Below are 1,153,433 nucleotides of genomic sequence, written 5' to 3'. Positions count from 1 at the left end.
TTAGATATCTCATATCCCTAGACAGCATATTGAAAGGGCCAGAAAAATCCATGGCAATTTTTTCCCATTGTTTACATGGCAAAGGAACACTGTATAAAGGTTTGACATTGCTTTTCCAATGTTTATCTGACACTACACATGTTGGGCATTTATCAATAAAGTCTGCCACTTGTTTATCAATGTTAGGCCACCAGTATTTTTCTTTTAAAGTCTTACAAGTGGCAGAAATACCCAAGTGACCCTCATGTGCAATTTTAATCAATTTCGATCTCAACACACTAGGTGGAACACAGACAGAACCTCTCATACAAAATCCATTTTCACAAGATAAATCCATGGCTATCTGTTTGTACGTGTTCATTTCACCACAGTATTTTTTATTATTAGGCCAACCATGTCTAATGTAATGTAAAACCTGAGATAGTAAGGTGTCATTAGACATGGCCAATTTCCATTCTTCCTGTGTAAACAAACCATCAGATGCAGAGACAAGATCTAAAGCACCCACTACACATTCTGTGTCTTGGTCGTCATTAGAATCAGTAGAGTGTGGTAGTGGTAGTCTGGATAAACAATCTGCTCTAATATTTTTCCCACCTTGCACATACTTCACCTCAAGATTATACTCTTGTAATTTGGATAGTAATCTGACAAGTCGGGCAGAGGCTTTACCAAGACCATTACCACTCATTAAATACACTAGTGGTTTGTGATCGGGGTAAATCTCAAAATGGGTTCCCCATATGTATGTTCTAAACTTTTGGACAGCCCAGACACAAGCCAGAGCTTCCCTCTCAATAGTGCTGTAGTTACTTTCAGCATGTGAAAGTGTCCTGGAAGCGAATGCAACTGTGTGTTCTTGGCGTTAAGCCATTGTCCAAACACCGCTCCTAGTCCTTTGAGACTAGCAGCCACTGTGATAAATGACGTGGCAGTGGGGATGAAAGATTTCAATGTGGGTGCAGACAACACCACTTGTTTGATGTGCTCAAAGGAATCATTTAACTGTTTATCCCAAACATATTTACTACCCTTCTTTAACAGTGGTCTAAGGGGTTGTACTAATAAGGCAAAACCAGACGCGAACCTCGAATAATACTCGCAGAGTCCAAGAAAGGAACGTAGTTCATCTTTGTTGGACGGAGGAGGAGCCTTCTTTATGGCTTCCAAATTACACATTTTGGGTTTGATGCCCTCAGCTGAAATAGAACGTCCAAGATATTCCACACTGTCAACCAAGAATTTACATTTCTCAGTTTTGATAGTCAGACCACAACTTTGAAGGATGCTAAACACTTTATCTAAAACTTCTTCGTGCTTTTCAATGGTTTCAGTATGTATTAAAATATCATCCTGGAATGCACAAACATCTCTGATTTGACCAAGCAATGTATCCATCATTTTCTGAAATACGCTAGCAGCTGAAGCTAGGCCAAAAGGTAATTCAAATTTTCCTAGCTTTAGTGAAGGAAAGTCTAGATTTTATTAAAGACATGGAGGCGAGTATTATGCTTCCTTTTCTTGCTTTATTTGAATAGCAGCCAAGATAACATAAATAACGAGAACTACATATCCCATGAAACATAGAGAAGAGATGTCATTGATGAAGTCACAAACAAGAACCAATAGAAAATGCCCAATCTCAATAACTATCTTAACTGCGATCAACAAGCCCTCTTTTCTTACAGGAGCAGATCAAAGCGGACGGAACAACGGAATAATAACCAAAATAATGGAAAATGACATTAATAACGTGGAAAAGTCTTTTGCAAAGTCCAGGGAAGACGGAGGAAACGGCTTCAGGTGGTCATCACAACATCCGGAAAGCGTAAACCGATGATCATGGGAAAAGCCAGAAGAAAGAACATCCTGAGGAAGGGTCTTAGACACAGAACCAGCATCTTCAAGATGAAGCGAGTGGTGCAGGGGGAGTCGGCACTGAAAAAGAAATGGGTGGGTTAATAAAAGCGGTGGTATAATACTCGCCTCTGTGTCTTTAATAATATCTAGACTTTCCTTCACTAAAGCTAGGAAAATCAGAATTTTATTACAAGAACGGAGGCTCCTATTATGCTTGTTTAAAGCATACTAACAACAGAATCAGCCACAGAAGAAATAGGTTTGCAATAAAAAGTTCTAAAAGTGGTAACATTAGACCAATCTCCTGATCTAAGAATGTCCTCCAAGCGAGCTCCAGCCCAAAGAGCCTTAGAAGCCATAGCACCTCTGGTAGAATGTGCTCCAAAAGAAGTAGTGTCGATACCCGCAAGGGTCATAACCCATTTAACCCATCGAGCAAGGGTAGGGGAGGGGACTGGTTTATGAGGTTTAGAAAAAGAAATCAACAACTGGGGAGAGGAGGACGTTCTTAAATCTGCAGTTCTAGCAATGTAAACTTTTAAACATTTACCAACACGGAGTTTAGGATGCAAAGGAAAGTACGGGTACTGAATCACAGAAATGTTAGTCTTAGTTCTTCTATGAACCCTAAAAGACACATTAGAAGGAGAAAACTGGACACATACAAAGCTCTAACATCAGAAACATGTTTCAAAGAAACTAAGCATAACAACATAGTTAACTTTGCCGAAAGACACTTCAAAGAGAGCAATTCATTATCGAGCCAAGAGTTGAATAAATTCAAAACCAAATTCACACCCCATAAATGCGTATATCTAGATGCAGGGGGATTGGAAAATCTTACTCCCTTCAAAAGACGGCACACCAAAGGATGTTCCCCAACAGGTTTTCCATCAATTCGAACATGTTCAGCAGAAATGGCAGATCTATAATTATTCACTGTTCTGTATGCCTTCCCCTGGGAGGCTAGAGACGCTAAAAAATTAACGATTAAAGTCACATCGGCTGAAAAGGGATCTGAATTCCTATCCAAATACCAGCCACACCAGACCAACCAGGCAGACTTGTAAACCTTAGTCGTTCCTGGGACCCAAGAGTGGCGGATATACTGGGCAGCTTCCTCTGAAATTCCGGGGGTTCTCCAGGTTGACCCGAAATCTTCCATGCTACCAGAGTTAAAGTGTGGTCGAGAACCATATCGTGAGGACGACCCTCTGGATCGAGAAGGAGCTCTGGAAAAGAGGGAATCAGGACCGGAAAATCTATTGACAATTCCAGAACCGAAGGGAACCAAGGCTGGGTTTACCAAAAGGGGGTCACTAATACTAGGGAGGCTCGTTGACGACGAACCTGGGCCAGGACTCTGGCTATCATCATAAGAGGAGGAAAGGCATAATTGAGATGGGGAGACCAGTCCTGGAGAAAAGCGTCCGTAGCGAGAGCTTGAGGATCCGGTCTCCAGCTGTAAAACTTTGGAAGGTGAGAATTTTATCGTGAAGCAAATAGATCTATCGACATGACACCGAATTTCGAAGAAAGCTTGTTGAACACTAAAGGGTGAAGCCGCCAATCGCTGGAATCTTTTAAGTAGCGTGAGCACCAATCTGGTATTGTATTCATTTTCCCTGGTAGATATTGTGCCGTGACCGACAATTTTCGAAGAAGGCAAAATTCCCAAAAGCTTTTGGCTAGATCCGCAAGGGGCTTGGATCTCGTTCTTCCCAGATGATTGATATACTTTACTGCAGAAATGTTGTCCATCTTTAAAAGAATAGAACAACTTACCTTGTCCTTTGCGAAGGTCTTTAGGCCAAAGGAGCCTGCAAGCATCTCTAAACAATTGATGTGCAAGGCAGACTCCCTCTCTGACCATACGCCCCCAGTCGAGATGTTGCCACACCTTGCGCCCCAACCTGTCCGACTTGCATCGGATTCTAATACTAGATCTGGGGCCGAAGAGAAAATAGCTCTTCCGTTCCAGGCTTCCAAATGATCAAGCCACCATTGTATCTCTGCACGAGAGTCCTGATCCAACCAAATTACATCCGAACAATGAAGACCCCTGCAGAGATGGCGAATCTTTAGCCTTTAAAGAGCCCTGTAATGTAACGGACCTGGAAATATAGCCTGAATGGATGAGGCCAAGAGGCCTACAATTCTTGCTAGAGATCGAAGAGAAAGATGGGAGAGACTGAGGATCTGCCGTAGCTCGTGTTTTATTCGACTTACCTTCTGATGGGGAAGAGACAGAGATGTAGCTTTGGAATCTATGAGGAACCCGAGAAATTCCACTTGAGTCGAGGGAACCAGAGAAGATTTTTACATGTTTACCAGAAAACCAAGGGACTGCAACAGATGAAGGCAAATATGCAAATGCTGCAACAGGGTGTCCTTGTTCTGAGCCATTATGAGAAAATCGTCTAGATAGATGATCAATCTTATTCCCTGAGCTCTTAAAAAAGCTACCACTGGCTTCATCACCTTTGTGAAGCACCAAGGAGCCGAAGCGAGTCTAAAAGGAAGAGCCTTGAACTGGAAAATCGAACCTTCCCATTGAAACTGTAGGAATTTTCTGTAAAAGGGATGGATAGGAATCACAAAATAAGCATCCTGGAGATCCAGCCGAACAAACCAATCGCCCTCCAACAAAATGTCTCTGAGATGGAGAATTGTTTCCATCTTGAAATGGTTGTAAACAACATAGTTGTTGAACAATTTTAGGTTTATCACTGGCTGAAATTTTTTGTTCTTCTTTTGGACCGGAAAAATGGTACTGAGAAAACCCGAGGGATGAAAGCATGTTTCTTCTATCACATTTTTTTAAATCAAAGATAAAATCTCTAATTTTATCAAACGAGATTGTTCCTGAGAAAACGTTAGAGAGGGAGGTGGGGAAGTTTGACTGGGAACCTGATAAAGATCTATGCAATACCCTTGAATGGTTTGAAGAACCCAAGGGTCCGCGGTAATTCGATACCAATTTGAAAGAAAATGGGCTAATCGACCTCCCACAGGAAGAGGGCCAAAATTTAAATCTCTTACCTGAGACTTGTCCACCTCTCTGACGGTAACCTCCGTTACTGAAATCCCTCCCTCTTTTGAGGATAAAACTAAGGTCTGAATTCAGGGGAGTAGAAGGAGGAGCCTCGGAAACTGCCACAACGGGAGGCGAAGCGGGCGGTAAAGCGGCTCCTTCCTTTACCAGCCCTGCCAAAAACCCTGGAATTGAAGATCTTCTTCATCGAAACCTGAGCCTTATCCAGTGTTGCAAAGGTAGAAACATATGTACTGAGTTCTTTAATAAACGAGTCCCCAAAAAGAAGACCGTTAGCCTGCTGTCCTTCTTCTCTGGCCACCAAGCTGCCCAATTTAGGTTGTATTTTGAGCAAAAGACTCTTTCGTCTCTTCTGGGAAATAGCTGTGCTTGCATTTCCCAATAAACAAATTGCCCGCTTGGACAGGGAATCAGGATCAATCTGTGAGCCTTCCAACCTGGCATCCTCAGCTAAATCAAGAATCCTGGTTAGGGGACCAACCAAATCTAATAGTCTGTCCTGGCAAACAGACCATGCACGGTCGACCCCTTTCTTCGGATCCTTACCAAACTTAGAGAAAAATAAAACCATATTAGGATCTATAACAGGCGTGGAAGTGATGCTGTGCGGAAGGGAGGGACGGGGACATTCAGAGCGCAATTTATTTCTCATGGCTTTGTCCAAGGAATGTCTTAAATGACACGAAACATATTCCGCCACGTGATCAGACGAGAACCATTCAGTGGAGTTTGGATGGTGTATCAAAGTGGGATCAAACATTGGTTCCCCCAAAGCATCAAGAACAGTAAAATCATTAATATGTGAAGAAGGACTTGAATCAGAAAGAGAAATTTTCTGCCTTTCCTCCAAAGGCCCTTGCCAGAGGTCGTCAGAACCCTGTATATCATCATCCTCCCCATCATCATATTCCATGTCATCATCAGTATCCCTCAACTGAGTTATATCAAGAGGAGAGGGACTCTTTTCCACTGTATTAAGCTCCTTACGGGGGGGAGGGGGAAGGACCAGCAATCTGGGGAGACTTATCAGCGCTCAACTTTGCTTGCACTTTAGAAAAAGTGCGCTTTTTATTTTTGACTGGCTCAGAAACATTGGTATTCTGAGAGGACAATTTTTTAAAAGATAATTCACGTTTTTTTGACATTTGTAACATAGACGTTGATACAGCCTGCTGCACAGTATTTTGAATAAAAGAATTTAAATCAGCACGAAAATTATCCATATCAACCTCACTGGAATGATCATCCACTTTTTTAGACATTATCAAATAAGAAAAATAAGAAATAAATTAAGAAAGCCAGGCAGAAAGCTCACAAATTGAAAAAAGAAGGAAAAAATATGCTCAAAAATAAATCAGTGAACAAAGGGTTAAAATATTCTGGGCTGTGGGCGTGTGGAAAAAGGGGTGTGAAGAGGAACACACTCCCCAACCACCAAAAAAGGCGTGGCACGCCCCTCGTTAATGCAAAGCCGGAGCAGATGTTCTTATAGCGTCGTTGACGCGCTCAGCGATCAGCTGAGGAGCCACGGACTCTCCGATTGAAAGGAGAAGTTTCCGTGGAGACGCGTCCCAGCAGGAAACCGAGCTCTTCTGAGGTAAGCGCTGAAATGAAACGCGTACCTCAGGAGAGCGAGGCGGGAGAGCCGAACGTTCTGAAGAACGTTCGGCTCAGCCTGTGAAGCGCGAAACAAGCGATCGTATAGAAAGCCGACCAAAAATTTGAAACGCGATATGGATCAACTCCAAGAAAACGATTTAAACAAATAAAATAAGTAAAACATTAATAATGAGAATAAATATGAAAATACTAATATTATAAATAACACACAACGACAGAAAAATATAAGATGAGATAATAGAACTTATCTTGACTGCGAGCAGCAAGAAAAGAGGGCTTGTTGTTCGCAGTTAAGATAGTTATTGAGATTGGGCGTTTTCTATTGGTTATTGTTTGTGACTTCATCAATGACATCTCTTCTCTATGTTTCATGGGATATGTAGTTCTCGTTATTTATGTTATATTGGCTGCTATTCAAATAAAGCAAGAAAAGGAAGCATAATAGGAGCCTCCGTTCTTGTAATAAAATCTAAGGAACTTAAAAGCTCCGTAAGGGGTAATGAACGTAGTCAATTCTTGAGAATCTTCACTAAGAGGAATTTGATGGTAAGCTGAATGCAAATCAATGGTAGAAAAGAATTTAGAATTTCCCAAAGTGGTTATAAGTTCTTGTATGTGGGGTAGTGGATGGCAATCTACCAGAATGTTCTTATTAAGTGATCTCAAATCAACACATAGCCTAAGGGCACCATTTTTTTTCTTCGTAACCACAATAGGAGAAACCCACTCAGAGGCATTAGTAGGGGCAATTATATTGTCAGAAACTAATTTATCAAGCAATGCTTTAAGTTGATCTCTGATAGATAAAGGATCAGGTCTAACTTTATGTGAAACTGGAATAGCTCCATCTTTGAGTCTAATGGTGTGTTCAAACCCCTTAACTGTACCCACTTTATTAGCAAAGATATCCGGAAATTTTAAAGTAAAGTGTTCAGAAACTCCTTTGTTGGGTGTGATATGTAAAACCGAATTACCATCACTGAGGAGAGGCATCTGACTTAAAATAATGGGATTCTCCCGACCAGGACATAATATAATTCCCAACAGTCCTAGGTCTTTCCACCCCACAGTGTTTCTTCCTTTTACAGCTACATACATTTTTGTATACACCGTCCTTCCTAAAATCTCCAAAGAAGCATGGAAAAATCCTAACAAATCAATGTCTTGATCTCCAAACGCTTTAGGTGCAATGTCCGCAGTTTCCAACTTTTGTTTACCTTCCCACAAATGAAAGAAAGTTTTATCGCCTAAAATAGTAACTGGTGCTCCAGAATCAGCCCTAACCAGGACTGCCTTGGAGTCTATCAAAGCTTCACAAAATGGGCCCTTGAAATGTCCCATGTCACAATTTTTAATATTATCGCTTGGAAAATTGACTGTGAGAATCATGTTGGATAGACTGCTAGAACAATGGACTAAATCGTCAGAGTCAGGTGTGTACACATTACTGATTCTCACCCTGTTCCCGGGATTAACATTATGGTTCGCTTGTCTACAGACTGCCTGAAAGTGACCTATTTTGTGACACTTCCAACATTTTTTCCCAGTCACAGGACAGGTAGGATTGTTACCAATGTGATTGTGGGAACCACAATGGTAACAAAACTTAACTGTTTGAGAGAGAACTTTCTTTTGTTTAAACGATCTTTCTTTAACATAATTAACTCCTAGTTCTTCAATTATCTGTCCAACATTCATTTGGCACACACAATGCTCCCTGTCCACTCACAACTCTAGAAGTAAGAATAGATCTCTCGATGGCCTTCGCTAAATCCACCACTTCATCTAAAGATGGGTTGCGACAAGCCAAAAGACGTTCTGGTGTCTTCTTTGAATTGCAATGAAAAACAAATTGGTCTCTCAAATATGTATCTACTATGTTGCCAAAATCACACCTTGCTGCAAGCACCCGTAAATTAGCCAAGTATTCATCAACCGACTCATCAGCAGATTGTCTGCACATAGCAAAATTAAACCTCTCAAGCAGAACATTTGAGTCATCTGAATATTGTTTTCTGAGTCTCTCCTTTCCTTCAATGTAGACGTCCCAAATAATGTCCTCGTCCACGGGTGGCGGAATAGTTGGCAAGTTATCAAACACACGTTGACCAGCAGTTCCAAGATGGTTAAAAAGAAGAGCCAGTTTTCTAACAGGTGGATATCTCATAGCATCTATCGCCAATAGATAATTTTCAAAAATTCTAAAATTCTAAGCCACTCATTCCATTTTGCAGCTTACCAGCTTTTTTGCAGGAACGGAGGCGGTTGCACTACTAGTTGGCTCGTTGACATGTTTTTTTTTTTAATTTTTTTTTTAAATAAGGACGCTTAATTTGCAGCAATAAAATGTACGAACCTTCAAATGTATTTCATTCACATAAAAATGTACATAAAATGTTTTTCTTTCTTTTTTTTATACTTTTTATATCATTATATATAATGTTCCATCTTGTTGTAAATGTTCCACTTAAATGTTCCACTCTCAATGTAAGTGACACTTCCTGGTGTTAATCTGTTTAATCTCTAACCAAATTTGCCCAAAAAATAAAATAAACACGAAGTTGTCAGCCAAAGGGACGTTGTTTAAAGACAAGAGGTTGCTAGGAAGTTGGTAAGAACAAAGTGTCTCCGGAGAATAACATGACTCCAAGGTCGCTGGGTAACGCAAGCGGCATAAACTGGGCGTGACACGCTCACACAGCTCGCACGCGTCTCACATTGAGAGAGTGCGCACGAGTGCACGCCGTCGTTGCTGAGCAACGCGCCTCAAACGCGCTCGCACACTTCCTGTTTCTGATTTCTTTTGAAGTGCGCTAATCTTGCGCACAGAATGTCACGCGCGCCGAGAACAAAAAACACTCGAGCGCTATGCCGTTTTCTCTTTCCCAAAAAGAAGGCTCACCTTGTCAAAACATGAAATGGAAACGGAAAAGGAGAATAAGACACCGTCGATGTAAACATTTTTGCCTCTGAGTCAGGAACACAGGAAATCGCTGATGGGTATGCATACGGTAGGTCGGTGGATCCAAACAAAGTCTACCCCACTCCTGGTACCAAAATGTAGTACACAGAGGCAGAAATAAAAGCAAGAGATTCCACTCACACTCCTGTGTAAGTTATTTAGTTGTAGTTTATTTGTTGACTCCACGACAGACATCGACACACTCACAGGTCCAGAGCCAACCTTCAACTGCCTTCACACCAGGCTCCAGAACCCGAGGGCACCGATGTCAAATGGAACTTAGAATGCATGAATATTAAAGTTCTAAAGCAGAAAACAACGAGAAGCCATGCAGGGAATGTGTGTCATTGAACAAATCCCAGACCTAATAAATACACAATTAAGCAATAAATACAAAGTAGACACATATTACACCCCCCCTCTTCTTTTTCGCAGTGGCCACGTCTTCAACCAATAGCAATCGTCTTCCAGTTGCTCCTGGCCTGGAATCTTCATTTGGAATTTCCTGCTCATCCGTTGGTTCCTCTCAGCTCTTCATGGATTTCGGCAAGGATTTCCTCTCTGCTATCATGACTCTATATGTTGTTTTGTGGTTACTCTCGGATTCTATATCAGGACCGGAGGCGAGGATTATGCAGTTCTTTCTTCACTTTTTATTATACAGCAGATTCAAAGTACAACAAAAAAATATAACAAACTACAACTCCCCATGAATCCGTAGTCATGGAAACCGTGAACCAATGAACAGCTACAACATTGACAGCATAAATGCCACCGAGTAACGTCATCCACCCTCTTTCTTCACTGCTTAGTGACAGATAAGTGCCTTTTCTGCCTCTCGCTAGTTGTCTAAACTGGTCTTGACGTGTACTTGACAATTTGGCTTGTGCGCGTCAAGCGGAATTGTTTTTTTCTTGCTTTGCATGTTTTTCTTGTTGTAGCAACGCTGTTGCTACGCGCGCACAGTAGGCATTGGTGCCCGAGCGCGTTTATTAGTGCGGTGACGCGTCGAGCCCTCTAGAGGGCGCGCGTCCCGTTTTTGGCATCGCGATCAAAGCGTGCGCGTTTTTCAACGTGCGGTGCTGCGTTTTTTATCGCTTTGGGCTCGCTTCTTCTGCCCGGTGCCGGACTCCCTCCTGTGACACAGTTTTGGCGGTTGACTGCCTTGCAGCATTGTGCCTTGCAGAGTTTTGTGGTGAAAGACAGGAGTAGGAGGGGGTTGTTCCCCCACAAGATTTGGGGCGCAAAATTTCAGTTGGTTCCTTTCTACCCCGCTATGCAACCTGCCCAGGACCAGGAGTCCTTTCCCCTCACGCCCTCTGAGGCCCCTTCCCTCCGCGCTCTCCCTTCGGGGGTGGAGGTGGTTTTATCGCAAGCCATTGCGCAGGCTTTGGCTCCTTTCAAGGAAAGCATGACGCAACTGGCCGCGCAGGTTTCTAGGGGCCCTGGCGTGACGGGGGTGACGGGGTTGCCCATGGGGCTTCCCCCAGGAAACCACGCAAGCGTAATGCGGGGCACCTTGGGGAATTGGAGGTTCCTCCTTCCCTTTCAGATAAGGGTGCGCCCTTGCAGCTGCGATTACCCTCCCAGGAGGGCTCTTTGCCCGGGGTTATTGGTGACAAAGGTCACCCCAAATCCGATCTCTTCATGGGATCTTCATTGGGCATGGTTGACAATTCGGAAGGAGATTCTTCCTCGGCAGAGGATCTGGAAACGGGGCGACCGTGGCGCCCAGGTGCCTCTCTCCCAGATGCCCAGGATCCGGGGGAGTCGTATTCCGACATGTTTGAGCCAGAAGGCATTTATCACCCCCGCTCTTCCGAATGGCACCCGGACCCTAAGGTGGCAGATTACGTGGCGGGTAAACTCCGTCAACCGCTGGACAAAGAGGTGCAGGCACGACTCAGGGCAGAGTGTCCCCCGCCCCACTCTTCCAGATAGAGTGGCCGCCACTCTGGAGTTGGACCCGAAGCTTTGTACTTTCTTTGGGAAGTATGTTAAAAACCCAAAGAAGGGGATTGATAGGTCTTGGCGGGCGTGCCAAGATAAACTCCTGGATGTCGTGGGACCCCTCACGCAAATCATCCAATTGGCTGAGCGGGCCAAATTGTCGGGTACACCGCTTCAGACTGAAGTCGTGGTGGGTTGGGCCCAGCGGGCTTTATGCCTTCTGGGGAATGCCAACTGCGCTATTTCGGCGGAGAGGCGCCGTTCCCTGCTGCTTAAGATTGACCCCAAGCTGGGGGAACTGTCAACCTCAGAGGCAGGAGCGGTGGCGCAGGGGAATCTTTTCGGTGACCCCTTCGTCAAGGAGCTGGGGAAGTTTATGGCCACTTTTTCGGCCCTGGACAAGGCACAGTCCTCCATAAAGAATTTTGTTCCGGGAAAGGTTTTTGGAGGGGCCGGACGAGGTAGGGGTCGCTCTTCCGGCCGCCAGTTCCAGCAAGGCCCTGGTACTTCTCGTAAATTCAGCTGGCAAGACGGTCGTCAGGGAACCTTCTTCCCCAACAGGGGGAAAGGTCGGAGACGAGCGGGTAGAGGAGCTCGTGGTGCAGACAATGCTCCGGGAGGACCCTCTGGTAAGGATTACCCCTTCTTTCCCTCAAAATCTGGGGGGGCGGCTCCGCTGGTTCAAACACAACTGGGAGTGCATCACTTCGGATGCATGGGTGCTTCAAACGGTGTCAGGTTTTCACATAGAGTTTTGGGGCACCCCAGTTCAAGAGTCGATCCCCAAACCCATGATTTTTTCGGATGCGAACTCGCACCTCGTAGATTCGGAAGTACAGGAGCTACTGTGCAAAGGCGCTATTTGCCCCACGTCGCTTCACCCAAGAGGGTTCATCAGCAACCTCTTCCTGGTAGAGAAGAAGGACAAAGGTTTTCGCCCGGTTATCAATTTGCGGGCCTTCAACGAGTGGGTGGTGTATCGCCACTTCAAAATGGAGGGGATTCATCTCCTGAGGGATATGTTACTCCGAGGGGACTGGATAGTCCGTCTGGACCTCAAGGACGCATACCTCACGGTCCCCATTTTTCCTCCACATCGCAGGTTTCTGCAATTCCGGTGGCGACAGCAGGTATTCGAGTTCACCTCTCTCCCTTTTGGCCTGTCATCTGCCCCATGGTGCTTCACCAAGCTCCTCAAGCCGGTGGTGGAGTTCCTTCGTTCGAGGGGAATCCGCCTCATTATTTACCTGGACGATATCCTCCTGATGAATCAGTCCAAGAACTTTCTTATCTCCAATCTGAACACGACTATTGCGCTGTTGCAGGATCTGGGGTTTGTTATCAACTTCCAGAAATCCGACCTGACCCCATCGCAGTCGATGACGTTCTTGGGGTTCCTGATAGATTCCCAGGCGGCTTCCCTAAGTCTCCCGCTCCAAAAAATTGCAAAGATCAAGAAGGTGCTGAGGATCGTGCTGAGACGGGACAAGATCTTGCTTCGCCAGTTAGCCAGAGTGGTGGGTTTACTATCCTCATCGATGCAGGCTATTTTTCCAGGCCCTCTTCATTACAGGGCTCTCCAACACCTCAAGGCACATCACTTACGAAGGGGGCTGACCTACTCCGAATGGATTGCTCTCAATTCGGAAGCCAGAATGGAGTTGATGTGGTGGTTGGACCACATGGAAGCATGGAACGAGAGGGCCATCTTCGGCTCTGCACCCGATCTGATCATAGAGTCGGATGCCAGTCAACATGGCTGGGGAGCTCGTTGCGGGGATTTGTCCTTCGGGGGTCGTTGGACGACTCAGGAACTCGACCTCCATATCAATTGTCTGGAACTTCTGGCGGGTTCGTTCGCGATCAGATCCATGACCCGGGACAGGGTTTCCTGTGTGGTCCTTCTCCGGATGGACAATGTTTCGGTGGTTCAGTACATCAACCGCCTGGGGGGCACCCGATCCAGAGCACTAGCCGAACTAGTGAAGGATTTTTGGCATTTTTGCCTCGCGCACCAGGTTTCTGTCACAGTGGAATACCTACCGGGCATCCACAATGCTACGGCGGACTGGTACTCCAGGTATCTGACGGATTCCAGCGACTGGCAGCTGGATCCAGCAATTTTCCGGGCGATTATGGCCCATTGGGGTCCTTGCACGGTGGACCTGTTTGCCTCGAGGTGGAACGCGCAGATTCCCTGCTATTTCAGTTGGCGCCCCGATCCAGGGGCAGAGGCGGTGGATGCGTTGCAGTAGACCTGGACCTCCTTTCTAGGGTACGCATTTCCCCCCTTCTTGTTGATTCCGAGAGTCCTGTCTCTTGTACGTCATCAACAGACCACGATTATTCTGGTGACTCCGTTGTGGCGCTCCCAGGCGTGGTTCCCAACCCTGTTAGAGCTGTCATGCGACTTTCCTCTTTGCCTTCCTCTGCACCCCTCAATCCTTCGGGATGCATCGGGCCAGTGCCATCCGTTGGTCCTCCAGGGTCACCTGAAGTTGGCAACCTGGAAGAATTCCGGAGCCACTGGCACGATTGCCGACTTTCGCAAGAAGGTCAAACCCTCATTTCTCAAGCCTGGGCCCCTGGGACTGGAAAGAGGTACAAGTCAGCCTGGTCTAGATGGGCTAGCTGGTGTCTGGACAGACATACAGATCCCTTGGAGGCCCACGTTACAGATGTGCTGAATTTCTTGGCGGAATTGGCAGCTTCAGGGTTGTCATATTGCACTGTGAACTCCTTCCGGTCCGCAATTTCGGCTGGATATCCGCCTTTGGAGGGCTACCCAGTGGGATCCCATCCTTGGGTTTGCAGGCTACTCAAGGGGGTACGCCTGTCCCGTCCTCCCCACCCTAGATATTCTGAATTATGGGATGTTAACCTGGTCCTAAGGCTACTATCATCTTGGCAGGATAATTCTTTCCTTTCCAGGAAACAGTTGTCAGCGAAGTTGGCAATGTTATTGTGTCTTATATCTTGCAAGAGAGTCTCGGACGTTCGGGCTCTTGATGTGACGGCCAGGGTCTTCTCTCCTGAAGGCGTTACCTTCATGATTTCTCGTAGGACAAAATGTGGTACTAGATCAGTATCTTATCCGGCGTTTCCCTTTGCCCCAAAGTTGTGCGTGGTTCGTTGTCTGAAAGCGTATGAAGAAGTCACGGCTGCTCTTCGCCCCTCTGGGGAGAACCAGTTATTGATTTCATTAAAGAAGCCGTTCAAAGCGATCTCTTCACCTACAATTGCTAGATGGGTCAGATGGATCCTTTCCGAAGCGGGGGTAGACATTCAGGTCTTCGGCTCCCATTCAACTCGAGGTGCCATGGCCTCTAAAGCCGTCCAGGTAGGTGGTAGACTAGAGGACATCATGAACGCAGCTGATTGGTCCTCAGAGTCGGTTTTCAAGAAGTTTTATTTTAAACTGATCCATGAGGCAGCCTCTCTGGTGGTAAGTAAGCTTTGAACTTGCATAATCCTCGCCTCCGGTCCTGATATAGAATGTAAAATTTCCTAGCTATCGTGAAGGAAAGTTTCAATTCTATTAAGGACACGGAGGCGAGGATTATCCCTCCCGTCACATGTTAGGTTCCGCCCCGCCCGGAAAAGACATGTGGACCAAGTTCAAGGTGGTATACTTCAGGTATTTTGGAGTGCAGGCTCTGTTGTATGATGTGTTTCTCCTGTATAGTTTCTGCTTACAGGGATATAGGATTTGGGTATAATTACCAGATGGTTGATTTCTTTATTCCTGATTGCTTTGTATGCCTAATGTTTTTCTTAGGTTTCAGCTGTTATGTGTTGCGTTCAATTATCAGGGGGCTGATGCTGTGTTACATTTTCTCTTAGGTGCTGAGTCAACGACTACTTGAGGTTCTGCTGTCCCTTCGCAGTGAAGTTGAGGGTGGATGACGTTACTCTGTGGCATTTATACTGTCAATGTTGTAGCTGTTTATTGGTTCACAGTTTCCATGACTACGGATTCATGGGAGTTGTAGTTTGTTATTTTTTTTGTTGTACTTTGAATCTGCTGTATAATAAAAAGTGAAGAAAGAACTGCATAATCCTCGCCTCTGTGTCCTTAATACAGTGGTTCCCAATCTGTGCGCCGCGGCTCGCTGGTGCGCCATCAAAACTAGCCAGGGGCGCCGCACACAGTTTGGGAACCACTGAGCTATTTATAGCCCTTGGGCCAGTTCGTACAAAATAAAACTACTCAGTTGTAGCAGCTCTTTTTTAATTTTGTCCTTGAGCGCCCTCTGTTGGTTAAACACAACTAAAGGGATTCTACATTTCACAATATTTAAACAGTTATGTTATAACTACATAAAAATGAGACCTGCCCATTTTACTAGGGTTACCGTCAACCAATATTTTCCCCTTACTAAAAAACCCTATGCATGCTGTAATTAAACAACTGTTACATTTTTATTTTTTACAGTTATATATAGAATTACAATACCTTCATTGGCGTCATCCCAATTCTTTTCAGGGAGAAAAATGGATGTACTCCCTAGGCCAGGCTTACATCCCCCACCCGCCAACAAAAAGTAACATAATGGGGAGCCGCAGCCAGTGGCCAATAGATCAAGGGAGCCGTGGGTCGAAAATGTTTGGGAACCACTGCCTTAATAGAATTGAAACTTTCCTTCACCATAGCTAGGAAATTTTACATTCCTCTTTCGACTGACTTTCACAAGAAAAGAGGACTTGGTGCTCTCAGTCAAGATTGTTATGAGGGGGCTTGTCATGCGATTGGTCAGCCCATTGTGATGTTATTTTGTAGTTTTCTTCCCTGGGTTTCGGGGATTTGTAGTTCTTGGCTGCTGGTTAATAAAGTATGAAAAGCTTGGCATAATACTCGCCTCCGTGTCTTTAATAAAATCTAGCCTTTCTGACACCAAGGCTAGGAAAAACTCAATTTTCATGCGGTTTCTTATTGTAATCACACTATAATGTTGGATATTGTAGTTTTTGCTTGGCTGCCGTTAATTCCAGTAAAGAACGTTTAGCATAATCTTCGCCTCACTGTCCTTAAAAGAATTGAACCTTTCCTTCGTGAACGCGGACAAAATGTCAATGTTTCCTCTCGTTTTTCAAGCGCATGTTTCAAGCCTACAATAACAAAAACGCAATTAAACGACACGTTTTGCCATCTGTTCCAGCAGCATGGCGCCCGAAACACACTCACTGTTGCTCAAAAAACAAGTTAGCACACTAGTTCTTTATTGGAATTCTGTGATTATTGGGCGTGAGAACTGTAACTTTTTTCTGAATTTCCAAAGAGGCAAGAGTTCTGTTCCGCCTTCCACGGGTGATGCTGGGAGCTCCGGTATCCCTGCATTCTTCGCTGACTCCAGAAATAAGGAGGCGCATTCGAATAATACTAGGATTCTAGAGATCATGCATTCGCAATATACTAGAACTCAGAACAGTCTTGCGTTATAGGGCGTGTCATCGAGTTCCAATCGGTGAGTGACAAGTGCACTTACCAATCAGAAAAAAATGACTGTGCGCTTGCGTGGTACGCAGAGCGTCAGACTGACTCACACACCGCGCGGCCAGGAGCAAGCGGCAAGAAAGATGGCGGAGCCTGACACCTGGGGTAAGGCGGACTCGCGACCCTCGACCTCGGCTTCTTCTGTTAACCTCATTGACTCTTTCGGCATGTGCTTCCTTACTCCATTATACCCATCTAATGGCCCCCTGCGTCCTACTTTCTGTCCACCAGTGGTTGTGTTTCCCCGACCTTCTCATTTTATGCCTCCTCCCGCCTCAAACTTACACATTTGCTCTTTCTGTATCCGTTGAACTGCTTCTGCCTTTTCGATTCTGCTGCTCAAAATACCTATAGATGGGCCTTGTCCCTGGCCCTAACTTAATCTGGCTTGCCGCTACTTGTGTTATTTCTTCCATACCAGTCTTTCCCACGTTTCTTTTTTTCCTGGTCTCGACCATATATTAATTTACTTGCCGTTCATTTCTATTACTGACATCTCTCTCTTTTTATTCTGTAGACGCTGACGAATTTGAACCGGTGCCGGAGGTCTCGGGAGTGGCAACTGGTCCGGTGGTGGCAGATCGATGGGCCGGTGAGGACGAGGAGGAGGAAGTGAAGGTAATTCGGGGGGCCTGTGACATTGACAGCATGATGGGGTGGTTTAGTGAAGTAAAATCTGACAGTTGACATCTGCTGCGTCCTGCAAGTCATGGACTCCAATGCCACTCAAGTCTGTGTTCGCCTTTCCGAGGTCAGAAAGTTGAGTACTATTGATTTGGGTAAGAACAGCTGTTAAACAAGACAGAAAAACAGAATGTAGTAGTATGTGCGCTAGTTAAACTCCAGTGATGATTTCAGATTACAAAAGTATGCAGTCTTCAAACGCTTTTTCCGAGACTTGTATTTGCAAGGCGTTTGGGGCGCATATGGCTAAAATGAGCTCCGGTCATCCAGGCGAAGTTAAAGAGAATTTCACCATAAGCCTGTTTGTATGGTTGAGCAAACACCTTATGTTCTAAGGTTTTTGCATACAGTGTCTATCGCTTCTTAAATCTTGCTGTTCTAGCAACCATTTCTGTACCACGTTTTGTGATGGCACGTAGCTGCTGTGTTTTCTAAGTGCATGTTGTTAGAAGGTTCTGGTTTGCGTAGGTGCGTGGCACATTATCTTTGGAGCGATGCTTTGAGTGAATATTTCCTTTTACCAGAAATGTGATTACCTTCTTAATGTTATTAGTTCCATTAATGTTTTGTGGGTGTGACACATTTGCATTGTATCGGCAAAGTTTGTTACCACAGTTCACTTGCAGCTACATTTACCACGGAATATTTTTTTCAGCAGTCAACTTGTGTGTGAGAATCTTTCAAAAGGTGATGCTTTTTGCTCCTCGAACAATAATTTCTGTGAAACTCTTCACCAGCTATTGTAACACGTTCCCAACTTCACACGGCCATAAAGAGAACTTTCGGGGTGGTACAATCGCATCATAGGAGCGGGTATTTCAAGATGGAAGAAGGGAATGTACCGCTGTCTCTGACCCCTCAAGCAACAGCAACGGGGCTGATTGCATATAATAACCATAACGTCTGCTTCTGGAGCCGATCGTTTTAACCGCAAACTGTTTTACGAAAACCTCACTAAAGCCCTAGGCTTGCGTCACAGAGGCTGATATGCGTGTTGGCTGTATCATTCCAAACTGACTGGCTTCTGAAAACAGCAGTTTAACACTGTACTACTGTCCCCATGTCATCGTCCCAGTCCTTACTTTTGAGGGGGATTCCACCTCAAAAGTAATGACTGTGAGGAGGGCATCAGGTACTAAGCATAATGAGATTTACAGGCTAAGTAACCAGGCATTCTGTGCCTGCACCACTATGAGTACTTTCTTGAAGAAAATAAATGAATACTGAAGTATCCTAGCCATAAATTCTTGTGTTGTATTTTGTCCCGAAAACTTATGTTGTTTTCATTGGACATAATATCGGTATTTGAGATCCCATGTAAGTCTTAATTCGATATGGGTAGTGGGCCAAATCATATTTTTAGATCTCTTATTTACCAAGTCTTAACTCCGTCAGACGCTTTGTCATGAGTACCCTGATCACCTTAAAAGTGATTATTTGTGAATAACTTTTAAGCAACGGATACATCAGGCTATCGACTTCCTGCAAGTAATGTAAATCTTGGTGATTTATTCAAGAAATTGGTGTTAGTCTTGATATAATATGTGCTGCAGTGTCTTGATTTGTGTATTGAGTGCTTAGCAGCATATGTTGGTTTATAAGCCTACTGGAGTACATTCAAAAAGCCTTCAGCAATATAGTGTCATTCTCTCGCACCTCCTTTTTAGGTTTCGCCTGCACAGCTCTTGCGCTGTGCTTGCGAAATCTTATGTTACATACACACACACTTTTTTTTTTTTTATGGGTGTGTGTATGTATGTATATATATTTTTTTTTGTGACTCACCCCTACTTTGCCCCTTACTTACCGTTTGTTCATTCAAATGTTGATTGTAATTACTTGCATTTTTTATTGGCAAGCTGATCACTTCCTGCTGTACTGCTTTCTGTTCTGCTTTTTCAGTCACATTTCCGAAGTACACCTTCGGCTTCTGGTGATTGGTTACTTGGTAGTGTTTATATGCGAAAAGATGAACTAAACGCAAGTCAGTTCACGTTGAAATGTGTGTAAACATGTCGGCCATCTTACAATGGAGTATCGAGTGCAGATGTAAAGCAAGTAGCGAGTGAGCTCGTTATGTTGTTTTATTACTTGATAATTACACTTCTGATGAATAACAGTTGTGAGCATTGAAATTATTTGTGTTCATTTCTTAAATTATCACTCATTTTTTAAAGAAAAAACAATTTGTATAAATGGGTGACGTTCTATTTTGAATTATTCTCTCAGTGACTTATTAACCCTTTATGAGCTGAGGACGGCTCCTGGCCATCCTTGCACACTAGTCAGGAAATCCCTCTGATGCGGGCACTGGGGGGTGGATTTCCTTTCTGTAAAAACAGCCTCAGGAGGCTGTTTTTGGTTTTCATTGTAATGACCATCCGTTCACCCGGTGCGCTGATGCTTTTCAGTGAAAACAAAAGTGAAATGTGCCAATCGTCTCATTTCTCTTTCCCTGCCTCAGTGCTCAGGGGGCTGAAATAGCACCGTGGCAGGTGGGAGGTATGTTTCGAAAGGGGAGAATCTCAGAAAGCCTACTAGCACACCAATGATTTTTTTTTCTTTAGTGTCGGGGTGAAGGTGGACCATGATAGCCCTATCAATGCCCCCACCCCAAAAATAGCGGGCAGGGTCTTTTTGTTCCCCCACCCTCTTGGTGGGCAGATGGGGGCTGTAGCTCCTGCTCTGCAGCCCACTAAGACACCAGAGATGAGGCCCATATTGGCCTTGTCAATGCTCCCCACTCCAAAAATTGGGCAGTCTTTCCGCCCCTCTTGGGGAGGTCAGATGGGGGCAATAGCCCCCCTGATCACAGGGGTGGGATTGGGGGCAGAAAGCCCACTAGCACACCAGGGATTTTTATTTTTTATTTTAAGTGTGGGGTGGGGACTGCCCTGAAAGACTCCAGCTTTGCCTGAAGTCACTCATTTCCCTACATTTCTATGATAACGTCCGGAATCTGCAGGAGTTCACACAATTCCTTCCACCCAGCATTGCCCTACCTGTGCCAGTTTAAAAACTCTGCCCCACTTGTGTGGTTGGGCCTAGTGCCGCAACAGCACTAGGCCCTCCCATACAGGTGGGGCAGCGTTTTTATTGGCACAGGTAGGGCAATGCTGGGTGGTAGGAATTGTGTGAATTCCTGCAGAGTCCAGAAGTCTCCATCACAAATGTTAGAAAAATGGGTGATTTCAGGAAAAGTGAGGTTTTTAGGGCATTGTGGGTAAAAAAAAAAAAAAAAAACCTAATGGGATCAACGCAAGTTAGCCCACCCTGGATACCCCTACGTTTCTAGTTCTCAAAAATGTATACGTTAGCTAGGTTTCCCTAGGTGCCGGCAGAGCTAGCTCGCAAAATCCACAGCTAGGCACTTTGCAAAAACCAAGTCAGTTTTCAGTGGTAAAATGTGTCCACGTTGTGTTTTGGGGTGCTTCCTGTTGTGGGCAGTAAGCTTAGCCACACAAGCGAGGCACAGTTTTTTTCAATTTTTTTAAAATCTTTTTATTGTGAGACTTGGGGGAAACCACAGAATATCAGAAGAGGTATTAACCATTTTCTTTCTTTGCATTTGCACTGTAGAACTGTAAGTGCATAACAGAGAATTTTGAGAGATGCCTTGTAGTTCACATGCGATTATGGGTACCCCCAAATTCAGAGATGTGCACATAACTGCTGCTTCTAAACCCCATATCTTGTGCCCATTTTCGAAATGTATAGGTTTCCTTGATAACCTATTTTTCACTATTTATATTTTACCAAATGAATTGCTGTAAGCCTGGTACACAATGGAAAAAACATTGCAAGGTGCAGCTCAGTTATTGGCTCTGGGAACATAGGGTTCTTGGTGAACCTACAAGCCCCATACATCCCGCAACTAGAAGGGTCCAGCGGATTCAACAGCATACTGCTTTTTAAAATCTGCCATAGTTTGAAGATACAGATGAAAACGTAGACACAAAGCTGTTTTTAGGGTCGAGCCTGCGTTGCATGCGCACGCGTATCGCAGCGAGACTCTTGTATTTAGAAAAGGGCTCGGAGCCCTGTCAACATCACGTCAGTGTTTTGTATTGGTTCGTTGGCTTCCCTAATAAAATCTGCTTGCTTTCATTAGTCGAAGGTACACATATGTCATGCCTTTTCCGGTGGCTAGCCCTCCTCCAGCGCAGCGACCAAGTACAGAAAACATGCGAGGCTCGCTGTTTTCCATCGGGCTCGTGGACTTTTTTTCTTTTCTCTAATTTACCAACGCGATCTCGCTTGGCAGAAGTCGAGCGCTTTACATACTTGATTTAACTTTTTCGGGTTATGTACAGAAATGCACTTTTGCCCGATAGGTGAAAAGTCGGGTTAAGAGTTTACAACGCGATCAGCTCTAACATGAGCAAACACGAGACCCGTTGCATTGTAAATGCTTGTTTAAACTCCGTTTCAGTACTTCTTGTATTTCAACTGTTTCCTTCTATAGGAAAACCTTGAAGGATCTACACAAATGACCGCTTGTTGAATTAAGAATTTTGTCTGCTTTTGAGAAATGTATAGGTTTCTGGGATTCACCATTGGTTTCGCACCCATTTCTACCACTAACTGGAGGGAGGTTGAAAACACAGAAAATAGAAAAAATGGGCTATGTCCAAATAAAATGCCAAAATTGTGTTGAAAAATGTGTTTTTCTGATTTGTCACCCTGTTCCTGAAAGCTGGGAAGATGGTTATTTTAGCACCTCAACCCCTTTGTTGATGCCATTTACGGGGGGAAAAACAGATGGTTTCTTCTGCTGCACTTTTTTTTCCCTAAAACCCAAATTTTAGCTGTATTTTGGCTAATTTTTCAGTTCCCTCCAGGGGAATTCGCAATCTTTGGGTACCCTAAGAATCCCGAGGATGCTGGAGAAAAATAATGCAAATTTGGCAATGATAGCTTGTGTGGACAAAATGTTATGGGGATCTAAACGTGAACTACACCAACTAGCTAAAAAAAAGACTTCGCACAGGAGGGGGAAAATGCTTAGCAGCAAAGAGGTTCACAGGCAGTCACAAGTGCAGTTATCTTGCAGGCATTAGGGTCACAATTTGGTGTAGTGGCACCGGGGCCAAAGTCGTCAGAACTCCTCAACAACAGATATTTCTATATTTGACTACTATACAGCAGTCATGGGCAGTTACCTTGCAGGCATCAGGGTCATGATTTAATTGTTGGTGCATGTGCAATGGCACTAGGGCCAGAGGGTGTCGGAACCCCTCTAAGTACACATTACTAAATGTTACTACTAAACATGCTGACACAAGTGCAGTTATCTAGCAGGCACTAGGATCATGATTTAAAGCATGCAGCAGTTGCAGTGACGCCAGTGCCAAAAGCTCTAGGAACCCCTCTGAACACAAAATATTGCTATATTTTACTACTTAACAGGCAGTCATAGTTGTGGTTACCTTGCAATTAAGAGGAACATGATTTCAATGGTTAAGCAGGTGCAGTGGCGCTTTACTGACTACACATCACTATACTCTAATACAATACCTTACAAAGTAAGGAACAAAGAATGAGTTCGGAACCCTGGGATATTAATTCAGCATACATCACAACATAAGCAATTATTATCAGTTTATCAAATTTAAAACAAACTTTATAACCTTTTCAAATATTTATAATCTAGTTAGTAAGATAGAATACTAAAGAAAACACAAAGGTGTGCTCTCATGTGAGTGTCTCACCTTTGTGATCAGAAATATTTTTGGGGGGGGGGGGGATGAAACGGCTGGATACAGTACCATTCCTCAGTTTAAATAAGACACACTTTGTACATGTTTACAGATGTATCAAAGGAATACACAAGCTGAAGTGGGAGGGTGAATATTTTTTTTAGAAAGGGATCTTCACAGTTAAATATTTACATGACCATCTCTTATTTTCTGTGACTAATTTGTACCACTTACTGCTCCTTTCTACTCCTGTCCTACCTACCTTACTGGTGATATGGCTTGCACCAACTTCTCTAACCTTTTTTTTTTTTTTTTTTTTTTTTTCTCCCGTTCGCTTTTGCCACAGTTTTCACCTTTAAAAGCACATGCTGTAAAGAATACTGTAAAGGAAAACGTACATTTGCACACCCATTAGATGCACAGCAGTTAAACTACTGATGCTTTTGAATATACACTTGGCGGGTAATCGTACTAAGAATTCGTGCAGTACAGCAAGGCAAATTGCTGCATTGCGTGAATGGCAGAGACAGCTGCAGTGTGCCATATTTACAAAGATTTGGCGCTCTTCAGCTCTCTCCCAGTGATGGCACACATGGATGCGCAGGGCCAGCGACGGCACCCATGTGCAATGCTGCAAAGGTGCCTGCGCTAAAAGCAGGAGATAGATATATAACTTTTTTTTTTTTTCTCTTTCAGGAAGGCAAATCTTACTAAACAATCTAAAGAGGCATTTTCCTCGTTGTGTGTTGCAGAATGTATCGCATGTAGAAGGCGTAAGTTACAGGGAGAAATACACCTATTTCTCCTCCATTTATGCCTCTTTGGTCGTCATACTGATTTCACACAATTCCAGCATTGCAAACCTTAGTAAATGTAGAATTGTGTGAAATCCATGCCAGTAATGCCCATGCTACACCATTTTTGTAGATGAAAGCATAGCTCATATTGACATTGCTTAAGCTTTTAAGTGAGCAGGGGAGACATCAGGAATGGGAGCCCCTACACATCTGATCACTTTCCTCATTCACTGATTCTCCCTGCGCCTTAAAGAGTTCCAGCATAGTATCCCACATCATAGCCATCGGTCGTTTACATAGTCTTCTGAATTCTTCTCTACGCTGCGAGGAGCTCTCGACGGAACCCCTTTTCCAGACTTCTTCACTCCAGATAGTCACAAAAGGCACGGTGAAGGACTTCCAGCGGCGTGTTACCTGTTTGGCTAGCAGAAGTGCTAGGCCCACAAAACATTTTGCTGTTCTTAATGTTTTAGGTCTAGGGTAGCTTCCTAATATGCAGTGTTATACCGTGTCCCATTGCTGTCGTCCTGTTAGGTATACTTGAGTTTCCCTAATTTCTGCCCAGTAATTGTGTAGTGTGGGGCATGACCATAACACATGCAGTAAATCCACATCTTCTGTGCGGCAGTGCAGTCAGGAGGGATTGAGTTGTGGGAGGACCCTGTGTAATTTTGAGGGTGTGGTAAGCTCTGTGGAATAACGAAAACTGAATGAATCTGAACTGTGTATTACAGGGTATTAAGCTGGGATACTCCAGCAGAAAACTCCATTCTTTGTCATGGAGTACACGGTCAAGGTCCGTTCCCCCATTGGGCCCTCAAAGATGTAAGTGGGAGCGTAGTCCTTTATAACTTGACATTTGACTAAGTGTCTGCCAGTCCTCAGTTCGTGAACTGCCTGAACAAAGGTATGTGTGCTTGGTTCAGAACCCGTTGGTGACCAGTGTGTACGAATAAAGAGTAGAATGTGGGCATGTGTAATAAAGATTCAGCTAAGCCATCTACTAGTGTGAAGTCTTGATGGGGCAAGAACAATCCATCCTCAAACAGATCACCAACTGTGGCTACTCCCACCGCCTCCCAAGGCACCAATTTCAGCGGGGTAGGAAGACCGCACAGAGGGATATTCGGGCATAAGGTAAGATATGTGGTACAGAGCAGCTCTCAATATAGAAGAGCATTGTGGAGGAGTAGAGGAGGCGTAGGAGGGCGTGCAACCCACTCCACCGCCCCCCCAAAGCAGCAGCAGATTATGTAATCAACCAGCATTCAACATAGTTTGAGAGTAGCATGTTTCCTGTAAGTGTATCCCAGCAAGCCAGTAGGAGAGCCACTGTAGCTGAGCCGCAAATCAATACGATTGGAAATTATCGGCTCCCAGTCCTCCATTGTCTGTTGGTAGATGCAACTTTTGGAGACTTGCCTGACCTCTACCAGTCCCCCATATTACCTCAAGTAAGAGGGAGTCAAGGGTTTTAAAAACCCTCCATTTGATGAGTACTGGTAGATTGACAAAACAGTAAAGTAGTTTTGGCACCATGACTATCTTGGAATGGGCTAGTCAGACTGTTACTGATAGAGGTAATGTGACCCAAAACTTCACTTGTGATCTCTGTGGGGATACGGCCTTAATTAGGCTCCCCCCTAACAGGTCCTTAGGAGACCTATAGACTTGGATGTCTAAATAGCGGAATGTGTGTTGTGCGTCAAGTAGAGTCCGTGTACCCATGTGAACTGTCTCTTACCGGATGTTCTCCCGCAAGTAGAAGGCACAGAACCTTGCATGGTTTATCTGGACACCGGATAAGGTCGCAAATTATTGCAGGAGAGTGGCGATTGGCGCAAAATCCATACTGAGGTTATGGGTTTAGACAAGCATGTCATCTGCATATAAGGAGATCCTAGGCCTGTGGGCCTCGTGGGATACACCAATGCGTCGCTTCTTGCCAAAGTTTTTGTGCCAGAGGAGACTACATGGCCAGAACGAGTAACAAGGGAGACAGTGGACATCCCTGTCTTGTACCCCTACCTATAGTATAATCCATGAAAATGTGTGCACCCATTTTAGCCCATGCCGTAGATGAGCATATAATAATTTAACACACTTAATAAAGGCGGGAGTATATTAAAGAGCTGCAGAACTGTGAACATATAGTCCCAATCTAGGGATTCAAAGCCTGCTGGAGGTGCAGTGAAGTCACGTTATGGTATCCATACCACTACCCTTAAATAATTATACTAGATTTACCATGCCTAGAGATTGTGGATATTCAATCCGAGTTTGAAAATTCTAGAAGTAGCTTTTCCATGGGATTCCTGTGGTGCCTATACAGGAGGGATCTTTGAAATATACCCTACTCCTGACAGCAGGTTGACCCCATAAGCAATGGTCAAATGTCTTATTTTTGTATTAGCAGATTTTTCTTTTGTTGTTACTTTGTGACACTTGAGGTTACGTTGGACTTGGTATTTGTGGTATTTTACCTTAGGATGAGTTCTAGATATCCTACTTGCCATGCATGTAATCTCATCATGGGGGATCCTGCCAACCTGACCGGCACCAATGTATTCCATGTCGACTACATTACAACACTATAATATAATCACTTAGAATGTAAGAGGGTTTTGGGATCAATACACAAAAGGCATAGAATCCTGGTGGAGATACATTTCCAAAAGACGAATATAGTTCATTTGCAAGAACCTCGCCTCACTGCCCCCTGAAGTCATGAAGCTGCATAGCAAATGGATGGGACATATATTCGTTACGAAATATTATGGGTTCGCCCGCAGGGCAGCTGTGTGGTTGCGTGTCGGGGGGGTCCCTGTTAGGCACAGGGTGCTAGGACTGATGGGTGTGCATGGGCAATATATCTTTATCTGGGGGGGTCCTTGGATGGCGAAATGCTAGTTCTAGGCAGCATATACACACATCGAACGCTGATCAAGACCTTTTCCTCCAACGCAGAGCCTCCATTTTTGCGGAATGGTCACATCTTCCATGGTTTTATAGGAGGTGATTTTAATGCGGTCTTGGATGTTGACCTTGACCCATCTCACCACCCTTTGCCACACACAGGAGCCATCAAACAAGCTAAAGCCCTTGGAAATTGGATGTCCAGTTTGTCCTTACTTCATGTTTGGACAACACAATAGGGGCATGCGTGAACATTATCCCCTTCCTCCCCCAACATTGCCTACATAAACGATTAGATCTTATGTACATTACACATGGCTGGGAAATTCACTGGGTCAACCTATCTGGGAAAGACCTTTCCTGACCATAATCCAGTGGAGGTCGTATTGACATGAGGTAGGATCCCAACGCCTATTCCAGCATGGCAAATGCAGCCCACCTGATTTGAAGATTCTGCATTCCACGACACCCTTGGTACTGCCATCAATACATACTTTGTAGACAATGAAAGGACAGCTTTCACGCTACTTGTTGAGTGGGTAGCTTTTAAAGCAGTGATAAGGGAAGTATCCATGCAAAGTATGAAAACATGGTTGGGGCATCTTGAACATGAGACAGCACATGGCCCTGCATGACTGGAAGATCTCTGGAAGAGAGAAGGCAGATTGAGAGCCAATGATCATTTAGTTGTATTTACAGAGGATGCACTCTGATGGCGACAGGGCAGGGACATTACTAGCTAACCTGATACATCCACCAATGTCTCTCACGCTGATACTGAACATTTCTCACCTTTGGAACTCTATACCCCACTAAAGTAGATATCAATGAGTCTTTCACTCCTACTACACTGAGCTATATAAAGCCCGACCCACCCTATCAGTTGCGGATAGCGACACCTTTCTGCATAACCTGAGACTTCCACAGATTACACCAAATGAGCGAGAACCATTAGGAGCCCCCTGTCTCCAGGTGAAATACGTACTGTCATAAAGGAGTTGGTGCGCACTAAAATCCTTCATTTTCCGATTGTTCAGTTTTGCCTTGCATTCAAACATATTCCCTGTATCTGCCTTGTTAATTCTCACTGACCGTGTAAACTAGGGCAGTGGCTTCCAACCTTTTGAAAACTGTGGACCCCCACTTCACCAAGCAGTCTCAGACCCCCGGAGGAGCCTTCTCGGACCCCCAGGGGTCCCCAGACCACAGGTTGGGAACCACTGAACTAGGGTATTTGTGTATCGGCTATCAACATGCAGTAGGATGTTCAGGCTAGTTAAATGTATTCTCTGCTACAACATAATTCTTTTTCTTTGCAAGTTGATGAGTCTCATTTTGTTATCAGAGAAACAGAATTTACAGACATGTAAGCCTTTCTATTGTTTTAGGGAAAACACCCGGTGAGCTGCTGTTCTCATACTCATCAAATTCAGATCAGGTTTCGATAACTGTGCAGCTGTTAATTGATTCTCATATGGACTGTTTTTTTAGGTTGAGCCTAGGCAGTACGCATGCTGTACAGCCCGCCCATTGGCTTTTTATTGGACATATTGCTTGTCCTTTAAACATCCTTGCTTGCCAGTGACCAATCCTTATTCTTTGTCCCTCCTCATTGTCATTTGTATATTCCCAAGGAGCACCGCCTAACTGCAGTATGTTTATGCTTTTGTCGTTATCTGTTGTTTTTGTTGAACTTTTTTTTATTTTTTTATTTTTCTTTTCATTGGCTTGCTCAGAGCTCCATTATATTGTTCCTGCCCCAGTACGGCACCATCTCTACTACAGCAGTGCAGGGTTCTGGTTTTATTCGTAATGTTCCTAATGATTACACAGGCAGCATGTGTGCCGCCTCAATCACAACAGCACGCTCCAAGTTCCGTTATATTGTTCCTGCCCCAGCGGAGCACTCTGTACTGCAGCCCGCAGGGCTCTGGTTTTACTCGTAATGTTATTATTAATGATTACATGGGCAGCATCTGTGCCACCTCAATTGCCACAGCACCAGTAGAGATTATTAGCAGGGCCTCTCACCAAGTCATCCTGATGGAGGCAAATGGTGATGCTGTCTTACACGTATATTTGTTCTACTGCTTAAAAGCAGGCGTTAAATCCAAACTGCAGTGAGAAAATCTCACCTGTAAACAACCACCGAAAGATCGGTTATGCATAAATGCTTTCCTAATCCATGCATCTTCATCAGGCTGGAAGCTTTCAAGGCTAGAAATCTATCTTTATTTTAATCACCCACATTTCCCAGAACATCTGCCATGGGCCCCTTTGTCTTTCCTGTGGAAAACAAGTAACTGCAAGGCTCTCGACCTGTTTAAACTGTGTGACCCTGGGCAAATCAGTTTACAAACCTGTACCTGGTTTTCACTATGCGGGGGAAAAACGGATATAAGAGCTGCTTCTTTGAAAGCTAGTTAGTTGCACAGTGTGTGTAAGAAGCTGGCTAAGTATATACTATTTCAAAGTGAGATGTGCACAGAGTCCAGGGATTCCCCAAGAGTATTGACAGAGGCAATAATAGATAATCTTAATGCTCTGTTTTGTGGTAGTGTGTTCGAGTAGTTAGGCTTATCAGAGGGTAGTGTTAAGCATTTGTTGTACACACACAGGCAATAAATGAGAAGACACACTCAATGAATTCACTCCAGGCCAAAAGGTTTTTATATAGAAAAATATTATTTTCTTAATTTATTTTAGAACCACAAGATAGAAATTGCAGGTAAGTACATTCATTGTAAGGTACTGTGCTTCGGTAAAGATAGGACTTTGAATCAAAACGGTAATGTACATAGTTTGGCATAAAATGGCAAAAAGCTATTTTAAAAGTGGACACTGCAAAATTCAACAGTTCCGGGGGGGGGGGGGGGGGGGGGGGGTGTAAGTATAGGTTAGTTTTTGAGGTAAGTAAAGCACTTACAAGTTCAGTCTCTGGGGCATAGGCAGACCATTGTTGGGGGTTCAAGTTAATCCCTAACACCCAGCAACACATGGCTGGTCAGGTGCAGAGGTCAAAGAGAGGCCCAAATAACATAGGTGTCTATGGAGACTAGGGGTGCTCCGGTTCCAGTCTGCTAGCAGGTAAGTACCTGCATCCTCTGGGAGCAGACCATGGGGGTTTTGTAGAGCACTGGGGGCGGGGAAGGTCCCAAGCGGGCACACAAAATACACCCTCGGCGGCACATGGGCGGCCGAGTGCAGTGTGCAAACAAGGCGACTGGTTTTGTATAGAAATCAATAGAGGGACCCGGGGGTCACTCTGATGATGCAGGCAGGGCACGGGGGGGCTTCTCGGGCCAGCTGGGCAAAGGTGAGGGCTGCCTGCTGGTCACTGCTGCGCTGGTGGTTGGTTCTTCATGAGTTTGGGGGCTGCCTGTGCAGTGCATCTTCCAGGGGTCAGGTTTCTTCTTTGTTACCGGGCAGGCACGGTCAGGTGGGTCCGCTGGATTTTCTTTGCGGGCGTCGCCGGGGGGTATGCAGGGAGGCCGTCTCAGGGTGGACACGTCGTGGGAGTCGCCTGAGGGTCCTCGCTGCAGTGTTGGTTTCTCTGGACACGGGCTGAGGGTGTTGGGTGCAGCGTGTTGGGGACTCGCGCTTCAGGAGTGAGGTGGGAGTCCCTTTAAAAATGGTTTCTTCTTGTCTGCTTTGGACAGATCCGCTGTCCACAGGTGTTTCTTGGTCCTTTAGGTTTGCAGGGCAGTCCTCTGAGTCGGCAGAGGTTGCTGGGCCCGCTGGATGCGTTGTTGCAGATTCTTTGAATCTGGAGACAGTCCGGTAGGGCTGGGGCCAAAGCAGTTGTCGTCTCCTTCTCTGCGAGGTTTTCAGGTCAGCAGTCCTTGTTAGGTTTTCAGGAATCTGATTTTTCTGGGTCACCCCTAAATACTAGATTTTAGGGGTGTGTTTAGGGCTGGAGGGCAACAGCCAACGGCTACTGTCATTGAGAGTGGCTACACCTTCCTTGTGCCTCCTCTCTTTGGGGAGGGTCGCACATCCCTATTCATATTGGGCTAAATCCTCCTAAACAAGATGGAGGATTTTCCTAGGAAGGGGGTCACTTCAGCTCTGGTCACCTTAGGGGTGGACCTAGCTGAGTGGGTGATTCCTCCTTGTTGTTCTCATTATGTATCCGGACTTGCCACCAAACCAAAAGTGGGGGCTGTGTCCTGGGGTGGGGTCGGGCATTGTAACACAAAGCCTGAGCCTTTGCGGCTCACTGCTAGGTGTTACAATTCCTGCAGGGGCGAGGTGTGAAGCACCTCCACCCAGTGCAGGCTTTGTTTCTGGCCCCAGAGAGCACAAAGGCTCTCACCCCAGGGGGTCAGAAACTTGTCTCTCAGTGGCAGACTGGCACAGACCAATCAGTCCTGCACTGAAGGATTGGGTAAAATACAGGGGGCATCTCTAAGATGCCCTCTGTGTGCATTTGTTTAATAAATCCAACATTGGCATCAGTGTGGGTTTATTATTCTGAGAAGTTTGATACCAAACTTCCCAGTGTTCAGTGTAGCCATTATGGCACTGTGGAGTTCGTTTTGACAAACTCCCAGACCATATCCTTAATATGGCCACACTGCACTTACATGGACTTACACACTGTAAATGGGCATATTGCTCATGCAGCTATGCCCTCACCTGTGGTATAGTTCACCCTGCCTTAGGGCTTTAAGGCCTGCTAGAGGGGTGACTTACCTATGCCACAGGCAGTGCTTTGTGGGCATGGCACCCTGAGGGGGATGCCATGTCGACTTTGCCTTTTTCTCCCCACCAACACACACAATCTGAAACAGCAGTGTGCATCTGTTAGGTGAGGGGTCCCTTAGGGTGGCACAACACATGCTGCATCCCTTAGGGACCTTCCCTGGTCACCGGGCCCTTGGTACCACTGGTACCTTTTACAAGGGACTTATCTGTGTGCCAGGGGTGTGCAAATTGTGTAAACAATATTACATTTTTAGTGTAAGAACACTGCTGCTGGGGCCTGGTTAGCAGGGTCCCTGCACACTTCTCAGGCAAGTCAGCATCAATATCAGGCAAAAAGTGTGTGGGGGGGGGGGGGGGACTGCAACAAGGAGCTGTTTTCCTACAGACTGAGCCTTGACTGAGTCCTTGCAACAACTTCAGCCCATCACCTGCCACCCGTTGTTTACTGTTGCTTCTCCTCAACTCGCTCTCCATCTTCCCACCCCTTCTCCATTCCCACCCATGTCCCTTTACACTCTGTCCTCACCTGAGCACCGCTCAGGGAGTTCCAATCTGGCGTTTACCGCCAACGCTGCAGCCCTGGAAGCTGACTAGGGGTTGGAGCAGGTTGCAGGTGCACAAGGGTTGTGTTCAGAAGCCCACACCGAATCAGTGGCCCTCCTCATGCTCCTTGTAAGTGCATAGTTGTGTGCTCTGGAGTGACAGTGCGGGTGCTGCAGACAAATGCAATCTAGAGCCTAAGAAATGACCGTCGGCTTGAGTGCACTGTATTTTAACAGCTTGTGCCTCTTATTGTGTTGCGCTTTGCCCGGTCTTGGATGCTAGCGGTGCCTTTGGTTGTCAACAGGAAGGTTGCCGTGCCAATGTTATGACCATGGCTGCTGTTTGGGAGGAGGGCAGTTGTGGTTGCAGTTCCAGTGTGGTGTTACTCCTGCTACTATGCAAACATTGTGTCTGAATAATCGAGGTGTAATACTGCGTTGTGGTGTCCTGTAGTGCTGTGTGTGCAAACTTACTGCAGTGCTAGTGGCAGTATGGTCTTTGTGTAGGTACACACATCCTGACTGCAGTACTAGTAGGGTGTACCTACTCTTATTATAACAGCAGGATGTGCATGTTCTGTGTCTGTCTGCAATGATGGCAGCATGCCTGTGGCCCCGCTGTTTGCGCTGCTGCTTTTCTTGTTCGGTCTTGATGACTTTAATGAGGTAACCCCAAGGGGAATTTATTTGCTTTCTGAAAAAGATTATCTTTTGGTCATAACAGTTATCCTAGCAAATCAGTTACAGCGTTTGCTTGTTTCTGGTTCAGGGAGGACCTGGCTAGGCAGTTTGGGATGGACTGTTCCCATGAGGAACAGGGTCAAGATTCATTTGCATATGGCTGGGTCCAAACTGGGGTGGCATTGTGAGCAAAAGTAAGATGGATTAAACCCAGATCTGTGACTGAGGGTGAGTGTTTGCATTGTTCAGCACTCCATCCATTTGTGTCCATATGTTGATTCTGTTTGAACTTGTTTCTTAGACTCATTAATGAAAAGCCTTTTATTATTAGGTTGAGCGCTGTAAATAAACATTTAAAGGTCACACTGCACTTCTACCAGTGGTTCCAGTAAAAAAATAAAATAATTACACGTGTGACATGTTTATATGAGATAAAGTATAATGCTCCCAGAATGCTCTCTGATTAGATGCAACTGTTTGCAGACGCTTGTAAGCAAGAGTAATGATTCTTTGCTTCTTTGCTTTCAAAGTAAAATGTTTACGAAAAAAAAGTTTCACTACTAATGATTTTCTTTTTGTAAGCGTCATTTAGTAAAATGAGTTTATGCATGCTAGTATTTCCCAAAAATATTCCTAATGGAAAATCAGTGTAACCATTTTCAACAAGATTATGGAAAGCATGAAAATAAACAACACTGGCAAAGCCAACCGATCCGACTTTTGTTGTGAGTCTTTTGGTTTTGTCAACGCGTGTCTTGTTTTGACATGGCTTTTGTAACACTTTATTGTTGTGGGAGCTGCCAGACCCTCACCATTGTAACAAACACTGGCAAAAAAACGGATTTTTTTTTGGAGGGGGAGGGCTCAAAAAGCACACATTGCCACCAGTGGTGTAACAAAGACCCCACAGCTCCTGCATTGTGGGACTCCTCGATTTGAGGGGGAGGGGGTGTTTGGGGGGATCCTTTAGCACAGACCCTGCCCTGAGTGAGTCTGGAGAGGAGGCCCTCCATGTTTTTTGCAGGGGGCTCCCTCCAGTTTCGTTACACCACTGATTGCCACAGTAGTTCCTGGCACTGACCAAAACTACTTTGTGTGCCAATATGATCCTCGTGGAACAGCAGAGTGCGATCACTCACATTAAAGCCAACGATAGAGAGAAATAGAAGTTTATTAAAAACAAAATGTTTTTGTGAACACCAGCCCTAAATATGGGCCCCGTTCTTAGTCTCACAAAAGTGCTCCCATTGTTTCCGTCTTCAGGCCTAAAAAACAATCATAAACCTGTTACTAGACCTGCAGGTCGATTAGTTTGAATAATCTACTTGACCTAACTGTAATGTACTTGAAACGGGTCTCAAATTGTGTGATCCTAGGTGAATATTGTATGTTACAGTTGCCTTTTTTTCCATTCTCACATGAGTGCATCTTCAGATATGAGTTCAGCATTTCTGCTGTGTAAAAAACAAAAAAATAATAATTCTCTTTTGTTTAAATACACTGAACGTTTGCTCCACGTATAATCTAGCCCACTTACACGGTATACATAATCCATGCATGTCTTGCCTCTTAGTTTACTAATAGCTTTGCCATCAGGGCCAGGAGTGTTCCTCGGTTTGTTTAAACACTCACTTATAATAAATATATTACTTAAGCTTGATGTGGTAGCGCACTGTCATTTACAGAGTAAGTTTCCAAGAAATGTCCAAAAACCTTCCCACTAACTTGCAACTTTACTGATAAAACTATATAGTGTATTAACAATCTATGAAAATTGGGTTTCAGAAAACATTTATCATTTGCACATATCCAGGTAGTGTTCTGACTTTTTTTCATTCTCTTAAAATATTTTTTCATCATACAGAAGTAGAAAAATGGTCTTTCACAGCTACTTAGATATATTTTTTAACGTTTGTAAAGTTTACTTAGTTATATATGTTGTGTGTTAGGAAAAACCTGATACCAAAAGCCTTTCATTTCACATAGGTCAGACAGTTCACCTTACAAAATCCCGCAACTCTGCAGTCAAAAGGAAAAGTATTTCCATTGCAAGAAGACAACCTGAGTTTTGACCTCTGTCTCCAACAACAGAGCAAATGTGACAAAAAGATTTAAAAGCATCTTAATTGCTAATTCAGTTTCTGACTGAACAGAACACTGTTCTTTGCCCACTCCCCTGAAGGTCCAGTGGAATCAAAAAATAGCTTGACCTCCTAAAATAAAACTCGACATAGCGAGTGGATTTTTCGAGCCCTAGCCTTTGAATTGGTGGCTTTCATGAAGTCGCAAGAACTTACAGAAATAGACCAGGAAATTGTACTCCTAGAACATATTTGTGAACTGTATTTTAGTACGAGCAAATATGCATGTGTATATTTACTCATGTGAAAATCTATTGAGTATTTACAAGTTCACTTCCCCCCGAACCACTTTTTTCCCCAACTGTGTAAACTTCTACTTCTGGAATTGTCAGGAATACATTTTCAACCTTTCTCATGGGAAAAAAATTAGAGAAGAGCTGGGGAAAATCCTTAAACCATGCAAGTTAGTAGGTTTGCAGACTTAAAGGCATTTGAGCCCTGAAACTATTGCTTACTTCCTCCTCCAGCCCCACTATGTAGATCTGTGGAAAAGTGTCAAAATAAAGAAATTGCGATGGTAGAGGTTGAAATTGCAATTATTCAAGCCCTACTATAGTAGTAATCCTGGCATAATCAGAGAGGCTCATATTGGAGCCTCCTCCATAATGAGATTGCTGCTATATTTTGTCCCCGCACAATCAATTAATCATTATTTGTAAAGTGTGGCTATCAGCTGTGACGGTCTCAAGGTGCTGGGGGGTAGGGAGTGGCCTCATCCGAAGAGCCACGTCTTGAGGTTCTTCCTGAAGATGGTGAGCACCTTTGTCTGAGGTGCAGGTTGTTCCAGCTCTTCACTGCAGTCTAGTTAAAAGATCATCCTCTGACGATGGTTTTGCAGATGCGAGGGACAGTGGCCGGGGCAATCTGAGCAGAGGGATCTGGCAGGGGTGTGGAAGGAGACTCAGTTGTTCTGGTAGGCTGGTCCTGCGTTGTGTATGGCCTTGTACGTGTGGGTGAGAAGCTTGAAGGTGATTCGCTTCTCGACCGGTAGCCAGTGGAGGGTCCTCAGGCGTAGGGAGATTTTCTCAGCGAGGGAGGTCCAGAATGAGTCTGGTGGCGGAATTCTGGATGAGTTTAGGTTTTTTGATGTTCCTAGTTGAGGTGCTGGCGTAAAGGGTGTTGTCGTAGTCGAGCTTGCTTGTGACTAAGGCGTGGGTGACTGTCCTTCGACTGTCTGCTGGGATCCATTTGAAGATCTTCCGGAGTTTGCAGAGTGTGTGCCAGCAGGATGAGGTAACAGTTTACCTGCTGTGTCATGGATAGGGAGGAGTCGAGGATGGTTCCTAAGTTGTGGCCGTGCTCAGTCGGTCGGTGAAGGGGGCTGATGGATATGGGCCGCCAGGAGTCATCCCTAGCTGAGGTGGCGTTTCCGAAGATGAGCTCCATCTTGTCGGAGTTGAGCTTAAGGCTGCTTTCTCTCATCCAGGTGGCGACGGCTTCCATTCCTGCGTGAAAGTTCCTTTTGGCCGTGTCCGGGTCTTCAGTGAGGGAAATGATGTTGTCATAGGCATATGACCCTATGTTCATACCGTGGCTTCTGACGATGGCAGGAAGAGGAGCCATGTATATGTTGAACAGTGTGGGACTCTGTGAGGATCCTTTGAACTCCTCAGTTGACTCCTGTGGGTCTGGAGGTGTAGGGCAGGAGTCTGACACTCTGCATGCTCCCGGAGAGGAAGGAGTGGATTCCTATGTCGTGGAGCCTGGTGCGCAGAGTGCTGTGGGAGACTGTGTTGAAAGCTGCCGAGAGGTCGAGGAGTATGAGTGCTGCAGTGTGGCCATGGTCTAGGAGTAATCGGATGTTGTCGGTGGCTGTCGGGAGTGCTGGCTCCGTGTTGTGATTGCTGCAGAAGCTGGACTGGGAGCTGTCCAGGGAGGAGTTGGCCTTGATGAAATTCTGTAGCTCTGCATTGATTGCTTTCTCTAGTACTTTGGCGTGGTAGAGTAGCAGCGAGATGGGCCAGAAATTCTTTAGTTCTGATGGGTCGGCGGAAGGTTTCTTCAAGAGGGCGCATTTTGGCATGTTTCCAGGCCTCGGGGAAAGTGCCTGTACTGATGGAGAAGTTGATTGTTACGAAGCTTGGGGACGATGGATGCGCTGGCTCAGATGTATATGTGGTACGAGGGGGCTCCAGAGTGGGCGCTGTTCATGATGACTGTTTCCTCTGTGGTGAGCGTAGACCAGTCGTGGATGGTCTGGGTGGGTGAGTCGGTCACATGTTCTGGTGACAGGAAGCTGATGTAGATGTCCTGGATCTTGTTGTGGAAAAAGGAGGCAAGTTTGCTGCAGAGGTCCTGTGATGGGGGATGCTGGTGGCTTCGGAGGGAGTGGGGTGGGGGAGAAAATCTGTGAACTCTGACTGAGAAGAGTTCCTTCGAGTTGTGTGGAGGAGTTGATGCACTCACGGAGTGCGTCCTTCGTTGCGTTCTTGATTTTTTTCGTCAGTGGGTGGCGGTTGCGGCTCTGAATGAGGCGATGTTTTTGTTGGATTGGCTGTCACTGAACTCCAAGCTCTGTATGCCACCAAAGGGACAAGTAGATTGTTTTACAAGACAAGTATATATTTTATTAAATTCCACACCCCTGAGAATGATGCTGTGCTTGCTAAACGTTCCAGTGAGTGTAACGTCATCGAATGACTGGTAAAGCTTTCAGTTTGGTGAAGGAGTAGCCTCCTTTTCAGACCCGGTGAATGAGAGGTAATGGCATGTTTAGCTTGAGTGTCTGGTATTGTCCAGTGCTTGGGGCTCTAGCTTTTCTTTGTCAAAACAATAAAGTTGGTGTGTGGTTTAACAAAATGATTGGCGAGTAAGTTTTTTTTATTTTTATTTTTCTCCCTCCTGGGCCTAAAGTTCCAGCGGCATAGTAAAATGCTGATGCTAAAATTGTGGTTGTGAACTAGTTAACTAAGTGTGCTGGTGTTCCATGATGATCATTTGTTGAAACAGTATAGGGCTGTTGGGTATATTTTCTTTCAGCATGAAATAAATATTTTTGAGACTGCCCGATTGTGACCTACAGGTCCTAGCAAAAAAATTATAATTGCTCAGATGCCATTAGTCTAGCAAACCTGTATGCACAAACATGGGCCAGTATAAAATTGCACAATACCTCTGGGCCTTGGTTGGTTTAGATGTATCCCTAGAATCATGTACTCAATGCATTTAAGACATTTTGGGAATAGCCTACTAACCGTAAAATTGTAAGACGGGTGTGTTGTGAAAAGGGAGTGGTGCATGATGGGGAATAGATTAGGACTATTAAATACTTTTAAGCTTGCACATGATTATGAAATAATCCTCCTGAAATGAAATAGCTACTGCAGAGGCAGCTGTTAAAATTAGACATTTGAATCCTAATTTGGAGATAGTCACTCCACTCGAATGAGAGAACCTACACCTGTAGTCCACCACTAGTTTTAGAAGATGATTCTTGAGCTGTTCTGTTTGTCATAGGTGCTGTGCTTATTTCTGACATTCTAGATTTCTGGCCCATTCTCAGGCTGCTAGGGTTTTTAGCTCTATTTAGTTCTATTGTGGAATATATTAATGGTATAACGTTTGTTAAACTTTTGTTTATATTTGTAGACAAACTGTAGGGTTTAAACAGACATGAGCACATATTTGTACATGCATATTCAGCAGTGTTAGACTTCATCATAAGGCATAACATAAGGGAATCAGGTCACCTCACAGCAGTCTACAAGAATATCCAAAGGACAACAAATTTTGAAAGTGCATTGCCCCATATGCTCCTAGGTTTCCCTTCACAGTCCCAATTGTTTGTTTATAGTTTCTTCAGCCAGAGCACAGTAGTACATGCCCCTGAGCCTCTCGGAGTCCGCAGGGACACTGTTCGAGTTCCTGATTATTTTGCTCATAGTTGATATTGTGAAGTCCGTCTCCTTCACCAGTACCACTTAGGCACAGGTTGCACTATTAATTAAAGGCTTTTAATTTAATATTAAAATGCACTAAATTTTACTGTAGGAAAATGTTATTTTGCAGCAAGTTTACTATACATTTAGTGTTGTGAAGGCAGTGTGTACCTGCTTAAAGAATCTTAATTTATTAACATTGAGCATGGCTGTGCATTGCTATTTCGTAATTAAAATGTTTTTCTTTGCAGGATAACTGGGATGATGAAGAGGAGGAAGGAGCAGAAGATAGTAAAAAAGAGGCCGAAAAAACAGGTGAATAACTGCTTGCTTCAGGTAGCTTCTGTGATCCGATGTAGCCACCAGGCAACATGCCCTGCTTTACAGAACTCTTAATCAAATAACTAAAACTTCCAATTAGGTGTTAATGGTTTTTCACAATTCCCAATTTAAAACTGCATTTCGTCCATGCACGAAATAAATTTGTGGTACAGCTGATCTCCACATGTTCCTGTGTGGCTTCTGCACTAGGATTGAGTGGATAAATAAACGGAAATGAACATGTTCTCTTGCGATAGGCAAGCACTGAAGATGCATTGTGTGCTTTCATAATCAGTTGATATAGAATATAAATGGTATATAGTTAATGAGCAGAGCTCGGATGGGGAGAAGTGATATCTTGCAGGGCTTCTGAGTATGTACTTAAACCTTTAATTGTCCTCTTACAGTCGACCATTGTCTGTTCTATTGTCACACTAGACATGGAAGATTATGGATGAAATATTTGGGTTGCTCGGAGTTCGGAACTCTAGGTAGATCTTTCACTTAGAAGTTTGGGAGTGCTTGACACTTAATGTATTGCTGAACTTTTCTATTTCAGTCACCCCTCAGTTTTCCGCTTTGGATTTCTGTGCTGCACCTGAAGTCTCCTAAAAGATGGCGACATGCTGACATCAGTATAGCAAAACCATATACCATTGTATCAATCTCCTTTTGTGAATAAACCCAAGGCGTGGCTGTATCTGAGGGTTCATCTAACCAGTTTTGAGAGGGGTGAGGTTCAGGGCATTTCTCCATGAGTTTGAGATTGGATGAAGTTAAGGGATAGTGTAGTTGAGTGTTAAAAGTACAACTAGAAGGGTAAGAGCCTTAAAAAGTAAGCAGTATGGGAACATTGAACCATCACTCTTCTTCGTGGTAAGGCAGATGTTTATTGAGGAATTCTTTGTATAGTGACTAGTAGCAAAGATTCCAGCTGGTCAGTGATAATGTTGCCTGTGAGGTTGCCAGCTGCCTGGAGTAGATTTGGCATGGCATGCCTTGTTTTGGATATTAGCAGGGGTGCTGTGGCTCTGTAACGTTGTGATTTTAAGAATTTCGAATGGGCATGTATTATAAGGCACACTGCCTCGCCCTCCAAAAAATTAATGCAGTTGGAGAAACTACCTCCTCACACTGCTTGCTTTACCCCACCTTGTTACATTACATTTATTCTATATCTTCCTATATCTTCCATTATTTGTTTCATTTTCCACCATAATTCTTCAAATAGTATCTTATTTTGGTTTGATGCTACATTGTCGCTACAAAGGCCATATTGTGTCTTACATATGCAGTATCTCTACCCTCTCGTATCTTATGTTAGCTGAATATCATGTAGTGCAGTGTCTAAAATGTATTCATCCTCTTGGGGCTGCTGACCAACTCAAATCGGCAGTGATTTTCTGAGGCTTGAATTTGGATTCCATAAGATGGTTTGATCTTGTGATCTATCCTGAACGAATGTGGGATGTGTTTAGAAGTTATTAATTTCTTGGGGCAGAGTTCTGATGTTCTTGTCTGTCCTTGGTGCCTTTCTTTATCTTGGTTTAACAGTTGAGATCTGCTCGTTATGAGTTGCAACATTGGAAAGGGGACCTTGTCAATTACGGAATGATTGATACAGCAAGCATCCACAACACCCTTTTAAATGAAGCTCGGGAATAAATGTTTTAAACATTTGTTTCCCTGTGAAAGAAGCTTGTGTTTGAGTCTGGATCCAAATGCTTTCTGCAGTATAGATCGCTAGCAGTGTCTTTTAGTGGACAAAAAGTGCAGTGATTGAGTAACGCAACCTGACAATCAGCTCACTAGATCATGAGCTCAGTGGTTATGGATTTGCTGGGTCTTGTGCTAAGTAACATCTTTCTACAATTGTTTTGCAAAAGTGTCCCTGACATTCGTGTGATTCCTGCCTAAAGAAACTAGCTGATGTGAGATGCTGTTCTAGAGATCAAGTGTATGTATACTTGCTATGAGACAGTTTGTATGTTGGGCTCCAAGGGCGTTGGTGACGTGCTTCAGTATGACAATAGCATTGAAAAAAATAAGTGAATGGGACTCCAGCTGCTCAGTGACATTGTAGACTCTAGAATGTTTTGTGGCCCAGAGCTCTCAATGAGAGAGATGGTAGTTGTGAATTGGAGATTTGTTTTGAAAAGGCTTTGAGTTGCAGCTATTACAGTGTTTGGTTCAGCATTTAATTATTGGATATGTTTATCAAATTGTCCTGGGTTTGCTTCAATAAGCGTTACGTTGCATGGCAAAATAGTTGTATTAATAGTATTGAGAGGAATGAGGCATATGGTTTAAAAAAAAAAAGACTTTTACTGAAACAAGAGACTTTACACAAACTATTGAGCCAGTGTCGATTGGGTTTAGGTGTGCTTGACGTATGTGTGGCAAATTCACCAGTTACATCAGCATTATGGAATAGATGTGGATTATAGTCACAAGCATTTAGGAACATAGGTGGCAGAAACATGCTCTTACTAAGAGGAAGTAGGGTTAATAGTCCAGGGACTTACTCACTTTCACAGTTTTGACCATACAGACTGGCACCCAGATTAAAGCTTAAGGGCTGCCAGGCAGGTATTTTTTAAAGATTAACCCTACCCCCCACTCACTACTCTATTCCAACAAAGTGCTCCTGTGCATCTCACAGCTCGTAGCGTGCCTGTTTCTGCAACGAAATGTACCACAGTCCCCCCCAGCGACCAGGAATAAAGGAGTGAGTTACTACTTTTTCCCCCAAACCACTCAAAAGGAAGAAAATGAATAAAATTCAACACCCAGAGAAGACTGCAAGAAACCAGCAGTGGACTCCTGAAGAGGAAGACCTGTGGAAGAAGGGGACCAAGTCTAGAAGTCAGAGTCCAGGAGGTGGAGCTACTACCCACCCAGCTGGGTAAGCAGGAGTTGGTCGACGGTGATGTAAAGAAGGTCAGCACTGCTGCCCTGGAATCGGTGTAGAGTTCCTGAGGGATGCAGACGACACCCCATGCTGGAAGAATTGCAGTCGGTCTTGGTGCAGGAATTCCACCAACAAGCTTTGGCAAAGGCAAATGTTGCGGTTGGTGAAAAGTGGAGGTGCCGGGGACCAGCGAGGACTTAACACCGACAGGGTGAGTCACAGGGGTGCCCTCGGCAACAGTTCACAGGAGCAGGAGCAGCACCCACAGGAGGTCCACAGGATGGGGGATACAGGAGTCTCAGAAGAGCCCAGGCAGCACGACTGAAGAAGAGTACCACACCACAGAAGAATCATGCAAAGGGCTGTGCGTCGCAGGAAGAGGTACTGGGGCTACATACAGCCAGAAGATCCCTTGGAGGTGATGCAAACAAGCTTTGCCAGCTGCAAGAGACATGGTGCACTGGGGTTCTGGCCTGCTTGGGCAGGCAAGGGCTTACCTCCACTAAAGTTTGTACAGCTGGCAGAGGACCAAAAGGATTACTCCGAACCACCACCTGTGAAGCAGAATCCACGCAGCTTAGGATGAGAGGAGATCCGTGCAGCCAGTTTCCGTAGGTGCCTGGGGGATGCAGAGGAGTGACTCCTTCACGCAAAGGGAGGTTCCTTCTTGTGCAGACTGAAGACTTCCCGCCCTCCGAGGATGCATAGCCGGGGAAATGTTGCAGAAGTTGGAAGGAGCTATAGGAACAATGTCTTCTTCGTGGATGCAGTTTGTCGCTTCCTGGAGGGCCTAGTCGCGGTTCCAGTGGCTAGAAGTCGAAGTAAGGTTGCAGAGGAGTTCTGCTGGAACTATGCAAGCCGAATCTGAGGACCCACCCAAGAGAGAGACCCTAAATAGCCCTGAAAGGGGGAGTGACCACTTATCAGGACGGGGCTCTGACGTTACCTGCCTGGCCACTCCGATACTCCCAGAGGTCTCTGCCAACCTTGGATTCAAGATGGTAGAACCCAGGGACCCTCTGGAGGAGCTCTGAGCACCACCCCTGGAGTGATCATGGACAGGGGAGGGGTCACTCCCCTTTCCATAGTCCAGTTTTGCGCCAGATCAGCAATGGTAGGCCTGCTAAACATTTTGCATGGGCTCACCATGGGTGGCATAATGCATTCTGCAGCCCATGGGGATCCCCTGGAATCCCAATGCCCGAGGTATCGTATACTAGGGACTTACACCAGTATGCCAAATGTGGGGTGAAAATGGTACAAGTTACTAAGTTGGAAGGGAGCGAGCATATAATCACTGGGGTCCTGGTTAGCAGGATCCCAGTAAACGCAGTCAAGTACTCTGACAACAGGCAGAAAATGGGGGTAACTATGCCAAGAAAGAGGGTACTTTCCTACATTCCTGCAAGCATGCTTCCAGCGTGATGCGGAAGAGAAATGCTCAGCATTTCTCTTCCACTCTGGAGGAGGGTGCTGGCAGAGGGGGGAGGAGGAGTCTACTAGATGCCAGGGAATTAAAAAAAAAAAAAAATAGTGGGGTGGTGGCTACCAACCTGTATGGACCTGGTTTTGCCCCCACCCCAACTGAAGGGGGTAACAGTCTTTCAGCTCTCCCCTGAACACTAAAACATCTTCTCCCACGGCAAACAAGAGGACATTTGATTATTTTGGGTTTTGGCTTTACATTTGGGCCATGAGAGCTTGGCTAACTCTCAAAATCGTCCCACTTGGAATGGTGCGGGCTGCACTTTTTGGACTTGGGGACGCTGCCATGTACAAAAATCCACAAGACCTAGACACATTTTGAATACTAAATATCTGGTTGATTCCAGGGTGGGGTGCTTCACATGCACCTGCACCATTTTCTTACCCACAATGCCGTGCAAACCTCTAACTTTGCTGGAACTCACACATTTTTGTGATGGAACCTTCCAGAATCTGCAGGAATCCACAAAATTCCTCCCACCCAACATTGTCTCATCTATACCGATAACCATTTTGCTGCACTTGTCAGCCTAAAAATGTTTTTTTTTCAAACTGGCCTTTTGGACTCGCTTTGGTTCCCCCTCAATTGCGACATGTTTTTGGCTCTTCCCTGTCACAGGCACTTGGCCCACCTACACAAGTGAGGAATCATTTTTACTGGGAGACTGAGGGGAACGTTTGGTGGTTTGAAGTTTGTCCCAGTGTGGTGATCCCACACACAAATGTGGGAAAAATTAGATTTTGTTTTTTTGGGATAAATTTGTGGTTTGCTGAGGATTCTGGGTAAGAAAACATTGGGGGATCCCCGCAAGTCACACCTTCCTGGACTACCTTAGGTGTCTAGTTTTCAGAAATGTCTGGGTTTGGAAGGTTTCCTTAGATGGCTGCTGAGCCCAGCACCAGGTGCCCCCTCCCTCACCCCCTGCAAAAAAACAGGTAGTTTTGTATTTGATAATTTTGATGTGTCCAGATAGTGTTTTGGGGCATTTCCTGTCACAGGCACTAGGCCTACCCACACAAGTGAGGTACCATATTCATTGGGAGACTTCGGGGAACGCTGGGTGGAAGGAAATGTGTGGCTCCTCTCAGATTCCAGAACTTACTGTCACCGAAATGTGAGGAAAAAGTTTTTTTGTTTGGCTGAATTTTGAGGATTGCAAAGGATTCTGGGTAACAATCTGGTGTGAGCCCCACAAGTCGCCCCATCTTGGATTCCCCTACATGTCTAGTTTTAAAAAATTTGCCTGTTTGGTAGGTTTCCCTGGGTGCCGGCTGAGCTAGAGGCCAAAATCTACAGCTAGGCACTTCGCAAAAAACACTTCAGATTTCAGTGTAGAAATGTGATGTGTCCATGTTGCATTTCCTGTCGCGAGCATTAGGGCTTCCCACACAAGTGAGCTACCATTTATATCGGGAGACTTTGGGGAATACAGAATAACAAACCAGGTGTTATTGCTCCTTGTCTTTCTCTACATTTTTTCCTTCCAAATGTAGGACAGTGTGTAAAAAAAGAAGTCTATTTGAGAAATGCCCTGTAATTCACATGCTAGTATGGGTACCTCGGAATTCAGAAATGTGCAAGTAACTGCCTCTCAACACCTTATCTTGTGCCCATTTTGGAAATACAAAGGTTTCCTTGATAACTGATTTTCACTCTTTATATTACACCAAAATAATTGCTGTACACCTGGTATAGAATGAAAACCCATTGCAAGGTACAGCTCATTTATTGGCTCTGGGTATCTAGGGTTCTTGATGAACCTACAAGCCCTATATGTACCCGTGACCAGAAGAGTCCAGCAGACGTAACTATATATTGCTTTCAAAAATCTGACGTTGCAGAAAAAGTTAAGAGTAAAACGTGGAGAAAATGGCTGTTTTTTTCACCTCAAGTTCAACATTTTTTTTATTTCAGCTGTTTTCTGTAGGAAACCCTTGTAGTATCTACACAAATTACCCCTTGCTGAAATGTTTAGCTTTCTGGGATCCAGCACTGGTTTCACACCCATTTCTGTCACTAACTGGAAGGAGGATGAAAGCACAAAAAATTGTAACAATGTGGTATGTCCCAGTAAAATGCCAAATTGTGTTGAAAAATTTGGTTTTCTGATTCAAGTCTGCCTGTTCCTGAAAGCTGGGAAGATGGGAATTTTAGTACCGCAAACCCTTTGATGTCATTTTCAGGGGAAAAACTACAAGCCGCCTTTGGTAGCCCTTTTTTCCCATTTGTTTGGGGGGGAAAAACGAAATATTTGCTGTATTTTGGCTAATTTCTTTGTCTCCTTCAGGGGAACCCACAAAGTCTGGGTAGCTCCTGAATCCATAGGATGTTTGGGGGAGGGGCGGGGGGAAGGGTGGACAAAAGGACACAAATTGGGCATGGGTAGCTAATGTGGACAAAGTTATGAGGGCCTAAGCGCGAACTGCCCCAAACAGCCAAAAAAAGGCCTGGCACCTGAGGGAGAAAAGGCCTGGCAGCGAAGGGGTTAATCTTTCATAGCCACTTCCGTTGGCAAGATGAAGATACGTGTATTTTTATAGCGCTGCACTCCTACAAGCAGCCTTTAAAAAAAATTATCACTTTAAATATTAAACTTTACCACTCTTGTTGTACTGAAGAGAATTTTGACTTCGCTACAATACCAATTATAGCTTATTAAGTCATGCACAGTGTTGTTGTACCGACCGCCAATAACGTCTACTATTGAAATCAGAAATAATGACAAAACATAAATGTGCAAAACAAATGAAACAAAATAAAGTTAATGACCACCTTTTACAAGCAGTGATTCATTTTTTTTTTTTTTTCATATAATATATTCACATCTTATAGTAACTGCAACAAGCATTTCATATTTGCTACCAGTCTAAAGAATACATATTTAAACTGGGTCACCCTGGCTGTACTGTCCTTTATGAATACAAAAATTCTTTACAAAAAATAAGCTGGAAGTGTGGAGGCCGTTTTTAGGCAACATCATGCACAGTAAAAAAAAAAAAAAAATTGGCCACTGGCATAGCCGTGAAGACTATGTAATAATCGGCAGGACCACAAAATTATTCTGCAGAATCTTCCCTCCTGGCCTCAGTTCTATGTGCAACTATTGCACCGCCCACCTCTCCCGGTACGAATTGAACATCACCTACCGACCATTGGAACGTGTAAAATAAAGCACTCCGTTTCGAGGCCCAGACACAGCACGTTGAAGAAAGCTGTCTGATAAAACCAATACTCCCTGTGAGCTACCACATTTAGCACACATTACAACTTCTAGTCGCCCAATAGTATAACTCTAACATTACATCTCTTGCTTTTGCGTTCTTGCTTATCTTAAAATCCATTTGTTTTAGCCAACAAAAATGATGCGCTGGTTATTACATGTAATTCCAATAGACCATCTACAACAAAATTGCCTAACATACATTACATTTTCAGATTATCTAAGGTAGCGCACAAAGTTTGCTGTGATCCTCCAATTAACCTTAGACTGCTTTTGCCACAATACATGACCTATGTTATAAAACCCTAAGTTCGGCTAGCAAATAATTGAAATGCTCTCACACATTCCTCTTGATAGAACCGAGATGGCTGCACAACAAAAGTGTAAAGTGAAGCGAAACGCAAAAGGAACAATAAAGATAGCTATCTCTATTGTGACCAGATGTGTCTGATTCACACGCAGACATTAATTTGTCTGGCAAAACAGCAGACAAAATCTTCCAATGGAGACAGTAAACTAGTTCACAAGCTTGCCAAACGTTTTGTGCAACTACAAAGTAGCATCAGTTGTTGTGTTTTTTTTTTTTTTAGCAAAAAAGAAAACTATTAATCGCTTCTTTAACACTAAACAAAAGACTGGTTATTTGGTGAACTAATACTTAACCTTCTATATGGCGAGATGAACTATTTTTAACTTGTAAGCACTGTACTTTTAAAAGAAGTCTCATATTTGTCTATTTTTAATACTGGCGGCATGATAAATATGTGCTTAGTTTCTAAAAGCACTGCTCTCCAAGAAAAAGCTGATAAAATGGGAAGAGCGAAACATCTAAACAAGATTTTTTTTTTTTTTCTTATTTCAACCAAGCTCTAATGAAGTTAGCAGAGCAGCCTGAGAAGGCTTATGGCCTCAATAAAGGAGATAAGCAATGCCCTATGTGTGATATCATGAGTGCTGGCATGGAGGGGCCCAGGAGACCGAGAGGGACTCTGCAATGCGAGGGCATATGGTGTTTGTTTAGTAAAAAAAAAAGCTTATTTTAGGAGCCAATTGTTTAGTAAAATAACTTTACTTTAGGAGCCGAGTATGACAAAAGCACTGGAATAAAGCCAAAACAAATGTCAAACATGGGAGGAGGTGGGAGGAACGGTATGCTGCAATAAAACACAGGCAGCTACCAGCCTAAAACACACAATAAAAGGGGACCACCAAAGAAACTTAAAAAACAAAAAACAAAAAAAAACTGTGTCAGCAATAAAGAGCCCAAAGTGAACAATACAGTAGCTAGTCACCGCTCTGAGCAGAAAAAGGCAGAACTGACCACTAGCGAGCAAGAATTAAATAATTGTCACTGAAACCAACAAATTAAATTGCTTCCTTCCACAGTGCAAGTATACTTAAGAATACATCAGGTCGAACGCTTACGCTCAACCTAAAAATTGCCAGTCTTTCTGCCCCACTCCCCTCCTTGGGGGAAGTGGATGGGGCAATAGCCCTGAATCTGCCCCTCTAGAACACTAAGGAACATTTTATTAAATTTAGTGTAGGGTGGGGGGCCCTGTGATGGGCTGGTGACTGCCCCCAACCTCAAAATAATTGGCAGTCTTTTTGCAGACCCCCCCCCCTCTTAGAGCGGCACATGGGGGCAATAGCCCCCGATCCCACTAGCACACCAGGGAATAATTTTTTCAATTAGTATAGGGGTGCGGGCGGGCCATGATGGGGTGGCCAATGCCCTCACCCCTTAAAAGAAAAAAAAAGGGACAGTCTTTCTGCCACAGATGGGGGCCATAGCCCTGTCCCTTTCTCTTTAGAAGCTCTCTTAATCTTCCGCCACTGACTCATGCAGTAGCTTCTATCGTTGGGTCCACTGAGATTAATGGAGCGTAGGTCTACTGAGATTTGATGTTTGAGGTTTGTGTGCTGTGAATTATTGCAGGTTTCTGAGAGCTTGATTGTGTGTGAACACTCTGGGGTGATGTGTCTTTCACTGCAGTGTGTGTAGGCACATGGGTGGATATATGTAGGAAGTTGGCTCTATATGCACTATTTCAAAGTAAGGAATAGTATGCACAGAGTCCAAGGGTTCCCCTTAGAGGTAAGATAGTGGCAAAAAGAGAATACTAATGCTCTATTTTGTGGTAGTGTGGTCGTGCAGTAGGCTTATCAAAGCAGTAGTGTTAAGCATTTGTTGTACACACACAGGCAATAAATGAGGAACACACACTCAAAGACAATTCCAGGCCAATAGGTTTTTGTATAGAAAAATATATTTTCTTAGTTTATTTTAAGAACCACAGGTTCAAATTTTACATGTAATACTTCAAATGAAAGGAATTGCAGGTAAGTACTTTAGGAACTTTGAATAAATCACATAGCTATTTTAAAACTAGACACTTAATGCAATTTTCAACAGTTCCTGGGGGAGGTAAGTATTTGTTAGTTTTTGTAGGTAAGTAAACCACCTACGGGGTTCAAGTTTTTGGGTCCAAGGTAGCCCACAGTTGGGGGTTCAGAGCAACCCCAAAGTTACCACATCAGCAGCTCAGGGCCGGTCAGGTGCAGAGTTCAAAGTGGTGCCCAAAATGCATAGGCTTCAATGGAGAAGGGGGTGCCCCGGTTCCAGTCTGCCAGCAGGTAAGTAACCGCGTCTTCGGAGGGCAGACCAGGTGGTTTTTGTAGGGCACTGGGGGGGGGGGGGGAACACAAGTTAACACAGAAAGTACACCCTCAGCAGCACGGGGTGGCCGGGTGCAGTGTGCAAACACACGTCGGGTTTCCAATGGAAATTGATGGGAGACCAAGGGGTTTCTTCAGCGATGCAGGCAAGGGGGGGGGGGGGCGCTCCTCTGGGTAGCCACCACCTGGGCAAGGGAGAGGGCCTCCTGGGGGTCACTCCTGCACTGGAGTTCCGATCTTTCAGGTCCTGGGGGCTGCGGGTGCAGAGTCTTTACCAGGCGTCGGGATCTGGGAAGCAGGCAGTCGCAGTCAGGGGGAGCCTCGGGATTCCCTCTGCAGGCGTCGCTGTGGGGGGGTTCAGGGGCGGGGCAACTCTGGCTACTCAGTCTCGTAGTCGCCGGGGAGTCCTCCCTGAAGTGTTTTCTCCACAAGTCGAGCCGGGGGCGTCGGGTGCAGAGTTGCAAGTCTCACGGTTCCGGCGGGAAACGCAGTTGTCTTGAAGTTGCTTCTTTTTAAACAAAGTTGCAGTCTTGGGTGAACAGAGCCGCTGTCCTCGGGAGTTTCTTGGTCCTTCTAGAGCAGGGCAATCCTCTGAGGATTCAGAGGTCGCTGGTCCTGGGGAAAGCGTCGTTGGAGCAGTGTCTTTTAGAAGTGGGGAGACAGGCCGGTAGAGCTGGGGCCAAAGCAGTTGGTGTCTCCGTCTTCTCTGCAGGGTTTTTCAGCTCAGCAGTCCTCTTCTTAGGTTGCAGGAATCTGAGTTCCTAGGTTCCGGGGAGCCCCTAAATACAGAATTTAGGGGTGTGTTTAGGTCAGGGAGGGCAGTAGCCAATGGCTACTAGCCCTGAGGGTGGCTACACCCTCTTTGTGCCTCCTCCCAAGGGGAGGGGGTCACATTCCTATCCCTATTGGGGGGGGATCCTCCATCTGCAAGATGGAGGATTCCTAAAAGTCAGTCACTTCAGCTCAGGTTGCCTTAGGGGCTGTCCTGACTGGCCAGTGACTCCTCCTTGTTTTTCTTATTATCTCCTCCGGCCTTGCCGCCAAAAGTGGGGCCGTGGCCGGAGGGGGCGGGCAACTCCACTAGCTGGAATGCCCTGTGGTGCCGTAACAAAGGGGGTGAGCCTTTGAGGCTCACCGCCAGGTGTTACAGCTCCTGCAAGGGGGAGGTGATAAGCATCTCCACCCAGTGCAGGCTTTGTTACTAAACAGAGTGACAAAGGCACTCTCCCCATGTGGCCAGCAACATGTCTCGAGTGTGGCAGGCTGCTAAAACCAGTCAGCCTACACGGGTAGTTGGTTAAGGTTTCAGGGGGCACCTCACAATAAAATGTAGACTGGCATCATTGTGCATTTATTGTGCTGAGAAGTTTGATACCAAACTTCCCAGTTTTCAGTGTAGCCATTCTGGTGCTGTGGAGTTCGTGTATGACAGACTCCCAGACCATACACTCTTATGGCTACCCTGCACTTAAAATGTCTAAGGTTTTGCTAAGACACTGTAGGGGCACAGTGCTCATGCACTGGTGCCCTCACCTATGGTATAGTGCACCCTGCCTTAGGGCTGTAAGGCCTGCTAGAGGGGTGACTTATCTATACTGCATAGGCAGTGTGAGGTTGGCATGGCACCCTGAGGGGAGTGCCATGTCGACTTACTCGTTTTGTCCTCACCAGCACACACAAGCTGGCAAGCAGTGTGTCTGTGCTGAGTGAGGGGTCCCCAGGTTGGCATAAGACATGCTGCAGCCCTTAGAGATCTTCCCTGGCATCAGGGCCCTTGGTACCAGGGGTACCAGTTACAAGGGACTTACCTGGATGCCAGGGTGTGCCAATTGTGGAAACAAAAGTACAGGTTAGGGAAAGAACACTGGTGCTGGGGCCTGGTTAGCAGGCCTCAGCACACTTTCAAATCAAAACATAGCATCAGCAAAGGCAAAAAGTCAGGGGGTAACCATGCCAAGGAGGCATTTCCTTACAATATACATATGTCCGTAGGGCTTGTCTGTCTTTGAATGGTGTGGGGACAGCAGATAGGAATGTTTGCAGAGTGGGTGTGTCACTTCAGGAGAGGGTGTCTGTATATGTTGTCTCTGCAGGATTGTTTGTGCATAGTGGGTATTTTTCCCTTTGAAGGGTTTGTTAATCTGCAGTAGTATGTCTGCATGGTCTTTGTGTTACTGCACCGATTGAGCATCTGATCAGGTCGGGAGAGAGAGAGATTGGGGGATATTGGGGGGGGGGGGGGTTGAGGGAGAACGTGAGGGAGGGAGGGGGGGAGAGAACATTTGTGCATTTCTCTGGACGACTTCCGGGCCTTTGCACGCTATTAGAGATCTTTATGATCTGAACCTTAGAAACGGCTGCTCCCGCAACATTCTGCTCTGCTCTGTTCTTTACTTCGCCAGCACCCACCCATTGATGTGAGACAAAACGGGAATGACCGAGGAAACGAGAGAAAAGATAACCGTGACAGACCATTAAAATTAAAGTAGAAATTGCATAAAAACAAGAGGAAAGGGAATGAAAATTAAAACTGTTATTAAAATGATAGGTAATTACCCCACAGTTCAGGGAACAAGAGAGGCGGGAAAAGGGAAAAGAATGAGCATTAAAAAGTAGTTAAGAAGATAATCTCTGTTATTGGGTAAAATCTTTGTCAGATGCCAAATAGAAAAGTGCCTGTCACAGACTCCTCACTGTAATCTGCAGTTCACTGATACCAACTCTTGAGAGAGAGTTCACTGGATTCCTAACGGGCTGCACATTTAGTATACAAGTAATGGATCTAAATTGAAGAACTATATACACAACGATCTGTATTCCCTAAGATCACATTTTATAATACCATAGTGATAATGCAGTAGGTTAATGCACCTGTTGAGCAAATTGTTTATAATATTTTTGATCACTGGTTGTAATCAGTTTATTGAAAAGTGTTAATGCCCCTTCTGTATGGATCTTTATGTAACCTTTGTACCACAGTTTCCAATGTTAGGGAAGTACCTCCATATCAGAAGTGCACGGACAATATGATCCCAATACCAGCAAAGTTCTGGGGTTAAAACTTAAGAAAAAATACAAATTGAAACGTTTGCTCTCAAAATGTACTAATATCACACACAAAGCACCTCCCTATGCTGCAAACATGTATTTCCTTATGCAAAGTATTCCTTTTGCCCAGCAATTTTATGACCAGACCGGAGACTCTATTATGCGTTCTTTTCTTACTTTAATTTCAACAGCAGCAGTCAAGAAACTACAACTCCCAAGAGGGTTAGCTATAGACTAACCAATGGGAGCAAAACAGTAACTAGAACTGGACCAATAGGAATAGGCCATAAACCATAGAGAGCACCCTTGACTGCAAGCAGCTCTTTTCTTGCTGCTCGCAGTCAAGATGAGTACTCTCTTTGCTCTTCTAAGTACTTAATGGTTTGCAGATGTATTTGTTATTTATCTTTCTAGCGTAAATTTTGTTGTTACCAAGTTGGGGGAGTAATTTGTTTCGGTGCCTACCGCTTCGCGGCCGTTTTATCCAGTTTTTACCCCTTTTTTCCAGCCCCCCTCCCCTCTGGCACCAACCGTCGTGGTAGCGCGCGCTCCAACGAGCGTTCGATCGCGCTCTTCCTTCTGTTTAGTCAGCGCGTTGTACGCGCGTCGCACGGGGAATCCCTTACCGGTCCTCCAGTCAGAGGCAGCCTTCCTCGGTTTCGCCTCTCCGGCCGTGTGCAGGAACCAGCGTCCAGCCTCCTGCGAACGGCTTTGCGCGTCTCCGACAGCGCGCACGGAACAGCGTCTGTATCGTGGCCTCTCCCCAACGCCTCTTCGCTCCTCATTTGTTCTTCTGAGTCCCCGCCCCGGGGAAGAGCCATTTTTTCAGCACAAGGAGCGTGTTGCTCCTATTCACCCTTAAATACCCTCTCTTTGGGTTTCTGCCTACAGCACACTTTTGGGCTTGTTTCTTCTTGTGTTTGCCCACACTAACTCTCTTATTATTATGGAACTGGGGAGTTCTCCTTCAAGGTCTGCCTCCGAGGAGGATGAGGGATCCTTTACACAGGATCTTAATAAGTTTATCCAGTCCTCTGTGAAACATGCTATGAAAGCATCTATGGACAAAATGTCAAAAAATATTGAAAATTCTGTCATGTCCATGGTGTCCAAATCTATGGCCCATTCTGCGGGGGAAAGCAGAAAACGAAAACTACCCTCTTTTAAACTAAGTAAAGGCGCACAAACAGGAAGTGAGCTTGCCTCACACCAGACTGAGGACTTGATTCCTCCCAGGCCTCCTAAGGAGGGGATTCCTGCCAAAAATACGGCATCGCAATCTAAATGCAAAGCAAAATCAAAACCTATCACTGCGCCAAAAAAGATTGTGTTTTAAAAAATTTTGGACATGGACGACGAGGACATGGATGATTTATCTCAGTCCGATAATCCTGATGATACTTTTTCCCCATCCTCCCCTTCCCCCAAACGCATAAAAATTTCGGCTGGTGACCCCTCTACCAGTGTTGTCGACTCAGAGGGTGTTCCCATGTTTGACCCATCTCTCATACACCATCCTAACTCGACAGAATGGCTCCCGTTGGACCATGTAGGGGATTATATCGCTTCCCACTTACGTCTTCCTCTAGATAAGCAGACGAGATCCAAGTTAAAATCCGAATGCCCCAGACCGTCGTTAAATTCCAATATTACCGCAACCCCAATCATTGATGACTCTTATCACTTTCTTTACCAAATTTGGTAAGGATCCTCATAAAGGAGTGGACAGGGCCTGGACCACGTGTCAGGACAAGCTTCTGGATGTGGTGGGTCCTCTAGCAAGAATTTTCGATCTAGCCGAATCAGCCAGGTTAGAGGACTCGACTATTGATCCCTTGGATCTTTCCCTTTGGATTCAAAGAGCCTTTTGTTTCTTGGGCAATGCGAACTCTGCTATTATTCATGAAAGGCGCAAGGGCCTTCTGCTCAAAATGGACCCCAAGTTAGCTAACTTCGCCACTCGAGACCCTGGCATTCAGGCCGACGGGAAACTCTTCGGTGACAATTTCATCAAAGACATCAGTCGTTTTGTGTCGACATTCTCTTCATTGGACAAAGCCCAACGAAATCTCAAAGTTTTCAACCAACGTGTTTTTTCCCGGGCCGGTAGAGGTAGGAGCCGCTTTACCGGCCGCACATACAGGAACCAAGGCTCAAGAGGATCTGCCAATTCCTTCACTACCTATTACCACGAGTTTAAACCCCACTTTTATCCACAAAGATCTAGGGGTTTCCGCAACCGTGGTCAACGTTTCTCCAGACCGCCCGTTAATCAAGGTAAGCCAACCTTCTGGCCCTCCCGTGGGAGGTCGTCTTCGTTTCTTTCTTCAGAAATGGAAGTCAATCTCAGCAGACCCTTGGGTCCTTTCCACTGTTCAGGGATATCAGATCGAACTCCTTTCTCCTCCCGTCCAACACTGTCTTCCTCCTTTTCCAAAGTTTTCTCTAGAAATGTCCTCTCTAATCTATTCAGAGATCCAATCTCTCTTAGAAAAAGACCCCATCCACCTTTGCACTCCAGACCCGTCCGGATTCATCAGCTCTATATTTCTTGTCCACAAAAAGAACAAAAAGTTAAGGCCGGTTATCAACCTGAAATCTTTCAACCAGTTTGTCATCTATCGACACTTCAAGATGGAAACCATTATCCATCTCAGGGACATTTTGCTCCAATTCGATTGGCTAGTCAGACTAGATTTACAGGATGCATACCTGACCATTCCCATTCATCCTTCCCACAGAAAGTTTCTGCAATTTCTTTGGAACTCAAAAACTTATCATTTTTCCTCTCTCCCGTTCGGTCTATCCTCCGCACCCTGGTGCTTCACAAAACTATTGAAACCGGTCGTCACCTTCCTTCGCTCCCTAGGCATCAGGCTCATTATCTACCTCGACGACATTCTGATCATGCACCAGAGCAAATCTTCTTTGCTGACCCATCTACAGATAACATCCACACTCCTCTCAGATCTCGGTTTCCTGATAAATCACGAAAAGTCAGTTCTCCTGCCTTGTCAACAAATAGAATTTCTGGGCTTCCAAATAGATTCCGTTTCGGCTGCTCTTTTCCTTCCCCGTTCCAAAGTTTCCACAATAAAAAAGGAACTAATCTTAACTCTTCAAAAAGATACTATTTCTCTCAGGGCCCTCGCAAGGGTCGTCGGCCTTCTCTCGTCCTCTATCCAGGCCATCTTTCCAGGACCCCTTCACTACCGCGCCCTCCAGCGTCTCAAAATCCTTCATCTTCGAGGATTGGCCTTTTCCGACCTTGTCTCGTTGGATCAGGAATCTCAGATGGAAATCCAATGGTGGATATCCCATTTAGAGGCTTGGAACGGCAGATCCATCTTCCCCTCTGTGCCCGATCTTGTGTTAGAATCAGATGCAAGTCTCACGGGTTGGGGCACCCGCTGTGGTTCAATATCGACTGGCAGTATATGGTCCGCAGAGGAGTCCAGATTGCACATAAATTGTTTAGAGCTTCTTGCAGGTTCCTTTGCGATCAGAAGCTTCACTAAAAACAGAGCACGATGCTCCATTCTGCTCCGTATGGACAATATATCAGCGGTGCGTTACATCAACCATTTAGGGGGCACCAGATCCAGACCCCTGGCCCTGCTAGCCAAGAGCCTCTGGGATTTTTGCCTGTCCCACAAATTTTCCCTTGTAGCAGAATATCTACCGGGTTCATTGAATTCCAATGCAGACTGGCATTCACGCCATCTCTCGGACTCCAGCGATTGGAAATTACACCAGTCAGTTTTTTATCAGATAGAACGGAAATGGGGTCCTTTTCAGGTAGACCTCTTTGCGTCCAGACTCAACACCCAGCTTCCCCACTTTTTCAGCTGGCGCCCGGACCCTCTAGCGTTGGCTACAGACGCCTTCCTACAAGATTGGTCCGGATCCCTCAATTATGCCTTCCCTCCCTTTATCCTCATCAACAGAGTCCTGAACCAGGTCAGACGTCAGAAGGCATCCATCGTCCTGTTGACTCCCTTTTGGCAATCTCAAGTTTGGTTCCCTCCCCTTCTCGAGCTCACAGTGGATTTCCCCATCTTACTACCGACTTTTCCGTCCCTTATTCAAGATCCTTTCGGTTGCCCTCACAAACTGATTCTCGACCACTCTTTAACACTCTCAGCCTGGCTCATTTCCGGTCTGCCCAGCAGACCCATTCTATTTCGGCAGAAGCTTCAGAATTCATTAATAACGCATGGGCACCCGGCACGAGGCGAGCCTATAAATCAGCCTGGGCTCTTTGGGCAAGCTGGTGTCTGGGAAAATGTTCCAATCCCTTTTCAGCAGATCTAAACCTCATTATTAATTTCCTAGCCGCCCAGGCGGGCTTAGGTAAGTCCTATCGCACAATAAATCTTTACAGATCAGCTATATCCATGAACCACTCAAATATTGATGGCAACCCGATTGGGTCCCATCCTTTGATCTGTCGTCTCCTGAAGGGAGTCAAGTTCTTCAAACCCCCTTCTGCCAAGTATTCACATATCTGGGACATCTCCCTTGTGTTAAATCTTTTCCTTTCCTGGCCAGATAATCCAAGTCTTTCTCTTAAAATGCTCTCTGCCAAGCTTACTATGTTGCTCTGCTTAATTTCTATTAAAAGGACTTCGGACGTTAGGTCCTTAGATGTTTCTGCCCGGCAATTCTTACCTTCTGGGGTCCTATTTCACATTTCCAAACGCACCAAAACTAACTTACATTCCGTTTTCTATCCTTTCTTTCCAGACAAGCCAAAGTTATGTGTGGGTCTTTGTTTAAAAGAATATGAAAAAAGAACTGTTAACCTGAGAAAGTCCTCTTCCAATCAATTATTGATCTCCTTTCGAAAACCTCACGGTCGAGTGACTTCAGGCAACTTTGGCCCGCTGGATTAAATTGATTATGTCTCTAGCGGGTATAGATATTTCTGTTTTGGGAGCACATTCCTCCAGGGGGGCTATGACCTCCAAAGCTTTTGCCCTTGGGTCCAGTTTAGAGGACATTCTCAAGTCGGCAGATTGGTCAAACGATAATGTTTTCAAAACCTTCTATTGTAAACCTGTTAGAACTGCTTCTTCCTTAGTTATTGACAAGCTTTAAACGCGCATAATAGACCCTCTGGTCTTGTCATAAAATGTAGATTTTCCTAGTAATTTATGACGGAAAGTCTTAATTTTATTAAAGACACGGAGGCGAATATTATCCCACCACAGTACTTCTATTAATATGTACTTTTTCTTTCCCTCCCAGCGACTCCAGCATTGCCTCCAGCTTCCGGATAACGCCGCTAGCTCAATCAGTTCCTTCTTCAAGAAGAGACCCCCGAAGGCGTCATCTCAACCTGTCCAGGATCAGCTTCCTCATCCATCGCCCTCTCGGCTCATCACTGTGCTTGAAGACTTTTGCTCCATTTCGTTATCTTTTGCAATAATTGGACTTATTTACCCTTTGTTTCATGACTCTATTTGACTTGCTCGTTCAAGAAAAGAGGGCTGCTTGCAGTCAAGGGTGCTCTCTATGGTTTATGGCCTATTCCTATTGGTCCAGTTCTAGTTACTGTTTTGCTCCCATTGGTTAGTCTATAGCTAACCCTCTTGGGAGTTGTAGTTTCTTGACTGCTGCTGTTGAAATTAAAGTAAGAAAAGAACGCATAATATTCGCCTCCGTGTCTTTAATAAAATTAAGACTTTCCGTCATAAATTACTAGGAAAATCTACATTTTAATAAACTAAAAAATAGCAATATTTTCTAACCAGCTAACTTACAGGTAGTATGTTGGACAACTGGATTTCTTTACAAGACAAGTAGATTCCATGAACATTTTGCCCCTTGGACAAGTACATTTATTTTAAAAATTCCGCACCCTGGTGATATGTTCCGTTTAGACAGCCAGTGATTAGCAACTGTTGAGGGGTTCACAAAGGAACTCTCCTGGATGCTGTATTGTATTCTGATGCACTTGGGTGCATTAATTTAACAAATGAAACATAATAAGTTAACTCCTGCAAAGTTCTCCTGTTGTATCTATTCTTTACAAAGCTGCTTGTGGTTTGGAACATTTAGAGCTTTGTGTTCCGATGTGCATTGATGTCCTTCCCTTCTGGCCTTCCAGTAATAGGTTACAATCATCAGTCTGAAGCAAGTAACTATGCTAAATAGTGGGTTGTCCTAGGGATGGCACTCTGATTCATCCACTTATCCCGTCATATCGGAATCCTGTTTATAAAGAGTTGAGTTCGCGTTTTCAGCTGAGGATCGCATGTCCCATGACTTTCTTATCCCACTGGGCCATGGCTCAGTCCCTCATTACATAAGTGATATTTTCAAGATAAGCTTATTATAAACATACAGCGACATCTTTGTCAGGTTTGAACTTCCATCCTAAGGTGTAGTGGGCTTGGATGATAGCCCAAACTGCAAGTAGTAGAACAATTTGGAACATTTTTCAACCTTGAATTGTCATGTGCAGTTTCCATGCCTGAGGTTCTGAAGTTAGCATCCTTTGACCATTTCTGCTTGACTTGTATGAATAAGTTCAGTATTTGTTAGAATGAAAAAATCTGGTTTCCCTTTCAGACGCAAAAGTTTCGGAAAAGAAAAAATTACAAGAGAAAATAAAAGAAAAAGAATCGAAATTGAAGAAAAAACAAGAGGAAATGCAAAAGGTAGTAAGTTTAATTCTGTATTTAGAGGTTATATTTAGCATATAATTCACGTATAAGATTTTAGTCCTATCATTTAAGACAGTCCGTCCACATGCTGTTTTGGCCGCCCTGCAACACTACATGTTAAGGTTTCTGCTCTCCTAGTTTAATCCATGTTTTTTTTGTTTTATTTTTTTTCTCCAAGGTTTAGAGGATAACTGTTCTGAATAGGGCTAATAGTACTGCAGTGCTGGCTGAGATGGTAGTCTAACTTTCGTGAACACCTCTGTCGACATAATGCGTAGTAAAAACAACTTGAGTAGAGTACATTGTAAATGTAAAATAGTGTAATTTACATGATGAAAGTCTGTAACAAAATGAGAAATATTTGTTCTGTACAAAGGCAATGCTAAACTAATCAAGCTTAGATCAGTCAAGGAAATTAGAACATAGAAGAAAAAGTTGGGTCTTCCTGAGTCAGTTGACGTGTGGTTGGTAGATTAGAGAACCCTAGCTGTAATAAATTAATATCTCAACCTCTTTGGTGGGTCAAGCCCTTATTGTATTGCATGTACATGTGGATTGCTTAGATATGGCTTGTATTCTGCATGTCCCTTGCTCACCATGGGAATGGCGGAGCTGAAGCCTATAGGATTCCTCATTTTTTTTTTTTACATTATGTGCCTATTCTTGACAATCAGACAGTCAATGCCTAGTTTCCTTATTACGTTCTACTTCACTGCTTTATTTCTAGCCAGGCATCAGATGTCTGTTTTCGTAATTCTAAATGGTGAACTTGTCTGAATGCACTTATTCTACAACAGGGAATAGACAAAGAACCTCATTCAGATCTCAGAGTTATTCTGGATTATGCCTCTTGCAGAATTGCAGTGCCTGCTGTGGACATGCATACTTCAAGAGGCAGCTTGCTGAGGCACACATTTTAGCTCTGAAATTGGCCTTGGTGTACCTTAGTAAAAATAAAAAAAATGAAAAGGATAATTTTGGGAATGTCATTCTGAACTTTGGGCTCTTGCCTAGGCAGTAATTATTCTGAATGGGAAAAATCTGCTACACTGTCCATTCTAAACTCCAAGAAGGGTGGACCATGTTTTTTGCACCCCTGCCACCAGCTTGCAGGAGACAAAACCTAGGAGGGATATTTATTGCTTTGTTGGGGGGGTGCTCAATGTTGGATTCCTCTTGTGCACCTCCCGCTTTTCTGCCTAGGATCCACACACAGAAGTATTTAGTATTGATATATGCAGTAATGTTTCCTGTGATAAACTGGAGTCACAAGTGAGTTACTTTTCGATGCTTTGTTAGTTGTGTTCCCACTTATTTCTTTCTTGTAGAATCCAGTCTCACAATAAAGGACACACAGCCTGCATGATTCCTTTGTAGCTGTGCTACGGTTGCTTTTTATTAGCCAGCATTTTTCTACATACAGCCATACTTGGAATCTGTTCAAAAGTATGTACACATTTGTTCAAAATTATGCAACTATAATTATCTGCCTCTATCTTCCCATTTTCATAGAGAAACCATAGAACTTCTCACTTTCTAGATATTCCACTCTCAGCCAGTGTTTAGTTTTCACATAATCTTTATTCTCTATTTTGATCTACTGAGACAATCCTTCATTGATTCTTCTATCCTTCTTTTGTTAGGGTGCTGATAGTTCCATCAAGGTGTTTCTACTGTTATTTAGCATACTGTCTTTGCACTCCATGTGTGAGATGCTTTGCACTCCTAACTCATCCAGGGCATTGTCATCTGTGGGTGAAGAATGAGTAGGTTACCTCTTAGCTGCTCTGGATTTGGTCTGATTTTGCAATAAAATCTGCTCTCAGTTTCCACAACCACTAGCTGGGCTTGGGCGTATTCAGACTTCTGATTTACAGATCGAGGAAACTAGCTATGACATTCACCTACGCAATTACACACCGATTAATATGGCAGCTTCTGATAATAAGCAGTCTTTACCTTCTCTTTTGGAGGTTAGGTAAAATGTTTAGAACCGCAGTGTGCTACCTTTTACAGTGGAAGGTTCGATTGAAGGCTGGTCCTCCAGGTGTTGCCTGTAAGGTAAGAGTATCTCTAATTTATTTGAACCCCTTTTCTCAAAGGAGAATCCAGTCAGGCAAGGACTTTACCTACTCGGGTCTTTTCTTCCCTCTTAGGCCTAGGGATACCATAGTTGTGCTTTAGGTTCTGTTTTAGGCTGTTTAGCCTGGATAGTTGAGATCCTGAAGGCACTCCTGTTTTTCCCCCTCAACTGTTCTTATCCTCTTTACTTTTGTTGTACAGAATATGCTTACTCCTCAGCCTTCGTTGAGATGAGTCTGTTCTGATTGGCATTTTCTGCTGCAAATTCTTTCTACCAGATTCACCTTGCCCTCGTTTTCAGCTTCCAGTGCTCAAGATTAGGCATGGGTGGCTTCTTTCAGATGTTATATTTACCGATGTTGTCTCAAAACGGAAGCTCTTGGAATGTGTGTCCTTCTTGAAAGGCCCTTTGTCACTGCCCACCCCAGTACAACACTGGTAGTGGGGTGAGCACTTGGTTTTTAATACATTGTAACTAGCATGGTTTTACAAATGCAAGATGACTGTTGCAAGTACCAAGCTAGGAGCAACCCGATTTACAAAAATTTAGATAAAAATGAAACAATATTGTGAATTTAAAAAAAAAAGCTCACACATACCTTAGTAGTGGAGGAATCGCAAATGTTGCTTACGTGTTTTCTTTTTTTTTTTCTTTTTTTTTTTCTTCAGCAGCCCTGCAACAGATGTTAAGAATTAGTGCTGTCGGGATTTAGTTAGGTGTGCTATATGGTAGGAATCTCAGCCTAGTTAAAAATTCACAAGACTCTTCACTGATGGAGTTTCCAGCTGGGAAAATTGCAGGTTCCAGGGAGGAGGGGCCGAAAGCTTTCCACACTCGTGTATGTGGGTGAGTGTCGGGCTGTCATGTCTGGTCATATTCCCTTGCCCCTGAGCATCACTAGTCTTTTACATTGTTATTTATTCTTGGTTAAGTACACGTACACAAATGGTTTCTTGGCAGGAAAGGCTTTAAAAAATAGCTGATCAGTGAAATGAACTGCCAATTAGTTGTATGCCTGCCTGAATAGGCAAGTTTTAAAGTCCTTCCAGAAAGGTAGATAGTTTCCAATCATACAAAATCCAGGAAGGAATCTGGAAGTGTGTGTGCCTGAACAGAAAACTCCAGACAGCCATTTCGTTCATTGAGAATCTAAAAGCGGCGTGGTAGTTTGATCCGGAGAATCTCATCACTTGCCTGCTCAGAAAACCGGATGGGTGGGGTTATGCCTTTAATGGCCTTAAAAGTGGTGCAGCAGGTCTTAAGTAGTTGCTTCAGTATAGTTGTTACACAGGAGTGTCAGAAGTTCATGTGAGGCGAGCAGTTTCAATTTGGATCACATGTAGCCTATTGGTGATGTTATTGAGGAGTGCTAGGTAGATGGAACTGGCATAGTGTTGTACCCAAAGCAAAACGGAAAGTTTATTTCACAGACCAACACCAACGTCCTCACAGCCCTGAGTCCAAGCCAACTGACACTCAGAATGCCATGAGGTCATCAGAACTCCCTGCTGGCAACCTTCCATAAAGGTGCACTGCCTCATACTAGACAAATAACAATAGTACAAATGTAAAACACAACACATCTTCCTCCTTAACAAAAACAAACCCCAACACAAAACAGCCTTCTCATATCATACTTTTGTTTACAATATACATCTTACTGCATTGAAATATAATGAGCTAAAGAACCTTTGCCACGACCCTCCTTAATGCATTACATATTGATTCAAATATTTAGGTCTAACAACACTTCTTTTAGGCCTATCAACCACACCCTCCAGATTAACACCTCCCTTCAACCTCTCAACTTTACCCAAAACACCTGCAGCATCCATGCTTACATTTCCACTACCATCTTGCATCCTGTTATCCTGTACATATTCTCCTGAGCCCCTTCCTAGATCACTTGTATGCCCAACGCACACATTTCCTCCTTCCTGTTGAATTCTGCATCGCCTCACATTTTCACCCGATTCTACCTCCCTGAGTACCACCATTACGGCCACTACCATTAAACTCACCTCCAGCCCGAACACCTGAATACTGCACACCAGGAACCACACTTGTCACTTTCACCGCATTCCTCTTATTCCACCAATTGCCACCCTCCGCAATAACAGAATGTTCTGATGGATGCAAACTACCTTATGAATTCACCCTTGTGCCAGCATCCAACAGAAAATCTTCTTCCCAGCTCTCCACGAGGACGTCACAGTTGCACGGCTCCATGCTACTCGTTTGACACCACTGTGCCAATAAGAGGTCCTCACCAGCGTGCTGACGTGAGTTCCCTTTTTTCCGTGCCTCTGGCGCTAACGGTGTTCTCCTAGCTCTTGCTTCTGTTGGAGGTTTCATCTTGTTGCTCTTTGTAGTTTCAATATCTCCCTCTAAGAAGTCTGGTTTCAAGCCTTGCAGAGAGTGTGGGGGTCGCATGTTGGTCACTGACCCTCATGACGATTCTTTGGTGCCTTAGCTCTGAGCATGATGTCCAGGAGTGTGTGTCTTGCCAGAGCATGAATCCTAAGGCTTTAAAGGAAAGGGAGGCCAAACTCTTTTTGGCTAAGGTGAAGAAGGGTCATAGGAGCCATAGAAGATCCTCGAAGAAGGATAAGAAACGGTGCCGCCATGACTCTCGGAGCCGATCAAGATAGAGGCCTCCATCTCGTCGGCGCCGTGGGAGGGGAGTGACGGTGACTCCGCAACCCCAGTCCTGATGCTTCTGCGGCGCTGTCCGTCTTTGAGGTTGTGGCACCTCAGGACAGTCCTCTATTTTTCACCTACTGCCCAGGAATCCGATGGCCAGCAAGTACAGGTGCGAGAGGGAGACCAGCGGTATCTTGCCTTCGCGTCTCCGAGAGCGGATACGGCGGCATTTTTGAATGCCATGTTTACTATCCTCAACACCATGGCCCCTGCTGGTCCCACGGGTCCATTGGCATTTTAGTTGGGCTCCCCTGCTCTGTACAAGGCGGTGCCATTTATGCCATTCTATCTGGCTGAGGGTACCGGACCGGTGCCGTTGACATCGCCTCGGGGTCCTGTGAATCCCATGACGTCACCTTCTAGATCTATGGTGCCGATATCATCACCCCGTCAGCCAGCACCGATGGAATCACATGCATCTTCTGTGCCATTAGGATCCGTGCTGGCGCCGGATTCGGGTGATGGATTCGAACGGAGTCAGCCTTCCTCTCCTGTTCCTCGTCAGGTGTTGAAGCCGGTGTCTTCAACGTCAGCAAATTCCATGTCGACGCCGAGGTTGGAGGCTCGATTGAGGTCATGCAGGAAGTCCTTGCGTCTCTTGAAAGAGGAAGAATATCAAAGGCAGTTGTTAGAGGAAAGAGAGATTGTTGAGCCTTTGGGAGAGTATCAGGGCCTGGAGTCGGCCAGTGGGCTGGATACTTCCTCAGAATTGGACTTGGGGAATTTATGGAGGAGGCAGCTTCTTTTCACAAGCTGATCAGGAAGGCAGCAGACTTTTTAGAACTTCCATTGCCTGCTGCAGAAGTTAAAACTAACATTTTAATGGAGGTGCTGCATCCTTCTTCGGCTTCTGCATACCCTTTGCTTCCTTTCAATGAGGCCCTTATGGAACCCATATTAGAACTTTGGAGGAAGCCTGTATCGTCGCCTGCGGTGAATAGAGCTGTGGCAAGGAGATTTAGAGTGGCGTCTAGTGATCCGGGGTTTTTATCACTACATCCTACCCCGGAGAGTTTGGTGGTCCAGGCATCTTGCTGTACAAGCTCGGCTCCGGGCTCCTTCCCTGTGATTCCATCTGACAGGGAATCCAAGCGGATGGAAGAATCCGCAAAGAAGACTTTTTCTTCTTGCAGCATGGCTCGCAAGGCTGCAAACGCTACCTGTGTGCTGGGTAGGTATGTCCATGCCCTCATGGACTCCGCGAAAGCCATGGTTTCTGATCTGCCGCAAGATACACAGAGACCATTTGGGAAACTCCTGTCTGATGCGCAGGCTGCGGCGAAACCAATAAGTCAGTCAGGCCTGGACTCTATGGACTCAGTGGCCAGGGCAATGGGTACATCTATTGCTACCAGGAGGCACACTTGGTTGAGGTCCTGGGTTTTCTTCGGATGTACAGACCACCTTGTTGGATTTGCCGTTTGACGGGGAAAACTATGGCGATAAAGCGGACTCTACCCTAGAGCGCCTTAAAGATAGCTGGGCACAAAGTCTTTAGGATTGCAAGCCTCCTCTGCTACCCCTTCTAGGTCGTTTTGTAGGTTTAGGGGGTTTGGGCGTGGGGCAGTTTATCGAGGGAGACCTCAGTCCAGCAGCCTACCAGCCTCCCATATCGGTCCTTTAGAGGGCCGGGAAGGGTTAGAACCAGAGGGGCCACCCAGCAGCACACTGTCCTCTTCCTCTGGAGGACAACAGCAAGGGAAGCAGCCCTAGTTTTCTCCCCTTTGTCGACCATGCTTCTCCTGTAGGGGTAAGATTGCTTCTTTTTCTCCACGAGTGGGAGTTAGTTACATCGGACTCATGGGTTCGGAATATTGAGAAAAGGATATGCTCTCCCTTTCAGGAGTTTCCTCCTCCCCGTCCCTCGTTTTGTTCAGAAGACCATCTCCTGTTACAGCTGGACGTTTCAGACCCTATTGTCAAAATGTGCAGTAGTTACTCAAGATACTTCCTGATCCCCAGGAAGGACGGTCGTTTAAAACCCATTCTAGACCTGAGGATTTTGAATTGGTTACTCAAGCAGGAGAAATTCAAAATGCTGACTCTAGCGCAGGTGCTTCTGGCGTTGAACAAAGAGGATTGGATGGTGCCTGTCGACTTGCAGGATGCGTATTTTCATATCCCCATTCTCAAGTTGCACTGGAAGTATCTCTGGTTTGTGGTGGGGTCTCAACACTACCAGTTTGTGGTCCTTCCATTTGGTCTTACTTCAGCACCTCGAGTCTTCACAAAGGTGATGGCAGTGGTGGAAGCAAGTCTCGGAAGGGAAGGGATATCGGTATTCCCTTACCTGGATGATTGGTTGATCAAAGCCATGTCTCCAGAGCTTGTATTGCGTCACTTGCTGATGACAACTCAGTTGTTGTTGTTGTTGTTCTGGCTGGGTTTTTCGATCAATGTACCCAAATCTCATCTGGAGCCCTCTCAACTCCTCCTGTTCATAGGGGCAGTGCTGGACACATTGAATCGAGCCTATCCTCCGCCTCAGCGGTTCCAGGATGTTCAGGCGTTGATTCCAATGTTTCAAAATGGAGCGGCGTTCCAGTCCTCAAGGTCTTATGCCTGCTCAGTCTGTTCGCTTCTTGCATTCTGTTGGTCTCTCATGCACGTTGGCACATGAGGGCTCTCGAATGGTGCTTTCGCAGGCAGTGGTTTCAACACAAAGGGGATCTCTGAGTCTAACGATCTCCAGAGACGCTGCAGCGGATTTGCGATGGTGGGCTGTGAACGGCAACCTTTCACAGGGAAGGCCGTTTTCACTGCTGCTGCCGATGGCCACGGTCATGACGGATGCTTCTACTCTAGGGTGGGGAGCACATCTGGGGGACCTGGAGATCAAGGGTCGTTGGTCTCCAGTGGAACAGACATTTCATATCATATCCCCCCCCCCCCAATATACCCTTGATTCCTCTGGTTCTGAGGAAGATTCGCCAAGATCGGGCTCAGGTTATTTTAATAGCCCCGGATTGGCCAGGAAGGGTGTGGTACACGGACCTTCTCCAACTATTGCTGTGCCCTCCGCTCAGTCTACCGCACAGAGCAAACCTCTCGCAGGGGCAGGTTCTACACCCCCACCTCTAGAGTCTGCACCTCCATGCCTGTAGAATGAACAGGCAACCTGCGTTCCTTTTCTTTTCCCCCAGATGTAGTGGATGCTATTTTATCAGCCAGGCGACACTCCACTGAGACCATTTATGCCAGTAGGTGGCAAAATCCATGGATTGGTGCGGAGAAAGGCAAATTGACCCTTTGAAGGTCTGCCTTTCTGATATTTTATCATTTGCTCTAGACTTAGCAAAGAAGGGCTGTGCAGTAGCTATGGTTAAGGGTTATTTAGCTGCTCTGTCAGCCTTTCTTTGCCTTCCGGATCAGCCCTCATTGTTTAAATCACCTATTGTAGTTAGGTTTCTTAAGGGTTTACTTAATGTTTCCACCCATTCCTTTTCATGTGCCTCAGTGGGACCTAAATCTTGTTTTGACCTTTTTAATGGGGTCACCTTTTGAGCCCATGCACTCTTGCCTGTTAAGGTTTTTAGTGCTTATGACGGTTTTTCTTGTTGCCATAACCTCAGCTAGGCGGGTTAGTGAGCTCCAAGCTCTTTCTATTAAACCCCCTTACCTTGTTTTTCCTAGACAAAGTGGTGTCGAAAACCAGGGCGGCTTTCCTTCCAAAAGTTGTCACTTCTTTTCATATAGGGCAGACTATTACCCTTCCATCTTTCTAACCTCCTCGCCCCTCGAAGGAGGAAGTAAGGCTTCACCAGTTGGACCCTAAAAGGCAGCTTAGTTTTTACATTGAAAGGACGAAGGACTTTTGCCTGGAAGATCAGCTGTTCGTGGGGTACGTTGGACAGAGGAAGGGCAGAGCAGTCAATAAAAGAACTATCTCCAGGTGGGTTATCCTTTGTTTCAAGATCTGCTACTCGTTGGCGAAAAAGATACCCTCAGGGGGAATCAGCCCATTCCACCAGGACTAAGCCTGCTACTTCGGCCTTGGCAAAGGAGGGGTTCCGGTGGTGGATATTTGCAAGGCAGCAACTTGGGTGTCTCTCCATACCTCTGCAAAGCATTACTGCTTGAACTCTGAGGTTCGGGGGGACGGCCATTTTGCACAATCTGTTTTGCAGGATTTCTTGGTGTAATCACAAGCACCCACCCCGAGTGTGGTACTGCTTTGGGACTCTATTCATAAGGTGAGTAATCCACAGGTAGTTTGTATCCATCAGGATACGGTAAGTAACTTGTTCTTTAAATACTCCAACTACCCTAGTAGTTGGAAAGAAACTCGACACTCCTTTACCTGAGGTTTTTTCACTCTAACTTCACCCACACCAAATTGAACATCCCTGACACTTTCGAGATTGTCATATCTCAATTTGCTTTTAACTTGCTGTCTTTCCACATTATCTTTCACCTGATTGATATCAGAAGTAATGACACTCCCCAAAGTTTCTTGTGCGACCCACTCAGACAGTTCATTGCAAGAGTGTCTACCTTTCAAAAGTACAAAAGGAGCTATGCCAGTAGAAGAATGTGGTGTGTCGTCATAGCACCAAATCCTTTCTCCCACCATCTCCTGTACATTCTTTCCTGCACTAATGGCCAATTGTATAGTCTCCTTGACTAATCTGTTCACCCTCTCAACAAGACCGTTACCCTGTGGACTATACAATGCAGTAGTAAGATGCTTAACATTGTCTTTTAAAAAATTCAACCATCTGGTGTGATAAAAATTGTACCCCATTGTCCGTGACCAAAAACCTAGGAATACCCTCCTAATGAAAAATCTCCTTAAAAATCCAGTTACATTGGTTGTATTAGGTTCTCCTTAAAACTTGTGCGAAACCCACTTAGAATGAATCAACTGCAACCAACACATTTCTTTCCTTCATTAAAACCCCCGATAGGACCAATAAAATCCAACCCCAGTTTCTGCCAAAGCTTATCAGGAAATGGCACCGGACACAATGGCACTTCTCTTGTGTGCAAACTTTAACTGACCCCTTGCAAATGCCTGCAATTAACTGCCAGTTCCACTTCTGTGTCCATCCCTGGCCACCAGTAATACAATCGCAACCGCTTCCTTGTGCCAGTGATCCCTACATGCTCTTCATGAGCCAATGTTATCAATTTGTACCTTAATTCACTAGGAGGTATCAATCGTTCCCACCCTCATAACAAGGTTGTCTTCCACATTTAATTCCTCTTTGACTTTGCCAAAAGGTCTTATCACATCAGGAACACAATTTCTTGCAGGCCAACCCTCACAAATTGACTTTTTAAGAGTCAACAGAGAATTATCCCTGTTCACAGCCTCCTTCCAAACCTGCCTGGAAATAACCTCTCCTGAAACAAACACACCATCAATCATCCCCACCACAACATCCTCATCCTCCATTTGCTTCCTCTCAGTCAGACTATAAATAGGACACCTGGAAAGGAAATCTGCCCTGCCATTATTTTCCCCAGCAATGTGCTTAATTTTCATGTTAAATTCATACAACTTAGCTAACAACCTGATTAACCTAGGGATAGTCTTATTAACCTTATCATTCCACAGATAAACCAATGGCTTGTGATCTGTAACCAAAGTAATTTCTCTCTCCCAAACATACGTTGAAAAATGGTTGGCACCCCAAACACCAGCTAATGCCTCCCTATTGTACTATAATTCACCTCCGCCTCAAAGTCGTCTAGACGCAAATGCGATAGTATGCTCCCTACCTTCCACCATTTGACTCAAAACAGCTCCCAAGCCAACCCCACTTGCATCCACAGTAATAACAGAAGGTACATCTTCATTGAAGCGATGAAGAGCAGGAGCCTCCTTTGAGAGTCTTGACAGTAGTGAAAGCTTGCGCCTGCTCATCCTGCCACTGAAATTTCTCACCCTTCCGCTAAATCTTCCTCAATGGCTCAGTCAGATAAGCACAATTGTGCACAGAGAATAGTACTCACAAAGACCCAAAAAGGATCTCAACTGGTGTGTCATTAGGAGATGGTGAATTTTCAATAGCCGCTAACAAATTCTTCTTGGGTAAAATTCCCTGTGCCGAAATTTTATGTCCTAAATAATCAACGGACTCCACCATGAATTTGCACTTCTCTTTACTCATTGTAATCGTGTGATTCTCCAAGATTCCTAAGACCCTATCAAGTTAGTGCACATGTTCTTGAACTGACTCTGAACCTATCAGAATATCATCCTGATATGCCAACACTCCGAGTACATCCCCAAACAATTGATACATTAGCTTCCGCGGCGTCTGTTTTTTTTAGAAGCTAATCCGAAAGGCATCCACAAAAATCTGTACACCTATAGGTGGACTTGAGGTCAATCGTGGAGAATGCTTTCATACCTCCCAATCGTGCCAATAGATCCTGTATCTTGGGCAACTGGAAACAATCAACCAAAATGTTTTTACTCATAGACCTCAAGTCCACACATAATCTCAAGTCCACCCCCCCTTCCCCCCCCATTTTCTTAACTGCGACCACAATCGAAGAAACCCATTGGGATGAATCAGCCAGTTTAATAACTCCCTCATCACATAATTCACGCAGGTGTTCCTTCAACTTCCCTCTGATGCTCAAAGGTACATTACCCACCTTGTGCACCACTGGTACAGCATCTGATTTAAGAATAATTTTAAGCTCATACCCCTTCACTGAACCAAGCTTATCCCTGAAAACCATAGTATGCTTGTTGAGAACATCTTGAAGAGTATCTAGTTTTATAATCCACTTTCTCCATCAACTTGATAGGTTGTTCAGTAGCTAGCCTTAGAACCATCACAAACTGTCCTTGATCTTTTCACCCCAAAATGTTGTACCCCCTCCTGGCCACATATACTTTAGTACTGAGTCTTATGCTGATAACCAATATTTTCTAAAAAAAAAAAAAAATACCCCTTCATATCAATTTCTTGACCATCAAATGCCACTGTTTTTATATCTGGAGGGGACAAGGTAAGATTACTCCAATGTAAATAATAATTTTGTATTGGATACGATTGTTATAGGTGAGCCTGACTAAACAGTAACCTCACTTCCCCTATTTTGACTTTACACTCTAGATCCTTTGAAAATTTGCATTCAGAATTACGGTCAAACATATCAACAATCACAACACACCTTTTCATCAAATCCACTTCACCTTCATGTGCTTGCCTGTCAGCGGCATGCTGATGCTCAACCAACATTACCTTCTGTGATTGCTTACATACCCGAGCAAAATGACCTGTCTTCTTACATTTTATGCACACTTTCCCCAGAGCAGGACAATTAGAGCAGTTGGCCATAGGTGACTTAGAACCACATCTGAAGCAAAGTAAACTCTTAACATAGTTTTTGTTTAAATCCGGAGTACCTGACACAACTGTCTTTTTCTGTAAAACCATACTCACATTTTCTGCCTGACTCACTTTCATTTTGCTTAATTCCTTAGAAGCTATTACTGAACTCTCAATACCTCTAGCCATTTCCAGCGTTTCACTCAGTCGGATTCCTACAACATAGGATTTTTTCCTGAATTGTAGGATCGTAACAATTCATAACTAGCTGATCCCTGAGGTACTGATCCAGGGGTCCTAAAAAGTCACAAGTGGATACTAATACCCTGGGCTCAGCTACAAAATTATCAATTGACTCGTGCTGAAATTGCTTTCGAGTGGAAAAATGTATATGTCTCAACAGTAATACTAAGGTCATCCTTCAAGTGATTCTCTATCCTTTTAACAGCTTATGTGAATACGTCCCAACCATCAGTAGAAAAAGGTTGCACTTGAGGTTAATGATCAAAAATTATCTGTCCTTCTGTACCAAGGCAATTATACAAAGTTGCCTAATTTCGACAAGCAGAGAAGTTTACCATATCTATCGCAACCAAATAACTTTCAAAAGACTTGAACCAGTGTTGCCATTTTATCGTGGGAATGCCGGGTTGAGGTAAAAATGCCACAGGTAAATTTGCCGTTTGCATAATGAGTCACTGATTAGGCAACCAAAACATGCAGCTCACTGAACAGTACAGCACAAAAACAGGACGCACACCCAGTTTGCGAATCACTGTACCAATCCACAACATACGCCCTTTAAGATCTTCAGTTGTCCTCCTTTCACCAGCAAGTCAGAATGTAAGTGTGCGAATCATTGTAAACAGATCCGCTTCAAACGCAGATTAGAAATTGCTATGTGCACGTTTCTGTAAAAATCTGCTGAAAATAAGTGTGAATCACTGTAAAACCTGCAGCACCATACACCCTTTATAATGCTTCAGTAGTCTTCTTTTCACCAGCAACAGTCAGAATGTAAGTGTGTGAATCACTGTGAATAGGTCTGCATGGAACGCAGTTTAGAATTGCTACAAACTTTCCTCCAAAATTGTGCAAGTCACTGGAATCCCAACTCGCAACCATTCAAGTCACAATAATATTATGCTGGATGTCTTAACTTCACACGTCTGTAAACCAAAAACCAGAACGTGTGAAAGCGAAAAGAGAAAACAACTTCTATGGGAACATGCTGTGGTAAAGACAAGCTCCCAGTGAATAATTGCCGCGTGTATGTAACCAAGACAACAAAGAGTGTACACAAATGCACGAGGCACACGGTATCTATGGCAACTAAGCCGTGCTCGAGACAAGTTCCTCCTGTAAGGAATGCCTTCTGTTCACACGTCTGTAACCCAGGCAACGGACTGTGAAAACAGATATCGGAGAAGAACGAGTTACTTACCTTCGGTAACGACTTGTTCGATGGCATCTGTCGCTGTAGATACGCATGTTTTGCATAGCTCGCCATCTGGTGTTGGGCCGGAGTGTTACAAGTTGTTTTTCTTCGAAGAAGTCTTTCGAGTCACGGGACCGAGTGACTCCTCCTTTTGTCTCCATTGCGCATGGGCGTCGACTCCATCTTCGATTGTTTTTTTTTCCGCCATCGGGTTCGGACGTGTTCCTGTCGCTCCGAGTTTCGGAACGGAAAGATAGCTAATTTCGGAAGATTTTCGTCGGTATTGTTGCGTTCGGGATCGGCGTAGTTAGATTCAACACCGCGTCTAAGATCGAAGAGCTCCGGTGCCCTTCGGGGTAATTTTTTTCGATCCCCCGTCGGGGCCTGGTCGGCCCGACCGCGTGCAGAAGAACGCCGATGGAACGGACCCCGTTCCGTTTCTGTCCCAAATGCCACAATAAATACCCCTATACAGACCAACACTTGGTCTGCAACCTGTGCCTGTCACCTGAGCACAGTGAAGACACCTGCGAGGCCTGTCGTGCGTTCCGGTTCCCGAAAAACTCTCCGAGACCGTCGAGCCAGAAGTCTTCAGATGGCGTCCGCGCCGACAGCCCACCGGGAGTTCGAGGAACAAGAAGAGGAGGGAACCTTTTCGATCCAAGAATCGGACTCCGAAGGATTCGACGATACACAAACCGTGAGTAGGACGTCGAAAACCACTCAGAAGAAGATTTACAAGGCCCAGGGGACGCCACTGCCACCAGGCCATGGCTCGACCCATAAATTCGGTGACCGACCGTCGGCACTGAAAAAGGCCCAAAAAGTGCTGAGATCGTCCGACTCCGGTCAAGACACCGGCACGCAGCCTTCTCGGGACCGAGAAAGTGCTGGAGACAAGCATTGACACCGAGATACCGGTGTAGACACGGCTCGACGCCGAGACTGCGGCACCGAAGAAGATCGACGCCGAGAGGTTTCGGCCCCGAAAAAGAAGTCACCTCGGAGCCGAAAAAAGATGCAGACGGGGTTTCGGTGCCAAAACAAACTGCAACCGACCCAGTTTCAGGCTCTTATACAGAAGAGCACTCGTTAACCTCCCAAATGCAAAGGCATAGGTTTGAGGAAGAACTACACAACTGATGTAGACCATACGCAAAAGCGTATTTTCATACAGCAGGGGACAGGAAAAATAAGCACCCTTCCCCCTATAAGAAGAAAGAGAAGATTGGAGTTCCAAACTGAACAAACACCACAATCAAAAGTGGTGAGAAAAGTTACCCCACCACCCTCTCCTCCACCTGTGATTAACGTCTCACCAGCACAAACTCCATCACATTCCCCAGCTCACACCACCATGAGCCAGGGTGACCAAGATCAAGACGCATGGGACTTATACGACGCCCCAGTGTCGGATAACAGTCCGGAGGCATACCCTACGAAGCCATCTCCACCAGAGGACAGCACTGCGTATTCTCAAGTGGTGGCTAGAGCAGCACAATTTCACAATGTAAGCCTCCACTCAGAACAGGTCGAGGATGACTTTTTATTCAACACACTCTCCTCCACCCACAGCTCCTACCAAAGCCTGCCTATGCTCCCTGGTATGCTCCGGCACGCAAAAGAAATCTTTAAGGAGCCGGTCAAAAGTAGGGCAATCACACCAAGAGTGGAAAAAAAGTATAAGGCGCCTCCTACAGACCCGGCTTTCATCACTACACAGCTGCCACCAGACTGTCGTTGTAGGAGCAGCTAGGAAAAGGGCCAACTCCCACACATCTGGAGATGCACCACCCCCAGATAAAGAAAGCCGCAAGTTCGATGCAGCTGGTAAGAGTCGCAGCACAAGCTGCAAACCAGTGGCGCATCGCTAACTCCCAGGCACTACTTGCGCGCTATGACAGAGCCCATTGGGATGAGATGCAACATCTCATTGACCATCTGCCCAAGGACCTACAAAATAGGGCAAAACAAGTGGTTGAGGAGGGACAGACCATTTCCAACAACCAAATCCGCTCCTCCATGGACGCTGCAGATACAGCTGCACGGACAATTAATACATCTGTAACTATCAGAAGGCATGCATGGCTCCGAACGTCTGGATTTAAACCAGAGATTCAGCAAGCAGTTCTCAAAATGCCTTTTTAACGAAAAAACTGTTCGGTCCAGAAGTGGACACAGCGATTGAGAAACTCAAAAAAGACACGGACACTGCTAAAGCCATGGGCGCACTCTACTCCCTGCAGAGCAGAGGGAATTACAGCACATTCCGTAAAACACCCTTTAGAGGGGGGTTTCGGGGTCAGAGCACACAAGCCAGCACCTCACAGGCAACACCGTCCAGTTACCAGGGACAGTACAGAGGAGGTTTTCGGGGACAATATAGAGGAGGGCAATTCCCTAGGAATAGAGGAAAATTTCAAAGCCCCAAAACCCCTACTACTAAGCAGTGACTCACATGTCACTCACCCCCTCCACACAACACCAGTGGGGGGAAGAATAAGTCATTATTACAAAGCATGGGAGGAAATCACTACAGACACTTGGGTTCTAGCAATTATCCAACATGGTTATTGCATAGAATTTCTACAATTCCCTCCAAACATACCACCAAAAGCACAAAATTTGACAAAACATCATTCCAATCTCCTGGAGATAGAAGTGCAGGCACTATTGCAAAAGAATGCAATCGAATTAGTGCCAAACACACAAATAAACACAGGAGTTTACTCACTGTACTTTCTGATACCAAAGAAGGACAAAACGCTGAGACCAATCCTAGACCTCAGAATAGTGAACACATTCATCAAATCAGACCACTTTCACATGGTCACACTACAAGAAGTATTACCATTGCTAAAACTACACGACTACATGTCAACTTTAGACCTCAAGGACGCGTATTTCCATATACCAATACACCCATCCCACAGGAAATACCTAAGGTTTGTATTCAAAGGAATACATTACCAATTCAAGGTACTGCCTTTCGGATTAACAACCGCACCAAGAGTCTTTACCAAATGTCTAGCGGTAGTCGCTGCACACATCAGAAGGCAGCAAATACATGTGTTCCCATATCTAGACGACTGGCTAATCAAGGCCCATTCGTTAATAGAGTGCTCAAATCACACAAATCAGATCATACAAACCCTCTTCAAACTAGGGTTCACCGTCAACTTCACGAAATCCAACATTCTGCCGTGCAAGGTACAACAATACCTAGGAGCCATAATAGACGCAACAAAAGGAGTAGCCACTCCAAGTCCCCAAAGAATTCTAAATTTCAACACCATCATACAACGCATGTATCCAACACAAAAGATACAAGCAAAGATGATATTACAACTCCTAGGATGATGTCTTCATGCATAGCCATTGTCCCAAACGCAAGACTGCACATGAGGCCCTTACAACAGTGCCTAGCATCACAGTGGTCTCAAGCACAGGGTCATCTTCTAGATCTGGTGTTAATAGACCGCCAAACTTACCTCTCGCTTCTGTGGTGGAACAACATAAATTTAAACAAAGGGCTGCCTTTCCAAGACCCAGTGCCACAATACGTAATAACAGATGCTTCCATGACAGGGTGGGGAGCACACCTCGATCAACACAGCATACAAGGACAATGGAACGTACATCAAACAAAACTGCATATAAATCACCTAGAACTTCTAGCAGTTTTTCAAGCACTAAAAGCTTTCCAACCAATAATAGTTCACAAATACATTCTCGTCAAGACAGGCATGACAACAATGTATTATCTAAACAAGCAAGGGGGGACACACTCCACGCAGTTAAGCCTGCTAGCACAAAAAATTTGGCGTTGGGCAATTCACAACCAAATTCGCCTAATAGCACAATTTATACCAGGGATCCAAAATCAACTCGCAGACAACCTCTCTCGATCACCAACAGGTCCACGAATGGGAAATTCACCCCCAAATTCTGAACACCTATTTCAAACTCTGGGGAACACCTCAAATAGACTTGTTTGCGACGAAGGAGAACGCAAAATGCCAAAACTTCGCATCCAGATACCCACACAAACAGTCCCAAGGCAATGCCCTATGGATGAACTGGTCAGGGATATTTGCTTACGCTTTTCCTCCTCTCCCTCTCCTTCCTTACCTGGTAAACAAACTCAGTCAAAACAAACTCAAACTCATATTAATAGCACCAACTTGGGCAAGGCAACCCTGGTACACAACGCTGCTAGACCTATCAGTAGTACCTTACATCAAATTGCCCAACAGGCCAGATCTGTTGACACAACACAACCAAAAGATCAGACACCCAGATCCAGCATCGCTGAATCTAGCAATCTGGCTCCTGAGATCCTAGAATTCGGGCACTTACAACTTACCCAAGAATGTATGGAAGTCATAAAGCAAGCCAGAAGGCCATCCACCAGGCACTGCTATGCAAGTAAATGGAAGAGGTTTGTTTGCTACTGCCATATTAATCAAATACAACCATTACACACAACTCCAGAACATGTAGTGGGTTACTTGCTTCACTTACAAAAATCTAACCTGGCTTTCTCTTCCATTAAAATACACCTTGCAGCAATATCTGCATACCTGCAGACTACCTATTCAACTTCCCTATATAAGATACCAGTCATTAAAGCATTCATGGAGGGCCTTAGGAGAATTATACCACCAAGAACACCACCTGTTCCTTCATGGAACCTAAATGTTGTCCTAACTAGACTTATGGGTCCACCTTTTGAACCCATGCACTCCTGCGAAATACAGTTCCTAACCTGGAAGGTTGCATTTCTCATCGCCATTACTTCCCTAAGAAGAGTAAGCGAGATTCAGGCGTTTACAATACAAGAACCTTTTATACAACTACACAAGAATAAGGTCGTCCTAAGGACTAATCCTAAATGTTTGCCAAAGGTTATTTCACCGTTCCATCTAAATCAAACAGTGGAACTTCCAGTGTTCTTTCCACAGCCAGATACCGTAGCTGAAAGGGCACTACATACATTAGATGTCAAAAGAGCATTAATGTATTACATTGACAGAACAAAGAACATCAGAAAGACTAAACAACTATTTATTGCATTTCAAAAACCTCATGCAGGAAACCCAATATCAAAACAAGGTATAGCCAGATGGATAGTTAAATGCATCCAAATCTGCTACCTTAAAGCTAAACGACAGCTGCCCATTACACCAAGGGCACACTCAACCAGAAAGAAAGGTGCTACCATGGCCTTTCTAGGAAACATCCCAATGCAAGAAATATGTAAGGCAGCCACATGGTCTACGCCTCACACATTCGCCAAGCACTACTGTGTAGATGTGTTATCCGCACAACAAGCCACAGTAGGTCAAGCCGTATTAAGAACATTATTTCACACTACTTCCACTCCTACAGGCTGAGCCACCGCTTTTGGGGAGATAACTGCTTACTAGTCTATGCAAAACATGCATTTAGGTGAGGAATCCACAGGTAGCTAATGTATCCACCAGAATGAAAATGTCACTTACCCAGTGTACATCTGTTCGTGGCATCAGTCGCTGTAGATTCGCATGTTTTGCATAGCTCGCCATCTGGTGTTGGGCCGGAGTGTTACAAGTTGTTTTTCTTCGAAGAAGTCTTTCGAGTCACGGGACCGAGTGACTCCTCCTTTTGTCTCCATTGCGCATGGGCGTCGACTCCATCTTCGATTGTTTTTCCCCGCAGAGGGTGAGGTAGGAGTTGAATTGTAGTAATAGTGCCCATGCAATGGAGTGACTAAGTATGTACCTATTTAAGGTTGAGATGATACATATACAAATAGTTGAAGGTAACTTCCAAACTGCTACAGGCTCCCGGGGAGGCGGATGGGCACATGCGAATCTACAGCGACTGATGCCACGAACAGATGTACACTGGGTAAGTGACATTTTCAGTTCGATGGCTTCGAAGAAAAACAACTTGTAACACTCCGGCCCAACACCAGATGGCGAGCTATGCAAAACATGCGAATCTACAGCGACTGATGCCACGAACAGATGTACACTGGGTAAGTGACATTTTCATTCTGGTGGATACATTAGCTACCTGTGGATTCCTCACCTAATGAATTCTCCCATGGCGCCAGCATTCGACGGAAATCTTCTTCCTAGTCTCTGCACGTCGACGAGGACGTCACTCTAGCCCACGCGACGCCGTCTGACGTCATACAGGCAATAAGAGGTCCTCGACGACGTGCCGACGTCAGTACCAATCATTTTTTACGTGCATGAGAACAACCAGGCAATGTAATGAAAGAGCAAGGCAACATCCCATAACATTGTAAAATACACAACATTTGCCTGAATAACTGTAAATCTTTTTTATATATATATATATATATATCTCTTTTTTTTTTTTTTTTTAAATATATATACACATCAAGTATATACACAAAGATATATACATATATACATATATAAATATATTATATACAACATCTATTGCACCCTCGAAGACCAAGAGGAGCGCACTCAAGGATTACTTGGTAAGACCAGAAAGGCAACGGGGAGGCGGGTGATACCGTGAGGAATCCACAGGTAGCTAATGTATCCACCAGAAAAGTCGTTACCGAAGGTAAGTAACTCGTTCTTCTGATGGATACAACTACCTGTGGATTCCTCACCTAATGAATAGAGTCCCAAAGCAGTACCACGCCTGGCGGTGGGTGCCCAAATGGTCAAACCAAGAAATCCTGCAGCACTGACCGTGCAAAATGTCCGTCCCTTCTAACCTCAGAATCCAAACAGTAATGTTTTGCAAAAGTGTGAAGGGACGACCAAGTTGCGGCCTTGCAGATGTCGACCACAGTAACACCTCTGGCCAAGGCCGAAGTGGCCGACTTAGCTCTGGTGGAATGAGCTCTAATGCCCTCAGGAGGATCCTTCTTTGCCAAAGAGTAACAGATTTTAATGCCAAGAACAACCCACCTGGATAGTGTTCTCTTGTGGACTGCCTTTCCTCTCCTCTTGCCCACGTATCCAATAAACAGCTGATCCTCCAGCCTGAAATCCTTTGTTCTATCCATAAAGAAGCTCAACGCCCTCTTTGGGTCCAGACGGTGCAGTCTTTCTTCCTCTTTGGAAGGATGAGGCGGAGGATAGAACATGGACAAAGTAATTGCCTGAGCCAAATGGAAAGGTGAAACAACCTTCGGGAGGAAAGCAGCCTTGGTCCTCAACACCACCTTCTCCCCATAAAAAGTTGTATAAGGAGGTTTTACTGTTAAGGCCTGCAACTCACTCACTCTCCTTGCTGATGTTATAGCTATCAGGAAGACTGTTTTTAAAAACAAATACCTTAAGGGGCAAGAATGCATAGGTTCAAAAGGGGACCCCATAAGGAAAGTCAGGACCAAGGACAAATCCCATTGCAGCATAAAGAATGGTTTTGGAGGATATTTATTTAGAAGACCTTTCAAGAATCTGATAACAATAGGGGATTTAAATAAAGATGGTTGGTCTGGAAGACATATGAAGGCTGACAAGGCCGATAAATAACCCTTAATGGTAGCCACTGCACAACCTTTCTGCGCTAGAGACAGAGCAAAAGACAAAATGTCCGATAGATGAGCATGTAAGGGATCAATCTGCCTCTCTCCACACCACGCAACAAATTTAGACCATCTATTAGCGTAGATAGATTTAGTGGAGTGTCGCCTGGCCGCTAATATAACATCCACTACCTCAGGCGGGAGAGAGAAGGAACTCGGGTTGCCCCGTTCAATCTCCAGGCATGTAGGTGCAAACTCTGGAGGTTGGGGTGTAAAACCTGCCCCTGCGAGAGGAGGTCTGCCCTGAGAGGGAGACGGAGCGGAGGGCACATTGAGAGTTGGAGAAGGTCGGAGTACCATACCCTCCTTGGCCAATCCGGAGCTATTAGGATGACTAGAGCCCGGTCCTGGCGAATCTTCCTCAATACTCGAGGAATCAAGGGTATGGGAGGAAACGCGTAAAGCAACTGGCCGCACCAGGTTATTTGAAACGCGTCCCCCAACGCTCCCTGCATCGGATACTGGAGACTGCAGAATAACGGACAATGCGCGTACTCTCGAGTGGCAAACAGATCTACCCGAGGAAACCCCCACCTCTGGAAGATTAAACGGACTTGATCTGGATGGAGACGCCACTCGTGGTCTGCCGAGAATTGGCGACTGAGACTGTCCGCACGCACGTTTAAGACTCCGGCCAGATGGTTTGCTATCAAGCAAATCTGATGGTCCTTTGTCCAGGACCATAGTCTAAGAGCTTCTCTGCAGAGAAGGTACGACCCTACTCCTCCCTGCTTGTTTATGTACCACATCGTGGTAGTATTGTCCGTTAGAACCTGTACCGACTGACCACGAAGGGAAGGGAGGAAGGCCTTGAGAGCCAGACGTACAGCCCGTAACTCTAACAGATTGATGTGAAACATCTGTTCCTCTGGAGACCAAAGGCCTTTGATCTCCAGATCCCCCAGATGAGCTCCCCACCCTAGAGTGGAAGCATCCGTTATGACTGTGGCCACTGGTGGCGACTGCTCGAACGGCTTTCCTTGTGAAAGATTGTTGCTTGCAATCCACAGCAGCATCTCTGGAGATCTTGACAGTACTCTCTAGATCCCCTTTGTGTTGAGACCACTGCCTTCGGAGGCACCACTGAAGAGCCCTCATGTGCCAGCGAGCATGCGTGACCAACAGAATGCAGGAGGCAAACAGACCGAGCAGACGAAGGACCTTGAGGACTGGAACTACCGCTCCATTTCGAAACATTGGAACCAAATCCTGAATATCTTGAATCCGCTGAGGCGGAGGAAAGGCCCGACCCAATGTTGTATCCAGTACTGCCCCTATGAACAGGAGGCGCTGAGAGGGCTCTAGGTGAGATTTGGGCTCGTTCACCGAAAAACCCAGGTCGAACAACAACTGGGTTGTTGACTGCAGATGATGCAACACAAGCTCCGGGGACTTGGCTTTGATCAACCAGTCGTCCAAGTAAGGGAATACTGCTATCCCCTTCCTTCTGAGTTCTGCCGCAACCACCGACATCACCTTCGTGAAGACTCGAGGTGCTGAAGTAAGACCAAACGGAAGGACCGCAAACTGATAGTGCTGCGATCCCACCACAAACCGGAGATACTTCCTGTGTGACTTGAGTATCGGGATATGAAAGTAAGCATCCTGCAAGTCGACAGACACCATCCAGTCTTCCTTGTTCAACGCCAAAAGCACCTGTGCTAGGGTCAGCATCTTGAACTTTTCCTATCCTCAGGTCCAGGATTGGTCTCAAACGACCATCCTTCTTGGGAATCAGGAAATACCTTGAGTAACATCCTCGACCCCTTTCCTGCTCTGGGACCAACTCCACCGCGCCCTTTGAAAGGAGGGCTTGTACCTCCTGTTCTAGCAACAGGAGGTGTTCTTCTGAACAATAAGAAGGGCGGGGTGGGATGAGGGGCGGGAACTCCCGAAAGGGAAGGGTGTAGCCTTTTCCCACAATACTGAGAACCCAAGTGTCCGTTGTAACAGTCTTCCATTTGGCGAGAAAATGCTGTAATCTTCCCCCTACAGGAGAGGAGTGAGTGGGGAATGGTGGAAGCCTAAGTCTGCTTCCCCTGCTGCACCCCGCCAGAGGATGAGGAAGAGGCAGAGTGCTGCTGAGAGGCTCCTCTGGTGCGGACCCTACCTCTCCCTCTAAAAGATCTATAGGGATGGGAAGAGGCAGGTTGCTGATATCTTCCCCCAAAGGAAGAGGAGGAAGAGCCACGCCCAAATCCACGAAACCTCCTGAAAAATCTGGAAGAGGCCGTGGAAGAAGGAGCTTGGAGCCCTAACGACTTAGCCGTGGCCCTGCTCTCCTTAAAACGTTCCAAGGCCGAATCAGCCTTGGCTCCAAACAGTTTGTCCCCATCAAACGGGAGATCCAACAATGTGGACTGTACATCCGCAGAAAAGCCCGAGTTACGGAGCCAGGCCTGCCTCCTTGCCACCACAGTTGTGCCCATTGCTCTGGCCACTGAGTCGTTCGTGTCCAGTCCAGTCTGGATAATCTGGGTCGCAGCAGCCTGGGCATTTGAAACAACGTCCAAAAGACCCTGGGGAAGCTCTGTAAATGATGAGGAAATGTCATCCATCAGAGCATGAATATACCTCCCCAGGATACAGGTTGCGTGGGTGGCCTTCAACGCCAGACTGCAGGACGAAAAAATCTTCTTGGACTGCGCCTCCAGTTTCTTTGAATCTCTGTCCCCAGGCACCGTCTGGAAAGAACCAGGCGCTGACTTGGATGAACAGGAGGCCTGCACCACCAAGCTCTCCGGCGTAGGGTGCCTAGACAGAAAACCAGGGTCAGTTGGAGCCGCCCGATACCTCCTGGCCACGGCCCTGTGAACTGCTGGGGAAGATGCCGGCCTCTTCCACACCTCTAACACCGGATCCAGCAGAGCGTCATTAAATGGCAAAAGAGGCTCTGCCGCAGCTGAGGCCGGATGTAGCACCTCTGTTAGAAGGTTTTGTTTTGCCTCCATCACCGGCAAAGGCAGGTCCAAAAAACTGCCTTCCGTACTACTGCGTGAAAGGAAGCAGCCTCCTCAGTATATTCTCCTGGGGACGAAAGATCCCACTCGGGGGAAGTGTCCAGCCCACTGGCCGACTCCAGACCACGCAGCCCATCACCCGAGTCCTCTAGCTCTCCTTCTTCCAGGGCTCGTTGGTACTCCTGCTCTTCTAATACACGGAGAGCACGTCTCCTCGAATGAAGCCGTTGCTCAATACGCGGAGTCGACAATGCCTCCGCCGAAGATCGGCGCCGATCTTCAGAAGCCACCGACGCTGCGTCCGGCGCCACAGGTAACTTCGGCGCCGACGAAAGAGCAGTCGAAGCAGATGGACCCACCGGAGTCACAGGCCGAAATCCTGACGTCGACGGGATGGAAATCCCCGGGGCCAATCCCTCTGAAGCCACCGGAGCGGCCACCGGCGCCGAGCCCACGTTCCCAAAAGGGAGAAAGGGCATAAAGGGTGCCAGCCGAAGAGGCGCAGGATCACCCAATGAAAAGGCCAAAGGCCCAGCCGGAGCACCCCCTGGAGCCATCTGTTGGAAGATGGCATACATCGCATTCAAGAATGCGGAACTATCGGCTCCAGGGGTGGGAAAAGCCGGATACTGGGGTGCCTGTCTCGGAGGCGACCCCGACGCCGGCCTCGACGTCTGCGACGCCGGAGATAACACCTGAGGCTCCAATACCTCAATCACCGACGCCTGTCCAGGTGAAGTCGGAGACGCCGGAGAGGGCAACGGCGTCGAAGGATGAGGCGTAACCGTGGGACTGATCTCCCATGTCCTTCGGCGCCGATCCGAAGACCTGGAACGAGTCTCCTTGCTCGAATGACGCCGAGATTCTCTACTGCGCCGGGAGTCTCGATGACGCCGATGTCTTGGCGAAGAAGACTTCTTGTGATGCTTCTCTTTTTTCGATTTCGCCATAAACCGCTTCGCCTCACGTTCCTTGAGGGCCTTTGGATTCATGTGCTGGCATGAATCACAAGTCGAGACGGCATGGTCGGAGCTCAAACACCAAAGGCAGTCGGAATGAGGATCCGTCACTGACATCTTGCCTCCACACTCACGACAAGGCTTGAATCCAGACTTTCTCTGCGACATTATTACCACAGCGAAAGACTACGCAGCAAAAATACACTGTAACCACAAAAGTAACAGCTGCTCCCTCGAAGATAACCGTTTCGAATGCACGGAAAAAAGGGAACTGACGTCGGCACGTCGTCGAGGACCTCTTATTGCCTGTATGACGTCAGACGGCGTCGCGTGGGCTAGAGTGACGTCCTCGTCGACGTGCAGAGACTAGGAAGAAGATTTCCGTCGAATGCTGGCGCCATGGGAGAATTCATTAGGTGAGGAATCCACAGGTAGTTGTATCCATCAGAAATAGAAGCTGCTTGCGCATGAGCGCAGCCACCGGCCAGAAATCACAATATCAAACGACGAAAGCTGAAAGTGTAGACAGTCTTTAATATGCTCCAAAACCCGTCTTCACCAGCAGGAACACCTTCTCCACGCACTGGATTCCACCTTACCCGAAGAATGAAGGAAAGGACTGTGAGGACATCAAATAAGAAATCAGGTCGTGTAGGTTCGGATGGTGTTGATTAACCAACTCGTCGCCAATTTATGGTGTATCCAAAGCAAAACAGAAAGGAGGCAGGAAGCAGGAACAGCTCCCGAAGTCGAAGTTTATTTCACAGATCAACGCTAAAGTCCTCACAGCCCCGAGTACAAGCCAACTGAGAATGCCATGAAGTCATCAAAACTCCCTGCTGGCAACCTACCATAAAGGTGCACTTCCACATACTAGACAAATAAAAATAGTACAAATGTAAAACACAACACATAGTTCAGCCTTAATGGGATGGTAGCCATGATTATTTTTTTTAAGTCTTCTAATAGTATGGAGAATTACTAATTTGCGAATTGTTTTTATAGGTAAATACAATTGGAAATCATCATCGTTCCTATCTGAGATGTCCTTGTCAGCTGACTGTCTACAAGTATTCTGGTGTCCTGTATGCGTTGCTTCTACTGCACCTCCTTCCTTGCACTTTGAAATTCAGGGCTGACTAGGTCAGATTCATTTTATCAGCTCTGGGTTGGGCCTGGGGCATGATACCCAGAGCTTATGAGGCTGAACACTTGCCCTCCAATCTGTCTACCACTTTATAGGACCTTCATGTGTCACAAAAGGGCAGTATCCTGCACCTAAACCTACACTTCAGCAAATTGGGATTGTTCAGAAGCAGTTAACTGCTTCTGACTTGCAGACCCTAGTGATATTCTCTTTGTGGCCAAATGGCCATCATCAAAGTCTGTCCACGCTGGGAAAAGTTGTTGCCTGGTGGGGAGCACACATTTCCATCTGTTTGCATGCCGAATATTCAGATGTTTTGCTGTTTATTTTATTAGCTGTGCAAAGCTTTGCAATGGGCACAGTAAAATGTTACTTGATGCCCCTTTCAGCTTTTCTGTGTTTACCTGACCAACCTTCTCTGTTCTAACCTCCCGTTTTGATGCATTTTCTGAAAGGTTTGACTCTTACAGTTCCTTCAAGGCCATTAGTCATGCCGCAGTGGTATTTGAACATAGTTCTAACGTTTCTAATGGTCACCTTTTTTGACCCACTGTACAGTTGCTTGTGCTACTAATAACGTTTTCCTTCATTACATCAGTGCACTGCATGATTCAACTGAGGGTGCTTTCGGTGCAACCGCCCTACACCACCTTTTTCTTTGACAATCAGTTACTTTATCAACATTTTTAGCCCACCTCAAGAGAATAGGCTGCTTTGACTTGACCTAAAAGGGTGCTCAACTTCTACATTGACCACACAAAGCACTGTTGTGTAGACAATGAGCTCTTTGTAGGGTTTTATGGATTGAAGTAAGGGAAGGCAGTACAGGAGAGGACCTTGTCAAGGTGAACAGTCCTCGGTCTGATAAGCACTGGCCAAACAAAACGGCCTCCTGAAAGCCTACAGGCTCATGTCACCAAAGCCAAGGCTTCCACACCTTCATACTTTCACATCCATGAAGGGCCAGCCCAAGATGACCTCAGTGTGATAAGCACTGGACAAAAGTGCCTCTTGGAAGCCTGCGGACTCATTCCACCAAAGTCATGGCTCCCAAAAATGCTTTGAAGAAAAGTGCACTGATGTTTGAGCGCAAAAACTGCCTATACCAACGACACAGGAAAGAGCCTATACTCTGCACTTGACATTTTCCAGCCACTTCCTGGAGTCATGGTCTTGTGCCAATGGTAATAAAAATAAAAAATAAAACCCTGCTTTCATATCTTTATAACACGCAGATCTCTGTGACTTGGTGCAAGTAGAAATAACTAACTGCACTATAGAGAAGAAAGTGGTCATGCTCCGAACCCATCCAAGAAACATGGATTACTATGTAAACGGATGAACTAACTCACTACCATAAATAAAACTGTTAAGTTAAATTTCATTGCAAGTTAACAGGCCTCATCCGAAGTTACACCAATACAGAATCGGAAATGCCAGTTCGATGGCATCTGTCGCTGTAGATACGCATGTTCTGCAATAGCTCGCCATCTGGTGTTGGGCCGGAGTGTTACAAGTTGTTTTTCTTCGAAGAAGTCTTTCGAGTCACGGGACCGAGTGACTCCTCCTTTTGTCTCCATTGCGCATGGGCGTCGACTCCATCTTCGATTGTTTTTTTTCCGCCATCGGGTTCGGACGTGTTCCTGTCGCTCCGAGTTTCGGAACGGAAAAAATAGTTAATTTCGGAAGATTTTCGTCGGTATTGTTGCGTTCGGGATCGGCGTACTTAGATTCAACACCGCATCGAAGATCGAAGAGCTCCGGTGCCCTTCGGGGTAGTTTTTCGATCCTCCGTTGGGGCCTGGTCGGCCCGACCGCGTGCTGAGGAACGCCGATGGAACGGACCCCGTTCCGTTTCTGCCCCAAATGCCACAATAAATACCCCTACACAGACCAACACTTGGTCTGCAACCTGTGCCTGTCACCTGAGCACAGCGAAGACACCTGCGAGGCCTGTCGTGCGTTCCGGTCCCGAAAAACACTCCGAGACCGTCGAGCCAGAAGACTTCAAATGGCGTCCGCACCGACAGCCCGACGGGAGTTCGAGGAACAGGAAGAGGAAGGTACCTTCTCGATCCAAGACTCAGACTCCGAAGGATTCGACGATACACAAACCGTGAGTAAGACGTCGAAAACCACACAAAGAAACATTTACAAGGCCCAGGGGACGCCACTGCCACCAGGCCATGGCTCGACCCATAAATTCGGTGACCGACCGTCGGCACCGAAAAAGGCCCAAACAGTGCCGAGATCGTCCGACTCCGGTCGAGACACCGGCACGCAGCCTTCTCGGGACCGAGAAAGTGCTGGAGACAAGCCTCGACACCGAGATGCCGGTGTGGACACGGCTCGACGCCGAGACAGCGGCACCGAAACAGATCGACGCCGAGAGGTTTCGGCCCCGAAAAGGAAAAAAGTCACCTCGGAGCCGAAAAAACACGCAGACAAAGTTTCAATGCCGAAACAAACTGCAAGCGACCCAGCTTCGGGCTCTTATACAGAAGAGCACTCGCTAACCTCCCAAATGCAAAAGCATAGGTTTGAGGAAGAGCTACAAGCAACTGATGCGGACCATACGCAAAAGCGTATCTTCATTCAGCAGGGGACAGGAAAAATAAGCACCCTTCCCCCCATTAGGAGAAAGAGAAGGTTGGAGTTCCAGACGGAACAAGCACCACAACCAAAAGTGGTGAAAAGAGTTACACCACCACCCTCTCCTCCGCCCGTGATTAACGTTTCACCAGCACAAACGCCATCACACTCCCCAGCTCACACCACCATGAGCCAGGGTGACCAAGACAAGGACGCATGGGACCTATACGACGCCCCAGTGTCAGATAACAGCCCAGAGGCATACCCTACAAAACCATCTCCACCAGAAGACAGCACCGCGTACTCTCAGGTGGTGGCTAGAGCAGCACAATTTCACAACGTAAGCCTCCACTCAGAACAGGTCGAGGATGATTTCTTGTTCAACACACTCTCCTCCACCCACAGCTCCTACCAAAGCCTGCCTATGCTCCCTGGTATGCTCCGGCACGCAAAAGACATATTTAAGGACCCGGTCAAAAGTAGGGCAATCACACCAAGGGTGGAAAAAAAGTATAAGCCGCCTCCTACGGACCCGGCTTTCATCACAACACAGCTGCCACCAGACTCTGTTGTTGTAGGAGCAGCTAGGAAAAGGGCCAACTCTCACACTTCTGGAGATGCACCACCCCCAGATAAAGAAAGCCGCAAGTTCGATGCAGCTGGTAAGAGAGTCGCAGCACAAGCTGCAAACCAGTGGCGCATCGCGAACTCCCAGGCACTACTTGCGCGCTATGACAGAGCCCACTGGGACGAGATGCAACATCTCATTGAACATCTGCCCAAAGACTTCCAAAATAGGGCAAAACAAGTGGTTGAGGAGGGACAGACCATCTCCAACAACCAGATCCGTTCCTCCATGGACGCTGCAGATACAGCTGCACGGACAATTAATACATCTGTAACTATCAGAAGGCATGCATGGCTCCGAACGTCTGGATTTAAACCAGAGATTCAACAAGCAGTTCTCAAAATGCCTTTTAATGAAAAAGAACTGTTCGGTCCAGAAGTGGACACAGCGATTGAGAAACTCAAAAAAGATAGACACTGCCAAAGCCATGGGCGCACTCTACTCCCCGCAGAGCAGAGGGAATTACAGCACATTCCGTAAAACGCCCTTTCGAGGGGGGTTTCGGGGTCAAAGCACACAAGCCAGCACCTCACAAGCAACACCGTCCACTTACCAGGGACAGTATAGAGGAGGTTTTCGGGGACAATATAGAGGAGGGCAATTCCCTAGAAATAGAGGGAGATTTCAAAGCCCCAAAACCCCTACTACTAAACAATGACTCACATGTCACTCACCCCCTCCACACAACACCAGTGGGGGGAAGAATAGGTCATCATTACAAAGCATGGGAGGAAATCACTACAGACACTTGGGTTCTAGCAATTATCCAACATGGTTATTGCATAGAATTTCTACAATTCCCTCCAAACATACCACCAAAAGCACAAAATTTAACAACACACCATTCCAATCTCCTGGAGATAGAAGTGCAGGCACTATTGCAAAAGAATGCAATCGAATTAGTGCCAAACACACAAATAAACACAGGAGTTTACTCACTGTACTTTCTGATACCAAAGAAGGACAAAACGCTGAGACCAATCCTAGACCTCAGAGTAGTGAACACTTTCATCAAATCAGACCACTTCCACATGGTCACATTACAAGAAGTATTGCCATTGCTAAAACTGCACGACTACATGGCAACTTTAGACCTCAAGGATGCTTATTTCCATATACCAATACACCCATCGCACAGGAAATACCTAAGGTTTGTATTCAAAGGAATACATTACCAATTCAAGGTACTGCCTTTCGGATTAACAACCGCACCAAGAGTCTTTACCAAATGTCTAGCAGTGGTCGCAGCACACATAAGAAGGCAGCAAATACATATGTTCCCATATCTAGACGACTGGCTAATCAAAGCCCATTCGTTAATAGAGTGCTCAAATCACACAAATCATATCATACAAACCCTCTTCAAACTAGGGTTCACCGTCAATTTCACAAAATCCAAAATTCTGCCACGCAAGGTACAACAATACCTGGGAGCCATAATAGACACATCAAAAGGAGTAGCCACTCCGAGTCCACAAAGAATTCAAAATTTCAACACCATCATACAACGCATGTATCCAACACAAAAGATACAGGCAAAGATGGTATTACAACTCCTAGGCATGATGTCATCATGCATAGCCATTGTCCCAAACGCAAGACTGCACATGAGGCCCTTACAACAATGCCTAGCATCACAGTGGTCTCAAGCACAGGGTCACCTTCTAGATCTGGTGTTAATAGACCGCCAAACTTACCTCTCGCTTCTGTGGTGGAACAACATAAATTTAAACAAGGGGCGGCCTTTCCAAGACCCAGTGCCACAATACGTAATAACAACAGATGCTTCCATGACAGGGTGGGGAGCACACCTCAATCAACACAGCATACAAGGACAATGGAACGTACATCAAACAAAACTGCATATCAATCACCTAGAACTTCTAGCAGTTTTTCAAGCACTAAAAGCTTTCCAACCAATAATAGTTCACAAATACATTCTCGTCAAAACAGACAACATGACAACAATGTATTATCTAAACAAGCAGGGAGGGACGCACTCCACGCAGTTAAGCCTGCTAGCACAAAAAATTTGGCATTGGGCAATTCACAACCAAATTCGCCTAATTGCACAGTTTATACCATGGATACAAAATCAACTCGCAGACAATCTCTCTCGAGATCACCAACAGGTCCACGAATGGGAAATTCACCCCCAAATTCTGAACACTTATTTCAAACTCTGGGGAACACCTCAGATAGACTTGTTTGCGACAAGGGAGAACGCAAAATGCCAAAACTTCGCATCCAGGTACCCACACAAACAATCCCAAGGCAATGCCCTATGGATGAACTGGTCAGGGATATTTGCTTACGCTTTTCCTCCTCTCCCTCTCCTTCCTTACCTGGTAAACAAACTCAGTCAAAGCAAACTCAAACTCATATTGATAGCACCAACTTGGGCAAGGCAACCCTGGTACACAACGCTGCTAGACCTATCAGTGGTACCCTGCATCAAATTGCCCAACAGGCCAGATCTGTTGACACAGCACAACCAAAATATCAGACACCCAGATCCAGCATCGCTGAATCTAGCAATCTGGCTCCTGAAATCCTAGAATTCGGGCACTTACAACTTACCCAAGAATGTATGGAAGTCATAAAACAAGCAAGAAGGCCATCCACCAGGCACTGCTATGCAAGTAAATGGAAGAGGTTTGTTTGCTACTGCCATATTAATCAAATACAACCATTACACACAACTCCGGAACATGTAGTGGGTTACTTGCTTCACTTACAAAAATCTAACCTAGCTTTCTCTTCCATTAAGATTCACCTTGCAGCAATATCTGCATACCTGCAGACTACCTATTCAACTTCCCTATATAAAATACCAGTCATTAAAGCATTCATGGAGGGCCTTAGGAGAATTATACCACCAAGAACACCACCTGTTCCTTCATGGAACCTAAATGTTGTCCTAACTAGACTTATGGGTCCACCTTTTGAACCCATGCACTCCTGCGACATACAGTTCCTAACCTGGAAGGTGGCATTTCTCATCGCCATTACTTCCCTGAGAAGAGTAAGCGAGATTCAGGCGTTTACTATACAGGAACCTTTTATACAACTACACAAAAATAAAGTCGTCCTAAGGACCAATCCTAAATTTTTGCCAAAGGTTATTTCACCGTTCCATCTAAATCAAACAGTGGAACTTCCAGTGTTCTTTCCACAGCCAGATACCGTAGCTGAAAGGGCACTACATACATTAGATGTCAAAAGAGCATTAATGTATTACATTGACAGAACAAAGAACATCAGAAAGACTAAACAACTCTTTATTGCATTTCAAAAACCTCATGCAGGAAACCCAATTTCAAAACAAGGTATAGCCAGATGGATAGTTAAATGCATCCAAATCTGCTACCTTAAAGCTAAACGACAGCTGCCCATTACACCAAGGGCACACTCAACCAGAAAGAAAGGTGCTACCATGGCCTTTCTAGGAAACATCCCAATGCAAGAAATATGTAAGGCAGCCACATGGTCTACGCCTCACACATTCACCAAGCACTACTGTGTAGACGTGTTATCCGCACAACAAGCCACAGTAGGTCAAGCTGTATTAAGGACATTATTTCAGACTACTTCCACTCCTACAGGCTGATCCACCGCTTTTGGGGAAATAACTGCTTACTAGTCTATTGCAGAACATGCGTATCTACAGCGACAGATGCCATCGAACTGAAAATGTCACTTACCCAGTGTACATCTGTTCGTGGCATCAGTCGCAGTAGATTCGCATGTGCCCACCCGCCTCCCCGGGAGCCTGTAGCAGTTTGGAAGTTACCTTCAATTATTTATATATGTATCATCTCAACCTTAAATAGGTGCATACTTAGTCACTCCATTGCATGGGCACTATTACTACAATTCAACTCCTACCTCACCCTCTGCGGGGAAAAACAATCGAAGATGGAGTCGACGCCCATGCGCATTGGAGACAAAAGGAGGAGTCACTCGGTCCCGTGACTCGAAAGACTTCTTCGAAGAAAAACAACTTGTAACACTCCGGCCCAACACCAGATGGCGAGCTATTGCAGAACATGCGAATCTACTGCGACTGATGCCACGAACAGATGTACACTGGGTAAGTGACATTTTCATTATCCTGCTTTACGTTTAATTTAACTAAACCAGGGTGGTCTTCTGCTAGATCTTAATGTGTGCATTTTAAAATGAACACTTCATTCAACATTCTTACAGATAGTTGTTAAACCTACTGGGAATAACACAATATTTAGGGTGTATATAATTTTTTTTTTTTTTAACTCTGTTCGGACACCATTTCAATTTACAATGAAAACTGGCAATCTGACAACCTATTTCTTTAAGCCAGTGTAGGTGATAACCTGGTTGATTGTCAACTAAAATCTCAGGAGATTTAACATCTCTCAAGACTTAATTTGATTTAATGACGGAAAAATGCTCCAAATTTGAATGTCGGTTTGACAGAAAGAGAAGTTTGATTCCCAATTCGCTGCGTGTGAATTTGTTTTCACTCCTTAATTTAGCTAATTTAATCTGAGATAGAGAACTTAGGCTATATATATATATATATATATATATATATATATATATATATATATATATATTGAATCTGCAGACCCTATATGTACCGGAGAAAGGACTTCAGAGTCAGATTAAAAAATATATATATGTATATATTCAAATCACAAATGGATACAGATTGTGTCAGATGGCTGCAACTTGGTTGACATGTCATGAAAGAAGGGCTTCTTGAGACACTTTTGTAGTGGGAATTTCTAAAACTACTGAACTGATTTACACTTAACCAGGGAAAGCACATGCTTGAGTCAAGATCTACTTTCATGGCAGGTATAGTTTAATTCCGTATAGCTAATTTTTAGGTCTTAAGACCGCACATGTGCCGTCTGTTGCAAGGCCTATTTTAGCTTATAATGGGCTTAAAGTCCACCCAGTGGTTACCATTGGTTAGCTTTAGAGTCCACTTATTTCCTTGCTCATTCAACAGTTTCTGTGGGCTTTCCTTCTTCTGGTGTTTGTCATTCCACTTGAGAACAGACCTATTAACTTGTGTCCTTCCACTGCTCACTTTTCAGGAAGTACAGTTTTACTTTTTGTTTAAGCACTTTGAGCCTGCATGTGTTCTCTAGCTGTCTCCCAAGTGTACATCATGTTCCTCTCTTGCCCATGTTTATACTCTCCTTGCCCTCCCTTCCCCTGAGTTGCTGCTTTTGTTTGTCCTCCCTCGATGTGCATCCACATGCCCATCCGGCCACACTGTTGCCCACTTGCTTCCCATCCCTACCCACCCTCTATTTTCCCATCCCTACCCACCCTCTATTTTCCCATCCCTACCCACCCTCTAGTGTCGGTGTGCTTTGCCACTCACTCTCCAGTGTCGGTGTGCTTTGCCACTCACTCTCCAGTGTCGGTGTGCTTTGCCACTCACTCTCCAGTGTCGGTGTGCTTTGCCACTCACTCTCCAGTGTCGGTGTGCTTTGCCACTCACTCTCCAGTGTCGGTGTGCTTTGCCACTCACTCTCCAGTGTCGGTGTGCTTTGCCACTCACTCTCCAGTGTCGGTGTGCTTTGCCACTCACTCTCCAGTGTCGGTGTGCTTTGCCCATCGTCGTACACTCACCCTCTGTGAGGATCACTTTCACCCATCCTCTATTGTCCACATTTCCCCATTGTTCTCTTGCTTGTCATTTCTCCACCCTCATCCTGCCCTCTCTCCCTCCATGCTGCCTTATCTCCACCCACCTAGTGTTTTTGCTTTTTTGAGTACATACGTCCTATATCAAAAAAAAGGACCGCGCTATATCAAACGAACGTTTTGCATAACTTTATTTAGTAATCAGTCAGACTGGGAAATGAAAAGAAAAAAGGGTTTCATTTTACAGGTGCACACATCCATGTTGGCACTCACCAATATATTAACGCCATGGCTGCTTCATCACTTTTTTTATTTATTTAACATAAGTCATGCTGAACAGCAGCTGTACACTGCAAGTCACCGAAGATTCTGTGACTATGTAAAGAGAGGCAGTTTTTTTTTTTTTTTGCGGATACGTTTCACTGTGAGCAAACTTTTTTTTCTTCTTTTTTCCGTGGTCTCTCGTTCACGCCTATTGGCTTGTTTATGTAAACTGTTTTACTTTTCTTTTTCAATTTAAGTGGAAAGAGAAGTCCAGTTAGGAATTTACAACGTTAACAGCTCTAACTCGAGCAAACGTGAGACCCATTGCATTGACATGCTTGTTAAGTTTATGGAACTCTGAGGTGACTTGTCATATCCTTTCAATGTATGTCAAAGGGTATGTTATCCATTCTAATACACTCACATCATCCTTCCTACAAACCATTTAAATCCTTGGTGTCTTACTTTTTTCATATGTTAAAGATACTATGGCTGCAGATCTCAAAGCAAATTTTGTAGTGGAAAACTAAACACTAACAAGCAGTTCTAATGTTCTAGCAATAATGTTAATCAGTGTAATGCAAGTCAAATTACAAATGCTGTAGATCAGTGTGTAGAAACTTCTGTTGACGTAATTGCCCAATGTGCCTAAACAAACAAGTTGCCATACATCTTTATGCTGATCATTGTTCATTTCAGGAAAAAAAGATCATAAGACGGAAAAGTAAATTGTTTAAATACTCTTTGTTGTGCTTCTGGGCCGGCCTGTCACGTTGGCTGCTGACAGCGGGTATTATGACTTCACAACGCAAATGTAATAACTCCTTATACTTGGGCAGCTTCCTTACATCATTATTGCAGGTCACTAGAGACATCACGCATTGAGTGGGAAAATAAATTAGAGACTGTCTTTTATACAGAGATTGCACAGACTCCTATGTTGCAGGCTGACAGATGTCCAACACCGGTGCACTTTGCTTCGCTATTGTTGTAGGAGCCTTGGTTTTGAAATGAGGCGAAAGCTTTCAGGAGGGTTTTTTTTTTTTCTTCCCCAAACCAGTACTTATCAGTGTGAGGTCATGCAAAAGAATATCCAGCTCGTGGTTTAGAGATTTATAGCAAAAATTCCATTTTGAAATAGCGGTGCCACTTAATGCATAAAAGGTCATTTAACAGATATTCACTTAAACAATTGTTGCAGTATTGAACTATCTGACATTTTTCAGTAAAACTAGAGATCAGCAAATATTTTTTTAATTGGTGAAATTTCCTTTTAAATGCTTTAGTAAAAACAAATGCCTCCAAATCATCATTTGCGCACAATTGGTTGAAATATATTCATTTTGTTTGTCCCCTAGAATAAGGTTCCTAGCACTACTTCCACTAGCTGCTATTCATGGTATTCCATCACTAAATGGTTAGACATTACTGTGGAGAAGAATAGAATGCTACACACATCCTCCTCCTTTGACAAAGTAAAATATTTACAGTCCTACCATAAGCAGGTACTTCTTGCTCTGTGCTTCTTCCATATTCTCCCTGTACTATTAACATACCCCATCCTTGTACTCTTACCCTAGCCACACACTCCCTGTAGTCCTCACTGCCTATGCCTAGCTTGCTCTGTTAGCGCTCTGCCTCTGCAGTTCCTGACCGACTATTCCTCCTAGCCCATGCCAAGTAAGATACCATAAGTGCAAACCAACATGCACCCCATATGTCGTAGTACCTGCAAGTGATAAAAAAAAACAACAACTAATGAATGCAGTGTTTGTACTAATCTCAGCCACTAGTAATTACTCGGACTGCATCCCATTCTATTGTTTTTAACCCATAAGGCCACCTCAGTTTGGAGCCAGCAATACACAATTAGGTCTGAACCTGCTCCAGTGGGAACAGTCCAGCTTGAACTGCCAGGCCATCCTTGAACTAAAACAAGCAACCCTGGACTAGTTTTGCATGAGTTGGGGCATTTTGGGGTTTTGCTTGTGCTGTGCTTTCAAAGCCTTTTATTACAAAAAAACAATTTTTTAAAGGGACTGTGAGCCCTCCCCCACTTTGCCCCTTACTTACCTGAACTTCCCGTTTGTTAATTCAAACATCGTTTGAATTTACTTGCATTTTATTGGCTAGCAGGTCACTTCCTGCTCTTATTTTGTTCTGCTTTCTGTTCTACTTTTGAAGTCACTGTAGTGTGGCCAAAGTACACCTTCCGTTTTTTATTGATTGGTTACTTCTTGGTGTTCATACGCGAAAAGATGAACTGAATGCAAGTCAGTTCGCATTGAAATGTGTGTGAACGTGTCGGCCATCTTGCAATGGAGTATTGAAAGGAAAAAAAGTGAAAGGGCAATTGAATACAGTCAGCGGCAAAACACCACCACCAGGGTGCATTCTATATATTGCATTAAGGTTTAAGGCGCCCTGCGGCAGTCACCAAGGAAGCTCTGAAGTCTAAGGTTTAAATTTATGAAATGTGTGCAAAGGTTACAGATTTGAATCCCAGCACATCCATTTAGCCTTTCATCCTTCCATTGATTATCTCGTGCCCCTGTTTACCTGTCTATCAGAGTAGTCATCTATTAGTCTTGGAGAAATTTCCGCTGAAGACTCCAGAGGCTACTGGTGGCAAGAGGGTTTTTGCTGATAAGACTTTTTTATAAACCTATTGTGATTGTAATGGTTTAGTGAAGGCTCCATGTGCAAGACACAACTTCCCATGCTTATCTAAAACTTTGTCCCAAGCAAGAACGTGAAATAGCCCACGTGACAGTAAGCGTGCAGTTCACCAACAAAGTCAACTTCTGGTGAAGTCAGACCTGAGCGCCTTACAGTCACAAGTGCAGTTACCTTGCAGGTCATGATTTGAATGGTGCAGCAGTTGCAGTAGCAACAGGGCCAAAAGTTGTCAGAACTCCTTTAAACACCAGATATTGCAAAATTTTACTGCTAAGCAGCACTAGGGTCATGGTTTTAATGATGCAGAAGGTGCAGTGGCACCGGGGCCACAGGGTGTCAGAACACCTCTAAACATTGATTGGTAAATTGTACTACTAAATAGGCAGTCACAAGTGCAGTTACCTTGCAGGCATTAGGGTCATGATTTGAATGGTGAAGCAGATGCAGTGGCACTTTACTAACTGCACATTACTGTAGTCTAATACACTGCCATATTAAATAAGGTACAAGTTACGAGTTTGGAACCCTGGAATATTAATTCAACATATATCACACGAACGGTTTCACAAATTTAAAACAAACATTATCATAACCTTTTTCTAATATTTGAGGCAGGCAGGGAGAAACCCACAGGAAACAAAGCAACACAAAAGGGAGTCACTGCGCAGAAGGGGCTGGGCGTAGCACATGGTAAGAGAATACAACACAGGAAAGGTCGTGAAGTACACAAGACAGTTGGAAAACTCGTGCTCTCTCGTGGAGTGCTGAAGTCAAAAGAAAAAAAGTTGGTCCTTAAAGGTGAGTAATGGAAGCACACAAGTGAAGGGACAATGCTCCAGGAGAGAGGCAGACCAGCTGAAGAGATCAAGCCATCAAATAAGAAGCAAGCAGGGTGACGGGATAGCCTAATTTAAGCAGTGGGTAGTTTCCAAGCACCTGTATTCTCCTGTAAGCCACAGTGTCTTGCAACTAGACAGTGCATGCACTGCCTAGTAGGTGCGACTGAATGAGTGAAAGGTTTTCAAAAGGTACTTAAGGGAAAAAAAACTGAAGAGTAGCCTAGAACTAGTAGTTTACCTATTTACAACAGCCTCTTGCAGATTTGGAGGAAACTAAACAAATTGAGTAGCTTCAGAAAGATACCTGAGAACCCTCCAGCTGTGACCTCACATGATAGATCTAGCATAATCTAATACTGCTGTGTAATTCCGTTAAGTCTTTTGTACCTCGTAGGGAAACTGGGGGCTGAAAAGCATATGCAATTTACATTTCAAATAGATCTCCTAGATGTTAAGTCCCCTGGCTTATTGATGCGTCCATTTCTAAATGGAAATGTGCTCAAAGGTGGTATGAATCTACAGCAGCTTCTTCTGTGTTGGCAGGACTGTTCTTGACTGCTAACTTATCACATTGCTGTTTGTCTCTGTTAAAGTATCTTTTAGAAACTAGTCGACTCGTTTGTATATGAAACTGTTCTTTTCATGCATTTTGTGGCTCTGGAGGCTTCAGCCTGCTGATGGGTTTGTATAAGGTCACAGATGCAGACATGCTTCCTTTTGTGGTAGATAGTAAGCTAAGTTTGAATGTGGTGTTCTTTTTTTTTTCAGTTAGAAGAACCTAAACCTGAGCTTACACCCGAGGAACAGGTGGCTGAGAAATTGAGGTTAAAGAAACTACAGGAGGAATCGGACTTGGAACTGGCTAAAGAAGCCTTTGGTAAGTGTAGGTCGGAAGGGTGGGGTTAAACAAGACACTGCACCACCACTTAGTAACCACGTGGGATTATGGAGACAACCCTGCTATAAGGTCATTTAAACTCTTCCTGTGCAGTTGTGCTCCTTTTGCTAAGGGAACAATGATGTAAGATTAGAAATTACCCAATGGTTTGTGTTTCTGATTTTGTTCTTATTGGCTTTTTAAATGGTAAGATTTCATACCACTTTATCAAACATTGTGCCCAGTTAAAAATGAATGTAACATTTTGTGTAAAGTGGTGTTTTTAGAGTACTAAAATCTAAAGCTTCATACATGTATGCACCTTTGGTCTTTTTTTTTTTTTTTTTTTTTTAACACAAAATGTTCCACATTTGATAGGACATTCCAATAAGTTTAAGTGTTTCTGCTTTCTTTTCTAGGTGACTGTGCCGTAAGTGGCATTGATGCTATAAACCCAACTTCCAAAGAGGATTTTGCGGAGTTTGGAAGGTTGTTGAAAGAAAAAATCACCCACTACGAAAAATCTCTACACTACACAAATTTTCTGGAGACCTTACTACGGGATGTTTGTATTTCATGTAAGGGTTTTTGTGGGTTTCATCTTGCAAAGCTTTTATTAATGTCTGTGCTTCGTTCTGTTGAACTGTTTGGCTACATCACGTGTAAAAAGAAACTGGCTAATTTCTGGTCCTTTATGAGAATCGGCTTGTGAAACTAGAAAAGCTGTGTAGTACAGGAATATTATGTGTGCTTGTTGCCAAACCGGGTTTGAAAAATCTTCAGAAATTGGGTAACACAAAAAGCAGTCGGTTGTAATCTGTTTCACAGTTGTTTGGATTTTCCTAATTGGTGTCATCAAATACTTCACTAATCAGGATTGAGGAAGTTGTAAGTGTGTTCGAAGAAAATGGTCATGACCTGGTTTTTAATAGCTCTTGATTTACCACATTTATATCCAAGTGCAGAGGTTGTGATTTTACGTTAATCCTCATTCCTACGGTAGAGTAACTATTGTGGCAGGAATTTACATACCCCTGCCAGTGTCTAGGTTTTGATAGTAGTGCCTAACTGAGGGGAAACATTGTGACAACTTTGGGCTTGCAGAACGCAGATTTGGACATTCCCTAATGTGCTTTAACGTTTTCCTGCTGTTGGGGACCTTGGCACAATTTTAAAACTCCTGCACTATTTTAATTCTTAAGCTTTGTCTAGCATTAGGAAACCTGATGGTGCTAGCAGTCCTCTTTAAAGCAAAGTCTGCAATTAAAATGAGAATACCCACGGTTCATGACAGTTGGTTGGGTCAGTAAATGTTTCTCACTGCCATCAAGAATTTTCAGCACTATCGTTGTTTTTCTGTTTGTCACCCCATGTCTCAATGCATCTTCAGGTGATGGCAGTACATAGATAATGAATGTGATGCTGTTTACTTAGTTGGTTAGAGGCTGCAGTTTTGCTTATGACATTGTGCCAGTGACTACGTTTGACTGGCCAAAATAAATCATACAAAGCAATTTATCCGAACACTTGCCTAAAAAACATACAGGGCAGATGCTAAACATACCTTTTTACATAATTGCATCTGTATGGGTGGGCATCCATTCTGTTTGTAATTGCAGCAAATGTTTTGCAGGAAGTCTTTTTCAGTGTTATTTTAAACTTTTGGAGCGAGTGACTGGCATGAATGGTAGTAGGGGAATGTCCATGCATTGGGTCTAATAGGTACAAAGCCTTGGAATTGCAGGTGGTACAGTGGAGTAGGTGCTCCCAGAAGGTTGTTGGCAGATCTAAAGCCTTGTTCATCTGTAGCATAAGTTGTCTGGTTATGGACGCACGGCTGTTTATTGATCTGATTACCATTGGCAGTTTCCATAGGTTTCTGTTCCTGGCAATGGGCTTACTGATTAAGTGTTTGTGGGTTAAGTTGGGGTGTGCTTAGAAGGTTGAATTGAGCGCAGGTAGCAAATATTGAAGAGAAAGTTTTGATGTGCAGTGGTGATGAAATTTGTGTGTATTTAAGGAGCAGTTTCTGCTCGTAGGTTGTGAAAACCTGATTAGAGAGGCTTTGGGTAGGTTGAGGAGAATGTAGTGTTTGGTTGTTTTAAGGACTTCCACCTTTTTATACAGTTAGTTGAGGCACTGAATGTTAAATGGCAGGCAAAGAAAGATCAGTTTTTTTTTTTTTTTTAATTCTTATTTATTTTTTAGTCATTGGTGATTTAAATCATTTAGGGCAAATGTCTTTACTGAGCTAGAGATTTGACAAATTACCACTGTTGGATGTGAATGCTTAAAGTATGATAACCAGAGGGCTGCAAGGTTTAGACGTTCTTGGGGGCTGATTAAGAGAATCTGTCCCATTTCAATGTATAGTGGAAGTATGAGAGTAGCTTGGTAGGAATGGGGTTGGATGTGCTGCGTGAGGAGAATGGCGGAGCAGATGTGTTCACATCAGTTGTGGCATGCTCTTCCCACTGGTGCATTCTAGAGGCAGACCATTGCCTCTAGTATCCAGTAAAAATTAAGGCGAGCAGCAGTGTCTCGATGGCAAATCTCCTTTATTCCACTGATTGACGAGAATTACGAACGTCACTACATATCAACCCACCGGTTTTGATCATGCCTTTTTAGTATTCATACATCATCCTAATACGCTTGTATGCTGCATTCTGGGGTGTGTAGCAAATGGTAGCATCATGAGGAGACAAGTCTTAATACATGTAAGTAGGAGTGACTATGCTAGGGATCACTAAGGTTTGCTGAATCTCAGTTTGCCCTCGGATGGAAAGCAAGGAAATTATAGTTATATTGACAGTGATACCAAAGGAAATTGGAGTGGAAAGAAAAGTCTCAAGTGCCAACAGAGATGGACATCTTGGTCTACAGACTCAGATGTAAGTGACATCAGTATTGCAGGTGAGTTGTGTGGGGGAAGCAAGTACCAGCAGGACGACTTTCCCAACACAAACACAGTAAATGAAGACAAACAATGGATTGGGGCAGGAAAAATCAAAAATCCTTGGCAGTGAGCCCCACCAATCGCAACTAGTCACCAAATCATTGAGAGGTAGCCTGTGGAATTCTCTCCTGGCTTAGTTAAACACATGACCGAAGGAAAGGTTACAAGCTTGGATTTTGAAGTTACTAAGCCCGTGTTCCACTCTGATTGTTGAAGCCTTGCCTGCTGTACCAGCTGTGGCAAGTGGTGCCTCTTAAACTAGAAAGAGGCAGTTGACATTTTAAAGATCCAGATTACTTTGGCTAATGCCTGACTCAAAAGATCAAAGCAGGATTTCCAATCAGCATTTGATCAAAAAACCTCAAACATGTCGGTGCTGCTATTATGAAAATATTTATATGAATCCTCAAACAGGGCATGTGATTTCTTCATTTTAAGACCTGCAACCAACTCTAAGTAGTTCAGTCTTCACAAGGTCAACAAAAAGCGCAGACTTCATATCTAGGTTACCACAGATTTATTGCCAAAGTAATGGCCTTTCTAGGAACCTGTCTGAACTCTAATTCCCTAGTATCTCATCAGTATAGTCATAAAATTGAATCTACATTGAATGAAGATGGGGCGTATTGCCCCGTACCACCCTCCAATTGTGGTTAGGTAATATTCTTATGCCTCAAGAGCAATGGTTTGACCTTAAGTTCACAATGTCAGACAAGACCCTCCATCACAGCGTGCTCTCTCTGAACATGTGATAGCCTGGCTCTTGATTCACTCTAATATCACATAGGCAATGTGTATTTGCACAGCGTCCCAGAAGAAAATCCAGCTATATATTTTATATTTGGCTTGATCTGGTCTTCAAACTTCTACTTAAAGCAGATTCGGATGCTATTAATGTTTATCACAGATGTAGTTGCAAGATTCCCTTTTTCACCAGTCTTTTTGAGAGCTGAATATAGGCTTGTCATGCTGATGGCCCTCTCGGTTTGTGAATTAGGAGCTTTCCTAACTGATTTAAAATCACAGTAGACAACATAACTAAAAGGTTAATGATGTGCACTACTGCTTGTTATCAAAAAGCAGCCAAGCCCCTTCCTATGGCTCCAAAGATGCTTTTGTTGAAGTCCAGTGCTACCAATGTAAAATGTTGCAGTCTCCAAGACATTTTGGGCAGCTGCACAGTTACTGGATCAAGCCTGTCTGTAGCATATGTGCATGTTAAGAGTCTTTCTCCCCGTGTCTGTTGGGCAAAAAATCTCTGCAATCTAAATTAGTGCATGTGTTTGTTTCTGAATATTAAAGAATCCATGATGAACGAACTGTTGCTTGAATGTAATCCTAGGTTCGATGGCATCTGTCGCTGTAGATACGCATGTTCTGCAATAGCTCGCCATCTGGTGTTGGGCCGGAGTGTTACAAGTTGTTTTTCTTCGAAGAAGTCTTTCGAGTCACGGGACCGAGTGACTCCTCCTTTTGTCTCCATTGCGCATGGGCGTCGACTCCATCTTCGATTGTTTTTTTTCCGCCATCGGGTTCGGACGTGTTCCTGTCGCTCCGAGTTTCGGAACGGAAAATTAGCTAATTTCGGAAGATTTTCGTCGGTATTGTTGCGTTCGGGATCGGCGTACTTAGATTCCACACCGCATCGAAGATCGGAGAGCTCCGGTGCCCTTCGGGGTAGTTTTTTCGATCCTCCGTCGGGGCCTGGTCGGCCCGACCGCGTGCTGAAGAACGCCGATGGAACGGACCCCGTTCCGTTTCTGCCCCAAATGCCACAATAAATACCCCTACACAGACCAACACATGGTCTGTAACCTGTGCCTGTCACCTGAGCACAGCGAAGACACCTGCGAGGCCTGTCGTGCGTTCCGGTCCCGAAAAACACTCCGAGACCGTCGAGCCAGAAGACTTCAGATGGCGTCCGCTCCGACAGCCCAACGGGAGTTCGAGGAACAAGAAGAGGAAGGTACCTTCTCGATCCAAGACTCAGACTCCGAAGGATTCGACGATACACAAACCGTGAGTAAGACGTCGAAATCCACTCAAAGGAACATTTACAAGGCCCAGGGGACGCCACTGCCACCAGGCCATGGCTCGACCCATAAAATCGGTGACCGACCGTCGGCACCGAAAAAGGCCCAAACAGTGCCGAGATCGTCCGACTCCGGTCGAGACACCAGCACGCAGCCTTCTCGGGACCGAGAAAGTGCTGGAGACAAGCCTCGACACCGAGATGCCGGTGTGGACACGGCTCGACGCCGAGACAGCGGCACCGAAACAGATCGACGCCGAGAGGTTTCGGCCCCGAAAAGGAAAAAAGTCACCTCGGAGCCGAAAAAACACGCAGACAAAGTTTCGATGCCGAAACAGACTGCAAGCGACCCAGCTTCAGGCTCTTATACAGAAGAGCACTCGCTAACCTCCCAAATGCAGAAGCATAGGTTTGAGGAAGAGCTACAAGCAACTGATGTAGACCATACGCAAAAGCGTATCTTCATTCAGCAGGGGACAGGAAAAATAAGCACCCTTCCCCCCATTAGGAGAAAGAGAAGGTTGGAGTTCCAGACGGAACAAACACCACAACCAAAGGTGGTGAAAAGAGTTACACCACCACCCTCTCCTCCGCCCGTGATTAACGTTTCACCAGCACAAACTCCATCACACTCCCCAGCTCACACCACCATGAGCCAGGGTGACCAAGATCAGGACGCATGGGACCTATATGACGCCCCAGTGTCAGATAACAGTCCGGAGGCATACCCTACAAGGCCATCTCCACCAGAAGACAGCACCGCGTACTCTCAAGTGGTGGCTAGAGCAGCACAATTTCACCACGTAAGCCTCCACTCAGAACAGGTCGAGGATGATTTCTTATTCAACACACTCTCCTCCACCCACAGCTCATACCAAAGCCTGCCTATGCTCCCTGGTATGCTCCGGCACGCAAAAGACATCTTTAAGGAGCCGGTCAAAAGTAGGGCAATCACACCAAGGGTGGAAAAAAAGTATAAGCCGCCTCCTACGGACCCGGTTTTCATCACTACACAGCTGCCACCAGACTCTGTCGTTGTAGGAGCAGCTAGGAAAAGGGCCAACTCTCACACATCTGGAGATGCACCACCCCCAGATAAAGAAAGCCGCAAGTTCGATGCAGCTGGTAAAAGTCGCAGCACAAGCTGCAAACCAGTGGCGCATCGCGAACTCCCAGGCACTACTTGCGCGCTATGACAGAGCCCACTGGGACGAGATGCAACATCTCATTGAACATCTGCCCAAGGACTTACAAAATAGGGCAAAACAAGTGGTTGAAGAGGGACAGACCATCTCCAACAACCAGATACGCTCCTCCATGGACGCTGCAGATACAGCTGCACGGACAATTAATACATCTGTAACTATCAGAAGGCATGCATGGCTCCGAACGTCTGGATTTAAACCAGAGATTCAACAAGCAGTTCTCAATATGCCTTTTAATGAAAAAGAACTGTTCGGTCCAGAAGTGGACACAGCGATTGAGAAACTCAAAAAAGATACAGACACTGCCAAAGCCATGGGCGCACTCTACTCCCCGCAGAGCAGAGGGAATTACAGCACATTCCGTAAAACGCCCTTTCGAGGGGGGTTTCGGGGTCAAAGCACACAAGCCAGCACCTCACAAGCCACACCGTCCAGTTACCAGGGACAGTATAGAGGAGGTTTTCGGGGACAATATAGAGGAGGGCAATTCCCTAGAAATAGAGGGAGATTTCAAAGCCCCAAAACCCCTACTACTAAACAGTGACTCACATGTCAATCACCCCCTCCACACAACACCAGTGGGGGGAAGAATAGGTCATTATTACAAAGCATGGGAGAAAATCACTACAGACACTTGGGTTCTAGCAATTATCCAACATGGTTATTGCATAGAATTTCTACAATTCCCTCCAAACATACCACCAAAAGCACAAAATCTAACAACACACCATTCCAATCTCCTGGAGATAGAAGTGCAGGCACTATTGCAAAAGAATGCAATCGAATTAGTGCCAAACACACAAATAAACACAGGAGTTTACTCACTGTACTTTCTGATACCAAAGAAGGACAAAACACTGAGACCAATCCTAGACCTCAGAGTAGTGAACACTTTCATCAAATCAGACCACTTCCACATGGTCACACTACAAGAAGTATTGCCATTGCTAAAACTACACGACTACATGGCAACTTTAGACCTCAAGGATGCTTATTTCCATATACCAATACACCCATCGCACAGGAAATACCTAAGGTTTGTATTCAAAGGAATACATTACCAATTCAAGGTACTGCCTTTCGGATTAACAACCGCACCAAGAGTCTTTACCAAATGTCTAGCGGTAGTCGCTGCACACATAAGAAGGCAGCAAATACATGTGTTCCCATATTTGGACGACTGGCTAATCAAGGCCCATTCGTTCATACAGTGCTCAAATCACACAAATCAGATCATACAAACCCTCTTCAAACTCGGGTTCACCGTCAACTTTACAAAATCCAACATTCTGCCGCGCAAGGTACAACAATACCTAGGAGCCATAATAGACACATCAAAGGGAGTAGCCACTCCAAGTCCACAAAGAATTCTAAATTTCAACACCATCATACAACGCATGTATCCAACACAAAAGATACAGGCAAAGATGGTATTACAACTCCTAGGCATGATGTCTTCATGCATAGCCATTGTCCCAAACGCAAGACTGCACATGAGGCCCTTACAACAATGCCTAGCATCACAGTGGTCTCAAGCACAGGGTCACCTTCTAGATCTGGTGTTAATAGACCGCCAAACTTACCTCTCGCTTCTGTGGTGGAACAACATAAATTTAAACAAAGGGCGGCCTTTCCAAGACCCAGTGCCACAATACGTAATAACAACAGATGCTTCCATGACAGGGTGGGGAGCACACCTCGATCAACACAGCATACAAGGATAATGGAACGTACATCAAACAAAACTGCATATCAATCACCTAGAACTTCTAGCAGTTTTTCAAGCACTAAAAGCCTTCCAACCAATAATAGTTCACAAATACATTCTCGTCAAAACAGACAACATGACAACAATGTATTATCTAAACAAGCAGGGGGGGACGCACTCCACGCAGTTAAGCCTGCTAGCACAAAAAATTTGGCATTGGGCAATTCACAACCAAATTCGCCTAATAGCACAGTTTATACCAGGGATCCAAAATCAACTCGCAGACAATCTCTCTCGAGATCATCAACAGGTCCACGAATGGGAAATTCACCCCCAAATTCTGAACACTTATTTCAAACTCTGGGGAACACCTCAGATAGACTTGTTTGCGACAAGGGAGAACGCAAAATGCCAAAACTTCGCATCCAGATACCCACACAAACAATCCCAAGGCAATGCCCTATGGATGAACTGGTCAGGGATATTTGCTTACGCTTTTCCTCCTCTCCCTCTCCTTCCTTACCTGGTAAACAAACTCAGTCAAAGCAGACTCAAACTCATATTGATAGCACCAACTTGGGCAAGGCAACCCTGGTACACAACGCTGCTAGACCTATCAGTGGTACCCTGCATCAAATTGCCCAACAGGCCAGATCTGTTGACACAGCACAACCAAAAGATCAGACACCCAGATCCAGCATCGCTGAATCTAGCAATCTGGCTCCTGAAATCCTAGAATTCGGGCACTTACAACTTACCCAAGAATGTATGGAAGTCATAAAACAGGCCAGAAGGCCATCCACCAGGCACTGTTATGCAAGTAAATGGAAGAGGTTTGTTTGCTACTGCCATATTAATCAAATACAACCATTACACACAACTCCAGAACATGTAGTGGGTTACTTGCTTCACTTACAAAAATCTAACCTAGCTTTCTCTTCCATTAAAATACACCTTGCAGCAATTTCTGCATACCTGCAGACTACCTATTCAACTTCCCTATATAAGATACCAGTCATTAAAGCATTCATGGAGGGCCTTAGGAGAATTATACCACCAAGAACACTACCTGTTCCTTCATGGAACCTAAATGTTGTCCTAACTAGACTTATGGGTCCACCTTTTGAACCCATGCACTCCTGCGACATACAGTTCCTAACCTGGAAGGTGGCATTTCTCATCGCCATTACTTCCCTAAGAAGAGTAAGCGAGATTCAGGCGTTTACAATACAGGAACCTTTTATACAACTACACAAAAATAAAGTCGTCTTAAGGACCAATCCTAAATTTTTGCCAAAGGTTATTTCACCGTTCCATCTAAATCAAACAGTGGAACTTCCAGTGTTCTTTCCACAGCCAGATACCGTAGCTGAAAGGGCGCTACATACATTAGATGTCAAAAGAGCATTGATGTATTACATTGACAGAACAAAAAACATCAGAAAGACTAAACAACTCTTTATTGCATTTCAAAAACCTCATGCAGGAAACCCAATTTCAAAACAAGGTATAGCCAGATGGATAGTTAAATGCATCCAAATCTGCTACCTTAAAGCTAAACGACAGCTGCCCATTACACCAAGGGCACACTCAACCAGAAAGAAAGGTGCTACCATGGCCTTTCTAGGAAACATCCCAATGCAAGAAATATGTAAGGCAGCCACATGGTCTACGCCTCACACATTCACCAAGCACTACTGTGTAGACGTGTTATCCGCACAACAAGCCACAGTAGGTCAAGCTGTATTAAGAACATTATTTCAGACTACTTCCACTCCTACAGGCTGATCCACCGCTTTTGGGGAAATAACTGCTTACTAGTCTATGCAGAACATGCGTATCTACAGCGACAGATGCCATCGAACTGAAAATGTCACTTACCCAGTGTACATCTGTTCGTGGCATCAGTCGCAGTAGATTCGCATGTGCCCACCCGCCTCCCCGGGAGCCTGTAGCAGTTTGGAAGTTACCTTCAATTATTTATATATGTATCATCTCAACCTTAAATAGGTGCATACTTAGTCACTCCATTGCATGGGCACTATTACTACAATTCAACTCCTACCTCACCCTCTGCGGGGAAAAACAATCGAAGATGGAGTCGACGCCCATGCGCAATGGAGACAAAAGGAGGAGTCACTCGGTCCCGTGACTCGAAAGACTTCTTCGAAGAAAAACAACTTGTAACACTCCGGCCCAACACCAGATGGCGAGCTATTGCAGAACATGCGAATCTACTGCGACTGATGCCACGAACAGATGTACACTGGGTAAGTGACATTTTCATTCTCTACCATAGAGATCCTCTTTGAATACATTAACTCATCATAATCCGTGTTAAACCTGGACTACACTTGGAATTTATTTGATTGGATCCTTTCATTGGGCTGCTGTCAAAATGAACCACTGAACGGCATACAGAGTAACTGATGCTCTTGGGCTCTGTAAAACTGTCAAATTGTGTATGTAAAGTTTCATCGATAGGCACCATTTTCTGCTTTGTTTTATAATTGTGTGTATATTTACTTTCGATTGCTCATCTTTTGAAAAAGATAAATTCTGCATCATTGAGATGCTTTTTCAGTGAAATGATTATCGTGTTCATAGATTAAGGAATTCTGTTGTCTCGAATTCAATGAAAATAATCTTGATGGCAAGCTAAAATTAGAACTTTTTTTTTGTTGGGGGCAGGGGGTGTTAATGACGTTTGTACTCGTTTCCCTGTATGCCCCTTGTGCCTTGCCTGCTGTCTGTCATATTTTGACCATTGGTATGGAGTAGGAGTGCAAAACCATATAGCAGTATATCTTGTGCTGCAACAATAGGGAAGTGAACTGTTGAGTTGTTGAATTTACAGGAAAAAACAGGGTTCAGAGCCACTCATTACTGTGATTGGACCTCCAGGATCTCTGTACATTTTACGTACAAAGACTAAACCCCGGTATTATAGAGGTCTTTGCTAATTAAAACCCCTGGCTTCCTTATACTCAAGTTAGGTCTTGGCTGTAACTCTGTATAAGGGTATCCTCCACTTCCAGGGATAAATCACTACAGATAATGCATAACTTTAAAATGTGAGTGGTGATTAAGAGCAATTCCTTTATTTCCTATATTCACCTCACTTTCTCATTTTTTTTGTAGTGGAAGTAGAGGACTTAAAGAAGATTTCTAATTCATTGACTGTGTTATATAGTGAAAAGCAGAAACAAGAAAAGGTAAGTAGCTTGGTGGTAGCCTCTCAGTATAAATGTATAGGTACCTGCTGGCTGACCGTTTGGAGGACAAAAAACACTCCCTCTAACATCACCTCTTTCCCACCCACACCTCTTGAGTTAAAATGCATGTTACAGGTATTTACTTCTACAAATTGTGAGGATCCTGGTGATGTAGTTTAGAGAAGGTTTACATTACTTGATTAGCATAGGGGAGTGTGATGGAAGAGATATAGGTTGGGTCTCAATACTGTTACTCTGCTAGTTGATACATGTCCGGATTGAAGTGATTTAGCAGAGGGGCATATGTATTGATACTGGGATGCAGTTTTGCGAGTGTTGCAGGACATAACTGAAATGGACTACTAGCATTCGCATTTGTTCCCCCTATTAGAGAGAAACTGATGCACATTGCCACATTGCAGGACTTTTTGAAGACCAAACACATGCTCCTTATTCTCAAAGTATTCTGAAAGTACAATAGTCTTTTCAGCATATGTGGATTTCTGTCCTCCTTTTCCCATCCTAGGATCTTTGCTGATAGCCAAACACTGAAATTTGTCTGCCTAACATTTTATCAAACATTTTTTTTAAGCCTACCTAAAGGCACATTTTAGCATGGTTAAAAAGATAATATTTCTTTGTGGTAAAATTACTTTGTGGAAGCCTTTAAAAGAAAATGAAATTGATACAGCGCTACCTTTCAGCATTTGTGGCTGTAGATGTACATATTTTCCACACTTGCGCCACTTAGTGTTTGGCTCAGACATTTCAATTTGTTTTCCTTCAAAGAAGATTCGAGCCATGGGATGAGCTGTGACTCCTCTCTTAGCCCACAATCTGCATAGTCACAGACTTCTCCATTAAAAGCATGTTAACATTGGTCCTGGACAACTTCAAAGAGCCCATTAAGGCGAAGTTTGTCACACCCCTGATGGAGGAGGACAAAGCTTCTCCTCAAGACCTGATACACCCATACTGCTTAGTGGTGCATACAGCTCTGAAATGTCTCTGCAAAAGCCACAGATGAAGACACCACCTTAAACTCCCCTCCCCCAAGACAAGGAAAGCAAGTGTCTTGATGTTGCTAGCAAGGGCCTGGTGGTAGATGCAGCTATGCACTAGCACAATGCCAAGTTATCATGGTACGGCAGGTTTCACTGTGAGGTAATGTAGGTATTGGTGCAGAATCTCCGGGAAACCTGTTAGAGGGGAGCTGTAGCAGAGGGGTGGTATAACAGCACCTCCTCAACATCCCATTTGGAGGGGATCACCTCTTAGGGCCCCCAAGTGGATGAGGTATTTGAAGTAAATAAGAGACCAAAGAGTTAAAGCCATGGGTGACCTACAGACTTCTGTTCCAGTCCAGCGACGCGGACAGATTCATTTCCTTGTCAGATGCAAACCTACTAGCACCAGCAGCAGGTTTTTCATTAGAGGCAGAGAATCCGTACAATGGGTGGTTGCCACCACCATTGCTGTTGCCGGAGTAGAGGCGGCTCTGGTAAACTAGCTTCCACCTCCAAACACTGACTCGCAGGCTCACCCTCCTGCCGCTGATCACACCACACCAGCTGTGGGGTACTAAGATTCTGTTCAGCTGGTAGGGTATCAGCTCAGATCAGTGGGTCTTAGCAGTAGTCCAGCAGGGCTATTGCCTGTCGTTCGCAGTAAACCTCCCCCAACATACCACCTCAATGCCACATCCTCCTAGACCAACTTGCATTTCTTGAAGAGGTAGTTCAAGCGCTGTAACTGATTGCCACTAAACCAAGGCAAAGGCATGTTTTTGCTGTGTTACCTCGGTCCAAAGGAAAACTAATTCCTCTGTCCCGTTTGAGACCTGAGGCTGCTAAACAGTACATCCTGCCAGAGCTCTCTTATATGACAAACCTGCAGGACATCATCCTGCTTCTCCAAAGAGACTTAAGGACAGCGCTAGATCTGAAGGAGGCCTTTCATATTCTCATCCAGCTTGCTAATCACTAGTGCCTTTGAATTGTTAGTATCTATGTACCACAAAACAAAGTTCTACCCTTTAGAGTCCCTACGTATCCTAGGGCGTTCACAAAGTACCTGGCAGTGGTGGCGCACACCTCTAGAGGTGGCATTTGTCCTTCTATGCCTCAAACCTGCCAATCAGAACAGCAGCATGCAACAGTGTCAAGTACACCCCCATAGTGCTTCACAGCTTTAAGTTCACCATAAATGTAAAGAAATCCCACCTCTGTCAGAACAGATTCAGAATGTCTTGTGCTGTATGTTAAATTCTAGCACAGGGAAAGCTTATCCCAGTGACCACAGGGCAACAGCAATTGCTGCCTGTTTTTTTTTTCTTTGTTCTCTTACTGTAAGGACTGTAATGAAGCTCTTCGATATGATGGCTTCATGCATAGTAGTCGTGCAATACACTAGACCTGTCCATGCCTCACAAGACAGTGATCAAGTGGAGGGTTATTACAAAGATGTAATTTTGATAAAAGCCAGCACTCTATGCTCTTTGTAATCGTGGAACAGCAACACCTGTTGCATGGCAGGCCTTTCTTGGTGATGAACTGATACATCATTCACTGGGTGAGGTGCACGCCTCTTCGACATGACTGTGCAAGGTGCCTGTATCCCTCAGCATCAGGGTCAACACATGAACTACCTGGAAATACTGTGTAAAGAAATGGCTCCCTGTTGCAGTTACCCCCCACTTTTTGCCTGATACTGATGCTGACTTGACTGAGAAGCGTGCTGGGACCCTGCTAACCAGGCCCCAGCACCAGTGTTCTTTCACCTAAAATGTACCATTGTATCCACAATTGGCACACCCTGGCATTCAGATAAGTCCCTTGTAACGGGTACTTCTAGTACCAAGGGCCCTGATGCCAAGGAAGGTCTCTAAGGGCTGCAGCATGTCTTATGCCACCCTAGAGACCCCTCACTCAGCACAGACACACTGCTTACAAGCCTGTGTGTGCTAGTGAGAACAAAATGAGTAAGTCGACATGGCACTCCCCTCAGGGTGCCATGCCAGCCTCTCACTGCCTATGCAGTATAGGTAAGACACCCCTCTAGCAGGCCTTACAGCCCTAAGGCAGGGTGCACTATACCATAGGTGAGGGTGCCAGTGCATGAGCATGGTACCCCTACAGTGTCTAAACAAAACCTTAGACATTGTAAGTGCAGGGTAGCCATAAGAGTATATGGTCTGGGAGTTTGTCAAACACGAACTCCACAGCACCATAATGGCTACACTGAAAACTGGGAAGTTTGGTATCAAACTTCTCAGCACAATAAATGCACACTGATGCCAGTGTACATTTTATTGCCAAATACACCCCAGAGGGCACCTTAGAGGTACCCCCTGAAACTTAACCGACTATCTGTGTAGGCTGACTAGTTTTAGCAGCCTGCCACAAACCGAGACATGTTGCTGGCCCCATGGGGAGAGTGCCTTTGTCACTCTGAGGCCAGTAACAAAGCCTGCACTGGGTGGAGATGCTAACACCTCTCCCAGGCAGGAATTGTCACACCTGGCGGTGAGCCTCAAAGGCTCACCTCCTTTGTGCCAACCCAGCAGGACACTCCAGCTAGTGGAGTTGCCCGCCCCCTCCGGCCAGGCCCCACTTTTGGCGGCAAGGCCGGAGAAAATAATGAGAAAAACAAGGAGGAGTCACTGGCCAGTCAGGACAGCCCCTAAGGTGTCCTGAGCTGAAGTGACTCTAACTTTTAGAAATCCTCCATCTTGCAGATGGAGGATTCCCCCAATAGGGTTAGGATTGTGACCCCCTCCCCTTGGGAGGAGGCACAAAAAGGGTGTACCCACCCTCAGGGCTAGTAGCCATTGGCTACTAACCCCCCAGACCTAAACACGCCCTTAAATTTAGTATTTAAGGGCTACCCTGAACCCTAGAAAATTAGATTCCTGCAACTACAAGAAGAAGGACTGCCTAGCTGAAAAACCCCTGCAGAGGAAGACCAGAAGACGACAACTGCCTTGGCTCCAGAAACTCACCGGCCTGTCTCCTGCCTTCCAAAGATCCTGCTCCAGCGACGCCTTCCAAAGGGACCAGCGACCTCGACATCCTCTGAGGACTGCCCCTGCTTCGAAAAGACAAGAAACTCCCGAGGACAGCGGACCTGCTCCAAGAAAAGCTGCAACTTTGTTTCCAGCAGCTTTAAAGAACCCTGCAAGCTCCCCGCAAGAAGCGTGAGACTTGCAACACTGCACCCGGCGACCCCGACTCGGCTGGTGGAGAACCGACACCTCAGGAGGGACCCCAGGACTACTCTGATACTGTGAGTACCAAAACCTGTCCCCCCTGAGCCCCCACAGCGCCGCCTGCAGAAGGGAATCCCGAGGCTTCCCCTGACCGCGACTCTTTGAACCTAAAGTCCCGACGCCTGGGAGAGACCCTGCACCCGCAGCCCCCAGGACCTGAAGGACCGGACTTTCACTGGAGAAGTGACCCCCAGGAGTCCCTCTCCCTTGCCCAAGTGGAGGTTTCCCCGAGGAACCCCCCCCTTGCCTGCCTGCAGCGCTGAAGAGATCCCGAGATCTCTCATAGACTAACATTGAAAACCCGACGCTTGTTTCTACACTGCACCCGGCCGCCCCCGCGCTGCTGAGGGTGAAATTTCTGTGTGGACTGGTGTCCCCCCCGGTGCCCTACAAAACCCCCCTGGTCTGCCCTCCGAAGACGCGGGTACTTACCTGCAAGCAGACCGGAACCGGGGCACCCCCTTCTCTCCATTCTAGCCTATGTGTTTTGGGCACCACTTTGAACTCTGCACCTGACCGGCCCTGAGCTGCTGGTGTGGTGACTTTGGGGTTGCTCTGAACCCCCAACGGTGGGCTACCTTGGACCAAGAACTGAACCCTGTAAGTGTCTTACTTACCTGGTAAAACTAACAAATACTTACCTCCCCTAGGAACTGTGAAAATTGCACTAAGTGTCCACTTTTAAAACAGCTATTTGTCAATAACTTGAAAAGTATACATGCAATTTTGATGATTTGAAGTTCCTAAAGTACTTACCTGCAATACCTTTCGAATGAGATATTACATGTTAAATTTGAACCTGTGGTTCTTAAAATAAACTAAGAAAAGATATTTTTCTATATAAAAACCTATTGGCTGGATTTGTCTCTGAGTGTGTGTACCTCATTTATTGTCTATGTGTATGTACAACAAATGCTTAACACTACTCCTTGGATAAGCCTACTGCTCGACCACACTACCACAAAATAGAGCATTAGTATTATCTATTTTTACCACTATTTTACCTCTAAGGGGAACCCTTGGACTCTGTGCATGCTATTCCTCACTTTGAAATAGCACATACAGAGCCAACATCCTACATACTGGCAATCCATCTAGCCTTAAAAGATTTTTTAAGCTTGACCACTGCAAAGTAGTCCTCATAAGAATGGACGACATGACAGGCATATACTACAAACAGATGGGGGAGGGTTGGGGGAGGGAATAACTCCCTTTCCTGGCTCTGTTCTAGCACAGGAGATTTGACACGGGCAATCCCTAACAGAATTCAACTATTGGCAGAGCACCTGTCAGGGGAAACAGCAACTTTGAGGACCTGTAAGGCAGGATGCACGAACAAGGCTACAAGTGGGAACTCTCCCTGCAAGTCCTCCACAATTACTTCCAGCAATGAACCTCAGTCATCAACCTCTTCACCATCCCAGAAAACACAAAATGCCCAAGCTTTGCCTCCAAGTACCTTCATCCACAGTCCACAAACAATGTACTATGGATCAATTAGTCCTGGATGCTTGTTTGCTTGGCCTACGCTTTCTCCCAATTTTGTGGTGAATGGGAGAGAAGGCAGTGTCCATGACCCCCATCCTAGTGACCCCAACCTGTACCAGGCAGCCCTAATACTCAGTGCTGCTGTAGATGCCCCCATGAGAGGCTACAGATCAGACTAGACCTTCTTACTCGACAACACAGCCAGATCAGGCATCCAAACCCCAAGCAGCTTCTTTCCCGCAAGGTTTTGCTGCTCCCACTGTTTGAAGCTCGCAGACATATTACCTGTGCCTGTTATGGAACAAAGACGAAGAGATTTGTCCACTGTTGCATGTCAGAACAACTAGACCCTTCCAGGGTCTGAGTTCAAGAAGACATCTGCTACCATCACACTTAAAAATTACTGGTCTTGCATATACTCTGTGCCTTCACCTAGCAACTATCACAGCGTATGTGGATAATAGAGAATACTCATATCTCTAATACCCCCACCCCCAGAACGTCTCTGCTGGAAACCTTGACCTAGTTTTCACAAGGCTTATGGGCCAACCATTTGAAACCCTCTCCTTTTTTCACCTATTTCTTTCCTGGCAAGTAACAACCTCGCTTGGATGCATCATTAAACTACAATCACTCTGTATTCCAGAATCATTAATTCAGGTGGTCCTTAACCAATCCAAGGTTCCTTCACGCAAGATAGTCTCTACTTTCCACATCAGCCAAATTGAGTCACCTGTTTTCTTTAGCCAGATTCAATAGCAAAAAGGGCGTTACATCCCTTAGACCTTAGACATCAGGCGGTGCTTCTATTATGTTGACAGGGCTACGTCAAAGATCACCTCATTTCCAAGGCAAGCACTGCAAGAGGGATTGTCAAGTGTATCAAAACTTGCTGCTTCAAAACTAAACACTTACTGTCCCACCAAGAGCAAACTGCATGCAAAAAAAGGGGGTGGAGGGCATGGTTTTCGTAGTGAACATCGCAGTAGCAGACATCTGCGAGGTAGATTCTTAGTCAACACAATTCACCTGTACAAGCACTCGTGTGTGGACATACTAGCTCATTAACAAGCTATAGTTGACCAAACCATGTTAAGAAAATTGTTCTTACATTTGCATCATCTGGCCTCTACCCACTGCTTAGTTGCAAACTGCTTGACAGTCAGTGCAGAGCATGTCCATCTACAGCAACCCATGCTATGAATGGAAAATATAACCCTGTGTAATCAGTTTGTAGAATACTGCTTTAAATTCAGGCACCCACTCTCCTCCATAGAAGCTACAAGAGGTCCTACGTTTACCCTTGTCCCACTTAACTAATTACAAAAAATTATAATGCACATTTAGTCTTACTCTTCAGTCTATTTTCACTTCTCGTGCTGAGTGGAAAGCAACCTAGGATGGAGTCTGTGGGCTAAGGGAGGATCACAGCACATCCAGCGACTAGGACATTTTTTTTTTTTTTTTTTTTACTTTCAAGCTCAAGTAACATTTTCCTTTTTCTTAAGATGCATTGCAGTAGCATTTGAGCAGGCAGCCCATTTTCTGTTCTGTAGAGTAGGGTTCCTGAGCACTGACCTTCGTCTGTTTACTCTATCTTCCCACACCGTCTCACATGTTTTTGGATAGTTGAATGTAATTTGATTCTGATTGCACTATTCCCATTTTGCGGTACTTTACTAATTCCATCATCTTTCTGCCCAAGAAAATAGATTGATTTTGTTCCTTGTGCTCACTGACACCATCCAGTCAGTGTTTAAGTACTAAACTCCATTCTTACTAATGGTTTGTCTTGCTAAAAGGACGTACAATGGGAGGATGTCTTTTACCAAAACCTCAAAAAGAGCCTGTAGGAAAGTACCATCTTGCCTGGCATGTTACCCCCATTTTTCACTGTATATATGTTTTAGTTATATGTGTCACTGGGACCCTGTCAGCCAGGGCCCCAGTGCTCATAAGTGTGCCTGAATGTGTTACCTGTGTAGTGACTAACTGTCTCACTGAGGCTCTGCTAATCAGAACCTCAGTGGTTATGCTCTCTCATTTCTTTCAAATTGTCACTAACAGGCTAGTGACCAATTTTACCAATTTATATTGGCTTACTGGAACACCCTTATAATTCCCTAGTATATGGTACTGGGGTACCCAGGGTATTGGGGTTCCAGGAGATCCCTATGGGCTGCAGCATTTCTTTTGCCACCCATAGGGAGCTCTGACAAATCTTACACAGGCCTGCCACTGCAGCCTGAGTGAAATAACGTCCACGTTATTTCACAGCCATTTTACACTGCACTTAAGTAACTTATAAGTCACCTATATGTCTAACCTTTACCTGGTAAAGGTTAGGTGCAGAGTTACTTAGTGTGAGGGCACCCTGGCACTAGCCAAGGTGCCCCCACATTGTTCAGGGCCAATTCCCCGGACTTTGTGAGTGCGGGGACACCATTACACGCGTGCACTACATATAGGTCACTACCTATATGTAGCTTCACAATGGTAACTCCGAATATGGCCATGTAACATGTCTATGATCATGGAATTGCCCCCTCTATGCCATCCTGGCATAGTTGGCACAATCCCATGATCCCAGTGGTCTGTAGCAAAGACCCTGGTACTGCCAAACTGCCTTTTCAGGGGTTTCGCTGCTGCTGCTGCCAACCCCTCAGACAGGTTTCTGCCCTCCTGGGGTCAAGCCAGGCTTGTCCCAGGATGGCAGAACAAAGGACTTCCTCTGAGAGAGGGTGTTACTCCCTCTCCCTTTGGAAAATGGTGTGAAGGCAGGGGAGGAGTAGCCTCCCCCAGCCTCTAGAAATGCTTTCATGGGCACATTTGGTGCCCATTTCTGCACAAGCCAGTCTACACCGGTTCAGGGACCCCTTAGCCCTGCTCTGGCGCGAAACTGGACAAAGGAAAGGGGAGTGACCACTCCCCTGACCTGCACCTCCCCTGGGAGGTGTCCAGAGCTCCTCCAGTGTGCTCCAGACCTCTGCCATCTTGGAAACAGAGGTGCTGCTGGCACACTGGACTGCTCTGAGTGGCCAGTGCCACCAGGTGACGTCAGACTCCTTCTGATAGGCTCCTTCAGGTGTTGCTAGCCTATCCTCTCTCCTAGGTAGCCAAACCCTCTTTTCTGGCTATTTAGGGTCTCTGTCTCTGGGGGTTCTTTAGATAACGAATGCAAGAGCTCATCTGAGTTCCTCTGCATCTCTCTTCACCTTCTGCCAAGGAATCGACTGCTGACTGCGCTGGAAGCCTGCAAAACTGCAACATAGTAGCAAAGACGACTACTGCAACTCTGTAACGCTGATCCTGCCGCCTTCTCGACTTTTTCTGGTGGTGCATGCTGTGGGGGTAGTCTGCCTCCTCTCTGCACTAGAAGCTCAGAAGAAATCTCCCGTGGGTCGACGGAATCGTCCCCCTGCAACCGTAGGCACCAAAGAACTGCATTACCGGTCCCTTGGGTCTCCTCTCAACACGACGAGCGAGGTCCCTCGAATCCAGCAACTGTGTCCAAGTGACCCCCACAGTCCAGTGACTCTTCAGTCCAAGTTTGGTGGAGGTAAGTCCTTGCCTCCCCACGCCAGACTGCATTGCTGGGAACTGCGACTTTTGCAGCTACTCCGGCCTCTGTGCACTTCCGGCAGAAATCCTTTGTGCACAGCCAAGCCTGGGTCCACGGCACTCTAACCTGCATTGCACGACTTTCTAAGTTGTCCTCCGGCGGCGTGGGACTCCTTTGTGTAACTTCGGGTGAGCACCGTTTCACTCCTCTTCGTAGTGCCTGTTCCGGCACTTCTGCGGGTGCTGCCTGCTTCTGAGAGGGCTCCTTGTCTTGCTGGGCGCCCCCTCTGTCCCCTGACGCAATTGGCGACATCCTGGTCCCTCCTGGGACACAGCAGCATCCAAAAACGCTAACCGCACGACTTGCAGCTAGCAAGGCTTGTTGGTGGTCTTTCTTCAGGAAAACAATTCTGCACGACTCTCCACGGCGTGGGGGATCCATCCTCCAAAGGGGAAGTCTCTAGCCCTTGTCGTTCCTACAGAATCCTCAGCTTCTACTGTCCAGTAGCAGCTTCTTTGCACCCACAGCTGGCATTTCCTGGGTATCTGCCCATCGCCGACTTGCTTGTGACTTTTGGACTTGGTCCCCTTGTTCCACTGGTACCCTCGACTGGAAATCCATCGTTGTTGCATTGCTGGTTTGTGTCTTTCCTGCAGAATTCCCCTATCACAACTTCTATGTCCTTTGGGGAACTTTAGTGCACTTTGCACTCACTTTTCAGGGTCTTGGGGTGGGCTATTTTTCTAACTCTTACTATTTTCTAATAGTCCCAGCGACCCTCTACAAGGTCACATAGGTTTGGGGTCCATTCGTGGTTCGCATTCCACTTTTGGAGTATATGGTTTGTGTTGCCCCTATCCCTATGTGTCCCCATTGCATCCTATTGTAACTATACATTGTTTGCACTGTTTTCTAAGACTATACTGCATATTTTTGGTATTGTGTACATATATCTTGTGTATATTTGCTATCCTCATACTGAGTGTACACTGAGATACTTTGGCATATTGTCATAAAAATAAAGTACCTTTATTTTTAGTATATCTGTGTATTGTGTTTTCTTATGATATTGTGCAAGTGACACTAGTGGTACTGTAGGAGCTTCACTCGTCTCCTAGTTCAGCCTAAGCTGCTCTGCTAAGCTACCATTATCTATCAGCCTATGTTGCTAGACACCCTATACACTAATAAGGGATAACTGGGCCTGGTGCAAGGTGCAAGTACCCCTTGGTACTCACTACAAGCCAGTCCAGCCTCCTACGGAGCCTAGTTGAATCCCCTGCAGTACTTTCTGAGAACACCAAATTCTCTAATTTCTGTTTACCGGCAAGACACTGGGCATCACGATCTATACTTTCCAGTCCTCTACCATCTGGATCCAAGTAGCTTTCGTCTTCATGTCATCTGCTTCGATGTTCCACAGATACACCATCTGTGGCTAGTCTTAATGAAGACAACTCCACTATTTTTCCCACTTCCTACTCTGCTTTCAGCCAAGGGGCATATTTCAACTGTGCTCAGAACATTGAAGACTACCATAAAATTAAACATTGCTCAGCATTCTCTCAGTAAGAGATGTACTCCTATCTTAGAGGTGCCCAAGAAAGGGATCACATGCACATTCAAGTAGGCTTTTAATTTGGGGGTTTCTAAATAAACATTCTTGAATTTTTTTAATTTATCAGAAAATCCCTTTTATTTTTAATTGGTTAGCAAATTATGCTTTTAGATTGGTACTTTACAAACTGGTCTGGAATCCCACATATACACAACACTATTGAGTGTTCGAGTTCAGTGAAAAATATAAATGAGAAGGAGTTGGATTACAAGCAGCTTGTCCTGTTTGCTGTAAAATGAACATTCATAGTAATACATTTGTGCTTTATTTATAGATATAATTATATTTTTCTGTCAACAGAACAAAGCAAAAAAGAAGAAAAAAGGTGTTTTGCCAGGAGGAGGTTTCAAAGCAAACATGAAAGATGACCTTGCAGATTATGGTGGATTCGACGCTGGCTATGCACGAGAATATGAAGATTTCATGTGACATCCTCTCAAACCATCTTCCTTTTTTCTTGGTTTTCTTTTCTTGTTTGCCCTCGGCCCGTTTACACCATGTAGCAAATCTTCCATTTTGCTTAATGGATTTGCAGAATGCTACGCCTGTATCCCGATGCAACCTGTTAACCCCATGGCATCTAGAGGGGACAGCTCCAGGAGGAGTTGGGTGTTTTAATGTTCAGGTTTGCTTATTTGGAAAATCTGGACCCTTTGGTGCCAGTGGGTTATTCCCAGGGGGGAAAAAATGCCTATCACCTCAGCCTCTCAGGATGCATTGCAGACCAGAAGCGATCTGGACACAATTTGTTAGAATCACCAAAAACAAACTTGTGGAAAGTTTTCTGTCTCGTGGGAGTCAACTCCTTTTGCTGCTGAGCGGTCCTACATCTGTCCTTCTGTAGGAGTACCCTTACACATCTGTAAAATGAGGTACCATGTGCACTGGAACATCGGCTGAACAAAGAGAATGTTGTGCAGCACAGACCCCGTGTTTAGATAATTCTTACTAACCAGAGACAAAGGAATTCCAAAATAGGCAATCGAGCTGAAGTGTCCAAATACTGCATCTTTTTTTGCGGTTTTTTTTCATACACCTTCCACAGTCCATTGGCGCTTTTCTTTGAAGGTGCATTAGTAAAGGGTGTTTTTGAGGCAATTTTGCTGGCTGACTAGATGTGAAATTGGATTAAACAGTGATGGCAAGTTGGACTCCGATCAACACCATTCAGGAATGTAATCTCCTACCCTACCTCCTCAGAAGAGACTCTGCACACCTCCAATGCACACAATGGTAATTTGAAATGTGTGACGGGGCTTGGGTCCTTAGTATTACTGCATCATATATTGCCTTAGTATTGGAGTTGCAGATTTTAATTGAACTGGGGAGAGGGGTGCTGGTAACTTGAACTTCCTGACCCAACAGTTCGATCAGTAACCTTGTATTTGGGCACGGTCTCCACTCCATCATTTGGATGGGCCAGAGAGTGACAGCTCTTTAATTCCAAAGAGCACTGGATGTTTTTGTGCAGAGTAAGCCGATGTGTTTTTGCATTGTGCTGACCGCTCAGCAGTTCTGCATCTGTGAAGGCATTACCTTCTTTGAGAGCTGCTAAAGTGCTGTAGGGGAAATGTTGCCTTTTCGCTGGCTTCTTTTAAAAAGTCCTTCTCCCCCTCCCTGCCAACTCTTTTCTCACTTACAGGATATGCTTCACAAATGGCAAGTTACTACGATTGGCTAAATTGTTATGTTAACAATTATGACTTCTGCAGTGTTTTATAAAGCAACTAATTTAATAAAATTACTATTGTGAAGACCTTTTGCAGTGTCTAGAGATGATTTGAATATGGTACTATAAACACCTGGACATTATTAGTTTCAAGAAAGATGTAGTAATAAACGTCAAATCATGTGAACACCTAATGTGTCAATAGCAATAGAAAGCTTATAAGAGATCGAGTAATTCCACCTGGTTAAGCATTGAGTCTTATTTTCCATTATGTTGTACATTGATTTGTGGCGGCAATACCTTGACAAATTTGAAAAGCCACAGAAAATGGTGAAAAGTGTTTAACGGGTTAAAACAGCAGGTCGTGGTGGCACTCTAATGGTCCACTTGTTAGAAGGGGCTGTCCTCGTAATATTGTTAAATACGTTTGTGATAACTAATGGCTTAAAACTATGAGACACTGGTGTGAATGGCAGCAAATATTTTCCTTAAGTACTCCCCCTGCAGGGTCCTTCACTGTGAGTGTTTAAATGCATCCTTGGTTCAGTAATGAGATCACTGGTATACCTGCACCACAATAAGAAGTTGGAAACTGTCAAAGGAAACCTACAATTATAGAGCTTGCACCTTGGAGGTTTTTTCCTTTACAGGCAGCATCCATTTACCTGGAATTGAACTGGAGGGGATGTGAGAATAAATTTTTACTATATATTTTTTTTCTATCACTTTGGTGTGTGATTGATCAGTTTGAAGTAGGTGAGTGTTGTACCGGAAGGTACAGTTTAGTCTGTGCTGGACGCCTTATGAAGGTCAATATTTTAAATCTGTTGGAGATGAGAATGGAAATCACCTTTTAAAGGAGCCTATAATGTAAATTGGGGTACTATTTATAAAGAATCTAAAACCTATATCACATTGCATTGTTAGCATGGTGCTCTAGTGTTCTATTTGGTATCTTTACACTTTCTTGTATTTTGTCCTGCCTCACCTAAAAACACACTGCACTGATTATGTTGGTGCAATGTCTTATTGAGAGACCTACGTTGAAATGGGTCTCCTTAATTGAGTAAATCGTGCACTTAGATGTTTTTAGAATACCCTTGTTAAAGCTGTAAAACTCAAGTTGCAATCAATTTGCTCTTAAAACATCAACTTGTTTGTCCTTTGTGAAGAGCCTCACCACTGGCAATCACTTGGGGTAGCATTCTGACCCATCATGTCTTTGCCCACCATGGCACTTCAGATTAGACTCAGCCATGTGAAAATCAGTCTTGCTCCTGCTCCAATAGGAACAGTCCACCCAAACTGGAAGTATTCAACCCATCTCCTTTTGTGTGCTTGGCATAACACCATAAGTGGCCAGGAGCATGCCCAGATGTAGGTCACTCACTGTGCCACTGGAACCAAACAGCCCCCAACTGAAGAGGTCAAATCTGGTCTTGAGTTGCTTGTGTTCCTGTTTAGCAAGGGCGTGGCTTAGCAATAATGCACTCAAATGCAATATATCGCCTCAATGTAAGGTAGTGAATCGGAATCCAATGAGCCAACATGCACAAACCTCTATTGAGCTATATGTGGTGTTAACATGTTTGAAATTTAAGTTAAGGCTATACAGACATACAATATAGAGAGAAATTATAGGCACATAGCCTGTCGGGTGTGGGCAGAATTTGGGAGGATTTGAAGATTGAGTTCTCCTCCAAATGAAGTTTGGGAAAATCTAGTGGCAAGAGGTTTGTTTTTAAGCACATTAGATTAGTAATTCATAATACTGCAGTTAGCAGAATAATTGATATTATCCGATACAGAATTCTAGCTGCTGATTCCTTACCTTTAGAATTTCCAGGCATCAGCTTGGAATCCGGAACTTTTGCTGAGCAATAACCCTGTGCGTGCCGTCAGGTGGCGTTGTTCTGATCTGCGTGGTGTCATTGGAGCTGTCTGTGACATCACGGTTGCCTATAAAAGCACCACATAGGTGCGTGTTCGTCATCTCATCTCCCTTCGGGCCGGTTAAGCTCAGATCCGGAATAGAGCTACCCCTGTCTCTTTTGACAGGCCTTTTTTGACCTTTTTGTTGAGTGTTTTATGTCTGTGCGAAGGATAACTTAAAGGAAGATGGGATTTACGCCATTTAGCGCCTGCCATTGCGCAGTGTCAGTGACTTATTCCCATCAAGCATGCCCTTTGCAGGCCTCAAAATCATAAAAATGTTACTTGCCCTGCAGGTCGAGTAATGTACTAGACCTACCTGAAAAGTACTTAACCCGAAAAGGGGTCTCAAATTGTGTGAGCCTAGGCAAATATTGTACTTTACAGTCACCTTTTTCTTCATTCTCACAAGTGCAACCTCAAATATGGGAGTTCAGCATTTCTGCTGTTAAAAAAAAAAAAAAAAAAAAATCCTCTTTGATTTAAATACACTAAATCTTTGCTCCATGTATAATGAATCTGGCCCACATATGGGGTACCCATGTATCATGCATGACTTGCCTCTTAGTTTACCAGTAGCTTTGCCATCCAGGCAGGAGTGTTTCTCAATTTGTTTTTAACACTCACTTTAAATAAATATATTACTGAAACATGATGTGGTAGTGCACTGTCCTTTACAGACAGCAAATTTCCAAGAAATGTCCAAAAACCTTCCCACTAAATCGCAGCTTTACTGATAAAACTATGTAGTGTATTAATAATCTGTGAAAATTGGGTTTCAGGAAACATTTATTTGCACATAACCAAGTAAAGTGTTCTGACTTTTTTCATCCTATTAAAATATTTTTTTTCATCACACAAGTACAAAAAATGGTCTTTCACAGCTACTGAAATATATTTTGAAATGTTTGTAAAGTTTACTTAGTTATGTAAATGTTGTGTTAGGAAAAACCTGATACCAAAAGCCTTTCGTTTCACATAGGTCAGTGCACCTTACAAAATCCTGCAACTCTGCAGGCACAAGAAAAAGTATTTGCGTTGCAAGAAGACATGACTTTTGACCTCTGTCTCTGAACACAGAGCAAATATGACAAGAATAAGATCTAAAGGCATCTTTATTGCTAATTCAGTTTTTGACTGAACATCTATTTGTCCAGAAGGGTCGAGAGGAATCTGAAAATAGCTCGACCTCCTAAAATAAAACTCACCATAGCGAGTGGTCGAGGGCATTTTTTGAGCCCTGCTTTGGTGTCAAGTGTGACCACAAATCAAAGTCGTGCTCCGGAGTGCCGGACAATGGCTGAGGGATCGGTCTTCAAAGTGGTCCGGCAGTCAACATCGGCAGGCGTGACTCCTCAGAGGTCCTGGTCGAGGAGAAGATTGCAGGACTGCTCCAGGAGCCCAAATCCTCTTCATCCCACTCGAGTTCCTCCAGGCACTTGGGGAAGAGGCACAAGAAGTCCAGTTGGACTTCACCTTGTTCCCGGCGCCACTGGCACCCACTTGTGGTGTTAGCCTCATTCTCATCACCGATTAACTGGAACAGCTTTGCACAGTGCCGATTTTGACAGCACCCACAGGTGCCAGATCATTGTCTGTGCGTTTGCTCAATCAGCCAGGCACTGGTGAGGAATGGGATGGGTCTTTGGACCCCCTAGAAACCCATATGGAACCTTTGGACTGGTATGAGGAACTAGAGGCCAGTGTACTGGACACCTCTCCAGATACTGGTTTGTTCCATCCTATTGTGGCTATGGAAGAGGGTGCATCATATTCGATGGTGGTGCGTAGGGCAGCAGAAGTCCTCTTGTCTCAAACTGCCCCTGGTGCAGGTCACCTTTATCTTCCTGACAGAGGTGCTTCAGCCAGTGGTTTCCTCTTAGAGCCAATGATGCCCTTTTAATGAAGCCCTCACTGATGTCCTGCCAGGGACATTGTCCAAACCCAGCTTAGGGGCTCCGGTAAACAGGACAATTGGCCGCTGCCATCGCTGAGCGACCCTAGTTTCCTCACCAAACACCTCACCCCAGAGCTTGGTAGTCCAAGCATCCACGTCCAAGGGTGATTTCCCTGCCTTACCTCTGGATAGGGAATCCGAGAGGCTGGACCAGCTTTGAAGAGAATATTTTCTTCCAACAGCCTGGCATTGATTGGTAAACACCTCATGCTTATTGGGCCAGTTTTCCCACACTTTGTAGGATACGGTGGCACAGGAAGCTGTCTCTGGTCCCAGAGGGACATGCAGGCCGTTCTCTCTCAAGGAGTTAAGGACGGTAGAGATGCAGCAAAGTTTACCATAAGGTGTAGTTTGGACACAAATGTTTAGCTGGTTAGTGCGATTTCATATACAGTACCCTTTGGATGCTACGCCTGGCCACTACATCTGGCTTTTTTAGGTATGTCCAAGCAAACCTTATGGACATACCCTTCAATCGGTCCTGCCTTTTTGGCGAAAAAGCAGACTTTGCGCTGGAGCGCTTTAAGGACTCAGGCTGCTGCCAAGTCCTTAGGCCTCTCAGTGGCCCAGTCTGCCTTTTGTCACTTCCATGGCTACAGGAGGGGCACGGTGCCAAGACACTCACAAGTTAGCCACCATTCAGCGCCAGGCCCACAACCTTGATGCGGTCGTGGTGCTTTCAAACCATGAGGGTCTGGCCAGAAGTTGTCCGCCACCCAGTCCCTGCCTCTACAGCATTCAAGCCCCTCCTAGTGATTCTGCAAGACCATGTGCGTCCAGGTGGACAGAGGGTTCAGTATCATATCCCTCACTGGTGGTCCATAACGTTGGACAAGTTGCGAGCCATAGAAAGGGTCCCAATATCAGAAGTAGGCAGTGGTTGTTATTCTGCTACTTTCTGATACCCAAAAGGAACAAAGATATTAGCCCTGTTCTGGATTTACATGAAGTCTATCTCTTCCTCAAAAAGGAGAAATTCAAAATGCTTACTGTAGCTCAGGTCTTGTCTACCCTAGACCAAGGAGACTTGATGGTAGCGTTGGACTTCAGGATGTGTATTGCCATATCTCCATCCTGCCTGTCCACAGGTGTTACCTGCAGTTCAGGGTGGGCCATGAGCACAATCTGTTTACTGTGCTCCCCTTCGTCCTTACCAGAGCCCCTCAGGTGTTCACCAAAGTGATGGCGGTGGTCGCAGCCCATCTGCACAGGCCATGGGTTTCCATCTGTTCTCTATAAATGTGCCGAATTCACACCTGACTCTCTCTCAGATGCTCCCTTTCATCTTAGCTGCCGTTTTGGGCCTATCATCCTGAGCAGCGTGTCCAGGATATCCAGGTTATGATTCTGATGTTTCGGCCTCTGTCCTGGATTTCGGCCTCATGCATCCTGTCATTAAAATATGCCAGATGGCATATGAGAACTCTGCAGTGGGACCTGAAGTTTCAGTGGGCGCAGCATCAGGAAAATCTCTATGGTTCAGATCTGAGGGAACTGCAAAACACCAGCAGTGGTGGATGAAGAACTGCAATTGGGTCAGAGGCATACTACTCTCCATTCCCCTACCAGATTTCGCAGTAGTGACAGATGTGTCACTTCTGGGATGGGGCAGCCATCTGGGAGAGGTGGAGATCAGAGGTCTCTGGCGGAATCTGGACTCCATTTCAACTTACTGGAGCTCCGGGAGATCCGAATGGCATTGAAAGCATTTCTTCAGGTAGCAAAGCGGAAGATGGTGCAGGTGTTTATGGACAACACCACTGCAATGTGGTACTGCAACAAGCAGGGCAGTGTGGGGTCGTGGATCCTTTGTCAAGAGGCCCCGCGTCTCTGGACATGGCTGGAACAGCAGGGCATTAGCCTGGTGGTTCAACACCTGGCGGGTTCTCTGAATGCCAGGGCGGAAAAACTCCGCTGTTGATGCCTAGCGGATCACAAATGGTGTCTTCGCCCGGAGGTGGCGCAAGGACTTTCAGCAGTGGGGAGAGCCTTGGTTAGGCCTTTTTGCCTCTGAAGAGAGCGTACAGTGTCGGCAGTATTGCGCATTGGAGTTTCCAAGGCTGCACTCAGTGATGCTTTTTGTTGTGAGTGAAGCTCGGGCCTCCTGTATGCCTTTCTGCCAATACCACTTCTGCCCTGAGTTCTCAAGAAGATCTGGAAAGACCAGGCCCAAGTAATCCTTCTGGCTCCTGACTGAGCCCGGAGAGTCTGGTATCCCGAGCTCCTGAAAATGAGCATTGATCATCCGATCAGGTTGCCCCTTTGGGAAGATCTTCTGTCGCAGCAGGGGAGGGTTCTCCACCTGAACCTGTCAACTCTGTGCCTTCTTGCGTGGAGCTTGAGCAGGGTCAGTTGACAACCTTGGACATTCCTTCTGAAGTCTGTAAAGTTATTCTGGCAGCCAGGCATCCCTCCACCAAGACTGTATGCGCCTCTATTGGAAACTCTATGTATATTATTTCACAGAAAGATCTGTGGATCTTTTCTGCTTCCCTCGCTGTGGTTTCCTTCTCTTTATTTTGTCCCTTACCCAGCAGGGCTCTGCATTGGGCACACAAGAGAGATCTTTGCTTTTCTCCGGCTGCCCGATCAGCCTTATCTATTAAAATCTATTGTAAATAGATGCCTTAAAGGCTTGTACATAAGTTTCCTCCTACCTCCTTTATCTTGCCTCAGTGGGACTGAAATCTGATTCTCAACCTTTGCACAATTGTCCCCCCCCCCGGCTTCTCACCATCCAAACAGCCTTAGTCGCAATAACATCTGCCAGGAGGGTGAGTGAGATGCAGGCGCTCGTCCAAACCTCTGTATCTCGCCATGTTTTCGGACAAAGTGGTGCTTTGCACTCGTGCCTCTATTCACCCCAAGATGGTGACCCCATTTCACCTGGGTCAGAATATCACCCTGCCCACCTTCTTTGCTCCCCCACAGATCTCGAAGGAAGAGGTGCGACTCCATCAACTGGACCCAAAAAAGAGCATTGTCGTGCTACCTTGACTGCACAAACAGAGTACCAGGTGGATGACCAACTGTTTGTGGGGTATGTGGGAGCGAAGAAAGGTTAGGCAGTGCAGAAACAAAACCATTTTGCACTGGGTCGTTCTCTGCATAAAAATCTGCTATGCTCTGGCCAAAAAGTATTTTTCCTGTTCTGGTCTGCAGGACTTCTTAGTTTTGCGGGAATTTGTCCATAGCCCACCGCCAAGAGGTTATGGCTTGGGTATCTATTCTAAAGGTAAGGAATCAGCAGCTAGAAGACTCTATTAGATGAACAAGTTACTTACCTTCGGTAATGCGTTATCTGGTAGAGCCTAGCTGTAGATTCCTTACACCAACCCATACCTCCCGCTCTGCTGACTCATTTACTAGGGTTAAGGATTGTCCCATTCATGGCCCTAGTTTTTCACAGTGACATCTGTTGGTTCTTTTTGTGGCTCTGCACTTCTGGTGTGGAAGTTTGTGGAAAAGTACTGGCGTACGCACGCCTCAGTGATTCCTTCATAGGCGACTGTCATCACAGACCGCTCCAGCGATGCTGACGACACCACCCGACGTGGCGCGCAGGGGGTACTGCTCAGCAAAATTTCCAGATTCCAGGCTCAGGCCTGGAAATCCTAAAGGTAAGGAATCTGCAGCTAGATATTCTGATGGATACACCTACCTGTGGATTCTGCACCTAGAGAATTTGCCCCCTCGCGCCAGCTTCAACGAAAATTTTCTTCTAGCTCTGCACGTCGACGATGACGTCACAATTGCCCGACTCCATGCGACGTCGTATGAAGTCATCCAGGCAATAAGCCCTCGTCGACATGCAGACGTCAGTCCCTTTTTTTCCGTGCCTTCGAGTAACGTTTTTTTCTTCGAGGCTAACAGGGAGCTACAGTTGCGCTTCTGTGTTACTATGTCACAGCCAAGAAAAGCTGGCTTTAAGCCTTGTAACCAGTGTGGGGGTCAGATGTCGGTCACTGACCCTCATGAAAATTATTTATGGTGCCTTAGTTCCGACCATGAGATCGAGTCATGCGGTATGTGTCAACGCATGAACCCTAAGGCACTTAAGGAGAGAGAGGTGAAATTATTCTTAACCCGTTCTAAGAAAAGGAAGGAAAAGCTTCATCGTAGAGTCTTATTCGAAATCTTCAGACTCATCATCGCCATGGGGACTCTGCGTCGTCCCGACTCTCGGCGCCGATCGAGCAGGGGCCGGTCCAGATCCAGATCTGTCAGCTCGGCGCCATTCGACATGGGAGGTTAGCCTGACCATCACTCCCCCGCCTCCAACGACTCCGGCTTCTCCGACTTCACCCTTGTCGGTGTTTGAAGTCGAGCCTCAACAGGAACCGGCGGCTTCTCTGGAGCAGGCGATGCCTGGTCCATCATCGGCCTCTATGCTGGCTCCGGCTCCGCAAGCTTATCGGCGCCAGATACGGATCCTGCTGCATTTTTAAATGCAATGTTCAATATCTTTTCCACCATGTCACCTGGTGAAGGACGTGCGGGTCCGTCAGGCCCTTTGGCTTTTAACTTGGGTGCTACGGCTCCTTACAAGCAGACACCCTTTATGCCCTTTCTGCCCTCTGGAGCCGCTTTGGCACCGATGTCTTTGGCGTCGCCCAGGAGGCCTGGGACGCCTACAATGTCTGCTACCCCGGCGCCTGTGGATTCTCCACGGATCCAGTCTACAGTTAAGTTGCCTGTGGCGCCGGAGGGTCCGGCGTTGGATGGATCCGAAGAGCGCGCCAGCAAAGATCTTCAGCGTCGGCAGACGCCTTATCGACGCCGGGACTCTAATCCAGGCTCCGATGCAGATTAGCATTACGCCTCCTGGAGGAAGAGGAATACAGCAGACAGCATTTAGAGGAAGGCGAGATCTTTGAGCCTTCAGGTGATTTCCAAGGCTTGGACACAGGAAGTGGCATTGACACTTCCCCTGAATGGGATTTAGCTTCCCCCGGGGAGTATACGGAAAAAGCTGCATCTTTTCATGCGGTAATAAGGAAGGCTGCAGACTTTTTGGATCGTCCTCTTCCTTCTGCAGAGATGAAAAGAAACCTTCTGACTGAAGTGCTGCATCTGGCTTCGGTAGTGGCGGAGCCTCTCTTGCCCTTCAATGAGGCTCTCTTGGACCCCATTAAAGATATTTGGAGGAAGCCAGTGACATCTACAGCTGTCAACAGGGCGGTAGCAAGACGCTATTGTGCGGCTCCAGTTGACCCGGACTTTCTCTCCAAACATCCAACTCCGGAGAGTTTGGTTGTTCAGGCATCGTGCTCCTCCTGGTCAGCTCCCCGGGACCCCTGTGGACAGGGAGTCTAAGAAAATGGACCAGGCAGCAAAGAAGGCCTTTTCTTCGTGCAGCATGGCCTTGAAATCGACCAATGCAACTTGCATTTTGGGGCGTTACATTCATGCCCTTATGGAGGAGGCAAAGGGTCATCCTGAATTGCCACAAGAGGTGTTGCATCTATTAACGGACGCTCAGGCGGCGGTGACCCAGGTGATACAGTCTGGGTTGGACACCTCGGACTCCGTGGCAAGAGCTATGGGTACATCCATAGTGTAGAGGAGTCAGGCTTGGCTGCGTTTATCAGGTTTCTCCTCGGATGTGCAAGCTACTCTCCTGGACCTATCTTTTGACGGAGAAAAGCTCTTTGGGACAAAAGCAGATTCTGCCCTTGAGCATTTCAAAGAGAGCAGAGCCACAGCGAGGTCGTTGGAACTTCAGGCAGCCACTTCCTCTACCTTCAGATCCTATAGGAAGTATAGAGGTTTTGGACGTGGCTCCTCCTTTCGTGGCAGGTTCCAGGTGGCACAGTAATCTGCAGGATCCCTGCCTTACAGATCCTTCTGGGGCAGGGGTAGAGTACGTACAAGAGGAGCCACCCAGCAGCACTCTGCCTCTTCCTCAGGAGGGGTGCGTCAAAGAAAGCAGCCTTAGTCCTCCACGACTCCCTGTTCACGTGTCTCCGTTAGGGGGAGACTTGCCCAATTTCTTCCCATGTGGGAATTTATAACATCAGACTCCTGGGTCATCGACATTGTGAAGAAGAGGTATGCTCTTCCCTTTCGGGAGTTCCCTCCTCGCACATCCTTCTGTTCGGAAGACCATCTTCTGTTACTGCAACAGGTGTTATCCCTATTGTCAAGGGGCGCAGTGAAGTTGGTCCCAGAGCAGGAGCGGGGTCAGGGCTGTTTTTCAAGATACTTCCTGATCCCCAAAAAAGATTTGTTGGTTGAGACCAATCTTGGACCTGAGGATTTTGAATTGGTTTCTCAAGCAGGAAAAGTTCAAGATGCTGACCTTATCACAGGTTCTTTTGGCGTTGAACGAAGGAGATTGGATGGTGTCTGTCGATTTGCAGGATGCGTACTTCCATATTGCGATCCTCAAATCACACAGGAAGTATCTCCGGTTTGTGGTGGGGTCGCAGTTTGCGGTCCTCCTGTTTGGTCTTACTTCAGCACCTCGAGTCTTCATAAAGGTGATGGCAGTGGTTGCGGCAGAGCTCAGAAGAAGAGTGATAGCGGTGTTTCCCTATCTGGACGATTGGTTGATAAAAGCCAAGTCTCCAGAGCTCGTGCGGCGTCACCTGCAGTCGACAACTCAATTGTTTTTCGCCCTGGGATTTTCAATCAATGTGCCCAAATCTCACCTGGAGCCCTCGCAATGCCTCCTGTTCATAGGGGCAGTACTGGACACAACATTGAATCGGGCCTTTCCTCCGCCCCAGCGGGTTCAAGACATTCAGGCGTTGATTCCAATGTTTCGAAATGGAGCGGTAGTTCCAGTCCTCAAGGTCCTACGTCTGCTCGGTCTTTTTGCTTCTTGCATACTGCTGGTCACTCATGCACACTGGCACATGAGGGCTCTTCAGTGGTGCGTCTGCAGGCAGTGGTTTCAGCACAAAAGAGATCTCGAGGATTCGATCAGGATCTCCATTGACACTGCAGTGGATCTTCAGTGGTGGGCTGCGGTCGGCAACCTATCGCAAGGAAGGCTGTTCTCGCTGCCTCCACCAGTGGCCACGGTTGTAACGGATGCTTCCACTCTAGGGTGGGGAAGCTCATCTGGGGGACCTGGAGATCAAAGGCCTTTGGTCTCCAGTAGAACAGAGGTTTCACATCAATCGGTTGGTGTTGCGGGCTGTACGTCTGGCACTCACGGCCTTTCTCCCTTCCCTTCGCGGTCAGTCAGTCCAGGTTCTGACGGACAACACTACTGCGATGTGGTATATAAACAAGCAGGGAGGAGTGGGGTCGTGTCTTCTCTGCAGAGAAGCTTTTCGACTCTGGTCCTGGCTTCAGGATCACCAGATTTGCTTGGTAGCAAGTCATTTGGCCGGGGTTCTGAATGTACGTGCGGATGTTCTCAGTTGACGCATCTCAGTCTACCACGAGTGGCATCTTCATCCGGATCTGGTTCTTTACATCTTCCAGATGTGGGGGTGTCAGAGGATAGATCTGTTTGCTACTCAGGAGAGCGCACAGTGCCCGTTGTTTTGCAGCCTCCAGTATCCGGTGCAAGGAGCTTTGGGGGGCGCGTTTCAGATGTCCTGGAAGGGTCAGTTGCTTTACACGTTTCCTCCCATACCCCTAATTCCTCGAGTTCTGAGGAAGATCCGACAAGACGGGGGTTAGGTCATCTTGATAGCCCCAGATTGGCCGAGAAGGGTGTGGTATTCGGACCTTCTCCAACTCTCTGTGCCCTCCGCTCCGTCTCCCTTACAGGGTAGACCTCCTCTCGCAGTCACAGGGGCAGATTCTACACCCCCACCTCCAGAGTCTGCGCCTTCATGCCTGGAGATTGAACGGGGCAATCTGAGTGCTTTTTCTCTCCTGCCGTAAGTGGTGGATGTTATTTTATTGGCCAGGTGACACTCTACCAAATCGATCTATGCAAGTAGGTGGGCTAGATTGGTACGTTGGTGTGGAGAGAACCAAATTAATCCCTTAAAGGCTCGCTTGTCTGACATATTATTTGCTCTTTCCTTGGCACAGAAGGGTTGTGCAGTTGCCATGTTAAGGGCTATTTATCAGCACTGTCAGCTTTTCTGTGCCTCCCAGATCAACCCTCCTTGTTTAAATCTCCACTTGTTTTGAGGTTCGTTAAGGGTCTCACTAATAGGTTTCCGCCCACTCCGTTTATTATGCCACAGTGGGATCTTAACTTGGTATTAACATTTCTAATGGGATCGCCATTTGAGCCAATGCACTCTTGTTCTTTGCGTTGGCTGGTCTTTAAGGACTGTATTTCTGGTAGCCATAACATCAGCCAAAAGAGTGAGTGAGCTTCAGACTTAGTGTAGAGTCTCCATACTTTTCCTTCTTTAGAGACAAAGTGGTGTTAAGGACCAAGGCGGCTTTCCTCCCTAAGGTTGTTACACCTTTTCCCTTGGGGCAGTCTTTTACTCTCTTCCTTTTACCCTCTGCCTCATCCATCCAAGGAGGAAGAGAGGCTCCACCGACTGGATCCTCAAAGAGCATTGAGCTTCTTTGTCTACAGGAGGAGGGAGTTCAGGCAAGATGATCAGCTCTTCGTTGGATACGTGGGGAAGAGGAAAGGCAGAGCAGTCCACAAGCGAACGCTATCCAGGTGGGTCATTCTCTGTATCAAGCTTTGTTATTCCTTAGCGAAGAAAGAACCACCTGTGGGGCTTCGTGCTCATTCCACCAGAGCTAAGGCTGCTTCTTCCGCTTTAGCTAGGGGTGTTCCTGTGGTTGGCATCTGCAAAGCGGCAACTTGGGCATCCCTCCATACTTTTGTCAAACATTGTTTGGATTCTGAGGTTAGGAGGGATGGCCATTTTGCACGCTCAGTGCTGCAGGATTTCTTGGTTTGACCATTAAGGCACCCACCTCTGGAGGTAGTACTGCTTTGGGACTCTATATTTTTTAGGTGAGGAATCCACAGGTAGGTGTATCCATCAGAATAAGTTACTTACCTTCGATAACGCTTTTTCTGATGGATACATTACCTGTGGATCCCTCACGGTCCCACCAGCCTCCCCGTTGCCTGACTGGTCCTACCACGAAATCCGTGGGTGAGCACCGTTGTCTTGTATATATGTATATGCTTGGATCATGTATATAGTTATGGCATGTATATATGTATTTCTTTCTCTGGTTTAGATAATTCAAGGAAACATGATTGAACTTGACTGACATATTTGTTTCCATATGGAACAGTTATTGCAGTTTCTTTTTATTTTTATTGTAATAAATGTTGCGTTTTCACTTCATTTGCCGTGATTATGTTCTCTTCAACGTCAATGTTCACCTGTTCGCCTCAGACATGTAAAAAATGGTGATAACTGACGTCTGCACGTCAACGAGGGCTTCTTATTGCCTGGATGACGTCATACAGCGTCGCGTGGAGTCTGGCAATTGTGACGTCATCGTCAACGTGCAGAGCAAGAAGAACATTTCCGTCGAGGGGGAGAATTCTTTAGGTGAGGAATCCACAGGTAGTTAATGTATCCACCAGAAAAAGCATTACCGAAGGTAAGTAACTTATTCTTCTCTACCAGATAATGCATTACCAAAGGTAATTAACTTGTTCTTCTTGCCGGTAGGGCCTTAGCACACCAGGGGCTTGATGTTCAGAACGTTTTACAGTTGCAAACTGTAATTCAGACACTAAGCTAGGCCATTGGGTTTATGCTGCTGTTCCGGATATTCTCTCTAATTAACAGGCACAAGTCAAAGGGGCTGGGAAATGTTTTCACTGTATTAAATATCTAATGCAAATATCTGCAGGTGATTAGCATGAATCATTACAAATCAACTTTGTCATTCTTTGAACATTGTTGAAATTCATTATTTAGTTGGGTAGTATATCTATATCCCAAAAAAGGTGTCTAGGAAAATCAGGATTCATAGCTCTACCTGCTTGAGGCGGGCTCTTTGCAGCTAATTTTATTACACAGTACATGCAGAACCTGCCTCATGCACTTGTTTCTTATGTTACATGTCACTTGATATGAACATTCTCAGTTTAGTGCCAAACCTAATGTGCTTTTTTTTACCGCACTGCATGAAACCTGTAGGTAGTTGTATTTATTTAGCTTACATGTTTGAACCCTAAGCTAGGCACACTTTCAAAAACAGGAAAATAGATGATTGCATTAAATGTCTGCTGCAAATATCTGCAATATCTTTGCAGGCTTAATTCTTCGAGCGTTGAAATAAATTCCATAGAGTTGGGTAACAATAGTACATGCCGAATTCTTTTTACTTTTTATGAAAAAATCATTATTTATATAGTTATACATAACAATGCATTACATATTTCTGTAATTGGTGCCTGTAATGAGGACAGGATGCAGCTTAGCTCCTCCTTATTCTCATGATATCACACAGTCTAACTTTTTATTTTGTAACGCTTGGAGAGTTGCGACAGTAAAACACTTGTGTCTGATTCCCTGGCCAACATGTGAACTGACGTGGTATTCTGCGGGCCTGATTCACAATGGTAAACATAGACGTTTGGTCTAAACTTAGACCAAACATTCTAAGTTTACGACTTTGTAAATTAACAAAGGGCATTTATGAGTAGTATTTTGAGATCCCCATTTGGATTAACATGTGAAACACATGTCAATACCAAAAAGCCTTTAAGGGTTGTTAGAAACGTATCTGTTGTGCTGGGTCACCCTGTTTGTTTTTTGCCATTTTGCTGACCACTATTTTTGCTAACTATAAATATCTGTGCACTGTACCCCTTTTAACTTGGTGTCTTCCTTCAAACATGGTTTAATGGGTTCACACACACCTGAGTAGTTTTAGTTTGAGTGTAAGCTGCTAGAATGTGGTACCAAATGTACCCAGGGCTAGTAAATTAAAGGCATGTCTCCAAGTCTTTGGAGCCTTTTTTTCAGCTTTTAACTGCAAAGTCTACATGTCCAGTTAGCCCCCTTTTTTTTTTTTTTTGGTAGGCCTTAACCTTTCTTTTAAATATTTATAAATCACTGCTAAGTGGGCTTTTTTGCCCATAGGGCAGGGTATGGTATGTGCAAGTAGTACATGTTAATGTCTAGCCCCTTCTGTGCCCAGGACGTAATGGTTACGTCCTGAGGCACAGTGCTAGCGCTCCCTCTGTGGGGTTCCCCCCCTCCCCTCACCCCCCAAGGCAGGGACGGAAGGGGAAGCCCTTCCCCTTCCACCCACCCTGTGACGTCAGCGCGCTGATTGTCACATGGCCTCCTCCCATGCGATCTTCCGATCAAGTGGGGAGGCCCAGAGAGGCTTCAAAGGGAAGGTTGAAGTCTCTGAGCATTTCAAAAGCCGGATTGTAAAGCAATCTGGCCTTTAAAACGTCCACTAGACACCAGGGATTTATTTTAGAAAATGAAACTGGCAAGAGGGAGCGACCCCTTGGGCAAGGGTCGCTCCCAGGGGGCATTTTTTCTTTTTAAGGCCTTTTCTTCCCCCAGCGGGGGCAGAAACCTCTAGGCACCAGGGATAATTTATTTTTTTTGTTTTGTTTTTTATTTTAGAGGTGGGGAGCGACCCCTTACGAAAGGGTCGCTCTCATATGGGGTAAATTAAATTTAGACCATTTCTGCCCCCAAGGGGGACAGAAACCACTAGACATCAGGGAGTTGTTTTTTTTCTTGTGAATTTCACATAAGGGGAGCGACCCCTTAGGCAAGAGTCGTTCCCCTTGGGGGGGGGGGGGCAAATTTATTTTAGGCCATTTCTGCCCCTTTGGGGGGGCTGATCAGCCTATTTTAATGAAACCATTAGCCACCAGGGATCTTTTTTTTTTTTTTTGCACCGGCACGCAAGGGGACCGACCCCCGTAGGCAAGGGTCTCTCCCCAGGGGGTGGGGGGGCAAAATGTTTCTGATGGATACAACTACCTGTGGATTCCTCACCTAATGAATACTCCCATGGCGCCAGCATTCGACGGAAATCTTCTTACTAGTCTCTGCACGTCGACGAGGACGTCACTCTAGCCCACGCGACGCCGTCTGACGTCATACAGGCAATAAGAGGTCCTCGCCGACGTGCCGATGACAGTTCCCTTTTTTCCGTGCATTCGAAACGGTTATCTTCGAGGGAGCTACTGTTACCTTCGTGGTTACAGTGTATTGTCTGCTGCGTAGTCTTCTCTGCGGTAATAATGTCTCAGAGGAAGTCGGGTTTCAAGCCCTGTCGAGAGTGTGGGGGCAAGATGTCAGTTACAGATCCTCACTCCGACTGTCTATGGTGTTTGAGCTCCGACCACGACGTCTCGACTTGCGATTCATGTCAACACATGAATCCGAAGGCCCTCAAAGAGCGTGAGGCCAAGTTATTCATGGCAAAGTCAAAGAAGAAGGAGAAACATCATAAGTCTTCTTCGCCAAGGTCTCACCGGCGTCATCGAGACTCCCGGCGCCGTAGAGACTCACGACGTCATTCCAGCAAGGAGTCTCGTTCGAGGTCACCTTCGGCTCGGCGTCGGAGGACTTGGGAGGTCAGCCCCACGGTCACGCCGCATCCATAGATGCCGTTGCCCTCTCCGGCGTCACCGACTTCGCCTGGTCAGGCGTCGGTGATTGAGGTGGTGCAGCCTCTTGTGTTTTCTCCGGCGTCGCAGACGTCTAGGCCGGCGTCGGGGTCGCCCTCGATCCAGGCACCCCAGTATCCGGTTTTTCCCACTCCTGGAGCCGATAGTACCACGTTTCTTAATGCGATGTATACCATCTTTCAGCAGATGGCTCCAGGAGCTGCTCCGGCTGGTCCTTCGGGGCCCTTGGCCTTTTCGTTGGGTGATCCTGCGCCTCTTCGGCCGGCACCCTTTATGCCCTTTCTCCCTTTTGGGAATGTGGGCTCGGCGTCGGTGGCCGCTCCGGTGGCTTCGGATGTTTCGGCCCCGGAGGTTGCCCTTCCGTCGAAGTCAGGATTTTGCCCTGTGACTCCGGTTGGTCCATCGGCTCCAAGACCTCGTCCTCCGGCTCCTACCTCGGCGCCGAAGCTGCCTGTGGCGCCGGACGCGGCGTCAGATGCTTCTGGAGATCGGCGCCGTTCTTCGACGTCGGCGGAGGCCATGTCGACTCCGCGTATCGAGGAGAGACTTCATTCGAGGAGGCGTGCTCTCCGTCTTTTAGAAGAGCAGGAGTACCAGCGAGTCTTAGAGGAGGGAGAGATTGAGGACTCTGGAGACGGACTACATGGTCTGGATACAGCCAGTGGGCTGGACACTTCCCCTGAGTGGGACCTTTCATCTCCAGGGGAATATACGGAGGAGGCTGCTTCCTTTCATGTTGTGGTGAGGAAGGCAGCGAGCTTTTTGGACCTGCCTTTGCCGGTGGCAGAGGCGAAGCAGAATTTGCTGACAGAGGTATTGCATCCGGCCTCTGCTGCAGCTGAGCCTCTCTTGCCATTTAATGAGGCTTTGCTGGATCCGGTGTTGGAGGTGTGGAAGAAGCCGGTGTCTTCCTCGGCCGTTCATAGGGCTGTGGCCAGGAGGTATCGAGCTGCACCATCTGACCCTGGCTTTCTCTCTAGACACCCTACGCCGGAGAGCTTGGTGGTGCAAGCCTCCTGTTCCTCAAAGTCAGCGCCTGGTTCCTTCCCGACGGTGCCTGGAGACAGACTCCAAGAAACTGGATGCACAGTCCAAGAAGATATTTTCGTCATGCAGTTTGGCGTTGAAGGCCACCAACGCAACGTGCATTCTGGGGAGGTACATCCATGCTCTGATGGATGATATTTCGTCTTTATTTACGGAGCTCCCCCAGGGTCTCTTGGATGTGGTCTCGGACGCCCAGGCTGCCGCGACCCAGATTATCCAGTCTGGGCTGGACACGACCGACTCGGTGGCCAGGGCGATGGGCACGGCTGTGGTGGCAAGAAGACAGGCCTGGCTCCGAAACTCAGGGTTTTCTGCGGATGTGCAGTCGACCCTGCTGGACCTCCCGTTTGATGGGGACAGACTGTTTGGAGCCAAGGCAGATTCGGCCTTGGAACGATTTAAGGAGAGCAGAGCCACAGCCAAATCGTTAGGACTGCAAGCTCCTTCTTCCTCTGCCTCTTCTAGATTTTTCAGGAGGTTTCGGGGATTTGGGCGTGGCTCTTCTTCCTCTTCCTTTCGAGGGAAGGTTCCAGCAACCCGCCTCTTCCCTCCCCTATAGGTCATTTAGAGGGAGGGGGAGGGGTGGGGCCCGTACCAGAGGAGCCTCTCAACAGCACTCTGCCTCTTCCTCGTCCTCTGGAGGGGTGCAGCAGGGGAAGCAGCCTTAGGCTTCCACCGTTTCCCACTCACTCCTCTCCTGTAGGGGGAAGATTACAGCATTTTCTCCACAAGTGGAAGTCTATCACAACTGACACTTGGGTTCTCGGCATTGTGGGGAAAGGCTACGCCCTTCCCTTTCGGGAGTTCCCGCCCCTCATCCCGCCCCGCCCATCTTATTGTTCAGAAGAACACCTCCTGTTGCTAGAACAGGAGGTTCAAGTCCTCCTTTCAAAGGGCGCGGTAGAGTTGGTCCCAGAGCAGGAAACGGGTCGAGGTTGTTACTCAAGATACTTCCTGATTCCCAAAAAGGATGGTCAGTTGAGACCAATCCTGGATCTGAGGATCTTGAATTGGTTCCTCAAACAGGAAAAGTTCAAGATGCTGACCCTAGCACAGGTGCTTTTGGCGTTGAACAAGGAAGATTGGATGGTGTCTGTCGACTTGCAGGATGCTTACTTTCATATCCCGATACTCAAGTCGCACAGGAAGTATCTCCGGTTTGTGGTAGGGTCGCAGCACTATCAGTTTGCGGTCCTCCCGTTTGGTCTTACTTCAGCACCTCGAGTCTTCACAAAGGTGATGTCAGTGGTTGCGGCGGAGCTCAGAAGGAAGGGGATAGCAGTATTCCCTTACTTGGACGACTGGTTGATCAAAGCCAAGTCCCCGGAGCTTGTGTCGCATCATCTGCAGTCAACAACCCAGTTGTTGTTCGACCTGGGCTTTTCGGTGAACGTGCCCAAATCTCACCTGGAGCCCTCTCAGCGCCTCCTGTTCATAGGGGCAGTACTGGATACAACATTGAGTCGAGCCTTTCCTCCGCCTCAGCGGATTCAAGATATTCAGGAATTGGTTCCAATGTTTCGAAATGGAGCGGTAGTTCCAGTCCTCAAGGTCCTTCGTCTGCTCGGTCTGTTCGCCTCCTGCATTCTGTTGGTCACGCATGCTCGCTGGCACATGAGGGCTCTTCAGTGGTGCCTCCGAAGGCAGTGGTCTCAACACAAGGGAGATTTAGAAGGTACTGTCAAGATCTCCAGAGATGCTGCTGTGGAATTGAAGTGGTGGATTGCGGGCAACAATCTTTCACAGGGAAAGCCGTTCGCGCAGTCGCTACCAGTGGCCACGGTCATAACTGATGCTTCCACCCTAGGATGGGGAGCTCATCTGGGGGATCTGGAGATCAAAGGGCTTTGGTCTCCAGAGGAACAGGTGTTTCATATCAATCTGTTGGAGTTACGGGCTGTACGTCTGGCTCTCAAGGCCTTCCTCCCATCCCTTCGTGGTCAGTCGGTACAGGTCCTGACGGACAATACTACCACGATGTGGTACATAAACAAACAGGGAGGAGTAGGGTCGTACCTTCTCTGCAGAGAAGCTCTTCGGCTATGGTCCTGGGCAAAGGACCATCAGATTTGCTTGGTGGCAAATCATCTGGCCGGGGTCTTGAATGTACGTGCGGACAGTCTCAGTCGCCAATTCTCGGCAGACCACGAGTGGCGTCTCCATCCAGATCAGGTCTGTCTAATCTTCCAGATATGGGGGTTTCCTCGGATAGATCTGTTTGCCACTCTAGAGAACGCGCATTGCCCATTATTCTGCAGCCTCCAGTATCCGATGCAGGGAGCGTTGGGGGACGCGTTTCAGATAACCTGGTGCGACCAGTTGCTTTACGCGTTTCCCCCCATACCCTTGATTCCTCGAGTGTTGAGGAAAATTCGCCAAGACCGGGCCCAAGTCATCTTAATAGCTCCGGATTGGCCAAGGAGGGTATAATACTCCGACCTTCTCCAACTCTCACTGTGCCCTCCGCTCCGTCTCCCTCTCAGGGCAGACCTCCTCTCGCAGTCGCAGGGGCAGGTTTTACACCCCAACCTCCAGAGTCTGCACCTACATGCTTGGAGATTGAACGGGGCAACCTGAGTTCCTTCTCTCTCCCGCCTGATGTAGTGGATGTTATCTTAGCGGCCAGGCGACACTCCACTAAATCTATCTACGCTAATAGGTGGTCTAAATTTGTTATGTGGTGTGGAGAGAGACAGATTGATCCCTTACATGCTCATCTGTCACATGTTTTGTCTTTTGCACGGTCTCTAGCGCAGAAAGGTTGTGCAGTGGCTACCATTAAGGGTTATTTGTCGGCCTTGTCAGCCTTCATTTGTCTTCCAGACCAACCATCGTTATTTAAATCCCCTATTGTTCTCAGATTCTTGAAAGGTCTTCTGAATCAATATCCTCCAAAACCATTCGTTATGCCTCAATGGGATTTGTCCTTGGTCCTGCCTTTCCTTATGGGGTCCCCTTTTGGGCCTATGCATTCTTGCCCCTTAAGGTATTTGGTCATTAAAATAGTATTCCTGGTAGCTATAACATCTGCAAGGAGAGTGAGTGAGTTGCAGGCCTTATCGGTTAAACCCCCTTATATAACGTTTTATGGGGATAAGGTGGTGTTGAGGACCAAGGCTGCTTTCCTTCCGAAGGTTGTTTCACCCTTCCATTTGGCTCAGACAATCACTTTGTCCACGTTTTATCCTCCGCCTCATCCTTCAAAGGAGGAAGAAAGACTACATCGCCTGGACCCAAAAAGGGCGTTGAACTTCTATATTGACAGAATGAAGGATATCAGGCTGGAGGATCAGCTGTTTGTCGGATACGTGGGCAAGAGGAGAGGAAAGGCAGTCCACAAGAGAACACTCTCCAGGTGGGTTGTTCTTTGCATTAAAATCTGTTACTCTTTGGCAAAGAAGGATCCGCCTGAGGGCATTAGAGCTCACTCCACCAGAGCTAAGTCGGCCTCTTCGGCCTTGGCCAGGGGTGTTCCTGTGGTCGACATCTGCAAGGCCGCAATTTGGTCGTCCCTTCACACTTTTGTGAAACATTACTGTTTGGACTCTGAGGTCAGAAGGGACGGTCATTTTGCACGGTCAGTGCTGCAGGATTTCTTGGTTTGACCATTTAGGCACCCACCGCCGGGCGTGGTACTGCTTTGGGACTCTATTCATTAGGTGAGGAATCCACAGGTAGTTGTATCCATCAGAAGAACGAGTTACTTACCTTCGGTAACGATTTTTCTGGTGGATACATTAGCTACCTGTGGATTCCTCACGGTCCCACCCGCCTCCCCGTTGCCTTTTTGGTCTCTCCAAGCAATCCTTGAGTGTGCTCCTTTTGGTCTTCAAAGTTGCAATACATTTTGCATATATGATATTTGTATATATGTGTATATTTATATATAAATCTATATATATATATTGTGTATATACATGATTCGTATGTATAAATATATTTATTTGTTTAAAAAAAAAAAAAAGGTTATATTAAATCTACAGCTATTTTATTGCAATGTTGTGTGATTTACAATATTAAGAGATGTTGCTTTGCTCTTTCATTACATTGGGTTATTATTATTCTCATGCACGTAAAAAATGTTGGTACTATCATCGGCACGTCGGCGAGGACCTCTTATTGCCTGTATGACGTCAGACGGCGTCGCGTGGGCTAGAGTGACGTCCTCGTCGACGTGCAGAGACTAGTAAGAAGATTTCCGTCGAATGCTGGCGCCATGGGAGTATTCATTAGGTGAGGAATCCACAGGTAGCTAATGTATCCACCAGAAAAATCGTTACCGAAGGTAAGTAACTCGTTCTTTTAGGCCTTTTCTGCCCCCCTGGGGCCAGATCGCCTATTGTTATTAGGCCGATCTGCCCTCGGGGGGGGGTGCAGAAACCTCTAGGCGCCAGAGCAAATTTTGTTTTTTTTGTTTTTGTTTTTTAGAGATCGGGAGTGACCCATTAGGCAAGGGTCGCTCCCCTGGGGGGGGCAAATTGTATTTAGACCATTTCTGCCCCCCTTGGGGGCAGATTGGTGGATTTTAGGTCAATCTGTAGGCAAGGGTCGCTCCCCGGGGAGGGTTGGGGGGGACAGAAACCTCTAGGCGGCAGGGATTTTTTTTTTTTTTTTAGATGGGGAGCAACCCATTAGGCAAGGGTCGCTCTCCGGGGTGGGTTGGGGGGCAAATTTGTTAGGCCATTTCTGCCTCCCCTGGGGCTGGCTGAGCTAGAGGCCAAAATCCACAGGTGGGCCCTTTGCAAAAAATACCTCTGTTTTCTGTGAAAAAATGTGATGTTGTGTTTTGGGCCATTTCCTTTCGTGGGCGCTAGGCCTACCCACACAAGTGAGGTACCATTTTTATCGGGAGACTTGGGGGAACGCTGGGTGGAAGGAAATTTGTGGCTCCTCTCAGATTCCAGAACTTTCTGTCACCAAAATGGGAGGAAAGTATTTTTTGGCCAAATTTGCAGGTTTGCAAAGGATTCTGGGTAACAGAACCTGGTCAGAGCCCCACAAGTCACCCCATCTTGGATTCCCCTAGGTGTCTAGTTTTCAAAAATGCGCAGGTTTGCTAGGTTTCCCCAGGTGCTGGCTGAGCTAGAGTGCAAAATCCACAGGTAGGCACTGTTTTCTGTAAAAATAAAAAAATAAATGTGATGTGTCCACGACGTGTTTTGGGCCATTTCCTTTTGTGGGCGCTAGGCCTACCCACACAAGTGAGGTACCATTTTTATCTGGAGACTTGGGAACACAGAATTGCAAGACAAGTGTTCTTTCCCCTTGTCTTTCTCTACATTTTTTCCTTCCAAATGTAAGGCAGTGTGTTAAAAAAAAAAAAAAAAAAACACGTCTATTTGAGAAATGCCCTGTAATTCACAGGCACCCCGGAATTCAGAGATGTGCAAATAACCACTGCTTCTCAACACCTTATCTTGTGGCCATTTTGGAAATACAAAGGTTTTTTTATACCTATTTTTCACTTTTTATATTTCAGCAAATGAATTGCTGTATACCCGGTATAGAGTAAAAACCCATTGCAAGGTGCAGCTCATTTATTGGCTCTGGGTACCTAGAGTTCTTGATGAACCTACAAGCCCTATATATCCCCGCAACCAGAAGAGTTAAGCTGACGTAACGGTATATTGCTTTAAAAAATCTGATATCGCAGGAAAAAGTTTGAGTAAAACGTGCAGAAAAATGGCTGGTTTTTTTACCTCAATTTCAATATTTTTGTTTATTTCAGCTGTTATTTTCTGTAGGAAACACTTATAGGATCTACACAAATGACCCCTTGCTGAATTCAGAATTTTTTCTACTTTTCAGAAATGTTTAGCTTTCTGGGATCCAGCATTGGTTTCTCACCCAATTTGGTCACTAACTGGAAGGAGGCTAAAAGCACAAAAAAAAGTAAAAATGGGGTATGTCCCAGTAAAATGTCAAAATTGTATTGAAAAATTGGGTTTTCCAATTCAAGTCTGCCTGTTCCTGAATGCTGGGCAGATGGTGATCTTGCCACCGCAAACCCTTTGTTGGTGCCATTTTCAGGGAAAAAACCACGAGCTGCCTTATGCAGCCCTTTTTCCCATTTTTTTGAAAAACAAAAACAAATTTTCACTGTATTTTGGCTAATTTCTTGGTCTCCTTCATGGGAACCCACAAAGTCTGGGTACCTCTAGAATCCCTAGGATGTTGGAAAAAAAAGGACGCAAATTTGGCGTGGGTAGCTTATGTGAACAAAAATTTATGAGGGCCTAAGCGCTAACTGCCCCAAATAGCAAAAAAAAGGCTCGCACAGGAGGGGGAAAAGGCCTGGCAGCGAAGGGGTTAATGGTAATCGTGTCCTTTACAGTGAAAATGTGGTCAAAGCTGTTTTCACTAAGGCAAGGTTAGCTGTTCCCTTGAAAAGCACTGGGAACACCATATTAAGTTGGATTTTTTTTAAAATGTTTATCGGAAGCCTAATTGACGTCTGATGTCGGATTTGTAATAAAGATTTTGTATGAGCTTTAGAAAGTCACCTTAGCACTGCCTGAAGTTCTGGAAGCTAACTAACCCCTTTTAGGCTGGGAACCGAACTATTCTTTCCTCAACCACAGTGGGCGTGTGTTGAGGACAGAATCGCTCCATCCTCTGCACACAACAATCCCTCTACCGTTTACAGCAGAGGATTTTTTTTTGTTTTTTCAGCCTCAGGAGCTGGGAAAGAGCTTCCCCAGCCGCCCGAGGCATTTTTTTCCTATGTATTGACGATCATGCGCATGGCGTGCTAACATTACATTGAAAGTGAAATGAGGCAATCAACTCATTTCTTACTCAGTGCCCTGCAAACCTCAAATGTTAACTACAAACACACATTTTTCCTCACATTTCTTTGATGGAAACTTCCGAAACCTGCAGGAATTCACAACATTCCGACCACCCAGCACTTGTGCGGCTGGGCCTAGTGCCAATGACAAGAACTTATCAAACCAAGGACAATGGGAGCCCTTGCATGGGGGCTCCTAATAAGCTCCTGTCACTAGGCCCAGCCGTACAAGTGGCGCAGCATTTTTATCAGCACAAGTGGGGCAATGCTGGGTTGTAAGATTTTGTGGTTCCTGTGCATTTCTGAACGTTTCCTTCAGAGAAATGTAAGGTAAATGTCTCATTTCAGATGAAGGTTAAGGTTTGCAGGTCATTGTGGGTATAAAAAAGAATCATGGAATCCATGCAGGTTGCCTTACCCTAGGTGTCTAGTTTTCAGAATTGCACAGGTTTTGAGGGTTTCCCTAGGTGCCAGCTGAGCTATGGCCCAAAAACCACAGCTACTCACTTTACAAAAAATGGGTCAGTTTTGTGTGGAAAAATTTGATGTATACAAGTTGTGTTTTGGGCCTTTACCCGTTACTGGCACTAGGCCTACCCACAAAAGTGAGGTGCCATTTTCATTGGGAGATTTCGGGGAACACCAAATAGTAGAACAAGTGTTGGCACCAGTTGCATTACTCTGCATATACACCTTCCAAATGTAAGACAATATGTAAGAAAAGTAATTATGAGAAATTCCCTCTAATTCACGAGCTAGTATGGGTCTCCACAAATTCAGAGATGTGCTAGTAAACCCTGCTTCTAAACCCAATATCTTGTCCCCATTTTGGAAATACCTAGGTTTCCTTGATACCTATTTTTCATTAGTTATATTTTACCATATGAATTGCTATTTACCTGGTACACAATGGAAAAACCATGGCAAGGTGCAGCTCAGTTATTGGCTCTGGGTAACTTGAATTCTTAGAAAACCCACGAATGTGATATATCCCCACAACCAGAAGGTTCTAGCAGATATAATGGTATATAGCTTATGTGAATCGGCATTCATGATGAAGTTACAAATGAAAATGCTGTCACAAAAAACTTGTTTCCTACTAACTTACATTTTTTTTATTTCAGCTCTTAGGTTCTTTGAGAAAACCTACACAAATGGCCCCTTGCGGAATTCAGAATGTTGTCTAAATTTCAGAAATATATAGCTTTCTGGGATCCACCATGGGGTTGAAAGCCCCAAAAATAGGAAAAATGGTCCCCCAGTAAAATGCCAAAACTGTTCGCCTGTTCCTGAAAGCTGGGAATGGTGATTGTTAGCACTTCAAACCTTTTGTTGATACCATTTGGCCAAATAAAAACACACACTTTCTTCTGCAGCGCTTTTTTTTGTTTTTGCATTTTTCTAAAAAAAAACTTAATTTTACTATATTTTGGCTAATTTCTTGGCCCCCTCCAGTGGAATCCACAAACCGTGGGCACCTTTAGAATCCCCAGGATGTTGGGGGGTGGAGAGGGTGAGATACACATTTGGTGTGGATAGCTTATGTGGACAAAACGTTATGGAGGCCTAAGCGCAAACTACCCCCATATATCCCAAAAAAGGCTTTGTTTAGGCTAGAGGGGGAAGGATGATGGGGCTTTCCTAGTAGCGAAGGGTTAAAGCTACAGGGACACAACAAGCCTTTTCCTGCTACTGCCCAGCAGATCAGTGTACAGTGGACTGGAGTCTCCTGATGTCCTTTGCCTAGCGTACTGAGGTTCTAGAGCAGTGGTCTCCAAACTTTGTAACCTCTGTTCTAGAGGTATCCCCTTAGGGGGCTTTAAAAGTGTACTCCAGTGATGAATTGGGACTTAAAGGACTGAAGTCAGAAGATAAAATTTTTGATCAGAATTGCCGTGGTACTGTATCAGACCTGTGCTCTGTAGCGGTCATCCTCAAATCACGCCTAGCTCCTGTTCTACCTCGACAGTTGACTATCACTGGCAGTTTGTGCTACGTGGTGCTATCTCTACTTAAAACACTTAAAATTAACATTTCCGGTTCCCTGTATTTTGTCATTTTGGTGACATTTTGTTTATTGAAATAGTTCATTTTTCTAATTCATTTTGGGATTTTCATTGCATTTCAACTTTAGTTATTTAACACATGGCCTCTATGTTAAGCCTGTCTGGTCTGCCATACCTACCAGGGAGTTGAGCTCAGGTTTATTTGGTGACTAGTGGTTCACCCAGTCAGGGATTGTGATTAACACTTGAGGTTGGTCCTAGCTCCCTTTAGCTACTAACTCAATCGCTTACAATGTGGATTGTTACTACATTATGTTTAAACTTGCAGACAGGTCGTAATAGGCAAGGGTTTGGTTTTTCTTAACCCCTCTGACAAATCCATGGGTTTGAAGTTCAGCTAGCAACCATCAGGGATATAGTTATGTGCAGTACAGTTGAGTTGGTTATGGGGTTTCGGGTTGCTGCCCCACTGCTCTCAAATACATTAACTTCTACAGAGTTTAGTAGTGTACTTGAACACTGTGTGTATATATGGTGTAAGAAGTTAAGTGGTGTGTATTTGTGGCTAAACATATTGCAGACTTGACATTCGATAGCCAGTGTCTCACAATCCAAACATGAAATGTAAACTGTGTACAGCACAGATATTCATTGGTAGATATCCCCCCTTAGAATTAAGGGTAAACTGTGCCTTGCAGTGTGTACAGCAGACACTGCATCCCCCACAAACAGCAGCCATGGCGTGGGCAGCTGCAATAAAAGCTCACCTCATGGATAAAACTGATATATCAAAGACAGCAAAAGTGTAAAGATGGGGGTGAGGCCAACTTAAAGGGCCTCTTGACAACAACATTTGTATAAAGAGAGGAAGGATACATTTTATTTCCTACACAGCATGTGGCAAATGTGTATGGGGTAGGAAAAGGGGGCGTGCTCCTGGAGCCTCCTGTCCTCCTGCTTTTTAGGGTATGACAATAAACTGCTTTCCTCTAATCCATTACCTCCTATTGAGGGATGTTAGCATGTTTTGAAGATCAAGAACACAGACTTAACACGAGCCTTGAAGTCCTGAGAAGGGGACAAAACGTGTCGACTGACAGTCTGTTTTCAAGGAACATCATTAGACAATTTTTGTATGGTTCTGTTTGGGATATGGACACTGAACAACATCAAGCCGAGGATATTCTTATAAGGTGAGCTTCTTGTAAATACTGATTATTATTCATGGTTAGAATTTCATATGGAAAAGCAAATACTTACATGACAAGTATAAAAAGATTTGTACTAACTTGCTTTCTTCCTTGTATTTTTAAGAAATCCATATGGTATCAAGTAAACTGCTTCACAACTAGGAGCCTATTGGCATTACTGTCTCTTGAGAATATTTAGCACATTTCAGACTACCTTCATTTGCACCCTGGCGTGTGTTGAATGGGATTCACTGGCAATGTCACTTCATTGGTTATCCTTTTACTGCTCCAAACCACACCAGTATTTTCATATGGGCACCTCCAGGTCCCAAAAAAATGCTGATAACCTGTGGAGTTCTCCAGGGCACTGTACTGTTACCTGCCATCTTCAACCTGTACATGGAGCTGGCTGGTGTTCTAATCACAAATACCTCATGTTGATCATGTACAATTCTACCTGAAAGTCTCCACCAGAAGTGCAATACCTCAACTCAAATGCTGTCTTGTCATCCTGATCTGGATGTCTGAAGCCTATCCGAAGCTCAGCTTAACCATGAGATAGGTGAATGTGACAGTTAGTCCCACATTGTCAGACTGACTTTGTTGGCTGACTCGCAGCACCTTACCGAAACGTAGAAAGTATAGGTGATTTTTGGCAGCCTAAAACATGACAATGACTCATAAGGGAAGTACTGGTGATCAGATCATACCTTGTCTCTCAATTAGTCTCTCGCATGATAGGGGAAACCAATGCAAGATAGGTTTCAATGTATTTATTGAAATAATTGCGTTCAAGTATAAGTGTGTGCTGCAATGAGTAGGAAAATGAAACATAATATTGTGAAAACAGTGTACAATCCCAGTGGTGTTGAATGCTTTGAAAATACAACTGACCAATTCACTGAAATGTTTTGGAAAGTTTTATTTAAAAGGGACTACAGCTCCACAGACAACCTTGCCCCTTGCAGGTCATAGGTTTCACAGGCTGATGTGCCATGTGTTTCTGAAACAATAGTCTGCTCAGTTTGTCAAAATTGACTTAAATAGCAATGTGAGACCACAAATCTGCTACTTTTATCTATTGCGTAGGGGGAAAGAGAACGTTCCCACAGCAAGTCACAATTTGAGAAACAGAAATCACATCAGCAACACATGGTCTCATTCCACAGCAACCTTTATCACTCAGAATCAAGTAACTCCTATTGGAAAGTAACAAACACTGGGTGAATCAAAGGGACAGGAATACCATTCAAATAGCAATATAAATTTGCAATTGACACGTTACGTGTGCTATGCAAGGCCACCTGTTTACAAATTATAGAATGGTTTACAGAAGTTTCACATTCGCTTCCTCTAAGCTCAACCTTTGTGGCCGTTCAGGCATTTGTAATCAAAGGGCATCTCCCACACCTCATGGATGTAACTGTCTCCTAACTGTTCTGACCTGCAGACAGGAACATTATTTAAACACACAGTGAATTGGAGTGTTGATATTGGCAAATAGATGACTCCCTATAATAACCAAACTCCAAATTAACAATGGTTTTTCAGCTACAATGAAAGGCAACTTTTCTAATTTCTCAATGTTAAGCATGATGTAATTAATATCTTTCTTAGCCATTATCTCTTGTCTTAGTGTAAGATTAAATGCAGCAAATAACACCTTAAAGTTGAGGCACACAGTAAGACTTGCAATGTCCAACCCAACTGTATAATGGACCTAAGCTGACTCTGTCCGTAGTGCGAGAGTAACATGATTTTGAATAATGTCAATAGCAGAAGAGACCATGTTTAATGTGTAAATATGGTCAGACAATGTGTTGATCCCATTATCGGCAACAGCTAAAGCTTTCTCTAAATTCTCTGTATTGATTTACCTCAAACGTGCAGCAGCTTCCATTTGCGAAAGCTTCCAGATTTCATTATATATTGCAAATAAACGTTTTGAGTGTGATTTTCTGGAACGTAATCAGAAATCTTGCAAGTCAATATCTTCAGAAAGGAGAGAAGTATGTTCTTTTACAGCTGTTAATGTGGGTGTTTGTAACCATTGCTGGCAAAGTTTATCTTCGCTGTATGGAGTACTGATACTCGTGTGATGACATGAGGGTCTGGTCTGCTTACTCTAAAACCCTGTGTAGAGTTAATAAAACGTGCATGACAACCATGTGTCCACTGGCCACAATAACTACCCATTGGGACCTGAATTAAAAGTACCATTGTGAGCCCAACCATTGAACTGTTCTTCTGTAACATTCTGAATATTCTGTCAATTTTCAAATCTAGCTAATGGTTTAATTTTGGGCACATTTCATTTCCTGTATTTTTTTCTAACCGTAGGCAAGGTGTTTGCTGTATGCCCTCATTTAAAAATATAATTTTCAGCAGAATTCAGCAAGCTCTAAATAAAGCGTCAGTGCCTTGTATTTGCCAATCTTTGGTTCCCCAAACACTTTACAAATCAATTGAGTTCTTCCAATATTCATATCCTTCTATGGCCAACTGGGAAACAAAGGAATCCAAATAGGTTAATTTGGAATCAGTTATCTTGGAGTATTAGTTGTATGTAGAAAATGGTGTCCATAATAATAACAGAACATTTTTCCCCATAATTCCAGATATTCATGTAAACATCTTCACTTTCAAATACAGTATAATATTCAAGATCAGGAAGCATATAACTGTTTTTGCATCCCAGACATCAGAAAAAACACCATGTGTAAAGAGATCACTTACTGATACTTTAAACACATATGGAATTTGAATCATTTCTGTAGGGCCAAATATACCAAAGGGTACTTTATCCCAAACAATCCTATTAGGAACTGGAACAGCTGTAATGTTCTTGTGGGACAAGTCTTTTTGCTCTGTGTGTGAGTATAGGTAGGGTTTTGAAACCTCAGCCACAAGTTCAACAGCAGAGCTTTCAGGCAGATAATGACCATGTATCATCAAAAAGAAAACAATGACGAAACCAATCCATAGAAGAAAGGCAAGCAGTGTCCATAGTATTTACAGTTAGTACCATGGACGAATCAAGTAATTTATGTTTAAGCCAATCAAAAAGCTTAAGTATGATGGATACAGATGCTGAAGAATTTGAAGAGAAGTTATCAATGTCTGCAAAGTAACCAGAAGCAGTCTGTACAAAAACGAGCTGTTGCAGGCAAAAGAGAACTGATATATGTATCCATAGGTGGTTCATCATAAACTATTCCATCCATTTGTTACATTGGTAAATTGCAAATTTATACTTTGGACATGCCTTGTAGATGAAGTGGTGACAGGAATCGAATCAACAGAGGTTCATTCTCTGCCCTTCCCTGCCTCGGGGAAATAATTTCAGCATTATTTAGTGCTTGAAGAGGTATATCCTGAATGGTAGTGAGAGGGGTAAGGGAAACTAACCAGGAATCCTCGTGGTCTAATGTCGATCTGCCACATGATCCAATTTGACGTCAATGGGGATATAGCAGTTTTCTTTAGAACCAGGCAGTAGTGGTAAAATGACAGTTCTGCTACTGTGTATTCAGAGTATTGGAACAGATGCTTGGCAGGATGGGCCAAACTCCTCATTCACAGGTATCTTTTCACGAACCAGATCCCCAACTTTAGGAATCCAGCCTGTGTATGGTGTCAACTCCCTCATTCCCAAGGTTGCAGCATGTGCTGATAGTTTCATCACAGAAATGTTGTATTTCCTGCAAAATGAGCGACACGCTCATTTATATCAAAAGGTGTTTCTGCCACTACTGTGCCAGGTCCATCAAGATGTAGGATGTTTTAGGCATATCGTTTAGTGCTCTCTGGACTCCATAGAGGTGATTGAGCCAACTACGACCTGAACCTAGTACCCTAGCTGTTAAGGATTTCTTTGTCTTGGGTCTTCCTCTCCACTACAGAATTTCCCTCAGGATGGTACGGTGAGGAATAATGCACCCAACACCCATTGGTGCCATGGTATCCTTGAACGCCTTGGAGGCAAAAACAGGTTCCTACTCCAAGTGGAATGCTGCGACTGTATATGTCCTGATAGACTTGTAGATTTGAAGAAAGGCTTGTTGGAAATTCGGAAGGGTGTCTGTGGTGGGCGTTTCACGGTGGACCCTTTAGTTAGTTTGTTGGCAAATGTCACAACTAAGTGTACACTGCTTGGTCTGTTTGTATAGACTAGGCCACCAATAAAATTTCTTCAGCAGTGAGATAGTAGCTGCCACACCAGCATGGGCAGAAGCAACTCCCTCATGAGCAGCTTTAATCAGATCTAGTCTGTGGTCTTGGTTGGGGATCACACAATCACCCACCCCTGGTATTGTAACAAAGACCATGTTTTGGCACTCATATAGTAGGAATATTTCACAGGAGATGCTCTTGGTAAGGGCTTGCCATCAGCTGAAGCTTTCATGGCAGCCAATGTTTCATCATCCATCCTTGTATGAGAACGTGTTATTGCAGTGACAGAAGCCGTAGCAGATCTGGCAGCTTAGTCGGTGTATCCCACAATGTTGCTGATCCAATGTATGTACTACATAAGCCCATGGCAGCTTGTCTTTTAGATCTGCCACCTTCCCCCACAGATATCTGTGTTTTATGGTGTTTCCTTTTGAATCTCCAAACCCATTGAAGGACTGGACACAATAAGAATCTCCTCACATAATGTAGAAAGTTCTGGATGAATGTGTTCCAGTGCCAAAATCAAAGCTTTTAGCTCAGAGTTATTTTGTGCAAGTCCCTAAGGGTTTGTGTGTAGGTTTACGGAGGGAGGAATTTACCATCCCTCATTATCCTACAAACAGTACTGGCGTTTGGTACCTAAAGCTGGTTAGGCTAAACCATTGGTGTAAATTATTATTCTAGATTGATCATGGGGCAGAATGTTGGTAGCCACGGAGTGTTCAAGTTCATACTGAAGAAGGTATTGGGTCTGTAGTTTTAGATCGAAAACATAATCAACATCAGTGGTAGTCAAGGAGGTAGCCGTTGTTTCCAATGTGGATGTAATGCTTTTGTGTTCGGGACGCTTGCTTTTGTGACCGCCTTAAGGGCTGGTATCAGGGTAGCCACAATAATGCAGTTCCCTTGGGCTAGTGCTCTCTCCTTTGACAGCCGTTTGGACAGCAGTCAGTATTTTTTCTGTTGGAGCAAAAAATTATTCTACATTACAGTAAAGATGATTTGTACATGATGGGTTCATTGTCACCTTCATTTAATGTGACATTTGAATCCAGTGGCACCTGGAATATCCTGGATTACCAATTTGTTTTGGTTTCACATGTGCGTAAATGTTTTGCTTCTAGCATGTGAGTCTGTAATGACATGTGTTGCGATGTCCAATGTTTGCTTGAAAAATCAGGACAAATGAAATCAGAGTGGTTTGATGCGTTGTGCAGTCTGGAAAGTATGTTCTGACAAAGTTAAGGAAACAAAGCAATTATTGCAGTTTGATTGTATTAGGTGGTTGTAATTGCTCACATTCTCTAAGAATTGTAATGCCAGACTTCTACTCTCATTTGATAGTTTGTATCCTAAAAATATGACATGAAGAAAAGCAATTTTTGTTTTCTTGAAATTGAACTTGCAGCCTTGTTGGGCGAATCCCAGAGCAATACAATCCACCTTGGCTAAGTGTGTGAAAGTTGTCATCTGTCAGGTAGATGTCATCCACATAAGACAACGCCTCAGGTTTAACCCTTTAAATGCGGGCGTCGGCCACTGGCCGATGCCCACACTACCTCCCTGGTGCGGGTCACGACCAGTGGCCGACACCAGGGAGGGGGGTTAATAAATCCTTGGGTGCGTCGCACCTGAGGATTGATTTATTTATTTTTTAATCCCCGGGAGACAGAAGCTTTTCCGTGTCTCCCTCCCGCCCCCCAGGCGTCACCTTGTTGATTTCGGCCACTTCCTGCTCCGATGGGGAAAACAGCCCCAAGCGGCCTTCCCCATGTTCGGGAAGGCCTCGTAAGAAAGGGGAGACTCTCCCCTTTCTTACGAGGCCTTCCTGAAAGTGTTTCCTGGCCCCCGACCGCAGCACAGCTGTGATCGGGGGCCATGAAACACCACTAGACCCCTTTCACTTGGGTGGGTTGGCCCCCTCGGAAAACGGGCCGACCATGAAAATGTGGTGTTTTTAGCCAAATTTTGAGGTTTGCAAAGGATTCTGGGTAACAGAACCTGGTCAGAGCCCCACAATTCACCCCATCTTGGATTCCCCAGGGTTTCTAGTTTTCAAAAATGAGCTGGTTTGCTAGGTTTCCCCCGGTGCTGGCTGAGCTAAAGGCCAAAATCCACAGTTAGGGGCTATTTTCTATGAAAAAATGTGATGTGTCCTTGTTGTGTTTTGGGGCATATCCTGTCGCGGCCGCTAGGCCTGCCCACACAAGTGAGGTATCATTTTTATCGGGAGACTTGGGGGAACGGTGGGTGGAAGGAAATTTGTGGCTCCTCTCGGATTCCAGAACTTTCTGCCACAGAAATGTGAGGAACATTGAGCTTTGCAAAGGATTCTGGGTAACAGAACCTGGTCCGAGCCACACAAGTCACCCCATCTTGGATTCCCCTAGGTCTCTAGTTTTCAGAAATGCACAGGTTTGGTAGGTTTACCTAGGTGCCGGCTGAGCTAGAGGCCAAAATCTACAGGTAGGCACTTTGCTAAAAACAGCTCTGTTTTCTGTGATGTGTCCACGTTGTGTTTTGGGGCATATCCTGTCGCGGGCACTAGGCCTACCCACACAAGTGAGGTATCTTTTTTATCGGGAGACTTGTGGGAACATAGAATAGCAAAACAAGTGTTATTGCCCCTTGTCTTTCTCTACATTTTTCCCTTCCCTAAGACAGTGTGTAAAAGAGACATCTATTTGAGAAATGCCCTGTAATTCACATGCTATTATAGGCACCCCGGAATTCAGAGATGTGCAAATAACCACTGCTTCTCAACACCTTATCTTGTGCCCATTTTGGAAATACAAAAGTTTTCTTGATAGCTATTTTTTACTCTTTATATTTCAGCAAATTAATTGCTGTATACCTGGTATAGAATGAAAACCCACTGCAGGGTGCAGGTCATTTATTGGCTCTGGGTACCTAGAGTTCTTGATGAACCTACAAGCCGTATATATCCCTGCAACCAGAGGAGTCCAGCAGACGTAACGGTATATTGCTTTAGAAAATCTGACATTGCAGGGAAAAGTTAGAGTAAAATGTAGAGAAAAATTTGTTTTTTTCACCTCAATTTCAATATTTTTCTTTTTCAGTTATTTTCTGTAGGAAACCCTTGTAGGATCTACACAAATTACCCCGTGCTGAATTCAGAATATTGTCTACTTTTCCGAAATTTTGCGGTTTCTGGGATCCAGCGTTGGTTTTATGCCCATTTCTGTCACTGACTGGAAGGAGGCTGAAAGCACAAAAAATCGTAAAAATGGGGTATGTCCCAGTAAAATGCCAAAATTGTGTTGAAAAATTGGGTTTTCTGATTCAAGTCTGCCTGTTCCTGAAAGCTGGGAAGCTGGTTATTTTAGCACCGCAAACCCTTTGTTGATGCCCTTTTCAGGGAAAAAAAACACAAGCATTCTTCTGCAGCCCCTTTTTCCCATTTTTTTGAAAAAAACTAAATGTTCACTGTTTTTTGGCTAATTTCTTGGCCTCCTTCTGGGGAACCCCCAAAGTCTGGGTAACCCCAGAATCCCTAGGGTGTTGGAAAAAAAGATCGCAAATTTGGCGTGGGTAGCTTATGTGAACAAAAAGTTATGAGGGCCTAAGCGTGAACTGCTCCAAATAGCCAAAAAAGGCTCGGTACAGGAGGGGGAAAAGGCCTGGTAGCGAAGGGGTTAATAAAAAGAAATGGACAGGGGGGTTGCCCGTGGGGGCAATTTTTTTTGTTGTTGTAGGGTTTCCATGGGGGGCCATTTTGACCCCCAAGAAAACCATACAACTAAGAGAGAGAGATATATAAATCAATCACTTTTGTCAATACATGTGGTTTCCCTGGGGGGCTGTGATCGGCCCCCAGGAAAACCAGACCCACATATAAAAGTGATCTCTCTCTCTCATATATATATTTGCCACCAGTTGTCTTGCAGTTGCAGCTTGCGTCTTCAAAACAATGCACATACTTCAACGGACGCATTTCAACTGTAGCTTTTAGGCAGCAATAAAAGTCAAGTAAGTATTGTGATTATGTTTCTGCTACAAAAGGATCAGACTTTTGTCTAGTGGCAGTTTTAGTGCCATAAAGAAGGGCAGAAGGTTTATATGCCTACTGCAAAGAGCAAATCTGTATTTTATGTAAATAGCTGAGTACATTAGTAAAGTCAGCCATTACCTGCGCTATAATACAAATGAAATGTATGTGCGGGGTGGCTATGGAGAGATGAAGGGCACTTTTGCTGGGCGGTAATCCGAGGAGGAGGGAGTGGGAGCACCAATAATGATTGTTGGACTGGGTGCAGGAGGTGCTAAAGACTGACAAATGGTATGTGACAAGGTGTTTTTGAGTGTCTTAAAAGAACGTGCTGATTGAGGGAAGAAGCGCAGGTAAGGTGGCCTCTACTGTTGCACGTATCTCACACACACCATCGATTTTGTGACTGTCTACGCAGGCTAGTGTTTTAGAGCAACAGTTTAGCCAATAGCAGAGATGGCATCTTGATGGATGACTGCTGCTGTCACTTGGGTTATAGAGGACAGCTCTGACATAGGATCAGAGAGTGAGACATCAGATACTGAGACAGCATCTGAGGGATAGGACAATGGTGCAGACTCTGGGAGTGATTTTTCAGTCGGAGGAGTCCCATTCAATAACTTCTCTTCCAGTAAATTATGAGGGAGGTGATGAGGACAGTCCTGCTGCCCCTTCGCAAGCACAGTCTGTGCAACGGGGTAATAGTGGGTTAGCCCAACCCAGAGAGCAGGTGAATGCGGCGGCAAGCAGAGAGAGAGAGTGCTCTCTTGCAAGCTCTCCAATTTAGTTCAGTCCCAAATTCCACCGCCCAAATCGTATTGTGGAGACATCAAAATTATCTATCACAAAACAAACTGGTTTTGTAAGGCAGGCACCTGTGTTTTTGGTCCTGGGTTCGGCGGCCATATAGAGAAACATACTAAACCCAAACATTTCTGGAAACTAGACATTAGGGGGAGTCCACAGAGGTGTGACTTGTGTGGATTCCCCAAAGTTTTCTTACCCAGAATACCCTGTAAAGCTGAAATGTTGGATAAAAACTCTATTTTTCTTGCATTTCGGTCACACAAACTACAGGAATATGCTGGGATCCACTAAATTCCTACCACCCAGTGATTCCTCACCTGTCCTGATAAAAACACTACCCCACATGAGTGCCTATACCTACTGCCTGCGTCCGGAATGGATCACCCCAGGGTCAACAGCTGCCTTATCTAAGGACCAACATTGACCATTGTGTGATCTATTCCTGTTGCGGGCACCAGGCCTACCCACACAAGTGAGGTACCATTTTTATCGGGAGACTTGGGAACGCTGGGTGGAAGGAAATTTGTGGCTCCTCTCAGATTCCAGAACTTTCTGTCACCGAAATGTGAGGAAAAAGTGTTTTTTAGCCACATTTTAAGGTTTGCAAAGGATTCTGGGTAACAGAACCTGGTCAGAGCCCCTCAAGTCACCCCATCTTGAATTCCCCTAGGTCTCTAGTTTTCAGAAATGCACAAGTTTGGTAGGTTTCCCTAGGTGCCGGCTGAGCTAGAGGCCAAAATCTACAGCTAGGCACTTTGCAAAAAACACGTCAGATTTAAACGTAAAAATGAGTCTCCATGTTGCGTTTCCTGTCGCGAGTATTAGGCCTACCCATGCAAGTGAGGTACCATTTTTATCGGGAGACTTGGGGGAACACAGAATAGCAAAACAAGTGTTATTGCCCCTTGTCTTTCTCTAAATTTTTTCCTTCCAAATGTAAGACAGTGTGTAAAAAAAAAATGTCTATTTGAGAAATGGCCTGTAATTCACATGCTGGTATGGGCACCCCGGAATTCAGAGATGTGCAAATAACCACTGCTTCTCAACACCTTATCTTATGCCCATTTTGGAAATATAAAGGTTTTCTTGATACCTATTTTTCACTCTTTATATTTCAGCAAATGAATTGTGGTATACCCGATATAGAATGAAAACCCATGCAAGGTGCACCTCGTTTATTGGCTCTGGGTACCTAGGGATCTTGATGAACCTACAAGCCCTATATATCCTCGCAACCGGAAGAGTCCAGCACACAACAGTATATTGCTTTAAAAAATCTGACATTGCAGGGAAAAGTTAAAGTAAAACGTGGAGAAAAATGGCTGTTTTTTTCAGCTCACTTTCAATATTTTTTTATTTCAGCTGTTATTTTCTGTAGGAAAACCTTGTAGGATCTACACTAGTGTCCCCTTGCTGAATTCAGAATTTTGTCTACTTTTCAGAAATGTTCAGCTTTCCGGGATCCAGCATTGGTTTCACACCCATTCCTGTCACTAACTGGAAGGAGGCTGAAAGCACCAAAAATAGTAAAAATGGGGTATGTGCCAGTAAAATGAAAAATGTGGTTTTCTGATTCAAGTCTGCCCGTTTGTGAAAGGTGGGAAGATGGTGATTTTAGCACCAGAAACCCTTTGTTAATGCCATTTTCAGGTAAAAACCACAAGCCTTCTTCGGCAGCCCTTTAAAAAAAAAAAAAAATAATAATAATAATTCCACTGTATTTTGGCAAATTTCTTGGTCTCCTCCAGGGGAAACCGCAAACTCTGGGTACCATTAGAATCCCTAGGATGTTGGAAAAGAAGGACGCAAATTTGGCGTGGATAGCTTATGAGGACAAAAAGTTATGAAGGCTTAAGTGCGAACTACCCCAAATAGCCAAAAAAGGGCTCAGCACTGAGGGGGGAAAAGGCCCAGCAGCTAAGAGGTTAATGTCATGGAATATCGATGTCACAAGGGCAGAGAAGAGTCCTAAAGAGTTCTTGTTACCTTGAAGGAGACCAAAACATTTATGTGGCAAACCCAGGAGAGAAGGCGCTTACATCCTGGCTTTTAGGCGCTAGATTTTGGCAAAAAAAAGCATTGAAAATATCCAAGGTTGTTTTGGATTTTTTGTGCGCTATGTTGCTGATTAGTGTTGTATCCTGTGAGTTTTGTATGTCAACAGTGCATGTGTGTCAGTTTGTCTCTATAATCTAAGACTATCCTATATGAATGGTCTGGCTTGGCTACAGGAAACAAAGGGTTATTCATAGGAAACCTACAGGGTTCAGTTACTCCCTGGTACTCACTTTGTGAGAGAATTTCCCTCCCTGGGGCTTTAGCTTCATGTTTGATAGGATATTGAGGTTGTATTTATGGGATGGACCGCATTAGTATAACATGGTAAGGGCAATCCCTATCCCAACCCACATGGTTGCAGTACATCACTGGTGCCTACGCCAAGGCCCAATCTGTGGCATAAGCTTCTTTTACTATGTCAGGAATCAGGACTGAGAAAGAAGGCAAAATGACATCCTCCCCTGGTGGGAACGTTAGGACAAATTTTGGTGGCCAATCTTTTTCCGCTAGTAGGATATCATAACTGCTAATCTTCCTTAGAAGATTACTTTGATGGTGTGCTCAATGTCTACTTCAAGGAAGTTATTAGATGCTGTCACATCCAGAAGCTCTTGAAGATTCTGGGTAACTGTTGTAACCTCTGCTGCACCGTCTAGCAGAGTCAGTCACTGCCCACATCCTGTTCTCCAGTAATGTTCCCAGTATGTGTTGCATATTTAGCAGAAATTGCTGCAACCCATTTTCCTTTTGAGCTGGGGTTTTTGTTGTGAAAATTTGTTAGTGCTTTTTTGGTTTCACGCGCTTGTTTGTGTTCTGACCACCCTCCTCTCTCACTCTGTCGGGTGAGTCCTGAAAGGAACAAGATGGACGTGTATCAGTATACTGAAATCTGTAAGACGTTTTTAAAGTGTTTCCATTTCTAAGATTATAGCACCTCTCTGAGGCCTCCAAATGCAGAGATTCTTCTCTTCGTTTTAGGTTGCCTTTATTTTTCTGTTTAGAACACTCTTGTGCTTGCTTGCTTACTGGATCTTGATCTTGTAGAGGAACATCCCGGAGCCACTGGCATATTGTCAATGCTTCTGCTTCCCCTTTAAAATTACTTAACCTCTTCTGTGCCAGGGGCATAATGGTTACGTCCACCTGCACAGTGCTCCTGTGTTGAGGACGTAACCATTACGTCCTCGGCCTGGAGCTCTGAGGGAGCGCTAGCGCTCCCTCCGTGGGCTAACAAGGGCAGGGATGGAAGGGGAAGCCCTTCCCCTTTCGCCCCAGACCCCACAGTCATACCTGATGACGTCAGCGTGCGATTGCAGTTTCCCCATCACGCTGGAAGCTCAGCCTAAAGCCCCCTAAGGGAGCCACCCTTGCCTAAAGGGTTGCTCTCCACCTCTAAAAAACAAAAAAAATGAATCTTTTTTTATCCCTGGCACCTAGAGGTTTCTACCCCCCGCCGGGGGCAGATCGGCCTAATAACAAGCTCAGCTTCCAGCGCGATCGGAAGAGAAATGCTCAGCATTTCTCTTCAGATCATGTGATGGGGGCCTGAGAAGCTTCAAAGGGAAGGAAATTAATTTCCTTCCCTTTGAAGTATCTCAGAGTATTTTAGAAGCCCGATCATGAAGCGATACGTCTTCTGAAATGCCCACTAGACACCAGGGATTTATTTTATATTTAGAAATTGGCAAAAGGGGAGCGACCCCTTGGGCAACAGTTGCTCCCCAGGGGGCCAAATTGTATTTAGGCCCACTGGGGATTTTTTTTATGTTTGGGACAATTTCACACAAGGGGAGTGACCCCTCCGGGGGGGGGGGTGGGGGGGAAGGATTTATTTTAAGGCGTTTCTGCCCCCCTGGGGGTAGATCGGCCTATTGTTGTTTGACCGATCTGCCCCCGGGGGAGGGGCAGACAAACATCTAGGTGCCAGGGATCGTTATTTTTTTTTTTTTTTTTTTTTTTTTTTTTTTTTTTTTTTTTTTAGAGTTGAAGAGCGACCCCTCAGGCAAGCGTCGCTCCCCTGGGGGGCAAATTGTATTTAGGCCAATCTGTCCCCAAGGGGGACAGAAACCACTAGGCATTGGGGATTTTTATTTTTGGGACAATTTCATGCAAGGGGGGGCAAATTGTAATTAGGCCATTTCTGCTCCCCTTGGGGGCAGATCTTCATATTTCTATTAGGCCGAACTGCCCCCAAGGGGGCAGAAACCACTAGGCACCGGGAATTTAGTGTTTTTGCGCCAATTTCACGCAAGGGTTGCTCCCCTGGGGGGGAATTTATTTTAGCCCATTTCTGCTCCCCTTGGTGTCAGATCGGCCTATTTCTATTAGGCCGATCTGCCCGGGGGGGGGGGGGGGAGCAGAAACCACCTAGTCACCAGGGATTGGTGTGTGTGTGTTTTCTTTAGGGGGGCACCCCCTTGGGTAAGGGTTGCTCCCCATGGGGGCACATTACTGTTGCCCATATCTGCCCCCCTTGGGGGCAGATTGGCCTATTTTTGGAAGGCCCATCTGCCCCCCAAAGGGGGAGGGGGGTGGAAAGCCCACCAGAGAACAGGGAAGTTTTTTTCCCCAAAATAATAGGGCGGGGTATGGCCATTCCCCACCCCAAATAAATGGGCCAAAGTTGTTCTGCCCACCAGTGGGCAGATGAGGCAATTACCCTGATCCACACCCGAGGGGGCAGAAAGTCTACTAGATGCCAGTGAACTTTAAAAAAAAATAGCGGAGTGGTGGCTACCAACCAGTATGGGCCTGGTTATGCCCCCACCCCAACGGAAGGTCTTTCAGCTCTCCCCGCGCACCAAAACATCTTAACCCACGGCAAGCAAGAGAACATTTGATTATTTTGTTTTTTTTTGTTTTACATTTGAGCCATGAGAGCTTGGCTAACTCTGAAAATCGTCCCACTTAGAATGGTGAGGGCTGCACTTTATGGACTTTGGGACACTGCCAGGTAGAAAAGTCCTGAAGACCTAGACACATCTGAAAACTAAACATCTGATTGATTCCAGGGTGGTGTGTTTCACATGCACCCTGCACCATTTTCTTACCCACAATGCCCTCAAACCTCCAACTTTTCTGGAAATCACACATTTCCCCAAATTTTTGTGATGGAACCTTCCGGAATCTGCAGGAATCCACAAAATTCCTACCACCCAGCATTGGCAGCAAAAAGGAGGGGAAAAGGCCTGGCAGCGAAGGGGTTAATATGATTGAGGAGACTGTGGCAAAATTGCCTGTTAATTTCATCCCCAAATCCAGGGCAGTAGCTTCCCTTGTTCATCTTGAATTTGTTTGAACACTTTCGGAAGGATTCACAAGTGCTGGTGTACCGTGTGCGGTAGTGTAAATTGCAGCAAATACTGCACCCCAATGGCACAGTTATCTACATAGGGAACCATCCCAAAGGGCAAGCACACTGTAAGAATTCTGTGTTTATGTTGGTGCCCCATATTGGGGGGGGGGGGGAGGACACTGCTTCTAGCCGGTTTATTTTTTGTGCTATCCAAAATGGAATATCTTCACGTTTGGTGGGAACATTACCCATTATTGAATGCACGGTTGCTGGGTTTATCCCGGTTGTAGCCAAATGTGGTGCTGCTAGAGCAGCCTTTTCTGGGGTGGTATTTAAGGTGCACATTACGAATTGAACTAAGCAGATATATATATTTACTAAATTATTATATAAGCAGCGTATGTCCACTACAGGCATATTTTGTACATTGTGATGTGGTGTATCTGTGCCCAATTCTGGCCATGTGTGTTCATCATTACCTATGGGACCTAATTAAATGCTTTGAATAACCTGTGGAAAGGTGCCTTGAAACCAATTCTGGTGTTCTTGATTAGAAAGGTATTTCTAAGTATGCACATGCTATGTTGTACAGGTGCATTTGCTATTGTATAATCATGAAAACATTGTGTGTCTACACCTGCTGCCGGAATGGTAACCCATCAATAAAATATTTCTGTTCTAAACCCTTTGTGTGCCTCTACTACAATTGTTACATCTCCATCTTCAGTGAGCCCAGATTTAAAAATTTTTGTGTGAGGTTGTCTCATATTTACTGGAACCCTGTTGAGGGTCTGCCATATTTTAAAAGGGTATAATTCAGAGACAAACACCAATTTGGGGAATCCTTTTAAAGTTTAAGCTTGAACAACTTACAGACTAAAAATAGGTAATACCTATTAAGCTGAGAAGGATTTTTCCCTAATAACACAGATGTCTCTGTATAAAGGAAATTAGGGTATCTTTGGCATGTGAAAAAGAGGTACTCGGGAGACCAGTTACATTTTTGCCTGACCAAACATTGGGCACCATGTTGTAGGACCCTTACCTTGTGGGTAAGATTCTGTAGTGTTAGGGCAGCAGCCCCACCAAGTTTGGGTGACTGACTCGGCCCTACACCGTCTGGAAGCTGTCGGCCTGGCTTCGTCGGCTAGCTCATAGTGCCTCACCCAAACCTTGAAAGTAAAGGTGATTTGTGGCAGCTTAAAAACATGACATTCTGACTCCTCAGGGAAGTCATGGTGACCAGATCATACCCTTCTCTCAGTTGCACAAAATCTCACTCATGCCAGGGTGAAACAAGATAGGTTTCAATGTATTTATTGAAATAATTGCATTTGATTATAAAAAGCATGTGCTGTAATGAATAGGCAGATGACCCAATACAGTGATTATGGTTACCAGTAAAGTAAATAAAATAAACCCATCATCCTGGCATGATTATAAAAACAAAGTATTCCTACCCAAAGCCCTAATATCTAAAACCTGAGAGCATAGTGGTGTTAGCACCTCTGCCTATCCCGGGCTATAGAAGGAGGCCCTACCCCATACCTGAAAGACAGACAAGGTTCTACCTGTTGGCAATCCTCAAGAGTCAATGCCAGGATCAGCAAGGCTGTCAATGGAATGATGTACGTTCTTTGCCGTGCATGGCAGAAATGCCCTCTACCTGCATGGTGTTTATATAATAAAATAGAATAGGTGTTTTAATAACAGACCTGACTTACTAATATGTCTGTGGCTGAAGGTTGTCTCCTAACTCCTGGGGTGGCATTCAGTGTTACAATATCATGCACTGAGCATGACAGCCTTGAACAAGGCACTAAGTGGAATGTTTGTGGAGGTGCTGTTAAAATGTACTACACAAGCAACAGAAAAGACAGCTAATTAAAATATAAAAACAATGAGCTGTAAAGCTGGCTGTGCTAAAAACAAATATATATATATATATATATATACACACATACATACATACATATATATTTTAAAAGGATTAAAACGAATAACAAGTGTATTTAAATACATAGGTGACAGGCCTAAAGCTAAAATAAAGATGTCAAGCCTACGTACTAAGGGGGAACCCAAAACACTGCTGTATCGCACTTTCTACCAAAAGCTGCTGCAGAGCCTGGGATGAGCTGATGTTAAACATGTGTTTGCCTTTCACATGGAACACTGCCTTCCTAACTCCTCATACTATAGCATTCTGCTATAAACAAGGTATGTAGTGTGCCCTTTATCCCTAAGAAAATCTAGTTGCATGTTAGTCTGCTTTCCATGCTCTCCTAGCATAGCACATAGTAGTACTGTGTGTCTTTTAAATTACATTTTAACCTTGTTAGAAATGCTAATTTTCTTTCCGTTGTTTGCAATGTGAATTTGTGCTGTTTTAAGTATATGGTGTGTGGTTATTTTAGATGTGCTGAGCAACAGGGTGTACCTGTTTAACTAAAAAGCGTGTTTATTTTGTGTCTTTTAATTAGTACATCGTGTGTGTTATTGAAGAGATTTATTTCTGATCACCACGGTGTCCCTGGATCCCTGTCTAGACACTCTTAGTAATCCAAAATCATTGACCCGATTTCTACTATGGATGGATGGAGTTTTGCGGAGCTACATAAACCGGTCTCACTGTCAAGAGTGGTTCATTGAACTAAGTTCACTCATGTCACCCTGGATGTAAAAGCTAACCTTGTTGAGTTGAGCCAGATACTCAATATTTGTGCCCAATGAGGGAAACTTAGATGCTCTGGGAACCCCTTGAGTAGTGACACAGACACACAGACACCCCCCTTTTTTTATTTTTTATAAACACGTGATCATCCTTGTGGAGGACTAACATTTCATAATGTTTTTAAAATACACAAATAACAAACATTTTAAGAAAAAATTCATGATAAAGGATCCTGTTTCAAATATATTGTTTAATCGCGTGCACAGTACCATCATTGTGGGGACTTGAACAGATGATACCATCCTTGTGAGGACATACTCCTCAATTGACATTTGTGATTGAATATACTCAAAGGAACATGACTAAATATTGTATCACCAATATACACAAATAACATCATCTACTCATATAGGAATTGCTGCATATCTTAAATGCACACAAAAGGTGGATTATGCTAATAATGTGTCAGAAAATATCATAGATCATGATTACAGAAAGGCACTTAAAACTGTATTTAACCCACTGCTTTGTGTTCAAAATGTTACAAAGTAAGGGCTAGATGTACAAAGCATTTTTCCGGTCACAAACAACCCACCAGGCCATTTGCGACCTGGAAAATGCTTTTTGCCATGTACCAAAGGCAAAATCGGACTCAGTAACATGGTACAGAATCCAAATTTGCGATTCAGTATTAGGAAGGGACGTGTTTAGGGTGTCCCTTCCTAATACTGAATGGCACTGGCATGAATTAATGTTTTATCACCAGAATGTGGTTGCAAAACATTCATATTTTACCAACTCCATAGGGAAGGTGGCACCCCATTCGCAAATGGGAAGGGCTCACCAAGGAACCCCTTCTCCTTAGTGAATGTGAGCATCAATATTGTCCAAAGACCACTGCCTACTCTTAAAAAATGAAAAACAATTTTTTTGCTGCTTTTGAAATTCATCCCGTTTTAAAGAAAATGGGGTGCATTACAAAAATAATTGCTTTATTAAAAAAGCAATCACAGGACCCCTGTAGGCCACCATCCCTGTGAGTATAGCCATTCTCAATGAGTCACAAATTGCAACCTGCTTCATGAATATTGATGAGGCAGGTCCCTTGCAACCCTTTTGGGAAATGCAAACAATGTTAAACACACTGTAGTTTGCCATTTCTTAATGGAGAATCACAACAATTCACTATTAGGAAATCCTGAACTGCTTTTCTCCTACATCTGGCCCCAAGGGAACTAATGCAAAGACAAACAGATACAATCAAGCAATGTGGTCAAGTGAAACCCAGAGTTTAATTACTTACATTTTTGTCAAAGTAGCTATTAGATCTCTTTAGGAATAGTATGGAATGGGATGTTAATGTCTGCATATGGCTGGTGAGTGTTGATGCTAATAGAGTTGGTATGAGATCACAACAAAGGGATGTTATGTGATGATGCCTACAGATGTGGTATGTGATCACAGTGGAACTATAGCCCTCACAGAGATGGTGTCTACACCTGTGTCAAAAGTGAGTGTGAAGCCCCCACAGACAGTGAATGAATATAAGAATGTTCAAGTCCTTGCAAAAATAGTTTTTGAAGTTATTTATGGCCACGTCCCCACGAAGATATTGTGTTTTTATGGCGATATTCATGTCTCTGTAGAAACGGGGTGTGGTTATTGGGATGTTGAAGTTCAGACAGAGATACTATGTTACAATGATTATGTTCAAGTTCCCACTAAAATAGTGTGTAAAGGCAGTAGTCGAGGCTCCACACAGCTAGTGTAAAGATAATTATGTTCATTGTTATAGTCTGTGATTATAGTACTGTTCAAGTCCCCACAGAGATTGTGGTTGATTGTAGTGATCAAGTCCCCACATAGTCTGTGATTATAGTGTTGTTCTAGTCACTGCAGAGATAGTGTGTAATCATAATGGTGTTCAAGTCCCCACAGAAATAGTGTGATTATAATGATGTTCAAGTCCCCACGGAGATAGTTTGTGAATAGTGACGTTCAAGTCCCCACATAGATAGCGTGTGATTATAGTGGTGTTCAAGTCCTCACAAAGACAGTGTATGATTATAGTCCTTTTTAGAGCTCTATATCGATCATGTGTAATGTCCATCTTGTCCATGTCCCACATAGATAGTGTGTGTGATGATAGTGATAACCTGGTCCTCAAAGGGAGTGTGTGATGATAGCAATACTCAAGTCTCCATAGAGCTAGTGTGTAATATTAATCATATTCAAGTCCACACAGAGATAGTGGGTGATGATAATCATGTTAAGGTCACTAGAGATTGTGTGGGATTATAATGATGCCTTGATCCCCACAGAGATGATGTGTCATAATAATCCTGTTCAAGTGCCCACAGACAATCTCAAATGCCCAACAAAATAGTGTAAAAGATGATTTTCAAGTCTCTATTCACGTACACAGTGAACATAAGAATGTTCATGTCCAAACAGATTTTGTGTGTAAAAGTAATCCTGCTCAAGTACCCACAGTGATAGTGTGTTATAGTGATGTTCAATTCCTCCAGAGATTCTGGGAAATATAACTGTTTTCAAGACCACTGAGATAGCATGTAAAGATAATGTTCAAGCTCCCAGGTAGGTAATGTGTAAAGATAATGATGTTCAAGTCCAAACAGAGATTGTGTATGATCATATGAATGTTATAGTCCCCACATAGATGGTCTGTTACTATAGTGGTGTTCAAGTCCCCACAGCGATAGTGTGTGATTATAGTAGTGTTCAAGTTCCCACAGAGAGAGTGTGTGATTAAAGTCATGTTCAGATCTCTGTAGAGATCATGTATGATGTCAATCATGTCTGTCCCACAGAGATAGTTTGTGTGATGATAGTGGTGCCCTAGCCCCCAAAGACGGTGTGTGATAATAGCAAAACCTAAGTGCCCACCTAGATAGTGTGTGTATAATAATCCTATTCAAGTTCCCACAGAGAAAGTGTGTGATAATCATGCTTAGGTCACTAGAGATCTTGTGTGACAATAGTCCCCACATAGTGTGTATGATTATACTGGTGTTCAAGTCGCCACAGAGCTAGTGTAATGATAAGAATAATGTAACTTCGTAGAGATGGTGTGCAAAGTTAATCATTTTCAAGCGCCCACAGAGGCAGTGTTAAAGATAATCTCAACTGTCCATTGAAATAGTGTGAAAGACAATTTTCAAATCTCCACACAGGTAAAAAGTGAACATAAGGATGTCCATGTCTAAACCGACATTGTGTAAAAGTAATAATGCTCAAGTCCCCCATAATATAGCATATTATTATAGTGATGTTCAATTCTCCAAGAAATTCTGGGGAGGATATCTGTGCTCAAGACCACTGAGATAGTATGTTAACATAATGTTCAAGTTCCCAGCTAGGTACTATGAGAAGATAACAAACTTCTAGTCCAAACAGATTGTGTATGATCAGATAAATGTTATAGTCCCTTGTATAGATAGCATGTGTGTGTGATTATACTGGTGTTCAAATCCCCAAAGAGGTGAACAAGTTATCTTTGGTAACGCATTATCTGGTAAAGACAGGATCTAGCCGCAGATTCCTTACTTTAGAATCCTACGTGGTGTGAGACTGGATCGGGAAACATTTTTCCATAGCATATCTGTGCGTCGGAAGAGGGGGGTGCACGACTGTGTCAACGTTGTTCACAGGATGTGAAATTAATGGAGTCCATATAATCTCTTTGCCAATGTCAGTTTCTTTTGTGACTATTTTCTGCTTTCAAATTGTGGAGCCACATATACAAACTGCCTATTAAAAGACTATGCTGGAACAAAAGACACCCTTGTCTCAAATAATCATCAAACTCTTGATTCACGGTGTAGATTTCCATAACAAAATCTCTGAGACTAAAGAGGACTCAGTTTGCAGAGCGAGGAGGATGGGATGGTCGTTAAGGTATCTGGGGGTAGATCCTCTGTCTACCAAATAATATATTACCAAAGGTAAGTAACTTGTTCATCTGATAGAGATATCTAGCCGCAGGTTCCTTACTTTAGAATCAGATACCAAAGACATAACATCCCTGGAGGAGGGTCTGCAAACTGATTCTGAGAGTCTCTAATCAGAAGAAAGCCTGTCTAGAACAAGATAAATAGACTGTGCATTCATAAAACTATATATGAGTAACGACATACTCTTTACTAAAAGAACTGTGTAAAGGACCACAGTAAGAAAAAGTCAAAAAGACATTCAAATGGAAATACCATCATTCATTACTGAGACCACTAAATGTTTCTCACTAGAACAAAGCCAGCCTATAACTAGATAAAAAGACCAAACATTTCTACAATCTAAAAGTTGCTGAAGGAGCCATAGGTAAATAAAGTCCTAAAACAAAAAAAAATGGAAATAAAATAATCCATGTTAGTCTGACCCGTCTGTCAGTAGCCAACCAAAAATATGAATACAAAACTATTCACACCCTTAATGTATCTGAACCCATGCATGATCATCCCATAAAAACTGTAGAAAGGACAACAGCACTGAAAGATAAAGTCAATGAATAGATTTGGAAAACGATGCTACCCATGATAGAAGGACAATTTTGCCAAATGACCTAATAAAGATAAATGTACCTGCTCTTATATCCAGATCCGAACTGCATGTGTGACGCTCCTAGAAATCAGAGCAGCAGGCCCTGCCATAGAGCAATACCTCTTTGTTATATAAAGGTATATTCTAACCAGACCTACTCCACAAACACAATGTCCATCTTCTGTGGAGAAAGCATAAAAATGCTCACTTTAAAAAGAAGGTGAAGACAAAATTAGCAACTATTAGCATATAAGCAGTCTTTTCCCTAGTAAAATTAACTAGAGATAATACAAATACCTTTAGGATATCCCTAATATGTATAATGATATAGAAGTAAAATAAATGCCTATGCACTTAACAAAACATATAAATAAACCTTAGAGTAATTAGTCCGACAATACTGACATAATAGAATGCTACCTATTGTGGGTATCATACCGATAAGGAAACCAACAACCCTCTAAACCATCAGAGTAGTGCAATTTGCTTGAGACACCATCCTCAAGCAATAGTAGTATAAGGTTGAGTAAGATAGTAGGTTTGGAAAAGACTTGATAATCTGGCGAAGACCAAGGTTAGTATGTGACCCTACTGTATGAATTGAGACCCATCTATAAAAGATCTAACAAAGGTCTACATACTTAAACCAGAAAATGTCAGAGATTCTGTAAGAAAAGAAATCCAACTGTTTTAAGATAGTCCCTCTAAGGACAACACTTCACAAAGTGTGAACCCAAACTACAACAACTAGAGTCAGTCGAATGATGAAAACAGTTGTCACCTAGAAGAGCAATGATCCTTTATAAATAAATTAAAGTCTTCTACAAAAAGTAGAATTTACAATGAGTATTCTCGTAAAGAAGAAAAAGTACCCCGTAAAATGGTTAATTCCTTCAGAAGAAGAAATCCTCAATAACGCAGAAGCATTAGAGCACCCTAAATAGTGAGGAATATTGAATACTCTATACACAAGAGTAAATGGATGGGCACCTGCTCTGAACAGGTGTTAAAAGTGCCGAAAAAATAATCTTTTATATTTCTTTGGATCATTTTTTTCAGCCCCCCTAACGGGGGAACATCCTCCTTGCATATATTGTGCCATTTTGTAAATCTGGGGCAGCGTTTTTACCATAACATCGCCACATTGGTGTAAAACAAATTACGCTAACGTGGCAGTATTATGGTACAAGGGGCTCTTAAATCTGCCCCTTGTCTCAATGGGGACCCATGATAACATGACATAATGCCAGGAAATTGAAAGAACAATGTTCAATTAACATGTTGAAACTCTACAAATGTCTACACAAGTGTAGAATATACAAAAACTGTGATGGCTTAGGAAAGAAAGACTTTAAGACCAAAACAAATAAAACCCTAAAGTCCACAGAATGTTACCTTCTGGTTTTTAATGAATCAAAGCTAGCAAAGTTCGACAAACGTTTTACTAGTAAATATCAAAGGTATTGGGAGCAAAAGTAGAATGCACATAAACAGTATAGACAAAAACTACTTTGTTTGAAAGTTCAAGAAGGACTTAGGATTACACATCACTAAAGGGGTATGTCTACTATCTTTGGGATTTTATCTACTAATGAATTCTCATAAAAGAAGCATAAGGTCACCAATTACCACACAGTAGAACAATGAAATCTGTCTCGTAAAAACCATGATCTATAAAAAAATAATATACTGATACTCCCACGGAGCTGCCAATATCAGATGTTCCATATAAAGGGATACTAAATCTCATAAATCTATGTATATAAATGCCCACCTGGCATATAATAACCAATGCTCCACTTAGAGTAAGGTACATACCATTAAGGTATCAACTCTTGAGCTCAAGCTCTTCTTCAGAGTAAAGAAAACAATATCACCTGTATATCAGGTATCGTTAAGAATCAAAAAGAAACAAAGCTAAAAAGCTGTAATTCACAAACTTGAAGTGGAAAGGCACCACTTCTATACCAAGTAATAACAATATTGAAAGTAGCCTTGAAATATTGGGAATGAAAACCTCCATAGGGTCCCAGGGTAATCTGTACCCCAATAATCTATCCTTGACAATATAATGAAAAATACCTGCCGAAAGCAGGAACACCCCACTGGGTGTCACCATAAGGTAGAACAAGCATGGAACAGAAAAAGCCTTACAGTGCTGGCAAAACATGGCTCGTCAGTGTGAATAAGTAAAGACAAATAGCCCCCTTTCAACTGGTACTGGAGGAATTAACTAGGTAAAAGGTAGAGAGGAACCAATCGAATTTGTTGTTCCACCTCTACTGTCACAAACGCCTTAAAGCAGAGTCAGCCTGTGCACCAAATAAATGGACACCATCAAAAGGCATGTCGATCAATGTAACATTAACAGCCTCTGAAAATCCAGAGGTGCATAACCACACACAGTGGCATAGTGCCACTGAAGAGGCCAAGGCCCACCTCACTGAGTCTGTAGTATCCATACAACAGCAAATAATCAATTTAGCTGCCTGCTGGCCATCTTGGATCACAGGGGCAATATGGTTCCAGATGTCATCCGGAAATGATGGCAAGATGAGTGCAAATGAATCACATAACGAATGGGAAAAACATCCAAGAATTCAAGACATATTAATACAGCATAGAACAGAACTGGTGTAGGAAAAAAATATGCCTGCCACAAGCGTCAAGACTCCAGGAATCTTTGTCAGACAGGACACGCAGAAAAGATTCAATATCATGGGAGGCCAAAGCAGCCTGTACCATCAAACTACAATGAGTAGGCTGTCAAAGGAGACCGGCCGGATAACCAGGGACAAGTCTCTGCCTGTGAGATATAGCGCAATCTACAAGGACCTCTGTATCAGGCTTAGCCCAAGCCCCCAACAAAATGTCAAGGAGATTTACTATAAGGAAGCACTGGCTCAACCCCTGTTTGACCTTGATGTAGAATGTCAATAAGATCAGTAGACCATTCCACAGAGGAAAGTGTCAGATCTAAGACCACAGCAGCCCGTCTCAGCATGTCAGCTAAAGGGGAACTCTCCTCAGTAGCTAGGCAAGAAGGGGGAAAGAGGCCCATGGCTGAGGAAGAGTGCAAGCCACTAGCCGCACCTAGGTCAGTCAACCAGCCAGCCAGCTGTCCTCTGTAGGAGGCTGATCAACATGAGAAATGGAAGGAAGACATACCAACTCTTCTACAGTGTTTCTAAGACCATGTCCCTCATAAGGACAAATGTGAGAGGACTCCCCAAAATGTGGAGGGAGGATGTCGGGGATAAGTACCATGACTGGCCTCGAACCCTGACATCGACCTGCACTGAGAAGGTGATTCCTCGACGTTGATTTTGACTTCAGATGGTGAGAGAGATGCAACGTCGATCGCCACTGCCAGTGGAGTTGCCGGAAATGGCTGATTGGCTACATGTGTCGAAGGTGGAAACGCCAAAGGGCTGTGCACCGGCTCTGTAATGGCTTTGTCAACTGAAACACAAGGCCTAACTGAAGTCAAGGGTGAACCCACTGGCAGAGACACAGCAAAGGCATCTTGCATTTCCTTGGGGCCCACGGCTTGATAACCGTTACTGGATCCGCATTACAAGCATAGAAAACAAGGCACTGACTCTGACATCCCATCCGGTGGACGACGTTGATACGGAGTCGCACCATGCCCTCTATGAAAACAAGTTTCCAGATCCAGTCCTTTGCCTGGGGATGATTCCCAATTAAGGAATCTGTGGCTAGATGTCTCTCTCAGATAGTGTGTGATTATAATGGTATTCATGCCCCCACAGAGATAGTGTGTGATTTTGGTCGTTTAGATCTCTGTAGAGATCATGTGTGATGTCCATGTTCTATAGAGATGGTGTGTGATGATAGTGATTTCCTGGTCCCCAAAGACAGTGTGTGATTATAGCAAAAACCCAAGTCCCCACAGAGCTAGTGTATAAAACAAATCATGTTGAGGTCCCTAGAGACCGTGTGTGATGATAGTGATGCCTAGATCCCCACAGAGACAGTGTGATTATAATCATGTTGAAGTCTTTGTAGGCATCTTGTGTGATGCATATCATGTTCATGTTCCCAAAGATAGTGTGTGGTGATAGCAGTACCAAAAGCCCCCCCGGAGGTGGTGTGTGATGATACTCATGTTGCAGTCACCAGAGATTGTGTGGGATTTTAGTGATGCCTAGATACCCAGATATATGTGAGATAATAATCCTGTTTGTCCCCACAGAGATAGTGTGTGATGATAGCCAGATATCTATGTTTGTTGAGATGTCAGTCATGTCCTACACAGATAGTATAATGCAAGTCATGTTCATGTCCTACACAGAGTATGATGATAGTGATGCCCAGGTCCCCACAGAGAATAGTGTGTGATTCTAATCATGTCTAAGTCCCCACAGAGACAGTGTGTGATGATAATCATGTTGAACTCTCTAGTGATGAGTGATGCCCTAGTCGTCACAGAAATGTTGTGCGGTTTTAGGCATCCAAGTCCCAGCAGTGATGTGTGATTATGAAAACTGTGGGGAGAGAATTATTATTTGACTGGATGTTAGTCCACCACAAGTAATAATGCCACTATTCTTGTTGGGTCACATAAAGGTTTTAGTACTTAAACCCTGAGCTCAACCTCTGGTAGCTCTGCACATAGCAGACAAGCTTAACTTAAGAATATGTCTGTGTCCCACAGAGATATCTGATTGGTGTGATGCCCTGGTGCCCACGGAGATAGTGTGGGATTAGAGCAGTGATGGTAGTAATATCCAAGTTCCCGTAGAGATAGCATGTGATGATAATCATGTTGAAGTCACTAGAGACAGTGTGATAAGAGAGATGCCGAGATTCCCATAGAGATGTTGTGTGATAATCATGTTTATTTCCCCAGCGAGATAGTGTGTGATTATAGCCATGTTCAAGGCTCTGTAGTTTGGCTGTGATGTGAGTCATGCTCATTCCCCACAAAGATAGTGCGTGATGATAGTGATGCCCAGGTACCCAGAGAGATAGTGTGTGATAATTGTGATGCCTAACTACCCACATAGTGTGTGATTACAATAATGTTCAAGTCACTAGAGAGAGTCTGAGATGGCAGTAATGCCTGAGCCCCTACAAAGATAGTGTGTGATTATAGTCATGTTCAAATCTCTCAAATTGTGAATGATGCGAGTCATGTCCATGTCCCACAGAGATAGTGTGTGTTGATAAACATGTTAAGCTTACTCTAGATAGTGTGTAATTACAGTGATGCCCTGGTCCTCGCAGAGATTGTGTGTGACAGTAGGCACCCTTAAGTCCCTGCAGTGATAATGTGAGATTATGATTGTTGAAAGAACAAGTTGCTTATCTTTGGTAACGCCTTATCTGGTAGAGTGTCTATCTAGCCGCAGATTCCTTACCTTAGAATATTCCCCAGACATCAGACTGGATCCAGACATATTTTTGTACAAACACCTTGAGTGCCAGAAGATGACATTTGGCTCATGTGGCATTATCGGCCTCATTTGCACCAGAAGTGACATGTACTGTGCCTATAAAGGCACCACCCTGGCACGCTGACCTCAGTTCTTGACTGTTTTTCCACACTACAAGACCAGAGCCAAAATTGGGTGGAATGATCAGTGTGCCAAGATGAGATCCTAAAGGATCTCTTCAATCTGAGACACACAGGGCCTCATTTACAAGCCTGTTGCACCACTGCTGCATCATTGTTTTTTGATGCAGCGGTGGTGCTAGCAGAGCACTGCAGTGCTCCATATTTACAAACTGACGCACTGCACCAAATGTGTCAGTTTGCAAAGCCCTGCGTCAGAATATACTTGCACCAGGTATAATGTATGAATGGTAGGCGTTCCCAGGCAAAAAAAACTTTCACTGCGAAATTCTGAAACTTCACTGTATCAAACTTTTTCCACCTGCTCTAAGCAGGTGCAAAATGGATACAGGGAGTTTTCCAATGTAAGCCTTCTTGCATTGATGGAGTAGCGTCATTTTTATTTTGTCACTCCAGCAATGTGTGTTTAGTGCCAACAGATGCATTCAAATTTGATGCATCTGTGAAAACGTGCCCATGGAGCTCTGTATTGTAAATACAGTGCATCCATGGCATCGTTAGGGGACCTAAGGGAAGCACAAGAAATCTGATGTCGATGCTGATGCATCAGATTCTTGTAAATGAGAGCCACAGTGTGCTGAATGAGGAGTATGGGAGAGTTGGTAAGGAGTCTCTCCCACATAAGGCATTACCGAAGGTAAGTGACTTATCCATCTGATAGAGACCTCCAGCTGCAGGGTCCGTACCTTAGAATTCATACCAAAGCAATCTCTCTCTGGGATGAGTCTTTGTACTATGCTACACTAAGATGTAGTGGTGGACCAGTTGGGCTAAGTGCCCATCATGCCAGATCTGACTGTCTAGGCTGTAGTTTTTGGTAAACATGTACAGCAATGCTCATGTAGCTGCCTGACAGATGTCCAAAACTGGGACTCCTCTGGCCAGGCAAGTGGTTGCATCTTTAGCTCTAGTGGCATGTGCTTTTAAGCCATCACAGAGCTACATTTCAGCCATTGGGTAGCAGATTTTAATACACAGGACAACTCATCTGGAGATGGTTCTTTTGAGAACTGCCTTGCCCTGGCTGAGGAACCCATAAAACCAACAAAGACTTGATCATCCACCTGGAAATCTTTGGTATGATTGATGTAAAATGACCAGAAGGTGGATGCACTACCACCTCAAAGAAAGTAGTTGTGTGATATTCTGCCTGATGTAAAGAGGTGTAACCATCTTTGGTAAGTAGGAGACACAGGTCCTAAGGACCAGCTCGTCTTTGAAAAGTGTTGTGTATGACGGTTGAACAGAAAGTGCCTGACATTTGTTAACCCTCCTGACGGATTTTATAGTTACAAGAAAGACTGTTTTGATGGTCAGCAGTATCCAACAGCAACTGTGTAAAGGCTCAAATGGTGAAAACATGAGAAAGGTGCTAACTAAATTAAGATCCCATTTGGGATATAATAAAGGGCATAGGGAACAGATGTTGCAAACCTTTTAAGAAACAAATCACAACAGGTGACTTAAATATGGAGGGATGATCCGGCAACTACAAGAAAGCTGTAATGGCAGAAAGGTACCCTTTAACTGTGTCCAAAGCAAGGTCTTGCCAGGCAAAGGATAGGGAAAATAACAGAATGTCAGTCAAAGATGCTGACATAGGATCAACAGATTTAGCAGTACACCAAGCCACAAACTTATCCCATTGGCAGATGTATATCATTTTGGTAGAGGGATGCTGGCTGCCAGAATGACATCAAAGACTTCAGAAGGGAGGTTAAGTACCCTCGACTGTTTCCTCTCAATCTTCATACATATAGATAGAGAGTTTGCAGGAACATGCCTTGTTGCTGCAACAGGAGATCCTTCCAAAGGAGCAGCCTGAGCGAGGACAGATATTAATGCTCAAGATCTTAGAATACCACACTTCTTGCCCGATCCTGGGCCACTAAGATGACTTTGCCCCGGTCATTCTTGATCTTCTTAAGAACTCTAGACAAACATGATATTGGAGAAAAAGCATACAGAAGTCCAAAGCTCTACTTGAGACAAAATGCGCCTCTGGGCGAGAGCAGTTTTGTGCATTCCAGCATGCTGAAGTGCTGAAATTGTGCTTTCTTGGTGGTGGCAAGTTGATATAACCAAGGTTCTTTCTCCCCAATCTCTGGACGGACCAGGCACCGCCTATGGATTGAGACACCATTCATGGTCCATGAGGCATTGACAACTGAGTTAGTCTGCTCTGGCATTTAGCAAGCCCTCCAGATGTAGAACCACATGATAGATATCCTGATTATCCAGCCATGTCCAGAAGCACAGGAACTATTGACACAGAGTTCACAACATCCTGCTTGTTGCAATACCACATGGGGGTGGTGGTGTCCATAAACAACTACACTAGCCTTCCATTTACGGAAGAAAGAAAGTCTTTGTGCCAGGTGAATTGCTCTCAGTTCCAACATGTTGAAATGGAGCAGAGAGCAGAGTCCTTTGAACTCCCTCGCCCAGCTGGCCACCCCAACCCAGAAGTGACACATCTATCATTACTGCAATCTCTGGATGAGGAAGAAAGAGGAGCCTGCTGCTGATTTAATCGGTGTTTGTAAGCTGTCACTGCAGATCTTTTGCAACTCCCTCTAATATCTGGATCAGGTGGGAGAGATTTCCCTGATGCTGTGCCCACTAAGACTTCAGATTCCACTGCAGAGCCCGTATATACCAACCAACATGTTTTACCAGCAGGATGCAAGAGGCTATGAAACCCATCAGCCTTAGTCAGTCTCACTGAAATCCAGGATAAAGACTGGCACATTAGAATCATAGCCCAAAATCCCAGACTCTCTGTTTCAGAGGACGAGCCTGAAACGGCACTGTATCCGGATAACTCTGATGAAAGGGCATTTGAGAGGGAGTCAGGTGTGACTTTAACACATTGATAGTGAACCCCAGCGAATGCAGAAGGTGCGCCATAGTCTGGAGGTAGAAAACAAATGACATTGGTGATCTCGCCTTCAACAGCCAGTCATTGAGACAGGGGAATACTGGAACCCCTGACCTTCACAGATGGTCCCTACCACTTTTGTGAACGCCCAAGGAGCTCTATTAAGGCCAAAGGGGAGCACCGCAAACTGAAAATGCTCTTGACCTACCATGAACTGCAGGTACCTCCTGTGGGCAGTCAAGAAAGACTTGCAGAGCTCTTACTTCCATATGCCCAACGCTACCATCTAGTCTACAAGATCAAGGGCAGCAGACACTACTTGAGCCAAAGCGAGCATTTTTATTTTTTTCCTTTTTCAGAAAGTAGTTGATAGGATGTAGATATAGGATAAGATAGAAATCTGAAGAGTCAGATCTCCTTTTGCTTAGCATTGGGATGAGATGCTTTAGTCAGCGGGGGAAGAGGAAGGGAAAGACGGTACCCATTTTGGGGGGGGTGGGGGCATTGCCATGCACATTCTAGGCAGCTCTCACCCCTAATAGTCCCTGGTGCCGAGCAGGCTTTCTGCCCCCAGGAGGCAGATCAGGGGCTATTGCTGCCATCTTCCCCCAAGGGGGGCAGAAAGATTGTGCCCATTTTTTGGGGGGTGGGCATTGTCATGCTCGTACTGGGCAGCCCCCACCCCTACACTAATAAAAAAAATATATATATATCCCTGGGGCCTATTCGGCTTTCTGACGTTCTGTGATAGGCAGATCAGAGCTATTGCCCCCACAAAGGGAATAGAAGGACTGTGCTTGTTTTTTTAAGGTGGGTTGGGGGGTATTGTCATGCCGATTCTAGGATCCCCCACCCCTACACTAATAAAAAATAAATAAATAAAAAAGTACCTGGTGCCTAGAGGACATTTTGCCCCCAAACCACCCCGCCAAGGCAGATCAGGGTCTATTGCCCCCAATTTACCCCCCAAGGAGGGGCAGAAAGACTGTGCTCATGTTTTTTGGGAAGAGGACATTGATGGACCCATCATAGGCAGCCCCCACCCCTACACTAATGACAAATATTCCCAGGTTTGCTAGTGGTCTTTCTGTCCCTGGGGGCAGATCAGGGGCTACTACACCCATCTGTTCCCCAGGGTGGCAGAAACACTGAACAGTACTCAAAACAGGGGGAGCCAAAGCCCTTGCCTAAGGGGTCGCACCCCTTCCCTGGTGTCTAGTGGTGTGGATCCCTGCTTGGGGATCACCCTTCTTGGGTGATCCCCAAGCAGGGATCAACTTGGGAAAGGTACCACTGGAAAGGAGAGATTCTCCCATTTCCAACAATACCTTTCCTGTCTGGATCAGGGGTTGAGGGGCTGAGATAGCCCCACAAGCACCAATGCAGAGAAAGTGAAATAATCAGAATGGCTCATTTGACTTACGTTTTCAGAGAGGTGAGGTCAGTGTGACATGCGTGCTGATTGTCATTTCTCTGAAAACCAAAAAACAGCTTTGGGAAACGGGGAGGCTGTTCCCCACCTCAGAAGGCTGTTTTTTTTTTTTTACAGGAGGAAATCCCACAGGTGCCCGCACCATAGCGATTTTGAGTGCCATGTGCATGGACAGCAGGAAGTCGTCTGACGCACACGAGCACTGCAGCGTTAGATGGATCCCTGCTGTCTGACACATGCTTGTGGTTAATCAATACTGGAATGTTCCCAGGGGTAATCTTACTTATACAGCAGTTCATGTGTGCCCAACTGCAAACAATTTCATAGTACCACTCTACTTTTGAATACGATGCACTATGCCTTTCTTGACATTAAGGCTAACTTGGAGGTGACTTATTAATATATAAAAGAAGGGTTTAGGCCTGTCAAAAGGGGTTATTTTGACAGAATGAATTTGCAATTAATCCTGCACAGCCAGGTTACTGGTGGCAGGCTTCAGTCATGTTTTGCATATGTGCTACAGTCCATCAATGACACTTAACTTACTGCTCTTGGTATACTTTGTACATTGTACTAGGGACTTATAAGTATGTTAAATATGCCAATGAAGTACACTGAGGCTCAGATTTACTAACACTATGCACAGGGTTTATGTCACGTTTACGATGCAAATCAAGCTCAAATTTGCAATTAATCCTGCACAGCCAGGTTACTGGTGGCAGGCTTCAGTCATGTTTTGCATATGTGCTACAGTCCATCAATGACACTTAACTTACTGCTCTTGGTATACTTTGTACATTGAACTAGGGACTTATAAGTATGTTAAATATGCCAATGAAGTACACTGAGGCTCAGATTTACTAACACTATGCACAGGGTTTATGTCACGTTTACGATGCAAATCAAGCTCAAAGTGTTGGGGTGGGATTTGCTCTGCAACGCAAAGCACAATTTCCATTTGAAAGTATCCAAAAGTAATGCAAAGTTGTGCTATGTGCTACTTTGGGCTACTTTCCATCAAGGAATTGTTCCATAGGTAGAACATGGGCATTCCCATGCAACCAACCATGGCTTTTAACACAAATCCCTACTAACTATCATAGAAAGAGATTTGTTCTAAAAAGGTATGTCACCTTGAGGCAGGTCTTACGAGCGAATTATTTGCATATGACCTTATTTTTCCACTTTGCTTGTGCGCTTCACTGTACAACACACATAAAAAGTAGAGAAAGTTTTAAAAGATAGTTAATGTACTCAAAGGGTTTCCTTCCAGTACAAAATGTATGCTTTAAAGAACGCACATGAACAATGGCAAAAGGTTTGTGTGATTTGAAACATGGCTGTCAAAAATGGACTAGCTCTGTGGTAAGGAAAAAAATGTGCCATAGCTTAGTACGTATGATGCATTTTTTTCACTCCCTTTGACACAACACAATGTTGTGCAGCAACTTTGGTGGCAACTCCGCGTTGCATCAAATATTGGTAAATCTGGGTCCTCACCTATTCACATAGTATTGTATTGTTTTGGAATATTTATATAGTGCGTACTACCTCTAAGTGGGTGCTGAAGCCCTTGCCTACATGGGAAGCATTCTACACCATGTAGGATGAGTGGTCGAAAAGGTGTTGTCTTTGTATGGATCTTTTGAAAGTGTTTCCATGTTGTGTGTGGGAACCACCGAGGTGCTGTTATCATGGTATGGAACAGAACACTTAGTGTGGTCAATGAAGAGGTGTGAGATAGAGGGGTGTGTGGTTTCTGGTTTTCAGTAAGCTGTCAGCTTTGAGCAGTTCTACATACCCTTATATGGTATTTCTTATGGTCATAGTCCACTTATAACATATGCCAAAAATATACAAACAGAAGAGTGAAGAAAGACATATCAGTAAGAGTAAAATACAATTAAACTAAGAGCAAGAGTTGAAGTAAAAGCATTATTCAGGAAATGAGAAAATGAGAAATATTTGTATGTGTATGTACCAGTCCTTGAACACAAACCTCTTAGCAGTATTCCATTTTCTTTCTACTATAAAAAGTTCACAGGACAATTCGGAGAAAGTACTCAAGGGTCTTTTTTACCACATTGCAGTGCTAAAACGCAGGGAAAAAGGCACATCTTGTGGATGCATAAATTTACAAAACTGAATTGGTCTTGCAGAGAACGTGACTCGTTTGTGTAGCTTGAGTTGTGGATACAAAACTGGCAAAACTACAGCATAGATTTTAGGACATCCTCATTCATCCCTACTTCACATCCATCATCGCTACTTTTCATCCATCATCGCTACTTTTCATCCATCATCGCTACTTTTCATCCATCATCCCTACTTTTCATCCAACATCCCTACTTCTCATCCATCATCCCTACTTCTCTTCCATCATCCCTACTGCTCACCCTTGCGTCTCATCCCTGCTTCTCTTCCATCACCCCTACTTCTCATCCATCACCCCTGCTTCTCATCCATCACCCCTGCTTCTCATCCATCACCCCTGCTTCTCATCCATCACCCCTGCTTCTCATCCATCATCCCTACTCCTCATCCATCATCCCTGCTTCTCATCCATCATCCCTACTCCTCATCCCTGCTTCTCATCCATCATCCATCATCCCTACTTCTCATCCATCATCCCTACTTCTCATCCATCATACATTATCCCTGCTTCTCATCCATCATACGTTATCCCTACTTCTCATCCATCATCCCTGCTTCTCATCCATCATCCCTACTTCTCACTTCTCATCCATCATCCCTACTTCTCACTTTTCATCCATCATCCCTACTTCTCATCCATCATCCCTGCTTCTCATCCATCATTCCTGCTTCTCTTCCATCATCCCTACTCCTCATCCCTGCTCTACTTCTCATCCATCATTCCTGCTTCTCTTCCATCATCCCTACTCCTCATCCCTGCTTCTCATCCCTATTTTCTCTTCCATCATCCCTACTTCTCATCCCTCATGCCTGCTGCTTCTCATCCCTACTTCTCATCCATCATTCCTACTTCTCAAGCCTAAGCCATCATCCCTGCTCCTCATTCCTAATCCCTCAGTCATACCAACACATTTTCAGTTTTGTGAAACACACCTTCACACTGATTGGTTTGGAACAGCCAATCAGAGTTATGAAAGAGAGCTGCATTCTTACAGCTCTGCTGGTTTGGGAAATACAAGGAGCCCACAGCCAGGGACATAAATCAGCTCTTGGAGAAAGGGTTATACAGTTCATTGAAAATCTTTCTGGTTTCAGAAAAGAAAAAAAAACAGCTCTCAGAGATAAAAGCAGCCTCCGATGTAAACATGTTATTTGGTAAAATAAAAAGCAGGCTCAGATTTAAACATTTTATTTGTTACAAGTAAACATGAAACCAGAAAATGTTTGGGTGAACTGGATTGCACTGTCCCCAGAGTTGATTTTAAACATTTTGTTTCTACATATGAAACTGAAACCAGAAAGGTTTTTGGTTGAACTGTAGATGACCTGTATAACCCTTTCTCCAAGAGCTGATTTATGGCCTAGACTGTGCACTCCTTGTATTTCCCAAACCAGCAGAGCTTTCTGCAGATGCCTGTGAAAACAGAAAAACACTGAGTTAAATAAAATGAAATATTGTGCAGCCTTGAATTCACTGGAAACAAACACACAGATGCATTTCCTCTCCTCCCTCTTCACCCACCATGTGCAATGAGGAGGCTGTTTTTCATTGAAATAGAATGAAGCTCTCTCTCATAACTCTGATTGGCTGTTCCCAACCAATCAGTGTGAAGGTGTGTTTCACAAAACCGAAAGTGTGTTGGTATGACTGAGGGATGAGGAATGAGGTGTAGGGATGATGGATGAGGCATGAGAAGTAGGAATGATGGAAGATGGATGAGAAGTAGGGATGAGAAGCAGGGATGATGGAAGGTAAGTAGGGATGATGGAAGGTAAGTAGGGATGATGGAAGGTAAGTAGGGATGATGGAAGGTAAGTAGGGATGATGGAAGGTAAGTAGGGATGATGGAAGGTAAGTAGGGATGATGGAAGAGAAGCAGGGATGAGGAGTAGGGATGATGGAAGAGAAGTAGGGATGAGAAGCAGGGATGATGGATGAGAAGTAGGGATGATGTATGATGGATGAAATTTAGGGATGATGGATGAGAAGTGAGAAGTGAGAAGTAGGGATGATGTCAAATGGATGAGGAGCAGGGATGATGGATGAGACGCAGGGATGATGGATGAGAAGCAGGGATGATGGATGAGAAGTAGGGATGATGGATGAGAAGTAGGGAAGAGAAGTAGGGATGATGGATGAGAAACAGGGATGAGACGCAGGGATGATGGAAGAGAAGTAGGGATGATGGATGAGAAGCAGGGATGAGACTAAGGGATGAGAAGTAGGGATGATGGAAAAGAAGCAGGGATGATGGAAGAGAAGCAGGGAGGATGGATGAGACGCAGGGATGATGGATGAGAAGTAGGGATGATGGATGAGAAGCAGGGATGAGACTCAGGGATGAGAAGTAGGGATGATGGAAAAGAAGTAGGGATAATGGAAGAGAAGCAGGGATGATGGATGAGAAGTAGGGATGGATGAGACGAAGGGATAATGGAAGAGAAGTAGGGATGATATATGATGATGAGAAGTAGGGATGATGGATGAGAAGCAGGGATGAGACTCGGGGATGAGAAGTAGGGATGATGGAAGAGAAGCAGGGATAATGGAAGAGAAGCAGGGATAATGGAAGAGAATCAGGGATGATGGATGAGAAGTAGGGATGGATGAGACACAGGGATGAGACGCAGGGATGATGGATGAGAAGTAGGGATGATATATGATGATGAGAAGTAGGGATGATGGAAGAGAAGCAGGGCTGATGGATGAGAAGTAGGGATGATGTATGATGGATGAGAAGCAGGGATGATGGATGAGAAGCAGGGTTGAGAAGTAGGGATGAGGAGTGAGGAATGAGGACGTGCTAAAATGTATGCTGTAGAAAACAGGAGCATGACACTTGCCAAGCATGTCGGGTGTAAATTGAAACACGTATCATTCATATTGGATTGGACTGATATCTATGACTTGTGCACTGCTCCTATGGCAGTGCTGAAGAAACGTAGGGCTGCCTCAGTGACCGACACAATGCAGGCCAGGGATATAAAACTCTCAGGTCTGAAATGCAGACCATGTACTCCACTAAACAGGAAAAACATGAGCAGAGAGGAGGTCACATTTATATTGCCAGAATTGCCTTAGTGGCATAAAATGCATATGCCGTGAGATGTAGGGGCCACCTAGGCCTGAAACGGCCAGGGTATTCCCAGTGTTCCCATAAGAATGCAAAGTGCAAGACTGTCACTTTTGCCTGTCCTTAATGCTACCAGTACACCACTATCACAGTAAAAGATTAAAGAGATGCATTATTAATGGGACGGATTTCTGAAAATGTTAATTTATCACAGACAAGCATGTTCTGAAGCTATCAGGATGTAGTTATTTCAAGGCAGCATTTCATCTACTCCCTTTGTCTGTAGAGGATGGTTAATTTGAGGGGCCAGACATCAGCATAACAGCCCCATTGGAGGCTCTACTCTAGTGACTGAAGCCTGGGATTCAGGTGTTGCCCTTGGATGGCTCTCTGCTGTGTAGACTGGGATGGTCAAGCTCTCGGCCCTTTCTTATGTTGAACCTGGGATAGAGCACATAGACACCTGATCGTCAGCCACTGTTATGACAACAGAGGTTAAAAAAAGAAGTTCTCATCCCCAAGTTAACAGACGTTTGACGGAGGGCTGCAGTAAGGGATGCAAGACTCAAGGTGTTCTGTTAAGAAGAGGAAATGCTGTGTTTCTCATTCACAGTAGTTCAGTACAGTGGTTTACATTCAATGCATAATCAATTGTTAGCAGACACAAGAAAAAGGGAACTTCCGTAATCAGGCCGGTAAAAAATATAAATGGTGCATTGTAGCATCTCGAGGTCTTTGAAAATGTAAAAATCTGCTCCAACCTTTAGACACTTTTAGAAATTAAATTAAATTTGCATTACAACATGAAATGCAAATCCCTGGTAAAAGTAAACATTTAACTTCAAATCCCCAAAAGTGCCCAAATGGTTTTTTATTTTATTTTTAAATATTTTTATTACATTTTTGCTTTAATTCTGCTTCCAACATTTACTAGTCACATTGTATAGATATATTACATCAATAACGTTGCTGATACACAGTTTAACACACTAACTTGACAACTTAACTGAGGTCATTATCGCACATTAAATGAGGGGTACAGAAATGGTTCCTGAACAGTCGCTCGCCAAAATATAAATATGGGCACTTTTCCATTACATCAGGTATATACTCTTGTGGAACTGGCGCTTATGCGCTGCGTGAGGGAAGATCTAGTGCGGTGGGGATGTGCGTGTTGAGTGTGGGGTATATAACTTGCATTATGGTGTGGAAACACAGCTCCTCTGTGGGCAATCTTAATGGAACACCCCTGGCTTACATTCGGGCGCAGGGAGGTGCCAACCATTCCGGTGATTCTCACTTAGAGTCCCTAGTTGGTCAGGGTGGAAAGCCGTCAGGGCTGACTACTATTTGCAGTTGTTCGTGTGTTTTAGTTCAGGGCGGTTTCTCGTCGCTTTTGGCGTCTAGTCTATTTATCAGGATCTCCCACGCCTCACTACCCGTCTGCCGGGGTCCCATTTTTATGTTCCTTAGCACCATCAATTCTGCGCTGGCCCATCTTAGTGTCGTGTTGTGCCAGGACGTCAGGTCCGGGGCGGTGGCCGATTTCCAGTTCATTGCTATCAATCTCTTGTACATTACGAAAGCTAGATCAATAAACTTATGTAGGTGCTTGTGCTTTTTGTCTCTATTTCTCAGGCCTAGCAAACAGGATTTAGGCTCTACTGTGAGTGCCAGGCCCATCAATTCAGATACCTTTTCCACTATTGCGCTCCACTTTACACGCACTAGGGGGCAGTCCCATACCATGTGGTAGAAATGTACCAGCGGGGCTCGGCACCTTGGGCAAGCGGGGTCCGAGATGGGGAACAAACTTTTAATCCTGGCTGGAGAGAGGTACGTTTGGTGTAGATAATTTAGTTGCGTATATCTGAACCTAGGGTTTCTCGATACTCCCTTAGTGTGTAGTAGGGCACAAGGCCATTCCTCCTGTGTGATCGGGAGTGGGAGCACCTCGTTCCACTTAGTGCCTTCCCCAGGGCGGGTACCGTTTCCTTATTCAGTGCTTTGTACAAGTTCGACACTATTTGCAGTTGGCCGTCGTATTGCAACATATGGTGTACTGCAGTGGAGGTCGTGGGTTCCTGTTCTCCCGACCCCCACGTCTTATTTATAGTGTGGCATAGGGCATGATATGTCATAAATTGCCCTAGGTTTACTGCTGTGAGGTCACGTATTTCTTCGAAGGTCATTAAATTCCCTTCCTTGAAGCAATCGCCGACCTTCTCGATGCCCGCCTCTGCCCATACCGTCAAGGACCTTCTTCTGTCTTCCCCCAGCCCAGCCCGGGAGGGCCCCTAGTTGCACTAGAGGGGAGTAGGAGAGCGCGCGGCGTCCACCCTGAATATACCTCTTCCAGCATGCATGCGCCACCTGCAATTGTGGTTTGCCGGCTATTCCCTTCGGGGCTCCGGCTGCTATCCATGCGACCAATGGTGTTCCCCTTAGGTTGGCCAACGCCCCTGCCGACTCTGCTAATGTAGGTCTATGTATCCAGTCTAGTACCCACTGGAGCTGGGCAGCCGTATAATAACGCTCAAAGTTTGGGGAACCCATGCCTCCTTCGGCTACTGGGCGCTGTAGTGTGGTGAGGGCGACACGCGTTCTGCCTCCTGCCCAGATGAGTTGCAGCAGTGCACCGTTTAGTTCGCGGAAAAAGCTCTTGGGGACTAGGAGTGGCAATGCAGAGATATAATATAGAAGCCGGGGGAGTATCAGCATATTTGCTATTGCAACTCTGCCCATTGGTGACAATGGCAGCTTCCCCCAGAAGCAAAGTGATCCCTTAATGGAGGCAAGTGCTCTCCCCAGGTTACCGTCTCTGAAGTCCTCCGGTTTATGGTATATTTGAACCCCCAGGTATTTAAATGAGTCAAAGCACCATCTCAGGTGCCCGGATAGGGTTGTAGCTCGGTTTGACAGTGTCTGTGCGACTAGGGGAAATACGCACGATTTTTCCCAGTTTACTACCAGTCCGGACATTATGCCGAACTCAGCGAGGAGTGTCACTACTGATGGTATTGTCTCGCTTCCGTTACGGAGATATGTTAAGGCATCGTCAGCATACAGAGATATATGTTTCATCCCGTTCCTTAGTATACCCCATTCCTCCTCCCTCAATCTTAGGCGAGTGGCCAGGGGTTCCATGGTGATAGCAAATAGCAGGGGGGACAGGGGGCATCCCTGTCTAGTACCTCTTGCGATCGGGAAACTTTCAGATACCGTTCCGTCTGTTCTAACCCTTGCTTGTGGCCCGGAGTACAATGTCTGCACCCATTGTATGAATTTTGGGCCGATTCCCATTTCCCCCATGGTATCGAATTGGAAATCCCACCCCAGCGTGTCAAAAGCCTTTTCTATGTCCAATGATAGTACCATTTCGTGATATGCCTCCGGGGGGTGCTTCCCATCACTCCCAGTAGTCAGCGAGTGTTTAGGAATGTATTGCGTTTGGGAATGAAGACGTTTTGATCTTCGTGTATCAGTGTGTGGATGACAGGGGCCAGTCTGTTGGCCAATATTTTGCCCAGAATTTTACAGTCGGTGTTTGATAGTGGTCTATATGATTTGACATCTGTGGGGTCCCGTCCCTGCTTGGGCAGGACCACTATCACTGCTTCTCTCTGTGTGGGGGGCAGTGCCTTGTGTCTCCAGGCCTCTTCGTATACTTTTAATAAATGGGGCTTCAGGAGAGCCGAATATTTCGCATAGTATTCCATTGGAAAGCCGTCCATACCTGGTGCCTTGTTTCTTGGCATTTGTGTTAATGCGGCCTCTAGTTCCGCAGCACTCAATGAGGCTTCTAGTTCTTCGGCGTGTTCCTGAGATAATTGTTTTAAATTAGTGCCAGATAGGAAAGTTACGAGCTGACCGGGTGTAAAATCCTTGCGTTTTGTATATAGGTTCGTGTAATAGTCCCTGAACACCCTATTTATATCTGCCTGCGTGGAGACCCATTCATTGTTGTCTAGTTTTATAGTCCCTATTGGGGTCTGTTGCTGGGTTCCCTTTAGGAGCCAAGCCAACAGTCTGCCCGACCTGTCCCCCCTCAGATTGACGCATTAAGTGATACTTATAATCATGTTTTCGGAGGCGAGAGTCCGTTTCTTTGTATTTTATGCGTGCTTCTTTTAGTGTGGCATATGGTGCTTTTTTATTACCGGCTATCGCTACTTCGAGTGTTCTCAGCTCCTTCTCCAATTTGCTTATCTCAGAGTGTAGGGCGTGCCTGACCCCCCAAGAGGATGCCATGCAGAACCCTCTTACCACCGCCTTGTGTGCCTCCCATTCTGCTGCTCTTGTGTTTGCGGAGTCAGAATTGACTTCCCAGTATTGCTTTAGTGCTGTGCCTAGTCCCTCTGCGTAGGCCTGGTCTTGGAGCGCTTCTGGCTGCAGCCGCCATGTGGAAATTACCTGGCGGGTCCCGCCCCAACCCAGGGTTATTTTGAGCGGGGAGTGGTCCGACAGTGTCGTAGCTAAATATTCTGACACCTTCGTCAGCGGGCATATGTCAGTGGTGCCCCAGATTATATCTATTCTTGTGTGCACCTTGTGTGGCACAGAATAAAATGAGTATTCTCTCTGTCTGGGGTGCTGTATTTGTCAAAGGTCGTGTAGTCTCATGTCCTCCGCCCATTTCTGTAGTGGGTTCTTGGTGCTTCTGGATATTACTGCTGATTTAGGAGGAGCTGATCTGTCCAACTCTACGTCCGGGAGACAATTAAAGTCACCCCCCCATATAGGTGCCGCCGCTGGGTTGTCCAGCAACGTCGGGGTTAGCGACTCCAAAAATCTCGCCTGCGCATTGTTGGGTGCGTATATCCCTATGAGAGCTAATTGTCTCCCATCTAGGTGGCCTTCCACTATCACATACCTGCCCCCTGTGTCAATCTTGTGCGAGGTTCTGGCAAACGGGACACCTCTTGCTATCCAGATCAACACCCCCCTGGCATTCGCTGAGTGTGTTGTGCCTGTGACCTGCCCTCCCCATTTCGTCTGAATCTCTTGTAATTCATCTTCCATTAAGTGTTTCTTGTAGGATAGCTATGTGGGCCTTTAAGCGATTGAGGCCTGCGTGCACTTGCGCTCTCTTGCTCGGTGTGGACATTCCCCTTACATTCCACGTAATTATCTCATATTGTTGTGCGTGTGCTACGGTTTGTTGAGCCATATTTCCCTGTGTGGTGTCGCATTCATTTGCTCCCTCCGGAGTCCTATTTCCTTCCAGTTGTCTGCGCATTTTACTAGGTCTATGACTAGAGCTGGCGAGCGCGTTAGTGTACCCTGCTGGCAGTTTTGACCTCGTCTAACCCCTTTAACTCCCACTATCCCACCCTCCCTGTTTACTAATCCCTCTAACTGATTGCTACCACTCAAACTTAAAGAAAAAAGGAAAGAAAGGGAGAGAAGAACCCCATCTTTGTTGCTTGGTGGGGTCAGTATCCGTTCAGACACTCGTGGGGGGGCACTCATTCGGGTCGGGTGTGTCACCTGTGCGGAGCACACACCCTTCCTCAGATCTGGTCTGTGAATGTGCACGTGCGTTGGCGTGAGCACCCCTGGGAGGGCCCTCTCATTTATCTGTACCCCCTTCTGCCGCCTACTGCGCTTATACCGCTATAATCACTGGTGAACAGTTTAAAAAAGATACTTTTCGGAGTCAGTGCGGTTTGTGTTACGATTCCAGCTTTAGCCGCTTCAGGATTCTGGACTCCTAATGTCCTGGCCGGTTTCTGACAGTCTCGCTTTTACTGCATTATCTAGTTCACAGTTCGTCTGCTGTTCTTGGAGTGACGTCCTGGCCCCTGAGCGCTTCCGTGATTGTTGAGGTTGAGTTGGTCGAATCCGAGTCTGATGCAGATGTAGGAGTCGTCCGGAGTGTCTCAAAGGGGTTTTGCATGAGTGTCGGAGTTTCTTTTAGTATTTTCGCTCTTTCTTCTGCCGCCTGCTTCTCAGTGGGCTGGCCCCTTGGGCGTCTCTTGCTGCGTTTCCTTGTTGCGGCGGTGGTCCATTCCTCCTCCTCAGGTGCACCCTCGTTTGATTGCGCAATGCCTTTGGCATGCATCCATGTCCAGGCATCTTCTGGGGAAACTAACATATGCGTGCGGTTGTCCAAGCTCACCCTCAGTTTAGCTGGAAAGAGGAGAGCGTACTTAATGTTGTGCTCCCGGAGTCGTTTGATTTTCACGAAAGAGTTCTGCCTGTTCTGTACTTCTTGAGTGGAGTCCGGGTATGCGTGGATCACTGCATCCTCAAATTGGAATGGACCTTTATTGCGGAAACGCTGTAGAATCAGGTCTCGATCCCGGTAATTCAGGAGTCTCACTAAGAGATCTAGGAGGCTGACCCGGGAGTGGAGGTCTGCCCGGGATTCTATGTGCTCGTTCTACCGAGAAGAACTTGGAGGGGAAGCCATTCAGTACCTCTTTGATTAGCCATTGCTCTGCTGTTAGTTCCGGGTTTTGTTCCGGGGGGAATTCCAGTATCCCCACTAGGTGAATGTTACGTCTGGATCTGCTTTCTGCTTCTTCGGCCCGTCTCCAAAGGATCTTTACTTCCGCGTCTAACCGTTGTATTTGTTTCTGATTGTCTGTTACTATTGGGCCTGTCACTGTTAGGGTATCCTCCGTTGTTTTCACCTTCTCTGACAATTTCCGGTGGTCCACTCTAAGTAGATTTAAGTCTTGCGTTACTGCGTCTATTTTATGTTCTAAGGAAGATTTAGTGTCCATGATAGCCTGTAGTACTTTTTCGAATTGCACCGAGTGCGTTTGAAGTGTGTTTTCGAGTGATTGCAGGGTTGTATTTTGCGGTTGTTCAGTGTGCGCCAGGCCCGGGTATTTCGCTCCTAGTTCTTTGACATCCTAGATTTCCCAGCCATTTCTTCTCCTTACGAATGTCGCTATCGACCAGGGATGGAAGGACTGATTGGATATAACTTTAGGTGGTCGTGTGTTTTCGAGTGCGACTATGCTTCTTCCAGGTTGCAGGGTCTTTTTTGAGGGGCTTCTTCGTTTATTGTGCGAGGCAGGCCCAAAGAGTGATGTGGGATGGCGCTGTGACTCCTGCAGCAATTATGGGAGGGGGGGTGGGGGGGCGGAAATCAGCCCACACCCCCAGGGCCGCCCAGGGCCCGCGGGTCTGGCGGGGCACAAGATATTGAATGTGTGAGCACCTCGCCCCCTGTTAGGTGCCCCTCGCGATGTCCCACTTTGGGGGGGAGAGACCAGGGGGGTCCGCGCCGTCTGCGTGAGACCGCCTCCGTCCACTCACGATTCGATGACAAGTCTCTGGGTGCACTCCTGCGTAGGGGGGAAAAGGGGGGGAAGAAAGGTCTGTCTCCAAGTTAAGTGCTCTCGGCCGGTCCCTACTGGGGCCGGGTGCCGTCTCTCGCAATCCCCGCGTGCAGGAGGAGGGGCGGGAAGGGGGGATGTAGCCGCCTGCCGGCGGCAGGCATATCGCGCTTCACCCTGGCCTCAGGTGGGCGCTCCTTGTGCCGTGCGCTCCTAGTACCGGGGCGGCTCCCTCTCGTCTGCTCGAGGTCTCCAGACCGAGCACTGTGGGCCGGCTCGCAGCTCCGTAACCAGGTTCAGCTCCGTGTTGTGTTCTGTAGGTGGGAGGGGGAGCGGTGTGCGGCGGTCGGCAGGAGGAGGCCGAGGATGTCCGCGCCAGCATAGTGCCACGCTTCGGGAGCGGGAGCATCGTTGATGCCGCAGATGCCTCCCAAGGAGGGGGGAGGGGAGGGGGGGAGAGGATCCCCTCTCTTCTACTTAATTTCGCCGATCCTGCTCCCAGCAGGATCGGCCCAGATTGAGGCGCGGAGCTCCTGCTCCGTTCGTAGCTTGGTAGGAAGGGTGGGGGAAGGGGGGAGCGGAGCGCCGTCCCCGGTTGCCGGGGGCCCGAGAGGGCCGGTCCAGCGCCCGGACCCCCCCCGCCTCGCCAATGTCCCGGGGGTCCAAGACTACCGGCTGCTGTAGCCCCCTCCTCACCTGTTTCCGATTTTGTGCTCAGGGAGCCGCTTCGTCGGGCGCCTCCTCTACGCCGCCGGAGTTCCGCGATCGGATCGGCGCGACTCCAGCCGCGTTCAGCAGCGATTCGGCTGCCCCTCAGTTCCAGGGTAGCCCCTGGGGCCGGTACGCATCGCAGTTATTGATGCACCCTGTCCGGGGGTGCCCACCAGGATCTGTAGGCCAGGCCCGAGTCGGAGCTCCTTTCTCAAGCGTCCGACTCAGTCGCCATCTTGGCTCCTCTCCCCAAGTGCCCAAATGGTTATTTAAAAATAACCATCTTTGCATTAAGGAATAGGTAAGATTGAAATGCGCACAATGTGAACTAGTTTTTATGAGCTTGCGTTTTTTCCTTAATTTAGGTTTTACAGGTTCAGCTTCCTGGATATTCCATTAAGAGTTGTCCCATGACAGCTCCACATTTCGTCCTAGGAACAGTACACAAACCTCTCAGTTGTCTGTCAAGTTATGATTTTATTTGTTGCATTCTGCGAACTCTAGTTTTGCTTTCCTGTTACAAATACAGGAAGACTAAAAATACTTGTGAGTGACTTTTGATAACTTTGGAGCTGTATATTGATGTTGGCATTTATATAGCACCCATCTAGCCAGTGACAACGGATAGAAGTACAAGGCCAAAGGAAAGCAATATAATCAGTGCTTTAAATTGAAATATAGAAGTGCAGGTACTCACTATGCAGAGTACCTGCCTTAAGAAATGTTTGGGAAATGCTGGTACTCTCCAATTAAATGTATTGCAGCAGTGCTGAGAAGTTCTGATACTTCTCCCATTAAATATATTGCAGCAGTACTGAGAAGTGTCGATACTCTCACATTAAATGTATTGCAGCAGTACTGAGAAGTGCTGGTACTCTCCCATTAAATGTTTTGCAACAGTGCAAGGAAGTGGCAGTAATCTCCCATCAAATGTATTGCAGATGTCAGCAGCTCCTGAACTACCAAGACGAACCTGAACAGGAAGAGTCGGAAGATCGGCATGCAGCAGCGGCGCGCGCTCCTCAGGAATTCCTCGTAGCTTGCTGCTCCTCCCACGGATCCTACAGACCCCTACGGAAGTGGCCCATTTGATCAGGTGAGGCTTGTGGGGGGGCGAGTGCGTGTAGTTGCCACTGCTTCTGCCACTGCTCCAGCTTTGCCGTTGTTTTTGCTGAGGTTTAATAGCCTCAGCAACTCCAGCCAGCAACAAACCTCCTGTATACTGGCACAACAGCACAATGGTAAGAAGTAGTACCTAGCCTAGCGCATAGCGCTTACCTAACCTGCATACCTCCAAGCAGCACGCCATTTTCTGATTTCCGCTTTCTGCGGCGGCCAGGAGATAGTTTAATCGTGCTCCCGTATCTGGGACCTGCCCCCGCCTCCTGGCACATTCTGTGCCTTGCTGTGGACTGGGGGGGTGTCGGGCTTTCGCCGACGCGCTGATGCCCAGGGGAGTGTAAGGGCAATATTGGCGTGGAATAAGGGGGTGGCAGCAAACTATAAGCAGGAGGTGGCGTGGTAGTGCCAGTGCCGTGAGAAGGACACCGTGGAAAAAGCAGGAGAGCGGGAGTGGTAGTTGCCATTAAAGCAGGAATATCGCGAGAAAGTCATTGTGGGGCTGGAGTTTTTTGGTGGTGAGGAAGTCTATTCACAAAGGATAAGAAGACAAGGAATCCATTCTGAGCCCCGTTTGTATACATAAGGAAACTCCTGGATATTGTGTATTGTGGTGCATTTGGACAACATGGACAGCTGTAGCTGCTCAGTGGGTCCGGGCTTGCAGTTCGATAGGAGCACAGGCCACCTAGACTCCAACTTGGGGGCCCTGGTAACTCTGGGGGGGGGGGGGGGAGAAAAAAAATAGCCGTAGTGCTGGCAGTCAGCTCCTGGTGGTGATGCGGCTGGTACTAGACCAGTGCGGTTTGCTACCCCTGGTGCTCAATTAAGAATTAAAAGAACCCCTACAGTGTAACTTGTGGGGTGTGGAGTACTGTGATCTATTGTGGAATATTACCCAGTGCCTAGAATAGTACTGGTATAGAGTATACAGTATAATGTACATAGCACACAGTATGCCGGTGAGCAAAGCTCGAGCACATGGCATAAAAAAGGGACCAAAGAGAGGTCTTAAATTAAAGGAGACTTTGAGGGTGCTTCAGCTTTCAGAGGTATTACATGGGAATTATGAAGAAGGTGAATGAGAAAATATAGAGGGTGGAACTTGATCAGTATACCCTCAGTTGTTGATACTGGCTAGGTGGGGGTTTGTGCTGTGGGATATGTGTGATGAGTGTCTCTATCAGGGTGGTTGTATTCAGCCAAGGGGAGTTCCTTTTACGGACTAGGTGGTCTCACACACGTAATAGTGTCATGCTTCATCATTTGACCACCTAGCCCCACCCAGGTAAGATGGTACTACCTGGGCGGACTCCACCTCTTTGTTAAAAGAACAAGAGGGAGTGCTGAAATGAATCTTACTGGATAAGTCTCAGGGACCCAGATAGGGTTAGAATAAAATTACCATGCGTGTTACCTATTTCAATCAATTACATTTAATAAAGGTGCATTCAGGTAAAGATAAAAATGGGGGAGAGACTCAATAGAGTTTTATGTCTCTTAGAGTCTAAAAAAAATAATAATCATGACCGCTTCAGCAGAGCGGTTGGGCACCGGCATGTAGGTACTCCCACCCGGTATTCCCTTTGGAGTGAGTGTGACTACAAGGGAACCGCACGACCCCCCCCCCCCCCCCCGGCCCCCCGGAATGACCCAGACCTGAGGCTATTCGCCCCTATTTCTAGGACCTACCCAAATAAGGAACAAACTGTTCAGGTAGGCCTCCATACCTCCTTACTTTCACTTAGTGAGCACACCCATTAGCAGCTGTGCTCTAGGGATCCTAGACCCTGACGAATGCCCCTGACCTTCCAGCACATAGAGAGGGCAGAAACATGTTGGTCATGATTATTATTTTTTAGACTCTAAGAGACATAATACTCTATTGGGTCTCTCCCCCATTTGTATTTTTACCTGCATGCACCTTTATTAAATTTAAGGTTGAGGGTCTGCATTCACAAAATTGGGCCCAAGTAATTTTAGACACGAGTGGTTCACTTTAAAAATGATCCCCATAAGGAATGGTCTTCGCCGAGGCTGTGTGTTGGCCCCAATATTATTCACATTATTTCTGTCAGACCTGCCAGGGCTGTTGCGGGAGGTTAAAGGCCTAAGCCCAAAAATAGATGGCGTGCATGTTTCCTGCTTATTATATGCTGCTGATCTAGTGATAATGGATATGACGGAGTTAGGGCTACAAAGGGAACTGGAGGTCTTCTACTCCTATTGTCAAAGGAAAAAAATGGTAGTAAATATGGATAAAACGAAAATAATGTCTGTAGGGAAAGAGAAAAAAGTATTCACCTACCGCCTAGGAGGAGAAAAAATAGACAAGGTAAAAAAATATAAATTTTAGGAGTGTGGTTTGATGCAAAATTGAGATAGAAAGATCATGCTGAAGCCCTAAAAAATAAAGCTTTATCATCAGTTTGGGGATTGAAACAATTCATTATTAAATATGGGGGTCCTTCCCTCCAGCCGGTTATTTCTGCTTTAAATGCCATGGTACATCCCCAGTTTCAATATGGGGTGGAAGTTTTAACATTTTCTGGGAAACTAAATTGGGAGACAGAAGAAAGCAGTTGCGTAAAGCGTATGCTCTCATTGCCCCCTCAAGTATGCTACAAGCTATAAGAGTAGAATGTCAACTGACGGCATGGACTTACAAGGGTCTACAAGCTGCACTGAAGTTTTGGCTGAGTATAAGAGAAGAAGAGATTTGTAAAATCGCGAGATTGTGCAAAAAAGAAATAACAAGAAGTGAGTTACATTGGGCGTTACAAGTGAGAGGACAGTTAGAAAAGATCTGCGTTGTCTTAGGCTTACCCGGCAACCAGTGGTGTGGTGCACAAATCTCGAAGCAAAATCTACGAATAATGGCGAAGGAAAGGGCAAGGGAAGTAGATCTGAAGTATTTCTCTATATAGAGGCACTACCCAACCCAAGATTAAGGGACTTAGGGCCTGATTACAACTTTGGAGGAGGTGTTAATCCGTCCCAACAGTGACGGTAAAGTGACGGATATACCACCACCCGTATTACGAGTCCATTATATCCTATGGAACTCGTAATACGGCTGGTGGTATATCTGTCACTTTACCATCACTTTTGTGACAGATTAACACCTCCTCCAAAGTTGTAATCAGGCCCTTAGTGTTACAGTTCCGAATTGGGTTGAATACAGGCTATAGGGATCCTAAAGTAAAAGCATTTCTTAAGGATACTCAGGGCCTATGCACATGTGGCTTACAACAGAAATATCGTATGCAACACCTACTTTTGGACTGTTATTGGCTTTTAGAAGTGCGTAAGAAGTTTTTTAAACCAATTTGTAAGGAATATAATATTAATAACTGGGATGAAGTGCTGAGGCTACTTATAGACATGAGATTTTTTAATGTAACGTGCGCTGGGCTTATTTTTAAATGGTTTAAGACGGGTTTTAACCGGACTTATAGGGTCCGGCATAATGTAGGAAGCTAAGGGGATTGGAGAGTTTTAACCTCTATAACTGATTATTTTAAGATTATATTGGTGGAAGGTATTATAGAAGATTTGTCACGTTATAGCGAGGCGTGAAGTAAAATTCTGAGCACTTTATATTGGAAATTGCACTTTATGAAATTGTAAGAACTGGACTTTTATTAGAACTGTATGTGGGATAATTTGATTAGCACATTGCACTTTATGATATTGTAAGGACCTGAGTCCTGTTAGAATTATACGTGGAATAACTTGGTTGGTATGGTGCGTCCGGAAGATTAAGTTGGGAAATGAAATTGGTTTAAGGGTGGAATAACTTAATGAATTATGTAAGTAGAGTGGGTTAACAAGAATTAGATTGAATCAAGAATTTGGTATGTGAATGTATTATGTAATAGGAAACCCTTTTTTTAAATGAACTTGTGCACTCTACTGCTTTCATAATTTTAAGGTTTATGCCAAATAAAAATAATTTATGACTGACAGTACCAGAGACGAGCTGCCAATTTAAATCACTGAATATAATCAGAGGTTGCTTACAGGGTAACAGCATTGGAATCTGGGTTCAGAAAGGAGGAGGAGACTTTCTAAGGGTTGTGAGAAAGTGTAATCTATTTTCTGTCAAATCTGTACTTTTATAGTAAAAAGACTGATGGTGTTGCACTTGCATACTGAGTGTGGGGCTAATTAGTCTGATAAGGGTTTGGTGCAACGTTGCATTGTTTTGAATAACATCCTACTTTTGTTGGGCTACCTCATTGATGGTATTGGTGTGGCATGCATGAGTGTTAGAAATATAAAGTTGTCAGTAGATTGGCTGTTCTTCCAAGTCGTGCCTTATTGATGAAGGGAGCAAGTGTTGTCTTCATCATACTAGAGTGCCATTGGTTTGGAAATACATTACACATGGATTTTATTGCGGTAGGTTGTACCATGTTTTACAGCCAGCAAAAATGAATACCAAACATTGGCAAAGCCAACAGGTCTCTCTCTACAAGAGGTATTGGCTTTGGCAATGTGTTTTTGCCATGTTGTACATCAGTGTGGCTGCTGTTCAGCATGGTTAAAAGTTAGTGGAGTGGGGTGGGGGAATAGAGGTTTTGAAGACTGTATTTGTTGGAGTAGAGTGTTGTAGTGGGAGTAGTGTCACAGAGATGAGTCGAGTTCAGTGGCAGAGAGTGTCATAGAGTGCAGTGTAATATAGTGGAGTGACAGAGCGGAACGCCATAGAGTGGAGTTGGGTGGAATAGGGTGGAGTGGGTTGTAGTGTACTGTGGTCTTGGATTGGATTGGGGTAGATTAGATTGTGTATCTTTAGTTGGATTGAGTGGATTGGAGTGGATTGGAGTGGATTGGAGTGGATTGGAGTGGATTGGAGTGGATTGGAGTGGATTGGAGTGGATTGGAGTGGGTGGAGTTGGTTGGGGTGGGTGGTCTGGATGGGGTGGGTGGTCTGGATGGGGTGGAGTGGATTGGAGTGGGGTGGAGTGGATTGGAGTGGGGTGGAATGAAGTGGAGTAGATTGGATTGACGTGGAGTGGATTGGATTGACGTGGAGTGGATTGGATTGACGTGGAGTGGATTGGATTGACGTGGAGTGGATTGGATTGACGTGGAGTGGATTGGATTGACGTGGAGTGGAGTGGATTGGATTGACGTGGAGTGGAGTGGATTGGATTGACGTGGAGTGGAGTGGATTGGATTGACGTGGAGTGGAGTGGATTGGATTGACGTGGAGTGGAGTGGATTGGATTGACGTGGAGTGGAGTGGATTGGATTGACGTGGAGTGGAGTGGATTGGATTGACGTGGAGTGGAGTGGATTGGATTGACGTGGAGTGGAGTGGATTGGATTGACGTGGAGTGGAGTGGATTGGATTGACGTGGAGTGGAGTGGATTGGATTGACGTGGAGTGGAGTGGATTGGATTGACGTGGAGTGGAGTGGATTGGATTGACGTGGAGTGGAGTGGATTGGATTGACGTGGAGTGGAGTGGATTGACGTGGAGTGGAGTGGATTGGATTGACGTGGAGTGGAGTGGATTGGATTGACGTGGAGTGGAGTGGATTGACGTGGAGTGGAGTGGATTGACGTGGAGTGGAGTGGATTGACGTGGAGTGGATTGGATTGACGTGGAGTGGATTGGATTGACGTGGAGTGGATTGGATTGACGTGACGTGGATTGGATTGGAGTGGATTGACGTGACGTGGATTGGATTGACGTGACGTGGATTGGATTGGATTGACGTGGAGTGGGGTGGAGTGAGGTGGATTGAATTGATCCAATTTACGCCATCCAAAATAGCCTGCCCCACTCCAATCCAAACAATCTGCCCCACTCCACTGGATTGGGTGGGGTGGATTGTATTGAGGTGGCTTGTACTGAGGTAGGGTGGATTGGATTGGAGTGGGTTGAGGTGGGTTGAGGTGTGTTGTAGTATGGTGGATTGGAGTGGGGTAGATTGGATTTGGCTATATTGGAGTGGATTAGATTGGAGTGGGCTGGATTGGGGTGAAGTGGATTGGATTGGAGTGAGGTAGATTGGACTGGAGTTGATGGATTATTTTGGATTGGAGTGGGGCAGATTGGAGTAGTGCATATTGGAGTGGGGCACATTATTTTGGATTGAAGCTGATTGGAGTATGACAGATTGGAGTGGGGCAGATTGTTTGGAATGGAGTGGAGCTGATTAGAGTGGGGAAGATTGCTTTAGATTGGAGTGGAGCAGATTGTTGTGGGGCATAATGTTTTGAATTGGAGTGGAATGGGGTGGATTGGTGAGGGAATGGGGTGGGTTAGATTAGGGTGAGGTGGGTTGGTTTGGAGTGAGTGAGGTGGATTGAGCTGTAGTGGGGTAGATTGAATTGGGCTGGTGTGGGGGTGTATTAGATTGGAGTGGGGTGGATTATGGTGGATTGACAAGGTGAATTGGGATGAGTGGGTGGTTTGGGGTGAGGAGGATTGGATTGGAATGGGGCAGATTGGAGCGGGGCAGATTGTTTTGGACTGGAGTGGGGCAGATTGTTTTGGACTGGAGTGGGGCAGATTGTTTTGGACTGGAGTGGGGCAGATTGTTTTGGACTGGAGTGGGGCAGATTGTTTTGGACTGGAGTGGGGCAGATTGTTTTGGACTGGAGTGGAGCAGATTGGTTTGGAGTGGAGTGGAGCAGATTGGTTTGGAGTGGAGTGGAGCAGATTGGTTTGGAGTGGAGTGGAGCAGATTGGTTTGGAGTGGAGTGGAGCAGATTGGTTTGGAGTGGAGTGGAGCAGATTGGTTTGGAGTGGAGTGGAGCAGATTGGTTTGGAGTGGAGCAGATTGGTTTGGAGTGGAGCAGATTGGTTTGGAGTGGAGTGGAGCAGATTGGTTTGGAGTGGAGTGGAGCAGATTGGTTTGGAGTGGAGCAGATTGGTTTGGAGTGGAGCAGATTGGTTTGGAGTGGAGCAGATTGGTTTGGAGCGGAGCAGATTGGTTTGGAGCGGAGCAGATTGGTTTGGAGCGGAGCAGATTGGTTTGGAGCGGAGCAGATTGGTTTGGAGCGGAGCAGATTGGTTTGGAGCGGAGCAGATTGGTTTGGAGCGGAGCAGATTGGTTTGGAGCGGAGCAGGTTGGTTTGGAGCGGAGCAGGTTGGTTTGGAGCGGAGCAGGTTGGTTTGGAGTGGAGCGGAGCAGGTTGGTTTGGAGCGGAGCGGAGCAGGTTGGTTTGGAGCGGAGCGGAGCAGGTTGGTTTGGAGCGGAGCGGAGCAGGTTGGTTTGGAGCGGAGCAGGTTGGTTTGGAGCGGAGCAGGTTGGTTTGGAGCGGAGCGGAGCAGGTTGGTTTGGAGCGGAGCAGGTTGGTTTGGAGCGGAGCGGAGCAGGTTGGTTTGGAGCGGAGCGGAGCAGGTTGGTTTGGAGCGGAGCGGAGCAGGTTGGTTTGGAGCGGAGCGGAGCAGGTTGGTTTGGAGCGGAGCGGAGCAGGTTGGTTTGGAGCGGAGCGGAGCAGGTTGGTTTGGAGCGGAGCGGAGCAGGTTGGTTTGGAGCGGAGCGGAGCAGGTTGGTTTGGAGCGGAGCGGAGCAGGTTGGTTTGGAGCGGAGCAGGTTGGTTTGGAGCGGAGCGGAGCAGGTTGGTTTGGAGCGGAGCGGAGCAGGTTGGTTTGGAGCGGAGCGGAGCAGGTTGGTTTGGAGCGGAGCAGGTTGGTTTGGAGCGGAGCGGAGCAGGTTGGTTTGGAGCGGAGCGGAGCAGGTTGGTTTGGAGCGGAGCGGAGCAGGTTGGTTTGGAGCGGAGCGGAGCGGTTTGGTTTGGAGCGGAGCGGAGCAGGTTGGTTTGGTTTGGAGCGGAGCGGAGCAGGTTGGTTTGGTTTGGAGCGGAGCGGAGCAGGTTGGTTTGGTTTGGAGCGGAGCGGAGCAGGTTGGTTTGGTTTGGAGCGGAGCAGGTTGGTTTGGTTTGGAGCGGAGCAGGTTGGTTTGGTTTGGAGCGGAGCAGGTTGGTTTGGTTTGGAGCGGAGCAGGTTGGTTTGGTTTGGAGCGGAGCAGGTTGGTTTGGTTTGGAGCGGAGCGGAGCAGGTTGGTTTGGTTTGGAGCGGAGCAGGTTGGTTTGGTTTGGAGCGGAGCGGATCAGGTTGGTTTGGTTTGGAGCGGAGCAGGTTGGTTTGGTTTGGAGCGGAGCGGAGCAGGTTGGTTTGGTTTGGAGCGGAGCAGGTTGGTTTGGTTTGGAGCGGAGCGGAGCAGGTTGGTTTGGTTTGGAGCGGAGCGGAGCAGGTTGGTTTGGTTTGGAGCGGAGCGGAGCAGGTTGGTTTGGTTTGGAGCGGAGCGGAGCAGGTTGGTTTGGTTTGGTTTGGAGCGGAGCAGGTTGGTTTGGTTTGGTTTGGAGCGGAGCAGGTTGGTTTGGTTTGGTTTGGAGCGGAGCAGGTTGGTTTGGTTTGGTTTGGAGCGGAGCAGGTTGGTTTGGTTTGGAGCGGAGCGGAGCAGGTTGGTTTGGTTTGGAGCGGAGCGGAGCAGGTTGGTTTGGTTTGGAGCGGAGCGGGTTGGTTTGGTTTGGAGCGGAGCGGAGCAGGTTGGTTTGGTTTGGAGCGGAGCAGGTTGGTTTGGTTTGGAGCGGAGCAGGTTGGTTTGGTTTGGAGCGGAGCGGAGCAGGTTGGTTTGGTTTGGAGCGGAGCGGAGCAGGTTGGTTTGGAGCGGAGCAGGTTGGTTTGGAGCGGAGCGGAGCAGGTTGGTTTGGTGCGGTGCAGATTGGTTGGTTTGGTGCGGTGCAGATTGGTTGGTTTGGTGCGGTGCAGATTGGTTGGTTTGGTGCGGTGCAGATTGGTTGGTTTGGTGCGGTGCAGATTGGTTGGTTTGGTGCGGTGCAGATTGGTTGGTTTGGTGCGGTGCAGACTGGAGGCAGTGGAGAAGATTGTTCTAGAGTGGGGCAGATTGGAGTGCAGAATATTGGAGTAGGGCAGACTTTTGGATTGGAGTGGGGAAAATTAAAGTGGGGTGGCTAGAGAGGATCGGAGTGTGATGGATCGGGGTGTGATGGATCGGGGTGAGTGGTTTGGATTTTGTGGGGTTGATTGGATTGAGTATGGTGGACTGGTGTAGAGTGAGGTGGGGTTGATGGCCATGGATTGGAGTGGGGTGGAGTGGGGTGTGTACTGTACGATTGTGTTAAAGCATCTTTTGAGAAATTACACATAAGAAAGAATGTTGCTTTGCAATAAAATAATCCACAGCTTTTGAGTGCCCACAAGCAAAAACAAAACATGAGTGCAAAGTGAGAAAAAATAGAATTGGCTAAAAAAAAGTTTTACTTTCGAAAATAAATATTTCCAATTTTGTTTGTCCTTCTTGGCAAGTTTTGGACAGTCACACACTTTATTTTGCTGGGCACTAAATGTTAAACAGAATAAAATAGTACCTCAATCATGCAGGGAGCAGTGGACAGGCACTTATTAAGTTGAACTATTCAGTGGTTGGTCCCTGCTCCTAAGAGAGGAACGAAAAAAGATGTTAGGCTTGCATTGATGAATTACGAGGCTGTGAAGAAGAGAACCACACAAGCAAACAAATGGTAACCAACAGGCAGGCTCCAAGCCCTTTTATGTATACAACAGTGCCTCACAAGTGAGACGCATGCACTAGAGCATGCATTCACAGGCTCAACAGTAAAAACTAACTTTTGGAATGTCCTTAACTTTATAGGAAAAAACACTGATTGGTATTTCAACAATGACTATAAAACCCAAAAGGTAATCCTTGTCAGCAGTCCCAGTTTAATATTACGGTTCACTTCATTTTGCACTCCCTAGCAGGATTTTATGTTCCTAGATGTGTTTTGTAGATTATGTTCTTACAACATAGAGCTCTTGCTTAGTGCATACTGTGAACAGAGTTACCATTAGGTGTCTGGCTGAATTCAGGTGTAGGGCGGCAGTTCATGAAGGGGTACATTGAAAGTTGTGGAGGTGAGAAAGAGGGCTGTGAGTTTCTTGCAGTGCATGTCATTAAATCATAAATGGTTCAGATTACATGCTCCTCCAATCCTTAGCCTCTCTGTACAGCACAGAGATCGATGTTAACTTCTGTGCCAAATGTAATTACCAGTTTATATAAAAGTGAATAACAGAGGTACATTGCTGTTGAAATATTGACAGTACCAAAGGAGAATAAAATGGCAAGAAGAAAGAGAGTGTGTGTGTGTGATAGAGAAGGCATCGGCAAGGAGAGGTGACACAAGGAAGTAAGTCTAGAAGAACAGAATAAAGAAAAAGTAAAAAAAAAAAAAAGTGGAAGGATGTTACATGTGTAATATAGAGATTGACAATTTCAGAAAGAGGTGGTGGGAAAAGGTGTCTAACCACTTGACAGACTATGGAGAAAAGTGGCATGCAGGACAAACAAGAATGAATAAGGCACTCTAAAGATGACTACTCCTGCAACGCTCAGTAATGATCAGTTGCTTAATACACCATCTCATATTTCCAAAACTGAAATATTTTCAGTTCTAATTATTGACTGCAAAACCTTTGTCACTACTTTTTTTTTTTTTTTTTTAACACTGTTAACAAGCCTTTGAAAAGCAAATAGGTCTGGGTTGTGTTTGGCATGTGTTTGCTACTGTGTGATATGCATGTATGCAATAACTGAAAACTTACAAATAGGCACTAAAAGATCAGGTAGCATGCTGCATGAAGCACAGGATTCTAGTTCATATGTTTTACACCACATCATTGATTGTTAGTTGAGTTTCTTTGGCCAGGCCCCTTTTACACATCCTCTACCCTTTTCTTTATACCTAAAGTTATAATCTTACATGTTTTCATTGGAGCATGGATGTTTGCAGAGGTACGTTCAAGCTGTAAATGGTCAATGGAAGTGTCTTGGAAGTATCTTTAGGTTTGCTGTACTTTTTTGGGCTGAACTTGATGTGTCCATTGAATGTGAAGCAAGCTGATGAAGGTGGGGAAAGTGTTGATCCAGCTCAGTGGTATGGTTTGTACTGAATAGTCAGTAATGCTGAGAGGACAACGTTGAGGTTATGTCCTATGGATTGGCTTTGTTCAGTGACAAACTGCGTAACCTCGAATTTTTCAATGGAGGTGAAGAGGCTGCCACATGCTTTCTATGAGCTTGAGTTATCAGGGAGTTTGAAGTCCCTTAAGAGGATGGCATGGTGTGTTCTTGAATGAGGTGATGAAAAGATCAAGTTATTTGTTGTGCCTTTGCCACTCTGCTGTGCACCATTGTACTCTGTGCCAGTGCACTCTATGCCTTTCTGCTCTTCTCTGCACCACTGTACTTTGTACAACTGCATTCTACACAATTCTAATATACTCTGCTCCAGTCTACTCTATGCCACTGCATATTATTGCACTTTATGCCATTGCACTTTACGCAACTGCACCCTAAGCCACTGCACTCTATGCACAGCTCTATGCCACTGCACTCTACACCGCTGTATACCACAGTGCCACTCTACCCCACTCAATGCCAAAATACTGTACATCACTTTTTATGCCACTCTACTCTGTGCCAGTGTATTCTACCCACTTCACTGTGCCCCACTTAACTCCACCTCTCTTTACTCTATGCCACTCTACTCCATGCCACTGCATTCTATGCCACTCTTCTCGACTACGCACCAATTAACACCTCTGCACTGTAAACCTCTCTATTCCAGTCCATTTTACTCAACTCCACACCACTGTATGCCAAGCCACTCCATCAGAAATTCCAGTACTTAATTTGAGCTGGTGGTTGCAGTGGGGGACACAGCACTTAATCTTCCCCTATCAGATATTAACCAAGAGCAAGAGAGGGGAAAAAGTCACAAACAGAAAGCAGGAACCTGCAAACGTGAGAAAAAGGGGCAGGGAATGTCTGGATGTCTAGTAGTAGATTAAAGTCTACCTGCCTTGGTATTGGGCTTGCCGACATTAATTTCATCAGCTACTGGCTTCTGAGCGGAGCTTCAGGCACTGACACACTCTTTCACAAATTAAGTACTGGTGCCACTCCCCCTCTAATCACTTTCTGCTTCTGCACAACATGTATTTCAATTTTTGAGCTCTCAAATTTCTTTTGAGTGCATCAAAACGTTTATGCCATTTCTTCACCAAATTAGTAGGGTCAGAGAAAAGCATGATTTGTCCTTCATTTTTTAAGAGGCCAATTGTGTGAGATTGTCATGTGTTATATCTTTGTCACTAATATTTACACTATGACCTCAGTGGTTTGAGTGCTGGGTGTCTTGGGGATATGGACTAAGGCTGTATATGTCTTCTGTTTAGAGACAAAGAATGGAAAACCTAGGTTTGGTTTTGGAAATTTCTTCAAGGACATTTACATTGATGAACCCTCAACCAGCTCTGAAAAGCCAAAAAATTGCAGTTATTTTGCCCGGACCTACCTTTTGCCTCTTATACTATCATTTCCAGCATCATCTGACTTAACACGTCGAGGCACTCTGAGTGGCCCCAACACTGAGTAAAAGATGCCACAGCAATCTCTGCCTTCAAAGCCCTCTCCAAAAATTAGCATGCCATGCTCATTTTCCAGTCTTTTGTATATAAATTGTTTCTGAGTGTTTCACTGGAATTTTGAGTTGCCTTAAACTAGTTTGAACCAGGGCGTTTGATGGCCCCATCTTGTTCATGGAGACTTGTTGTCTTCTTTACCACTCCCAGAATCAACTGTTTACCTTGTCCTTACCCATATTGTTGCAACGTTTGCAGTTCAGCAAATAGTCTGCCCACTGTGTACTGGAATGTGTGAGCTCAATGAGCTCAAAATAACTCATGTTAATGCGGATCACTTCTTAGGCATCTGGCTTCTTTGTTGAGTGCAATGTATATGGAAAGTCACAGGTTTAAATGGTGGGATTATTTTCTCAGCAGGGAATTGCATTTTACAGGTCCATCATTTTGTTGCTTAGGTCAGTGCACAAGGGTCAGGAGTAATGAAACATTGAAGGATTCAGTCCCTTCCACATTCTCAAAAGTAGAACATGGTCATATTTCCACCAGCAAATCTAGAGCAATTTCACTGCCCACAAAAAAATCAACTATTTCAGGTTGCATCAACCACTTCCCTCAGGGCCATTGACAAGCATGGTTTGGAATGTGGGGATAACGAGTAACGTGCTTCAACCAGCATCATGTTAATTACGATGGAAGGGTAATGCAGGTCACGTTGCTCCTTTGCCTTACATGCTCTCTCATCTGGTCAGGTTGCAGATGCTCACTGTCTCTTCGGTTCCATGGCAACAGGACCTCAGCTGGTCCACACTTTGAGGGAACATGAACGAAGACAGTCACCAACCAGAGAACCTGCACCAAGCAAGGTCCCCTGCTATATACCCCTGCAATATTTTATTTTAAAAAAAACTATTGCCCTAATTATGAAATTGTTGGGCGATGGAGGCAGCCCGCCAATACCATCCCGCCATAAGCCGCCTGCGTGGCCTGAACCTTGCCAGCCCTATTATGGCTTCTCCGCGGGGACGGCGGGTGAGGAACAGGGCCTTAACAATGGAGCCGGCTGCAATGTGGCAGTGCAGCAGGTGCAGCAGCACCCGTTGCGCAATCCACTGCCCATAATTCGGGTAGTGAAACGCGTGATGGAGCTGAGCATGGGGGGCTCTGTTTGTCTATGCCAAGGGCATGGGCAGTGCAGAGGCCCCCCTGGGCCCCCATACCACCAGCTTCTCCATGGTGGTATTTACTGCCATGGAGAGGCTGGCGGATGGGGACTCGTAATTCCCAGGGCAGTGCTGCTGCCCTGCCCTGGTGGATTACAGCCACCGGGACTGCCAGGCTGGCGGCAGCCTGGCGGTGTCAGCAGTTTGACCGTGGCAGCTTCTCCACTGTGATAATGTTGCGGTCGGACTGCCACTTTGGCGAAAGTCTAGTGACCACCAGGGTCATAATGACCCTCAATGTGTTGTCTTGAGAACGTTTTGAAGAACCTATCACCATTGTTTCCCCTCAGTTGGAGAATGCAGCCTTGAAACCTATCCATCACTAATACTCCTTAAGGTTTCAATGGGTGAGAAGTGTGCACTGTTCTTTCCTGCACTGCATTTATTATGTGATTGCAGTAAGCTTACACTGTAACAGTTATGACTGTGTCCTTCTTGTGTGTATGAGTTAACACTGCTGACACTCACGCTGTACCTACTCTAGAGTGAGCGAAACTTGGACTGTTTCAGCTAGGGTTATATTCATCTTCATGGTAAAGCTGTAATGGCCTGTCTTGTAAACAACCAGACTGTACTTGTCTGGCATGTGAGTTAAGCTTGCTGTTCATGCTGTACCCATTCTATGTGTAAAGGACACTTCTTCTACCACTGCAGTTCCTGTTCTGAGTTACACATGTGTATCTGGTGAAAAAACGTCTGTAAAGCCTGCCCTATTTTTGTCCCGTTTGTGTAAAAAAGCAGAAAGCTCGTCCTGCTGCTGCGCATGAGTTTTACTCATGTTCTGTGTGAAGTCAGCATGCATTTCTGTTACACTGTGCTTGGTGTGTGTGTCCTGAGCAGACATACACTGCACGGGCAGTGAAATACCTGTGCTGTATGTAAGGGAAGTGTTTATTGTTTCTTTCTGTATCATATGTGTTCAGTGTGAAAGTGAAGCTGACGCTGGTGCTTTCCATGCAATACCTTCTCAGTGTGTGCATTGAGGCTTGCATTGATGCTGCTAATATTATGTAATAAGGCCCAGATTTAAGAGGGCCTAGCACCATTTATCGCCACATTAACATCATTTTTTTACGCAAATGTGGTGATATTATGGCAAAAACGCTGCAGCATATTTACAAAGTGGAGCAATGTATGCATTGGGTCACTTTGTAACCCCTTGTGCCACATTATGCCTACTATTTGCACCATTTTTAGCAGCATGTAAAATGCCTGCACAGAGTAGGCATTAAAAGGAGGCACACTATTGTTTTCAATGGGCTTCAATGTGCTTTGCAGGATTAGCGTCAACATTTTTGGTGCTAATCCTGCAAAGCGCCAAACTAGCATAAAAAATGTTGACACTAGCTCCCTAACTACTGCCATGGTGCATTGTATGTTAAATCCGGCGCACACATGGTGGCGTTAGCTGGGCACTAAGGGGCACAAGAAAAGTGGTGCTGCATTGGATGCCCTTAATCTTTGTCAGAGGTAAGCATACAATGCAGTTACCTCTGTTATACACTTCCTATAGGAGTTAGTAAAATTGATCCTGTATCAGTTACATGTGTGAGAGAAGCGTGCAGTGATACTGGCAGTGCTGCATTTGTTCTGCTCTGAGGTGTATATATAAACTACTGCATTTTGTGTGGTTTTAGTGTCTGTAAAGAGAACAGCATAGGAGGATTAATATTCCACTGTCTCCACACTAGCTGTGAAGGAGCTTGCAGTTTCAGCCTTTACTGTACTCCACAGCTGCAGCCAGTGAAGTACCTGTTTTAGCTAGAACAGCAGGCTGCATTGCTAGTTAATCTGTTATATCTGTTCTGCATTTGTGTGTGACAGATGTTTGTGCTGTTGCATGTGCTATACCTATTCTCTATGTACAAAGGACGCATGCACTATTACTGCGTATGGGCTATCTGCCTGCTCTGTGTAGGGGGAGTTTGCAGTGTTCAGCCCTGAGTTGTACCTGTTCTATGTAGGTGAGGGACGTTTGCACTCATCTGCCAGTACTGCTCCTATTTTGTGCATGTCAAGGAATGTGAAAGGATGTGCTAACAGCTAAGTTGTACTTATACTGTGTATATAAGTACCTGGTACTGCTGATGCTTGTTATGTACCTCTTTTATGTAAAGGGGAGTCTTGCACTGCTGATGCCAAACTGTACTTCTATGTGTCTTTTTCAGCAATATTTGCTTTATCAATAATAATTTTATTTATTTTTGGTACAACCATTTGTGGAATAATAGAAAGGGAATAGAAAGAAAGGGGTTACATAAATCTTCCAACAGGTAATGCATAAAAGTGCTACCTATCGTATGTCGCAAAGTACATTTGTGATGTTTGCATGCATCTTTTTGGTAGTTTAATTGATAGAAGAGTGTATTATTCTCCACTGTATCCCAAACACAAACATGTTTTAAAAGAATACTACTACTGATACAACTGATAATAATTATAATACGGTTCAACAATCACCCATTGACATTTCAAGGACTTACACCTGCGCAACATCCAAGTGTCTGGGCAAGCATTCAGCTCACTGAGTGATCTTATCTGGCAACTTCAAGAGTAGAGGAAAATAAATTATTTTCAACATGTCTGGTCTATGTAATTAATATGTTTTTCAAACTGCTCGGTCCCATATATCTGTGTATCATTTTAGAGCTTCACCATTCACTTTTGTTACATGACTAAACTATTCAGTCTATTTCAAACTTCTATATCTTGTCCTGCTCAAACATCTTTGGGGCATTTAAAATTCTTCTTATGACTTGAAATACTCACCTTTAACCCTGTATGGAAAAAAAGCTTTGCTCCGTACACTTCAGTGAAGTCTATTGATCATCATAGAATCTGCACTGTAACGTCTAAAGATTCGGTATTTTCCTGATATCTCTTTTCCTTGCTTAATATACTAGAACGGTTGTAGGTTGCAAGCCTCTGACACAATGGTCATTAAATTAAGGACTGTTCATGTTTTTTTTTCTCTCTTTCGCCGCTAAATTATTTAAACACTAAAGGGAGTGCAGAATTATTAGGCAAATGAGTATTTTGACCACATCATCCTCTTTATGCATGTTGTCTTACTCCAAGCTGTATAGGCTCGAAAGCCTACTACCAATTAAGCATATTAGGTGATGTGCATCTCTGTAATGAGAAGGGGTGTGGTCTAATGACATCAACACCCTATATCATGTGTGCATAATTATTAGGCAACTTCCTTTCCTTTGGCAAAATGGGTCAAAAGAAGGACTTGACAGGCTCAGAAAAGTCAAAAATAGTGAGATATCTTGCAGAGGGATGCAGCACTCTTAAAATTGCAAAGCTTCTGAAGCGTGATCATCGAACAATCAAGCGTTTCATTCAAAATAGTCAACAGGGTCGCAAGAAGCGTGTGGAAAAACCAAGGCGCAAAATAACTGCCCATGAACTGAGAAAAGTCAAGCGTGCAGCTGCCACGATGCCACTTGCCACCAGTTTGGCCATATTTCAGAGCTGCAACATCACTGGAGTGCCCAAAAGCACAAGGTGTGCAATACTCAGAGACATGGCCAAGGTAAGAAAGGCTGAAAGACGACCACCACTGAACAAGACACACAAGCTGAAACGTCAAGACTGGGCCAATAAATATCTCAAGACTGATTTTTCTAAGGTTTTATGGACTGATGAAATGAGAGTGAGTCTTGATGGGCCAGATGGATGGGCCCGTGGCTGGATTGGTAAAGGGCAGAGAGCTCCAGTCCGACTCAGACGCCAGCAAGGTGGAGGTGGAGTACTGGTTTGGGCTGGTATCATCAAAGATGAGCTTGTGGGGCCTTTTCGGGTTGAGGATGGAGTCAAGCTCAACTCCCAGTCCTACTGCCAGTTCCCGGAAGACACCTTCTTCAAGCAGTGGTACAGGAAGAAGTCTGCATCCTTCAAGAAAAACATGATTTTCATGCAGGACAATGCTCCATCACACGCGTCCAAGTACTCCACAGCGTGGCTGGCAAGAAAGGGTATAAAAGAAGGAAATCTAATGACATGGCCTCCTTGTTCACCTGATCTGAACCCCATTGAGAACCTGTGGTCCATCATCAAATGTGAGATTTACAAGGAGGGAAAACAGTAAACCTCTCTGAACAGTGTCTGGGGAGGCTGTGGTTGCTGCTGCACGCAATGTTGATGGTGAACAGATCAAAACACTGACAGAATCCATGGATGGCAGGCTTTTGAGTGTCCTTGCAAAGAAAGGTGGCTATATTGGTCACTGATTTGTTTTTGTTTTGTTTTTGAATGTCAGAAATGTATATTTGTGAATGTTGAGATGTTATATTGGTTTCACTGGTAATAATAAATAATTGAAATGGGTATATATATTTTTTTTGTTTAGTTGCCTTATAATTATGCACAGTAATAGTCACCTGCACACACAGATATCCCCCTAACATAGCTAAAACTAAAAACAAACTAAAAACTACTTCCAAAAATATTCAGCTTTGATATTAATGAGTTTTTTGGGTTCATTGAGAACATGGTTGTTGTTCAATAATAAAATTAATCCTCAAAAATACAACTTGCCTAATAATTCTGCACTCCCTGTACAATCGCCAAAACTGTGGCAAGAAGTACCATGTAAAAATCAAGTTAAGATTATGGCAGCAAAAGACATGCTGAGTCCTGATGTCCTCCAAAGAAGCCCTTAACAAATGAGGAAAAGAACCCTGACACTCCTGGGAACTGAGGAAGAGAGCGCTGAATGAACACAATGCTTTCTAGGGGTAGGCAGGGACGGGCACTTCGTTGTTAATGTATGCAGATTGAGGCCTTTGTGTTTTACCTTCCCAGCCTGGCAACAGAAGTCAGTCAAGGAAGCTAATCGATTAAATCCGATCCGATGATCACATGAAAAGTAGTCTCTTCCTCCCCAGCACATTTTAGTTGCAGTGGAAAATACAATTTAAAAGCAACATCGTGCACGGCCGAGAGAGAAATGTTGCTGCACAGTGCTTATTAACGCTAGCAAGAAGTTACATTTCAAAAGAACATGAATGTTTTAACTTGCAATTGTCGATTCATTTGGCATCCAGTAAACAGCAGTTCCTATGATTTTGAACACTAACGAGCTACTTTAGTTGAGATCTGCCATGTTTCTTAGAAAGCCCAGAGTTCTTACCTCTGATGGGCCGAAACTTTAACTTTATTTACCGTTCAACCTAATTATGTTACATGCACTTTGGCAAAAAAGCGAAAATGCATCCAGTACAATTTTCTTCTCTCTGCTAGAGTATCGCGAGTCATGTTTAGTTTGCGAGGCTAAACAAGACTGGCCAGAGGGCACGGGTCATGTGAGTTGAAGAGCTGCGTCTGCTTCCATTCCAGCGCTTAGAACTAGCTAGGTGTGTAACAGGACAATATATAAAAGCCATGATTTGGCGGCTACTGGCACACTCGTTGATCTGTGTATTTCACCAGTCCTTTCACCCGATGGCGACGTTTTTAATTTGAAGTGTGTTGTTTGGCACGAACATTGGAAGTGCAACAGGCTTCAGGGAGGAAGAAAATATTTCAAATATTAGATGATAATTTGTGTATATTTTTGACAGGATTTCTGAAACGCGAAATCCTTTTGCTTCATATGTCTCCTTTTTGCAAACTTAAGGAGCACCTCGGAGAGTTCTCAAGTATGGAGAAATAGTTTGTCCACTGCCTCTCAGCTGGGCGCAGACTCACACACACCTCACACACAAAACGTATCCTACACACCTGATGCAATTAAGGTAAAAACCGGTTACGGGGATTGGGCGGACATTAACAGCCTTGAAGTAGTCTTCCCAGAGGGAAACAAGTTAAAAACGCACAGGCCGATGGTAATGGTCTAAAATCATGCTCTAACCATCATTAACCATACCATTGCATACATAAAATTATTCCATATTTCATGCTAGCATTTAAAAAAAAAGTTATGACAAAACAGTGTCCAGCTTCATCATACTAACCTCTAAATGCAAAGATTGACGGTTAAACTTTCTATTTAACTAAAACAATAAAGATCAAGTGAGGAGTTAAGCATTGTGCACTTAAGTACTTTCAATGAGAACCTATCACAGAAGCTAATGATTCAACTGTAAAGCAAAGCTGAAATGGAGAACCTATCACCTAATGACATGTAAGATGCATGAACAAATTGTTTATAGATCTGCTTTTAATATCTGTCTTCACATAATACAAATTGTGCCAAATTTGGTGTAAATCCATTCAGCGGTCCAGGCTATAGTCCTGTTCAAAAAATGAAATGTCCCTGAAGACATTGCATGGGGGAAAAGCATTTTAGGACCCCTGCCTCCTTTTTCTATGCCCCTGGTTAATGTCCCCTAACCTTTCCAGACAACAGCTGAACTAACTAGCATACAAGTTTTGAAAATCTCATCAAGATTCAACAAATTGCACCAAAGCTATTAGCAGAACAAAAAAAGCTTTGTCAGTGGGAAAAGAGGGTCCTAATTCTAGCTACCTACTGGCTATCGAGAGGAGGTTATATATACAAATATATATATATATATATGTGCATATTTATAAAAAAATGACGCACAACTGTGCTAGCGCAGTTCTGCGTCAAAAGATTTAACGCAAGCTACCATCATTCCCTATCACCACCCATGCGCCATATTTAAAAAATGACGCACGATAGTGCTAAGGAATGGTTAGTCTAATAGAAAATGACACTAGCCAGTGATGTATGGCGTGAGGAAAAATGGTGCTAGTGGGCCAAAAATGACACTAGACTGACTAGTGGCAAAAGATCTGCTGCTAGTCAGCCTACTGTCATTTTTCGGTCGCACAAGCAGCCAAAAAATTACGCCTGAATAGACAGGAGACAGTACAACAACTACAATGTCCAACACAGGGGACCAGTGTCCCCAGAACAACCTCAACAGAACCAATGCAAGCCAGGGGGCCGCATGCAAAGACCCCCACCCAGTGGCACACAACAGTGAAGCACGCCAATTTACCTGTGATGGGCTCCCTCCACTTGTAGTGTCCCTATGGTGTGAGTGGTGGTGATGCTTGGGGTTGGGGTGGGCCTCTTTTCACTATTTTGTGCCCAAAATAGTGACATCATGGTGGACTCCATGATGTTTCCCGTTAGAAATGTGCCTAACATCACTTTAACGCCTGGTTTGACCAGGAATAAAAATTTGACACTAATCGGCCTTAGCGTCATTTTTTAGGGTCAGATTCCTTAGTGTGTCGTTTTTGCGTCAGGAGGTAAATATGGAGCTGGAGGGCTAGCATTATTTTTTTGGGAAGGGAACGCCTACCTTGCATATCATTGTCACAATTCAACGCAAGGTGGGTTGTCGCTTCCAAAAAAATGACACTCAGTCTGATATTGTGACGTTAGATGGGTCTACCGTCAAAATATAAAAATGGAGTTAGCGTAATTTTAGCAGCGCTAACCTAAAGCAGCACACATTTTCTATAAATATAGACCATAATGTTTTAATTTACTCTTAACCATCCTTTGCTACTACCCCCTAAACCCTAAAATGACCCCAAAGACCATTTACCACCACCTCCCCCTAAACTGTAAAATACCCTTCCCACCCTTTCCCACTACCCACACCTAAACATGTCCCCCCCCCATACCCCAAAAATTGCTCTTACCACCCTTTACCACCACCCATCCCAAGCCCTGGGCCCTAAAAGTGTACTTACAACCCCTAAACCCTAAAATTACCCTTAACACTTTTTACCACTATATACATACATGCATATGCACACACATACCATCCATGGATGGTAAAAGGTGTGGTTAGGGTACAAAAATGTACCTGTATGGTAAAGGTATGCATAGTAAATGTTTTGTTCTAAAGACATCGTGTCTTAAAGGCTGTTTCCTATCTAACCATCATCTAAAAGAGCAATTTCATAATGCATAATAGAATGTAAACACAGCAAAAAAAGACTTTGAATTCCTGGTACAGACATTAAAATGCAGCAATAAGTGGTGATGCCTCTAAATTTTTGCCCAAAAATCATAAAACCAGTTTACATTGTACTGCAGCATAGTGCACCAACTTTCTTTCTTTATTTGCAGTTAAGAATCAAACCGCAATCGTGAAGTATTTTGGGATTCAAAATTGACCCAAGGAGCTTTTAGCAATATTTATAAAACCAATGACAATTTTCAGGCACAAAAGTCTAAATTCAATACTTCATATAAAGAAAGTTTATTTCAATAAATAGAGAAAACGTTACTTTGCTTGAAAAATGTTTGGATAAACGCAGGGTTATGCAGCATTTCCTTTGAAGCGTCTGTTCTTTCTGCTGCTAGTGTGTTTAAATACTGTGTGTTTAAGAATGCAGTACCGCCTCCTGTCTACAGGGGGCAGAGCTGAGCAAAAATGTAAACACACTTGGTGAAGCACAGGTCCCCACAAGGGAGGGTTTTTTTTTTTTTTTTTTTAACAAGTTCTAAATATCGACACAGATGTTCCTGAAACCATTGTTATTTAATAATTTAGAAGGCATTGCCTTGTGGGGACCGCCGCCACCACCACATGTGATGAGTGCCTATTACAGGGAAGTAGTTACTCAGCATCTCAAGCTTTTGGGGGGTGGGAGAGGGGAGGGAGCTGTGGGTGGGTGTGTGTATGTGTATATATATATATATATATATATATATATATATATATATATATATATATATATATATATATATATATATATATATGAGCTAGCAGTTACTTTAGTAAAAGCTGCTCCCACGGCAATTTAAACATTTTAGTAATAGCTGCTCCCACGGCCATTGAGACATTTTACTCATGGGTAGAGGTTGTTGTAGGGTCAGGAATAAAAGAACGACACAACTATGTTTGGCAAATAATATGAGCATTTATGAATAACGGCTGGGAGGGCAGCACATCTCTGTGACTGATACCGCATTCAACTCTGTCAGTTCAAACAGCCCTTTTTATATGTTCACGAAACCTTGAATGCGTCTTATCACTTGTCATGCATTTTGATTTAAACGTCTGCTTGGTACATTGTATCTCTACCTACGTTAGCATAAAGCCACATTTATCCTTGAGAAAGCATCTAATTACGCATTTACAGAAAAGCGAAGGTTACACATCTGTCATGAGTACATTTGTTAATAAACCGCAATGTCTTTTATCATGTTCTGAAGCCTATCAGTACTTTCTCCTTTGACTAACTCCAGACTTGGAAGCATTTCTGTCTGGCCTCCCTTGCACAGCTGCTGGCCTTCAAGCATCAAAGCTTATCGTGTTCCCTTTCTAAAACCACTGTGGTATGTCCTTCCCTTGTGAACATGGATTGGAATGTGCGCCCTCCCCGTGTGTATGTTATCAAGTTATGACTCAAGCTTTGTATGGCCTACTTGCGGCTGTATTATGAATAAATGTTTCTGATTGTCCTTGTCTTGCCTCCATGTTTTCTGTCCTGAGCTCTCTATTTGGATGCCATGAGCGTTCTGGGCCTGTATTCTTCTCTGATCTTGTACAACTCTGCACATCTTCCTCCTAATTCATGCATTAGCAAAAGTGGGCCTTCTCCTTTTTCTATATTTTCAGTAACATTCCCCCCTTTAGTTGAACTTTCAAGTACTTCTTCACCTTCCCTGACACATACATTCATTAGTGTATATATGTTGTCCTCGTCCTCCTGCACTTTCCTGGCTACCCTAATAGTGAACATCCCACCCAACTTCTGGCTAACTCTCTTGCGGAATCCTACCACTATTTGAAAGATACAAAACATCAATGAGATCACCACAAGTATCGGGAATAGCCCCTTAACCAATCCTGACAACCAGGATGGCATCCATACAAACCACCCTGAAAACCATTTGTCGGGGGCACCCCGCTCGTCTGCCATCTTCTTCCGTAGTTTATGTAGAGTTTGTATGGTCTCTGTTATTGTTACGTAGTCTGCATCATTAGCAGGCAGTTCCGATTTTGGCACAAACCCCACCCTCCATGGCCGTCATCAAGTCTAGCACATACCTTTGTTGCATAAGCATCACCCTCGCAGCCCCATTTCTTCATTGACTACATTGAACCCATCTTCAGTCGCGTTAATGGTCTTCATCAGTTCCCATCGGGTTATTTGCAGCCAGCGGGCAGTTGCCTTTGCTTGGACAAATGGGAAGGTGCTTCCGAAGAACAATCGGGCATCATTGAACAACCTGTGCTCTCGTGGAGTTGTAGGTTGTAGTACCCATATAATCTGTATATCTCTTCTTTCGATGGTGTAGCAAGGTGGTTGGATGGCTCATGGGGTGGTCATGTAACTTTGAGATGTCTACCCCTGGAATATCCAGGGAGGGGGTGTGCACAGTAACTAAGGAACAAAGATCTCTCCATCCGGAAGGAAGGCGCGAGTACAGCCATTCTCCGCATTGCCAATAGTAGTCCATCAGACTGGAGGTGCCCCATTGCATGTCAGCATTGTTTTTTGTGGTGATGCAATTGATGTTTCTCCCTACTGGGACTGTTCCATTTCCTCTGAAACATAAAAAGAAAACAATTGGTGTTCTACCTGCTCGAAGAGTGGATGGCGTTTCTACCCAAGTTAATCTAGATATGTTTTCGTCCCATATAGCCTGACACTTCTGCTGTGTACCATTGTCACTCTCATTTCCCATCCATAAAGAGAGAGCTCTACATCCAAATGTTGCACCATGGTACCACTGACTATGGACGTATACTGATCCATTTACTCAAAAATATGGCCTCTCCTGACAATCTTGGGGCATAGGTGCCGCTGAATAGTTTTTACAGAAAAGTATAATTGTGATATTCACAGGAATCCCTGCTCTAATATTCTATTTTTCCATTTTTTACTCTTGTACCTCATTACCCCTGTCTCAGCCATGCTATCCAACTTCACTATTAACTCCTTGCGGTATGTCAGGACATTTGTTATATCGGCTAACTCCTCCTCATATTGTGTGGTGTTTACTACGAATGCTCCCTGTCTTATCTTTAAGGGTTGCATCTTTGCTCTCATTCTACAAAGATACAAATGTAATAAACATTGAGTAACATTTGGAGATACCTCTTTTGACGAGTGCAGCCTGTCTGTGTCACTAGCATGCGGAATCAGGGAACAAACAAAACATGATTCATTAGTAGTCTGCATGCCTATCTCTGTCATGTGCTGATACCATATGTTGTCTAGTAAGCTAACATGAATATTATGGGATACATTTTCATACTTCTATACTTCTCTCTGCAAGCGCTTAATATACTGACACATTGCCATGCGTGGGCTAAAATACCATTGAAATGTAATTGCTAGCATAACAAAACCTGAACAGAAAAACAAAATTGAAATACATAACTGTCCACCAGCAGTGTCAAATAGAAGCTCTGCTGGCCTCTTTAGGAAGGACGCTGTCCGTCTTTTTCTTTGCCCTCCTCTAAAAGCTCCTGTGAAGATTTTGATGGGTGACATGAAGTAGGGGCCAATCGAAAGTCTGACAGATGTATCCATGGCTTCCTGCCCTCCACCTTCACTGCTGTCGGGGGTGCTCTGAGTAACTAAGTAGGGGCCCTCAAACTTGCTGTCTTTCCATCGTCGTACAAAATTGCACGGAAATTGGACTGGTCTGCTGGGCTGCGGTGGTGCACTTCTCCTGTCTTGCCACCTGTTTAGATAAGAACTTGACAGACTTCAATAACTGAGATAAATAACTACTCATCTCCTGTCCTAAAACCCCAGCTGCCTTTTGAGCATCTTCTCTGTCGAGCTATTGTTAAAGGAGTTGGCATGGGACGCCCTGTCACTATTTGGTGAGGGGTCAAATGATGATCACTTCCTGGTTGGTTCGTGAGGGCATATAAGGCTAGGGGAAGGCAATACAGACAGTTTTTCTGCATTGTGACACATAATTTCCTAATTTTGTTCTTTAACAGGCTGTTAAGGCATTCCACTATACCATTTCTTTGAGGATGATAAACAGATGATAATTTATGCTTTATTCCTAGAGAGGTGCGGATGTGCTGAAACCTTGCATTAACAAAGTGTGTGCCGTTATCTGAGCGGATCGCTTCTGCGATTCCCCACCTGGGTATCACCTCTCTTCAAAAAGTTGGCTGCTGCTTTAGCATCATTATGTATACACGGTCCTGCCTCGATCCACCCTGAAAAGGGGCAGACCACTGCGATAAGGTATCTGTAATTGTTACATCTCTCAATCATGTCAACAAAATCTATGGGGGTCATTCTGACCCTGGCGGTCATGGACCGCCAGGGCCAACGACCGCGGGAGCACCGCCAACAGGCTGGCGGTGCTCCCATGGGCATTCTGACCGCAGCGGTACAGCCGCGGTCAGAAACGGAAAACCGGCGCCGCCATGGGGATTCCGACCCCCTTACCGCCAGCCTGGCTCTGGCGGTTTTGACCGCCAGAACCTGGCTGGCGGTAACGGGTGTCGCGGGGCCCCCTAACAGGGCCCCACCAAGATTTTCAGTGTCTGCCAAGCAGACACTGAAAATCGCGACGGGTGCAACTGCACCCATCGCACCCCTTCCACTCCGCCGGCTCCATTCGGAGCCGGCATCCTCATGGAAGGGGGTTTCCTGCTGGGCTGGCGGTCGCCCGCCAGCCCAGCGGGAAACTCAGAATTACCGCCCGTCAAAATCAGAATGACCCCCTGTATGTACATTTTTAAATGGGCCTGTTGGACGTGGTATTGTTGAAGTAATTACTTTTAGTGTGGGTCTAGGGCTGTATTGTTGGCATTCTGCACATTCTGCAATGTGCATAGTAATCATTTCAGATAATTGTGGAATAAACAAATCTGTCTGCAGCATAGCAAGAAGATATTCCTTGGCAGTGTGTGCAGGGAGTTGTAATTGCTCTAGGGCTGTATACAACAGGGCTTGTGGCATCACTGGCTTATCTGTGCTTTCTTGCCTATAAATAAAATCTGTTGGTGACTGTATACACCCTCGCTGCTCCCACAGCCCCCTTTCATTAGGTAGTGCTTGCTCTTGCAATTCGCGTAAATGTAATCGTGCTGTCTCTGTGTATGGGGGTGGTCACTCAGTAGCATTCTGTTGCGTGCTTGTCATCATCCCTAACACGTGTTCATCCTGTTCACTATAATTTGTTGATGTTTAGCTGCTTCTTTTGCTGCCCAGTCTGCCAAGGCGTTTCCCCTGGAGACAAGGTCTTGCTGATTGGTGTGTGCTGCACATTTTATAACTGCTACCTTAGATGGCAGAGTTAAAGCCTTTATCAATTGTGCCAATAGATCTTTATGCATTACAGGGTATCTATCAGATTTTAGAAGTCCCCTCCTTCCCCACCAGTGAATGCTAGAATGCACGGTGGTGGTGACATATGCTGAATCTGAATAAATGGTAACCTCTAGTCCTTCGGCGTGTTGCAGCGCTTCAGTGATGGCCACTAATTCTGCAGCTTGTGCTGAGAAATGGGATGGAAGTGGTATATGACTCACTATCTGGAAGGTGTCAGAGGATCCCTGCTGTTTGGCTTTTACAACAGCTGCTCCTGAGTGCCTAATCCCAGTCTCCTGATCTATGAAAGAGGACCCATCGACAAAGAGCAGAATGCTCCCAGGGATGGGGTCTTCTCCTATCCCACTCTCTTTCTCTGGGGTGTGAGTGGCACAGTCATGTACTTGTTCATTGTCAAAAACTGGGTGTGCAAAGAATGTTGCTGGATTAACTGTGTGACACCGTACCTCTTGCAAGGATGGTATTGACAGTATTACTTCATATCCAGATACCCTCTGAGTTGTAAGGGTGCTCTTGCTCTTCTGCAAGATAGCGAATACCGTATGCTCTACATACAGTGTTAAAGGTTATCCCATCACTATGGTGGTGCTCTTTTGAACTGCAAAAGCTGCTGTAGCCAGAGCTTCCTCACATGGATAATGCCCTTTCATGCCGGGATCTAGCAGCCCACTGTAGTAGGCAATTGGTTTGTGTCCCATAGATGTATTTTGAGTTAGTACTGCTGTCATCATCGTTCCATTACAATGACAGAAGAGGTAGAATGTTTTATTATAATCAGGTGTACTTAACACTGGAGCATTTGTTATTGCTCTCTTTAGCTCCAGGAAGGCTGTCTCCCTTTCATCGGTCCAGTCTACTTTGTTTGCTTTTGAAGCAGTTAGAAGTGGTGCGGTCAGAGTGGCATAGTCAAATACCCACTGCCTCACATACTTGCAGAGTCCTAAAAGCTTCTGCATTTGTTTTGTGGTTGTGGGCTTAGACATGTTCCTAATATTCTTGCTCTGTCCGGTGTCACCCTCTTCCCATCTTTAGATATTATCTGTCCCAAGTAGTGGACCTCTGTCTGCACATACTGCAATTTATTTTTGTCCACTTTGTAACCTTTTCTGCAAGCATGCAGAGGAGACCAATGGTGTCATCTCTACATATGTCTTCAGTGGCACTGCAAACCATGATATCATCTACGTATTGTAACAAAGTACTCTTGCAGTTTGTTTGCTAAATCCTTCTTCACAGTTCTGTTAAAAATGCTTGGGGACTCACACTAGCCTTGTGGAAGATACCGATAGCAAAATTGGGTCTGTCTAAACGTGAATCCAGTCAAATATTGGCTGTCAGAATGCAGTGGAATGCTGAAAAACGCATTCTTCAGATCGACCACTGAGAAATAAGGGGCTTCTTTAGGAATGTTTGTTAGTATGACTGATGGGCCAGGTACCACTGGAAATTCTGGTATCACTACATCGTTAAGGGAGCGGAAATCCTGAATTATTCTCCAAGTATGCCCCTTTGCCTTGCGTATCGGGAAAATCGGAGTGTTGCACTGTCGACCTCTCATATATTACTCCCTGCTCAAGTAATGCTTGTATTACGGGAAGAATGCCCTCTTCTGCCTCGTTGGACAATGGGGTACTGGCGTATCCTGGGCACAATTGCTCCAGGTTTCAAAGTAATTTTCACAGGCTCAGCCCCTTTGATCAGTCCCACATCATATGGACCCTTTGTCCACAACACCTCTGGGACTTTTGCCAAATCTCTCTCAATTATTGTTTGGTCTTCTTGTGTCTGGACACTGTTCTGTATTGTAGCTGCACTCTAATGGCAATGTCCATCTCAAACACAACTGTCTCAATTCGTGGGCAATCATCAAATATTTCTCCATCTGATATATCTCTTAATTTAACCCCAGGATCTGTGAATATTATTGATGCCCACATCTCCTGTCTTCTGTCAGTTGCCAGCAGCACGGCATGTGTTGATCTTATTTCAAGGGCGGATATTTCCAATATCATTTCAGGTTCTTTTATGGGATCCACAGGCTCGTAAGGCCTGAACAGCAGTTCCTTTGGTAACTGCACTGTTTTCCCTCGTAGTGCTGGTGTGTGTGCTATCAAGGCATATACACTGTGCAAAAAAGCCTCTGTATCGACAGGAACTGCTATGACCTGTTGTCCTAGCTCCTCATGAGCTATGAGGGACAATATCCTGCTCGGTGTGACACCTGGTGTGTAACATACCATTGACCCATCCTCCAGGAAGGAGATGGTCATGTTCAGTTTACTCAAATCTCTCCCAAGAAGATTGACTGGTGACTCTGGGGCGTACAGTAGTGGTCCTTCAATTTGTTTATCTCCCACAATCATATTTACTGATTTGGTGAATGGAACCCTGCTCACAGCCCCAGAAAACCGTTGTGTGTCCATTGAGTTGCAAAAAAGTGGTAGTGTTCCTTCCTTTATGCACAATTTGGTGGCCCCAGTGTCGATTAAAAACCTATAGGGGTGACCTTCTATGGCTACTGTCACAGGTGGTTCCTCATCTGACCACCGGGTTACCGATAATATTGGACACACAGTGGCCATCTGCGGACTCTGTCATTGGGTATAATCTTGAGTTAGTGTTCCCCCGAACATTTGGGGTGATGCATGGAAGGGGATGCCTCCTTGCACTGTTACCCCTCTCACCTGGACCTGTGCCTGTCCTCCCGTAGGGTTGTTGACACCTTGGGGCCCGCCTTGTGACATTGGCCCTTGGGGTGCAACCCACTGGCCTTGGGGGCCCTGCAGGGGTCCCTGCATTGCTTGCTGCTGGGGTGCCCATTGCATTTGTTGAGGCCTCATCTGCCCCTGTGGGGAATTCCAACCTTGCACTCATCGTTTTTCCTGGCTCTGCATTCTCTTGCAAAATGGCCCATCTTACCCCAATAATAACATTGTTGTCCTGCCCTATAGCTTCCTTGTCTTTTCCCTTGTGTTGACCCTTGCTTGCCTGTAAAACTCATCTGTCCCTTCCTTGTATCACTTGCTGGTTGTCCTCCTGGGGCCTGTACCTGTACTGCCATTGTGACAGACATTGGTGGTGCAGTCGCAAATGCCCCCTCTGTTCTCGGCTTCTTAAGTTTTTGTTGCACCAACTTTGCTGCGGCCCTTTCTGCCTGTTCTGTCCTCTCCTTGTCTTTTTCTTGTTTTCGCTTAAAATAATGTATTAAGTGGGCCTGTAGTTCGGGCCATGGTTTAGCCTCTATTCCCACCACTCCATCTAAATTTGCTTGTATATCAGTGGAAAGGCCTCGCTTTAATACATTATAAAACAAAATTGCATTATCTCCTGTGTTTTCCCCAGTTACATCCTACCTCCTGCACCCATTGTTCTTTCATTCTAGTAATTAATTCTGCAATATCCTCAGTTGGCTTTATACTTTCTGCCATAAGTGCTCCAATGTCTGATCTATCTGGATACGTCCGTCGGAGCGCATCCCAAACATGTTGGCGGACATTGTTAAAAGATGACCCGTCAAACTGTGTATTTATCAATGTTACTTGATGGCACCCTGCCCTAACAAAAATTGTGTTTACTTTGTCTCCCACTAATGAGCTGAGCAGGCTTTTGACATCACCTAAGGCAAGGTTGACCCCAGCAGTGTGTTTTTCAAAACATCCCATTCACTTTCCTGCACCTTCAGACAGCGGGGGGTAGTGCTCTTTTTAAATTCTTTTTCCATTTGTGGCCATGGTACGAATGTTGGCACTTGCCCTCCCTTAAAAATAAAGGGCAACTGAGTTATTGGTCGAGGGCTTCCTGACCTGAGACTTAACCTTGTTTCTGGTCTAGTACTGCGTGTCACTTTAGTTGGTTTGTCTATGGCATACTTTTCCCAAACTGCAAGGCTCCTAGATTGCCCTGCCTGTCTCACCATGTGTTGCAACTGACTTGCTAGCCTGTCTCTCCCGCTCTGTTCTGGGTCGGCTCAAGGAGCTGATGGGATGGGAGCGGGGTTGCCTCAGCTCCCTGTGCCTCTAACCTCTTCTCCTTAGGCTCAACGCGAACAGGATCTTGGTACCCTGCAGCTGGCAGGATAGGGTAAAGACCATAAGGAAGGGGCTCCCATAATGACTCTCCTGGAGATTCTGTTGGTGTTTGTGCCACTACGTCTTCGGGCGCAGTTGACTTTTCCTTTGGTTTTTCATGACAGAATACTCGCCATAGTGACAGAATAGCTTCCCTCTTCTGTCTTTTCTTTTTCTTATATGTTGAGCGAATGTAAGTCAATGTGTGTTCAGCTATGTAATTATCAAATGTCCCTTCTTTTGGCCATGGTTGAGCGTGACCCTCTGTGCCTTTATGCCACTGCTTACAATATTTTAGTATTCTTTTCTTATCTGAAGGGAACCTTTTTATCATATGGTCCAGAGGGGTATCCATGATCCCAACAGGACGGGTGTTTCCTATGTGTACCTCTTGCAGTCTGACCGCTGCACTGTGTATCTCTTTTCAGCTTCTTGTCTCTCGTCTTAGTGTGTATTTAGCTTTACCACTGTTACTGACCTTAATGCAGTGTTGTGTAGGGACCGTCCTACTCAGTATTACCTGACTTTACATATATGGTTGTGAGACCGTATTGGTGAACATCAGCCATACTGTGTAATACCTCTTCTATGGTGATGCCTGGGGCGGGTGAATTTATGGGGGGTCTGAGTGGATTAGTACCTGACGCAATGCGTGTTATAACGTTGTCATGTATGGAGATAACTACTTGTGGTGCTCGGGGATGTGTTGAGCCATTCATTGTTTAAGATTGTGAAATTACGAATATCTGTGAGAAATGCATCAAGAGGAGCCTCTAATATAAGGGGTGAACGTGTTATTATTTCAAACCGCGGGGTGTTGCATGGGGGTTGCCCGTGAGCCCATTTAAATACAAATTTTAACTCAATGGTATCTGTCTTCTGCCACTGAGAATCATCAACCTCACTCATAGGGATTTATTATCAACCTTTACTTACTTTGGGATTGTTTGTTTGGGCCCCCTGTGTTTTTATTTACACTAATTATTTCCCACTTACGGGATGCTTTAAGGGTGCCTATTGGGATGTCAGAAATATGGCAAAGATCTCGCACCCTCTCCTCCTCACTTATATATGACTGCGTGACGACTGGTGGGGACACCTGCCATTTCTCTATAATCTGACCCTTATGGTTGTAAAACACTGCTATTTTTGTCCTCTTTTTTACTCATTACTCATGAAATACATCCACTTGTAGATGTTGCTCTTTTTAGGTTTGCAACCAAGGGTCTGACTGTGCTCAGACTCCCACTGATATCTCAGCCTTGGTCGCTCGCCCTCAAAGATGCCTTCCAGATGTTACTAAATCTGGGAATTTGGTGAACCTAGCGTCTGACTCACTCAGGGCAAAGTTTGCTGGCGCCGGTAAAGCAACCGTCTCTTACTATGTCAGACTTCACACTTGTTACTCGGTCCACCTCACTATTTCTACTCTGATCCTCTGGGTCTAACCGGGATACCTGGTAGGTATTCCCAAATGAATGTCTCTTCCAGGGGCTGCCCCCTGGGTAATGCACTGCTGCCTGTTGCACTAGCTAGTCTTCCGGTCTAACCGAAAAATCACAGTTCATTTTTAGCATAACAACATAACATTGCATTTAAACCCCACATAAATCATGCATGCATTTTGTCATATTCTATTTGCAAAAAGAATCATGCAATTAAAAATAATAAGGTACGAAGCCAAACCTCTCTCCACCCTCTAGGACAGCAACATCTGGAATTCCCGACTGCCTGTTTGAATAGGCAGGTGTAAGCTCACCTGTTTTTGTTGCGTGCAGTGTTCTATTCAAGCAGGCGGTGCCTCCTTCAATTGTGGTCCGGGGAAGAGAAGATAGCTCGTGGCTGGCTAAGCCAGAAGTTGTAGAGTCAGGAATAAAAGAACGACACAACTGTTTGGCAAATAACATGAGCATTTATGAATAACGGCTGGGAGGGTAGCACAGCTCTGTGACTGATACCGCACTCAACTCTATCAGTTCAAACAGCCCTTTTTATATGTCCACAACACCTTGAATGCATCTTATCACTTGTCATGCATTTTGATTTAAACGTCTGCTTTGTACATTTTATCTCTACCTATGTTAGCATAAAGCCACATTTATCCTTGAGAAAGCATCTAATTATGCATTTACAGAAAAGCGAAGGTTACACATCTGTCATGAGCACATTTGTTAATAAACCACAATGTCTTTTATCTTACGTTCTGAAGCCTATCAGTACTTTCTCCTTTGACTAACTCCAGATTTGCAAGCATTTCTGTCTGGCCTCACTTGCACAGCTGCTGGCCTTCAAGCATCAAAGCTTATTGTGTTCCCTTTCTAAAACTACTGTGGTGTGTCCTTCCCTTGTGAACGTGGATTGGAATGTGCACCCTCCCTGTGTGTATGTTATCAAGTTATGACTCAAGCTTTCTATGGCCTTCTACTTGCAGCAGCATTATGAATAAATATTTCTGCTTGTCCTTGTCTTGCCTCCATGTTTTCTGTCCTGAGCTCTCTATTGGGATGCCATGAGCATTCTGGGCCTGTATTCTTCTATGATCATGTACGACTCTGCACATCTTCCTCCTAATTCATGCATTAGCAAAAGTGGGCCTTCTCCTTTTTCTATATTTTCAGTAACAAGGTTGAGGCTATAGATGCTGCTTCCAGGCAGTTTCAGGCTTATAAGGCAGCACCACATCCTGCACAGGTTAGACCTTACCAAGATCTGGAAACACCTTTGACTTAACAAGAACTACACTGCTTTTCTTGTTAGTTGCCACATACATACAGGAATGTCCGCCTCAGACCCCTGAACAGTGAAGGGGCCACGTTGCCAGTCTTGGCTGCAGTGCTTAATTTGTAACAAAAAATAAAAAGTGTCAAGAGGCCACTGCAGCTTGAACCACATATCGCCCCTGTTGTCAATGACACTGCCAACACAACTATTAACCATCACACTACTATAAGTGTAACAATTCAGACTATTCCAGGCCCCCAAAGCTATAAGAATGGCTTAGGCAGCAGGGATTATACATTTTTACTGTATATTTAATTAATAAACAACTGTTGTGGTCATGTTCATATTAGCTACAGAGTGTCATCATGTGGAAGACAGTAATACGCACTGGTATTGACAATTAAGTGCTGATGCTGAGGACCGGAAACCACCAGCTCAAATTAAGCACTACTTGGCTGTCTACACCCCTGTCCCGACACCTTGACACATGCTGAGGTGGACGGGGTTTTGAATTTCACAGTCGCAATGTACAGTTTGTATTACATACCATGAGCTCTAGACCTGTTTTCCAGTGGGACAAGTCGTTCTGGCACCAATACAACCCATTAGTGTACAGACTATTAATGCCATTATGGGAAAAGCACACAAAAAGAGTGAAGAAATTACCTTCTGGGTTGCTTGCAAGACCAACCAGTTAGAAGTGGTTTATCCATTTACAACACCCCAAGACAAACCCAAAATACTGACTATGGTGGTCATTACAACCCTAGCGGACGGTTTTAAAGCGGCGGTAAGACCGCCAATAGGCCGGCGGTAAAATGTTTGCAATTATGACTGTGGCGGAAACCGCCAACAAAGGCAGCCACTTTAATACTCCGACTGCCACGGTGGTACAAACAGCACAGCGGTCACCGCCAACAGGCAGGTGGAAGACAATGTACCGCCCACAGTATCACAACCTACTAATCCGCCACCTTTTCCGGGGCGGATTCACCGCGGATAAAAACACGGCGGAAACAGCCATTTCAAAGGGAAAACGCTCACCTCTACACACTCCACGAGGAAGGAGGGCACCATGGAGCCGGAACTTCATATTCTCCGAGCGCTAGTCTTCCTACTCTTCTACGAGGAGCATCAACACCGGCGGCGAACACCACGGTGAGTACTGCACCTACGACATAGGGGAGGGGGGAGGCAAAAACACAGGGACACACACACTCAACACCCCCACCCCGACCCTCACCCACTACAACACACACACACACCAATGCTTATCTATACATTACAGTAACATCCCCCCCCCCCCCCCCCCAAAGAATGCAAAGACAAAAGGAAATGAGTGGAACCATTGTAATATATCAAAATACAGTAAGCAAATATATACATATATATATATATACACAATAAACAAAATATACACCACGATTAGTAGTGCAGGTATTGCACCATTCATAGTCCGTGGACCACTGGGCCCAAAATGCATGGGCGAGGCCCACACAAGATACCCGATCCAAACGGAGAGAACACTGCAGGGGCATCAGATAGAAATACAACAGGCACCTCAGGGGGAAGGGAAGGGGGGCACCTCAGCCGGATGAGTGCACCACGCCAGATCCACGAGGGGGCTCCATGCCCATTGATGTATCCTGGGGAGTGCAAAGCCACAGTCTCTCAAGTCTCTACAGTGGGTGGTTTGCCCACTGTACCATCCTGGGGAGTGCAAAGCCACAGTCTCACAAGTCTCTACAGTGGGTGGGTTGCCCACTGTACCATCCTGGGGAGTGCAAAGCCACAGTCTAACAAGTCTCTACAGTGGCTGGGTTGCCCACTGTTCCATCCTGGGGAGTGCAAAGCCACAGTCTCACAAGTCTCTACAGTGGGTGGGTTGCCCACTGTACCATCCTGGGGAGTGCAAAGCCACAGTCTCTCAAGTCTCTACAGTGGGTGGGTTGCCCACTGTACCATCCTGGGGAGTGCAAAGCCACAGTCTCAAGTGGATGCTGGTCTCCACTGGTTCTGGAGGGGGACTGGTGCCCAGAGTGCTTCATCCTGTGCAGGACAGATGGAGTGGATGCATGTCTCCACTGGTTCTGGAGGGGGACTGGTGCCCAGAGTGCTTCATCCTGTGCAGGACAGACGGAGTGGATGCAGGTCTCCACTGGTTCTGGAGGGGGACTGGTGCCCAGAGTGCAGCACTCACCCAGTGACAGTCCCAGTTGCGTCACTGCCCCTGCCGCAAATGGGCTAGCGGTGCTTTCCATGGCGGTCTTTGCCCTGTTCAGCGGTCCTTGGCCTGTTCAGCGTTGCTTGAGTTGCCAGTGTCTGACCTGTTCAGCGGTGCTTTCCATGGCAGTCTTTGCCCTGTTCAGCAGTGCTTTCCATGGCGGTATTTGCCCTGTTCAGCAGTCCTTGCCATGGCGGTCTTTGCCCTGTTCAGCGGTCCTTGGCCTGTTCAGCGGTCCTTGGCCTGTTCAGCGGTGCTTGAGTTGCCAGTGTCTGACCTGTTCAGCAGTGCTTTCCATGGCGGTCTTTGCCTTGTTCAGCGGTTCTTGCCATGGCGGTCTTTGCCCTGTTCAGCGGTCCTTGGCCTGTTCAGCGGTGCTTGAATTGCCAGTGTCTGACCTGTTCAGCGGTGCTTTCCATGGCGGTCTTTGCCCTGTTCAGCAGTCTTTGGCCTGTTCAGCGGTGCTTGAGTTGCCAGTGTCTGACCTGTTCAGCGGTCCTTGCCAAGGCGGTCCTTCATTGTCCAGCAGGGCTGTGGCTGGCGGTCCTTCATGGGTCAGCTGGGCTGTGGCTTGCGGGGCCCTCCTGGCCAACTGGGCTGTGGCTGGCGGTGGCCTCCTGGGCAGTGACGATGGGGCTGGCGGTGGCTTCCTGGGCAGTGACGATGGGGCTGGCGGGGGCCTCCTGGGCAGTGACTCTGGCGGGGGCCTCCTGGGCAGTGACTCTGGCGGGGGCCTCCTGGGCAGTGACTCTGGCGGGGGCCTCCTGGGCAGTGACTCTGGCGGTGGCCTCCTGGGCAGTGACTCTGGCGGTGGCCTCCTGGGCAGGGACTCTGGCGGTGGCCTCCTGGGCAGGGACTCTGGCGGTGGCTTCCTGGGCAGTGACGATGGGGCTGGCGGTGGCCTCCTGGGAAGTCAAGATGGGGCTGGCGGTGGCCTCCTGGGCAGTGACTCTGGCGGTGGCTTCCTGGGCAGTGACTTTGGCGGTGGCCTCCTGGGCAGTGACGATGGGGCTGGCGGAAGCCTCCTGGGCAGCGGGGATGATCGCGGTCTTCTCTGCCGTGCTGCTCCTCCCAGACTTTGGAGATTTCTTCTGCCCCTTCCCCACCTTGGGAGGAGTCATAGCTGAGTCGACACTCCCCCCGGGACCCCTGTGAGCGGCTTGGCTGGCTGGAGTCTTCCCCCTCTCCCGCCGGGCACTGTCCAACTTCGGGTGCTTCACGGGGGGGGGGGGGGGGGGAAACTGGCTGTGCTGTGGCTCCGTGCCACACTGGCTGCCCTGGAGGCCGGTGCACTCCACATACCTGTAACAACAGGCACCACTGGTCCCGGAGATTTTTTGGCTGAGGTGCTAGTACGGGACCTATGAGTTGGACGGGGGTTGGGAAATAGGTTAAGGGTGGACAGGAAAAGTTTTTGGGAGACACTGGGACGGGTAGCTGGAGGGGGTTTCGGAGTGGAGGAAGAGGTGGTGGTTGTAGGAGGTGTAACTTTTGTGGATTTGGGTGCAGGTGCATGGGCTGGAGGCTGTCGTGAGGTGGATGGCTGTTGGGTGGGTGTGTGCCTGCGTTTGTGTATCTTCAGAGGGGGCGTCACAGACACACTGGGAGAGGACACAGGGGACGTGTAAATGGTAGTGGGGGTGGTGAGTGCACGTGAGAGGGGTGTGCTGGTGCGGGACGTAGTGGCTGTAGTGGTAGTGCATGCAGGTGTGAGTGTAGACGAGACTGGGAGGGAGGAGGGAGACGAGGAGGAGGGGGACACAGTGGAGGCAGTGGATGTTGGTGTGTCTGTATGTGTGTGATGCTTGCCTGAGCACCTGTGGGATGTGTGGTGCTTATGTTTGCCTGAGCTTCCCTTGTGTGTTGAGGTGTGTGCAGGCTGGTCTGATGGTGTGCTTGGGATAGGCAGAGGTACAGGGGATTGGGTCTGGGTGGAGGAAGTTGGAGGGGGGAGGCTAGACACAGGGACAATGCCTGCCATCAGTGCTGAGGCCAGAGTCTGAACAGTTCGATGAAGGGCAGCCTGACCAGAATAAATGCCCTCCAGGAATGCATTTGTGTGTTGCAACTCCCTTTCTACACCCTGGATGGCATTCAAAATGGTAGACTGCCCAACAGTGAGGGACCTGAGGAGGTCAATGGCCTCCTCACTGAGGGCAGCAGAGGTGACAGGGGCAGGGGCTGAAGTGCCTGGGGCGAAGGTGATGCCCACCCTCCTGGGTGAGCGGGCACGGGGCGAAGGCTGAGGGGCTGCCGGTAGGGGGGGTGGCAGCTGTACCTGTAGAAGTGGGGGGCACAGATGTTGCCGCCACCACAAGGGAGCTCCCATCGGAGGATGAGTCTGTGTTGCTGGATGCAGATCCTGTGACCGCCGTGGTGCTCCCCTCGCCCTCCTTCCCACTGGTGTATTCTGAGTCCGTAGTGTGGCCCTCCATGGCCATGTGGGATGCAGCTCCCTCGTGCTCCGGTGCCACTGTACCTCTGCCTGATGATGCTAATGCACACAAGAACAGGGAGACCACAAAAAGGGGGGGACGACAGAAGAAAGACAGGTTGAGTACATGGCTTACCGCTACCGTTGGCGGACAATACAGACACAGCAGCCCCCTGCACTACGTCGCGCTGTTGGGCTATACAGATGCAATTCCTGGGAAATGGCCTACAAGGCTATGGACGACATCTGCACACATAGATGACACAGGGGCATGAATACCTGTACTTGGCACTCTACAGAGGTGGGCTGGGGTGCCACATGGCCTGCCTTACGGAGGGGCCTTGCCTACGGAACTCGCCCTGGCCTAGGGAAACCCACAGCCCTCCTACCCCACCCAGACACCTTCACTGCATGCAAAGTCTGCTGAATGATAGTGTACTCACCCCCTTGTGTCTGCTGTGATGCCCTCAAGTGCCCATCCAACTCAGGGTAGGCCACCGCCAGGATCCTGAACATCACCATCCCCAGCTGAGCCTCCGCCGTCTTCTTGCTCCAGCGGCGAATGTCCTCCCATCTTTTACGGCAGTGGGTGCTCCGTCTGTGGTGGACCCCCAGGGTCCGACGTCCTTGGCGATGGCACGCCAAATATCCTTCTTCTGGTGGGCGCTGACCTACATGACATGTACAGGGGAAGAGAAGTCATTACCAACTGCACCGTCCAAGTGAGTGGCCAACATCCCTACCCTTGCCATGTGGCACATGCATTCACAGTCCTTCATGCACGCAGAACTGTGCCCCCTTCCTTCTTACAACCAGCCCTCTCCACACAGGCATAGCCCATACAACATGCTCCCAGTGTACTTACCTGTTGGTCTGGAGGACCGTAGAGTAGCGTGTACTGGGGGAGGACCCTGTCGACGAGCTTCTCCAACTCCTCTGCAGTGAAGGCAGGGGCCCTTTCCCCAGACGCACGAGCCATTGTCTCTTCCAGACCGAGGTCACAGCAGCACTTGCAGTGTAGGTCCTCTCCTGTCGCAGATCAGGTATCGAGTGATTCAACAGTCAGAAAATGGCGGTCACGTCTGCGGCGGTGCGTACCATCACCGCCGACATACATCGTCATTGGCTCCTGGGACCCATAGGGTCCAATGTTAACCAATGCAGCATTGCGCCGCGGTCTTCAACCGCCTACCGCGACGGTGTACAACGCCAGCGCAGTTACCTCACATCCCATTGTCCCAGTTTAGAGGTCAGGCAGCTGCCATTTCATGGGCCCACATGGCCTAATTACCAACTGTGTCACACATACCTAGGCCTTGTCTCACAACACAAATACAGGCCACATTTTGTGTATGAATGGTGTTCTGTGTAGACTGTGGGTACATACCTCTGAGTTGTTTGACTCTGTGGTCGCTGTTGTCCTTCATAGGCACCGTCCGCTGGGACATGTGAGGAGATGGCGGCATCCTCAGGTGTACCGACCACTGGTGGACCTGTCGACAATGGAGGAAAGAAGTTTGATCATCACCTACAGGTTTGACCGTGCCACAATCCAGGAACTGTGTACCCAGTTGGAGCCTGACCTGATGTCAGCAATCCGCCATCCCACAGGAATCCCCCCCTCAAGTGCAGGTGCTATCAGTGCTCCATTTCCTTGCAAGTGGGTCATTTCAAACAACAGTGGCCATGGCATCAGGGATGTCACAGCCTATGTTTTCCAACGTGTTGTCCAGAGTGTTGTCTGCCCTGCTGAAACACATGCGGAGCTATATCGTTTTCCCTCAGGTGGAGGACTTGCCTACAGTGAAAGGTGACTTCTATGCCATGGGACATATCCCCAACATCATAGGTGCCATTGATGGGACCCATGTAGCTTTGGTACCCCCCCCACAGGAGTGAACAGGTGTACAGGAACCGGAAGAGTTATCATTCCATGAATGTACAGATGGTATGTTTGGCAGACTAGTACATCTCCCAGGTAAATGCTATGTTCCCTGGCTCTGTGCATGACACCTACATCCTGCGGAATAGCAGCATCCCTTATGTGATGGGTCAACTCCAGAGGCACCGGGTGTGGCTATTGGGGGACTCTGGTTACCCCAACCTGTCATGGCTACTGACCCCAATGAGGAATCCCAGGACCAGGGCAGGGGAACGCTACAATGAGGACCATGGGCGGACTAGGATGGTGATCGAACGCACCTTCGGCCTCCTGAAGGCCAGGTTCAGGTGCCTCCATATGACAGGCGGATCCCTATTCTACTCACCAAAGAAGGTGTGCCAGATCATCGTGGCCTGCTGTATGCTTCATAACTTGGCTTTGCGACGACAGGTGCCCTTTCTGCAAGAGGATGGTCCAGATGGCGGTGTTGTGGCAGCTGTGGAGCCTGTGGACAGTGATGAGGAGGAAGTAGAGGAAGAAGACATTGACAACAGGGAGTCAGTCATCCAGCAATATTTCCTGTGACACACAGGTGAGAAAACATTCCTGCCTACTACAAGTACTTTACCACTTCTACCTCTATCCTGTCTGTCGATTTCACCCAGTGTATGGTCACTGAGTTGTAATTTTCCCTTACGGTTTCACAGGTGTGGTTTCCAACGTGTCTCTGCTTAGATTCCTCATGGACTTGAGCTGTGTGACATAGGTATGTTGACATTACATTTGAAAAAGCATTTTGTCACTGTCATTGCTAATACACAATTTCGAAATCACAGACTGACTCCAGATTGTTTTGTGCTTCAAGGGTGTTTATTGAAGTGCTCAATATTGGAGGGGGTTGTAAAATGGTGAGGGTGGATGGTGGAGAAATGTCCATGGCAGGGTCCTGTCTATTAGTCTCACAGGTGCATTGCCCATATGGGCATATGAAGTAGAGCTGGGGCAGTTCCAATATAGACAGGGTTACAAAGTGGGACAGTGGTTTGACAATCAGGGTGGTCTCATTTCTTGGCGGGGGTCTTGGCATTGTGCTCTGTCTTGTTCCTGGATCTCAGGGACCGCTTGCGGGGTGGTTCTCCGTCTGCAGGGGATGGGGTGTTGGTGTGGTGGTCCTGTGGCGGTGCCTCCTGTCCACTAGCGCCGGCGGAGGTGGTGGGCAGTTCATCGTCCATGCTAGTGTCAGGGGCCCCTTGGAGTGCCACAGTGTCCCTCTTGGTGTTAAGTATTTCCTTCAGCACCCCTACGATGGTGCCCAGGGCGGAGCTGATGGTTCAGAGTTCCTCCCTGAACCCCAAATACTGTTCCTCCTGCATGTGCTGGGTCTCCTGAAACTTGGCCAGGACCGTTGCCATCGTCTCCTGGGAGTGGTGGTAGGCTTCCATGATGGAGGAGAGGGCCTTGTGGAGAGTGGATTCCCTTGGTCTGTCCGCCCACTGTCGCACGGCAGCCCTCCCAGTTTCCCTGTGTTCCTGGGCCTCCGTCCCCTGGACCATGTGCCCACTGCCCCCAGGTCCCTGTTGTTGTTGGGGTGGTGGATTATCCTGGGTTCCCTGTAGTGGTGGACACACAGCTGATTGACGTGTCCTGGGGACGGAGGTATGGGCCCGCTGGGTGGGTGCTGTGCTGGTGTTACTAGAGGGTGGAAGGTCTGTGGTGGGCTGTGCCTGTGTGAGGGGAACCGACTGTCCCGAGGCCCACGATGGTCCAGGCTGGTCATCTGGATCCAGTTGGACAGAGCTGCTGTCATCACTGTGGGCCTCTTCTGTGGGTGGGGTGGAGATGTCTGGACCCTCCTGTCTGGTGACGTTGGGATTGGTCCTGCAGGGGTGTAAAAGCATGTTTATTGCATCTGTGTGTCATGGTGTGCAATGGGTGGGTGACCGTGTATCCCAGTGCTAGCATTCCTGTGTGGGGGCTTGTGTGATGATGGTTTAGGGGGGTGTTATGGGTATGTGCAGTGGGCATGCTTTAGTGATGGGTGTCCATGCTTTGTTGTGTCATGCAGGGCTTGGTGTTGTGATGTGTGGTACATTTGTGAGGAGTTGGAGTGATAGGGGAGGGGGCGAGGGTGGGGGTCTGTGATAGCATGCAGGTAGGGTGGGGGATATGGTAGTTAAAGGTTTGACTTACCAGAGTCCATTCCTCCACCGACTCCTGCGAGGCCCTCAGGATGCAGAATCGCCAAGACCTGCCCCTCCCATGTTGTTAATTGTGGGGGGAGGAGGTGGGGGTCCGCCGCCAGTCCGCTGTACCGCCAGGTGGTGTCAGGAGTCCACGGAACGCACCTTCCCCCGTAGGTCGTTCCACCTCTTCCTGATGTCGTCCTGATTTCTTGGGTGCTGTCCCACTGCATTGACCCTGTCGACTATTCTTCGCCATAGCTCCATCTTCCTTGCAATTGAGGTGTGCTGAACCTGTGATCCAAATAGCTGTGGCTCTACCCGGACGATTTCCTCCACCATGACCCTGAGCTCCTCCTCCGAGAACCTGGGGTGTCTTTGCTGTGCCCTGGGGTGGTGTGTGTGGTGATAAGTGTGCTGATATGTAGTGGTGTGTGGTGTTTTGTGGGTGGAAGTTGTGTGGGTGATGGTGTTGAGTGCCTGTGGCTGCTAGTTGTGGATAGTGGTGTCTCTCTCTGGCCTTTTTGGTAGTAGGGGTTAGTGGGTTTGTGTTTTATATTGTATTGGGTGTGTGGGAGTGGTGTGTGTATGTGTATTTGGAATTGTCCAATGTGGTGGTGTTTTGCAGAAGTGTGTGTATTTTGAGTGCGGCGGTGTGTTCTGCCAATGGAATACCGCGGTTGAAAGACCGCCGCGTGGATTCGTGGGTCGTGATAGCGTGGGCGTATTTCTGTTGGCGTGACGGTGGAGGTTTTGTTTTCGCCAGTTTATCACTGACCTTTGGTGTGGCGGACTTGTGTGGGTGTCTGAATTTTGTCGGATTTCGAGATGTTGGTCATAATAGCTGTGGCGGAATTCCGCGGCCGCGTCGGTGTGTTGGCGGTCTTCTGCACGGCGGTAAGCGGCTTTTACCGCCAATTTTGTAATGACCCCCTATGTGTCGCCATGTAGGGATGGTTTCACCCGAAGAGAAATGTAACACCTGGGGAAGTATATTTTCATGTATTTTCACCAGCAGGCATGGCATGCCCATGCCTTCATTTGCAGTTCTGCCTGATTAACTGAAACAAGAACAAAATGAGCACAAAGCTGCACCAGATCCGCACTTACGAATGAAATTAATAAAGAACTTTTCCACAGTTTTCTCAATCGTCTTAAGCAAAATTAGGGGAGAAGCTTTGGTTCTGGCCATACGCCTGAGATGATAAGCAGATCCAGCTCCAGCTCCAGATCAGGAATGGGAACTCCCAAAAATAATTATAGAAGTATACGCTTCTGTGGGCTGTGATACCTTAGCTTAGTGGGCCATTAAGTCACATGTAAAACTTAAGTGACATTGAGGGTTCTGTTAAATAGAAAGCTTCAATGGAAAGCAGAAAGAAATAGAGGAGTAGAGTAAAGACTGACTGGACAACCTGCATCTCTGCAATCTGGTAGGAGTGGTTATTATTTAAGGCACCATAAGATAATTAAGAAACTGGAACAGTATCAGTATTCTGATATTTGCTTTCCACGTTCTTTTCAGGACTCTGACAGTAAACAAGCGGAGAGGGGGAGTTGGTCAGGGTACCAAAGAAAGAGGAGTATAGAAAAAATGTTGATGCAGGACGAGAGAATGAAGTCAGTGTGAAGAGGGAAAAGAAAGGCTTGAGCTACAAAATTCATGTTAAGGAGAAAAAATGCACTGGACTTTCTAAGAAAAATGCTGATCCAACTACAGATTCTCTTGCAAAACAAGACTTGGGCAAGAGAGATGATAGACAGTGCAGCAGAAGTAATGATAGTACATCAGACACTTCAGAGGTTTCTGGTGGTGAGTCCAACTGATGAGTTCATATGGGTTGAGACTTCTGATAAACATTTAAATCCTCCTGACAGGGCTTCAGGTTTAGAATTACAAAAAGAAGGGGACATACCACACACACTATTAAAGCTATCTTCTAGACATGTTTATCTGATGTTTATGACCTCATACTGGCTGAGGAAGGCACCAGGAAAATTTACACCGGCCAATAGGATGCAAGACAGGCTCCGGCCTTATAAAGAAATAAAGAGGGGTTGGATACATTTTCTGGTCCACGTCATTCCCTCACACAGTGAACCTCAAACACAAGCTCAGTGCCCTTTGAATGCCAGAAGCAAAGTGTGGTATTAAAGCAAAATTATATCAGTTGCAATATCAGCGCATGATAGAACCTGACCTTTCCACAGTGAACATGCCCCTTTATCTCACCTCCAGGCCTGATGGCTCCTAAAGAATAGTTTTAGACTATATGTATTTAAAATCCCATCCAAGAACATATGCAGTACAAAAATAAGCACAGCAGAGCTTTAATGATGAACCTGCTGTGAAAAAAATATAAAACAATCCTTGACATCTCTAATGGGTTATTTAGTATAAATATAGTGCCTGAAAGTGAGTATCTGACTGTCTTTAGTTTCAACCGGGTGCAGTTTTCATTTCGGCATTTGTCTTTGGGCTATATGAACAGACCTGACCCATTCTCAGTGCGCATTATGGAGCTCTTATAACCAGATCCCGAGGTATTGTCATACATTGATGATATCTAGCTTACAGATGATGAGTTGGATGTACAACTGACTCGGTGGACAATGTTGTAACACTCAACATCACATGGTTATAGATTTAACTTTCAAAAATAGAAGATTGTCTACCTTACGGTGACCTTCCTCAGATACAAGCTACCCAATGACGGCAAGGGTGTAGTTTCTGATTTTCTGCAGAAGTGTGCTACTTTGCAGCTTCCCAACACACTGAAGAAGTTGCAATCTCGACTGGGATTCCTCAACTTTCGATGAACTTACTTGCCATACTAAACTGTGAGTGAAGCCCTTGTACGACTTGATTTCTCTCACGTTTTCATCGAAACAGTGGAGCAGGCACACTGATATCTTGTGTGCTTTGCAACCAGACTTGCTTGAGGGAAAATATTTACAAAATAATGACACTAAGACCAACTTAGTTCTTCGAGTCATACAAAGTCACTCCGGTTATACCTATGTTATCTGCAATGAGGCACAAACTGTTCCTATTGCCTACAAGTCACTCCTGTACTCTCTAGATGAAGCATGTTTTGCTTCTATTGAGAAACTTCTTGTAGCTGTGGAAATGGCTATATTGAAGGAGCGCCCTTTGGTGCAGGGAAATCTAATGATTGTGGTTTCTCATGTGCTGACGGTAGAGGCAGCCATGAAGGCAAGCATTCCCAATGCTCGTGCCCTACACCTGAGGTAGGTTCAGTGGGCCTCTTCTTTGATTGCAATGGATGTAAAGTTTCAGTATGATCCCACATTTTGTACACATGCTTTTCTCCAATATGAAGAACACCTTGCTCCTACTCAAGATATGTTCTGCTCACACCCCCAGGAGTGACGTAATGAATTTGCTCACATTGGCTCATAAGTCACTAACAATATATTTTAAATACATAGAATAATTGTATGATTAAATGATGTTATTTGCTAAGGAATACAAGAACTCGTACTAAGGTTTTGACAACAGGGATTTGTTTGAGTGCGAAGTCTTTTCATGATGATTATCACGTGGTGTTTTAAATGAAGATGCATAGTGCTGCGTGTCATGTTATCAAGGCCAAACTGTGGCCTAAATGTGTCATGGCGGAGACACACTGAATAAATGAATTTGCTGAGGCAGAGCGGTCTGCGCCTGTCATTTGTTTGAACCGTGACGGGGGAAGGCTTGGAGGTTTACAGAGTGGGCTGACTCCGTACTATGAACCCCTCCTCAAAGTGGCTGCTGACACATCAGCCGAGATGGGCAATTGCTGAAGAACAAAGAAGACTACCCACGGAGGGTAGGTAGCCCCCGTGCCTGAGGAGAAATCGCAGAGGAGCGAGTCAGAGGACCCGATATGCTTGATTAGTGTACTGCAGTGAATTCAAGGGCAAACGGGTGGGAGGTGCATCATTACCGTATTACTGAAGAAAACGTGGTCGGAAATTAAGGAGCTATAACCACCGACGTGCTGTAGCGGCATTGGAGTGACGAGTCAAGTAACTAACATACCAGAGGGGGATGACATTAAAAGTAAATTAAGATTATTGGAAAAATTTAATAAACTAAGTGGTGGGAGATGCGATCAATGAACAAATATTTAGAAGTATGGAGCATACTACGAGGGTTGAGGATTTTAACTGCACCCAATTACGAGTGCCCCAATCCGGCAATGATGAAAGAGTGGGCTGAAAGCAATATAGCCCCAATTAATGCCTTATGGAAATCATTGTTAAGTATGCCTAAATAAAGAGTTACAAATCAAAATTATTGCATTAAATGATGAGTTAAGTAAAAGTCAGAAGCAAGCTACACTTAAGAAGTATCTGGATAAGATGCACATTAGATTGAAAAAGTAAGACGATTCAATTAAAGCAAGAAAAGCACAGGCATTTTTAAGGGACAAAGTTGACTATGAAAAAGGCAAGATCTTTACCTTTGTCAAACGATTTGATATTCTGAGACAACAAAGAAAAAATGAAAGTAACAGATTGATGCAGGAAAGTGGAGCAACGGAAACTGAACTGAGCTCAGAGATTGAAGCAGATTCAGAAGACGGCAGCGCAAGTGGTATGAATGGGGACAAGACACCGAAAATTGTAGATGAATTATATTTTTTTAAGGGTAGATCGCATTCACTCCCTGAGGCCAAGAATGACCAGTATGCATCAAGAAACAGGAGAAACCGGAGAAGGAGAAAATGTAGTAAGTGCCATGGGAAAAGGAAAGACACAGAAACAAAAAATATGGAAGAAAAGGTAATACCTATGGCACCCAGGTGAGTTAATAACTTATCAGACATAGCTCTCAGTGAAAAAGAAAAAGATTATTTCTCTTGGGGTATCATACTGCCCTGAAAGTGATGTTGACTATTGCCAAACCTGTTTTGGTCTATTTAAATATATAAGGAAGTTGAAATTAAAAAGGTATCACGCACAAAGGGTGAGCAAAAGGGGACATGAATCCACAAAGGTAGTAGAGAATGAAAACCAGAAGGGGCTCACAATATCCGATTTACATTTGCTAAATGAACTACAAGAGATGGAGAACGAAACCCTTGAAATCACCAAAGAGGTTACGGAGCAATGAGTGATTGAAAACATGGAACTAAACGTATTAGCGATGGAGGGTTCCCCGTTTAAACCACCTTCAACATTTAACCCATTGACCCCTGAAGATGCAATAGATATTTGCAATGCAATGACTATGTGATTGAGGATTTGAAGACATTGTGCTTGCAAGGAAAAAACAAGAAAACAATATAAATGGAAATTTAATCAAAGGGAATACTTCAATCTAATACACAAATTACAATCAAGACAAGATGTAATAATCTGCAATGCAAAGGTGGTTACATAGTAATTTGGCCAATTAGCATGTACAACAAGGAATCTTATTGACAACTAAGTGACACTAAATGTTAAGTGTGAGTCAGCAATCTTAAGTCATGTTAAAAGCAAATACCATGCTGAATTGGTGGAATGGGGGAAATGAGGGACTCCTAAGTCAGGATGAATACCTTTTTCTACTGAATGATCACCCCAGGACACCGGTATTGTACTTAATATCCAAAATACATGAAAATCCTAGTGAACCACCAGAGAAGACAATTATTTCGGCTATTGACAGTCTTCTGTCCAATACATCAAAATATGTGAACTATTTTTTTTACAGGAACATTTATAAAACGTGCCCTCCTACATTAAGGATTTTCTCAAAAGAATGTATGACATACCATGGAAGGATGACTACATTTTGGTGACAGTGGATGTGACATCTCTGTACACACGAATCAGACATGAACATGGTTTGAGAGCAGTCAAACACTTTTTAAGAAGGAGACTGCTGACACTTCAAGCATACAAAAATGCTGATAAAGATGATTGATTGGTGTTTAAATTGTATTTTTTTCTGTACAATAAGGAACTATACAAACAGGTGTGCGGGACAGTGATGGGCACTTGCTTGGCCCCCAGTTATGCATGTCTTCACATTGGCTGGTGGGAGGAGCGGGTGCTCATCTAGGATAAAGGCACACTAGTTGGTGAAAAGGTAATATGCTGCCTAAGATATATTGATGTTTTTTTGTAACTTGGAATGGAAGTGTTGATTCTGCAAAACAATTTGTAAAGGTCATTAATTGTAATACTTTGAATCTGGGATTTGTTGAAAACATTAGTAAGAACCTAGCGGAACGTTTAGATCTGAAAATCTATGAAGGAAAAGTGGAAAGAAGATTATTTAGTAAAACTATAGCTGGAAATACCATCCTACATGCCACGAGCTTTCGTCCTAAGCAAACAATTTATAACCTTCCATATGGCAAATTTTTAAGGGTCAAAAGAAATAGCAGCACAAGGCCAGATTGGGAGATGAATAAGGAGCTGACCAAGGAGAGGCTGATGCAAAGAGGACATTCTGTTCAGAATATTAATTTCGCTATAGCAAAGGTTGACTTGATCAATCAGGATGCATTAGTCTTTCCCAAACAGAAGCAAAAGGAAACAATTCAATGCCCAGATTCATCACCAAGTATAAAACCCAACATCAAAACAGAGCAATTTTCAATAAACACTGGCACCTAATTAAATCAGACCCAGTGTTGGGACCACAGATATCTAACACACCCACCATCACTTATCATAAAGCACACTCAATGAGGGACTCTTTGGTAAGAAACAGCTCAGAGGTAAGAACAACTACCAGTTGGTTGTCACAAAAAAAGGGTTTCCATAAATTGCATAAATGTAAAGTGTGCAAAATTGCCATTGACATGTGTAGGAAGTTGGCTCTGTATGTACTATTTCAAAGTAAGAAATAGCATGCAGGGAGTCCAAGGGTTCCCCTTAGAGGTAAGATAGTGGCAAAAAGAGATAATTCTAATGCTCTATTTTGTGGTAGTGTGGTTGAGCAGTAGGCTTATCAGAGGGTAATGTTAAGCATTTGTTGTACACACACAGGCAATATATGGGGAACACACACTCAAAGACAATTCCAGGCCAATATGATTTTATACAGAAAAATATATTTTCTTCGTTTATTTTAAGAACCACAGGTTCAAGATTTACAAACAATACTTTAAATGAAAGGTATTTCACTTAGGAACTTTAGGAACTTTGAATTAGCAAAATAGCATATACAGTTTTCACACAAATGGCAATAAGCTATTTTAAAACTGGACACAGTGCAATTTTCAACAGTTCCTGGGGGAGGTAAGTGTTTGTTAGTTTTGCAGGTAAGTAAACCACCTAAAGGGTTCAAAGTTGGGTCCAAGGTAGCCCACCGTTGGGGGTTCAGAGCAACCCCAAAGTTACCACACCAGCAGCTCAGGGCCGGTCATGTGCAGAGGTCAAAGTGGTGCCCAAAACGCCTAGGCTTCAATGGAGAGAAGGGGGTGCCCCGGTTCCAGTCTGCCAGCAGATAAGTACCCGCGTCTTCAGAGGGCAGACCAGGGGGGTTTTGTAGGGCACCGGGGGGGGGGGGACACAAGTCTGCACAAAACGTACACCCTCAGCAGCACAGGGGCGGCCGGGTGCAGGTTGCAAACAGGTGTCGGGTTTGCAATGTAGTTCAATGGGAGACCTAGGGGTCTCTTCAGCAATGCAGGCAAGGGGTGGGGGGGGCTCCTCGGGGTAGCCACCACCTGGGCAAGGGAGAGGGCCACCTGGGGGTCGCTCCTGCACTGGAGGTCGGATCCTTCATGTCCTGGGGGCTGCGGGTGCAGTGTCCTTACCAGGCGTCAGGTTCTTAGAAGCAGGCAGTCGCGGTCAGGGGGAGCCTCTGGATTCCCTCTGCAGGTGTCGCTGTGGGAGCTCAGGGGGGGGTCAACTCTGGCTACTCACGGGCTCGCAGTCGCCAGGGAGTCCTCCCTGTAGCGTTGGTTCTCTACAAGTCGAGCCGGGGGCGTCGGGTGCAGAGTGCAAAGTCTCACGCTTCCGGCGGGAAACGTGTGTTCTTTCAAAGTTGCTTCTTTGTTGCAAAGATGCTTCTTCCTTGGAGCAGAGCCGCTGTCCTCTGAGTTCTTGGTCCTTTTAGATGCAGGGTAGTCCTCTGAGGCTTCAAAGGTCGCTGGACCCTGTGGAACGTGTTGCTGGAGCAGTTCTTTTGTAGTGGGGAGACAGGCCGGTAGAGCTGGGGCCAAAGCAGTTGGTGTCTCCATCTTCTCTGCAGGTCTTGGGGAGCCCCTAAATAATGAATTTAGGGGTGTGTTTAGGTCTGGGAGGGCAGTAGCCAATGGCTACTGTCCTTGAGCGTGGCTACACCCTCTTTGTGCCTCCTCCCTGAGGGGAGAGGGGCACATCCCTATTCCTATTGGGGGAATCCTCTAAAATCAAGATGGAGGATTTCTAAAGGCAGAGGTCACCTCAGCTCAGGACACCTTAGGGGCTGTCCTGACTGGAGGGTGACTCCTCCTTGTTTTTCTCATTATCTCCCCTGGACTTGCCGCCAAAAGTTGGGGCTGTGTCCAGGGGGCGGGCATCTCCACTTGCTGGAGTGCCCTGGGGCATTGTAACACGAAGCCTTAGCCTTTGAGGCTCACTGCTAGGTGTTGCAGTTCCTGCAGGGGGGAGGTGTAAAGCACCTCCACCCAGAGCAGGCTTTGTTTCTGTCCTCAGAGAGCACAAAGGCTCTCACCACATGGGGTCAGAAACTCATCTCTCAGCAGCAGGCGGGCACAGACCAGTCAGACCTACACTGAACAATTGGGTAAAATACAGGGGGATGCCCTCTGTGTGCATTTTTTAATAAATCCAACACTGGCATCAGTGTGGGTTTATTATTCTGAGAAGTTTGATACCAAACTTCCCAGTATTCAGTGTAGCCATTATGGAGCTGTGGGGTTCATTTTTGACAGACTCCCAGACCATATACTCTTATGGCTACCCTGCAGTTACAATGTCTAAGGTTTTGCTTAGACACTGTAGGGGCATAGTGCCCATGCACCTATGCCCTCACCTGTGGTATAGTGCACCCTGCCTTAGGGCTGTAAGGCCTGCTAGAGGGGTGACTTACCTATGCCACAGGCAGTGTGAGGTTGGCATGGCACCCTGAGGGGAGTGCCATGTCGACTTAGTCATTTTCTCCCCACCAGCACACACAAGCTGGCAAGCAGTGTGTGTGTGTGTGTGCTGAGGGAGGGGTGCCTAGGGTGGCATAAGACATGCTGCATCCCTTAGAGACCTTACCTGGCATCAGTGCCCTTGGTACCAGAGGTACCAGTTACAAGGGACTTACCTGGGTGCCAGGGTTGTGCCAGTTGTGGAGACAATGGTACATTTTAGGTGAAAGAACACTGGTGCTGGGGCCTGGTTAGCAGGGTCCCAGCACACTTCTCAGTTCAGTCAGCATCAGTATCAGGCAAAAAGTGGGGGGTAATTGCAACAGGGAGCCATTTCCTTACACAATGGAGCTAGTGCATGCATCATACTCTAGAAAGACGATAGTAATCAAGGGCCTTACCATTGCAAAACTGAATATACTGTGTATGTACTACAATGTGAATGTGATTTGTGCTATGTAGGAAGCACCAAACTACAAGTTCACAAGAGAATACTTCAAAATCTTAGAGCAGTGAACAACAAAGACTGGTCCTATCAAGTAGCAAGCCATGTGCATGATACCCATAGCAATGACACTAGCAGACTGAGGTATTATGCCTTTCCCAGATATATCAGGGGTGGAGATCATGAGAAAAAAATTGAGACAATTGGAGAGCAGCTACATAGTGCTACGGGATAGCAAGACACCGAAGGGACTCATTACAGAAGAGGAGTTATATACTTGTCTTTGATATTGTTCAATGAGTATACAGCTTAAATATGATACCTTGAGGAGTAAATCCATCATTGTCAGGTCTAACTACATAAAGTAAAGACGTCAAAGGGATTTTATAATACATCACCCGTTGGGGTAAAAGTTGGGTGAATTAACAAATATTTACATGAGCTGGATATGAAATTTTACCCATTCGGGAGCAATGAATCTAATGGTTACCTGGTTGACTGTATGGTTGTACTGCTGAAGTGATAGAAGCGTAGAATAATAGAGGATCCTGTTATGTAGCACCCTCTTGGGTATGATTTTGGAGGAATACGTTTAGAGTATTAATGCCACACGAAGACAATACCCACTTGGCAATAATGATACCACCTATGATTGAAGGTAACAACCTTGTATAATGATGTATGATTATTTGTGCATGGTAATTAATGCAGCACTACATCAATGACAAAGGTAGTAATATTAAGGTTGAGAGTGAGGGGTCGTTTCTTTGTGATTTGTGTCATTGAGGTGCTCCCACGTTTGAAATATACCTAATGGCAGACTATGCGTGATATGTTCTGCTCACACACAGGAGTGACATAATGAATTTGCTCACATTGACTCATCAGTCACTAACAATATATTTTAAATACATAAAATAATTGCATAATTAAATGCTGTTACTTGCTAAGGAATACAAGAACTCAAACCTTGGTTTTAACAGTGAGAATTGGTTCCAGCACAAAGTCTGTCTTTCATGATGATTATCACACAGAGTATTAAATTAAGGTGAATGGCGTGGTTTGTCACGTGATCAAGGCCAAACTGTGGTCGAAATGCGTCACGGTGGAGAAGCACTAAATAAATTAATTTGAGATCTGTGCCGGATGTTTGTTTGAGCAACGGGGTGGAAGTCCTTAGTATAATGCACCACGTGTGCCCAGAGCCTGTAAATCAAATGCTACTAGTGGACCTGCAGCACTGATTGTGCCACCCACATGAGTAGCCCTGCAAACATATCTCTGGCCTGTCATTACAGTGTCTGTGTGGGCAGTTTTAAACTGTCATTTCGACATGGCAAGTGCATCCAATTGCCATGCCCCAACCTTCCCTTAAGTTACCCCTAAGGTAGGCCCAAGGTAGCCCGATAGGAAGGGTACAAGGTATTTAAAAGGTAGAACATGTGATGTCCTGATATTGAAATGCTGCTAATTTCGGTTTTTACTATTGTAGGGCCTATCTCTCTCATAGGGTAACATGGGGATTGCCATGAAATATCTTTTAAGTACAATTTCCCATTCCCTAGAGATATGGAGTTTGGGGTCTCTGAACTCACAATTTAAAAATACATCTTTTGGTGAAGTTGGTTTTTGAATTGTAAGTTTGAAAATGCCATGTTTAGAAAGTGGGCATTTTCTTGCTTAACCACTCTATGCCTCTGAGTGTCTGTGGAATACACATCTGGGTCAGGTTGACAATTGGGCTGATTGTGAATTCAATCTAGACAGTCATACAAAGGGAGCTGAGGTGTGCCCTTCATATCTTGATAGCCCATCACCAGGCTGATGGGTCTTCCTGAGCTAGAGTGGTGGGAGGAGCTGACACTTGCACCTGAATAGGGCTTTGGATGTCCTCACACAAAGCAGTGTCCAACCCCCTGGAGCATATCGTGGGCCAGGGTACAGAAAGGCAGGGCCTTGTGTACTACAAATAATTCTCTTTGAAGTTTGCCTACTTCAAAGACAGAAATAGGTAAAAGTACTGGACCTCTGACACCACATTGTTAGAACACTTCTGGACTGAGGACATTCTACAAGGAAGAAGAGCTGTATCCTGTAGGAGTGACTGCCACTCTGCCTGTTGCTTTGCTGTGCTGGCCTGCTGCTTCTGTCCTGGTAGTGAAAGGACTGGACTTTGCTTTCTACATCCTGCTTTCCAAGGTATTCCAAGGGCTTGAACTGAGCTTGCCTCCTGCTAAAAAGTCTCAGGGCCATCAAAGACTTCACCTACTAGTGTTCGGGCTCTCTTGCTGAGAGTCCTGACTTGCCAAGTGGTGCGAAATCCAGCTCCTGTGCCCTTGGAAGTGAGCTCTGGTGCAACTAAGAAGAAACTAAGGCCATTGACTCCAAAGCGACTTAGGAACCAGCGCCGCTCTGACTCCACGCTGCCACCTACACCGGAGCTGTCCCCACTGAGTGCAACATCCGCAGCTTGCAACACAGGAGGGATGCTGTCGCAGCGCCTCTGAAGTCCCACTACAACGTGAGTACTGAGTGCCGTGTCATTGACATCCGTGACACCTGACTCCGTCACAGCATCTGTGGCCCCATGGTGTGATAGTGACACTACAAAGTTGACACCTCGCATCTTGACCTGCTGGATTCATTGACCACCGCCGAGTCATAAGGAATCGATGCCTCACCACCGACGCCGCATCACCTTCCCTGCAACCGTAAGCAACAGACACCTCCTCTCCCCTGCCTAGCAGTAAGGAACCTACACCTCCCTTCCCCGGTAGCAGTAAGGAACTGATGCCACACTAGCTCCAGCGATGCCTCACCTCCCTGACTCTGTCCGATGTCTTTGTTTCCTCATCGCTTTCCTAGATGCTGTACCTGGTATCCGTGCAACTCCATGACTGGTCCGCATGCCCTCATAAGTGGCGTTGGACTGTTGGAGATGACTCTGTCAAGACGTTGTTATAGTACCAGGTGGAGCTATTGTTTTTCTAAGCACTATACTACATTTAATCTTGCAAAATTTGTAACTTTACAAATTTTGGCTGTTTTTCTAAACTGGTGTGGAGTACTTTTGTGGTGTCTTCACTGTGTTACTGTGTGTGTGTGCACAAATACTTTACACATTGCTTCTGAAAGGAGCCTGACTGCCCGTGCCAGGCTACCAAGGGGGTGAGCAAGGGTTATCTTAGTTGTGTGGCTCCCTTACCCTGACTATATTGAGGGTCTCTACTTGGACAGGGTGCAAACCACTGCCAACTAGAGACCCCATTTCTAACAAAAAGGCTAATTTATCACACACTCGTATGCCAGATTCAGCCTTGTGTGCAAGGATACTTTTTGGATTTGCAGCATTGGTGGTTGAATGGATTCAAGGATTCAAAGGGAAAATCAATTAAAAGTAACTCTGGGGAAGGGTAGCTGTCTTACAAGATAAGCTTCCATTGGTCCTTGTGAGGCACACTTAGGGACATCAGCTGAAGGAATTCATGCTAAAAGGAACTATGTGCGGACTTAGCTGCCATTCAGACTGTTAGAGTGGCAGCTTTAACCAGATCTCAAATCAAGATATTTTAACAGCCATCCATACCACCGAGGGCAAAAACCCTCCCACAGGCTTTCCTCCTAAATATTTCTACATTTTTAATTCAGATCATACTCCTGTTGTCACACTGCCTGGAGTGGGAGGCAGGATAATACCTAACAAGCTGGCCAGATTAGATGTAATCAATGAAGCTCAGAAGGGATTGGTACTGCCCATTCTGGGTTTAAAGCAACCATAACAATACTACAGCAACGCTTCTGGTAGCCTTGATTATACAAACAGACTTGATATTATGTCAAGAATTGTGACATCTGTTTAAGAGACCCGTGCCAACTCCCCTCACAATCTCCAACTTCCTGTTGAGGGTAATTTATTTGGACCACATCAGCCCAATAAATTCAGCCAACCTGTATAAATACATACTGGTAGCCATGGATTCATGTTCTCGATTCATGTGGGTGTGGCCAAAGAGAATTGGGAGTGTTTGAGCAGTTGTAAGGGAAATGTAGTATGTGGTAGAGTCAGTGGGGGCAGTTGATTCATTTCACTTCGATAATGGTGCAGTGTTCGCTTCCAAGGGTTACAGGGAATCCACATCTGTCTTTGGAGTTTGTCTGCAATTCAGCCACAAGTTTAGAACAAAATCTAACTGGTTCGTTCAGCGTGCTAATAGCATGATTAAACAAGCCTTGAATGCAAGGGTACTAACTTCAGGTCTTAGTTGATACTAGAATCTGTATGGAGTCCAGAGAGCATTAAATAACCTGCCTAGGTGCATATTGGGGAGGCAGAAGACACACTCCATATGAGGATCTCTCCTGAGTTCCTATGTATGTGCCTGGCCTGGATAAGGTAAAGGATGGAACAAAGTTTAACATGGATACTCTGTAAGACATTCAAACATTTTTCCAAGAGGTCAGAGACAAGCTGTCTAATGCGAACCGTTCTGAAACCACCACCAACTAAGAGAAGGTTAAGACCATGCTGGTGAGTGGATCACTAAAGGATGGGATTTAATTTGCGAAAAGATCCACTACAAGCAAGCTCTTGAACTATCCTGCAGATCACCAGGTACAGTCCTTGGGGTAAAGGGTAAAATAAATGTCATATTGCCTCATTTGTCTGGTTAAAAGAAAAACCAATAAGGTATCCATCAACCATGTGGCTAATTTTCTACAGCAGACCATAGTAGACACCAACAGTGATTCAGAGTAGAATCTCTCAGCCTCTCCCTACTTTGAATGAAGTACTCCTTATTGACAGTAGTGACATCACAAGCTTCAGTTCCAAGCCAGGGGTATTTGAGCATACTGCCTCTCCAACTCTACTCAGAGCAATGAACTCCACTGACAAATCTGATGCTGTTGCCTCTACAGTTATAAACGTTTCCACAACTCCATGACCTACCTAGAAGTACCACCTGAACCGATGCCTTTCCGGGGAACAACTGAATATGAGAATGACTCTGAATTTGATTCAGAATATTTTTCACCACACTCTGAAGATACTGTGCACTATAGATTGCTTCACACCTATCATTGGTTCTGTGACAATCTGTATACCACATGAAAGCCCAGATTTATAATCTGTTTGTGCTGAATTAGCATCATTTATTTTTACACTAACTCAGCGCAAACTTAACTCCAGATTTATATTTTGAAGCTAGACTAGTCTAATGTCAAAATATTGGAGATAGTCATTTTTTGGATGAGTGAACCCACCTTGCGTCAATGAGATGCAAGGTAGGCGTTCCCATCCAAAAAATTACTCTAAGGCCGTAGCGTTTTGTTTATCCTCCGGTGCAAAAATGGTGCATGGGATGGAGGCAGACCTAAATAATGGCACCAAGCCTACTTAGCACCATTATTTAACACCTGGGTCTGAGCAGGCGTTAGGGGACCTGTGGACCCATTTCTATGGTCAAACACCATGAAAAGAGCCCCAAGCTTCAAGAACACCCCCACCTACACCAGAGGTAAGTATTTACATTTCTTTTTAATTGTCATTGGGGGCCCTGAAATGGGCCCCCTACATGGCACTGGGTGCAATGGCCCTTCCCAGGGGACCTTTGTCCTCCGTGATGGCCAGTGGGGTGGTGGGCATGACTCCTGTCTTTTTAATAAGACAGGAGTCATGTGGTATGAATGGTTTTGCATCAAGAAATGAGACTAGGCTGGTTAGTCATCTTTTTATACTCTAACCAGCCAACATCATTTTTTGGTGTAAAACACCATTCTCCCATACCGCCACCCCCACCCGGCTAATGTCATTTTCCATGATGTTAGTCCACCCTTTGTGTCGGATTGCGCAATTCCATTAATTTGGTACCCGGCTGGCATCCTGGAACGGCGCAAGCTGGCACTATACTTTTTGATGCAAAACTGCACAAATGCAGTTTTGCATCAAAAAGTATAAATCTGGGCCTAAGAGTGTTTCTACTTATCATATGGCTCACAACAATGATTACTGTTCTACTATAATGAATGGACATTACTTTCCAGAAAGAGCAATTTCACAACCTGTGGTTTGTGAACTACAGCCGCATCTTTCATCTCACTGAACTCGAAGAAATCTCTACTCTGCAAACATCACAGCTTATCTTGTGCCCAAGGGCTTGGGAAAAAGTTCCATATCAAATTATGGGACCTACAGAGACAATGCGATTACCTTATGTTTTGAAAGTTTCTATGAATAAAATTGTAATTCCTGGTACTGTTTCAGATGACTGGGATACAGAGACTATTCAACAAATGATGTCTTGTTTACAAGCACATGCCACTTTGAATAATACATTTGGTGAATTATAAAATAAAAATGTGTTACCGTCACTATGCACACCATTACGTACATAGAACTATCCTACAGAGATACACAATTACAATGGAAGCATTGTAAAGCTTCACCTCCTAATAGTCACTCACATTTAAAAACATGCCCTTACTTCCAGAGTGACAAGCGCACATCCCTCTAATTTCAATGTTTCACTGAGCCCACAACACATTCAGATGCAATTAATTACCACTAACAAGCTGATTTAGTCAAATGAGTTCAGTCAGAATCTAGGCATCCAAGGCTATGGGTACTGGAAAGAAAATATTGATGAGAAAAGTAATTGGGGAATCCAGTTTTGGCAGATTCAACAACAAGAGGCCTTATTTCAGGCATGCATTATACCCAAAGAAATTATTTTCTTGGACAAAACCATCCAGCATGCTACCTATCTGGGATCTGGTACCATGAAAGAATTTAAACACCTTTGATAGCAAAAGTTAATTCAACTCTATTTAGTAATTGGCAATCACAAATGAACATTTCTGATTCTGATATAAATTAAATGATCCAAAATGGAACATTTAATTCCACTCGGTCTAGCCCAATGGCCCTATGATTATAACACCTGCATGTCTCGTTTTCTTTCTAACAGTTCTGGTCCTAGAGCTAATCAACCTGATCCATGATACAACACACAAACACCTGCAGTAGTTACTGTACACAGTGTAGGCAAACTGTACCATTGCTGGTTAACACCTCCCAGTTTTTCAGCTGTGAAAGAACACTTATCCCCAGTTAAAGAAAACATGGATTTTGTGGCTTCCTTCTAGGACCACATCACACTAGAAATAAACAATTCTTGGTGACAGGAATATATGGCATCTTTAATGAATCAGACAAATAATCAGAAAATGAAGCTGCAGAAAGAACTAGGCAAATAGGTCAAGAAAACCTCAAGTTTCTGAAGTTATTGACAATGGCATGCACACGTTTCCTAAGATAGTATACTCATTAAATCACATTCTGTCCTCAACCTGAGACCTCCTGAGAGAAGACTTAAATGTATAACAACATAGGAAGGCTCAGTTAAGATGTATTATACAAATAAATTGGGCATAACAAACACTCAGGCGATGTTTTTGTGGTATTCTAGGAATTAATAGATGTCATGGAACTAAATTGATGTCATATGGAATGGTATCATGACACCAGCCTCAAGCTAGTCTGTTTTGGAATGTGATGATTTGAAAAGGTGAAAGGAAGAGGAGCAGCTTGAAGGTGGGGGCTGCCATGGTTTCTGATGACTTATGCTCATAAATACATTGGAAGAAACAAAGGGCCTTATTTATACTTTTTGGTGCAAAACTGCACTAACGCAGTTTTGCACCAAAAAGTTTTGCACCGGCTTGCACCATTTTTTTAGCACCAGCTGGCCACAATATTTATGGAATGGTGCAAGCCAGTGCAAAGGGTAGACTAGCGTAAAAAAAATTACGTTAGGCAGGTTAGAGTCAAAATAAATGAATCTAACCAGATTAGCAGCATTTTTTGACGCTAAGGGGCATATTTATACTCTGTTTGCACTGAATTAGCGTCATTTTTTTAAACTCTAATTCGGTGCAAAACTAACTCCATATTTATACTTTGGTGGTAGACCCGTCTAGCGCCAAATTTATGGAGTTAAAGTCATTATTTGGAAGTGGAAACCTACCTTGCCTTAATGAGATGCGAGGTAGGCGTTCCCGTGCAAAACATGACTCTATGGCCTTAACGCCATATTTATACTCCCATGCAAAAATGGTGCAAGGGAAGGAGGAGGGGACAAAAAATTGGGCAAAGCCTGCTTTGCCCCATTTTTTAAAGCCTGGGTCAGGGCAGGCGTTAGGGGACCTGGGGGCCTGTTTCCATAGTGGAACACCATGGAATAAGCCCACAGGTGCCCTCCCCAGGCCCCAGAGGCACCCCCACCCACACCAGAGGGACTGTGGAGGATGGGGGACCCCATCCCAGGAGGTAAGTATAGGTAAGATTGCATTTTATTTTTGAAAGTGCCATAGGGGGCCCTGAAATGGGCCCCCATACATGGTACAGGGTGCAATGGCCATGCCCAGGGGACCCTTGTCCTCTGTGCTGGCCATTGGGGTGGTGGACATGACTCCTGCCTTTTCTAAGGCAGGAGTCATGTGGATTGGTAGGTGTAGCACCATAAAATGGCGCTAATCTTGTTAGAGAATTTTTTTTTTACTCTAATCTGCCTAAAGTCATTTTTTTGGTGCTAAACCCACCTGACTAAAGTAATTTTTTTTTTTTTTTTACTCTAGCCTTCCCTTTGCACCGGCTTGCACCATTCCATAAATATGGTGCCCTGCTGGTGCACAGAAATGGTGCAAGCTGGTGGTATACTTTTTGGTGCAAAACTGAGTAAGTGCATATTTGCAGCAAAAAGTATAAATAAGGGCTAATATTTTGTAAGTTTGTGCCACTTTTTCATCAAAAAATTACATTAATATGGCGCAAAAAAAGTATAAATCAGGGCCTTAGTGCTAGACAGGTCTAGCCCCAAAGTGTAAATATGGAGTTATTTTTGCACCGAAATAGAGTTAAAAAAATGACGCTAATTCGGTGCAAACAGAGTATAAATATGCCGCAGAGTGTAAATATGCCCCTAAATATGGCGTTAAGGCCATAGTCATTTTTTGCACGGGAACGCCTACCTTGCATCTCATTAAGGCAAGGTAGGTCTCCACTTCCAAAAAATGACTAACTCCATAAATTTGGTGCTAGATTGGTCTAGCACCAAAGTATAAATATGGAGTTAGTTTTGCACCGAATTAGAGTTTTTTTTTTTAAATGACACTAATTCGGTGCAAACAGAGTAAAAATATGCCCCAAAGTTGCTGTCTGCAGCCTTTATTCAAGAAGAGCCACTTTGTCACAGTTTTATACCAATCACAACTTTTCATGACTTCCAGAAATACAAATCATTAGGCTGGTACGAAACTATGCACAATTCACATCTCTTACATACGTGGACATTTATCTTCTTCTACACCTTCTTGAATGAAGATAACCCTGTATTTTTTATCACAACCATCTGTAGAAACCATTTAGTACACTACTTTCTGTGTGATACCATTTTGTTGATTGGAATATGTAGCGCTTTGATGCCGTAGTAAATGTATGTATTATCAGTAACTCCTACCACGTCCATCCCTACACATTTTGAACTATTGCAAAGTTCCTATTTAGTACTAACTAATGTTATTTTCTGTGGCTTGAAACCAGGCAAAGTATATGTGATAATGGTTTCTAAAACAATTCAGTGCTGTGTGATAGGACCTTGTACCCACCTCCTCAACATGTAATCAAAAATGTCCCTTGGCATGCTATTGATATTAGATGCATGCATTTTGACGAAATTAGCAAATTAGTCACAGTGTAACAACAAAAGAAAGTCTCTTTGACTTTTGCGGCAAAAACTTACAACTTGAAAATTGACAGAATGGCTTTGGGAATTCAGAGGCTGTTACAGACACAATACCCGACTCACCTTGCTGATAAAGTGCATACGATTTTTAATTCATCTACAACAACTAGCATAGTGCATCTTTTTAAGAATATTGTCTCTGGTCTGGTGGTTGGATTTAAAGCAGTATTTGAACTGATTCCACAATTTTTTTATTCTTTGTTCTCCACTCTTTTTCGAGAACTTTAGACCATTCTATGGCTCATTGGCTGTGGTATTGTCATCTTTCTCCTGTTCCAACAAGGAAATCATTAACAAGGAGTACACCTGTTCATCTGAGATGCAGAGAGATCCTTGCACGTTATCTGGGACATGCTTGGCTTTCCAAACGTAGTTAAAGTTGGTTGTTAATGTTTTGTAAAATAGACAATGTACATGTGAAACCCGTGTTCTGGTGCATCTAGATCAACCTCCAATGGCATGCAGAGCATGCACTAACTGGATTGCATAATGACAACACGTGTTGATATGCCTTCAGAAGAGGATTAAAAACAGAACTCTAACTTACCACAGAGACTGTGTCAAAGAACTGAAGATTTTTATTTCTTGCTTTTTTTAAATTGCAAAATTTTAGTTTTAGCATAGTCAGTATTATGCCTGATCTGTTTAATTGTCAACATGCATCTCTCTTAACTAACATAAATGCTTGTTATGATGATGCATATATTACAAGGTTTTTATGTTCTATTGCTTGAAACATGTAAGGCTTAAAGAAACAGATTCATTAATATCTTACTGCATTTATTCTTGCTGTTGTATGTAATCATGCTTTTATGATATATTATGTATTTATTCTCATTTTATGCTTTATGTATTGCATAAAGTATAAGATTAAAATAAGTATAGACTTTATATCTCAGTATTCTGAGAGCATGGATTTCCCAAAAAATTGGCTAGATCCCCAATATCTCGCTACAGTATGATGTTAGAATTCATACATACAAGCTAGTGATGACATAAATACATAAGGCCTGACTCCATTTCAAGTAGGTCGCAACTCCATTTTCTGTACTTCTGCAACATCATTAAAGTATCTGCCTTTGCAGATGTCGTCCGTGTTTGTCTTTCCAAGAAATATGAAAATGTCAAGTTGTTTAGATATGGACAGCAACAAAACACCAATCTGGAACAAGTGCCTGTGTAGTCTGAATTTTTGTACTATTACCTTATATGTTTAAAGGAGTGCGTCCTAAACTAGCATCTTGATGCTTATTGGTTATATCAAACATTCCTTAGGTGGCATTGCAAATTCCATCTCAGATACAATACAGTTTAAAAGTACTGCCTCTCGACAGCCTGTCAGAAGAGGACAATGCTTTATGCTCAATTATTTCTTGACCTGAATTAGTACAGTAATTTCAATAAATATATGCATCCAGTGTTGATTTGATCTGACACCATATATTTATATACAATGTATTTCTAGAAAAAGTATACATTTAGGCACAAAGGAAAGAAAGAGTCTACATTTAGATTTGACATTAGTCGGACCCTTTGTACTGATAGAAGCTTTAAGCCAGTCCTCTCCATTCACTAGTCCATTATTGTGTCATTCACATTTATCTTCTGCTCACTACAGCGCACGGCAATAGGTCACCCCACTTCAGACATTAGCCAACTTTACTGTAGCAGACTTCTGTCCTTTTACAAGGAGCACATCCACACACAAAGTAGTTCTCAAGTACCACCATGGCAACATGTGCTTTTATGAGACCAAAAAACAAATTTTGCTTTTACCCATTTCTTTTATTGATTGAGGGGGTTGCAGCTTCCCCAACAAAAACGTTTTGCAAAAACTACAGCAAAACAAACATTGACTAAGCCAAAAGGGTGGCAGCCAGCCCAAGACCTACTGGTTTTGTTAATGCATCTGATGTTTGTATCACAGCCATCCTGTGACTTACCAAACAGTAAAGAGGAAGCAGGTCAGCACCTCAATGGCAGTCATTAGCAAAGTAAACAAAGAAACACTTCCTACAGATTGTTGTCTGTAGTGAGACGCATTTGGGAACAATTCTGTTTTATTGGTTTGTGGCCAAGAAATGGCAGACTATGAGGGAAACAAAGCTCTTTCGCCTATATTTCGGGGGGCCGGCAATATGTAAGAAGTAATCATAAACATACCCGTAGAGCTAACTCTCCCCTGTGCCTCCCCATCCCGCACTCAATATCAGCGGTAATATACAGCAATAGTCAGGCCCATATTTATACTTTTTTAGTGCCGCATTTGCGTTGTTTATTGACGCAAAATTGGCGCAAGCTTACAAAAAACAATTCTATTTTGTAAGTTTGAGCCGATTTTGCGTCAAAAAACGACACAAATGCGGCGCTAAAAAAGTATAAATATGTGCTTCAGTTTAATCCCAGTATTACCCACTAACAAAGATCCACGTATTCTCTCCGATTCCCCATCAAGCCCTGCTAATTGGAGTCGATCAGCACCTGTGTGCTGTGAGCCTCATGTGCAGTAGCTTAAGGTATTTAGGACAAGTGAGGTAGCTTAGCTCAGCGGATAGGAAAGAAATGAAGGGGACCCATGACTCTTGATGTGTCCAATTTGTGCCCTACAGATAGGGTTAGCTTTTCCATGCACAACAAATACCATGTACTACAGTATGTAGCCATGCGGTGTGGTCTGGGACTCTGCTGAGCCCTAAATGGAAAGGAGTGCTTGTTGCGCCACCCCTAGAGCCATCACTATTTGATAACTCTTTGGTTTCTTCAGAGTATAGGTTAGAGCAGTGGTTCCCAACCTGTGTTATAGGGACCCCTGGGGGTCGGCGAAGCCTTCTCAGGGGGACCGGGACTGCTTAGATAACTGAAAAATATTTACAGATTAAGTCCCCAGCTTTCTGTAATGACTCAGTGAGGGGGGAGGGGGAAGATTCCAATAATGATTCAGTGAGGGTCCCTGGGTACCAGTGATGATAAAGCGGGGGTCCACAGAAGTCAAAAGGTTGAGAACCACTGGGTTAGAGGATTTGGTAGGCCCAGCAGGACATACACTGGAAGAATGTATGTATGTCATCAAGGCTTGTGGCCCACTACCAGGCCAGTTTTGGGCAGTCCCAGGGTAGGTGTAACAGATGGTGCCCCCCACCGCATCTCCAACATTCTTTGTTACGTTTGTGGCACTATTTTTGTACCCTGAGGGGAGTCCAGTACCAGGCTATTTTGACAGATATTTCAGTGTCGGACGCATTGTGCGCAGTGTCATTCTCTATAAATAATACCTTCCCATTCCCTCTGTGTGAGTCCACTACCGAGCTCTGCCGCACGTCATTTTTGTCTTGGTCGCTTCTCTGTCACGGGCGGTGGTGCTCACAGTGAGTAGAACTCTGTGATCAGTCGGCTATCTTTGTCTTTCAGAAGAATACACTTTTGAATGATGTAAGTGTTTTGTGAGCATGTAGTTTGACCAAAAGGTGTAGTACCCAGTGCCTAATGTGTCGGTTCAGACAACCAGAAATCCCTTTTTGAAGTGTCAAAGGGGATGATTCCTGCTGCATTGGTTAAGTTGCCCCACAATTTGCACTCTGTGGATTGCCACTGCTGGAACCGCTCAGCCTGTACAGACCAGGAGTGAAGTTGGGATTGGCAAAGATGGGGGTAATCTGAAAGGTGTGAGCCCCTTCAGCGCCACCATCCTGTGCTACAATGTCAAAGTGGCCCTCATAGGGGAGAAATATAAGCCCCACAGCCTACGTGTTCTAGAAAGCCCGGGGACTATCCAAATATGAGCGCCGGCCTCCGCCTGATCCATGAAACCAGGGCCGGCTTTAGCGCTGGCGCCCGGTGCACGAGTCTTTTCTTGGCACCCCCACTACTTCCTCAGATTCCCTCACTACCACTGGGCAAGGGCGCCCTTCATCGCGCCATAGCGCCTCTTCACATACATACATTACATGTGTCTTAAAGCGCTGGGAACTTTACACCAGGCATATTAACCCTCTGCTCTGGTTTACGTGAGTCAAAACTGGCACTGGGCAAAACGCCGATCTCTCTCTGTGACAAGAATATTAATCACAAGAGTTTACTTGACATTGTAATTGCTGCATGAAGGCTAGACGCACAAGCAAACTTTATGCAGGTGCTTTTAAATCTCAAGTTTCGTAAGTTATTGTTAAACACAGCGCCCCCCATCAGGTCAGCACCCGGTGCGGCAGCAGCGGTCGCACCGCCCTAAAGCCAGCCCACTAAGGTTTTTTATTAGCTGTTGCAGTGGCTGGTAGTATTGAGCACTGCTGGGCACCTCCAAACCAACCTCTTTGGTGAGTCTGTAAATCATGAGGCGGTTTATGCAGGACTATCTTCCGTTGCACACAACCGCCCAAACCAAATTTTGTCTGATTGAAGTGTTTAAATAGTATTGTGTGTGTTGGTGGGGAGGGAATCAATGGGAGTGAATGAAAGTGACTGAAACATGAATAACACCCGAGGCAGTATTGTCACCCTAGGCAATACTGTCATCTTGAAGGCCACTATTCGTCCCAACCAGCAGAGACAGTGCCTATGTCACGTAGACCAATCTACTCTCATTTGCTTGAGAAGCTCGCTATAATTGATCCTCATTGTGCTGGCCGCCGTGGGAGCGACCTGGACCCCTAAATAAGGGATGAATATCTCTGCCCATGTCACAGGGTATTGAGCACTTAATTTTTCTTGGTGGGCATACGGGACCATTAGGTTAAGCACATGTGACTTCTGAATATTAACTTTAGACCCAGAGGTATCGCCAAAACACTGCAGCTCAGATATTAGAGAAGCCAGTGAGGTTACCAGTTCCGTCAAGTCTGCAATTACATCAACTGCCTATAGGATAATAGTGTGTGTCTATGTCCAACTGTACCCTGGTGATATTCACATCAGCCCAATGAGCTAGGAGTTTCATATATAAAGCAAACAGGAGTAGCAACAGAGGGCACCCCTGTCTAATCTCTCACTGTATAGGAAAGGAGCAGGACGCCACAAAAGAGTTGTAGCCTCACCAGATCCAGTGGCAAAACCAGTTCCTGAAACCATAGTGTTGCAGAGTGGAAAACAGGTAGGGCCAATGAACTCTACTGAATGCTTTTTCAGCATCCATTGCAAATAAGAACCCTTCTTTGGGACATCACAACCTTGTTGACAATGTGCAGAATGTGTTTGGTATTGTCTCTGCAGTTTCTGTTTGGATAAAACCCACTTGATCTGTGTATCAACTGGGGCAGATAGGTGTTCAGTCTAGCGGCTAGGATGCTGGAAAAGATCTTGCCATCTACACTTATCAATGAGGTAGGTCGGTATGAGCTGCACAATTGCTTATTCTTCACTGGTTTGGGAAGGACTGTGATGGATGCCTCTAGCATGGAGTTGGTCAGGAACCTACTCTTCTAGAACGAATTGAAGAGTCTAGTGAGAAGTAGGGCAAGGTTATGGCAAAAGCTTTTGTAAAAAAATTGTTTAAGGCCGTCAGGTCCTGGGGATTTAAGGGGCTTCAGTCTGGCTATGGCCGACATCACCTCTTGTACTTGGATGTGTTTCTCAAACCTTTGAACAGTATAAGTTTAGTCACCTCTGCAACCACCATTGTAATGCAATTGCAGTGTCAATTAGGTCTTGGGATGTGCTGAGGGAGCAGTAGAAGTTCCTAAATACAGACGCTGTGTGTCGCCCATTACTGCTTCCCTTTGCTTGTCTAAGATGGCACGTACCCCATTATTCATTTTAGAGCGCAGCCTGTGCGCCAATAATTTGCTGCTCCCCGTATAGTTTTTATGGATGATCCATAGTAGGGCATATTCTGCCTATATAGATCAAGTCTTTTCAGCTCGATCCATGCAGAGCCAAGTCTACGTCACAACCATTGTGCTCCGGTGCACCTATGCATGGCCTCTAGTTCCCACTCTTCCTCCTTCAATTTTATTTGTTTCTCCCATCTGATTCTGTTATCATTAGCTGACAAGTTTTAAACTCCCCTAGATTACCATGTTCATTACCTCCCAAAGTGTATCTGCTGGCTTTTCACCTGTGTCATTGGCCTGTAAGTAGTTAGTGAGTGATGTGTTATTCGCCCTAATGCCCTCCCCTCATTGTATGATGCTGTCCCGGAGTCTCCAATTGCTACTTCACCTACACTTTTAGCACTGTGGAGATCGGGGTGTGATCGAACAGGGACTTTGGATCTATATTTATTCTCTGTAAGAGTGCCTGAATCGATGGAGTGCCTAGAAAATAGTTGATTCTCACGTAAGTTTTGTGGGAAGCAGAGAAAAAAGTGTAATCCCAATCTTGAAGGTGCTGAAGGCGCCATAGGTCTTCGAGGCCGCACTCCCACAGCCTGGCAAGACCATTTGGGGAGATGGTTCTAGTTTGGCTAAAGCGATGACCTACCCAAGTTATTGTCTATCACCACATTCAAATCGTTGCCCCACACGAACTGCCATTCTGAAGGACCTCAGGCAAAGCTCCAGTAAAGAAAATCTCCTTGTGTATGTTGGGAGCATACACTGTTGCTATGGTACGGCACTGTGTGCCCAGTTTAACTCAGCAAGCCTCCCCTTGATTTTGGCTATTTTGCCCAGAGCTTCCCCTCAGAATTTCCAGTAGAACAGCATGACTACCCTCCTCCCTTCTTGCTACCCCGGATGAGAAGTACTGGCAAGGGAACTATTGCAACTTCAGTCTGTACTCATCGCTTGGCATTAGGTGTGTTACCTGTAGTAGACCTATATCTCCCCCATGCTGCTCTAGGAGGTAAAGCACTGCTGAGCTCTTAGTCTGGTGATTTAAGCTTTTAACATTCAGGCTGATTACTTTGATAGCAGTATTTAGCGTTAGGTAGTAATGCTTTCCCTATTTGGGGTCCATGGGTATTTCCTAGGATAGTTGTTTGTTGCCCTTGTGTAAGCACATATCCCAGCATAAAGGGTTTACCCACATAACCCCCCCAGTCACTGGCTGCAACCGTAAAAAATTGTCAAATGCATAACGGAGGGGAACGATCAACACATAATAGTACACAACTCAATGAAACAATGAATTATCACAAATTTTATTGCATTTTCAAACAATACAAACACAACCTGTTGGTTTCAGACTTATAGCACCATGCCAGCACACATGCATATGACAGTGTGATAACATTTATTGAGGCAAACATAGTCAGTATTAATAAGGCAATGCTATAGCAAATATGCGTGACCTGAACCCATCTAAGTACAAACAAAAGCCCACCCCTTCTATTCCCTCCTAATTCCCAGCTGAGCCCACTTCAAATGCACAGACCAGAGTAGCTATCTATCATACCCTACTAAAATGAATACACATGCATATTGGGAACACACCCTATCCCCGTTCCAATAGTAAGGGAGAGGGAAAGTATGGCTGTGCAGCACCCTGTGTGCGCTGGCGTACGAGGTGCGGTGTCCAATTCAAGGTCAACTAGATAGTTCACCAAAGGTTTCCAAGCTCGCCCCCATCTATTGAGCCCTGGCCTCGTCTCACTTCTCCAAGTAGAACTGCACTCTCGTAACCTACCTACAGAGTAAGTTCTTTCTTACATTTGGTCAGTCTACGGCCCTTGGCGGTTTTCCAGTTCATCGTGATCTTCCTTTTTGCAAGGGTCAAAGGCAGGTCTACAAACCTGTGGCTGTTTTACGTCTAGTGGGCCTTGGGAATCTCCCTAGCAGGGAAGCCATGGGGGAATATATGGGCTCGACCTCCGCGTCACGTCGGTAATACAGTTCACCACCCCCCTCCAGCAATCCACCAGCAAGGGGTACGACCATCCCATATGGAACATCTCTGCTTCAACTTTGCCACATCGTGGGCAGGTCGCACCAGGGGCCCAAACAGATAATTGCCCCAGGGTAAGGAGGCCCTGTGCAGGTAATAACAGTTTATCAATTTGACTCTAGTATTTCGGGACACTGTGTATGTGTTCTTGAGGATTTTGGCCCGGTACATCTCTGTGACTGGGTGTGCCATGTCCCTCTCCCATTCTTCCCGCAGCTCCACTAAAGGTGTAGTGATATCATATCGCATGGCTACGTTGAGGCATGTTACTACTTTGAAGCGGCCCAATATGGTGCATAAGGCTTAGCATACCCAGTGAAATATTGGAGACCTAGGCACTCAATAATGTATAACAATATAGTATTAAATGAAACTCTAACAGACAAAGTAAAGTAATTCAATGATTAGTAGATCAATCACTGAGAAACTGTAAATTGACACAGTCCAATAGACATCAAGTTGATTGAAGAATCCACCCTTTAATGAAACAATAAAACAACCACCAGCCAACACGTGTTTCGTCATGGGAGTGGGTACTCCCCGTGACTTTAAAATTCAAAGGTCCATCTGTCCGTCTGATTCGGACATTGACTCGTGTGCAATAATGGGATAACGCTCATCTCGATAAGTGAGAGCTCTGTAATGCTCACCAATTCTAACTTTCAGAGGTCTGATAGTGCTGCCAATATAATATAAACCACATTTACAAATTATCATATATATGGTAAAACAACTATCACAAGTGATGTGGGTGGTGATGGGGAATTTATCTCCCATCAGACTAACAAAATTAGAGATACCAGACCTGCTAAGCTTGCACATACCACACCGGCCACATTTGAAAAATCCCTTGTTATGGGTAGTGAGCCAATTATCATGTGAAGAAACCTTGGGGTAACTTGGACATAAGATATTCTTAAGAGTTCTACCCCTTCGAAAAGTAAATAAAGGTGAATTGGATAAAAGATCCTTAAGAGTTATATCTGCCTTAAGTATGTGCCAGAACTTCTTCATACACCTGCGTAGAGCCATTGAAGCAGGGGTATAGTCAACCACACATCTAGTATGTTTGTCTGAAACTATATTTTTGTGCTTTAGGGTATCTACCCTGGGAACACGCATAATTTTATCACATGCTTTCTCCAAAACCCCAGTAGGATACCCCGTGATTTAAATCTAGCTGTGATATCACGAACATTTTCAACAAAATCTGACTCAACACTACAGTTTCTTCTGGCACATATCATTTCCCCATAGGGAATGGAAAAAATCTGATGGCGTGGATGTGCACTGTTAGCGTGAAGAATTGAATTGCAGGCTGTGCTTTTTCTATGTAATCGACTTTCAATTTTGTCTTGAAGAATAAAGAATTCCACATCAAGAAATGTAATATTGGTGTTACTATATTCCCAGGTAAATCTAATGTTAAGGTGATTGGAATTTAAAAATTCAACAAACTCCTTTAGTTGAGTAACGTCTCCAGTCCAAATCATGATAACGTCATCGATATAACGACCCCAAAAGAGTATATATGAATTCCATGTTTGTGCTTCTGGACCCCATACAAGTTTGTGTTCGAAATACCCCATAAATAGGTTTGCATATGATGGAGAGAAGCGAGATCCCATAGCTACACCCCTCTTTTGACGAAACCATTTGTTTTTAAATAGAAAAAAGTTATTATCCAATATCAGTCTAATCATCTCCAACACCATAGTGGTATGTCCATATACACTGGCCGACTGACTGTGTAAAAAGTGACGTAAAGCTATCATACCTAAATCGTGATCAATACTGGTATATAATGAGGTTACATCTAACGTCACTAATGTCATACCCTGTTCCCAAGTAATATCACATAGGATACCCAGAATGTGTTTGGTATCTTTAATGTACGAGGGGAGATTACTAACAAAAGGCTGTAAGAATATGTCTACATACTCAGACAACCTCTCTGTCGGACCACCCATTCCCGATACAATTGGTCTGCCCGGAGGTGAGCAAGCATCCTTGTGAATTTTAGGTAACGTGTACAGACAGGGAAATTTAGGTCTGCGTACCAGCAAATATAGGTACTCATCTTCCCTAAGTAGCCGTTGATCAAAATAGGCTTTTAAAAATGTATTAATCTTATTAGAAAGAGCTGGTATAGGGTTATAATGAATTTGCTCATAACAATCAGGATCCTCTAATTGTCTCCAGATTTCTAAATTGTAGTCACGGGTATTCATTACCACAATGTTACGGCCTTTATCTGCCTCCCTTATAGTAATATCCTCACAAGTACATAGGCTTTTACCAGCTCTTTCTAATAAGATTAATACATTTTTAAAAGCCTATTTTGATCAACGGCTACTTAGGGAAGATGAGTACCTATATTTGCTGGTACGCAGACCTAAATTTCACTGTCTGTACACGTTACCTAAAATTCACAAGGATGCTTGCTCACCTCCGGGCAGACCAATTGTATCGGGAATGGGTGGTCCGACAGAGAGGTTTGTCCGAGTATGTAGACATATTCTTACAGCCTTTTGTTAGTAATCTCCCCTCGTACATTAAAGATACCAAACACATTCTGGGCATCCTAGGTGATATTACTTGGGAACAGGGTATGACATTAGTGACGTTAGATGTAACCTCATTATATACCAGTATTGATCACGATTTAGGTATGATAGCTTTACGTCACTTTTTACACAGTCAGTCGGCCAGTGTATATGGACATACCACTATGGTGTTGGAGATGATTAGACTGATATTGGATAATAACTTTTTTCTATTTAAAAACAAATGGTTTCGTCAAAAGAGGGGTGTAGCTATGGGATCTCGCTTCTCTCCATCATATGCAAACCTATTTATGGGGTATTTCGAACACAAACTTGTATGGGGTCCAGAAGCACAAACATGGAATTCATCTATACTCTTTTGGGGTCGTTATATCGATGACGTTATCATGATTTGGACTGGAGACGTTACTCAACTAAAGGAGTTTGTTGAATTTTTAAATTCCAATCACCTTAACATTAGATTTACCTGGGAATATAGTAACACCAATATTACATTTCTTGATGTGGAATTCTTTATTCTTCAAGACAAAATTGAAAGTCGATTACATAGAAAAAGCACAGCCTGCAATTCAATTCTTCACGCTAACAGTGCACATCCACGCCATCAGATTTTTTCCATTCCCTATGGGGAAATGATACGTGCCAGAAGAAACTGTAGTGTTGAGTCAGATTTTGTTGAAAATGTTCGTGATATCACAGCTAGATTTAAATCACGGGGGTATCCTACTGGGGTTTTGGAGAAAGCATGTGATAAAATTATGCGTGTTCCCAGGGTAGATACCCTAAAGCACCAAAAATATAGTTTCAGACAAACATACTAGATGTGTGGTTGACAATACCCCTGCTTCAATGGCTCTACGCAGGTGTATGAAGAAGTTCTAGCACATACTTAAGGCAGATATAACTCTTAAGGATCTTTTATCCAATTCACCTTTATTTACTTTTCGAAGGGGTAGAACTCTTAAGAATATCTTATGTCCAAGTTACCCCAAGGTTTCTTCACATGATAATTGGCTCACTACCCATAACAAGGGATTTTTCAAATGTGGCCGGTGTGGTATGTGCAAGCTTAGCAGGTCTGGTATCTCTAATTTTGTTAGTCTGATGGGAGATAAATTCCCCATCACCACCCACATCACTTGTGATAGTTGTTTTACCATATATATGATAATTTGTAAATGTGGTTTATATTATATTGGCAGCACTATCAGACCTCTGAAAGTTAGAATTGGTGAGCATTACAGAGCTCTCACTTATCGAGATGAGCGTTATCCCATTATTGCACACATGAGTCAATGTCCGAATCAGACGGACAGATGGACCTTTGAATTTTAAAGTCACGGGGAGTACCCACTCCCATGACGAAACACGTGTTGGCTGGTGGTTGTTTTATTGTTTCATTAAAGGGATGTCTATTGGACTGTGTCAATTTACAGTTTCTCAGTGATTGATCTACTAATCATTGAATTACTTTACTTTGTCTGTTAGAGTTTCATTTAATACTATATTGTTATACATTATTGAGTGCCTAGGTCTCCAATATTTAGCTTGTTTATCTGTGTTTTTCACAGTTTAAGGGGGTGGGGGAGATTCCTCTGTTGCCGGGAGCACCAACGTTTGTAATATTCTGATCTTTGTTTACTTTAGTTTGGTACTGTTGTGAGCGCTTTTTTCCCCTTTCATTTCTCCCCGTTAGCATTAGTCTTAGCATACCCAGTGATGTGGTGCTTCCTCCGCCCTCAGTGTAATAGAAATTGGCCTCTCAGCACGTCGACGGTGGTGGAGAAATCATCAAATGGCCGTAATTTCCCATCCCTGTAGAGGTCTCCACCTCGGTTCACCCAGTGCATGGACCACCCTGCAATATTCTGTAAGGCTGCGCCCTGTGCTGTGAGTGCTAGTCCTTGCAGTGGAAGGTCTGGTGAGTATGGCACTTCTGTCTAGGTGTGCTGGAGAGTCCGATGCCAGCAGCGACGGGCAACTCTCAGTTCGGTGGCACTGTCCTCTAGTGGACGCCTAGGGTCCAGAAGGACCCGACATAGGGCCTGAGAACTCGGCGGCATCCTAGTCACGTTGCACCCATGGTGCCATTGGGGATAAATCCACTGGGCAAACTATTAGAGTTGGGCTGCCAGGTGGTATGCCTCATGTCCGGCACTGCCAAACCCCCTTCTGCAGTCGAGTGCTGTAGCTGGGGTAATGCCACTCTTGGTCTACCAGAACCCCATATGACCTTGATCAATAATGAATCCAATTCCCTAAAAACTCGTTGTGGGACAATGATGGGTTATGTGGGAAAAAATACAATAGTCTGGGAAGTACTACCATTTTTGTGATTGTAATTCTACCGGCTACCGACAATGGTTGGGTCTTCCAAAATTCTACACTGACCTAAAATCTTCTCGTAGCAAACCCAATGTTACCCTTCAGCCAATCTAGTGGATCGTGGTATATCCGAATCCCGAGGTAATTTAAACATGTCTATTCCCAGGTGAGTGCCTGCAGGTCCTGGGGTTGGGCAGCTGTTCTGCTAAGCAGAAAAAGGCTGAACTTTTGCCAATTAATGCACAGGCCTGGTGTATTTCTGAGGCATTTGAAAAGGGCAATCGCTTTAGGCAACTTGGCGTCTGAATCTCACAGAAACAATAGCATGTTGTCAGCATAGAGGGCAGAGTGGTGAGCTATGCTCCATATGTCCAGTCCCTGATATGCCATGCCTGAGCGTGCGCTGCTAGCCAGGTGTTCAACAACAATGGGGAACAATAGTTGGGAGAGTGGGCAACCTTGTCTGGTTCCCCGTCCTACTTCATATGTCTCTGATATGTGCCCCCCTGTCTGGATCCGGGCTGTAGGAGTGGAGTACAAAAGTTTGACCGACTTGATAAATCCTAATCCGAGGCCCATTTTCACCATTACTTGGTTAAAAAAGGTCCCATCAAAGACTATCCAAAAGTCTTTTCGATGCCTATTGCTACTATCAACGCCTTGAGTTTATCTATGGACTCAGCATCTTGGACCTCGAGAAGCCTTCAGGTATTGTAGGCTGTGTTGGATCAGGGCGGACATCAGGGGAAGAAGCCAGCGAGCTAGTATTCTATTTAAGATTTTGTAATCTATGTTAAGCATAGATAAAGGTTGTTACGTCCAATGTTTGTGAGGCAGATGATCCAGTTTCAACAGAGGGATCACTAAACCTTCACTGGTAGTAGTGGGTAGATTTCCTGACTCCTTGCCTCCGCATATAGGTAAGCTAATTTAGGGGGCAGGTCATCGATGTATACCCTGTAAAACGTGACCAATAATCCATCTCTCCCAGGGACCTTGCTGCCCAGGTCCAGAGCCTTAACCGTAACCCTCACTTCCTGGATTGTGATATCTCCATCCCCAATGCCTCTTTTTCTGCTCGCTTGATTGTTGAGAGCACAAACGGGTCTAGAAAATCACTTACTTCTTGGGGATGTACTGCTGGTGGAGGTGCATACAGTACTTTGTTATATTCCTTGAATCTACTATTTATGGCACCTTGAGTTTGGAGGTGCTTGCCTGTTTTTGATTCCACCTCAAGAATGATAGAACCTCTAGATGAGGGAATAACCAGCCAGACTAATAGGGTCCCTGACTTATCGTGCTCTGCATGAGCCCGAGGCATATATTCTCGGTACTCAAAGCAGTGAAGTTTCCCAGTGTGTACTGCTACTTCCTTCCGTGCATCAAGTAGCTGCTGTTTCAATTCCGGGCTCCCCGTCCTTATGACTTCCAAATCTCTTAACGCTCTCTCATGAATTTCGAGGTCCCTAATCAGAATGTGTCAGACCCCCACCATCTCTGCTATGCAACATCCCCTAATGACAGCCTTGAAGGCGTCCCATTCAATTAATGGAGAAGTCACTGTGTCCTTGCTATCCAAAATGTAAGCCTGTATAGCCTCACCAATGGTGTGTTGGAACACCAGGTACTCTAATGCCTCCACCTGTAAGCACCAGTCAGGAATACGAGGACGTTCTATAAGCCAGTCAAGGGACAAAAATGCTGGGTTGTGGTCGGATATCATCTGGCACAGATATTCCATGTTCCAGACCGCACCCTGCAACCTGGGGAACACAGGAAGGTGTCCAAAAGCACAAATGCAAGTGGTGCATTCACAAATAAAATGAGTAGTCCCTGGAGTCTGGATGTGTGTGCCTCCAAGAATCCACTAGCCACCATCTCTGTTGCCATCCAGTGAACACTGAAGTAAGGCAGTACACAGGTGAATCAGGAAGTGGTGGGTGAGATCTGTCCAGTATTGGGTCTGTGACACAGTTATAGTCGCTCCTAATAGTATATTGTGTGTCATGTATAGTGCAAGAAGTCTGGATAGATCAGAAAAGAACCCTCTGTCACCTGTGTTGGGAGCATAAATCCCCACCACTGCCAGGTCACAGCCTACCAGTCTCCCCAACACCACCACATACCTCCCGCCTGGGGCTAGGATTTCACTTGTTTTCTGGAAGGGCACCCCGGGGCAGACCCACAGTAGAACGCCCCTAGCAAATGCCGAATAGTAGGTGGTGCATAACTCTCCTTGCCATCTCTTGTGTAAAGCTTCCCATTCAGTTGTGGAGAGATGGGTTTCTTGCAATAGTTTAAAGTGAGCTCCGCTCCTCTTCAGATACATGTGGAGTGTGTAGAATTTGGCTGTGTTATTGGGACCCCACACATTCCAGATGAGAAAATTCTATGTTAGGGGAGTTGCCACAGCTGTGTACATAACGGTGTACTAGGGCCGGGAGCAGCTGGCTCCAGAATGAATAGTAGGTGAAGGCCGCCTATGGGTACCAGGGTAGGCAGAGGGGGCCCAGAGCATAACCTCTAAGAACCAAAAACTAACAACCCAACTCACCAACCCAAGGACAAGAAGAAACAGACTCCCCATCCAAACCTGAAAACCAACAGTCAACTTGTGTTCAGTTATCATCTGCACAGCTTCAGTGGGAGGGCTGGGGGTCCACCAGTCACATTGCCTCCCGGCCTCATGCCACGCCACCCAGCAGGAAGTCAGGATATTAGAATCCAGTTCAGGTCCAGTTATGAGCAAGCATCATTACAGGCATATTATATAAATACATGGAGAGAGTATCACAGTATACATCAGCAGTAACAGGGGTGTGTCCTTTAAATGATGTGGTCTCATATGCCTGGTGTATGGTAATGAGGATGCAGTGTTGTGGGAGGACACTGAGGCCGGATCTGAGTCAGAGTCTCCAGAATTGTCGCTTGCCCCCATGGGGGGGGGGGATGGAGCCAGCTGCACTAGTGGCTGCCACCATCTCCACTGCCCTCCCACATGGCCTGTTAGCAGGAGGGGGCCGTCCCTGTACATCCGCTCATCTTCCCTACGGAGCTCCTTTGGTTTGATTTGTAAGCAGTTGCCGCAGGGTGCTTCACTGTTTTGGGGAGACTGTCCATCCAGTCCCAGAGTGCAGCAGGAGTGGTGAAGAACTGCACCCGGTCACCATAAGCTACTCGAAGTTTGGTAGGGAACAGCATTGTGTATGTTATAACTAGAGAGCAAAGGCACATTTTTAGCATTGAGGAAGAAGGCCCGCATTCTTTGGATCTTCCTAGTGAAGTCAGGGAAAATCATCTCTATCTGGTTTTCTACAAGGAAGTCACCCTTGATCCTAGCTTGGGCTAGAATGTGGTCACAGTCACAATAGTATAAAAACTTGGCCACCACTGGTTGAGGAGCTACTCCAGGCAAGGGTGGATGCACGGGTACATGGTGGGCACGTTCGAGGGCGTAGAACTGGGACAGGCCCTCTGTGGCCACCTCATCCCGAAGCCATTTCTCCAGATAAACAACCATGTTCTTGCCGAGGCCCTCTATTTTCTAAAATAATCCTATAATCTGTATGATATTCCATCTGGCCCTGTTTTCAGAGTTTTCTGCCCTCTTCTCCAGTACTTTGACCATTTTCTCTACTTGTGACATTTGGCTTGTCACAGATGTTTGATCAGGAATGATAGAGTTAAAGGACTGTTCTGTAGTCGTGACTCTCTTGGCCACTCGTCTGTGGTCATCCCTTATGAGTCCTAGGTTGGGGGCGTGGCTCAGCTCACATTAAGACAGCTGCCTTCTAAGAGCGCTCTGCAGCTCCAACACAGAATTCCCTAAAATCCATATTGAAACCTTCAGCATCCTGCCACGAAAAATGCTGCCTGTAGCTCGCGCAATCGTGCTGAACAGGGTGACGTGACTGCCAACTGCAATTCCCCTGGGAAACAGTTCCTGCCGCGGGGGACGAGAGCTGCTGGAACCGGATGGGGAGAAGCCACTTGCTGAGGTGGCGGAGTGGATTGCGCCCTGCAGTGTAATGGCTGAGAGGACCACCGCCCATAAATCAGGAAGGGGGCCAAGAGACTGGAGCGGCAGCTAACCGGGCATGGAGGGAGAAGAAACTGCCCTAAAGGGTTTCCTTAAGGAGATCAACAACTGACGTTTCCCCGGAGGCTGGAGTTCGGCGGTCATTTCCTCGTATGCCTTCAGACATCTTACTACACAGAGCTTGGGAGCCTGGTTGAAAGCTGGATAAGTTACCGACCTGGTATTACATTTCGTTCTCCTGGACACAGTGAAATTTACTCCTTCCAGAGAGAACACTCTGGATGATATATCCAGCGCCCTCACATCCGAGGCTCGCTTACATGAAATGAGGCATAACAAAATAGCTAGCTTCGCTGACAACTCTTTGCGTGAAAGATACCTGTTGTCCTTCCAAGTGGACAGCAGCCGCAATACCAGGTTAACGTCCCACAGCTCCGAGTATCGGGGCTTAAGGGGACGGCTCAATCTGATACCCTTCAGTAACTTGCACACCCACGGGTGTTCCCCCACTGGGCGATTGCCAACTGGGGGGTGTCCAGACGAAATCGCCGATCGCACTGAATTAATCGAGCAGTACGCTTGGCCGGATTCCGCTAGTTCCGCCAAGAAATTTACGACATCTGTAATTTGGGCCCCCATGGGATCGACGTGTCTTCCCACAAACCAACGGGCCCAGCGGTTCCAGGCCAATCTGTATCTTTTACAAGTGCTTGGGGCCCAGGCTTGTTTGATAAACTTTTCAGCCTGTTGCGAAAGTCCGACCGACGAGACCTGAAATCCTCCAAGCCACCAGAGACAGATGGCCCTGAAGGACCAGCGGATGAAATTGTCCCTCTGGATTCAAGAGTATGGACGGGAAATTTGGTAGCAGAATCGGGGGGTCGCAAGAGAGTTCCAGAAGCGAAGAAAACCACACCTGCAACCTCCATAAGGGGGTGATGAGGATCACTGTCGCTCCCTGGCGACGAACCTGCGCTGTCACTCTCGGGATTAAGAGGAAGGGGGAAACGCGTAATTCTGATCCCGCCCCCAATCTTGAAGGAAAGCATCCACCGCTGTCGCCCCAGCGTCTGGGCGCCAACTGAAATACTGCGGGAGATGGGAGTTCCATCTGGCCGCAAAGAGATCCACTGCGCAGGGACCCCAGCGCTTCTTGAGAGCGAGGAATACCGCTCTGTCCAACCGCCAGTCGCTGGAATCTTCCAAGAATCTGGAGTTCCAGTCCGCCATGGTGTTCTGGGATCCCGGAAGGTACTCCGCCATCACCGATATCTGCCGTCGGAGGCAAAAATGCCAGAAGTCCTTCGCCATCTCCGCTAGAGCCCTCGAGCGGGTGCCCCCCCAAGCGGTTCACATATTGCACCGCCGAGATATTGTCCATCCGCAATAGTATGCAGCAGGAAACTCTGTCCCGCATCAGGGACTTGATGGCGAATGAGCCCGCTAGGAGCTCTAGGCAGTTGCTATTTAGGCTGAGCTCCCGCTGGGTCCAACGTCCCCCAAAGGAGATGTTCCCACATCGAGCCCCCCAGCCATAACGGCTGGCGTCCGACTCTATCACAAGGTCCGGCGAGGCTCCGAAGATCGCCCTGCCGTTCCATGCCTCCATGTGATCCATCCACCATTGGATCTCCGTCCGCGCCTCCTGGGAGAGGGAGATCAGTTCGGAGTATGTGAGACCCCGTCAAAGGTGATGAGCCTTCAGACGCTGAAGGGCCCTGTAATGAAGCGGCCCCGGAAATATGGCCTGTATCGAGGAGGAGAGGAGCCCCACTATCCTGGCCAATTGCCAGAGTGAGATCCTGTCGCGCCGTAAGACCTTCAACAGTTCCTTGTTGATTTTGGCTATTTTCGAGCCCGGGCGACTGAGAGTCGCTGCCTGGGAATCGATGAGGAAACCCAAGAAGGTCATGGATTGGGATGGCTGAATGTCCGACTTCTGGGCGTTTATGACAAACCCCAAGACCTGGAGGAGCTGCATAGTTATGTTCGCCTTGGATACCAGTCGAGTGTGCGATTGGTCCATCAGCAGGATGTCGTCGAGGTAGATGATCAATCGGATCCCCCTCGACCGAAGGTACTCCACCACTGGTTTGAGCAGTTTCATGAAGCACCAAGGTGCTGACGACATGCCGAAGGGCAGGGACGTGAACTCGAACACCCGATTCCTCCAGACGAACTGCAGGAATCGGCGATGAGGGGGAAAAATCAGTACCGTCAGGTAGGCGTCCTTGAGGTCGAGACAAATCAGCCAATCCCCTAGTAGTAGCAGGTGCCTGAGCATGTGGATGCCTTCCATTTTGAAGTGGCGGTAGACCACCCATTCGTTGAAGGCTCTGAGATTGATGGCGGGCCGAAACCCTTTGTCCTTCTTCTCGACCAGAAAGAGGTTGCTCACAAACCCCCTGGATGCCTGTCAGATTCGCAAATAGCCTCCTTGCGCAGGAGATCCCTCACCTCTGCTTCTATCAGTGTGGCGTCTGGTCCTGAAAAGACGAGCGACCGAGGGAGAACCTCCTGAACTGGAGTCCCCCAGAACCCTATGTGGAACCCTGACACCGTCTGGAGAACCCAGGCGTCTGAAGTTAATTGGGCCCATTTGTGCGCGAACAGTCGCAGCCTGCCCCAGATCACCTGAGGGGAAGAAAGGGTAACACTCACTGCTGGCACCTCCGGGGGAGTTCGCTCCACCGTGGGCACCTCTTCTGCCTTTCCCTCTACCCCGATTGGGGAAGAAGGTGCCTTGTCTGCCATCTCTCCATCCATTGTTTCTCGCTGGGTAGGAGTTGGGACCTTGTTGGAATGAGCGGCCGGAGGAGCGACCCCTGCCTCTTCTGGCCCCTCCAAAAACTTTCCCGGGAAAAATCTTTTTAAATAGGAGGTTTGCGCCTTATCCGGCGCCTAGAACGTGGCAACAAACTTGGCTAATTCCTTTACAAAGGGGTCGCCGAATAGATTCCCTTGGGCAATAGCCCCTGCTTCTGAGTTGGAGAGTTCTCCGAGTTTAGGGTCGACCTTAATGAGAAGGGACCTTCTTCTCTCTTCAGAGAGGGCACAATTCGCATTGCGCAGTAGGCATAATGCCCTGTGGGCCCATCCTGCCACAATGTCTGTGTGCATGGTAGAATTGGTACGTTTCGTGTGTTCGGCTAGCTGGATGATTTGAGTGAGGGGTCCTAGGACATCCAACAGCTTGTCCTGGCACCCTCGCCAGGAGCGATTGATTCCATTTTTTATGGCCTTTCACGTATTTCGCAAAAAACATACACATTTTAGGGTCGATCTCCGGCTTTGCCGCCACCCTGTCAGGTAGAGTCGGGCGCGGACATTCCGACCTCAACCGGGCCCTGACCTCTTTATCGAGGGGCTGCCTGATCTTACTGGCGACATAATCCGCCACCCGTTTCTCAGGACGCCACTCTGAGGACCAAGGGTGGTAAATGTCCTCCGGTTGAAACATGTCAGTATCGGAGGCCTCAGCCTCCTGCGGGTCGGAAACAGTAGAATTCGGACGCCACGCTCTTCCGGTCTTCTTCGGAGGAAGAGTCCCCTTCCGTGTCCCCCTCGACCCGCTTGGGTGACCCAATGTCAGGGTCCGATATGTGGTGGGCCACCTCACCGGTCTCTCCGGGGTCAGAACCCTCCCAGAAGGGTGGACGCCTGAGTGTGCGCACACTCTTGTGGAAAACTTCAGTAAGGGTGCTGAAGCCTTCAAGGTGCCCCGCGTCATGCTTGCGTAAGCTCTTGGGGCCCACCGTACCCTTAAGGTCGGGTCCCGTCCCCTCCACCGTACTTGTCCCCTTTAAAACGTGATCCGAAAGTTTGGCCACGCTCTCCCTCAAGGGGGCCAAGGCCCTGGAAATGGCCTGCGTGGGGAGGATATCCACCTCAGGAGGCAGAGTCCGTTGAGAGGTGCCCTTCCCTGGGGACATGGTGGAGTAATTATCGTGGTCCTGCATGGACTGCATAGGGGTAGGCACAGAAGGGTCCAGACAGGCGAATTCTCCCTAAAACAGTATATACGGGAAGCTCCTGTCAAAAAAAAAAGGGCAGAGAATATTGTCTCAGGGCGCTATGCACGATCGCTGCGTGCGCCCACCAATTATTTATATTTCCACCGTAACTGTGTCTGTGCAGGTGTTTCAGGTGAGCAAAAAGCCCACTGGAACCCTAGCACGCAACTCAGAAGCGAAACAAGCGCAAAAAGGGGCTCAAAACGCTGTGAGAAACGCGTCGGGACCGGAGCGCGCGAAAGAGCGCCCTCTGGTGGACCCGACGTAGATTAAATGAAATCTGCGCTCGGGCAAAGAAAATGCCTGTCACGCGATGTGGTTACTAAGCAGCCACCAAACAATACAGCGAAACGCTAAATATAGTGCAAAACACAACGTTAAACAAGCGAAAAACTCAAGAACAACACTCTCTCAACTCAGAGCAGTAAGGGAAGCACTTAACTGACACATGAGTAGTGAACAAAGAGGAAGGACACCGACTCGCACGGATATATATACGGACTGTCGGATAGTGTTATGATTGGACATTGGTTACCATGGCTACGTGTACCATGGGTGTTGTAGTTTTTAATGTTGCACTTTGAACTTGCTGTTAATAAAGAGTGAAGAAAGATAAGGCATAATCCTCGCCTCCAGTCCTGACATAGAATCCTAGTGCCAGACAATATTATTAATCCCTCATACCATCAACCACTAGTACGGTTGGGGTAGTCTCCCGGATTCGCGTTGGGCACAGTGCGTTTCTACACTTTGAGGGCCCTATTTAAGCAGAGCGGCCTGGATCTCCGTGTTGGGCGCACGGTAAGGACCAGTCATCACCTGCGGAGACTGAGGGGGACTGGAGGAGGCCCATTAGAGGTGGAAGGCTGAGAAGGGCCTTAACAATATTTGTGGCAATAGCGAATTGATGCAGGAGGTGAGGGGGAACAGCTGCAAACTGGTTAAGGGGTGGGCCACCTAAACTCACCCCCCCTGACTGGATCTTCCCTCCAATAGTCATAGTGAAACCAAAAGGCCAAGGGCCCCTGCAATCCAACAAAATGGACAAGTAAGCTATAACTAAACAGGCCCGCCGCTAACAGGGCCAGAATCAGCCCGCCAGAAGCAGCGGAGCCTTCTCTGGGTGCTATAATGGTGGCAATCTTGAGAACACTTTGGAACCTAAACTAGATGCAGTGACGGCAGATGTCTCCTTCCTATGAGCAGATCTCCAGAAAAGGGCTGATAAGGTGTCTACCGCCTAGACCAACATTCAGGCGCTCCAGTCGACCTCTAAGAGATTGGAAGAACAGGTGCAATACCTCACAAAGCAAAAAATGTTAATGGCTGCCAAGCTGGAAAACCAGGAAGGTGGAGAAAAGAAGGAACAATATTAGAGTGGTCGGGGACCTGGAAGGGGCAGAGGGGCTTAGTGTAGACCTCTTTCTTGAAGACCTTATACTAAATACCTTCCGTCCAAAGCGTCTGTAGAACTTTTCCTCAGTTGAGAGGACTCATCGGGTGCTGATCCCACCATCGAAGCCTGCCCCCCCAACCCACCAGGTCAATTTTTGCCAGAACCTTTAACCATCACGATCATGATGCCATCATTAGGTTCTTTCCGGACTTTACCCTTCAGGTCCAGAAGCAGTGCCGTAGCTTTGATGAAGTCAAGAAAGCCCTGCAAGCCAAGGAACTTAAATACATTACGCTTTTCCCAGCGAAGCTTCATGTTCTAGCAGAGGGCAAATCCTAGTACTTTGCCACACCAGCGGAAGCATAGGACTGGATTGAAGGCTGGCGCCACGTAGGGCAAGGAGCTCAAGCGGGAGGGACAAAAAGACACCCTGGGAACCAACGGACGGATGACCCCCTTGAGCAAGCCCTGGAACACGCCAACATCAAGGAGAAGGAAGGGGGCGAGTCCTGGAGCTAGACAGTCTCTTGGTCGGTGGACTGTACCCAGCAGACCCAGACTTTATGGTGTGCGGGAGTGGGGGGAGGAAGGAGCGAGAAATCACACAAGATTCATCTTGGACAGGATGAAACACAAAAGCGAGACGGATCTCATTGCCTAAATCAACCAATAAATCATGGATTTGTAAAGTGTGACTAATCACCCATAGGGTCTCAAGGCGCTGATTTTGGGCGTGCTGCTCACTCGAAGAGCCAGGTCTTTAGGTCCTTCCTGAACTGCATCAGTGATGTGGTCTGCCTGAGCTTGATGGGTAGCGTGTTCCATGTCCGGGCTGCGAGATAGGAAGGAGGATCTTCCTCCTGCTGTGCTTTTCTGTATCCGGGGGATGGCTGCAAGGGCGAGCTGGGAGGAATGGAGACGTCTGTTGGGTACATAAAAGGCGAAGCAGTGGTTGAGGTATGCTGGTCTTATGTTGTACAGTGCCTTGTAGGTGTGGATCAGGAGTTTGTATGTGATGCGCTTGTTGACTGGGAGCCAGTGTAGGTCTCTGATGTGGGAGGAGATGTGGCTGTGTCGGGGGATATCCAGGATAAGTCTGACTGCTGCATTCTGGACTCTTTGAAGTCTTGATTGAAGTTTATTGGTGATGCTGGCATAGTGTGTGTTGTCATAGTCCAATTTGCTGGTGATGAGTGCATGAGTGACTGTATTCTTTGTGCCTAAATAGGTGGCAGTGGGCTTACGCTTGATGAAGGTAATGGCCAGGACGCTGTATGTTAGGCAAGTTTTCTTTATCAAAAGGGATAGATGAATCCTTGTAGCACTTGCACATCTGGACGGAGCCAGCCAATCCTTACCACATTTATACTCTGTTTGTGCCGGATTTGTGTCATTTTCTTTTATGCAAATCCAGCGCCAACTCAACTCCATATTTATATTTTGGCGCTAGACATGTCTAGCGCCAGAATATTGGAGTTAAAGTCATTTTTTTTGTGCCTGCGGAAAACTACCTTGTATCAATAAGATGCAAGGTAGGTGTACCCGGGCAAAAAATGACTCTAAGGCCCTTGCGCTATATTTATCCTCCTGTGCAAAAATTGTGCACGGGAGGGAGGCAGGCCTAAATAATGGCGCTAAGCTTGCTTAGGACCATTATTTAACGCCTGGGTCAGGGCAGGCGTCATGGAACACCATGGAATGAGTCGACAGGTGCCCTCCCAGGGACACCCCCACCCACGCCAGAGGGACAGCGGAGGATGGGGGACCCCATCCCAGGTAAGTACAGGTAAGTAAAAGCAAGTATTTAAGTTTTTTTCTAAAATGCCATAGGGGGCCCAGATATGGGCCCCCACACATGGCACAGGGTGCAATGGCCATGTCTCCTTCCTTTTCTTAGGCAGGAGTCATGTGGCTTGGTAGGTTTAGCACCATAAAATGACTCTAATCTGGTTAGAGTCATCTTCTTTGGCTCTAACTAGCCTAGCGTAATTTTTTGGTGCTAAACACCAATCTCCCATACCACAAACACCCACCCGGCTAATGTCAATTTTTTTGACGCTAGCCCACCCTTTGCGCCGGATTGCACCATTCCATTATTATGGCGCCTGGCTGGTGTTCTGAAATGGTGCAAGCAAGCGCTATACTTTTTGGCGCAAACCTGCGTTAGCGCACGTTTGTGTCAAAAAGTATAAATCAGGGCCTTAATGTTACAGTTTTGGCAACAGGCACTCCGCAAGTTGGGGGGTGGGCAGTTGCAAGCCTACTAAGCAGGTTAGCAGGGAGGGGGGAAACAGTTGGGGGACACATTTTTAGTTATTTAGGAATCTCTGAAGTTTCTTTAAAGTTCGTTCATAGTAATTAAAACAAGAGTGAGGAGAGAGTCCTTGAAGGGGAAGGGCAAAAGGAAGGACAAACCACTAGGCTCTACACTCACAGGTTAAGACAGGACTGGACTGAATATGGCAAACATTAAGCCTTTACTACTAAGGGTCATGGCGTGGAACGTCAATGGCCTGGGTAATAACATCAAATACACTCTGGTCTTGCAATATCTCCGCAGGCATGCACCAGATTTAGTTTTCGTGAAAGAAACCCACCTGAAGGGCAATCACCATAAGGCCCTGGATCGAACAGGCTACTCTATGTTGGCACATGCTGGCTACTCTACCTCCAGAGGGGTGGAAATTTCACTAAGAAAGGCTACACTTTTTATTTCTGACCCTACATGGATTGACCCGTTGGGGCGGTTTGTGGCACAATCCGGCACCTGGCATGGCCAGACTCTAAATCTCTGATCAGTATACGTGCCCCCCAAAGCCACACTCAGATAGTCTTCCAGCCCTTCGGACCCTACTGTTACAATTGCCCCCGGGATTTTAATACTGGGTGGGGACATGAACAGTACCATAGACCCAAAGTATGACAGGCTGACACACTGTGGAAGGCACAGGAGCCCACACACTGAAGTCCTTCGCAGATTCGATTGGTCCGGTAGATTTGTGGAGAGCACACAACCCACACAAGAGACAATTCACTTTCCTATCCGCATCCCACAAAAGCTTTTAATGTCACGATTATCTGTTTACCCATCACTCAGAGGTAAGTCACTTTAGGGGGGCGGCACATCTGGCGCGGGGGCATCTCTGAAGAATCCCCCGTGGAGGTTACATTGATAAGCTCCATCATAGACCTGACACTAACACCTAGAATTGACCCATGGTATTTAAAGGAGAAAGGCTTCCCAGAAAAGATACCAGAGGGGGCAGAGCAGTACTTCTCTGAAAATCTGGGGACTGTGGCCTCGGACAGTACTCTCTGGGTGGCCTAAAAGTCTGTAGTCCAGGGGCAGGCTCAGGCACTAATAGGTGGCTTGAAAAAGGAACGTCACCTTCAATATGACGCACTAGAGAAAGAAATCTACAAACTGGAATGTGACACACAACAAGGAGGTGCGGTCAATCCATGCCAATGCCACAGACTCCTACTCAAGCAACACAAGCTGAAAGACCTAGCGTACAATAAGGCACAAGCCCAAGTACTGTCTATGCAAAGGCATATATATGAAATAGGGGACAAAGCGAACAAATTACTATCCTGGCTAGAAAAAAGGGATAGGAGCAGGAACTGGGTTGCAGAGATATGTGATGAGACAGGAATACAGCATACTGCGAGTGATTATTATGAGTGCATATATTCTTTGCTAACGACCCATCCATATGCCGACTGCACTGAACTCCTGGGGGACCTCCCGCTTGTAGAACTATCTAGTGCTGATAGGGGGCGTTTGGATAAGGATTTGATGGTTGAGGAAGAGCATGGGCCATTATTGAAATCCCATCCGGGAAAGCAGTGGGCTCTAATTGCCTACCTGAGGAGCTCTTCAAGTGCATTTCGGACACCACAGCACCTCACGCTGGCAATGTTTCAAGCAGCTAAGGCATAGGGGGTCCTACCGGCAGACCACCGTCTGGCTTCCATAGTGGTCCTACATAAAGAAGGCAGACCCCCACTTTCTCCCGCTCATACCGTCCCATATCGCTGTTGAACCTGGAGGCCCAAGGTACTGGCAAAAATTCTGGTGAGTAGACTGCAGCCTCTCATGGCCAAGTTGATTCATCAGGACCAAACGGTATTCATGCCTCACGGGAATACTAGGCTAAGTTTGAGACTCCTTGTTGGGATTTTGCATGCGACAGGGGCCCAAGGCAGCAGTACTCTCTCTGGATGCTAGGCTGGCCTTTGACAGCATTGAATGGGCATATTTGCATGCAGTTCTCACCAGATTGGGCTTTGGCCCCCAGTTTTGTGCTTCGGTACAACTACTATATAACTGCCCACAGCAAGAGTTAGAGTCAATGGGGTGACGTCCCATTTCTTTGCACTCTACAGGGGCACTAGACAGGGTTGCCCAGGTGGCTCCAGTGACTAGTGAGGGATTTCCCTATTTGGGAATTTACGTGACAAGGAACCCGGCAGAGTACCTCAGAAAGAACCTCTATACGTAACTAGATCGGCTATGCACTGATGTCACAAATTGGAGGAGGCTCCCACTTTCTTGATGGGCCAAGTCGCCCTCATTAAAATGATGACCCTACCCCACCTGCTATACGTACTCCAAAGTACCCCATTTAAGGTGCCTCCAGACTTTTTCACAAAGATAAGTGCTGAGATACGCAAGCTCCTATGGGACAGAGGTAGCCCCACATATCCCTTAGTAAGCTGCAAAGGGGCGTATTCGACTGGGGTATAGAGGTCCCTAATATACAGATATACTACTGGGCGGCCCAACTACTTTCAGTTAATGATTGGGTGTTCGCTGATATGAAGGAACCAGCTTATAGGGTTGACAGGGAGGCAATGGGAGATGGTGGATACCCCTCAGTGTTATACTCCAGGAAACGGGAAGACCTGCTCCCACTTCATACGCAAGCAACCGTGAGAGCGTAGAGGGAAGCCACCAAATTCTTAGGATGATGAAGCACCCTGACGACTTTGACTCCACTCTGACAGCCAACTAAATGAACTCTGTATTCTGAAGGATTTCCATAGATGGGAATTACTCAATATAGACCACTTAGGAGACATCTGGAGGGGTTCCTCTAGAGGACTTGCAGAAGGAATATGAGATGGGAGCCTCAGAAAGCTTTGAATATATATCCAATTGGGCCATGCGCTTAAGGGATATCTACATGTGAGGGACCAACTACCCGAATCCACCTCATTAGAGGACCGCTTACAACTGGACCCCATGCCCGAGAAGGCGATCTCCCTAATCTACAGATAACTGATGAACAATTCCCCGACCCCTGACAGTCTCTCCGCAAGACATGGTAGGGTGAGACAGCATGATAGAGGACGACGATTGCCAGGAATCCCTCCAAAGCCCTAAGAAAGTGGCAATCCATGCTAGATTCCACCTCATTCAACTTAGACTCCTTCACAGATCGTACTTCTCCAGATCCCTCCTGCATCGCATGGGCCACCGTGATTCCGACCTGTGTAGAAGAGGTTGTGGCAGGATGGGGTCATTTTTTCATATCTTGTAGGACTGCCCTGTAATCCAAAAGTTCTGGGAAAAGGTGATTCATATCATGGCCCAAGTCACGAGCCTTATGATCTCACAGGAGGCCAGGTGGTTGGTGTTGCACATATCAGGAGAGGAAGCATGGCCAAGGCATCAGAACACGTGGTTGATGTTGGTGGCGGAGAGATATAGCAAGAGCCTGGGGAGCATCTTGGCCACTGGACGTTCATGCCTGGGAGGAAAACATGGATTGGTGCCATCATGCGGAACGGATTATCTATCAGAGTTGGGGGTGCCCACGAAAATTAGATTAAATATGGTCCCAATGGAGTACATATAGAGGCTTGTGTGGGGACACTAGTTGATGGGCAAAGGGGCTGCATTGGGTCGGGCATGAGACTTTCATTAGGGAATCACTGAGGGACTGTTAGCGTGCAATAGGCTTAGTTTCTAATGGGGTTTCATTGTCATGATTTGTTTTTTTACAATGACAAGGTTTTGACTGCAAACTCTGCATGCTGAGCAACAGTTTAATAAAAAGAATGAAAAAAAAATAATAATAATAATTAAAAAAAAACAACAACAAAAAACAGCCCAAAGTCTCACGGGAGGCTGTAATGACCTGCAGGACAGTGTCTATGGTGAGCACAGTCAGTGTTTCGTCAGTGTTAAGTAGTAGCTCTTGGGAGGAACCAGGATCGATCATGTTTCTTCTCTTAGAGTATCTGCCCATTGTAAAGTCTTGGGGAGAGGGCCGGGCAAGAGAGTATTTAGAGGGCATAGTGGGAGATTCAAATAGTTCATGGTGAAAGGTAAAAACTTTGGTTGACAGGCCTGTTGGAAGCACCTAGGTGTCAAGATTGAGGTTGTAGGTAGTTCGATATATGAATACACTGTCTTTCAAGTGTTCACCTCCTTCCAACTTATTAATGAGATCAATAGAGTCTCTAACGTATGGTCATGTCTTGCATACAAAAGGTTTCAGAAACGTACCTATTTATTGTGCTAGAGTTTCAAGAATGGATCCACAAGCTATACTGATAAGTCTGCATGGAGGCTTATTGGAATCTTAATGTACTTTAGAAATGACATACCTTACTGGTGTCCAGAGACCTTTTTTATTTACAAATTCATACTCCTTTGAACATATCCAATGCTCACCAAGCGCTAGCTGTATGATTTCTTTAAATCTACCTGCTAGATCTCTGGTTGGATCTTTCGTAATAAATTGATAGGAAGCAGGATTATTTAATTGCAGCCAAATCTCCTGATCATATTTTTCCACTATCAAGCACCACTATACCACCCCCTTTATCAACAGGTTTGAATTTAATGGAATCATTAGTGGCAAGATGATGTGATGGCTCAATCTCTGTTCTGGTACAATTATGTTTAAAATAGTATTTCGATCATCTGTCTCTCTCGAGATGGAGTTCTCAAAAGCCAAATGTTGTGGCAGCATGATAGAGGTAGCTGGACAAAACGTGATTTATTTTTAAGGCCACTAATGTTATTTTCAATATAGGGTTCACTATCAGCGAAAAAAAACTTTTGACCTTATTTTACAGAGAAACCGGAGCATCTCCATTTTAGTTGAAATAGGATCTTCTACAGTTAGGGGCACAAAGGACAAACCTTTATTAAGTAAATAAACCTCATCATCTGAGAGGAGATTGTAGGAAGCTGGCCTGGTATGTGGTGGACACCTATGGTGTTTGCACCTTATACTCGGTCCAGGCAACCCCTATTAGTGAATGAAGACAATGTCTAGGAAGCCAGGGCTCTCTAGTGGTAGTTGTGGTGAGCAGCCAAGAGTTATCTAGGAGGAGTGTAAAGCACTTGCCATACCACAGCAGTCACACAGCAACTTATCACACCTGAAAGGAACCACACAGTGTTTCAAAAATAAAGGTACTTTATTATAGTAATACTGAAATAGATTACTTATAGGCAGTCCCCCAAATGGGGGTAACTACACACTATATATACACAGTAGTTATTAGGAATTAGCATTTAGGAACAAAACACATTGGCAAAAATTTGTGAAAATTAGTTAGGGCCCTATAGGGGGGCCAAACTATATACCCAAGATATGGAGTATTTAGAAGGGAGCTGGGAGAACTCAGAACCCCAAGAGGTGGGTACCTAAGTGACCCCCGCGACCAGGAAAGCAGAGGTAAGTACCTGGTCTTCCCAAAAACTAACAAGGGGACTTGGAAAGAGGAAGCTTGCAAGACCAGGACCAGTCCAAAGGTGGATTCGCAAAGAGGAAGACCTGCAAAAGAATGGGGCAGAGTCCAGTCCACACAGGAGTGTCCAGACTGGGCAGGAGCCACTACTCACACTTCTGTGGATGAAGATCCGGGTCGACAGGGGAAGATGAAGATCAGCGGTGGAGCCCAGGAGCTGCAGAGAGGTCCTTTGAGCCTTGCAGATAATGTTAAACATTGGTCGCCGGGTCGGAGAAGTTCAGTCGTCAGGAGGTCTACCAACAAGCCTTGGCAAATGCAAGTTGGAGTAAAAGGAGAATTGCAGGAAAGAAGAGGACCAGCAAGGTCCAGGGGACTCGAACCTTGGGCGGGGAGTCAGGGCTGACCCTCAGCAGTCGGGAGAGTCCACAGAAGCAGTCTCAGCCCCCACAAGCAACCCACTGGCAGCAGGCACAGTAAGTGGCAGCGAGGCCCAATCAGCACACCTGGAGAGGAGTCCCACGCCGCTGGAGCAGCAGAGGAGAGACTGCCAATGCAAGGATGAAGTGCTGGAGGTAAGGCTCTTGGAGCCTGAAGATCCACGGGAGCAAGAGTTGACAAGCCTTGGATGTTGCAAGAGTCACAGTGCACAGGGGTACTGTCCTGCCAGGAGAGGCAAGGGCTCACTGTCTCCCAAGGTGGACAGCAGGTTGCAAGGACCAAGGGGACCACTCAGACCCACCACCTGTGTTGAAGATTTTTCCTGGAGCCGGACGGCAAAAGATCCCAGCAGCCGGTCATCGTCGTCTTAGGTGCCTGCAGTTGCAGGGGAGTGACTCCTTCAATCCAAGGGAGATTCATTCTCACTTCTTTGGTGCAGCTGAAGCTTTGTCAACCCCAGAGGATGCACAGCCATGGAAATGTTGCAAATGCTGGAAGGAGCCAATGAAACAATGTTGCAAGGTGAGGTTGTCTTGGGAGTTGCAGGCTTGTTTGGTTCTTGAAGAGCCCGGCAGTGGTTCCAGTGGCCAGGAGCAGAAGAGGCCCTTGCAGAGGAGTTCTTGTGGAGTCTTGCATATTGAATCTGGGGACCCACCCGCAAGGGAGTCCCTAAATAGCCCAACAAGGGGATTGGTCACTCTGTAGGGTGATCACCTATCAGAGAGGGTCACTGACGTCAGTTATCTGTCCTGACCAACCAGATGCTCCCAGGGGCCTCTGCACATCTTGTTTTCAAGATGTCATAATCAAGTGGCCACCTGGAGGAGCTCTGGGCACCACCACTGGGGCGGTGATGGACAGGGGAGTGATCACTCACCTTTTCTTTGTGTGCTTTCATACCAAAGCAGGAACTGGGGATCCCTGGACTAGTGCAAACTGGATTATGCAAGGAAGGCACCAAATGTGCCCTTAAAAGCAAGCCGGTGGCGCGGGGAGGCTAACCCTCCCCAGCCTTGTAACACCTATTTCTAAGGGAGAGGCTCTTGCCTCCCTCTCCCACAGGAAATCCTTTGTTCTGCCTTCCCCTGCTTGAGCAGATCAAGCAGCAGGAGGGCAGAAACCAGTCTGAAGGTCTGCAGCAGCGTGGGGTGCCCACAAACCCTGAAAGACTGGTAGGAGCAATACTGGGGGTCCTCTAAGGAGCACCTAGAGTACATGGAATCATGCCATCAATACTGGCATTAGTATTGGGGTATGATTCTGACATGTTTGACACAAAACATGCATTGGAACTGGAGTTCATAAGTGCAGGGGTGCCCTCATACATAGGGCCCTGCACCCTGCCCTCTGGGCTAGGAGGGCCTATCATAGGGGTGACTTACAGTGATCTGGTGCAGTGACCAGAAGTGAAAGGGTGTGTGCACCTTTTCACGCAGGCTGCAATAGCAGGCCTACAGATACAGTTTGCATGGGCTCCAATGGATGGCATAAATACATGCTGCAGCTCACTGGGGACTCCTGGTGTACCAGTGCCTACAGGGGTACATCAATATGCCAATTGTGGGGTGTAAAGGGTACCAAAGCAACCAAATTTAGAGGAGAGAGCACAATCACTGGGGTCCTGTATAGCAGGATCTCTGTGAAAACAGTCTAAACACACTGATAAACAGGCAAAAAGACTTTCCTACAGAGATATCCAGATAAATGATAGATAGGTGCAGGATCACCAGTAACGGCTTCTCCATTTAGGCGGAGGAGCATTTCTACCCTGCTGTGGTCACAGCAAAAGTGAAAAATAAAATGGAAATAAAGTTACTTTATTACCATTTTATTTTCTGCTTTCCAGACGCCAGAGCTGAGAGTTAGGGTATTGCGGGGAAGGGCCATTGCTGAAATAAGACTGGGAATAGGGAGGAGTGGTGTTTGGCTACACCAGTTTAAACTGCACATGTCACTTTGGCCGGCTGTCTCTGCCTTTTGCTGGGACAAACTGAGAGTCTCCCGACTCTCGGTTCAAGGCCTCCTCCATCCAAAGGCTCATCCCTGCACCTCATCCATGGTGGTCTACTGGCTATCACAAGTATTTCTTCCTCTCTGTTGCTCTTTCACTCTTGCTTTTTCTGCCTTTTTCTCTTTTTTTCTCTTGTTTTTCCTTTATTCCTTTTTCCTTTCTCCCCTCTTTTCTCTGCCCCCCTCCCCCGTGAAGCACTTTTCCCGCCCTCCCAGCTGACCTCTCCCCCCACTCCCTTCCCCTTCTTAACGGCGGCCGTAGCACTGTGAGACGGCAACTGCACTGACCTCCTGGTCAGCGTCTGCTGCCCACCCCAGCTCCTCTGGCTGCTGCTGTTGCTGCCTCTGCCTTTTGCTGGGACGAACTGAGAGTCTCCTAACTGTCAGTTCAAGGCCCCCATCCACTCACAGACTCGTCCCTGCGCCTCATCCCTGGTGGTCTAGTGGCCATCACAAGTAAGTATTTCTTTCTCTCTGTCGCTCTTTCACTCTTGCTTTTTATGCCTTTTTTTCTTTTTCCTCTTGTTTTTCCTTTATTCCTTTTTCCTTTCTCTCCTCTTTCCTCTGCCCCCCTCCAACATGAAGCATCTTTCCCTCCCTTCCGCCTCCCAGCTGACCGCTGAACCCCTCCCCTTCTTAATGGCAGCCAATGTGCTGCTGGCGCACCAAAGGTAAGCCTGTCTGCGCCCGTCCACGTGTGAACAGCACGCAGCGCCAGGAACCCTGGATCTCTGTCAAACCACCACTTGGACTGCCTCTGTGATGACTCTGAGACCCTCCTCTGCCTCGACACCGGACGTCTCAGCAACTGCTACACCATCTCCCCCAAGGACACCCATGGTCATTTGACCTGCAGGAACTGCAACTTCAGTGCCAGCCTCAACAAGCTGAAGGTACTTCCCGCACACAAAGATACCAGCAACCACCATAACCCCATCAACTGCCTACTCCTGAACATCCGCTCCCTCCACAAACACGCCACCGAACTCTGTGACTTGGTCAACACCGCCTGACCAGACATTGCCTTCCTTACCGAGACCTGGACCAACCCCACCTCGGGTCCAGACATCGCCATCACCATTCCCGATGGTTACAGCAACCTAAGGAGGGATAGGCCCTCCTGCCTGGGCAGAGGCCTCGCCATCGTATACAAGCCCTCACCACGTATCAAGGCCGCCCCAGAAGAACACCGCACCACCATAGAACACCTTCACTTCCTAGTCCACTCCAACTACAACTCCTCCATCTGCTGCATCCTGGTGTACAGGCCACCCGGCCCCTGCCCAGCTTTCATAGATGACGTCGTAGACATTGCTACCCCCAGGCTCTGGCGTCAGTCGACTACCTCCTCCTCGGCGACCTGAATTTCCACCTCGAGGACCGCACCGACCCAAACACCACCGCTCTACTCGACGACCTCACCGCCCTCGGCCTCAGACAGCTGGTTTCCACACCCACACACATCGCAGGACACACACTTCACATCTAGCAACCGGATCACCATGGAGACCATCTCCACCCCAGACTGGACCGACCACGGCTGCATACACATCACAATCACAGCAGCCGCACGTGCACCTCCAGGACCCCCCACACGAAATGTAACAAAATCACGAACGACCAACTCACCTCATCACTTGCCAAATCCCTCCCTCCTCCCTCTGACGATGCCAACACAGCAGCACGCAATCTCAACGCATGGATCACCGAATGCGCCGACACTCTAGCCCCTCTCCAGTTGACATCGCCCAAACGAGTACTTAAGAAAGCCAGCTGCTTCACCACCAAACTCCAAGAACCAAAGCGTACCCGCAGACATTTAGAGAAAAAATGGAGGAACAGCCAAAACAGCAAAGACCTCGTCTCATTCAGAGCCGCAACCGCCGCTCACCAATGAAACATCAAGAATGCAGGAAAGGACGCACTTCGGGAGCGCATCAACTCCTCCACACACAACTCTAAGGAACTCTTCTCAGTCATCAACAAGTTCACAGAGCCCCCCCTCCAAAGCCACCAGCGTTCCCCCGTCACAGGACCTCTGTGACAAACTTGCCTCCTTTTTCCACCACAAGATCCAGGACATCTACAACAGCTTCCTCCTGGAAAATCCTGGCACCGGAACCTGTGACCGACTCACGCCCCCAGAACCCACCCAGACTATCCACAGCTGGTCCATGCTCACCACAGAGAAAAGAGTCAACATCATGAACAGCACCCACTCCGGAGCACCCTTGGGCCCCTGCCCGCACCACATATACATCAGAGCCAGCGCATCCATCACCCACGAGCTCCAGAACACAGTCAACTGCTCCATCAACATGGGCATCTTCCCAGAGGACTGGAAACACGCCGAAATACACCCTCTCCTGAAGAAACCTTCAGCCGACCCATCAGAACTACAGATTTTCCGGCCCGTCTCGCTGCTACCCTACCCTGCCAAAGTACTGGAGAATGCAATCAACGCACAACTATGGAATTTCATTGAGGCAAACAACTCCCAGTCCGGCTTCCGCAGCAACTACAGCATGGAGACAGCCCTCCTGGCAGCCACCGGTGACATCCGATTACTCCTAGACCGCGGCCACACCACGGCATTCATACTCCTCGACCTCTCAGCAGCATTTGACACGGTCTCCCACAGCACTCTGTGCACCAGCTACACAACATAGGAATCTGCGGAAGAGCCCTGGAATGGATCCACTCCTTCCTCTCCAGGAGGACGTAGAGGGTCAGACTTCCACCCTACACTTCCAGACCCACAGGAGTCAACTGCGGAGTCCCCCAAGGATCCTCACTGAGTCCCACACTGTTCAACGTTTTTATGGCCCCTCTCTCTGCCATCGTCAGAAGCCACGGTATGAACATCGTGTCATATGCCGATGACACACAACTCGTCATTTCCCTCACAGAAGACCCGGACACAGCCAAAAGGAACTTCCACTCAGGAATTTAAGCCATTGCCACCTGGATTAGAGAAAGCTGCCTCAAGCTCAACTCCGACAAGACTGAGCTCATCATCTTCGTAAACGCCACCTCAGCTTGGGATGTCCACCTGGATGAGAGAAAGCTGCCTCAAGCTCACCTCTGACAAGACTGAGCCCATCATCTTTGGAAACGCTACCTCAGCTTGGAACGACATCTGGTGGTCCACATCCCTCAGCACCGCCCCTGCACCTACTGAGCACGCCCGCAACTTGGGAATCATCCTCGACTCCTCCCTATCCATGACCCGCCAATTAAACTCTGCCGCCTCCTCCTGCTGGCACACACTCCGCAAACTTCAAAAGATTTTCAGATGGATCCCAGCAGACTGACGCAGAACAGTCACCCACGCCTTAGTCACTAGCAAGCTCGACTACGGTTAACACCCTATACGCCGGCACCTCCACTAGGAACATCAAAAAACGACACCTCATCTAGAACGCCGCCGCCTATACTCATTCTGGACCTCCCTTGCCGAGAACACATCTCCCAACACCTGAGGAACCTCCACTGGCTACCGGATGTGAAGTGAATCATCTTCAAGCTTCTCACCCACATATACAAGGCCATACACAACGCAGGACCAGGGTACCTGAACTACTTCGTCTCCTTCCACACCCCACCAGATCCCTCCGTTCCACCCAGATGGCCCTGGCCACCATTCTTCGCATCTGCAAAACCACCGCCGGAGGACGATCCTTCACCTACACCGCAGCAGAGCTGGAACAATCTCCCCCTGCACCTTAGACAAAGCCCATCTTCAGGAAGAACCTCAAGACGTGGCTCTTCGGATGAGGCCCTTCCCTCCCCCCCCCCAGCGCTTTGAGACCCTCACGAGTGAGTAGCCGCGCTATACGAATATTGATTGATTGATTGACTGAGCCTGATATGCTCAGTTTAAATTTCTCCAGCATGAGCTGCTATACAACCAGGTAGATAGACAGCAAAGGCCCCTACTGCCAGTGTGAGCGGTGAGTTAGCCACTCCAACCAATCCTGGTGCTGCTCTCATGCAGGGTAACAGCATGGGAGCAGCGTTGAAACTGGTTAGGGGAGTGCTCCTTCTCTTAAGTTCTGTTTCCCTAAGAGGCACTGCTGGTCATTTACATGCGCCTATTTTAGGGAAGGGTGGGCACACAGCAGGCATTTTACCCACTGCCCTCTGTACCACGCCATGTTGGATGTCCTTTGCTCTGCCTCCTCCATGGGGGTCAGGCCCTGCCACTCTTCCTCAGACACAAACCTGGGCTGCCAGGCAGTGGGCTGCAGGAAGGCCCGAGAACATGGGTCCCGGCCTGGACTACAATGACCTCAGCAGGGCAGACTCGCAGGAGCTGCTGAGGTACCTGGGGCATTAGAGCCTGCGCATGAGCCAAACCTGGAGCATGCGCAGGTAAGCGTACCGTAAGTTGGCTAAACTGGAGGGCAGCGCCCCTTCAAGCTCTGGGTGTGCACTGCTGCCCCTGCACCCCTCAGGTCCATCTTTCCCCACCAGTACCTCTTCCACTACACCAAGCGGATTTATAGCTGCTGCAAGCTGGGATTTGCCTGTAGGAAAATCAAGGGCCTCCAGGGACGAATAGTACTAGGTAAGTGTCACTGTCTACAGTTCGACTTCACGTATTTTCCCTGTGTTGTTATAACACCCACCTATTTGCCCACCCCACCACTTTCAGTCATTGGGAGTCGCCACTGAGAATCACTATGAATGTTGTTCACAACAATGGGTGGGAGTAGTTCTTGCCTGGTCTGAAACACTGATACTCCACTATCCCCTCCCCCGTCCCTCCTACCTGTGCTGCAGAGCGGTGTCCAATCTACCCTAAGCAGGATCTGACAAAGTCTTTGATTTGGATTGGCCTTGTGTAGGCCAGTCTTGCCAGACGGCAGCTAATCCAAGACCACTTGCCTCTCCTGCTAGAACTTCTCAGGGTCCAGCCTTGGCCCCATTTCTCTTTTGTCACCGTTGTTATTGATAAATGCATCTGTTCGAGGCCCGGTCGGGCTTCTACAGATTTCCGGGTGGGCCCCTCTCCGGGAGGCCCAGGACTGAAGTAGCCTTGGATAGTGATGCAATTGCCCTTCCCACCGGAAGATGATCTTGAATGGATGGCTCTGCAAAACATCAGTTATTGGTTGAAGTCCCTTCATCACTGTAGGGTGGTTAGGGATATGTCCTGGAACAGCAAAGGCTTGTGGCCTTGGAAAGTAAGTGGGGGAGTGTCTCTGGCTTTTTTTGAGAATCACTGCTTTCAACTGGGAGTCATGAACATAGGCTAAAATATCTGGTGGTCTTGTTTTGTTACCTCCGAGGTGAACCACCCTGAAAACTCTGTCCAACTCAATGCTCGCCATTTCCTCCCAAGCCCCTATATAATGGAACAGAGCCGACTCATACCCTGTGATGTCTGCACCGTCTGTGCCCATCAGAATTCCACTGATTCTGATATTATTTTTGCATTGCAGGTTCTCCATGTATTCTGTATATATTTGTAGTTCCTGGGTGTAAACCCTGTCTCCTAGAGCGCCCAAGCCCTGTTGCACTTCCCTTAGTTCCTGTGTGAGGTCTCTTTTTACAGCTTGTAAGCCCTCTCCTAGAGAATCTAAGAGGAACTCCATGAATACTTTTATGAGTGGTGCTGCATCCTCCTTTGAGTCCTCAGCTGGCTGGCCCTGTGGTGGCGGTATGGAGCCCTCTTTGGCAGTAGAGACAGATGACCTGGTAAGCATGTCCTTAAGATTGTGCTTTTTTCTTGCTTTTAAATGATGCCATGGTGAGCGTAGTTTACCCCTATCCTATCATCCAGAGGGCCTCAGAATCCACTCTACGTATGAAGCTGTGCCCTAGTCTTGGCTTGCTGGGCTATGTTTGTGTCTAGTACACCCCCCACCCCCCACCACTGCCTCAGTGTTGGGGGTCTTCTATCCCTCTAGATCATGTGGGGGCAACAGTGGCCTGAGTACAAGCAGTGCCTTTCACTTGCAGCATCGTGGGGCCCGGGTTGTGCCTCTGGATGAATCTGAAGAGGGGAGGTTCAGTTGACCCTGAGATCCCAGAAAAACTGTCGGCCAAATGCTGTCTTGGGTCGTTTAAAGACCAATGTGCGGTGGGGGCCACAACCCAAAGACAGTGTCCCTGTGAACTGCAGGCCCAGTAGAGGTCAGGTCATACAGGGGCTGCCAGGCACTGTGTATCAGGCCGCCACCCGCTGGATACATGGGTCTTTGATGTCTGGGTTGGTTACTGGCCATATTTGTGGTGGGGCGTTGTGGACCTTGTAGAGATCCGGCTGTGCCAGCACAGCTGAGTGTTTGTGTATCAGGCCAGCAGAACTTTGGGCGGTGTGGGTGATCACCACACCTGTATAGCTCTACTCCATCTCTGGCGCTGTTGTTGTACGGTGTGTGTGCCCGCAAAGGGCAGCTGCTTCCTCCACGGGGTCGCAGCCACCATCTTAGTATTGGTGCAGCCCGACTTTCTTGAACGCTGCTGTGGATGTTGGGGTTTGACGAGTGCAGCTTGGTCCTCATGCATGTGTCAGGAACCTCCTTGGGTCGTCGGACACTTCTGGGTACAGGGTTCATGCTCCTTGGAGCCCAGGTGTTATCCCAAACTACAACTTTGCAGGGCTGCAAACACACAATACAAAAGTACTTTTTTAGATTCCACGCACTCACCTGTCCCTCATCAATTAGTTATTTTTTGCTCTAGAACTGTTGTTCTGAATCTTTTGAGTTTGTGGAACCTTACCTAATCATTACTGGAATCAAGGGACCAACAGTGAATAATTATTGGAATCCAGGAACACTAGTCTAAGAAATGCTGACGATTTGAACCACAAACAAATGCACAAATGATGAAATATTATATTTAATTCACAAACAAATATAAAAAATTCACAATTTTCATTGTGATGTTGGAGCTTTTCTAAATGTAATTAGGACCAACTCTTTGTCCATACCATGTTCTGTTTGATGCACTGTCCCACAAATCAATCTGAGGATGCCAACGTTAGTTTTAGCTTCCAGTCCAATTAAGAATCACTGCCCTAGAAGATTAATTCAGCCTGGACTGCTGACTTTTCCTTCCTATAAGAATGGTCTTGTGAGTAGCAGTAATGGACAGGATACTTGTACTGTCTTTGTCTCTGCTCCTCCGCATCCATTCATTGCTCGTTGCTATGGCCCCAGCTTGACATTAAAGGCCTGATTACGACCTTGGTGGATGGGATACTCTGTCACAAATGTGACGGATATCCTGCCCACCGCATTACAAGTTCCATAGAATAGATGAGGTTTGGGATGAGTAAAGGAGAGGTGGAGGAAGGAAGAGTCTTCATAAAGGGTTTAGGGAGATCATAGTAGTTAAATGGGGTTTGGGATGAGTCAAAGGAGAGATAAATGAGGGAGAATTTAGTAGTATTGTTTGGGAGATCATAGTCTTAAAATGAGGTTTGGGTGAGCCAGGAGGGGTAGAGGAAGGAAGAGTCTGGGAACGGTTATGATCAATCAATCAATCAATCAGTGTTTGTTAAGCGCAACTACTTACCCGTGAGGGTCTCAAGGAACTGAGGGGGGGCATGGAGCATCCATCAGTGCGTTGGTTCTTCAACTAGCCGTGTCTTCGAATAGGCATGTCTTCAGTTCTTTTGTGAAGTTGAGGAGGGGTGTAGTCTGTCTGAGGTGGAGCGGTAGGGTGTTCCAGGCTGTGGTGGCAAGGTAGGAGAGTGAGGGTCCCCCTGTTTTTGTTTTTCTGATCCGGGGTATTTCAGCGAGAGAGATCTGGGCTGAGCATATGGTCCTATGGGGTGCGTGGAAATTGAGTTGTCTGTTCAGGTAGGCTGGTCCGGTGTCGTGGAGGGCTTTGTGTGCCTGGAAGAGGATTTTGAAGGTGATTCTTTTCTCTATGGGGAGCCAGTGTAGTATGCGCAGGTGCTGGGAGATATGACAGTGTTGAGGTAGGTCGAGGACCAGTCTGGCAGCGGCATTCTGGATGTTCTGTAGTTTGCAGGTACATTTCTTGTTGATTCCAGCGTAGCGCGCGTTCCGTAGTCCAGTCTGCTGGTAACTAGGGCGTGTGTGACAGTCTTTCTGTGTTCGAGGAGGATCAATTTGAATGTCTTGCGTAGGAGGCGTAGGGTGTGGAAGCAGGTGGATGCGACTGAGTTGATTTGGGGGTCCATGTTGAGTTTGGAATCCAGGATGATTCCGAGGTTGCAGGCCCATGATGAGTACTTCAGTTTTGTCTGCTTTGAGTTGTAGGCAGCTGCTTTTCATCTAGTTGGCGACTGCTCCCATGCCTTTGCGGAAGTTGTGTCTGGCTGTGCTGGGTTCGTTGAACAGGGAGAGGATGAGTTGGGTGTCGTCAGCGCAGGAGACGATGTTGAGTCTGTAGTTTCTGACGATGGTGGCTAGCGGGGCCAAATAGATGTTAAACAGCGTGGGGCTGAGGGAGGATCCCTGGGGAACTCCGCAGGTGGTAGGTGTGGGGTCTGAGAGGAAGGGGGGAAGTCTTACTCGTTGAGTTCTGCCGGAGAGGAAATATCGAATCCAGTCGAGGGCCTTGTCTCTTCAGGGTGTGGTGGGAGACTGTGTTCAAGGCCATTGAGAGGTTGAGCAGGTCAAGAGGTCAAGCAGGTTGAGGGCCGCAGTCTCTCCCTTGTCCAGCAGGGTGTGGATGTCGTTTGTTGCGGCTAGGAGGGCTGTTTTGGTGCTGTGTTTTTTTCTGAAGCCAGATTGGGAGGCGTGGAGGATGTTGTGGTCTTCAATGAAAGTGGTGAGTTGGCTGTTGATGGCTTTCTCAATGACTTTCGCTGGAAAAGAGAGCAGGGAGATGTGCCTGTAGTTCTTGAGGTCGGTGGGGTCCGCCAAGGGTTTCTTGAGGAGAGGGTTGATATCTGCATGTTTCAAGTCGTCGGGGAAGGAGGCGTCTGCTAGGGAGCAGTTGATGGTGAGGCGGAGCTTGGGTCAAAGGTTTCAGCAGCTCTGTTGAAGATGTGGGGGGGGGGGGCATGGGTCCGTGGAGGCCCCAGAGTGTATGGTCCTCATTGTCTTCAGTGTATCTTTGGTGGTGAGGTGGGTCCAATTGGTGATTGTTGGTTTTTTGGTGTCAGGTTCCGGTGGAGAGGGTTCTGCACATAGGTTGTTATCGCTGAAGTTGTTGTGAATGGTCTTGATTTTGTGGCGGAGGTATGTGTTGAGTTTGTTGCAGTGATCTTGTCAGGGTGGGATGTCCGTTGCTTCGCTGTTGGGTTGGGCGAACTCCTTGATGATGCTGAAGAGTTCCTTGCTATTGTGTGCTTGTGAGGAGATTCTTTCTTGTATTTCTGTCTTTCCGGTGCTTTTGACGAGATGGTGGTGTGCGATGGTGGCGGCTCTGATTTTGATTTGGGCTTCTGTAGATTTGGTGTTTCTCCAGATTTTCACGAAGCATCGACATGTGCATCTGGATTCTTGGAATTCTGTGGTGAACCAGCTGGCTTTCTTGGCGTGGGTGCTGTTGTTCTTTTTGAGTGGGGCTATGGTGTTGGCGCAGGCGGCGATCAATTTGGGAAAGGTGTGGGCTGCGATGTTCAGGTCCTCGTTGTGTGCGATGGGGGGCGGAGTTGGCGAGGGTAGTGGTGAGCTGGTCGTCGGTGATTCTTGCCCAGCTTCTACAAGATAGTTGGTGTCGGGGTCTGAGGATGGTGGGTGTGTTGAAGGTGAAATGGATGCAGCAATGGTCTGTCCATGGAAGTTTGGAGGTGTGGCTGAAGGTGACGGAGGTTCCTGTTGTGAAGATGGGTTTGAGGGTGTGTCCTGCTGAATGTGTTGGTTCCGTCACAATCTGTCGGAGCCCCATGTTGTGGAGGTGGTCTAGGAGGGGTGCAGTGTTGGGGTCTTGTAGGTTGTCGAGGTGGAAGTTGAGGTCTCCCAGCAGGGTGTAGTTAGAGGCTGCAATGGCTTGCGTGGTGATAATGTCTGTGATGGAGTTGGAGAAAGGGCCCCGGGTGGGCGGTAGATGAGGGTTTCGCCTGAGGGTGGATGTTAGACATGTCTGAAGTTTGAAGTGAAGGTGTTCCATCAGGCTTGTGGGGTCTTTGGAATGTGTATACAGTCTGATGTTAGACTTGTGGACAATGGTGATTCCCCCCTGCCTGGGGTGGCTGGGGCGGTCTTTCCAGGTGATCTCGTATCCTTGGGGAATGGTGATGGCAATGTCCGGGCCAGAGGAAGTGTTGGTCCAGGTTTCAGTGAGGAATGCGACATCCGGGGTGGTGCTGTCAAGGTGGACCCACATTTGAGTAGTGTGTTTGTGGAGGGAACGTACGTTGAGGAGGATGCATTTCAGGATATTCGGTGTGGGTGTGTTGTTGTGGGTGGGTTGTGCCAGGTCGAAGGTCTTGGTTCTGGTGTAGGATTGGCGGGAGCAGAGGCAGCTGAGGGGTCCGTGGGTGTTGGCCGGTGATGAGGGCTTCCAGTTGCTGTTGCGTCCTGGGTTGAGTGTGTGGAGTGCTGCTGGCGTGTAGAGATGGCAGGTGGGAGGTCCAGGGGACCTGCCGCTGGTCGGGTCGCGGATGGGCGCTTACGGGCTTGCATTTTGCGTGCTTTCAGTGCGCCAGCGATGCACCCGCTTCGCGCAGCTGCCATTAAGTAGGGAGAGGGAGAAGGAGAGGACAGCTGGGAGGCAGGAGCAGGAGAAACGGTGCAAAAAAGTGGGGCAGGCCGTGGGGTGAGCAGCGGCGGGGAGAGTGAAAGTTGGGGAAAAGCGTGAAAGAGAAAAATGAGAGAAAAAGCGAGAAAAGTAGGAAAATGAGAGTAAAAAGCACAGAAAAAGAGGAATAAGATAGAAAAAAACACAAAGTGCAAGGGCGCAATACAGCAAGCAAAAAAGTACAAAAGGGAGAAAACAGAGAAAAAGAGGCAGAGGGTCGGTGGGCAGCCTAGCAGAAGGGCAAGGCTCTCCCACCAGACACCAGGCATGAGGCGCAGGCAGGAGCCTGCAGGTGGAGGAGGGCCTCAAACTTATGAGCGGGGTCAGAGTTCAACAGACATGGGCTTCATTTACTGGAGGAGCTACAGGAAGGCAGAGCAGTTCACTGACCAGGTCAGTGGGGTTGCTCTTCCTACCGTGCAATGGCCGCCATTAAGTAGGTGGGGGAGACAGCTGGGAGGCGGGAGAAACGGTGTGAAAAGGGGGGGGTCGGCTGCGGGGTCAGCAGTGGCAGGGAGAAGGAAGAGTGAAAGTTGGGAAAGGCGTGAAAAAGAAAGCGCAAGGGCACAATACAGCAAGCAGAAAAGCACGAAAGGGAGAAGACAGAGAAAAAGAGGCGAGAGCCGGTGGGCAGCCTAGCAGAAGAGCAAAGCTCACCCACTAGACACTAGGGATTAGGCACAGGCAGGAGTCTGCGGGTGGAGGAGGGCCTGGAACTTCTGACTGGGGTCAGAGTTCATCAGACACGGGCTGCACTTACTGGAGGAGCTACACGGAGCAGAGCAGTTCACTGACCAGGTCAGATGGGGATCATAGAAGTAGAATGGGTTTGGGGTGAGTCAGAGAGTGTAGATAGAGGATAGATTGCTATAGGGTGATGGTTAGACAGAATTAAGCTTTCAAGAGAGTAAATTATTTTTTTCCCTCTTGTACAGTAGGATTATAGTAGTAAATATATAGATACATATAACATAATTAAGGGAATAAATGAGTAGGGGATATAATATATTGAGATTTAAAGTTGTATTGTATAAACACAGGCTTTCAAGAGTTACAGTATTTGAAGGTCATTTTTGTGTGTATTGTTATAACAGTATTTTATCTTTCCTCAATATTTTAATAGTGAAACGCTTTAAGATAGTTAAGATAATATTTACCTATTGTGATAGTTAAAAAAAACAGAGACTTATAAGCATCTAATAAAGAACCTTGTATAGAAACTATTCAATGACCTATGAACATGTCAGGTGTAGAATAATACACACAAACACACACACACACACACACATATATACATATATAAATACATAGAAACATACACATTGGTATAATATACACATATACGCATACATACACCTACACATACAAATACATACATATATAGATTTAACTGAAGTAAAATATACAAATGTTAATCAGCCCTAAAGAGTATGTATATATTTTAAGATAAAGTAGTTATTATATGTATTTGTAAAAAGAAATACACATATTTAGATATATACACTCAATCAAATTTTAACATATTTACACACACTGGGATATGCAGTCCATTGCTGTTTGAGTATGGTGGTTATGTAGGAAACAGCCAACTGTTGAGTAGTCTTCTGGAGATAAGATAGTTATCTATGGATCTTTTATTTGGAGGTAATGAATTCCATAGGTTGGCTGCTTGAACAGAGAGATGTACCACCTATTATCTTTTTCTTGTATGGCGGTGTTTGGAGGCGGGGTGCAAATCGTGAGCGAAGGTTTCTTTGTTGAATGTATTTGGTGATTTTATTTCTGATGAAAAGTGGTCCTGTTCCATATATTGCTTTGTGGGTGATACAAAGCAGCTTAAAGGTGAATCTTCTTGCAACCGGTAACCAATGTAGGGCCCTCAAGGCAGGGGAGATGCAAGCTAGTGGCTTTAAATGTAACGGTAGTCTGGCAGCAGAGTCCTGAATGCGTTGTAGTTTTTTCATAGTAAATGGAGATGATCCACGATAGAAACCATTGGCATAATCCAGTTTAGATAGTACAAAATAGATAGTATCCTGCACCTTGTGTGGAAATCTGAGGTGGGGGAAGATGTGTTGCAAAGTTTTCATGGTGAAGCTTGATCATGTTAATTTGCCCACTTGAGCATTCATTTTTAACTTGGAGGCCATGTAATTCCAAGGTTTCTTACTTTCTTAGATAGTTTAGGAGGTGGCCCACAGATCGTCAGGCCAGGTGCAGAGTGGGTCATAATTTTTCCAATCGCCATATGTGAGTTTTTCAGTTTGGAAAGTATTCAGGCCCATATTTATACTTTTTTAGCGCCGTATTTGCGTCATTTTTCTACGCAAAAGCAGCGCAAACTTACAAAAATACAATTGTATTTTGTAAGTTTGTGCGGATTTTGCGTCAAAAAACGACGCAAATGCTGCACTAAAAAAGTTTAAATATGGGCCTCAGTTTGAGATGGCTCCCTGCCATCCACTGATTTACAGCTGAGGCAACTGAAGATTTGTGAGTTTGCCATGTTTTTGGGAATTTCCAGTTTAAGGAGTATTTGTGTGTCATCTGCATAGTTGTAGCATGTGAGTGGAAATTCATAGATCATTGTCAGTAATAACATCCTGTAGATGTTGAAAAGCCTGGGTCAGATGATTGAGCCTTTAGGGACCCCTGCTTTTGTGAAGTAGGGTTTGGTCAAGAAAGGGGGAGTAGGGATGACATTAGTTCTGTTTTTGAAGGCCTTTTGATGTGACCGGTGCGTTATTCTTTGTCCTTCTTTGCATCTTACAAATAGCAAAGGAATATTTTACTGCAAGGACAGGTCATGGCAGAGAGACAGGGGCATTGCCAGGAACAGGTTTCCTAGGCAAATCCAGAAATAGGGACTCATCCACAGGTTTCACCCCAGTATGGTTGACATCTAATAGGAGGGACACAGTGGTGTGAATGACCTTGAAGCACACCCCAGGCTCTATAGAATTGATCTAGAGATCTTAAATACCAAAACCTGTAAATCTAAAGGTAAATAAAAATAGACCTCACCTAACATTACAGGAGCTCTGGGAAGGGTTACAGTTAGCACTGACAAAAAGGAAGCTTTAACTAAGGATTCCCCCTACTGACTCTTATGCTCCACATGCGGCGAGCATGGCATCTTCACAATAAATATAATCTGCCCCAATAGTAGGAATAGGCATAACAGACGTAATTCTGCATAGCGTAATCATGAGGAATTGCCCAGAAACTATGCAAGATTACACAGAATACACAAGATGGGTCTTGTGCATGCCTTGTCAGATAAACTATGCCAGTGATGACATTCATGGTAAGAAACAGCACACAAGCGTACAGCCATTTTGGTTTTAAGGCCTGCTCCTAGTTAGCCAACCCCTTGTGTTTCTTGCTTCTTTTCAACCCAATCCACCCCATCTTGCACCACCTGTCACCCTTTAAAAAAAAAAATATATTTTCAATTTTGTTTTATATTTTTCCCCCATTAGTGTGTTTTAGTGTTTTGCACCTGTCCCACCCAATCCCACCCTAGCTATTGCAATGCCCACAAGTCAGGCACCCCCTGTGGCTGATGGTGCTGTGAAGGAGGGAAACCCACCACATTTTAGCAAGGTGGAGTTGGTGGTTCTGTTTTTTTTGTTGTTTTTTTTGTTTTAAATATGTAGCGCCACCTCTCCCTCATGTTGCCAGCAGGTGGCAGGCATGGCCAGGGCTATGGCCTAGTGGAGCATTGGCTGAAGTGGGGAAAAATGGCGCTATATGCACCCCCACACCATTGTATCCCTCGCCCAGCAGCAAGTGACACACGATGGGCTGACATCATTGACCAGGAGCATGACCAGCTGGGATTTAAAGGTGCGGGGCGAGGTAAGGGATGTTTTGTTATAATTTGTTTCAATATTATATTTAGTACTTTTCAGGTACCATTACTTCACAGGTAAGTTTGTGTGTGCACGCATGTATATATATATATTTTTTCACTGTAAAAAAACAAAGGTTGGAGGGGCATTATAGTTATGAAGTAGAATTTTAAAAAAATACAGATATTCACAAAAAACCCAAAGGTTACAGGGATGTTATAGTTAGGTAATGAATTTACTTGTACAAAACCTTAGAAATTCACCGGTTATTTCAAGTAACTATAACCTGTGCCCTATGGTAACTATAACGTGCTCCCTCTTTGTTTTGTTTTTTGTGAATTTCTTTGTTGTTTTTAATGTAAAGTAATTTTCATTACTATACGTTAATCCAACCAATGCCGTGCATGGCCTTTGGCCGTGCACAGCAGGTTTTGACTGCGGCCAGCCCCTGTAACCACCCAATCCTTCGCCGTGCACAGCCTTTGGCCGTGTGCAGTGGGGGTCGCCGCAGGGCTTGGTCTGCGGTCAAGCCCTGCAACCAATCCCCTATAGCCACCCAACCCAGAGAGAGTGTTGTAAAGCCATTTTCTGGGCGTGTTAGTTTAGCAACTCGGCCCGCTGCTTGTGCCCTTTAGCCTAGTAACATTTTACTTTGCTTGATTTCAGAATCGGCCACATTCGTGGTGTTGTTTTATTTTCTTTATCTAGTTGTTCTTTCGCCTAGGAAAGCATTACATTTCTTGGTACAATATTCTTTTCATTCTGTGCTTTCCTCAAGGCTGCAGCGAGATCGGGTTGTCGGCACAAGTGGTTCACTGCGTCTCTAACATTCACAGAAACATACATATCTTCACGTAGGGAAATTTTCTCAGACCATCAGTTGTTTTATTATAAAAATCACTTCTCTGTCCCATACACGTTAGAGGGAGGTTCCAGCCACACAACCACTTGCTGATTGACTTTGTTACAGCTGCTTGCTGAGACTACCAGTTCCCTAGCCTGCATTGTGATGGTGTCTTTATAGGCTTCCTTGCTACTGTCATATTCAGGTATGGGGAGATGATGTATTCCCGGTGGGGGGGGAATCCTGAAGGGCGGACTAGGGTTTATCCTGCTGTGCTCTAACATACCTTAGGTAGAAACTGCATATAGCGTGCATAGTGACAATATGGTGGGACTTTTCTTGTATTTCAGTTTCCTGTCACAATTTTGCTTCTAATATGTTTCATCATTCTAATTATTGCATTTCATGCCATTTTCTCTAAGACACAGCTGATTCAATAAATCTTACTGAACCATTTTCTGCCTCTGTTTATCTTTGCATGTGTGAGACTAATGTAACCGAGAGAAAAGGATGAGATCTGATCCACCACGATTTCCCTGAGAAGTCATTATGTCATGTGCCCGGTTGCCACAAATCATCCCTGCTCTTAGGCGGAGATGAGGTGCTTTTAGCTGTCTGAAAACGGATTAGGCCGACAGTTTGACAAATTGAAAAGAAAACTTTTCTGTCAATTAAAAAGGGTGAACTCACCTTTTCAGTAGGTAACTTAAATATTTAAGGTTGAAAAGAAACTAAAGGAGGAAATGACCACAGACTCACCTAGACTGGAACCCTTAACCTACAGTGTGCATGTCTGAGACCATAACCACTAGGCCAGAGGTGACTCCTTACTGTGCAGTGACCAGACTTAGCTATGACATTGAACCCGCAGATTTTGAAGGGAAAAATACTTCAATGTTCCATCACTAGGAATGTTTAACAGTCAAAACACTAGGAAATAAATATACACAATGTCATGCGATACTAGGATTTTAACTTTCAACCTACTGACAGTCTGAGAGCTTTACCATTAGGTCAGCTCTCCATCAAAGCGTAACAATAATATTTGCACCAAACATCTTGCTAGTTTGACGCTTTGAAGTCACTGTATGGAGTGACCATTATAATAAGAATCTCTCTCTCTGAGTGACATGACTGTAGGGGGCACCTCAAGGCTCCTGCAGTCCTAGCCGGCTCCCCGCGTCCTGCAGGAGCCAGTATTGCTACCACAAGCAGGGAGCTGCTTGAAATACCAGTTCCCTGCTTGTGGGAGCAATGTTTTCATCTGTTTCCCTGCATGCATATCTGCGGGGATACAGATAAAAACTATGCTCTCTGCAAGCAGGATCTGTTTAATAGTTCCTGCTTGCAGAAAGAGGAGTGTTTGTTCTGACTTGGTGGGAGCTGTCAAAAATCACGCCAAGTGAGAGAAAACAACTGGGACACAGCACTAGCCGGACCTGGTGGAGTGGCGGTCCTGAGGACCATCATTGGCCCCTCAAATGTTTCAATTAGCCCCGGGGAGGTGGTGGTCCCCGGGGCTGGGAGTCCGAAACAGACCCCCTATTTTATTTACATTTAGCCCTGGGGAGGTGGCGTCCCCTGCATTTAAATAGTTGTTTGCGTTGAGGAGGTGTTGGTCCCGTGGCTGCAGGCGGTGCATCCTCCTTGCAGTTTCATTAAAACATCATTCACCCGGGGAGGTGGGGGTCCCCGGGGCTGCATGCCCCCCTGCATTCTATTTGATCTGAGCCCCGGGGAGGTGGTGGTCCCCATGGCATATGCAATCTATTTGATTTCAGCCCTTGAAAGGTTGTGGCCCCCGGAGTGGCAGGGGGCAGCATGGCCCCCCTGCACTCATTGAGATGAAAGCCTCAGGGAGGTGCCCCCCCACATTTTCTTTAAGACATCATTAGCCCAGGGGAATTGGTCGTTGTTAGAAATTGGGTCTTTGGTTGGCAGTCAGGTTGTCCCCTGTCCAAGAAGAAACACACCCGGTTAACCCCCGCTCACCCACTTGGTAGCTTGGCACGAGCAGAAAGGCTTAAACAAGAGACAATGTGTAAAGTATTTGTACCAACACACACAATAATACAGTAAAACACTACAAAATGGACACCACCCAGGTTTAGAAAAATAGTAAATATTTATCTAAATAAAACAAAACCAAATACAATAAACATCCACCATACACAATTAAAAATATGACTTTAGCAGCTAAAAACACCAAAATAGTGCCTAGAGGCGCAAATGCTGCAATCTGATGTTATAGCGTCGTCGTGACAGAGTCGGGCAAAATGTGTGAAAAACAGGTCGGCACCTGGATTGGGGAGGGAGTCGTCGCTGGATCCAGTGCTGCGGGGCAAAGGAGCGGAGGCGTCACTAAGAGGCGTTGCATCCTTGCCACGCAGTGGTGGAGGTGAGGCCGCGTCTGTTGCAAGGTGTCAGTCCTGTGGCACCTCCGGCAAAGTCAGTCTGGCAAAGTCACTGTGCTGTGGGGCGACCACACGGGCTCGCGAACACGTCACAGGCGCTGCAACAGAGTCAGTTGTGAGTACGACACTCCCAACTCACGTGTTTGTGCAGACGTCAGTGGCTGCAGCGACGTTGGGCCTATGTGGACGGTGGGGTTGACACATCTCGGCGAGGTCCACAGATCCATGTGTAAACGGTGTCGCAGGCTTCGTGCAGCGGCATCTTTAGCGAAGTCGTACGGAGTCGTCCAGCGTCGTTTCACAGGATTTTTACCAGATATTCACTTCCAGGGTCCTAGGAACAGGAATGGTACCCTCTGGTAAGCTAGAGTCCACAGTATGCAGACTCAGAGACTGGTTGGTGAAGCCTTTGCTGCCCCTTAGGCTTAAAAAACAGGAGGCAAGCTCAGTACAATCAGGCCCATCAGGATATGCAGGTTATACCCCAGCACCCTATGTGTCAATGTCTAGCGGAGATGCACAAACAGCCCAACTGTCAGTCTGGCCCAGACAAGGAATCCACAAACAGGCAGAGTCACAGAATGGTTTAAGCAAGAAATTGCCTACTTCCTAAAAGTGGCATTTTCAAACTAACAATCTAAAAATAAACTTCACTAAGATATGTATTTTTAAGTTGTGAGGTCAGAGACCTCAAACACCAGATTTCTATCTGCTCTCAAAGGGAATCTGCACTTTAAGGATATTTAAAGGCAACCCCCATTTAAACCTATGAAAGAGATAGGCCTTGCAACAGTGAAAAACGAATTTGGCAGTATTTCACTGTTAGGACATATACAAATACACTAGCACATGTCCTACCTTTAACATACACTGCTCCCTGCCCATGGGGTTACCTAGGGCCTACCTTAGGGGTGCCTTACATGTATAAAAAGGGAACATTTGGGCTTGGCAAGTGGGTACACTTGTCATGTCGAATTGGCAGTTTAAAACTGCACACTGCAGTGGCAGGGGTCTGAGCCATGTTTACAGGGCTACTCATGTGGATGGCACAATCAGTGCTGCAGACCCACTAATAGCATTTGATTTACAGGTCATAGGCACCTATAGTGCACTTTACCAGGGACTTACTAGTAAATCAAATATGCCAATGATGGAAAAGCCAATTAAACATAGGGAGCACTTGCACTTTAGCACTGGTCAGCAGTGGTAATGTGCCCAGAGTAACAAAGACAGCAAAAACAGAGTCCAGCACACAGCACCAACCTGGGAAGTAGAGGCAAAAAGTAAGAGGAGACCAGGCAAAGGATGTCAGGTCTAATAGCCATCCCCCGAGCTGGGGGGTTGGGGGGCTGGGCGCCCCCCCTGCATTTTCATTTAGACATCATTAGCTCTGGGGAGGTGATGGTATATGGAGCTGCTGGGGAGGGGCAGATGGCCTCCCCCGCATTCAAAATTTCAATGCCCCTGGGACCTTGCCCACCCGGGGGCTTCAATCGCAGTGAAAATTAAAAAAAAAGAAAAAGCTTTATTGCTCCGGTGGGGGTGGGGTGCCTTTCTGGGACCCCAGCACCAGAGCTAAGGAGTCAGGGTGTCCCTACCCTGGCCCCTTTTGTTTTTTTAAATCTTTTTTTGTGGGACTCAGCGGAAACCGATGGCTGCCAACCCTTCCTGGATGAAGTGTTGGCAGCTAATCAGAGTTCTGCATTTCCGTGCAAAAGCTTGTTATTATTTGTGAATCCTTTATACCTCTAGATAACTATATTTCTTTTAATATCTCAAAAGCTACTTAACGTATTTACACAAAGTAACAAAGAGCACTCTTTCTGGACCAAGAGCTACCTTCTGCCAAATTTTGTCTAATTCCATCCAGCGGGTCGGGCTGTACTCATGTCTAAAATTCCTATGGGAATTATAATAGGAAATGTACTTTTTTGACCGCCCCGTTTTCTCGGCACAAGCTTGACGGATCACCCCAAAACTTCCCATGTACAACAATATTCTCAAGAACACTTTTGTTTGGAAAATTTCATGAAGATTCATCAAACGGCGCCAAAGATATAGGCAAGTCAAACAATGATTTTTCAATGGAAACATGGTCCTAACTATAACTACTTACTGGCGACTGCCAGTAGGTAATGTGTATGTGTATGTATGTATATATATATATATATATATATATATGTGTGTGTATATATATATATAGATATATATATATATATTATATTAAATATATTTATATATATATATATACACACACACACACACACATTTTATATAGACCAATGTGCATGTTTTTTTCAATATACATAATATATTTTGTATGTAAATTGTAACTATGAACTTGTTATTTACAATATATATTTTACATACATAATTACATGTGTTTCTGTATGCTCTTGCTATATGTTACATGCATACATAATATCTATGCACACATAGGTAAATAATTACAATTTTTTAATATATATTCAAAAATGTTAATTTATGTATATTTTGTTTTGTGCATATATGAGTATACATATTAGGTATGCTATATATCATCTTTCATAACATACAAAACCCAAAAAACATATATTGAGGGACAGATATAGGTATATTAGTCAGTGGCGGTCACCACTTGGTAGTTATAGTTAGGTCAGAGTTTCCATAGGAAATGTCTTTTTTGTGTTGGAAATAACTTTGGCGCTGTTTGATGAATCTTCACAAAACTTTCCAAAGGAGCTACTTTTTGTCTAGTTTGTGCATGGAAAGTTTCAGATGATCTGTCAAGAAGGGGCAGAGAAAAAGCAGGGTCCCAAAACACAAACTCCCCATGCATTTTCCATAGATGTTTTTGAACACCGCTACCGCAAAAACTGCTGAATGGAATTACACCAAATTTGACAGGAAGCTAGATCTTAGTCCACAAAGAATGCTTTTTATAAATCTGTTCAGTCATTTTTTAGATATTAAGGGCCTCATTATGAGTTTGGCGGTCTGACCGCCAGGCCGCCATGGTGGCGGGCGTATAAAGATTGCCATTTTGGCAGTCATACGGACCACCGTATTATGAGTTACACAGGCAGGTCTGCCAAAACCCAACCAAAAAAAATCGACACTGCCAGGACTCGGGAAGGTGGGAAAGAGGCGGTCCCACCACAGACACCACAGGCCATCAAACAACCACTGAACCTATTACGACTCACAAATCACAATAGCAGTTATTCCATGGCAGACAACCAATGGCGGTGTGAACCGCGGCGGTCGGCGGTCACCACAGTACAACACAACACCACATTGGATAGTTCAAATTACACATAGCTGACACACATCCACACGCTCGACACACCTACAAACTGCACTATAAAACACACCGCTTCAGACACCACAATCCTTTGCAACAAGAACGCCACTCATAGAAGCCAGAACCGAAAAGCAGAGACACACAGAACCATAGATTAGGCCCCCCTCCACACTTCACATAGTACTTATCCCACACCCTCACAACATACCCACCACACAAAATAGTACCTCTACACATCACACACCAACAGTCAGCCCCTCACAACACAGCACCCATACCTCATCATTCGTGCTTTTACTTTTCTGTGTTGTCGATCAGCACCATGTCACCACAGAAACATCCCCGTTTCACTGACGATGAGTTAAGGGTCCTAGGGACACACTTATTTGGAGCCCAAGTCCAGCAAACTACTATTGCTTGAAAAATGGAAATGTGGCAAAGAATAGTCGACAGGGTGAATGCTGTAGGCAGCTATCCATGCTCAAGGGAGGATATCATGAAGATATGGAACAACCTTAGGGGCAAGGTGCATTCCATGGCCTCTAGGCACCAGCTGGTGGTAATCAAGACTGGCGGTGGTCCCCCACCTCCACGCACACCCCCAACGTTCACACCATGGGAGAAGAAGGCCTTGGACATCCTACATCCTGAGGGCTTGACAGGAATACCTGGGGGAGTCGAGTCCGGGAAGTCACAACACAAAATATTGTCACCAAAATATATTGGCATGCATGCTCACTGTTCACCTTTTGCCACCTTAAGAGCCAACCCACTCACCACTGTGTCCAAATGTCCGAATACCCTGGTTTGGAATCTCACATGTGAACTTAACTTACCTGGGGGCACAGTATCTGTGTATGGCATGGGTAGTACAGGGACTGACAGCACTGCAACTCCCAGCAGGCACTGTTCCACCATTAAGAAAACCAGGACAGTGTACCACAATGGCAATTGCCTTGCATGTCCACTAAAAAATGTAGTAAACTCACCTGAATGCTCCACAATTGTACAGTCTGTGGCAATGACAGTAATGCTATGGAAATCTGCCAGTACAATACGACTAACACACAGCTACAATTGTGTCCTCTGCTAAACTGTCCCTTCTACTTCTTATTAACTATTGAACTGTACTCACCTGGGGGGATCTCACATATATGCAATGTGCTGTACTTGGTGTAACCTGACACATATGGCCAGGTAGAATGGTTACTCCTAATCTGGTGGACAGGTCAGTGTCCACATGACATTGTGCAGCTATCTGTTGACCCAATAATGAAGTACTGCTAACTGGGAGGTACCATTCAACAAATAAAGTTACACAGCTGCCAAGTTTTGAATCAATAAACAGACATCAAACTGCCAAGATATTTTAGCAAGGTGACTTAAATAGGAATTGCCTGTACCCCATATATCAGGTCTCCCATTATTGAAAGCAGGTGTCACTGTCATATAAGGGGATCAAGCAAAGCCAATCTGTACATGGCCCAAAACATATCTACCTGTCAAATTCGGTACCACCTGTTACATGACAATCTGTGTCTGTCTGTTCCACATCTTCAACAGGTCTACTTGCCACTGGGACCATGGAGAATACCCATGAGACAACCACTTCCCCCTGGATGAAGCCCTCAGTGAGGAGAGCACTGGATGTGTGGACAATAAAGATGTTTCTGGCCCATCTGGGCTACCTGGTCAGACCACAACTGCCAGCCTCACTCTGCCCACATGGACTCCTCCCAGTCCTGTTGCATCTATATCCCAGGCAACCAGTCACCGCCAATCCTGTGTCCCAAGGACAGTTACAACTATCATGTGCCCCACATTACAGGCACCAGAGTCACAACTCAAAAACCTTGACAATGAAGGGCCTGGCACCAGTGGCAGTGGGCAAACTGTGCCAAGGGTGCAGGCATGTGGGGTTAGGGTGTGTGGGAGGGATGGTTCGGGCCAGCGGCTTGAGGCTGCTAGAGATACTTCTGGCCAGGACACCATCTCCCACGTCTTGGAAGCCTACCAACAATCCCAAGTCGTGATGGGCCAGGTACTTGCCATGATGGGGGAGATCAAGCAGCTACAGAGGGACTATGATAAAGGTGGTTTTAATGGGAATTTGGCCCTCACAATCTTACTTGTATTTATATTGATATGTCGTAAACGTAACTCTTGAGTAGTTGACAGTGCTCTGACAGGGAACTCACCCTAAACCCTGTAAAATAACAACCGATGATTGTTACAATAATATTAAAACACCAGGCACACGTATTTCATCTTGTCCAGTTAGTATGATGAACTTCTTTATACCACTTAATGTTTCTTTTTGTTCCAACATTCAGCCAAGCCAACACGTGTTTCGTCTGGGACAATAACCCAATGACTTTCTCAAGGCTTGTCAAGGCTTCATGCCCCCCCTGCCCAATGGCCATGCCCAGGGGACTTCTGTCCCCTGGGCATGGTCATTGGGCACAGTGGCATGTAGAAGGGGCCCAAGTTAGGCCCCCCTGTGCCACTTTAAAAAAAAAAAAAAAAATTACTTACCTCAACTTACCTGTACTTACCTGGGATGGGTCCCTCCATCCATGGGTGTCCTCCAGGGGTGGGCAAGGGTGGCAGGGGGTGTCCGTGGAGCAGGGAAGGGCACCTGTGGAATGCTTCCATGGTCAGAGACCATGGAAATGAGCCCACAGGTCCCTTAACGCCTGACCTTACCCAGGTGTTAAAAAGCTGCGCAAATCATGCTGTGCAACATTTTTTAAGGCCCGCCCCCTCCTGTGCGTCAAAATGACGCAGGAGTATAAATAAGACGCACATGCCTTAAAGTCATTTTTTGGACAGCAGCGCCTACCTTGCATGTCATTAACGCAAGGTGGTTTCACACATCCAGAAAATGATGCACACACCTGATTTGTTACGTTCGCGGGGTAGGGCGTCAAAGTATAAATATGGTATTAGGTTTGCACTGAATTTGCATCAAAAAGTTTGATGCAAATTCGGCGCAAACACAGTATAAATATGCCCCCCAGTGCGTTGACCATATGAGTCCACTGTTACAATTGCTTACTTAATTCTCTTCCCGAGCAGTTGAAAACCCTGATAAAAATATCTTGCACACAAATCTGGCATTAGTATCCTAAAAATAACCAAGTGCCATACAGGTCAACATTACTTAACGAGTGGAGAATGGACTTTTGACAAGTTTATAGAGGGGATTCGTAGTCCTCTCCTCAGGTCAATGTGGGAAGTGATAGACAGGACGGGATTTAGCGTATACGCGAGTTGGGAACACATTACGGCGATTCTGTTACTATCGGCAGGAGCTTCCTCACTCCGTCTTTAGTGTCTGAGCAATAGTCCTCTTTTGATATTGTTGCTTGAATGGATTCAAATGGCAGAGTTGATTACGGCACATGGGCGTACTCGCGGAGGTAGAGAGTGACTAAATTGCCGGTGAGTAGACATACGGATTGAACAATGCGATATTTGTAAATCCAGATAGTCAATTAGATTATGGACTCATACAGCACTTGGTTATTTTTAGAATACTAATGCCAGATTTGTGTGCAAGATATTTTTATCAGGGTTTTCAACTGCTTGGGAAGAGAATTAGGTAAGCAATTGTAACAGTGGACTCATATGGTCAACGCACTGGGTTTTTGAGATAACTCCTTAGCTGGGGATTCTCTGTTCAAACGACTGTATTTTCCTTTCGATATAGAAGCTTCAGCACAATACTTAACCATAACATATAAGAGGGAGTGCTTTGAGAGAGAGGTGAAAATCGCATACAAGGTACAGATTCAGAAGTTCTTCCATTGGCTTTATAAGGTTATAAGGAACGGAGAAGATTCCCACATATGTGTGCATGCATAGCATTGTACCTATATACATAAATCATAAAATACAAAAAATTGGGGCACTTAGAGTATTATGCGTATATGGTTCACGACTACGGTGATTCATGTATTAAGCATGAGAATGTATATTGTTTGATTTATTATTATGTATATATAACAGGAATATGTTACTTAAGGTTGCCACATTTGAATTGGAAGCACTAACTAACACTATGATATTTTTTAACTGTACGATTAGCAAATCATTGTGAGATTCTTATTATATCATCATTATTGTTCACAGCCTTGACAAGCCTTGAGAAAGTCATTGGGTTATTGTCCCAGATGAAACACATGTTGGCTTGGCTGAATGTTGGAATAAAAAGAAACATTAAGTGGAATAAAGAAGTTCATAATACTAAATGGACTAGATGAAAGATGTGTGCCTGGTGTTTTAACAGCTACAGAGGGACAACTACCAGGCAGTCATGCAAAAGTGGGAGGCCCTCAATGACAACATGGCCTCCCTAACAGGGGCGCTGAGAGGCATCAACACCATCCTGAGCAGGGTATGTCCACAACACTAGACCCCTTCCATTGTCCAAGGAATACCAGCCCCTTCAACATCCGTGGCAGCCAGTGGAATGGAGCCTCTGTCAAGGGAAGGACATGCCTCAGACACCCCTGCCTCTGTAACTGAACCCCTCACCCCGCAAGTGTCGACGTCCATTTAAACAACCAGGAGGTGCAGATGCCGAGACAACAACCACTGCCAGGAAGTGATTGTCAAATGATTGGTTCCCTTTTTTGCCACAGATGCACCCTGTTGACTCTTCTACAACCACTGTCCAAATTATAGGGATAGTAGGACACTGGACTTGGGACTTTAAATGTTGTGGCAGCTACCCTAATGAGAACATCCACCATGACGAAACCTTCAGTGTTTGACCCTGTTTCTTTGCTCACATTCACCCTAAAGTCCTGTGCACATGGAAATAAACACAACTAAAACACAAACTATGTTTGAGAGACATTTGTCATCTATGTTGAACAGTTAACTCTTAAATATTTTGCAAGCACATGAATGACTCATATGAAGGACATGTGGGAAGGGAGATATCACAGATACTATCATGCCTGGGTTCAATGCAAAGAAGACACAAGTGGAGAATCATCAATCCCTATTTATTGCACTGTGCTGCAATGTGCTGACCAAATGTCAGGGATCGTGAAGTAAGTCTTTACACCTTTTTGCATCTGCATAGGTGTCAGTAACTAACATCCCATAGACCACTGAAGTAAGGGACATGTCAGACTTTGTCCATCCAAATAGGCAAACAGATTGGTGGAAATTCTCATCAGCTAAACCCTAATCACATACCTATACCATGCCTACCATAAGACATACTCCATAAGACAGACAGAGGTCAGTACAACTGTCCCTAGTCAGGGAACCTCTTTTGATACACATGCACAGTGGCCTACAATGAGGAAACACAGTGACAGCTACATAGAAGTCAAAAATTTCATTACCAAAACAATGAGAAGGTTGAGTGAATGGATTGCACAGAAAGACATGTTTCAAAGACACATGATCACACACATGGCACCATTGGATCCAGATAACATGGCAAACAGGTCTATTGTGTAGAACACAACACTGCCATCCCACTGTTCTGACAGCCTGGGCATCATACTCATACATCACCAGAATTATGTCACGTGGACCCATATTTATTATTTTTTAGTGCCGCATTTGCGCCGCTTTTTGACACAAAAACAGCGCAAACTTACAAAATACAATTTTATTTTGTAAGTTTGCGCCATTTTTACGTCAAAAAGTGGCGCAAATGCAGCACTAAAAAAGAATAAATATGGGCCGTAGTATCTGGATCAATCCATGTCCACTTCACAAATCAAACCAGCTAAAGCTCCCAGTGACACAATTCAGAATAGTCCACAAGAGGCTGCATTGCGAAGAGATCTGGAAGGAAATAGTGGTGAACAAGGAGTTTAGGCACGTAAAGGCAAACTTGACCTAGAAATACATGTTCCAAATGCAATGGTTTCTCAGACTGTGCATTGTGACTGCCCCTAACAAAGGAGATTCTCATGAGAGTCACAACTCCATGTCCTAATTTGCCTGAAACCCTGAGCTGTACACTGCTAAGCAACAAATAACCTGCCTGATGGCCACATAAAGACCCTTCTAAAACATTTCTGACCCTCACACTACCCCACCGAGTCAGTCATATAACTGACCATCACATACTTACACTCAGGTGAAGTACTGATTGATGAGATCTGCCCTCATGTCTCTACCTTCATCCTCATCACTGACTTCCCCACTTGGCAGTTCAGCATTCTCGCCCGGTGGAACTGCTGGCTCCCCATCATCAGGTATGTATAAGATGTGACGCCTCAGGGTGAGTTTGTGGAGCATGGAGCAGGCCACAATAATCTGACACACTTTGGTGGGTGAGTAGAGGAGGGCTCCACCAGATTAATCGATTCTACGGAATCATGCTTTCAGGAGCCCAAAAGTCCGCTCCACGATTTGCTGTGTCCTTTCATTGGGCCCCGTTGAAGCGGACTTCCCCTGGCATGGTTGGGTACCTCACTGGTGTCAACATCCAGGGATGGGCTGGGTAGACAAAGTCACCTGTAAGTAATCGTTACATGTGTGCAAACATTAGTCTAGGGCATCATTACATTTGACAGCAGACAAAACATACTAATACAAATGACATATGTGATGTACCAACCAGCCAGGCACTCTCTGGGTACAGTCATGTCATCAGCTGAACCTGGGTACCGTGCACATACTTGGGAAATGTAGACGTCCACCAAACAGCCTACTTAGACATTTATGGAGTGGAAGTTTTTCCTGGTCCTATAGACCTGTTCATTGCCACATGGGTGAACCAAGGCTACATGGGTACCATCAATGGCTACCACTACATGTGGGATGTGGGTTAAAACTATAAAAATCTGCCTTCACATGGGCCAAATCCTCACATTGTGAAAATCGGATGTAGCTGCCAAGGTGTTTTAACAATGCAGACAATACAGCCTTCAAGACCAGACTGAACATAGGCTGGGACATCCCTGCAGTTAGGCCCACTGTATGTTGGAAGGAGCCTGTGGCCAGGAAGTGCAGCACTGACATGGCTTGCACAATGGGTGGTATGCCATTAGGGTGACGAATGGCAGGCATCAGATCTGACTCCAACTGACAATAGAGATCCATGATTGTCTGACCAACCAGGCAGTCAATCTGAACCACATGTTGAACCTCCATGGTCAGCAGATCTGCTAGTGGACTGTACACTGGAGGTTTTCTGACCATTCTCATTCCAGGGTAACTATGTGAGAGAAAATAAGGAGGTATGTCTATCACTTGTGTTCCTTGTGTCAATAAATATGTCTCATATAATGATGTGACATGCCATATTATATAGTTGAAACATGGTACCCAGCACAGACCAATAGTATTAATTTCATATCAGTGATATGTCATTCTCTTGCCTCAATTATAATATGGAAATGTAAGCAAATGTCTCTGTGATACTGACATCTAACTAGGCATTTCATTAAAAAGCCACAACTACCTTGCCCATTGCCAGGAGGGGGCTGACTGTGCCACCAAAGATTCCAGAATTTTAGCTAGACAACATAACAACATGTCCCTTCATTCTGGACAATCATACATGCTGCCTGTGGCGGTTTTTACCCAATGGCAGTGTCAGCCGGCGGTGATGGTCGTGTTCGCCATCTCCTGATGAATCTCTCACTTGACTCCTGACACTGCTGCCAGTAAGACCTCCACAGCTTGAGCTGCTCTGTACTGGCTCTGTGGGCAATCATGCCACATCCTACAGGTGATAGGGCCTGTGCCTTCTCACCAAAAGAGCTGGAGAAGCTTGTGGAGGACGTCCTACCCCTGTATAAACAGCTCTAAGGTACACCAGAGGAGCAGGTAAGAGTACCATGTACACATATGTTTTGGTAGCTCGACTAAGCTTTGATTTGTTTAGCCTAGGCTTATGGGCAATAAGTAGGTACTTTCAGTGTGCTTAAATGAATGAGTTCCTGGACATGTCCCTATGTGAAGTGACAGGTGTAGAGTTCTGAGACATTGTGGAGAGTGTGCAATGAGTATTCCCCGACCCACCTTGTGACTGTTGCACATGGGTAGCTGAGGTGTAATGCCAACCATCACCAGATAAGTTCCATCATCAGATGTGATTGACGGGTGTACATATGACAGCAGGAGGTGTTGATGCATGTTGGTTTCTCACCATACTTGTGCCCTCACTGTATCTGCACATCCATCTGTGGCCACATCTGGCATTGGTGTAGTGTTGTACTGAAGCCAATTGATGACACTCCATGGACCTAAGCTCTGCACAAACACAGCCTTTGCCAATTGGCTATGGGATACATGAAGTATTCTTATGCATCTAACCTCTAGGGACATGATAGGTTGTGTTGATTTGTGTGCTCGGCCTGCATAGAAAGATGGCTTTCAATCGCCACTTTCTGGAAATAGTGCCATCTGGACTGCTATTGTATAGCTTCAGCACTGCAGGTGTGAGCCTGTAGCCACATCCTGTATCCATATACAGCCTGTGATGGTTAAAAATCATGCCTCACTTCAGAGGTTCCTCAACTTCATCCTATGCCTAGTGTTTACCATTGTTATGGCATTGGGGGCATGGTGGAGAGATGGGACAGAGGTGTTCATAACAACTCTGACCATTTGTGTTACATATCCTTGACAGGCCCCATGATAAAAATGCCCTGTTTGTTCCTTAATCTAGCTCTCATGCGTATTGTGCTTGCTCCTAGTTTATTGGGCATTGAACTCCTGCAAATAGCATGTTGTGAAATGATGTACCATGACAATTGACTCTTTGTTTTGGACATGATGTGGACATGTCAAATGCAAGACTAGGTGTATTTTTCATAGACATATTTTTATGTGCTCACATGTTTTGGAAGTCTAGTGCAAATTGTTTAAAATAACACAAAGACCCCCCACTTCTTAAAGTAGCATGTGGGTGCATGTGTATGTGCATAGGTGCACACATGTAGAGGCTTGTATGTTTGTGCGCACAACATGTGACTCCCTTGTATGTTGTCCTGCCAATATCGGCCTTTATGTAGCCAGGCTGTGTCCTGTGAGGACCATATGCAGCTTGAGATTATCAGGATCTATGGATGTATGTGTGCAATGTTTGCTATTTTGTGTAGCTGTCACCTGCCAGTTTCTATCATAGGGTATATCGTGTTCATGTTCTGTCAAGTGAATTGCTCATGTCACACAAAACACACTGCTCTTGTACTTGGTCAATGCAGGGGCTGAGCTGGTGGTTGTGATGAGTACCCTTGGGGGAGTGTTAGCAGTAATGTTCCCCTATTCAATGTCTGCTATGTGCCATAGATGGACAGGATGGGCAAGGCAGTTTGTCATGGGCTTGTTGGACTGACTTGTAGTTAACTCTGCCTGTTCTTGCGTGGCACTTGTGTACATGATCTACATTCTTGTCTTTTGCATCCTTGCAGGTCAACACCCCTCAGAAGAAGGGGCTTTGGCCTGCCATCACCAAGAAGGGGCAGACCCTGGGGTACCACAGCCGGCGGAACACCCACTGTTGGAAGAGGTGGGAAGACCTGAGAAGCTGGGCCCAGAAGATCGCAGAAGCCCAGCTGGGGATATCCTCCCAATGACGACGGGGTGCCCGGGAGACCATGACCACCCAATGGCACGTATTGTGGCAGTGGCCAACCCTGAGTTGGATGGGCATTTGAGGGCAGCACAACAGTCACAAGGGGGTAAGTACATACCAAATACATGTTTGCCCCTTTAACAGGTGATTGAGTGAGGGGCAGGATGTTAGCTCTGACAATATGGTAAGTGTAGTGTCACAGATCTTCTGTGATCACATTGATGTAAACGAGTCATGTATTGGCAACAAGTGTGCACATTGATTTTGTTGTGAGACATGGTACTCAACTATGGGGGCCCCTCAGTCTTATAGCACAGAATTGAGCACATATGACAGTGTTTTTTGGGTTCCACTGATATACTACCCTGGTGGGTGTTAGTTCCCACCAACAGATCACTCCTCTCAAATGCAATGGTAGAAAGGTGGTTTGGTTTCTTGCACTCTGTCTTCTGCTATGTATCAGGGGGTATGTCTATGTGTGAATTGAAGTCAGGTAGGGGCAAGTCATCTCCATTTTTAATGGTTTCTGATGTGTCACAGCATTATGTGATGTAGTGGTGTCCATCAGATATGTCACATGACATACGTAGCTAACATTTTCACACCAGTTGCAAGGTACTCCCCCTTGGTAAATGAGCAATGTACTATGACATGTGTGATGTCCCATCACAGTTGACAATATGCATGTTGGTTACCAGTGTGCATGTGCTACATTTACACAGGGACCCATGTTGGTATCAGATGTGAGAATGTGCTAGCCATGTTGATGTCCTGCTAGCAGACACTTGACACATAGCTTGTCATGGTATACTTGTGTAGATGTGATACACTGGCAATGGTTGTCCACTCACAGTAATGGCCCAGACAGTTGCAGACAAAGTTCATGCCTCACTTTTGGATTCTATCATGTGTACTTGCTGTAGCTATGTAGATATGAGAAACCAGGCTGGGGTGTTTGGGAACTTCCTGTTTGACAAGAAACATAAGTTGTGCTGTTGTGGTAGTTCTTAAACACCTGTGTGTAGGTCGGTAATTGTGACCTGACTGTTGGCTTGCATCATGTTGTTGTACCAGTTATGTTAGCATCACTTATGCTTTTCCTCTGGGAATCCACCACAGACAGATGCCAGGCTTGCCATGTCTGATATGTGGGTAGTGATGTTGCTTCTCATTCTGTGACAAAATGGTTTACTCATGTTGGTGTTAGCAAGGTATGTTTCCCTCAGTCCTGTAAAGCACAATAGTCTATTTGATACAAACACAATACAGTAATCTGCTAATTGTGTGTGGGACATTGGGGTGAGCTTTGTTGATCCTTACATGACCATTATTGTTTGTCTTCTGGAGTCATGTTTCATATATTGCTTGGACCTGAGTCCATTTTCACTTCTTGCTACATCACAATTGATGTATGTGTGTGTGACATGTGCACTACCTCCTTGACCAACATTTGGCAGGTGTGACATGTTGATATGTCATATGATGGTATGTGTTCATTGTGATTTGGTTGAATTTATGTAACTTGATGTAGGTATAGTTTGTATGATTCAGGCTTGCCTGCCGTTACTGGCCAACATATGTTATTGCCTGGTACATGACATCTGGGTTATGTAGTTGTGTAGTAAGGATTAGGTCTTTGTAATTGCTAAGCTACCTTACAATGGGAATCCATTGCTTGTCTACTGGTTGACTATGTTGTTGTGATTAGGGCACCTGTATTAAGTGCAACAGTCATGGTATGGTCAGTGTGATTTTTCTACTTCATTCATGGTATTGCAGGTTTCAGATACCTTGCTTTGCTGTTGTGACAGCTGAGAAACGGAGGGAAATGCATAATATTGGTTGTTACATGATGTTGGCACTTTACTAGAACTTACTGCAGGGGTTCAGTGGACATGATGGTAAGTTATTTCTGCCTGATTTGTAATGGAAGTGTTATCATGTGTATGTGATGACTCTACTTCACCATCTATTTTTATCATCAGCACCGGCAGGCGAAGAAGACGGAGCACAGCCGAGTGGAAAAGCTTCTGGCCACAGGACCTCTAGTCACGACACCACAGACACAGAGGGACCCAGTGGCCTGGAGGGTGAGGAGAGTGCCATGGGGGACATTGGATCTGCTACATCTTCATCTGAGTCCTCTTCAAGTGGCCACTCCCTAGCAATGGCAGACCCATTGGAAACCACTCCTGTACCATCTCTGTCCACCACCCCCAGTTCTTTCACCACCCACCCTGTGGCTCCCCAATCAGTTGGCGGTGCCCACTCATCCAAGAGGGTGAGTGTCTCATTTGCCGCAGGCACCTCTGCCCCAGCCCCTGTTCCCCCTGCTGCCCTCAGTGAAGAGGCTATTGACCTCCTGAGGTCTATCTCTGTGGGTCAAACGGCCATTGTGAATGCCATCCAGGGACTGGCAAGCCAGATACAACAGAACAATGCTTTCCTGGCGGGCATTCACCATGCAATCTCTGGGCTACAGAGACCATTACAGGCTCTGGCCTCCACACTGACGGTTGCCAGTCATCCCTTGTCTACTGTTCCCCTTCCACCTTCCTCTTCCCAGTCCAAATCCTCCCTTTCCTGACACAGCCAAAACATGCAAACAGACAGGCCGACATCCATCTCAACATCCAAGGGTAGCGCAGACAAACATAAGCACCACAAGACACACCACCGGCATGTACACAAACAACACCCACCTACAGACACATCAACAATCACAACTTGCCCTGTCACCCCCACCATCCCCAGCATCACAGACACAACACCTGGCACACCTGCAGACACCACACCAACATTCACTGACCCAGCCACCACACCTATCCTACCTGCAGAGAGCACCCCAGCAGACCCTCAGACATCCACCCCAGTCATAACACCCACAGACACCACCACCACTGACACACCTACATGCAGCACATCCACCATACCTGCCGTCACCACCCCAACAGTCACCCACCACATCATCCCCCAGCACCTCTACCCCCTCAGCTCAAGACACATAAAAGCCCTCACTCACCCACCGCACATCTCCCACAAACAGGCTTCCAAGACATCCACTCCTAAATGTCATACAACCACTGTCACCCTCCACAACCAAACCTCCTTATGATGACCGTCACAGTGTGTCAAAAAAGTGTTCCTTTCCAACTTTGACCTTTTCCCTACTCTTCCTCCCGTGACACCCCCCAAAAGAAATGTTTCCCTTCCCAAGGCCATCCCTTCCAGCTCCAAGGCCTCCCTGGTCCCCGCCCCGCCAGCACCAATGCCCCTCCCCACCAAGAAGATTCCCCCCTCCCAAATCAAAGCCACCTCCCCCCAAGCCCAAACCCCTCTCCCCCACCACCCCCCAAGAATCCCTGAGGTGCCTGCCTAGCCCCTTGAAGCCCCCACCTGTGGAGGTTACATGGCAGTCAGGAGTCAAGTTGGGGCACCATTTTGGGCCTTTGGTGCAAATATTGTACATATTGTAACTATGGACTGGCCAATGGCATTGGACTTCAGTGATTTTTGAAAAAAAAATATATATCATAACTGACCAGTTTTTGGTTTTCTGGTTACATCTTTGCCCTGCATTTCCTTTACTAGGCTTGAGATGTTCCGGCTAACATTGGTTGTGTGCCAGTATTTTGTTGTTTGTGCTGCTTCATGTATAATTTGCGCAGTATGTGAGGTTGTGTGCAGTGCTGTTGTCCCCCAGGGCTAGGGTGTGTGTTGTGTGATAGGTATGTGTATGTATCTGAATTGTTGGTGTCATGGTACTGTATTGTGTTGTCATTAAATGTGTTTGCTGTGCTGTGTCGCTTTGTGTGTTTTGACTGTTTGAGTCTGAGTGTATTGTGCATGGCATAATACGTTTGTCGCACTGTGTGTGATGTGTGTGTCGATTGCTAGGTTGTATGATGGTGTTGTTGCATGTGCTCCATCACACATGTTTGTACATTGTGTTGTATGTGTGTCGAGTCCCTGGCCAATGTTGGTTGTGAATGTGTGACATGTGTTTGTATTTGTGCAGTTGTTGTGTTGTTGTTATGAGTTAGTATGTTGAATGGAGATATGTGAGGCTGGGCCTGTGCTGTGTTGGAGTGCGTAAATGTGTGGTATTGACGTGGTGTGTGTGCACGCTACAGTGTGTGTGATGTGTATGTGTGGTGTCCTTGCTGCAGTATCTGAGTGCGTTTGTCACCATGCTGTTACGTCAGCATGCAGCCCATTCGCACCGTCCATCCCTATGGTGTGTAACGTAAATGTACAAATTTGAATATTTCACATATGTAACAGGTGAGTGTGTGTACTTACGGTTGTTGTCGTCCTTGTCGACGATGTCGATCTTGTTTTTCTGCGAGCAGGAGTAGTGGGATGACGTCTAGTTGTGGTTCCATTCCAGCTCCGGATGTGTAAGACTTCCTGGAGGTGACTGTCTCCTTTTATACTGTTCATTTCCACCTAGTGCTCTGTGATGGTTCGACCATAACGGTCACATTGGCAGTGTGCAACCTCCTAATAGGTCCGGGGGAAACATAGTCGCCGCCGGACTGTTTGTGCCTCCATTTGACTGCGGCAGTCTGACCTGCCTGGCAGTGCCGGTGGACGGTCTTCTGTGTGCACCACCGCCAAACTCATTATTTGGCAGTCCGCTCCGCCAGCCTGATGGTGCTCAGACTGCCACCGCCAACATGGCGGTTACGGGACCGCCAAACTCGTAATGAGGCCCCTAAGTCTAAAAGATATCTGTAGATCTGGATGATTAGGTTTGAAGGACTTTGCAAGACTCCCTCAAACCCAATTTTGAAAAATAGAGTATTCGGATTGCCCCGGGGGACTTTTTTCCTTCTTGGTACATCTCGCTCCAGCTGGACTGAGACTTCCGTAAGAGCAAGCACTTTGATTGGTTTCCAGCAACATGGAGAAAAATGTTGTTGGTAGCCATTACAAGACTTGGCGACCTAGTCCCCTGTCCTGCAATTTAAAAATAGAAAAACACACACACATATATATATACATACATATATACATACAGGGTAGGGTTACCCTGCCCTTCCCGCCAATTCTTATAGTGGGAACTTAATGAGACCACCCCTGGGCCCAGAATACAAAAACAAATTGGTGTTTTTGCCGCAATCCTGCAGCCCGTCATTTAAAAAAATATATATTTGTGGTCACCCTCCCCAAGATGATTTGGGCCCCGGGCACCCAATCTCTCTGGGTCAACTTAAAAAAAAAGTAGAGGAGGTGTGCAGCCCCCGGCCCGAGCCTTAATAGACCCTATCCCTTGGATCCAACTCAATTACTTTGTCCCGAGGGGCCCACTCCTGGGACACAATAGTTTCTCTGTCCGCATTAGCCTGGGCAGGGAAGCATTTTTAAATCTTCCATGAAATAAAAGCAGACATGCCTTCCCTGCCTGCAAGAGCACGGACAGGGAAGGCATGACCGCTCTCACTTGGCGGGAGCTTTAAATATACTCCTGCCGGGTGGGAGCAGACTTTTGTTTACCTGTCTCACCCAGCAGAAGCAGCTGCTCCAGCTGGACGGGAGCAATGCTTGCTCCCACAGAACCCAGGATGGGTGCATGCGTGGAGCTAGCTGGGGCCACGTGGGCCCTGGGGCTCCCCCACATTTCCTAATGTATTGTTTGGTGGGTGTCCCCAATGTCGGGCCTGAGGGATGGGGTTCCCAAGGCCTATAAGCCTCCAGAAGGGGGCTGCATGGCCTCCCTTCCCTTATTAATTAAATTCGGCCTGGGTGGTGGGGTTTCCCGGGGACTATTAAGTCTTGGGGAGAGGAAGGCCACATGGCCCACACCTTATTAATTAAATTTGGCCCCGGGGGATGGAGTACCAATAAACTATTAAGGCTCTGGGAGGGGGGGGGCACATGCCACCTCCACTTATAAAATAGAGTTTGTGGCTGCCCGTGGGGATAGGCCAGGTCCTGCAGCCAATCCCCTGCAGCGCACAGCCGAAGGCCTTTGTGACAGCGGGATGGCTTTTTGCATGGTAATAAATTATGACTTTACATTTAAAAACAAAAAAAAACAAAGGTAAGCGTGATGTTATAGTTAGGAATTGTAATAATATTATACTTGGCATTGAAATAAACCTTGGAAACCTTAGAAATTAACTGAAGAAAACAAAAGCAAGTGATGTTATAGTTAGGAATTTAAATTATATCTTACTTTACATTTAAAAAAAACTTAGAAATTCACTGAACTAACCAAAGGTTAAAGTGATGTTATAGGTAGGTGAAAATGTCAGTGACAATGTAATGTTTTGAACTAAAAAAAAGGGTGAAATTCACTAGTTATACAGTAGTTAGCAACGCTTACTGTATCTTGTGCCCCTGCCATGCACTGCTGATAACCTCACATATCACATCACTCTCTACCATCATTGTATGACATCACTGATGATATCTCAAATGACATTACTGATGACATATTCCAAGCCACTTTTGCACACATTATTCTATAAGAGTACAGCATTAGAGACATGAAAGTAAGTACCAAATAGCTCAGAATATTATGATGCATCAGACATACACCCCCTTAGGTGGACTAAGCTGGTGTTATGTAGAACATGAATTCTATACCATACCCTTCATGAGTAGCCGAGCTCATGTTGACCATCAACCACACATAGATGGGTAATCCCTACTGCATACACACTGTTTAATCTTTATACAACTGTTCAAAGAGAACCAACTTCCTCCAGACACCCAAGCCGAGTTACGTAACTAATGCCTTGCTATGGACAGCCTTTAGCCTGTATCAAACTCTTCACAGTTAGCAAATCTCTTGTGAGATATGAAGGGGACAAAAGTAGAAAAGTGGGTGCTCTTAGGAATGTTTACCCTATGTAGAGACCTTACCCTGTACCACAATGATTGCACTCAGCCAAACTTTCAAGAGGGATACACCAAAGATTATTAAAAAGTATTTACAGAGAACAGTGTTCACTCTCCAAAGAGAGACCACTCACTGTAAACACCCAAGGTCTGAAGGTGCTAAAGATCATACTACCAACAGCCTTCGTACTGTGGTGAAAACTTTATAGCTAGATCACCTTCAATGGCTAATCAGGCATATGTACATGGGACAGTCCCTGGTGCACACAGTTGTCTGCCCAATGTAGACATTGCCATTTTGAGACGAATCCCTCAAAATACTCAAAATTGCTTACAATACTTTAGGCCATATGTACTAACACTTTTTCCCGTAGACACAGAATGGGTAAAATCCTTTGATACATCTGACCCTTAGTATCTACTACATAGAACCTTTGCCCTGCTGGAAATGATTTTTAGCAAAACCAAATTAACAATGTCCAACATACTGGACACAAGTCATCAACTGTTATATGAACACACCGTTAGACCCGTACACAAACATTCATAATGTCCTAAATACCTCTGCACACCTATGACCCATTATGGGCATAAGAATTATAAAAACACTTACACCCATTAGCAAGAAAGAGGCTGTAAAAAATGCAGAGAAGTTGGATGATACTTACCGACCACTAAGTGAAGTATAAAACAAACTAACATACTCATTGCATGATGTCATCAATTTTGTCAATTGAAATGTCATCAGTAATGTCATCAGTGATGTCATAAAACATGTTGTGAGTGATGTAATATGTGAGGTCATAAGCAGTGCAAGGTGGGGTGCAAGTAATCATTAGCTATGTTACCCATAACTGATGAACTTCTGTGGTTTTTTGAGCTAAAAACAATGTGTTGTCACTGATATTTGACACCAAACTATAACATAACATCTCTCTCTCTCTCTCTATATATATATATATCTGTATATATATATATATAGAGAGAGAGATATATATATACTAGTACATTTTTTTACCACCCCTTTTCAGAAAAGGATGTGGAGAGAGGTGCCTTCAGGTTCACAAAGGACATTCATTTATGTGCAAGGTGGTACCATGTTCACAGTGGACTGGGATAATTTCAGAGGGTTTTAATATTGATATGTGCCACTCACATAAATATGCATAAAATGCATATTAAAATGCATGTTTTTGCATCGGTGTGTGCCTGAGTCCCCTGTCTTTATTTCAAAGTAGTGGGCCTGGTTTCTCTGTACCCTTTTGGGTGTGAACTGCACATAGGGCCCACAGAGTAGTGGGACATGTTGCCACTGGTAGCCTGAGGGGGAAGGTGTAAGACTGAAGGATTTTAGAGGGAGGAGGAGTGGACTACATATCAAGTGAATCATACAACCCGGATTATGTTCCACGGTGAGCCAGGTCATGCTTGGGCTGATTTAAAGGATGTTAGTTACAAGGATACTCTGGGGTGTTATCGTTGTCTTCTTCTGTGGCTTTATGTTGCTAAAACTTTTTCCATCTCCATGAGGTGCAGTACTTGAAGGGAGACTGGCCATCAATAGAAACATTCTGAGAAACAAATGGAGTTGCAATATCACTGTAGGGAGTAAACAATGGGTAGGAAACCATTTTAGGGACTAGTTTGACGGGAGGAATAGGATTGGTTAGTCAGACAGTACAATGCTTGAATACCCCTTAGTAGCAACTACTATTATTCATCGTCCTTTCTTTCCTTCTTTCAAAAGAACTGAAGAGCATCAAATTAGACAAGAGAGGGAAGGACACCAACAGCACAGCTGGGGCCCAAGCAGGTAATGGAACTGGCAATGCCTCCACCACAAAAGGCATTCTTGCTGGTAAGTAATGTCTATTATTTATTTCTTACTTTAACTATTTCCACCTAGTGTGTATTATGGCATTCTATATTTTTCATTTTCCCAGCTTCCTGTGGTCTTTTTTGATAATTATTCCCACATATTTCCTTGTGTGTCTTTAATCCCTGTTTCAGCTACTGACTTCCTGCTGTCTGTAGTTTTTTCCGCCACTGTTACAACAATAGAAACCTTTACCTCATCCCTCTTGTACGTATATATTCTCCGTCTCGGTGCGGTGCAGTACACAAAGGGAGACTGACTTTGCCCATAGCTTTCACAGTGTCCAAAAATTTCCAAAATTTATGAAGCAAGGGGAAGAGCACTTTACTATTTTATTTTTAGGGTTGAACTGAAGGGAAGTAAACGATTGCTTAGTCAGGCATTAGATTTGCTTGCTTTAAAATGCCTTTAAAAAAAAAAAAAAGAGTACCTACTAATACTATTCGGTCTCCTTTTTAGATCACACGTAAGCATTCAACCTCTTGTATACTTTTAAGTATACTTATACTGTGAGTTCAAAGCTATTTCATTTGTTGGTTGCAGTGTCCTTTAAAAATCATTGTTTGTTAGTGGTTAGTTCTGCCTCTTTGTCCTGCCTTTTTCTCTTTGAAAACAGGGGCCAACTACTGAATAATTACACTATGTCCTGTTTATCTCTTCTGTAGGGGACTTTTGTTTTAGTATTTGCCTGTTTGTCTTACACTGTGGGTGTGTGTTCCAGAGTAGCCACGCTTCCTCGAGCAAGTATCTCCCCTCAGCTCCCTCAGCAAACATAAACAAACAACAGGGCGGGCTTTTCCAGGGCCAGCTTGCCCTCGCTCTCTTTCTCTTGTTGGGACCTGTGATAGATTTGTTAATTTTACACGCAGGAGCCATCTTCCACCACGTAAAGAGACTCTTTTTTGTTATAAGCTTTGCCCTCAACTCCGCCTCTTTACATTTCAAGCCTCGCTCTTACTCACAATAACACGCCTCCTTTTCCAGACAGCCTTTACATTGGTTTGTCGTTCTGCTCATATGAGCAGATGGGACCTGGAAAGCAGCCCTGCCTCTCAAAATTACCCACTGGATGTGCCCTTCAACCCAACAGATTGCATTATATATCTGTGCCCACCTCTATCATTCCCGGATGAAAGTCCTTTTGTGTGCACATGCACTGTTTCAAAAAGTCTCAGCGTTTATAGAAAGGCTGTCATTGCGGGTGAGTATGAGTTGCACTGTACATGTTTCTAAATGATTATAATTTTATTAGGGACTTAGCGGATGGCACAGTTTTTCTAGCTTTGATTAGTAGTTGTTGCTTTGTTTGAAGTGATGACCTGCACTCTGTGAGGGAAAGAGTTACTCTCACTTGGGTATCTTGCTTGTGCTAGTACTTAACAAGGACAGGCTGTCGGTGAGGGCAGCGCAGGCATTGATAGACGCAGGCTGTACAGCCATCTAATGCATCGCATTGTATTGCCACATTTATATAGCTCTTACGACCCCTCTGTGGGGTGCTACCTGCTTGCCATGGTTCAGGGACATTTTGTACAGGACTTCTATCTAAAACAGCAGAGTCAGTGATTCATCCATGTATCAAGGTCAGAGTTGCTTACTTTGGAACTGTGGAACAAGGTTCGAGTCTTGGAGTCGGCTCAACTTCCTTTGATTCTGCGCGAATCACTTTGTATCTAAAAAATTAATGTGACCTTGTGTAATGTAACTGGTGCTCATGTAAAGGTCTCTAATACATTCGGGTTGAGTTCGCCCTATGTAAACCTGCAAAATAAAAGAAAAGATATGTGTACTGAATTTCCATTTAAGGTAGCACTGGGTTTGGAACTGCCTGTACTATGTCTTGTCCTTTTGTACAATGAAGCACTTGGGATTGTGTAACAAACTGTAAATCCATGTAGCTTAAGGTACGCACTGCTAATAAACATGTGCCTTCTATTTGCAATGCCAAAACCATCTCTCCACATAGAGAGAATTCTTGTATTCTTTTACCGTTCGTCTTGAAGGATTCCGACGTATTTCCTCTGTTCAACCTCTTTCTTTTTACACTCTTTCCACCAGAGCCTCCGGCTATCCTGCCTCCCCTCAGGTGAAGACTTAAGCCACAAACCATTGGCCCATAACACTGCATGCTATCCACACCCAGTTCTATACCAGACACCCCTTTCGCTCTGTGCGGAGTCCTGTTTCTCCCCCAATGTCTGTGGTCTCACCCACCTCCCTTGCTACACGTTCAGATGTTCTTGTACTGGCTGTTCCTCCAGACTCCTGTAGATGTGGGTCCTGAAGAGATCAGAGGCAGCCACTTCCTGGCCCTGTGACTCTACAAGTCACAGGCCACACTATTGACTCCTGTACAGCCAAGGAATTTCTACACCCTAGCACAAGCCTAATCGAACGGTTCCACTGTTGGTGTCCCATTCACTTGAGCTGTCAGATCCATTGCCGAAGTTTGTGTGACTACTTGTTCCAGAAAATCAGTAGTATTCCATGCAGAAATGCCACCTCCTGAGCCTTGGAAAAGAGGTATTGTTCAAAACTTCGCTCATCATCCCTTCCACTACTTCGACTGTCATTTTTGTAAACCTCCTGATTGCAAAAGTTCTACCATTGTGGCTTGCATTTACTTCAATTTGGCTAGTGTTTTTGTTTGGACTTCAGTCCTCGCTATTTTGAGGATGGGTGCCAAGCAGAATGTCTGTTAGCAGAAGTAAAGGTCAATCTGAGCTTTGGCGGCTGAGGTCATTGAAAGTGGAGTAAGGGTGGCACCCAATAGATGACACTCTTATCTATTTCTATCCCTCAGGATGCTTAAATTCCTTAATACTTCCTTGAAGGACAGAGTGTTTCGCTCTTCCAATAATCTCTGCTCTTCTCTGTTTGACAAAATGTTTGACATCTTTGGCCGGCGTGACCTCTTGAGAATGCCTTTAGTTTTCTGATGCCCTACATTTTTTATATCCTGCACCCCGCTTTGTTCCCTGGCATCAGCCTAAGATCTCTGAGCCAGGTGGTAATAAACATGCTACTGAGGAAACCACAAGTTCACATTACACAATCCTTAGACATTAACCAGTCTACCCGAGGGGATAATGGCAAGCAAATAAATAGTTCATCAGCTTTAACAAGTAGCACTGTATCCACCATTCTAAAGTTAAAAATATATGTGACGATGTCAGTGTTCATTTGCAGGGAAAGCCAAACATTTACCACTAGCTACCTTACCCCTCCCGCCTTTTCCAGGGCTGCATCTGTCATGTCTGGGGGAGAGATTGTATCAGAGTTCTTAGCCATCAACCTCAAGGGCATTATTTGTCTTTATTGACCATGTAGTCCAGGACGTTTACACAAATATTGCATGACATTCTATAGTCTATACTACTGAGAGGTAGCAAGAGCAGGCCTTTTGTTGCTCGAAAATCATGGTCTCTGAAACCACACGTCAGTCAGGGGGCTGCCTCCAAGGTCGGCTACATTTTTCAGTTTGCTTCAGTCCAATTTCGATTCAGTCCTGCTACAATGAGGTTAAATTAATTTGAAATTAAATGTATTCTTTAAAATGTTCATCATTATAGGAAACCATCTGGACTGGCACAGAGATTTGTGGTTTTCAATAGGTCATGAGGTTTTTACCTTATCTCCATGAGTTACTGCTTATCCTAGCAAAGAGGGGAATGCAAAAGGCAATTTTTAGGTCGAGCGTATGCGTAAGACCTTTTGTATACTTTGAAGTATACTTCTTCTGTGGGCTTCCAGCTGTTCCATTTATTAGTTTCAGTGTCATTAAAAAATTATTGCTTTCTAGTGATCAGTCATGCCTCTTTGTACCTCCTTCTTCTGTGTGGGAGCAGGGACCAACTACTGTATAATTACGCTTTGTCCTGTTTATTTGGTCTGCAAGGGACTTTTTTTTAACTTTGTTTCCTGCTCCTGTCCAAGGAAGCTTCCCTTTTCACTTGCAGAGAATTCTTCCTCTTAGCTTAGCTGTAAACAAGGCTTTAAATCAGGCTGTTATCTTGAGTCACATTTGGTATTTGTGGGACAGTGCCCACTTCTGCTCCATTCTGGGATCCCACTCGCAGCTCCATCTGTGCACCGCAGTTCACACACTCCAAGCCCTCAGCCGTGCCAATGCCAGGCACCCCAGACACGCTGTCTGCCAGAGCACTTCAGTTCTTGCAGTCAGTACACTCTGCTGCTCCAGTACTGGGACCTCGGGCGCAGCTGCATCAGTGCAACTGAGTTCACACACTCCAAGCCCTCAGCTGTGCCAGTGCCAGGAACCCCACACATGGTGTCTGCCAGAGTACCTCAGTTCTTGAGGTTAGTACACTCTGCTGTTCAAGTACTGGGACCTCGGGCGCAGCTCCATCAGTGCACCACAGTTCACACACTCCAAGCCCTCAGCCATGCCAGTGCCAGGAACCCCACACACGCTGTCTGGCAGAGCACCTCAGTTCTCGCAGTCAGTACACTCTGCAGCTCCTGTACTGGGTCTTTCGGTCGCAGCTGCATCAGCGCAATGCAGTTCCCATATTCCAAGCCCTCAGCCATGCCAGTGCCAGGAACCCCACACATGCTGTCTGCCAGAGTACCTCAGTTTTCTGCTGCTCCAGTACTGGGACCTCGGACGCAGCTCCATCAGTGTACCACAGTTCACACACTCCAAGCTCCTCAGCTGTGCCGAGGCCAGAACTCCACACACGCTGTCTGCCAGAGCACATCAGTTCTTACAGTCAGTACACTCTGCTGTTCCAGTACTGGGACCTCGGCGCAGCTCCATCAGTGCACCTCATTTCTATCCCGGCAAGGTCACTTCCTTTTACTTATACTGGGACCTGCTCAAATACAGTTCTATTACAACAGCTCAATTCTAATATTTAGTCTCACTGCCAGGCCAATACTGGATCTAAAAGAGCAAACCACAGCTCAGCCAGTGCACCTCAAGTCTAACCTCCAACGCCACTGTTGATGGGAACCACCACAGCTCCACCAGAATCTATCAATTCTTACATTCAGTGCACATTACTTGCCAGTACTAAGGCTCACACACGTCCTTCAGGTCTCCTCGCTTCTGTGGTTCAGAGGCAATGCCACTCCCATCCTGTCCCCATATGCAGCTTCACCAGGGCACCTCCAAGCTAACACTCGGCTACACTGACACACCAATACTAGGTTCCACACATTGCTCCATTAACATACCTCACTTCTGACCTTGTGTGCCCGTTAGTATTCCAGTATCACAACCCACATACACTCTGTCAGTGCACCTCAAACCCAACCTGCAACACCCCATTTTTCCAATATCAGGAATTGCAGGGCGCTCCATTTCTCATTCCTCACTCGCTGCCTTTCTGTTATTCCAGCACTGGGCTAGGACACAGCTCTGTCTATACCCCCAATCCTAATATGAAGCATCCTTATATTGCTCTACTGGGGTTCACATACAACTCTGCTAATGCACCTCCTGCTGCTCTGCAGTGCCCTCTGCTGTTCCACACTCTGACTTCTGTTTGAGGATGTGGGGGAGCTAATTAAATCTATTCTTAGCTGCCATCTTTATTTGGAAGGGTCGGTTTCACCTATCTCACTCTGTTTTTTCCATTACTCTGTTTACGCTCAATGTTTTCTTTCTCCCCCACTTTTCTCTTTCCAGCTCTTAAAATCCACACGTCAACAGTTTTGCTCTTTCTTTCAACTGTTTATTTCTACTCCTCTCCCTTTTTTAGGTCCATTGCACAAGCACTCTGGACTGTTGTAATCTATCTGTGGGCTTTTAGCCACACCCACTGCACGCCCATCACTATCACTCGTTCATGGGCTTGCCTTTTAAAAATCCTTTGATATCATTGGTAAATGCTTTAAGTTTGTCCCTCCTTGGTGCAGTTTTGTTACCGCATTGGCCATCGACCCGGTTACATTGATAATTGCACGTTTGCTGATACGTTTGACTGCAAGCAAACTTCTTTTTTCTTTTGTGTCTCTCCTCCACGTTCATGCTCATGGCGGCCATGGTGCTTTGAATCAGCTTGTTTATGTCAACTGTTTTACTTTTCATTTTCAATTTATGTGGCAATAAAAGTCCAGTTAGGATTTCACAACGCTAAAAGCTCTAACTTGAGCAAACGCGAGACCCATTGCATTGCAAATGCTTGTTATTTATTCTTGTATAAAAGCAGTCCACCAAATTTTGACCCCCCCCCCCTTGTCCCGCATGACCGAAGCAGTCTTCACCTCTGCCATTCATTCTGGTGAGTTATGTTGAATATTTTCTGTCTTTAAACTAGTATGCATTAAGGCCTTCTGTATTTTCTCTAAATTCCCCTAACTATTGTGTTCAGTGTCACCTTGAACCATACAAACCTGCCTCCCTGTGTTTTGTTCTTTTATATTCCCATAGTTTCTGCAGCTGACTTCCTCCTGTCTGTAGCTTTCTTTCCCTGCCTGTTTGGTAAGCTTTCTCTCACCCCTCTTTTACATGTCTTGTGTTAACAGAAGATTGTTGGTAGGGAATAGAGGAACACAGGCCTAAGTATTCACACCATGTAGACCAACAGAGGTTTTATTGCACAAACAGTCCATGATACAGGTACAACGATAGTTATCATGAATCCTAACAGGATGTCATGTCATATAATGTTCAATTATATAATGAGAGAGCAGCATAGCAGGATACCACCTCGTCTTTTTCATTCCCTTCCACCCCGTCATTGTATGTTTTTCCTATCCTTTCATGGCCATCTCCCTACATTTGAAAAAACATTTATTAGTGAAGAAAGGGATACTTCTTACTTGGTCCAGTAAACCTTTTCAAGTGATACACTGGCTAGTATATAAGAATGGATAACCCAACATTAGTGATGTATTGCTTTTGTAACTTGTGCAAAATAATGTAATGGCTCCTTATAGCAGGTATCTAATATGTGTGTTATGTTTTTGTCTAGGACCGGACGTCTCCAGGCTTTTGCAGGGGAGAGCAGAGACCACCATCCAGTGGAAGGGGAAGGAGTGGCTGCTGGGACAAGTGATCAGTAACTTTCCTTTCTCATTGACAACTTTTATAAATTCTCCAGCCTCCTATGCTTCAGTCTCACCCTCCCTACCTTTCAATTGTTAGAAGTAAAGGTGGTGTAGCCTAGTTCCCACTCACCTGCAACTTACCTCATTCTTCCTTCTTTCTATTCCACCCAGCCAATAAATTGCAATCCGATATCAGCATGTGCCATATTTCTTGCACAGTTTCTGCCTAAGTGACTACTATTTGTAGAGCATTATTTTGGGTGGAGGATGTGCTGTGGATCGGAACTCAGTATGGTGTCGTACTAAGGGTAGGATTCAGGAGGGACTAGGAAGACTACGAGCAAGGCCATTGGAATTTATGATGACATGGCATAAGCTATCCCATAAAAATCATGCTGCCCCCCCAGGATGTCTACATTATTAGAACATTGGAAACAATTCATTACTCTTGACTGCCGGTCAATGCCGTTGACTGTTGCCCAAAAGGCAATGGAATTTGCCATTTTTGAGCTATAGAGCAATTTAAGGTAGAGGTTGTCCTCCATCTTAATGCGCTCATGCCATACCTGATTTTTATAGTTTTTCCGAAGGGCCTTTATTTGGACACATGTAGATCGTGAAAGGACCTTTTTTTATTACTCTGAGTTCCTGCCTCAGTTCCTTTCTTAATTTTAAAGTTTTCTCTGATAGACATGGGGACACCAACTGATTTTGTGTTGGTGATTGGGGCATAGCAGAGCTGTGAAGATAACAAAATTAGAAAGGCGGCCCACACTTCCACTGCAGACGAGTTCTGGAGTGTTGCAGATTTAAACAGGGTTTTTATCTTTTCACACAGCTGCAGTAATGAAGACTCTGACCAAATCAGACATTTTAAGTTAGTAGACGCAATACTTCCTTTGTGCTACAGTGGGTATAGCTAGGCGGCATGTCATCTCTGGTACTGCCATTTAAAACCCTCATGCTCAAATGCTCTAATGCCTCTACCATTTGCTTGCCCATTGCGTCCGATCTCTTCCATATTGGTGGAAGGTGAGGCAGAACTAACCGCAGAGCGTTTTCAGCTGCCAATTGCTCATCGGGTTCAGGAGTGTGAATTAAGTGGGCATTGAATTCGCCCATCACTAGAATGTCCCATGTTGGGTGAGCGCATCTTATCTCTTCTGCATAATTCAGTAATTTCTCAAAAAGCAGGGTTTTCTGACGTTCTGCGGATGAGCATACACATTAAAAATTACAAGAGGAGTTTGTTGGTTGTCACTGAAGATGAGTTTGACAGCCTGCAGATCATTTTTTATCATCCTCCATTGCTCCAGGAGCACTATAATCCTTTGAAATGAAGTGTTTGTTCATTTTAATCAGCTTCAGTCTCTCCACATTTGGAGGCAAGAGACTGGTCCTTCTGAGTGTGATAACTGCATGGGCTGCACTAAACACACACTCCAAAGAAACACTGGCTACCAGACAGGCAACCCACAATCCTTTGCTACCAAAACAACATTCACAGACAGCGAGGACCCACAAATGAACAATATAGCATTTACACACCATAGGCACATATACATTTCACACTCAGCACACACCATACAACTGCACGAACAACACAATACACACATCACAACTACACACAACTACCACAACTGACCATCACACACAACACACAACAAAGCACCTTCACCCCACCAAGCACCCTACGCTGCACCCTTACGCACACAACCCCCACCATGTCCCGTCAAAAGCACCCACGCTTCACAGACGATGAGTTGAGGGTCATGGTCAATGAAATTGTCAGGGTAGAGCCACAACTGTTTGGAGCACAAGTCCAGAAAACCTCCATTGCCAGGAAAATGGAGTTATGGCAGAGAATTGTAGACAGGGTCTACTCAGTAGTCAACCATCCACGCACAAGGGAGGACATTAGGAAGAGGTGGAACAACCTACGGGGGAAGGTGCGTTCCATGGCATCAGGTCATCAGATTGCCTTGCAGAAGACTGGCGGTGGGCCCTCACTTTCTCCCCCAGAGTTCAGATCATAGGAGCAGATGGTCTTGGACATACTGCATCCGGAGGGCCTGACTGGAATACCTGGAGGACTGGACTCTGGTAAGTAACTACCACTCCCCTGGCACACATTTGTCCTGTCCAGCATGCTTCCTCACCTCCCAAACACTCCCCAATTCACTCTATCTCACACTACACCTCACACTTAATGGCCCTCTTCTGCATGCCACACCACCACCCAGACCCAGTGCCCACATAGACCCTGGCAAGTGCCAATAACAATCACTACAACTCAAACAATGCACTAGTACATCTACATCAAAACCTGTAATGTGCACTTCATATCACATCTCTTGCATGTATGACTATTGCACTAGCTACACCAACTGGGTGCTTCGACTGAGGACCACTACATGGCAATGATAGCAATGCAATGGCACAACACAATGGAAAACAACCCCATACACAACCACAGCACTGTCACCAAACCTAAGGGCCACTTACTCAGATCAACAAACCTGAAATGGATTGACCATGGGCTTGAAACTAGGAGGGTATACTCCATGCACAGACAGGACAAGCAACCTTGCATACACACATACCCTCCTCCCACTTGGACACCATGCTGCAATGTAATATAAAGCCATTCCCACTCACATCTAGCAAGCCAGAATAGCCACAAGCTAACAGGGCACACCTGTCAAGTGAACCATCACACAAAAACAGAACCCACCCACTGAGCAAACGTTACCAAACCTGATTGACAACAACCTCTATGGAGCATGGTACACATGTCACAATCCACTCTCCACAAACAGTGTTTGCAGTTCTGCATTGGTCATTGCTATTGCAGGGAAGGAAGTCAATCCAATGAAGGCATCAGACAAAAAGACAACCAATCATAAGTCCATCATTTAACTCACTCTCACTCCATCCACAGGTACCCCTGCCACTGACACAATGGAGAGGATACCAGAGACTGCCAGCCCTCCTCAGGATGAAGACTCCAGTGAGGACAACGCCTCTGGATGTCTGGACATTGATGACCTACCTGTCCCATCTGGGACACCTGGTCAGTCTACCATTCCGTGCCTCAACCTGCCCACATCAAACCACCCTTCTACCCTGTGGCACCAACATCACAGCCAACCCTTCTTTCTCAAACCTGTGTCCCAAGGACTGTCCAATCAATTGTGTGCCCCACAGTACAGTGACCTGAGTTGCACCCTCACACCCAAGACAATGAAGGTCCTGGTGACACTGGGAGTGGGCACACCGTGCCAGGGGCACAGGCACATGGAGGCAGGGGACGTGGGAGGGAACCTGTGGGTCAGAGGACGGAGCTGTCAAGGGAGTCACCTGACCAGGAAACCATCACCCAAGTCTTGGGAGCATACCAACAATCCGAGGACAGGATGGGCCAGATCATTACCATGTTGGGGGAAAACTAAAGGCTGCAGAGATAACACCACCAGGAGGCCATGCAGCAGTGCCAGGCTCAAAATGCCACCATGGCCTCCATTGCAGGGGTTCTCAGGGACCTCAACACCGCCCTGCATGCTTCCTCCACCCACCAGTAGGCCCCTTTCACTAGCCACATCACATCTGAGCCTTCCACATCTGCCGCATCTAGTGTAATAGAGGTCCTGCCTGGGGAACCACAGCCCTCAGGCACCCCTCCCTCTGTAGCTGAAGAACCCCCTGCAAACATGGACATCCACCCAGACATCTGGCTGGAGCAGATGCCAAGACCAAACCCACTGCTAGGAAGTGAGCCTCTCCTGAATTATCCCCCTTGTGTGCCACTGAGACACCCTGTTGACAGTTCTATGACATTACTCAATTTTCCTATGGCCCTTGGACACTGGATCTGTGTTACCTACAGCTGTGCCACCTACTCTGATGATCCCAACTACCATGACCCCACTCATCACCTGTTTGACACAGTATGCACCATATATGTTTTACTCACATTTCCCTTGTATGCACAATAAACACTATAAATCACAGGAACTGCATATGTGTCTTTTTTGACATTTACAAATGTTTGGTATGCAAAATGTTAGGTGGGTATGGCCCCCAAACTAACGGGCAGTGTAATGGACAGCAGAGGTAGGCTTCCTCTGCAGGAGACACTGTACAACAGATATGTCCCAGGGCAGATGTAAGGAGTCACTAGTCCAGCCACACACTAGAGTATATCCACTTACCCAACCTGCAAAAAAGACCATGACAGAGTTTCATCAGGATAGAAGACATGGTGCCACACAAAGCACATATGCAGTACATAGTTGTCGTGCCCAGTGCCAACTAAAAAAGGCACTACAGATATTATTTCTACATCACTAGTCTTAGGAAATACATCATTAATCACTGTAGCTGGCATCTGTCATGTGCAAAACTCCATTCTGTAAACAGTTACCAAAGGCTAATGACCATGAATACCTCAAGCTATAGGTGGGAGAGGCAATGATCAACATTTCACAGTCAGCGCTGCAATGACATGAGAACAGGAGACTGCGGGACACATAGCCCAATACAGGTCTGTTCATAGGAGATGTGAATCTAGCAACCTGCATTGAGTACACATGTTAGCGATGAGACATGTTAAATCAGCACCTTACATGCAATCAATCACCTCCCACAACACACACATAGGGATAGGCACACATTATACCACCACTGATGCTCCTATTCAGGAGGACCATTGTCACCAATCATTGTGGATAAACAAACCTTGCAAATACACACACAGCATACCTATATGTTACTGGAAGTACTGATTAATGAGCTCAGTTCTAGTGTCAGCTGCACCTTCCTCGTCTGCCTTCTCATCACTTCCAGGTCTGCATTACCAGCCACTGGTCCAGCTGCCTCATCATCGTCAGCTAGTAATGGTATCTGATGTCTCAGGGCAAGTTTGTGAAGCATGCAGCAGGTAACTATGATCTGGCATACCTTTAGGGGAGTGTAGAGGAGGACACCTCCAGAGACATCCAGGCACCTGAATCTGGCCTTCAGAAGTCCAAATGTCCTTTCAATTACACGCCTCGTCCTGCAGTGGGCCTCATTGAAGTTCACCTTCCGTGGCAGTGTATCTCACTGGTGTCAACAGCCAGAGAAGATTAAGATAGCCAGAGTCACCTTTGTGCACAAAGGTAGGATATGTTACAATACAGGTATAGCCACAGAGAAGAATGTGATGACAGGTGCAATAACAGAAAGACACATCCAAATTCATACATCCCAATGAGCCAAGCCCTCTCTCTGTGTAGTTGTGTCATCATGTGTGGGACATTGCTGTTCTTCAGAATATAGGAGTCATGCACAGAACCAGGAAACTTGACTGTCACTTGTGAGATGTACTGGTCTGCCACACACACCACCTGAACATTAATGGAGTGGTAGTTCTTCCTGTTCCTATACACCTGTTCATTGTCACTGGGAGGGACCAAGGCTATATGGGTGCCATCTAAGGCCCCTATCGCATGAAGAATGTGTCCCATGTCATAGAAGTCAGGCTTCACATAGGCCAAATCTGCATGATTGGGGAACCTGGTGTAGCTGTCCAGGTGTTTCAATAAAGCACACAGTGCATCCTTTAAAACAAGACTGAACATGGGCTGTGACATCCCTGCTGCCATGTCCACTGTATTCTCAAAGGAGCCTGTGGCAAGAAAGTGAAGCACTTACAGGACTTGTACTGTGGGAGGGATGGCATAGGGATTACGTATGGCAGGAAATAGATGTGGTACCAACTGGGTACATAGATCCATGATGGTCTGATGATTCAGACAATAGGTCTGATGATATACCTGTCCTCCAGGGTTGCAAGGTCGACTAGCGGACGGTACACTGGTGCATGTCTCAATCTCCTCATGACAGGGTATCTAGGATAGAGAGGGGAGAATTTACAAAGTTATAAGCACTTCACACATGGATGCAGAACATGTCATAATCGCACACACCTAACACTGTAGACATGCGTTGCACTGCTGACACATACTATAATGGGCATGCTAAAGCGGCTTGGACACCATCCTTGCTGCACATGGCTGCACCTGATAAATTGTTTGTAACACACATCACATGTGTAATGTTCCATATGTGGTACACTGAACTGTCCTGCACTGATCATGTATATAGTCATGCTTTATACCTATATGGTTACCCTGCCCATGTGCCTCTGAGTATCTGGACATGCACATCATCTGACATCCAGCCATATCACGTCACTGTGTCATGCATGTCACATGTATAAGCCACACCATGATGGCACAACATAGGCCTACTCTGCAGTTTGGACAAAAAAGTGTATGGCACACTTATTTAGGTGCAGGAAGGCATGGTATGTGCATAAAATGGCAGCCTTCTGTTCTGCTGCACAGGACAGTTGGAAGTGACCTAAGTCCACTGGCGTATGTCGTCATGGTGGTAGGCGGTCACAATCGCCGTACAACTTCTCATTGGTTAACACTGCTGCCTATGGGGGACTGGGGCCAATGGCGATGACTGCTGTCAGTGATGGTCCAGTACGCAGCAGCAGTGACCGCCATTTTCTGCAGCCTTGCTCGCTTGACTCCCGACACTCCTGCAAGTAAGACCTCCATGACCTGAGCTGCTGTGTACTGTCTCTGGGAGCCATCATGCCACGTCCAGCAGGTGATAGGGACACAGCCTTCACCCCAGAAGAGCTCGACAAGCTGGTGGAAGGGGTTCTACCCCTGTATGAACAGCTATATAGGGCACCAGAGGAGCAGGGGAGCCCAAAGCCATAGTCATGTGTGATAGGGGTGTGTGTGATGGTGAATGGGGTAAGTGTACCGGTGAGGGAGTACATGCATGAAGTGAAAGTGTGTAAACCAAGAGAATGGGTATGTGTCGGCACTTGGTGAATCAGATGTTCATAGTCCACTGCTGTTGGTATGGTGCCAGTGTAAATGACTTTCTCCTTCTGTCTGTGTCACCCATGCAGGTCAATGCCCATCAAAAGAAGGGGATTTGGCGTGCCATCGCTAAGCAAGGGTGGACCCTGGGGGTTCACAGCCCCATTGCAGAAAGCGGTGGAAGGACCTGAGGCGCTGGGCCCGGAGGACCGTGGAGGCCCAGCTGGGGATGTCCTCCTAACAAGGGAGGGGTGCCTGTCGGACCCTGACCCCACCTAATGGCCCGCATTATGGGCGGTGGCCTACCCTGAGGTGGATGGGAGTTTGAGGGCCTCACAGCAGCCACAAGGAGATGAGTACTGACTGTATCCTGTGACTTGGCTGGCCTTAAATGGGATTAGGTGTCTCAATGCAGGCAAATTGACATTGTAGTGAAAGCAACATGAATATCTACATCTCCATTTCAAAACCTCTCTATGTCTGTAATGTGGAGAGGGTCTAATGACATAGACACATGTGTGACTCCATCCTGCTTATACAATGGGTGTGAGTATTTGTATCACCCTAAACATTGAATATGACCTGCTCCATCCATCTGCATTAGTGGCTCTGAGGTGTCATTCCACATTCCCCATTTTATCACTGGGACTACATACATCAAGTACTGGTTATGGTATTGACTGATTATGGGGCTGGCATTACAGTTATACCACAGAATCGGCTTCATGGGACAGGTGTAATGGCCTGATAGCTGAATAGGCATATATAGGTGATCTGCTGACTGTAGGGTATTTGTAGGTAGCTAACCTCTAATACTGAAACATGTAAAATTGATGAGGTCTGTTTGCACACATAATGCATTACTAGGAGCAATACTTGTGGGGATGTCACCTTCAAACCAACGGGATTGTACTAGAGGTGGTAAGTGCCCTGGCATATCTCTTATTTGTCACCATGGTGTGTATATGGAATGTATGACAATGCCCTAGCAATTACTATGCTACATTGCTGAGTTGCTGCCTACATCATGTCATCATGGGTAGTTGGGGGCACATGTGATGGGTTGGGACTATTTCAGCTTGCCTTGGCAAATTTTTAGAGGCAGATTAGGAGTAGTTTGGGTATTGCATGAGATATGGCATGTTGATGTGAATCAAATTTTGCAATCAGTCTCCTCAGGCTGCCTTATGCAGTAGTGGGATGTGTCATTGGTGTACAGGCAGTGGTGTTTGTCCATGTGTACCTAATACATGCAATTATTTGCCATCTGTGATGTGTGTTGTCTGGGCTCTGTGACAGGTTTTGCCATTTCTGGAATGGTGTGTGTGAGGGTTGAGTTGTCATGGTGCGTAGTCCAACTGGTGTAAACTGCATGTGTGGTGGCATTGGAAGTGGTCCATGATGTAATATATGTGTTCCAGAAGTACATACATTGTGACACTGCACTCAGTGAGTGAGTATGGATGTGTTATATATGCTATATGGCCCTATGTAGATGCATTTAGCAGTATGCTGAGTAGTGATATATGTTTTTGGTGTCTGCTGATCTGGCTGTGATAGGGTCTGACTAATCACATGGCTATTCCACAGACTCAAATTGGACACATCAGATGTAACCTTTTTGGGTGCCTAACCTGTAATGGCTAATTCATAGTTGTTCTCTATAATGGCATCACTGTACAGAGTGGGCTACCATGTTATGTGAGAGGCAAGTGTTGTGTGGTCTGTGAGTAGAGTTGTCTTCACTGTGATGGATATATTACAGAAGACAAGGACTATTCAGGTGTTGTTACTGTAGAGGCCTGAAGAGTTTTGTTTAGTCAGCTGCACATCCAATGGGCGATAGGGGTATGGAGAGGTATGATGTGTATTCAGGCATTCAATTGATACTGCATCCGGGGCATGCTGTGCCAGCTAGAAGGCCTTTAGTTAGCATCATGTTGATGACTTCATTAGTGCTGTTCTACTTAGATATTGATGTAGGTGTGAGGGTTGTCATACAGGTGTGGGTAGTAGTGACATGATGTAGGTTATATATATTGGCAATTGCGATGGCCTAGCCATGATATGTATAGTCACAGATGTCCATGTTTACCTGTGTGTATGAGAGGTATTTGTTAACCCATATTCATGCTATCTCTCTCTCTCTCCCTCCCTCTCTTTCTATTTGTGTGCATCAGTATCGTCACGCGAAGGAAAAGGGGCACAGGTGAGCGGGAAAGCTGCAGCCCACGGGACCCAGGAAGCTGCTACCAGCGAGAGCAAGGGACCCAGTGGGACAGACGGGGAGGGGAGTGCCACGGGGGAGACCGGATCTTCCACCTCTTCTTCGGAATCCTCCTCCTGTGGACACTCCCTGGCGGCCCCATCTGGGACTACCCCAGCACCATCTTTGCCCGCCACCCCCCCTTACTAGCACCGCTCTCCCTGTAGCTCCTCACCCAGTTGCCCGTGCCCGCTCACCCAGGAGGGTGGCATCTCCTTCACCGCAGACACCCCTGCCCCTCCCCCAGTCAGCCCTGCTGCCCTCAGTGAGGAGGCTATTGACCTCCTGAGGTCCATCTCTGCGGGTCAGTCGACCACTGTGAATGCCATCCAGGGACTGGCAGCTCAAGTCCAAAACATCAATGCGTTCCTGAAGGGCATTCACAGTGCCCTGGCTGGCCTCCAGAGATACTTTCAGGCTCTGGCCTCCACACTGATGGCAGCCAGTCTCCCTTTGTCTGCCCCCCCTTCAACTACCTCTTCCCAAACCCCTCTGCCCATACCCTGCCAAAGCACACATACACAAAGGCATGCACTCACCTCAACAGGCAAGGGTACCACTAACAAACGCAAGCACCACAAGACCCACCACCGGCATGCACACAAGCAACAGCCACCTACAGACACACCAACATCCACTCCCTGCACTGACTGCCCCACCACCCCTTCTTCACAGACACTACACAAGACACACCTGCAGCCACCACACCATCATTCACGGATCCAGCCACAAGTCCTATCTTACCCATAGTCAGCACGATATCAGACCCGCAGACATCCACCCCAGTCACCACATCCGCACCCACTACAACCACCGACACCTCCACATGCAGCACATATACCATACTTGCAGACACCACGCCAACAGACAGTCACCCATCCAGGTTGGCATCACCCAGCACCTCCTCCCAAGACACCTAAATGCCTGCACTCACCCACTCAACAGACACCCAGCACCCACAAGCATTTCACACACCCACTTGCACCAAAGACATCCACACCAACACATTTTACAACCACTCCCTCTTCCTCCACTCCCAAACCCTTTTGCCATGACCACCCCGTGCGTCTAAGAAGCATTTCCTCTCGGAGTTTTTCTACCCTTCTCCCACCCCGTGATACCCCCAAGTGCTCTGTGTCCCTCCCTGGGTTCAGCCCTTCCACCTCCAAGTCTTCGCTGCCCCCTCTGCTGCTGCCCATGCCCTTCCCCCTGCCAAGAAGTCTACCCCTCCCAAGCCCAGTCCCAAAACCCCCCAGCCCAAGCCCAAGGACCCCCCTCCCAAACTCAAGTCCAAGGAGCCCCCTCCCAAGCCCAAGCCAAAACACTCGCTTACAACCCCCCACAATCCGTGAGGTGCCTGACTGCCCCCTTGATGCCCCTACAATGTGGAGGTCATATTGCAGTCAGGAGTCAAGTAGGGGCCCACTGAGTTGCCATTTGTGCCTCTAGCACCTCGGACTAGGCAACGGCCTGCTATTTGTATATAGTTATTTATTGGTTCTAAACTATTTTAATACATCTGGCCCAATATGTGGTTGGAATCGATGGTAACACACTTGTCCTGCCTTTCTTTTCACATGGCTGTTTTGTATTTGTCGGCTTAGGTTTGTTTGTGTGTGACGTGTGTGTCTTGGTTGTGCTAGCTGTGGTGCCTGGGCTGCATGTGTGTGTGGAGGATATGTTTGTGTTTGGTACATGCATGTATGTAGCTACATTGTGTATGGTTTATGTTGCCATGTGTATTGGTGGTGTTGTGTGCCCTTGTGAGGTTGTTGTTTGTGCGTCTGTGTGTGTGGTGATGGATATGTCATATGCGTTGTGTGTGGTGTTAGCATGGTGTGATGTATGCTTCGTTGTATGGCAGCGTGATTATGTTTCTTGGTTGTCAAGTGTTGTTAAGTGTTGTAGTATGTATGTGGTGTCATGTGGAAGTGTGTATTGAAATTGCTTGACAAAGTGTTTGTGTAGTTGCGGTTGTGATGTCGTGTGAATCGGTGGTGTTGTGTATGGTTGTGTTAGACAGTGGCAGTGCTGTGTGTCTGTGGGTTGGTGTTTGTACGGTACGTGTGTGTTGGCCGTGGTGTGTGTAGTACATCTGTGTGTGTAGTGCAGGTGTGCGTGTGTGTAGTATGGGTGTGCGTGTGTGTATGTAGGTGTGTGTGTGGTTAGGTGTGTGTGCGTCGCTGTCGCAGGCCACCCCGGCTGTGTATGTTGTGCGTGCATTGGTACTAATGCCTTTCCGTACATTGTGAGGTAGGTGTGTGTACATACGGTTGTTGTCTTCGTCGCCGTTGCTGGTTCCAGAGTCGTCGTGCGAGCAGGAGCAGTGGAGGATTTCCAGTTCAGGTTCCATGGCGCTCCAGTCAGGTATGTGTTCCTGAAGGTGAGTGTTTCCTTTTATAGAGTTAGTTTCCACCAGGGTTTTCGTGGCAGTACACCCTCGGCGGAAACTTTGGTAGTGTGCAGCCTCGTAATGTGTCCGGCGTAAACATGGTCCCCGCTGGTCTAGAGGTGGCTACCGCCGTCTGTGGCAGCCTGACCACACTGATGGTACTGGAGGTTGTTTGACTGTGTTCTGTTGGGAAGACCGCCATGGTCATAATTTGGCAGTCTTCACTGATGGTTTGTCGGCGGTATAACCGCCGCCGCCAACATGGCGGTCCTGAGACCGCCAAACTCGTAATGACCCCCGTAGTCTTTGGACAACGCAATCTCTTTTTGCAGCCTTTGATTAGTGTTCAAGCGAAGGATTAAGCTATCTACCAAAGAAGCTGCTTCTTCATTGACACTGGTGAATGTTTGTCCCACCTTTTGCAACAGCTTCTGTAGTGGATGCAACAATGGGATTGCTTGTCTCATGCTACCGTCTTCCTTGCTGACATCCCATGTCATGATCTTGAAAGTAAGTAGCATTTTTATCAGCTCCCATTTGTGAACCTCTATTGTCATGGCTTTGGCAGTTGCATCCCCTCTCCTTTGATTTACATGATTGTTGATAGATATGTACTGCTTGAACAGGCTCTACAGCATGTCGTAAGAGTTCCAATGTGTTGCACCTCTTGTACGAGGGATTTTACAGGTAGTTTACTAGCATGCTGAAGGATCCTCAACTGCTTCCGTGCTTTGAATGAATGACTGAAATGAGTGCATGTTTTTCGGCAGGTGACCAGTATGTTCCTGACTACCTCTTCCTTTTTTTAGAAAGTCCAGCACAATTAGATTGATGCACTGCGCTGAAGACAGGACTGTAAAATATCAAACGTCTGCCCTGGATTTCGCTAAATTACCACCATTAACAGTGGCAACAAATTAAATTGTGAGACCTATCGTTTTAAGCCATTTGTAGACCTTGGTATTAAACTCTTCCAAGATTTTTCTAGCTGTATGCCATTTCTCCATTGCGAACATCGCACCGGTTGCATGCCACCAAATGCCGTAAAAAGCATTATTTTCAGTGAGACCAGCATCTAGCCTTTGCCTAACTCTCTAGAAGGAAGCCTTGTGTGCAGTGATGCACATGTAATCTGTTTCTTGACAACTAGTCTACATGTTTGTCATGAGCTGGATGGAATGAGCAGTGATCTGCTTCATTGCATTGCCAACCAATTGCAGCACTTTATGAGGCAGCTCCGGCAAAATAGCTCTGGCTGGAAACCTTCTATTTAGGGCAGAGAGCCTTCACAAATTCTAGGAAGCCCACTCCTTCCACAAGCATTTTAGCCAGTTTCCTGTTGTACAAACACATTTTCTGTGGTTCCAGTGCAACGGTGACACCTTGATAAACACAACCCTAGTAGTGGGCTGTTTTTCTTATCGTCCTACTATCACATGTGACCTATGGGTACCAGTAGCAGGTACGCTGCCTGGGAGCTTTGGGGTGGGAGTTGCTGTATCACGCTCTGCCTTGTGCCATGCAGAGGGTGCTGGGGGTGAAGATTGTATACTATGAGGCTTAAAGGGCTGCTTTGCAAGATGCTGCTGCTAGTGGCATCCTCTTCTTCTGCCTCCTGACTGCCTTCTTCTATCACGTCACCTGCTGGTTCTCACTCACCACCAGCAGCTATGCATGTACAGTGCTCTTCCCAAAATGATTGTATGGTGTTTTTTCAAATGAGACAATTGGCCTCCAGTACCATAGTGCCTACCTGGCTTACCACAACAAACTTTCTTGTGGCTAATAGAGTATATTGCAATGTTATCCTCATGGGGTACACATAAATTGAGGAGGATAGCTTTCTTACTGTGCCAAAACTTGAAGAAATGAAGGTAAAACTAGGTGGTTGTCTTGTTATTGTGTGCCTTTCTGAAGTGCATGCTGCGGCAGGGGTGGTAGCAGCTGTAGGTTCCTAGGAGTCTTGGAAATTGGGGGCCGGAGCTGTTGGAGCCGTGTTCTTAGCACAAGGAGCAGAAGAAGCATTAAGCAGTGGAGGACTCAGGTGTCACTCAGCTGATTCCTTCAGGGAACCATGTGTGATGTCTTGTGCAGCACCTGCTAGCAAATCAACAAAATAAAATTCAGTGAAATGTGGACAATTAGAGGAATTTAGCCAATGTAACACATGTGAAGTCATCATCATCCCAAATGCTTAATGATGATGTATCCAAAAACATAACTAAACTAAAGGTTCGTTTGTGTCCCTCCAGAGCCATGGTGAGAACACTATAGGAAGCAGGGGAAGCAGGGGAAAAAATACTGCTGAATTTCTATGGTGTTGTGTGTGTAAAATTTGAACCTAACTATAAATGAAACCTAGAAGGAATTTTGTTATATGACTGTTGTATACCCTATCCTTTGGAGGTTTATGGGTTGCTTCTGTGTTACTCATAATGTTTTTGAAACTTTGGCAACAGCAGAATCTGATTTATTTTTCTGTGCCATTCCAGTTGCTGGAATTTAGAGAATATATTTTAGAAATCTGATGTAATCTATTTAGACGAAATCTGTGAATTTTGCTGAAACTGAAAGAATGCTGGTACCTCTTCTTTTCCTCAGAGTTCCCTCTGGATGTGTTTATTTTTTTGTACTGCAGACTGAGGTTCACAGAAGGCATGCCATGATCTTATGCTCTACCTGCCTGCAAGGACGTTGTGCATCCTGGTTGTGTGTTGGTGTTAGATGAAGCGCTACTCACTGTTTTGTAGTTTTGCTGGATAGCTTATTCATAGTTTCTATTGGTTTTTGGACGAGTCTTTGAGAGAATCGGCGGTATCTTAGAACTGGGTACACATTATTATATGCAAATACAATCAATTTTGTATTTCAGTTCTTGTGCAACGTTATTCCAGACTTTCATTGGTCATTTCAAGTGTGTTGTATTTCCTCTGTCATTCCTGTCTGTGCTGTCTTAGAACTCTCTGCCATCCGTCTAAGTATGTCATGACTTGACGCCTTATTTTTATTTTGGATCCCTTGTCTTGTCAAAGGTTGTTGTAGGTATATCATGAATGTTTTATTGTGCTTTAAATCTTCAGCTTCAGAGACCTGTCTACACTATTGTAGTGATATTTGGGTTTTGACCACTGACTCCGTGTCGCACAACTTTGCACTTGACTTAGCTGTCCATCATCACATTCGAAGTCACAAGTTACAGACTCCATTTTCTATTCAGCTTAGCCTTAGCTTCACCGCCACGTTAAAAGTGCGAGTATTTTTCCGTACAAAACATGTTATGCAAGGTGTTTTCTATTCTACGTGCCTGCATGTTCTTCTCTCACCAAAGGGCTAGGACATAACGTGGAGGAGACAGTTAGTCAGCAAGATAAGGATGTACTAGAATTATGTTTATGGTACAGCAGGAAACGGTTTAGGTTTGGGAGAGACACTTTGGGAAACTGGCCAGTTCCAACCTGTTTCTTTCAAAACTGACCTAAAATAGACTGCATTTTTGAATACTTCTTGCAGAGCGGGATTTTTTTTTTTAGAAATCTCCTTCCTTGCTTGTTTAAGGTATATAAGAGACCCAGGCCAACAGTGGGAGATTCAGCAACCTCAATTAGGATTGAGACATCGAATGCCTGATACATTTCCTGTGAGGGCAGACTTCTCTCTTTCTCGTTGCAGTCGCACCGGGGTCAACAACTTGCTGACAGGAGAAGGATGAAGCACCAGATAGGCCCCACAGTGATGAATTTTTACTAATTATTTGCTTTGCATTGTGTATGACTATATATATCAATATAGGTGTTTGTATCTTTGCTTGTATATATTTTCTGTTTATAGATTGAAGATTCTTTGTACATGTTCTCACTTTATTGTTGCACATTTTAAAAGTGAACTTTCGGTTATACTGACCTTCCTTCATGAGCCTTACAAAGTGATAAAATAAATGTCTTTTTTAGACTAAGAAGTTCATTCCAGAGATTCTTTTTGACTCTTCTCAGTGTGTGTATTTTGGCTCGATCAGCAGTAAAGCAAAACAACTATCTTGAACTTCAGTATCACAGAGCCTCTATTTTGAGTAGCAGCTCCGCAACACTTCTGCGTCTTAGGTTTTGTTTTAGAGTTTGAAGGACAGTCTATTTCAGATGATCAGATTGTTTCTGATCCTGAAATTAGCATATCATGTTCTGTGTTCAGTACCTTAGTTTGGATTTATGTTGAATATATTTTTTTTAAATTTCATATACCATTTGTCCTACGTACAGAAGGTTGTGCAGTCAGATAATTGCATATAAAGGGCCATATTTATCAAAGATTTGCGTCGCTCTTTCACCACGCAACATGGTGCAAGTGCGACGCACGTCTTAAGGCAGATTTATATAAATCTAGAGTAATGCAATGCAGCGCAAATCGCTGCATTGCATTACTATGCCCAGGGAAGGCGTTCCATGGGTGGTGCGTGGGTGTTCCCATGCATCCACCAATGGATTTTGGCACATTATCAGATTTACCATCATTGGCAGACCTGGCAATGCTTCAAAAACCTACATCCCCCCCCCAAGGGGAGGCGTAACAAGGAGAAATATCTTTATTTCTGCATTCTACAGCACACATAGAAAGAGGACTATGCCCTAGGGGATTTTTCGCGCAGGAATGTGGCCCTTCCTGCACAAAAACAATCCTGCTTACAATGCAGGCACCATTGCACCATGGTGCAAAGGTGCCTGTGTTGGCGCTAGGCAGCACATTATGTGGCAGCACTGGGAAAAGCCAGGACTGCGCCATACAAAGTTAAGTACAGGGCATTCCTGCCCCTTCTCTATCACGCAGCACAGCACAGCAAAGTGACTTGCTATGCTGTGTGATATAGTATTAAATATCCCCCATAGTATTTTTTGTATTGCAATTGCTGAAATCGCTGAAATTGCTGAAATCTTTATGGATAACTCTCTAATTTGTGTACGGCAGTTCAATGACAGGCAAATTGTTCAACATTTTTAACTTCAAAGGCTTGTGGACAAAAAGTTGTCGCACATACTAGTGGTGATCCTATTTATTTTGGATTCCTCTGAAATAGCTTTTCCCTTGCCATGTACTAAACTCTTATTCTTCAATTATTTTGTATTATTGGGATACCCCTTTTGTTTTTTTGTGTGTTGGACTGTCTGCATGCTTAAAGTATTCTCCTTTGGTAGTACTGTGCATTTTTATTCTTAACAACTGTCCATACATTAGATTATCTCTTTGACTGCGGAGAAGCCCAGTGTTGTTTTTTACCCTCTAACTCTTCTTTTCAAATGTCTTAAAAATTGATTATGCTTATGCTGCTGTCCTGCAGAGGTGAATGTGATTCTTCCATTCATTTCAATTGTCAGATGTATTTTATAGGTAGACTTGTAGATTCCAATAACGGTTTTAAAAACACATTGAGGCAAGAAGGCTTCGCTGGTCCATAGTACACCATTGTCTGGAAAGAAAGTGGCATAGCAAGGCTGCACAGCAGAGTTTGGAGTTCGCTCACGAAATGAGCTGAGGTCACCACTGCCATAAACACGGTCATCAGCGTCAGAAGATGTAATAAACAGCATGGGTTTGAATGGCGTTCACATGAGGAAAGTGAAAACCAAATTAAGATCCTACTGTGGTATCACAAAGGGGTTTGGAAGAAATAAGAATTTTAAAGCTTTCAAAAACATCATCACAACAAGTGATTTAAACAGCAAAAGCTGGTCTGGTAAATGAAAAAAGGTGGACAGATATTCTTTAACTGTACCCATTGCAATTTCTTGCTGGGCCAAAGAGAAGTGAAACATTAGAAGACTCGATAGTGTGGCCTATGATGAATCAGTATTGTGGGTGCCACACAGTCTACAAATTTGTCCCAACATCCATTTTATACGGACTTAGTGGAGTGATACCAAATAGTCAGTATGACATCCACAACTTCAGGAGGAAGACTGAATGACGTCAACTGATACCACTCAATCTCCATACACAGAGGTTCAGATTGTGTAGGTCCACCCTCAAGGCAGCAGAGCTCACTACGTCCCCTCTCCCCCTTCAGGGTCTCATACAGCCTAGTTTTCGGTGTCAGTTTCTATCCCACTTGAGGAGGCGTCATAAGGGGCTGCAAATCTTTCTCCCAGGGCCCTCCATGTGGTTGAGTCATCCCCTAACTTGGCATCTCTTTTGCTATTTTTCATGCACATTTCCTCCACTAGAGTCCACTCCACTACATCTTTATGCCAGTGTTCTCCTGAGGGGGTGCACTGACCCACCTTTCAGCAGCCTAGCACTAATGCTGGCTGCAGATACTTGTATGCCATCTTGCGGCATTTAAAATTGCTAACGTTCCCCAGCATTCAGAAACTGCGGGGTGAGAGCACCCCGCAATGACGTTGCGTGTATGAGTTTTTTCACTACCTAAACCCAGAACTCACGCACCTGTGGGCACCTCCAGGTCATGTACAGAAAGTTTGCAGCGCGGGCAAACGTCCGATTAAGTAGGAGTCAACCGGTGTTGCATCTGGAGTGTCAAATCAGTGCAATGGAGGAAACTGTAATGGACCAGCCTGAATCTGGCATTCCTAGTTATAGTTTTGGTAAGGGCACAAGTCCAGTACCATCCTGTAGGGGAACGCCTAGGTCGGTCTCCAAGATCGCGTACATGTAAGGAGCAGCTCACAATATCTGCCGTCATTGCTCTGCCCAGCAGGGACACCAAGTAGCGCCCAGACCCGCAGGACAAGAAGGTCCCAAAGTGCCCTAGGGCCCTGGCACTACAGGAAATGCAGTCGGGTCTGCCAGGCCAGCTCGGCTAGGCTGGCATAATTCAACATAGGATATTGAAATGTGTGGCCCTACAAGGCAAAAAGCCATCTTGATCCAAAAGTATTAGGGCTCGCAACAGTGGGAGTAGTCTATTGGCAAGGATCTTGCTTAAAATCTTATAATCTATGTTGAGCATTGAGAGTGGCCTGCAAGAATCCACCTCCATGGGATCTCTACCTGGCTATGGTAGCACAATAATGAGGGCTTCTCTGAGTGAAGCAGGAAGAATGCCACCCTCCTGTGCTTCTCTATGAACTTCAAGAAGGCGAGGGGCAAGGGCGTCTCCGAAGGCCAGATAAAACTTGTCCGGGAACTCATCAGTACCCGGTGTCTTACCACGCACCACCATCTGTCGAATAGCTAATACAATTTCAGCCAACTGGAGGGTTTGCTCCAGTTCCTGTCGTGAAATGGGAAGCAATCCCTCCCACAGGTAGTCCTGTATGTGCTGTAAAGGTAGTCCCCAAGAGAAGAGTATAGCTGTTCATAGTAACTGGCAAACACATCATTAATATCTGTCTGAGTGTTTTTAACATCCCTATTATGGTCCCGAACGGCTCATATCAGCGTTTTGGGAATCTCTGTCCATAATAACCACCCCAATACCCTACCAGGTTTGTTGCCCTCAGCATGCTGGCAGGCCACAAGCTTTTATAGTCCAAATTACTAAACCGCTGATGCTCTTCCCAGTATCTGCAACACATTACCACCAATCTCCGTCGAGCCAACGGAGACATGATCGCCTCTAATACCATAGAGCGAAGAAGTGTTTCTAACTACAGCCACTGCGGGTTAAGGTGCTGCGGGCATGATTTGGAGATGCACACTTCTCGTATGACAACTTTTATAGCTTCCCATTCTACCTCTCTAGTGGTTCCAGTTCCCGCATTCTCCGCAAAATAAGTAGATATCTGCGTGGCTAACATAGTGCAATAAACTGTATTGTGGCCTCCCCCACTGAAAGGTGACTTTCAGCTGGTTATGCTCTGAAAGAGCTCTGCACAGATATTCAGAGGTGTGTATCAATGGCCAGCACTTAGAATTGCAAAAGAGATAATCTAGGCGCGTGTGGACCTGGCACGTAATAAGAGTAGCAACACAAAAGGATGATGGACGGAGTGCTGAACAATGCAAACACTCACCCCCAGTCACAGATCTGGGTTTAATCCATTGTTCTTTTGCTTGCCATGCCATCCCAGTTTGGACCCAGCCATATGCAAATCCGTCTTGACCCTGTTCCCCATGGGAACAGTCCAGCCCGAACTGCCAGGCCAGGTCCTCCCTGGACCAGAAACAAGCATCCTGGGACCAGTTTCAGGGTATCACCCTTCTTCGACCAGGCTAGCTTGAATCTGGTGGCATAGCAAGCACGGGACCCACGTCTGGGCATACCCTTCCCACTTGGGGCAACTTTAGCAACACAAAAGGATGATGGACGGAGTGCTGAACAATGCAAACACTCACCCCCAGTCACAGATCTGGGTTAAATCCATCGTTCTTTTGCTCACCATGCCACCCCAGTTTGGACCCAGCCATATGCAAATCAGTCTTGACCCTGTTCCCCATGGGAACAGTCTAGCCCGAACTGCCAGGCCAGGTCCCGTGCTTGCTCCAAAATTCAGTGGATGAGTCCTAAATTTGAACATGAATCCTTATCATAGAATAGGAGTCTTGAAGTCTAATAATTCAGCTGATTTACAATTTTATTTTGCGAACATCAAATTTACTTGATAAATCCTGGTTTCAGCAATGCATCCTGATTTCATTACTTCAATTCAGCTTCTTGATTTACAAAATTATTTTTGCGAGCCATTAATTCAGCAGATGAGTTCTGGATTTGCAGATGAATCCTGATTACAGAAAATGAGTCCTGAACTTAAATCATCTAGCAACTTTACAGCTTTATTTTGCAAAAATTAAACTCAACAGATACGTCTTAATTTCGTTGATGAGTATTCATTCGGGGCAATGAATCATAATTTTGCACACTCAAGTCATCTTCTTGCTTCAGATTATTATAGCAAGCCAAGAATTCAGCAGATAAGCCCTGAATTTGTAGATAAATCCTGATAATAGAAGAAGAGTCTTGAATTTAAATCATCTAGCCGATTTACAATCATATTTGTAAACACTAAATTCGGTGATCAGTGTAGATTTTGGGCAATGAAGCCTTATTTCTTAAATTTAATTCAGCTTCTTGGTGTGCAACATTATTCTAGCAAGCCAAGAATTTGACAGATGAGGCCTGAATTTGTAGTTGAATTCCGATTATAGAAAATAAGTCCTGAATTCAAATCATGTAGCTGATTTACAACTGTATTTTGAAAACATTGAATTTAGCAGATGAGGCCTGATTTAATTGATGAGTCCAAATTGTGTGCAAGGCATAATGAGTATTTAAATTCAGTTCAGCTTCTTGATTTACATCATGATTTTAGCATGCTTAGAATTCTGCAGCGTATTCTGAATTTGTAGCTCAATCCATATTTAGCCCTGAATTCAAGTAATTTACAACTTTGATTGAAATATTGGTTTCAGGAGATGAATACTGATTGTAGTGTTGAGACCTAATTTGCAAAGATTCCTATATCCTAATTGGCAAAGATTGAGTTTGGGCAATGCACCCTAATTATTTAATTTCTAGTTACTTAAATTCATTTTATATTCTTGAGTAGTATCATGATTTTAGCAAACCATGAATTCAGCAGATGAGTCCTGAATTTGTAGATTAATCTCCTGATTATAAAAAAAGATGTGGCGTGAATTCAAATCATCTATCTATTTTACAAACACTGAAATCCTGATAATAGGGCACACAATTATGATTTTTTAAACTCAGTTCAGCTTTTTAAATTACAACATTTGTAGGAACCTAATAATTCAACAGATTAGACCTCAATTTGAAGAGGAATCCTGATTATAGAAATTAAGGTCCGAATTTGAATCAACTAACAGATTTACAGATCTATTTTGGAAACATTGAATTCAGCAGGTCTCTCCTCATTTCATCGATGAGGCCTGATTTTTGGCAGTACATCCTGATTTCTTAAATTCAGTTTAGCTTCTTGATCTACATTATTTTAGCAAGTCATAAATTCAGCAGTAGTCTTAAATTCTGCAGACGAGTTCTGAATTTGAAGATAAATGTTGAATATAGAAGATGAGTCTTCAATTTAAAAAATATATCTGATTTATAATCATATTTTGCAAATATTGAATTCACCTGCTGAGTCCAGATTTTGCCAATGCATCACATTTCTTCCATTCAATTCAGCTTCTTGATTTACAACATTGTTTTATAAACCCATGAATTCAGCAGACGAATCCTAAATTTGTAGAAGAATAGTGATTATTGAAGATAAGACCTGGATTCAAATCATCTAAATCAAATCATTTACAACTTTATTTTGAAAGCATTGAATTTAGCAGATAAGGTCCTGATTTTGTTCATGAGTCCTAATTTTGGGCAAAAAATTCTAGCTTTGTGAATTAAATTCAGTTCCTTCATTTCCATTAGTTTAGAAAACCATGGAGTCTGCAGAAGAGTCCTGAATTTGTAAATGAATCCTGATTATAGTCCTAAATTCAAATCACCTAGCCATTTACAAATTTATTTTAAGAATATTGAATTGGTAAGATGAGTCCTGGTTTCATTGATAAGTCCTGACCTTGGGCAATAAATCCTGATTTCTTAAATTCAATACCACTTCTAGATTTACAACAAGCTGTGAATTCAGGAAATAAGTCCTGAATTTATATATGAATCCTAATCATAGAAGATGAGTCCCAAATTCAAACCCTTTAGCTCATTTACAAATTTATTTTGCAAACATCGAATTCAACAGATGAATACTGATTTTGGGCAATGCATCCTGGTTTCTTAAATTCAGTTCAGCTTCTTAATTTAAAAAAGTATTTTAAGCAAGCTATGAATTCAGCAGATGAGTCCTGAGTTTGTAGATGACTCCTGATTATAGAGGATGAGTTTTAATTCAAATAATTTAACTTATTTACAACTTTACTTTGCAAACACTGAATTCAGCAGATGAGTTCTGATTTAATTTATGAGTCCTTATTTTGAATAATGAATCTAGTATTTTTTTTTTATTAAATTCAGCTTCTTGGGTTACTTTTTAAGAAATCCATTAAGTAAGCAGATGACTCCTACATAGAGGAATACTAATTACAGAAGATGAATCCTGAATTCAAATCAGCTAGTGCATTTATAACTTAATTTTGTAAATACTGTATTCAGCTCATGAGTCCTGATTTCATCAATGAGGCCTGATTTTCAGCAGTGTATTCTTATTTCTTAAATTCAATTTAGCTTCTTGATTTACAATATTTTACCAAGTCCCGAACTGGTAGATGAATTCTCATTATAAAAGAAGTTGTGAATTCAGATTATCTTCCTGATTTACAACAGTATTTTGCAAACACTAAATTCAGTTGTTGAATCTGGATTTTGGGCAATGCAATTACATTCAATTCAGGGACTTGATTTACAACCTTGTTTTTAGCAACCATGAATTCAGCAGATGATTTCTGAATTTGTAGATAAATCCTGGTTATAGAAATTCAGTCCTGAATTCAAAACAGGTAGCTGATTTACAACTTTACTTTGCAATCATTGAATTAATCTAATGATTCCTGATTTCGTTGCCGAGTCCTGAATTTCAACAGTGAATCCTGATTTCTTAGATTTAATTCAGCGTCTTGATTTACAACATTATTTTAGAAAGCCATACATTCAGTAGATGAGTCCTGAATTTGCAGATGAATTCTGATTACAGAAGATGAACATTGAATTCAAATCATCTAGCTGATTTACAACTTTATGGTGCAAACATTGAATTCAGCTGATGAATCTGGATTTTGGGCGAAGCATCCTAATTTCGGAAATTCAGTTCTGCTTCTTGATTTACATTATTTAACAAGCCATGAATTCAGCAGATAAGTACTGCATTTGTAGATGGATTCGGATATAGAAGGTGAGCCCTGAATTCAAAACCTCTAGCTGATTCACAGTTTTGTTTTGCAAACATTTAATTCAGCAGAGGAGCCCTGATTTTGTTGAGTCCGTATTTTAGACAATGAATCCTGATTTCATAAATTCAATTCAGCTTCTCGATTTCCAACATTATTTTAGAAAGCCATGCATTCAGCAGATGAGTCCTAAATTTGTAAATGTACCCTGATTATAGCAAATGACTCAAGAATTCAAGTCATTTAGCTGATTAACAAATTTATTTTGCAGACATTGAATTTAACAGATGAACCCTGATTTTGTTGATGAGTCCTGGTTTAGGCCAATGCATCCTGATTTCTTAAAGTCAATTTCATTCAGTGAATTCAGTTTGACAGACACCAGGCTGGGGTCAGCTCAAACCTTTGGATTGCAGCATCTTTCATCATTGCATACTTACATCACTCAGGCTCACTCTAGTCAAGGATGGCTAAGTAGAACACCTGCTGATTCAGTAGAACCTAACTTCTGAGTTGAAAATGGCAACTCTAAGTACTCTATCTATGCTAACACAATTGCACCAATTGAGTAGGGGATTTAATCTCATTTGGGAACGTTAAAATGGGGTCCGGGCACACTACTAGGAGAAGCTGCAGGAGGGAAAAGATTAACTGAGATGTTTCTACCTCCAGCTCTTTGACACTGCTAAGACAGGGTAACTGCATCAATTCAGATGCATGTCCTTCTTAGTCTTCATACTTGTACCTAGCATAGCACTGTTTGGGCATGAAAACCATGGGGGTTATGTGAATTTGCTAGAAGAGGTGCAGACAAAGGCCAGCAATGTGGCATATCCACAAAAATGTAATTATCCACGAAAATCTCAATGAAAACATTCATAGAAAATCATCTGAGAAATTATATATCACTGCCTTTTCACAATAAAGCAAAACACAAATGTTCCCTTCTATTTTCATGATAAGCTTCCATCTTAGAAACAGGAGGCCCATCTGTCATTCTAGTTCCATGATCCTGCATGTCCAATCCCCTCTGGTAGAGAGGTGCTTATGGCACCCTACCTGGGGTCCTGGAGGTGACTACAGACTATCTGACCTAACTAAAACCAAAAGAGAAGTGGGGAAGGTTTAGGATAGAAGGACAAGAAACATAGGAAAACAGGGGAGAGGGGAAAGAAATATAGTGGGCAGATGGACCAACAAGGGTTGTGGGTCCATAAATCAGTAATGTGGGATGGATTCCCAAAAAGAGAGAGCTGCAAGCCTTGGCACTTCAATAAGCCTACAATTACATTTCTCTACATGTATTTATGCCCACCAGGTCCATTGGTATATATACTTCCCTCCTTACAGACGGGGGCAAATGTTCCCAGTGACTATCTTAACAACCCCATACACAGGAGAAAACATAACACACTTAAAAGCAGCACATCAATTCGAAAGTGGGTATTGGGGGAGATACATCATCTGTACTTTAATATAAGGTTCCAAACTCTTCCCATCTTCAGACCACCTGTAGGACTTCACCACAGGGCCGGCGGGCGGAAACAGTGTTGGGGTGCTGGGGTGAACAGGGCCTTAACATTCACGCCCCGTAATTTGGGCAGTGGAATGCGCAACAGGGCTGTGCATGAGGGCCTCTGCACTGCCCATGCCAAGTGCATGGGCAGTTTAGGGGCCTCCTGAGTTCTGCCAGCCTTTCCATGGCGGTGTAAACCACCATGGAAAGGTTGGCGGATGGGGACTTGTAATCACCGGGGCGTCGCTGCAAGCAGAGCCGCCCTAGAGGATGAAAACCACGGGGACTGCCAAACTGCTGGCTTGCTGCAGCCTGGCGGTGTTGGTGGCCGGACCGTGGCGGCTCCGCCACAGTCATAATGTGGCAGCCTGTTGGTGGTAGGAAGCCACCGCGATTCTGGCAGTCATGTGACCGCCAGACACGTAATGAGGGCCTATATTTTGCTCTCTAGCAGAAGACTCACTTTAGAGAACCAGAGCGTCTACATCATCCAGATAGGCATATAGGTACTCAGATCATCTCCTGTGAAACTTCCAATCTATGTATGTTTTTAAACTGAGCAACATTCTTTAATATCTTTAATTGCCCCCCTCTTGTAATTAGAGGTTTCCAGGATAGTGTCAGTTTGTCTTTTGTCAAGTCTGATCAACAGTATTCACAGTTTCCTGCATAGTTTTCTTCAGGTGTTAGGCTCTGCCATCGATACCTGTACTCTCATTTGAGGCATCAAGAGGTAGATTTGCTAAAGTTTTGTAAAGGCTCTATCAAGGTGCAATGCAGCATAGCAGTGATTTAGCATAAAATATAAAAGCATGCAAATGACAATCCAGATGTTAGTAAATGTACTTCCAAATAAATGTATCGTTTTTAGATAAGAGATATTATTATATGTTCTTTGTAGGAATCTGATTGCACCCAAGCCTGGGGTGAATAATTGCCTGATGTATCAAAAGAGAACTTACTTCCATGATTATCAACTTTTTCCCATCTGTATCCTCCTCCTACCACCAGGCCAGAAGCTGATCTGGGTGCAAAGACACACATTTACTCTACTTTTGTTGCTTCTCAGTTGGAGTAGGCATCTCGAATTTGCACTGTCATGAAATAAATTCCACGGTCCTGGCAATCTTGCCTAAATGGCTAACCATCATATACTGCTTCCCTTCTTCTGATTCTTTCAAGGGTACAGGCTCTGTCCACATAGAATAATGCCTAATCCACCACCACTACACTTCTGGACACATTTGAATAGGCCGCTCCAGTATGGTACACCCTTGCTGATGCGGAGAGGTTTTTTCCAGTATTGTATAACTGCTGCTCTGTGTCTTGAAGATATCTGCAATTCACCCTGTTTTAAATCTATCAGGTCTCTGCTGGGTGACCCGTCGGCTTTTACTGTAGGCTATAATGAACAAAGGGGGGAAATCACCTTCATGAGGAAGTATGTACAATAGAGCTCTGTGGACCTGATGTTTTACTGGTGTCCACCTTAAGTCAGTTTCTCTCTATTTAGCATGTTTAGTTTCAAGCTGTAGAAGTTCTGATGTTCAATTGATTTTTACCCCTGCAGATGTAGATATGTAGGAGCTAATAAATACTGTATAGTGGTGACAATATTTTATGACCAAAATCACCTTGATTTGGCTAATCTTTTTCATGCAACATCGGTGTGTTCCAGTGCTGTTACAGGTCTTTCCACTCACTCGCTGTGTTGTAGCTATGCATCTCTCACTAGGTTTCGCTTTTCTACTTTGCAGTAAAATGCTTTTAAATTTACTTTCAATTTGCGCCACAGAGGATTTGGCCCTCCAGCACTGTGTTGGAAACCAGGAGGGTTTGTATTCCAGTTCTACCCCATGAATGGAAGCTTATGTTGAAGTGTATTTTATCCAGAGCTCATGAACACCAAATGTCAGGTATTAAAGTTGAGCCAACATTTAATAAACTTTAAGGTCTTGATTGCTCGCTCTATGGAACACTGTCAGAGAAGAGATAGATCTGATGTTAAGAGGAACATAGTTCCAGACAATAAGGGCCAATACAGAGGTGCTCCTTTCTACCAAGACAAACACAGCAGTATTTAGGTGAAGCACTGAGCAAGGCACACAGGGATTTGAGCCTTCTTGACAGCATATAACTGAGAAGGTGTCTCTTTATGAATTTGGGGATTTCCTGTAAACTGTTTCAGAGATTATACAGAGGACCTTAAAGGTGATCCCATCTTTAATAGGGATAGTGTGGAGCGCAGCCATGGGGTGAGCAGAAGTGGTCAGCCTCTAAAGCCATCATGTTGTTTGGTTCATTTGTAGGTGATTAAGATGAAATTTAAGTAGGCCAAGATATCAGGAGATAATGTAAGAGAATGTAGAGCTTAAAATGACGTAATGCATTCCCATTAAAAATGTGCTTATCATTACAGAACGCTAGAAGACTTAAGATGGTTACAAAGAGAGTGTATCTTACGGCCATAGAGGAACTCAGCAGTCACATGAAGAAGTAATATTGGGTGGTGGTTCCCACATTCTAGAAGGGGTGGTCTATGGTTTCTATAGAAGAAGGACAACTTTAAATTGATCTTTGAAACAGAGAGTTATATCATAGGTCCTAATGAGTCAGGATTATGATGTTTCAGGATGTCATCAGGACAGAGATCACTGAGGCCCAGATTTCAATTTATACATGGCTTCCTGAAGATTGTCCAATGTTAAAGGGGCAAAAGAAAAGGGTAAATGGGTAGATTGCCTGAGTTTTATGAGGATAAGGGAATGTAGTTTCACAAATGGAACATAAGACCTTGACAGTGAAGGAGGTTTAGACAGTAGGCAGATCAATAAGCTCTTTAGTGATTTAAAAAGGTGTTCAGAGCTGAGAAGATTCTAGCAGAGTAAAATTCTCTACAGGTCAAATGGAGAAGGGATTACCAAAACTGGAGAGAAGATTTAGAAATCATTTTAGAACTTTCAGTTCAGCTTGGTAATTTCTCATTTTGGTAATGTCTAGAACACTATGACACCACGGGACAGACTTTGCGTAAATGTGGCTAATTTTACCATAGAGAAACAGCAAGACATTAGTGACAGAGGTGATCTAATTACACAAAGTCTCATCAAGAATAGTGACTAACCCAGATGTTGCAACAGAAGGAGAGGGCTGGATTAGCTTTTTGAGCTGTCCAGTATGAACATTAATCCAATTGTGGAGTTTCAAAGGTAATTCATGTGTTGTTTATTCTGGAAACAAGAGATATTGATATTGAAGTTATTGAAGAAAGGGCTTGACCAGACCACTGTCATAACTGATAGGTTCTCGTCTGGGCTCTCTTCTCTCCTGAGAAGATCTTATGGCCATTGTTTAAGGTTTGAGGCCAGAGGGAGTTTGTAAGAGTTGGTGCTAGTTTGTAATTACCATATCTAACCCAGTAATTGAAACCACCAATTCTGATATATACAGAAAAAGAGGTGACCAAGGATGTGGCTAGTTCACAAAATGCAGAGGAGAAATATATGTTTAGGTCAGGAGAGCAATCAATCAGAAGAACCAAGAGACTAAAATAAAGGTTGGGAGAGACTTTAGTCAAGAAGAGTCAACACCAGTGATGGCAGAATGTATACATAATTGAGGCAGTAACAGCAGGCATAATTATGGCGGCAACTCCACTGCCTTTTTTCTCAGACAAACGTTCAGTTCGGAAAACGTGGAACCTATACAGATAGCTTCTGAAATGTATAAGCCAGCAATAGCAGACAGGTTTCAGATACCAGCTTTCAGAAACCAAAACATATCTAGAAGTTCTTCAAGAATGATTGTGAATTTCAGAACAGTGTTAAGCTAGTGAGCAAGAATTGATGTGATGTACTTTACCCGCATCCACACAAAGGCATTTTGTAATGCTGCTGTGTGGAAGCACAGTTCCAAGCAAAGCAAGGGTGGTAAATAAAGCAGGAGGCACACTGGGGTTATGGAATGTGGATTTGGGAGTAAATCAGATGCTCATTTTGATCTGAAATGAATGAGCCACGAAAGGCCTAATACAGCTGACACATCAGTCCAGAGAGCAGTCAGGGAGAAAACAACCATTAGACGCTTCTCAAGCCAATGAGGAGCAGCCTGTGGATGAAGTAGGACAGGAACAAACGAGAAAACCAATAAAACTGCTAAATCAATGAAACAGCTAAAATAAAAAAATTAATCAAAATGCAATATGAGCTTAGAGAAGTTAAACAATTACAACTTTAAAATAATGGGGGATGGCAGGTACCTTCAGACCACTGTGGAAATAAGAAATAAAAGAAAGGGCTAACTAAGACAAATCAACAAAAGTGCTGCAATTGCAATACCTAAACAAGAAACTGGTCACAAAGTTTGTGGACGTCAGCAAATAACAAAGCGATAGTAGGAATGCTTTAATTATTCTTAGTCACTGACAATCTTAAAGGGCCACCTTGAAGTCCATTGTTCTTCACCTCCTATTCCACTCTAGGCAGAGACCAGCTGTATGTAAACAAATCTTAGTCATGCTCCAATAGGAACCGTTCAACCTCACCTGCCAGGCCAGGTCCCCTTCAGACAGAAACACAAGCAACCCTAGACCGGTTTCAGTCTAGTTAAGTTTTCTCAGTGTGATTATAGCTTTAGTACTGTGGCACAGACCACAGGACCCACTTCTGGGTACAGGAGCAAGTCAAGAGCTCACCATGATCAAGTGTATGCATATGGATGCTATTTTGGTGATGCTTTTTATGGTGCCCTAAGCCTTGGTGTGCTTACACATTACAGTTTCTTAGCAGCACTTTATATTTTTTGCCGCAAAACTGCACTAACACAGTTTTGCTGCAAAATCCTCAGCGCCTGCTACTAGCACCATTCCATAGTGCAGCCGTGTGCCATATTTATGGAATGGCACACACCAGCGCTAAGGATAGGCTAGCGTCTCAAGACAAGATGCCAGCTGGGGGGGCTGGAGGTTTGTGGAGAGGGATGGCAGTAGGGAAAAAGACGCAAGTGGGTCAGAAATGATCCAGGGCAATAAATATGTTGCTAACCAACCTAGCGTCATTTTCTGATACACTAGCACCCAAAAATTACTCCTGTCTTAGTAAAGACAGGAGTCATGCCCACCACCCCAATGGCCAGCACAGGGGACAAGGGTACCCTGGGCAAGGCCATAAGACCCAGTGCCAGGTAGGGGGACCCATGTAAGAGGCCCCCAATGGCACATTAAAATATAAAATAAATATATTAAATTATAATATACTTACCTAAACTTACCCAGGATGGTGTCCCCCGTCTTGTGGTGTCCCCCTGGGGTGGGTGGGGGTGGTCCTGGAGCTCGTGTGGGCATCTGTGGGCCCTTTCCATGGTGTTTGGCCATGGAATGGGTCCAAAGGTACCCTAATGCCTGGTCTGACCCAGGTGTTAAATAATGGCGCTAGCAGGCTTAGCACCAATATTTGCGTCCGCCTACTCAGTGTGCGTCATTTCTGCGCCAAAGTATAAATAAGGCGGTAGGGGGTTAGCGTCATGTTGTGGACTGGAATGCCTACCTTGCATCTAATTAGTGCAAGGTAGTTTGCTGCATCCACAATATGTTGCTAACTCCAATATTTTGACGCTAGATGGGTCTAGCATCAAAATATAAATATGGAGTTAGCTCAGCGTCGTTTTACCGTCAAATATGCACCTAAATCCCAATAAAGCGCTTTGAAACACACTAGTTCTAACTGGTGCAATCACGGCGTTGTGACAGAGTCGTTCCCAGAAGTCCAATGCCATTAGCGAGGAAGTGCGGTGCTGGTCATGGAGTCACACAGACCACAGGTACAGTACCTTAGGAATGAAGCAGAGTGAAAGACAGGGCAAGGAGTCGGGGAGGTGAAGCGTCGCTGAAGCCGGTGCAGCATTGGTTCCATACTGTTATGCAGGAGGCGAGGCATCTGTTACTTACTGCTACGCAGGGGAGGTGAGGCGTCGGTTCCTTACGGAGACAGCAGAGGTGAGGCATGTCGGTGGCAATGCATCGGTTCCTTATGATCTGGCAAGGTCAATGAGTCTAGCGATGGGGCGACCTCTCAGGGTTGTGGTCACACCACCGGGCCACAGGCACTGCAACGGAGTTGGTTGTCATCGACATCAGTGGCACGTCACTTAGGACTCACAGTGTTGCAGGACTTCAGAGGTGCTGCAGCAGTGTCAGGCCTGGGATGTTGGTCGCAGTTATCGCACTTCAGCAGTGACCACGGCTGCGGGTGCAGGCAGTAGCATGGGGTCGGGCAGTGGAGCCAGTTCTGGAGTCATCTGGAGTCAATGTGCCTATCTCTTCTTGTTTTATGCCAAATTTCACTTCCAAAGACCCAGGAACTGGAGTGGGCACCTCTTGGTAATTCAGGGTCCTCAGCAAGAGAACCCAGGGGCTGACATGTCCCCGAGACTTCTTAACAGGAGGCAAGCCTTGGAGAAACTTCACAAGCAGGATCCACAGCAACGTCTAGTTTAGTCAAAGCAGAAGCAGCAACTGCAGGCCAACCAAGCAAAGCACACAAAGCAAAGGGGCAGTACCCCTCCTCACATTTCTTCAGCTCTTCTCCTTGGCAGAGTCCTCTTGATCCAGAAGTGTTCTAAAAGTCTGGGGTTTTTGGTCCAATATTTGTACCCTTTCTTGCGCTGGTCCCAGACACACTCTAGGGGGTTGGAGACTGCATTGTGTAGGGACAGGCAGAACCCTATTCAGATGCAAGTGTCAGCTCCTCCTACCACTCTAGCCCAGGAAGACACATTAGGATATGTAGAGCACACCTCGGCTCCCTTTGTGTGACTGTCTAAAGTGAATTCACAACCTGCCCAATTGTCATCCTGACCTGGACGTGTATTCCACAGCCAGGCACAGAATGGTTAAGCAAGAAAATGCCCACTTTCTAAAAGTGGCATTTTCAAACACACAAGTTCAAAAACACCTTCGCTAGAAGATGTATTTTTAAACTCCATATCTCTATTGGCTCCCAATGGGAAATTAGGCTTAAGAGATATTTCAAGGCAATCCCCATGTTAATCTATGGGAGAGATAGGCTTTGCAACAGTATAAACCGAGTTGGGTAGTATTTCACTATCAGGACATGTAAAACACACCAGTACACGTCCTACCTTTTAAATAAACTGCACCCTGCCAATGGGGCTACCAGGGGCCTAACTTAGGGGTACCTTATCTGTACTAAAAAGGAAGGTTTGGGCCTGGCAAGTGGGTTTACAGGGCTATTCATGTGGGTGGCACAATAAGTGCTGCAGGCCCACTAGTAGCATTTGATTTTACAGGCTCTGGGCACACATGGGGCGCTATACTATGGACTTACTAGTAAATCAAATATGCCAATCATAGATAACCAATCATAATCACAATTTACAAAGGGAGCACTTGCACTTGCACTTTAGCACTGATGAGCAGTGGTAAAGTGCCCAGAATCCCAAAACCAGCAAAAACAAAATCCGGCACAAAGTGAAAAATACAGGAGGCAGAGACAAAAGGAAAGGGGAACCACACCAAAGATGGCAGGTCTAACAAGAAGGCATTTTCAAGCTAAAGAGTTCCAGCACGGTGAAAATACTCCAAGGTATGTGGCTGCGAGAAGTGTGTTAGCCGCTGACTGCACAGGAAGGTATTTCAAATGTGACGGTGTAGGAAGTTGGCTCTGCATATACTATTTCAAAGTAAGAAACAGTGTGCACAGAGTCCAAGGGTTTCCCTTAGAGGTAAGATAGTGGCAAAATTAGATCATTCTAATGCTCTATTTTGTGGTAGTGTGGTCGAGCAGTAGGCTTATCAGAGGGTAGTGTTAAGCATTTGTTGTACACACACAGGCAATAAATGAAGAACACACACTCAAAGACTTACTCCAGGCCAAAATATATTTTCTTAATTTAGTTTAAGAACCACAGGTTCAAGATTTGAAGTAAATACATAAAATGCAAGGTACTCCACACAGGTGTGTTAGGAAATTTAAATTAGAGCAATATCATATACAGTCTTTGTTAAAATGGCAATAAGCTATTTTAAAAGTGGACCCTTAGTGCAAAAATCAACGGTTCCTGAGGGAGGTAAGTAAAGGTTAGTTTGTGAGGTAAGTAAGACACTTACAAGTCTCAGTTCCTGGGCATAGGCAGCCCACCGTTGGGGGTTCAAGGCAACCCCAAAGTTACCACACCTGCAGCTCACGGCCAGTCAGGTGCAGAGGTCAAAGAGGTGCCCAAAACACACAGGCGCCTATGGAGAACAGGGGTGCTCCGGTTCCAGTTTGCCAGCAGGTAAGTACCCGCGTCCTAGGGGGCACACCAGGGGGGTTTTGTAGAGCGCTGGGGGAGACACAAGTAGGCACACAAAACACACCCTCAGCAGCACAGGGGCGGCCGGGTGCAGTGTGCAAAGCAGGCATCGAGTTTTAGATAGGACACAATGGAGGGACCCGGGGGTCACTGTAGTGGTGCAGGCAGCCACAGGTGGGGCTTCTCATGACAGCCACCACCTGGGCTAGGCAGAGGGTCGCCTGGGGGTCACTCCTTTTTTTTTTTTTTATAATATTTTATTAAAGTTTACAACATAACAGTAAAAATGATATATTGATTACTCTACGTTATATAACTAAACCCCCCTCCCTCCCCTCATGCAATTCTAATTTTGTGATATAGTTCTCTGTTGGCGAGTCTCAGTGGTTTCAGCTGTTGTATTCTTTTTTTTTTTTTTTTTTTTTCCCTTTTTCCCTTTCTTAGCATTCGCAGAGCTTTATTGTTCAGGTTCTGCATTTGAGTCTGTGTCAGCGTCCGAGGTAGTTACAGTTGCTTCTATGGTGGATGTTTCTGGTGATTTTAATTTCTCCAGAATTGAGTCCCATTGTATGGTGTCTTCCCTAGGACTTTGTTCTCGGATTGCTTCGCGCATTAGAACTGATCCTTCCACCTCTGCCCATTTCTCGACTGTGTTTTGCCATCTGATTAGTTGTGGACCCGCTGGGGATTTCCAATTTGAGGTGATTTCACGTCTGGCTAGAATTAGGGCTAGATCTATGAACTTGTTGGATATTTTAAAAGCTGATGGCCTTGGGAAATCCCCCAATAAGGCCGCAGTTGGAGAATTATGCAGTGATCTTTCAGTGCAGGCTGATATTTTTGCAAAGATCCCTTCCCAGAATGCATTTAGGTGAGGGCAGTTCCAGAGCAAATGTAGAAAGCCTGCTGTAGGTTCAGCGCATCTAGGGCATTTTGCGTTATCTGTACCATAGATTTTAAAGATCATTTGTGGTGTTAAATAAGCTCTGTGGAAGATGTACAGATTTATTAATTTGAACCTGGCATTTCTGGATACTGGGTAGATGCGTGATATGATCTGGTCCCATTGAGTTTCATCCCACGTGATTCCCAGATCTGTTTGCCATTTGGATTTAAGTTTTACTAATGGTAGGCGCGTGCTAGCTTGTAGTGTTTTATATATTCCTGATACTACTCTTTTTTGGTCCCCTATTGTACAAATGATTTTACAACCGTTATGGGCGGGGGTTCGAGGGTCCCTGTTTTCCAAGCTTTGTGGGCAATTTTAATGATGGCATTGTGGGTGATGAATAAGCCGGGGGGAAGGTTGTATTGGTTCTGTTATTCAGCGTAGGTGAGCATTTTCCCCTCATTGTATAGGTCTCCTAATTTAGTAATGTTATTAGACATCAATTTGTTGAGACCTGGGATAACTTGTTTCCCTGAAATATTAGACAAGCAAGACAGTGGGATTTCCAGTGTATATGGAGTTTTGATGTGTGCGTGTTTTAGGTATTGGGACCAGCAGTGTTTGGACGATTCCCATTCCATCAGTAGTTTATCTTTGGATTTGGATTTCCAGGGGTTCAATAGAATTCCCATTATTTTGTCTATAGGGCAGTTTAAAGGGATGCTCAGTTCGGTGGTGTTTGGGGGGTTGCATAGCAGTTTTGCAATCCATTGTAGTTGGCCTGCCCAGTAGTACATTTCCATGTTCGGGGCTGCTAAGCCACCCTCGGCTGTGGGCCTTTGGAGAGTTTGTAATGCTATTCTATGTCTGCTCTGGCCCCATATGAAGGTGGTTGACATGGTCTCTATTTCTTTGAATGTTGATTTCGGGATTATAAGTGGGATTGTGGAGAAATAGTATAATAACCTAGGCAACACTATCATTTTGAGGAGGGCAATTCTGCCTGTGACTGTTAATGGCAGTGTTTCCCAGAAGCGCATGCTAGATCTAATCCCTCTAAGAGCTCTCTGTATGTTCCCTTCTAGTAGGTCGTTTACTGAGTGATAGATCTTTACTCCTAGATATTTAAAGGTGTTGGGGGACCATGGAAGACCTCTTGTGTTGGTGGGTTCTGAGGTGTTAGCGTGCAGTGGAAAGATGGCTGACTTCCTCCAGTTAATCCGGAGTCCGGAGGCAGCTCCATAATTATCTAGCATACTCATGGCCCCTTGTTGTTCCGTCTCTAAGTTTTGTAGGAAGAGTAGCATGTCGTCTGCGTATAAAGCGATGTAATGGGTCCAGTTGTTAATTTGGATACCTTTATAATAGGAGCCGGTTCTGGCCATTTGAGCTAGTGGTTCTATTGCAATTGCAAAGAGAAGGGAAGACAGTGGGCACCCTTGCCTAGTAACCCTTGCCTAGTACCCCTTCCAACCTGCAGTGGGGGGGATATATAGTTGTCGGTTCTTACTCTTGCAGTGGGATTAGTATATAGTAGTTTGGTCCATTTTACGAACCCTTCCCCCAGTCCCATTTTCAGCATGACTTGTTCCCACCTCAGACTATCGAATGCTTTCTCTATATCAACCGAAATGATTGCTGCATTAGGTATGTTTGAGGGCAAGGAGTGAAGTATTGATGTAAGGCGTCTAATATTCTGGGATGTGCTGCGTTTGGGTATAAAGCCCGATTGGTCTTGATGTATCAATGAGGTCATGTGTAGGAGCAGTCTGTCTGCTAAGATACGGCTAAGTATTTTGTAGTCTATGTTAAGCATGGATAAGGGGCGGTAGGAACGGACGTCATTAGCGGGTCTGTCTGGTTTCAGCAATGGGATCATAATGGCTACGTTAGTCGATTGAGGTAGGGTATTGCTATTCCATGCTTCTGCGTATAGTGTGCAGAGGTGGGAGGCTAGCAGGTCTTGATACTGGCGGTAAAATTCTAATGGGAGTCCATCTGCTCCTGGAACTTTGCCCCTTGCCATGCTTTGGATGGCTGCTTTTATTTCGGAGATTGTTATATGTAGCGCTAGGGAAGACTTTATTTCTGGAGTTAGGCTGGGGGCAGGGAGGGCTTCCAATTCGTGTAATTGGGTGGTGGTCAATGTTTCTAAGGGGGCGCATAGAGATTGGCATAGTAATCATGGAAGACGGTGTTTATCTCTTTTTGGGTATATATCTGTGTGCCTTGTGAATTCTCAATTTCGACTATGGTGGTTGGTTTTTTGGGGGGTTGCGCAAGCCAGGCTAGTAGAGCGCTAGCTTTGTCCCCTTCTGCGTGTTGTCTAGTTAGGTATTGTTTGTAGTCAAAGCGAGCAAGTTTGGTACCTGCTGCGCAGATTTTTGTCCTGGTTATCACCAGAGTGGGGTGTAGGTCGGGTTGTGTGGGGTACCTTCTTTCTAGGTCTCTAAGAGATTCTTCCAATTGCAAAAGTTCTGTTTCTATTGATTTTCGGACGCCTATGTTTTCGACAATGCACTTGCCCCGGATCACTATTTTAAAAGTTTCCCATTCGATGGATCTAGTAGATGCGGTTCCTTCATTGATTTAAAAAAATTCTTGTATGGCGGTATGTAGTGTGTTTTTAAACGCTTCGTCTTCGAGCATTTCTGCTCTAAGGCGCCATGTTGGTATTGTGGGCTTTTCTCTGCCCCAGGATAGAGTGGTTAACAGGGGGTTGTGGTCTGATATCGTTCTACTAAGGTATTCGGCTGCAGTCATGTCGCTCTGTATTTCGGGAGACACCAAAATGGTGTCGAGTCTAACGTGTAGGTCGTGTACTGGTGAGCAGTATGAGTAATCCCTTGACTGAGGGTTAGTTGTTCTCCAGTTATCTATTAATTGCCAGTGTTGCTGCCATTCTACGAAATGCTTTGCAGTTTTCAGTGATTGGGATTGTGATATTGGAGGGTGTGATCTGTCTAAGGAGTTGTTAGTTATGCAGTTGAAGTTCCCCCCTATTATATTTTTGCCAGCCAGTAGGGGGCCTGTTTCTAGTGACAGTCTGTCCAAAAATTTACTTTGTTCATAGTTTGGCGTGTATATACTTCCTATAGTTATTTCTCTTCCCCCTAGTCTCCCCTTTATCACAGCGTACCTTCCCTCTTTGTCAATGCTCTTGTGAAGTATTTGCATGGGAACTCCAGGGCGAATCCATATCAGTGCCCCCCTGGCGTAAGCGGAATAGTTAGTGGCTATTATTGGCGGATAAGGCCGTTTAGTGGTAGATTAAAAGTTCTGTGACCAATTCAAGAGTTATTAGATGATTTCTTCTGCTGTTCTGGGGGTGACTTTTGGGAGGTCAGTGCAGGTGTCTTGTGAAGAGACAGAGAAGCTCCCACAGCTTGAGTCGTGGTCTGAGGCGTCTCCTGATGCGTGTGAGTCAAGTGTTTTTTTTTTGCTCAGGGTTGCTGCTATGTCTATCGCCTCACGCATTTCCTGTAAGGATTGGTGTCTGGGGGGTGTTGTAACCAATACTCTATTGGAGGACCTTCCTCGTCTCTTGCTGGCTGCGCGGGAGGGCTTACTCTGTGTGCTTGATGGTGTGAAGTTAAGAGTTTCCATCCAGTCTCCTGCTAGCTCAGGGGTTGAGAAAAAGTGTATCTTGCCTTCGTGTTCGACTCTCAGTTTAGCAGGGAATAGCATTGCATATTTAATGCCTTTTTCGCGCAGGGTGTGTTTACAGTCATTATATGAGGCCCTTATGGACAGGGTTTCCCTGGTGAAGTCGGGGAATATCATTATGCGCTGATTATTTAGTGTGATTTCCCCTATTTTGTGGGCTTGCGAGAGGATATAGTCCCTTTCTTTAAAGTGCTGTAGTTTGGCTATGATTGGGCGAGGTCTGGTTCCTGGTGGGGGAGGAGGGGTCTGCCTGGGACCCTGTGGGCTCTTTCGACTGCAAAAAAAGGTGATAAGCCTTCAGAAGGGATGGTGTCTTTGAGCTAGTTTTCTAAGAAAATTTCCATGTTTGTTGTGGAAGACTCCGATCCCTCCGGCACTCCGACTAGCCTCAGGTTGTTCCTGCGGGAACGGTTTTCCGCATCCTCTGCTCTGGTCTCTAGTGTTTTGATTCAAGTTGTGAGCTCGGCCGTCTCTATGGTTGATGTTTTTTGAGTTGACGTCATCAATTTTAGTGTTTTCTCTGCAGTTCCTACCCTTTCTGTTAATTTGCGATGGTCGTCTCGTAGTAGTGATAAGTCCACGGTTAGATTATCTATTTTTTGTTCGAGGGCTTCAAAAGATTCTCTTATAGCCTGCAGGAGCGTGTCCAGGGTTGTTTCTTGTTGAGTTGGTGTGGTCTTGGGATCCGGGTGAAGAGGTTGTCCGGGCGTCTTATTGGACATCGGCTCCTCTTGGTCTTGTCCCTCTCGTTTTTGCTGTCTTTATCGTTGGGTGGCGTGTGGGAAGAGAAAAAAGGAAAGGTCCCCGGTCAATGCAATTGTCCAGGACCCAGGTGAATGGTTGCTGCTGCCAGGTGATTCAGTTGTGGTGTGGTTTTAGACCAGGGACTATTGGTCAATGATTTCAATCTATGTCGGGGAGAGCGTTCTGCATCCCGTTCCTTGCCGCTGTAATCTTTGCCGTGTTCAGGCACAGTGTAGTCCTCTGGAGGAGGATAGCTTTCTGCGCGTGGGTCTCCAGTGGTCCAGTGGGCGATGATCGCTGCGTCCCTCTGGTCTCTGGTTAATTGTTGGTGTTTGCACGTTAACTTGGTTCTTGCTAGTGGAAGGCCTCTGTGTGTGAGTCTCCGGTGGCCCGGGGGTGATGGTCGCTACGTCTGTCCTGCCCCGGGTTAATTGGCGAAGCTTGGTGGGTGGGTATGTGCAGGGTGGGGTTCACGCTTAAGTTTCCCTGATGTGGCTCCTTGTGTGCGTTATGGAGGGCGTTTGATTATGTCAGGGCATTGACGGGGGTAAGTGTTCTTGGTTAGTGATTTCGCTGTGCTAGTTGTTCGCAGTGTGACTCTCCACCCCGGCGTTCAAACTCTTTTCCCCCTTGCTTCTGGCTCCCGATCTGCCTGATTCTGCGCTCTCACCTGGATTTCATAGTCATTCCATAATTCTTCTTTCACCGTTTCTATTATTCCCCGAGTTGAGCCACCTTTCCTTATCGTTGAGCGGCGTGTGGGAGGAGAAAAAAGGAAGGGAAAGGCCCCCGGTCAATGCAGCTGTCCAGAACCCAGGTGAATGGGTGTTGCTGCCAGGTGATTCTATTGTGGTGTAGTTCAAGGCCAGGGACTATTGGTCAATGATTTCAATCTATGGCAGGGGGGCTCTCTGCATCCCGTTCCTCGCCGCTGTGATCTTTGCCGTGTTCAGGCACAGTGCAGGCCTCTAGAGGAGGATAGCTTTCTGCGCGTGAGTCTCCAGTGGTCCAGTGGGCGATGATCACTGCGTCCCCCTGGTCTCTAGTTAATTGTTGGTGTTTGCGCGCTAACTTGGTTCTTGCTCGCAGAGGGCCTCTGTGTGTGAGTCACCGGCGGTCCAGGGGTGATGGTCGCTACGTCTTTCCTGCCCCAGGTTGATTGGCGAAGTTTGGCGGGCGGGTATGTGCGAGGGAAGGGTTCACGCTTTAGTTTCTCTGATGTGGCTCCTTGTGTGCGTGGTGGAGGGCGTTTGACTATGTCAAGGCACTGACATGGGTAAGTGTTCTTGGTTAGTGCTTTCGCTGGGCTAGTTGTTCGCGGCGCGACTCTCCGCCCCGGCGTTCAAGCTCTTTTCCCCCTTGCTTCTGGCCCGATCTGCCCGACTCTGCGCTCTCACCTGGATTTCATAGTTGTTCCGTAATTCTTCTGTTGCCGTTTCTATTATTCCCCGAGTCGAACCACCTTTCCTTCTTCTGCCGGGGAGTTGATGCAATGTGAGTTTCTCGGTGCAGCCGCCATTTTGAGATCTGCGTGTGGTATAGCTCGTAACTCTTTTCCTTTCCGTACGACTGTTCTTGGGGGATGGCACCTCTCAGACTTCCACACAGGGGTCCCCAATTGTTGGGGCTGCTTTTAGTTAAGTTTTGGGCTTTGTTTAAGGCAGGATTCTTCCCGGGCCCCGTTCTCGGCTCCGGAGCTCTGCTCTCACGTGTGCAGCTTCATCAGCTGCTGGCCACGCCCCCCGCCTGGGGGTCACTCCTGCACTGAAGTTCGGTTCCTTCTGGTCCTGGGGGCTGCGGGTGCAGTGCTTGGTCCAGGCGTTGGGTCCCTTGTTACAGGCAGTCGCGGTCAGGGGGAGCCTCTGGATTCTCTCTGCAGGCGACGCTGTGGGGGTACGGGGGGGGTGGTCTCGAGCTACTCATGGGGTCGTAGTCACCGGAGAGTCCTCCCTGTGGTGTTTGTTCGCTGGTTCCTGTTGGATGCGTCGCTGGTTGCAGGTTTTCGACTCTGGAGACAGGCCGGTAGGGCTGGGGCCAAAGCAGTTGTCATCGTCCATCGCCTCTGCAGTCTGGTAGGTCAGCAATCCTTCTTTGTGGTTCAGGTTGCAGGAATCTGATTTCCTGGGTTCTGGGGTGCCCCTAAATACTACATTTAGGGGGGTGTATAGGTCTGGGAGGGCAGTAGCCAATGGCTACTGTCCTGGATGGTGGCTACACCCTCTTTGTGCCTCCTCCCTGAGGGGAGGGGGGCACATCCCTAATCCTATTGGGGGAATCCTCCAAACTTAAGATGGAGGATTTCTAAAGGTATTGGTCACCTCAGCTCAGGATATCTTAGGGGCTGTCCTGACTGGTGGGTGACTCCTCCTTGTTTTTCTCATTATCTCTTCTAGCCTTGCCACCAAAAGTGGGGGCAGTGGCCGGAGGGACGGGCATCTCCACTAGCTGGGATGCTCTGTGGCGCTGTAACAAAAGGGGTGAGGCTCACCGCCAGGTGTTACGGTCCCTGCAGGGGGAGGTAAGAAGCACCTCCACCCTGTACAGGCTTTGTTCGTGGCCACAGAGTGACAAAGGCACTCTCCCCATGTGTCCAGCAACTCATCTGGTTTGTGGCAGGCTGGCAGGAACTGGTCAGCCTAACACTAGTAGTTGGATTGGTATTCAGGGGGCATCTCTAGGATGCCCTCTGGGTGCATGTTACAATAAATTGCACACTGGCATCAGTGTGCATTTATTGTGCTGAGAAGTTTGATACCAAACTTCTCAGATTTCAGTGTAGCCATTATGGAACTGTGGAGTTCGTGTTTGACAAACTCCCACACCATATACTCTTATGGCTACCCTGCACTTACGGGCCCATATTTATACTTTTTGACGCAAAACTGCGCTAACGCAGTTTTGCGCCAAACAAATTAGCGCCGGCTAACGCCATTCTGAAGCGCCATGCGGGCGCCGTATTTATTGAATGGCGTTAGCCGACCGGCGCTGCCAGGTGTGCGTTAAAAAAAAAGACGTACACCAGGCAGCGCCGGCGTAGGGAAAAATGGCATTTGGGCGTCCCAAAATGGGGCAAGTCAGGCTGAGGCAAAAAAAATCGTCTTAACCCGATTTGCGCCATTTTTTTTGGGCGCCCAGACGCCATTAACATGACTCCTGTCTTAGCAAAGACAGGAGTCATGCCCCCTTGCCCAATGGCCATGCCCAGGTGACTTCTGTCCCCTGGGCATGGTCATTGGGCATAGTGGCATGTAGGGGGGCACAAATCAGGTCAGGCCCCCCTATGCCACAAAAAAAAATAATAATAATACTTACCACAACTTACCTTTTCTTCCCTGGGATGGGTCCCTCCATCCTTGGGTGTCCTCCTGGGGTGGGCAAGGGTGGCAGGGGGTGTCCCTGGGGGCAGGGGAGGGCACCTCTGGGCTCATTCTGAGCCCACAGGTCCCTTAACGCCTGCCCTGACCCAGGCGTTAAAAAGAGGCGCAAATGCGGGGTTTTTTGCCCCGCCCACTCCCGGGCGTGATTTTTGCCCGGGAGTATAAATATCACGCACATGCCTGGGAGTCATTTTTTAAGACGGGAACGCCTACCTTGCATCTCATTAACGCAAGGAAGGTGTTCACGCAAAAAAATGACGCTAACTCCATGAACTTTGGCGCTAGACGCGTCTAACGCCAAAGTATAAATATGGAGTTAGTTTTGCGTCGAATTTGCGTAAAAAAAAACGACGCAAATTCGGCGCAAACAGAGTATAAATATGCCCCACAATGTCTAAGGTTGTGCTTAGACACTGTAGGGGCATCGTGATCATGCACATATGCCCTCACCTGTGGTATAGTGTATCCTGCCTTTGGGCTGTAAGGCCTGCTAGAGGGGTGACTTACCTATGCCACAGGCCGGGTGAGGTTGGCATGGCACTCTGGGGGGAGTGCCAAGTCGACTTAGTCATTTTCTCCCCACCAGCACACACAAGCTGTGAGGCAGTGTGTATGTGCTGAGTGAGGGGTCCCCAGGGTGGCATAAGACATGCTGCAGCCCTTAGAGACCTTCCCTGGCATCAGGGCCCTTGGTACCAGGGGTACCAGTTACAAGGGACTTATCTGAGTGCCAGGGCTGTGCCAATTGTGGAAGCAAAGGTACAGTTTAGGGAAAGAACAGTGGTGCTGGGGCATGGTTAGCAGGGTCCCAGCACACTTTCAATCAAAACTTAGCATCAGCAAGGGCAAACAGTTAGGGGGTAACCATGCCAAGGAGGCATTTCCTTACAGATGATCATTATGCCATTATGAATATCAGTTAAAAAGCTATTAAACTAGTCATTTGGACTGGACAAAAGATTTCCACATTATAGGAAGAAAATTATGTGGGAAAGTGGAATCACAATCAATTAATGCCTTCAGCCAAAGTTCTACATGTACATGGGGAAGCAACCTGAAACGTCAGAATATTTTTCAGCCGATCTAGGATTATAATGACGGCTCATTCAAGAAAACTGTTAGTTGTAAAAAGGCAAACGGTATTCTTAGGAGATACATTTTTTTTTTTTTTTTAATGATTGTAAGATCTGGAGGGAAATAAAAATGTACCACTAATGTAAAGAGGTTGTTAAATTGAGGTTCTTCATAACGTTTTTCTAAAAATGAACTCACGATTAGCCCTTGGTTTCAAAATGATTCTGGTTTGTATTCTAGCATGGTTCCCGTGGGTACCAATGCCTCGTTCTTCTTGCTACATACTGGTCTATTCCTCATTTACTTGAGGCAACATCCAGGCTAGTCCTTGCTAGACAATATGAGTCTTGAGTTCTACAATTGCTATTCAAAGTCAAAAGTGCCCTAGCGATCTTGGTTCTGCAGTCAGAGCATACTTCTCCATCAAGGGCTCTGCGACTCTAGGCGCAGTCTTACATGCTGAAGACAGAACAGAAGGCAGAGGAGCATTCAGCAGTCCTTGGTCGAAGTCGACTTCAGCTGGTACCGGCGATGAGCTGTAGTCTCTTCGTGACTGGCACGTGGCCGGGTCCTTCATAGTGCTCCTCCATTGTTGCAGTAAACACTGAGGCCCGTATTTATACTTTTTGACGCTAAACTGCGCTAACGCAGTTTAGCGTCAAAAATTTTGCGCCGGCTAACGCCATTCTGAAGCACCATGCGGGCGCCGTATTTATTGAATGGCGTTAGCCGGCGCAAGCAGACCGGCGCTGCCTGGTGTGCGTGGAAAAAAACCACGTACACCAGGCAGCGCTGGCGTAGGGAAAAATGGCGTTAGGGCGTCTTAAAAATGGCGCAAGTCAGGTTGACGCTAAAAAATCGTCTTAACCCGATTTGCGCCATTTTAAACGACGCCCAGACGCCATTTACATGACTCCTGTCTTAGTAAAGACAGGAGTCATGCCCCCTTGCCCAATGGCCATGCCCAGGGGACTTATGTCCCCTGGGAATGGTCATTGGGCATTGTGGCATGTAGGGGGGCACAAATCAGGCCCCCCTATGCCAAAAAAAATATATAAAAAAAAATGTTTTTATACTTACCTGAATGTCCCTGGGGTGGGTCCCTCCATCCTTGGGTGTCCTCCTGGGGTGGGCAAGGGTGGCAGGGGGGTCCCTGGGGGCATGGGAGGGCAGCTGTGGGCTCATTTTGAGCCCACAGGTCCCTTAACGCCTGCCCTGACCCAGGCGTTAAAAAGAGGCGCAAATGCGGGGTTTTTTGCCCCGACCACTCCCGGGCGTGATTTTTGCCCGGGAGTATAAATACGACGCATTTGCGTCGCCGTCATTTTTTTAGACGGGAACGCCTTCCTTGCATCTCATTAACGCAAGGAAGGCGTTCACGCAAAAAAATGACGCTATTTGCCCATACTTTGGCGCTAGACGCGTCAAACGCCAAAGTATAAATATGGCGTTAGTTTTGCGCCGAATTTGCGTCGAAAAAAACGACGCTAATTCGGCGCAAACGGAGTATAAATATGCCCCATATTGTCTTTGATGGCGGACCTAGGGTGCTACACAAGTTCCAATGAACAGTAGCAGATCCAAACTCCCAGTGGCACAGGGTTCTTGGACAACGACCCTCGACTTCCTAGGCTTCTCCCATTTGGCACATAGGTGTCGCACTCTGAGCATTTAAGGTAGTGTCCCTCTTTGCGTCACAGAGCAGGATAGGGAGCCGGCACGCTCTTCACTACAGAGTTGCACAGGGGTGACAGCTCTCAATATTCACTGCAGCCCCCTCCTGGCACACAGGGGCCGGAGCCACGCCCATAAGGTGGTGTCCGTCTTTAGGTCCCAAAGCTGTACAGGGCGCTAGCCCTCCACACCAGAGCTGCACCAGGGCGACGGGCCTTAAGATTCCCTGCTGCACCGAAACACAGCTAATCTGGCATCCCTTTTTAGGTCACAACGCGGCACGAGGTGATGGTCCTCTACCCACAGTACTGCTCAAGGGCTATGCCTTTACCACAGTCCCCAGCTGGCATTAGGGGGTCATTAACAATGTACATGGGCGGATTCCCCGATCAGTGCAGCGGCCCCAACATGAACCCAATTCTTACAATCTGCTTCAGGCATCCACTCAACAGGATCCTCACTGGATCTTGCTCCTTTTAGGCAATCTCTTGCTCCTCACAGGGTGCACTGATCTTAGGTCAGATCAGAAGCTTGTGCTCAAGGTTGAATGATCTTCATTACCCTTGATGATGTCCCCTCACCCAGCAGGGCCACTGGCAGACCCTTAGTTCCCAGTCCTGGTCCAAACAGGCTGAACTTGTGCTGAGCTTCTCCACACTGATGTACAGTTCCTTCATGAAATGTGTCCAGGCCTCTTTGACCAGTGACCTCCCTTAGAATCAAAGAGTTCTTTAGAAGTGCACACAGAGCCTGGATCTTCCTTCCTCCAGTGTGTCCCCCACCCAGCTCTCAGACTTCCATGTATTGTGCCGTTCACAAGCACACACACATCCTTGCGCACACATGCAATCATGCACGCTGACTGGCACAGCATACAACCCAATACAGGCCAAGGGCGAGTTAAGTACAATGCAGCAGAACTTTACACAAGTGGGCTAGAAGGCTCTACTCCAGTGACACAGGTAAAAAGTCCTGATCACTCTACTGATCGCTAATATTGAAAACACAGTATGATACCAGCACCGTGCTCATGCTGTTTGACTCCAGATGGAGGCAGCAGCAGCCTTCCATTACCTGTGGCTATGGGCATCCCTCCTAGTCTAAGCAACTACACAATCCGTGACACAGAACTAGGTTATGGACACACATATGTTCCGTGTTTGCTCAGGACCAAAACATGTTCAATGTTCTAGATATCACTGCAGCTGTGAAATTCAAGACAGGGATACACATCCATTACCACGCAAAGGACTTTTCCCTTCGTACAGTATTACTATTGATGAATGCTGAGGTTGAGTGGACAGATGACAGACAAATGTCAAACACATTCATTAAAATGTAGATTATCATAGAACCTGCTTTAGCATTACTGGGGATGCCAGTATTGATAGTTCAGGAATTATATTCCCATAGAATATAGTTTTGTTCCCCTTCAAGCAAATCGATTAGCACAATATGATTAATTAGATACAAAAAGACAATAGGAAAAAAACTATTGGGTCTCTGTTCATACACTGCAAAATGTTATTTTTTATGGAAGAACATTTATTACAAAAATTACACACAAACAGCTTGTATAGTTCCTAAGTGGGAAGTAGGTCCGTGGCACTAGGACTATCTTGGCACATTTGCCTTAGAATATGTTGGAGTGTCAGTTTGATGCCAAACAAAGTCCTAATGAGATGTTAAATCGCTGAGTTATCACTGCTGGAAAAAGCATCCAGATGCTGATACGATGATGAATAAATATATACTAGCATGATGGCTGCGTGGCTGAGCAATATATGGAGCCTTACTGTAAGATTTCAGAAACATTACCATTGGAAAATTGTATTCCCATCAACTGAGACACATTTATGCTGATGTTTTGAGGAGACGATTAGGGAATTGGCCTATGAGGCCATCTTGCTTCCTTAAAAGGACATTTTGGTTTGAATATTGGTGACGAACAATGGATAAACGAAAATCAAAGTCTGTTAGTTTTTCTATTCTCTTTAGTTCAAGTGACCAGCACCTGAGAATGTATTTGGCACGTATGTAAACATCTGTTTGTCTGGATATACCCTGGTATACAGCTAGCATCAGATTGTAAGGGTCCATTTGTGGGGTGGGAGGAATTTCTTTCTTACTCTTCTCTCTGATTACTCCTGACCTAACTACCACTTTCGGTATGAGCTTTTAGGGCTTAATTCTATTTCTTTGTGTGCATATTGTTGCACAATATTTAGTTTTAATCGGTAAGTTTTCTGTCCAATGGAAAACAGAAACCTATAACAAGCATTTGCAATGCAATAGGTCTCGCATTTGCTTGAGTTAGAGCTATTAGCATTGTAAATTCCTATCTGGACTTTTCTTGCCACATAAATTGAAAATGAAAAGTAAAACAGTTGACATAAGCAAGCCAATTCAAAGTTCGCTTGCAGTCAAACGTATCAGCAAAAGTGCAATTACCCATGAAACAGGGTCGTTGGCCAAGGCTGTAACAAAACTGCCCCAAGAAGGGACAAATGTAAAGCATTTACCAATAATAACAAGCGATTTTTGAAAGGCAAGCCCATGAACGAGTGACAGTGATAGGCATGCAGTAGGCGTTGTTAAAAGCCCACAGATAAAGATTACAACACATCAGAGCCCTCGCGGGCTCAACCTAAAAAAGCACTATGGCATGGACATTAAGCTTGGCTGGTGTGCAACATGTCTAAGAAAACATTTACAAAGGCAATAGATATCGCATTGGCTAGACCTTTAGGCTTTGTAGTGCTTGGTTTAGGAGCTTTTTAGACTGGTGCTGGTGTATTGCCAGTCTCAAAAGTGATGTATTGGAAGAGAAGGGTGAAACCCTAATGCATTTATTTAATATTGGATCATGGAGGTTTTACAGAGAAGAACAAGGTTTTTCCCTTTAGGAATCTTACTTATAATTATATAAAATCTATTGCTATCAGTAACACGACTTCTACACCTATTCGAGGTAGAAGAATGAGTGTACTATAGCTGTCAACCCCGTTTTTTCACATAATGAAACTGTACTCCACTGTCACTCTATACGAAATTTCCCTTTTATTTACACATAAATATTATCATAGATGGAGGGGGCCTGGCTTCCGTCCTGCAAATGGCCACCACCCTGTGAGGCTCTACCGGACAGGAGCTTAAATTTGGCATTTATCCTGCCGGGCCGGCTGCCAGTGCTGGCTGGGGCTGACCCCCTGTGTGGGGAGACGACAGGCAGCGGCGGAGACCGGAGGCGCTGCTGGCTCCCTTGTGGGAGCGGCGGTAGGCGCACACGGTCCGTGGAGGCGGCGCTGGGCCTGGTGCTCACCTTGATGGGTTTGCGCGGGAGTGCCCTTGGATCGCTGCGCTCCCGCAGTCGGTGGTGCGGCACGGGCCCCCTCCCTTCACACCCTAACCTGGCTCTTGGCCCTGTGGCTACCTGGTAGTGCTGCGAGGGCCATAGATGGTGGATGTCCCGTGGGGCTTAGTCGGTGGGGATGTCGGCCCACAGGTATTGGTGTTGGTGTGCCGGCAGTCTGGGTGGGCGGGGCTACGCTGGTGCTCCGCTCCGCTCCGCCATGTGGCCTGGGCAGGCCGTGCCTAGCTTCCTTTTAAAGGGGGGGGACCGCGTTGGTGCCCCAAAGACACGCCTGAGGCCTGGTGCAGGTGGGGGTCGAGGCTGGAAGGTGCCCCCGACTCCTGAGGTGCGATCTGGTGGTCTTGCTTGGTGCTTTGGCTGTGGGCTTCCTGCTGCGGCCTATTGGGGTGAAGATCGAACCCCGCGACGTGTGGCCTCAGCAGCAGTGACTGCTGCAGGGGCCGGGAGACGACACGCGCATTGGAGTGACCTATAGCGGCAGGCGGGGGCCCATTTACCTCTACTTTTGGCGGGCGTGCTGACCATGCTTGGAGGCTGCAGGTGAGGGCACTTGGCCCATAGTCCAGTTGGGAGATAGGCGATGTCCCATCCTCTATCTGACTTGGGTGGTTGCCTGTGTTGGCGTGTTCCACGGCGTATACTTGTGTGGTGCGGTGAGAGCTGTCTGCCATGGGGAAGGCGGATCAGAAGCAGCCCAAACTTACGTTTGAGGGCAAAAAGAAAAGTGGCCAAGCTGGCAAGTCGTCAGACAACCTACCCCACGAGGAGGACATGCAATCGCCCTCTGTGAAAGCTATGTTCATAGACCTTAAACATAGCCTGGCTAGCATAGATGGGAAATTGGACCATCTGACTGAACAAATGGATCGCCTAAAGGAGATTCATGCCACCTGTCATGAGCATGTGGAGACTCGCACATCGAATTTGGAAGATAGCCGTCACGAAGATGAAGAGAAGCTACTGCAGATGGAGCGCGTGTTAGAGCTCATTCGTATTAAGAACGAGGCTCTCGAGGCCCGGTCCCACCGCAATAATGTTCGCATTTTGGGTCTGCCGGAGTCGATAGCCATGGAACGAATGGAGGATTAGGTGGAGACTATGTTTACATCGCTTTTCCCTGGCGAGCGAACTCAGGTGCTGGTGGTGGAGCGGGCCAACCAGTCGCTTGGCCCCTGGCCCCCTCTGGGAGCGCCGGCGCGACCAATCATTGTGCACTTATTGAATTACCGGGACAGGGACGCAATACTTCGGCTGGCTCGGGAGCATCGCGTAGTGATATATAACAACAGCGAGCTCAGTATTTTTCCAGACTATACTCCGGGGGTGCAGGCTCCCCATAGGGCGTTTCTTCCGGTCAAGCGCACCTTGAATCAGATAGACGCCAAGTTCTCCCTCATTTATTCTGCCAAGGTGCATGTACTACACAAGGGCAAGCTGCATTTCTTTATGGATCCGAAAGAGGCAGCCAAATACGTCAAGACTATCCCAAAAAAAGTGCCTCCGGCTTGCACACAGGCAGATTGGGCGGGTGCTGAGCTCCCTGATGGTAATGATAATGATTAAACTCTGTTCCATTGCCGAGGTTTGCGATGGCCCCTCTGCCTGTGGGTTGGAACTGGACCAGGTTTGACTTAGGCTGGCTCTGAAGTGGTCGGTCCTGGGCTATGAAAGGTATCCTGGTGCTCCAGCCCATCCGCCCCAATTGGGGTGGTTACCGGATGGCCTCACTGATGCCACGCTGGATGAGTCCACATAAGACGTTTGCTGTTTCGCAATGGGTTCTGAGTTTGGGTGCGGGTGGCTTACTGGGCTGGCCCGATTGGGGGGGGCAGCGCGGGTGGGGACACGCACTATTTGTTGTTGGGGTTGTAGATGCTATTCTTCTTCCCTTTCTTTCTCTTTCCTCTTCCTTAGCAGCTGTTACTTTATGTAGAATGGCTGGGGACGGCATGCGATTGGGTGGCTGTCGGGATGGTAAATACAAGCGTGACGGATGTTAGGTGCCTCACTTGGAATGTCAGGGGACTGATTGATGGACGCAAGATGAGATTGCTGTCGGCCTATATACAGCACCATGTGATTGATATATGTATGATGCAGAAGACTCACTTGGTCGAGGGCACGAAAGCAAGAGTGAGGGCTGGCTGGATTGGCGAGAGTTACATGGCAATGTACACTGGCTATGCGCGAGGTGTAGCGTTTTGGTTAGGACGGGACTGCCAGGGCGCACAGGTAGGGTGTTAGTGGACCCGCGTGGTCGCTATGTCATGCTGATGGGCACTTTGTATGATAAGCCGCTCTGTTTGATATCCATCTATGGCCCCAATGTCGACAACCCTGAGTTCTTTGGGGAAGTTTGGCGCTTTATTGGTTCGCTGGGCCCTGGCTCCATCTTATGGGGTGGCGATTTCAATATGATCTTGGACCCGGAGGCGGATCGTGAGAGCCGGGCCAGACCTCAACATGTAGCGGCTGCGAGGGCACTGGCGCACATTATGGCTGAGGGTACCCTGATGGATCTGTGGAGGGCCAGACACGGTGGGAATAGGCAAGGCACATGTGTTAATTATGCGCATTGCAGCTGGTCTAGAATAGACAGATGGCTGGGCACCAGAGATGTGGAACTCTGGACGAAGTCCATTGAGCATATGGCTGGCACTTTATTGGATCATTCGCTAGTGTTGTTGGAGCTGAATGTGCCTGGGGGTACTGGGCCACGCGTTTTCGTGGTGGTTGCCTTGTGAAGCACTGAGCGATCGTGTCTTCCGGGAGGAAATTCGTACTGCTATCGTGGACTACTTTGAGATCAATCAGGGTTCAGTGTCCTCTGCGGGCACCCTCTGGTCTTTAAGATCGTGATCCGCTGCATTTGTTTTGCTAAGCAACATGAGGTGCTGAGGGCAATTCGACTGGAGCTGGAGGGCCTAGAGGCGCGACTTGCTGACTTGGAGAGGTGTCTGGCTTCTGTCTGGTCTCCAAGCCTTCTGGCTGAATTTCCGGAAGCACTGACCTGCTATGAGGGGGTGGCACTTCGTGAGGTGTGCTTCCTGGGCAAAGAGGCGAGGGCACGGTGCTATGGTGAAGGTGAGCGCGCTGGAAAGATATTGGCAGCCATGCTTCGTAAGCCATGGGCTAGGAATTATATCGTAGAACTGACTGACTCGGCGGGGACGCTTCGGATGGGGACGGCAGAGGTTCAGTGTGTCATGTCTGACTTTTATTCGGACCTGTATGCTGAGCAGCCGGGGATGAGTGTTTTGGATGCTGTTAATTACTTTGAGGAAGTTAGCTTGCTTTGGCTTGAGAACTGCCACAGACAGTAACTTGACGCTCCTTTTTCAGTGGAGGATGTGGTTCAGGCTACACGTGGTTTGCCAAGTGATAAGGCCCTGGGACTGGGTGGCTTGATGCCTGCCTTCTATAAGGAGTATGCAGATATCCTGGCGCCACACCTTCTTGAGGTCTACGCTGAAGCGCTTGAAGGCGGCATCCTTCTGGCTTCGTTGCGGGAGGCTCTTATAGTGACGATTTTAAAACCTGGAAAAAACCCTAGTAGTTGCGACTTATATCGGCCACTCTTGCTTATAAATATAGATAATAAGATCTTAGCACAACTCATCGCGGTGCGTCTGCAGCCCCTGCTTCCATCCTTGGTACTACCGGACCAATCTGGCTTTGTGCCAGGATGTTCAGCGTTGTATAATCTGCAATCCTTTTTTCGTGATTTCCCATATGAGTGGGCCTGAGGATCGCGTGGCGGCGGTCTTTCTGGATACCGCAAAGGCGTTCAACTCGCTGGATTGGTCGTATATGTGCGCCCTACTAGCTAGAGTGGGGCGTAGCTCTAGATTCATTCAAATGATCCGTCTGCTGTACTCCAAGCCAACTGCTTCATTAAGAATCAACGGGATGCTGTTGATTCTTTTCCGATTGCCAGGGGCACTTGTCAGGGTTGCCCCCTTTCACCACTACTTTTTGCGGTGGAGATGGAACCCCTTGCGGCGCGGCTGCAACAGCACCATAACCATAGGGGGTTGGTGTTCCGACAGCGCCCTATTCTAATTTCACTGTACGCGGACGACATCGCATTGTATGCCCACAATTCGCAGTTACACCTCGACGTTTTGTTGGATGAAGTAATTCAATTTGGCCGGCTCTCCGGGATTATGATTAACTGGTCCAAGTCGGTGGTGCTGCCTGTCTGATGCCACCGTGCAGTGACACTCGGGCTACTCCTATTGTTGGGCGGACGGGCCAGTGCGCTATCTGGGTATTTGGCTGAGTCGGAAGGTGGATGAGCTGTGGTCGGCTAACTATGGCACAGCAATTGCGTGGCTGGAGGATAAGGTAGAGGTCTGGTGCTCGTTGCCGCTTGTGCTGACCAGACACATTGCGATAGCAGAGATGGTGGTTCTGCCTAAATTTTTTCATCTTTTTGTTAACTTACCTCTGGTTCTTACGACTGGTTTCTTGAAGCGGCTTAGATCTTCGCTTGTGGCCCTTGCGTGGGCGGGTAGACAGCCCAGAATTTCATGGGAGACTCTGACTCTACCGGGTCTTGCATCCCCGGATCTGGAACTTTATTTTTACTGTGCGTAGGCCCACTTTGTGTATTTTTGGCTGCATCCCATACGCTATTTGCCACACTTAGCTCCTGAACATGACTCGGTATGGCCAGACAAATTGGATGGGGTAGTTGGTGGACCTCCTAGGCCTCGTCGGCGAGATGTGGACACCGTAGCGTGTTCGGCGCGGGCTTGGATGTGCTTGCTGAGTTGGGCTGCGGTGCGTGAGGTGTTTGCGCCTTCGATGCCAGTGCGAGATGCTGTGGGCCTCCCTGTTGGAGGATGGCCAGATATCTGAACGCCTCCGGGAGTTGAATATGATAATTTTGGGGTCTTGGTTCTCGGCAAGGATGCACTGGGAGCGCTCAGCGATACTGCGATTTATCAATTACTTTTTTCAGGATCCAGGCCTTGCCGCGGGCACGGTATTCCTGCTTTCCCGCGGAGCCCGCTCTGTGTTGAGCGCTGGACTTGATGTACAAGGTGCCGTCCGCCCGCCGACTCATTACGAGTCTGTATGTTTGACTGCAGACTACGGAGCCCTCTGCTGAGTCCAGGGCCAGGGTGCACTGGGCATGCAGGAGCTTTCCCCTAATTACAGGCTGATCCTTATACATTTTAACTTTTTACATCGGCTGTATTACACACCTAGTCGACTGAAGAAAATGGGCCTTCGGGCGGATGCTAGATGTGCACGTTGTCAGGACTTTGAGGCTGACTTTCTTCATCTGGCGTGTGGCTCTGGGGCGCTGCGAGGTTACTGGTCTGAGGTACTGCATGCACTAGAAGAGATGACTGGGCATGTGTTGACACGTACTCCTGAGGTGGCACTTCTGGGATACTTGGAGGAGATTCCCTCTACATCCAGACGGTTGGTGGGATTGATGCTGCTGCTGGCTAAGCGCAGGGTTGCGATGTGTTGGGGACGGAAGCGGATACCCAATGTGATGACTGGCTGAAACATGCTGCATACTGTCAGGAGCAGCTGGCGATATATTGGGAATTGATGAAGTAAGGATCCCGCCCACGGGATATATGGACCCCTTGACAGCATTTCTTGCGTCCCGCTCACAAGGTGAACACTAGCTTTTCATGCCTCCCCCTGAGTATCCAGCTGTGGCCGTTTTACTTTCTGAGGCACTAATATGTGGGCCCCTCTTCTGTGGGCATTATGATGGCAGCGCTGCTTCCTTTTCCTCTCTTCCTTTCTGTCCTCTTCTTTTTCCCCTTCCCTACCGGACTCTGTTTCTAACGTTCACTTGCAGTACGGGACGGAGGTGCTCATGTAGGAAAACAGTCTATCCTGTCGATCATTTTGATGTCTGGCCTTGGTTGCTATATATATGAGCCATCCTAGCAGACTATGGCCCTCATTACAACTCTAGCAACACAAAAGGATAATGGACGGAGTGTTGAAACTTTTCAAACACTCACCCCCAGTCACAGATCTGGGTTTAATCCATTGTTCTTTTGCTCACCATGCCACCCCAGTTAGAACCCAGCCAAATGCAAATCAGTCTTGACCCTGTTCCCCATGGCAACAGTCCAGCCCGAACTGCCAGGCCAGGTCCTCCCTGGACCAGAAACAAGCATCCTAGGACTGGTTTCAGGGTATCACCCTTCATCAGCTAGGCTAGCTTGAATCCAGTGGCACAGTGAGCAAGGGACCCACGTCTGGGCATACCCTTCCCACTTAGGGCAACTTTAGCAACACAAAAGGATAATAGACGGAAATGTAGGAGGCTGGACTGGCTTGTAGTGAGTACCAAGGGGTACTTACACCTTACACCTTGCACCAGGCCCAGGTATCCCTTATTAGTGTAGAGGGGTGTCTAGCAGCTTAGGCTAATAGAAAAGGTAGCTTAGCAGAGCAGCTTAGGCTGAACTAGGAGACGAGTGAAGCTCCTACAGTACCACTAGTGTCATATGCACAATATCATAAGAAAACACAATACACAGATATACTAAAAATAAAGGTACTTTATTTTTATGACAATATGCCAAAGTATCTCAGTGAGTACCCTCAGTATGAGGATAGCAAATATACACAAGATATATGTACACAATACCAAAATATGCAGTAATAGCAATAGAAAACAGTGCAAACAATGTATAGTCACAATAGAATGCAATGGGGGCACATAGGGATAGGGGCAACACAAACCATATACTCTAGAAGTGGAATGCGAACCACGAATGGACCCCAAACCTATGTGACCTTGTAGAGGGTCGCTGGGACTGTAAGAAAACAGTGAGGGTTAGGAAAATAGCCCACCCCAGACCCTGAAAAGTGGGTGCAAAGTGCCCCTAAGTTCCCCAAAGAGCACAGAAGTCGTGATAGGGGAATTCTGCCAGAAACAACAACACCAGCAATGCAACAACGATGGAATTCCTGACGAGAGTACCTGTGGAACAAGGGAATCAAGTCCAAGAGTCACGATCAAGTCGGGAGTGGGCAGATGTCCAGGAAATGCCAGCTGTGGGTGCAAAGAAGCTGCCACTGGGTGGTAGAAGCTCTGGATTCTGCAAGAACGACAAGGGCTAGAAACTTCCCCTTTGGAGGATGGATGTCCCACGTCGTGAAGAGTCGTGCAGAAGTGTTTTCGTGCAGAAAGACCGCAAACAAGCCTTGCTAGCTGCAAGGGTCGCGGTTAGGGTTTTTGGATGCTGCTGTGGCCCAGGAGGGACCAGGATGTCACCAATTGCGTGAGGAGACAGAGGGGACGTCCAGCAAGACAAGGAGCCCATTCAGAAGCAAGCAGCACCCACAGAAGTGCCGGAACAGGCACTACAAAGTGGAGTGAACCGGAGCTCACCCGAAGTTGCACAAGAGGGTCCCACGAAGCCGGAGGACGACTCAGGAGGTCGTGCAATGCAGGTTAGAGTGCCGGGGACCCAGGCTTGGCTGTGCACAAAGGAAATCCTCGAAGAGTGCACAGGAGCCGGAGTAGCTACAAAACACACAGTTCCCAGCAATGCAGTCTAGCGTGGGGAGGCAAGGACTTACCTCCACCAAACTTGGACTGAAGAGTCACTGGACTGTGGGAGTCACTTGGACAGAGTTGCCAAGTTCAAGGGACCTCGCTCGTCGTGCTGAGAGGAGACCCAGAGGACCGGTGATGCAGTTCTTTGGTGCCTGCGGTTGCAGGGGGAAGATTCTGTCGACCCACGGGAGATTTCTTCGGAGCTTCTAGTGCAGAGAGGAGGCAGACTACCCCCACAGCATGCACCACCAGGAAAACAGTCGAGAAGGCGGCAGGATCAGCGTTACAAGGTCGCAGTAGTCGTCTTTGCTACTTTGTTGCAGTTTTGCAGGCTTCCAGCGCGGTCAGCAGTCGATTCCTTGGCAGAAGGTGAAGAGAGAGATGCAGAGGAACTCTGATGAGCTCTTGCATTCGTTATCTAAGGAATTCCCCAAAGCAGAGACCCTAAATAGCCAGAAAAGGAGGTGTGGCTACCTAGGAGAGAGGAGAGGCTAGCAACACCTGAAGGAGCCTATCAGAAGGAGTCTCTGACGTCACCTTCTGGCACTGGCCACTCAGAACAGTCCAGTGTGCCAGCAGCTCCTCTTTTTCCAAGATGACAGAGGTCTGGAGCACACTGGAGGAGCTCTGGGCACCTCCCAGGGGAGGTGCAGGTCAGGGGAGTGGTCACTCCCCTTTCCTTTGTCCAGTTTCGCGCCAGAGCAGGGCTGAGGGATCCCTGAACCGGTGCAGACTGGCTTATGCAGAGATGGGCACCATCTGTGCCCATCAAAGCATTTCCAGAGGCTGGGGTAGGCTACTCCTCCCCAGCCCTGACACCTTTTTCCAAAGGGAGAGGGTGTAACACCCTCTCTCTGAGGAAGTCCTTTGTTCTGCCTTCCTGGGCCAAGCCTGGCTGGACCCCAGGAGGGCAGAAACCTGTCTGAGGGGTTGGCAGCAGCAGCAGCTGCAGTGAAACCCCGGGAAAGGTAGTTTGGCAGTACCCGGGTCTGAGCTAGAGACTCGGGGGATCATGGAATTGTCTCCCCAATGCCAGAATGGCATTGGGGTGACAATTCCATGATCCTAGACATGTTACATGGCCATGTTCAGAGTTACCATTGTGACGCTATACATATGTCGTGACATATGTATAGTGCACGCGTGTAATGGTGTCCCCGCACTCACAAAGTCCGGGGAATTTGCCCTGAACAATGTGGGAGCACCTTGGCTAGTGCCAGGGTGCCCACACACTAAGTAACTTAGCACCCAACCTTTACCAGGTAAAGGTTAGACATATAGGTGACTTATAAGTTACTTAAGTGCAGTGGTAAATGGCTGTGAAATAACGTGGACGTTATTTCACTCAGGCTGCAAGGGCAGGCCTGTGTAAGAATTGTCAGATCTCCCTATGGGTGGCACAAGAAATGCTGCAGCCCATAGGGATCTCCTGGAACCCCAATACCCTGGGTACATTAGTACCATATACTAGGGAATTATAAGGGTGTTCCAGTATGCCAATGTAAATTGGTGAAATTGGTCACTACCCTGTTAGTGACAATTTGGAAAGAAATGAGAGAGCATAACCACTGAGGTTCTGGTTAGCAGAGCCTCAGTGAGACAGTTAGGCATCACACAGGGAACCCATACATATAGGTCACAAACTTATGAGCACTGGGGTCCTGACTAGCAGGGTCCCAGTGACACATAACATACATACTGAAAACATAGGGTTTTCACTATAAGCACTGGGCCCTGGCTAGCAGGATCCCAGTGAGACAGTGAAAACACCTTGACATACACTCACAAACAGGCCAAAAGTGGGGGTAACAAGGCTAGAAAGAGGCACTTTCTCACAACGGAGTGTTGAAACTTTTCAAACACTCACCCCCAGTCACAGATCGGAACAAAAGAACGATGGATTAAACCCAGATCTGTGACTGGGGGTGAGTGCTTGGATTGTTCAGCACTCTGTCCATCATCCTTTTGTGTTGCTAAAGTTGCCCTAAGTGGGAAGGGTATGCCCAGACGTGGGTCCCTTGTTCACTGTGCCACTGGATTCAAGCTAGCCTGGCTGATGAAGGGTGAAACCCTGAAACCGGTCCCAGGATGCTTGTTTCCGGTCCATTGAGGACCTGGCTTGGCATTTCGGGCCTGACTGTTCCCATGAGGAACAGGGTCAAGACTGATTTGCATATGGCTGGGTCCAAACTGAGGTGGCATGGTGAGCAAAAGAACAATGGATTAAACCCAGATCTGTGACTGGGGGTGAGTGTTTGGATTGTTCAGCACTCTGTCCATCATCCTTTTGTGTTGCTAAGGTTGCCCTAAGTGGGAAGGGTATGCCCAGACGTGGGTCTCTTGCTCACTGTGCCACTGGATTCAAGCTAGCCTGGCTGATGAAGGGTGAAACCCTGAAACTGGTCCCAGGATGCTTGTTTCCGGTCCATTGAGGACCTGGCTTAGCATTTTGGGCCTGACTGTTCCCATGAGGAACAGGGTCAAGACTGATTTGCATATGGCTGGGTCCAAACTGGGGTGGCATGGTGAGCAAAAGAACGATGGATTAAACACAGATCTGTGACTGGGGGTGAGTGTTTGCATTGTTCAGCACTCTGTCCATCATGCTTTTGTGTTGCTCATTACAACCCTGGCGGTCGGTGTTAAAGCGGCGGTAATACAATCAACAGGCCTGCGGTAAAAAAAAGGGAATCACGACCATTGCGGAACCCGCCAACACAGCCAGCCACTTTAACACTCCGACCGCCACAGCGGTAGAAACAAACACCACGGCGGTAACCACCAACAGACAGGCGGAACAATGTATCGCCCACTGTATTAGAAGGCACCAATCCAACAGCTTTTCCAGGGCGGTACCAACGTCATCAAAAGCACAGCGGAAACAGTACTTGGAACGGAAACTACTCACCTCTCAACACCCAACGAGGAACCAGGACGCCATGGAGCCCGAGTTACAGGTGCTACCAATGTTGGTTTACCTCCTCTTCTACCAGGAACATCAAAGACGGCGGCGACGACGACCACAGTGAGTACTGCACCTAGCGCACAGGGGACGGGGGACGGGGGAGGAAAAAGAGAGTGACACACACCTGCAACACCCCCACCCCCATTCTCACTCACAACACCATACACACAAATACATGCAGCAACATTACATATACATCCCGTAACGAGTGTAATCATCGAAAATTCAGATATGGAAACAGGTCTGTAACAGATCATTATATACAAATATGTACAGCAAGTACACAAGTCCGGATAGTGTTCCATTCATTGTCTGTGGACCAGTGTCCCAAAATGCATGGGTGGAGCCCACACACGATACCTGCCTCAAAACGGAGAGAACACTGCTGGGGCATCAGGTCGGAAAAAAAACAGGCACCTCAGGGGAAAGGGGACGCGGGGCACCTCAGCCAGATGATGGGACAGCGCCACTACTCCTCGAGGGTGCTCCATGCCCACTGTTTGGTCCTGGGGAGTGCAAAGCCACAGTCTCACAAGTCTCTCAAGTGGGTGGGATACCCACTGTTTGGTCCTGGGGAGTGCAAAGCCACAGTCTCACAAGTCTCTCAAGTGGGTGGGTTGCCCACTGATTGGTCCTGGGGAGTGCAAAGCCACAGTCTCTCCAGTGGATGCTGTTCTCCACTGGTTCTGGAGGGGGTTTGGTGCCCAGAGTGCTTCATCCCGCTAAGGACTGGGGTAGTGGATGCTGTTCTCCACTTTTTCTGGAGGGGGCTTGGTGCCCAGAGTGCTTCATCTTGCTAAGGACTGTTAGTGGATGTATCTCTCCACTGGTTCTGGAGGGGGCTTGGTGCCCAGAGGGCTTCATCCTGCTAAGGACTGGGGTAGTGGATGCTGTTCTTCACTGGTTCTGGAGGGGGCTTGGTGCCCACAGTGTTTCATCCTGCTAAGGGCTGTGGTAGTAGATGCTGTTCTCCACTGGTTCTGGAGGGGGCTTGGTGCCCAGAGTGCTTCATCCTGTTACAGACTGGGGTAGTGGATGCTGTTCTCCACTGGCTCTGGAGGAGGCTTGGTGCCCAGAGTGCTTCATCCTGCTAAGGACTAGGGTAGTGGATGCTGTTCTCCACTGGTTCTGGAGGGGGGCTTGGTGCCCAGAGTGCTTCACATGGTGTGTGGCAGTTCCCATTCCCGCACCTGGGTGTCAGAGCCATGAGATTGCCTCCATGGAGTATCATGCTACATGTTCCCAGGAAGAGACACACTCCACCCTGCGGCGAAATAGCCTGCCAACTGCTGGTACTGCCAGTGCTGGTTGTGGTGCCTCATGTACGCTGTGCAGGGTCCAGGATGTCTCCTGCAGCCTTGGATGACTGCCCACTGGGGATGATGTCCATATTGGTTGTGGTGGCACAGTCCAAGTACGTTGCGGGACAGGTGGCGGTGGTTGCAGCGGTGTCAGCGGCGGAGATGCTGGCGGTGGTGCATGTGTCAGCACCTGTGGAGGGAGACACCAGGATGTCTCCTGCAGCCTCGGACGTCTGCCCACTGGGGATGATGCTGGGGACTGTAGCAGAGGCAGCAGACATGCAGGTGGCCGTGCAGGTGGTGGTGGTTGCGGCGGTGGCCACAGCCGTACAGGTTGCTGTTCTGTCCTGCAGAAGGGGTGTCACCAGTCCCTCACCCTGAGGCTCCGTGCCCTGAACTGACTTCCCTTTAGCCTTTTGTCCCTTCTCCACCTTGGAAGTCGCTGCTGGGACCTTGGCACTGTCCTCCTTTGTCTTGGGGGAGGCCTTGCTGCTTGGTTGGTGTGGCTTTTCCCTACGGTATGTTGTCCCCTTCTTCACCTTGGCAGGTGGCGGAATAGGGTGATCCTTGGCCTCACTAGGTGGCACACTGGCAGCCCTGATGGGTGCGGCCCGCGATGTTACAGGACTTGCAGGGACCACAGTGCTCGAGGATGTCGTGGCTGAGGTGCTGGGCTGGGATCTGGACATCCTGGCCCTAGGGGAAGGACGGGGGGGAGGTGTAGGGAAGAGGTCAAAGTTAGCGAGGAAAAGTTTTTTAGACACACTGGGACAGGAAGATAGAGGGGGCTTGGGAGTGGAGGAAGAGGTAGTGGTTGTAGGAGGTGCACGTCTGCTGACTTTGGGTGAGGGAGCATGGGCTGGAGGCTGTTGTGAGGTGGATGGCTGTTGAGTGGGTGTGTGCTGGCGTTTTTGTACTTTGGGAGGAGGGCTCAGACACACTGGGAGAGGACACAGGGGACGTGTGAATGGTAGTGGGGGTGGTGATTGCATGTGAGCAGTGTGTGGTGATGGGCGTGCTGGTGATGGAGATAGTGGCTGAGGATGTAGTGCATGCAGGTGTGAGTGGAGACGAGACTGGGAGGGAGGAGGAGGACGTGGAGGAGGGGGACACAGTGAAGGCAGTGGATGTTGGTGTGTCTGCATGAGGATGGGGCTTGTGTGAGTGCCTGTGGGATGTGTGGTGCTTATGTTTGCCATGTCCACTCTTGTGTGTTGATGAGTGTGCATGCTGGTCTTGTGTGCTTGGGATAGGCTGAAGTACAGGGGATTGGGTCTGGGTAGTGGAAGTTGGAGGGGGGAGGCTGGACACAGGGACAATGGCTGCCATCAGTGCTGAAGCCAGAGCCTGAAATGCTCACTGTTGGGCTGCCACGCCAGAATGAATGCCGTCCAGGTATGCATTTGTTCGCTGCAAATGCCTCTCAACACCCTGGATGGCATTCAAAATGGTTGATTGCCCAACAGTGAGGGATCTCAGGAGGGAAACAGCATCTTCCCTGAGGGCAGCAGGGGTGGCTGGGGCAGGGCCTGAGGTGCCTGGGGCGAAGGAGATGCCCACCCTCCTGGGTGAGCAGGCACGGGAAACTCGATGAGGGGCTGCTGGGAGGTGGTGGCTGTACCTGTTGTTGCGGTGGGCACAGAGGTGCCCGCCACCACAAGGGAGCTCTCATCAGAGGAGAAGTTGCTGTCGCTGGTGTCTCCTCCTGTCCCCGTTGTGGAGCTCCCCTCGCCCTCTGTCCCACTGGTGCCTTCAGACTCCGTACATTCACCCTCCAGGGCCATGTGGGTTGCAGCTCCCTCCTGCTCCGGTGCCACTTCTCCTCCGCCAGAGGATGCTAATGCACAGAAGGACAGGGTGACAAAACAAAAAAGGGGAGGAAAGACAGAGGAGAGACATGGTGAATGCCTGCAACAACACCACCGTTGGTGGACACAACACACAGTGCCCTATATGCACTAGGCCATGCACTAACAGTTCATGGGAAATTCATATGCCCATGGTGGACTGTGCCTATACCCATTTGATGCACACCTGGAACCCACAGAAGCCTGACTAGGTGTAGAGGGCCACTACAACTTTTGGGGTTGGACTGGCACTGAGCCTGCCTATCAATGGATCTACCCTGGCCCGCTTGCCCTGCCCTAGGGGAACCCACAGCCCTCTTCCCACACCCAGTAACCTCCTAAACCTCCTAAAGCACGCAGAGTCAGCTGCATGAGACTGTACTCATCCCCTTGTGGCTGCTGTGATGCCCTCAAGCACCCATCCAACTCAGGATATGACTTCAGACTCTGTTGTCTCGCCCACCAGGGCCATGTGGGATGCAGCTCCTTCCTCCTCCGGTGGCACTGCTCCTCTGCCTGATGATGCTAATGCACACAAGAACAGGGAGACCACAAAAAGGGGGGGGGGGGGGGGGTAAGAAAGAAGAAAGACATGTTCAGTGCATGCAATACTGCTACCGTTGGCGGACACTACAGACACAGCAGCCCTCTGCACTACGCCATGCACTTAGAGTTCCCTACTTAATCACAGGGACATGGGGTACATGGCCTATGCCCGATTGCTGCACACATGGAAGTCACAGGAGCCTGACTAGGTGTAGATGGCTCTTACCACTGGTGGGGTTGGGGTGCCACTTAGCCTGCCTCACAAAGGGTCCTTGCCTACAAAGCTCACCCTAGCCTAGGGGAACCCACTGCCCACCTCCCCACCCAGACACCTCCAATGCGCGCAGAGTCAGATGGATGTGACGGTACTCACCCCCTTGTGGCTGCTGTGATGCCCTCAAGCGCCCATCCAACTCCAGATATGCCACAGCCAGGATCCGGAACATCAGGGGGGTCGTGGTGCGACGGGCACCCCTTCCAAGTTGGGAAACCATCCCCAGCTGGGCCTACGCCATCTTCTTGGTCCAGCGGTGCAGGTCCTCCCCTCTTTTGCGGCAGTGGGTGCTCCGTCTATGGTAGACCCCCAGGGTCCGCACTTCCTTGGCGATGGCTCACCAAATACCCTTCATCTGGTGGGCACTGACCTAGAGGAAATGTAAAGTAGGAATGGATGTTACTCCCCCATCTGGTTATTCTTACTCATTGGCCACAACCTCCCACCCTGGCACACAAACACATACACTGACCATCCTCACAAGCTGGCCTCTGCCCACTTGTACCTTCCATCGACGCCACTCCATACATTCATGTCCCATCCATCATGCTCACAGTGTACTCACCTGTTTGTCTGGTGGACCGTAGAGTTGCGTGTACTGGGGAGGACCCCATCCACCAGTTTGTCCAACTCCTCCGCAGTGAAGGCAGGGGCCCTTTCCCCAGACACTGTAGCCATTGTCGCTTCCAGACTCAGGTCAAAGCAGCACTTGCAGTGTAGGTCCTCTCCTGTTAAAGGTCAGGTATCAAGTTAGTGAACAGATAGAAAATGGCAGTGACATCCGTGGTGGTGCGTACCGTCACCGCCATTGGCTCCTGGAACCCATAGGGCACAATGATAACCAATGCTGAATTGCGCTGCGGTCTTCGTCCGCTTACCGCGACGGTGTACAACGCCAGGCAGTTACCTCATTTCCCCTTGTCCCTCCTTACAGGTCAAGCATTTCAGGTGGCCACATGGCAGGCCAACTAACTGCGTCAGAGCAGTTTTGTGCAGGAATATGGACATACAGCGCTAAACACAGATTACATCACATTTGTTCTAAACACCCTGGTGAAACCTATGTGGTGTATGACCCTCTGCTCACCCTTCTCCTCCATAGGGCACGTCCGCTGGGGCAGATGATGAGATGGTGTCATCCTCCGGTATACAGACCCCTGGTGGACCTGTCAACAATGGAAGACAGACACATCATTATCACCTACAGACTTGATCGTGCCACAATCCATGAACTGTGTGCCCAGTAGGAGCCAGACCTGATGTCAGCTATCCGCCGTCACACAGGAATCCCCCCTCTAGTGCAGGTCCTGTCAGTACTCCATTTCCTGGCCAGTGGGTCCTTTCAAACAACAGTGGCCATGGCATCAGGGATGTCACAGCCAATGTTCTCTAACGTGTTCTCCAGAATGTTGTATGCGCAGCTACATCATTTTCCCCCAGGAGGAGGATTTGCCCACAGTGAAAGCTGACTTCTATGCCCTGGGACATATCCCCAACATAATTGGGGCAATTGATGGTACACATGTGGCATTTGTCCCCCCCTGCAGGAATGAACAGGTGTACAGAAACCGCAAAAGCTACCATTCTATGAATGTGCAGATGGTGTGTATCCAGGCTCAGTGCATGACGCTTACATTTTGAGGAATAGCAGCATCCCTTCGGTGATGGGGCAACTCCAGAGACACCGTGTGTGGCTAATAGGTGAGCCCAAGGTCCCAACACAGATTACATAGGTGTCTGGGTATGGCAGAGTCCATAATGGTTGGTGTATGTGTCACAGTTGTCCCTCAATATTTGCAGGTGACTCTGGTTACCCTAACTTGTCATGGCTACTGACCCCAGCGAGGAATCCCAGGACAAGGGCAGAGGAACGCTATAATGAGGCACATGGGTGAACTAGGAGGATAATTGAGCATACTTTCGGCTTCCTGAAGGCCAGGTTCCGGTGCCTCCATCTGACAAATGGCTCCCTATACTACTCACCGAAGAAGGTGTGCCAGATAATCGTGGCATGCTGTATGTTGCACAACCTGGCTTTGCAACGCCAGGTGCCTTTGCTGCAGGAGGATGGGCCTGATATTTGTCTTGTGGCAGCTGTGGAGCCTGTGGACAATGAAGAAGAGGAGGCAGAAGAAGAAGATATAGACAACCGAAACAACATCATCATGCAATACTTCCAGTGAGACACTGGTAAGAGACTGGCACTGCTTCTCTCATATCAGACTACTGTTGGACATTGCATGATTCTGCCTTTTTGCGGTGGATGCTGGTGTTGTGTTTGCTATTCTCTCTCTCTGTGCTTCTTCCAAAAATGTCATTGGAAGGGGTTGTTGGTAATGTGGGTGTGTGTTTTATATTGGATTGGGTGTGTGGGTGTGGTGTGTGTATGTGTATCAGGTATGTGTATTTTGAATTGTCCAATGTGGTTGTGTTTTGTAAGTGTGTGTATATTTTGAGCACAGCGGTGTGTACCGCCAATGGTTTACCGCGGTTGAATGACTGCCGCGTTGATTCGTGGGTCGTGATAGTGTGGTCATAGTTCTGTTGGCGTGACAGTGTTGGTTTTGCTATCGCCAGTTTATTACTGACCTTTGGTGTGGTGGACTTGTGTGGGTGTGTGTATTGTGGCAGATTACGAGCTGTGGGTCGTAATACCTGTAGCGGACTTCCGCAGCGGCCCCGGAATCTTGAGGGCAGTAAGCGGGATTTACCGCCAGGGTTGTAATGAGGGCCTATGTTAGCTGAACACTGTATGTGAACAGTACTTTGCTGTGTTTGCTGGTTCTTCTTTTCTAAATGCAAATATATAGATATGGAAAATGTCACTTACACAGTATACATCTGTTCGTGGCATGTTGCGCTGCAGATTCACATGCTGTGCATTATCCTGCTATCTAGTGTTGGGCTCGGAGTGTTACAAGTTGTTTTTCTTCTAAGAAGTCTTTTTGAGTCATGGGACCGAGTGGCTCCTCCCTTTCGGCTCCATTGCGCATGGGCGTCGACTCCATCCTAGATTGTTTTCCCCGCAAAGGGTGAGGTAGGAGTTGGTGAAGTAAGGATACTAGAGGTGCCCATGCAATGGAGTAGAAATGTATGTACATATTGTGTATTAAAGGAATATAAATTTAGATATTTACAATTTACATGCAACTAAAACGGCTACAGGCTCCCGGGGAGGTGGCAGGGCGCATGTGAATCTGCAGCGCAACATGCCACGAACAGATGTACACTGGGTAAGTGACATTTTCCGTTCAATGGCATGTGTAGCTGCAGATACACATGCTGTGCATAGACTACAAAGCAGTAATCTCCCCAAAAGCGGTGGTCAGCCTGTAGGAGTTGAAGTTGTCTGGAATAATGTTCTCAGTACAGTCTGTCCTACTGTGGCTTGTTGTGTTGCTGACCCATCTACACAGTAATGCTTAGTGAATGTATGGGGCGTAGACCAGGTGGCTGCCTTACAAATCTCTGTCATTGGTATATTACCAAGAAACGCCATTGTGGCGCCGTTTTTCCTAGTGGAATGTGTCCTTGGAGTAATGGGTAATTCTCTTTTAGCTTTAAGGTAACAGGTCTGAATACATTTGACTATCCATCTGGCAATGCCTTGTTTGGATATAGGGTTACCTGCGTGAGGTTTTTGGAAAGCTACGAATAATTGTTTTGTTTTTCGAAATTGTTTTGTTCTGTCAATGTAATACATTAGTGCTCTTTTGATGTCTAATGTATGCAGTGCCCTTTCTGCTACTGATTCTGGTTGTGGAAAGAAGACTGGGAGTTCCACAGTTTGGTTTAGATGAAACGGTGATATGACTTTTGGTAAAAATTGTGGATTTGTACGGAGAACCACTTTATGTTTATGTATCTGTATAAAGGGTTCTTGGATGGTAAATGCCTGTCTTTCGCTAACTCTTCGTAGAGGAGTGATGGCTATTAGAAAGGCTACTTTCCAAGTCAAGAATTGGATTTGACAAGAATGCCTGGGTTCAAATGGTGGACCCATGAGTCGTGTTAGTACAATATATAAAAAAAATTAAATATGTTTTTATTGCTTTATCAGCCAACTGGCAACATTCGAGAAAAATACAGATGATTACATTATGTTTCAGCGTACATGTACAAAGTAATTGTCCTGTTTGCCCATTCTTCAATCCTATGTTGGCACTCAATCTCCCAACGGGGTATGAGAGAATGTACTTTTGAGGTACACAATTGGTTCACCATGTACAAAGTTATTAGAGAAACTGAGAAATATAGAGGGAAGACCTAAAGAGGAGAGCTAGAGCAGGTCAGGCGAGCGCAGCCAGGGAGGGGGGGGGGACGGAGAGCAGGCAGGAAGAGCCAGACGCAGGGAGGGGCGCAACCACCATCTCCAGCATCGCAGCAAGCCCACATCCCAATCAAAGTGACACCGCCACCCCCGTGACCCTAAGGGATTTCAAGGAAAAAGCAGGGGTCCAGCCCTCATTCGAGGTGAGGTCGACAGTGCAGAAATAACGGACCGAAAGGGGGAGACCGGCGGCCCCCCGTCCCATCAGATTCCATCACGTGGCTGAGCATTCCAGCCCCCCAGCGGTGCACCCGGGCCATTCCCACAAGGTGTATTACAATGTTTATGTTGGTTTACAACCTATCATGTTTGTGTCAGTGAGCATCTGTATTGATGTTTTAGAGTTCCTACTGAAATGTCAGGTAATATCTTTTTCTTGTTATTTTTAGGGAGGGTGTTCATCATCCTTGTTTTCTGCCGCTATCACAAACGAGTTCCAAGTATCTAGGCCTTTAGCCAGGATACCTTTGTCCAATAAGTTCTGCAGAGTCTGCGCTTCCGCTTTAGCCCACCGTATCAGTTCCTCCCGTCATTGGGTGACGCTGGGAGCACTCGCGCTTTCTACTGCATGGCTATGAGGCGCCTGTACAGCACTAATGCCAGGGCCTAGTGTAGAGGGGTGTCTAGCAGCTTAGGCTGATAGAAAAGGTAGCTTAGCAGAGCAGCTTAGGCTGAACTAGGAGACGAGTGAAGCTCCTACAGTACCACTATTGTCATATGCACAATATCATAAGAAAACACAATACACAGATATACTAAAAATAAAGGTACTTTATTTTTATGACAATATGCCAAAGTATCTCAGTGAGTACCCTCAGTATGAGGATAGCAAATATACACAAGATAAATGTACACAATACCAAAATATGCAGTAATAGCAATAGAAAACAGTGCAAACAATGTATAGTCACAATAGAATGCAATGGGGGCACATAGGGATAGGGGCAACACAAACCATATACTCTAGGAAGTGGAATGCGAACCACGAATGGACCCCAAACCTATGTGACCTTGTAGAGGGTCGCTGGGACTGTAAGAAAACAGTGAGGGTTAGAAAAATAGCCCACCCCAGACCCTGAAAAGTGGGTGCAAAGTGCCCCTAAGTTCCCCAAAGAGCACAGAAGTCGTGATGGGGGAATTCTGCCAGAAACAACAACACCAGCAACGCAACAACGATGGATTTCCTGACGAGAGTACCTGTGGAACAATGGAACCAAGTCCAAGAGTCATGATCAAGTCGGGAGTGGGCAGATGCCCAGGAAATGCCAGCTGTGGGTGCAAAGAAGCTGCCACCGGGTGGTAGAAGCTCTGGATTCTGCAAGAACGACAAGGGCTAGAAACTTCCCCTTTGGAGGATGGATGTCCCACGTCGTGAAGAGTCGTGCAGAAGGACCGCAAACAAGCCTTGCTAGCTGCAAGGGTCGCGGTTAGGGTTTTTGGATGCTGCTGTGGCCCAGGAGGGACCAGGATGTCACCAATTGCGTGAGGAGACAGAGGGGGCGTCTAGCAAGACAAGGAGCCCACTCAGAGGCAAGCAGCACCCACGGAAGTGCCGGAACAGGCACTATGAAGTGGAGTGAACCAGAGCTCACCCGAAGTTGCACAAGAGGGTCCCACGAAGCCGGAGGACAACTCAGGAGGTCGTGCAATGCAGGTTAGAGTGCCGGGGACCCAGGCTTGCCTGTGCACAAAGGAAATCCTCGAAGAGTGCACAGGAGCCGGAGTAGCTGCAAAACACGCGGTTCCCAACAATGCAGTCTAGCGTGGGGAGGCAAGGACTTACCTCCACCAAACTTGGACTGAAGAGTCACTGGACTGTGGGAGTCACTTGGACAGAGTTGCCAAGTTCAAGGGACCTCGCTCGTCGTGCTGAGAGGAGACCCAGAGGACCGGTGATGCAGTTCTTTGGTGTCTGCGGTTGCAGGGGGAAGATTCCGTCGACCCACGGGAGATTTCTTCGGAACTTCTAGTGCAGAGAGGAGGCAGACTACCCCCACAGCATGCACCACCAGGAAAACAGTCGAGAAGGTGGCAGGATCAGCGTTACAAGGTCGCAGTAGTCGTCTTTGCTACTTTGTTGCAGTTTTGCAGGCTTCCAGCGCGGTCAGCAGTCGATTCCTTGGCAGAAGGTGAAGAGAGAGATGCAGAGGAACTCTGATGAGCTCTTGCATTCGTTATCTAAGGAATTCCCCAAAGCAGAGACACTAAATAGCCAGAAAAGGAGGTTTGAACCTAGGAGAGAGGATAGGCTAGCAACACCTGAAGGAGCCTATCAGAAGGAGTCTCTGACGTCACCTTCTGGCACTGGCCACTCAGAGCAGTCCAGTGTGCCAGCAGCACCTCTGTTTCCAAGATGACAGAGGTCTGGAGCACACTGGAGGTCACTCCCCTTTCCTTTGTCCAGTTTCGCGCCAGAGCAGGGCTGAGGGATCCCTGAACCGGTGCAGACTGGCTTATGCAGAGATGGGCACCATCTGTGCCCATCAAAGCATTTCCAGAGGCTGGGGGAGGCTACTCCTCCCCAGCCCTGACACCTTTTTCCAAAGGGAGAGGGTGTAACACCCTCTCTCTGAGGAAGTCCTTTGTTCTGCCTTCCTGGGCCAAGCCTGGCTGGACCCCAGGAGGGCAGAAACCAGTCTGAGGGGTTGGCAGCAGCAGCAGCTGCAGTGAAACCCCGGGAAAGGTAGTTTGGCAGTACCCGGCTCTGAGCTAGAGACTCAGGGGATCATGGAATTCTCTCCCCAATGCCAGAATGGCATTGGGGTGACAATTCCATGATCCTAGACATGTTACATGGCCATGTTCGGAGTTACCATTGTGACGCTATACATATGTCGTGACATATGTATAGTGCACGCGTGTAATGGTGTCCCCGCACTCACAAAGTCCGGGGAATTTGCCCTGAACAATGTGGGAGCACCTTGGCTAGTGCCAGGGTGCCCACACACTAAGTAACTTAGCACCCAACTTTTACCAGGTAAAGGTTAGACATATAGGTGACTTATAAGTTACTTAAGTGCAGTGGTAAATGGCTGTGAAATAATGTGGACGTTATTTCACTCAGGCTGCAAGGGCAGGCCTGTGTAAGAATTGTCAGATCTCCCTATGGGTGGCACAAGAAATGCTGCAGCCCATAGGGATCTCCTGGAACCCCAATACCCTGGGTACCTTAGTACCATATACTAGGGAATTATAAGGGTGTTCCAGTATGCCAATGTAAATTGGTGAAATTGGTCACTAGCCTGTTAGTGACAATTTGGAAAGAAATGAGAGAGCATAACCACTGAGGTTCTGGTTAGCAGAGCCTCAGTGAGACAGTTAGGCATCACACAGGGAACACATACATATAGGTCACAAACTTATGAGCACTGGGGTCCTGACTAGCAGGGTCCCAGTGACACATAACAAACATACTGAAAACATAGGGTTTTCACTATGAGCACTGGGCCCTGGCTAGCAGGATCCCAGTGAGACAGTGAAAACACCTTGACATACACTCACAAACAGGCCAAAAGTGGGGGTAACAAGGCTAGAAAGAGGCACTTTCTCACAACGGAGTGTTGAAACTTTTCAAACACTCACCCCCAGACACAGATCGGAACAAAAGAACGATGGATTAAACCCAGATCTGTGACTGGGGGTGAGTGTTTGGATTGTTCAGCACTCTGTCCATCATCCTTTTGTGTTGCTAAAGTTGCCCTAAGTGGGAAGGGTATGCCCAGACGTGGGTCCCTTGTTCACTGTGCCACTGGATTCAAGCTAGCCTGGCTGATGAAGGGTGAAACCCTGAAACCGGTCCCAGGATGCTTGTTTCCGGTCCATTGAGGACCTGGCTTGGCATTTCGGGCCTGACTGTTCCCATGAGAAACAGGGTCAAGACTGATTTGCATATGGCTGGGTCCAAACTGAGGTGGCATGGTGAGCAAAAGAACAATGGATTAAACCCAGATCAGCACTCTGTCCATCATCCTTTTGTGTTGCTAAAGTTGCCCTAAGTGGGAAGAGTATGCCCAGACGTGGGTCCCTTGCTCACTGTGCCACTGGATTCAAGCTAGCCTGGCTGATGAAGGGTGAAACCCTGAAACTGGTCCCAGGATACTTGTTTCCGCTCCATTGAGGACCTGGCTTAGCATTTTGGGCCTGACTGTTCCCATGAGGAACAGGGTCAAGACTGATTTGCATATGGCTGGGTCCAAACTGGGGTGGCATGGTGAGCAAAAGAACGATGGATTAAACACAGATCTGTGACTGGGGGTGAGTGTTTGCATTGTTCAGCACTCTGTCCATGATGCTTTTGTGTTGCTCATTACAACCCTGGTGGTCGGTGTTAAAGCGGCGGTAATACAGTCAACAGGCCTGCGGTAAAAAAAAGGGAATCACGACCATTGCGGAAACCGCCAACACAGCCAGCCACTTTAACACTCCGACCACCACAGCGGTAGAAACAAACACCACAGCGGTAACCACCAACAGACAGGCGGAACAATGTATCGCCCACTGTATTACAAGGCACCAATCCAACAGCTTTTCCAGGGCGGTACCAACGTCATCAAAAGCACAGCGGAAACAGTACTTGGAACGGAAACTACTCACCTCTCAACACCCAACGAGGAACCAGGACGCCATGGAGCCCGAGTTACAGGTGCTACCAATGTTGGTTTACCTCCTCTTCTACCAGGAACATCAAAGACGGCGGCGACGACCACGGTGAGTACTGCACCTAGCGCACAGGGGACGGGGGACAGGGGGAGGAAAAAGAGAGTGATACACACCTGCAACACCCCCACCCCCATTCTCACCGACAACACCATACACACAAATACATGCAGCAACATTACATATACACCCCGTAACGAGTGTAATCATAGAAAATTCAGATATGGAAACAGGTCTGTAACAGATCATTATATACAAATATGTACAGCAACTACACAAGTCCGGATAGTGTTCCATTCATTGTCTGTGGACCAGTGTCCCAAAATGCATGGGCGAAGCCCACACAAGATACCTGCCTCAAAACGGAGAGAACACTGCTGGGGCATCAGGTTGGAAAAAAAACAGGCACCTCAGGGGGAAGGGGACGGGGGGCACCTCAGCCAGATGATGGGACGGCGCCACTACTCCTCGAGGGTGCTCCATGCCCACTGTTTGGTCCTGGGGAGTGCAAAGCCACAGTCTCACAAGTCTCTCAAGTGGGTGGGATACCCACTGTCTGGTCCTGGGGAGTGCAAAGCCACAGTCTCACAAGTCTCTCAAGTGGGTGGGTTGCCCACTGATTGGTCCTGGGGAGTGCAAAGCCACAGTCTCTCCAGTGGATGCTGTTCTCCACTGGTTCTGGAGGGGGCTTGGTGCCCAGAGTGCTACATCCTGCTAAGGACTGGGGTAGTGGATGCTGTTCTCCACTTTTTCTGGAGGGGGCTTGGTGCCCAGAGTGCTTCGTCTTGCTAAGGACTGTTAGTGGATGTATCTATCCACTGGTTCTGGAGGGGGCTTGGTAACCAGAGGGCTTCATCCTGCTAAGGACTGGGGTGGGTAGTGGATGCTGTTCTTCACTGGTTCTGGAGGGGGCTTGGTGCCCACAGTGTTTCATCCTGCTAAGGGCTGTGGTAGTAGATGCTGTTCTCACTGGTTCTGGAGGGTGCTTGGTGCCCAGAGTGCTTCATCCTGTTACAGACTGGGGTAGTGGATGCTGTTCTCCACTGGCTCTGGAGGAGGCTTGGTGCCCAGAATGCTTCATCCTGCTAAGGACTAGGGTAGTGGATGCTGTTCTCCACTGGTTCTGGAGGGGGGCTTGGTGCCCAGAGTGCTTCACATGGTGTGTGGCAGTTCCCATTCCCGCACCTGGGTGTCAGAGCCATGAGATTTCCTGGGAACAGGTAGCATGATACTCCATGGAGGCAGAGACACACTCCACCCTGCGGCGAAATAGCCTGCCAACTGCTGGTACTGCCAGTGCTGGTTGTGGTGCCTCATGTACGCTGTGCAGGGTCCAGGACGTCTCCTGCAGCCTCGGATGACTGCCCACTGGGGATGATGTCCATATTGGTTGTGGTGGCACAGTCCAAGTACGTCGCGGGGCAGGTGGCGGTGGTTGCAGCGGTGTCAGCGGCGGAGATGCTGGCGGTGGTGCATGTGTCAGCACCTGTGGAGGGAGACACCAGGATGTCTCCTGCAGCCTCGGACGTCTGCCCACTGGGGATGATGCTGGGGACTGTACCAGAGGCAGCAGACATGCAGGTGGCCTTGCAGGTGGTGGTGGTGGTTGCGGCGGTGGCCACAGCCGTACAGGTTGCTGTTTTGTCCTGCAGAAGGGGTGTCACCAGTCCCTCACCCTGAGGCTCCGTGCCCTGAACTGACTTCCCTTTAGCCTTTTGTCCCTTCTCCACCTTGGAAGTCGCTGCTGGGACCTTGGCACTGTCCTCTTTTGTCTTGGGGGAGGCCTTGCTGCTTGGTTGGTGTGGCTTTTCCCTACGGCATGTTGTCCCCTTCTTCACCTTGGCAGGTGGCGGAATAGGGTGATCCTTGGCCTCACTCGGTGGCACACTGGCAGACCTGATGGGTGCGGCCCGCGATGTTACAGGACTTGCAGGGACCACAGTGCTCGAGGATTTCGTGGCTGAGGTGCTGGGCTGGGATCTGGACATCCTGGCCCTAGGGGAAGGACGGGGGGGGAGGTGTAGGGAAGAGGTCAAAGTTAGCGAGGAAAAGTTTTTTAGACACACTGGGACAGGAGGATAGAGGGGGTTTGGTAGTGGAGGAAGAGGTAGTGGTTGTAGTAGGTGCACGTCTGCTGACTTTGGGTGAGGGAGCATGGGCTGGAGGCTGTTGTGAGGTGGATGGCTGTTGAGTGGGTGTGTGCTGGCGTTTTTGTACTTTGGGAGGAGGGCTCAGACACACTGGGAGAGGACACAGGGGACGTGTGAATGGTAGTGGGGGTGGTGATTGCATGTGAGCAGTGTGTGGTGATGGGCGTGCTGGTGATGGAGGTAGTGGCTGAGGATGTAGTGCATGCAGGTGTGAGTGGAGACGAGACTGGGAGGGAGGAGGAGGACGTGGAGGAGGGGGACACAGTGAAGGCAGTGGATGTTGGTGTGTCTGCATGAGGATGGGGCTTGTGTGAGTGCCTGTGGGATGTGTGGTGCTTATGTTTGCCATGTCCACTCTTGTGTGTTGATGAGTGTGCATGCTGGTCTTGTGTGCTTGGGATAGGCTGAAGTACAGGGGATTGGGTCTGGGTAGTGGAAGTTGGAGGGGGGAGGCTGGACACAGGGACAATGGCTGCCATCAGTGCTGAGGCCAGAGTCTGAAATGCTCACTGTTGGGCTGCCACGCCAGAATGAATGCCGTCCAGGTATGCATTTGTTCGCTGCAAATGCCTCTCAACACCCTGGATGGCATTCAAAATGGTTGATTGCCCAACAGTGAGGGATCTCAGGAGGGCAACAGCCTTTTCCCTGAGGGCAGCAGGGGTGGCTGGGGCAGGGCCTGAGGTGCCTGGGGCGAAGGAGTTGCCCACCCTCCTGGGTGAGCAGGCACGGGAAACTCGATGAGGGGCTGCTGGGAGGGCGGTGCTGGTGGGAGGTGGTGGCTGTACCTGTTGTTGCGGTGGGCACCGAGGTGCCCGCCACCACAAGGGAGCTCTCATCAGAGGAGAAGTTGCTGTCGCTGGTGTCTCCTCCTGTCCCCGTTGTGGAGCTCCCCTCGCCCTCTGTCCCACTGGTGCCTTCAGACTCCGTACATTCACCCTCCAGGGCCATGTGGGTTGCAGCTCCCTCCTGCTCCGGTGCCACTGCTCCTCCGCCAGATGATGCTAATGCACAGAAGGACAGGGTGACAAAACAAAAAAGGGGAGGAAAGACAGAGGAGAGACATGGTGAATGCCTGCAAGAACACCACCGTTGGTGGACACAACACACAGTGCCCTATATGCACTAGGCCTGCACTAACAGTTCATGGGAAATTCATATGCCCATGGTGGACTGTGCCTATACCCATTTGATGCACACCTGGAACCCACAGAAGCCTGACTAGGTGTAGAGGGCCACTACAACTTTTGGGGTTGGACTGGCACTGAGCCTGCCTATCAATGGATCTACCCTGGCACGCTTGCCCTGCCCTAGGGGAACCCACAGCCCTCTTCCCACACCCAGTAACCTCCTAAACCTCCTAAAGCGCGCAGAGTCAGCTGCATGAGACTGTACTCATCCCCTTGTGGCTGCTGTGATGCCCTCAAGCACCCATCCAACTCAGGATATGACTTCAGACTCTGTTGTCTCGCCCACCAGGGCCATGTGGGATGCAGCTCCTTCCTCCTCCGGTGGCACTGCTCCTCCGCCTGATGATGCTAATGCACACAAGAACAGGGAGACCACAAAAAGGGTGGGGGGGGAAAGAAAGAAGAAAGACATGTTCAGTGCATGCAATACTGCTACCGTTGGCGGACACTACAGACACAGCAGCCCTCTGCACTACGCCATGCACTTAGAGTTCCCTACTTAATCACAGGGACATGGGGTACATGGCCTATGCCCGATTGCTGCACACATGGAAGTCACAGGAGCCTGACTAGGTGTAGATGGCTCTTACCACTGGTGGGGTTGGGGTGCCACTTAGCCTGCCTCACAAAGGGTCCTTGCCTACAAAGCTCACCCTAGCCTAGGGGAACCCACTGCCCACCTCCCCACCCAGACACCTCCAATGCACGCAGAGTCAGATGGTTGTGACGGTACTCACTCCCTTGTGGCTGCTGTGATGCCCTCAAGCGCCCATCCAACTCCAGATATGCCACAGCCAGGATCCGGAACATCAGGGGGGTCGTGGTGCGACGGGCACCCCTTCCAAGTTGGGAAACCATCCCCAGCTGGGCCTACGCCATCTTCTTGGTCCAGCGGCACAGGTCCTCCCCTCTTTTGCGGCAGTGGGTGCTCCGTCTATGGTAGACCCCCAGGGTCCGCACTTCCTTGGCGATGTCTCGCCAAATACCCTTCTTCTGGTGGGCACTGACCTAGAGGAAATGTAAAGTAGGAATGGATGTTACTCCCCCATCTGGTTATTCTTACTCATTGGTCACAACCTCCCACCCTGGCACACAAACACATACACTGACCATCCTCACAAGCTGGCCTCTGCCCACTTGTATCTTCCATTGACGCCACTCCATACATTCATGTCCCATCCATCATGCTCACAGTGTACTCACCTGTTTGTCTGGTGGACCGTAGAGTTGCGTGTACTGGGGGAGGACCCCATCCACCAGTTTGTCCAACTCCTCCGCAGTGAAGGCAGGGGCCCTTTCCCCAGACACTGTAGCCATTGTCGCTTCCAGACTCAGGTCAAAGCAGCACTTGCAGTGTAGGTCCTCTCCTGTTAAAGGTCAGGTATCAAGTTAGTGAACAGATAGAAAATGGCGTACCGTCACCGCCATTGGCTCCTGGAACCCATAGGGCCCAATGATAACCAATGCTGAATTGCGCCGCGGTCTTCGTCCGCTTACTGCGACGGTGTACAACGCCAGGCAGTTACCTCATTTCCCCTTGTCCCTCCTTACAGGTCAAGCATTTCAGGTGGCCACATGGCAGGCCAACTAACTGCGTCAGAGCAGTTTTGTGGAGGAATATGGACATACAGCGCTAAACACAGATTACATCACATTTGTTCTAAACACCCTGGTGAAACCTATGTGGTGTATGACCCTCTCCTCACCCTTCTCCTCCATAGGGCACGTCCGCTGGGGCAGATGATGAGATGGTGTCATCCTCCGGTATACAGACCCCTGGTATACCTGTCAACAATGGAAGACAGACACATCATTATCACCTACAGACTTGATCGTGCCACAATCCATGAACTGTGTGCCCAGTAGATGCAGACCTGATGTCAGCTATCCGCCGTCGCACAGGAATCCCCCCTCTAGTGCAGGTCCTGTCAGTACTCCATTTCCTGGCCCAGTGGGTCCTTTCAAACAACAGTGGCCATGGCATCAGGGATGTCACAGCCAATGTTCTCTAACGTGTTCTCCAGAATGTTGTATGCGCAGCTACATCATTTTCCCCCAGGTGGAGGATTTGCCCACAGTGAAAGCTGACTTCTATGCCCTGGGACATATCCCCAAGATAATTGGGGCAATTGATGGTACACATGTGGCATTTGTCCCCCCCTGCAGGAATGAACAGGTGTACAGAAACCGCAAAAGCTACCATTCTATGAATGTGCAGATGGTGTGTATCCAGGCTCAGTGCATGACGCTTACATTTTGAGGAATAGCAGCATCCCTTCGGTGATGGGGCAACTCCAGAGACACTGTGTGTGGCTAATAGGTGAGCCCAAGGTCCCAACACAGATTACATAGGTGTCTGGGTATGGCAGAGTCCATAATGGTTGGGGTATGTGTCACAGTTGTCCCTCAATATTTGCAGGTGACTCTGGTTACCCTAACTTGTCATGGCTACTGACCCCAGTGAGGAATCCCAGGACAAGGGCAGAGGAACGCTATAATGAGGCACATGGGTGAACTAGGAGGATAATTGAGCATACTTTCGGCTTCCTGAAGGCCAGGTTCCGGTGCCTCCATCTGACAAATGGCTCCCTATACTACTCACCGAAGAAGGTGTGCCAGATAATCGTGGCATGCTGTATGTTGCACAACCTGGCTTTGCAACGCCAGGTGCCTTTGCTGCAGGAAGATGGGCCTGAAATTTGTCTTGTGGCAGCTGTGGAGCCTGTGGACAATGAAGAAGAGGAGGCAGAAAAAGAAGATATAGACAACCAAAACAACATCATCATGCAATACTTCCAGTGAGAAACTGGTAAGAGACTGGCACTGCTTCTCTCATATCAGACTACTGTAGGACATTGCATGATTCTGCCTTTTTGCGGTGGATGCTGGTGTTGTGTTTGCTATTCTCTCTCTCTGTGCTGCTTCCAAAAATGTCATTGTAAGGGGTTGTGGGTAATGTGGGTGTGTGTTTTATATTGGATTGGGTGTGTGGGTGTGGTGTGTGTATGTGTATCAGGTATGTGTATTTTGAATTGTCCAATGTGGTTGTGTTTTGTAAGTGTGTGTGTATTTTGAGCACAGCGGTGTGTACCGCCAATGGTTTACCGCGGTTGAATGACTGCCGCATTGATTCGTGGGTCGTGATAGTGTGGTCGTAGTTCTGTTGGCGTGATGGTGTAGGTTTTGCTATCGCCAGTTTATTACTGAACTTTGGTGTGGTGTACTTGTGTGGGTGTGTGTATTGTGGCAGATTACGAGCTGTGGGTCGTAATACCTGTAGCGGATTTCCGCAGCGGCCCCGGAATCTTGAGGGCAGTAAGCGGGATTTACCGCCAGGGTTGTAATGAGGGCCTATGTTAGCTGAACACTGTATGTGAACGGTACTTTGCTGTGTTTGATGGTTCTTCTTTTCTAAATGCAAATATATAGATATGGAAAATGTCACTTTCACAGTATACATCTGTTCGTGGCATGTTGCGCTGCAGATTCACATGCTGTGCATTATCCTGCCACCTAGTGTTGGGCTCGGAGTGTTACAAGTTGTTTTTCTTCAAACAAGTCTTTTTGAGTCATGGGACCGAGTGGCTCCTCCCTTTCGGCTCCATTGCGCATGGGCGTCGACTCCATCTTAGATTGTTTTCCCCGCAAAGGGTGAGGTAGGAGTTGGTGAAGTAAGGATACTAGAGGTGCCCATGCAATGGAGTAGAAATGTATGTACATATTGTGTATTAAAGGAATATCTATTTACATATTTACAATTTACATGCAACTAAAACGGCTACAGGTTCCCGGGGAGGTGGGAGGGCGCATGTGAATCTGCAGCGCAACATGCCACGAACAGATGTACACTGGGTAAGTGACATTTTCCGTTCAATGGCATGTGTAGCTGCAGATACACATGCTGTGCATAGACTACAAAGCAGTAATCTCCCCAAAAGCGGTATTCAGCCTGTAGGAGTTGAAGTTGTCTGAAATAATGTTCTCAGTACAGTCTGTCCTACTGTGGCTTGTTGTGTTGCTGACACATCTACACAGTAATGCTTAGTGAATGTATGGGGCGTAGACCAGGTGGCTGCCTTACAAATCTCTGTCATTGGTATATTACCAAGAAAAGCCATTGTGGCGCCGTTTTTCCTAGTGGAATGTGTCCTTGGAGTAATGGGTAATTCTCTTTTAGCTTTAAGGTAACAGGTCTGAATACATTTGACTATCCATCTGGCAATGCCTTGTTTGGATATAGGGTTACCTGCGTGAGGTTTTTGGAAAGCTACGAATAATTGTTTTGTTTTTCGAAATTGTTTTGTTCTGTCAATGTAATACATTAGTGCTCTTTTGATGTCTAATGTATGCAGTGCCCTTTCTGCTACTGATTCTGGTTGTGGAAAGAAGACTGGGAGTTCCACAGTTTGGTTTAGATGAAACGGTGATATGACTTTTGGTAAAAATTGTGGATTTGTACGGAGAACCACTTTATGTTTATGTATCTGTATAAAGGGTTCTTGGATGGTAAATGCCTGTCTTTCGCTAACTCTTCGTAGAGAAGTGATGGCTATTAGAAAGGCTACTTTACAAGTCAAGAATTGGATTTGACAAGAATGCCTGGGTTCAAATGGTGGACCCATGAGTCGTGTTAGTACAATATATATATTTTTTTAAATATGTTTTTATTGCTTTATCAGCCAACTGGCAACATTCGAGAAAAATACAGATGATTACATTATGTTTCAGGGTACATGTACAAAGTAATTGTCCTGTTTGCCCATTCTTCAATCCTATGTTGGCACTCAATCTCCCAACGGGGGTATGAGAGAATGTACTTTTGAGGTACGCAATTGGTTCACCATGTACAAAGTTATTAGAGAAACTGAGAAATATAGAGGGAAGACCTAAAGAGGAGAGGTAGAGCAGGTCAGGCGAGCGCAGCCAGGGAGGGGGGGGGACGGAGAGCAGGCAGGAAGAGCCAGGCGCAGGGAGGGGCGCAACCACCATCTCCAGCATCGCAGCAAGCCCACATCCCAATCAAAGTGGCACCGCCACCCCCATGACCCTACGGGATTTCAAGGAAAAAGCAGGGGTCCAGCCCTCATTCGAGGTGAGGTCGACGGTGCAGAAATAACGGACCGAAAGGGGGAGACCGGCGTCCCCCCGTCCCATCAGATTCCATCACGTGGCTGCGCATTCCAGCCCCCCAGCGGTGCACCCGGGCCATTCCCACAAGGCTTATTACAATGTTTATGTTGGTTTACAACCTATCATGTTTGTGTCAGTGAGCATCTGTATTGATGTTTTAGAGTTCCTACTGAAATGTCAGGTAATATCTTTTTCTTGTTATTTTTAGGGAGGTTGTTCATCATCTTTGTTTTCTGCCGCTATCACAAACGAGTTCCAAGTATCTAGGCCTTTAGCCAGGATACCTTTGTCCAATAAGTTCTGCAGAGTCTGCGCTTCCGCTTTAGCCCACCGTATCAGTTCCTCCCATCATTGGGTGACGCTGGGAGCACTCGCGCTTTCCACTGCTTGGCTATGAGGCGCCTGTACAGCACTAATGCCAGGGCGATACATTGAAATGTTCGTTTGCGTTTTGAGAGAGATAACTGTACGGAAGATGCTTCTGTTAGATCTAAAAAAGTAGTCCTATAGCTGAGGGAGAAATCCACACACAGGAATGGATTGCAATTTAGAAATAACTAACTATGTAGGATGAAAATAGAAATAAAGGTTTTTTTCAGCTGTCTCATATTATACATTTATATATTCTTTTCAGACGTTGGTCCATTTCAGACCTACATGTGAATTGGTGCCTTTACTACGGTTACATTCCACATAAGATGTCTTCTATTTTGGAAACTTTTCTATTTCCATTAACATTACGGACGATCATACTGGATTTTCCCTCATTTTGGGTAGGTTTATATATGCCTGGGTTCTCCCTTATTTTTCTTTATATTTTATTTCTATTTTCATCCTACATAATTAGTTATTTCTAAATTGCAATCCATTCCTGTGTGTGGATTTCTCCCTCAGCTATAGGACTACTTTTTGAGATCTAACAGAAGCATCTTCCGTACAGTTATCTCTCTCAAACTTCAACCTTTGAGGTAAAATCAATGTCTTACGTGGTTACTAAATTTTATCCCACTTATGTATTTAACATGGGGAGCACATTGTCGAGTAATTTTTTCATTTGCTCATATTATTTTTCTTCTCCCCACCAATTCTGTACAAGGGGGCATGTTTTTAGTTTGTTAACTACATACTAATGGGTATATCTCTGTTGTTAAGTATCGGTGCACACTTAAAAAGTTTTTGCTTTGTTTGTGATATTCCTCTATTTTTAAATTCATATTGTCAATTTGGATATACTTTTGTTTTATTGTGCCTACCGGCTGGTAGCAACAGTATTTGTAAACAGTGTCCATCTGTTCTGTTTCAGCCTTGAAAAAGTCAGTGAGGACGAAACACGTGTTGGCTGTTTTCTGTTTTTTCTTGTACCCATTTTCGTTACATGGACATAAATACCTTTGGATTAATATTTCATTTGTCATCTTAAAGAGGATTAAAATATCTTCTGCAACTTGACTTTCATGGACTTATTACTTTTGTTTTGAGGAGCGCCCTGGTTTTGCTCTTTTCTTTGCAGGATGTTGTATATATTCAATATGCTTGTTGGGACGGTTATGTTCCCCAACAGCTCGTGGAGCAAGGGGGAGACATCAGGTTCCAAATTGCCACTTTTCCACCATGCTCGCATCGCCTGTCGCACTGCTTCGTAAGCTATGAAGCCACCTTGACCCAACGCATGTTTGTCAGCTAATGCCTCATATGATTGGAGTTGCCCGTCATTGTAAATGTCCCCAATTGTGTGTATGCCTCTGCTTCCCCATGTGTTCAGACCCACCTTAGTCGCTATTTTTGCCAGTGTTGGTTGAGCCAACAGTGGGATCCTAGGGTAGTATTGTGTTTTTTTTTCACCTAGCAGTGCAAATCGGCCCCAGGCCCAGTGCGCAGTGGTCAGTAGCATGTTGCGTGTGTGTTTGGGACCAACGCGGTTCATGAGATATTGTAGAACCTCGGTACCACTGAGGTCTAGTGACACCCTCTGTGCTTCTGTGCTGGTGGGGTTCCCGATCCAATTAGATATCCATTGTAACTGGGCAGCTGCGTAGTATACTTCGAATCTGGGGGCCCCCAGCCCCCCAATTTAAGCGGTTGAAGTACTTTGGTTAACGCGACACGTCTACGGCCATTGCCCCATATTATATCCGTTAGTAAACTGTTCAAGTGTTTGAAGAAGGAGCCAGGCAGTACCAGCGGCAGTGCCATGAAGAAATAAAGGAGGCGCGGTAGTACTATCATCTTTGCTATGGCCACTCTGCCCATTGGAGACAGTGGGAGTGAGCACCAAAAGGGCAGGGAGCCCCTTGTTGATCTGATCCCTTGGCCAAGGTTACCATCTCTTAAATCACGACTATCATGATATATATTTATACCCAGATACTTAAATGTGGTGAAGCACCATTTTAGGTCACCCAGGCTTGATAGTGTTCTAAATACTTCGGGGACCGGGCGCATAGGGAATATGCACGATTTTGCCCAGTTCACCATCAATCCGGTCACCAAGCCGAATTTTTGCAAGAGATCCAATAGGCCCGGCAGGGCCTCAGCGTGATCTCGGAGGAAAATCAATGCATCATCTGCATATAAGGATACTATCCGATGTGCTCGGCCATCCAGGACGCCCCAGGCAGGGGCAATTGTGCGGAGACGGGCGGCCAGTGGCTCGATAGCTAGTGCGAATAAGAACGGGGATAATGGGCATCCCTGTCTGGTACCTCTTTCTATGTTGAATGTCTCGGAGATCGTGTCACCTGTCCTGACCCTAGCCGTTGGACTAGCGTATAATACTCTCACCCAGCCAATATAAGTTTGTCCGAAGCCCATGCAACAAAGTGTTTCTGTCAGGAAAGGCCATCCTAGCATGTCAAACGCTTTTTCTATATCTAGTGAAACGGCTACTTGGTGCCATTCGCCTTCAGGGGAGTTTTCCATCAGGCGCAGTAAATTCCTGATATTACTGAAAGTATTGCGACCAGGGATGAAGCCCGATTGGTCTTGATGGACCAACTCTGAAACGCATGAGAGCAGGCGGTTGACTAGTATTTTGCAGAGTAGTTTACAGTCTGTGTTTAGCAACGATAGTGGCCTATATGAGCGAACGTCTAATGGGTCGCGGCCTGCTTTCGGTAGTACCGCTATCAGCGGCACGTGTCAGGGAGCTGGCCCCATTTTAGAGCCTCCTTTAGCATCGCTAGGTATGGGGCTAATGTCTGGGATGGAAACATGCTATAATATTCAATGGGTATACCATCACTGCCGGGAGCCTTGCCATGTGTTAATTGTTGCAGTGCTTGTTGGATTTCAGTTATGTCTATCGGTCTGTCTAGCTCTTTCACCCGTGTGGCTGTTAGGCGATTCAGGGTGATGCCACTAAAGAAGTCACTTAGTTGTGCATTAGTAGGTGGAGGTCGTGCCTGGTATAATGGGCTGTAGTACTCTCTAAAAGCATTGTTTATCTCCGCCTGCGTATTAACTATCGATACTGTATCCAGTCGAATGGCACCTATGGGAGGGTTCCGACGTTCATTATTTGTGAGCCATGCTAATAATTTACCGGATCTGTCGCCTTCTGCGTGTGTACGGGCCATGTAATGTCGGTAGTCAAAATGTCTGAGTCGGCTGTCTGCCTCAGTCCATTTAGAGCGTATACTAGAGCTTCGCTTGTGTTATTGTACCTTTTGCGAATTCGCGCTCGGAGGAGTGAATCTCTTGTTCTAACTCACGGAGCTCGCGCGTAAGTGTTTGACATACCCCCTACTGTCGTTGATATACATACCCCCCTTATAACTGTCTTGTGTGCATCCCACTCGATAGCCCTGGAACTAGTTGTCCCATCGTTTAGAGTAAAATATGATGAGATGCGCGTGGCTATCTCTTTCCTGAAAGGGGGGGGCTTGTAATAATTGAGTCTGCAGTCGCCAGGTTGGGATACAGGAGCGGGGCCTGCCCCATCTTATTTGCGCTATAAGTGGGCAGTGATCTGAGATTACTTTGGCAAAGTAGTCTACGCTCATTATTTTATGTGTTAGGTTCTGTGAGGTGAGGATGAGGTCAATTCGGGTATGTAGTAGGTGTACTGGAGAATAGTAGGAGTATTCTCTTTCATGTGGGTGCATGTGCCTCCATATATGAATCAGGCGCCGCTCCTCCATCCATAAACCTAACGTCTGAAATTTTTTCGTTGTTGGGGCGGCCACAAGTGGGGGTGTGATCTATCCATATATATTTGCGGGACACAATTCATGTCCCCGCCCCATACACAGGGTGTAGTTAGGTCATTTGTTAATTGCAATATCGTTTTTTGTAAGAATTTACCCTGTTTAATGTTCAGAATATATAACCCGTTTATCACAAGCTCCTCCCCGTCCAACAGTCCCTTCAGTTGTACGAACCTACCGTCCTTATCTTTTATGCTGTGTTGCACTGTGTAAGGGTCCCCCGGGGCTATCCAAATCAGCACCCCTCTGGCGAAGGACGAATCGCCAGAGCTATGTATTGATCCCGCCCAGCACTTTTCTAGTCGAGAGACGTCTGCAGGTGTAATGTGTGTTTCCTGAAGAATTGCTATATGAAAATGGTGGCGTTTTAAGTGTGCATGTATTCTCTTGCGTTTATTAGTTCCGGCCATTCCCTTCACATTCCAAGTTATTATATTATATATGGGTTCCTTTTTTATTGTGTTGTGTGGTGTCATAAGGAGCTATCTGAATGGTTCCCAAGTTGCCATTTTTGTGTCCCTCCACTCCCCTCCGCCACACCCCGCGGACCCACCCCGACCACCCCCCCCCCCACCCGCCCCCAAGCAACACGCGCCCTGAAAGGAAAAGAGAAAGCCCATAGTGGGTATGAGGAAGAAAAGGAAAAACAAAAATGCAACAACCAAAAGGATATTTCGGACAGTGTCCGATTTTTAAACAAAGTGGCACAACCGGTGCCTAAAGTAGCATCCAGGGAAATCAGTTCCATTCGGATACCGTTCAGGTGGTGGGGGACGTGGATTCATTGAGGTCGGGCCCTTGGGTGGCCCACCTTCAGGATGTTTCATTGCCTCTGCGATCACGTGTGTGCCGGTGCTGTATTCAAAGAGACAGTTAATACTTCCAATGCTGATGGCAACTTCTTCCTCTCCGATATCCGTTATAGTCCTCGGAAAGGAATGCCGGAGGGATGGGGAGGGCTCTGCCCCGGCCGACAGAGCGCCCAGCGGAGGCGCTACGGGCACTGGCCACAAGCATCTAGAGTTCATCTGCCGATCGCGGGGTGAGGTCTGGTCCCACCAGCAGCGGGGAGGGGGACGGACTTGAGTCCCCCCCATGTGAGGCGGTGTCATTAGTATCCATTTCGCTCCTGGTGTCTAGTAATGCACGAGCAAATGAGTTGGTGTCCTTTAAGATTTGTGCTTGATCCATTGCCATTTGTGCTTTTGTAGGATGGGAGGAGGTTTTGGGTTTTTTCTTCTTTCTGGAGCTAGCGGTAGTCCATTCTTCGGTCACTGTGTCTTCCTTAGCTGGGTCAGCCAATCCTTTAGCATGGATCCATGTCCATGCATCTTCAGGTGTGGGAAACAGAGTTTTTTCATCCATGACTATGCGCAGGCGTGCTGGGAATATGAGAGAGTAGGTGATGCCATGTTCTCGTAGCAATTGTTTGATCTTAACATATGCGACTCTCTTGCGCTGTACCTCCATCATATAGTCTGGGTAGGCCGTTACCTTGCTGTTTTCCAGAGTGATCTGGTTAGAAGTTCTAAAGTGTTGAAGTACCAAGTCTCTATCCTTGTAGTTTAGGAAACATGCTATTAGCGGGCGGGGTGGCGCTCCAGGCCGTGGGGATCTGCTCGGGATTCTGTGTGCCCTCTCTATCTCTGGAGTTGTAGCAGGGTCCTGTGCTTTAAGTGTGTTTTTCAGCCAGCTCTCTAGAAACGCCTCTGCTTTTGGGGATTCAATTTGCTCTGGAATGCAGAGGAATCTGATGTTATTGTGTCTGGACCGACCTTCAGCATCTTCGGCCATGCGTTGCAGTTGGGCTATGTCCAGTTCCATTTGTTGTATTTTGGTTCTTATGTCTACTACTTCTGGTTGGACCGTTTTTTGTGTTGTTTCTGTGTTGTGCACCCTTTCTGTTAGTTTGCGATGGTCAGCGTGCAGCAATGAGACTTCCAGTACCGCGGCGTAGATTTTCCCTTCCAATGAGGATTTAGGTGGTCATTCCAACCTTGGCGGTAAAAGCCGCTTACCGCTGTCAGAAGACCGCCAACATACCGCCGCGGCCGCGGTAAACCGCCACAGTCATTCTGACCCACAACAGGCAAACCGCCAAAATACAGACATCCACAAAAGTCCGCCACACCAAAGGCCAGCGAGAAACTGGCAATGACCAAACCTTCACCGTCACGCCAACAGAAATACGCCCACACTATCACGACACACGAATCCACGCAGCGGTCTTTCAACCGCGGTATACCATTGGCGGTACACACCGGCGCGCTCAAAATACACACACACTTACAAAACACAGCCACATTGGACAATTACAAATACACACACCTGATACACATACACACACCACTCCCACACACTCAACTCAATATAAAACACCCACCCACATCACCCTCAAACCCCCACTCCTACAGAATCGGGACCACGCACTGAGAAAATAGAACTGAGCACCCAGACACGCATTTTACTTTCACCCAGCAATATTTCCACACACTTCACACAACACACCAATACACATCACCACACAATCCACCCCACACATCACCCACACCACCCCATGGCACCACAAAGACACCCCAGGTTCTCAGAGGATGAACTCAGGGTCATGGTGGAGGAAATTGTACGGGTAGAGCCACAGCTCTTTGGAACACAGGTGCAGCACACCACCATTGCCAGGAAGATGGAGCTATGGAGCAGAATAGTCGATAGGGTCAACGCTGTGGGACAGCACCCAAGAAATAGGGACGACATCAGGAAGCAGTGGAACAACCTACGGGGGAAGGTGCGTTCAATGGTATCCAGGCACAACATCGCGGTGCAGCGGACTGGCGGCGGACCCCCACCTCCTCCCCCAGAATTTACAACATGGGAGGAGCAGGTCTTGGCAATCCTGCATCCTGAGAGCCTCGCAGGAGTATCTGGAGGAATGGACTCTGGTAAGTCTCATCTTCACTACTTCATCCCCCCACTCCAAAAGCATGCCAACTCATACCCCCACCCTCACCCTCACCCCCATCACATCCTGCTCCTTGCAAATGTCTCCCCATCACAGCCCACCCATCCCAACCCCAAGCCCTGCATGCGACCACAAAGCATGGACACCCAACATACCCATCCCCCCCCAAACCACCGTCACAAAAGCCCCCACACGGGAATGCCAGCACTGGGGTACACGGGCACTCACCAATTACACGCTATGGCACACACAAATGCAATAACCATACTTTCATACCCCTGCAGGACCCGAACGCCACGTCACCGCGCAGGAGGGTCCACAAATGCCCACTCCACCCCCAGAAGAGGCCCACAGTGAGGACAGCAGCTCTGTCGACCTGGATCTAGATGACCAGCCCGGCCCATTGGGGACCTCTGGACAGTAGGTTCCCCTCAGACAGCCACAGCCCATAGCAGACCTTCCCCCTTCTGGGAACACCAGCACAGCACCCACCCAGCGGGCCCATACCTCTGTCCCCAGGACACGTCAATCAGCGGTGTGTCCACCACTACAGGGCACCCAGGTTAACCCACCACCCCAACAACAACAGGGACCTGGGGGCAGTGGTTTTGGGCACACGGTCCAGGGGACAGAGGCCCAGGGAAACAGGGGAACTGGGAGGGCTGCTGTGCGACAGGGGGGGGGGACAGGCCCAGGGAACCCACTCTCCACAAGGCCCTCTCCTCCATCCTGGGAGCCTACCACCACTCCCAGGAGACGATGGCGACGGTCCTGGCCAGGTTTCAGGAGATCCAGCTTCTGCAGGAGGAACAGTATTTGGGGTTCAGGGAGGAACTACGAAACATCAGTTCCGCCCTGGCCACCATTGTAGGGGCTCTGAATCAGGTAGTCACCACATTGCGGAACACTGTGGCACCACAAAGGGCCCCTGACACTAGCATGGACCAAGAACTGCCTACCACCTCTGCCGGCGCTAGTGGACAGGAGGCCCCGCCACAGGACCAACAGGCCACCAGCACCCCCCCCCCCTGCAGAAGGAGAACCACCCCGCAAGCGGGCCCTGAGATCCAGGAAGAAGACAGAGTAAGATGCCAAGACCCCCGCCAGGAAAGGATACCTCCCTAATTGTCATCCCACTGTCCCACATTGACACCCTGTCCATCCTTATACTGCCCATGCTCCACTTTCCACAGGCATGTGGACAATACACCTGTGATACTAATAGTCTGGACTCTGCCATGGACAATCCTCCACCATCACCCCTCACCGATTTGCAATCACCCACCAATATAGAGCACTGAAATAAACACAGTTATTGCACAAAACAATCAGGAGTCTGGCTGTGAGTTTGTACAAATGTATTAGACATTACCGTGCCAAAAATGCATATTTACATTGTGATGCCAACATACCACTGTCACACAGCTGTAGTCTATGGGGAAACACAGCAGATGTCACGCAGTGGGGCCCACATCTCTGAAATTGGAAGGGAAAGTCACAACTCAGTTACCATACACTGGGGGAAAAGGTCAGACAGTAGAGAGGTAGTAGGGGTTAAGTATATGTAATATGCCGGGTTGGAATCTTACCTGTGTGTCATTGAAAATACTGCTGTATTACTGCGTTCCTGTTGTCTATGTCGTCCTCTTCGGCTTCCTCGTCTTCACTCTCAACAGGCTCCACAGCTGCTACAACACCACCATCTGGACCATCCCCCTGCAGAAAAGGCACCTGGCGTCGCAAAGCCAGGTTGTGAAGCATACAGCAGGCCACGATGACCTGGCACACCTTCTTTGGTGAGTACAATAGGGATCCACCTGTCATATGGAGGCACCTGAACCTGGCCTTCAGGAGGCCGAAGGTCCTTTCGATCACCCTCCTAGTTCTCCCATGGGCCTCATTGTACTGTTCCTCTGCCCTTGTCCTGGGATTCCTCACTGGGGTCAGTAGCCATGACAGGTTGGGGTAACCCGAGTCACCAATAAGCCACACACGTTGCCTCTGGAGTTGACCCATCACGTAAGGGATGCTGCTATTCCGCATGATGTACGCGTCATGCACTGAGCCAGGGAACTTAGCATTAACATGGGAGATGTACTGGTCTGCCAAACACACCATCTGTACATTCATAGAATGATAACTCTTCCTGTTTCTGTACACTTGTTCACTCCTGCTGGGGGGTACTAAAGCCACATGGGTCCCATCAATGGCACCTATGATGTTGGGGATATGTCCAAGGGCATAGAAATCACCCTTCACTGTAGGCAAATCCCCCACCTCAGGGAAAAAGATGTAGCTCCGCATGTGTTTCAGCAGGGCAGACAACACTCTGGACAACACCTTGGAAAACATAGGCTGGGACATCCCTGATGATATGGCCACTGTTGTTTGAAATGACCCACTTGCAAAGAAATGGAGTACTGACAGCACCTGCACTAGAGGGGGGATCCCTGTGGGTTGGCGGATTGGTGACATCAGGTCTGGCTCCAGCTGGGCACACAGTTCATGAATAGTGGGTCGGTCAAGCCTGTATGTCAGTATGACATGTCTTTCCTCCATTGTCGACAGGTCTACCAGCGGTCTGTACACTGGAAGATTCCTCCATCTCCTCGCATGTCCCAGCGGACGGTGCCTATGAAGGACAACAGCGAGCACAGAGTCAATCAACCCACAGGTACGTAACTACAGCTTGCACAAAACACGATTCCCAATGCATTGAATGGCATGTATGAGTCAATCAACCCACAGGTACGTAACCACATCTTGCACAAAACACAATTCCCAATGCATTGAATGGCATGTATGAGTGTTGATGCAAGGCCTAGGTATGTGTGACGCAGTAAAAAGTAAGCCATGTGGGCCCTTGAAATGGCGGCTGCCTGACCTGTGAAGTGCGACAATGGGATGTGAGGTAAATGCGCTGGTGTGGCACACCGTGGCGGTGGGCGGTCAAAGACCGCGGCGCTAAGCAGCATTGGTTAACATGGAACCCTATGGGTCTCAGGAGCCAATGACAATGTGCGCCGGCGGTTGCGGTACGCACCGCCGCGGGCGTGACCGCTATTTTCTATCGGCTTAATCACTCGATACCTGATCTTCGACAGGAGAGGACCTACACTGCAAGTGCTGCTGTGACCTCGGTCTGGAAGAGACAATGGCTCATGCGACTGGGGAAAGGGCCCCTGCCTTCACTGCTCAGGAATTGGAGAAACTCGTGGATGGGGTCCTCCCCCAGTATGCGCTACTCTACGGTCCTCCAGACCAACAGGTAAGTACACTGGGGCCATGCTTAGTGGCCAATGCCTGTGTTGAGTGGGGTGGATGAAAGATGGTGGGGAGGGGAGCGATTGAGGCATGCATCAAACGACGGATGAGAGCATGTGCCACATGGCAAGGGTAGGGATGGGGGGCCACTCACATTGAGGGTGCAGAAGGTGATGACTCTTTTTCTCCCCCTGTACATTTCACATAGGTCAGCGCCCACCAGAAGATTGATATTTGGCGTGCCATCGCCAAGGACGTCCGGACCCTGGGGGTCCACCACAGACGGGGCACCCACTGCCGGAAGAGATGGGAGGACATCCGACGCTGGAGCAGGAAGACGGCGGAGGCTCAGCTGGGGATGGCCTCCCAACGTGGGAGGGGTGCCAGTCGGACTTTGACCCCCCTGATGTTCCGGATCCTGGCGGTGGCCTACCCCGATTTGGATGGGCATGTGAGGACATCACAGCAGACACAAGGGGGTGAGTACACTCTTATTCTGGTGACTTTGCGCGCAGTGGAGGTGTCTGGGTGGGGGAGGAGGGCTGTGGGTATCCCTAGGCCAGGGCGATTTCTGTAGGCTAGGCCCCTCCGTAAGGCATGGCCCTGTGCCCCCGACCCCCACCTCTGTAGAGTGGAAAGTACAGCTATTCATGGCCCTGTGTCATCTATGTGTGCAGATGTCGTCCATCGGCTTGTAGGCCATGTCCCACGGATTGAGTAGTGGACCCCAAGTGCGCGGCGTAATGCAGGGGGCTTCTGTGTCTGTCCTGTCCGCCAACGGTGTCGCCAATGCATGCACTCAACATGTCTTTATTTTCTCCCCCCCCCTTTTTGTGGTTTTCCTGTTCATGTGTGCATTAGCATCATCAGGCGGAGGAGAAGTGGCATCGGAGCATGAGGGAGCTGCATCCCACATGGCCATGGAGGGCCATGCAATAGATTCCGATTTCACCAGTGGGACGGAGGGCGAGGGGAGCTCCACAGCGGGGAATTGGGCAGACATAAGTGACACGGACTCGTCCTCTGAAGGGAGCTCCCTTGTGGTGGCAGCAACATCTGTGCCCCCCGCAGCAACAGGTACAGCCGCCACCCAGCGCACCAGTACCGCCCTCCCAGCAGCCCCTCAGCGTTTGCCCCGTGCCCGCTCACCCAGGAAGGTGGGCATCTCCTTCGCCCCTGGCACCTCAGGCCCTGCCCCAGTCACCCCTGCTGCCCTCAGTGAGGAGATCATTGACCTCCTGAGGACGCTCACTGTTGGGCAGTCTACCATATTGAATGCCATCCAGGGTGTCGAAAGAGAGGTGCACCACAGTAATGCATACCTGGAGGGCATTCATTCTGGTCAGGCTGCCCTTCAGCGATCGTTCAACACTCCAGCCTCAGCACTGATGGCAGCCATTGTCCCTGTCTCTAGCCTCCCCCTCCAACTTCCTCCACCCAGACCCTATCACCTGTACCTCTGCCTATCCCAGACACACCATCAGACCAGCCTGCACACACCTCAACACCCAAGGGAAGCTCAGGCAGACATAAGCACCACACATCACACAGGCATTCACACAAGCAACATCCACATACAGACATACCAACACCCACTGCCTCCACTGTGTCCCCCTCCTCCTCGTCTCCCTCCTCCCTCCCTGTCACATCTCCACTCACACCTAGATGCACTACATCTTCAGCCACTACGTCCATCACCAGCACACACACCAGAACCCCCGCACACGTGCAGTCACCACCCCCACTGCCATTTACACGTCCCCTGTGTCCTCTCCCAGTGTGTCTGTGACCCCCTCTTCCAAGATACACAAACGCAGGCAGCCACCCACCCAACAGCCATCCACCTCACGACTGCCTCCAGCCCAAGCACCTGCACCCAAAGACACCAGACTTCAAACTCCTACAACCACATCCTCTTCCTCCACTCCCATACCCAGTACACCTACCCCTCCCATTGCTCCTAAAAAGCTTTTCCTGTCCAAACTTAACCTCTTTCCACCAACTCCCCCACCCCGTCCATGTCATAGGACTCCAGACAGCACCTCAGCCGCCACAAAACCGGGCCCTGTCATGACAGTCAGCCATGGACTATGGAGTCCCCCACCCTCCAGGGCAGCCAGTTCAGTACGGAGCCAAGGCACAGGCAGCCCACCCCCGGAGAATCAATCAAAGATAGGCAGTGGCCGGCGCGAGAGGGTGAAGACACCAGGCACAAAAACCCCTACCATGGCTCCGGCAGGAGGTGTGGAGACAGCTGTCACACCGCCCAAGGTGGGGAAGGGCCACAGGCGATCAGGGAAGGGTGGGAAGGGCAGCACGCCCGACAAGACCACCATCAGCCCAGCTGGCCAGGAGGGCCCCGCCAGCCCCATCCCAGGTGGGCAGGAGGCCACCAACATGCCTGGCACTGCAGCCCAGGAGGGCCCCGCCAGCCACAGGACAGATGGGCAGGAAGGCACCGCCAGCCACAGGACAGATGGGCAGGAAGGCACCGCCAGCCACAGGACAGGTGGCAAATGAGCTCCACGCCATGGCCAGATCCGCTGAACTGGGCTCTTCATCTCAAGCACCGCTGAACTGGGCACCGCCGTCTCAAGCACCGCTGAACTGGGCACCGCCGTCTCAAGCACCGCTGAACTGGGCTCTTCATCTCAAGCACCGCTGAACTGGGCACCGCCGTCTCAAGCACCGCTGAACTGGGCTCGTCATCTCAAGTACCGCTGAACTGGGCACCGCCGTCTCAAGCACCGCTGAACTGGGCACCTCCGTCTCAAGCACCGCTGAACTGGGCACGTCATCTCAAGCACCGCTGAACTGGGCACCGCCGCCTCAAGCACCGCTGAACTGGGCCCTTCATCTCAAGCACCGCTGAACTGGGCACCGCCGTCTCAAGCACCGCTGAACTGGGCACCACCGTTTCAAGCACCGCTGAACTGGGCGCTTCATCTCAAGTACCGCAGAACTGGGCCCTTCATCTCAAGCACCGCTGAACTGGGCACCGCCGTCTCAAGCACCGCTGAACCATGAGTGCCAGGGGCTGGCCCGCATCTTAGTCGGGCAGGGCTGCACGAAGCAGTCTGGGCACCAGGCCCCACCCAGAACCAGTGGAGACTGTTATCCACTTGTGAGACTGTGGCTTTGCACTCGCCAGGATTGAACAGTGGGCAACCCACCCACTTGTGAAACTTGACAGACTGTGGCTTTGTACTCCCCAGGATGGAACAGTGGGCAAGCCACCCACTGTAGAGACTTGAGAGACTGTGGCTTTGCACTCCCCAGGATGTAACAGTGGGCAACCCACCCACTGTAGAGACTTGAGAGACTGTGGCTTTGCACTCCCCAGGATGGTGCAGTGGGCAACCCACCCACTGTAGAGACTTGAGAGACTGTGGCTTTGCACTCCCCAGGATGTAACAGTGGGCAACCCACCCACTGTAGAGACTTGAGAGACTGTGGCTTTGCACTCCCCAGGATGTAACAGTGGGCAACCCACCCATTGTAGAGACTTGAGAGACTGTGGCTTTGCACTCCCCAGGATTGAACAGTGGCCATGGAGGCCCCTCGTGGATCTGGCGTCGTAGACTCATCTGGCTGAGGTGCCCCCCCTTCCCTTCCCCCTGAGGTGCCTGTAGTTTTGCTATCTGATGCCCCTGCAGTGTTCTCTCCATTGGAGTCAGGTATCTTGTGTGGGCTTTGCCCATGTGATTTGGGCCCAGTGGTCCATGGACAATACATGCTACAATGCTCGGACTTGTACATTTATGTATATAACAGTTTTTGATGTAGAATTATATTTTTAAGCCAGTAATACAATATATTCCTATGTTTAGAATCATTTCCTTTTGTGTTTGCATTCTTCCGGGGGGTTTGGGGGGTGTCACTCTGATGTGTTGATACGCATTGATGTGTGTGTTGTAGTGGGTGAGGGTGGGTGTGTCGCGTATGTGTGTACCCGTAATATTTTCTCCACCCCCCTCCCCTATGTCGTAGGTGCAGTACTCACCGTTGTCTTCTGCGCCGGCGTTCGTGCTCCTGGTAGAGGAGTAGGAACACAATCGCTGGGAGTATGTGGAGTTCGGGTTCCATGCTGTCCTTATTCCTCGTGGGCTGTATAGAGGTGAGCGTTTTCCCTTCGAAATGGCTGTTTCCGCCGTGTTTTTATCGGCGGGGCTACCGCCCCGGAAAAGGTGGCAGATTGGTAGGTTGTGATACAGTGGGCGGTACATTGTCTCCCGCCTGTATGTTGGCGGTGACCACCGCGCTGTTTGTTTGTGCCGCCGTGGCGGGCGGTGTGGTAATGTGGCGGTCTCTGTTGGCGTTTTCCGCCAGGGTCGGAATTCCATTTTTTTTCCCGCCAGCCTGTTTGCGGTTTGGCCGCTGGTTTAACACCGACCGCCAGGGTTGGAATGACCCCCTTAGTGTCCATTATTGCTTGCATGATTTTATCGAACTGGAGGAAATGCGCGCGTAGTGTTTTGTTCAGTTGGAGAAGTATAGTGTATTGCATGTCCACCTGGCCAGTTAGCGAGGGGGGTTTTCCATCCCCCAGAGTCCCCGTTTTGGGGTGTTTTGGTTTGACCATGCTTTTCCTAGGGGTCCGCTCCGTCCGCTCCGTTGGGGTTAATAGCCGGGTAACTGCTGGGGGCATCTGCCCTTTCCCCTCCTTGTCGTTTTATTATTGTCCCCTGTTGGGATTAGATCATTTTCGTGCTTGGTAGTGAGGTGGTGCTATTATTCAATTGTTCTGCTATTGCTACTAATTTGCTCCGTGCCGTATGGGGGATGATCTCTTTCCAGGCCCCCCAAGTTCGGACCAGTGCATCTTCAAGCTCTCTCCAATTGAGGGTCCGGGGGGGCCGCGTCTCATTCCAGCAGCGATTCCCGCACAGCTCCCCCAGGGTCGTACCGATCCAGCGGGCATGATCTGTGTCCGATTCTCAGGCGCCACTCACTCCGTTCCAGCCATCCTCCGGCCCGCCAAGCAGGGCCCGGTTGGGTCGGGCGCAACGCGCAGTACACCTCACTGGAGGGGAACACCTGCGGTCCGGGTTCCCTGGCGATCCCGCGGCTTCAGTCAGTGGAGGGTCCAGTGGGGGACCCGCACCGAACCCGCGCGGCGCGAGCAGGTAAGGCCCGCGGCTCCATACAAGGGCCGCGACGTCGCCCCGCGTCCCAGGATATTCAGTGGGCACCGGGTCCAGGATTCTTCAGTGCCTGACTCAGGGATTCACCGATCCATCGGGCGGGGCCAGCAGCCGGCCCTCGGTCGCCGCACGCGGACGTCCGCAGCAGTGAGGCGCTCTTACGGGTCACCCGGCAGGGCCCGGTCAGTACGGAGCGCAGCGCGCAGCTCACCTCCCCGGGCGGGAGACATCCCCAGTGCCGCAGCACACGTAGCAGGGCGACCCGGTCGCTTCAGTCGGGAGGAGTGCTAGCAGGGGCCCCAGGGGTCCGGGCGCCCCACGCGCTCCTTCTTCAGTCCAGCGCACGGCGCGATCGGGCGAGGCCCGAGGCCCCAGGTAATGGCGGCGGCGCCGCCTCCACGCTTCCGGCTCCTCCGCGGGCGCCGCACCCACCGGGCTGAAGCTCCCCCAAAATGTGCACGGGTGGTAGACGGGATCTTTGCACCCGTTTATCTCGATTTGGGATGTGGCAGGGCACAGGATCTTAACTTGTTGGTGGGACGTGAGCGGAGCTCCTCAGTTAAGCGTCCGCTCTGGCAGCCATCTTGGCCACGCCCCCGTGTTAGTACAATATTAAGATTCCACGAAGGTACTGGTGGTGTTGTTGGGGGTATGATTCTTTTTAGTCCCTCCATAAAGGCTTTAATAACTGGGATTCTAAAAAGCAATTTTGTATGTGTAATCTGCAAATAAGCAGATATTGCAGTGAGATGGATTTTAATGGAAGAAAAAGCAAGATTTGCTTTTTGTAATTGTAGTAAATAACTTACAATGTTTTGTATGGAGGCGTTTAGCTGCGTAATTTGATTAGCCTGGCAGTAGAAAACAAACCTTTTCCATTTATTAGCATAACAATGCCTTGTTGTAGGTTTTCTTGCTTGTTTAATGACCTCCATACACTCTTTTGAGAGGTTTAGATTTCCGAATTCTAAGATTTCAGGAGCCAGATTACTAGGTTGAGCGATGCTGGATTCGGGTGCCTGATCTGTTGTTTGTGTTGTGTTAACAGATCTGGTCTGTTTGGTAGTTTGATGTGCGGTACTACAGAGAAGTCCAACAGTGTGGTGTACCACGGTTGGCGAGCCCACGTTGGTGCTATGAGTATTCGTGTGAGTTTGTTTTGACATAGTTTGTTGACCAGAAAAGGAATGAGCGGGAGAGGGGGCAAAGCATAAGCAAATATCCCTGACCAGCTGATCCATAGAGCATTGCCCTTGGACTGAGGGTGTGGGTATCTGGACGTGAAGTTTTGGCATTTTGCGCTTTCTTTTGTTGCAAACAGATCTATGTTTGGTGTCCCCCAGCGGTAGAAGTGATCTTTTAGAATTTGGGGATGTATTTCCCATTCGTGAGACTGTTGGTGATCTCGACTGAGATTGTCGGCTAGCTGATTGTGAATGCCTGGTATATATTGTGCTATCAGGCGAATGTTGTTGTGAATTGCCCAGTGCCAATTTTTTTGCACTAGGATACACAGTTGTGACGAGTGCGTCCCCCTCTGTTTGTTTAAGTAATACATTGTTGTCATATTGTCTGTCTTGACAAGGATATGTTTGCGGGCTAGAAGGGGCTGAAAGGCTTTTAGTGCTAGAAAGACTGCTAGCAGTTCTGAATGATTTATGTGAAGTTGTTTTTGTTGACTGTCCCATTGACCTTGTATGCTGTGATTGTTGAGGTGTGCTCCCCACCCAATCATGGAGGCGTCTGTTGTGATAATGGCGTGAGGTACTGGGTCTTGAAAAGACGGCCCTTCGTTTAAATTTACAGGGTTCCACCATTGAAGCGAAGAGTGTGTTTGGCGGTCTATCAACACTAGATCTTGGAGTTGACCCTGTGCCTGCGTCCATTGTTTTGCTAGGCACTGCTGTAAGGGCCGCATGTGTAGTCTTGCGTTTGGGACAATAGCTATGCATGAGGACATCATGCCTAGTAGTTTCATCACAAACCTGACCGTGTATTGTTGGTTTGATTGTATGCTTGATTTTATATTTTGAAACGACTGGACTCTTTGTGGACTTGGAGTGACAATTGCTCTTTGTGTGTTGAGTGTTGCTCCCAAGTATTGTGGTATTTGGGATGGTTGTAAATGTGATTTTTGGTAATTTATAGAAAACCCTAGTTTGTGCAGAGTATCTATTACATATTGCGTGTGATGTTGACATTGTTGTTGAGTGTTGGCTTTTATCAGCCAATTGTCTAGATACGGGAATACGTGCATGTGATTTCTCCTTATATGAGCTGCTACTACAGCTAGGCATTTTGTAAATACCCTGGGGGCCGTTGTTTTAGTCCGAATGGCAACACTTTGAATTGGTAATGTTTGCCTTGTATTACAAACCTGAGGTATTTCCTGTGAGATGGATGGATGGGTATGTGAAAATACGCATCCTTTAGATCCAGTATTGTCATGTATTCCCCTTGTTTTAGTAAAGGGACTACATCCTATAGTGTTACCATGTGGAAATGATCTGATTTGATGAAGAGATTCAGTGTTCTGAGATCTAAAATAGGCCTTAATGCTTTGTCTTTCTTTGGGATGAGGAAGTACATGGAGTAAACCCCTGTTCCTCTCTGGTGATAGGGTACCAGTTTTATGGCTTCTTTTGCTAGTAGTGCTTGGACTTCTATTTGTAATAGGTCTAAGTGTTGTATTGACATTCTGTGCGTTCTTGGGGGAACATCTGGAGGGAATCTTGTGAACTCTATGCAGTAACCATGTTGGATAATTGATAGAACCCACGTGCCTGTGGTGATGTGTGTCCAATTTTGGTGGTAATTTGTTAATCTCCCCCCCACTGGTGATATGTGTTGGGGAAGTGTGACATTGAAGTCACTGCTTGCTACCAGGGGTCTGCTTGGCAGGCTCGAATTTTCCTCTTCCTCTTGGGAACTGTCCTCTGTAGGAACCACGAAACCCCCCTCTCTGGTACTGAGATTGGTAAGTGGGTTTTGTTTGGGAGGTGGATGGTTCTGAGGGTTGCTGTTTAAACCCTCCCCTAAATTGTGGTTTCCTAAATGTTCCCCTGTATTGAGAGGAGTAGAGCGCGCCCATGGCTTTGGCCGTGTCCGTGTCCTTTTTAATTTTTTCTATTGCGGTATCCACTTCTGGGTCGAATAGTTCATGTTGATTAAACGGCATATTCAATACTGCTTGCTGTATCTCTGGTTTAAACCCAGAACTTCGCAGCCATGCATGCCTTCTAATTGTTACTGCCGTATTTACAGTTTGTGCCGCTGTATCAGCAGAGTCTATTGCAGAGTGGATCTGGTTATTCGATATGGCCTGTCCCTCTTCAACCACCTGTTGGGCACGTTTTTGATGCTCTTTGGGGAGGTGCTGGATGATATCTTGCATCTCATCCCAGTGTGCTTGGTCGTAGCGGGCAAGGAGGGCTTGTGAGTTGGCAATTCGCCACTGATTGGCTGCTTGCGATGCCACTCTTTTCCCAGCCGCGTCAAATTTACGACTTTCCTTATCAGGGGGTGGCGCATCCCCTGATGACTGCGAATTAGTCCGTTTTCTTGCAGCCCCCACAACCACTGAGCCCCGCGGGAGCTGGTGTGTAATAAACACAGGGTCTGACAGGGGCGGTTTATATTTCTTCTCGACCCTTGGCGTGATTGCTCTCCCTTTCACTGGTTCTTGGAAAACCTGTTGTGCATGTTTAAGCATGCCCGATAACATTGGCAGGCTTTGATACGATGCATGCGTGGATGCCAGAGTGTTAAACAGGAAGTCGTCTTCCACTGGTTCTGAGTGCATTGTTACATTGTGAAATGTTGCTGTTCTGGCCAGTACCTGCGTGTAGGACGTACTGTCCTCTGGCGGCGAAGGTTTTGTCAGATAACAATCTGGACTATTGTCCAAAACTGGTGGGTCGTATAGATCCCAGGGGTCCGCATCGTCTTGAGTCATCCCAGTATGTGTAGGTGACTGTGCCATTGGTGTACCCACTGGTGACAACTGTGGAGATTGAAGTGGGGACGTTTGTGGTGAGAATTGTGGGGGTGGTGATCTTTCTCTAACCACTTTGGCCTTTGGTTGCATATCAGTCTCGTGAAAAGTCAGTTTTCTTTTGGACTTGAGTGGAGGGATAGTTTGTATCTTCCCTGTATGTTTCTGGATTTCTAGTCTTTGCTGAGTTTGATCATACTCTTCTAAATCCAGTTCCTGCTCAAATCTGTGCTTTTCTTTGAGCTGTAGAGAGAGCCCCTGCTGTTCCGTGTAGGACGCCTTTTTCAGCTCCGAAGCCGTTTTTTTCGGTATCGAAACCCCGATGGAGATTGTCAGTTTCGGCTCTGAGTGGCTTTTCAAGGGTTACTCGACTCGATTATTCGAAGTCGACTCTTTTCGGTGCCGGTTTCTCGACCGGAGTGGGAAGTCTTCGGCACTGATTTGGCCTTTTTCGGTGCCAATGTTACTTGGTCATCGTCTTTGCTGTGGGTTGAGCCATGGCCTTCCGGCAGTGGCGTCCCCGAGGCCTTTTGTTTCTTGACCTGACCTTGGGTGTGGGACTGGGCAGGTGTACTCACTTTGTGTGCCGTCGGTGGTCGATCCCCGTCGGATTAATCCGAGTCCGAACCCTGGATGGATATCCGCATCTCTTCTTCCTCGGCGTCGAGATGTTGTGACTGTTTCGACGCCATCTGTAACCGTCTTGCGCGTCGATCTCTTAATGTCTTCTTGGATCGAAACGCTCTGCAGGCCTCACAAGTATCCTCTCTGTGTTCGGGCGATAAACACAGGTTACAGACCCGATGCTGGTCTGTGTAAGGATACTTGGCGTGGCCCTTCGGACAGAAACGGAAAGGGGTCCGGTCCATTAGTTCTTTGTCGACGGGTCGACCAGGCCTTGATTAAGTGCGGAAGCCCCAAAGGGCCGCCGAAGCGGTCTTGTTGTCTGTGCCGATGTGATGATACTAAACCGGTCCCGAACGCAAACAATACCGACGAATTTCAATGATTTTCTAAGTTTCCCCGATTCGAATTATGGAGCGAAGAGGAACACGTCCGAACCCGATGGCGAAAAGAAAACAATGTAAGATGGAGTCGACGCCCATGCGCCATGGAGCCGAAAGGGAGGAGCCACTCGGTCCCATGACTCGAAAAGACTTCTTCGAAGAAAAACAACTTGTAACACTCCGAGCCCAACACTAGATGGCAGGATAATGCACAGCATGTGTATCTGCAGCTACACATGCCATCGAACATATATATTATCATAAATACAGCATGAGATCCACAAAAAAAAAAAATCAGCATTATATACCATATCACAATTTGCTTAAAAATATAACATCTTTTTTGTATAAAAGAGAAAACTTCATCCATTTAACTGTACATCATCATATACCATAGGGCTTCCATTGCCCCCACACACGTTTTTCTAAACAAGTCGACTAAGCATTTCGGTGGTCTTCACAATGGTTCACCCCACCTTCTTCAGGACCAAATTATTTTTTGTTTATAAATATATTTGTAACTAAGAAGAGTACAGAAAACAACAATTTTAGCAATTTTGTACGTTATTTTTAATGATATTTTTTAATGATAGATAAGAGGATGATGAGGGGTGCGCCCATAGCTGTTTTTTAGCTTGAGAATAATAATGTATGAAATTGCTAAAATTGTTGTAAAACCACCATGCTGAAAAGTGAAAAAAATCCCCACCCATTTCTTAACTAGAATAGTGTGCTTGGTGATCTGTCAATGTTAGGTCAGTAGTCGCACCTCCCCTGCCTGCATGCCGTCAACTTAATCACAAAAGAAAACAGATTATCAGGCAAATCAGCGTGAGTAAACAAAGGGTTTTCAAAAAGAGGGACAGAGCTATCAAACCTATCAAAATAAGGCTGCCTCTGCTGGTTTGTATTTCTAGCAAATTAGTGGCAGCTGATTGGTCTCAGCGAGGGTTGTCACTAACAGGGGGCTCAGAAGGGCACTGATCACAGTTTGTCTGCCCTGCTGTTATCACTCAACTTCCCCACCCCGCAGTCTTTCTCAATCATCTCATCTTCCATCTCTGCAGATAGGGTAGGATACATTTTGAATAGAGAGGTGTTCCGTGTTCCCAACAACTCTGGGAATGGAATCTTCGCCAAGGGAGAGCTTGTAATGGAAGTCTAGATAAAGTCCACATATGGCTAGACGTCCTGGCTCAGCCAGAGATACTGTACGTAGCTGAGTAGCCATCAAACATTAAAATTTGCGAGATGTGATCTAATGGCCGGAGCACCAACTCTGAAGACAGGGAACTAGGGTTCGAGTCCTGGTGTCAGCACAAATCACTCCTATTCTCAGGCTTGAGGAAAAAAATGAATCTGACCTTGTATAATGTACAATTGACTGCACATGCTCATGTAAACGCTAAAAAGCCTGTGGCTCAGTTCATGCTATACAAAACTGAGAAGATAATAATACAAGCATTTACAATGCAATAGGTTTAGCACATTTCAAACAAGTTAATTGTCATCTTTTGACAACAGCGCCCACAAGCAAAAAAAAAGAAGAAGCAGAGCAGCCTGTGAAGATTTATGGCCCCATAAAGGAGGTAAGCGATGTTGTGAGTGCTGGCAGGGAGGAACCCTGGGGAGAGAGAGACTCTGCAATGCAATGCGAGGTCATATGGTGTTTATTTAGTAAAATAAGCTTATTTTAGGAGCCTTTGATTAGTAAAATAAGGACAGCACTGGAACAAAGCCCAAATGTCAGCTTGGGAGAAGGTGGGAGGAACGGAATGCTGCAATAAAAGGCAGGCAGCCTAAATAGCACAGTGAAAGGGGACCACCAAAGAAATGTTTTAAAAAAAAGTCAGTCACAGCAACAGATAGAAACAAAAGTGGAAGAATACAGTACTAGGTCACTGCTCTGAAACAGAAAAAGGAGGGAGAAAAAGGCAGAACTGACCACTAGCGAGCAAGAACTTTTAAAGGATACGGAAACCAACACCAGGTCGAATACTAATGCTCGACTTAAAAGAAACTGAAATGTGTCAGTGTGGGGTATAGGTCACGAAGCAACCGGAAATAGTTTTGGGTTACTAAGTGATCTCACCCAGCAACAGGAAGTCAGGCACAATCCCCCAGCAACGGGTTCCCATGACATCCTCACCAGATAGCTGTTATAGCCAGGTACAAAGACTATATAATCATACTTTGCCAGTGAGGGGGAAAGTTCATCATCACGTCTGGGAACTATGTCTATCCCAAGGACATCCCCACCAATAAGCCAGCAGCCCAGTCATGAGGGTTGCAGATTTAAAAAGGTATGCAGGAGGTTTTATATAGCTCTGACCATCCTGGCTTAAACTATGAGAGTGGTTTTACATAGATCTGGCCATACTGGCTTAACAAAGTATGCAAGCGGTTTCTACATAGCTATGAGGATTCTGGCTTACCATAAGTATGCAAGCGGTTTTACATAACTCTGACCATACTGACAAAACTAAGCATGCAAGCGGTTTTACACAGCTCTGACCATACTGGTTTAACAAAGTATGCAAGCGGTTTTATATAGCTCTCATCATCCAAGAACAAAAGCAGGTTAGGAGTTTGTAGGAAAGTAGCCTCTTTCTAGCACGGCTACCCCCACTTTTTGGCCCGTTTGCCAGTGTATTGGACTGTGTTCACTGGGAACCTGCTAACCAGGACCCCAGTGATTATGCTCTCTCCTTTAAATTTGGTTGCTGGAACCCTTTTTCACCCCACTTTTGGCATACTGGTGCCCCCATGTAAGTCCCTAGTATATGGTACACAGGTACCCAGGGCATTTGAGTGCCAGGGGATCCATATGGGCTTCAGCATGTATTATGCCACCCATAGGGAGCCCATGCAAAGTGTTCTGCAGGCCTGCCATTGCAGCCTGCGTGCATTCACCCTTTCAACACCAGGTCAGTACACCAGGTCACTGTAAATCACCCCTATGGCAGGCCCTCCTAGCCTAGAAGGCAGGGTGCAAATACCTGTATGTGAGGGCACCCCAGCACTAGCAGAGATGCCCCCACAAACTCCAGATCCATTTTCCTGAACTTTGTGAGTGCTGGGATGTCATTTTACAAGTGTACTGGACATAGGTCACTACCTATGTCCAGCTACTTCATGGTAACTCCGAACCTGGGCATGTTTGGTATCAAACATGTCGGAATCATACCCCAATACTGTTGCAAGTATTGGAAGTATGATTCCATGCACTATGGGGGCTCCTTAGAGGACCTCCAGCATTGCTACCACCAGTCTTATGGGGTTTTCCAGGCAGCCCAACCTACTGCCACCCCTCAGACAGGTTTCTGCCCTCCTGCTGCTTGATCTGATCAAGCCCAGGAAGGCAGAACAAAGGCATTTCTTTTGGGAGAGGGAGGTAACACCCTCTCCTTTTGGAAATAGTGTGACTGGCTTGGGAGGGGTAGCCTCCCCAAGCCACTGGAATGCTTTGAAGGGCACATTTGGTGCCTTCCGTGCATAAACCAGTTCAGGGACCCCCCCCCCCCGTCCCTGCTCTGGCGTGAAACTGGACAACAGAAAGGGGAGTGACCACTCCCCTGTCCATCACCACCCCAGGGTCCCTGGGTTCTGTTTCCAAGGCTGGCAGGGAACTCCGGGAGCATCTGAGTGTCCAGTCCAGGCAGGTGACGTCAGAGCCCCCTCTTAATAGGTGTTTACCTGGTTAGGTGACCAATCCCCTTTTTTCAGGGCTCTTTAGGGTCTCTCTCCTGGGTGGGTCCTCAGATTCGGCTTGCAGTATTCCAGCCTGTCTCCTCTGCAACCTCTGCTTTGACTCCTGGCCACTGGAACTGCATCTGGACCCTCCAGGAACCGACAACGCTGCTACAACGAAGACTGCAACTCTTCAGACTGCACAAGAAGAAGAAGGAATCTCCCTTAGAATGAAGGAGTCACTCCCATGCAACCTCAAGCAACTACCGGCTGCGTGGATCTCCCCTCATCTTGAGCTGCGTGGATCCTGCATCACAGGTGGTGGTCCGGAGTAGTCCTCTTGGTCCTCTCTGCCAGCTGTCCAAATTTGGTGGAGGTAAGCCTTTGCCTTCCCAAGCAGGACAGTACCCCGTGCACCATGTCTCTTGCAGCTGCCAAGGCTTGTTTGCATCTTGTCCAATGGATCTTCAGGTGACATGTAGCTCCAGCCCCCAGCACTTCATCCTGCAAAGCCCAGCCTCCTGCGTGGTTCTTCGGCGGCGTGGGATCCTCTTTTGTAGTGCTGCCAGGGCCTCTACTGGGACTCCTGTGTCCCCGGTCCTGTGGGACTCCTGTTGTGAGTGCTGCCTCTGCTCCTGTGGACTCTCTGCGATGCTGAGGGTCCCCTGTGACTCCTCCTCCTGGGTTGAGTCCTCCTGGGCCTTGCTGGTCTCCAGCAGCACCACTTTTCCACTAACCGCGAGTTTGCCTTTGCCAAGGCTTGTTGGTAGAATTCCTGCACAGACACCCATCTGCAATGTTCCTTCCAGCGTGGGACATCAGCTGGATCTATCAGGAACTCTTCTCTGGCTGCAGGGCTGACCTGTTCTTCATCACCGTCGACCAACTCCTGCAACTACAGGTGGGTGGGTAGTAGCTCTTACTCCTCCTGGAGTCTTGTCTGGGCGTCTTCTTTTTCATCTTTTCCTCCTTTTGGGTGGTTTGGGGAAAATGCAGTGATTTACTCCTGCATTCCTGGTCGCTGGGGGGTACTATGTTACTTACCTCTGTGGTTTTCTAGTACTCCCAGCTCCATTCTACACATTTTACTTACCTAGGTGGGGGTATCTCATTTGCATTCCATTTTTTTAGTATATGGTTTGAACTCCCCCTAGGGTCACTATTGGTTATTGCTATTTGCACTGTTTTCTAACCTTTTCTATGGCTGTTTTAGATTACTAGTGTATATATTTAATGTATTACTTACCTCCTAATAGTGGGGTTACCCTTCTAGTATTTTGTGGTGATTTGTCCCAAAAATAAAGTACCTTTATTTCTTTACAACTGAGTGTTTTCTTTCATGTGTTTGAGTGCTGTGTGACTACAGTGGTATTGCACGAGCTTTGCATGTCTCCTAGATAAGCTTTGGCTGCTTATCCACAGCTACCTCCAGAGAGCCTGGCTTCTAGACACCGCCTACACTTCACTAAGAGGGAATACCTGGAATATGGTGTAAGTACCATAGGTACCCACCACACACCAGGCCAGCTTCCTACAGAGTTTGGCAAAGATATCATAAGAAATGGATGTATTTTTATTCATTTTACACTGATATAATTTGCCTTTGCTGGTATATAAATTATTATCATGATTATTCTAATCTACATAGATCAGGATTTACGTAATCATTATTTCTTCCTGTGTGTGCTGATTTTGGGCATCTAAATCTGGGTTTCTTCCAATATGTTTAGCTCAACAGGATGGTGTAAGGTACCTGACTATCTTCTCTTTCTGCACAGAGACAAGGTTATACTCCTGTACCCAGTGCTTAATTTGTAAATAAAAAGGTGCTGGTGCCGAAAGCCCCCCTCTTAAACATGCGGCTGCTGCAATGAAATGTGCGAACACGGAATACTGAGGCCGCGTAATCCTGAAACCATTTCTTAGAATCATTTAAAGCCACTCCCTGCCCCTTCAACTCACTCCTCCAGCTTTCTGCTTTCTCCCTTTGTGACGCTTTTTCGTTTTTCCCTTTGTCCGTCTTTCCCAAATATGTCTTTTGCTCACAGCAAATGCATGAGGCAGAAGAATAAGCCCCGGCCCTCAACAATAAGTACCGGTGCTCCACACTGGAAACAACATGCACATATTAAGCACTGCCTGTACCTAGTGTAGACGTATACAATACTGTCCAGCTCTCTTTTTTTTTATAGCCATCGGATTTGCGCTGCCGCACTCTCAGAATGTAGACCAGGAAACAAACGTGTGGCCACAGTAGATCTTGTCAGGCTCCAATTTTCACTCCACCACAGCTGCCACCCACTTTTCGCTTATCTAAGTATGCCAAGACTTCCCGGTGCCTGGGAGCGGCCCCGAGAGGGGATGAAGGGGGTTCCGATCAGCCGCGCTCCTCAACACAGTTGTTTAGACTGTGTGTAGTGCGTGGTTTTGTCCAGGAGACCATATTGTGAGGCAATGCTGTCAAAGTTTTAGAAGTTTAAACTGACCCCTCACAATGTAGGTGGAAGCCGTTTGCATTACTTGGATGAAGAAATTGGTGGACTGAGATGTTTATGTTAAAAGATGATGATGACTAAGTCAGCAGACCATTAGAAAACAGAAGGCAATCAAGTTAACACACTTCAGAATTGGTAACTGGATGCACATGAAGGGTTCCAGATTTGAAAAAAACATATTTGACTAGGTAGACAAAAGCAGTCACATTTAAAGATGTAAAATGAAATGCTGTTAACGTTTTAGCATATGAATGGTAGAACATGGGGTGAGCATGAAAGTTTGTGGATTTCAAAATGTTAATTTGATTGATGGTGGGGTGAGCCACGTGTGAGATTTTAGAGTGCCCAAGTGAGTATGAGAGGACACATGTAATTAATCATTACTATATAATGTTTTACGTTTTTGTCTTAGATAAACTGGAGATGGATTGTGTCATGAAGCTCTTATACCTGGAAAGCCCTGCGCATCAAGTGTATATCTAACAAGTATTATTTTCGGATCTAGATGTTTACTACCTCTGCTGCAAGGATGGGCTTCTTCATTCAGTTGACGTTGTGTCTTTCTTTACTTCAACACATCAATGGGTCCTGCATTACGATAGCAGTTTCTTTCAACTTTGATATGCAGCTGATCAGCAAAAAGACTGTAGGGAATTTATAGGGATGTGACTCCCCCGAGATTGGAAACCATTCCTAGCAAACGTGTGGGAGCTTAACCAGGCTAAAGCTAATAGGTGAGACCCTTGAAAATTCACTTCTGACTTAGTTTAGCTTAATAATAGAGGCACTGTGCCTCATATGAGCTGTTGGTACAGCATTGTATTGACCTGTTTAGCTTAATAATAGAGGCACTGTGCCTCATATGAGCTGTTGGTACAGCATTGTATTGACCTGGCTTCCTCATGTTTTCAGAATATCTCTCCATCATCTTCTCTGCAGGTTTGAGTGTTGCTCTTTATGTACCTCGATTTTAGCCTGTAATAATGCATGGTACAAGACGCACTGTTTATGCAATTCTGTGGTGTCTGTAGTCATAACAACTTACAGTGCCATTTCTTCGACGCCTGGGTCATGGTAATCAGGAGACCGTGCCAGTGGTGGTTCCAGCATGAGAATGGGCATGTATGTTACATGGAATGAAGTAAACTAATGGTCACAATATGCAATCAGACAAGAACAACCAGATTTCTGCCAAGTTTCAGCTTGGATTTTGTGCCGCCTTATCTCACCCTGAATCTAGCACCTCCCCCACCCCAACAAAGTGAGGAAGCAAAGCTTCCTAGGACCAACTGAAGAACTGGAAGAGCCAAGCAGTTAGTAGACGATTCAACACTTCTGTACCAAACCACAACTTCACCCATCCCGAACTGTGAGGAGTCTATATCACTTCACCTCCACTAACCAGCCCATCCTACAGCTACTGCTGATGTGCACCATTCCTCTCAAGAATGCAAAACCGTATAAACAGTCTGACTACTTCAGCTCACGTTTCTATAGTCTATGCATTTCACAAACGTGTCTGGAGGCAAATAAATTACGCAGCATGCACCATAAAGAACAATGACAATAAAAATGCACATTGTATTAACTGACGAAGAAACACATTTATTTATTGGCTAGGCAGTCGGGCACGAACACTAAACACTCACACAGGAGTGTACAGACTTGGAAATAGTGCAATTTTGAGGTTTGTACTGAAATGCGAACAAAACTAGTATGGCAGGGGTGACCCACATTCCTTTCTCGCTTTCTACTTTGGTTCTACAGTCTGTTAAGGTTAACTACACAGGAGAAACATTGGGCAGATTTTGATGTAGTACTGTAACAAGATCGGACACTCTGTCCTGCTGAAGAGTGAGGAACATTCTGATACTGCGGAACTCGCTTTAAATGCTGTGGTGTCTGTGGCCTGCTGAGCCTGTTGTCACAAGCTTGATTGTCTTTTTGTGTTGCTCCTGCCAGTTTGACAAACATAGCAAGCACAGGGGCAACACTGGGAGACTTCCTCGTAGGTGATCTCTAGCAAGACAACATGTCCTTGAGGCAGCAGCCAGTCTGTGGCTCCTTAAGAAGCATGTTCACCACATCGTAGAACTTGTTCTCATATGCCAGCTGGTAGTACAGGAAGATGTCTTCACAGTAGCTGAGCAGCTTCTTTAGGTTGTGAGCAGCAGAAGGAGGTGTGTTATGCTGCTGGAACCTGGAAGAGAAGAGGTACAGTGTGAGAGAGGTCACCACTAAAGTGAAATGGGTGGGAATGAGAAGGGTGACTAATAAGGGACAAGGGTGGGAAGGTGCCTATAAGGGGCAATGGATTTACTGTAAAATACAGTGGGTGGGAACCCAGCAGTTAAGAACGAGTTGATCGCTGTAGCAGCTCATTTATTATAGTTTGATAAATAGGATATTCCCGTCCATCTTATTACAAGTCCCTTATACCCTATGGTACTTGTAATAGAGCAGACGGGTTATCCGTCCTGTATGTAACGTAGTAACACATCTGCAAAACTGTGAATCAGGTCATCCGTCTAAATCATAACAAAGGACGTGCCCTACCACTTAACTTGACACACATATAATGCATAAATCCCAATAGAAGCATAGGAATTTAGCAGAGGAATAAACCTTTCTATTTCGTCTCAAATGTGCACTTTGATTTCGATTGGATCTTTTATCACACATTAAACCCAAAGCACAGCGTGGCTATCATGACTCTTGAAATCATTACATTAAATATGTTTTCTTTCTGGTAAAAAAAGCAAAGAATGATTCGCAAATCCCAGTTCTCACTTGAATTGGGAGAACTGATCATGTATGGGCACATCTACCACCATTGGGGACATCGGAAAATAACATCTTGTCACAGAACAATAGCATACCTAATTGTCTGAAGCAGTGTCCCAGCGTGAACGAGGTTCTCATTACTTCCACAAGGACACTAGATTTATTCTCTAGGGAGAGTTGATTACTTTTGTGTTCTCAGGAGAGGTAGAGATGAAAGCAGCATTTCCCCAAGACTCCTTCGATGGACACCCAAAAGCCTTCCTGGATAATTGAAAAATCCACAAACTTCAAGAAGGATTTCGATGGGTCCCTTTTATAGCTACAACTGCACTTGTCAGGTCCCCCTCTATTCATATAAGTGTTCCAGTAAGGTAACTATACTTTAAGTTCGCACAGGGTCATAGGGGGTGATTCTGATGTTGGAACCGCCAGAAGACCGTACCGCGGTCGAAAGACCGCGGCGGTCATTCTGGGTTTCCCACTGGGCTGGCGGGCGACCGCCAAAAGGCCGCCCGCCAGCCCAGTGGGAAACAGCCTTCCCACAAGGACGCCGGCTCAGGATTGAGCCGGCGGAGTGGGAAGGTGCGATGGGTGCAGTGGCACCCGTCGCGTATTTCAGTGTCTGCAAAGCAGACACTGAAATACAAGGTGGGGCCCTCTTACGGGGGCCCCTGCAGTGCCCATGCCATTGGCATGGGCACTGCAGGGGCCCCCAGGGGCCCCGCGGCACCCCCTACCGCCATCCTGTTCCTGGCGGGAGACCCGCCAGGAACAGGATGGCGGTAGGGGGTGTCAGAATCCCCATGGCGGCGGAGCGCGCTCCGCCGCCATGGAGGATTCTCAAGGGCAGGCAGTGGAAAGTCGGTGGTACACCGCCGACTTTCCGTTTCTGGCCGCGGCTGAACCGCCGCGGTCAGAATGCCCAGCGGTGCACCGCCAGCCTGTTGGCGGTGCTACCGCGGTCATTCGCCCTGGCGGTTTTTACCGCCAGGGTTAGAATGACCACCATAGTCTCTTTGGCAGCAAGTACTTCTGACAAATGAATAAAATACTCCAAGTTAGGGGAGCAAACTGAAACATTTTGCCATGCCTGCAGCATCTTGGAGTCCTAGGTACAGCTTGTCCAGGGAAGCCACCAAGAACCACAACTTAGAAATAGGTTGCTGGCATCTCCCCTTGAGAGGGTATTCACCAGCTTATGGTGTAGGTCATTGTTGGGTGAAGACTCAGCACCCTTCTGGAAGTCATCATGCCAGCACCTTGACTCGGCTCAGGGCTGTGACTATGACTGTGGCCGCCTCGTATTACTGAAGCACCTCATTCAACAGGGAACCAAAACTCTTCCACAGAACAGCAGACCCAATTGATACCTTTGTACTGAACCTACTACATCCAGTCCAAAGACTTCAGACTTTCCCATCACTTTATAGAAAGGTTGGTGTTCGCGACCCTACAAGCAATAACACTTCCGTGAACATTAGCAGTTTGTTGCATTACCTCTTTCCCATAATAGCCATTAGTTTGTGATCTTGGACTTGCTTCAACAACATGGCAGCGTAAACTTTGAATTCCTGCAGAGGGTTATGCTATTTTACATTTTATGCAACCAGTACGTGTAAACACTCATATAGAGCACTGTAACCTATAAGCTGTCTTGGCGCTGAGGTAAATGGAGATAGGAACAAAGAAACTTAGTAAGTGTAAAGCTTCCCTAAAAGGAGGTCTGTCATGTATCTTGCACAAACAGGATGGTAAAGAATTCCAATGGTGCTCCGCATTGATGGAGAATGACCTGTCATCTTGTCTAACTCACTTATATTTAGATACAGCAACTACACAGGGTCAGAAGAGCACAAACTACACCCCATTATGTGGAGATGCAAGTTTTGCTGAAGGAAGTGGGTAACCTATCAATTAAAGCACAGGGACTTAAGTGTATGTCTTCTCGCAATAGGCAGCCAATGGGGTGGTTTAAGAGCAGCTGAAGCGGTGGTAGAAAGAGTCGATTGTACAGCCAACCTGGCAAGGCGTGGAGAATTTGCTGTAACCTCTGTAGACTTTCTGTGGGAGATCCAAGAAATAAAGAATTGCCATAATCCAACTAACTAAGGATAGTCGACTGAACAACTATGGGCCTGGTAGAAGAAGGTAAGAACATTTGAATTTCAAATAAAAGCAGAAAAAGAAGGAAGTAAGAGGTGGATAGATGCCTGATCTGGTTCGACAGAGGCAATGAATTCTGAAAAGAAAAACATGGTTTCCAAGCCACTTTAATAGAGGTATGAAGGAGGCTCAAGTCATATAACCAAAATTAGTATGGATGCCTGCTGACACAGAGCCATTAGAGCAGAATAGGATGTCATTCTTATTGGCATTACATTTCAAAGATTTCAGTGATAGCCACCAAACGACTACCCATATACAATTTTGAAAGGCAGAGTAGGGGTTAAGCACTGTATTATCAAAAGATATAAGCAACTGAGTGTCATCCGCATCATTTATAAAATTAACCCCTAAGGATTATACAAGCTGAGCCGGAGGATGGATGTGTAGATTAAAAAGGGTGTGGCTCAATGAGAAGGAGTCTTGAGGAACACCCTACCATAAGACCTTAAATTCAGAACGGGGGATTCAGAACAGGGGAGGGGAGCACATCTTGCCGTCTGACCTCCAAATAGGACCTAATCCATTGGAGTGCTGAGTTATGAGTCCTACCTCTGCCACTCTTAAAAACAGTATATTTTTGCGACCCTCTATCAAAAGTGGCTCATGGTCAATCAGCACCAAGTCTACTGCATGACCATTGTCAGGTGACATTTGAAGATCACCTATCAAAGCACTTTCCAAGCACTTTCTGTTCCATGCACAGGGCGGACAGCAGATTGTAATGGGTCCAAGGTGGTGTGTTATTCCACAAACCTGGAAATATGACTATTGACATATCTCTTCAAAATGTTCATAGAGAAAGGCAGCAACAATATGTGACAAAAGTTGCTGAAGATATTAAGGTCAGCACTGGCCTTTTTCACCAATGGTACAACCAGGACCATTTGTCCCTCACCAGCACTATATTCTTCAAAGTGGATTTACTGCAGATGTTCCAATGGAAATACCGTTTTCCAGACTGCAGGAGGAATCGGATCCAAAGGAAAACCAGAGGGGATGGAATTTGCCAAAACAGAAACATCTCTCACCTGCTTAAAGCTAACACAGACATCTCATCTGCATTGGACAGCATAGATAGGATAGCTGAACTGGATATATTAGCTGCACTACCAGAGCAAGTAGGGCAAGCTGCCAAACTCTTGCAGATCTTAGAGATGTCATCAGAGAAGTTGGATAAATCGGCTCACAGCTCCTGAGTATGCTCTGATTAATACATAAGGCATGATGGGGTTGACAATGAGGGTGTGATTGAAAAAACTCACCTTAGCAGTATTACAAGCACCTACCACAGCCCATCATCCAGGTAAGAAAATACATGAATGCCCTTCCTTTGCAAAATCACCAATGCTAGGCACTTCATAAAAATACCCTTACAGCCACGGTGACGCTGACAGGAAGTACTTCGAACTGGTAGTGTTGTCCACTTACGACAAAGCAAAGGTACCATCAGTGGACAGGGTGGATGGAAACAGGCGTCCTTGAGATCAAGCACTGTCATGTAGTCACCTTGCCGAAGAAGGCGAATGGAGTCCAGCTGAGTTGTCATACAAAAATATTCTGATAGGATGTAACTTTGAGGGGCTTCAGATCAAGGATTTTGAGAGTACCGATAATCTTGGGAATGAGATAGTAGAGAGAGTTGCACCCTCCCTACAGTGCCTTTCTGTAGGACAGCCTGCACTTCTTCCTGAAGTAAAGAAGGGTTTCTTTGCTGAGAGTATGTGCACGGAGTGGGATACTTGAGGGGATGGGGTGGGGAGGGTCATATGTCGCTGAAGGCAATAGCTGCGATGCGGTATGACTAGGATCCACTTGTTCGATGAGATGTCCCCCTAGTATGAAGTTGTGTATCTTTCCCCGAACAGGTGACATGTAATGTTTTCAGGATGTGGAGGGAAGTTAGGCAGGATGAGTCACTGTTTGGAAGTAGCAGCTCCATTGCTGGAGGCACTTTTACCCCAATCCCTATTGTTACCTTGTAGAAGTCGCTATTGTACCCTAACCCGGTCTGCATTTGGTAAGCCTTCTGCTGTCCCTTGTAGGGGTGGGGTTACTCAGGTTAGGTGGTCTTTGCTCCAACACTGGGCTGCTGCTTACAAAAGGAGCACCTGTATACCCCCTGTACGAAGTGGACTGAAGCACACCCACGGACTGTGCCTTCTTCGTATCTTTTTTTTATTTTCTTGAGAAGAGAATGGTACTGATATTATTGTCCTTCTGAATGCTAGAGTTGGAAATGACTGTGCCCTCTGACACTTTCAGTACTGCTTCAGGAGCTGCTTTAGGAGGCCGAAAGGGTGGACTAATAACCAGTCAATGAGCCCACTGTAAGGCCTTGCTGGGATATTGAAAGAACAAACAAAATAACATCTGAAAATGAGTCTTATAAGGAGTTGGAGTTTTGGGCAGCACAACCGGCAACAAATTTGTCCCAGAGCCAAGTGTAGATGGACTTTGTGGATGGGTGTCTCATTGCAAGGATTACATCAACCACCTCAGTTAGCAAGTCAACACATTTAGTTGCTGTCACTCAATATCCATGCATGGAGATTTGGATGTAGGACCATGTCCTGTTGCAGAGGCAGAATGTCCTACCAAAACAGAAGTCTGATCAGAAGACAAATGTCCTTGCTCAGGAGCACCGGATTTCACACTTTCTTGTCCAAATCTGGGGCAACCAAATCTATCTTTCTCAGAACTTGAGGCAGGAGAGGTAGTAGTGGAATTGTGTATAGGAGTTGTTCTTTCCATTTCAACTGACTGTATTTCCTGAGTGCCTCTGCAGAAACTCCAGCCCACAGAATTGTTGACATAGTGCGTTCTTGATGGTGGCGAATAGTGGCAAACAGATCTAGCCAGGGAATACCCCACTGCTCTAAGGCATTCTGTGCAACCTATGGATGAAGAGGACATTCATGCTCCACTAGAAGATACTGCTTAGCTGGACCTTGAGCAGCTGCTGCATGCCAATAATACTGACCAGCAATGGCAGTTATGTGCGGAACATAGGGAGCTTGAAGATCGCCTGTGGAAACTTCATTAAAAGCACTACCTCACTTGCTTACATGAGGAGAGTGACTGTATCGGTAGGATGTTGGTGAGATTGATTCACGCTAATCAGATACGATCGCCCCTTGGGGCGATTAGATAGGATGGAGGGGTGGTCCCCAATACCCCAGGGGGCATTAATGATGCATCTGTGGTGTTTTACCACTCCCTTTATGCAGCTGCAGTGAGTCCTCCTGTTGACTGCCTACATAGTTATCTGCTGGATCTTCCACTCCCCACTGAATCTGTTACAACAGGCAGAATTGGATGCTTCTCTCCAGTTGGAGGAGATCCGTGTGGCCATCTCTCAGATAGCCTGCAGTAAAACCCCAGGATCGGATGGCCTCTCCATAAAATATTATGCCACATTTAGTGCATCCCTGGCTCTCAAGCTAGTAGTGGTTTATAATAAAGCATAGGAGCTGTTTTTTTTGCAGACTCACTTTGCAAAGCCCTACTAGAGGTACTCCTCGAGCTGGGCCGAGTCTCGCTGCATGTTTGCTCATATTGGCCATTGTCGTTGCTGATTCTTGATTATAAAATTCTAGCGAACGTCCTGGCGAATAGACTGCTTCCTGTGGTCGGTACCCTAGTGCACGTGGATCAGAACAGGAGAATCCCAGGTCGTGATACCTTCCTTAATATTCGGCTGCTCCTCCATCTGATGAGGGCTGACTTGGAGGATGCGAAAATGCCAGTGGCAGTGTACCTTGACATCGAAAAGGCTTTTGATACCGTGGTGGGACTACTTATTCGCAATGCTGGAGGAGCCGCAATTTGTTCAAGGATACTTGGGTTGGGTCTGTGCTTTATATGGACGTCCGGTGGCAGAGTCAAGACAGCGTAGCTGATATCAGACCTGTCTGATATCCAACAGGGCACAAGGCAGCACTGTCCCCGTTAATTTTCGCCTTGGCCATGGAGCCACTGGCCTGCACTTTGCGGATGCAAGCAAAGCAGTAGGAGATTGCAGCGCACAGTATGTAGAATGTAGTTTCTTTATATGCTGATGATGCCCTGATCTATCTTCGTGACATCTGGGCCTCGCTCCCAAGGCTGATGACACTGTTGGATGATTTCTGAGCTATGTCAGGTCTTCGGGTGAACAGGGCATAGTTGTGTTTGTTCCCCTTATGGTGGGTCTGTTCCCCTTACGTCGGGTTCTGGAGACCAATGGGGGGGCTGCCATGGACTCAGCTTTTGTGGCAGTGTGACAGCTTTAAATATCTAGGCATTCAGACATATAACTGCGATGCCAATCTTATGGAGGGGAATGTCTAAAAGGCGCTGGTCCTTCCAGATCTGAACATTGTTACCACTTTCTCCTATGGGCCTGGTGCGGTTTACAAAATGCTCGTTTTGCCACACCTTTTGTATGTTTTTGTGGCTCTTCTACTCACACTCCCTGTGTACTTCTTTGCTGATTTGACTAAGCTTTTTTTGTAATTGATATGGGGCAGGGGTCGGTGCCAGGTGGCGCTTTCTAGATTTTTCAGGCCTCTACAGGAGGGCTGCTTGGCAGCCCCTAATTATGAGTTATACTATGCGGTGGAGCAGTTGCAGTAGGCTCTACGGTGGCTTGGAATGGCCTCTTCCTTGGAGAGGGCAGGTGTGCATCAGCTTTTGGATGGGACTCCTATATTTGCCTTGTGGTCAACTGGGCCTCACCTCCATTGCGAATTGCACCAGATACAGATTGTCGGGCAATGTCGATTGAGATATGTGCAAAGGAGAGGGACCCCACCCCACATATTCACCGCTGATCCCAGACAGGCACATGGCAACTCTGATGGGGGTTGGTGTCCACCATGATCTCACGAGATAGAGGACAGACAGAGATTCCTTTAGGGATTGTATATAGAAGGCACTTTTCGGTCCTTCCAGAGCCCGTCGACACTTACTAGGTGCCAGAGAGACATTTTTTGACCTCCAAAGCTATTCATCATGTGATCACTATGTAATGGGGGCAAAGGCACTTTGAACCTCTTATAGCAATGCCACTCGATCACTCCATGCAGTGCTGAGGTACAGCAGCGCACGTGGGGCTATAACGGCACTTTATTTTACATGGCACTGCTTACTTCACATCACACGATTGATGCGCAGGTCCCCGAACAGTGGTCGCTGGCCCTCAAATTAACTTTTCAGATACACAATGGACCCAGGCCATGCAACACCGCTACACATTGCACGCATGTACCTGGGCACCCATTCTGGGTGCTCCAGGTGAGGGGTGTTGGATGCAGAATTTTTTCATTTGGTGTGAGGGTGCCCAGTTATTGGACAGGTGTGGGAGGAGCAGCAGTTAATTTGTAAATAAAAATGTGCAGTGCCTAAAGCTCTCCTCTGAAACTCATGGCTGCTGCATTTAAATTGTGAGCACAGAATACTAAGGCAGCATAATCCTTATAGCCAACTCGGGCCACTTTAATCCACTTACAGCCACTCCCTGCCCCTTCAGCTCAATATCGCAGCTTTCTGCTTTCTACCACTGTGACGCTTTTCCATTTTGTTGTTGGTGTTCTGCCTTTTCCACATGCGACTTTTGCTCGCAGTAATTGCCTGATGCAGAAAAATAAGTGCTGGCCCTCAAAAATGAGTGTTGGTGCCCCCCACATTGAGCACTGGGGAAGAGGTTATGGTGACTATCTCTACGCTGGTTGAGGGTGAAGTGGTGTCCACTCCAGAATCATGCTTGTTGGGTGTATGACACGTGCCAGGTGTGCTAAATATTTTCACAGGTGTATTGATTTGGCATTCATACTGTACAAGAGGCAAACTGCTGTGGCCTGGAAGTCACTAGCTGCCCAAGTTGGAAAGAGTTCGGCCCGTATACTGTTAAAGTTGGCAAAGGCTGAATTTGATGTGCAGGTGAAGGCCCGCAGGAGCCTGACACCTCCCTAGGCACCCAGCTGTATGCTTCTTCCTGTTTTGTTTGTGGAGCTTGGGCCCTTGGCGCTGCAGCAGGGTGTGTGGCTATGATTCATGTTGGGGGCACTTTGGGTTGTGGTATTGATTTTGCAAGTATTGTTCGGGTGCCTCCTTGATGGTTGGGAGGCATCAATCTGCTTATACTTTGTTCACCTCCCCCGGGCGGGGGTTGGAAGCATATACGAGGTCAACTGTTAAGGTGTTGATGTGAATCATTTTGTTACGTAATGATTCTTTCTTTCTCATTTGGTCTCTGAGGGTGGGGAGGGTGTGGTCGGTACCGCTGGGGTGTTAATGCTGTGTATCGGGCTGAGTTTTTGACCGGCTGTTGGTCCTCTGTTTATATTGTAAAATAAAGAAAGAAATGTTTTAAAAAAGTAAAATTTTGCACTTGCCACATGTTGTTCACATGCTGAGCACTGACGTACAAGCAATACACAGTCTCCTTAAACACGAGGTGGACAGAAAGTACTAGTAGTAGTTGTAATAAGGAAAATGCACATGCTTTCCACAATCTTGCCATGGAAATGTTGGGTGCAGAAGATTCCAGCTCAGACTGTTAACAACCCCCACCCCCAACTCGGCGGGGTGTAATTTCAGTGGAGTATGGTAAAGGTAGACAGAATGCATGTACCGTGCGCCGTGAGTACTAACAGTAAATATTATCAAATGTCTGAATCATCACTCACCTCTGGGGAGGAAGGACGGGTATGTGATTCTACAACCCAAGCTACAAAGAGCTGGTAACAGCGTAATATTTTCCACTTGCAGCACATGTTGCTCTACATACTCATGCCTTTGAATAGACTAAAAAGCAGTACTTCTCTAAGAGGTGGCTAGAGTGCATATGAAAAAGACATTTGAAATAAGGTTTTTCAGAACAGTCTGGCCAACTAATAACTTTGACAGGCTTGAATATCCATGCAATAATGTTTAGTAAACGTGTGAGATGTGGACCATATAGCACTTTTACAGATGTCTGTTATTGGAATGTTACCTAAGAAGACCATTGTGACTTCCTTCTTATGAGTGGAATGTGCTCCAGGCACTGCAAGAAGTGTACACTTAGTTTTAACGAAGAAAGTCTGTATGCACTTGATCCATCTGGCTATTCCACCCTTAGAAATGGGATTACCAAGGTGAGGGTCGAACAGTTGCTTAGTACAATGGATGGATTTTGCCATGTCAAGGTAATACTTCAATGCCCTTTTGACATCAAGTGTGTGTTTAGCTCCTTCCTTTTCTGCCACTGACTGCAGCTGTGGGAAGAAAATAGGCAATGCTATTGTTTGGTTTAAGTGGAATGCAGAAACTACCCTATCCTTGTGCACCTAGATAAAAGGGTTAGCACCAGCAACTCACTATCTCTTCTCAGTGAGATAATAATGACAAGAAGATCACCTTCTAATATGAGAGCTAAAGGTGGCAAGAGTGTATGTAGTGGCTAAATTGGAGGCCACATAAGTCTTGTTAATACTAAATTGAAGTTCCAAGGTGAGGCTTGGAAAGTGCGTAGAGGAATGAGTCTGTTAAGGCCTTCCCTGAAGGTCCTGACCACAGGAAATCTAAACAGGGGCCAATGCTCTCTGTTGTTAAGCTGCTACTGCACACGGATGGATTGACATCTACGGAAGCATCACATACCAGTGCATCGCCCATGGGTAATGGGTGTGGGTACATGAAGGCAAAACCTCGGGATTCTACCTATTTGTCGGTGGCAAACAGATCTACTGTGGGTGTGATCCATTTTTGGAAGTACCTGGGGATTCATCTTCTATTTGTGAACTTGTTGATGCATCCTGCTTGGCAGGCCCACAAATTCTTTGTCTATCCCACACTGGTGCTCCACTAACAAGTAAATGTGACTGCAAATAGCAAAATCTTAAATCTTGTACGCTAGTGCTGATAGGTGGGTAGAATGGCTCCCACCATATTTCTGGATATGTTGTCTGTCTTTCTGAGTACTGTTGTTCCTCAAATGAGTGTGTAAAACAATCTCAATGCCAATTGGATTGCTGTTAATTCCAGGTAGTTGATATGATAACCCTGCTGATCCTGTATCCAGGTGCCCTGGAATGCCATGTGAATGGAATGAGCCCAACATCCCATGAGAGAGGCCTCTGTGGAAATGGCCACATGCGGTTGAGGGTCAAGAAAGAGTGTGCACAGTAACAAGATATTTTGGTGTCATCTTTCTCTTATTCTATGATCTTAGTAACCCTATGGTATGTCAAGGCATGGTAGACTGAGGTTTCACCTGAAGGAGAGGGTTAAATAGTGCTCCAGTGAGTCTTCCTTATCAGCCTCGATTAATGGTTTTTGCCATGCATCTTCTTCAAACATGGGACCAGCTCTTCATTAGTTTGCTTATGGTTCTTCATCATTATCTTTGCCAATGTGTGGTGGCATAGATGGTGAGTGCAGAACCATGTCTTGTGGTGCAGTTATCTGGTTCAGGGGATACTGCTTGCTTGGGATTTTGGAAGTGGTATAGCTTGTGTCAAATGGTATATTCAAATGAGATATTTTGCGTAGTCCCAGTCTTGCTTGAAGGGTGCAGACTCTGTGATTAAGGACAGTCACATCTGGTTGTGTACCTGAGTCTAAAGACATTGCTCTAATTTCATGCTACAATATATCCTGTTTCAGGGTAGATTTAAATGCATTTTCGTTTTAGAACACTGACTATCTGTTGTGCCATTGTGTGATGTGTAGCGGAGTCCCTACTTTTGTGCAAGGGCTCTTTTGATGCTTAGGCTCCTTCCAGGGCTGAAATTGAATTGGTTCTGAAGCAAACATTTAAAAGTGTCTTCAGCTATGTCTTTGCAAAACAGACATAGACATGGTTTTCTGGGGCAAAACCACCTGGTTTTTTTAAGTGAGGCTTTCTGTAATTCTCAGGCGAGCAGAGTGGAATTTGCTTGGGTCCTTTTTTTATGTGGCATGTGTTTGCAGCATTTGTGTATGAAGCATCTATTTGGTATCTGAGGTGGTCTTCCTACCACTGCATGTTTGTTTCAGACGCAAAAAAATCTTGCACAGACCCTTGACTATCAGAAAATGGTGCTTCTTTCTCTGGGTTTGCTACCCCACAGGACAATAACTTTGGGGTGCAACAAATTCTTGTATGGACCTTTGATTGTCAGAAAATTGTACTTTTTCCGGGTCTGCTAACCCTACCGGGCAATACGAGTCACTGTCAGTATTGCTGTCTTCATACACTCCAAAGATATTTTGTTTGGATCTTCTGACTCAATGCTAGTCCAACTACAATCACAACAGTATTGTTCATCGTGATCTCAAAGAAGGCACAGGTCACTTTATGATGATGACCGGAGTGTACCCCTTCGAATGACATCAGACAAAATCACCAATGTGTACTTTCTATTCCCTACAGAGTTGTTCTCATACAACTAGAGGGTGAGTTTTGGCTAAGTAAGTTTTGAAGAGGTGTTGATGGGTCAGTCTGATGCATTTTGGAACTGTACCAGCCTGCCAAGCTGAAGAAGATGTCGATGTTCTTGAATACCCTGGTCTTTGTAGCTGCACTTCAATTATGAAGCAGCAAACGATAGCTCAGAATATGATAGAGTAAAAAAAGATAATCAAAGGGGGACTCTGAGTGCTGAAGGGTTTCAGGTACATGATCACGAGTCATTCTCGAAACCGAATTGCACTAAATAACTTGTATTATCCCAAGCCCAACACTAGATGGCAGGATCGTGTACATCATGTAATCTGCAACACATTCTGAGAAGAGAATGCCCCTGCTGTGCCCAACAGGCCCTAATGTCACATTCATTAAAAAAAACGGATGTTTAGTAGCAGATTTAAAAGTCACTGGGAAAAATATAGCCAAAGTATTTCATGGAAAATATTTTCTGAAATTGATACCTAAGTATAAAAGGCAAAAAAGGCTCTACAATTTACTTTAAAATGTATGTATAAAAACCATGAGCATGAAAAAACCTAATAGCAAATATTTCTATAAACTTCGCGAATTTTCAATACATTGAGTATAAAGACTAAAGAAGAGTACAAGAAGTCATTGAAATACATTAACACAATCAAGGAAGGAACCGATCCCTTGACTATATTACTCAAAAGCTTATAGGCAAATGGATGAAAATACTCTTTTTTTATTTTCTGTAAGTGACAGGCCCAATACACCAACATTCACCTTTTTTTTTTTCACAACACGTGTAATGAGTAAGCCTTGGCAGCAGCTACATTTATGGATGGCAAAACGTACCCCTGTAGAAAGAAATAAAATCAGGATTTGCAAAATATAATGTTATGTAAACTTCCATGAGGGGACAAAGGGCTTTATGAACCACCTGAGGCTGCGTCTCTTGAGAGCCATGTGTTAGAAACTGGGTCTCTAGTTGGCAGCGGTTTGCATCCTGTCCAAGTAGGGACCACAATCCTGGTCAGGGATACACAACCTAAATGATTCTGTGCTCACCCTCGGGAAGCATGGCACATAGCAGGCAGGCTTATCATGAAATGCTATGTGTAAAGGTATTTGTGCAGCCCACATTAGCAATCACAATGAAAACACCACAAAAAGACTCCAAACAAGTGTATGAAAAATAGAGATTATTTATCTGAGTAGGTCAAGACCAAAACAACAAAAATCCAATGAACATTCACTTAAAAAAGATGTCAAGAATAAGTGCACTTTGTATGGGGCTTGTTTTAAAGCCTCTTCTGCAAAGAGCGTGGCGAAAACTTGTCGGGCTGTTTGAGATCAGCCTGAGTATGGAATTCAAATTCTAAAATCTATTTGTCTTTTTACTGCACAAAACACAGAGGAAACTCAAAGGCCGCTCAGGCCTCCATCATCACGGAATGAACCGCCGCAGCCACGGGTTAAAGGGGAAAGGCTATCCAGGCAGGCCGGCGCTTTGGCAGAAAACAGGGTTGCGCCCGAGGACGCCTTGCAAGCCGGGGAAGTGCAAGCGCATGCTGCACATCTCCGTTACCTGGCAACACGGGTGTCTGGCAGAAAGGAAGCCACTCCAAAGTCCTTGAAAATCTGGCAGTGAGCTGCAACTAAACCGCTCCAAAGCTTTGACAAAGAGGGAGGTAGGCTGCAAAGAAGTCTCTCCATAGTCTTGGCGAAGCTGGCAGTAGGCTGCAATTAAACGGCTCTGAAGTCCTGGCACAATGGGTGGAAGGCTGAAATAAAGCCGATGCAAAGTCCTTACAAAGCGTGTGGCAGGCTGAAATGAAGCTTCTCTGAGGTCTTTGATGCCCTGGAGACATTTAGTAGAACCGGGGGCAAGACAACAAGCAGTTCTTGGTTCTTTATCTGCAAGGCAGAGGTCAGCAAGCGGCAGGCATCTTAGAAAAGCAGGACAGCAGTTCCTTGAAACTGTCAGACACAGCAAAGTGGCAATCCTCTAGTAAAGCACCCTTCATTCCAGCAGGGTTCTGTCTTAGATCCCGAAGTGTACTGCTTTTAGGGAGTCAGAGACCCAGTACTTATACCAAAAAGTGCCTTTGATGTGGGGGATGACTTCAAAAGGTCTCTCTGAAGTGTAGAGGTCCCCTTTTCAGCCAAGCCCTGTCCACAGACTATCAGTTGGGTGTGATCAGCCCCTTTGTGTGGACTCTGGCCACTATCCTTTGAAGTGTAAGTGTGAGCCCTTCCCCACCTCCTCCCCAGGAAGACCCAACAGTATGCAGATAAATGCAGATGTAGGCGAGTATCCTGTGTTGTGGGAGTCTGAAGGAAATGCACAAGTGTAGCTGTCACCTAGCCCAGGCCAGCAGAGTATTGAAGACATGCGGTAGGCACACAGGGCAGTGAGAGCAGAGAAATCCCTCTTTCTAATAGTGGCATTTCTAGAATAGTAATAATACATCTGACTTTACCAGTAAAGAAGATTTATCATTACAATTACAATGATACTAAAGATGATGCCGCTACTCCTCTCTGATCAGGAAATACAGCTTAAGAGTATTTTAACAAATTCCCAATGCTGACCTATGAGAGAGGAAGGCCTCACAATAATAAAAAACGACTTTGAGAGTTTTTCATTACCAGTACATGTAAAACCCAAAAGTACATATCCTGCCTTTTACATACATGGCACCCTGTCCTATGGGCTACATAGGGCCTACTTTAGGAGTGACTTAAATGTAAGAAAAGGGGAGTTTAAGACCTGGCAAGAGTTTTTAAGTGCCAAGTCTAGGTGGCAGTGAAACCTCACACACAGGCTCTGCAGTGGCAGCCTTGAGATATGTTTACCGGGCTACTTCAGTGGGTTACACAATTAGTGCTGGAGGCCCACTAGTAGCATTTAATTTCCATGCCCTGGGTATATGGTATACTACTTCACAAGGGACGTACAGGTAAATTAAATATGCCAATAGGGGATGCGCCAATGTTACCATGTTTAGATGAGAAGCACATGCACGCTAGCACTGGTTAGCAGCAGTAAAATACTGAGAGTCCTTAGGACAACAAAAAGATAAAGCAACAAAACAGAAGGTAAAAGGCAAAATGTCCGGCGTAAGACCACACTAAGGATGCCAGGTCTAACATCATGTCACTTCAATAAGCTCAGCAAAATGTAACAAATATTATAGTTGGCACATTTGATAAGGGAGCTCTAAAACTGGTGAAAGAATTCCAGACAGAGTACCACATTAGGGGAAACAATGTCAGAATCTCATTTTAGTTATGATAAAGCGTGCCATACAGGTGTCCCTGTGCATTAAAGACCTACATTAAGGAACAAAAACTCTGTCTAAAAAAGGTAAGAAGATAAGATATCATTCAGGCAGCTGAAAGGTTAGTCACCCAACATAATTGACAAAGAACCATTTGAGCTGCAGGTAATTCCCCTTAGATTCATATCTTTTGGAACTATTAAAGCCCAAAGGAGACGCCCACTTAGAAGAAGGCTTAAAAATATCAAGCTCGTCTGGCAGCAGGAAACATAATAATTACCATAAATGTGTTTATTATACTGATACAGACTACAAACCCTGGTTAAAACACCAGGGATGTACAAAGACAATGAAAAAGGTATTCACACTCCTGTATTAGAAAATCACTCTCAGACAGCAGAAAAAAATATCTGCCCAGAATCAAGTATTAAAAAGTATTAAAACAAAATCCATAAGAGGGAAAATGTCCCACAAGCAAAAAAGAAAGCTTGTTATGAAATATCAAAGCATTACTAAAGCAAATTATTCAGAGATCTAATCAAAACAAACAGAAAACTAGTACTGTGACAACTGCAGTTGGAATAGATTATTCCAGGAGGACTCTGTCTTAAAGAGGGAGGAAGTCAATTTCTATTTCTAGCAGCTGTAACGTACAAGTTACTTACCTTCGGTAACGAAATGTCTGGTAGAGACGTATTCTAGTTGCAGATTCCTTACCTTAGAATTTTCCCCCAGGCGTCAGACTGGATCTGGAGATTTTTCTTCGAGCAATACCCTTGAGCGTCGGTAGGTGGCGTCTGTCAACTCCACGGGCATCGTTGGCGTCGTAGTCGCTGTGATGACGTCGGGAGTAGAATATAGACTCCGCCCTCGCGCAGTGACATCAGTTTCTTTTAACGACTTTCAACGCCAAAGCTCAGAGCCGCTAAGAACACTGAGATTGGTGCACCAGAGCTAAGGACCTGAAGTACAAGTTACTTACCTTTGGTAATGAAATATCTGGTAGAGACATATTCTAGGTGCAGATTCCTTACCTTAGAATTTCCTCCAGACGTCAGACTGGATCTGGAGAATTTTCATCGAGCAATACCCTTTCGCGTCGGCAGGTGGCGTCGGTCGACTTCGCAGGCGTCATTAGCGTTGTGGTCATTGTGATGACGTCGGGAGTAGTATATAGACGCCACCCTTGCGCAGTGACATCAGTTTCTTTTAACGACTTTCCACGCCAAAGCGCAGAGCCGCTAAGAACACTGAGATTGGTGCACCAGAGCTAAGTACCTGAAAGGGGGAATCCCTGTCCCTATAAATCAGTTCGCAAGCGGGGAGGATGGATGGGCGGTAAGGAATCTGTCTCTACCAGATATTTTGTTACCGAAGGTAAGTAACTTGTACATCTGATACAGACTTCTAGTTGCAGATTCCTTACCTTAGAATAGATACCCAAGCAATGCCATCCTCGGTGGTGGGCTGTGAACCAAGATCATACTAGGATGTCCTGCATGACCGACCGACCAAAATAGCTGTCCCGACCGACCTGACTGTCCAGGCAGTAGTGCTTAGCAAACGCGTGCAGGGACGCCCACATAGCTGCCTGGCAGAGATCCAGGACAGGAGCTCCGCGTGCTAATGCAGAGGAAGCAGCAGTTGCTCTGGTAGAATGAGCACACAAGCCCTCAGGGGGTTGCTTCTTGGCCAAGGCGTAGCACATTTTGATGCAAAGAAGCACCCATCGAGAGATGGTACGCTTTTGCACCGCCTTCCCTTTTTTCGCACCCACATATCCAACGAAGAGTTGATCGTCTACCTGGAAATCTTTAGTACGATTGAGGTAAAATGCCAACGCTCTTTTTGGGTCCAGGCGGTGGAGTTTCTCCTCCTCATGGGAAGGATATGGGGGTGCATAGAAAGTAGGCAGAGTGATGGACTGGCCAGCATGAAAGGGTGTAACCACCTTAAAAAGGAAGGAAGTGCTAGTGCGCAATGCTACTTTGTCAGGGGGCACAGATAAGTATGGAGGTTTGGAGGAAAGGGCCTGAAGCTCCCTCACCCAGCGAGCAGAGGTGATAGTGACCAGAAAGACAGTTTTGAAGGGGAGGAGCCGCAAGGGACAATTATGCATTGGCTCAAAGGGGGTACACATCAAATAAGTAAGTACAAGATTAGGGTCCCACTGAGGCATGATAAATGGAGTGGGAGGAAATAAATGGGTGAGCCCTTTAAGGAATCTACTCACAATAGGAGATTTAAAGAGTGAGGGCTGATCAGGTAGCCTAAGGAAGGCCGAAATGGCAGATAAATACCCTTTAAGGGTGCCCAAAGCAGAGCCCTGCTGGGACAAAGAAAGAATGAACAAAAGAACCTCGGATAGAGGGACGGAAAGGGGATCAACAGATTTGTTGGTACACCATGCCACAAATTTGTTCAGGTGTATACAGTTTTGGTTGATGGACGCCTGGCTGCCAAGATAACATTGCAGACTTCAGGTGGAAGGGCAAAAGCTGTCAACTGGCGCCGCTCAATCTCCACACATGAAGGCGGAGGTTGAACAGGTTCGGGTGAAGAACTGTCTCCTGTTGCTGCGACAGAAGATCCGCCCGAAGAGGCAATCGGAGTGGAGGATCGATGGACATGCTCAATAGCTCTGGATAACATACTCTCCGTGCCCAGTCTGGAGCCACCAAGATGACTTGGGTCCGGTCATTCCTGATCTTCTTGAGAAATCTGGGCAGAAGAGGTATAGGTGGAAAGGAGGCCGGAGTTCCATTCAAGACGAAAAGAGTCTCTGAGCGAGTGCCACCTTGGAAACTCCAACGCGCAAACAGCTGACATTGCGCGTTCTCTGCGGAGGCGAACAGATCTAACCAAGGCTCTCCCCACCGCTGAAAGAGATCTTGCGCCAACTCCGGATGGAGACGCCATTCGTGATCGGCTCGGCATCGACGGCTGAGTTTGTCCGCTTTGGCATTGAGGGAACTCGCCAGATGTTGAACCATCAGGGTAATGCCCTGATGTTCCATCCATGTCCAGAGGCGTAGTGCCTCCTGACAAAGGGTCCAGGACCCTACTCTGCCCTGTTTGTTGCAGTACCACATAGCGGTATTATTGTCCCTGAACACCTGCACCACTTTCCCTTTGAGGGAGGGAAGGAATGCTTTCAGCGCAAGCCGGAGACCAGAGCCCTCTGATCTCCGCCTCTCCCATGTGGCCGCCCCAACCCAGAAGTGACGCATCTGTCACTATAGAGAGATCTGGTTGGGGAAGGGAGAGGGATCTGCCGTGGACCCAATGCAGATTTGAATGCCACCACTGCAGGTCTTTCGCAGTCCCTTCTGAGATCTGGACCATGTCGAAGAGATTCCCCTGATGTTGAGCCCACTGGAACTTCAGGACCCACTGCAGAGCCCGCATATGCCATCTAGCATGTGTTACTAGGAGGATGCAGGAGGCCATGAGGCCTAGCAGCCTCAGAGTCAGTCTCACTGAAACCCAAGACTAAGGCCGAAAGATCAGAATCATAGCCTGAATTTCTTGGACTCGCCTTTCGGGAGGATAAGCCTGAAACTGCACTGTGTCCATGTAGGAAGTTGGCTCTGTATGTGCTATTTCAAAGTAAGGAATAGCATGCACAGAGTCCAAGGGTTCCCCTTAGAGGTAAAATAGTGGTAAAAAGAGATAATACTAATGCTCTATTTTGTGGTAGTGTGGTCGAGCAGTAGGCTTATCCAAGGAGTAGTGTTAAGCATTTGTTGTACATACACATAGACAATAAATGAGGTACACACACTCAGAGACAAATCCAGCCAATAGGTTTTGTTATAGAAAAATATATTTTCTTAGTTTATTTTAAGAACCACAGGTTCAAATTTTACATGTAATATCTCATTTGAAAGGTATTGCAGGTAAGTACTCTAGGAACTTTGAATCATTACTTTAGCATGTATACTTTTTACACGAAACACAATAAGCTGTTTTAAAAGTGGACACAGTGCAATTTTCACAGTTCCTGGGGGAGGTAAAGTTTTGTTAGATTTCACAGGTAAGTAAGTCACTTACAGGTTTCAGTTTTTGGTCCAAGGTAGCCCACCGTTGGGGGTTCAGAGCAACCCCAAAGTTATCACACCAGCAGCTCAGGGCCGGTCAGGTGCAAAGGTCAAAGAGGTGCCCAAAACACATAGGCTATAATGGAGAGAAGGGGGGTGCCCCGGTTCCAGTCTGCCAGCAGGTAAGTACCCGCGTCTTCGGAGGGCAGACCAGGGGGGTTTTGTAGGGCACCGGGGGGGGACACAAGTCCACACAGAAAGTACACCCTCAGCAGCGCGGGGGCGGCCGGGTGCAGTGTGCAAACAAGCGTCGGGTTTCCTTTAGTTTTCAATGGGAGGCTAAGGGGTCTCTTCAGCGATGCAGGCAGGCAAGGGGGGGGCTCCTCGGGGTAGCCACCACCTGGGCAAGGGAGAGGGCCTCCTGGGGGTCACTCCTGCACAGAAGTTCCGTTTCTTTAGGGGCTGGGGGCTGCGGGTGCAGGGTCTTTCCCAGCCGTCGGGAAATGGAGTTCAGACAGTCGCGGTCAGGGGGAGCCTGGGGATTCCCTCTGCAGGCGTCGCTGTGGGGGCTCAGGGGGGACAACTTTGGTTACTCACAGTCGTAGAGTCGCCGGAGGGTCCTCCCTGAGTTGGTTGTTCTCCACCAGTCGAGTCGGGGTCGCCGGGTGCAGTGTTGCAAGTCTCACGCTTCTTGCGGGAGTTGCAGGGGTCTTTAAATCTGCTCCTTGTAACAAAGTTGCAGTTCTTTTGGAGCAGTGCCGCTGTCCTCGGGAGTTTCTTGTCTTTTTCGAAGCAGGGCAGTCCTCAGAGGATTCAGAGGTCGCTGGTCCCTTGGAAAGCGTCGCTGGAGCAGGCTTCTTTGGAAGGCAGGAGACAGGCCGGTAAGTCTGGGGCCAAGGCAGTTGGTGTCTTCTGTTCTTCCTCTGCAGGGGTTTGTCAGCTCAGCAGTCCTTCTTCTTGTTAGTTGCAGGAATCTGTTTTTCTAGGTTCAGGGGAGCCCTTAAATACTAAATTTAAGGGCGTGTTTAGGTCTGGGGGGTTAGTAGCCAATGGCTACTAGCCCTGAGGGTGAGTACACCCTCTTTGTGCCTCCTCCCAAGGGGAGGGGGTCACATCCCTAATCCTATTGGGGGAATCCTCCATCTGCAAGATGGAGGATTTCTAAAAGTTAGAGTCACTTCAGCTCAGGACACCTTAGGGGCTGTCCTGACTGGCCAGTGACTCCTCCTTGTTGTTTTCTTTGTTTCCTCCAGTCTTGCCGCCAAAAGTGGGGGCCGTGGCCGGAGGGGGCGGGCAACTCCACTAAGCTGGAGTGTCCTGCGGTGCTGTGACAAAGGGGTGAGCCTTTGAGGCTCACCGCCAGGTGTTACAGCTCCTGCCTGGGGGAGGTGTTAGCATCTCCACCCAGTGCAGGCTTTGTTACTGGCCTCAGAGTGACAAAGGCACTCTCCCCATGGGGCCAGCAACATGTCTCTAGTGTGGCAGGCTGCTGGAACCAGTCAGCCTACACAGATAGTCGGTTAGGTTTCAGGGGGCACCTCTAAGGTGCCCTCTGTGGTGTATTTTACAATAAAATGCACACTGGCATCAGTGTGCATTTATTGTGCTGAGAAGTTTGATACCAAACTTCCCAGTTTTCAGTATAGCCATTATGGTGCTGTGGAGTTCGTGTAAAACAGACTCCCAGACCATATACTCTTATGGCTACCCTGCACTTACAATGTCTAAGGTTTTGCTTAGACACTGTAGGGGCACAGTGCTCATGCACTGGTGCCCTCACCTATGGTATAGTGCACCCTGCCTTAGGGCTGTAAGGCCTGCTAGAGGGGTGTCTTACCTATACTGCATAGGCAGTGAGAGGCTGGCATGGCACCCTGAGGGGAGTGCCATGTCAACTTACTCGTTTTGTTCTCACCAGCACACACAAGCTGGCAAGCAGTGTGTCTGTGCTGAGTGAGGGGTCTCCAGGGTGGCATAAGACATGCTGCAGCCCTTAGAGACCTTCCCTGGCATCAGGGCCCTTGGTACCAGAGGTACCAGTTACAAGGGACTTATCTGGATGCCAGGGTGTGCCAATTGTGGAATCAAAAGTACAGGTTAGGGAAAGAACACTGGTGCTGGGGCCTGGTTAGCAGGCCTCAGCACACTTTCAATTCAAAACATAGCATCAGCAAAGGCAAAAAGTCAGGGGGTAACCATGCCAAGGAGGCATTTCCTTACAGTCCAGAACAGCTCTGATGAAAGGGAGCGTCTGAGAGGGAGTCAGGTGTGACTTTGGCACGTTTATAGTGATCCCCAGCGTGTGCAGGAGGTTCGCCGTAGTCTGAAGGTGGGAGACGATTTTCTGGGGCGAGTCCGCCTTCAACAGCCAGTCGTCCAAGTAGGGGAAGACTGAGATGTCTAATCTGCGCAGATGAGCTGCAACCACTGCCATCACTTTCCTGAACACCCGAAGGCACTGGTAAGGCCGAAGGGGAGCACAGTAAACTGAAAGTGCTCATGACCTACCACGAATTGTAGCTAACGTCTGTGGGCAGGCAGGATGGGGATGTGGAAATAAGTGTCCTGCAAGTCCAACGCTACCATCCAGTCTCCTGGGTCCAAGGCAGACAGAACCTGAGCCAGGGTGAGCATTATGTATTTCTCCTTGTTGAGGAAGTAGTTTAGATCCCGAAGGTCTAGGATAGGACGTAAGCCCTTGTCCTTTTTTGGTATCAGAAAGTAGCAGGAATAACAACCACAACCTACTTCGGGCACAGGGACCTTTTCCATAGCCCCCTTGTCCAAGAGAGCTGCACCTTCCTGGCGGAGAAGCGCCAAATGATCCTCTGGAAGGTGACTGAAGGATTGAGGCATGGTTGGTGGAGCAGGTTTGAAAGGTAGGGAGTAACCTTTTCAAACTATCTGAAAAACCCACCTGTCTGTGGTGATGTTTTCCCAGTGGGGCAGGTGATGGCGAATCCTGCTACCAACAGGACGGGAGTGAGGGGACAGACTAGGAGTGTTTGGAGGCTGCAGCGGGGGCAGTGGTGGACTGGGCAGAACTCTGGTTCCCTGTCCCACAGCCACGTGGGATTCTGCGTCCCCGGACCACGCAGAGGCTGAACAGCATGGGTGGCACGGTGGCTGGGTGGAGGACGCGACAGGGAGCCCCTTCCTTGGCCACGAAAGTGGCGAAAAGCGGACTGTGGGGGGTGAGGGGTGAGGGGCAGATGAAAGACCAAGGGACAGAGCCTTAGTCCAGAATCCTTGAATCTCTCCAAGGCAGAGTCCGCTTTGTCTCTGAAGAGACGTGAGCCATCGAAGGGCATGTCCATGAGTGACTGTCGGACATCCCCAGAAAAACCAGAAGTACACAACCAGGCGTGATGTCGTAAGGCCACCGTCGTAGCAACGGATCTGCCCAGAGAGTTGGTCGTTTCCAGCCCACAGCGGATCGTGAACTTTGCCGCATCTCTCCCATCGTTCACAGCTTGGGAGATGATAGCACAGGCCTCCGGTATCTGCAGCAGGACTTGCACAACCGTATCCCACAAAGGGTGGGTATAGCGGTCCAAAAGGCATGCAGTGTTCACAGACCACAGCACGAGATTGGAGGAAGAAAATAACTTCTTGCCAAACTGTTCCAGCCTTTTGCATTCCCTGTCCGGGGATGTGGAAGGGAATGTGCCTGAAGAAGAGGAAGCCTGGATAACAAGACTCTCAGGTGTGGGGTGTTGGGACAGGAATTAAGGGTCGTTCAGAGCGGGCCGATGGTGGTGTGCGATAGTCCTATTCACAGGAACCCCTGTGTTGGTTTTGGACCAGGCACCCAAAACGACATCGGTGAGGGCTTCATTAAACAGCAAAAGGGGTTCTGAAGTAGAAGCCCCAGGCTGAAGTACCTCCGTCAGGAGATTAGACCTGACCTCAACAGTGGGAAGCTCAAGACCAAGGACCTCAGCTGCCCTACTAACCACCATACCATAAGTCGCTTCCTCCGGCATAGCCACGGTAGAAGGAGACAGCATGCCAGCGTCAGCAGAAGTATCCAGACCACTGGCGTCGCCTAATTCCTGAGCCCAGTCCATAGAAGGGTCGTCCTGGTATTCATAAGGGCCAGGGAACCCTCCAATCCTTCCCTGTATTCGTACACATAAGAAAAAAAGGGTCAGAATCCGACCTGGGGCGAATAGGCCCCATCGAAGTCAAAGGAAAGGCCGGCCAACGCCGCTCCGACTCAGAGTCGTCGGGGATAAGAATCGGGTCGACGTCGATAATGGCCACTACCGATGTTGAGAGCGTCAACAATGGACCCGGCGCAGAGGAAGGTCTCAAGGGTGCGGCCGGTGCAGATCCGCGTGCGGATCCGGAGGTGACCTCGGTGGCCGGAGCCGAAGCCGCCGGCGCCGAACCCGAAGGCACCTCATCCGAACCCCTTGGGCCCAAGGGTACCGTCTTGGACCACCTAAAGATGAGGCGCATGGCCTCATAAAATTCTTTAAGCTGGGTGGGGGTCGCTTCGGCTCTGGGAAACTCAGGGAAGCGAGGAGCTGACCTAGATGCAGACTCTGAGGACAGAGGCGTTGTGCGTGGATGCTCCTCCTGCATCGCATCAACCGAGCGACGGGGCAAAGTTCGGGAGCGATGGGATCTCTTCGACTTCTTCTTAACTTGACCCGAGGATTTGGAAGAAGACGAGTGGTGATGGCTCCGCGACCGGTCTCGAGACCTTCCTCTTGATCGAGACCGGGACCTACGCGGAGTCGAGTGCCGGGCAGCCATAAGCTTTAGGGACCGCTCCCTCAAAGCCTTCACCAGGGTAGCTCTTCTCCGGATCAGCGTGTGGTGCGGAAAGAAAAGAACTGACATCTCTGCGCAAGGCCGCGTCTATATACTACTCCCGACATCATCACAGCGACTACGACACCAACGACGCTGGCGGAGTCAACCAACGCCACCTACCGACGCGCAAGGGTATTGCTTGAAGAAAAATCTCCGGATTCAGTCTGACGCTTAAGGGAAAATTCTAAGGCAAGGGATCTGCAACCAGAAGTCTCTATCAGATAACATATTTTAAAGGGGGCATGGCTTGGTGCAGATGGAGGAGCAGCAGTCAGGCTAATCCCCGCCATCAACCCATATCCTATTTCTCCCTCTGTCAATGCAGCCCCTCAGGCATCAGTGCACACTAACAGCGCAAAGACGTGGCCCACTCCCATGGCTGCAAGAGAACGCATCAGCAAAACGCCAGGGGCCCTAAAATAAAAGATGTCCCTGAACCTCAACAAAGGGAACTGGAGCGAGACGCGATCACCTGAAGAGGAAGCCTAGGGAAATACTGCATCGGTCCCTGCTGCACACTAGCTCCGGCTGAACAGAGCAAAAGCGAGATCGTTTACAATGACGAACATGCATTTTGCACTGGGAACCAGGTGGGATTTGCCACACTCCCGACTCAGCACTACTTGATGCAGGTCGAAGGGCCTGCCGCATCCCCCGGGCAGTGAAGCGCCAGTCCACCAGAAACCTGTGGAGTGCCCAAAGGGCAGCAACAACGGCCAAGTGAGCCTCAACTGAGATCAGTAAGAGGGGAGTGGGGGAAGAGCCTCAGAGGGTGCGCAACAGATGCAGCAGTTGGTCGCCCCTGAAAGAACCACAGAATCGACCGTGGTGGTTCCCTCCTGCTGCGACCTGCACTCACTCCCCACAACCACGCCAGAAGAACCCTGCACCATGCAGCTTGTATAGACCTACCGCTTGTCTGGCAACCAGTATTCTTGCATTGCAAGCACGTTACACCACCCCTGGAGTACTAGTCCAGGATGTACAAGCAATCCAAATACAAAGCAGTGCGGCGAGTAGACCTACACTGAATCTACCTCCCCAAATTAAACTTTGGAACAATAATGGTCCTCGCCATACGCTAGTTGGAGGAGCGGGGACGCAGCTGTGCCGCAGTAGTCATTCACCCTTCAGAGACGAAACTCCAGAGCAGATGACTCACTTGCACCCAATATAGTGGGGCGTCTCCCATACAGACAATAGCCGCCCATGTTCCTAAAATTCAACAGGTGAGAACAATTCTCCCTCCCCAGATCAACCCCAGAAAGCACTGACACACTGCCAAAACTCAACAGGGGGATCAAGACACAGTCCAACTGCATCCAGCGAAGGAGATTACCCCCAAGCGGTGCTGGGAATGCAAAGCACCAGATAAAACCCTCTTGGCAGACTTCAAGTCTATTAGACGAACTGAAGGTGTACCACATTGCACGGCACCAGCACTTCAAAAACTAGTGGCCTTGCTGCACCCTTTAAATCCTATTATCATGGTCAAATCAGTGAAAAAAAGAGAAACTACAGAATAGGAGTGCCTGGCCAGCTCAAGCTTTCCGAACACACAAGACAGAGCTCCAACACCCACCATGGTCCACAACATGAGACAACACTAGACACCATTTTACAAGCTATTGCTGCCTCCAGGAAAGCTTTGAAACTAAAAATAGACATGATAGCCACTGACTTAGGTATTCTAGGAGATGACCATGAAGGCTCTCAGACAGAGTCTACTCCATGGAACGTGCCTTTGAAGACATATCTCCAGACCTCCGCCAAATGCAGGATCACATGGCAACAATGGAGAGCAAAGTGAAAATGTTGGAAACATGAGCAGAAGTCTCCGAAAACAGGGCCAGAAGGAGCAACATACAGATAATAGGACTACCCAAAAGAATTGAAGGGACAGAAGCAACCGGGCCTGTCTTCCTGGAACATTGGATCCGCAATAACGTGGCCCTGGAGGGGCTTTCCCCATACTACGTATTTGAACGCTCCCACCAAGTGCTATTCCAACCCCCTTTACCGGGAGCACCTACCCGACCGGTAGTTGCTAAGCTATTACATTTTAAGGAACTGGATCATATCATAGCTCAAGCAAGACTACTTGGGGAAATAACAGTAGAGGACCGCCATGTTTTTCCAAACTTCACTAGAGAAGTTCAGAAGCTGAGAGAGCCTCATACACCGAAGCCAAGAAAAATGTGAGATCCATGGGGATCCAATATGCTATGTTATTCCCAGCTAAACTCTGAGTAACATATAACAATGCAGTGCTCTTCATCGCGTTACCCCAGCAAATCTGGGACTGGATAGACTTAACCCACGCAATAACAGCTGGAGAACGAAGAGGTACACAAAGGAAATCCAAAAAGTGCCCAAGAAAGACCGCAAGGGGAAGGATAGGAACAGCCCCTTCACACACTCAAGCTTTACAAGAACGTCGTAAGGTGGTGGAGGTGGCAGCAGCCCTCAGTAGAGCAAGCCCGAGCCCTTACCAAAAAACAGACGATGCCTCGGACAAGGACTCCGACTCGGAATGTGCTTCGATATCTTCCTTAGACTCTGCAGAACCACCTCCGGTAGTAACTCCCGGACCATCAGATGAAATCATCTAAGCGGGTTGACTTTCACAGGTGGAGTTAAAAATTGGCAAGTAACGAGGGGACTGATGAATGATGTAACCAATCAGACTGGGGGGGTACCTCAACCCCAACCCAGCATACTTTTGGCAGGCACCAGGGTATCACAACCCCATCTGCACAAAAATGTTTGCTGTTATACGAACCTCTGACACACAGCCTAGCTGCTTTAACTGGGGGCCCTTCCAAATGGTGCATTTGGGGGAAATCCTATAATACTGACAAATTGGATGGGGTGATGTGTTGCCGGGAAGACCGTGGATGGGAGCTCCCCATACTCTTTAAAATTCTGCATTATGACAAGTGCATGAATTTTGCTGGTTTGGACAGGGATGTTCTGTTTCCCTGTCTTGGGGAAAGGAAGTTGGGTAGTTTGAGTTGCTGCTGTGGTTTTTGGGAATTGTGATCATTTCGCATATGGACACCTATTGCAACTAATACATAACCTGGCTACCACCTGGATTGTTTGGAGGGCCCATTTACACTGTCCCAACCCTGTTTGCCCCGTACTAATAAGACCCTATATTCTCCCCCAATGAATACAACTTTATCAGTTGGAACGTTAGGGGCTAAATAATATGTCAAAATGTTATAAGATATACTTGAAGAGGAGAGGCGTGCATATGAGCAATGATCTAGGAGGCACACCTCATTGCCCAGGAACGAAACGCCATCAAAAAGAGATTTCTTGGACAGATATACAACACAACATACTCAGCTTTCGCTAGAGGGTACTAATATGGGTCAGCCTAGGGGTTCGAAATCAAGCCCCAAGGGAATTGATTGATCCAGAGGGCAGCTACGCCCTAGTATCTGTTAGACTGGAGGGCCGAGACCTTACAATAGTGGGAATATATGCACCCAACCAGGACCAAGAGACCTTCTTCCCCAGGCTATCCAGGCTAATGGCCCTATTCTTAACTCAAGCTATACCACTAGGGGGAGATTATACCTGTGTCTCAAACACCTACCCTGATAGATCTCATCCTCCCTTAGGTAACTCCCCAATTAACTACATGGCTAAGTCCTTCCAAGAATGGCAATGTAACTGGGGCCTCTTAGATTCTTGGAGACAACTGAACCCCGATATAGGAAATTACTAATTTTATTTGAGGTAACATTACCTCCATGTCAGACTATATATTTTCCTAGCATCTCCTGATGTCCACAGGACTGTCCATACCGCAGAATACTTGTGTCGAACAATATCTGACCATAATCCCCTACTAATATCACTAGCATGGCATAGGGAGCAACCTAGCATCCTGGGCTGGCGACTAATGTAGGAGCTCTGGAAGACACAGTATTTTGACATCCATTGGGGAAGCCATCTGAACTTATTTTGTGGCGAACACGGCCTCCACAGATGCCTGAGCCACTGAATGGGAGGCCTTAAAGTCAGTAATAAGAGGTAGATGCATAGCAGTGGTAGGTGCCGGGCGCACCCTGGTGAAGGATATTGAAAAAAAAAAAGAAGAGGCCTTGGAATGTGAAAGACCTGGCAACCCAGATCTAGGACCACCACTGTTAGAGGCAAAAGAAGAAGTGCTGGTCTCTATAGAGAAACTACATTGTTTTGATCACAGGGCCTACATTGCACGAGTGCATGCTGAAAGGGACAAAGCTGGGACACTACTAGCATGGCTGGTAAATCCTACCCCCAAAGGCTCACTGATATTGGAGTTAGAAGCTGCAAATGGAGATCAGCTCTGTAGCCAAGAAGACATAAACACTAGATTTGCTGAATACTATACGTCCTTATATTCACCATCTGGAAATGAACTTCTCACAGTTACAGGAAGAGGATGGGTCGAAACTAGGAGGACCCATAATGCTTCCTGAAGTTTGAGTGGCCATAAAATCAATGGCTAGGGGAAAGGTACCTGAGGCGTATGGACTCCCAGTGGAGTTTTATGCCACATATAGTTATGACAAATTGGTAGACCTCTACGACAAGGCGCTTGAGGCGGGCCATCTCCCCCCACTACCAATGAGGCCATAGTAATACCCTTATTAGATCTGGGATGTCCAGCTGAGGAGGTGTGTTCATACTGTCCATCATCCATGATGAATACGGACCACAAAATTCTGAGTAGAATTTTGCCTACGCGCCTCCTCCCACACATGCCTAAATTGACCACACATGTCAAACTGGCTTCATGCCACGTCGAGATACAGCTATTAAATTTCAATGCCTCATTTTCCTCCTCAATCCATTAATGCCGGAGACTGATCTTAACTTTCGACATGAAAAGGCTTTCGACAGCCTAAGATGGGATTATCTTTACCAGGCAATGGAGAAGTTAGGACTGGGACAGGGGATCACTAAATGGAATAACTATACACTGTGCCAACAGCCCGGGTTAGAACATGTAGAACAATTTCTGGGTCCTATATGGTGGGAAGAGGAACAAGAGAGGGCTGCCCCTTTTCCCCACTCCCCTTTGCAGTGGCACTGGCCCATGCAGCTAGAGTAGGAGATCATTACAGAGGATTGGAGGCACACAGATAACAACATAAAATTGAACTATACGCAGACGATATGATCCTCTTCCTCCGTAATGCATATCTGGAGCTGCAGGGGGCGATCTCACTACTAGAACGCTTCAGTGATCTATCGGGCCTTCACATTAACTGGCAGAAGTACCATATTTTCCTCTGCTTTGACACCCTCCCTCCCCCACCACACAACTTACAGGATCCCACTTGGGGAGAGCCCACTTTCAAATACCTGGAAGTACAGAGCTACCACGAACCCAGTGACCTACTGGAGGGAAATGTGGGCACTGCAATCAGAAAACTCAGAACGGATGTGGCCTTCTCGAGAATGCTCCCGCTTTCTGTAGCGGGCCGCAGTGCGATTGCTAAAATGATGGCCTTGCCTCGGCTGCTCTACTTCTTCATTACCCTAGTGATATATCTTCCTCGATCCCACTTCAGTGAGCTAAATTCTATACTGATATAACACATCTGGGGAAAGGGAAGACACAGAGTAGCTCTGAACAAACTTCAGCGCCCAACTGAAGAGGGAGGACTAGCAGCCCCAAATATGGAACTTTATTATCTAGCAAATCAACTCTAATGGTTTGCACAATAGCTTTCTGCAAGACCCCAACCGGACAGTGAGATACCTCGTATCACCCCATCCATCATGCAGTTTGCAATGCTCCCGTACCACCTCACCCTATGCCCCGGGGCTCCCATTGAGTTGTTTTGCAACCCTTCCTTTAGGCCGAGCCATTAAGACAATAACCGGATGGGTGGAGCACAACATCACCAAAATGGGGGACCTATACAGGGATGGGGAGCTTCTACCCTTTGAATCCCTAACTGAAGAATATGGGCTACCCACAAGGACAGTTCCTAATGCATAGAACACTACTTGCCACAATTAGACGACATTGGGGACAGGGAAGAGCAGAACCTCAAACCTACTCGGGCTGCCAGAGATAGTGAAGCATCAGTGGCAAGTTAAAAATAATCACACTCCTATACGGGGCATTACGAGCAGATACATTACTCCCTCTGGAATATTTACATCTAAAGTAAGAAGGTGACCTTGGTTCCCCAATTGGCGATACCCAGTGGGCTAATATCACCTTGCATACATACACGGTGTCTAGAAATGCCCGCTTTAGATTGATAAATTATTACATTTTACATAGGCCTTACCTTACCCCAGGTAAAATAATCCAAATGTTTGTAACGGAGGAAGCCGATTGCCCTCGCTACACCAAACAGGGAGTAGATGTTCTCCATATGCTGTGGTCCTGTCCTCATCTGACAGAGTTCTGGGAGTGGTATTTCATTGCATATCTGAAGTAATGGAGAGAAGGATCCCGACTACCCCCCTGACTGGCCTACTGGGAGGATTCCATTGCCCCGGATCACTTAAAATCACCACAGGATTCATAGACCTAGCCCTCCTATTAGCAAAAAGGGAAATCACATTGCATTGGAAGGCCCCTAAAAGCCCTTGAATAGATAAATGGAGGGATACTCTGCTATTTTTGGTAGAGTTGGAGGGGCGGATACTACTTCAAGAAGAAGTGAAAGGTCATTGTACTCCCGAAAGAGCCAGGGCTCAGGACCATCTAGTAGACTGCCTAAAACAACCTGCGCCAGGCACTTCTGACACTTCCATAATGCTCTCATTGGGCACAGACGAACAGGACACTAGGGAAGCTTATCATCACCAATCTAGTGCACACAGGGAGCAGATGAAAAGAGGGGGAAGGGTAGCGAGTAGTACTGTTGATTGGTTTTCTCAGTCAGGGAACCCATGTAATAGGAAATTAAATGGCACTTTACTGGATAACACTGGCAATGATGTATATCCATTCTATGTACGGTTGTGACACTTAGGCCCTCATTTAGAACATGGTGGGGTGTCCCACCGACAACCGTGCTGACGGTCGACGGAAGACCGCCAGTGGCGGCGGCAGGCATCCTGCCATATTATGACACCTGGAGCCTCACGGTGAGGTGAGGGCCACTATGCACCATGATGGCGGTCGGTGGCGGGAGTGGATGCTGCTCCACCCAGTCCAGACACTGCCACGCCTCTAATGATGGAGTCATAGGCGTGGCGGTGTATGGAGATGCGGCGATGCCAGTGGAGCAGCATCCTAGGAGCCCGCTCCCTCCCGGAGCAGCGCTACGGAACAGGTAAGTGCAGCCCGAGAGTGAAGGGGGGAGGGGTGTGAGTGTTGAGTGAGTGAGTGCATACGTGCATGGGGATGTGCGTGTGTGTTTGTGAAGGGGGGATGTGTGTCTGCTTGTGTGTATGTTTATGTATGCGTGCCTGCGCATTTGGGGGTTGGGGGAGCCTAAACGGAGGTGGGGGGTGGGGGATGGTGAGGGGGGTTTGGGGAAGGCTTACAGGGTGATCAGGGGGAGGAGGGGTAGGGTGGAGGATTTCAGGGTTCAGGGGTGTCTAGGGGCTTGGAGGGGTATTTAGGGGTTGTGGCATTGGGGGAGGGGAGGGGGAGTCCAGCATGTCACATACTGGTGACAGGAATGAGTATTCCTGTCTCCAGTATGCTTTCTGCCAGGAATTACCTGGAGGGGTATCCGGTCTGGAAATCCCTGGTGGAAATTGGATCATTATCCCACCGGCGGACTAGGCTCCACTGCTGGGTCGAAAGTGGCTACAGTCGGCCAGTCGGTCAATTCAGGCCTGGCGGTGAGTAGTAGTGAGTAGTAGTGAACTATCTTTATATGGTGGTCTGCACCGCCATGCCGTCTGCGGTAATGACCGCCACCGCAGACAGTGCAGTCATTACCACCATGTTCTAAATAAAGTCCTTAGTGTTTAAAAGTGCAAACTGATATATGCCAAATGCAAGCAGTTCTCCAGTGTATTTGTTTTATACAAAGTGGAAATAAAATTTGTTTAAAAAAAAAAAAGAACATTTTAAAAATAAAATTAACAGTTTTGTTTAGAAATGCAGGGGCCTTAACAATGTTGCCATGCCTGAGCCTCCACAATGTCGTGAAGACGATTTGTCAACATGGTGTAGTAATATCAGTATGGAAGGTCAAAATACAAGTTTTCTAGCAACAAACAATACTTCCCAGGGAGAAACTCTAGAGTTGAAAGCAGCAACCATAGGTCATGCACTTAAAGAATATGTTATCTTAATGGAGAGTGACCCGTAAATTCTTACTTTTTAGAAATATCTTCAAACACGCAGCCTTTCAGCATATGGTGCTGTTTGAACTCGTCCAGGTACATGAATTCGCCATCGATGATTACTCGCTTGTACAGGACCTCTGCCCAGTCAGGGATAATGCTGTAAGCCTCAGCCACAATGGAGGCCTATGAGAAAAAGAAAACCTGAGTTAAGCAAATTGTGAGCTCAGTAGTGACAGCCTGCAGTAACATGTGGTGAATGAAGGATAACAATCATCAGCTCTATCAGGTTTACTTGGAGGGATGCTCAACATGAAAGCTATCGGCACAGCTAAAGGTAACTATCGGAGTTCTCAGGTGTGCTGGGTGATCAACCCTATAGAAACTGGAGGGCGTGGCCAAAAAGATTGTGGGTTATACATGCTTGTGCTGAGTTCTGGCTGGGCCCAACAAAATCCTGGCTATATCCTGACCCTTGAGCCTCATCGACCCCCTCAAATCTCCCCGGCATGATTCCATGACGGAGATTCTGCCTTGTGCGGGGTTTTTACAATTCGAGGGGGAGTCCTGACACAGACTGCAATGGCTGCACCGGTAATGGTGTCACCTGCGGCCGGCATCTTAAGCTGTGAGCCCTGGAGGCCCTGGAGCTCCTCAGAGGCCAAAGGAGGTGGAGCAGAGGCAGAGCCCATCTGGACCGGTTGAGTTTGTGGGGTCCTGGCCCTCCTGGGACTGATGGTGGTTCATGACGTGCTTCGGCATCCAGGCAGGATACAGGAGTGAGATGACAATGTAAAAGACGGCAGCCTCCATAGATGCCGGGACATGGAGGGGAAGTGTCAGAGATTGCCCTGCCTCGCGAGAAGGAACTGGAGCTCATGCTGCAAGAGAGGATCGCTTGGAGCAGGCACTGAGCAAGAGCTGGGCCTTAACCACATGGCCCGGTCTGCCTGGAAGTGATGAGTGGGATTGATTACCCTGGGAGAGACTGTGGGGGCAGTTATACCAACCTGAGCCACACAGGAGGGGACTGGTGGCTCACTCAACACCCCCCGGTCTCCCCAAGAGCTGCTGTGAGTGACTAGCCAGAGTCGGGGTGCATGGGTAGCACCAGGCCACTTCACGTATAATCAGAGGGACATGATTAGAGGCCCACCCAGACTTAGAACCCCGAGGTATGCGAGCTGTGAACGCAGATCTTCCTCACAACTATATGGCATCACAGACTGCACTGTGACTGAAAATACCCTGGGCAGTGGCATTGTTACAAGACATTGGAGCACTGAGAAATGCATTCAAATAGCCTTCCTGGACTTTGACTTGGGGAGGGGTGAGGTGAAAGACAGCAGGCACTGTGGAGACCTGGTAGCAGTGGACTTTAGTTGGATTTCTCTTTCCCGACCCTCCGGTGGCAGTGGCTCATATCACAGAGAGATGGAGGGATGAGACTCTGGATCCTCCCTTGTGGAACAGGAATGAGAGAGCTGGTCCCACGTGGACTGAGCCTGATATGTGTGGCAGGGACCTGAGAGAAGACGAATGGGCCAGTGGAGGGACTGGGCACTGGGAAGGCACCCTGGAACTGAGCACCCAAAGGTTAATTAGAATGACTATTATTTGATAAAATCATGCATTGAAGGGGACCTGGGGAGGGAAATACTGAGAGTGCTCTGATATATTGAGAGTGCTCTGACAGAGGCTGATCCTGTACCACGAAGATCCCCCCCTCCGAGATTGGCAGAATACTGTGGCACACTCGCATTGAGAGGTGAGCTTAGAGAGACGGCCTTGGTGTTCCACTCCCCCACCCCTCCCTTCTGTAAATGAGGAAGTGAGGTTTGCCTCCAAGGTCATAGAGGGGCAATCTGGATTGACAAAATAAGAGGGATCTGAGTGGACCTAGTGAGGGGACACCGGTGCCCCGACTAATAAAGAGTTATCATCTGAGAGCACTTATCGCACGCTTCTTGAAATTCCGTGATCAATATCCGATATCTAAAGAGGTGCAGCAGATGGGGACAATCAAACATGACTCCTCCACCATTAGGCTGTTCCCCGACTACTCCAGAGAGGTACACAAGCAGAGGCATTCTTTCAATGCAGTTAAGGTTAAACTCTGGGCAGTGCATCTCCAATACATGCTTCTCTTCCCTGCCAAGCTGAAGGTGATCTTCCAGACCCACACCTGGTCCTCGATTCGCAATTGTTGGACCCCTACTAGAGGAGGAGGGACTACAGAGCTAGAGAGGAGAGAGAAAGCAACAGGAGAACAATCCTCTGAATCAGAGACCGGAGGATCGAGGCCAAGGAAACAAAACTCCAAGCTCAGTGACATCAATGGGGTTAATCGACTGTCATCTGAAGGCGATCAAGGACGCAGCTCGAGAGAGACCAGCCCTAGCTCTGAACTGAGGCTGGCTGAACAGATTGAACTTGAGGTGGCTGGTCCGTGTCAGGGGGTTAATGCGAATATGGAACCTTAATGCTCAGAGAGGTTTCTACGGCCCTCCAGTTAGCACTGCAATGGGGTACAGATGTGGCCTGTTAGTGGGGTTCCTACTTATGTCTATTCCCCCCCTTTCTCTTCTATTTCTTAGTTCTATTTGAAAGATTGGTGGGATTGTGTATGTGTGGGGTGTCTTGGAAGGATGTAGGGTTGAACAAGAATGAGACTGATTATATGAGAGTGCTGTTTTCCGCTCTACTTCAATTCCAGGATAATGGATGTGTATAGCTGTGTGATCTGCAACTTAGTTTAAAATACGTTCCTAGAGTTCATAGTAAGTGAGCTGGATAGTGGGTGGGCTACAGACCTCTAAGGCCTGGTCCTGCATTGTAGGAGCTTTTGTGAGGTGAATGCTTGTGGGGGGCTGGGAATAAAAAAGGAGGAGTGGGATATTCTTGTTGAGTCAGTTTTTTTAGATTACATTTTCTGGCTGTTCATAAAGTGGAAGGGACCAGTGGGGAAAAGGGCTGTTCACTCCATCGACTGGATGAGAATTGATAAGTTGCAGTACAGTTGTGATGCACACCACCTCCTTGCTTATGTGGAATGTCAATGGGCTGGGCAATAAAATTAAGAGGGGCCTATTTGCAGCACAGGTGCTTAAAACCAGACGTGGTACTCCTCCAGGAGACGCATCGTATGGGACCCAATGTCCGAGGGGCGTACCCTACACTAGCCCACAGATTTACTTCGAGTTCCTGGGGAGTAGTAATCCTGATCCAAAGGTCACCCCCTTTCCAGATTCATGGGCCATGGAAGGAATGTAATGAGACATACGTAGCGATGCAGGACCTCTAGGGGAAAATGGATGTCACAATTATTACCATTTATACACCCCGTGCCTTTAACTACCCACCCTAGAAATAAGTAATGGATATCTTATTAGCAACAGAGTCATCCCTCCATATAGTTGGGGGTGGGGGGTTTCCACAATGTCATGTCCCAGATCCCATAACTTAGACACAGATCTGGAAATGTACCAACAACGCTTAGAGACACACCTTTGGCCCATTTTCACCCACTAGAAAGGAGCTATTCATATTATTCAGGTATACACAAAGTATTCTCTAGGTTAGACTATATCTTCACACCAGCAGGAGAAGAGGGGAGATCCAACAAGCAGATTACTTGGCTAGGGGACTCTCTGACCACTCCCTCCTCTGGATCTCCCTGGGACTGAGGCCCTGTGGTACTGGCTTGGGGTGAAAACTGAATCCATGGGAGCTAAAGGGCGAGGCTGTTTTGTGTGAGCTCCGAGTTGAGTCCAAGCTCTATTTTCTAGAAAATAGGGACTCAGTAAAACCAGTGGTGGTCCTATGGGAGGCCTGCAAAAGAGTATTGCGGGACAGGTCACAAAATACCATTCCTTTCCAAAAGAAGAAAGCTGGGACCGAGATAGACAGACTGGACCTCAGCCTGATAAGTACGGAGGCTGCTAACTTGGCCTCACCAAACCTCCTGACCATGAGGAAGATTGAGTTCTTGTGTGCCAAATATACAGCTCTGGTAGCCAACTAAGAACATTATCAAATTTTAGCTACGCAACACCGTCTTTATGACACAGGCTGTTGGCTTGGATGGGCAGATGCGAGGTTGAGTCCTGATGGGTGCATCAAATAGAGGGGTCAGATAAGAAAACCTGTGTAACAGAAAAAGAAATAGCAGATGAGCTTGCAAGGTATTATGAGGCCCTTTATAAAGATTGCCCAAGGGCTGATCAGCAACAAATTGAGGAGTATTTGAGCACAGTTGACGTCCTGACCCTCCCTACAGAGGATCGACTAGCCTTGTAGGAGGACATATCCCTCACTGAGGTACAGGCTGCAGTAGGTAAAATTAGCTCAGGTAAAACCCTGGGACCCAGTGGCCTCCCGGCAGAATTGTTTAAGAAACAAGTGAACATTTTGGCTTCCCATCTGCTTAAAATGTACTTGGGGGCACAAGAGGAGGGAGGGCTCCTGCCACACTTGTGCAAAGCCACACCAGTGGTGATACATAAACCGGGCAAGATGGTCACAAGATGTGGATCCTATCGTCCGATTTTGTTACTTAACGTAGAGATCAAAACCTAGCAACAATTCTGGCCACTAGACTTATAGGTGTTATTCCCCCTCTTGTTCATAGCGACTAGTCTGGCTTCATGCCTAGGCGTTCCATCAGATGCAGTCTTCATAGACAACATAATTGGTTAGTGGAATTCCATGCCAGACAATACCCCCACTTATTTATATCCCTAGATGCTGAAAAAGCATTTGATGCAGTACATTGGCCTTTCAAGTTCCAAACTTTGAAAAAGATGGCCTTTGGTCTGCAATTTTTTTAAATAGACAGAGTTGCTCTACCAGACACCCATGGCTGTAGTGAGGGTTTTAAGGAGTTCAGTCTGTTGAATTCCCCAACAAGAGGGGAGCCCAACAGGGATACCCCTTATCCCCTCTCCTGTTTGCCCTCATTTTGGAACCTCTGGCATGTATAGTCCAAGCACATCCCAACATCAAGAGCTTTAGGGCCACTGGATCCCCGAAAGGAAAACATTTTGTTGTATCCAGACAACACCCACTTATATCTTACTCAATCAGAGGAACTGATCCCTACGGTGTTCCAGGTTTTTTAAAGCTATGATGTACATTCCGGCTATACCATAAACTGGAATAAATCAGTTCTCTTTCCTATTCCGCAACCTGATGCATCTCCCTGGGAGAATACAGATTGATCGGGAGGGATTCCAGTACCTAGGAATCTACGTAACATGCAATCTGGAGAGGTGCCTAGAACAGAATCTAAGGAAGATACTGTCAGAATTTTATATAGATGCTGAGTGATGGAGGGCGCTGCCCCTAACGATATTGATTATTAAATACAACAATGCCCTAACGGGGAAAGACTGACAAATTAATTATATATCATAAAACAACATAGGTGAAAACAAAAACACTATTTATTCATATAAATATATATATATTCATTTATTTACTTATACATAAATATCAATTTAATATATTCATCCTATATGGACAACCCATCTAGTAAAACAACACACCAAAGAACAGATAGTGTGAGAAAAAGTGCTTGTGATAGATAGAAAGAAGAATACATATTCCAATTAATCAAAAACCTATACAAAAAACATTAAAAACAGTCGGTTGGTTCTTTTCAGTTTGCTGCATTAACTCCATTCCAAATCCTCAGAGAGTCTAAATCAATTCCTTTAATCCTCCAAAGATCCTCTGCAGAAACCAATCCAGACTATGATATATCCGTCGACGTTTCGACCCCTCTATACCTTGGGCCAAATCCCAGCTCCACAATTGGTCTTCTTCAGGACTAGTACGATGGGAGTCCCTAAAACACCACAACAACTCAATCAAAAACCATCACTTATATTCTAACCACCTATGTTGTCTTAACGATATTGGGCCGGGCAGCCATGTTTAAGATGGTCTTCCTCCTGAAATTCTTATATGCCCTTCAAAATAACTACAATAGGATCCTCGCTGATTTGCTTGTCAAAACTGATGATGAGCTGTGGAAGCTAATATGGAAGAACAAACGCCTCTGAGAGGCTCTTAGGCTGTTACAATGAAATCAATACAATGGAGGTATTGCCCTCCCGGACATAAGAAACCACTATTGGACTTCTCATTTGATATCAATAAATGAGTGGGGCTATTCAGATGGTGACCATCCCACCTAACAGTTGGAAAAGACTCAATTCTAGAAACACCCCTACCAACACTATCTCTATGGGGGGGAAGGGACAGGGTGATTCCTACCGGCAACCCAAGTGACTTTAGAGGCATGGGTTAAGACTAACAAATATATAGGATGGGAACACAAAATCACCCAAGAGAACCAGGTATGGGTGGTGATGGGCTTGAGAGCACTAGGAAACCTGAGGTGTTTTGACATCTTGGATTGTATTGGTATCTCCAGGGTGGGTGACATGCTCGAAGGAGATATTCTTATATCCTTCAGTCCCTATAGTGGGACTTCCAACTCAATAACACCCAATATTTCAAATATGTACAGCTCAGGCATGCTTGGGAAGTGGAGAACATAGACAAGAATCTCTCTGAATATGCGCCCTCGTAATTCAGGCTCTTAATGGAGGAAATAGTGGAAAAGGCAGTCTCCTTTGTGTATAAAACGATAAATAACAATGTACCAGATACCCTGAAGAACTTGAGAAACAGGTGGGAAAATGATGTTTGGGAATTAGATGACTTGGACTGGGAGGCTGCACTAATGCATCCAAGAGAAGTATCTATTAAATCCAGACAGACTCAGCCAGCTCAAAGCCCTTCATCGGACCTATTACGACTGGGCATGCCTACATAAAATGGGACAAGCAATGTCCCCGGACTGTCTGAGGTGTAGGAGGAAGCGAGTAGACTTCTTTCACACTTTTTGGTCCTGCCCTGCCGTACAATCGTACTGGCAAAAGATACATTTTGAACTAGGTAAGATAGTACGGACAACACTGCCTGTTGAATCCGAGTATGTCCTCTTGTGTATACCCAACTGAAGTGAATCTCCTACAGGAAATTAATCTTCTGCAATTTAGGCCTGATAGGGGCAAAGAGGGATGTGGCAAAACACTGGGGGCCTCTGAAACATCAAATATGCTGGAAAGAAAAGCAGAGATGGATTTATATATGACCGCAGAAAGGCCTATATGAGCAGGGGGTACCCAAGTAAATTCTATAGAATCTGGGGTATGTAGATCAAATACTATGATTTGGAAACTAGAGATGATGGAAATTAAGTTTTGTCAACCCAGACCTATTTGTTCATACTAGTCGATCACCTGTATCTGTCTACTTGCTACTGAACGCTTAAACACTCTCAAGTCGCTATTGTTGATATATGTGTAGATTGCTGGTGTATTGATGCCCTTCAGCACTGTTTCTTTATGTGGGTAATTGCTTGTGCCCTTCCTGTCATCCTCTTAAAAAAACAAATACAAATATTTAAAATAATAATAATAAAAAGAACCCTACAGAAACTCATGCGTGCTGGTGTGACAATCTGTGACAGTTTTCAGCAATAAAGAACAGTGTTTTGCAGAGCACCATTCAGCTGTCATGTCACCATAGAACAGTGTAGATTAACACAATTCTTACCTTTGGTAATACTCTTCCTGGGGGTTTTAAATGCAGATTACTCACCATTAGAGTATCCCATGGTGCCAGACTGTATCCACAGGTTTTTCCTAGCAGTACTCCTATGCACCTGTAGGTGGCATTGTGTGGCTCTGCTGTGACTTTGTACTGCCCAGGAAGTGGTGGAACCACCTGCATACAACTTCCACTCCTGTGAGCTGATGCCAGGTTCATTCATCTGTCTCATTCCGCATCTCCAGACTTGGAGCTTGGAACAATTTGTTGGTGGCAGTGTGCTGACCTCTAATTTGGCATCTTTTCAGATGTTAAAGAGGCCACTCCACACAACACGGAGGTAAAGGGGCAATGAGGAATCTGTAGCTAGATAGAGTATTCACCAGAAAGAGTGTTAAGAAAGTTAAGTAGCTTGTTCTTCTGGAAAATACTTCTACCAACAAACTCCTCACCTTCAGAATAGAGGCCATAGGAATACCTCCCTAAGGCGGAGGGCCTGGGAAGTGGACTAAGACTAAAAAGGCCTGTAGGACTAAGCGAGCTAAGTGATCTTCCAGTTAGATCGGCTGTTAAGGCAGCAGTGTTGCATATCATCAAAAATTGCCTCCCCTTCTGCAAATGCCATTGTAGCAGCCTTGGCCCTGTTGGGTTGGACTCTCATGCCTTCAAGGGGCTACTTTTTTGGCCAACGGGCACCAGATCTTGATAAAGAGGACTATACACATTACTCTTAGCACATTCTCACCATTCTTTGCACCGAAAATCACCATGAGAAGGTGATCATCTAACCGATCGATCAATGTACCTTTTGTGCGGTCAATGTAACAGGTGAAGCCTCTCTTTCTTCTTCAAGGGGTGAGGTGGAACAAAGAAGGCTGGCAGAGGAACTGACTGGTCAATGTGGAAGAGTGTCCCAACTTTAAGAAGGGAGGCTGCCCATGTTCTTGGCACCAGCTTGTCCATAAAGGTGGTGTAGAGCTGTTGTACTGAAAACACCAGCAGTTCACTAATGTGCTGCGTTGACGTGATGGCAATAAGGAAAACATTTTTTCAATATTAGGAGCCGTAAGGAGAAGTATCCAGTGGCTCGTAGGCCTTGAACATAAGAAATGTCAGGACCAGGTGAGGTCCTACTGCGGTATCACAAATAGCCTGGGAGGAGACATGTGGCCCAAACCTTTATTAAAAAGCATCACAAAAATGACAGCTGGTCCAGTAAGCACAGAAAGGTTGAAAGGGCCGATAAACAACCTTGAATCCTAACTTCTGCACAGCATTTCTGGGCTAACAAAAGAACAAATACAAATCAGACATTTTGGTCTGTAAAGGGTCAGTATTGTGGTCACTAGTAAACAAATTTCTTTCAGCACCCAGCGTAGGTAGAGTTTCTGGGTGTCTGACCACATGGGCAACATCAACCATCTCAGTCAGCAAATCAAACATACTCAATTGCTTTTGTTCAATCTCCAAGCACAAAGGTGTAAGGTTAAGGAGATTTGGATGCAGGATCCTGTCCTGTTGCTGACATAGAATGTACTCCTAAAGTGATAGCCTGACCAGAGGGCAAATTCTCAGGCACTCTGTATAACACACTCTCTTTGCCCAGTCCGGAGCAACTAGAAGGACTTGGGCCTTGGCTATCCTGATCTTTTTCAGAACTTGAGACAGAGAGGTAACAGTGGGAACGCATGCTGGAGTCCTTTGTTACATTCCAGCCAGAATGTGTCTCCAAACACATGCCTGAGAGTAAACTTCAGCATGCAAGACTGCTGACACTGCACATTCTTGATGGTGGCAAAAAGACACAAAAGGGAGTTCCCCACAGATCAAAGATGCTTTGCGCCACAGCTAGGTGGAGACGCCACTAATGATCTGACAGATGACGCCTGTTTAGTTCATCTGCTTTGGAAATTTAAAAACCCCAGCAGCTTCCAGAGACTAGGGGCCAGATTTAAGGAAAAGTGGCGCAGCGCGGTGCTGCGCCAAAACTGTCAGCGCCACGCTGCGTCACTTTAGAAATGCAGGGATGCACCGTATTTAAGTGAATACGGTGCACCCCTGTGTTTCCCCCTTCGCTGGCGCTAAACGTAGCTGTCTGCGCCAATGCAGGCATCCTTGCACCATCGTACAAGGATGTCTGCGTTGAGGGGTGTGATTTTTTTATGTGCGGGAACGTGTCCCTTCCTGCACATAAACAATCACTAATAGCGGTTTGGCACTTCTGTGTGTGCTGCACAATGCAGCACACACAGAAGTGCCAAAGTGTCATTTTCAAATGATTGTTTATGTGCAGGAAGAGACACCTTCCCACACATAAACAATAATTATTTTAGATTTTGGCGCTGCCTCAGGTTTGCAAAATTTCATAAATCTGAGACAGCGTCAAAATGCAATGGGTGTTGCTGTGGCACGCCCACAGCAACACCCATTGCACGCCCCATCCAAGCACAGTGCTGTGTGGGAAGGGGCCAATTTTTGTGGCTTAACACCACCTTGTAAATACGGCGCACAGTGCTTAGCGTCACAGGAGCGTCATGAAAAGTGACGTTCCTGTGGCACTAGGGGCCTATAAATAATGGCCCTGAGGGCCTCCTGGCACAGGGTCCAGGACCCCACTCTGCTCTTCTTTTTGTAGTGTCACATAGTGGTAGTGTTTTCTTTGAGGCTCTACCACCAGCCTTCCCTCGATAGATGGCAGGAACATTTTGAGGACTAGATAGATCGCTCGAAACTCCAGCAGTTTGATATGGCCCTGAGATGAGAGGCACCTCATCTTCCAGGTGACCCGCTTCAAATCCAGCAGTGATGCATCTGTCCCAACTGTGAAGTCTTGATGTGGGCGGGAGACTAGTCTGCTGCAGGTCAGGTTGGCGTCTGCGATACACCACCACAGAACCATCTCCTTCAAGACCTGAATGGAGTAGGCATTTAATGTGTGGCGATCCAAAATAGGTCAAACGCCCCGTCCTTCTTTAGAATGAGGAAGTAGCGCGAACAGCACCTTTTCGGCGTACGCATTCAATGGCAAAGTATGAGAATTAAAAATTGGATTGCAGAGTGCACCTCTGGAATCCACTCCAGTTTGGGAGGAAGATGACGGGGGAGGAAATAAAGGGTACAGTGTAGTCTTTTTGAGCAATCTGTAACACCCATCTGTTTCAAGTAATAGATCTCTAGGTGGGGGGAAAAAGTTGGATTCTGTTTCCTACAGGCCTTCCATAAGTCACTCAGGGCAAAGTACAGCAGCTTAGTAGCCACTCAGCAGGATAGGATGAATTGGAAAATTGCAGTCACTGCTGGCCTGTAATATTGCTGTCAGTGCCACGTTCACAGTCTTAGGCCCTCATTATGAACATAGCGAAAAACACAGTCACCCGATGTGGTGACAGTGAACAGAACCCGTCATATAGTGATGCCGAAAACAGAAACTTCCCCAAAAAATTCTGCTGCCACCACTCACCACCAGGGCTCTTGATGGCGGAAAGGCTGCACACCCAGCCACCGCCAGGCACACAAATCCCCCGCCTTCCAAAATAATGTAGCACAAATCACTTCGTCAGTTAGTGGATGTCAAACGACCATTGGCGGTACGGACCGCCACAGCCAGCAAGTGGACCCAACAGCAAGAAATACACACACTGGCAAGTTTGAAACCCACACACCTGACACACATCCACAACACTATAAAACAATCACATACACACCCCACAATCATTTGCATCGCCAATAGGACAACTGAGACTGACAACACGCAGACACAGAACGCAACATCACACAACTCGCATACCCAATCACACAACAGCACCCTTACAAATATCCATACAACCCACCACCCACAACACACGCCATGGCACCCCCTAAGCACCCACACTTCACAGATAGGAAGCTAAGAACAATGGTGGACGAAATACTCAAGGTTGAGCCACTAATCTTCGGTGCACAGGTCCAGAACGCACCCATCGCCAGGAAGATGGAGTTATGGCAGACAATAGTGAACAAGGTCAAAGCAGTGGGAAACCATCCACGCACAAGGGACGACATCCGCAAGAGATGGAACGACCTGTGCAGGAAGATGAGGTCCATTGCATCGAGGCACAACATTGCGGTCCAGAAGACTGGGGGAGGACCCCCACCTACACACCCCAACTACACTCACTGGAAGGAAAAGGTACTGGCCATCCTGCACCCTGTGGGCCTCACTGGAGGAATGGACTCGGGTAAGTCATCTACAATTACCCCATATCTACCACACCTTGAATGCATGCACCATCCCACCCCTCCAACTACCAACAGGACCACTACCCCACCCAGGCCACGATCACGACATCCAGTCACTCTGCATGCCCACAAACCCACTAACAGGCCCACATCCCTCCCCTGTGCACAGCCACCTACCCATGCAAGGAATCACAATGGCACTACACCACCCACAATGCACCTCCACATCCCATGCAAAATGAAAGGATAATCCCACAATAGGTCCCTGCATGGCCCAACAGGGGAATAAACTGCACAAAACAGGCCAGAGCTGTGCATCCTTATTCGAATTAGAACATGTAACATACATGTTCATTCCCCCCCCCACAGGCACCACCGCCCATGCCAACCTGACGGAAAAGCCAAGGAGTGCCAGTGTGCCATGTGGAGACAGAGGCCCCACTCAGGACACCGGAGAGGGTAGTGTGGACAGTGAGGAATACCCTGGTTTGTCACACAGTCCTAGACTGTCACCCTCCAGCAGCCCTACCCAGGATACCACTGACACCCCTACCACCCAGCCACCAACATCAGCTCTGGCCAAACGACCCCACACCAGTGTCTCCAGGCCACAGACTGGTGGAACACAAGTACAGAGGCCAGAGTCTCCACCTACTAACAGGCAGGATGACGATGGCCCCAGTACAAGTGGTACCGCCAGACCTGTGCAGGGAACACAGGCACAGGGGCCTAGGCCCAGGGAGAGGGTATCAGTGGCCCAGGGGGAAGGCCAAAGGATGGATGATGCAGCCAGGAGGTGATCTCTGAGGTCCTGGAAGCATACCACCATACACAAGACAGGATGGGACAGATCCTGTCCACCCTGTAACAGAGTCAAAGGCTGCAGATAGCCCAACATCAAGAGACCATGGAGCAGTGGAAACAACTCAATGCCACCATGGCCACCATTGCAGGGGTGCTGCAGCACCATTACCTAACTCAGCCTGAGACCTCCACAAACCTGGAAGCCCGTACCACTGCCCAGAACACTGACCAGCCCTCAACATCAGCAGCAGCAACTGGACTGGTGGCACTGGCAGAGGACACACAGGAGACCAGCACCCCTACTCCTGAAGCCCAGCACCAGACACTCAAACGGTCCCACAGACCCAGATATGGCACATGAACACCTGTCAAGACCAAGGCCCCCACTAAGAAGTGACTCTGACATGAACTGTCTCTCAAGTCTGCCACAGTGCTACCATCCTCACCCGCCAATAGCAACTCAACAACATGCAAGGGACAGATGGACCTGTACCCACTGCCACCAATCGCTGTGCCCATAAACCTAGTATGGACATCCACCATTAGCCCACTCCCTATCTCTGTAAAGCGCACCAATGCATTTATGACACCAAATAAAACACATGTACACCAATCTATGTCCCCTCTCATTATGTTGTATCAATTGTAAATGTTAATGCATTTGCCAGTCATTTCCACAATCAGACCTTTATTGCAGGAATGGTACCCCACGCACAACACTGTCTGGTGTAAACATAAATGTACACCATGTTTGTTTCCATGGCACATGCCACCTTATTCGTCAGGTAACAATGTCAATGACTAAAGACCCCACATCCCCATAATGAATATGTCAGACAGACATTATGCAGTGCAGACATCATCAGTGAACAGTACCTCATAGTCACTGGAAGTATAGTTGGATCAGCTGGTTCCTGGAGTGGACATCCTCCTCCTCGTCATCCTCACCATCACTCTCATCCCCTCTCAGAGGAAGCAGATCTGGATATACAGCACCCTCATCCTCTAGTAGGGGGATAGCTTTCCTCACAGCCACGTTGTGCAGCGTGCAGCATGCAGCAGGCCACCACTATTCTACACACCTTCTCAGGGCCATAGCACAGGGAACCCCCAGAGATCTGGAGGCAACAGAATCTATAGTGCGCTCTATCACCCTTTAGTACGTCCATGGGCCTCATTGTAATTCCTCTCTGCATCTGTCCTGGGATTCCTCACAGGTGTCAGGAGCCATTGCATGTTAGGGTAGCCAGAATAACCTGCAAAAGTTGTTGAAGCAGGACTGTAACAAACTGCCATTACTTGCAGACAGCCTGGCTGTCAGCTATGTACAGGTCCAGTGTCATACACACTCAACCTATGAGCCATCCTCTGTCCCCTTGGAGTTGTTCCATCATGTGTGGTACACTGCTATTCCTCTGCACGAATGAATCATGGACTGATCCTGGAAACATGGCATTCACATGTGAAATGTAGTGGTCTGCAGTACACACCAATTGTATGTTCATTGAGTAAAAGTTCTTCCTGTTTCTGTACACCTGTTCATTTAGTCTTGAAGGGGATGAGAGCTATGTGGGTGCCATCAATGGCACCTATCACATGGGGAATGTTGGCATGGGAATAAAAGTCTGACTTGATGGCAGGGAGTTCAGCCCTTTGGGGAAACTTTTCATATGTCTGCAGGTGTAGTACAAATGCATCCAGGAATCTGGACAGGATGAGTCTAAACACTGGCTGTGAGAACCCTGCACCTATGCCCACTGCCACCTGAAATGAGTCCGTAGCAAGAAATGGAGTACAGAAAGCACTTGCACTTCAGTAAGGCTGGCATGCTGATTCCGATTGGCCGGTAGGAGTACAGGATTCAATAATGCACATAACTCATGGATTGTTGTACGATTGAGTCTGTAGGTGACAATGATGTGATGTTCCACCATGGTATCCAGATCAACAAGAGGTCTGTACACAGATGGGGCCCTCCATCGCCACATCAGTCTCTACCTAGGGGGAGGAAACAACACATATGAGGGACACACATACACATGCAAAGCATGTTGTGTATGAATAACTGCTGTACAAAATGTAGGTTACACACACAAGCGATGTATGATGTACAACTGTAGGGACATGTATGCAGTGATACGTCTGGACTGATGTGGGGAACAAACACTCATGTGGGCATGCGACTAAGGGCTGGGGTTTATAGGGCCTGAATGGGACCCATGACCAGGAAATATCTACGTCATGCTAGCTAGATGGCAGCCGCCTGCCATGCAGATATGAAGGAGTGGAAGTGACCTCATTCCGCTGACGGTTGTTGTAGTGGCGTAAGGTGTGTTTAACCGCTGTGCAACCATTCATTGGTTAACATGGTTGTCAATGGGGAACCTATCATGATCGCAGATGGCGGTGACAGTGCACACTGCCGCGGAGCGTATGCCATGTCGTCACCCCAGGTTCACTTGTGTCAGGAATAGAACCATGCGCGGTCCAGGTCCCGCCAGAAACTCCGCTGTGCGGCTCTGCAGCACTTTCTGTGCACCACTTGTCATCCCCTCTTGTTCCAAAGGTGGCCATCAACATCGTCTGCCCTGTGGCAAAGCTCATAGAGCTGCAGGTTCAGGTCATTGGTGGACAAGATGCACTTATCAGTGCTATTCCATGAAGGGACTACAATTCCCATGTTTTTAGAGGCCGGAGCCATCTTGGGGTGTGGCAGGTCTATAAAGCCCAGCCACATGTGTGGTCGGTATGTACCTGCACAGACGTAGACTGTGTGTCAAGTACCGTGAGTGAGGTGGTGAGATGATCTTGTGAAGTGTCCATCCCGTAGGGGACATATTGTCAGCGGTATCACATGGCCATTTTCTGAACTCTGTTTTTTCTTTTCTGTGTGTCCCATTCAGGTCAGCAGCCATCAGAAGAGGGCACTCTGGCAGGCCATCGCCAGGGAGGTGCGGACCCTGGGGGTCTAAAACCGGCAGAACACCCACTGCAGGAAGCGGTGGGAGGACCTGCGGCACTAGGCCAGGAAGACCTGTGAGGCCCAGTTAGGGAAGTCCTCCCAATGAGGAAGGGGTGCCCATCGGGCCCTACCCCAATAATACGCCGCATTCTGGCAGTGGCATATCCAGATTTGGATGGGCGCTTGAAGGCTGCACAGCAGCCACAAGGGGTTGAGTACCAACACCATATCATCCCTCTTTGATGGATGTCTGAGGGTGCTCTAGTATGTATGCTGTCTAGTGCCAGGTACTCTGACAGGTCACTAACAGAAATTCGGCCCCCATGGGCACTGAGATGTTTTGTGGCAGGTCTGCAGTTCATCAGGTCCTTGTGTCATGTGGGAGAAGAGTTGTATGCTAGGGTTGTGGCCACTAGTCAGGGGCATAGGCATGACTATAATTGTAGGTTCTGCATGTTGGTGTGTAAGTTGGGTAGGAGTGCGAGTGCACCAAATTTGTACATCCATTCAGTTATTTACAGATATCTCTCATGTTTTGTCTCCCCACCCCGGTACTCTTGTGTTGTCTGTGTACATCAGCATCATCTGGCGAAGGAGCAGTGGCATCGGCGAGTGGGGATGCAGCGGCCCACGGTTCCAAGGAGGCAGAGTCTACCGACGCCGAGGGGACCAGTGGGTTGGAAAGCGTGGAGTACCACGGGGGAGGCTACTACCATTGGAGGTAGTGACTCTGATGCCTTCTCCGATGGGAGCTCCCTGGTGGTGGCGGACGCTAGTGGGCCCACCCATTCAGTGTCATCTTCCGCCACCTCCCATACCATCACCGCCCTCCCAGTTGCTCCCCACCCAGTGGCCCGTGCCCGCTGACCCAAAAGGGTGGGCGTCTCCTTCACCCCAGGCACCTCATCTCCTGCCCCAGTCAGCCCTGCTGCCCTCACAGAGGAGGCGATTGACCTCCTGAGGACCATCTCTGTAGGGCAGAGAACCATTGTGAATGCCATCCAGAGGCTAGCATCCCAGATGCAGCAATGCAATGCATACCTGGAAGGCATTCATGGTGCCATGTCTGGCCTACAGAGATCTTTTCAGACTCTGGCCTCCTCTTTGATGGCAGCCAGTGTACCTGGTCTTTCCGTCCCCCCTCCAACCACCTCTGCCCCTTCCAGCACCCCACTCCCTTCACCCATCCCAAACACATGTTCAGAAAGCCATGCACACACCTCAACACACAAAAAGCATACACCTCAACACAGGCACCACACTTCTCACCACAAGCATACACACAGCCAACATACAAAAGCACACACAACAACATCCACTTACCCCAGTGTGTCCACCTCTCCCGCCTCCCTGTCTGTCACCTCAACATGCACACCCACAAGCACTGCACCCTCATTCACTGTTGCTGGCCCCATTCTTGCAGTCACCACAACATCAGACATCCAGTCATGCACTCCAGACACCACAAACCTGCACTCACCACAAAGACATTGACTCACACATGCAACACACTCGCCAGACCTGCAGACACCCAGGCAACATCCATTTACACTGGCAGCCTGTTTTGTCCCACTGTGTCCACCCCCTCCTCCAAAAACACTCAAACGTTCCCAGACACCCACCCAACACACGTCCACCACACCTCAGCATGCTGTACAGGCACCTGCATCTACGTCCAGCATACCTACACCAGTTACAAGTATTTCCTCTACCTCCACTCCCACACTTCCCTCCATGTCCATCCCAACTGCCCCTAAAAACTTTTCCTGTCCTGTGTTTTCGAACGCACTGGCCCACCCTGTCTCGTCCCTAAATGTGCCCACCTCCTTGCCCTGTCCACTCCTTCCATGTCTAAGTCCGCCCCAGTCTGCCCTTCCCATTCCCGTGCCTCTTCCACAGTGAGAAAGAAGCCACGTGCTGGGCCAGGTTCATCTGCCACCCCCCGGTCCAAGCCCACTCCCCCACCTTCCAAGGGCAAACCCAAACCCTCTCCACCTCCCAAACGTAAGCCCCCCACTTTCCAGACATAAGTCCCCACCCCTCCACCCCTTGCCCCTCTTCCCTGAGGTGCCTGGCTGCCCTATTGATGTCCCTTTATGGTGGAGTATCATGTGCACATGTGGGAGTAAAGTTTGGGCCATTTAGCCTTTTACAGATGGGCTGGCCAATGGCCTTATTTGGACATTGCATTTTCAATAATTATTAAAGTTTGAGTGCCCAGTGTTGATGTTGGCACACTCTGGAGACGTGGTTCATCGTTTCATTGTGGTGGGGTGGTGTGCACATGTGTGTACTTTGGGCAGGTTGTATTGGCCTTGGGTCAGGTAAGTACCTCTTGTTCTGCTGTGTATGGCTTGTGATGGTGTAAGGGGTTAGGGGTGCATTGCAGAGTGGGTGGGGTGGTTGGGTGGGTGTGTAACTGTGCCCTTTCTTTCCTTGTTTACTAGGTTGAGGACTTACAGTCGTCATCTTCGCCGGCGGTCACGTTCGTGGAGGTATATGGCAAGGAGCAGGACTGGCATGATTTCCAACTCTCTTTCCATGTCTGCTTCGGCGTGTTGTGTGTGCCTATGGTGAGTGTTTCATTTTATTTGGTTTGTTTCCTCCAGGCTTTGCATGGTGGTGGATCCCGCCCCGGAACTGAAGGCGTTTTGTGCTTCATTATTTGTTGGGCGGGTGGGGCCTTTCCGTCAGCCTGTGGGCGGCCTCTTCCATCTATGTCACCACTCCTCTGCTGGCAGTGTGTGGTTTTCATGCTGGCTGTTTTTCATGTGCTTCATTATCTGGCGGTCCAGACCGCCAGCCTGTTGGAGGTAGTTACCGCCGGCAGTACAGTCTTTCCCGCCATGTTCATAATGACCACCTTAGTCTTAAGAAGATGGGCTGTACAACCAGTTGGGAAAATTGGCTTTGCCATTAAGTTTGCCCCTTGGAACAGCCTCTGAATTTCCTGAACAGGTGGCGACATTGCTTAGCTGGTGCCAATAATCCCTAGGATCGTGTCTTGGCACAACAGTCATTGATTTGCTCAAAAAGCATACCTACTGGATATGCCTGCACACCACAAGAAAACCAGATTAACTTAATTCAGGTGTGTCTTGTGAGCATGATACAGGTGTCAATAGCTCTGCGAAGGCAGCATGCAGTAGAGTTCAGGCAGGCCTAATGCACATATTTTCACGCATCTTGGCTGTCATGCAGGGTAAGCTCCTTCGCTATGTCGAAGGAGGGTCGCCCCACTGTCTGTGCCCAGAAGCAGAAAAATAAAACAATTTTCAATTGTTTTATTTTTCTGCTTCTGGCACAGCAGTGCAAAGAGGGTTGGGGCTGGGCTGTGGGAGGTGGGGGCGGGGGGAGAGTGCACTCAGTGAGCATGTGCGTTTGGTTGGCCTTCTGAGGCCGGCCAAGCACACATGTGTACTTAGGTTTCTCCAACCCGGCTGCATACACAGCCGGGCTGGAGAAACTGCACAGACCCCAGGCTTGGGTCTGAGCGGCAGTGACTGCCGCTCAGACCAACCTTGATGCTGCTTACATGCTATGCATAGCATGTAGGCAGCGCCAGGATTGCTGGGGAGCCTGTGATGGTGTCCCAGTAGTGAATGCTGGGACACTAAAAGATGATTGAGGCGGCAGGGGCAACGGAAAGAGGTGAGTTACATTTTTTTAATATTTGTTATTCCCGCCCAGCCCCTCCCCGTCTTCCTCCCTTCCCACCCCTCCCCTTGAGATTTGCGGCAGCGCCACTTCTGTCATGTATTCGTTGGCAAGATCTCACTAGCCATGTCCCTTAATACAAGTGTGTATCAGCCCAATACACAAATTGCACTGATGGCTCCAAGGATCTGGCTAGCTGAGGAGAATGTTATCTTTCAAAAAGCATCACTAATTTTGGATTCTCTATCTGTGGTTTGGTCGGAAAAGAATTTAGATTGGCCTTACTTGTTGAGGCCTGAATGATGAGGCTCTCGGTGTAGGGCGTTTAGTTAGAAAGTCTATGTCGCCAAGCAAAAGGATGATTAACTGGCAGACTTGAACATGGTTTCGCTCATGTAGGCATAAAGGCAACAGTGAGGACTTTATTAAATGGGAGCAATGGCTCTGATGAAGACAGGGCTAGCTTTAGCATTGGTGGCATCAAGTGACACAATCATTTTTGGTGCCCCATGACCCCTCCTCGGACTCCCTCACTACCACGGGAAAAAGTGCACCTCATCTCTCCATCGCCCCTCTCTCACATACATTCCATTTGTTTTAAAGCACTGGTAAAGACTAGCATTACTAACAAAATAATCTCTGTGGCAAAAGCAATAACCCACTCAACTATCCTCATAAAATACAGATCTATGATCTGCATTGTACGGGTTCTTTGTAGCAGGCATATTAACCCTCTGCGCTCATTTATGGCAAGTCAAAACTGCCACTAGACAATACTCCAATCTCTCTCAATAGCAGGAACATTAACCACACGAGTTATCTTGACATTTTTGTTGCTGCCTGAAAGCTGCGCGAGAACTCTGCAGCAGGTGTTTTTAAATTGTAAGTTACTGCTAAACACTGCTCCCCTCTGAGGCCAGAACCCACCCCCCCAGGACAGCACCCAGCGTGGCCGCACCATTCGCACTGTCCTAAAGCCAGCCCTGGTTGAGGAGGCCCCTGGTTGGAAAATCTCAGAATGCTCATTTTAGTCTCAATGGTGTACAAACAAAGATTTAATGTCTCACCTGCCTTCTGAACCATCACTGTAAAAGAGACACTTTCTTTTGTTGCTGGACCATGAGGCGTCTCAAGCTAAGCTTCAGGAGATGTATTAGGCGCACTGGCATTTTGCAAGTCTAGATATAGTGCATCATCAGTGAAATAAGAGTGAGGAATCCATCCCTTTATTCATCATCACATGTGCCTACTGTATTGGGTCAGAATCAGACCATAAAAGATAATGGACTCTCTGTGGGTAATGGTGTCAAAGAAAAGGCATAGAATCAGAGACAGGCTTTGTGACAACAGGATGCACTTTTGTAATTTCATAGTGAGACATCAGTCTGGATCGGGCAGACCTGCCGTGGTTCTGAGATTGGCGTCTGAACTGCATCTTCTGTAAGATTGGTGGAGTAGGTGTTAGTACACAAGAATCCTGTGTATCCCTTGGTGTAGGAAGTCTGAAATGGACTTAGTATGGGCCCGGTAGAGTGTTCAAAGTGGACGGATAGTGAAAGAGAGTTGACACATTGTTGGTAAAATGACTGGAGACCCTTAAAGGCCACCATCTGCGACGAAGTCAATGCTATCTCAGAAACTGGAGCCCTCCTTGAAGGACACCATCAGTAATAAAGTCCACAATGACCCAGTAAACTTGGGGCATGTTGGAACCATCTGCAAACAAAATACAGATTTTAGGGACTTTGAAGGGGTACAAAATGTATTTCTATGCCTGAGCATCTCGTTAGATTGTGAGTGGCAGGATGGGCTCAGGTCCTGCTTCATCCTTTTTATGCATGTGCCAGGACATCTATTTTAACTTACCCGAATACATCAAGTGTGAACTTGAACTTCCGCAACAGTGTCTCCGAGACTGGCTGAGAGATTTAGAGAAAGAGTGGTATTTATGGTTCAACAGCGACATTCTCTTGTGTTCGGCAAAGTAGAATTCGAGTTCCCAGTCTCAGAATGACTTATTTTAGCCCGCAATGATGGGACAACAGAATATTCTTGTCCATTAATTACCGGTTTTAAAACTTTAGGATATTTCAATGTTTCAATGTGGAAAACTTCAAACACCCATGATTAACTTGTATAAACCTCTATTTAACTCACCTGAGTTGTTGTCACTTAATTAGGGAAAGTGTAACATCATGGCAATGTTAAGATTTATATTTTAGTCATAAGTCGAACTTGGTAGTTTCAAACTTGTTGCTAGTTTTTGTAGATCTACTGTTGATAGCTCTTGAAGTAGATGACCTGCTTGCTTCATTATGTTCCCTGGATGATCCGAGTGACAAATTTATTTTAGAGGGAATAATGATGTCAGGTCTAACAGCTGTCATTAAATTGGCTTGATCACTTATGGCCAATGCTTTTTTGTTTGTGTTTAATAAAACCCCATTTGCCATGCTTTGTACTATTTGAGCTGTAGAGGATGATAGATGTTCGGGTGACTAAGTCATTGATAACTAACTCCTCACATTATATTGTACCCATGTTACAATAGTAACAACTTGATTACAAGTTTGCTCTGTCGTAGCCTTCCAACAAGATGATGTGATACTTTTAATGAGGGACTTGATGCCTTCTTTACCACCTTGAAGAATATGTGAGCTAACATTATGTTCTGAATTAACGTTATCTACTGCATGCAGATTTACTTTGATTCGGTATGATTAAATATATAGGGAAACATTTCTGGCTATTTAACTTCCTTTATATTTGTTATTTCACAAACCCTCTCTAAAGCCAGATTCTTGTTTAACTTCCCTAACATTTTCAGCTAGACCATATTTATTTCAGGTTAAAAACCCTGATTAGGTTCTCATTTGTATTAATGAATATAATACAATATTTTTATTGATTAGTAGTTACGAGTTCTGTTTGAGGTAAAGTATCCCTTTTTGGTACATTATAAGTAGATATAGATTTCTCCTCAGTAACTGCTGTCACCTGTGATTGGGTTGTGGGCCTATTTATTGAATGGGTAATGGTATTTGAATGTTTGTTCTGAGTATCCACCTTCTTCTGATGCAAGAATGTGTACATTGATTTAGTTATTTGTAAGGCAAATTTAAATGAAAGAAATTGTAGTAGGTCAATATCATTGTCTACTCAGGACATGTTTACAACACTAGTTTTTTTAACATTGGTTCAATCGTTAATGGTTTTCATGAAGTATTTTTAAATCTGTTTATACATTTTAAAGGTAGTACTTGCACCAATACCAAAAGGGATTTATTTACTAAGGTATCAGAAATGTTGGTTAAAGGCAAAGTGATAGCTCCCATTGCAGTTAGAACTGGATATGGTGGAGGGGTTCGGCCTGCATCCATTTGGTTGATGATATGTTGGTCCAGACCAAGCGTAGGGTAATCTTTTTCTTGCAGTGATGGCAATTACTGTATCTTTGCTGCCAATCAAATCATATTTAATTCTGTTAGCAGATCAGAGTTATCAAAAGTGTTAATACCTTCTTGTTGTGCATCATTTTCATCTTCATTTTCCATGGGATCATAGTCACAAACAGGGTCAGACTCAGAGAAAGATTCCCAAAGCAGTCAATAATAGGAGGTGCATTTCCCTGACCAATTGTGGTAGTAATATTTGTTACATAACCATTCTGAATTCTAGCACCAGATTGTTATACCGCATCCTATGTTGCAAATAAGAAGAAAATTATTCACTTTGTTGAATTCTCCACTGTAAAATTGAGTTATCATTAACACTGAACTTTGTTCGAGGATCTTAACGTGTTCGCAAACCGTACTTGTGGTTGGTTTTGTTATTTGTATGTTAAAAAGACTTTGTTGGGGTAATTCAGTAAATTAAGTCAGATTATTAACACAACACAACACGTTGCATTTGCATTATATTGTTTCCTTGAAAGGAATTTGATCTAAGGCAGGGATAATTGTGTTTGCGTTAGAATGGACTTTTCAATGTGTGGAATCGGACTCACTGAATTGTTACATTTATTTTATGCGTTTGATCAAATTGTGTGGGGTTTTTCATATGTGGGATATGGTTACAAATATGACTAACATGTTTTTTATTAGTTGTACTATATAAAAAAAAATACAACAATAATGATCAAATGGGGAAGAAACTTATCTGTTAAATATGTCATGGCTCAAGAGAATGTGTGTTCCTCAACTATATATACACTGCTGTTTGTTGCAGATATCTTGTGCTTAGCGTAATGCTTTACAGTGAAAAACTGTGTGACTTGAGTAACTTGGTGGCATTAAATTAGGACCACTGTTCAGGTATCACATGTTGTGACTTTTATTTGCATATATAAATACCACTTTCTTTCTTGGTGATCACTATTAAATTGTTCCAATAACTCTCTTTTTTCATGTTGCACCATCTTGGTGTTTTAACTTAAGCTGGAGCCAACCTTTATTGAATAAAGTTTAGGAAGTAACTGAACACGTTACTTACCTTTGATAACACCTCATCTGATACTCTATCAAGTCGTAGATTCTTTACCTTAGAATTATCCCCCATCTGACTGGATCCGGAAACTTTTTGTGCAGTACTTCTGCACACCAGTAGGTGGCGTCTTTCAGCTGCACATTGGCGTCCATTCTGGAAGTGACATGCACAACGCCTATATAGATGCCACCCCAGCACGCTGACATAAGTTACTTTTCATGACCTTTCCAAGGAAATAGTGCAGAGCCACGCCACAATGGTTGTTGATGTACTGAGGTTCAGCACTAAAGACGTTAAACGACTACCGTATGTGAACAAATCTGTTTGCAGAGTTGGGAGGATGGAAGGGTCGGTAAGGAACCTGCAGCTAGTAGAGTCTCTACCAGATAAGGCATTACCGAAGGCTACTTGTTCATCGGATAGAAACTTCTAGCCACAGACTCCTTACTTTAGGGTAGATATCCAAACAATACCTCTCCGAAGGTGAGTCTGGGAACAGATTTAGATCAGAAAATCCTGGTAGACTAAATGGGCGAAGTGCCTGGCTGTCTAGACAGTAGTGGTTGGTGAACGTGTTCAGACGCGCTTGTGTGATGGCCTGAAAGATGTACAGGACAGGTACTCCACGAGCTAACACAGTGGTGGCAGCCTTGGCTCTGGTGGAATGAGTGCTCAAACGTGCAGGGGGTTGCTTCTTAGCCAATACGTATCAGATTTTAATGCAGAGCACTGAGATTGTCTGTTTTTGCACAGCTTTTCCCTTTTTTTTTGCACAAAAGTGCCCAAAGAAGAGTTGATCGTCCACCCGGAGTGTTGCGATTCCCTCGTCTAGGTCTAGTTCTTGTGTTTTGTGCAGCCAGCTATCCCAGGGGTGCTGGCTCAATCATGTTACATTAAATAATAAATGCAGTTAACTGCATTGAATTGCCATTGCTGGGTTTAATCAAGGCTTGTTACTTGTTGCTGTTAATGTGCACAGTTACCATTGCCAAGGCTTGTTTATTCTGCTCCCACAAGGTCGGTTTGTGAACACCTGAGCCTCTGCACATTTCTAGACAGCTGCTCTCCTGGTTGCTATGCAACACCCTCCTGTTCTTCTGTTTGCCATGTGCTACACATGACTACTTCCAAGACAGACTATGAAAAGCCTCACACAGGTCAGGCAGTGCTTGGCTTCCTGTTTCTTCAGAGGTGAGGTCAAGAGGGTCAGCCAACTCCTCCAAGCTTCTTCACTGTTGCTCGGCAACCAGGATGTCTTCCAGTACAGCTAAATGACACAATAAATGCACTCACAAGTAGTGTGAATGCTTTTGAACTAATCCTTTGTGTATTTAAAAAAAAGACTTTGGTGACTTTCATTTCCGAAAGAGAGACATTCAAGGTGGTTAGCAAGAATGTCTGAAAGACTGTTTATCAACAATAAGAGGGATAGGGAGATTGATGGTCCAGTGTACAGTCTCCCAAAATGACTAATCACACACTAAATAGGTACACTGTTCCACGAAAAATAAATCTAGGGGTACATGAATGTTCAGGAGCAAGAGCCCTCACACATCCAAATGGATGTCATGCTTCATCATCGGGTTGCTCCTTGTCAGACTGGCACTGCAATATCTGACGGGCTCACCCCGTTAGGGGGCTCTTTGCCGAAGATCTTTTTATAAGTGGCTGCCGTTGTGATAAACACTCACTAGATAATTGTAGAGGTCAGGCACTCGTTCTAGCAGGAGAGTGATAAGTTAAAATTGGTTCTTAGTCCCACAGGAGTCAGCACTATTTAATGTGTCAGAAGGAAAGGGTTAAGACCAAGATTAGAAGCAAAAGGAAAGTGGAGAATGAGGATTTATGCTCAACCACTTTCAGACTAAACACGGAGATATGGGAAATTATCACCTATCCCCTGAGACATGGTCAACATGTTTTGCGTATGGTGGTCAATACAGATCCTATAACGCTTCCTCAGGACCAACGATTAACAAAACTTCTCCTGACTCATAATAATTACGGGAGAGCACGCCAGGGTAGGTGATTTTGACCGCGACCGGCATTAATGAATAGTGACCGTTTGTGGCTTGCTACTTCCCAAGGGGCCCCCCAAAATGACGAGGGATGGGCAACCTTTTTGTTCATGATTTTTGACAGACAGTTTACTAGAATGTAGGTGACTGTAATTTATTTATACATACACACAATAGTTTTGTATTTTACTTATATTAAAATCCCCCTAACTTATTATGAGTCAGGAGAGGTTTTGTTAATCGTTGGTCCTGAAGAAGGGTTATAGGATCTGTATAGACCACCATACGCAAAACATGTTGACCATGTCTCAGGGAATAGGTGATAATTTCCCATATCCCCATGGTTGAGCATGAATCCTCATTCTCCACTTTCCTTTTACTTTTAATCTTGGTCTTAGCCCTTTCCTTCTGACACATTAAATAGTGCTGACTCCTATGGGACTAAGAACCAATTTTAACTTATCACTCTCCTGCCAGAATGAGTGCCTGACCTCTACAATTATCTAGTGAGTGTTTATCACAATGGCAGCCACTTATAAAAAGATCTCCGGCAAACAGCCCCGGAACAGGGAGCCCATCAGATATTGCAGTGCCAGCCTGACGAGGAGCAACCCGATGATGAAGCATGACATCCATTTGGATGTGTGAGGGCTCTTGCTCCTGAACATTCATGTTCCCCTAGATTTATTTTTCTTGGAACAGTGTACCTATTTAGTGTGTGAAAGACTGTTTAGCCTTGATTATTTTTATTATCACTCTTATCCAATCGCTTGTTGTCTTCAACTTGTGACTTGTGAAAGAAAGGAACACACCTAAAACCATGTTCTAAGAATATAACCCTCCTTAATGTTTGTGTGCTGCCTTTTACTAACAAAATCACAAATTCCTACAAATCATTTTCAGCGTTGACCCATGCTCAATGTCAGTAACTGTCACAAAAATGAACATGGGGGCAATCATGTTTTGAATGTCTTCTGAGCTTTATTGTTCAACCAGTGCTTATGCATATTTGCTTGTGTGAAGAAAATATTCCTGTTTTGTTTAAGTTACAAGTTTAGTGTGTGCAACAACGTCAAGAGTGATTACTTAACACAATATAGGACAGAGAGAAGCCCTATGGAGTGGAGAGAAAGTACAAGGAATCAAGTGGAGTGACAGGTGATTATCTGAGGGTCTGAGTGAGTGCGTGAGCGTTAGTTGCTTAGTGGGCAGCACGTCACTCATACCTGTTCCTTTCCCATGTAGAACCTGACTCCTCAACAATGCAGTGACACCGACCACCTGCACCCTCAAGAGTAGGGGCCCGGCTGGACCAGCAGCAGTGGCAGATTCTCTCTCTCTCTCTCTATCTGCCATCCAAATCCCCCTCCCTTTGGAGACACCTGCCAGGACTCCCATGTTTAGATCGACAGTGCCGAGAGGTATCCTGGGAGGATGGGGAAACCGACATCCCCCCTGCAGACGACCTGCTTTTCAATGTCGCTCTTTTTGGGTCCAGCCAGTGGAGTCTCTCCTCTTCTTTGGAAGGATCAGGAGGGAAAAATGTCAGGCAAGGTGATATGCTGGCCCACATGAAAAGGTGTCACTCCTTTCAAAAGAAAGAAGGCACAGGTTCTTAGTAACAGTTTGTCTGGATAGAATTTCATGTAGGGAGGATGTATGGAAAGTGCTTGCAGCTCACTGACCCTCCAGGCCAATGTTATGGTCACCAGTAAATCCATTTTGACGGTGAGTAAATGGAGAGGACAGTTGTGTAGAGGCTCTGCGGTGCACACATAGAAATGTCATGACCAGCTTGAGGTCCCATTGAAGCATGATGAATTGTCATGGAGGGAACAGGTGCTGGAGCCTCTTCATCAAAGGAGTCATAATGGGTGACTTTAACAACAAAGATTAGCCCGAAACCACAAGAAAGCCAAAATAGCTGATAAGTAACCTTTAACAGTGGCCACAGCAAAGCCTTGCTGGGCTCAGAAAAATAAGAACAAAAAAACTTTGTATAGTAGTGCAGAAAGAGGTCAACATTTCTGGTGGAATACCATGCCACAAATTTCTCTGAACGGCAATTGTATACTGTCTTTGTTGAGGGACCACTGGCTGCCAGAATAACATTGCATACCTTGGGAGGAAGGTCAAAAACTGTCAACTGTCGCAGTTCAATCTCCAAGCAAGACCTTGGAGTGTGCACATGTTCGGTTGTAAGACTCTGCCCTGCTATTGCAACTGATCGGAGCCCCGATGCTCATGCGTTCTAGATATCATACTCTCGGTACCCAATTCGGAGCCAAATGAATGACTTAGTGCTGGTTGCTACTGATCTTCCTGAACATTCTGGACAGAAGTGGAAAGGTGTACAGGAGGCCTGCACTCCTCTTAAGATGAAGAGCATCTCAAAGTTTCCTTGGGAATTCAAGCATGCGGAAGTGATGCACGTTCTCAGTAGTGGCGAACAGATCTAACCAAGGTTCTCCCAATTCTAGAATGAGACCTTGCACCACCTCCGGATGGAGACACCATTCATGATCTGATAGGAATCAGCAGCTGAGTTAATCTGCTCTGGAGCCCACCAGGTGTGCAACCACCAGGTAAATGCCCTGATGTTCCAGTCATCTCCAAAGGTGTAGGACCTCTTGACACAGGGCTCAGGACCTCACCTCGCCCTGTTTGTTGCAGTACGATGGTGGTGGTGTTGTCCATGAAACACTTGCACTAGCCTTCCCTTAATCGAAGAAAGAAAGGCTTTTAATGCAGCTGGATCACCCTCAGTTCCAACAAGGTGATATGGAGCTGGGGCTCTGCTGGGGGCCACAGTCCTCTAATACCCACCTTCCCAGATGCCAACCTCCAGGAGTGATGCATCTGTCACTACAGTCAGTTCTGAGTGGAAAAGGGAGAGGGGATGGATTGGACTGCTGCTGACCCAATCGTGGTTCGTCAGCCACCACTGCAGGACTTTTGCAGTTCCCTCTGAGATCTGGACCAGGTCAGATAAATTCCACTGAAACTGCACCAACTGGGACTTCAGGTCCCACTGCAGAGTCTGCATATGCCAATTGGCATGTGTTAATAGCAGCATGTAGGAGCCTATTTGGCCCACACAGCCTCAGAGTCAGCCTAACCAAATCCAGGATAAAGGCTGAAACATCGTAATCATAGCCTGGATATCCTGAGCTCAGGAGGATAGGCCTGCTACTGTAATGTGTCCAGCTCCTATGAAAAGAAGAGTCTGAGAGGGAGTCAGGTGTGACTTAGGAATGTTAATCACAAACCCCACCGAGTGCAAGGGGTCCGCCATAGTCTGGAGGTGGGAGACGATTGCCTGGGGTCACCACCCCTATCCCAAAAGCAGGGGAAAATTGGAACCCACAACCTCTGTATATGTGCTGCAACCACGCCATCACCGTGTCGAACACCCGAGGGGTGCTCTTAAAGCCTAAGGGGATCACAACAAACAAAGTGCTTGTGGCCCACTGTGAACCGGAGGCAACACCTGTGGGCATGCAGGACGGTCATATGGAAGAAGGTGTCAACTAAGTCCAGCGCCACCATCCAGTCTCTCTCCCGGGTCGAGTGCAGACAGGATATGAGCTAACGTGAGCATCTTGAACTTCTCCATCTTCAGAAAGAAGTTGAGAAGGCAGAGATCTAGAATAGAGCCTTTTTGGGCAACAGAAAGTAGCAGAATAGGAACTATGAACTACATCTGATGCCAGCACCCTCTCAATGGCTCATTTAGTCAAAAGATCCTGCACTTCCTGATGGAGCAGGGAGAGGTTGTCCTCCGTCATAAGAAGGTGGCATTGTGGAGGGGTTTCCAAAAAGGAATGGATTAACCCTATGGGAGATCTTGAGTACTCCCATATGTGATGTGATAGGATCCTGCAGGCCTATGGTGGGCCCATGGTGGTATGTGCAAAAACTAAAGGGGTTTGAAGGCTGCGTCTGCTGGGGGGAGTGGCGGATTGGGTCAACCTCTGGTTAGTGGTCACATGTCTGTAAGAACCGCATCCATGGCCACAAAAAAGCTGGGAAGCCTGTTGGGCTTGGTGGTTAGGCGGGAAAGGACGTGGTTCATAGCCCCTACTTTAGCTATGGAAGAAACAAAAGACAAAATGGGGTTGGCTGGGGCCATTGAGAGGCCCAAGGATTTGGCAGTAGCCCAGCTGCCCATAAAGTGATCAGCCCTGAGTCTGCCTTTTCGCCAAAGAGGTTGGAGCCATCAAAGGGCATGTCCATAAGGAAAGCTTGTACATCCCCTGAAAAGCCAGTGGTTCACAACCAGGCATGTAATTTTGGTGCCACCGATGATACAATTGCTCTGCCTAATGAGTCGGTCGTGTCCAGTCCGCAGTGAATGGTGACCTTTGCTGCATTTGTCATTTGAAATTTCCAGTCACAGTAGCTCAAGCCTCCACCGAGACAATGGGCAGCACCTGCACAACATAATCCCAAACTGTATGTGTATATTGGCCCAAAAAAGATGTGGTGTTAACTGACTGCAGTACTAGGCTGGCAGAAGAGAACATCCTCTAGCCAAGGATGTCTAACCTTTTGGATTGCCTATCCAGTTGAGCCTTAGGGAAAGCACCAGTGTTGACTTGTGAGGTGGAGATTTGGACCACCAAGCTCTCTGGGGTAGGCTTCTGGTGAGGAAACTGTGATCCCCAGGAGTGTGGCAATGGCTACGGGCAATTGTTCTGTGCACAGGAACCGATGTGCATGGTTTGGATTAGTCCGCTCGCAGGACGTCAATAAGGCTTCATTAAATGGGAGGAGAGGTTCCCGGCTGCAGCACCTCTGTCAAGACGTTCGCTTTGACAGCCACCGAGGGTAGCTGAAGGTCCCGGGCCTCAGCCACCCGGCGCACTCCCAGTGCAAAAGAGGCCCCTTCCTCCATAGCCAAGATGGGAGGAGAGACCAAGCCAGTCTTGGTGAGATGTCCAAACCACTGGCATCCGCCAGTTCCTCATACCAGTTGTGCTGTGGCTCCTCTAGGGGGTTAATGTAACCATAAGTGTTCTGAGATGCCTCCTGATAGTCTCCCTCTCCAGGTATTTCAAAGGAAAAGGCCAGTGGTTCCAACTGGCAGGGCATGGTTCCAGCCTGCGCTGGAGTTGGCGTCAGACAACACATATCCGGCTCTTTATCGGAGTTGGGTATGATGATGGTGCGAACCCACTGCAAGGCATCAGTGATGCTGAAAATGATGTGAGTGGCTCCACAGAAGGTTGCAGTCTCGTGGCTGAAGCCACTGCGGATCCCACACCAGATCATAGGGCCTGACTGTAAGGAAATGCCTCCTTGGCATGGTTACCCCCTGACTGTTTGCTGTTGCTGATGCTAAGTTATGATTTGAAAGTGTGCTGGGACCCTGCTAAACCTTTCCACAGTTCTAATGAGTCTAGTTTCTCCAGTACTCCACACCAGCTCAGAAGCAAACTCCACAGCACTTCGTGGCTTGTACTCACTGCCTTCACATGGAGAAGTGCAAGAACTCCAAGCCCCCAAACGTGAATGCCGCAAAATTGAGAAAGCATGGCACCAAGAACCCTCAATGAGCAATTTCTCCGCCCTCAAAACAACCATACGCAAACACCACCAACTCATCCGGACCACCAAACGGTCCTTCTACAAAGAATGCATAGACAATAACTCACACAACAGCAAGGAACTCTTTGCTATCGTCAGAAAGCTCACCAAACACAAATCCAGCACCATCGACCCCCCTCACACCCAAAACCTTTGCAACTCCCTCTCCAACTACTTTCACCTCAAAATCATAGACATACACAACAGTTTCACAGCATCAGCACCCACCGTCACCACCACCGACATGACCGACAGCACAACCCCCTCCCACACCAACCAACTACACACCTGGACCCCAACCAACGACGAAGAAACCGAAAAAAACATGAACTCCATCCACTTAGGCTCCCCCACAGACCCCTGCCCCCACCACATTTTCAACAAGGCCAGCCAAAAACCTTCCCAGACATCTGGAAGCACACCGAAGTCAACACGCTCATCAAAAAACCCAAAGCAAACCCAGAAGACCCTACCGTCCCATCTCCCTTCTCCCCTTCCCCGCCAAGGTCGCTGAGAAGATAGTGAACGCCCAACTGTCTCAATTTTTAGAGGAAAACAACACACTTGACGCCTCCCAGTCTGGATTCCGCAAGAACCACAGCACTGAAACCGCCCTCATAGCCTGCACAGACGACATCAGAACCACAGTGGACAAGGGCGAGACCGTCACTCTCCCTCCTGGACCTCTCTGCAGCGTTTGACACTATATGCCACCAAACCCTCAGCACACGCCTTTTTGACGCAGGAATCCGACACAAGGCCCTAGACTGGCTCAACTCCTTCCTTGCTGAAAAAAAATAAAGAGTTCGCCTCCCTCCCTTCCGGTCTCCAGCCACCAAGATCATCTGCCGGGTCCCCTAAGGATCCTCCCACAGCCCCACCTTCTTCAACATATACATGGCCCCCCTCGCCAACATCCTCCGCCCCCAAGCAATCACCATCATCTCTTACGCAGACTACACCCAGCTCATCATCTCCCTCACCAGGAACCCTTCCACTGCAAAGACAAACCTGCATGCCAGACTGCTCGACATCGCCAAATGGATGACAGCAAGCCACCTCAAACTTAACTCCAACAAAATAGAAATCATCATCTTCGGCCCCAACAGGATAGCATGGGACGACTCCTGGCGGACCACCACCCTCGGACCACCCCCAACACCCACCACCCATGCACGCAACCTCAGCATCATCTTAGACTCATCTCTCTCCATGGCTCAGCAAATCAACACCATATCGTCCTCCTGCTTCAACACCATTCACATGCTACGGAAGACTTTCAAATGGAGTCCCTTAGAAACAATAAAAACGGTCACCTATGCCCTCATCAGTAGCAGACTAGACTACGGCAACGCCCTCTACGCTGGTACCAACGCCAAGCTTCAGAAAAAACTCCAGTGAGTCCAGAACGCAGCCGCATGTCTCATCCTCAACCACCTCTGCCAGGAACACATCTCCGCTCACCTCAGATCCCTACACTTGCTGCCCATCAGCAAAAGGATCGTCTTCAAAGTCCTCATCCACGTTCACAGATCACTCCATGACACTGGACCAGCCTACCTTAACGAACAAGTAAACTTCCACACACCTACTCAACTTCTCCGCTCCACTGACCTCGCCCTAGCCACAGTCCCCCGCATCGAACGCACCACCTCCGGCGGCAGATCTTTCTCCCACCTCGCCGCCAAGACCTGGAACTCCCTCCCCACCAACCTACACAAGACCCAGGACCTCCTAACTTTCAGAAAGCACCTCAAGACATGGCTTTTTGAGCAGTAAACGCCCCCCCCCCCCCCCCCCACACCTTGAGTAGTGCGCTTAATACATTTTTTGATTGATTGATTGACTCAATGTAAGCCCCTTTCCTCCTGGTCTCCCTGAAGTCAACGTGACAAGAGCGGAATGAGCACTAACCCCTCCTCTGTACTGAACATGCCCAGACAGCAGAGGCCAGAATCATCCACAGAAATAAGTAGATGTACAATCCTTCTGTGTTTGCAAAATGTCTAAGATTGAAAGGGCACATTCCTGCATAATCTGCTTATCGAGGAGGGAAGAGGTCAAACGGTGCGCATCACATACAAAGAAGCCATACTCCTCTGCGCCTTCCATGCTTAAGAGGTGCTTTCCACACCAGAGGGAACCAGTCACTTTTCTGTGATCCTGTCTTATAGGTCAGAGTCCAGCCTCCTTCCCTGAACACCTTGTGCACAAGATCTCAAAACATCTATTTCCCTGTACTTGGCATTCCCAGAAGGTTAGGGGAGCCTTCTTTCAATGTGCTAATGAGGGCAGAGGATGTTGCACACCTAAGCTGTAAACCTCAGGTTCGGCAGGTCAGCGATCACACCTCTTACCTGATAGAAACGGGGTAGCGCTCTGATAGCATCCATGAGAACTTCAGGTTCCAGATTGATAAGTTTTGTTTTCTGGCCGTTGCTCAGGAAGTGCAGCTGCAGCGTGATGAGCTTCGCCAGCCGAGCGCACCGTAAGGACTGCCGGACACAAGATTCCTGCCAGGTAAACAACAGAAGAGATCACCATGGATCCCACCAATGATTCCTGTCACTGGGAGTGGAGCTAAACGTGGGGGTGGAAGTCTAGAAATGGAAAGTGACTAGGGACAGTAATATAGCAATGAGCAGGAGGGGCCTCCTTCCAGTCTCTAAGGGTGGGACCGATTGTAGAGACTGGAGGGAGGCCTACTAGCGCGACTGAAAAGGGGACATGAAAAGCTTAACAGTGAGGCTGCAGTCTCTTGGAGGTTCCTACAAGCAGCTTCTATCCTCAGCTACCGCAGATCTTCTACCCAAGGCTATATGGAGAAGGAATCTGCAGTGACTGCCACAGAGGGACCGAATAAATGAGGAAATGGAAAGAGGGCTGCAGGCAGATGAAATGCATGGGCAGAGATGGACAAAGAAAAAGAGGGAATGGGATTTTACAAGAGAGGGAAGGAATGGAATGATGGGGGAAATCTTTTAAGGAGAAAGTGCTGGGACAATACTGGGAAGAAGGGGACAAGGAAGTTTACTGGAAGAATGGAGTAATGGAGAAAATGAAGTATAGTGAGAAGAGAAGAGATGAGGAAGTTCATGGACATAATGGGTAAAGGAGAGACAGAAAGAAAGCACTGAGATGGTAGTGAAGAGGCTAAAATATGGCTAAAGGGAGACTGTGGAGTTCAGAAAGAAATGGGGATTAGGAGGATAAAGAAGAGGGATAAGAGGGTGATAAAGTTAACTACATGTAACAACAGTTCTTGCTTATGGCAATCTTTATTAAACATGCAAACACTGAATATCTCTGTCTTTGCGTGAGATTGTTCCAATGATAAAAGCAACACCCCATTAAAGACATGCTCCTTTAATAATGTTGTTTTATAATATATTTATATAGGTATAAATCTTGACTACCCTACTGAAAAACAAAAAAAGATTCAACATATCGGAAGCAGCATACCTGCCCAATCCCTTCTCTTGTTCCTTTTAAAAAGCGAACAATGAAAAGAAAGCTGTACCAATAGGCATGATCAATCCTCAAAAAGAGGACTTACTGCATTGCCAGTTTATGTCAAGAGTTCAACAGCTCCCTAATCCTGGGTAGTCATAGTCAGTCAATAAACTCCTTCGATGTCTTCTAAAGTAGCGAAGAGAAGGCTGTTTCAGAATAGAGTGGAGTGGTGCAGGATGGAGTGCAGTGTCAAATGGTGGTGTAGAGTGCAGTGTTGCAGAGTAGAGCAGCATACAGTGTTGTATTGCAGAGTGGAGTGGTGTAGAGTAGAGTGCAGTGGCTTAGACTGGAGTGGGGGAGAGTGAAGTGGCAAAGTGTGACCGTGGTGCACAGCAGAGTAGAGTGGAGTAAAGTGCGCTGGCTCTGAGTGTAAAGCAAAGAGTGTTGTGGTGAAGAGTGCATTGACGCAGAGAGCAGCAGAGTGGTGCAGAGCAGAGTGTAGTGATGTAGGATTCAGTGTCAGAGTGCAGTGCTGCAGAGTCGCGTGTTGTACAGTGCAATGGTGTAGAGTGGCGTAGGGTGCACAGGTGTAGAGTAGAGTTCTGTGGAGAGCTGTGGTGTAGGGTAGAGTGTTGCAGAGTACATTGTAGTGTCGTAGAGTGCAGTGGTGCAGAGTGATTGGTGTAGAGTAGCGTGGTTTTGAGTAAAAGGGTGTAGAGTGCACTCACGTAGAGTGCAATAGTTAAAGTGCACTGGCATAGAGTATAGGTGTGCGGAGTAGAGAGTAGAGTGACACAGCGTAGATTGCAGTGACATGGAGTGGTGCAGAGTGAAATGCCGCAGAGTGGTGCACAGCAGTGTGGAGTGGTGCAGGGGAGAGTGCAGTGGCATAGAGTAGAGCTGTGTAGAGTGCACTGGCACAGAGTGGAGTGGTACGAAGTAGAGTGCAGGTGTTGCAGATTGAAGTGGCGTGTAGTAGCGTAGAGTTGAGTGGTGTGCAGTACAATAGAGTGGCCTACAAGGGAGTGGTGTAGAGTGCAGTGGCAAAGTGTAGTGGTGCATAGTAGAGTAGAATGTATTGGCATAGAGTGGTCCAGACTAGAGAAGCGTAGACTGCAGTGGCGCAGAGTGGAGTGGTGCAGAGTAGAGTGTAGTAGCCTACGCTGGAGTGATGTGGAGTGGACTGTTGCACAGTAGAGTTGAGTGGAGTAAAGTGTATTGGCATAGAGTGGTGCAGAGTACAGTACAGAGACGTAGAGTGCAGTTGCTTAGAGTGGAGTGGTGCAGAGCACAGTGACACTGTGGAGTGGCATTGAGTGGAGTGGCACAGAGTAGGGTGCAGTGGCATGAAGTTGTGCAGAGTAGAGTGGAGTTCCATTACAGAAAATATATCTTCAATGGAAGTGACCATTACATTTGCACACATATACAGTTTTACAAATAAATGTTTAGAGCACACAAAAGATAATGTGTGAACTGTTATCACCTAGTGTATTGATTTGTTTTGATCGTATTTTTAAAATATCTGTTTCCACCACACTTCAGAATTACAAAAACAAAGTGGTTCATAAGTACTTTCCTAATTCTGATATATTCTGAAATGTCTGCTCAATTCGTATACAGACATTTACATTTTGTTGTGTTCTAGAAAAAAAACATGGGCCCCATTTCCCTTTCTGACAGTAAAATAGCTGTAAACGGGGTGTAATGGAGCCTCACACTCCTGGCCCCAGTGCCGCTGCACTAATGGTAATAATGGCCATATAAAAAGGAAGTCCCCAAATGTCACCCCTTTCCCCAAGGAATGTCTCTGATGAAGATGTATTTGTCAATTTGTAAATCAAAAAAATAGTTCTCACAAAGTGCTACTTCCTCTGTCCCATCTCTTTAACAGTATCTATGAATTTCGCTCCGTTCTTTTCTCTTGGGTCATTAGATTGTGGTCTCAGGAGTCTGGACTATCAGGGCTCTGCATTGGAATGCGACCCTCCTGGACTCACCTTTGGACAACAGAATGTAAACAAGCTGAAGTGGGTGTGAGTTATTGGGACCGATGTGCCCATGCTTTTTCTATTTTACAAAAACAGTTCTCGTACTTTTTGTTAAAAACAACAACACCTGAATGGTTAAGCAAACCTTTAGGTATCTCCTGGTGAAAATGAAAATGGTGTTGTGTTTCCTATGTGAAGCCCAGTGAGGACCAGAGTGGTAAAGAAGCAGGCCTTCTCGCCAGAGTGGCTGCTACCTCAGAATTGGGAGCCTTTATAGACTTTAATTGATGTAGTCACTTGAAGCTTCATGTTAACAAATATTTATTCTTTTTGAGAGGTAAGGAGGTTTTAAGATGAGTTCTGCAATGCATGGTTTTAATGGACACACATAAAAATATTTGCGATATGTATAGGCTGATTACCTTGAAAACAATTGTTTTATCTTAATCACTAAACATTTTGTGGCAACCTATTTATCCTGTGCCGTAATGCAATTATAAAAATAATTACTTGTAATAATGACTTACTACAAGTGCTTTCTGTCACAGGCTGGGATCTCGTTGCACTATAAATAAACAAGGTACCATTTCTAACTGCACAAACCACGATACAATTATGTGACTCTGCTCACACAAGACATGTGCAGTGACTGCATTAACCAATGGAGAATTCATAACATAAAATAGTGGACTTCCCATTAATTAGTTTAAGTTGCATTTATTTTTCATTTAGGGTGTGTGCGTTATTTCCTGTGCAGTTATCTGAAGGCGAAAGAATGACAACATAGTTGCAGAATGTTGTGCTCCTTTCAGCCTGGTCATAGACCCTGCCACCACACTCACTGACCTCCACCATCATGGCACTCTGGAAAACAGTCCCCGTAGTCATTATGCACTTCCACTGCCATAAGTCAAGAAACCCTGGGAATGAGACACTGACTCACCTCCAGGCCATCTTCATTTACAAGTACTTGCAGAGGCATTGGCACCCCCTTGGGAATAGTCACATGGCCATACAGAACCCCATGGGGGGGCAACCCAGAGTTTGAAGACTCTTGCTTTACAGTGACAGAACGGCTTGCTAGGCGCTGTGGCACAATGTTCACGATCAGAGTGGGGCAGTGCCCCAGGCACACTTCGGCAGTGCCACAGTCCTGCTGCTTCCCAATCACAGAGATACAGCCTGCTTCAGGCAGTCCTCATGGCAGTGCCACAGCACCAAGCAAGTCCCGGTTCACAGCAGCACAGTCGGCTCAGGCTACTCCAGCAGTGCCACAGTCCTGCTGTCGGAATACAGCAGCAGAGTATGTTTTGGAGTCACTTTAAGACTGTGCCACCGCACAGCCACTGGAGGCAAGAGAGACAACACTATCTCAGCAGCATGCCGGTCGCTCTCTTTTGTCGGCAGGCAGACCAGTAGCTCCAGGGTCATCTTGCTTGTCCTAGTAGCAGCAACTCCTTCCAGATACTCGCAGCTGGGCGCTCATAGCAGGGCAACACAGGTGTACGCCACACACAGAACATTCCTGTCCTAACATAGGCATTCATGAGCCTATATGCATGCATATATGATGCTTACGACCACATGATACCTCATGACCTCTCTGCCGCGTGCCCCTCGTGGATTCTAATCAGAGTGCCATGATTGAGGCTGGAGAGAGATGTGAAGAATCAGTGACCGGGAGGTGATTCCTGAGAGGGTGAAAATGCATTGTGTTGCTTGGTTACATACACGTATTGATCATGTACAGGAGGGGGGGGGGGGGTGAATACCCTATCAGGATTGATGGATTGTAGTTATGTCTACCCAAATCACTTTTGCTTATCCGACTGCCGACTTTTGTCACTCAAAATTGCAGTAATGTTTATGATAAAACTGAAAATAAAGATATAAAAAATTCATAGTGCCATGATGATCTTCTTGCACTAAAGGTCAGGAAGATTGTGACTCTCCATATTGTCAGAGTGCTTTGGAGCAGCTGAATGGCATCCAGGGTGTCATAACACTGCGATCCTTTAGTGTGTCAGTGCACTCTGTGTACATTGTAGGTTTGAAGGGGTCATGACCCTTTCCCAATTTAGTCACTAGTCTCATGCCCCAATGGCCTAGGACATCATGTTCTTTGACACAAGGCCGTATCAGCGTGAGGATGATATCGACTTGGGCTTATCGACATTCAGAACCTTCTCTATGGGGCGGATATTGCAATATAGCCTATGTAGGATTTCTGAGACGTATTGGGGAAGTAAGGAAACAGTGTGGCAAAGCTCCTTTCAACTCCCTTTTCACCTTCCTGCACTGACATTTTTCACACAGGGCATTTGGACTAAGTAAAATGTTAATGGCTGTTGAATGCAGGCCCAGATTTGTAGGAAAAAGCCTTCTAAACAAATTCACTGCAACTGTCTACCTGTCTACCTATCCATCTATCCATCTATTCATCTATCTATCTATCTATCTATCTATCCATCTATCTATCTATATCTTATCTTATCTATCTCTACACATAGGTACATACAGGTTATCTTTAATATTTATAAAGCGCACACTAACCCCCGAAGGGGCACACTGGCGTTGGACAAAGTTCTGATTGGGAAGAGAACGTTGTAATCAGGAGAACAGGTGCAATGTCATAGGAAAGGGAACAGCTTCTATCTAGGAAACAACCTTGTTTTTAGTATTTTCTGAAATGCTATTAAATCAGAGGTTAGAAGCAGTTTAAGGGGAGAGCATTCTGGTGGGTGGCCAACAGATAAGTAAAGGAGCATCCACCCACACGAGCGCTGGTCATGCGCCTCTGGAAGATGATGGCCTGTTTGGCAGACCAGGACTTTATAGTGAGTGTTCTTAGGGGCTTAAAGAAATAAACTTGATTCCTCAGACCCACAGGACCGACAGAATAAACTACCCGATGCACGCGACACAGCAATTTAAAAATGGCTCTCTTGTACATGGGCAGCCATTGAAGAGAATCCACACAGGCAGATACAGAGGTCCTGTCAGAAATGTTGCAAATCATGCACACAGCTGTGCCTGGGAGGCTTTGCAGGCACGTAAAAAGATAGTCGACCATACTTACGTATTAAGCATTACCGTAATCAAGCCGACTAGTGATAAGTGTCTGCATTATAGTTTTATACCAGTGAGACTGGGAACCAAGAGAAAATTTAGCATGATGCCAAAACAGCTCTCCCACGCAGCACCGACTTGGTGTTTCACAGAAAGAGAATCCTCATTCAGAAAGCCCAGGTTCTTTACTGATTTTTGGCTTTGAAGCGGGGCCCAACGAAACTAGCCACCAAGAGTTATTTCAAATGCTGTTAGCCTCCGAAAATAATACAATCTTGGTTTTCTCCACATCGAGCTTTAGACAGTGAAACTACATCCAGGCAGCTACTGCTGTAAGACGTCCCACGAAATGCCCTCTTGTTGCTTCACAGTTTTCATGAATAAAAAAGGCAGGGACAGAAAGAGGTGAGGCACAGAGAATGAAGGAAAGAGGACTATGTTTAGATTTAGAATGGAAGACAGTAAATGGGAGTCACTATAAGGCACAATTGGGCAGTAAGTAAGGGAAAATGAAAACTGTAAGCTGGAAGTGAATGTTTGAGCACAAGCAAGGAACTCTTCACTCCCAAAGTACTTTCCCAAAATGGCCAACACTATAGAAGGACGGAAATGTGAGAACACAAGCAAGAATTTCGCCAATCCTTAAGTACTCTCCCAAAATGGCCAGCTCTAGAGGATCTGAGAAGCATACAATATACCTTAGCATAGCTCTCAGCAGCATCTATCAGCAGGGTCAAGGCTTTCATCAAGGATCCTTTCAGCACTGCCATGTTTGCGAGGGATTCCTCTGAAATGAACAGAAGAGAGCAGAGGTTATCAGCGGGCAGGGGGAATATACTATGGAATTAATGCACCATTAAGATTCTATAAAGAATAAAAAGGAACTATTACTTACTTGTACCAGTACTTTAATGGTTAGATGTCTGTGATAGATTGACATACTATAAATATCCTGTTGTTACAGTGGGTATCTTTAGAATAGTCTTAAAAGTCTGAACAACTCCATTGTCACCCATTGTCTTCCAAAATCTCACTGGCATCACCAGTGTCAGACTATCCTGTCGAACCGTTGTAGGAGATTTGTCATCACTCCTTTGTAGAGGTCCAAAGGAGCATTATTCTTTTATATAGTCAGGTGGTTTGCACACATCAGCAAATAGCATATCATAGAGAAGGTGAGGTGCTTCATTTCTTCAGTGCGCTTTGACCCACCATGATACCTCATCAATCATCAGAGTTAAACAGTAGTATTTGGCAAAACGTACATACAAAGCACAACAATGCAGATTTCCACATCTGTAAAAATAATGTTAATTAGTAGCTGTATCTGCTTTCCTTGAAGGAGGGTGCTTTGGCATAACTGGAAATTGGCCATTAGCTAATCGGCAACAAGCTAGAATGTCCATAACTATCCATGTTCATAAGGTTGACGTGAAAAAGAATGTTCCTTCTAACTGAAGAACAGAATGGCACATGCATGTAATGTCTAAAGTCATATTAATACCCATTCTAGCACCTATTTTAAGTGAAATTCTCTCTTCTGGTAATTGCTGACATCACATATGGGTGCAACACCACAAACATTTTATGAAGTATTATCAATGTGACTTACAAAAAAACATGTGAATCACTAACTTTGCCAGCTATTGTGTTAGCTACAATAAATATACATTATATTAATGCTGTTTAAAAAAAAAAATATTTTTCAAATGCTACATTTACAAGAATAGACATATAACAAAAGCTCATCATTATGCATATTGTTTGTTCAGCTGATGTTTCATCTGGGCTCTTTTCTGTTTCTCACTATAAGGAAATGCCTCTTTTTGTATGGTGAAACCCATGTCTTTGGACTAATTCTGCTAGTTTCCTGACTTTGAGAGTGCACGGAGGCCTGCTTACTAGACCTCAGTGCTCTAACCCCAAAATGTGTATGTTGCATTGGCTATACCAATTTGCATATGCTAACTTGCAACTAAGTCCCTAGTATATGATCCCCAAAATACCCAGGGCATGTAAGGTAAAGAGTCACCCTAGGGACTGCAGCACTGGTTGTGACACCCTGGGTGCGACACAGACAAAACGAGCCTAGCAGTCGGCCATTGTAGACCGGAGGAGCAGTAATAAACTGTTAGCTTGACTTTGCCATTTAAAGCAATGCTGAAGTCAATCCTCCCTTTGCAATATGTGTAGGTTACCCCTATGGCAGGCCTATCGAGCCCTACGGTAAGGTTCAGCATATTTCACCATGCACACTATGTATTTTATATGTTCTGGCAGTAAAAATGCAGAGAGATGTGGTTGCACCATTGGCGAGTACAGGGTTACACAGTGACCCCTCACATGTGCTATCTCCTGAATGGTGCAACCAAAGTTGACACTCCAAGGTATCAAACAACTTGTTACATTAATTTTGCAAGTCGAACTCAATGTAACAAGTGGCAGTGTGTAAGTTTTACAAAGTTGCCAAATCGTTGCTTTCAATTTCGTGTGCGATTAACTGTTACAGAAGGAGCTTGACCCCGAGACAGCTTTTTGCACTCCCAGTGAGACATGTTAATGACTCCCAGGAAACCAGACAACAGGGGCCTGCATTGGAGAGTTGTGTTACCTCCCTCCTGCAGGAAGCCACACGGGTATTGGCCTAAAAGGTGAACTTCAAAGCTGAAGCTGAAGCTGCCTCTGAAGAGCAAATGGGGAACACTTGGGACAAGGACAGCCCCATTGTTTAGACAGACTAACTGGCCCATAGGAAGGAGAAGGGAACCTGTTGTAAAACCGTTTTTTCAGGGGGGTGTAGTTCCATTCACCCCCTCTCCCCCAACCCCAGTAGCCACACCTCTGGGTTGGGCTAGAGAGCTCTAGATGCAGAGAGAGCTGTTCTGCCATGTTCGGAGTAGGCAGAATGGTGCACCTTGGGATAACCAGATGACACACTTCCCAAGAAGTGGTCATCAGGAGGGAGGGAACCTAGCCTACTGGCTACTGATCGCGTCTACCCTTGGGGCACTTTCTGAACAGAAATAGGGCACCCCTGGCAGCCAGAACTCAGATCTGGCCAGGACTGAGGACCGAAGTAGGACATCAAGTGGCAAAGAGAGGCTGCACCAGCGTGGACTGGATGTCTAGCAAGGAAAAGGGACTATGCCTGCTTTATCCTGCTTGTGGAGAAGTCATCTCCGAAGCACAGCCAAAGCAAAGAGACTCCAAAGGTCAGTTTACTGATCTCCTGTTCACAGCCTAGAGACACAGCAGCTAAGAAGCCTTTTGGGTCAAGTTGGCAGCCGAGAATCTTCAGAACACCGCCATACGGCACCAGAGACCAGGACACGATGCTCAAAGTTGCACCCGAATATTCGGTGAACCTGAGAGAGTTGTAGGAGTGCAGCTAGGTTGCCCATGAGCAGAGTTATCACCCAGCGAAGCATTTGGCTGTGACCGCGATACTGAGCAATTTGTAGCTTATTGGCAACTGGACTTCTACCAGCACCTAGAAGACTTCAAGGGATGTTGACCCTGTGACCAGGATTGCCCTAGCCCCTTAGTGGACCAAGAAGTAGCCGCAGAAAGACCCCCATCGACTGCAATACATCCACAGCATACTTGAGCATCTACAGTATGCTTCATCCCTTGCATCAGGACCCCTTCCATATGAGTCCACTGCAAAGGGGATAAAGTGCCTGGAACTGTCTGGAGATTGCTTCATTTGTGGAGGTAACTGGTTTGGGGGACTTTGCTTGACCCCCTGATTGGTTCCTTCCTTGAGATGGTCACCTAAAGTAAGTCTTAGTGACGGCAATACAACTAGCCCAACTATTGCTCTTAGATAATTGGTCTGTAATTGGCCTTCTTTTTCAATGCATTTTCCCCTTCTGCAGAAACGGATGAGTAATGCTCTGTAGCATCTGTCATAAAGGGTATGAACGTATCATTTTAGTCACTGTTGGAGATGGGGCCATAAATATTTTTCTTTGCCATGTTATGGTTGGAGCACAATATAAACTTAACAAGGGGATTTCTGGGAGGATGTTGTGAAGGGTGATTAGTAGAAATCAGGAGTACCGGAATCACCATTAAAAACATTTTCCCTTGCTCTTATGCTTTTCTAACCGATCAGGAATCACATTCTATAGTCACAGAAATTCTAAACGGGGCAAACAGCATAGGCCTGACCAGCCTTGAAGCACATAGCTTGTGCAGAATTCCTTAACCAAAAACTGGGTCTTTGTGTTAAGGTGCATGCAGCGAGTAAATGCTTTCACAAGGCATAGATCTGCAATACACCATTGTTGTCTGATGGAATTAGAATATGTCTGGTAAAAAAGTTGGAACATACCCAAGTCAAAGGATTTGAATATTCCAGACACAATCTATCTGTTAATAATATACTATGTCACTTTGTTGCCTATGGTAAGATCAGAGAAGGTGTTCGAAAGATGTTACAACTACCAAAAGGTGGTTGTTTTTTCCAATTAGAAGGTAAGAGCCTTGGAAACATCCAAGGACCTTTTACTGAACACTAGTTTGTAGTCACGAAGGCTTTCTTTCGCAAAATCTGAGCCTTTCCAACTGCAAAATAGCTTATGGGTACGATCAAAACCCGAATTGTGAGTCAGTAACTTGTTACCAAATCACAAAACAGGTTTGCAAATACGTAAAGGATTGCAGATTGAAAGGGGCATATTTATAGCATCTCTTCCAGTATGCAATTTCTAGTGGTATGTACCAATAGTTAGTAACTGTAATTGCGGTCACAAATCATTGATAGGTTACCTACACCTCAAAGTAGGTGGTAACCCACTTGTAAACAGGACGGGGTCCCTTTGGGACTCCTTCCCATTTGTAAATGTTGTAACACATTTATTAATAGTAGGCAGATGTCCCTGAGACCACTACATACTGGTTAAAAAAGAGATTTTGAAACTTTTTTTTTTTTATAACACACAGCCTGGTTTCCTTTAGGGAAAACAGGCTTCCCTAAAAAAAAATAAAAGATTACTTCATTTAAAAGCAATCACAGATATGGTGGTCTGCTGACCTGAGCAGGCCACCCCACCTGTGAGTGTAGCGATTTGTAGTGGGTCATAGTTTACGACCTACCTAATGCACATTAATGAGGTAGGTCAAAGTGCGACCCCCTACGAATCAGAATTTTGCGAACCAACATGCTAGAGCATGTGCTGGTTAGCAAAAAAACCTATGCAGTCGGTAAAAGGCGGCGGGAAAATTGCAACCATTTTTACCAAATGATTTGTACGAACATAAGGCCCCAAGTTCTGTGGAGTTTCCTCAGCCTCAGGATGAACACAATTTGAGCTGGAAGAATGGAACAAGTATGTCTTGGTTCCCTAACATCTCAAGACTGTGTACTGTATAAATGTGGATATTTTGCAGAAAGGAACTTTCGCTCAAAATTCTTGAACCTGAAGTCATAGTCACCGTTAATGTTTTTTTCACCATCAAGAGGTTAGATGTCACAGACTTGATTTATTTGTAAATCAAGGGCAAAAGGACTAAGTTCAGGTCCCACCGTTGAACAGGATCCCCAACATGTGTCAGGAATAAGGCCATGCGCGGTCCAGGTCTTGCCCGAAACTCCGCTGTGCGGCTCTATGGCACTTTATGCGCACCACTTGTCATCCCCTCTTGTTCCAAAGGTGGCCATCAGCGTCGTATGCCCTGTGGCAGAGCTCACAGAGCTGCAGGTTCAGGACATTGGTGGTCAAGATGCACTTATCAGTGCTATTCCATGAAGGGACTACAATTCCCATGTTTTTAGAGGCAGCAGCCATCTTGGGGTGTGGCAGGCCTATAAAGCCCAGCCACACCCAAGCACGTTGCTCACTATTTTGAAGACTTCGATGCAGTCAGACCTCGTGGGGGTTTCTCTGAAGAAAAGCAGAGTTCCTGAATGGCAGAGTGACATCCAATCGAAGTAACATCCAATCGAAGTATCCTTGTTTCCATGGTGCATCTAAAAACGAGTAGGTCATACTCGTAGCGGTAAGGCCTTGATGGATCCAATTTTGGAGGAAGTAGTTACTTCCAAAAGGTAAAGTGCCCCTTAGCACAACGAGCAAAGAGTTTTCAGTTTCAAGAGTACAGCGGCCTTGGCACAACGATCAAAGGCATCTCAGAGCACAGGTGTAAAGCGCTCTCTGCACAGCAATTCAAGCTTTTCAGTTCACAGATGTAAAGCGCTCTAGGCACAGCAATTCAAGCGCTTTCGTTCACAGACGTAAAGCGCTCTAGGCACAGCAATTCAAGCGTTTCAGTTCACATATGCAAAGCGCTCTTAGCACGGCAATTCAAGCACTTCAGTTCACAGATGTAAAGCGCTCTTGGCATGACAATTCAAGCGCTTCAGTTCCCAGATGTAAAGCGCTCTTGGCACAACAATTCAAGCGCTTCAGTTCACAGATGTAAAGCACTCTTGGCACGGCAATTCAAGCACTTCAGCCCACAGGTTTAAAGCGCTCTTGGCACGACAATCAAAGTGCTTCAATTCACAGGAGTAAAGGTTCTTGGCACAACAAATCAAAGTGATTCAGGCCACTTGAGTAAAAGCACCCCCCTTAGCATAATGAGTGTAGCGCTTTAACGCAAGACACGTAAAAGCGCTTCCTGGTATTATAAGTAAATCGCTTCAAATTCAATGAGTAAAAACTTTTCGGCCTTTATAGTTGTGAATGTGAAAGTACTATTGGAGATAAGCAAATCATAGTTTTCATTATTCTTTAAAAAGCTTACGATGTGAAAAGCATATTTAATTCTTGGAGATTTTCTAGGTCATGTTTATGTTGTGAATGCATAGATGTTACAGGATTGATATTCTGAGTATAATCATAGCCCAACGTTCTTGTCATCTCTTGATTCTGAGGTCGTAGTTTACTCTTGTTCCATGTTTCAAAAAAGGGGCTTTGCCCTCATTTCAAAAGAGGTCTCCATCTGATATCTTGGGGAAGCATTAAGTCAAGAGTCTATTGATGAGTTACATTTCTATGAATGAGTAGATGCATATTTGTTCTAACCTTTTCTTTTCAGATCTCTCTCCCTGCTGTTCCCTACCCTAATTCCCTTCCACCCGACTGGCTTCATCATAACTCTGTGCTATAATAGCTTTCTGAGTTGGTGACGCCGGAAGGTGGGCCTTTTGTTCAGCGACGTGCAGATCCCGAGGAAAGGACACTGTGACAACATGTATGTATGTGGTATTTGTAAAATGCAACTCTAGCCAAAAGGCAGGACTGCTACACACATGGTCAAAGGCAAAGACACACTCAGTAAGTGCTTGGAGGGAAAGGTGGGTTCTGAAAGTGGAGGTAGAGTGTTACTTCATTATGATATATCGTGCTTTAAAGAGGTATGTCTTCAGCTCTTTACTAAAATTAATCAGGGTTGGTAGAGTCTTGTTGGATACAGAGATGATCCAGATCCTCAGTACATGAATACAAAAGGCCTGCTACCTTTGTTATTTTTTCCACTTCTTCACCTGCATGTGCCATAAAGGCTACAACAATATTTAAAGAGGCCAATAAAGAATGAATTTTGGTTATTTCCAAAATCCAGTGCAAATCATTTTCTTTTCTACTAAAGCCTTTTCTGCCAGGATAACCCAAAAGCCATATTTGTTTCTGACAAGACACTGGATTTATAAGGTAGCTTTTCACAAAACACATCATTTTCATGTACATACCACCATCGGAAACAAACATGGGTGACCTATTGCTTCCCTATGAATAAAAGTAACAGTACCTGCTATTTGGGTTTTTTTTCTTAGAAAGAGAAAGTTTTCAATGAAACAGGTTACACTTTTTGTCTTCTTTATATTTGTCTTTCTCTGTTTGCATTCAGCCACAATAATCAGAAAATGAAAAAATTGTCTAGTTCCCTTTTATTTTTCATTGAGCATATAACCCTCGTTTATATTGGTCGCATATGAGGTTGCACATATCAATGATTTTTTTTAACGTATCTTTCTTATCTCAAGTGGGGGGATGTAGTAAGGATCATGCCTTCCAGCTCAGAGACCCCTTTTTTCATTTCAGTTTGAAGACATGTTTTATTTAACACGTAACAAGCGATGAAGTCCTATCTCATCAAATGCATGTTTCTGTTATACATTTTTATTCTGTAAATGTACAATGAATGTGTCTGATAAGGAAGATCAATCAAAAACACATTCAGTAATATTTTAGTAACTATTTAGTTTAGAAATTATTCCAGGAATGCCATAAATCTTGTGACTGTTTCCCTCCATAATTCTATTATGTTATCTATTCTAATTACTTGCTTTTAGGCTTCCTTCTTTTAGTTTTAGAATCTTGCACATACAGGACAGGTTCCATTTTTAGGGGCAGTTTCCAAATTAGTTAGCCTGTCCAGCTTGTTTACCTTTGGCCCTGAAGCCATCTTAGGTAATAGATTTCGCCATGTTAGTTCATGGGAGTCACCATTTTAGATCATGGAGGTCGTCATTTTAGACCACGGAGGTCACCATCTTTCTAAATGTATGCAGAATCACTGTCATGTCTGCCATTTGACGCAGATGTCGTTTGACCTTATCTTTCTAAGAACTGTGATAGTGTCCGATTATTGGACTAATGACACATGATGCAACATCAGTCTGGGTCAAGTGTCTAGTTATCAGCATGTTTAGGTCAAATAAGAACAAGTACAGACATACAGTCAAAACGATGTAGTCTGAAATGACGCACTCTTATTTTGACATCCAATCTCTGATAAGATTTAGCACACAAGGCCTGCCATTTGACCACTTAGGAGGTCAGAAACTTCACTTATATCACAGCTGCAGATCCAAATGAGCACAGCACTAGACTTCATCTCGACAGAAGAAGTCTCCAGCAAGACTCCCCGAGGCTCTGCCAAGCATTCCATTCTGCCTTCAGGAACTGTTGCCAGGATTATGTTCTCTCACAGACGCAATTTCCTAGCTCTTTGCTTTCTGTTCGAAATAGCTGACAAGCTATTCCAAACAGACAAGAAACCCTGTTGTCCAGGTATACACACCAGCTCCAAAAACTCAGGCTTATTAATTATTAATTTGCTAGATTTAGCATCTAGCATGGGACTTAGAGACAGCACAGTGAGGGTGCTATGAATTGTGATGTTATGATTTTCCCATGTTTTCACTGTTATTGAAAAGTTTAGCTTCTTTTTATTGTCTTCTGTGAAGTAACCAATATTATGGGCACTTTTAAGTAACTTTTTTAAATAAATCTGTGAAAATACATATTGCTTCTAGTGATCCTCAGAGTGTAAATCATTAATGAACGATTGTTTGGATATCACTGCTCCCGGTTAGTAACCCAAAAGCTTTGGAACAACCTCAATGATCAATTTTATCACATTCATCACTGGTGCAGTGAACTACGTTGTGGAGTAAGCTCTAGCAGGTAGAGGGAGTGTCTGATCTGACTCATCATAGCAAGACTGGATTCACTTGACAATCCATCTAAATGCCTCATGTAGAGTTTGACTGACCTCTGCTTGGTTAAGCAAAGTTATAAAAGGTTATTGGACTTACAAAATTGCTTAGTTCTCGCAGTTTAATACATTAAGACCCTCTCATCATTTAGGTTGTGAATGGCTCTTTCTGCTACAGACTCCGGTTGTGAGTGGAAGATGGGCAGCTCAATAGTCTGGTTCAAGTGGAAAGCTGAGACAACATTTGGAAGAAACGTGTGGTTGGTTTGAAGGACTACCCTATCCTTATGATCTTGGATGAATGCTCCCTGTATTTTAAGAAGGTGAAGCTTGCTGATACGTCTGAGGGAGGTGCTTGCAACTAAGAATGCAATGTTCTAAGAAAAAAACTGCAGTCATCTGAGTTTAGGGCCCTGAAAGGCAGGCCCATGAGTCGGGTGAGAACCACACTGAGGTTCCAAACAACTGTGTTTTTTGGATGTATTTGAAGTTTAAGGCACTCCATGAAGGCTTTAAAGACTAGGACCTTGAAAGGTGTGGTCTATTTTGTAAATGCACTGGAGCCGCAATTAAGTGTGAACATATAGTGTGTAGGTAACATGCCACCTCACAGAAACCTTAAAGGGATCTAACTGTTTGAAGATACAGCAGTGCATGAATCTCTTTGCCTGTGTAACAGGCATGAGTAATGGGCTTGAACACCTCTCACAGGATAAGCATTCATTTCTCTAGATGTATCCCTTAGCTAGAATATAGAACTCAGGTGCCAGATTGTGAGGTTCAGCTGTCTGTGATCTGGGTAGCTGAGCTGGCCCTTTTGCCGAGTGAGAAGTCCTGACCTCATTATGAGTATCTTTTGAGGGGGTTGACTGACATCTCCACGAGTAATAAATATCAGGGCTGTCCTGACCAAGTTGTTGCAACTAGAAGGAGGGTCATGGCCACTTGCCTCACCTTCGTCATTGCGTATGGGATGAGGGGGAGAGGAGGAAAACTGTAAGCAAATATCCTTGACCAGTTCATCCATAGTGCATTGCCCACTGACTCTGGGTACCGGTACCCGGCAGATATGGCAGTCTTTTTCCCAGGGCTTGTCCCTCCCTGGGAAACTATTCGCCCAGAATATTAGAACCAATCTCTTGCTTCACTGCAAAACCTGTCCCTCTGGACTCTGTATCAGTAGCGTACGGTTTGATGATTTCTGTATTTGGTGGGTGCATTATGTCCTAACATAGCCAGGAACACATACATAGACTTCCTCACAGAACTGCTGTCCTGTATATATACTGGTCATACAATGTCTGATAGCACCTACTCAATAGCTATCTATATCATTGCCAAGTCCTGCTTTACTTTTACAAGAAATAAAAATGTGAATGAAGTTTGTTTTTAGAAAAAAACAGGTCTTGTGACTCAAACTTATTTGAAGAAAAACAACTTGTAAACGTCCAGGCCCCCGACACTAGATGGCAGTACACGGAGTCTATCTATAGTTAGGTCACACCACAGCACTGAAACAGCACTCATCGCGGCCACCAATGACAGTGGAATCATCCTGGAGCAAGGGGAAACACCAGCCCTCATCCTACTTGACCTCATTGTGGCCTTCAACACTGTTCGACATAACACCCTCATCAGAAGACTCCATGAGTCTGCCATACAAGGCATAGCCTTCACATCTGTGACCAAAAAATTGATATGAGGAGTCCCAAAGAGATCCTTCAGCCCCACCCTTTTCAACATATACATGAGTGCACTCGCCAACATCATCGGATCACAAGATGACATCCAACTCATCCTCTATATGACAGAGAAAGCAACCACCGCCAAAACCAACTTCACCAACTGCATGAGAATGGAAACAGACTGGATGAAAACCAATTGCATGCATCTCAACTCTGACAAGACAGAAGTACTGGTCTTCGGAACTAGGACCAACACCCACAGACCACGCAAGAAATGTAGGGATCATCCCAGAAGACAAGTTTAACATGACGGCTCAAGTCAATGCAGTGTGCACCTCCTACTTCCACAATCTATGCATGCTGCTTAATATCTTCAAATGGTTGCCTCAAAACACCAGAAGAACCGTCACCCAAGCGTCTATCACCGGCAGGCTGGATTATGGCAACACACTCTACACCAGAAACTCCAAACAACTCCTACACAGACTCCAGACCATCCAGAACACCGCTGCAAGTCTCATACTCGACATTCCATGTGGCACCCATATCACACCGCACCGCAGAAAGATTCACTGGCTCCCCATTCACAAGTGAAGCCAATTCAAACTTCTCACACACATACAAACCCCTACACAACACAGGACTAGAATACCCAAACAACCGCATACACTCACCAACCCACCAGACACCTACACTCTGCCTCACTCCCATTCGCACACATTACCTGCATCCCCAAAAGCAAAACTGGAGGTCGCTCGTTCTCCTACATAGAACCCAAGACATGGACCAACCTCATTCAACAGATCAGAGCCTCCTCCTCACTTCTTGAGTTCCGCATGAAGCTGAAGTCCTGGTTCTTCGTATACGCACCTTGAGGACCACAAACCTACACACCTGACCAAGCACCAGGATACCTTCTCTGTAGACTAGTCCCTATACAAATCAATATAATATATATATGTTTATATATTAGACCAGATTTATATATATATATATATATATATATATATATATATATATATATATATATATATAATAATATATAACTGTTAATATAACATGACAGATTTCCATAGGAAGAATTTGTTTGTTTTGCTAATAACTTTAGTACTGTTTGATCAATCTTCCCAAAACTTTACATTCGAAAGTTCATCCACCTCATCTCCTTCCTGGGAGTGATGTGTCAAGCGGGGCCCAAGAAAAAGAGGGGTCCCAAAATGCAAATTCTCCATGCAATTTGCACAGGTAATTGTAGAAGGTGCTATAGCCAAAACAGCTGAACAAAATTACACCAAATTTAGCAGATAGCTAGATCTTTACCGTAAAAAAACATGCTTTTTGTGATTTGCTGTAAATTCGTTCAGCAGTTTTGGAGAAATTATCATTAAAAAATAGATATAGATTGACAGTTGGTGGCTGTCCTGAAATTGTTGAGAAAATACCATATAAGAGGGCAGGGTAGGGGTACCCTGACCCATGTCCATAATATAAAGACATATTTATTTGGGGTTGCTGCGATCCAGTGGAGTCCAGCAGGACTCCAAAGGGACCTGAAAAATGAATTACAAAAAACAATGTTTGGTGGGTGGGTGTCTGGGTTGGCTGTTTGTGAAAGGTGGGTGGAGGGCCCTACCACAGGCTACACCCAACCCCATGCCACACATGGTTGAAGGCTGTAGGCGGCATGGTAGTGGCCACATGCAGTGGGTGGGGAAACAGGGTTTTAATGTAGGCTAGGCCCTGAGCCCAAACCCACACCGCGCATGACAGGGTCGGCCACCCGCAGCAGTTTGGATGTGGTAATAACATCTTAATTTACATTTTTTTTAAACTAGAAATTTACTGAAAAAACATGGTAAATGTCATGCTATAGTTAGGTGAAAATGTCAGTTAAAATGCAATATTACAAACTCAAAAACACTGCAATTCACCAGTTCTAGTTTACTGAGCTAACTAGGACTTGTGCCCCTTCATGCTCTGCTTATGACCTTACAGACTGGAATACTCATGACATGTTCAATGACATCATTGATGACAGCACTGATAACATCTCAAGTGACATAATCAAAGACAAAACTTGGCATGGTGTCACCACAAATTCTCGTTAGTTCATAAATGATAACTGGTGAATTTCAGTTTTTTTGGTTTAAAATGATACTCATTGAATTTGGGCACCCTGGGAGAATGCATCCACATAGCAGTGCAAAGACGAAAAGGGCTATAATTCATCTCAAATGGATTACTGGACCACCAGATCCAAAGGAATTGTGAAGAAGCATGATTTAATGGAAGATATGCAGCTTCATGATCGCTGTCTATCAATCCCCAAGTCTGCAGGATACACACCCCATGGCAGTGACTCGATGAGTTTCAGCTGGACATTTGCTGCCCCTTCATGGTTCTCGCCGATCTCTCTGTGCATGCTGAAGCACAAGGCTACCATGTTGTGCTTCTCACTGTCTCCAGGGTGGCAGCGCTTGATGTAATCCAGCAAAGCTGTTTTTAGCCCCCCTGTCTAAAGAGAAAAGAGAGCATTAGAATGGAGGCATAAGGAGAGAAAAAGACCAGAAGCAGACATTATTGTAACATAGAACTCAGAGAGCAAAAAGCCATGATGCTAGAGGAATATGACAGAAGAAGCAAGAAGACAAACATGGGAAATTGGGGAATTGAAGGTGAGTAGGAAGAGTCAAAAAGGGAGGAGAGAGAAACAGGAGTAGAAGGAAAAAGATAGAATAAGAGAGAGGGAGAGAATGCAATCGATCAGTGCATGGTTTCTCAACTAAAGGCCTCAGCAATAACTAAAATACAGATGCCACAAGCCTGCTTTTGAAAACTGCTTTCTATGGCTCTGGTATCAAAAGATAATGTAACAGGAGATGCAGAGTGAATGTTTTTTCCCTGTAAGGCTGGCAAGAGTTTCGACTGTGCAGTGGCACCAGAGCATGGTTGGTCAGCTAAAACTCTGCGAAATAGAAGAATCTTGGATATAATGGGTGCCTTTGTGTGATGCTGCAAAATGAACCAAAAAAGCTGTACTACGTATTGCCTTAGGCGTATCCAGGTAAACCCCGATACTACGCCCAGTGCCAAAACCGTGAAAAGTATCTTTAAGATGACTTGAGTGAGGCCTTTAAAACAGGATCAGCAGGATGATTTAGTATAAAACGTGATGAACTGAATAGGTTTAGGGGATTTGAAAGGGACTGACACTGAATAAAACTAAAAGACTGGTTTAACAAGCCACAGTAAAAATGATTCAAAGTAAGACATTTCATCTCATAGCAGCTCATGCATTCAAGCAGTTGTTGACCACAATGTCAAGAATCAGAATGAGGTTCCAATATGAATGTGGTTCCTTGAAGAAAGGGAAGAAACACACATTGATTCATAACAACTGTAACTGATTGTCTCAAAATAAAAAGAAAACAGTTCCTGGACTCATTGCAAGCCATAATGGCAAACAGATGGTTGTTGAAGGAATTTAACTTTAAACTTTTTGGGTACTCGGAAATGGGCATTACTCATCCTTAAGGTAAGGATTGGAAAATGTTTTTACCTACCTTTGCTTAATTGTATAACCGGTAACAAACCCTAAGGTGCATTCTTTTATATATTAGGGCCTGAGGCATTCTTTCCTGAGTGCACACTAGATCTCCATGTCTCACTGATACAAATGACCAATGATAACCTGGTACAGAACGAGTTTTCCAATTTCAAGAACAGTAGGAAAAGGCATAACATGGGCATTGCATGTTTCGTGTGACAGGCGATTTAAGTAAGGTTTAAAGTCCTTTCCTTAGTTGGACTGAAAAGATTAGAGAGCCAAACTTAACATGGCCATACTAAGCAATCAAAGTGGAGCATCTGCAATGCGTCCGTGTTTTGAAACAAGAGAAAGGAACACACAAACAACTCAGGACAGCTAATTAGACGTACAGCCATAGTGAGTGCTGACCTCTATCAAATATATACATTAAAGACATGTTGATTTCTTCCTTATGTGCAAGAAAGATGGTCTGCCTGAGCTTGATCCATAAAGAGACAACTATTGCATGCTCACATGTAGTGTCTTGATGAGTGTTCAAATTGTCCAGTTCTATATTTTGACTGCAGCAAATAAGAGCAATTGGGACGACCAGGTGGTGCAGTGACCATGTGTAGATAGTACTGAACATTCAACTGAGAGTTCAAGAGTCCCAACGCTGAAAAAATAACATGTTATTACTTTAGTCTGTGAAGAGAACGTTTTTTTTCTGTTAGGATTGAAAGAAATATCCAGTTGGGTCCAGACAGACCCGGGGAATGGATTATAAGAAGCATAAATTCCTTCGCCAAAGGATCTGTGCTCAGCTACTGCAGGAGGACAGATCAATGGGCATGTCCTCATTATCCTGCAGTATGAGGCTATGTTGATAAAAGGGACAAGGGCTTTGGTCTTTGTTTGACAGAGGTCACAGCTTCACTTATTGCTAAGACTTTCTAAGACAAAACAGTGCCCACTCTCGTAACCAAAATTGTTCCGATGTACATCTACATAGTTCTGAAATCAATCAGGTCGGCATAGCCTGAGCAATTCTGCTGGCAAATTGAAATCCCAGCTGCTACTAGTGCAAATTTTAATGCAATGAGTTTGAAATATTGGTAGAACAGCATCTTGATGACTGGGAATGAAAGTAAAGGGAACTGGACCGCACCAGCAAAATGATGTCAGTGGCAATTATCTGAATAGAAACTTGATTTTTACATAGTTTTGATTGGACTAAACGAAGGAGAATATCATTGACATCAAACAATTACAGCTGTGCAGATAATTACGAGCTTCACAATCACATGATGAAAAAGTAGCTCTAAAGTTCCTCTGCACTTAACAGCACAAGTTCAGAGAGTGAGGATATGATACCCCTGGCCTGAGGCCGGGGCACATGCCAAGTGGGCTTGCAAAAGATAAACAAAACTGAAGAATCCAACAAATACAAACTCAGTAATGATTCCTGGAACAAGAAGTTTCTATTACAAGCACTGGGGTGTCATGGCTCAATCGCCTCTGTCCTAAAGGTAAGTGCTAAACATGAGGCAGAGTTAGAATTAGAGACTCTTCAAACATATGGAACAAGGAACCTAAGCAGAGTCAACTCTGTGTTCCATTATTGGCTTTGGTACGTGAGTGCAGGAAGTCATGCTCTATCTCACTTCTCTCATGTTTCACGCTCAAGCTCAAAGGAAACCGCTCTCTGCAGCTCTTGCTTTCTGGTTCAGGTCTGGGAAGATATTCATTTTTGCTCCCAAAAGATGGAGATTCCTTGCTGCCACTTTGGTCACAGCTTTCCTCTGTCAGTGCCTCTCTGTTCTACCTGTAAAGTGCTTGCAACTGGAACTGCCCCCCAGTCTCTACTCGTGTAGACCTTGATAACTTTTAGGTGAAGAATCAACCCCGACAATTTCTCCTATAGGAACCTCTTTAGCATCATTGTCATGTCTTCACTGCCAGTAGGTGGAGGCAGGTCCAATAATCTGAGACCAAAGGTTGTACTCTCATTCTTATCTCAATTTAACTCTCCATTAATGTGGGGTAGGTTTCCCAATCCAGAGGGGTACTTGGCAGGGGTGACCGCTCTTCCCTCTGCTTTTTACTTTATACATGGAGCCCCTAGCCCAACTTTTGAGAGTGGACCCAACCATCATGGAGATCCCTTTTTGAGGCAATCGATACGCCATTAGCCTTTATGCTGATGATACCATTATTGCCCTCACTGATCTGATGCCGCCCCTACCTGCCCTGGTGACGGAACTTTCCTCACTCAGGGAAGTCTCCGGGTTCAAGGTTAATGTACAAAAGTCCTAAATACTAAGCCTGTCTCTTTCACCACAGCATGAAAGATTTCTCTGCTTCGCATTTCTGTTTGAATGGTTGGGAGAGTTTATACCTTACCGCGGCATCAAGCTGGCACAACTGGTCACAAAGAGAGTGACACTTAACTACACTTCCCCCACCTCCCAGGTCTAGTTCGACTTAGCGAACTGTCCATGGTTGCTGCTCTCCTAGCTAGGACAGCTAGCAGTTGTCAAAATGACAGCACTCCTACGGATTCTGCACGTCTTCCAAACCTTGCCACTCACACCACCGAAACACACTTTTAGGACCCTCCAACTGGGGATCAATAAATTCATTTGGGATCAGAGGAAGCCTTGGCTTCACAGGAACCTACTTTGCTGCACGACCTTGGAGGAGGGATTAGCTGTCCCGTTGGTAGCCACATATTTTTAAACCTCACAACTCCTCTTGCTGGTGGAGTCACCATGCCTCCGAGAAACACTGGTGCTTTATGGACCAGACTGTGAAAGGATCCCATATCTGGAAGTATCTGTGGCTACACCGCAGACAGAGTGTGGGATCTCTATTCCTCCCATGTGACCAGCTCCACGTTCAGAGTTTGGGATACCGTGGCACTGTGGGCTGGATTAACCTCCTTTCTCTCCCTCACGACTCACATAGTAGCTAATGTAGTCAAAACAGTGCTGGTTAGGAAGAAATTCATAGGATTTAGGGCGCTCACAGAACGTCCATTAAAATAAAAACATTCCGTTCATGGCACGGTGCTTCTGACAAGAGGATCTTCCTTAGTCCTCCAATGTCTCAAGGGAAACAAAACAGCAAAAAAACAGATGTCAGAGCACTCATGATATCAAATTAGAAGTAAGTTCAAATGTCCAATCTCCTTGGTGAAAGTACGACAAACTCGTGTTTGTCTCAGAGTCCAGTTTAATTCATAGTGTTCTATTGTTCTCCACAAGAACAGCCAACACGTGTTTCATCCTCTGAGAAGTTTCTCTCTTGAGGACTTCATTAGGGCTTCATTATAATTGGATTATGAAGTTGAGAAATTCTCAATAATTAAGTGAAAAGTCTTAATGTCATATAATCAGTCCAAAACAATTCTTATAACGAGATAGTCTCTGTCTGTATCTCTCGGTTGGTATCTAAATTCTATTTGGGTTCGGGAAACCGCCGCGTGGTCCGATACACCCTGCAGCGTTTCCGTATCTTAGAACAGCATTGTATCTGATACAATGCTGTTCTAAGAATTTAGATACCAACCGAGAGATACAGACAGAGACTATCTCGTTATAAGAATTGTTTTGGACTGATTATATGACATTAAGACTTTTCACTTAATTATTGAGAATTTCTCAATCACATAGTAGCTAACCCTGACTTTTCTTGAGGCATAGGAGAGGTTTAGATGCTGGCAGAAGGGAGAATGCAAGCACATACGCAGAAGGTGTATCTTGAGATTTGCTTGAAATAAAGGTAAGTCAGTGCGATAAGTTAAAATAAGGCAGTCTTAAGAAGTTTCCTAAATTTAACATGATCTGTGCAGGAACGAATATGATATGATAGATTATTCCCATATAAAGGGGTAAGGTAGGTGAAAGACCTGCCTCTGCATCTAACCATACGGACATGGGGGACGGTAAGACAGTTCCAACATCTTACCCAGAAGTGGAAGCAGCAAAATGGGACAATAATTTGTTCAATTCTTTAGGATCCACATTAGCCTTCTTTAGTATTGGAGAAACCAGTGGTGTTTTCCAGGCCTGAGGGATTTTCTGAGTGTGCACTGTTTAGTTAAACAGTGACCCGATTGCAGGTGCAATCTGGTTAGAAAAACTAGCTGAAATCCTTGAAGGATGGGTGTCTATAAGGGGGAGCCATATTTGGCTTTCTCTAAAGTCGTCTGAATCTGCTTGAGGGGAAATTACTCAAACCTTTCCAAACTAAAAACACTGCTATGAGGGGGAGAGTTGTAGTTTGGTACATTGTCAAACTGATCAAGAGGGTAGGAAAGTTCTGATAAATTCTTTTTAGTTAATCCTAAAAAAAACGCAAGAGAATTATATAGTTCTTGCGAAGTTGGGATATCCAGGGAGCAGCAGTGAGGTTGAACATCGTTGAGGACTTTAAATAATTCTTTAGATCAATTGCCTGCTTGATCAATTGGTTAATTGGTTAATAATGTGTTTTGTCCGTGCTAGTTTTATTTTCTTATGATAGGAGGAAAGAATTGGTTTATATGCATCTTTATCCCTTTGATTTTTCTTATTTTGACGCCACCTTTTCTCTAATTTTTTACAAGAAGATTTCTCCTTTTCAGCTCTGTAGAGCACCATGGAGCATGAGGTTTGAGCTGAGTTGTAGATCCTGTTTCTAGAACAGCAATACTGCCAAATGTAGAATTTAGAGACCTGTGATATTCTGCGAGTGCTTGGGTAATATCATTGTCCTGAGAAACTATTGAGACTTTGGAAAAAGAGTCAGCAGAGACTAGCCACCATTGTCTTGAGGCTCTTTTGTTGGCTGTCTTTGGCCTTTCTACCCCCCCATCTGTTTTAAGAATCTGAAAACGGATCATAGAATGATCCATCCAGATGAGAGGCAGAGGGAGATCACTCTTCAAAGGTTTAGAATTAGTAAACATTGAGTATAAAGTATGGGCTGCAGAATGAGTGGTGCCTTTAATTTTCTGGTGCAGACCCAGCATCTCCAGGTCCATAATGGGTTGGAGGAGCTTTCCCCGTGATAGTTAAAATAGCCCAATAAAAGAACGTTTTGTGATGACAGTACATACATGGTGATGTATTCAGTTAAACAGTGACTAACCACTTTTGTTGTCCTAGAGGATAATACAGAAGTGCTCCTTTCGAACTATCCCCTGAAGAAAACTCAATTTTAAAAATGCACAGGTCAACCCAATCTGCTATTAAGGTTTCGATATATGAGACTTTGACAGTGTCTTGAAAGAAAGTGCCAATTCCACCTCCAGTTCCAATGTCTCTGTAGAGTCTGAGCATACTGTAATTCTCTGTGACTGCTAATGTAATGGAAGAAAGGGAAGTGGGGTTCAACTAGGTTTCTGTAAAAAAACAGACATCTGGTGACAAAGAGATAAGGTCCCAAAGTTCTGTTGTGTGTTTCGGTAAAGATCTCACATTGCAGAGGAGGCTGTTGGGGTTAGGTGAAACATGGGGAGATGAGGGATATAAAGTAGCCCTAGATGACCTTAGTGTTATATCCCCAGCAAGACAAGTGGTGTTATCTGCGAGATGAGCTGCATGTGTCTTAACTCTAAATGTATCATAAGTGCAGGTAAAGTTGCAAACTATACAGGCCGCAGGACCTTCTAGACTATGTGGGAAACATTTAGTGCAGTGTGTGGCCTGAGTAGTAAGGGACATAAACATGTCTTTCCAGATGCTGTAGAGCCATAGAAGAATAGTATATTCTAGTGGGGTGACTGTAAGCAGAGGCCCTGGCAGTGTTAAGGCACAGACGGACTTGCCTTTGATGTGCAAGCTGCGCACGTTCGCGTTCACATCAGCTTTATGTAGTGTGCCCTGATAATAACTAGGCTGCAAACGTCTCAAAATGGTGGTTTTGGCAAGCATGACTCGCACAGACACAAGAAAGAATTTGCACCTGTGTACCGCGGGTGCGGAGAGATCAGCGGCAAGAGCCCATGCTGATGAGGTATAACAAGAGTAGCTCGCTAAAGAAGTGCAAAGACACACGGATGTGGAATGGCGGTACCATTTGTCCCACTGCTCCACACTGGAAATTAACAGTCTCTCATGAGAAGAACACTAGAAAGAAAACGATAAGTAATGCTCCAATATTAAAGCAAGGAGAATCAATACAACCACCATAAACAGGCATTTTTGCAAGCAGTAGGCCAAGCACAAAAGCTCCCAGGGAGTTATAATGATAAGTTCCCTGTAAAGGATACAGAAAGTACCACAAATATATCTAGTTACGTCTATAAGGCATCCAGAAGATGCTCTGCACAGAGCAGGAAACATACTGGTAACTATCTCTTCAGAGAAAAATAAACCCCCTTTTCAACAGGTGCTAAATCCACTGAGGGCCACAAAGAATATACCTCTCAGACAGCAACAATAAGAACCTATCAATAAAAAACAGAAATACCTGCAGAAGGCAGGAGGCAGAAGGCAGGAACACCGCACCAGGTGCCACCAGAAGGTGAAATGGTTCAGACTCAAGCAAACAAATGGAGCTGAAACTTGGACTCAATAGGAAGTATAGAACTCCACTCCAGAATGGATCCATCTGTAAGCATAGGAATAGCCATCTTTGAGAATTGTTTCCACCCCACTGTCCCTAAAGCATTACAATGCTAAATCGGCATGTGTGCCAAACAGACAGGTGCCATCAAAGGGCATTCCGTCCAAGGTGGATCGGACACCCTCCGAAAAGCCAGAGTGCCGTAGCCACACATGACGGCGCAGCGCTATAGAGTGAGCCAGGGCTCAGCCAACTGAGTCCGTGGTATCCATACTGCATCTTATTACAAACCTAGCTGCCTCTCGCACATCCTGGAGTGTCTAGGGGAGTTCACTCCACGTCTCCTCCGGAAGCGAAGGAAGCAGGTGCACCATCAAAACCCACAATGCATGGAAAAAGCAGCCCAGAATACTAGCGGTGTTTATCAACTGCAGAGCCGAGCTGGCTGAAGTGAAAATGTTTTGTCTACAATTTTCTAGTCTTCTGGACTCCCTGCCCAGAGGAACATTAGGGAGGACACTGGGGTCAAAAGAGACTGCAGTGGCCTGCACCACAAAACTCCTCAGAGTTGGGTGCTGGAAAAGACAAGCCAGGTCTCCGGGGGGGCGAGGCGGTGTCTATGAGCCATGGATCAGTCCAAAGGGGCCCACGTAGCAGGCTTAGCCCTGGCCCCTATTTAAAAAAGCATATAATGCTCCACTATATGGGAGGCTCTATTCCTGTTTGGCCCTGGTAAAGTCCTGTTATCAAGGGGGGTTGCTAAACTAGCTCTTCTCCTTCACCTCCATAACTTGTTCCCCCCAGAAGAAAAACAGCAAGAGATTGTTTAGACGGAGTAAGGAAGGTGAACCCGACGTCAACTGGAATCAGTGCATCAGCGTCAGGGAAGGTGATTGGTTCGGCATCAACTGGTGCCGCCGGCTGATCTGACTCTGGCATTGCAGGTGGGAACACCAAAGGGCTGTGCACCGGAGGCAGTATTCTGCAACTTATACCGCTGTGTTTCAAAGTCTGCTCCTTTGACATCAAGGGTGACGTACGCTTGCGGGAACGCCTCCTGGAACGAACTTGTGAACGTTCCCTGGACCCAGAGTGAGACAGACTACAACACAAGGCCTCTGTCAGACGGGAGCCAGAATCTTCATACGCCGTTCCCACAGTGCCTTCAAGGGAAGGTGACGGCCGGAGCTTCAATCCTTGGAGTCGAGAAGTTCCCAGAGGCACTGCATACAAACAGTAATAGAGTCTGTGGCTGACATCTGCCCGCCACATGACCACACAGGTTTGAGCTTCGAGGACATGAGAAAAAGGGGGACACAGTGTTCCTTTGACAAAAAGATTTTTGTAGAAATAGGCCAAAATGGCCTGACAAACTCCAGATCCACCTTGTACCACGGAGAGGAAGGAACTGAAGTCAGAGCATCAGAGAAGGTATTATATGGACTCTGTCGACGTCACATCCAGTGGATGATGTTGCTACGGAGTCGCACAGTGCCCTCTTCCAATGAGAGGTGGTATCACTGGGAATCTGGGGGAGAATTCTAAGGTAAGAAATCTGCAGCTAGATGTCTCTATAGGATTAATGTTTTAGCTTAGCAGCAAAAACAGCCCATAAGCAGACTTAGGTTTTCACTCCTTAAACTGGCAGAATCTCTGCTTTTTTCTATGAAGAGGAAGGTACACCTGCCATAGTCAATGCATTACAAAAGGACCACAATGAGGAATCCCAAGGGAAGGGGATCCACACTGTGTGAATCTGTTACCACAAAATCAGGTCCTTATTCATAAAAAGCACTCTATTGAAGGAACAGGCTGCACATTCCAGCCATTTTGGATTGAGCTGTGTAGACGAGGCTCAGGACAGTAAATTTTAGGAATAACTGGTCTGTTCAAACAAACTCAGCTGGACCCTATGTGTGTCCCTCAGTTTGATGTGACGCAGTCGGACATCTTTGAAAGTGGCCCTAAATTTAATTTGGAACAATTGTATAATACCTAATGTCTGAATACAAAATTTGAGATTTGCCTGAATAGTCTGTGAAGGTTATAATTAATTTCTGCAACCATGAAGTTTGAGGAGAGACCCCATCCTCATCTCTTCCAAATGTTCTAGAATGAATGATCAAAACAAAACTTTTAAATCGCTTGATCACCTAGTAAAAGGTCATGCTCGTGCTAGAGCCTCGGAATCTGTGAATACATAGTAGGCTGACCGCACAGGAACGAAGATGGCTAATGGGTAATGAGTAAAATGGGATTTCATGTACTTTGGGACATTTCAGTAAATGGTTTATGGCATAGGCATAATGCCTCTATCAGGCTGAGTTTTTGAATTAGAAACCAATACAAGGATCTTAAATGGGATTTGATCCGGATGTGTGTATTTAGTCCCACAATTATGCAGGCTTCAGCATTTTGAATACACTGTCAGTTGGGGAGGACCGATAAACAATGAATAACGATAGTCCAGAAGAGAATCAACATAAGCGCCTGCACTACAGATCCGAGGAAGAAAATAATGAGTTTCCTGATAACAGAAAGCACAAAGAAGCTGAGCTGAAGAGAGCTTGGCAATGTGCTTACTGAAGGAAAGCTGACTGTTGAAAATGATCCCTACATTTTGTGCCATGGACAAAGGTGTATGGGGAAGACCAAGATTTTATGTCCACTATGAAGAAGTCCAATCATCCAATCAACTGACAATTAGTGAGTGTCATCATCATAGGCATTAAAACAGAGTTCAAGGGATCGGACTGAAGCTTGAGAAACATGTAGTTGCACAGAGAAGGCAGAGCCTCAAGGAATTCCAAAGTGAAGTGTGTTAACCTCTGAAATGGGCTAGGGAGACAGCTGTACTCAATTCATGTGAGTACTGGAAACACTCACATTGAGCACAACAGAAATATAAAATTATGTAGGAGGCATTGGGAAGTGTCTGGTGTGTAGACTGGTGTTCTGTCGCTATTCATTCTCCTACCTCCCAAGCTGGGTCACCTGGCTTAGATACTGATGTTGGCTGGAGGGTAGGCAGAAGTTGGACTGCTGGTCGTTAAGAACAGATGGATGTCCTTTGCTTGATTTCGGAGGTGTTTGTACATGCCTCCAAATTTGTGACCATTAATCTAGCCATGATAGCCTCAGATGGAGTACTGGCTTGGACTTAAACTGGTGTGGACATGGGAGTAGGATTTTAGCTGATGAATCTAGACAAGGATACTACCCAATCTGGGGTGGATGTTAACCACACCAAAAAGAGACCTATGTCTGAATGAGGATGCCTGTATTCAAATGCAATTTCAAATAAGAGATTATTTAGTAAAAAGGCAAAGGACTGCATAAACACAAAGCTCGACTCATCTTTCTCAACACAAGTTTATCATTCTAGAGCTGTCACGGACTGAAGAGACTCGGAGAGTGAATTGCTTTGGGAAATATACAGAACCTGGAATATGGGCAGGGAAAGGAGAAGACAGCACTATCATGGATCAGAATGGACAAAAGGGTACTGAGGTTTGATGATGCCCCAATGGGTAGGAGGGGTAGATTATATCTCAGATAAGAGTACATGAATATAATACAGGCAACTAAGACAAATAGAATACTTAAGATGGGTTGAGAACCGATCCCTACTCAGAAGACACCTACCGTATCCAACTTTTTCCTCATCAGCACCTCAAAATGATGCTTCCGATGAAGCAAATCAAAGATGTATGTCATGTCACTATAGCGTCCAATACCAGTGAGAAGCCGCACCTGGGGATTGGAAAGAGGCAGTAGGTGAGCCCAGAGTGGGCATGTAAGGCAGACTGCATTAACACAGTGCATATCATTCATCACAAAAGGGTAACCTCACTGATACACTGTACAACATCCTACCCAACTGGTTCCAGCAAAGCAACACTGCACACAAAAAAAATCACTTGCACTTGATTGCTGCACACCTTAGAAGAATTATTTACACTACCACATTGGACAATTTCTTCATTTACTGTCCATTCAGTGATAGACTGCACAACCTCTGCATCAAGGAAACCATACACTGCCACCACCATAAAAGATCACTGTGTGGACTACAACTGTTGTAGTTCCTGGTATAGGCACTTTGCAAAACCACAAGCCCACAGGGACCATGTGCACTATACTCCAGAATAAGTGTCTGCACTAGCATACTGGCCAACATTCACCGTAATGGTCAGCACTAACACACTGCACAATGCCCATCGCAAGTGGACCACAAACTGACACACAACAATATCCCCAACCCAAGAGGTCACAGCATGGCATACACCTGAAATAGTTCTTCTACAGACACACTTTAGAAACTCCAGTCGAGGAGCTCCTCCACCAACACACTGCAAATCCTTCCCACCATGATGTCACCAGGCAGGTACTCTCAAAGGGACCTTTGTATTAGCAAACTGCAAATCTTCCATACTTAGAGGTGCCTGCACAGACACACTGCACATCCTCCATGCTAAGGGTACACTGCTGCACTACTACCCAAAATGGCCTTTGCAAGACCTGCACCTGAATTTTCTTTTCAAGCACACTGCAAAACCTTCACCATAAGACACATTACAAAACTTCCACACCAATAGGTTCCTGTGCACCATACACACAGTACAGTGTCTGCACTAGCACACTGTACAACTTTTACATTACAAGGTGTCCTCACTGACAGACAGTAAGTACTAAAATCACTCAGTTTGTTCACATTGGCACCTCCAGCTCACAAAAGATTCCTACCACCTATGGAGTCCCCAGGGTTCCAAACTGTCTCAGGTCATCTTCACCTTTATGATGTGCCTCTTGGTGACGTGCTCACAGATAACAGCATCAAGATTCACCAATATTCCAATAATAGGCAACTACAGCTGAAAGTCTCCTCTGCTTCAGAAATTCAAAGCCTCCAAAATTGACTGCATATTATCTAAACCTGGATGGCCAGCGCTTACCTGTATTTCTCTTCTTTCTTTCCCGTTGATGCATGTTTCTCTTGCATGCTCTCTGTATACATCCAATGACGAAATATAAGTGCCAGTCAGCCCCACCGGCAACCATCTGCTCAAATAAAGCACTGCCTGTGTAGTTCCCTGGGGGTTCCATACAGTCTCCTGTCATCTTCAACCTTTACGTGGAGCCACTTGGTGCTCTACACACAGATAACAGCATCAAGACTCACCAATATGCCTATGATACACAACTCTGCTTGAAAGGCTCTTCTATTTCAGACATGCAATGCCTCAAACATTGCCCGCACATCATCCAGATGTGGATGTTCAGCACCCCAACCGAGATAGAATTCCTGTTATTTGGCAAGAACAACACACATAAAACAATGCAACCCTGGCTCCTTGACATGAACCTTGAAGGCTTTAAACCCCAACTTTCATCAAATGGCAAGTCACTTGGATTCTCTGTGGACACGGAAGATCTAGAACAATATCCCTATATTTATCAGGACCAACCCAAAGCTCCTCCAACTGAGGAAAGAGTTGATGACTCACTTCAATATAGACACATCATTAACTGTCCCCACTCTCCTATAACTTGATGACTTTATGCTTGTTTTTGACCAGGCATGTAGCTCGGCCACATTTTGGCTATGTTTGCGCTATGAAAATAGCGCATACAATACAATAATTTATTAAACAAATGTGCATTAATATGAACAGATTGGTGTGATATTAATCTAACCTACTCAACTGAAGTAATCATCATAACACAATACTGAAATGTAAATATAGGTAGCCATACTCTGTACAAATAAACAAGACATGAAGAATGTATTTTTGTTGCAAATGTTTTTTCATTGCAAATTTCAGATACTGGTGGTTTATATATGTACACAGGGTCAGAGCAGTCACACTCAATGATGTCTGCCAGGCAAATGATATCTTAGGGGGTCCATAGTTATAGGTGGCATCAGTCAGTGGAAACTCCACTTAGCCATAGATGTGGAATCCATCACCATGCTTGTGTTTGTAATGACGGAGGCACTATGAACAAATGTGAGGCAAACAGGGGACAATTGTTGACGTTACGGTCTCAAGAGTCAAAAGAGTGTGTGAGATCACCTTCAGGACCATGTGACATACTGCCAAAACGGCCAACCCTTTGAATCCTAATACAGAAGAAATATCTAAAACAAAAAGAAGAAACACAACACAGAGGTACAGCAAACAGGGCTGAAAATATGCAACACACATTATGGCCCAGACACCAACAACCAATATAAACAGATGAATCTATCACCAATTCAAAGTAAAAAGTAAAACCTCGACACCAGTTGCAGGATGACTCAATCTAATAAGGTTGCACAGCCTTCACCCCAAGAGGACCATAAACTGACACACTGCAAAGCCTCCACGTGTCTCCATCTGTGCAGGAAAAAGAGTATCTGTAGCAGTATACTGCACTTCTTTTACAATAGAAAGTTCCCCCACTGACATGGAACACAACCTACATGCCATGCCAACCCTGTGCATGCCTTCAACATAGGTTGTCTGCATGGCCTAAACCTGAAGAAGCCCCTGTAGATGAACACTGCAAAACTCCACACTAAGAAATCCATGTGCTGATATACTGGAAAACTTCAACCCCACATTTCACTTGACATATAAACCTAAATAGGTCAATAACAAATAGAACACTTTGCCCCGATATAATTTCCATACCTTTGCAACCAAAATCTAATTTATATCCTTAAAACACACTAAAGTGCTCAATTAGAATACTACGAAAAAGCTTTGGGAACTTTACAATTGGTAGTGGTCCTTTCTCACATCTATACAGAGGAATGTCATCTAATCATAAGAAAGAAACAGAAAGCTGGCGTTTCTTACTATAGGATCCACCACTTCAGTGCTTATCATGATTAAGATTAGTGGAACGCTTAGAGGATCTAAATAGCAAGTTTTATTCTGTTATTCATTTATGCAAAGAAAGAACAACTTTCACTTTCACAAGATTTATGGTTAAAGTAAGTGTTAAGTGGGAGGGTGCCCATCTGAGAACTGAGCAATGCCATCAGTGAAGTCTGGGTCTCAAAATAACAACAGCCCTTTTGAGATGTGACACCACAGACCAAAAGCGCTCTTTTATGGTTAATTGCGAAGAGCTTCTACACTCCAAGACTCAGTAAACAGCTACTATCAAAAACCAAAGGTTGAGCAATTATTGCTTGAAGAATTACCACAATATTTGTATATTATCTGTACTTTTTTCTCCCAAAACATTCCATTGTCTCTGCCATTATTTTACCAGTGTGATCTAGCTTTATCAAGACCCAGGTAAGATGCTAAGCAGAAGATGGTTCATGGAATATGGCATTCGTCTTATCTGGACCATGGAACTTATTTTGTCAGCAAAATACAACATTTGGAGTGTCAATGCACTCCTAAGAAAGGTGTAAGCCTTGGCACCCTGCTTCATTCATACACCATCTTGTCACCATAGATATACCCTTCCCTCGGGCACACACCAACCCACTACAATACATGTGCCACTTGCTCAGTCACATACTGATCCCTGCAAGATGTCTCTCTATCAACTGAACAACTCTTATTCACAACATATTCATCCCTCAGCCAATATGACTCATGAAAGTTATACATTGCTTTGATAATGGAAAGCACCTTCATCTCCTAATCTACAGTCACACTCAGTCCCTCTCACTGCACATACAGGTCACCATGGATCATCTATTACCACCTACAAAAGCATATCTCTTTTAATAATTAAAATAAAGTGAAATCTTGTAATGCATTTGGGCTGTTCAGGCACGTGGGATACACAGGACTCCTTGCCTGAGATACACCTTTACTCATAATAGTGCTCACCTGATATTGGTGACGTACCTGAGAGACATTTAATCTTGTTTTGCCCAAAATTCGCCCCTTTACCAATGTACCACCCACGGGGGCACAGGTGTAGTGTCAACATACCTACAAAATATACACCAAAGTCACAGAACTTGTGTTAGTATATTTATGCACATACCATGAGAGTGTACTCGTCAGCTGGAGCGAGGTGGCACTCAGTGAGGTGCTGAGCTGCCTGAAGCACTCGCATTATACCCTCAAGATGGCATGTTAGCGTGAAGCACTCATGGGCAGCAATCAGGAGTTCAACAGCTGCAGGGAACAAGGGATAGAGAGAGATACGTACCTGAGATGATCACTTTTCATAAACATTGGCAAGAGCAAAGGATGAGAGCGTGTACAGAATCACCCCTTATAGATCTATACTAAACTCTGTAAAGAAAGAAAGAGCATGCAGAAGAGAGAGAAAGTGAGAGAAAGAGAGACAGACTGAAAAAACAGCTTACTTGAGCTTCACCTTGCTTTTGGGAGTAGTAGGTGTTCTTGAGAACATTCAGAAACAAAATAAACCCACCACGATCATTAAGTGTCACAACAGAGGAACATAGAATAACTTTCATGAGCTGGAGAACGCTTCCTGTAGCAGGAGATGGCTCACTGAATCACCATCCGGAAGCAGGGAGGACAATCGCAAACAGAAGTGGCCTGCTTGGGGGCAATTGGGCCCTTTCAGTCATTAGCAAAGCAGGGAGCATTTTTCTGGGCTGAATATAGGAGTAGTTAGCAGTACTTTAGTGTATGGTCACAACTTAGGGCCACACGCAAAGTTAATAGTAGGGCCAGTTTCCAGAACTGGTAGGAATCATGCAGGGGCATAGGCTAGTTTTAGGAGCAGGCAGCATCTTCCATGGACATTAGGCACTTTCTGTAAGAAATGATTGAAGATTCAAGCAGCCAATTTTTAAGAGAGGGTGCAAAGAGGGCAGTGTCAAGTGGCATGACTGACTTCAAGTAGTAGCAAAGGCTTCCAAAGAACGGAGGTCACTAGAGGTCAGTTCAGAGATCAGGCAGCAACTGTACATATGCAGCTTCTAGGAACAGTGGCAGTGCACACGTACAGGGGGGTGTTCCTTGATGAAGGGAATACAGTTGAAAAGAGCAGGGGCAAGTTACAACTGGAGTACAGCTCTAAATGCACAGCAATTACAGACGGCCCACACCCTTCTTACTCACTGCAGTCCAACTCTCCATGTGGCACAGATCCCAGCTTTTCCAAAAGCTCCATGCCCACCAGAGTGGGATCCTGGCATAGCTTTGCCAATTGCAGGAATGTCTCCCTTGAGCTGGGAGGAGAACACACTTGCTTCTGTCCTAAAGAACACGCATAGAAAATGTATTTTAGTTCTCTTAGACCACATACGGAGTCCTAAAACAAACTTGTGAGACGCCTGTACCACTTTTTTTGTGGGTCCAGAGGCTGTACCTATGGAAGTTAAAAGTAACATTTATGCTTTAGCAGACAACGGTCACCAGACGGATAACAGATGCACACCGCTGAAATTGTATGATAAAAGCATCACTGTGCCAGCAGATCAAGGGCCAGATATATCAAAGACCCGTTTTGAATTTTTTAAATAGCGAATTTTAGGAAATCGCTATTTGAGAAATGCAAAATGGGATGTAAGAAAATGGCGAATCCCTAATAGCGATTTCTTAAAATTCGCAATTGCTATTAGGAAATGGGACTTCATTCATCCCTAGGGGCCTCAGGCCCTTAGGTACGAATGGTTTTGCATTTCCTAATTTGCGAATTCCTATTAAGAATTAGCAATTTAGGTAATGCAAATCCAAGGGTGCTGGGGGCCTAAGGCCTCCTTTAATGCACCCCGCAAAGAAATTGTGCACATGTAAAGCGCACACATGCCGTAGGGGCAGCTACATGGCACTTTTAAAAATGATTTATTTTTTAAAATTGCACGTGGTTACCACCAAATCTGAATTTGTGGTAATGGCATTTCCTAAATGCCTAGTTCGCATTTAGGAAATGCATGATACATGTGCATAGGTAACCGCAAATAGGCATTCCCTATTTGCGATTATCTATTTAGGGAATGTTAGAAATGGGGTTTCTGGTTGGCTAGGGTATGCACCTCAGCCAGGCAGAACTTACCCACTCTAGTCAGGGCAAGGGAGTTACACGTCCAAGATAACCCCTGCTCACCCCCTTGGTAGCTTGGCACGAGCAGTCAGGCTTAACCCAGAGGCAATGCGTAAAGCGTTTGCACAACACACACATACATGTGACGCAATATCCCCACCACAAAGGAAACACAACACCAGATTATATGAAAATACACTGTATTGTACACAACATAATTATTAGACCAACATCACATAACAGTACTATCCTGCTACCTTAGCAGTTGTCAGAACGTTACACATTAGTTACTCTGCAAACTAGCAATAGTCACACATAACACACAGGTTACTCAGTATTCTGCAACATAAGCAGTAGTCAGGAAACACGTTATCACATTAGGACACTTGTCATAAGAATATCATAAAACGCCCATAGTAGGAACATTAGAAAATCTATGGCAATTTAGGGAAACATATTAGCAAGTTATGCCCATAGAAGGAACATTTGCACATATATGTAGAAAAGACACTTCATCCAAGTGGATAGGTTAGCATAACATTTCCAGTAGGCCCAACCAGGAACCTTAACAACGTTATCACTGAGGTTATGCAGGGCATAGAACATTATCAGATGCCCATATTATCAGTAGTATCCTATTAGGAGTGCCACAACCACCACCTGATAAGCACCAGCGCTTATTTTATACATGGGGTGGTAATTTCCAGTACGAGAAGCGCAGGAGCTCCTCTTTGGAGAAATACGGTACTCCGAGGAGCACTCGTATACCGGGTGTATCTCCGGCGAAAATAGGGAGCTCGGCAGGATCGGGGCCTCCGGTGAGGGCTCCTTTCCCGTCCTGCGAGCTGTCCGGCAGGATGGTGCTTCTAGGAGCACCGCAGATTTAAGGAAGGAGCTCACTCGCTCCTTCCTCGTCCGATCTCTTTAAAGGGGGGCTCGGCGGAGACGGGGCCCTCGGTGGGGTTCCCTTCCCACTCTGCAGGCTGCCCGAGGCGGAATCCTTCGGAGAGGGGAGGCTGGAGCGGGCCCTCACCACTGGGCCACAAAAGGGGGACCGTGCTCCGTCTCCCGGCGTTGGGAATCACTGGCCCTCAGCTCCGTTACTAGGAGCATTACGGTACTTCTCTGGCCGAGCCTCCATGGCTCGGGAGGCACGACCAGTTGGGCCACGCCCACAGGATTCCTCCGGTGGGGCCCGACGGAGCTCCCCGAGGCCGCACCTGCCCAGCCGGTCCCTGGCAATGCCGGTACCCTTGAGGGGGGCGATCCAAGGATCCAGGCGATCCGCTGCCTTCCTCCCGGGATTAGAGGCCACGACGCTCACCACGTGCAGCAGAACAAGGAATGCCCGGTTGCGGCGGTGATTTCCTTCGCAAAAGAAAAGCACTTTCAAAGCGCTAGGACCTCCTTTACGCCCGGGTTGCGGCGGTGATCTTCTGCAGCAGGTATCCACCAGAGCTCTTTTACCCCAAGCGCTAAGGCAATATTTAAAGAATTCCCCCAAGCGCTGAGGCAATATTTAAAGAAGATCGGTGCAGGGGTCAGGGGCCACGGCACCCTGCCCCTGGGAACAACTACACAAGAAGGAGCATAGGGCTGGTGGGCCCAGCTACAGGCCAGCACAAGGGGTGCAGATGGTGGCAGTTCCTCCTAGTGACCAGGCAGGTCACAGGTCAGCACAGCAGCAGCAGTCCATGGCGGTTTCCTGGTGACTCCATTCATCAGCGTCCTGTGTCCAGTTTCAAGTTCCAAGAATGTTCAAATTGTGGGGAAAATTCCCCTGTACTTATAGTCAGTTCTTACAGTGTTTTACAGTGGTAGGGAGAGGAGGTTCCAGCCAGTTACAACTGGTTCTGGGAGTGCCCCCTCTCTCCTTTCAGCACAGGCTCCAAACATCAGTGGGGGGTTAACGACCCTATTGTGTGAGGCCAGGGCACAGCCTTTACAAATGTAGGTGTGCCCCGCCTCTCCCTTCTCTCAGCCCAGGAAGACTATTCAGTATGTAGATGCACCTCTGTGACACCTCCACCCTCCCTGTGTACAGGCTGTCTGAAAAGTATGCACAAAGCCCCAACTGTCACTCTGCCCAGACGTGGATTGGAGTCAAGCTGCAAAACACCAGAATCATAAGCACAGATAAATGCGCACTTTCTAGAAGTGGCATTTCTGTGATAGTAATAAAAAATACACCCACACCAGTAAGCAGTATTTATTATCACCATCACAACCATACCAAACACGCCTACGCTAGCCCTCATAAATCAGACAATACCCCTACACATAAGGCAGGGCATTTCTAATGCAATCCTATGAGAAGGCAGCACTCACAGCAGTGAGACACCAAGTTAGGCTGTTTGTCACTACCAGGACAGGCCATGCAATATGGCACATGTCCTGCCTTTCTACATACATGGCACCCTGCCCACAGGGCGTACTTTAGGGGTGACTTACATGTAGTAAAAGGGGAGTTCTGGGCCTGGCAAGTAAATTTAGATGCCAGGTCCCTGTGGCAGAAAACTGCGCACACAGGCCCTGCGCTAGCAGGCCTGAGACAGGTTTGAAAGTCTACTTCAGTGGGTGGCGCAAGCAGCGCTGCAGGCCCACTAGTAGTATTTAATTTACAGGCCCTGGGTATAGAGATACCACTGTACAAGGGACTTATAGGTAAATTAAATATGCCAATCAGGTATAAGCCAATCATACCAACTTTAGATGGGAGAGCACCTGCACTTTAACACTGGTCAGCAGTGATAAAGTGCTCAGAGTCCTAGAGCCAACAGCGAAAGGTCAGAAAAACCAGGAGGAAGGAGGCAAAAAGACTAGGGATGACCATGCGTATGGCCAAAAGTACAACACAACCCCCTACTAGCCAAAATCCAGGGGAGAACAATCAATACCTTGATGTACTTTCCTGATTGGGGCGATAGAACAAGGACCCAGGCCCACAACAGCAGGGGCATGTTCCAGTTCTACGCCTTCCTGACTCCACTGGGATCTCTCTGTCAATGCGTCCCAGGCAGCCTAGACCAACCCACGGGGATTCTCTAGCTGCCAATGGCCAGAACCAGGCCCCAGGCCATCTAGGAGCCTCTGGTCTCTGAAACCATAATGAGTGGGGGGCGGTAGCCCCAGGTGCAAAGCAACCTGTCTCCACTCCATCTCTGATCAGTTCAGGGGCTCTACCCTGCCACTGATCCACCAACCTAGGGTCCGCACCCATAGGTTCTACAGGGGCTAGAGGCGAGGCTCTCCTCCCTCTACCCCTCCTTCTAGGATCCCGCCCTCCTCTCCTAGGAGGGGTATCACCAGAATCCACACTTGCCAGGGTGCTGGGTACAGCAGCCCTGCACAACTTTCTCGCCAGCCCAGGATCACTACCTGGCGACTGACCACCCAACCTAGGGACGACACCCTTGGGTTGCACCGGGGTCCGGGGCGGGCTTCCCCCTCCCTGAACCCCACTTCCAGAGTCCTGCGTCTCCCCACCTCGGGAGAAGCCACCAGAAGTTTCACACAGGGGGGTGAGCACACTAACCGCCCCCCCAACCAGGTCAGAGTTTACCCCCTGAACCTGTCTATCTAGTCCAGGGACGACACCCTTAGACTGGACCATTGCCCAGCGAACCAGGACTTCCTTGGGAGCACACCTACCCCCTACCAGATCAGAGCTTACCCCCTGAATCTGGCAATCCAACCCAGAGTCACTACCCTGCGGTTGAACCACTGCCTGGCGCACCAGGACTTCCTTGGGAGCACACGTACTCCCCATCAGGTCAGAGTTTACCCCCTGAACCTGATCATCCAACCCAGAGTCACCACCCTGCGGTTGAATCATTGCCTGGCGCACCAGGACTTCCTGGGGGGCACACCTACCCCCCACAAGGGAAACACTTTCCCCAAGGGCCATACAAGAGTCTGGCTGGCGCAGGTCTCCTGACCTCTGCCCATCTGACAGAGTCTGGATTCCCCCCAGCCCAGAAATGGTCTCACCAAGGTCATTCCTGGGGGGCTCTGCACTCAGAGCTGACCCCTGACCCTCCAGGTTCTCCACTGGGGCCCGCAGCCCCCTCTCAACCCTATGCCTGGATTTCCGCCTCCTCCGCTGTAGAGCTAGACTACCAGACACCAGGACCGGCGGAACGCTATCACCAGCCACCCGCCCAAGTCCTAATGACAAAATGGGATCCTTCTGAACAGCTGGCCCTACGGCACAGGCTAGGCTCACCTCCTGGCGTTCACTCATGGAACCCTCCAGGACCTGGGACTGGAGCTCGGGTACCCTGGGCCTCAGCCCAACCCCATTCCCTCTCCTCTGAGACTGGACATGGGGTGCCTTACCCGCCCCAATACACTGGGACCTACCTGGGACACAAGCCTTTCCCACCACACCTGGTTGGGAAACACCTAGACCACTCTCATTAGGAACACCCCCTAATGTCACACCAGACCCTCTGGTACGCAACCAGAAGTCTGCCTCCTTTGCAAGCTCCCTGGGGTCAGAGAGCTCACACACTGACAAGTGTTGGCGTAACTCTGAAAAACAACAACGAAACAGGTGCTCTCTGAGAATCAGATTAAACAGCCCTTCAAAATTGTTTACTGTGCTACCCTTCACCCATCCATCTAGTGCAATGCAGCAAGCCTCCACAAACTCCTCCCAAGACTGGTGGGACAGTTTCTTACCACCCCTAAACCTTTTTCTGTATTCCTCAGGGGAGAAACCATACTTCACAATCAGTGCGTTCTTCACAGCGGAGTACCCCTCCCTGTCACTCTCTTCTAGAGTCAGTAGGGCATCCCTCCCCTCCTCAGGAATAAAACTCCCTAGGTCAGTTCCCCAATCCTTCTCAGGGATCCTGCGCTCTACCAGAGCCCTCTCATATTCCTTTAACCACTGACGTATGTCACCCCCCTCTTGGAACCTAGGTACCAGATCTATGGGTATGTGAGGAACATCTTTGCTACAGCACTGTACATTGCTGCCACCACTGGACTCCACCTGCAGCGCTGGTGAGTCCAGAACCTTCAGACTGCGCTCTAGAGCGAGTCTTTCTCTGGCAAAGGCCCTCTCTGCCTCTGCCATTCTCTCCTGTACTAAGGCCTTCTCTACCTCAGCCCTTCTCTCCTCAACAGCTAGGCGCGCTAACTGCAACTTCAGGTCCCTCTCTTCCCGCCTATCTCTTAGCTCATCAGGCGTCAAGGAATGAGAGGTAGCCCTGCTTCTTACACTGGACCCAGCAAGGGACTCCCTATCACTGGGGCCTTCCCTGTCAACTGGCGTCCCCAACCGGTCATTCTCACCCTCCTGATCAGTCTCTCTACCACTCTCTAGGGATGAGGTCTGGGAGCCCTCCCATTGGGAACCCTCGCTACACTCAGGATCCTCTGGGTACCCCCTAAGCACACTCCCTCCCTGGGTAAATGTCACAAACCTTTCAAAGAAATTCAGAGATCTCTTGAGGTCCCCTTCTACAGGCAGCCCTCTCTCTCTACAGAACCCCTCTAATTCCTCCTGCGTGTAAAACGGCAGGTCCTCTAAATCAAAGGTAAGCCCCATCTTAAAAAGGTACAAATAACTCAACTGTGACAACCACAATACCCAAGCGTGAGAACTGAAAACAGGAAAAATGACCAAAGAGAGAAAGTTAAGAGAAGCCAAACATGTGATGGTCTAAACGAAATCCTTATAGTGAAATAATGAGTCACAATGGTATTGTGCAAGCGCAAGTCCTATCCTCACCGCTGACTTCCAATGTTAGAAATGGGGTTTCTGGTTGGCTAGGGTATGCACCTCAGCCAGGCAGAACTTACCCACTCTAGTCAGGGCAAGGGAGTTACACGTCCAAGATAACCCCTGCTCACCCCCTTGGTAGCTTGGCACGAGCAGTCAGGCTTAACCCAGAGGCAATGCGTAAAGCGTTTGCACAACACACACATACATGTGACGCAATATCCCCACCACAAAGGAAACACAACACCAGATTATATGAAAATACACTGTATTGTACACAACATAATTATTAGACCAACATCACATAACAGTACTATCCTGCTACCTTAGCAGTTGTCAGAACGTTACACATTAGTTACTCTGCAAACTAGCAGTAGTCACACATAACACACAGGTTACTCAGTATTCTGCAACATAAGCAGTAGTCAGGAAACACGTTATCACATTAGGACACTTGTCATAAGAATATCATAAAACGCCCATAGTAGGAACATTAGAAAATCTATGGCAATTTAGGGAAACATATTAGCAAGTTATGCCCATAGAAGGAACATTTGCACATATATGTAGAAAAGACACTTCATCCAAGTGGATAGGTTAGCATAACATTTCAAGTAGGCCCAACCAGGAACCTTAACAACGTTATCACTGAGGTTATGCAGGGCATAGAACATTATCAGATGCCCATATTATCAGTAGTATCCTATTAGGAGTGCCACAACCACCACCTGATAAGCACCAGCGCTTATTTTATACATGGGGTGGTAATTTCCAGTACGAGAAGCGCAGGAGCTCCTCTTTGGAGAAATACGGTACTCCGAGGAGCACTCGTATACCGGGTGTATCTCCGGCGAAAATAGGGAGCTCGGCAGGATCGGGGCCTCCGGTGAGGGCTCCTTTCCCGTCCTGCGAGCTGTCCGGCAGGATGGTGCTTCTAGGAGCACCGCAGATTTAAGGAAGGAGCTCACTCGCTCCTTCCTCGTCCGATCTCTTTAAAGGGGGGCTCGGCGGAGACGGGGCCCTCGGTGGGGTTCCCTTCCCACTCTGCAGGCTGCCCGAGGCGGAATCCTTCGGAGAGGGGAGGCTGGAGCGGGCCCTCACCACTGGGCCACAAAAGGGGGACCGTGCTCCGTCTCCCGGCGTTGGGAATCACTGGCCCTCAGCTCCGTTACTAGGAGCATTACGGTACTTCTCTGGCCGAGCCTCCATGGCTCGGGAGGCACGACCAGTTGGGCCACGCCCACAGGATTCCTCCGGTGGGGCCCGACGGAGCTCCCCGAGGCCGCACCTGCCCAGCCGGTCCCTGGCAATGCCGGTACCCTTGAGGGGGGCGATCCAAGGATCCAGGCGATCCGCTGCCTTCCTCCCGGGATTAGAGGCCACGACGCTCACCACGTGCAGCAGAACAAGGAATGCCCGGTTGCGGCGGTGATTTCCTTCGCAAAAGAAAAGCACTTTCAAAGCGCTAGGACCTCCTTTACGCCCGGGTTGCGGCGGTGATCTTCTGCAGCAGGTATCCACCAGAGCTCTTTTACCCCAAGCGCTAAGGCAATATTTAAAGAATTCCCCCAAGCGCTGAGGCAATATTTAAAGAAGATCGGTGCAGGGGTCAGGGGCCACGGCACCCTGCCCCTGGGAACAACTACACAAGAAGGAGCATAGGGCTGGTGGGCCCAGCTACAGGCCAGCACAAGGGGTGCAGATGGTGGCAGTTCCTCCTAGTGACCAGGCAGGTCACAGGTCAGCACAGCAGCAGCAGTCCATGGCGGTTTCCTGGTGACTCCATTCATCAGCGTCCTGTGTCCAGTTTCAAGTTCCAAGAATGTTCAAATTGTGGGGAAAATTCCCCTGTACTTATAGTCAGTTCTTACAGTGTTTTACAGTGGTAGGGAGAGGAGGTTCCAGCCAGTTACAACTGGTTCTGGGAGTGCCCCCTCTCTCCTTTCAGCACAGGCTCCAAACATCAGTGGGGGGTTAACGACCCTATTGTGTGAGGCCAGGGCACAGCCTTTACAAATGTAGGTGTGCCCCGCCTCTCCCTTCTCTCAGCCCAGGAAGACTATTCAGTATGTAGATGCACCTCTGTGACACCTCCACCCTCCCTGTGTACAGGCTGTCTGAAAAGTATGCACAAAGCCCCAACTGTCACTGCCCAGACGTGGATTGGAGTCAAGCTGCAAAACACCAGAATCATAAGCACAGATAAATGCGCACTTTCTAGAAGTGGCATTTCTGTGATAGTAATAAAAAATACACCCACACCAGTAAGCAGTATTTATTATCACCATCACAACCATACCAAACACGCCTACGCTAGCCCTCATAAATCAGACAATACCCCTACACATAAGGCAGGGCATTTCTAATGCAATCCTATGAGAAGGCAGCACTCACAGCAGTGAGACACCAAGTTAGGCTGTTTGTCACTACCAGGACAGGCCATGCAATATGGCACATGTCCTGCCTTTCTACATACATGGCACCCTGCCCACAAAAACCAGGAGGAAGGAGGCAAAAAGACTAGGGATGACCATGCGTATGGCCAAAAGTCCAACAGGGAATCACTATTTTTTTCCTTAAATTGTACTGCAATACCTTTAATAAATCCTGAAAGGCTATTTTACATTCGCAAACGGTAGAATTTTGCGATTTGCACCGTTTGCGAATGCAAAATTGTTTGATACATCAGGCCCGAAATGCAGCATGATCCTCAAAACTACAGAATATGTTTGGAGAACTAATCTTATTTTAAGAGCATTTAATCACTTAATATCAAAGGTAAACACAGTTCTCAAACCACCTACTACAACTGTAATGTGGTTGCACCATCGCTCCACCCAAAAAGTCAACGAAAAGGTAGCAGAATGCAAGCTTAGAAGTATAACAATTTGAAAACAGAATATTTCCTTATTCACACTACAGAATTTATTGTAACATTTTTGTGACGTCCTCTGAATCACCAAATATTTTCTATTAGAGGCAGTCTTTTCTTGAAACGCAGAGCAGCCTTATGAGCCACTGCCCTTTTCTGCAGATTCAGAAAAGACTATGTTGTACGATGAACATTTAATTCAAAGTTCAACATCAGAAGCTTTAAAACGGAAGACACCACATATTTCATTCAGCAGCAAGAACCACGGGGACTGTGGGATCAGGTTCCAGCTGAAAAACAAAGCTTGTGTTCTTAGTAACTTTAACAATCCTTATTTATTTTGCCAGAGAATCTAATTAGACAAACACCAAGAGCCAATCAGATTTGTGAAAGCTTTGTCTTGAGACTATTGTCGCAGCTTTGTGCCTTAATCTATGTTCTGTGCCTTATTGCTGTTGAGTGTCTATAAATGCACACAGACGATGCAATGACATCACCCTCCTTATCCATTCAGTGTTTAGGCAAAATATGAGGAAAAAATATTGCGTCATGAACATGTGGAGGTCGCCACTAGGTAGTTACAGTTAGGTCTGCTTTTCCATACAAAGCAAGTTTTTTCGTTTGTTAGTAACTTTGGCCCCATTTGTCGAATCTTCACAAAACTTTCCAAAACAAAGTTCATTCAACTCAGCTCCTTTCTGGAAAGTTTGGGGGTGATCCATCAAGCGGGGGCTGAGAAAAATGGGGGGGGGGCCCAAAACTCAAAATCCCCATGCATTTTCGATGAACTTCTTTAGACAAGGATACAGCAAAAACTGCTGAAAGAAACTACACCACATTTGGCAGGAAGCAAGATCTTGGTCTGCAGATTGTGCTTCTGGTGATCCGCTGTAAATGCGTTCAGTTGTTTTTGAGAAATTAAGGGACAAAAATATTTGTACATCTGGACAGTTGGGTCCGCGAGGGTCTCGAAAGACTTTTGCAGGGACGCAACTTTGAAAACAGAGCATTCTGATTGGCTCAGGGAGCTGTATTTCCCTTGGGCTATCTCACTCCCGCAGGGGATTATACTCCTGCGGGAGCGAGTGCTCTGAATGACTACTAGTATGAGAAAGTATTTGCTGGCAGCCATTACAGGACTCTAGGACTTAGTCCTCTGTCCTGAAGTTCTAAAAAAAACATAATATAAGGGGGTAGGGCGGGGATATCCTGATCCCTTCAGCCCCATGGGGAAGGACCCAGGGAGACAACTCTCCCGCATACCCTGGGCCAAAAAAAACAGATGAAAAAAAGATGGTAAAAATGCTGCGATCTGCAGGGACTCCTGCAACCAGGCCATGTTTATTGTGTTTATGCCCTGGACAGCCCACACCCAGGATTGTGTTCATGATCTGGAGTGGGGGGCTGCATGGCTGCCTCCCTGACCCCCCCAAAGGCCCTGGGAAGCTGAACCCATGGGCCAAAATTTGTTTATAAGGGGAGTAGGGCAGCGTGGTCCCCCCTCTTCGATCATCCTGAGGTCCCAGGGAGCCCACCTATAGGGCCGAAATTACATTATCTCAGGAGGAGGGCCATATCGCCAGAGGAGGTAGCATCTTCCATGCCCCCTGAGAAGAACCCAGGATGTGGCACGCTTCTTCCTAAGCTAGGCAGTCCCCAAACTAGTATGGTGGCTCCGCATGGCAGCACCCCTAGCTCTAACCAAGTCAGCGCTGCATGTCAGCATCTGTGCCTTTAAATCGGTACTTAGGCAAAATCTTACAAAGAGCCTTGTGGATCTGCATTCACACCTGGGCACACAAGTGGCAGACCTTAGAGTTGATGTGGACTCAGCTGGACCTCGAATTGCAGAGACAGAGGCACACCTGGAAACAGTTTTGGCAACCCACTTCGCTACGGCAGAGAATTGTACCACACTGGAAGACCAACTAAAGAAGGCCATTGAGAAACGTGAAGACCTGGAAAACTGAATCGAGAACACCTTTGTCTCAGTGGGCTAAGCGAAGAGATCCTGGATACCAGCCTAGAAACCTTTGTGGTGGGAATGCTTTATTCCCCACTGGTTGACACCCACACTGAAATAACGATAAACAGGATACACTGAGCCGGCCCCAAGATACAGTGACAACAGCAGCGACCCGGAGAAGTGCTCATTAAATTCCACTACTATTTGGAGAAGGAGAAAGTCCTACTTCCTGCTAGAAAAGTGAGTGAGGTGAGCATCCAAAACTACTCCTGCACAATCTTCCAGGACATATCCCAATTAACGCTGCAGATGCAAGCAGCGTTTCGACAATAACTAAGAAGCTTTAAAAAAATGGCATTTGCTATAGATGGATATATTCCTTTGGACTCTCCTTGGAATTCAGTGACAAACGCCACATCATCACAGATGTCCAACAAGCAGCCTTATTACTGGGCATCACGCTTGGCACTACGCCGGCCAGTCCGTCCCCAACAGACTCGGAACCAAGACCCTCCTGATGACGACAGGAGGGCAGTCGAAACATATGACCATGGGCTTGACTGCACCTGCCTAGTAGGGACCGGGATAGTTTGCCAGAGGGATTTTTTGAGTTAACTGACCAACACCCACTGGAGGGCTGAAAGATAAACCCAAGTGAGCACCACAGGGGGTCAGGAACAGCTCCAGCTAAGCTATGGCCCAGCAGGTTGGGATGGTACAGACCAACAATTTGGATTGTCCATGTACACTGAGCTACCAACAAGGACCCACATTGCTTGACCTGGGGGAATGATGCCTGAAGGGTGGCTGAGGAAAGGAGATAGAGCCCCTATGAAGCACACTGTGCAAATGAAAAACAAGTGGTGAGCCGGGGACTAGGAGGATGGAGGACCACACCCCAGACAGAGAAGGGAGTGGCAGCCCCCGCACTTATGGTGGATTACCTGATGCCACAGATATTAAAAACTCTGTGACTTTATCCATGGCATGGCTGAGTGAGAACGGGAGGGAGACCCACAGAATTCTTGCTGGTGAATTGGCTCTGACCAATTAGAACTATTCAGGTCTGGGGGAGCAGATTCAGCCACTGAGAAGGGCCTCTGGCCCCTGTACCCAGTGATGCAGGGGATAGCTACAGTCCTCACCCACCGATTAGGGGAGTAACTAGATATCACCCCTGCTGTGTGTAAATAATGGCATCTGTTTTTCTGTTTAAGTTTTTTTAAAAATCTTTTCTGCTTTAGGAATTGTTTCTGGGAAGATGGGAATTTGGGGGGAGGGAACAACACAGTGTCCACCACACCAAATGCCCACGGTTGCCTCTGAGATCTACCGTGCCTGCATATCATCAATTTATACATCATAATGATTCAAATTAACTCACTTATACACAAGTACTGATATCGGCCAATAAACTGGGGCTTTGAGTATCCCAACCAAATATCATATGCCTCCAGGAAACCAATCTCTTAAGTAAAGATCAGGGAAAATTGAAACATGTAGCATTTCACACTAAATGCCACCCCTCAGCCAGCAATAAACAAAGGGGAGTGGCAAAATAACTGAGATGCAATCTAACCATGACAGTTTCACATACCAAAATGGATAGAGAGGCTAGATAACTCATTTCAGTCTGGGGCCTTGAAGGTCGACCTCTCACCATAGCCACGGTATATGCACCTAACTCTGCCTAAGATTCCTTCCCAATTAACCTCCTGAAAAAATTGGCTGGTGTGGCCAAAGGTGACAATGTTCTGACCAGGGATCTCAACATTGCATGAGACTGTCACAAAGAAAGGTGGGCAGGGCAAGATACGCACGAAGGAGCTTTTTCCAAAAAGCTGAAAAAGAACCTTGAAGAAATGGGTCTTGCTGAGTTTTCTTTTATTCAAAGCTTCATCTGGGATAGTGCACAGAGACCTAACTTCAATTCTTGATTTCAGATTTGAGTTTCAAGAGGAACCTTTTATTAACATGTTAAAAAGTAGATATTCAACTTTCTGGTTGGTGTTTAGAGGTTTTTTTTTTTATTGCATGCTTGTCTTTTCTTACCTCATTTTGCTTTTTGGAATTGCCCCAGCGGTAGAAAAGACCCGTTTGGGCTGGTCTTTATTATCTGCATCATGTCTGGCTGGGCCAATCCTGTGCATATTATTAGCTTTTGTTGAGTATGTTGCTGTTGTTCCTTACCCTCGGCATCTGCTGCAACAAGATTATCAGACATTGTCTCTCTTGGTTTGGCCAGAGACCTGGTTTGAGCAGAGCAATTTATAGTCAAAATGACTGTGTTGTACCCTTGACTGTTAGATGCCTTTTGCTCAGAGGTTTCCTTTAACTCAGTAAGGAGCAAATTTACAGTCTCAGAGAGAGTCACCAGTTTATGCAGAAATGGCAAACAGTTGCATGTCGCCTTATGAGGCTGGGTCCAGATCAGCGATTTTCTTATTAATCCCAGATACGAACACAGCCAGAGTATTTAAAATACTGATTTGGATGTCAATTTTATTAGCTTGGCAATTCTTCGCTTCCACTGATCGTTGGAGAGTTTTAAGCAAGGATGGACGAATTCCTCCTGTCAAGTCCCTCTAATTGCTACTCTCAGCTAATTTAGCTTTGCTGTTTAATGGGGCATTGTTGACGTTATCATTGGTGTATGTGGCCAGCATGTTTCCCACTCTTGGGTACTTAAATATGAGAGATCTTTTGCTGGCTCAAGAGTATATTGGCAAGTGGGGGTCCATGCAACGATACACAAGGAATTAATGGGCTTAGAAACTATGCTTAGTGAGGGTAGCACTCCAGTCACAGGCCACACAAGAAGGAAATCGCCAACTACTCACAGCTACAGAGGCGCATGCTCAACTAATAGAACAACTACGCTACCTTGACCTTAGAGTGTATCAAGCAAGGATGCATGTTGAAGGGAACAAGTCGGGACACCTACTGGCCTGCCTGCTGCGTAGCCCGACCTCCACACCACTGACCACAACGCTAAGACTGTCCTCCACTCGCCTGATTACCACACAAGCAGAAATACATGATGCTTTTACTGTGTACTACTGAGCCTTATATAACCACTGCTAGTAAACAGAACCAAGAAGATATGGGCCTTCATGCAGGAACTAGTCCTCCCACTGCTGCGCCCCTCTGATGTAGAAGCCCTTAATGCGCCTATTACGACACAAGATTTATGTAAGGCAATACAGTCCTCAGCTACAGGGAAGACCCAGGGAATAGATGGGTACACTATTTAGTTTAATAAAGCCTATCTACGGTTATTAACATCCAAACTGTTAGACGTCTACAAGGTGGCATTACAGGAAGGATGGCTCCCACCGTCTCTGTTGGAATCCTTGCTAATATCTCTGCCCAAACCCGGGAAAAACCCGCAAGAACTAACTTCTTATTGTCCCCTTCCAATGCTTGGGTCAGATTATAAAATCTTGGGCAAACTAATAGCCTCTAGGCTCCTGGCACAGATACCCCACCTAATACATTTAGACCAGAACGGCTTTGACCCGGGCAGATCCACAACACTTAACATACGTTGATTGTACAAAATAATGGAAAGTGCTCCAACTCAATGGCCATATGTGGCGTGTCTGGTCTTATACCTCGAAAAAGCGTTTGATACACTGGACTGGAGGTACATGTTTTCCACCATAGCTGCCTTTCGCATCACGGGCCACATGAATAAGCTTATACAACTTTTATATTGGGATCCTATAGCCCGAGTAAAGACAGGACAGTGCATTTTCCCTGCCTTCCCGGTGACGAGAGGCATGCAGCAAGGCTGCTTCCCATGTCCGCCGCTCTTCACCTTGGCAATGGAGTTGCTGGCAAGGAACCAGTAACTCCTGTCTCGCAATTGAAGCCTATTTATGATATTGTCATCTGAATAATGTGATACTTGGTGTACAATATGTACAATGATAATGTAACAGATTCATAATACAGGGAGGAGCCAAGATGGCGACCGGGAAGGACGCTTAATAAAGCGATCCGTCTCGGACTCGCCACTAAATAACTGTGGGGCGCCCCAGGGACGCTAACATCCCGGAACGAGGGAGAGACCCGTTTCGGGAGCCTCTCTCCCCTCGCTGGCGGCTCCGGAGGCGTTCGCACGTCCGAGAAGGGAGGCTGATGTCCAACAACGCTGCATCGAGAACCGCCGCTGCCTTCTTTCCTCGTTGCGAGGATCGGAGCTCCGTCCTGGAGCCCCGGAGGTGAGGTGGGGGTGTGGCGGCGGGGGGACCCCTTTGAGATTCCTCCCCACTGCTGGCGTGGGGGGGGAAAGGTGAAGTGGAGGATTAACGGACGGGGACCCCTGGGGGTGCCCCCTTTGACCCGCAGACCGGCAGCAAGACGTGCCCCCCCTCGATCTAGGGGGGCCACGAAGAGAAATCCACGGAGCGCCTCTGGGGCGCCCGTGACTCGGAGGTGGAGGGGGGGCCTTCTCCCTGCGCCCCCTGCCTGTACTTGGTGGCTCCAGCAATCTCTGAACGCCCGTGGGCCACGCAGGAAGCGCCCTTTCAAGGAAATTACGTCCCCCACCAATCCCCGACACAGGGATTTGAACCCTGCATGGCAGCTTAAAACAGAGAAGCGGGCACACGGCGGCTTACGTCGAGGGAGTGGGGGGCCCTCGCCCAGGCCCTGGGTTGCCCCGGCCGGCTGCGGTACTGCCGGGGGCGCGCAAGCCTCGCCCTCCCCCCGCCATCCATCTCCCTCCCGCCCGTGATGGCTGAGGGGCCTGGAAGCGGGCAGATTTTGACCGCATGAACAAGAATTCACCCCGAAAAATACCAGGTGGGACGAAACCTAAAGAACTGAAGCGTACACCGGAGTGGACCCGCGAGAACACACAGCCCCCCTCGCCCGTCCAACCCAGGGAACGAGGGAGTCCGCGTGGGTGCAAGAGGAACAGGGTCCCACAAGTCGAGACAAAATGGCCGGGAGATCTAAATCAGCGAGGAGCCAGGACCGGAACACGCATGGACTAGCGTCTGGAGATCAACAACCCATGCCTACCCTACAGTCGCTGGAATCCACACTTCTGGCACACTCCTCGCAATTCGAGAAAGTACTTCAAGCAATCATGGACACAAAAATTTCATTGGAGAACAGAATAGACACGGTATCTCAAGACCTGAATATTCTTAGAGCAGACCACCGCAAATTATCCGAAAAAGTGAAGTCAACGGATGAGGCGCTAATCGAACTGAACCCCAAAGTAGCGGACAACCAAAAACAAATTCTCCGCCTGGACCTAGAGGTAAAAACACTGCTGAGAAGAGCAGAGGAGGCGGAGGGCAGGTCCCGCCTTAAAAATATACGGTTTCTCGGATTCCCGGAAAAATCACTGGATCAAAATTCAGAGCTTTTGTTGGAACACTGGTTAACTAAAGAGGTCCTGAATGGAGCCCCATCGAACTTTTTCTCAGTTGAAAGAGCACACAGGATTCCCGGACGTCCCCCAGTGTCGGGCCAGCCCCCACGACCGCTGATAGCCAGGTTCCTGAACTTTAGAGACCGGGATGCGATACTGCAACAATTCCACAACAAAGGCCCATTCCAGTACGAGGACTCAACTGTTCACGCCTATCCAGACTTCACTCAAGAAGTGCAAAGACAACGTAACTCCTTCGCCCAAATAAAGCTAGGTCTCCGCGAACATGACAAAGTATGCTTTATTATTCCCCGCCAAATTAAGAGTACTAACAGATGAACGCACCCACGTATTCACCTCGCCCGAGGGCGCATGGACATGGATGCATGCCAAGGGGATCGCCCATCCCCGAGAAGCAACCGGAGCCGACGAAAACTGGTCAACAGCATCCTCACGGAAACGCTCCAAGAGGCGCCCAAGGGGTCAACCCACGGAGAAACAGGCTGCGGAAGAGAGAGCTAGGGCCTTGAAAGAAACTCCCCTGCTGACACAGAACTCTTTCGAGACTCTCAGGACCCACCAGGAGGAGGGCTCGGAGTCGGACTCGATAAGTTCGGATTCCACACTAACGGAGTCGCTGAGGGGCCCAGAGATCACCCCCCGGTCCGCAGATATACTCTGAACAAGCGTCGCCAACCTGTCCACACGGCGGGACCCGCCGCCACAGCTGGAGAGTAGAACTGAACATTGTGTGCTTCACTGGTAGCGGTTGGACACACCGTCTGAACTTATGTATCCTTGTTCTTCTGCGCTTAGAAATAACTCCTTTATTCATACTGCGCGCAATCGGCGGCGGTGCGCGGCTGGGGGGGACGGATTGCTGCGTCCTTGGGGCGCCCCACACCACCCGCAGACCGTGTCTGCAGAAGGATGCGAGCCCCTATAATGAGCAGCACCCGGATAGTATTATTGCTCCCCCGCAGATATCCACATTGACACAGTTCATGTCGCGCCCCCAAGGGGGGCGCAGTTCCTTGTTAGTTCACAGTTGGGGACTGGATCCAGTTGGGGAGAGAGGGAGGGTAATCACTAGTTTGTACACCACGGGACTGCGCATAACACAGGATACATGGCTGGGAGCGGGGGACCGGGCTGCTGTGGCGGCGGGGGAAGGGGAAACTGTTTGGGCCCTGTCGGAGGGCAGAAAGCCAGGCGCGCCCTCACAAAATAAATATGGCTCAACCTACAGCCTATAACACACACAAATATGACATAGTCACCTGGAATGTCAGGGGCCTCGGGAACCATAGCAAAAGGGCCAGGGTGCATGCACGACTTAAACGCCAGGGCACACATATTGCAAACCTACAAGAAACCCATCTGCGGGATCCAGACTTACAAGAACTGCGGAGCAAATGGGGAGGACAGATTGTAGGCACATCTTATTCAAACTTTGCGAGAGGGGTCCTCATATGGATAGCAGGGAGCGTCCCATTTCTCCAAACATCATATAGGACAGATCAGGAAGGCAGGTATGTGGGGGTGGAGGGTAAATTAGACGGCAAACAATTATCACTTATAGGGGTATATGCCCCCAACACTGCGCTACCCGAGTTCCTGAGCACGCTCACCCCAGCATTATTAGCGAACCCCGGAACACCCGCTATATGGGGTGGAGACTTCAATAACACCCCGGACCCGACACTGGACAGGTCTAACCCCCCCACACATCTAGCGGCCAACAGATGCCCCAGGCGCCCATTATCAACATGGGCCAGTGATATATGGCGTATGAAGCACCCACAACACAGAGAATATTCATTTTACTCAGTACCACACAAAGTGCACACCAGGATAGATTTACTATGGGGAACTCAGGAAATTTGCACAGTAACCAGCGGGATTGAATACCTAGCCAAGACACTATCAGACCACTCGCCGCTTAAAATAACTCTGGACTGGGGCAGGAGGCGTCAAGCGATCCCAACTTGGAGGCTACAAGTGGAAGCGCTACAGGACCCAGCATTCACAGACACACTGAGAACAGCACTAAAACAGTATTGGGAAATAAACGCTGGCACCACAAACTTGAGAGCAGTGGAGTGGGACGCACACAAATTAGTGATTCGTGGGCACTGTATTTCTACTACATCTGGGGTGAGACGCACACTCCATGCAGAGGTTAGCAAGCAGGAAAAGAAACTAAGAGCACTAGAAAATGCAGTAGCCCGTAACGTAACGCCATACACGTCATTAAAAGATGCGCGTGCAGAATACGCAGCCGCCGACGCCACATTACGCCTTCATGACTACAAATACCACTTGACTAGATTACAAGCTGATGGCAATAGATCGGGTAGGCTGCTCGCATGGCTCCTACGGGAGGAACGGCAATGCCCTCCAATTGGGGCAATAGGGATAGGTGCAGGCGTACTAGTAACCACGCAGGAAAAAATAAACGTTGTGTTCAGGGAATACTACACACAACTCTACACTACACGCACATCATGCACTCCCCAACAACTCAGGTCTTTTCTGGCGGACTCCTCCCTGCCCCAACTCACACACACTGACAAAGAGACACTAGAGGCCCCCATTACACTAGGTGAACTCAACCAGGCCCTTGAACAATTACCTAGAAATAAAGCCCCAGGGGCAGACGGCCTGCCATCAGAATATTATTTCACCTTTGCGTCACACCTTAACGCACACCCCCTAAAAGTAATTGAAAAAGCAGAGGTTAACGGAACTCTGCCCCCTACAATGAGAGAAGCAATGATAGTGGTCCTTCCGAAACAGGGGCGTGACCCCACTGACGTTAAGTCCTACAGACCCCTGTCCCTGCTAAACCTAGACTGCAAAATACTTGGTAAAATCCTAGTCAACAGGCTAGCTCCTCACATGCACACTTTGGTACACGAGGATCAGAATGGATTTATCCCAAAAGGCAACACCTTCCTCAACATTCGTAGGCTGCTGAGCGTAATGGGCGACACCCCCCCGAGTGCATATGAGGAAGCGGTGATCTCACTAGACATCGAAAAAGCGTTCCATACACTAGAATGGGACTTTCTGTTTGCCACCATGCAGCGAATGGGTATTTGCCCAAAATGTATAAGCTGGGTACGCATTCTGTACATTAACCCACAGGCCAGGGTGAAAATAGGGGGAGTCATATCAGAGAGCTTCTTGATTAGCAGGGGAACAAGACAGGGGTGCCCCCTGTCCCCCTTTTTGTTCGCCCTGGCGATGGAGCCACTGGCTGCGCGTATCCGTGCAAAAAAAGAAGAATGGGGGGTGGTACGGAGCGGCACCTCCCACACCATATCATTGTACGCAGATGACACCTTGATATATATACGCAGCACCAAGGAGGTGCTGCCCTCGGTGATGTCACTGCTGTCGGAGTTTGGAGGAATCTTGGGCTTGATAGTTAATTGGGGGAAATCCTGCATATTCCCGTTGGTCAGCTGGCCCTCAGCGAAACGAGAGAATACCCCATCAGGCCAATTAAAATGGTGCTTCGACACATTTAAATACCTAGGGGTCAACGTCTACCACAGAGCAGAGGACCTCAGGGACGGCAATCTGGGGAGAGCTGTGACCTCTATAAAGAGCTCAATGCGGTTCTGGAATAAACTACCACTCTCACCACTGGGAAAGGTTGCCATAGCCAACATGCTGGTACCACCCAGGCTGCTGTATTACTTTGCGGCCCTGCCGATCCTTATCCCCAGAAACTTTTTCAACAGTTTAAATTCTGCACTAGTACAGCTGGTGTGGGGCGAGGGCAGAAGGCGGGTCGCACTCACCACACTACATCACCCGGTGGCGGCGGGTGGACTGGGCGCTCCTAACTTTGAGCTCTATTCCGCGGCCGCACAGCTGCAGTGGATCTTAAATTGGATCCATAGACCCAGCTCAGCAGAAGCGACCTGGCTGAAAACCCGACTTCAGGGAGTCCCCCTACTTGAGTGGCTTATGGACAAACAAATCAAAAGCATACGTGTAAACCCACTGATGGCAGCAGCACACGCATGCTGGAAGAAGTACATCCAAAAAGATGCCAAAAAACTTCCCTACTCACCGCTCCTACCACTAGAAGGGCTCCCAGGATGGGTGGAAGCCGGATCTCATTCGACCACACAGTGGGAGAATGTTTCGAGGAAGGAAAACTAATGTCCTTCGAAGCCATACAGGCCCTTACAGAGATCAGCCCAGGGTAATTTCTGGCATACCATGCAATATGCCACGCCATTAGAAACACATGGGCGTCTGGGGACTCCGAACCAAGCACCTCCGCTACTCTGCACCATATGCTGAGCTGCAATACCCGAGTAAAAGCAGTCTCAAATACATATAAACTTCTGAACAAGCCCCCGGAATTAAATCTGCAGAAGGCTTGGGAGAGGTGGAACGCCGTACTGCCTGCCTCGATCTCAGAGACAGAATGGCCAAAAGCCCTGAGTCACACACGTGCAGTCTCAAGAAACCCCAGATTCCTATACACACAGTTTAATTACCTACATCAGACATACTTGGCCCCAGCCAGGATTAAACGTATGTTTCCCGGGACGGACCCAACTTGCCCCAGATGCAAAACCCCGGCAGCACAGTTTTATCACATGGTCTGGGAATGCCCGCGGTTGCGGGGGGAATGGGCTGGGGTGACCACAGTACTGTCGGAAATGACTGGCCTAGACCTGGACGTGAATCCCAAATCCTGTCTACTTGGCCTCAGGACAAGGACGAAAAGAAGCAAACATATGCACAGATTTGTAGACTTGGCTTATGCAATGTACAAAAGACTGATAGCCATGAACTGGAAGGCCCCCAAGGCACCTGACCTCGGGGCCTGGCTCACTCTCACGCTCCGCTGGGCACATGCTGAATATCAGGTACTAACGAAATTGGCGCGGGGGGTACTGCGGCACTCAGGCTGCGAAGCCTGGGGCACTTTGGTCTCCAAACTAGAGGCAAAGAACGACGAAAGACCCCCTTGAACCGTAGATAGCTGCAATTACCTAGATAGCCCCGGGCTTAGCTCCAGCGACAGCGAACCAGGGGATGCGCATACACCTGCCAACAGCGCCTTGACATTAATATTAACATACAACATTTCCGAGCACACGCAAGTCAAGTAGCACACACAGATCACTACGCCCAACTAACAGATATAGGTTCCACGGAACAACAGGACACCCCTCCCTTCCCCTGCTACCCCCCCTTCCCCGAGTGGGAGCCCCGTTGCTCGAAAATATAGACCAACTGCGCGGTCCTGGAGGTTGACGAAAGTTACTAGTTGTTTGTTAAGTTTAATCATCGAGAGTCCAGCAAGTTACTATAGCTGACAACATCCTAGTATTGCTGCCAACTGTGTGCATTGAAATGTATGATTCTATCAAAAAGTCAATAAAAACATGTTAAAAAAATAAATAAAGATTCGTAATACAGTCTTGGAAAACTAATAAAAATTGGTTAAAAAAGAAAAATAAGAATAAATAATTAAATAAAAAGAGTATAATTGTCAAGCTCAGAGCCTTTACCACATGCAACATGTGTGGTTTTGCTCCCTTTGGCTTTACCTGTACAATCCATTCCCCCCGCAAGATAGCTGATTCTGGGTCTGAACTGGGATTCACATAACCTTCCAGCTCTAATGTTTGGTGCCCCAATTGCACCTGATGTTTGCTGGACAGCCTCCTCCTCCTCTACTCAGCATATCACACAGGACAGATCGTCAATTTCCAATGAGGATTTCAGAGACACTGTCTTGCCAGTTCCAATTAAACCCTCCTCTATGGGGTCAGTTGTGGGTTTAGGTTTCATGCCCAATGGTTGCTCATGGGATAACGTTCTTACATTTGGATTTATAATTGGTAATGGAAGTCCTACTGTAATTCCGCTGGCCTCTCTTATTGCAATACCCCCCCTTCGGTTCTAAGGTCCTCTGGACTGTAAGTCTCGGAAACCCCATCCTTGGCTAGCAGATCATCCAAGAACCTCCCCTGTGAGTGGATGATCATGATGGAGCTAAGCAGAGACTTTGTTGTAATACTGGGCTGTGAGGAGCTCGGTTCTAGGTTGAGATGTGCCATTACTGCTAAATCTACTATACTTGATTGTTGGGAAACATTTATTATAGTTGGCGGGGTCTGTACTATGTTCCTGTTCATCGTCGGGGCTCTTTTTCTCCTGCGGTTCTGGTTTACAGCAGGACCCCTAGTTTTGCACATTTCGCAAAGGGATGCTTGCTTGTTTCGGCTGATTTTGGTTGGCTTGTGGCTCTTAAATAGCTCCCACCTACACAGTCTGAAAACAAATTGCTCTTGATTAAATTGTAATGCCTTATTTCCTTGGATCTCCCAGATTAAACTATTAGACTGTTTCTATGTCTGTAGAATCCCGAGCTAGCCCCAGGCTCTCTTAAGTCTGAATGACCTGCAGCCTGTGCCGAGCAGTTTGCTTAGATATGTAGCAATGAAGATTAACATCCTTTATGTAGGCGTTGTGTACACTAATGAGTTGGGCCAGCAGGGCAAAATACAGGCTGCAGGACTACTGGACTTCTAAGTTGCCTTGTTGTCTAACTGTCTCCCCCAGAGTACACCCTTCAAGGAGTGGGAAGTCAAGAGCAATCTGCAAAATGAGGCGCTTCGGGGCCTGGAGAAAGGAAACAGAGACAGTGGTGACAGTGATTATGCCAGCTGCAGGGCTTTAGTACTGTACCGCAAGTTGCAAGCAGTGGTATCTCCCCAACGTGTCCCCCCTAAGAGCCCTGTAAACCAGCTTGGGGTTTGTGAAAACGTAGGCCAGGTAGGAAGGCAGGCACAGCAGACAAAATAGCAAATGTGCCTGCAGTGTGAGTCTCCGCTAGGAAGCACAAGCCACACCAGCTGCCTCTGTGTGAGGAGCCTGCAGCCTAGAGCTCTGACCGCCATGCCACCAAAGACCACCTTCTGAGTGAAGCCTCTGCCACACCTCACCACTTCAACTCCAACTGTGCTGGCTGGCCCAAATGCGCTGGAAATATCACACGCTTGGGGCGCTGGCTGTCAGCATGGTTTTTGTGTTCAAGATGGGGATACTTGTTGCTAGGTCAGCAGGGTCCGGCTGGGGGTCAAAGTTGTGGCATATGTTTGTTATCCTGCTGCAGAAGAACTGGGCTGGTTTGATGCAAAGGGCCAGAGAGGGGGTGATACTGGTGAAGCTAGCTGCTGGGGAGGCGAAATCTTTGGCAACAGACTTCACTTAAAAGAATGGAAACAGTCTATTTACTGCTTTTGGTACTGGCATCAATATGGTCTGCAAGCACAGAGCATTTCGTGGTTTGTATCTGCTGAGGATATTGCATAAGGTTTCCCAGGTCTTCAAGTAGAGTTGTTGTGTTTATGTCGGTGTGGTCTTCCAGGTGGAAATGTAGGTCTCAAAGGAGATTGACGGTGCTTCATTTGAGGTGCTGGTGGAGTTGGAGTGTGGCCCCCGCAGTCAGTAGATAAGGGTGCCAGACGAGGTGAAGTTGACGGTAATTCAGAGTCTGAAGGTCAGGTGCTTCATGTTGCTGGAGGTAGTTTCTGAGGTGGTGGTGCAGCTGATGTAGTTCTTGAAAACAATGGTAATCCTGCCTCTGGGCTCTTATTGTCTGTCTTGTCTGGCAATCATGTAGCCAGAAGAGAAAGCTGGGGCGATGTCGGAGGCAGACGTGGGTTCAGCCAGGTTTCCGTGAGGAGGAGCCGGTCTAGTGAGTGTTTGTTTAGTAGGTTCCAGACTTCAGTGGTGTATTTGGTGAGGCAGCGGATACTGTGGGGCATGGTGAGATGGGAGTCAGGGGTGAGTGGTTGTGAGTTAGTAGGGTGCTGGGTGCAACTGGTGTAAGTGTGCAACGTGGAGGGTGCAGGAAAACTAGCAAGTGGCACGGAAAGCTAATTAGCAAACAGCTTCAATAGTTGCATGAAAGGAGCTAGCAGCATCGGCGTGTGGCAAATGAATGACAAGGCTTTCTGGCATTAGGAGTGGGTGGGGCGCAGACTGGCCCTGACAAAGACTTTGAGGAGGGTTGAAAGCCAGAGCTCAGCTACTTCATTGCTCAGAGTCTGGTCATAAAAGAAGGGGATGGAGATTTTCAATTTGTTTTCAGTGTTAGTTGCTGTATTGCACACTGCATAATGTACAAGCATATGAATCTATGAAAAATCCAAAGCTGATGAAGTTCTACTGTCTTTGATGTAATATTTTAAAAAAATGAAAAAAATCAGAAACCTTCTGAATTGGAGAGTTTAAGCACTCAATGGAGTAAAATGTCATTCTTGCTGTGAAGTTTTAGTTACCTCAACAATAAAAGTTACACTGTATACCAAATTAATCCAGGTATTTTAGATTGCATTATGGCCGTTTCCATCTCCACTCTCATTCTACTAAAGCCACATGGCTAGGATTCCACTGCAAATAAACAGTCTGTTAATTAAGTGGGCTGCTATGGTGCCTACCAGCCTGTACGAAAATTGGGTGATATATCATTTTATCTCATCAAAAACATTGGGGTAAGGGGACAGAAGCTCAAGGAAAACAAAATAGGACTAAACGTGAAACAATCTGTGACACACAGGAAAGCATGGCTTAGGGTAAATGGGTAAAGTGTTAGTGTCACTTAAGTAGTGGACATTAGCATGATCTGAGGACCCTAAGAATTGTCATTCTGGGCCTCACTTATAGCTAATGACAACTGCAGTCCTCCAATAATTATGTCAACTAGTGCCAAGCTAACCTCAGCTTATGCTAGGATCTCACCAGTCTTTCTGTGCGGTGTTCCCCCCCTAATCCATTTCAGAACCTGTGCCTTCCCTCCAGTCAGCCCTGAAATACTCTGGAAGATTCTTTATAAACTGTGCTCAGTAGAAGAACCACATCTTTAATGCAGTAGTAAATGCACTGAGATGAAGAAGGAGCTAAAAGTACACAGATTGCTGGTAAAAATCCGAAATGGAAAATTAGAAGAAAATGCATAAGTGCATTCAGAGCTCAGCAATGAGAACCACACAAAGCAGGAAAAAAGGACAGGAGTGACGGGTCAGAGTGTGGTGATGACCTTGTATAGCCATGTTGAAGAAGCTAATGTATATGAGCATCGTAGTTACTATGGGAAAGGGCTATTATTCGATCTGTAACAAAAACAGACATCCAAAGTGTAAAAAGGAGTAAGTACAAGTAAGGGCTGGAAAACAAAATAAAAATGCAGGTGAATAGTATGTTTAATGACCACCTAGATAAAAAACTTGCTCAACAGAGAGCTCAAAATCCTACTGCGAGGGGAAAAATTGATGTGAACATGCATATAGTAGAAACACTGTAATTTTTCTCTCAACTTCTTTATGATTTGAGCCCATCAGAAAACACAAAACATAACATCCTTCAATTGATGGCAGTAGCTACAGCCTAATAATCTGTGAAAGCCTATGCTCGAGAATGCATGTATGCACTTACTATGAAGTACCTCATTTAATTTCATGTTCTGCGACTTCCCTCAGGATGAAGACTCCTAAGATGGTCAAGTACTTCCATCAATGTGGCTATTCTAGTTGGATATCTCCTCTACTAAGCTTTATTACCCCCCCTTACATCCCTTCAGCATGTCCTTCGTAAAGGCTGATATTTCCTATTTTTACAACCATCAGTACACTGGAGAACCATTCCTGTGCATCTGCCAAACAGAACACCTTGAGGCCAGATCTCAAGAAGCCTCACCTCTGCTGTCACAGGAGGCCTGCAGTTGTCGGAGAATTTCATCTGCCACAAGCGCTGCTACCATTTGTGGCTGCAGACCCTGGGTACTTATGAAGGCCTGGGCTTTCTCACAAGTATTTGGTTGCTGAGAGGACAGGATGGCCCGCAGCAGCTGGTCAGAGTCTTGTGCCGAAATTTCACTGTATGTGCAGCCCAGCTCCTGCAATCAAGAATAAGGAACTGTTACAGTCCAGGAAGGGAAAAAAGAAACTCAAATGTCACACAACCATGTGAAGGGAGGACAAGCAGTGCCTTTTCATGGATGCAACTATGTAAGGGTATGATGCTTACATACAAATAAAACAGCCTCCCATACACACAACTTTTTAACCTCCTCTCCCCAAATCCAAACCTCAATACCTCCATCACTGTTCCAGGACTCCGTAACTAAAATAATATACAAGCTTTGAAATGTAATGGAAATCTATACTTGTTTATCTAAGTAAAGGGAGGACATCATACCTGAAATTCACACAGCATTATATCAAAGAGTAACCTTTCTATATCCACATTCAGGTCTAACAAATACCAAGAAGTAGCATATGCAGTGCACCAATCTAAATACATTTGAAAACACTTCAAGAAATAATAACAGAATTAATATTACATTTCCCTTCTTCACATCTGCATAAGGAGTTACCCATTAGTCAAAGCGGTCTGTAGTAGTTGTCAATTCCTTTGAAAATTATTTTTGACTGTTCTATAGTTAACAGTCAAGCAAACAATGTAGCAAATTACTATCCAGCCGTATTCTTGCCAGACTAGGTCTAGCAACAACTATACCTAACAAGCATTTACACATGCAAACAGTTTGTCTATTTGTTAGCGATAGCTCCTGGGAGTTGAGTGTAGGTTTTTTCAGAGTCTTCCAGTTTAGCAGGACCACAACCAATATGTGCCATCACCCAAATCAGTATTATCCACTTTACGAATCTCAAGAAAGAAGAAATGTTGAGACAAGCACAAAGAGAGCTGAACCTGTAACTTTTAAGTTCTCCATAGAAGGTACTTAAGCCCACAAAGCCATATTCGTGTTCACATTTGTTAAACAAATGCACCAGCTCGTGAGATAGCCCAGAGACCTATGTACATCTGGAACACTTCAGTAACAAATACAGGAAAATAGGCCCCGTTGTTAAAATGTCACCTAAAGTACACTGTGTGCAATCTGCAGGCTATAGGTCCGACTCCCAGCAAGACAGCCCAGGGTCCTTGCATCTGTTGGACAGATCAAAGTGCAAGTCACAGGACCACAGGATCTAATCATAGCAATATAGCTCAGTGGGTCAGCCCCACGCCGCAAAGACATGTATGCAACCTGCAGGGCACAAACCCCGATACTTGCAAGGCCAACTTAAACCTTCATTCCTCTAAGGGCCACGATGTCAGACCATCAATTTGGGCAGTAATCAACAATCATGTTCTACCCCTAAGACACACAGCACACAGCACACCATTAAGTCTAAACCTGACAAAATACTATACACTGTACAAGAAATCAAAAGAAAAAGTATACAGTATACAGAAAGCTTAATGTAAGATTAACGCACATGTTAGAAACCCATTTACCTAGATCTTCCCAAAAAGTATTAATAAATGCACAAGTGAACAGATTTACTATTATATGAGAGTGTAAACTATAATTAAATTTGGCAAGCTTCACTAAAATAGATTATGTGAAGAACAGTAAACTGAAGAAATTCAAAAAGCCAGCAATTCATTTGACCTGAAATGCTTGGGCTGCTGTTTTTTTGTTGCAAAGGAGCTTCATGTGTCAGAGTTTACCATAAAAAAACAATTATGTATTCCAAATTTAAGTTTCATTAACATATGTTCAATCAACTGGTAATTTCAAGTATCTTCAGCATACAATCTCGTCACCCAGCCATCACATGGTTCAGTACTGGCATGCTCTCCTCTGGGTCTCATGGGGTAACATGCAAATGCCAAAAGCTTTGTGATTCTGGGGATCTGGAAATTCATGGCAGGCAGCAAAATGAGTTTGCTTTCTGTAGCACCTCATTTAATAAGCACCTTGATGGACTCTAGAGGCAAGAGAGTTAAGTTATTTCTCATACTGGTGATGGACAGATAAGCACGGCCCATATTACTGCTTTTTTAAAATGAACAATATGTCCATCAGTAGAGATCGGAACAACTTATCTAAGTTGTCTTCATACAATCAATATTTACACGGTCACCTCGTGGCCATGTAGATCTAAGGGCCTCATTTAGAGTTTGTTTGAGCAGCAAATATGCTGTAAATCAGGTGTGTTCCCCCCTCGCAAAAGTTATGATTCCTCAGCTGTATTTAGAGTCAGCATTGTGTTTACAGGGGCGAGGACTCTGCTGGCTCCGCTAGTTTAAACATCTGGCCTGGTGGCCTGTCCACCAAAGGGCTGAGGGGCCACATTGCCCGTCATCTGACCCTATTGAAGGTGGAGGGAACACGACTGATTTTCCCTCCTCATTACCACCATGTGAGGTACGACTGACAGATGCAGGGAAGATGGAGAATGACCACCTCCCCATTAGTGTAAACTTGCTGCCGGTCGAGGCCATTTGCTTTTTGTTTAGAAAAAAACCCAAAAAACTTACGCTTTGGGAATCTGTTTTCTTGAAACAAAAAAGTTTGCCTGGCGGGCAGAATAAGTTTGGCACGTGTGACAAACCTGCAGTGCTGTGGGGGTCCAACACTGGTACTTGATTTCTACTGTTTCACATCACAAGGGTTAGATTTAGGCTCAAACAGCAATTCTCTGTTGTATGATGTGCAGAGTATTTAACACATCATGCGCTGCAGGGAGAGTAGTACTAATTTGGCAGAAGAACACCCACTGAGACTGGTGAAGAGATGAGGCCATTAAATACATACCTTTGAAAGTTGATACAGGCACAGCACTTGCCTGCAGTAATTTTTGCCGTGGATGCATTTTTCTGTGAGCACCTCGAGATCCTGGACAAGCTGAGCATCTGGATGCTGCACGATGACAAAGGAAGATGGGTTTTCCAAACTCGACTCTGGAAAAAAGGGAAAAACAGTGTTAGAGTGCAAGGGAATAGAATGCTTTCTTCACATAGCTGGGCTTAGTGCAGGTTTCAGATATTTAAGGACGATGCAGCCACCTCCGACAGGACCCAAAGGACTTGCTCAGTGATCAAGTAAACGCTATACGTACTGCTTGACTCTGCGACTACACAGCACAACGCTATTTATTTCAAATACACTGTATGCAGCAGCCTCGTGCAATGGCATAGAATATTAAACATATTCTTCTTTTTCTTCTAGGACATGAAACATATTTGTATTTTTGTATTTGCACTGAGTTTTATAGAGCACTCATGCAACCAAAGGCTCCTTGATGCCAAATAGTAAACTACTGATGTCAGAGCACAGTCAGATAACTCATGGATTGAAGAGTTACATTTTCAAGGCCCTTCTGCATTACAGCTATGTGCTTTCTCGTCAGCGAGTGGCTGTTATCTTGAGTTTATTAACTTGACTATACATGATAGTAACTGACCTGCTGACCTAAGGGAGTGGACTGACCAGTACCACAGCAAGCAATGAGAAAGGAGTATGGCCAGGTTCTTCTACATAGGTCTGTGAACCTGATACAAAGGTTTTAAAAGTATTTAGCGTGTACCGGGAGCCAATGTAAAGTTCTTAAAGCAGAGATGAGATCTTGTTTTGACAGTCCTACCCAAGATCATTCTTGGTACAGAGTATTGAATTAGTTGGAGCCTGGAGATAATACCAGCTTGATGATACAGATGTAAGGCATTACAGTGGTGCTCATACTCATTACCTTATGTGAAAAAGTGAACAGATGGAGTATTCTCTTAAGCACTTGGGTATGGAATAAACAGACACTGACTACGACTCTAGTCCAGGCAATTAGATCTCGTTCAGATTGCTCACTGACCCCTAAATACTTCACTTGAGAAACTGGTTACAGACAAGTTCCTAATTCTGGAGGCCAGAAAAGGCATTGGCAGACAGGTTTTTTAACAAGTGGGGCTAGTATCTCCGTTTAATTTCCATTAAGCTTCAGCTGGTTGCTGCTCATCCAACTTTCAAACTGATGTAAGTATGAAAACAGGCTCACTGGCAATTAGATTATTAGATATCTTGAGGATTACTTGTCTATGATCGGCATACAAGAAAAAGGTATAGCCAAATGACTGTTTAAAATGTTCCCACAGGAGGAAATGTAGATTAAATAACAGAAGGGTTAAGACAAAAAGTTGTAGTGCTCCATAACTTCTAGGGCAGTAGTCTCCAACCTTTTGACTTCTGTGAACACCCGCTTTATCAATACTGGAAGCCAGGAACCACCACAGAATCATTATTGGAATCCAGTGCCCCCTCTACCCCACTGGGTCATTACTGAGAGCTGAGTCCAGCCTGAGGTCACAAGTGAGTGAGTGATGTTTACCAAAAAGAATATGTGATCTCATAGACACCATGAATTGAAATGGAACTTCAGGTTACCCACATTTCATAACTAGGTTATCAAAGATGTCCATGATGGAGCAGATACATTGCCAAAACCTGACATGCAAAAGTGCATCTTACTGAGCTTAGTGATCATATTGGGGCAGATCAGAACCCACCCACTTTCTCAGAGAAACTGAGCTGAATGAAATGACAATGTACTAAGAGCCACAGATTTACAAGAATATGGTTATTCAGGTAAGGCAGTGATGGCTCTTTCTGACTTTCTCCAACCTATCTCTGCTCCCTGGTGTTGTCTACAATTACTCACTACAGTGCTCCTTCATCGCTGTGCAGTTAGCTGATCCTGTTCTATCCTGGCCTTTCCCTTCTCATCAGAATTGCTTTTACTCAAGATGATCGCCCTCATCCTTCTGTCCTACTTTAGAGTGCACAGTCAATTCCTCCTGGCATTCATGATGATCCAACCCATATTACTTGTGTTTGCAGCACCTGTAAAAGGCACTATCCATCCACATACTTGTGGTCAGCTAATTCTGGCTATGCTGTAGCCTATCTGGACTTAATGACATTAGTCGTATTCCACAATTGTACACCATGTCCCATTACAGGCAGTACATAAAATTCAAAGAAAAGAAAAAAAAGAGACATGCACTGGTTGCCGTCATATATATGCATAGAATAATGTGAAAATATAAATAAATAATAATGAAGATGGTTATTAAATGGGGAGTGTCACATTTGGCACTGCTTCTGTAGTTTTTGGGATCCACTGCAGAGCTGAACCAGTGAACAATGATATCAAAGAACAGAAAAATTAGAGTATTACAATAAGAATGTTTTACAATAAATTAGCAGCTAGTCCAGCACTGTCGACCCACATAATTTTAATGATCATACAAAGGACAACTTTTGATTTCCAATGTTATTGTCACTGTCATTGACTATCAACTTCCTGAGTGATCAAAAACAAATGGCAACTCATTAGTTGAAATCAATGCACATTCGAATTATGTAAGAAGAAACTTATGGGTGCTCATACACTGAAACACATCGTTGCCCTGATGTGTAAAACCGAGTTTCTAAGTAAACCCGTTCTAATACTACAAAAACAAACCAGTGGTGCACACCAAGCAAAGCAATATCTCTACTTAAGAGATAGTCAAATATCTTGAAGAAACCAATTAACATATCATAATAAATTCCCCTAGAACGCGGCATGCACTAATGCCGGCGAAGGGCTCATATTGATTTTCGGGCCCACAGAAGACTCACAGGAGGCACATACTTCCCTCGACGTTTCTTTGCCGAGATTTATCAGCAGACGGGCTTGGAGAGTAAACAAAAAGAATAGAAAGAGGGGTGAATAGGTAAGTTAATAGCACGTTAGTTGGTAATGGTATTTAGTGTAAGTAATGGAAAAATTGAGCCATATTAATGTGTTTGTTTTATTGTTGGAAACTATGGAGACACTGATATAAATTCTGTTAGGTGAATGGACGTAGATAGAAACTAAAGGCTATTTGGTTTTGTAGAAAGGTTACTAGAGATATTTTATTTGTCTTTATTCCAGTTGACTCACCAATAGACGAAACTAGCAATGTCCAGTATTTAAATTGATTATGAAGAAGGAAAAGATGTGATTGATTGTGGTTTTGAAACAGGTCAGTAATGGCATTATAATGAGTAACTTCCACATTTTTTAGGAGTATTTTGGACAAAGCAAAAGGAGGTTAATGAAATAGTATTTTTTTCTTTCCCCCCTCTTGTTATAGAGTATGGTAGATGTGATATGAATATAACGGACATAGAAGTGAGCAAAGGTACATAATTATTCTACACCATGGTATAAGGAGGGGTCACTTGAGGCATTGAGCGGTCTAATATTAACTAAATATGAATTCTAGATATGAACTGTTAGAATGCCAACAAAAGAAGTCTTTTCACACTTGGGTGTGCATGTGGCATGTTGAACTTTGGATATGGCTTTGATATACCAATTTTTTGGGGAGTATTCTATGCTATATCTTTGGACATTAAATAACACTTTGCCACTAAAACTATGTGGTGGTGGTTCTCTTCTCTTCCTGTGTAGTTTCTGGTTTAGATTCAAATCAATATTATAAATATGATTTGTATAGAATATGTTGGACACCTAACTGACCAAAAGAATACCTTTGTTTGGTGATTTTGGAAAACAATAGGATAAAATGTAAATAGGTTTTAACTTTTGTGTAAAATTGTATATATATGTTTGTCGTGTATTGATTGTTGTCTGTTGTGATTTTCTCAGCCTTGAAGAAGTCCAGTCAGGACGAAACACGTGTCGGCTGATGGCTATTCATTTATTTTCTTCATGTTTTGTATATATATGTTTATGTATTTAAGAAGATTTTTCCTTTTTGTATTAAAACTTATATTCGCATGGACATATTCATCTTTTGGTTAGTTGTATATTTGTTTACAGTATGTTCTGGTCAGATTTATGAATGTTTAGTTCATTTAAGGAAGAGAGAGGACCAAACAAGCATTCTAGGGGAATTTATTATGATATGTTAATTGGTTTCTTCAAGATATTTGACTATCTCTTAAGTAGAGATATTGCTTTGCTTGGTGTGCACCACTGGTTTGTTTTTGTAACTTCCTGAGTGAAGCAGTTATTCACTTCACGTGTTATTTTGTCTTGATGAAGACCTTGTTAATTTGCCAAACGGGACAGTCCTGGATGTATTTCATATACAACTTAAGAAATGACTTCCTGGTTATCTATTTAGATAAATATACTGCTTGTAACTGCTTTGTTATTTGATTTGTGTTTTATGAGCTAGAGGTTGTTCTAAAGAATAAGCTACTTACCTTTGATAATGCCTTAAAGAGAGTCTATCTAGCTGCAGATTGCTTACCTTAGAACATTCCCTAGGTGTCAGACTGGAACCAGAACATTTTAAGCAGTACCTCTGTGCACCTGTTCACATGTTATTTTGCCTTGATGAAGACCCTGGTAATTTGCCAAACAGGACAGTCATGGATGTATTGCATGTACAACTTATGAAATTACTTCCTGGTTATCTATTTAGATAATGTACTGTGGTGGAATGAGCCCCCAATACCACAGGGGGTTGCTTTTTGGTGAATGCGCAGCACATTTCACTGGAAAGCACTATCCACCTGAAGATGGCCAGTTCCTACATGGCCTTCCCTTTGTTTGCTCCAGCAAGAAAGCAAAAGGTTGATCGTCCACCGGTGGTTCATTGGTGTGATCAATGTAGAATGACAACTCTCTTTTTAGGTCCAGGCGATGGAGTATCTTCTCCTCTTAGGAAGGGTAGGGTGGAGCGAAGAAAGTCAGCAGTGTGATATTTTTGCTACCCTTTATCTGTGCTCAATCAAAGTCTTGCCGAGCTAGTGATCAAACACCCCCACCAAAACGGGTGCAGAAAGATGATCAACATGTCTGGCAGGGTATCACAACACAAACCTGTCCAAATGGTAGGCGTGTATGGTCTTAGTTGAGGTACTCATGGCTGCCAGAATGAGTTTGCAGACTTCTGAAGGGAGGTCAAAGACTTAGGGGGTCATTCTGACTCCCGCCGGACGCGGTCACCGCGCGCCCGGCGGGAGCCGCCAAAATACCGTACCGCGGTCGGAAGACCGCGGCGGGTATTTTGAGTTTTCCCCTGGGCTGGCGGGCGGCCGCCGAAAGGCCGCCCGCCAGCCCAGGGGAAAACGACCTTCCCACCATGAAGCCGGCTCGTAATCGAGCCGGCGGAGTGGGAAGGTGCGACGGGTGCTACTGCACCCGTCGCGTATTTCACTGTCTGCTATGCAGACAGTGAAATACAAGCGGGCCCCTCTTACGGGGGCCCCTGCAGTGCCCATGCCATTGGCATGGGCACTGCAGGGGCCCCCAGGGGCCCCGCGACACCCCCTACCGCCATCCTGTTCCTGGCGGGCGAACCGCCAGGAACAGGATGGCGGTAGGGGGTGTCAGAATCCCCAAGGCGGCGCAGCATGCTGCGCCGCCTTGGAGGATTCTGACGGGCAGCGGAAAACCGGCGGGAGACCGCCGGTTTTCCTGCACTGACCGCGGCCAAAGCGCCGCGGTCAGAATGCCCTAAGGGGCACCGCCAGGCTGTTGGCGGTGCTCCCGTGGTCATTCGCCCTGGCGGTTTTTACCGCCAGGGTTAGAATGACCACCTTAATCTGCTACCGTCCAATCTGCATGCATGAAGGAAGAGTGTGTGCAGATTTGAGTCTAGGACCCTGCCCTGTTGCTGCAACAGGAGATCCACCAGAAGAGGCAGCCTGGTCGGAGAACCAATGCTCATGTTCAGGAATTCAGGATACCATACACTTCATACCCAATCCAGAGTCACAAGGATGACTTGGGTCTGATCATTCGTGATTTTCTTGAGAACTCTGGACAGGAGTGGTGTCAGTAGGAAGGTGTACAGGAGGCATGAATTACACTGGAGACAAAATGTGCCTCCAAGGGAAAGCTGCCTTGGAAACTCCAGGGTACAGAAGTGCTGACATTGAACGCTCTCAGCTGTGGCGAATAGATATAACCAAGGTTATTTCCAATCACAGAAGATACCTTGCACCATCTCAGGATCGAGACGCCATTTGTGATCCATGAAACATCAATGGTTCAGTTCATTTGTCCTGGCATTCATAGAGCCTGTCAGGTGTTGTATGGCCAGGCAAATGTTCTGACTTTTCAGAGCCAGATCCAGAGCTGAAGAGCCTCCAGGCACAGGTCCACGGCCTCACTCATTCGTGTTTGTTGCTGTACCACATCGCAGTGATGTTTTGCTTCAACACCTGAACTAGCTTTCCCTTGATGGAAGGGAGGAAGGGTTTCATTGCCCAGCTGATCACTCTAAACTCCAACATGTTGATGTGGAGTTGAGACTCTGCGAGAGACCTCTGATCTCCAACTCTCCTAGATGGCTACGACAACCCAGGAGTGACACCTCTGTCTCTAGTGTGGGCACTGAGTGGGAAGTGAGGGGCCTGCAGCTGACCCGATTGTGGTTTGTCAGCCACCACTGCAGATCTTTTGTAGTTTCCTTCGATAGATGGACCAGGTCAGAGAGACTTCTGTGATGCTGCACCCACTGAAACGTCAGGTCCCACTGCAGAGCCCGCATATGCCAGTGGGAAAGTGTTACCAGCAGGATGCAGGAGACAACAAGGCCCAGCAACCTCAGAGTCACTCTCACTGAAATCCAGGACACAGGCTGAAACATCGAATTCATACCCTGAATATCCTGCACTCGCTGTTAGGATAGACCCAGAACTGCACTGCATCCAGAATAGCTCAGATGAAAGGGAGCATCTGAGAGGGAGTCAGGTGTGACTTTGACATGTTGCAAATGCAGGGGGTCTACCATTGTCTGGAGGAGGGTGACAACTGCCTGGGTTGAGCCTTCAGCAGCCAGTCGTCAAGGTAGAGGAAGACTGGCACCCCTGACATCCGATGATGGGATACAATCACTGCCATCGCCTTTGTGAACACCATATGGGTGCAGGTAAGGCTAAAGGGCAGCACAGCAGACTGAACGAACTTGTAGCCCACCATGAATCAAAGGGTAATGTCTCGGGCTAGGAGGACAAGTAAGTGAAAATAGGCACTCTGCCACTCCAGTGTTGCCATCCAGTCTCCATGGTAGACACGACCTGAACCAAAGTGAGCATTTTGAATTTCTCCTTTTTCAGGAAGTAGCTGAGAGGGTGCAGGTCTAGTCTATGGTGGCACCAGAAAGTAGCAGGAATGGCAACCACAAGCTACTTCCGATGTCAGCACTCTATCGAGTGCTCCTATGGCAAAAATACCTGCATTTCCTTATGCAGATGGGAGAGGTGGTCCTTCGTCAGCAGGTCTGAGGATGGTGGCAAGAGCGGCAGGGTTTTTGTGAATGGAAGGGTGTAACCTCAGGGAACAATCTGAAGCTCACTAAGCCACCAGTTTCAAGCTAGTCTGGCTGATGAGGGGGGATACCCCGAAACCGGTCTAGGATGCTTGTTTCTGGTCCAGGGAGGACCTGGTCTGGCAGTTCGGGCTGGACTGTACCCTTGAGGAACAGGGTCGAGACTGATTTGCATATGGCTGGGTCCAAACTGGAATGGAATGGCAAGCCAAACAAAAACGATGGATTAAACCCAGATCTGTGACTGGGGGGTGAATGTTTGATTTGTTCTGCATTCCGTCCATCATCTGTACTTTTTGCATCCCTGCCACTGGCAATAGTATAGGGCAGTATGACTCGGGCCTCCTCCGAGACCATGGGCAGCACATGCGCAACTGACTCCCAAACTATGTGGGAGTATCAGCCAAAGAGGAACATGCTGTTCACAGACTGCAGTGCAATGCTAGTTGAAGAGAAAATCCTCTTACCAAGGGTGCCCAGCTTATCAAGTGGTGTGGTTGGGAACCCTGCAGGGTTGACTTTGGACACAGACACCTGGACAACAAAACTCTCCAGGGAGAGCTGCTGGGTGAGGAAAGCTGGGTCCCCAGGAACAGAGCGATGGCAGCAGGAAATCAACCTTTGCACCAAAGCCCCTGTTCAGGGCTTCACCCATTCCCTAAGCAGGACATCAGTGAGGGCTTCATTAAAGGGGAGAATAGGTTCTGAAGGGGCAACTCCCAGATGAAGCACTTCTGTCAAGACTGCCAAAGAGGGTAGTGTAAGGTCCAGGACCTCAGCCGCCCTCTTCGTCACCATGGCAAATGAAGCCCCTTCCTCCGTAGCCACAATAGGAGGAGAAACTAAGCCACTGCATAGAGAGCTGTCTAGACCACTGGCATCTGCTAGTTTTTTGTACAGTTATCCTAGGGCTCTTCCATGGGGTCCGGATAACATAGGACTCCTCGTATCTGCCCTAATCATATTCCCACTGGGTCTATGAGTAAAAGGAGGCACTTTCTCAGACCCAAAGGGTCGAATTCTGGCCGGTACTGGAGTTGATGTCCAGTGACGTAATCTGACTCTGTTTCAGTGGTGGGTATAATGATGGGGGTCGATGCTGCCAAGGGGGAATGATGGGATAGGTGCTGCCCAGGGGCATTGACGCACCACTGGAACAGACTGCAGGTAAAGTTGTGGTCTCGAACCAGAGCCAATAATGATCCAGGAATGGATCCAAAGGACCTGACTAGCACCAGGGGGGCCTGAATGTGCTCCAGAAGGGTTGGCTCACCCAAATATGAGGTTCATGGCGTCATAAAACTCCTTCAGCTGAGAGGGGGTCACTCTGGCTCTGGGAAATTCTGGGAGGCACAGAGAGGATCCAGACTCAGCCTCTGTGGCTGACGCATGGGAGCGAGGCCTACATTTGTGGCATTGTTCCTGTGTCTCATCCAAAGACTTTGAACAGCACAGCGAAGCTGAAGGGCACTTCAAGTTCTTGGACTTTCTGGATTTGTTGTGTGACTTACCTGACAAAGACTTTGAGCATGATGCTGATCCTCGAGCATGGCTCGGCAAGCAGGCTCGTGACCTTCTGTGACTGGGACCTGAAAAGCCAGAGTTAACTGGCGAGGTGCAACCAAAAGCTTCAGGGATCACTCCCGAACCACTTTAACATTCACCCATCAACAGTAGGGGCAGGCCGTGGAGCCATGTCCTGGCTCCAGGCACAAATGCAAACCAGGTGGGAGTTTACACAGACATCTGCCATCTGCCTGTGACAGAATCCAAAGGGTTTCCACCCTACAGGGATTTCATTGGACATTTCTATCACACACTAGGGGCTTAAACACAAAAGAATTTTGACAATAGGTTGAAAAATTGTCCCAAAAAATGGACTGAGGTAGCTCTCACCAGATCTGTGCTGATTTCATGGAAAGAAAAAAACTGATGTCAGCGAGGGGGGCACCTATATAGGGAGCATGCACATCACATCCGGCATGGTTAACACAGACACACCAGACAAACGTCTCTATCAGATATCCTTATTTTATTCCTGGGATGCTGATGATGTAACCATAATGAACCTGTTAAATGTTTACTCTTGCAACATAGGCCAATCTTTATTTTGTTCCAAAATGTCCTCTGCTTGAAGAAATCTATGTTCGCACAGTATTATATCAAAATGATGCTAGTGTAATAATAATTTTGTTGGAATTAATTCCCTGTGATGGCATGTTGTTTACAATTATATCAACTGCCAAGCCCTATGGTGGTTACTAGTAATATGTAGGGACATATGTCTTGATTCCTCAAGTATGGTGTGCCCTCATCATATTTCAGTCAACCCATGGCTATGCCCTAGCCTAGTACTCCTCACTGGCGTAAGGTGTACCTGACGGAGCAACCGCCTTCTGACAACTTTGGATGGTGTACACTTACTCACTAGCAGCTAAATCACATTGGTTCAACAATGGATACACAAGTCTACCTGAAAGTCTCCCTGTTCCAGACATCCCACATCTCAAAGAGTGTCTACACCTCATGCAGACCTGGATATCCTGCGGCTACCTGAAACTCAACCCAACCCACCCAAGACAGAATTCCTCTTATTTGCCAAGAACAAAAAGAAAGGAAAAGTACAAATCTGTACTAATGACATGAACCTTGACATCTTTGAACCCCAACTTTTCCCTAATGCCAGGTCACTGTTTCACCCGGGACACCAACCTCATCCTCAAGCAACATACTACCGAAACCACCAAGACAGCCTGGTACCAGTTCTTAGTCTAAAGAAAGTGAAACTGTTTCTTTCAGAAAGTGACTTCAGAAATGCTGTTTAAGGGCTCATACACTCCCATCTAGACAGTGGTTAACGCCCTCTTCCATGGCTTCCCCAACTCCACAATGGCATCCCGTCAGGGTATCCTAAACGTTGGAGGACGTCTCAACCAGGACCTGACGAGATATGATCACACTACTCCCGTCCTGATGGGACGCCATTGGCTCACCTTGCCAACCCACACCATTTTCAAAACCAGTAGCATCATTTACAAAGCTATCATGAACAACATCCCCTCTTATCTTGTAGCACAATGGTTAGAGCGGCAGACCCTGATGCAGAGATCTGGCCCGGGACCAGGGTTCAATCCCTGCCTCGGCGGGTCTTGGGCTCAATTCCCTTGGACAGGATAATTCTCGCCTCCGTGCCTAATCTAATTAATGGGTCCCACTCTGTAACTCTGGGCAATAGCTTGCATAATATCCACAACGGCCCTGACAGCGCTTGGATGCCTGGCTTCACCCTGGGGGTTGCCCAGGAGTGGGCGCTTCATAAGGAAAAGCCAGGAAGGGTTCCACAGCGGTATGCGTACAGCGCCTAGAGACCCTAACGGGTGAGTAGTGCGCTATACAAGTGTGAAGTTTTTTTAGTTTTTATCTTGCAGACAAGCTCACCATCTGTGTTGGCTCTCAGCACACTGATAGCCAGAGCACCATCATAATGGAGAAGAGTTAAAAAAAAATCAAGACAGCAGGCTTTTCCAACTATGTACACAGGATCTGGAGCAACTTACCAAATCCATAAGGACCACAAAAGGCTGCTCAAATTTAGGAAAGACACACCTCTTTAAAGTACACTACATCACAATGCAGTAAATATCTAATAACCAGCTACCTCTCCATTCACTTGATGACTGTATGTTTGCTTTTGGCTCTGTACAGTGATCCATACAATTATGACTATACATATACTTCATACATACAACAAAACATTCTTGTACACCTGTTGGCTACACCTTCCAGGCCCAATTTTTACTTGCTCTTTTACAGTGGACTCAATCTAATTTAAGCCTATCTCTGTAGAGCCCACTCCTGAATCCATTCTGAACTGTTTAAACTGACTTATGTGCAGCTGATTCCTCCTCTCCACTTATAGCCTAAGCTTTAACTCAATCTTTACTCTTTTCTCCCACTGTGATCTACACTTACCCTTCTGTAGCCAACTCTTCCTGGATCGCATAGTCTGGTCAGCTTTCTCGTCTCGCAGAAGCTGTTGAAGGACTGGCTGCATCTCATCCACAGTGATCTCCCCAGCAGCCAGAGCCCTGCAGTGCAGCACAACAGACACGTCACGATGATAAAAGCTGAAGTAGTGGCACACCCGACTGGCTTCATGGACACAGCTCTCATCCAACAGACGGCCAATCAAGTGATTAAGTGACTGCACCTCAGTGCACCCCAGGCTTGATGCCTCCGCAGATGTTGCCACATATTCTGGCTGCAGGCACTCTACAGTATTCAGCATTGTGAGTTTGGAGAATGAAAACTCCTTGGCCAACTGATCGAAGGACAAGTCAGCACCGATAGATATTTGTCGGGCAAACCTACCCTGGATCCACTCATTATTTGTGATGAGTGTTTGCTGAGCGATGCGGCACAGCCATATCTCACGCTCTAGTCCTTCTAAAGCCTTCAGTGGTACTGGATCCTCCTTTGCCAGCCAGTGCCCGGCCATGGAGAGAAGCAGATGCTTCTCAGATATGACCTCCATACCCTCATCTGCTCGACCACCTTCAGGAGGCAGATGCATGGCTTCAGCATAGCTGGAGAAGAATGAAGAAGCTGCTCTGCTGGAGATGCAATGGCTGCTGAAGCTCTCGTGACATTTCCTCCAGAAGTCAATCCTGGCCTTTTTCCTGTGCCACTGGCCTGTGCTCTGCAGGAATCTGTGGTCTTGGGTTAGCTGCAGATAAGATAAAACATAAAATTACATGAAATACTCTTACCACAAGTGACTTGTAATACATACAAGGAGAGAATGAGAGCATTGAAGACGGGTAACACTGAAGGGAGAGTAAAAGTGAGAGGAAAGCATGTACTGATGAGAGAGGAAGGAATAGAAAAACATACAGCAGAATTGAAGTGGAGTGCAAAAGAGTCAGGGATATCAGGTAAAGAAGGTACTTATGTAGGAAGTGATAGATATAGTCATAAAACTGCCACATATTCAATGACACTGCAGCACTTTACTGAAATCACAGAAATTGATAAATAGCCATGGAGAGAGACTTAAAGAAGACACTGGACAGTACCCTTAAATGAATCTTTTATTGCCTCAGACAGCTGAAATATAAAACCCTTTCTTCGGATGCTGGTTCAGATTTTTTCTGTAACAGCTTGTGAAAGTGTTAAATGGGGGAACTGCAGTTGCTAAAGACTCCTTATGAGAAACATTTCTAACTGTAATTGATAACTACCTTTAGTCTTGTATGAGCATCAGCACATACAGGCTTCTCAGATGAGGAAAAAGAGTGAGATGTGTGTTTTGCATGAGCGTTTTCTTTTCTAAATATCATTTTCACTTCATATTGTGTGATTATACACATAACATTATCACAAACCTCCAGATACATTAAATACATACATATAACAATAATTTTCCTCTCCGAAGACAATATTTTCCCATTCTGGATTTTGTTCACTGCCTCTCTTTCCTGTCAGTCTTTTTGTGAAGTGAAACTGTATGACAGTGTTTTTCTTTGAGTAAAAAAGGCAGGGGCTCTCTATCTCCTGTCACAGGCATGGGTGCTTTTAAACACTGATCCCGAAGTCATGATAAACTGTCAGGCAAAGAGATACACCCCACCCCCTCCCCCCAAGGGGCCTGAAAACCCTATCACCCGATCATAATTTATACTGTAAAGGCATTATTTAAAAAGGAGACACTCGGCTATTAGGGAGACGCTTTCTGCAATAAACTCGTAAGCTCTGTACATTCTCCCAAGAACAGGCCATTCAGTTCTGAGACTGCAGAAAACACGGACATAACCTGTGGACATATAATTCATTGTGCCAGAGAGGAAAACGAACATCATCATGCCTGCACAAAGAGAAATAACGTCAATCTTAAATGCTCTGCCAGAAGATACAGTTTTTCAAAGTTTCTGTGGCATTTACTAAAAGTTAAAAATAATATGTTCTTCTAATTTCTGTCCTATTCGCCCCCTTTTCTCCTCTGTCTCCCTCTCTATCCTTAGTGCTCCCTGCAATTTATACCATTACGCGGAAGTTCTGGGGTTTATTAATTATCTCGCTTCTGCCCGCATCCAAACTAAATCAAACTGAGCCATTAATAATACTGGGCACTGATAGCCCCAAGCCACTGAGAATAATTTTCAACTGATTACAACAACAAAGGGGCATATGGTGATGAGTGATTATACCAAAAACCTTTTTAATACTCCTCAATGATGATACTGACAGTGTGAAGCCACTGTTGATTCAAGGCTACCCATGACACTGAACAACTAATTATACTCAATATATCAATTATACCGCATCATTAATAGCACTGAACCAGCAGAAATACTAAGCCACTTACAGAACAGAAGCACTGATAACAATCAGCCTTTAAAATAGTGGGTAAAAGATAAAAGAGTTTCTAATGATAATAAAGAACTTGGGCACTTAAGATATGACTCTGGTGGTAATACAGAGTACTTGATTACAGGGATCTAGTAGTAACACTGACTCACTAATGCTAATGAACTGCTGATGATTCTCAGCAGTTAGTGGGCACTAAACATGACCGAGACTGGGTGAGAATATGCTATGGTAATCCTAATGTCTTCCCACATCTGACACTAAAACCCATTTTGGTGTAGTCAGCGTATTCAAAATAAATCAAGTGACAAAAGTAGGGTATTCCAGAAACCAGGCATCAATTTGTTTTAGCATCCCATGCCCCTCTCTTTCAAGTCTGCCCCGAGTGTTATATATATAAACCCAGCAGACTTGTTAAACAGAATTTGACAATCAAGCAGGATTTGATACTGTCTTGTAAAAAAGTATGCTCACAGATCCACCCGTATATTCAGTCAGGTTCAGTGGAATAATTTCTGCCTAATCAGGTAATCAGGTATTTGTTCCTGGGAAGTACTTGACGTCTGTTTGACAACTATTCAAGTACTAATTACTGGATGGCGGAAGAGGGTGAGTGAATGCCAATGCAGCCTCTAGGAACGTCAGACAGGGAAAAGGTAACTTTCTAAAAGTTGGCTTTACTTAATATTTATTAAACAGTCAACACTGAATTATATTTTAATAACTATTTCAAATAGTTGTTTAATCATTTGTCTAGCTAGTACCATTCCCAAGATATAGTTTTAGGATTTAAATCTGTACTCAACTTTTCTATATAGGACAGCTGGGCCTGTGTCAGTGAAAAATCGCTTGTGAATTCAGATCACTGTAAGCGCATTTTAACATTAAAATTCTACCTGCCCTACATTCAAATATCATGCACCCTTTCTTGTGGGAAACAAGGCCTACACAAGGGTGACTTACCAATATTTAAAAGGGGCATTTTCACCTGACAAAAAGGTTTATTTTGGCAGGTACAATTAGTCTGAAGGCTGAACAATGGATTAAACCCAGATCTGTGACTGGGGCTGAGTGTTTGAAAAGTTTCAAACGTCCATCATCCTTTTGTGTTGCTAAAGTTGCTCTAAGTGGGAAGGGTATGCCCAGACTTGGGCCCCATGCTCACTTTGCCACTGGATTCAAGCTAGCCTGGCTGATGAAGGGTGATACCCTGAAACCGGTCCCAGGATGCTTGTTTCCGGCCGAAGGAGGACCTGGTCTGGCTGTTTGTGCTGGACTGTTCCATTGGGAACAAGGTCAAGTCTGATTTGCATAAGGCTGGGTCCAAACTGGGGTGGCACGGTGAGCAAAAGAACAATGGATTAAACCCAGATCTGTGACTGGGGGTGAGTGTTTGAAAAGTTTCAGCACTCCGTTCATCATCCTTTTGGGTTGCTAGAATTAGTCTGAAGCCATGTTTTTCGTCAAACTAGTAGTTAGTAGAGTAAGAGCTATAGTTAACAGATGGCAGTTAACTTCATGCCAGGGGTGTATTTCTGCACCATAAACTATAGCCTTATAAAAAAGTTAAATATTCCAATCAGGGATTATACAATTTCTCCATGTCCTTGGGGGCAGAGCACATACACTGGGCAATGAAAAGAATTGCCCCAGAGTAGATATTTACTAAACAAATTGTGTGTGTGTTTGGTTGGGGGGGGGGGGTGCAGAAAAGTTGGAATTCCCTACAGTGCCAGAGTTTTGAAATCCTTGTATAAAACAACCCAAATAAATGGCCTACGAAATAAATCTGCAAACACTTCTATCAAGGAAGATAATACACCTGAAGCAATGGCATGGACAAACAAAAAGGAATTGCACAAACATACTAGAAGAAAATAAAAGGATAACTTTATAGAGAGAAGTTCTTAATGCACCTAACATATTATGCAACAAACCATGGGTTAAGATTTCAGCAAAAAGTCTCCTCTAAGAACACAAACACATTCTAGAGTGGAAATGAACAGAAATTATGAGGAAATATTTACAAACAAGAATACCAAGAAGGCAACCTCCAAACTCACAAAAGGGAATGTTCTGGCCCGAAATAGGATACCACCTGAAGTCTGCCAACACCAACCAGAATGATATGCATCAATTCAGGTATATCTCTTCATCAAGATCTAAGAATACTGGGGCTGCCCTCCTTTATGGATGAACAGAACATTATCCTCATAAACAAAAATGGGCAAAAGAATAATAAATAAACTTATAGACTCATTAGCCTCATCAACATACACTGCATGTGTATATTATACTACAAACTAGTCTTAATCACTATGAAAGAATGGATGGCAGATCAAACATACTAAATTCAATCCAAGGCAAATTCACACAAGGGCTCTCCACCATAGAACAGGCCCTTATTTTTTATTTTTTAACGAGGTTTGAATATACAGTACGGCAACAATAGGCTTTTTCTGGACTTCACATCACAGTTTGTCCTAGGAATAGAGGATTATGTAGGACACTGTCAAGCATGGGTCTCAAGCTTGCTCTCCACTCTCCTATAAGAAGGCTGTACCCACAATCACCCAAGTAAGGGTCAACCAAAAAGGGAAGGGATGTTTAGCAAACAGTTTCCAACCTCTGGTGGAGTAAAACAAGACTATTGCCTTTCTCCACACATTTTCACTTTATGCAAATTACATATTCAAAGAGGTTTTTCAAGCCTCACAACATGTGCCTGCCACTGAGAGCTTTCAGATGCCAAAATTACTCTAAGCATGTAATTCTATATTCATTACTCAAATTCTGAATGGGCCGGCAAGCACAGCTGACAACCAGGGAGCAATATTGCACAACGAATGGTCTGAAAATAAACACCCAGAATTCAAAGGCAATGGTGTTGAGGAAACATTCACAGCATGATAGAGCTTTCACCCTTGGTCGTAAAAAGCACGAGGAGATTGTTATTCTCACTTACTTGAGAATAACTCTGACGAGTAACATGATCTGGGAAGCACACATGAAAAAGGTGACTGGAAAATCAGAGACATTACTAAAAGACATCCTCTGGGCTGCCCGCTCACATGGAAACATGAAAACAAATTTGTCCAGCAAGTCAACAATGGATTACAGGCAAAGGTTGAAAGCAAATAGCCTATCGGGTAGAACAATGGGGCCTGGCTAAAGTGTGGCTAAAATCAGACCCAGTGAAAGGAAGTTCTGGAAGACACTACTCATACTCCCTAAAGGCTTTCTCATGATCGCTCTGGAATCCAATGTCAACTACAGCTCCATCTTAGATGTGGAACATCACTAATAGAATGTGGATGAAACACTTTAGGTCTACCAGAAAGAAAGAATCAGTCATCAGTGTAGGAAGCTGGCTCTTTATATAGTGGACCTAAACGGGGCACACTGTGTAAACAGTCCAAGCCAACCCCTTTTGGTCAACAGAGGCACAAATGATAACACCAAATTCTCTCTTTTGTGGTAGTGTAGGAGAGCAGGTTAGGCTTATCTGAGGGTAGTGCTAAGCTATTATTGTACTTGCAGAGGCAATAAATGAAACATACTCAAAGAATAAATCTGAGACCAATTTAGAAAAAAACCCACATATTTTTATGTAAATGTTGAAAAAAAATGAAGAACTTCTTTATCAAGTAAGTCATTTTTTAAAATGTCGAGCTTTACAGGTAAGTAAGAAGTTCACTTAAATGCGTCTTTATGCAGGGACGCTTTCCTGCAGGGAAAAAGACATATGTTGCATACAGTTATTTATGGTAGGTTTCTGGGGGTCTCCTCTGGGACTTAGGGCTGTAGGGGACCAAGTTCCACAGTACCACTAGCAGTTACCTGTTACCTGCAATGGGGCATCCGGGTGCAGAGGTACTGGTCAGGTTGGTTGTTCTCAGCTCTACGCCGGTGGAGAGAAGGGGGGACACCTAGAAATAGGCTGCAGATAGGGACTTGGAAGCAAGTTGGTTCCCCAGTACCCAGGCTGGGGCGCTTGGGTGCAGTGTAAAAGGTCAGCTGGGCTGGGCTGGGTGCATCAAAGGTCTCCGTCCAGTAGGAGTCCCAATCAAACTAACAGCGGCTTGGCTTGGTGCAGGGGGTCCAGTACCCTGGGTATTGGTGCTGTTGTGCGGCTCTTGTTGATCCTGGTGTCTTCACACTTGGTGGGTCGACCAGACCCACCAAACACAGACACAGACAGACACAGACTGTGTGCACAGACACCTCTTCCAGGGCAGCTGCGCATCGGACTGGCTGGGGCAAGATGTTGGATTGGACTCAGTGCCTATGGACTGTAGGGGAGTAACTCCTTAGTCCAAGGGAGATTGCTGGCAACTTGCAAAGGGCTGGCAGTCTACTGGGGTTCTTGGCAGGAGCTCAGTTGCAGGACTAGTCACTTTGCTGCGACTGTCGAGACTCGTGCTGGCAGGCAGGGTTTGGCACACAGTAAGTCTTCTGTTCTCTCTTTCTCACAGCTCTTCTTAGTCCTTTTCTTCTGGATTAGTCGAATCTGAGCTCCTGGCATCAGGGGTGTCACCTAAAAACTCAATTTAGGGGCGTTAAGAGGAGTGTCAGGTAGTAACCAGGGTGCTGCCTAACTTTAGGGTGACTACATACTCTATATGACCACTTGAGTCATAACCGTGGACATAACCTTGAGCCAGTGAGCCTAATTCCATCAAAAACCAAGATGGTGGAACGGTACGTTTTGTGTTCACATCAGGTAGCCCATCTCAGTGGTGGAACTAGTCTGATAGGGAACATGCCTACTGAGTAGCTCATTTTCCCACCTGACCTGGTGCTAATGAGGCCTGGGGCAGAGGTGTGGCATCTCCACTGACTGGGGAAGCAGGGGTTGCAAAACAAAGGCCTCCTGCTTTAATATGCTGATAATCAGCCATTGTACTCGGAGGAGGTGGTGACACCTCTGCCAAGAGCAGGCTTTGTTTCTGACCTCAGAGACTGCAGGTTTTCACCTCCAGGGAGACAGAAACTCGCCTGTGGTGGCAGGCCGGTCACGACCAGTGAGCCAGCATACTAGTAGGTTTTCAGGGGGCACCTCTAAGGTGCCCTCTGGGTGCATGTATTAATAAATTCATCAATGGAATCAGTATGGGCTTATTAATACCAGATGTTTGATACCAAACATCTTTGGTTTCAGTGAATCCATCATGTAGCTGCGGAACACGTAATTACCAGTGTCCAGCACATGTACTTAAACTGGCCTCCCTGTTCACTTGCAATATCTCAGAATCGACTCAGACATCACAGTGGCATCCCTGTTCATGCAATTATGTCCACACATGTAGTATAGTGCACTTAACCTTAAGGTTATAAGGAGTGCTGTAGGAGTGCCTTACCTATACTGCATGCAGTGTGTGTACTCATGGCACACAGAAGGTGTACCTTATCATGTTTTCACTTTTTTCTTTTACCAAGCAAAATGTGGGGGTGACCATGTCAAAAATTTACACTTACCTACACAACACCCCACCCCCCTCCCATGAAGGGTGGTACAATTGTCCCATACCCCTTTCCAAACCTCCAAGCCAACTCAAGCCAAGGAATGCCCTAACTTGAATCTGGGTTGTTGGAGCTTCCCAGTCCATAATAGTCTGAGTCTTTGGCTGTAAAGATTGAAACTGGTCTCCACCTACAAGTATACAACTGTGTCCTGCCCTATCTGGCTCTTGCTTGCCTTGACAATGAGTCCTGCAGCTTGCAGAACCTTCAGGACCTTCCCAAGGTAGAACAGGTGATCCTGCCAAGTGGAACGATAAACAGCAGTATCATTTAGATAGGCTGCACTAAAAGTCTCCAACCCAGCAAGGACTTTATTCACCAACCTATGGAAGGTGGCTGGGGCATTCTTTAACCCAAAGGACATAACAGTGAACTGATAATACCCATCTGAGGTTAAGAATGCCGACTCCTGTTTTGAATCTGCGGTAACACCAATCTGTCAGTGCCCTGATGTCAAGTAAAAACCAAAAGTACTGAGAAATGTGGATGCCCCCATCCTGTCAATCAATTCACCATCTCTAGGAATTGGGTGTACATCTGTCTTGGTTAGTGCACTGAGGCCCCTATAGTCCACACAGAACTTCACTTCTAGATTTCTACCCTTGGAATGAGGTTTTCGGATTAACACAACTGGACTGGCCCAGGGGTTCTCAGAGGGTTCAATGGCTCACAATTGCAGCATCTCGCTGACTTCAGCTCCGATGCTCTCCTTAACTTGGTCAGACTGTTGGTATATTTTGTTTTTGGCAGGTGTGTTGTCTCCAGTGTCCACATCATGGGTACACCAGTTTGTCTGACCAAGGGCTAGGGAGAAGAGCTCAACATACTGCTCCAGGACTTGCAGGCAGTCAGCTTGCTGTTTGGCAGAGAGGGTGTCTGAGAAGACAACTCCATCTAAGGACCAATCTTGTGGGCTTTATAAGAGGAGGTCAAGGAGAGGTTCACTCTCCGCTTCCTGATCTTCATAAGTGACCATCAGCATGGTCACTTTCAGGCCTGTCATACAAAGGTTTCAGGCAATTGACATAGATGACCCTGTGAGGGCTCCTGCAAGTGCCCAGGTCAACCAAATAGTTGACCTCACTTTTTTTTCAAGGATAGGGTAGGGTCCACTCCACTTGTCCTGGAGGGCCTTAGGTTCCACAGGCTCCAAAACCCATACCTTCTGCCCTGGTTGGTACTCCACCAGGTCAGCCTTTTAGTCATGCCAGAGCTTCTGGAGTGCTTGGCTGGCCTCAAGGCTTTTGGATGCTTTACCCATGTACTCAGCCATTCTGCAACGTAGAGCAAGCACATAGTCCACAATATTTTGTTTAGGCCCTTTGAGAGGTCTTTCTCAGCCATCCTTAAGTAGACAAAGTGAAAAGCAGGCATGGGAAAAGGACATCCCAATCCTTCTGAGTTTTTCAGGAAGAACTAGGATCATATACCTTTCATGGTTGTGTTGAACCTCTCAACCAAACCATTTGTTTGTGGGTGATATGGGGTAGTAAATTTGTATGTCACCCTACACTAAGCCTACATGGCTTTTAACAAACCAGGCATGAAAGTTTGCATGAACGTTTGCACTTCTGTTGGATACCACTTTCTTAGGAAAGCCCACTCCAGTAAAGATACTGAAGAGGACCCTGGCAACCTGCAGGAGCACTAACAGTTCTTAGAGGAATTGTTTCAGGATACCTGGTGGCACAAGTATAATTCTGTTTCCTAAGACTGCTGGAGGGTCAAGAGGACCGACTTTGTGAATCCTTCCTCTTTCAAAGGGAACTCCAACCACTGGAAGTCGAATTTAGGAGGCCTTTGGATCGTTACTTGTCTTACCACTGGCTTGACTGGTAACACAGGAGTAACAAGACTCCTTCACCGTCTGGGACACATTCGGCCAGTAGAAGTGGGAGACTAATCTACTCTAAGTCTTGTTCTGGCCAAGATGTCCAGCTAGGGGGATGTCCTTTGGCCAATGGGAGTAAAAACTCTATCTACTGCTGAAGCACTACCACTCCCCTAGTGGCACTAGGTTTGGGGTCTTTGGCCTCAGTGTACAGGAGTCCCTCCTCCCAGTAGGTATTGTGGGAGTCACTGACATCTCCATTTTCTGGGGCAGTGGCTTGCTGTCTCAGGCTTTGAAGAGTAGGACAGGTCCTCTGTCCTTAGCACAGCTCTTCCCTAGAGGGTCCCCTGGTCCTAGGAGCTCTGCTGTGTAAGACCCAAGTTCCTGGGGCTCAGTTTCCTCGTGGGCTGACAGGACGTCTACTTGAGGCGAAGGGACCTCAGCTTGTGGCTGTTCAGAAGTTGGTTTCCAAGTCTTTTTACCTTTTCTTTTGGAATGTTGGGCCACTTTTCCAGACTCCAACTCTTCTCCCTGGGCTTTACTCTGTGCTTGGGTTTTAACGCATAGCCATGGAATGAACCTTGGTCACATTATCAGCATTGGTGACTGGATAAGTTTGTCCAGCCAGATACTGTTCTGGAGATACTAGCTTTTCAGTCACCATGGTGACACTTGCACCTGTATCTCTCAGTGCTTCTACTGTAACCTAATTAATATGTGGCTGTTATTTGTATTTTTCCAGATTACTGGGCCAGACAGCCACGGTAGCTACAGCCACCCCACCTTCTGAGACTAAAGTGTCGCCAGTGTGCTCTCTGACCTTGTCAGGGCACACCAAGGATCCCGTCTGGAGACTTACCACCCCAGTGGTAACTGAGGGTGCACTAGAGGAAGCCTTTGTGGGACAGGTAGGGTTTCCATGTTGGTGCACATTGGCTTTGCAATTAAAGCACCAAGTCTTCTTGAGATCACAGTGTTTACCCTGAGACCCTCCCTCGGCCCATGTTTTGTCTCAGGTCCCACACTCCTAAAAAGGTTTTTGGGGGCCTCGAGAGGACTCTCTGCTTTTACGTTTAGACTGCCCACTGGCTTTCCCTTGGGGTGAAGGGAGGGTATTAGCAACCCCTTTCTTTTCGTCACCCCCTCCATGAGACTTTATGGACACCTTAGTCTTGGTCCAATGGTCAGCCTTCTTACCCAATTCTTGGGGAGAGACTGTTTAGGTCCACCAATTACTGATGAAACCTAGTTACTTAACACAAGCTCTTACATAATAAGATTATAAAGCTCATCATAGTCTTGCACATTATTACCTTTCAACCAGCCACCTAGTGTTTTCAACGAGACATCAACAAAATCTACCCAGGTCAGACTCCTTGAAACTAACCCTGTCTCCTCAGTGGTAAATCCAAAGCCCTCCATCAGGGTATCCTTCATGAGGTCGTAGGAGTCTATCCCTGCAATTTACCGAGAACAGCTCCCAGTACAGAGTCCGAATATTTCTGGCTGAGGTTCCTCATCTTACAAGCCCTCTCAAAGGCTGTAAACCATTTGGTGACATCATCAACTTCTACATATTTGTGGACAATCCCTTTGGGGATTTTAGGGTCAAAGGCTTCATACTTCTCCCTATTTAAGATGTTGCTGCCACCAGAGATGGGTGTAGATGTGTTAGACCCATCTCAGCCCTTTCATTTTCTACGGCCAGGACTTTGGCCTCAAGGGCTACTCTTTTAGCTAGTTTTTTTAAGATTGGGTCTTCATTTTCTACTTTGTCTTAGGTACTGTTAGACGTTCTCCCAGTAGGGGTATCATCAGTAGGGGAGCTTTGAGAGATCATCTTCATCCTCACTGATATCTCATGTATGGATTTCTTCTATTGCCAGGGCTTTCTCTTTCCTGGCCAGCAACTCCTGGAGTTGTGCCCTTGTTGGTTTAGGTCCCATGGCAATGTCACATGCTTTGTAGAGGTTCTTAAATTGTACTAACTTAAGGTTCTTGTAGGGGGGGCAGGTTGCGCTCCTGGCTAGTACCGTCTGACTCAGACATGTTATTACCGTAGTTGGGACCTTTTTAGAAATTTACTAAAGATTCTAACCAGACTTTTAGGCCTAACTACTTAAATGCTTTTTTATCTTCTAAACAGTTGGACTGGGGGACTACTTAACAGTTCAAATGTAGACATTTGGAAAAATTGACAAAAATGTAAAAAAACTACTTTTTTAATTTCTTTTAGCTAATGTCTATTGTGGATTTACTTTGTGGAATCATTTATTGACCAAGTGGTATCAGCAAATGAAAAGTCTTGTATCCCACTGTTGATTCACCAATGTAGGAAGCTGGCTCTTTATATACTGGACCAAAACGAGGTACACTGTGTAAAGAGTGTAAGCAAACCAATATTGGTTTATAGAGGCAAAAATTATAACAATAAATGCTCTGTTTTGTATGTAGGCCAGCAGTTTAGTCTTATCAGAGGGTACTGCTAAGCACCTATTGAACTTGCTAAGGCAATAAAACAGACAAACTCAAAATATAGATCTTAGACAAACTTAGAAAAATAACATGTATATTTCAGTACTTTTTGATACCAAGAACTTCATTATAAAGTAAGTACTTTTTAAAATATAGATTTTTAGCTTTATGCAGCAATACGTTCCTAAGGGAAAAAAGGCATGCACTGCATACAGTTATTTAGGGTCGATTTCTGGAAGTCTCCATCAGGACTTAAGTTCATAGAAGGCCCAGGTCCAAAGTACCACCAGCAGTTACTCGTTACATGCCCCGGGGCGTCCGGGTGCAGAGGTGCTACCTAGAAACAGGCTGCAGAGGAGGACTTGGGGACAAGTCTGGGCGCTCCCAAACGGGGGCTCGGGTCGCAAGGGTCCTGGGAGCAATAAAGCACAGCTGATTCTCTGGTACCTGGGCTGGGGCGCTTGGGTGCAGCATAGATAAGTTGGCTGGGCTGGTTGCGTCAAAGGTCCTCGCGGTTGTCGGTCTTGCCAGTTGGGGGTGCAAAAGCAGGGCCGCTGGGCCACTCTGGAAGTGCGTCTCTCTGGTGCTGACGTCCCTTCACGGCTGCTCAGTGCAGTGGGAGTCCTGATTTGTTTCCTGCATGGGGTCCGGTACTCCGGGTATTGGTGCTGTGCTCCTCTGGTTGATCCTGGTGCCTTCACACTTGGTGGGTCGACATGCATGACTTTCTGGGGCACGCCGAGGAGCGGCAAGACGTTGGATCAGACTTTGCTGCTTCAGGGCCTTTGGACTGCAGGGGAGAAGCTCCTCTACTCCAAGGCAGATTGCTGGCAATTTGAAAAGGGCTGGCAGTCTTCCGGGGTTCTTGACAGATGTTCAGCTGCAGGATAAGTCACTTTGTCGCAATTGTCGAGACTGGTGCAGGCAGGCAGGTTTTGTCGCCAAAAGTCCACAGCAAATCTTCTGTTCTCAAGGTGGTTCTTTGTCCTTTTCTTCTGGATCTATCAAATCTGAATTCCTGGCATCAGGGGTGCCACCTAAATACTCAATTTAGGGGTGTTAAGGGGAGCGACAGGTAGTATTCAATGGACTGCATACCTTTAGGTTGGCTACACCCTCTATATGACCACTTCCTGTGGAGAGTGGGCATAACCCTGACCCAGTGAGCCTAATTCCACCAAAAAGCAAGATGGTAAACTTCTAAGTTTTGTGTTCACAACAGGTAGACCCACCTTAGGGGTGGAACTAGTCTGATAGGTAACACACATACTGACTAGCTAATTATACCACCTCTCCTGGTATCAAAAGGGCCCTGGGGAGGGGGGTGGCATCTCCACTGACTGGGGAAACTGGACTCACATAACAAAGGTGCAAGAGGCCTTTAAAGCCTCGTGCCTTGATATGCTGATAACTGGACAACCTGTTTGGAGGAGGTGGTAACACCTCCACCCAGGGCAGGCTTTGTTTCTGACCTGACCTCCAGGGGGTCACAAACTCGTCTGTGGTGGCAGCCTGGTCAGGAATAGTCAGCCGCACAACAGTAGCTGGAAGGTTTTCAGAGGGTACCTCTAAGGTGCCCTCTGGGTGCATGTAATAAATCCATCACTGGAACCAGTGTGGGCTTATTATTACGAGATGTTTGATACCAAACATCATTGGTTTTAGTAAAGTCATGATGTAGCTGAGGAACCCGTAATACCAGTGTCCAGCTCATGTACTTAAAATGGCTTCCCTATTCACTTGCAGAATCAACCTGGACATCATAGGGACATATCTGCTCATGCAGTTATAACCACACATATAGTATAGTGCACCGTGCCTTAGGGCTGTAAGGCCGGCTGTAGGGGTGACTTACCTATAACGCATGGCACACCGGATGTGTGCCATGTTGTGTTTTCACCCTTTTCTGTACCATGTCACGCAGCCTGCAACGGCAGTCTGCAGAAGGGTTCAGATGGGTCCCTTAGGGTTGCTCAATACATGCTGCAGCCCTTGGGGACCGTCTCTAGTACTTCAGCCCTAGGTACCAGGAGTACCATTTACTAGGGACTTACAGGGGTGCGAACGATATTGCAAACTGGGGAATAATTGTACAGTTTTTAGGGAAAGATATCTGGCAATGGGTACCTGGATAGCAGGAACCCAGTGCACTTCGGTCAAAATTGCATCAGATACCAGGCAAAAAGTGAGGGTGACCATGTCAAGAAAGGGCACTTTCCTACAATCAGGGTCTGGAAGTAATGTATCCTTATGAGCCCAGTATTCAAATACATACCTATATGGAAAAGGACATGTCATTTCATGGCCTTGCAAAAGAAATTGTAGAACTAAGTCTGAGAGCCATAATATAAACGAAAGCTAATGTTGTGTAAAAATAACTCAACCAACTCCAATAAGAACGAATAAGGAACACCCTAGAGTAACAACTTCCATACAACAAGCCAAAGTGGGATCTGTGATGCCTCACAATACCTAAAGAGCTCCAATTCTTGGAACACTCCTATGCAAAAGAAACCTGGATCCCACAGAGAGTTGTGTCAGTGGTCAAAAAGAAGACTTGCTCCACTTGTCCCACTGTATGACAAAACCAGTGGGAAAACAATCCTGCAAACACTAACTAGAGAACATATGGAGACAAAAAACAGTGTTTTACCTGCTCTGTACCTGTCAAATGCATAACCAAGATTTATAAGCCAATTCCTGGCAAAGAGTTTTGCAGTATGAGTCAAAGCACTCACCAGAGTAGAGGTGCAGACTGATAAAGGAGATATGGCAGGAATAAATACAGTGAAAGTAACTGTCCTGAAGCACCTTGGAACCCAATGCTGCTTACATTCCAACTGTATTAGAAGCAGCCTCATAGATATTCCTGCCTAAAATATTTAATTGGAATTCTTTAATATATTTCATTTGCATGTAAGGATGTTTTTCTGTGCAATCAATTCTTTGTGCAAAAACACTTGTGCCAAAAGCATCTAAATAAACCTGTCAAACTTGTTAGTGACCAGTTTTGTGTCACACAAAGAGGTGTACAGACCACAAGAAGGCTACTGCTATTTTCAATGTTACTGAATGTATATTTGAACTGCTATGCTAAAACTGACTACCTAGCATTTTCAACCTGACAATAGGGAATAAACAAGCATGTGCAGCTTTGAAAGATTCAGTGTTGGCAACTGCCACTGCTCATTACAGTGGCAGCAGTATCCCATTATAAAGCATGGCTCAAAGAAAATGATCCCCAAGAAACCCATCTTCTTTAAAGTTGATTTATTAATAGAAACAACATTTTCTGCTGGACAAGGAATCGGTATGGGGTGAGGGGAAGTAGTAATAATACTCTCTTATGACATCTTGTAAAGGTAATTGCCTTTTTGCCCTTTTTGGCTAAAGTGTTTCTCGCCTCAACCTTCTCTTGGGCACCATGCCAGCTGATTTTGACAAATGTCCTACTTGTGCAGACTAAGAAGGATGAGCATTAAGATTGTTTCATCTTATTTGCACACACTCACTCTATCAAGAAGTGAAAATTCTATTTAGAAATGCCATACAGACTGTAACACTAGGAGCAAATTCTCTTTAGGGTGAAACAGGGCCCATCAGCAGGGCACTGCGCATGGATCTTCCTCATCTGTCTAGGTGTGCACAGTGGTTACTCACTGGATGTGACCAGGTATGATCCCTCTTTGTAGTCTCAAAAAGACTCACTAATGACCCTGCATCCAGTTAAAATCAAGTAAGTCTCTTTCCTAACGTTAAGGCATGTTTGTTCTTTGGAGGCCGGTTTAACACTGAGGTCTTAGACATCTAGCAGGGCTTCGCTATCAGTACAGCTGAGGATGGAGACCTCAACAATAACTGCCAGGTTGTGGAGAAGGATCAGTTACCTAACTGATTCTCTAGAGGCAGAACCCTTGGTTGAAAAGGGCTCATCCAAACTTCAGAAAGTTGACTTGAAGCCTCAGGTATCACCTGTTGGGAAGCTATTGCAGATGTGCCTATTTTTCCTTTGTCTGCTCTTCCTCAAACTGCTCTTTCCACAACTGTGATGAAAGGTCCAAGCACAAGAAAGGGTCAGACGAAAGGGAAAGACCAAAGAAAAGAATACCAACGTAGGAGGTATGCCAGGAACTCTTTCTCAGCACACGTCTTATATGGACATTTCATTAGATGATCAGTTAATGATATTTTACCTACTGAAGCTAGTGCTGATGCTTTTCTGTATGCAAAATGGGCTCTAGATCTCAAAGACAGCTGTGTGCGTGTAGGTACTGACCTGTTTTTGTGACTGTGCTATCCATGTCATACACCAAAGAAAACTGAAATTCTCACAGAAATGTAATGCATTCATTTTTTTTTTATATTAGAGCATTAATGTACAAAATGGAGAATTTTGCACTAGTGACTGTAGTTTCTGATAGAACATAGTCAAATATGGCCCTCATTTTGACCCTGGCGGTCTTTTTACTGCCAGGTTTAATGTGGTGGTATCACCACCACTCATACTGCCATGGCAGTATTGGGCCGGAGATGTTCATCTCCGACCTGGTGGTCCACAGAAAACCGCCGCCGGCATAATGAGCTGGCCTACCGCCATGGATTTTCGTGGTGGTAGCACCGCTACGAAAACCATGGCGGTAGGGCTACTGGTGACAAAGAATTCCTTTCCTGTCACTGGTAGATGGCTTACCACGCAAGTACCTGTCCCCACCCCCCCTACACACATAGCACCCCCACCCCTCCTAAAGTCACTGCACCTCCCACCCCCTCTACAGTTTCTGCACCCCTCTCCCCGAATACATGCACACACAAACCCACACACACCACACATACACCCATTCACCTCCACTTCCAGACACGCATCCACTCACACATATTCACTCACACACATCCATACACGCATTCACTCACAAATACTCACATGCATTCAGGCACGCATCCACACTAACATGCTCACAACGCATACTCACAGACATACATACTGACATGTAGACACACATTCACCGCAACATTCATGCATGCATTCACTCACATGCATACAACAATGCATACACCACAACACTCACAGATGCATTCACACAGGCACACACAAATCCATACACACACGCAGACACCACACACACACACACACACACACAATACACCTCCCCCCCGTCGGACACTCAACTTATCTTGTCCGGCAAGGAGGTTGTCCGGCAGGGAATGGGAAGGGGGTGCTGCTACCGCCTGCAGCACCCCGCCAGCAGGACACCGACAGGCCGTATTACTGGTCATTATACGGATGGCGGTGTCCTTCTGGCGGGGAGGTGCAGGTGGTAGCACTGCCCAGGCCCCTCCGACAGCCAGCATGGCTACTGCCAGATTTCCACCCACAGTGTGGCAGAAATCCGGCAGTACCCATGTTTTAGTGGGTGACAGACCGCCAGTCATTTAGAACACAAAGAAATTCATACAGCAGTTACACATGAAGTTATGAGGGCAGCCACAGCAGCACAATCAAAAAGACTATACCTCTTCAATCACTAATGTATCCACAGGTAGGTCTCCCAGTGCTGCCACCTTCTTGGCTAGAGAGAAATGCCCTTGTTTCTGCAGCTGTGCTAAGATAGAGGCACACTCCTCGCGCAGCCTCTCTATGCTGTAATCAGACAGTACAGAGCGGTTGATAGAGATGGATGTGTCCTCCAGGATCTGGCTCAAGGCGCTCAGCTTTTGCACATCCAGTCCTGTGTGAGAGGCAAGACAAAATGGAGATGGACACTTTAGCAGTGGGTCAAGAGAACTGATCAATAGATTTTTTTACAGAAGAGCCACTTTAGTAACTGGATGGAAATCGTGGCTGAGCATGAAGCTAGAAAAATAACCAAGAGAAGGGGCATATTCCCAAAGAGACAACAGACAGAGCCAAACACACTGGACACACTTATACTTGCTAAAAGTACAGAACAAGGAAGTTGTGGATTTAAACAATGAAGTAGGTGAGAGGACCAAGAGAAAATGCATTATAGGTTGTTTGAACTACAGTTTGCTGTCAGTACACCTGTGTTTGGTAGAAAGGGAATATACTTAGTGGCAAGTAAGCCACTCCCCTGCAAATCGCACAGCTAGGCCAACATGGAAACATCTGAAAAAAGGAGGCAAAATTAGCACTGATGACCACTAACAGCATGCAGTCCCTACTTTCCTGATCCGTCGCACACACAAGAATAATGATAGGCATGGGATGCAAGGGATTTGAGAGCTACAAATGTCTGCACTGGGTAGGACCCTTACCATTGGATATCAGAATAGTGTCTAGATCTGCAAAAAGCGTCATCAGATTCCCAAACTCATATTGTGTCGTGCACTGCTGCATCATCAACTCCAGAAGAAACAGTGCCCGGGCCTCCAGCCATGCCACAGGAAGCAGGCTGTTCTCTTTCACTTCTGCCGCCTTCAGCTGAGGAAAAAACACACACATTCTTTTGATTAAACGGTGCTAAAGCAGGGGAGCAGAGGCAGCTGGGGCGAAGTGCAGCACTTTAAGGGCTGGGGTGGGAGACACTTTCAGGAAATATATAGAGCGCTACACAGAAAAACAGAGGTGATCTGGCACAGAAGGTACAAATACTGGAATAACATGGGGTGGTGCAGGTCAGAACTGAGATGCTTTCTTGCAGTCTCGCCTGCTTTTTCATGGAATCCATAAACTGTGGCTACATAGAATGAGATGCTACATAGCCACAGTTTATGGATTCCATGAAAAAGCAGGTGAGACGGGATGTTCTGAGAACCATCAGTGCTGTCAGCAGTGCTTGCCCAATGCTACCATTATTGGTGTTTTGGTGTCCAAAACTCAGGCAACTATCATTGCCACTCTCTAAATGATTACTATCATTGCCACTCTCTAAATCAGTGGTTCCCAACCTGTGGTCCGGGGACCCCTGGGGGTCCGCGAGGCCTTCTCAGGGGGTCCGCAAAGCCTTCTCAGGGGGTCCGCGACTGCTAAGAAAATTAAAAAATATTAACAAATATTGACAAATTAGGTGCCCCAGCTTCCAGTAATGACTCAGGCGGGGGTCCCCGGATTCCAATGATGATTCAGTGGGGGTCCCTGGGTTCCATTAATGATAAAGAGGGGGTCCACGGAAATCAAAAGGTTGGGAACCACTGTTCTAAATAATTCCCTGCCATCTGTATGTTGGCATGTCTTCACCAATCTGCTTTCGATGGCAGGGTCTTGTGCCATTCTACCCATATATTCAGCTCATTTCACAGACCAGCTAGGGGCCTTAATAAAATTTTCCTTCTTCAGTATGGGATGCACTGAACCAAGTTACTTCATAGTCCCGCAAAGACCTTTTCCTGGGTTTAGTTTTCAGTCTCCACGTATGTTTTACGGGCACCAGTACTAGTAAATGTATAACAGTGTTATTCCCATGGGGACTCCGTGCTCTGGGGGCGGCAATGTCAAGCAACCAGACCTTACTGTAGGACAGGAGTTCTTAAACTGGAGTATGCGACAGCTACTCATGGGGCCTGCAGTTGTTTTGAAAAAGAATAATACTACAAGTATATATACCTAAAAAAGCAAAATGTAATATTTATAATTTTAAAACACTCTGTAAATGTCAAGAATTTGAAATCAGAGACTAAAAATTAACTTGATATCTTAGCTTGATTTGTGGGAGCAGCGGAATTACAGCCAATACAATCCATCATGGACGACTGGTAACCTCAAGTGACAGTGGTATGCGCTAACAGAAAGAGAGCAAAAGAAGCAAAAAGGAGCAAAGAAGACAACCTGATATGTTAGAGTCTTGGCATATTGTTTTGTCTTTTAGGAATAAAACCACATTTTGAAAAAGCACTAGCATTCACATTAAAATAAGAATTTTGATTTGTTTTTAAATAGTATTCATTTGTGAATTATATCAAATATTTAATAATTTGTCGATTTGTTTATAATATACCAGTTTCTGCATTTTTGTGTATTGTGTTGAGGTTCAAATCGAGTAATTGTTTCGGCTGGGGTCCACAGAAGTGCAAAGGTTAATAACCGCTGACATGAGAATGGTAGGAATTAGGAATTGAGATACAGCGTACCTGGTAGGTAACTCTTGATAAGCGTAACGTCCAGTAAGAGCTATATATCCAAAGGTTAACAAGACTTTTACTTACAGACGAACAGCATAGTAAAAAATGTAAAGCACGTCCGGTGTACTTGCAGATTACGCTTCGAGGGCATAGCAGTGAAAAACTAACAGGGCACAACAGAATGAATGATTCACTTTGAAAATGTTCATATGTAACCAGATTAAATGCAAATACGTACCTATACATTGTTTTATAGAATGCAGAATGAGAGTTAGATTGGGCTGGGACCCCTCACTCCTGGGTGAAACCAGACCTGTCAAATGAACTACTTACGTGTTCTATTCCAAGCCCTCTATCTCCCTACACAGAAAGGTCCTGCAGATTCCATGGCGGTTTCAAAAGAATCAGAATGTGTTGTAAAATATTTTTTGTTTGATGAATATTAGGAATTGAACTTGCCAAAGTACTGATAAAAAGTCAAGGTCAGTCTCACCTTATCCTAACACCATACAAATATGATTCATCATGACAAGAATTACTTGCTCAATCAAGACATTTTGCAGATGATACTAAAAGGTAAAGGAACTGAAGCTTGGTTGCATCGTTGATTCAGAATCTTGAATGCTAAAATCACACTAGGGTTCTAAGCAGCTTAAGTGAACGACTTTATCATCACAAACAACAGAAGCCGTCTGTCCAGATGTTTTACCAGTAGATCAGACAGTCCTTGTGGAAACAGCAAAAGAATGTTTAGGCCCCAATTCATTAGATGACATACGGAGCAGTGACTGTTGAGATTTCTAGACATAATACAGTCTCCAGCAGGAAAAAAATATAAAAGCTTATCATAATCCAACCATCTGTCCTTTTACACTGTGTATCGACTACTGATGAATGATAGTTTTTTCGTAGTGCCTTGCAGTTAGAGGCGACTGATTGATTTCTTGTGGGTTAATAAATCTGTCATGTTTTATTGAATACTGTTTCAGTTTTATAGGTGTTCTCCAAAACATCAGGACGCAGAAAAAAAATTTCGGGAAACAGCTTGCATCACAGAATTCATTTGAGCAGTTAACAATGTATTGGCTGAACTCCCACATGATTGACCTCTATGTGATTATGGTATAGATTACGATCAGAGGCATGGACTTGTATGAAAAGTGCACTCTGCATTACCACACACGATTTTTCCAATGTGAAAACTGGCTGTTGGCTGTTATAACAAAGAACCTGAATCAGATCTTGGCGATGGGAATACTCTGTCACAAGCGTGAAGGATATCCCTCCCGTCCAACGTATTATAATCCCAATATATGCTATGGAGATCATAATACTACGGACGGGATATCCGTCACATTTGTGACCGGATATTCCATTCGCCAAGATCTAAATCAGGCACAACGTCTAAGGTTTCTAGATCATGCTTGCTTAAACTAGAATCAATTAGTTTCAAGTAAAAGAACACATGTCCTCAATACAAATTATTGTGACTGAAATCAGATTACAGAATTAATTTTTGTTCCCCCCCGACACTGAATTGTTTCCTGGGTCCCCATGCATGTCTAGATATACATTAATTTACTCATGAGTTAACATAAAGGTATAGCCCATCTATCTGAATTCTTTTCTATAACATCATGAATCCAAAGTAGAAGATATAATAAGACAAAAATGGGTGGGAGGTGCTAACTGTGGAATCACCAACAAAAAAGGAGTCTCTCGACATTGTAGCTTAATAGGGACATGCATCGGTATTTGATATAAGGCAGCTTGGGGACGAGGTAGAGACGATGACAACCGAACATTGTCTGAACTCATCCATGGCTTTGCACAAAGGACGGAAATATGAATAGATATGAATTCCCAGTAGAGTGAACTCCTGTTTAGTTTAGGCATTAATGAATAATATAGGGCATATTCTTGGTTAGGATGAGTCACCTTTACTAAAGAAAGCACTTCTCAATGTAATTGTGTTAACTATATCATTAGGGATAAAATAGTATGTTGATCAGTCAAGAGGATCAGCCCCTACAATCTTTCCATAGAGCAGCCGCCTTTATTTATTAGTGTCAGCACTGCGTTAAAATAGGGCAGCTATCAAACTTTCACATTTTAGGTTGCTGGAGCCTGGAAGAGAAGGGTGGCTTCCCCAACTTTATTGCCTCCGTACTGCACAGTAACAACATTAGTTGACTACAACACCTTTTAAATATTAATTAATAAAAATCGAAACTTCGTGCATAGATATCTGTATGGAAGATTAAGGAGTACAAACTTTTCATTGTACTAAAATACTGTACAAAAAGATCTACTACCATAATGTTGTGGAGGTAAATATATATGAGTAAGTATATATTTACTATTGTTAACTTTAAATCTAAATACCTGTAAACATATACATAGATAAGATACATCTATGTCTTGAAGACTAGGTAATCTATAATTACTTATATATACTTACCTTCATGATATTACTATAGTTATCAATAGTTTGCTTACAATATTATTTGCACAGCAGTATTTTCATATTTTGTTAGTACATGCTGTAGACGATTGATCAATACCTTGAGCAGACTTTGCTGGAAGGACAAGAGCTGTTCTTTAGCCTTGGTGTAATCCTTGTGCTCCATGCACAACTCATAGACCTCCAGGATAGATAACAAGGGGCAGTCCTAGAACAAAATCAAGTAGATCAAAGAGAAAAGGTTAATACACGAAACGAAAAGGAGAACAGAGGGCCACCTGATCTTTTCCCACTCGAACGAAGAGATGACTGTCAACAAAACTCATTCGTCTACCCATCGAGAAGTTAATGGACTGCAACCCAAATATTCAAGTGTTGCCCTGAGGACTGTCACAGTTATGCACTAGCTAAAATTCAGACTGCTGAAGCTGACTAAGTTGTTCTAGGCATGGTATTTCTCCCATTTCTGTGTTTTAATCTTAGATTCACTTTACCTACTGCTTAAAACCTGCCGTATCGTATTAGTTCCCAAGGCTTTTGTCATAATAAGTGATTATGAAACATTACTTTTCAAATATTAAACAATACGATTCAAATCCTCTTTGAGATTAACCATGCCAGTTGAACATCTGACTTCGAAAATCTGTTCTGTGGGACAGCAACAGCTGACAGTGAAAAGGTTAAAGGTAAACTGTTCATAAGAACATCTTTCGTGCACAAAGCACCAATCTGTAAATTAATTCCTACATATATGAACGACACACATTATTCATGCAACAATACAATTTTGTAAAGATACAAAAATAATTATTTAAAGGCTATTCTATGCATGCACGCACAGGCAACACACATAAAGCACACGCACTAATGCAACGTATGCCACAGTTCATACTACTTACTACTTTACTGTCTCTGAACAGATTCCAAGGAGGCACAGCATGTTATTTCATAACACGGGAAACATGGGAAAGCACACTGCATGGTTGGACCAGTCGAACTTTCAAAGCATCACAGTCATCCAATTCCACATACTGCTTCAGTGATAATCATGTAGATCGCTGCTGCCTTCAGAAGGGCTCTGCGCCTCACTGGCTATGGTAAGAGGACCTCACTGTCAGAGTAGATAGCATGCCAGCCATCAGAGACACTTTACACAGGTGGCTAGATACACCCTAGGAAGATAATGAGCACAAAGGTGAAGTTCTGGGCACCTAGGGCAGAGTTATTACTGTAACTGACACAATGTTATTTCCTCCCTTCAAAAAGGCCTCCAACTTGCATTTTTGATTGATTGTAATTCTGATCAGAGGCGCTTTCATAAAGGTACCACCCACTGCCTTAATCTTAATCCTCACCATAAAAGATCAAGGCCCTCATTACAACCCTGGCGGTCCGAGACCGCCAGGGCTGTTTTGGCTGAAGCACCGGCAACAGGCTGGCGGTGCTTCAGAGGGGATTATGACCGCCGCGGTCGCACCGCCGGGGCCGGCGGTTTCCCGCCACATTTGCCCCGGCATTGATAATCCGCCAGGGCAGCACTGCTTGCAGTGCTGCCCAGGGGATTACGAGTCCCCGTACCGCCAGCCTTTTCCTGGCGGTTTGAACCACTGGCATGGGCAGTGCAGGGGCCCCCCTGACAGGGCCCAGTGCAGCTTTTCACTGTCTGCACAGCTTTAAGAGAAACCATTGTTTCAACAATAATGCCAACTCTGTTGCTACATGGTTTTACACATGTGGCGGTGATCCCACATCATATGCTTCTAGAGACCATAGAATGGGTCTCATGAAATAAATCTATGAGCACCAGAATTATTATGAATGTGAGGATCATAACTCTAGTGTCTTGATTTCTATTGTTTCAAATTGGTTGAGAATAATTTAAAAGAAGCATACATTGGTTGGAGGTGACACCATAGGCCAGCCAGTCATTAAGTAAACGGATTATGATGAGCAAGAAAGATTGTGGACTAGCAAAAGCATCATCTCACTAGGATTAAAGTACAAGTTACTTACCTTCAGTAACTAAATATCTGATAGAGGTATATTCTAGTTGCAGATTCCTTACCTTACAATTTCCCCCAGGCGTCAGCCTAGATCCAGAGATTTTTCTTCGAGCAATACCCTTGCGCGTCGGTAGGTGGCATCGGTCGACTCTGCGGGCATCGTTGGCATTGTAGTCGTTGTAATGATGTCGGGAGTACTATATAGATGCCACCTTCGCTCAGGGACGTCAGTTTCTTTTAATGAATTTCCACGGCAAAGCAAAGAGCCGCTAAGAATACTGAGATTGGTGCGCCAGAGCTAAGGACCTGAAAGGGGAATCCCTGTCCCTAGAAATCAGTTCGCAAGTGGGGAGGATGGGTAGGCGGTAAGGAATCTGCAACTACAATATGTCTCTACCAGATATTTTGTTACTGAAGGTAAGTAACTTGTACATCTGATACAGACTTCTAGTTGCAAATTCCTTACCTTAGAATAGATACCCAAGCAATGCCATCCTTGGTGGGGGGCTGCGAACCAACATCATACTAGGAAGTCTGGCAGGACCGAACGACCAAAGTAACCATCCCGACGGACCTGACTGTCCAGGTAGTAGTGTTTAGCAAACGTGTGCAGGGACGCCCATGTAGTTGTCTGGCAGATATCCAGGACAGGAACTCGGCGTGCTAACGCAGTGGAAGCAGCAGTTGCTCTGGTGGAATGAGCACGCAGACCCTCAGGGGGTTGCTTCTTGGCCAAAGCGTAGCACATTTTGTTGCAAAGAAGCACCCATCGAGAGATGGTACGCTTTTGCACTGCCTTCCCTTTTTTCGCACCCACATACCTGACAATGGGTTGAATGTCCACTCGGAATTCTTTAGTACGATTAAGATAGAACGCCAAAGCCCTTTTGGGGTTCAGACGGTGGAGTCTCTCCTCCTCATGAGAAGGATGTGGGGGTGCATAGAAAGTAGGTAGGGTGATTGACTGGCCTACATGAAAAGACGTAACCACCTTTGGAAGGAAGGAAGCCTTAGTGCGCAACACCACTTTGTCAGGGTGCACAGACAAGTATGGAGGTTTAGATGAAAGGGCTTGAAGCTCATTCACCCTCCGAGCAGCGGTGATGGCAAAAAGAAAGACAGTTTTGAAAGTGAGGAGCCGCAAGGGACAATTGTGCATCGGCTCAATGGGAGTACACATTAAATAAGTAAGGACAAGATTGAGGTCCCACTGAGACATGATGAATGGAGTGGGAGGAAATAAATGAGTGAGGACTTTTAGGAATCTATTCACAATGGGAGATTTAAAAAGTGAGGGCTGATCAGGTAACCTAAAGAAGGCTGGAATGGCAGATAAATATCCTTTAAGGGTGCCCAAAGTAGAGCCCTGCTGGGACAAAGAAAGAATGAACAGAAGAACCTCGGATAGAGGGGCAGAGAGGGGATCAACAGATTTGTTGGTGCACCATGCCACAAATTTATCCCAACAACAGGCGTATACAGTTTTGGTGGAGGGACGCCTGGCTGCCAAGATAACATTGCAGACTTCGGACAGAAGGTCAAAAGTCGTCAACTGGCGCCACTCAATCTCCACGCATGAAGCTGGAGGTTGGACAGGTTCGGGTGAAGAACAGTCCCCTGTTGCTGCGACAGAAGATCCGCCCGAAGAGACATTCTGAGTGGAGGATCAATGGACGTGCTCAATAGCTCTGGATACCAGACTCTCTGTGCCCAGTCCAGAGCCACCAAGATGACTTGGGCCCGGTCGTTCCTGATCTTCTTGAGAACTCTGGGCAGAAGTGGTATAGGCGGAAAGGCGGAAAGGAGGTCAGAGTTCCACTTGAGACGAAAAGTGTCTCAGAGCGAGTGCTGCCTTAGAAACTCCAACATTGTGCGTTCTCTGCGGAGGCAAACAGATCTAACCAAGGCTCTCCCCACTGCTGAAAGAGACCATGCGCCACCTCTGGATGGAGACGCCATGTGATACGCTGTTCATCGACGGCTGAGTTCGTCCGCTCTGGCGTTGAGAGAACCTGCCAGATGTTGAACCACCAGGGTAATGCCCTGATGTTCCATCTATGTCCAGAAGCGAAGTTACTCCTGACCAAGGTTCCAGGACCTTACTCCGCACTGTTTGTTGCAGTATCACATGGCAGTAGTATTGTCCGTGAACACCTGCACTACTTTCCCTTTCAGAGAGGGAAGAAATGCTTTCAACGCAAGCCTGATTGCCTGGAGCTCCAGAAGATTGATATGGAGCCCAGACTCCGCCAGAGGCTAGAGGCCTCTGATCTCCGCCTCTCCCATGTGGCCGCACCGATCAAGAAGTGACGCATCTGTCACTATTGATAGATCTGGTTGGGAAAGGGAGAGGGATCTGCCATGGACCCAATGCGGATTCGAAAGCCACCACTGAAGATCTTTCCCAGTCCCCTCCGAGATCTGGACCATGTCAGAGAGATTTCCTTGATGCTGCGCCCACTGGAACTTCAAGTCCCACTGCAGAGCCTACATATGCCATCGGGCATGTGTTACTAGAAGGATGCAGGAAGCCATGAGGCCCAGCAGCCTCGGAGTCAGTCTCACTGAAACCCAAGACCGAGGCTGAAAGATCGGAATCATAGCCTGAATGTCTTGGACTCGCTTTTCAGGAGGATAAGCCCGAAACTGCACTGTGTCCAGAACAGCTCCGATGAAGGGGAGTGTGCAGGAGGTTCGCCGTAGTCTGAAGGTGGGAGATGACTTTCTGGGGCTAGTCGGCCTTCAACAGCCATTTGTCGAGGTAGGGGAAGACTGACACCCCTAACCTGCGTAGATGAGCTGCAACCACCACCATCACTTTCGTGAACACCCAAGGGGCGCTGGTAAGGCCGAAGGGGCGCATGGTAAACTGAATGTGCTTGTGACATACCACGAATCGTAGGTAACGTCTGTGGGCAGGCAGGGTGGGGATGTGGAAATAAGCGTCCTGCAAGTCCAACGCTACAATCCAGTCTCCCGGGTCCAAGGCAGACAGAACCTGAGCCAGGGTGAGCATTTTGAATTTCTCCTTCTTGGGGAAGTAGTTCAGGTCCCGAAGGTCTAGGATAGGACATAAGTGTTGGAAAATGGGTTATTGGTAGGGCAGGTAGGTACCTACACCTAGCAACAAGCCACTAACCTCCACATAGGTACAGTTAGGTCTCAGTAAATTAATCCCAGCTCTACCCTTGGTAGCTTGGCATCGAGCGTCAAGGCTTAACTTAGGAGACAAAGTGTAAAGCATTCAAATATCACAAAACAGTAATTAAATAAAACACAGGAAACAGTTTAAAAATCCAAAACCAATTTATAAAAATAGCTTATATTTTTATCTTTAAAATGACACAAAAACGATTAAAATCGGTTCAGGGGAACCGGAGATATGAATTTTTAAAGTATTATTATTTTCTAGCGCTTAGAAACAAAAAGCGCCAATCGGGTCATCTGGTTGCACCAGGACCGGGACAAAGTCAAACTTTCAGGCCGACCGCGATGGAGCCCTGCTCGGCTACAAGTCGCGGGAGGCCTCGGTTAAAAAGTTACCTTCTGACTTAGTCTCTTTTTTGATGTTTTTCTTCCCCGGGACGAACCTGCCAGTTGAATCCGACCTCCTGGAGCCCTTGTCCGGATACGTGAAGTCGGTTTCCTCGGTGGTGATTTTTACCTTCGGACTTAGTCGTTTTTTCGAGATGAAAATCCTTCGACCGGGGTAAACCTGGATCTTGATCCGACGTCCGTGGAGCCCTTCTCGGATACGATGGCTGGGAGGTCCCGGTCAACTTTTTACCTTCGGACTTAGTCTCTTTTTTGGATGTTTTTCTTTACCGGGACGAACCACGAAGTCAGGCCGGGTCGCGGTTGAGGCAAGCCGGCTACAATTTCCGCGTCGGGTCGGTCACTTTATGGAGCTTTTTTCTCAAAAATTCTCCAATCTTTTCCAAACTTCTGGGGCTTCACCCAGATGTTCTTTCAAGGTTCTTTTGGGGTCCACAGCTCACCCCAAGGGTCCAGAAGTTCTGTGATGGTCCTTGGGGGGTGCGGACTTCAACTCCCAGAATGCACCTGGCGCAAACTCCTTTTTGGCCACTGGACAGTGGTCAGCTGGTCGCTTTCTTCAGGAGTTGGTGCAGGGGACTCTGGTTAGCAATTTTTCACCAGTTGAAGCCAGGCAAAGTCCTTCTTGTGGTGAAGCCCAAGTGTGCAGCTGGTGCAGTCCTTCTGAGTGCAGGGTCCAGGTGCAGGCCAGGGGTCCAGCAGGGCAGTCCTTCTTCTTCTTTAGTTCCTTTCTTGTTGAATTCTGGAGGGGATCTGAGGCGTGGGTGCAGGTCTGCCAGTTTTATCCTTGCTCCTGGGTGAAAAGCAGGGGGGCCCTGGTTCTCCAATCAGGGACAGGGTCGTCCCCCTGTGATGACCACTTCCTGGGAAGTGTGGCAAAAATCCATCCCAGAAGGCAACAGTCTCTAAAAATCCAAAATGGATGAATCTGATTTTTGGAGGAGAGATCTGTCTGAGCCCACCCACTGGTGTGGCTAAAAATCATAAACACACCCCTCTCCTGCCCTCTCCTAATCTAATCAAGGGGGCACCTAGCTGTCAGGGGTTGCAGGATGTGGGGGTGTTGCTGGGTGCTCCAGATGTCCTTCTCTGCCTTTGAAGACCAGTTTGGCAGCCCTCCCCCTTCCTGCCTCACCATCTGCTGAGGGGAGATTATCTCCCCCAAGCACATTCCTTTGTGTGAAGCCAGGCCACTTCACACCTCATTAAAGTAGCCTGGCAGAAGCTGCTGCAGGCTGGCCAATCAGAGCACAGCAGCAAAAACACTGCAGAGCTGAAATTGGCAACTTTTTAGGTAAAGTCTAAACTTTTTACCTGCACTAGTTATATTAAATCCAACAACTGGAAGTTGTGGGATTTATTACAACAATCAATTTGATACCAAATTCTTGGTATGCAACATTTAAGGAGACTTTAAAATTTAAAATAAAGTCTGCCCGTTCTAGCCTATGAAGGCCATTTACTTCAATGAGGGAAAAACGAATTTGGCTGTTTTTACCTCACCAGGGCTTATAAATCTATTTTTATAAAGTCCCTGCTTATAGTTACATGGCACCCAGCCCTAGGGGCACATAGGGCACACCTTAGGGGTGACTTATATGTAAAAATAAGGTAGTTTAAGACTTTGGAAGTACCTTTAATTCCAAAGTCGAATTTGCATATAACTTTAATTTAAAAGCAGCCAGCAAGGCAGGCATGCTTTTAAAATGACACTGGGCACCTCAGCAATGCACCGAGGTGTGCACCACCTATGCTGTGGTCCCTAAACCTACATGCCCTACCATATACTAGGGACTTATAGGTAGGTTAACTTAGCCAATTATAATGAGCCTAATTTGCATATCCATTTTACATAGAGCACACGCCCTGGGACTGGTTAGCAGTACCCAGGGCACCATCAGAGTCAGGAAAACACCAGCATAAAGTGAAAAATGGGGGCAAAAAGTTATGGGGCCTCTGCAATCAGCCCTAGTTTCTCACAATAAGCCCTTGTCCTTTTTCGGCACCAGAAAGTAGCGGGAATAACAACCACTACCTACTTCGGGCACAGGGTCCTTTTCTATAGCCTTCTTGGCAAAGAGAGCTGCAACGTCCTGGGGGAGAAGTGCCAAATGATTATCTGGAAGGTGACTGAAGGATTGAGGCATGGCTGGTGGAGCAGATTCGAAAGGGAGGGAGTAGCCCTTTCGAATAATCTGCAAAACCCACCTGTCCGTAGTGATGGGTTTCCAGTGGGGCAGGTGATGGCGAATCCTGCCGCCAACTGAATGGGAGTGAGGAGACGGACTAGGAGGGTTTGGAGACTGCAGCGGGGGCAGAGGTGACTGGGCAGACCGCTGGTTCCCTGTCCCACGCCCCCTTGGGATTCCGCGTCCCCGGCCATGCAAAGGCTAGACAGCATGGGTGGCACAGTGGCTGTGTGGAGGACGCGACAGGGAGCTCCTTCCGTGGCCACGAAAGGGGTGAAAAGCGGACTGCGGGGGGTGTGGGGCAGAGGAAAGACCAAGGGACCCAGCTGTAGCCCAGGAATCCTTGAATCGCTCCAAGGCCGAGTCCGCTTTGTCTCCAAAGAGACGGAAGCCATCAAAGGGTATGTCCATAAGTGACTGTTGGAGATCCCCAGAAAAACCAGAAGTATGCAACCAGGCGTGGCATCTAAAGGCCACTGTTGTAGCAACCGATCTGCCCAGAGAGTCGGTCGTTTCCAGCCCACAACGGATTGTGAACTTTGCTGCATCTCTCCCATCGTTGACAGCTTGGGAGACAATAGCACGGGCCTCCTCCGGTATCTACGGCAGGACTTGTGCAACACAACCATGTCTCACAAAGAGTGGGTACAGCGGTCCAAAAGGCATGCAGAGTTCACAGACCGCAGAGCGAGACTGGAGGAAGAAAACAACTTCTTTCCAAACTGTTCCAGCCTTTTTGAGACCCTGTCCGGGGGTGCGGAAGGGAATGTGCCTGAAGAAGAGGAAGCCTGGATGACAAGACTCTCAGGCGTGAGGTGTTGGTTCAGGAATTTAGGGTGGTTTGGAGGGGGCCGATGGCGGCGTGCGATAGTTCTATTCACAGGAGCCCCTGTGTTGGGTTTGGACCAAGTACCCAAAAGGACATCGGTGAGAGCTTCATTGAATGGCAAAAGGGGTTCTGAAGTGGAAGCCATAGGCTGAAGCACCTCCGTCAGGAGATTAGACCTGACCTTTACTGTAGGAAGCTCAAGGACCTCATCTGCCCTACTGACCAACATACCATAAGTTGCTCCCTCCGCCATAGATACGGTAGGAGGAGACAGCATGCCAGCATCAGGAGAAGTATCCAGACCACTGACGTCGCCCAATTCCTGAGCCCAGTCCAAAAATGGGTCATCCAGGTATTCATAAGAGTCCACGGACCCCTCCAATCACTCCCCAAATTCGTACCCATAGGAAAAAGGGTCCGAATCTGGCCTGGGGCGAATAGGCCCCATCGAAGACATAGGTGGCGTCGGCCGATGCTGCTCCGACTCCAAGTCGTTGGGGATAAGGATTGGATCGACCTTGATAGTGGGCACTATCTACGTCTAGAGCATCGACAATCGACCTGATGTCAGGGAACGTCTCGAGGGTGCGACAGGCGCCAGTGCGGTTCCGCGAGCGGATCCAGAGGGGACCTCGGTGGCCAGAGCCGAAGCCGCCGGCGCAAAACCCGAAGCCCCTCAACCGAACACCTTTGGCCCAAAGCCGCCGTATCGGGGTCGATCCTCCCAATAATGAGGTGCATGGCCACATAGAACTCTTTAAGTTGGGTGGGGGTCACTCAGGAAAGCGCGGAGCGGACCCAGATGCAGGCTTCGAGGACGGAGGCATTGAGCGTCAACACTCTTCCCGCGTCACGTCAGCCGAGCGACGGGGCGAAGTCGGAGATCGATGAGACCTCTTCGACTTCTTCTTCTTTTTACCTGCACCCGAAGATTTAGAAGAAGACGAGTGGTGATGGCTCCGCGAATGGTCTCGAGACCTTCCTCTCGATCGAGACCAGGACTTACGCAGAGTTGAGTGTCGGGCTGCCATAAGCTTTAGGGACCTCTCCCTCAAAGCCTTCGGGTGCATGGCCCGGCACTCAGAGGACGAATTTGGGTCGTGGTCGCGCTCAAGACACCACAGACAAACCCGATGAGGATCAGTCACCAACATCGTGGGGTGACAGTCCTTGCACGGCTTGAAATCGGTCTTCGGGGACATCCTTGACGGATAAAAAATTCTCACAAAAACTGAACAAAACGGTTGAAGTCGGTCAAAAAGAGACCAGGGTAGCTCTTCTCTGGATCAGCGTGTGGCGCAAAAAGAAAACAACTGACATCACTGCGTGAAGGCGGTATCGATATACTACTCCTGACGTCATCATGGTGACTACGACGCCAATGACGCCACCTACCGACGCGGGAGGGTATTGTTCGAAGAAAAATCTCCGGATCCAGTCTGATGCCTGGGGAAATTCTAAGGTAAGGAATCTGCAACAAGAAGTCTCTATCAGATAATACAGGATGTTATTCGTACAAAAGGCTTGGGAAGTAGTGTGAGCAGATGCTCTACAAAGATTACAGGCATACATATCTTTACAAGGCACGATGTGCAGTTCTGGGACAGGCCCGTAACATGTCAGGAATTGGAACTGTGCAAGTGTCCTAACGTCAGGAACTGGACAAAGAACTTCATCTGGCAATGGTTATTTTTCTACCAAAAGTGATCAAGAGGATGAAATGTTTAGTTCTTATAAAAATACACTTGAGAATTGGATTTTACCAGATTGCATAGACTGAAGAAAGTGAGACCTATGGGGAATACTACAAAGAAACAGTTTCTGGGGGAGATAGAAATCCGGAATAAATGAAGACTTAGTTTAGAATTCAAACTTGTCTCTAAATTGTAGTGTTGTGTAGGTTCTCACTATCCTAATGATGTTAATGGATTTGGGTGGCAGAATCACCTGAATTGTAGGGTGTTGAGTACAATCCCACACCACGTGACACCTGTCGACCTAATATGGGTTTTCGTGCTAACTAGCAGCACCTCATCTCTGCCCCAGGGCAGGGGTGATAGTGGCAACCGGGCGCATGACAAGAAAGACCCCTCAGGGGAATTATGGTCGATCAGATCTTACCCCTTTCTCTCGGTTACATTAGTCTCACACATGCAAAGACAAAGAGAGGCAGAATATAGTTCATTAAGGTTTTTTTTAAAGTAACTGCATCTTAGATAAAATGGCATGTATTGCAATAACTAGGATGATAAAACAAAATAGAAGCAAAATTGTGACAAGGAGAGTGAAACACAAAAACAGTCCCACCATACTGTTACTAGGAGTGATATATATATCTTTCCTACCTAAGCTATGTTATAGAACAGCGTAAAAAGCCCTTATCCGCCTTTCAGGTTTCCCCTTTGGGAAGACATCACCCCCATACCTGAGCAAGGAAGCCTGTTGTCTATAGGCCAGGGATTCAGCAGTCTTAGCAAGTAGCTGTAGCGAAGATAATCAGCTGCAGTCATGGTAATCTGGCTGGAATCTCTCTCTAACGTGTATGGGACAGAGAAGTGTTTTTATAATAAAACAATGGATGTTCTAGGAAACATTTCCCCACGAAAGGATGTGTATATTTATGTGAATGTTGGAGACCCAATGTACCACTTTTGCCAGCAATCCTCTCTGACTGCAGCCTTCAGGAAAGCACAAAGTGAAATGAATGCAGTACTAAAAGTGTGATGCTTTCCTAGGCGAAAGAACAATTAGATAGAGAAAATAAAACAACACCGCAAGTGTGACTAATGCTAGAAAAACAAAGCAATGCTGAATAAAAGGTAACTGGGCTAATGTGCACAACAGCAGGCCTAGTTTGCTAAAATAACGTGTCTAAAATATGGCTAAAATAGCTATACAACAGTAGTTGCTGACAAAGAAACATGCCAACTTCAGTCAGTAACATATTGTAAATGACAAGTCCCGGCCTCACTCCACTGGAAAAACAAGGTCTGATTTGGGACAAAAGAACAAGTTACTTGCCTCTGGTAATGCTTTGTGTGGTGGATGATATATCTACCTACAGATTCACCTTTTGAATATCAGTCTGGCTACAGAAACATTTCAATAGCCCTCTTATGCCAGCAGGGACGGGGGCTCCATCACAAATTAACAGACGGTGCCTGGTCACATCACTCGAGCTATAAAGTGACCCCATGATCTTGTTGACCTCAGTTACCTTCCATTTTTAGTGCACCATCAAGGTGAACAGATCATATTTATAAAGGTGCAATTTTTAGTAATATGAAGAAAATAAAACAACAGAAGTATTGGTAGACACAGCCATGCTATGGGGAGATGGGTGAGAGGGTGAGGAATCTGCCAGCAGCTATAGGATTTACCAGAAAAAGCATTACAAAAGTTAAGTGACTTGTTATCCTGATGGGACACTTCTACCTGCAGATTCCTCACCTTTTGAATAGATTTCCCAAGCAGTCTGACGATCAGGTGGGAGTGCATGGCTGTCTTCCCCAAACAATTCTGAAGAACTGAACGAGCACAGTCACCATCCCTCCTCACTTCGGAATCCAGCCAATAATGTTTTGAAAAAGTGTAAAGGGAAGACCAAGTTGCATCTCTGCAAATATCCGGCACAGGCATTGCTCTCTCTAGCACTGAAGTAGAAGATCTGGCTCTGGTAGAATGGGCCCCAATACCTTCTGGATGCTCCTTGTGCACCACGGCATAGCAGATCCTGAGGCACAGGATAATGCCCTTTTGTGGGCTGCCTTGCTTTTAATTATTTCAACGTATTCCACAAACAACTGATCATCTAGCCTGAATTAATTTGTTCTGTCCATACAGAAATCAACCACTCTTTTGAGATCAAGACAATGGAGTCTTTCCTCCTCTTTTGTAGGATATGGAGGAGGGAAGAATACAGGAAGGGTGATAGACTGACCATGATGGAAGGGAATGACCACTTTCGGATGAAAGCAGCTTTGGTACATAATACTAGTTGTTGAGGGAAGAAGGTGGTGAAGGCATGCTTTACACTCAGCACCTGAAGTTTGCTTACCCATCTGGATTATGTGATAGAGATTAAGAGCATAATATTCAACGTTAATAAATGGAAGGGTAAACTATGTAAAGGATCAAATGAAGAACACATTTAAAAAGTAAGAACCAAATGGAGATCCCATTGTGGCACAACAAATGGTGTAGCAGGGTACTTGTTCATGAGACCTTTGAGGAATTTGATAACACTTTCATTGAGTAGACATAAAAAAGCTGATAAGGCTGCCAAATAACCCTTTACAGTAGCACCATGCAACCCTGTTGGGCCAGCTAGAGGGCAAAAGAGAGAATATCAGACAGATGAGCTAGAAGGGTATCTATGAAACTGCCTGTACACCATTTAACACATCTGGACCACGTGCCAGAATGTAATTTTGTTGGAGGGTTTCTAGCGCATAAAATAACATCCACCACTTGTGGAGGTAAAGAAAATGTACTCAGTCTGCCCCACCCAATCTCTAGACACGTAGGTGGGGGCTCTGGAGTTTAGGGTCAACAACCTGGCCCTGAGACCGCAACAGAAGTTCTTCCCAGTGAGGGAGACGGAGAGAGGGCACAGGCAGAGATGAATGAGGTTTGTATACTGTACCCTTCGTGGCCAGTCAGGGGCGATTAAGATTACTTGGGCCCGGTTAGGTGAATCTTCCTCAACACATGAGGAATCAAAGGAAAGGGGAAAAGCATAGTGAACTGGAAAGTTACACTTCAAACAAAACAAATTTCCCAATGTTCCCTGCATCGGATACGGGAGGCACAGAGCAGCGAGCATTCTCGCAAGTGCACTTATATCTACCCAAGGAGTGTCCCACAACTGCTAGATATCCTGGACTACCTCTGGGTAGTTGGCAAAATTACGCCAACTGAAACTGTCTGCTTGCAGGTTGAGCAATCTGGCCAGGTGATTTACCACCTGAGCTCAGGACCACAGTCATAGAATCTCTCTGCAAAGAAGATGCAATCCCACTCCTTCCTATTTGTTGATGTACCACATTGCAGTTGTATTGTCTGTCTAGATCTGGACTGGCTGACTGAGAAGGGAAGGGAAGTAGTTCTTGAGAGCCTTGCACATTGTCTGTAAATCAGCAGATTTATATGCAACATCTGTTCTTCTGGTGACCAGAGGCTTCTGATCTCCATTTCCTACTACATAGGAGGCTTCCGTGATTACCGTTGCCTCCGGAGGACGGTGAAATGGCTATACTCGAGAAAGGCTGCTGTTCACTTCACCACTGTTGATCAGCCGCAGTGTCCCTGGAGATCTTGATACAGGCTTGTAGATTCCATTTGTGTTGGAGGCTGCAGAGGCACCACTGGGGGGCCCTTCATATGCCAGAGTGCATGGGTGACCACCAGAATGCAGGAGGCTAGCAGACCAATCAGACGTAGGACCGTCAGGACTGGAATGTGCTCTCCATCTTGAAACATCGGAAGCATAGCCTAAATATTCTTAACTCTCTAAGGAGAGAGGGCTTGATTCCAGGATTGGCCCCTATGAATAGGATGCGTGGTGTGGGCACTAGGTGAGATTTGGGCTTGTTGATCGAAAGCCCCAGGTCATACATCAGTTATGTTATTATATGCATGTGGCAATATACTATTTTTGAAGAGCTGCCTTTTGTGAGTCAGTTGTCCCGGTGAAGGAAAACTAAAACTCCTGCCTGTCTGAAGTGGGCTGCAACCACCACCATTGCCTTTGTTTAATCTGGAGGTGTAGAAGTAAGGTCAAACTGAAGAACTGCAAACTGGTAATGTTCGGATCCAGCCTTGAAGTAAAGGAACTTCCTGTGTTACTGCAGAATTGTGATGTGGAAATAGACATCCTGCAGGCTGACCAACCCCATCCAATCTTCAGCTTCCAGCACCAAAAAAACCTGAGCTAGGGCTGGCATTTTGACTTTGCCTTTTTTAAAGAACAAGTTCAAAATCCTGAGGTCTAGGATTGGACAAACACCACCAACCTTTCTGGGGATCAAAAAGTAACAAGTGTAACATTCTTGATACCCTATCTGCTCTGGAACCAATTCCACTGAGCCCTTTTGGAGTGAAGCAAGGATGTGCAGATGGTCTTGCAGGAGTGCATCTGTTTTGGGGAGGGATGGGAGGTGGTGATTGTTGGAAGGCTGGGCATACCCCACTTTTACTATTTGTAAGACCTAAAGATCTGAAATGATGGCCTTCCATGCTTGTGGAAAGAATACCTGTCATCCATCGGGTAGCATTTGTTCTGATAAAGCAGAACTAGGGCTGCTTCCCTGTAGTGGCTGGAGAAAAAGATGAGGGAGATGAAAAGAGAGGGAGGAGTAGGACATGCAGTTTTCCTCTGACATACCCTTTGTAATGACTGTAGAGGGGGTTTGCCTGCTGTTGTTGCTGTAATTGAGCATAATATTGTAGGCACCCTTAGGAGGATAAGCACCTAATAAACCCGAAATGTCTTAAATTGTTGGTAATACCTAGGTTGTGATTGTAGTCCAGGGCATCTAGCTGTGGGTTTGCTGTCTTTGAATCTTGAGTGCTGAGTCCATCTTAGCACCAAAGAGGCAAGATCCAAAGAAGGGTAAGTCCACAAATGTACTCAGGGCATCCTATGAGAAGCCTGAATTTCTCAACTAGGTGTGTCTTCTTTGGGAGACTGAAGTCCCCATAGCTCTAGGCACGGAGTCTTCAGTACTGAAGGATGGATGACCTGCTTTGCTGCGGACTGACCCTCATTTATGAGCTCTTTGAAGTGGGCCTGAAGCTTGCTTGACAGCTTAAGGATGATATCTCGAGAAGAGTCCAACAGGACATGTGCATATGTTGCCATGAGGCAAGTGGCATTTATGCATTTGTGAGTCATTCTTCTGGACGAAAATACCTTTTTTGCATATTTTCTTAGACTCCCAGTCATATGTATGGATGGAAATGATTCAGGAGTCAATTTTAAAGAACATGAAGCTTGTACTACAAGGCTTTCCTTTCTAGGGATGAATGGGCTGACAAGAAATCATGACTCCTAGAGGCAAGTTTGTAATGAGGAGCTAACTGGCTGGATACAGCTCTAGATGTCAGCCTTTCCTAAACAGCAAGGTAGACTCAGTCACAGCTTCATTAAAAGGAAGAAGTGGCTCTGAAGAGTGAGGGGTAGAATGCATCACTTCCTTAAATTTGACTTCTGTTGATGGAAGTTAGAGGTGAAGCATCCCTGCTGCTTTTCTCACTAAAGAGTGATATGATATCACTTCAGGTGGAGGAAGACTCGTTGTGGAGAGCAGTTCCCATTTAGGGGAGGTGTTAAAGTCACTTGCATGTGCATCCTTCAAACCTTCAAAGTCGGGGTCCATCATTATGTATGTAGCACCTTCTACAGAAAATAAATCTTCTTTAGGATTTATGTATATATATATATATATATATATATATATATATATATATATTTATTATCAAACAAAGTGGTCTGAAAGTTGCAGGGCGGCGCACTCCACTGCCGGTGCCCAGTGACGGAGAGGACCAATCTAAAAAAATACAAATAACCAAGAGTTTTCACTCCTCGAAGTCTCAATAGTGCATATTTATTTCAAAATAACAACCACCAACGCGTTTCAACTCCCCATGGAGTCTTGTTCACAGTGAATGAGTCCCTTTTCCCTTTTGCTATTTATACTCAATATCACTACATCATACACAATGAATTATGGATATTGTAGTTTACATATGTTACAAATAAAATTAAAATTAGTGATTTTCTAAATTTAAAATTTAAAATCCCATTTTCAATATATAATACTGTTCACTTGTGTTCTTCTATTGTTAGACTGGAATATGCTGTAATACAGGAATGATACCATATATATATATATATATATATATATATATAAAAAGACAAATTAAATAAATGTCAGAGGGTAATAGTGTTACGTATGTATAGCTGAAATAGTGAAAATGAAAAAGTAAATAGTAAATACAAACAGTACGAAATCATTAATTAGAAAGGATTGGAAGAACATAGAAGAACACAAGTGAACAGTATTATGTATTGAAAATGGGATTTTTAATTTTAAATTTAAAAAATCAGTAATTTTAATTTTAATTGTAACATATGTAAACTACAATATCCATAATGCACTGTGTATGATGTAGTGATATTGAGTATAAATAGCAAAAGGGAAAAGGGACTCATTCACTGTGAACAAGACTCCATGGGGAGTTGAAACGCGTTGGTGGTTGTTATTTTTAAATAAATATGCACTATTGAGACTTCATGCAGTGCGGTGAAAACTCTTGGTTATATATATATATATATATATATATATATATATATATATATATATATATGGAAAATGTCACTTACCCAGTGTACATCTGTTCGTGGCATGAGACGCTGCAGATTCACATGCTATGCATTATCCTGCGATCTAGTGTTGGGCTCGGAGTGTTACAAGTTGTTTTTCTTCGAAGAAGTCTTTTCGAGTCACGAGACCGAGGGACTCCTCCCTTTCGGCTCCATTGCGCATGGGTGTCAACTCCATCTTAGATTGTTTTCCCCGCAGAGGGTGAGGTAGGAGTTGTGTATATAGTAAAAGTGCCCATGCAATGGAGTGAGTATGTATGTATATAATGTGTATAAGAATAGTATATATTTACAAATTTACAAATGTACAAGTTTCATCAACTTAGAACGGCTACAGGCTCCCGGGGAGGGCGCATGTAAATCTGCAGCGTCTCATGCCACGAACAGATGTACACTGGATAAGTGAAATTTTCCGTTCGATGGCATGTGTAGCTGCAGATACACATGCTGTGCATAGACTAGTAAGCAGTTATCTCCCCAAAAGCGGTGGCTTAGCCTGTAGGAGTTGAAGTTGTCTGAAATAATGTTCGTAATACAGCCTGTCCTACTGTGGCTTGCTGTGTTGTCAACACATCTACACAGTAATGTTTTGTGAATGTATGAGGCGTAGACCATGTGGCTGCCTTACATATTTCTGTCATAGGTATATTTCCTAGAAAGGCCATTGTGGCGCCTTTCTTCCTAGTGGAGTGCGCCTTTGGCGTAATAGGCAGATCTCTTTTTGCTTTAATATAGCAGGTCTGAATACATTTCACTATCCATCTGGCAATGCCTTGTTTGGATATTGGATTTCCTGCATGAGGTTTTTGGAAGGCTACAAACAATTGTTTTGTCTTGCGAAATTGTTTTGTTCTATTAATGTAATACATTAGTGCTCTTTTGATGTCTAACGTATGTAAGGCCCTTTCGGCTACTGAGACTGGTTGTGGAAAAAAGACTGGGAGTTCCACTGTTTGGTTTAGGTGGAACGGTGATATAACTTTTGGTAAGAATTTTGGATTTGTACGGAGAACCACTTTATGTTTATGTAGTTGTATAAAGGGTTCTTGTATAGTAAATGCATGTATTTCACTTACTCTTCTAAGAGATGTGATAGCTATTAGGAAGGCTACTTTCCAGGTTAAGTATTGCATCTCACAAGAGTGCATGGGTTCAAATGGTGGACCATGAGTCGTGTTATAACAATATTGAGGTTCCACGAGGGAACTGGTGGTGTTCTCGGGGGTATGATTCTTTTTAAACCCTCCATAAATGCTTTGATGACTGGGATTCTAAAGAGTGATGTTGAATGTGTAATCTGCAGATAGGCAGATATTGCTGTGAGATGTATTTTGATAGAAGAAAATGCTAGTTTCGATTTTTGTAAGTGTAATAAATAGATTACAATGTTTTTTGCAGAAGCATGTAGTGGTTGAATTTGATTATTATGACAGTAATAAACAAATCTTTTCCATTTGTTTGCGTAACAATGTCTTGTAGTAGGTTTCCTAGCTTGCTTAATGACCTCCATACATTCTTGTGTAAGGTCTAAATGTCCAAACTCTAAGACTTCTGGAGCCAGATTGCTAGATTGAGCGATGCTGGATTCGGGTGTCTGCTCTGCTGTTTGTGTTGAGTTAACAGATCTGGTGTGTTTGGTAATTTGATATGATGTACTACTGACAGGTCCAGTAGTGTTGTATACCATGGTTGGGGAGCCCAAGTTGGTGCTATTAGTATTAGTTTGAGTTTGTTTTGACTCAATTTGTTTACCAGATAAGGAAGGAGTGGGAGAGGGGGAAAAGCATAGGAAAATATCCCTGACCAACTCATCCAGAACGCATTGCCTTTGGACTGAGGGTGTGGATACCTGGACGCGAAGTTTTGGCATTTTGCATTTTCTTTTGTTGCGAATAGGTCTATTTCTGGTGTTCCCCAGCGTAGAAAGTAAGTTTGTAGTATCTGGGGATGAATTTCCCATTCGTGTGTCTGTTGGTGAGCTCGACTGAGATTGTCGGCCAACTTGTTTTGAATCCCTGGGATGTATTGTGCTATTAGGCGTATGTGATTGTGAATCGCCCAATGCCAAATCTTTTGTGCTAAGAGACACAGTTGTGATGAGTGTGTCCCTCCTTGTTTGTTTAAGTAATACATTGTTGTCATGTTGTCTGTTTTGACAAGAATGTGTTTGTGGACTATTAGCGGTTGAAATGCTTTCAATGCTAGAAACACTGCTAACAGCTCTAAATGATTTATATGCAGTTTCCTTTGTTGAACGTCCCATTGTCCCTGTATACTGTGCTGGTTGAGGTGTGCTCCCCACCCCATCATGGAAGCATCTGTTCTGATCACGTATTGAGGCACTGGGTCCTGGAATGGCCGCCCTTGGTTTAAATTCATAGGATTCCACCATTGAAGCGAGAAGTGTGTTTGGCGGTCTATCAACACTAGATCTTGAAGTTGACCCTGTGCTTGTGTCCATTGTGTTGCTAGGCACTGTTGTAAGGGCCGCATGTGTAGTCTTGCGTTTGGGACAATGGCTATGCATGAAGACATCATGCCTAGGAGTTTCATTACAAACCTCACTTGATAGTGTTGGTTTGGGTACATGTTTAGTATTACATTTTGGAAGGCTAGTACTCTTTGTGGACTTGGAGTGGCAATCCCCTTTTGTGTGTTGATTGTTGCTCCCAAGTATTGTTGTATTTGACACGGTTGTAGATGTAATTTTTGGTAGTTTATAGAGAACCCTAGTTTGTGAAGGGTTTCTATGATGTATTTTGTGTGTAGAAGACACTGTTGCTGAGTGCTGGTTTATATTAACGAATCGTTTAAGTAAGGGAATACGTGCATGTGCTGTCTCCTGATGTGAGCGGCTACTACTGCAAGGCATTTTGTGAATACCCTTGGGTCTGTTGTTATGCCGAATGGTAAGACCTTGAATTGGTAATGCACGCCTTGGATTACAAACCTCAAGTATTTTCTGTGGGAAGGATGTATGGGTATGTGGAAATAAGCATCCTTGAGATCTAATGTTGACATGTAGTCCTGTTGTTTGAGCAAGGGAATCACGTCTTGAAGTGTCACCATGTGAAAGTGATCTGATTTGATGTAAAGATTCAGTGTTATGAGGTATAATATGGGTCTCAGTGTTTTGTCCTTTTTTGGAATTAGGAAATACAGGGAGTAAACACCTCTTCCTTTTTGATGGTTGGGTACTAGTTCTATTGCTTCTTTTTGTAACAATGCTTGGACTTCTAGTTGTAACAGGTCTAAGTGTTGTTTGGACATATTGGGGGTCATTCTGACCCTGGGGGTAAAATCCGCCAGGGCCAACGACCGCGGGAGCACCGCCAACAGGCTGGCGGTGCTCCCTTGGGCATTCTGACCGCGGCGGTACAGCTGCGGTCATAAACGGAAAACCGGCGGTGTACCGCCGGTTTTCTGCTGCCCTGGGGAATCCTCCATGGCGGCACAGCTTGCTGCGCCGCCATGGGGATTCCGACCCCCATACCGCCATCCTGTTCCTGGAGGTTTTGGCCGCCAGGCACAGGATGGCGGTATGGGGTGTCGTGGGGCCCCTGGGGGCCCCTGCAGTGCCCATGCCAATGGCATGGGCACTGCAGGGGCCCCCGTAACAGGGCCCCACCAAGATTTTCAGTGTCTGCCATGCAGACACTGAAAATCGCGACGGGTGCAACTGAACCCGTCGCACCCCTTCCACTCCGCCGGCTCCATTCGGAGCCGGCATCCTCATGGAAGGGTGTTTCCCGCTGGGCTGGCGGGCGGCCTTCTGGCGGTCGCCCGCCAGCCCAGCGGGAAACCCAGAATACCCGCGGCGGTCTTTTGACCGCGCAGCGGTATTCTGGCAGTCCCAGCCAGGCCGGCGGCTTCCGCCGCCGGCCGGGGTCAGAATGACCCCCATTGTGTGCTCTTGGAGGCACATCTGGTGGCAAATGTAGGAATTCTATGCAATAACCATGTTGGATAATGGCTAGGACCCACGCGTCCGTAGTTATGTGTTCCCAGTTGTGGTAATAATCTGTAAGTCTCCCCCCCCACTGGTGTTGTGTGGTGGGGGTTTGTGACACTGAAGTCACTGTTTGGTTTGTGGGGTTTTTGGGCTTTGAAATTTTCCTCTTGTTTTAGGGAACTGTCCACCCCTATATTGTCCTCGAAAACCTCCTCTCTGATATTGGCCCTGATATGTGGGTCTGACTTGTGAGGTGGAGGGCTCTGTGGTTTGGGCCCAAAACCCCCCTCTAAAGTGTGGCTTCCTAAAAGTGCCTCTTCTCTGTGGGGAGACGAGCGCGCCCATGGCCTTGGCCGTGTCCGTGTCCTTCTTTAGTTTTTCTATCGCTGTATCCACCTCCGGCACAAACAATTGTTGTTCGTTAAACGGCATATTCAGCACAGCCTGCTGGATTTCTGGCTTAAATCCGGAGGTCCGTAACCACGCGTGTCTCCGAATGGTTACCGCTGTGTTTACTGTCCTGGCCGCCGTATCTGCTGAGTCCATAGCCGACCTTATTTGGTTGTTGGAGATAGTTTGGCCCTCCTCGACAACCTGTTGGGCACGTTTCTGGAACTCCTTGGGAAGGTGTTGAATGAGATGTTGCATTTCATCCCAATGTGCCCTGTCGTATCTTGCCAGTAGAGCTTGAGAATTGGCAATTCGCCATTGATTGGCTGCCTGTGCGGCCACCCTCTTGCCTGCTGCATCTAATTTCCGACTTTCTTTGTCTGGTGGTGGTGCGTCTCCAGAAGTTTGTGAGTTTGCCCTTTTCCGGGCTGCTCCTACTACCACAGAATCAGGAGTTAACTGCTGTGTGATGTACCCAGGGTCCGTAGGGGGAGGTTTATATTTCTTCTCCACCCTAGGTGTGATGGCTCTGCTATTGACTGGGTCCTGAAACACCTGTTTGGCGTGTTTTAGCATGCCTGGTAACATTGGCAAACTTTGGTATTGGCTGTGCGTAGATGACAGGGTGTTGAACAAGAAGTCATCTTCTATGGGCTCTGCATGTAATGCTACATTATGAAAAGTAGCTGCCCTGGAAACCACCTGCATGTAAGCAGTACTGTCCTCAGGTGGTGATGGCCTTGCCAGGTAGCAATCAGGACTATTACCTGAGACCGGTGCATCATACAAATCCCATGCATCCGGGTCACCTTGGCTCATCCCTGTGTGCGTTGGTGACTGCATCATTGGGGGTGTTGCTACTGGGGACAAATGTGGCGAGTGTGCTGGCGATTGCTGTGGCGAAAACTGTGGTGGTGTTTTTTCTTTAGCCACTTTTGCTTTTGGCTGCATTTCCGCCTCTTGGAATGAGAGCGTGCGCTTCATTTTTATTGGAGGAAGAGTTCTGATTTTCCCCGTGTCATTTTGTATATGGAGCCTCCTCTGGGTATGGTCTGGCTCTCCCATGCCCAGTTCTTGTTCAAATCTGTGGCCTTGTAATTGTGTGGAAAGGCCTTGTTCATCTGTATAGGAGCTGTGTTTCGGCTCCGAGGCTGAATGTCTCGGCACCAAAATTCTTTCGGCAGTCTTTTTCAGCTCCGAGGAAACCTTTTTGGCTTTCGGGGTGCCGATCTCTCGGTGCCGAGTCTGGTCGGAGCCGGTATCTCGACCGGAGTCGGATGGCTTCGGCTGTTGCGAGGCCTTTTTCGGTGCCGATGTTTGGTCACCGAGTTTTCGGGTTAAGCCATGGCCTGTTGGCGGTGGCGTCCCCTTGGCCTTCATTATTTTGGCGTGAGTTTTCCCCGGGGCTGGTTTACTCACGGTTTGTTGTGTCTTAAGCTGCTCACTCTCGGACTCGTCCGAGTCCGAATCTCGAATGGAGAACCTCTCCTCTTCTTCGACGTCGATGTGCCCGGTCGGTGTAGACGCCATCTGGAGCCTTCTAGCTCTTCGATCCCGCAGTGTTTTCTTGGATCTAAATGCCCGGCAAGCCTCGCAAGTATCCTCTTTGTGTTCGGGAGACAAACACAGATTACAGACCAAGTGTTGGTCTGTATAAGGATACTTTGCGTGGCAGTTGGGGCAGAAGCGGAAGTGGGTCTGGTCCATGAGGTTTGAAGATGGACGCGGTCGGGCCAACCAGGCCCCGCCGAGGAGTGGAAGCCCTCGGTGTCGATGTGCTAGCATTAACCCGGTACCGAGCGCAAACAATACCGTTGAATTTTCCGATGGATAACTATCTTTTCCAAACCGAAATACGGAGCGAAGAGGAACACGTCCGAACCCGATGGCGGAAAGAAAACAATCTAAGATGGAGTCGACGCCCATGCGCATTGGAGCCGAAAGGGAGGAGTCCCTCGGTCTCGTGACTCGAAAAGACTTCTTCGAAGAAAAACAACTTGTAACACTCCGAGCCCAACACTAGATGGCAGGATAATGCACAGCATGTGTATCTGCAGCTACACATGCCATCAAACATATATATATATATATGGTATATGAGGCAATGATTCTGGCTGGGTTAGTACTAGCTCCAGCAGTGTCAATTGTGGTGTTGTGGACCTAATTTGTAGTGCCATTGGAGTTGACCATGTGCCAGAGACCTGTTGCATTTCAATGCCGAAGGAGATGGAAGACAGAACACATAACGGACGTAGAGTCAACTTCAGCGTCTGCGATGCTGGCATCGGTTGTGTGGATGCCCAGGACACTTTGGGCAACGAAAGGGAGGGCACCGGTGTAGGAAAGTTCCCCTTCTTGTCATGGTCACCGCCACTTTTTGGCACTGGTACAAATGTTGTTCAACTGATGTGAATTGGGTGCCTGCTAACCAGGCCCCAGCGCTGGTGCTCTTTCCTAAAACAAGGTAAAATTGTCTAATTGTGTTACAATTGGCACACACTTTAGCAACTCTGGAAGTCCCTAGCAAATGGTACCCCTGGTGCTTAGGGCATGGGTACTAAAGTGGGTCACTAAGGGCTGCAGCATGTATTATGCCACCCTAAGAGACCCCCATACAAATTGTGTGCACACTGCCATTTCAGGCTGCGAGACATGGTGCACACCATGTGTGAAAACACACCATGGCACACTCACTGTTTGCCATGCCCACTGTGTGCCATGCTCTAGTCAATGCATCTAATATATGTAAGTTACCTTTACAGCAGACCTTATAGCCCTAAGGCAGGGTGCATTATATTACATATGAGGGCATATCTGCAGAAGTAGATCTGCCCCTGTGCTGTCTACTTTGAATTAGTAGATGGTACAAACGAACAGGGAAGCCATTTTAAGTATATGTACAAGGCACTGGTCATTTACGAGTCCCCCAGCTACATGATGGCTTTAGCCAGATCTATGGTGTTTGGTGTCAAACACCTCTTCTCAATAAATCCATACGGTTGTCAGTATTGGATTTATTATTGCATGCACCCAGAGGTCCACCATGAAACCAACTAGTCTTCTAGTGTTCTGGCTGACTGGTATTGACCAGCCTGCTACCATAGAAGGGTTTCAGACCCCACTGCAAGTGAGAGCTAGCGCTCTCTGAGGTCAGGAAACAATGTCTGCTCCGGAGAAGGTGTTATGAACTCCTCCAGCAGAACAGCTAGTGAATCTGTATACCAAGGACAGGGATTTCAAAGACCCTGCCTCATTTGATATGCGACCACAGCTTCCTCCAGACCTGGGGAATGCCACCCCCTGCCCTGAGGCCCATTTGGCACCAGGATAGGCGAGAAATTAGCTGTGCAGTAGGCGTGTTGCACCTCAAGGCTAGTCACACCCCTAAGGTGGGCTACCTGATGTGCTCCACGAAAGAAGGGTTCCACCATCTTGGTTTTGGTGGAACTAGGGACTCTGGGTCATGAAAATGTCCACTCCCCAGAAGAAGTGGTCATCTAAGGGGCATAGTTCCCCCAGAGATAAGCAGCCCATTTGCTACTACTACCCTACACAGCCCTTAACACTCCTAAATTCAGTATTTAGGTGGCCCCCTGACACTAGGAACTTAGAGTCACCTGACTATAGGAAGAAGAAAGACAAAGAAGAGCCAAAGATGTGAGAACTGAGGACTAGCTAGGGACTTGGTGCCAAAACATGCCAGCCTGCTCCTATCCCGACAACTGCAAAGGCCCGACTCATCCTGCAGCTGTGCATCCTCCCAGAGTCTTGAAGGGTTGCCAGCACTTTGCCAATGAGCCAGCAACTCTCCTGGAGTGGAGTAGCCGGTCCCCTGCACCAGCAGGCACCAACTGCAACTGCCCGGCCCCCTGTTTTGCTGACTATCAGGTACATCGAGGGAGCAACACACCAGGATGAGAATATCAAGTGTCCAGAAGGTCAGCCGCATTGACCCATCCAGTCCACAGATGTTGAGTCTGCCTGGAATCTTCCTGCAACAGTACCTAGGGTACCACCACCAGTTGCAAGCACCAAGGCTTGTTTGTGTTCAGTCTGAACAACACCGCCGCCAAAACGTACCTGCACGACATGGGAATTCAAGGGAGGCCAGCTCCACATGAGAAGTCGCCTTGCTGTGTTTTTCTCCTCTCTTCTGCAGGTGCATTGAGAACTGAGAGCCTCAAACTCGCCGACCCGCAAGACAAAAACCTATGCACTCGAGGCCCCCAGCCTGAGTCCACTGAAACCGACAATGTCTCTGTGGTCCTGAGACCCTCAAGAACAGAGCCTTCCTTGGGGTTCTGCCAGACTGGTCCCCTAGTCTTTATCTGTAGCCTTTTCTTACAAGTACTTTTCCTCACTGACTTTAGCATGTAGAGTTCGAGGCTGTCACCACGGGAAGCACCTCTGTGCCCGCACACACCAGGGAAGGTCAACTTAACTGTTGCTGCTTTCTTGATTCTTGTCCCCTAATTAACTTAAGTCCAGAAGAACAGCCCCGTAAGTCGTTTGCAAGTGACTGTGCAGTGTATGTTTCTCCCATAAATAACATTACCTCGTTCGAGGCTCATGCCTCAAATCTGAAAGCTATAATTTTTGTATTTTGAAATATCGCTAACTCAAAGTGCTTACCTGATCCCGAAGGTCTTGGTGTCTAAATTAATATAAAAAAACTATGGTTTTTTTCTAAATTGGTCACAAGTTTCTTTTTGAGTGTGGGTCCCATTTACTGATTCTGTGTATTCAACAAATGCTTAACACTACCCTCTGGTAAGCCCTAAACTGCTCACTGACACTATCGCAATGAGAGCAATTTAAATGATTAATTTAATCCCTGTATGACAATAAGGGCCTCATGGACTTTTTTTTACATAGTGTACCTCATTTCGGTACACTACATGAAAAGCCAACTTCCTTCAACATGCACAAGTCGGTGCGCTGGGGATCACAAGATGCTGAATGTGGAATTCAGGAATAGTGATGGATCCATCCCAGATTATGGAAACTCTGGGAATGTGTGCCCACACTGTGGCCTGGGAAGTGGCACCACAGGTGGAACACTAGTTGGAATTAGTGCTGATTCAAATGTACCTGCTGGCTCAGGGCCTGCCGACGTCACCAGTGTCGACAAAGAGCTGGGAGCTAGATCATCTTTATTAGGTTGTTCTTAGTCCAACCTTGAAAGGGGAAAAGTTGGAGGCCTCAGTGACTTGCTTCTTCAAGAACGACATCTAGACTCTTGTCTTCTCTTTTTCTTGTGTCTTCAATTTGATGACTTTTAAGAATGAAGTGATGGAGATTTTGATCTTGGGCAAGACTTTCGACATCCCCGACATTCATCCTTAGCTCTGGCCAGGAATTTTCTTGGCTTCTCTTCCACTGAGCACCTTGGGATACAATATTTGACAGCAGTCACAGGCATCAAGGTTGTGGTCAGATCCGAGGAACCATAAGCAGATGGAATGAGGGTCAGTGATGGACATCTGTCTTGATGCAGCTGAATCCAGATTGTTTCAGTGGAGACATACTGAAGAAATCTTCATCTAATAAGATAAAGAAACTAAGAAACAGCTGAAAACCAATAATTCTCTTGAGAAGAGTTGAAAAGTTACGGATCACTTTGATGGTTTGAAAAAAAGGGACCTGAAATCTACATGCACAGGGGGCCATATAATGGCTCCAGTAAAGTCACAGGACACTGCGTGCAAGCCTCTAATGAAGCCAGCACCCCCTAACAGCATGGGAGAGCTATTAAACAGTTTCCAGATCCGGGCTGATGTCTGGGATATTCAAAATGAGAGGAATCTGCAGGTAGAAGTATCCATCAGAAGGGGTTACACTGGAATAGAAGAGTTAGGAATGTGTCCTTCTTTTGACTTTGAGAGCAACAACAATTTTTTAAGTACACACTCCAGTCCTTGTGTGTGGTAGAAGGTGACTCCAGCCACTACAGTCCTGTTGTGGAGTAGAAGAAGATTTCCATCTCTAATGTAATATTATAAGTTGGGAGTGTTTGCGGCCACTGTATCCTAGTCTCAAAGCACAGCATATTGATCCTGTGACTGCTGGGAGACCACAATGACAAAGCTCCCTATCCCTATTTTTCCTTTTTAATTAGATTGTGCATCTGTGGGCATGCCAGCTGAAGTGGGGGTTGTTGGTAGTGTGTTTACGTCTTGGGAGTCTGGAAGAGCCACCTTATGAGACAGCAGCAGCTGTTTATGGATTTGCATTTTGTTCTATTGAGATGTCATACCTGAATCTGACAGGTAAAATCTGAAGTCACTAGATAACTATAGTGGCTTCAGTCTGAAAAATAAACACGTAAATACCAAACAAGAGTACCATCCCCAAAATAGGGTGTGTTTCTGTAAAACAAAAAAACAATGTCCCTAATGTGCTATGAATTTTATCCGGCCACATTGAGAAAATATTAATTTTTAATGATCACGACTGCCATACATTTCACGTTTGTGAACAGGAAAAGTAGCACAAGAAAGTTTGCTCTCAATAGGTCGGGCATCCAATATGGTTAAATCTAAAGTCCTGTGGAATGTGGGTCGCCAGAAAAGGGTTTTGACTGGCAGAGCAAGGTGGGAGCATGCCAAAGGTAACCAAGTGGTTCCCCTGCCTATAAATGAGGTAGGGCAATCACTTCAGCACACCTCTATGCTCCTACACTGTCCCTGGCTGACTGTTTTTCACTCACCCTTATGTTTACTTGGTTAACCCCCTCACCACTCCTGTTGCAAGTTGATTGCATGTGGTTAGTGCTATTATCATGAAGAGTATATTTATCTTATTTGGAAGCATGCCACTTTATATTTCAAGGCACCTTGTTCTACAAGCACACATTCATGCTCACCATATGTCACTCCTTCACAATTATCTCACAGTCTCACTGAACATTCTTTGGCCATTGCATTCATTTCAGTTCATGGAAATGTTTTGCTCTCAAGTGTTCCAAATGTTGCATAGCTATACCAGACTTTGCCTACGTCACTCGTTCCTGTTAGTACCTGCCTGGCAAGGATCACCCTGCTTATACCCATCTGACTCTCTGTTCAGTCACACTCTGTACCTTTAAGAAGATTTGGAAAGCCCAGATGAGAGCTTTGCTCTTTTGCTTTTCTAGCAGTGTTTTCCAAATGATGGTCAGGTCCTGCAGATCCCAATTGTGCATCTCTGCTGAGATGTTCAGGTGAGCTACAGCTTCCATCGCTGTCTTGTCATCCACCCATGTGATTATCCATACGCAAAGACAATGAATGACAGGTGCTCCCTAGAAAATGGTAGAATGATAATAATTTTGAATGATTAGTATTCAAAACACACTAAATCAACTCTCTGAGTTCAAATAATAGGTGTGGTACTGAATTTATGGCAATGAAACGTAGAAATGCTGAGTCATGTCTACCACTATTCAAGCAGGTGACCCGGATGTTACAGAGAGATCGCTGCAGTGGCTTATTTTCAAGACAGAAGAAGGAACCTGTCACACAAACTAACAAAATGGTTATTTACGGGTAGGAGTAGTTTTACAGCCTGACGAGTTTTCTGGATTTACACACTAAGCATCTATTCCTCCATCTAGTGGTTGGGTCAGGAATCATGTCTTCTCTTTCTTCTCTTTTTGTGTAAATGGGCATCACTGATCACCATTCGGTGGTAAGTCCATCCCCTGTGTGACGTCGGATATCCCAGAAGTTCCTGTGTGTGGTTGCCATCTTCAGATTCTTTTTTATCCTGGGGCCTGCCCTGGCTGGAACTTTCCTTGTTTTGAAGTGTTGCTCACCTTGCCTGTTTGCTTTACCCTCATTTTCGGGGAGGTGGGTGGGTCGCACGCTAAGCCAGAATACTCTTCAGGCTGCAAAACTACTTCTACTGGTAAGTAACCATTTCGGTTTGCAGCATGAACCCTTTTCTGGAATCACATGTTGTGCATCTGATTATGAAGTGATATTTGGTTCATTGGGAAGGATGGCATGAAATATGGGGACGTTGGCAAACAGATGTTGGAGTAGGCTCTGTTGCACCAGTAATTCGTTGTTTATCTGGATGCACACACAGTAGAGTTTTGTGAAGGTGTGTGGGGATGATCAAGTTGCAGCCATGCAGATGTCAGTAATGGGTATGTCTGTAGGAACACTAGCTTAGCAGACTTCTTGCTAGTTGAATGTACCCTGGAACATGTGGGGGAGAGTTTTTCCTGCTTTTGTGCAGCAGGTTTGGGTAGTTTTCACTATCCATCTTGCAATCGTTCCCTTTGTTATTGGCATACCTTTTCTTGTCCTGGGAAAGGAGGGAGATGAAGAGCTAGTTCCCCTTTCCAATTTCTTTTGTCTCTTGTAGACAGTACATGAGTGCTCTTTTCACAAGTCCAAGGTGTACAATGCCCTTTTGGCTTGCGACTTTGAGTTCTGGAAAAAGCTGACAGTTGGATGATTTGGTTGACATGGAAGTGAGATACCACCTTTGGTAGAAATTGAGGATTTGTTTGTTAAGCAGCTTTGTCCTTGTGGAATGGTTCCTGGATCGTGAGCACTTCTAACTTTCTGACTGCGAACTGATGCAATCGCTATTAGGGACGCTGTATTTAAGGTTAAGAACATCAAAACTTCAACTGTGTCTTGTGCATGGGCTCAAATGGTTCTGTTATCAATTCTGTGAGTACTGGGTTCAGGTTCCACATTGGTGTTGGTGCTGCTCTTGTTGGCTCCACTCTAATTCTTCTAGGAACCCCTTCACAACTAGTAGTGTTAAGAGACTGCTTCCTGTCGTTCCTTTGTTGTATGCAACTATGGTGGCCAGTAGGACTTTTAGTGATGCGTAGGTCAGGCTGCTGCCAATGAGATGGGTGAGGTATGTCTACCTTGTAACAGTGCTCTATCCTTATTTCTAGTTGTTCCTGTTCCCAGCACCACTGAATGTACCTAATCCACACGGCTCTTTAGCACTTCCTTGTGCTTGGCTTTCTAGCCTCCTTCAGGATCTGCATTGTCCGGGTGGGCAGCTGCAGGTGTACAGATTTTAGGTATTCAGGAGCCATGCTACTAGGTTGAGTGTGGCTGGTTCTGGATGATACACTCTTCTGTCTTGCATTGTTAACAGGTCCTGTTGTGCCTTGGTTGGTAAGATTTGTCCTTTGCACATCTCTAGTAGGTCTGAATAAAATGTCTGTCTGGCCCACTGCAGTGCGATGAGTGAGTGACGCCCTTGGTTGCCTGGCCTTGTCCAGTAATCTTGGGATCAGTATAATCGGTGGAAAGACATAAGCAAAACTCCCTGATGACAAGTCATTCCTTTTGGACTGCTGATGTGGAAACATGGACAGGAAATCTGGGAATTTTGCATTTTCTGGACTTAAAAATACGTCAATGCTTGGTGTGCCCCAACGTATGAACACTCTGTAAAATAGTTCCTGCTTTTATCTCCATTTGTGGGAGGTGCACTCTTGTTTTCTCAATCTTTTCTGCCTGTGTGTGTTCTGTTTCCCTGGAAGGTGTATTGTTACTCTGTTTCTGTTCCGTTGAATTGTTCATTTCCATATCTCCTGCGCTACTTTAGACAGTGGGAAAAATCCTTGTTCCTCCCTGCTTGTTGAGGTAGAACATAATCCATTGTCCGTTTTGATAAACAATGTCTGTCTCTTCACCTGCACCTGGAATGCTTTCAGCACTAGGAAGACTAGCATGAGTTTCAGGTGATTTATGTGCTTCACGGTGTCAGCTGGATCCCAGAATTCAATGATCTGCAAGTTGCCCCTCTGTGTTCCCAAGCCTTGTGAGAAGTGTTTGTTGTTATGGTCACCTTGGAGGCTGGCGATTTGAAAGGTCTCCTTATTACATTTGCTAGGTTAAACCATTCTATTTCCTTTTAAACCCTTGCTGTAACAGCCACTAGATCCTCCAGGCTACCCGTGGCTTGTGATCATTTGTTGCAGAGCCATTCCTTTATAGGTCACATATGGAGTCCTGCATGTGGCATGAGGGTAATACAAGATGCTGAAATGTCCATAAATTTCATGTCAGTTCTCACCTTCAAAGACTGCCCCTTCTGGTAGCAACAAGCATAATGTTCTATTGCTGTCGCCCTCTTGGGGACTGGATATGCATTTGCTGTTCTTGAGTCCAATTTTGGCCCCAGGAACACTTTCTCTTGCTCTGGGCGTGGTGATAATTTCTTGTGGTTTATGGTGCCCCCGGGTGTTGTAGCATGGTGATGACTGTGTGCATAGACGTGTATACCCTGTCTTCTCAGGTATGTTGCCACTGACACTAGCCACTTTGTTTAGCACCCTTGGTGCTCATTCCATGGCAAAGGGTAGCACTCTGAACCTATAGTGTATCTTTGTCCAGGACGAAGCTGCAGTACTTTTTGTAGGCATGCTTTAGGCCTCAGGTGGCCACGTAATCTCCTTTCCCTAGGAGTGGGATTAATTCTTGTAGCGCTGTCATTTTGAAGTGTTAGGCTCATATGAATTTGTTAAGGTATCTGAGGTCTAGAATCAGTATAAAGGGCAAGTCTAACCAGTATGGTTATTAGATGCCACCCCCTGTCTCCTTTGGAAGAACTCTATGGCTTGTTTTTTTGATCAGTTCCTTGACTCCTTTTCACAACTGAATGAGCTCTTGCTCCTTTAAGGTTCTTGTCTTTGGAGTAACCGGTGGCCGTGGTCTGGTGAGTTCTATGCAGTAACGTGTATTATGATGTTTAAGATCCAAATGTCTGAGGTGATTTACCTCCACTCTTGGACAAATCCTCATATCCCCACTGGCTCACTAGTTTTAACTGGTGGACGTGTGGGCAAACAGTGGCATTTGCTTAGTGTTCTTCCTTTTACAATTTGTCCTCTCCCTCTGGGTTTCCCGCAAAAGAACTGCCTTGCCTTGTGTCCACTGTTGTTGAACAGGCTGGTGTGTGGCTTGTTGGATGAAGCCTTGCTGTTGGAGGTTCAGCCTCTCCTGAAGGATCACCTAAACTGTAAGGCCCCCATGGCCTTGGCTGTTTCATTATCTTTCCTGATTTATTGGAGGGTGTCGTCTACGGCAGTTCCAAACAGGCTTCCCCTGTGGAACGCATGTTGATGACGGATGCCTGCACCTCTGCCTTGAATCTATAGGTCCTCAGCCATGCACATCTCCTGAAGATGCTTCCCATGCACATCTGCCTGCTAGCAGTATCCGGCGCATGCAGTGCTGATTTGAGGCAGGAGTTGGCAAGGTTCTTGCCTTCTTGGATCACTGCCTTTGCCTGCTTTTTGAATTCCTGCTTGAGGCTCTGTATGAGTCCTTTCATTGCTGGTGAATGTACTGACTGAAGAGTGCACTGGAGTTCACAAGTCTCCATTGCTTCTCCACTTACCTTTCTAATTTTCTACACACAAGCTCCATTTGTTTTGCTCTCTTTCTCTGGTGGTTTCCTGGTTGATGTGGGGGCTTTATTTCTCATTGTGGATGTTGGCACTATGATGGAGTCACCTGGTATGTTCCCCTTGATGTAATGAGGACCTTGAGATGAATGCTTATATTTCTTCTCAACTTGAGGAGTTACTGTGATGGCTGTGGCTGGTTATTTAAATGTTTCCTTTCCCTTGTCCAGTATGCTGGGAAGCATGGGTAGGTACAGGTTTGCCTTCTGTGATGGCACCAGGGATTCAAGGAGGAAGCATGAGTTCTCCCTCTCTTCCTTGAGCTGGATTCCATACATATCTGCTGCTCTCTTGATCAGTCCACTGTACATGAACAGGTCGTCAAGGGCGAGGGCCTCGAGGGGTAGCTGTTGACACCCACTAGTGGGATTCAGCAGAGATCCTGCCATTCATCGTTGAAATAGCATCGTGGTGGCTCTGTCTTCCTTGTATTCAAAGCAGTCTTCCTACGCTTCATGCGGCTCTGTCGTCGAGAGTGCCTTGATGTCCGGTAGGTCGTCGGCCAACACCCTTGACTCCAAAGGTTTCATGAGTATGTGGAACGCCTTTAAGAAGTAGTCTTACTCCTTCTTTCATTGCATCTCGGCCTTGAGTCAGCGTCTTTTTCTTTCAACCTTGAGTGAGCGTTCAACGCTGATAGTCGAGGAGGGTTCCTTCTTTGGGGAAGCCGGTTCTCTGGCTTTCACTTCCTTGTCCATTTCCTTTGCTCCCTCCTTTCCACCTGCTTGCGTTGAGGGTTGGCTAGAAGGTCTGCCCCCATGAGTGTCTTTTAGTCAGGACTAGTGTGGCTCCTTATGTTTATGCCAGCTTTCAGTTGTTACCTTCTGCTACTTGGATTTTCCAGAATATCTTGCCACCTTATTTGTGGCTTCTGCTCTCTCTATGTCAATGATGCTGCCTTCAGCGTCCGACTCCCCTCCTTGTGCTGGTTCACCTTCCTCGACGTTCTCCTAGTCATCACTGGAAAGTCTTAGGTCTTTCAGGGATTCTTGTGGCCTGTGGGTGACAGCCATGGCTTGATGTACCAGTCACTGTTTCAGTCTAGTTTTGAGTGTCTTAGGTATGAATTTGGCACTCGATTCACAGTCTTCAGTGTTGCGATCCTTCAGGAGGCACTGGTTGCAAACCTCATATGGATCCCTCTGCACAAACTTGTGGTGGCTGTTGGGACAGATTTTAAAGGGGGTGTCCACCAAATCCCTTATCTGCCCTTCTCCTCTGCATTCTCCGGCATGTGGTTCTCACAGACGGGATTTCCCGTCAATGTCGGGAAGGCTCCCTTCCTCAGTCTTGGGTGTTTCTTGTGGTCTCCTGTGATTTTCAATGCTTTCAGTGAACATGCTTTTCTCTCCTTTCTGCAATTCTTCTAAGATTCTTGGGAGCTCCTCTAGTGTGTTTCCAGAGCCGATGGTGGAAAAAAGAATCTGAAAATGGTGACCATGCACAGGAACTTCTAAGGAGCCATCTGATGACACACTTGGGATGGACTTACCACCAAATGGTAGTAGATGATGCCCAGACACACAAAAAAAAGAGAGAAGAAAAACAAGACACAATTCCGGACCCAAACACTAGATGGAATAATAGGTGCACAGCATGTGAATCCAGAAAAGGATTTATATTGCTAAACCATAGTTTAATTCAGTCCTTGACACCTAAGCGTTGCATCTTCCTCTGATGGAACAGGGAATTTTCTCTACCATTGAATAAGAGAGGGAGATGTTTAATGAAAACCATTTACTGTATGTTTCTGCGATCAAGCTACAACAGCTAATGTTACATCAACACTCTGCAAGCAATGGTGGCCTTTAAAAAAGGAGGCTACAGTACATTGGTAGCCAAATACCATTATCATGTAATGATGTAGGGACAAATGATAAAGCAACATTTTGTATTTGTTGTTAAATCCATTACATCCTTTATTCGTCATTGAGCACACCTTCTTCCCTGAAGTATGGTTGAGTACCGCACACCACAAAGGACGCTCCATACCATCTTTGTTGAAATGACAATAGCATCTGGTGCTCCCAGCAAGTATTACTGTAAAATCTGAAACTGTAACAAATCCAATGCATATGAACCTGAATCAACAAAGCACAGCTGCATGAGCAGCAGGACTGGCTGTCTGCTAAAGGTGATACTGTCTAGATAATGTTTAAGAACAGGCTGTGCTTAGTGCAGTGACATGCCTTCTTTTGGCACGTTGGAAAAAAAACCAACTTGAAAATACCCCTCAAGCAAGAGGGGACAGCAAAAACACAAAAGAAAAATCTGAAAGAGGAGACGCAGCGCAAGAACCCCTTTCCTTTGTCTTGTATCTGGCAAGAAAATTGTTGGTGATGCAGAGGTAGGGGACAACTATGCATGGGAGGAAGGAATGCTGGTGCTTAGGTCAAAGAGAAAGAATCTATGGGAACTTTCTTTGTATGTCATTTCCACTACTGCCAACATTGCAGGCAATTTCTAAACGGTTGTGAAGAAGGTAAAATAAGTATGCAGGGTAAACTGTGAAACAAAAATGATGTCTTTCTCAAGATGTCATATAAAAAGATGCAAACAGAGCCTTGCAGCCTTTCAAATTGAGGAAATGCCAAGATTTCACGATGTCTAGTAAGACCCTGTGAATGCTGTATTATATTTTATTCATACATTTGGTGGAAGGGCCTTGGTTCCACTAATCTAAGAGAAAGAAATTGGTTTCTGTACAATGGATGATCAAGATTTTGATTAACTGGGAAATTGAGGTGCAACTAGTTGGTGTACACCTAGGATTAGGCTGGATCCCATATGCATACAGGAGGTAAATTATAATCTTCTCAATGAGGCATTATTTAAACATGTTGGTACTGTAGATAAACACATGGATCATTTCAACAGTGGGATAAGGAATATCTGCAAGATCATTCTTGCAAAACATTTTAAAATTGCAAACAAATAAGCTTCACCAGTTTAATGAATTGGATCACAAACACTGCATACAAAGTTCATTCTTAGTGTAAAGGTAATGAATACCTTAAAATGCCTGCCATTTGTTTCAAGTATCTAAAAATGAAAGTTGGACATCATATGAAGAGAGATGTGTGGGAAATCAGTTGTTTCAAAACTTTAGGTTTGAGGCTACTTTAAAACTAGGATGCTTGAACAATGTTATCCATGAAAGGAGGCTTTGCAGATGTGGACATGATATACCTGAAACTTTATCCACATACATTTTGAATGGCTTCTCAACATTATACAAAGGGGTGGCACAATATTAGTTGACTTAAATGTGCATAAGGCCATAACATGGATGGAAGCATGGACATGTTTAGTTATGGCAGACCAATCAATTTTTTTTTAGCAGCAAATAGATATCTAAAACATGTCAGATATTAGAAACAAAACAAAACCAAATCAATTTGATAATTATCTTAAATGTCCAGGTATATGAAATGATTAAATGCTTAAGATAATGTGTACATTTCAAGGTTAATATGTTTTTTTGTAAATTCCACTTATTTAATACAATCAGAAAATTATGAAAAATAGCTATGCCAACAAGATGGCTAATATAAAAGCACAGGTTTCTGCAAAAGAATCAAAAGCTCTGTGGATACTTTTTCAGAAGTCCCAGTGCAGACAGGGTTTACTAGGTTCCGCCTGTTACAATCAGAACTGGTTTTCACTAGTGACCTGGGAAGTAACCTTACTCTTGTACCAAAAACTGAGCACCAAGTACAACCTTTTAGCATTTGAACTCCCAGAGTAGCACAACTGAGTAGCCCAAGGCTTACCAAGGGAAGATATTCAGGGTTTGAGATTCTGAAACCAATATGCCCAACAAATAGGGATTAATCAACCAATGCTCATTCAGTGCTTTGTCTTAAAAGAGAAAGTACTTTACTATTCACACACAACATAATACATAGGTGTCCTTTGATATGGTTCTGAGCAGTAATCTTGGTGAAAAGCAAAAAAAATCTCTAGGACCCCCTGAGATTCATGGGGAGTCTGGTGTCCATGAGGGAGTCTGACCTGGTCTCTGCATTGCTGGTGAATGCTCCTTCCCCTGAGAGAAGTGTTTGTCCCTCATTGCTGTATCTTACCGTTTGCACCATACTTCCTGTCCATATCAGTCTTTGCTAATCTGAGCTATTTTGTCTAGTCTAGCCAGAGCTTCTGCAATCCCACCCTCTCTGTTTTCCTACCTTTCATGTTTGATCTTTCTCTCTTCCCAGGCCCACTTATCAAGTCTATCCATTCAACCTTCCTTTTCTTCTTGGTGGTCTAATCTGAGTTGTCCTTCTAAAACCTCCTAGATTTTTCCTCCTGCTCTTTCTTAACTTTCTGGAGACCAAGCTCAAGGTTCAGGGTCTAAAAGAAATTTAACTTACTTAAAGGAACAATCCTGGGGACTAGGGACATGGGTACCTACAGACGGGTAGAGGAGGCAGTCTCTGGGAAACACTAGTGAACAATTTTGTAGGACACTGGTTACGGCATTCTGGGAGAAGCCTGAGCTCAGGGAAACTGGAGAGCCTGTGTGCACTGCACTGCACTATCCTCTCCAACCCTCCCCTATGTTTCCTGAAACCTTCTAGGAAGGCCCATTGACCATGATCATGAAATCTATAATAACCTCCATATAACTGGACTTTGAACCCTACATCCCCTGCCCCAACATGTCTTCTTCAACTCATCTAAAGATGTGCTTTTTGGGCTTACTTCTTCCCCTTTGCCATCTGGTATTCTTATGTGCAGGCTGTGTGTGAAAAGCTACATTTATTAACTACTACTTGCATCTGTTGGAAATGGATTCTAGTGCTCCATCACTACTTGACACCAATTGTGGGAATGTATTCAAGAATCTTAGGACAGACAGAGATTACTGAGCTCGGATTGTGACAAAAAGAGCTGGTTATCACCAGTATCCTGCAGCTTAACTTAATTATTGAACCCAAAACTGAGCACCAAGCACACCCTCTTGGCACTTGACATTCAAGGTAGTGATGTTCAGCAGTCCAAATCCTACTCCATGAGTGGTTTGGGTTTAGAGACTCAGAACTTAATAAGCCATCCAATAGTAATTGACAAATCTATGTCCAGTCAGTGCTTTGTCTTAAAACGTAATTGGTTTTTAAACAATAGTATTTTCTTCTTAAATCCGCTCAGCCATTTTATTTTTTAATACAACAGCCGGTATTCTGCTGAGCAGCACTGAAAATGTTACTGGTGTACCTCCACCACTAGATGCTTTGCAACCATTAAACAGAACGTCTGTTCTTTCCAGATTACACCACACACAGAATGAATCAAGACATTTATTATTGCTCTGAGTGCAATTATGCCAAATCGGTGCAGCCGTTTCTACTTACTCAAATGTTCACTCATTTGATAAGCACCCGCAAACACCATATTTACTTAGCAATGATTTAAGCTAAAGTATCCTTTTGTATTTCTTTTGCCACTTTCACACATATTTCCCCCACTGATATATTAGACACTGAGAATTTTTCCAGGAGTCCTTGGGCAGATAGAGGTTACTGGGCCCAGACCATATGAACCAGTGATGTTTATAAGGGGTGTCCAGAGACTTAACCTTACTGCTACCCCCAAAACTGATCACCAAGCATGGCTACTTAGCACTTGATTCTCAGGCCAGCAAAGTTGAGTAAGTCAACGATTCCTCAGGGAGGTGGTGGATTAAAGGCTCAGCATGCAAAAGTAATTCAGTAACAAATAATAAATCACTGCCCAGTCTGGACTTAAGTACACTTGTCTCTCCCTCTCCCCTCAGGGGAACAGTGTTGCAGTACCTTTCTTTGGCCTGATGGTGAAGTTAATGAAATCCCTTCATAGGCACTGCCTTTCTGAGAAGGCTGTCCTACTCCCATGCTATGAACTCAGCATGGCCATTCTAGCATGGATACTTTATTAGGGGTCTCAGCCCAACTGACCGAGTTTGCACTTCAAGTCACACTCCATACATAATTAGGATAGGCCACAGCAGCACCAGCACAAGTCTGGTGGAGATGCGGGAGGGGCAGAAGGGCCTGTGGCCATGAGCATATTGTGGGGTGAGCCACGAGGGGGAAGGGAATGTATAGTTTGAAGGAGGTCTGTCTACTCTCTTAATCTCACCAGCACTCTGCTATCTGCCCTACTGAAAATGATCCCTGGGATATTCTGTGGGACAACGCAGTAAAATAAACATGTGCTGGCTGGTCTTTCCCTTTCAGCTCTCATCTTCATTAGCAGATAAAATATGCCTGATAGAAAATAGAAGCCACTTTGGCTGTAGCCACATGCACGTTTCACATGTAGCAAACAATGTGTGCACACACATATACACATCTGTAATAACTACACATGCAACATCAGTCCCGCTTATGGATGGGAGGAGGATCCAGTTATGGAAAACTGGCAGAATAATTTCAAACACAGGCCAGACAACTAGGCTGCTTCCCCAAAGCAGAAAGCAGAGAAAATGTCTGCCCTGCACTACAATAATTTTGCTGCCATCAGTCAGTCCCCTGCATTACCATAGAGATAATCAGTCATTCTCCTAACAATGGGAGATGCATTTAATGTGCTCTCTTGACCACAGAGTCCCACTACGGGTCTCATGCCATATCTTATAAAGGCCTCAGCACACACATGACTGTCACGTGTGGTGTGATGGGGATCAAAAACTAGTGCTTACAATGTTGACTATGAAGTATGAAAGCACAGTCTGCAGACTCATACAGCATACCTTTCTTCATCACAACTGGCCCAAGAAGAACTCTGCACATTGCTGCGGTTGGTATTTATTTAATTCTGAGCAGTTACCATACTTAGTATTCTGTTAGGTTTGTAATACCCTTCTACAGCCAGTGGCTGAACAGAAGCTGAAATTGAGCACAATAGTAGTAGTTCTGAAAATCCCTTCCCACCCTCTTTTTGCCTGATGAACCTCTCTGGAAGAATATCTCTTATTAAAACATTATATTTTGTGCGACTTATATTATGCTACAGGAGAGGGCCAAATTATGTGGCAGGGTTAAGTAAATTATGTGGCTAGATACAGCAAATTATGTGGCATTATGTGGTAAATTCTGTGACAGTATTACTTCATTATTTTGTCATTTTGAAGCTTGTTAATACAGTCTGGGCATTAGCTGCACTTCATTACTACAAGTTTAACATCTAAATATAGGACTAAACTACAGAAGGGTGACCAGCCAACCTTTGTCAAGGGCCTTCCACTGCGCGGCAAAACGTGTTGCTGCGCTTTCAGAAACGTTTGAACTATTTGAGCTAGAAATCTGCAAACTATGCCGCAGACAATGGATTAGGCAGCAAAGCTACAATTATGCGAAAATAGCTGTGGCCGCACAATCGCCTAATTCTAGTGGCCCTGGTTATAGTCCAAATTTGCAAAACAAGAATTCAGGAATGAACTTGGGCACCACTTGAAAGTTATATAATGCACTGAGAAACATTTCCGTTTTGGCCACTTGCACCCTTTCCCATCTGAGAAAGGGGCAGATGAACTCAAATCATTTAGTTTAGGCACATCTGAATTGATATTCACCTCCTATCTGAAGTTTCCATTTAGCAATAACAACCCCAAAACTTACAATCTCTCATATACAACCTGAGAGCAGATAATTAATAAGACTTTGCAGAATTAATGCCAATGCTGAAAGATAAAACAAATACTTCAACATAATCTAGCACGTCTAGTACTTTCAGGATTGCCTAATTGATGTATAGCAGGATGTCATGAATGTTGAGTGAAATATGTGATAATAAGGTAAACTGTATCCTCTTTAGACTCTATTGTGGGTGTAAATTCTACTGGGACAGGTGGAACTCTGTCTTGTCCCTCTTCGAATCAGTGAGGTTTTGAACATTAGGAGATCCAGAATACTTCTGCACTTACAGCTTCTCATACATCTGTTTGTTTCCCTACTTGAGGTGAAAACCAATTGAACTGTCAATGACACTGACCATGAGATCGGTGTCCATGTAGTCAAAAGCTGTCTCAGTATTTAGATTATAAAATCATAAACCTCTGATTACCTGTAATTTTGGCAAATATAATTTAATACATACACATACATAAACTGCGTTAAAACCCTCTTAAAACCTTCACTTAAGGAGAAAAAAACAAGAGCTGAACACAAAAGCGAGTACTGTGTAGATATTACAACTTCTGAGAATAGAGGTGCAAATGTATCTTACACAGTTCCTTGCAGCACAGTAACTCCTGTGGTGAGGGCTTAGCAGTGAGAGACAAGCACTGTCATTATAGTGTTACCTGGTACCCAAGGCTGTGAGTACTTCTGTTACAGTGACCTCTACTTACTAGGCCTGGGAGTGTGGATCAGTAATACTGCAACCTAGAGGAACAAAGACCTCACCTGTAGACAAGCTGCCAAAACACTGAAGAGTGGTACCCGCTGTTTCACAGCTGCTGCCAAGAGAAAGCTCCAAGGGGTGGGATCCTCCCAGCTGCAGAAAAGCACTTGGAAGACATCATTCAGTGTGGTGGATGGTGGTCCAGTTCTCCTGGTCTTCACCTCTCTCTGCATGATGACCTTCTCCCCTTCACCTGCCTGAGCAGAAAACTGAATGTTCTCAAAGGCTAGATCCAGGTGATCCTTCAGGGGCACATCACCAAAGTCTGCTAGGATAGAGTGAACCTAGTGCAAGAGAAATATATCAGGGAGTTCAATATCCAGGAAATAAGGCGAGAGTCACACAAAAGAGATAACGCTGTGCCAATAATTTTCACAATACATAAAGAGAATGTCTTGCCTCCAGGATTGGCTTAGCTGAGGGTTGAAGTTGAGCACTTGTTTAGAACCAAAAAGCTGCATCCACACCCACATTTAAGTAAAAGCCTGATGGTGACACACTTAAAACCACACTGAAAGTGGCAGAATAGAATAAAAAAAGATGCAAAAAGTTGAAGAACATGAACTGAGTAAAATAAAATAAAGAAAGTGATGGGCAGAAGGCATAACCCCACAACACTGCTGAAACTACATCAATGGGTCACTACATCGACGTGCCCACTAGTTTGAGTACCACTTAACAGTTTTAGGTATGCATAATAAGAAATCTTCATGTAAGTGAAGGCATTAAATTAAGGGTCTAGGTTAATTGATTACTCCAATTTAATTTCCTAAAAATAAATTAAGGGTTAGGGTAAATTAATGAAAAAGCAATGCAAAATAAATTAATTTAAACTACAATAAAACTAATTGGTGGGTCCCTTCTTCTAATTAACATAACTCAGCTTTAAGTAACTATAATTAAGGTTAAGGATGGATATAATAAACTGACATTTCAATAAAATTAAGGGCTTTGGTTACGATTCATTCTTTATTTTTATTTTTTTAAGTTATTTTAACTAATTAATGGTTAGAATTTTAGTAAAGAATACTTATTCAATAAATGCTAATTGGTATATAAACTAATTAAGACTTGGTGTTGATTTATTTTTGTAACCATTCAATTTAATCCCAATTAACTAAGGTTTAGGGATAACAATAGGGTAAGTTGGCTGTTACCTTTCATTTTAATGTGATTTCTTATAAATTAAACATGTTAATGGCTAATGTCAGCCAAGTATACTATTCAATAATTTTTAAAATTACTTTAATTTATTATAAATGAAGAACAAGTTAGGGTAATGCTTGCTATAAAATTATGTTACTAATAAATCAGTTCAAACTAAATTAGGGAAAGAAATAGGTTTAGCAATGTGGGCAATTATTTCATTTGACAAAATTTTATGAAAAGTATTTAAGGGATGGTTTAATGTAATGTAAATTCATTGTGAATGGAGTGAAAGGATACTTAATTAATTTAATGTTCTTTCAATTAATTTAGATTAGGCCTTAGTGTCAATTATTAAAAAATTAACTGATTTAATAATTGAGGGTAAAGTTTTTCAATATTTATTTGCAATGCACTTTTAAAACGTCTATGTAGCTGCATAGGGTGGAAGCAGTTGTACATTAAAAACATATCTAACAAAGTGGCAGTCGATGTAGTAGCACTTATGTACTTGAACCTCAACAGTAGGGGTAGTGGACACTGTGGTATTAAAATAAAACGCTGAGAGCAAGGCCATGAACAAGAGTAGTGGAAGAGAGGTGTGGGGAGATTATGAGAGGAATGAGAAATGGTAATATGAACGCGAGGGACAAGGAAGAAAAAACAGGAACATTAGAACAAGTGGAACATAGGCAGAAAGAACATTAATAAAGGGGAGCACAGATAGCAAGCACCATGAGAAAGAAGCCTGTGTCTGACTTATAGGACCTATCTTCAGTTGACATATATCATAACATTTAATACTGCGGAAAAAGGAGGATTTGACTGTGCTGAAGGTATATGAAATAAGAACCTTGATCTGATTTTGTCCCTTTATAAGGATTGGTCAGGCAAGTAAGAAGTCAAGTCCCTATGTTGGAGTTAGTGGTGTAGAATACGTAACTTATCAAGGCACATCAAACAATGAAATACTTCTTTAAAAATACAGCATATCCTGATAGTCAAGTATTATTGACCACTTGCTAAGATGGAATGGTACAGAAATGAGACCAATCAAGGAATTGTCATTGTGTACGGACCCAGTAACAATTGTTTCTCTCTTTCTGTAGCTCTCTTTCTCAGTCATTCACTCCCACATGCACAAATGTAAGACACAGTGACTGTCCATTCGCCCCCAAGCAGAACTTCTGGGAATGAGGCCTAGATGAGCCATTAATTATGTGCATTTCTATCTGAAAGAAGCTGGATGAGAAACGTCAGGCAATAGCACCAATAGCCAAGTGGAAACCAGATGAAAAAGTGGTTAGTGCATCAGAAAGTACACAATGATAATATTGAATGCTCCGGCCAATAGCCATTTTAAGTCTTGAGGTTACCAGTGTATGAGACTTATGTGATCACACACTGTCAGTGGAGACCAATGTGCAGTGAGGACCCACCCACGAGTTAGAGAGGATGTCTTGTTATTCAGTAAGTGCTGGGGAGGAGTCCTTTGGTATAGAGTCCTGAAATGGAGAGGGTAAGCATTTTGCTATAGGTCAAAGAAGAGGAATTTACATTAGATGAGTGCTAGGACCGTGAATACATACCAATTCAACACCAAGACTGTCGATATGCACATCTCCCAGGTGTATCCCTGAGGACTAAGTCTAGTTTGGCAGCATTAAGAACTGAAGGGATATATCCTTTTTTAGGGTACACTTGGTGCCCACGAAAGAGGGCAGCAATGAGGCAGGAGGAATGGGGCATAGAAAAGTGGGAAATACATTAAGAGGCATGTGAGGAATAATACAGAGACGCTAAAAAAATTGCTGCATGCACTACACGACAAAACACATACAGCACATTACAATATACACTGATGCCACAATATGTACTTCACATCACAGAATGCCCAATACACACTGTACACCATAACAAACTTTGCACAGAATAAAATGCAGGTTTTTCCCAGAGTCCTTCGATGGCCTTTCATAGTTAATACATTTGTGTTTGTGTGACATCACTTCCTAATTTAAAGTCATATTCTACTGAAACCATCTTTCGCAGCAGGTGAATGGACTGAACTTGTGCTGCAATAAGTGAGCCTTTCTTGGTAAATTAAGAATGTGTACCCACCAATTTCAAAAGTTCTGATGTGGAGCCTCCATCACAACCAATGGCTTTTCCTTTGACTATGTCCCAGCACGTCACTTGTATTCTCTGCATTCCCTTACCTCCTCAGGTTGGTGTCTGTGGATCTGGGACTGGACAATGAACTGGAGCCAGTTGTTAGACTTGGCGCAGTATTGCAGAAAAGAAATGCTGGGCTTCAGGCCATGAAGCCTACAGAATTTCATCACCAAAGACCATTGCAGGTGGGCCTCCCCTGAGGAACTAGAGCAAAAAAAAGAGAAAGAAATTGAATGCGCCCCATAACCAAAAATCTTTGTTATAATAGCCACTTCAATCCCAGATGCAGCCATTTCTCATACGTATAGAGCACAGATCAGATACCGAAGTAAAGGCTAGACTATAACTTTAATTGTGAAAATTATTTTTCTGACACCAAGTGTAGAATTTACGCCAATCTGCCGGAAACCAGTGACAACATTCCTGTCAAATCTGATTACAACACGATCAGCTCTATTCAATACAGAATCATTTTTTTTCTTATAAGATTTTAGGTCGTACTATAGACTATGCTGCTAGCATTTGAGAGTATTTTATTTGTACTGCTTGGAGTGTCCATTTTTTTTGTTGCTCGGCTTATTATAGGTAAGGTTCAAAAACAGCATGGTGGAAATTCTACAATTCTTTTAGCAAAAATGAAGCATAATCACAGTTGTGTCAACAAAACATATTACCAAGATTTCAAACAAAGTGGGGCTGGAATCCATAGGTGGGATTGTACTAGATTCAGGCATGCTGTAAGCATCTTGATATATGACACATGGAAAAAGGTTTTCAAAAGAAGCCACAGGATTACAACAAGAGGGCTACAAATTTCCACACGGTACACAGTGCACAGGAATCATACAATATGACACAGAATTCCCACATGTAAGTCAGCATTTTGACAGGGGCCAACCTGTCTTCACAAAAAGAGATGAGAGATTTGATAAGGCATTGCAGAACCCTGATTTCGTGAACTTAACCACTTGGCTGTCCAGAGTCTACATGCTAGTATCAGAAATGTTCTTCTCTGTTTGTCAATGCCTTGACCAAGCATATGTGTGGCACTAGCTATGCCACTAGAGATTCACACCTATGATAGAACTGCTGAGAGGTTAAAAATATACAAATAGGTTTTTGGCATCCCAATTCAAAGCATGATCCACTACATATGAAATACTATAACAAGGCATGATCAGCCATGTCTGAGAACTAAACATACTAAGCCAAGTATGAGAACTGAATACAAAAATAGGCAACTGGGCAGCTTCACACAAGAAAAGATCAGCTATATATGAGGACCTGACACAGGATCTACTGATGAATTTTCCATACACAATGCAGCATGTGATATTTAATTTGTAAATTACTGCTTGTTACAAAGTCAGTCAAACAGATGTTCACTTAATGTTGATAGAGAAGGCTACTGGCACCAGTTTTCACAAGGTGTCTAGCAAAGCCTAAGAGGGAAAGGGGAATTGGGAGGAGAAGATAGAAGAGAGGAGCAAGGCAGGAACGTGGCAGTCAATAGTCTCAGTAATTATTCAGAGATCTATCTGGAAAAGACATATCTTTAGGTCACCACTGCAACAGGTGTAAACCTTTTCCTCACAGTGATAACCGGAGATCCAGCTGCTAGGGGTCTGTGCTTTGAATGTTGTACTGCAATAAAGGCTATATGCTTAAAATATTGTGGCATTGTGAGGGCTATGGGGTTGATAGAAATGAGGTCACTAAGACAGGGCTGAGGGAGAGAATGGACACACTTCCTCATATGGTCTTGAAGGTAAGCTGCATCGTTTTGTGGGTGAGATACAGACTACGGGGATGCTACAGGGAGGGGGTGGAGCTAAATTAGGGCTTGAGAGGTTTGACCATGTGGTTTTTTAACCTTATTTTTTTAGTTGTAATATAAACAAATTCTGTGGATACATAGACGTGTAGAAAAAATAGGATGTACTGGTATTTATTACAGCATATGTTCTAGTACATTAAAGAGATGCCCAAATCATCATTTAACAAAAATATATTATATTAGTCTTCTTTAGTGGTGACAAGCGAGCATAGTAGCCCACCAGATCCCAGTCCCTCATGTCTGCTGCTGTGTTGCTTACTGCACCCTCTGTACATCATAATTACAAAGACCCAAAGTGCACACCACTACCTAACAGTTCCTACTGGATTCTAGAGTGGCAGGGTGTACTAAAAATCCTTTTAACACATCTCTCTTTATCCATCTACATATTAAAGACTCTTGAAAAACAACTCTTCTCAGTTGCAGCTATTCAGTGCTTTCATTCAAGCCTGTTATTCGGTAGGTTGTATAGGATCTTGGGCAATGCTTGAGTCTGCCAGATCCTCAATAAATTTACATAAAACGCATTAAAATGTATTATTAATTTCTTTTGCCGAAGCCCACTCCTGTACGTCTTTCAGCCAGAATGTCAGTAATAGACTGAACTGTTGAAGCCAGTTAATAGCTAGTCTTTGCTATGCTATAATCACCTCAATTGTAGCAAATCTATATTTTAATTTATCCTTTTTTGGTTTGACTTTTCCCAGCATACATTCTTTTAAGTCGGAAGTCCCAGCATAGCTAAATGCAGCCTGGCCACTACTTCCCAACATTTCCTCATCTTCATACATGATCATGTCATGTGGTGGAACCCTGCACCCATCTTTTAACATCTAGGACATTGTAAGGAGCCCTCTGGGTATATGTTACTCACTCTGAAGAGTTACGGAATTTCTGTATAACTAGCTTATTGCATCAGCCTACGCCCTGCATTACTGGATATTATTTTAACATATGGGCAGGCCATCTCCCACTCTCATTCAATCAGTGTGTCCAGACAGTCTGCGTCCCATTTTTCCTGTCTTCAGTTAATGGTTTGTTTTCTACTTTAAAGCCCTGTATAACCTGGAAACCAGTTTTCCACTGGAGACCAGTGCTGGCATTTATGTTAGTGTTTTTGTTTCAGACAAGGCTTCTTAAAAAAAAAAAAAAAAACTGTCCAGGTTTATCTAGTTGTTTTTATAAATGTACATGCTTTAAAAACTGTCCCGACAGAACACCAATGCAGTCCAGGTCCTCCTTAAATGTCAGGAATTTGCCATTCTTCATGGATATACCCTTTAGTTTCATAATCCCCTATTCTCAACTAGCAATGATCATATTAACTTTCTTTAAGGACTGAGGCTGCCATGGTGATATATGTTTGGCAAATGGGGCTCACTTGAGTCAGAGTAACCATCTGTCTGATCATTTAAAGGTTAACCCTGGGCATTTGCCTATACATCGTAAGCAAGCTTACTCAGGGGATGTGCCCATTCATTCATGTCAAGAGGCGCTTTTCCCAGTTCAAACCAGGTTTAAGCCAGCACATAGAATTCTACATTCTGTGGATAAGCCATCGCCCCTGGTGGCAGCCTCCTGACAGCGGGTCTTCTTGGATTTCTTGGTGTTTATTACATAGTCTAGAAAACAGTATGTTACTGAGCATAGTTTCAATCAGTGTTCTGCCAGGTGACAGTAACGTCTGTAGTACCTCTTCTCATAGAAGCCACATGGGTATGCATGCTCAACATTACATGCTGGTCAATATGGCAAATGAACCGGCAGAAGCCAGCCAAAATAATAAATTTCTGCAAATCTAGGGGTCTCCACATTACTACCTTGAAGGAAGTGTAGCCTGCTTTGCATTTTATGCGTTGCAGAGTAACCAGAATAAACTCGACCAATTGGGTAGCATTCCCTCCAAATATCTATCATATTGCAACACCTTTGACACAGGACAAATAAGTAGTGGAGTAAGAGTGACCCTTCATCTTCCATGTGTAATTTAGCTTTTTTAAATTGTCCCTACAAGGAACATTTCCTGAAGGAAGGCTATTGCTATGCCATAAAGTCTTAAATATGACAGAACTGCCCCGTGTCTACATCTCACTTCTGTCACTTAAAAGTTTCAACACTTTTGTGTCAGCCGGTGTCAATGACCAGCGTTGGCTGTGTCCCCTTCAACAAATCCAAATTCTTGCTCCCACCCATCAGTCTAAACTTCCATCAAAAAATCTGAGGTAGCAAGTAGAAATAGTTCCTTCGCCCTTTTCTCATTGGCAAATGAAACACACATTCAGTCAAAAGGCCCTGCACCGGTGCAAAGGATCTGCAAGGAAAACTAAGTAAACATAATTTCATCATTTTGGATTATATGTGCGTGAAGACTGATATTCTTTCACCCCAACACTGGTCATTATACCTCATTCCGTCCCTTCTCCTGTTACAGCTAAAGGTTGTGAAGTAGACTCGCCTGTGATAGCACCTCCGTACTCTTTGCTCACCATTCTAAGAGCTTTTTGTGAGGGTCATTATCAAACAGTACACTTGACTGTGCCTCCTACATAGGCTCCAACTGCTTTTACCACCTCCAGCCCTACAATGTGTGCTTTCTTGTGAACTGTGCCCCATTTTCAGCCAGTGTCACACACAATCTGGTTCTGTGTAGATGAGGAACCTAACAGCACAGACAACATGCAATTCGAATGCGTTTATCAGCATGTATTTCACATGAACCGTGTGCAATATCTGTTCACAAAATCAAAAGATTTGTATAACTCTAGAATCCCCTAGCTGTAGTCAGGAATATCATAATGTTATTGTTCTCAAACCGTACTCTGGGTACGGGCCCTGGTTGAAGAGGAGAGGCAAAGGCCCTATGTGGCATCCTGGAGAAGAACGCTGTTGTAGTCTGAGTGCTTCCCGGAATCTTCACTGTTAATCACAGATTTATCTCAAATTTTGTTTCAATGAAGCCCTGGTGTTTTGGCCAGCCTAAAGTATCTCAGTCTATGCTGGATCCTTCCTCATGTCTACCAGCTTGATGATGTCCATGATTTCACATAAATAAGTTTGGGGTGGATGTAAGTAGTAGACAAAGGCTTAACACATGTATCATGGTGGCAGATATCAATTCAAATTACACATTTGCATATTTTGTCAATTGTTAAATTTCTGGCCATGTACCAAACCCATTTTAGGAGTTCGTAAAGTTTTACCGTACCAGAAAATGGGTTTGCAAATGGATACAGATTCAGTATTGAGAATGGATGGTGTTTTGGTCATGGCCAGTGGTATGGTTTGTTACCGTAATTCCAGGTAAGGATCACTGAATATTTACTGACTCCCAAGCTGGTGTGGTGATTCTTTTGCAAAAGGGAAAGAGCCCCCCATGTACTCCTTTACCTTTTGCAATTGTTAAAAAAAAAGGTTACTACGGGGAGTAGGCAGAGTTTCAGGGGACCACAGCCAATGCTCAGAGAAACATTTAGAAAATTATTTATTTTAAAGAAGCTCTGCTTCCGTAATGGAAACGGGCTGCTATTATAAAAATCTAATCACAGGCATGGTAGTCTGCTGACCCTTGATTGAGTCACAATTCGCAACCTACCAAATGAATAACAATTAGAAAGATTGGATTGCAACTCAATCCAATTCACAATTTTGTGAACCTGCCTATTAGTACGTACATTAATTTGAAAAAAATCATACTGGTGGCAAATTGTGACCAGTGGGATGACACATCTGACATTCGTTTCTAAAGCAGTATCTACAGTTTTTTCTATGATTATGAAATTTCAAGATATTATCTCGCATGGGATCACTTTTTATAAATGTCCATAATACCCAGAAGGTGAAAATTGTAATGATTGCTTTTGAGTGGGGACCGGTTTTGTTAATTATGTCTGCTCAGAAATTACGTTTGTTGATGGCTATTTGTACAAGTCAGACATTCACATTGTCTGAGATAGGTTAACATCTTTTACTCAAGGTCTCACTACAAGCTTCTGTAAAGGCACGTTTAGGGAAGAGTTAAAGACGCTGTGAGGCTGTGCGGAGATGTGTCGGGCGAAGATGCACTGTGCTGCTGCAGGAGACAGGAGCGGGTGGAGAAGGAGGAGGCATTCTAAGAGCCATGAACAGCCTTTGTGGCGCAGTGCTGCAGAAGCAGGAGATGTAAGCGGGAAGAGAAGGAGGCATGTGAAGTTGTGAGGGGCCATGAGGAGTGGATGTTGCAAAACGCTGCAAGAGTAAGAGTGCCGCGCTACGGGCTGGGGCAGAAAGGCGGTGGGGGTAGTGGGTTCCTCCTGCCATGGTGGTTGCCATTTCCTGTACCACGCTCGTGCCTCTTCCCTAAATACCGACTAGGCATTGTTTATACTGCCTCTGGAAGGACTGGTGACGTTAGTGCTCACCTTCAACCAACCATATCAATAATTCTTCCATCAGCTCTACCTCTAAACTGTACCTTCCAGCTCTCCTGACTTACTAACCTCATCAACCTTATAAACTCTACCTACTTTATCAAAGTAAGCTGCTGGTTAGAGACGGAACTTCCACCGGCAGTGATTAATACACCTGCAACAGTGCACTTTGCCCCCCATTGTGCCCCACGGTTCCTTTGCTGGGGGACTCAGCTCTCTGCAAATGCAGACTTGGGCAGAGACATATTGGGAACAAGTTTGCTTGGAATCTTAGCTGAAAACATGGAGGAGACTAAAGCTAGCAGGAAAATTAACTTTACTGACAACCCTACTGATAAAGATCCTGCCTAGTTAAAAAAACTGAGGTTATCTTAACAGACCAAATAGCCCAGACGCAAACCTTGACAGAGGATTGTGGCAGACGGATTAGCACCAACGAACGGCTGAGTGCTCGAGCGGCAGGGCGTCTGAAGCCACTCAACCCCTGTCCTCGCGCCCAAGGAAGTATACTGTAACTAGCGCAACATCACCCATTGGCCTCAACAAGTGCACCATTCCACTGCAAGAGGACCAATAGGCTGCTGAGGTTTATGGCCACCACGGTCACTGAGGAAGTGAGTCCTTGAGTGCTAATTCCTCAATATTTCTTGATTACACACTTCCAGACATGCCTATAAATGGCATTAAGAGGACGGCCAGAAACAGAGGCAGCACTAGATGATGATTTGGAAAAGCTCGATAAGTTCCCTCTGAGAGTAGCAGAACCTCAATAGAGAGCCTCACACAGATGATTGAATCTTCTTGAGCATACCTGCTAAAACCTATACTGAGAATACTTCTTTTAAGCTGGAGTATTCCCAAGACTTCATCATCTCAGAAGCCATGAACACTGTGCACAGGGTCTTGTCGTCAATACTTTCACTGCTGGAGAAACTACTTGGCGGGTCAGAGCATATAACAACATTGCTAACATCGACACTCCGTGCCCCTTCTGCCAGTAAGACTAAACACTGATTTGTTCACTCAGACTATTACAAGGAGTAAATTTGAAGATGTAACGGCTCAAAATATAGCTTTTAATGCACCACCAGATGTTGGCACAGCTGGCAGCTTGATTGTATTTTAAATAAGGTGCTCTGCCCTAACGGTGGAAAAAGCAAGTGGAGCGGGCAGCAACGTCAGCACTCTCCCTAGCACCAGTTTTAAGCATCCAATGGCAAAGGCTGGAAGTAGTGAAAAGAAAAGCAAGCCTATGTCGGGAAGTGTTATAGCAGGTACAAGCAGCGCTGTAATAAGCGATCTGAGAGCTCTGTAATGCCAGCAGCTACAAGGAGTGGAGCAAGTAACATTGAAGGGACAGAGTCTAGCAGAGACAAGAGTAAACACATGAAGAAGGCAAGGAAGGAACCAACCTTTCCTGTATGAAATGGCTGTTCACAGAATGAAATGAGCGGAAAAATAAAACTGTTCCCAATAATATCACAAGATCTGATGCAATGCAGAATGTGGACGCACAGATTTCATAGCTCCACAGCGGGATGGCACATCAGACTCTGATGCTCATAATGAATTGGTTAAGAACCCAGTACAGTCTAAGAAAAGGCTGTATAAGAGAAAATATAGACCAAGGAGAAGTGCTATCAAGGAAACATACACAGAAATTACTTTTGAGCCTAGTAGCATGGTACCTACCATTGAGGGTCTCGGTGCCACCTAGACTGAAAGTTCTGGCACCAGTCCCTCTGATGAATCAGGAGCAGCTCACTGTTTAAATCCATTAGCACTCCCGTTTGTAGGAACCAAAACAGAAGCAGTAACTAAACCTGCAAGTCGCAGTGCTAACCCAAACAAGGTTACTACTACTGATCGCAAAGTAATCAATTGTTGATTGGAATTTATTGATCTCCTCCCAGACCCAGGGCCCACGTTCCCTCTAAACAGGTCAAGGCTACTAGCCCTTTTTTATGAGATCCCTGAACTAAGAGTGGTGTTCTCGGGGACATAACAAGAGTTAAACTGGTTAACTAATGACCTGGATCTGGATAAGGCATTGGTGGCGTTCAATCATACATAGCGGAATTCATATCCCCAAGTATCACCAGGCTGGTGTTAAACCACCTAGATCATCTCCATGTAATGGGAGTAGACATTCTCCCATGCTACAACGACCAATGAGCCAGTGTTCTACCAGGGCAAAAGTGGCCACTAAAACACCCCTCTAGACCTTCGAATTCCATCATACACCACAGCATAAAGAAGCCAGTAAGGGGCAACTAACTGGGCCCTATAGATGGAGGCTACAATAACTTATGCATTACTATTAATAACAACTCAAAGGCGGTCAAGTTTCTCATTTCAGGTGATGCAAAGACTAAGTCAGCCTGTCGAGACTGGTCCTCGGTAGCAGCAGTATTGTCTGGCAGCACTTCTGGAGGGGAGTTCAATTGATTATTGGGGACCCCGCTGCTGCTACCTAATGCCACTAGCTTTTACTTGGTGGCAAAGGTTAACAGAGCATGCAATATTAAGAGTGAATGTTTGTTCATTCTTTCATGGAACATCACAGTCCTGGCCAGTAAAATGGAGAATGAGGACTGTTTAAAATGTAAAGGATATCATTCTGTATGCTGCTTCCGGGAAACCTGGGCCCTAGAGGGAACTAATGTATATGGGTTTCTGGAACTAAGCATACTGGCTAAACGCTCCAGAATGGGACATCTTTCTTAGGGTCTCGCAGTTTGGGTGTCCTGCAAACTGAAATGTAAACTCGGAGCATTGTATCTACCTTCCAATGTTCTGCGTGTGAGTGTTAGCACCATTGACTCTGAAACTGATGTGATTGATATTCTAAATGTGAACAACCCACCTGGTTAGAGAAGTTTTAAGGCATGGGTAAAATGGGCTTTGGCCCAGGTCCCCAGCCTTTCAGGGCCCCCCCTGATAAAGCCAGTTCTGTTCATCAAGGAATCTTGCCTGATGACCTTGAATAACTGTTAAACAGATTATTCTAAATAGCATTTTCCTTTCATTTATTTTTTAATTTGGGTGATCTGTGACTTTGTTACAGACATTTTGCAGACAAATGTTGTACTTATGTTTCATGCAACATTCATAAAAAAAACTTTTTTAGATTAAACCAGAACCTCGCATACGAGAAATGAAAGGGTGTCACAGAGATTACTTACAGTAATATTAGTGAGCTGCTGCTGTGTTACAATATTGAAAACACACATCACTATCCCAGAATATTAGAGGTAAACACATTTAGAATGTGGACCGGTTTGCTTGTGCAGTGTCAACGACCTGACCAAAGAAGGCAAGACAGGTAAAACTGGATCATAAATTCAAGCTGTTCTGAACAGGGGCCCCCAAAATACATATGGCCGAGGGCCCTCAAAATCTTTAAATGTCCCTGCAGCTGGTTGGTCCCCCCAGATCCAGATCATTTGGGGGGGGGCTTTGTCTCTTACATCAAACAGATTAGAGAGGAAATTGCTTGCTGGAATTTATCTGAGGAAGGTACCAAGTGTAAACATTTGATCCTAATTTGCGGCGACTTCAACATTCAGCCATCTGATCTCATTATTAACACTGAGGTTTTAAAAGAAGAACACTATTAAGGAATTCAAGAGACAACCATAACCCCCTCAAACATAGCAAGAAGGGAGAGGTATTTTCTGAATTTTTGGTTAATCACCATTTACGCTTTATCAGCAGTTGCACACCTTCCAATAGTATGACAAGAGCGATGTATGATAATTGCAGAAGATCCTTACTATTATATTATATTATAGTTAGTACCGAATGTTGGGGATGTATCTATGACTCGGCTGTCATCAGGAGAGCTGAGTGGCTACAACCCTGTGGTTTTATGTATGGGACTATGCCCCACATGAAGTATTTTCACTCGCAAACCGTGCAATGTTGTTCCAACTAATGTGGAGCTGCAGGAAATATCCGTACAAACTCCGAATCCTTGAAGGCATTATGTCCAAGTATGGATCCACAATCTTGAACACCCTTAGTGATGACGGGGACAATATTTTGTCGGCATACAAATCCCTGGTTAAAGAGCTAGAGCAGTGGTTCCCAACCTTTTGACTTCTGTGGACCCCGCTTTATCATTACTGGAGTCTGGGGACCCCCACTGAATCATTATTGGAATATGGGGACTCCCCAGTGAGTCATTACTGAAAGCTGGGTACCTATTCTGTTAATATTATTTAATTTTCTAAGCAGTTGCGGACCCCCTGAGGAGGCTTTGCGGACCCCCATGGGTCCCCGGACCACAGGTTGGGAACCACTGAGCTAGAGCTTTTGTGGTCAAAGCCAATCAGGGCCAGGGCAGCAGGCTTCACTGGTAAGAGACTAAATAGTTGGTTTGACACTGAATGCCTCCTTGGGAACAGAGTTGTCTCTCTAGCTTTGATACAGCGCCATTAGAGCCCACAGAGCAAGGGTTTCTTTCATCAATGTAGCCAAGAGTACAAGCCCCTCCTAACTTTAAAAAAAAATCGCTGTTTCAAAATGCCCTCTGGGCAGACCAGAGAGAGGCTTCTTCTGCAAAAAATACTAAGTGGTTTTGGGAACTCGTCACGTTCATGGAGAAGGGGCAGTAAACACACTAGAGTACTACATTGGCCTAGCAGCTTGGGTGAAGCACTTTAGTGCTCTATATAATGCTGTGCCTGATGGCCCCCCTGATCTACAAATAGCGGTGGGAGGATCTCTGTAGGAACTGTTTCCTAATTAACATCCTAGTACCAGAAGTAGAAAGAGCATTCTGGGGCATGAATAAGCATAAAACACCAAGGCCTAACTTAGTGACTATCGACATCTAATTGGTGGAGCCTTCTCTGTGAACTAGACTCATTGCTAAATTATCTATTTCATTCTTAGCCGCCTTCCTGGCGCTCAGCTATTTTTGTACCCATATGCAAGAAAGGCAATCGTGGTAGTCCCTCTAACTAACGCCCAATTTCCCTCCTAGATGGAGCAGGAAAGATTCTCGGGAAAGTCCTGTTAAGTAGACTACAAGGTTTGGTGGACACCCAGAATAGCCTAACTGAGGCACAAGCTGGGTTCAGATCACGGGTGGGTACCACTGACAACGCAGTTTGATTACTTATGATCTCACATAAGTACACAGTGAAAAGGAAATCCTCACTGTATTTAATTTTCATGTGCCTGAAGGCAGCTTTTGACCTAGTAGACAAGGAGAAGTTGTGGAGATCGCTGATAAACCAAGCGCCTGATGCCACCCTGGTGTGGGCAATAATGGTGCTGCACATAGTTAACACTGTCAGGGTTAGGTACGGACAAGGTGGCGAGTACACTGGAGCCTTTCCTGCAGGAAAGGGTGTACAAAAAGGACGTGTGCTAGCTCCTTTGCTTTTTACCCTCTTTCTAAATGATGTAGAGGAATATCTATCAGGAGAAACTTTAGATGCCCCTGTCATAGCTGGAAGAAAGGTCCCAATACTATTATTTGCCAATGATGCAGTACTGATGGCGCAAACAGAGAATGCAACCCACAGGTTATGTGGCTCATGGAGTACTTCCAAAGGAAGTCTCTGACCATTAACTGCATTAACTGAGTCCATCCCCCAGCTAGAAGCAGAAGCTAAAAATAGATGGTGAATCCATCAAGACTGTTAAACAGTTTGATTATCTGTGGATATGATTCACAGAGAAACTGCAATGGAAGAGCCACATACAGAGGGCAACTGCAGTCTTGAGACAGTCTTCTTGTGCAGTTGTAAAGTTTAGACATAAGGCAGGCGTTAAGAACATTAGTACCATCCTGCAAATTTACAAATAAATGGCAGTAGCAGCAGCACTGTATGGTACCGAGTTGTGGGGTTTTGAGGATCTACACCCGCTGCAGATGGCTGAGAACAACTTTCTAAGAACCTTGTTGAGACTGGGCCCGATATGCCCCTGTTTGCTCTTTATTCAGAAATTGGCTTTACCCCGATATCGGAGGTAGCAGCACTCAAACCGGTGCTATATTGGATCAGGCTGTTTAGGAATTTTAAGGCTGCAACCTACCTAAAAACCTTGGAAGATGCAGTACATGGCAGTGGCCATGGTAGACGTTCTTGGCAGTCTTATGTGAAGAACACTCTTAATGAACTGCAACTGAGGTTCCTTTTGTCTGACCCGAGTAGAGTTAATAAGGATACTGCTGGCCTGATCAAAGAACGCTATGAAGGGTACATGCAGGTGAGGACACTTTCTACGATATGGCCAGGAACCATATTGGGCAACAATTTTACCATGGATCATGCCCCTCCCCTGCAAATTTTATTTGGACTTGATCTACCCCGAGCACAAATGCACATTATATGATAGGTTCAGATTAGGAACCTGGCCGACCAGTGAATACCTAGCTAAATGCTACAGGCTCAAGGGGGATGTTCTATATTGTGATTGTAAATTTGGAGGGAAGGATAACAGAGCACTTTCTGCTATTTTGCTCAAACACTACTTCCCACACACTAAATGGTTTTTGCCACTTTTTAGATTATACAGGATCAAAAGTGTAAAGCAGGCACTGCCGTTCTGTCTTAGAACATATGATGTGTATATTTTTAACTCTATTGCCTTGTACCTATGGGCGACCTGGCCAAGCTTGCTAAAGCACCCAGCTGGTTTAGGAGTTTAACCACACTTAAGTTGGAACACTTAAAAGGGAGGTTACTGCTGTGCGTGGCCATCACACGTTTTTATGTACATGTTTTCTTTATGAGGATGCTGTTGCGGCATGGCTGTCCTCTTTGGTATCATTGCTGATATGATACTTGCTGACAATCTCTTTACCGGCATGTATCTCATATGTTTTTTATGTATTTATGTCTTGCGTATGGATATATTAACTAGTTGTTTTAGCTAGGATTGGTATGAAGTGGACATGGACGTTCTGGTTGCAGGGTGTTACTCGCAGCCGATGTTTATACATCCATTATTATTTATGAGCTTAGGTCGACAACCCATGCCTTGTTTGTATCCTATACGTTTTATGTCTCAATGCACTATGTATTGATGTATTAATGAATTGTTTTTATTTTGTTGTAAGGCTAAAGCTGAAACAAATGTAATTGAGTTTAAAAGGAAGACTCAGCAACTACAGGTAGATTTAAATTCCTCTTCAGGATCAACTTTGATTGACTTTGGTCTATAGAGATTACTCTTGTGTAATTATCATTCTACAACTTCTATTCCTAGGACCCACATCCAGTTAGCAATGCCTACAAGAACAGCCAATTCTCAGGACGTACCATGGCCCTTATGACGAAAAACAGACAAGGACAGTCTTGGGCTGATTACATACAAAAAGAAGATTGGAGTATTCATTCTCCCCAAGTGAAATTAGAGACATTCTTGCATAATTTTACTCCAAACTTTACAAGCAATCTATGGTACAGGCTGGGAAGTAATATATTGATTCAGTAGGTAGCTATAATCTCTGAACGATGGAAGACGTAGTAAGGGGTAGAACTCCACAAGCCTGTGACATTAGCAGAACTGATTGAGGTGGTTTGTTCATTATGATCTAAAGAAGTCACAGGAGAGGATGGTAACCCTGCTAAAATGTATCAGTTAGAAACAGAGCCAGTGCTATTACTGACCATTCAGACTGCTTTTGATCAGGTAGTGGTCCCAGACTTCTGGCTACAAAAAAATATTGCCATCTTTCTGAAAATAAAATTAAAGATCTAAACTGTGCTCATCTTACAGACCAAGTTTTCTTTTAAATGTGGATGGTCAAATATTTGCTAAATTATTTGCCAAATGTAATAGTAAGTTAATTCCTGATTTAGTATCACTAAGGCAGCATGCTTTGTAACTCAAACAAATCTAATTACCACAGTATTAGATTTTGCCTCTTGTTTTAAAACTCCATTAAAGACTATCTTTGTTGATGAAAAAAGGTGTTTGATACAGTCTCTTTAAACTCATTAAGGAATATTCTGGAAAGGTGCCAGTTTTCTTTTAAGTTTATACGCGCTACTAGTTTATTTTACTCTGAACCTGTTGAAGCAAACTCCTTGAATCTCTTACTTTCCAAAATCTTTGAAACAGAATGGGGAACACAGGACAGCTGACAATTATGCCTGGTTTTATTTGCACTGTTTATCAAACCCTTTATCAAACTATCAAAAACTCTAAACCTATAATCTCATTTCGTTTTTCAATCATATAATCCAATTAAAATATGACATAGCTGCAGTCACTTCTGACCCACATTCACCTTTCCCACAATCAAAATGTTTGCAACAAAACTTTGGTAACTCTTCAGGTCTCAAAGTCTACTGTGATAAACAATATATTTCACTGTCTTACATCTCTCCATATAAATTAACTTCTAAAACTATTGTTGAAATTTAGGGGTGAAGAGGACAACAGTTTATGATCAATTGTGGTCCACTGTTAGTTAAGACTAAGCAGCTTTTAGAAATTGGAAAAAATTATCTTAATCATTCAGATGTGTCAATGTAGTTAACATTTCTATCCTGCCAGGTTTTTCATTTCTATTCCGAGCTTTGACTTGCTTGATTCCTTTATTATTTTTAACCAACTCCTGGGCTGCATCACAACATTTTTTCCTGATAATTAAAAATAGGTTTTCCAATTTATGGATCCACACAGAGTTATATATGTCGCTCAATTAACTCGTGGGAGTAGACTCTTCATTTCTTGAGTTAATATCACAGCACCCTATTAGTCACAATCAGTGGTATAAATATCTCCACCTAGAGAAAGGCTTTAAAGAAAAATGCAACTTACTCTGTACGCACATGTCCGTGGCATGTAGTGCTGTAGCTTCACAAGCTGTGCATCCTCCTCCAATTTAGTGTTGGGCCCGGATGCATGCAAGCTGTGTTTCTTCAAATAAGTATTTTTGAGTCACGAGGTACAATGCCTTTACATACTGCTGGTAATGCACATAGGCATTAGCTCCATTGTTTTCTGCATGGCAGGTGAAGTGTAACAAACATATAAGAGAGATGACCATGCACAGAAAATTGAAGAGTAAAGGACATCTGCAACAAACAAAAGGCTTACGGGGAGGAGGATGCTGTCTGACAATCTACAGCACTACATACCAAGAACAGATGCTTACAGGGTAAGTAACATTTTCCGTTCAAGGCATGTGTGTTTGTAGATACACTGCTGTGCATAGACTGTAAAGCGGTCCTCTTCTAAGCAGTGGCTAGCCTGAGGATATTGCAAGGGTTTGAAAAAGTGTATAGAGTGCTTTTTAGCCAACATTAGCTTGATGATATGCCAATAAATCCGCACATTAATGTTTAGTAAAGGTGTGTTGGGTGGACCAGGTTGCTGCTTTGCAGATACCAGTAACAGGAATGTTCCCAAAGAAGGCCACAGAGGCCTCTTTTTTACAGGTAGAGTGGCCTCTGGGGAGACAGGCAATGGTCTCCTGGATTTTGCATTGCATGTTGGAATACATTTTAAAAATCCATATATCTGATTTAGTAAGAGCCCGCCCTTTGTGCGGCACTGAGTCTTGCGAAAGTGTTTTGATCTAACCACATGGTACATAAGGTCTCAGTTCACAACCAGAGAATGGAGAGCCCTTTATGTGACTGAATCAGGCTGGGGAGAGAAAACTGGCAGCTCTATGGATTGGTGAAGGTGGAAGGGAGAAACTACCTTAGGAAGAAACTTAGGATTAATGCGGAGGACATTTCTATCTCTGTGGACTTGAAAGAAAGGTTCTTCCAAAGCCCAGAGCTCACTGATATGCCCAGTAGGAGTGATAATGACAAGGAAGGCCATCTTCCAGGAGACTAATTGGATGAGGCAAGATTGGAGGGGTTTGAAAGGAGGGCCCATGAGTCTAGTGAGAACAATACTTAAGATCCCAAACAGAGAATGGGGGGACCCTTGGGGTAATGACCCTTTTAAGACCTCCCAAAAAGCTTTGATAACAGGGATCTTTAAGAGGGATATGTGTTCCTTATTTTGAAGGTAGGCAGTCACTGCAGTTAAAGGAAGCCCAATGGAAACATAGGCTAGTACACAGCACAGTAAGAGTAGAAGGTAGCAGACAATGTCCTGGACACTTGATGATAAAGGGTCCTGCTAAACAGTAGTGGACAAATTGTTTCCACTTTGTTGCATAGCAGATGCAGATAGTGGGCCTGCATGCTTTCTTAAGAATGTTCATGTAGTCCAGAGGAAGGTTTAGATAGAAAAACTCCAAGATCCCAGGAGCCAAATAGCAAAGTTGAGCATTTTGGAATCAGGGTACCTGATTTCTCTATGGTTCTGCCAGAAAAGGTCTGGCCTGTTGAGGACCCTCTTGTGCGGAGTGTTCCAGAAGGGTGGTGAGCCAGGGCTATCTGGTCCATGTGAGAGCCACCCAGATAAGGGCGAGGGGCATCTGCTGAAGCCTCCAAACTACAAACAGGTGAAGTGGGAATGCATAAGCAAATGTCCCTGGCCAATTCATCCATACTGCATTGCCCATGGACTGTGGGTGTGGTTACCTGAAGGCAAAGCTTGGGCATTTTGCATTTTAGGCTGTGGCGAAGTGGACTGTGTCGGGAAACTCCCACCCCCAGAAGTACTAGAAGAGGACTTGTGGGTGGAGTTCCCACTCATTGACTTGTTGCTGCATCCTGCTGAGGAGGTCCACAAACTCGTTGTCCACTCCTGGAAGGTACTCTGCCAACAGATGGAATCTTTGGCGGAGTTCCCACTACCAAATGGTTTGAGCAAATGCTGACAGCTGAGGGGAGCGAGTGCTGCCTTGCTTTTGTAGATAGTACATGGTGGTCCTGTTGCCCATATGAATGAGGACCACCTTGCCCACAATGTGACAATGGAAGGCTTTTAATGCTAGATGAATGGGCAATAGTTCTAGGTAATTAATGTGGCGACTCTGGTGACAGGTTATCCACTGACCCTGTACAGCGAGGTCATACAAATGTGCCCCTCACCCCAGCAGGGAAGAGTCTGTTGTAACAGTAATTCGCAGAATAGGATCGAGAAAGAGTTGTCCCTGTAACAGGTTGTGAAAGCAACAGTTGTGGCTCTTGACCAACACTAGATTTTCCCAGTGACCCTCTGCTTGTTGCCATTGTTGTGCTAAGCATTCTTGCAACAGGTGCATATGTAACCTACATGGGGAACTATAGCAAGGCAGGAGGCCATCATTCTGAAGGAGGCACATGACCCTTCTGACAGGGCCTTGCTATCTGGCAGGAAAAAGAGGAAGCAACACCTGGAAGGCCTGCATCTTCCCAAGACTGTGATAGGCCCTGTCTACTAGTCAGTTGAGTACGGCAGCTAATAGGACTGCAACTGAATGGGTTGGAGGTGGGACCTAGTGGTGTTGATGGCAAACCACAAATCATTTAGAAGGTTTATAGTGGCCTAAGTGTGTGTGAGGCACTGCTGGTGAGTTCCACTCTTGATCAAGCAGTTAAGCCCAATTAAGGGAACATGTAGATGTTGTTGTGCTGTAGGTGACCCGCTACCAATGCTAAACCCTTTGCAAAGACTCTGGGTGTAGTAATGACACCTAACTGCAGCCCGTTGAACTGATAATGTTGGCCACTTACCACAAACCAAGGTAACGAAGGCAAGCTGGGTGAATCGCAATGTTGAAGTAGGCATCTCTGAGGTCGATGGCAGTTATGAAGTCACCTTGCTACATCCTATAAAGTGACCATGTGGAGGTCCTCTGAGAAGTTGACTTCATTGAGGGGCTTGAGGGACCCGTCCTTCATGTAAATGAGAAAATAGAGGGAGTACACTCCTGTGCCTTACCTCTTCCTTTGGAGCGGGTGCATCTGTCGGGACCACAAAGTAATCCCTGGTGGAGGGTTGCGGAGGCTGCTGGTGTTGGAAGGAGGTGGAGGTCTCTAGGGAAGTGGCCTTGGAGCTGCCTCTGTAGGCAAGCCACCAAAAGGACCCACGAGATGAGGGTGTTTGGACAGTGCCCATGGTCTTGGCAGTGTCCGTGTCCTTCTTGATCTTCTCCAATATCTGATCAACCTGCAGTCTAAAGAAGCTTTTCTGAGGGGCGTGGCCAAGATGGCGGCCAGGTGAGACATGAGTCCCAGTCTCCCGGTCCCCGCCAAACTACAGCGGTGTATAGCACCCTGCCTGCCACCAAGATTGACCCTGTGGTGAAGCAAGGGCAGTCGAAGTACACTGGAGACTGGCCAGAGCAGCCTGGGGGGGAGCACGAAGGGCGTGAGAGGCTCCATGGTCGAATATTTGTTGCAGGGCCTGGGACACCTGGGTGGGTCTCTGCGGGTGCCCACTATGACTGAGAGCACCCCTGTGATACTATCCTGCCCAGAGCTGGGACTGCCAGGTCTGAGCACGCCAGGCTCGGGGAGCAGCCCCGGAGCTTGGCGGCTCCATGCAGGGCAGGAGCAGGAAGCAGTGAAAGTGCCCGAAATTACAATCGTAATAGTGGGCCTGGAGACCAAGGCTTTTGTGGCGGCCTGTGTGCGTGAACTTTAAGCAAGCCCTGATTGTCCCATTAACTGAGAGGGACGAGCACAACGACTACATGGCCAAACGCCCAGAGGACCAACAAGACTGGAGGTGGGAAGTGCCCTCCCCTGACCTCTACTGCACGAACTGCTGAAGCTGCCTGGAGGGTAGTGCGAAAGGGGTGCGCAGCTCTGCAGTCGGATACCTGTTGCTGGGCCTGGACCTTGTGGGGGGGGAGGGGCTCCACAGGCACCCTCGAGGCAAAGAGCACCCTGCAACATCATCTCACTAGGGTCTGAGACTGCTGGGCCCAGACATGTCAAGGTGAGGGGGCCACCCCAAAGACTGGAGGCTCTGTGTGGGGCAGGGATCAGCGGAGGGGCCCGAGACTGTGATCCCAATAGCAGGCTGGAAGGCAGACACTTTGAAGCAGCCCCCCCTGGCCCACGTGTTTGAACCTCAAAGAGGGCCTGGGATGCTCCTTTGACTGAGAGGGATGAGCACAGCGATCATACGGCCAGCATCCAGAAGACCAATGGAACTTGAGGTAGGAAGCGCTCTCCCATGGCCTCTAATACAAGTAATTGGGGCCTCATACCCCCACCACAGACTGAGTTCCCTCTCGATGGACTGGCTTTCTGAAATCCAAACAACGCCGTAGGCCTTGCCCCAATCCCCCTGGCGCTCTAAGAGCTTGAACTTACTATCTTACAGTAGGATGCAATCTTATAGGTCGTTTCAGTCCGGCTATGTTATGTGCTGTGTGGTGCACCCTTGCACCACACATAGCTTTGTATAGAGTACGCCCTCTACTTAACTGATTGCACTACCAAGGACCAAAAGTGATGTGGGGGAAGACTGCATCGAACTATCAACCCTTTGTGCTTGTCCGGCTATCTGGGAGACTGGTGGGGCCCTCACCACGTGCTGAGACCTAGTGCAGTGCGGAGGGCATTGGATGAAGTACTGAGCAGCTCTCTGTGTGGACTGTGTGCCTTGTGGCCCCTTGGCAGATCCGACCCTTTTACCCTGATGGGCACCTCTGGACCCCTTCTGAGGGTGGACCAGGTCTCTGCAGATAGGCGCTAGGGGACATGATGGCTAAAACCAAAAAGGACAGATTTGTGCGGATATGCTGATGAAGCCAGCTGGAGCCCCCAGGACCTACGAGGATGCGCACTCCCCGGATGTGGAGGAACTCGAGGGCCCGGTGACTCACACCTTCTTGGAGGCCTTGTTCTCCTCGCTGTGAGAGGACCTGCAGGCCATTAAAAGAGTTCTCTTGCTTGGACCTACGAGAGATGTGAAGGGACCTGGACGAAGTAGGAGAGAGGGTTGCGTTGCTGGAATGTAAAGATGATGACCGACATGAGCAACTTGATTGGATGCAAAAAGAAATCTTCTGGCTTCAAGAGCAACAAATCGAGCTCCAGGCCCACACTGAGGACCTGGAGAACTGCTCCAGGCGGAACACTATTCGCATACTATTGCGGCAGAGGGATCCGACCTTGAACCTATTAGGCTCCATTTTGGGGGATGGGGTGCCTCGTCTTTGAAACGCGACCAATGCCACTGAGTAGGATTGCATGCTAGACACACAACTTTGGCCTAAAAGAAAGCATTCTTTGCAGGGTGCGCGATCTTCGGCCTCTCCAATTTGAAGACTATACCCCCCTTGCTGCCATCATCCTTCAGAAAAGGTGGGACTTCATACTGGTAACAGCCCACTTGCGCAACACTGGGATCTTCTACTCATGGGGACATCCCTTTAGGATCATCTTCTGCTTCAGCGGCAAGCTTGATCAACTACGATCCTCACATGAGGCAGGCGCAGTACTTGGCATTGACTTACCTGAGGCCGGGGTCTCAATGGGGTCCCGATCTTGGGGACTTCTGCAATACAATTTCTTACGAGCAGGAAGGTTGTATGTTGGTGGGGACGGGGAGTGAATTGCTGTGAACTGTGTTGGACTCTCCCATTTTGGATCGATGGGGCTGTGCCCACCTCAGACTGGTAGCCCACCTGGCCCATTGGGGCCCATTATTTTTCCTGACTGAGCTGTTTTGCTTGGCTTGTTTATAAGGTTAAACAAGTTATATTGGTTAAGTGGGTTTGGGGTTTCAGTTAATGACCTATTCCTGTGCTGCTACTTCCTCACCCATGCAAGGACAAGGCAGTTATTTGGGGATAGACGGGGCTCCACCAGGACCACGCACCAGTGGGAATGGCTCCCCATGCTCTTACATCATCATTTAGTGAACCATGGATCTGAAGATCCTTAGCCTCAATGTGCGGGGACTAAATAGTCCGGCCAAGCGGCTGTCCATCCTTTTCCTCCCAGAGCAATCTGAAGCGGATGTGTGTGTGCCTCCTATAGGAAAGACACCTGCTCTCGAAAGATGTCCACAGAATGCGCTCACACTGATTCCCCAGGCAGCTTTGGTCCTCGGGCACCTCCAAGAATGGAGGAGTGTCCATACTCTTCTCCCAGGGATTTCCTGGGGAGATCCTGACTACTCTTGGAGAGATCAAGAGCCGTATGCTTGCAACCTGTATTAGACTCGACACATTGATATTGACCCTGGTGAATGTCTATACCCCAAATGAGCAGCAGGAGACCTTTCTTACCTCCTCCCTCATCCCAATCTTGTAAAAACTGGATGCTGCCATTTTGATAGGGGGCTACTTTAACTAGTTATGGACTCGACTGTAGATAGATCTGGGCAACGGTTTGGCCAGACGGGAGCTCTTTCTACCACAGGTCACCAGTGGCTCACTGACTATGGCCTACAGGACGTTTGGCTGGGTCTTTAGCCCATGACTCAGGACTATACTTATTATTCAGCTGCGCATAAAACGTACATGCGGATTGACTATTTTTTCACTTCCTCCCCCCTAATGAGCTTGAACCAACGCCTCCATCGCGCCACATTCCTTATCAGACCATGCACTGATACACCTGTCACTTCGACTTCCCACTGCTCGGATGACGAGTCCTCCCTGGAAACTACAGGGCAACCCGTTACATACACAGACTAATGTCACTGCTCTTAGAAAGTTGGTAACTTCTTATTTGCAAATTAACAACACAAGCATCTAGCGTCTGTCTGGGAAGCTCTGAAATTAGTAATCCGAGAGGTGCTGATTGCGATGGCAGCGGCGGACAATCAGCACAGAAAGGAGAAACGAGTGCCCCTGGATTCAGAGGTGGCGGCTTTAGTGGCTACTCACAAGTGCACTGGGGTGCAGAAAGTATAGAAGGAACTTGAGAAGGTTCGACGCCACCTCATGCGCCTTGCCCAGGACCAGGCCTAGGCCAAATATGCAATACTGCGTCTTAAGCATAGATTTTACCTGAGTAATAACCGCAGCGGTCAGATGCTAGTGCACTGCCTGTGCAGCAAAACGCATGCTGGAGCAGTGAAGACAATTCGGACCGGGCCCACCGCTATGACAGAGGCGGTGACTGATGCAGCAAACAAGTTCAGAGCCTTCTTTTCCACTCTATATTCTACTGCAGACTCTCCAGGTGCCGACCCCTCAGTATACTTTGAGGCCAAGCCCTCACACCATTGCCAGATGCTGAGGCTGCGGCCTTCGATGACCCAATCCGCGCTGAGAAGTTACCACAGCCTGCCTGAAGGCCATGAAAGCCCCTGGCCCAGATGGCTTCACCGCTAAAACCCTCTGCCACGAACTGCCGCTGTTATTTATCCCGGCTCCACAATTCCTTTGCTGCAACAGGTGCGATCACCAATACCATGCGAGAGGCCACTATTTTTGTAATCCCAAAACCAAGCAAAGACCCTTCCCTTTGTTGCTCATGTCGGCCAATTTCATTACTGAATAGTGATGTGAAGCTCTATGCTAGTGACTTAACAGCGGGTCTCAACCCCCTGATGCCTGGACTGATTGATCCTGACCAGGCAGGGTTTACACCTGGCAGATGAGTGACAATACCAAACGTATCTTACATTTAATAGATAAGGTGGAGCGATTATAGCAGGAAGCGCTTCTACTATCTATCAATGCAGAAAAGGCATTTGAGTTGACTTCATGCCTCTATCGCCGCTGGCCTCAGGGATGTAGACATATGGCTGTTTACAATGCTATATTCTGGTTTTCTCAAATGCATAAGCCGGCCCCTGGGGTTGTAGGCGAGACGCAGTGTACTACTGCAAGGAGGTGGTTTAGCTTTTAGCTAATAAAACAACTTTGTTCCATAAAGAGGCATTACTCGTCAAAGTATAGGTTGAGAAGATGCTGTCGAATGTCTGGCCTAAAGCCTGTCAGACCTAGAAATGAATCCGATTTAGTTAGCAATGCACCAGTGGGTGACAGATTGAACAGCGACACATGTGCCAGCTGCATCAAACTTTATACTTTCCTTATCCAGCAGCAGTGTGATCAGTTGACTTGCTTGCAGGCAGTGTGGACTACCAATGAGTCGGAGGGAATTTAGACACTGATGTAGACCGGGTCTGATAGAGAGGCCTTACAATTGTTTGTATACCCTAGGGGTGACCACCCTGGCTTTAAAGGGGTCCATATAAATATCAGGAGCCAGTATGAGCATCCCCATCAGCACTGGCAGGTATTACATAGAGCGCTGGGAGGACGAGAGAGTTTACATCAGGAAATTGGCCATGATGGTGTCTTTATGCTTAGCCACCTTGTGGAAAGAGGCCTTCCTGCTGAGGACCTTGTGGTACGAGGTGGCGTTATCTGGCTGTGAGGGATGGGCAAGATAAAGGTTGGGGTCCATGTCCCAAGGAGGATTCATATCATATTCATCCCACGGATCATCTGGGGAATGCAGGTCATAATCATCCCATGGATCATCTGGAGAATGCAGGGCATGGGGTCTCTGAGCACCCTGGACTATGCCCCCAAATCCCTGAGTGTGGTGGGCCCTAAGGAGAGAGGAGGGCTTAGTAGATGGTGGTGGAGGGGTGGCTTTTGAGGTTGACGGGTCGTGTCTGCTCTTGGTATTTGGCTGTGGCGGTAGGTGAAGGGCTTACTCAAAGCTGAGTTTGCATTATTAACCATCTGTAGTCAGTGCCGGTACCTGAGCAAGGATGCATTCAGTGTGTGTGGGTGGATCAAGATGTGACGCTGATGGGCATCAAGCTCTTCTTGCAGGTGCTGAAGAACGGGATTTATGGTATTGGGGGAGGAAGCAGGTCTCAACGTGAGTGCTTCGGTGCCATCATGTGCAACATCAATGCCGAACAAGGCTTTGATGCCGAAGGCTTGGAATCTGAGGGCTGCTTCTAGGAAGCCTATCAGAGCGGAGGGGGTGGTCAGCGTTGAATGACTCAGTCTCAGGGTTTTGTTGAGAGCCGACCTGAGACTGGGCATGGTGTCTGAAGAGTTGCTCAGTGCCGAATAAGGCCAAAAGGCAAAGGCGGACCCGGGAGCCTGTTTGCAGGCCTGATTGGCTGGATGCCTGTAGGAAAGTGCATGGTCAACCCCACTTTTTTGCCACTGGTACTGAGCTTTTTCGACTGAAAGTGCATTGGATTTCTCCAGAACAAGTCCCTAGCGCCATTGCTCTTTCCCTTAAACAAGGTAAAAGGTCCTATTGTGTACAACTGGCACACCCTCTAGTACCTCTGCAAGTCCCTAGTCAATGGTACCACTGATACCTAGAGCCTGGGTACTACAGAGGGCCCCTAAGGGCTGCAGCATGTATTGTACAATCTCTAAGGGACCCCCCTAAAAATTGCACACAGTCTGCTATTGCAGACTGCATGTCATGGCGCAAGCCATGGGTGAAAGCACGACATGGCACACTCACTGTGTGCCATGCCCCAAATCACTGCGCCTAATATATCTGAGTCAACCTTACAGCAGGCCTTAGAGCCCTAAGGCAAGGTGCATTATATATGATGTGAGGACATATCTGCATGAGCAGATATGCCCCTGTGATGTCTAGTTTGATTACTAGATGTTACAAGTGATCAGGGAGGCCACCTTAAGGTATGTACTGGACATTCGTCATTACAAGTGCCCAAGCTACATAATGGCTTCACTAAAACCTCTGGTGATTGGTATCATACACCTTGTCTTAATAAAGCCACACTGATGATGCCAGTCTTAGATTTACTATGACATTCACCCAGCGGGCACGTTAGAGGAGCCCCGTGAACCTACTAGACCCTTAGTGTGCTGGCTGACTGGTAAGACAAGCCTGCCATCACGGACATGTTTCTGACCTCTTGGAGAGGAGAGCCTGTGCTCTCAGAGGCCAGAAACGATGCCTGCTCTTGAGAAGGTGTTATTACCTCCTCCAGAAGCTTGGCTAGGGAACCTGCATACAAAGGCCAGGGACTTCGAAGTCCCTGCGGCCTTTGATATGCGACAAGGCTTCCCCCAGACCTGTGCTGAGGCCATTTGGCACCGGGAAAGGTAGGCAATTACCTTTCGAGGGACGTCAGCATCGAAAAGGCCAGCACCAGGAGTGGACTAGCTGCCCTGTTCTGTCCTCTTCTTGCAGATCCAACCGAGAACCGTGGGTGCTGGACGCAGGAGCACCAGATAACCAAAACCCACTGCACCCAAACTCCGCAGCCTGGGTCCACGACAACCAACGGTGTTCCCTTGCTCACACGACCCCCACCGACCGAACCCCCGCCCCTGCTGGGAGCTCTCAGACATGTCTCCAAGCCCCCCCGCAGCCTGTGGTGGCCCCTCTCTACACTAACCGCACAGTGCGCAAGGCACCCAACCCACCCAGCACCTCTGCACCCAGATGACCCAGGGCAGGTAAAACTAAATTGCTGGTGTTCCTTGTGACCTTGTCGCCCTAGCACCCTACCACCTAAAGTGAACTGCCGAGAATCGACTGCAAAGGTCCCTATGCAGTAACTGTACTTTACCCAAAGAAAGTCTTTACAGCATAAAAGCGCATTTGAGGGAACTTGTTACTTACTTGCAAAAATCGATATACTGCAACAGTACTTACCTTCTTTGAAGTTTTTCTGGTGTTGAAACAGTCTATAAAGGTAACTATATTTTTCTTAACTTTGATCTCGAGATTCTTCTTGAATCTATGTCTCATTTATTGACTCAGTGTGTTCAACAAATGCTTAGCACTACCCTATGATAAGCCTAAACTGTTCGCCCACACTACCATAAAAGAGAGCATTTGTGATTATTATTTTGACACCTGTAAACCAATAAGGATCTGCATAGTGTCCCCTTACATTGGGACACTACATAGATAGCCAGCTTCCTATATTGGCGGATCAGAGGTGGGATAGAAGACTTTGCATTTGCTGATACCACTCTGTTAATAGGTGTTTCCATGAAGAAACTCACAATTGACATTACACAAAACTTATTTTTTCCAATCTTTAAATTTTTCCAAATTTCTAATCTGAACTGTTAGGGCCTTGTGTTAAGTCCCCCAGTCCAACTGTGTTAGAAATGTAATACACGTACTAGTTAGGCCCTTAAAAACTGTTTAGAATTGTTTTTGGTAAATTTCTAAAAAGGTTCCAGCTACTCTAAAACATGTCAACCTCAGAGGATAGAGTTGAGGAGCTTAACCTCACCGTTTACCTGCATCTTAGTTTGAAACAGCTAAAGGACCTCTGCAAGGCATGCAAAATTGTAACTGGGGCTCAACCAACAAACGCACAACGCCATGAGTTGCTTGCTGAGTTTGATAAGGTCCTGGCACTACAAGAAAACACTGACAATGTAGATGAAGATCCAGTCACTGAGGATGAGCCTGACAGCAGTGTTCAGGTAGAGGGTTCTCTTTCCAATGTCTGTAGGAAGTTGGCTTGTTATATGGTATATCAAAATGAGATATATTGTGCAGTGTCCAGGTGTTCCCTTACTAGTGGACAGGGCTTGTACTAGCAATCCTTAGGTGCTCTCTTAGAGGGTAGTGTGGACGAGCAGCCTTAGGCTTATCAGAGACGTGTTAGACAACTGCAAATACATACATACAGTCAATCAATGAGACTCACACCCCAATAAGGAGATCCACACCAATTTATAAAAATAACAACTATCTTTATATATGTTAAGGCCCAGAATCAATATGATCAGATAAGTACGTTTTGCAAGAGAAATACTTTCAGGTTTCAAAAGTCGACACACTGCATTTTTCAGATGTGGCCAAGAACAAGTACGGCATACAGGTATACTACAGCGACTTACAGTACCAATCTCCTGGTCTTAAGGTAGGTATGGGGCAAGGTCCAAGGTCAAACTAACAGGTCACACCGGGCGGCACTGCGACCATGGAGCGCAGAGGTGCAGTACAGCGTTGAGTGCCCAAAGTTAGTCAATGTGGATCGGTCCAGTCGAAAAGAGGCTGCAGGATAGGACTGGGGATCCAATCAGGGTGAAAAATCAAGTGGGTTCAGTTCTTGCAATGCTCAGGGACATAGGGACACCAGTGGTCCTCTTCTCCTCGGTCCTGGGCATCTGGATGCAGAAGGTTCTTGGACTATTGGGTGTCCGTTACTCTGGGTGGTTGCGGTGGAGGGAGGCCCACAGACACAGGCGCAGACATGGACTGGGGGACCAGTCCAGCTGAACCAACAGGTGGGCTCAAGTCTCACGAGCCTGGGGACATCAGTTGTCCTCTTCTCCTGGGTCCGGGGTGTCCAGGTGCAGAAGACCATCGGGTTTACGTCACCGGAGGTGGTCTCAATTGAGGATAAAACTGTAAAACTGTAAACTTCGCACTTGTATAACGCACTACTCACCCATTAGGGTCTCAAGGTGCTGTACGCATACCGCAATGGAACCCCTCCTGGCTTTTCTCTGTGAGGCGCACACTCCTGGACAGCCCCAGGGTGAAGCCAGGCATCCAAGCGCTGCGAGGGCCATTGTGGAGATTAAGCAAGCTATTTCCCAGAGTTACAGTGTGGGACCCATTAATTAGATTAGGCACCGAGGCAAGAATTATCTGGCCCAAGGGAATTGAGCCCAAGACCCACCGAGGTGGGAATTGAACCCTGGTCCCGGGCCAGATCTCTGCATCAGGGTCTGCCGCTCTAAACATTGTGCCACACTTCTCCACTGGGTGGCCTGCGGAAAGCATCTGCAGGCTCTGGCTTGAAGGTCACAGTGGGGAGACCCAGGATGGTCTTTGCTTCTGGAGTCGCTGGGGACCATGCTGGCACCCCTGGCCCACTTCAACAGAGGCTGGAATGCTCGGGTGTAGTGGAGGGTTTTGGCAGTCTGGGGTACTCTTCAGCATTTCTTGGGGGCCTGCAAGGATGTAGGGGAGCAGCTCCGTTACTCCACAGGAGTTCTTTGTGCTGGGGTTAAGGCTGTCAATCTTCCAGGGCTTTTGGAAGTTGCAGAAGCTGGTGGACAAGGCAACTTTGGCACAATTGTCAAAGTCAGCAGGCAGGCTGGCAGGGTTGGCACTGAGTCCATCACTGGTCTTCAGTTCTCGCTTTTGGGTCTCTGGAGTGCCCTTCTTCAGGTCAGCTGGATCTGATTTCCTGGTGCCAGGAGCTACCCTCATAAACCAAGTTTCAGGGTTTTAGGGGAGTGTAGATAGTATCCAAAGTGCTACTTACCCCTGGGGTCATTCGCCCCCTATAACACCACTTCCTGTGGAAAGTGGGTGTAACCCTGTCTCAAAGTTCCTAGTTCTGTCATCACCAAGATAGCAGGATTTCCATGTGTCCACATCAGGCAGCTCACCTTAGTGGTGGGACTGACCTGAGAGGTGGGCACGCCTCTCTGACTACTCATTTTACCGCCTGTCCAAGTGCCAAATGGGCCCTGTGGCAGGGGGTCGGCATCCTCTCCTTTGAGGAAAGCCAGATCTAGATATCAAGAGTGGTGGGCTTCTTTGAAGCTCCCTGCCTTGGAATGCAGATTTGCAGGTCATTCTGTTGAGAGGGATGTGCTAACACCCCTGCCACAGCAGGCTTTGTTTCTGTCTGCCCAAGAACATGACTCTCACCCCTGAGAATCAGAAATATGTCTGGTGGTGACAGGCTAGTTACAACTAGTCAGCAAGCACAAAGGTAGATGGTTCATTTTCAGGGGGAACTTGTAAGGTGCCCTCTAGGTACATGTATTAATAAATCCTTCACTGGAATCAGTGAGTGTTTATTAATATGAGATGTTTGATACCAAACATCCCTATTTACAGTGAAGCCATCATGTAGCTGGAGAACTCTTACTGACCAGTGTCCAGCACATGTACTTAAAATAGCTACCCTGTTCACTCACTATGTCTGAGACTCAACAAAGACATAGCACAGGCATATCTGCTTTTGCAGATATGTCCTCACATACAGGCCCTCATTTTAACCCTGTCGGTCTTTTGACCGCCAGGGTTAATATGGGTGTATCGCCGCCAACAGGCTGGCGGTGCATACCGCCACATTATGAGTGTGGCGGGTTGGCCGCAGCCACCCCCCACATCATGGCGGTATGAACTGTCGGGTTGGAGGTGTGCATCTCCGACCTGGCTGTCCACACATGACCGCCAGCAGTATAATGAACAGGCCTACCGCCATGGTTTTCGCAGCTGTACCACCACCACGAAAACCATAGTGGTAGGGCTACCGGGGCCGCGAAAACCTGCCAGCCTGCCTACCTACTCTATCCCGACAATTGCGACAACCCGACTCGTCCTGCAGCTGTGCATCCTCCAAAAGACTCAGAGGGCCTCTACACTCCACAAAGCCGCCATCATCTCCCTTGAAATGGAGGAGCCACTTCCCTTTAGCCTGCAGGCACCAACCGCAACATCTGATTTACCTTTCTGGTGATCACTGGGTCCAATGACACAGCAGCTGCCCAGCAGGAGGTGATTGTGCTCCAGGAGGCTTGACCTTTCTCCCGACCAAGTGAGAAGACACTAGGACCTAACTGAGCCCCCCTGTACTAATACCTGGGGTACCGGACCCCTTGCACTAACCAACACTTGTTTGACTTCAACCCAGACTCCAACGTTGCAACCATAGACTAGCCATTGAGGGATGTTAGAAATGGGGTCTCTAGCTGGCAGTGGTTTGCACCCTGTCCAAGTAAAGACCTCACTCTAGTCAGGGTAAGGGAGTCGCACAGCTAAAATATACCTTGCTCAACCCCTTGGTAGCTTGGCTCAAGCAGTCAGGGTTATCTCAGAGGCAATGTGCAAAATATTTGTACACAAACACAGTGAAAACACAACAAAAGTACTCCACACCAGTTTAGAAAAATAGCCAATATCGATCTGAGTAAATACAAGACCAAAACTACAAAAATCCAACATACACAAGCAAAGATACACATTTTCAAAGATTAATTCTTAGTACAGCACTTAGAAACGGAATAGTTCCAACTAGCGCTATCACGACATCTTGATGGAGTGGTCTCCAACAGTCCGTGCCACTCGTGAGGGAGGCCACTCACACAGTTGCAGAGACCACGGGTACAGTGCCTTGGAAAATGATGAGGAAACAAAGATGCTGCACAGAGTCGCAGAGGTGAGTCATCACTGGTGTGGCGTTGGTTCCTTACTACCACTGGGGAGGTGAGGCGTCCGTTCCTTACAGCTAGGCAGGGGAGGTGAAGCATTAGTTCTCAACAGATGCAGGGGAGATGATGCATAGTTGGCGGCAAGGCGGCAGTTCCTTACGACAAGGTGGAGTCGATGAATCCAGCAGGTCAAGGCGCGAGGTGTTGACTTCGCGGTGTCGCAATGAAACCATGGGACCCCAGGAGCTGGGTGACTCGGATGTCAGTGACATGGTGCTCTAGACTCACTCTGTGGCGGAACTTCAAAGGCACGGTGGCGTTGGTCGCGGTTGTTGCTCTCACTGGGACACTCCATCAATAGCCAGGTTCCTACAATGCCTGACCCCTTTGATAGGGGGTGCTTAGATTGGAACTGGTGCTGGGGAGGCAGGGGAGGTTAGTACCCATGGACTGCTGCACGGGAGGCAAGTCCTATCTCCAGGTTGGAACCCGAGCTAAGTTTTTGCGAGACGGCCTCTTACTCAGCGGCCAACAGCTACGGCTTGCCCTGGAGTTCCTGCCCACCAAAGATGTCCAGCATATTATTGCCACTTCTCAGTGACATTTTGAGACTTCAAGCACAGTGGAAGGAGCAGCAGGCATTGCAAGAGGCCTACTTACACGGGGGCATTTGGTGATGTACATTGCAGTAACGCCACACTTTTGGTCTATACCATTCAAATGTGATGACTTTGCACTTTAGCATACTTTTGGATGTTTGTTGGCCCATTTCAAAAAGGCCACAATATTGGAGACGGACTGCGTGTCTGAAATTAGATCTTGATACTGGATTGCAATGTGAATTTTTGAGAAGTGGTCGATATAGTCTCAAAATTAAGACAAAAACGTTTTTGGTTGATATGGTTGCTAAGGACATCGTATTAATGTTACACTTTCGGACCAATTCATGTAAATGTGACAACCTTTTCCTCTAGCGTACTTGCCGTATGTTCATTTGGCTTATTCCAATATGGCCGGCATATTTGAGAGGATTATGTTGTTGATTCAGGGTCTACTGCCAATAGTCAGTTTTTTGAGGTAACTGTTAAGAAACTTTCTGGTAATTTAAAAATACTAAACGGAAATCTTTATTTGAACTGTACATAAATGATTTACTTAAGTCATAGCATTAGTGTGTGCCGTTTAAATATGGCGACCGCTATGGCCAAGATGTTTCTGGACGCTTTTCGATGACATCTGTAGAAGCGTTCCAACTGCATTTTCTTGCACTATATGAGGATAGAACTTGATGCTCTCGGATTGTTTGGCGTCTTACAAACTTGCGGAGTATAAAGGTAAATAATTAGAGGAAGTGACTTATTTTTCAATCCCTGTTTAGAATGAGAAGTGTATATCGATATATTAACTCTAATTTGGAATTCTCAAGTTAATACATTTTACTAAATATTGTCATCATAGACTATTATTTTTTAACATGAATTTCAGTGATAGTGCAGGACGTTTTAGTAAAGTTAAAAATAACAATATTGAAATAAATATAACTAAGATGACTCAATAGTGGAACTAGTTGTTTATTCCACGTATTTGGGGTTGGCTACTTTTTTGAAAGGTCACTTGGTTGTGGATTGGAAGAGAAATATTTGAGATATGTATACTCCCAGGTTAGGTGATTAACTTGGTCGCTTTCTCGTTTGCTTGGTTTTAGTTATTGTACATACATATTTAATTTGGTTGTTCTGTGTTAGTTTGCTTTTTTCCAGTTACTATAGATTACATATATGCTGTTTTGAAAAATGAACTGGCCACAACATATACATAAAGTTCGAGTTGGAATGATGGTCTTGGATGAGCTTTACAGGGGAATTAGAATTTACTCGTTAACCAAACAACTAATATAAGGTTGGTTGAGCAATGGAATTGGTTATACATGGGTGATATATATCAGCATAATGTGTGGCTACATGACAATGGCTCTTTCTCCTCTATTCTTAGCGATATCTCAGAAGAAAATGGATCATATTATTTGTAAAGAGGTATAACTAAAAACTATATTCTCTATTATATGAGATAGTATTTATTCACAAATTATCTGTCTCCTGCGCACTTTGGGTTAAGATATCACGTGGTGACAATGGGTTCTAGTGTCTTTGCTGTTTATTCTCTCCTTTTTCCATCACTACTATATTCTAACACTTGGATGATTGGTGTAGGTTCTAAAACAGATTTAGTCTATTACTTGGTGTTTCTATGGGTATGTGGTTTCTATATATTATTGTTTATAGTTGGAAAATTTTTAGTATATTTATTATTTGTTTTAAATATATGATGGCATGAGATTTGACAATTTCTAATAATTTTGTTTGATCAATATAAATATATTTTTTGTTTATAATTTGTTCATATGTTGGTATTTTATCAGCGTTGAAAAAGTCCCACCACAGGACGAAACACGTGTCGGCTGAATCCGGTCAACTTCAACTATTAGCTGAATCCTGTCAACATCTTTAAGACTGCTTGTAGTTGGACCTCTCATGAAATAATTAAAATTTGGCTGAATATCTGAATCCGGCCAACATTTGTAAAAATGCCCACAGTTGGACTCTTTTCTTGAGTTTTCTAGAATCAGCCCGGAGTATTTATTATACTATGATATTGCTTTCAGGCTTGTTAAGAATTGTTTGTTGTTATGGAAATATTTGTGTTAAATAAATTGAGTTATTTGAATTCATTTGCCACATATCCATCCATATTTTCTGTAATCATATCTTGCAACTGGATCCTATGTCTGTATTGATATATAATGATCACTGAATCTGCTACTTTGATTTAGTTTAGGACTTTCTATACATGTGTGCTCCGCTAACTGTCTTTTAGTCTGTGAGTAACTGGTTTAGATTATTTCTATCCCAGCATATGTGCTTTGGCAGCAGGTACGTGTTTAGTGTTTGAGCACCGTCTGTACAAACAATTGAACTGATAGGAATGTGCAGCTAAAAAACAGTAATTGCTGCCACAATTCTTAGCATTGCAAGAGGCCTCGTCTGGCTCTGGGGAGCGACAGATGTTATAGCTCAGGAGTAGAGCGGTCCAGTGGTATTTGGGACAACACCAAAGACAGTAGCAGAAAGGCGTCCATTCTACCACAAACAAGATATGTTTGACTTGGACAAAAGACAGGGAAGGCCCCTGACGCACAAAGCCCCTACCGGGCCATGGAAGTGGTTCCGAACCCCAACCGGGACAAGTAGCCATGTGCATGTCGATGGTGAGAGGATAACATGCCGAACAACAATACCAACAGAAGGGAGAGAAACTGAGAAGGCCCAAATAGGTCACCCCAATGGCTCTGACCTGGAGCTCAGTAACACGTCCAAACCAGATGGCACAAAGAATATAATCTAACAATGGAGAAAATGCTCATTACCAACAATGGTTGGAATCATTGTACCTTGTGACTCAAAAATATTTATTTGAAGAAAAACAACTTGTACACATCTGCACCAACACTAGATGGAAAGAGTACGCACAGCATTTGTATCTAGAGCCACACATGGCTAGAAAGGAAAATGTTACTTTCCCAGTAAGCATCTGTTTCTGGCATGTAGTGGTGTAGATTCACATGCTCTGCATATTTACATGATCTAGTGTTAGGTTCGGACGGTTGCAAGTTATTTTTGTTTGAAAAGTCTTTTGAGTCACAAGGTATGACGACTCCTCGTCTTGCTGGCAATGTGCATGGGCACTGACTCTATTTTCAGATTTTTTTCCCACAGGTGAATGCAGAATAGTGTGAAGATAAGAAAGTGTGAAGACATGCGTACAAATGTATATTAATAGACTGTAATGACTACAGGTGACTGGGAAGGCACATGGGTGCATGTGACTTTACAGCACTACATGCCACAAAAAGATGCTTACTGGGTAAGTAACACTTTCTGTTTGATGGCAGGTGTGGCTGTAGATACACATGCTCTGCATAGAGTGTAAAACAGTGCCTTCCAAGAAACAGTGGCTAACCTGTGGGCGTTACAGTACTTTGAAAAAGAGTACGTAGCACTGCCTGTCCTACATTAGCTGTGGTGTGCTAAAACAGCCACACAATAATGTCTAGTGAAAGTGTGTGGTGTTGACCATGTAGCTGCCGTACATATGGCAGCTATAAGTATGTTACCTAAAAATGCCACAGATGCACCTTTCCTGCTTGTTGAATGTGCTCTTGGGATCATAGGTAGTGGCCTTTTGGCTTTTGCATAACACGTTTGGATAGGTTTAACGATCCATCTTGTTATACTAGTTTTAGTGACAGGGTTACCCTTAAGTAGTGGACAAAAGGCAACAAAAGTTGTTTTGTCAAGTTTTAGTTCTATCAATATAGAACATAAGCGCTCTTTTTAAATCTAACGTGTGGCGGGTTCTTTCAGCAACCAACTCAGGTTGTGGGGAAAAAACTAGCAAGTAAATGGTTTGATACTACTTTTGGTAGACATTTGGGGCTGGTACGAAGAACCACTTTATCTTTATGCATCTGGAAAAAGGGTTCTTGTACCGTTAATGCCTGGAGATCACTTACATGCCTAAGGGAAGTGATTGCCACTAAAAAAGCCAGCTTCCACAAAAGAAATTGCAAAGGGCATGAATGTAGTGGTTCAAAAGTTGAGCCATTAGTTGTTTCTAGTACGTACCACATTAGGGTTCCAGGAAGACACTGTGGGTAATCTTGGTGGTTTCACCCTTTCAAGTCCTCCCATAAAAGCTTTAATGACAATATTCTGAAAAGAGAAGAATGTTGTGTGTTCTGAAGGTAAGAAGCTAGGCTGCTAAATGTTGGATTATAGAAGCATTTGCCAGGTTTGATTTTTGCAAATGGAATAGATATAAGATAATATTTTGTACCAACAGTTGGAAAGAGTTCCAGTTATTAAAAATGCAATAAAAAACAAATTGTTTCCACTTTGCTGCATAGCATGCTCTAGTAATTGGTCTACGTGCTTCCTTAAGGATGTCCACACACACGTGAGATAGGTTTAAATACCCAAATTCTATGACTTCCGGAAACAAATTGCAAGATTCAGCTACTTGGGATTTGGGTGCCTGTTTTGACCTTGGTTCTGAGTGAGAAGGTCTGGGTCTAGGGGAAGCTTCTCGTGTGGCACTACTGAGAAATCTAGGAGATTGGTAAACCATGGTTGTCTTGCCCATGTGGGTGCCACAAGAATTAGTGTGGGAGAAGCCTGCCTGAGTTTCTGAACCACATACCGAAGGAGAGGTGGAAAAGCATAGGAAAATATTCCTCACCAGTTCATCCATAGGCCATTGCCCTTGGACTGGGGTTGTAGGAAACTGGAGGCAAAGTTTCAGAATTTTGTGTTTTCTTTTGTTGCGCACATGTGTATGTCTGGAAATCCCCACTTTTGGAAGTAGGGTAGAAGGACTTTGGGGTGGAGTTTCCACTTGCAGACTTGTTGTCACATCTTGCTGAGGAGGTCGGCAAAATTGTTGAGTGTCCCTGGGAGTTGCTCTCCTAGCAGGTACATTTTGTGATGAATGGCCCAATGCCAAATTGTCTGTGCAAGGGGAGACAACTGTAGTGAGTGTCCCTCCAATCTTTTTGGAGATAAAACACGGTTATCATGCTGTCTGTGCGAATGAGGACTACTTTGTTGATGAGATGCATCACAATGGCTTTGAGCGCTAGGTGAACAGCTAGCAGCTCTAGATAGTTGATGTGTTGAGTGTATGTGGTTCTAAAGACCTTGGACAGTGAGGTTTTAGAAGTGAGATCCCCATCCCATCTGAGAGGCGTTCATTGTCAGAATGATTTGTGGAACAGTGTTCAGAAATGGGCGTCCTTTTAAAAGATTGGCTTTGTTCCACCACTGCAGAGAGTGAAAGGTGCAGCAGTCTACCAACACTAGAACCTCTAAGTGACACTGTGCCCGAGACCATTGGTGTGATAGATATTCCTGCAACGGACCCATGTCAAGACGTGAATGTGGCACAACTGCATTGCAAGAAGCCATCATCCCTAGAAATTGCATGATTTATTTTACTGTGCTTTGTTGATTGGGGAGAAAGTGAGAGAGCTGCGTCTGATTCTGTATTCTTGCTGCATTTGGGTAGGCTATTCCTTACTTTGTGTTGAGTATGGCTGCAAGATATGGCTGTATCTGAAGTGGGCTCAAATTTGACTGAGACATTGTTTCAGAGAGTTGGCTTTGATGAGCCAGTCATCTAGATAAGGGTACACATGAATTTTCGGCCTACGCAGAGAAGCTGCTACCATCACTAGGCATTCTGTAAACACCCTTGGTGCTGTGGTGACCCCAAATGACAGCACTTTAAATTGGTAATTTTGCTTTTCTATGACGAATCTCAGATATTTGCAATGTGCTGGGTGTCTAGGAAAGTGAAAGCAGGTGTCTTTTAGATCCAGTGTGGATAAAAAGTAGCCCGGTTGTAGCAAGGGTAGCACATCTTGGAGTATGACCAAATGGAAATGTTCTGATATGATGAAATGGTTTAACGATCTGAGCTCTAGGATGGGTCTTAAGTGTAGGAAAGTCACTCCTTTTTGGCATGGTTACCCCCACTTTTTGCCTGCTATCAGTGTGCTTAGACTGTTTTCACTGGGATCCTGCTAACCAGAGCCCCAGTGATTGTGCTCTCTCCTCTAAATTTGGTTACCTTGATACCCTTTACACCCCACAATTGGCATACTGGTGTACCCCTGTAAGTCCCTAGTATATGGTACTTAGGTATCCAGGGCACTGGTAAACCAGGGGTCCCCCATGGGTTGCAGCATGTATTATGCCACCCATGGGAGCCCACGCAAACTGTCTTCAGGCGTGCCATTTGCAGCTTGCATGAAAAGGTGCATGTACATTTTTACTACTGGTCACTACACCAGATCACTGTAAATCACCCCTATGGTAGGCCCTTACAGCCCAAAGGGCAGGGTGCAGATTCATGTGTGTGAGGACACCCCTGCATGAGCAGAGGTGCCCCTACGAACTCCAGTTCCAATACACTGGACTTCGTAAGTGCAGGGAAGCCATTTTTCCCGTTTACTGGCTACATATTGGTAACTCTGAAACTAGGCATGTTGGAATCATACCCCAATACTAATGCCAGTATTCGAGGCATGATTCCATACACTCTGGGGGTTCCTTAGAGAACCCCCCCAGTATTGCTCCTACCAGTCTTCCATGGTTTGCAAGCAGCAGACACTGGTGCAGTCCCTCAGACTTGCTTCTGCCCTACTGCTGCATGATCAGCTCAAGCAGGGGAAGGCAGAACAAAGGATTTCCTGTGGGAGAGAAGATTCAACACCCTCTCCCTTGGAAATGGTGTTACTGGGCTTGGGAGGGGTAGCCTCCCAGCACCACCAGACTGCTTTGAAGGGCACATTTGGTGCTCTCCTTGCATAATCCGGTTTATACCAGACCAGGGACCCCCTGGTCCCTGTCCTGGTGCACAACTGCACAAAGGAAAGGGGAGTGACCACTCCCCTATCCATCATCACCCCAGGGCTGGTGCCCAGAGCTCTTCCAGGTGGCCACTCGATTCTGCCATCTTGGAAAAAAGATGTGCAGAGGCCCCTGGGTGCATCTGGTTGGTCAGGACAAGTAACTGACTTCTTTGTGGGCAGGTCCCCAGATTCCACATGCAAGACTCCACCAGGACTCCTCTGCATCAACCTCTTCTGCTCTTGGCCACCAGAACCTCTGCTGGACTTCTCAGGAACCAAACAAGTCTGTAATCCTGAGGCACCCTTGCCTTGCAATATTGTTTCTCCTGCTCCTTCCAGCAATTGCAACATTTCCACGGCTGCGCATACTCTGGGGTCAGCAAGACTTCAGCTGCACCAAAGAAGCAAGAAGGAACCTCCTTTGGAGTAAAGGAGTCACTCCCCTGCATCCGTGGGCCCCTAAGGAAACAACGCTCAGGTGCTGGGATCTGCTCTCTGCTGGAACTGCGTGGATCCCCAGCACAGGTCATGGTTGTGGGTGGTCCTCTTGGGTGGTCCTCTTGGTCCTCTCTGCCCTCTGTCCAACTTAGGAGGCAGTGAGCCCTTGCCTCCCCCTGCAGGACAGAAACGCTGTGCACTGCGACTTTTGCAGAAACAAGGCTTGTTGACTTCTTCTCCGAGGGATCTTCAGGCTCCAAGTAGCCCGGCCTCCAGCACTTCATCCTTGCAAGGACAGTCTCCTCTCTGCTGCTCCAGCGACGTGGGACTCCTATCTAGGTGTGGTGACTGGGCCTCACTGCAACTTACTGTGCCTGCTGCCAGTGGGTGGCCTGTGGGGGGTTACGATTGCTTCTGCTGGCTCTGCTGAGTACTGAGGGTCAGCCCGGACTCCCCTCCAAGGGTCGAGTCCCCTGGACCTTACTGGTCCTCTTCAGCTGTGCAAATCCTCTTCTGCCCGGCTTTGCCAAGGCTTGTTGGTGGTTCTCCTGAACACTGACCCATCTGCGATCTGGCAACCAGCGTGGGACAGCCTCTGCACGACTTCAGGGACTTCTCTGCAGCTCCTGGTCTCCACAGCTGACCTTCATCTTCTGCCGTCGACCCAGATCTTCTACCACAGATGGGAGGGCAGTAGCTCCTGCCCCACCTGGACACTTCTGCGTGGACTGGACTCTGTCCACGTCTTTTGCAGGTCCTCTTCATACGGAATCCACCACTGGGTTCCAATGGACTGGCCGTGTTCTTGCAAACTTCGTTTCCCAACTCCCCTTGTTAGTCTATGGGAAGACCAGATAACTCACCTCTGGTCTCCTGGTCGCTGGGGGTCATCTAGTTACTCACCTCTTGGGGTTCCAAGTTCTCCCAGCTCCCTTCTTACAACACCACATCCTTGGATGGGGGGACCTAATTTTGCATTTCACTATTTTAGTATATGCCTTGGCCCCCTTTAGGACCCTAGCTATTTTCTGCCATTTCTTACCAATGCTTGTTGTTTTTCTATGCTAATTCCTAATACTTACTGTGTATAGATAGTGCGTACTTACCTCCAATTGGGGGTCTGCCTATAGTAATATAGTTCAGTGTTACTGTAATAAAGTACCTTTATTTTTGCAACACTGTGTGGTTCCCTTCTTGTGAGATAAGTTGTTGTGGACTACTTTGGTATTATAAGTGCTTTACACTCCTCCACACACCAGGCTAGCCTTCCTACACTAAGGATCTGTCCTTTTTGGGCATGGGAAAGTAAAAGAAATACACACTGATTCCTTGATGTTGTATAGAAACTGGTTCTATTGCTCCCCTAGTTAGTAAAGATTGCACTTCCTGTTTGAGGAGAATAATGTGATCCTGTGAGTGTTTGTAAGAGCAAGGTTGAATGTTTGGAGGTGTGGAATTGAGCTCCAGATAATAACCATGTTGGATATTATCCCACACCCATTGATCTGTTGTAATTTGTTGCCAATTTTGGAGAAAGAACTGAAGGCGCCCTCCTACAGGTGTTTGGTAATCGGAGGGAAGATGGAATGAGTCACTGCTTAGAGGCAGCGGAAGGAACTCATGGGGGCGGTGTTTTACCCTACCTGTGTAGTCGTTCCCCCATCTGAGCCCTTGTAAAATTCTCTATGTGAGGATGTGCAGTGTTGATCTTTACTGTATGACAGTGAAGGTTCTGCTGTGAGAGGCTTAGAGACTTGGGGCCTACAAACAGCACCACAAGAGGCAGGGAGTTGGAGGGCCCCCAGGGATTTTTCCACCTCGTTATCTTTCTTCATGTTTTCTAACGCCTGGTCTACTTGTATCCCGAAAAGATGCTCCATGTCGAACGGTACATTTAAAATTGTTTGGTGTACCCTCCTGTTTGAAACCGTAAATGTGTAGCTATGCATGCCGGCATAAGAGGACACTTATGTTTAGGCCTCTTGCTGTGCTCCTTTGGGAGGTATTGGAGCATCTGCTCCATTTCGTTTCAGTGGGCATCCGTCATGTCTCCCAAGGCGTCCTTGTGTGTTGGCAGTACCCCAATGATTTCCTGCCTGAGCAGCAACACACTTGCCGAAGCATCAATGAGCTTACTTTCTTTATCAGGAGGTGGAGCAGCTTGTGAACTGGCTCTTTTCCTGGCATTTTATACAACTAAAGAATCTTCAGGTATCTGACCCTTGATGTAAATTGGATCACATGGGAAGCTTTTTTTTTTTTTCTCCACTCTTGTGGTAATAATACGTGCTTTAGCCGGATCTTGGAAAACATCCTCTGCATGTCTTAACATGCATTTAAGCATGGGCAGATATTGTGTAGACTTATGTGAGGAGGTAGGAGTCTCAAAAAGAAAATCATCCTCAATGGGATCTTTATGGAGGAGTACTTGATGGTATGTAGTATGTGAAATGGGTGGGACTTTTTTGATGACTAACATAGGATTCTAGCTGTCTGTATATTCCCAGTGGGAGGAACGACTTGCACACTGCCAGGACTTCAACAGCTATGGGAATTCTAAAATTCATGCCACTGTCATACACTGTGTTTGTTGATCTCCACTACTATGCAGTGATTTTTCCTTTTTACTGCTGTACTTCAATTGAGCAACTGTTTATTAAAGACTTTTAAAAAAAGAATCTACTGTTAGACCGTAGCCCCTAAACTGTGGTATCAAAGTGACCTCATAACAAACACCCTGAAGGATAGGAGGAGGGTTTGGTTGTTGAAAAAATTACAGACATAACCATCTTAAAGGTCCCTGAAAGAGAGTGTGTGAAAAAATTATCATTTTGCATTCTCCTGCAATGTTAAGTTTAGGAGAGACACACTACAATCTCTATACATTAGAGAAACTATTAGAAATGTTGAAAGGCTCTTCAGCTTTATGACTCTTTTTCCATCAGCTCCTTTGTCCTGATAAAGGCATCAAAATTTTTCTCAGATAACTGTAAATTGTAATGCTTCCTTTGCTTGTGCAGCTTTGTAGAAGTCAGTGGCGGCCGGCAGCTTTAGGAGGGAGGGGGGCGGGCGGGGCATAGGCACACACACACACACACACACACACACACACACACACACACACACACACTCATTCTTTCAGACACAGACACGCACGCACGCACATCCATTAACAACACTCATACCATTCAAACATGCACGCACCCACCAAACATTCATTTTAAAAACATCACACACACTCATTCTTTCACACACACACATCCATTAACAACATTCATACCATTCCAACATGCATGCATGCACCAAACATTCAATTTGAAACATCACACACATACACACACACACACTTACCTTCGGCTTCCAGGTCCCAGGAGGGTTGGGACTGCTTCCTTCACTCATCAGCTGACCTTAGGTCAGCCAATGAGGGAAGGAAGCAGTCCCAACCTCGTCACAGAGTGGGATGGGGTCAGTGAGACTGCTGACCCCACCCCACTCTGTGACGAAGTGTCACTGATTGACACTCGCCCTGGGCACTTCAGGGCTTAAACTGAAGCGCCCAGGGAGAGTGTCAATTGTTGACGCTTTCTTCGTCACCCAGGGGAGGGCCTCGAGGCACCTTTGCTGAGCCGAGGAGGTCACGCCCATAGGAGCTGTGATCTCCTCAGCTCAGCAAAGTTCAGCTCAGGCAGCCAGGAGACTGCGCAAATCGCGCATGTCTGCTCCTGGCTGCCTGACTTGAACATGAAGCGTGTCTGTCAGGCTGGCCTTTGTTCAGCCTGAAAGACACTCTTCATGAGGGGCAAATGGTGGGGGGGACGTGGCCCCTCCGCCCTAAAGGACGGCCCGCCACTGGTGGAAGTGTTCCTTTGTATACTCAAACGCCTTTTCAAAGGTAGCATGCAGGATATCGCAGTTAAGTGTGAAACTACGTTTGCAATGCTTTCTCTTGCAACTGCTTAGCTGTTGTCTACAATTCTTTCTTTTTCCTGAAAATGATTCTTGTGGGAGCACACATCCTCACTTGAAATGGCACTCTCTATCCACTCTTTTCTCACCTGCCTAAATCCTCTCGTCGAACGGTGTCCCAGTAAGCATCCTCCAGCCATGTCAGTATATCCTGCGCTGCCTCCTGCTCGGACTCTGTCAACTTTAAAAGCTTCTCGGCTGTAAGAAATATAATTAGACTATACATAATACAAAGTCAAATACAGAGTCTCAACAAAAGAATTTGTGTACAATATGTATCAGGACCGTCATTCTCTGTCTGATTAATTTGCAAATCGCTAATAATGAAAAAGAAGTTTGAAATTGTGATCTAGTAACAGAACAGAGATGCGTGACCAACCAGTAACACTGCAGTATGTCAGGGACACTTGCAGCAAATGTGGATATTGTGGAGATCCATCACAGCATCAATAAGCTTGCAAGGTTAGTAGCTTTGTAGTGTAATAGCGATGTCTGCAAGTTTATCAGAATTGCATTATAATTAAGTAAGCTTGCAAGGTTATTAGCACTGCAACATAACAGAAAATCCTGCAGAGACAGGGTAATTGCACTGTAAATGAGAATCCTGCAGGGGTTAACAATATTGCAGGATAACAATGAAGCATGAAGGAACAGCAGCATTGCCGAGACACTAGCAGGATCACAATAAAAAACAAGGAAGGTAAGCTTACATTAAAGTACAGCACTGCAATAAGATATTGAAGCTGGCAAAAGCTGCAGCACTGTAGTGAAATAGGGATGCCTGAAGAGACTGCACAATTGCAGTATACTAAGAAAGCTTGCAATGGTAGAAACAATGCATCTTTTTTGGGAGGGTTGCAGGAGTAGCTGCATTCCAGTATAAAACAGAAGGTTGTATGGGTCTAAAATGCCCTGTGTGTTCCTTAATTTTGTTATTTGGACCTCTAAAATTCTGACCTCTTCTGCGGTCTTAGCCATGATGAAAGGGTTCAGGGCCATGTGCTTTGTTTAAAAAGTGTTTTCTTTTTCCCAGTGCAGTCTTTGCTCATGCCTTGATTTGCTCTCATTAATGCAGACCGGCCCTGACACTGTCCGAACACTATGCGGTCACTGGGACTACACTAAACCAATGTAAGACAACAGTAACCACACAGGACTCCTGTCATTCTGCATTTGAACCACGTATAAAGCAGTGAGAGAAAGAACAGTATACATGCAGCTTACGATCAATGGCATGTAACTGACAGCTCTAAGTTCGCAGCACCTTATCACTTAAGGATAAAATATGAATTAAATTGCAGTTGGAATCATGAGTTGGTAGCAGCAAATAGCTCTGCATGAAAAATATATGTTTGCAATTAGCATTTGAAGCTTTTATTCCTAATACCTTACTTCCAGGGACTCAGTGGAAGTGGCTGAGCAGAGCAGCAAGGACTTTCAAACAGATGATATATGGACTTCAGGAGATGGTGGTATGAATAGGCGTGAAGCTGCATATCTGCCACAGGAAAATCGGCTAACTCTTTTATCCCTTCTCGCCATCTGTAGTGAGATATGTGTTTGTGACCACTGACTTTGTGTTGCACCACTTTGCACCTGGATTAGTTCTCTAGTGTTCACCAGTTGCAGATTACATTTTGTATTCAGTTTAGCTGCCTATTGACTTTATCGTAGCGTTAGACACTGGCATGTTAAATGCATCTGTGTTTTTCCACATTGTAAACTGTGCTTGTTTTCGTATTCTTTCTCACCGAAGAGCTAGGACATATTATCACCGAACAGTTAGTCAGTCAGCACAATAAGAATGTACGAGACTGTTTTTTTTTTTTTTTTTTTGCGGTTTGGCCTTGAGAGAGACAATATGGGAGACTGGCCAGTTCCAACCTGTTTCTTTCAACTCTGACCTACATTAGCAAGCATGTTTGAATGTTTCTTTTTTATGGGAGGGGTTTTTCCAGAAAGCCCTTCTCAGGTTCTTTAAGATATAAAAAGACAGCCCTGCTCAATAGCGGTGAAATTTCCGAGACCTCGGTCAGGATTAGACGTCAAATGCCTGACATTTGTCCCGTGAGGGTGGATACCTCTTTCTCGCAGTTGAACGGGGTCATCTTCTTTCTGGCATGAGAAAGATGAAGAGCTTGGCAGGCCCTACGGTGATTCATTTTTACTTTATTCTTTGCTTTGCATAATCATAACTACATATGTTTGCTGTGTACATTGCCGTTGAGAATCTGGTATATTTTCCTTTCATTGTTGTGACTATCTTTAAACGTGTGCTTTCAATCTATGAACCTCCTTTTTCAGGAACCTCGTGGTGAAATAATAATAAATGTATTTTTGAACTGAGAAGTGCATTCCAGAGATTTTTGTCAGCTCGGTTATTAGTGAAAGCAAAACACCATCCAACCAGATATTGGGATTCCTCACTGTGAGGGGATATTCTCATGGCAGCAAAAGAAGACTGGGAAAAAACATCTTTGTAATGTACTGGGCTGAAATGGTCAGTGACATAGGAGTCAGGAGAAGGGGTTAACTGTACCTTATTTTTTGTAATTTCCATCATGTTTGAATTTCTTCCTACAAGTGTTTGTAGGAAATGAGATGGTCACTAGACCCATCCAGAGAAAACAATACAGAAAAGTGAGGGAAAAATTGAGGACATCGTTAGATGAATGGGCTGGATAACACGCAATATATTTTATTCAAACGTTAAACCTCCTTGCTCAATAAACTAGGTCACTGGAACCATCATGAAACTGGAAGAAAAGCTGTTGTGCTGGTAATCTCCATATTAACTGTTAAAGGAACGAGGGATGCATATTCAGACTTGGGTCTCTGCTTCCCACGACTGGATCCAATAACCATAGTCAGACAATTTCCAGAACAGGGTTACAGAAACATTTAGGGTTACTTCTGCCGGGGAAGAGAAGCTACCACTTAGAGGAATTTGGTCTCTTATGAAGCCAAACAGTTTGAGAGTCTGAAAGCGTCCAGTGAGTCCAGGACAGAAAGCTTCTGAACAGTTTACAGAACCCAGTTTACAGGGATTGTTCTGGAGGAGCTATGGAGACTTGTGCCAAATAGAGGGAATTATTCCAATTTTCCAAGAGAACTGTATCAGTGGAGACCAGTCTAGGAGTAACCATTAAAAACCACAACCAGAACACATAAGCCTGGAGTGCCCGCCTATGCCTTGGAAGCACCACAAAAGGCAGTCTGCATCACACAGGTAGATGACTTCACAGAGCAACACTGGTCTCTGGTAACACCTTAGCACTGAGGTTCCCTACTGAATATGCTTGGTGCTGCCCTCTGGTCTACACTTTTGGTACAAGGCTCTCTTGCATTGGTGCAAGTATTCAGAGACTATTTTCCACCTCTCATGTTCTTCTCAGTGTTGTTTACCATCAGGAAATTGTGTTATCTCTTGCACTAATTTTCTTCCTTTCTGATTTATGTTTCTGTTACATTTTACTAATTGTATTTACTTTGTGTGCTCCTTACGTTTTTATGGACTGGCTTGATAGTGCAGCTGTCGCCAATTATGTGAGTTACCAAGAGAGGGGCTTTAGCTATACCTACATCTCGGTTGCCAGGAGTACATGTTTTGATTGGGCAGAAGTTGTGCCCCTCCACAAAAGTGCCTACCCTTCCCATAGTTGTGATCATTTTATTTATCCAACTGCCTGAGCTTGAACTTTCAGAGGCACACACATGACACTGTAATGCTATTAAAGTTTCTTAGATAATTTATGTTCTTTTTCTCTCTCAGCAGTACAGATGGGAGGAGGGCAATCAGAAACCTACATATATTTTAGGTCTGGCTTGACAGTGCAACTGTCATCTGACCTTTCAACCTACACTAATAATATTCTACATGCTTTGTTTTCACACAAATACACACCCATTCACATGCTATTTACCTATAATGATTCACAATACCACAGAACATTCCTTTAAAGCAAGACCTGTTAGTCCTGCCAATGCTTGTTTATTTCTTTTGCTGTAACTGCTGCACATTTCTGAGAGGATTTTCTTGCTGCGCACACTACTAATAATAATAATAAAGTGATTTATAAAGTGCACGGTTACTCTGAGTGTTCCTGCGCTAAATGAGCAGTGTCCATACCCAACCCCAAAAAATAACACGCTAGCCCCTAAGATGGCCTAAAAAACACACATCTTGAGTTTCTTACGGAAGACTAATTTGGAGCCCTCCTGCCTCAAATCAAGAGGTAAGGAATTCCATAATTTATGGGCCAAAAAGCCAATAGAGCTTCCGCCAAGACAAGCTTTTGTTATCCTGGGAATAACAATACACGAAGCTCCACTCAAGGCGAGTCAAGTGTACCCTTACGTTGTTATCCTGGGAATAACAATACGCAAAGCTCTACTCAAGGCGAGTCAAGTGTACCCTTACTGCAGGGGCAGTGTGATATCTCACTAACAGTTCACAAATGCACCATGGCTTCTACTTCTCAAAGAACACCAGAGCTTTTTCCTACAGCAACCCTGTAGTAAAAATAGCGTCAGCTTCCAGGAAGGCAGTGCAACAGTCTAATCAAAGGTCTTGCTGGGATAGCACTATTTAGTATACCAGGCAAGGCGGATGGGATAGAAAATGTCTGCATACTAGGGACACTTCATGGGATAGCCACACTCCATCAAGATAACATGGCCTGTGCAGCAGAAACCTGCAGAGATAGTACTGTTGAGGTATACAAGGGAAATGTGGAAGGATAGCAGTATTTCAGTATACCAAAGAAGCAAGAAGAAGAAAACAGAAGTATTAAATTGTTAGATGTAGGTACGTATGGATAGAAGCTCTCAGTATCGTATGGAATCTTAAAGGGACAGGAGCACTGTTTTATTATAAGTTCTTATTGTGGCAGTATAACAGGAAAGATGACGTCACTGTAGTACGGTAGGGCAGCTTGCAGCAACAGCGGCAGTGCAAATCAGGAAACCTTACAGAAAGCTGAACTGTAGTGAAAATTTCCAGCCAGCAGTATAAGGGTGCCTGCAGCAATGGCAGCACTGCAACATAACAGAGGCGCTTCCAGGGACTGCAGCATTGCAACATAACAGGAGCTTGCAGGGACTGAAGCATTGCCATATAACAGCATAGCCTTCAGTAGCTATCTTGTTGCACATAGGTTACAAGTGATCGGATAATACCTAGAGCATCTCGCAGGTCGCTGGGCTGAGGCTCGTCCACGTTTCCAGATTTGTGACTAAGAATTACGTTGGCCACTTTCATGTCAATGCGAAGCTTCAGACTGTTCAGACCCAGTAGCTCCAGAAAGCAAATGCAGGCTGCAATGACAGACGGGGCACCAAAAGATGAGAGAGCCAAGGCATACACCTCGAAACCAGCCTGCTGGATTCTGGTTGGATGGAAAACACAAACAAAAACACGATAAATGCACATCATCTCTACAAAACTGAAAAGCCTCAAATTCCTTCCAAAATGTTTGCTCTCAAGTATCCATGTGCTCAGTAAAGCCCAAACTAAACTGAGGTAACAAGTTAAGTATGAGTAATGCTAGTTCACATTGAACCTCCTTTACACCCCCATCCACTGGATGACCCTCAGAAATCTTCCTAGTAACCTATCCAATTTGTCACAGAGCAACGAAGAAGTCTTAACTATGTAGCAAGTAAACCCACAATGACCTCTGCTGTGTTAGAACTGGATACCCTACTGCATTGTGTGATCAGATCTGTAGGTTATCTGGTATCTTGATATTTTTTGACCTAGAATACACAACAATCATGTCCACGTGCTGAGCCTTAAGTTTTTTTATTAAAGTTTAGAGACCCAAACTATACATATGGGGTTTGGAGGGAAGCCCAATGTATCTTCTCCATACCAAATATTATATACGTTAAGCAATGGGGGCAGCTTACCTTTTTTCTGTTTGATAGAACTGACCAGACAGTTTTCTGTTCAGGGATACGTGGAGTATGTACAAGGACCACATGTGCATGTGAGAATCATGTGCGTATTGTGCGACTGGTGACTGGTAGCAGGACTCCAAATTGTTTTCGGATGTGTGGCCGCAGAGACCAGTGGGATCCATTTTGTGTACCACTGATACAACAAAGAACAAGATGGAAGCTGAAGTGCAGGCTTGAGATAGTGGAAGAGGACAGCTTGCATTCCTTAGACAGAGGGTGTAACTTTGAACAATGAAGTGTAGAGGGATGGAGAACAGGGCTGCCTTAGTTATTCTATTGTAACTAATTAGCAATGGTCTGATGATTGTTTTTTTCTCTGATCACTGCCATTTAGGCAGTGGGGAAGAGGTGGCAAGTCATCATTTATGTTGTTACAGAAAGCCAATCTTCTATGCTGATCCTGACCCTTGTCACTCATCCCTGAGTACGACTCCACAAGGTTGATGACAGTTGTGGTTACTTTTGTGTGCTTCAGATAGATGCAGTCTCATAACTACAAGCTGAGAAACAACCCAGGCTCATGCCTGCACACATCTGACTGTCCACGTCACAAGCGTTGTAAATTCACAGCTGCTGAGCACTGTTGCTCCTAAAGGTTTACTCAAAAACAGCTGACGAGGGGCATTGTAATACAAAGACTAGCAGTATATTTTGCAGCTTTTGACAAGTTGGAGAATTGCTGTGAGTTGAGGTAGTGACATTGGCAAGGATGGTGTAAACAATAATAGAATGAGCTCAAGCTACAATCATATTTTACGATTTTTATGATTTGTGTTAAGATTATTGCAAAACCCAAGACCATACCAATTTTACAGTTAAGAAGGAGTAGCTAACTTTAAACAATAACAGGTTGCATGTAAGGTCAAGAAGCGCTCATAAGAGATAACAAAAGGATAATACTATTGCATTTTAGTTAAAATGCTTTCAAATAAATCCAAATCATGGAGGGTAGTAAACCCAGAACAAAAGAGAAGAGGAGGAGCATGGGGTAGATCGTCTACTGCTGGAAGTAGAGTCTCAATAGCTTCAGTGTCAGCAGAACTCATTAGAAGAAACGCTTCAACTTTGGATGAAGGAGAAACAATGTGTCTGGCAGAGCCAAATGGAATGTATCTACAGGATTGAAACCTTCACCTTTGCTTAAGTCAATAAATAATTTAGGGAAAAATACTAACAGTAAAATGAGCTATGTACAAAACAAAGTCTCACTTATTAAAGGAAATAACACAAGTGAAGACTTGAAGAAGAGTTACTCAATCAACACCAGGTTTAGCCTTAGCTCAGTCATTGCTGGATGATACTATTGAGGCTCTCTCTGAACCAAGATTGTCCTCATTCTCATATTTATGCTGCTATAGATGGACATATACAAGGGGAACCGGATGAGAGTCTAGATGGCATAAACAGGAATTCTGAACAAGTGGGAAACTGACAAACAAGTAATAATGGTGAGTTTACCCCCTTCAAACCCTTAGGCAAATAAGGAAGGACCTGGAGTACCTAATTTACACTCTTTGTTGAATCTCTAGGCATCCGCCACCTCAACTTCATCCCTGCTGGACATATTGTTCCTGATGCAAAAACTTTGGCAAGGTATTTCTGAAGTTATATTATTAAACAATGATGTTTTATCATCTTAAAAAACACATTTACAGACCTTTGCACAAAAATTAAAATAAATATTTACACAGCACCATTAGTGAGACTGATCAAAAGAAAGAAAAATAGCATAATGCAGGACAGGCCAGCAGTGTTTACATTAAAAGTGGAAGCACACCCATCTGTATATATTTCTAAATGGCTAATGTTAATTTAAAAATGGGAGGAGCAACATAACATGTACATAGTAACAAACAAAACAACACTGGTGCACAGTGTCCAGATATAAAGAAACACACAGAATATATTGTAGATTATATAGAAAAGTACAATTTCAAGTATGTGTTCTACAGCACACATATGATCGGCTTATATGAAAATTGAATTATTCATGCCAACATCAGTCAGGTACTAAAAGGTTGACACATTTCAACCTCGTTTGAATAACTGGGTTCTCTATAGGGCACACAGAAAGGGAGGGGCACCCGAGAACGAGAAGCCACAGAATGAGGGACATCTCAGGTTACCTGCAGGTATAAAATATGAAGGTATGATACATTGTTGCAGCTAGCATACAATATGTGAGGAACCATGTAAATGAGCACTCACAAAGTGCAAGTGACCCATAATGGTGATGGAATGGAAATGGTAAATACTTACTAGTGTGTGCTTAATAAGCACAGGAACCTCCCAGAACAGGCCCTTCTATGCAAAGTCTTCAACAGAGCCAGTTGAATGGATGTCCAAGTCGACTGGCAAGGTCCGGAATCATAATCACATACTTCTGAGAACTGCTGCCAGCCTGTGCGTTTCTTCACATTGTGATACCCTGCACAATTGTTGTCCTTTTGTGACTATTTATGTATGTTATGTTTTCTACTCTTTGTCCATAACATCTAAATGTAAAGCTTAATTGATATTTCACTCTTGGGGCCATTGTGTGGTTGTCGTGCATGCATTAATTGCTTGCCATCAATTTATGTTGCCATACTTGTATAAGTGCATAATGGAATTCCAGGTGAGCCATTGATTTGATTATTTGTGATAAGATCGGGTTCCGACTGGTATAAGAACAGCTCTTGTAATTTATATAGTCTAATTTTATAAGGTGGCACAAGGATATCATCAGGCAAATAGTTAAACGCTTGAAGGTAGAATTAAATAATGCTAAGCAAAAGGAAAAGGAATTGAAGGTTAAGTTAAGGAATGATGGAGAGTGTAGTTTAGGTATGACTATGAGACAGAAACCCTCCATCACTATATAAAAAGAGACTGTTAAACATTATTAAATCACTAATAAGGAATATGTTACTTACCATGGAAGCATCTTTTTGTGTCATGTAGTGCTGTAGATTCACATGTTCTGCATACTTTTGCCATCTGGTGTTGGATCCGAATGTGTGCAAGTTGTTTTTCTTCAAAGAAAGTCTTTTGAGTCACAAAGTAGAGTGACTCCTTCTCGGTGATACTGCGCATAGATATGGACTCCATTATTGCATTGTTTTCCCGCAGGAGGGTGAGAATGGAGTGTAGAAGAAGTATAGGTATTGAGATGTCCGTGTGGGATAGAGTAGAATAAACTGCAGCGGGCACAGGTGTCCAAGAAGGAGGGTGGGAGCATGTGAATTTACAGTACTACATGCCACAAACAGATGCTTACAGGGTAAGTAACATATTCTGTTCGAGGCATGTGTGGCTGTAGGTACACATGCTCTGCAGAAACTGTAAGGCAGTCCCCCTCAAAAGCAGTAGCTAACCTGTGGGTGTGGCAGTTGTCTGAAAAAGAGTACATAGCACTGCTTGACCTACATTGGCTTGTTGGCGTGCTAAAACATCCACACAATAATGTTTGGTGAAGGTGTGTGGTGTGGACCATGCATATATCAGCTTTGGGAATGTTTCCTAGAAAAGCCATAGATGCTCCCTTTTTCCTTGTCTAATGAATTCTAGGAGGTGTAGGTAAAAGTATTTTGGCTTCAGCAGAACAAGTTAGAATATATTTTACTATCCATCTGGCTATGCCTCACTTGGATATAGGGTTGCTGTTATGTGGTGGAGAAAAAGCAACAAAAGGTTGTTTAGTTTTCCTGAAAGTTTTAGTCCTATCAATATAGAATATAATTGCTCTTTAACATCTAATTTATGTTGAGCTTTTTATGCACAGTATCTGGTTGAGGGAAAAATTGGTAACTCAAATGATTGGTGGAGATGAAATTGAGAAACCATGTTCGGAAGAAATTTAGAGTTGGTGTGAAGAACCACTCTATCCCTATGCAGTTGGAAGAAAGGTTTTTCCAAAGGTAAAGCCTAGAGCTCACTAACACATCTAAGTGAGGTGATGGCAACTGCAACTGCCACCTTCCAAGAAAGGAATTGAAAGGGGCATGAGTGTAGGGGTTCAAATGGAGGGCCCATGAGTCTTGTGAGAACAACATTAAGGTTCCATGAGGGTGTGGGTGGAATTTTTGGTTGAATAACTCTTTTGAGCCCCACCATGAAGGTTTTAATCACTGGCACTTTGAACAAAGAAAGGTGCTGCCTATTTTGTAGACAGGCAGCCATTGCAGCAAGATTTAATCTTGTAGATGTAAATGTTAATCCAGACTTTTGTAAATGAAGCAAGAAGCAATGTTTTGTACAGTGGCTGTGAAAGGGCTGATTTGTTCTCAATGACAGCAACAGACAAAGGGCCAGATGTATCAAAGCTTTTTGCATTTGGAAATGGTGCGAATGCCCGTTTGCGAATGCAAAAAGCCATTTCAGAATGTATCAAAGGCATTCTGAATGCAATTTTAAGGAATCGCTAAAATAGCTATTCCTTAAAATTGCGACCCTGTTTAGGGAGTCGCAAATTGCGACTCTCTAAATAGGAAATCGCAAATAAGTAAGACTTATTTGCGATTTCTAAAGCACATGTAAGAAGCAATTCCTTAATGCGAATTGGGCATTAAGGAATCTCTATTACCACCAAGTTGAACTTGGTGGTAACCATGTGCAAATTTTAAAAATGCATTTAAAATGCATTTTTTAAACTTCACATGTAAAGCACACATGCCCTTTTGGCATGTGTGCACCTTACATGTTGTAAAAAAATGTTTTGGGGTGCAGCAGAGGGGGCCTTAGTCCTCCAGCACCCTGGACCTTGCATTTCCCAAAATTGCGAATTCCAGTTAGGAATTCGCAATTTGGGACATGCAAAATATTTGCGAATATGGGCCGACAGGTTATTATAGAATAGAGAGTGTACACCCCGACCTTGGTGTTGGAGAGGGACGGGTTCTATTGCTCCTCTGCAAAGTAGTGCTTGGACTTCCTGTCTGAGTAGTGTTTCATGATCCAATGAGAGCCAATGAGTGTGGGGTGGACAGTTGGATGGTGTGGTAATAAGCTTCAGACAATAACCATGTTGGATAATATCCAACACCCACTGGTCTGAGGAAAGTGAGTCACTGCTTACTAGTGGTCGTGGCGCCACGTGGGGAAGTACTCTTGTCTCTTCCCTTGATGATGTTTGCCTTATAGGAGTTCCTATAGTAGGACTTTGTGGAAGAGTTCTGACTCTGGCCACGCTGATAGGAGGCGGAGGCTTCCGGGGTGGCGGTCTTTGAGCCACCGTGGTAAGTAGAGCAAAGAAAGGAGCTACTAGAAGCAGGGGTTTTGAAGAGCGCTCCCATGGACTTAGCTGTTTCTCTGTCCTTTTTATTTTGTTCTAATGTTGTACCGATTTGTGGGCCTAAGAGATGTTCTTCATCAAAACAGGAGTTAAGAATGTTCTGCTGAACATCAGGGTTAAAACTGGCGATACGCAGCCATGTATGTCTACAAAGGAGTACACTTATGTTAATACTCCTGGCTGCAGTGTCAGCAGAGTCCAGGGTACAGCTAATGGACGTGTTGGAAGGAAAATGTTACTTACCCAGTAGACATCTGTTCGTGGCATGTAGCGCTGTAGATTCACATGCTTTGCATAAGTCCGCCAGCTAGTGTTGGGCTCGGAGTGTTAAAAGTGTTTTTCTTCGAAGAAGGTTTTCTAATCACAAGATTGAGTGACTCCTCCTCTCGATGATAGTACACATGGGCATCAAGTCCTTTGTTAGATTGTTTTCCTGCAGGCGGGTGAAGTAAAGAATATGTACATGTATATGCAGATAGATAGTAAAGAAATGAAATGTCCATGCAATGTTTATACATATTTACAATATATTGTACTGCCACAGCTACAGGCTCCTGGGGAGGAGAGAGGGCACTTGTGAATCTACAGCACTACATGCCACGAACAGATGTTTACTGGGTAAGTAACATTTTCCGTTCAATGGCATGTGTAGCTGTAGATACACATGCTTTGAGTAGACTGTAAAGCAGTCCCCTCCAAAGTAAGCAGTGGTCAGCCTGTAGGAGTTGGAGTAGCTTGAAATAATGTCCTGCCTGTCCAACATTTGATTCTTGCCAAGCTAACACACCTAGAGAGTAGTGTTTAATAAATGTGTGTGATGTAGACCATGTAGCAGCTTTACATATGTCTGCTATTGGTTTCCCTAAGAATGCCATTGAAGCTCCTTTTTTACTAGTGGAATGTGTTTTAGGAGCTACTGGTAACTGTTTTTAGCCTTAAGATAGTAAGTTTGAATACACTTCACATTCCATCTGGCTAATTCATTTTTGAAATAGGATTAACATTGTGAGGTTCTGAAAATGCTACATAGAGTTGTCTTGATTTTCTAAAATCTTTTGTTCTGTCTATGTAGTACATGAGAGCTCTTTCAACATCAAGGGTGCGTAGAGCTCTTTCAGCAACTGAATCTGCCTGTGGAAAGAAGAGTGGCACTTCCACTGATTGACTGATTAGAAAAAGTGAAACTACTTTCAGTAGGAATTTTGGATTTGTTCTAAGAGCTAATTTGTCTTTATGGATTCGAAAGAAAGGTTCTTCTAACGTGAACAGTTGAATCTCACTAACTCTTCTTAAAGAACTTATTGCTACTAAGAAAGCAATCTTCCATGAGAGAAACTGTAGAGTACAAGAATGCATGGGTTCAAATGGTGGGCCCATACGTCTAGTGAGTACAATGTTAAGATTCCATGCAGAAGCTGGAGGAACTCTAAGTGGAATAACTCGCTTAAGCCCCTCCATAAAAGCTTTTATAACAGCAATTCTAAATAGGGAAACATGTGTTCTATTTTGAAGGTAAGCAGCTATAGCTGCTAAATGAAGGCTAATAGAGAAGTATGCTAGACTTGCTGTTTGTAAGTGTAACAAATAGCAGACAATATCTTGTACTGAAGCGTTAAGTGGATCAATATTTTTGGGTTGACATTAATACACAAAATGTTTCAATTTTGGCAGCATAATATTATCTAGTTGTGGGTTTGCGTGCTTCCTTTAGAACATCCATACATTCAGGTGGAAGTTGTAGGTAACCAAACTCTATGACTGCAGGAGCTATATCGCAAGATTGAGTGTACTGGGATTTGCGTGCCCGATTTGGCCTCTCCTTTGAGTCAACAGATCTGGTCTCTTTGGCTACTTGTGATGTGGTACCACTGACAGATTCAATAGTGTTGTGTACCAATGCTGACGTGCTCATGCGGGAGCTAAGAGAATCATAGTGAGTGAAGTTTGTTTCATGTTTATTATCAGAAATGGAATGAGTGGGAGAGGCGGAAAAGTGTAAGCAAATATCCCTGTTAGGACTCGCACTCACACAAGCAAGCTTCTTGCTGCACCCTCACAAAATAAATCAGCATGTATGAAGAACAATGAAACATGTCATGAATGTGTTTACAGCACAGCACTTCCCTGTAACTTGTGAGGATCGCTACACTGCATGTTTGTTTATATTGATAAAAGCAAGTGTTGTTCGATTTGTGAACTGTGTGTCAAGTGGTTTATGGAGACATCGAATTCCTTCATATGAATCATCAGAAGTGTTTGATGACTCATCACCAGCATGTGTCTGATGACTCATCGCCAGAATTCCTTCATATGAATCATCAGAAGTGATTAATGACTCATCACCAGCATGTGTCTGATGTCTCTTCACCAGTCTATAAATAGAACTGCCAAGGTGTTTCCTATGCCTGGCTTTGAGTCTTTCTTCGCTCACAGGTGTTCCCGGCTCAGCTAGAGTTCCGTGATTCTTTCAGGAATCGTCTTTTCAGTGTGAGGCTTCATCTGAGCTTTCCTCTCTGGAGCGGATTACTTTCGCAGCGGCTGGAGAATGTACAACCAATATTCCATCTTCCTCAAATAATCAAAACATTCCAGGAGAAGTCGGTTTGTGAGTAATTCCCCTCTCGCCTCCCTGTTTTCAGCCTTCTTGAGGTTAGTGACCTTTTGGTGCATTATGAAAGACATTCGTTGATCCTGAGAAACCCGTGATACAAGTCTATTTTTCAAAGACAGCTTGAGAAGTATTTTTAAAAGTAGCATTGAAGTTAAGTCTTGTGAACTCCTGAAAGCATCGCTAGCTATCTATGCAAACTTAAACATTTATTCAGATTGTTTTGGAGCAAGTCAATTGTGTGAAAACGAATAACAAAAGACAAGTTCATAAATTAGATTTTATCACGATTTTGTTGTGAGTTACAAAAGAGTGCTTAATAGTTGAGCAATTGAGCGCTAATAATTATTGTGACTTTGCTGGAAGACTAGGTGATTGCCCAATCGAATGATAATAATTATTGTTATTTTGCTGAAAGACTCTATGATATTTGTAGGTCTTTTGGATTTGATTTGTTTTTGGTCTTAGAATTCCTTCACCAAGCCTAGAGGCAACTTTCTTAGAACTACAGTGACGCTCCTTTGTGAACCAGTGTTTTGTTTCTCTTCACTTCCCAAATCCCTGTTCCCTATCCCTTTTCCCTGGAGGATATTCGCTCGTTCCCTGTTCATTTCTGATACAAGAGAATAGTGTTTAAGGGTGAGGGTTTTATTCTCTTCGCTCCCGTGGAACCTGAAATTCAGGTGACTGGACACGGTCTTGTCAATCCCTAACCAGTTCAACCATACAGCATTGCCGTTGGATTGGGGGTCTGGGTGCCTGGATATGAAGCTTTGGCATTTTGAGTTTTCTTTTGTGGTGAAAAGGTCTATGTCTGGGATTCCCCACATTTGAAAGTATTTTTGAATTACCTGTGGGTGAATTTCCCATTTCTGGACTTGTTGCTGCATCCTGCTTAACAGGTTCGCTAGTTGATTGACCATCCCTGTGAGATACTCTGCCACTAATTGAATGTGAATCGCCCACTTTCAAGTTGTCTGAGCTAAAAAGGACAATTGAGATGAGCGTTGCCCCCCCTGTTTTTGCAGAACATACATTGTCATATTGTCTGTACGTATTAACACTACCTTATGTATCACAAAATCTTTCAGTTCTAGGAATACTGCTAGTAATTCCAAGTAATTTATATGATAAGTCTGTTGGTTGGAGTCCCATTCACCTTGTATGGTAAGGTTGTTGAGATGAGCTCCCCAACCTATCTGTGATGCATCTGTTGTGATAGTGGTATGAGGCAAAGGGTTCTGAAAGGGCCGCCCTTTTGAGAGGTTGGTGTGATTCCACCATTGCAGAGAGCGGCGAGTCTGGCTGTCCAACAGCACTAGAGCCTGAAGCTGACCCTCTGACTAAGACCACTGTTGAGAAAGGTACTGCTGTAGTGGCCGCATGTGCAGTCTTACATTTGGAACTATCGCTATACATGAAGCCATCATTTCTACTAGTTTCATCATTAACTTTATTGTATAAGTGTGGTTGTGTTATAGTTGAGATATTAAATTGTGAAATGCTTGAATCCTTACTGGGTTTGGATACGCTAACCCTGATTGAGTGTTCAGAATTGCTCCCAGATACGGCTGTATTTGTGATGGTTGCAGGTGGGATTTGAGGTAACTGATTGTGAATCCCAAACTGTGTAGGAGATCTATGGTATACTGAGTATGTGGTTGACAAACCTGGATTGTACTGGCTTTTATGAGCCAGTTGTCTAGATATGGGATGACATGTATGTGTTGTCTTCTCAGGAATGCAGCAACTACAGCTAAACATTTGGTGAACACCCTTGGTGCTGTTGTTACTCCAAATGGTAGTACTTTGAATTGGTAGTGCTTTCCTGCAATGACAAACCTTAGATATTTGCAATGTGCTGGATGTATGGGAATGTGGAAATAGGCATCCTTGAGGTCTAATGCTGCCATAGAATCCCCTTTTTGTAGTAGGTGAATGACATCTTGTATAGTGATTATTTGAAAGTGTTATGAAAGGGTGCACAGATGGAGAGGCCTGAGATCTAGAATTGGTCTTAATGTGCCATTTTCCTTTGGTATCAGCAAGTATAGTGAATATACTCCTGATCCCTGCTGGGAAATAGGTAATATATCTATGGCTCCTTTGAGTAGTAGTGATTATACCTCCTCTTTCAGTAGAGTGAGATGGTCCTGAGAGAATCTGTGTGAATGAGGGGGAATTTCTGGTGGAGTGGAAATGTGTTCCAGACAATAATCATGTTGGATAATGGACAGAACTCACTGGTCTGTAGTGATGTTAAGCCATTGTGGGTAAAAATGCACCAGTCTTCCTCCCATAGGAGACGTGTGCGCTGTGGGACTGGTGAGTAAATCACTGTTTGGTTGAGGTAGAGGATCCTCTGGAAATGGATGGTTTGCCTCTTCCTCCATTGTTGGATCCTTTTTAGGAACCTCTGAACGATTCTCTTGTGTAAAACTGTGAGGTCTGTTTTTGTTGGGAAGTTGAAGTTTCTGTGGCTGATGGCTTGAAGCCATCTCTAAATTGTGGCCTACGAAAACTTCCTCTGGTGGGTGTGGTGTATAATGCATCCATCGCTTTAGCCATCTCAGAATCTTTCTTAAGTTTCTCTATAGCTGTGTCAACGTTTGGGCTGAACAGATGTTCCTTGTCAAAGGGCATATTTAAGACAACTTGCTGTATCTAAGGTTTGAACCCTGAACATCTTAACCAAGCATGTCTTCTGATGACTACAATGGTGGTGACTCTTTTGGCTACGGTATCAGCCACACCTGTAGCACATCTAATAGCGTTATTAGATATTGCTTGGCCTTCCGTGACCATTTGTTGTCCCTGTTTCTGATGCTCTGGTGGAAGATAGTGCAACAGTTCTTCCATCTCATCCCAGTGGGCCCTAACATATTTAGCTAAGAAAGCTTGTGAGTTGGCTACCCTCCAGGGATTTGCAGCTTGTGACGCTACCCTTTTACCTGCTGCATCTAGCTTTTTGCTCTACTTATCTGGAGGAGGAGCATCTCCTGTTGACTGACTGTTGGCCCTTTTCCTTGCTGCACTAACTACTATTGAATCAGGTGATAGCCGAGTCCTCATAAAAACTGGGCCTGAGGGTGCCAGTTTATATTTTGTATCCACTCTAGGAGTGATAATTCTGGCCTTCAATGGTTCTTTGAAAATGTCACATGAATGTCGAGCATTCCTGGGAGCACTGGGAAACATAGAGATTCCTTGTGTGTAGACGTTAATGTGTTAAAAAGGAAATCCTTCTCAATATGATCTGTATGCATCTGCACATTATGGTAGGCAGCTGCTCTGGCTATGACCTGGTTATATGCAGTAGTGTGTTCTGGTGGAGAAGGTATAGCAGGATACAAGTCTGGATCATTTGACAGAATGGAATCAGGATCATATGGATCCCACGGATCTGTATCTTGCTGAACATCACTAAGACCATCCATGTTTGATGATGCTGAGGATGTCTGTGCTGAAAACTGCGTCTCATATGTGGGTGATGGTGGTGGTGTGGAAGGAAGAACAGTAGAATGCAGTGTTGAAAGCTGTTTTTGTTGTATAGCCTTTTCTCCTTGTCTTTTGAGAGCTTCTTTGGTGGAGGTCTAGCATCTAAGTTCTCCTGAAAAGTTATTTCCTCTTAACAGTCGCTGGAGAAGAAGCAATCATCCTTCCTGTATCTTCCTGAATATGCAAATTTCTGTGTTTAGTGTCCATGACTTCTAAAGTTTGTTGTATATCCAATTATACTTGTGCAGAAGTAGTAGGTTTACTAGTTATGGCTTTAGGCTCTGAAGGTCTAGACACTGAGTGCTTAACTCGAACCAAAATTATCGGCTCTGAAATTGTTAACAGATTTTGTCAGCTCCGAAAATAATGTTTCAGTTTTCAGCTCGGTACCAAGACAGCTGCAGCAGTCTGTTTTGTTGATGGCGAGTGCACTTTGGTCTTTGTTCTTGGTGCCGAACCCGAAGATTGGTCATCTGGTCTTGTTTTTCGGATCTGACCACGGCCCGAAGGCAGCAGAGGACCAATGACCAGTGCTGGAGTCTTTTTTAATGTCTTTGGTTAGTGTGACGGGGCAGGTGTACTCACATACTCCGCCAGAGGTATGGAGTGGTTGTCTGCATCGGAGTCTTGTTCGAAGTCAGAGTCTCTGATGGAAAATGCCTACTCTGTCCTGCTTCCTCCTGCACGTGTTCCTCACTGAAAATATTAGGTTTGTCTTCCGTGGACTTGGATGCCATTTCCATGCGACGAGCTCTTTGGTCCCCAAGAGTATTCTTGGATCGAACTAATCTGCAGCGGTTGCAAGTCTCTTCTCGATGATCGGGAGATAAACAGAGATTACACACCGAATGCTGGTCGGTGTATAGAAATTTAGCGTGACATTGAGGACAGAATCGAAACAGAGTTCGTTCCATCAGCCCAACAATGAATAGGCCCTAAAAGGGCGAAAAATCTACCCCGACGGTCTAAATCAGATCGACTATAAATAGGAAACGGGATCAAAAATATACCGACAGAATTAGAGAAAGGTACAATAAGTTCAGAAGTACAGAACCGAGATCCATGAGAGCAAGAGGAAACACGTCCGAACCCGATGGCGAAAATAATACAATCTCACAAAGGACTTGATGCACATGCGCAATATCATCTAGAGCAGGAGTCACTTGATCTTGTGACTCGAAAACCTTCTTTGAAGAAAAACAACTTGTAACACACTGTGCCCAACAGTAGATGGCGGACTTATGCAAAGCATGTGCAGCTACACATGCCATCGAACATTAGTTTCCATTCTGCAACTAATTCTTGTCCCCTTTTCTTGTGCTCGTCTGGGAGATGCTGGAGGAGTTACTCCATCTCATCCCAGTGAGCATGGTCACAGAGCATTAACAACTCCATTAAACTAGCGATGCGTCACTGGTCAGTAGACTGTGCTGCAACCGGTTTGCCCGCAGCGTCAAATTGTGTATTTTCTTTTTCAGGTGGTGGGATGCCACCTGAAGCGGGAAACATCCTTTTTTACGACCTTTTTATTACGAAAGTCGTGGTTAACGAAAGCGTAACAACGCTTTTTTTAACCACGACTTCGTATTTTTGTGCCTTAACTACGTATGTTCTGAACAACGAACATGCGTGGTTAAGGTACAAAGAAGGGAGTTGGCGAAGGTAAGTGGTCGGTTTAGGTTTTGGGGTGGGGTTGGGGCGTTTTTGGTTTTGGGGAGGGGGTGGGGGGTCAGGGGGTTTTAGGTATTGGGGTGGGGTGGGGCGTTTTGGGGAGGGGGTGGGGGGACAGGGGGTTTTAGGTTTTGGGGTGGGGTTGGGGGGGGTGGGGCGGTTTTGGGGAGGGGGTGGGGGTTTTAGGTTTTAGGGTGGGGTTGGGGGGTGGGGCGTTTTTGGTTTTGGGGAGGGGGTGGGGGGTCAGGTGGTTTTAGGTTTTGGGGTGGGGTGGGGGGGTGGGGCGTTTTTGGTTTTGGGGAGGGGGTGCGGGTTAGGGGGTTTTAGGTTTTGGGGTGGGGTTGGTGGGGCGTTTTTGGTTTTGGGGAGGGGGTGGGGGGTCAGGGGTTTTTAGGTTTTGGGGTGGGGTTGGGGGGGTGAGGGGTTTTTAGGTTTTGGGGTGGGGTTGGGGGGGTGGGGCGTTTTTGGTTTTGGGGAGTGGGTGGGGGGTCGGGGGGTTTTAGGTTTTGGGGTGGGGTTGGGGGGGTGGGGCGTTTTTGGTTTTGGGGAGTGGGTGGGTGGTCAGGGGGTTTTAGGTTTTAGGGTGGGGTTGGGGGGTGGGGCGTTTTAGGTTTTGGGGAGTGGAGGGTCAGGGGGTTTTAGGTTTTGGGGTGAGGTGGGGGTTGGGGCGTTTTTGGTTTTGGGGAGTGGGTGGGTGGTCAGGGGGTTTTAGGTTTTAGGGTGGGGTTGGGGGGTGGGGCGTTTTTGGTTTTGGGGAGTGGGTGGGGGGTCAGCAGGTTTCAGGTTTTGGGGTGGGGTTGGGGGGGTGGGGTGAGGGATGTAGGGTGAATGGTGCCTATTGCTAATGATTTTATCAGGAATGCCTTTACAACGAAATATCGTTGTTAAGGCATTCGTGGTAAAATCATTAGTAGTAAGGACGAGGTCGGTGTTCCGACCTCGTTGTTAAGGTTAGTAGTTGTTTTTAATTCGGTGTTCCGTCATATAATCACCTGAAGCTTATGAATTAGCTCGCTTTCTAGCACTTTTTACCACTAGTGAGTAAAGTGGTACATGTCTCCTTATGTATACTGGGTCAGAGGATGAGGCCTTGTATTTTATTTTATCGACCCTGGGGGTGATAACATATGCCCAGACAAGGTCCTTAAAGATATTCCTCATGTGTCTGAGCATGCCTTTCAGCATGGGCAGGTATTGTGTGCCTCCGTGTGTCGCTGAGAGAGTTTCAAACAAGAAATCCCATTCTAGAGGTTTTTTGTGTTACTGTAGCCCTTCAAAAGCAGCCACCCTCGCTATAAACTCCTAATATGTGGATGAGTCATCAGAGGTTGAGGGGCGTGCTCTGGGTCTGTATTCGCTGGGGGGGTCTACGTCATATATGCCTCAGGGGTCAGAGTCTTGGGGTACATGAAAAGTGTAAATTGCAAGGTCAGGTAGGCAGGTGCCATCTGCAGGGGAGGCTTGGGGGGGGATGTCCAGGGGCTCTATAACAGAATATAATGGAGGATGTACAGGTGGTGGAGAAGGGGGTGTTGGCAACAATGAGATGGTGGCCTTGTCTGACTTCTTTGTTTTAGGTGGGATGGGTACATCCAAGCCCTCCTGAAAAGAGCTGCCAGTGGGAAGGTGGTGACTGAGAAGATGGTGGTTCTGCCAATATCCCTCCAGTCTTTGGTTGGATCTGGATCTGTTTAGAGTCCAGACTTTCCTGCAGTTTGTAGAGAATGAGCTCCACAACGGTCTCAGGAGTCTTATCTGGCAACAATTCCAAAGTTTTAGTTTGTGAGGCACTTTTTTGTTTCGGCGCTGAAGCAATCAGCGAAAGTGCCACCCCTCAGGGAATGGAGGCTGAGGAGGTTGTTGGCACCAAAGCTTTCGGCTGCCAGTGGTGTTTCGTGCCGAGCCAGAGGGCAGTGGGTCCATACTGGAATCTCAGAGCCGATCATGGCCTACAGGCAGTGGTGGTCCGAGGGCCTCTTGTTGTGGAGGCGTGATTGTTTTGGTGGATTCAACTCGACACTGAGGGGCAGGGGGCAATGTACTCACTGCACAAATATGGATCGATACACTGGTGATTGCAAAGTCGAACTCAGGGTCTGATTCTGAGGTGGCCACGATGGAGAAGGCCTCTTCTTCAGCCACCAAAGCCTACAGGTTTTGCTCCTGCTCGACACCCTGCTGTTCAAAGAGGTTGGGAGTGTCGTCGTCCAATCTGTGCTGCATTTCTAGCGTACTCGGCAATCACCCAGAGTTTTCTTTGAAATTAAAACTTGTCAGGCTTCTCACTCAGCCTCTCTGTCTTCTGGGGAGAGACAAAGGTTACAGACCTGGTTGGAGTCAGTCCTGGGGTATTCGCGAGGGAAAGCAGGCAAAAGCTAAACAGAGTTTGTTCCATCACTGGGAGGGCAGTGTTTGGAAGATGGAGCTAAAGTGGAAGATGGAAGGCTCTGAGGAGCGAGGCCCTTACCGGGCAGCGACAATACTAAGTCGACTCAATGACTATTAGTGGTTTGATAAACAAGGGAAGAAAATGCAACCGCTAACAATACTGACAGAGATAAGGCAGAACCGAAAGAGAGATCCAACAACGGTCTCGATTCGTAGCGTTAGAACACACGTCTGAACCCGACAGCAGAGAAAAACAAACAATCTAACAAGGGAGTTGGTGCCCAGGCGCAGTATAACCGAGAAGGAGATGTCACTCTACCTCGTGACTCGAGGGATTTTCTTGGAAGAGAAACAACTTGCACACATCCGGACCCAACACTAGATGGCAGGAGTATGCAGAGCATGTGTATCTACAGCCACACATGCTTTGAACATCACATTATGAAACATGCTGGAAAAGAATGATCAATGTGATAGGATCAAAAAAATGTATAAACATTATGTCAACTCATGCAATATGGGATGGATAAGGAGCTAGGAATGATGCAGTATTTGGTCGGGGAAGAAACCTGGGTAACTTGCCAGCAGAAAATCTATTGTAATAACTAAGCTGATGAGCTGCATGAAATACTTTTTTTTAAAAATAGTAAATGAGATAATAGACCAGTTTTCATTTGCGATTATAAAGAAAACAGTATTGTCACTAAAACTGAAAAGAGGGGCCGGCTCGGACAACCTACTGGCCATTATAATTAAAACAAATATTGATTGGTGGGCCAGGGTGCATTACTAGATGTTCCGAAGAATAATAAAAACAGGAAACATTCCTGAAAGTTGGAAGGGAACTATTATAAAGTGAATTTTTAAAAAAGATGATGTGATTGCCCACAAAGGTAAAGGCTGATAAATTTGTTTGATGTGGAGAAAAACTATTTTCTAAAATAAACTGTGGCCTTCTGAAGGAATTGACCAAATCAAGGGACATAATACCAATTGAACAGAGAGGCTTCAAAGAGGGGTATTCCACCCTAGAATATTGCTTCAGTCTGTGGTCACTAGCACAAACATCTATTGAACAAAAGGGTTGCCTACTTGCAGCTTTTATCTGGTGGACCGCGAACTGTTAAGGGAAATGCTAACAAAATTAGAACCCTCTAAAGGCCTTCTTTTAAACTAATTACATAGAGAAAACGTGGCACAATGTGAAGTAGATATGGAAGGAGCGTTGTCTCATAAACTATCAATCAAAAATGAATTGCGACAGGGATGTGAGTTGACCCCACTATTACTCTCAATATTTTTGGCGGCTCTACCAACAGTTTTAGCTGTGAATAATAGTTTAACCCTAAAATGAATGGCTCGCATATCCAGTGCCTTTTATATGGTGATAGTCTTGTAATATGGCTCGGATAGGAATAGGTCTTCACAGGAAACTAGATGTTGTTTTGTAAGTATTGCATTAAGAAACAATTGATGATACATATGGATAACACCAGAGTAATAGCATTGAGAAAGGAAATTCCAAATACACATGCACCTAGGCAAAAAAAAAAGAGAGGTAGCAATTAAGTACAAATACCTTAGGACGTGGTTAAGGAAGAAACAGAGCAAGAACTCTTTCCTCTGTGTGTGGGCTTAGAAAATTCAGCAAAGAACATGGTGCTGCATCCCTAAGACTGGTTTTATCAACCTACCTTGGGATGATTCACCTACAATTTCAATAAGGTGCAGAATTACTATGTTTAAGAGGTAAAGTTGGATGGGATGGAAGGCAAATGCCTAAGGAGTTTGCTGTCTCTATTAAATTCAGCATGGATTCAAGCTATAAGAATAAAATTTGACTTAGCCGCCTTAACCTGTGTCGATATAATTAGATTTTGGGCTCGGATGGGAACTGCAGCAAACCAATAAATCATCATCCTTTGTCAAAATGAAATCATACACATTGAATTAAAGTGGGCACAAAATGTCAGAAATATATTTTATGTCTTATGTAGTAGGTTATTAATAAATACAGTAAACACAAACCAACAAGCAATGATATCTAAAACTGAGCTTCAGCCACCAACTAAAACATGTGTCAGAGAAAACAATTTGAGGTAGTAGTAGTAAGGTACCAACTCAATGTTCGAGAAGTTCTTGGCATAGCAGTGAGGTGTTTCCATATATCAATTCCTTACCAATGTAGCACTGAGACATGCAGGCCCAAAGTTTTAAACAGAGATAAAGCCATTCTTCCTGTGTTCTCCAGTAAAGAACACAATTCTGGATAACAACAGTAACTGCACATGTTGTTTGAATGTAAGATTTAACTAATTACACATTTTAATAGATTGAATGTAGGTACTGCCGGCACAAAACCCTTTTTAGGGACAATTATCAATAAGCATGGAATTTTAAATGGAAGACAAGCGGCTGAATTTTTAATGGATATGAAGTATTTGGATGTGACCTCTGCAATATGAAGGTTTTTTTTATTAGATGTTAATGCCTTATTTTTTGACAGTGAGGCTACAAGCTGTGAGAGCTATCTGCTCTAATAAATCAGTCTGCTCTGCAAAAGGAAAAATCTATATGAAAACCGACCACTCCAAAGTGGCTTCTGAACATCATCAGTGGGATCAAAATCTGGAAAAGTTTAATAAAAGTAAGATCCAAACTATTCCTCTTGGTTCCAGTTCCATATTTTTCAGTGATGAAGAGAGGGAGTTCTCCACAGAGTAGTTGGACTGCTAAGATCCAGAGGCGATATGTTTGAAAGGCTGTCTCCTAGAGGTGAGGGGATATCACTTGCAGCCTGTGCATGTCACTGGAGGTCTGTCTGTGCCCTGGCCTGCTAAAAATGGGAAAGAAGCATCTGACCTGGCAAGAAAAGATTTGCCAGGAGAATGCCTTCCTTTTGAAGGTTTGAAGGCACACGAGTCTCTCATAGCGGACTGTTTAGCCTCTTTTGAAGAAGCATACCCTTTTGCTGAAGCTTCAAATATCTATACTGGTGGTCCTTATGAGCTTGTATGATAAATTCTGTCATGGAATGGTGTGGTGTAAAATTGAAAACATTAACTTCTTCACACTGACGTGCACCACTCCATACTCTGGAGTCATGCGAGGTGCTACTTAACAAACTCTGCACTGTGTCTAGACTCAGTGAGTGCAAAGAAAGGCTTCAGCCACTGCCACTGTCCTCCATACTCACACCTGTCACTCACCCCATACTCGCAGCCATCACACATCCCAGCACAGATATTGAATTCAAAGCTGTCACAGTTGTTGACCCCTAGCCCCCCATACTCACAGCTCCTTTGGGGACTTGCTCCTTCCTAACTGCTGCACAAGGAAGTTCCCAAAAGCAAATGAGGGGCGCCCGTGACGAAGATAATAGGAGAAATCAAGGCGTTCAATTACTGCATATTTATTTACGAGATCCAGGGACGAAAAATGAGGGAGGTCATTCGAGATATCTGTGAACACAAGATGACAGCATAAAATAAAGGGACCGGGAACAACCATGACAGAATTTGTAAGAAATAAAAAGATTGCAATAGGGGTAGAGCCCAGAAGGAAGAAAGAGGGAGTAAGGAAAGAGTATCAGCACCTGTAACACTGGGACAGAATGAGGAAAAAGAGATCGCAACAGGAGAATCAGAAGTCATGAAACAAAAGAAAAGTGAAATAAAGTTAAATCAGGGCAAGCACCAGTAAGCCATGGAGGGACAGACGAGACTTAACAGCAATGTGAGTAAAATATAGGTACCCTAAAAGTACAGTCATTTTTAAGAATCAGAGGTCTATCCCTTTCTGATGTTTAGAAGCTGCATCACAATTTGGATCCTGAAAATAGTCTAGATAGTCTTAAAAGTAAAAACGTGCGTCATAGCATGGTAAGAAACATGACTGTAGCAGCAGGAACATCTATTGTGAAATAAGTGAATCCGAGTTCTGGGGCTTTTGCAACAAAATCACAATTTTTACTCAATGCATGCAGTTTGTGAAGTTGGTATAAGAACACACCTATTTAGACACAAATGCGGTACTGTGTTGTTTTAGGCACAGTATTTTGTTGTGTTGAACAGCTAGTTGGAAGTGGTAGTGACGATATTACACCCACAAGTTACTGTGGACACTGGCATTCTAGAACCACTCACAGACACAGGACCTGGCAAAAGCACAGTATTTCAATGCATCTCTAGCTACTGGCCAACAACTGAAAGGGTGATACCTTATTTTCGTTCCAACAGGTTATGCGAAACATACTGAGCTGGTGGCCTCTCAAACTCTACAGCTTCATATAGATTGTAAACATTTCTTTTTATTTTGTTGCAACTATGCTTTACTTGTGGTTACAATGGAAAGCAACACAATTCATAAAACATGTAGAAGAATCAGTGCCGCAAAAAAACAGCATAAAACTGTGCACTAACCTAAGATCATTTCCCCTTGGACTACTCTAATGGAAGTGTGAGGTGGGGAACAGAAAAAGAGAATGAAAATACTAAATAAACATATCAGGAGATGTGACTGCCATGCCCATATAAAGTAATGATGCACAATGAGTAACCACCTAAAGTGGTAACCCAAGAACATTCCACTCAGAAAAGCCCACCTCAGCTTCTCCACAGTATGGGGAATGCAATTTAGTATGTTATATAAATCTAAATAAAAAAAAGGAGCACAGTATCTTATAATAAGAATCATCAAATAAATGTACAAACAAAACATTGTGACTTTACAAGCAGTTAAGCACATTAGAGGTCAAGGACGATTGGGTATAGTTTAGGGGCAGGGAGAGGTGGGCATAAACCCAGTAACTGCAGCTATATAGGTGAGGCAAGAAAGAAGACGTAGTCTCAGTATAATGTCTGTATCTGCACACTACACTGTAGACTTATATTTTGGGGTTGTCAGGAGGGCATTTGCTCAAACATATCTAACAGGTCATTGACTACATAAATTATATGTTGGCAGAAAGATACATGCAGCAATGATATCACCGATTAATCAAAAGTAAGTACAATAGCCTTCCTCCTGTGCATCATAGGATTCAGTTACGATTTTGAGTGAACTCCCCTATTATGTCTCATGTATCATGTAGTTTGGCAAAGCGAGCTGACAGAGGGATTAGAGGCCCGTCAATAAAGGACATCACATCCCATATTGACGCGCAGCATCATCCAAATTTAGAATAAATAGATATGAAATGGTTCCCACCTCAATTGCATTCACTGCCAGTGGTTCGATTGAGGGAAGTGGCGCGACTCTGTTGCCTCCAGTGGGACCAATACCCATTCTGAAAGATTTTAAAGTATACATATTTTGCACTTGCTTCCGAGACAAACCTGTCATGTGAAATGTTTAACTAGGACTAATCTTCCTCCAAATAATCACTTTGTAGCGTCAGTTGCAATTAGTCTAGAACTGAACTCACCCAATTTAGAAATTAGGTAATCTATAAACTTACCATACAACCCCGATATCACATCTCTGAATCTGCCCCATACCGCGAGGTAGCATACAACATTGAAGACCCTGATACAGTAAAAGGAACCAGCCAGCCTGCAGGCTGTGTGATAGCTGAAGGTATCGCCAGGAGTAACCACAGTCCAAACCAAAACTAGTAAGTAAGGTATAAAAAGGTTCAAGTGAACCACTGACAAGTAACTGGTCTATTAAGGAGGGCTTACCGGCAGCCCAGATATTCCAATGCACTGCTGAACCACCAAAAGGATCCCATGATTATGCCATCTGGAGTGGCAGCCTTTATTAAAGGATCAATATTAAGCATCTTGTGAGTAAATTTTAATGGCTATAAACAAAGGGTAATATAACATAGGAAATAGGGTTTTAAACGTATACAGCAAGGATAGGCCCTAGGGATTATCTAGTCTACCACGTTCAAGACACCTACATCTGGAGTGCAGCAATATGCAGAAGTAAGTAGTCAGTGTCAATCTGCACTGGATGTGTGTATTAGTACGTTTGTAAGTTGAGAATTCCAAATAACTATTTGTAACATCCGGACTAGCTGGATTGTGCCTTTCAAAGAGAGGCTGAGGTAAACTCACCTGTTCAATTTGTTTGCCACATGTGATATCATAGGATTCAGATCAATTATCCCATCAACTCAGGAACCTCGGACTCACCCATCACTTATCCAACCCCACCACTGGACACATTCTGGATCCTGTCCTCACTTCATTCAATGACATCACAGTCAACAAAACCACACTCATCATAACTCCGTCAGTTTCAAAATCAACACCCCACATCACATAGGAACAACCCACAACTGCACCCCCTGCAGATGGTAGAACATTTTAACAGTAAACGATTGGGCTTCTGTCCTCTCCCAGAACCTCTCAGAGCACACCGGCAACCTATCAAACAACATCAAGAACTTTAATAACTGGATCTCAGCCTGCGCAGACACTCCGTCCTGTCACAAAGAAAGCCAACCTGCAAGAAGACGTACCAAGGTAAGCTGGTGCATGGACGAAGTCAGAATGACCAAGCAGCTCTGCAAACAGCTAGAATGGAGGTGAAGAACAGACCAGGAAGACGTGGATAAGGACCTGAGTCGCTACCACTAGCAAATCAGGGAAACCAAGCAGAAGGCCATAGTAAACCGTATCAATGCCAGCTCCAACAGCATCATGGAGATCTTCCCAATTAACAAGGAATTCACCACTCCCAAAGCCAACATTAGCAAAATCAACCCATCTCAAGAAAGAACTGTACAACAACCATTCAGACTTCTTCAGCAACAAATCACAGCTCTGACCATTAAACGGACCCCAGCAATCTCACAGCCAGCCTGCAGATCCTAGACAGAAAACACATTTTGACTCAAGGGACACCATTATCACATATGAAACTACAACAATCATGAAGACCATCTACTCTAGGGCCTTGTCAGAGCCCTCTCCCCACCATGCCTTCAACAAAGGATCCACCACCATCAGCACAGTTCTCACCCACATCCTCAAAACCTCCATCAACAGCTCCAAATTCCCAGACGCCTGGAAACACACAGCTGTAAACTCTCTACTGAAGAAGCCCACAGCAGACCCAGCCAAACCTGCAGCCATAGTTCAATCCTCTCCCTAATTCTCTTTAACCTATACCACACTATACTCCCTAAGTCTCTTTAACCTATGCTACACAGATATACATATCTATATTATCATCTCTGTGAGGTTATTAGTCAATTTTACATGATTCTCCCTAGCTCAAAGGGCACTGCATGTTTGTTTTGAAAACTACAGGATATGCAATCCTGAATGGCATTGCACCACCCAATGCTCAACTCCCTAAAGAAAAGGTTTTTACCTATCTCTGGCAGAGCTTCTTCGCAGACTAAACTTGGATCGACTTTGCTGTATCATTCATAAAAATGTGGGCCTTCATGCTCACATAAAGGAATAACAGAAACAGAACAGTACCAAATAAAACTCTTGAAAGGTATACAACCCTTTATTCCTGCCACTGACTTCAGTATAGGAGTAGAGACAATGATATTTTGAAGATGGAACTATGGAAATGTCCTGCCTGTATGTATTTCAAAAATTCAACTAGATCCTCTGAAGGCAGCTCTTAATGTACAGCAAAGCATGAAACAACACTCATTCCTGCTACAGACAAAATCTGGATGATCATGAACAGAACAGACACCAGAGCCCTCTCCTACTGGACCTATCTGCCCTAACTGAAACTGTATCCCACCCATTCTTATCAACTGACTCCATGAAACTGTCATGATACACACTCTACTAGATATTTTTCTCCCTGTCAGGCAGAACCCAGTCTGTCAGCCTGGCCCTGCTGGGATGCCCAAAACCACATCTGTGGAGTATCAAAAAGATCATCTCTCAGCCTGCCCCCTCCCCCTCAACACTTACATGATCCTGCTCACCAGCATCATCTGCGCACACTGAAACAATGTCCTATCTTACACCAATGACACACAGATAATACTCTCCGTCTCCGACAAAACCCCTAACACCAGGGCCAAGTTCAACATTATCATGACCGACGTCACTGACTGAATGAAAACCACCTGCCTCAAACTTAACCCAGACAAGGCAGAAGTTGTGATCTTTGGTAGAAAACCATCACAGTGGGACTCCACCCAGTGGCCAGAACTCGGTACCATCCTCATTCCTTCCCACTACTCACTCCAAATACCTCTGCAATGTCACTGACAGTCAACTAATTAGGACTGCTCAAGTCAATGTCGTCATCATCTCATGCTTCCACACCCTGAAGATGTTGAAATAGATCTTCAAATGGTTCTCTTTAGCACGCAACGAACATCACCTAAGCCCTCACCACCTGATGTTTCAAAGATACTTCTAAGGATGAATGTCTTCTTTCTTAATTTGTGTATGGCTACCTCAGTATGTCTATATGATGAAGCCTTTTGTACTGTGACACTTGTAATATAAACACTTCTTGCAAAGTGCTCAAATGCCCTAAATAAAACAAAATATAAACACATGCATAGATAAATACGTAAACAAACAGTCATGGTCTGTGCTCTTGCAAAAAAAATAGAATTGTACCCTGTAGACTTAAAAGTTGAACATTTATACGCCAATGTTGAAAGTCAACCTAACTCCAGAACTAGAGGCAAAGCCAAAATCTTTTCTCTTAGAAGGATGTCACAGAAATACCTGTTTGCCATGAGTAGGGTGCTTCAGGTAGCACTGTTCCCACTAAAAAGAATTATTCAAGTAGTATAGTTGAAGGGAGCGAAATACTGCATTGCTGATAAGAAACAATTTGTTGTAAGTGGTAAAGAGACATAACCAGCAAGGTTTAACATTGGACAAAAGAACATGTTCTGTGCAGATAAGAACAAAAGTTTAACATAACTGCCTTACCTGCTCCAGCAAGAGTGTTCGTAGACTGCCAACCAAAGAGTCCAGAGGGATGAAAAGGAGCCAGAGCCTGCAAAGCAAGTAAACACAAAGTGTATGATGACTCAATGAAGTGCATGGTAACACAAAGGTGCACAAGAAAAGGTGCAAATCATGTTGTGCTGATACAGCACTGTCGAAGTTGAGGGTGAGCTCTGCCCTCTCCCCCTGTGTGGTTATAAACCTCCAAGCAGGAAATAGCAGCATGAGGCATGGTTTGTAAACCAGCTGATATAAAACAGAGTGGTAGATATGCTTTCTGAGATCTAATAAGGGTTGAAAGTAAAGAAGGGCATACCATGGCTGACTTCTAGGTGTTGTTGCACTAATGTCTTTCTGTTCCCGCAGCACATACACAGTTCAATAGTGAGTGGCCTTGTAAGGAAATGCCTCCTTGGCATGGTTACCCCCTGACTTTTTGCCTTTGCTGATGCCAAGTTATGATTTGAAAGTGTGCTGAGGCCTGCTAACCAGGCCCCAGCACCAGTGTTCTTTCCCTAAAACTGTACCTTTGATTCCACAATTGGCACACCCTGGCATCCAGGTAAGGCCCTTGTAACTGGTACCCCTGGTACCAAGGGCCCTGATGCCAGGAAAGGTCTCTAAGGGCTGCAGCATGCCTTATGCCACCCTGGGGACCCCTCACTCAGCACAGACACACTGCTTGCCAGCTTGTGTGTGCTGGTGGGGAGAAAATGACTACGTCGACATGGCACTCCCCTCAGGGTGCCATGCCAACCTCACACTGCCTATGGCATAGATAAGTCACCCCTCTAGCAGGCCTTACAGCCCTAAGGCAGGGTGCACTATACCATAGGTGAGGGCATAGGTGCATGAGCACTATGCCCCTACAGTGTCTAAGCAAAAACTTAGACATTGTAAGTGCAGGGTAGCCATAAGAGTATATGGTCTTGGAGTCTGTCATACACGAACTCCACAGCACCATAATGGCTACACTGAAAACTGGGAAGTTTGGTATCAAACTTCTCAGCACAATAAATGTACACTGATGCCAGTGTACATTTTATTGTGAAATACACCCCAGAGGGCATCTTAGAGATGCCCCCTGAAAACATACCCGACTTCCAGTGTGGGCTGACTAGTTTTGCCAGCCTGCCACACACCAGACATGTTGCTGGCCACATGGGGAGAATGCCTTTGTCACTCTGTGGCTAGTAACAAAGCCTGTACTGGGTGGAGGTGCTTCTCACCTCCCCCTGCAGGAACTGTAACACCTGGCGGTGAGCCTCAAAGGCTCACCCCCTTTGTTACAGCGCCCCAGGGCACTCCTGCTAGTGGAGATGCCCGCCCCCTCCGGCCACGGCCCCACTTTTGGCGGCAAGGCCGGAGGAGATAATGAGAAAAACAAGGAGGAGTCACTGGCCAGTCAGGACAGCCCCTAAGGTGTCCTGAGCCGAGGTGACTCTGACTTTTAGAAATCCTCCATCTTGCAGATGGAGGATTCCCCCAATAGGATTAGGGATGTGCCCCCCTCCCCTCAGGGCTAGTAGCCTTTGGCTACTAACCCCCCAGACCTAAACACCCCCCTAAATTGAGTATTTAGGGGCCCCCAGAACCTTGCAAGATAGATTCCTGCAACCTGAAGATGAAGAAGGGCTGCTGACCTGAAGCCCTTCAGAGAAGACGGAGACACCAACTGCTTTGGCCCCAGCCCTACCGGCCTGTCTCCCCACTTCAAGAGAAACTGCAACAGCGACGCGTTCCACAGGGTCCAGCGACCTCTGAAGCCTTAGTGGACTACCCTGCATCTAAAAGGACCAAGAACTCCCGAGGACAGTGGCTCTGCTCCAAAGAAGAAACAACTTTGCAACAAAGAAACAACTTTAAAAGGACTCCACGTTTCTCGCCTGAAGCGTGAGACTTTGCACTCTGCACCCAACGCCCCCGGCTCGACCTGCGGAGAAACAACACTACAGGGAGGACTCCCCGGTGACTACGACCCTGAAAGAAGCCAGAGTTGGCCCCCCTGAGCCCCCCCAGCGACGCCTGCAGAAGGAATCCAGAGGCTCCCCCTGACCGCGACTGCCTGCTTCTAAGAACCCGACGCCTGGTAAAGACACTGCACCCGCAGCCCCCAGGACCTGAAGGATCCGACCTCCAGTGCAGAAGTGACCCCCAGGTGGCCCTCTCCCTTGCCCAGGTGGTGGCTACCCCGAGGAGCCCGCCCCCCCTTTCCTGCCTGCTTCGCTGAAAAGACCCCTGGGTCTCCCATTGAACTCCATTACAAACCTGACGCCTGTTTGCACTCTGCTCCCGGCCTCCCCCGTGCCGCTGAGGGTGTACTTTTTGTGCTGACTTGTGTCCCTCCAGGTACCCTACAAAACCCTCTGGTCTGCCCTCTGAAGACACGGGTACCTACCTGCTGGCAGACTGGAACCGGGGCACCCCCTTCTCCATTGAAGCCTATGCGTTTTGGGCACCACTTTGACCTCTGCACCTGACCGGCCCTGAGCTGCTGGTGTGGTAACTTTGGGGTTGCCCTGAACCCTCAACGGTGGGCTACCTTGGACCCAACTTTGAACCCTGAAGGTGGTTTACTTACCTGCAAAACTAACAAACACTTACCTCCGCCAGGAACTGTTGAAAATTGCACTGTGTCTAGTTTTAAAATAGCTTATTGCAATTTTTGTGAAAACTGTACATGCTATTTTGCTGATTCAAAGTTCCTAAGTTACCTAAGTGAAATACTTTTCATTTGAAGTATTACTTGTAAATCTTGAACCTGTGGTTGTTAAAATAAACTAAGAAAATATATTTTTCTATACAAAAACCTTTTGGCCTGGAATTGTCTTTGAGTGTGTTCTCCTCATTTATTGCCTGTGTGTACAACAAATGCTTAACACTACCCTCTGATAAGCCTACTGCTCGACCACACTACCACAAAATAGAGCATTAGAATTATCTCTTTTTGCCACTATCTTACCTCTAAGGGGAACCCTTGGACTCTGTGCATGCTATTTCTTACTTTGAAATAGTATATACAGAGCCAACTTCCTACAGGCCTCTTTGCAACCTTGGTGTACTTGTTTCCTTCTCCACTTGCCAAGACCTCAGCATAATGTGTCTGACCTCTGGCTGTCACTACTGCACCAGAGTCTATCTGCTGCCTCCAAAATATTAGGCAATACCATACCGTGACTGACCTATAAGGTGTATTATTGCAACTGGGTCTATCTGCTTTCTCTAAGATGTTAGGCCGTGCCCTATTGTGAAGGACCTCTGGGTCTCACTATCGTATTGGTGACTGGGTGCTTCCTCAACAGCCTTAGCCAATAACATACTGAGAATTACCTCTGGGCATCCCTACTGTACTGGGATCTGTATGTTTCATCCAGAACACTAGGCAATGCCATCTGTGAATGACCTCTGGGCGTTACTATCACACTGGTGCCTTTGTGCTCTATTTGGGACATCTGGCAATGCCAATTACGTGAATGAGTTTTAGTCAATGTTTTTTTTCTGTTCCGTCCAGGACCATGGACAATGGCATTTTGTGACAGGGAGCATATGGCACCTCAGTCAGAGAGAAGAGGACATCTATGTCAGTGAAAAGAGGTTTTCTCACCAGTCAGGAGATGCTACATTAGTCAGGCATGGTGGACAGGCTACATTATCAATGAATGAATGAGAATTCACTAAAGTGCAACAGTGACCTCAACAAGTTTTTCTGGCACTATCAAGAGACAGCATGGAACAACAGTTCGAACACTACTAGTACGCTTGTGAAAAGAGCCAAGCTTTCAAGGCTTATCTAACAGAAAGAGGATTAGAGATGACTGATGGAAAGCAGAAGATTATTTCATGTATTTGTACCACCTGAACTCAGCACTATTGAAGCAAAGAAGTACCAGAAGATTGTAGGGTGCCGACCATAAAGGTTGCAAGAGAGAGACTAAACCCGATAAAACAAGATATAATAGTTGCTGGGTCGGTCCTGGTTAAAATCTTATGGCAGATACAAAGAGATTTGAATAAAATACACTCTTGAATTGAATCCAGGTGACCAATGCTAGGTGCATTCCTAGGCAGACTTAAAATAGGGTGATCAGCTTTAATTTGAAGGCGTTTCAGCACATAGTTGGGTAGGTAAATTCGATAATCCAATGAGACGAGGATCTGGACAATAAGGAGTTGGAATAAGTTGCAGAAGTTTGGATAAAGATCTCAGTGTCAAGAATCATGATGCCAAGAGCATGGCAATCTGAAGGACAGCTTGGTGTTGAACATAATGCCTAGGCTTTGGGCCTGTTCTACTGAAGGAGGAGGGGGTCCTAAAAAGCAAGGCCACCAAGAATCTGAACAGGAAGAACTGGAATTACAATCCCAAAAATTGAACTCTCAGTCTTCTCTGAGTTCAAACGATTGTGGTTCTTCCTTGAAGCCCAATCATTTAAGCATGTTTTAAAGGCTTTCTCAATGGAAGTAATCTCTGACTGTAGATGTATGTTTACTACCACGTGCTTGCCATTCACATTAGTATAAGACACTGTTAGACACCTCTCAAGGAGTTAATGTGGGGGTGCTCAAGCTCAGCATTCAACAATCACATAGCCGTGCAATAGGTGAGTGCCCAAATTTACTTTCAAGAAAGAAAGTAATGCACAATAGAACTAAATACTACACACACAACACTGGCAAGATGCAGTTTAGTGTTCTCGGTGCTGACGTCGGCTGTGCCTTTCCCTTCTACTTTTTCCTGCACCTCCCCCCCACACCCCTTTAGTACACGTGGTTCCCACCTGGGACAAAATTACAACACAAATAGGCTTAGATGTAGATAACATCCCTCCACCTGTTATACTTAAAGTGCACTCAGTTTTTCACAGTTCAAGAATTGTTCTCACCAAGTGAGGCTTGGTTATCCAGTACAGGATATCTCTGATGTGGTCAGGAGGTGGGGTGACTTCATCTCTGTGCAGCCTCTCTCCCGCTTACGTAACGGATTCACAGTCTGCCCAGACTAACCTTGTATCTGCCATACCAATGTGCAGGCGCTAATGTGTATAAGTTAAATGTATTCCTCTGTTGATCAAAGTTGCCTTTAATAGGCTCTCACACAGCTTGATGCCAATTATCAGACCCTGTTCAGGGGGTGCAGAGCAAGCAGGGGCTATTGGGCCTCAATCGTGTTGATTGGGGTAATTTGCCTTGGATGTCCTGGGGTCTGTTCCATTATAGCACTACAAAACTGGGCCAAGTACAAGTTGACTCTCAGTGGTAGCGATGGTGAACGCCCAACTTCTTCCTCAGCATGGTCGCTCCCCTCTGTCTTCTGAGAGATGGTGGGCCAATCCAGCAGCGCTGTTTGTGCGCTTCAGCAAAGCAGTTGGGCTCTCCGCCTAGCCAAGTTGGAGCTGGCAGCCCAAATTCGTCGATGGGAATTGCGGCCACGCACAGACCAATACTTACAATTGAGTCACGCCCAGGCTGATACACTGGTGAGGATAAGGCCATACACAGGACGATACATGGGCCATAATGATGCAGCTATGCACACACTGATGCTCTGGTGATGATGCAGCCATGCAGCGGCTGACTAAGGTGATGTAGCCACACACTAGAAATGTGTCAACTCACGATCAAAGCCTCGGCCTCAGTAATCACGCACTCAGTCTTCATGATTTCAGCACAGAAACTGCAATGGAAAGACTGCAAGCCCACCAACACCAAGGTCCACAGATCGTTCTCTTTAGTCTTCTTCTTCTTCTGGGCAACCCACCGTCACCAAGAACACACTGCTCCTTCTGCAAGAGTGTCTGGCTCTTTCCCTTTTCCAGTAGGCAGGCAGCCAGGCTTTTCGGGACTTGTGGAAAGGTTCACTGCTCTTCCAGCAAGAGGTCAGACTCAGATGATGTGCTTTCAACTCTGGGAAGCTGCCTGTAAGGCAGACATTGGCTCTGGTTGTATGCAATACTCTGAGTACACTGCAGAAGACTCCCTTCCTTGGCATAGAGGACCTGGAATTGGAACAAGTGGGGCAGTGCAGTCCCACTTTTTTACAACAAAGTCAGGCAGGAAATTTGTATTCACTGTCTGCATATTAAGAATCGATTCGGGCCTTTCCAGGCTGGTCTCCAAACACAGACTTTGTGTAGAGTGATGTTTCTCCTCTCTGAGCACCCACAGAGGAGTGAGGTTTCTCCACCTGGCTGTCAACGGCCAACAGAAAGTGTAACCAGGGAACGAGAAAAGGATGGGCTCCATCTAAAGTTTCCCCCTGACCTTGCACAACAGACTGCAGTCTATAGCGGCCATGTTTTCACTTCATATGTGCTATTTTCATATTTTTAGTGCATTTATGTGTGACATTTCAATGACTAATGTGTGACATGTTAGGGACACCTTAAGGAGAATACAGCAATTAAGTTAATGAAATGTGGTAAATATCTAAAAGGACCACTTCTTCAGAATGTAATAGTCCTACTGCATCTACAGTACCTACATTTTCCTCCACTGTGTACCTCTGGGCCCTGTTCTGGTGAAAGAGTTTGAACCAGGACATACGTAGGGTGCTGGTAACAACCTGCTCAAAATAAGCAGGCAGAGCAGCAGTCAGTGACGGTCTTCAGCAGAAGATCCTGACATTTGTTGATGTGTGCTAGTGACCATGGAGTTTTGATGGCTTGCTGCCCTTGTGTTGAGATTGCGTTGAGCTCCAAATTACATCCAAAACTGAGTCAGGAAAGTGAAGGGTTATTGTTCTGCCTCTTGTAGTGTGAAAGCCAAGGGCTAATTTAGACCAGGGTGGTAACTGAAAATACACTTTCTGTGAAGTGCTTAAAACAGAGGAGAAAGGTATAGTTTGTTTCATAGATCTATGCCCATGGTCAAGGAAACGTTACTGACTATTTCCTTCCCAATTTGGCAATACTTCCAGAAATTTGAATATTCTCCATTTATGCCCATCCTAAAATCAGGCCCCATAGAGTGCTGGCTTGCATGCTATTTGATATGGTGCACAGTCACAATATCCACATTTTCCTTATTTTTGCACACCTAGAAAAGCCTAACACTCTTTCTCCTCCCCTATCTATATCCTTCTTTATGCCACTTATTTTTTTCTCTCTCTTTGTCACCTCCCTCCACTACATTTTTCTTCCCACCCGTCTTTATTTCATCTCTCAGCCTTTCTCAATCTTGACCTCTCAGTTTCAACTTTCCACTAAGTCTCCTTAAATCCCTCCTCTATCCTTCCTCTTCTATTCCTCCTACTTACCCTGTCTTGTCATCTTTCTTTTTGTGTGTCCACCCATCTCTCTGTCTTCTTTTATTCCCCTCACTGCTCCTTTTGCGTCCCTTCATTCCGGTTTCATCTCTTTGTCCCCAACTCATGCTCCAAAAGAGATTAACCCTTAACCAAGCATGGGTGCTAAGAGTTATGCTAATTACTGTTTGCATGCCACATAGTTATGAACAACATCATTCATATTAGCAAAAACGTTCTAGTTTATTTTCTAAGGAAACCCGATAAAAGATTTAAATATGGAGAAAGCTTTTTATTCCTCATAATGTAATCTAGTTGTAGGACTGACATTCATTTTAATGAACCTGAACTCTGTCCCGTCTGTTGCAGCACAGAGAATCTTTAAAAACCCTAATTAACTTCTGTGGTATTCCTCTAATCCAAAGGATTCACCTCATTCACGTATGTAGCAAGCTCTGGTTGTCCCTAGGTGCTGTCTGAGTTTCAGATCAAGAAGGTGGAGAAATTAAACTGAAATAAAGAAGGCTCTCCTCACACATAATGTCTGAATAAGCATCAAGACACTATGGCAAAGTGGCAAATGGCAGGGCGAATGATGTCTAGGGCGCCCAATGGCTGCTCAACCACCACTCAGTCTACTGCCTGGCACAGCAAAAAAAAAAAAAAAAAGAGCGGATGTTGCTGGATCCACAAGAGCTGGGCCCAGTGCTAGCTGTTATGTTTTAAGTGATGCAGTCCTGCTTATTTCTTGACCATAGCCACATATTTATGCCATACTGGCAGTAAATTGCCTGTGGCTCTTAACAACGTAGAGCAACCTTAGACGAATTATGCTGGTTGCTGCTTAATTGTGCTTTCACATGTCACGCTTCACATTGACACATGGGGTCAGAAGAGATGTAATGCATGGCTAATACATTTTAGTGCTGTGATGCGGACATGAGCACTAAAATAGGCTAAGTTAACCCCTGATGAGTGGTATTAGGCAGGGCTAGCAGTACCACCCCTAAACTCTAACATCTACCAAATGGCAGTGTTCAGAAAATCTAATTAGCAGTTCCTACCACGCAAAAGGCCTGACCAATTTCTGTCTCTACTCCCCTCACTTCAGTGTTTTTGTGTCTCCTCTTTTCAGCTTCAGGAATGTCATCAATACACTTACATTGTCTGTGAAAACAACCTCACCTGCATCTTGTGTAAAGGCCATGTCTGGGGTATCTGAAATCGATCCCACAAGCCTCCATTACTTTTGGGCATTCACACACATCATGCATATACCACACAGGCTACACACACACTAGCAAATACACTTGTGATGTTAGCGCTATGAGTTGAGAAAGGGAATAGAAGAAGTTTACATTAGAGGACCAGTATGTCCCCACTGCAGGGACACCGATACAAAATATCTGGTCATAAATATGGATTCACAAAACATGGTAGGCTGCCATCATGCCTCTTTGTACTAAACCTGTGATAAGGACTACAATTCAATGTTTGTCAATGACAGCAGGTTTGGTTCACTTCACCCTGCCACAGGCCAGGTCCAGCACCTCATAGTTTCATTGGCAGACTTAGGCCTCTGCACACACTCTTAGGTTAACATGATAGGGGGGCCAAAATAAAAATCAGAATACCAGATATACATGCAGTTGGGCACTCAGGGTAAGGGAACAAACCTGAATACCATGCATGGGCATTCCCTTTCCAACAGTTGCCCCTCCCAGGTCACACTACCCAGATCGTTACTCTGTCACTGGAGAAGCCCGGTTATCAGTACGGCAATACTGGAGGGAAAGTGGATCTGCATTCCTATGTTTCATTGTGGCCAATGACTCATTGTGTAAGGTCAAGATGAAATCTAGACCTTGCAATGAAAATGCCGAGCTCAAAAATTTGGGATTATCACTCTTCATTGTCATCAATTACTTGGGTGGTCTGTGATCTGTCTATACCACAAACTTAGTACCAAACAGATATGGCCTGAACATACTCAAATCACACACTGGCTAAGCATGCCTTCTCAGTGGCTGCCCAGTTAGGCTTTCTGGAAAGTAACCTGCGACTAACATAGGCCACCAGAAGCTCTCTACCCTTGTCATCGAGTTGAGCCAGCACTGCTCCAACTCCTCTATCTGAAGCACATGTCTGTATTATGAAAGGTTAATTGTAGTCAGGGACATTTCGTTCAATTGCTTTGAAAGTGCCATTTTCAGGACCTTAAAAGCATTTTGAAATTCCTCAGTCTATATTACCTTCTTGGACTACTTCTTCAATGTCAAAGCTATCAGTGGGGCAAGTGTAGTCTCCTAGTAGGCAGCAAAGAACCTTTAATAACATGTGAGCCGTAAAAGGGATCTCATGTGTGTTTGGGTGGTGACACCTTCCACTTAAACAAAGAAAGATTCTGGGGATTTAACAAATGAATTTTTTCTTTACCCTTGTGATGCCCACAGTAGAGCCCGGAAGACTACCCCATCTGGCACTTGGTTGCCTTGATGATTTGATTCTTGTTCTAGGTGATAGTGACCTCAATGAGGTCAGGAGGTTTGCCAGTGACTGGATGTAGTCTACAACTGACAGTGACAAGCCTGCCTTCAACAACCAGCTCTCGAAATAGGGGAAACCAGTATCCCAAAACTTTTAAGATGTGTGAAAACCACCACCACCACCACCACATTCATGAACACCTGAGGGGCTCAGGTAAGGCCGCAGGGGTGCACAGCAAATTAAAAATACTCCAAGACCAACTTGAACCACAAGTATCATCCATGGAACTGCAGCACGGGTACATGGATGTAGGAGTCCTACAGGTTCAAAGCCACCATCTAGTCGGCTTGATTCAGGGCAGACAGACCCTGAGCCAACGTGAGCATCTTGAATTTATCCTTCTATAAAAAAGTAATTTACAAGGTGGAGATCTAAAATAATTCAAAGACTCTGTCCTTCGGCATGAGAAAATTGCAGGAGTAACAGCCAGTCCCTATTTCCAGCGCCGGAACCCTCTATATGGCTCCTTTGACCAAAACAGCGTGCACTTTTTGAAGCAAGATGGACAACTGCTCCTCCGAAAGACACCCTGATATGGGCAGAAGATGCAGAGGGTTAAAAAGGATTGTCCAGGTATAGCCTCATTGACCTATCTGAAGGACTCACCCTTTAGATTATATATTTTGCCACCCTTGGAGGCAATGTTTGATCCGGTCTCCTACAGGGTGATTTTTGGAAATGGCCCTTTCTGCAGGGTCATCCCCAAACTTTTTGCCTTCCTCCTTCTCTTTTTCTGAACCTGTTTCTGCTGGTTTCAGGACTCTGGGCACTTTACCATTGCTAAACAGTGTTAAAGTGGATGTGCTCTTTCCTCTAGACATGGTATAACCTGTTTGCATATCTAATTTACTTGTAAGTTCCTAGTAAAGTGCACTACATGTGCCCAAAGCCTGTAAATCAAGGCTACTAATGGGACTATAGCACTGATTGCGCCACCCACTACAGTAGCCTTTTAAACATGTCTCAGGCCTGCCACTGCAGAGCCTGTGTGTGCTGTTTAAAACAGCCATTTCGACCTGGCAAGTGTGCCCACTTGCCAGGCCCAAACCTTCCTTTCTATTACAATTACATGTAAGTCATCCCTAAGGTAGGCCATAGTCAGTTCCAAGAGCACAGTGCACAGTATTTAAAAAGCTGGACATGTACTTTTAAGTTTAACATGTCCAGATAGTGAACAACCATTTTTCACTATTCAACTGCCTATTTCCCCCACGGGATACCATTGGGATTACCTTAAAATATCTTTTCAGTGTAATTTTCAAATGGGAAGAGATCGACATATGGGGTTTGGTGTCCCTGGACTCACAATTTAAAATTACAACTTATGGTGAAGTCAGATTTTAAATTGTAACAATCAACGGGAACTTGGGTGTGGCATTTGCATACTGATGGCCCATCACCAGGCAGATGGGTCTTCCTTGGCTAGATGGGTGGAATGAGCTGACACTTACTCCTGAATAGAGCTGTGTCTCTCCTCACACAAAGGGATGAATAGCCCCCATTAGAGTGTCTGGGGCCATGGAGGGCAGGACAGGGACCTTGTAGATTTCAAATTAAGTCCTGGGGGAGTTGCTCCCACATTTCAGAACCAGGGCAAAAATTATGAATATAGGACCCCAAACCCCACCAAACCAGATCTCCACTGGAACCAAGGACACACTGCCAGGAAGAAGGACTGATGTGCTGCCAGGAGGGACTGCCACTCTGAAACTGCACTGCTGTGTTGCCCTACTGCTTGCTGGGCTATAGGAGGGACTGCCACTTTGCTACTTGATTTGCTGTGTTGGCCTGCTGCTTCTGTCCTGCAGTGAGAAGGACTGGACTTGCTCTCAACATCCCTGTGCCCAAAAGTCTCCAAGAGCTTGCACTCTATTCTTCTGCAGTCTCAGGGACATCAAAGACTGCTGGCAACTCTCCTGCTGCACTCTGCAAGTCTTACCCTTGTACAAAGTGGGTTCCGCAGCAACAAAGCTGAAAAAAAGAGACACATCCCCCACAGTGCGGCAGAAATATTAACACATTGTGTCCTCACCGTCAGCGCAATGCTCCCACAAAGGTACTGCTCAGCAGACCTTGTGTAGGTGTGTAGCCGGCCTACTCGCCATCGCGGTTGGCCTGGATTTTGGATTTGCACTGGTCCCTCTCAACCTCAAGAAAACCTTTTTACTGCTAGAGACTTCTAAGCACTGTTCTCACATTTAATCGTAAAAAATGTATATCTCAACGTCTACTGGGTGGATTTCTGTCATTTAGGTCTTGTTTTACTCAGAGAAATATTCTCTATTTTTCCTGGTGTTGAGTATTTTTGTGGTGTCTTTCATTGTTCCTGTAATTAAGGGCGAGATGTAGCAAAGAGTTTTACCCATTCTGTGTTTTATGGGAAAATGTGTTCGTACATATGGCCCTAAGTGTTACTCATTACCTCTCGAGTTAAGCGTGACTGCTCTGTGCCAACCTACCAAGGGTTGGGCACAGGTTTATTTAGGGTCTGTCCCTGACTTACGGTGACTAGGATTATGATCCCTATTTGGACAGAGTGCATACCTCGGCCAACTAGAGACCCAATTTCTCACAGTGATCATGCGTCATTAAGAGCAAACAAAAGGGTCTTGGAGGACTAGGAAGCTCCCTGCCCCCGTGGGTCAGAATGATGTTGGCTGGAACCCCAACGCTAAAACAGTTGAGATGCCTGTTGTGGAGGCAGTGGACCTTGCTTATCCCAGTATACCACACCTCTAGAAAATATTCAAAAGGGTAAACTTACTGAGGGAAATGTCATGCTGGAGTAGAAAAGCTTAAAGAACTAGCCATGGCCCAGCTTTCTTTGTAGCGTGCTAAATCGGCCTTCTCTCAAACCAGGCATGATCTGTTTAATGACATAGCCATCAAAAAGGCCTGCACATCACAAGATGGGCCCTAGATCTAATTCAAGCGTGATGCCCAAGCACCATGCGAGTGCCAACTGCTCTGCCCAAATAGTCAGTAGTGTCTAATCCAGAAAGGATGATATATTTGGCGGCTGCGTATGACCATCCTGGATGGTTTGAAGCAGGTTGGCCTGAATTCTTCAGGGACTGCCAACATGATCTCACCCACCATGTACCATAAATGAAGGGGGTATCTCCCCAGCAAACAAATGGCATTGACTGTTCAAAGTGATAGGTTGCCTGTGAAAACATCCATTTCCCCAATGCTTTGATTCTTTTCGACTCTCTGTCTGGGGGAATCACATAAAAATTAAATCAGCTTCACCCTGCTGCTTAAAGCCTGAACCAGGGTGATGTGTTAAGATGTCACAGTAAACTGGCACCAGGCAACCTTCTGTTCAACGGTGAATAGAAAAAATACTTAGACCAGGTGCCCATTGAAGAGTTAGTCAGGGCTTTTTGAATGGCAGTAAAGATTCAGAAGAAGTCAGTCCAGGTTGCAAAACGTCTGTTAACACATGAGTTTTGACTTCCATAGTTGGCAGTTATAAATCTAAACAGCCTGTTGCCCCTCCCATCAACATCGCAAAAAAAACTATCTCTCCTGTTGATGGAAGTCCAGTGTGTGGGAAAATGCTCAACCCACTGGCCTTCTGCAGGTCCATGTACAGATTGTCATCCCCACCATCATTTCTATTGTCATCTCCAAAGACTGGCTGACTCTGCCCAGTCAGAATGAAACGCTGTTGGGACACTGGGGTGGGATAAAGGCATGGTCCTGTCTGAGGCGGATTGAAGTGGGACCGGGTGCATCGAACAGCTTCAGGGTTCGAGATAAATTCGGCCTGGAGTCAGATGGGACTATTAAGACAGGGTCTTCCTTCTGTGCCAGAAGGGTTGGAGATGGTGTCGATGTCAAAGAAACCAGAGTGGATATTGGTGCCAGACTGGAAGTTGGAGTGGGACTTCTGAAACTTCTTTTTGTGTTTGGCAAAGTACAACTTCACTTGGTGTTCCTGATTGTCCTTGGATTTATAAGGGCACACTCATCGCAGGACTTGGAGTCGTGCCCTTAACCCGAACACCTAAGGCATCCTTCATGGGAATTTGTCACAGACATTTCTTTGTGCCAGTCCCTACAAGGCTTAGACTCTGTAGTTTAGGAGGGGATATAGTTCCCTTGCACACACAAGAAACGTAGAATTTTGAGAAAAAACTAATGCGCTAAATGCACAGGCTCTGCGCTGCCTGAACTGAACTTTGCCAGGCTTAGGATTTCACAGGGTGTGAGTGCGACGTCCTCATTTTAGCAAAAGTGACTCAAACCCTTCACCCTGGTGACGAGGGGGAGTGTCACTGATTGTCTCTGACATAGGTGCTTCAGTTTTAAGCCCTGGAGTGCCCAGGGCTAAGAGTCAATCAATGACACCTTGTCAGAGACTGTGATGGGGTTAGAAGTCTCACTAACCCCATCCCAGTCTGTGACAAGTAAGGGACTGCTGTCTTTCATCATTGGGTGACCTAAAGTGGGAAAGCAGCACTGCCAATCCTTCTGGGACCGCCGAGGCTTTCCGCTCCAGGAGCTGCAGGACAGGTAAGTTTTATGTTTTTGAATGTTTGGGGGGGAGGGTGTGTGTCTGGGTGTGTGTGTGTCTGTACAAATGTATGACTTTGTTGTGAGTGGGTGTGTGTGCATGCGTGTGAATGCATGGGTGAGAGAGAGTGTATATGTGTGCGTGTGGCCCATCTGCCCCACTCCCTGCCAAAAAACCAGCTGCCACTGCATGCAATAAGTCTGTCTTTTTACTGACAGACTATATTCACTATAAATATCAATAACACAAGCATGTGTCAACCCCGGGGTCAACAATAACATTGGGGAAATTGTCCCAGCACCTCTTTACACTCTTTCTGCACTGAGGGGTCAGCTCAATGACAAGCGTTAACCCTTCCCCAGATTTATATTTCTATTACACTATTTCTGGTCATGATGCCACTCCTTCATCAGCTGCCCTTGGCTTGCTTGAAGGTTTTTCTTCACCTAAATCATGTATTGAACCATCAACTTACGGAGGCCGATTACATAACCATCACATGCTCCTGAGGTGACTCGACATTCTTTTCCACACTTCTCTGATCAAGGTGAGTGGGTCAGGTGCAATGAGTGCAAAACAGAAGTTCAAAGGGTCTGAAACCCACTCTCTTCTGTGCAATGTACCGGTCAGTGAACCAGAGACATGGCAGGAGAAATCTGACGGACGTCCTCTTGAGGTTCTTTGGCAGAGTTTCCATCTACGTCCTCTTGAGGTTCTTTGGCAGAGTTTCCGTCTTGCTCTTAGGGGTTTTATAAAACCTTTCCAGCAACCCATTGGCTTGTGGGCGGTATGCTGTGGAGAAGTGGTAAGTTGCTCCCACGTCTCATGTGAGAGGAGATAAAGTTGGCTCCCCAGCTAGAAATCACAGTCTCAGGAAATCCAACCTGAGAAAAGATTCCAAGTTACCACCTTTGCAGGCACTGCTCCTCAGAGGTACTGCCTCTGGATAACTAATGACTTGGTCCACAACAACCAAGACATGCTTGTTGCCTGACACAGAATGGGAGTCAAATAGAATAACAATGCCAATTCCCACCAGCCTAAACATAAAACCTACAACTGACAAAGGCCCTATTGGTACCTTGGTCTTAAATTCTAAATTACCCCTCAATTGCCAAGCGGAACAGTTTCTACAGAAATTCTTTGTGGCCCTGTCATCCATGGCCAATAAAAGAGACTGGGTCTTTCTAGTTTCCAAGTGTCCTGCTAAGGGCACATCACGGGCCAGTAACAACAGGAACGTTAAGTGCCTGAGTGGATTCAAAAGCATTTTGCTAGCACCTGGCTAAAGATTCACGGGTTCTATGTAAAGCAGTCCATCCTCCCTGTCAATGTAATATCTTCCAACCACTCCCTTACTGACTTGTTCCTGGACTCCCTGGAGCCACACAAGCGTAGGACACTCAACTTGTGCCTTATAGAATTCCTTCCAGGTAGGCCACCCGCAGCCCTGGCAGTGACCCAGACTCCAACAACTGGTCTGATTTAGGATTCCTATCCTCCTCACCATATTGAGCAAGGGCAACAGATACTATGGCCATCTACCACCTACTATCTTGTCCTAACTAAGCAAATCTGGGATGCTCCAAGTCTCTTCCTGAGACTAAGATAAAGCATGTGCTCTTGTCAAACCGGTGACATAGTCCAAGCCATGAAGGCTTCTGGTGTTGGTACTATACCAGAGGCAATCAAATCATTGCCCAAGAGACATCCAGAACCTTGCTTCTCTCTTACGCCTATATCAACCGTGGTCGACTTGCCACTGATTCCTACCACAACATAAGCAATCAGATAATCCATGTCTTCCCACTGGCTATCACATCTGTGCCATTAGCGCCAAGGAGAATCTCCTCTGGTTTGAGATACTTCCTCTCAACTACAGAGATACCGGTTAGCTCCAGTATCTCTCAGGGCGGAAATCATCCTCCCATTGACACTAGCCTCCAAAGCAAACCCCACTGTATTTGTACTTTAACCAGCTGGATCCCTTTCCCAAAGGTCCAGAGCCACTAGATTGAATGCAACAAGTTACACTGGGGTAAACTCACCCACAATATACATACTTGCCATTCTGGGTGCAGCTGGTACAGGGTCTTTCACCCGACAGTAATACAGTAATACCCCTTCATGTGACACTTACAACAAGTAATTAGCTTAGACCTGAAATAACCTTCCAATCCTCGCTTCCACACTTTGAATCCAATTCTCTTTATTTTCATGTCCTCTGTAGGAACTGTACCAAAATCTGCATGTCTCAGTAATTATTGGGCATTTCCTCCAATAGGTTTCAGCAGATATGACCTGTCAAAATATATCCTGGGAAAAACATCTGGAGAATGGTGTTACCCTCTAAACCACACGTAATGGAATTATGCAAGCCTCTCCAAATGAGAGCCTTTGGGTGATATGTTCTGGGTCAGTCCATAAGAGGAGTAACGAAATTGGTGACTGTGGGTTATATGTTTGGAAACAAAGACATTACACAAACCTGCCATAATCTGGACATTCATAAAGGACCTTATTTATACAAGCTGTTATTCAGTGACCCAATTTTAGATCCAATGCATGAGTAGGGGAAGAGGTGCCGCAAAGCCAATGCTATAAAAGCATTGTTCCATAGAGGGAGGCTATCAGTCCTACAAGGCATTAGTAATAATTGCTAGTAAGTGGCTCCTTCTCTTACCACTAATATATTACAGTTAGGGTTTCTGGTTTTCTGTTAAAAACGACAAAACACCCCAAAGGGAGTATTTGCTTTTCAGTTGAAAACACTGCTTTTTGCCTCACTTTTACTGCTTTTGAGCCCTCTGGTATCAAACAGTACTTTCCCGCTCTCAGCCACTTTGGTCATGTAAACCACTTAATTTGTCGTCGTAATCATCCGCAAGATCACAGACCCCCCAGAACCCAGCTTCAGCTCACTAATTACTGTGTAGTGGGCAGCAGGTTCACAGTTGAACTCTGTGCAGTGCCACTTCTGGACAAGTGACACTTCCTTAGTGTCATCCTCATTCATTGAGACTTGGACAGACCTTTGCTTTCTGAAAAGCTTCAGGACTGTGGCAACTGTGCTTACAAATGCTTCAAGAATTAATGTCCTCTTCATAAGACACTACACCACAAAATGATAGGTTTATATCATGCTTGTCTGAAAAGCATGCCTATAGAAGCCGCATCCCCTCATACAAAAAGATCTGGGGCCAAACCATAAACATTTTGAAGGTGAAGGCCAGAAGTAGTCCTTATGATGACTTTGGCGATACTGCACTTTTAGCACATACAATAACCCTGAAAATCTATGAGTTAGTGAGTGAGCTGCAAACTGTACAGCTGAAAATCATGAATAGGCAACCAGTGATCTGTATTTTCTAGCATGTACTGCAGACAGAACTTGGGTGCTTAAACCCCTTCTAAGCCTGTGTGCTGACATTCAGTGTGTTCAAATTATAGCCCTAGAAACACCTAGTTCAACTTTCTTTCTCAAATGCCCCATGTCAAAATGAAGTTTGATGCTTATGGTGGCTGAACAATGCATGACACTTGGCTATATCACGTGTCCAAACCACTGTGACCACATAATGGAACATATTGAGCTGTGATCATTCTTTCGCCTAAGATGGAAAAAGCAAAAAGCCCTACAAGAGTGCACTCTGCACAGAACACAAAGTTTGTTAAGCAACTGTAACACTCTTACGCAAGAAGACAGTCCCTGCACTGCTTAGGTATGAACAAAAGCCCATCCACATGCATGGTAAAGATGGATTCTACACATCCTTGAGCTGGTTTTCGAACAAACAATAAGGGCCTGATTTAGATCTCAGCAGAGGGGTTACTCTGTTGCAACGGTGACAGATATCCTGTTCACCGAAACATCAATACCATTATTTTCTATGATATTTAGATTTCAGCAGACGGGATATCCGTCACCGTTGCAACAGAGTAACCCCTCTGCCGAAATCAAAATAAATATAGACCTGTTTCAAAAGAACAGGTTACTTACCTTTGTTGATGCTCTTTCTGGTGGATACTCTATCTGACTTCAAACTCCTCACCTTGTGAATGTCCAAAGGCACCAGACTGGATCCGGAAAACTCAAAAGCAGTGCTCCTGCTTACTATAAGGTGGCGCTGTGTGACTCTGCATCAATACTGTTCCTTTTCTGAAGAGAAGAGCGAAATTGCATATAACCACCACCCACCAGCAAATTGAAATACCGGTGTGCAGATTCCTAAACTGCAACCTTTTCAGATGGAAAGGAGACCATTCACCAGAATGGGGAGTTGGGAGGGTGATGAGGAATGTGCAGTTAGATGAGTATCCAGCAGAGAGTTACCAAAGGTAGGTAACTTGCTCTTCTTGTGGTCACTTGAGATTCCTCATCCTGTGAACAGATACCAAAGCATTACCATCCAAGTTGGTGGGTCTGTGAAATGGTTCAGACTATAAAGACTTGCAGGGCCAAGCAGGCAAAATTCCTATCCCAATAGATTTGACAGTCAAGGCAGTAGTCCTTTGTAAATGTGTTCACTGATGTCCATGTAGCTGCTGACAGATATACATGACAGGCACTCCATGTGCCAACGCAGTGGTAGTAGTGTTAGTGGCATGAACACTCAGACTTTCCTGAGGCTACTTAGCACTATCCAATAGAGATTGTCCGCTTCTGCACTGCATTGCCTTATTTTGCCCCAGAGAATCCTACAAACAGCTGATCATTCATCCGATGTTCCTTGGTGAGATCAGTGTAAAAGCTGAAATCACACTTGTGGTCAGTCCAAAAAATGAAGTCTCTCTTCCTCTTTTGAGGGCTGATGCAGCACAAAGAATATCGGAAGCATGATGGCTTGCCTGAGTTGAAAATGTGTAACCACCTTCAGTAGGAATGCAGCTTGAGTCCTCAACACCAGTTTCACTGGAAAAAGATAATATAAGGAGGCTGGGCTAAGAAGGACTGAAACATACTCACACAGTGTGTTAACGTTATTGTGGTCAGAAAGACGGATTTTAAGATGAGGAAGCACAATGAACAACTGTGAATTGGTTCAAAGGAGGACACATGAGGAAAGTGAGGTCCAAATGTAGGTCCCACATAACATCACAAAGAGCTTTCGTGGAAGCATACGTCCCAAATTCTTTAAAAAGATGCATCACAACGGATGACCTGAAAAAGGACAGATGGTCCGGCAAATATAAAAAGGCTGAAAGGAACAACAAAAAACGTAACAGTGCCCCAATAAGTCCCTGCTTGGCTGTAAACAAGAAAAACAATAATACACCTGACAGTTTGGCCAGTAAGGTGTCCACCTGGTAGGTAGCAGCAGGAAGATGGGGGAGTCTTGTTTTCCACTTAATACGGAATGCGTCTCAGAGGGATAGCCTTCTGGGAAACTCAAGTGTGCAAAAGCATGGAAATTGTGCATTCTCAGCAATGGAGAAAAGATCAAGCCTGGGTTCTCCCTACTGTTGGAAGCCACCTCTGGATGGGCACCGCCCTGGAGTTTGAAGATCCTGCTAGGTGGTATACCCCTGAGGAAATGCTTTAACAATTCAGCCAGTTTCAGAGCTGTAGAGCCTTCTAGCATGAGACCCAGAACCCCTCTCCGCCTCCTTGTTGCAGTCTCACATGGCGGTGGTGTCGTCTTGTGAGAACCTGCACCAGCCTTGCCTTGATAGTGTACAGGAAGCCCTTTAATGGCAAGCAAATTGATGTGGAGGCAAGTCTTGAGGAGACCAGAGTCCTCTGATATCCACCTGTTCAAAGTAAACTCCCCAACCCAGTAGTGATGCATCTGTCACCACGGTCAACTTCGGATGGGATAGGAATAGAGGTTCAATTGCAGATGAGCAGCCACCATTGCAGATCTTTTGCAGTTTCCTCCAACACCTGGATGGAGTCTGATATGTTCCTCTGGTGCTGGGCCCACCGAGACCTCAGATTCCAATGTAGAGTTTGCATGTGCAATGCTGCATGGTTGGTGAGCAAGATGCAAGAGGATAGAAGGCTACAAGGCCAAAACACTTCAGAGCCATTCTCACTGAGACCCATGACAGAGGCTGAAACATCAAGATCATAGACCAACTGTCCTGGACTCATTCATCTAGCTCAAAGGTGCACTGGATGGCTTCAATGAAGGAGAGCCTCTGCTAAGAAGTCAGTTGTGAAATGGCAGGTTCAGTGAGTATCCCAATGAGGTCAAGAGAGTTGCTGTCGTCTAGAGGTGTATATCAGTAGGTATCAGGATCCTTGCAGGCACAAACAAACCTATTTTGCTGCATGTTTATTCAGTTCACTTAAATAATGTCAATTACTGTGCTCAGTAACATTGAAGGGGCAGCCACTCCAATAACCCCCAATTTGGAAAGAACATTTTCAAAATCAATTTTAATGGGTGGGAGCACTTACATACAAATATTGTCAAATCCACAGTTTCATGTAAGTCAATCTTCTTTATTAAGACAATTCCTCTAAGCTCTTGACACAGCTGATTCTAGCCAACATATACTTCTCCAGATGAAGCAAGGCCTTGAATTCCTCAGCGCTATTCTTAATTAGTCTGCAACCATAATTTCAGAGGATATTTGGTAGTTAGTCTATGTACAGTTGTTTTCTTGTGGGCCTCATTGCACTTAAGGTTATGAGTCAAGGTTATGAGTCATTAATTCTAAGGTGATGTATTCAAAATTATTCAGGTGTCCTTACAATTGCGCTTACATCAACGATTCTCCATTAAGTGTGACAAGGTCTGTATCCTTATAATCCAAAAGTGTGTTGTGGTCTGCAAGTGCGCAGTTTTGTGAAGACCAGAGTTCAGTTTCCATGTGCCTCCAACTATCAATAACTCACACAGGCCAAGAGACAAGTGAAATAATGAAAAAAGCTTGAAAGAAAATGTAAAGGCAGTGTTGAAAAAATGGAGATAAGACCAGGAAAAGGGGAGGAGTAATTGGCAAAGTGAATGAATGAGGAAGGTAAGGAATAAAAGCAAATTTCTTTATGAGCACCAGAAAAACACTATCCAGGCGATTTAGTAAGGAGTAAAATACAGTAAACACTGATGACACCTGATTTTTACAGTTTTTGAAAACAATGGAAAAAAATTAAACCCCGCCCCAAATTCACAACAAATAGGCACTGAAAACAGGGAAGCCTAATTATACTTTATAAAACCCCAAATGCATGCCTTATAATTTTTTTTTTTTTAAGTAGATTAAGCACTCACTAGATTTTAGGACTGGGAATTTCTGTTGCTGTCTCCCAAAACAGTGTCTCACAATACTCAGTTCAAATATATTCAGATCTCCATCTTTCACAGAGGATATCTTACGCCCGGTTAGACAAATAAAATATTTCCAGGTGCAGCGGCGTATTACCCCCGTTGTAGGAACGCTGAGGTGGACCTGCTTCACATGCTCTGGTCCTGTCCAGCCTTAGCGAACTACTGGGAGGAAATAGTCCAGTCTCTAACAACTCTTACAAGGCAATCACATTGGCGGACCCCTGACTCCTGAATATTGGGTCTTTGCCCTCGCCCCAAAAGGACAAGGTACTCCCACGATTCACTCATTTAGCATCACTGCTGGCCAAGCGCTAACTAACTAGATGTTGTAAATCCTCCAAACCTCCACAGATAGTGCACTGGAGAGAGGAGGTGGAAAGATGGGGAGAGCAGAGCTTTGCATAGGGAAGAATACAGAGGGCTGCACAAGACACCTATTGCTATGGATTGGGATCTATTCTTGGAACAATTTAAAGAACAGACCATCCACAGTAGTGAGGATTAGTGTTAACCCACCCCCCAAGACATGACAATTACTGTACACATCATAAAAATATGCTATCTAGTACATAACTATGTGGTGAGCCCAAGAGCTAGTATCCTTTTGACTTAGTCTATATTGTTTTCATTGGAGAGGGATGCAAGTTGTTGTTATAAGTTGCTTTTTGGTCGAGCGCTATGAGGGTGTTAGCAAAAATGCTGTCACACTACCTGCTGTAATGATCTTAAAGATTGGTTATTACATGAAGCACATAAGATCCTCTATATATGTAACAGCAACCTGATTTGTTTGTAATGTCTGATGCAGTGAGAATTGTAATAACATGAAAATGCAATAAAATATGTATAAAAAAGCACTCTCTAGATTTTAAAAACACTGCAATTCACAGGTCGTCTAATCTTCTATCAAACTATGATGTAGTAGTACAACCTTAATAATGACTTTAGCATGTGCCTTATACACAGATAAACTGCAAATTACAATTTACAAAACCCCAAACGCCTGTCCTGTAAAAAGAAAAGTAGCTTAAGCACTGTCTAGGTTTTAAAACCACTGCAACTGCCCTGTCCTCTTATCTTCTTTTAAACTGTGATGGAGTGCAACACTGCTAATGACTTTAGTATGTGTCTAATACACAAATAACCTGCTGAGTAAAGACTCCTGAAGAAACCCACAAAGGTTTTTCCCTCTCCCGCACCAATGTCCGAGAGTAGCAGTCCACAAATTTGTAATGTTTTAATGTTTCTAAATCAAATGCTTTGATTCTCAATAAAGAACAAAGAAACTGACTACCAATGACCTGGCCACTTTCACCTTAACCATATCCAAACAAGTGTAACAAATCAGAAACATAGGGATTATTTCTGCCAGTGACCGAGTCTTGTACTCCTAATACAAACCCTCATTAAAACATTAAATAATAATAGCATCGTCAAAAAGCATTTTATCAACAGTAAGCTGCCATATCAACAAATCTTATATTCTTGGGCAAGAGATTACTTCATACAGCTCCCCCAGTAAACTGATTCACAGACAAAATGGTAAAATGGGATACTGACTACAAGGAACAGGAGTCTATTCTATTCAAAACACTTGAATCAACACTACTTGAAACAAGAAACTATTTGCAATTCTGAAAAGAACTAAAAGCTGTAATTTCCTGAAGAGTCTTCCAATAAGCAGAAGTGCAATCCCATGATTTTACATACTGTATAAGCAAACACAAATGGATATTGGGCAGCCAATTCAGCATCATAAATACTTAACAGTGATTATACCTTACATGGTGCAGAGGATCCCGCAGTTAGCCAAGACAGTATGCAAGGCATTAAAGTACAGCCTGGTCAAATAATGTATAGAAGCTGCCTCAGTCAGCCTCAAATATCAAAGGTTGCCTCAGTCATGTACAAAAAGATACCTCAGTCAGGATGCAAAGGCACTTTCCGTCATGATACAAATATGCCTACACTAGGGTGCAAAGACACCTTCATCAAGTTGCAAAGATGCCCTGCCAGCGTCTAGAGTTTGGCTCCACCAATGTGTAGAGGTGAACCCTGCCAGGGAGCATGGGTTACTATTGCAAGGGAGAAGAGGGTAGCTTCACCAGAAAGTAAGTACAGATGATGTGCCAGCCAGTCAAGTGTGCAGGGACTGCCTCACACAGTCAGAATGCCAAGGATGCCTAACTCAGGGAGTAGAGGCTGCCTCTTCTGTCAGGGCTCAGAAACCACGTCCATCAGTCACAGCACGGTGACACCTCTATGACTCAGTGAGCACCGTCAGCTTAAGTGGGAGAGGATAGTTTGCCTCCATCAGTCAGATAAAAGAGAATGCCTCTGTTAGTCAGACAGCAGAGGCTGTTTACATGCAGGTCACCTCAGTCAATCAGGGACAACGTTATCTCAATCAGAGAAGCTAACAATAAGGTGATGGACAGAATGCTTGAATTAAGCTTAGGCACTGGTGATCGCTTGGGGCCATATTGCAGTTCATCATTTTTTATCCACCATGCCACTCTAGATAGAGGCTAGCCTTATACAAATCAGTACTGACCCAGCTCTTCATGGGAACAGGTCATCCTAAACTGCCAGGTGAGGCCTAACCCAAATGGCTACAGCCACAGACTGAATTGATAACCTAAAGTGGGACTGAATGAGAGATATGTGACTAAATTGCACAACCTGGAAACAGGAAAACTTGCATCAATAACAGCTTCCACTTGACCGCACTGTGTGTGAATAGGCATTTGCTTTTTCTTCCTTCATCATCACATGAAAGCACCATTAAATACATGGTTATGTTTATGGTCTAGAAACTTATAGAGTGCACAGTCACCCTGAGGTATCATGACACTAATATTCATGAAGGGCGATACAGATACCTCGAGAGCTATGTGTCAGATCCAAATGCCCTCTTAAACAGCCACGTTTTTAGCGAATGCCTAAAATTATCTAAAGATGCTAGTGATCGAAGGGAGTTCCATATCATAGGAGCCAAAATAGAGAATTTGAGCCAAACCCGTCCTGGACTTATAGAACCAAGACACAACCAACAAATTGGCCTTGGAAGAGTGCAGAGTTCTCTTAGGGGTACATCTGTTTAAGCGTTTTGCAAGGAAGCCCGGTGGCTGAACGTAGATAGCCTTGAAAACTAAACTGCACTCTTTAAAATGAATGCGTTATGCAACTGGAAGTCAATGGAGTTTTCTTAGGAGGGGGCGTGTGTGTGCCCTCAAGGGAGCCTTACAGGTCAACCTCATTGCAGCATTCTGGAGCAGCAAGTCACCTCTGACAGCCCCAGAAAAATGCTGTTGGCATAATCTAAGTGGCCCCTATAACGGCTGTCATAATTGTTTTCATGGCACTACCTGAGCAAAGGCCTGTGATCAGGATCCGCATCTGCAACAGGGCAGTCAGCGTCTAGTTGTGGTTCCCTGGTCGGAATCTCCCTTTTACGTGTACCAGGACTAGGAAGTGTTTTTATAACTAACACGCCGGTGTTCTAAGAAACGTCCCTATGTAAGAATGTGTACTTTCTTCAAACCCTAAAGACTAAACTTCTACCACGTCTATCGGCAATGTACCAGACTGTATCCTTGACTGAAGCACAGAGCGAGCAAGAATGTATTGTTTGAGAACTCCAGTGCTGAAGTAAGCTAAACAGTGTGATAGAAGAAAATAAAACAAGACCGTGAAACTGGTTATTGAAAAAAACAGTGCGAGGCTAAATAAAATACATCTAGGACAGAGTGCACAGAGGCCTAATACTTTAAGCAAACGTGCAAAAGCTACATTAAAAAATGGCTACACTACACCCTCCCCTTGTCGGTAGAAAGTGGTTTAAGCCTAAGCAAAAAAATGCCCTAAGTCAAAAAAAAAATAACTAAAACCTTACATCATTTCAACAAGTCAAGAGGACACCAAAGCACAATAATCCTAAATTTAAAAAAGAGCATGAGGCTAAGAGCCAAATTCATGTACCAGTGTCAATTTAGACCAAATCCAATTCAAACAGTGTTCATTGAAAGCAGGAGGTTCTCCACTTCGGCAGATGACAAGACCGGAAAATCCACGCCAAAGACTATTAAGGAGCAGGTGTGTTCCAAAGCCCCGGAATCAACCAAGGCGGCATCCCGTACACAGCCCGTAAACAAGTTAATATCAACTTCCTCCAGGAAGGGTATCTTGTAATCAGCCTCATGAAGCAAACGCACTAGCAGAGAGATAGATATTAAGGGCCACATGTACGTACGTTAGGAATTGCGATTTCCTAAGTGCGATTCCATGCGAATCGCAAATAGGAAATTGCAATTCCTAATGTACGTAACTCCACTGAATTTCGTTTGCAATTCCGAATGAGTTGCAAATAGACCTACTTCATTGATATTAATGAGGAAGGTTATCAATTTATGACCCACTGGGAATCGCAAAATATCACAGGGATGGTGGCCTGCTGGGGTCAGCAGACCACTGTGTTTGTATTTGCTTTTAAACAAAGCAATCCATTTTTATTTTTTTTAAACAGCCTGTTTTCCTCAAAAGAAAACAGGATGCGTTTAAAAAGGAAAAAAATGAAAATTTTCTGTTTTATTTTTAAGAGTAGGCAGTGGTCCATGGCACCACTGCCTGCTCTTAAAAGACATTTTCACATGTATTCACAAAGGGAAATTAGTCCCTTGACAACCCCTTTCCATTTGTGAATGCCTTAGTACCAAGTTTAAATTGTTGTTAAAAAGCAAATGCTTTGCGACCGTATTCCGGTTGCAAAACATTGGTACACAGGGCTGCGAGTCGCTATTAGGAAGGGACGCCCTTAACACGCCCCTTCCTAATACCAAATCGCTAACCAATTTACGATTCGGTAACAGGTTACCAAATCTCCAAATAGGGTATTGTACATAGGAAAAGGTTTTCTTTGGTCGCAAATAGCCTGATTCTGCGAATTTGGGGCGTTTGCAACCTAAAAAAGCTACCTACATGTGGTCTTAAGTTTCTTTATCATACAAAGCATGAATATTCCTGTAGAGACCATGCTGTTGATTTGTGGTTTCACAGAAAGAGATGCTGGGTCACTCAAAAGCCCAAGCATTTTGCTACCACTTTTGGTGTGGGGAATAGACATAATTCAGTAGGCCAGTAGAAGACCACTATTTCAGTCTTTTCAGCATTCGGTTTCAAAGAGTTGGCCCTCATCTACTCATAGATGAAACGCATCAAGTCTTGAAAAGGAGAGTGGAACCTGTGATGATCCTCCAGAGTAAGATCTGGGAGTCATCAGCACAGTTAAAGACCCAGCATCCTCTTCTAACTAACCTCTTGATTATGGGTTGCAGATATATGTTGAAGAAGTGGGGTGAGAGCAGTGCTTAATTTGTAAATAAAAACGTACTGGTGCCCAAAGCCCTCCTCTTGAACACCTGGTTGCTGCAATTAAATGTGCGAGCACGGAATACTGAGGCAGCATAATCCTGAAGCCATCTTGTGCCTCTTTAATCCATTTACAGCCACTCCCTGCCCCTTCAACTCACTCTTGCAACTTTCTGCTTTCTCCCATTGTGACGCTTTTTCAATTTTCTCTTCCTCCTTGTTTCCCATATGTGACTTTTGATCGCAGTAATTGCTTGAGGCAGAAAAATAAGTGCCGCTGTTCCGCACCGGAAACAACACGCACAAATTAAGCACTAGGCAAGAGGGCTGAGACTTGTGGGACTCCATAATCTGCATTTTCTTCAGCCGCTTTAAAAGGGGGTAGGTGTCCTGCTTGAGTTCTGTTGTCCAGGAAGAAGCTGGTTGTATAGCTATTTTAGCCATGTTGTAGACACGTTGTTTTATGTTAACTAGGCCTGCCGTTGTGCTCTTTAACCCTGTTACATTTTATTCAGCATTGCTTTCTTTTTCTAGCAATAGCAACATTTGTGGTGCTGTTTTATTTTATTCATCTCATTGTACTTTTGCCTAGGAAAGCATTACGTTCTTAGTAGGACATTTATTTCACTCTGTGCTTTCTCCAAGGCTACAGTCAGATAGGGTTGCTGACAAACGTGGTATGTTGTGTCTCCAACATTCACAAAAAACACACGTGGGGACCATTTCTTAGAATGTCAACTGTTTTATTATAAAAACACCCCTTTATCCCAGACATGTTATAGGTAGATTCCAGCCAGATGGCCATGACTGTATGCTGATTGCCAATCGCTTTGCTGCAGCTACTTGCCTAGACGGCCGGACCTCTGATACACATGGGTACGGTGTCTCTCTAGACTACAGGCTTCTTCCTCCAGGTATTAGGGATGGTGTACCCCCAGCGGGAAAACCTGAAGGGCAGATTAGGCTTATTACAGTGTGCTCAGACATAGTGTAGGTAGGAGAAATATATACGTTGCTCCTAATGACAGTATGGAAGGACTATTCGTGTGTTTTACTCTGTTAGTCACCTGCTTGCTTTTATTGCGTTTTATCATCCTAGTTATTGCAATACATGCCTTTTTATTGAAGATGCAGTTACTTCAATAAATCCTTATTGAGCTATATTCTGCCTCTGTTGTCTTTGCCTGCATGAGACTTTTTGGTAACTGAGAGAAAGCGATGGGATCTGATCGACCACAATTCCCCTGAGTAGTCTTCTTGTCATGCGCCTGGTTGCCACCATCATCTCGGTCAGAGATGAGGCACTGCTAGTTAGCCGGAGAACCCACATTAGGCCAACAGGCGTCATGTAGTGTGGAATTTTACTTAGTAGCCACAATCCATGTGATGCTGTCTCCCAAATCCAGTAGCCTCATTAGCATACTGAGAACCTACACAACAAGCTAAGCCATTTATATATAATTCCTATAACCCTGCTGCTCTCACACACAGTAGGAGAAGCCCAGGATCTAATGTGTCAAAAGCATCAATATCAGAGCCATTATTTGGCCAGCATCTGGTTTCATCCTCAAATCATCAATAACTGACTCAAGGACTGTCTCAATATTATGCAACAGTCGGAACCTGGCTAATTAGGATCTAAATATTTTCCAGTTTGAAGATGATTATACATCTCCACAGCAACATGCGTTTCGAATATTTTGACGCAAAAGAGGAGCTACGAAATGGGCCTGCGGTTCTTTAGCATAGCAGGTTCATCATTCACTTTTTTTTTTTTTAACATAGAGACCACTACTGCCGTTCTAAAGACACTCGGAACCATGCCTGTCTGTAGGGAAGTATTAAGCACTTTACCGATAGGGTTTAATATGGTAGGAGATAAAAGTTTCATTACTCTTGGGGGGAAGAGGGCAGTTTCGGGAGCCTGATTTAAATGTAACCAAGAGGCTTTGTAGTGCATAATACCCCAGGGGAGTGAAATCAGCTAGAACAACATCTGCCTACTCTGCGTCCTCTGAATCTAACCACTCCACCACTAGGCTGTCTTTTATTGATTTGTTGATCAAGCGAATCTCTTCTACAAAGAAGTCATTGAATTAATTGTAGTGAGCTTGAGTGGACACTACTGACTGACTCATTCTGTCAGATAACGAATGATACCTCATTAAAGCTCTCTCAGAGGATTCCTTGCATCGCCAATCCTACTAAAGTAAAAGCACTGTTTAGTTTGGATGATCAGTTCTTTATAATTAAGCATCGCTCCCTTCAATATTTCTTTCTGCTCCAATTTATAAGTGTTTCACCATTTCCGTCTGAGCTGTCTCAGTCCTAATTCAGGCTTTGTGAGCTGCCGAGGGAACCAGGGTGAGGAGCGCCTGTTCTCCATGCCGAGCCTGGTACCGGCGGTAGCAGTGTCAGCGTAGCCTCTTCCAACCAAAGATGGAAAAGCTGCGCTGCGTCATTCGCATCGTTTGTCGAATTTGCCCTGAGATTTCCAGCAGCTGCGCCATCTTTTCCCCATCGAGTTTAGTCCATTCTCTGTGTCACCAGTGTAGTGTGTGCTCTGTACAAAAACAAAAGACTGTAATGTTCTCCATCTATAGTAGCACCATCGGCCACACACAGGCGGCACAAGACTTTCATCTGGGTTCTCTAGTAACATCGCCCTTGGGGCATGAATGTTTCTAAGTTCATGAATATAATCACTTCTAGCGATTGCCACTTTATGTAATGGTATAGTTAAATATACTAAACTGAGATTATTTGAAATGGCAACGTCATCATGAAATACATTGTTTGGAATCTTTAAGTGAGTTTGGTAGAGCAAAGGAATGTTAGTAAAGTGGAATAAAAAATGCTGTGGCGGCTTTGATGAGATGCAGCTGTGAAAAAGACTGGTACAAGCTGGAAGCTCATGGAGATTGAAGGTGAACAGAAAGCTTTAAAGAAGAATATACAAAGTTTACATAACCCTCATCTTTATATGTGGATCTATATCTGAATTACACAGGCGATGAGCAAAAATCAGATGTAAGTGTGCTATTTCAGCATTCCAATATCTATGAAAAGTCTGCATTACCGGACAGATCAGCATAAAAATCTTGCACTGTCTCCAAAACTGGGCAACAACAGAATAAGTTATATGTTTTAATACTGCTCAGCAACATAAGGGATTATATTTTGGATGCTAAGCGTGAGACCATCGTATTATTTGAAATTAAAATTCGGGGAAACTTTTGAAGAAATATTGACATTGTTGCATTTAATTTAGTACGAGGACCTTACAACAGTTTAAAGCGTCCTACTCATAATTTTCCTCGACTCCTGAGCCAAGCATCAGCAACCCCCTCGCCTTCCTTCCCTATAGTTGTCAGCAGTGCTCCTGATCCTGGTGACCCTGCAGGATACAGGAATCACACAACTGCAAAAACAAATGGCTTTGAAGTGAGCATGATTTAAAACCATCGTTTTACTTTGTTTGTAAAGTACCAATCAAGAGCTGAAGACCGTTCCAGCGGTCAGGAACAAACCCGACCCCTACAGAGGTTAAAAAGGACATCCGACATGCCACTCTAGTCAGCGCCTCAACTTATGTGAATCAATACTGGCCCTGCTCCTCATGTATAGAACTACCAGGCAAGGCTCCCTTTAGAAGAGAGTACAAGCAACCACAGTGTTGTTCTATCTGGGACCCGTCTGTAGGATACAACTTGAATCCTATAGCACAGTCAGCGAAGGAGCAGAAATAAGATGGGAGAGGGAGCAGAGGCCTCAGTTATTCAGTTTGACCAAAAAGTCTGTCTCAGTCAAAGAACAGAGGTTTTCTCCAACAATGAGAAGAGACCACTAACACAGACCATTGAGGATGCAGGGGCTGCCTTAGTCCTGACACACCGGCCACCTAAGTCAGGAAGAAGGGGTCACTTCTTTAAGTTAGGGAGCAGAAGACAACTATAAGTGAGAGAGCAGATTGAGGGTGTAGACTTTGCCACAGTCAATGAGCAGAGACCAGCTGCATAAGGACTGAGTACCTGATGCCATCAAGTGTGCAGCAATCCCCCTAAATGTCACAGAGTACCTGGATGAGATGGTAGAGCGAGATGTCGGGAGGTGCTATACTGTGAGACGTCCATTGAGGGAAGAGTGCAGCCTTAAGTTTCGGGTATGGAGTGAGGGCCACCTTCAGCAGCTGAGGATCCACCGTCTCTAGAGAGGCCTCATGTTGCTCCTGCACACCAACAATCTGTAGACAAAAGAAATAAGTGAGGTTTTAATGGAAAAAGTAGTGAGAGGGACTGCAGCGGTAAGACCTTTGAAGAGGAACAGCAATAGGGTCTGGGGATAGGGATAGCGGAGTGGGACATGGGTATAGATACAGAAGCATTAGAGGCCTGAGGAGAGGTACAGAGGTAGGGCCTGTAGTGAGACGGACAACCACAGAGAGTAAAGAAATTGCAGTATGGATGTGTAGATATCTGCCGTAGGGAGAGGGAAACCAGTCCTCCTAGAAAGAAGAGCACACTGGGAGCAGAGGAGGAGGGCAGCGGCAGTGGGGAGAGGGATAAAGGTGGGACTACACAGAGGGATAACAATCTGGCCTATAATGAGATCACTGCAGTGATGTTTAGAGAGAGGTACAGCAGAAGGGAAGTATGGACTGAAGGGCACCAAAAACGGGGACAGTGGACAAAGAAACAACACTACGGATCCAATTAAGATTTCCAATAATTCTAGAATTGAGAATGTTCCTCTGGAACCATCAAGGGAAAAATGCTGCCACAAATGAGGATATCCCTGGGGAATTGGATTTAGCAAATTCGATTCCCTTGGTAACAAACTATTTTGTAGTAAACCCTTACGGTTCAAGCTGTGAGTGTGATTTTCTTCTGACCCTCCCCCGACTAACTGTACCATCTGACAAGGGTAATTTCAGCAGCTAGAATTTCCAGTCCCATCAACGGGCACAAGACATTTTTTGTACTTCCCATGGACTTCAAGAGTTGCCTGTACTAATATATTATGGGAATGCAATTCTAATGCACAAATATGCATTTGTTCATTCTGATCCTGTTGAAAGACATCTGTATTGTACTGAAATTGTATTTCCTTTTTCATTTCTCAAGGAGACATTTTATCTTTGTCTGTGATCTATATGTGTCTAATTCTAAGGGGTACTTGAAAAGGTCTTCTAAAGCAGTAGATTACTGCTCTTGTTCATAAGAAGCCAATGAAATCCTAATTTAATTTCTACGGGGTAACACCACTGGAAGTGCTGTTCTGTTATAGAGCGTAAATGGTAGTGAACATCTGGGGATGGCGCTTCTCTGAAAGAGTAGCTTGATAAGAAAGTGACACTATATGTGAAGCTTGGGGCAGAATGGTTCTGGGGCCCTACAGGCGATTGTCACTGACTTTATAGTTGAAGGGAGAAAGTAACAGAGGAAGTGCACATATAAGACTGAAATATTTGATGGTCTTTTAGATGGCAATGACGATGGACCATTGGATTTAAGGTTGACTGTACGGTAACGTGCAGACTTGGCTCCCATTTCTAATGCCAGGATGTAAGGACATCTTCCCTTAAAGAACTGCAGAAATTTCGAAAGCACATTGAAAAAACTCCAGGGCAAATGAACAGCCTGAGCAAAACACGTTCGCTGATCCTATGATTTTATCAATGCCTAACAAAAAATACACATGCTGGAATTCATTGAAATACCGCAGTTACATACATTATAAGGGGTGTGCGTACTTTCCACAAAATTATTTAAAATGTAGATGAGTGACATTTGCAGTGCACCTCTGCAAGACTGTGACACAGAGTGTGACTCAGGGAAGAGTGACCATGGCAGCATAGCACTGGGGGGGTCAGTGTCTCCTGCACTGGGGTTCTGCAGGAAGAAAAGATGGCAATGCAGCTATGGGGAAAACTAAGGTTAGAAGTGGGGCTTCTGGGAGAATGACAGGGCAGTGTGGTGATTAAGGGGAAGGGTGAACATCTTGTTCGACTTTGTTCACATGTGGGTGAGTGTGAACAATGGCAATCACTAACAGAATATTACCTGATCAATGCCACCAGAAGTGTACATTGCAGTGGCCAAAGCAAGGAGTGTGTGCCCCTCCAGAAGCATACTGCTTAGACTCGCTTTTTCGCTGGGGATCAGTATCTGGGCATTTGCCAGCGCAGCTGTGAAAATCCTCTCCAAATCTGCAAAGATACCAAAAGTTTAAACAATTTCAGTAAAACAATTTGTCAAAAAGGAACAGAAGAAGGGATAGCGACTCTACAGTGCGACAAATGAAGGGTTGGAGAAGGAGAGGCATAATAAAGAGACAGGGTCTTAGAGAAGGAGAAGCTAGCTTGCAAGTGTCCTCAGCAGTTAGTCTTGAAGGATGCTTGGGCTATCCTTTCCTTTACTGAAGGTACCTACAACCCCCTCAACCTTAATGAGATGTTATGGATTAGGTGAGTTAGCCCACTCTATGAGGAATTTAAATCTATGGGGAAAAGTGTCTGCTTTAATGAGGCATCTTTTCCATTGTGGGTCATAGACTATCACGAAGTAAGAAAGAGTGAAAAAACAAAGCATGACACTATGAAAGATGAAATGATGAGGCAACTTTAACAGGCAGCAGCCCAGCGCTAAACACTTCAAAACCTGCGGCAACAGCCAATGAGTTTCTTTTGAGACCTGCAAGTTTAGAGCAAAGTGCAAATGAATGTGCAACATGAGAGGAAGACAATCAATTAACATTCTTTGTACACCCTCTTTTTAGCTGAATAGTTCATGGTGGAGTATTCACTGGAGCTGTGCAGCACATCGCCACCAACTAACAAATGATCGATGAAAAGCAGCTGGGAATGTATGATGACAAATGGACAACTAAACATTAAGCATGAAGGACCGAGTTCAACAGTCGACCTAACCAGGTGGGATCAATAGTCACCTAGACACATAGCCAGAAGCTTGATAAGAAACAGTATTGCAGTTCCCAGGTCTCTATGTTGGGACCAAAGCCCAAGTAGAGTGAATCATTTTTAAGACTTTTTCTCACTTTGATGAATTTGTTTGCTAGGTTACAATTTTTGTATTAATTTCTGAACCTTGGATACTAAAAAGGAATTTTATTTTGTTTTTAAATCGTGTTTATTAGTGAGTGGGAAACAAGTTGTACTAAAGTTTTCAGAAGACCCATGGCAATAAGGGATTTCTAGGTCCAGATTTTGTCAATCAAAGCCATTTATTGTTAATGTCCTGGAGCTTAACCCTATTACTGGATCCAAAACTGAGCACCAAATACAGCCTTTTGCACTTGACCTTCAAAGTAGAGAACTAGAGCGGTCCAAGACTTGTCAAGCAAAAATGAATAAATTACTGTACAGCTAGTACTTTAGGAAACAGAAAGTACTGTATTAATACACACAACACAATCCTGCACATACTTGTTAGGAAACCAGATGCAGATGGTGGGCATGTGGAACAACTTTATAATGTCTTGCCTGCTGCATGATGACAAAGTGGAGTTAGAAAAGGTGGGCACAATCTTGACTGGCTCTCAGGCCGCCCAGACTACAACTACCAAAAGTGGAGGATGTCACTGAAGAGGAGGCCCACCAAAGAGCACTAACCGGAGGACAGTTTCAGGTAGAGTCAGCCAGTAACAGAGTACAATGAAGCCTGCTATAATGGATAGGTGTGTGACAACTCTGAAGGTGAACAGATACTTAAGCCTGAATAAGGGGGTGAACGAAGAGAATAGGGAGCCATAGGAAGAAGGTGAAACTGATGGAATCTTTAGGACGGCCTTGGAAAATATGCTGTTTTACAGCTGGCTGGCAGCTCCTGATCCCCTGATCATAGTAATAGTAGAAGATTGGTTGTATCTAACAACAAAACAGCTGGAATCCCTTGTTCAACCGCTGCAACACACAGGTAAAATGCCAAGAGAATCTGCTGGGGCTGTTCAACCTGTCAATACTCTTGAACACGAGAATGCTAGAAATAGGTTCGTCCTATACTAATATCAGTGTTAGAGTTCACTTTCAGTCTCTACAGCTTATAGCACAGACAATAAAATATATTCTTGTTGTAGTGCATTAAACAACAAAGTTTTTTGAGGCAGACCTTCTGATGGGTTCCACTGCCCCTGTACAGGCCAGGGCCCTTTGTCAGGACTGTGATATCGAGCATATGAAACAAACTCATATTCCCATACAAGAAGGCCAAATAAGATGAGTGTAGTGTAAACTACCCATTTTCTGCATTATTATATGATCACCAGTCAAATAGGTTGGTTGAGAGGTTTAATAAACTTTGAAGAGCATGATGTTTTTTTTTTAAAGACCCTGCGGTGGAAGTGAGACATCTTCCCGCTATCCTTCATTTGTCTCTATGAGGAACTACCTCAGAAAAGAGGAATCAGTCCATTACAACCCATCTGCAGCCAACCCAACTCTGACCCCACTGCTTTGGTAAGGGAGGTTTGAAAACTAATTCCGATGTTCACCACTCATGAAAAGGTGAAATATGTGCAAGGCCTCGAAAGAAAAATGGCTCACATCATGCACACTGCAAATGACAAACACCACAATGGTAGCCAGCACCTCATGCACATGAAGGCAAATATTATTAGTTACCAGATTTGCCAGGAAACCGTAATCTAGAAACTGACCTGTCCTTACACTTTGGAAGTTACTTGATGTGACCCCTGAAGTATTCTAAAGACAATTAGTGCTGTTCCATACTTGGTTGGCAGTATAGGCACCAGGAAGCCTCACTTGGTTAGTCATGTGATTTGGCTAAAGCACTACAACTGGAGGGCAGAAGTAATAGTTCTACCTGTAGCCACAGACTATGTTAAGATGAACTGTAAGCCCCTCCCTGGCTTGATTCATGGTTCATGTAAGGATGGCCCAGTGGAAGGAGAGAGGTTCACATTTCATCCTGTATCTGAACAGCAGCTAATATAAAAGGCAAAGTTGGCCTGCTTTGCCCACCTGTTCTTACTGATCCCCAGGTAGACCCCAGTTTGTAAGGATGGCTGAGGACAGTCTGTCAAAAGAAAGACCTACAGAATATCAAAGCAAAGCATCAAGGCAGGAATGGCCAATATGCTGGAGCTTGGTTGGAATTATTCAGTGCTCCTCTGTTGCTTAGTTAATTGGTGCTAGTAATTGAACAAGGGTCGATCGCCCTGTACTTTCGAAAGAACTATCAGCATTTCAGTATGGCTACCAAGAATTATGTCAACCCCATTCCTAAAGCTGATATGTTCATGGATCATTTGGGCACTGCAAACTACCTTAGTGATACTGATTTAACCAGCTTCCACTGAAAAGAAACTGTGTTGTCTATACTAACTTAAGGTCATGCCTTTTGTGTTGAAGAATACTTCGGCCACCTTCCAGATGCTGATAATCCATGATCTGACTGACCTAGAGGAATTCAGTTTTGCCTTGTTTAAATGCATGGCATAGCAGTCTTACATGATGGCTGGAAACAACACTTTGGACATTTCTAAAGGGTGTTGGCTACATCACAGAAGGCCAAACTGTTCATCAATGCTATCAAGCAACAGGCTTGTTATTTTTCGGTGGCGTACCTTGGTCACCAAGAGTGAGGTGGCAAAATCATATCCCAGGAGATCAAAATTGAGATTGTGCTGGAAAGGAAGGTTCATGCAGCCCAGACACATTTGAGAGTTTTTCTGTTTTTTGCAGAGCATTATTACAGGTTCACAGCCAACAAAGAGACCAAGGCTGCCCACAACTGTGGCAACGAGAGAACACTCAAAGAACATTATCTGGACTGTTGGTTGTCAGATGACATTTAAAGACTCAAAAAAAGGTGTTATGCCAAGCACCTGTACTTAAAGGAGCTGGATCACAGTCAACCCTTTGTAAAGCAAATAATTCTGTATAGAAGTTTGAGCTACCTTCAATCAACTCAATGAGAAGAGTGTGAAGCATTGAAAAGCCTTTGACAGTTGCAGAGTGTTACCCAGACAGCAACGGAAGAGGAGTAGTATGCCACTGCATTAGGCATTAACAAGCTTCCAAACTTACTTGTTCGGAACTAGAGTGGTAACTCAGGGTCATCCATGAAGCAGCATTAGAAAATACCATAATTTTTGTGGACACCATATGCAATTTAGTAACATTTCAACGGTTCAGAGGAAATCAATAATCCGTTAGGTATTAAAAGAGAGATTTATTTCCTCTTTTCCCTACCCCCTGTTATAATAGCAGACAGGATTATGCGGCCAACATGTATTTCTCACTCTCGAGGCAGTGTAGCAGGGGCCTTTTGGAAGGCATTGAAAGTAATAATACGAAGTCACAAGTGTGGATTGTCAATATGTGTTTAGGGCTGTTGAAGGTATGTAGTCCTGTTTGTGGTCTGTATGCCAAATTATACTGCAGATACTTCTTGCTCCTTCACCATACTCTCTCCACCCTTTTTCCAAAGACACACAACCCCCACCAACACTCCACTCCAGTGGATTGAGGACAATATTTAGAGAGGGAGAGCAAAAATGGTAAAAGAGACAGCAGAGCAGAATGTTGGTGGAATGAAGATACATCACAGAGTTTACAGAAAGAAGTGGATACAGGTAGGAAAAAGGAAATAGCAGTAAGTCCCCACCAACAATTGTGCATAAGTCTGGACTTTCCTTGATATTGTGGAATTTGGCATGGATTAGAACTAAGTTGGTCGACCTGGACTGGCTATCTTTCATTGGGAAGCATGATGTATGTATTTTTCAGGAAACTTGGGCTGTAACTAAGGTTTTCTTAAGCAGGCTCATCACCTAAGTATGGAGGCACCTCCTCCAGCAAAAACTGGATGGGCAATGGGCAGATTGATGATTCTGGTAAACTGTGGCACTGCCTGCTTACATGAGCACCTAAATATAGACTTATTGAATCTAATGGGCATTAAACTTAAGTTTCCAAGGGGCATGATGTTGGTATTATTAAATGTTTATGCTCACTCAATGCCAACAAACTGTGAATCACCGGTTTTAACTAAGTTTGATGGCCTGATTGAAACATATCAGCAGCAAGTTAAAGAAATAGTAGCTGCCAACCTTAACACATCCTTAGAGCCCTTGCTTTCTATCAGTTTGTTAACTGAGGAAGAGTAAGAGTTTTGGGGAATTCCTAGCCTAAAGGGTAATCCACAGCATTTTTCTACTAGCGCTGCCTTGCAAGAAGCTTCAATAGTGGTTGGCCTCAGTCTGCGAGCATGCAACAGGAGAACCCATTCGGATCTAAGTAGGGCAATCACTTGTAAGAGAGGTTGCCAGAGGAGCATTACTCGTTATGTCTTACTAGACGTTAAGCTATGGCTATACCTCAGTGAAATGGAGGTCATCAATTCCACAGACAGTGATCATAATCCCGATTACTACTCTAATGGGGGAAAAGTTTAATTGATCAATTCTTTCCAGTTTTGCTAAAGCTCCTAAACCTATTGTAGAAAACAACTACTCAGAATTACAAGGCCCTATGTCATGGCAAATTGAAATATACATGCAGAGGTCTACCAACTATTTTTACATTTTTTATCTGGTTTTGAAAACACTATAATGGATCCCTTTTCTAATATAGGTACCCATAAGATCTTTTTTTAAACATTAAAGGCCATTTTTTACAAGGAGTCTCAGAGTAAAAATAGAATTATTAGGAAAGATCCTAGCTGGTTCTCCCAAGAATGCAAGCAGACAAGCAGATGTTGAGAAAAGGCAAGCACAAATGGGATAAAAACAACTGGCAAGATCTATTGCAAGCTCTTAAAGTGAATGATAACTGTACCTTTTGGTTACCAATTGCGCATGGTAGTAGAGAGCATTGTAGTCCTAGTCGTTTCATATTACAACTGATAAACAGGAGGATCGTTTTTGGCGAATTATATTCTACAAATATTTCTAATGAGTACTCCCTAATGGTGGGACAGGGGAATTTTAGTACTGATCAAGTAATTCAGGCTTCTAGCCCAGGCACGGCGATTATTTTTAGTCTGGAGGAGACCCTCTAAGCCCCTATAGGCCACAGGTCCTGATCGAATTCTTCTGGATTTATATGGGTCCGAACCCCAGCTCTGGCCTTCTTACGTGAATATTCTGTTGAATGCAATTGCACAGGGTAGTGAGATCCCTGACACCTGGAGAGGGGCTGAAATCATCCCAGTGTTTAAAAAGGGGATGCAGGCTCTCCTGCCAATTATTGGCCTATCAGCTCAATAGATAATCTTAAAAAAGATTTTTCAAGACAAGTACTAAATAAGTCACAAGCCTGGGTTGACAGAGAGCAGATCCTGTCTCCCCTGCAAGCGGTGTGCCGGACAAAAACTAGTACTTTAGACCAGGTGTTTAGGTTCTCTCTTCTATATTAGAAGCAAGTATTATTGAATAAACAGAAGCTTTATGTAGCTTTTGTGGACCTTCGAGCAGCATTCAACCTGACCCCCGTGGTAACCTTTGGAGGGAATTAACATGGGTGCACCCAGTGATCTTATCAATATCTTGATTAGACTACACAATAGGAATTACGCTCAGGTTCTATGAGGAGAGCAGGGGGAATTAACAAACCGAATTCTAATTTTAGCTGGAGTGCAGTAAGGGTGAGTACTTGCGTCCAGGCTGTTCACTCTATATATAAACAATTTGGTTGAGACTCTTCGGTTGTGCGTTAATGATTCGCCCTCCTTGAATGGGAAGAAAATCCTGTTTCTCCTCTTTGTTGATGACTTGCTACTAATATCTAAAACACCTACTGGTCTTCAAATTCTGTTGAGTAAATTTATGGCATTTTGCTAGTCAAGGGGCTTAGAGTTAAAATGTTTGGAAAACAAATATATGGTCTTTGGCAAGGAATGCTCTAGAAGCAACTGTGTTAAAGCTGGTACTGAAGAAAGTGACAGGGTGTTTAGCTTCCATTATTTGGGAGTTACCCGGTCAGATAAATTTAAGTGGGACCCTCAAATTGACAGGGACTCTTTTACATTATCACATAGATCTAAAGCAATTTTACACTTTCACAAAGTAACATATACCTGATCTATTTCTCCAGCTCTAGAGGCCTATCATGCTAAGGACTTGAGTGCTGCAATTTTTGGCGCCGAAATCTAGGGACTATAATGATACACCCAAGTTGACAGTGGCAGAAAATAACTTTATCAGGGCCCTGGTCGCTGCTCCTAATAGTAAGCCACTTATTCTGCTCTATTATGATTTAGGTATTTACTCTGTTTCAGATCTTGTTCAGTTGAAACCAGCCCTGTAGGGGATACGCATCTGGCTGACACCACAACTGCTCAATTATAGAGACTGCCTAAGTGACCCAGTAAGGTTGGACTATGCTTTAAAGGTACTGTGGTTGAAGTTCATCCACAGTTGGTGTAAGAGGCTGAAGCTAGTAGAACGTTGGAACACACGTGAGCAAATCTGTAAGGTGGATAGGCAGGTATTAAAAACTGAGTACTGCCACTAAGTCCACCAGCGCCAACTTAGCAAAGATCACATTAGGCCATTCAACAGAGAGGTTTCTTGAGATCAAAACTGTCCCGGCATTCGAGCACCTCATGGATACTGTAACCCCCCCCCTTTGTTAAAAGCCTTTATTTAAGGTTCAGGTATGGGTATTTGCTTTTGAGAACATTTAGTAGCTCCTGGAAGAACAGTTAGGCTTCTGTAATATGTCCAGCATGTGAATCAACTCCGGAGTCACTGAATCACATTTTCATTGTGTGCCCTGGCTATCAAGACATACGATACCAATGGCTTCGGCCTATTGGCTTAAACCTAGGGGTCACACAATATCTGTTGGCCCTGCGCATACTGAGAACTGATCCATCAGAACCTATTGTGTTCGCAGTAACCCGCTTTCTTCTCAGTATCTGTTAAAAGCTAGCAAAGTTTTTAAAATAAATTTTAAAAGGTGCTCAGTGCCCTAGTATCAACAATGAATTGCATGTTGGGGTAATCAATAAATTGAAAATTGATGATTGATAATGACATTTTAAATCAAATAAAATTGTAATAACTCTTGTACCCAAAAGCTTTTTTGATATAGACAATTATTGTTCATTATTGTGTTGTAATCTATTGAGTATAGCGATCTCATATCGTGATTGATTATGATGTATAGTGTGTACTTTTGAGGTATGTTCTACCGAATAAAGTTGATTTGAACAGCAGTAAGTCTCAGGAGAGCAGAAAGGTAGGGAAATTGAAGAATACACAGATAAGATAAAGGAGAGAGAACAGAGGTACCAGAGGGAAGAAAGGAAAGTAGAAAGGAGAGGGACACAGGAGTAGCAGGTGGCAGGAAATGGAGGGGCAAGATGGAAATAAGTATGTAGTAAGTGGAATGTGGGGTGCTTGGCAAGCTGATCTTTAATCTAAAAAAGCAGTTCCAGAATTCTCTGCTCTGAACCTGTTGCTCACCTTCAGGATTCATGGCAACACTGCGGATTTGCACCAGAAACTCAAACCAGGGATGTGCCTTGTGTACATCCTCGTTTCTCAATACTGCACAGTCAGCTGGCGTTAATCTGCAAACCAAATGTGAAAAATCTCTGACTACCAATTACACCGGGCATAGAGGCTTTGCAATATGGAAAAAAACATCAAGCTGCAAGACATCAAAGACTCCCATGTGGAACCCCAATTGCAGTGTGCATCTTTTGTGAACACTCCTACTCATGCATTGTTTTGTTCTGCTTTTCTGGTGACTATTTGCAACTATCCTCCTTGGGTTATCCTCCTCCCCTTCTCTTATACTCCTTTGTACCTCTTCATGCTTAGCAGACTTCTGAACAGAGTAGGATTTTCATAACATTGGTATCATTCCACTTTCTATTATGTCCATAGTTCTCCTTCTTCAAGATTGATAAGATGTCCTTCCAGGCCGGAGAGGTACTTACGTACCAAAACAAACATAAAGGTAAAGAAAACCAGAGTGCATGTGTGGCTTAGTATATAAGTAGGCTTCATCCCCAGTTCCAGGACCTAGATCAGCTTCCCTTAGATCAATACACCTTATGTACTATGAAGTACCTGGATGTTTTCACAGCTGCTTCAGTCACAGGGTTTATTCCTGCGCCAGGGTTCTCTTGCTTAATTTCCTGAGATTATATGATGCAGTAATCTAATGTAAAAAATAGGTTCCTGGGGGTTTTCTACATATCAGTTAAGAAAGTACTGCATTCAAGTTAAAAAACGTATCTGAAATTAAATTTTTAGAGTTTCTAACCACAAACAAGCTCTGGGAGTAAACTTTGACCCTGAAACTCCAAGAAAAGGCCTTGAACCTAAACATCAAAGAATCCCTTTTTGTTGCTGATAATGGTGTTAAGTGCCACAGAAGTAATGCAAAACTGTGTCTTCATTTGAAAACCCTAGTAAAACCTACGTTTAACAAGGACTTAGGAACTGATAGGTTGGTCACACTGTAAAACACTAAAGAAGCCCACCAACTTCTGACAGTGTCCTTAGTCCTTCCACAGACACTGCCGGTTTGTCAGAGGAAAATTAAATTTGCCTCTAATACGCTTATTGTTCACAATCGGAGGGTCCTAGCTTTAGTGGACTTGTCTCCCTCAAGCATTTACAAAGTCTTCCTCAACCTCTTCACAAGCTCTAATAAATGATTTGGACACCGTTTTCACTCGAGATCTACTCTAATACAATATCTTGATGATGTATTGTTGGCATCTGTTACTGTAGATCAGTACAAGGAAAACTCAGTCTACCTTCTCACTGAATTGGAAAAAAGGGCCACAATGCTTCAAAAGAAAAACCTCAGTTTTGTCTTCCGCAAGTGTGGTATCTTGGGCATGAAACCTCTCCTGGCATAAGCCACCTCTCCTTTGAAGAGCTGAAGCCATTCATAAGTTAAATCACCCTGTAACTATTTCCCAGGTACTTAACTTTTTGGGAAGGGCTGGGGCCTACAAATGATGAATTTTGGACATGGCTAAGCATTTGTAAGGATTTAATTTAAAGGATACTCCTAAATCCCTGCAGTAGTCTAGTAAAGACAAAAATGCATTTATAAAAATTTAACAGATGCTGACTTCTGCCCCTTCTGAGGACTCCCTGATTACACCAAATCTTTTACCATGTACTGTCAAGAACCAATCATTTTGTTTTTGGGGCACGGGTACAAAGCATAGGGATCAGAAAAACCCTATAGCTTATTGCTCCTCAGTTTTGGACATAGTCATGACTGGACTCCCACCTTTTTACTGTCTGTAGTACCTGCTGCAAATCTTGTTGAGATGTCTGAAATTACTGTATCACGTTTTTCATTCACTGTTTCTAAACCCCACTCTGGTTTCACTCGTCCTCACTACTAAAACTCAGCATCTCTGTACAACTCAACTGCCATGATATGAAATGCTGTTGTTGTGTGCCTCCCGTATTACGTTGATCCATTGTCCTGCTCTGAACCCTCGTATTTCTCTGCCTACTGGTGGGAATGGAGACATGCTTGATTGTGTTTTAACCACCAGACATTACTAAGCCAAATACTGATATGACTTATGTACGTCTTAACAAAAGTGAATTCACTTATTTTGTGGATAAATCATGTCTTAACAATGTTGATTGTAATTAAGTTGCTGGTTATGCTATCCGCACTGTATACCAAATTGCGGAAAGCTGAAGCCTAATCCCTGTGGTTTACGTCATAGCCAAAGAAAACTGTTACTTTACTGTGTCCATGACCCCAAATGTGAGTTTAGAGTGACCCATTACTTTGGGCTCCTTTGGATGTAAAGAGGTTTTTTGACCTCAGCATGTATACCAATCAAAATGGGCAATATGTTCTCAATCTTTTAAATGGTTTACAGTAAACCAGAAAAGGTGGAGTGGTGAAGTGTGCTGCTCATCAGATCCTTCATGCAGATGTTTTAAGGGGCAATGCCCTAGCCGATTCAGCTGCTAAAAATACCAGTGTCTAAAACTGCTGATGTTGCTATGTATGTTGTGTGAACATACTTGTTGCCTTCATCCTGTTTAAAAGATTTATCTCAGTTGCAGGAGCAAGCCTCCAAAAATATTCCTCCTGGAATAAGCAACAATGTAAACAACACCATGGGGGTGGGGGCGGTGGAGAGACATCACTGGGCCTGTAGTTGCAAAGAAAAGTTTACTACCAAACATCATCAGGTTATGTCATGGAGCAGGCCACTTTGGCAGGGGTGGCATGATATGTAATACTGCAGCCCACTGGTACACAACCGTCTTTTCTTCTATTTCAAAAATCTTTTGCCAATATTGTGCCAGTTATCTGTCATACAACAAAAGATGAGGGTTAAGATAACGCTGCTACTGACTCGCCTCTTGATTGCCTCTTCATGCACATCCAAATAGACTTCATTCAGATGCCTCAACACGCAAAATACTCATTTGCTCTTTGATGGTGGGTATGTTTTCAGGGTGGGTGTAAGTGTACTCCTGTTCCTGTGCAGATGCTGTCATGGTAGTTAAGTGGTTACTCAGAGATTTCATTACTAGGTTGAGGGTATTGAGTCGTTTCAGTAGCAATCAAAGGATCCACTTTGCAGCAGCAGTCGTGCAATCAGTTTGTTAGGCTTTAGGAATAGTCCTGCATTTCCACTAACCTATCACTCTGAGACTGCTGGCTAAGTTGAAAGGAATAATGGGACCCTGGTGAATAAGATATGTTCAGAGACACAGTTAAATGGCCAGATGTCTTGCAATTAGCCCCATGGTCCTTAAGGAGCGATTCCGTCCCAGAAGACAAAAATCAGCCTGTATGAAATAGTGAATGGCTGACCCATGATGCACTCATTAAATCAACCTTTCTCCTCTGCCAAGCTGGATTTACAATTAAATGATGATACTGTTCTTCAAAACTGCAGAAAGCTTATACAATTTCTTTTCAGTTTCTGTTCTCAAGTGTGATCTACCTTACGTAGGTGTCCAATCGAGGCCTGCTATTTCCTCCAGCCCGGTGATTAGTTCTATGTTCGGGTATTTCAGAGGACGAACACAATACAACCCTTCTTGTGCAGTATATATCAGAACTTGCTCATCACTAACACAGCTGTATAATGCTGTCGGTTGACAACTTGGATTCACTCGTTTCACTGCAAATGAGCTGCTCTGCTTAGAGACAAAGGTGCTCATGCTGCCACTTTGGGGCCACTGCTAGGCCCCAGAACATCTGCTGAGTCTGTTTGTGCTGCAGCCTCATCATCTATTAATGGGTCAAAGTCCTCTGCCTGTTCCACCACCACCACGGGACAGCCTCTCATTCCTACTGACTCCTTTTGATGATTGGATCTATTTGCCGTCTTCCTTGCTGCCTTGAGCATCTGGCTGGTGGTGGGACACATTCTTCTGCAGAATGGAGAATTATTCCAAGACCGAACTGTACTGCACTTAACCTTGCATTAAGTCACCGTTCAGTTTACAAGGGTGACTTCTATGTGTTGCTCTTTGAAAAGTACAGAAAGACAATTAACTCTTCCTCCTGAAGATTTGGACACAGATGCTTGTTGATGGGGGGGGGATATCACTCATTTGATCAAAGTGGCCATCAATTTTAATGGTACTTGTCTTCAAGCTTTTCCACAGATTGCAACAAAATTTCCCAGTCTTCCTTCCCAGGCTTTAAAAAGGTAAAATAACCCTTTCAACTGTAAAAAGCCAAACATAACTAATCTCACAATGACCCAGCATGGAGTTATTTGTAAGCACTGAGGAGCAAATGTCTTTACTGTTTTTGTTGGACAAAATAAATGTAATTTAGCAGTGGAGAATCTTCCTTTTGTACATCCCATTTTGAGTTATCACCTTTCCCATGGACTGTTGTTTCTCAAACACCACACAGGAGGCGGTTAGGAGTATTTCAATTGTGGATCCCGGGCCTACCTCTGGTTGCCTTTAGATTGAACTGGGACTTGTTATCCACGCTACATAACGCCAGCCAGAAGACACTTTAATGTTCATCCCTAAGGTGGAAAAAGGAGCAAGCAAGCTGTTTCAACTAGTTCTAGGTTCTTCTCAGCTCTAATTCCCACTTATGAAATGACTGTTGCATTAGATAAGAAGTAATGCAGACATTTTGGAAGAAATAGCAAATGACACGCAATAGCTTTAGTGACAGAATGGCTAGATGCCCATGCCATGATGGTGATCCAAAATAGAATGGCTTTAGATTATCTATTAGGTGCCAAAGGTGAGAGAAGCCTCTACAATTGTCTGGACCAAATGCCGCACTTGCCTTCCCAGCACTTGCCTCAGCATATATGAGCAAATAGATGATATTAAGAAGAGTGTCATGAAATTACATGAACTGCTAAGCAACCAAGACCTAAGTAATAGGGCATCTGGACAGCGTTGGTTGGGGGAGGCTTTCCACACTTGAGGTATGAAGATATTTGAATCCATTACTGGTATTGTGCTGACTTAGGTGGTCATATATAGTTACACAAAAGGATGATGGACCGAGTGCTGAACAATGCAAACACTCATCCCCAGTCACAGATCTGGGTTTAATCCATTGTTCTTTTGCTCAATATGCCACCTCAGTTTGGACCCAGCCATATGCAAATCAGTCTTGACCCTGTTCCTCATGGGAACAGTCTAGCCCGAACTGCTAAGCCAGGTCCTCCCTGGACCAGAAACAAGCATCCTGGGACCGGTTTCAGGGTATCACCCTTCATCAGCCAGGCTAGCTTGAATCCAGTGGCACAGTGAGCAAGGGACACCCGAGACTGATTTGCATATAGCTGGGTCCAAACTGGAACGGCATGGGTGGCAAAAAAAACTATGGATTTAGGCCCAGATCTCTGTACTGGGGTAAATGTTTGATATTGTTCAGCATTCCGTCCATCACTTGTTCTTTTTGCATTTGTCACCCCAAGTGGGAAGGGTATGCCCAGACGTGGGTCCCGTGCTCCCCATGCCATGGGAATCAAGCTAGCCTGGCTGATGAAGGGTGATACCCTGAAACCGGTCTCAGGATGCTTGTTTCCAGTCCAGGGAGGACCTGGCTTGGCAGTTTGGGCTGGACTGTTCCCATGGGGAACAGGGTCAAGACTGATTTGCATATAGCTGGGTCCAAACTGGAACGGCATGGATGGCAAATAAACAATGGATTTAGGCCCAGATCTCTAAAAGGGGGGAATGTTTGACATTTTTCAGCATTCCGTCCATCACTTGTTCTTTTTGCATTGGTCATCTATAGTTAACAGGTTAGTATTGTGCATCATATAAAGACACTGTCAAAACGTTTTCAAGAAATACTAAGTGGCCAAAACCAAATTAGTAAGAAAATTAGTTACTCACCTGTAACTGTAGTTCTCCATGACTGGAATATTTCATATATTCACATGCTTGAATCATTCTCCGTTGTCAAGATGGGAGTCCCACAGTACCTTATAAAAGCAATTCAGTGATAGGTATAAACTAAAAAGGCCTTAGGCCCTTTGGTTAGGAACACATCATAGTCCTTTTAAAAAAAGAGTCCAAACTTAGGTTTCAGCCTATCAGGCTACACTACCCTCTGGAACGCTCCTGAGAGAAGCCCCAGTTCCTCAGATTTTAGAGCCAAAGTGTAAAGTGTGAATACCCGCTGAGAGAGATACATATATTTCTTTTCCTCCACTGTGACAGGTGAAGAACTGACTCCTATGGGTTCAGTCTGAGACCCAGTTCACTGAATGGGTTCATGCAAGCAGTTGTTGACGTCTTTGCGGCATGACTGGAAGGTGCTTTTATCAACCAGTTGTTGAGATGATGGAACACTTGATGTTTATGTTGTCTCAGAAAAGCTGCTCCTGGTGCCAAGCAGTTTGTGAAAATGCGAGGGCTGGATTTTAAGCCAAAGGGAAGAACCTTGAACTGGTAATGGCTGCTGGCAACTGTGAATCTTAAACATTTTCTGTGTTTTGGGTGGATAGGAACATGAAAATATGTGTCTTGGAGATCGAGGGATGACATGTAATCTCATTGGTTCAGGAGCCGCGATATATCCTGTAGTGTTACCATGGTGAATGACTGTCTCTTGAGATAGGTATTCAGATTTCTGAAACAGAGAATCGGTCGCCACTTCTTTGACTTCTTGCAGATCAAAAAGAAAGAGGAATGGAAACCTTTTCCTATCTGGATATAGGAACTCTTGCTCTGGCTCCTCTTTTGAGCATATTTTTTTCCTCCAACTTGAGGAGTTGCAGATGTTTTTGCGCAGAGTATTGTCGTTGGGTTGGGGTGATTTCTCGATAAAATATAATGAATGGCCGAATTGCATAAGGTTTAAGACCCTTAGGTAGGTTGTTATTTCCTGCCAGTGTAGTAAAGGATTGGTTAGTCTCCCCTCTGAGCCAGGATGGAGAAAGTAGTGGAGTAGCCAGTGCCTCTACGTGGTCATTGACAACAGCTCATATCCTTTCTTTGCTGTCCTAATTTTCCCCTTGGAAGGGGTCTATTATAGGCTGCAGGTAGTGGCTGCCTTTGCTGATATTGGGGGCAAAATTGTTGAGAAGCTGAGGAGTATGTAGGATAGCTATTATGTTGGTAGTCTCCTCTAGAAGAGGGTTGTCCTCTTCCCCGAATGCCTTGAAAAGGTCCCCAGTGATTTGGCCGTGTCCGGATCTGCTTTTATATCCTGGAGGGCATTATCAATGTGTTTGCCGAAAAGGGCTTCACCATCATAGGGTAGATCTAAGATTTTATTCGGAACCTCTGGCCTGAAGGAGGTGGCCTTGAGCCATCTCTGTCTTCTTAACACTGCTGCTCCTGCTAGTCGTCGAAACCGGATGTGGCAATGTCCATGGCGCAATCAAATATTTCAGATGATGTGCCCTCACCCTCCCGTAACACTTTCTTGGCCTAAACCATTATAGCTCCAGGACGTTTGTCTAAGTACAGAGCAATATCAAACATCTGTTGCTCGTATCATCCGAGCACAGCCAGATAATTTGCCGTCCTTACTGTAAGTGATGACATGGAGGAAAAGCGTTTTCCAATGTTATTAAGGCGCTACCCTCTTGGTCTGGAGGTGCTGAGATTCATGCTGAAGGGTTTTTAGACCAGTGCTGGGCCACCTGTGTGATTACCAATTCTATTTTGGGGTGTCCTGTGAGACATGCCAGAGCATCTTTCAGGCTTGTACTTGTTATCCAGGCTTAGTATCACCGCAGCAAATGTGGCTGGATTTTTCATTACTTTTAAGCCCTCATCCCAGTTGTAATCGACAATGGAGAGAGCTCTAATGCTTTTCCGAAAGGGTGCCTTAAAATCATAAAGGAAACACTTTGTTTTGTAGGCATAGGTAGTTAGAACTTCCCTGCTGCTCTTTCTAGAAGGATATGAAAACCGCCTATGTACTCGGGAGAACTATCTGCAGGGGGCGGCGTTGGAGTTATGGCGTTGGTAACAGATAATCATCCCATTCAGTATGAGCTTTTCAGAGCTCACCTTCTTCTCTGTCATCCTCAGAAGATTTGGGATCTTGTAGAGGAGCTATTTGCGGAGTGTGCCGTGCCGATGGAGGTACAAGTAATGGCTGTGGAGCCTGTGGAGCTGACGGCTGTACAGGTAGAGACCTTGCCAGTGGAGAAGTGTGTCTAGTGGAAGGAGACATTGGGGGGGATGCCTTCTGTAATCAGTTAACATGAACTGTAGGTCAGAAAGTGGTAATGAAAGAAGACACACCATTTCTTCCTGATATTGTTGATCGAGTTGTTCTTGGGGAGCGTAAAAACTCTAGACATTATATTCACCCTCATCATACTCATTCTCTTGACGTTTGACATGCACCTCAGAAGGACTGTGTGCAGCGCCAAAGGGACCTTCATTCGGAGAGCCTCATCTAACAGGTAAGAAGACAGCTATGATGGCACCATAGTTGGTAAGGTATGAGCATGTGTGTGGTGTTTTGTTTTTCTTGTCATTGCAATTTTTCTAAAGATTTTTCTCTCGTTGTTAAGGTTGTTGGAGAGGATGTCATCGTAGAGGGTGCTTTGAGCAACATTGACGTTGAGTCTGATTTTGCTGTTGACGGGAAAGTCATCCTCAAAGGGAGTGTTGTTGTTGATGTCATTGATAATGGTATAAGTGTGTGGCTCGTCAACAAAGAGGTCATCGTGGGGAAGGATGTTGATATGGAAAGGGCAGAGATGGTACTGGTAGTGGATGTTGTTGATGCTGCAGTGAATATCATTGTCGGCGAAGGCGCCGATCTGACCGTCGACAGAGCGAATAAAGGCTCTTTGAAGGTGTGATGAGCCTGAGGCAGAGAAGGCTCAGACACTGATTTTTCATGCCTCTTTGAGGGAGAAAGTGCACCATTTTTCTCCTTTTGCCCTACGGAAACGTCACCTTCCTGTGGAAACTTAGATGGACCGCATTCTCTGTAAGAGCTATAAGAGGTCTTTTTTGATGTTTTGTTGGGTTGTTCCTGAGAGGAATGAGAATCTAAAACATCTCTCGCTCTCTTTTGCAACCTCTTTGAGGAAGATGAAGAATCCTTGGTGTCATCATCAGAAACAGGCTCCTTTCTGGTTTCAAGTTTTTGGAGCATTAACAGCAGCCTCCCTTTAAAATCTTTCAAAGTTTTTGTAGAAAAAGTGTGACATATCTTGCAGTCCTTTGCCTTATGAGATGGATAAAGGCAATACATACAGTCTTGATGAGGGTCCATAGAATAAAGATTATTTTTGCCACAAATACCCCAGGGGGGGAATATCCCTTTCTTTGGTGTTTCTGACACATCAGAAGTCAAATTTAGAGCAAGTAAAATACAGATACACTGGAGTACGAAATATATCGGTAAATGCTAGAGGAAATATATATCTGAAATTCTTACGGAACAAGTCTGGAACATGTAGAACTCAGCAGAGCACGGAGGAGACTCCCTTACACAAAGTGCAGTAAAAATATCTGAGGGACTGGGGCTTCTCTCTGAGTGTACTAGAGGGTGGTGTAGCCTGACTGGCTGAAATATAAGTTTGGTCTCTTTTTTAAAAAGGACTATGACATCCAAGGCCTTTCTAGTCTATACCTATGATTGCAATGCTTTTATAAGGTACCGTGGGACTCCCACCTTGCTAGCAGGGAATGATTCAAGCATGTGAATCTATGAAAGGTCCAATACTGGAGTAACTATATCTGAACCTGGTTGGGGTGGTTTTCAACACTTGGGGTATGAAGATATTTGAATCAATTATTGGTATTGTTCTGATTGTAAAATATAGTTTTTAGGTTAATATTGTGCATCATATAATGCATTTGCAAAAATAAATGCACTGCCGAAAGGTTTACGCTTGCTACTTTCTAGGAGTAAGAGGAAACAAATAACAATGAGATTTTAAAGAAATGATTAGTTTATATTCTGCTGAACTATTAAAAGATTAAAGTTTTTCCTCTTTGAAAACAGGGGGCTGTGAAGATAAACATAAAATCTTGTCTGTATTATGGCAATGCACTTTCAGATAATGTTGTGAAAATAACCTCACATTTAGCCCTGGATGCATCAACTATTTTGAATCAAATATGGATGTTGTTTTAGATTAGCTCAAGGCTTTATGTAACACTAAATATGTTTGCTACTCAGGCCTCCAAATTAATTGGGACAAATCAGAGATATTCGCATTGACAGAATGTGCTGCTCTCTGACAGATGGGCTTTCCCTGCCAGAGACGGGTACAGAGAGTGGCAGGTGGAATAAAATATCTGGGAGTTCATGTTACAAAAGATATGGGAGAGCTGGCAAAGCAAAATTTCAGGGTAATTCTTGATGTGCTTAAAGCCCAAGTGGATAGAAGGATACTTCTGCCCATCTCCATCCTGTGGAGAATCTCCACAATCAAAAAGGTGGTATACTAAAATGTTTGTGTTTGCTCATCAGTGTCCCAATAGTGTTGCCTACAGTAAGTTTCTGCCAATTACAGCAAGTGATTACTCGACTGACTGGGATGGAAAACAGCTGTGTATTTGCTGGGCGGTCCCTAACGCAGCCTCTTGGAGGTGGTCTGGAGGTCCCCGACCCCTATCTTTATTACTTAATGGCGTAGGCTCTTCACGCATAGCCGTGGTACCATGATACAGCTAGACTTGCGAATGTTGTTTCAGTAGAAAAAAAAAACATACTCGTTAACCACAGTGATGGCCAGTAAACCCCATCGTGGATAGGAGGAGGTGGATGCTATAGATAGCACAGTCTATGCATGGTAGGCCATAGAGGACCATCGGCCATTATAAATGGTATACTCCCCACTTTTGCCAGTAGAAAATTATCCCCTTCTGTCACCATTACTTGACCATTCATCAGCTGCTTTCTTAAGACAAATGGGAGTGGAGATCCTGGGAGATCTGTTGCCTTATGGGGAGTTTATAACACTTCAAACAAGCATCTTAGGAGCATGGGGAATACTCGCCTGGCTGTGCTGCTGTACTAAAGAGTGTGACACTGCAGACAGAGCTCAGTCCCTAAATTCCCCTATTGAGCTGACAATGCTTACGAAAATCATCCAAAGGGTAGGCATGACTAAAACAATTTTGTTTGTACATCAAGAAGTGGCAAATGCCATGGCACCACGAACATTATCATCAAGTGGGAATAGAAAAACTATTTTGGGAGAAGGATCTGGGACAAGGCTTGACAATATTGTTGCACTCAGGTGAAGGACATCCCCTTCACAGACCAGCACAAATTACTCCACTTCAAATTCTTACACTGTTTTTGTTACACACCTGAATGTATCACCCAATTTACAACTGGGGGTATCGTCCGTTACAAAAAATATAAAGCAATCAAAGCTGCTTTTTTACAAATAGCCTGGGACTGTGCAGCATTAATTCCCTACTGAAGAAAGGTGTTTGCTACCGTGGCAGGCATGGTGGAGGTCCCTCTGAATCCCACACCTGAACTTGTCCTTTTGAAATTGACTAAAATCTTCCCAAGCCAATATGGTGCTTTGCGTCAATGTCCTTGTTGCTGGCTAAGCTACAAGTAGTGGTACACTGGATGTCACCCATAGTCCCCATGGAAGCAGCATGGTTAAAGGACATGACCTACTGCTGCACAGCCAAAGACGAGTATAGCGATCTTATGCACCCCAGAGCGAGACCCAGGGATTTTGAGGAGCCTTACAGAAAGTACTTGCCGTCAGGGGACAATCCTAAATTATCAAACCACAGCTCTGTATCTGGGGCTGATGCATGATCAGAAAAACAAACCTAAGAGGATGGCACCCACCCACAGGGAACATTGCAGACTGAGTGAATGATGTGTATTTTGCTCCAAATTGAAATTGTGATTGAAGCTGTGGCATTGCGAATGTCCCCTCGATGTTAAACCTTGTACTTGCCGTGGAGAGTTAAACTGTGAATGAGATGACCAATTGTTATACATTTTTTGATTGTTTTGAAAAACACGTAGGCCCAAAAGTCATAGGGCTCAGGTTTGTACCCTCACATTACCTAAAAGCCTAACCTAATGTTTAAACTTGGCAAGTAGAAATGTGTTTTGGGGAGAATAATGAGGGTACTATTGTGCATATGAGTGATATATTTCCCTCAATGTCATTCAGCCTCAGGGAGCCCATCCTGCCACTTGTACATTTGATACATTTTGCTGGGATGAACACGTTTCTGTCACATAATCAAGTTTTACTGTATTTAGAAAAAGTTTCATGTGCTTGAATTTAGACTTGTATTTAGAGAAGTATTAATTTAAGCTCTTTGCTCCAACTCACTGTTTTCTAGTGAGAGTCAAGGTCAGTTGAAATGACAATTGCCTTTGATCTTTTTGGTGTGCTGCTTGCAATTTTGCATTTAGCACTAGCTGGACTGATGTGTTGTGCTTTATTTACAACAGTACTGCAATGAGAGCAAATTAAGACATCAAGGCTCTTTTGGAATGACAAGTGGGTTTCTATTTTCCCTAAGTCTTTAGACAAGGGATTCACAAAGAACTGAGGGCCTGATTATATCTATTATATCCCATGGAACCTGTAATACGGCAGACAAAATATCTGTCACATTTGTGATGTCGTAATCCCTTCCGCCAAGGTCGTAGTCCTTTTCCTCATTTAATTTTTTTCATCTGCAAATGTTTAAGGCCCACACTGAAAGGTGATCTTACTACTCTTAAATGACACATACATTCTTCTTTTCAAATTGTGCAGAAATATCTCATTCTAACTATATTTAACATCAAAGCCTGAAAAACACTTTTCCTTTCAATCTCTTTCTCCCACTCACACAACCACTTAAACCCTTACGCAACCACTTATAGACCCACTCAAACTCTTGTGCACCCACTCCGAGCCCCACACAGATTCTTAGGCATCCACTCACAGATCCAATCAGACAGGCACACACCCACTAAGATTCTCACACACCCACTAACAGACCCACTGACACCCTCATGCAGCCACTCACAGACCTGTACAGACACACACCGATTAAGACACTGATGCACTAACTATCACACCCAAAGAGAGACTATCACAGCTACTCTGAACCCGAGATACACCGTCTTACACCTATTCTCACACCCAGATAGACAGGCTGTGGTCAACTCTCCCTGTGCACGGCCAAAGGGAAATGTGCAGTGTGGGGTTGGGTGGTTAGGTGGGTTGGCAGTAGGCCAGGACTTGTGGGTAACCCCTGCCATGCACGGGCAAAGGCTGTGCACAGTGAAAGGTTGGGTGCTTATAGGGGCTGACCTCAGCAACAGGCCATGCTGCTGCAGTGCACGGCTAAAGGCCGTGCACAGTGGTGGTTGGTTTAACGTATAGTAATTAAAGGTACTATATGTTTAATACAACCATAAACATTCACTGAAAATAACAAAGGTTACAGGGATGTTATAGTTAGGATTCTTTTTTTTTTTTTTTTTTTTAACATAGAGACAGCGTGAGTTATAGTTACCTTAGAGCACACATTATAATTTCTTCAGATAACTGTAATGATAACTGGTGAATTTCTATGGTTTTGTACGTTTAAAATGTGAGCCTAACTATAATGTCCCTGTAACCTTTGATTTTTAAGTAAATATTTATATATGTATATATATATATGCATATATATGCATATATATATATATATATATATATATATATATATATATATATATATATATAGAGGAAATGTCACTTACCCAATGTACATCTGTTCTATGGCATGTAGTGCTGCAGATTCACATGCTATGCATTAGTCCGCCGTCTAGTGATGGGCCCGGAGGGTTACAAGTTGTTTTTCTTCGAAGAAGGCTTTTTTTCCGAGTCACAGAATCGAGTGACTCCCCATCTCGGTCATAGTGTCCATGGGAGTAGATTCCTTTGTTAGATTGTTATCCCACAGAAGGGTTTAGGAAGGAGTGAAAGAATGTAAATGTACAACTAAATGTAGTAAGTAAATATGATGTCCATGCAGATGTAAATATATATATACATATGTACAAATAAGAACTACAACGACTACAGGCTTCCGGGGAGGAGGGAGGGTGCATGTGAATCTGCAGCACTACATGCTATGAACAGATGTACACTGGGTAGGTGACATTTTCCATCTGATGGCATGTGTAGCTGCAGATACACGTGCTGTGCATAGGCTAAAAAGCAGCCCTTCTCCCAAAACAGGGGTGGCCAGCCTGTAGGAGTTGAAGTAGTTTGAAATAAAGTTTTAAGTACTGTTTAACCAACATTGGCCTGTTGCTTTGAAAATACAACCACACAGTAATGCTTTGTAAATGTATGTGGAGTGGACTATGTGGCAGCCTTGCATATGTCTGCCATTGGTATGTTCCCTAAAAATGCCATGGAAGTACCTTTTGTCCTAGTGGAATGTGCTTTAGGAGTTATTAAAAGTTGTCTTTTTGCTTTAAGGTAACATGTTTGAATACATCTTACAATCCATCTAGCTAATCCTTGCTTAGAGATAGGAATTCCTTTATGTGGCTGTTGAAAAGCTACAAAAAGCTGTTTAGTTTTTCTAAACTCTTTTGTTCTATCAACATAGTACATTAAAGCTCTTTTAAGGTCAAGAGTATGAAGAGCTCTTTCAGCAGTTGAGTCTGGCTGTGGGAAGAAGACTGGCAATTCCACTTACTGGTTAATGTGAAAAGGAGAAACTACTTTTGGCAAACATTTTGGATTTGTCCTAAGTACTACTTTATACGTGTGTACTTGGAAAAATGGATCCCCAGAGTGAATGCATGTATTTCACTAATTCTTCTTAATGAAGTAATTACTACTAAGAAAGCAACTTTCGAAGTGAGAAACTGAATATCACATGAATGCATGGGCTCGAATGGTGGTCCCATTAATCTTGTGAGTACAATATTGAGATTCCATGCAGGCACTGGTTGGGTTCTTGGAGGAATAATATGCTCAAGTCATTCCATAAAGGCTTTTATGACAGGGACTCTGAAGAGAGAAGTATGTTGTATGGTTTGAAAGTACGCTGATGTAGCAGTAAGATTAATTTTAATAGAGGAAAAAGCTAAATTAGCTTTTTGTAAATGAAGCAGGTAGCATACAATATCCTCTATTGATGCTTTAAGTGGGTCTATATTTTTGGGCTGACAGTAGTAAACAAAACGTTTCCACTTGTCAGCATAGCATTGTCTAGTTGTAGGTTTGCGTGCTTGTTTTAGAACTTCCATACATTCTAATGGAAGGTGTAAATATCCCAATTCTATGACTTCAGGAGCCAAATCACTAAGTTGAGAACAATGGAATTGGGATGCCTTGTTCTGTGTTAACAGATCTGCTCTGTTTGGAAGTTTGTGATGGGGTACTACTGACAGATCTAGGAGTGTTGTGTACCAGTGTTGTCGTGCCCACATAGGAGCTATGAGTATCATGGTGAGAGAGGTGTGACGCAGTTTGTTGATCAGAAATAGAATTAATGGGAGAGGGGGAAAAGTGTAAGCAAATATCCCTGACCAGTTGATCCATAGAGCATTTCCCTTGGACAGAGGGTGGTGGTGTCTGTATGCTAAGTTTTGGCATTATGCGTTTTTGCTAGTTGCGAAAAGGTCTATGTCTAGTGTTCCCCACATTTGAAAGTAATGTTGAAGTACCTGTGGGTACATTTCCCATTCGTGTATTTGTTGCCGCGTCCTGCTTAGTAGGTCTGCCAGCTGGTTGTGTATCCATGCGATGTATTCCGCTAGCAGGAATACATCCCATTTGGGCTAAAAGGGACAATTGAGATGAATATGTTCCTCCCTGTTTCTTCAGATAATACATTGTTGTCATGTTGTACGTTTCTATTAAGTTTGGTGCCTTAGAAGGGGTTGAAAAGCTTTTAGGGCGAGAAACACAGCTAACAATTCTAAATGGTTTATGTGATAAGTTAACTGCGTTGAATTCCATTCCCCTTGTATGGTTAGGTTGTTGAGGTGAGCTCCCCAACCTGTCTTTGACACATCTGTTGTTATTATGGTCCTGAATGACCGCCCCTTTATTAAATTATTGTGAATCCACCATTGAAGAGATTTGTGAGTTTGGCGGTCTAACAACACTAGATCCTGCAATTGACCCTGTGCTTGAGACCATTGTTGTGAGGGACACTGTTGCAGTGTTCTCATGTTTAATATTGCACGCTGTACTATTGCTAGGCATGATGCCATCATTTCCAATAGTTTCATGATAAATCTTACAGTGTAACATTGATTGGGCTATATCTGTGCTATAAGGTTTTGAAAAGCCTGTATCCTTTGTGCATTTGGGTAGGCTAATGCCTTTTGGGTATTGAGAATAGCACCTAGGTAAGGTTGAACCTGTGCTGGTTGAAGATGAGATTTTTGGTAGTTGATTGTGAACCCTAATGTGTGCAGGGTTTCTATTGTGTATTGAGTGTGTTGCAGGCATTGTATAATGTTGCTTGATTTTATTAGCCAATTGTCGAGATAAGGAAAGACATGTATGTGTTGTCTTCTTAGGTGAGCTGCTACTACAGCTAGGCATTTTGTGAAAACCCTTGGAGCTGTTGTTATGCCGAAGGGAAGAACCTTGAATTGGTAGTGTTTTCCTGCTATTACAAACCTTAGGTATTTGCAATGAGCTGGATGTATGGGAATATGAAAGTAAGCATCTTTGAGATCTAAGGCAGTCATGTAATCTTGCTTTATAGTAAGGGAATTACGTCCTGCAGAGTTACCATGTGAAAATGTTCTGACAGGATATATAGATTTAGAGGTCTGATATCCAGAATGGGTCTGAGAGTACCATCCTTTTTTGGTATGAGGAAATATAGTGAATATACCCCTGTTCCCTGTTGTGATTTTGGGACTGTTTCTATTGCTTCTTTTAGTAATAGAAATTGCACTTCTTGCTGAAACAGAACATTGTGTTCTGTCGACAGTCTGTGAGGGCGAGGGGGAATGTTTGGAGGAGTAGAAATGAGTTCTAGGCAGTAACCATTGTGGATAATTGAAAGCACCCACTGATCTGTGGTGATGTTTTGCCATTGAGAGTGGAATTGTTGCAGTCTGCCTCCTACAGGAGATGTGTGAGATTGTGGGATGTAGAGGAAGTCATTGTTTTGGGTGATTGGTGACACTGAGGTTTGAAATTCGCCTCTGGCTCTAAAGTGTTGACCTCTATAAGAGCCTCTAAATGATCCTCTTTGATAGTACTGCTGGGCTTGTTTAGACAGTAAAGCGGAAGCCTCTGTAGTTTGGGGTTTGAAACCTCCCCTAAACTGCTGTTTACGAAAGGAACCCCGGTAAGGTGTAGTATATAAGTCTCCCATGCCTTTTGCAGTGTCAGAATCTTTCCTGAGTTTCTCAATAGTTGTGTCAACCTCAGGTTCAAATATATACTCCCTATGAAAGGACATGTTGAGCACTGCCTGCTGTATTTCCAGTTTAACCCCGGAAGATCTTAACCATGCATGCCTACGAATTGTTATGCTAGTGTTTATACCTCTAGCTGCAGTATCGGCTGTGTCAAGAGCAGATCTGATTTGGTTATAGGCGATTGCTTGTCCCTCCTCAACAATTTCTTGTGCTCTCTTTTGATGCTCTTTGGGTAAATATTGCATGAATTTTTGCATTTCATCCCAGTGTGCCCTGTCATACCTTGCTAACAGGGATTGGGAATTGGCAAAACGACATTGGTTAGCTGCTTGAGTAGCTACCCTTTTACCAGCTGCATCAAACTTTCTGCTTTCTTTGTCAGGGCGAGGGGTATCCCCTGAAGATTGGCTATTGGCCCTTTTCCTTGCAGCACTGACTACAATAGAGGCTGGTGGTACCTGTTGTCTTATAAAGACTGGGTCGGTTGGTACAGGCTTGTACTTTTTGTCTATTCTCTGGGTTAAAACCCTAGCCTCGACAGGTTCCTTAATTATATGTCATCAGCATGTCTAAGCATACCAGGCAGCATTGGTAAACACTGGTAGTGTGAGTGAGTGGAGGACAATGTGTTGAAAAGAAAATCCGCCTCCAAAGGCTCAGCATGCATCTGAACTCCATGGTATGCAGCTGCTCTAGAAATGACCTCAGTGTAATCTGTACTATCCTCTGGTGGTGAAGGTTTAGACGGATAGAGGTCTGGGTCATTAGCGTTATAGGGTCTGGGTGGTGGGGTAGTAGGAGGTGGAGAGAAAGAAAGCTGTGGCGAATGTGTTGGAGAAAACTGTAAAAGTGATGGTTTCTCCTTTCTTTTAAATATCTTTCCTGGTGGTGGAGCAGTCTCAAGAGTCTCTTGAAACGACAGCTTTCTCTTGGTTTGTGGAAGAGGTGAAGCAATGATTTTCCCCGTTTCCTTATGGATATGGATCCTTCTTTGTTTACTGTCCATGATTTCAAGGATTGGCTGAATATCAGAGTCCTCAGAATGATATTCGGATGTTTTAACTCCTTTAGATGAGTGTAAGGAAATGCCTCCTTGGCATGGTTACCCCCTGACTTTTTGCCTTTGCTGATGCTAAGTTATGATTTGAAAGTGTGCTGGGACCCTGCTAACCAGGCCCCAGCACCAGTGTTCTTTCCCTAAACTGTACGTTTGTCTCCACAATTGGCACAACCCTGGAACTCAGGTAACTCCCTTGTAACTGGTACCCTTGGTACCAAGGACCCTGATGCCAGGGAAGGTCTCTAAGGGCTGCAGCATGTCTTATGCAACCCTAGGGACCCCTCACTCAGCACATGCACACTGCCTCACAGCTTGTGTGTGCTGGTGGGGAGAAAATGACTAAGTCGATATGGCATTCCCCTCAGAGTGCCATTCCAACCTCACACTGCCTGTGACATAGGTAAGTCACCCCTCTAGCAGGCCTTACAGCCCTAAGGCAGGGTGCACAATACCACAGGTGAGGGCATAGGTGCATGAGCACTATGCCCCTACAGTGTCTAAGCAAAACCTTAGACATTGTAAGTGCAGGGTAGCCATAAGGGTATATGGTCTGGGAGTCTGTCAAACACGAACTCCACAGCACCATAATGGCTACACTGAAAACTGGGAAGTTTGGTATCAAACTTCTCAGCACAATAAATGCACACTGATGCCAGTGTGCAATTTATTGTAACATACACCCAGAGGGCATCTTAGAGATGCCCTCTGAAAACATACCCGACGTCCAGTGTAAGCTGACTAGTTTCTGCCAGCCTGCCACACACCAGACATGTTGCTGGCCACATGGGGAGAGTGCCTTTGTCACTCTGTGGCCAGGAACAAAGCCTGTACTGGGTGGAGGTGCTTCTCACCTCCCCCTGCAGGAACTGTAACACCTGGCGGTGAGCCTCAAAGGCTCACCCCCTTTGTTACAGCGCCACAGGGCATCCCAGCTAGTGGAGATGCCCGCCCCTCCGGCCACTGCCCCCACTTTTGGCGGCAAGGCTGGAGGAGATAATTAGGAAAACAAGGAGGAGTCACCCACTAGTCAGGACAGCCCCTAAGGCGTCCTGAGCTGAGGTGACTCTTACTTTTAGAAATCCTCCATCTTGTGGATGGAGGATTCCCCCGATAGGATTAGGGATGTGCCCCCTCCCCACAGGGAGGAAGAACAAAGAGGGTGTAACCACCCTCAAGGACAGTAGCCATTGGCTACTGCCCTCCCAGACCTAAACACACCCCTAAATTCAGTATTTAGGGGCTCCCCAGAACCTAGGAAACTAGATTCCTGCAACCTTAACAAGAAGGACTGCTGACCTGAAGCCCTGCAGTGAAGACGGAGACGACAGCTGCTTTGGCCCCAGCCCTACCGGCCTGTCTCCCAACTTTGAAGAAAACTGCAACAGTGAAGCATCCAACAGGGACCAGTGACCTCTGAAGCCTCAGAGGACTGCCCTGTACCCAAGGACCAAGAAACTCCTGTGAACAGCGGCCCTGTTCAACCATATGCAACTTTCTTGAAACAAAGAAACGACTTTGAAGACTTCACGTTTCCCGCCGGAAGCGTGAGACTTTCCACTCTGCACCCGACGCCCCTGGCTCGACCTGCGGAAAACCAACACTACAGGGAGGACTCCCGGGCGACTGCGAGCCCGTGAGTAGCCAGACACGACCCCCCTGAGCCCCCACAGCGACGCCTACAGAGGAAATCCAGAGGCTCCCCCTGACCGCGACTGCCTGTAACAAGGGACCCGACGTCTGGAACCAACACTGCACCCGCAGCCCCCAGGACCTGAAGGAACAGAACTCCAGAGCAGGAGCGACCCCCAGGCGACCCTCTGCCTAGCCCAGGTGGTGGCTACACTGAGGAGCCCCCCGTGCATGCCTGCCTGCATCGTTGAAGAGACCCCCAGGTCTCCCCATTGCTTTCTATACAAAACCCGACGCCTGTTTGCACTCTGCACTCGGGCACCCCTGTGCCGCTGAGGGGGTACTTTCTGTGCCTGCTTGTGTCCCCCCCAGTGCCCTACAAAACCCCCCTGCCCTGCCCCTCGAGGACACGGGTACTTACCTGCTGGCAGACTGGGACCGGGGCACGCCTGTTCTCCATTGAAGCCTATGTGTTTTGGGCACCTCTTTGACCTCTGCACCTGACCGGCCCTGAGCTGCTGGTGTGGTAACTTTGGGGTTGCCTTGAACCCCCAACGGTGGGCTACCTCGGACCCAACTTTGAACCCTGTAAGTGTTTTACTTACCTGTGAACTTAACCTCTACTTACCTCCCCCAGGAACTGTTGATTATTGCACTGCGTCCACTTTTAAAATAGCTTATTGCCATTTTTGCCAAAACTGTACATGCTATTGTGAATATTCAATGTTCCTAAAGTACCTAAGTGAAATACCTTTCATTTGAAGTATTACTTGTAAATCTTGAACCTGTGGTTCTTAAAATAAACTAAGAAAATATATTTTTCTAACCTATTGGCCTGGAGTAAGTCTTTGAGTGTGTGTTCCTCATTTATTGCCTGTGTGTGTACAACAAATGCTTAACACTACCCTCTGATAAGCCTACTGCTCGACCACACTACCACAAAATAGAGCATTAGAATTATCTCTTTTTGCCACTATCTTACCTCTAAGGGGAACCCTTGGACTCTGTGCACACTATTTCTTACTTTGAAATAGTATATACAGAGCCAACATCCTATATGGAGCAATTGTCTTTGAGCTGTGTCTTAATCGGCTCGAAAGTCCTGTCTCCTGTGTAAAAAAGGATTTTTTGGACTCCCAAGTGGTACCTAATTTTTTCATTCCCGAAAATACAGCCGTGATTTCGGCTCCGAAGCCGGACGTTGAATTTTCGACTCTGAAGAGTGTGGACGTAAGCTCAGCTCGGATGTGAAGCTTTTCATGTATTTGCTTGACTCCGGTATCGAAACAGATGTGGCCTGTTGATGTGGTGATTCAGCCTTTTTTGGCATGAATCCGAAGGTCAGTCGCCGACAATTTTCTTTCGGGTGGAACCATGGCTTTCTGGCAGTGGTGCAACCAAGGCCTTAAAAGGTCTTTTGGAAGTGGGCGTAGGGGCAGGTGTACTCACATGGTGAGCCGCAGTAATGGGTTGGATGTCTTCATCCGAGTCTGCTTCGGAGTCGGTGTCCTGAATAGAAACAGCTGTCTGTGCCTGCTCTTCTTCTAAGGTGTTGGTGGACTCTGTATGCTTCAACGCCATCTCGAGTCTCCTTGCTCTCCGGTCACGCAGTGTCTTTTTTTCGACCGGAACGAGTGAAAAGCTTCACAATCTTCCTCTCGATATTCAGGAGAGAGAGAAAGATTACATACCATGTGTTGATAGGTGCGGTGTAAGGGATTTTTGCATGGCATCGAGGACAGAATCGGAATGGAGTCTGATCCATCAGGGTATGGCGTCGTAGGCCGGAACAGGCCCGAGTAGGGCACGGGCGCCCAAAAGGGCGTTTTCTTGTTTCCAACTGTACTATTGGCTCGATTACAGATGAAAACGCGATTGAAACAATACCGCCGGTAGAATAAAGTTAGTATAAAGCTTCCGAATCAAAAGTCCTGATGCAAGAGAAAACACGTCCGAACTCGACAGCAGAAAGAAAACAATCGAACAAAGGAGTCAATGCCCATGCGCACTATGACCGAGAGGAGGAGTCACTCGATCCCATGACTCGAAAAAAAGACTTCTTCGAAGAAAAACAACTTGCAACATTCTGGGCCCAACACTAGATGGCGGACTAATGCATAGCATCTGTATCTGCAGCTACATTGCCATCAAACATATATCTATATATATATGGAAAATGTCACCCAGTATACATCTGTTCGTGGCATGTTGCGCTGCAGATTCACATGCTGTGCATATACTTCTGTCATCTAGTGTTGGGCTCGGAGTGTTACAAGTTGTTTTTCTTCAAAGAAGTGTTTTTGAATCACGGGATCGAGTGACTCCTCCTCTTTGGCTCCATTGGACATGGGCATCGACTCCATGTTAGACTGTTTTCCCGCAGAGGGTAAGGTAGGAATGATAGAGTATAAAGAAAAGAGATGTCCATGCTAATTGAATGTTAAATATATATAAATCTACATATGTACAAATGTTGTTAACTTAAACAACTACAGGCTGCTGGAGAGGTGGAAGGGTGCATCTGAATCTGCAGTGGAACATGACACGAACAGATGTACACTGGGTAAGTGACATTTTCCGTTTGATGGCATGTGTAGCTGCAGATACACATGCTGTGCATAGACTACAAAGCAGTTTGTCCTTCCATAAAAGCGGTGGTTAGCCTGTAGGAGTTGAAGTTGTTTGAAATAATGTTCTGAGTACAGCTTGACCTACTGTGGCTTGCTGTGTTGCTAAAACATCTACACAATAGTGTTTAGTAAATGTATGTGGTGTTAACCAAGTAGCTGCTTTACACATTTCAGCCATTGGTATGCTTCCCAAAAAAAAGGCATTGTAGCGCCTTTTTTCCTTGTGGAATGTGCTTTAGGAGTAACTAAGTTGTCTTTAACGTACCATGTTTGGATGCATCTTACTATCCATCTTTCTAATCCTTGTTTTGAAATGGGGTTACCAGTATGAGGTTTTTGAAAGGCTACAAACAGCTGTTTAGTTTTCCTGAATGGTTTTGCTCTATCCATATAGTACATCAGTGCTCTGTTAATGTCTAATGTACGTAAAGCTCTTTCTGCCACAAAATCTGGCTGTGGGAAGAAGACTGGTAGTTCCACTGTTTGATTATTATGAAAAGGTGATACGACTTTGGGTAGAACTTTAGGGTTAGTTTGTAGTACAACTTTATGTTTGTGTACTTGTATGAACGGTTCTTCAATAGTGAAAGCTTGAATTTCACTGACTCTTCGCAATGATGTAATTGTGACTAGCAAGGCAACCTTGCATGTTAAGAATCGCATTTGACATGAGTGCATAGGTTCAAATGGTGGGCCCATAAGTCGCGTAAGCACTATGTTTAAATTCCAAGAAGGAACTGGAGGTGTCCTGGGTGGAATGATGCGTTTTAAGCCTTCCATGAAAGCTTTGATAACAGGAACCCTAAATAAAGAGATGTGCTGTACATTTTGCAAATATGTGGAAATTGCAGTAAGATGTATTTTTATGGAAGAGAATGGCTAAATTAGATTTTTATAAATGAAGTAAATAGCATACAATATCTTGTATTGATGATGTAAGAGGGGCAATCTGTTTAGATTGACAGTAATATACAAATCTTTTCCATTTGTTAGCATAGCACTGTCTAGTAGTGGGTTTTCTTGCTTGCTTAATCACTTCCATACATTGTGATGGTAGTTGTAAATATCCAAACTCTATGACCTCAGGAGCCAAATTGCTAGATTGAGTGCTTTGGGATTTGGTTGTCTGATTTGACCTCTGTTTTGTGGTCTGCATGGGAGTTTGGAGTGTGGTACTACCGATAGATCTAGTAATGTTGTGTACCACGGTTGACATGCCCATGTTGGTGCTATGAGTATCATGTTGAGTGAAGCTTGACGTAACTTGTTGACTAGAAATGGAAGGCGTGGGAGAGGGGAAAAAGCGTACGCAAATATCCCTGACGAATTGATCCACAGAGCATTGCCCTTGGATAGGGGATGTGGGTGTCTGGATGCGAAGTATTGGCATTTTGTGTTTTCGCTTGTTGCGAATAGGTCTATGTTTGGTGTTCCCCACTTTTGAAAGTACTTTTGAAGTACTTGAGGATGAATCTCCCATTCGTGAGTTTGTTGGTGATTTCTGCTGAGGATATCTGCCAATTGATTGTCTCTCCCTGGGATGTACTGTGCTAATAGATGAATTTGGTTGTTGATTTCCCATTTCCAAAATTTTCGGGCTAGATGGGAAAGTTGGGATGAATGTGTCTCTCCCTGTTTGTTGAGATAATACATGGTTGTCATGTTGTCAGTTTTGATAAGAACAATCTTCTGTTTGAGAAGAGGTTGAAAAGCTTTGCGTGCTAGAAAGACATCTAATAACTCTAAGTGGTTTATGTGTAGCTGTTTCTGTTTGACATCCCATTTTCCTTGAATGTTGTGATTGTTTAGGTGAGCTCCCCAACCAATCATTGATGCATCTGTTGTAATTATGGTCTGAGGCACACGCCTTGAAGTGACCACCCCTTAATTAGATTGGTAGAATTCCACCACTAAAGGGACATATATGTTTGGCGGTTTATCAACACTAGATCTTGGAGTTGACCGTGTGCCTGTGACCATTGTTGTGCAAGGCACTGTTGTAAGGGCCGCATGTTTAGTCTTGCATGTGGAACAATTGCAATACAGGATGCCATCATTCCTAGAATTTTCATGACAAATCTTGCAGTGTATTGTTGATTTGGTTGTATTTGTGGAATTAGATTTTGGAAAGCTTGTATCCTTTGTGTATTTGGATATGCTAGAGCTTGTTGAGTATTTAGGATTGCACCTAAATACGGTTGTATTTGTGCTGGTTAAAGGTGTAATTTTTGGTAGTTTATTAAGAAACCTAGTGTGTGTAAGGTTTGTATTACATAACGCATATGATTTTGGCATTGTGTACGACTGCTTGATTTTATTGGCTAATCGTCTAGATATGGAAAGACATGTATATGTTGTCTTCTTAGGTAGGCTGCCACTACTGCCAAGCACTTTGTGAATAGCCTTGGCACTGTTGTTATTCCAAAGGGTAACACTTTGAATTGGTAGTGTTTTCCCTGGATGACAAATCTGAGGTACTTTCTGTGGGCAGGATGGATGGGTATGTGAAAATACGCATCCTTGAGATCTAAGGCTGTCATGAAATCTTGCTTTTGTAGTAGTGGGATTACATCCTGTAAAGTTACCATGTGAAAATGTTCTGACAGGATGTAAAGATTGAGGGGCCTGAGGTTTAATATTGGCCTGAGGGTGCCATCTTTTTTGGGAATTGGAAAGAATAGTGAATAAAATCCTGTTCCTATCTGAGACTGTGGAACTAACTCTATTGCTTGCTTGAGTAGTAGAGATTGGACCTCTTCTTGTAACAGAATTGTGTGTTCTGTGGTTAGTTTGTGAAACCTTGGTGGTATAGTTGGAGGAGTATTTATCAATTCTAGGCAATAACCATTGTGGATAATTGACAGCACCCAGTTGTCTGTGGTAATATTTTGCCAATGTATGCGGAACTGTTGTTGTCTTTCCCCCACAGGAGAGGTGTGGAGTGGAACGGAGTGAGGGAAGTCACTGTTTTGGGTGTGTTGCAGGCTGCTTAGAGGTCTGGAATTTTCCCCTATTCTTGGAATATTGTCCTCTGTATGTGCCTTTAAAACCACCTCGTTGGTATTGTGTTTGGTAGGCTGGGAGGTTGATGCCTCTGAGAGCTGTGGTCGGAAACCACCTCGAAATTGAGGTTTACGAAATGACCCTCTATATGGTGTAGAATACAGTGCACCCATTGCTTTAGCTGTGTCGGAGTCCTTTCGTAGCTTTTCTATTGCTGTCTACCTCTGGCCCAAAAATATGTTTTTTATCTAAGGGCATTTTTAACACAGCCTGTTGTATTTCTGGCTTGAATCCAGAAGATCGGAGCCATGCATGTCTACGGATAGTGACTACTGTGTTGACACTCCTTGCAGCGGTATCTGCTGCATCTAGGGCAGATCTTATCTGGTTATTTGTAATAGCTTGCCCTTCCTCAACTACCTGTTGAGCTCCTTCTGGTGTTCTTTGGGTAGATGCTGAATTATATCTTGCATCCTGTCCCAGTGGGCTCTATCATCACAAGCTAGTAGCGCCTGTGAATTTAATATCCTCCATTGGTTAGACGCTTGGGACTCATCCCTCTTCCCCGCAGCATCGAATTTCCTGCTTTCCTTATCAGGAGGGGGTGCATCTCCTGAGGACTGACTATTTGCTCTCTTCTTCGCAGCACTAACCACAATAGAATCAGGTGGTACCTGAAGGGTGATATAATCAGGGTTAGAAGGTGCAGGTTTGTACTTCTTTTCTATTCTAGGTGTTATAATGTGTGCTTTCACCGGCTCATTAAAAATCTGATCTGCATGTTTTACCATACCTGGGGACATAGGGAGGCATTGGTATCTAGAATGAGTTGAGGATAATGTGTTGAATAAAAAATCCTCTTCTAGTGGTTCTGTATGCATTGTAACCCCGTGATAGGCTGCAGCCCTAGCTATGACCTGGTTATATACAGTAGTATCCTCAGGTGGTGATGATTTAGAGGGATAGCTGTCTGGATCATTGCTTGGGATGGGATCAGGGTCATAAAGATCCCATGGATCAAGAGTGTCCTGTTGTGAATCAAATGAATGAGTTGGCGACTGCATTGGTGTAGGGCTGGTGTGAGGAGAGGTGGGCAGGTGTGAAGAATGAGGAGGAGAAGACTGAGGAGGTGCTGGCTTCTCTTTCTGCTTTGGCACTTTAGCTGGGGGCTGCATAGTGTCCAATTCCTCCTGAAATGCTAGCTTCCTCTTTGTTTTTAAAGGAGGTGCTATGACAATTCTCCCTGTTTCTTTATGGATGTGGATCCTGGATTGCCTCTCATCCATAACTTGAAGTATTGGTTCTATTTCTGACCATTCCTCAGAGGTTTTGTGGCTTTCTTTAAGTCTCTTAGAAAGTCCGTGTTCCTCTGAATATGCCTGCTTTTTCGGCTCCGAAGTGTGTTTTTTCGGGATCGAAAAGGTTGAGGAAGGTCTCGGCTCCGAAACAGTTTTTCTTATTTTCGACTCCGAAATTTGGTGTTTACTGGAGTTGGAAACTGAGCTTTTTGTGGACTCAGAGGTTTTCGAAGGGGTGGCCTTTTTCGGTGCCGAAGTGGAGGGTCGGTCACCGACAGTCTTTTTTCGGGCCAAGCCATGGCCTTCCGGCAGTGGCGTACCCAAGGCCTTTTGTTTTTTCTTTTGTGAGGGTGCAGGGGCAGAGGTACTCACATGCTGGCCGGCTGTGACAGATCTGTCTTCCTCAGATTCCTGCTCCGACTCCGAATCTTGGACTGAGACTGCTGTCTGCAGTAGTTCTTCTTCCTCTACGTCAAAATGTTCTCCCCTCTTCTACGCCATTTCGAGCCTTCTTGCTCTTCTGTCTCTTAAAGTCTTTTTCGATCTGAAGGATCGAAAGTCCTTGCAGTTTTCCTCACGATGGTCTGGAGAAAGACAGAGGTTGCAAACCAGATGCTGGCCTGTGTATCGGTACTTCGCGTGGCACCGAGGGCAGAATCGGAATGGGCGCGTGCGACCCGAAGGGCAAACAAAGTTGTTTCCCCGACGGTACTGCTGTGTCGATGGAAGAATATTAACCCGATCGATACAATACAGACAAAAAGAAAGTTTAGCAAAGTTTTCCGAATCGAAATCTCGGAGCGAGAGGAAACGCGTCCGAACCCGATGGCAGAAAGAAAACAATCTAACAATGGAGTCGATGCCCATGCACAATGGAACCGAAGAGGAGGAGTCGCTCGATCCCGTGACTTGAAAAAAGACTTCTTCGAACAAAAACAACTTGTAACACTCCAAGCCCAACACTAGATGGCGGACTAATGCACAGCATGTGTATCTGCAGCTACACATGCCATCGAACATAAATATACACACACATCATATTGCAATTCTTGGGCCATTATCCATCACAGCTATCAGGTGTACTTCTGTCTGCACCTACTTCCCTTCAGTCACCATAAGGGTTTCAGTCACTGCCCTACCGGTGTAAACCCTCTTCATCTGAGGAGTCCACGGGAGTCCATTCCTCCCCTCTTTCAAACTTGGTCAGGAATGCTTCCCAAACCTGCAGGTCCTCCACAACCCTATTGTCCCCCTACATCTTTTAAGGTGAACCTCCTTTGCTACCGTCCATTCTAATACGTCCCTCTTCCAGTGCTCTCGACTCAGGCCAGCTGACACATCCAGGTGATTGCTACTCTACATTTTGGTAGCAGTAGTGTCGGGTGCATAAATTTATATTCCACCTTTCTGCCCCTGCGTAGCAATGTGTCACCCAATATGCAAATCATAGGGTCCTGGTGAATATGTTTTCCACATGCAGTCTCCAAGTGTTGCACCATCGACTCCCAGAATGTCTTAACAGGTGGGAATAATGCTATGTGTTTAGGGCATTGGTGAAAGCCCCTCAACTTTGTGGGGTCTATCCTGTGGAGGAGCACTGGTGTAATGTAGGTATGATGGAGATAATTCAAGTGTTTGAGTTTAAAGCGTGCATTGCAAGAAACAGTGCGCACCAATGAGCATATCCTGCGCCACCGCGCCTCCTCGACGGGAGACCCCAATTCTTCCTCCCATGCAAACCGGGTTTTGGGTTTGTCAGTTAGCATAGTTTTGTACAAGTGTGAGATCAGATGTCATGTCCCTCCCAGGTCCAATAATGCCCGAAAAAGGACCGAAGACGGGGGGAGCAGGTGTATAAGTGGGCCACAGCTCTCAAACTATATTGGTTATACTTGCATACAGTAGAAACTGTGCCATTCACTTTAATGAATTTACTTCATCCACCCTTGAATGAAGGATTGAAAAGTGGAGGACAATAACGCAAGAGTCCCATCCATCCATAACAGAATTTACATATGATCTACAGAATAACAGAATTAATCAACTTTTGAGTCAAATATTAGCGGCAGTAACTGCAAATACAAATTCTTCACTTTTCTAAACCTAGCTGGCCTGCCAAGCTTTCAATGTACAATCTTGCTATTTTCCAACATCCTGTATTTTTTAATCTTTTGCTGTTGTCTGTCTGCGCCTGCAACATTAGGAATTACTTACACTTTCAACAAGTTCCAGTAGCTTGTGACTTTTTCATTTTTAATTTATACTTCTGGTGTTTCTTCATTGTATTTAACTGTCAGTACTTGTAATACTGTAGGAAAGTAACTTCTTTATAGCTTGGTTACCCCCACTTTTTGCCTGTTTGCCAGTGTGTTTTACTGTGTTCACTGGGATCCTGCTAACCACGACCCCAGTGATTATGCTCTCTCCTTTTAAACTTGGTTGCTGGAACCTTTTTCACCCCACATTTGGCATACTGGTGCCCCCATGTAAGTCCCTAGTATATGGTACCTAGGTACCCAAGGCTTTGGGGGTACCAGGGGATCCCTATGGGCTGCAGCATGTATTATGCCTCCCATTGGGAGCCCATGCAAAGTGTTCTGCAGGTCTGCCATTGCAGCCTGCGTGAAAGGGTGCATGCATCCTTTCACCACCAGGTCACTGCACCAGGTCACTGTAAGTCACCCCTATGGCAGGCCCTTGTAGCACAGAGGGCAGGGTGCAAGTACCTGTGTGTGAGGGTGCCCCTGCACTACCAGAGGTGCTCCCACGAACTCCAGTTCACTTTTCCTGTCCTGGTCTTCGTGAGTGTGGGGACACCATTTTATGCGTGTACTGGACATAGGTCACTACCTATGCCTAGCTACATAATGGTAACTCCGAACCTGGGCATGTTTGGTATCAAACATGTTGGAATCATACACCAATACTGTTGTATTGGAAGTATGATTCCATGCACTCCGGAGGCTCCTTAGAGGACCCCCACCATTGCCACCACCAGCCTTACAGGGTTGTCCGGGCAGCCCAAGCTGCTGCCACCCCCCAGACAGGTTTCTGCCCTCCTGCTGCTTGATCTCATCAAGTTCAGGAAGGCAGAATACAGGATTTCCTTTGGGAGAGGGAGGTAACACCCTCTTGCTTTGGAAATAAGTGTGACTGGCTTGGGAGGGGTAGCCTTCCCATGCCACTGGTGTGCTTTGAAGGGCACATTTGGTGCCCTCTGTGCATAAACCAATCCACACCGGTTCAGGAACATCAGTCCCTGCTCTGGCGCAAAACCAGACAATGGAAAGGGGAGTGACCACGCCTCTGTCCATCACCACCCCAGGGGTGGAGCTCAGAGCTCCTCCAGAGGGTCCCTGGGATCTGCCATCTTGTTTCCAAGGTTGTCAGGGAACTCGGGGAGCATCTGAGTGGCCAGGTCAGGTAGGTGACGTCAGAGGCACCTTCTGAAACGTGGTCACCTTGCTAGGTGACCAAGCCCACTCTTAGTGCTATTTAGGGTCTTTCTCTGGGTTGGGTCATCAGATTCGGCTTGCAATATTCCAGCAGGACTCCTCTGCAACGTCCACTTCGACTTCTAGCCACTGGAACTGTGACTGGACCCTCCAGGAACCGACAATCTGCATCCACAAAGAAGACTCTTCTTGCTACATTGTTTCTGTGGCTCCTTCCAGCTTCTGCAACATTTCCCCGGCTGTGCATCCTCTGAGGGTGGCAAGTCTTCAGTCTGCACAAGACGAAAGAAGGAATCTCCCTTGGGGGGAAGGAGTCACTCCCCTTGCATCCGCAGGCAGCTACTGCAATGACGACTGGCTGTGTGGATCTCCTCTCATCCTGAGCTGCTGGATCCTGAATCACGGTGGCATCTGGAGTAGTTCTCTTGGTCCTCTCTGCCAGCTGTCCAACTTTGGTGGAGGTAAGCCCTTGCCTTCCCATGCAGGACAGTACCATGTGCACTGAGTCGCTTGCTGCTGCCAAGGCTTGTTTGCATCTTCTCCAAGGGAACTTCAGGCTCTGCGCAGCTCCAGCCCTCAGCACTCCTTCCTGCGATACACAGCCCTTTGCGTGGTTCTCCTGCGGCATGGGATCACTTTCTGAAGTGCTGCGTGGGCTCCTTCTGCAACTTCTGTGTCCCCATGCTGTCGGACTCCCATGAGTGCAGCCTTTGCTACTGTGGGCTCTCTGTGTCACTGAAGGTCCCCTGTGACTCCCCCTCCTGGGCCTTGCTGGTCCCCGGAAGCACTACTTTTCCACTAACTGTGAATTTGCCTTTGCCAAGGCTTGTTGGTGGAATTCCTGCACCAACACCCGTCTGCAATCTTCACTCCAGTGTGGGACATCTTCTGCATCCATCAGGAACTCTTCTCTGGCTCCAGGGTTACAGTGCTGACCTGTACTTCCTCACCGTCGACCAGCTCCTGCAAGTACAGCTGGGTGGGTAGTAGCTCCTACTACTCCTGGACTCTGCTGACACTTTTGGACTTGGTCTTCCTCTCCTGCTGGTTTCTTGCAGTCTTGTCTGGGTGTCTTCTTTTCTTCTTTTCCTTCCTTTAGGGTGGTTTGGGAAAATTCCAGTGATTTACTCTTACTTTCCCGGGTGTTGGGGGTACTGTGTTACTTACCTCTGTGGTTCACCCAGCTCCCCTCCACACATCCGACTTACCTAGGTGGGGATCCTGTGTTCACATTCCATTTTTTTAGTATATGGATTTGGCTCCCCCTAGGGTCACTATTGGTTATTTACATTTGCACTGTTTTCTAACCTTTTCTATGCCTATTGCTGGTTACTTGTGTATATAATTAGTGTATTACTTACCATCTATTGGAGGGTTGCCCTTCTAGTATTTTGTGGTATTGTGTGACCAAAACTAAAGTACCTTTATTTCTGTACAACTGAGTGTTTTCTGTCATGTGTGACTATAGTGGTTTTGCAAGAGCTCTTCATGTCTCCTAGATAAGCCTTGGCTGCTTATCCACAGCTATGTCTAGAGTGCCTGGCTTCCACACACTACCTACACTTCACTAATAGGGGATACCTGGACCTGGAATACAGTGAAAGGTACCTTAGGTACTCTCCACACACCAGGCCAGCTTTCTACAAATACAATTTGCACTGCTTTGCCTATGTTTTCTTCAAAGAAGCCTTATGCTTGGCCCACTTATAAACAAGAGGGCAACTTGGTCATTTTAAGATGTTTCTGATTCACTGAAGCTTAAACAAACCTGAAGTAGACACACTGGGAGAGGCGCTTCCTTGTGCACATGAGGTAAATTTGAGGAACTTGCAGCATATGGACACACAATGTGAGGAGCTTTAAATATACCGTAAGTGTGCAGATAGGTTGAAGTACATGGACAAACAGAGGAGTTTAGGACACACTGTCAGACAGCGCGAGGAGCTTGAAGTGCATAGAAAAAGGGCCAGGGCCTTAGTCAGCCAATGAAAGGAAACTGAAAACTTGAAACTGTGCCATAGAGGGCTTTACCCTCGGGCATGCTCAAACATGCCAGCACATACAATCACACACATCCAGACGCAACTGACAATACATTGTGCACAGTGTGTAAAATACAGTGAGTTACTTGCTGTCCACTTAGTGAAAGGCCAGCATTACAGGGAGTAAATAAAAAAAATTAAAAACTTCATCAGTTTATAGCCACAATACCGCTAACCCTGCCTCTGCCATCAAGCTCCTCACAAAAACTATTATTAGACAGTACAAGACCCAGAAAAGGAACTGGGCAGAGAAGAACAAATTACTTACCTTTGGTAACAAATTATCTGGTAGAGACTTATTCTAGTAGCAGATTCCTTACTTTAGAATTTCCCTAAGGCGTCAGACTGGATCTGGAGACTTTTCTTCGAGGAGTTCTCTTGCGTGCCATTAGGTGGCATTGTGGTCGCCGTGATGACGTCGGAGTTGAATATAGGCACCGCCTCGGCGCACTGACATCAGTTTCTTTTCCTGACTTTCCACGCCAAAGTGCGGAGCCAGGAAGAACACTGAAGTGGTGCGCAGGAGCTATGGCCCTAAAAGGGGAATCCCTTTCCTTAGAAATCAGTTTGCAAGTGGGGAGGATGGGTGGGTCGGTAACTAATCTGCAACTAGAATATGTCTCTACCAGATCATTTGTTACCGAAGTTAAGTAACTTGTTCATCCGATAGATACTTCTAGTTGCAGATTCCTTACCTTAGAATAGATACCCCAGCAATACCATCCCCAGAGGAGGGCTGCAAACCAAAATCATACTAAAAGGTCCTGCAGGACCGAACTACCACAGTAGCCGTCCCTGCGGACCTGACTGTCCAGGCAGTAATGTTTAGTAAACATTTGCAAAGACGCCCATGTTGCTGCCTGCCAGATGTCCGGGATAGGAACACCACGTGCTAATGCTGTGGTAGCAGCAGTTGCTCTGGTTGAATGAGCATACAAACCCTCGAGAGGTTGCTTCTGTGCCATAGCGTAGCACACTTTGATGAAGAGAAGCACCCATCGTGAGATGTATACTTCTGCACTGCTTTCCCTTTCTTCGCACCCACATACTCAACAAAGAGTTGATTGTCCACCCGGAAATCTTTAGTGCGGTTAAGCTAGAATGCCAATGCTCTTTTTGGATCCAGATGGTGGAGTCTCTCCTCCTCATGAGAAGGATGTGGGGGTGAGTAAAAAGTAGGCAAAGTGATGGATTGGCCCACATGAAAAGGTGTGACAACCTTGGGAAGGAAGTAGGCCCTCGTGCATAGCACTACTTTGGCAGCATGTACAGACAAAAATGGAGGCTTCGAAGAAAGAGCCTGGAGCTCACTCACTCTGCAAGCAGGTGTGATAGCCACCAGAAAGACAGTCTTGAGGGTAAGGAGCCACAGAGGACAATTGTATAACAGTTCAAATGGAGCACACATCAAGTGATGACAAGACTGAGATCCCATTGAGGCATAATAAATGGAGTGGTAGGATACACATGAGTAACACCTTTGAGGAATCTTCCCACAATAGGTTGATCTGGCAATCTAAGAAAAGCTGAGATAGCCAATAAGTAGCCTATCAGAGTGCCCAAAGCAGAACCCTGACTGTCTAAGGAAAGAATGAACAAAAGAATCTCAGAAAGAGGGGGAGAGAGAGGATCAACTGACTTGTCCGTGCACTATGACACAAATTTATGCCAACGACAGGCGTATACCGATTTGGTGGAGGGATGCCTGGCTGCAAGATAACATTGCAGACTTCGGGTGGAGGGTCAGAAGTCGTAAACTGCCGCCACTCAATCTCCACGCACGAAGGTGGAGACTGGACAGGTTCGGGTGAAGACGCTTCCCTTGCTGCTGCGACAGAAGATACTCCCGAAGGGGCAGTCTGATTGAGGATCTGTGGCCATGCTCAAAAGCTCTGGACACCATACTCTTCGTACTCAGTCTGGAGCCAGAAGAATGACTAGGGCACGGTCATTCTTGATCTTCTTTAGAACTCTGGGATGAAGTGCTATTGGCAGAAAGGCGTACAGGAGGCCTGAGGTCAACTCGGGATGAAAAGCGTTGCTGAGCGAGAATCGCTTTGGAAACTCCAGCGCACAAAACTGCCAACATTGTGCGTTCTCTATGGTGGCAAACAGATCTAACCAAGGCTCTCCCCACTGCTGAAAGAGGCCTTGTGCCATATCTCCGGATGGAGACGCCATTCGTGATCGGCTATGCATCGACAGCTGAGTTTGTCTGCTCTGGCGTTCAGAGAGTCAGATGTTGAACCACCAGAGAAATGCCCTGATGTGCCAGCCGTGTCCAGAGGCACAGCACCTCTTGACAAAGGGTCCAGGACACCACACTTTCCTGTTTGTTTTCCGTGAACACATGCAGCACTTTCCCCTTGAAAGAGAGAAGGAATTCTTTTAACACAAGTCTGATTGCCTGGTTGATGTGAAGTCCGGACTATGCCGGAGACCAGAAGCTTCTGATCTCCGCCTCTCCCGTGTGACCAACCCAGCCCAGAAGTGACGCGTCTGTCACTATTGTAAATTCTGGTTGAACAAGGGAGAGGGATCTGACTTTGACCCAATCCTGATTCGAAAGCCACCACTGCAGATCTATTGCAGTCCCCTCTGAGATCTGGACCATGTTGGATCGATTCCCCTGATGCTGCACCCACTGGAACTTCAGGTCCCACTGCAGAGCCCGCATTTGCACCTTCTGGCATGTGTCAGTAGCAGGATGCAGGAGGCCATGATGCACAGCATCCTCAGAGTCATTCTCACTGAAACATCTGAATCATACATAGCCTGAATATCCCGGACTCCCTCATCAGGAGGATAGACCCGAAACTGCGCTGTGTCCAGAACAGCTCCGATGAAAGGGAGCATCTGAGAGGGGGTCAGGTGTGACTTCAGCATGTTTATAGTGAACTCCACCTAGTGCAGGAGGTTCGCCGTACTCTGAGGGTGGGAGATTAATTTCTGGGGCATGTCTGCCTTCAACAGCCAGTCGTCAAGGTAGGGGAAAACTGAAATCCCTGACTTGCGCAGATGAGCTGCAACGACTGCCATCACTTTAGTGAGCACCCAAAGGGCGCTGGTAAGGCCAAAGGACAGCACGATAAACTGAAACTGCTCATGACCTACCATGAATCGTAGTTAACGCCTGTGGGAAGGCAAGACGGGGATATGAAAATAAGCGTCTTGCAAGTCCAAAGCCACCATCCAGTCTCCTAAGTTCAAGATAGGACCTGAGCCAAGGTGAGTATTTTGAAATTCTCCTTCCTGAGGAAGAGATTGAGGGTCCTGAGGTCGAGGATAGGACGCAAGCCCTTGTCCTTTGTAGGCACCAGAAAGTAGCAGGAATAACAACCACAGCCTACATCTGTCGCAGGAACCCTCTCTATGGCCCCCTTGGCCAAGAGAGTCGCAACTTCCTTGCAGAGAATTGCCAATTGATCCTCCGTCTGGTGGCCAAAAATAGGAGGCATGGCCAGAGGGGACGTTTCGAAGGGGAGGGAGTAGCCCCTTCGGACGATCTGCAAAACCCACCTGTCCATCGTGGTGGATTCCCAGTGGGGCAGATGATGGCCTGTGGGATTCTACGTCCCCGGGCATGCAGAGGCTGAACTGCATGCGTGGCACTGTGGCTGGGGAAGGGACGTGATAGGGAGCCCCTCCCGTGGCCACAGAAGGGGCAAAAGACAGACTGTTGGAGGCGAGGTGCAGTGGAAAGGTCAAGGGACTGAGCCGTAGCCCGGGAGTCCTTAAATCTCTAAAGCGATGAGTCTACCTCATCTCCAAAGAGATGAGAGCCATCAAATGGCATGTCCATGAGGGTCTGCTGGACATCCACCGAAAAACTAGAAGTTCTCAACCAGACATGGCATCGTAATGCCACTGTTGACGCAACCAATCTACCTGGAGAGTCGGTCATGTCCAGCCCACATCGTATGGTGAACTTGGCCGCGTCTCTCCCGTCGGCAACAGTCTGGGAGACCATTGCACGGGTCTCCTCCAGGATCTGCGACAGAACCTGCAAGACTCTGTCCTACAGAGATTGGGTATAATGGCCCAAGAGGCATGCTTTGTCCACCGACCGCAATGCCAGACTGGAGGAAGAAAACATCTTCTCCCCCAGATGGTCCAGTCTTTTTGATTCCCTTTCCGGGGGGCGGAAGGGAATGCGCCAGATGACGAAGATCCCTGAATGACCAAGCTTTCAAGCGTGGGGTGTTCGGTCAGGAATTTAAGGTTGTTCGGAGCAAGCCGATGGTGGCGAGCAATTGCCCTATTCAAAGGAGACCTTGTGCTGGTTTTGGACCAGGTACCCAGAAGGACATCAGTGAGGGCTTCATTGAATGGAAGGAGAGGCTTTGAAGCAGATGCTCCGGGCTGGAGCACCTCTGTCAGGAGATTAGTCCTGACCGCAACGGTAGGCAGTTCAAGGCCAAGGATCTCGGCTGCCCTACTGACCACCATGGAGTAAGAAGCTCCCTCTGCCATTGCCACGGTCAGTGTCTGGGGAGGTATCAAGACCACTGGCCTCACCCAAAGCCTGAGACCAGTCCATGTTTGGGTCTTCTTGCTGGTATTCATACGTGTCCAGCAACCCCTCCAACCCTTCCTCACATTTATTCCCATAGTAAAAAGAGTCTGAATCCAACCTGAAGCGGCTATGCCCCATCGATGTCGGAAGTGGTGTCAGCCGACGCCGTACCGGCTCATCAGGGGTCAGGATCGGGTCGACGTGGATTGTGGGCCCAAACGACGTCTGGAGTATCAATGACTTCACCAGCGCCGGGGAAGGTCTCAGTGGTGCAACCGGCACTGATCCGGAGGGTCTCCCGGTGGCCAGAGCCGGCACAGAACCCAAAGGGCCCCCCTCTGACTTCCTGGGCCCCACAGGGGGGTCGGACTGCCCAAAAATGAGGCACATAGCCTCATAAAATTTCTTTAGTTGGGAAGGGGTCGCTCCGGCTCCCGGAAAGTCGCTCTTCCCGCGTCGCATCGTCTGAGCGATGGGGTGAAGTCAAAGAATGCCCGGCCTTCTTCAACTTCTTTTTCTTACCCGAATGTCTGATGACTTCGAGGACGATGAGTGGTGGTAACTCCGCGGCCGGTCTTCAGACCTTCCTCTCGAATGAGACCGGGACGATGTGGAGTCGAGCGCCAGTCCGCCATTACCTTTAGGGACCGCTCCCTCAAAGCCTTCAGGAGCATGGCTCAGAGTACTCATTTCAGGTCGTGGTCGCGTTCCAGACACCACAAACAGACCAGATGCGGATCCGTCACCGACATCATTTGGTGACAATCCTCGCAAGGCTTAAACCCGGTCTTCAGGTACATCCTTACACACACCAACAGTCACCACAAAATTTGACTAAAGTTTTGAGGCCGGTCAAAAAGTGACCGGGGTAGCTCTCTTCAGATCAGCGCGTGGCGCGAAAGAAAAGAACTGACTTCACTGTGCCAAGGCAGTGCCTATATCCAACCCAGATGTCATCATGGTGTCCACGACGCCAACGATGGACGCGGAGTCGACTGACGCCACCTAATGGCATACAAGGGTACTGCTCGAAAAAAAGTCTCTGGATCCAGTCTGATGCCTGGGGGGAAACTCTAAGGTAAGGAATCCGCAACTCAAAGTCTCTATCAGATATACAGTATGCATTGGCAAAGGGTAGAACAACACAGTAGCAGTACAGCAAATAGGTACAGCAACCGGGTGACAAACGCAGCACAATATCTGTACTTAAAAGTGGTTATGTTTACATATTTTCAATTTTTATTTAAAATAGGTTCAACTTCCTATGAAAGTAGTGGCCTGTATCCAGAGACCAATTCAATCACAAATTAAGCAATAATCTGGTCCTAAAATAAGATGCCAAGGATCACTTCATACGCTACTTGGCATCTTTTACTGGGCAGAGCCAGGCCCTGTTATGCAGAAAACTCCATCACCTAAAGTAGCTGTGGAAGAAGTTGCTCTAGGCAGTGCAGGATGTGGTCTGTGTGGACAGAAAAAGGTAGGTGTAGAGGAAGCTGTGCAGGATATAACACAGGATGAGGTAAGTGTTGAGGATCTTAAACAATGAAAGAACAAGTTGGTGAGGCTGTGCAATATGTAGAACAGGGCGACAAGTATGAATGTTCCCTCCCTATAGTAGTTTTGATTAGTGCAGCAACAGCTGTGTAAGCAGTACAGCATTAGGAGTTGGACCACCCTTATTTGTAGTAATCCTGGTAGATAAGTGCTGTGTGGACAACCCTATTGTACATAAAACAGATTTAGGGGCGATGTATGCAGAACAGGAGCAGGTGATTGTGAACAACTCCCATCAGAGGTTCCCCAGTTAAACATGTCTGTACCATATACAAGGCAAGGTTATTGCAGAAGACCCTCACCTGTAGTAGTCCAGATATGTGTACAGGAGGTATGGAAGGCTGTGCTGGATGCAGTACAAAATGAAGTGAGTGTGGAAATCCTGCCCCTCCTGCGTGCTGTACTGCGGCACTGGGTGAGGCTCCTGCATCGGTCCCCCACTGCTGGCAAGTCGCTGAAGTAGGAGATCAAAGTCCCGGAGTTCTGAAGGTACGAAGATCCTGCTCCTGTTAGGGTAAAAGGACAGGAACGGAAATTAGTCTTCAACAATCAGTGAAGTTCTTCTGGCTAGTCAGCTATGATTCACAGAACATATATGGGTTTCACCAATTATTTTTATATTTATTGAGTTGGCCCTGCTCTAACACATCCATCAGTCAAATTACAGAGAATCGCTATTGACCCAAAGATGTTTTATTGAATCAGGTTATTCTTACCTTGTTATGTGTCTCACATTTTAGTCAGTGTCCTGCAACATCACACACTATTCTGCTCTTCCAGTGTTCTGGTGTTGACAATCCTTGTGTTACACAAATTTTAGCTGCAATGTTAAATTTGACCCTGGCTATAACCAGCAGCTATATTAGTGTTTGATAACTTGGGAGATATGTGGGGTCTATTCTGCTTGATCCAGTAGTTTTGTTTCTGCATTTTCAAATTTTGTAGCATTCGCAGTGCCCACTGACTTGCAGCATTCTAAATCAAGGCCTTGTTCTCTTGTAATAGCAACTCTGTTTGTCCACTATAGGAATGCTGCTGGTTTTGGCAGGGGTTAAAGTACAAAGTAACAATTCTTTGTCACTTGATTTGAATGCTGTTCCATTATTAAGAATCTGATCACAACAGCTCATATACTCCTTTCCATGCTAAATATTGCAATTACTTAATGTTTCAACCCTGAGAATCATCATCAAGGGGGAATGTGCTATCAAAAAGGTATTTACAATAGGCTGCATGAATGCCAGGATAAATTAAGCATATCAAACTGTCCTTCTTCACCTGACAGCGAGGAATGACATAATGAAATACCAGTCATAGCACCAAATATCCTGGACGATGAGTAAGCTGGTGCAAATATGTTTATCACTCACTTATCCAAAGTCATGTACTGAAGTTAAATACATCTGAAATTGACCTCCTACAAGAAAGACTGATGGCAATCAGCAAAGTGAGGAGGGCTACTCCAAAGCCCAAGTGTGTGAGCATAACAATGAATCGGGAGCTGGGGCACTGAACACTGAAGCACTCCTATTTCCGAACACATGGTGGTTACTTCATGTCAGAGATTTTCCTGGAATAAAGACAGTGAAGGGGGAAAATGGGAAAAGATGGATCTGATAAAAACTGAGGAGATACCAGGGATGTACAAACTCGCAAGGAGGGAGCTAAATGACTGCAAGTTCACTGAAGTTTAGTGTCTGTGGCCTAACAAGGACAGCATTCTGTTTGTGGGACACAGAGAAGGAAGTTGTAGGTTTGTAAGCTCACAAAGGAGCTGTGCCTGAAAGAAGTAAAATCTACAATTGTAGGTTCAAAGTGAATGTCTAAAATACTACTAGAAAGAGGTGGGAAAAGCAAGACAGCCATACAACATTGGGGGGAGAGGGGAGGTTTGGAGAAATGTAGTTTGGATGTACGTCAGTAACTAGCACTCACAGAAAAGTACGTGCTGAAGATGCACAGTATCCAATGGGGGGGGGGGGGTCAAAGAGCCTGAATACAGTGTAATAATAGGGTATACACCACAGCATTGGAGTGAAATCCTAAATTTGCAGTCAAACATATGCAAAAGACATTTCAACATGAAGGAGAAGTGAAACAGAAAACATTGTTACTCAACAGCCTATCAAAGGCAAGGAAACACTGAGGAAGGTACAAGAAAATGTAATTTATTGTTTTACTTCACTATTAATATAGACTCCTATCACGACAGAGTAATAGGAGTGGCTATCTACTAATTGAGCTCTAGCTAGCTCCATACAACTGCCAACCCTGGATCTTCATGACCTATTACAAATATGGACTAGAGAGTATAAATTCATGTAGGGATCTTGCAGTTCAGAGGACCCAATTTGCAATGAGGATGACATTTTGAGCACCCCCATGCACTCCCATGTCTCTCAATATTCAAAATGAGTATATACATATAATACCTCCACCTTATTAATTTAAGAAAACACACACCACAAAGCTACATGGAAACCCAGCCCTAAAGAAGTGTTCACACAGAAAATTTTAGTGCACCATACTTAACTGAAGTGTAAGTGACGCAAACATAGTCAAAGGCTGAAGAGTGGAAATATCCTGGTCATGCTATAGTACCACATGATTACACAATGTACAAACGATTCTTGGCAAACACATAAGTCCCAGACAACATGTTTTTACTAGAACACCTTTTATACTCACTCGAGACTAACATGTTGGCTTTACGTGTTCCATACTTTACAGACTTAGTAAAGGCTATAATCTCAGTCTCTTCCTCAAGAGAAAGGGTGGGAGAGGATTCTAGCCAGATGATGACCAACAAAGGATTTTTATACACAGAAACTCATCCTCAGGGAACATGATCAGATTCCTGCTCACTTGGATAACAGGCAACGTAACCTCCAGGCATTTACACACTAACACTGCTGCGGACCACCTGGTATTGTGAGGTCACTAGAACCCTTGTTATGTGACTAACGGTTCCCAACACTCTCTGAATGGTGCTCCCTCCTCCCTTGAGGATCAGGCAAATGTGTCACGCTGACTGTCTGTCTGCGACTCTTCTCAGCTGCAGATGTTGATTTACCAGACTCTAGATCCAGAGTGGCAATTCCTGCTCATCAACAAGTGACAAATTTCCAATGTGTCGAGTTCCTGGGAAATTGTAGCCTGGTTACTGGCTTGGCATGGCCATGTGGTGCTGCAGTATGGCCCACCAAAAGCCATTTTTTTAAGGGCCTGGTCCCTGAATCTGCTCCTCAAGACACATTGCATAAAATGTACTTTGACAAAATATGCTCACCATTTTACAAACCCACACTGTCAGCATAACAAGTACGTTCTGATGAACATCTCTCCCATTTATACATTGAGCTACCTCAGGCCGCTTACACAGTCGGAAGCCATGTGCACTCCTCTTCCTCTCAGATAAATGATACAGTTCAGTCTCCCAAACAGAATTCACATGGAGCATCATATCAGGATTCACATTCTTTCACGAAACAGCTCATTTCTATTGTGAGAGAGAACATTTATGTATGCAGGGTCCATCTTCTGTAAGATATCATCCCAGGAAACATGCTGAATCCCCATACGTTTGGCTGACTATACCTGCTTTGCTCACAAAAGTATAAGTGGCTGCCTGCACAACAAAAACTGTCTGTTATCAAACAGTAAACTTACTTTCTCACACGAACACCCATGTAGACAACAGCCAAACTGTAGTAAGATTTACAAAGGGCAGTTTTACAGAAGCCTTCAATGAGAAAGACTGAGATGTAAGCAGAAGTCAAAGGGAACCAGGTAAATAAAAAAGGACAAAAAAACGTGCACTGCCCAGCTGTTCTCATGTGACTAGGGGAGTAGGCTATAAAACAGGAAAGTTTGTTAGTCAAAGCTGCAAAAGGGTTGCCATACCTAACTTAAGAGAACTCCTGCCCTTAGAAAGAAGTCTAACTGAAAAAGAGGCCCATTGAGAGGCGACCAGCTGAGCTTTGGCTCGAGAGCAAAAAGACACACACAGCCACTTTCACACCCACATAAACCCTCTCACACCCAGAGACACACTCTCACAGCCACACCCACACCCAGAGAGACAGGCCCTGCGGCCAACTCCTGCTGTGAATTGCCAAAGGTCAAGGGCAGTATGGGGTTGGGTGGTTAAGAGGGCTGGCTGCAGGGATGGCCGCAGGCCAGGCCTTGTGGCCAACCCCCACCGAGCACGGCCAAAGGCTGGGCGCGGTGGTGGTTGGATTAACATATAGTATTGAAGTTACTGGTGTTAAACATAGAAATTCACTGAAAAAAATACAAAGGTTACAGGGACGTTATAGTTAGGAAATACAATTAAAAAAAACCTTAGAAATTCACTTAAAAAAATAAATGTTATAGGGACGTAATAGTTAGGTTCTGAATTTACTCACACAATACCATAGAAATTCAGCAGTTATAATTATTTAAAGTAACTATAACTCGCGGCTTAAGGTAACTATAACTCATGCCCTCGCCACGGACTGCTAATTATCCTAGATATTACAGCACTCATCACACTTTTATAACATCATTAAAAATATCAATGAAACATTAAAAGTTAAATTACACTGCATGGCAGGGGTGAGATATAGTTACCTTAGGCTGCAAATTATAGTTGCTTGAAATAACTATAACTGCTGAATTTCTATGGTTTTGTGCGAACAAATTCAGAACTTAACTATAAGGTCCCTACAACCTTTGGTTTTTTAAATGATATATATATATATAGGTTTAGAGGTGGGTATGGGTACAGGATGATAAGGGTTGTTATGGGGGAAACAGTAATGGGTTGTAAAGGAGTTTCTAGGGTTAAGAGGTTTGTAGGCATGTAGGATGGTAAGGGTATTTTAATGTTTAGGGTAAGGGCACATGGTAGTAAGGGATCTTTAAGGGCTTAGGGGTGGCTAGAGGTGTAGGGTAGTATGGGTATTTTTAGCGTTTAAGGATGGGTAGGGGCATTGGGTGGTAAAGGTATTTTTAGGGTCAGTAAGGGTATTGAGCTGCGCTGGTGTTTTTAGGGTTATGGGGTGGGCAAGCGTATTGGGTTGTGAGGGTATTATGGAGCTTAGGAGTCAGTAGGGGTATGGGTTGGTAAGGCTTTTTTAGGGTTTAGGGTGGGTAGGGACATAGGAAATGCCAACATTTCTTAAGACAGAAGTAGCCACTTTACCACTGGTAAAGTGGGTTCTTGGCTTGCAAGAAAATGTTTTATTTCCTTTGTGGCAGCGCAAGACGATGTAATAAGCTATCAATTTGGACAGCAAGTGTTTGGAAGTGGCCAGACCTGTAGATAAAGGACCATAGGTGACAAATAATTGCATAGATTTTTCGTATCTTTTATTTTATCTAGATAAACCTGTAATGTTTGGAAAGACCACTCTGCTGGGGAAATGGAATTTTAAAAGAAAGTAGGAAATGTCATTTTCTGACTCACATGGAAATCCAAAATCATCTTGGGGAGAAATTTCGGGAGGGTTCTCATAACCACTTTGTTGGTATGGAATATTATAGAAGACTCACAGGCACATAGGCCCTCATTATGTCATTGGCGGTAAAAATCTCCTACAGCCGCGGCGGCGGCTGCCAAATCACCGTCGCCACGGCTAACATCAGTCTGCCATAATATCACCACAGACGGATTTCCGCCACAAGAAGGGCGAAAATTCATCTGTGGTTATGCTGGCGGACGGTGTAAAGGTGGTGCTGCTACCACCAGCAGCGCCACAACAGTACACTACCGCCAGCCGTATTAGGAGAAATAATACGGCCTGGCGGTGTTCTGCTGGCGGGCCCTGCTGGTGGTAGCAGCGCCCCGTCCCCTGCCGGAAGACCCAATGGATTCAGGTAAGTCGGGTTTCCGACAGGGGAGGGGGATGTTTGTGTGTGTGTGTGTGTGTGTGTGTGTGGGGGGGTGTGTGTGCATGAATGTGTGAGTGTGTTTGTGGATGAGCATGAGTGTGTAGTGTTGAATGCATGTGTGTGTGCATGTGTGAGACTGCGTGTATGAATGCAAATGTGAATGAGTGTCTGCGTGTAAATTTGGATGTGTGTACGGATGTGTGTGTGAATGAATGGATGCATGTGTGTTGGAATTCGTGTATGCCTGTGTGAGTGAGTGTGTGAATGCGTGGTGTGTGCCTGCGAGTGTGCGTGTATGGGTGGTATTGGAAGAGGGGGAGAGTGGATGGAGGGGGTGGGTGTGTTTAGTATGGGGAGTGTTGGGGTGGTGTGGACCTCCTTCCAGTGACAAGGAAGCAATTCCCTGTCACTGGTAGGGACTACTGCCATGGTTTTCGTGGCGTTACAAACGCCATGAAAACCATGGCGGTAGGCAGGGTCATAATGCCTCTGGCGGGACAGTAGGGGCCGCCGGGTTGGAGATTGTTATCTCCAGCCCGGCGGCTGCTACCGCCATTGCGGTCGTTGTGGTACATTGGCGGGTTGGCTTCAGCTTCACAATGTCATAATGTGGCGGTATGTACCGCCAGCCTGTTGGCGGTACGACCGCCACATTAACACCGACCGCCAGGGTCATATTGACCCCCATAATGCCTGTCTCTCGTTAATCCTGCATGCTGATGTTAATGTTAAGGACAGAAGTGTTTCACGAAAGGTGGTGTTGAAAAGCGTTGTAAATGGATTTAAATGGTGAACCCATGAAACTAGAGAGGAAAATGTTTAAATCCCCTGAGGCGGGGTGTAATCTCCTCACCAAAGGAAAAAACGTTAATACCCTTTACAAGGCCTTGAACCTCTGTCACTTTAAAAAGGAGGTTTGTGAAGGACATTTTGTGAGGGAGTAATAGCTACCAAATTGACTTTGATGGAAGAGATTGTAAGTCTGATCTGGTCAAATGAACAAAGTTATGTAACAGTGTTTCTTCTTGACAAGTGGTGGGATCAAAATTGTTCTGAGAACACTAGGTGCAGAATCTCTTCCACTTGAAACAATATGAAGCACTCATGGATGAACTTTTAGCTTCCTACAGAATGCCCAGGCAGACGTCTTTAAGATTCAGGTGCCCATATTGGAGTAGTTCTAAGATAGGAATTTGGAGTGGAGAATCTGGCCCCCGAACCTGTGCAGAAGATCTGTCCTACACAGCAGCCTTTTATGTGGTGGTTTGCATAAGCTCTGTGAACCACCACTGGCAGGGCCACTCTGTGTTATCAGGACAGGGAAGGCTTTAGCGTTAGTGGGGCCCAGTAAAACAATTATTTTGGCACAACCCCAGTGACCTCTTTCTCCACACATTCCCTCATCACCACACTCCAACAGTTCTCCTCATCTTTCCATAGTCTCTCAGAGACATTACATTTCATTTTTTATAGTGCTACTCATCGTTTACTCACACTCAGTTCTGTGATTTCCATGGTACACAATCTTCGCAGCAGCCACATTAACCCTCTGAACTACTTCAGGATGAGTCAAAATGTACTTCGTGGGGGCATGGCCAGGAAGAGACCAGCTGAGATGCATCTCGCCTTAGCTCCGACATCAACACCCTATTTCCCTTAAATTAAGATGTAAACCCAGCCATTTTCAAGGGTCTAAGATACCTCACACAGAGTCCTGAGGATGTCAGAAGTTAGTCCTAATCAAGCCCCAGTAGATAATCAGGGCCTAGTTGACCCGACAACATGGGGGGCACCACTGTCTGGCAGTGGCATTGGGACTCATAACTTTCCTCGTTGGCAGGCTACTCATGGTCAGCAGAGGTGGTGTCACTGACTGATACCTCGCAGCAACAGCAGGGCAACGGACGGAGGAGAGGATGCCCGGAGGTACGCCTGGATTGCATGCAATTTCTGCACGGCGCTGAACAAGGGCCCTCATTACAACCTTGGCGGGCGGCAACCGCCGCCCGCCAAGGTTTTACCGCTGGGCTGGCGCCAATGCAGCCCCACTCCTGCGGGGTCTATTATGAGATCCCCTCTGGGCCGCAACACGGGAGCCGGCTCCAAATGGAGCCGGCGGTGTTGCGGCTGTGCGGCGGGTGCAGTTGCACACGTAGTGCTTTTCACTGTCTGCCTAGCAGACAGTGAAAAGCTCCATGGGGCTGTGGCCGGGGGCCCCTGCACTGCCCATGCCACTGGCATGGGCAGTGCAGGGGCCCCACAACTCCCCTTTCCGCCAGCCTTTTCATGTCGGTTCTTACCGCCATGAAAAGGCTGGCGGGAGGGGGAGTCGTAATCCCCTGGGCAGCGCTGGGGGATTTAAACCACCGGGACCAATGTGGCGGGAGACCGCCAGTCCCGGCGGTGTGACCGCGGCGCTTCCGCCGCAGTCGTAATGCCCCTGGAAGCACCGCCAGCCTGTTGGCGGTGCTTCCTCCAAAACAGCCCTGGCAGTCAAAGACTGCCAGGGTTCTAATGACCCCCATAGTCTTCCCGGACCCAATGAGCGTGCTCTGCAATGGCCCGCAGCAGAGACCCAAGGTGAGCAGAGGAGCAAGGTACCTGGGAGTGACCCCGGCTCGGGGAAGAGCGTTGTTGGTTGGTAAGGGAGCCTCCTGTTGTCAGGTGGGCCATGCAGTGGCCCGGGACAGCAGGGGAACCCCAGGATGGCCTGCTAGACCTTGCTGTTGGCACCCCATGGACATTAAAGACTGGGCGCAGAAGAGAATGATTCCCGCTGTGGGGACCCACAGATGGGCGGACAGAGGTCCCTCAACCCCCTCCTGATACCTGACAGGGTATTTGTAGGGTTTAGGGTGGGTGAGGGTATTTGTGTGGCAAGGGTATTTTAAGGTTTTAGGATGGGTAGGAGTATTTGGGTTACAAGGGTATTTTAGGTTTAGGGGGTGGGGTATTTGGGTGGCAAGAGTATTTTTAGGTTTTATGGTGGGTAGGAGTATTTGGGTGGTGTAAGGAAATGCCTCCTTGGCATGGTTGCCCCCTGACTTTTTGCCTTTGCTGATGCTATGTTTACAATTGAAAGTGTGCTGAGGCCTGCTAACCAGGCCCCAGCACCAGTGTTCTTTCCCTAACCTGTACTTTTGTATCCACAATTGGCAGACCCTGGCATCCAGATAAGTCCCTTGTAACTGGTACTTCTAGTACCAAGGGCCCTGATGCCAAGGAAGGTCTCTAAGGGCTGCAGCATGTCTTATGCCACCCTGGAGACCTCTCACTCAGCACAGACACACTGCTTGCCAGCTTGTGTGTGCTAGTGAGGACAAAACGAGTAAGTCGACATGGCACTCCCCTCAGGGTGCCATGCCAGCCTCTCACTGCCTATGCAGTATAGGTAAGACACCCCTCTAGCAGGCCTTACAGCCCTAAGGCAGGGTGCACTATACCATAGGTGAGGGTACCAGTGCATGAGCATGGTACCCCTACAGTGTCTAAACAAAACCTTAGACATTGTAAGTGCAGGGTAGCCATAAGAGTATATGGTCTGGGAGTCTGTCAAACACGAACTCCACAGCACCATAATGGCTACACTGAAAACTGGGAAGTTTGGTATCAAACTTCTCAGCACAATAAATGCACACTGATGCCAGTGTACATTTTATTGTAAAATACACCACAGAGGGCACCTTAGAGGTGCCCCCTGAAACTTAACCGACTGTCTGTGTAGGCTGACTAGTTCCAGCAGCCTGCCACACTAGAGACATGTTGCTGGCCCCATGGGGAGAGTGCCTTTGTCACTCTGAGGCCAGTAACAAAGCCTGCACTGGGTGGAGATGCTAACACCTCCCCCAGGCAGGAGCTGTGACACCTGGCGGTGAGCCTCAAAGGCTCACCCCTTTGTCACAGCCCAGCAGGGCACTCCAGCTTAGTGGAGTTGCCCGCCCCCTCCGGCCACGGCCCCCACTTTTGGCGGCAAGGCTGGAGGGAACAAAGAAAGCAACAAGGAGGAGTCACTGGCCAGTCAGGACAGCCCCTAAGGTGTCCTGAGCTGAGGTGACTCTGACTTTTAGAAATCCTCCATCTTGCAGATGGAGGATTCCCCCAATAGGGTTAGGATTGTGACCCCCTCCCCTTGGGAGGAGGCACAAAGAGGGTGTACCCACCCTCAGGGCTAGTAGCCATTGGCTACTAACCCCCCAGACCTAAACACGCCCTTAAATTTAGTATTTAAGGGCTACCCTGAACCCTAGAAAATTAGATTCCTGCAACTACAAGAAGAAGGACTGCCTAGCTGAAAACCCCTGCAGAGGAAGACCAGAAGACGACTACTGCCTTGGCTCCAGAAACTCACCGGCCTGTCTCCTGCCTTCCAAAGATCCTGCTCCAGCGACGCCTTCCAAAGGGACCAGCGACCTCGACATCCTCTGAGGACTGCCCCTGCTTCGAAAAGACAAGAAACTCCCGAGGACAGCGGACCTGCTCCAAGAAAGGCTGCAACTTTGTTTCCAGCAGCCTTGAAAGAACCCTGCAAGCTCCCCGCAAGAAGCGTGAGACTTGCAACACTGCACCCGGCGACCCCGACTCGGCTGGTGGAGATCCAACACCTCAGGAGGGACCCCAGGACTACTCTGATACTGTGAGTACCAAAACCTGTCCCCCCTGAGCCCCCACAGCGCCGCCTGCAGAGGGAATCCCGAGGCTTCCCCTGACCGCGACTCTTTGGATCCTAAGTCCCGACGCCTGGGAGAGACCCTGCACCCGCAGCCCCCAGGACCTGAAGGACCGGACTTTCGTTGGAGAAGTGACCCCCAGGAGTCCCTCTCCCTTGCCCAAGTGGAGGTTTCCTCGAGGAACCCCCCCCCTTGCCTGCCTGCAGCGCTGAAGAGATCCCTAGATCTCCCATAGACTAACACTACAAACCCGACGCTTGTTTCTACACTGCACCCGGCCGCCCCCGCGCTGCTGAGGGTGAAATTCCTGTGTGGGCTTGTGTCCCCCCCGGTGCCCTACAAAACCCCCCTGGTCTGCCCTCCGAAGACGCGGGTACTTACCTGCTGGCAGACTGGAACCGGGGCACCCCCTTTTCCATTGAAGCCTATGCGTTTTGGGCACCACTTTGAACTCTGCACCTGACCGGCCCTGAGCTGCTGGTGTGGTGACTTTGGGGTTGCTCTGAACCCCCAACGGTGGGCTACCTTGGACCAAGAACTGAACCCTGTAAGTGTCTTACTTACCTGGTAAAACTAACAAAAACTTACCTCCCCCAGGAACTGTGAAAATTGCACTGTGTCCACTTTTAAAACAGCTATTTGTCAATAACTTGTAAAGTATACATGCAATTTTTATGATTTAAAGTTCCTAAAGTACTTACCTGCAATACCTTTCAAATGAGATATTACATGTAGAATTCGAACCTGTGGTTCTTAAAATAAACTAAGAAAAGATATTTTTCTATAACAAAACCTATTGGCTGGATTTGTCTCTGAGTGTGTGTACCTCATTTATTGTCTATGTGTATGTACAACAAATGCTTAACACTACTCCTTGGATAAGCCTACTGCTCGACCACACTACCACAAAATAGAGCATTAGTATTATCTATTTTTACCACTATTTTACCTCTAAGGGGAACCCTTGGACTCTGTGCATGCTATTCCTTACTTTGAAATAGCACATACAGAGCCAACTTCCTACATTGGTGGATCAGCGGTGGGGTACAAGACTTTGCATTTGCTGGACTACTCAGCCAATACCTGATCACACGACAAATTCCAAAATTGTCATTAGAAATTGATTTTTGCAATTTGAAAAGTTTTCTAAATTCTTAAAAGACCTGCTAGGGCCTTGTGTTAGATCCTGTTTAGCATTTCTTTTAGAGTTTAAAAGTTTGTAAAAGTTTGAATTAGATTCTAGAACCAGTTGTAGATTCTTAAAAAGTATTCCAACTTTTAGAAGCAAAATGTCTAGCACAGATGTGACTGTGGTGGAACTCGACACCACACCTTACCTCCATCTTAAGATGAGGGAGCTAAGGTCACTCTGTAAAATAAAGAAAATAACAATGGGCCCCAAACCTACCAAAATACAGCTCCAGGAGCTTTTGGCAGAGTTTGAAAAGGCCAACCCCTCTGAGGGTGGCAACTCAGAGGAAGAGGATAGTGACTTGGAGGAAAATTCCCCCCTACCAGTCCTATCTAGGGAGAACAGGGTCCCTCAAACCCTGACTCCAAAAATAATAGTCAGAGATGCTGGTTCCCTCACAGGAGAGACCAACACCTCTGAAATCACTGAGGATAACTCCAGTGAAGAGGACATCCAGTTAGCCAGGATGGCCAAAAGATTGGCTTTGGAAAGACAGATCCTAGCCATAGAGAGGGAAAGACAAGAGATGGGCCTAGGACCCATCAATGGTGGCAGCAACATAAATAGGGTCAGAGATTCTCCTGACATGTTGAAAATCCCTAAAGGGATTGTAACTAAATATGAAGATGGTGATGACATCACCAAATGGTTCACAGCTTTTGAGAGGGCTTGTGTAACCAGAAAAGTGAACAGATCTCACTGGGGTGCTCTCCTTTGGGAAATGTTCACAGGAAAGTGTAGGGATAGACTCCTCACACTCTCTGGACAAGATGCAGAATCCTATGACCTCATGAAGGGTACCCTGATTGAGGGCTTTGGATTCTCCACTGAGGAGTATAGGATCAGATTCAGGGGGGCTCAAAAATCCTCGAGCCAGACCTGGGTTGACTTTGTAGACTACTCAGTGAAAACACTAGATGGTTGGATTCAAGGCAGTGGTGTAAGTAATTATGATGGGCTGTACAATTTATTTGTGAAAGAGCACCTATTGAGTAATTGTTTCAATGATAAACTGCATCAGCATCTGGTAGACCTAGGACCAATTTCTCCCCAAGAATTGGGAAAGAAGGCGGACCATTGGGTCAAGACAAGGGTGTCCAAGACTTCAACAGGGGGTGACCAAAAGAAAGGGGTCACAAAGACTCCCCAGGGGAAGGGTGATGAGACAACCAAAACTAAAAATAGTAAAGAGTCTTCTACAGGCCCCCAAAAACCTGCACAGGAGGGTGGGCCCAGAGCCTCTTCACAAAACAATGGGTACAAGGGTAAAAACTTTGATCCCAAAAAGGCCTGGTGTCATAGCTGTAAACAGCATGGACACCAAACTGGAGACAAGGCCTGTCCCAAGAAAGGTTCCACTCCAAACTCCCATCCAGGTAACACTGGTATGGCTAGTCTCCAAGTGGGATCAACAGTGTGCCCAGAGCAAATCAGGGTCCACACTGAAGCTACTCTAGTTTCTGAGGGTGGGGTGGATTTAGCCACACTAGCTGTCTGGCCGCCTAACATGCAAAAATACAGACAGCAACTCTTAATTAATGGGACTAGAATAGAGGGCCTGAGGGATACAGGTGCCAGTGTCACCATGGTGACAGAGAAACTGGTTTCCCCTGGCCAATACCTGACTGGAAAAACTTACACAGTCACCAACGCTGACAATCAGAGAAAAGTACATCCCATGGCAATGGTTACTTTAGAATGGGGAGGGGTCAAAGGCCTGAAACAGGTGGTGGTCTCCTCAAATATCCCAGTGGACTGTCTGCTTGGAAATGACCTGGAGTCCTCAGCATGGGCTGAGGTAGAACTAAAAACCCATGCAGCAATGCTGGGTATCCCTGAACTGGTGTGTGTGAAAACAAGAGCACAATGCAAGGCACAGGGTGAACAAGTAGAGCTGGAGTCTGGAAGAATGGCCCAGCCTACCAAGAGGAAAGGAAAGTCAGTTGGGAAACCAACTGCAACACAGCAAAAGAAAGGGAACCTCTCTTCTCAGGAAGAAGTTCTGCCCTCTGAGGGAACTGAGCCTTTGGAGCTTGAACCTTATCAGGTTGAGCTCTTAGGCCCAGGGGGACCCTCAAGGGAGGAGCTGTGTAAGGGACAAGAAACCTGTCCCTCTCTTGAAGGCCTTAGGCAGCAAGCTGCTGAAGAGTCCAAGGGCAAGAAAAATGGAACACATAGGGTCTATTGGGAAGATGGACTCCTGTACACTGAGGCCAGAGACCCCAAACCTGGTGCCACTAGGAGAGTGGTAGTGCCTCAGCTGTTCAGAGAGTTCATCCTAACATTGGCCCATGACATTCCCCTTGCTGGACATTTGGGACAAACCAAGACGTGGGAGAGGCTAGTCAACCACTTCTACTGGCCCAATATGTCCAACATGGTTAAGGAGTTTTGCCTCTCCTGCCCCACCTGTCAAGCCAGTGGTAAGACAGGTGGGCACCCAAAGGCCCCCCTCATTCCACTTCCAGTGGTGGGGGTCCCCTTTGAAAGAGTGGGTGTGGACATAGTTGGTCCACTGGAACCTCCCACAGCCTCAGGAAATATGTATATCCTGGTAGTAGTGGATCATGCTACCAGGTATCCTGAAGCTATTCCCCTTAGGTCGACTACTGCCCCTGCAGTAGCCAAGGCCCTCATTGGTATCTTTACCAGAGTGGGTTTCCCTAAGGAAGTGGTGTCTGACAGAGGTACCAACTTCATGTCAGCATACCTAAAACATATGTGGAATGAGTGTGGAGTGACTTATAAATTCACTACACCATACCATCCACAAACTAATGGCTTGGTTGAGAGATTCAACAAGACATTAAAAGGCATGATCATGGGGCTCCCAGAAAAACTCAAAAGGAGATGGGATGTCCTCTTGCCATGTCTGCTTTTCGCTTACAGAGAGGTGCCACAGAAGGGAGTAGGATTCTCACCCTTTGAACTTCTGTTTGGTCATCCTGTAAGGGGACCACTTGCTCTTGTTAAAGAAGGCTGGGAGAGACCTCTTCATGAGCCTAAACAAGACATAGTGGACTATGTACTTGGCCTTCGCTCTAGAATGGCAGAGTACATGGAAAAGGCAACCAAAAACCTTGAGGCCAGCCAACAGCTCCAGAAGTTTTGGTATGACCAAAAGGCTGCACTGGTTGAATTCCAACCAGGGCAGAAAGTCTGGGTTCTGGAGCCTGTGGCTCCCAGGGCACTCCAGGACAAATGGAGTGGCCCTTACCCAGTGCTAGAAAGGAAGAGTCAGGTCACCTACCTGGTGGACCTGGGCACAAGCAGGAGCCCCAAGAGGGTGATCCATGTGAACCGCCTTAAGCTCTTCCATGACAGGGCTGATGTGAATCTGTTGATGGTAACAGATGAGGATCAGGAGGCAGAGAGTGAACCTCTCCCTGATCTTCTGTCATCAGACCCAAAAGATGGCACAGTAGATGGAGTGATCTACTCAGACACCCTCTCTGGCCAACAGCAAGCTGATTGTAGGAGAGTCCTACAACAGTTTCCTGAACTCTTCTCCTTAACCCCTGGTCAGACACACCTGTGTACCCATGATGTGGACACAGGAGACAGCATGCCTGTCAAAAACAAAATCTTTAGACAGTCTGACCATGTTAAGGAAAGCATCAAGGTGGAAGTCCACAAGATGCTAGAATTGGGAGTAATTGAGCGCTCTGACAGCCCCTGGGCTAGCCCAGTGGTCTTAGTCCCCAAACCTCACACCAAAGATGGAAAGAAAGAGATGAGGTTTTGTGTGGACTACAGAGGGCTCAATTCTGTCACCAAGACAGATGCTCATCCAATTCCAAAAGCTGATGAGCTCATAGACAAATTAGGTGCTGCCAAATTCTTAAGTACCTTTGACTTGACAGCAGGGTACTGGCAAATAAAAATGGCACCTGGAGCAAAAGAGAAAACAGCATTCTCCACACCTGATGGGCATTATCAGTTTACTGTTATGCCCTTTGGTTTAAAGAATGCCCCTGCCACCTTCCAAAGGTTGGTGAATCAAGTCCTTGCTGGCTTGGAGTCCTTTAGCACAGCTTATCTTGATGATATTGCTGTCTTTAGCTCCACCTGGCAGGATCACCTGGTCCACCTGAAGAAGGTTTTGAAGGCTCTGCAATCTGCAGGCCTCTCTATCAAGGCATCCAAATGCCAGATAGGGCAGGGAACTGTGGTTTACTTGGGCCACCTTCTAGGTGGAGGCCAAGTTCAGCCACTCCAACCCAAGATCCAGACTATTCTGGACTGGGTAGCTCCAAAAACCCAGACTCAAGTCAGGGCATTCCTTGGCTTGACTGGGTATTACAGGAGGTTTGTGAAGGGATATGGATCCATTGTGACAGCCCTCACTGAACTCACCTCCAAGAAAATGCCCAAGAAAGTGAACTGGACTGTGGAATGCCAACAGGCCTTTGACACCCTGAAACAAGCAATGTGCTCAGCACCAGTTCTAAAAGCTCCAGATTATTCTAAGCAGTTCATTGTGCAGACTGATGCCTCTGAACATGGGATAGGGGCAGTTTTGTCCCAAACAAATGATGATGGCCTTGACCAGCCTGGTGCTTTCATTAGCAGGAGGTTACTCCCCAGGGAGCAGCGTTGGAGTGCCATTGAGAGGGAGGCCTTTGCTGTGGTTTGGTCCCTGAAGAAGCTGAGACCATACCTCTTTGGGACTCACTTCCTAGTGCAAACTGACCACAGACCTCTCAAATGGCTGATGCAAATGAAAGGTGAAAATCCTAAACTGTTGAGGTGGTCCATCTCCCTACAGGGAATGGACTTTATAGTGGAACACAGACCTGGGACTGCCCATGCCAATGCAGATGGCCTTTCCAGGTTCTTCCACTTAGAAAATGAAGACTCTCTTGGGAAAGGTTAGTCTCATCCTCTGTCGTTTGGGGGGGGGTTGTGTAAGAAAATGCCTCCTTGGCATGGTTGCCCCCTGACTTTTTGCCTTTGCTAATGCTATGTTTACAATTGAAAGTGTGCTGAGGCCTGCTAACCAGGCCCCAGCACCAGTGTTCTTTCCCTAACCTGTACTTTTGTATCCACAATTGGCAGACCCTGGCATCCAGATAAGTCCCTTGTAACTGGTACTTCTAGTACCAAGGGCCCTGATGCCAAGGAAGGTCTCTAAGGGCTGCAGCATGTCTTATGCCACCCTGGAGACCTCTCACTCAGCACAGACACACTGCTTGCCAGCTTGTGTGTGCTAGTGAGGACAAAACGAGTAAGTCGACATGGCACTCCCCTCAGGGTGCCATGCCAGCCTCTCACTGCCTATGCAGTATAGGTAAGACACCCCTCTAGCAGGCCTTACAGCCCTAAGGCAGGGTGCACTATACCATAGGTGAGGGTACCAGTGCATGAGCATGGTACCCCTACAGTGTCTAAACAAAACCTTAGACATTGTAAGTGCAGGGTAGCCATAAGAGTATATGGTCTGGGAGTCTGTCAAACACGAACTCCACAGCACCATAATGGCTACACTGAAAACTGGGAAGTTTGGTATCAAACTTCTCAGCACAATAAATGCACACTGATGCCAGTGTACATTTTATTGTAAAATACACCACAGAGGGCACCTTAGAGGTGCCCCCTGAAACTTAACCGACTGTCTGTGTAGGCTGACTAGTTCCAGCAGCCTGCCACACTAGAGACATGTTGCTGGCCCCATGGGGAGAGTGCCTTTGTCACTCTGAGGCCAGTAACAAAGCCTGCACTGGGTGGAGATGCTAACACCTCCCCCAGGCAGGAGCTGTGACACCTGGCGGTGAGCCTCAAAGGCTCACCCCTTTGTCACAGCCCAGCAGGGCACTCCAGCTTAGTGGAGTTGCCCGCCCCCTCCGGCCACGGCCCCCACTTTTGGCGGCAAGGCTGGAGGGAACAAAGAAAGCAACAAGGAGGAGTCACTGGCCAGTCAGGACAGCCCTTAAGGTGTCCTGAGCTGAGGTGACTCTGACTTTTAGAAATCCTCCATCTTGCAGATGGAGGATTCCCCCAATAGGGTTAGGATTGTGACCCCCTCCCCTTGGGAGGAGGCACAAAGAGGGTGTACCCACCCTCCGGGCTAGTAGCCATTGGCTACTAACCCCCCAGACCTAAACACGCCCTTAAATTTAGTATTTAAGGGCTACCCTGAACCCTAGAAAATTAGATTCCTGCAACTACAAGAAGAAGGACTGCCTAGCTGAAAACCCCTGCAGAGGAAGACCAGAAGACGACTACTGCCTTGGCTCCAGAAACTCACCGGCCTGTCTCCTGCCTTCCAAAGATCCTGCTCCAGCGACGCCTTCCAAAGGGACCAGCGACCTCGACATCCTCTGAGGACTGCCCCTGCTTCGAAAAGACAAGAAACTCCCGAGGACAGCGGACCTGCTCCAAGAAAGGCTGCAACTTTGTTTCCAGCAGCCTTGAAAGAACCCTGCAAGCTCCCCGCAAGAAGCGTGAGACTTGCAACACTGCACCCGGCGACCCCGACTCGGCTGGTGGAGATCCAACACCTCAGGAGGGACCCCAGGACTACTCTGATACTGTGAGTACCAAAACCTGTCCCCCCTGAGCCCCCACAGCGCCGCCTGCAGAGGGAATCCCGAGGCTTCCCCTGACCGCGACTCTTTGGATCCTAAGTCCCGACGCCTGGGAGAGACCCTGCACCCGCAGCCCCCAGGACCTGAAGGACCGGACTTTCGTTGGAGAAGTGACCCCCAGGAGTCCCTCTCCCTTGCCCAAGTGGAGGTTTCCCCGAGGAACCCCCCCCCTTGCCTGCCTGCAGCGCTGAAGAGATCCCTAGATCTCCCGTAGACTAACACTACAAACCCGACGCTTGTTTCTACACTGCACCCGGCCGCCCCCGCGCTGCTGAGGGTGAAATTCCTGTGTGGGCTTGTGTCCCCCCCGGTGCCCTACAAAACCCCCCTGGTCTGCCCTCCGAAGACGCGGGTACTTACCTGCTGGCAGACTGGAACCGGGGCACCCCCTTCTCCATTGAAGCCTATGCGTTTTGGGCACCACTTTGAACTCTGCACCTGACCGGCCCTGAGCTGCTGGTGTGGTGACTTTGGGGTTGCTCTGAACCCCCAACGGTGGGCTACCTTGGACCAAGAACTGAACCCTGTAAGTGTCTTACTTACCTGGTAAAACTAACAAAAACTTACCTCCCCAGGAACTGTGAAAATTGCACTAAGTGTCCACTTTTAAAACAGCTATTTGTCAATAACTTGTAAAGTATACATGCAATTTTTATGATTTAAAGTTCCTAAAGTACTTACCTGCAATACCTTTCAAATGAGATATTACATGTAGAATTCGAACCTGTGGTTCTTAAAATAAACTAAGAAAAGATATTTTTCTATAACAAAACCTATTGGCTGGATTTGTCTCTGAGTGTGTGTACCTCATTTATTGTCTATGTGTATGTACAACAAATGCTTAACACTACTCCTTGGATAAGCCTACTGCTCGACCACACTACCACAAAATAGAGCATTAGTATTATCTATTTTTACCACTATTTTACCTCTAAGGGGAACCCTTGGACTCTGTGCATGCTATTCCTTACTTTGAAATAGCACATACAGAGCCAACTTCCTACAGGTGGCAAGGGTAATTTTATGGTTTAGGATAGGTAGGGGTATTTGGGTGGCAAGGGTATTTTTAGGGTTTAGGGTGGGTAGGGGTATTTGGGTGTCAAGGATATTTTTAGGGTTTAGGGTAGACAGCGTTATTTGGGCAAAGGGTTTATACTTGTGAAATACTTACATTTTTGTTTTTAAAGGCATGCCTGGTAAAGGCATATGCATGGTAAACTTTTGCGTGGTAAAGGCATGTGCATTGTAATGGATATGCTGTAAAGGCATTTATGGTAATGGCATCTTTGGTTCCATCATACATCCATGCAGAACATCTACTAGAGATGCTGGGCATGCCGCCCACCCCAGATGCAGAACACCCCAGATCCAAAACACCTACCGGACAAAGATCGCATGTGCCGGGGTAGCAGCTGGTGTTTTCAATCAACGGGCTACACAAGGAAAAAGGCCAGCAAGCAAGGAAAAACAGACTGCAGAACATACATATCAAATGAGGGCACCCTCAGATCCAAATACTCTGGCACTGATAGGTTGTTTGATGCCCACGGTCTCACAACAGACCTCTACGCTGGTAACTATTTCTTGCTCAAAGACTGAGGCCCTCATTATAACCTTGGCGGTCGGTGACCGCCAGGGCTATAGTGGTATTCGTACCGCCAACCGGCTGGTGGTCAGAATACCATATTTTGACCGTGGCAGTACTGCTGCAGTAACACCGCTGGGACCGGTGGTATACCGCCATGGCTGTCCCGGCAGTCGCAATCCACCAGGGCAGCCCGACTCCCCTTACCGCCAGCCGGATCTGCTGGTGGTAAGGGGACTCGGGCGCCCCTAGGGGCCCCTGCACTGCCCATGCACTTGGCATGGGCAGTGCAGGGGCCCCCAGGCAAAGCCCCTTCGCGCATTTCACTGCCCGAAATTCAGGCAGTGAAATGTGAGACGGGTGCTACTGCACCCGCTGCACATCAGCATTGCCGCCGGCTCTATTACGAGCCGGTAGCAATGTTGATGTGACTTTTTTGCTGGGCCAGTGGACGGTAACCGCCGCTGGCTCAGGGGAAAAGTCGTAATAGGGAGCCAGAAATACCACCAGCACTGGTGGTATTCTGGCTCCCGCAGCCTCAGCGGTCTTTTGAAAAGATCGTCGAGGTTGTAATGAGGGCCCAAGCACTTGGGGGCAAGGGCTCCGACATAAGACCGTGGAGCCTGACCCTACTTTCACTGATGATAATTGAAAATTTATATGATCTGCCAACACATACTATGTCAGAGCCCAGATATGGCTCTCCTTTGGGGTATCCCTGATCATGTTTTCCACCCCACCACAGCTCCTAGTTCATTCCCTAGGGTTACCTAGTTTCCCAGCAAGCCAGCTGATACGCACAATCAATACCAACCGAGAAAAAACATTTGATGCTCATCACTTTGCTTGCTCCCCATTTGCTGATCGACAACCACACGGAGGACACTGCGACACATTTACAATTGATGTCACTTAATGTGCAGGCTTGAACTCCCCAATTAAGCGTTGGGCCTAATTACAATGGCAACGGCGAAAAGAGGTGGATGTGGCACTACTACAAGAAACCCACCTCCTCTGATCCAAAACCAAACACCTCCGCTCATACCGGTACCCATACAACTCCATTTCTTGTACCTAATTTCGGAAGTAGCGATCCTCCTCTGCAGAGACCTAAACTCAAGCACTGATAAAAAATATATGGATTGTGTGGGTTGTTGGGTGGGCATATGGGGAACCTTGGGTGGTATTCCAATGACCATCATATCTATCTACATCCCCAACGAAGACAAGGAAAACTTCACTGGCCTCTTATCCAGTATCTCCCAATTTGTAGTAGGTGATATCATTAAAGGCGGAGACCTCAATAACACCACCACCACCACCACCTGCGGTATGGTGAACCTCAACCACCAGATTCATTGACACGGGGAATAGCCGATTTGGTTCTTATAGACAGCTGGTGTTACCACCACTTGGGTGAACGCAACTTCATATTTTATTCCAATGTCCATAAAACGTACTCACGTATAGATTACTTTTGACTTCATGGACCCTACAGCCCAGGTTGAAAGACACTACCATAGATATCAAGATACTGTCAGACCATGCCCCGGTCCGTCACTGAGCCCGGTGGTGCCACAACACCCATTTCTGAAACAATGGGTCATGAATAAGATAATGCTGAGAGACCCAGTCTTGAGGAACCATTAGAGACACTATAGAAAACTACTGTGCAGAAAATCATGATGGCAAAGGTTCCCTCTCAACCTTTTGGGATGTGGCTGTAGTTAAGTGCCCTCTTTTTGGCATGGTTACCCCCACTTTTTGCCTGCTGTCAGAGTGTTTTGAGTGTTTTCACTGGTATCCTGCAAACCTGGACCCCAGTGATTGTGCTCTCTCCCTCTAAATTTGGCTACTTAGGACTTTGGACACCCTACAATTGGCACACTGGTGCCCCCCATGTAGGTCCCTAGTACATGGTACTTAGGAACCCAGGGCATTGGGGCATCAGGGGTTCCCCATGGGCTACAGCATCTATTATGCCACCAATTGGAGCCCATACAAAATGTGTCTGCAGCCCTGCCATTGCAGCCTGCCTGAAAGTGTGAATGCACTCTTTCACTACAGGTCACTGCACCAGGTCACTGTAAGTCACCCTATGGTTAGCCTTCCTAGCCCACTGGGCAGCGTGCAGGTACTTGTGTGTGAGGACACCCCTGCATGAGCAGCGGTGCCCCTACGAACTCCAGCTCCATTACACTGGACTTCGTAAGTGCGGGGAAGCCATTTTACCCATGTACTGGACACAGGTGTACAGCTACACAATGGTAACTCCGAACCTGGGCATGTTTGGTATCAAGTTGCCAGTATTGGTGATATGATTCTAGGCACTTTGGGAGCTCCTTAGAGGACCGCCAGCATTTCTCGTAGTAATCGTCTGGGGTTTCAGGGCAGTCTGTGCTGTTGCCACCCTTCAGACAGGTTTCTGCCTTCCCGCTGCTTGACCAGCTCAGGCAGAGGAAGGCAGAACAAAGGATGTCCTGTGGGAGAGGGAGGCAACATCCTTCTACCCTTGGAAATAGGTTATACGTGGCCTGGGAGTGGTAGCCTCCCCAAGCCACTGGTATGCTTTGCAGGGCAAATTTGATACCCTCCTTGCATAAACCGGTTTGCACCAGTCCAGGGACCCCCGGTCACTGCTCTGGTGCTAAACTGGACAATGGAAAAGGGAGTGAGCACTCCCCTGTCCATCACCACCCTAGGGGTGGTGCCCAGAGCGCCTCCAGGTGGCCACTTGATTCTGTCATCTTGAATCCAAGGTGGGCAGAGCCCCCTGGGAGCATCTGAGTGGCAAGGTCATATAGGTGACGTCACAGCCCCCTCCTAATAGGTGGTCACCCTAGTAGGTGACTAATACCCCTTCCTAGGCAATTTAGGGTCTTCCTCTTGGGTTGGTCCCCAGATTCGACATGCAAGATTCCAGCAGGACTTGGTTTACTTCATCTTCTGTCCACTGAGACTGCAACTGGATCTTCCAAGAACCGACAATCTGCAACTCCAGCAACGACTTTGCTTTGCAACATTGTTTCTCGGGCTCCTTCCAGCAACTGCAACATTTCCCTGCCTGTGCATCCTCTGAGGGCAATGAGTCTTCAGCCTGCACAAGAAATTAGAAGGAATCGTGCTTGGAATTGAGGCACTCCCCTGCATCAGCAGGCACCAACTGCAATGACAACCTGCAGCGTGGATCCACTCTACTCCGGAACTGTGTGGATCCTGCATCACAGGTGGTGGTTTGGAGTGGTCCCCTTGGTCCTCCCTACCAGCTGTCCAACTTGGGAGACCGTAAGCCCTTGCCTCTCCTAGCACGACTGTACCCTTTTGCACTGCAACTCTTGCAGTTACCAAGGCTAGTTTGTTTCTCCTCAAAGGGATGTTCAGACTCCGTGTAGCCCTGGTCTCCAGCACTTCTTCCTGCAACACTCAGTCTCCTGCCTGCTGCTCCAGCGATGTGGGACACTTCTCCAGGTGTGCTGAGTGGGCCTCACCACGACTCCTGTGGCTGCTCCCCGTGGGTCGCCTATGGGGGCTGCCTCCTCTTTTTGTGACTCTCACAGTTGCTGAGGGTCACCGGGTTTCCCTTCTTGGGTCGAGTACCCTGTTCCTTGCTGGTACTCTTCAGCCTTGAAAAACCTTCTTCTCCGACTCTTGCATATGCCAAGGCTTGTTGGTGGTTCTCCAGCACAACTGACTGCATCCCGACCGCCAACGTGGGACGTCACTTGCATCACTTTTGGAACTCCTCTTCTGCTCCTGTGCTGCACTGCTGACCTTCTTCAACCAGCGTCGATCTGGTCCTGCATCGAAACAAGGGTGGGTAGTGGCTCTTGCCACAACAGACACTCTTACTAGAACTGGACTTGGTCTCCTTCCTTTGCAGGCCCTCTTCTGTCAGGATTCACCTTTGGGTTCTTCCATTCTTGGTTGGGTCTTGTACCATCCTTTTCCAAAGTCCTCCTGTTGGTTTTGGGGAAAACCAGGTACTTACATCTGCTCTCTTGGTCGCTGGGGGTCACTCTGTTACTCACCTCTTAGGGTTCCTGGTTCCTCCTTCTACTGATTTCATTTCCTTCGGTGGGGGGCTGCCTTTCACATTCCACTTTTTTAGTATATGGTTTGGTCCTCCATCGGACACAGCTGATGGCCCTACTCTGCTTGGATGCAGAGAAGGCCTTTGACAGGATGGGCTAGCCATACATCTCAAAGGTACTAGATAGAACTCACCTGGGCCCAAGATAAAAATATACATTCAAGCAAACTACAAAAACTCTACCACCAAACTCAAACTCAAAATCAATGGAGAATACCCACCAGACATTCCTTTAATGAGAGGAACATGGCAGGGATGCCCCCTGTCCCCACTAATCTTTGTCCTTATTATGAAGCCCCTGGTATCCAAGATCCAGAATAATCCCAGCATCCATGGCTTGACAGTGGGAGACAGGGAGCACAAGCCAGCCCTATTCACATACATCCTATGCTTTGTAACTGACCTAGAGACCACACTACCGGACCAACAGGTGGAACTAGACCGCTTTGTGCAAGTGTTGGGCTTCATAATTACCTATTTCAAATCCCAGGGTAGTGGCGTAGCAGATCTAAGCAGTCAGTTAAGGGGCCCCCATCCAACGAGGCAGATACACAGGGTTAATATATCAACTCATGCAAGGGCACTATACAATTGCAACATCCACCTTTGATTTTGGCCCTATACAAGGACCCCTGGAATTGGGGCAAACTTGAAGTTTCCTGCCTGGGATTACTGAGCAGCCATTAAATGATTTTTATGCCTCGCCTACTCTACATATTACAAACCCTTCTACTCACAGTTCTTAACTTTGTATGGGAAGGTAAGCATTCACGGGTGGCACAGGTGTCCCTCCCTAGAACCACGAATAAAGGAGCAATGGGGTTTTTCTGATATGTATCAGCATACTTCCTAGCGGCTCAGATATGGCCCTCTGTTAATTGGAATCATGACCAGGAGAACAAGCCGTGGATAAAAGTAGAAAAAGCATTGTCAACAGCACCTCTTAAGGATCTTCTATGGTTACCTGCTTGGACATGGTCTCCTCCACCCCTGCCACCAAAGTCCAAGCTACTGACCCATTTGCATACCATACGATGCAAGCAGGAATCCCCTATCTACTGATTTCTCCTAGCCCCTTTAACCAATAATCCAGCTTGTCCCCTTGTGATGTTAGACCCAGGTTTCCTTACATGGAACCGAGGCCAACCGCCACACTTCAAAGACTTTTATAAAGTCGAGGACCGGCGGATGAGAGAGGAATGCACGGAGAGCTTTTCCCAGACTATGCAAGATGCATATAGACTCACATAAACCCTTCTTTGGGTACCGGCGACCTTGCTCAGAGAACACTTCAACAGGAAAAACACAAATCAAATCTTTATACACTAACAATATTAGGCACATAGGCATCTCTTGGCTCTACCGCTATATACTAAACCTCAATCCACCCAAAAAAACATATGTATGTGATACAATGGGAAAGAGAGCTAGGGGTAGATATATCAGGCAAGACCTGGAAGGCTATATGGAAGAGGGCCTCAAAATCCTTCATTTGTTTACTATACAAGGAAAGTGTCTACAAAATACTGACTGTGATACCTTACTCCAGTGCGACTACAAAAAATGTTCGGCAGACCGGAAACATGCTGGAAGGGATGTGGTGACAGGGACAACTTTTTACACGTGGTGGCCCTTCCCACACATCTAGAACTTTCGGGAAGGGGTTCTCATTACAATAATCACTATCACAGGTGTCACTCTACCTTGGGACCCATTTGGTACCCTCCAGAGAGACCCTGGGGAAGAAAGTATATATCTTACAGCAACACAAGTGGAGAAATTGTTTGCCCACTCTCTCTTAGCTGCACCCTTGAGCATAGCCCAGATGTAGAAACAACAACAAACACCCACACTCAATATGTGTGGGGGACGATATGGGCAAAATATGCAATGGAGAAACTCACTGCACTATTACATGATAGGGTCACTAAATGAGAGAGAACTTGGCGTCCATTTGCTACCTACCTAAAATGCATACAACAAACGGGAGGCATACATATGACAATGTCAAAAACTCAGTGAGCCTCAGGCATTTGCAAAATGACCATCCCAATGCCGAAGACAAGTCCCTCCAAACAGCACACCTGTACTAAAATGCCACCATCACAGCTGAACAACCCTGACATGACCAGGAGATGGAGATTCTACTTGGCCTGCGTCCTCAGTGACATTGTGGTTGGGGGTAACCTATGTTAAAAACACAAATTAGAGTTCTTAAAGAAAAAAGTATAAGTCAAAACTGCCACTAGAAAAAACTATGATCTCTCTCCAGCAGGAACATTAATCACCAAAGCTATCCTGAATTTTTATTGTAGCCTCAAAACTGCTGGACACACAAGGAACTCTGCAGCATGTGCTTTTAAACCCATAAGTTATTTTTAAACGGTACACCCCAACAACCACCTCGAGGTCAGTGCCAGCTGTGGCTGCACTGGTCGCACAGCCCTAAAGCCAGCTTTGTATAAGGATCATTCAAACTCTGTAGTATGTCAATTTGATGAGGACTGCTGGAAATCAGTGCAAAAGCATAAGGATTATGTCACTTACCCTGTAAGCATCTGTTCGTGGTATGGAGTGCTGTAAATGCAAATGCTTTGGATACTCCTGCCATCTAGTGTTAGATACGGATGTGTGCAAGTTGTTTTTCTTCTGAGAAATCTTTTGAGTCACAAGTTCGAGTGACTCCTTCTCTTGGTGATAATGCGCATGGGCATCAACTCTATTGTTAGATTGTTTTCCCGCAGGCGGGTGAGAATGAAGTTTAAAGTAGGTGCAATAAAGAGTTGTCCATGCATAGGAAAAAGATAAAGGAAACTGCAATGGCCACGGGTGTCCAGGAAGAAGGGTGGGCGCATGTGAATCTATACCATTACATGCCATGAACAGCTGCATACAGATTAAGTAACATAATCCGTTTGTGGCATGTGTAGCTGTAAATACACGTGCTTTGCATAGACGGTAAAGCAGTGCTTTCCAAAGCATTGGCTAACCTGTATGTGTTGCAGTTGGATGAGTATACTGCTTGTCCTGCATTAAGTTGTTGGTGTGCTAAAATATCTACACAATAATGCTTTGTGAAGGTGTGTGGAGTAGACCATGTAGCTGCTTTGCACATATCAGCTAGTGGGAAGTTGCCCAGGAAAACCATAGAAGCCCCTATTTTTCGAGTGGTGTGCTCAAGGGGGTGTAAGTAGAGGTCTTTTGGCTTTAACGTAACACGTTTGAATGCATTTAACTATTCATTTGGTGATGCCAGATTTGGATATAGGCTTTCCTTTTTGTCGAGGCGAAAATGCAACAATAAGTTGTTTTGTTTTCATAAAAGTTTTAGCTCTATCAACGCAGTACATGATGACTCTTCTGACATCTAATGTATGGAGAGCCCTCTTCGCAATTGAGTCAGGTTGTGGAAAGAATACTGGCAACTCAACCGACTGACTGAGATGAAATTGGGAGATGACCTTAGGAAGGAATTTGGGATTGGTGAGAAGGGCCACCCTGACTCTGTGAAGATGGAAGAAGGGTTAATGACTGGAGCGCACCAACACGTCAAAGTGATGTAATGGCAATTAGAAATGCCAACTTCCAAGAGAGAAATTGGAGGGAGCAGTTATGCAGGGTTTGAATGGAGGACCCATGAGTCTTGTAAGAACAATGTTAAGATTCCAGGAAGGTGCAGGGGGAACCCGGGGTGGAATCACTATTAAGACCTTCAATGAAGGCTTTATTAACTGGTAATTTGACTAAAGACAGATGTTGGATATTTTGCAGGTAACAAATAATCTTTTGTATAGCGACACTGAATGGTTGAATTGTTAAGAGCATGCCCTTGTAGTATTTCTATGTGCTTCTTTGAGAATGTTCACATACATTCAGCGGGGAGACTGAGGTAGCCGAATTCTATGACCTCAGGAACCATATGGCTAGGTTGAGTGTATTGGGATCTGGGTGCCTGATTTCTCCATGGTTCTCAGTGAGAAGGTCCAGCCTGATAGGGAGCTTCTGGAGGGGAACTACTGAGCGATCTAGTAGTGTTATATACCAGGGCTGTCGGGCCTATATAGGAGCTACTAGTATGAGTATGAGAGATGTTTGCCTGAGTTTCCGAACCAGAGACGGAAGTAGAGGGAAAGGCGGAAAACCATAGGCAAATATTCCTGACCAATTCATCCACAGAGCATTCCCTGTGGATAGTGGGTGTGAGAATCTGTAGACAAAGTGTGGGCAGTTTACATTATCTGGGGTTGCAAACTGATCTATTTGTGGAAATCTTAATTTCTGGGAGTAAGAGAGGGCTTGGGGGGAATCTTGAGCCCAGCGCCTAACTGTTTGAGATAGGCATGAGAGCTGTGGGGTGTGCTGTCCCACCCCCATTTCTGTAGATGGTACATGGTTGTTGTATGGTCCGTCCAGACTAGGACAACCTTGCTGATCAGGTGAGGTAGGAACGCTTTCAATGCTAGCTGAACAGCTAGAAGCTCTAGGTAGTCTATGTGGAGAGGCTGGTGCTTGGAATCTCAAAGACCCTGAACTGTGTGGCAGTCGTGGCTCGCGACTGTCAAAAGGGGTGGGGCAGCGGGTGGCAGGGCAGAAAGCAATAAATAAACAAAGTACCTGACCCGCACCGATCCTCGATCCTCATCTCAGCAGGCACACGTTGGGTCACTCACCTACAAACCTCAGAGTACAGGGCCTCTGGGGTCTCAGTCACCACTCCTTACATATCAATTACCTCAAGCTTAAGGAGTGTTTCTAGCCCTGAAAGCATTTCTTCCTCACCTTTCTCACAGGGTTGTCTTAGTCTGCCTGGAAAACATGACAGCCATGTATTATCTACAGAAACAGGGGGAGACACGGTCGTCCCAACTGTCACAACTCTCTCAGACAATATAGAAGTGTGTTCTCTACCACCACATTCACCTTGTGGCAGAGTGTCTCCCAGGGATGGACAACTACTTTGCAGACCTGCTCAGCAGGATGCAGCAACAAGTGCATGAATGGGACCTCCACCCACAAGTCCTTCAACCTTACTTCGCAAAGTGGGGAACTCCTCAGATAGACCTTTTCACCATAGCAGGAAATGCAAAATGCCAAAGCTTTGCCTCCAGGTATCCACACCCTCTATCCAAGGGCTTTATGGATGAATTGGTCAGGGATATTTGCTTACACTTTTCCACCTCTCTCTCTCATTCCATTTCTAGTTTGGAGGATCAGGCAAACCTTGATCACCATGATCCTTGTAGCTCCCACTTGGGCACGTCACCTATGGTTCACCACACTTCTGGATCTATCAGTAGTTCCCCACAAGAAGATTCCCAACAGGCTGGAACTTCTCACCCAAAATCAAGGACAGATCAGACATCCCCATTTCTGCCCTTGCTGCCATGCCAGGTCTCCACGCACTAACTTCCATCTGGTCTGCAATCTGTGTATGTCAACAGAACATAGGGAGGCGGACTGCGAGCCTGCTACTCTTTCCATTTAAAGAAACCCTTCAGAGATCACCAGGCACGCAAGCTCCAGATGCCGCAGAGGAGCATCAAGGACACTCCTGACCTCTTTGGGCATGAAGACATCAGTGAAAAACACCACACAGAAGCTTCGGTAGCAAAAGAAGAGGTGTTCTCCATTGAGGGCAGATCTGAATCTGAACCTGAATTCGGATTCAAAATAATTTATGTCACACTGGAGTCTCAAACAGTGAGTACTGTACTCCTTGTACCTCAACCCTGTGTTGAACATTCAAACAAATACACAGCACCTGTTGAACAAGAGGCCTTTGGACCGTCACTGCTTCTTGGCCATGGTCGGCAACGAGCATCTGATTCAGATGCCCGCCCTCCGGCTCGTCCACAAAAAACACCAGCCGAAGCCTTTGGCACCAACTACCTTGGCTCCTACTCACCCATCAGTGCTGAGCTGACCATCCACATCCACCACTTCAACATCAAGTGGAATTTCAGCACCAAAATACAAGGACAGCTCGGATCCAAAAACTATGAGGCTCACTCTGAAAAAGCCCACTAAAAAAACAGCCGAGCTTATTCTCCATAAATTACAGGAGAAATTGGATGCTCAACAACAACAGATTCAGCCTCAGGCTGGATGTATCCCCACAAAGCCTCTGCTCCAATACTGCCAACATCAAAAAGACAGCTGTCTTTTCAAGAGGCATTTAATTCACCTCTTCCACCACAAAGGAAGAAAATGGACAAAGCCACTAGTCCTTTGCCTCTTCCACCTCTCTCACTGCCTCCACCACCACCAGACTCATCATCTCCACCACAGTCTGTTGGGGATCCCCTAAACATCTCACCTCAGGAATCCCATGGTAATGGTACAAGTGAACATGATGCAGGGGATGGCACTTTTAGGACACCACCACAAAATGACCTCTGGGACACCTATCATGTACATCTTCCAGTGGACACTGATACAGACTTAATACCCAGCACGTCCTTCCCCTCATGACGATTCAACTGCATATAAGGAGCTAATAGGTAGGGCTGCTACCTTCCATGACGTCCAGCTCCATAAGGAACCCCCAGAAGAGGTTTTCCTTTTTAAAACCCTGCCATATAGCTATGGGTGCACCCAATACTCAATTATGCTAAAAGGCATGTTAAGCCACAAAAACAACATTTACAAAGACCCTGATAGGGCTTGAATAATCACATCCAAGGTTGATAAAAAAATAAAAAGCCTCTCTATCTAATCCTATATATGTTTGAAGGACAGGTACCATCGCCAGACATGCTAGTCATCACCGTTGCTTGTAATACAGCTAACTTACAGGCTAGCGGTGACACCCTGCCACCTGACAAAGAGAGTAAGCGCACTGACACAGTGGGAAAAAGGGTTGCTGCACAATCTTCAAACAATTGGCGTATCGCCAACTCAGTGGGTTTGCTTGGCAGATATGACTGTGCTCAGTAAGACGAAATGGAGGAGCTCCTCCCTCATCTTCGAGATGAGCACAGAAAAAGGGGACAAGAACTTTTCACAGAGGGCACATATATCTAACACCTCCATCCGTTGGGCCTTAGACTCTGCTGACACCACAGCAAGAGGTTTAATACCAGCATCTTGCTCCGTCGCCACACATGGCTGCATATTACAGGATTCAAGCCAGATGTACAACAAAATCTCCTAGATGTACCCTTTAAGAAGGAACATCTCTTTGGCGCTCAAGTAGACGAGGACCTTGAGAAATTTAAAAAAAGACACTGAAACTGCAAAATCTATGGGGGTCCTCCAAACATCTCCACCTCAAAGCTCTTCCTGCCACTCCAGCAACTGTGGGGGTTCCAAAACCTCCACCTCGTACCACTGTAGTCAGAATGAAAATGTCACTTACCCAGTGTACATCTGTTCGTGGCATCAGTCGCTGAGATTCACATGGTATGCATGAGCTCGCCATCTGGTGTTGGGTCGGAGTGTTACAAGTTGTTTTTCTTCGAAGAAGTGTTTTCGAGTCACGGGACCGAGTGACTCCTCCTTCTGTGCTCATTGCGCATGGGCGTCGACTCCATCTTCGATTGTTTTCCCCGCAGAGGGTGAGGTAGGAGTTGTACTATAGTAATAGTGCCCGCGCAATGAAAAATGTAAGTATGTACCTATTAAAGGATTAAATAATATATATACAAATGTACAAAATTGAAGGTAACTTCTGAACTGCTACAGGCTTCCGGGGAGGTGGGTGGGTCCATGTGAATCTCAGCGACTGATGCCACGAACAGATGTACACTGGGTAAGTGACATTTTCAGTTCGATGGCATCTGTCGCTGTAGATACACATGGTATGCATAGACTAGTAAGCAGTTAGTTCCCCATAAGCGGTGGTTTAGCCTGTAGGAGTAGAAGTTGTCTGAAATAGAGTTCTTAATACAGCTTGACCTACTGTAGCTTGTTGTGCGGATAGCACATCTATACAGTAGTGTTTGGTGAATGTGTGAGGCGTAGACCAAGTGGCTGCCTTACATATTTCCTGCATTGGGATGTTTCCTAAAAAGGCCATTGAAGCACCTTTTTTCCTTGTTGAATGTGCCCTGGGAGTAATGGGCAGTTGTCTTTTTGCTTTAAGGTAGCAGATTTGGATGCATTTAACTATCCATCTGGCTATACCTTGTTTTGATATTGGGTTACCTGCATGAGGTTTTTGGAATGCAATAAATAGCTGTTTAGTTTTTCTGATGTTTTTTGTTCTGTCAATGTAGTACATTAATGCTCTTTTGACATCTAATGTATGTAGTGCTCTTTCAGCCACAGGATCTGGCTGTGGGAAAAAAACTGGTAGTTCTACCGTTTGATTTAGATGGAATGGTGAAATAACTTTTGGTAAAAATTTTGGATTAGGTCGTAGGACGACCTTATTTCTATGTATTTGTATAAAAGGCTCTTGTGTTGTGAACGCTTGAATTTCACTTACTCTTCTTAGAGATGTAATGGCGATGAGAAAGGCAACTTTCCAGGTTAGGAATTGTATTCCGCAAGACTGCATGGGTTCGAAAGGTGGGCCCATGAGTCTTGTTAGAACCACGTTTAGGTTCCATGAAGGAACAGGTGGTGTTCTTGGTGGTATAATTCTTTTAAGCCCTTCTATGAATGCTTTGATAACTGGTATCCTATACAAGGAAGTTGAATAGGTAGTTTGCAGGTATGCAGATATTGCTGCAAGGTGTATTTTAATAGAAGAGAAGGCTAGCTTTGCTTTTTGTAAATGGAGCAAGTAATTTACTATATGTTTTGGAGTTGCGTCTAGTGGTTGTATCTGATTATGATGGCAGTACCAAACAAATCTTTTCCACTTACTTGCGTAGCAGTGTCTAGTGGATGGCCTTCTGGCCTGCTTTATGACTTCCATACACTCTTGGCTAAGTTGTAAGTGTCCGAATTCTAGGATTTCAGGAGCCAGATTGCTAGATTCAGCGATGCTGGGTCCGGGTGTCTGATCTGTTGGTTGTGTTGCGTTAACAGATCTGGTTTGTTGGGCAGTTTGATGTGTGGTACTACAGACAGATCTAGCAGTGTTGTGTACCAGGGTTGTCTTGCCCACGTTGGTGCTATTAAAATGAGTTTGAGTTTGTTTTGACTCAATTTGTTTACTAGGTAAGGAAGGAGAGGGAGAGGAGGAAAAGCGTAAGCAAATATTCCTGACCAGTTCATCCATAGGGCATTGCCTTGGGATTGCTTGTGTGGGTATCTGGACGCGAAGCTTTGGCATTTTGCGTTCTCTTTTGTTGCAAATAAGTCTATTTGTGGTGTTCCCCAGAGTGTGAAGTAGGTGTTCAGAATCTGTGGGTGGATTTCCCATTCGTGGACTTGCTGGTGATCTCGAGAGAGATTGTCTGCCAGCTGATTCTGGATCCCCGGAATAAACTGTGCTATTAGAGCAATTTGATGGTGGATTGCCCACTTCCATATTTTTTGAGCTAACAAGCTTAACTGCGTTGAATGTGTTCCTCCTTGTTTGTTTAGATAATACATCGTTGTCATGTTGTCTGTTTTGACAAGGATGTATTTGTGGGTTATGATTGGTTGGAAAGCTTTTAGTGCTTGAAAAACTGCTAATAATTCTAGATGATTTATATGCAGTTTTGTTTGATGCATGTTCCATTGTCCTCTTATGTTGTGTTGATTGAGATGTGCTCCCCACCCTGTCATGGAAGCATCTGTTGTTATTACGTACTGTGGCACTGGGTCTTGGAAAGGCCGCCCTATGTTTAAATTTATACTGTTCCACCATAGAAGCGAGAGGTAAGTTTGGCGGTCTAGCAACACCAGATCTAGAAGGTGACCCTGTGCTTGAGACCACTGTGAGGCTAGGCACTGTTGTAAGGGCCTCATGTGCAGTCTTGCGTTTGGGACAATGGCTATGCATGAGGACATCATGCCTAGGAGCTGTAGTATTGTTCTTGCTTGTATTGTTTGGTTTGGAGACATGTGTTGAATGACTCTGTTGAAATTGTGGATCCTTTGTGGAGTTGGCGTTGCTACTCCTTTTGTCGTGTCTATTATGGCTCCTAGATATTGCTGTACTTTGCTTGGCAGAATGTTTGATTTTGCAAAGTTGACGGTGAACCCTAGTTTGTAGAGGGTTTGTATGACTTGATTTGTGTGGTTTGAGCATTGTGTGAGCGAACTGGTTTTGATTAGCCAGTCGTCTAGATACGGGAACACATGTATTTGCTGCCTTCTGATGTGTGCAGCGACTACTGCTAGGCATTTTGTGAATACTCTTGGAGCGGTTGTTAAACCAAATGGCAATACTTTGAATTGGTAATGTATTCCTTTGAATACAAACCTTAGATATTTCCTGTGTGATTGATGTATTGGTATATGGAAATATGCGTCTTTAAGGTCTAGGGTTGTCATGTAGTTGTGTTTTTTGAGCAATGGTAACACTTCTTGTAGTGTGACCATGTGAAAGTGGTCTGATTTGATGAATGTGTTTACTACTCTGAGGTCTAGAATTGGTCTCAGTGTTTCGTCCTTTTTTGGTATCAAGAAGTACAGTGAATAAACTCCTGTGTTTATTTGTGTGCTTGGTACTAATTCTATTGCATTTTTTTTGCAGTAGTGCTTGAACTTCTATCTCTAGAAGCTGTGAATGGTATTTTGATAAATTTTGTGATTTTGGTGGTATGTCTGGAGGGAATTGCAGGAATTCTATGCAATAACCATGTTGGATAATTGCTAGGACCCATGTGTCTGTAGTTATTTTGTCCCATGCTTCGTAATATTGACGTATCCTCCCCCCCACTGGTGTTGTGTGGGAGGGGTGAGTGACGTGTGAGTCACTGCTTGTTGGTAGTGGTTTTGGGGCTTTGAAATCTTCCTCTATTCCTAGGGAATTGCCCCCCTCTATACTGGCCCCGAAAACCTCCCCTGTACTGTCCCTGGTAGGTGGGCGGTGCGGACTGTGAGGTGCTAGCTTGTGTGGCCTGACCCCGAAACCCTCCTCTAAAAGGTGTTTTGCGGAAGGTGTTATAAGATCCTCTGCTCTGTGGGGAGTAGAGTGCGCCCATGGCCTTGGCAGTGTCAGTGTCCTTCTTGAGCTTTTCTATGGCTGTGTCGACCTCCGGACCGAACAGAAGTTTTTCGTTTACTGGCATGTTAAGCACTGCCTGCTGAATTTCTGGCTTGAATCCAGACGTTCTGAGCCATGCGTGCCTACGGATGGTAACCGACGTATTAATGGTCCTTGCGGCCGTGTCTGCTGCATCCATGGAGGAGCGTATTTGATTGTTTGAAATGTTTTGACCCTCCTCAACAACCTGTTTTGCTCTTTTTTGCAGATCTTTTGGGAGATGTTCAATGAGATGCTGCATCTCATCCCAGTGGGCTCTGTCGTATCGCGCTAGCAGCGCTTGTGAATTTGCGATGCGCCACTGGTTTGCTGCTTGGACAGCAACCCTCTTCCCGGCTGCATCGAACTTCCTGCTTTCTTTATCTGGGGGAGGTGCATCCCCAGAAGTGTGTGAATTTGCCCGTTTTCTGGCAGCCCCTACCACCACAGAATCTGGTGGCAGCTGAGAGGTGATGAATACAGGGTCCGTAGGAGGCGCCTTATACTTTTTGTCCACCCTAGGCGTCACTGCCCTACTTTTAACTGGCTCCTTGAAAATGTCCTTTGCATGGCGTAGCATGCCTGGGAGCATCGGCAGGCTTTGGTAGGAGCTGTGGGTTGAAGAGAGGGTGTTAAATAAAAAATCATCCTCTACTTGTTCCGAGTGTAGTTCCACATTATGGAATAGTGCTGCTCTAGCCACCACTTGTGAGTAGGCTGTGCTGTCTTCCGGTGGTGATGGCCTAGTTGGGTATGTGTCTGGGCTGTTATCAGACACTGGTGCGTCGTACAAGTCCCACGCATCCTGATCTTGGTCATCGTGGCTCATGGCGGTGTGAGCTGGCGAATGTGACGGGGTGTAAGTTGGCAAAGCCGGAGTTACAGGTGGAGGCGAGGGAGGAGGTGTTACTTTTTGTGCTGTTTGTTGCTGAGGAGTAAACTGAAGCGTTCTCTTTCGTTTGACAGGTGGAAGGGTACTGATCTTCCCAGTCCCCTGCTGAATAAAGATACGCTTTTGCGTGTGATCCACGTCAGTGGATTGCAGTTCTTGTTCAAATCTATGTTTCTTCATTTGTGAAGACATAGAATGCTCTTCAGTATAGGAGCCTGAAACAGGGTCTGATGTCGCTTTTTTCGGCTCCGAAAACCCTGTTGATTGTTTTTTCGGCTCCGAGGTAACCTTCCTCTTTTTCTGTGCCGAAAATTCTTGGCCTCTATGGTCTTCGGCGCCACTGTCTCGGCGTCGATCCGTGTCGACACCGAACTCTCGGTGTCGATGCTTCTGTTTAGCACTCTCTCGGTCCCGAGGAGGCTGCGTGCCGGTGTCTCGACCGAAGTCGGACGATCTCGACACTGAATGGGCCTTTTTCGGTGCCGATTGTTGGTCACCGAGAATTTGGGTGGAGCCATGGCCGGTTGGCAGTGGCGTCCCCTGGGCCTTCTTACCTTTTTTAAGTTCTGATCTCAACGTCTTACTCACAGTTTTTGTAGAGTCTAGCTCGTCGGAGTCTGAATCCTGGATGGAAAAGGATTCCTCCTGTTCCTCTTCTGTCTCGAACTGTCGACGCTCCTTTGGCGTGGACGCCATCTGCAGTCTTCTCGCTCGACGGTCGCGCAGAGTTTTTCGGGACCGGAACGCCCGACAGGCCTCACAGGATTCTTCGCTGTGCTCGGGTGACAGGCACAGGTTACAGACCGAGTGTAGGTCCGTATAAGGATATTTGTTGTGGCATTCGGGGCAGAATCGAAACGGGGTCCGTTCCATCGGCGTTGTTCTCCACGCGGTCGGGCCGACTAGGCCCCGACGGGGTGCCGAAATCTACCCCGAAGGGCACCGAAGCGCTTCGATGTTCAACGCGTCGTCGTATGTGTCTATCTCGAACCGGATCGCAACGATACCGTCGAAAATCTTCCGTTTTCAGCTATCTTTCCGTTCCGAAACCCGGAGCGACAGGAACACGTCCGAACCCGATGGCGGAAAGAAAACAATCGAAGATGGAGTCGACGCCCATGCGCAATGAGCACAGAAGGAGGAGTCACTCGGTCCCGTGACTCGAAAACACTTCTTCGAAGAAAAACAACTTGTAACACTCCGACCCAACACCAGATGGCGAGCTCATGCATACCATGTGTATCTACAGCGACAGATGCCATCGAACACAATATTTCTTTGCCAGAGGTTACAAAAGAGGCTCCTACAGGGGCAACAACTGCAAGGCAAAGGTGCTTCCCCATGCGCTGCAACAACCACACAATGACTTCCTACACCTTCTCCCCCAACCATTCAACACCTGTCAAGTTTGGTTTACAGAACTTTCTACCCACATGGCAGTCAATAACATCAGACCAGTGGGTGTTGGGCATTATCCAAAATGGCTACTGTCTGGGACTCATTACTACACCTCCCAACATCCCACCTCGAACCCACAAGTTATCACTGCTCAAACAGGAAATTAAATCTCTTATTCTCAAAAGAGCTATAGAGCCCATTCCTCTACACCATCAAGGATCAGGAGTTTACTCCCTATACTTTCTAATCCCCAGAAAGGATGGCTCTTTATGTCTTATTCTGGATCTATGGGCCCTAAACCACAGAGCACTATCATATAGTCACACTCCAACTTGTGATCTCATTCCTCCAATTTTCTCACAGCCTTTGATCTAAAGGATGTGTATTTCCACATTCCAATGATCCCAGCAGATTGCAAATACCTAAGATTTGTCATAGCAGGAAAACACTACCAATTCAAAGTACTGCCGTTCGGGGTCACTACTGCACCTCAGGTGTTCATCAAGTGCCTAGCAATAGTAGCAGCACATCTGCGCAGACAAAACATCCATGTATTCCCTAATTTGGATGACTGGCTCATCGAATCCAGTACTCATCTATGTCAGCAACACACTTAAGCTACCACAGATCTGCTCCATCGATTAGGCTTCTGTGTCAATATAGCCAAATATCAACCTTTGGGTGCTATCCTGAACAAACAAGTAGGATTAGCTTATCCCAATACCACATTATTATCCGGTTTTCAAATCAATCCACATCTCACAGTAAGAATAGTCATGCGGGAGGGGCATGGTCAGGCCGCAGCGAGAATGGCCGCCTGAAGCTAATGCTCCGCGAGGCAGGCCGTGCCAGGGGGAGGGGTCGTTGAGGGGGTGGCGATCCGACGAGAGAGCTCTCTCCCCCTCCGCTTACTCCACAGACCGACTGGATTGGACCGGTACACTCTCCGGGGACGGCCCCAGTGCCCCAGCGTGCTTTCAGGCCTGTTTCCATGTGGAGATCAGCGGGCTCAATTTGCTGGACGGCTGGGTGCGGCTACATGCGTTCCCGGCCTGAAGAACGGCCCTGTGTGCGGCAGTCACTGGATTCTGCAGACCACCCTGGGACACAGCTCCTACCGATGCTCCTCTCCCCTCCCAACCCCCCCACTTTTTCCTAATTGGAGGGGAGAGCATTGAATGCTCAAGGGGAACATCGGTTGGATTTGCAGACTGAAGCCCATGGATAGCTACACTGAACCACGGAGTGCTGCAAACCTGAGGTGAAGGGTACACATTGGCAGCACCATCCAGAATTGGGGACAGCAGCGTGCTGACACAACGTATTTCCTAGTGAGCAGGAGAGTGCCTGAGACCTCTCTGTGACTAGCTTCCCCTGCCTGCACAAGTAATAGCCCGCATAGCCCCACTACAGGGCGCCAGCCCATCTCAACCAGGGGGATCCAGGGGCTCACAGTGAGGCATGAATGGCCCTGAATGAGGACAGCACCAGTGCTTTCTTGAGGAAAAGTGCCCATTCGTCACAATCCCATGACGCCACATACCCAGATGAGAGGACATACCTAGTTGGGGTTACTGGGCGTTCTGGATTATCCTCCCCGTCTGATTAGTGACCTTCATCCATCCCTCCCTGTTGGGGAGCGCTTGACCCTGCTATACTCTTCAAGGGCCAGATCCTGGTTAACTCGTGGCCACGATCTCCTCCTCATGTATACCGTGCCACAAGATGGTTGCTCTTTGCTGCGAAAAGGCCACAGATTATGGAGCAGTGACAGAATCCTACGAGGACGATGTGAGTGGACTGCTATATACAGAGGACCATCCCTCCAGAAGAGCAGACTATTGCCATGGAGCATAGGGGTGAACCCTGAGGCTTGGGATACACCCCTAGAATTTGCTCCCCTGCGTGGTGTCACAAAAGAAAATGCCAGTTCGTCGCTACACTGCCCGTTATTGAGGAGGTGCCCAGGAGGCTGTCTGGTTCTCCCCCTGCCTGGCGATGCCCAACAACAAGATGGCAGGTAAACACACCCGTCAACTACTGTTCTCAGAAGCCATATCCCAACCTCGCCCCATGGCCTCACCTACAACCCCTGCAGCCTCCGGTTCCAAGGCCTCCGCACATGATGCACATTCTGACACTGCCACGGAGCGCATTCTCCAGGAAATCGCAGCAGTGGGCCGCCGCCTGAAAGCCATGGATCCAAACATCACGGACCTCTCCGCGGCCTCCCAATCGATTCAGTCGGACATTGCCAGCTTCCACAATAAGGTCACGTACCTAGACCACTGTCCTACAGAAGTTGAAAGCCAACTTGCAGTGCTGCCGGAGCGCGAGTCAGAGTTGCAACTCCTACGTGCAAAACTTACGGACCTGGAGGACAGGAGCCGAAGGGACAATACCGTATCTCAAAGATCTTCTATCCGAGATCACAGGCCTTACCTTCTCCGCAACACTGGAATTCCAACAGGCTCACAGAATTGGCCCTATCCATAAGGAGGACTTAAGAAACCCGCGCCCCATCATTGCTTGTTTCCTCCGCCATGAGCAAGCACGTCAGGTTATCACGGTGGCAAGGGCACATGGTCCATATAGGATGGAGGGGTCTGATATTCGAATGGCCATGGACTTCTCCCGCAAAATCAATGAGAAAAGGAGAGCGTTCTCAGTCCTTCGCCCACAGAGACATGAATATAAAATGTTGCCTCTTTGAACCGGCTCGCATGTGGATCACGCAGGATGGCATATCTAGGGACTTTTTTGATCCAGCAGCCCTCAGCTCCTTTTGGCTACCCTTGCCACGCAACCCATGGACCATTCCTCCACATATCTGCAGTCAAACTCTCCCTCTCCAGAAAGCCCTCCTATGCATTCAGTCTCCGACAAACACGACGTCAACTCAGCAAAGCAGAAAAGGGGTAGGATCTGTGATCGCCCGCAGAGATCCCAGGAAGGCAGAGAACATGTCCTCCAAGCCGTGATTGGTCTCACTCAAGACCTTAATAGAGACAAATCCCGGTCTCCCTTGAAACCAACACCCCCTGCTACCAGACTGTTACATAACCTATGCGATGATCACAACAACTGAAGTTCCCTGCTAGGGCACCATCACTGTACACTCGCTGGACGGCTAAGTACCACACACCTCTTTAACGGCTGCTGCCATGTTTGCTAATGTCATAGATGTTGTTACTGTTCTTGTTCTTATTCTGGTTTCTATGATAGACAAAATATGTGACTCTCACTGCCTACCCGGCTGCTGATTGATTTATTTGTATTACAGATTGAACCTGTTCTCAAGGTTGGGGTATGTTCATAGCATATGTTTTTCATGGGATATGTAATGCTCATGTGGATTCTGTACTATTGGGGCTCTCTGCGGCGCCCGACCTCCCCTCTCTCTATTACCATCCCCCCCCACCTCTGTGCGCAGTCCCCCCTCCCTCTGTTGCGCCTCACCCATTCTTGCTTTTCTTATGTCCTGTTCCCACACTATCAATGTCCATCTGCCCATACACGCGCCCTGCCTAAGGCCCTTCTCACACCGTACCTCGAAGACTGGAGTTCCATCATTGACCGGGCGCTATATCTAACCTTTCCTCAACCTTCCCAATGATACTACCGCAGGTCTTAGTGTGTGGATAACATGGAGGACGTGGTTTATATACCGCTACATCAAAAGACTCCCTCCTTCACTAGACTCTTCTTACGATTAACCGTCAGGGATGGTGCTGGGTCTACAGGTAAATGTGGTCTTTTTCAGCACTGTGTGATATTATTAGTGCACGACTGTTTGATCTTGGAGGTATTTTTTCCTGTTCATATACAGTTGAGACTGCATATTCAGATGTAAGGATAAGTAGTATGCTTTCATGATTTCTAAATAAAAAATTGCACACACAAAAAAAAAAAAAAGAATATTCATGCACCTCCTAGGCGTGATAGCTTTCTCTATTGCCACAATACCCAATGCTTGCATTCATATGTTTCTGTTACAGAAATGCCTAACACAACGTTGGTCTCAATCAGGGTCACTTAAAAATCTAGTGTTGCTAAATAGCCGCACTCATCACTCTCAGCAGTGGTGGAACACCAACAACCTGTTAAAGGAACGGCCTTTTCTAGACCGTGTTCCCCACATCACTCTGACCACAGACGCATCACTCATAGGCTGGGTTGCACACTTACTGAACCTTACTGCAGCAGTGGCTCCTCTGCTATGTTGGCAGCTGTAAACCAAAAAGTAAAAACGATAAAACTGTGCTTATTATCGTTTTTATTTTCCAGGGGGTGGGGCCACAAGCAATGACAGGGATGGAGGATGTGTGTTTGGCCGGCCGGCCGGCTGTCTCAGGCCAACCAAACACACATGCGCACTGGATTCTCTCCAACCCGGCACTGTGTTGCCGGTTGGAAGACAGGCAGAGGCTCTGACTCTGCCTTGGAGCGCCAAGTCAGGGCGCTCCGGCCAATCCTAACACTGCTTTCATGCTGCCAGCAGCATGAAAGCAGCATAAGGATTGGCAGTGTTAGGATTGACAGCAGTGATCCATCTGTGGTCAGTATTACCTGAGGCACAGGGTCCAGAAAAGGCTGCCCTTTCAACAGTTTGGCGGTGTTCCATCATGGCAGAGAGTAGAGAGTAGGGTGGTCTAACAACACTAGATCTTCCAGGTGACCTTGTAATTTAGACCACTGACGAGACAGACACAACTGTAGGGGGCGCATATGCAATCTGGCATGGGGAACGGTAGAAAAGCAGGATTCCATCATTCCTAAGAGGCACATAAAAGTCCTGACTGTGTATGTGTGATTTTCCTGAAACAGGGGGAGAAGAGACTGAAAACTCTGAACTCGGGTCGGAATTTGGGGTATTCTGGCCCCAACTCTGCATTGAGAATAGCTCCTAGATAAGACTGTATCTGAAGAGGTCGGAGGTGGGATTTGGAAAAGCTGAGTGTGAAGGAGATCCACTGTCAACTGGATGAGATATTGGCACTGGCATAAGGCACTGGCTTTGATAAGCCAATTGTCTAGGTAAGGGAACACATGGATGTTCTGTCTTCTGAGGTGTGCGGAAACTACTGCTAAACACTTTGTGAAGACTCTGGGAGCAGTAGTGACCTCAAAAGGCAGGACTTTGAACTGGTAATGTTTGCCTGACATAATGAATCTTAGGCATTTACGGTGTGCAGGGTGGATGGAAATATGAAAGGTGTCTTTTAGATCTAGAGCTGTCATAAAGTTGCCTTGTAGCAGAAGTGGAATAACATTCTGAAGAGTAACCATGTGAAAGTGTTCTGACAGGTTGTGTTGGTTTAGTGATCTGAGGTCAAGAATAGGCCTGAGAGAGCCGTCCTTTTTGGGAATGAGGAAGTATAGGGAGTATACCCCTGATCCTTGGTGTTGTAAGGGAACAGGCTTGATGAACCTTTTGAGAAGAAGGGATTGAACCTCATATTTGAGAAGGGTAAGGTGCTTGTGGGATAGCCTGTAAGTGCGAGGGGGAACATTTGGAGGAGTGGTAATGAGCTCCAGACAATAAACATGTTGGATATTGGAAAGGACCCATTGGTCGGTGGTGGTATTGACCCATCCTGAATGGAAGTTTTGGAGCCGTCCCCGACAGGTGTGGAGTGAGCGGGGGGAAGACGGAGGTAGTCACTGCTTTGCAATGGAGGAAGAGCCTTGGGAGGAGGTGATCCTACCTCGCCCCTTATTGTTGTTGCCTCTGGAGGATATCCTGTAGAAACCACTAGAATAGGAGGCTTGAGGCTGTCTGCATTGTGAAGTGGAAGCATCAGAGGATGTGGATTTATAGTAGCCTCTGAAACTGGGACAACAAAAAGTGCTCCTCAGTGCAGGGCAGTAGAGGGCAGTAGAGGGCACCCAGGGCCTTTGCTGTATCTGTGTCCTTTTTAAACTTCTCAAGGATAATATCCACTTGAGGGCAAAACAAAAAGATGCTCCTTGTCAAAAGGCATGTTAAGGACCACTTGCTGAACTTCTGGTTTGAAACCAGAGCAGCGGAGCCAAGCGTGCCTTCTGAGGAGGACACTTGTTATTACCACGTACAGCTGTATCTGTGGCACCCAGAGCACAGCGGATGAAATTATTAGAGATTGTTTGCCCCTCTGCAACTATTTACTGCTCTCTCTCCAGGTGCTCATCTGGTAGAAACTGGAGAAGGTTCTTCATTTTGTCTCAGTGAGCCTGCTCGTATCTGGCTAGCAATGTCTGGGAGTTGGTGATACACCAATGGTTGGCTGCTTGCACAACAACTCTTTGCCAGCACCATTGATTTTCTTGCTGTCCTTCTCAGGAGGGGAGTGCCCATTGGCCTGGCTATTAGTATTTTTTTGTGCTATGGTGGTGACAATGGAGTCAGGAGGGACTTGATATATATATATATTGGGTCAGAGGGAGCCGGCTTATATTTTTGTCAACTCTAGGGGTGAAAACCATAGAGCAGACAGGCTCCTTAAAGATTTCAACTGCATGACACAGCATGTCAGGGAGCATTGGGAGGAATTGAGTGTGTGGATTTGAGTGTGAAAAACAGGAAGTCCTGTTCGATGTGGTCCCTGTGTAACTCTATATTGTCAAATGCAGCTGCTATTGCCACTACTTGTTGGTAGGAAGTAGTGTCCTCTGGTAGAGAGGGGCATGCGGGGTACAAGTCAGGATCACTGGAAAGGATGGGGTCAGGATCATAAGTGTCCCAGGGATATGGGTCATGTTTTGTCCACCCAAATCTTACCCAACAACTAAAGGTGATCCTTGAGTGGTGTAATCTTCTGGTGTAGGTGAGACAGGCAAATGAGGAGGGGAAGTAGGTGGAGGAGAAGAAGAGGGTGGAGGAGGGGGTGTTGGTGGCGCAGAAGGAGGTGGAGAAGGCCTGCAAGAAGTGCTGGTGGCCCGGTCCTTAGTTCTTCTCTTTTGAGGTGGAGGAGTGTTCATGGCTTCCTGAAAGGACAACTTCCTCTTTAACAGTACATGATGAGAAGCAACAATGTGTCCTGTACCCACTTGAATATGGAGGCAGCGCGGACGAGTGTTCACAGTCTCCAGGTTTGGCTCCACAGGCGAACGAGCAGCAGAAGACTGACTATAAGTCTCTGTGTTCTGACATTTTTGGTTCCGTTGGTTTCGTACCGAAGGTTTCAGCAAGCTCGATTTTGTCATCACCAAAGTGGAGGCTGTGGGCAGTCGGCTCACAGCCAAGGTTCAGACCGAAATGAAAAGCCGGAGGTTGAAGCCAAACACATTGGCTTGATCTTGGCTGTTTTCGCTGCCGGGATGGAAGGCAGGGCAGCCAAAACGGATTTTCAATTCCGACCATGGCCTGGTGGCAGTTGCGGAGCGGTAACCTCTAGAAGTGGCCTCTTTAGAGTCTTGGGGTGGGTGTGCCAATATTATATTGTGGCTTTCAATGTCTGACTGCAAGTCAGAGTCAGAGGAGTCCTGGATGAAAAGGGCCTCTTCTTCTTGTGCATGTTTCTACTGATCGTGTTCCTCCCAAAAGATGACTAGGGTGTCATCCAGAGTCGTGTACATCATTTCCAGTCTACGTACCCTTCGGTCACAAAGTATTTTCTTCGACCGGAGAGATCTGCTGGCATCACAGGTCGCCTCCTGGTGATTGGGGAAGAGGCACAGATTACATACCAGATGTTGATCGGTGTGGGGAAATATAATATGGCACAAAGGACAGAAATTAAATGGCGTTCGTTCTATTAGGTTGGCATACCATTCAGTGCTGCGTGGTAAGCTAGGCCTGAGATGGGCGAGTACCCGGACCATAGAACCAATATGAGCGCTCACATGGAACTGTGCGAGCGGAAACAATACCATTGAAGAAGGTAAGAAGGAAAGAAAGATTTTGAGCCGGAGCAAGTCAAAAGACTGAGCGAAGACACACACGTCCGAACCCAGCAGCAGAGAGAAAACAATCTAACAAAGGAATTGATGCTCATGCGCACTGCCACGAAGAGGAGGGGGTCACTCGATCCTGTGACTCAAAACGCTTCTTCAAAGAAAAACAACTTGCACTACTCTGGACCCAACACTAGAGGGCAGGAGTATGCAGAGCATGTGTATCTACAGCCACACATACCATCGAACAGAATGTTTTCAGGGCTGGGTGTATTGCCCTCAATTTCAGAAGGGTGAAGTGATATGAACTTTTCTTTGGAGACTAAGGCCCTCATTCCGACCCTGGCAGTCTAAGACCGCCAGGGCCGCGGGCAACGGAAGCACCGCCAACAGGCTGGCGGTGCTTCAGTGCCCATTCTGACCGCGGCGGTAAAGCCGCGGTCAGAAAAGGGGATGGGCTGAACCTCCATGGCGGCGCTGCAAGCAGCGCCGCCATGGGGATTCCGACCCCCTTCCCGCCAGCCTGTTTCTGGCGGTATTCACCGCCAGGACCAGGATGGCGGGAACGGGTGTCGTGGGGCCCCTGGGGGCCCCTGCACTGCCCATGCCACTGGCATGGGCAGTGCAGGGGCCCCCTAACAGGGCCCCAAGCATGATTTTCACTGTCTGCATAGCAGACAGTGAAAATCGCGACGGGTGCAACTGCACCCGTCGCACCCCTGCAATACCGCCGGCTCCATTCGGAGCCGGCCTCTGTGTTGCAGGGCCTTTCCCGCTGGGCCTGCGGGCGCTCCCTTGGCGGGCGCCCGCCGGCCCAGCGGGAAAGTCAGAATGGCCTCCGCGGTCTTCTGACCGCGGAGCGGCCATTTGGCGGTTCCTGCCAGGCGGGATCAGAATGACCCCCTAAATGCCTTGAATGATTCTTACAGATTAGCCATGCGGCTTCCCTCAGATGTAGAGAGAAGCATTAGTGACTTTAGTTTGAGAGGGACGGCTTGACGGAAATTAATTCCGCAATGAAGGTTCTGCAGAATGCACCACCATTTGAGAGATTGGGCTAAACGAGGAATCAGTGTAATTCTGTGCTCCCATTTGCCTGCACCATTAGTGTTCTAAACACTGCTGCAACTGTCTGTTTGAGACCTGTATATGTCAACTCTAGGGACCGAGATAAGAAAAGGCCATGGCAGTATCTGTGGGCTGCTAAAATAGATATCACAGCAGCACTGATAACATGGTGGGACTCCATCATGCCTTCAATGAGCACTTCTAGAAAATCTTCATAGCAATCCCTGTGCAGATAATTTCCAAACTCCAGAAGTGTACCCCAAAAGGACATATCACATCTGCCTAACTTGACTGTGGAACTTGAGGTCTTCATAATAGTGGCAAATGTGCTGCACATCTTCTTACACAGTCTAGCTTTTTACTCTTGCATGATATCAGGAGTAAGAAGAAGGATACATTTGTGGAAATCTTTTTATTGGAGCAGTAAAAACAAAAAACAAAGGCGGCCACTAGGATACAATTTTTTTCATTTGTGGGACCTGGCATTAACAGCTGATCCTGCAATATGGATTAGGTCCAGCATATAACAAGCTCCACTACGGTTGTTTCATGATTGTTAGCCTGTGAAATACCAATCCATGGTAAAACTAAACTCCTCCTTTTCACCCAACTATCTCACCCTCCGCAACTCCCCCCCAAAGGAGGAAGAATCCTCACTCACAGCACTAGCATAGTGTATATCTACTTTCCCATAAAGACAGTGCTAGCCCTTCTGTATAAAATGTCATTAGAAATGGACTCTTTGACCAGTAATACATCCCTCCTCCTTAGTTAAAAAAGCCCAAAGAACTCCAATGAGGTATAATCATGACGTTCAAAAAGCTGCCACATATCTGTTTATACTGAGGCTTCCATTTTGGCTTAAATTAAGATGGGTACCACTGATGACGGAAGTCAGCTGTTCCATAGGCAGAAGAGTCCACACTCTAGGAAACCATTATGTGAGCGGTGGTCTGTCAATTTTCTTCCAGTTATGTGTAATCGTCACCTTTGCGATGCCCAGACATTGCAGCACCATTTGCCATTTAGTGTTCTGCATCACTGAGCGCGTTACTGGCTTTATTCCCAGGAGCATCACATCTGGGGAAAAGGGCAGAGGATATCATAAGACCACCTCTCAATGTGTCTGCAAACGCCCTACCAAAAGGGGTGAAATTTTGGGCAGTGTCACCAGATACGCAGTATGGCTAATTTCCCCATACCTCCACATTGGGGTACCTAAAAGGCAAGTGGGAAGGAATTTAGTGACACCCCTACCACAGAATAGGGAGTATATCCCTATATAATATAGAAGTGGAAAATGAGTAAATGTATCTGCCAGAAGAATCCATGTGAATGAATAGTGTATCCTGATCTGGTGGCCTGTGTTTCTCTGGAGCCTGGATGGGTCTGCTTTCACAGAGGCTGGAGTAAGGAATAGCTGAATTGCTGTCTTGTAAAGACATGGTACAAATGGGAGAAAAGGTTTTGAAGATAAAGTTGGTGGCTTCTCAAAAATCACTTATGTAAATGTAGTCATAGCTGGCAGATATACTAATTTTACTTGCATCTCTTATGAGAACCTCCTGAAACGCGTTGATGTGTCAATAGGAGAACTTTAGGAGGCATACTTGTTAAGGAAGGCGAATATCTTCCTGTTTGAGATAAATTAAAAGACCACGACACAACACATGTGAATGAGATGAGCGTCTGCGCCTAGATGAACGCCTAGAACATGAATATCTTATAGTGTCTCTTGAATGTTAAAAACCATGATGAAATCTTGACCTTGTTCTTGATCTTTAAGAGACCTAGGCTGGTGTGAAGGAAACTTGGATCTCCTCTGAGGAACAGCCAAAGGAACAGCACATGATGAGGGCTGTGTTCCTATCGACCTTGGTGCTGGAGGTCTAGGTGGGGATGACTCTTCAGGTGCCATTAGTGAAAGAAAACATTGCACAGAGCAGGAGGAGGTAGAGAATGGACTCGAGGAGTCAAAGATAGTGAAACCACAGTCATCACTAGAGAAGACAAAGACCTTAAAGGAGAGTAGGTTTGGGAGCAGTTTGAGTCTGAAGTACAGGGCAGTCTCCACACCTCCACTCTGCAGGTTTTTGGAAGGATTACACAAATCTCTATGTCATATAGAGAGTGGTGTTATAGTTACCTCCCACATTGAATGCTTCCTCTGCCTTGATGTCAAATGCTTTCTCATTGTAGAATCAGTCCTTGAAGGGCAGCATGTGAGCACAATTAATTGTCTTGATGTTGAAGTGCTCGATGCAGACTGAGAATGTTGTTGTTTCTCCTTATGGTGTCTCTTTTTGGATCTCTTGTAGTGAGGTCCTCAGAGAATAAGATGGTTGCACTGGTAGAGGAAGCCCCTTCGTACTTATTACACATAGAGAGAAGCAAGGAAGGCTATAGTCCCCATTCTGCCTCCCAAAATCAAAAACCGTGTACACAACAAAGTATGGGGGAAACAAAAGAACAAACCCACAGGACCTGATCAACCTGTGGTAGAACCACTCTTTTCCGTGGTCCAGTCTAATGACACATGGTTGTGATAACCATATACTAGGGACCTATCACAGTGGTTCCTCCTTACAGAATAGGTGGTCTCACACACATTATAGTGTCATGCTTCATCATTTGGCCAATACCACCTGGGTGGACTCAACCTTGTGGTTAAATGAACCGTGAGGGAGTGCTGAAATGATGTTCTTCTAGATAATATGGGGATCCAGTTGTATGAATAAAATTAGCTAGCAACTCAGTGTGGATCACACCTTTTAGTAGTGGTGTCTGCTGGTAAATTAAAAGCAAAGAAGGGACGATTTTTGAGTATAATGACTCATTACATCGCTCTAATCCTGACGGCCAACATGTTTCTGCCCACTCGTGTAGCCGTTACTGGTCTGGGGCATTCTTCAGGGCTTGGGATCACTCCTAAGTATAGTGTGAAGAAAAGGCCTATCCTGACTTAACGAAAAAAAGGCTCACATATAACACACTCAAGGCCTACCTAAATATTTACTCAAATCTGGAAGGCCTATGTAAGGGAAAGAGGAAGGAAGCTTTAGACATGGCATGCACAAATAGCTATATGTACCTGGACACATCTATCACACAACCACAGCAAACCACTACAAAAAAGGTGTCAAAATGCATGTCAATAGTGGTATCACAACCATGCAGTTATTCATTGTTGTGGATGCAGTGCCTACGACCATTATTTATTGCATCCACTTCATATGTAATGAAGAAAAAATAAATGTCCTCCCTTACCCTAAACTTTAAGCGCAACTGGCCCCTGGTCTGGGGATGATACCCCTTATAGTCGCACACTGTAAAAGAATACAAGGGGAAAGGAAAAACAAATGCCACAAGATGGTATTACATGCTTAGCAGTTTCTTCGACTTCCTCCCATCGAAGCAGTTGCAAGTTTGCTCTGGCAGGAGGAAAAAGTGGAAAAATGCGAGCGACCCGGACTCTCTATGAATTCCTTAAAGGTGTAGCAGTCAGTATATATAAATAAATATGCAAACACGCACACCAGGCATCTGTATAGGTTACTAAGGAGAGGGCCCACATTCAAACCTTATTGTATTAATTACTAGAAACCCATTATTCGTCATGCTAAATAAAGAGCCTCAGTAGCTGTAACATCGGACCCCGACCTCCCGAGATCCTCACCCACACATGCCTGTTTGTAGAAAGGCACCTATAGGGCAAACTTGAAAACGAGGGAAGACTCATCTTGCTCCCGCTCGGAGCACGGGGCTGCGCGCTTCCCAAGAGCCTCTGAAATGCACCCTCATGGCACTTACTTCACAAAAGGGAGCAGTCATCTAGAACACCTATTCGGGACCCCTCCCGGACACTTGTGTCAGGAAGCACCTTCTCCACGCTCCTCCGAGCTTCTAGGTTTTTCGGAGAGGCACTTTTTCTGCCTTTTCCTCTCTTCTTGAGCATGGAGGCAAATCATCTCCCAGTACTTAAAAGAAGACTCAGAGAAGATGCTACGAATTTTGCATATCTTTAAGCAATGTGGGAATCCGGCAGGCAGGGTATGCACATATGATGAAACTCTGTTATTGTTATTACTATCTTTCTGCCACAAGCAGAATAGTTTGCAAAAAGAGGTGGCATTTTGCAAAAAAAAAAAAAAAAAAAAAAGAATATGAATGGCCACTACGGTAAACCTCAAAGCTTTTCAAGCACAACAGGTTTAAAGATGGTTTGAAAAGACTTTCCAGGCAAAACATCTGAGCTCAGTGCTCCAGAATCCTTTCACCAGGAACTGAAAAAAGAACTGTGGCAACTGACACCTAAAGGGCATGGTGGCATATTGGAGAGTTTAAAGCCCTCAAAAGTCAGTTTTCAGTTTGGCATGGCTGCACTATCTAGGCCTCCACTAGCCTTGTTCCCTTCATTTACTTTAAAAAAGTTTTGGGAAAGAGGTTCAGTGACCTATCCTGCTGGTGACATACATATGTTTTATATATATTTTTATTTTTTAAGTAAATAAATAAGATTGGCCAATATTAATTGTTTTAGACTGTTACAGTATTTTTAAATAAGATATGACACTCCTGAAAAAAGGTGAAGATAGAACATGGAAACATAGATATATCTCTGGAAGAAATACTGGGCATCCTGCGTGTAGGAGAGACTGTTTATTTCTTATGGCAATCAATGGAGATCTCCTGAAGAACAAATACGATTGAATGGAAAATGACCCAAAGTAATTGCCAGTGTCTGAGATTATTTCAAGCATTTCACCCATCATCCATTCTACATACTATTCCTACTACTCGTCAAAATGTTTTGGTTGAGTCTTTGGTTAATTAATGGCTTGACCACGCCAAGAGACTGTATCCGGTAATATACAAAAAATGGACCGAAGCACTAGCAAAAAATATTGCAGCTCAATTAATGACTGGGCTCAGACAGACTGACCATATACCCTGCGCTAGGAAAACTTAATTTGCGCCACATTGAGGATTAAATTACATTTAAATTGATGCATAAATACTATCAGTGCCTGGGCTTTCTAGGTCTCTGGAACAAATAAACGTTTCCCCTGCCACCATGGGCACCCTTATCTTCAATCAAATGTCCTAGGTTTCTGAGTATGCACTGAATTAGACTGAGGGGTGGGAATACTATATGACTGGGGGAAATGCTTTTATCACCTCAGACCAAAATTATTAAATAAACTCTTTACGGATATTAGGCTATTTTCTGCATAAAGGTTTTTGTAATACTTACAAATGTTAGTGCCACATTTTCCATTTACATGGCAGGTTCTGAACACCAGCACTTTACAATGCCCTATATAATTGTTCTAATAAATCAATCAGTTATTAGGACTTTAAGAGCACAGCTTACTACCAAGTCCTAGATCACAGCAATACAGTCTCCTAAGGTAAGATATATCTAGAAGACCCATCAGAACTGTGGAAAACACTGAAAAGGGCCTGCTATATATAATAAAAGAGTCAATTCATTGGATTTAAAGGTCCAGGAGACAAGAACCCAGGCTTCAGATAGTTTCAAAATTGTACAACAGATAATAGTGTATTCCAAAATAATATAATAAAATGGCCAGAAAACTCGTGTGCTGCAATTATGAGGATTTTATATTGTTCAGGTCACCAGAAAATAAATGAGGAGGTGGAGTAATTCCTGCTTCATACAACTGGATACATCAGAGCAAACAGTGCTCAGCATACGTGACATGAACAATGTGTTGTGCAAGTCAATCACTAAGAAATCAAAGGCAGAATACCTGTTGTGTGTAAAGGGAAATGATACATGTTTACACAGGCTGAAGCACCCCAGGCATTGTTGGTTCCTGCTAAGGCACATGAGATAATCCACCAGCATGTTTCTCTTTTATAGTCCTGTCAATACTGTGTTTCTTTATTATAGTTTTTGAGTGCAAATCTTTTTAAGATTACCTTGAAACATGGAGGATGAGGAGAACTGATAGAAAATGAGGAAGTGGTCTAGTAAGTAAAGGAGGGAAACTAGACACTGTACGTCTGGTTTACATCTGTCCCTTTTCTTCTTTTATCATTCCCTTGCACGTTGGCTCACATCACCTGGTTAGTACGGGGCCTTAAATTGTTACAAATGACAAACTGCTTGAAGTTCTATCGAGGACATGACAGAAGTATTGATATAGAGTCTAAATAGATTGTGTTGGTCTTACATATAATGTACCTGTGAGATGCATCTGCTAACTAACAGATATGTTAATCTAACAAAGGAACTGAACAACCTCATGTAATTACAGTTGATTAGTAATTTCATCTCATCAGATTTCCAACAGATTGCACCCCACCCCAATGCTGTGCCACTTACCTTGCCAGAAGGTCCAAGATTTTATGTCTCATGCAGCGGCTGCAAAGTGAGCTCTGGTCCACTATGTCTATGGAAAGGGATGGCCACTCCCCAATTTCTGACGTTTGCAGGCTGCCCTGTTGTAGAGATGCTGCTATCCATGTAAAGACTTTAGGCCAGGCGTGAAGGGAAGTGAGGTGACTCCAAAGAACCTGAGGTGGGCACAACCTCAACTCTGCATAGCGAAAAGGGGAGTTATTCATAACAGCAACATCAACACTTCCCAGCCCCATGGCTGTGCAACAGAAACATCAGAATACTTACCCTGCTCAGATCGTCTGGCGACGACCATTCCTTCCTGGATCAGTTTATCCCAGTGCTGCGCCCACTGCAAGATCACACTGCAACTTTGGGGACTCATCTTCTCCCTCTGGCCACGCTGCAAGAATGAATCAAGAACTGCTTCTTGGCCAGAGAGATCCAGGTCCTTTACACAACCCCTAAAATAAGAAATCTAGTTCAAGCAGCACAGTAAGCTGGCTTGTGCAAAGAGTAACACAGGCACAGACAACCGTGTTGAAAGCAGAGAAGCACATGCTCAGTGACCAAAAAACAGTGTTAGCTACAGCATCCACTGCGAGGACAAGAAACTACAAGTCTGTGGACAAAGCTTTGAGGTCCTGGAGTGAAGATGAACATTGGAGCCAAATCAAGAAAGCAAATTATTAAATGACAGTGTTTACTATTTATTTTTTTAAACTTCTATGAAATTCTTCACTGTACATTAAAGGTGTAACAGTTTTCACCAGTAATTATGCAATATTTCATGCCACTCTACCAATCTTTGCACCAGTAACGATGAGCTGTAATTTGTTCTTCTAATACATATGGGTGTGGGTGATAAGTGAAGCTTACCTGCATTTCACAGACGTCGCCTCCTCAGACATCAAGACCGCAGAGTAATGCTCTTCCACTTGACAGACATTTTCAATCATTTCCTTTTCTCTCTCCGACAAGTATTGTTCCTCTTCCAGGAATCTGACCTGGGAGGGCAGAATAAATGCATGAATGTGCCCTAACATCCTATCTTCATCACTGACCTCTCTCTTTCACCATCACCATACATGGAATTATGGAATTGCTTGCCTTGATCTGTAGTGAGACGCCTATGGATAGGGTTAGCAGTGCTCTGGTGTGCGGAGTTTTTTATGGGGAATTTATCTCTTATACCATAAATTATATATGACGGGTCAGAAGAATTACAATATTTAGAATGAGAGTGTATATAATGTTCCATCGTACAGAGCCTGGAAATGGGAAAATGCAAGTACATAAGCATGCACAAGTCAAGAAATAAAAAATGTCTGCTGAATGACAATTTGAGAAAACAGAACACTTAAAGTTGATATCTGAAATATTACAATTTCAACAAGAAGCAAGGCAATGGGGCGTAAAGTTTATTCAGTGCCTGAGCTTTAATGCTTTATACAAGTGTCAGTATTGTAAAAGAAGACTGGGAGCGTCCCAAGTAAGGGGCAAGAACAGAGACCAATCATAGAAATATAATAGGTTTGCAAAATATACATACATATATACATTGAAGGTTTTAAACTTATTTTAGCTAAAAATGAACTTTATTGTACCCCTCACTGTTATTTGTACATATGTGATTCATTAATTGTAACACCTGGAATAATATCTTTCTATAACTCTTAAAATGCAAATGTTTTTCCCATTATATTTTTTACTTTACATCATTAGTTTAGTAGTATTCACGCATTTTTACTCAAGGTCATACACTACTTCTCTTCGAACCTGCCCTGAGGTGTTACATTCCTACATTAACCTCTGCCAAGAAAATCCTCTTATCAACACCCAAACTTCAATGTGCTGCACCTAGATTCTAATCCTTTTGGTTACTGGGGTCACTACATCGGAGTTTTCTTTCGGCAAAAAGTTGCTCAATCTCTGTGCTCACATCATTTAAAGCTGGTCTCATGAACCTCAACAAACAGGAACGCCTCTTAATCTACCACTGTGTGTGTATATATATATATATATATATATATATATATATATATGTGAGAAATGTATGTACTTCCCGATCATTCATGAATTCCAAGCCTTCTTTAATATAATTGTACAGCCAAACATTTTTACAAATTCAAATCCTGAACTATCTGTTTGATTGAACACTTTCTTAAGGAGTGTTATGCACGTCCAAGTACATAATATAACATTTCTATCTGACAAGTACACATTCACTGAGGCTGCTTCTTGGAGATGATTAAAGATTTCAACATTTCTTAACTCGCCACTTCTTTTTTTATAAGTCTCAAAAGAATGAAAAGCTGAGGGTACTCACTGTGAACCAAACTAATCACCAGTGGGTTAAACAAAAACCCCTCTGGAGGTGGGAGTAGTCATGGCACTACCAGACCACCATGAAAATATCCAGTTATTTCAAATAGTTCATGGTAGATATCACTGTCCAAATGCCCCCTCAGTCAAGAGTATAAAAGCTGTGATTGGGTGAGCAAAACTGGCAGGAGGGGTTAGACTCTCTCTGAAGCTTTGTGGACAGAACAACACAAAAGGAAAAAGGCTGGTTTTGAAAGGCCCGTGGACAGTAAGAACATATACAGTCATGCTAGGGTGCACCTTTTGGGAGTTGTGTCTCCTGTGTAGCGTTACTTGTGAACTTCAGTCTTAAGTGTGCCACCTAGAAAAGTGATGCAGCTGGATCTGAAGTGCAATGCTTCAAGAAAATATATACTAATCGGGGTGCTCGTTCCAAGCTAGTTCTCATGAAAAGATGATGCTATGCTGTGGGTAGGCATATATTTCTGCCAATTGTTTTCATACTTACAGGAATCGTCCTAATATGAAATTTAAGGGAATGTGACAGGAGGAAACACAGAGAAGGTAAGGTTGAAACTGAAACAGTTAATTACCCACTGCGACAGTTTTGCAGCTTGATGCACGTTTTTGATTTACCTTATTTGCATTATCCTGATATTTAAAGAATTCATGCATAATCATCAGAGAGTTTACAACAAAAATTCTCAACCAGCTTTAGAATATGTTTTCCAGAATTGTCTAAAATCAGCTTTATATTCATAGATGAATGCAGGTGTGCAATCTCTCCCCAGACATACCTGGGACCTTTTCCATCCTAACAGTGTGTGAACACAGATCCCTACCACTTATACAACAGTTTTTTTTTAACCATGGCCATGCCTTTAGCTGCATAGACATATGTAAATTCTAAATAATATAATAGAACCCTATTTCTGAGAAACACATTTGCAAAAAACCCATTTAGGAGAAACAAATTAAGAGAAATACAGTTTAGTTGAAAAGAATTTAAAAAAAAACAATAACAGTTAAAAAATATATTCATTTAATAGCACAGATGTTTTTGAAAGAAAGTAGACTATAGAATCCTGGTTAGGAAACACATTTTTAATATTAATGGAGACAAAATGGAAGAAAGAAGACAAAATTATAAGGAGGCAGGGTGAGGAAAGGACTAAGAGAAATAGGGCCCTGAATAAGAGACTATCAAAATAGTGCTACTGTAACCAATTTATCAGCAGATTTAATTTCACTGATAGGGTTCGGAGTACCAAGATTTTTATTTTTTTATGTTAAGAAACGCTTTTTATTTTTTTATTTAAACAAAGCTCAGGACACCACATACATATATTCACCATCACAGACTGACACAGAAAGTAATGATAGCAAAACTGGTTAATAATCATTATGAGATACAACAACTATCAATCAATGGTGCTTTTACGGCCTGACTACAGAAAACTTGGTGTATGACAGCCATGGTGTGGACTCCCCTTGCTCATGTGGATCTGCATTATTATGGTTCTGCAGTTGTACCTCCTCGGGAGACACACCAGGGACCTCAGACTTCTTCCACATTTCTTGGGGCATCCCGGACTTTGATACACCACCCTTTCGGCCCTATGAAACCAGTCCAGGTCAGATTCCCACCCCTCCAAGGTCGGAGGTGTGGGTTTACCCCATGTTCTTGCTATGCTACCTTTGCAACCCTAATCGCTATGACTGCCCACATTTTGGGATATTTTGGTATCAGATTTTCCCGTATTATTTGCAGCATAGTCCATTTATCACATACGGGAATTGTGAATCCCAGGGTTTGAGATATTCTGTAGCTAACCTCCTTCCAATAGGTCTGAATCAAAGGACAAGCCCATAGGATATGAAAAAAGCTTCCCTCCTGCCCGCAAACTCTTGAGATACAGAGGCCTATCTGCCATGTTAATCTTATGTAGAAGGGATCTAGAGTAGTATGATCTGTGTAAGAGTCTTAATTGTATCAGGCGAAACCTTACCCGGATAGCTATCTCCCTTGGGCTCTGCATGTGTCTGTAGCCAATCTTCATCATTTTGCCCTCCCAGATATCAGGACCATGCCTCCCTGATGAGCCCCAACGAGTCTTGAACGTTATTTATGAGTTTTCTATAAATTATTGTGATGGACATGTCTGGTATGGATTCTGTAAGAAGTCTGTCCTCCAGGGGGGTGGTAGTTTGCAAATGGTCCCCTGCTATAATGTGGCATCTCAAAGCATGGTCAAGTTGTAGGTATTTGTACTGTTCAGTCTCCGCCAGACCATACTCTGTGGCTAGAGATTTGAAAGGAATGACAGCTTGGTTCCTCCAGAAGTCACCCAGTCGCTCAATGCCAATCAACTTCCATTTAGAAAATCCCCCCAGTCCGCCCACCTCTTGTAGTAGATAGCTGACCCACAAGGGTGCCATTTCTGTAAGTGTGATGTGAGACCCCAGGGCTCTGTGGGTTTCCCTCCAGGTCCTCACCACTGACTTGGTGTGGGGACAGTAGCATGTTTATTACTTGGCGGCTGTGTAGAGCTGTAATACAGTTTCTTTTACCCATCACCGACCTAGCTACTCAATATGCCGACTCATCACGTGCTGCAAAGACCCACTGATTGCGGACTGCTAATTGCGAGGCCCAATAGTACTTGGTGGTATCTGGGACTGCCAGGCCCCCATTAAAGACACCCCTTTTGGAGTTTGCAGAGGGTGATACATCCCATAAGTGGAGGTGAAGTGTCTAGTCAATTTGCCATAATAGAGCCGGTGGAATCCAGAAGGTTTGTATTTTGAAGGATGTATAGAAGGCAGGGGAGCAAAATCATTTTGTAGAGGACCACTCTGCCCATAAGCGACAAAGGTAGCGATCTCCAATGCACCACATCTGTGTGGAGATGCTCTATTTGTGGAAGCAAATTTTCCTTTAGGATCCACTGCCGGTCTCTCGCAACATGTATTCCCAGGTATTTAAGAATGTCATGTGCCACTGGTATCGCACACATTGGAGTGAGGCACGGAAGAGCCGCCACCAGTGGGAAGATCGCAGATTTAGATCAGTTTATACGATCCACCGAGTGGTCCCCAAACATTTGGAAAATAGGTAGAATCCTGTTGGCTGAGACGGAGGGCCGTTTGAGGTATAACAACATAGCATCGGTGTAAAGGGAGACACGTTCCTTTACGTATCCAGGCCAGAGCCCGGCCTCATTCCCCTGTGCACGGCGTATGCATGGGAGATTGTGCCATTCACTTTGACCCTTACCAATAGGGATTGGTAGAGTAGTCTAACCCAACTGCAGAATTGCGGTCCAAAGCCTAATTTCAGCAGTGTTGCAAAAAGGTAGGTCCATTCTATACTGTCAAATGCCATTTTGGAATCTAGCACCACGAGGACAGCATCGTTAGTCTTAGGGTTTTCTGTCATATATAGCGCCCCAGAGAGAGTCTTGTGCTTCTGTGAGGCATGAACCCCGACTTGTCAGACTATGGACGTTATGACATTAAAGACCCTTTTCGCTAGTGCCTTGGCAAGGACTTTTTTCTCAACATTAAACAGGGAGGTCAGTCTATAGGAGCTACAGTCCATTGGTGGTTGCCCTGCCTTATGAATAACTATAATTGTGGCCATGCACTGATCCTGCAGGAGGATACCTTCTTGTACTACTGCCTGGAACATGGCCAACATGGGCTGGCCTACTTGATCAACCATTCCCTTACAGAATTCGACTAGTAGTCCGTTGGGACCCATGGCCTTCCCTGACTGTAGGTCACGTCTTTCTCGTGCTATCTCTTCTACCGTGAGGTCAGCTTCTAGGGCTTCCCTCAACTCATTTGTTAGTTGATGAGGCTGATGTCTTGAAGGAAGTCTACACAATCAATATTAGTCATTGTAGTGGTGGATTGGTACAGCTCTCCATAGTATTCAGCAACTGTGTTTGCTATGCTTGTGCTATCTCTCTGGGGCCTATCTGCTCTGTCCTTTATCTCTAGGACTCAGAAGCGCTTCCCATCTCTTGTGTCCAGCCACGGTAAGAGCCTGTTTGCCTTGTCGCCAACATCAAACAAATGGCATTGCATGGAGAGGGCATAGCTGCAGGCTGCTTCTTCTACTAGCTCCTGAAGATCACTCTGCCAGTGGAGCAGCTGATGGCGGAGCTTGCTGGTGTTTTCCGTCAGTATCCTACCTTCTAGTCTATCAATATTCTGTTAGATTTGCTTAAATTGGGGAGACATTTCCTTTTTCATATCCCTATGAAGGATTGGGCCTGACCGCTTATAACTGCCTTGTAGGCCTCCCGCAGGGTATTCGCGGAGATAACTGCACCTGCATTCTCTTGAAAGTAGACTTCAGCCCCTATCCTCAATGTGTCTATGATACGTGGATCCCAGAGGTACCATGTACTAAGTTTTGGGTGTGATGCATATGGTATTTTGGAAATCGACCTCTGCCGGAGACTGGTCAGACACAGCTCTGGGCCTAATGCTCGTTTTCCAGAATTTATTTACTTGTGTGCATTGTGTAAATAGGTGAACTATTTATGAGAAGCTATTGTGTGGGTCAGAGAGATATGTGTACCTTCGACTGTTTAGGATGTGTATACACCATAAACCTGCCAGTCCCATGGTGTCCACAAAGGAGCGCAGAGTGCGGCTCTCGCTCCCCACAGAGGCCCCGGAGAGCCTATCAAGCACTGGGTCCATTACTGTGTTTTTATCACCCCTATCATTGGAGTCCCTTGGGCCATCTCCAACAAGAGGATACTTATTTCAGAAAAGGTCTGGGCTTGGAGGCAAGGGGGGATATATATAGAGCCACATTTAGGACCATGCCCTCCCAGTGGCCTGATATTGCTTCATATCTGCCCAGTGAGTAACTGCAAGTTCATTGTGGGATAAAGGGAGTTGACATCTTGATTAAAAACTCCACCCCTCATGAGTCAGAGGTGTAGCCTGCATGAGCTAGGAGTTTAAAGCCAAGCCTGTCCAATGCTTTGTAGATTGTGCCCGAAGATGTGTCTCCTGGAGTAGTACTGTGACTGGGCAATGATTGTGGAGGTATTGGAGAAATGATGTACATTTTATTTTCTTGGCCATACCATTCACATTTCAGGACCATATGATCAGGTTACGCTGTGTGGCTATTTTCCTTGATGGGGGGTAATGTAGGGTGGAAGGTGGTGCACCAGTGCCGCACTATACAAGTAAAGTCGTGCCATTGATGGATTGCAATACGGTGTCCTACTGCCTTGATAGGAGTATGTCCTGAGCAACAGAGGTAACGGGAACATAAACTTAAACATTACAATTCTCCCATTAACATCCCCCCACCCTTCTGCCCTGCTCGGTTAGTCATAAACTACCCACCCCACCAATTTGCAAAGAGCTGTCACGCAAAAAACTCAAACATAAGTGAGTGTAGCAATGCTGTCAAGCCAGTGAGTTCAGGATAAGTGGTACTTTGTCTGAAATCCCCATCTGCTTTGGTTTCTATGACTACCAAGCTAGCTGAGGCACTTCTTACCCCCTATTGTCTGGTATGGTCCCAGATTCAAGGGGATCTTGACTTAAGTGACTGGCAGACTGTCTTTACTCTGCTGTTGGACACTTTCATCAGGGGCCTGCAGCTTTTTCCTGTCCATCTGAGGATCTTCTTTGTGCGGTTGTGTCCCCTTTTTTTTCCCCTTCAGACGCCATCCTTTGAGCCAGTACCATGCTTCCTCTGGTGCAGTGAAGAACCACGTCTTGCTCTCCACTATGATCTTAAGCTTTGCTGGGTAAAGCATCATGTATTTTAGTTCCTTATCTCTCAGCGCTTGTTTAACCTCGTCAAAGCTCCTGCATTGTTTCAGCACCTGCAATGTAAAGTCAGGAAAGAACCGGATTGTGGCATTCTCCACCTGGAGGTCTCCCTGTGTACGAGCCACCTGCAAGATTGTGTTGCGGTCCCTGTAATTAAATATCCTTGCAAATATTGGTCTCAGAGGAGCCCGAGGACATGGTGAGGGCACTGAGGCTCTATGTGCTTCCTCTACAGAAAATGATTTGGAAAGTCTTTTTGGATGGAGGGCATTGAGTTTCATGTCTTCTACAAAGAATTCAAAGCTAGGACCTTCAGCCTCCTCAGGAACTCCTACTATTCGGATACTGTTCTGCCGGGTTCTTCCTTCTTGATCTTCAAAGCCTGGCTATAGTGGCCATGTTTTGCTTTGTTTAGGCTTGGACCTGCAATCCAGGCATTTAGTGACTGACTGTAGTCCAGAGATTTGCATTTCTGCCCCTGTGAGTTTGTCTGCAACCTTGTTGAGGTCTGCCCTTAAGAGGTTCACTTTCACTGTGATAGCTTCGATCTTTGGCTCCAGTGCACCCTTGACATCCTGAATTGAGGTCATGATATCACCCAATGAAGGCTCAGCATGTTGCGGGGTTCAGGTTGACCATGTGCTGGTGTGGCAGGATTCTGCATTTCTTTGACTATGGGCATAGATACCAGTCTGTTTAGTTGCATGGGATGGGGCCCACGGTTCCTGACCATGGCTGCAAATTTAGAAAGCGGGATTGGTGGAATTGTCCCACACCCCAGTAAGTATTCGGGCCACTTGCTTCAGTGGAGGGAGATCAGTTGTCCTGTTGCTGGGACCTGGCTCGCTTGTTCGGTGCACTGGATCAGGACCACTGATAGTCCAGCGGTTTCAAAGCAGAAGGGGGAGGGGAGTCAATGGGGAACAACCCTTCTCTAGTGTTTAATTCCTGGGGGAACTTGCAGGTGTTTCTAGGTCTTTCAAGGAGGGAGAATCTCGCCCCTAATTGCTGGCCGGTGAGGTGGAAATTCTGCCCAGCTCCCTCCACCCACTTCATTATCTGGGAGTGCCCCACACCATGCTGATATTCAGTTTAAACAGGGGGGGGGGTTGGGTGGTGGGGGATTTAGGAGTTGAGTCTGCGTTGCTTCTGAGCGTGTTGCTCCTCTTGACCGCCCGTCCCCCTGCAGGCCACTCTTACAGGGCCCACACTGACTCTTCCAGGGCCCCCACACACCTCTCTGTGGCAATATGGTCAACTTTTGTGTTTGCAAGTGGTGGGGGGTCATTCTCACGAGGTGGATACCTTGCCCCAAGTGATGCGATGAGGCTCATTCAGTGATCTGGAGTGCAAGGAAGTCCGGCCCCAGGCAGGGTGTCCCGCTGGGCCACACAGTCAGCCCCACCCACAGTCAAATAGTGCTCTGAATGTGTCCTCAGCGTCCACAGCTGCCAGGCTCACCTCCACTTGTGTAGGCTCCTTTTCTGGGAGGTAAGTGGCCCGCAGGCCGACCAAGTCACCAGGCTCCCACCCGCCATTTTCCTTCACACGGATTATGTCAATTTGTGAGGCCCCACTGCACTTCTGGTTGGCCCCAATGTTTCAGTGAGGGTGCAGGCGGGCTATGAGTGGTGAATCAGCCCTCACAGCAGGATTGTATAAAGGATGGCTGGGGATTATAGTGGTGACAGCTACAGAGCCGCGCTAGTGTGTGGCTATCTTCAACACTCGCTGACCACACACCCCCAAGTACCAAGATTTTCAATCTTAGAGATTCTTGATGACAAGGATATTCTTGAAGGCTACTCATCTCATGATGCCTGGCTCACCTTGGTACATATTTTAGCATCCTACAAGTAACTGAAGATGCATCAAGAGGAACAAGTGTGCCTTATTAGGAGACCAGAGATGATAGATCTAAAGCAGGAGATTGTACAGGGTGACTTTATCTCTGTCCAACAAGAAGATTTATGCAGCACGATCATCACATTCAGAGGATTTGGGGGTATTGCCTGGCCTTGTACAGAGGATGACACAGACTTATGACGAGGGTCCAGACACTCAGAGACACTAGCACCAGCTTGACAAGCCACTGCAATTCTTTCTTTGCTACCTGAAATTCTTTCTTTGCTACCTTATTACAGCAGGTTATTCAAAATTACTTGGTCCTCATGCTGCAAGGGAAAAAAAAGTTCAAGGTCTATGAGTGGAATTTCTGCTCCAGTGGGCAGACTCTTCCTTTAAATACTTGGGAGTGATGCCCACAATGTGCAGCCTTCAATGTACATCAACTGTTAAATCAGAGTTACACATATGTCTGAATGGTGGACCATAAAGATATTGAAATACTGGGGGACAACAACAGTGAATATGAACAGTCTATTGCACTGGTTCTTAACATTTTGAAGTCTGTGGGGCATGGCTAGCCTCTCTAAGATGGCGGATGGTTTCTAGGGAGGCTATGGTGGGAGACTCACAATCCTGCTATATCTGCCACCATCTACGCTGCTCTGTCATTCCTGTCTGCAGCCCTGAGCCCACAAACAACTGTAGTAAACTTGGACAGAGGACTAGGATGTCGTGTGCCCGTCCCTGCCGCTGAATGTTACTTGGACCTCTGAGGCCTGCATCTAGGTGGGGAAAGGACACATGGCTCCCCGCCTCCCTGCTGGGAGCTGTGCTGTGCCTGCCTAGGGATACTGTACAGAGCCTGCTGAGTGGCGCGGAAGGCCCGGCGGTGAGGGGAACAGAGCGGATCTGCGACTCGCTGGGCTCATGTCGGACTCCCTCAGCCCTCCAGCTCCCCGTGAGGTTGGATAACATGCGCCGCAACAGCCCAGGCCCTATGTGGAGTGTCGGCGGCCAGGGACTCTGAAAACCCTTGACGGACTTCGCGATAAATGCTGCTGGGTCGTGCACATGCAGCAGCTTTTAACGAGCCTTTAGAAGGTGAAGTGTCGGACACTGTGTGGCTCCTGACACAGGCCGCAGTAGGTGCTGCAGAACAGGGGAAGTTTCCTGTCTTATAATCCCAGAGGCAATAGCCGACACACAACAAGAACTACGTGTCAGAGTAGATGCTGTGGTAGTGGAACTAAGCCTACTACGGGATGATCATGAAAACTCACAGATCGTGTGGCACAAAATGGAAGTGTGATTAAGGAGCTGCAACCCTCAGTAACAGAACTGGCGAGTCAGGCTTGCTCACTCACCACTAAAGTGCAGGAGCTGGAAGCTAGGGAGGAAGTCTATGAAGGGTGGTCTTGCCGCAATAACCTGCACAAGGTAGGATTCCTGGAGGGGGCAGAAGGCACAGATCCTGTCATGTTCTTTGAAAATTGGCTAGCGCAGGTGGTTGCCCCAGGTCGACTGTCTCCCCACTTCCTGGTGGAATGTGCGCACTACGTCCCAGTACGGCAGCTGCCAACTGGGCACCTCCCAGACCTGTGGAGGTGCGCATCATGAACTACAGAGATAAAGAGGTCCTATTGCAGACATCCTGCATGGGAACACCACTCTGTTATGAGCACGCTACATCCTTATCTTCCAGGATTATACACTGTTCGTGCAATGCTGCAGAGCCTCCTTCCTGGAGGTTAAGCGCCAACTGCGAAAGGCTGGACTGACCTACTCACTACCTTTCCCAGCCTAGTTTAAGGTACTTGCAGGTGGTAAGAGTTATTGCTTCACAGAACCAGCGGATGCAGGCCTCGAAAAATCATAAAAATGTTACTAGACCTGCAGATTGAGTAGCTTGAATAATCTACTCAATCTAACTGTAATGTACTTGACTGTACTGGTCTCAAATTGTGTGATCCTAGGCAAATATTGTATTTTACAGTCGCCTTTTTCTTCATTCTCACCTTGTGAGTGCACCTTCAAATATGTGAGTTCAGCATTTGCGCTATAAACAAAAAATCCTCTTTTGTTTGATTAAATACACAAAGCATTTGCTCCATGTATAATAAATCTAGCCAACATATAGGGTACACATGATCCATGCATGACTTGCCTTTAAGTTTACTAATCGCTTTGCCATCAAGGCAAGAGTGTTTTTCAGTTTATGTTTAAGCACACACTTTTAATAAATATATTACTAAAGCATGATGTGGTAAGCACACTGTCGTTTACAGACAGTACATTTCCAAGAAATGTCTAAAAACCTTCCTCCTAACCTGCAACTTTACTGATAAAACTATGTAGTGTATTAACAATAATCTGTGAAAATTGGGTTTCAGAAAACATAAATCATTTGCACATCACCAAGTAAAGTATTCTGACTTTTTTTTCATTCTATTAAAATATTTTTTTCATCACACAGAAATAGAAAAAATTGTATTTCACAGCTACTGAAATATATTTTGAAATGTTTGTAAAGTTGACTTAGTTATGTTAATGTATGTTTGGAAAATCCTAATACCAAAAGACTTCCATTTCATATAGGTCAGAGAGTCCACCTTACAAAACCCTGTAACTTTGTAGTCACAAGGAAAAGCATTTGCATTGCAAGAAGACAAACTGACTTTTGACCTCTGTCTTTGAACACAAAGCAAATGTGACAAGAATAAGATTTAAAGGCATCTTAATTGCTAATTCAGTTTCTAACTGAACAGAACACCTGTTCTTTGTCCACTCGCCAGAAATGTTGAGTGGAATCTAAAAATAGCTCGATCTCATAAAATAAAACTCGCCATAGCGAGTGGTCACGTAGATTTTTCGAGCCCTGGCATTGAGTAGAACAACGCTGCTATGAATCCTTCGTCCTCTCAACGGTGATGCAGTCACCACCCCCAGCACAGTGCAAGTGTCACCCACAGCACGCACCCAGACATGTTGGTGGCACCTTGACTTAGGGAGATTCGACCCCGGAGCAGGCACAAGAAGAGCAGACACAGGGTCTGTCTGCTGCCACTGCATTGCTGGTGACACGGAGGTCTCCACTGCCCCAGGAGATGGAGGCCAGGACCTTAGACACGGAGTTTCATCACTCCACAAGAACCAAGTCATCCATAATACTCCCTAGTGTAACATCATAGATGGCAGACAGTTGGTTGAGAAGAAGCAGCAGAATTCCGGCATAGCCCCTCCATTTACTTGAACACACAAACTGTGGACCGAGGATGCAGAGGAGGAACATTGATTTGGATTTTTGCCCTTTTTTCTATTGTGCTCCTGATCAACACTGGCGAATGACGAAGGCTTCTACGACGCTGGCTGGCTGCCACCCTCCCCACCACCCCACTCCTTGGAGTTGTTCATGCACATTGCCGCACTGTTCGGAGCACCCCACACATGAGATTGTCTGTTCACTGTTCGGGTAGATCCACGTTTTGAGGATGTCCTGGGAAGGGAGTTGTGGATTTGGTTCTTCAAGTTAATAAAATCATGTGATTAATCCTGTTTTTCGTTTCCTGCAAAAAGCTCCATGAAAGGTCTGACATTTGGGAATAGTTACATTCGCTGTTGTTGCTGCGCCCCACCTCCTCGTGATAGTCCCAAATAATGGTGAGAATTGGTGAATTGACGTGGAATGTCCACAGCATTGGCAAAGCGAGCAAGCGACATGTGGTGCATCAGCACATCAAATGGAGGGGCATACAGATATTGCTACTGCAAGAGGCACATATTGCAGGCGGGGAGGACACTAGGCTACAGAACCGCTGGTTAGACAATATTATTGCACTACTTACTCTGGCTTTGCCTGGGGTGTTCTCATATGGGTCAGGCCAGGAATCCACTCCCGTTGTGTGGCAACGGAGGTAGACCCTGAGGGTCATTAAGCATTAGTGGAAGAGCAGTTAGATGGCAGACCCATCCTCGTAGGGAGTATATACGCACCCACCACAGCGCAACCAGATTTCTTGTCATGCCTCTTGGGTGTACTCGCATGGTGAGCACTCATATCGTGGATAATTGGAGAAGACTTCAACTGTGTATTGGACACTCACTTAGACCGCTCACACCCCCACTTGCCGACTTCCCCCGCAGTGTCCGCTGCAGTGCACTTGTCCCAGTGGGTAGCGCACTGATCTTTAAATGAGTGCTGGAGATCACTTCACCTGACTATCTATGAATATTCTTATTTTTTGGCCTCACATGACTTGCAGGTAAGGCAGGACCAACTACTCTGCGATACAGCCACAAGACTTTTAGCATGAGGTGCGGGGTACCTAGGCAAGACTTTTTCGGAACACAATCCCTTACAGGTGCAGTTTGAATGGGGTGAATGGCGGCTCCAGTCCTTACTTGGCGACTCCAGCCTGCACTCCTTGAGGACCAGGCCTTCTGGGAAACCACTAGAGATACGTTGTCCCATTACATAACAGAAAACTGGGGGACGGCTTCCTCAGTTCTATTAGATTGGGAGGCACTAAAGGCAGTCCTTCAAGGACACTGCATACGCATGGTTGTAGGAGTTGATATACAAAAAACCTTACTGCACATCAAACAAACGTTAGGGGCTTTGGAACTAGCAGACCATGAGCGCAAGGCTGAAGTAACAGAGACACTGACTCTATATGCGCAACTTATGGAACAGTTAGGCTGGGTATTGGCATGGCTCCTAAGCAGCGCCGAACCCATTTTGCCCATCACTGAGATCACCCTGACCTCAACACATGTGGCCACGACTCAAGATGATACACACCAGGTTTTCACTGCCCACTATAAGTCTCTTTATGATCCACCAGCTGTAGATCGGTTACCAGCCATTCAACACTTCCTGGATGTTACCGCACTACCCTCATTTGACCCTGAGGACTGAGAAGAACTTACACATTCATTCATGTACAGGAGCTACGGGTAGTGAAAAGAAGTACTACCACTCAAAAGAACCCGGGTTTAGATGGATTTCCCATCAAATTTTACAAGATGTATGAGCCTCTACTCACCCCTAAGCTACTGGAACTGTACCAGACTGAACTGACAGAGGGCCGCCTCCCACCTTCACTGACTGAATCCCTGCTGGTATCCCTTCCCAAATTCGACAGAGATCCAGTGGAATCTAATCAAAGTCATAGAATGCCGTTTGTATGAACATATGCCAAAGTTAATTCACACCTGGGCGATCCACCACACTTAACATTTGCAACTTACACAGGGTGATAGGGCTTGCTCCGGTCCAGTGGCCAGATGCGGCATGCATTGTACTGGACTTGGAGAAAGCTCCTGACACTCTAGACTGGAGTTATTTGTTCTCAGTATTAACCAAGTTGGGTCTTACAGGTTGGCTACATAGACTTATCTGCTTATTGTACTCTGAGCCCACAGCCAGAGTAAAGACTGGCCAGTGCATACCTCAATCATTCCCCATAATGAGGGGCACATGGCAGGGATGTCCACTGTCCCCACTCCTTTTCGCTCTAGCGATGGAGCAGTGTATAGTAGACCAACTGTACTGAGAGCCCCATACATTTAGTTACTTGGGGAGATATATTTATTACAAGACTCAGGATTTAATAGACAGCAAGTTTACTAAAGGTCTTGCATCACTGCGCCCCCAAATAGCATTTTGGAGCACATTACCGCTCACGGTGCAAGGTAGAGTGCCTCTCTCAAAAAAATGGTAATACTCTCTTGCTTACTCTACTACTTTCACAGTTTTCCAGTTCACATTCCGAGATCTACATTTAACACTCTGCATTCCACCTTGGGCAGCTTTATTTGGAACTAAGGGAGACGACGGGTGGCGCTTTGCAAACAGCAACTCCCTGTGGCCTCGGAGCCCCAAATTTTGAACATTATTATCTGGCAGCACAACTGCAGAGGCCTGCACGATGGCTTGCAGGAAGTCTTTCCAGGGAACTGGTATCATCCATGCCTACGCAGGCACTGAGTGTAGTTCGTCAATCTTTTCTCCCTCATGCACGACCCCCACGTGATACCAACAGACTAATGAAAATGGCTCATGACAGCTTCCACCGCAGCCTCAGACTAATGCCACAAGTATCCGTGTACTCCCTGAAATAGTCATAAACTCCATTACTCCGTTTACTGACATGATAGGGAGAGACGCTATAATGGCATGGGAGAATGCGGGGCTAGATACGCTGGGAACACTATCAATGCTCATACCATACGACAGACTACAGAGCGAAAACGGGCTACCGGCTGGTCATTTTCCCCACTTATGGCCGATTACTAGAACTATCCAGGTTGTGGCACATCACACACAGAACCCGAACAACACCCACTTATCCATGCATTGCATATCATGGGCGGGGGTCGCCGGCTTATTCCGTGGTTTGTTCGGGCCCTCGCATATTCGATAAAGGACCCACTGGCCACCACCCATATCAGCTGGCAGGCGATGTCGGTAGTGAACGTACACAAAAAGAATGGGACAGAGAACTTTTATACCGTAGGAAACTGTCCAGAAATGCTCAGAGCATACCTCACACTCTAAGTACTTCACCAGATGTTCAGCTCCCACTGAATGTCCGCGCTGCCACCAGCCCGAAGCAGATATAATACACATGTTTAGGGGCTCTCAGCTTGCCTCTGCATTGTGGGGCACAGTTTCGGAAGTGCTGCAAGAGGTGACTGGCGGCCGAAACGTCTGCACACTGGAGGGCTCGCTACTAGGTCTATTTAAGCGGTCGCCAACAGCAATAGCTGTGAAAAGTTTTCTTGACTCAGCATTCTTAATGGCCCGCAGGCTGAGTCATGCATTGGAAGGCTCAAGTGCTGCTGGATATCAAACACTAGTGTGACGCTACGTTTAAACGGGCCAGAGCGGAAACAATAGCTTTAAGACGTAAATAAGTACGTGGGCTGAGCGGAATCCCCATAAGGGGAGACTGGGAAATACTGCTGCAAAACCTACAGTCATACCAGGAGGAGCTCACTAACGGACTTATGGGAGCTCGGGTCTGATCTTGACACCTCTCTAACCCGAGGCCATCAAATACATGCGTACTGTTATTTCCCGAAAGATATATTATTCCTTCACACAAAGTGTTATTCCGGCTGGTGTGTAACTGTGTTACACATTCAGGAGGAAGGTTTAAGACTGACTGAACAGATGACCTGCATTGGAGCAGCTTCATTCATAACCTTTAATGTTGTTGCTACTACATGACCAGTTACAGTACGCTTTCTTCATGTTTGTTATATGATTTGAAAAAAGGCACTCCATGATTCTGTAATGCAAATTTACGCACATACACCCCTTATATATATGTTGTAATAACGCCGTCATGATTGCTGTTGACTCGATTTGATGGAAACGATAAAATTGGTTAAAAAAAACATTTTGACGTCTGTGGACCTCCACTTACTCATTACTGAATATACAGGGACCCCGACTGAATCATTATTGGAATCCAGGGACCGCCACTGAGTCATCATTGAAATGAAGCCAGGGAACCTGGCATAAGCTATTTTGAACTGCAAAACAATGCACACAAATACAGAAACACATTCAAACACACATATAATGATATATTTTATTCAAATCATAATTATTGAAAAATCTAATCTTTAATTTAAATTGGAAGGCTGGAGTTTTTCTAAAGTGAATTCAGGCCACCCATAGTCCATGCTATATTCTGTCTGATGCACTCGGACTGTTTCCACAAATCAATCTGAAGATACCAACTTAATTTTTAACCTTTAATTTCAAATTACTTGACATTTACAAAATGTTTACATTTTTCAATTTGCATTTACTTCTTTATTTATACACACTTTATTAATCTGTCAATATTATTTAATTTTTCTAGCAGTCACAGGCACCCTGATTAGGAGTCAAAGCACCATAAGGGGTCCCCAGACCACCGGTCAAGAACCACTAGTGCACTGTGTTAACTTTTCTTGTTTCTCATGCTCATAGCAGCAGTGGACAGAGAGGAAAATCGGGACATTCAGGTGAATGACAGAGAGGAGCAGTGAAGACAGAGACAAAGTGAAGAGGGAAAGAAATATGTAAACGTGGTGGAGGAAGAAAGTTGAAGAGGAAAACCATACTTCTCTAATTCCTCTTTCACTCCAGTCAAATCAGGTATAACCTCATTCACGAGTACTTCCAGTCTTTTTTAATCAAATTTGATTTTTTAACTCAAGAACGTTTAGCTTGCCATCCTTTTATTTAACCTTCTTTTCACTCAGGTGAAGACAAACCTTCTGCTTAGTTCAGAAACCTGAAAGTTAGCCACTTTGCTTTTCTTCAAATCAAATCACTGTACATACAACTTTAGGCTTATGATCTGTTTAAGGAAACTGTAAAATTCTTCTTTCTTTCCCAATGGGAATGCTCATGGAAATGTATACTTCAAGAAAGTAACAATACTAACGACCTGATTACGATCTTGGTGGATGGAATACTCGGTCACAAATGTGACGGATATTCCGTGTGCCGTATTATGATCTCCATAGAATACAATGGGATCATAATATAGGGGATGCAATATCTGTCACATTTGTGATTGAGTAAACCCATCCACCAAGATCGTAATCAGGCCCTAAGTTTGATATCTTTACTCACCAGCAGATTTCGAATGCTTTTATCAGCCGTGTAAAGGCAGATGCGGTGCAGCTCCTCCTTCACGTTCAGGCCCTGCGGAGGATAGTCACATTAAATATCACAATACTAAAAATGTTCCTTCTCTCTCTCTAAATCAATTCTATAAAAAAGAACAGGCAACAGTGCAGTAGGAGAAAGTAACTTACCTTGATACTTCTGGACCGTGCAATTTTAATCGCATGCTTAAGATTTTAGAATGTGCCTCCTGCATAGCCTTCTTATACTGCTGGATTATCACTAGCTACATCACAGTCAACCAGAAAAAGAACCAATTGATTATCACTGCTAATAGTACCAAACAAGCAAAGATCAAGAGCATACTCTCCAAGAAGAAGCTGGAAAGATCCATTCCCTTTTCCAGATCTACTGTTAAACGCTTTGGCTTTATCATTTCTTAAAACATGTGTGTGTCGGGGCAAAAAATGTCTGGTATCTCACTTAATTGAACAATCAAAACATACATAACTAATATTGGCATCAGAACAGCCGTCCAAGCTCTTATTCTTTCGCAAATGTGTAGCAGAAACACCATACTTCCAGCATTGCAGACACCCACCTGACATCAATACATAAGGCAGCCAAAAACCTCATCAGGGTCTAGGAAAATATAGCATGTGATGCCAACCATGAAGTCACTGCATTGAAAACCCCTTTAAGCCTGCATTTCTTTCAAGTCAGACTGTGTCATGTACACAGCAGCGATGACTAACACTGTACCTTGCCTGGCCGCAAAGTTCATCAAAACTATGCCTCGAGATGTAGAGGAAAGAAAATATTAGAAAATAAACGTTTAGGTTATGCACCAGGACTACACAACAATAGTCAATCAGACTTGCTTTCTATCATATCCACATCAAAAGAACCAGAAAGTACATTCCTACAAACAGCAGCCCCCTCGCTATTAGTAAGGAACCCAGGCTTTTCTGAGCCACAGTCCACACGCAAAGAGAACTTTCTCTCCTTTCCCTTCTTGTCTACAATCCTCATAACAGAAAAATATAAAGGCAGAGAACCTAACTGTGGGAATTAAACTAAGTCCCCACAAAGCATTTACCCTCAGTAGCAACATCTAGAGCATAGTGAGGTGATGGCTGGCACTGTTCATCTCCCACCCTTGTTCCGCCATAATTCTGCTTTCATGCTACCTTTAATTTTTCATCTTTCCACCTCTGACAGCTTAGGAGAGGCTGTGTCAGGCGGTTTCAGGTATGATGAAGGTATTCAGGATGGAGAACCCAGATTACACAGAACATTTTTTTTCTTCTCCATCACAGGATCTTCATCATAATCTTTTACAATTTAAAAGCCAGTAATGTAACTGTAAGTAGGAAAGGGGAACAGAATTCAATCTGAATGAGAAAAAAATATAAGTAACACTTCTTTGAAATATATTTTTCAGCTTTAATCAGGTTTAGTGACCAATCCGCCATCTTTATAATGATAGCAACGGTAACTAAAAAAGGGACTGATATTCAGGTTGAGGCACAGTTCATTAACATTAAGTTATGTTACTTGCTAATGCTGCAGTCTTGCACCTGGTTAAATAGGCTCTGGGTCTACAGGCAGAGAGCAGATAGTCTTGGCATAACATTGTGATATGACATATTCCGATATCTTGCTCCATTTGTCAAAGACCAACGTGACAGCTTTTCTATTGTCCAGTATGGGCAGAAATTGCTCTGTTAGAGAAGATCATTTGGGTACAAAAATACAAGCAACAAGGCTAACTAGATTGCATAGAAAAGAAAGTTTAATTTCAGTACAGAGGAACCACCTTATCTCTGGAAAAACGTTTGTGGGTCATTTGTGCTAAAAGTTGGGCTCTCAATAACTCGCCCAGCATACACATAGAGGGAACCATTCAAAATGATAAACATACACAAGTAAATCTACACGCGTAAATTTACTCTTACTATCTTGAGTAACTTTACCTACTTTTGGCTATTCATCATTTGAAAGTAAATAGATAATCAAAAGTGAAGGTTTACCTTCAAGCGGTGGAGCCTAAAGTACAAGTGTAAAGTTATTACTTGCAACTTTATACGTGCCGGCAAAGGTCTCAGCCACCAGAGTGGCTATCTCACTATGGTAAAATATAAAAAAAAAATTTAAACTTTATTATTCTTCAAAATAATTTTGTAAACATACTTTAATGTATTAATGTAAACGTATCTAAAATATACATTTTAAATGTAGGACAAAGAATATGCAATTAATTCCAATTAAATATTTAATTATTTTTAGTCTATGCAGTTAAAATATTTTGTATTTTTAAATTTAAAAAACATACCTAACGTATCAAATTTATATTTATGTATTATGTAGTAACATTTATTTTATGTTACGTACAGCATTAAAATTAAAATAATTTAATTATTTAAAAGTAATACAATTGCATTAATGTTTAAATTCGAAAAAAGTTCATTGACATATTTTATAATAAAAATGTTGATTCATTCTATCTATCTATCTATCTATCTATCTATCTATCTATCTATCTATCTATCTATCTATCTATCTATCTATCTATCTATCTAATTTCCATAGGAGAAGCATTTTTTGCTTTGTCTATAACTTTAGCGCCATTTGACGAATCTTCACAAAATGTTCAAAACTAATACGCAAGTCACTTTAGCTGCTGTGTGGAAAGGTTCGGGGTGGTTTGTCAATCAGGGGGCGAGGAAAAGAGGGGGTCCCAAAACATGTTTTTCCCATGCAATTTCACAAAGGGAATTTAGACATGACTACAGCCCAAACTCCTGAACACAATTACACCAAATTTGGCAGAAAGCTAGACCTTGGTCCAGAAAGAATGCTTTTTGTGATTTGGTGAAAATCCGTTCAGTAGGTTTGCAGTTATTAAAGGAAAAAGAAATACAGATATCTAGGGATGCGTATCCACTTGTGGAGGATCCGCAGATCTAGGGCTAAAGCAAGGCCCTGATTGGCTGGCCATAACCTGAGAGGAAAGATGTGCCCACCATTTTCATTCTTGTATCGGGCCAGGGGGTGGGTGGTGGTGAGGCAATACGAAACTGACATAAGGGGTCAGCATAGAGGTATCTTGACCCCACAGGACAGATGGAAAGGTCTCTGAGGGATCCCTCATGGGAAAAAGTGTGTAAATATTTTTTTGGGCCAATCTGCAGACCCACAGTAGCTCTCAGCGTGACTCCCAGTGTAATTCTGTGAGGGATACACGAAAATCCAATGGAAAAAAAATACATCCACTATCTTGATGAATTTTCAAAACTAGTTTGCCACTCAGCTGCTGTCTGGAAAGTTTTGGGGTGAATTGTCAAGCAGGTGCTGAGAAAAGGGGGTTGGGGATGCATTTTCCCGTGCAATCTCCCATAGGGATTTTAGACATGACTACAGCTCGAAACGCTGGACGGAATTACATCAATTTGACAGAAAGCTAGACCTTCGTCCAGAAAGATATCTTTTTTTAATTTGGTGCAAATCTGTTTATTACTTTTGGAGTTATTAAAGAAAAACGATTTATGTATATTTAGTGGATCCACCGTCATGATTCTTTTTTTTTTTTTTTAAATACAGGGAGTGCAGAATTATTAGGCAAGTTGTATTTTTGAGGATTAATTTTATTATTGAACAACAACCATGTTCTCAATGAACCCAAAAAACTCATTAATATCAAAACTGAATATTTTTGGAAGTAGTTTTTAGTTTGTTTTTAGTTTTAGCTATGTTAGGGGGATATCTGTGTGTGCAGGTGACTATCACTGTGCATAATTATTAGGCAACTTAACAAAAAAAAATATATACCCATTTCAATTATTTATCATTACCAGTGAAACCAATATAACATCTCAACATTCACAAATATACATTTCTGACATTCAAAAACAAAACAAAAACAAATCAGTGACCAATATAGCCACCTTTCTTTGCAAGGACACTCAAAAGCCTGCCATCCATGGATTCTGTCAGTGTTTTGATCTGTTCACCATCAACATTGCGTGCAGCAGCAACCACAGCCTCCCAGACACTGTTCAGAGAGGTGTACTGTTTTCCCTCCTTGTAAATCTCACATTTGATGATGGACCACAGGTTCTCAATGGGGTTCAGATCAGGTGAACAAGGAGGCCATGTCATTAGATTTCCTTCTTTTATACCCTTTCTTGCCAGCCACGCTGTGGAGTACTTGGACGCGTGTGATGGAGCATTGTCCTGCATGAAAATCATGTTTTTCTTGAAGGATGCAGACTTCTTCCTGTACCACTGCTTGAAGAAGATGTCTTCCAGGAACTGGCAGTAGGACTGGGAGTTGAGCTTGACTCCATCCTCAACCCGAAAAGGCCCCACAAGCTAATCTTTGATGATACCAGCCCAAACCAGTACTCCACCTCCACCTTGCTGGCGTCTGAGTCGGACTGGAGCTCTCTGCCCTTTACCAATCCAGCCACGGGCCCATCCATCTGGCCCATCAAGACTCACTCTCATTTCATCAGTCCATAAAACCTTAGAAAAATCAGTCTTGAGATATTTCTTGGCCCAGTCTTGACGTTTCAGCTAGTGTGTCTTGTTCAGTGGTGGTCGTCTTTCAGCCTTTCTTACCTTGGCCATGTCTCGGAGTATTGCACACCTTGTGCTTTTGGGCACTCCAGTAATGTTGCAGCTCTGAAATATGGCCAAACTGGTGGCAAGTGGCATCGTGGCAGCTGCACGCTTGACTTTTCTCAGTTCATGGGCAGTTATTTTGCGCCTTGGTTTTTCCACACGCTTCTTGCGACCCTGTTGACTATTTTGAATGAAACGCTTGATTGTTCGATGATCACGCTTCAGAAGCTTTGCAATTTTAAGAGTGCTGCATCCCTCTGCAAGATATCTCACTATTTTGGACTTTTCTGACCCTGTCAAGTCCTTCTTTTGACCCATTTTGCCAAAGGAAAGGAAGTTGCCTAATAATTATGCACACCTGATATAGGGTGTTGATGTCATTAGACCACACCCCTTCTCATTACAGAGATGCACATCACCTAATATGCTTAATTGGTAGTAGGCTTTCGAGCCTATACAGCTTGGAGTAAGACAACATGCATAAAGAGGATGATGTGGTCAAAATACTCATTTGCCTAATAATTCTGCACTCCCTGTATGTTTATTAAGTTTTGAATGTTTACACTGATGGGATTATACAGTTACATTGCAGAACTACTTCCACGCCAGCTGCAGAGGAGAGGTAGGCACGACAGGATCAATAATAGTAGAACAGACAGTACTTATACATCAAAATAAACAAACTAGAATCCCCCCCACCTTACTCATAACAAAACTTAGGTCAGATATTGCTGCAGTATATCTATTTTACAGCCGCTCGGCTTTGGGGAAACGTACTGATTGGCACCAATGATCCTATCTCGGGGTACCTGAGCGATGTTGCCCCCTGATATTACTTGTTAATTATACTGAGAGGAGAGGAGCCACGTTTTATTTCTGATTATTTGTTTGGCGTGGTAGTGTGCGTCATGTGTGTGTTTTGTTTGTGTGTGTGTGTTCCTTCCCGGGCACCAATTGTTAATTATGCCGGTCTCTGAGGAGAGGGGGTGGGCTTCCAGCCCGTCCATAGGTTGTGTTACAGGTTTTAATTAAGTGATCTGGAGCTAGATGGGTGTATGCCGAGTCTGCACTCTCCCGTTATCTCCATCTGTATCAAGGCGGCCTTTCATAGTTTTTGGCAACTAATCGGGTAATCAGTGTTTCCCAGGTTTCCTTTTCCGTGTGGTGTTGTCCCGCGCATGCAAGTTAGCTCAGTACCAGAGCCTCCGTCCTAGTCCAGCACAGGGTGAGGGAGCGCCAGGCTTTCAGATCGGGGGCCCTGGATGCCTTCATCATCATTGCGATCAGCCTTTTGTATAACACGAATGCTAGGTCTACAAACTTGTGTAAGTGTCTGTGTTTCTTTTCTCTGACTCTCAGCCCTAGCAGGCAAGATTTGGGGTTTGCTGCGAGTGTCAGGCCTGTTAATTCCGCTACCTCCTCTGTCAAGCCTCTCCATTCCCTGTATATATGAGCGCATTCCCATACCATATGATAGAAATGCGCTTCTGAGGTGCCACACTGCGGGCAGGTGGGCGTCGACCCAGGGAACATGCAACGTATCCTGGCTGGGGATAGGTATGTTTGGTGCGTGTAATTGAATTGTGTGTAGCGAAACCTGGGGCTCCTGGACACCCCCCTGATGTGGTAGAGGGCTTTCAGCCACTCCTCTTGCGGAATCGGGTCAGTGAGGACTGCATTCCACCTGTCTCTTGTTCTCTCTAGGTTGAGCTCGGAGTGTTCAGAAATTTGTACAGATTTGTCAGTATTTTTGTTTGGTTGTCGAAATGCAACATGTGGTGTAGTGTGGGGGAGCTCTCAGGTTCCGCGTCCCCCGCAGCCCACGTCTTTTAAATCAGGTGGGTTATTGCATAATAGGACAGGAATTGCCCGGGGTTCACTGCTGTTAGGGCTTGGATAGCTTCGAATGTCATCAATTTCCCGTCTTCGAAGCAGTCCCCAACCGTTGTTATCCCAGCCTCGGTCCATGTCTTGAGTGAGTGCAAGCCCACCGCATTAGCACAGCCCGGGATCGATCCTAATGCTAGGAGTGGCGAGTATGGGAGTGTTTTATGGCCCTTTTGTATGTATCTTTGCCAGCATGATTGCGCTACCTCCATAAGCGTGTTACCGGGGGCCCCCCTTGGTGTCTTATTCATTAACCATGTAATCAGTGGTGCCCCGTTCAGCCGCGCCAGAAGCCATTTGGACTCCGCCTGTGTTGGCCTGTGCAACCAGTTCAGTATCCACTGTAGTTGTGCAGCCGCATAATACAGTTCGAAGTTAGGGGCTCCCAGCCCGCCCGCATCAAGCGGGCGCTGCAGGGTGGTGAGTGCAACCCTTGTCCTGCCGCCTCCCCATATTAATTGCAGTAAAACTGTATTCAGACCTTTGAAAAAACTCCTGGGGACCCAGAGAGGCAGCGCCGCGAAGTAATATAGTAACCTAGGCAGCAGCAGCATGTTTGCCACCGCCACCCTGCCCAGGGGCGACAGTGGAAGTTTGGTCCAGAATCTTAGCGCCCCTTCATGGAGGTTAACGCTCTCCCTAGATTCCCGTGTCTGAGGTCTTCGTTTTTGTGGTATATATGTAACCCCAGGTATTTGAAAGTGTCAAAGCACCATTTCAAACGGCCTGCTGTGGCATTCTCTTGTCTTGCCGGGGACCATCTAGTTAACAGAAATAACATGATTTGTCCCAATTCACCACCAACCCCGATAAGTCCCCGTACTTAGTTAGTAGTGACATTACTAAAGGAATTGTCTCAGGCCCATTTCGCACGTATATTAACGCATCATCTGCATACAACAATATACTGTGGTACAGCCCACTCCTGATCACCCCCGTCTCCCCTGTGTAGCACGTATTTGGGTGGCCAACGGCTCCATTGCTATGGCGAACAACAGGGGGGACAAGGGTCAGCCCTGTCTGGTGCCCCTTGTAATTAGGAATCTATCTGATATGACCCCGCCTGTTTTTACCCTGGCTTGTGGTTTGGTGTACAGTGTCTGTACCCACTGTATAAAATTAGGCCCTATTCCCATGCCCTGCATTGTGGCAAACAGGAAGTCCCACTCTAGGGTGTCAAATGCCTTCTCGATATCTAACGATAATACCATCTCATCATGAGCCTCCAGGGGAGTGTCCCGCAGTACTCCTAGAAGCCTGCGGATATTTAAGAAGGTATTGAGTTTTGGGATGAAGCCGTTTTGGTCTTCATGTATCAAAGTGTCCATTAGGGGGGCAAGCCTGTTGGCCAGGATCTTGCCTAATATTTTACAGTCTAAGTTCAGGAGAGAAAATGGCCTGTAGGATTTAACATCAGTGGGGTCTCGCCCTTGTTTGGGGAGGACCACCACCATTGCCTCTCTTAATGTAGGAGGTAGGGTTTTATTGATCCATGCCTCCTCAAACACTTTCAGCAAGTGTGTTTTCAGGTGTGTCGAGCATGTGGAGTAGTATTCTATTGGGAGTCCGTCTGTGCCTGGGGCTTTATTCCTGGGCATCTGCAGCACCGCCCTGTCTATTTCTTCCATTGTTAGTGGAGCCTCTAGTAGCTGCCTATCTGTTAGCGATATTTGTGCCATTGGGGAGCCCTCCAGAAAGGACCGCAGTTGCAGGGGGGTGCATGTTGTACGTTTGGTGTATAAATTAGTGTAGTACTCTCTAAAAGCCCCATTAATTTCTTCCTGCGCGGTGAACATTTTACCCGTGTGCCCCTTTATGGACCCGATCGGGGAGTGCTGCCGGTTCTCGCGGAGAATCCACGCCAGCATCCTACCAGACCTATCACCCTCCGCGTGCAGTCGCATTAAGCGGTATTTATGGTCGTGTTTTCGGAGGCGAAAGTCTGCTTCATTATATTTCGTTCGTGCCTCTTTCAGTGTTATATAGGGGACCACTTAGTTTGCCACTGCTTTTTCCAATTCTCCCAGTTCCTTCTCTAGTTTATTTATTTCCGCATGCAGCGTGCGCCTGACTCCCCAGCTGGTTGAGATGCAATACCCTCTAACTACGACCTTGTGTGCCTCCCATTCCAATGCTCTGGAGCTGGTTGATTCCTTATTTATTTCCCAGTACTGCTTCACCGCTGCATTTAGTCCTTCTCTGAACGCTTGGTCCTGAAGGGCCTCCCCCTGCATTCGCCAGGTGGGGATCTGCGAGCGTCTCCTGCCCCAGTTCAGAGTTATTCTCAGTGGAGAATGATCGGATAATGTTTTGGACAAGTATTCTGACTTATTTATCAGGGCGCAGATATCCCGGGTCCCCCACATAATATCTATTCTTGTGTGTACCTTATGAGGTATTGAGTAGAATGAGTATTCCCTCTGTTGGGGGTATTTTGTGCACCATAAGTCGAATATGCTCATATCCGCCGCCCAACCGAGCAGGGGGCTTCTAGCTGTTTTATTTGGAGTTGCTTTTAAGGTACTGTTGGACCTGTCTAGTTCTGCATTTGGGATACTATTGAAATCACCTCCCCATATAGCTGGGGCTTCAGGGTTCACCAATAATGCTGGGGTGAGCGTACCTAGAAATTCAACTATAGCACTGTTAGGGGCGTAGACGCCGACTATTGACAACTGCCTCCCGTCCAGGACCCCCTCTAGTACCACATATCTGCCCCCTTTATCAATCGTCTGGTGAGTTATAACAAAGGGAACCCCGCCAGCTATCCAAATCAGCACTCCCCTGGTGTATGCCGAGAACGTTGTACCCACCACCTCCCCACCCCATCTTCCGCGCAGGTCACATAGGTCAGATTCCAGGCAGTGTGTCTCCTGCAGGATAGCTATATGTGCGCCCTGTCATTTAAGGCGATCATATACCCGATATCTTTTGCTTGGAGCCCCCAACCCTCTTACGTTCCACGTAATTATATCATATTGGTGCACAGAGAGGTTTGCACTTAGCGCCATTTCACATTGTATGTATAGCACCTACCCACCTCCTTACGTCATTAGCTATATCCGCGCGGGTCCCCTCCAGCTCAATTAAATGTGCCCTCCTATGTGTCAGTGCTAGCAGTATTTCCTGTATTTTGTATTGACCTTTTGAGTTCAGCTTAACTGTTGTTCCCACTCACACCCCATATAAAACTATTAACTAATAACAAACTACGAATCCCGCTAACACACAGCAAACTTGGTGTCCATTCGAATACCTGTGGGGCAGCCATATTAGTGACCAGATGTGGCCCGTATATAGGGCCCAGATCTTTCCACAGCCTTGGGCTGCCTGTGCTTCTAGGCACCCCCGGACCCCCCCCACCTCACCCACCCGGCCACCAGAACCAAACAATACCGTCAATGATATAGTCAAAGTTGTTCAGAGCCTGCGGCGGCATTCCCCAGCACGCAGGCAGGTGTGGATTCGCCACAGGCCTCACAGCCAGGTTGCGCCCCCACCCCGCGGCCGGGGGGAGGGGGCCAGAGGGGGGAAGGAAATCGGGCGGCAACCCTCGTCTACAGTTCGTCCGCAGCTCGAGGAGTGAGTTTCGGCCCCGTAGGTGAGTCCGTGAGCACGGATGCCGAGCTGATTGAGTCGGATTCTGGGCTGTCCGCTGGGATCTCCCTCAGAGCTGCAAAGGTGTTTTGCGTGTGCAACAGAGTGGCCCTCAGGGCTTTTGCCCTTTCCTCTGCTGCCTGTTCCTCAGTGGGCTGGCCTTTGGGCCTTCTCTTGGAGCGCTTCCGCATTGGGGCGGTCAACCATTCCTCTCTTTCCTCCGTTCCGGATTGGGATCGCGCCAGGCCTTTAGCATGCAGCCACGTCCAAGCATCCTCGGTGGAGGTGAATACATGGGTGCGTTCATCCGATGTTACTCTTATCTTTGCGGGAAACAGCAGTGCATATTTGATGTTGTGTTCTCGGAGGCGTTGTTTGACCCTTACAAATGAGTTGCGCTGTCTTTGCACTTCCTGTGTGAAGTCTGGGTAAGCGTTGATTTCTGGATCTTCGTGTCTGAATGGGCCTTTGCTGCGGAATAGCTGCAAGATAAGATCGCAGTCCCTATAATTTAAGAATCTCGCTATCAGAGGTCTTGGTGGCTGGCCCGGGGGTCTCCCCGGTATCCTGTGTACTCTTCACACAGAAAAGAATTTTGACGGGGTCCCGTTTAGCACTTCCTTGATCAGCCATTGCTCCAGGAATATTTCTGTACTCTGCTCTGCTGACTTTTCAGGAAATCCTATAAAGCGTCCGCTGTTTCTCCGGGATCTGCCTTCCGCCTCTTCGGTGCGGCGCCAAAGTGTTTTTACCTCTGCATCCAGCCGTTGCATTTGTTTTTGATTAGCCAAGACCGAAGGGTTCAATTCTTTTAGCTCCGCCTCTGCTGACTTCACCGTCTCCGCTAAATTACGATGATCCACTCTTAGCAAGTTTAGGTCTTGTGACACTGAGTCAATCCTGTTCTCCAGGGAAGTTTTAGTGTCCATAATTGCTTGCAGAACTTTTTCGAACTGAGTGGAGTGGGCTTGCAGAGTGATTTCCAGTGCTTGTAAAGCTGGTGCTAACTGCTGGTCACTTATTGACTGCCCCTGGGTGAGACAGTCCTGGCTTTTCGTGGATTTGTTTCTTGCAGCCATGATGTGCGTCGGGTGAGCAGCTCGCTATGAGCGGGGCTGTGTATTTGTGCACCTGCTGAGTAGTGCAGGACTCAAGTGTGGCCTTTGAGGGCAGCCAGTCGAACTTCCCCTTGCGCCACAGCCAGCCCAGTCCGCCGCTCGCAACGATCAGGGGGGTCAGGGGGCGGCCACAGTTCCAGGCAACCCGCAGGCGCCCCTCGCTCACAGTACTCCCGGGGGGGCGGGTCTTGTCCAGCCCTCAGGGGCCGTGGACCCACTTTGATCCCCCTAGGAGGAGCTGCAAATTGAAGTATTGCACGATCCTTATGCTGGATGCCCTGTCCCTCTGCTGGACAGCCGCTCCGATCTGCTAACAGGAGATTCCATACTCCATTAGGTTTTGAGTCTAGCAGCTGCTGGCGGTTTACAGGGTGGCTGCTCCAGTCCGCCCAGGGGGCCCCGGGCCTTCCCCTCTCTCCCCGCGCCGCCTCACGCCGCGCCCCCACCCTCATTAAGCACAGGGGGAGGGGAGACGTGACAGTCCAGAACATCCAATGCCAGAGGTGGGGGGGAAGAAAAAAAACCCGGTCCGGCACCGTCCGCACTCCACAGGGCCTGCCTCACCTCGCACAGGCGGCCTCCACTGTTACCTTCACCCCCACCCGGACAGGTGGGAGTCCCTGCCTCCGCGGTGCAGCGCGGGCAGACACACACAAGTCCTGGGGGTCGCTGGATGTCCGCGCCGGCCCCCCTCACGCCCGCACCCCCAGGATACTTTTTTGAGGGCATGGGCCGGAGCTCAGATTCTAGGCTCCCGTCCCGGCCGCCATTTTGGCTCCTCCCCTCGGGTAGGATTCTTTTTAATCCCTCCATAAATGCTTTGAGGACTGGGATTCTAAAAAGCGATGTTGAATGTGTAATCTGCAGATAGGCAGATATTGCTGTGAGATGTATTTAAATTGAAGAGAATGCTAGCTTAGACTTTTGTAAGTGTAATAAGTAGCTTACAATGTCCTTTGCGGAAGCATGTAGTGGTTGAATTTGATTATTGTGGCAGTAATGAACAAATCTTTTCCATTTGTTTGCGTAACAATGTCTTGTAGTAGGTTTTCTAGCTTGTTTAATGACCTCCATACATTCTTGTGTAAGGTCTAAGTGCCCAAATTCTAAGACTTCAGAAGCCGGATTGCTAGATTGAGCGATGCTGGATTCGGGTGTCTGGCCTGTTTGGTAATATGATGTGAGGTACTACAGATAGGTCCAGTAGGGCTGTGTACCACAGTTGGCGAGCCCAGGTTGGTGCTATGAGAATTAGTTTGAGTCTGTTTTGACTTAGTTTGTTTACCAGTTAAGGAATGAGTGGGAGAGGGGGAAAAGCGTAAGCAAATATCCCTGACCAACTGATCCATAACGCATTGCCCTTGGATTGAGGGTGTGGGTACCTGGACGCGAAGTTTTGGCATTTTGCGTTTTCTTTTGTTGCGAATAGGTCTATATTTGGTGTTCCCCAGCGTAGGAAGTAATCCTGTAGGACCTGGGGATGAATTTCCCATTTGTGTGTTTGCTGGTGATCTCGACTGAGATTGTCGGCCAACTGGTTCTGAATGCCTGGGATGTATTGTGCTATTAGGCAAATGTGATTGTGAATTGCCCAATGCCAAATTTTTGGGGCTAAGAGACACAGTTGTGACGAGTGTGTCCCTCCTTGTTTGTTGAGATAATACATTGTTGTCATGTTGTCGGTTTTGACAAGAATGTGTTTGTGGGCTATTAGTGGTTGAAATGCTTTTAATGCTAGAAACACTGCTAACAGTTCTAAATGATTTATGTGGAGTTGTTTTTGTTGATTGTCCCATTGTCCCTGTATGTTGTGCTTGTTGAGGTGTGCTCCCCACCCCATCATGGAAGCATCTGTTGTGATCACATCTTGAGGCACTGGGTCCTGGAATGGCCGCCCTTTGTTTAAATTTATACGGTTCCACCATTGAAGCGAGAAGTGTGTCTGGCGGTCTATCAACACTAGATCTTGGAATTGACCCTGTGCCTGTGTCCATTGTTTTGCCAGGCACTGTTGTAAAGGCTGCATGTGTAATCTCGCGTTTGGGACAATGGCTATGCATGAAGACATCATGCCTAGAAGTTTCATTACAAACCTTACTTGGTAGTGTTGGTTTGGCTGTATGTTTGATGTTATATTTTGGAGCGCTTGTACCCTCTGTGGACTTGGAGTGGCAATCGCTTTTTGTGTGTTGAGTGTTGCTCCCAAGTATTGTTGTATTTGGGATGGCTGCAGAAGTGATTTCTGGTAATTTATAGAAAATCCTAGTTTGTGTAGAGTTTCTATAACGTATTGCGTGTGAAGAAGACACTGTTGTTGAGTGCTGTTTTTTATTAGCCAGTCGTCTAAGTATGGGAATACGTGCATATGCTGTCTCCTTATGTGAGCGGCTACTACTGCAAGGCATTTTGTGAATACCCTTGGGGCTGTTGTTATCCCGAACGGTAACACTTTGAATTGATAGTGTACGCCGTGTATTACAAACCTTAAGTATTTTCTGTGGAAAGGATGTATGGGTATGTGAAAGTAGGCATCCTTGAGATCTAATGTTGACATGTAGTCCTCTTTTTTTTAGTAAGTGAACCACGTCTTGAAGTGTTACCATGTGAAAGTGATCTGACTTGATGAAGAGATTCAGTGTTCTGAGGTCTAATATAGGTCTTAACGTTTGTCCTTTTTTGGAATTAGGAAATATAGTGAGTAGACACCTGTTCCTTTCTGATGTTTGGGTACTAACTCTATTGCTTGTTTTTGTAATAATGCTTGGACCTCTAGTTGTAATAGGTCTAAGTGTTGTTTGGACATATTGTGTGCCCTTGGGGGCACATCTGGCGGGAAATTTATGAATTCTATGCAATAACTATGTTGGATAATGGCTAGGACCCATGCGTCCGTAGTTATGTGTGTCCAGTTTTGGTAGTATGTGGTAAGTCTCCCTCCCACTGGTGTTAAGTGTTGGGGTTTTGTGACATTGAAGTCACTGTTTGGTTAGACTTGTCTTAGGTGTTTGGAATTTTCCCCTTCCTGTTGGGAATTGTCCACCTCTGTATGAGCCACAAAACCCTCCTCTCTGGTATTGTCCCTGATAGGTAGGTCTGGTTTGCGAGGTGGAAGGCTCTGGTGTTTGCATTCAAAACCCCCCTCTAAATTGTGGCTTTCTAAATGTGCCTCTGCTCTGTGGGGAGTAGAGCGCGCCCATGGCTTTGGCTGTGTCCGTGTCCTTCTTTAATTTTTCAATTGCTGTGTCCAGTTCCGGCCCAAACAATTGTTCCTGGTTAAAAGGCATGTTTAACACAGCTTGCGAATGGTTACCGAAGTGTAAACTGTTCGTGCTGCTGTGTCTTCCGAGTCTAATGCGGACCTTATTTGGTTGTTGGATATTGCTTGTCCTTCTTCCACAACCTGTTGGGCACGTTTTTGGTGTTCTTTGGGCAAGTGCTGTATAATGTGTTGCATCTCATCCCAGTGTGCCCTGTCGTAGCGAGCCATCAGGGCTTGTGAATTTGCGATCCGCCATTGATTGGCTGCCTGTGCTGCCACACGTTGGCCCGCTGCATCAAACTTCCTACTCTCTTTGTCAGGCAGTGGTGCGTCTCCTGACGATTGAGAGTTTGCCCTCTTTCTTGCTGCACCTACAACCACCGAGTCTGGTGTAAGTTGCTGTGTTATAAACACAGGGTCTGTTGGGGGAGGCTTGTATTTTTTTTCCAACCTAGGCATGATAGCCCTTCCTTTAACTGGGTCTTGGAAGACCTGTTTTGCGTGCTTGAGCATGCCCGGGAGCATTGGCAGACTCTGGTATGAAGTGTGGGTGGATGCCAAGGTGTTGAATAGGAAATCATCCTCTATTGGCTCTGAATGCATTGCTACATTGTGGAACGTAGCTGCCCTTGATAGTACCTGCATATATGCAGTACTGTCCTCTGGAGGTGACGGCCTTGTTGGGTAACAATCTGGGCTGTTGTCTGATACTGGAGCATCATATAAGTCCCATGCATCCGGATCATCCTGTGTCATCCCTGTATGAGTAGGTGACTGCATTGGAGGTGTTGTTACCGGGGACAGCTGTGGTGAGTGTAGTGGGGAAGGTTGTGGCGAAAACCTTGGTGGTGGGGTTTTATCTCTTGCCACCTTTGCCTTCGGCTGCATTTCTGACTCATGAAATGCCAGCTTTCTTTTGGTTTTAATTGGAGGAAGAGTTTGTATTTTCCCAGTCTCTTTCTGGATATGCAACCTCCTTTGGGTATGGTCTGGTTCCCCCATACTTATTTCCTGCTCAATCTGTGTTTATGCATTTGGCTGGAAAGTCCTTGCTCTTCTGTGTAAGAGCTTCTTTTCGGCCCCGAAGCCACTTTTTTCGGTACCGATGCTTCTGATAAAGTCTTTTTCGGTTCCGGCGTTACTTTTCTCACCTTGGGTGAGTCGAACTCTCGGTGCCAAGATCTTTCGGAGCCTGAATCTCGACCGGAGTCGGATGTCTTTGGCAATTCCTTGGCCTTTTTCGGTGCCGATGTTTGGTCACCTTCTTTTTGATGGGTTAAGCCATGGCCTGCTGGCGGTGGCATCCCCTTGGCCTTAACGATCTTTGTGTGAGTCTTAGACGGGGCAGTTTTACTCACTGTTTTCTGCATCGTCGTGGGTCGCTCACTTTCGGAATCGTCTGAGTCCGTCCCCTGGATGGAAATTCTGTGTTCTGGTGATAGACACAGATTACAGACCAAGTGTTGGTCTGTATAAGGATACTTCGAGTGGCACTTCGGACAGAAGCGAAAGGGGGTCCGGTCCATTAGTTTTGTCGATGGATGCGGTCCGGCCGACAAGGCCCCGCTGAAGAGCGGAAGCCCCAAAGGGCCGCCAGAGCGCTTCTACTATCGGTGTCGATACGCTAACACTAAACCGGTACCGAGCGCGAACAATACCGCTGAATTTTCAATATTTAGCTAACTTTCCCGATTCGAAATACGGAGCGAAGAGGAACACGTCCGAACCCGATGGTGGAAAGAAAACAATCTAAGATGGAGTCGACGCCCATGCGCAATGGAGCCGAAAGGGAGGAGTCTCTCGGTCTTGTAACTCGGAAAGAGTTCTTCGAAGAAAAACAACTTGTAACACTCCGAGCCCAACACTAGATGGCAGGATATTGCACAGCATGTGTATCTGCAGCTACACATGCCATCAAACATATATATATATTTATATACACACACACACACACCCACCCACATATATACATACTTCTCAAATTACATATATTATACTACAGGAGGGTGCTGCATTAAGAGTGGTTGGCCATGTTGGCCATGTGTGGTACTGGGCTTACTCAGCTCTGAGCTGAAGCACATTTACCACTGTTTTGGTTGTGGTAACAAAAGAAGTGCAGTTTCTGAATATTATTGGGCTTACTCTTTTGTGGGTGGGTGGATGTCCCTCCCTAAACCCTTCCCTAATCTTCCCTTAACCCTTTCCTTATTGCTCTCTGAACTCTTCCCATTAATTTGTAAATATTTCAATTTTGCAGCCACTCCCCCATGTTCCTCTGAAATTTACTAGTAACAAGTTACCTTTGGTAACGCATTATCTTGTAGAGACTATATCTAGCTACAGATTCCTTACCTTAGAATTATCCCAGGCGTCAGACTGGATCCATGAGATTTTTCGTGAGCAGTACCCCTGAGCCAGTAGGTGGCATTGATCAGCTCTGTATGCGTCGTTGGTGTCATCTCTGCCTGAAGTGATGCCTGCGGTCAAGGTAGAATAACGCTCAATTTGGGGTCCAGATGGTGGAGACGCTACTCATCCTTGGAATGGTGAGTTGAAGCGTAGAAAGTAGGCAAGGGGATGGAGTGACCACCTTTGGAAGAAAGGAAGCCCGCGGGCAAAGCACCACTTTGTCAGGATAAATAGATAGTTTGGCTTAGATAATGAAGTCTGTAGCTCTCTAACTCGTTGAACAGATGTTATAGCTACAAGGAAAGCCATTCTGATGGTGAGCAACTGCAGGGGACAATTGTGAAGTGGCTCAAGAGGGGCGCACATCAAGAATGTGAGAAACAGATTCAAGTCCCACTGAGACATGATAAATGGAGAAGTGGGGGAAAAGATGAACTAAACCTTTCAAGAATCTATTTACAATAGGAGATTTGTAAAAGGAAGGTTGATCGGGTATTCTGAGAAACACAGAGATAGGAGAAGGATAACCTTTAAGAGTGCCCAGAGCAGAGCCCTACTGGGCAAGAGATAGACTGAAGAAAAGAAATTGAGAAAGTGGGGGGCAATAATGGGGTCAACTTGTTTTTTTGTTTTCTAACAGCAGGCGTATACGGTCTTGGTGGAGGAATACAAAGATAACACAACAGACTTCATGAGGAAGTTTGAAGGCTCTTAACTGCTGCAGTTTAATCTCCATGCAAAAAGGCAGAGACTGGAGAGGTTCAGGTAGAGAACCCTCCCCTAATGCTGCAACAGAAGATCCTCCCGAAGGAGCAGCCTGATCTGTTGATCAATGACCATGCTCAGTAGCTTGGGATACCAGACTCTCCGTGCCCAGTCCGGAGCCCACAAAAATAACTTGGGCACAGTTGTTCTTGATCTTCTTAAGAACTGTGGGTAGAAGTGGTATAGGTGGAAAGGCATACAGGAGGCCTCCACTCAAGATGAAAAGGGTCTCAGAGCGAGAGCCGCCTTGGAAACTCCAGTACGTCAAATTGCTGACATTGCACGTTCGCGGCTGCAGTAAACAGATCTAACCAAGACTATCCCCACTGCTGGAAGAGACCTTGCAAAACCTCCAGATGGAGACGCCATTCGTGATCCACTAGGCATCATCCACTAAGTATATCCGTCCTGGTGTTCAGAAAACCTATCAGGTGTTAAACCAACAGGGATATTCACTGATGTTCCAGCCATGTCTGTAGACGCAGAACCTTTTGACAAAGGCTTCATGACTCTACCCCACCCTGTTTGCTGTAGTACCACATGGCGGTGTTGTTGTCTGTACACTTGAACAAGCCTACAGTCAGGATTCCGCCAGAGACCAGAGTCCTCAGATCTCCACCTCTCCCCGATGGCCGCCCCATCCCAGGAGTGACCCAACTGTCACTACTGTACAACCTGGTTGGGGGAGGGAGAAGGATCTGCTGCTGACCCAATCGCGGTTCGTTAGCCACCACTGCAGATCTGTCTCAGTTCCCTCCGAGATCTGGGGAGATGTCTGAGAGAATCCCCTGATGCTGGATATTGGAACGTCCGGTCCCACTGCAGAGCCTGCATATGCCACTGTGCATTTGTCACCGGCAGGATACAAGAAACCATGAGTCCCAACAGCCTCAGAGTCTCTCACCGAAACCCAAGATAGAGGCCAAAACATCAGTATCATAGCCTGAATATCCTTGACCCGCAGATCGGGAGGTTAAACTCAAAAGTGCACTGTGTCCAGGTCAGCTCTGATGAAAGGGAGCAACTTTGGCATGTTTATGGAGAACCCCAACAAACGTAGTCTGGAGGTGGGAGTCAACAGCCTGGAGCGAGCCGGCCTTCAATAGCCAGTCATCAAGATATGGGAAGACTGACACCCTTGATCTGCACAGATGAGCTGCAACCACTGCCATCATCTTGGTGAACACTTGAGGGGCACTGGTCAAGCCAAAAGGGAGCACGGTAAACTGAAAATGCTTGTGGCCGACCATGAACCGCTGATAACATCTGTGGGCAGGCAAGATGGAAATATGAAAATATGCATCCTGCAAGTCCAATGCTACCATTCAGTCTCCCGGGTCCAAGGCAGACAGAACCTGAGCCAAGATAAGCATTTTGAATTTCTTCTTGAGAAAGTAGTTGAGGGGCCACAGGTCTAAGATGGGACGACAGCCTCCGTCCTTCTCCGGCACCAAAAAGTAGTGGGAATAACAACCACAAACTAATTCTGGCATCGGAACCCTCTCTATGGCTCCCTTGGCCAAGAGAGCCACAACTCCCTTGTGGAGAAGAGAAAGATGATCCGCCATCAGTCTGTCTTAAGATGATTGCATGGGGGAGGGCTAGTCACGAAGGGGAGGGATTATCTGCAAAACCCACTTGTCTGATATTATGGTCTGCCAGTGAGGCATGTGATGACATATCCTGCCACCATCTGGGTGCCCGTCATGGCATAAGAGCCGATTAGGAAGGTTTGGAGGCTGCACCTGATGGGTTGTGGACTGGCCGGACCTCTGGCTGCCTGAATCCTGAGTATTGTGGATACCATGCCCTCAGCCATGCAGGGGCTGGGGAGCGTGCATGGCCCAATGACTGGACGGGAACTGCTAAGGTTGGTAGCCACTTCTGTAGCCACAAAAGGGACGAAATGTGGACTGGAAATGGTGTGGGCGGAAGATGAGCCCAAGGACTGGGCGGTAGCCTGACTGTCCTTAAATCTCTCGACTTTGCTTTGTCTCTGAAGAGATGGCAGCCATCAAAGGGCATTTCCATCAAAGAAGACATGACATCCCCTGAGCCACTGAGGCACCTAAGAGCCACTGTTGACGACACTGCTCTGCCTAGAGAGTCGGCTGTGTTGAGTCCGTATGGAAATGTGAACTTTGCTGCATCTCTCCTGTTTGCTACCACTTGGGGAAGCACGGCCGGGCCTCCTCTGGGACCATAGGCAACACTTGTGCAACTGTATCATACAGAGCATAGGGGTAGCAGCCCAAAATACAAGCAGTTTTCACAGACTGCAATGCCAAGCTGGCGGATGAAAACATCTTCTTCCCAAGTGTCTCCAACCTCTTGGATTCCCTATCAGGGTGAGTGGTAGAGAACATGACAGGGTTGACATGGGTGGTAAAAGACTGGGCCATTAACTCTCAGGGTGGAGTGTTGCATGAGGGAACTTGAGTACCCCGTGGCCGGGTGGTGACGACGGGCGATTGTCATGTTCACAGGAGCCCCTGCGTTGGGTTTGGACCAGGTACCCAAAAGGACATCTATGAGGGCCGCATTAAATGGGAGGAGCAGTGCAGATGGGGAGACTCCTGGCTGAAGCACCTTTGTCAAGACATTAGTCTTGACTGCCACCAAGGGCAACTGGAGGTCAAGGACCTCCACAGGCCTCTGCACCACCATCACAAAAGACACAAACCTCCTCGGTAGCCACCGTAGTGGAGAAAGCATGCCAGCATCTAGGGAAGTATCCAGGCCACTGGCCTCACCCAGTTCCTCACACCAGTCCATGTCATCTTCATAAGGCTGGACTTCTTCAGGGTCCAGTGAACCCTCCTATTCCTCCCTGCAGCCAAGCCCATAGGAATAGGGCTCAGGATCCGATCTGGGAGGCTCCGGTGGTGCTGGGTACTGTGTCTAGCGATGTCCCTCCGGCTCCGTATCAGAGATCTAAATGGGGATGGAGCAGCCAGTGAGCGCGGGGGCATCTGCATCGGGAAGGGCAGCAGGGAAGGTCAAGGTGGCACAACAGAACGACCGGTGTCGGTCCTGATCCAGAAGTGGATTCTTGGGGCCCCACTTATGCTGGGGCTGGAGCCGCTGGTGTGGAACCAGCAGGGGCCCATGCCGACCCTGCAGGGCCTGAAGGATTGCCAGAGGGATCGGCCCACCCAAATATGGCAAATATGGCATAAGAAAATTCTTTAAGTTAGGCGCGGCTCCTGGAAACTTTGGGAAGCGCAGAGTAGGCCCACACGCAGGCTAAACCGTTAAGCAAGGCCTAGAATGCGGACCCTCCCGCGTCTCATTGGCCGACGGATAGAGAGTAGTCCAAGCATGCTTTGACTTCTTCTTCTTAAGCTTGGACTTACCAAAGTATTCAGGTTCATCCCGTGGCAGTCAGAACACAACTCTGGGTCGTGCTTGAGGCACCACAAGGCAAACCAGGTGGGGGACCGACATTGGTCCGTGACACGCACTGCAGGGCTTGAAGCTGACATTCCTAGATGACATCCTGCCACACCAGGAGGAAAAATGCTAAAAAGGTTTGACAAAATGTTAAAAAAGCTCTGTCAAAAAGTGATTGAAGGGGTGGTATTAGGGCAGCTACTTCAGTGCTGAGCTATGGGAGGGCTTCAGTCGAGATGCTAAAAGACTGAATATATAGTTGCTACTTTGTGGAACAATTACTTCTTAGTCATACACTAGTAATAACATAACTAATACAGCTAATACCACCCGAAATATTCAAGGAGCAAACATCTGTTCCTCAATCAAACTAATGATCTCATTGTTAATATTACAATCTACCTATCACATACTAATTAGCTAATGATTTACATTGCTGAAAATATATAGTTCACAAAAGCTCAGTGGTTTACTGCAATCTTTGTACAAATGTGTGTGGCATCAAGAATGGAATCCTGACATGTCCAAATAAGTAACGCATCATAGCAGGGTTTACAAACTGATTAATACTTAGGTGGGTAATAATTAGCGTCTATGATTAAGTGGTAGGAGAAAATGTTGTTTGCGTTTTGAGTTATGGCCAGTACATGATAAGTATTAATGCTCCTCTCATTAATATTGTTACTAATAAGTATAAATATAATTAATTGGCTTTTCATAAAACAAAATTCAAAGAAATTAAGGCGATTAATAGACATTGAAAATAAAATTATTAAATGTAATTAAAACATTCTTACTAATCAAAAATCAACTGAAAAGGAGGTTGTAGGAATAGGTTGCATATTTGTCCCGGTCAATGTCCCAAAGTATCATATCCCAAATGTAACAGTACTAGATCATTTCAAATAGTGCCCTTCATCTCTAGAGAGGGTAACAACACTATAACAAACAGTCCTTGGGCACCACTCTGTATCAGAGGAAGCAAACTGCTTCTGCACTACAGCAGTTGCATGTCATAGAAGGCGATGTACCATTCGCTACATGTTGCTGGGATCAGATATTATGTGACCAGTTCTCTCTCATAACGTGACACATGCTAGCAGTTACTTCGTACTAGTTGGTACTGCCTCTTAACCTGTGCTACATGTCAAAAGAGCTCAGGCACTGTGACGAGCCAGATGTCAGTATGAAAACTGTGTCAGCCGCAGCTAAATATCAGCAGATGATACTTTTCAGCATACTTAAGTACTCTGTGACCAAGATTCACCAGCACTCACCATGTTCTTCAGCAGCAGTGAGGCTTCCATCAAATTCCCCTTCAGAAGGCGGTCGTAGGTGAGGTCCAACCCAACCCGTGTCAGCTGATCTAGCTTGTGCATTTCACTGCCACTTGATCGGAAAAATGTCTGTACTTCAGGAATCTTGTTGTTTAAAATGGCATCAGCAATAACCTGCTGTAAGTGCAAAGCAGAAAATGAATATTTTTAAGAAATACACAACAAAAACTTAAATGTTTCACAAAAATGTGTTTATCCCTATCATATTATTATTTTTCCCCAGTACATGGCAGACCAAAACAGGGGGAGTGGGGGCTTCTATCTTGTCCACTCCAAAGGGCAATGCTAAGTCTATTCGTAGAGAAAAAAGGAAAAGGAAATCACGGTCATAAAGGCTGCAGTGCTATTTGCTACAGAGAAGGTCACTAACAGTAGTTACTGTCACTCACCTGACTTATTGCCCATAAGAAGGGTCCTGTCCAGTCTCTCTTGCTATTGTCTGTTGACTGTTAGTGTTATGTGAGGACTTGTAGTGGCATTTTTCAGAAACTACAATGGTTGCTCTGGTCTTGAAATACCAACACGTGCTAATCTTTGTCTATCCTTGAAGGAAAAACAATCCAAGTTTCCCAATCTTCATCACATTTATTGTGGTCTCAGTGTTTGGAACTTTCTATGCAATGTTTACCGTTTTTAAGTAGGACATCTGGAAGATGGGAGGGAGTAGAACACCAAGTAACAGGGTTTAGAGCAACATTATGCAGCAGGATACCTTGTCATTGACATTTTCAGTGAAGTAAGGCAGAAAAGCTAAAGACAATAACAATTATACAAACTATTGTAGTTTGTACAACCTATATGTTTATGGTCCCAAAGGTTGTATAAATAAACTAAATTGAGCATTTGTCACTAAAGACATTGATGAGCAATAGAGTGGTTCGGCAACTATGAAAATATGCATGCTGCTATATTGTTAAAAATGTAAATCAATATTTCCCCAAAAATTAGTTGTGTCAAACTGGATGTATTTATATACACTGTGAAGGCGGCTTCAGACGACATGGGATGGCATGATGTGGAGCTGTGATGTATCACAATCTTCTAACAGCAGCCTCTCATGTTATCAGCCACAACCTTCAACTCTACTGCTTTCATGTACAACTTCCCTCGTTTTACTAGATACTGGTGCTCTTGGTAAAAATCTTATGTCCACATTGCTGCTGAATACATGACAACATTCGAGACACCAAGACCGAGAATTAAGAGAGGGAACGGAACAGTCATTGGCATTTAAAATACCGTAGTCACCTAAAAAATTAGAAAGTGACCACAGAGCTCTACTTCTGAATATGTACAAAACTGAGTATGTGTATTTTGTATTGCTGGAAACACACATATTTGTGTTTTCGCCATTCTGGGATTACATTCCAGGTTGTTGGATGCACTTCGTAGATAATTTACACAATCTTTTATTGTTATATTTCCCAGTGGATCTCATCAGCACCTCACCTCCAAGCTCAGAGACTCCCACAGACAGCTTTGCTCTATGTGAGGCATATCTTCAAAGGAATCCTCGAAAAACGTCACTTGGCTACTTTGCTTTCGACTAAATTTCTTCATAAAGGTTCGGAGGTCAGTAATGTAGCTAGTGAGGACATCCATGCAGGACTGCAAGCACTCATCAAGCTCTGTAAGAAGTACAGGATTATCAAAACAAACAAGACAAGGGGACAAACATTTGTGCAAAATCATCAGACACATAGATCTGTAAGAAACATGCAGACCTGGGTTACTTTTAGCACTTAGGTTGAGCACCCTTATTTTAGCTTTAGGCCCGTAGCCTGTGCCCTTTCAAATACATACAGGTTTTATTCATTCAATGTATTTTATTATATTTTAGCTCAGCTCATTTTTCAGCTTGTTGTTTTTATATTATAATCAGATGCCTTTTCTGAGAAGGCATAGTTGCCTGTTTTGTACTTTTTATCTGCACCCCTGCACCAATTTCACTCTCTGCCCTGTTCAAGGATGTCATGTTTGGTACATGATATTCTAACACTGATTGCTGCTCCAGGAGTGAGGAGACAACCCTCAACCACAAACACATTAGCACATCAGACCTGTTCTTAGAACACAACATGTTTTAATATTAAACACTACATAGGCCTAAGAAGGGTAGAGGGCATTCCCGCCATAGCCATCTGTCAACATACTCCATTCCACTGACAGTTTTGCTGATCCTGGTCCTGACTTGTCAGCCAACCGGGAGGATTGCCAGCAGACAACAGGAAGACCCTTGTCCTCTTTGCAGGTTTGGAGTCTGGACTCCATACGTAGTCTGGGATTGACAGAGGGGATAAGCACCACTATGCTCTCAGGGTTTAGACGTTAGAGAGTAGGTAGGAATCATTAGATTTCATAATCACACAAAGATGGTGGGATTGTTCATTTTCTTTACTTTACTGGTAACCATAACCGCTGTATTATGTTTCATCTGCCTAATCAACGCAGTGCACACTTTTTATGCAAATACTTCAATAAATATAGTGAAACCTATCTTGCAGCTCTTCGTTTGCCTTGGCATGTGTGAGACTTTGCACAACTGACAGAAAGGGTATGGTCTTCCCTGGGGAGTCAGAGTGTATTATTTGTGGCTGCCACAAATCACCTTTACTTTCTACATTTGAGTGAGGTGCTGCGAACTAGCCAAGAAGGTCAGGCCAACAGCTTCTAGATGGTGTGGGACCGACTCAGTCACCCACACCCGGTGGTGCTGCCGTCCTAACACTACGCCGTCTTACCCCAAGAAAAGTCCTACGACAAGCACAATAATGGACAGAGAGACCTAGGGCTTCTAAGTGATAAGCTGGGGATGTAAGAACAAAGCAGAGGCTGACACAGTAACTATTGCCCATGGAGTTGTGAGGCAGTTCATTCATCGAGGATAGAATCCTTACATGGCTGTGGAGAAGGGAATTAATCAAGGAAGAGAAAAGTTAGACTTCCAGAGAGAGGTTTCCATGGGGTTGGGTGGTTCTAGGTGAACCATATTTTTTGTGCTATGGAAAGTAACATTGCTTGTTTAGAAGGATTAGAACGGTAGGTGCTATTCTAGTCAGGGATAATAACTGCTAATTTGTTGAGGTACAACCTTAGCTGCTTGGCTTTGAAGATGGTTACATCGACTTTCTGCATTAACCAGTATAGAATGGTTGCTACTTGATTCAGACATACACCAAATACCAAACAACCTCTATTGTGATATGAATCTAATTGTTTAGATTTAAAGTTTAGGCTGATGGACTAGCTGGGATCGCATGATAGCTATCAAACATCCCTGATTTGCCACAATCAAGCCTACAACCTTGTCAAACGCCATGCAGAGTAGCTTGGTTCGTGGAATAGATACACTATTGGTTACTATATTAATGAGGATAGAATGGTGCTGCTTAGTTGTTTGGAGTGGAAAAGAGGGGCCTATTGCTGTTATGGTAGAAAAGACGCTTCATTGAAGGTTGTCTGGACTTTTATTAAAAAACATTTTTGAGAAAGTGGTTCTGATTAAATGATTTAATCAAATCAACCCATCTAATTTTTTTCAGTCAAGAATGGGCTTCAGCATGTTGACAAAACCTAGCTGACAAAAGCCTACCTCGATAGAAAATGCCTTTATCTTTAGGGTGTGTTTTTGTTTTTTTGGGCTTTCAAGATGGACTTCCTACATTTAACGATCTGTACTTTCCCCCTTTTTATAAGATGGGGATGGGATTTCCCTCTTATCCTCCAAGAACTATTCAACTTTTACACTGCATGCTAAGTCCCCTATACCTGCCCCCTGTACCAGTCTAACCTGTCTTCACAATGTCCTCTTCTTGCATCCTGCAGCATGGAACGCCAAAGCCCATTCTTGACTGAAAAAGTACCAGGTCACAGAAGACCTTCATATTTTGTCGAAAAGGCATCTTGTCATCTTGACTTTTCTATAAAATGAAATTACGTGACCCTGTTTTCATAAGTCTGACTATATACATTCTAGAAGTTCATCAAAATGACACACTGTCATCAAAGCAATCTGGTTAGCAATTTAACTGTCAAGTGGTTCAAGTACAATGCTGGCTGCTTTGTTATTCAAGGTACAATTGTGTTGGCTGGGCTGTTAAAGATAAACTGGTGCTACTGGGCTGGCCGCTGTAGAGTAGCGATCCTGTAATTAACTAGGGTAAAATGGAGGATGCTTGGTTACTTAAGGAAGGCCAATGACTGCTTGGTTACTCAGGGACATAGTTGGGGGGCAGAATGGTGACTTCTCCGTAATGCATGCTAGGGCAGTTAATGCTTGGTCGTGGTAAAACTGTGGCATAACATTCAATCAGGCTAAACAAGGGAAAAAGGGAGTGCTTGTCTGCACAGAGCAGAACAGTGTTTACCTGCTTCCTGGTTAAGCTGGAAATGTAGTTTAAAAACAAGCATCAGTAAAACCATGGCTACTTTGTTAAACATCAAACATGAGGTTGGATGATTTAAGGTTGGCTTTAACCGTACAATATGTATTTGATGAAATATGATGACAAGAGAACATGGCAAAGTAAAACACAGCAACTGGATGCATTTTCACATATCCAGAAGTTTGCTCGTCGGATGGCAGATCAAATGTTATCTTGGTACATAAGTGAAAAGTAGGGAATAAGTCATATAACAGAATGATGAACCACTGGGTGGTTTGGTTGCCATAGAGAAAGGATGTATACAGTATAAAATAACAGAACATGAGTGGAGTAGGGAAGTGCCTAAACACTTATGGAAGAACAACAGCTGTTTGGATGCATAAGGCAGGACTGTGGTGGCTTGGCAGATCACAGTAGAAGGATTGAGGTTGTTGGTCGGTCACTGAAGAATAGAAGCTGGTTCGTTGGTCAGGGTACAGCTGCAGCAAGTGCATGGTGGACACTTGACTGGTCAGATTAGAATGATTGATGCTTGGTTAATCCAGGATGAACACTGGCTGCTGGCTTTGCCACGGAAGAAAGAGGGATCAATGGCAATTCAGGGAAAAAACAATGGTTTATTGATCACATCATATCACTGATGTTTGTTGCTCACAGAATAGCAAGGGATGTTCCATGTCTGCTCTGTGGTATGAACAAGAATATAATGGGAGGGAAAACTCACCATCAACCTGACTGCTGATATCCTGGAACTGTTTGTTGAGAAACCTCAGTGTCAGGTTTAGAAGTTGTTCTGAGAATGGCTTACTCTGAGTCTCCAAATCATTTTCCCTAATTGCAGAGCAAAGCAAATCCAAGGCAGGCCTCAGTGATTCCACACCTAAAGAAAAAGAACACAACTTAAACAGCTCCAAATCATGCTACACTTTGAGTCAGGGATGAAAACATAACAGTAAACAGGTGTACAACTCTCTATGAAGTGTGGGGTGCAAATTTATTAGTATGCACTGACACCATTAATAAACAATTAGGTCATACTACCATGCACTACTCTGTATAGAAAATCGCCTAACCACCAATAAGAGAAGTATGAAATTATGGGAGCAGACCAGGCCAATGCCAGCACTGTAAATGCAACTTTGGTTTCTCTCTCCCTCAGGAACTGCCATACACTTCATCAACAATCCTATCTGGCCAGTGCATCACTGTGAATGTTCCACTCCATAATGTGGCTTCATGAGCAAACTGAATTCAAGCAGCAATTGTCACAGCAAGAGGACCTGCCTGAGCCCACCCCCTATACCCCTTAGAAGCAATACTACAGAGCTACACTCCCAAGCCAGACCAGCAGGTATCAATATAAGAGGAAGGTTGCTACACATTTATGTGGATTTCTTTATAATTAAACAAAATATTATAGGAGGTTCTCAGGGCTGCAGTATAGTAGTGCAATCTGCTAGTCTTTTACTCACTTCTTAAGTAAATCTCAGATGTGGTGCTCCTTGGCAGGGTTTCTGGCACCACACATTGGACCGTTGAACTGAAAATGTTCTCCTTGCTTTTCAAGAAAAAATCAACTGTGTCCAGTTGGCGATTTTTCAACCCTGCCTAGAAAACAAGGAAGGAAATTAGCATTTGAGTTGAAATAGTGACCTCTTTTTCTCGCAGTGCTATTTCCTTTGCCACAGCTTAACTTTACTAATTGGCCTAGTTCGCTATTTTGCTTGGATCTGCCTTATAGTCTTGTTGCTAAATTGGTATGTCTGTTCCTGCTGACCTAACAGCATGGCTCCATGCTTCATGATCCTATTCATAATGCTGCTAACACAGTTATTTTGGCTCTGCAGCATAGGCCAACCTCCTGGCTCTGCTATTGGGTTTTGCTTTGAGGATTTACAGTTTAATCCAATTTCTTGGTTTTGTTTCCATGACCTGTATTTGTTCACTGCACATGAAAATGTTTCTATCAAGGCTCAAAACAATAATCCGTAAGTGATAAAAAGACACAAGTATCCGATAGCGAATATATCAATGCTTCCAACTAGCAACAGGTTGAACATTAAAAGGTGCTTAGATAATCCTATCTGCATTCATTTGCTACAGAATATTAGAGATAGTAGGGTGTTGTGTGTTGTTTGATGGGGTTTTACACATACTTTAGAGCCTGTTATTTTAGAACATGCTTTGGGCCATTATCTGAGAGCAGAAAACAACAGGCTACAAAGGAAGAAAGATACATAAGAGATACTGAAAGAAAGAAAGTGAGAGAATGTGTGTTTGCTTGAGAGAGAGGCTGTGTGTGTGTGTGCATGTGTGTGCATGTATGTGTGTGGAAGGACTGTTGTAAACAAACAGGCAGAAGTGTGCATATGTGTGACTATTGAGTGTTTCTCTTTTGTAAGCTGCAGTATGTGAGGGAATGCTAGCCTATCCATAGAGATGTTTAGAGACTCTTTATTGTTGCATTTGTTTAAGGATTAACCATCAAAAGATGTTTTAAGGAGGTCAGTGATTAATGGACCTGGGATATCTATGAATCAGGAGCACTCAATGTAACCACTGTCAAATAGGGGGGTGGCTTCTGCAGGATGGCCAACCGGATGTGCTCCTAAGAGGCTCCCATCTGACCCCACTATAATCCTGCATATTCCTGCTTAAAGCCACACATTTATCATTCACCCTGCTGGCAGAGGACATCAGGGGAGCACTCCCCATCTAAATAGTGACTTTGGGGGCCCTCTGAGGGCACAAACAGCTGAATGCCTGCGGGGCTTCAGATAGCCCTGCAGGCCACGCAACCCTTGTGACTAGGCCTGACATTGCATCAGAGGTCGAGGGGCGGCTGATATGAGCGCAGCCCCCACTGAGAGTTTGAGCCGCCATGGACACGAACTTGGCCCCCATTGTTATTGCTTGAAGCAGCAGTGCTGCGGTAGCGGAGAACGCCTACTCGGACTCCAGTTTGCAGTGTGACCGGTCACTCGGACGGGCCGGGAGGAGGCTTTGAGGCAGTGCTGGTGGGCTGCTGTTTGGCAGCCGTGACCAACTGAATTTCCTGGGCACTCTGGTGAAGAACTCGTTTGCAGCCATCGCGCTGCTGGATGCTGCCTAAGGGGGGAATTGTAGGGAGGGTGCTGTGCATAAACAGAGAAGAGGAGAACTTCAGTGAGCCTGGGCCCCCCCTTTTCTGCATGACACTGTTGGATCCTGAGAGGCACTTCTGGGGCTTTTCTCCCTCATAGCTCTGGGCCTCTACAGGCACTAGGAACAACTTCAAAGGGTAACACAATTGAACAATATACGACCACGGCAATCCCTGTGTAGCACTCGACAAGGCAAATGGCTGGCAGGACTGACCAAGAACCTGTGGGGGGACCTACCAGGGCAGAGTTGTTCACAGCTATTCATGGCTCCAGGAAAGCATTGGAGGGGGAAATTTAAACTGTGGTGATTGAGATGAACCTCTTCCGTACAGACCTTCGCAAGGTCTCCAATAAGGTGGGAGTGGCTGAAGGATTTATTGCAAAACTACAGGCCAAAGTGGCTACTCTTCGGAAGCAGGTAGTAACAGGCACATCAAAAAGCAGAGCCCTCAAAGTGTGGGTGGAAGATGTGGAGGGGAGGACCCACTGTAATAACGTAAGACTTCTGGGGTTCCTAGAGAGAGCCCAGGGGGGCTCTACTGAAAACATTGTGGAGCACTGGATTTGTACCACCCTGAAATTAACTGGTTTGTCACCTTTGTTTACCACTGAGAGAGCGCATCGTGCACTGGTGGCACACCCCGCCAGGCCTGGTGCCCCGCCACGAGCCATCATGACACATCAGTTGAGCTATAAAGACCATAAGTGTGTTTTACGGGCAGCCAGGGAGACTGATCTAGCCCGTTTTGAAAATCAGAGGATTTCCATTTATCCTGATTATAATAATAAGGTCCAAACCTCGAGGAAAATCTTCCAGGATGTCAGTGCCAAACTCAGATCCATAGGCATCTGATATATGTTGTTGTATCCTGCCAGTTTCTGGATGATCTCGGGGGAAAGTCTCACTTTTTCAATATTCCAGATGGTGTATGGCAATGGCTGGAGGTGTGGGACAAGGGGCTCAAATATGAAGCCAACCCCTGGTGCTTGAGTCCCCGTGAGGCGGGGTGGAGGGGGCTCGTAGCCCCAAATGGAGGCAGCGTGATGCAACAGCAACAGAAGGGGGCCCCCTACTGCTGGAAGGTGACCCGAGAAGGGTGATAATCTAGGAGGATGGCACAATGGGACTTGCTCCCTCAGCTCGGGTGTCGGCTTCAGAGAGGAGTGAACCATCTAATGAGAATGCAGGGGTGACAGGGGCCTCAGCTATATAATGGGACAATATATGGTCCCACCTTCTATGATTCTGCATTGTATGTCTTTTTTTTTTTGTCTTTTGGGGGAAAGGGGGTGTCCGCGGAGCGTCTGTAAACTGTTACAGGCCACAATATACACTCATCCTAGCTGAATATGAAGGACGCTTTCTACCAGTTAAGCATCTATAGTCTGATCTGGCATTTTATTCTGTAGGGGCCTGGGGAGAGCCTCTCCACGACAGTGGTAGGCAATGGTTGGGGGTTACAGGGTTAGGCTGAGGGTCCTATCAGCGTTTACATTATTGGATTAGCAGCATATCTATTTGATGTTTTACTGGTCACCCGGGTGAGGGGGGCTGGGGTGATTTGTACTTGCTATGGCATTGTTGTAAGCACGTTCTTGTTTGTAGGTACAGTGTGCATGGGGGATCGATTTCATAAGGTGCCTCAACAGGCATCTACAACACAGTCGCTAGGGAGAATGGGATGGTGGTTCCCGTTTGGGGTGGGAGACACTTGAATTCATGGTGAACATTTCAAAGTGGTAACTTGGAATGTCAAAGGGCACAGAAAGCACACTACACAATACAGGATACACTTGTTTCTTCACAGCAGGTGCATATAGCTTGTCTTCAGGAAACACATTTGATGGAGGAAGAGACTCAGAAACTGGGGAGGAAGTGGCGGGGACAGTTATTAAGCTCAGCATACTTCTCCTATTCGAAAGGAGTAGCGATCTGGGTTGCATACGGGGTCCTCTTTAGGCGCACATACAGTGAAGCAGATGTGGAGTCACACATACAGTGAAGCAAATGTGGAGGCACGATATCTCTTTCTGCAGGGCACACTGAATGGGTGACTGCTAATGATCCCGAATACGCATGCTCCCAATACTGATGATCGCTTGTTCTACAATGGACTGCTCGAACTGCTGAAGGATGCAGTGGATGCTTTCATTACTTGGGCTGGTGACTTCCACTGTGTGTTTGACGGAGACCGGGACCATCACCCGCCTCGATAGGGCACTAAACCACTGATTGTGGGTTCCCTCGCCAGCGTCATGAACTGTTTTGGTCTCCTCAATGGATGAAGAGCACTGCATCCAGAGGGGCGGGAATACACATCACTCTAAAACACATGGTACATACAGCCGCCTAGATCGCTTGCTACTGGGAGGTCTGACTATTTCACAAATTACTGCGGTAACGCACCTGGGAAGATTCTTATCGGACCATGCTTCTGTTCTGCTGGTGCTTAGCTGAGACCCCAAGAGGGGAGGGGTGGGGTGCCCCCCCAACATCCTCACAGATACAGAATGTCGAGGGGCCCTGGCAAAATCCTTGACAAAATATTTGGAGATGGACTGGGGTACACTGCACCACAGAGCAGCGGAGTGGGAGGCGTTAAAGACTGTTATTAGAGGAACGTGTGTAGGAACTATTTGTGGGCTGCACCACCAGATGAAGGTTGAGCTTAAAGTGGTGGAGTGGTGCATGGCCGCCCTACAAAGGGAGGAGACGCATTCTGCAGCTGCTCACGGGGACCTACTGACAGTGCACTGGGATCTTCACAGGCTTTGGGAGAGATTTGACAGGCTGAATCATAGGACATACTGACAACGATTACATTAGAAGGGTGACAAATCAGGCCGCTTGCTGGCTTGGATACTCCGGCTTGAGGTAGAACCTCCTCCCTTCTAATACCTCAGGAATGCAACTGGCATGGGGGTCACCAGTATACGAGAGATTCTGGACATTTTTGTAGAACACCTTCTGGCTGTATACAGAGCCAGTCCAGTGGGCCCGAAGGGGAGCTGGATGACTTTTTGTGTGGGGTGCGAGTAACTCGGCTGGGACCCGATCAGAGACAGGAACTAGAGGAGGATATCTCACTGGAAGAACTGGGAGATGCTATGAGAGTACTGAATAAATCCAAAGCTCCGGGTGAGCATGTATTCCCAGTGGAGTTCTATCAATCATACACTATCATGCACCAGGACAAATTGTTGGAGGTGTTCAGGGAGGCGTGGGACAGAAGGATCCTGAAGGAATCGATGTGCAAATGGATTGTCTGCCTCGTGTCAAAAACCAGGTGGGACTGAGCAGATCCCTCCTTCTTATAGACCCCTCACTATGCTAAATTTGGATGTTAACATCCTCTGTAAGGTCCTGGCAATCAGACTGAGGGGTGTGATTCAAGATCTTGTCCATGAGTACCAATGTGTTTTATACCAGCGCAAAGCACCACTTTGAATTTGCGGCATCTTGCCCATATTTTAAACAAGAGACTTGGCCCTAGTGTCCTTAAACCTGGAAAAGGCTTTTGACACAGTTGAGTGGTGCTACCTGTTGGCGGTTTTATGGGTTATGGGCTTTGAACCCAAATATTGTGCATGGGTACGACTCCTTTACACAGATCCCATGATCCATATTAGGGTGGGGGGTCAGCTCTCTGAAGTCTGGGTTGTGAGCAGAGGAACTAGACAGGGGTATCTCCTATCGCCACGCCTGTTCCAGTTTGCGATCGAGCCTCACGCTTTGCTGCTGCACCAGGAGATGGACCACTGTGGAATTTGGGTGTCGAAATATGGGTCACACAGACAGAGGAGGTTCATAGACGTCTCAAAGTGGAGAGGGTGGTGAGAGGACTAGGAAATTGCATATCATTTTGGAATAGGCTTCCCCTATCCACGATGGGCAGAGCCACTGTGGCGAAAATGTTTTTCTTCCTTGATGCCTATATCTTGTTCAGAATTCATTATTCCCACTTGACACCCGCCTATTTTGCAGGCTTGATATCCTGCTGGTCTTGTTGATCTGGGCTGATCGCTGCAACTGGGTCTCCCTTTTTGCACTTCAGAGGGACGTAGATGATGGGTACTGGTGATCCCGGACCTGCAATTGTATTACTATGCAGCGCATTTTCAACACACTGTGAGGCGGACAAAAGACGTGAATTGTTGGGAGAAAAGATTATTTCAGGGCATGCTGCCGGAGGACACACTTCTGTGGCTGTTGATGAAAGGGGGTAGGTTGTCGCAGCCAGTTCCACATTTAGGTAAAACAACTTGGGAAGAGGTGACCTGGAACCTCATCCGTATGGGCCCCCTTTGATAAGAAATTGAAATTATGGAATCTGGCACCCTTCCAAGCAATTAAAGAATGTATGTCCATGGAACAATGGAGAGGGAGAGGTTGTCACTTGACAGGGGACATTTACCCAGGGGAACGCTTTATTACCTTCCAAGAGGCACAGGCAACGTTTGGAGTAGGACCGGGGTAATTTCTGCAATAGGACGTGTGGTGTGACTTTCCGATGCACCACGGGCATCGGAGCTGATGGGGGAAGTCCGCTCAGGTGGGGAGAGGGGTGCCACTTGATCACATTGTTCTATAAAGCCCTTAGGGGTGATACACAGAAAAAAACATATGTAGTGCGTGGCGCTTGGGAGAGGGACACAGGAGATGCAATTTCTGATTCTGATTGGGCGCGTGCTTTGGAACTGGTTCGCACCATTTCATGTAACAATAGGTTCAAACTGTTGTATTTTAATTTCTTGCAACGTACCTGTATGTCACCCCATTAACTGAAAAGGATTGACCCTGCTAAGGGGGCTTGCTGTGTTCGATGTGGGGAGGAGGGTGCTACTTTCTTACATTTGGCCTGGGTGTATAGTGGGATCCAGGCTTTTTTGGTGAGAGTTGGCACCTAAAATAGAAGATGCCAAGGGGCTGGGGGGCTCCACTGTCCCCGTTAGCTTGTTTGCTGGGTGTAGTAGTTAGCCCTAAGAGCCGGAAGATGTATTACAAGCTTACTCAGCTGGCCCTTCTGCTGGCAAAAAGGAGAGTGGCCACTGGATGGCTGGAGCCCCGGAGACCACACCTGGAACAATGGCTGAAAGACTTACTGGACTGGAGGGCAGCAGAGGAACAACATAAGTGATTAGCGCACATGGTTGAGCGTGCGACGGTAGAGATTATGGTTTGAAAGTTTCAGAGACAAGAGTCACTCCATGATGATGAAAGGTAATGTCCCAGCTGCAATGGCGCTTGCATAATTTTAATGACTGCTTAATGAGTACTGGCTTCATAGGATGCATCAAGACTTTTACTCGTTGATTGGGTTCATGTAATGCTGCACGCTTGCCTCACTATGGAATTATGTACTGTTGCCTATGTTGAATTATGTGATGTAATTTCTTCTTGGGAGTTCTGGTGCCTGTTACTCTACCTCCCTATGATAGATTCAAACCATTGCGCTTTCTGGTTGTTTACTGCACTGTTTTCGTACACTTGATTATCATGAGAAAACTAAAATACAGTTAAAAAAAAAAAAACTATTGTGAAGCAATATTCATCCATTTCTGCCCTAACAATACAAAGGTTTAAGTTATTTGCTGCATCCTCCTCAATAATCTCAATAAAATGAAATCCATTATGTCATCTCACTAATCTATACTTGCCACACAGGGGCGACTTCTGTCTTTACTGGACTATTTCAACAACTGGAAATCAAAAATGAGAGTTCAGAACATGGCAGTCACATTAATTTCAGTAAAGTAGAAATGACAGCCCATTCCTCTGTGATGGGCCACTAGGTGCTCAACTAATCTCAGTTCATGTTCAAGTATGGAAATGTTACTCTTCTTTCAGTATTCTGGGACACTCCTTTCACAACTGGGTAAGAATTGCCTACACCACAGACAAAAGGAAAAACAGGATTCCAAAAAACGAGTGCAGTAATATTAAACTTGCATACACAACAAATCAAGCAACTTCTCCTCTTATCTAGGCTTAGCACCTATGTTTGTGTGACTCACCATGGTCATCCAGTTCCTACATTTGTTTTCAAACATGCAAGTTTACAACGCAGTAGATGCTTGCAGAAGGCGCAGCCTGCTGAGTGCTCTGAAGGAGACAGAGTAACGACTAAGAGTGCCGCAGCTAAAAGGAAGGTAATTTTTCCAAAATCTATAGTCCTAATCTCTCTCCTTCCAAACTGGTTAGGAAACCGTTCAAAACATTGAAAAGGAATGACAACACATGCCACAGCAAGCTTCCAGCAAAAACACGGTCCTGAACACCCAAGCTGAAAGCTGCATCTTTAAGGAAAGACACATCTAAAGACTAATGCCTACAAAAAGTATATGGAGCGGTGCAGCACTGTTGCTTAAAGTCACGTAATTTCAGGGTTTTTTTTCATTTCTTTAATTGAATTTACATTTACAGCATTCAAATAGGTATTTCCAACAACAGAACAGAAATTCCAAATGCAGTGCACAGCTTGTTGTCACATTCTTTCATGTTCAATATAACATTACATCTTCCAGGGTACAATAGCCTCCCCCAATGCTAGATCCCACCCATCATCCTTCCCTTCTTCCACTTTTTTCCCCACAGAGGACACTTTTATTTTTATAGTTTTTCGGGGAAATCTGTGAAACTAATCAGCATGCCCCGTGCCTTGAGGGTCCTACATTGGTTACCAGTTGCCAGAAGATCCACCTTCAAGCTGCTTTGTATCACCCACAAAGCAATTTATGGAACAGGACCACTTTCATTTGGAAGGAAATCACCAAATATGTGCAACAAAAGATCCTCCGTTCCAGCACCTCACCTCAAAATTCCAGCATACAAGAAAAACAAAACATAGCTGGTACATCTTTCTCTGTCCAAGCAGCCAAGCAATGGAACTCTTCCCTCAAAATATAAGATCCACGGATAACTATCTGATCTTTAGAAGGCTACTCAAGAGTTGGTTCTTTCCTACATAAACACAATACTCAAGCACTAATGTACAGCATATCCCTATGCACACAAACATTTACAATTTGAATATATGTATATAGATTTGTGTATTTCTTTGTAAAAATATGTATAATTCATTTTTTTTTTTTTAAATATATAGTTATACTTTAGGACTGCTTAACAAACGTATATATTATGGTTAATATATGTATATGTGTATATATATGTGTGTGTATATATATATATATGGAAAATGTCACTTACCCAGTGTACATCTGTTCGTGGCATGTTCTGCTGCAGATTCACATGCTGTGCATTATACTTCTGCCATCTAGTGTTGGGCTCGGAGTGTTACAAGTTGTTTTTCTTTGAAGAAGTGTTTTCAAGTCAAGGGATGGAGTGACTCCTCCTCTTCGGTTCCACTGCGCATGGGCATCTGTTTTCCGGCAGAGGGTAAGGTAGGAGTGATAGAGTATATAGGTGATAAAGAAAAGAGATGTCCATGCTAATGCAAATATATATATATATACACATATATATATATACAAACATAAATATATATATATATATATATACATATATATATATATATATACACACACATATGTACAAGTGTTGTTAACTTAAACGACTACAGGCTCCCGGGGAGGTGGGAGTTTGCATGTGAATCTGCAGCAGAACATGTCAGGAACAGATGTACACTGGGTAAGTGACATTTTCCGTTCGGTGGCATGTGTAGCTGCAGATACACATGCTGTGCATAGACTACAAAGCAGTTTGTCCTCCCATAAAAGCGGTGGTTAGCCTGTAGGAGTTGAAGTTGTTTGAAACAATGTTCTGAGCACTACTTGACCTACTGTGGCTTGTTGTGTTGCTAAAACATCTACACAGTAGTGTTTAGTGAATGTATGTGGTGTTGACCAAGTAGCTGCTTTACATATTTCAGTCATTGGTATATTTCCTAAAAAAAGCCATTGCAGCACCTTTTTTCCTTGTAGAATGTGCTTTAGGAGTAACTAAAAGTTGTCTTTTGGCTTTAATGTAGCATGTTTACAATCCATCTTGCTAATCCGTGTTTTGAAATGGGGTTACCTGTGTGAGGTTTTTGAAAAGCTACAAACAGCTGCTTTGTTTTTCTGAATGGTTTTGTTTTGCCTATATAGTACATTAGTGCTCTTTTAATGTCTAATGTATATAGAGCTCTTTCTGCCACAGAATCTGGCTGTGGGAAGAAGACTGGTAGTTCCACTGTTTGATTTATATGAAAATGCGATACTACCTTTGGAAGAAATTTGGGGTATGTTCTTAGTACAACTTTATGTTTGTGTGCTTGTATGAACGGTTCTTCAGTAGTGAATGCTTGAATTTCACTGACTCTTCGCAATGACGTAATTGCGACTAGAAAGGCTACCTTCCATGTTGAGAATTGCATTTGGCATGAGTGCATAGGTTCAAATGGAGGGCCCATAAGTCGTGTGAGCACTATGTTTAAATTCCAAGAGGGAACTGGCGGTGTCATGGGTGGAATGATACGTTTTAGGGCTTCCATGACATCTTTAATAACAGGAACTCTAAATAATGAGCTGTATATTTGTAAATATGCTGAAATTGCAGAAAGATGTATTTTTATGGAAGAGAATGCTAAATTTGATTTCTGTAAATGAAGTAAATAGCATGCAATATCTTGTATTGATACAGTAAGAGGGTCAATCTGTTTAGATTGACAGTAATATGAAAATATTTTACATTTGTTAGCATAGCACTGTCTAGTAGTGGGTTTTCTTGCTTGTTTAATAACTTCCATACATATTGATGGCAGTTGTAAATATCCAAACTCTATGACCTCAGAAGCCAAATTGCCAGAGAGAGTGTGTTGGGATTTGGGTGCCTGATTTGTCCTTTGTTTTGTGTCAACAGGTCTGTCCTGTTTGGGAGTTTGGAGTGTAGTACTACTGGCAGGTCTAATAATGTTGTGTACCACAGTTGACGGGCCCACGTTGATGCTATGAGTATCATATTGAGTGCGGTTTGACACAATTTGTTGACTACAAACGGAATGAGTGGGAAAGGGGGGAAGACGTAAGCAAATATCCCTGACCAATTGATCCATAGGGTATTACCCTTGGATAGGGGATGTGGGTGTCTGGATGCAAAGATTTGGCATTTTGCGTTTTCGCTTGTGGCGAACAGGTCTATATTTGGTGTTCCCCATTGTTGAAAGTATTTCTGAAGTACTTGACGGTGAATTTCCCACTCGTGTGTCTGTTGATGATTTCTGCTGAGAACATCTGCCAATTGGTTGTGTATCCCTGGAATGTATTGTGCTACCAGATGAATTTGGTTGTGGATTGCCCATTTCCAACTTTTCTGGGCTAGAAGGGAGAGTTGGGACGAATGTGTCCCTTCTTGTTTGTTAAGGTAATACAGGGTTGTCATATTCTCTGTTTTGAAAAGGACATTCTTCTGTGTGAGAAGAGGCTGAAAAACCTTGAGTGCTAGGAAGACAGCTAACAATTCCAAGTGATTTATGTGTAGCTGTTTGTGTTTTGCATCCCATTGTCCTTGAATGTTGTGATTGTTGAGGTGAGCTCCCCAACCAATCATCAATGAATCTGTTGTAGTCATGGTCTGAGGCACAGGGAAATAGCCGGCGTTTGTTTAGATTTGTGGAATTCCACCACTGAAGGGACATGCATGTTTGGCGGTCTACCAACACTAGATCTTGAAGTTGACCATGTGCTTGTGACCATTGTTGTGCAAGGCACTGTTGTAAGGGCCGCATTTTTAGTCTTGCGTGTAGAACAATTGCAATACATGATGCCATCATGCCTAAAGTTTTCATGACAAATCTGACAGTGTACTGTTGATTTGTCTGTATTTGTGTGATTATGTCCTGGAATGCTTGTATTCTTTGCGTATTTGGACATGCTAGCACTTTTTCAGTGTTTAGTTTTGCACCCAGATACTGTTGTATTTGTGCAGGTTGTAGATGCGAGTTTTGGTAATTTATTGAGAACCCTTGCGTGTGCAGGGTTTGTATAACGTAATGTGTATGGTTTTGACACTGTGTATGACTGTTTGATTTTATTAGCCAATCGTCTAGATATGGAAAGACATGTATATGTTGTCTTCTTAGGAAGGCTGCCACTACCGCTAGGCACTTTGTGAATACCCTGGGTGCTGTTGTTATTCCGAAGGGCAACACTTTGAACTGATAGTGCTTTCCTTGAATGACAAACCTGAGATATTTTCTGTGCGCAGGATGGAGGGGTATGTGAAAATACACATCCTTGAGATCTAATGTTGCCATGAAATCGTGTTTTTGGAGTAGTGGGATAACATCTTGAAGAGTTACAATGTGAAAATGTTCTGACAGGATGTAAAGATTGAGGGTCCCGAGATCTAATATTGGTCCGAGGGTGCCATATTTTTTGGGACTCAGGAAGTATAGAGAATAAACTCCTGATACTACTTGATCTTGTGAGATGGCTTCTATTGCTTGTTTCCGTAATAGAGACTTGACTTCTTCCTTTAACAGAGGGAGGTGTTCTGTGGATAGTTTGTGTTGTTTTGGTGGAATGTTCAGGGGACTTTGTATCAATTCTAGGCAATAACCATTGTGAATAATTGATAGTACCCAATTGTCTGTGGTAATGTTTTGCCAATTAGTGTGGAACTGTTGCAGTCTTCCCCCCACAGGAGAGGTGTGGAGTGGAAGGGGATAAGGCAAGTCACTGCTTAGGGTGCTGTGGAGTTTGTTTAGAAGTTTGAAACTTCCCTCTACTTTTGGGATACTGCCCCCTATATGTGCCCCTAAAACCATCTTGTTGGTATTGTGGTTGGTAGGTTGGTTTTGCCTGCGATGTGGATGCATCTGCTGTTGCAGCTCTAAATCCACCTCTAAACTGTGGTTTCCTAAAGGATCCCCTGTATGGTGTGGTGTATAGTGCACCCATAGCTTTTGCAGTGTCTGAATCTTTGCGCAATTTCTCAATTGCACTGTCAACTTCTGGGCTGAAAAGTTGTTTTTTATTGAACGGCATATTTAACACCGCTTGCTGGATTTCGGGTTTAAAACCCGAGGACCTGAGCCATGCATGCCTCCTTATTGTCACAGCAGTGTTGACACTCCTGGCAGCTGTGTCTGCTGCGTCTAGGGCAGACCTAATCTGATTATTGGTGATGGCTTGCCGTTCCTCCACTATTTGCTGTGCCCTTTTTCGATTTTCCTTAGGGGGATGCTGAATTATATCTTGCATCTCATCCCAATGGGCCCTGTCGTATCTAGCCAACAACGCCTGTGAGTTGGCTATCCTCCATTGATTCGCTGCCTGGGATGCAACTCTCTTCCCTGCAGCATCAAACCTCCTGCTTTCTTTTTCTGGTGGGGGTGCATCACCTGATGACTGTGAGTTTGCCCTTTTTCTGGCAGCGCTTACTACTACCAAATCTGGAGGGATTTGTTGAGTTATGTAATCAGGATCAGAGGGAGGTGGTTTGTATTTTTTATCTATCCTGGGGGTAATTATCCTTGCTTTAACTGGCTCATTAAATATTTGATCAGCGTGTTTTAGCATGCTGGGGAGTCACTGGTATCTTGAATGTGTCGAGGAGTGTGTATTAAACAAAAAATCCTCCTCCAACGGTTCAGTGTGGATGGTGACACCATGGTATGCTGCAGCCCTAGCTAAAACCTGATTGTACACCGTACTATCATCAGGTGGTGAAGGCTTAGAGGGATAGCAGTCTGGGTAGTTGTTGGGAATGGGATCTGGATCATAAAGATCCCATGGATCTACATTGTCGTGTTGTGAGTCAAACGAATGTGACGGTGACTGCATTGGTGTAGGACTGGTAGGAGGAGAGGTATGCAGGTGTGGAGAGTGAGGAGGAGAATGAGGAGGAGAAAATTGAGGAGGTGGTGGTCTCTCCTTTGGCTTTGGCACTTTAGCTGGAGGCTGCGTAGTGTCCAATTCCTCCTGAAAGGCTAATTTCCTTTTCGGTTTTAGAGGAGGTGCTGTTAGGATTCTGCCGGTTTCTTTGTGGATATGAATCCTGGCTTGCCTCTCATCCATTACTTCAAGTATTGGCTGTACTTGAGTCTCCTCTTCAGAGTTTTTTTGGCTTTATTTTAGTCGTTTTGAAAGTCCATGTTCCCCTGTGTATCCTACTCTTTTCGGTTCCGAAGCCGGCTTTTTCGGTATCGGTCAAATTATTCCTTTAAAAAAATGTGCGATATTCACAAATACGCTGCACTACGTGTAATGTCACAACAAATTCACGAATATCAGCAAAAAATTATTTTTAAAAAGGAACATTCACAGACTCATTCATGCACTAATTCAATCACTCGTAGTAGCCCTCTCAAACACCCACTTAGACACTCACAAACCCACTCAGACACTGATGCACCCACTCACAGATCCACTCAGACATCACACATCCACTCACAGACCCACACAGACTCTCTTGCACCCACTCACCAAACCACTCAGACACTGACTCACCCACTCACAGACCCACTCAGACCTCACACATCGACTCACAGAACCACTCAGACACTCATACCCAGACAGACACACTCACATCCAGAAACACTCTCTCACACCTATTCATACACCCAGAGAGACAGACCCAAGGCCAGACCCGGCGGCAACACCCTCTGCACACGGGGTGAGGTTGGGTGGTTATTGGGGGTTGGAAGCAGGACCTGGCCACAGGCGACGCCATACGGCCAATCCCTGTTATGCAGGGCCTAAGGAAGTGCCAGGCAGTGGTTGGATTAACGTATAGTAATTAAAATTACTTTATGTAAAAAAAAAAAAAACATAGAAATTCACTGAAGAACTAAAACGTTACAGGGCTCTTACAGTTAAGAATTATAATTCAATACAAAAAATCAAAGATTACAGGGACATTATAATTAGGTTCTGAATTTACTCATACAAAAACTCAGAAATTCACCAGTTATAGTTGGAGTTATTTCAAGTAAATATAACTTGCACCCTAAGGTAACTATACCTTGCGCCCTCATCATGCACTGCTAATTACCCCAGCTGTTACAGCAATCATGACAACTTTCATAACTTCATTAAAACTATCAATAAAACATTAGCAGTCAAATTATTGAAGAAAAAAATGTTCATGGCGGGGGTGCGAGTTATAGTTACCCTAGGGTGCGAGTTACTGTTACTTGAAACAACTCTAACTGCTGAATTTCTATAACGGCCCTCTAACCTTTGTTTTTTCTAAGTGAATTTCTATGGGTGTTTTAATTTGATTTCCTAACTATAAGGTCCCTGTAACCTTTGGGTCTTTCAGTGAATATATATGTTTATATACTATTCCATGCTTAACATGTGTATAGGTCACAGCACCGTTTTCATATAAGTTATTTGAATAGGTGCTTATGGGTGTCTGTTTTAGCAATCTATTACAATATGTAAATAGTATAACAATTTTATCTGCAAGTGCCTCACTATTGAAATACTGAGGAAAATATAACATTTTAAAAACATATATTAGTTATAAAAATTCACGAATAAATTAGCTAAAATTCTAGCAACACATGAAAGTCTGATTATAAAATACTACTTTAAATTTTGATATATTCTCTTCCTTATACATGTATATCCTCTCTACGTACTTATGTACCTATATATATATATTACTTTAATCCTATTGTAAAGGGAAAAAACATTGACTCTTTACAATGCACTACTCTATGTCTCACCCTATACCTCTCTCAATATATCCTCTGCATACACTCTCTTACTCATCGCAAACCTCATTCTACTACTATGATTTCCCCTAAGACCCTTCTGGACTCTTCCCTCCTCAATCTGTCTTTGGATCACCCTGAACCTCATTTTACTACTATGATCTCCCAAACAACCCTTTCTAGATTCTTCCGTCATATGCTCCTTCTTTGACTCATCCCAAAACTAATTTTACTAGTATTATCTCCCTAATCAATTTTTAAAGACTCTTCTCCCCTACATCACTCATTTACTCATCCCAAACCTCATCTTAGTTACTACTAAATTCTCATAACTAACACTTTGTGGGCTCTTCCCTCTTCAATCCCTCCATTATCCTATTCAATCCAACTAACAGACACCGCTCAAATTCACTTAAATTTCCCTATACTAATCCACCACTAATCCTTTTTGGGTTCCATAGCAGCGTGCTACTCCCCAAAAAGGCACCTCATCAGGTGGTAGTAAGCGCTATATAAATACAATTACAATCTCTGCCCATTCTACCAAGCAGTGTTTAATTTGTAGAAAAATAAGAGGTGGCATCCATAGCTCTGCTCAGAAGGCCACAGCCAGAACCAGCGAATGGAAAACCCAGGCAAGGTAGTCAGGATTCCACTGTATGCCTTTTTGATAGACTACCAGTCACTCCCTGCTCCTTTACCTCACTCTTACAGGTCCCTGCTTTCTCCCTTTGTGACTGTTTTACTATCTTTTTCTGCCTTCAACTTTCAACTTAGTGCATTTTCGAGCTCTTACTCACAGATAATGTCCAGTGAAGAAACATAAGTGCCAGTCCCCAAAAATGAGTGCTGATGGCCTCCACCGGCAACAATTAGGAACTGCTACCAACTCTTCTGTTACCTTATCATCCATTCAAGTCAATTTCATGTGCTGCTAATCCACCAATGGCCACTTAAGGAGACCTGCCTTCCATCTAACCAGCCTCGGCACAATAGGACTTTCCCAATGGATCACAATTCTTCTTTTCGCCAGGACTGTACCCAGTGACAGCTGCCTATTCAATTTATCACCTTGTTTATCTGGGAATATTCCAAGCATACACTGCTTTGTAGCCTTTATCAAAGTTATTTCTTCAGCCCTATTCAAGCTATCACTTATGCCCTCCTAAAGTTCACTACCTCTGTAAAGGCCCCTGTCTTATGTAAGACATCCATACCCACCGCTCCACTGCCACATCTGCTGCACACAGATCGGTCTGGGTAAATAATGACCAATTTCTTTAGGGTAAGATACGTTTTAGGGAGGAAATGAAATTGTACCAGTTTAAATTGTGTGTTAGGAGAAACTAATTTAACCTGTGCACAGGCTTTTTATTCAAACAGTCTCACCTAAAGGCTCTGTGGAAGTCTCCTCACTGCGTCTCAAAGATCCTCTTCGTATCTCCCCCGTATCTATTACCAAGCCATCATACAGGTCTTTTATTAACTTCCCAAATTCCGCTAATTCTAAAAGACTTTTCATCACCCTATGCTCTTCTGGAGCCTTGGAAAGGACTTCCACAATTTCTCACAGCATGGGCCATTTTAGCATATTGCAAGAATTGTTTTTAACCCAACTCGAACAGCACCTTTGCTTGAAAACAAACCTTTTCCTTTAATTAATGAACAAGTCTATTATATCACTCCCTCCCTCCTGACTTAAGAAAATAATATGAACTTCATGAGGCCTACGAAGGCCAGATATGATAGTACCTCCAACTTCAACCTCCAATCTGTATTTTAGCATTCACACTGGTGGCCAGTAAATCAAAAGAAACCGAAGTCACATCCTCAAACATCCCAATGTCCTTTGACTCAGCTGATAATTTCTCCTACTATGGATACCATGCACACACTCCAGACATCTGCTAAATCACAGTCCACCAGCAAGCTCCACAGTGCACCTTGCATGTAAGGTTCCTAACCTGGCTTGGGGGGAGATTTATCTAAGTGACTATTTAAAACATGATTCAGGTCTCCCACACAGATAAACCTGGATCCCAAATATGGTAGTGTCTCTTTCTGTACTGAGGAGAAAAAGACCTTATCCTGTGTTTAAGGCATACACATTACCTAAGAGTCTCCACTCGAGCCAACAAACAGCATATTATAACGTACTCCCCCACAAATCTGCAATTACTATATATTGCTTAGCGGGGTCCCCACCAGCAATTCACGTCAGCACCTTGTGGGTGTAATTGGAGTACAGAGCCTCCCCTCCACCTCAGCTCCAAACATATGGTTTTCCCTAAAGCACAAGAAGATACGAATATACTCTACATCTCTCGGAAAACCACTGAGACCCTGGCAGTACTTAACCTGCAGTGGCAGTGTCTAAAGTTCTGCTCAGAAGGCTAGGGCCATCGCTCTTAACTGCTGGTGCGTATAATGCCAAGGATGCGCAGTCTTGAATCCACCTAATGCCTTTTTAATCAACTAGAAGAGCACCCTTCCCTTTATCTCACTCTTACAGGTTCCTGCTTTCTCCCTTTTTTACGGTTGTCCGTCTTTCTCTTTATCCTTCTTTTCTATTTGTTTTCCCTCTCTTATTCTAAGGAAATGACAGATGAGGAAAAATAGGTGTCAGTCCCCAAAAACGAGTGCCGGTAGCCCCCGTCAGCAATCACTGGCTCAAATTACGTACTAGACCTCAGATAGTCCATGTCTACTCATTTTCTATAACATATCACAGGACTTTATGGCCTACCCAACCCCAATTCCTAGCATACACTGCACTAGTCCTCCTGTGCATTTTCAGAACTAGCTGTGGTCGATTTCCATCAAGATGCAAAACAATAACATAAACCATATGAACTCATACAACACTCCACATTTCGTGCCACTAGCTTCCCAATGGACAGTCTCGGAAACTTAAAGATTCTCTACCACCTAGGAGTGCACACAAAGCACTCAATCCATAGAGAGGTTATGCACCGTCTTCACCTCCTCTAAAATCAAACTCTATAGAACCAAAAGAACAACACCCCCTGTTTCAATAATAGTAGTGCCGCACAGTAACATAGAACTGCACTTAAACACAATTCAACTTAAAGCTACCACCACAAGGGAGGGATCCAAATCAGGTCAGGTTTACCAGCACTCCTACTCCTCCACGTTTTAAGGAGCAAAGCAGATGTATGTCCCCACCATTCTGCACCTGCTGCCAGTCTGTTTTGAGTACATCAAGGCCCTCTATGTCATCCGTGGCCTCCTCACCACGTTTCCATCTTACCAACTCTATCTGTAAACATTATACCATGTGTTAACCCTGCAACAGAGTCCAGCCATCTACAGCTTGCTGTCCATCTCAGTCTCCAGTGTCTGGTTTCTCACATTCTGGGGACAGAGAAGAGGACCTCGCTCCATCTGAAGATGACTCCTCCTCTACGCATAGTACTGTGTTTTATCACTAGAAGTTTCTGGCACACCCTGGCCCACACAACCGTGACCCCCCTGGAATTACCCCTAGTTCTACTCCACGTTGCCCCTTAGCAACCATGTCCCTGTGATGATGAAGCATTCCAAATCTCTAACCAGTTCTTCTGGAAGTCAAAAAAGTGACCCTTACCCGGTGATATCACCTTCAGACTTGAAAGGTACAGCAACATAAATTTAAGGTTTATCGCTTTTTATTATTGCTTTACATCCAAATAAGACTTTCTCTGGGTTTGAACTTTGTGGTTATAAACCGGGAAGATAGCAATTTTATGGTTCTCACATTGATGGGTTCCTTTCTGTGCGACTACACATAGGATAAGGTTTCCAATACTATAATTGAAAATACGTGCTATCAGGGCCCTTGACGGTGCCCCCCGGCCAATGACCTGTGAGCATATTCAACAGTAAACATCTATGAAAGGTCCTAGGGATTAAGCTCCAGATGTTTCCATCCTTCTACGAATGTTTCCTCTGATTCTCCTTCCGCTTCCTCTGGGACATCCACAAGTGACAAATTATTTTAAAGAGAGCATCCCTCAGCATCTTCTACTCCAGGTGCCTCCAACCAGTCGATCGTGAGCTCCCAGGAGCTCCCAGACCCCTTCTGGTTAGCTCATTTTTAAATAAGCACAGGGTCACATTTTTCCTTTTAAAGTTAAAGGAAGGCTGTGTTTATTTCACATTATTATCATCAGGCTGCTGATAGCAGAGCCTGATAAGGAGCAGTGCTGGAGTCAGATTTATGACCCAGGGCATAGAGGTGAAGAATTGAAGCACTAAGGTATTTAACTCTTAAATAAAAGTCCTTATCAACTCAGTATTGGAGGTGAGAACAAAATGATGTTTCACAATGCTTTTAAATCGGATAAAATTAAAACGAAAAGTTACCTTATAATTAAGTTAACTTTTCATTTTAATTCCTTTAATTCTTTTTCAAAGTGTTGCTTTTACAAACAGCAGGCTTCTTGCTCCCAGTGGGCAGTAGAACACTGAGCCATATTTATAACTGAAAAACAGTCATTTTTTAAATGGGAGAAATTTAAAGTGCAGACTGAAGTTCCACATTATGAAATGTTTTGCACTTACAGTCCTCCCATTTGTTAAAAAAATATACGTGTCCAGAGATGTTTTTTCGATATAGGCCTGAATTTTGAAAAGACTGAAAGGAATTCGCTGTGAGTTGCTGAATTTCGATTTTCCTAAATTAACCTGGTGGGAGTGCGCTTTCACAGAGAGGACGCTTTTGTTTAAAATAAATCACCGGCTGGTCCAGCCGGGAAAGCAGCACCACTGTGTTCTGAGCAGGTCGGTGTGACTAAAATGGATTGTCACACTTCGAGCAGCAGGTTGGAATATATGCAGCTAATTTGAAAATTCACGTCGAATTAGCCTACTAAGGAATTGTATTCTTTTCATGATTTTGTCTGGCTCCAGCAACCCACTTTGGGTGCAACTACAAATGCGCAGGACTACCGTAACCAGCATGCACTTGGGCTGGTACTTAAATATATTAATCAGATGCTTGCAATTGAATTTGCTGAACGAGCCAGGTATGTGGTCTTTAAAAGGAATGAGAGTCTGGAACACATCCAGCAATGGCTGCACCTACGAGGGTGATATATTTTTTAGTTTCTCTGCTGATGAGGGGATCAACCCCGAAACACGTGTCCAGAGATGTTTTTTCGATATAGGCCTGAATTTTTAAAAGACTGAAAGGAATTCGCTGTGAGTTGCTGAATTTCGATTTTCCTAAATTAACCTGGTGGGAGTGCGCTTTCACAGAGAGGACGCTTTTGTTTAAATTAAATCACCGGCTGGTCCAGCCGGGAAAGCAGCACCACTGTGTTCTGAGCAGGTCGGTGTGACTAAAATGGATTGTCACACTTCGAGCAGCAGGTTGGAATATATGCAGCTAATTTGAAAATTCACGTCAAATTCGCCTACTAAGGAATTGTATTCTTTTCATGATTTTGTCTGGCTCCAGCAACCCACTTTGGGTGCAACTACAAATGCGCAGGACTACCGTAACCAGCATGCACTTGGGCTGGTACTTGAATATATTAATCAGGTGCTTGCAATTGAATTTGCTGAACGAGCCAGGTATGTGGTCTTTAAAAGGAATGAGAGTCTGGAACACATCCAGCAATGGCTGCACCTACGAGGGTGATATATTTTTTAGTTTCTCTGCTGATGAGGGGATCAACCCCGAAACACGTGTCCAGAGATGTTTTTTCGATATAGGCCTGAATTTTGAAAAGACTGAAAGGAATTTGCTGTGAGTTGCTGAATTTCGATTTTCCTAAATTAACCTGGTGGGAGTGCGCTTTCACAGAGAGGACGCTTTTGTTTAAAATAAATCACCGGCTGGTCCAGCCGGGAAAGCAGCACCACTGTGTTCTGAGCAGGTCGGTGTGACTAAAATGGATTGTCACACTTCGAGCAGCAGGTTGGAATATATGCAGCTAATTTGAAAATTCACGTCGAATTCGCCTACTAAGGAATTGTATTCTTTTCATGATTTTGTCTGGCTCCAGCAACCCACTTTGGGTGCAACTACAAATGCGCAGGACTACCGTAACCAGCATGCACTTGGGCTGGTACTTGAATATATTAATCAGGTGCTTGCAATTGAATTTGCTGAACGAGCCAGGTATGTGGTCTTCAAAAGGAATGAGAGTCTGGAACACATCCAGCAATGGCTGCACCTACGAGGGTGATATATTTTTTAGTTTCTCTGCTGGTGAGGGGATCAACCCCAAAACACGTGTCCAGAGATGTTTTTTCGATATAGGCCTGAATTTTGAAAAGACTGAAAGGAATTCGCTGTGAGTTGCTGAATTTCGATTTTCCTAAATTAACCTGGTGGGAGTGCGCTTTCACAGAGAGGACGCTTTTGTTTAAAATAAAAAAAATATATATATACATGTAACGGTGCCACATATGTTGAAAGGTATGTCCTGTGACACAACTACATATGACAACAGCTCTCAGTTAGCCCATACTTACATATCCCATTCATACACACACACATGTTCATACATCTAAAAAAAAAAACATGCTCTCATTGACGCACATGCGGACCTGTCACAGTGCCCCTAGTCAAAGTATTGTGTTCAAACCATGGTATCTGGCTCTATGGGCATTAGGCTTGAAGTCGACGAAGCTGGGCGTGGGGATGTCTGGTAATAATCCACGAGTTGTGCAGCCTTCAGTAGCTTACAACGATTTTCAGTGATCAGAACTAGCTCTTGCTACAGAAAAGGTTGGAGACCAGTGTTCTACTCTGTTTTAAAGCATTCTAGATAGAGGTTGTCATAATTTTTTCATTTGCTCTTGGGAGAGAGGCCATCTCGGTCTGAGGTTTGTTAACCTTCTCCTCTGCCTTAAGGTTCTTGATGTGATATCTTCTGCCTATCCACGTGCAGCATTTTCACTGCAAGTGATAATGCATCTATTTTCCCTTCCAGATTAGTTCTCGGCCCCTGTAGGGCCACAAGAATGGCAGTTCCCATACAATACCCCCATCAAATGTAGGTCTTTTCATTCCCACATTCAGGAGTCCTCATCCAGATTCTTACTGTTCTTAATCAATAGACCTTATGGAAAGAAAAAAAACAACACATTCTAGTCCCCCAATCTGGCCCCATCCACCGGCCAGCAACTTTCCTCTAGTACTGTGCTTGGAGGGAAAGACTCAGTTACCAGGCACAGTCCATGTGCTCAACTCCCAGGACCGCTTTTTTCCAAGTGGAGCTGACGAGGCCTCGCCATCATCTTCTGCCCGCCAGATCACGCATTGCTGCCTTGTGTACCCAGGGTTTCTTCAACATAGGGGCTTTACACTTGGTAGACGCTGCGGCTTTACCTTCGAGCTACGCAGCTCAGCTTCAGCCACTTGTGATTTCACAGCTGGCAGGGCCGGGCTGTCCACGGTCTGGATGGTACAAGCAGGCAAGATGGAGCGATCCACTTCGGCACAGTCACCTTCGCAGAAACCTACTTTGTTCCCCAGCAAATGGAATGTCCCTACAGTTCCGCTATACAATGTGCCCTTTTGGCATGTATCTCGGGGGAAACGTAGCAGGATTATGCTGGATATTTACAGGAGCGTTTCACCCACAAATCCTCCCAGCCATCTTACTTGTGATTTCTATGTTTAAATGTGTCAGCAGTCATGGTAAATTTGTCACACTATCCCTCATACAGTGTGTAGCAAGAAACCATATCGGGCAAGACAGAACACTACATAGGGAACTTTGGGGGGGAGGAGGTATTCTCACCTCCTCTCTCCCCCCCTCCCCCAAGAGAATTTGGCAAAAACAGTTAATTTAATAGCACATTTTTCATTATATATTCAATTGTATTAGTTTTTAAAGCACTGTAAACCATGAGCTTTCAGTGGACCAGGATACCCAGTCACACTCAGACATTCTGATGGAGAACGCAACAATGAAGATATCAAACATAAATCATTGATTTAAATATAACAGATTCATTGTTAAGCACAGCCAAGAAGCTGAAAACACAATGAAAGACTGTTTCGAGAGATGTTAGCATCTTCCACCCTGATAAGCAGCACAGCAGGACTGGCCTTAGCGCTGGTGGAGACCGGGCAACAATCTTATTGCCCCCCAATGACCTACTCCAAAGATTCCCTCCCAAACAGTGGCCCTCATCTCTCCATGGCCCCTTTCTCACATTAACTTCATTTGTTTTATAGCGCCTCTCATACCAATGCAGGGTGTCAGAGCACTTTACATCACACACACAGACAGAGCCAATGAATCATATGTGGGTAAATGAGTGTATAGAAAATGTTACATAGAACAAAGGGGACTACAGGGTGTAGAATTAAATGATCATCTATATCGGTAGGAATTTTTTAAGAGTGCTTTGTCTGGAGAAGCACAAATTCAGGATTCAAACCGTAACACAATGGTTAGGGTTGACTTTACTAATAATAAATAATTTCTACCATGTAAACCCTTTTTAGCAAAATCAGGATAATGAAAGACTGGGAAAAACATAACTTTCTAACCTGTATCATGAAGTTTGCATGGCATAGCTTTGATGGTAGTTCATTGCTCACTTTACTATAGTACGATAAAGGCTCCTAGTTTTCTGTTTTTATTGATTTTTGCAGATACATTTAGGCAGAAAACAATATGTTTCCTGTCTGTATATATTTTTAAAAGCTCAAAAATACTGAAAATTGTGCTTCTTATGTGTGACTTTTCATGCTGTCTTTCGTGAAACCCAGGACAACAGCTGAGCAGATAGGCAACATCGGCAGGTAAAACAAATACAGGTTGAGATTTCCATAAACACAGGTTGGTTTACAACCTGTGGTTGTAGGTTTTTGCTATATTAGCTTCTTAGTTTGGTAAAATGCAGCAGGCATCAAAGTATGAGCATATGTTTATCAGTTAAATAAATGTGGAAACATACCAGTTAGGACTCCATTTATTGTCAAAACATATCCATGTTAATAAGATGGCCAAAAAATCAATATGGATAAATACAGACGCAAATGTTAAAAAACATGAAACCCGTAAAACCTATTTACGACTGCAATTTATAAACTGCAAGTAACAAAAAAATCCTTATGACAAAAGCAGTAAGCCACTGAACTTATGTTATAAAGTTCTGTGAGCTGCACGGTACACATTCTTTGCAGCAGGCATGTTAACCTTCTGCACTGCTTTAGATGAGTCAAAACCGCCACTAGGTAAAACTCCGATCCCTCTACAGCAGTAACATTAATCACAAGCATTATCTTGACGTGTTTATTGTTGACAGAAAACTGCTGGATATAAAAGGAACTGTGCGCCCCCGACCTCAGTGATCAACTAGAAACTAGCCCAAGAAACAAAACCGGCCCCCAACCCTTCCAAGATCCGGGGAACCCGCCCTTTGCTGGGTACGGGCAGTCCGTCCTTGCACATGGCATAAGGCCACTAAAGTTCACTAAAGACCCTGAATACAATTTGAGATTATTCCTATTTAACTCTGCACTTTTTGCCACAGGGTTTGGCTGGATGACATCACACTGTAATACGGGATACTTTAAATAAAACTGATCAAAACTAGAGTAAGACACGCTAATTAACCAATGTAACATCCACAGAGGTAGGTGGGGCAGTCGCTACTCGAAAGCGTGAACGTTAAGCTCATTCCAGTCTACATTTAATCAGGTAAAAAAGACATCCCGGTGATAACCTGGTCCTACGTTGCTGCGCATGGTGGTTGTTTACTTGGCGGATCGTCCCAGGACATGTCTTTTTTTTTTTTTTATTGTAAATAACAGCGAGTGGGTTCATTTCTTTCTGTTTGCTATCGTTATTGGAACTCAACCAGCGAATGCGTAATGGTGATTGAGACTGAAGTACCGCTGTCAGGGTTCACACGGTCTGCTGCACGTGAATGAGTCAAGGGTAGAGTGCGTATTGTGCACAGACAGGAGAATGAATGGCCGGTCGGTGCCCATGGCATCATCAATCAATCAATCAATCACTGCATTTGTAAAGCGCGCTACATACCCGCAAGGGTCTCAAGGCGCTGGGGTGGGGGGGGTGCTACTGGTCGAAGAACAAGGTCTTGAGGAGTCTTCTGAAGGCCAGCAGGTCCTGGGTCTGTCGTAGGATGGTGGGGAGAGTGTTCCAGGTCTTGGCGGCGAGGTAGGAGAAGGATCTGCCGCCGGCGGTGGTTTTTCGGATGCGGGGACTGTGGCGAGGGCGAGGTTGGCTGAGCGGAGGCTTCGGGTGGGGGTGTGGAGCTGAGTCGGTTGTTGAGGTAGGTGGGTCCGGTGTTGTGCAGTGCTTTGTGTGCATGGATCAGGAGCTTGAAGGTGATCCTTTTGTTGACGGGGAGCCAGTGCAGGCCTCTCAGGTGGAGTGTGATGTGGCTGCGGTGGGAGACATCGAGGATGAGTCGGGCCGAGGCGTTCTGGATGCGTTGGAGTCGTCTCAGGAGCTTGTTTGTAGTTCCTGAGTAGAGGGCGTTCCCGTAGTCGAGTCTGTTGGTGATGAGGGCCAGGGTAACGGTTTTTCTTATGTCAAGGGGGATCCATTTGAAGATCCTGCGGAGCATACGGAGGGTGTTGAAGCAGGACGCGGAAACGGCGTTGACTTGCCTGGTCATGAAGAGAGTGGAGTCGAGGATGACACCCAGGTTGCGTGCGTGGTCCGTGGGTTCCGGGGCTGTGCCTAGTGACGTGGGACACCAAGAGTCGTCCCAGGCTGATGGGGTGGGTCCGAGAATGAGGACCTCCGTCTTGTCTGAGTTCAGCTTCAGTCTGCTGTCCTTCATCCAGTCGGCTATGGCCTTCATTCCTCGGTGGAGGTTAGCTTTGGCGGTGTGGGGATCTTCGGTGAGGGATATGATCAGCTGGGTGTCGTCGGCGTAGGAGATGATGTTGAGGTTGTGTTGTCGTGCGACGTGGGCGAGGGGGGCCATGTAGATATTGAACAGTGTCGGGCTGAGGGAGGATCCCTGTGGGACGCCGCAAATGATCTCAGTGGTTTTGGAGCGGAAGGGTGGGAGGCGGACGCTCTGGGTTCTGCCGGAGAGGAAGGATGTGGTCCAGGCCAGGGCCTTCTCTTGGATACCGGCGTCATGGAGGCGTGCTGATAGGGAGCGGTGGCAGACCGTGTCAAAGGCTGCTGATAGGTCCAGGAGGATGAGGGTGGCTGTTTCTCCTTTGTCCATCAGGGTCCGGATGTCGTCAGTGGCGGCGATGAGGGTGGTCTCGGTGCTGTGGTTACTGCGAAAACCAGATTGGGACGGGTCCAGGATGTTGTTGACTTCGAGGTAGCGGGTCAGCTGTTTGTTGACAATCTTCTCGGTCACTTTTGCCGGGAAAGGGAGCAGGGAGAGGGGACGGAAGTTCTTGAGGTCCTTGGGGTCCGCCTTGGGCTTCTTCAGAAGGGTATTCACTGCACCGCCCACTCAGTGAATGAGTTTGGGACAATGCTTCAACACTTATAGGTCCTCTTCTGTGGAAGCGCCTATTTCTTTTCCTTAGTAATATTGGTATCCTTGAGAGTGATGGGAGATAGAACGTCTGTGGGTAATTTCTGGCCCTTGTCATGTCTCGATTAAATGGAGCTGATGGGGTCTTCTACAGCGGGGACCCAGGGTTCTGGAATGATGGGGGATACAGCCTGAAACCCAGCCACATGAGCTCTGTCAGTGGTGGACTGCAATGTAACAAGCACTGGCAAAGTCAACAGGTCGTGCTTATGTGAGATTAACTGGTTTTGATAATGTTTTTTAGCTATGCCGCAAATGGCTGAAAGTAACGTAAAAAAGCTGTCTGACATAGCCAGCACTGTCCGCGTTATAGCGCTTTTTTTATTTTCTGTTATGCTGCACTGAACCTAGTGCTGCTGTATAATATAGCTAAAAACATTGACAAAGCCAATAGACCTTGCATAGGCAACACCTATTGGCTTTGCCAATGCTTGGTATGGAATGCCCAATGGTAAGTTATAAGTATTTAAATAGTGTTTACAACGGCTGAAGTGGTAATGTTATAGAATGGAGAATGTCCTTGCCAAGATGTTACTGGGTCCAGATTCAGAAGCATTTTAGGACCATACACAAACTGTGAATATGTGCCATTTAAATGCACTGAATGTAACATAAATTGTAGGTAGACAAGAAGGTCCACCAGGTTATGACTTTTATTACACCGATGCTTTAAGCTATGTGTTACTTTGCTGCAATGGTTACAAAAGAATTAAAAAAGCACTCCTGACAGTTAGTTTAGTAGTAAAATATAGCAATAATCTGTGTTCAGTGGGTTTCCTAGACCTTTTGGCCTCTGTGTCACTGCACCTACTGTACCATTCAAATCATGGCCCTAGGGTCTGCAAGGCAACTTCGCTTGTGACTGCTTGTTCAGCAATAACATATAGCAATAACTGGTGCTCAGTGGGTTTCCTAGAGCTTTTGGCCCCTGTGCCAATGCATCTGCTGCACCAACCAACTCAAGGCCCTGGTGCCTGCAAGGTAAATGTGCTTGTGATCACTTGCCTAGTGGTAACATCTAGCAATAATCTGTGTTCAGTGGTTCTCCTAGAGCTTTTGACCCCCTGTGCCACTGCACCTGCTGCACCATCCAAATCATGGCCCTAGTGCCTGGAAGGTAACTGAGCTTGTGACTGCTTCCTTATTAGTAAGATATAGCAATAATCTGTGTTCAGTCAGTTTCCTTAAGCTTTTCACCCCTGTGCCACTGCACCTGCTGCACCATTCAAATCATAGCCCTAGTGCCTGCAAAGTAACATTAGGAAATTGTTTATATCCATGTAATAATGTTTGTGTTCCGAAAAAGGCACAGTTGCAGACGGAATACATAATTATTTTATAGGTAAACAAATACAAAAGCTTTCATAAAATGTGCCTTTAAATGTATCCAATGCTCCAAAACGAGTTACAACAGATGTCATAAAGGATAAGCTATACACATCAAAGTGAAAACAAAGCAGTGCTAAATTTTGTTACAATGTGGCTGGCTCTTTTGTGTGAAAAATTTTTATCCTGTGCTTGACAGTGAACAGGCCATAAACAGTGTAAAATGCCCAAGATCACTGTTAGGCTGACGCTGAGGCTGAAATGTGATTTTGTACCTTGTTCCTAAAAAGGCAGTTTCACCAATTAAATTGACTCAAAGAAAAATAATTTTGCAAAAAAGCTTGCAAATGTTTTGTGCAGATGAAGAACAAGATACATTTTGAGATGGCTATGTGTAAAATAAAATAAAAAAGGGCACAATCAGATTTCATAAAGAAAGGCTGCATTTGTCTTTCCTATAAAGGCTGGCACTTTGAAGTCAGCAGAAAGAAAAACAAAATAACCAGGCTTCCACAAAAGCACAGTTTGACATTTGACCTGTCTTTGAATGCCCAGCAAACATGAACGATAAGAACAAGATTTAGAGGCCTGTTGACAGAAAATAATTTTGTGGAAGTCTTCAATGAACACAGCTTTGGCACAGGGAGATACAAACTGAACCTGGACAGCCTAAAGCAAATAAAGCCAGCAAATGGGAAGCAAGAAAACATGAGTTACAAACCACAAAGCCAATGGCAAGCAAAGGACAAAATGCATCCCGAGGTCAACTTTTTAAAACTATCCATGATGTCTTTGCATACCACACAGCTGCCTGTATGGTAGGCTGAGACCTAAAAAGCACAAGCAGAGAATTGTGCAGCGCTGACGTCACAAAAGCACCGACTTCATGAACAAAAAGCAAAGGAGGGAGAGCATTGTGGCTTATGGGGCTTTGACTAAGAAGGGGTGACTGATAGCTATGCAGTCTATATAAAGCTCGCACAAACCATGAATTGGATGCTATAGCTGAACCTGTCCCATGTACAAGAGGACACAGGGGAGGCAAGTGCTATACTATATTTCCCATAAACATGACGTTATGTCCACTGCTCCAATGACGGGCCTCGCCCTATAAATGCTTAGCCCAGAGCCATATTCCTCCGCTCCCTTTGCTGCTTCTGCAAGACAAGCTAAGTAGATTCCCTCTTTGATTTCAACTTTTTCTTGTTTACGATTGAATATTGTACTTCATTTGGCCGAGTGCTCCACTCGCCGAGTCACTACCGGCACCAGACATGGGCTTCTGGGGGTGGGAGGCGACACGCTCTAGCGCCAGTCCTACCTCTAACTCGCCCTGCATGTTTTCGTCACAGCAGACAGTCCCCAGAACATATCGGGACACGAGCACCACACTTAGGCTCAGCAAGTCAGAGCCCTCTGCCAGCATCGTTAATCTGCACCTTGGCAGCTTGGAAATGACTCCCATACGCCCTACGCCACGGCAAGTGCAGGCTATTACAGGTTGATCCTGAGAGGCATTTATCTTATAAGCCTGCAATTTACTGCATCTAGCATTGTTGTTTCTACTTGCTTATTGCCCCCATAGCAACATATATATTTAAGTGGGTTCCCCCCGCCACCCGACTATTCTGCTAAGATTTTTAACAGTTGACTTTCCTGTAATCATGGCCCAAAAAGACCTGACAGACAATCTTCCCCAAACCGATGAAGACCTTCTCCTTGCAGGCACATTGTCCGTGCCCTAGACGCCTCTGTCACGCAGTCTGTAAATAGAGACTTGGCAGTCGCTCTTCAACCTATAGCGCACCAATTAAAAAGATACGTTCTTTCAGTTCCTCCTCATGAAGCTAACCCGAGCGCCCCTCCCCCTCTTCCCCAGGTAGAAGAAGCTCCCCACCCCTCTAACTGGCCCCACTACAGGAAAATGGCTCGAATCTCCCAGGCCTTCACCTCTGACCACGCTTATTCCACACCCAAAGCGTTCCCCAGCACCGCCCCAGACGATCTCCAACCAGACAGTGACAACGGGAGGCTCATACTCAAACAATTCGGACAATGCTGACTCATATAGAGCCACAAAACATCATAAACAGGACCCACAAGTCCACACCCCATCCCCCTCAAACTTCCCTTATCCTCAAGGCTCCTCTCTTGACTTCGACCCGGACAGTATTGTACACCCATGCTCTTCAGACTGGTCTCCTCTTCCACCTGTAGCCGACTATGCCCATGACAGACTTCGTAAGGCATTTGACAAGGAAGACCGCAACAGACTTAGATCTGAATGCCCCCGCCCGACATCCCACATAAGGTTGCTGAGACCCCAGAGCTCGACACAAACCCGGTCACCTTTTTTAAACGCTCCTCTAAAGACCCTAAGAAAGGGATTGACAGATCCTGGAAGGCGTGCCAGGATACGTTACTAGATATATCTGGTCTCTTATGTAAAATCTTGGACATGGCGGTGACAGCCAAACAATCTGACACACCGGTTGACCCTGACACACTAGCAAGCTGGGCTCAACGCACTCTGTGCATTTTAGGCAACGCCAACTGCACATTATCAGTGGAGCGCAGAAGATCAGTGCTCATGCGCATAGACCCCAAGCTTACCAAACTGGCTCATACAGAACCTGGACCCCTAGCCAATTGGTTACTCTTTGGTGACAAATTTATGAAGGATCTGGGGAAATATGTTCATACCTTTACAACCCTGGACAAGGCTCAGAACTCCGCACAGAAGATGTTGAACCGTCGCCTTTTTGCCAGGGCCGGTCTTTACAGAGGGCGATTGCCCGGCTGTCTTGCCAACCACAGCTCCCTCTCCACCTCTTCTGGAAGTCGCAGCTACTACAACCAGGGCAAAGATACCTTCTATCCCACCAGAAATCATGGGGGGGGGTCGCCCCCATTACAACAGAGGCTCCTTTCGAGCCCACGCTGGATATAACTCCGGAACAAATACCCAAGGTAAGCCTAATTCTGCCAACATCTGTGATCTTGGGGGACAGGGCATGGTTTTTCCTGAATAACTGGTTTCTTCTCAATCAATCAATCAATCAATCATTATTTGTAAAGCCAACTAATCTGCACGGCTACTCACCTGTGAGGGTCTCAAGGCGGTGGGGGGACTCATCCGAAGAGCTACGTCTTGAGGTACTTCCTGAAGATGGTTTTGTCTGAGGTGCAGGAGGAGGTTGTTCCAGCTCTTTACTGCAGTGTATGTGAAGGATTGTCCTCCGGCGGTTGTTTTGCAGATGCGAGGGATGATGGCCAGGGCCATCTGGGCAGAGCGGAAGGATCTGGCGGGGGTGTGGAAGGAGACGCGTTGGTTCAGGTAGGCTGGTCCTGCGTTGTGTATGGCCTTGTACATGTGGGTGAGAAGCTTGAAGGTGATTCGATTCTCAACCGGTAGTCAGTGGAGGGTCCTCAGGTGTTGGGAGATGTGTTCTCGGCGAGGGAGGTCCAGAATAAGTCTGGTGGTGGCGTTCTGGATGAGTTGCAGTTTTTTTTTTTATATTCCTGGTTGAGGTGCCGGCATAGAGGGCACTGCAGTAGTCAAGCTTGCTAGTGACTTAAGGCGTGGGTGACTGTCCTGCGACAGTCTGCTGGAATCCATCTGAAGATCTTCCGAAGTTTGCGGAGTGTGTGCCAGTAGGTGGAGGTGACAGAGTTTACCTTGCAGGTCATGGATAGGGAGGAGTTGAGGATTATTCCTAAGTTGCGGGCGTGCTCTGTCGGTACAGGGGGGGCGCTGAGGAATGTGGGCCACCAGGAGTCGTCCCAAGCTGAGGTGGCATTTCCGAAGATGATGAGCTCAGTCTTGTCTGAGTTGAGCTTCACACAGCTTTCTATCATCTAGGTGGCGACGGCTTCCATTCTTGAGTGAAAGTTCCTTTTGGCTGTGCCCAGGTCCTCGGTGAGGAAAATGATGAGTTATCAGCGTATGACATAATGTTCATACCGTGGCTTCTAATGGTGGCAGCGAGAGGGGCCATGTATACGTTGAACAGTGAGGGACTCAGTGAGGATCCTTGGGGGACTCCGCAGTTGACTCCTGTAGGTCTGGAAGTGTGGGGAGGGAGTCTGACCTACTGCGTCCTCTCGGAGAGAAAGGAGTGAATCCATTTCAGGGCTCTTCCGCTGATTCCTATGCCGTGGAGTCTGGTGAGCAGAGTGCTGTGGGAGACCGTGTTGAATGCTGCTGATCTTTCAAGACCTTCAGATTCGGTGGGGTCACACAGACCTATTTGCATCTCGCCTGTCACATCATCTGTCCTGGTTCTTCTCCTGGAGACCAGATCCCCTAGCCAGTGTCACGGATGCCTTTCTCCAACATTGGGGGAGCCATCTACATTATGCCTTTCCCCCCATTTCTCATGATCCCGAGGGTGGCAGCTCAAGTCCTCCGCCAACAAGCCGGAGTGCTCAGCCCTGGTTCCCTATTCTGTTGGAGAAGTCTCTAGATTGCCCAGTGCAGATACCCTCGGTGTCGGATCTTTTGACAGACCCGATGGGCAACAGACATTCTCTTCTTCAGCAGGGCAACCTTCAACTCATGGCTTGGCGCATTTCCGGAAAAGATGGTTTGTGCTAAACCTTTCGAAACAGGCTATTAACTTCCTCTCCACAGCCTGGTCTGAATCCACTCATGAGAGATATGCCTCAGCATGGGATAAGTGGCTGGGTTGGTGCGACTCACAGAATGTTGATCCCATGGGGGCTCCCGTTGCCTTTGTCATCAACTTCTTATCCGAAATGGCCTCCAATGGTCTTAGTTATTGTTCAATCAACAATTACTGATTAATGGTCTCACTGTTGATGAATCTCACTATTCCCTGTAAGAGTTCCAGTTTCCCCAAATCTTTTTCCACTTGGGACAACCTAGACTTTGATAGATCACCAGTTCAACCTCTGGCACCAATTTAAATTGGCTTCCCAATCAGCTATTTTCGGTGTCTCTCCCATTACCCAAGCCCGAACGATGTTCTGCTTAGCTACCTCAAAGGGCACTGCAAGCCATATTTTGAGGTATCTGGGCAACACTTCCTCACCTGTTATACATAGGAGATACTAGTGAGCCTCCAATAACACAGTAAATGCTGTAATTTAGGTCAGAATTTGAATTGCAGCCTTCCAGAAATTCTGGATTGCCGGACATTTCCAAAGTAGATGAAAGAAAGAGCCCACCATACCATGGCCTCTGGTACTTGAGTCACTATCGCACCTTCCCAGGCAGTAGAGAAACAGTGATCTGTGGAGTATTGCTATTTCCTGTGGACTCTGCATGGCCTCAAACCAGTCATCATCTTCTATAAGACCGATGTCTCCCTCCTATGATTCTTTCAGCTTCCACAGGGGGTCAAGGGAGTTGTTCAGTAGCTTCTTATATGTTAGGGAGAAAGCCTTTTTGGTCATGGGATCCAGGAGGAGCTGATCCTCTAAAGGTGAGGAGTCAGGGAGTTGTTAGCCCACCAACAGATGGCAACGGAGAGCGTGTCCCAGTTGTAAATATTTAACGCACTCTGGTTCTGTCATGTCATAGTCCTATTGGAAGGCCTTGAATGTTATATAGGCATGGCCTCACCAAACATCCTCCAAATGTTCTACATCTACGAGTTCCCATTTGGAAAAAAACCCAAAAGCCCTCCCCAATTCCCTCAGCTGATCGCTATCCGATAAGGGGGTCCTGTCCTTCAATTTGTCCGCCCATCCCAGAAACTTGTAGGCGTCTTTCCAGGCTGTCACCACTGTCTGTTTATGGGCCGGTAGTGCTTGTGTTGTCCATCTATATACCAATGGGAGACATCCCCAGATACACAAACATTCTCTGGCCACTCAGTATGCTGGTTCAGCTCCGTCTCAAACACCCAGTCGCTAACAACTATCAACTGTGTCTCCCAGTAGTATTTATGTATATCCAGAATCACAGGTCCCCCTTCGTAGACTCCGCTTTGCAGCTTACAGGGTGAAATTCTGGAGATGCCTCCATTCCGCAGGAGTTGTCTCAGTTCGCTGTCAACCTTATTAAAGAAGTTGGGAGGGTATTTTATGTGTGGTGTTTTGTGGAACATAGAGCATCCATCATCATCTTAAAGAGAACCAATCTTCCTATCAGTGAGATCGGGTGTGTTTGCCAGTGGACCACGTTTCTCCGGAGGTGGTCTAGCTGTGTGAATAGGTTGCGATTAAGAAACTCCTCTACAGTGCACGTAATGTAGATGCCCAAGTATACAAATCCATCCTTTACCACCGGCACGATGCACTGGTGTGTAAATGTAGGGATGTCATCCATTAGTGGGAAAATCAGGGACCTGTACCAATTGGTCTGGTACCCTGAGTATCCTTCAAAAAGCAAACAAATGTGTAGTAGTCTGTCGACTGTTGAGAAGGGTCATGTAGAATAAAGTAGGATGTCATTGGCATACAGGAAGATCCTTTCCTCATAGTCTACCCTCCCCACTGATGCCCCTTATGAGTGGGTCTCCTTGACTCCAGGCCACCAAGGGCTCTAGTGCCAACGCAAAACTCATTGGGGATAGTGGGCAGCCCTGCTGTGTGCCCCTATGTAGAGTGAAAGGTCTGGACAGCACATTAGTAACCTGTACTCTTGCCAGCGGGCCCTGAAACAGGAACCTGACCCATCTACAAAATTGGGGGCCAAAGTCCAGTTTGGCAAGAGCTTCAAAAAGGTAAGTCTATTCAATGCCATCCAAGCATCTAATGAGAGCAGCACTGCCTGTTCTGACTGTGAGGAAGTAGTCATGTGCAGTATGCCATAGAGTTGGCACAAAGCTTTACACATTTGTGACCATTGTCCTACTAAAGAGAAACAAACACAAGTCCTAGCATCATAACCTACTGTGAAGGATCTTGAGCAACACAAGGCCAAAACACAGGTACACATTTCAGCAACTGTCCAAGTGGGGCCTCCCTGTCCTCATCCAACTCCCCACGTACCTCAGGGGACCACCCCACTGCTGAACCCTCAGCCAGTTTGCCTCTTACCAGGTGGGATCTGGTCAACATTTCTCTCACCGACTGATCTCGTTTGGGCTTGGAGGACGTCATAGCCCCAAGTGCCTCTCTGGGGCCTGTGTCCTTCACGTCCAGAACCTCTTTATACTGCCCACCTCGGGTCGCGTTGCCAGCTCCTGCACTTTATGTCCTTCAAGCTCCTAGGTCCATTGCAGGCCCCAAGCTCCCTCTGACCTCGGGCTGGGCCACCGCGGGCCGACCACAACACCGATGGGCGGCGCAACCCTCTAGCGCCTGTCCACGCTCCACCAACCTGGAGCAGGGGCGCTAATATGCAGTGCTGTGCCAAGTCGCGCCCGGGACCTCCAGCCTGCACTGGGCCCGCAAAGAAATGGGCACCGCGGTACACGGAGACCCGCTGCACCCCCACCCCGCATCGGGGACCTCCGCCACGAGGTTCAGCACCCTCCGCTGCTCCGACGTGAGCCCAGGCAGCCTCCGCGTTGCTTGAGGGTGCCGGCCGGCCGCTGCGCACCCAGCCGCCCCATGCAGCTCAACCACCACGCGCCGCAGCCGCCGATCACCAGCACGGCCCAGGCCACAAGGCCCAACACTGCCGTAGCTCTCCTCGGAGGGCGACCAGGCTCTCCCTCGAGGCGTCCGCAGTCTCTCGATCCCCCTCAACAGGCTAGGAGGGCCTGGGGCTGCAAAAAACGGGGCCGCAAAGCCTTTACTGGGACCCGGGCGGCGGAGCTCAGACGAATGCGTCTGCTCACGCTGCCATCTTGGCCACGCCCCCTATGCCCCTTAAATGATGGCAATGCTATTAGTAAACTAAGAGGCAAGTTAAGGATCATGGGTACCCTATATGTGGACTAGTTTCTTATTATACATGGAGCAAACCCTTAGTCTATTTAATCAAACTAAAGAACTTTTTTGTAGAGCAGAAATGCTAAACTCACATATTTGAAGGTGCACTCATGTGAGAATGAAGAAAAAAGTGGCTATATAAAATAAAATATTTGCCTAGGATTACACAATGAGACCAGTTTACGGGTTAAATACATTTCAGTTAGGTTAAGAAGATTATTTAACTTACTCGACCAGCAGGTCTAGTAATATTTTTATGATTTTTTTAGGCCTGACCTGTTAAGAATATACAGCAGCAAGAATAGCGGAGTGGTTGATTTAATCATGCTTGCTCTAACGTACACAAATACTTAAAACACAGCTCTTAAAAAAGTCCCTCAGTTTAGGGAAGACATTCAGGCTTGCAGAAATATTTACGACAATGTGACGAAGGAGAGAAGAAAGGAAATGAATGAAAAAGCACGGGGAGACCTGGAAGCAGTCAGTAAAAATAAACCTTATTGGGCATTCTGGAGAGTGGGGAATGCTCCCTTTTTCACTAACATCAAATCCTTGAACTTGGAAAACTCAATCCCTCCTGATAAGTGGGTCAAACAATACTCAACATTTTTTTAACTCTAGTATTGCTAATACCCTAGTATTAGTTCATCAAGAGGTAATAATTGATTTTGAAGGTTCCCTACAGTTTGCCCACTTAATTCAGGTAGAAGTAGTAAGCAATGCATATTTTAGTAGGAAAAGCCCCTGACTCCATGTGACAAGTCTCAACTGTAAAATACCATCTAGTAAAGAGATTGAGATTGGATCTCTCCCTGCTTACTCAGGTAAGAAAAAGAGATTATATTTTCAATGTGCAATCAAACCACCACCTAATGCAGAGTAGGGAAAGAGGGCCTTTGCTCAAAGTGACTGAGATGGAGATGGAGAGTAATATCCTTACCGCACCGCAGGACATAGGTCTGGGGGTACTGCCAGTGAGCTATCTAATCTAACACACATATGCTGTCATGGTAACTTGAAGACTGGTTCTAGTGGTATAGTGTCTATCAAGTAAGAGAATCTTGGATGGGAGTAGACTACAAATGCAGCATGTCACAAGAGCAATATGTCTTTCTGGCTACTACCTGGAGGTTACTGCCAGGGTATTTAAATGGAGGACTGTATATATACATATGGCACCTACAAACTATAATATAGACTCATGCCTGGGGGTTTTGTGTTTCGTTGTGGGCCAGAGCAATCCTGAATTGTTCAATCCATAAACACACTTACCATGCACAAGAAAGAACTTCTCAATCATCACCCCTGGAACTCACTCCCAATCACATGCCTGCTTTAAGAAAACATTCTGTACTTTTTCAAACTGCTTAACTCTTTGCTATATTAATCTACATCTTACTGTTGCTTTGATAATGAATTAAGTGTTCTATTATGTATTAAATAGTAACAAGGAATCTATTCACTAAACAGCTTAGAAGCTAGGCAAGTTGCACTGAACGGATGGTTATTTAAAGTTATATGTAAAGTGACATTTGCTTGGGTGATCCTATGTAACTTATCACCCTTGGTAATTCTTATTATTATAATGTGTCCACAGAAATTAAACATACTCTAAAGCACATTAATAATCACATAAGTAAATTGTGCTATACAAAGAACGATTCATTTCTCTCCATGGGGCTTTCTGTTTTTGTACCTCCATCCCTCTGGAAATACCACTGTTTTTTTTCAGGGCTATGTTTGTATTGTTGATACACACCACCTATTGTTGTAGAAAAGCTTAGGGGGTTATTACAACTTTGGAGGAGGTGTTAATCCATCCCAAAAGTGACGGTAAAGTGACAGATATACCACCAGCCGTATTATGAGTCCATTATATCCTATGGAACTCGTAATACGGCTGGTGGTATATCCGTCACATTTGGGACGGATTAACACCTCCTCCAAAGTTGTAATAACCCCCTTAGTGTCTAAATGACACAGTAGGTATGGTACTTCAGGAGCATTTTTGCTCTCAAGTAAAGTGTGTCCACAGAGTCAGAATTCTGGCCCATTTTCTATGAACCTACCACTACAGCAGAGTGCCGTGGGGGTGGAGCTAAGACCTGGAAGCAAAACATACATCAAAACTATACAGTATAGCAGGGGATAGCCAACTGAAAGAAACCTGTGCTGCCACTAGCGCTTTTCCATAAAGCTCTGGGTTCCTAGTATCAGAGCCACCTCCTAACTGGACAAAATAATGTCTGCAATGGGCTGGTACTCCAGAAAATTCAAACCATCAAGTTTCGAAGGTCATTTTTGAGAGCTCCCTAGCACACAAGAAATGTGCCACTCCAGTGTGTTGGTTTGTTCACAATAAAGTATCCTGTGGTTTTATATATCACTGTAGACAAGTGTAATGTACTACACTTTTTAGGTAATTCATGATAAGTATTTTTTAGATAAAGTGTCATCCTTTTTAAGGGACTAAATCAATTAGTAAATACTCTGTAGCATTTAACAAATGGGATCCTGCATTTTCTGAAGTAGCTCTGATAAGTCAAAGTGGAGAGTAGGATCAGTAAAGAGCGAGCTAGTGAGAGGGACATCAATCACAGGGGGATACAGACAGAAGCACTGGCTCTTTCTTGCTCTAAAAGTAAAAAAATAAAGATTGGGTAGTGCTGTACAATTCCACTCGATTGTACTTTTATGCTTTTTTCAATTCACAAAACAGGTGTAGCAGTATGCTTGATATACCATTTAACCAGTCTCAGTATTGCACCTGTCGTGACATTTTGTTGGGCTGCCTACTACCTCTGTGTGGAGATGTTCTAAGTTTACAATGCTGCACACTGAAAAGGGCTGTCAAATGTGCTAAAGCAGATTTTAAACTGTTTTCTCTATGAGGAATATTTATGTTCCTGTGCAAAAACGCTCTTCTTCTACATACATAGCCAAATCTATGGGTAATCCGTTCCCCTTTCCATCCTGGAAGGGAAGATAATGCAGTCACTGTCTGGAATAAATCTCTGACCATTTCCAAGGTGGCAAGGAATCAAATTTTAGTTAATGAATGCCTACAAACATACATGTTAGTGGGTGTGCAGAAGATTGCAAGACATGCCAAGCCTTATCTCTCTCGCTTCCAGCCCCTTGCGTAGAATTTGCTACTACAGCTTTCTCCTATTGTATATTGCTAACAAGCATAAAGAAAGACATTTTAGGTTAAGGATGAAAATTCCTTTGTGAATTGAACCGTAAGGGGTTTTCTGCTAACAATAATGCTGGGAAGCCAAAGTAAATCTGAAAATTCCAAACAATTCACAAAGCACTGATGGGAGGGGTTTTCAACTACAGCAAAGCCAGAAGATACAGATCGATCCAACTAGGCATGGAAGCAGAATACACCCTGAATCTAACACATCTCATGCTATAGGCTGATAGCTCATTGGTCACTATTCAAACTTTGCCTCATCTACCATGCTTGGCTTAACCCCTAATGCTTGCACGTAAACTACAGCAACAGCATCACACTAATAGCACACAATCCTATCCTCCAGGGCCTTTGCATCGAATTCCACACTTTCTACCAATATCTCATGCACCTGTGGTGAACCTGTAGTGCATTTACATCACCTCAAATTCCCATGCCTCATCACCTGGACTTCTACTAAATATCTATGCCTACTATTTTTATGTTGATCCAACTGAGCTCTAGGCCCTGTACTTCAATTGAGGCCCCTTCAGCACCTCAATACCAGCACCTGAGCCTCATTTCTCAAACTTGTGTCTCGTCTCACCTAATAACACCTCATCTCCAACACGCACACATCAATTACTGTCATCATGTGTCACCTGTAATTCCTGCATCTCACTTCATCCATGCTTCACCCTCAATCCCACTCCAGTGTTCAAATGTTATATCCAGCACAAGCTCCACACCTCTAAAGAACACATCTTACCTCAAGTGCATGCAATGGGATGGAGCAACGGTCCCACTGGTTAAGGTGGCACAGGGAATCCACAGTGCTGGCACTTCCGTGGATCATGAGTCGATTTAGAAACTCTTCCTGATGGAGGCCGAACAGGAGAAGAGAAACACCTACATCTGAATCAGAGAACCAAGAAAGGTATGAGGTGTACAAAGTGCATTTCTCTGTCACACACACCTACAAATAGGTATGCTATGCCCGCTTATTGAAGAACTAACTACCTTGTGCTAACTAGCTCATAATGTAAAAATTTTGCAGCATCTTGTGTGAGTTAACAGCTCACCTGTCAACACCAGACACTGGTCCTCTGTGTCCGAGTGCACTGGTATGCCTCTCCTTGCAATAGAATGCCGAGATATTTCCTGGGAATGTAGGTCCCATACAGCCACACACATGGCACTGCTCTCTTCCCATGTCAGCACAACTGTAAAAGGGCTCACAGATAAACACTGTAGACTATGGTGAGTGCCTTCTTTATGGATTTGTCTCCACTGGCTAACTGCTTCAACCACCTTTCCCGCCGGACTGCGTATATGTCTCCAAAGGCCACCCATCTGTGTCACTTGCTCTTCAGTCCAATAGCACTCCTGGTTTGGAAATGACTGGTACCACTGCCCACTTAGTTTCAATACAGAATCTTGGGGATCCAGCCACTTAATCGTGGTTGACAGTGAAGATAAATGTGCCTCCCAGGACCTGCAGAAAAGAGCAAGGACAAGTCAACCTAAATTTTAAATAACACAGGTTTTGGTTCCATGCATCAAATTTTCTTCTTACACTTAGACAAGCGGGCAGTAAGGAAATTGCAGCATTTTCTACCAAACTGGTTCCTCAAAAGGAAAAGCAGGATCTAGGGCAAAGTGTAGCCAACAAACTCAAATTTAAACAATTCATTGCACTAACATGATTTTCTCAAACTTTGGAAAATCGTACAGAACATGTACCATAGTGGCAGCAGCATTTCTATCACAAAGAGGTGCAGTGTGAGCAGCTGTGAAAACTTCTCTGATACACATAACCAGCACATTAGAGTTAGCAGAAGAACACACTTATCACAGGGAAAGGTACAATATGGGACAGCATATGTAAGAAGGTACCCTGACACTCAGAATAGGTACATAGAAGGAGCATAGAGGTCTTATCCACTCTCCCACGCACAAACATGGAGCAGCAGCACTATATGTATTTTCAGCTTAAACATGCAATGTAAGAGCTTTAAAAGAGACTGCGTGCCAAACATCACTTTGGATCCAATATTTCATGCAGCCATACAAGTTGCCAATAAGCATGCAGTGTGCCATGTTAGGTGAACACATATAAGAATCATACAACCTGTTGGAAATTGTTCAGACAGTTTTTCAAAGATTAAAAAGAGAGAAAAAGTATATTTCCAGTTGTTTTTGTATTACTTAAGGCAGTCACACACTGAAATGCTACTTTTGCAGAGTGGAACAGTTCTGGCCCTAGATTTGCTCCTTCCATTCTCCATTTCCGCAAGTAGCTAACGCATCATCTATTTTCCACATGACAGGATACCCACCTGGACGTTGCACCTGTCCTGAAGAGATGCCACTCCCACCTCTTGTGCCACAATGCCAACCCTTGATACTGCACCTCTGCTCCACCATTCCTTCCCCTCAACTACCTACTGTAAAACTCCTTGCACATAATGTGCTCTGTTGTTCTGTAACTCAATTAGTACTAGATGCTAGATACAAACATACATTGATATGCATGTGCCCACATCGCACTGCTGAACATAGGCATCAACTTGTTGTTGATAACTCTAACCCAGTCACTCCAGCTCACTGCCCTGAGTACCTGCCAACTTCAGCTAATAAGCCTAGCTGTAAATCAAGAAGGTGCTACTCAAAAGAAACAGACTGGATAATATTTCCATGCAAATATTCTTTTAAAAAAAGAAAAAAAGCATGGCTTAGAAAACTGAACGCATGAGGATACAAAAACGGCCAACCTTAGTACAGGGGGAATGTATAGGTTTCCCTGTGCTCTTCTGACTAAATCAGTGCAAATGAGGGAAGAGCACAGACTGCTGGGACGTCCTTAGTTCAAAAGGAATACATTTTTAACTACAGAATCTGTTCTCCTCTCTGGTACTCAATTTCACAACAGCCTTTGAATCTTCCTTCCAACCCATAAATTTAAGGCAAACACAGGGAGGAGCAAAAGCTGATGAGGTATTTAATACTCAATGATTGGAACCAAGCTAAGAGCAGAGGTGGAGATCCTACTCATTCATATTTAAAAAAAACAATTTCTATCAGTTTCTTCCCACTACACAGTAGCACTGCAGAGAATGAAAGTCAGCTCTTACCTGCCGGTCTTCCCTCTGAAAAGCCTAGTTTGCCAATCCAGGCATGGAGAGAGAGAAAAAATCTAACTCTTTATTAAAATGTGTTTGCATGAATGTCAGGAAAAGGGCCCGGGTGAGCTTGTTACACAAAAGGTGCAGGCCTTGTGTGGTTTTCTGTCAGATGCCTATATAATTAATCATCTATATGGGGATGTAGCTCCCACAATTGCGTGGTGGCTTAGGTAGGTGGGCAAGACCTTATGGAGTGCTCAGTATGCTGTATGTCTATCAACCAGCAGGGGTACAGTGAATGACACAGCCTTTGACAGAATTGGCCACACACTAGCTGTAGAATAGAGCATTCAGTGGCAGAGGAGTAATGTCTTTAATGTCTTCCCTTCCAAGATGCCAATTCATTTTTCACCTAGAGGAATAACCGTGCCATGCTTATGCCACTGGGTCTTTGAATATCACACAATGGAGTTGGTGACATATTTGCAGTGGTGCAGAAAGAAGTCTGCACCTTGGCTAACCAGCCATCACACTTCTTATCTGTACCACTTTCATATATGTATTTGTCAAGAGTGTTCCTCTGCCAAGAGCAAAGAAGCAGTAATTTTAAAAATAGTGTAACAGGCGTGTCACGAAGAGCATTAGCTTGGCATGCTTTCTATTAAGATGTGGTGTTGCTTCCTAAAAAGATCTACTCTTCACTCCTAGAGCAACTTTCTCTGCATTGAGAAAGGTTGCCCTCCCTGGAATGGAACGGGCTTCATCCAGGATCACAGAGTCCGTCATAAGGGGTTTAGAGAACACAGAAAAAATGTACTTTGGTAAAGGGAAAAACAGAAGGACCCAGTGCTATCAAGATAAAAGACTGTTATCTGATAAAGGGCAGAAATGTTAAGGGTGAGCAACAAGACAGGAAGACAAATCCTACTTTATAGCAAGGAAGTAAAAAATGAAATAATTACCAGATCTATGCTTATGTAGATCATCAAATTAAATAGAGCAATAACAAGACAGATGCAATCAATTGTCTGTGCCGTGTGGATGGAATAAATGAAAATGAACCAATAGCTAATAAGGAACCAAATTAGGCCATTAAAAAAAAAAGCCGAAAATAGCCATTGGGAACCAAACAAAATGTAAAAGAGGCCATTAGACCTGTCTGAGGAAAAGCCCTGATGGGATATGTCACTTTCTTATCAACAACTTGAAATTTCCTTGGGAACTATTAAATGTATTCCTCGTGAGGAAGGGTTCATGACTAGATCTGTATCAGGACGAAATAAAGTCCTCTTGATTGCGGGTCATATTGTTTGATAACCCTATAAATGAAGATGTTCATTATTCAGCTTGCTAAGATAATTGAAAATTAGCTTCCTCATACAATCCACCCAGATCAGCCATATTTTATTCCATACAATACTTACTACTCAACGATAAAAGGCGTGATCACTTAAAATGGAGCTTCCTGGAAAAAAGTCAGGATAACATGTTGGAATTGTGTGGAAGGATTTCAGTGCTAAGAAAGCTTTATTTACTTCTGGCATGTGTAGGTAGACAGACAAATGTTATATCAAAGAAGATACTGATGCAGAAATCCCTTCTGCATGCCCGGCACTCAAACTCTGAAGGGTCAGTGGTGATCATAAGTTGCCTATGAGGTAGGCAGGAGGGACATCCCACTGTAAAGATGGAAGCATGAGTCCACCATCACAAAAACAGCATTAATGATGGTGGTCATTTTTGCTATGATATTATGATAGCTCAATATTCAAAAACATCAGTTCCTGAATTTATACAAAACTATTTAATAGGCCCTAAACGTTCCTCGGGTGGGCTGTAGCAGGATTCAAAGAGGCACATGTTTCTATATTTTGTTACATAGGGTTTGATTTCACAGTCAAACAGCTATCAACAGTATAGGGTCCAGCCTCCATCTCAGTGCTGGAGCCAGCACTGTTAGCTTCCTGACTAATTTGGGAACCCCAGTAATCTATTTCAAGAGTGTCAACAAAGAACACTTTAATAATTATTTACAATGTCAAAAATCTGTGCCCAAAAATCCATCACACCTGAACACAGCCAGGTACAACTGAGAGTTTGCATCTAGGACACTCCACGCAGTCAGAAGGGTCAAACCTCTGCATTCACAGAGGGATATAATTTACACAGTGGGGCTTTATTTGAGTGGCCCTGAATAGCATTACTGGGATAACACACCTCTGAGCGAGTTCATCTTCCATTTGTCTCTCGACCCTGAATTAGAAGGTCTGAAAATAAAGGACCCAGTAAGTCTAGGCACATCTGACCCAAATACAGTGATACTGGAGCCTTTCCCCTGCACAATGGGGGTTGGAGGAGGCTGCAACTAGTCCTTTCAGCTCTCTCCTCCCCTGCTTTATTATTCAACTTCCTGCCACCCCAATCCACCCATACACTAGGGGCCTCAAAAAAAGCCAGTGTCCACATTTATTACCTACATTAAGGTACCAAGGAACAGATGCAGATCTGGGTATTGTATCATTCCCTCTCCCCTCATAAGGGGGGTCAAAACACATGGATTTGGACATGGTATTCCCGCCCGGGTTACGTCTGTGTGTTATTTGACATTCCAGGGGAAATAACTCATAAGCAATAAATCAGGCACTTGTAAAGCACGGCTTATCACCCGTAGGGCCTCAAGGCGCTGTTGCAGGTGTGCTGAAGAGGCAGGTCTAGAGATCCTTCTTGAACTGCTTCAGTGAGGCGGCCTGTCTGAGGATAAGTGGGAGCATGTTCCATGTCCGGGATTTGAGGTAAGAGAAGGATCTGCCTTCAGCTGTGCTCTTTCTGATTCTGGGGATGGCGGCGAGGGCGAGTTGGGAGGATCAGAGCTGTCTGGTGGAGGTGTGGAAGGTCAGGCAGTGGTTGAGGTAGAACAGTCCGATGCTGTGCAGTCCCTTGTAGGTGTATGTCAGTAGCTTGTAAGTGATGCATTTGTCAAGCGGTAGCCAGTGCAGGTCTCTGAGGTGGGCAGAGATGTGGCTGTGGCAGGGGATGACCAGGATGAGTCTGGCTGCTGCGTTCTGGATTCTCTGTAGTCTTGTTTGAAGCCTCTTTGTGATGTCGGTATATAGTGCATTGCCGTGGTCCAGTTTGCTGCTGACAAGCGCATGGGTGACCATCCTTCTTGTCTTGGTGGGGATCCGATTAAACATCTTCCGAAGGAGGCGCAGGATGTGGAAGCTAACGATTAGACTGCGTTGACTTGTCGGGTCATGGAACATGGGGTGTCCAGGATGATGCCCAGGGTGGTGCGTGGTCACAGGGGGCGTTTGCTTGGATATTTGGCCACCAGGGGTCATCCCAGGCAGTGGGGGTGGAGCCAAGTACAAGGATCTCTGTCTTGTCAGAGTTGAGTTTGAGGCAGCTGGTTTCCATCCAGGCGGCAACTGCTTTCATTCCGCTGTGGAAATTTCTCTTGGCTGTTGCTTGGCTGTTGGTGGAGATGGTGGGGGGGAGGTGTCAGTTGGATATCGTCGGCGTAGGAGATGATGTTTAGGCCGTGCTGTCTAACACATTTGGTGAGCGGGGCCATGTAGGCACTCTAGGTTCTTCCGGTGAGAAAGGACCGAATCCATTCCAGTGCCTTACCGCAGATTTCTGCATCGTGGAGTCTGGTGCAGAGAGTAGAGTGAGAGACTGTGTCGAACACAGAGGAGAGGTCGAGAAGGATGAGGCCAGCTATTTCTCTGTGGTCCAGTATGGCACAGAAGTCGTCAGTGGCTGCGAGGAGGGCCATTGCAGTGCTGTGGTTGCTCCTGAATCTGGACTGGGAGGGGTCTACGATCTGGTTTGCTTCGAGGACCCTGCACCTGTTCTCTGCCAGTCTTTTCATGGCAAGGCTGGTGGAGAACAAGGTGGTAATCCGCAGGGCAGTGCTGGTGGATTACAATCTCCACCACCACCTGGCCGCCGGGATCATGGATCCTGGCGGTGCTGGTGGTTCCCTAGCGGTCTGACAGCCAGGGTTTGAATGTGGCAGTCAGACCGCCACAACAGTGGCAGTCCTGACATCCACCACAAGTGGCGGACTGAAGACCACCACACTCGTAATGAGGCCCAGAGGAGCATATATCTGAGAGTTTATGACCTTTGTTAGTAGTGTACACTCTAAAGAGTCCCCTAGGGACGTCTGCATCCATAGTCTGTAAACTTTTACCAACTTCTAAAATGGAACTGTGAATGGATAATGATTCGCAATTTGGAAACAGTGTGTTATAGGCGTCCCTTCCAGATTGTGAAGTGGTATGTTATGTTTGAATGGTTTGCAAATGGAATAACGTTTGCATGCTATTGAAAAGTTGAGGTGGTGACTCATTAACAAAAGAGATGGGTCCCCTCGGGACCATTTCCCTTCATGAAAGTTGAAAAAGGTTTCTGGGAACACTTTATTAAAAAGATGATTTTTTTAAGTAGCCCTGATTTCTTTAAGGAAATAAGGGCTGCTTTAAAAACAAAAAAGATTTAAAAGCAAACACATGCATATTGGTCTGCTCACCCTTGGAGGCCACCATCCCTATGATTGTGGCCCACTGGATTAAGTTCTAATGCAAATTGGAACTCAATCCACTCATCATTTCATATTAATTAGGTAGGTCAGATTGAGACACAATCCGAACTGGAATTTTGACAAACCGACCAATGAATGCATAGTTGAATTTGCAAAATTACACACTGATCGTAAAAATTCTGGTTGGAAATTTCGACCAGTTTTTAAGACTGGTTAATTAGTCAATCTTGCCCATAGGTTACTAATGATAACAGTCTCCTTTTTATCAAGGGTTAGGGGACAAAAGGATTACTTGTCTGGGACACCAACAGAGAACATAGCCTCTGGAATTACACAGTGCAAGCCAGGTTCTGCCATGTCAGAACAGCACAAACAACTTTACTGATATGTAGGGGTGACTTGCATGGTGTACACGTGACACCAGTCTAGAGAGTTACACCTATGACTTACTCCCTTTCTGCCAATAAATGGGGAAAGTGTACCATGACTTGGTACCCAAAGGCTGCAAAATGTAACTAAGCCACATTGTAATACAATTCTAGGTCAGGAACTGCCAAACCCTTTTTGCAAGAAGTAGGTTTGATGTGTCCCACCAGAAGCTGCCTACTGGCCCATGTAAATCAGATAAGTAAGGGGAGTGTGGAGAAGAATGTCTTGTTTAAGAAATAAATATTTAAAGCTCCTTGCTAAACTCCTGGACAAACGTTTAGTTCACCCAGACCAATCCGCCTTATTACCGAATAGAGGGATAAGGCTGAACCTTTGTAGACTTTATGGGGTCATGGCGGGGTCCAGGGATAGGGCTATATCCACACTGGTGATGTCTATGGACGCCTCTATGGGATTTGACACATTGGAGGGGAACTACATGTTTAGGGTACTAGAGGGAATGGGACGATCTCCCGTAAATCTCTCCTCTGCAAAAGGGTGCGACAGGGGTGCCCGCTCTCCACGCTGATTTCCGCCCTGGCCTTAGAACCCTTAGCAATGTGGGTCCAACATGATCCACTTGATATGGGGTATTCATTGGGGGGAGCATTGGGAAGAGTTTATCTTCCCTATACGCCAATGTTATCCTGTTTTATGTCACTGACACCCACATGACGATTTTTTTTGTTTATTATTATTTATTTTGGCATTTATAAAGAGCAACATGAAACAAACACATCGGGGAGGTCATAAATAGTGAAGTAAATAACATGAAAGTCTTATAGCCAACAGCTTTGTGAGAACTGAAGAAGTAATCAACGCCATTAACCACCATTATAATCTGAACCGCAACAGTTTAACCCCTCGACATAGAAAAGAAACAACATAAAATTACATTGAAGCCGGGAGTACAAAGCAGCGCAGAACAGAGACAGAGAGAGACAAGAGGGAGGCGATAGAGCAACAGAGGAGAGAAAAGATAGAGAACGCATAGCCATCAGATCAGCCATACATAGTTACCTGCAAGGAAGTAATGCGCAAGTCCGAGGGCGCTAAGAGCGGGAAGTTAGTGGCGAATAGGTCTCTAAAAAGGAGCATAGTGGGGCCCATACATCTCGCGGCCGAGATCCCACTCGCATCAGATCCCAGTAAATCATCAATTGGTCCTGACAGTACGAAGCATCCTACAACCATTCCGAGCAACGAGGAGTCCTCCCCCCACAACATATCGCCACTCTGCGTTTAGCCAGCAGCAGTCCGATCAGTCTCCTGTGCGCAGCGGGGAGTCCCTCAACACAGCCCAGGACGGCAAGCCTGGGGGTCCGTGGTAGCTTAGTCTAAGTCATCTCCTCAATCGCCCGCAGCACCTCTGACCGGTACGTGCACAGTAACGGGCAGCTCCATGCTAGATGCATGAAGTCTGCATCAGGGGTCATGCATCTCGCCTCTTTCAGGAGGCCCTTTTTTTCAGCCAAAGAGGAGTAGAATATAGTCGATGCAGAAAATTGAAGTGAATTAGGAGCAGTCTGTAGTTGGGGGACAGCACTCACATGTGCGTGCAATAACGTTGCAACTCTTCATCTGAAATGGGCTCACCCAAATCCACCTTCCAGTGGGCCTTGGCCATTGCCTCCGTCCCACCCGCTTTCAGCTGCATGCATACATACAACTTAGTTATAAGCCTGTGCGGGTACTGCACCTGGTACATGAGCTCCAGAGATCTGCACGCCTCAGGCATGTCTGGGAAGCAAGGATAACGCACGCGCAGCATAGCGTGGATTCTAATAAAGAACAGTCGATATAGCGCCGTTTCGCGTGTGCCACCAAGTGCAGCTTCGGGTGTAATAAATCACTCCTCAGGGAACCAAGACCCTATGGTAAGCAATCTAGACTGACGAATGAACTCACGCGCCCGTGTATCTTCCGACAACTGCATGTCACCTATGTCCAAGATCGGTATAAAAGGGGCAAAGAGCCCCCCTCTAGCCGCCTGCTTCAACAGCGCCGTACAGGCTCTCACCGTGCACGTCACGGTGTCAACCCTACGTGGTCTGGATCTAAGTGGCCCTGGGCAGCCTATCAGGCCACACAGCATCACTCTGAGGCGCCAAATGGGGTAGGTAACGAACAGGGTGAAGCCAAAAATATGCAAAATGTGCCTGAGCGCACTGGTAGTTTAATGCAAGATCAGGGGCCGCCAGCCCACCCCGGTCAAATGGAAGTGTCAATTGTCCCCAGGAAAGTCAAGGCTGCCGGCCGGCCCAGGCCAAAGTTACAAGGGCGGAGTGAAGCCATTTAAAAAAACTAGTGGTAAGAACCAGAGGTAAGTTAATAAAAAGGTATAGAAACTTTGGCAGAATAATCATCTTTGCTACAGCAATGCACCCCGTCAACGACAGCGGCAGTGAACGCCACCGATCTACCTTTTCATCCAGCCACATAATGGCTTTACCATAATTAGCTGTCCATAGCGTTTCTACATCCCTGCTGAGCCATATAACTAGATATTGCACCGGTCCGTCCACCCAGCAAAGGGGATATCTAGAGAAGAACTGAACAGTGGCTCCTGAGAGGGGCAGTTTCACCGATTAAGCCCAGTTAATACTGATCCCCAAAATCTGACCAAAGCCCATAGTCTCATTCAGTAAAACATCAAGATTCAGCAGCGGGTCGCAAACATAGAGGGCGACATCGTCAGCATATCTGGAGACCAATATTGGGCATTGCAGGAATGCCAATCCCCTTGCACTTTCAAGCTGCTTTGTATCACCCACAAAGCTATACATGGAACAGGACTGCTTTTTATCAGAAACAAAATAACCAAATACATCCAACAAAAAAACCTCCGCTCAAGATTGGCACCCCGCCTTAGAACACCACCATACAATAAAAAGACTATAGGTGGTACATCCTTCTCCGTTCAAGCAGCCAAACTATGGAATTCATTACCCCCAACTATAAGAGCCACAGATAACTTTCTTGTCTTCAGAAAACTACTCAAGAGTGGGCTCTTTCCTTCATAACCACCATATTCAAACAACTATGGACTGCATATGCCTATGTTGATAAATATTTTTTTATGATTATGTGTATATTTCTAGTTATGTATAGTTTCTTTAGAAAATATGTATCGCTACTATGTCATAACAATAAAATACACACACACTCTTTAAACCTGTTTGACTAAGTATATTTTACCCATGGTTCTAATTATGTATTGTATGTGCATATGTGTGCGTATTCATGTGTGTTTGTATGTGTGTGTGTGTATATATATATATATATATATATATATTATGTATATATATATATATATATATATATATATGTATGTTTGTGTATATGTTGTTTCTGTGCTTGGCATGTTCGTGGGTCATTGCATGGCTCCTGGGTGGGTTGTTATACTAGATATCTATGAATTCCTGCTCTCATCTTATCACACTTATCTACCCATCATCATATGTCATGTCTCTATCAAACTATCCTCCATTCTCACTCTGACTCATCCCAAATCCTTTCTACTACTTTCATCTTCTAAATAACTCTGCCTAAGATCTTCCCTCCGCTTCCACATCTAACTCAGCAAACCTCACTCTACTACCGTGACCTCCCACACAACCCTACTAAATTCTCCCGCATTTATCTCACCCTGCTACTATGCTCTCCCTAACCCTTCCACATACTCTTCCCTCCTCCATCCCCCTTTACTCATCCCAATCCTTTGGATTGAGTAAATTAAGGATATACTCCCAATTAACACTTCTGGATTTCTTTCCTCCACCACCCCTCCATTACTCCAGTCAATCTAACTAACAAACTCTCATATCCGCGGCTCAAATTAATTCATAATAATACTAAAACTGTACTCATTATTTCCCAATACTAATCCATCACTAATTCCTGTTGGGTTTCAGAGTAGCATGCTACTCACCGAAAAGCGCTTCGACGCCTCGTCAGGGGTAGTAAGCGCTATATAAATACGATTACAATACAATTATGATGCTGACGTAAGCGAGCCACGAGCGGCTCCATCGCAATGGCAAAAAGTAACGGAGAAAGTGGGCACCCCTAACGAGTGCCTCTAGCGATCATGATTGGTTCAGAAATAACACCATTGACCCTCAGCCGGGCAGACGGCCGCAAGTACAGCAAATGGATCAGCTGGATAAATCAAAAGCTCAGCCCCACCCGAGCAAGCAGTGCAAACATATACTGCCACGTCAATGAGGCCTTAGTGGCATCAAGAAACACCGCCGCAGCGGTATCGTCAGGTTGAATCACACCTAAGATCGCAAAGAAATTTCAGAGGTTAAATAGGGTAGACCGCCCCGGCACGAACCCCGACTGATCCAGCAGCACCGATGAGGGGAGCAGAGGTTGCAGACAAGCAGCAATAAGCTTCACCAGGATCTTATTATCAATATTGATCATTGAGAGAGGCCTATAGGAATCACAATAGCTCGGGTCTTTACCGGGCTTCAAAACTGTCACCATGAGAGCCTCCCGCAACGAGGGCGGAAGGAGCCCGGTCTCTAGAGCTTCAGCATAGACCTCTAAAAGATGAGGAGCTAGTAGGTCAGCATATTCCTTATAAAAGGCAGGACTAAGACCATCCAGCCCCAGCGCTTTATCCCCAGGGAGGCTGCATATAGCCTGGACTACATCGTCCATCGAGAAGGTAACATCTAAATACTGCCTATGTGTATTCTCAAACCACACAAGGCTTATGGTCTCGAAACAGTCAGCAGCAGCATCCGGGTTCATCCCTGGGAGTTCAGCATACAGAGCAGAATAATAATCAGTGAGGGTACGCATAATCGCGTCTGTGCCAGTGCGACGAGCCCCAGACGCGTCATTCAGCTCCACAATATAATTACCAGCCCACGGCTTACGGAGCATAGTAGCCAAAGTTCAGCCAGCTCCGTCACCCTCACCATATCGCCTTGCCGCCACATGTTTCCACAAGAAGCATACCTCACGCAGGGCAGCCTCCTCAAATTGTGTCACTTTCTCCTGCAAGGCCGCCAACAGGTCCTTAGACCAATTCAAAGCTAAACGCTTTTCAAGACCCGCTATCTTGGCCTCCAGATCAGCCAACTCACGTCTTAGCATCTTCAACACACCATGTTGCTAAGAGAGGCAAATCACGCGGATCACCACCTTGAAGGCCTCCCATACAGTACCGACGGAGGTTACCGACCCCAGATTCTCAGCGAAATAACAAAGTATAGCATCACAGACCTCATCCCTGAAGACCTGATCCTGGAGTGCGCCATGGTGAAAACGCCACAGGAAGGCACTGCGTGGCCCTCCCGGAACCACCAGCTCCAACAGGACCGGCGAATGATCTGACAAAGTGCGGGCCTTATGCTCAATGGCCGTCGTCCAGAGCTCCACATTCCTGGTTCCGAGCCATTTGTCTAGGCGGGACCAACTACCATGTACATAATTGACGCAGGTACCCTCCCTGTCATTCCTGTGTGTGCTCCTCCACAAATCCACAAAGGCACCCTCCTCCATCACCCGCATCAGAGCTCTGGCAGCAGCCACATGCTGGGGCTGAGCTCGGCTCTCAAGAGTCCAACACCACATTAAAGTCGCCACCCCACTGCAGGCCAAGCGAGTCAACCAGTCGTCCAACTTCCCCGAAGAATTCCAGATCATTCATATTCGGGCCATATACCGCAACCAGCCTGCACGGTCTGTCAAGCAGCGTACCCCGCAGCATAACATAGCGGCCATCGGGACCTACCAGCACCCTCTCGGTGTGCCAGGAAATAACTTTTCTGATCAGGATCACCACACCTCTCGATAGTGTGAATACAACACAGCATGCCACTCGCAAATCCAACCAGCCCTCAGCCTGTGCTTAGTGGCCTCCACCAGGTGAGTCTCCTGCAGCATGCAGATATCCCCCGCATGCCGCTGCATATAGACAGAAACCAACCGCATCTTGCGCCCGTCATTCAACACGCAAACATTCCAGGTGAGACATTGCACAGGCGTCACATTTACTTGCATCGCAGCAATGCCTTATACGAACATACATTGCCCCCCCAGCATCGCAAACAAGGCTACCGCGTTAAGCAGGAATAGGCCGAAGACCAGCATTGAAGAAGCAAAGAGAGAAGACCAAGCATAAAACAGTCCCTGCCCCCACCCACACTGACCCCCCCCCCAAACGGGTCAGAACTATATTCCCTCCCATCCCCAAAAGTTTCTCCCAAAACAAGATAGAGAACAGTGTAAATAGACTCATCCAGTGGGGCAATGACAAGGCCATCCGGATCCATACCAAACGGGATGAAAGGGCAGGGGGACCATCAAATAAAGGAACTTACAGCAGAACCTTCCGCCCCATCCTCCACCATCAATAAATGAACAGAGCACACGGCCCCAGAAACGGGCACAGACCCTGGGTAGAACAGGAGCAAGTTCAGTCATTATCGCTCAGCAAGCCATCCTCACCCTCAGCGACCCACGGGCTCTCCAACTGCCCCTTCTTAGGGATAGATTTAGCAAATTACGCAGCCAGTTTCGGGTCAGTAAAGAAATGTAGTTTGCCCCTATGCTGGACCGGCAGCTTAGCCGGGTAAATGAGGGAGTATTTTGCATCGGTCTGGCTAAGTGCACACTTAACCGGCAGAAAGGCCCTGCGAGCCACCTGCACCTCAGGGGTATAGTCAGGGAAAATGTTCAGTTCCACGAAATTGTACATCACAGGCCTGTGTTCCCTGACTAGACGAAGGACAGTGTCCCTATCTCTGCAATTCAGCAAGCGCACAATAATGGGGCGCACAGAGGCTGCAGTCCCAGAGATGTATGGGCCCTTTCCACCACCAGCACCGGAGACAGCTCACCCCGGGAAGAGCGCAGAGAGCATGGTCTCGACATAGTCCTCCATGCGTCACATAGCCATCAACTCCGGGAGACCCAGAATATGAATGTTATTGCGGCGGGATCGGGCCTCAAGGTCCTCATTCTTATTCCGAATCACCTGCAGCACAAGTTCCATACGCAGCAGCTGCTCACCATTACACGCCGACCATCCTCCAAATCAGATGTGCGGCACTCCAGCTGTTCAAAACGTGAGTTATAACCGTCCACTCGTTCCCTCAAGCGATCCATCTGCACCGTCAAGTGATCAAGTTTAGTGTCAATACCGGCCAGGCTGTGCTTCAAATCCAAAAACATAGCTTTCACGGAGGACGAAGACGGTTCCTCCTCAGGCGGGCGGGTCATCCATCAGCCGGCCTTCCGATCCACCCTTCTTTTTCCCGCCTTCAAATGAAAGCTTAGCCTGCTTCTGATTAGCCTTCCCCATCTCCTACACAGCCGAACAGGAAGGTCACCAGAGGGGGTGGTGCCGCACCTCACCTGCAGACAACCATCCAGTGAAGGGCCTTTAAAAAAGCAATGTGAGCAGCCAGGAGACCTCTCCCGCAGGCCACCCACCCCGAAATGAGGCGCAGGAAAGGAGAGGGAGTGAAGGGCCCCAGATCCAGGCCAGCAGCAGGCACCACGCAGCCAGGCACATACACCAACACCAGCCTGCTCCACCACAGAGACCAGCAATTCTTAGGAATGCTGCGCCTCGACCGTTCAGTGCCACCAGCAGCCCCTCAGGGCAGCAGCGCCAGGGCCCCTAGGGGGTCAAAAAGGCTGCAGCAAGAAAGAAGCCAGGAGGGGGCCGCATAAAAAAGAAAGGTAAACGTAGCACCCACCCGTATATCTCACAGGGGCCCACTGGCGAAAAGGGGCCAGAGGACCCCCTGAGGTGCCGACACACAGAAGAGGGATGAGGGGGGGCCACCAATAGCAAAGATTCAGCTTCCCCGCAGGTGTCCGCAGCCTGACCCAGCTGCCGAGTGGGACCCCGCAGGGACAAGAGCATGACACCGCCAGTCCAAAGGCCAGGGGGCCAAGGCAGGTCTTAGGCCCCCGGCACCAAATAAAAGCGCAGCAAAGACGTGTAACCGGTCACAGCAGTAGAGGGGAAGAAGCCCCCGCACCAGCATGGAGCCGCAGCCCAGACCAGCCACCAAGAGGACCCGTGGGCACCTGGCAGTGCAGCGGCCGCTGTCAGGGTAGCCAAGATCCTCACCACGTCTCAGCACCACGATCACTGGGCCAGGCGGATACAGCAGGGGGGGTGCCACACTCCCCGTGGGGCCCGCACACGCCAACCAGGCCCCAGAATGGGGACCGGCGACAGACGCTTGCCCAGCACGGGAGCGAAAAAGAACACCAACCGGCAGCCTCTCCAGGCCTCCCAACGTTGCTCAGACGGTAAAGGCAGGCAGGGAGGCCGCTAAAAAGGAGAAATAGCACTTTCTTGGTCCCCCGCCGGCACAGCCTCATAGTGTGGCGCCCATCTTGCGGGACGGCCAAGCCACGGCCCCCACCCACATGACGATTACCTGGCTGGCACAGATCTTCCATATTTTTGGGCAACACTCAGGATACACCAGGAATTGGGAGAAGTCCCTTATGCATCTTATTATGGGCCCTATGCACGTCCTGCTTAGGGGGATTTAAATGTCCATTGCCACAAGGAGCTTCATATACTTGGATATTCATGTCACACTGGATCCCCATCTCATTTACCAATATAATATGATTTATCTTTTGGATCGCTTTTCAGCATATGTACAGCACTAGAGGAGTCTGCCGCTCTCCAAACTGGGCAAAGCTGCACTATTTAAGATGATGACATTACCTTGGATGCGGTGTGCCCTTCAAAACACTCCATATCAGATACCCGATGAGTTCTTCCAAAACACGGAGTCTTTAACCCGACTACTCCTATGGAATACAAGCCCATCTCGCATAACCCTTTCAAAACTCACATGTGGGATCTATGCTGGGGAGATTGGTCTTACCCAATATTAAAAAAATATTACTGGGCCACACTACTAATAATGGTCAATGACTGGGCGGTCCTGACTGGGATGAACCGGCATACAGACTGGAGAGATTCTAGCTCAGAAACTCAGGCTACCAAGGGTTACTCTACAAATCAACCACTACTAATACGCTTTTGCCTCAAACCCTGACCGCGGTACAGGTGTGGACGGTGGCGACGGCTTTTTTGGGGTGGAAAGGGAAAGCAACGGAGATGACCCCACCCAGTAGTCTAGTATTATTCTGAGAGAGGTGGAGAAACTACAAGGGTTTGCAAAATGGAGCCTCATTGGCATAGATACATTGGGAGATGTTTGGAAAAGGGACTCAATGCTTAGTCTAGCCGACCTGCAAGCCCAATATGACCTGGTGCCCAAAGAGGCCTTTAAATACATCCAACTCCGTCATGCGTTACAGTCACATATCCCCATGCACACTCTTGTCGAAGACACAGAACCAAAGAATGTTCCAAACCTGATTCAGACAGTAGATCAGTCTCCCAATTCTTCAGATCCAGTCAAAGGAAATGAAAATATCGCTATTGGTTTCGCCAAGATTTCACAAGGAAAATTACTTCTGATTCATTGGTGTCACTCATATATGCTGACGTTTTGGGGATTCCATTGCTTGAAAGGCAATCCTTATATAAACTGGTTTCCCTGTACCTTGTTATTGTGAACAACCTTTTGTCAGGAACATTCTTTATCTTTGATAGTTATTGGTCATATATCAAGATTCTGTGAAAGAACTGTCAAGTCTCTTCTTCAAATGCCTCAATTGACTCCATGTCAGCCAGAGTCTGAAGTGGGCAGGATTTACGGGGTACCACACACCCAATCTTTTTTCATTTTACAAAAACAGTACTGTTAGAAATTGGATTTCTGGTTGGCAAAGGTATACACCCTGTCCAAGCAGAAACCACACCCTAGGTTAGCCTGACTGTGCTCACCCTCTGGTAGCCTGGCACAGAGTAGTCCAGTTTAACTTAAGAGGCAATGTGTTAAGTATTTGTGCAAACTTCAAAAACAGTGAAAATACCACACAAAAGGATACCACTGGTTAGAAAAATAGAGCTTAATTAATGAACAAGACTAGACCGAAATGATAAAAATACAATAAGTAGAACTTAAGTTATGCCTTTATAAAGATTAATATACAATATAGTGCTTAAAAGCATAATGTGCCTAACAGGGATATCTGGTCATGCTGGACCAGTTTAAACTCAAACGTTCATCTGACAGCGATGTAGCATGTGTCAAGATACAGTCCCAGATAAGTCCAGCTGAAGTTTTACTCTCTCAAGAATTGGATCAAGAAGGGAAAGAGGAAGAAGTTCACTGGGAAAAACGACATCGCCGCTGCCGGTGGTACGCAGGCACAAAGAGTCGACCGGGGGTTGCAGACGCGCGTGCTTGAGTCTCGCACTCATAAGCAGTGATGCTTACTGTGCAAAGAGACAAACTGCCGGCGGCTCATGCTGATTCTTCGGGCGAGCCAGGCAGTTCCCAAGTGAATGGGCCTGTTAGCGAAGAGCCCAAAAGCTTATTTTCAGGAGAAGAAAAAACACTTCCAAAGGACCAGGACCTGAAAGGCACCTCTTGGGTGTTAGGAGCTCATTGAAGACAAGACCAGGAGTTGTGGGAGCCTTTTATGTCCCTTAGACTCAGAACAGGACACCAGTAGACTAACTCTTGGAGTCCCTCTGAGGTCCTTAGTTCATGATGAAGTGCAGGACCAGTTCTCCTTCCCTAAGCAAGAGGGCAGCAGGTCAGCAGTTCCTTGTAGAGCAGCAGATCATCAGGGAAGCAGTCCTTGTAGCAGCACAGCAGTCCTTCTTCTTGGCAGAGTATCCACAGGTCCAGAACTATACTGAGTTGGTGGTGTCAGATGTCCAGTATTTATGTCGACTCGTGCCTTTTAAGTGGGGGAGACTTCAGAGAAAGGTCTTTGAAGTGCACAGAGGACCTGCCTTCCTGCCCTGGTTCCATATTCACTACAGGGGTGTATGCAGCCATTTGTGTGGGGACAGGGCACTGCCTATTCTGTTGTGTCAGCCCGTCCCTCCCATCATGCCTAGGATAGCCTAACAGGCTGTGGATAGCCCATCAGTCACAGCTAAGCTCCCTTTGTGTTTGGCTGTCTAGAGGGAATGCACAAACCCAGCTGTCACCCCACTCCAGATGTGTATTGGAGACAGGCAGGAGGCACCTGATAAGTAAGAAAATACCAACTTCCTAAACGTAGTATTTTCAGAACTGCAATTTAAAAGCAGACTCCTAAGTTGTGATGTTAAATTGTGTGTCCAGAGACACGCAACGTGAAAAGTATATCTCTTCACAATTGGCAATTACACTTAAAAGATGTATTAAAGTAATCCTGATGTTATCCTATGGGAGAGATAGACCTTGCAGCAGTGAAAAACGAATTTGGGAGTTATCAACTACCAGGACAAGTAAAACATAATACACTGCACCCTGCCCATGGGCTGGTCAGGGCCTCCCACTGGGGTGCCTTATATGTACTAAAAAGGAAGGTTTAGACCTAGCAAGAGGTTTAACTTGCAAGGTGGACATGGCGGTTTAATACTGCATACACAGGCTCCGAAATGGCAGGCCTGAGACATGGTTAAGGGGCTACTTAAGTGGGTGGTACAATACATGCTACAGGCCAGGAGTAGCATTTATTTACAGGCTCTGGGCACATGTAGTGCAGTTTAGTAGAGACTTACAAGTAAATTAAATATGTCAATTGGCCCAATGTGACCATGTTAGAGGAGAGAGCATATGAACTTTAGCACTTATTAGCAGTAGCAAAGTGCTCAGAGTTCTAAAGCAAACAAAAACGACGTCAGAAAAAGGAGGAGGAGGAAGGCAAAAAGTTTGGGGTGACCCTTCAGAGATGGTGATTTTCCAACAAGCACCCATATTTTTTATTGAGAAAAACTGCCCCTGAAAGTTTAATGCCAACTTTGAGGTGCCTCTGACTGAAAGCAATGGGAGGGTTGTTTGATGCTGTGAACAGAGGGAGGGACAGACAGAGATAAAGAAAAGACAAGCCTTCTTGCAAGGATACCTGCTACCTGAAAGAAATGTAAACAGGTGCAATGAATAATCATCAAATGTGAAGGCTGCTTGTAACCCAATATACATGGGGATAAAGATTTATTCTTTGAGAGAGGAAATGTAAGCACATGGCCAGGGAGGTATCAAATGAGTCTTTTTAATTGACATGCAAAAAATGACTGCACACAGTACAGTTTTGTTGCTTGTTCATAAAATATATACTTTGAAAGCACTTATTTTATCCTACACACTAAACCAATTTGTGGCAGCCTCTTTAATACTGTGTGAAATACAATTACAATTTTAAAATAAGGTCTACCGTATTCTATGATTCCTTTGACTGGCTGGGACCTCATGTCACTATAAATATACAAGTTAATAATCTACACTACGCTAACGAAGATTAAACTCTGTGCCTCTGGCTACGCCCTCAAAAATGTGCAGGATCACATTAACTAAAACAAACTAATTCGCTCCACTCAACATTTATTTTTCATTTAAGGAGTGTGAAATTTTTTATATGAAGTTACCTGAAGATGAAAGACAAATAAAATAGTTACAGAATATTTTGTTCTTTTTACCCACATCTGTGATCCCTGACCCCACATTTACTAACTCACCCCACTGCGCTCAGGATCACAGTGCCCATCCGTTTCTTATCTACTTCAACCATGTGTACCAGCTCCCTCTCATATCTTTGCTGATGTCTTTGGTAAAGCAACATTTTTTTTCTTTCAATATCAGGACTTTCTCACATTCCCAAACATCCTGGGGATATTGTTCATTAGAGAAGAATGTATAGGTTTTGCAACAATTATTATATGATAGCCTTCAAAATGGCCTGAGTGCACATTCACCCTCACCTGCAGGCACTCCTTGTTTTGTTCCCAAAAACAAATCAAGAGCAGAGACAATAAAAATAAAAAAAATCTGAGAATTAAACCAGGTGAATATTAATGATCAATACCCATTGCCTCTAACAGGAGACATCCTGTCAGGGGAGCCTCCTTTTTTACTAAGTTGGATTTATGTAGAGCTTACGGTCTACTCTGTACAAGAAAGTGCAATGAGTGTGAGATAGCCTTTGAAACTCCATTACGGCTTTTTAAGTACAGAGTTGCGTTTAGACTCTGTATTGCTCACACGTTCTTCCAATGGTTCATTAACCATATGTTCTCAAACATTCTTGTTCTTAGATGACATAAGACCTTAGAGGACCATTGAGGAAGTGTACCACCATACTAAACAGTCTACAACATTATAATATTTGTTGTAGGCCACTAAAGTTTGAACTCAAAAAGTCTCGTACTGAATATCTTGGCAATTGCCTGAGTGAGTTTAATGGTCACTTCATGGACCCACAAAAGGATGCTGATATTGAAGGTTGGTCATCACCTACAAAACTCAATGCTTCCTAGGTTTAGCAAACATTTATTGTCAATTTATTAATGGCTTCACATAAAGTTCTTGTCTTATTAGAATGTCTACTTAAGAAGGGAAATTAGTGACAAGACTTCTTTTGGGACTAGACTCCTGACAACACAGATACTATATTCAGGCATCCTGATCCCTCAAGGCAATTTATCTCTGACACCGATAAAGCAGTGGGAGTAGTTTTATAACAACGGCAAACAGATGATGGTCTTAGACATCCAGTGTTTTATCTGTTTCATTTTTTGATTCCTGGAGAGCAAAAATATTTACTCCTAGAGAAAGGCATGTGGCTATACAGCATACCTGTGAGGAATCAAGACATCTTTTAATGGGTTCTTATCAGCCTTCTAAATCAGGACTGATCTCAGGTATTTACAAATCTTATAGAAGATGCAATGTCAAAATAGCTGTTAAACCCACTGGGCTTATTTCTTTTCCTTAAATATGTCTTCCGAGTGACCCATATGCCTAAATCTTGAAATGTGGTAGCCAATGCTCTATCTTGGTGCTGTTCTATTGAGGATGAGACCTAAGAAACAATCTTACTATAACTTAACAGAGTCATAGGACTATCACAAATCTTTCTAGAAAGAGTAAGAGATCTGCATGTTCAAATCAATCAAGAGAGTCTGGATAAAATATAATGCTATGATTTCAGAAATTTAGTATACAACAAAGTTCCTGAAATCACATGAATAATGCTGGCATAATGTAAATTCCTCCAGGGTCCAGTTTTATATAGCACTGTGCAACACATTTCAGTTACTTCAGAATGCCAGAAAGAAACTAGGAATTACGGGGTTTATAGTCCAATTGTTAGGAATATTTGCCTGCAATGTTCTGTTGTGACCCTTATCCTGTTCCAGATTCAGTCAACAGCAAGATTAAACAGCTCAATGTTCAGGGGATTCCCGAATCACATGATTGTTCAAGGAATTCCACAGCCTGCGGTTCTGAAGACCCAAGGATCAGCCTCTACCTTTTCAGTCGTTTGGAGGATTGTCGGTTAGGGTCTGCAGCTGCAGATAATAGGTTCCTGTTTGGGGGATAAAATAAGGTAATTTTCGACCTGCCCCAGTAAGTAGTATGCACTTTGCTGAACACAATGCGTGATGCCTCTTTTAGGGCTGCATTTGTGCGGTTGAGCTTATGGAGGTTGAATCTCCTTATGCAGGTTGAATCACAATCTGGCCAATTGATTTGGTAACCATTGCAATATGCTGCTTCGTTGCTTTGGGAGCTGTGTAGATGGTGTTACTATGGTCAAGACATACCATAACAATAACATTTATCAGCTCCATCCAGTCGTTGCTGTGAAGAAGTGCCTGGGATTTTCCAAAATAGGGAGAATTACAGGTTGACACTCTTGACCACAATGTTGGCTTGAGAAGCAAACAGAAGTTTGGAGTTGTAGAGTGCCCTCGGCTTGCGTTGCAGCCATGTGAAAAGAGTCATTCCAATGTTTGGTACATGGTGCAGACAAAAAAAGTCAGACTCTGTTCTAATAATCAGACTAAAGGTTTTCTACCATAAATGTAAAGGAAGGGCTTTTTAATCTAATTATACACAATGTGTAAGCAGGAGGTGATGTTCATGTGACCTGCTGGACTAGTTTTCAACCAGAAGTGGATTTAGGTGTTAGATTACATTTGGAATATTATTCTAGAGGCTGTGCCAGTGGCTGTACTTACATACACACAATAGTAGGCAGAAGATGATTACCCTTGGGTATCTCACATGACACCACACATGAGGAAGATGCACATCTTGAAGGAGCCTTACATCATAACAAAATACCAGTCCACCACCATGCTCAGAACCCAGCCTCCCTCCAATCTTTGATGTTGATTCTGCACTGAGCCATGCTGCTGTTTGCTTTGGTTAGCACTATGCAAGTGCCAGAATTATACACACAAAAACATATACACTGATCCATCTGTGTCTTTGGCTGTTCTTGGGGAGCAACAATTCGATCTGATCAAGGACAAATGTGGATAAAATTGCCCATATTTTAGCCTTTCTAGTGTCATACTGCAGCCCAACGTGTTGAAGGTGCAGAAAAGTCAAGAAGTGATTCAAGAGTTGTCTTGTCTTTGTCCCTAGAAAGAAGATGCTATCACTTAAGGTGGGTAGGATAGATTCAATGTCACCAAACCACTCTGTCCGCCTCATTAACCCACAGTACCTAAACCCTGATTAATGACTGTGAAAAAGACAGTTACATTTCATGCATTCTTGAACTTGCCTGGTATTCTATCTTTGCATGATTTTACTCAGATCGATTAGGTTTAAGAAAGGCAGATGCTACCCCATGAACGTTTAGGTCTTTTAGAGGTTTTTATTGAGTTGATGGTGTGTGTAAGAGTGTTGGTGATGACTTGGGAAGTACACAGTTAACATATTTGTGGTGTCTGCTGTGGGCAAGGGGAGAAATTGTTTTGGAAACGTGGCTCCAATAGGTTAATTATTTTTGCCTTGAGGGTCAGTTTTGAAGTGTCTGCCATCTTCAATTGTTTCAATCAGCAAAAGTATTTTGTAGCAGTGTTGTGAAGTGTTAGAAATGGGGTTTCTGGTTGGCTAGGGTAGGTACCTACGCCTGGCAGAACTCACCACTCTAATCAGGGCGAGAGAGTTACACACCCAAGATAACCCCTGCTCCCTCCCTTGATAGCTTGGCACGAGCAATCAGGCCTATCCCAGAGGTCATGTGTAAAGCGTTTGCACAACACACACATGTGATACAATAAATACACTACAAAGGAAACACAACAAGTTGTAGAAAAATAAACTGTATTGCATAAAACATCATTAGACCAAACACATGTATCAGTAATACACTGCTACTGAGGCAGTTGTTAGGACATCACACAGGTTACTAATACTCTGCAAAAATAGGCAGTAGTCAGATAAACAGATAGGTTATGGGCATTCTGCAACACAAGCAGTAGTCAGGTTATTACCACCATGAATGCAAATGTCATAATAAGCACATTGTCATGAATACCAATACATCCTCATTAATGCACATCCAAGAGCAACATTGTCATAAACACATTACTGCGCTAAGGTTACAATCCCTGAAACAGTATTTGCACATACACCCACCCACTGCATAACAGGCAGCTCCTGTAAAGATGTAGGTCACCCCAACATGGCAAGCATGACCAGTGGCATGAATCAGGTGATAAACCAGGCAGGAAGTGAAAGTACAACACTGACGGTATGACCCTGCACTCCTATTAGGATCAATGCAGTGTTTTCACTTGTGGGAACAGCTCAATAGTTGAGGTTTCTGTCCCATTCCGCGTTTAGCTGGAATAGTAAAAATGCCCCTGAGGGTATGCGACTCATCTGAGGAGTGGGAAAGGGGATCCCACACACCAGCTGGGCTCTGCCGCACACGAAAGAGGACAGGGGTGGCAGCTCTCTCCTGTACGGTGACCATCTTTTTCCAAAGGGGAATGAGGTAGTATTCTGGGGGAATCGGCCTGCTCCTCCCACGGGAGCCACACCCTCAGGGAATACTCCCTGGCTGGAGGTGTCCCCAGCAAGGGGATGGCAGGGGGGCCCTTGAAGGTGTAGCACAGTGGAGCTAGGGGGGGCGGTTACTGCTGGCTCTCTCTCAGACCGGGGCCTAGAACAACCCACATGGCAGCTGCGCATGTGCTGCAAATGGCACAACTGATGCCCTCTGGGGCCTCTGGGACCGCGTCACTCCTCCTTCGACCTAGCCGGCCTAGCCCAGGAAAACCCTCTGGTGCCTCAGGCCTCGAGCTGGCTTGTCTCCTTTCCTGGCCCAGGTCGCGGAGGTGAAAGCTCCCCCAAAGGAAGTGCCTGCTCGTGCCCCAGGGGCACAGTTTAGAGGTTGCTTGTCTGCGTTCTGCGATCCAGCTTCTCCCGACCCCTTCTGCGTCAGGGGAGCGGGTGCCACAACTGCAAGGACACTGGGGTGCCTTTTCTACGCCAAAGGTGAAGCGCTTGTCACATGTGGGGACCGGGGAGCCAGGAGCGCTCTACTTGCATTCCAATCTGTCCCAGGAGTCACCACAGCGCTTCTCACACGCTAGAAAATAAGACAGGCAAGCGCTCTTCATGCGCTTATTTTAAACAGGAGCAGGACACAGCGCTCTTTATGGCGCTTGGGGGAGGGGGGGGGACATATGGGCAGGCAAAAGTGGACTGCGAGGCCAGCACTCTACAGTCAGGTAGGGGCAATTCTTTCTGTCAGTCCAGCTATGCCAGACCAGTTCAAGTCAGGGAGCAGATCAGTACGGCAACAAGCAGGAACGTGATGAGTCCTTTGTGCAGTCCAGTAGCCCCTTTGACAGAGGTTCTGCCCCAGTTCCAAAAGTGCTCTATAATTGTGGAAGAAAACCCCCTGTACTTATACTCATTTTGCGCAGTCTCCACAAAAAGGGGAGAAGAGGTTCCAACCTGCACTAACAGGTTCCAGGTCTGTCTCCCTTCTCTCTTCCAGCACTGGCTCTAGACATCAGAATTGGTAAACAAGGCCTTTGTGTGAGGCCAGGACACAGCCTTTACAAATGCAGGTGAGCCCCGTCTCTCCCAGCCCAGGAAGATCATTCAATATGCAGATGCACTCTTGTGACTCCTCCACCCTCTCTGTGTACTGGCTGTGTGAAAGGTATGCACAAAGTCTAGCTGTCACTCTGCCCCAGACGTGGATTGGAGTCAAGCTGCAAAACACCGGAGTCATAAGCACAGAGAAATGCTTACTTTCCAAATGGTAATAAAAAAATTCACCTACACCAGTAAGCAGCACTTCTCATTACCATTACAACCATACTAAACATGCCTATGCTACCCCTCATTGATTAGACAATACCACTCAGACATATGTTAGGGTATTACCAATGCAGTCCTATGAGAGGCAGCACCCACCGTAGTGAGGAACCAAATAGGCTGTCCTTGAGGGTGGCTGCACCCTCTTTATGCCTCCTCCCTGTGGGGAGCGGCGCACATCCCTAATCCTATTGGGGGAATCCTCCAAACTCAAGATGGAGGATTTCTCAAGGCAGGGGTCACCTCAGCTCAGGATACCTTAGGGGCTATGCTGACTGGTGGGTGACTCTGTGGCGTGGGCTCTCATTATTCTAAATGAGACTACTGGATTTCTGGGTAGCAGGATCTATAACGGTGTGGGGGACTGAGTCTGACCCACGTGTAAAGAACTCTGTCACCCTAAATCCGGTTTTTGCTCCGGCTAACTAGCAGTGCCTCATTTCTCCCATGTGGAAGGAATGATTTGGCAGCCGAGCGCATGACATCTTTGGAACTTCTCAGGGAAGTCGTGGTTACTCAGATCCAAACCAACTCTCTTATTTCCAATATGATCTCATATACAAATGACAAAGACAGTATAAGTTTTATATTATGTTTTAATAAAACGACTGTATTTTAGATATTAAGGCGTGAGCCGCAATAACCAGAACGATACAACACAGTAGGATTGAAATAGTTACCAGGAGAGTAAAACATAAGAACAAAGCTATCATATTGTCTAACAGTTTCTACTCTCCCTCTGCTTGTTCTATTTAGAGCACAGCATGTTAAGCTTCTAGCTTGCCTATTAGAATCACTGTGGAGACATCAGCCCTCATACCTGAGCAAAGACCTGTGACCTTGGTTCAGCATCTGCAACGAGGCAGTCAGCGTCTAGTTGTGGTTCCCTGGTCGGAATCTCCATCTGCTTGTATTGGGACAAGGAAGTGATTTTATAACTAACATGTCATCGTGATCACAAAATGTCCCTACGCAGGAATGCCAAGTCTAAACTCTTACCACGTCTATCGGCAATGTACCAGACTGTATCCTTGACTGAAGCACAGAGTAAATATGTTATGGAGAACTCCAGTGCTGAAGTAGGCAAAACAGTGTGATATGAATAAAAAAACAACATCGTAGAACTGGCTATTTGAAAAATAACAGTACGAAGCCTAATAAAAAGCATGTAGAGCAAAGTGCACAGAGGCTCTAAGCTGTCAGCAAATGAATAAAATATATTCAGGGCAAAGTGCACAAAGGCCTAAAGCCTGAAGCTATAGCGCAATGAATACATAAAACTAACCACAATACACCCTCCCCTTGTCGGTAGCAAGTGGTTCCAATAATATAAAAGTATGCCCCAAATATAACCAATACCTAAAACAATTATTTCGACAAAGTGAGAAGACAACAAAGTCATAAATTTAGGTAACATGTGACCACAAAGCCAAATTCAATATAGTGTCAATTTCGTAAAAATCCAATCGTCAGATAGAAGCAATAGAACGCAGGAGTTCCTCCACTTCGATATATGTCAATATCGGAAGAATCTCATAAACTGCCTCACGAAGCAAGCGCATCCGTAGTGCACAAGTCTGGGAATGAGCCCTAATCGGGAACATCAACAGATCAGTATCGACCATTGGAGGGCGCTGCAATGAGAGACAGAGAGCCAGTGCATGTTCAAACGAGCACCAAAAGCACCGAAACACGGGTTGCACACAATCCAAAACCGGTCTGAATGACAGAGACCAGTCACACTCCAAATGTCCCAGGAGTGTCGCTCCAAAATGCTGCATCATGCGTTCACGACACAGCTGCGCTGACGGGAGCAGCAATACAGGATCTCGTTGTGACGGGACAGCCATTGCGAAAAAATAGCAACAACAGCAAGACTCCAGCCAATAAAGCCAAAGTAATCGGGAAACCCCCAAAAATGCTTCAGAAAATAGAATGTATAGCTGAAGGTATCAAACCGAATATGGAAGAGAAGGTGTGAGCGAAACCAACACCAACGACTTTGAAAAAATGTGCAATACCAGCAGTGCTGGATGCATTAAATATACGTCCCACAAGTTCACCGAAGTGATTCGGAAAGTTAGTATTCAAAAGGGACTGTATCTCCGCCGATGACCTTGCCACCTGAAGTGCGTAGGTCTCGCTAGCAGATGTAAGGGCCACATGCTTTTGAAACAATAAAGCTTTTAGCCGACTCAATTTGTCAAAATCAACCTTGGAAGTAGCAATATGAGGCCAGATGTCCGCTACCTCCCTAATTTGAGTGGGGGGAAACAACACATTCGCGCAGCACGTAACGGCCTTGTTGACAACGACGATGTAAACTATTCCGGCACAGCAGCGTTCGCTGTTAAGAACAATATAACTGCCGTTAGAAAGCACCTGGAAAGTGTTTTTAATAACCGGGACTGGAACTCCCTTCAGATAACAAGGTAAGTTAGCAATCGAAGCGTTACACGCCCCGTGCAAGGACAGCTGTTTACAAACCATTGAATGGCTGACAGAAGCTTCGCATTCGCTGCCGCTAAGAAAAACCTCCTTCAAACCATTAACACATCTGTACTGAAAGGGAAGGTCCCACACCTCGTGTATGTAACTGTCTCCCAATAGTTCATATCTTCCCACCGGAATGTGCTTCAAACACGAAGTAGATTGCAAAGTAGAGATAGGCAAATTAATAACCCCATGAATCAACCATTCAGCTGACGGAATCTCAGCTACCGTGAAAGGCAGTTTCTCTAATTTCTCAGTATTTAACATAACATATGTCGCTTCCTTTTTAGCCATCAGTTGTTGTTGACGAGTCAAATTAAAAGAGATAAAGATCTCTCTGGCACGAACGTGCTGCCATGGAACGCGACCCGCCTTCAAGGTCTGAAGAGTCCAACCTAGCTGCATGATGGACCGCGTCTGACTCTGCCCATGATATAAAGAAGACATGTCCGATTTAATAATGTCAATGGCAGAGGAAACAATGCTGTCAATCGTGTAAACACTGTCAGAAAGGGTATGCATGCCATTATCAACAACAGACAAAGGGCCTCATTCTCACCCTGGCGGTAATTACCGCCAGGGCGGAGGTCGGCGGTAGCACCGCCAACAGGCTGGCGGTGCTCCGCCGGGCATTCTGACCGCGGCGGTACAGCCGCGGCCAGAAGCGGAAAGCCGGCGGGCTACCGCCGACTTTCTGCTGCCCGTCTGAATCCTCCATGGCGGCGGAGCGCGCTCCGCCGCCATGGGGATTCAGACACCCCCTACCGCCATCCTGTTCATGGCGGCTCTCCCGCCATGAACAGGATGGCGGTAGGGGGTGCCGCGGGGCCCCTGGGGGCCCCTGCCGTGCCCATGCCAATGGCATGGGCACGGCAGGGGCCCCCGTAAGAGGGCCCCAAAAAGTATTTCAGTGTCTGCCCAGCAGACACTGAAATACGCGACGGGTGCAACTGCACCCGTCGCACCTTCCCACTCCGCCGGCTCAATTCTGAGCCGGCATCCTAGTGGGAAGGTTGATTTGCCCTGGGCTGGCGGGCGGCCTTTTGGCGGCCGCCCGCCAGCCCAGGGCAAATGTCAGAATCACCGCCGCAGGTGTTCCGACGGCGGTACCTTGGCGGACGGCCTCCGCCGTCCGCCAAGGTCAGAATGACCGCCAAAGTCTGCATCAGATTTTCTTGATCAATCTGCCTCAACCGGGCTGCAGCCTCCTGTTGTGAAAGCTTCCAAATCTCATTATAAACCTCGTATAAGAACCTTTTCTTTCATGGTACTTTGGGACCTGACAAAAAATCTTGTAAATCAGTATCATTAGACAGTAACGTGAGATGTGACTTAACTGCATCCAGCGTGGATGACTTCAACTATTGCTGACAAAGCTTCCCCACACTGTATGTAGTTATAATATCAGCATGTTCTGGTGAAATGTAACGAGGGTCTGCCCTACTAGTCCTGAACCCCCCTGAAGAGGTGACAAAACGTTGATGACACATATTAGTGTCCACAGGCCATAATAACCACCCGCCTGGATGTAACGATGAAGTGTTAAGCGTACCATTCTGGACCCAATGTGTAAAGTCACTAAAAGTAGCATTCACATAGTGCTGCCAATTTTTTAATTTAGAAGGGACAGGTATACTAGGCAAAGTCAACTCCCTAATTGTCGCTAAGCCCAAACAGCTAGTCTGTTGTACTGTGTCATTGAGGAAAATCATCTGCACAGGGATAATGCATGCTCTAAATAGCGTGTCCCTGCCTTGCATGTGCCAATTTTTCGAACCCCAAACACTTTTCAAGTCAACAGTTTTAAACCAGTATTCATATCCCTCGACTGAAAGTTTAGATACAAACAAATTGGAATACAGTAATTTAGTATCGGTCAATAACATTTGCTTATTAGAATACGGTGCAACTTTAAAATAGTAGGACTTAGCATTTCGTTGATCATGCCCAGAAAAATATGCAAATTTATCATAATACGTTTTCGAACTCCCTTGTGGAGGAGTCGAGCAATGTTCCCATTGCACATAATTAAACATGGGCTTAGGGCTACTAGCTTTATGAATAAAGTGGTGTCCATAATAGTTGTAACAAAACATGTCACCATGATTATCTCTAAACTGATCGTCATAGACAGTATAATATTGCAAATCCGTTAGCATAGAATCTACTGTCCTCACATCCCAATCATCAGAAACAATGCCAGGTATAACAATATCATTCATTGATAATTTGAGGACATACGGTATTTGAATCAATTCAGTGGGACCATATATATCAAACATTACTTTATCCCACACAATTCCATCCGGAACTGGTATAGCAGAAATGTTTACTGTGGACAAGTCTCTTCGAACCATATGAGACGAAAAATGCGGTTTTAACACAGTCTCCACGTGCTCAATGTCAGATCGATCAGGAAGAAAATGACCATGTATGATCAGAAAAAAAGTAACCACAAATCCCAACCATAATAAAATAGTCATCACGGCCAAAAACAGCCAAAAATAGTTCCAAGGAAAAACAAAATATGTGCGTTTAAGCCAACCCAGCAGCCGTCGTGGACCGTGGACAGAAGACATCGAGGACGAGGAGCCGGACACATCATTATCAGCGTCGTTGAAGCAGCCAGAAGCAGTTCTAGCAAAAGGTGCAACTGTGAACAAAGAAGCAGATGGAGGCTCTCGCCGTGGCACGCTATAAACCACATGTTCAGAAACGTCAGTAGAACGTACAGCAATTTGATCACAAGATTCCATATTAATCGCCGTCGGTGGAACAATCGCAAGATCATCATCCACCCTCCCCAAGCTCGGAGAGGAAACAGTGTCGGTGAAAATCACCTGCAGCGGGACTTCCTCCCCAGTAGTGAGAGGGATTCCGGAACTACTGGGTGTCCCTCTTGGTCTGCTGTGCAGAATCGGCCACATGTTGTAACTTGACATTATCAATGGAAACAAAGCGATTTCCTTTGGCCCCTCGCAGCGGCGGTAAAATCACAGTTCTCGTGCCGCTCACCCCCAACACAGAGACAGGTTCTCGATAAGAAGGACCAAATTCTTTTTTAACTGCGACCTTTTCACGCACTAGATCCCCAATCCTGGGTATCCAACCAGTAGGTGTTACTGGCTCATCCTTAATTCCTGAGGAGGCAGCACTGGCAGAAGAGTTATCTTCACGGAATTGTTGTAAATCCTGCAAAACAGTGACACGATCATTTATGTCAAAGGGCGTATCTGCCGCCTCCACACCAGGACCATCTAGATCAGGAACATACATTTGTGTACCAAACAGGCACTCATATGAAGTACGACCCCCCAGTGACCTTCTAGGCAAGTTATTAAGTGCTCTCTGTACTCCATATAGGTGGGCTAGCCAACCACGACCCGTACCTATAACTCTGGCCGTTAAGGACTGCTTTAAATCATGATTTAAACGCTGCACGACAGAATTTCCCTCGGGATGAAATGGAGACAAGAATTGGAGTTGGACCCCCAACGAAGCCATGGTGTCCCTGAATGCCTTAGAGGCAAAAGCAGGGCCCTGGTCCGAATGAAAAGCCGCAACTGCAAATATATCGACAAAGATGCGCAAATCTTTAATAACAGTTCGAGCGTCAGCCGAGCGTTGTGGCCATACCCATACAAATCTGGAGCACGAATCTACAGCAACCAATATATATTTGTATGCACTATCTGGTGTCAGCGGACCACAATGATCCAAGTACACACACTGTAATGGTTTATTGGAAATCAGAAGGGGCGTCTGCTGCGGTCGTCTAGCCGACGATGCTTTAATTTGTTGACAAACGTCACAACAAAGAACATATTGCTTCGTCTCCTTATAGAGACCAGGCCACCAGTAACGAGCCTGCAAAAGTGAAATCGTGGCAGCCACCCCAGCATGTGCAGAAGCCACCCCCTCATGTGCTGCAGAAATTAATCGAGGTCTCTCAATGTTATTGGGAATTTCACGTACACCAATGCCTGGAATTGTAACAGTAGCATTCAGCGCACCATTCAAGCAGTAACTATATTTTGAAGGAAATCCTTTAGGAAAGGGCGTGCCAGCAGCCGTAGCCTTTATGGCAGCCGAAATTTCTGTGTCTGGTTTGGAACTCGAACGAGTCACTGCGGCCACAGTGGCGACAGCCACTGCCGATTTCGCGGCTTCATCAGCCAAAGTATTCCCAGCAACATGTATTCCAACGCGCTGGTGTCCAAGTGTAAGCACAACATGGACTTTAGGAAGCGTTTCCTTCAGATTCGCAACCTTACCCCACAACATTTTATGTTTAATGGTGTTGCCTTTAGAATCTCTGAACCCATTCATCTTCCAATAGTGTAGATATTCGTTGAAAGACTGCACACAGTAGTAGGAGTCACAGACCAGCAAGGTTAAAAGCGCCGGATCCGCGTGCTCCAACGCTAACAATAGAGCTTTGAGCTCAGCCAGCTGTGCCGTGCAATCTCCAAAGGTTTTAGTATAAGTATGTCAGGGCAGAACACTTCCCCCTCCATAGTGCCGCTCACCACCGCACATGCAGCAGAATACTGTTGTTTAGTTCCAACCGCTGGTTGCGCAGAGCCATCGGTATACATGACCACTTGATATTGGTCAATAGGCAACGTACCAGCAGGAACAGGGTATTCCATTTCATATTGAAGAAATTCTTGAGTCTGCAGTTTAGGGTCAAATACATAATCTACATCAGTGGCTGTCAAAGACGTAGCCCATTGTATCCATCGCGGGTGTAAAGCTTTCGAATTAGGAACACTCGCTTTTGTAACAGCCTCTAAGGCCGGAATCGGGGAAACGACAACGATGCGTTGACCCTGGGCCAGCGGTCTTTCTTTAATAACAGCCATCTGTACTGCAGTGAGAATTTTCTCAGTTTGTGCAAAACGTTGCTCTGCAGCAGAATACAAGTGAGACTTGTATGCAATCGGGACTGTCTCCCCTTCATTAAAGGTGACATAAGTAAACCCAACAGCCCTAGGTATCACCCTGATGACTAAATGTGTCTTATTGTCCCGTGTGTGTAAGTGTTTAACTGCTAAGAGATCACTCTGTAACTCTCGCAGTATGTGTGTGTGTTCAATCGTCCAAAATCTACTCGAAAAATTCGGGCGAATCAACTCATATAAGGGCTTTATACGCGTCGCATATTCAGGAATGTAAGTTCTGCCAAAATTCAGAAACCCCAACAATGACTGGAGCTTCCGAACCGTATTAGGAGGCTACAATAAAGCACATTTCTCCAAAAAATGTGGCGCTAGGCTCTTGCCCTCACTCGACAACTCATATCCCAGGAAAATGACGCTGAGGAAGGCAATCTTTGATTTCTTAAAATTAAACTTATAGCCAATATCAGCAAACCCCACAACAATGCGCGATACACGCCTTAGATGTTGCAGAATCTCATCATCTGTCAGATACATGTCATCAACATATGATAATGCTTCAGGGTCGAACTCATGCAGCATTTCAGTTACACGAGCCGAAAACAGTCCTGGGCTATTCTTATACCCCTGAGGCAAACGACAAAAAAAATTCTGAGAGCCAAACGCACTGAAACAGGTATAGTCCCGACTCTCGGGCGCTATATTCTGGCAGAAAAATCCATTCGAGATATCCAATGTTGTCTTGTATTTTTTACGCACTATATTATTCATAAGCGCTGCGCTGTGTGAATTTTGTATTGCATATGTGCGTGTATGACTATTCAAATGTCTATAATCCACCACTATCCTATATGAATGGTCCGGTTTAGCAACTGGAAACAAGGGATTATTCATCGGCGAGACACAGGGCTCAATTACACCCTGATACTCCAATTGTGTAAGAATATTTCTAACCGATGCCCTTGCTTCAAATTTGATAGGATACTGCGGTTGTGGCTGAGGTTCGCCCTTTATTGGAATTACATGATAAGGTGATTGTCTGTCCCACCCCACATTATTTCTATACAAGGCGGGAGCTTGTTCTAGAGCCCATGATTTACTATAGGACTCCGCGAGTTCTCTCGGAACAAGTGGTGAGAAGGAAGGTGTAATAACCTCCTCCCCAACCGGACAGTCGCGAACAAAGTCAGGTGGCCAATCTTGTTCGGCCAGCAGAACATCATATGATTTTACCACATGGTCCCAAAAAATTGCGTTTATAATACGGTCAATGTCCCCTTCCAATCGCAGAGTCACTTCATATACTCTATCAGGATCAGAGACTCGCATATCCGCTGTCTCGACTTCTATGAAGTCATCAGTTGCTTTCACCTCCAGATGCTCTAGAAGACTCCGGCGAACTATTGTGACCTCTGCCGCGCTGTCTAACAGTGCTAACGCCCATGTCTTGTTCGTCAAGAGAACTCTCTTCTTGAGCGGCATGTCTGACTGAGACAGCTGCCACTTTCTTCTTTTTAAATTGCTGTTTCTGTTGCAGCGGTTTCTCTTCTTGTTTAATAGAAACCTCCGCTGAGCGTTGTGAATCCTGTCTCGGTTTCACGTACTCCGTCCTCCGCTCTGACCGCCCACCTCTCTCACTTCTCTTTTCCGAGGAGTCCTGAAAGGAACGAGATTGGCGTGTATCAGTATATTGATATCTATCAGGCGTCTTCAAAGTATCCCTATTCCTGAGATTATACTTATTCTGTGGGGTCTCCGGTTGCGGAGACTGCCCACCATCTTTCTTAGGTGTTTGCTGTTTCTTTTCCCAGCGCTTTTTCGAACCCTCAGGTTGTTGCTGTTTAGCATTGTCTTTATTATTTTTACCCTGTAACTGGGGTTTTTGTGGTCTAGCCCCCAGGCTATCACGACCAATACTAGAATATGTTTCCGCTATTATTCTCGGAAGCTCCCGCTCCTGATTAAGCAGCGGAACATCCCGAAGACGCATTTGCACTGCTAGTGCTACTGCCTCTCCTTTGAGATTACTCAAAATAATAGAAGAAACTGTGGCAAAATTGCCCAGCAACTGCATGCCCAAATCCAAGGCAGGGGCAGCCCCATATTCATCCTGAATCTATTTAAGTACGTCCGGTAAATTAGCTAATGTCGGTGTACCGTGTGCCGTAGTGTAGAGCGCGGCAAATACCGTGCCCCAGGTATTACAAAGGTACGGAGGAACCATCCCGTACGGCAAACACATCGTCAAAATTCTATGTTTATCCTGAGGTCCCGTATGGGGAAATACTGCTTCCAGCGTATTAATTTTTTGCGCCAGCCAAAATGGAGTCTCCTCTCGTTTAGCCGGCACTTTACCCATTACCGAGTGCACAGTGGCCGGATTAATACCCGGAACCACAGCCTGTGGGTGCGCTGGAGCAGCACGCGCTGCATTCGTATTTAGTGTCTGCATGACAAACTGAACTAATCGTCTATATGTAGCCGTTAATTCTGTATATAAACGACGAACTTCAACCACTGCCAATTGAGCAACCGCAGGACGTGGTGTATATGTAGCCAATAAAGGCCAGGTAGGACCATCATTACTCAGTGGACCTAACCTAACTTGTGCTACTGGGTGTGGGAGGGCGCCATCAAGCCAATTATGGTGTTCTTGATAAGATAGAGGTATTTCTAAATAAGCGTAAGCCCTGTATTGTCCAGGGACATTCGCAACTGTGTATTCGTGAAAAGTATTTGTTCCCCCATCCACTGCTGGAAATCCGACCCAAGAATAAAAAAGTTCCGTTCTATAGGCTGCATGGGCGTCCACCACAAAAGTGACTGGACCCCCCTGGACTGTCAGTCCATGTGTCAACAGATGTCCAGTGAGCGGGTGACGCATATTAATTGCTATATTCACTACATTAGGATTCGCCATTTTTTATCAAAAATAGCTTCAGGTCAGAGAAGGCACACCAATATCGGGGTTTTCCTTTTCAAAGTTCAAGCTTGAACAACCAACCACTAAGCAACAGGAAGCACCTATGCCGTGGCGGCGGAAACCCTCAGCCCCACGGACGTCTCCATATACGGAACCGAGGAGTCAAAATATATATGAGACCAAGAGAGTCAGTCGTACCTAATCATTAGAGCCAGACCAAACGTTGGCGGCGCCATGTCGCGTGGGCTCTCATTATTCTAAATGAGACTACTGGATTTCTGGGTAGCAGGATCTATAACGGTGTGGGGGACTGAGTCTGACCCACGTGTAAAGAACTCTGTCACCCTAAATCCGGTTTTTGCTCCGGCTAACTAGCAGTGCCTCATTTCTCCCATGTGGAAGGAATGATTTGGCAGCCGAGCGCATGACATCTTTGGAACTTCTCAGGGAAGTCGTGGTTACTCAGATCCAAACCAACTCTCTTATTTCCAATATGATCTCATATACAAATGACAAAGACAGTATAAGTTTTATATTATGTTTTAATAAAACGACTGTATTTTAGATATTAAGGCGTGAGCCGCAATAACCAGAACGATACAACACAGTAGGATTGAAATAGTTACCAGGAGAGTAAAACATAAGAACAAAGCTATCATATTGTCTAACAGTTTCTACTCTCCCTCTGCTTGTTCTATTTAGAGCACAGCATGTTAAGCTTCTAGCTTGCCTATTAGAATCACTGTGGAGACATCAGCCCTCATACCTGAGCAAAGACCTGTGACCTTGGTTCAGCATCTGCAACGAGGCAGTCAGCGTCTAGTTGTGGTTCCCGGGTCGGAATCTCCCTCTGCTTTTATTGGGACAAGGAAGTGATTTTATAACTAACATGTCATCGTGATCACAAAATGTCCCTACGCAGGAATGCCAAGTCTAAACTCTTACCACGTCTATCGGCAATGTACCAGACTGTATCCTTGACTGAAGCACAGAGTAAATATGTTATGGAGAACTCCAGTGCTGAAGTAGGCAAAACAGTGTGATATGAATAAAAAAACAACACCGTAGAACTGGCTATTTGAAAAATAACAGTACGAAGCCTAATAAAAAGCATGTAGAGCAAAGTGCACAGAGGCTCTAAGCTGTCAGCAAATGAATAAAATATATTCAGGGCAAAGTGCACAAAGGCCTAAAGCCTGAAGCTAAAGCGCAATGAATACGTAAAACTAACCACACTACAACTCCTCCTTGTTTTTCTCACTATCTCCTCCAGACTTGCCGCCAAAAGTGGGGGCAGTGGCCGGAGGGGTGGGAATCTCCACTAGCTGGGATGCCCTGGGGCACTGTAACAAAAGGGATGAGCCTTTGAGGCTCACCGCCAGGTGTTACAGTTTCTGCAGGGGGAGGTGAGAAGCACCTCCACCCAGTACATGCTTTGTTCCTGGCCACAGAGTGACAAAGGCACTCTCCCCATGTGGCCAGCAACATGTCTGGTGTGTGGCAGGCTGGCAGAAACTGGGTCAGCCTACACAAGAAGTCGGGTAGGTATTCAGGGGGCATCTCTAAGATGCCCTCTGGGTGTGTGTTACAATAAATTGCACACTTCCCAGTTTTCAGTGTAGCCAATATGGAACTGTGGAGTTCATGTTTGACAAACTCCCAGACCATATACTCTTATGGCTACCCTGTACTTACAATGTCTAAGGTTTTGCTTAGACACTGTAGGGGCATAGTGCTCATGCACTTATGCCCTCACCTGTGGTATAGTGCACCCTGTCTTAGGGTTGTAAGGCCTGCCAGAGGGGTGACTTACCTATGCCACAGGCAGTGTGAGGTTGGCATGGCACTCTGATGGGAGTGCCATGTCGACTTAGTCATTTTCTCTGCACCAGCACACACAAGCTGAGAGGCAGTGTGCATGTGCTGAGTGAGGGGTCCCCAGGGTGGCATAAGACATGCTGCACCCCTTTGAGACCTTCTCTGGCATCAGAGCCCTTGGTACCAGTTACAAGGGACTTACCTGAGTGCCAGGGTTGTGCCAATTGTGGAGACAAAGGTACAGTTTAGGGAAAGAACACTGGTGCTGGGGCCTGGTTAGCAGGGTCCCAGCACACTTTCAAATCATAACTTAGCATCAGCAAAGGCAAAATGCTAGGAGGTAACCATGCCAATGAGGCATTTCCTTACAGACTGGCAAATGTAAGTTCATCTATCTCCAATCTGTACCACTTGTCAGTAAGTTTGATGCTCAGCTATGGTCGAATTGTTCTTAGCATTCTTTGTTGAGCAGTTGTTAGATTGTGGTAAAAGGTTTGCAGGAAGGATTCAGGGTCTTTAGGCTTCATGGGGTTAGCATTGACAGCACACCTCCTATACAGGCAAACAGGCTTATGACCAACATCCTTTTCAACCATGCCCTATAAAAGGGTACCCAGGAACCTGATGAAAATCATATCACATCATGACCTCATCAATGCTATAAAGTGCTATACTAATGTTGCAATGCAAGGTAATACAATAGAATAAGTTGCCTCAACTCCTCTGAGCATGATGGAGGTGGGCAGTTTGTTGCTCCTGAAGGAATGAAGCAGTATATCTGGTGTGACATGCAGAGGTTAAGAAAAATATCTGTAGCATCACAGATCTGTTGGAGTCCTTTTTTCAAGATGTGTGCAAAGTTTAAGTGAAGCCTGTGTCCCAATATGTGTTAAACTGTTCACCCTCTGGTTGAAGGCCAGAACCTTAGTGATTTACAATGTGATCCCACAGTCTGATGTTCTCATGATCAGCATTTTCTTGGTATGCAAATGGTAGGCGAGTCATTTGTTCATCCAGGAGTTTATTTATTTTCAATATTTGTAAATATTCCCGAGATGCCCTGGCACTAGAAACCTGAAGAAGCTACAGTGCCCCATGCTAGTTGGCAAGACTATAGCTGAAGGAGTCATATTTTTTAAGTTTTTCTAAAAGTCATGCACTTAGTCATCTAACAGAAAGTGTTAGGTAATGAATTTCAGAGGTTGGTGACCTGTGAACCTGGTATATGTTCTTAATCTTAGGTCCCACTAAGAATGAATGGCGGGTTATAGCCTTGAGATCCTGTTCACGTAAATTAGTTATTAGGGTTGATTTTGTAGTAGGATGCTTGCTATGTGCTTTAATTATGTCTAATGTTGGGCAGTTCAGTGTGAGTCAACTTGGCAGCATAAAATAGAGCTACCCTGCCACTTTGCTTAGCATTTGTAGATCATTTTGTGTCATTGTGAAAGAAGGTTATGAAATGGTCATCAAACAGACGTTAGGCTCACCAATAAACAATTTATTTTATAAAGAAAGTTAAGAGTATTCATAATGTATTTCAGGGCATAGTGAAAGACCATATTTTAAGTGCTGTCCATCTTCCATTTTGAAGAGTGCTTGAGTAGGGCATAGAGATGTGGTTAAGGATCTTAGGATTCTTTGCCTAGTTGAACATAGTTGCCTTAATGGCATTTGGTGGTGCATGGAGGTTGTTGCTGTTGGGTTTGGGTCAAAGGGGCCTACGCCGCTGTTGTTCTCTGACAATGTAGATTTAGTAGTGGAAGAAGGGAGCAGTGGGGCATTGGTCATGTGTGGTAGAGTTCAAGTGGATTAGACGTGGGTCCTGGAACTGTATCAACGTTTTCCTTGGACCTTTTTCAGGTTGGGGATACTGTGTTTACCAGTATGAATTGATACCTCAATTAGGCTAACTAATAATTTATTTGCAAGCATTAAACACACACAAATGCAACCTGACACTCAGGACACAAAAGGATAACCTAAAAATATATTTTGAACCCTCACCAGGATACTTCCTTCCTGGATTTGATCAGGCAGTAGTCATACCACAGTACAGTTACGACACTTCCGCTACAAACAAGCATTGGAAGAATGCAACATACACGAGCCACAAGTGATCTATCAGAAACAATACATGTGACAGGCGAGCATTAGCTAGCACACGGCATCTACATGGACAAAAAACCCAACCTCCGGGCAGAAAGACAACCCACACGGGTGATTATTAAAAGGTCGCCAAGACCCATTCCTTCTTATTTAACATTGCCATTAGCGTAATCTCCATTCACCCTCCAAACAAAACTCTATACCAAATGTGACTCTCAAATAATTTCCCCGTCACTAGGATTCCTCTACTAAAGGAATCACATCTCCTAGCCACAGTCTGCTCCAGTGCCAAGAGGTCAAGTAATTGGGGAGAGCTGGGGTCTCTAAACACCCAGTAACATAACATCAACAGATGCTTTTGTCAGGCTTGGTCTATAACTTCATCTCCCCTGCCTATACTTAGCAATTATACCTTCATGTTCTCATCTACTCTCTAATTCTATAGCTCCTATCGAGTATCACTTTCACTTGGCAGCAGGCAACCGCGCTCTATAAATGTATATCATAATGATAGCAAACAAGTAAATGAAAAACACTTTTGAGGGAAGCGCTATTATTCTAAAATGGTATCATTATTAATAAAAACGAGATTGAATGCTGTACTTACACTACATTTAAGTGCATAGTCATGTAAGAATTTAGATATTGTGAATGTTGGTGAAAATTAGGATGATCATTTTCGGAGTGCTTATCCATTAAACATGCAGTGCTTGATTTAGAATTCCTGACTTTATAGTCAAAAAAGCTGCAAGTGTTGGGCAGGTAGTGTAATTACCCTATGTAGGTTTTCTTACCATAATATTTCACAAGGAACTAGGTGAGTTCAAGATATTACTGTTACTCTCAACAAAATTACCTATGGAGCAAAGGTCCGATTAACCTGGGGCCTGTGTGTGTTAGTATCTACCATTCTAGAAGATGAAACATTTGTTGATCATTGGTGTCCTGTTTTTGTTAGTTTAGGTTCGACTTTTTGATGTGTGGCAAGCACCTAAAGTCTTGACTCAGTTCTGCCTATTGGTCTCTGTACTCAGTTCATGCTAGTCTAAGCTCAGCTCTACCTGGTGCATCTAACCATTCATTATCGGCTGGTCTTCCTCAGTGCCTAGTGCCTAGTGAGTGCCAGTCTTTATTCGGCTCTCACTGCCAAGTACTATCAGGTTTATGCTTAGCTCTTACTGGTATGTTTCTATTCCCAGTTCAGTTCCTCCCAGTCTGGAAGGAATTCACCGAGTCCCACTGGTCTCAGCTCAGCTAGTCTAGGCTCTACCAGTCTAGGCTCAGCTCTCCCTGGCACATCTCTATATCTGACAGACATAGTTCAATTCACTCTGTTGCATCTTTCTGGTGTTCTGGTCTAGCCAAGCATAGGTTCACATCTACATGGTGACCCTGTTCAGCTCCACTTGTGTGTTTCATACTAAGTACATGTCTGTACAGACTTTGTTCTGTCTGCTTCCTAAATACCGTCTAGGCACAGCTATTTCTGGCACATCTATATAGCTATCAAGTGGCTTTCTGAGGTTGGTTCCCCCCTGGGTATCTTATTGCCAGTACCTGCCAGCCCATACCAAGCTCTTCCTGGTGTGTGTTTGTATCCGATGACTGCTAATGAATAGACATCTCTCTCTGGTGCATTGTGAAATCCAGCGCCCGACAGTCTACAAATGTTTCTCTCTGGTGCAATTCTGCTCTGTACACAGTCCTTATCATTCTAGGTTTATAGTTTCCAGGAATGCCAGGTCACCCAGAGGACTAGAAAAGTCATCAAATTGCCACTAGATAATTCAATAAAGTTACTAGACCAACCATGCCTCCACCCGACCTAGCTTTCTTAAGGTATGAATAAAATATAGATTGTAATTATGCTATTTATTTTAAATGTCAACATTTCTGCAGTTAGCCAGGGTGAGGGGGATCAGTACACTAATGATTCCACTTCCATGATCCGAGAATGACCCCCAAGAATACAGGTTGAATCCCAGCAAATGCACTCAGCCTTGACAAAAGAAGTATCATGGAGTTGCGTTACAAATATCTGTTATATGTCAACAGTACCAAGCGATCCCACAGGTGGACATTAACTCTAAAAATATGCCTGTTATATGTTTTTAAATGTACTTCAATGATGCAACAGGACATAAATCAGATAAGGTGCTTCTCGTGTGAGTGACTTTGGACCATCTCTATCGCTGTTTGAGAAGCAGCACATTTGGGTTTTCAGAGGTGAGCATAACATGACTGTGTCCAGCACTATTAATCTTTCAGTTTGAACCAGCCCTACCAGCCCTTTAGACGCAAATATGAGAGGTGATCCTGGTATGTGACTGATTATTCCTCAGTCCTGTTAGCCTGCCACTGTTAAGGTGAAGAAATGATAAGCTCTGCTCTAGCTCCGCGTGTCTTTCAGAAATTATTCTGATAGTTGAGTGAAGTGTAAGTAGGCTGTGCCATACTATGAGAAATACCTTTAACAAGTTCAGCTTTTTAGGCAGCAGAAATTTGTTTTCTGCCATCTGTAATTTTGATTTTTCATTTATATGTGAGGGCTCCAAAGTGTCAATATGTGATGTACTCTATGCTAGTAAGCCATAATGGTCTGCTGTATTGCACTAAACTAAGCAGATATGTGATTGACAGCTCCCTATGCCTATCAACGTTTTAGAGGCAGGTTAGGGATGTAATCCAAATCATGGTATAAGACAAGTCAACCAAGTATGGTTAATGTAAGCACAAAGCTACTGCAAGTATCTACAAATGACAACTGAGGCAAACAACCAACACATACGTAAGAGGGCAGGGAACTTGCACTCAAATGTTCCAAGTCAGCAGAATTTCTTGAAGTTCAAAGGAATACTATAATTGTCAAAATTATTTACTAGCTGCTTAGCGCAAATAAAATGATCAAACCATTCAATCTCAATAAATTGTAGTTGTCATTTCGAGTAGAAGAAGAGACATTTCTAAGAATTTGGGCTTTGTTCCCCTTGGTGCATCTCTAAACCCATTACCTGTCAGGCTGAAATGGGAACTTCATAAAGTTCATATTATGATAGGAACAGGTCAGATCTTCTTCATCCATCCCCTCCAGCCGGGTCATAGAGCTAGTACCTGAAGATCTCTGGACCAGCAGCTGATCTGGATACTGTCTGTACACACAAGAGAAAATGGCACTTGTCATGCTCTTCTGATAGTTTCATTGAAGCTTCTAAATGCAGGTCAAATAATACTAATGATATTAATACACAACCATGTATAGATTCCAATTAATAGGTCGCAATATCCTCACTCACAGGCTGACATTCACAGACTGCACTAACCATGTGGTTAGGTCACATACTCTGAACAACTGCCATACTGCCCACACACCACAGGAAACAATGCCCCTAGATGCAGCATATTTAGGACCTAGGAAGAAAGTAAACTTCTGACCCACCTGAAGTAGACATTCAAATTTAGAGCAAGGACATTATCTGAGCAATCAGTTATCACTGCCATGCTAAGGTCGCGAGACACCTTTAATGCAGCAAGAGGTGGCCCCGAATTCTTCTCCTCAGGTTTGAGTCCTTGGCAAAGGGCCAGATCAACCTGTGCCAGAAGCATTCCATCTACAGGATCAAAGACATCTTTGCAACACAAGTTAAGGAAAGAGTACTAGACATTTATTTTGACAAGAGGGTATACAGCTGCCAAACTGGTGTGATTTCTGACTGCTTGTCTTGTGTGCAAGACAAGCAGACACAAGTTACAGTGATTAAAGATGGTGGAAGAAGAAAAACAGACTTGTGAACAACTACTTCAAGCCCAGCAACTCTAAAGAAATGTTCACAAAGCTTAGATACTGATACCACACTGAGAAGTCAGGTGGGATTTGTGGTGGGTAGTTGTTTTCCTTAAGTTGCCCATCCAGCCTTTCATTTTTATCTACTTCTCACAGGTCCTTAGTTATCTATGTAGTTGTTAACTCAAGAGCAGGATCCTGTGAACTGCCTCTGCGCTGGCTTACAAGCCATCCAAATTAGAACAAAAATCAAAGTGTAAAGGTATGTGTGGAGGGTTACACCCCACTTGAATGTACTTATATACCTTTTTTGCAATTCACAAAATTTCTAGTAGTACACCTGGAAAGCTGTGCCAGATGCATTTCACAAAATTTCCAGTAGTACACTTGGAAAGCTGTGCCAGATGCAACTTTAAAGGTGTTCTACTGGAAAAGTCATGGAATTATATCCCGGGCTTCCATTTCCCTAATGCAGTGGGGGGAAAAGAGCATTGGGTACTAATGCACAGTTTTTCTTTCCTTTTTTTTCTGCAAGGGGAAACCCCCGAGAAACCTTTCTGCTACAATCTCTTCCAAGTTTGACAATGATCTGTCCTCTTTTCCAACATGGAAGAGGGGTTACTCCTGCCTTTTGATGGAGTAAACTTCCGACCATGACCAGAGTGGGAAAAGATCAGATCGAAGTTTGTGAATGTCCACAACAGTACAAGATTTGGACGATGACAACTTATAAGGCTAACCTTCCTTGTACCACCCACTCCCCACCTATAATTCTTCATGTATATTCCTTACAGCAGTAAATGAAGGCGTCTTCAGTTGTAAACACTTTTACAGCTGAATATACCTTTATGAATCACACCTTTAATCGTTTGCAGAGAGCACAGACTGACTGTGGTAGTTTGGCTCATTACTGGTCTACGTATGAGAAAGCATATGTTGCCGGCCTGAAGTTCTCTCCAATTGCTGCTGATCAGTGACTGAATGTGCTTTAAACTGATAGGCTGGATATATACCAGGCTCAGCTTTCCTGGTACTGCTGCATAGTTCTTGCTCCTGTCTTCATCCTGTTTTTTGTGTGCTTTCTCCCTGCTTTTCCCTGCTTTCTCCTTACTTTTCCCCCCTGTTTTTAGTGTGCATTCTCCTTGCTTTTCCCTCTTTTTCACTGCTTTTTCCTTGCTTTTCCCTCGTTTTCACTGCTTTCTCCCTGCTTTTTCCTCTGTTTTGTGTGTGCCTTCTCCTTGCTTTAACCTTGTTTTCACTGCTTTCTTCTTGCTTTCCACTTGTTTTTGTGTGCTTTCTCCTTGCTTTTCCCTTGTTTTCACTGCTTTCTCCTTACTTTTCTCCCCTTTTCTCCCATTTTTTGTATATCTTCTCCTTGCTTTTCCCTCATTTTCACTGCTTTCTCCTTGCTTTTCAGCTCACTGCCGCTCCCGCCTGCCACCCCCTTAATGGATGTCACAGTGGAAGCACATAGAGGACGTGCCACAGGCACGCTAAAGGCAAGTCCGTCTGGGCATGTCCACGCCTGAACTGCACCCAACATCAGGACCGCAGGTCGCCAGCCCATCCACAGTCATAACATCCCCATCCTCTACACCCTAAATACCAGATGACCCACCAAACACTGCTGCCTCACCACACGCAACAGTAAGACCATTCTCCTGCACCAGATGCACCTTCTCCTGCACGACTACCAACACGCTGCACAGCACCACGTCGAACTCTCAGCACAACACGCCAGAAGCAACACACCAACTCCACTGCCTGTTCCTCAACACGCCCTTGATGTGCAAGCACTCCACCGAACTATGGGCCCTTGTAATTACTCTCACATCCAACATCCTCTTGCTCACAAAAACCTGACTCAAACCCACATGTGCCCCAGACATTGCCACATCAATATCCAACGGATATAAAATCACTTACAAAGACCGCACCAGCAAGCCAGGAGGAGGAACAGTCATAGTCCACTAAGAAACTATACAGGGCACCATCTCCACCAACAACACTATCGACCCCATGGAGCACCTCAACTTCAAGCTCCACATGGACAAGAATAACATCAGAGATACCCTAGCATGCCGACCCCCAGGATGCGTGGCGGTTTCTGCAACTCCATTGCTGACTTCATCGTACCCCTAGCCTTAGAACCCAAGAACTACATTTTCCTCTGTGACATTTACTTCAACATTGACAATCCCAACGACAACAACACCGCACACCTCAAGAGTATGAACTGCCTCAGAAAAATGCAGATCGTCCACAACCCTATGCACACTGCAGGATACACACTGGATTGAAACCCTTAACACCTCCAGCCTCCGCTACCACCAATGACATCGAACAAGGAGCAAAGAACTTCAACACCTGGATGGCCAACTGTGCTGACATCATTGTTCCCGCCAAAAGCAGCATCCAAAGAAAACCCTCCAAAAAGGCCAGCTGATACGCCACTGTACCAATTACAGTTAAATGAGACAGCATACATCTGGAGAGGAAGTGGTGGACCAGCAAAGACACCTCCAAGAGGGCTGTTTTCAAGACCTCCCTAACCCTGTACCACAGTCTGCTGAGAGCAACATAGAAGGCAGCACTTGCCATGCATAAGTGTAGGAGGCTAGCCTGGTTTGTAGTGGGAACCAAAGGTACTTACAACTTATACCAGGTCCAGTTATCCCTAATTAGTGAAATGTAGCAAGTGTCTAGAAGCCAGGCTGTCTAGAGGTAGCTGTAGGCAGAGCAGCCAAGGCTGAACTAGGAGACATGCAAAGCTCTCGCAATGCCATTGCAGTCACACAGTACTTACACACATGAAAGACAATACTCAGTGTTACAAAAATAAAGGTACTTTATTTTAGTCACACAATGCCAAAAATACTTTGGAGACTATACTCCCTTAGGAGATAAGTAACTTACACAATATATACAGTAGTAACCAGAAACAGGTAAGTACACAGTAGGAAAACAGTACAAACAATGAAAAACACAATAGGTTGCAATGGGCCTAGGGGGGACACAAACCATATACTAAAATAGTGGAATGCGAAAGTCGGTTTCCCAGCTAGGCAAGTGAAGTGTGTAGAGGGGTGCTGGGAGTGTAAAAAAAAACACCAAAAGGTAAGTAATGTACCCCACCCCAGATCCCAGGAAAGCAGGAGTAAAACACAGCAAGTTTCCTAAAATACACTAGAAGTTGTGACAGAAGATAATGCAAGAACCATAAGAGACTGCAAGACACCAACAATGGATTCCTGGACCTGAACACCTGTGGTAGAAGGGGACCAAGTCCAAGAAGCACTGAAGAGTCCAGGGAGAACAGGAACCCCTGCTAAACCGGATGAAGGTGCAAAAAAAACACCAGTAAGAAGACAAAGTCAGTATTGCACCAAAGAAGACAGATGCGAGTTCCTGGTTGGTGCAGAAGATGTCCCACGCCAGTTGGATGAATGTAGTCTGGTTTGCGTCGCTGGATTCCGCCAACAAGCCTTGTCACACACAAAGCTCACAGTTAGTGGAAAATGGCGCAGCCTGTGACCAGGAGGGACATGGAGGCCTCTACCCAGCAGGGGGAGACAGAAGGGGCTCTCAGCAACTCAGAGAGCCCTCAGACGTCCAGGCAGCGTGCACAGGAGTCCCGCAGCAAGGGGACAAAGGAGGTGCAAATTGAGGCCCATGGAACATGACACAAAGGATTTCCGTGCCGCTGGACAACCACTCAGGAAGCTGTGCGTAGCAGGATGGAGTGCTGGGGGCCTAAGCTGTGCTGCGCACGAAGAACTTCTTGGAAGGTCGCACACAAGCCTTGGCAACTGCAACTCACGCAGTGCACGGGAGTATTGTTTTGCGTGAGGAGGCAAGCCCTTACCCCCACCAAAGCTGGACAGTGGGACTACCTGAGTCACATTAGTCCACCACCCATGTTGCTGGATCCATACCTGTCATCTGGAGAGGGGATCCAAGCCACCGGTTGTCGTTGGAGAGAGGTGCCTGCTGAAGCAGGGAACTGACTCCGTCACTCCACGGGAGATTCCTTCGGTTCTTCTGGTGCAGGATGAAGACAGGCAGTCCTCAGAGGGCGCACAACCTGGAAACTGTTGCAGGTGCTGGCAGGAGCTGAAGAGACAATGTTGCAGAAGTATTCTTAGCTTCTTTGTTGCAGTTTTGTAGAGTTCCTGGAGCACTCAGCGGTTAATCCGTTGGTAGAAGATGAAGTAAAGGATGCAGAGGATTCCTGCTGGAGTCTTGCAATCCGAATCTGAAGAAACACCCAGAGGAGAGACCCTAAATTGCCTTGAGAGCGGGGATTAGTCACCTAATCAGGTAAGCACCTATCAGGAGGGGTCTCTGACGTCACCTGCTGGCACTGGACACTCAGATACTCCCAGAGTGCCCCACCAACTTGGAATCCAAGATGGCAAAACCCAGGGACACTCTGGAGGAGCACTGGGCTCCACCCCTGGGGTGGTGATGGACAGGGGAGGGGTCACGCTTCTATCCTTTGTCCAGTTTCGCACCAGAGTAGGGACTGGGGCTCCTGAACCGGTGTAGACTGGATTATGCAAGGAGGGCACCATCTGTGACCTTCAAAGCATTTCCAGAGGCTCTGGGAGGATACCCCTCCGATGCCTGTATACCTATTTCCAAAGGGGGAGAGGGTGTAACACCCCTCTCCTAAAGGAAATGCATTGTTCTGCCTTCCTGGGATTGAGATGCTCAAGCTGTCTGTGTAGTGGCAGCAGCTGAGGCTGCAGTGGAAATCTCAGAAGGATGGTTTGGCAGTATTGGGGGAAACTCTATAGTGGCCCCAGAGTACATGGGATTGTGAAACGAATTCTGGAATCAGTATTGGGGTACAATTCCCAGTTGTTTTACACCTTACTTGGCCATATTCGGAGTTACCATTGTGAAACTGTGCATCGGTATTGATCTATTTACAGTGCGCACGTAAAATGACGTCCCCGCACTCACGAAGTTCAGGAAAATTTGCCTGGACGATGTGGGGGCAGCTCTGCTAGTGCAGGGGTGCCCTCACACACAGGTAACTTGCACCCAGCCTTCAAGGTTGGAAGAACTGACATATAGGTGACTTATAAGGGACCTGGTGCATTGAAAATGGCTGTGAAATAGTGCATGCACTATTTCACACAGGCTGTGATGGCATTCCCGAAGAAGCCTTTGAATGGTCTCCTTATGGGTGGCAAAAGAAATGCTGCAGCCCATAAGGATTCCCTGGAGCCCCAATGCCCTGGGTACCTATGTACCATATACTAGGGACTTATAAGGGGGGTTCAGTATGCCAATTTGGAGTGAAATACTGAGTCACTAGACTGTAGAGACAAGTTCACAAAAAGAGAGAACATGAGCACTGCAGTTCTGATTAGCAGGACTCCAGTGACAATTTAGAAAACAGTAAAACACACTGACAAGCAGGTCATAAACCATAATGTTATAACTGAAGATACGATTTCGAGTAATCCTAAAAATGTAGTTTATTTGTCAATAACAACCCAAAAACAGAGCTCATGTCCGGCTCCCACTGATCCAACCGCCAACGTCCTACCCGGAACTTCGGCACCACCCAGGCTCCAGAACGCGAGTCTCGATGGTACCGAAATTCCAGGCTTAGCGCATGTATTTACATTCCAAGCATTACAACACATCCCCCCTCCCTCACAAAACATCCCAATGACAAACAATGATAAACAATATACAAAAGAACAAGATGATAACATTTTTCCCAAAGTGGTTAAACGTAACTTGGATGAATTCTTGAGAGTGGTGACACCTGACGTATTCTTGAGAGCGGTGACACCTGACGTGCAGCAACAAAAACATAACAAGAGAGTCACGTGGTATAGTCTTTCATCCAGAGAGGTTTGGAACGTAATCTGGATGAAGCTTTAGTGTGTGATGACTCCTTAGATGTCCCCATGAACTTTCCTCTTTGTTCTTGCAAAACAGGAAAGTTGGAGTTTTCCCCCACTCCTTTCCACTTCACGATCCTAGACATGCTCCATGTATCTCCATTGTCCAGAATCACAACGTTTCCCTTTGTTTCTTTAATACAAAAAGGGCCTTTGAAGAAAGATTTCCCTTTGGTTGTAAAGCAAGGGCTCTTTACTAACACCACATCCCCAACCTTCCACTTAGCATTAACAACGCAATGTTTAGAATCGAAACGCAATTTGTAATTACATTGATATTTCTTCCTGAGACTAGGTGCCATGTCAAATTTCTCCTGATTAAGATCAAAACGAGCTGAATTGTTAACAACCCAAGCTGGAAACAACCTAGAGCAACCTAACCTTCCTCTCATGTATTCAAAAGGAGCTATGTTGGTGATGCTGTTCGGAGTGTTACCATATGCCCACCACAAATCCCTTAGAAGACTATTCAAAGGAGTTCTAGTCTCAATAGCTTCTTGTACACAAGCTTTGACCATTCTGTTCATGCGTTCAGCTAGACCATTAGCCTGTGGTAAATACAAAGCCGTCTTCAAATGCACAATAGCTAGAGAGTCCAAAAAATGCCTCATCTCTTGTGAAGTCAACTGTACTCCATTGTCTGTGACTAAATGGCTAGGTATGCCCTCCTTAGAGAACTCCTCCTCGAGAAACTCAATCACGGTACGAGTATTTACAGAATTCACACATTTGGTCACTACCCACTTGGACGTATAATCCACCAAAAGCAAAACATAATGTTCATTCGCTGGTAGGAGATGGAAAGGACCCATAAAATCGAAACCTAATTTCATCCAAGTTCTCTCAGGAACTTCTACAGGAGACAGTGGAGCTCTCGTCACAACTTTGCTTTTGTCATTACTGGCACAACTCAAACAATCCTTCACTACTGCCTCAGCCTCACGGTCCAACCCTGGCCACCAGTAAATGGCTCTAAGTCTAGACTTAGTTAAACTCCTACCTAAATGCCCTTCGTGAGCTAGATTCAGAATCTTGTTTCTCACACCCTCAGGAGGTATGAGCTTGCCTCCTCTAAACAATTCTCCTTCACTAAGAGAGAGTTCATTCCTCACATTCCAGAACCCTTTCAAAGAGTCAGGAACATCCTTATACTCTGGCCATCCCTTGACAATAAACCCTTCAAGTTTATGTCTATCCAAATCTCTAACCACAGCCACCTTCCATTCTTCTTCATTAATAGCCTTTTCTCTCACCCAGCTGATAGTAGTCTCCTCACTCACATCTTCGTTACTGTCGACTGAGGAGCGGGACAGAAAATCTGCTACTATATTCCTCGGACCAGGTACATACTCTACAACAAAATTGTACTCCAATAAACCCTCCGCCCACCTTCGTATTCTAGGAGTCAACATATCACTCTTTTTAGGGGTGAAAATATGTACGAGAGGCCTGTGGTCAGTTCTCACTACAAAGGGTAGTCCCCAAAGATAAAACTTAAAGTGTTTGATCGCCCACATACACGCAAGAGCTTCTCTTTCTATGACAGAATAATGTTGTTCTGTTTCATTAAGGGAACGGGAAGCAAAAGCAATTACTTTATCTTCACAACCCTCCTTCTGGGTAAGAACAGCCCCCAACCCTTTAATACTCGCATCAGTGTACAGGTATGTTTTAGCACACACGTCAAAATGCCCTAAGGTAGGCATCTTTCCAATACTACTCTTTACAAGCGAAACAGCAGTCTCACACTCCTCACTCCAAATAAATTCACAACCCTTTTTCAACAATGCTCTCAATGGTTGAGTCACACTAGCGAAATTGGGAATAAATTTGGAATAATATTCTGCCAACCCTAGAAATGACTTCACACCATCCTTATTCTCAGGCTCAGGAGCACGGATTATGGAATCAACCAATTCCAACTTCGGTTTGATTCCCTCACCAGAGATGGTATGCCCCAAGTATGTTACCGAGGTAACTCTAAATTTACACTTTTCTTTTTTTACATTAAGACCGGCCTCTGCTAATTTGCCCAAAACTTCTCTTAATATTTTGTCATGTTCTCTCACCGTTCCACCGTGAATCAATATGTCATCTTGAAAACATAATGTGCCAGAAATACTCCCTAAAATCTTCTTCATTATGCGTTGGAAACACGCAGCCGCAGAGGCCAGCCCAAAAGGCATCCTCAAAAACTGAAACGCACCTAAAGGTGTTACAAAGGATGTGAGATGCCTGGACTCAGGGTGCAACACTATCTGATGATAGGCCGAGGATAAATCCAACACACTGAATACCTTAGATCCACCTAAACATGATAACTCTTCAGTAATATTAGGTAGAGGTTGATGGTCTATCCAAATACACTTATTAAGGTCCCTGAGATCAACACACAAACGGATCCGTTTTCCATTGTCTTTCGATGACAAAACAACGGGGGCAAGCCACTCCGAAGATTCTATCTCTTCGATGACACCTGCCTCTAATAACTTGTCAAGTTCAACCTTCAATGGCTCTATCATCAACTTAGGTACTCTCCTGACTTTGTGAACAACAGGGGATACATTTTTCTTAAGGATAATTTTATGTTCAAAAGTTGTCAAACAACCTAATTTGTCGCTGAACACGCTAGGGAATTCCAAACAAATTTCTGAAGGTTCATCTACCTCTGTCACCACCATAACCTGGTTCTCTGAATTAGGATCCAACTTAATACCCATGTCTCGTTGGTGGTGCCAACCTAGTAAATTATTGCCCCGTTTGGCCACATAAACCTTCCCCACAGTGCTTCTGTTTTGAAACCGAATTTTCATAACCTTATACCCCACTACATAAATTTTGGCACCTCCATAACTGACAGGGTTGATGTCAGGTTCAATAAGCGAATTCAAGGTCTCTCCAAAAATTGTCTGCCAGTTCTTATCGCCAACCATGGTATATGGAGAACCCGAATCTGCTAGAACAGATACAGCCTTATTGTCAAGTTCAATAATACATTCAGGCATGACCACTGGCCCACCATCAATCATACTAACGTTATGTTCCATTGAATCAACCTCTTGCCCAACATATAAAACAACTTTGCTAATACTTCCAGTGACCGAATCTATGCTGTTTTTTTCGTTGTTGCACACCTTGGCATAATGGCCTTTCTTTCCACATTTTCTGCACACAGAGTTTCGTGCAAAGCAACTAAGACTATTAGCTGCATGACCCATGTTACCACAGCGGTAACAACGTAAAGATTTACTGTCTCTTTTTTTGTCTTGATTAAATGTTTGCGTCTTGTTGTCTATGCCAACTCTCAAAACTTCTTCTTGGATTCTCGGTTCTTGAATCACAGAGAGATTGTCTCCATCAGAATGATTCATTTCTTTGATCCAGTTACTCGTACTTTCCATGCCTTCAACAATTGCAATTGCCTCTCTCAAATCGGGATTCTTAGTCAACAGTTTCTCCTGTACCCTTTTGTTGTTGGTGCAACGCACTAGTTGATCACGTATAAGAGAGTCTGTAATCTCACCAAAGTCACAAGTGCGGGCTAATGTACGCAACGCAGCAATGAAATTTCCCACACTTTCAGTATTGCCTTGGGATCTGGCAAAGAACTTATGTCTTTCCAGAACAACGTTTATTTTGGATTCAAAATGGGTTGCTAACATTGCTACCGACATCTCATAGACATCCCTGGGTTCACCATCAGCTCCACCGATTGTCAAAGGTTCCAGACTGTCATATATGTTCCTGCCTTCAATCCCAAGATTGTGTAGAAGCACAGCTTGTTTTCTAGCTGGGGAAAACTTTTCACCGCCTATGGCTATAAGGTACGAGTCAAAAAGATTCTTCCATCGCTTCCATGGAAGAATTGGATCACCTTTGTCCAGTAAAAAAGGGAGGTGGTTGAGACATTGTTGGTGTAGCCATGGCAAACAATGAAAAATATATATATATAAGTATATAGTGAGAAACCCTATATTCCAACAAAATTCTTAAGGCAGTAATGCAGTAATGAACATTTCTTTTAGTATTTTGTAAAATAATTTAGAACTACAGTTAAGAAATCACAACAAGCTACTCATTGCAAATATTTCAACACTGGATGTAAAATTCCCCCAAAAGGAGTCAATGGACGTAGTCTAGTTTATTTCTCGATGTTCGAAATTCTGCCTAGCAACAGCTGAGGCCAGAAAACACGTAGCGTTGAACCAATTGCAATCGTTGTAAAATAAATATCCACACGATGAACAACAGGATATTACCACAGAATAACAAAGAACAGCTGACCGTGAATCCGGAAGAAATAGGCAGCGTCGGGCAGCGGCGGCTTGAATAAACTGCGTAGCAGCAACGAAATCAACCACGCGCTCACATCCAAAAGCGGCGGCTTGACGGCTAGAAAATGCTCAAAAATGCTCAAGAAACGGAAGAATGAACACTAAAGACCTTCAGGAACGGTGGTTATTCCCAGTATGAGAGACGGTCGTCGGATATCCAATTGAAACCTGCAGCTCGATTCCAAAGCAAAAACAGTACGTGGGTTCCGGGTTGTTAGTCTCCCTCGTCGCCAGTGTTATAACTGAAGATACGATTTCGAGTAATCCTAAGAATGTAGTTTATTTGTCAATAACAACCCAAAAACAGAGCTCATGTCCGGCTCCCATTGATCCAACCGCCAACGTCCTACCCGGAACTTCGGCACCACCCAGGCTCCAGAACGCGAGTCTCGATGCTACCGAAATTCCAGGCTTAGCGCATGTATTTACATTCCAAGCATTACAACACATAAGCACTGGGGTCCTGACTAGCAGGATCCCAGTGACACAGTCAAAAACACACTGACGTCAGGCAGAAATGGGGTTAACATGCCAAAAAGAGGGTACTTTCCTACAATAAGGAAATGAGCAGCATCAACACTAAGGAACTCTTTCACATCATTTAGCAATTCTCCAACCTGGAGGCTAGTGAACACAACATCACACCTTTACAGGAACAGTGCAACAACCTCTACGATTTCCTTCACAACAAGACTGCAACCATATACAGGAACTTTGGACCCCAACTTACACTGGCAGACTTCATTGACAGAGTCGCCAACACCACAACCAACACCAACCACAGACTAACCTCCTGGAACCTTCTCTCCTCCGAGGACACTACCTCCACCATGAAATCCATCCACTTAGGAGCCCCCACAGACCCCTGTCTGCACCACATCTCCAGTCTCGGAAACCAAAGGATCAGCAGGAAACTCACCACTCTACTCAACACCTCCATCATCAACTCAACCTTCCCCGGCGCTTGGAAACACGCCAAAGTTACACCACTACTCAAATAACCCATTGCATATTCCTGCCAACTGAAAAACTACTGGCCAACCTCCCTGCTTTCTTTCCCAGCTAAGGTAGTGGAACAAAATCATCAACAAAGCAACTCATGACCTACCTGGAGCTGAACCAGCTACTCAACACCTCCCAATCTGGCTTCCACAGCAATCACAGCACCGAGACCACCCTGATCGCAGCCATGGATGACATCTGTACCCTCCTCGACCAAGGAGAAACAGAGTCCCTGATCCTCCTCGACCTCTCAGCAGCCTTTGATACCGTATTCCATCACATGCTGATCAAAAGACTCCACAACATCAGCAAACAAGGGGACGCACTCAGATGGCTCACCTCCTTCCTCAACGGAAGAACCCCGAAGATTCACCTACCTCCTTTCATCTCTGGACCAAAAAACCTGTGGGGTCCCCCATGGATCATCTCTGTGCCCCATGCTTTTTAACACATATATGACCCCGCTAGCCAGATCCCACAGCCTAAACAAAATCACCTATGCAGACAACATCCATCTCATTCTCTTGCTCACCGATGACCCAAGCACCACCAAAACCAACTTCCACAGATGCATGACAAACTTCGCCAACTGGATGAAAGAAAACCACCTGCAGCTAAACGCAAACAGGACTGAAGTTCTGATATCAGCAAAAGCAGCACAATGACTCCTGGTGGCCTCCAGAACTTGGACCCACATCCACTCCTTCTGAACATGCCAGAAACCTTGGAATCATCACTAACAGGCTCACCATGGAATCACAGATTAACACTGTCTCCTCCATCTGCTTCTTCACTCTGCGCATGCTACGTAAGATCTTCAAGTGCCTACCCCCGCACACGACATGCACTATGACACAAGCCCTCATCACATAGACTATGGCAGCGTCCTCTACGTAGGAATCCCCTTGCAACTCCAACACAGACTTCAGACCATATAGAATGCCATAGTCAGACTCATTCTCGCCCTTTCTCGATGATCCCACATCACACCACACCTCCGGCAACTCCACTGGCACCCCTTGCACAAGGCGTGCGTATTCAAGCTGCTGACCCATGCACACAAAGCTCTACACAACCAAGGACTCGTCTACATTGACCACCACCTGAATTTCCACCAACCGTCAAGAAGACTAAGCTCCCTCTCTCAATCGCTTGCCCACACTCCACGCATCCACCAAAGCAGAAATGTATCACATGCCTTCTCTCACATAGCAGCAAAAATCCAAAACAGCCTCCCCACGCATCTCTAGACAATCACCTCTCATTCAGAATTCTACAAAGCCCTCAAGACCTGGCTATTCGAATTGGCCGCTGAGACATTCAAGCGCCTAAACACCCTCGAGGGTTATTAGTTACGTTTTACAAATCCTGTTTGATTGATTAATGAATGTCTGGTCAATGTGGAACTCCCAATATCTGTCGAGCCACATGGTGCAACGCCCTGCACATACACTTTGTAGGCAGGATAACAGACTTCTCTGTTTCCCCCATATAAAAGTGAAATCTAAGAGCAGCGGAAGTTTCTTTCACCAAGAGCATTGTGGATCTCACTTTTACAGTAATTGGATAGAAAGGTCCATATAATAAACAATAAACCACAAATTCTGAGCAAAGAGTTCTCAATTTCATGAACAGGTTTCTTAGTTAATCTTCTTGCAGGTTTAAGCTTTGTATTTCCTTTTCACTCCCTTTCAGTGAGGAGTCCATTTTTGTGTGTGCTATGTGAAAGTGTGTGAGTGTATGTGATTTCAGAGTTATGGGTAGTTATTATATGATAGGGTCAATCTTGACGCAGATAGATTCAATAATACTATGTAATGGAGTATCCCTCTAAAGTGCGCTGAAACCTGCTTGTTTCTGTATGGTTGTTTTATTAGGTCATCTAGAATCCTACTTGCAGTTTTGGGATTTGGACCTCTCTTTTGTTGCTCTGATGTAGGTGGCTGTGTCAATTTATTTAGTTACTGGTATTCAATAAACCGTATGAATTTTATTGGCTTTCACATAAATCTTTGCTGTCTGCTACACAAGTAGATTTACTAAATGGGGCAAAACTAGTACAGATGCTGAACCTTGCAGATGTTTTAAGATGTGATATCTCCTACCCAATTTGTAGAGATTACACAACCACTGCCAGCCAATACGGTTGTCCTTATGTAACCCATTTTAAAAAACACCTGCTCATCTTGAGTAGACACTATTGTGCCTGGACAGTTATCTCTGTTCAAAGCAATATACAAATTCCAAGTGTCATGGAAAAACAGACTTTTCAACAGCTATGCATAAAACCTGACACTACACGTGTCACAAAGGATACATATCCAGCCTGACCTGTCCAGCAGGAACAGAAGGCCACTGCATATCTGCCCATCAACTATGCAAGAGGAAACATCTGAAGACAAGCTCAAGGCCAAGCAGCGCAAGGATACTGCCTCTCCGCCACATTCAGGGATACCAAGCTGTGCGAGGACAAGATCATTCAGAAGCAATGAGAAGCAGCGATTCTCAAATGCTATGATCCGGACTGACTGCAAACATGGTGGACCTGTGGAGGATAAGCAGAGGGCTCTATAAGAAATTTGTACTGGGAACATCATGTGAGGAAGGAGGAAATCACAACATGCTATTTTTAAAAAGTGGAAATCAAGGGGGGACAGACATCCACAGAGATGTGACACACTAGATACTGAAGGCAAACTTGGGCCAGAGGGCCATTTAGATTTTCCAATTTCCATCTCAGCTGTAACACCATGACTCCAACTCCGTCTTTGCTCTTACAATAGGTTTCTCCTTGGTATGAGTGTCTGTGACAAGTGTGGCCATTGGCAACGCAGCTAGAGTGCTTTGTAAGAAGTTGGGAAAATACATCCAAGTTAGAACATTTAACGATCTCATGGCATCTTTTAATAAACCTTTAAGTCAGAGAGGGTAATACATGCAAACAAATATAGCACAAATATTTTCACCCCTTCCTGAAGCCCTTTGGCTACTGACCATTTCCTGTTTTTAAAGCCATAAAGGGTAAGTAGATGCAATGGACACAAAAGTTGGAAGTAAACTTTCAATGAAAAGAGCCCACACACATGTCACTCCGATCAGACAGGTGACACCAGTCGATTCAATGAAAAAAGCAGATGCAAAAGAAAGTAATGTATTCACAAAGTGTCTTCCAAACAAAAGAAAATACTAATACCCTTATTACAAGAGTTTCGGGACTCTTAATGAAGTTTAACTGCACCCAAGAGTTTAGACATCAGAGGACGCATTAATACAGATAGTAAAACACTATTGCAAGTTTGACTCTTAGGAATGGGAAATAACCCCAGGAATTGTTGTTTTCGCACCAATTCTCACATGCTTATCCCCAATTCTGGATTGTTTTCATGGACATAGCTAACTAGTTATTCTGTGGTGAAATGTGCCTTTGGAAAACCTCTAGAATACATTATCTTAGAATCTTGATTCTAGTAAAATGTTCTTTTTTTTGTGCCAACGATATCAAAGATATGGACATACTACAGTCCAGCATAATCAATGAACAAAGGAATAGGGGGAACATAATAGAACCCTTTCTCTAGGATATAGTACCATAGCCAAAATTATAGGAAATGCTCCCTAGCATGCACAGCTATTCCTATTTCACAAAATGTTACCTCACACAGGCAGGTACATCAGGAAGGTGTTCTGCTCATCCACCACCTTTACGCCTCAACAACATAACCAACAGACTCATGGCATTGCACTTGTATAAATGGGTGAACTGCTGCACTCTGGCCTTCTGGAAGACTGGGCAATCTGAGGCCAGGCCAAGAACCAAGTCATGTTCCATAAAGCACCACAAAGGAGATACACGATGCTGACGCACACATGCAGAATATCAACCACTATATCACTGACATATTTGCACTCTCTGTGAGCAGCTCTGGTACTTGAAATCCTACACTCCACTTCCCGGTATGCAGAAACACATGTAGGTTTTACAGTGCAGAATTAAGGATGGATGAGCAACATATAGACACAAATACACCCTTCAATGCTACCATGCCTGCAGCCGAGTCTCACACTGAAGTAATAATGGGGCCTATCTTCTATTACGAGGAGGACAACATGAAGTGCAAGAGTTCTGGCCTAATACAGTACAGAGAACTGAGCCCACTCACTCCTAATGACCGGATCATCCTGGAAGTATTGGCAAGCCGCATGCTGAGGAAGCACTGAGTGGCTGTTACACATTCTTGCATCAAGTATTAACCTCTGTGCACATAAATAGTTAGTGTTTGTGCCTCAATGGTTACTGAGGCTGTAGAGTGGAAGCCAGTACCTCAATTAAATGGTAGTTCTAGCAGTATTAGTACAATGATTACAGTGAAACTGCACCTTTGACACACAGTCGCCAACAACATTTTATGGCCATTTCAGAGTTTGCTTTTGACATGTCTCCAAATAAAGACTCGAGGCCCTATATAGGGTTCGGAGGATGGTGTGAGATAGTTCATCAAAACGTGACAAATATCATCTCCACCGTATTACAAGTGCCATGAACTAAAATGTGCTTGTAATTTGGCAGATGGAATACCTGTCACGTTTACTGTGGAGTATCTTCGTCCGCTAAACTCTAAGTAAGGCCTTATTCTCATCTTGGGCAGCAACCTTAGGCTTCTAAAGGTATCTAAGGGTCCTTTTCCAAGCAAGGTAGCCACTACAGGCTCTTGTTGATCTCTGCCTCCAAGTACCTTGTCCACCCCTGGAAGAAACTCATCTGAACCCTAAACAGGTCACAACATTTTGAAAGCAGAGCAGAATTGCTGAGCTGGAAAAAAAATAATCTTCAGGCTTTCTGATCATACCAACATCGATGTGGCCCTGCATGAGTACGATTTCATCGCCAATGGGAAAAGCAGGTCCTTGACTTTACAGGCTACAAGCACACATGCTCCTTTGTCTGCAGCCAAGCACAAGTGACAGCCACTATTTCTCTGCTCCACCCTCTGACCTAACAATCAGACTCACCCATTCATGACACCATCTCATTCTAAAATATATCATGCATTCTAAACTGAGCAGGGCAAACTAGGAAACACACAAGGACAATTTACCACACAGAAGCTCATGACAAGGGCAGAATCAATATTTAGAGTAGGAAGCCTGGCTGTCTTTCAGGATTCTCCCAGTAAAAATGATCGGTTAAAGAAGTGTATAAGACACCTTCCTGAAAGTAGGGTGACGTCCTACTTATGTTACAGAATCGGGTATAAATTTCCATTGTTTTTGTTACAATATCTCAGCTGTCCCGTTCTCTATCTTGCCCTTTTCAAACACCATGTAAGGGGTAACAGTTTGGTCCTAAGGCAACATGCAAATCTCAAGGAACTTCTGTGGTATATTGAGACCTTTCAAAGTAAGTTTACTTTCAATGTAAAGTTAGACTGAGGATCGCTCTTTCTTATGCTTGCATTGTGTTCTTTTGGAAAAGTTATTAATTGATTGGTTATAGGTCGGAATATGGCACTTCGCATTGCTGCCATCCTTTGGGATGTCTTTGCCTTGTGAATGTGCTTTCTGTTTTTCTATACCCAAATACCTATATTTGTTTCACTGTTCCAGGATTTCTACCAGCCTTTGTATACTAACCTGTAGTTCTTCTGTGTGCTGCCAAGTTCCCCGGGGTTAAGAGCAGGGAAGGCTTGCAATGCCCTGCCCTCCTTCCACTGTACTTCTGTTGTAACCAACTTAAAAGCTCCACTCATTCTTTGTGCTGTAGGGCTGCAACTTTCCTTGAGCTACATTTTTCATCCCCATAAATGATATTCTTTGCATATGATTTGCTCATAGGCACTTTCAGCAGAAAGCATTTTCCTGTGGTAAAATGATACAGTTCTCATAAACCTCCATTTGATTTCATCTGATGTTATTAACTGCTTAACCCAGAGCCATTTAGCACTAGAAATTATTGAACGGGATGTGCCGCAGATTTAGAACTATCAGCCTGTTCACAGCTTTCTATAAAGATCCGGTACTAATGTTACCTTAGCCACTCCCGCCATTAGAGAGATGCCTGCTTTTACCAACCTTTAGATGGCGTGGGAGAAGGGGTTAGTAAACAGCACATTATTTAAGTGAAATGAAATGGTAAACAAAATGAAATGGTAAACAAAAACAACATTTAAATATGGAGTGCTGAAGGAAAGCAGAGGAAGTAGGGAACATGGGATGGAGCCAGCAGGGGGCAGTCTGCTCTTCTTGCTCCTGCTATCCACCTTTACATTTCTGGTACTGCCTTTCTCTCCCAAGCAGCTCTAGGTACCATCTAAACACTACATGTTATGTTAATTATCCCTATAGTGCTTGCTAAATATGCAAAACAAAATTGAAACATCAAAGTGGTGGTCAAGAGGGATGAAATAGAGGACTCTAAAGAGCAAAGAAGGGACAAGATAGAGGGAATCATGAGTAATAAGAGAGATAAAGAGTAATAAGAGAGAAGGAGGAAACCAGCATAGAGAATGCTTAAGTCGGAATAGTAAGTGAGGAAATGGAGGTGGCAGCAGAGGGAACAATAAAAAAGACATTTAATAATGTAAGATTATAGTTTAAGTTGTGAGGAGCTTCCACAGTTAATGGGAAGGGAGCATATTAAGGAGGAAGTAGAGGAGAACAGTAACAGCAAGAAAAAAAGCAAACGTTCGGAGGTGAAGGAGGCCATATAGGAATGGTCAAGGGATTATATAGGAGAAAGAGTAGGTGACATCATAAAGAATTGAGAAGGCAGAATACTGAGGAAAGAAGAAGAGGAAAAGTAACAGGAAATATTGAAAGGGTGATGCTAGAAGAGGAATCAGAGACGTAGCGTAAACAGTACTAAATAATGATTTAGTGTATGAAGGAGAAGCAATAGCAGAAGGAATATTAAAAGGAGATAAAATTACACAATTAAGAAGCGCAGGAATTAGAAAATAGAGGTTACAGAGGGAGGAAGAGGATGAAGCTGCACAGCGAACACTAAAGGGATTTAAAGGTGAGAAGACACAACAGGGAATTACACCGATCTTCTAGCAGCCACTTCCATACATGGCAGGGACCCAGCAATTTCAGCATCAGAGCCTTCAACGCGGTCACCCTGCTTCCTTGCTCTTTCCCCTCTTGTTGTTTTCATTCCTACTGGCATGACCACTCAACATCTCACAGCCTTTGCCAGCTCGTCTTTTTCCATGTACCCTTCATTCTTACCCCAGTCCAACACTTATTAAGGTTCTTGCAGCAGTGAAAATGGGTGCAAGTTTTATTTACACCACTTTTAGCACTGCACCAATCAAAAGTTAGCATAGCAGGACTTGCAATTTGCGTTTACTCTTGCCACCTACTTTTGGCTGCAGTCAAAGCAAGTACAAAATACTGAATTAGCGGAAATGGCACACTGGAAAAAGAGGCTTAAAACTGTGTGTGCAAGTTATTCCTCATTGTTGGTATAGTAAATCAAGTACAAAACCTCAAGCAACACCAAAGTAGATGGTATTTGAGCTAGGGTTTTTTTTAACCTGATTTTACCTTAAGACTATAAATGGGTGCCATTCGCTTTCTGTGTGCATCGTGCCACTGATTAAAGCTCAGGTACCTCCAAACCACCATTGCTGGGAATCATTCTCACAGTGCTCCATCCGGGTCCAAATCTCTCTTTCTGACTCAGGTGGTGACACATCCTCTACTCCTACTCCCATTCAATCAGCTCATTGCTCTAGGCACATTATGTCTTCCATTCTGTTAGCAATGGCCCAGTAGTGAGAGCACCATCATCTCCCCCAAATACTGCACCATCAGTGCTCGCTGGGCACTGCCAAAGGCAGAGGTGGACCATTTCCACAGCCCAGGCTGCAACTAATCCATCTGCCATTTTGCTTCTGCACTCTTTCCCTTGGCAGACAGACATCCATTATATAAGATGCTGTTTCATACTTTCACAACAATGCAGCTGTGGTTCTTCATCTATAGCCTGTGGGTAATACTTCTGGTTTACTCATTAGCATGACAGCTTTCCCTTGTGATCCTGTTTCTGTGCCCTGTTGGAACTGGCCTTGCACTCTGTAGATGTATAGGTACCATCATGACTGCGTAAGAAGAATACCATTACAATTATTCACAGGTTGGCAGAAAGGCTTAGGTTTAGTTTCAGTGCTTTCACAGAAGCAAACAGCCATCTGTCAACATCTCAGATAGCCATGAACCATCTCCCTTAGAATCTCTGAACCACAACATTTAGCCAACATCCTAAACCTTCCAATATTCCAACTAATACATCACAGGTTAGTGCCCCTAATTTACACTCTTTTACTTTGCTGGTAGGCTGGTTTGCTCCTCCAAGTTGGGCACCATTTCCTTCAATTACTTTAGGATAGGGACAGCCCTCAAGACTCCTCAATTAATTTTCTGCTGCTTTTTCCCTCCTATTAAACTTTTCCTTGCAATGTCTTTAATGTCTTTAACTATTCTCTAGTCAGACTTCTGATGGAGTCCATAAAACTTACTCCTGAGGTGATCTGCTAAGGTGGACGTTTTGCTTTTGTGTACAGACTGTCCCACCCACCATAAGTGCATTATTTCACTGTCCTCCACACTTCTCTGTGTGTATAGTTTGGTATCATGATGACCCATCCCTTTCCCACCTTTAGTTCTATAAATGGTGCTAGTACTATAGCTTTCTACTCTTACTGTCGTATTTGTTGCCCCTCTCTTGGACGTGTTCACTGTGACAGAAACTTGCATGTATCAATCTAATACAGTTTCTCCTCTATGATCATCTCTTCCACTTTACTCTCCCACGAAACACACAAACCATCTGGGGATGACTGGGAGAACTTGTAACCTGAAGCACCATTCCTGCACTTTCTTACAGCTCTTCCCATCTGTGAATTCCGATTCTCCATTTCCCATACCTCTACCCCCCTAGGTTTTCTCCATCACATATGAACCCACTGGTCCCCAAATCACAGTGATACCTCAACTTCCTTATCTTTCTCTTCATCTGCCAACCCTCTATTATCTCCTTTTCCTTCTTCACAAGGATGCCTTTGCCTTCACTTTTCTTACTTCTTTTCATCCTCAATCCTTGGATAACTGTTTGATTCCTTCAACAGGGCACTCTTCTCCAAACTACTTTCTTGCTTCTTATATCAACTCTTCATTGTCGTCCTCAGCACTTCCTTCCTACAGAAACTTTTAGTTAAATTAATCGTCCTGAACTATTTTCCAACTTTCTCCCAGATGTACCCTCTCCCTCCATCTGCCAGTTCTAACAACTATTCCATTGTTCTGCCTACTTCTGTCTTCTGCTGTCGACATTGAATCCTCTCTGTCCCTCCTCTGGCTTTGGTAACTCAGCACAAACCAGGTTCACCTCTGTCATTAACACACAGCCTTTCCATTCTCAAAAAGTGTTCTGGTAGTCCTTTCTTTCTTTCTTTCTTTCCTTAAGTCTTTCTTCCAGACACAGGCCCGCCGCCCGCCAAACTCGTACCGCCATCAGCCCACCTGTGCGGTCAGAACACTGCCAGCCCTATTAGGAGTTCACCGCAGAGCGAGCGGGCGGAAACAGTGTTTCCGCCAGCCAGCTCTGCGGTAAACAGGGCCTTAACAGTGACGCCGGCTCGTAATGGAGCCGGCGCCAATGTAGCAGTGCGGCAGGTGCAACAGCACCTGTCGCGCTTTCCACTGGCCGTAATTCGGGCAGTGGAAAGCGTGACAGGGCTGTCCATGGGGGCCCCTGCACTGCCCATGCCAAGTGCACAGGCAGTGCATGGGCCCCCATGGGGCCCTCAGCACCCGTTTTCCGCCAGCCTTTGCATGGCGAGGCTACCACCATGCAAAGGCTGGTGGAAAAGGGACTCGTAATCCCCAGAGCAGCGCTGCTTTCACCGCCGTGACCACCAGGGTCATAATGAGGCCCATAATGCTGTAATATCTTAGGTTAAACTCCATGTTATCTTACGCTGAATGTATTTTATCTTGTAGTGTTAAGGTTCAGGCCATATTGCCTCTTGTTCTTTATTTCCCCTAACCATGTTTTCCTCTAGTCTTTCACAGGAGTTGGTACAATCCAGATTCTTTTTTGACAGTTGATGTTGTTGAGTTCTGAAGACGAGAATTACATGAAATGTGGTCTTCAGGTTATCGTCCTACATCTCAGAACAAAGTATTGTTGAACGCTACTTGGAAGGGTTTACAGCATTTTAACACACAATGCTTTCTTATCTTGTTCCTGACCATTAACTGTACTTTCAACTCTTTACCAATATCACTTTACCATCCAGTTGCTCCTTCCAGTATCCCATTTATGATCTCCTAACTCAAAAGCTCTTTTTCACAGGTGTTTTACCTTGGTGGGCATAAGGAGGAGGAGCATGGGTCACAGCCAATGTTGTTCCTTCAAACTGTTCATGTCCACCCCCCTTGGTTCTAACCCTCACAGCTCAGAAAGTTGGGGGGGGGCATATGAATCCTGCACCGTACTTTGGGGATAACAGAACACAGGGCCCTGTGCATTCCACCAACTAAGCCAGTTTCCCCTCTGGCTTACAACTCGTAAGAGTACAATGATTGGCTGTGGGGAGTAATAATATATTCAAAAGAAAGTACTACGCAGTTGATTATACCATGACTACATTTATTGATCAATAGTTTAAAGAAACAACATATATATATATATATTCATATTATACTTTGATCATTCTTAAATTTCATAATATCCCATTCTACCTAGCTTATCCATGAATTTCTTCCCATGATAATCCCTAAACCCACATAATATACTCCATGTAGCATTTGTGAAATCAACAAAGGCCATGGCATTACACTGTCGCACTCACTCTTCTGCTGAAGGCAAAAATTAGATTCTGAAAAACCTTGTGAGGATGCACTTTAGTAGCTAGAAATAGTCTCAATTTCTAGCTTGGACAATGCAATTAAGGGCACAATGGTTATGCGCAAGCTAGGTTTGCTCCATAACAAACTGAAAAATCTTTATTGATTTGTGTGCAACCACATAGCTTTGTATTTTAATATTCAAAGTTAGCGTTTTTTATTTCTCTGCTGCCTGGGTGCTTAATTAGTTGTTCACATATTTACTCTCTTGTGTCTCTTGCCATTAATTCATTATTGCTGCAGCTTAGTTTCCAGAGTGTGTTTTACAATTACATTTTACTCAGCAACTAGTTGTCCCTGCATTTTGCTAGCTAATAATTGCACTGCCCATCCTTTTTACTTCATGCTGCCGAATCACAACTGATACCTTACACTTCCAAAAAGTACAATTACTGTTAATTAAAATGCATAAAGATTTGTATTGCATGCCTCTTATTTTTTATTAACTACACACTTGATGCTTCATAGTTACTGTTGTTAAGTTTTGAGCATTTCTTTATTTTATATTTTTTACAGCTGTTCGTTGATTCTTGTACTTATCATGTTTAGTTATCAGGCAAGCTGTATTATGTTGAATAAATATATTGCCAAGTGGATTAGTAATAAATAACCAACGTGTTTCTCACCTTGGATATAATCTCTTTCTGAACCATTTAAATGCTTAGAGTCGGTATCTAGAGATAACCACTGTGTGACTGAAATCAACTAAAAAACGTTTTCTTGATCGTAAAACATAATAAATATAAAGGTCAATGTGGCAATTGTAAACATATACTGCCATAAGTAAATAAAAGAAAGTTTGAAGTGAATAAACGGAGGGGCTAAGAGAAAGGTTACTTGCTAGGGATCGAGGATTATGCCAGAAAGAAGAGGTCCGAAGGCGAGTGAGATGCGCCGAGATCAGAGTACATGAAAAGCGGAAAGTAGGCAGGAGATAGATAAGACATTCTTTTCTGTTGTGATGGAGGAGGTACAGCAGAACAAAGAGGAGAGAATGCACAAGGCAAACACGTATGGATATATTTAATAGGCATGCATCAATTATTAAATCCAAATATGCTAACAATAGTGTAAACCATATTAAAACTAGAGCCACGAATCATAGCTAGGTATTACAAAGTGCCCGTCGCGCAACCACCAACAAAGTCGGCTCCATGTACCAAAAATGGAAGGTGCAACTCACTGGTGTCATCCGCTGCTACCAGCTGCTTTAAAGTATCCGGGTTACAGCTACAGATTGGGGAGATGGCGCATTTCCTGAGGTCCAGCTCGTACACCTGCACCTCCCAGGCATTTCCAAGGGTCAACAGTTTGGGACTGGCAATCGCACTCGCATTTTCAATTGGTTTTTCCCAAATGAATCTAGAAGGAAAAGAAATATGAATGCTGATTTCACTGTCAGCGACATACAGGTAGTGTCCTTTATCAGATGTACACTGAAGAAACATTAAAGTTGTGCCGGGTTGTACAGCAGGCCTGTGCTATGCATCCTTAAACGGGGAGGACTATAGTAAAGAGTGTCATGTGTTAAGGAAAAGTGAGTAAGGGGTGCATTCCATCTCTATCGCCTACATCTGCACACAACCACATTTCTTATTCTTGACATCAGATGCGAGGCCCATGAATAAGGCATGCACCAGTTCTTTCATCGTGCTCAAAGTACTCTGCAAGCATACCAGGACTAAAGAAATCAGAGCCAAACCAGTACAGACCAAGGTGCAGAGGAATACAATGAGAGTCAATTCATCTGTATGAGAATAACATCTTTTACAAAGACCTCCTTTGCTTTAGTTGGAGCAGCACAACATTTACAAAGATCGCCTTTGCTTCAATTGGATGTGAAAACACGGAGCATTTACTACATTAGACACAACAGAGGAGTCCCTGGCTGATAGAATATGCTAATTTAATAGAAGAATTTAACATAAGGCAAGGACATACGAATTAAGATCCAAACAACGACTAAATAAATAATGGAGACAATCTATACAGTGCACACCTAAACCTAAATTGTTAGTCGGCACTATAAATAACAGGTGTTAGTAAACCTGACCACAGTGATACTTATTTTATGGACTCCAGAATAATGGCAGTCTTTCTTGGCCATGCTGAGGTGCAACACTTAAAACAGAAGGTTATTCAAAAATATCTACATAGAGTCTTTATCTTACCAGCTGATAAATTTAAAAGAAAACAGCAATCTGCCAATACAGAAACTGAGAAAGTTGAGCTGGTCATAATATGCTGCAACACAACTGAACCTGCTCATCTTAAACAGAGAGTTAACTACAGCGGACCAGACCGATCAGTTCCATCTTTTAACATACACTACACATTGCTTAGGTCCTTCTGTGTGAACCCATACAGCAGACTTACTGTTGGAAGTGACCTTCGATGTACACCTCCTGGATCCCGGTGCTTCCTGAATGTAGGATGGCGATGTGAAGACTCCCATTGGAGCAAAGGTTGCAGAGAGTAAGGTCCTGTCTCCCGATGAGGGCCGCCCTGGCAGGCACCCGGATGTCCCTCTCCTGAAGTAAACCCGGTGCGGGGACCAGGAGCACGCATAGCTCTTTTGACGGGCTTCCCATCCTGTCTCCAAGTGAGGCGTGAAATGCCACTTCAGACCCTTCATCGTCCATTCAAAACTTTAAATATCAAAACAGGAAATGCCATATTATTAACACAGATATACCACTATTACTGCTGTACTTTAAAGTGATCCCCACACTATTTCCTACATCTACCTTCCATTCACAGACGCACACAGGGCCCTCCCCGGCGCAGTACCAGCCCCAAGTATTTCCTCTGTGCAATTTTAGTGTGCTGCTGTCCCTGACAATGGTGGCCAGTGTCCAAAGCGTATGCAGGTCACCAGTGTAGGATGCTGGCAGTGGTGGGCCCTGAACAGCTAGCAGTGCTGGTTAATGAGATACTGGGGCATAGCGAGAAGCAAACAAGAAAGGGCAGTCAGTGAAGCTGGCATCTTGTAATATCAGGCTGGTGTTTTGGGATATCTGGCTTGGCTGGTGTGAACGTTGTCACTGATGAGCAGTGCAGGAAGCTGGCCCTTGCTGGTAATGGTGGGCCGTGCAAGGACACATCGAAAAGCTTTAACTGGATGGCAGCACGAGGATCTATCAATAGCAGGTAGAATAAGGAGTTCTTAAGGGAAAGTAACGTGACACGGTCACGTCTGTGGGTAGAATTACTAAAAAGATGCTGGTTTGGAGTGTGAAGGACAGGCATTGGTAGTCACTGTATGAACCTAGCAACGGTACACAGTGGAAGAAGCTGCCACTAATGGGCAGTGAGTGGAAGTTTCACTGGTGGTCGGCAATAAGGAGCCGCTGCTGCTGGTAATGTGAAACAGGCAATGGTGCACAGTGGAGAGCAAGCACTGATGGTCAGGATGAGAAACTGGTGGTGGAAGGCAGTGGAAAACATATGCCACTGGGGGCAGTGTGACTTCATTTGCATTGTCTACTCCCGGATGCACGAACGAGTGACCACCCAAATCCAGAGGAGGAGGTGCATGTCCTTAGCCGGCAAGCTGGTGCTCAGGAGGCCCCACGACCTGTCACATTCCCTGGGCTCTTTGTCATTATCATCAAGCAGTAACTGTGGCACATGACTACCATTACTGTGGCACATGACTACTATTAAGGGGAAGTGGAAAATTCAAGTGCAGAGAGAAGACTTCATGTGGCTACCGTAATAGTGGCCTATTACCCGAGGAAACTGGTGAAAATGTTCTGCATGTAGAAAACTGCACCACTATTTCATGATATCTGACTTGGTCGCCAACCCATGCTTCATGAGAAACATTAATAATGTCTTAGCACGTCTCAGTCAAGGTGAAAGTAACAGACCAATTCAGCAAACTCAAATGCATGACACAAATGAGTTGCATGTCAACAAGATATGTACGCTATGGTGGGTCTATCTTGGCCGGGTCTAGCGCACCTTTGAATTGACAGAACTGTATGGAGCTGCCAAATCGAAGATTATATTGAAAGAAGTTGAGAAAGGCAACCTTCAGGGTGGCAAGACAACAATATCCCTGTAGTCCGGTCACATTGTAGGGTGCCACTGCAACAAGTTGATATGCCTACACAGATGAAATGGGGGAGACTGTAGCCGTAAGACATAGATAAATCTCACAGCCATGCTCATGAAAAAATAATCTTTCACAAATTCTGGTTTACTATGAACCAACAATGAATGGCACCACCAAAGACAACGACTCCTAAAGCTCTCCAGCAATGTTCCCAGGAATAGACTTGCCTACCAAGTCTCCAATCTGTTACATCTGGGCGCAAAGTTGCCTCAAGATCTTACCAAACGTTACATATATTCAAGAAATGAAGGAGGGCTCTTCGCACTGCGAGCCTGCTTGTTCCTGGCACATCATAGTCAGTGAACACTGAGCGCCCATACCTCCCAGACTGCTCAGGGGCGTAGCTTCAAAGGGGGGGAGGTATGGGGTGTTACAGCCCCCTCTTAAATGTATTTTCTGATTAATAGTCTGGTACAGATACTTTTAGTCAGGTATGGTGAAGAGCCTGTCAGATTTCACAAATTCTGCATGCACACACTGACAAAAACACACACTCTCTCATCTCTGTTTTGAAAGCCCTAAATATGCTGATTATTGTTAAGTTGATAGTTGAACACAATAAGCGATGCCGATCTTGTATGTGATACGTCTTCTTTATTCACGTAAACACGAACAACCCCTACCAGGGCTCCGGACCCATCCAGCTCCCCCGTCTTCCTATCCGTTTCTCCCTTCCTTCTTTTTCTCTTCAAACCATCACATTCCAAAACCCCGTTCTAACCACCCGGACTGGTTACTAGGATACAACACATCTCCCCCCTTCAACAACTTATCACTATAATTATTACAATATATATATATTTTTATATATATAATAAGATTGCAATAAACAATAATATACCTCTAAATGCAATTATACTCAAGACACATATTCCTCTAAACACAGGCACCCCCAAATGAACCTCGCTAGTTATTTAACCGGCTTAGCAACGTAAAACTCTCTCATCCACGATGGTTTGCTAGTAGATCTACTGCTTTTCCTCACATTACCATACACTAAATTTTGCCTCCCTTCATTACTTGCCACCTCCTTCACTTTACACTCCTCCTCACTACACTTAGTAACCTTTCGCACATTCCATTTCTTACCATCACTTAACCACACGTTGTTTCCTATCCCAACCTCCACTTGTTTGGGTTTAGACCATTTAGACAAACTCCTCCTTTGGCTACTCGGTACCCATGTCCTAACCCAGTCTCCCCCCTCGAACCTACCACTCTTTCCTCCCACGCAGTTGTTGTGTCTGTTGACATATTTGTCCTGATATTCTTCAACTCTCTTCTCTATTTCTTTTCTATCAAACAATTTAACACCAGCTTTGTTCATCCATGGCGGTGTTAATTTGGTACCTGCTACCCTCCCCTTTAACAGGGAAAAAAGGAGTTTCGCCAGTAGCAGCATGAGGGGTATTCCGATAACTCCACATCATTTCTTTGACCGCCTCTTTGCAATTCATACCTTGTTCTTCACTCAACTGAACACACTCTTTCAACTCCCTATTGAATCTCTCCACAAGACCATTCTCCCTAGGATTGTATACAGCAGTAGTATAATGTTCCATCTTCAAATCTTTCAAATAGTCCCTGAACTGTTTGGACACGAATTGTGGACCATTATCAGACACTACACTCTCAGGATAACCCTCCCTACGGAACACCTCTTCACAAAAATCAATCACACTATCAGTTTTCACATCACTCACAAATGCCACCTCTGGCCACTTAGAAAAATAATCTACCAATACTAAAGCATATTTTCCCATTATACCTTTGGAAACAAACGGCCCACAAATGTCAATTGCCACTTTCTGCCAAGGGTTTTTCCGGAAATTTTGTGCCCGATATAACAGATTCTCTTACCACATGAGATTTGTCACTACACATGCATGCTACGCAGTTGCGAACACATCTCTCTATATCCTTGTCCATACCCGGCCACCAAAAATCTACCCGCGCTCTTCTCTTCATTCCAGTCATACCACCATGACCTTCATGTAATATACTCACCAAATTTTCTCTCAAGCCCATGGGTACCACTAATCTTCCACCTCTTCTCAAAACCCCATCAATCACAGATAATTCTGGCCGTAATTTACTATATTCACATCGCCCCTCCTTGGAATTGCATGACTTCGTGGGATTCACAATACTGTCGCACAACTTGCACAAATCCTCATCTTCCTTTAATGCTTTCATCCACTCCTCCCGTCCTATGCTGCCTCCACACGATTCACTAATGCTGGCAACTACCCATTCTTCACCATTGCCGTCTTCCTCATCTCCCTCAACATCCTGTAAAGGAATGCGCGACAAACAATCGGCATACCTGTTAATCAAACCAGGCACGTATGTCAGCTCAAAATCATAATATTGCAAACGATACATCCACTTAGCTATCCTAGGAGTGGCATTGCCAGCACCTTTAGTGGAAAATATGTCTATTAGAGGTTTATGATCAGTTCTAACTTCAAACCGATTGCCCCATACATATATCTTGAAGTAATTGACGCCCCACCAACAAGCCAGTGCTTCCCTCTCAATTGTAGAATACGTAGCCTCCGCTCCTTTAAGAGTGCGCGATGCAAAGGCTACCACTCTTTCTTGACCCTTCTTCTTTTGCATTAAAACCGCACCAGGTCCATATGCACTAGCATCTACAGCAATAATAGACTTATCATTGGGATCAAATGGTTTGAGACTTACAGATTCTGAAATTTCCCTTTTTACTAAGTCAAAAGCTTCCTGACATTCCCTTGACCAAACAAACTGAACCCTTGATTTCATCAGTGTTCTCAAAACATGTACCTTTGCGGCAAATTGTGGAACAAATTTAGAATAATATTCTGCCAGACCCAGAAAAGATCGTAGTTGCTCCTTGTTCCCCGGAGCTGGCGCATTATTTATGGCATCAAGAATTTTTTTCTTTGGCCTCACACCATCTTCAGATAACGTGTGACCAAGATACTCTATTTGCTTAACACCAAACCTGCATTTATCCGCACTGATGGTAAGACCGGAATCTTGTAATTTTTTTAGAACACTATTCAACATTTCATTATGTTCGTTTATATCCTTACCCCATACCAAAATATCATCTTGGAACACTACAGCTTTCTCAATTCCTGATAAAATACTATTCATAATCCTTTGAAAAACTGAGGACGCTGATGCCAATCCAAATGGCATACGAACACACTGAAACATGCCCTCAGGAGTAATGAAAGACGTTAATTTCTTAGATGATGGGTGTAATCGTACTTGGTGGTACGCATTTGACAAATCGATGGACGAAAAATACTTAGCCCCCCTTACGGATGACAATAGTTCATTGATATGTGGTAACGGATGACGATCTACCAAGAAACACTTGTTGAGATCTCTGAAATCTATGCACATGCGCAATTTTCCATTCGGTTTACGTGCCAAAACAATGGGACTAAGCCATTCTGACGACTCAATAGGCTCAATAACTTTATCCTTGCACAATCTCATCAACTCCTCCTTTAATTGTGACCTCAAAGCAAATGGTACGTTCCTTACTCTATGTATCTTAGGAAAACTAGCCGTCCTGACTACAATTCGATGCTCGAATTTTTTCAGACAACCCAATTTTTCAGAAAACAAACTGGGAAACCTTTCCCGCCATTTGTTCTTTTCTTCATCATTTACTACTAACACTTGATCTGGATGGTTAGGATTCAATATCATTCCCAAAGATTTTTGTTCACTCCACCCCAACAGACTCTTCCCGTGTTCTACCACATAAACAGGTACCCTTGCACTCCTTTCCTTGAAAACTATGGTACACATTATGTAACCGATTAGAGGTAAATTGTCCCCACAATATCTTACAGGTTTGATATTTGTGGGCTTGAGTCCACCACACCCCAACTCTTCCCACACTTGTTTACTCACAATGGTGTACGAGGAACATGAATCTACCCACATTTCCACCATTTTGTCATTTATCCTGACCACACACTTCGGAGGGGTGTAATTACCTCCAACTGCCCCCACATATTCTTCTATAGTCAACACTTCAACCTTGCCCTCATCTTCATCCTCATCTTCATTCACATCATCCAAATTATACTGTGTATCATCACACACCTTGATGCTGTTCACCGAAAGTTTTTGTCGCTGTTTCTGCACTCGTCCCAACTTGCATACACGTGCAAAATGCCCTATCTTCTTACATTGATAACATTTCACCAAGATAGCAGGACATTTGCTAGCCTCCGCGGAATGATTAGTGCTACCGCACCTATAACATTCCTTTTCTTTTTTTCTATCCCATTTTACAACATCCCCTTTATTTGATCTGGAGATAACGTTCACGTCTTTTGAACAGCTTACACCATTGCATTCTTTCAGATTAAGTTCAGCTAAGTACTTAGAAGTGTTCTCTATACGCCTTGCAATATTGATCGTCTTTTGTAGCGAAGGATCCTTCAAGTCCAATAGCCGTTCTTGAATTTTGAAGTTGTTTGTTTTGTTTATGAATTGGTCTCTAATTAGTTCTTCTTGCAATTCTCTAAATTTGCACGACGCAGCTAATGTTCTCAATTCGGCAATATATTGCTCTATGGTTTCTCCATGTGCTTGACTCCTGGAAAAAAAATTGTGTCTTTCAACAACTACACTGACTTTTCTGCCATAATTGTCATCTAACGCTTTCATAGCTACACTGAATTCATCAACACTGAAGTTGTCAGAAGGTGATGATGAGTCATCATCTCCCTCACCATCTACATTAGAGGAGACATTACGACTGGGTCTTGGTAGTGTTTTTAGTACTCTCCGTCCTTCAACACCCAGACAGTGTTTTAAAATAGCTAACTTGCGCGAAGGTTCGAAAGCAACTCCTCCGATTGCCTCCAAGTATGTTTCAAAAGCTTCGCGCCAGTCTTCCCATGCCATACACGGTGGACCAGGACTTTGTAAAAATTTCACTGGCGCCAAAATAGATGACATATCCATGCTGCCACCTTATTAGTTTCCTACAATTGTAGAATAAATACACAACTCATGAAACTCCCTTGTCAGTGTAGGTTTTTTTTTTTAAACGGGCTTGCAATAAATTCTATTTATTTCATCAGTCTCTTTTTCTACAGCCAATGCTGTGGTTGTTCGCATGCATACACCACCACGTAACACTGTTGGTGCTGTAGCGTAGCCGTCGTGAAAGCAAATCTGTTTATATTGCTCAGCCGTTCCTTGTTACGGCCGTTGCTGTGGTTACCAGCGTGTACACAACACCACGTCACGCTGTAGTGTTGTTGGCGTGATGACGTCTCCCAACAACCGACATTGTCCTTCACTTCCTGCACGCGCGGCGTCTCGAGCCTTCCACAGAAACACGGTAAGATTACCACACAAATATTAAAAATGTCCCTTGTTGCTCCACGCACGTGTATAACTCATACCTTATTTAACACGGTGTATTTGAATTATGTCGCTGGATATTACTCCTGTTCGGCCAGACTTGCGTACAAATGCTGCGCCCTCCTTTTTTAACACGGTGTATTTGAATTATGTCGCTGGATATTACTCCTGTTCGGCCAGACTTGCGTACAAATGCCGCGCCCTCCTTTTACCGAGCCCTCCATTGGCAGGGGTTGACATAGACGCGAAGGCTTTCTTCAGACATCCTCGTCGCCAATGTTAAGTTGATAGTTGAACACAATAAGCGATGCCGATCTTGTATGTGATACGTCTTCTTTATTCACGTAAACACGAACAACCCCTACCAGGGCTCGGGACCCATCCAGCTCCCCCGTCTTCCTATCCGTTTCTCCCTTCCTTCTTTTTCTCTTCAAACCATCACATTCCAAAACCCCGTTCTAACCACCCGGACTGGTTACTAGGATACAACAATTATTTTATAAAATATTGCGTTTCTCTCATTTAGTATTCCTACCAAGCAGCATTTTCAACCTTTCCACTGCCTCTTAAGCCCCTCTTAAGCCTCCTACTTGTACTACAATATATTTTAAAGTTATGTGCCAGCATATTTGTCAGGAAATTTCAAACTTGGGCTTCTTCTTCAGTCATTAAAGGGTCGCCATAGCTTTCTGAAAAATGGAATGGACAAGCCTTATAGCCAGTACTCCCCAAGCTGGTGAATTACCCGCAGAACATTCAACATCTAAGGCGGAGTTGAATCCTTTCGGGTGGTGTCAATTCCTTTAATGAGACAGTCATGACAAGCAGATGCGTCACAACGCATCCATTCTCTTATCTTTTCGAGTGCTCGTCGCCCCCTTGCTACTATTTTTGTCCCAGAGTTTTGTTTTCAGCAATAGATCTGGATTTCCTCAACACCGAGACTTGTGCCTCTTAGGGGCAAATGCAAACGTGCACTACTGATTCGTGAACAGCTGACATTGGTTCACAGTTTAGAGAGCTGAAAATACTGACCACCGATGGGCAACTGGCGAAGCTGGGCAATTTCAGAAATGAGTACGCAGAAGCGTAGATGTTTGTAATGAACGGCAGAACTGGTCAGAGGGCTTCCCGAGAAATCGTCATTCGCGCTCAGAAAGCTCCCCTCACACATACTCACTGTCTCGTCCTCTCTGTCCCCGTGACCCGAACTCACGTGTACCTGTTGCAGATCCAAGCACACACAAAACCTTCACATTTCTAAATACCAGGGATTAGCATCCAAATTGCAATACTTCCGACCCGACAGCCCAAACTATGGAAACAAAAGACCGACGGTCCTGTGCTCCTTAACATAAAAATAAAAAAGGGACTAGCTTTCAGATTCTTCTTAGTAATACTCATTGAATCACGTTTACAGACCTTCAACAGATAAGAAAGGATAGTTTGACTCCACACCCATCAAAAGACTTTACAGCGGCATCTTTACATCAACGTATTCAATCGGCTGCGAAAGGAAAATGAAGGTCTCTAAACATGTTTACCAGCTTCATGCCATACTGCTGGCTCACTCTGTAGCCAGCTGTGTTAGCGCTCTAGTTGTTTTTATATTTATTATGAAGCTACCCAAGGACTGCCTCGAAAGTCACAACTGGTCACACTTTTTATCACGTGAGTTGCAAGGGCTTCCTCTTTTCAGTCCTTCATCCATTTCAATCTCTCTTTGGCACCTGCAGTACAAACACAACAAGGGAATGTTTCTGTTTCGAGAGGGAGGGATTTACAGGCGCGGGTGGGTGTCTGGGATCCGGAAGCGGTATGGCCGAAGATGGCAGCAGTGGTGACGCTGCTGTCTCAGACGGTGGCGCGGGTGCTGAGATTGGCGGGGCTACCTGAGGGGGAGCCGGTCACTGGCCGTAGGACTCGAGCCATGGACGAGAGGGCGCTGGAGGTGTATGGTGAATACTCGGAGCTTGATAGACTAGCACTAGCCCACCACAGATCAGTCTAACACAACCGCGCGATCTGAAGCAGAAGTGTACTTCATGCTATGACTTTAATTTCAGGCTTGGGAATAAAATTTCCACATTACCCCTGTCCTATGTCTTAACTCAGAAATTAATTTTAGTGCCAGCAGTCAATCGCCTATTTTCCTACCTAGAATACTGGGTGATGCCATTTACCGCTCACTGAAAACGAACATTTATGCTTGACCCATTATAGACCCCTACATTTAAAATGGTCATCCGAATAATCATACTGTGATAAAATCGAAAGTGTCACCCTCTCAAACAGCACCCTCAAATAGCATCCTGTTGTATGTATGATTGTAAGTTGTCTTTATGTCTATTGCCCTGATATCCTCGAGCATTGGAATGTATTTCTTTAATGTTCCTCCCACGCTCTGCTTCTTTGTCTTGGCGGTTCTCAGGGTAATGATTTTTCGTTCCCGGAGAGCTGTACTCTCATTTCATATATCAAATAAACCTCTCAAGCTCATCGGGAAGTTTGATCTTTGTACATAACATTTTGGCGACGAGGATGGGATGTTGCACAGTATTTTAATGATAAACACAACTGCAAAACATCAGAATTCATGGTGGGAGACTGGGTTCTCATAAAAAAAAACAACAAGGTAAAAAAGGAGAATCAAAGATTACTTTTCCAGTTAAAGTATTAAGAGTGAATAAAGGTGACTTACTTTTAGATGGGAAAAGATGGAGCGGAAGACCTTTGGTGAAAATAGCTCAAGAACAAGCACAAAAAATAAATTGTTAAGAACGAATGTTGATCTGTTCAAATCTCTGGATAATGTTTGGTGGAATGTTTCTCAGCATGTTGAATCTAATGAATTTAGATGTAATGAGGCTAACAAATGAAGAAATAGACCTTGTGCAGAATGTAGGAAGCTGGCCTGGTGTGTGGTGGATACTTTTGGTGTTGGCACCTTATACCAGGTCCAGACAACCCCTTTTAGTGAATGAAGACAGTGTCTAGGAAGCCAGGGCTCTCTAGAGCTAGGTGTGGGCCATCAGCCAAGACGTATCTAGGAGAAGTCTAAAGCACTTGCAATACCACAGTAGTCTCACAGCAACTTATCACACCTGAAAGGAAACGCAGTGTTGCAAAAATAAAGGTACTTTATTATGGTAACACTAAACTAGATCACTTATAGGCAGTTTCCCAACTGGAGGTAAATACACACTATATATACTTATTTATATATATATTCACACAGTAATAGTTCGGAATTAGCATATGAAACAACAAGCATTGATATGAAACAGCAGACAGTAGCAAGGGCTCTAGGGGAGGGCAAAATCATTTACTAAAATAGTGGAATGCAAAGTTAGATCCCTTACCCAAGGATGTGGAGTAGTTAGTCAGGAGCTGGGAGAACTCATAACCCCTAGAGGTGAGTACTTAGATGACCCCCCCAGTGACCAGGACAGCGGAGGTAAGTTACCTGGTTTTCCCATAGGTTAACAAGGGGACTTAGAAAAGGAACTTTGCAAGAACAGGTCCAGACCAGAGGAACCCAAAAGTGGATTCTGGAAGAAGAGGACCTGTAAAAGAAGGGGACAGAGTCCAGTCCAAGTTGGAGTGACCAGCCGGGGCAGGAGCCACTCCCCACCCTTCTGTGGGTAAAGATCTGTGTCGACGAGGGATGATGAAGACTAGCTGCAGAATCCAGTAGCTGCAGAGTGGTGCCGATGATGTCCCTCGCTGGTCGTCAGGTCGCAGAAGGGTCAACAGATGGGAGGACTGCCAATAAGCCTTGGCAAATGCAACTTTTCTTAGGCCCTGGTTTGCAAGGTTGAAGCGGACCAGCATGGTTCTGGGGACTCGACCCTTGGAGGGGAGTCCGGGCTGACCCTCAACAGTCGGAAGAGCCAGCCAAAGTAGTCTCAGCCCCCTGGCAGCAGGCACAGTAAGTTGCAGTGAGGTCCAATCTGCACACCTGGAGAGGGGTTGCTGGAGCAGCAGAGGGGAGACTGTCCTTGCAAGGATGAAGTGCTGGAGGCTGGGGCTACTTGGAGCCCGAAGATCCCTTGGCTCAGGAGACAGCAAGCCTTGGTTGCTGCAAGAGTCGCAGTGCACAGGGGTACTGTCCTGCAAGGAAAGGCAAGGGCTCACCATCTCCTAAAATGGCCATAGGGGGTAGAGGACCACCACCTGTGTTGCAGGGTCCACACAGTTCCAGAGGAGAGCAGATCCATGCAGCCGGACGTTGTTGCCTGAGGTGCCTGCAGATGCATGTGAATGACTCCTTCACTCCAAGGGACATTGCTTCTTGGTGCAGCTGAAGACTTGCCAACCACAGAGGATATAGAACTGTGGAAATGTTGCAGTTGCTGGAAGGAGCCAGAGAAACAATGTTGTAAGGCAATGTCATCTCAGGAGTTGCAGTCTTGTCGGTTCCTGAAGTGTCAAGTTGCGGATCCAGAGGCCAGGAGCAGTAGAGGTTGATACAGAGGAGTCCTTGCGGAGTCTTGCACACTGAATCTGTGGACCCACACGCAAGGGAGTCCCTAAATAGCCCTAAAACAGGGTTTGATCACTTTGCACGGTGATGACCTATCAAAGGGGGTCACTGAAGTCACCTGCCTGACCTGGCCACTCAGATGCTTCCAGGGGCCTCTGCACATCTTGTTTTCAAGATGTCAGAATCAAGTGGCCACCTGGAAGAGCTCTGGGCATCACCCCTGGGGTGGTGACGGACAGGGGAGTGGTCACTTTCCTTTGTCCAGTTTCGCACCAGAACAGGGACCGGGGGTTCCTGGGCTGGTGCAAACTGGTTTATGCAAGTAGGGCACCAAATGTGCCCTGCAAAGCAAACTGGTGGCTTGGAGACGCTACCCCTCCCAATCCTTGGAACACCTATTTCAAGGGAGAGGGTCCTTTGTTCTGCCTTAACTGGTCAAGCAGCAGAAGGGCGGAAACCTGTCTCAGGGGCTGCAGCAGCGTGTGTTGCCCGCAAACCCTGAAAGGCTGGTAGGAGCAATACTAGGGGGTCCTCTAAGGAGCCCCCACAGTGCATGGGACCATACCACCAATACTGGCATTGGGGTATGATTCTGACATGTTTGATACCAAACATGCCTAGGTTCAGAGTTACCATTATGTAGCTGGACCACAGGTGGCCAGTACACGGGTAAAATGGCTTCCCCACACTTACGAAGTCCAGTTCAATGGCACTGGAAGTTGTAGGGACTCCTTTGCTCTTGCAGGGGTGCCTTCAAACACATGGTCCTGCACCCTGCCCTTTGAGCTGAACAGTGATCTGGTGCAGTGACCAGCTGTGAAAGGGTGTATGCACCTTTTCATGCAGGCTACAATGGCAGTCCTGCAGACACGCTTTGCATGGGCTCCCGTGGGTGGTATAATACATACAGCAGCCCATGGGGGTCACCTGGTGTACCAATGCCCTGAGTACCATATACAAAGGACTTGCAGGTGTACACATTATACCAATTGTGGGGTGTAAAAAGGTACCAGGGTAACCAACATTGGAGGAGAGAGCACAATTACTGGGGTCCTGGGTAGGAGGATCCCAGTGAAAACAGTGTAAACACACTGACAGACAGGCAAAAGTGGGGGTAACCATGCCAAAAAGAGTGACTTTCTAACACAGAATGCTCTTCTTCTGCTGAAACGACATCTGCAGAGGAGTCTTCCACATCTAACATCTCAGATTCTTCTTCAGGATTATCTAGCAGATCTGTTAGACCCACTAGGAACGTTTCATTACCTCTGAAATTTAAAAATTATTATATGCACTAATTTCTATGTTGTTAGGTTCACATTACCTCTGAAATGTAAAAATTATTATATGCACTGATTTCTGTGTTGCTAGGTTCACCTTCCCTTTATTGTGCTCTTTACTTTAATCTCATTTAGGAAAAATTATTTATTAAAGTTTCTTGTTTGTTTTTGTAAGGGGAAGGATGTTGTATGTATGATTGTAGGGTTTCTTTATGTTTATTGCACTGATATCCTCGAGCATTGGAATGTATTTCTTTAAAGTACCCTCCACGCTCTGCTTCGTTTGTCTTGGGGTCCTCGGGGAAACGTTTTTTTGTTCCTGGAGAGAGTTGGAGACAGACGGGTAGCTGTTGTGGGTTTGTTGCGCTGCTCTTATTTCATATATCCAGTAAACATCTCAAGCTCATCAGGAAGTGTGATCTTTGTACATAACACGCCCAATCTTCAAGTCACCCTCCAATGCAACCATCAGCTGAACCACATCAAAATGTGAAGTGTTTTTACGTTTCACCTAAACCTCACTCTCAATGGTCCTTCCCCTGTTCCACTCAGACTTCATTTTAACCTGCCTTTGTTCATTGATTCCCCCAACACAGACCTTATTGAAACTTTGGTACTCTACCTCAAAGTTTCAGTTCAGCCTCTTGACCTACTCTGTTTCAGTTCAGCCTCTTGACCTTCCCATGCTTTAGGTCAGTTACCTGCTCTGTTCAACCTTCTCCAGGCACTGCTTAAACAGCTTTCCCAGTAGAAACCTCATCTTCAGTCCCCTGTTACATTGTCGCCCCTAATAGGCTTAACATCGTGCCCATGAACAACACATTCCTAGGCTTGGTATCTAATTTGACTATCCCCTGCATTCTTTGAGTTATAGTTTTGGCTAGTTATGTTCAAACAGTTGGACCAATTCCCTGTTGCCATTTGTAACTGAAAAGTGCAGGACTGTAAACGTTATGTGTTAGGACAGTGATTGAAGTGCATTAAAAAAAAAAAAAGGTATGGGAACCATCTGAATGCAGTTGGCGTGTGGTCAGTAGGCGTGAGGGCGGGGTTAAAGGAGTGGATAAAAAACAAAATATTCTGTAACTATTGGTTTTGATCCTACAGGGAACTCAAGGGGACAACTTGTCTCCAATTCTGAGCCCTCTTCATAATTTCTCTCCTTTCATCTTCTTGTGCAAATCACCAATTCCCCCCCACCCCCTAACCAACCCTCCTTAAACATTTATAGGCCACCTCCGTGCTACTCCAGACACCTAGTTACCCTCGTGAGATTCCAATACTTTACACAGTGAGTCTACAAGCTGTTTTTTTCTCAGTCAGTCTTCAAACGAAAATGTAACTTAAGCTCTCCTTTCATTCTGTGTCCCAGCAAACATGCATTGAGTAAATCATCTACTGCAAATTATTTACTTGCAGCCTATGATTATACCTTAGTCTTGCTTTTAGTCTGAATCTCCATCACATGCTCCTTCCCCTCCTGAAAACTGGCACGTTCTACTTCTTCTGCCCCATAGTCATCACCAATTTAAAGTACATAAATAAAAAAATCGCTTGTAACCACCTTCAGTGTCCTTGCCAAGTCAAATGGACTTATGCCTCTTAAAGAATGGTGACTATGAGCTACAATCGCAACCAACTACCACATTAGACCAACATTGTGTGAACACAATCACCGGTTACGTGTTCTCGATCTATTAAAGTTTTACATGGCCCTTTACCCTGTGTACTGTGTAGTGTAGTAGACTGATGGGTGACAGGGAACCTTTCCAAATATTACTTGCTCTGTAAAAATAGCACTTGAGTTCTATTACCTGTGACCAATCTTTCATAGAAAACACACGTAGAAGAACTAGAGTCTTTTAAGATGTTTTTGTTGTTGTTTTTTTTCTCCTCAAGTACTGCCAGAATACAAACGGGCATTGGCAAAGCCAGCAGGTTGCACCTGTGCGAGAGCTATTGGCTTTGCCGAGCTATTTTAGCCATGTTGAACACTATCGTGGCTGCTGTTCAGCATGGCTAAAAGTTAGTGACGTAAAGGAGAGTAGCGTGGAGTAGAGTGGACAGCTGAGTGGCGTAGAGGGTGTTGTGTAGAGTGTTGTAGAGTGGCATAGAGCGGAGAAAATTGTAGTAGAGTGGAGTGGCATTGAGTTTCATGGAGTGGAGAAGTGTGTTGAGAATAGATGAGAGGAAAGTGGCATGGACTAGTGTAGATGGAGTTGCGTAGAGTAGTGTAGAGTGACAGAGTGGAGTAGGGTGTCAGAGTTGAATAGAGTTCAATGGAGTTGATTGTCATAGAGTGGAGTATCATGGAGTAGAGTGTCGTTGAGTGGGCTAGAGTGAAGTGGCGTAAAGTACAGAGTAGATGAGCATAGAGAACAGTGGTATAGAGTGCACTGGTTTTGAGTAAAGTGTAGAGCTCATTGGAGTAGAGTGATGTGCTGCGGTGCAGAGGGGAGTGGTGCAGGGTGGAATAGAGTGGCGTACAGTAGATTGAGTAGAGTGAAGTAGTGGAGAATTGGGGTGATGCAGGATAGAGTGGAGAGGTGTATAGTAGAGTGGTGTAAAATTCATGGTTGCAGAGTAAATTAGAGTGGAGTGATGCAAAGTAGAATACATTGGCACATAGTGCTGTAGAGTGGTATAGAGTCAAATGGTGTGGAGTGGCGTAGAGTTCAGTGATGGAGAGTGAGTGCAGCATGGGTGAAGTAGAGTGCAGTGCCATCAAATGAATTGTTTTTGAGTAAAATGCATTTGCGGAGAGTGAAGTGGTTTACATTAGAGTGGCATAGAGCACAGTGGTGTAGAGTAGAATGGTGCAAAGTGCAATAGAGCAGTGTAAAGTGCGTTAGAGTGCAGTGCCATAGAGTAGATTGTTTTAGAGTGGGTTGGTGCAGGGTAGAGTGCAGTGGCATAGCCAGTGGTGTAGAGTGCACTGGCACTAAGTGGTACAGAGTAGAGTGTATTTGGTAGAGTAGAGTGTATTGGCATAGAGTACAGTGTTGCAGAGTAAGGTGGCATAGAGTGGAGTGGAATGTCGTGGAGAGGCCTAGACTGGAGTGGGGTAGAGTGCAGTGGTGCATAATAGAGTGGGGTACAGTGCATTGGCATAGAGAGTGGTGCAGAGTAGAGTTCAGTGGCAGAGAGTTCAGTGGTGGAGAGTGCAGTGTTGCAGAATAGTGTGTCAGAGTGCAGTGATGTAGAATGGTGTAAAGAGCAATAGCATAGAGTACAGTAGTGCAGAGTAGAATAGAGTGGTGTAAAAAGCTGTGTAGTAGAGTATAGTGACGTAAAGTGCAGTTGTGCAGAGTAAAGTGGTGTATAGTGAATTGGCATGGAGCGCAGTGGTTACAGTAAAGTGCAGAGACGTGGAGTGGTGCCGCGTAGAGGGGCATAGAGTGCAGTGTTGTAGACTGGAGTGGCACAGAGTAAAGTGGAGTGGCCTAGACTGGAGTGGTGAATAGTGCAGTGGTATATAGTAGAGTGCATTGGCATAGATTAGAGTGGTGCAGACTAGAGTGCAGTGACGCAGTGTGGAGTTGGGTAAAGTGAAGGAGAGGATTATGCTTTATTGTAGGATTAAAATCTTTACAATATTAAAAACTTTGCGACATTTGATGGCATAGCACTTATACATACAATAAGTAAATCTACAATTCTTTAAGACTGAGGTAAACATGTGCCAAAGTGCTCATTAAATTAAATGAAGTGCTTGAGTGCAAGGGTAAAATCTGAAGCCTAGAGAAAAGAAAGGATATGGCAGCATTGAGTTGCATGCAAACTGACCCATAAAGTGCTTAGTCACGGACAGGGGTTCTGACTATAGTAGTCTCAAAAACTGTAATTAGCTGTATTGATACGTGCACAATAAAAAAGACCCCCTTGTTTAGCAGCATAATGTGTTCTGCTAGCAGGGCTGTAAAGTGCTTGATCACAAACTGACTTTGGTGATAAAATGCTCAGGTCTATTGGCAGCAGTGCAAAGGTAAATTGATTAGCTGGTTAGTAGAGTACATGCAAGAGGCATGGGACAATCAATATGTCAAAATCTTAGCAGGCCTGTTCGTACATAGTTTTTATCAACCAGTGCCAGAGCTGTGTATTTCTGTGGACTGTTTACTGCCTTTATTTGCTTCTTTTACGCACAATTGCATAAGACTGATGTATTTGCCAGATTTAGCCAGTTTATCGGTTCCGTAAGAGAGAACACCAATTTTGTGGCTTTGCTGCACGTTCGTATGCTGTAGGTGAAAAAAAGAGAGGTTTTAGCAGTGGGCGGCATGGTCGTAAAAGTTCCGGGCAACAGCATAATACATGATTGACGGACTTACATGAAGGCACAAACGCCCTCATTATGACTTTGACGGTCTTTTCCTAAGACCACCGAAGCCACGGGCGCCAGAAGACAACACAGTGCTGGCGGTTTTCCGACCACCATATTACGAGTACTGAAGGATTTCCGCCACAATTTGGGCAGAAATCCTCCAGTAGGAGTCCCAGAGGCGGTTCCACCACCGGCCCCATCACGCCAAAAGGACTGGCAGCCGTATTACGACCTGTAATATGGCCTGGCGGTGTCCTGATGGCGGGGCGCTCCCGGCGCTTAAAGCACCTGTTCCCTGGTGGACAACCTCCTCACCAGACCAGGTAAGTCGATCGTCTGACAGGGAGGGTGGGAGGTGTAGTGTGTGTGCAAGTGTGAGTGGGTGTTGTTTGCGTGTGTGAATGTAAGTGTATGCGTGTGTGTATGGGTGTTTGAATGCATGTATGATTGTTGAAGTCCGTGCATGTTGGAATGTTTGTGTGAATGCGTGTATGTGTGTGTAAGTGAATGCGTGTATGTAAGTGTTGGTGAATGAGTGCATGCGGGGTGCGTGTGGGTATGTGCGTGTATGCGGGTGGGGTGGAGGAGGGTGGTGCTGTTGTGGAAGGGTGGGTAGGGGGAGGTGGGTGCTGGCATGCAAGGGGGGGTATTGGAATTGCACAGGGTTGGGGGAGTCGTCTGCCGGTGACAGGAAAGAAATTTCCTGTCACCAGTAGCCTTTCCGCCAGAGTTTTCGTGGAGGTGCTACAGCTGCAGGAAACGGTGGCGGAAAGGAGACTCGTGATAGTGCTGGCAGTCTTCAGTTAGTTTCTCCTTGGTAATGCTTTAGATTTAGGATAATCTTAAGCCCTTTTCTTACTTTGATCTGACATAATCCCCTGAATCGAAACAAACATGACATGCTGATTTTTGTCCCTTGGTACAACAATAAGGTTAGGGCCTGATTCTTTGCAGAGACTAGAAAAATCCTCAGTATCCCACCCATTGCTGTTCTGTTTTGATTTCTGAAGGAGAGTCTGTGGTAGAAAGTAAGGATTTCTGCACTTCATCTACTCGTGTATGATACATCGGTTACAGAAGGGTGGACTAACTTTAGCTATGTGCCTCAGACCAATTCATTCTGTGTTTATTGTAACTAGACATTCTGGATGTCAAAAATATCTTCCATTTGCCACTCTGATCTAAGCTTCATATCCATAAATTCCTACCATCTTTATTCCAGTTGAGTTCAGTTATAATCTGCAAGTTCTGATTTTCTGCAGTATGTATTAGTAATATTTGCGACTCGCTAAAAATCTCGAGTGCTCACTAACCAGTGATCTTATTCATCTAAAGGTCATTTTGAAAAATGGGTGTTGCTGTGGGTAGCATAGAGCAGAAAATATCCAGCAGTTATCTCTTTCTTGCTTTTTCTCGTGGACTTTCAATACATTGCTTGTCGTGAACAGAGTCCACTCTCTCCTTATTCTTTGCATATCTGGTGAAAATCACTATTCAGAAGATGTGTGGGTGCTTCCAATCTCCATTGTGTCCTAATCTGAGCTTGGAGGTAGCAATGTTTCTATATTTTGCTGTTTTCAGATTATCATTCTTTTGGTCGGTGCCTGAATGTCAGGTTGGTCTTGCATCTCTCTCCTCAGTGTGTGCCCCGCTGCACCCCCCACCAGTATGTCTGCTAGGGTTTTCAATTCACAGAGCCAATATTTTCTCCACACCTGTATATTCTAAACTGTTGGTAATCAGGGCAATAGTACAAACCTTTTTTGTGCCTCTTGAGGGTGACTGTCATTTCATCTTAACCGCTTCTGTGCCGGGGATGTAATGGTTATGTCCACCGGCACAGTGCTCCTGTGCCGAGGATGTAACCATTACGTCCTCGCACATGAGCTCGGAGGGAGCGCTAGCGCTTCCTGCGTGGGCTTCCCTCCCCCCCCCCCACCCCCCCCCCCCCCCTCCAAGGCAGGGATGGAAGGGGAAGCCCTTCCCCTTCCACCCCTGACTCTTCCCCTTCCACCCCTGACTCTTCCCCCCGTGACATCTGACCTCATCAGAGGCCACCTCCCCATAGAAGAGAAATGCATGATGGGAGCCTGAGAGGCTTCAAAGGGAAGGAAAGGAATTTCCTTCACTTTGAAGTGTCTCAGAGCATTTTAGAAGCCAGATCATGAAGCGATCTGGCTGCTGAAATGCCAACTAGACACCAGGGATTTTTCCAAATAAGGAAATTAGCATAAGGGGTCCGACCCCTTGGGCAAGGGTCGCTCCCCAGGGGGGCAATTTTTTTTAAGGCCTTTTCTTCCTCCCTTGGCGGCAGATTGGGCTATTGTTATTAGGCCGATCTGCCCCCGGGGGGGCAGAAACCTTTAGGCGCCAGGGATAATTTTTTTTGTTTTTTTGTTTTCGTTTTGTATAGGTGGGGAGTGACCCCTTAGGCAAGGGTCGCTCCCCTAGGGGGCAAATTGTATTTAGGCAATTTTCTGCCCCCGTTGGAGGCAGATAGGCCTATTTTTATTAGGCCAATCTGCCCCCAAGGGGGACAGAAACCACTAGACACCAGGGATTTTTTTTTATATATATATATTTGCGCATAAGGGGCGCGCCCCCTTGGGCAAGGGCCACTCACCAGGGGGGCAAAATATTATAATTAGGTCGATCTGAAACCCCTAGACACCAGGGATATATTTTACTTTTGTTTTTTATATATGGCGAGCGACCCCTTAGGCAAGAGTCGCTCCCCTGGGGGGCAAATTGTATTTAGACCATTGATCAGCCGATTTTTTTTATTAGGCCAATCTGCCCCCAAGGGGTGCAGAAACCACTAGACACCAGGGATCTTTATTGTTTTGCGTCCATTTCACGCAAGGGGAGCGACCCCTTAGGCAAGGGTCGCTCCCATGGGGGGGGGGGGGGCAAATTTATTTTAGGCTGTTTCTGCTCCCCTTGGGGGCAGATCGGCCTATTTCTATTAGGCCGATCTGCCCCCGTGGGGGTGGAGGGGGCAGAAACCACTTAGGCATCAGGGATTGGTGTGTGTGTTTTCTTTGGGTGGCAGCCCCTTGGGTAAGGGTCGCGCCCCATGGGGGCACATTACTGTTGGCCATATCTTCCCCCTTGGGCACATTGGCCTTTTTTGGAAGGCCCATCTGCCCCCCATGGGGGGGCAGAAAGCCCACAAGAGACCAGGGAAGATTTTTTTTCCAAAATAAGAGGGTGGGGGTATGGCCATACCCCCACCCCAATTATATGGGGCCAAAGTTGTTCTGCTCACCAGTGGGCAGATGGGGCAATTAACCCTGATCCACACACAGCGGTGTGGGGGCAGAAAGTCTAATAGATGCCAGGGAATTAAAACAAAAAAAAATAGTTGGGGTGGTGGCTACCAACCAGTATGGGCCTGGTTATGCCCCCACACCAACTGAAGGGGGTAACAGTCTTTCAGTTCTCCCCCGCACACTAAAACATCTTATCCCACGGCAAGCAAGAGGACATCTGATTATTTTGGGTTTTGGTTTTACATTTGGGCCATGAGAGCTTGGCTAACTCTCAAAATCGTCCCACTTGGAATGGTGCGGGCTACACTGTATGGCCTTTGAGACGCTGCTATGTAGAAAAATCCACAAGACCTAGACACATCTGAAAACTAAACATCTGGGTGATTCCAGGGTGGTGTGTTTCACATGCACCCCGCACCATTTTCTTACCCACAATGCCCTGCAAACCTCCAACATTGCTGGAAATCACACATTTTTGTGATAGAAACTGCAGAAATCTACAAAATTCCTACAACCCAGCATTGTCTCACCTATACCAATAAAAATTCTGCTGCACTTGTCAGCCTGAAAATGTTTTTTTTCCAAACTGCCCTTTTGGACCCGCTTTGGTTCCCCCTCAATTTCGACATGTTTTTGGCTCTTCCCTGTCACAAGCACTCGGCCCACCTACACAACTGAGGTATCATTTTTACCAGGAGACTGAGGGGAACGTTGGGTGGTATAAATTTGTCCTGGTGCGTTGAAATGTTATTTTTTTTTTTTTTAAGCTAAATTTGAGGTTTACTAAGGATTCTAGGTAAAATAACATTGGGGGATCCACGCAAGTCACACCTCCCAGGACTCCCTTGGGTGCCTGGGTTTGGTAGGTTTCCCTAGATGGCTGCTGAGCCCAGGACCAAAAACGCAGATGCCGTCCCCCGCACAAACAAGTAGTTTTGTATTTGATCATTTTGATGTTTCCAGATAGTGTTTTGGGGCATTTCCTTTCGTGGGAGGTAGGCCTACTCACAAAAGTGAGGTACCATTTTTATCGGGAGACTTGGCGGAACGCTGGGTGGAAGGAAATTTGTGGCTCCTCTCAGATTCCAGAACTTTCTGTCACCAAAATATGAGGAAAAATTTTTTTTTTTGGCCAAAGTTCGAGGTTTGCAAAGGATTCTGGGTGACAGAACCTGGTCAGAGCCCCACAAGTCACCCCATCTCGGATTCCCCCAGGTCTCTAGTTTTAGAAAATGTGCAGGTTTGCCAGGTTTCCCTAGGTGCCGGCTGAGCTAGAGGCCAAAACCCACAGCTAGGCACTTTGCAAAAATCAGCTCTGTTTTCTTTGGGAAAATGTGATGTATCCACATTGTGTTTTGGGGCATATTCTGTCGCGGGCGCTAGGCCTACCCACACTAGTGAGGTACCATTTTTATCAGGAGACTTGGGGGAACGCTGGGTGGCTCCTCTCAGATTCCAGAACTTTCTGTCACCGAAATGAGAGGAAAAAGTGTTTTGGGCCAAATTCTGAGGTTTGCAAAGGATTCTGGGTAACAGAACCTGGTCAGATCCCCACAAGTCACCCCATCTTGGATTCCCCTAGGTGTCTTATTGTCAAAAATGCGCAGGTTTGGTAGGTTTCCTTAGGTGCCGGCTGAGCTAGAGGCCAAAATCTATAGCTAGGCACTTTGCAAAAAACATGTGAGATTTCAATGTAAAAATGAGATGTGTCCATGTTGTGTTTCATGTTGCGAGCCTTAGGCCTACTCACGCAAGTGAGGTACCATTTTTATGGGGAGACTTAGGGGAACACAGAATAGCAAAACAAATGTTATTGCCTCTTGTCTTTCTCTACATTTTTTCCTTCCAAATGTAAGACAGTGTGTAAAAAAGACTTCTATTTGAGAAATGCCCTGTAATTCACATGCTTGTATGGGCACCATGGAATTCAGGGATGTGCAAATAACCACTGCTTCTCAACACCTTATCTTGTGCCCATTTTAGAAATATAAAGGTTTTCTTGATACCTATTTCTCACTTTTTATATTTCACCAAATTAATTGCTGTATGCCCACTATACAATGAAAACCCGTTGCAAGGTGCATCTCCTTTATTTGATCTGGGTACCTAGAGTTCTTGATGAACCTACAAGCCCTATATATCCCCACAACCAGAAGAGTCTAGCAGACGTAACGGTATGTTGTTTTTGAAAATATGACATCGCAGAAAAAGTTAGAGTAAAACGTGGAAAAAAATGGCTGTTTTTTTCAGCTCAATTTCAATTTTTTTGTATTTCAGCTGTGATTTTCTGTAGGAAACACTTGTAGGATCTACACAAATTACCCCTTGCTGAATTCAAAATGTTGTCTACTTTTCAGAAATGTTTAGCTTTCTGGGATCCAGCATTGGTTTCACACCCATTTCAACTGGAAGGAGGCTGAAAGCACAAAAAATAGTAGAAAATGGGGTATGTCCCAGTAAAAGGCCAAAATTGTGTTGAAAATGTGGTTTTCAGATTCAAGTCTGCCTGTTCCGGAAAGCTGGGAAGATGGTGATTTTAGCACCGCAAACCCTTTGTTGATGCAATTTTGAGGGGAAAAACCACAAGCCGCCTTCTGCAGCCTATTTTTCCCATTTAAAAAAAAATAAAAAATGTTTGCTGTATTTTGGCAAATTTTTTGGTCTCCTCCAGGGGAACCCACAAACTCTGGGTACCTCTAGAATCCCTAGTATGTTGGGGAAAAAAAGGATGCAAATTTGGAGTGGATAGCTTATGTGGACAAAAAGTTATGAGGGCCTAAGCGCAAACTGCCCCAAATAGCCAAAAAAAGGCTCAGCACAGGAGGGGAAAAGGCCTGGCAGCAAAGGGGTTAATTCCTTTCTGGCCCACTATAACTGCAGCCATCCCCATTGGCATATGATATTTTTCCCTATTTTTTTTCTCACTGGTACTGTGTGCATAGGTGTAGCTTGGAAATTGTTTAAAGGTGTCTTTCTTCTACAGCTTGTGGGAACTTTATTTTCAGTATGGGTTAAATTAGTAAGCATTGTAGGCTGCATGACAGCAGTAGTGCTAGGGTATAGCCTTCCTCAAAGGAACCATATAGTGATCTTCTTTGTCACATCTGTTGTGTGCTAAGGTATACCTTTTTCAATACAGTTAAGAGAACGCTGATTAGGAGTACCCTGTTAACATCTGTAGATAGAACCAGACAACACTGATTTTGAAGACACCGTCTTGGTTTCTACTAATCCCTACACACTAGGAGCACATTGCTTTTGTATGCACCGGCTTCCACCTATCTTCACCTATAACCTCTGAACAAGTGTATTCACAAAGGAAAAACCAAGTTTACACCTACAAGGCTTTATATCTTTGAGCAATAGTTAGTATATTTTCTGGTCTCTGATACACATTACCCGTTGGCTTCTGTTTGAGCCTTTCAACCCCATATCTATTTTGAAGTGATGATGGAGTTCTGATGTTGGGCCCAGAGAGAGAGAGATTCTTCTATTTGTTATAAGTGAGGCAGCAGTACCCCCCCCCAGAGCTCTTTTCAATTGAACTCTTTTCCCGGTATATTAGTAAGTCATCTTTATGGTCAAGTTAGCAGATTGAGAAGATGCCTCATGATCACCAAGAGGAATGATAGAACAATATTATTGCAAAAGAAAATATATTAGATTCTTAAATCTGAGTCCTTACCTTGAGAAGATCAAAAGATAACTTGCTGTGATTTTTGTAATGTGGATAGATTTAACAACCAACAGTATAGTACATACTTATACTTATTCCATAAGTATGTATATTAATTTGAAGAAGTGCACAGCGAATTGAGGATCTGAGAAAGTGGTGATTTAGAACTTAATACACAATTGGCATGAAGTAAATGTGTTTGAACCTAATGAGACTGAGGATTAAACAAATACATGAAATGTAGTGCCATCATTATAATTGCGCCTTTGAAGGAATCCTATTTTATGATGACAACATCTCATAATACACATACTAGGAATTTCAAATTGTGTACACAACTTGGTAACATAAAGGACATCAACATAAAAAAAAGCTGGATAAAATCCAGGACAGGTATGATGTTAGACATTCACTTTGTACTAATACTGACTTTTGGGGTATAACAAGTTTGAGAATTGTCAATCTTGACACTAGTAATGATCATATTGCCATAATAATTGCCGGATGCAATTTTAATTGTTTAGGTTATTCTGTGCGAAGTCTAGGAAAAGATTGAGGGTTAATCTTGAAGGAGTAAATACACTCTGAACAGCATTGCTCTACATACAGTTTACCTTCATGAAAAACAGTAAGAAAGAATATCTGAACATGAACTTATATTTTTTATGGGTAGAGAACTCATTGCAATCAGTGACAAAAAGGTTGTAAACTTTTTTGGGGTAATTAGTTCTGGGATTTACTCACAATAATTGTAATTATAAATTGTAGGGAAGCACCCTTTTTTGTCATGGTTACCCCCCACTTTTTGCCTTGTATCTGATGTGATTTTGACTAAAAGTGCACTGAGTCCCTGCTAGCCAGGTCCTCAGTGCCAGAGCTATTTCCCAAAACTGTGCATTTGTTCTCCACAATTGGCACACTCTTCATCACCCTCTATAAGGCTGCAGCACTAGTTGTGCCACGCTCAGAAACCCCTCACCAAACCCACACAGTGCTGCGATTGCAGACTCCATGTGTTGGTACAGGTAAAATTGAAAACACGACCTGTCACACACTCCTGTGTGCCAGGTTCCCTAATACTGCATGTGCCAGGTGAAAGTCACCCAGTGCTTAATTTGTGCTTGTTGTTTCCAGTGCTGAGCACCAGCACTTATTTTCAAGGGCCAGGGCTTACTCTTCTGCCTCAAGCATTTGCTGCCAGCAAAAGACACATATGGGAAAGACGGAGGAAGGGAAAAACAATAAAGCGTCCCAAAGGGAGAAAGTAGAAAGCTGCAAGAGTGAGCTGAAGGGGCAGAGAGTGGCTTTACATGGGTTGAAAAGGCCCAAGATGGCTTCAGGTTTACGCCACCTCAGTATTCCGTGTTACCACATTTAATTACAGCAGCTGCTTGTTTAAGAGGAGGGCTTTGGGCACCGGCATGTTATTATTTACAAATTAAGCACTGAAGTCACCCCTAAGGCAGGGTGCATCAGACACATGTGAGGGCATATGCACAAGCAGATATGCCCCTGCTAGGTCTATGTTGATTCTTAGACGTAAGTGAACAGGAAAGACATTTTAAATACATGTGCTGGACACTGGTCACTACGAGTTCCCCAGCTACATGATTGCTTCTCTGAACTCAGGGATGTTTGGAATCAAACATCTCAGATTAATAAACCCTCACTGATTCCAGTGAGGGATTTATTAATAAATGCACCCAGAGTGCACCTTAGAGGTGCCTTCAGAAAAACTACCCGCTACTAGTGTGTTAACTGACTTGTACTGACTAGTTCCCCATGGGCTGCAGCATGTATTATGCCACCCATGGGGAGCGTATGCAAAGTGTTCTGCAGGCCTGCCATTGCAGTCTGCATTAAAGGGTGCAGGCTCCCTTTTCACTGCAGGTCACTGCACCAGGTCACTGTAAGTCACCCCTATGGCAGGCCCGCCTAGCCCAGAGGGCAGGGTGCAAGTACCTGTGTGTGAGGGTACCCCTTCACTAGCAGAGCTTCCCCAACAAACTCCAGTGCCATTTTCATGGACTTCGTGAGTGCTGGGATGCCATTTTATGCATGTACTGGTGTAGGTCACTACCTATGTCCAGCTACATAATGGTAATTCCAAACCTAGGCATGTTTGGTATCAAACATGTCTGACCCATACCCCAATACTGTTGCCAGTATTGGAAGTATGATTCCATGCACTCTGGGGGATCCTTAAAGGACCACCAGCATTGCTCCTACCAGCCTTCTAGGGTTTTCCGGGCAGTCTAAGCTGCTGCCACCCCTCAGGGAGGTTTCTGCCCTCCTGCTGCTTGAACAGCTCAAGTCCAGTAAGGCAGAACAAAGGATTTATTTTGGGAGGGAGGGGGTAACACCCTCTCCTTTGGAAATATGTGTAGCCTCCCCAAGCCACTGGTATGCGTTGAAGGTCACATTTGGTGCCATATGTGCATAAACCAGTCTACACCGGTTTCCAGTCCCTGCTCTGGCGCGAAACTGGACAATGGAAAGGGAGTGACCACTCCCCTGTCAATCACCACCCCAGGTTTGGTGCCCAGAGCTCCTCCAGAGGGTCCCTGGGTTCTGCCATCTTGAATCCAAGTTTGGCAGGGACCTATGGGAGCATCTGAGTGGCCAAGCCAGGCAGGTGACACCAGAGCCCCCTCCTGATAGGTGGTCACATGGCTAGGTGACCAATCGCCTTTTCAGGGCTATTAGGGTCTCTCTCTTGGGTGGGATCTCAGATATAGCTTGGAAGATTCCAGCAGGACTCCTCTATACCTTACTTTGACTTCTAGCCACTGACACCGCAACTGGACCCTCCAGGAACCGACAATCTGCATCCATGACGGAGAATCTGCTTCCAGCTTCTGCAACATTTCCACAGCTGTGCATTCTCTGAGGGCAGCAAGTCTTCAATCTGCACGCGGAGGAAGAAGGAATCTCCCTTGGAGTGAAGGAGTCACTCCCCTGCATCCGCAGGCACCAACTGAAATGACGACCGGCTGCATGGATCTCCTCTCATCCTGAGCTGCGTGGATCCTGCATCACAGGTGGTGGTGGTCCGGAGTAGTCCTCTTGGTCCTCTCTGCTAGCTGTCAAACTTTGGTGGAGGTAAGCCTTTGCCTTCCCATGCAGGACAGTACCCCCGTGCACCTTCTCTCTTGCAGCTACCAAGCCTTGTTTGCATCTCCTCCAAGGGATCGTCAGGCTATGTGTAGCCCCAGCACTCTCCATAATTTTGAAGCCACTATTTCTCCAACCTTCCCTTGATCCTCGGGTCAAAATCAGCTGCCCTTTATCCTTGACCGCAATCTCTCCTTAACATTGAAACTTAATCTCTCCCCAGTCTAACTTTAAAGTCAACTGTCCCTCACTCATGATAAACTCATTCCCCTCCTTCTTGTTTTTCTATGACCTGCAGGTAAGCTTTTCACTGCACTCTGGTCCACCCCTTTGTGAAGACATCCATGTAGGAAGTTGGCTCTGTATATACTATTTCAAAGTAAGAAATAGTGTGCACAGAGTCCAAGGGTTCCCCTTAGAGGTAAGATAGTGGCAAAAAGAGAGAATTCTAATGCTCTATTTTGTGGTCGAGCAGTAGGCTTATCAGAGGGTAGTGTTAAGCATTTGTTGTACACACACAGGCAATAAATGAGGAACACACACTCAAAGGCAATTCCAGGCCAATAGGTTTTTATATAGTAAAATATATTTTCTTAGTTTATTTTAAGAACCACAGGTTCAAGATTTACAAACAATAATTTAAATGAAAGGTATTTCACTCGGGTATCTTAGGAACTTTGAATCATCACAATAGCATGTACAGTTTTGGCAAAAATGGCAATAAGCTATTTTAAAATTGGACACACTGCAAAATTCAACAGTTCCTGGGGGAGGTAAGTATTTGTTAGTTTCACAGGTAAGTAAAGCACTTACAGGGTTCAAAGTTGGGCCCAAGGTAGCCCACCGTTGGGGGTTCAGGGCAACCCCAAAGTTACCTCACCAGCAGCTAAGGGCCGGTCAGGTGCAGAGGTCAAAGTGGTGCCCAAAACGCATAGGCTTCAATGGAAATAGGTGTGCCCTGGTTCCAGTCTGCCAGCAGGTAAGTACCCGTGACTTCGGAGGGCAGACCGGGGGGGGTTCTGTAGGGCACCGGGGGGGACACAAGTCAGCACAGAAAGTTCACCCTCAGCGGCACGGGGCGGCCGGGTGCAGTGTGCAAACAGGCATCTGGTTTGCAATAGGTTTCAATGGGAGACCCAGGGGTCTCTTCAGTGATGCAGGCAAGGGGGGGCTCCTCGGGGTAGCCACCACCTGGACTAGGGAGAGGGCCTCCTAGGGGTCACTCCTGCACTGGAAGTCGGATCCTTCAGGTCCTAGGGGCTGCGGGTGCAGTGTCTTTACCAGGCGTCGGGTTCCTTGAAACAGGCAGTCGCGGTCAGGGGGAGCCTCTGGGTTCCCTCTGCAGGCGTCGCTGTGGGGGCACAGGGGGGTCAACTCTGGCTACTCACGGGCTCGCAGTCGCCGGGGAGTCCTTCCTGTAGAGTTAGTTTTCCGCAGGTCGAGCTGGGGGCGTCTGGTGCAGAGTGGAAAGTCTCACGCTTCCGGCGGGAAACGTGTGGTCTTTAAAAGTTGCTTCTTTGTTGCAAAGTTGAAGTTTCTTTGGAACAGGGCCGCTGTCCTCGGGAGTTCTTGGTCCTTTTAGATGCAGGGTAGTTCTCTGAGGCTTCAGAGGTCGCTGGACCCTGGGGGACGCGTCGCTGTTGCAGTTTTTCTTGAAGTGGGGAGACAAGCCGGTAGGGCTGGGGCCAAAGCAGTTGGTGTCTCCGTCTTCTCTGCAGGGCTTCAGGTCAGCAGTACTTCTTCGTCTTCAGGTTGCAGGAATCTCTCTTCCTAGGTTCTGGGGGCCCCTAAATACTCAATTTAGGGGTGTGTTTAGGTCTGGGGGGTTAGTAGCCAATGGCTACTAGCCCTGAGGGTGGCTACACCCTCCTTGTGCCTCCTCCCTGAGGGGAGGGGGGCACATCCCTAATCCTATTGGGGGGATCCTCCATCTGCAAGATGGAGGATTTCTAAAAGTCATAGTCACCTCAGCTCAGGACACCTTAGGGGTTGTCCTGACTGGCCAGTGACTCCTCCTTGTTTTTCTCATTATCTCCTCCGGCCTTGCAGCCAAAAGTAGGGCCGTGGCCGGAGAGGGCGGGCATCTCCACTAGCTGGGATGCCCTGTGGCGCTATAACAAAGGGGGTGAGCCTTTGAGGCTCACTGCCAGGTGTTACAGTTCCTGCAGGGGGAGGTGAGAATCACCTCCACCCAGTACAGGCTTTGTTACTAGCCACAGAGTGACAAAGGCACTCCCCCCATGTGGCCAGCAACATGTCTGGTGTGTGGCAGGCTGGCAAAACTAGTCAGCCCACACTGGAAGTCAGGTATGTTTTCAGGGGGCCTCTCTAAGATGCCCTCTGGGTGTATTTCACAATAAAATGTACACTGGCATCAGTGTGCATTTATTCTGCTGAGAAGTTTGATACCAAACTTCCCAGTTTACAGTGTAGCCATTATGGTGCTGTGGAGTTCGTGTATGACAGACTCCCAGACCATATACTCTTATGGCTACCCTGCACTTACAATGTCTAAGGTTTTGCTTAGACATTGTAGGGGCATAGTGCTCATGCACCTATGCCCTCACCTGTGGTATAGTGCACCCTGCCTTAGGGCTGTAAGGCCTGCTAGAGGGATGACTTATCTATGCCATAGGCAGTGTGAGGTTGGCATGGCACTCTGAGGGGAGAGCCATGTCGACTTAGTCGTTTTCTCCCCATCAGCACACACAAGCTGGCAAGCAGTGCGTCTGTGCTGTGTGAGGGGTCCCTAGGGTGGCATAAGACATGCTGCAGCCCTTAGAGACCTTCCCTGGCTTCAGGGCCCTTGGTACCAAGAGTACCAGTTACAAGGGATTTACCTGGATGCCAGGGTTGTGCCAATTGTGGAGACAAAGGTACAGTTTTAGGGAAAGAACACTGGTGCTGGGGCCTGGTTAGCAGGCCTCAGCACACTTTCAAATCTTAACTTGGCATCAGCAAAGGCAAAAAGTCAGGGGGTAACCATGCCAAGGAGGCATTTCCTTACAATCCACTTTTGATTTATCACTTTGCCACTATTTTCTAGAAGTAAAATGGCAGCAGTGCTTCTCTTAGGTGCCTTTCTCTCATCAATCCTTTTCACGCAGCAGACACTGATGCTCTCTTATCCCTGTGATTTAGAGGGAAATTGCAAGCCTCACCCAGCAATTACTATTGATTGTTTGGTTGCTAAGTGTTCCTGCTAGAATTATGTCTTCTCTGCTACGGTGCTAAGAGTATTGAAGACCTCTACAAGCAGAGATCTGAACTTTCCTAGTGCTGTATTGTAATTTAATAATCTGATATTATCTCCAATGTTTTGGTTCTCAGTGGTTTAGTCTCTGAAAATAAACGTTTATGGAAAGTTTTTTTTTTTAAAAAGGAACATTAACTCTGATCCCATATCATAACATGGCCTGGAGCACTTGCATCATGCAGCTGCACAATTTACTAATTACCAAAGATGCAAAATCCAAATGGCAGTGATGGTATTTGGTAATAAGAAATCTCGAGTTACTGGGGAATGATCAGTGGAGGACCCTTCTGACACTAATAACGCAGGCATGAACAGTTTTATGGCTTTGCCTCTGCCTTAACTAGGAAGGAACACCAATAGTTAACCTTGGGGTGGGTTTGGTTAATAGTTGTGCGTAGTTGAGGACTCTATCCATAGTGCTCAGGGCAGTTCAGAGAACTAGAAAAGAGAGTAAGTTGGGTGCATAACGAACTGGTTGGATTTTACCAGCATTTTCTAGATTCCTGCAACAATCGCTACCCAATAGAAAGCATAGTGATTCATTGTAGATGGGTTGAGGTGTGCCATGCCTACACGATGCAGTTTAAGTTAAAATATCTTTCGTATATTCCATCACAGATATCATACGAAGTATTCGTGATCCAGAAAAGCCAAACACGTTGGAAGAGTTGGAAGTGGTGACTGAGAATTGTGTTACTGTACAAGATCTGAGCGATGAGGAATATCTGGTTGTCATCCACTTTACGCCGACTGTTCCTCACTGCTCGTTAGCAACCCTCATAGGTAAGTGCTGTTGATGCTGCGTTTGGCTTTCAGCTAAAAGTGACAAACCTTTTGCTTATTCCCTCTTCTCTTAAACTGGCTTAACATCTTAAAACTGATATGTAACTTGAAACAATAAATAGCACACAATCTTTCTCAGTGGCTCTATGAGTGGGTTTATTTTTTATATTCCATAGATATTAGTGTACATTTAATAGATCATCATAATTGAGGAGTAGAGCTCAGATTTGTTTGTTGTCCGAATATATTTTTTGTGCTCATGTATAATATTTACATTTCTTAAATGTAGTACTCATCCTTGGGAGAAAGAATAGTGACTCAAAGTACCAGGTATGTAGAGGAGAGGTGTGTTTGTTGGAGGAGGGTGGGTGGTTTGCAGAGTGTCTTTAATGTTTTAAAATACAGTCGTTAATTGCACAGATGCTACCCGTATATTTGTGATTTATGTTATCAGTGGTGTGGCATTAGGGGTATTTCAAACGCATATTGTGGACTGACCACATATTAAGCCCTTATCGAAAGAAATTCTAGCTGCATTGAAAACGAAATGAGGCTATCCTGTCCCCTCTAATGTTTATTTGTACTACTTAGCCTGTGTTCCCCTGTGCTAAAAGACCAAAGCAAGATTGATCCTCTTCTGTTGTGGATTTGATTAGGTGCAGCAAACAACACATTCGCTGTGTATCTGAAAAATAAAGAATCTCTGCTAATCTTTTTATGGTATCTGAGACATGGGAATATATTAGCTATGGAAAAACTGTATTGTTCACTATCTGAAAATTGCAAACGTTTTGATGCGATCAGGAGATCCTTACTTGAATACTTATTGAAGGGTAGTGCTGTGATTTACAGCCCTACTTGTTTGAGATCTTTAAATCTCTTTCATTACTGATAACAAAGAGAAGCTGAGAACTAGGTTGGGGGAATGATAAAATGAAATGGATAATGCACTCTTGAATGGTTAACACAGACCTGGATCCTCTTTGCCTTAGAGATATTTATATAGTTAGGTCGATAACCGAGAAGGCTCTCTTGACATAGTAAATATTACTTTTTCTATTTTGTTAGGCCGGAGGGTGAGAGAGAATGGCAAAGGGAGAAAATTACTGGTTAAAACAACTTCCTGTGGTGCCTTTATATGAGAATTGTATTGTTTAGGTGATTTAGTTAAATGTCACTATTGATGTAAGATAATAGCAGTTATTCTTAAATTCAATACAATCTGTTTAAAAAAAGGTCTAGTAGCTATTTTGAGTTTAGTTAGTGTGTGTGAACCAGAATAAAAAAATAACTATTGCATTCTTGCAAATCTGAGGTGGTTTGTCAAGAGTTGCACTCATTTGAATTGAATAAGCAGAGCAGGTGCTTGTGTTTCTGTATACTTGGGTCTAGAGGAGCAGACCCATAACTTGACTTAAGTCCCTAGAAATTACTTTTGGCTCCACTCTAGCTAAAGGTGTGTGTGCTCATCCAAGACGCAGAAACAAGTACAAGTCTGCCTGTGGTCGTTTAGTAAGGTAGAGGATTACCACTCAGATGACGCGGATGGCACTGAACTTTAGGGGAACCAGGGGCATTAGGTCCGTGAATGCCTGCCATAAGGCAAAGATCTGGTCAACATTGGACATGGAATGTTGGTCATCCAGTATATTGAGTATTAATTGCCGTGCTTAGTAGAGTTGAGAGAAGAAGACTGAAGGCTTGCTAATGTACCTGAAGGATGGACCTTGATGGAGGCTTCTGCTGTCTTCTTAACACGGCTGTCTGATTTGCTGACCTGACTCCGAAGCTTAATGAGGGATGCATTCTTTTGTAAACTACTCCTGAGCTGGGAAGAGAAAATGTCCCTCATAACGACCCTGGTGGTCTCAAGACAACCAAAGCTGTTGTGGTGGTTGGACCGCCGCCAATTTGGCAGTCTGACATCCACAATTACGACAGTGGCGGTACGCCACGATCGAACTGCCAGCACTGCCACTTGTCCTCCACTGGAGGGTCTGGCGGTCCTAATTCGCCATCGCAGCAACGCAGGCAGTGCTGCCCTGGGGATTACGACCCCCCTCTCCGCTAGCTTTTACATGCCTGCAGCACTGCCATGTAAAGGCTGGCGGACACGGGGTGCAGGGGCCCCCATGGCCAGCCCTGTCACGCTTTTCACTATCTGCTCAGCAGACAGTGAAAAACGCAGCGGGTGCTGGTGCACACGACGCACTGCAACATTGCCGCCAGCTCAATTATGAGCCGGCATTAATGTTGTGGGCTGTTACCCTCGGGGCCAGCAGGCGGAAATTGTGTTTCCGCCCACTGACCCAGCGGGAAACTCGTAAGAGGGTCCGCGGAAAGGGGACCGCACTGGTGGTATCCTGAGCACGAGACTTCAGCGGACTGCCTTTTCCATCTGCCGAAGTCTTAATTAGGGCCAATGTGTCTTAAAAGACGTGCCACTGCTCTTGTCTTCATTATACATTGCTGCCCTCGTTCACTATGAAAGAGACTACCCTCCTCTGCGGTGTCATGCAAGAATATGTTTCCATCATGAAACAGCATAGTATCTTAGAAATCTTTGGTCTTCTGTTTCAGTGTGCGTATGTAAAGCCCTATAACACTAGTATGGATCGTGACCATGGACCTCATAGCACCGCAAATTTATTTTGAACCTACAACTTCTGCTACTGTCAAGAGTTTCTGCCCTTTTCTAACCTGTTCTCCAAATTATGATTTTGTTTATTTAGAAATGCTTTCATTTTATACGTTTGCTATTTTTTCAAGGTTGCCTTGGGCTGCTACCATGTTCTTAGTCATATTTGTGCTATTGATAGGTCGCCTGCCTGAAATCCTGTCAGAATTGTAGCTTTCTCGATTGCTGACTGCCAGAAGCTGTATTTAAAAAGAATATACATCTGACAGTTGAACATATCCGAATGCATTATTATTGACATCTAGTTGGTCAATAGCTACCGAGCGAGAATGTTGGGTCTTTCTTTCTCTTAAGCGTATTATGGTGCTATGTGAAACTATGTGAAACTCTTCATGCTGTTTAGATGTTAAACTGAAGATGGTTGACAGCTGCTCTACCCAGTTGGGGTCCCCGGTTCATGTGGGTCGACTTGCTTCAATTAACATTTTCATTAAAGTTCCTACCTTCTTACAGAGCAGATGTTTTAGAGCCAAAAGCAGAGACAAACCGTGTGGCAGCCACAACTTGTATATCACTATCTCTTCTCTGCCTAGCAGCTGTCTGTGAAACCGGCGTAGTTATGAATATCTAGAGTACTAACCCAGTTCACATAATATGCGAGAACGTGGAGCCATGTTTCTGGACAAACAATCTTGAGAATTTCTATCTTCTGTGAAGCAGGTCGAATATGTAGACTAGAATGTTTCCTATACATTTTGTATCAATCCATGGACTACTCACAGACATTTATAAAGAGTTTTAGTCTGTAAAATGGTATTGTGCACCCTATTATTAGAGATATTATTATGGTTTAGAATAGCTTGACAGACAATTCATAAGGGAAATGTCTGGGTATTCAGTTTCAAGTTTTAAGCAACTTGTAGGACACAGAAATCACCGGGCAACATTTGTGAATGAACATAATATATCAAAATTGGTTGCAACAGAGCTGGGTAATAACGTGCTATGTACAAAGCTGCAAAGTGGCAAAATTAAATTGTTCATACCCAAGGAAAAGTGTTCCGTTCCCAGATTGAAAGGCACAAACCTTTACTAATTGGAACCTGCTCACCGCATTCTGTTTCGTGCAGGTCTGTGTTTGCGAGTGAAGCTACAGAGATGCCTGCCCTTCAAACACAAGGTAAGAAACATCTAAATGTTTTATGAGGTTTGAGTTCCTTCTAAATGGGTAACACTTTTACACAGATATGGTTTTAGTCAATAGCCAATTACATTATTTCTAAAACGAAAATGTTCTATGAAGTAAATACTAAATATCAAGTACTTTAAACACATTTTGAAAATATCTCCTAAGAGTATACATGTTGTATTTAGTCATTGCCATTAATGCTAATACATAGTATATTGCCTGGTCAAGTAGCTTGCAGCCTGAGCTGCCAATTCCCAAGTAATTTTCATGCTAAACCCAATGCTGCCAAATGATAGCTTAGTAGTGAGTGCTGAGCAGTAGGAAACATGCAGGTTCAAGTTTAGAAAAGCAACTAATTGATGAGCTGAAAAGCAACCAATGATGATAATTTGGGACCAGTCCTCCCACCACTGACACAAATGAATAAATTATATAGCTGTAGGCACACATTCTCCCAGAGACATCTCGCCACTGGTGCTGAATTCCAGGGCTGAATGAAGAGAAGGGACTGTTAGCAAAGAGGAAACCATCAACACAATAAGGGAGGTTTCAGAGCTTTGCTAAAGGAGGTTGATAAAGGGTAATGGCAATTAGTTCTAAACATGTTAGGACAAAAAGACCGAAAAGGCTCTGCGTCTTTAGCAAGCGCGCATGACTCGGAGAGCTAGGGCTTTAAAAGGAGAGTCCTAGCGAAGTGCCTGGAGGGGCAGATACTGAGTGACTCTGGCCCTTTTACAAGGGACCTGCTATTACTCAGAGCTAAAAACACTGCTTTAAATTCAGTTCTCTTTACCAATGGTAGAAAATGTAGATTGTGGCGGGCTTCCCTAACATTGCCGAATCTGTGAATCGCAGCGACCAGTCATGTTTTGAAGGACTTACAGTTTAGTCAAAGTTTTGAATGGGAGTCCCAGGTAGCAGTTATTAGCATAACTGATTTTGTACAGAACGACTGCTCCGACCAGGAGGGTGCTCTTAGCCCGAGGAATAATAGGAAGAATCATTCTCAAAAGTTCTAGTTGGAAAAGGCAAGAAGTGGTTATTCTGCTGATTTTCAAAGAGAAGTTTCTCGCCAAATCAGATGCCAAGATTTCTAATCATGCTAATAGGACAAGGAGAACAGCCAACTGAACCAGAATCTGGCATTTCACAAACTATATGTGCTGTAGGTCAGCAACTCAATAAGTTTTAACTTATTAGTACTCACCCAAGGTAGGGTGGGTGACAGATAGGATTGAAGTGTATACTGGATCTCTTTCGGCAAGCAGTCACGTTTAAAAATAAATTGGGCATCATTAATGTAGTTTTTAAAGTCCAGGCCGTACAATTTGATACAGTCAGTTAGAGGCCTTGTGTAGATGTTGAATAAGATCGAAGACACTGATGATCCCAGAGAGACTCCACTGCTTTCTGGAGAGGGTTTAGATCAAAAGGTAGAGACAAATACGAAAGCAGAGAACAAGGATATGACAAGGCCATCTAATACAACTGGTTGAACAGAATGGAATGCTTGACTATATTGAATGTGCCAAAAAGGTCCAACAAGATAAGTCTTATTGAATATCCAGCACCCTGAGCAGTCCTTAGATCATCTAATATTGAGACCAGTGTAGTCTCAGTACCCATGCCCAGGGGAACCCACCTGGGCTATTATTTGCAGTTCATGGTCTTCCAACAAATTGGTGAGCCATTGGGCCTTATATTTCTTCCCTAGTCTGGCAATAGCAGAGAGCAAAGAAATCAGTCTGTAGTGTGTGTCTCTCTTTCTCCCCCCTCCCTCTTTCTATTTTCTAGGATCTAAATGAGGTTAGGTTAACAGTGGTTTGACAATCCTATTCTTCAAACAAGTGGGCACAAAACCTGAGAGTAGGAGATGTTAATAAGTGAGTATAGGCAGAAAAAATTATGGGCAGAGTTTCTTGCAAGACCCTGACATGACAAATGGCATTAGGAGAATCAAATTTAATTGAGGAAAGAAGCTGGCACGTTTAAGAGTCGGTGATAAGTGAAGGAAACGCCATTAAAGTATCTTGCTATATATTAGATTGTTTGGATATCTCTTTTTCTGTATTAAGCCAAACCAGGTCTGATATTATCACAAATGAGACAGAGCTGATCAGTGAAGAAATGTCAAGTCTGTCGCACAGCTGCTGTGAAGGATGGATAGTGCAGGACATGTTAGTCAGTTGTGCGATATTTATCAACTCTGAACATTGCCTGAGTTGAGTTAACAGGTGTTCAAATCAGGTACTTATAATCAAGGGATTAGCTAGAAAATTAAAATGCCCCTGTGAAAATGCGTCAACGAACGCGGAGGCCGAAGGAATAAAGATTATTTAATTTAATTATGTTCATACATCAAGAAGCCCTATCCCAGTCAGCAGGTCTGTTGCTGTCTTCAAGCGGAGCCAGCGACCAACAGACCACTTGTATATTACAGTGATGATGTATTCCATGTTCTATGAATACATCATTGCATGGTTAGCAAGTCTCCATGGCCACAGAACAGTACACACTCTGTATTTAGTTACCACAGACCCCCCACTTAGAGCCAAAGCTCTTATGGCACCAAGCAAGTGAAGCAAGTCATCGCGACCCTCCCCAGAAGAGTTTACGTGTCTCTTCCATCAAAGCATCTATCCATTCTTTTCATCCTTCCATCCACCACATATAATCACAATTTCACTTTTACATTCTGTCATCCATTCAGTCTTTCATCCAACATTCAGTCTCTCACCATTCCGCCCATCTGTTAGCCTATCCATATCCTAACCTATCCATCTGTATTCAAGCCTGTCAATCAAACATATCCATGCTTTTACTCAGTGATCCATCCTTTCACTTATTCATCCCCCTTTCATCCATTCTTTTGCTCATCCATCCACCCGTTCACTCATCCATTCTTTCACTCCATACATCAGTCTACCCTTTCACTCAGCCATCCATACTTTCACTCATCCACCCAGCCTTCAACTCATCTGTCTACTCATCCATTCATCCATGTACCCTTTCACTCATCCATTCATCCTTTCTCATCCATCCATCTTTTCACTCATCCATTCTTTCACTCCATACATCAATCTACCCTTTCACTCAGTCATCCATACTTTCACTCATTCATACAGCCTTCAACTCACCTGTCTACTCATCCATTCAGCCATTTCCCCTTTCACTCATCCATTCATCCTTTCTCTCATCATCCATCCTCCTTTCACTCATTTGCCCGTCCATTCACCCTTTCACTCATCCATCTGTCCATCCATTCATCCAGCCATCCTTCTACCCTCCCTTTCATCCATCTATTTTTCACTCATCCATACTCGCATCCATCTTTTCACTCATCTGTTCAGCCATCCTTTCACTCATCCATTTACTTTCACTTAGCCCATCCATCCCTTTACCCTTTCACTCATTGATTCATTCTTCCACTCATTCTTCTATTCTCTCTCATCACCTCATTATCCATCCATCCTTTCTCACATCCATCCATCCTTTCTCACATCCATCCATCCTTTCACTCATCCATTCATTCTTCCTCTCACACATCCATCCCTTCACTCAACCATGCATCTATACTTTCACCTTTTAACTCACACACCCCTGCATTTACCCTTTCACTCATTCATCCTTTTACTCACTCATCCATCGAACCATTCACGCTTTCAATCTTCCATCCTTCCACCCTATCACCCAGCCATCCGTTCTCCCTTACATTCATTTATCCATTTGTTCACTCATCTGTCCTTAAATCCGTCCTTTCACTCATCCATACATCCATCCATTCATCCACCCTTTCACTCCATCCACCGTGTATTTACCCTTTCACTTCTCATTCATCCTTTCACTCACCCGTCCATCCTTTTACTCATCCATCATTTCTCTGATCATCCATCCATCCTCCCTTTCACTCATCCATCCTCCCTTTCACTCATCCATCCTTACCTCCATCTTTTCACTCATTCATCCATACACCCCTTCATTCACTCCCTATCCATGCGTCTATCCATTCACCCCTTTGTTCACCCACCCATCCGTCATTTCATCCATCCATCCATTTTACTCAATGACCTTCGCACCTTTTGGCGTTAATTATGATCCTTTCTCTGCTGAGTTATAAACAGAAGAGGCCCATCAAGAACCCCACCCCGCTGTTGCTGCTAAAGCGGGGAGTTGACGACGCCCCTGCTCATAATAGAAGACCTTAGCCTGTTGAAGGCTATCCTCGTAGTGCCTGAGCTGAGTTTTTTAAAATGATTTAAGTGATTTGGATGGGTAGGACTGGTTCTATTTTCTCGCTACGATTCTTTTCTGATGTGGCTCTGCTCTCAGTTCAGTAATGCAGCAACGACGGGCTGGTTATATGGAATCTCTTTTTGTTAGATAGTGACGTCTGATCAAAGATAACAGACAGTTCAGACAGTTATTGAATGCTCTTCAGGGTTGGTAGTTGTTGGAAACGATGCCCAGAGTCGTTCAGATATAGAGATGGCCTAATCCATCTTAATTTTGGACCGGAGACTAGATTAAGAATTATTAGACCAGACTGAATTAAGTCATCAGCAGTACAAGATAAAGGAAGAATGTAACAAACCATAACTGAATTAGGAAAGGCATAGATAAGATCATATTCACTATGAGGTCTTTTTTCGCTTCCTGTGTGAGCCCAAGGATTAAAGTGAGATCAAATAAGGGCTGAATGGTGCTGGTCGAGGGAACTAACTCTCCAACACAGTTGCATTTATAGAGCCAATGGCCATGCATCCAACTGTCTGTGAATGATTTTCAAGGAACACTAACAGAGCCAAGGGCAAGGCCAATAGACCAGTAAAATTAAATTCACTCTTTCAGTGTCTATCAAGTACATAAAATTAAACAGATTAGCGGTCTCATACCATTTAAAGCTCCATATTGCAGCGTTGCGCAGCAGGTATGGCACTGGAATCCAATACCTTATATAGGTGCAGAGTAATTACTTATATATAGTAAAAGGATCATGGCACAACAGATTGCAGTTCGTAACAAAGAGAGGCTGTCGTGTGTATCACAGTTTGTACCATAGTGGGCAAGGCATATACAGTCAGATTTTGACCCTTACTATGGGGAAGGCAAATAGGATTACTATTGCCTTTTGATACGCATGAACTCAAATGTCTGTTATTTCGATGACAGAGTAAGGATTGACACACAGGGGAGCTCCTCCTTCTCCAACCACGATCAAGGCAGACCAGGGTTCTCCAACGAGAAGCCAGGGAGCTACTGGTAGCTGTCCAGCTACCTGTGAGTAGCTCTCCTATGTGTAGCCCAACCTAGTAAATGAAAAGCTTTTGGTGGATTAGGTATCTTTCCGAAATTGAAAAAGTTGCACTTGAATGTAAAACGTGTGTATTTTCAGATGCGCTGATGTTTATAGGAAAATATATTTATTGCTGATATTTAAATGGTAATTCATGTTGCTTTGAGTCTTATTACTGATGTTCTGTCTTGAGTGCCAAGGGGCTTTGCATACATCAGGCAATGACATGTAGAGGAATTCAAAATTGAAATGGATTAATATTTTTTGGCATAATTGCTGGTGACCTTGCCTGGTGGACTGAGGTAGTAAGGTCATCCAGCATCCAGTGCCCCTAATGGAATCTTGCCTGAAGTGGTCACAATTGTAGCATTTCAAATTTGTTTTAGTAGCTTGAGATAATTGTTATTTAAAATAAATAGATTTTATTATAGAAAAGGTTGGAGATCTCTGGGCTGAGATCTAAGAATCTCAGGTGTAGATGATGTTGCTCCTTAAGATCGCTCAACCAAGCTTTACTGGGTAGTGCACAATGGATCATGAAATATACTTTGTTTCTCTGACTACTAAGCAAGTAAAAGGAATTGGATATATTCATCCTCTTCGTGTCTTTGTTTAAAATGTACAGACTACAGAGAAATTACCTTACTTATAAATGTTAATGGCTGAGGATGTCTGAGAGTAGCTAGAATTTTCCTTGTTGCATGAGATGGCTCTTCAATGTGGCATGCCTCGGCCCCTGATGCATGAGGTGATGATAATGGGACATCTTCTGGAAAAAGTCATCCTTCTTTCTGTGTTGGTCTGCCACATTTGGATGCCAGCAAATGGCAAAGTTGCCACGTTTGGATGGCAGTAGATTGCAGAGCAGGCAATTGCTTCCCCATTGGGAATTTTAGGATGACTTAAAGGCTACCATAAATGGTTATGGCTGCCTAATTTAGGTGCCCGGCCCAGTGTCTTTTCTGGTCTGTCTGCCATTGTTGAGGGGACAATCTCACACAGAAAAGATACCTTTCAAATAAGGAGAATCCATGATTTTGGGCTCATTTTTAATACATGCCATGGAAATTAATGGTTTGTGGCAGTTGGGGTACAATAGAGTGTTTCCAGGCCAGTTGAAGAAACGATTGAGGGACGTGGAGGGGGGAGCGGTGAAGTCAAATGGTTAGGCTAGGGAATTAGTAGCTGCAAGTAGCAGGTTTGTGAGGCCTAGACCAAAAAAATATTGTCTTTCATTATCACTGTGTTTACAAGCGACAACTGGGAAAGTGCTTACAAAGACTTCCAAAAAGAGCGCTGCAAGAACAAGTCTAGGTGCTGGTGGGTTCTGTGAGGAATAAATAATATAAACACACCATGATGGGACTTATGCTATTTAGGAACGGCCATGATTTATAAATTATGGTAAAATCTATAAGCAAGAAGGTAAATTGTTTGCATTTAAATGTGTACTTTGGCATTGGAAGTAAAGTTCATGCAGCACCAGTAAACACGGCAGGCTTTCCTCATTGAGAACTAATGGCTTCCTATTGAAAAACAGATTATTTTTAAATCTGATTTCTTAATGCACAGACCTCTTTATCAGTCTGGACCTGACTATCTCTCGACCAGGATCACTTTTTGCAGCCCGGCGAGCGTTTTACACTCATCTGGTAATCATCTGGCTAAGACCCCCTAGGATTCGTCTGGCTACTGCAGGCGGTCGTTCCTTCTCTTTAAGGAGCCCGTGAGGGTGGAACAAGCTCCCTGTGGACGTTCGTCAAACAAAGGTTGAGTCTCTCATTAAAAAAAAGCTTAAGACCTGGCTATTTTCACAGTATTTGCCTTTTGCATTTGCTTATTTTATAGACCATATAGCATTGTGATACTCCTGAGTAGCCTTGCACTTTATAAATCTCCATCACTGTCACTAATGTTACCTCCGCCAAGGGTCTATTGAAAGTATTACTGGACTCACCTACTTTATGGGCTGCTACTTTAGCAAGCCTCTTGGCCATTTTTAAGTCGAGCACTTTTCAGCCTGTTGTAAGTATTCTGTGGGCTATTAATCATGCCCATCACTTCCTCTTGTTTGTGGGCTTGCCTCTCAAAAATCTCTTGATGTCATTGGTAAATGCTTTACATTTGTTACCGCCTTGCAGACTGACCCTGTTTACATGGATTATTGCACAACTCCCAATATACTTCAGCGTATTATCAACTCTTTTTTTTCTTTTGTCTCTCCCCTTCGTGCTCCATAGCGGCCATGGCGCTCAGAGCGCAAATAGCGCAGAACAGCATGAACTCCATCGGCGGTATTGACATACTGGTCACATTGTTTACACTGTTACCTAATCAGAGTCCTTTCTTTTGGCTTTCCCCTTCACACTCCACAGCTTTCACAAAAACATGATAAATGCTTTACAGACAAAACAGGGAAATCCTCAAAGAAGCGCTCCCAACACAGGGGGAGAGCAATACTAGAATATTCACTGCACACGGGAAACTCGCCCCATAATGCTTTGTAGGCCATTACTTTTAGAAAACATTTTTGCTCATAACTCAGCCTGGGGTGGTCCTAGGACAATGGGACCACCACCAAAAACGTCTACGACAACATGCTCTTTCTGTCGACATCGTCTCTGGATCCCCACACTAGATTAGTGGGGACCCCAAAATAATAACCCCTCCCACCATTCAGGATCTTTTTAAGCACTCTCATGGTTTAAACTTTTATTTTATAGCTGGAAGTAGTTTGTGTTTCAAAGGCTTTGATTGTAAGTTCGTTGCAGTAGGCCTGCTAGCCATAAATTTGTATAATGCGCTATGCCCTCTAGGGGATAAATATATGGTTACAGTGCATTACTTTCTGACATTTTCTCTTCATGTGGTTAGGCTTTCTAGGGGCTAACTATACGGTTACATGAGCATGTTTCTTAAAATGCTATTTTCATTGTGGTGTCCTCTAAGGGCTGTTCTGAGCATTACAGCCTAATGCCAAAAGGTTATTTCTGATAATGTTTTTTATTAGGTTTACATGATAATTGTAAATGTTTTCTTAATCTCTCCTTATTGCAGTTATGACTATGACTCAGGTCAACTTCACATACTTAATACACTATGACTGTTTGAACACTCTTGACATGTTTGGGTGACCCTTCTAGTTTATTTCTCTTGTTACTCCTCCGTGGCTCTCTTGTGTCTCTTTTGTTTGGGGATTTTTGTTAGCCAGCCAGCAACTCTGATGGTGGGGTGTTGAAAGTGATGTTCTGTTGGAATTAGCATGGCAGATTTAAATTAGGATGCTAAATGGCAACATTTTCTTTTTTGGTTGCAGTTAGAGTAAGAAGGTAAATGGGAGTGCATTAGTTATATGCAATTATGTGACAGGAAAATACCAAATTATGAGGCAGCGTTGTCCAATTTATGTGGCAAGAAAAGTCCAGTTATGAATTTACAACACCACTAGCTCTAACTCAAGCAAATGTGAGACCTATTGCATTGCAAATGCTTGTTTTATTTTTAGCTGGAGTACAGTAACGCCTTGGGTGCAGTACATGGTGACTGATCTAGTCCATGCAGAAATATGCGAGGAGCTGTAACCTGATGAAAGGGCTTGTGTAAAAAAAATTACCTTGCAGTTGTGAAAGTGAAAAACTGTTTGGTTCAGAAGTGTCGACTTGAAGGTCATCAACTGAGGTTTACCTTAGAAGTTACTCAGTCAAGTCAGATCTTCGGATTGCAAAAATCTGCAGGCTCAAAGTTCACTATCACCAAAACACCAACTTTTGGATCTCAGGCGACTTTGTGAGAAGTTCATTGCAATGAAGTTCTCAAGACTAGATTTAATAAGAGGAAGGGACTGTTCCTCTAGACTAAGTTAGTGTACAGGCTACTTTTATAGGTAATACATTGAATATTGATTTTGTAATGACTAATAAAAAAACTGAAAAAATATCATATAGACCCTGACATCCATACTTACGCCCAGTGACATCAACACCATCAGAGGAATCGTAAACCTACACCCACCCTTGGAAGGATCACATACCTTAACCTACCATTCACAGAAATTACACACATACGTATATTGTCAGGACTTTTGCACATCCCACCCACGCCAAGAGTTATCACATACTGGCACTCACTGGACAATCTTTGACATTACACACCTACACTCACTCTTGAAGTTATCAAGTCCAAAGTCATCATAGTTTACATCCTTTCCCAAAAACAGAAGTACACCTATGATCTCCGCCTGTGGTGGGCTTGGTTCACCTACGCTATCTACTAGAGACACCACACGCCTACAGCGTTCTTGGATCCAGGTACTTACATCCACCACTTGAGTTATTGCATGTTTAAATCCATTTTCTCAGGCAAACATGCACCTACATTCTCCCTGGATGCTTTGTACACGTACACTTTCCACCAACACCCACCTCCAAAGACATTGTAAACCTACACAGAGGCAAGTGAAATTGCACACCAAAAGCTGCCACTCAATCCAGAAGCAACACAAACCTACTCTTATCCACCAAAGCTTTGCAAACTTGAATGAACCAAAACTCCTAGAAACTTCACATGCCTACCCACACTATAATGAGTGTCACACACCTGTAAGGTGTCATTCTCCAGTATCAACCCCACAGAGTCAATAATATCCTATACCCAATCCCAGGTGTATAACTACCAAACATTATCATCCATAAAATTACATAGTTAGTAATTGCACACCTACAGCTATCTTCAGGACTCAGAAACCTGTCTCTACTGTTAAAAGCATAAAACACCTACGGCCGACCCCTAAATGCCTTTCACATACCCACTCACTGAGGCATATATATCTGTAGACATCTTTAGATAGATTATTCATCCACACTAGTCACACTACATAATGATGCCAGTTCGTTGAGGCATCTGGTGTGTTAATTTTCAGACACTTGACAATTTAATTTTCTTTGTTCTTTTCAGCTAGAAATCTACATTTCCGAAGGAGCACATTCCACGGAGGAAGACAGTAAGTTCGCTCAGAGGGTCTGGTGTGTGGCAGGGAAACGGGTGGGGCAGTAAGTGTGTCCAGATGTGTCTGGGGAGGAGGCAGGGAGAGTCCACCCACTTGGCTGTTCAGACCAAATGAGAAACTTGGCAGTATGTCATCACACATGGAAATGAGATCTGTGGTTTATGTTGTGCGTGTGAAGGCTAAAACGTAGGAAACAAAGATGCATCGAGTTGAGAAAGCCTTCCAGTCTTGTCATTTCTTTTCTTGTGGTTTGTTTTTCCCAGCAGTTCAGAATAAAAAAAAGTATTACTTCAGCATGGTTCCTAACTCCGGCCAGCCAGTGTAAGAGTAACAAAACATTTACACTGAGAAACTTGAAGCGGTACTAACTATCTCTCGCAAGGTGTTGCTTGGATGCCAGTTCTCTCAGTCCTGCCCAGCAGGTGTTGCTGTAAAAATTATTACATGTTCCATATGCTGTATACTTCGACAACACTCCAAAGTCCTCCACGGGTCCATCGAAAGCATTACTGGACTCGCACCTGTCATTATGGGCTGCTACTTTAGCAACTCTCCTGGCCATTCTTTTTCTTTTTAGCTGGGCTTCAGTAACGTCTTGGGTGCAGTTCATTGCGACTGATCTAATCCATGCAGAAATATGCAAAGAGGTGCAACACGTTGAAAGGCAGTGTGTAAAAAGTTCACTTTCACCAAAATACCAACCTTCGGATCTCGCTCCATTTCTCACGTGACTTTGTGAGAAGTTCATTGCAATGAAGTTCTGAATACTAGGTTTAACAGAGGAAAGGATTGTTCCTCTAGGCTAAGCTACTGTACAGGCTACTTTTACAGGTGTCGCATTGAGTATCTAAACTACAATTAATGTGTAAACAGCATTGCAGCTGAGATGGTTAGTTATCTACCCAGCCCTTTTGTCAGAACATGGGGTTTTAACTCTTGTTCTTGCCTGGAAGACTCCTGATTTGTGATGAAAAATAGAGATGTTCTAGACCATTAGAAACCAAACTTTCACACTGTTCCTCTTAAGGTGCTGATCAGTAGTAGGGAGATCTGCCACTTGGAAAAGATGGGAGTTATTTTTGTTGCCAAAGCCTGGGGATTCCAAACACGGAAATTAGGAATCCTAGGCTATTGCTTTCTGGATCGGAGAGGTGGAAAGAAAGTCTGGTTTATAAGGAACTTTGCTGATGATTGAGAGGAGAGGAAAGGGAAGTTTTGATTAAATCCAGCAACCAGCTCATCAGAAACCCACCCATGACGACAGCCATCAACCAATGACTAATGTTGGTACATGAGTAAACCTGGTAAAGATTCCAGGGATTGAGTATCAGGTAAGATGATCCGTTTAGGTGATTGGTTGATTTTGTAGTGAGTTTGCCTCTGTGTTCTTCAGTCTCACTAGCTGTACACAGACAATGAGATGTTGACGTCTAGAGCCCACTTGAACATGCCCATGGCATGGCAGCTAAGCACCGGGTTAGGAGGGTGCTTCACTTGATTTGTATTGTTAGAACATGACATGATGTGATTATGTTCTGTCAACACAATACAGAATCTTGTGCTCATGAGAAAAGCATTTGGAGCCAGTAAAAGGGCCCTCAACTGCAGAAAATCTGTCATCCTCTGACCACATAAGAGGGACAGATATATTATCCCAGCGGGTTTCCAATCAGGATACCATGAATCAACATAACTGAAGTTAACCCACAGCAGTCAGCGTACACTGAATCAACACTTTTTAAGAGCAAATGTTGGGTTTTTGCTGCAGAATCCAGCCAAAAGAGAAATTGCAGTAGATTTTGACACTGATAATGTCAATCTGAATTGTGTTCACTATTTTCTTTTATTTGATAGTAAAAACGTGCATGGGCTGGGTCTGAGAATGGCTGAGACTTTCCTGACCATCAAGTCAAACTTAGGTTTTGCTCTTTTAATGGTGAAGGGGGTTAGGTTTCTGCATTGGATTGGCCAACCTAGAACAGGGAAAGACCAACCCATGTTATTGTATTGGAATGCAAAGTAGAGATTCATCATGTCATCATCATAAATAATCTGGTCTTCTAGTCATAAAAAAGATGATGGACATTTTTCTACCCTTTGGTGCCTACTCTTGAACCATACCTGGTAACCTCCTTCAGAAGCCAGGCATCTTTCTGTTAAACTTGACCAGATAATGCAGAGAGTTTTTTAGGTGTGTAAGAAGCTGACAATACTTGTCATAATGCAATAAATAGCACGTATTAATTGTATCGTCCAGTCTATGTTGTATCTTTATACAGCAGCGAATATTTGTATTCACTGTTCAATAGTGCAGTGATAATGTGGCAAGCCTTATAATTAAGTTGTTTAAAATTCAGTAACAGTCTGATGACCCTATGTGGTAGGAACAGACACCCAGTGTGTGACCAATTTTAAATAGCACAAGGGCCCTCACGCATGTTCTGGGTTTGCAATCTCAGTCTAGGTGCTACATGTCTAGTCTGCTCAGAAAGTCCTGGAAGCTCAATAGGTTGTGAAGACCCAGTCTGAAGACTGAAAGCATGTAGGAAGGGCAGACATCAACCTGACACGCCTTCCCTTGCAAGAAGGATATCTAGAGCCAAGTGGTTTTGCTTCAGTATAGTTCTAATAGCACTTAGCTCTGAATTAATTTGGGTTAGAGCTCAGCTGTACTTAAAGCTAGTCTGTCTACTAATAGAAATGCCTGAATTTCACATCATTCATATCCACCACCTATAGGAGGAATAATGGCACCTAATTTATACAAAACTACCTGTCCAAGTTCACATTTCACTCTCTTCAAACCAACTACATTATCTGTTCCACTCATACGATTAGACTCTAGGAAACACTCAAGGAAGATAACAAGATCCAATCCAGTTATGGAGAAAGCTGAAATAAGCAGTCTGACCACACACATAATGACTTCCTCTTCAATCAAGTAATCACCTCTTACAACATACCTTCCCTCACACTCACTACTGCCCACATATTCAGCCTTGCTGCCTTTCAGAATTTTATGACACACCATACACATTTTACATTTCCTCTCTTGTTCTATTCTCAGAATAGAATATAAATTCAACAATCGAAATTATTATTCTTTAATTTGTTCTCTTATTGCTGCTTCATCTCTCCAATCTCTCACTATTGTTACTCTTCACCCATTGTATTCCTTAATAAATTATTTCTCCTCCACACTCAAGCTACACACATACCCCCTCTTTAGTAGATTTAGTTCCATGCTCAATTAGCGCAATCCTTTTCAGAAATTTTACACATTTAACACAGTTTTTAGCTTCTTCATTCTGAAAGATGGGCAAACGCCCCTACCACGCATTGATATTTGACAAGTAAGAGACAAAAATTGATCATTATTGTAAGGAAATGCCTCCTTGGCATGGTTGCCCCCTGACTTTTTGCCTTTGCTGATGCTATGTTTACAATTGAAAGTGTGCTGAGGCCTGCTAACCAGGCCCCAGCACCAGTGTTCTTTCCCTAACCTGTACTTTTGTATCCACAATTGGCAGACCCTGGCATCCAGATAAGTCCCTTGTAACTGGTACTTCTAGTACCAAGGGCCCTGATGCCAAGGAAGGTCTCTAAGGGCTGCAGCATGTCTTATGCCACCCTGGAGACCTCTCACTCAGCACAGACACACTGCTTACCAGCTTGTGTGTGCTAGTGAGGGCAAAACGAGTAAGTCGACATGGCACTCCCCTCAGGGTGCCATGCCAGCCTCTCACTGCCTATGCAGTATAGGTAAGACACCCCTCTAGCAGGCCTTACAGCCCTAAGGCAGGGTGCACTATACCATAGGTGAGGGTACCAGTGCATGAGCATGGTACCCCTACAGTGTCTAAATAAAACCTTAGACATTGTAAGTGCAGGGTAGCCATAAGAGTATATGGTCTGGGGGTCTGTCAAACACGAACTCCACAGCACCATAATGGCTACACTGAAAACTGGGAAGTTTGGTATCAAACTTCTCAGCACAATAAATGCACACTGATGCCAGTGTACATTTTATTGTAAAATACACCACAGAGGGCACCTTAGAGGTGCCCCCTGAAACTTAACCGACTATCTGTGTAGGCTGACTAGTTTTAGCAGCCTGCCACAAACCGAGACATGTTGCTGGCCCCATGGGGAGAGTGCCTTTGTCACTCTGAGGCCAGTAACAAAGCCTGCACTGGGTGGAGATGCTAACACCTCTCCCAGGCAGGAATTGTCACACCTGGCGGTGAGCCTCAAAGGCTCACCTCCTTTGTGCCAACCCAGCAGGACACTCCAGCTAGTGGAGTTGCCCGCCCCCTCCGGCCAGGCCCCACTTTTGGCGGCAAGGCCGGAGAAAATAATGAGAAAAACAAGGAGGAGTCACTGGCCAGTCAGGACAGCCCCTAAGGTGTCCTGAGCTGAGGTGACTCTAACTTTTAGAAATCCTCCATCTTGCAGATGGAGGATTCCCCCAATAGGGTTAGGATTGTGACCCCCTCCCCTTGGGAGGAGGCACAAAGGGGGTGTACCCACCCTCAGGGCTAGTAGCCATTGGCTACTAACCCCCCAGACCTAAACACGCCCTTAAATTTAGTATTTAAGGGCTACCCTGAACCCTAGAAAATTAGATTCCTGCAACTACAAGAAGAAGGACTGCCCAGCTGAAAACCCCTGCAGCGGAAGACCAGAAGACGACAACTGCCTTGGCTCCAGAAACTCACCGGCCTGTCTCCTGCCTTCCAAAGATCCTGCTCCAGCGACGCCTTCCAAAGGGACCAGCGACCTCGACATCCTCTGAGGACGGCCCCTGCTTCGAAAAGACAAGAAACTCCCGAGGACAGCGGACCTGCTCCAAGAAAAGCTGCAACTTTGTTTCCAGCAACTTTAAAGAACCCTGCAAGCTCCCCGCAAGAAGCGTGAGACTTGCAACACTGCACCCGGCGACCCCGACTCGGCTGGTGGCGATCCAACACCTCAGGAGGGACCCCAGGACTACTCTGATTCTGTGAGTACCAAAACCTGTCCCCCCTGAGCCCCCACAGCGCCGCCTGCAGAGGGAATCCCGAGGCTTCCCCTGACCGCGACTCTTTGAACCTAAAGTCCCGACGCCTGGGAGAGACCCTGCACCCGCAGCCCCCAGGACCTGAAGGACCGGACTTTCACTGGAGGAGTGACCCCCAGGAGTCCCTCTCCCTCGCCCAAGTGGAGGTTTCCCCGAGGAATCCCCCCCTTGCCTGCCTGCAGCGCTGAAGAGATCCCGAGATCTCTCATAGACTAACATTGAAAACCCGACGCTTGTTTCTACACTGCACCCGGCCGCCCCCGCGCTGCTGAGGGTGAAATTTCTGTGTGGACTTGTGTCCCCCCCGGTGCCCTACAAAACCCCCCTGGTCTGCCCTCCGAAGACGCGGGTACTTACCTGCAAGCAGACCGGAACCGGGGCACCCCCTTCTCTCCATTCTAGCCTATGTGTTTTGGGCACCACTTTGAACTCTGCACCTGACCGGCCCTGAGCTGCTGGTGTGGTGACTTTGGGGTTGCTCTGAACCCCCAACGGTGGGCTACCTTGGACCAAGAACTGAACCCTGTAAGTGTCCTACTTACCTGGTAAAACTAACAAAAACTTACCTCCCCCAGGAACTGTGAAAATTGCACTAAGTGTCCACTTTTAAAACAGCTATTTGTCAATAACTTGAAAAGTATACATGCAATTTTGATGATTTGAAGTTCCTAAAGTACTTACCTGCAATACCTTTCGAATGAGATATTACATGTAGAATTTGAACCTGTGGTTCTTAAAATAAACTAAGAAAAGATATTTTTCTATATAAAAACCTATTGGCTGGATTTGTCTCTGAGTGTGTGTACCTCATTTATTGTCTTGTGTATGTACAACAAATGCTTAACACTACTCCTTGGATAAGCCTACTGCTCGACCACACTACCACAAAATAGAGCATTAGTATTATCTATTTTTACCACTATTTTACCTCTAAGGGGAACCCTTGGACTCTGTGCATGCTATTCCTTACTTTGAAATAGCACATACAGAGCCAACTTCCTACATTGGTGGATCAGCGGTGGGGTACAAGACTTTGCATTTGCTGGACTACTCAGCCAATACCTGATCACACGACAAATTCCAAAATTGTCATTAGAAATTGATTTTTGCAATTTGAAAAGTTTTCTAAATTCTTAAAAGACCTGCTAGGGCCTTGTGTTAGATCCTGTTTAGCATTTCTTTTAGAGTTTAAAAGTTTGTTAAAAGTTTGAATTAGATTCTAGAATCAGTTTTAGTTTCTTAAAAAGTATTCCAACTTTTAGAAGCATAATGTCTAGCACAGATGTGAATGTGGTGGAACTCGACACCACACCTTACCTCCATCTACAGATGAGAGAGCTAAGGTCACTCTGTAAACTAAAGAAAATAACAATGGGCCCCAAACCTACCAAAATACAGCTCCAGGAGCTTTTGGCAGAGTTTGAAAAGGCCAACCCCTCTGAGGGTGGCAACTCAGAGGAAGAGGATAGTGACTTGGAGGACAATTCCCCCCTACCAGTCCTATCTAGGGAGAACAGGGTCCCTCAAACCCTGACTCCTAAAATAATAGTCAGAGATGCTGGTTCCCTCACAGGAGAGACCAACACCTCTGAAATCACTGAGGATAGCCCCAGTGAAGAGGACATCCAGTTAGCCAGGATGGCCAAAAGATTGGCTTTGGAAAGACAGATCCTAGCCATAGAGAGGGAAAGACAAGAGATGGGCCTAGGACCCATCAATGGTGGCAGCAACATAAATAGGGTCAGAGATTCTCCTGACATGTTGAAAATCCCTAAAGGGATTGTAACTAAATATGAAGATGGTGATGACATCACCAAATGGTTCACAGCTTTTGAGAGGGCTTGTGTAACCAGAAAAGTGAACAGATCTCACTGGGGTGCTCTCCTTTGGGAAATGTTCACAGGAAAGTGTAGGGATAGACTCCTCACACTCTCTGGACAAGATGCAGAATCTTATGACCTCATGAAGGGTACCCTGATTGAGGGCTTTGGATTCTCCACTGAGGAGTACAGGATTAGGTTCAGGGGGGCTCAAAAATCCTCGAGCCAGACCTGGGTTGACTTTGTTGACTACTCAGTGAAAACACTAGATGGTTGGATTCAAGGCAGTGGTGTAAGTAATTATGATGGGCTGTACAATTTATTTGTGAAAGAACACCTGTTAAGTAATTGTTTCAATGATAAACTGCATCAGCATCTGGTAGACCTAGGACCAATTTCTCCCCAAGAATTGGGAAAGAAGGCGGACCATTGGGTCAAGACAAGGGTGTCCAAGACTTCAACAGGGGGTGACCAAAAGAAAGGGGTCACAAAGACTCCCCAGCAGAAGGGTGATGAGACAACCAAAACTAAAAATAGTAAAGAGTCTTCTACAGGCCCCCAAAAACCTGCACAGGAGGGTGGGCCCAGAGCCTCTTCACAAAACAATGGGTACAAGGGTAAAAACTTTGATCCCAAAAAGGCCTGGTGTCATAGCTGTAAACAGCATGGACACCAAACTGGAGACAAGGCCTGTCCCAAGAAAGGTTCCACTCCAAACTCCCATCCAGGTAACACTGGTATGGCTAGTCTCCAAGTGGGATCAACAGTGTGCCCAGAGCAAATCAGGGTCCACACTGAAGCTACTCTAGTTTCTGAGGGTGGGGTGGATTTAGCCACACTAGCTGTCTGGCCGCCTAACATGCAAAAATACAGACAGCAACTCTTAATTAATGGGACTAGAATAGAGGGCCTGAGGGATACAGGTGCCAGTGTCACCATGGTGACAGAGAAACTGGTTTCCCCTGGCCAATACCTGACTGGAAAAACTTACACAGTCACCAACGCTGACAATCAGAGAAAAGTACATCCCATGGCAATGGTTACTTTAGAATGGGGAGGGGTCAATGGCCTGAAACAGGTGGTGGTCTCCTCAAATATCCCAGTGGACTGTCTGCTTGGAAATGACCTGGAGTCCTCAGCATGGGCTGAGGTAGAACTAAAAACCCATGCAGCAATGCTGGGTATCCCTGAACTGGTGTGTGTGAAAACAAGAGCACAATGCAAGGCACAGGGTGAAAAAGTAGAGCTGGAGTCTGGAAAAATGGCCCAGCCTACCAAGAGAACAGGAAAGTCAGTTGGGAAACCAACTGCAACACAGCAAAAGAAAGGGAACCTCTCTTCTCAGGAAGAAGTTCTGCCCTCTGAGGGAACTGAGCCTTTGGAGCTTGAACCTTACCAGGTTGAGCTCTTAGGCCCAGGGGGACCCTCCAGGGAGGAGCTGTGTAAGGGACAAGAAACCTGTCCCTCTCTTGAAGGCCTTAGGCAGCAAGCTGCTGAAGAGTCCAAAGGCAAGAAAAATGGAACGCATAGGGTCTATTGGGAAGATGGACTCCTGTACACTGAGGCCAGAGACCCCAAACCTGGTGCCACTAGGAGAGTGGTAGTGCCTCAGCTGTTCAGAGAGTTCATCCTAACATTGGCCCATGACATTCCCCTTGCTGGACATTTGGGACAAACCAAGACGTGGGAGAGGTTAGTCAACCACTTCTACTGGCCCAATATGTCCAACATGGTTAAGGAGTTTTGCCTCTCCTGCCCCACCTGTCAAGCCAGTGGTAAGACAGGTGGGCATCCAAAGGCCCCCCTCATTCCACTTCCAGTGGTGGGGGTTCCTTTTGAAAGAGTGGGTGTGGACATAGTTGGTCCACTGGAACCTCCCACAGCCTCAGGAAATATGTATATCCTGGTAGTAGTGGATCATGCTACCAGGTATCCTGAAGCTATTCCCCTTAGGTCGACTACTGCCCCTGCAGTAGCCAAGGCCCTCATTGGTATCTTTACCAGAGTGGGTTTCCCTAAGGAGGTGGTGTCTGACAGAGGTACCAACTTCATGTCAGCATACCTAAAGCACATGTGGAATGAGTGTGGAGTGACTTATAAATTCACTACACCTTACCATCCACAAACTAATGGCTTAGTTGAGAGATTCAACAAGACATTAAAAGGCATGATCATGGGGCTCCCAGAAAAACTCAAAAGGAGATGGGATGTCCTCCTGCCATGTCTGCTTTTCGCTTACAGGGAGGTACCACAGAAGGGAGTAGGGTTCTCACCCTTTGAACTTCTGTTTGGTCATCCTGTAAGGGGACCACTTGCCCTTGTTAAAGAAGGCTGGGAGAGACCTCTCCATGAGCCTAAACAGGACATAGTGGACTATGTACTTGGCCTTCGCTCTAGAATGGCAGAGTACATGGAAAAGGCAACCAAAAACCTTGAGGCCAGCCAACAGCTCCAGAAGTTTTGGTATGACCAAAAGGCTGCACTGGTTGAGTTCCAACCAGGGCAGAAAGTCTGGGTTCTGGAGCCTGTGGCTCCCAGGGCACTCCAGGACAAATGGAGTGGCCCTTACCCAGTACTAGAGAGGAAGAGTCAGGTCACCTACTTGGTGGACCTGGGCACAAGCAGGAGCCCCAAAAGGGTGATCCATGTAAACCGCCTTAAGCTCTTCCACGACAGGGCTGATGTCAATCTGTTGATGGTAACAGATGAGGATCAGGAGGCAGAGAGTGAACCTCTCCCTGATCTTCTGTCATCAGACCCAAAAGATGGTACAGTAGATGGAGTGATCTACTCAGACACCCTCTCTGGCCAACAACAAGCTGATTGTAGGAGAGTCCTACAACAGTTTCCTGAACTCTTCTCCTTAACCCCTGGTCAGACACACCTGTGTACCCATGATGTGGACACAGGAGACAGCATGCCTGTCAAGAACAAAATCTTTAGACAGTCTGACCATGTTAAGGAAAGCATCAAGGTGGAAGTCCACAAGATGCTGGAATTGGGAGTCATTGAGCGCTCTGACAGCCCCTGGGCTAGCCCAGTGGTCTTAGTCCCCAAACCTCACACCACAGATGGAAAGAAAGAGATGAGGTTTTGTGTGGACTACAGAGGGCTCAATTCTGTCACCAAGACAGATGCTCATCCAATTCCAAGAGCTGATGAGCTCATTGATAAATTAGGTGCTGCCAAATTCCTAAGTACCTTTGACTTGACAGCAGGGTACTGGCAAATAAAAATGGCACCTGGAGCAAAAGAAAAGACAGCATTCTCCACACCTGATGGGCATTATCAGTTTACTGTTATGCCCTTTGGTTTAAAGAATGCCCCTGCCACCTTCCAAAGGTTGGTGAATCAAGTCCTTGCTGGCTTGGAGTCCTTTAGCACAGCTTATCTTGATGATATTGCTGTCTTTAGCTCCACCTGGCAGGATCACCTGGTCCACCTGAGGAAGGTTTTGAAGGCTCTGCAATCTGCAGGCCTCTCTATCAAGGCATCCAAATGCCAGATAGGGCAGGGAACTGTGGTTTACTTGGGACACCTTGTAGGTGGAGGCCAAGTTCAGCCACTCCAACCCAAGATCCAGACCATTCTGGACTGGGTAGCTCCAAAAACCCAGACTCAAGTCAGGGCATTCCTTGGCTTGACTGGGTATTACAGGAGGTTTGTGAAGGGATATGGATCCATTGTGACAGCCCTCACTGAACTCACCTCCAAGAAAATGCCCAAGAAAGTGAACTGGACTGTGGACTGCCAACAGGCCTTTGACACCCTGAAACAAGCAATGTGCTCAGCACCAGTTCTCAAAGCTCCAGATTATTCTAAGCAGTTCATTGTGCAGACTGATGCCTCTGAACATGGGATAGGGGCAGTTTTGTCCCAAACAAATGATGATGGCCTTGACCAGCCTGTTGCTTTCATTAGCAGGAGGTTACTCCCCAGGGAGCAGCGTTGGAGTGCCATTGAGAGGGAGGCCTTTGCTGTGGTTTGGTCCCTGAAGAAGCTGAGACCATACCTCTTTGGGACTCACTTCCTAGTTCAAACTGACCACAGACCTCTCAAATGGCTGATGCAAATGAAAGGTGAAAATCCTAAACTGTTGAGGTGGTCCATCTCCCTACAGGGAATGGACTTTATAGTGGAACACAGACCTGGGACTGCCCATGCCAATGCAGATGGCCTTTCCAGGTTCTTCCACTTAGAAAATGAAGACTCTCTTGGGAAAGGTTAGTCTCATCCTCTTTCGTTTGGGGGGGGGTTGTGTAAGGAAATGCCTCCTTGGCATGGTTGCCCCCTGACTTTTTGCCTTTGCTGATGCTATGTTTACAATTGAAAGTGTGCTGAGGCCTGCTAACCAGGCCCCAGCACCAGTGTTCTTTCCCTAACCTGTACTTTTGTATCCACAATTGGCAGACCCTGGCATCCAGATAAGTCCCTTGTAACTGGTACTTCTAGTACCAAGGGCCCTGATGCCAAGGAAGGTCTCTAAGGGCTGCAGCATGTCTTATGCCACCCTGGAGACCTCTCACTCAGCACAGACACACTGCTTACCAGCTTGTGTGTGCTAGTGAGGGCAAAACGAGTAAGTCGACATGGCACTCCCCTCAGGGTGCCATGCCAGCCTCTCACTGCCTATGCAGTATAGGTAAGACACCCCTCTAGCAGGCCTTACAGCCCTAAGGCAGGGTGCACTATACCATAGGTGAGGGTACCAGTGCATGAGCATGGTACCCCTACAGTGTCTAAATAAAACCTTAGACATTGTAAGTGCAGGGTAGCCATAAGAGTATATGGTCTGGGGGTCTGTCAAACACGAACTCCACAGCACCATAATGGCTACACTGAAAACTGGGAAGTTTGGTATCAAACTTCTCAGCACAATAAATGCACACTGATGCCAGTGTACATTTTATTGTAAAATACACCACAGAGGGCACCTTAGAGGTGCCCCCTGAAACTTAACCGACTATCTGTGTAGGCTGACTAGTTTTAGCAGCCTGCCACAAACCGAGACATGTTGCTGGCCCCATGGGGAGAGTGCCTTTGTCACTCTGAGGCCAGTAACAAAGCCTGCACTGGGTGGAGATGCTAACACCCCTCCCAGGCAGGAATTGTCACACCTGGCGGTGAGCCTCAAAGGCTCACCTCCTTTGTGCCAACCCAGCAGGACACTCCAGCTAGTGGAGTTGCCCGCCCCCTCCGGCCAGGCCCCACTTTTGGCGGCAAGGCCGGAGAAAATAATGAGAAAAACAAGGAGGAGTCACTGGCCAGTCAGGACAGCCCCTAAGGTGTCCTGAGCTGAGGTGACTCTAACTTTTAGAAATCCTCCATCTTGCAGATGGAGGATTCCCCCAATAGGGTTAGGATTGTGACCCCCTCCCCTTGGGAGGAGGCACAAAGGGGGTGTACCCACCCTCAGGGCTAGTAGCCATTGGCTACTAACCCCCCAGACCTAAACACGCCCTTAAATTTAGTATTTAAGGGCTACCCTGAACCCTAGAAAATTAGATTCCTGCAACTACAAGAAGAAGGACTGCCCAGCTGAAAACCCCTGCAGCGGAAGACCAGAAGACGACAACTGCCTTGGCTCCAGAAACTCACCGGCCTGTCTCCTGCCTTCCAAAGATCCTGCTCCAGCGACGCCTTCCAAAGGGACCAGCGACCTCGACATCCTCTGAGGACGGCCCCTGCTTCGAAAAGACAAGAAACTCCCGAGGACAGCGGACCTGCTCCAAGAAAAGCTGCAACTTTGTTTCCAGCAACTTTAAAGAACCCTGCAAGCTCCCCGCAAGAAGCGTGAGACTTGCAACACTGCACCCGGCGACCCCGACTCGGCTGGTGGCGATCCAACACCTCAGGAGGGACCCCAGGACTACTCTGATTCTGTGAGTACCAAAACCTGTCCCCCCTGAGCCCCCACAGCGCCGCCTGCAGAGGGAATCCCGAGGCTTCCCCTGACCGCGACTCTTTGAACCTAAAGTCCCGACGCCTGGGAGAGACCCTGCACCCGCAGCCCCCAGGACCTGAAGGACCGGACTTTCACTGGAGGAGTGACCCCCAGGAGTCCCTCTCCCTCGCCCAAGTGGAGGTTTCCCCGAGGAATCCCCCCCTTGCCTGCCTGCAGCGCTGAAGAGATCCCGAGATCTCTCATAGACTAACATTGAAAACCCGACGCTTGTTTCTACACTGCACCCGGCCGCCCCCGCGCTGCTGAGGGTGAAATTTCTGTGTGGACTTGTGTCCCCCCCGGTGCCCTACAAAACCCCCCTGGTCTGCCCTCCGAAGACGCGGGTACTTACCTGCAAGCAGACCGGAACCGGGGCACCCCCTTCTCTCCATTCTAGCCTATGTGTTTTGGGCACCACTTTGAACTCTGCACCTGACCGGCCCTGAGCTGCTGGTGTGGTGACTTTGGGGTTGCTCTGAACCCCCAACGGTGGGCTACCTTGGACCAAGAACTGAACCCTGTAAGTGTCCTACTTACCTGGTAAAACTAACAAAAACTTACCTCCCCCAGGAACTGTGAAAATTGCACTAAGTGTCCACTTTTAAAACAGCTATTTGTCAATAACTTGAAAAGTATACATGCAATTTTGATGATTTGAAGTTCCTAAAGTACTTACCTGCAATACCTTTCGAATGAGATATTACATGTAGAATTTGAACCTGTGGTTCTTAAAATAAACTAAGAAAAGATATTTTTCTATATAAAAACCTATTGGCTGGATTTGTCTCTGAGTGTGTGTACCTCATTTATTGTCTTGTGTATGTACAACAAATGCTTAACACTACTCCTTGGATAAGCCTACTGCTCGACCACACTACCACAAAATAGAGCATTAGTATTATCTATTTTTACCACTATTTTACCTCTAAGGGGAACCCTTGGACTCTGTGCATGCTATTCCTTACTTTGAAATAGCACATACAGAGCCAACTTCCTACAATTATTAAATAAATTAACAAATACTGTACACAAGCTATACAAAATAGGAAGTTGAGAATAAGTTGAAACCTTAGCTGCAAAAGACGAAAGAAAAGTACAAATAAAACAAGTTCTGCTTTTCATTATTTCACAGTATTCTAATAATTTCTGCATACATATCTTAAAATCCACTAACTAACCTTCTCTATGTGAAAGTGTGTTATGTTTTACTTCATTATGTACTGTAGGTAATTCAACTCTGGGCACAACAAAAGGCCAACAAAGACTATTAGCATTAATAAGACTATTAAACTAATAATTTTACACCATCTACTTATTCCATTTTCTATTGAGACTAAAACAACATTATTGTAAGGCTCCATAAGGTTCAAATCAACAAAAAGTTTGTAAAACAAATGAACAAATGTATGTTTCTTATTTCTTTAAAAATAATTCAAACAAAATCAAAAATCTTTTTATTCTTCTTCAACCGTTCATTTCAGTTCATTCTCTCAGCAACTCTATTTTGTCTTCATTTTAATCAAAAACTCTCACTATTAAATAATCTTTACAGTCTTTGGAAACTTTCTAGGATGTTCTTCTTCCCTTTTTAGTCCCTTTCAGGTTCACTTTCAATACCATATTGGCAATGGTTTTTGCTCTGTAGATCTGACTCCCACTTTTCTTCTTCCTCTGACACTGTGGCTAGATATACCAATTAAGATACCTATTTTCTTTTTGGAGTTCTCTTTCTTGCTGGTCTTCTAGCAACGGGGGTTCACTGTTTTTTGTCACTGTTTTCTGTGTCTAATACAATTAGTTCTGATTCCTCATTTATTGGCTTTGATTTATCTTGTCTCTCTTGTTGCCAGTGCTTTCTTTTGCAAGTTATTTTCAGTTACCTTTTTTCTTCAGTTTTCCACCTGCTTTTCCACTCCCTGATGGACCTGAACCCTGATCAATTTCAGCTGCACAATTCACTGTGAACTGCTTTCTTCCTCTGGGAATTTGCAGCTGAAGTCTTTCATTCTTTGGATCAGAGACTACTTCATCTTGCTGTCACTCATGACTTTGACTTGGGCATTGCAACAGCTCCTCACTCTGATCATCACTTTGAAAATGAGCATCAGCACCGCTGGTAGAGATACCTGGATTTTCATCAGAACTTTCACTTTCAGTGATCTGAACTGTGATGACTAATTTTTTTCACAAGATTCAAATTCCCACCCCTTTCTGGAACCACACTCTAAACCTGAGCTCGACTCTGTGGATCATTGGTTGTTTTCACAACTTCTTCAACTACCACTGTCACTCTTTTTATGAGAGCAATGTGGATCCACTGTGGGATTCTCGCACATGTCAAAGCAGTATTTACCGATAAAATCACCTGGTGTGGCCCCTTCCAGTGCTCCTTAAGTGCCTTTGGCCCACTCTCGAGACTCCATGGTTCAAATTGTGACAATGTATTTCTTTTGTTATTTCTGTTGCCAAGTTGGTGAGAGACAGTTTTCACCATATCGACCAGACCTTTGCAGTAATCTAGTACAATGTCATCAGTTATTGGAACAAGTGCGGCTGAAGTAGTATAAGCCAATCTCATTATTCTGCCCATGATCACCTCATGGGGCATCAGACTGGTATGTTTTATCAGGAGTGCATCTGATGCTCATCAAAACAAGAGGAAAAACATTTGGCCACTTGAAACCAGTAGAAGTACTGACTTTGGCTAATTCCTGAGAATGTATTCATCCTTTTGACCACTCCCAAAGTTTAAGGACAATAGCTACAGTAGAACCTCACTTTGGAGAGCAGTACAAATGAATCACAAAGTCTCATTTTAAAAATCTGAGCCCCGATCCTTCTCCATAGAAGTCGGAATTTTGATTCTCGTAATTAATTCCCTTAACGAAAACTAGACTAGTTGCAAGGCTGTCTGATTTCCAGGTAAGATAATCCTCAACCCATTTAGAAAACAATCAGACGATTACAAGAATGTATTTCAAGCCATTGCAAACTGGCATGTCCGCAAAATCTGCTTGGAGTCTTGTAAATGGGATTCTGATTTTCCAGTTGTAAATTTTTGTTTGCCCTGATTATTTCTCAAACACACTAGACATCTAGAACAGAAATTCTCAGCAACATGTCTGAAATTCTCATTTTCCCAATGTTTTCTATAGGTGCTGATCAAACCATCCCTTCCACACTGCGACTGTCTTTGGAAGTATTGAGCCATGGGATACAACATTGCACTTGGCAGTTCATAGTTATGTTCAGGAGTATCATACACATCTTGATGATTCTTCCTGTAACCCAATATTTCTCATCACATTTTCTCGCCTTCTGTAATTTCCTCCTAAAGATCTCTCAACTCACTCAGAAAATTTTGAATTGAACTCCGTAAGAAACAATTCCCATTTTCTTCATTTTGCATGTAATTTATTCTTTACTCATGTGATAGGAAATGTAATAAAACCTCTTCATTATCACACTTAACAAGAATCATGCACCACACCAAAACCATACTGGCTGTCTGTATGAATGGTCACATAGAAATGTTCTGGCAAGTAACAAGCTCTTGTCAATCCAATTAATTCAGCCTCTTGAGCAAGCTGCATTTGGCAGATAGGATGCTTAAAATGTTCATAAATGGAACATACTGCATAGTCAGCTTTCAGCGCTCCAAATGGTCTCTCAAACAAGAACTATCAACATATAAAGTCATATCAGCCATCTCCAAATGGATTTCTTTCATATCTGGTCTTGGTTTGGTACATGATTCGGTAACTGCGATGCAGTTGTGTTCATGTTCTTCATCATTATCATCACCATTGTCCCTGTCTTCACAATCTCCCTAGAATCAGAAGCAACATTGCTGCATGTAGTGAATTGCACCTTTAATTGAAATGCGCTCTGCTGCCAGTATGACTTGCTCATATCTGGTCATTAGACTGTATTATTGCTGAGTTTGTGTGCATGTCAACAGGATCTTAATTGAGTGTCAGACATATATAATTATATTTTGGCCCATCACTGTTCCTTCACTTTGTTCAATGGCAACGCAAACAGCTGCAACCAATTTCAAACAACCGGGAAGACTTACAGCTATTGGGATTCAATACAGCTGTAAAGTAGGCTACCAGTGTCCTAGTTTCCCCATGTTTGGGTTTGAATTGTTGATTCACACATTTTTCATGACCCTACAAAAAGAATGTCGGTTTATAATCTAGCATTCCAAGGGTGTGGCCATTATATAAACATTCTCTCAAAACTCTGAATGCTTCTGAACATTCTTTGTCGAATTATATTGGGTCCTTTATGTCACTATGAGTAACCCTTATTAAAAGATTTGCAATCAAGGAAAGGTTTGGAATCTGGGTGGTAGGATGATTAATTTTCAGAATTGCAAAAACACTTTTGAGACTTTCCTTTCAGCTTTTTCAATGTGATGACCAAAGTAAACTACGTCCTTTTTACAATTATGCATCTTTGTCAATCAATTACCTTGTTCAGTCATATTATTATGAACCAAAAAAGTAAAATACAGTCATACTACAAGACATAATGTAAGATGGAACATGCTAAAACATGATTTCATAATGACATCCTTAAGAAGAAAGATAAGATAAGAACTAGTGCCCTTTCAATGGTTTTGAAAATTCTTAAAAGTAGAAATTGTAAGATGCTCTGAGTACAATGACATTTGACCTGGGAGCCTACCAATGCAAATCTGCCACATTACAGGAGGCATTGAAAAAAAAGAAATGTATACAGGCGGCACAGTTTCATCTAATTGCAAAACTTGCAGGAGTACGGTGCTTCAAATGCAAAAGGTGTTTATTTAACAGGAATAAAAGAGAATAAACAGAAAATAAATAGCATTCATCTTAAAAACCTACTCGAGCAATTTCCTTGCCTTGATCACCAGCCTCAGGAAAGTAAACCAAATTTCCTCTGAGGCCAAGGATTGCAAAAAGTGCAATGCTTCTATGCAATGGCACAGGGAGTGTTTAATTAATAAGGTGTGGGATCTGCAGTTGGAACTAAAAGTGAAAAAAAACGAAATATGTAAAGCGCTCTGTGTAGATTTCTCACCGCATAGACAAGGTAAAATATCATGTGTCCAATCATTTCGCTAAGGAAAAGTAACTAGCCTATGAAAAAGGCTCTGTCGAAACCTAAGTAGGATAAAGTGCTGATAGTGCTGAGCATCATATAGCAAAAATGGTTGAATATTCCCGAGTGGATTAAGCAGCATGTATAAGGTAACAGAAGGAAACTCGGTTACCTTTGCCCACCTCTCTTTTTCCCAGTAAGTGTAGCACATGGTCCTAAGAATCTTTTTACCTACCAAAATTAAATTTGTGGGTTGATCGTCAAACAAGTCCTGGCTGTCCAAGGCCACGGCCATATCCCTAATTCCCCTCAACCAGGGAATCTCTAATCCTCGAGTGAAAGTCCAACAATCCTTGATTATCATTCTATTTAATGATAAGGCTTCGTTGGTCCACACCCTGCACCACAACATTGGGTGTGTCCTTAAGATGTCCTTGAGGTGTAGAAGCCTTGTGAAATAAAAGAAGGGGTGGTCGGGGAAGAGCCAATAAGCAACAGGCGAATTTATTTTCATTTACCTGTAAGGACGAGGCTGTCTGTATGCCCTAGACCCCTGCCCTAAAGGATGCCTTGCTGATGCATTTTGCCTAATAGTCAGCATGTTTGCAGTTGCTTTTTTTACCTAGTTGGCTGCGAAGTGCAAAAAGGGCATTAATACTCCTTGCTAGTTTGTTTCTAACTGGGGAAACTACAAGCCTCTATGATTAAAGATTACCACCCTGAAAACCTTGATTAGCAGAGGGGCCCCTGGTTAAGATTACTTTTGAATAAATTTAAAGGGACCCCCATCTGGGCCATGGGCTTTTCTACTAGGGCTGGATCCTATAGCCTCTATCACTTCTTCCAGTGAGGGCAGTACTTGGGAAGGAAATATTATTTTGCTGCATAAATTGAATCCCTAACGCCTCCCACACCCTTGCTATTGGAATAGAACCCTCACAAAAAAAGGCGGTCCAGTCATGACATTATATAGCAGATTCAGTCATGAGTTCTTCCTCATTTTTAAGGAACGGTTGGTTTATAATGCTCTAGAAAGTCTTCTGGTTATTCTTGAGGCTAGCTTCCTGTAGATCCTCCCAAGCCTTCAATCTAAGTGCATTTTTCCTTTCTGCAATTGCCCTCTTATAGGCCTTACTGCAACGGGCAACTTCTGGAACAGACCTCTGTTTTTTATGGAGAGAGGCCATTAGCTCTTTATGGGATATACTGCATCAAACTATCCCCTCTTCTCTGAACACCCATGTACTGGACCTTATAATGCCCCCTTTACTGCTTTTGATAGAGTAAGGAACGCATTCTTTATATTAGCTGCATCGTCCTCTAAAACTACAAAAACGTCAGATAAACTGTGATTACCCTTGACAAGCTGTGACAAAAATGTTTCAGCATTAACAAACTCCCACTTAATGTCCAAGAAGCCGGTAAAATGTTGTATCAACTTTATACTTCCTGTCTGGATTTCAGCCTTCCCCTTCTTCTTGTTGTGATGACTTCACCACCAAATTCTCTCTGAGCAAATCTTGGTTAGTCAAGATCAAAATTCAAAGGTCAAGAGACTCCTCCTTGAGTTATTCCCAACAATATTTGAATTTACAATAGCGGATCTCGCATGAAGGAAGCTAAATAAAATGATAATGAATGCAAAAGGACAAAACTTTCCAGTAGTCTTCTTTATCTGACCCCCTTTATGCCATACAGCCAAGAAAGTTCAGTGGAGGGGCACGTGCATGCTAAAGTACCCACCACAGGGTTTGTAAAAGGAAAAATGCAACTCTTTCAGAAGTCTGAAATCTTCCAGAAGTCTTTCAAGTGGCCCTTTGCAAATTTCCTCTCTGGTCACAAGCCCCCGGCTCCCGGATACTGGGGGCTATATATTAGGCAACAGTGCAGAGACTAAGCACCACTGGCAAAAACACTTGTGTGGGGTGAGATGTGCGAGCAATGTACAGGCAGAGTTGGTGAAGGGCTGCTGGCACAGGGCGCAAAGGGTGGACACAAAACATTTACAGTCGGGCAGTCAGGCAACTGGGTAAATAAATGCAGAGCGGGTAACACACCACGGACGAACAAGCCACACTGTCCTAATGCTTGCCACCTCCGCTTGCCGGGAGGAAGGTCCCCTACCCCATATGTGCTGCCATACTTACCGCCTCACTGTCAAGCAAGTTTGCAGCCCAGGATCTGAAACTTGTGCACGCCCGCCTCGCCCTTAGTCCTAGCTCCAAATACATTATTTTAGCCCTGCTGCTCTCACATGCCACCACTGGTCCTGCACTCGCTCCTGCTTTCTGCTGCTGCCTGTCCTGGATGGCCTAAACACTGCTGCCCGCCAACTGCCACACCCCGACACCCCCTGCCCTTCCAACCCCACCTACTCCCACGCCTCCAACCTTAGCTCAGACAGTTGTGGCAAAAGTGGCCTTTCCACCAAATTCAGCACCACGCCGTCACTCACCTGCTCAGTTCTGCACCACGGTCTCTGGTCTGCATGAGCGTCAACATCCACGTCAGACAGGCGTTCAAAGTTAAAAGTCAGAGTCAACAAGGCCTGACTCTCCCCCTCCCCCCGCCCTGAGTCAAGGTCAGGCCTTGTTGTTGGACTCCCCCCTCCCCCCAGTCCTCAAGGTGGAGAGGGCCAAGGAGTTGTGGTAGCTACCAGTCCGTCATCAATATACTGCACCAAGGCTGAGTTGTAGGTCAAGCTTAAGTTTTCTAGAACTTTATTTTTAAAGTTGTGGCTAAATATTGAAGGGCTTCTGCACCAAACAATAACTCTTTGGAATGCAAATAAAAATGTACTCTCCTCATGTAGAGGAATGGAGGAAAACACTTGACCTAAGTATTTGGTTATATACCATTATGCAAGGGATGGAACTTAGAACAACATTACTGCTGGATTAGGTACCACTGGACAAAATGTAATGACAATGTTGTCAGTTGTTCTTAAATCTTGAACAATGCACCATTTCCCACTTCATTTTTTTATCCCTCAGGAGAGTTGCAAGGACTACCTAGCACTCCTTGAAGAATTCCTTTTCAATCATTCTTTTCAGTGACCGGTTTCATTCTTTCTTCTGATTATTTTGAAAGTTTATATTGTTTATTTCTGGGGAAAACTGCATCAGGCTTCACTCTAATTTTAATTGGTGCAGCCCTTTTTATCAACCCTATCTCTTATCCAGAATAGTCCCACACTTCTTTGACAGCATGTCTTAAATCCACAGGTAGGCCATCTTTTGTTAAAGATGAAAACATTTGAATCTAAAAAAAATCCCTTTTGTGCAACCTATTTAAATGGGCTGTGTGTTCATCAGGAAAAAAATGCACTTAAAGTGTTATACAATATAGAGCTGTATCACAAAATAATTCATACCATAAATACTATATAACTGTATATTAAAAACATTTGTATTTATTAAATGCAATCAATCAAGCAGTCATGTTCTTATATTAAAAAACATTTAACAAATTCTCCATATTCGTCATTTCATCATAAACTTTACACATAACTCTCCTTTCCATGAATACAAATTATTAAAAATACTAATTCTTATACAGTCAAAAAAACCATACTTCTAAATCAGAAAACAATGTTCCATTTAAACACATTCGATGCGGCGTTTCAGTGGTACTTAAGATGGTTCACCCCACCTACTACAGGACGCAATATAGTATATTATACACAAATTCTAAAAGGCAAAAATTCTAATTCAGTACACTAATTCAGTGTAACTCAATCCCTATATTTATCAGTACAGCTCTATAATGTATAACATTACTATTTTAAGCAACCTCCCGCTTATTATTCTATATTTATAACTAAATACAATTACTGGAAACAGTCATGCCTCCCTAATATTTGTCCTGCTTCAAAAATAGCATATTGGGGCAGGAAAACTTCTCAACTCGGTCCCACCTATTCTTCTGGGACGCATACGTTTATATTCCTTGTTTATTTGCTAACAGCCACTTGTCCACCTCATAGATCCATGTAGTCACATAATTACCTTTTCAAACCATTATTTCTTCCGTGCCGTTAATGTTAAATCAGTCTTTGTATCAAGACTCTAGGAATTAAGACTCCTTCCAGCAGCAGTAAAAGTTAAACACAGGAACACCTCAGTCAGTTTAAATTCAGGTTTGGATTCTCATAATTGATTGGCCACACATATCGCTTCCAACTAAAGTACGGGGATTAAATTAATTAAATACCCTTAGAGACCGACCATACATCTGGGTCCCCGCTCCCAGAACCCCAGTCACTATATAGGTTTTCAATGAGACCTCAAAAGGGACTTACTGCACAGATCAGACATTTTGTATCGCTACCACTCTAGGTTACTTATCTGAAAACGAAGATGAGTGCATTCAGACAAAAGAGCCCTATACTTTACATACACTTGGACTGTGTCTTTTAAAACCTGATGGTGCCTGTTGTTGTGTCCTTTTCAACGTATAAATGCCAACCCCAGAGAATGGGACAAGAGACGTTTATTGGTGGTAGTCAAGCCCAGAACATCGCCAGCACTGTCTTCTACCTTCCTTACCAGACTCGACTTCTCAACCAGGATTTGAATACAATCACAAAAGATTTTCATACTGTGATTTCAGATGAGGTTGAGGAGTTGAAGTGATTTGTATTTAAAATCAGGCTGAAGGAGGATGCACATCCCAGAGCCCATCAAGTTTGCAATTTTCTTTTAGCCGTAAAATAAAAGGTTATTACAGAATTAAATAAACTAGAGAAAGCAGGCATGATTGAGCAAATTGGATCGTCCGAGTAGGTTGCATCCTTGGTGGTGACGTGGAAAACTAATGGCCAAATCAGGTCGCGCATTGACCTTAGAGACCTTAACAAGAATACATTTATCGATCAGTTTCCATTGCCACATATTAATGAACTGTTGTCTTTAACCAAGAATATGAATTGACACCTCAATGGCAGTTTTAGGTGTGTCAGGTGGGGGGTTTTATCGACCATACTGGATTAGACTACCTCAGACTGCATCTTAGGATGCAGCACAGTGGGCCTTCTTTGAGAGCGTGGTCCGTCCTCATCTCCATTATAACAAGTGCCTCTATGCCTGGGCGTAGAGGCTAAATACATTTGAAGCTTTCTGAAGTTTTAACCGATTTATATCATCCTTATCATCCATGCAATTTTTGTGCTGATAAAGGCACCAATCTTTCCATTAGCTCTTCATTAGGAGTTATACTTTGGCTAGGTTTTTTGACAAAGCTTAGCAACCATGGGTAAATACTTATTGGGTCTTCCTAAAGCAAATGCAGCGGATGCTTCATCTGATAACACAATTGTGGAGGGGTCAGGGGAGAAAGACTTGCAGGCAAGATGGCTGATTAGATGTCCCTCGCTGAGCTTCTGTCCCCAGTAACCAAAATGTGAAATAATCAGATCCATCTCTGGCCATCCTCCAAACCCCCCCCCCCCCGGCTGCCCTGACCCCCCTCCCTGTTGTCGAGATGGTGCCGGGGCACACAATCTGATGCCTTCTGTCTGCTGAATACTCTCCTGTGTTGCCTTGTGCCTGGGCCTCTGCATGGCTGGTTGTCCCAGAGACTGAGGGGGATAGCTCCTGATACTGGAGACACCGAGAATTACTGGAGAGGCGGCAGCGCTGGAGCAGCGGATGGGGGAACCACTGAGACTGAGCATGACGACGTGGCAACCTTGAGAGCCGCACAGGTGTGGATGCACCAGGGACTATGGTGGCCTCCCCTGGGCTGCAGAGTGCTGTGTAGAGGTGTGGCCGAGAGGCGGCGCAGATCCTACTGCAGCGTGAGGCCTAGCCCCTTGATTTATGGCCCTGGGGACTGTACAGGTGCAAAGACGGAGAGGGGAGTGAACTGCCTGCTGGGGTTATCACCCGTGAGCTGAGTGGTGCCCGACGTGGTCGCGGCTGCGGGAGATAAGCCGCCTGAGGACAAGGTGGGGCCTGAAACTGAGGCCTTCAGGCTTCCGCACTGCAGTGGAACACACTCAGTGGAGGCTGCTGCCCTGTGGGCATACACCGAGAGGCGATTGGGTGAGCAGGAGCAGGAGCAGAGAGATGCTAGCTACTAGGGTCTGCCCAATGGGCCTGCTGCAGCACCGGTGGTTCGGTGTTTGAGGTCCGAGGCAGCACAGCACCCGCTGTGACCTAGGGGCCTGTAGAGACTGGCCTGGCAATAGGGCATCATAAATACTGTGAGATTGTGGAGTCCCTTCGGTGCTGAGGCATTTCCCCATGTGAGACCTGGACACTAGGTGAGTGCCCCCTTGCTGCTCTTGCTGCCCCTGGGATCTAGGTGCGGCAGCGGGCTATGGCTCCTGTATTTCTGCTGGATGCATGATTCTAAGTGGACTCCCTACTAGGAAACACGGACAGATGGTGTCTGCTCTATAGGTCTGGCCTGCTGTTTGTGAACACAAGGTTGATAGAGGTGGGGGGAGGGGTGGCCTGGAGACAATTGCTCATCACTGCCTGCGGATAGAATAAATTGGTAATATCTGCAGACAGAAGTACATATGACTCTACCCCCGTGCCTGTACCATGGGCTTGGCGTCTGAGCTGCGTGTTAACCTGCACAACTGGATCTTTTAGGGATGTCCTAGGTGGTGTGCTCCTGTGCCGGTGCTTGCTTGGGATAGGGAGCAAGTAGCCACCCGGTTGCTTCGCTCCTGCTGAGCTGATATGCTACAACTGCTCCCGACGAGCTCTTACTGTGACTCCAGTAGGGCCCGAGACATATGTAGCCCTTGCTTGGCGCAGGTGAGATTGGTCCCCTACTAATAGTTTTTGCCACTTTGGGAAGGATAAAAGCTCAAAGTCAGCACATGCCAATAAAATTGTCAACTATACTCTTTCGCTGCCAGCTCCTACTTGAAATGAGGAGGAAAGGACCCTAGACCCTAGTGATGCATCAGGTGGGTCTAGTGACTCTACCCTGTTGATGACGGACCTCATGGTGATGATCCAGGGATCCAAGGCGGAAGTGATCAGTAGGATTGACACGGTCGCAATAGATGTAAACCTATTCCATGCGAATCTGCACAAAGCGTACAACAGTTTTGCCATAACAGAGCGAAATGTGGATACCCTGCAACAGGAGGTCCACAGCTTAAGTACTACTGCCTCTGACCTTCAGAAATTGGCTGCATGCCTAGACAAGCATATAGAGGGCGCCAAGGGACATTCCCGCAGGAACTGCCTCCGCTTTGTTGGATTTCCGGAAAAGGCAGAGTGGCCGTCTGTCAAGATGTTCCTAGAAAACTGGATAACCACATCACTGCTGCCGAAGAAGCTCTCCAAGTTCTTTACGATCGAGTGGACCCACAGAATGTTGGCCCCTGTGCCAAATCCTGGGGCCTCTCCAAGGGCCATCATTGCCCGCCTTTTTAACTTTTGTGATCGTGATGGCATTCACCAATGGGTCAGAGTGCAGGGACCGCCTCTGTTTCAGGGAAAACTGATCTCTATATTTCCAGACTATAACCCAGAGATTACAGGAGCAGATCCGGACTTTCCTTGCTGTTAAAAAAGCAAAAGAGAGATATGCAATTGTAATGCAGATTGCTTTTTCCTGCAAAACTCCGGGTGCAACATGAGGGTTCAGTTTTAGTCTTTTTTTTAGCCCCATGGAGGCTAGTAATGTGCTGGATAACCAGCCACAGACTGCGGATCAGCGAGCGGGTCACCAAGTGCAGGGACCCCCTGGCGCTCAGAAACAGTCTACTAACCCAGACCACAAAAGAGTAGACTGAAGAGTCTGGATGGCAGCCCACTATTAGAATGAATAAAAGTTTGTTCAGACAGCACACTACATGCATCAGTGAAGATGCAAGGTTCTGAGGAGTCTTTCCAGGGGCACAGAAGTGCTCCCGATGCAACTAGTGACAGTACTGTCATGGACTGACTGAGAATTCAGGCGTCATTTGGAGAATGCTGGGCATACTGGGGGAGGTGCGTCTGGGTGCACGGTGCTCTGGGTGCTCAGGACACCTCCTGGGAGTTCTGTCTGGCCTAGTGAACTTTTTCCCATTTACGTGCAGCGATGCTTGGGGGGGGGAGGCCGGAGATATAACAATGATATATATGTTGATTGCTCCCTAGTATTGCATTTATATAAACAGAAGTCTCTTTGTGAGTGTTGAGAGATGTGGGGTGGGGAGTTTGAGTGTGTTTGCCTCACACCCTTTCTGCTATCCTCAACTCTAGCATTGCAGTAAAGTCTAATTTATTATTTGTTAGGGGTCCTGGCATAGTTTGAGAATTATTTCAAGGTAATGGGGCGGCCAGGGCAGGCCTTTGGCCGGCATGAAGCTGGGTAGGAGGTCATGGCACAGCTGCCCATAGGGAGAGGGGAGTTGGGTGTTTTGTTTTTGATTCAAGAGTTGATGTGTTGGGGTATTGTTTCTTGCTCTTGTGTATGACGGATTCAACTGCTCTTTCTAGATCAGCTAACTGGGGAGATGCTGGAGGCATGGTTGTGCTAGTTGGGTGATGGGGAAAGCCTTCCAACACGGACTGCTGATGAACCTGGCACCTAAATGTATGACTTGGAATGTCCATGGTATCTCCTAGTTGGAGAAACATAAGCGGGTGCATGCCTATATTAAACATTGTAAGAGATGCATATCTGGGGTGACTGTATAAGATCTCTCTGAAGGAGTTGGTGGAGTCAGATATATGCTACCTCTTACTCTGGATACACCTAAGGGGTACTAAAACGGGTGGCTCTGAGGGTCCCCTTTTTCCACTGGGACCATGTCTTCGATCCTGAGGGTTGGTATGTAATCCTATATGGACTGTTGGATGGACATGAGATATGCTTGATTAATGTGCCCGCACCTAATATTGATTATCCCGCATTTGACACTACTGTGGCTCAGGCTACTACCCCCTTCCCCCTGATATAATCATGGCGGGAGACTGTAATGTTTTAAATGGGCAGTTGGACAGGACCCCACCCCGTCAGCACATTAAACCCTGTATGACAGGCACACTTAGAAATATGGTACATGAACTGCACCTCAGCGATGTCTGGAGGGTCCGACATCCCTACACCCAGCAGATACCCATAGCCGGTTAGACTACTACCTGATTTCTGGGGTCCTGGCTCCTTGGGTGTCTAGCATCACCTATTTGCGAAGACATTTATCGGACCATTCTCCTGTGCTTTTAACCCTGGGAAGAGGTGCTGAGAGGCCCCCGCTCCTGCTCTGGTGCCTCCACACGAAGGCACTGTCTGATCCACTGTTTGAACACACAGTGGGAAACACACTAGTACTCTATTTTCGAGAAATTTGCAGTACCTCGAATAGTAGGGCGATGGACTGGGAAGCGATGAATTCGGTCCGCCGTGGGGTTTGCCTAAAAACAACCTATGGCGTTCGTCAACAACTGGAAAGGGACATTCAGGTCAGTGAGAATGCTCTGCTGGCCTTGAAAAAAGACCTCCCTACACCCCTGCTCACCCCCACAGTAGCATGGCATGAGCAGTAGGCTTAACTTCAGAGTGCTAGGTGTAAAGTATTTGTACCAACACACACAGTAACTAAATGCAAACACTACAAAATTACACAACACAGGTTTAGAAAAATAGAAAATATTTATTTAAACAAAACAAGACCGAAATGTCTAAAATCCACTATAGAAAAGTCAAGATATCAATTAAAAATCAAAAAAGTCTTCATGTATTTTTAAACACAACGCTAACGCTGGTAGGTTGGAAATGTACCTGGGTGCGTCAAAAATAACCCTGTACGGGCGTGTGTACGCCAAAAAGAGCTTGCGATGCGTCAATATCACTCACAAGCGAGACCTTGCGTCGTTTCTCCTTCAGTCGAGTCAGCGTGCGTCATTTCTTCTCTCCGCAGGAGAGCGATGCGTCGACTCGAACCGCACTCTCGGGTCCGGCCAGGCCTTGTGTCGTTTTTGCACGCCCAGCGAGGTTTCCGTCAGAAATCCTGCAGCACGACGATCATAAAACCATGCAGCGTGGGTTGCGATCTCAGCAGCCTCCGTCAGCGATGCTGCGTGTCGTTTCTCCAACCGCGGGCGCCGATCTTCTGGTCGCGTTGCAGGCGAGTGTCGATTTTCAGCCACAAAGCCAGCGCTGTGTCAATTTTTCCACTGCAGATTGGAGTTGCTTCGATCTTTTCCCTGCACGGCGGTCGGTGCATGGATTTCTCACTCTTGGGCCCACTTGGCAGAGTAGGAGTCTCAGCAGAGGCTCCAGGTGCTGGTAGAGAGAAGTCTTTGCTGTCCCTGAGACTTCGAACAACAGGAGGCAAGCTCTAAATCAAGCCCTTGGAGAGTTCTTCACAAGAAGGAAGGCAACACAAAGTCAATCAATCAATCAATCAATCAATCATTGGATTTATAAAGCGCACTACGTACCCGTGAGGGTTTCAAGGCGCTGGGGGGGGGGGGAGGGAGTCCAGTCTTTGTCCTCTACAACAGGCAGAAGCAGCAACTGCAGGAGGGCTCCACAAAGCAAAGTCACAGGCAGGGCAGCTCTTCTTCCTCAGCTCTTCTCCAGGCAGAGGTTCCTCTTGGTTTCCAGAAGTGTTGGAAAGTCTGTGGTTTTGGGTGCCCTTCTTATATCCATTTTGCCCTTTGAAGTAGGTTTACTACAAAGGAAAGTCTCTCTTGCTTGTGAAATCCTGCCTTGCCCAGGCACACACCAGGGGGTTGGAGACTGCATTGTGTGAGGGCAGGCACAACCCTTTCAGGTGTGAGTGACCACTCCTCATCTCCCTCCTAGCACAGATGGCTCATCTGGAAATGCAGACTACACCCGCTCCCTTTGTTTCACTGTCTAGTGGGAGGTGCAACCAGTCCAACTGTCAAATTGACCCAGACAGGGAATCCACAAACAGGCAGAGTCACAGATATGGTTTAAGCAAGAACATGCTCACTTTCTAAAAGTGTCATCTTCAAACACAGTCTTAAAATCAACGTTACTAAAAGTTGTATTTTTAAATTGTGAGCTCAGACACCCCAAACTCCACATATCTATCCGCTCCCAAAGGGAATCTACACTTGAATCATATTTAAAGGTAACCCCCATGCTAACCTATGAGAGGGACAGGCCTTGCAACAGTGAAAAACGAATTTAGCAGTATTTCACTGTCAGGACATATAAAACACATTACTATGTCCTACCTTAACCATACACTGCACCGTGGCCTTAAGGCTACCTAGGGCCTACCTTAGGGGTGCCTTACATGTAAGAAAAGGGAAGGTTTAGGCCTGGCAAGTGGGTACACTTGCCAAGTAGAATTTACAGTTTAAAACTGCACACACAGACACTTTAGTGGCAGGTCTGAGCCATGTTTACAGAGCTACTAATGTGGGTGGCACAACTCGTGCTGCAGGCCCACTAGTAGCATTTGATTTACAGGCCCTGGACACCTCTAGTGCACTATACTAGGGACGTACTAGTAAATCAAATATGGCAATCATGGATGAACCAATTACATACACATTTTGTATAGGAGCACTTGCACTTTAGCACTGGTTAGCAGTGGTAAAGTTTCAGAGTAATAAAAACAGCAAAAACAGAGTACAGCACACATCAACAACCTGGGAAACAGAGGCAAAAAGTTAAGGGAGACCACGCCAAGGATGAAAAGTCTAACACGTGCTCTCTTAGGATGTGTTTGGGGCTTCGGACATTTCCGGCAGTTCATTTGGGGATCTAAAGTGGTTTTATGTTGTGATCATAAACTTCTATATAAAGTGTTAACCACACAGCGTCTTATGAAAGCTTCGCCAAGGATAGCTCGGTTATCAAAGCATCTTCTGGATTATCGTTATGAAGTACAAGTACCTGGAGCCCACAATAGGGTTGCCGTTTTCTTGATCAGACTACCATTACCTATCAGGGAGGACATCAGCAGTGAGTGGGTTCAACTTTTGGCGGCGGCATTATCTGAGGTAGATTTGAGCGGCATGAGTGCGGAATTATGGGTAACTGGGACAGATTCAGATGTTACTTCGGTTAAAGTTAAGTCATTTGTGGTGTCATGAAGGTTATTTTTGCGTACAAGAAGCAAAATGTGTGGTTAAACAGTACTATAGGTGGCAAGGTATTGACAGAGATGTAGAGGAAATTGCAAGAGAGTGTTTGAAATGCGCAAAGTCAGATAAAGCGCAAGTAACCTTCAGGCCACGTTTACATCCCATTGAAGCCCCACAAGAACTGCGGGGAAAAGTAGGGGGTTGATTTTTTTTTTTTTTTACCAGTGCAGAGTAAGGACGGCAGGACAGAATATGACATGGTCATTGTTTACCATTTTTCTAAATGGCCAGAATGAAAGAGATTGATATTGCAGATGCCAAAGGTGTGGTAGAATTTTTGGAAGAAATGTTTAACAGCGAAAGATTACCCAAAACGGTTATCAGCAATAATGGTGGCCAGTTTGTATAAGAAATGTTTAAAAGGTTTGTTGAGAAGTTGGAATAAAGCACAGAACCACTTCTCTTTATCACCCTGAAGGCAATGGTTGTGTGGAACGTTTAATCATGTAATCGAAGGTGCCATTGACTTATCTAATAGTAATGGCTTAGGGTGGGAAAGAATGATTAAGGAGGCACTGTGGGCGTATAGGATCATGAAGTGCAGTTCCACTGGACAAGGTCCTTTCGTCTTAACAAGAGGAAGAAGTCCACGGACCAAGGATTACACAATGGATCAATAAGTTGAGAAAGCTAAGTGCCTTTAGAGGACGTGAGGAACAGGTCGATTAAGGAGAAATCTAATTATAAAAACAGGTATGACAAATTGCATGGAGATAAGAAAATGGAGCTTCATGTAGGAGACTGGGTGAGAGTTAAAAAGGGAAGATTAGTGAAAAAGGGGAAAAGTAAATTCACAGAACCTTTACAAGTGGTGAAAGTATTATGTAATGCAGCTTTATTGAATGATGATAAAGGGGGTCATTCCTACATTGGCGGGCGGCGGTCGCCGCCCGCCAAGCGGGAACCGCCGAATGCTTTCCCGCTGGGCCGGCGGGCGACCGCCAGAAGGCCGCCCGCCGGCCCAGCTGGAAACCCCCTTCTACGAGGATGCCAGCTCTGAATGGAGCCGGCGGAGTCGAAGGGGTGCGACGGGTGCAGTGGCACCCGTTGCGATTTTCAGTGTCTGCTTTGCAGACACTGAAAATCTTAGTGGGGCCCTGTTAGGGGGCCCCACGACACCCGTTACCGCCATCCTGTTCCTGGCGGTGAAAACCGCCAGGAACAGGATGGCGGTAAGGGGGTCGGAATCCCCATGGCGGCGCTGCTTGAGGATTCCCTGGGCCAGGGGTAAACTGGCGGGAAACCGCCGGTTGCCCTTTTCTGACCGCGGCTTTACCGCCGCGGTCAGAATGGCCAAGGAAGCACCGCCAGCCTGTTGGCGATGCTTCCGTCATTTTAGCCCTGGCGGTCGCCGACCGCCAGGGTTAGAATGAACCCCAAAGTGTGGCATGCCAGCAGGATGCCTTTGTGCAAAGCAGGAATGAAGTTCGAGGTTGTTAGGAATAATTATGATTGGTTCAGTGCTGAAGTTAATGCTGCGGATTTACAGACCAGCATTGAGGAGGAGAGGAGGTGATCAAGTGAGGGAGACGTTGCTCACGAATTTTACTTAGCAGGGTTATTGCAAAACGTTATCTCCATAGTTGACATTAATTCCAGGGTTGGTGTCTCTCATTGTGTCAACAGGGACAATGTTAAAAAGCCTTTGCTAGGTCAGGGAGGAGAATAACTAAACATTCATCCTTGAATGTTTTTTCTGTACTATTACTTATTCAATGAGTGCACATCTTGTCTTTGTATAAGGTTTTTATTATTATTGTATTTTAAGTGTTATTATTGTTTTTATTATTGTTTAGATGGGGATGTGTTGTGTTCTTGGAGCGTTTTCCGCCTTCAATGTTCCGGACTCTGGCTTTGATATATGGTTGAAGTGAGTTTGGTCGGGAAGGTGGAGCACTGTGCTGGTGATGTTCTGAGCTTGACTACCGCAAATAAACATCTCTTGTCCAGTACACTCGGATCAGTGTTTATATATTAAAAAGGACACAACATCTGACACAGGAAAATGTGCGAGACCTCTACTCGGTCTGCTTTTTACGCACAGAGGTGGACCATGAGTCCAGGGTCTGCTCGGAGTGCAAGACTGTGCACCCAAAGGCCACCCATGAATGAACCATGAAGCTCCGGGCCGCTTAGCATGCAACTCCGCTTCAGGTCACAGTTGTGAGAAAGGTCCTGGGACTGCTCTCGGAGTCCCTTGTGCCAGTCATCATCGCAGTCCAGGACTTCTACAAGTAAGTCACCCAAGAAAAAGTAATAGAAGTTTAAACGTTCTTTGACTTCTCCTCGCTGGTCCAAGTCATCGGACTAGGCGCTGAACATGGCAAAACTAGGCCCAGCTCTCATGTCATCTTTAAGGGACCTGGGTCCGCACTATGCTTCCCCAACTTTTACCGGAACCAGAGTGACCCCCACCAAACTATGTCAATTCTACGAGCCCATGTACTTCTCTTTTGGGTGTCTGGACCCTTCTGGGGCTCTTTCGGGCTCATGGGTCTGGAAGGGACCCGACTGGATTTTTGCCAGCAGGTTCACCCTCGGCTCCAGTTAGACCCTCCTTATTCGTTAGTGGATCTGGATTGGCACGGCTGCAACTTTGCGACTTCCTCTGGGGTCCATTCCGCATCGATCCCAGCGCCGCCTACTCCCATTTGCAGCACTGCCGCCAATGCGATTCCTGACTTTGATACGAAGCCGGACCAGTGTTGTATGATACCGGTGCCAGCTGGACCCAGGCAGTCTGATTGGTGATAAAGCTTTATTTTCCTGAAAGGCCCCATGAGGAGCACGATTGGAGGTGATATGAAGATCGCTACTTTTATCCTTAACCCCTAGAGGAGTCTATGGCCAGTGATAACTGGTTTGAGATGCTGGCTGATACCAGTGGTCTGGATACCTCAACAAACACTGGTCTCCTCATTCCTCCCACAATGGCTACGGAGGAAGGGCCTCCTTTGCGATAGTGGTCAGGAGGGCAGCTGAGGTCTTGGACTCTACACTGCCCATGGTGGAAGTCAAAACTAACATTTTGACACAGGAACTTCAACCTGGGGTATCCTGCTCAGAGCCCTTATTCACCTTTAATGAACCCCTCACTGATGTCCTGCTCAGGCCTGGGCCCAGCCTTTCAAAGGCACTCCTGTGCATGGGACCATCGCCTGCTGCCATTGCCTAGCTCCCGACGATCCAGCCTTTTGCACCCAGCACCCTACCCTTCAGAGCCTGGTAGTCCAGGCCTCCTTGCCCAAGAGTAACCCTGGTGGGTTCCCTACCACACCACCAGAAAAGGAATCCTAGAGCCTGGATACATTTGGAAGGTAATTTTTTCTTCAACCAGCCTTGCACCATGGTTTGTGAACACCACATACTTATTGGGCAGATCTTCCCATACAGGATTAAGTTGTGCAAGCAGAACCTAGGATCGCGGAGGAGGCCTGAGCCATACTCTCCCAAGCTGGTGCTGATGGTAGAGGCACAGCAAAGTTTACTATTAGCTCCGGATTTTATATCCACCGACTCTTTGAGCACAGCTATTAATTCTATGCTGACGCCACGCCTAGCTGAGGACAACTGACTTTTGGGGGGATGTCCACGCATCCCTCATTGACCTTCCTTCTTTGGAGACAAGGCGGATTCAACACTTTAGTGCAGTGGTTCCCAATCCGTGCGCTGCGGCACCCTGGTGCGCAGTCAAAACTAGCCACAGGCGCCATGCATCAAGCACACAGTTTGGTTTGGAAATCACATGTTAAACAAACACATAGCACATCAGTGTCCATCAATATGGCTTACAGTTTCAGTACTGACACCGCATAGTCGAAATACTGTTCTGCAACAGCTTGTTACTCAATTTACTTACTTTATCCAGAGTCTTAATTGTGGCAAAGATTGATGCATATTAACTTCGTCATTTAACAGCAATGGAAAAGGTTGTTGTATAAGCTTGCCGGTCAAACTTACATTTCCCTAGAGCACTCTTGACCAGCAATAGCTTCTTTTGTGTCTCTGACATTTGTTAGCCGAGCAAACGAGCCCAGGTATTTCAGATTAGTTCAGCATTTAAATAAACAAGATTTCTGGGAGCACCCAGATTAAAAAAAAATCTGTGGCAAGGCACAGTTAACACAAACACCCTGCTAAAATACAAAGTAGAAGTAAAGCATGTACTTTTTCATTTCACTTCTTTCTTTTCTTGGGAAGCTAAGTGATTTTCCCAGAATCACATGAGTCCAGTGGCCAGGGTCAGGATTCGACACAGGTCTATAAATGTTCGATCTTCCTGTTTCATATTACAGCATTAAAGATTCTAATATCAACCTCTCACTTCAAAAGTACTTTAAAAAAAACAAAAAAAACAATATAACATATTTTACCACTGTCAATTTTTACTAAGCGCTGCCATGAATTCCACAGACTCTACTGAGAGTATGGAATGGTAACTTCAGGCCTCAGAATACAGAGGCGCATAATGTGAGCTGTCTCTTGGAAGGATCCGTTTATTTTTGTTCACTTCTGAAACACTGCTGAGCATTTAATAGCCGCAGGGGAAGCTTTGCTTTTCTAGTAAGACTTATATACTGATTTAAGGAAACGTTATCCAGCACAATACATGCTGGATAACGCCAACCACTTAGTTAATCAAATATTGTGCAACTGGCAGCGCTGTAAAAATATTTTTAACCTGTGGTCCTTCAGCGTCCCCTGCTGCTGTACAGCAGCATAGTACCTGCTGCAGAAAGCTTAACTGTGCTGACTCGCTATTGTCGTGAAATTGTGTAATGATTGTAATCAACGTAAATGTGTTAACCGAACTGGAAAAAATACATTTCTGTGTCGCTGTTATATGGGAGCGGGCTCCTTTGGACTTCTTTTCAGGGATATTGTGGGTTCATGACATGCTCTTGTGCTTGCTCTCGGAGACTGACTGAGGCAGACCTCAACCGGGGCTCCTCCGGAAGTAAAAGGCCTAGTGACCCAGGTCTCATACCTTCCTCATGTCCTCCTTCTGTTTTGTTCCAGCGGGTCCCGCGAGCCCTGAGAGGCGGGTAAGTTGGTGCACGTTTCCTATGTATCTTGTACCCAAGACAGACACAGAGCACAGAGGTGCTGTAAACCAAGGCTGGGCAAGCAGAAGTGTTTAGTCTTGCAGCGCCCCCGGTTGCTGCTCTTTCACTGGACACTGACTCACTGCAGTAAACTCGCAGGTATCCTGGCTTATCTGCCACAAACATGATGCTCTCTTAATTGTCTTTCTCAAGGTGCACAATAACTCTCAGCTTACCTTGCAAGATCTACAACGAGTATCTCCGGCTCCTCGCTTAAATTCAAATACATTTGATGGGAGGCATATCAAGGGCTCCTCCATCAAGCAGAATTGAACACTGTTGTGCTTTTATACTGAAAAAGTTTGAAAAGCTCTTCTTATTGTTCACGCTTTCCAGCATGTTATAAGTCAGGGTCAGTAGTTCTGTGGGATAATGGCAGGCCCAGGGTAGATATTCAACTCGAGCCAGCTACCAGTCTTGTCTGGCTTGCTCATTTGTAGCTGGAAGGAGGATAACACTGCTGGGGTCCCACAGCACTTGGGGCAAGGCAGGGGACTCAGTGCCATGGTGACAGTACTGACAGGGCACTGCTGGTAGAAAGGTGAGTCCTGAGTCAAAGACATGGTGCTTGAGGAAGCTAACATTCCTGCGGTCCTATGGGGTGACACTGCAGGAAGAGGTTGTGGCGTAGGCTCTCATTATTCCAATGAGACTACTGGATTTGAGCGGCAGAATCGCCTGCGGTGTGGGAGACTGAGTCTGACCCACTACAGGTGACACCTTTCGGCCCAATCTGGGTTTTGCTCCAGCTAACTAGCAATGCCTCATTTCGACCCAAGAGGGATGATTGGGCAGCCAAGCGCATGACGCAATTGACTCTTCAGGGAAATGGTGGTCACTCAGATTGCATCCGTTTCTCTCATTTACATTAGTCTCACATATACAAGGACAAACAGAAGCAGTATATGTTTCAATAAGGTTTTAATGAAGCAACTGCATCTTAGATAATAAAGCATGTACTGCAATAACCAGGATGATATAGCACGACAGAATTAAAATTGTGACAAGGAGAGTGGAGCATAAAAATAACGCTACCATATTGTCACTGCAATCAGCACAGTCATTCCTACCTAGGCTAACTTAGAGCACAGCATGTTAAGCTTTAGTTTTGCCCTTCAGGTTCCCCTGGGAAGACATCATCCCTCATACCTGGGCAAGAGGCCTGAAGTCTGCATAAGCAGCTGTAGCGAAGTGTTCAGCAATCAGTATACAGTCGTGGTCATCTGGCTGGAATCTCCCTCTCACTTGTATGGGACGAAGAAGTGTTTTTATAATAAAACAGCTGGTGTTCAGATAAAATGTCCCTAAGTAAAGATGTGTATGTTTCTATGAATACCAGAGACAAAGCGTTACCATGTTTACGGGCAACCTATCTTACTGCAGCCTTGTGAAAAGCACAGAGTGAAACACAGTGCTGGCCTAGGCAAGGAACAGCTAGATAGAAACAAATTAAACAAGACCGCAAATGTAGCTATTGCTAACTAAAACAAAGCTGAAAAAAATATATCTAGGTTAAAGTGCACAGCGGCAGGCCTAGTTTGCTAAAATAATGTGCACGGAGCTATAACTAAAATGGCTACACAACAGGGCACTGCTGGAGAAAGGTCATATTAGTTGAAAGTGTCCTCTGCTCCAGGCATTCTACACCACAAGCAATGTCTGCCCTCATTCAGAACTGGATGTTCAGCACTTATCTGAAGCTCAGCCGCACAATATTTGGGAACAACTGCTTTACCATTTTAAGGATAGCAGGGCCACCGCTAGGTTGTTGGGGCTCACCATGGCCCATCGACAACTGCAGTCCACCTTCCACTCCTTCCATGGCCATGGTAGGGCTACCAGCTGCGTCCTTTCATCCCTACCCATCATGGCCAACAGGAGCCAAAGTCCTTTCGTGTCTGCGGATGCAGCTCCCACAAACCTCGTGGGAACCAGGCCAGAGGTCTACCCAGTCCGCTTCCCACCAGGCTACCTCATTTTCCTTTAATATGCTCTTACATCACAGCCACTGGTTGGTGGCCGGACACAGAACCACCTGCCACAATGGTGGGCAATAACGTTGGACAAATGGGTGCTTCACATTATTCAGCGGTGTTATGCCCTGCTTTTTCAAGAGACCCCGAAACTTTTGCCACCGTCCTCTGAACAGCTAACAAACTACTTGCGACCTTTCTCTCTTGCGACAAGATGTACAGGCTCTTCTGGCCAAAAGAACTATTGAATGGGTGCCTCCATCAGACATAGGTTGCTATTTCTGCTACTTTCTGGTGCATAAAAAGGATGGAAGCCTCCATCTTATTCTAGACCTTTGCCCTGTCAACTACTTCCTGAAAAAGAAAAATCTCAATATGCTCACTCTGGCACGGGTTCCTTCTGCCTAGGTTCCTTGAGACTGGATGGTAGCACTGGACTTGCAGAACTCTAACTTACATATTCCCGTCCTGTCATCCCACCTGTGGTTCATGGTAGGTCAGGAGCATTTCAAATTCGCAATGCTTCCCTTCGGGTTTACCAGTGCCCCTTGGGTGTTCACAAAGGTGATAGCGGTGGTTGCAGACCATCTGTGGAGGTTTGGGATTTCAGTCTTCCCCTACCGCAAAGACTGCCTATTGAATTCAAGCTCACCCTAGGCAGTCATCTCCCACCTCCAGACTATGGTGGACCTCCTGCATTTGCTGGGGTTCTGTGTCAGCATTCTGAAGTCATACCTGGCTCCCTCTCAGAAGCTCCCTTTAATCTGAGCCGTTCTTGACACAGTGCTTTGTAATTATCCTCAGGGCAGTGAGTGCAGGATATTCAGATTATGACACTGATGTTTCAGCCTCTGTCCTGGATTTCTATGTGACTGGTTCTGAGGCTGTTTTGTGTCATGGCCTCTAGCATCCTGCTGGTAAAACATGCTCATTGGCATATGCAGGCTCTGTAGTGGGACTTGACGTTCCAATGGTCTCAGCACTAGAAGAATCTCTTTGTCATGGTCCAGATGTAGGAGGGAACTGCAAGAGATCTGCAGTGGTGGTTGACAAACCAAGAGTGATCAGTGCAAACAACTTTCCCTTCCCCACCCAGGGCTCACAGTAGTGACAGATTGATCTTTTATGGGTTGGGGTGGCCCTCTGGTAGAGGTGGAGATCAGAAGACTGATTCCTGGTGGAGTCTCAGCTCTATATCAACCTGTTGGAGCTGAGAGTGATACCATTGCCATTGAAAGCCTTCCTTCCAACCATTAAGGTAATGTTAGTTCAGGTACAACATTACCTCCATGTGGTACTGCAACAAAGAGGGCGAAGTGGGCTCTTGGATCCTGTGCCAGCAGGTTCTGCACCTGTGGACGTGGCTGGAACGTCAGGACATCTTCCTGGTCGTGCAGCATCTAGCAGGCTCCTTAAACGCCTAGGTGGACAAACTCGGCCAGTGATGCCTTGCAGAACATAAATGCCATTTGCCGATGGTAAAAGGTCTCTTCCACAACTCTGGAGAACTTTGGTTAGATCTATTCGGAACTGCTGAGAATATGCAATGTCAGAAGTTCTGCGCGCTGGAGTTTCCAATGTAGCTTTTGCGTGGAGACACATTTCATCTTGAGTGGAACTCAGGCCACCTTTACTCTGAAACCACTCCTGATCTGAGTTTACAAGAGGATCAGGACTGACTGGGCTCAAGTAATCCTTGTGGCTCCAATTGGGCACAGAGAGTATGGTATCCTGAACTCCTAAGCATGATCATCTGTCCTCTGTTCAGGCTACCCACTCAGGAGGACCTCCTGTTGCAGCAACAGGGCACAGTTCTCCACCCAAGTCTGCACAGTCATGCATGGAGATTGAGCAGACACAGTTGAGTATTTGTCCTTCCTCCCTTAGTGTGTGATGTCATCTTGGTAGCCAGACATCCCTTAATGGGAAAACAGTATACACTTGCTGATGGGATAAAGTTGTGGTTTGGTATTTTGTAAAACAAGTTGACCCTCTGCCTGCACCTATGTCTGAAGTTTTGTTTTTGTTCTCTCGCAACCCTGGCAAGGTCTTGCTTTTGGCACAGTGGGTACCTTTCAGTCATCTTGGCTTTCTTGTGGTTGCCAAATCCACCTTTGCTGTTCAAGTCACTTGTTGTGACACATTTCCTGAAAGGCTTACAACAATTATACACCGACACCTTTCATAAAGCCTTGATAGGACCTTAATTTAGTTCTTACATTTATGATGTGCTCCCCTTTGAGCCCATGCACAGCTGCCCTCCTAGACTGTTTTGGTGGTGAGAAGCTGTTCTTGCGGCGATTACATCTGCCAGGAGAATTAGTGAGTAGCAGGTGCTCTCATTCAACTACCTTCTTTCTACACAAACTAGTCCTTACCATTACCAAAGGTAAATATCTTGTACATTAATGCCATTCAGAAACCTAGGTACATGTATAAAACCCAATGTCTGTCGTCATATCCAATATAGGCGTTCTCAGTAGATAAGTTCTGACCTCAGAAACTTTATGCTTTTTTAAGAAATCAGCTTTTCTTTTTACTTGAAAGGATCTAAAAAGCACACAAAACAAACTAGCGAACAACAACCAATCCCACCGTAGCTCTGTCAAAGAGCAACCTATCACAGCGCAGCTCTTTCAGCAACCACCAAATGACTGCGAGCTTCATGGTGACGTCCCACCAATCCCAGCGTGACTCCCTAGGAGACTAACCACTCACAGTGCAACTTCTGCATGAATGAGAAAAACAATTGCAAAGCCTTTCTCAATGCATGTATGCAAAATATACCTTGTCTGCTAAACCTAAAATAAGAAAAAGTACGTACGTTAGGGGAAGACAAACCTTCCAAAGAATAGTAACAAGAACAACACCCTTCGCAGCACTGTTTAAACCGCATTTCACACTAGGCAGATCCCCGTCTAGCTGTAATATACTCTTGCTAATGCACTTACTCTTGTGCACCTAGGATCAAAGAACATCAACCTAAATTAAGCAGACAACCCTGAAAAACAAGCTTGTTAATTCAGAAACCCATATTTATGTATATGTGGTGCCTTCCTTCACGCACTACCTTATGCAGATAGGTAAAACCACAATATCTCAAGATTGGATTTCAACAAATCCAAAAAACAATCTGTAAGAAAACAATAATTTATAAACAAAATCACAAATAAGAATAATAAATCAAAACAGCAAGGATCAAACCAACAATTGAACCTAGACTCCACATCACATAACCAAACATTTCACATGTAGCATAGTAGTCCATCACACAGACTCAAAACTCCAAAACACCCTGTAAACACATCTGCTTCACTCTCAGTCAACAGCAAATCAGACTTCTCTGCAAAATCGTCACTGTCTTAACAGACAGGGCAAAAGGGATTCCAATAAGAACGTCAAGCTCCAAAATTCCAGGGGTAGCAGAAATGACATCACATGCCTTTGACACCCATAGACATCACAGGAAGTGGCATCATATGGTCTTTGATGTCTTCCCGGCAGTAATGCCACGTGATCTTTGATGCTCATGATGTCACAGGAAGTACATCACTAAAGGTATAAATTCTACAATTAGAGCAACATTAATAAAATAGATATACAGCTCATACCTTTATCATAGCATCCCATGTCTCTTCCATTCCCCATCTGTACCTCTCACAGCTCTGCCACAGGATCCCTCTCACCCCTTTTAGCAGCTATCTTGTTTTCGCCATCCTTCTCCATCTTCCACCAACCTATACATTTTCATGTCGTATTCATCTGTTTAACAATTTTTCCACACCATCCCGTGATGTGTTCTCCTCAGTTCACCTCTAAACCACACTTTCATAACCAACTTTCTCTTTCTTAGTCTCACATTTCTATTATCTGTTCTCTCCCACTACTAGTTATCATTACTATTGTTCTCATATGTTCCCTCATATCTCCCTCTTATTCTCTCAACTCTGTATCAGACAGATCCTCTCACTTCTTTCTCTGCACACACTTCACTCCGATTTGGAGTCTGTTACTTGCAACTTTATCACTGTAATTTCCTGAAATTTCTCTCTCCATATTTCATGTTCACCTACAATTTATCATTTTCCCTCCCAACTCTACCTCTCTTATCGCCACCCCCTGCTCAGTTAGACCCCTACCCACCTCTAAACCCGAAAACACTCTCACCACCCGATATCCGCCCCACCTCTAAACCGAGAAAACACCCCCCAATACCCCTACCCACCCAACCCCAAAATATATATGAAGAGAGAAACTTACTTTACATATTTACATACACTTACCTTGCGATGTAAAGGCATATGTTGTAAAGGAAAATCCATAGTAAAGATTTGTGTTGTAAAGGCATTGAGTGGTAATGGATGTGTTATAAAGGCTGTTTCCCTTCTCTGACATCAGTCTTATATTCCATCTTACTCTTTTAGGCCGCTTGTCCGGTAACTCCCTTCTTCCCTCCACCTTTCCTAGTTTTCATCTCAGCTCACTCTTGCTGCTGTTTCATCTCACACAACTCTAAGAAGTTAAAAGCTTGACATCCGCAAAAGACACTGTGGTCTGGGGAAAGAAGTCAGCCAGGATGCCTCACCATCTCATGGACACCCTGCTGAATGATCATGGTTTGGTGCACTTAATGCACCCCCACACACATCAAAGGCAAGTCATAGATTCGGGGTATTATGACGATGGCTCCCTGCACTTCAGGATTACAGATACCTAGTATATGGGTAGATCGTTGAGGTGGAGGGGGTATAATTTCTGGGCATCACGAGGTTTAGACTGAGGATACCTTTAAAAATGAGAAATCACACAGAAAGCAGGAATATCACACGTTAGTCCCTTGCAGTTTCCCAATCCTATACAAAATTTCACCCAGTAATTTCAGTTATCAGTGGCTGACATTTCTGAGTCAAATGCACAGGCTCTGTGGTGTTACCATGGATCCTGTAACCCCAATTAGGCCGGTAACTTCTGCTACATAAGGATTACCATTGGACGTGCAATGAGGTCCTCGGAGAATTGTCTTGCTGCAATTTTGGTCATCTCCCGGCAGCAGAGAAATGCAAGTGGGTTTTGGCCACACCTCAGAAAGATTGTATACCTTCATTGGAAGAACACACAGCATGGGAGTCTATCCAGCCTTCCCTGTCTCGTGCTTCATAAAGTGTTCTTGCTTTTGCAGCAAAAGGGCAACAGTAAACAGTGGTAACCAGCACATTGGGGGCATCTGTGGAGATGCTTGTTACGCCTTTGCATGACAACATAATTTGAATTAATTAGTTTGTCTATTGTGTTTCAGTGTTTATTTTACAAAGTTTGAAGTTTATTAAACAGTCTAATAAATTAAAATGTTCTATTTGGGATGCTTCACTGGAAAGTAAACAGGACTCATTAGTGCCCTGCTTTCTTTCTGTCCCTGGCACTTCTTTTGCATCTCAGGGGTTGCATGGGGAGTGCCAGGGTTCGCAGTCTTGCTCAAAAGTACCTCAATTGGTATTCCTGTCCCCCAAAAGGCGTGTCCCTCAAAGGTGGAATTTCCAGTTGAGTAAAACAGGAGCATTGTTTTACAATCATGAAGCCTTAGGGCGTACATTTTGCGCTGTATAATTATTTTACTAGCTCGTTAAGGGGTGCGTGGCATCTGAAGACTGCAGGCTGCCACAGAGGCCACAAGAAAGTCCCCGCTGTTGTGGACATTCTGTTTTTCTTCCCCCTTTAATTTTTTGAAGAAATCCTTACCAGCTCAGTTCATAAAGCAGTTACAGTTTTTTAAAAAAAGTTCCTCCTCACAACTTCTCACACCTGAGTGTTTCATTGCCACTGAAAAGGCCCTGATTGTGGCTTGAGTTTAGCAGATTTCCTGTGTGGAATTCACACCACTCAATCATGAGTAGGCTGTTGTTTCCACATCTGGATTTATCACATGCTGTAACAACAAACCATATTTTACCAGATAGAAAATCCTGCAAGTAAAACCTCTGAAAAGTACTGCCTTGCAGCCTGGAACTATTTCCCAGGCTCACCTAACACTAAGCAAAGTGTGGAGGAAGAATGTAATGTCTACCACAAGCCAACATCTTCCTTTTCCCCTCCTACCCTTCCCATCATCTCATCACCCCACACTGTTATATGTATGTGTTAACCCTCTCTGAATAGGAAATACTGTGCAGAATTCTGCCCTGTGATTCTGGGTTGTTCTCCATTTCAAGGGATCTAACTCAGAATGGCATGGTATTAGTGAGGTGTTACCACATGACACTGGAATTTACGGGTGCAGAGTTTGCTCCCTAACGTTACTAGGAACTCCGAGTTGGGGCTTAAGTGTCATAAATAAGGCATTGAAATGTCACAAATGTATACAATCAAGCTAACAGATCACTTGGCAGCTATGTAATGGTGTTGTGGGAACATAATCACACATTGGTTTACAACTACTAAATTAAACAAAAAGTAAAATGAAGTCGCTTACTGGGGCTTCACTGCTGTGATTCCTGGCAAGTTGCACAGATGCTTTGTTCAACAAATGTGCAGGTCACACCCCACACGATAGCTGGGGTCCAGCAACACTGGGAAGCAGGACAGATCAGTCGAGAAGCACACCAAAATCCACAGCCTGTAGGCCAAGCAGACTCATACTTGGTAGAGGTTGGAGCCCGGAAGCCTCAAAAGGTGTTAGCCCTTCCAACAAGTTGAAAAATCTAAATTTTTCAATTTTCCTCTGGTCCCCAGCTGTCTAAGGAAGCTGCTAATTTAATGAGAGAGCAACAGAAAGTGCCTGTTCCTCGATTCCTGTTGCTTTCTTTGCAGCCTCTGAGAAGAGGGGTAGCAAAGGAAGTGCCAGGGGATGGAAGGGGCTAGCCAGGGGGTCGCAGCTGCGACCTGTAGCGACCTCTAAATGACATCTATGGGTTAAAAAGAAACCTAAAGGGGTCTCTTAGCAAAAGGAGGTGCTCTTTAACATGCAACAGTCCTCTGCTACCAAGATTTGTGGGAGCAAAACTGTACTGCAAAATTTACCCCATTCAGTGCTCCTAAAGTTATTGGATTGGAAATCATGTTAAACCTCACTGCAGAGACACAGTGCCTCATGAAGCTAAGGCATCTACTCAAGCATCAAATCAGAAGAGTGAAACAGTTCAAAAAGTAGTGGATCCCACTCTAACTGAATTCTAGATCAATAAAAAGTTAAAGGGTGTTATTACAATATCTTAAAATAGGCTATACAGTGTAAATGCCAGGAAGACTCTCAGATGCAAACTTATACAAATTCAGTAAAATCAGAAAATCAGAGATTATTCTAAACACCAAATGAACAGCACAATCAGGAAACAGATAGGCAGTATCTCTAGTTACATCAAGGAAAGCTCAAAAATCTGACTCACTCCCAAAATCAAGGGGTTTTATACACCATTCTTGGATATATTAACAAGACTGCAGGCTCATCACAGTAAAAGAAAAAGCATAATTTCTTTAGCAAATCAAAAAACAAGAAAAATCAACATCATTACAATAGCACAAGCACTCTCCCATTTTTCTTTTATAATTATTTAACACCATCTATGCTAATGTCATCCAGAGATGTTCCAACAAATATGAAATATGTAGCAATAAGACTTTCTCCAAACAGAGTGAAGGAACAGAAAACATCAATACATGTTTCAATTGCAATTATGATAATTCAGTCTATATGTGTAGAATCATATATGAGAATGCATAGTACACATTATTATTGATGCACAAAAATATAAACCCGAAAATGTTTTCCACATGAGTGAGGTGTTTGACTTTATCAGGAATTAGTCTTTAAAGGTTTACTAAATGTTCCTTATAGCAAAAACATGTGAATCTCTGAAACATGTTGGTACTAGAGAACTATAGTTACAGGTAAGAAAATACTTTTTCGTCCACCCTCGCTTCAAAGAGACCAGATACCTCCTGAGAGACATTCGAACTGCAGTAAGTGGGAGGTCGACAGGAGTGCCTGGTGGAGATGTCTGTTGGTGAGACATCCCTCTCAATTGCCCTCAGGTGTGGTGATATTGTTTGGATTCTGTTAAGAGCAATTCCAGAACTTTGGGAAAAGGTCATTTGTGCAGCCAATTAGTCATCAAAGACCCCTTTATAAGTGTTTGATGAAGCACTGAAGTGGAAGAAGGCCCCTAAATAGTTATGCTACCAAAAGAAAATGTTTAATTTCAGTAAAGATGGGGATAATAAGGCTTGCTCCATTGTCCATGTAAATTAAGTTGTGAAGTATCAATATGTGTGTGACGTGCTTTACCCACAAAGTTCTAAGCAGTAGGCCCACAAGGCAAGCCCTTTCATGCCAGAGCCTCCAACCACCTTCTCCACCGACTTCAGACCATCCAGAACGCCGCAGCTAGACTCATCCTGAACCTCCCATGTCACACACTCATTCCACACCTCGGAGAACTCCACTTGTTACAGATTCACAAACATTGCCAATTTAAACTCCTCACTAATGCATATAAGGCACTACACACCACAGGACCAGCATACCTCAGTTGCCACCTTCACTTCCACCAACCCACCAGACACCTACACTCAGCCTCCCTCTATCTCGCACACACACACCCTATCCCCAAAAGCAGACCAGGAGACCTAACCTTCTATATCGCACCCAAAACATGAAACGACCTCCCTCTACACATAAGGGCCTCTTCCTCACTTCTTGAATTCTTCAAGAAGCTGAAGACATGGCTCTTCAACTAACCCCTACCCAACGACCTACACACCATCTCCAGCACCTGCACACCCCCGGGTGAGGAGCTGCGCCTTACCATTCCATCTACCTAACAGAAGGCTGTCACAGAGCGGGAACAGTCACAAAGATAAGGGTTTGGGGTTCGTTTTTAGGTTCCCAGATAAGAGATACCCAGTGATCAGATCTAGAACATCTCCCTGAAACCTTTGAACTCTGCCCTCAACCTTACCTGCCTTAAAAAGCGGTTCTTGGTTTACTTCTACGACGGCTCTGTTGGGCTCAGAGAAAATGTTATCGCTTTTGGGACAATAGTGTATCCCAGGTCAGAAATGTTCCTCTTACACGTGTTTTGTATTCCCCATTGCAGTTAACAAACAGATCAATGATAAAGAGAGAGTGGCGGCTGCCATGGAGAACCCGAACCTGAGAGAAATCGTGGAGAACTGCGTCAGAGAGCCCGAATAACCGCGGCGGAGTCTCATCGCCAGGGGGCAGTTTTCCCCACCCCCGGAGCTGGGAAGAATCCGTATCTGGTCTGCCAGAACCTCCAGCGTGAAGGCCCGTGGCTGCAGATTTCACCTTTCGAGACTGTCCGAGTCCAGAAGCGAGATGTGCTTCCTGTGTTTGTGTGAGGAGGTCCGCGCGCACCGCACGGGCTCTGAACAGCGCAGCGAGGGCCTGCCTCACACATTTTATTTTTTTGATACTTTTGTAGATCTGTTTGAAAGTTTGCACAGCTCCTTTTCAACAGATCCTGACTAACAGTGCTGCCAGTTCTCAGGGAATGTCTTTAATTAAAACAGTTTCAAGGAGCACTGAGAAGACTTGATAGTTCTTGCATTGGTGGATAGTTGTTTGTGCGGTTTCCTGCATCGGATGTATGATCCCGCTAAAGCTGCCCTTGTCAGCATAGACCATTGCTTTACAAAGCTCTTCCGATCACCTGTTGCACCACCTTGGGTGCCCCATCTTTGTAAATGACTGTTAAGTTATATGTGAACAGAGAACCCTTTACCTGTTTCCTCGCTGGTTGTTGCAGTTTATGGGCTTTTGAAAAGTGTCCTGAATAGAAGGTGCCGTTTATAACTCTTGGTGACCTACATATCCAAGCGCCTCCCCCCTGCCAGACACCTGGCTGTGCATGTTGATAAGCCAGGGTGTTTGTTATGCATCAAGGGTGCATCTCTGCTTCTCTGTCCCTTTCTCGAGTCGCGCTGAGTAGTATTGCATGTCCCAATGAGACAGATATGACTAGGATGGACTTTTTGGGGGGGAACTCCCAGGAAAAATTGAAAGCTTGTGTGGAGAAACCCATTCACATCCAACTAGAAATCTTGGCGAATGTACCTTGCCAAGATCCGGAAGCCTCGCGTGAGAAAACTAGAAATTCGTGTGGGGAACCTTGGGAAATGCGGTATGAAAATTCATGTGGGAAACCTCGATTTGTTTTGGGTTTCTGACCTGAGTTTTTCTTTGATTAACTGCACGAGAGGTAATCTGTCCCGTAGAGGCACACTGTAGGTAATTTGTCTGAACCGTGGGACATTTGGGGAGGGTGGGGGAAGGGTGGAGGGGCTGGAGTACTTTCTGTTCCTCCAGCTCGGTATTCTTAGAAAAACGCACTGTAAGTTCTGAGTAGGAAACGGAATAAGGTATTTGTGGATTCAGGGACTGAACAGCATACTGAACAAAAATTCCTAAATTTGCGTTAATATGTTACAGACGTTCCTGGCGATGCTTACATGTTTTTTGTACAATTATTTTGTTTGTATTACTTTTATAAAAGCAGCCACTAGATGGCAGAATTATGCAACGCTGGTACATCTAACTTCTTCAAGCAACAGCCCAGCTCTCTAGGCAGCTCGCTGAACATTTACTTCATGTTTACGGAACAGATGCGTCAGTGGTGAAGTGTATCAGCCGCCACGCGATCTTCCCTTTATCGAATCTGAAATAGATAATAGGAGGAACCATAAACATTATGTGAGCAGGGGAATTCTGAAATGGACTGTACCATATAGAGCGGTCCATCCTATCTGAACTTAATTGAGAGTTCGGTAGGGCGTGCTCTCTCTGCATTACGCTCTGGTGTGTCTTATAAATGATAAATAATCCCCGTAATAGTTTGTCACATAAGCTCCCTGTCATGTGTGCATCAACCTCTGGCCTTGGTGAGGGGCTGGTGTTAGTTGAATCATCTGTCGCGATATCTCTTTATACTAAATTCAGATAGTCTTAAGGCGAGCACTTTGGACACTGCTGAGTGCCTATAAAACTATTTTTATATTAATAGATTTTATTTTGAAGTGATTGTGTTGCTACAAAACACGCAGGGTTACAGAAGCCGGGATCGATGACTACATAATATATTGTGAGGACGTTCCTCGTACGTAAAACATTCTTTGCGGGCTTTAATAATTGAATGTTTATGTAAAACGGCCTAAATGCCTATGCGTTGTCTAAAATATTGAACCAGAATAAAAGACGTTTTAAAAACAGTTTCAAGTGTCTTCATAGCATAACTTGGTAACTATGTCTTTGTTTTAGCCAAGACGTCCCTGGGAAGACGGAAGTGAGCTTGTTCCTGGCTGGATAACCAATAGGCACAACACGTGCTATGGATGTTGAATGGAATGTGTTTGAGAGGGTGATGACCCTACTTGCCACACGTGTTGTCTTTTTATTTTAAACGTACTTGCCTGGTTTACGGTGTGGTTCTCAAGGGCCAGAATATGGTGTCTAGTAATAGGGGTTGATCGTTCCAGGCCCTTGTTTAGTAGACGGGCAATCGAGAAGCATTTGGAGCGCATTTGCTATCTTTCCATGCTTATTTTCTGTACAAAGGACCCCAGAAAATGTCCTATGGTGGTCAGGTTCTTGGGGCTACCCCAGGAGGATATTGGATTGCTTAAAAAAGGGAGTACAAATGGTCACATAGTTAACCCAAGTCAAGACCAGCAGGTACGCAGAGATGGTTCTCTCAGCTTTGGATAGGCATACGCTTACACGTGCTACTCCTGGTCTGGTGTCCTGGGCTATAACTAGTGGTAGTGGTTCTTGAAGTAGCTCTGTTTATTGCAGTTAAACTAATGTTCCGTCTGGTCAGGTAAACGGAGGAATGGTGAAAGGGTAGGATACAGCAGGAAGGCTCTGTTGGATGTAGTGGACACCCCAAGCATCTGATGATGCGGTAACCTTGGGTATTGTTATAAAGAATGTAGAAAAGAGAGAAGGCCTACCTGTGCTAATGCAATGCAAGCAGCAGCAGCAGAAAGAAGTATAGAACTGAATTCGGTCAAGGGAAAAACACAAGTCCAAGCTGTTTACATTGCCAGAATAGAGAGCAAGAATAGAGTTGGGGCCTGGCGAGAAGCCGGACAAAAGTTCTAGTAGGCAGAGAAATATAACTGGTAAACACAGCAGAAATGAGAGGTCACAGCATACACCACAGGCGCACAGTGAAGCAGCACATCTCTTAGAAAAATGTAGGTGAAAGCAGACACAAAGGACTAAGGTAAGCCGGTGGTTAGACATTGCAGAAAAGTAGACGTGTAGGGAGGAAAGTACTGATATGCTTCAAAGCATGCAATAATGAAGGACACCGGTGGTTCAGAGTACATGACAATGTTTCAATAACGTGCACTTGAGTCGCAATCTGTAACGGGTGGTTAGATGTTTTTGCAGAAACTATTGCTTCTTGCTGAAATTATAAGAGATAACAATATGCTTGAGCAAGTCATCGATTTTAATATGCCTATGCGATGAATAACAAACACATTTTTTTGGTTTTGAGACTATATAAGACACTGCCTGTTATGTTCAGTTTCCGTTCCACAGAGCTGTTCTGACCTCCTGGCTGTATTTTGATAACAACTATACTATATAGCCAACCAAAGTTTGTGTTGCTTCTTTATTTCTCTGACATTTGGCTTAGCCAGACAGGAGTCCACCTCCAATTCCCCGACTGCTGCTGAAGGAGAAGCTGCCTGCCCACATTGAATAGAGTACTGCGTGGAAATCAGGTGAGCAGACACCATGCTTTAAAACTACAGTCTGCCTATTCAAAACAGGTGGGCAGGGTTTCCAGAGGTTGCCATCAAAAGGGTGAGGAAAGATTGGACTTCGTACTTTAAAATTGCATGATTCTTTGGGAATCATAGTCTGGAGGGATGAGGAAATGCATGCATGATTTATGTGTTTTTTTCAGGATGCAACGTTATGTTTAGAGAAATGAAATGTGGTGATTCCCCGGTTAGACAGGAAGACTAGATAGTGTCAATCCCCTTTGAAATAGAAGGAAGGAATAACAGGCAGTAGTGTGTTACCCAGGAGAGAGCTTCTGGAAAGGACATTCCTTCGGGGAGTGGCCAACAGTGATCCGGAGGGCTAGAGTAGAAGTAGTGAGATGGACCGGGTAACAGGTGGGAAGTCTGACGTGGTAAAGAGGCGGTCACTTGATCGGCACCGGCAGGTCTTACTCTGAATAAGTCAGACACCCCTGCTCCCAAATTTCCAGATTTAAGATATCTGGAAGGCATCTTTAAGAAAGAGCAACAGAGTCATCAGTTGGAGAGTCTTATTATTAGGTAAGGGACAACCGGATGGTTGATGTCAAATGACTTTGCCCTGAGCACAAATACCCGAAAAGTGCACTAGTTGCAAGTAGATACCCCTCCATGAATAAGGAGGATGACAAAAAGAGTGCAGCATGTCATAATTTTAAGGGGTAAAACATACAGAAGTGGCAGGGTTCCCCTCCAGTTGTTATACAGTCTGATATAAACAAGGAAGAAAGGATGCAAGATCTTTGATAAACTTTTGATGTTCCAATAGGAACCCCTAAAGTGTTCTGGAAGTGGGAAAACATTATCTAAGATGAATACACAAGGAATCACAATAAAATATCACAAGACAAGTCTAGAGATTAATAACAATTCTCTATGAGTGAGACTGATGATTCACTACGGCAGATAACCAATGATATTGAATTAAAATTAATATTTCAGTGGGCCCAGGAAGAACCCCTGTGTCCATGTAACACCCCTCGGTTAGAAATAATAAGTCACCCTTCATAGTAGAGGCCCTCCTTGATGCATTTGTCATAGACATTCACAATTCAGTTGAGTGAGACAACATTCATGAGCACCGCAAATAGTTATTTATATTCATGATACGTTGTAATGTATTGCGTCAGGCAACAATCCACTTAGACCTCCCATAAAGGCACCCGCACCAGATATATCCATAGAAGAAGTGTTACAAGGACTAGCGATAAGTATGTCTGATGTTCACCAATTTGGCCTCACGACAATATCTGTGATGTCAGGTAACACTGCAGGAGATCAGCACATGGTTACCACTGCCATAGGTTAGCGATAATCATAAAGACAAATATATCAGTAAAGGAGACAGGGTCCAAAAGGGAATAAGACAGCGGGCAAACAAATAGGGGATTAAGAGCAGCACTTCGACTAGACATAGGAAACACATTCACAGGGGACCATGGAGACACCTCTGGAACACAAGATAAAAACGTTCCCTTCAGACAAGAAGAGGATAAAAAAGTGAACAATGATACAAATGTACCAAGGGCTACACTCATCCATAGCCAAAGGAAGGGGCATTCAACAAAGACAAAACTGAACATGCATTGGATTACATTCACTCTAAGTATAAAAGACAGAAAAGGGAGGCCAACCTGTCATTATGGCGGGTATACTGTGAAACAAAAAAACAGTATCACCTGAAGAGACAACACAGCCCCCAAAGAAGCCTTCAGAGGAGCCCCCTTCTTGTGGTCTTTATCCCATTCTGCCAACTGTAGGGTAGCAGGATGCCATTAGAGTTGCACCTAAGGAGGAGAGACAAAATCACTGGGCAACAAGGCAACTTTGGGCCGCACCCCTTCAACTCCTCGGGCTGGTCCAGAACCAGACCGAAAAGACAGACTCATAAATTAATTGCACCACATTGTGAGACTGGCAGTACAATCTAGAAGTTCTGCCCCCTTCAAGGACAATGAACTACAGGACATGTTGTTCTTAGACTGGCAGACACTTCTGCAGAGACTTTGAGAGAGACAACTGAGGAATGGACAAGAGAAGAAGGAGGATGGGAAAGGGACATAGAGAAGCAACAATATAATGAGCCCCTGAATGAGTCACAAGATGTAGCGGGCCAGAGGAAGAAGGGGAGTGGGAAGAAAGGCCTGACAGGAGTGCAGACAAACAGGAAACTAACTGGAGACCATATCAATTCTGGCCGCGTCCTACGTGGAGGTTACTAATGGCAGTGAGAGACACATCAGACATGAGGAGGAAATCAATCCTAAAAATGAGTAAGTCAGATTTACCACCCTTAGAGATAATAGAAAAAAAAGAGGGTAGTTACTGCTGCCAACCCTTCTCAGATGAACTGGCAAGTTGGATTAAAAAGGAAGGGAGAAAGTCGTGGACCTATAAGGGTCTTTTCAACCCTTCAACTTAGCAACTGCTGAAGATTGTATACGGTAGGGACAGGGTGGCCCAGACTGGGACTATCCCTATATGCAAGAGTGCCTCGCTGTCTAGGAGCAGTATCTATTACACAAACCAACCAAAGTGATCTGAAGTAATAAACCAGATCCGAGGTTAGGCCCAAGACTAAATCCTCAACCAATACCTCAATTACCCCTCATTTTCAAGAGTGGGCAAGTTCCCACATACACGTACCATGACCACAAATGGATAACAGGGATTTAAAGAAGGTGCTACCCCCGCTGTCTTGAGGGAGCGTGAAAATGGATCGAATGCTTTGAAAAACACACTGCCTGAGTGAACCTCGTCTTGGGCGATGTTAAAAGCTTCCTAAGTTCTCTAGTGGGAGATGAAGTAAATACTATTTTTAGCAGAGCAGCTTTCCCTCAAATAACATTGATAAATATACAGTTTGATGGGTCATCCTTCAACAATGTCCATCAATATGTCTGGGATGCGCTCTGATGGGCATACCCAGACAGACCAGACATTGAAGCCTGTATTGCAGAGAGCATAAAACCAACAGATGACATTGCAGAATCTATCACCAGAATGAAAGAATAATGGGTACTGGAAGTAGGATATAACTGGGAAAACATGAGGGAATGCAATGTAATTTTATTGAAATGGGGCCTGCCCATAGTTCTAGAAGCAAGCCTAGATGGAGTAGCTGAAATAGAGGCTAAACCATGGCCAGAAATACAAGCTTATATAATACTTTATTTCAAGCGAAAACAAGAGAAGGATACGGAGAGGACAGAACAGACAGAGAGGGCTACAGCTAAGGTGGTGCAACAGAAACTGTCACGTAGGTTCTAATTATCCTAATGAGGCTACTGGAGTTGGGCGGCAGAGTTGCATAGATTGTGGGGTACTAAGTACAATTCCACACCATGTGTCGGCCTAATCCAGGTTTTCCGGATAACTAGCAGCGCCTCATCTCTGCCCAAGAACAGGGATGATTGTGGCAACCGGGCGCATGACAAGAAAGCCTCCTCAGGGGAATCGTGGTCGATCAGATCTCACCCCTTTCTCTCAGTTACATTAGTCTCACATAGGCAAAGACAGAGGGAGAATATAGTTCAATAAAGGTTTATTGAAGTAACTGCATCTTAGATAAAATAGCTTGTATTGCAATAACTAGGATGATAAAATGCACTAAAAGCAAAAGGGTGACAAGGAGTGTGAAACACAAAAAGTCTCACCATACTGTCACTAGGATATATATATATCATTCCTACCTAAACTATGTTAGAGCACAGCATAATAAATGCTAATCCGCCCTTCAGGTTTCCCCCTCCGGGAAGACATCAGCACTCATACCTGAGCAAGGAAGCCTGTAGTCTAGAGAGACACCGTCCCCATATAGGCCAGGGATTCAGTAGTCTAACTTAGCACCTGTAGCAAAGGTAATCAGCAACCAGGATGTAGTTGTGGTCTTCGGGCTGGAATCTCCCTCGAACATGTATGAGACAAAGGAGTGTTTTTTATAATAAAACAGTTGATATTCTAAGAAAAGGTACCCATTTAGGATATGTATGTTTCTGTGAATGTTGGAGACGCAGTTTACCACTTTTGCCAGCAACCCTTTCTGTTTGCAGCCTTGAGGAAAGCACAAAGTGAAATGGTAAGAACGTGATGCTTTCCTAGACGAAGGAACAAACAGATAGAGATTATATAACAACACCGTAAATGTGGCTAATGCTAGAAAAATAAAGCAATGCTGAATAAAATGTAACTGGGCTAAAGTGCACAACAGCAGGCCTAGTTTGCTAAAATAATGTGTCTGAAATATGACTAAAATAGATATACAACAAAACTAAAGAAAACAAGTACAGAAGGGGGACTCGTGACATCACCAGAAATGGCTGTCAAAACACCAGTGCAGGCACCAGGATGGCAGTCAACAAGTAACATGGGAAAGGGGCAAGAAGGTTTTTCGGGTGACCAAGAGCCAGCGCAGGGAAGAAGACAAGGAGATTACAGGGTAGGACAACAGTGTTATTATTGTGGCAATATGGGTTATTTTATAAAGGAATGTAGAACAAAAAAGAATGATGAGCAAGCACAAGGATAGATTCCCCGCAGAGGCAGATGAGGCTGCAACAGATGCAATAGGCGCCCCAACAACAAGTAACACAGGGACCCCCGCAGGTCCCTCAAGTTCAGTGGACTGCACAACAAGGGTCAGTACCACAGTGTACCCGAGGTTGTCAGAAATACTACAAGAGGACCAACACAGGTCCAGATGGGAGGAGTAATGGTACAAAGAGGCAGTCCCTTTTATGCACAACCCCAAATGTTCCGAGGGACACCGAATATCAATTTTACTCAATGAAAAAGCTCACAGACAACCACTGTGTCCCCAGTACTATTGGTAACTTGCAGGTCAGATGAGGAGCCCACTGTGATGGTAGCTATAGAAGGTTGCCTCTATAGGTATTTAATCAACACTGGAGCCACTAAATTGTGTGTCAGGTAAGAAACACTACTACTTTTTCACAAGTCAGTGGACACACAGGGTTTTCTGGGGTTGTTAGGAGTGTTCTTTTTACTGAATCAGTGAGTGTGAATGTAGGAGACACACAAATTGAAGGACCATTGTTATATTCCCCAGAGGTGCCGGTCAACCTCCTAATGAGTACGTTGAATATGACTATCTCCTTTTTGAAAGATGGGTCGATGGTATGTCACACACCCCGTATCACACCAGGTAGGATGTTGTCACTCATAGCTCATGAGGATTTGGGACAACAGATCAGAGCAATACCTATTGACACCGAGGCCTTTTTGCTTGGTATAAATGTTTTGATAGCGCACTCACCAGCGGTGCTGGGAAAGACGGTGCAGATACCAAAAGAATTATTGTTCAAACCCGACAGGCCTGTGGATCCTATAGAAGAACCTGATATGATATTCGAAGTATCAGCCCTTGGAATACGGCCAAGTTATGCATTGTTGATAGCATTTGACAGGAGAGAGGCAATGTGGGTGTCAATAGTATTTACGGATCCAGGGGTCAAATTGAGAGACTTGTCAGATTGAGAAAGTTTGATGACAGCCCAACAATTGAGACAGTGGTATTTGAAATGGATATCACCATTAGAGTACAACTGCAATACAGGAAGGTGCCAAAACAACCACAAGACAGTACAATAAGGGGAAAGGATTTGGCAATGGTACCAGAAAGTCTGTAGACAAAGGAGCCACAAGACTTGGGATTGATTAAAGGAGCTAAGCCTATGAAACTAATACTGAAACTCGAAGCAATACTGCCTGGGGAAAGTCATTATTCCTTGTCCAAAGAATTAGAAGGCATCTTTCCTACAATTCAGGTGTTACTTGAGCAGAGAGTAGTATATGAGAGAACATTACCATGTGGTACACCGATTTTTCCAATAAAGAAAGCTGAGGGCGGAACTTGGAGGATGATTCAAGATTTACGTCCCCTGAATGATATAGTAATATCAGAATTTCCAGTGGTACCAGACCCATGAGTCATACTAACAAATGTAAAATGCAAAAGTAAGCTTTTACAGTACGTGGTTGACATTTTGGTATGTAGCCCCACTGAAAACATATGTGGAAATGATACTATTGGTCTCCTTTGCATGATGGCAGAAAAGGGCCACAAAGTGGACAAAGACAAATTGCAATATGTGCAGATAGAAGTTCACAACTTGGGGCAAATAATCTTCAAAGACAGGAGGAAGGTGACACCTGATAGAGCAGAATGCATTAGAAACATGCCCAACCCCACCACCACAAAACAAATGCAGTAATTCCTAGGACTCTGCAGTTATGTGAGATAGTGGGTATTTGATTATGCTACCCTGGCGTCACCACTTCTGACGCTCTAAAAGAGTCCTGTGCCAATGAGAACAAAATAAACTGGACTGAAGAGAGAGAGACAACATTTTGGGAGCTAAAGAAGGCAATCACAAACGGTCCAGTGTTAGGTATACCTGACTACAACAAAAGATTCTACCTCTTTAGTCATTGTAATGGAATGACAGCAGTACTGACTCAAAAGATATCCACCGGACACAGGCCAATTGCTTACTACAGTGGGCTTCTAGATCCCATCATGAAAGGCCATGTGAGCAAGTGATGGTTACAGCAGCATTTGTGGTCCAGAAAAGCACCACCATAGTGATGAGATCACCTTTAACACTGTATGTAGAGCATGCAGTATTTGCTATTTTACGAAGAGGCAAGAGCACCCTCACAACTCAGAGGGCTTCTGGATATGAAGTAATACTCTCAGTACCATCATTGCAAGTGGTTTGCCGTTACACCCAGTTACTGACAATGAACAAATGCATGACTCTGCTGATTACATACAAGATGAAGGAAGTAAGAAAGGCGGGAGAAAACCTTATCCCAGGGAGCATGTTGCTCTTTGTTGATGGATCCTCCTTCATAGATCAGGAAACTGGGATTAGACATTCTGAAGCAAGGTACTGTCCGATATATTACAAATTATTAGCCAAATGCCACTACCTTCTCATTTTTCAGTACAGGCTGCAGAATTAGTGGCCATTATTGAAGCATTGCAGCGAGCTGAGGGACTAGAGGTCACCATTTACTCAGATTCAGCATATGTCACCACCACTGTATATTCTACCATTCACAGATGGGAAAAGAGGGGATTTCTTAAATCTGATGGGTCCCCCGTGATGCACAAAGATGTATTGGCACAATTAATAAACTCTAACTCTAACTCGTCATCCAAAGTAGCAGTGATAAAGTGTGCAGCGCACACCAATCAGCGAGATCCTATCTCCAGAGGTAATGCTCTGGCAGATTGGGCAGCAAAAGAAGCAGCTAAATCATCCCCAAATTATAATGAATATGATGAACACACATTAGGTTTGATGACAAGCAGGAAACCGGATGCTACTGAATTACCACCTCCATAGACAGAGACAGCACAACTAAATTTACGTGAATTACAAGAACAAGCACTACCTCATGAAAGGGAGCTGTGGGAACAGCAAGGCTGCACGCAGTCACCAACAGATTTCATTTACAGGCAAGCCAGTAATGCCACAAGCCCTGTCGTACAAAGCTCTAGAACAACCACATCTCCCAGCACACACCACAAAGGAATATCTTCTTGCTACATTACATGGTTTATTCCACTACTATCTGAAATTATCACCATGTACGTTGCAGAATGTGCAGTATGCCAACAGTATTGCCCTAAACCTACATTAAAAGTGATCACCCCAACAATACCATGCCCAACAGGCCCATTTAAACTTTTACATTTAGACTTTGTTGACATGATTGAGAGATGTAACAATTACAGGTACCTTATAGTAGTTGTCCATTTTCAAGATGGATTGAAGGTGGACCATGTATACACAATGATGCTAAAGCAGCACCCAATTTTTTAAATAAAGGAAGTAATACCCAGATGGGGAATTCCAGAAGTGATCTGCTCAGCTAATGGAACACACCTTGTTAATGCAATATTCCAGTACATTTGCACCTCCCTAGGAATAAAACACCCATTGTCATTTGTTTACCACCCCCAAAGTAACAGCATTGTGGACCCCTCAATGGCCTCCTAAAATATGAAATAAGCAAACTATGCACTATGTTGCAAAAGAAGTGGCTGTATTGCCTACCCTTAGCTTTGTATGCCCTCAGAAATCAGCCAGGGAGTAACCACCACTTGACACCCCACCAAATAGTAACACCATTGGCCCATGCTCACACCCTTAATGATAACGCAGCAAAAGACATATTACCATAAGACAGCTGAGGTTTTGGGGGATGAAATGAGTTGTTTGTTATCTCAGTTACTGAAGTCTGCCAAGTTCTTCTCTAAACAGGTATTGCGAATGGAGCAGTGCACCACCGCAGCCCAGCAGACCAGTCCGATACCCCTAGGCCAATAAGTATATATCTGCAATTTTGTGAGACAACAGAGGGAGGAAAAGTTTGAAGGTCCCTTTTCAGTGACAATGAGTACTCCCACCACAGTGAAAGTGGACAGCAGAAAACCATGGATAAACCTATTGGAGATTTGACTGGATCCTGCTTTGTGTCAGGCTTTGCCATCATCAGAGGGAGAACCAGAAAGGAGAAACAAGAGTAACAATGTCTCCATTCAATGCACAAGTGGAGTATTTTGTTGACCCTGCTAGAGGACACTTATGTATTATCATTTTGTTTTTCATTTTATGTCTTCTTAGGCTGGCAGCTACATTGCAATGGCATTTTAGCTCGTATGGCACTATATCAGTGTATCACAGGCTTGCAGAGAATACCCAAGCACAGAAATAAATTCCATAGTATCAATGCTAGCTTATAGATAACATGTGGTACCAACATATGACGGAGATAGGGACGCAGACTTCTAATGAATCATGTTTTGTTTGTTCATTGATTCCACATGCCACGGACTCAAACAGGTTACACTCGTCCAAAGAGGTAGCCCTGAATATTACCTTGTGTCTATTACTCCTTTTCCTTTGCAGTTGCAGCTCCTGCAGGTAAAACAAGGAACATTCTTAGTAAACACCATGCAATATGAGAAAGAGTTAGCAGATATAATGAATATCCTAACAGAATGCAAAGAATTAGTAGAGAGGTTCAAACCAATGGCCAATACAGGAATTATGAGCTACAAAGATGAAACGTGGACAGCTAAAATATTGCGACAGGGATTTTTAGGGGTATCCCGATTTAAATTTTCTGTAAGAATTAATCTGCCGCACCTCAGACCCACGACTATCAAGAGAGACCATATTTCTGAGTAAATGGATCAGTATACATTCATGGTCACTGACACCATGGTGCCATATTTGGATGCAGGTGCCCTTGTTTATGAAGGGGAAACCAGACTGACAATAGCACACAACAGAAGTGTCAGGCAGTGTGGGATGAGAACATATATAGATGAACTTGCGTAGAAACACCTACAACTCTTCAAGCAGGTAGAAAACACTTTTTTTTTCTTTATGTTTCAGGGGGAATGGAACTGCCCCGATGGGGAACAACATCAATTGCAATACCACAATGTATACCACTCTCCAGCCTAATGGACTACTACTGGCATTGTGGAGAGTGGCTGTATACGGAACTTCCTACAAGTTGGAGTGGTCTCTGTTGTTTGGTCACCATGCAGATGCCTTGCCTGGTGATTCCAGGAGTGGACATTTCAAAGCTACCTGACCATCCTATGAACCGTCCATCTATCTTGTTGCACCATCTTCGAAGGAAGAAAGTTGTTGACTATTTTTGCGCTACAACCTGGAAAGATGTCCCACAGGAGCAAAGAGCAAAGATTGTTTAATGATGCCAGGTTGTACTTTGGAAGCATCCTTCTGTTCGTTCAAGGACAAAACGGCTGCACGTTGGTTGCAAATAACTCATTGGGAACACATAAAGGCAATCAATGCCACTGAAGATGGCTTTAATGCAGTCAAAGAAGAGTTCTGAGCTATGAGAGTAGTGCTTATGCAGCATAGGTATGTGCTGGACTTGATGATGGTAATGGAGGGGGAAGTTTGTGCCAAACTTGAGACAGCCTGCTGCACGTGCGTCCCAACCAACGATACGGACAATGGAACATTAACAGAGGCTATACAAACTCTGCATACCTTGCAAAAGAAGATGGTTGGCAACGGGGGTTCCCCCGGCGATTGGTTCTCTGGGTGGTTTACTTGGAGACCATCCTGGATGTCAGGACTATTTAAGGCCTTGTTGCCTACATTACTAGGTGAGATTCTGCCTTGGAGAACTCTCTTAATCAATCTTGATAAAATTGGAGGTCAGATTTAAGCATTGTTCAAGAAATAAACCTGAATGCAGTGAGCCAAACATCTAGATGGACTGTGGCCAGGTTATTCTTTTAAATATTTGCCTTTACTTATTTTCAAATGTTTGATACATTGAAGTCTCTTGAGAGATGGGAGAAACTAAAGAATGTCCTCCCCTTTTTCAAAGCATGAATTGCCTGCAGAACAAATTATCTTCAGTAGCACTCTTTTCTGTGGATATTTTATCATGCCAAACTGGATCAGAAGTTTTCAAGAGCACCTGCTTTTGCGCGTCGGCCAGTGACATTGTCAGACTTCATAGTGGCTTCGCTCTGCTTCCAGAAGTGATAGTGCAGAGCCATATACAGGTGCCACCCTTGCACGATAACTTTAGTTTACCTTTGAATTCTCCTGCACCCTCATACTTGGAGCACCCGTGACAAACAGGAAGAATGACAGCATACAAAATCTCCATTGGGACCTTTTCAGAACTGTGAAGCTCATGTCATGGGTGGAGAGCGGGCAGTCAGGAATCTGCCGGAAAGAGCATCACCGATAGTAAGTAACATGTTCTTCGAATTGATTCTTCTAAACAATGATTCCGCACCTTTTTAATAGATATCAAAGTGGTAACTCACAATGTGGAGGGTCTGAGGAGTTGACTTACACCATAAAATCCTTCAAAACTGATCAATGAGTCATAGCCAGCAATCTCGGATAACAACTATGCATAGGCTTGGAGGGCATGCACATTAAGAATGTAAGATCCAAATTAAGGTCTCACTAACAAGACCTTTGAAAAAGACATCACAACTAGTGGTATGAATAACAAAGGTTGATGAGGCAAATGTAGAAAAGAAGAAAGACCTGACAAATAACCTTTAAAGAGTGCCAACAACAGAGCTTCGCTGGGCCCAAAGATAGAACAAATCCACTTGTTTGTGCCACTCAGTCTCCTCCTATGGAGTTGTAGTTTGCGGCGAATCGGGTGCAGGACCAAGGAATGTGGCAGAGACAGGAAGTAGCCATTTCAGACAGCAAATGTTCAGACTCATTATTCGAGTTAACCCTCTTCTGGCCCAATTCAGAGCTACCAGGATCATCTGAACCTGGCCTTCAGCTTCTTCATAACTCAAGGCAAGAGAGGCTTAGACAGGAAGGCACACAGTGGGTCCTTGTTCCACAGCAGGCAGGATGAGTCTCCCGGGGATCTTCTAAGTGGAAACTCCAGTGCCCAATAATCGTGGCACTGCGTGTTTTCTTCAGTGACTCACAAATATCCAACCAAAGAACACCCCACTAGGGAGGAAATGCCTTGGGCCACTTCCAGAAGAAAATGCCATTTGTGAAACACTAGCTGAGATCTGCTGAGCTCACCTTCCTTTGAAAATCCAGTCATTTATAGAGAAGCAGTACTTCCTGGCATATAATTAACAACTCAACACCTCCCTGCTTGTTACAGTACCAAGTGGTGGTTGTGTTGTCTGGTAAGACCTGAACCTACTTCCCATTGATCAGGGTCAGCTGATTGGTGCAAAGCCCCAAAAGTTTGATGTTGAGTTGCTTCTCCTTGGCAAACCAAAGGCTTTTGATCTCCATTTCTCCTAGACATCTTCTTTCAATGTGCAAATATTGTCCAAAACCTTGTGCAGTGCTCACTGTAGGAAGAGGTTCCATTGCAAGGCCCCTTGTGCCAAAGGGCACTTTGGACCAGCGAGATGCACAAGGCTAAGAGGCTTAGCACCGGAACCCAGAAGTGAGGCTGAAACATCTGGATCATAACCTGAATGTTCCATTCTTGCTGAGAGAGTGGAAGGGGCTTGAAACAACCATGTTCAGAATGGCCCCTTTGAAGGGAATCCTTTGCATACGCTGCAGGTGCTATTCCTGTTCTTGGAACTAAATACCTTAGGCATGACAGAAGTGTAACTGTTGTTGGTCCATAACAGACTGCAAAATACCCACTTTTACCAGCTAGTTATCGTGGTATGGGACTACATGTACCCCGACCTGCCAGGATGTTGCCCCGACCACTGTAATCACCTCGGTAAACAGCAGGGGTGATGAGGTGAGGCTGAAAGGTGGGACAGCAAACTGGAAGTGCTCAGACAATTCCAAGATCTGCAAGAGGTGTCTATGGGACTGCATGATGGGTACCTGAAAGTATGCATCCTACAAGTCCAGGGACACCATTGAGGCCCATGGATCTAGGGAGAAATGAACATGGGCCGAAGCTAGCATCTTGAACCTGTCCTTCTGCAAGAAGGTGTCCAGAAGTCAAAGGTCTATTATTGGCCTGAATCCTCCATATTGTTTTTTTGGCACCAAACAAGTAATGGGAGTGGCGTCCATGCCTTTCTCGACCCCCAAACACTTTCTATGATCCTGTTAGCTAGTAGCACATGAACTTCCTGCACAAAGCTAGAAGTATGAGCTGCTAAAGTCTAAAGATGGGAAATGATGGCATGTGGATGTGAAGAGGGATGTGTAACCTTGTTGATCGACCTGCAGCACCCACTGGTCTTAAGTTACTGCACACCAGCATGGCAGGAAAAAAACATTAGCCCCTACTGTTGCATGTGAAAAGGGGAAACAGAATTGAAGCAGCTTGAATGTAGCTGTGGCAGGAGCAGAGAAAATGACTGCTGTCCATGGTGATGTCAATGTTTTTGTTGCCAACACAATACTCTAGAGCTGTGTTGGCTGTTGTAATAGTTGCAAGAGCAGCCTTTGGTATAGGTGAGGCCTTAAGATTAACTTCTAAATTTTCAGTGGTGTTGATGGAACTGAAGGGCCGCATAGAGAAATCTTAAGGAGTGGATAATAGCACAGCTGTCTTTGATGCGTCACAACACCGAATCTGCCTTCTTGTCAAAAAGCATGGAACTATCAAATGGCAAATCTGTAAGGGACAACTGCTCTTCACCAGAAAATGCTGTGGCATGCATTCAAGCATTTCATCTGATCATAACATTGGAGCCAGACCGAATCAATCTGTCTTCTCTCAGCTGGCCATCAAGACATTCTGCTGCCTCCTTTCCATCTCGAATTGTCTTGAGTGAAGGCATTCCTGAATTTGTCAGGGATAGCTGGCATTGATTTGTGAGATTGATTTGCGAGAACAGTGCGGGTGCATCAAACAGAATATAATATGGATGATGTGTGGCTTCAATTAAATTTAGAAACACTCCAACCTTCCTATTATGTTTTTTTAAAATTATTATTAATATTTGCAAAATAAATAAAATGTGTTATTTGTGTATGTGTTTGATGTATGCTTGTTTCTGTTTTTTATGCAAAATATTTTTTCGGTTCAAACCATCAACAATGTGAAGTCCGAGTTCCCCACCTTCCAGAAATGGTTCAGTGTGGGCAAAGGGGGCCCCGATTCCAATAAAACTTCAGTGGGGGTCCCTGGATACCAATAATGACAAAGGGGGGATCCTTGGAAGTTAAAAGGTTGAGAAATGCTCTCAAATAACAGGCCAAGGCTTCTAGATTTCGGTCAGTATGTTTGCCCTTGTCTCCATAGTAGGTAGCTATAGGTCCAATACTTATCCTTTCTTTGCAGACTACTACCACAAAAGAGGCAGCCTCCTCAGTGGAGGGTGCAGGTGGCGAGTCAGACTCTGTCCTTGTTATGTTAGAAGAACTTAGTATAACGCAAATGACTCACTCTCGAAGGTGTATCTCGGCGGTTTCCCTGTAACAAGACAAACCAACCTATTAAAATAGCCAAGTGTTCAGAAGTTTATTAAATCTGGTGAAGTCAGTACAAGATCATATATAGAAAGGAAGTTTATTCCAATGAAAGGGGGCCAGGTAAGAGAAAGCTTGACTGCCATATATCGAAGTACGGATACGGTGGGGATCTAACAAAGCTTTGTCCTTAGATCTGAGATTTCTGCTGGGTCAGTATAGACTAAATTTCTATGCAGATAACTCCAGACTTTGCCTGCCAGAGTCTTATGAACCAGACAGAGAAGCTTGAACAGGGACCGTCTGCTGACCTGCAGTCAATGATGGACCTTCAGAGTGGGAATAAAAGGAGTACCAGAAGGAAGATTGCTAACCAAATGCACCACTGTATTTTATACAACCTGCAGTTTAGAGAGAAGTGCTCACTGGGGAAGTACTCAGGCCACTAGCACTGTGTACATTTAAATACAAGCCAGCATCAGTGTAATTAAGGGGGAGGAATTGCCTGCCCCCTTATTGTTATCCTCCTTATATAGAATATTTTGGAGCCCTTGAAAGACATTAGAATCAGACCTAAACAAGGCTTCAAATCTATGATAATACTGCAATCGAAGGAGAGGCTGGGGTCCCTTCAAGGTTGGGTGCTACACTTTATTGATGTCATGGCAAGACATAGCATGGGCCGATGTCAGAAATGGGAGTGTGAGTCTTATCCGCTCTGGGCGCTGCTAGAGCTGGGGCCCATGCTGGTGTGGTCTGAACCAACTATGAGGCCTGGCACCTTCGCTGCAGGAAATGAGGTATGAGCCGGCACGGGGTCAGCTGGCGATATTCTGACTGAGAGCTACTGCTGCTTTGTCAGGCTGCTCTTCGGAAAGAGACAGCACCACCCTGAAAAACTATAGCATGGCCTCACAGAAGGTCTCTACCTGCTTTTAGGTGGATGATTGGCTGAGGAACTCGGGCATGCCAGGACCAGCCCCGGAACAGGCTCTGAGTTTGACATGGTGAGGAGAGGAGATGAATGCTGTCCCTAGTAAAAATGCCAGCGGAGTTGGGCCCTGGAATGCCAACTGTGCGATGGAGCAAGTCTAGGACGAGTAATGCTTGGACTTCCTGCACTTGTGGCACAAGTTGTTCTTCAACTTCAACTTACTGAAAGTCAGACGCTTGGCGTGGGGATGGGCCCTTGCCATGGAGCATGTCTGCTGTTTGGAGTGTGCCCTACCTCGCTCTTTGTGTTAAGTGACATATCGCTTAACCTCCCCTTCCCTAATCACATTTGTTGCATGACTTCGAGTGGTACTTAGGCCCCAGACACCACAAGCAGACCTTTGGATCTATGATCAACATCTACTTCCTGCAGTCGCAGCAAACTTTGACACCTGTTCTTCTTGGGGAAGACATGGGTTGCAGAATGAAAGGATCTGATGTTATCACACGGGTGGTGCCTATATTCAGCTCCTTGCCTTCACTTCCAAAGTTGGAGCAAGTTTGTCACCGGGTCTGATGTCTGCACTAATCTAGTAATGGTACCCAAAGGTCTGGACATAAGCCGTGAAGCAACTGCTGTGTGTCAAAGGTTGCAGAGTGTGACTCTACCCCTCTCATTCAATCTCAGCGGCTTCCATGGTGCCCTTCCTTGTCGTGTTTATCAAGTCTTGTGGGTGTCATGCAAGTATCGCTCCTTTTGGCAGCACTTTCTAAAATGTGCCCACTTAAAATAATCTGATGAAAACCGACTCTGATCACCTACTCCATTCCAGCAACATCACCAATACCAGGCCCTCGAAGGTTGTACACCTCTCAGTGAACCATGTATGAAAAGAAAACAACGTTGTCAAAACTAATTAATCCATCACTATACTACTCTTAAAGCAGAACGTTTATATATGTTTACATGTTAATCAGCTTTGCCACCCTGTCACAGACATTTTCAAAGACTGCCTCTGTTGTCATCTTTGACTGAAAAATTATTCTCAACACAGTGATGGGATGAGGGGTTTGCGCGTTTCCCGGAAGACTGTGTGATGGTAGTGAAATCTTTCATCAAGCCCCTCTACTCCAGGCAGCCAAAATATCAATTTACAACTAACAAGGGATCAGAAGGCAGAAACAAGAATGGTAAATGGAAAACTCACTGGGGGCTCTTAAATCACTTTGTATGCTCCTTGTCAATGCGTGCGTCTCCCTGAGGACCATGTGCCCCACACACTGTTTGACAGAAAGACTGCAAGACAAAAACACAGAAGTACATCACTAAAACATTTGCACTTTTCTTCAAAAAACGACATCTGGTCCTCTCCAATCTTGCTCCCTTGTGATCATGTTTGAGGCAGAGGCTGCTCCTCCATTAGGGCGGAGAATCGTTGCCCCCTCCAGCAGCGGCAGCTGCAAAACCTTTAAAAGAAAATGATAATAAACTTTTGTTTACTATCGTTTTCTATTAAAGGGGCAGGGCCACTGGGGTGACGAGCAGAGATTGGGAGTGCATAGCACTCCCCCTCTCTGCGCATGTATGTTTGGCCGGCCGTCTCGGCCTGTCGAAACACACATGCGCAATAGGCTCTCTCCAGCCCAGCAACACAGTTGCCGGGCTGGAGAGAGCCTGCACAGGCTCCCAGTTTGCCTAGGAGTGCCCAGCCTGGGCCCTCCCAGCTAATCCTGACACTGCTCTGAGCAGCATCAGGGTTGGCTGCAGGGCCGGCTGGGAGCCTGTGTCTGAAACCAGCAGAGAAGGGGATGGAGCAGTGCGGCGTGACGAGAGAGGTAAGTGTAATTTTTTAAAATTTAAATGTTTGTTTACCTTCTCCCACCCCTTCGTGCTGCCCCACCCCTTTCACCCCCGCAAGCTGCTTCTGGTTTGAGGTCGAAAAGACCTACAGGCATAGTCGTTGATTATGAATGGCAGAATATCTCCCTGAGCAATAACTCTGGGGGCTTATTTAAAAGCCCTGTGCACCGCAAAAATGTCACATTTAGTGTGGCTTTTCATGGCCTTGTGGATATGGAGTGAGGCAATGCAGTGCAAGGCGCTGGGTTGCTTTACACTGCGATAGGGACGAGTGCCATGGGCGCTGCAGTGGGTGTTCCCACGTAACACCCATGGCATTTGACACATTCCCAGATTGACAACATGTTGTAAACATAGGAATGCATAAAAATCCTATGCCTCCCTCTGGGAGGTGTAAGGGATGTGCAACAAGGAGTAATAACGTCATTTCTCCTCATTTTTCCTCTTTCTATATGTGCTGCATTCTGCAGCCCACATAATAAGAGGAAATCACCTCCATTGATTGTTTTTGTGGTTTCTCCTTCTTCACAAAACAATCATATCTACAACGCAGACTCCCATGGTGCAAGGGTGCCTGCGTTGGCGCATGCCAGCCAATTGTGCGCCAGCGCTGTGGAAGAGGGCAGGAATGCGCTGTATCTTCTAGATATGGTGCATTCCTGCCCTTTTCTTTTGACACAGGACAGCGCAGCAAGAAGGCTTGCAGCACTGCCCTGCGCTAAAAAGTTTTAAATATGCCCCTGGGTATTCAGCCAACTGTGAGTCCAAATGTCTCCAGGCCCAGAGTTATTGAGTCTGCAAATTTTAGGCCTGATAATTTCAGACCCTGTAACATTCTGCAGTGGTAGGGGCTGCAGGCAGAAGCACAGCTGCTGCTGACCCCTGTAGCAGCATCTGAGGACCACCAATGCTTCCCCTAGAGATACTCTACCCTGCCCAGACCCTCAACTAAACCATACCCTCCTACTCACACAGGCAGAAACGGTCAGAGGTTTTGTCTCTGGAATTGGGGAAAACCACGTGGAAAAGGGCTTGTTCTATCTGAAGCGTTGTGATTATTTGCCAACCTAAGGAGAAAACTTATTATTGCTGGTTTTTGGTGCGGGGGATACTTACTACAATTGAGGATTCCAATCGTCTGGCATATCAGCACCAAAACCCCTGTAACCGGGGCTTTGTTCTCCAAGGATCCTAGCTATGGAATACTTCTCAGTGATTATCCACTCCAGAGTTCGGAAAAAGGCCTGTCATTTTAATCTGAGCCCTCTCTGTGGTCACTCACTCATTACATGGACAAAGTTATTAAGTTTGCAAAATTAAACTATGCCTATATTTTAACCATTCTTTTGACTCACTAGTTAAGACAATGTGTTGGCCCTCAGTTAACCATGCACTTATATTTAATTTGGAATTTATATTTTGTTCATTATGTTTTATTCTTTGGGTTGCTAATTATATCTTTATTGACCAGACAAAGGAATTTGTGAATCCTCAAAAGAAGGATTGAACTAGAGTACGTACAATCTCTGCCAAAGTATATGTACGTTTTTAACAACAGCTTGGGATTCAGTTTGTCCAAATTATAGATACTAGAGTGCCAGAATAGTTTGTTTTAACCATACTTCGTTTTATGATAGTGGGAGCTCCCACTAAGTTCAAACTATTCCAACATTTAATGTAAAGATGAAAACTTTGCCGTGCCAGAAGGGGATTCCAGAATCTATGTTCGCGATGCCAGGTGATGAAAAGAAAGCCAGGTGTGCTATGTGGTGAGAAGAATGGAAAGCAGTCAAGTGTTGGGCATAAGGAGTTACTAGGTTTCAGAGCTGCTTGAACAAAGTTTTGTCCTGACAGGTCTTAATTAGGGCTGAGAAAGGTAGAAGATACGAACCATTCCTCTGCTGAAAGAGGATGCTTTGTGTAGTTCATGATGACGTTTCCTTACAGAAAGGTTCAATTAAGCCATGAGCTTTGCCTGAGCAGTTGTAAAAGAATAAGGAAGCTTATACCATTTCCCGTAGGTTGGTTGTGCCAGTGATCCATTTGTCTTGCAGAAAGCTGCTGGGATGAAATCAAGAATATGTAAATTTAGTTTCAATATAGTCAGTATTAGTATATCCTCTGTAGATTAATTAGGATATCTTTGAAGAAATTTTCAAAGACTAAAATTAATATGTAGGAGAGAGTAAGGGGCATGGGCAGTGCCAGAGCAGTCATGGTGCTCCGGGTTGAGGGCCTGCTCCAAACCTTATATGCTGGCCATCCACTCATTCTAAAGACCACTACCATGCCAGGGAGAGGCCCAGGAATTCTAGTCAGGAACCACTGTTGATGTCAAAATCAGCAACCTAACCCACTGTCCTAGAGAGAGAGAAGAAAGTGACCTACCCTTTGGATGAATGATAGACCCCTGAAAAAGAAGAAAAGAGGCCAGACTGGGACTGGAGCTTGTGCTCTGAAATATTGAGAATGCCATTAAAGAAAGGAGCCCTGCAGAGCTGGCATAGCTTTAATCTGAAGATCTGCGTTGACCACAAGACCCAGCTGACCAAAGGATCAAGAGGAAATGGCATTCTGTGATTGAGGAAATGCCTGCAGAGAAGAGAAACTGAGATAGGGATGGCCTCCAGGACTTGCCCAGAGCCAGAACTTTGTACCATTGTTAGGAGGACCAAATCCACTAGCCATTAAAATACCTCAAAGTACTTATTGCACTGATCCAGAACATATGGTGGAGCAGAAGGGATCACTAAGTCCAAAAGGATATTACAACATGCTGGAGAAACATAATTGGGCTCAGGTCGTGGGGGTGATAGTAATTATTCTTCCAGAGCATTCTATTCACCACAAAACACTATACTCCAAACACATGAAAAGTGACAAGGAAACAGAGAGGAAGGCTGTATGGCAAGGCCAGCCTCGAACAACCTAATAGTAAGATTACAGTAACTGCTGGGGGAGGCCTTGTACCCACTACCCTAAGTGACAAACAGACTGCAGAAGAATACAGAGAACCCAACAGAGACTATTGCTGAGAATGTGCCAGAAAATATTCTAGAACACACCCAAGCGAAGAATTCCAAGAACAAAATACAGAGAAGATGTTGCACAAGAAGACATATTAGGCCTCTCTGTCAAAAGAAGATCTAATAGTTTATGTTTGGATCCTCCAATCCTCTCTAAGCCATAAATGTGAAATGAAACTGTAAGGTCTTAACAAGCATTTGGAATGCAATAGGTCTTGCATTTGCTTGACTTAGCGGTATTGGCGCTGTAAATGCATAACTGGACTTTTCTTGCCACATAAATTGGTCAACTCTGCTGCATAATGTTGTCCGCTCTGCCTCATAATTCCAATGGCCCTGCATGTAATGAAAGCACTTCCATTTACCTTCTTCCTCTATCTGTGGCAAAAAATGAAAATATTGCCATTATTTATTATATTTTATTATATTATTATTTTTGGGTCCCCCCACCCAACCTACTGTGGGGACCCAGAGATGACTTAGACAGAAAGAGCACGTTGTGCAGTGAGTTTTGGGCAAAAATGTTTTGTCTAAGGAATGCCCAGCACTGTGGGGCGAGTTTCTGAGTGCAGCAAATATTGTAGTATCTTGATTGTAATGCTCAGAACAGCCCCAAAAGGGCAACACTATAAAAATAACATTTGTAAGGAACATGGTCAAGTAACCACATGGTCAGCCCGTTGAGAGCATAACCACATGAAAACAGAAAGGCAGAATGTATTTGCAGTGAAACCATATATCTAGCCCCTAGAAGGTATAGTGCCTTACACATTTTCAGGCCTAGCAGGCCTACTAGAATAATATTACAAATAAGGCCCTTAAAACACAAACTACTCCCGGCTGTAAAACAAACATTTCAGCCATGAGAGATCTTAAAAAGAAACTGACTGGTGGGAGGGGTCATTATTTTGGGGTCTCCCCCAGCCTAGTGTAGGGACCCAGAGATGCCCTAGACCGAAAGAGTGAATCATACGGGGCGATTTTCTGAGTGCAGTGAAGATTGTAGTATTTTGACTATAATGCTCAGAACAACCCCTAGAGGACACCATAATAGAAATAGCATTTTAAAGAATGGTCATGTAACCATACAGTCATCCCCTAGAGGGCATAACATCATGAAAACAAAATGGCAGAAAGTAATGCAGTGTAACCATGTATGTAGCCCCTAGAGGGCATAGTCTCTTACACATTTTCAGGCCTACTCCAATACTATTAAAAACAAGCCCCTTAAAACACAAACTACTCCCAGCTACAAAACAAAAGTTCCAGCTATGAGAGAGCTTAAAAAGATATTGAATGTTAGGAGAGGTTAATATTTTAGGGTTCCCCCCCAATCTAGTGTGGGGACCCAGAGATGACATAGAAAGAAAGAGTGTTTTGTGTTGAATATGTTGATGGTGGTCCCATTGTCCTAGGACCACCACACAGTGAGTTATGGGCAAAAATGTTTTGTAAAAGGAATGTCCTGCAAAGCATTGTGGGGTGATTTTCTGAGTGCAGTGAATACTGTAGTATCATGATTGTAGAGCACAGAACAGCCCCTGGAGAACACCATAATAAAAATTGCATTTGTAATAAACATGGTCATGTAACAATACAGTCAGTCCCTAGAGGGCATAACATCATGGAAACAGAATGGCAGACAATAATGTAGTGTAACCATATATGTAGTCCCTAGAGGGCGTAGTGCCTCACACATTTTCAGGTCTAACAGGCCTATTACAATACTATTTCAAACGAGGCCCTTAATACACAAACTACTCCCAGCTGTAAAACAAAAGTTCCAGCCATGAGAGAGCTTAAAAAGACATTGAATGGTGGGAGATTCTTTTGCCCCCCCTCCAACCTAGTGTTGGGACCCATAGATGACCTAGACCGAAAGTGGGTGTTGTGCTGAACGGTTTGGTGGTGGTCCCATTGTCATAGGACCATCACAAGCTGAGTTTTGGGGAAAAATGTTTTAAAAAAGCAATGCCCGCAAAGAATTATGAGGTGAGTTTCCCGAGTGCAGTGAGTATTGTAGCATCGGCTCTCCCGCTGTGCTGGGAGAGCCGCTTTGAGGATTTCTGTGTTTCTTTCCTATTTTAAATGCTCTACTTTGTATATTTTTCAACTGCTAAACTTGTACTAAATGGTACTCATGTAAAGCACTCCTCAGATCGAGGTCGCGCTGTATGAAACTGCACGTGGTCATGTAAAGTGCTCCCCCGATCAAGTTCACGCTATATGAAACTTTACGTCCTTATGTAGAGCGCTCCTCCGATCGAGTTTGGGCTATATGAACCTTTTAAAACTTTTTTTTAAATAAATGAAAAAGAACTCCCCTCCAGCTTGCAGCCTTTGAGTGCAGACACCACAAAGAAACAGAGGTTGCCCAAAACAAAGAAGAGGAAGAAACAACATATGGCTATGCAGTGCGAAGTGGCGATGCAAAAAAAAAAATAGTGCACCACTCTAAGGTATATGGCCGATTGTGTAATAATCCATGTAAAAGGGTGAGTTGCCAAGGCGGTAACATAGCAGCCTAAAGGCAGGGCAAACGTAAAGCATTTACCTACGAAATCAAGGGAATTTTGAAAGGCAGGCCAATTAACAAATTAAAGTGATGGGCGTGGTGCAAGCCCACAGATGTAAATTACAACATGTCGAGAGACAGTGCTTGCGCGCAGCCTATGCTCAACCTAAAAAGGAGATGACAATGTCCATTGTCGATATAGCCAAGGAGGTACAATCTATCAGTGACCAGGTAAAAAAATTAGGAAAATATATCTAACCTGGGCTCAGCCATCGAAAAGATTCAAGCATCCATTCTTAACGTAAAAGATCAGCACTGCGATCTAAGAGGCACATGTGATGAAACTGGAAGACTAACTGCTATGAGACACATCATACCAAGATCTGTGAAAGAAGTGGAGGAGGGGAAAGATGTTACTTATTTTGTGTGGCCCTCTATTGCAGTATAATACAGTCCCCCATTGCTCCCCCATTGAGTGCACAGAGGCTCAAAAAGCCCGTTCAAGACAAGATTACAAAGAAGTTATCCTCTTGCTGAAGGATAAGATATTACAAGTAGCTAGAAGAAAGCAATCAATATCATTTAAAGACTGTGAACTTCAAGTCTTCAAGGACCACTCATACCTCCCTCAACAAAAGACAGGCCCTGATGCCAATCACACATGAGCTGAGATGAAGGCAAATTAAAGATTGGTTGTCCTTCCAATTTTCATTATGGTTTTAACTAAATTACAAGACATAGTATATGTTCAGCAGAGGGTGGGTGAGGAAATCCCCCACCACACCCTCAGGAAACCAACCAAAGAGATGTGGATGGGACCTTGTTGCATGGCGCAAAGAAGGAAAATGGGAAGAAATCCACAAAAGTTGAGGAAGGGACGTCAAGAACCTCCACACCACCTGATGAACAAACCTGATTTCCCTCCATTGTAGTAGACTAATGGGTTGATTTAATTTTGGGAGGATGGCCTGCTGTTCCTTCAGAGGGATGAAGTAAATTGGTGGAGGGACCGTACCCCAAATGTATAAATTAGCCCCAAGCTGGTGATCACTTATAACGTGCTGGCAGAAATCGCCATCACTGCGGTTCCCATCAATATTGTTGGATGAGGGCTTAGTCAGCAGGATGGAGCCATCTACTAAACAGGTTCCTTTTTATTATTTTCAAAAAGAAAATCCCAAAATGCTGTTTTTTAAAAATAAAAAATGCAATGCTCCCCTCACTTTGGGAGTCCCCTCCCATGGTGAGGAGAACATTTCACAGTTTTCTTTGCCCCTTACTGCCAGGGTTTTCCTGTTGGTGTCAGGCAGTGAAAACTAACCTGTTATTCTTCCCATCTAAATTAGTTGGGCTAAATGACAGGGCAGCCTCCGATGGCCCTTACTCCACAAGGCCATCAGAGAGGGTTAATTGTGGCAGACACTAGTCCATCTCAGCTGTGATTAACCCTAAGGTCTTCCCGCAATTAAATTTGGCCGGCGGGCCGCATTCTTGGTGTTAAGTATACTCTGTTGCCATTGTAAATGTGAATTGATACTACTTGTATTGTGTGATTAATAGCATGGAATGTTGGGGGTCTTAGCACCCTATGAAACATCACAATTGTTACAAGAAAACATAATGGAAAGGATGTTACATTGTTTGCATTGTACGGCCCTTTCTCACAATAAGAGTCTTTTCTGTTCACATTGATGTGGTTAAAGGCAAGGTGGCTAGGGGTATTGATTTGGATAGGCAACCGTAACATGATCCAAGATTCAATCTTAAACAGACACATGCAAAAACAATATACTCAGGGGGGTATGTCATATTGACTATTGAAGCACTACCAGCACTAGACATCTCTCCCATATAGCATCCAGCATAACCTTCTATGAAGGAGTTTTGTTGCACAGCCTAATGATGTACTCAAGAATCGACATTGTTTGGGGATCTGATTATTTATTTTGTAAGAGGCACAGAAACATTTGAAGTGGTAATTATGGCACTCTCTGACCATGCCACAATCAACTTGGTATTTTCACACAGGTGATACAGTGGGAAGTACAGGGACATGGAGATTTGATCCTATGTCAGTTAAAGACAATGTATATGGGCAAGAATATTTTGAGATTAATGAGAGAGACAAGATACCCAATTGTCTTGGATGCCTTTAGAACACTGCTGAGGGGTAAAATTGACAATATAACTGAACAAAGACAAAGCAAGAACCTGGTCAAGGATAGGTTAGAACAAGACATTTAGGAGAAGGAAATTTTATATAAGGAAACAAGAACCGTGAATTCCCTGAGGAACCTCATGTCATTGAAGGGGCATCTCAATCTGTTTCTAACAAGGAAGTCGGAAAAGGGCATTGTTACTCCTCCAACATGGCTGATAAGCTATTAGCAGCCAGAGTTTGCATGGCCAAAACTAATACAAGAATTCCTAATAATATGCACAATACTAAGGACCCATCTATCGACGTCCGAAATATCAAACCTTTTCCTCTTTCTTTCGTCACCTATACAAAGACGAAAAAGTTGATTATCATGATCTGGGTGCCTTTTTTTTCCAAAGACATTAGCTTTCCCACTCTTGAACCACATGATTGAGATGCCCTGGAGAAACAGATAAAGGAAACAAAAGTTCTGACGGTACTCAAAGATTTACAAGCTAAGATCATCCCAGGACCTGACAGTCTCACTGGTACCTTCTATACATATTTCAGAGCTCAGCCCTGTGCCTAACTAAGGTATACAATTCCTTTTCAGAAAAATGGTCTTTCCATACATGAGTGAGGAGGATATGGTCTTGAAATTTAATCAGGCATGTGATCCAGTTAGCCCAATTTATTTAATGATTTCTGGTTCACCTGGGTTATGGGTCTCTGCTTTGAATGAGTCTCACTAATTGAGTGTAACTCGCTATAAGCACTGGTAAAATGGATTTGAGTGCTAGCTACCAGTGCTTGCCTTTTAAAGGAAGGTCCACGGTTGTACAGCTGGTGTAAGAAGCTCAAGGCAGGTTGCACATGATCATATGCGCATACACCTGGGCACACTTGTGCAGGCTGAGTGAGTAGGTCTAGTATCTAATCTTGGTGTCTGAGCACAGGTAGTCTGTCACAGATGGGACCCTAAATACATTGTTTATGGCCTGCGCAAGCCTTATAATTTCTTTGGGCATTGAAAAATAATTGTTCCAATTTCTTTTTTACTAGAGTGTAAGTCTGTATTGCTTCACTATAGGTACTCTAGTGGTTAACTGTATTCACAGTAAGTGAAATCTGTACCAAAGTATAATTTCACAGTAGGTAAACCTAAAGAAGAGTTTAACACCACTTTCGTTTCTCAATGTAAAGGAAAGCATATATACTATTATTTTGGTCATATGTGCACTCCCTTATGTTCCTTGAATTTAGTCATATTATTTTATAGGTCAGGCCTTAATTAGATTCAGGCTTTGAACTACCCTACTGGCCCAAATGTTTTACTCTGCTGGCCAGCAGGTAGATCAAAGACTTCCTTCCCAATAGGCAAATTCATAAGATATTAGGACTCTTTCTGAGAGAGGAGGAGTGTGGGGCAGGAGTTGCATACGTTAACTACAATTTACTTTGCTTGACAAGTCTGAGCCTGCCCTTCACATGGAATCAATAGGGGTTTGGTGGGATAGAGCCAGTTTGGAAGTGGCCGTTAGGGGCGGATCTTACAATGACCACTGGAAATCGCCATTTTGGAAAATCAAGGTGCTGTGCAGGAAGGAAGAGACGGGGTGGAGTGATGATGTGTCACTTGTGGGTTGGGGTCAAGAGGTTGTGGGGCCTTGGGAGTGCAGGCTGGGAGGGTAATCTGCCTTGGGGGCTACGGAATGCTGCTGAGGAAGATCCAAGGTCATGCAAAGGAAATGGAGCCTAAACAGGGGACACATTATGGGTGTGAAGAGCTAAACAGAAGGACAGGTCCTGAGCTATCCCTCGTCAAAGGGAGAGTAGTTGCAAATTACCTCCTTAGAAGTAACGAAATTTCAGAGGCCAGGAGGCTGAAAGTTCTCACTCTTGGTGGTTAGAGCATACCACAAGGAATGGAAAAAAGCCAAACCTTATCAAAAGCAGCTCACCGGGGCCAGAGAAAATACCGATTGTTTTCAGCATGGTTTTGGACCTGCCTGGTGGGTGCTCAGTGATGCAGGACCGAATAATAAGTGTCCTTCCCCCAGCGGTATGATAATTGTACTCCGAGGGAGGACCGGGATCCTTAGTGTTCTTTCTGAGTGCCTAGCACTTCCCTCCTGCCTCAACCCCAGAGTTACTAATTCACTAATGTCCAGCACCCTGGGGGTCCTAAGCATGTCTCAGCGCTCGATATCTAAAGGCTTCTGGGGATGTTCAGAGCACCGGGACCGTGTTCAATTTCCCTTTGGCCAGGTGAGCCCCAGGGCCTATGACAGGTGGCAATGAGGAGAGGGGGGTCTCCCCTGGCCAAGCACACGTGGGCTGTGTTCTCCCACTTATGAGCGGAAACCCTTGTGTTCCCCTTGCCTGCGTTGCTGAGTGTGCAGGATAGAGAACGAGCTTAGCCAGCCTCCAGTACACCTGAGCCAGTAGGACCATGAGGGGGCAGTTTATTTGGTCCGGGTGTCTCACCTTGGACTGATGAGTTTTCCCTACAATGGCCAAGAGCAGACTGTTGTGGGTGACAGACATGTCCAGGAGGCACAAGGGCAGCCTTAATTTGCTTATTTGGCTAACGGTGTCCCAGTAGAGGAAGGGCACTGCAGGAGCCTGGCCTTCAGGGGCCTAAATTAAAATTCAAAATGTGAATACCACCCTATTAGTCCCATGAACTGAGAGGGGTGACCTGGGAGACTTTTGCCACTATAGCAAACACTCTTGGACCTGGGAGTTTTAGCTTTCCGGCTCTGGGGTGTAGAGACCTTTGTTTTTAGAGCTCCAGGCTGCTTTGCAAAAGTGTAAACGTAGAAAAAAGACTCAAACAGTGCCTTGTATTTAACATTGAATGTTTTATTGGCAAAAATAGTATCAACAGTGAATTATTGCACATATTGTTGAATATTGTTGGAAGATAATACCATCCTGTAATGTTTTCATTTTGCTTGACTTGGGTTTTGACCATGAAATCTTGAAACTGGTTTGTTGAATTGGCTTTCACCCAGTTGGCCAAACTAACTTACCTGTAAGACCTTAGTAAATGGTACCCAGGGCATGTAAGTTAGAGGGTTCCTCCAGGGATTGCAGCACTAATTGTGCCTCCCTGGGGGAGACATGAGTAAAATAAGACCCCTGGCCCACCATTTGCAAGCTGAAAAAGCATTTTTACATTGCTGGCCCGACTTTGCTATCTAAAGCAATGGCAAAATCAGACTTCTACCGGTATATTTGTCAGTCATTTTTTTGGCAGGCCTATCGAATCCTAAGGCAGGGTTCAAAATATCTGTAAAGAAGAGTCTTGACTCCGATGTCCTCAGAAGCCCTTTTATTCCAACAACATCTCCAGCACCATTACATCCAGCAGGTCTCTTTGCCATGCTCCCTCCAACGGCTTCTTTTCCCCCACATTCCAACGGATGTATGTAGGAAAGCAGCCTCTTTCTCACATGGTTACCCCCACTTTGTGCCTGTTTCTCAGTGTGTCTGACCGTGTTCACTGTGATCCTGTTAACCAGGACCCCAGTGGTTATGCTCTTTCCTTGTAAACGTGGTTGCTGGAACTTTTTTTCACCCCACATGTGGCATACTGGTCTCGGTCTCCCCATGTAGGTCCCTTGTATAAGGTACCTAGAACCCAGGGCATTGGGGTACCAGGGGATCCCTATGGGCTGCAGCATGTATTATGCCACCCATAGGGAGCCCATGCAAAATGTTCTGCAGGCCTGCCACTGCAGCCTGTGTGAAAGGTCACTGTAAGTCACCCCTATGGCAGGTCCTCTCAGCCCAGAATATAGGGTGCAGGTTCCTGTGTGTGAGGGCACCCCTGCAGTAGCAGAGGTGCCCCCACAAACTCCAGGCCCATTTTCCTGGACTTTGTGAGTGTGGGGAACCATTTTACATGTGTACTGGACATAGGTCACTACCTATGTCCAGCTACATAATGGTAACTCCGAACCTGGGCATGTTTGATATCAAACATGTTGGAATCATACCCCAATACTGTTGTAAGCATTGGAAATATGATTCCATGCACTCTGGGGCTCCTTAGAGGACCCCCAGCATTGCTACCACCAGTCTTACAGGGTTTTCCAGGCAGCCCAAGCTGCTGCCACCCCTCAGACAGGTTTCTGTCCTTCTGCTGCTTGATCTGATCAAACCCAGGAAGGCAGCACAAAGGATTTCCTTTGGGAGAGGGAGGTAACATCCTCTCCCTTTGGAAATAGGTGTGACTAGCTTGGGAGGGGTAGCCTCCCCAAGCCACTGGTATGCTTTGAAGGGCACATTTGGTGTCAACCATGCCTAAACCAGTCCACACCGGTTCAGGAACTCCCAGTTCCTGCTCTGGCGCAAAACTGGACAATGGAAAGGGGAGGGACCACTCCCCTGTCCATCACCACCCCAAGGGTGGTACTCAGAGCTCCTCCAGAGGTTCCCTGGGTTCTGCCGTCCTGTTTCCAAGGTTGGCAGGGAACTCTGGGAGCATCTGAGTGGCCAGGCCAGGCAGGTGACGTCAGAGCCCCCTCCTGATAGGTGCTTACCTGCTTAGGTGACCAGTCCCCATTTCAGGGCTATTTAGGGTCTCTCTCTTGGGTGGGTCCTCAGATTCGGCTTGCAAGATTCCAGCAGGACTCCTCTGCAAACTCCACTTCAACTTCGGGCCTCCGAAACTGCGACTGGAACCTCCAAGACCCAACAAGTTGCCTCCATGAAGAACTCTTCTGCAACATTTCAGGCTTCCTTCCAGCAACTGTAACATTTCCAATGGCGGTGCATCCACTGAGGGTGGGGTGTCTTCAGACTGCACTAGAAGAAAGAAGGAATCTCCCTTGGAGTGAAGGAGACACTTTGCTGCAACGACGACAGGTTGCGTGGATCTCCTCTCATATTGAGCTGCATGGATCCTGCATCACAGGTGCTGGTCTGGAGTAGTCCTCTTGGTCCTCTCTTCCAGCTGCCCAACCTTGGTGGAGGTAGGAGGTAAACCCTTGCCTTCCCATGCAGGACAGTACCCCTATGCACCGCATCTCTTGCAGCTCCAAGGCTTGTTTGCAACTCCTCCAAGGGATCTTCAGGTGACATGTAGCTTCAGTCCCCAGCACTACTCCTGAAGGAATGGCTACCCAAGGTGCTGCATCCCAAGAAACTCTCAATATTTTTTATGGTGGCACATGCCCATAGGGCCCTGGTCCCCCCTCCTCCAGCGGGGCCCCACCAAGAGCGATTATAGCCCACCTGTTTAACTTCTTGGACATGCAAGTCACTGGCTCGATTCGAGAGGCCGGGATCCTCCAAGTAGCCAGACGCAGCTTGGGTCCTCCCTTCAGAGCACCCCGGGACACGCCAGTCACTAACAAACTGGGCATGGAAGCTGGAAAAGTCAGAAAGCTAAAAAAGATGCATAAAAAATACTGGTCTGCCCAGGTGGCACTTGCGGGTAACTGATGTAGTGCCGGACTCGGGAGCTGATCCGGATGATACTGATTGACTTCCCTCTTACACCAAAGTCAGTATACTGTGATGATGGGTGGTAGGTCGTAACTCATGGGCCCATCGCGGACCATTATTGATCTTAGATTGTTCTTAACTGCTCCGTATCAGCTAAAATGCAAGGGTGTGGGCTGGGGGACCCTGAGGGGTCCAAACTGAATAAAACAGGGTGGGGCGGGTTGGTGTGAGGTGCAGGATTGTATCCTTCATTATCTCCATGGACTTATGGTCGAGAAGACGGTGGGGGTGCACCCCCCTCACTCTTTAGAGGTTACGTAGGAGCGGGAGGTGTAGGAGTGGGAGGGAATTACTGCATCGCTTCCTCCTCGCTGACCTTCCCTCTTGTGTAGCATACAGACGTACTGTTTCCGTTTTTGGGGTGTTTACTCAGTTTGCATCATCACTTGTAAAAGCTATTGAAGGAGATGGGGGTGGTATAGGGCGGGAATTTCTGCCTAATGTTTCATGTACATTGCAATGGAACGGGTTAGCATTACTGCCTATGAGGTGGGGGAGTTTGGATTGGAAGATGTTTTATTGTTCCTATGTTGAGTGGGTGGTTCGCGCTGCTGGCGTGTGTCTTTGACTGGCCATTATGCTTGAGGGATCCTTCTGTAAGAGGGGAAGGGTCTGTGTGCTCAGACTGCGTACCTAATGGTTGACAACCACATAAAACGTAGCACCTGGAACATCAGAGGGCTAACATCGATGGAGAAACGTAGGCATACCCGCATTTGTTAAGCGTTATAGGGTCACTGTTGCATTCCTCCAAGAAACGCATATGTGGGGGGACTGTATCCCCAGTCTCTGCAGACGATGGAGGGGCACCATTTACACCACATCCTATTCGAGATACGCCCAAGGAGTTCTCATTTGGGTGGCTCCAGGGGTACCATTTCCCTATTATAAACATGTTCCTGATCTTGAGGGTTGAAATGTAATACTACATGGTAATCTAGATGGCTGCGAACTATGTTTCATTAATGTATATGCCCTACATGTTGACTTTCCTGATTTTTTCCCTGTGGTGATGGCAGCAGCAGCCCCTTTTTTGAGTGCGGCCATTGTGCTGGCTGGAGACTGTAATTGTGTCATAGATGGGAGATTAGATAGGAGCCCCCTAAGCCAAACACAAAACCTAGACTTACGGGAATGCTTAAAGATGCCCTGCAGGGCCTATTCTTAAGCAATGTCTGGCATGAGCGGCATCCTGACAGCTTAGCTTATTCCTGCTATACGCCGGCGACATCTATTTTTAGTCGCCTCGACTATTGCTTCCTAACCCCAGAATTGATCTCACATGTCATTGATGTAACATACTTAACTCAGTATCTTTCTGACCGCTTCCCGCTGCTGATGCCCGTAGGAAGCAAGCCAGGTCATCCGCGAATACCATTATGGCGACTCAGAGCAGAGGCTCTTAAAGACCCGCCTTACGTCCAAACACTACGAGCTGCGCTGACAAACTACTTTGCGGAGAATGGGGATCGAGAAGCTCCAGGGCCCACGACTGGGAGGCGATGAAGGTGATGGTGAGGGGGTATGCCTTGCGACATCTCATGGGGTTTGCCAACCATTGGAGAGAAACATTGTCTCCAAGGAGAAGACGTTGGGGACCATAGAAAAATCACTTCCAAATGGCCCTGGTAAATTAAGTGCCTGGCGTGTGGTAAAAACTGAATTGTTTGAGGAATGGTGGAGATTTGATAGACACAATTATAAAACTCAGACAACTGCATAGGGAGGGGTCTAGGACTATGGGCCCTTCTAGCGTGCTTGATGCGGCGCAAAGAACCTGACCTGACTATCTTGGCTCTTCGTACGCCTGCGGGGGTTATGGTGTATACACAAAGGGCAATCAATTACATTTTTTAGACCACCTTACGAACGTATATACTGAACAATCACGGCCAACCCTCAAGGACGTGGAGAGATTGTTGGTGGGCGCCCACTTGCCAAAGCTCTCCTTGTCACAGAGAGCCTCCCTGGACTCCTGCATCACTAGGGAGGAGATCATCGCGGCGATCAAGAACCTCAAGCTAGAAAAATCGATGGGTAACGACGGGCTCCCGGCTGAATTTGATCACACATATGTGGGCGACCTTGCCGATACATTTTAGAAGTGTTTGATGAGGCTCTAACCAGTGGCTGTCTACCCAACTCCATGAGGGAGGCAGTAGTGGTGATGATACTCAAGCCAAATCGAGACCCTCAGCATATCATCCTATATCATTGCTTAACCTTGACACAAAAATCCTTAGCGGTTTCTTAGCAGCTAGATTTTTACCACATATGACACAGCTCATAGATGAGGATCAATCAGGTTTTATTCCAAGCAGTAACACCTTACACAACCTACGTCTCTTAACATGTGTTCCATGCACCAAAACTTCACATGGATGATTACGCACTAGTACTCCCGGACATACCCCAGGCTTTTGATTCTTTGAATTGGTCTTACCTCTGGCATGTTCTGCAGCTGGTGGGGGTCGGACCCTGTGAGGCTGAAGAGCGGCACGTGACAGGGATGCCCCCTGTTGACGCTTCTCTTTGCAATTGTTTTGAAACTTTTAGCAGCTTTGTTATGTTGGGTAGTGGGACCCTGGGGGATACGGCCTGGGGGGACCAACCATGTGGTCTCATTGTATGCTGATGATGCGTTGTTGTTTTTTCACCAGCTGGCCTACTCAGGGCCTATTCTTCTTAACCTTCTCCGAACGTTTGGGGAAATATCGAAGCTACCAGTTAATGCGGGCAAGTGTAAACTTTTCCCTCTGGGGTGGCTGGTGGGTGTGACAGAGGATGTTCTCCGAGGGGTGGGAATTTCATGGATTAAGACAGCTACCTGATATTTGGGGATGCATTTGAGTCACACGTCCCCAGAGTTTCAAAATCTCAGTATTGGGTGAGTAGTGGAGGAGATTCTGTCTCTGGTTCTGTTCTGGAAGACGTTACCACTCTCCCTTATGGGGAGAGTGGATCTAGTAAAAATTATCATAGTACCCCGCTCTCTGTATACCTTACAGAATACACTATACGCCATCCCTCACTCCTACTTTCGAACCTTGTTCGTACCTGCTGTGGGGAACTGGGCGACACCAGGTCCAGCTTGCCACCCTGCAGCAACCATGGCACCAAGGAAGGCTGGAGGTCCTGTGTCTAGAGCTCTATTACATGGCAGCTCACTTACAGCAAGCTATTCAGTGGTTTGATGAGGCGGATAACTGGGAAAAGAGGCTGCTTAATGGCACATGTTGGGGGACCTTGTTCCCAGTGAAAAGCCCTATATTATTCACCAGATCGCAAAGGTCTGGGAGGAGGTGGTATGCAGGGTGCTTCAACAAGCCCCATAAGCACCCAAGATGCCCCTATGAGTGGTGCAGCCCTTCTTCCGTTTTGCTGACTGCATGTCGGTGCGGAGGTGGCGGGATGTGGGCTGTGAGGTTATGGGAGATCTATATACAGAACAACGATTCATTACACAGAGAGAGGCTGTTGACGCTTTTTCCCTCGGTGAGGGACAATATCTGAAAATTTCTAGCGTGGCACAGGGGCCCTGGCCCTCCTTCCCGTCAGAGCCGGTTAAATCCACTAGACTCATCATTATATTGGAAAAGGCCCAGGGTCGACGCCTGATTATTCATTTCTATAGGGCCCTTAGAGAGGATTGTCCATTGGCGGCTCTCAATTCACCAGATCTGGTATGGTCTTCTGGAGCGACCTTTGACATTCAGAGAATGGGAGAAAATACACAAAGGAGTTAAACTGGTGAGTTCTAACGCACGATTTAAACAAATCCAATATAATTTTGTGCAGCAATTATATCTCACTCCCCAGATGCTACAGAGTTGCCCGAGGTTTACCTATGCGTCGGTAGATTTCATACCCATGATCTGGTCATGCCCAGTTTTGGCTTCCTACTGGCAGTGACAGTTTAAACTGCAACGGGCTGGGAGATTCAACCGAGAATACAGCAGATGCTGCTTTGTTTGCTCCCTTCGCCACCGAACAGGTGACTCAGCCGCCAATTCTTCTTGCTGGCTCTGATATTGGCCAAGAGGCAAATTGCTATAGGTTGGTTTCGGCCATTGCCTCCCTCTATAAGTGCCTGGCTGCGAGATGTTCTTTAATGGGTGGGACAGGAGGAGATATGTATGCGACACATTCGTACCGATGACAAATTGGCGGATGACCTAAGAGCCTGGTTTGTTATGATGACTGACCTCCAGAAGGAGGTCACTGGAGAGATGACTGGGGTAGGGACGTCCCCGAATACATGTGAGTGATGTACTGGACCGATCCCTTTGCTCGTAATATAAGATTGTAGGGCCCACTGACGCTTTAAGGTAGACTCTCGGACGTATATATACATACTCCAACTATCAACATTTGTCTGGTTGTGTACACACAGTGGATGTATGGTTCGGGGAGGGGTGAATTTATTTGGGAGTTTATTTGTTGTTCCTTCTTCTTTTCTGTGAGTAGAAGTCACATGGCTGTGAATAGCGGAATGTAAAGATTTATGCACATGTTGAACACTGTATGTAGCATGACTCTATTATTGATACTGTACATAACGCTGATCTCTTACCACCTGTATTACCATGATACCAATGCCACTGACTACGCATATATATTAACTTTGTGAATGTTCTGTAATTGGTGATGAAGTATTTCATACTCTGGGTGGTGAGATGTGTTTGTCCTGTGATTGCTTGCAAAAAAAGCCAATAAAGTGTACGGAAAAAAAAGTAATTGAAATGACTCGAAAGAAATGACACCAATTTATAAAAATTGAGCTTATTTTTATGTAAATTTACACACCAAAGTGAGCAATATAGGTTCAGGAGAACCGGAGATATCGACTTAAGAAGCAATAGAAATTCACTGCAGAAATGGCATTTAAACATTGCATTGGAGTCAATAGGAAAGTCACATGTTGCAAAAATGCACTTAAAGGATGAGTTGCATGGAATACTTGGGGGGCGATTAAGCTAGTGCAGCCCCTGGGACCAGATCACAACAGTCAGCACAGTTTTACCTGTCCTGTGGAGTCCGGGTGTAAACTTGTCATGGCTGTCAGTGGTGCTGAACGGGACTCGCATTGAAGTCAGTGGCAGGGATGCCACTGGTGACAAATGACCACTTGGAGGTCAAGCTACGGGGAACATTGCAGGGTTAAAGTAGTGTCGGCTCTGGGACCGGGCCACAACAGTCAGTTCACTTCTACCAGGTCTGTGGGGTCTGGGAGCAGAGTTGTCTTGGCAGTCTGTGGTGTTAAACAGGTCTTGCACTGGTGCTGAGTTTTTTCACTGGCATGATGATGCTGATAAGAAGATGCAAATTTTCAGCTGGGGTTGGATTGCAGATGTCGGATGCAGGTTGCACACTGTGCCCTGCACCTGCAGCGTCAAGTGAAAGGGTTAGTTAACTGGGATGGTAACCAAAAAGCCTTGGCAGCGGTGAAGGTGCAGGAATCCTTTGGCAAGTTACAGGGTCTGAGGGAGTGAGGTAGCAGCCTGAAACTTGGAGGCAGGCTGGTCTACAACTCCCAGAAGACACTGGACCACTTTGTTTTTGCCGATCCCACTCTGGGCCCATTGGCCAGTGAAACTTTGGATCCTGCGGTCATTTTTACCTACAGCTTGCGGGGGTATAGTGCCAATAGTCCAAGGGAGACCTAAGGTGCTTTTGGCATCCACAGGTGTCCCTCCGATCAGAAGTGATGTGTTCCAGCCAACGACGAAGGTTAATCACCCAGTTCCCAGTCTGTTGCCTCAGGGACAGATTTTCCCTCTTTTGCTTTGGAGCAGTGGGTAGAGTCAGGTTGTCGGTGATGCAGAGCTTCTACTGGTCCTTCTTTGAAGCTGGTTAATCAGATCTGAGGTACTGGTGTCATGGGTGTCCCTTAAATCCTGAATTTAGGGGTGTGGAGACTTGTGGCCAATGCGCAGCTAGCTCCTACAGCTAATCCGCCCCTGAGGTGACCACATCCGGTGGGACAGGTCATCTTTAGCTACCCAGAACCCCCTATCCTGCCACTCCTAACATGGCAGAAACTAAAATTTAGTGCAGATACCAGACTGCTCACCCTAGAGGTATGCTCAGCCTGCTAGGGGTGTGCACAGTCCCGCATACCTAATTTCCCTCCTGTCTACAAGCAAATGTGTTTTGGGGCATGGTGAGGGCTGTTTCCTCGACGGAGGACAGCACTGATGGCTATCAGAGGTGATGCACCCTTTAAAGCTCACTGCCGTGATGGCTCTAGTCACTAGCCTGGCTGGGGGGTGGAAGGTGTGACCTTCTGTCTACCTCAGCCCTCTATTTTGACCTCTGGGAAGCCCTAGGCTGCCTAGCAGGAGGTCAGAACTCTGTCTTGGCAGCAGCAAGCGCGGAAAAAGCACAGGCTGCTCGGCCATAGCACAATGGAGGGTGGCAAACAGGGGGGCAACCTTTAGTGCATCACCTGGGTGCATGCCAGCTGTTCCTCAATATGGGATTTGTGTTGGGGGAGAGAAGGCACATTGTTTGACACCAAACTGGACATATCTAGGCAGTACCATAATGGGCTTGCAGCCCTGGCCAACCAGGGGTCAAGTCCCATGTTATCCTATGGACCGGCCTGCACTTATAGTGTACCTTAATGAAAAGGACGCTGTAGAGACATAGAAGCTTGGGTTTATATGTCTACACCTTACATATAACTCACCCTGACTCCTGGGTTGCAGAGGCCTACCTTAGGGCTGTCTGACATATATGTAAGGCAGTGTATGGGACTGTGCTACTCTTGGTGAAGGCACAGTTGAACTCGAGCAGTTTGCACCGCTCTGGCAGTCTGCAATGGCAGGCCTGCCACTAGTACTTTGGGAGGGTCACCTAGGGTGGCACAAACTCGTGCTTCAGCCCTGGGGACCCCTTTACCACCTATGCCCGAGGTACCCTTGGTACCATCTATTGGGCCTTATAAGGGGGTAAAGTCTTACCCATTGGGTAATCACCAAGCCAACGTAACAATTTAGGGAGAAAGCTCTGAGGCCTGGAAAGCTGGCTTCAGGTGCACTAACAGAGTCATACACATCAGCACTGGGTGTCAAAGTTGGGGGGGTGACCATACATAAAGGGGCATTTTACTACAAAGTCATTTTGAAATTACACTGTGTCACAACTACTCTGTTCATATCTCTACATATATCCCCTTTAGTAATTTCAGTTCATAATTAAACAATACATACCTAAAAATTATGACTATAGAAAATACATTTGAGAACGTAACATTTGGCTGATTTCTCATTTTTATTTTCTCAATATCATTTTATTACATATATTTTTTCCAATATCTTACATCACTATATGTTCACCACAGACAAATTTACATATTGATATCATTTGCTATACTTTGTACATTTTGCATATATTTCCCAAACTCCAAATAGTACCATTCTCCAACCCTACAACATTACAGTTAACTAACTTTACCTTATATGGACAAGAATACTTGCCTCCAGGGGCGGCTCCTCTGTTTCAGCGGAGGAGCTTCGCCACCACCCATGCCAGCAGCAACTGCTGCAAATTATTTTACAAAGAAAGGATAATAAACCCTATTTATTATCCTTTCCGTGTAAAAGGGGTGGGTCATTAGGGTAGACAAGCAGAGGGGAGTGCACTGTGCACTCCTCAGAGCGCATGTGTGTTTGGTCGGCTGTCTCGGGACGGCCAAACACACATGCACACAATGCTCTCTCCAGCCCAGCAACTGGGCTGGAGAGAGCCTGCACTGGCTCCCAGTCTGCCTCGGAGCACCCTGGCTGGGCGCTCCAAGCCAATCCTGACACTGCTCTGAGCAGCGTCAGGACTGGCGCAGGGCAGGCTGGGAGCCTGTGCCCGCAGCAGCGACATGAGAGGAGCGACGTGGGAGCAAAGCAGGTAAGCAATTTTGTATTAATGCTCTCCCGAGCTCCTCCGCTCGCCCCCACACCCTCTGCCCCTCCCCGTCAAAGCCCTGCGAGCTGCTCCTGGCTTTCACCCTTGTGAACTATTTCATTTTTCCTTATGACCATCCAGTCACCAGCTTGTAACCACAGTTTCAATACACTCTTCTTTTATTGTAATATTTCTCAGAGTTCATCTGTGCACCTTCAACTATCCTAGTCGCCTCCTCATGGTCAATCCAAACTCTTTCCTTTTCACACGACCACACAGGACATTATTTCCTGCCTTGCTCCATTCCCTTCAATCAATCAGACAAGATTTATAAAGCGCAGCTGATCACCTGCGTATCCAGTATCCTGGTAGCCAGGCACTGAGGTCCAAGCTGTCCGGGTGGCATCAATTGAATAGCCAGGTTTTGAGTCTTCTTCTGAAATCCTGAAGAGAGGGTGAGATCCGGAAATGGAGGGGAAGGCTGGTCTTGGACTTTGCTGTGAGGTCGGAGAAGGAGTGCCTCCACCGTTGCTTCAGCAGATGCGGGGGTGTGAGTGACAGAGGTAGATCACAGCAATGTGGGGGAGAGGGGTTTGGTGAAAGCTTGGAGGTGGTTGATGTACGCCGGTCCTTGGTTGTGTAGGACTTTGTAGGCGTGAGTAAGAATCTTAAATTCACATCTCTTGTGGATGGGGAACCAGTGGAGTTGCCTCAGGTGAGGGGTGATGTGGGTCCATGTGGGGAGGTCAAGGATGAGCCTGGCTGCTGAGTTCTGAATGGTCTGCAGGCTCTTCAGGAGGTGTGTGATGATTGCTGCGTAAAGAGAGTTGCCATAGCCCAGATGGCTGGTGATGAAGGCCTGAGTTATGGTGCGTCTGGTGGAGACTGGAGGCCATTTCAAGATCTTTCGGAGCATGTGCAGCATGTGGATGCAGATGGAAGAAATTGCGTTGATCTGGTTCCTCATGGTGAATTTGCTGTCCAGGATGATGCTGAGGTTCTGGGCATGATCTGTGGGGGTGGGAGAAGGTCCCCGTTCAGCAGGCCACCAGGAGTCATTACATGGGGAGGTGTTGTTCCTGAAGATCAGTACTTTAGTCTTGTCCGTGTTAAGCTTGAGGCAGTTGTTTTGCATCCAGTCGGTGATGCTGGTCATGCACCAGTGTAAGTTGACCTTCGTGGTTGAAGGGTCTTCGGATAGAAAGAGGATGAGCTGGGTGTAATCTCCTTAGGAGATGATGTTCATTCTGTGGTTTCTGACTATGTCTGCCAGGGGGTCATGTAGGTGTTGAAAGGAGTAGGGCTCAGGGATGAACCCTGAGGGATGCCACAGACGATGTTGTTGGGCTTCGAGGTGAATGGGGGAAGGTGGATCCTTTGTGTTCTTCCGACGAGGAAGGATGCAATTCATTTGAGGGCATCCCCTTGGATTCTAAGTTGATGAAGTCTTTTGATCAGGGTGTAGTGGGACATAGTGTTGAAGGCTGCTGATAGGTCTAGGAGGATCAGAGAAGCTGCTTCTACCTGATTTAGGTGGGTTCTGATGTTGTCCATGGCTGTGATCAGGGCAGTTTTGGTGCTGTGGTTCATGTGGAATCCTGATTGGGATGCATCTAGAAGATTGTTATTCCATGAGTTTGCAGTTGATGGTCTTATCAAGGACTTTGCTGGGAAAGGGCAGCAAGGAGATAGGCCCTTCTAGGACACGCATGGTAATACTCCTGTAACAGAATGAGGTGTCATTCTACGGGCCCATATCACCTTCCTCATCTTTTTCTTCCACTGAAGACCGATAGCTATAGAAAACTGAATATTTTCTATTACAAGACAGTTAACCCTCTCTACCAATCCATTTGCTTGAGGTCTAAAGAGAGCCACTTTTTCATGTGCAATTCCCATCCTAGCAAGATAGCTCGTACTTTCCTTGGAACAAACTTCACCCCATTGTCAGATACTATAGTCCTATAAATCCCTTCTTCAATGAAGATCTTCTTCAAACACTGCATAAGATTAGTCATATTTATTTCTCACATAGTCTCCACCACAAACCATTTAGTGTGGCAATGCACAAGTACCACGATATACTTGTCTTTTGATCCCAACTTTGCTACATTTTCAATAATATGAATTGCGACTCTTTCCCATGGTCTCTCCTGAAAACTAGTACATTCCAATGGAGGTTGCCATACGATTTTAATTTTGTCACTATTAGCACATGCATGACAATTCTTCACTATTCCCTCAATGTCATCATCTATGCCAGGCCACCAAAACAACTGTCTCACTCTCCTGTTTGTCATATTACCCCCAGAATGCCACTTTTGTGCAATGACAATGATACGTTTGTGAGCATCGGTAGGAGGTACAATTTGTCCTGATTGGATCAGTTTTCTTTCACTTATGCTCAACTCATCTTTTATCTTAAAAATGTCTCTCATCTCTTTATTCACACTATCCTCCTCATCCCATCCTCGCACAGCCTTTTCTTCCACCTCTTTCATCACAGATTTATTTTCCCTCAAAGCAACTCACTCATTACTCAAAGCCATCTCACCCTCTCCTTTGCTCATAACATCATAGCACAGTTCCTCAAACTTCCTACTTCAGTTACTGGCATCCTTGATAAATAATCTGCAATCACATTCTTACTCCGCTTCACATATTCCACATCAAAGTTGTAGTCCAACAACGACAACACCCATCTAGAAATGTGGCGTAGCGCTCCCTACCAATCCTTTTCCTCCTTTAAACATGTGGTAGGGGTTTATAATCAGTTTGGACCATAAAAGGCAAGGCCAACTTGTAAAACCTGAAATGACTGATTCCTCAACAAGCCAGGGATTCCCTTTCTGTGACACAATATGTTCTCTCTGCTCCATGTAACCTTCTGGATGTGAAACCTATAATATTTTCTTCCCCATTCACCACCTTCATCAATACTGCCCCAGTTCCTACACCACTAGCATCCGTGGTGATATAATTGTTACCCAATACTTCAAAATGTCCAAATGTAGGTGCTTGGATTATGCTTTTCTTGACCATTTTAAAAGCCTTATCACACTCATCTCTCCATGGAAATACAACATTCTTTTTCATTACCAGCCTTAAAGGCTCCACCATTTCAGTAAAATTCTTCACGTACGTTGCACAATATTCAGCAAGACCAAGAAAAGATTTTAATTAATTTTCGTTGGAAGGCTGAGGTGTCATATTTATTGCTGTCACAATACTTTTCTTCTGTTTTATACCATTAGCTGTAATCTCATGTCATAGGTAGGTTTCCTCCTTCCTTCTTACTTGACACTATTCTTTCTTGATCATCAAGCCATGTTTCTCCAATCGCTTCTTGAAATATCCTATCATGCTCACCCACATTCTTTCCTACAATCAATATATCATCTTGGAAGCACAATACTTGTGTCATGTTCCCAAAGATATTCTTTATCACTCTCTTAAATACGGTGGGAGCTGAAGATGGCCTAAACGGTATTTTTTTATAACATAAAGCGCCCAACTATGTCACAAACTCTGATAGACAGCAGACATGTCTAATACACTGAAGATACATCCACCACCCATGGTCGCCAACATCGCTGATATGTTTGAAGGGGTTGCATGTTCACCCATATATTCCTGTTTAAATCATGCAAATTTGTGCATAAATTGAATTCTACCCCCTTCCTTCAGTGCAACCACCACTGCTGTCAACCATTACGATGCCTCAACTGGCTCAATTATTCCCCTACGTTAGAAATTCTCTAGTTCCTGAATTAACATCCCTTTCATCATGTTCAGAATGTTCCTCGCTTTGTGAACCACTGGTTTAGCATGTTGTTTTAATATTATTTTCTATGAAAATCCTTTCAACAAACCCAGTTCTTCCTTGAACACGTTAGGATACTTTTATTACTACATCCTCTTCAAAATATCAATTCATTTCTTCAGTGTTTGTTTTCTCTGTTTCCATTACTGGTTCCTTGGGATTTGGGTTTATGATAATATTCAAATCTCTTTGATGACGCCACGCCAAAAAATCTGACCTCAATTGGTCACCTACACTTGCCCCTTTACAACTTTATTTTTTAATGTATTTGTCACCCGTCTCACCCCTAGTATTTCTATTCTCTTTCCAGCATATTCCATTGCACTGATATCTGATTTGCACAGTAGTGGACACCCACTTAACAGTCAATTTTTGTCATATGTTTTACTAG

The 1,153,433-nt window shown here is 45.6% G+C and overlaps 3 protein-coding genes across 6 annotated transcripts; 2 read left to right on the top strand and 1 right to left on the bottom strand.

Annotated features, from left to right (window-relative positions):
- Positions 1-16,890: 16,890 nt before the first annotated feature.
- On the top strand, positions 16,891-122,805 carry EIF3J (eukaryotic translation initiation factor 3 subunit J). Its single transcript, XM_069222957.1, has 8 exons — positions 16,891-17,046; positions 17,459-17,559; positions 39,238-39,301; positions 59,228-59,316; positions 98,885-98,993; positions 99,413-99,571; positions 110,039-110,112; positions 121,348-122,805. The coding sequence occupies exons 1-8, from the start codon at positions 16,947-16,949 to the stop codon at positions 121,474-121,476; spliced, it is 825 nt and encodes a 274-aa protein (XP_069079058.1). The 5' UTR covers positions 16,891-16,946; the 3' UTR covers positions 121,477-122,805.
- Positions 122,806-444,670: 321,865 nt separating this feature from the next.
- Positions 444,671-1,024,545, bottom strand: SPG11 (SPG11 vesicle trafficking associated, spatacsin). 4 transcript variants are annotated; one of them, XM_069222954.1, is made up of 41 exons: positions 1,024,443-1,024,545; positions 1,016,092-1,016,363; positions 1,014,899-1,015,077; positions 1,005,122-1,005,349; positions 991,200-991,389; positions 990,775-990,912; positions 948,296-948,708; positions 947,983-948,128; positions 908,019-908,154; positions 907,271-907,426; positions 903,611-903,789; positions 902,102-902,278; positions 879,777-879,848; positions 862,034-862,161; positions 861,443-861,618; positions 861,140-861,353; positions 808,791-808,994; positions 769,955-770,061; positions 761,566-761,711; positions 759,582-759,746; positions 728,530-728,596; positions 722,946-723,111; positions 703,431-703,639; positions 698,342-698,450; positions 656,247-656,406; positions 652,887-653,168; positions 640,150-640,350; positions 611,865-611,972; positions 607,498-607,663; positions 606,736-606,950; positions 589,002-589,755; positions 577,513-577,658; positions 574,599-574,797; positions 547,975-548,112; positions 546,920-547,053; positions 542,564-542,671; positions 531,184-531,352; positions 518,404-518,492; positions 511,550-511,705; positions 477,871-478,022; positions 444,671-445,291 (listed from the first exon to the last, which is right to left on the bottom strand). In XM_069222954.1, exons 2-41 carry the CDS (start codon positions 1,016,355-1,016,357, stop codon positions 445,111-445,113), a joined length of 7,329 nt encoding a protein of 2,442 aa, XP_069079055.1. In that variant the 5' UTR covers positions 1,016,358-1,016,363; positions 1,024,443-1,024,545; the 3' UTR covers positions 444,671-445,110. The 4 variants fall into 4 exon arrangements, with proteins under 4 accessions (XP_069079055.1, XP_069079054.1, XP_069079056.1 ...); XM_069222953.1 differs by having other exon boundaries at positions 1,024,401-1,024,539; XM_069222955.1 differs by having other exon boundaries at positions 1,024,437-1,024,529.
- A 447-nt stretch (positions 1,024,546-1,024,992) lies between these two features.
- CIAO2A (cytosolic iron-sulfur assembly component 2A) lies at positions 1,024,993-1,109,834 on the top strand. The gene is made up of 5 exons (XM_069222952.1): positions 1,024,993-1,025,178; positions 1,047,247-1,047,411; positions 1,051,180-1,051,229; positions 1,061,485-1,061,530; positions 1,107,704-1,109,834. The coding sequence occupies exons 1-5, from the start codon at positions 1,025,049-1,025,051 to the stop codon at positions 1,107,799-1,107,801; spliced, it is 489 nt and encodes a 162-aa protein (XP_069079053.1). The 5' UTR covers positions 1,024,993-1,025,048; the 3' UTR covers positions 1,107,802-1,109,834.
- The last annotated feature ends 43,599 nt before the right edge of the window (positions 1,109,835-1,153,433 follow it).

The sequence above is a fragment of the Pleurodeles waltl genome, chromosome 3_1, assembly GCF_031143425.1.
Source record: "Pleurodeles waltl isolate 20211129_DDA chromosome 3_1, aPleWal1.hap1.20221129, whole genome shotgun sequence".
Lineage (NCBI taxonomy): Eukaryota > Metazoa > Chordata > Amphibia > Caudata > Salamandridae > Pleurodeles > Pleurodeles waltl.
This window is presented reverse-complemented; position numbering and strand designations above follow the sequence as displayed.

Bases quoted from the DNA above. Each gene is read 5' to 3' on its own strand.
- EIF3J (XM_069222957.1), top strand. From the start codon at position 16,947: ATGACTGTGCGCTTGCGTGGTACGCAGAGCGTCAGACTGACTCACACA. The intron at 59,317-98,884 runs GTAGTAAGTTTA...TTTTTTTTTCAG, and splicing joins AACAAGAGGAAATGCAAAAG to TTAGAAGAACCTAAACCTGA. The intron at 98,994-99,412 runs GTAAGTGTAGGT...TTTCTTTTCTAG, and splicing joins ACTGGCTAAAGAAGCCTTTG to GTGACTGTGCCGTAAGTGGC.
- SPG11 (XM_069222954.1), bottom strand. From the start codon at position 1,016,357: ATGGACGATGAAGGGTCTGAAGTGGCATTTCACGCCTCACTTGGAGAC. The intron at 991,390-1,005,121 runs GTATCCTTTGTG...TGTGTTGCAAAG, and splicing joins GGACAGGTCAGGCTGGATAT to ATGTCTTTGATCCTGTAGAT. The intron at 574,798-577,512 runs GTATGTATTTAA...TCTTGATTGCAG, and splicing joins GCCTGTATCAACTTTCAAAG to GAGCTGGGCTGCACATACAG.
- CIAO2A (XM_069222952.1), top strand. From the start codon at position 1,025,049: ATGGCAGCAGTGGTGACGCTGCTGTCTCAGACGGTGGCGCGGGTGCTG. The intron at 1,025,179-1,047,246 runs GTGAATACTCGG...ATTCCATCACAG, and splicing joins GAGGGCGCTGGAGGTGTATG to ATATCATACGAAGTATTCGT. The intron at 1,061,531-1,107,703 runs GTAAGTTCGCTC...TCCCCATTGCAG, and splicing joins ACATTCCACGGAGGAAGACA to TTAACAAACAGATCAATGAT.